Genomic DNA, 908,157 nt, shown 5'->3' on the forward strand with positions numbered 1-908,157 from the left:
GGCTCGGGGGCGGGGTATAGGGGAGGTTGGACCCAAGTGCATCCTGGGAGCAGCTAAAAGCTTTAACTCCGTGGTGCCCGAGGATCCAGGATCCAGCTATACCCCAAGGTCACCCTGTGGACCCTATGGACTTCGTAGAAACAGAGATAACAAAGGTAAGTTCTTACCATATCTCTTGTTGTTTTAATATTTTCTTTTTTTTTACAGGTTTTTAAAAAAATTTATGTTATAGTTAATATTTTTAATGTTTTAATATTTTCTTTGTTACAGGTTTTTAAAGGTTTGTTATGGTATTGTAATCGTGTTTTCTTTTACATGAATGTCTTGTGTTCATTTCTTGGTAATATAATGTTTTTCTTTGTTTGACAGCATGGGTCTTCCACCTTTGGGCCTGTTACTGTTGTAGAACTACAGATCCCAGGATGCCCTAAAACAGTTTTAACATGCTGTCATTTCCCAAGGGTGGGTGGCAGGGCATCCTGGGATCTGTAGTTCCACAACAGCTGAAGACCGAAAGGTAGAAGACCCCAGCTTTAAATAATGTGTGTTTTTAAATGTATGGTGATTATTTTGTTAAATATGTGTTTATTTATTTATTTTTTTGTTATATTACTTAAAATGTATTTTTATTTTATCTGTATTGAATTGATTTTTAAACATGTTTTTTTATTAATATAATATGTTATTGCAATATGAATAATCTTCCTGGAATGTATTTGTTTATCTTGATTAAATATTTTTGTCTATTAATTTAAAAAAAAAAATTGATTGGTTTTCTAATTAAATATTAGGTGGCCCCATGACATGGTTAGGTAGGGGGCACACATTGGTGGGCAGTGGGAGCTTAAATGTATGACCCAGCCACCACCCGCCTCAATACGGCAGGCGGTGGCTGGGTCATGCATTTATTACCTGGGGGCACACATTGGTGGGCAGTGGGAGCTTAATGCATGACCCAGCCACCGCCCACCTCCATACGGTGGGCGGTGGCTGGGTCATGCATTTTAATACCTGGGGGCACACATTGGTGGGCAGTGGGAGCTTAATGCATGACCCAACCACCACCCACCTCAATACAGCGGGCGGTGGCTGGGTCATGCATTTATTACCTGGGGGCACACATTGGTGGGCAGTGAGAGCGTAACGCATGACCCAGCCACCGCCCGCCTCAATACGGCGGGCAGTGGCTGGGTCATGCATGTATTACCTGGGGGCACACATTAGTGGGCAGTGGGGGAGCACATATTGGTGGTCAGTGTTGTTGCATTTAAACTGTACAAATACTCACCAAACTTCCAACAAAACAAGACTTCCAGTGTGCAGGCTCCCAAAGTGCGTCTATCATCCTCCATACACGATGCTGCACAAGATGGCGATGGGGCATGCACAGGAAGCTGTCAATCAAATTACACGTTGTGCGATGAATCGTACGATTCGTCATGAGGGAAAAAACCCTCACGATCGTCTCCCATCGCCTTCCAGATTGGCTATTCTGCCCTACAGCACGGCAGATCAGAGGATGCGAGGAACGATGAGCGGGAACTAGGAAAGGTTTGGAGTTAGGGGCTCTGGACCTGATTCAGAGATGTACACAGAACCGATGGTTTGCGTACATCATGGATATTTTGGGGTCTGCGCAGGTGCAGAACGGGTCCTGCGATCTGGCTTGCAGATCTCCCAAGCCACAGCATGATTGGCCTGCTTTGGCATTTGGGGCGTGGAGTTGGGGCGTGCCTGGCCAGCATTCCTGGAAATGGGAGCGTGTCACCACCGTTTGCTGGGAGTGACGATGCCAGGGTCTGTGTTGGTAGATGCAGATTTCTTGGCTTCGCAAGCAGCCAGGAACCTGCCAGGCTAAGTAAGCTTCAGCGACGCCATTGTGACGTATGGTTGCGATGGTGATCCGAGAACGCTGCACTTGGATCTCAGATGGAGCAGGAGATGTCTATTTCCTACAGACCCCTCCTGCCGCATTAGAGTTGGATGGTGGTGCACAGCCGATTACTTGTGGCTGTGCAATACCGTCCATCTCTGAAACAGGCTCTGTCTTCTTGGTCTCCTTTCCTCATTTTTCATTGCGACCGTTCCGTGCTAGAGTCAGGCATTTTTCTTTTTCAAAAAGTGGTCTCTCTGTTTTAGCTGAATTAGGGGTCTATTTATCAAGCAGTGAAATATGTGGAGAAGTGAACCAGTGGCGAAGTTGCCCATAGCAACCAGTCAGCTTTGAAGTAGCATTTATCAAGTACAGTCTATAAAATAATAGGTAGGAGCTGATTGGTTGCTATGGGCAACTTCTCCACTGGTCCACATATCCACACTTTTCACTGCTTGAAAAAGAGACCCCTTAGACCTTTAGATGATGTCATTAGACAGGGATATGTCTCTGGGCATAGGTGGCTGTCAGGGGCATTTCTAGAGAGGAGGGGGCCCGCGTGCAGTCTCCGACATGGACACCCTCCTCTCTCCGCCCGGTGGCCGGCAGCGCACTAAGCTGTGCGCAGCCAGCGCCGGAGTTATAGACTCTGGGCATTAGAGTGTGCCCAGAGTCTATAATGCATGCACAGGTCACCGGGAAAATGGCCGCGGCGGCCATTTACCCTGTACTGCGCATGCGCAAATGACGGGAAAATGGCCGCCCCGCGTCGACGTGGGACTCCGGAGAGGTAAGTAATATTATGGGTGCAGGGTGTGCGGGGCCTCCCTGGACCCAGGGGCCCGTGTTCCCCGTACACCCTGCACCCATTATAGATACGCCCCTGGTGGCTGTCATGGTTCTGTGGACATTTTTTGAGCTTTTTAGATCTGTGTATGGCAGAGGATTAATGACCTGTTGTTTCTATATAATGTCTACAAGAGAGATGGACCAGCTTCCTTACATACCATAGGCAGGTGTATTCCTTTGTTGATTCACAGGGCTTCCCTTTGGGCTTATCTGCCAGTTCCTGTACCTGTGATAGCGCATTCCTCCAGATCAGTGGGTACATTATTGACATCCTAAATCCAGTGCATGTAAGAACAAATACCCATGAGGAAGATGTAAGGAGAGTGACAAATGCGCTATAAGCAGCGCTATTTGACACATTAAGCCTCGGAATGCAGAGCTGTAACAAGTGCTCTGAACGCCCTGTGATGTCATGACATCTCTCTTAGGGGCTGTGCCGTTGGCACACGAAACTGCAGCAGTGCCCGGAGAGACTTGGAGATGCTCTGGGCAGCTGTAATTACGGAAAGATGCCTGCCTGGGGCATCCAAAGGACGCTACATGTGGCGCTGCTGCAGCAATGCATTGTAGGTACTCTGCTAGCGAGAAGCAAGGTCACACACCCCTAGTTATAGCCCTGTCAGGGTTTGAAAGCCGATAACTTAGAGAAATAATCTCTATTATCTTCAAACATCTAACGACTTTGCAGTTGCCATACTCTTGTATGGGGACAGAAAATCATTCAGAATATATTTTAAAAGATAAGCGCACTTTTGTGGCTTATTTTTTCACACATCGGTAGGATTACCTGCCAGTTTGTGTGCTAACATGCAGTGGCCTGGAGGCTTCTGTGGGCATCTCAGGCTGTGCACGAGATCTCATGGCGTTTGCAAGATCTTGTGCATGCGCAGTGGGACCGGCCAGCAGGTAACACATCAGCACTAGGCTGTTGTGCTTTGGAACGTGCACGGATCGCAATAGGGAGGCGTTTCTTCTTCAGGGTCCATAGGGGATCCACAGGGCAGAGATGCCAGGGGGTGTTATAGAGATCCGGGCACCAAACTATTAAAGCTTTAGCTCCCATGATGCCCGGGCCTCCTCCACATATACCCGCTCCCAGCCACAGGCAGTCACTTCTTCGTTTTATGCCGGCAGGACTGGTCACACCTTTTTTTTTTGACAGCGGGACTGTTTCAGACACCCCAAGCTTTGATGTTATCACGTTTTATGCAGTCCTTGCCTACGGCGGTGGAGACCTGCTGGAGGACGCTGTAGTGGGGCAACTGGTTCGTCCCCTCCTCCTAGTAGACCACTGGGGTAGTTTAAAAGCTGGCATCGGGGACCATGTAGAGGCCAGTGGCACCCAACGGTTGATGCAGCAGTGGGGAGGTAGTCTCTCCCCCGACGGGCCCTCCCCCAGCCCAAGGCGTGATTTCGCACAAGAGGTTCCCCACCTCTGAGCTGCTCCTCGTCACCCTCCTCCCTATATGAGATGCTCAGCAGCCATTAATCAGGGCTTTTCTAAAGCTACAGGTCTCAGGAGATTTGTGTCCAGTCTCCCTGTATACCTCTTCCTGGGGCCAGGTTATACAGCGTACAAATTCTACCAGCCCTTTGAAACTTGAGTAGCTGATTCAGAGACCATTATTAGTATAATTTATATGCATTGTATGTGACTTGTGCTAGCTCTGCTGTTGTGATATACTGTCTTAAAACTTTATGACTGTAAGTTATATCTATCCCTGTTGCTCTTGTTTAACCCTCAACTACAGGTGTGTAGGGGTTCAGTATTACTTCACATTTACTTGTATTTTTGAAGGGTGTCACACTGCATTACCAGCTATACACTGATTGTGTGCTGCTGGCTGGTTATTAATATGTCTTCTAAGGGTAAACGGGAGCCTGAGGCCCCTGTGCTGGTTACTTGCAGATCCTGTTCAGCTGACTTGTCCCCTCATGATTTCGTGCAAGATGGTCTGTGTGCTATTTGTTATGTGCCACCTCTCCTTTCCACCGTACCAGCCCCTGTCCAGGAGCCACCTTGGGTGTCCTCCTTATACCAGGTTATGACGCAGCTAGTGGACCGCCTATCAGCCCCTATGCTGCCTACGACCATGGAGTACCCACAGTTATTACAACCTACTATGTCGGTACTCCCTATGCATCCTCTTGGATGGATGCTTATGCCCACTCAGTTCAGAATATGGCTAAAACATCTGCCGCCTATCAGCAAACGGTACAGACGGACAGACCAATAGCCACCAAAGCACATAGGCGGACTGTATCATTCTCTCAGTCCACCAAGCTTTTGGATTCTGATGCATCATCTGAGGAGGCAGATGATGCACAAAGTTATCACTCAGGGTTACACTCTGGCAAGGAGAACCGTCATTCAACAGTGGATATCCCTTTAGTGTGGGCGGTTAAATCGATCCTGAATATAGAGGATGATGAACCGGACCCTAAGCCTAAAACCCAGATGTTTAAATGTCAAAAGGTGGTTAAGGCTGAATTCCCTCAATCAGGCCAGCTCACTGAGCTCATGGGGGAAGCTTGGGGTACTCCTGGTAAACGGTTCCAGGTCCCAAAAACGACGTGTCTTTTTACCCTCTCCCTACTAGTGAGTGTACTAAGTGGGAAGTCCCTCCTACTGTTGATTCGCATTTTTGCATGCTTAGAAGCTCTACGCTGCCTTTACCATCTACATCCTCCCATAAGGATGCCACGGATAGAAAACTGGAAACATGTCTCAAGTCAGTTACTCGCTTTCTGGTGCTATCACTAGGCTGGCTTTTCTGCCTTTCTGCAATCAGCAGCTACCCCTAAGCCTAGGCTGTCCTCTTCTCGGTCCTTTCGCCCCAGGGTAAGGCAAGAGGACAGTCCTTTCCAAGCAGTCTAGTTCTCACAAGACCACCAAGCCATGATCAAAGCAGTCTTGGTCAGCCAGATGTCCAGCTTCCAAGTCTGACGACAAACCCTCCACCTGATGGGGCAGGCCTCCTCCTGGGGGATCCATGGGTGGGAGACCAACTTTTTCCAACTCTTGGCGTCAAACAGACACCCGGGTCCGAGAAATGGTCTCTCAGGGGTACGCCCTAGCCTTCTTGAGGTGTCTTCCCCAGCAATTTTTTTTTTTTACAGTTTCCCCATCAGATCCCATCAAGGCCCTGGCCCTCCAGGAAGCCATTCACCTATGTTCATGTGTGATAATAACGGTTCCTTCGGCTCAGCGAGGAACTGGTTTTTATTCCTCTTTTTTTTTTTTAATTCAAAAGCAAATGGGTCTCATCGACCTATTCTGATTCTCAAATCCCTCAGCAAATTTATCCGAGAGCCCAAGTTCCGCATGGAAACTCTGCAATCAATTGTCCTGGCATTGGAGCCTGGGGATTTCATGGTTTCTCTGGACATTCAGGATGCATAAATTCATGTGCCTATTACTCCAACCCACCAACGGTTCCTACAGTTTGCTGTCCTTCAGCAACATTACCAGTTTTGAGTGCTGCCCTTTGGTCTGTCAACAGTTACTTGGGTCTTTACCAAAATAATTGCAGTTATGGCGACCTACCTCAGGCGCCAGGGAGTCAGAACCCTGCCATACCTAGATGACCTCTTAACCTTGGCACATTCACTGTTTGTGTTACAATGCCATCTGTAGCTGACTGTGGACTGCCTGCAAGCACACGACTGGCTCATCAATTGGAAAAAGTCCTCCCTATCTCCGACACAGCGGATGGTACATCTAGGGTCACTCCTGGATTCTTGAATACAAAGGATCTTTCTGCCAGCGGACAAAATTTTGGCACTGCACTTGCGTGTTGCCAACTTGCTCCACAATCGGATGGTATACATTCACTCAGCAATGCAGGTCCTGGGGTCCACTTCGATATGGTGAAATACGCCCAGTTCCGCTCCAGACCCCTTCAACAACTGATTCTCTCCCAGTGGAACAGACAGTATTATCTGATCTGGTCCCAAACGATTCTCCTATCCCCTGAGATTCGGCTTTTCCTCTCATGGTGGCTACAGATGCCAGACTTCATGGATGGGGTGTGGTAATCGGTCATCATACCTTTCAGGGACAGTGGACAACCAAGGAAAGTCGCCTGCCCATAAACATTCTGTAGCTTCCAGCAGTTTACAAAGTACTCACTTGGGCGCAAAACCTTCTCTGGGACAGGCTGGTCCAAATCCAGTCCGACAACGCGACTTCGGCAGCCTACCTCAACTATCAGGGAGGCACGCAAAGTCGAGCAGTCATACAAGTAGTGGCAAACATCCTGGTCTGGACTGTATGTACCCTGGCAATATCGGCAGTGTTCATTCTTGGAGTCCTCAACTGAGAAGCGGACTTCCTAAGTAGTCAGGACATATACATCAGAGAGTGGGCTCTCCACCTGGATGTCGTTCAACTCCTGGTGGACAAATGGGGCTTGCCAGACGTAGACCTCATGGCATCAGGTCACAACCACAAGATCCCCAGTTACGGGTCCAGGGCCAGAGACCCCTCAGCTGCCTTCGTGGACGCTCTGGCAGTGAGGTGGGACTTCAGTCTCGAATACCTCTTTCCTCCGATCTCCCTCCTCCCAAGGGTTCTTCAAAAGTTCAAGCAAGAAGTCGGCATGGTGATACTAATAGCCCCAGCCTGGCCCAGGCGACATTGGTTCACCGACCTATGGAGTCCCTCCATAAACACTCCTTTTCCACTTCCTCTACGGCAGGATCTACTATCACATGGTCCTTGCCTGTACCTGGACCTACCTCGTCTGTCTTTGATGGTGTGGCTCTTGAATCATCCCTCTTAAGAGCCAAAGGTTTATCTCGCTCTGTGGTCCAGACAATGCTCAGGGCACGTAAGCATTCCCCTGCACGCATCTATTACAGAGTTTGGCACCTTTACTTTCAATGTATGACCCTACAATTTTTAGGGTCTCCTGGATGCTTGCCTTTCTCCAGGCTGGGTAGATCTCTACCTCCGCCTGGCCTCCCTTAGAGTTCAGGTTTCTGCTCTGTCAATCTGGTTCCAGTTAAGGATTGCTCTCCTGCCTGATGTTAGAACATTCTTTCAGGGTGTTCTCTGCCTTCAACCTCCCTTTATCCCACCAGTGGCTCCGTGGCATTTTTGTCCTTGGTTCTCTAGGCTCTACAGGCTCCTCAGTTTGAACCTCTGGAATCAGTAGACATCAAGTGGCTAACAGCGAAAACGCTCTTTCTCCTCGCTATCTCCTCAGCCTGCAGGGTATCTGATTTGGCAGCGCTCTCCTGTCGCTCCCCATTCTTGATCTTTTATCCAGACAGAGCTGTCCTCCGTACCAGGGCTGATTACCTCCCTAAAGTGGTATCCCGTTTCCATATGAATGAAGAGATTGTGGTTCCAGCCTCCTAGTCCTCGGATGTTTCTGCACGTAAAGCCTCCTTGTTCATGGTTTGTGCTCTTCAGATCTACGTGGATCATACAAATCTTTTTATGTTGTATGGCTTTCACAAGCTTTCTGCTCAGAAGCGTCCCCACCCTTAGGGGAAATTGCTTTGGGACCTCCCCATGGTATCTTTGTGGGTCCCTATGGACCCTGAAGAAGAAAATAAGAGTTATGGTAGACTTACCTTTGTTCACTTTTTCTTTGAGGTCCACAGGGTGCCCACCCTGATGCACCTGGCTTCATTGGGTATTTTCTCTCTTGATCACTGTTTCCTTCATCTTCTGGGAGAGTGTTTCTTGAGTGTGGTGTTCTTCATTCTCCTCTTTCCTGCTCTTGCCTTGGGCTTGTTTACAAAACTGTCTGCCTGTGGCTGTGAGGCGGGGTGTATGTGGAGGAGGTCCGGGGCATCCTGGGACCTAAAGCTTTAACAGTTTGGTGCCTGGATCTCTCCAGCCACACACACACCCCATGGTATCCCAGTATATCCTATGGACTTTGAAGAAATAGAGTTAACAAAGGTAAGTCTACCACAACTCTTAATTTTCTCTCCTCCACTCCGATGTCTAAGTTGTTAATACATCTCAACGCTATTGCCACCTGTTTCACGAAGCAGGAAGGGCTATAGCAGCAGGATAAGTACTGCTATGCCCCCCCACCCCCACCCAAGTGTCAAAATGTTCCTCAGAGTCAGTCATGGAATGTAACCATTATAAATGATGGTTTCATTGGAGGATGCAGTCAACTTGTCCACAATAAAAGGTCGACATTTATTATGTCAACATGGTTATAATGTCAATGTTGAGGTTAGACTTACCAGAAAACCCTTTGCTGACAGTGTAACCATGCTGACCTTCTCATGTTTACCTGGTCATCGTCACCCTAACATACTGATCCCATCATCTGGACTGTGCTGAGCTGTCTGCCTTACAGGAGTTACTCTGGGAATAATCAATGGCAATACATTCTGTACTCTTCCATGTGGGACAATGTAAAATACCTTAATAAATTCATAATACATAAAATTATTTTTTTATTTGTAACCCTGGTTAAGGGTTAAAATAGGTACTGTACTCATAAATGATTGTAATATTTATAAATGTACAATTTGTGAGGTAAAGTATATGTATATAGATGTATTTATTGTATTCATGTACATGGCCCTTCTATAATTTATGTATACAGGTACAGTATATCTATTTCATGTAGTTACATGTAAGTTTATATGGTACTTATTTCTTTGGTGGGGATGTGTATCATTGTATGGGATACACACACACGGCGGAGTGATTTAGCTGGGTGTGGTTTGGTTCCTGTCAGAAAAAGAAGGACAGGGACAGAGACAGATAGGAGGAGCTGCCAGCAGACTGAGAGAGCTGGAGTTCTCACCCCCCTGTGTCCCAGGTGGCAGCTGAGTAGTAGATATGCTCCTGGGCAGAGACGGGCTGGGGCAGGGTGCCATGTGCCCCCCGGGCCGCAGCGCCATGCGGGCCGTGAGCAGTCTGTGTCTCTGACACAGGCTGCACTGCGCGTGTAGCGCTGACCGGATGGAGTTTGGTCAGCACTACACGGTGACAAACACACAGCCGCCGGTGCCAGCAGCTGTGTGTTTTGTTTTGATTAGCAGCCAATGAGAGTCTGTCAGACTCTCATTGGATGCTGCTGCACCCACTGCCGGAGCCGCTCCATCTTCCGGCTCCTGCAGTGGGTAATGGGAAAGACATCATAACGTCTCTCCCATAATACAGAGCGGGCCGGCCTGGGAGGACGGACGGAGGAGCGGATGGCGGCGGCAGGAGCGGGGAGTCAGGTGTTTTTTTTATTACGTGTGTCTACTGGTAGCACTACAAGGGGGAGACCACTACTGGGGGCACTGCAAGGGGGAGACCACTACTGGGGGCACTACAAGGGGGAGACCACTACTGGGGGCACTACAAGGGGGAGACCACTACTGGTAGCACTACAAGGGGGAGACCACTACTGGTAGCACTACAAGGGGGAGACCACTACTGGGGGCACTGCAAGGGGGAGACCACTACTGGGGGCACTACAAGAGGGGGACTACTACTGGGGGCAGTCACTTCAAGGGGGGGACTACTACTGGGGGCACTACAAGGGGGGGCTACAACTGGGGGCACTACAAGGGGGGGACTACTGGAGGCACTAAAAGGGGGGACAACTACTAGGGGCACTACAAAGGGACACTACTGCTAGGGGCACTACAAGGGGAGGGGACTACTACTAGGGGCACTGCATAGGAGGGAGGGGACTACTACTAGTGGCACTGCATAGGGGGGAGGGGACTATCACTAGGGGCACTGCATAGGGGGGAGGGGACAACCACTGGGGGCACTGCATCGGGGGACCACGACTGGGGGCTCTATATAAAGGGCAATACTGGGGTACTGCATAGGGGGGGACTACAACTGGGGCCACTATTTAAGGGGCACTGCATAAGGGTTACCACTATTGGGGGCACTGCATGGGGAGTGGACTGCTACTGGGGGCACTATATAAGGGGCACTGCATAGGGGGTACCACTACTGGGGCACTGCAAAGGGGGTACCACTACTGGGGGCACTATATAAGGGGCTTACTACTGGGGCACAAGGAGCACTGCACAGGGGGGACCACTACTGGGGGCACTGTATAAGGGGCACTGCATAGGGGGGATCACTACTGAGGGAACTACTGGAGGCCTGCATAAGGGGGTCCTGTCCTGGGGCACAGGGGGCACTGCATATGGGCACCACTACAGGGGGCTGCCCCTAATCTTTATTTTTACTTTACATTAATCCCATATGGACCCGCCTCCTCCCTGGAACACTTGAGGGGGGGGCTCCATAGCACGCACGTGCTCCGGGCACCCTGGCTACATGCTACTCCTCTGCCAGGGCTGCCTGCATGCATTTGCCCCCCAGGCTAAAAGTTGCCAGCCAGCCCCTGCTCCTGGGCACAGGGGAGTGGATTTGGATAGGGAGTCCAGCCAGCACTGGGGAAGCAGGTTGACAGTGGCGTCCCAGTAAGCAGCTCACCGTGCGGCACTTTGGTGGAGTGACCGGTAGTGTTGGTCCCAGGAGCCGGGTCAGAGGCCGAGGTCATGGGGATGGAGCTACAGCAGTAGTCCCGATGGGGGAGCTGCACGGTGGGATCGGCGGTGAGCAGAGGCTGTGAGGGGCTGGAGTCACGGCCCATAACTGCAGCTGAGTGGTAGAACCAAACATGAGAGGTTGCAGCTATAGGAAGGAGGTGGGCTACTGTCGGACAAGGCTGGGGTTAATCTGTTAGTGTATTGAAGCCTCACCATATGCTCTTTAATCGGCAGCTGAGATAGTGATGGCAGCAGAGCCCCGGCAGAGAAATCTTCAGTTCCATAAAGGCGGTGGTATGAATACTAATGCTGATCAGAGAGTAGACTCCAAGCTCTGCACATACATAGCTACTGTACATTAGTAGCACAGGAGTGCAAGTGTGAAAAATAACACTAGTATTGATTGCAGACATTTGTACTACCAGTCATTGAGCTGGATAGACTTCCCTAAAATACTAGCCTTAGTAAATAGCTGGGGGAGGGGGAAATGCATATATATCAGGAACATCAATGCATGCAGTTCCTGTGGCAGTTCTGACCTGTCTCAGACACAGCGTCTCTCCTGACATGTTGAGAGCTCTCATGCGGTGAAGGGGACCACGATGGCTAATTTACAGTATGCACGCCCATGAAATGGCGTTTTTAAAAGGTCAGGCCTGCGTTTCCTTAACCACCGCCCCGTTCCCACAAACGCCGACTACCTGTCACTCACTTTGTAAGTGAATCCTCTGAGAGCGTAATTTCAAAACAATCGATGCGGCAATAATCCCAACAGTGGGGATTTCGGCATTCAGAATGCCGACGCTGTAATCCCAACACTTGTCAGAATACCGGCGCCGGCATACCAAAGGTAAGTACTCGGGTTAGGCACTAGGGGGAGGGTTAGGCGGGGGGGCGTGGAGTTAGGCTGTGGGGGGGGGGGAGTTAGGTGTAGGCATTAGGGGAAGGTTAGGTTTAGGCTGTGGGGATGGAGGTTTAGGTGTAGGCACTAGGGGGGAGGTTTGGTTTAGGCTGTGGGGATGGAGGTTTAGGTGTAGGCACTAGGGGGGAGGTTTGGTTTAGGCTGCGAGGAAGGGGCGTTAGGCTTAGGCACTGGGGGGAAGGTTAGGTTTAGGCTGTGGGGATGGAGGGTTAGGTGTAGGCACTAGGGGGGAGGTTTGGTTTAGGCTGTGGGGTTGGAGGGTTAGGTGTAGGCTGCGGGGACAGAGGGTTATGATATCAACCAACAGGTGTTGATATCCTAACCCTGTCAGGATCCTGAGCGCCGGCATCCTGTAACCAACTCGGTGATGCAATCATCTTGCAGAAGCTAGCAGGAGCATGTTGGAGTGCATTGTTAGTGAGATTCTATACTGTATTTAATTACCCTGTGCCCAGCATATGGGCCAGCAGTGTCAGTCACTAAATAATGCAATGGGAAACAGGAGGGAGTAGGGCCCTGCACATGACAGCTTATGTACTAAGGGGAAGGGGTAAACAGTTAGGGGGATATATTTCCCAGAACCAGGGGCGCTGAGAGGGGTGGGTGGGTACTATTTACCCGGGCATCCTGAGGAGCCCGGCACCACCCCCCTCTTCCCAGCAGCCACAGCAGTCTCCTACAGTATGCCTGTGGGGGGGAGCGATCACACTGATGGCGCCCCCTGGCTTTGTGCCGGGCTCACAGCACCCCCTCGCCAGCGGGCAGTGCCGCAAACCTTGTTTTCCTCTAAGGGGCATGGCCACGCTGCCCACAATTAGGCCATGCCCCCTTTTTAACCGTGCCCGCCGCGGCTCTTGACCGGCCTGCTCAGAACAGTATTAAGTTATGGGGAGAGCAAGTAACCTTTGATAAAAGTGCATACATAAATGCATATTTAAAGCTTAGAAGAAGAATGGTAATAATGTATTGAATGTTCACTTAGAAAAGTAATTCTATATTTAGGAGTGAATTTGCAGATGTATTAAAATGGAACTATTAAATCAATTTTAAATGCAGTATTTGTTAGCATCTATTTAAAACCAGCAAAAAAATAATAGTAAAGTAGTACATAAATGAATTAAAGAGGTGTACCCTAGCTGATGTTCTCAGTGTAAAACAGTTAATAATCTGAATATATTAGTCTCGCTGTGCTGTTGCAATGCTGAGACTGGTAGAGAGTCTGATTAGGTGAAGGAGTCAGAGGGGAACCTACAGTAGAGTGATATCTCTGAAGTTTAGTCCATAGGATCCACAGGGCACCCACCCTGACGCATCTGGCTTTATTGGGTTATTTTTCTTTCTGTCACAGATTCCTTCCTCTTGTGTAATAGTGTTTCTGGTGTACAATTGTTCTTCCTTCTCCTCTTTCCTTCTCCTGCCTTGAAGCTTGTTAACTAAACTGAAGTCCTATGGCTAGGGCAGGGTATATATGGAGGAGGACCCAAGGCATGCTGGGAGCTGAAGTTTTATCGGATTGGTGCCTCGTCTTCCAACCATAATATCCATGTGGACCTTGAAGAAAAGGAGTTATCTAGGTAAGTCCCACCATAACTCTAAATTTTTCCAGGGGGACTCTAGGCACCAGCGGACCCTTAAATCCCTGCATGCTGGTACTTGTGGTCTCCAAATACATGCATGTTGGGGAAGCTTGCTGGTCCCCATGTAAAAGACAATATCACTTGAAATGTATTACCACTATAAACCCTGCACCAACCATTCAGGAAAGTGGGAGATAGCCCCTGGCTTCAGCCCTAGCATGTGGTTACCTGGAGAGGGGGGACCCCTTTATCGGGGGGTCCCAACTCCCCTGGAATCCCTGGCCTGATAAGTTGGGGGGAGAATGTTTTGGCCAGGGGACCCTGTAAAGCGTGTCCCCTGGCTGTGGCATTACCCTCCCACTAGAAAGAGCCCAGTGCTGGTTGAGGGAAATAAGGGGAACCCTACTAATTTATTTCCCCTGTATTTCCTCAACCAGGATCGGCTCAGGAGCCCGGTGATGGGTCATTGAAATACAAGGGGCCCCATGTTGTTTCCCCGTGTTTCCTGAACCAGGACCATCATTAAAAGCCCAGTGCTTGTTCTGCTTGGAAGAGGGGACCCCACGCCACTTTTTTTTATATTACACTATACACACACAAGCCTGCACGGATCTCATTGATCTGTGCAGGCTGCATGTACGTGTGTGTTTGGCTGCGGTCAGACACGGAACTCGGGGAGTAAATATGGTCTCATACACCAACAGAAAACACAATTTTGCAAAACACGATTCTTGGTAAATTTCAGTATTTCAACTGACAAAACTCTCCCGTGTCACCGTGATGCTGAGTATTTTAAAACTCTGACACACAAGTGCATCACTGTTTGAGAGGCACAGAATGTATGTAAGAGGTACAACGTGTCAGTGACTGAGGGGCACATAATGTGTGTCAGTGTGTGAGGCACAGAATGTGTGTAAGAGGCACGTGTCAGTGACTGAGAGGCACATAATGTGTGTCAGTGACTGAGAGGCACAGAATGTGTGTAAGAGGCACGTGTCAGTGGCTGAGAGGCACATAATGTGCGTCAGTGTGTGTGAGGCACAGAATGTGTGTAAGAGGCACAACGTGTCAGTGACTGAGAGGCACAGAGGGTACATATCATTAGACTAAAGATGGCACCAATTATGATAATTCTACTACTGCTGCCACTGAGTATTATTATTACCCTAACGGGGGCACAGATTAAATGTATTAGATTAAACTGGGTACAGTGCTGTGTCTGGGAATCTGAGAATGCATAATATGTTGTGTCCTTTGTAGGATGGTCACACCCCTCCCATTGATGACCACACCTACCAAATGCCCCTGCATTTACTTGATGGGCCCTTAATGCCCCAGTCCAACACTTTCTGCATATTCACATAAACTGCAGATGACGAATTCCACTCATCACCTGCCTGGAATGATGCCGCTGCCACAAAATAATAATCTGTCACCGGGATCGCTTTTGGATTGTCCCCTAGCTGGGATCCGGGCACCGATGTTGGAGCGCATGTGTGTCTTCAGTTTGGTAAAACATTTTTTTAAATGAATGAAGGTATAAGGGGAGGGTCCCTCTATCTCCCCAACCATGGCAGCTACAAAGATGGGGGATCCCTTGTTTGAAAAAGGCAACAACCCCTATTTCAAAATAAATGACCCCCCATAACATACTTGCCTACTTTTGAAAACTGATTTCAGGGAGATTATATTTAGTAATAGAATGTGAGGGGGCATGTTGTGCTCTGCCCAAAGAGTGTGTCTAGCTCAACCTATGGGTGTATCTATTGTCATTCATGGGTGTTTCCTGCAGTGTAATTTCTCTCTTACCCACTCTCCAGGTCTCTGTCCCCCGCATAACAGTGTCATCCACCCCGGAGTCCCCACTCTCCATACGTCTTTGCCTCCCCCCTTGTCCAGCTCTTGCCTGTTTTCCAAGTCCCATGCTGTCAGTGTGTGACCGGGACAGGCCCTGCTGCTGCTTCGTACATTATGACAGTTCAGCCTCAGCCATCATCTTTTGCAGCAATATTTACATGTCAGCACCACGGCCTCCTGCCTATAAATTGTGTGCAGTGCCTATGGGTCCTGTTTTAAAACTTTTGACAATCATCTCACAAAATCATGTACACCGCTATGGCACACACTACAGCTTTAATGGGATGGGTATGGGATGCCAGTGCTCGCTATCCTGGCAGTCAGAATCCCAATGTTGACACCTGTCAGTAGGTATCCTAACCCACCCCCTCTCCCCACTCTATCCTTAACATTACCTCCCCAGTGCCTGAACCTACCCTTTCCCCCTAGTGCCTAAACCTAACCTCCCCCTCCTCGTACCCTAAACCTAACCCTCCCCCTAAGTGTCTAACCCTTACCCATAATGCTAACCCTCCCCCTAAGCCCACTACTTACCTCCAGCAGTAGGAATGCCAGCGCCAGGATTCTGACAGGTGTCTGGATTCCGGTGCTGGCATTCTGCCCACTGAAATCCCAGCGGTTGGGATATTGACCGCATCCTGCTTTAGTACCATTTCCTGAAAAATACCCAAAATGCTAGCCATAATTAGTCAGAATCCATTCTATGCCACTCAGCATGTTAGCTCTGTGTCATCCAGCACTGTTCCACCTGCCACAGCATCCAGTATAGCACCCCATCTGTGTCACCCAGCACAGCACCCCCTGTGTCACCCAGTACAACACCGTTACCCAGTACAGCTCCCCGTCCCCCCCAGCACAGCTCCCTCTGTCCCCCTAGCACAGCTCCACGTCTCCTGGCATAGCACCCCCTCTGTCACCCAGCACAGCACCCCGTGTCCTCAGCACAGCTCCCACTCTGTCATCCAGCAGAGCTCTGCCTCCTTCGCCCAGCACAGCCCCCGTCACCCAGCATAGCTCTCCTGTCATCCAGCACAGCTCTCCTGTCATCCAACACAGCTCCCCCTCTGTCACCAAGCACAGCACCTCCTGTGTTCTCCAGCATCCTCCCATAGCAGGATTCAGCATTATCCCGGCCACTCACTCTACCCACTACCAGTGTCCCTGGAGATGTTCAACCTCTCCTCTCCCTCTCCGGTCAATTAATATGTCGGTACCCCTGCGTAGTCCGGCTACTTGACCCCTGGCAGTGGGGAATCTGTGGGATTTCTTGAACTTTCCCGGGCAGCGGGACACCGGGAATCGGGTGTCTCGCACAAGATTCGGGAGAGTGGGCACCATTGCCCCATAAAAGTCGCTACATTGAAGGAAAATCATGGAGTAAAGGGATAGGTGGAAGGTCCCCCCCATCAACCTGGCATCCAAAAAATCAGGGACACCCACATTTGAAAGAGGGGGTCCCTTCTTCCAAATGATGTGTCCCCCTACTGGTTATTGTCTGACGATCACCCAGCAATGCTATCCTGCATTATGGAAAATATACATTTTCTGTATGGTTTTAGTGAGAACTTGTCTCTGAGCTGCTTCTTATACAGTAATATTTAGCATCGTGGAGTATTAATCTGTAATATATCTATTCTCCCTCTATAGATATTCCTGACATTCTGTATTTACCAATGTATCATGTTTAGTTTACAACAGTATATAATGTAATAGAACTGTTGTTTAATTCTCTGCCATTTGTATACAGCCGTGGCCAAAAGTTTTGAGAATGACACAAGTATTGGTTTTCGCAAAGTTTGCTGCTTCAGTGTTTTTAGACCTTTTTGTCAGATGTTACTATGGTATACTGAAGTAAAATTACAAGCATTTAATAAGTGTCAAAGGCTTTTATTGACAATTACAGTTTATGCAAAGAGTCAATATTTGTAGTGTTGACCCTTCTTTTTCAAGACCTCTGCAATTCGCCCTGACAACTTCTGAGCTACATACTGAATGATGGACGCCCATTCTTGCCTAATCAATGCTTGGAGTTTGTCAGTGTTTGTATGTTATTGTTTTTCCACCCGCCTCTCGAGGATTGACCACAAGTTCTCAATGGGATTAAGGTCTGGGGAGTGTCCTGGCCATGGACCAGAAATTTTGATGTTTTGTTCCCCGAGCCACTTAGTTATCACTTTTGCCTTATGGCAAGGTGCTCTATCATGCTGGAAAAGGCATTGTTCATCACCAAACTGTTCTTGGATGGTTGGGAGAAGTTGCTCTTGGAGGATGTTTTGGTACCATTATTTATTCATGGCTGTGTTCTTAGGAAAAATTGTGAGCGATTCCACTCCCTCGGCTGAGAAGCAATCCCACACATGAATGATCTCAGAATGCTTTACTGTTGGCATGACACAGGACAAAGACTTTTGGAGGATTGCCTGGTGTCAAGGAGGGCAGCAAAGAATCTAATTCTCTCCAGGAAAAACATCAGGGACAGATTGATATTCTGCAAAAGGTACAGGAATAGGACTGCTGAGGACTGGGGTAAAGTTATTTTCTCTGATGAATCCCCTTTGTTTGGGGCATCTGGAAAAATGCTTGTCTGGAGAAGGAAAGGTGAACGTCATCAGTCCTATGTCATGCTTATATGACTTTCCTCTCCACACTGGTATATGTAAGTTTCTGGGGTGCCATGGTGAATACCTGTGAGGATCTTTTGAAGGTGAATCTCTTGCGTCGTTACACGAAGTATCCCAAATATAACCCCCATGTCACTGGTAAGCTATATGAATACGGTGGAAGTTACTGCTGGATAACAGATGAGCTGAGAATAACCACCCTGAGCTTACACCGACCTTTCCCTTTCCTCCTCTATGGGCCTCGTGTGATGGAAATGTATAAAGAGGAAAACAGAAGATCTGTCATTTCACTAACACCAAGGATACAGATACAGGGGAGGATGATGGAAGCCCAGCTCAAGAGTGTTATAATGAGGAGACACTGACAAAGCCCTTCCTCAGGCTCTGGTCCCCAGTCAGTGGTCCACGGAACAATGCTTTGTTCTCCTCCTCTCCATGGCTTATAATGTGCATGTGATGGCCCAGCCTGTTCTGTCATTTTACATAAATACAACTTGTCCTGGATCCAGGCTGTTACTGACCAGTCACTTATTTTAGATTGTAACCTTGGTCAGGGGTCTTGTTGCCATCTGGGGCCCCCAATACCGTGTTCCAGAAGGGGGCAGCCTGTGTGATGGTCTGTGGTAACACTACAGGAAAGGATCAGAATGTAATGAGACAAAACCACCTCATAAGGGAAAGTCTGGTTTAGGTTTTTTTTTTTCAAATTTATTTTTTTATTGAAACACCATAAAAAAAAGAAATTACAATCTCAGATTTACATTTGGTAACAAAATAAAATATTCTCAGTAAAATACATAGAATATCACAGTAATAATATAACATCAGTTTAGGGTGTGTTAATATTTTGTTTAGCAGTTTTCTTTCATATTTTATTTCTGTCTCAGAAAATAGAGAAGGTAAACGTCACAGGTGTATAGGATTGTGATGGCGCCAGGTGCTGCATTCACCAATCTGAGGCCGGAGCTGCTCGCCACGTTACCCCACACACTCTTGTCCCACTCATAATATAAAGTGGCTGGGAAGTGTCTTCAATGGTTTGTGAATAATTAAATATACCACAAAGAAACCCAGAGGTGTGACTTCTAGCAATGTAATCACTAACAATAACATATATAAGCAGATATTATTCTGTACAGCCTCCAGGTGTCTGTAAATTATCACATTGAATTGTGTTGTGAATTAGGGCCTGTTTATATGAGGACTCTGTTACCTGCATAACACATGCATCGGGAGCCATGTCTACAATACTAGGTGATTACTACAAGATGCCATCTTATAGCCAATGTATGTGTAGTCTCTGGTGAGGTAACAGAATAGAATAGGGGTCTGTTTATATGAGCACTCTGTTACCTGCATGACCACATGCATCGGGAGCCATGTCTACAGTACTAGGTGATTGGCTATAAGATGGGGTCTTGTAGTAATGTATGTGTAGACTCTGCTGAGGGGCCAGAGTAGAATAGGTTCCTAATGCTTCCATAGACAATGGCCACTGTAGGTGTATACTATTGATGTCTCTAAGCTCCTTCATGGATTATGGACACTTGCAGATTGGTCGCAGTCACTGCTGTAGTTAAGATGGTTGCTCAGTCATTGTTTCTCTCTTCAAATTTAAGTTGGTCAATAAAACACCTATTGTGGTTTTGGGTATATCTCTGTGTTTTAGAGTCTTTTCATCTTCCCGTTTGCAAAAACCATTCCAGGTGGGATCAGCCGTAATGAATGGGTGTATATGCCAGTGTAAGGCCTGTGAGTTGCCTCTGGCAGACATCTTGCTAAGTTACTGTAGGCCTGTATATGCAGCCAAGCATGGGAACCGCATGTGGTATCCTGGAAGCAGCATGGTTACTCAACAGCGACTACTAAGGTTACAGAGGTTTGTCAGAGCAAACAGTAAGGTCACTGACACATAAGTACATTTAGCACAGATCAGATGATAGGGGTCAGAAATGAAGATGCACCTTCCTATAATCCTGGTGCTTGTAACATAGAGCCTGACAAATCAGAATGCGGTGAGTATATGTGTACAGACTCTAGTATCTCAGAGGAATGTACTGCTTTACTTTGGTGTTACATGATGATCATAGGCATTTGTATGCAAACATTGCCAAATAATATAGAGTACAGGTCCCTCCAGTGTGGTATGGAGATGGCTGCTGCACAACATGTGCCAGGGGGCAGTGGATGATACATGAGTTAAACTTCAACCCAGGTATAGGTACTTCTGTGTAGTCCTGGGACTGACCCCTGCTAACCCTTGTGGGGTAATAACGGTTTCCAGTTTGGAGGAAGGCTCTTTGGTTAGCTCATGAGGTAGTGGATGTGGGCCAATTATTCTAGATAGACCTCTAATATATCTTGCTCATCCTAGATTAGATTGTCAACTTCCCAATAGTACAAGGTATAGATATCTGCAGTACCGTCATGCTCTCTGTGCGCAGTGTATAGGCAGTACCTTTTTTATCTCTTGTCCGAACACTGCTGAAATCCCCCTCCCCCGCAGCGCATATCCCAACTGTACCCTTGTGGTTGCATGAATATGGTAGTGGTGGGCTGCAGACTTTAAGGCTCTATTGGGAGGTTGATTGGGACCCCTGGCAGATGAGGATTGAGTTTTTTATTTTGCGTTCTTCCTGGATGGCCACACCATTCTGATATTGGGTCAGTCACACAATGTCTGCCATCACTGTACAATACTTACATGACACATGGTATAATCACACATCAGCAATTCTTGTCATAACGTCAGTGAGTGTATGCTGTAATACCTTTATACTTATCACAGGGAAGACATGTACCATGATGGGTAAAGATCATGAGCCCGGAGTTATATGTAGCACCATGAAGGGACCTGTTTAAGCCCATTGAGGAGACCAAAGAGAAAATCATTTCTGTATCATTGTCATATGCTGAGCTAAATATGTGCAGTATATGTGACCTGTTTATATTCTGTGTGTCTTATTCAGACTTGCGGGTGCGAGTGATCGCGGCAATAGCTGCACTTTATGGCAGCCTGAACTCGCACAAGTGATTGCAGCCCCAAAATTGTGCGCATACAGGCTTGGAGCCAGCCGCAAGGAGTGCCAGATTAGGTGCAGTTGCCAGCGTTTGGACACCATGGTAACTGACACCCTCGCGGATTGACGCCTTAGATAAGATACGTATGTATATATACTGCTTGTGCATAGTCCGAGTACATTACAGCACAATTAGACATGGACACATAGGGTCTTATTCAGCAGTGCACAGCTAAACGCAGATTCTGATGGTCGGGAATCTTCACAGGTGCCGGACCCGTACTGCGCATGTGCAGTACAGGGTCCTGCGTGTTCGCCAGCAGACTGTCAGTGATTGACAGTGTGCTGCTGTTTGGGGGCTGCGATGGCCTCTGTTTCTGAAACTGAGGCGTGTCACCGCCTATAGTGGGGAGGGAAGAGGACAGGATCTCTGTCGGCTGACAGAGATTTCCTGACCTCTGTTGAATCTGCGGCGACCCCATGAGTCACTCAGCCAGCTGATGGGATCACAGATTATCCGATGCTGCGTCTTTGCACGCAGCTCGGCTAAGTAACGCATGACCATAGAGTTTGGGATGTATGTCTGTTGGGTGCTGGAGGAATTACTCAGTGATGATAACTTTTAGCAGCACTATACTCTGATTGTGTCATGGCTATATTATATGAAGTCACGGCAATCTATTAGCATTACTTAATGGTCATTTCCATTAGGACACCTACAGGACAGAATCATCCATTGGATTTTTAAATGGGAAAACAGATGTTTGTATTGTAAGCTCCAATAGGGCATGGACCGATGTGACAGATTACTTAGAATAGCAACTGCACACAACCAAGATGGCTGCTTCACCTTATACAAATATGCAAAGTGTCTTGAATCCTTTCAGGAAAAATAGGATATAGAAACAAATAATGGTAATAATTTTCTTATATGTAAAATAGTATTACAACCCTTTTTCATGTCTACCAACTCAGGAAAATTCCACTATGACTTTCTGATGTCTTATAATAACTGTGTCAGGACTTTGACTATTTCAGTACATAAAGATAAACTACACTTGCCGAAGTTCCATTGTGGTCGTTGGATGATCTATCCTGGTTGCTGGCGTTCATCACATCCAGTGTACAGAGAATTAAAGTGATCATCTGTTTCTTAGGTGTTGTAAGGTGGTTGGATTCCTTGATAGCTTATTATGCCAAACCTGATTCTATTTGGGTCACATGTTCTGAACTTCCTATGGATCACAGACCTCTAGTATAAAGCCTGTTACTATGTCTCATTGTCTGTGCAACATTACTTTTAGGTCTTCCTTGGACTCCTGCCAGATCCCCGCTGTGCCTGGTGTATGCTGTGGACCTTGCTACATTCCTGCTCGTGTTCCGGTTCAAGTTCTGATACAGGTTATCAGCTGCACTACAGAGCTCAGCATTGCCATTGTCTTTCCGTTATTATCCTGCTCTATTACTACTACTCCATTCTACACTACACTATTTGGTTTACTTGTTATTATAGACTCATACGGACACTGGGGTTTTTTCTTCTACAGATGTCAACTGCACCGTTACAGTCTATCTTTACCGGAACCCCATTACGCTGCAGGGCTCAACCCTGCTCCGGACCTTCATCACATCGCAGGGCTCAACCCTGCTCCGGACTTTCATTACGCCGCAGGGCTCAACCCTGCTCCGGACCTTCGTCACATCGCAGGGCTCAATCCTGCTCCGGACCTTCGTCACAACGCAGGGTTCAACCCTGCTCCGGACCTTCGTCACATCGCAGGGCTCAAACCTGCTCCGGACCTTCGTCACATCGCAGGGCTCAACACCGTTCCGAACCCTCATCACGTCTCAGGGCTCAACCCCGTTCCGGACCCTCATCACGTCTCAGGGCTCAACACTGTTCCAGACCCTCATCACGTCTCAGGGCTCAACCCAGTTCCGGACCCTCATCACGTCTCAGGGCTCGACCCAGTTCCGGACCCTCATCACATCTCAGGGCTCAACTCTGTTCGGGAATTTCATTAGGTCTCAGGGCTCAGCCCTGTTCCGGACCTCCATCACGCTACAGGGCTCAACCCTGTTATTGACCTCCATTCTATCCTGAGGCCCTAGCCTTGTGTCGGACTCGGGGTTTCGCCCCACACCAGTTCAGTGTGTACTTCGAAATTTGTTTCTCACAGGGGCATACCCCTGCACCTGTTAGTGCATGTTATGAACTTAGTGTTATTGAGATTTAATGTGGAACTTTGCCATACAGTTTTTGTTCTTGACTAAATTCTATTTACTTTTATTTTGTGCTAGTGATATTTCATGAAAAGGTCATTCCTAAAACCACCTCAGTTCATACTACCTAGTAAGCCTGACTCTTCCCAGGAGTCTCAAGTGTCTGTAGCCGTGACAAACTGGTTATCACCTATATGACTTTTTTGATGTCTAGCAAGTTCTGATTTAAGTCTAAAACATTTCCCACATGTAGAACATATAAATGGTTTTTCTCCTCTATGACATTTTTGATGTCTTACAAGATGTGATTTCCGTGTAAAATATTTCCCACACTCAGAACATGTAAGTGGTTCCTCACCTGTGTGATGTCTTTGATGTCTAACAAAATGTGATTTAAGTCTAAAACATTTCCCACATGTAGAACATGGAAATGGTTTCTCTCCTCTGTGACATTTTTGATGTCTTACAAGATGTGATTTCCGTGTAAAATATATTCCACATTCAGAACATGGAAACGGTTTCTCTCCTGTATGACTTCTCTCATGCATAACAAGATCTGCTTTACGTGTAAAACATTTCCCACACTCAGAGCATGGAAATGGTTTCTCACCTGTGTGACGTTTCTCATGTATAGCAAGATCTGATTTACGTGTAAAACATTTCCCACATTGAGAACATGGAAATGGTTTCTCAACCTTGTGACGTTTCTCATGTCTAACAAGATCAGATTCCTTTGTAAAACATTTCTCACACGCAGAACACAGAAATGGTTTCTCTCTTCTATGACATCTCTGATGTCTAACAAGATGTGATTTCCGTGCAAAACATTTTACACACTCAGAACATGGAAATGGTTTCTCACCTGTGTGACTTCTCTCATGTACAGTAAGATATGATTTCTGTGTAAAACCTTTCCCACACTCCGAACACGTAAATGGAGTCTCGCCTGTATGATGTCGCTGATGTCTAACAAGAGATGATTTCTGTGTAAAACATTTCCCGCACACAGTACATGAAAATGGTTTCTCACCTGTGTGACTTCTCTCATGTAAAACAAGATGACATTTATGTGTAAAACATTTCCCACACTCAGAGCATGGAAATGGCTTCTCTGTGTGACTTCTCCCATGTCTAACAAGAGCTAATTTTTGTGTAAAACATTCCCCACATTCAGAAGAGGACACAATTGTATCACCACTATGATCTGTACTATGAGCAGCAGTATGTGAGTTACAACGAGAACATTCCACGAGAATAGAGGAATCAGATGATATAGCTGCACTGTGAAGTGCTGGATGTCTATTTAGAGTAAAGCGGTTTTCTTCTGGAGATCCTTGTGTGATGTTATCTTCTAATTTAAAATCTGAAGACCATATGAGATGTCCGTTCAAGGTTTTCCTTGTATTGCATCCATCTGGTAGAAATAAAATAAGTAACCAAGTATCCCACAGCAAAGGCATCATTAATACATTTTAGATCTCACCCCTATTCACATAGGTTTGTGCTTAATACAACCTTATGCAGAATACCTTGGATGTGCTACCTTTCATATTCATAAACATAATACTGGAGAAGAAAAAAATGGGGAGTTTTTTTGAGTGTGGCAGAGTCCCCAACAGAGCGGCCGGGTAGCCGAGAAGATGGAGGTGTTCATCTCCTAATCATCCCTCATGCAGATATTGGATCTGAAGAAATTATCATTGTATGAGGCATGCAATTTGTGTCCTTTGTGGTGCAATGGCAAGCTTAAAAGCAGGGAATCAAACTCAACCAATCAGTGCCTTTTATTTCAAACATGGCATCCACACTTTGGAATAGTTGGCACGGTCTGTAAAAAACTAATCCAGAGCAGCCATGGTGAGCCGTGATTGTGGAAAGAGCTCAGTCCAGCAGCAGCACTTCAAGAAAGAAGAGCTAGTGGGAGGAAAAGTTCTGACGGCACACAAGAGGCCAGAAGAGAGTGAGATCAAGCAAGATTGTGTGAAGACTGAGCAGTAGCTAAGAATTGAGGACAGCCACTGGCAGTGAAAGTCAAGAAGCTGAGAACCACAGGCTTCCACAGTGGTGGGAAGCAAGAGAGCAATACATTGCTCCCCACTAGACCAGTTTCTCCATCTAGACCAGGTAGGTGTCCTTGGGATCTCTCTACCTATCTATAACCCCCTAAGATCAGGGGTTCCCAACCACGATCCTCAAGGCACACGAACAGTCCAGGTTTTAAGGATAGCCATACTTGAGCACACGTGCTTAATTAGTACCTCAGTTATTTTGATTTAACCATCTGTGCTTAAGCATGGATATCGCTAAAACCAGGACTGTTGGTGTGCCTTGAGGACCGAGGTTGGGAATCACTGCCCTAGACCACCAGGGAGTATGACTGCAAGGCCAATGGAATGCACTAAATTGGGAGCTAGGCCAGTGGCACACACAAAGGTGGCTGTAATTTCTTTAGGTTGTGCTTGCTTTTGCTATCCTTGTCCTCTGATGTGTTGCTGTTTTTCTGTTCTCAACTGCATAACATTGATAATATTAACTCTTATCTATTAGAAGGTTGTGTTAGTGCACTACATCCAGTGTTAGGTCCTGGTTATTATTTGCACACTAGGACTGCTGTGAGTTAGCATTCAGTGTTGCTAATTAGACACCTTGTTGGGTGGCACACTAGTTTAGGATTATAGAGCAATGTGTGCGTCACAAAGTTGGCTGTTGTGAATATCCACAACCTGAATTTGCTTTCTTCTCCACTTTCTTTTCTGAGTGCAGTGGGACCTCACAGTGTAATGTTAGTTTTCCACCTGGAGCACAAGCATATATAGGCAAAAACTGTGGTCTGAGGCCAAAAGTGCCAGTGAAGAGTAGCCCCTCCACCAGGTGAGGGATTTTCCATTTGCGGGTGGGGTGTAGGTGATTCACTGTTGATAGGCATAATCGAGAGACTGAATTGACCTTCTCTATCCTTCTTTTAAGACAACTCATCCTAAGTGACTCAGAGGGTACCAATCTAGAGGGAATACCTATAAAGGATCCCTTCTTCTGATTTAACAATCATGTGTGGTGTAGTTGGCAGGATCATGTCTACACAGGAGAACCCCAGCAGCTCTAGTGGAATAGACTCTATGGCCAGTCACACTGCAAGTAATGCAGGACCTGCTCAGTCATATCACATGGTTTGACGAATGTAACCTGATGGAAGGAACATTCTCGGGGATCCCAGTACTTACCTTCAGGATCCCAGCGGTCGGCATGCCGGCACCTGTATTTTGATAAGTGTCGGGATTCCGGTGTCATCATTATGATTGCCGTAATCCCAGCGGTCAGGATTCTGACCACATCCAGAAAAGACACATTAAAATAACTCATTTGTATATTAAAACACTTTTTAATTGAAAGATCAGAGAAAGCTTGGTAATACAGTAGTGCGAGAGAATATTAGTGTTTGCAGAATGATATAATGTGATTTCAAGACTTGGATGACTTTGCTCCATAAATCTTATCCTTTAATAAATTGTTCAAAACTATACTTGGTGTGTTTCCTTTTATAGAATATGTAGAGGGCGGATATCGAGATAGAATTAGCTCACAATTGAAATAATATATAAGCTATCCTAGACCAATAGGTCTTCAGATATCTATCTCCCACTCTACATATTATATTAGCACATAGAGCAAATGAGTTAGTGAGATGGATAAATCCCTTAATCTGAATGTAAGAAAAATAGAGAGATGAGGGAGGTGACATTTATCCTGGAAATTGATAAATGAAGTTGGGCAAACTTCCCCATGATGTGCAGAAATCTTTGTAACTCCAATCCAGAGCCATGGGTAGATGGTGAGGGGAATGTGGACAGATTTAGCTATTTGTTCAACCTATTTAATATTGACAATGTGAAAGTGACAGAAGGGAGTGCACATATTGGGAAGAGCCAAAACTGATCCCTTTACTATCCAAATTCACTCAAATCCTGGCAGCCATAGTTTACTGCATAAGTTATATAACAATGGAGATAGAAGTCAGCCCCCTCTAGAACCATTTCTCTAGCAAACTACTGACAAACTAATGCCATTGGTTAACTCAGAGGCCATAGGTGCATGATATGATGCTTGTAAGGAACTCAAACTCACCACAGATACCATAAGTATATGACATACTGAGCATAAAGGCCCAATAGAGTATATTATATGTTATCTTGGTGCACAGCACCAAAACCACCAAAGTCAATTTCAGGTGATTTACATAACATATCAAATCCACAGTACGCCTTGTGTTGTCTTAATGCCTGGGTCATGGGCACAAAGCCTCCCTAATATAGATCAAATAAATAGGTCATATAGTAATTAAGCCTATTAGCTAGGACGCTAGCAAAAAGTTTTATGTCCATATTTAGCAGAGAAAGGAGCCTACAACCGGCACAAAGAGTTGGGTTCTTACAGGGATTGGGAATAACAATAATATTGGACTTGGTAGTGTCATCATGGAAACGCTCACTATGTAGAAGAGTTTTAAATAACGGTGTTAGGCGAGGAACCAAATCGGAGAAGAACGTTTTAGTTTAGTGCATGGAGAAACCATCAGGGGCCTGAGATGACTCCTGGGATTTGAGAGCCACAATTATTTCCTCTGAAAACTTTGCTAAGGGTAAGGATGGAAGAACGGTCTTTTTTACACTTCTTCAAATAAGTTTGTAGTAGTGATGAGAAGGCTGGAGTGAGCAATGGAGGAGACTGAAGGTTATATAGGGATAATATAGAAAAGACAAAGTCATCTATCCCTGTGTGTCACAACAGCGCGGAATACCTGCTTAGCTTTCAGTCTATCAACATTGTGTCTTTGTCACTCTTTTCATATAACCGATTGTATGAATGTCACCTGTGATCACCAGAAGTTGCTTATAAACCTTCAGGGAATGGGGGCACTGCTGGGATTGCACAAGCTGCTGAAATTGCTCAGATAGGGAAAAGAAAAACATCTGTTGCCGTTTGCGGAATGAGGCATAATTAATGATAGCGATAAAATTACTGGAACTGTGTGGATCTGTTAAATTGGAGACACCCTGCAGCAGTAAAAGAGGAATGCCAAACCTCTAAAACACAGGAAAATTAAAAGAAAAATACTGCGCTGGTGTGTCGGTCATTAAATCTCAATCGATTGGTCAATATTGATCACACATAATTTTATTAAAAAAAGACACAAATACATACATATAACACTATACAATGACAATAATGAACCTTAAAATGCCTAATCTGTGGAGGCTAATATATTGACACTAATGATGTGTACCATAGAAATATCCAATAAAGATAATAAAGTGGCAATGTCCCAAGTGTAAAAAATGGCTACACACGGATTTATAACTGTGACAGGGAAGGAAATCCAGCACTTGATGAAATAAGTAAATCATGTAATTGAACAGTCCTGGCCCGCAAATGTTACAGGAAAAAAGGAGATCGGGATAGCACCTGTTTGGATAATAAGGACCCACTTTTAGCTTAATGAACAGAGCCCCAAACAAGGGATTTTACTCACGGAGCGTCTCTGGCTCAATGCTTCACATGAGCCCGGGAGAGGAACCAGAACAATTGACTACAGTCTGGTAACATATAATTCTGGGAATTTATCAATCTGAGAGAGGATAGTAAAATAAAGTATAAATTCTAGTATTGGGATGGACTGCCTACGTAGAATCAAACAGACCAGAACTGGCCATGTGCTTCAGAAGGGATTGAGTGCTCGACAGGGGCAAAAAGGACCCTTTAGGATAAGTTTCATTCAGGTCTGCTGAGAGAATCTTATTAAACTCGCTTTCTACCAATAGAAGACCCTTCTGCAATTTACTTAATTCCATACAAAAAAACATTAAAAGGAGAGTTTGTCGAGTATTAAAGATGTAGGTATTTGCTAAAGTGATGGCTTGCTGAGCAATCTTACCGAACAGGATGAGATCTCTCACTTCAATATGAATTTTGGAATAAAAATGTTGAAAATGTTACTGTATTGCAAATCTTAATAGCTCCTCCATTCTTTTTAGACATCTGGGAGGCATACTCTACCGACATGAAACTTGCAGGAGGACAGGGAGGGGAAGCCACTACTTTTAAAATGGTTCTCTTGAACAAAAACAAAATCACCACCCAATATTGTTATGGTAGCACATAACAAAGACCTTTTCTAAAAGGTATTAAGGCCTTAGCATTAATAGACACGTTTAACGGACATCTAGGTGAATGGGTACAAGGACAGAAGGAAAAGTAAAAAGAAAAAAAAACACCAGAGACAGAAAAGAATGTACAACAGTGGCTGGAAGAGATAGGGTAAGAGAAGTAGGGTAAGAGAGGGTCAGTGGGCACCAGAAAGGTGGGGAGTGATTACTCTAAATGAGCACACAGGAAGAGGGGTATAAAGCTACTGACTGAAAGAATAGAGCCCAAGCGTAGGAAACTGCAACAACAGAATGCTAATGAAATGAACTGCAAGGTAATGGAGATAACGATATCCCCAAACATGGTGTACACTGTGTTAGGGGAGGGCATGGAGTAAGACCAACAGAACGCTCACTCAACCAGAAAACAGTAAAGGCCAGAATTCCAAATAAGTAAAACAAATATAACAAAGACTGTTGCAGGTCAGTTTCGCCAAACATTACCTTAAACCAGAACAAGCCAGGCAAGAGAAAAATTAGAAAAATGGGGGGACCAATAAAACAGTGGGCCCAGAGTAAAAACGAGAGCGGTGAAGGCACAAAAATAACCATCAGCAAAACTAAACTGTAAGTAAAGACATACGTGACACCAATTGATACAAAACATAAAAATATGAACCAAAAACTAAAACTAGCGCGCACCACGCAGTTAAAAAAGCTTTGCTCCCATGATGCACTGGAACCATCCTCCTCTATACCCCGCCCCCGAGCCAGTGGCACCTCAGTTCGTAAGTAGCCAAAGGTCATCGGAGGAAAAGAGAGAAGGAAGACTAGAACACCCGAGAATCACACTCACAGAGAAGGAGACGGAAAACCGGTGACAAGTACGAGAGCCCATATGAAGCCAGATGCGTCAGGGCGGGTGCCCTGTGGACCCTATGGACTTCGAAGAAAGAGCGTTAACAAAGGTAAGTTCTTACCAAAACTCTCATTTTCTTTTTCAGGGTCCATAGGCTCCACAGGGAGACAATGGGGATGTCCCAAAGCAGTCCTTTTAAGGGTGGGGAGAGGAGAATCCGATGCCCAAAAGAAGCATCCTGAGAGGAGAAGGTGTCAAACGCATAGAACCTCAGAAAGGTCTGGATGAAAGACCACGTGGCTGCCTTACAAAGCTGAATAGCCGAGGCACCACAGCGAGCTGCCCACGAGGGGCCTACAGACAGAGTAGAATGAGCTTTAACAGAAGCCGGAACAGGAAGGCCGTGCTGTGTGTAAGCCTCTGAGATAGTCATACAAAGCCATCAAGCCAATGTTTGTTTGTTGGCTGGCCATCCCTTCTTGTGAAATCCAAAGAGTACAAATAAGGAATCAGATTTCCGAAGGGAACTGATCCGGTCCACATAAATCCTGAGAGCACGGACCACATCCAAGGAGACCTCACCCGCCGAGAGGTCAGGTGACTGAAAGGCCGGTACTATCCTGATTAATGTGGAAATTAGAAACCACCTTAGGAAGAAACTCAGGGCGAGTGCGAAGCACAGCCCTATCCTGGTGAAATATCAGAAAAGGAGGACGAAAGGAAAGTGCCCCCAATTCTGACACCCTTCGGGCAGATGCAATTGCCAAAAGAAACAAAGTCTTAGCCGTTAACCACTTCATTTCCACTGAATCCAGTGGTTCAAATGGAGGACCCTGGAAGGCCCGAAGAACTACCGCCAAATCCCAAGGAGCCACCGGAGGGAAAAAGGGAGATTGAATCCGGAGAACACCCTGGAAAAAGGTGTGGATATCCGGGAGCGGAGCTATCCTTCGTTGGAACCACACAGACAGTGCAGGGACATGCACCTTCAACGAGGCCAGGCGTAGGGCGAGGTCCAAACCAGTTTTTAGGAATGTTAATACTCTGGAAATATGAAAAACCTGAGGGTCGTAATCCCTTGAGCGGCACCACTGAAAGTATGTATGCCACACCCTGTGGTAGATCTTGGGTGAGGCAAGTTTACGTGCTCGAAGCATAGTGCCAATAACCGAGCTAGAGAATCCCTTGGACCTTAAGATGGATGTCTCAAGAGCCACGCCGTCAAAGCAGACGACCCAGGTCCGGGTAAAGGCAAGGACCCTGAGACAACAGGTCCAGATATTGAGGCAGCAGGAACAGAGTGTCGATGGAGAGACTCCGAAGATCTGAGTACCAATGATGTCTGGGCCAAGCTGGAGCCACCAGCAGGACCGTGCCTCCATCTTGTTTGAACTTCCGAAGAACTCGAGGAAGAAGGGAGACTGGAGGAAACAGGCACGCAAACTGGAAGTTGAAAAAATATGTGGATACGGCGCCAAATTACACGATGATTGAGCTCAGTAAATCAATCCTATACCATACGTTTTTAAGCAACTCTTGCCCAAAGAATAATGGGTGTCAGCCTTAAGTCAATAACGTGAGCAAAAGTGTTTAGTTACCATAAAATTGACAAAATAAAGTGATTGACAGGTAGGCGACTAGTTTGCTATAAAGTGCTAGTGCATATAGAATTCAAAGCAATGTGATTTCCAAGAGTGTATATAAATAAAGTGCAATAGTAGTAAAAATTAAAATATGAGATATGGTAAGAACTTACCCTTGTTATCTCTATTTCTACGAAGTCCATAGGGTTCCACAGGATACCTTGGGGTATAGGTGTGACGTCAGTCGCAGGGCACCAAAGAGTTAAGCTTTCAGCCTCCCAGGATGCACTAGGTCCCCCTCCTATACCCCGCCCCCGGGCCAAGGCACCTCAGTTAGTTACCAAGCCATAGGCCGGAGGAGGAGAAGGAAGAGAGAGAACAAAGATCTGGACACATACAAGAATCACATTCTCACCAGAGGGAGACGGAAAACCGGTGACCAGAGCAAAGCCCATCTGCAGCACAGGTGCGACAGGGCGGGAGTCCTGTGGAACCCTATGGACTTCGTAGAAATAGAGATAACAAGGGTAAGTTCTTACCATATCTCATATTTTCTACTTCAGGGTCCATAGGGTATCCACAGGATACCTTGGGGATGTCCCAAAGCAGTATCCTTTAAGGGTGGGGACGCTCCTGTGCAGAAAGGAGAATCCGCCGCCCGAAGGAAGCATCCTGAGAGGCGAAGGTGTCAAACCAGTAATACCTCACGAAGGTATGGACAGAAGACCACGTAGCAGCCTTGCAGATCTGAACTGCCGAGGCACCACGTCGAGCTGCCCACGAAGGACCCACAGACCTAGTGGAATGAGCCTTCAGAGAAGGAGGGACCGGTAGGCCTTCATGAAGATAAGCTTCAGAAATAGCCATACGGATCCAGGCTGCCAAAGTTTGCTTTGAAGCAGGCCAACCCTTTTTACAGAAGCCATAGAGGACAACAAAGCGTCCGACTTCCTAAACAAAGAAGTGCGGTCAACATAAGTCCTTAAGGCCCGCACAACATCCAAAGAGGCCTCACCCACGGAAAGACCCGGTGAGTTAAAGGCCGGAACAACTATTTCCTCGTTAACATGAAACTGGGAAACAACTTTGGGAAGAAACTTGGGCCGAGTGCGGAGCACTGCCCTGTTCCCATGAAAAACCAAGAAAGGGGGTCTACAAGAAAGAGCCCCTAACTCAGAAACACGTCTGGCTGAAGCAACGGCCAGAAGGAAAACAGTCTTAGCTGTTAGCCATTTAATATCCACTGAGCCCAGTGGTTCAAACGGCGGTCCTTGGAGAGCCCTCAGGACCACAGCCAAATCCCAAGGCGCCACAGGTGGAACAAAGGGCGGCTGAATACGGAGAACACCTTGCATAAAGGTGCGCACATCCGGGATTGTAGCAATCCTACGGTGAAACCAGACAGATAGGGCCGAAACCTGTACCTTCAAAGAAGCAAGGCGAAGCCCATGATCTAGTCCCGCTTGCAGGAAGGCGAGAATCCGAGACAGACGAAACTCCCGCGGTGCATAACCTCTCGGTCGACACCACTGGAAGAACATATGCCACACGCGATGGTATATCCTCGCGGAAGACGGTTTCCGAGCTCGTAACATGGTACGCACCACAGAGCTGGAATACCCCCAGGACCTCAGCATGGCCGTCTCAACAGCCACGCCGCCAAAGACAGCCGAGTCAGGTCCGGGTGAAGACAAGGACCCTGAGACAGAAGGTCCGGTCGTAGCGGCAACCGCAGAGGACTGTCCACGGACAGACCCTGAAGGTCTGAGAACCAGTGCCGTCTGGGCCACGCGGGAGCTATCAACAGGAGCGTCCCTCCTTCCTGTTTGAATTTCCGGATTACCCGTGGAAGAAGGGAGACCGGAGGGAACAGGTATGCGAACCTGAACGTCCACCGGACGGACAGAGCATCCACCAGAGACGCCCCTTCGTCTCTTGTGCGAGACCCGTACACCGGCAACTTGTTGTTGTGCCGGGACGCCATGAGGTCGATTTCTGGAAGACCCCACCTGTCCACCAGTAGTTGAAAAACGTCCGGGTGCAGGGACCATTCCCCTGGATGAACGTCCTGGCGACTTAGAAAGTCTGCCTCCCAATTTAGCACTCCCGGGATGAAGACCGCTGATATGGCCGGAAGATTGCGCTCCGCCCAAATCAGGATCCGAGAGACCTCTACGAGAGCCGCCCGACTGCGAGTTCCTCCTTGCCTGTTTATGTAGGCCACGGTGGTAGCATTGTCCGACTGGACCTGCACCGGGTGACCCTGGAGAAACCGCTGTGCCTGCAGGAGAGCATTGAAGACCGCACGGAGTTCCAAGATATTTATTGGAAGCTCCGCTTCTGTCGGTGTCCACCTGCCCTGGAACAAGTGTGGACCCGAAACTGCTCCCCAGCCCCGAAGACTGGCGTCCGTTGTCAACAGGACCCAATTTGGAACCCAGAACGGACGTCCCTTGTTGAGGTGGGTCGTCTTTAACCACCACGCAAGGGACAGGCGAACCTCCGGGGTGAGCACAATCGTCTGGAACTTCAGAGACTGAGGCAGCCCGTTCCACTTGGACAGGATCAGGTGCTGCAGAGGTCTGGAGTGAAACTGGGCGTATTCCACCATGTCGAACACCGACACCATGGAGCCCAGTAACCTCATCGCCGAGTGTAAGGACACCCGGCGGCTGTGCAGACAACTGCGCACCCTTGACTGTAAAGCAGAGATCTTGTCCTCCGTCACGAAGATCCTTTGCTGTCCCGAGTCCAATAAGGCTCCAAGATGCAGAATCCTCCGAGACGGGATTAGAGTGGACTTCTGCCAGTTGATTAGCCAGCCGTGCCATTGCAGCAGTGCAATGGTCAGGTCCAAGTGGTGTAACAGGAGCTCTGGAGATCCTGCCACCAATAACAGGTCGTCCAAGTACGGCAACATGCGGACTCCTTGCAGCCGCAGAGAAGCCGCCATGACCGCCATAGCGTCCTGTAAGTTCAATGACACCATGTAGTCCCCAGGTTCCAGCGCCAGAATGATGGACCGTAGGGTCTCCATCCGAAACTTCGGGACCCGCAAAGACTTGTTGAGTGCTTTGAGGTTGAGAATCGGACGATATGACCCATTGGGTTTCTGTACCAAAAAAAGATTTGAATAGAAACCCTGGCCCCTCTGGGAGAATGGAACAGGCACTATAACTCCAGCCTGGAGCATAGTGTGCAATACCTTCCGCAGCTCCGTAGCCTTGTTCCGGTCTGATGGTAGACCCGTGGTGAAGAATCGAGCCGGGGGTCTGTGCCGGAAGGAGAGGGCGTACCCATGAGAGACCACCTCCAGAACCCAAGTGTCTGTCGTAGTGAACGACCAACACCGGGAGAACTGCAGCAGGCGGCCTCCCACCCTGGGATCCCCCAAGGGGAGACCCGGACCGTCAGGCCGCAGGCTTGTCATCTGGCTTGGGGGCCGGACGTCTGGTACTCCATGCCTGTTTACGGGGCTTGACCGATTTCTTAGGGCCAGCCTGTCGAGGAAACGACTGTGGTTTGGGCCTGCCCTGGGCCCTAGATGACCGAAAGGACGATGGTCCAGAACCAGAAGGAGCAGCGGCCGACGGGAGACAAGCAGATTTGGCTGCCGCCAGCGTGGCCACAATCTTATCCAGATCCGGACCGAAGAGAACTTCTCCGGTAAACGGCAACGCTTCCAGACCTTTCTTGGATCTGCGTCCGCCTTCCAGGATCGCAGCCACAAGGTGCGACGAGCAGCTACCGCTGCTGAAGAAATTCTAGACACCAGAGTACTAATGTCTAGAGCCGCCTCGTTGATGTAGGTGGCCGAATCACGGAGATTGCCAATCAACTCCGCCTGTTCGGCCGGACAGTCGGATTCAAAAGAAGCCTCTAATGAATCCGCCCAGCGCTCCATCGCTCTGGCAACCCAGCAAATGGCCATAGCCGGCCGTGCTGCCCCCCCTGCAAGGGAATAAGCAGACTTCAGGCAGATTTCTACCTTGCGGTCCGTAGCATCCTTAAGGGAGGACATGGATGGCATCGGCAATGTGGCACTACGGACAAGACGGGTCACGTGAGAATCCACCTGTGGAGGGGATTCACACTTAGCAAAATAATTATCCGCGAACGGATAAGCCACCGCCAGGCGTCTCTGCGGCTGGTATCTTTTGCCAGGTTGTTTCCACGCCTCCTCTAAATGGTCCACCAACTGACCCGAAAGAGGAAAGACTGTGGCATCGCCCTTCACATCTTTGAAAAAGGCATACTTAGATTTAGCCGCTGGGGGAACTTCGTCCTCAATCACCAAGGCTGTGCGGACCGCCCGAATAAGTCCAGGAATATATACTTTGGACTTAGCATCAGCGTCCTTAGTATGGAAAGGTTCCTGATCGTAAGGATCCAGAATCTCCCCATCATCAGACGTCCCTTCGTCATCCTCATAAGGAGCGGACAGAGACGCCACCGGCCTTTTATGAGGCCGCATCACAGACTCCCCTTGCAACACATCCGACAAGTGCTGTACAGAACTCGTCAGGGAGTTAACCCACGCTGGCTCCTGAGAACCCGGGAGCGGGGAAATAGGGAGACTGTGGGGTACCACCAATTGTCGTGGGAACCCCTGCATGGGTGACGACACCACAGACTGCTGGGACAAACCCATCGGAGTAAACGCGGGCTGCGGAGCTAACTGGCCCACTAAAGCTGTTAACGCCTGAGCGAAACAAGCCCAGGGCGGCTCCTGTACCGGTGCTGTAACCGTAATAGGCCGCGCCATGGACAAACACTGCCGGCAAAGGCCCTCCGCGCTACCCTCCCCCTCCGCTAACGGTACTTTGCACGTGGTACACTGTAGCCGGAGGGGAAAATCACTTTCAGACATGATGGCACCACGTATGTGACCTCTCTCACCAATTAAGTATTAAATAGGCGAGAGACCACCCTGCAGCACCGCACCGCAAGGGCTTTAGCAGAAAGAACAGGGACAGTAATAAAGCTGACAGTTTAGAGAAGAAAAGTTACAGGCAGCGCTAGCACAGTCACATACAATGCAGAGAAATAACAATTCCTGCACTAACAGCGCTGATCACTCAACTACACAGACACAGGGCCTGGTAGGACACAGCGCTGCATACACAGACCTGAGCCACAGCGGAGGAGAGGTATGCGGGGGGACCCAGACCACGATGCTTCCTTCCAGACTTCCAGCAGCGTTCACCATGCGTTGCAGAGAAGATGGCCGCCGAGGAGCAGAGAGAAGCTGGCCTGGGGGAGGAGCGCTGACACAGGACCAGTCAGCACAATGCAGAGAGGGCTGTGTGCAGCGGGGGAGGCGCCGGCTGTGAGACAGGGAAGGCGCGCTCCCCTGGCATGCATTTAACCCCTGGGACGCCGCAGCGCTACCGCTCTGCTGCGGTCCGCTGTCCCAGGGGGTAGTGGAAGCGCAGGTTGGTCGCCTGGCTCCACGCTGCAGCCAGTCCCCAGGGAGCCCCCTGCCTGGGGACTTAGGACCATGTGATCAGCGGGGACCCACCGCGGAACCCCGCTGCTTACCTCTGTCCCCCTTGAATCCGGCCATGGTCCGGAACATCTGGGGTCACCGCTAGCTGTGACCCCAGACGCCCACCAGCATCCCCGGATCAGTACCGGCGTTCTGGTACCGGCGGGGTGTAGGGAAGACAGCATGGACGTCAGGACTGACTGTCCATGCTGTTCATCCAGATGTGCAGCCACAGCTGCATGAAGAAAAAGCTTCAGGGGCTCTTCTAGCCCCCACTCCAACAGGTGCACCCGACTCCGGCCGGGCACCAAACTAAACTGAGGTGCCTTGGCCCGGGGGCGGGGTATAGGAGGGGGACCTAGTGCATCCTGGGAGGCTGAAAGCTTAACTCTTTGGTGCCCTGCGACTGACGTCACACCTATACCCCAAGGTATCCTGTGGATACCCTATGGACCCTGAAGTAGAAAAGTATATTTAATCTATAACAATAAAAAACACTTAATATACATAGTAAAATAATGAGGTAAAAAGGTTATAGAAATGAGTAAATAAATTTTATAAAAGTAAAAAGACAATTGATGGATAAAAAAGGAGGATATCAGCTTATCTGAATAAAAGGAGTCAAAGTTCAAGGGCTCAGAGGCTGCTACTCCAACGCGTTTCGTCAAATGACTTCTTCAAACTGGAAGGTCCACTTCACTGACAGAACATCCACTAAGCTTGCTTCGGCATCTCTTGTTCTGGACCCGTACACTGGCAACTTGTGATTGTGAAGGGAGGCCATGAGGTCCACCTCTGGGAAGCCCCATTTGTCCACTAGGAGTTGAAACACCTCTTGGTGAAGAGACCATTCCCCTGGATGTACGTCGTGATGGCTGAGGAAGTCCGCTTCCCAATTGAGAACTCCCGGTATTAACACTGCCGAGATGGCCGGGAGGTGACACTCTGCCCAAGTCAGGATGCGTGACACCTCTCTCATTGCTGCCCGACTTCAAGTGCCTCCTTGATGGTTGATGTATGCCACTGTGGTGGTGTTGTCGGACTGAACCTGCATGGCTTTTCCATGAAGGACGTGTCTTGTCATCATGAGGGTCCTTTACACAGCCTGACGTTCCAAAATGTTGATTGGAAGAATTGCTTTGTCCGCTGTCCAATGGCCCTGAAAAGAGTGCGGGCCAGTCACCGCGCCCCAACCCCGGAGACTGGCGTCCGTTGACAGAAGTACTCAGTCTGGGATCCAAAAGGGGCGACTCTTGGTAAGATGAGCTGTTTGTAGCCACCAAGACAGAGACAGGCGCACCTTCGGAGAAAGTACCAACGTCTGAGTCCTGATCTGGTGGTGTAATCCGTTCCACTTGGGATAGTATCAGCCCCTGCAGGGGCCTTGAATGGAACTGGGCATATTCCACCATGTCGAAAGTGGACACCATGGAACCTAGAACCTGCATCGCCGAGTGTACCAACATCCGGCGACTGCGCAGACAATGGCGTACCCGCAGTTGCAGAGAGATCTATTCTGGAGTTAAAAGGAACCAACCTCTGTGAGGGAGTTAGGGAGGACTTTTTTCAAATTGATCAGCCACCCGTGTGCTCTGGAGAGCCCGCCAACAAAAGCAGGTTGTCGAGGTACAGGAGGAGTCGTATACCCTGACTCTGAAGGTGGGCTGCCATGACAGCCATAATTTTGGTAAATACCCTTGGAGCTGTGAAGAGACCAAAGGGCAGCGCCCGAAACTGGAAGTGTTGTTGCAGTTAAGCAAACCACAGATAACGCTGGTGGGAAGGCGTTATGGGGACATGTAGGTATGCATCCTGAATGTCCAGAGATACCATGTAATCCCCAGGTTCCATAGCTAGTATGATGGATCGTAAAGTTTCCATCTTGAACCAGGGCACCCTGAGGAACTTGTTCAGAGATTTGAGGTTTAGGATAGGCCGATGAGGCCCATTTGGTTTTTGAACAAGAAACAGAGTAGAGTAGAAACCAGTCCCGCATTGAGATAGTGGAACTGGTACAATCACCCCTGCTTTCAGCAAGGACTGTATGGCCTCCTTGATCTGCAAGGCCTTGTTCTTGTCCAGAGGAAGGCTTGTGCAGTGGTGTGGACGTCTTCGACCAAATGACAGGGCGTACTCCTGAGAGACCACTTCTTTTACCCAAGCGTCCTTGGTGGTGTGACACCAGTAGAACTGAAGAAGAGGTCGATTTGGTCACTGATTGTCTAGGAAAATACTGTCCTTTGGGCTTTCCTTGAGAACGGAAGGACTGAAAGGAAGAAGTTTTAGCCTTTGAAGGCGCAGATGCGGATGGCAGAAAAGCTGACTTACATTTTGCCAGTGTGTCTACAATTTTGTCCAGATCTGGGCCAAACAATATCTCCCCATTGAAGAGCAAGGCCTCTAGGCCTTTTTTGGAATCAGCATCTGCCCTCCAAGAGCATAACCACAGGGAGCGGCGAGCAGACACGGCTGCAGCCGAGACTCTGGAGGTCAGTAGACTGGCATCCAAAGCAGCCTCACCAATATATGCGGCTGCATCCCTCATGTGGCCCACTAAAAACCTTTGAGCCTCAGGGGCCTCCTCGGGGAAGGTACCCTCCAGCACATTTGTCCAGCTCTCAATGGCCTTGGCCACCCAAGAGATAGCCATGGACAGACGCGCCACAGCTCCCGAGAGAGAGTAAATTGACTTCAGGCACGTCTCCACCTTCCTGTCTGTAGAATCCTTCAGGGTAAGAAATGGAAGGCATTGGTAGCGTAGCACTCTTAATCACGCGAGTAACATGAGAATCTACCGCAGGCGGTGATTCCCACTTATTGCAATGACCCTCAGGGAACGGATAACATGAGGCCAAACGCTTTTGCAGTAGATACCTCTTACCAGACGATAGCCAGGCCTCCGCCATGTGGTCTGCCAGCTGGTCAGAGAAAGGGAAAACTGTCGAACTCACCTTTGCCTGTTTAAACTCAGGGTATTTGGATTTAGAGGCCGGAACGTCATCTTTTATATCTAGTATGAATCGGACCACCCTTACCAACACTGGAACATTAATACTTGATTTAGGCTCCACCTCCTGTGGAAGGGGATCAGAATCAGACACCTCAGAAGTCTGTGTCCGATAGTTGCGTAGACTGGGATGACAATACAGGACGTTTAGATGCCTTCTGAGGTCTTTCATTCCGCAACATGGTCTGAAAGGCCGCATATGAAGCTGCCAAACTCTGAGCTAAACTAGATAAAACATCCACCCAGGGTGGTTGTACAGCTTGCGAAAATCCCTGGAAGGGAATGACAGACGGATGTGGTACTGAAGGGGATTGCATATAGAGCAGTAACCCTTGGTAGGGAGTAACAGTCTGTGGCCCAGAAGTAGACTACAAGAATTGCGGGATACCCTGACAGGGAAGGATGGCTTGTTGGGGTAACCCACATGGGCCAAACCGTCCGGGACCATCAGGCGATCTGCAATGGAGGCCCCAGCACCTGAGATAAAATGCCCAAGGGGGATCCTGTCCCATTGTTGCGGGGTTTGAAGGACCAGGCAACTGATAGCACCTCACACATAACCCATCCTGAGATAAATGCTCCTTTCCTACACCTGCAGGAGAGCAGAGTGGGTGCAGCAGTGCGCTCGACCTCCTTGTCAGACACGTCTGAGAAAAAAAAAAAATATAGTATATAGGAAGTGCAAAAACTGGGCACCCACAATATATGCAAATCACTGGTCCAACAATATGGCACCGTGCAGAACACAACCGTATGTGACAGACCTCACAAATACTTGAGCCTATATATGTGAGATCAAAGAACCACCCCATATACACCTGTTAAGGCTGTAGGAGAAGGAAAGGGATAGATATAGACTAACAGAATCGGAAAAAAGACACAGACAGTCAGCGCTAGCATTAGTCACATACAATGCAGATAGAAATCACCTACTGCAACTTGGCACTACAATCAACCGCCCAGATTCAGTGTCTGGGAAGGCTATAGTGCTGTATACATTAACTCCATAGAAGAGGTATACAGGGGTACAGGTCCGTACGCTTCCAGAGAGACCTGCGATGCACCAGAGAAAATGGCCGCCGGAGACCAAGGGGGGGCATGGCCGTAGGAGGAGAGCAGCTCAGCAAAGCCAGACCTTGGCGGAAAGGTGCGCAGAGCTGAGGAGAAGCTAAACAGGGAAGGCAATTAACCCCTGGGACACTGTCAAAAAAAAAAAAAAACGGGAAAAAAAACTTACCCCAAAAAACTACTTTCATTTTAGGGGCAAAAAAGTAAAAAGCGGGGGGACAAGCATAAAAAAGATTGTGAAATCGACTTTAAGGGTCTGCAAGTATGGGTCAGGTGTTTTTATGGTTTTCAGGTGCTTGCAACTGGTGCGTTTTTCACGTATTTTAAAACTTCACTTTAGAGACTACTTAATTTCTCTAAAAAAAACTGCTTAATGCAATTCTTCACCACTTGTGCAAAGATGCTGATAAGAAGCTATTGAAACAACTTAAGTACCCCCAAACCGATTTATTAGGGCTATTCGGACACATCTACATTGATCCCCAATGTTAGTGCATCTTTTTGGTGGGTTCAGGCTGATTTCCGCAATTCTGACAGCACTTTCTGCCTGTTTTGAAGTCGCCGCTTGGCATTTTTGCGTGGTTTGTATTGAATACGGCGAATAACGGGGGACGCGCACGATAAGTTTCCGTGTCCAAAACACGAGATGTTGGCGAACAGTCTGACAGGCGAAACTTTTCTGCGGATGCAAAACGAATTGAATACAGCCCTAAGTTTCTTGAGCAAATCTCTACCTTCTCTGGGATAATGGACTGTAACCTAGCAGCCACCGAAATCCACAAGTAAACGAAAAGGAAAGCCCCAGTGATACTGGTAGCCATTTTCTTCGAGAGCCCTAGTAACATCCAGAAGATCATGATGCTTAGCAATAGCTGATGGGGCCAAATCTTGGAAAACTTTATAAAAAAAAAAAAAAAGACATAAGGAGAGTTCCTGTCCTTTGTCCTGAAGGAGAGAAGTTTCAAAAGAACATCCCTAGGGGAGGGGGGAAGTCAGAGTCCACAGGTTTAGGGTGCAGTAAGATGGAACCGGAAAATTAACCGCAGAATATACTCATCCAGACCTGAAGTGTCAACTGACTCAGGGCTGCCATGAAGTCCAAGGTTGTTATGATGTTATGATGCAGGATGATCAGACAACGATATCTTTATCGTTGTCTTATCTGTTCGCTCCGTGTGTATGGAGCTTTAGACGCGTGTGCAGTTTACCAATAACAAGGGGCGGAAATATCTGCTAAGAGACCCAAATACAAAAGACTGGAGAGGAGCTATTGCACAATGACAGGTGTGTGGTTACAGAGCTGTGAGTGAGGCAATGACCTATGTGTGATGATGCTGAGTGTGAATGTAGGGTGAGGGGAAGCACCTACTAGTTTGCTTTACTATTGCAGTAAATAACCAAATAATCAGGTATTATTACATCAGGAAGATAATGGTAATGTCACATGGGGTAATGCATACAGTAGATAGATTCAATGTCACATGGGGTATCAACCGTCTCATCCCACTGATAAATGATGTATGAGATACACCAGAGAGTGTGGGGAGGAGACTGGTCAGATCTCCGGGCTGGTAACACACAGTGACATGATGTGAGGAGAAGAGCAGGAGTCTAATATACACTGAAGAGGGTGTAGTATAAAAACATACAAACTCTACAAACTTAATGCCCTGGTCAGAATCAAAATCAGCAAAGTGAGACAGCAATGCTAAACACAGTGTCATCATGGTGCCCTGGGAGAATATGTGACCCTCTTCTGTAATAAGTGTATGTTACTCACCTGTGCTGATATCTGTAGGGATTTCCTCCTCCTTACACTGCTGGTCACCCCTCACATACATCTCTTCTTCTTCCTTCATGTCTTCTACCTTTATATCAGTCACAAACGTTTCTTCTTCTCCCTCTATATCTTCTGCCTTTATATCAGTCACAACCGTCTCTTCTCCTGTCTCTATATCTTCTGCCTTTATATCAGTCACATACATCTCTTCTTCTTCCAGTGTATCTTCTGCCTTTATATCGGTCACATACGTCTCTTCTTCTCCTTTTAAATCTTCAACTTTATTATTATTCAAGTGGTCTACACCCTATATAAACCAGCAATAAAAGTAAACATTAATATTTCCTATAACAAAAAAGTGGGTATCTGGTCAATGCGCTTAGTCTGCTGTCTACTCACTACACAGAACAAAAAAGGAGTATCACTATCCCCTATGGAAAACAAACTTTGCAATAAAAAATTAGTTCTAAGTGTAAGATGGCGCTGGGGTGAATATAATGAATACAAATATAAATAGAATAATTAAATTCTCATGGTGTTTAGTCCACATCAGATTTTCAGTCACTGTACATGACCCTCATTATGCGGAAAAGAAACAATAAACAAATAAAAAACGAAGTATACACACATATAGATAACAAGATTATGGTACTTACCGATAAATCCCTTTCTCCGATTCCACAGGGGACACTGGAGTCTTACAATAGTGGGGTATAGATGTGTGCTAACCGGGAGCTGGCACTTTAAATTTAGAATTTTGACTAGCTCCTCCCCCTCTATACCCCACTACAAGTCCAGTCTTAGGAAACTGTGCCCGAGGAGAGCTGGAATGACCAACTGCAGAGGAGGAGGTGATGCAAGTACACATAATGGCAAACCACACATAACATGTGTAAAAAGGTTTTAGAAAAAAAAAAAATGAGTAGAACAAAGAAAAAACAACCAGTCATAACGTAGAATGACAACCAACCCTGGCAGGAAAGAACAGCGCCGGGTGGGCGTCCAGTGCCCCCTGTGGAATCTGATAAAGGGATTTAGCGGCAAGTACCAAAATCCTGTTTTCTCCCTCATCCACTAGGGGACACTGGAGTCTCATAACAGTGGGGACATCCTAGAGCTCCCATTCCGGGCGAGAGAGTGCTGAGAACCCCGCAGAACAACATGGCCATACTGCGAGGCAGAGGCCGCAAAAGTGTCAAATCGATAAAATGTAACAAAAGGTATGTTGACAAGTTTCATGATTTAGGGACGAACAGGTTCATGAAAGGTCGAAACCTCTATCCCAGGGGATAGAAAAATTTGTTGGGTATTAAACGTGGAAAACGTCGTCTGTCTCTCTTTTTAGTAAAAAGAAAAGACAGGCTGCCTCCTTTCCAGCATCTAAGCAGCTGGATTCTACCTGACTACTGCCTGAGGTATCCCGTCGAATTGTTTCCTCCTACCTCAGTAGATCCCTCAGTGTTTTGACAGTCCAAAAAGACAGTACCAGGGGCCATGTCCTTTAATGCATGCTTCCCATAGGAAGTAAGAGACTTCCCATAGGAAGTAAGAGAACAGGATGAAGGAGAAAACAGGATTTTGGTACTTGCCGCTAAATCCCTTTCTTAGATTCCACAGGGGGCACTGGACGCCCACCCGGCGCTGTTCTTTCCTGCCAGGGTTGGTTGTCATTCTACGTTATGACTGGTTGTTTTTTCTTTGTTCTACTCATTTTTTTTTCTAAAACATTTTTACACATGTTACGTGTGGTTTGCCATTATGTGTACTTGCTTCACCTCCTCCTCTGCAGGTGGTCTTCCCAGCTCTCCTCGGGCACAGTTCCCTAAGCCTGGGCTTGTAGAGGGGTATAGAGGGGGAGGAGCTAGTCACACTTTCTATATTTAAAGTGCCAGCTCCCGGTTAGCACACATCTATACCCCACTGTTATGAGACTCCAGTGTCCCCTAGTGAATGAAGGAGAAAATAAATCAAGTTTTAAGAAGTGCACTGATCCTTGTTAGTGGCTGTATAAATGGCGTACCCCACTCACAAATGTAGTGGGTGACATCAGGCACATCAAGGTATCTATTGTCATGCGTAAGCCTTCATTGTCATGAATTTACACTGCCAGGACCACAGTATACAGCTCGGCTCTCCCCTTTAAACGGTTGAGAGCTTCCATACCACCACAGTTCGTGGGAGGCAGGATGGACACCACCCAGCTGACCCTGACCGGGACGCCGGCAGACAGCTTTGTATGTTATAGGTCACAAGTCGGTCCCTACACAAAAGAGTACCGGTGTGAAACTATCAATACAGGTTCCCTGGCCTCTCCTGACTAATTATTCTTGAGACATTATTACTCACTAACCAGTTGAAGTTCAATTACGTAAGCAGGCTGTGGCCAAATACCTAATGGCAAAGATCTACTAACGCTTTTTGCTGCATGTGGAGTGCATGAGATGCTTTTCAGCTAACCCCAACTAACCTCACGCTTATTACGCTAGCTGCCATTCATATGTTTTTATTTTTAATTATTGCTGATCATTTTGGACTATTTGAGGTGCCTCTTAACGAATATTCGTGTAATAACTAATGCAATAGGTCCTGGATTTATTAATTTCATATTCATTTTTATGATAGTATTATAAATTCTTTATATTTTTCTTCTTGGAAGTGACTCTGTTCAGTGCTCTCCATTTTTTCTACTTCAAGTTTTAAGAAGTGCACTAAACACCGATTCCTGTTAGTGGTTGTATAAATGGGGTTCCCCACTCACAATCGTAGTGGGTGAAAATCAGGCACATCAAGGTATATTTTGTCATGCGTAAGTCTTCATTCACTCCTTCTACACCAAGTGCAAATATGTATAATACTAGTAATATGGTAGTATCAATAAATTTTATTACCACGCGTGGACTACTGGATTCTGTATTGGACACTGTGGACTACATTTGTGAGTGGGGTACACCATTTATACAGCCACTAACAAGGATCAGTGTTTTTTTGAAGGATGGGTAAGGTGCGCTCTCTGGTGGTGCGGGGTGGGGAGGTGGTTGTGTATGTCCAGTGTAATGTATATGCGTAAAGGAGAGACTGACGATGAGGCGTAGGGTCAAATATTTTATTAAGTAGGCACAGTGCTTCTCCTTTAAAAAGGCCGTTAAAGCCGAAACGCTTTGGAGACAGAGCCACAGACCAAGCCATCGCCCCACATCTCCTACCTAACTCACAGCCGGATCAGCCACTCACCCACCCCCGATCAGGAGCACACCGCCCGTGTGTCCACACGCACACCCTGACTCAGCCACACGGGAGCCTGACTGGTCCAGGGAGCCACCAGCACCACCAGCTAGCGGCATCCCCGCCCCGGGACCACAGCACTCCCGGCCATCCAAGCCCCACTTCCATCCCCGCTGCATCACCCACTTTCTTACCACCGGCGCGATGCCTCCACGTCCGCCGCTCAGCAGCACACCCACCGGACTGCACACATCCAGACCCAGTGTGGTCCCACCTTCCCACCAACGAGTGTCGCGCTCCCACCATACGCTGCTAACAATATTGCACCAGCAGCAAGCCGCACGGCTGAAATATACCCCAAGAACGGGTCCAGCAGCACCATCGGTCCAGACATCACCAGTCTGGACCCAGCACTTCTAAGCGCCGCAACAAGAGACATTGCACCCACGGTCACCGCTACACCAGGAGCCGCCGCAAGCAACTCTTTCAAGAGCACCAACCCACAACGTGCAGCATCCACCGTTTCAAGGCAACTGGCATCCAACTTACCTGAATGAGACTTTTGCACAGCCAGCCTCCACACCCCTTTATCGCAACGCCACAACAGAGGCACCCTACCGGTAGGTAAGTTGCAAACGTGCGGGACGCTGCTTCTCCTACCCACACCCCTAGAGACTTCCAACACCCAACTGCTGGGCTCCCAAGACTGTCGATCAAAGGTCCAGCAGGGAAGACGTGCTGGTCCAGAACCGCACGTTAATGAGCCCCCTAAAAGGGTCCACCCACCTTCCCCCCGAGCAAGCCACTCCACCCGCCACCCCCTTGGGTCTTATTCCTAAGCAGCACTGTGCCTACTTAATAAAATATTTGACCCAACACCTCATCGTCAGTCTCTCATTTACGCATACACATTACACTGAGCATACACAACCACCTCCCCACCCCGCACCACCAGAGAGCGCACCTTACCCATTCTTCAAACAACTCTTCTCTCAGGTAGGAATCGGCACTCCCACCTCAGGTGCAGCACTCTCTCCCCCCCCCCCCCTCAACCGCCCTATACATCCCCCATATCTCAGATACACACACACTACCCTACCCCTTTCGCACCCACCCCCCCATTCGCCGTAATCACCAATGCCCGCCCACCCATCCACCCTCCCACAACCCCCCTCCCACAACTGCCACCCGAGGAGATCCCCCCAAAACCCCCCCCACCCCCCAAGATCCCCACCCCATCAGTCACATTACATGAGCGCGGTTCACCAACAATTAACTGCAACCAAGGATAAGTGTTTAGTGCACTTCTTAAAACTTGATTTATTATCCATATGTTTGTATAATTAGTTTTGTATTTGTTTATTGTTTCTTTTCCGCATAATGTCATCGTGATGGTCACGTACCGTGACTGAAAATCTGATGTGGACTAAACACCATGAGAATTTAATTATTCTCTTTATATTATCTGTATTAATTATATTCACACCAGCACCATCTTACACTTAGAACTAATTTAGTATTGCAAAATTAATATTTCCTGATTTCTGTGAAAGATTAAACAATACAAATAATTGGACACACTAAAGCTGGGTACACACGGTACGACCTGCACAACCAACGATATCGCTGAACGATTTCCCTTGAACTTTTCTTTAGCACAGGACAAACGAAATTAGGTGTACACACTGGTAGATATCTATGATGGATATTAGGTGTACACACTGATAGATATCTATGATAGATATTGGGTGTACACACTGATAGATGTCTATGATAGATATCTTTCAGTGAAGTCATCCTGCCACATCTCTGAACATGCAAATTGTGATGAAATCGTCCAAGTTGGCCTGCATGTACGTACGGCAATAGATATCGTTATAATCCATGCGGGAACGCGCATTGTTGGTAGTTCACTGGTCGTTCGCTGCATAAAAATTTACGATATATCGTTGAATGATATCGTTATCGTTCATATCATTCATAGATATTGTACCGTGTGTACGCACCTTAAGGTTTTGTACATATCATATAATGACAGACACTGCTATCTATTGAGACCATACATCCCATCTACCTGGTCTTCCTGTGGGGTCCTATGGTTTTCCTCTGTACAATGCTGGGAATACAGAGGACGGGGACATCTCTCCGGGGTATCTCTGTTACTGGCTCCATCTGTAGGAGACACACAGTGACTGAGTACATTGTATATATGTCATTATCAGGTTATGTGTGAATATAGGGGGCTCCCATACTTGCCCACCCCTGTACAATAAAGTAAAGTTTGATCTTACCCAGTGATGTGAGGGGCCGGTGATTCTCCATCATCACGTCCTTGTACAGATCCCTGTGTTCCTCTATATACTCCCCCTCCTCCTCCTCCTCCTCCTCCTCCTGACACCTTATAGGAACCTGACAGACAATGATAAACAGAAGGGGAGAACAAGAAGCCAGATCACAAAGGGTGAACTGATGTCCCTAATAACAAAAGAAAAAAAACTGTGTATTTCATGCTTTATTTAAAACCAAAGTTTGATAGATATATTTAAAAATAGATGTCAAAACCATTAATTCTCATTAAATATTGATGTTTTGCCCAATACATAAATGTATATATAAATAAACTAATAAACCCTAAATAGGGCCGACAGAGCGTATTAAAAGCATAAAGAAAATGAAAGTGATAAAGAAAAATTGAAGTGACATACTATTTACATTCATAAATATCCACCGTAACTTATTATACAAGATGGGACTTTTCTCCAGGAATATTTATTGAGAACATATTAGTATTTGCACAGCCTCGTGTGTTTTGTATGCACACAAATATTTTCCTTCTTCTTCCCACCTTAATTTAGTTGATATTCTATTAAAAGTTACACTGTAAACGTGGCCATCATTACATAATAACATAAGGCGTGCCCCTAGCACAGAGTCTTCTTCTTCTATCTTAATTAATAGAGGAAAAAACTGTGGCCGGATTCACAGACGTACGCAATGCCGATATTTATTCAGATTGAGCGATTACTAACAGCAGCCGCACCTCACAGTAGTAACCTCGTTTTATGTGACCTCTATGAGTGGATAATGAGGATTCCGTCTGTATTAGCGGATAAACAGTTATGTATCAATTACTTTCTTGTTGTGGATTCATGTCCTTATATAGCCGATATATCTATAACTCCTATAGGGATTTCCAAATACAGATACATACACCCTCATACCTACACAGTGCCCATTATACACACCCTCCATACCCACACACACACAGTGTCTGGCATATGTACACCCCCACACCCACTCAGTGCCCAGCATACACACTGCCCCGTCCCCTCGAAACCCACACCGAGCTTGTTATACACCCCCCATAACTACAGAGCCCACTATACACCCAATACCCATAAAAAGCCAAGCATACACCCCCCATAAACACACAGTGCCCAGCAACCCCCATACCCAAACTTCTACCCAGCATACACTCCTCATACCCGCACTGTGGCCGGCATACACCACCCATACACACACAGTGACCGGCATACAACCCCCCCTTACACATAGTGTGTATGGGGGTTGTGTGTGCCATGCACTACCTATACCCATAGTGCCCAACACAAACACCTCCCATAGCCATAGTGCCCAATATACACAACCCCCGATTCCTATAGTGCCTGTCATATATACCCTCGATACCCATAGTTCCCAGCATATACCCCCCAAATCCATAGTGCCCGGCATACAACCCCATACCCATAGTGCCTGGCATACACACCCGGACCCTATAAGTATGTGGGGGTACACGGCATACACAGTTAGTGCCCTGCATACATACCCGGGCACTATACTGTAAGTATGGGGCATTGCCCAGCATACACGCACTCCATACCCATAATGCCTGGCATACAAGCCCCATACCCATGGTGACCAGCGTACACCCCCATATTTATAGTGCTCAGCATACACACGTCATACCTATGCCCCCTATATCCATAGTGCCCACCCATACAAAAAGTGCCCAGCATACACATATCCTATACCCATACACAACACTCTATACCCATAGTGCCAAGCATATAACCCCCATACCCATAGTACACGGCTTACATACATCCTATACCCCATACCCATAGTGCCCGGCATACACCACTCAAAAACACACAGTGCTAAGGACACCCCTCCCCCCCCCCATACCCATAGTGCCCGACATACACCCTCCATACCCATAGTGCCTGGCATACGCACCCTCGATACTCATAGGGCCCGGCATACACTCCCTATACATATAGCGCTCAGCATACACCCCCCATACCAATAGCGCCTAGCAGATACACAACCCTATAATAGTGATCGGCATACACATCCCTCTACTCATAATGCCTGGCATACACCCCCAAACCCATAGTAATCAACATGCCCTCCATATCTATAGTGTAGTGCCCAGCATACATCCCCATACCCCCAGTATCTGGCATGCAACCCCAATACCCAAAAAGCCTAGCATCCCCCACACCCACAGTGCGCCCAGCATAAATTCCTATACCCCTAGTGCCTGGCATACACACCATACAAACATAGTGGCAAGCATACACCCATACCCGGGATGCAGTCAGGAAGCCGACAGTCGAAATGCCGACCACTGGCCTCCCGACTGTGCAATCCCGACAGGGGACTAATGATAGGCGTCGAAATCCCGACGCCTATCATTATCCCTACGCTGGGAGCACGACGCACGGCATACCGAGCGAAGGTAAACCGGGCGGCGGGCGCGGACAGCCGCGGGGGGTGGGTGGTGGTTTTGGTGATAGGTTAGGGGCTCCCGGGGGGGGGGGGGCATAGAGTTTAGCTAGGGGAAGGGGGGTTAGAGTTAGGCACCTCTGGGGGGAGGTTAGGCTTAGGCTGCGGAGACGGGGGGGGGGGTTAGGTTTATGCACTTACGGGGAGGTTAGGGTTTGGCACTAGGGGGGCAGGTCAGGCTTGGCAGAGGGTTAGTTATACTTACCTTAATTACCTGTCGGGATCTTCACTGCTGCCTTTCGGGATCTTCAATCCGGCGTCGGGATTCATACCGATCCCCCATACCCATGGTGCCCAGCATACACCCCCATATCTATAGTGCTCAGCATACACATATCTCATGCACACATAGTGCTAAACATGCGCCCCCCCCCATACCCATGGTGCCAAGCATATATTTCTACTCGCATAGTACTTGGCATACGTACAGACATACACACACCCTATACCCATAGTGCCCAGAATATACCCCCATATGCGCACACACACAGTGCCAGGCATACACACACCCATACCCATGGTGCCCAGCTTACACCCCCATATCTATAGTGCTCAGCATACATCCCTATACCCATACTTATCAGCATACACCCACCTCATTCACACATAGTGCCAAACATATACCCCTTTTAGCTATAGGGCCCAGCATACACCCCCCCATACAAATAATGCTCAGCATACACTCACTATACCCATAATGCCCCCATATCCATAATGCCCCAAATAATTAGAGTTATGGTATAACATACCTCAGTTAACTCTTTTTCTTCGAGGTCCATAGAGTCCACAGGATCTACCTTGGGGTTTGTAGTTGGAGTGATCCATTGCACCAAACAGCTTACAGCTTTAAAGCTCCCAGAATGCACTGGTACAACTCCCTATATACCCCGCCCCCAGCCACAGGCATTCAGTTTGTAAACAAGCCTAACGGCAAGAGACGGAAAGTGGAGAAGGAAGTACAATGTACCCGGGAAACAATAAAAATACGAAGAGGGAATCAGTGATACACAAAAGGCAAAGAACAGATCCCAACTGAGGCCAGGGGCGTCAGAGTGGGTGTCCTGTGGACCCTATGGACGTGGAAGAAAAAGAGTTAACGGAGGTATGTTGTACCATAACTCTAATTTTCTTCTTCAGGGTCCATAGGGTCCACAGGATCTACATTGGGGACGTCCTAAAGCATTTCCCTTAAGGGTGGGGACGCTCCTAAACAGAGAGGAGAATCCGCCGCCCAAAGGAAGCTTCCTGGGAGGCAAAAGTATCAAATGTATAGAATTTGATAAAGGTATGGATGGAAGACCAAGTGGCTGCCTTGCACAGCTGTTCAGCCGAGGCGCCATGTCTAACCACCCACGATGGTCCTACAGACTGAGTAGAATGTGCTGTCACATTGTTAGGAACAGGGAGGTCAGCCTGTGTATAGACCTGAGAAATAGTCGTACGCAGCCGGCAAGCCCAAGTCTCTTTGTTTGCTGGCCAGCCTCGTTTGTGAAACTCTTATAAACACAAAGAGCGAATCTGATTTCCTGATGGAGTTGGTACGATCCACGTAGATACGAAGGGCTCGCACCACATCCAGGGAAGCTTCACCTATAGAAAGGTTGGAAGCCTGAAAAGCCGTGACTACAATTTCCTCATTCATATGGAAACGGGATACCACCTTTGGAAGGTAACCCATCCTAGTACGAAGGACAGCTCTATTTTGATGAAAAATCAAATATGGAGAGCGACATGACAGAGCTGCCAAGTCAGAAACTCTGCGAGCTGAGGAGATTGCAAGGAGAAAAAGGGTCTTTGCTGTCAACCATCTTAAATCCACCTTATGCAAGGGTTCACAGGGGAAAGCCTGCAGTGCCCTGAGAACCAATGATAAATCCCATGGTGCTACCGGAGGGACAAATGGAGGTTGCAGTCGGAGAACCCCCTACAAAAATGTTCTAACATCTGCCAGGGGAGCAATTCTGCGCTGGAACCAAACTGACAATGCAGAAACCTGAACTCTGAAGGTAGTCTGGTGAAGTCCTAAGTCTAATCCAGCCTGCAGAAAAGCAAGTACACTTGAGACCTTGAAAACTGTACATGGGGACCTTGTGGTTGTGGCGTGATGCCATGAGTTCTACGTCTGGGAGTCCCCACCTGTCCACCAGGAATTGAAAGACGTCCGGATGAAGGGCCCATTCTCCGGCATGTATGTCCTGATGACTTAGGAAGTCCGGAGATTGCTGGAAGATGGTATTCTGCCCACAGCAGAATGTTCTCCACTTTCCTCATGGCTGCCGAACTTCGTGTGCCTCTCTGATGGTTGATGTAGGTGGTCGCGTTGTCGTACTGAATCTGGACAGGCCTGCCGTGAAGAAGGTCCTGCGCCAGAATGAGCGCTCTGTGCACTGCACAAAGCTCCAAGATATTTATCGGTGGGTGACTTTCCTGAATCTTCCACCTTCACTGAAAGGTGTGATGCCCTGTCACCACTCCCCATCCTCACAGACTTGCATCTGTGGTGAGGAGTACCCAATCTGGACGACCCTTGTCTAAATGAGTCATTTCCAGCCACCAAGCGAGGGAGAACCGGACCTCAGGCGAGATGCGGATCATCTGAGACTTTATCCGATGATACTGACCATCCCAATGTGACAGAATCCATTGCTGCAGGGAGCTGGAGTGGAACTGGGCATAAGCCACTATATCGAATGTGGATACAATGGAGCCCAGCACCCGCACTGCCAGGTGAACTGACACTCTGCTTGCAGAATAGACTGTGCACACGAGACTGTAGTGCCGCAATCTTGTCCTCTGGTAGAAGAATCCTCTGGCCCAGTGAGTCCAGCATCGCCCCCAAGTGCACCATCTGAAGAGTTGGAGAAAGAGACGACTTTTTCCAATTTATTATCCAGCTGTGCTCTTGTAGAGATGACATTGTAACATCTGGAGAAATCTCCAGGCTCCATTGCCAGCATAATTGACCGTAGGGTTTCCATACGGAATTTGGGCACATGGATGAATCTGTTGAGAGACTTCAGATTCAAGATAGGGCGATGTGAAAACAAATTTGAATAATAACCTCTTCCCTGTTGCGTCACAGGAACGGGGATTATCACTCCTGACCTCAGGGGCACCCCAATAGACTCCCAGAAGGCCAAAGACCTGACCGGGTCTACAGGCAGAGTTGTACCAACAAACCTTTGAGGGTGATGCCTCAGGAATGTGATGGCGTAACCCTAAGAGACCACCTCTCGAACCCAGGCATCTGTCGTGGTCTGATGCCAGGCTTGAGAAAACTATAGAAGTCGGCCTCCAACCCTGAGACACCCCAGGGCGAGGCCTTCCCCATCAGGCAGTGGGCTTACCGTCCCTCTTGGAAGCAGGACGCTTGGTTGACCAGGATTCCCTGTTCTGCCGTTTCCTGTGGGAATTATCCTGTCTAGAGTAACTGTCCCTTTGCTCTACTCTGTGGGCGAAAGGACCGAGCTGACGACTGCCTATATTTAGGGGTAGTCGTAGATGGCAAACCAGCAGATTTAGATGTTGTACCTTCCCAACTAAAGGCAAAGACTCCAGGGCCTTCTTGGAACCTGTATCTGCCTTCCAGGTTTTTAGCAAAGGGTTCTTAGAGCTGCAACTGAAGTTAGTGCATCAATGACCGCTTCCCCCATATACACAGCTGCTTCTCGCATCTGACAGATGGAAGACAGTCTCTCGAGGATAGCATGCCTAATGCTACCAGAGAACAGCTTTGTCCATTCTTCCATAGCCTTGGCTACCCAGGTTACAGCAATAGCTGGCCTGGTAATAACTGCAGATAATGAAAACATGGATTTTAAATAGTTATCAAGTTTTCTATCTGTAACCTCTTTAATGAGGATGCTGCAGGAATGGGTAAAGTAGAGCTCTTGATCAATCTAGTCACATGAGCATCTACTGATGGAGGACTTCCCATTGCTACAATCACCCAGAGCATATGGTTATCGAGAGGTTAAATGCCTTGTGGTATGGAAATGCTTATTTGGAGTAGACCATTGCTTCAGACGTGAGATTCGTCAGTTGCTCAGACTGAGGAAAATAATCTTTAGCCACCTACTGACGCCTAAAGACCGGAGCCTTAGATTTCAGTGGAGCCTCCTCTTCCTCTATACTGAGGACAGATCTAACCACTCTCACCAGAGAGGGGACATCCAGAGGACTGATGGTCTTCTTCCCCTGAGTAAGACCCAGAACTCTGAGTATCAGAGCGTGATGAAGAGGTTGAGTCAGAATCCTGAGGCAACGTCTGAAGAGAACCTCTCTTATGCCCCTGCTTTACTGCCACTGGTCTATTCGCCATTTTCTGTACCACCTGCTGAGGGGCTATAGACAGCAGCAAACTGTGACTAGAGGGAGCAGAAGAATCAAACCAACAGGGATTCATAGGGGACATATACATAGAAGGATGCAACTGCTGTGGGTATCCCATAGCAGGAGGCAGTATCGTGGCAGGAGCATGCAACGCTGCGGCCCTGTCCACCAAATGCGACAAAACCTGAGAAGATGGTTCTTGTGTTGGTGCAGGTGTACAAGATAGAAAAGGTGGCTGTTTACAACAGGCACTACACAACCCATCCTGCAAAAAAACCTGTTCAGACAGGCTTGCCAACAGGATCTACATGACGTCAGCACAGGAGGCTAATCCTTCTCACCTTTACCTTCAGACATGGCAAATGTGTGACAAATATAAGGTATACAGTATAAATGCAATGTGACCCTCTTCACATATGAAAAACCCCACACACCTATTCAGAGGGATGAGGAGAAACAAAGTGATAGATATAACTGACAGTTTGGAAAACAAACGACAGTAGAAATTCAACAGCTAGCATTAAAGTCACATACAATGCATAACTACATACAATTGCTAATGCAAATGGACTCTGAATCCATTGACCAGCCCCGCAGGGGTATTGGCAGGATATAGATACCAGACCCAGAGGAGAGGTATACAGGGAGACAGACCAAACCTCTGAGACCACAAGCTTTCAGCAGTACACACAAATGCGAACTGCGAGCGTCTCACACACGAGGTGGTCAGAAGTAACAACCCAGATGCGGGAATCCGTCACCGGAACTTGCGTCTGAGTTGGGGGAGGAGCTACCGCGGCAGCGCCTATCTCCCAACAGCTGCGATTTTGACGGCACGGGTACGATGGCCTCACAGTAGTAGACGCTAACTAGTGTGCTTTAGCGCGTCTACTACCCATACCAAGCGACGGACGAAATGGCCCCGGCCGTCTTAGTGAGGACACATTACGCGAGGCCTTCACCCACAGCCGCCTCAGATGCATCTCTTACACCGGAGGCCTGGACTGCGTCGCGCACGATTCCACGACACGAGGAATCGCTTACCTGCCATCTCCGTGAATCTGATCGCAGTCCGGACCCCAGCGATGCCGCTAGCTAAGCCTTGCTGAGGCCCGCCGAAATCCCCAGGGCATATGGGGTTTCAGCATCGGCGGAAGTAGGAGTCGCAGTACCTACGTCCTATTCGGCACTTAGTACCGCTAAACTCAGAAGTTCAAAAAACTAAGGTAAATCAAAAGAAAAGCCTGGAACTGCCTAGGTCCCAGTCCCGCTATTAAACAGGTGCATCTGGATACTTGCCGCGCAGCAAACAAAAAAAACGAAATGCATGTGGCTGGGGGCGGGATATATAGGGAGGAGGACCAATGCATGCTGGGAGCTTTAAAGCTGTAAGCTGTTTGGTGCAATGGATCACTCCAACTACATATCCCAAGGTAGATCCTGTGGACCCTGAAGAAGAAATGCCATTCCCACACCCATAGTGCCCGGCATATACCACTCATACACACGCAGTGCTCGGGACACACTCTTCATACTTATAGTGCCTGGCATACACCTCCCGTAGCCATACTGCCAGCACCCCCCCAGACCCACAGTGTCTGTAATACAACCTCTCATATCCATAGTGTCCGGATTATGCACACTCTATACCCATAGTGCCTAGCGTAAAGCCCCCATACCCATAGTGGCCGGTATACACCCCCATACCCAAGGTGCTCGATATACCCATTCCGTACACATAGTGCCCGGCATACAGCATATACACCCCATATACATGGTACCCAGCATACACCCCTATACCCATAGTGTCCGGTATACAGCCGCCTATACCAATAGTGTCCAGCGCACGCACGCCGTATACCCATAGCGCCCGGCATACACCCCCTTACCCATAGTGCCCAGCATACCTTCTATACCCTTAGAGCTTGACATACCCCCATACACATTACTCAGCATACACCAATATACCCATTGTGCCCAGCATACACCCACCATACTTATTACCCAGCGTATGCCCCTATACCCATACAGCCCAGCATACACCCACCATACCCGTAGTGTCCAGCATGTACACACTATACACATGGTACCCAGCATACACACCTATACCCATAGTGCCCAGCATACACCCACCATACCCATAGTGCCAGGCATACACACACTATACACATGGTACCCAGCATACACCCCTATACCCATAGTGCCCGGCATACACCCACCATACATATTACCCAGCATATGCCCCTATACCCATACTGCCCAGCATACACCCACCATACCCGTAGTGCCCAGCATATACACACTACACACATGGTACCCAGCATACACCCCTATACCCATAGTGCCCAGCATACACCCACCATACCCATAGTACCCAGCATACACATGGCACCCAGCATACACCCTTATACCCAAAGTGCCCAGCATACACTCACCATACCGTAGTGCCCGGCATACACACTATACAAATGGTACCCAGCATAGACCCCTGTACCCATAGTGCCCAGCATACACCCACCATACCCATAGTGCCTGGCATACAAACATAACAATAAGCTACAGTAATACTCAGATGAGTTACCTGTAACACCGCCACACCCCTCCACCACATAGACACTGCCTCATACAGAAATAATAACTGTAAAGCACCAGGATAGACCTGTATTCCTCCCCAGAGACCACCTGTACCACTCTGTCTCCTCTCCTTCTCTGTCAGTAGGGGACGTCCCCCTCTATGCCCACATGGATAGTAGGGAATGACGTTGGTCAGTAACTGATGACATTAGGGTACAAAAAAATGAAGGGGATCTATCCTCTGTCCGGAATGAGATAGATCCCTCCCCTTCAGTTTCTGTAAGATGACGTCATCAGCCAGTGTCCAACGTCATTCCCTACCATCCAAGCGGGCATAGAGGGGAAATATATTGTTGTGGCGAGCGAAGTGTCACTTCCAGGTACGGCTACTGAAAGGGTTTTATACTCTTCGGTAGGTGTATGCACTGATGACATCTCAGATACTCTACCTGATCTGTTCACAGCCACAATATTATTGTGCTCATAATATCACAATACGTCCCTCATGGTGTGGCCACGTCCATTTTTTATGCATGCCAAAGACGTGCACACACAATTATCTCCGTACCCCTACTTCAAAATTCCAACTTTGACCACTGGTAATAAGTGTATATCAGGTTTGTGGTATAGGGAGTATTCAATTAGGTGCGAAAAGTCAGTTTCTGCAGAAAAATATCGCTGGTGACGTAATTTCGACAGGCGAAAACTTATCCCCGTATTCAATTCCGAAGACTTTTCGCCGGTATGGAAAGTCAATGCATTGGAATAGGCAAAAAAGATTTGCCTATGAAACCTGTTGGAAAAAAAAATGCAGAATTGGGGTATTGGGGTGCAAACTTGCGGGAACCACCCAGCACTCTTGGGACAGTCCCCCAAAGGTAAACTGTGTGAAAAAAAATGGATAAAAAAAAAGCCTTAAGAAAACACCAAAAAATTACTTTGAAAAAGGGGGCAAAAAAAGTACAAAGTTGGGGGACAAACTTAAAAACTAGTGAAATAGACTCCAGGGGGGGTCTCCAAGTATGCCCCAGGTGTTTTAAGATTGCAGGTGTTTGCGGTAGGTGGATTTTTAAAACTTCACTTTAGCAACTTCAAAATATGCTTACACCCATTTTCGTGTACTCCAAATTTGCTGGGACTATTTATTTCCTGCAAAAAACCCCCCTGCTAAATGCTATTCTTCACCACTTCTACAAAGACGCGAATTAGCAGCTATTGTAAGCATTTAAGTACCCCAAATACCTTCAGCGGGGCTATTCGGGGGCATCTATAATGATCCCCAATGTCAGTGAATCTTTTGGGGGGTGTCAGGCTAATTACCCAAATCTGACAGGACTTTTCGTTGGTTTCGATTTCGCCGGGCTCCGTTTTTACAGTTTTGGGATTCAATACGGGGATAAGCGGGGACGAGCGTGATACTTTTCCGAATGCAAAACCAGCGATGACGGCGGAAACTCTGGCATGCGAAAAGTCCGGGACCTAATTGAATAGCCCTATAGTGTTCACTGAAGTTCCGTCGCGGTGGCGTCGGACCGAAAAAGGGCACTTTATTGTGCTCCCAAATAGGGGACATGGCATGTCTTTAAGACGCATTCCCCACTTTTGAAGGCATGCCCTATTGTCCATAGAGCCAGAAACAGACAGTGTCTATATGGTCTGTTTTGGTCTTTTTTACCTAGTAATGGTATGGATTGTGGGCCTGATTCAGACCCGCTCGCGAGCGCTGAGCGCTCGCAAGCGGGTCGATGGTGGCCCAGTGCGCATGCGCGAGACCCGGATAGCGACAGGCAAACCGTTGCTCCGGGTCTCGTACCAAAGGGGGCTTGCTGTCGATGTTGAGTGACAGCACGCCACCTTTGGTGGGCGTGCCGGGGGCGTGGCTGGCCAGACGGAGGCGTTCCCATGGGAACGCCTACCGTCTGGGGCCGGCCCCACTGACATCACAAGTGATGTCAGTGGGAGAGCTTTCCTCTCTGTTTGAGCCGAAAGCACTCCAGGGCTTGTGGCAATGAGACCCTACCACAAGGGTCTCGTCGCAAGCCCGATGGTTGCGATGGTCTTAACCATCGCGACCATCTTCCTGGCCGCTCGCTATAGCTGTGGGTGGTCACCCACAGCTATACGAGCGGCCAGGAGGCCGCTCTAAAAATCAAGAAGGACGGCCCTGATTCAGAGCGAGCGCTCTGTCAGAGCGTCCGGCTCTGAATCAGGGCCTGTGTGTCCATAGGATGTAATATAAGCTTTCATCACACCTAGCATAGTAACACTGTAAGGTCTAGTGATATAACTACTACATAATTCTGATACCCTTTTCAGACATCTGACCCTGGAAATTTCCTCCTCAGACCCGGGAATTTCTCCTGTGCAAAATCCTGGGGTATTTGGTCGAGACCCCCCTTTCACACTAGAGCTTCTACCAGGGAAATTCCCAGGTAGACCACTTTCAGACATAAGCCGGGTTTTTCAGATTACCCGCCTCTCCTCTGCCCTCTGCCCCACCTAGCCTATCACCTCTCCGGCTGCCACTGATGATATGATCATCAGGCAGACATTTTATTTTATTATTAAATTATTTTTCATTACCTATTTGCCCTGGTCCAGCGGGAGTGCGGTCTCCAGCGCCGGCGGGTGTACCCGGCGTCCGTCTGGGGTTCTCTGTGCCGGAGGACCCAGCCAAGGTCACTGACTCGGTCTACAGCGCCACAGCCACCGGCGGGGGGTGGTGAGCGGCACGCTCTGCGCTGCCCACTCAATGTAAAATCTGCTTGGTACAGCCCGGGAGTAAATTCCTGGGTAGCACCTTTCAGATATGAACAGAGTAATTTCCCGGGACTTAATTCCCGGGAAATTCCCTGGTCAATTGGAGGGTCGGCACCTTTCAGACATACACGGGAATTTGGCGGAGGCAGGCCGAATTCCCGGGAATCTCAGTATGTCTGAAAGGGGTATGAGTAACAGCAAAGCTGGCGTCCACATTATAGAAGATGCTGACAATGTAAGTGCAGGCAGAAGGCACAGGGGAAAGTATTGCAGCCACATGAGTAGTAAGCTGGATAACACATGGTGTATAATGATACATGATATTACAGCAGGATAAGCACAGAGGAAAGTATTGCAGCCACATGAGTAATAGGCTTGATAACAAATGAGGTGTATAATGATACATGATATTACAGCAGGATAATCACAGTGGAAAGTATTGAAGCCACATGCGTAATTGGCTGATAACAAATGTGGTGTATAGGATCAGCACAGGGGACATTGGCCCTCAGGGACAATAAGTGACAGGGTTGGAGGTAGCTGCAGATTACTGTCACTGTATTGTACTTACTGCACATAGACCACTGGAACAAGACACTTTCCTCAGCACACCGGCTGCTGCTTCTCCGGGGTCTCTTCACCAACAACCCCCCCCCCTCCTAACTCTGCACTGTGCAGCTGGTATATTCCACAGCACTGACTCCAGCAGGGAGATACCACTGCCAATAACCGCGGGGAGGAAGGGAAGACACCGTCTCACACTTACCGCAGCCTGCCTGTGCGTTCCACCTCACCATACCCCCTGCGGTCCACAGACAGGAAATGCCGTTTCTCCTCCAATAACTTCCGGTATTGTCGATCCGTGTAGTGTGTGAACTGTGGAAAAAAGCGAAGAGCGGCCATTGGACATTGGCTGATGAAGTCAGGGTCACACTACGGAAGGGGATCTAGCTGTTTCCGCGGCCATTGCTGTGTCTGGCAGTGGGTAATGATGTTTATTATTATTATTATTATTATTATTATTATTATTATTATTATTATTATACAGGGGGGGTAGACTGTGGTGCTGCATTATCATACTATGGTGAAACAGCCTTTAGTGCTGTGTTATATTACAGCCGGAGCAGACATTACTGTTGTGTAATCATGGGATGGTGGCTCAGCCTCTAGTGTTGTGTTGTGATATTATATTACAGATGGAGCAGCCTCTAGTGCGGTGTTATATTACAGCTGGAACAGACCCTAGTGCTGTGTTGTTATATTACAGCTGGAGCAGCCTCTAGTGCGGTGTTATATTACGGCTGGAACAGACCCTAGTGCTGTGTTAGTAGAATAGTGGTGGAACAGACTGGTGCCCTGCTATAATACAGGTGGCTCAGTCTCTGCTTGGTAACAGGCTGCTCTGGTGTCCTGTGATTATAATTCGGGGGGAGCAGATTGGTGTCCTGCTATTATAGCACAGTTGGAGCAGATGGTTGATGCTAGATCCTATGTGGAGAAAGGACCTCTGTGACGTTTCAACCACGTGACCGCTGCAGGGGGCTGGACCGCTCCTGCGTTACCATCCACGAGGGCATAGAGGGGAAATAAATATTTGTGGTGAGCGTAGCGAGCCACCATGCCCGAAGCGTGGCAAGCGGGCACTTTTGGTCTCCCGTTAGCATCCCCGCCCCTCCCCCTTTCATGCCGGGTCACATGGGTGTGACGTCACAGGTCCCCTGCAGCCCTCTATTCTAGTCATAACCCTAGTGTGAAGGACACAGATGATTCCTGGTCATGTGACCTGGAGCTATCCGCCAATCAGAGTACAGGAAACTCAGTGCGCTTTAATAGAGCTGACTCAGGTCTGATTTTAGATGGTTCTTTTTTTTCCCCGCTTTACGTTGTTATTGAAGAGGTGACATCAGCAAGTGCAGAGGAAAAATAAATAAATCTGCCTTAATAGATAGCACAGGAAGCACCACAAATCATATTACACCGTGTACAGCACTACCAACCTCATACATGTGTATAGTGTACACTGCTCCCAGGTGGGTGTAAGGTACAGGAATATCAGTGATGGTAACACGTGATAAAGTAACATGCAAAACTGAAGTTTGGAAAATATAGTTTTAAAGTTCAGTTTAGAGGTATATAACAAAGGATAGTCTGGGGAACCCTGTGTCTACGCTGCCCGACTCCCATGGGAGGAAAACATGGAGACTGGACACCAGCGTGGTACCAGGAGAGGTTACCAGTCTGTAACGGGCCTTGGTGTTTATAGCACAGGCTGGGCACTGGCACACCGGGCACCCTACCATATGAGGGGAAAATAGAATCAGCAATCTGTGATTGGGTTACATAGAATGTGGCTATCAGTACAGAGGTGTACACAGACTTGTACGGATGGTCAGGATGTGGTGAGAGTCACGTACACATAATTACCCTTACTGGTACATAGACTGTATAGACATAGGACACAGGACAAACAGACATTACAGCTACAGTAGGAGCACAGCATGAATCACACGTAGGACAATCATAATATGCAAAAAGACGTCCAACAAGTGATTTGTGATATTGAAAATATTAATGTGAACAGTATGGAATAATGGAAGGAAGGTAAGAAAGAGGTGGGGGGTTTATAAGTGTATTTTAAACACGAGGCGTCAGATCTGGGGTCTGATTTTAATTTAGGGAAGAGGAGGGGGTGTCAGATCTTGGGTCTGATGTATAATAAAGAAAATGGGGATGAGATCTGGGGTATGGACTTTTATTTCACTTATTTTATGTGACTTATTTTATGTCACCGTACTTTAGCTGTTGTTTTAGTATTTATATAACGCCCATTACACTACTTTCTGTTGTATTAGATTCTAGCTCTGTCGCATAACAATTATAAACCACACCCACATTAGAAATACCATGCCTACATGTTCTTGTCCTGCCCATGTTATCGTTGCTGTGCACTGGTAGAAAAGCCGGGACCACATGGTAAATATTTGTCTTTTAGACAGTGCTACATGTGGACAGGAGGTCTAATTTCACTGACCGCGTAACAATTGGCTCCGGTGGTAATACTATGAACAGGCTTCCACGGGAGAATTGAACAATAGTTCTCCACACTGATGAACTTTATCTGGGTGAGGTATTGTCCCAATAAAGATGTGTACATTTTTATGTATTTTCTTAAACCACATATTATTAAATTTTATTTATTTAATTTATAAAATTTTATTCCATCCAAAGTATATATGATTGTTTAGAATCCACTTCCAATATTACATTAGCACTACTACCTTGTTGTTTCTTGTTTTTGTTTGGGGACTGGCAATCCCTGCATTATATAGTAGCAGCTTGGTCTAACAATCCCTATAAGCGCCTGTCCAATACCAATTACTGGTATTTTTTCCCTTGTGTCGGGTGTGTGATTGCAGTGTAACCTGTGTATAGCAACAATAGAGTATTATGATACACCTGAACAATTGCGTAAAGCCTCTAGAATCAGGGCCGGCCAAAAGGTCGATTGCGATCTACCAGTAGATCACGGAGCTCCCGCTGGTAGATCGCGACCAACCTACTACAGTTCCTGGGAATGTTGGTTTCTGAAGTGATCAGAGACTAAAGATCAGAGGCCAGTGTTCCCAGTGATGCATTGTGTGGGTGACGTCTTGACGTCACCCGCGTCGCCTGCGATGTGAAGACCCTGCGCGTCTGCTGGATCTAATTAGATACAGCCAGCGGCAGGCAGCGGATGACTACGCGGGAGCGCTGGCCAGGTAAGTAATGCACAGGGGAGGGGGCACCAGTACTGGGGGAACAGAATTAGGGGCATTACTGGGGGAACTGCATAAAGGGCTCAACGGGGGGCACTGCATAAAGGGCTCAACGGGGTACTGCATATATGGCACTAATGGGGGCACTGTATAAGGGAAAACCGGGGGCACTGCATAAAGGGCACTACTAAGGGCACTAAAGGGGGCACTGTATAAATGGCATTACTGGGGTCACTGTATAAGGAGCACTACCTCGGGCACTGCATAAAGGGCACTACTGAGGGCGCTGCATAACGGCCACTACAGGGGAACTGCTTAATGGGCACTACTACTGGGGGCATTGCATAAGGGGCACTACTACTTGGGGGCATTGCATAAGGGGCACTACTACTGGGGGCATTGCATAAGGGGCACTACTACTGGGGGCATTGCATATGGGGCACTACTACAGCGGACATTTTATAAGGGGCACTACTGTGGGCATTGTGTATAACATGAATAAGGGACACTACTATGTGGTGTAATGTGAATAAAATTGTGCTGTTGTGTGGAGTAATTTGAATTGGAGATACTATGTGTGATTTTATCAGGACGGACCCCCACGTCCCTTGCTGTGAGGTCGCGCCCCCTTTTTTTGCATACCAGTTTTTGGCTCGGTAGATCACAAAAGGTTTTAAGTTTTAAAAGTAGATCACCGAGTCCAAAAGTCTGGCCACCCCTGCTCTAGATCAACCCTATAGAGGTCTTCAGCCTATAACCACCCTTTTCCCACAGAGAGAGAGACTCACCTTTACTGAGATGCCGCCAGGTCTTAAACTCAGGATAGTAGAGGTCTATACAGTAATTGGGTGATCACAGGGTTAATGCTGGATTAGTAGAATACAATATGTGAGTACAATAAGACTGTATAATTAAACTAATGTTTTTTTTGACAATAAGAGCAGTAGCTGTATAACAACAGGTAACTTGATCATATTAGCTGTAAACAATTTATACTTTCCAATATTAAGTAAGGTGATACTTAACAGTAGATGATGCAGGAAGCAGGAGACCATAGATCAAACTGGATTAGCGGACAAGGATTCAGGATACCAGCAGTAGAGATTATATACCAAGTATTCAGATCAGCTAGTTTACACCAAGGCATGAAGCTATAACTGACTAATAATAGGGGTATTCAATATGAAACGTAAAATTCGCTGTCGAAGTTTATGTTTTATATAGGAGCTTTTACCTGGGATAAAGTATCGGGCGCGCGCCCGCTTATCCCCGTATTCAATATGAAACCTACGAAAACTGGAGCCTGCGAAGTGGGATTTGCGTTAAATTACAAAATTTTCCTTAAAAAATATTGTAGGACCCCCCTAAAGCTGTAAAAACATGGTGGTTTACTATGGGTACCCCAGTTTTAGCCAGCAAATGAAAGTCAGGGATTTAAATAGCTGCGGCAGGTGCTTTTTTCCCGACATTGAAGAAGTGATGCAGAAGAGCACTTAGGTTATTTTTTTCGTTTTTTTAAGTGGTCCCATCAAATTTGGGGTACATGAAAATGTGTACTAGCATATTTTGATGTCCCTAAAGGAATTTTTTTTAAATTCTGCAACTGTGCACCTGCCGCTATTAATCTATTCTAGAAAACACCTGCCGCATACTTGCAGAATAGCCCTGAACCTATTTCCCTATTGTTAAACAATTTTTTCCCTTTTTTTTTTTTTTTCACCCCAATTTTTAAATACATTTTTTGGAGTGTCCCTATTTTTTTTTTTTACATTTTTTTTTTACACAGTTATTTTTAATATGTCATTCACAGGGATGCAGGCTATTTTTTTTAAGCCTGCACCCCTAAACCCCAATTCTGCACTTTTTTTCGACACCTATTCAGTGGTGAAAAGTTATCCCCGTTTTTTTTCAAAGACTTTTCGAACCTGCGAAAAGTCTTTGAAATTGAATACGGTGCAAAACTAAAACCTGCGATAATGACGTCATAGGTGCGAAATTAACGCAAAAACTGAGTTTTCGCTCCCATATTGAATACCCCTAAAAGAGGTGAAAGCCTGGCTGCCCTTTAATACACATACAGACCAATCAAACATCAATTAGGATCAACCCCCTGCAAGGAAAATAAGTTACAGGTGTGATGCTGCACATAGGAGAGCAACTAATGAGTATCTCAGCAATTAAACACCAGCTGCAGACTTTCCTGTGCAGCCTCTGATCACATGCACTGGTGTCCTAGTCTCCTAGTAATGACCGGGACCAGCATGCAAAGCGGCTACTTATGCTGGTGTTCAGACCTCCCAGCTACCAGCAAGCTCCTAACACAGAGCTGGAAAAGTATTGGATGTTAGGCTGGTAGGAATACCAATGTATAGAACCCGGGGAGTCAGGGAACTTGAAACGTTTGATGTCATTTTGAACATAAAAATTCTCCATCATTTTCTGTAATGACATTATAATAACAAAGGCTAAATATTACTCACATTCATAATCCGTCCATTTGTAGCAGATTGCAAGTTGAACAAAATTGGTGTCTGTGATGGACAAGGCTCCTGGGGCTGGATTTATTAAGCGGCCACTTCTGCAAACCGCTGACTCCCAGTGGTCTTCACTTCAATGTAATAAATGCAAACCCATGGGTATTCTGCTTTTAGTATTATTGCCATTTTATATCTTGGGCTCAAAACTGCAGAGAATAGTCAGCTTGTATAAGCTGCCGCTTAGTAAATTTAGCCCCTGTCCAGCAGTTGTGGTGGTCTATCCTTCAGCAATACGGCTCTGCGTGTTATGGTCTCTGAGGAGCCTTATGTAGCTGGATCAGAGGAACCTCTGAGAAACACTGACCAGGGGCTTGATTTATAGATGGACGCAGTGCCGTTATTTATGCAGTTGAGCGATATTTTTCTACTGTGCCCTCACTGCGCACGCACAAACCACTGTGAAAGATGCCATTCGCTATTGAGTATGTAATCACTAACACTTGAGAAGGGGTTTGAGATCCCTGGGTGTATCAGGGTAGAGATAGGGGGGGTGACCTAAAGTGATCGCTAAAAGGGGCCGTCTCATGGGCGTGTCTGGGAACGCTGCTGCATTCCCAATGGCAAATCCAATGCTTCAGAGGCCATCTGTAGTTGGATTAGAGTAGACCCTAGGCTGCCACAAATGATGATGGTGCGACTGATGTTGGTGTGTTAGCCATCTCCATCACAAATACACAGCCTGATAGTGGGCGTCTCACCGCTCTAACACTCCATCGCACCATCCCGCACAAAAGGAAAACTGAGATCAGCATTTGCATATTCACGTAACCGCTATTGCGAGAGCCATTGCAACCGTGGCTGCATTACCAACCATCTCTGAATCAGGCCCCAGGTCTCTGTGTCTCGGGGAAAAGAGGAAGCCTTAATGTTCACTCAGTATTTTTATACCTTAATGTACTTTGTGATATTTATTGTAACTAATTTTATTCCTAGATAATGAGCTGTGGTGACCCAGAGAGTCTATACTAGACGTCATGTGAGAGTCCTATATAAATCACTGAGCATGGATAAATATAGGAGACACGTGACTGAAAGTATAATAAAGCTCAGCCTGGAGATCATCTACCTGCTGACTGAGGAGGTGAGGTAGTTTTGGAATGTCACAGTGACATCACTATTAACTCTATTACTAACACAGGGACCTGACTGGGGAGGTGAGGGAGTCTGGGAGTGTCACAGTGACATCACTATTATCTATTACTAACACAGGGACCTGACTGGGGAGGCGAGAGAGTCTGGGAGTATCACAGTGACATCACTATTATCTCTATTACTAACACAGGGATCTGACTGGGGAGGTGAGGGAGTCTGGAAGTGTCACAGTGGGAATAAATAACCACGCTGTGAATTACCAGGATCTCAGTGTAACACCCCCTTCCCCTTCCAATATATTTATAATCCTGTATTATTTTTAGAACATTTAGACCTTAAAAATAACACAAATACAGTCAGGTGCATAAATATTGGGACATTGACAGAATTTTCATATTTTGGCCTCTATTCACCACCACAATGGCTTTGAAATGAAACAAACAAGATGTGCTTTAACTGCAGACTTTCAGATTTAATTTGAGGGTAATTACATCCAAATCAGGTGAACGGTGTAGGAATTACAACGGTTTCTATATGTGCCTCCCACTTTTTAAGGGGCCAAAAGTAATGGGACAAACTAAACAATCCTAAATCTAACTTTCACTTTTTAATACTTTGTTGCAAATCCTTTGCAGGCAATTACAGCCTGAAGTCTGGAACGCATAGACATCACCAGACGCTGGGTTTCATCCCTGGTGATGCTCTGCCAGGCCTCTACTACAAATGCCCCAAGAACAAGCAGGAACTGAAGACATTTTCCCTTCAGTTTTGTCTTGATCAAGTGAAATGCATGCTCAATCGGATTCAGGTCAGGGGATTGACTTGGCCATTGCATAACATTCCACTTCTTAGCCTTAAAAAACTCTTTGGTTGCTTTTGCAGTATGCTTCGGGTCATTGTCCATCTGCACTGTGAAGTGCCGTCCAATGATTTCTGAAGCATTTGACTGAATATGAGCATATAATATTGCCCGAAACACTTCAGAATTCATTCTGCTGCTTTTGTCAGCAGTCACATCATCAATAAATACAAGGGAACCAGTTCCATTGGCAGCCATACATTCCCACGCCATGACACTACCACCACCATGCTTCACTGATGAGGTGGTATGTTTTGGATCATGAGCAGTTCCTTTCCTTCTCCATACTCTTCTCTTCCTATCACTCTGGTACAAGTTGATCTTTGTCTTATCTGTCCATAGGATGTTGTTCCAGAACTGTAATGGCTTTTTTAGATGTTGTTTGGCAAACTCTAATCTGGTCTTCCTGTTTTTGAGGCTCACCAATGGTTTACATCTTGTGGTGAACCCTCTATATTCACTCTTGTGAAGTCTTCTCTTGATTGTTGACTTTGACACATAAACACCTACCTCCTGTAGAGTGTTCTTGATTTGGCCAACTGTTGTGAAGGGGTTTATCTTCACCAGGAAAAATATGAGATATGGTAAGAACTTACCCTTGTTATCTCTATTTCTACGAAGTCCATAGGGTTCCACAGGATACCTTGGGGTATAGGTGTGACGTCAGTCGCTGGGCACCATAGAGTTAAGCTTTTCAGCCTCCCAGGATGCACTAGGGTCCCCCTCCTATACCCCGCCCCCGAGCCAAGGCACCTCAGTTAGTTATCAAGCCATAGGCCGGAGGAGGAGAAGGAAGAGAGAGAAAAAAGATCTGGACACATACAAGAATCACATTCTCACCAGAGGGAGACGGAAAACCGGTGACCAGAGCAAAGCCCATCTGCAGCACAGGTGCGACAGGGCGGGAGTCCTGTGGAACCCTATGGACTTCGTAGAAATAGAGATAACAAAGGTAAGTTCTTACCATATCTCATATTTTCTACTTCAGGGTCCATAGGGTATCCACAGGATACCTTGGAGATGTCCCAAAGCAGTATCCTTTAAGGGTGGGGACGCTCCTGTGCAGAAAGGAGAATCCGCCGCCCGAAGGAAGCATCCTGAGAGGCGAAGGTGTCAAACCTGTAATACCTCACGAAGGTATGGACAGAGGACCACGTAGCAGCCTTGCAGATCTGAACTGCCGAGGCACCACGTCGAGCTGCCCACGAAGGACCCACAGACCTAGTGGAATGAGCCTTCAGAGAAGGAGGGACCGGTAGGCCTTCATGAAGATAAGCTTCAGAAATAGCCATACGGATCCAGGCTGCCAAAGTTTGCTTTGAAGCAGGCCAACCCTTTTTACGGAAGCCATAGAGGACAAACAAAGCGTCCGACTTCCTAAACGAAGAAGTGCGGTCAACATAAGTCCTTAAGGCCCGCACAACATCCAAAGAGGCCTCACCCACGGAAAGACCCGGTGAGTTAAAGGCCGGAACAACTATTTCCTCGTTAACATGAAACTGGGAAACAACTTTGGGAAGAAACTCGGGCCGAGTGCGGAGCACTGCCCTGTTCCCATGAAAAACCAAGAAAGGGGGTCTACAAGAAAGAGCCCCTAACTCAGAAACACGTCTGGCCGAAGCAATGGCCAGAAGGAAAACAGTCTTAGCTGTTAGCCATTTAAGATCCACTGAGCCCAGTGGTTCAAACAGCGGTCCTTGGAGAGCCCTCAGGACCACAGCCAAATCCCAAGGCGCCACAGGTGGAACAAAGGGCGGCTGAATGCGGAGATCACCCTGCATAAAGGTGCGCACATCCGGGATTGTAGCAATCCTACTGTGAAACCAGACAGATAGGGCCGAAACCTGTACCTTCAAAGAAGCAAGGCGAAGCCCATGATCTAGTCCCGCTTGCAGGAAGGCGAGAATCCGAGACAGACGAAACTCCCGCGGTGCATAACCTCTCGGTCGACACCACTGGAAGAACGTATGCCACACGCGATGGTATATCCTCGCGGAAGACGGTTTCCGAGCTCATAACATGGTACGCACCACAGAGCTGGAAAACCCCCGGGACCTCAGCATGGCCGTCTCAACAGCCACGCCATCAAAGACAGCCGAGTCAGGTCCGGGTGAAGGCAAGGACCCTGAGACAGAAGGTCCGGTCGTAGCGGCAACCGCAGAGGACTGTCCACGGACAGACCCTGAAGGTCTGAGAACCAGTGCCGTCTGGGCCACGCGGGAGCTATCGACAGGAGCGACCCTCCTTCCTGTTTGAATTTCCGGATTACCCGTGGAAGAAGGGAGACCGGAGGGAACAGGTATGCGAACCGGAATGTCCACCGGACAGACAGAGCATCCACCAGAGACGCCCCTTCGTCTCTTGTGCGAGACCCGTACACCGGCAACTTGTTGTTGTGCCGGGACGCCATGAGGTCGATTTCTGGAAGACCCCACCTGTCCACCAGTAGTTGAAAAACGTCCGGGTGCAGGGACCATTCCCCCGGATGAACGTCCTGGCGACTTAGAAAGTCCGCCTCCCAATTTAGCACTCCCGGAATGAAGACCGCTGATATGGCCGGAAGATTGCGCTCCGCCCAAACCTGGATCCGAGAGACCTCTACGAGAGCCGCCCGACTGCGAGTTCCTCCTTGCCTGTTTATGTAGGCCACGGTGGTAGCGTTGTCCGACTGGACCTGCACCGGGCGACCCTGGAGAAACCGCTGTGCCTGCTGGAGAGCATTGAAGACCGCACGGAGTTCCAAGATATTTATTGGAAGCTCCGCTTCTGTCGGCGTCCACCTGCCCTGGAACAAGTGTGGACCCGAAACTGCTCCCCAGCCCCGAAGACTGGCGTCCGTTGTCAACAGGACCCAATTTGGAACCCAGAACGGACGTCTCTTGTTGAGGTGGGTCGTCTGTAACCACCACGCAAGGGACAGGCGAACCTCCGGGGTGAGCACAATCGTCCGGGACTTCAGAGACTGAGGCAGCCCGTTCCACTTGGACAGGATCAGGTGCTGCAGAGGTCTGGAGTGAAACTGGGCGTATTCCACCATGTCGAACACCGATACCATGGAGCCCAGTAACCTCATCGCCGAGTGTAAGGACACCCGGCGGTTGTGCAGACAACTGCGCACCCTTGACTGTAAAGCAGAGATCTTGTCCTCCGTCACGAAGATCCTTTGCTGTCCCGAGTCCAATAAGGCTCCAAGATGCAGAATCCTCCGAGACGGGATTAGAGTGGACTTCTGCCAGTTGATTAGCCAGCCGTGCCGTTGCAGCAGTGCAATGGTCAGGTCCAAGTGGCGTAACAGGAGCTCTGGAGATCCTGCCACCAATAACAGGTCGTCCAAATACGGCAACATGCGGACTCCCTGCAGCCGCAGAGAAGCCGCCATGACCGCCATCACCTTGGTGAAAACACGTGGTGCTGTTGCCAGGCCAAAAGGTAACGCCCGAAACTGGAAGTGGTCGCTGGGGATTGCAAACCTGAGGAACTGTTGATGGCGCAAAAGAATAGGGACATGCAGGTAAGCGTCCTGTATGTCCAATGACACCATGTAGTCCCCAGGTTCCAGCGCTAGAATGATGGACCGTAGGGTCTCCATCCGAAACTTCGGGACCCGCAAAGACTTGTTGAGTGCTTTGAGGTTGAGAATCGGACGATATGATCCATTGGGTTTCTGTACCAAAAATAGATTTGAATAGAAACCCTGGCCCCTCTGGGAGAATGGAACAGGCACTATAACTCCAGCCTGGAGCATAGTGTGCAATACCTTCCGCAGCTCCGTAGCCTTGTTCCGGTCTGATGGTAGACCCGTGGTGAAGAATCGAGCCGGGGGTCTGTGCCGGAAGGAGAGGGCGTATCCGTGGGAAACCACCTCCAGAACCCAAGTGTCTGTCGTAGTGGTCGACCAACACTGGGCGAACTGTAGCAGGCGGCCTCCCACCCTGGGATCCCCCAAAGGGAGGCCCGGACCGTCAGGCCGCAGGCTTGTCATCTGGCTTGGGGGCCGGACGTCTGGTACTCCATGCCTGCTTCCGGGGCTTGACCGATTTCTTAGGGCCAGCCTGTCGAGGAAACGACTGTGGTTTGGGCCTGCCCTGGGCCCTAGATGACCGAAAGGACGATGGTCCAGCGGATGGTCCAGATGGAGCGATGGTCCAGATGGAGCAGCGGCCGACGGGAGACAAGCAGATTTGGCTGCCGCCAGCGTGGCCACAATCTTATCCAGATCCGGACCGAAGAGAACTTCTCCGGTAAACGGCAACGCTTCCAGACCTTTCTTGGAATCTGCGTCCGCCTTCCAGGATCGCAGCCACAAGGTGCGACGAGCAGCTACCGCTGCTGAAGAAATTCTAGACACCAGAGTACTAATGTCTAGAGCCGCCTCGTTGATGTAGGTGGCCGAATCACGGAGATTGCCAATCAACTCCGCCTGTTCGGCCGGACAGTCGGATTCAAAAGAAGCCTCTAATGAATCCGCCCAGCGCTCCATCGCTCTGGCAACCCAGCAAATGGCCATAGCCGGCCGTGCTGCCCCCCCTGCAAGGGAATAAGCGGACTTCAGGCAGATTTCTACCTTACGGTCCGTAGCATCCTTAAGGGAGGACATGGATGGCATCGGCAATGTGGCACTACGGACAAGACGGGTCACGTGAGAATCCACCTGTGGAGGGGATTCCCACTTAGCAAAATAATTATCCGCGAACGGATAAGCCACCGCCAGGCGTCTCTGCGGCTGGTATCTTTTGCCAGGTTGTTTCCACGCCTCCTCTAAATGGTCCACCAACTGACCCGAAAGAGGAAAGACTGTGGCATCGCCCTTCACATCTTTGAAAAAGGCATATTTAGATTTAGCCGCTGGGGGAACTTCGTCCTCAATCACCAAGGCTGTGCGGACCGCCCGAATAAGTCCAGGAATATATACTTTGGACTTAGCATCAGCGTCCTTAGTATGGAGAGGTTCCTGATCGTAAGGATCCAGAATCTCCCCATCATCAGACGTCCCTTCGTCATCCTCATAAGGAGCGGACAGAGACGCCACCGGCCTTTTATGAGGCCGCATCACAGACTCCCCTTGCAACACATCCGACAAGTGCTGTACAGAACTCGTCAGGGAGTTAACCCACGCTGGCTCCTGAGAACCCGGGAGCGGGGAAATAGGGAGACTGTGGGGTACCACCAATTGTCGTGGGAACCCCTGCATGGGTGACGACACCACAGACTGCTGGGACAAACCCATCGGAGTAAACGCGGGCTGCGGAGCTAACTGGCCCACTAAAGCTGTTAACGCCTGAGCGAAACAAGCCCAGGGCGGCTCCTGTACCGGAGTTGTAACCGTAATAGGCCGCGCCATGGACAAACACTGCCGGCAAAGGCCCTCCGCGCTACCCTCCCCCTCCGCTAACGGTACTTTGCACGTGGTACACTGTAGCCGGAGGGGAAAATCACTTTCAGACATGATGGCACCACGTATGTGACCTCTCTCACCAATTAAGTATTAAATAGGCGAGAAACCACCCTGCAGCACCGCACCGCAAGGGCTTTAGCAGAAAGAACAGGGACAGTAATAAAGCTGACAGTTTAGAGAAGAAAAGTTACAGGCAGCGCTAGCACAGTCACATACAATGCAGAGAAATAACAATTCCTGCACTAACAGCGCTGATCACTCAACTACACAGACACAGGGCCTGGTAGGACACAGCGCTGCATACACAGACCTGAGCCACAGCGGAGGAGAGGTATGGGGGGGGGACCCAGACCACGATGCTTCCGTCCAGCGCTTCCAGCAGCGTTCACCATGCGTTCTGGAGAAGATGGCCGCCGAGGAGCAGAGAGGAGGCTGGCCTGGGGAGGAGCGCTGCCACAGGACCAGTCGGCAGCATGCAGAGAGGGCTGTGTGCAGCGGGGGAGGCGCCGGCTGTGAGACAGGGAAGGCGCGCTCCCCTGGCATGCATTTAACCCCTGGGACGCCGCAGCGCTACCGCTCTGCTGCGGTCCGCTGTCCCAGGGGGTAGTGGAAAGCGCAGGTTGGTCGCCTGGCTCCACGCTGCAGCCAGTCCCCAGGGAGCCCCCTGCCTGGGGACTTAGGACCATGTGACCAGCAGGGACCCACCGCGGGACCCCGCTGCTTACCTTTGTCCCCCTTGGATCCGGCCATGGTCCGGAACATCTGGGGTCACCGCTAGCTGTGACCCCAGATGCTCACCAGCATCCCCGGATCGGTACCGGTGTTCTGGTACCGGCGGGGGTATAGGGAAGACAGCATGGACGTCAGGACTGACTGTCCATGCTGTACATCCAGATGTGCAGCCACAGCTGCACTGAAGAAAGCTTCAGGGGCTCTTCTAGCCCCCACTCCGACAGGTGCACCCGACGCCGGCCGGGCACCAAACTAAACTGAGGTGCCTTGGCTCGGGGGCGGGGTATAGGAGGGGGACCCTAGTGCATCCTGGGAGGCTGAAAAGCTTAACTCTATGGTGCCCAGCGACTGACGTCACACCTATACCCCAAGGTATCCTGTGGATACCCTATGGACCCTGAAGTAGAAATAATTCTTCTGTCATCCACCACAGTTGTTTTCCGTGGTCTTCCGGGTCTTTTGGTGTTGCTGAGCTCGCCGGTGCGTTCTTTCTTTTTAAGAATGTTCCAAACAGTTGATTTGGCCACACCTAATGTTTTGCTATCTCTCTGATGGGTTTGTTTTGATTTTTCAGCCTAATGATGGCTTGCTTCACTAATAGTGACAGCTCTTTGGATCTCATATTGAGAGTCGACAGCAACTGATTCCAAATGCAAATGTCACACCTAGAATCAACTCCAGACCTTTTACCTGCTTAATTGATAATGAAATAACGAGGGAATAGACCACACCTGTCCATGAAATAGCTTTTGAGTTGATGGTCCCATTACTTTTTGCCCCTTAAAAAGTGGGAGGCACATATAGAAACCGTTGTAATTCCTACACCGTTCACCTGATTTGGATGTAATTACCCTCAAATTAAATCTGAAAGTCTGCAGTTAAAGCACATCTTGTTTGTTTCATTTCAAAGCCATTGTGGTGGTGAATAGAGGCCAAAATATGAAAATTCTGTCAATGTACCAATATTTATGCACCTGACTGTAGGTGTATTTTTATTTTATCTCTTTATCAATGTCTCACTCAATACACAGGATTACATAGTCGTGAAGAAGACATCTGGTGAGCTTGTGACACCCAGTAGCCACCCCTGTGTATCAGGAGTACTAAGCAGGACCCAGAGCCTCATCATGGTGCCTCCATCTCACTCACTGATACATGAGAGAGACAATGACCAGAAGATCCTGGAACTCACCAACAAGATCATTCAGCTGCTGACTGGAGAGGTGACTGCTGGGAATGGAACATTATACAGTAACACCAGGGGATGTGTCTGGGTGATGACTGGAGAGGTGACTGCTGGGTATGGGACATTATACAGTAACACCAGAGGATGTGTCTGGGTGATGACTGTATCATTGTGTGTGTCAGGTTCCTATAAGGTGTCAGGATGTCACTGTCTATGTCTCCATGCAGGAAGGGGAGTATATAGAGGAACACAAAGGCCTGTACAAGGATGTGAAGAAGGAAGATCACTGGCCTCTCACATCACTGGGTAAGAGGAGACTTTCATTTATTGTATACAGATGCTCCTCACTTAATGACCAAGTTCCATTCCTACGACTAGGTCGCTAAATGAGGCGTAGCATATACTTAATACAGGTAATCGTTCTTAGTTATTCTGAATAAAGAAAAGGTTAAAAGGAAACTCAAACTTAATCCTGTAACTGTTTTTCTTTGCATAACTCTTACATACTGTACAGCACAATTAAAGTTATAAAAAAAGACATTCAGAGTAACATTTTAGTCATTGTACTATGGGTTCCAGCTGGTCGGAGCGCTGGGCGTAAGTCCGAGCGGTTGTTAAACAGGTAGGTTGTTAAGTGAGGAACATCTGTAGTAGCGAGCCGTTATGTGGGTCACCTATATACACACACTACGCCTTGATTTGCAGTTAGGAGACTTTTTTAAAAAAGGAGTAATTTGCACCTTAACAAAAGTAGTTCGCCTGTAGGTGGGGAAGATTTAAAAAGTGCAGAGAGATTTAAAGTTGGGAAGGGGCATGTCGTAGAGGAGACTTTCATGTATTGTAAAGCGAAAGACCACCCGCATACACATTATCTGATGATCACATATATACAATGTACTCAGTCACTATGTGTCTCCTACAGATGGAGCCAGTAACAGAGATACCCCAGAGCGATGGCCCCGTCCTCTGTATTCACAGGACTGTACAGAGGAGACTCACAGGACCCCACAGGATGATCAGGTAGATGGGATTAAAATGGGAGGTAGTCAGCATCCCGGCAGACAGGATGCTGATGGTCAAAATACCATAGTGACTTGTCATTATTTGATGTATGGATACATAATTAAAACCTCTATGCAATCCTGTCTATACCTTCTGAAATCCTGCCTATACCTTCTAAAATTGTCGCTATTTAGCGTAATGAGTCGCACAGTAAATATATGCTTTCAGACTTTGAATGTGGTTCCAAAGCACAAAAAGTTATTAGTCAGTATAAAAACAGAAGGTTACACGCTGTGATCTAAAGACAATTAGCGGAAATAAATCATACAGACCCAAGGTACAGTTATATACGCACGTGCTCTGGGCCCAGATACCGGCATCAGCATTAGAAACCTCCGTCAACAGCACAGCAAGAAGACTCAAGACTGGGGTCAGAGAGCGCACATATATACTCTTACAGGGATAGGCAATACAATAGACAAGTTTGACATGATTCCATTGGTTCTTCTTAAAGGTGCTTCTGTTACAGGATAGTTCATAGGTCAATTCGAATGGACACAAACAACCTCTAACAACCCTTTGTGTCCTTTTTCCCGCTGCATGCTAATCTAAGATGCTAACATTACAGAGTACATTTTAATGTTTTAACGCTCTATAGTCCATAGTTTGCAGACGCATGTTGCGATCTTCTCACCGATGATACCGGAAATCTGTTGAGACACAGTGGATCAGTACAACACCAAACACGGTCTGCTTACCATGTACTAAACCTTAGATATCAAATAACCTTTATTTCACAACATTAATAATTACTGCATAAACCTTGGATATTACACTTTAATGCTAGGGAACCTTTTATGTAAGTGTGCAGTGTGTAAGTATTGGGGAATTGGGAAAAGACGCTAGTTAGCGTTGTGCGACTATTTGTTTTGTGGAGTACACCATGGTACATGTTTTGCAGGGATAATCATTTTATATGTTTTAATGACTGTCTGTATTTGTATGGTGAGGACCTTTAACTTCTTTCTATTGCGTGGGAATCGCACAACGCTAAATAATAGCATCGTCGTAAGTACATATAATGGCGAGTTTCACTAAAATGGCGCTGAGCAGCCAGTCGCAAAATGGCGTCTCATTGCCATTCGCAAAATGGCGTCGCCCCGATCTAATTTTACACCGATCCTGTCTCAGCCAATTATCCGGCTTCGACAGATGTGTAGAGAAGTTTTGTGGGTCTTGTACCCTGATATTGTTCTCTTTAATCCCCATTATTGAAATAAGACATTTTATGTGTTTAATGTGTGATCTTATTGTTTTATGGGTTAATTAGGGTGATGGTCTGGCTGTTGTTAAGGTAGAATATATAGAGGAAGAAGAAGAGACATATGTGAGGGATGATCAGCAGTGTAAGGAGGAGAAAATCCCTACAGATATCAGCACAGGTGAGTAATAATCACTTATTACAGAACAGAGTCACTTATTCTCCTTGTTCTGTCACTACAGCAGCCTCTTATTCTACACCCTCCTCTGTCATTAAAGACTAATGAGGACAGTGGGGGAGTCTGGAACCTTTAGTCCCTATTAGACTCCTGCTCTCCTCCTCACATCATGTCACTGTGTGTTACCAGCCCAGAGATCTGACCAGTCTTCTCCCCACACTCTCTGGTGTATCTCATACATCAGGAGCCATCAGCCCCTATTAGACTCCTGCTCTCCTCCTCACATCATGTCACTGTGTGTTACCAGCCCAGAGATATGACCAGTTTCCTCCCCACACTCTCTGGTGTATATTATACATATTTACCATCAGCCCCTAATATACTCCTGCTCTCCCCCTCACATCATGTCACTGTGTGTTACCAGCCCAGAGATCTGACCAGTCTTCACCCCACACTCTCTGGTGTATCTCATACATCAGGAGCCATCAGCCCCTATTAGACTCCTGCTATCCTCACATCATATCACTGTGTGTTACCAGCCCAGAGATCTAACCAGTCTCCTCCCCACACTCTATTATGTATCTCATACATCAGGAGCCATCAGCCCCTATTATACTCCTGCTCTCCCCCTCACATCATGTCACTGTGTGTTACCAGTCCAGAGATCTGACCTGTCTCCTCCCCACACTCTCTGGTATATCTCATACATCAGCAACCATCAGCCCTGATCAAAAATGTAGCTACTACTTGCAAGTTAAAGAAATTATTTTGAAGCGCTCTGTGTTCTATGCATCTTTCCTTTATATACATATATAGAGAGAGAGTGCACAGCTTGAAGTAACAAATTAGATTCGATGATTTTTTTAATTGTTCCATTGTATCTTGAATTCAACCATTTGACGGCAATTTGGGGCTTTTCACCGTTGCCTTTATTGGAAAATGAAACTTAGTATGACTCGGAACATTAATGTTTCCATTTATATTTATTTTATTCCCTTCAGATGGATGTAACCGCAGGATTGTCTCAGGGGATCATCTAATTTTAGCTCCAGATTGTAAAATAGAAGAGAACGACATCACCCAAGATTCTACAGGGGAAAACCCTATTACCCCAGTTATACATCCCCTACGTCACAGTGTAGAGACGTTATCTGATTCCTCTAACCATGAGCAGTGTTTTCCTGATAACTCTGAGATTGGTCCATCTATTACAGCTCATACAGCAGTTAAAATAATTCCCTGTTCTATAGATGACAAATGTTTTACACAGAACACAAATCTTATTACCCATCAGCCATCTGTGACAGGTGAGAAACAATTTCCATGCTCTGAGTGTGGAAAATGCTTTACACAGAAATCAGCTCTTGTTACACATGAAAGAAGTCACACAGGCGAGAGGCCGTTTCCATGTTCTGAGTGTGGAAAATGTTTTACTCGCAAATCACATCTTGTTAGACATGAGAGACTCCATACAGGTACAAAAACTTTTCCATGTTCTGAGTGTGGAAAATGTTTTTTAAATAAATCAGAACTTGTTACACAGCACACAGGTGAGAACCTTTGCGGGAAATGTATTATACAGAAATCACAACTTGTTTTCCATGTGAAAAGTCACACAAATTTTAAACCATTTTTATGCTCAGAGTGTGGAAAATGTTTTACAACCAAATCCTATCTTGTTATACATCAGAGACTTCATACAGGTGAGAAACCATTTCCATGTTCTGAGTGTGGGAAACGGTTTACAAATAAATCACATCTTATTATACATGAGAGAAGTCACACAGGTGAGAATCCATTTTCATGCTCTGAGTGTGGGAAATGTTTTACACAGAAATCCGCTCTTATTAGACATGAGAGACGTCATACAGGTGAGAAACCATTTCCATGCTTTGAGTGTGGGAAACGTTTTGCAGAGAAATCTCATCTCGTCAGACATGAGAGACATCACACAGGTGAGAAGCCGTTTCCATGTTCTGAGTGTGGGAAATGTTTTACACAGAAATCCCATCTTATCAGACATGAGAGGCGTCACATGGGTGAGAAGCCGTGTCCATGCTCTGAGTGAGGGATATGACAGCGATCATATCTTTATAAACTATAGATTATTCAATCTCATAAACACAAGTTATACTTTGCAAGTGGAAAAAAATTTTTTTTCACATTTCTCATCACATTTTAATTTCATTATATGAAGGCTTGAGCTGGACAAGCAGACAAGTTTCTGCAATAAACCTCTTCCTCTGATATGCAGCAAGGAAGTCAGGTGCCCAGAGTAATGTGAGGCCTTAAATAGCCATTTAGTTATAGCGGATGTTAATTTAATCAAAAGACAGGCACCATCAGGACACATACTCCTTGAAAAAGGCTGTAACGGCCAACACGTGTAGGAGTCTACACTCAAACTTGCACAGCCTTTCAAAGTATCTACCATCTAGTTTGCTCGCAACCTGGCAGAGAAGAGCGCGAAGGAGCCTCGGGACTCATGTTCCTCAAGGCCTCGAGATCCACCGTAAGTCGCGGCTACCCGGAAAGCACTGCGGGGGCCAAGCCGGTGGACACGTAGCCAGCGATCACCGGAATACGGCCCGAGGACAGAAGCCAGAGGAAGAAGGTCCCCCATCGACTTGTTATCACTAACTAACTGTCCCCCCTCCAGGACCCAGATCATTATTTGAAGTCGACCCCATTCCCCTAGGTACTGGCGTTCCCATTCAGCGCCACCATATTTTACCCTATGTTATAATCCTTGGTGCATTGTAACTCTAATAAAGGGATTTGTACATCACCACCATTGTTTTTGTATATTCATTAGCATTCCAATACATTTTGCATAACCTCCTTAGCAGCTACTTAGCACTACTCTTTCTAGTCTACACATTCATTTATTTCACCACTTACTCCTAGGGTTTCAGACGCAGATTGCTGTTTATACTTAATTTCTCTTTCGTCTGGGCTGGGGGACACTGGACCATGGGGTTGTAGGTGAGAAGGTGTGGAGTTGGCACTAATCTGAAATCTATAACACTTCCCCCCTACCCCCTCTGCAACCCCTGACTTCAGTGTAGGTTTAGTGCCTGTGGAAAGAGGCACACTTTTTCTAGGGCTGCTCCGCAGCCTTTTGTTTTTAGTATAGGATTTTTTCTGTTTATTAGTAACATGTTTTCTTTTTATATTTACTTATAGGTGTTGTGCGCTGTTAATAGCAGCGCACAGCGGGAGTGTAATGCGGCTGTAATTGTTGCCTGAAGGGGGGATAGCGCCCAGCGCTTCCTAACTTCTACACACTCCGGTCTCTGTGAGACCGCCTGGGCCCGTGGATTGCGCGCTGCTGTACCTGGTAGAGGTACAGGCAGACAGCGTGGTCCTCGGTGGCGGGCGCCATCTTGCCGGGCTTCCTGTCAGCGGCTCCTGTGGGGAGAGCGCCGAATACAAGCCGCCCGCGATAAGAGGGGGTTAGTCCAAGTGATTTCCCCACAGAGGGGAGTAACATTTGAAAGAAGGAGCAGTGAGGCACACTTCAGTATGGCGGGGGGAGTAGCCATGTTCTGGTTTCCCCCGCTCTCCAGTGGCAGAATACAGGCTCCCAGGAAGTCTGCTCACAGCTTTTTTTAAGGACACAAGCCTGAACAGTATGGAGGGAGGACAGAGCAAGCTCCTTTCCCTCTGCAGGGTGCAGCTAAGTAGTTTTCAGTATTACTGTAATCTGTTCTTGTGCCTGTTTGGAGGGGGTGCTCTAATGATTGACAAAAAGTCCTCAAAGGGCCAGAACCCCACCATGGCTATAATTTTTTACATGTGCCCAGTGTCAGGCCAAATTGCCGTGTGGACAACTGGATGCTGGGGCATTGTGCATGGATTGTAAGCTGGGGCCCACAGCTGGGGGAGCCACTCTGGTTACGGAGGAGCCGGCATGGGCTCAGGCTATGAGCCGTTCGCTCTCTGACTTGGTGACGTTTCTCCGCCAGAGAGGAATTAGCTCAAGTAGCACCAGGGCCTGTTTTGCCCTCATCGCCCGCACTTGCAGGGGGTGGTAACCAGGGTCCTGAACTGCCTTGGGTCCGTACCATGGAGCGCTCAGCGGTAGGGGTCAAGAAAGTATCGGCCTTTATGGAACGCTTCTTTGAGGAGTCTAAGATATGCTCTACACATAAGTGTCTTCCTCCATCCAGTGTCTTGTTTGAGTCAGATCCCAAGGGGAAGGAAGAGGGGGAACTCCAAGAGGAGGTTCTGCCCGATGAGGAAGGTTCAGAGTCCGAATCAAGTCAGGGCATGGAGTACCTTTATTATGGCAGTACGACAGTCTTTGGACTGTCTGAACCTTGATGCCTCAGCTAGGGCAGAGGGACCATTTAAGTGGAGGTGTAAGTGGGTCGTTTGTTTCCCGGCTTCTCAAGATCTCTCGGATCTGATAGAAGCCTGGAAGACCCCTGATAAGAAGTACGCTACTCCTCGTAAGTTTGCAGCCCTTTTCCACAGGAGCAGGTCGCTAAGTGGGAGCTGCCTCCGAGATTGGATGCGGCTGTGGCTCGTTTAGCAAAGCGCACGGCTCTGCTGGTCCAAGGGGCGACCTCCTTTAAGGATCCGCTAGACAAAAAATTGGAGGGATGCCTTAGGAGTAGTTTTATGGGTGCTGGAGTGGTTATTCGCCCATTGTTGGCATCTGCATGGGTCTCTCGAGCCATGGAGAAGTGGGCTGACAAATTAGTGGCAGGCCTTTCCGGTGACTCATCCAGAGAGGACTTACAGGTACTGCGGCAGCAGACTATGGCCCTGATTCAGACCCGCTCGCTGCCAGAGGCAGCTCGCAGGTCTGAAGGGCATTTTTTTTTTTTTTTTTTTTAGACCGGCCTTCTGGCCGCTCGCTAAGCTGTGGGTGACCAACCACAGCTTTTGCGAGCGGCCAGGTGATGGTTGCGACCATCGGGCTTGCGATGAGACCCTTGTGGTAGGGTCTCATCTGCCGCAAGCCCCAGTGAGCTTCCAGCTCTGAAAGAGACGGAAGCTCACTACTGACAACACTCGTGATGTCAGTAAGGCCACCCCCAAATGGCAGGCGTCCCTTCGGGAATGCCTCCATTTGGCCAACCACCTCCCTGCCTACAAAACGGGGGAAAGCTGTCGATGAACATCGACAGCCACCCCGTTTGTAGTGAGCCCCAGAGCGAGAGAATTTCTCGCACCGGGCCTTACACACGCGCTGCGTGCGCACTGCCCGGCCATCGACCCGTTTGCGAGTGCATAGCACGGGCGCATGTCTGTGAGGCCGCACAAGATGGGGTGCAGATTTCCTCTGGAGTCTCAGCCACGGCAGTTGCGGCATGCAGAGCTCTCTGGCTCCACGCCTGGCAGGCGGACGCCAAATCTAAACGCGCTTTAGACTATCTTCCTTTTTGTGGAGGCATCTGTTTGGCTCCGAGCTTGATACTATCAAATCCCAGGCGACAGGTGGAAAGAGCTCTCCTGCCTGTTATGCCCCAGAAGCAAAAGGGCTCACGTTTCCGGGTCTTCCGTTCAAGGAGGGGTACTGATTAGAGGTCAGACGGCCTGAGGACGCTCTTTCCCCAGTAGGGGTTCTCCGGCATATTCAGGTGCCCGGGTGCTAGGGCACCTGAGAAGCCGAGTACCTGACAGGATCTCATCCCATCCAGTCTCGGGGAAGGTAGGGGCCGTCTCCTTTTCCGAGACAGGTGAGTAACTTCGGGGGTTGATGCCTGGGTAAGGGGCATTGTCTCCTGAGGTTATGTGATCGACCTAAGGGGGCCACCATGTTTCTTCGCTACAGCATTAACCAGGGAGCCGGAGAAGAGACTCGCCTTAAACCAGGCTATCAGTTCCCTCTGTTCAGAAGGGGTTATAGCTCCTGTTCCACAGTCTCAACTAGAACAGAGGTTTTTCTCCAACCTGTTACTAGTCCAGAAACCCGATGGCACTTACCGGCCAGTGAGGATCCAATCAGACAACGCCACGGCGGTGGCATATGTAAACCAACAAAGTGGAACCAATAGCGCACTTGCCATGGCAGAGGCAAGTCTCATTCTCTCTTGAGCGGAGACGATCCTCCCGGCAATTTCAGCGGTCTTCATACCGGGGGGTGGAGAATTGGGAGGCAGAGTATCTCAGCACAACTACGTTCCTGCCACGGGAGTGGTCTCCACCGGAGGTTTTCCAGCAGCTGGTCCAGAGATGGGGGTTGCCGGAGGTGGACCTGATGGCGTCTCACCACAATGGCAAGGTCCCTCAATTTTGTGCGAGGTCTAGACATCCTTTGGCATTCGCACTGGATGCCAAGACAGTTCCCTGGAACTTCCATCTGACCTACAATTTTCCTCCAATTCCCATGTTACCAAGAGTACTCAGTTGAATCAGGGAGCAGCAGGTTTAAGTCATCCTAGTGGCTCCAAACTGGCCGCGCAGGTCATGGTTCGCCACGGTTCTCAGGCTAGCCGCAAGTCTGGGTTGGAGTCTTCCTCTGTGACCAGATCTTCTTTTACAGGGGCCATTCTGTCACGAGGCCCTACCTCAGTAGGCTTTAATGGCCTGGTGGCTGAGATCGGGCTCTTGAAGGCTAAGGGTTTTTCCCCTTCAGTTATCAGGACCATGCTCTGGGCGCGGAAGCAGGTTTCCGCGCAGAAGTACCACAGTTGGAAAACCTATATAGTGTGGTGTGAGCAGCGGGGAGTACATACTGCCCAGTTCTGCCTGACAAGGTTTTTAGCATTTCTGCAGGGCGGTTTGGAAGCCGGCTTACGGCTTCAATCTTTGAAGGTACAGATTTCGTCTCTCCATTTACTTTCAGCAACGTCTGGCTCTCCTTGCAGAAGTGCGGATTTTTTTACAAGGGGTCTTGCGAATACAGCCTCAGTTTCAACCGCCATTAGCACCATGGGATTTGCCCCTGGTTCTGTCGGCTTTTAAGCAGGCTCCGTTTGAGCTTTTGGAATCCGTGGACCTTTGGTTCGTAATGTGGAAAGTGTTTTTTCTTATGGCCATTGCCTCGGCTCGGCGGGTCTCTGAGTTGGGGGTCTTGTCCTGCAAACCACCTTTTCTTGTTTTCCATGACGATAGGGCTGTTCTCAGGACAGTTCCTTCTATTCAACCGAAAGTGGTTTAATCTTTCCACTTAAACCAGGAGATTGTTTTTCCTGTTTTCTCACCTTCAGAGTCCTCAGGGGGCCAGGAAGATCTATCACTGTCATCCGGGCCCTGCGAATTTACTTAGACAGAACTTCGAACTTTTGTAGGATGGGCTCTCTATTTGTCCTCTACGACGCCCACAAACGGGGCTGGCCAGCCACAAAGCAGACCATTGCAAGATGGCTCTGCTCAGTGATCTCAAGGGTTTACTCAGAGGCGGGGTGTCTGGCACCAGCTAGGGTGTTGGCTCATTCCACTAGGGCCGTGGCGGCCTCCTGGGCAGTGTGTCACGGGACTTCAGCTGAACAAGGTTTTACAGGTTTCATGTGTTTGCCTCCGGAGACACCCATTTTGGGCATACAGTTCTCCGGTTAGGCAATCTGAGCGTTCCCTCCCCTGGGGGCGGCTTTTTAACATCCCATGGTCCAGTGTCCCCCAGCCCAGACGAAAGAGAAAAGAGGATTTTTGGTACTTACCGTTGAATCCTTTTCTCTGAGTCAGGCTGGGGGACACTGCGTTCCCTCCCTCATGCTCAGGCGTATTGAGTATGAGTTATTATTTTTTGGTGTGACAGTGTCATTGAGTATTGCTTCTCCTTACCAGGCACTTTTGAAGTTGTACTGAAGTCAGGGGTTGCAGAAGGAGGGGGGGGGGGGGGGAGTTATAGATTTCAGATTAGTGCCAACCCCAAGGTCCAGTGTCCCCCAGCCTGACTCAGAGAAAAGAATTCAACGGTAAGTACCAAAAATCCTCTTTTCCTGACCAAGGGATAGTACGGAACCTCCCCCTATGTATCTGTGGCCACCCCCACAGTGAGCGCTTGGGTTGCCCTTTGCTATCACACCATCAGGACACAACACCAGTGAGGAATAAGGACTGTCCTAGATGTGGGGGGTCCAGGAGCTCCTGCTGGTTTCCCATGTGTATAATGTGTTTATAAAGAGAAAGTGCTCTCTCTACTTTTCTTTCCTGAGCGCATAGGATGTCGCTATGAAGATCCAGCTTTTTCAGGATTTACTTTGTGCTGTGTATTCTGCTATTGTCATACTGTAAATGCTACATTCAGGGCCGGATTAACAATGGGGCGGGTGGAGCTGCAGCTCCAGGCCCCCTATCACAATAGGCCCAGAGCAACTCCTGTGCTGCATTGGAAACAGGAAAAAAATTTTCTCCTGTTACAGTTTGGCAGCAGCTGCCAAGGCCCCACCCACTCAAACTGCAACCCCTAACCCCTCCCTCCACCATCTTCCGCCTGAGGTTGAGTGTACCAGGCAATGCGGGCATAACAAATTTGCTAATGCCGGCACAAGCCCTACCTACACTGCACAGTTTCTCTGAGCCGTGACATCATGCCTTTTGGCATGATGCAAGTGCCCCCTACCACCATGCAGAATGGCTGCAGCATATAAGCTTAATGCTGGGAAGGCAGCTAGGTGAATGAATTAATGACAGCTAGCCAGCTACTGAAGGGCTTATTGTGATCAGGGACAGGCTGCTGCTGGTCGTGGACGGGGTGTCCATGTCCTGCAGTGCCCGGAGGAAGGTATGCTCATTCTGCTCATTGTCCCACTGACTGTGACTGAAAATCTTTCTAATTATAGTTTCTTGTGATATATATATATATATATATATCCGTCCCGATCCCCCCAATGTTGCGGCTCTGTCTCATCCTCCCCAATGGTTCTGTCCAGTACCCAGTTCCCCCATTCTGGCTCCTACCCGACCCCCCCCCCCCTTCCCCATCACAGCTCTGCTCTAACTGCACACTTAGCATGAAGATCCTTCTGTCTTGCTGATTGAGTAGTGCAGATAATTCCATAAGCCAAACACAGACAGTTTACCTGGCACCACCAGATATACGTAACTATGTGCTACATTACAGCTCTGCCCCCACCTCCCTGCTCCCATACTTACCTCCCCAACTGCTCCTCCACTCCTAAGGCTGTCCCGTTGTGCATTGAGGAGACTGGACAGACTTGCACAATTATTTTATATATATATATATAAAAATGTATACATAGATTATTATTATTATTTATATGGCGCCACAAATGTTCCGTAGCGCCTTACAAAGTACATAAACAAGTTGTAGACAAGCGACTTACAGAACAATACAATACAGGACCAGGACATGGATAATATATATTGCTACATTAGCGACCATAACATCCAGATAAGCAACCAAGTGTTAGGTGCCCTAGTGGTGAGTAAGTAGTAGATGAAACTAAAGTAGGGAGAAGCACAAGAGGGTAGATGGCCCTGCTCCTAAGAGCTTACATTCACACACAATGATACAAATATACAATGTCCGGCACTTGGTATGCTTATACGGTAGTGCTATACTTACCAGGGTGCCTTCCACCATGAACCATATGCTGTAACATGCAAAAAAAACCCATCTTTTGGCACCACTCCGGAACTTAGAATAAATGAAAGTTACTGGCAAAACAGGAGACCCAGTGCTGCAGAAAGATATCTGTATGTAGTGTATGTATAAATATGGCAAACTGCTATTCCTGACTAATGCACTGAATAAAGGGAGCTGATACATCAGAAAATGCTGTGCTGAGTCCCCTTGATTTCTCCAGAGTGCTGCCGTCTATTAAATTACTTGTGTATACCCAGTATAGGTAATTCTGCCAGTTCCAGTAAGTGCCGGCGTGATGATATATAGCAAAACGTGCCCTCAGTGATGAGCACACAGCCCAAAAAACATCCTAGGGGGAATACTAAATGTGTAAGGGGCACTTAGTAACGATTGTTTTGTAGCTCTCACTATGGTGCCTAGATGTGTCTAGATATATCTCTTCACTAGGGGGCATGTTTATTAACCAATCTATCCCTTAGATGTACCATAGAGGAAACCAGGAGATACTAGAGATATCTCCTGTTTTCTGTATGTCGGCTCCCACAGCAGCTGTTCCCATAGTTTTTTTTATGAGGAGGGAATTTAACAAGATCCACAAAGTGAAGCCCATTACCTGCTATGGGGTTACCCTGCTGGGGGGGATCTTGTGATCCCTCTCCTGTGGACTGCAGGACATCCCAAAGCAATTGCAGCTTTTGCCATACTGCGCAGCTGGAAAGTAATCAATATGAAGAGAAGAAAGATATGTCGTTAAATGATGCACTAAAATTAAAACAAAACCTTTATTATATGCAGAATGGAGGAATATGCATACAAATGTTTCATATTCAGGACATCCTGTAATAATAAATTCCCACATGTGTATGTGACAAAAGGATTTGTGTTTATTTTTCGCTTCTATGTTACAATATGGATCTGTATTAATTATCCAAATATAACAAATCAGGTCATCGGGAGAGCTTCCAGCTCTGTCTCATCTACACAATTCTGTCTTTTATAGTCACTGTTTTAACATTTAATACTGATGTATTTTACATGCATATAATAAAGGTTATGTGTTAATTTTAGTGCATCATTTAACGACATATCTTTCTTCTCTTCATATTGATTACTTTATCTATTGTCATACGATAGCACCCCGTCTCTAAATTACTGATAATTAATTAAGGTATACGATATAAGTTTTTTTTTGGATATACATGTATACCACCGACTGTAAGAGAAGTAATACCAGTGCGGATTGATGTATCTATTTCTTTAGTGAGCAGCTGGAAAGTAGCAGTAGCCTCAAGAGGGTCCGTAGATAGATGTTTTAATAAATATGCCCCTGCAGCTATATAGAGAGATTTCACATTAATGACATCACTAAGTGACCCGTATGCTCTTCAGTAGAGAGGTTTCACATTTACGCCATTAGTAAGCACAATTTTTCTTTTTCTCATATTACGGATATTTTACCAAGGAGTGTTTCCCTTTGCTCATTTGTAGACTCTCACATTGCACTACTGATATAAGGGAAGAGGGGAGGGAATTTGAGGTTTGTCCTAATCAATGGCTCAAATAGGGATGTTAGTTTCAATACATACACTTAAATAAACATTATAAGAGGAAAATAGAATGGTGGATATTTCTCAGAACCAGAGACAATATAGGGCCCCATTTAACAATGAAACAGAATACCTTTAACACTTACTTAAAGAGGACCATAACCTCTTTAAGTATCTAACAAACAGTAGTAAGACACATTCCCTAGCCCCAGTATGTCTCTGCCTCATTCCCCCAACCCAGTGTGTCTCTCAGCCCCACTCCCCCAGACCCAGTGCAGTGCCCTAGTAGTGCCCAGTATGAAGACCCCCAGTAATGTCCTTAGTAATGCCCCTTATGCAGAGCCCCCAGTAATGCCCCTTTGCAGAGCTCCCAGTAATGTCCCTTTATGTAGAGCCCCCAGTAATGCCCCTTATGCAGAGCCCCCAGTAATGTCCCTTTGTGTAGAGCCCCCAGTAATGCCCCTTATGCAGAGCCCCCAGAAATGTCCTTAGTAGTGCCCCTTATGTTGTGCCCCCAGTAATCAGGGCCAGATTTACTGCTATGCATCCTAGTCGGATGCCTAGGGCCCGGCGGGTTCCAAGGGGCCCGTGGCCGGGCCCCCCCGGAATCCGGCCCTGGAGAGAGTCTGCATTTTAACTCCACCTTCTCCTTCCCTGTCCTGGTAGGAGCAGGGCTCTGGACGTGCTGCTGCTGTGTCTCCTCTCGCCAGCCGGTGCCAGCAGCAGCAGCACCATGTCCAGAGCCCTGCTCCTACCAGGTGGAGGAAGGCGGAGGTGGAGTTTCAGGACAGGGCCAGGGAACGCTGGCCTCTGAAGTGATCGGAAGATAAGGTAGCCTCCGATCACTTCAGAGCCAGCGTTCCCAGTGATGCACTGTGCGGGTGACGTCATGACGTCTCCCACGACGTGAGGAGCCTGCGCGGCCACGACTGCTGGATCAAGTCAGATCCAGTCAGTACAGCAGCGGGAGCGGCAGCCTGGTCGACGGCCTCGTGGAGTCAGGTAAGTAGGGAGCAGGAGGTGGATACTACTACTACAGGGGCACTACTACTGCAGGAGAACTACACAGGGGCACTACTACTACAGGGGAACTACACACGGCACTACTACAGGGGAACTACACAGGGCACTACTACTACAGGGGAACTACACACGGCACTACTACTACAGGGGCACTACTACTACTACAGGGGAACTACACACGGCACTACTACTACTACAGGGGAACTACACACGGCACTACTACTACTACAGGGGAACTACACAGGGGCACTACTACTACAGGGGAACTACACAGGGGCACTACTACTACTACAGGGGAACTACACACGGCACTACTACTACTACAGGGGAACTACACACGGCACTACTACTACAGGGGAACTACACAGGGGCACTACTACTACAGGTGAACTGCACACGGCACTACTACTACTACAGAGGAACTACACAGGGGCACTACTAGTACTACTACTACAGGGGAACTACACAGGGGTACTACTACTACAGGGGAACTACACAGGACACTACTACTACTACAGGGGAACTACACAGGGGCACTACTACTACTACAGGGGAACTACACAGGGGCACTACTACTACTACAGGGGAACTACACAGGGGCACTACTACTACTATAGGGGAACTACACGGGCACTACTACTACTACAGGGGAACTACACACGGCACTACTACTACAGGGGAACTACACACGGCACTACTACTACAGGGGAACTACACACGGCACTACTACTACTACTACAGGGGAACTACACAGGGGCACTACTACAGGGGAACTACACAGTGGCACTACTATTACTACAGGGGAACTACACATGGCACTACTACTACAGGGGAACTACACAGGGGCACTACTACTACTACAGGGGAACTACACAGGGGCACTACTACTACAGGGGAACTACATAGGGGCACTACTACTACAGGGGAACTACACGGCACTACTACTACTACAGGGGAACTACACACGGCACTACTACTACTACTATAGGGGCACTACTACTACTACAGGGGAACTACACACGGCACTACTACTACTACAGGGGAACTACACATGGCACTACTACTACAGGGGAACTACACAGGGCACTACTACTACTACTACAGGGGAACTACACAGGGGCACTACTACTACAGGGGAACTACACAGGGCACTACTACTACTACTACAGGGGAACTACACAGGGCACTACTACTACTACAGGGGAACTACACAGGGGCACTACTACTACAGGGTAACTACACAGGGGCACTACTACTACAGGGGAACTACACACGGCACTACTACTACTACTACAGGGGAACTACACAGGGGCACTACTACTACTACTACAGGGGAACTACACACAGCACTACTACTACTACTACAGGGGAACTACACAGGGGCACTACTACTACTACAGGGGAACTACACAGGGGCACTACTACAGGGGAACTACACAGGGGCACTACTACTACTACTACAGGGGAACTACACATGGCACTACTACTACTACAGGGGAACTACACAGGGGCACTACTACTACAGGGGAACTACAGACGGCACTACTACTACTACAGGGGAGCTACACAGGGGCACTACTGCTGCAGGGGAACTACACAGGGGCACTACTACAGGGGAACTACACAGGGGCACTACTGCATAAGAGGTGCTGCTACAGGAGGCAGTACATCATGGGCACTGCTACAGGTGGCATTGCGATTACGCGCAAAAAAATATCCGCACAGGAGCTAATTGTTTCCAACAATCTATTCCCCTAAATTATCACTTAACCTTTGAATGTAATTTACTATTGTGGGGAGGTGCACCAGAGAATAAACATAACATGATTTCAACCAAACAAAGAAAAAAATAAAAAAAATATTCTCATACCGGGCACACACAGATTATATTGAATGAATGTATATTTGCAATACAGTGCAAGTCTGGATTCTTAAATTAAAACATAACTTTTATTAAGGCGAAATATGTAAAAATAAATATATAAGGAAATAAAGTGATTAAAAATATTGACAAAAAAACTGTTGTTTGTTTCTCTATTAATTCATACACTGTCCGCATACTTTGCTGGGAATACTAAATATCATCAGCCTATTATCCATGCATATGCCAATATGGAAAACAACTGGTGAATTGAATCCTACTTACATATCCTATAATATTATTCTAATATAATGTTGGAAATTAATTAGTGGAGTTCATCAGTTGTATGGATCAGTAACCCATGGATCGCCAATATTCTGTTGAACTACTAAATAGTTCTTGGCTCTATTTATGTACAAATCATTAACACTCCTTCATTTCCATATCTCAGCCATATGCTTTAATTATTCATCATGTATAGCTTTGTTAATACAGTATATAAAATAATCATTGCTGTGTACATTCCGTATCGGACTGGAAGTTCCTATATACTGAGAACATATGAATGGAGTGAGTAGGAGATGGTCCGGACTTGATTTGTAACACAATATATATCTTGCTTATTAACCAGATAGTTCCCCTAAATGATTTGTTTTATTCACACGAATGATTATACTGGTGATATACATTGAGGATTCAACATTCATCATTGCGTCTATCTTTCTCAGCAGTATTGTCTGGGGGTAACTGCCATATTGTAAGAGTAAAAAATAATAAACAATACGAGTTTCTTGTCTAAGATACACTGTTTCCAAGTTTCTATGTGTTCTATCATCTCCAGCACTGCATATTGCGAGCTGATTACCACGTATTCGGCTTACTCCACCACGTGTATCTTATTCTGAAACAATGCACGTGGGTGCTCCCCACATACTGAGAATATCGTTTTACATATAACCTCTACCACCAATACAGTAACTAGTGTCCTATAGTTTCCACACTTGTTCCGCTTAGCGGTATTGCATAATAGCAAATAATTGCCGCTTGTATTGTACTCAGGTAATTCTAGCTAATGACAGATCGTGCAAGTTTAACCTTCAGCATAGTGTGAGTTTTTCATTTTAATCTACTTTATATAGTAGTACATGATCCACATATATTGGCAATGATAAACAATATTCAGCGGTATCTTATACAATGAGAAAACAACATAGGTTTTGTCTTTTAAAACGGAGGAGACGCCAAGCAGCGTGTCCTCCCTACCCTGACGCGCGTTTCGCCAGTGGCTTACTCATAGGGGCAGGAGGCAGTACATCATGGGCACTGCTACAGGTGGCATTGCATAAGGGGCCCTGCTTAATGGGCACTCCTACAGGGGGCACTGCATAATGAGCAGTACTACAGGGGGCATTGCATAAGGGGCACTAGTACAAGGGCATTGCATGAGGGGAGGGGGGTCAGTGAAAGAGCAGGTCTGTGCTGTGAGGGGAAGAGGGGGGTTCTGTGCTGAGGGGTCAGTGATGTGAGGAAAGAGGGGGGCTGTGATGTGAGGGGAAGGGTTAGGTTTAGGTTGCGGGGAGGGTTAGGGGTAGGATTAGGATACTTACCAGCAGGTATCAGTATCCTAACCTTTTTGGGATGCTGGCATCTGGATCCTGAGCACCGGCATCCCTTACCCAACCCATACATACATACATAGCCAATGTTTCAAGGCCTCAGCGGACCTTTTCTTTGGGTGCTGTACAGGGGAATGAATCAGAAATTAAAATATAGTGCTATGGAATGTTTGAGAGGGGGGGCCCCAAAACTGGTATCTTGCCTAGGGACCCATGAGATCTAAATCCGGCTCTGCCAGTAATGTCCTTGGTAGTGCCCCTTATGCAGAGCCCCCAGTAATGCTCCTTATGCAGAGCCCCCAGTAATGTCCTTAGTAGCGCCCCCAGTAATGCCCCTTATGCAGAGCCCCCAATAATGTCCCTTTATGCAGAGCCCCCAGTAATGCCCCTTATTTTGTGCCCCCAGTAATGCCCCTTATGCTGTGCCCCCTCCCAGTACAGATTACGCCCCACTCACCTGTCTGTGCAGTACTTACCTTTCTTCATGATGGCAGCTGGGCAACGCTCCAGTCCACGCTGTTCCACGTAGACACTGCCACTGACTGGATCTAATTAGATCCAGAGCGGCAGGCGCAGGCTTCGGGCAACGTCATGACATTACCTGCACACTGCATCACTGGGAACGCTGGCCTCTGAAGCGATCAGAGGCTTCTGATCGCTTCAGAGACCACTGTTGCCAGCCTGTACTGCCTGATCAGAGCTGTGCTCCGCTCATGGCAGGGATGTGGGCCGCTTGCGGAACGCGGGCCTGCTACAGCTGCCTGATCAGAGCTCAGCTCCGATCGTGGCAGCGGGCCAACTTAGGGACCTGCCCAGGGGCCAGATGGTACCCTGCCACCCGGCACAGCCTGCAACTGATAGTGTCACACGTGGAGTTGTGTATATGAAGCCATACGCAAATGCAGGGGGGGGGTTTCTGGTTGCCTGGAAACACTCCTCCCCAGCCCAAACCATAACCACAATAGAAACAGTAATATAATAGTATTATACTAGTGCTGCATGGTCTTCTCAGTTTCACAAATGTAATAATTAGCACCACCTGTGGCATACTAACTGACATTCCTGGGCAGCTTTCCGGGAGCAGCTGGAGGGGACCTGCTGTTCTCCTCTTCGGGGAGGGGGGGGGGCAGACGATAGACGTCATTAGGCTCCACCCCTTTATAGAAACCCCCATGCGTGTCCGTGAGAAGGGGCAGGACTATATTACACGATTTGCTATAGATCATCAATAGGGTTAATTATTAATATTGTATAATCATACACTATTCAGTGCACAAGGAGACCAATATGTACATATATGTCCATGGCAGTGCTAGGTTCTTCTGCTGCTCCCCCAGACTCCCAGGGGTATATTTATTAAAGTGTGAGATGCATACTTGCCTACCCTCCCAATTCGGCCGGGTGCCTCCCGAATATCGGGTGCCACTCCCAGCCTCCCGGAAAGGCAGGCAAGCCTCCCAGGCCCCGGTGACCCGTCCTGTCCCCCCCCGTACTTAACTATAAATCCTGGCTGCTGAGGGGCCGGTGACGGGTTTCGTGTTGAATCGTGGCCCCGCCCCCTGCATCACAATGCCATTAATAACGGCATTGTGAAGAGGGGGCGGAGCCATGATGATGCAATCGCTTTGTCATGTCCCATGCTCCGCCCCTCAATATGTGTCATTTACCAGGCCACACCCCTTTTTATTGCGACCCGTCCCCGCTGAGAAAGCCTGACAGCTCTCTCCCGGACGGAGGGAGTGAAATGTCAGCAAGTATGGTGAGATGTTGCCCATAGCAACCAATCGGATTCTACTTAACATTTAACTAGCACCTTCTAGAAGATAATAGCTAGAATCCGATTGGTTGCTATGGGCAACATCTCCACTTCTAAAAACCCGCACTTTAGTAAATTTACCCCCGAGACTTGCTCCTATGGTTTGGAATGATGTCCACATCTGAAATAAAAACATTCAGCTCAGGCTCGATGGCCCTACTTCCGCATCTAATGGCTTACTGTGATCGCTGGTGCTGTATATGCTGGAATTATGACACACAATACACTTTGCATGACACATATTAAACTTGGTTAAGTGCTATTATTCAAGGACTGGCCACACTCTTAAACCAAGCATTTGGAAACCCCCCTCTAGAAATCCTGCGTTTGCCACTGGAAGCAGAGTATGAGGACTGGTAACAAGGCAGCATGGACAGTCAGATTGTCCGGGGCAGAGAGACCAGCAAGAACATTATTTCACTTACTGACCTTATATCTAATATAAATTGGCAGCACAGAAGTGATGCATGTGATGGAGGATATAGTAGGAGAAGTGGTTGTGGCCATAAATCAGACTATTAGAGCAGAATCATAGGACTGTCTGTTTAACATTATATATGTATTACCTGCTATTCATCTCCCTAATCACTCATTTGTGTTATTATATGTCACAGCAGTCAGTATATATTAGCAGGACTCCACCTGTGTTGTAACAATGTGACAAGGAGTCAACTCCACCAGTATTACATCAACAGGATTCCAGAATCAATACCCTAGTATTATAATAAGACAATAGTCTGCTCCACTCATATTAAAACACACCAGAGCCTGCTCCATCTGTATAACAGGACACAAGAGCCTGCTCCATCTGTATACCAGGACAAGAGCCCCTGCTCCATCTACATGACAGGACATGGGAGCCTGCTCCATCTATATACCATGATAACTGAGCATGCTCTATCTGTTTGTCACTACACCAGAGCCAGCTCCATCTGTATAACAGGACACAACGGCCTGCATTATCTGTATAACAGGACACAAGAGCCTGCTCCATCCTTATGACAGAACACCATAACCTGCTCCATCTGTATGACATGACACCAGAGCCTGTTCCATCTGGATAACAGGACACCAGGGTCTGTTCTATCTGTATAACAAGATATCATATCGTAATCCATCCATCAGAGTCTGCTTTATCTGCATGACAGGACACAAGAGCCTGCTCCAGGGGTTAAAATGGGCCATAACGGGGGGTAGAACTGCGTTCTGTCACTACTAATTGGAGGCATCCGACCACCTTGCATGGCCTCAGAAACTGTCAGCTGCGGTCTACGGCTGTCACTCTGAATGGGCTCCGCGCTGCACAAGCTACTACTGGCAAAGCCTACCCAGATGGCCCGCCCACCTTGCACCCCCTCCCCACTTTGTGTGATTACCCTGCACTACTGCTGTGGACATTATGTGTAAGGGGCACTACTGCTGTGGGCAGGCCCATAACTAGGATGGTGCGACCTGTGCCATGGGCACCGCAAGGCAGGGGGCGCTGATTGGGCCTGTCTATTTTCCTGTTTTTTATCATTATCACTTGTGGCTTCTTATTTTATCCCCAGCCTCCTGCCTCCTCTATCTCTACCCTGGCTCTTCCCCATGAGGCCATGAGCCTTTTGCACGTGCACTATCTTATGGGGGGGGGACGTGAATGTTTTCTGGCAAAGGGCACCAAAAAGTCTAGTCACGGCTCTGGCAGTGGGAATTGTATAAGGGGCACTACTACGGTGGGTATTATGTGTATTAGGGGCACTACTACTGTGGGCATTGTGTATAAGGGGCACTAATGTGTATCATAACATGAATAAGGGATACTGCTATGTGGTGTTATGTGAATCAGGGGCACTATGTGTGGTGTAATGTGAATAACATTGTGCTGTGTGGTGTAATTTGAGACCACATCCCTTTCTTTTGAGAGCACGCACCTTTGTACGGCAAGCTGTCCCTATATTGAAAAGCATTGAGGGCACGCTCGGGGGAAGAGAGTTCCACCACGTCTCTAGGACCACTTTAAGCACTGGCCTCCTCCATCTGTATGACAGAACACCAGAGCCTGCTCCATCTGTATAACAGTATACCAGAGCCTGCTCCATCTGTATAATAGGGCACAAGAGCCTGCTCCATCTGTATAATAGGACACAAGAGCCTGCTTTATCTGCATTACAGGACACAAGAGCCTGCTCAATCTTCCACAGCCTGCTCCATCTGTACAGCAGGATACCAGAGCCTGCTCCATTTGTATAGCATGACAGAAGAGCTAATAGGACACAGGAGCTTTATCTATATAACAGTAATATGAAATAGTGGTTACTCAACATCAGCTTAATGGTTTTTCACAGGTGTTTGTAAAGGGAGGGGTTTACTCTGGACTACAGGGAACACTGCAAAAAAGAAACAGCAAAAAGGCTTGGATACTAGGCTTGGCACTTATAACACCCAATAGTTTTTATAGATAATTTGTTTGACTTATGACTATCGGGTTGTTTTACATTAGCTGTTTTATACATATTCTTATCTTTATTTTTGTTTTTATTCCTGAAAAAAAAAGAGCTGGTATGTTTTTTAGATTATTCACTTTTTTAAATATAACCATTGGAGCTGATTCCACCTCTGATTTTAGAAGGGGATCCATTTGTAGAATCATTCAGTTCTTTTTCACAATGTTTTTTATTTTATGTGCACAACAATTGTATTTAGAGATAAAGATATTAGACTTATCAAAAACATCTCTAGCCTTTTTGTTCTCTCTCCCTACTGGGTCTAATAAATCAGTTCTATTTAGTTTAGATACTGAATTAATTGCACTTTGTAGTACTGTTTCAGGATAGTTCTTCTGTTTAAATACCTCCACCAGAATAGCATCCTGTTCCTCATAGGACTTATTGGTTGAACAATTTCGACGAATCCTTCGCAGTTGTCCAGAGGGAATATTGTCCAACCAATCCTTGTTATGATTACTTTATTTAGCATTTTTCCTGTCAATTATCTCTTTTTCAAATTTTTCCACCCTTTGGTTAGTTAAATCATCTCGTTTTTGAAAGAGGGGATGATCTTTCTGTGATTCTAAAGTTGTTCTTAATTCCTCTATTTCAATAGCTGTCTCCTTGATTTTTATATCTCTGTAATCTACTAACAGCTTCATCAAGGAGACTGAACAAAAATCTAGAATATCATCCCATTTTTTACTAAATACAGTATCATCTTGAAAGGAAGACCTTTTAAAAACTCGCAGGCCCCTAGGTATGATTTTATTCTTAATATATTTTTGTAACATACACATATCAAGCCAATGACGGGTTTCCGTTTTCAAAAGGTTTTCTAGTTTGAAAACAGATCTAAAAAGAGTCTCATTGGTCCCATCATCTATATCAATAGTGGGACTATCAAAATAATCCTGTTTCCTTTTGTATCTGTCACTACAACTGTGATGTCACCGATATGTCTTACATGTGACTATATGGTGGTTTCTCTACAACGCCTCTAAAGAAATTGAGCTTCTCTGGTCAGGCAGTGTTTTCAGTCGGTATTCACTATTCATCCAGTAGATCACATGGTTTGGAAGATGCCTTCTTGGGCGTCCAAGTAAGACATATCGGTTACGTCACAGTGATCTATTGGAGGGAAGCTGAAACAATCGATTCCTGCCCGTTCTCCGGACACTTCGTACCCAACAATTGTAGAGCGCGGTCCTTCACACCTGCCTCTCACAGACTAAGGCTATAAAGTGGTTAATTGAATATCCAAATTGGTGGCATACTGGAGTTGGGTGAAGAGATCAATTAGAAAGGTGGAACGTGAGGGATCCCTGTCTAAAGACGGATTTATTGTTACGCTTAATATACAAGTGTACTTATGGTACGGGTACTCACTTCTAAAAAATTGTTCATTGTATTATCTGACAATACCACACTATCAGGCGCTTGTCCCCTCTCTCTTTTTCTAACTCTCAGCACACACCGTTATACCAGACGGCCTATTGAAGGGACAGAGCTGCCACCTTTTAGAAGAGGATATTATAGTGTAATCACCAGAACAGACCTTGCGTAACCTACAATATACTTTCCCGGCCATGGCGCCAAAGTTCCACTATTTATATATATATATATATATATATATATATACACACACCCAAGTTCTGGCACTCCTCAGGTATAAAGGTGGTTACTGTTCCGGTTCCCTCCGCAATGAAACACTGTAGCCAGGAAACACTGTAATATATAGATCCAATAACGGCACTGGAGAAAGAACTTCACTCAAACACCATAGCTCATATCAAAGCAACGTTTCAGCGCCATTATTAGCACTTTTGTCAAGCCTTTTACAAAATTCAATCACTTACCAGACTTAAATAGGAAACTCCCCTCTCGTTTAGCATCCGCTACTCCTCGTGCCAAAGGCAGTCGCACCGGAATTTGCATCACACTACCCGGTGTATCCATGGTGATGCATAAACAGCTGATTAGAAAAAACATATACAGTGTAATGATAGCCCTACATTACAAATGGGCTAAATTATAAACGTTACAAGTGACCATGTGCAGCACTTAATATACTTAATGCTCATCCCTATGTCACATCCCAAAATTACATATATGGGGGCGTGTCCTGACAGGCAAGGAGAGCAGCCACGTTTCTCTGAGGCTCCTGCATTTCAGGGACCAAACAGGCCTTTATTAACCCCCTTTTGCCCGTCAGAGGCTCATACTTTCTCCCTAAAGAGAGACCTGACCCCCTATACTGACAGGGTGCGGGCTGCGGAGCTGGGACGCACTTCTAAGTGCGTCTGCGGCCTAGTTACCCGACTGAAGCCGGGGACTCGAGTTGGAGACGCGGCCCGAGGAGGACTGGTCGTCGGCTGCTGTCGCGGACGGGGTTGTACAGCTAACCCCATCGAGGCTTGTTGTGACCGGAGGATGGCCGGACACTCAGAAGGCTAAGTGGCGCTCTACACGACTGTGTGGCTTCTCCACGTGGCGGCCGTTACCCGGACGGAGTGCGGCCTACCTCTTAAGATTCCCAGCATTGGATGCTGCCGCCCCGGGAGCTACCAGGCAGATCAACCACCGGACCCCACTGACCTTTTTTCTCTCCTGACGGGGAGTCCCGATTCAGCCGCTGATAGAGTGCGAGGCGCAGGTACCTCCCGACCCGAACACGGTGACACGGCTTCGTCCGCGGCTGCGGTGTACTCAGCTCCCTGTTGCCCGTCCTCCCTCCACCTTCTCTGCTCCTCTGGTGGGGAGGTTTGGAGTTCCCACTCGCCTGGCAGTGTCACCCATTGTTGCAGCTTCTCCCAAACATCTAGCGCCAGCGCCGCTGGCAGTGTGGGAACTAGTGTCCGTCCTGATACGCAGCCTAGTCTTTTCACACATCTTGGTCCTGATCTTACACAAGAACCGGTGGCACCCTGCAGCCTACGAAACACGATATACGTGTCACTACGATTTCTACCATCCAGCTTTACAGCCCTCCCATCTAACATGTTGCTATTATCTGTGCACTGGTCTGTAGATTAATGTACCCCAGTGACCTCACGGGCAACCATCTATATCAACATACCTTTAAGCATTAGGTATATATATTGAATTTCTGTAAGTTCCCAATCAGAAGTTACCTGGCTGCTTCCTGATTTATTACTCGATGTGACTTAATGTCACTGATGCCAGTCCGCAGGGAGTCACTGTGTGCGGGATCCTCACCTATATAGCATGTTTGCAACCTGATGTCGCTTAGTGTGACCTATGCTACTATTTACTGATCTTCTTCTCATGCTACATTATGGTCAAAAATAAAAAACCATCTCTAAAAGGCAACACACCTCTTCCTAAAGGGCCTCATTCTCAGGCAGATCTAAGACCATTTCTTCATACTAAACCGACCGGGATTAAGGTAGATCCAGCAACGTCCAGCTCCTTCCCTTCCTACTCCCTAACCCCTACAATGTCCCTTTCTCAGGTAGACTAACCTCAGACATCCCCTGAGAGGGACACAGATCTCCAAGACATTATGTCTTTCATGAAGACCTTACCCACAAAACAAGATCTCCAAGACACAATTCGGCAAGAACTTGCTATTATGCGGAAAGACATATCGCAGATCTCGGATCGGGTCACTTCTTTAGAGGACTTTCAAGTATCCACAGATGCCTACCTGAAATCTTTGAAAGATGTAATTTCTGCCCAAACAAAAGAAATTTGTGATATTAATCTGAGGATGACAGATCTTGATAATAGGGGACGGAGAAACAACGTTCGTATTAGAGGTCTCCCAGAAGAAGTCCCCCAATCTGGTCTGATAGATGCACTCACCAAGATATTCAACTAAATCCTGGGCAACGACCCGCAAGAGATTATTACTTTTGATAGAGCCCTAAAACCAAGAGGCCTCCAAGCTGATCGTCCTCGTGATGTCATATGTCGTCTACACTACGACTCACAGAAAGAAGAGTTAAAGCGCAAAGCACGACAATTTGACGGAATTGACTTTAACGGGACAGTGATCCAAATATTCCAGGATTTATCCTGGCATACACTTCAGCAACGTAAATCCCTTAAACCAGTCACTGATGAGCTCCGTAAGCGCCAACTGAAATACAGATGGGGCTTCTCCTTTAACCTCCAAGTATCTTCGGCTGGGAAAACACATTCTTTAACCTCATATGCTGATCTGCCTTCATTTTGCTCTGGACTCGGAATACCAAAGCCTAATGTCCCTAACTGGGAATTTGATCTACCTGAACTGAAGTTACCTCAAAGACCCGAGAATAACCCTCCTTAGCAGGAAGTTCATAGCTCTAGGAGGAGACCACATACCTCGTCACCATCATTGTCTGAAGCTGCTACCTGATTGACTTTCTTTTCTAGGTTTTATCCTATGTTCTTTTTCAGATGTAAATGTTTTTATTTATTTTCTTTTCCCTTTTTTGACCATTTTGAGGACTGATGTGTGCTTTGTACTGTCACAAATTACATGACCTCCCCAAGTACAATTAAAATATACTCGATCAATGCCCGGGGCCTTAACATACCTAAGAAAAGATCTACTCTCTTGAGATCATTATGGGCTGACAGGGTAGATGTTGCACTGATACAGGAGACCCATTTTAAAATTTCAGCTCATAGCCCATCCCTAACTAATTACCGATATCCACTTGCATATTATTGCAACACCCCAGATAGCAAATCCAAGGGAGTGGCGATCTTATTTTCAAAAAAACTTGCAAATTTCTATTACCTCGGTCCACAAACCTGTCCCAGGTAGGGTACTCCTATTAAATTGTAATATATATAACCAACCCTATACTTTTATTGTGGTCTATGCCCCTAATCAGGACCAAACCTCTTTTTTCCAGTCCCACCTTCCGAAGCTTGAATCTCTATGTTCTGGGATTGTAGTTTTGGGGAGAGACCTCAATTGGACTCTCGATCCAACTCTTGATATCTCGACTAAAGCCCCCAGATATTCCCAACAGAAATATAGTAGGGTCAGGAAATTGTTCCATGACCTCCAACTGGCTGATACATGGAGGATCTCGCACCCTGCAGGCCGGGATTATTCATTTTATTCTCACCCCCACAAGACATATACATGACTAGATTATCTGTTTCTCAGTCACAAACACCTTCCACTCCTTTTAGATGCCTCGATTGGCCCAATCACTTCGTCGGACCATGCCCACATATCAATAACCCTGTCGGCTAGGCATCAATCTCCTGGTCAATGGACTTGGCGCTTGAATGAATCTTTGCTGCAGGATATTACTTGTAGAGATGAAATCAACAAAACCCTGATTGATTACTTCTCTACTAACGATACTGAAGATGTATCTAAAATTACCTTATGGGAAGCTCATAAGTGTGTTTTGCGAGGGAAGATTATCCAGCTTGGCTCCCATGTGAAAAAACAAAAAATGCAACACATAGCGAGTCTATTGCAGCTGATTCATTCCTTAGAATCCTCACATAAATCCACACTGTCCGGGCCAAAGAATTGCCGAGCTGATAGAGGCCAGATCTCAGTTGAAGAGGTTACTCTCCGACGACGCCCAAATCTCACTCCGTAGATGCAAACGCAGATACTATCAATGGGGAAACAAACCGGGACGCTTGCTCGCTCAGGCGCTCCGGTCTCAGAGGGCAAACTCTTTTATTAGTTCTATGAAAGATGAAACTGGTTCTCTTCATTTTAAGACTCCCGAAATAGCATCCTGTTTTAAAAACTATTACACAACCTTATATAATCTAAACAAAACCCCTAATGCAGCTGACCCTGCTTCCAGTATATTAAAAGCTAAAGAATATCTGGCGAATGTAACATACCCCACTCTTTCACTTTCTGACCGCGACACACTTGAAAGGCCTTTTACTCTTCAAGAATTAGAGCACGCTATTTCATCCATGCCATCGGGCAAGAGCCCTGGTCCAGATGGATACACCATCATTTATTATAAAACATTTAAAGATATTTTAGCTCCCAGACTTCTGCAAGCATTTAACTGTATATCTGCAGAAACACACTTTCCCCCCCAATCTTTAGAAGCTCAGATCACTGTGATTCCTAAGCAGGGTAAGGATCCCTCGGTGTGCTCCAACTACAGACCCATTTCACTCTTAAACGTGGATCTGAAATTATTTGCAAAAATAATGGGAAACAGACTGAACGGCCTGCTCCCCTCACTGATACATAGTGACCAAGTGGGATTTGTCCTTGGCCGAGAGGCGAAGGATAACACCACTAAAGTACTTAACTTAATCCACTCAGCTTCCAACAGTCAGATTCCCACTATTATGCTTTCCACTGACGCCGAGAAGGCATTTGATAGGGTGAGCTGGCATTTCATGAGATCTGTGTTGGAGCACATCGGGCTTGGTTCTCAGGCGCTGAGCAGGATCTTGGCTCTATACAGTATGCGCACTGCAAGGGTTCGTATAAACGGCTCTCTTTCTAACCCCTTTTCAATAAGTAATGGGACAAGACAGGGCTGCCCACTGTCCCCACTGATCTTTGTTCTTTGCATAGAAGCGCTAGCCAGAGCAATCAGGGCCAATGAACAAATATCCGGCCTATGGATGAGGGATGTGGAGTACAAATTAGCTATGTTCGCAGATGATATTTTGGCTTTGGTCTCATATCCTGAGGCTTCCCTTCCCCATCTGATGCGAGAATTTGACCTATATAGTACACTTTCGGATTTTAAAATGAATATGTCCAAATCGTGTGCCCTTAATGTGCTACTTCACCCTTGCACATGGTAGGTTTGACACGCTCTTTCCCCTTTCAGTGGCAGAATTCACATATCACCTATTTAGGTATCAAACTCCCTCAGAATTTATCTTTATTAGTCTTGTTAAACTACACCCCGCTCCTTAAAGTATTAAGAGCAGACTTTAGCAGATGGCATTTTAAACAACTTTCGTGGCTGGGAAGGATGGGGGTCGTCAAAATGAATACCCTCCCTAAATTATTGTACGTTCTCCAGACATTGCCAATAAGCGTTCCGGGTTCCTGGTTCAGCTCTATACAGCTTTTGATTCAACAATTTATCTGGTCCCGTAAGAGACCCAGGATTAAATTATCAATTTTGACGCGATCCACTCATAGAGGAGGGTTTCAATTGCCTGACATTAAAAATTATCATGCAATCCATTTAAATAGGGTGTTGGATTGGACCAGAAGCCGGGAGGTTAAGCAATGGGTGGAGTTGGAGGGAATACACACACAGCAAAATCCCGAAAATTTTCCCATGGCTTCCGACCTTGCCGAAGCTTCCTTCTGCTCACCCGACCATCACCCCAACCCTTTCGGTTTTGGGGACTTTACGCCGCATACCCGATATCTCTTCAGTATTTGGTCCCCTAACTTCATTTTTAGCCAATGCTGACTTTTCCCCTGGTATGACTCTTTCACATTTTTCGGAGTGGGCGGTTGAGGGGCTTTTTAGGGTAGGCCAGCTGGTGACCTCTATAGAGGTGTGAAGCAGTTCTCAGATATAAAGACTAAATGGAATATCCCACAAAAAGATTTCTGTAAGGTTTTACAGATCAGACACTATCTCCAATCGGGGTCTAGGCTTACACAGGCCTCTAGGGAGATGACACAATTTGAGAAGACCTGCGTGGCCCCTGTAAATCCTACGCATACAATATCCACTATATACAAATTATTACAACATCTAGATTCCCAGACCCTTCGCCACTACACCTCAGCTTTGGAAAGAGACCTTAATTTAAAATTAACAGAAAAAGAGTGGGAAAACATATTTTTTAAGGCCCATAGTAGCTCTGTTTGCGTTCAGACAAGGGAGACCCAATATAAGATACTAATGCGGTGGTACAGACATCCTTTGCTACTGCACACAATGTACCCCTCAGTATCAGCTAAATGTTGGAGATGCCTCGACCCAGTAGGATCTCTATTACATATCTGGTGGTCCTGTCCTCTTATAAAGCCCTTCTGGAAAGATGTCATTGCAACCTCCTGTGACATACTTGCGATACATATCCCCTCAGATCCAGCTTTTTGGTTGCTAAATCACTCTCCTATACCACTGTCACAATACAAAAAATCAGTGCTTCGCCGTTTAGGTAACGCTGCTTAAGCGTCGATACCTATTCTTTGGAGATCGTCTATCCCCCCTACTCGCAAGACTTGGTTCACTAGATTAGAGTATTATATGTTAATGGAGGAACTCTTTCTTTCCTCATTACATAAATGGTCTGTTTTTATGTCAACCTGGTCTCCCTGGTTTAAATATAAGTTAACGAGTACATATGCCAACCATGTTTCTACATGGGCCAACTCAAACTGACTTAGAATGTAATGAGACACACAGCTTCTCTATATATTTTTTATAAAGTTGTCCTTTCAGGTCAATTACCCCCTCCTTTTTTATTTTTCTTTCCCATTTATTTTTTCTTCGGTTCTTTTGCTTTTTGTTTTTTAGTTCAGAAATTTGATGCGAATATTGTTTTGAGTGTCTTTTCACTTGCATAATGTTATGTACAGTAATGTTATTATATTTCGATATGTCGAGACTTGATATGTTGTGTAAACAGATTGTTTTTCTATCAAAACTAAATGGAAACTGCTTTGTTTTATTATACTAATAAAAACAGAATTAAAGAAAACAAAATTACATATACACATACATTTAGATCTAAATCACTGAAATATCAGCAATAAACAACAAACGGCAGAATCTGAAATATACCTTGCTGCTATGCAACCAAATTAGCATGGCAGTTCTTACTCATGCAAACAGTTCCCCTTATCAAACAGTGAGGGTACTATCACTCAAACATATCAAAATCGTATGACTGTATCTATGTCCATATAACATGAACGTTCCACATCTCTAGAGAGAACACAAATATTAGCTCAAGATAATGTAACTAAAATGGACAACTCCAAAAAAGACTCCAAGACTTTATCATTCCCTTGAATGATAGTTCAACTATCAACTATATGTCCTCACTCAAATTATGTAAAACAATGGAGCCCCAATGATTCATTCAACCCTCGTGGGGAGAGTGTCTAATCTAATAATCCAATTAGTCTCACAATGAAGAAGTCTTTTAGCTCGATCACCTCCTCTCATCAGAGGGGGTATGTGATCGATGATTCTATACCTTAGGGCTGCGATGTTATGTTTAGCCTCTGCAAAGTGCCTAGCCATTGGTTGTTCACTCATACCAGTGGCTATGGCTGCCCTAATCGCGGAGCAATGGTGGGCCATACGAAGTCTTAGTGTACACTCGGTCTTACCAATGTACATTTTTGAACAAGGACACGTGATCGCAGAAACAATAAAACTGGACGTGCAAGTTAAATAATGCCTTATATTGTATTAAACCCCTGTAAAAGGATGGAAAAATATAGAACCAGTTTGTAGAGCAATTAGGGCATCTAAAACACCCCATTTTGGGTTTGCCCAAAAATTTAGATTTTTTTTCTTTTGACCTAATTGAGAAATGTCATTATATTATGTACTAAATAATCTCTAAGATTTTGACCCCTGCGATAGCAGGGCATTAAGGCAGTTTTATGTAATGGCCTCAAGTCCTTGTCAGAGGTAATGATATGCCACAAGGATTTTGCTAATTGATATTAGTACTCATGTGGTTAAATTTGTTCACCCAGTTATGCCAACTGGTTTTAGTTTTAGACTTAGTGGAGATACCAGACAATACCTTATCCACAGGAATGGGCAATGCTTTACTCTTTGCTCGTTCTATATCAGCGATTTGATAGCCCCTCTGGCTAACTTTCTCACACATTATATCAAGTTGTTTGATGCCCTCTTCCCGGTCTTTGGCAATTCTAAGTGCCCGCAAAAATTGTGAGAACGGAAGCGCATTTTTAAGAAGGGCAGGATGTGCGCTGCTAATAAGATGTTGTTTCTATCTGTAACTTTGGTGTACAATGATGGTACCAATATTCCATTTCTTTTTGTAATTGTCACATCTAAAACAATTTATCCTATCAAAGTCGATGGTATATGTGAAGTTCACTGGTTTATCCAACTTGTTGTAATTCTCAATCACATCTGTGTGGCCTGTGTACTGGCCCCCCATACGATAAACAGATCATCTATAAACCGATAGAATGCTAACACATTTCTAGCAACTTCTGGATCAGCAAAAATACTTCATGTTCAATAATAAACATATAGGCATTAGCATAAGATGGGGCCACATTGGACCCATCGTGCCGCCGGATAGCTGTATGAAATATGCCCCATTGTACATGAAGTAGTTGCAAGTCAAAGTTAATTCCAGCAATTTCATAAACAAATGTATACTTATACAGGAGACTGCCTGATATCAAAACTCTAGTTGCCTGCATACCTTCCTCATGTGGGATACAGGCTGCAAACATCAACAGAACATAACCAACAATTTAATGGCAGGTCATTCAATTCAGCCAAATAACTCAACAAACTGTTGGTATCCTTTAAGAGAGTAGGTTTGGCCAAAACACAAGGTTGTAATAAAGGGGTCTAGTTACTAAGCAGTGTTAGGAGACAGAGTGAAAAGTGATAGGTCTGTGATAAGGTGCCAGCCAATCAGCTCCCAACTGTCATTTTTCAAACACAGCCTGTGAGATGGCAGTTGGGAGCTGATTGGCTGGTACCTTATCACAGACTTATCATTTTCACTCTGTCTCATAACACTGCTTAGTAACTAGACCCCCAAAGTCTCCAAATAGGTAGAGGCTGGTATTTGAAGACACACATGTGTGAATAAGAAAAATATTGTTAAATACATTTCTATCCTATGCGCTAATAAGCTGCTGTGAGAAACCAACCACTAAATACTTGTGCTTAGTTCCTCCAGTTGAAGAGACATATATATCAAATAGCATTTAAATGGATGGTATATTGAAGTGGCACAACCTGATATGCTGTATAAGTCGGAAGCAGAAGCATTAGCTCCGTTTATTAAATGATTTCAGAGAAGCGGTAATTATGATGATTCAGTCAGGTGAAAGAATAAACCACTGATGATTGAAATAATAAATCATCCATAACATCTTACTTCTAATGAGAATTATTGGTTTATACCACTTTGAATCAAAGTTCTGTCACATATAACACACTGAAGTGGTATGATTAATAGTACATAGCCTGACATGTTACGAAAAGCCGCAAACAGATCAAGGGCTCTGTCTACAGAGTGATCTGAGATAAGGGATAATGAAGGTAAGTAACCTGTGGCTGTAAATCAGTATTAGTTTCACATAAGAATAAGACACCTCGGAAAACTTAGCTGTCTTCCTATTTAAGTCCTACAAATTGAATGGACAAATTTGAGAATAATAGGAAGCACTACAAATAAGGGAACTATGGCACACAACGAGGTGCTAAGGCAAACAATTAGATTAATAACAGCCACTATAAAATAACATAATTAAACAAAAAATAATAAAAGTCAGGACTGCCAGGTCTAGCTGTTAAGAAATGACGATTCTTTAAACAGCAAAAAGATACTTTACTGATACATATATACATTGCAACAGTAGAATAGATTATTTGTTAGTGAAACAATTCTATCAAACAGTCTAAGTTCTAAATAGGCTTAGGACAAATGTAGAAAATACTCAATAACAAACAGAATACAAATTAATGAATATAAATAATACAAGGACACACATTATGACAATAAATTTAATTTTCACAATTAAATATTTATTTATTTTTTGAGCACTTTCCATTTTCATCACTTTATTTGTTATTTGTAATTTTAACATATTTCGCTGGTCATGTTAAGATTATTGTTCCCATTGGTCCATTTTTATAAAGAAAATATAATAAAAGTTACATTTTAATTTCCAATAATATTGCATAACTTAGTGTGCCAATTTCAGGATGCTTTTTTCTTTTGTGACATATATGCCAGGTACTGTTATTTAATTTACCATCTAATAATAACAAATAGAAAATAAGAATGGTGACCTAAATTATAGTTTATTAGACACTGTGCAAAGTACAATATATAGGAGTCAGTATAAGACATACAATAGTCAAGTAATGCACTGTAACTTGCATAGGAAATGCATAAACTATAGCAACAGAATACAAATAATCTAATGTGTAAGTTGTGACATAGATGCCAGCATCAAATCAATTAAAGCATAATTGTCACCAACACACAGCGCAGGCAGCCATTTTGGGGCATTATTTAAAATACAGCAATCGATTAATAAATAAAGTACCTCAATGATGTCACTGGCTCTTAGTGTGGTGATAGGCTGCATTCTCAGTGATGTCACTAGTTCCTAGTGATTGGATAGACTGTACTCTCAATGGGACATGGACCGATGTCACTGATTACTAACAATAGCAACTGTGCAAGTCCAAGATGGCTGCTTCTATTATACAAATATGCAAAGTGCTTGAATCCTATTGGGAAAAAGGTACTATACAGGTTGAGTCTCCCATATCCAAATATTCCAAAATACGGAATAATTTTGGCATGACTGAGATAATAAAACCTTTGATTTTTGATGGTTCAATGTACACAAACTTTGTCTAAGGCACAAATTATTAAAAATATGGTATAAAGTGACCTTCAGGCTGTGTGTATAAGGTGTAAATGAAACATAAATGTATTTAATGTATGTACACTAACTTTGCCTGAGCCACAAAATTATTGAAAATATTGTAAAAAATTAGTCGCAGGCTATGTGTATAAGGTGTATATAACACATAAATGCATTCTGTGTGTATATTGGGGTCCCATTCCCAAGATATTTCATTATGATATGCAATTATTCCAAAATACGGAATATTCCGTTATCCAAAATACCCCTGGTCCCAAGCATTGTGGATATGGGAGACTCAACCTGTATACACAAATAATGTTACTACAGATTTCTTACACACTGATCAGCCATGACATTAAAACCACCTGCCTAATATTGTGTATGTCCCCCTCATGCCACCAAAAAAGCTTTGACCTGTGGAGGAATGGACTACACAAGACCTGTGAAGGAGTCCTGTGGTATCTGGCACTGAGTTGGCAGCAGATCCTTTAAGCCCTGTACTTTGGGAGGTTGGGCCTCCTTGGCTCAGACTTGTTTTTCCAGCTCGTCCCTCAGATGCTCAGACTGAGATCTGGGAAATTTAGAGGCCAAGTCAACACCTTCAACTGTTTTTCTATGTTCCTCAAACTGCCCCTAAATGATGTTGCAGTGTGGCCGGGCCCATTATCCTGCTGTACTGCCACTGCCAACACTCACATGAATGCCAAAACCCCAGGTCTCCCAGCAGCACATTGCCCAGAGAATCACACTGCGGCCTGACTCAGAGATGAACGCTATACTGATGTTCATGCAGCTGTGAAATTATTGGTGTTTTGTGCATGATTCAATTGCATTGCGCGCGTGCTGTGAATGAATTGCGCTCGCTGTGAGGATTCCCTTGCAATTAATTGACAGAAAGAGACCATTTTGTGGGTGGGTACGGGAGTGTCGGGGTTGTTTCCCTGGGCGTGTACTAGGCAGCACCTGTGATTGCACACACAGAAAACAAAGCTCCAGCGTCTCATATCTGCGTCCAATGCTGTCTATGCTGTGGAAAACTACGAAGGCTCCGGTGGGCATCTCAATACAAACTCTGCCGACTGGTGCATTAATATTTTTTAGCAGTTGCCAAGTAGCAAAATTTGCAATGTTTGCGTTACCATATAACTGTGACTCAGGCCCTGACTCTGCTGCCTTGCTTTTTTCCTATAGTGCATCCTGGTGCCATCTCTTCCCCAGGTAACCTGCACACACACCTGACCGTCCACATTATGTAACAGAAAATAAGATTCATCAGACCAGGACATCGTCTCCTATTGCTCCATGGCCCAGTTCTGGCGCTTGGTCATTGTAGATACGTTTAGCAGTGGACAGAGGTCAGCATGGGCACTCTGATTGGTTTATGGCTACTCAAGTCCATACACAACAAGATTTGTGTTCTGACACCATTCTATCATAGCCAACATTCTTTTTTCAGCAATTTGTGCTACAGTAGCTGTACTGTGGGATCTGACCAGAATGGCTAGCCTTTGCTCCCTATGAGCATCAATGAGCCATGGGGGCCATGACCCAGTCAACAGTTTACCGATCGTCCTTCCTTGGACCAATTTTGGTAGATACTAACCACTGCATACCAGGAACACCCCCAAAGACCTGCTGGTTTTGGAGATGCTCTGACCAGTCATCTATAATCACAATTTGGCCCTTATCAAAGTCGCTCAGATCCATACACTTGCCCATTTTTCTTCTTCCAACACATCAACATAAAGAACTAAGTGTTCACTTGCTGCCTAATATATCCCACACCTTGACAGGTGCCATTGTAATGAGATAATTAATATTATTCACTTCACCTATCAGTGGTATAAATGTTATGGTTGACCAGTTCAAATAAAATATTATTGCATCCTCTTTTCGTGTCTCTCAACTCAAGGAAATTTATCTGTGACTTTCTGATGTCACAATAGCTGGTTCTCACCTGTGTGACTTCTCTCATGTGTAACAAGATGTGATTTGTGTGTAAAACGTTTCCCACACTTATGGCTTCTCACCAGAGTGTCTTCTCTGATGTTTAATAAGATGAGATTTCTGTCTAAAACATTTCTCACACTCAGAACATGAAAATGGCTTCTGACCTGTGTGACATCTCTGATGTCTAACAAGATGTGATTTACAGGTAAAACATTTCCCACACTCAGAACATGGAAATGGCTTCTCACCTGTGTGAAGTCTATGATGTCTAACAAGATGTAATTTGCGTGTAAAACATTTCCCACACTCAGAACATAGAAACGGCTTCTCACCTGTGTGACTTCTCTGATGTGTAACAAGATCTGCTTTCTGTGTAAAACATTTCCCACACTCAGAACATAGAAATGGTTTCTCACCTGTGTGACTTCTCTCATGTCTAACAAGGAATGTTTTCTGTGTAAAACATTTCCCACACTCAGAACATGGAAATAAATTCTCACCTGTGTGACTTCTCTGATGTATAACAAGATGTGATTTACATGTAAAACATTTTCCACACTCAGAACATAGAAATGGTGCCTCATCTGTATGAGTTATCTGATGTCTAACAAGAGCTGATTTCTGTCTAAAAAATTTCCCACACTCAGAACATGGAAATGGCTTCTCACCTGTGTGACTTCTCTGATGTCTAACAAGATCTGTTTTCTGTATAAAACATTTCCCACACTCAGAACATGGAAATACTTTCTCACCTGTGTGACTTCTCTCATGTCTAACAAGATATAGTTTCTGTGTAAAACATTTCCCGCACTCAGAACATGGAAATGATATCTCACCTTTATGAGTTCTCTCATGTCTAACAAGAGCCGATTTGTGTGTAAAAGACTTCTCACACTCAGAACATGGAAATGGTTTCTCACCTGTGTGACTTCTCTCATGTCTAACAAGGTATGTTTTTTGTGTAAAACATTTCCCACACTCAGAACATGGAAATGGTTTATCACCTGTGTGACGTCTCTCATGTCTAACAAGAGATGGTTTCTGTGTAAAACATTTCCCACACTCAGAACATGGAAATGATATCTCACCTTTATGAGTTCTCTCATGTCTAACAAGAGCCGAATTGTGTGTAAAAGACTTCTCACACTCAGAACATGGAAATGGTTTCTCACCTGTGTGACTTCTCTCATGTCTAACAAGGTATGTTTTTTGTGTAAAACATTTCCCACACTCAGAACATGGAAATGGTTTATCACCTGTGTGACGTCTCTCATGTCTAACAAGAGATGGTTTCTGTGTAAAACATTTCCCACACTCAGAACATGGAAATCGTTTCTCATCTGTGTGACTTCTCCCATGTCTAACTAAAGATGTTTTCTGTCTAAAACATTTCCCACACTCAGAACATGGAAATAGTTTCTCACCTGTGTGACTTCTCTGATGTTTAACAAGATGTGATTTGCATGTAAAACATTTCTCACACTCAGAACATGGAAATAGTTTCTCACCTGTGTGACTTCTCTGATGTTTAACAAGATGTGATTTGCATGTAAAACATTTCTCACACTCAGAACATGAAAATGGCTTATCACCTGTATGTATTTTCTCATGTATATCAAGATCTGATTTCTGTGTAAAACATATCTCACACTCAGAACATGTTAATGAATTCTCACCTGTGTACATTTTTAGATGTGTAACCGAATGTGATTTATGTGTAAAACATTTCCCACGTTCAGAAAAGGAAATTATTGGATCGCCACCGTGATCTGTACTATGTGCAGCAATATGTGAGTTTCCAGAACATTGCTCAAGAATAGAGGGATCAGATGATATATCTTCATTGTGAAGGGCTGGATGTATATTTAGGGTTATGCAGTTTTGTACTGGATACCCTTGTGTGATTTTCTTATCTTCTAATTTAAAATCTGGGGACCATACGACATGTCCTTCTGAGGTATTCCTTGTACTGTGTCCATCTGGTAGAAATAAAATAGGTAACTAAGTATCCCGTAACAAAAGCATCATTACACAATATTTTATCTCACACCTATTTCCATAGGATTGTGCTTAGTACAACCTCAAGCAGAACACTTTGGGATGGTACCGTTCACTCATAAACATAATACTTTAGAAGGAAATATGGGGAGTTTTCCGAGAGAGTATTAGGGAAGTCCAGAGAATTGAGGGGTGTTCGTCTCTTACTCATCCCGCCTGTGGATGTCGGATCTGGAGAGAATGTCATTGTGGGCAACACGCAAGTTGTGTCCTAAGTGGTGCAATGGCAAGCCTTAAACCAAAGGGATTCAAGTTCAGCCAATCAGTGCCTATTTCAAACATGGCACCCACAGTTTGAAACAAGAAGCACAGCCAATAGAAAGCTAATCTGGAGCAGCTGTGGGGAGCCACGATTGTGGAGAGAGCTCAGTCACGTGGCAGCACTTCAATAAAGAAGAGCTCCTAGGAGGAAGCGTTCTGACAGCTCCATGGGAAGAAGTGGGGACTCTTCTTATGTGGTATTTAGCAGTTTATTGCGGAGAAACTGCGATCAGTGGCTAGAAGGGAAGCAAGTCACGACCGTAATGGACATTAAAAACATCTTTATATGGAAACAGTTGATGAAAAAAATGGCTCCAGAAATAAAATAAAAAATGGATGGTGTACAGAAATCCCACCACCCAGAGAGAGCAGCAGCATTAGCTGCCTAATTTCTGACTAACCATCCCTAAGGGAGGGGAACTAGCGGAGGAGCAAGTGCAAATGTGCGGACGGCCTCATCAGATCAAGATACACCACTGGTTACATCATGCCCCATGCCGCTACATACCCCAGCTGCACACCCTAGTGCACCCAGACCTCACAGTCCAGCATTACTCAACCCTAGGAGATGCTACACTTGTTGGCAGCCGGGAAACGTATGAGATTGCAAGACAAGCTGTGTCCCGAGTGGCAGTGTATCAAGAAACATTCGTTAATGGTGGGGAGGGGTACTAAGCAACATAATCTACAAGGGGGAGGGGTTAGCGGCAATCAGGAAGGCTACCCCTGTAAATATGAAAAGACATGTACAACCCGTCAAAGTTAATGGCCAAGAACTGTAAGGGTTCCGGAATTCAAAGGCCTCTATTACCCTGATATAGCCCAGTTTAGTTCCACATAACCAATGGCTAAATAACAGGAAAATCTAAATTTCAATGGCAGGCGGCCAGATTACAGTTATCCCCATGGCATGGGTTCATTTGGATTTGGGCCAGGGTTTGGGGTACATGAATGGGCTTACTGGACAGATTTCCAACTTCTGTGATTTCAGAAAATGATTAGGACCAAGGGCTGACTAGTTATTTTGTATCTTTGTGTGTTTGAACCGATAGAGGAGGGTGTAGGATAAGACATTTTTCTAGTGACAGAGCAAGGAAAATATGTGACTCTTTTCTGTATTAAGTGGTTATTACTCACCTGTGCCGATCTCTTTAGGGATTTCTTCCTCCTTACACTGCTGATCACCCCTCACAGAAGTCTCTTCTTCTCCCTCCATATCTTCTGTCTTTATATCACTCACATACATCTCCTCTTCTCTCTTTATATCTTCTGCCTTATTATCAGTCACATACGTCTCTTCTTCTCTCTTTATATCTTCTGCCTTATTATCAGTCACATACGTCTCTTCTTCTCCCTCTGTATCTTCTGCCTTTATATCAGTCACATACGTTTCTTCTTCTCCCTCTGTATCTTCTGCCTTTATATCAGTCACATACGTCTCTTCTTCTCCCTCTATATGTTCGGCCTTATTATCAGTCACATAAGTCTCTTCTTCCCTCTTTATATCTTCAGCCTTGATATCAGTCACAAACGTCTCATCTCCCTCTATATCTTCACCCTTAATATTCAAGTGGTCTTCACCCTATATAAACCAGCAATAAAGGAAGACATTAATAATTACTGATTTCAGTAAGAGAATAAACAATACAAATAATGGAACACACTCAGCTTGTCACACATCATATAGTGAAAGTCACTTTTGTATTTGGTGAGTTGCTCATTGACTTACACCCTTGACTGCTCAGTTCCACAAGACTGATGACCATAGGTCCAGCCAGGGAAATGTGCAGGTCAAGAACCACATTTCAAGAAGTCCCCTGAAAGGGTTTATCTACCTCCCTCTTAACTAGTCTCACTGTATCCTTACCAGCAGGAGTCAGCACCTAACACTGACACTGTTCTAATCCCGCAGAAGCGCTGTCTTCCTCAATAAATGGTTGGGCCCTGCATACTGTGTTTGCCTTTCATTTCCCTACACACCCACATCTTACACACCGCCTGTCTGAGTTATGCAATACTCTCCACTATATATATTCTATAGTACAGACAAGCACAACACTCACACACGTCTCGTCCACACCATTCTCTACAGCCTATCACCAGCTCACACTCTCTACTGATAAATCACATGTTCTAATCCCTCTCTTCCATTTCAATTTCCCCACCACCTTCTCCCGTCACCACCACACTCCCTCCACCTCCAGTACCCCCCACACACCCTTTAGGCCACACCACACTTCCCTTTCCCCATCTTCCCTGCACCCCACGACAAGATGATGATCGCTGGACTCCGGAGGAAATATTGTTCTCTAAGAGAGTAGTCGTACCAAAATATTCCCCACACCAAGGCCAACTTATTGAGGTAAGTAGTAGCTTTTTTTTTTTTTAAGATGAGGAGGATGGAGGCAGATTCTGCAATGTCTCTCAGGAGTCTTACTAAAAGGTGGCCATACTAGATGCCCAGCCCACCGAAAGTCCACAGTACTAACCTTTTCCATCTTTACTCCGGTCTATTATGTAACCAAACCTCCATCTTATTACAGCTGCTCCGCAGATCACATAGGAGGTCTAAGTACTGAGCCTTGGAGAGAGATAAAGTGGACGGAGTTAAAATACCACCCAATCAGCTCTTAACTTTCATTTTTTAAACACAGCCTGTAAACTGACATTTAGGAGCTGATTGGTAGGTATTTTATCTCTGTCCACTTTCTCTCTCCAAGGCTTTGTACATAGACCCCATAGTGATAAGTCACTGTGGTATATTGGCGAGACCCTAAACCCCACCTACCTGATCTTCCTGTGGGGTCCTGTGATTCTCCTCTGTACAATACTGTGAATAAAGAGAATGCGGACATCTCTCTGGGGTATTTCTGTTACTGGGTCCATCTGTAGGAGACACACAGTGACTGAGTACATTGTATATTTGTGATTATCAGGTGTTGTGTATATAGGTAATCAGAGAACGTGCTTCCCATTAGTCTCCTCTTACCCAATGATGTGAGTGGTTGTTGATTCTCCATCATCACGTCCTTGTACAAATCCTTATGTGTTTCTATATACTCCCCCTCCTGCAATGAGACATAGACAGTGACATCCTGACACCTTATAGGAACCTGACACACAGAATGATACAGTCATCACCCAGACACATCCCCTGATGTTACTGTAGAAGGTAACATTAAATGTCCATCTAGTTTGTTTTTTAGACGTTAAATGTGTAAAATATACACTAGATGGGCCAATTTTACAATCTGATCCACCATCCATTTACCTCACCTGTAGGTCCTGACCTCATCGTTGGGCCCCCACTCTGTGTCCTCTGGCTACAGCCGGCCTCCATGGACGAATCATCAGCTGTGATCATGTCCATGCAGTGGGGGCTGGTCATATACAATCTTATACTGGCCGGCCCATGGGAGATGTTAGGAGAGGTAAGGGCTATGTACACAGTACTAGGCACTGCATATAGACCACAGTCACAGGTAGGACAGGGGCTGTATGTATACAATGAGACATTCTTGTCTAATCTGCATCAATTACAAAATTCCACAAAAGTGGAAAGTATCTTCTTATTGTAAAACTTAATTACATATAAAAATACAGTAATAGCTGTAAGCAGCAAAGTCTCAGGAATGTATCAGTGATAGAGAACACAACATACTGTGAGCAATGTAATATCTCCCATCCTAATGTCACTATAAGAACACATTGGCCCTCATTCAGAGGCGGTCGCAATAAGCGATCGCTCTCTCTGAATGAGGGCGGCCGCTTCATTTTTGAAGTGCGGCCTCCTGGTCGTTAGTTAAGCTGTGGGTTACCACCCACAGCTTAACGAACGACCAGGTTGATCGGGGCTTGCGACGAGACCCTAAGATTGGGTCTCGGCAACCGCAAGCTCCATGGAGCTTTCTGCTCTGATGGAGCAGGAAGCTCCCCACTGACGATGTCAGTGCAGCCGCCCACAAAAAGGTAGGCGTTCCTTAAGGAAACCACCCCCTGGCCCGCCTACAAAACGGGGCGAGCTGTCGATCAACATCAACAGCCGCCCCTTTTGTAGCGAGCTCCGGAGTGAGAGAGTTTCTCTCTCGCTCCGGGCTTGAGCACGCGCAGTGCATCCGCTGCGCGTGCGCAGGACTACCCATCGACCCGGTTGCGAGCACATCGGTGCTTGCGACCGGGTCTGAATGAGACCCATTGTGTATAGTGAAGACACAGAGCTGTGTACATGGCACCTAATGTCACTACATACAAACACATGGCCGCTGTAACACCTACATGATGGTATAAACTCTATATATTACACAGAGAAACAACATGAGACAGATGCTATAACACTAATAAGATGGTTCCATAGAGGATGTTACAACTACACATAGTATTCCCGGCAACATCCTAATGTACACACTTACTGATATACATCACAGGTTAGGGTTATGCTATAATATATATGCCATCAAATGTTACTTGTCACGCTGGGCAGGAGGCTTCTCCAAAGGCTACACCTAACACACAGGAGGCCTCACTGACAAGAGAACATGGGGGGGGGGGCTGTATTATTAGTAGTGATGTCACTGTGACATTTCCAGCATCCCTCACTTTCCCAGTCAGACACACTGACAGACCAGTAAGTCTCCTCTTTTCTCCAAGTCATAGAGTCCTGGTCAGTGTTTCTCAGAGCTTTTCTCAGTGATCACCCCGATGCACACTGACCAATATATACAGCCTGATATCATACCGGCTACACACTGACCAGTATATACAGCCTGATATCATACCGGCTACACACTGACCAATATATACAGCCTGATATCATACCGGCTACACACTGACCAGTATATACAGCCTGTTATCATAACGGCTACACACTGACCAGTATATACAGCCTGATATCATACCGGCTACATGATGACCAGTATATACAGCCCAATATCATACCGGCTACACACTGACCAGTATATACAGCATTATATCATACCGGCTACACACTGACCAGTATATATAGCCTGATATCATAACGGTTACACACTGGCCAGTTTATTAGTGTCCACTGTAGGTCTGGGCGCAGGGTAGGGCGCCGGCTTTAGAGAAGGGGCACATTTTCGCTCCGAAGGCGTGTGCACACCAGAAAAGGGGACGTATCTTTCAGATGCATCGCCTTTTCGTCACTCTTGGGGGCGTTTCCGGCACTTACGGAGATGACGGGCTACCTCCAAGTGCTGCCGTCAGTGTAAATGGATGCCAGGCGCCATTCACCGGCGGTGACCGCTACACCCCACTGCAACACTGCGACCCGCGGGTGAGGACGCCACCCGAAGGCTGTTTCAGCAGGGCCCCGCGCCGGAAGGGAGGGTGCTTTTTGCCCTTTAGAAATAGGGCAGGGCGTGGTGCGGCATCCCGCTTAAACAGCCTAGTGGGAACGCTAGTAAATACAGCCTATCATACCGGATACACACTGACCAGTTTATACAGTATGACATCACACTGATTACACACTGACCAGTACGTACAGTCCAATATCATACCGGCTACACACTGAGCAGTATATGCAGCTTGATATCATACCGGCTACACACACACTGACCAGTATATACAGCCTGATATCATACCGGTTACACACTCACCAGTATATACAGCCTGATCTCATACCAGCTACACACTGACCAGTATATACAGCCTGATATCATACCGGCTACATACTGACCAGTATATACTGCCTGATCTCATACCGGCTACCCACTGACCAGTATATAACAGCTTGATATCACACCGGCTACCCACTGACCAGTATATACAGCTTGATATCACACCGGCTACACACTGACCAGTACGTACAGCCCGATATCATACCGACTACACACACTGACCAGTATATACAGCCTGATATTATACCGGCTACACACTGACCATTATACTACACACTGACCCAGTGATTGCAAATATTCGCTATAGCGTGTATTTTACTCGAATATGAGGACCGGGGACTCACTTTTGCAAAATGGGTGGGTCCCCGGGGACGCGTTCCACTGTGGCCAATCCCCTAGCCCCAATTGAATTATTGATGTCTCCCTGGCCCGACCAGGGAAGACTATAAAAAGCGAAGGTGGAGCTAGCCAGCCTAAGTTCAGCAGTAGCGTTTTCCCTTGATGCTGCAGTTTCCCCGGCACCCGGCGGCAGGATGGCCTCGGCACCCGGGTAGCCCCGACAGCAGGAAGTCCCCGGCGGGAGGACGTTTGTGGCACCCTGTGGTAGGATGGCCCTGGCAGAACAGGCCCCGGCGGGAGGATGGCTCCGGCACCCGGACGTCCCTGGCACCAGGACAGGCCCCAGCGGAAGGACGTCCCTGGCACCCAGGCGACAGGACAGGCCCCGGCGGGAGGTAGGCCACAGGAGCAGGACAGGATCCTGTGGGAGGACGTCCCTGGCACCCGGCGACAGGACAGGCACCCGGATGGCCCCAGCACTTGGCAGGAGGTAAGCCCCGACGGGAGGCCGGCCTCGGCACCAGGAAGGGAGGTAGGCCCCGGTACATACAGGACAGGTGCTGTTGCTGGTAGAGGGGCAGAGGATAACTACCTGCGGCTGCTGGCTCTGCAGTGAAGAGTGCCGGGAGGAGGTGTAAAGCCAGGTCGGGTGGCACCAAATTAATTTTAGAGTTCATGACACCTGGTGCCTGTAGCAATAGCATCTAATATATAACAGCAGTGATCACAAATAATATGGGTGGAGGAGGGCAGCTGCTACTTCTACTACTTTAAGCTTCTCGATAATCTACCTCCTTCCCAGCCCCAGCACTGCCTGCCCCTAAAATCCTCCTTGTCCCACCCAGTGCTGCCCCAGATGTTAATTACCAATACCCCCTCCCTACACCCAGTACTGCCTGTCCTAACCCACTCTTTGCCCCCCAGTAATACCCCAGCTATCATCTCCACTTGCTCCCTCCCTACCACCAGCACTGCCTGCCCCTAACCTCTGAATGCCCCTAGTACTGCCCCAGTTGCTATTCACCCTTGCCCTCTCTATGCCAGCCTCTACCTGCCTTTACCCACAAGCTCTACCCCAACTGCTACCTGTCCCCAGCACTGTCCCAACTGCTGCCTGCCCTCACCCTCCATAATATGTAATGGGACCCAGAAACAGTGGAGTATGACCCCAATTTTGTAAAGCGAGGGGTCCCCGGGACTCACAAATGGTTTCTTTCTGCGCGATTACTGATGACCAGTATATACAGCCTGACATATCAGCTACACACTGACCAGTATATAAAGCTTGATCTCATACTGGATACACACGGACCAGTATATTCAGCCCGATATATAATACTGGCTACACACTGACCAGTACATACAGCCCGATATCATACCGGATACAGATACAACACAAATGCGGAGCGCTATCTCTAAAGGCCTAATTATTACACTTAAATACAGGTAATAGAAAATGATTTCATATTCCACCAGCGGATCAGACAGAGACAAGATACAATAAAAACATGAAAATAATCCATATGGACTATTATATGAAGACCCAGAAAAACACAGAGATTATAACTCTGTGCATAAGGACTGAGACCTGCTAAGACTCTCTTTATCATTTGCTGGGACTATATCTGCATAAATTTAACTCGTTCGGTTGCTGTTGTTCAGTAATATAAATGCATGACTGGAGGATTTTCAATTCCTGTAGTATATCCAATTCAGGACACTATTGACACGAACTGGCAGCAGTGTTGCACATTACTACAGATCCAACAATTAAGGGTATACAGGTTCGATTTTATGACAATGTATCAAGTGGTTTGTTATTTTTAATCACACATATTCAATTGCATTTATTATATTTTATTGTATGTATAACATTGCTTTTTTTATATTTATTTTTTAATCTTTGTGTTTTTCTGGGTCTTCATATAATAGTCCATATGGATTATTTTCATGTTTTTATTGTATCTTGTCTCTGTCTGATCCGCTGGTGGAATATGAAATCATTTTCTATTACCTGTATTTAAGTGTAATAATTAGGCCTTTAGAGATAGCGTTCCATATTTGTGTTGTATCTGTTGATATTCTACGAGGGTCAGCTCCTCTACTGGTAGCAGCAATTATCTGAGGCCCGTTTTAAGGTGTCTTTCTAAATTATTCCACACCCAATTTTTCACTAATAGTATTTTTATTCATTATTACTCCTTTAGCTGCATAGCGCCCCTTTTTTTTTTTTTCCTTTTGTCATACCGAATACACACTGACAAGTATATACAGCCTGATATACCGGATAAACACTGACCAGTGTTTACAGCCTAATATAACGGATGGACACTGACCAGTGTTTACAGCCTGAAATCATACGGGCAAGGGCAAAATTTTATACGTAATGGTACAGCAGTGCTACCATCTCCATCACATACATTAGACAGGGATTGGCATAAGTAACATTCGTATAGTATTGTAAGGACAGCTACACTGTGCTCTGATAAACAATCCTACTGCAAAGTGCTAGATAGATGATAGATATGGGATCCTGTATCATGATGCACTGGTGTAAATAGTGTGTAGGGAATCTTATCCTAAAATCAGGTGTCCGGGAGCTGTGTGGGGTCTCTATGCGCTCACTAAAGGAGAACATTGGGCACAGCGGCGAGAGGGAAGAGTACACAGGAGGGCAGAAGGGGTACAGACATGGGGAGAGGAGAACAGGGGACATAGGGGTGGGAGAGGCGAGTATACAGGAGAGCAGAAGGGGTACAGACATGGGGAGAAGCGAACAGGGGTGGGATGGGAGAGGACACACGAGGGCGGAAGAGGTACAGACATGGGGAGAGGGGAACAGGGGTGGGAGGGGAGAGGACCAGAACCGTAGCTAGACATTTTGGTGCCCTGTGCGAGAAAGTTCATTGGTGCCGCCCACTACATATATATATATATATATACACATTTATTTATTTGCTTTATTAATAAATTCAGCAGCACAGGAGTTGTAATGGATGGGGTCTGGGGCAGGCTGCTGGGCTGGCCACTACTTTTGATACTGCCGCCCCAGTCTCTGTCTGGACCAGTCAGACCTCACCTGGCACTGGCAGGCCCTCGGTCCTGTGTCATCCAGATCCAGTCCTGTGTCCACCGCGTGACTCCCTCCCTGCCTGCCAGCCCCACCACACAGCAGCCTGCAGCTCCTCACTGAAGTCTGTGAGCCTTGGGCGGGGAGACGTCATGACGTCTCCGTCCCTCCTGTCCCAATAGGTTGCCGGGAGCCGGGACTCGGGATGTCAGAAGGAGGCGGGGAGGCTGCGGCTGTCTGCCTCCTCTGTGTTGGATGCCGCGGACACGCAGCAGCGGCCGCCCGGCGCTAGATTAAAGAACATTGAACAGACAGAATACTATTATATATGAGATGGTGGGTGGTCGGTGTTCCGCCCTCTGCAATGTTGCGCTCTGTTGGAGGCACCGACCGCACCACCCTAGCTACGGTCCTGGAGAGGACAAAGGAGGGCGGAAAAGGTACAGACATAGGGAGAGGGGAACAGGGGGCAGAGGGGTGGGAGGGGAGAGTACACAGGAGAGCAGAAGTGGTACAAACATGGGTAAAGGAAAACAAGCGGGTACTATATATTTTTAACATTTGTTTACAGCAACTGCTATAACATGTGCTACCTGTACAACAATACAATACTGATGGTGCAGACTGTGATGTAACAGGATACCAGGGTCTGCTTCCTTATATTATAATAACAGGAGTGTGCACCACCTGTGTTATAATAACAAGACACAAATGTTTGCTTCAATATTATTAAAATAGGACACAAGTCATATAATAATCACAAGGCACTAGAGACTGCTCCCCTGTACAACAATGACATTAGGAAAATAGGGCCTACTCCTGCTGTGTTATGAATATGATAAATATAAATACCATTACTAGCTGCCAGACACAGCGATTCCGTTGGCTACATAGAAATCACCCGGAAGATGTCCCTCCAAGGGGCGGAGCTTAGAAGGAAGCAGGATCTGTACACCTAATGCAGCAGAGAAGTCTGGTGGAACGCAAAGTCCGGAAGTCTGATGGAACGCATGCTCCGGTATTAGGTGATGACGTCAGGGTACAAATACTGAAGGAGATCTATCCACTTCTGGAATATTACACACCACACTTCCGGCCTGAGCGTTCCACCCGACATCGGGCCTGTGCGTTCCACCTGACATCGGGCCTGTGCGTTCCACCCGACATCGGACCTGTGCGTTCCACCTGACATCGGGCCCGGGTTGTTGCTAGCTGCCTGTGCATTTTACCTCACCCCGCCTCTTCCGGTCCACAGACCAGAGGTGACGTGTTCTCTTCTAGCATACTCCCGGTATCATATAATCGCTCTGTGCAGCGTGAACTGTGAAACAAAGCGAGGAGCGGCCACTGCTGTGTCTGGCAGCGGGTAATGATGTTTATTATTATTATACAAGGGGAGCAGGCTGTGTATATTTTACAGATGGCGCAGACGCTAGTGATGTTGTTATATTACAGCTGGAGCAGACCCTAGTGTGGTGTTAGTATAATAGTGGTGGAGTAGACTGTTGCCCTGCTATAATACAGGTGGTTCATTCTCAGTCTATGATTTGGGGGGAGCAGACTGGTGTCCTGCTATTATAGCACAGTTGGAGCAGACTCTGGTGCCATATTATAAAACAGTTGTCCAGACTTAAGGCCCCCATACATCAGCAATCGATTGTATATAAAAATCTGCAATGTATGGGCTTCACAGATCGCAGATTGCAACCTAAAAGTGATTGGAATTGTTAAATAAGATTGTCCAACATGTTGGATATCACAGATGGATTGGGGCTGTAGATTGCTAGTGTATGGACATGATCAGCAGATTTGCAGACCGTTACTAGTAAAACGATGGGCCTTACAAGATTGGCAGATCTGTGTTTGCTGCAATCGATCTGCAAATCACTGAAAAAGATCTGTAATGTATGGGCGCAGATTGCTAGATTGGGAAATCCTGAAGATCGGGCAATAAATCTTCAAATTGTTCAATTGTGCTTTTCAGATTGCTGATGTATGGGGGCCTTCCAGCTTCTTATTCAGAAAATGTTATATTAAAACATTTTAAATAAAGTTAGATCACTAAACTAACACTATGTAAACAAAGAATTGTGTCCCTTACAGAGTTTTCAATTGTTATTTTCCTGGCACAATAAGGATGTTGGCATGAATAGGACAGTAAAGCGGGCACAGGCACCACATTTTGTCATTTTGACTAATAAGCTGTAGTTGTGCAGGGGTTACATAGCCTCGGTCAACAAATTTTACACTTGGAACCCACAGAGGGTGGTAACATACATATGACCCACTTTGCCATTTGCCTTGACCAACAAGGATTTTAGCATGAAATAGGGCAGTAAAGCGGGCACAGGTACCAGATTTTGTCATTTTGAATAAGCACGTGTAGTTGTGCAGGGGCTAACTAGCCTCGGTCAACAAGTTTTACACTTGGGGTACTCCCCAAATTAGTAAAAGCAACACACCTCTGAGCTTGGTCTGGTATTGGAATACAGGAATAAAATTTGGTGTGGGGTTCACCTTTTATTCCGATAACCAGCACTAGGCTGGTTATAGGGAGGAAGGGGGTAACACTATAGCAGGGACACACACTTAGCGTATTTGGGGCTGGTTAATGCCATCACATTAACCAGCCCCAAACTATTCACCACAGTTCTGGAATCTCTTGGAAAGCTGGTACACCAGCAGTGGCGTAATGAGGGGGGTGCGTGTGGGGCACCTTGCCCTGGGCACCATCGGACAGACCCGGCAGAGGTGGGAGCTGACGGCCAGGGCGATGTCCACTGCTGTGACCAAGTGTTTGATCCCAGCGCCTTAGTCCTGCAGTCCGGTGCAGGACCCACGGTGGCTGATATGTGGGGCCGGCTGCTAGTTGAGTGCAGCTCGTGGACCGCTGGCCACTGAAGAGGGGTGATTATTTGAATTTGAGCCAATCACAGCGGTGACAATTTTGACAATCTGAGCCAATTACGGCGAGCGGACCAGCAGCCAATAGAAAGCGGCCACAGTGAGCCAATCGTTGTAAGCCGTGTCATGGCTGGCTACGCCCGTGGCGTCAGACGTCTCTGGGTGGAAGCGTCAGTTTGGTGGAAATGGGTGAAGAGCTCCAGTGGCCATGGCAGAGTCCAGAAGACACCGGGCTCAAAAGAGAAGAGCTCCAGCAGCTGCAGAAGCCACCAGGCTTAATAAAGAAGAGCTTCGGCGGCGCCGCTGCTGGCCAGAACGGGCCAGCGGCAGAAAAATGCAGCTGAGGACCGGAAAGTGCTGCAGTGGGTTGAAGTTAAAGAGCGAATCAAGCTCCTCACTGCAGCCTCTTCCACCGGACAGGTAGTACCTCTATGACGCCTTACCATCATTAACCCCTCCGTAGACCACCAGGTATGTGACCACCCTTTGTGGGTTCCTAGTGTAAAATATGTTGACCGAGGCTAGTTAACCCTTGCACAACTACAACTTCTTATTCAAAAGGACAAAATGTGGTGCCTGTGCCCGCTTTATTGCCCTATTCATGCAAAAACCTTGTTAGTCAAGGCAAATGGCAAGTGGGTCATATGTACCTGACCACCCTCTGTGGGTTCCAGCTTCTTATTCAAAATGACAAAATCTGGTGTCTGTGCCCGCTTTACTGCCCTATTTATGCCCAAAACCTTATTGTGCCAGGTAAAATACAATTGAACTCTGTAAGGGACATCATTCTTTGTTTACGTAGTGTTAACTTTGTGATCTAACTTTATTTAAATATTTTTTTTAACAAGTTTATTTGTAGATTTTACAGAAATTTAATAATACAACTATACATAATCCAATAAAGAGGTATATGAAATATTCAGATCGTCAAAACAATATGATATCGTGTTAGCACATACATCAACAATCCAAACTAATTAGAATAGATCATATAGAGCAAAACAAAATATTGGAAAATATACATGGAAAGCAGAACTACGTAGGGGGTAGAGAGATGAAAAAGAAAGAGAAGGAAAGAAGAGAAAAGAAGGGAAAAAAATGTTGAGCGGGACATGGGAGTTAGAGAGGAGACCGAGTCCATACTTCAACAGATAAATAGGTGGATTATGATCATTAAAGTAGAAGGTTCGAAAAGCCTGAGGGTGGGGATCTATGTGATGTGATGTGTTGTTGTAAAGAAACCAGTCATCCCAAACTATAAGAAACTTATGGGAAGTGTTATGGAGGTAAGCTGAAATTTTCTCCATGGCCGCCACATGCCAGATTTTATTTATAAGTTGTTGGTGAGGAGGAGGGTTGATATCTTTCCAGTGCCTTGCAACTAAACATCGAGCTGCATTTAAGATATGTGAAGAAAGCTTGTCAGCATGTGGGTTGAGGCCCTCAAGTGGACAGCCAAGGAGAAAAGACCAGGGAGATTTAGTCAGTGGTGATTTTAGTATTTCCGAGAGGAGGACAGCAACCTCATCCCAAAATTTGGCTATTTTAGGACATGACCACCATATGTGAATGTAGGTGCCTGCCTCGCCGCAATCTCTCCAGCAACGATCAGATGCTAGGTGATACATTCTATGTACCATCTGTACCAGGTACCATCTGTAGTATATCTTGTAGGCATTTTCCTTTATTAAGGTGGAGATGGAAGATTTGGATACCCTCTCTCGCACCACAGACCACGTGTCCTCATCAGGTGGACTCCCCAAATCCTTTTCCCATTGAAGTTCATGGCCAGGTGCATCTGATATATTAACAGTCAAAAAAGATTATAGATGACAGATATAATGCCTTTCATAAAAGGATTACGGAGACATAAAGACTCACAAGGTGTTAAAGATCTAACAATTGAATTGATGGGAAAAGAGTTAATAAAGTGACGTATTTGAATATAAGTAAAAGTATTAACAGAAGATATATTAAATTTATTCTGTAGGGAATCCAGAGGGGCGCACCCATCCGACTCAGGGAGATCAGACACCACCCTGATCCCACCTTTAATCCATGGAGAAAAACGGGCAAGGTTGAAGCCTGGGGAGAATGCTGGGTTCGACCAAATAGGGGTAATGGGGGATGGGTAGGTGGTAGTGTTAAAATGTGATTTACAGTAATCCCATATAGAGCATGTAAAGGAGATAACCGGATGTGAGCGAGCAGATTGGGGTCTATCAGGTGAAGCCAAGCCTATGATTGTGGATATGGAGGAAACATTACACAACTTAGTTTCAATTTCCACCCAACGGGGTATTTGAGATAATGTAAACCATGCTATTGCCTGACTTAAATGGGTAGCATAATAATAAAGGTTAATATCGGGAAATCCATTTCCCCCATTAGTGGTGGGACGACAAAGAGTCAGGAAACCAATGCGGGGAGGTTTGGATTTCCATACGAATTGGACAAACTACCTGTGTATTTGCAATAAAGTTGATTTGGGAATTGCAACAGGAAGGGTCTGGAAAAGGTAGAGTAATCTAGGCACAAGGTTTATTTTGATTGCCGCTATCCTGCCTAACCAGGAAATTATTAGATCACGCCATCGAAGAAGGTCCAGTTGAATTTTTTTAAGCATAGGGGGGAAATTTGCAGAGTATAAAGTGTCGTAACTGTTTGTTATGTAGACTCCTAAATATTTAATTTTAGAGGGGTGCCAGGAGAAGTTATAATTGCGACGCAGGAGATCCAGGGCCCTATGTGTCATATTAAGTGCAAGAGACTCAGTTTTAGAAAAGTTGACCTTATAACCCGAAAGTGAGCCGTAGTCAGTCAAAACTTGAAAAAGTTTCGGGAGAGATGTATGAGGAGAGGTTAGAGTTTGGAGTACGTCATTAGCGGAAAGAGATATTTTGTATTCAGACTTTCCAAGTGACGCACCCGTAATATCCGAGTCAAGGCGTATTTGCGCTGCAAGGGGTTCAATGGCAAGGGCAAAGATCAAAGGCGACAAAGGGCACCCCTGTCTAGTACAATTAGTTATACGAAAAGGGGACGAGAGAAGACCATTGACGGAGACCCTAGCTGAAGGGGTAGAGTATAGGGCCAGGATGCCCTGGAGAAAATTACCGCCCAAGCCGAAGGCCCTCAAGGTTAGAAACATGATGGGCCAACAGATCTGGTCAAAGGCCTTCTCAGCGTCCAGGGAGAGCACCAGGGCTGGGGTTCGAGTAGACTTGATAGAGTGAATGAGACTAACAACTCGCCTAGTGTTGTCTCTTGCTTGCCTCCCTAGCATAAAGCCAACCTGATCGTTATGGACCAAGTCAGGCAGCACTGAATTCAGGCGGTTGGCAAGTATCTTTGCATAGATCTTGACATCGGTGTTCAACAGCGAGATGGGTCTGTAATGGGCACAATTGGAGTGGTCTTTACCTTCTTTGGGGATAACAATAATCCTGGCCTCAAGGGCCTCTTTGGAGAAAGAACCACCAGACATCACACCATTGAACACCGTGGCAAGATGGGGGGAAAGCAGGAGGGCAAAGGATTTATAGTAGGTAGCTGTAAAGCCATCAGGGCCAGGGGCCTTATTTGCTTTAAGGTTCCCAATCACCTCTGAGATCTCATGCGTCTCAATTGCAACGTTTAAAGATTCAATGACTGAAGAGGATAATTTAGGTAAATGACAGCTGGCTAAAAAGTTTTTTACTGAGTCCACAGCAGGCAATGAACTGCCTGAAGAAGACGAGAAATTATACAAATTAGTATAAAATTTACAGTTAACTCAGTAATATGTAAGGGATCTCTAATAGGAACACCTGAGCTAGATTTAATTGTCAGAACATTATTCTGGGAGAGTGTGGATCGTAGTCTAGACGCCAGTATTCTATCAGCTTTATCCCCCTTTTCGTAAAATGTTTGATTAAGCCATTTAAGAGAAGTCTCAGCTTTTGCTGTGAGAAGGAGACCAAGTTCACCTCTGGCGGCAACAAGATCACGATAGTCATCCGCCAGTCCTGATGTTTTGTGAATTTTGTCTAGATGAGCAACAAGATCCATAAGCTCAAGAAGCCTCTTGTTTCTGGCCTTCTTGGCAAAAGCCGCAGACTTAATCAAAGACCCTCGGATCACTGCTTTGTGGGCATCCCAGAGAAGCTGGGGAGAGATTGTAGGATTAGAATTTAGAGAGAAATATTCTGTAATCTCAGAGGCTAGTTGTGATCGCAGGGTAGGATTCATAAGGAGCCTATCATTAAGGCGCCAAATATGAGAATTATTACGAGGAAAGGGAGATTCAATATCTACTGAGAATGGGGAGTGGTCTGACCAGGTGCTGGGGTGAATGCTGGCATCTAGAATTAGTTGTGCAGGGTCAATTCCAAGAAAAATCATATCCAGCCTTGTATGAACATCATGGACAGGTGAATAAAAGGTAAAGTCTTTAGCAGTAGGTTCTTTCACACGCCAAGCGTCAAATAGGAGGTGTTGGGAAAGAAACTGTTGTAATGCGTCAGAATTAGCACGAACCGAGCTAGCCGACGATCGTGGGGGAGGTTTAGATCTATCAAGCCGGGAATCTAAGGTAGTATTAAAGTCACCTGCCACGACCACTCTACCTCTTCTATGTTGGGACAGCAGCAAACTCAAGGTACGAAAAAAACGTGGTTGTGCAGAGTTGGGGGCATATATATTAACAAACGTGAAAAGGGTACCTTCCAGTTCTCCAACCAGCAGAAGGTAGCGCCCCTCTGGATACCGAACAACCAAGGAGGGAGTAAAGGTAACCCGTCGAGAGAATAGTATAGCAACACCCTTCTTTTTACGGGAAGGGTCACAAGCATGATAAGTTAAGGGAAAGTATTTGGATTTCAATTCGGGGTGTCGAGCGCCAGCAAAATGGGTCTCCTGTAGAAAAATAACGTCGCCTTGGAGTTGGCGAAGAGTATGGAACAAGGTGGATCGACGATGTGGGCTGTTCAACCTTTAACGTTAAATGTGATGAGTTTGGTGGTCATGGGGGTGTGTATGAAATGGTTATCAAGTTATTTAAATGTTTTAATATAACATTTTCTGAATAAGAAGCTGTAAAATGAATAAGAAGCCAACTTCAGCCTTGTAAAAGAAACCCACCTTCATTAATAGCACAGGAAGCACCACAAATCATATTACACCGTGTACAGCACTACCAGCCTCACACATGTGTATAGTGTACACTGCTCCCAGGTGGGTTAAGGTACAGGAATATCAGTGACGGTAATACGTGATAAATAGCACAGGAAGCACCACAAATCATGGTGGGGACCCGCTGAGAAACCGTTCTTCCCCAGGGCTGGGGACTCCCTGGGGACGGCAGCATGTGGAGCTGGGCACTGAGTCCTGTGCTTCCACTAGACCATCGGGGCTGGAGTTATGTGGAACGCTCCAGCTTCCCGGGAGTTAAATGCTGGCCAGGGGAGGCAGCCTTCCCTGTCTAACAGCCAGCTCCTCCCCGCTGCATAGCGCGCCTTTCCACTGCGGACTGGCAAGGCTGTGGCAGCTCTCCTCCTCCGGATCTGCTCCCTCAGAGGTCAGTGGCCATTTTCTTTTGGCTGAAAGTCGCAGATCACAGCAGGCGGAACGGAGCCCGGGTACCCCTACATACCTCTCCTCCTGAACGTGCTCAGTGTATGTAGCGCTATATCCTACCAGACACTAAGTCTGGGTAGTTGATTAAGTAGTGCCATTAAGTGCAGGTGTTATTATTCTGCATTGTATGTGACTGTATGCTAGCGCTGTCTGTCTGAGTTTTACTTTCTAAATCTGTCAGCCATTTTACTTTCCCTGTGCCTGTTTTTTGTCACCGAGCCCTAAACACAGGTGTTGTCAGGGTGCAGCCTCATAGTCTGTTCATTTCTGTGTGGTAGGTCTCATACAATATATTGGTATCTTCTTCACCATGTCTGGCAGTGAGAGTGGTATGCCAAATTTGTCTCCCGTCCAGTTGTCATGTAAAAAGTGTACAGCGGAATTGGGGGTGGGAGACATGGTCCTTGAGGGATTATGTTTGAGGTGTTATGCTCCTCCAGGTCCCTCTACGGTCTCTGGAGCCCCCTTGGGTGTGCTTTGCGCGAGCACGGCCATTGCACGACGATTAGCTGTCTTTCCAGTGTTTTCCTCACTGGGGTTCACACAGCAACAGCTTATGCCCTCTCAAAGCCTGCGTCAGCCGTCTGCACCCATGGAGGTGTTATCCCCCCCCGTGGGTTAATACAATTCCCACTGCGTTGCAGAATGTGGCTGTGGTGCGGCAGGGGGAGGCACCCCAAAGTAGACTGGCTAAAAGATTTTTGCCGTAGTCTCAATCTACTCTATATGAGGATGACGAGATCTCATCTAATGATGGGGTGCTCCCGGATGAATCTGACTCCGAGTCCTCTACACGTGAGGTGGAGTCCATTAAAAATATATATTCTAGTTCTGTTACAAGCTGTCAGAGTAGCCCTGGTCATTGAGGAGGACGAACCTTCAGCTCCTAAATTCAAACATGCATATTTCAAGGACGTAAAAGTGACTGCTGCTATATTTCCCTTGTCCGACCAGCTGTTGGACCATCTAGAGGTAGCATGGAAAACAAGGGGAAAGAGGTACCAGCCGCATAAGCATCTGGCCTATGCTAATCATTTTACTGAGGACTATTTTACTAAATGGGAAAATTCACCGGCGGTGGATTCCCATTTAACGCGCTTGGTTAAAAGCTCAACTCTCCCTATGCCTTCCATGTCGTCCCTGAAGGATACTACAGATAGGAAGGTGGAGGTTTGCTTGAAGTCTATTTATTTCCTTTTAGGTGCCGCGTGCAGACACAGATAAAAGGAAGAACAGTGTTAGTAGATGTAAAGGCACAACTACAAGAGTATATAATAAACAAAATGAGTTTAGAGCTGTTAAAGTTGCAGGATTTTAAATTAAGGATAAAGCATTCTTATAGATGAGAAGGTGTATACAAATGGTAGATACTACAGTGGTGTAGAGATAAATTGACAGTGGTAAAGGAATAATATAAACTGTAGGGTGAAAAAAAAAAAACATACATTCAAAAATAAAAATGCAGCAATCCACCTGGTAGTTGCTTGCAATGCTGAAGCAGGCTGTTAGCAAAAGGTGTGTTCAGGTTACAATGAAAGCTGGTGGCTGAGTTGCAGGGTATCCAGAAGCTCAGAAGATCCTTTTCAATTGTTTTCAAGTTGTAAAGAGTTATTTTTTAAATGTTGTCCTCCTGTCTTCCTTCTGTTTAAATCTTGTCTAAAGGTGCATACACACATAACGATTTTTTGAACGATTTAACTATAACGATGTCGTTATCGTTCAATCGTTGAAAAAATCGTTCAGTTTTTGAGTTATAACGAACGATTATCGTTCATGCGCGTTCCCGTTTGTAGTTCATTCTGACTGACCAACTGAACGATTTTCATTAAGGGAAGTTACAAAAATCGTTCATTACCCTTTAAAAAAATCGGACTTAAAATCGTTCATAAAATCGTTAGTAACAAAATCGTTGTTGTGTGTATGCAGCTTTACTCTTTAAATGATGCTGTGCATGTAATACCACTTAGAAAAAAACCCACTTTGAAATAAAAACCTATCCAGCCTTGTAACAGGCCTGCAGCCTGTGGCTTACTGGGTATATAGTGAAGCATACATGTGTAGTCACTGATTACACCCCAACCCCCAATTACCTCACCCACACCAGATACAAGTCATAAAATTCTAATACAAACAGACAGACCCAAAACAGCATCCCATGTATCTAGGAGTTAATAAATAGTTAAATTTCAAGACCTTAAGTCACTGGTTTTTGCAGATAATAATAACAAAGTACCTATGAAATCAGTATAATCATACAGCACTGCTAGTTTTATGTCAGATGACTGGTCCCAATAGATTACCTATGAAATCAGTATAATCATACAGCACTGCTAGTTCTATGTCAGATGACTGGTCCCAATAGATTACCTATGAAATCAGTATAATCATACAGCACTGCTAGTTTTATGTCAGATGACTGGTCCCAATAGATTACCTATGAAATCAGTATAATCATACAGCACTGCTAGTTTTATGTCAGATGACTGGTCCCAATAGATTACCTATGAAATCAGTATAATCATACAGCACTGCTAGTTTTATGTCAGATGACTGGTCCCAATAGATTACCTATGAAATCAGTATAATCATACAGCACTGCTAGTTCTATGTCAGATGACTGGTCCCAATAGGATTACCTATGAAATCAGTATAATCATACAGTAGTGCTAGTTCTATGTCAGATGACTGGTCCCAATAGATTACCTATGAAATCAGTATAATCATACAGCACTGCTAGTTCTATGTCAGATGACTGGTCCCAATAGGATTACCTATGAAATCAGTATAATCATACAGCACTGCTAGTTCTATGTCAGATGACTGGTCCCAATAGGATTACCTATGAAATCAGTATAATCGTACAGCACTGCTAGTTTTATGTCAGATGACTGGTCCCAATAGGATTACCTATGAAATCAGTATAATCATACAGTACTGCTAGTTCTATGTCAGATGACTGGTCCCAATAGGATTACCTATGAAATCAGTATAATCGTACAGTACTGCTAGTTTTATGTCAGATGACTGGTCCCAATAGGATTACCTATGAAATCAGTATAATCATACAGCACTGCTAGTTCTATGTCAGATGACTGGTCCCAATAGGATTAGGTATGAAATCAGTATAATCATACAGCACTGCTAGTTCTATGTCAGATGACTGGTCCCAATAGATTACCTATGAAATCAGTATAATCATACAGTAGTGCTAGTTCTATGTCAGATGACTGGTCCCAATAGATTACCTATGAAATCAGTATAATCATACAGCACTGCTAGTTCTATGTCAGATGACTGGTCCCAATAGGATTAGGTATGAAATCAGTATAATCATACAGTACTGCTAGTTCTATGTCAGATGACTGGTCCCAATAGGATTAGGTATGAAATCAGTATAATCATACAGTAGTGCTAGTTCTATGTCAGATGACTGGTTCCAATAGATTATAGAGAAGAGAAGGGGAAAATCAGTCAGATCATCATCCCTCGCTGACCACAGAGGATAAAGCTAGTAAGGTTTCTTGTCTAACTCTTTAAATTATGCTGTGCATATAATACCACTTACAAAAAAACCCACTTTGAAATAAAAACCTATGCAGCCTTGCAACAGGCCTGTAGCCTGTGGCTTACTGGGTATATAGTGAAGCATACATGTGATATATGTATGGATATAGTTCAAAGTCCGTCTTATACAGGGACTTTTCTTTCTTCTGATATGCTCCTTGTTCCAATAATTCCTCAAATAAAAGAAAATAATATATTGTTGGAAAAGTGATTTTGTATATATAATCAAATTTCTCTCTCCTACTTACATGTAGGATTGGGTAGTCAGTCTCCTCCTGGGTGATATGGACTCCCTCCTCCTTGGATTTCCCTTAAGAGTAATGTAAACTTCACCGGTGGACATACGAATCTTTTAACCGAATCATCAAATCCTCAACAAAGAATTATAACGGAAAAAACAACCATAGTGTAACTCTGATACATTTATTAGACACTAGGTAAAGCCACACAACAATGAAACAATAAAAATGGCCGCGTACTCAGGCCTTCATAGTCTCTCCATCGACTTCATTGCTGTTGCCTCAACGTCCGGACCGTTTGTCTCAAAGTCCTTGCCTTTACCTGGACCTAGGTCGTCTGTCTTTGACGGCGTGGCTCTTGAGACATCCCTCCTAAGGTCCAAAGGTTTTTCCGGCTCTGTGGTTAACACCATGCTCAGAGCACGGAAGCCTGCCTCTGCCAGGATTCAACACAGGGTGTAGCATACCTACTTTGGTGTAATCCAAGAGGTTACGTTACGACCCCCAAGTGTTTAGGGTATCCAGAGTTTTGGCTTTCCTGCAAGCGGGTTTGGACCTTGGTCTCCGCCTTGCTTCACTGAAGGTGCATGTCTCTGCCCTTTCAGTGTGGTTCCAGCAAAGGATCGCTCCTCTTTCTGATATCCGCACTTTCCTTCAAAGGGTCCTTTGCATTCAGCCTCCCTTTGTCCTGTGGCACCTTCGGATTTGGCTGTTGTCCTTAGGGCCCTCCATTTGAACCCCTGGACTCAGTGGATCTCAAATGGCTTACTGCTTAGACAGTTTTCTTCTGGCTATTGCTTCTGCCAGAAGAGTGTCTGATTTGGGGGCTCTCTCTTGTCGTTCCCCCATTTCTGTTTTTTCACAAGGACAGGGCGGTGCTTCGGACTTGCCCTGGTTTCCTTCCTAAGGTGATCTCTAGTTTCCACATTAATAAAGAAAATTATTGTGCCGGCCTTCAATTCCCCAGACCTCTCGGCAGGTGAGGCCTCATTGGATGTGATACGTGCCCTTAGGATTTATGTGGACCAGTTCCTTTGGAAGTCAGACTCCTTGTTTGTACTCTATGGATTCCACAAGAAGGTATGGCCAGCCAATAAACAAACTTTGGCTAGGTGGCTTCACATGGCGATCTCTGAGGATTACGCTCATGAGGGCCTTCCAGTGCCGCCCTCTGTTACTCTGTTCTACTCGGTCTGTGGGTCCTTCATGGACAGCTCGCCGTCTTCTGTCCATACCTTGCTGAGATTATGCATTTGATACCTTTGCCTCTCAGGATGCATCCTTTGAGTGGTGGATTCTCCTCTCTGCACAGGAGCGTCCCCACCCTTGAGGGTACTGCTTTGGGACATCCCCATTGTCACCCTGTGGACGCCTATGGACCCTGAAGTAGAAAATGAGAGATTATGGTAAGAACTTACCTTTGTTACCTCTCTTTCTACGAAGTCCATAGGGTCCACAGGGCACCCTCCCTGTCGCACCAGTGCTTCAGTTGGGCTTCGCTCGGTCAACGGTTTTCCGTCTCCTTCTGTGTGAGAATGTGATTCTTGTGTGTTCCAGACTTTCTTCTCTCTTTTATCCTCCTTCGGCCTTTGGCTTGCTATGAAACAGAGGTGCCTCTGGCCTGGGGGCGGGGTATGGGAGAGGAGTGTCCAGGGAATGCCAATCAAGTGATGGCCACATCGTCCAGGTCAGAATGATATATTTCTCGCTCGGTAGTGCATACTTACTATACAATAAGAGGGGAATTGTTACCGAGATTGACAGATCTTTTTGCATGTACAAATCTGAAGATACGACCAACGACCCGCGGGAACGCGCATCGGCATCATGATAGTGTACACACTGGACGATATGAATGATTTGTCGTTCCGATGCGTCGGAATCGGCCAAATCTCTCAAGATATCATCTAGTGTGTAGGGGCCAGAGCCCTAAACTTATAATGTACAGTATATCAGCAGGGTGTACACTGTAGGATGTAGCTGGTAATACTATTAGTAGCTTTTACCTTCTGTGACTTCCTCTATGCAACCATTTTATTACAGTGTTATAGCATCTGTCTCATTTTGTGTGTCTGTATGTAATATATACAATTTATACCATCATGTAGGTGTTATAGCGCCCATGTGTCTGTATGTAGTCACATTTGGTGCCATGTATACAGATCTGTGTCCTCACTATACACAATGTGTTATTATAGTGACATTAGGATGGGATATATTACATTGCTCACGGTATGTTGTGTTCTCTATCTCTGATACATACCTGAGACTTTGCTGCTTACAGCTATTACTGTATTAGTGATCACTCTAGGCGCAGGGCGCTGACCAGTGAGGAGGGCATATTTTAATTTTAAAGGGCAACATTTTATACATGATACATCGCTATGTCCTTCAAAATGTAAATATACCCTCCCCACTGATCAGCACCCTGCTCCTTGAGTGAGCACTAATGTATTCTTATATGTAATTAAGTTTTACAACAAGAAGATGGTTTCCACTTTTGTGGACTTTATTAATGATGCAGTTTAGACAAGAATGTCTCATTGTATACATGCAGCCCCTGTCCTACCTGTGACTGTGGTCTATATGCAGTGCCTAGTACCATGTACATAGCGCTTAAATCTCCTACCATCTCCCATGGGCCGGCCAGTATAAGATTGTCTATGACCAGCCCCCACTGCATGGACATCTAAGGCTGTAGCCAGAGGACACAGAGTGGGGGCCCGACAATGAGGTCAGGACCTACAGGTGAGGTAAGGATGGGGGATCAGATTGTAAAATTGGCCCATCTTGTGTATTTTACACATTTAACCCCTAAAACACAAACTAGATGGACGTTTAATGTTACCTTCTACAGTAACACCAGGGGCTGTGTCTGGGTGATGACTGTATCATTGTGTATGTCAGGTTCCTATAAGGTGTCAGGATGTCACTGTCTATGTCTCATTGCAGGAGGGGGAGTATATAGAAACACATAAGGATTTATACAAGGACGTGATGATGGAGAATCACCAGCCACTCGCATCACTGGGTAAGAGGAGACTAATGGGGAGCAGGTTCTCTGAATACCTATATACACACATCACCTGATAATCACATGTATACATGTACTCAGTCACTGTGTCTCCTACAGATGGACCCTGTAACAGAAATACCCCAGAGAGATTCCCCCGTCGTCTTTATTCCCAGGATTGTGCAGAGGAGAATCACAGGATCCCACCGGACGATCAGGTAGGTGGGGTTTAGGGTCTCACCAAAGTGACTTATCACTATGGGGTCTATGTACTAAGTCTTGGAGATAAAGTATCAACCAATCAGCTTCTAACTGTCACTTTACAGGTTGTGTTTAAAAAATGACAGGAGCTGATTGGTTGGTACTTTATTTTTCTACAAGGCTCAGTACATAGACCCCTTTCTGATCTGTGGAGCATCTGTAACAGGATGGACAAGGTCCCAACCAGGGGGGCATATGCCCCGGGCGCTGGTCGCGAGTCAGTCAGAGCTTGCAGACCAGTAGTCATTCAGCAGTGGCTGCTGATCCGCAAGCTCTGATTGGCCTGTGACTGGTGCCACATGAGAATGACGGTGGCGCCTCTGTGTTTCTTAAAGGCTGCGGGCTGCTGCCTGCCAGTTTGGGGTGGGCTTCGGGGGTCGTGGGGGTTTTTGGTTGACATAAATGTGTAAGAGGCATTGCTATGGCACAATGTGTGAGGGGTAATAAGGTGGCGTAATGTGTAAGGGGCATTTCTGTGGGGCATAATGTGTAAGGGGCAAGACTGCATTCCAAAACCATTCACCCTTTTCGAGAGCATGCGCGCACAGAAAAATGTATTAGTTACCTTTTCCATCTTTACTCCGGTCTATTATGTAAGTACTGTGGACTCCCATTGGGTGCGGCATCTAGTATGGTCGCCATTTAGCAAGAATCTGAGCTACATTGCAGAATCTGCCTCCATCCTCCTCGTCTACCTTGAAAACAAAGCTACTTCTTACCTCAGTAAGTTGGCCTTGGTGTGGGGTATATTTGGGTACAGCTACTTGCTCTCTCAGAGAACAATATTTCCTCCTGAGTCCAGCGATCAGCATGGATGACATTCATGACCGCCAGGATCCCCATGGTGTGAATCTGTCAATGGCAGTTTCCTGTGGTTGGCCTCCCTTCCTGGGAGAACATTTGTATCCATACCTACTTCATCAGGCTGTCCTCCTGCATTCCCCTGGCCAGACATTGTGGACAAGTGAGACTGGTGTCTCCTGTGGCTCAGGTCGGTGTGGTCCCGGGATACGCTCTGTCCTCCCTCCACTCCCCCCATCTGGTTGTTGCTTACCTGATCCTTTGAGGTGGAGGCTGCTTCTGGGGTTGTTCTACCTGCTCCGCTGACGGATCCCTGGTATCGGACGCCCTTCTCTGCCGCCATCAGTCAGGGACGTAACTTGGGTGGTGCGGCCGGTGCGCACACACAGAGCGCCTCCACCTGCGATCGCGGCCACTGCCTCTTCTAAAGTCCGCTACAATGTATAATACTAGCGGTGTGACTGGCAGTAGCGGTGTGACTGGCTTTTTATCTGCTGGGCGCACCGCTAATAATACACATTACAGCAGGCCGGGCACCCCTGAAGCTCCCTACCCCTGTGGTTCGCCCCCTCCCTGTTTCACTAGTGTCACTGTCTCAGGGAGGGACTGGGAGAGACTTCATGACGTCTCTCCCAGTCCCACAATCCCCTGTGCCGAGGAGCTGCGGTGCTGCTATTTCTCTCGTGCCTGCTCCTGCCGGATACAGATACTGCAGCTCCCCCCCACACTGCTCCCACCTGCTGAGAAACTTTGTACTGAAGGTAACTAAGTGCTGCTTTTTGGAAAGAGACCAGGGGGAGGGGGATCTGTACTGTGTGGCATAATGTGTAAGTAGGGGGAGGAGATTTGCACTATGTGGCATAATGTGTATTAAACAATACAACCGTGGGCATAATGTGTAAGGAGCTTCACCACTGTGGTCATAATGTATAAGGAAAAATTACTACTGTGGTCATAATGTGTAAGGGACATTACTACTGTGTGGCGTAATCTGTAAGGGGCATTACTACTGTGTGGTCATAATGTAAGGGTCATTATTACTGTAGGGCTTAATCTATAAGGGGCATTACCACAGTGGGCATATGTGTAATTGGCATTACTACTGTGATGGGCATTACTAATGTGTAGCGTAATGTGTATAAGGGACAGCACTTTGTAGAGTATTGTGAATAAGGAGCACTACTGTGTGTCGAATTGCGAATTGGTATTATAGTGTGGCCAAACCCTTTTCCTACAAGACCACGCCTTTTTTTCGGCCGTATGCCTGTGACGCGCACTGTCCCTGGTTACAATATGGGTGGGAGGGGGCATCAATGCCCTTTCTGGCACAGGGCACCAAAATGTCTAGTTACGGCTCTGCCATCGGCTTACCCGTGCTGTGATCTCCACGTGTGGCGACTCCTGGATGCCTGTGTATGGCGGAGCTTGCTGCCTGGGACTGGGGCTTGCATTGCTGCTGCTTCCTAGAGCCTGAACATGTAACCTGCTGGTGCTTGGTCAGGAAGTGAGCCACTCTTGCTGTTTGGAGTAGATGGCAGGATGCATAGGCGGAGACCTCCTTTTTCCTCTCACAGACTGCTGATGGAAGAAGCTCTCTGGGGATATAATAACATCCTGCTATATGAACCTCCGGCATTGTCATCTAAAGGCTGTTGAAGTTCACCACCCTCTTTCATTGGACATACATTGAACCTTTTACAGCCGGGGAGATACCACACCCTTACTTCAATTAATACTAGCTAAGGTATAACCTTTTACAGCCAGGGAGATACCACACCCTTACTTCAATTAATACCAGCTAAGGTATAAAAACGTGGTAAGTTGAGTTATGGTGGGTACACATTAAGGATTCTAGATTCTAACCTCTATACACTCCTGCCTATACCTTCTAATATCCTGCCTATAAACCTCTAAGGTTGACGCAATATGCGTACGCAGTCATACATTAAATAAAGACTCCAGACCTGGAACCTGTGGTTCCAAAGCACAAAGTATTCTTCAAGTAAAAGTACAGTCAGTTACACGCTATGATCTAAGTACAATTTAGCGCAAAGAAATTATACAGACCCAAATACAGTTATACATATGCAGGCGCTCTGGACCAGATCCCGGCATCAGCAAGATAACCTCCGTCAATCAGCAAGAAGACTAGAAACCCAGGGTCAGAGCACACATATTTATACCCCCCCAGAAATAGACCACACAATAGAAAGGCTTGTTGCTGATGCCATTGGTTCCCAAGGGGGACGCATCTGTTACAGAGCATTTAACAGGTTGGTTCAAATGGACACAGAACAGCCTCTAACAGCTTGTTGCCTCCTCTATTTCCCCTGCATGCACAAAAATACATTTTGGTTCTTTATGTCTTTACGCTCCATAAGTTGCGAACGCATGTTCCGATCTTCACACCGTTGATACCGGGAAGCTATGGATAAAGTGTGGATCAGTATAATATCAAACACGGCTTACTTATCATGTATTAAACCTTAGATACCAAAATAGTCTTTATTTCACAGCATTTGTAATAAATGAATAAAACTTGAATCTTTTACTTTATAGCTATGGAACCTTTTATGTAAGTGTGCATTATGTAAGTATTAGGGATATGGGAAAAGACGCTAGTTAGGTTTATCTGATTTTGGGCAGATGTGCACGCATGCAGCTAATAAACAGCGTTCGCATTCAGGATATTGTGCACTCGCTACTGAGCATCATGTTAGCAGCTCTGTGCGTAATGTGTGGTGTTTATGCATGAGATGCTATATATATATATATATATATATATATATATATACACACACACACACATCTCATTCCTTATTTACAGTTTCAAACTATAATGCAAATGTGTTACCCCCAGCTGTGAAGCCGGGGCCATTCTGTCTGGGTGTGGGACTAAAACCTGTTTAGGATTCAGACAAAGTCAATTGTGTAGATCAATGTCTGGGTTATATTACAATTGCCACAACTATACTTGTCTACATACAGGGATTCCCAATTTGTATGTAAAACACTCACAGTATTCTGGTGCATTGTCTATTCTATTTACTTTTTCTCAGGAGGCTGTTCTTCCAGTTGCCCTTGGTAGATTATCAAAAACATTGCCATCTGTACTTAGCTCCTGAGTTGTAACTTAAAATGGCACTGGTCGCAAAATGGCGTCTTGCAGATTGTTGTTTCGCAAGATGGCGTCGCGCACGCTAATTTTTACGCTGATTCCGTCTCAACCACTAATCCAGCTTCGACAACATCTAAACAACCGGCCGCTGTTCAGGGCGATTGTTCCGTCCTTCATTAATATGTACAGCCTTACATGTGATATCGTGTGGTTGACTGTGCAGCACAGCCAATCACACGATATCGCATGCGACCGCGGGAATGGGCAAATCGGGCATAAACACTGTATATGTCCGATTTGACTAAATAGGCCAAATCGGGCCGATATCGTTCAGGTGTGTGTACCCACCGTTAGACAGTGAAAATGTGACGGAGGTTGCACCTTCAGCAGCTCTCTCTATGCTGGACAATCTGAACCATGACTGTGCTGTGAATACTCTGTTCAGTTGAACTGCTGTCTCATGTAAGCTGATTTATTGTTCCTGAACTGTTTGCCTTTTGTAAGAAGCCATTACACTGGCTATGCCTTTTCAACTCTGGAATAAAAAGCTTACTTGTTTTCAACACCTCAGTCTCCCATTGGTTGTCTGAACTTACCCGCTACAAAGGTCCTCAGCTTTTCCCCTTTGTATCCTCCTATAGTGAATATATCTCTCGTATATCAGGGCCCTTTAGCTGCTGTCACATAAGTAGATAGTTCATTCCTTACACTATATTGGCCTTTTCCTATTGGACCTGAATGTATTATTCTGACTATGGCAATTGGCAGCTGACCTCATCATTGGTTTGATCCACGCCTTGTTTCCCTCCCTCACGTTATATAAAGAGGATGTAGGTGCGCCCTCTTGTGGAGTGGGTGCAGAGATGATGTGGGGGAAGTGTGGTGTGGGCTAAAGAGTGTGTGGAGCTAGTGTGGTGGTGAGAGGAAAAGGGGGTGGGGAAATAGAAATGGAAGAGAGGGATTAGAACATGTGATTTATCAGTAGAGTGTGAGCTGGTGATAGGCTGTAGAGAATGTGGTGGGCGAGACGTATGTAAGTGTTGTGCTTGTCTGTACTATAGAATATATGTAGTGGAGAGCATAGCGTAACTCCGACAGGTGGTGTGTAAGATGTGGGTGTGTAGGGAAATAAAAGGTGGATACAGTCATGCAAACCATTTATTGAGTAGAGACAGCCTTTTTCCGGGATGGCAGTTATGGAATGAGGATAGTTCTATTAGAACAGTCCAGTCAGTGATAGGTGCTGACCTCTGCTGGTAAGGATACAGTGAGACTAGCTCAGGGGAAGGTAGGTAAACCCTTTCAGGCGGCTTCTTGATGTGCAGTTCTTGACCTGCACATTTCCACTGCTTGACCTATGGTCATCAGTCTTGTGGAACCGAGCAATCAAGGGTGTAAGTCAGTGAGCAACTCACCGCATACCGAAGTGACTTTCACTATATGATGTGTGAAAAGCTGAGTGCGTCCCATTATTTGTATTGTTTAATCTCTTACTGAAATCCATAATTATGATCTTCTTTTATTACTGGATTATATAGGTTGAAGACCACTTGAATAATATTAAGGTCGAAGATATAGAGGGAGAAGAGACATTTGCGACTGATATCAAGGCAGAAGATATAGAGAGAGAAGAGACTTATGTGACTGATATCAAGGCTGAAGATATAAAGAGAGACGAAGAAATGTATGTGACTGATATAAAGACAGAAGATATAGAGGGAGACGAAGAGACATATGCGACTAATATAAAGACAGAAGATATGGATGGAGAAGAAGAGATGTATGTGACTGATAATAATGCAGAATATATAGAGGGAGAAGAAGAAACGTATGTGAGGGGTGATGAGCATTGTAAGGAGGAAGACATTCCTAAAGAGATCGGCACAGGTGAGTAATAATCACTTAATACAGAAAAGAGTCACATATTCTCCTTGCTCTGTCACTAGAACAATCTCTTATCCTATACTCTCCTCATTGCCAACTAATGATTAAATTGTATCTGCCCAGTGAGGGAGTCAGGAGCTGTCATCCCCAAATAGACTCTTGCTGAAAGTGATACCACCTACCCTAAAAATTGGTCCACTTTTTGGAGCCATCACCTTGGCTGGTGATTCCCAAACTCCACCAAATTTTAGTGAAGGGTCTGTATGTTGGATTTGTCTGAAGTGTGACCTATCAACCTCCCCCAAGTTTACAGTGCTGTCAGTCAGTTCAGATTTAGTAATACTGGCGATGGTTCAGGCACTGTTGCTGATCTACCTGGGACTGGTTCAGGTGTGTTGGAGGGCCCTGCTTGTGTGGCCCGGGTTTGGCTGTGTATTATGGCTCTCACAAAATAACTAGTCAGCCCTTGATCCTAATCATTTCTCAAAATCACAGAAGTTGACAGTCCGTCCAGTAAGCCCACATTCATCTCCCCCCAACCCCAGGCCCCGATCCAAATGAACCCATGCCATGGTGATAACCATAATTTGGCTGCCTGCCATTGAAATTTTTATTTTCCATTTCTTTAGCCATGTGGAACTAAACTGGGCTGTATCAGGGTAATAGAGGCCTTAGAATCCTGGAGCCCCTGCAGTTCCTGGCCATAAACTTTGCTGGGTTGCAGGTGTCCCTTCATGTTTACAGGGTTAGCCTTACTGATTGCCGCTACCCCTTTCTCTCTGGTAGACTACTTTCTCCACCTCTGATGCATCAGGCTAGTAGTACCCCTCCCCACTATCAACTGATGTTTCTTAATACACTGCCATTCAGGACACAGCTTGTCTTGCTCTCAGGATCGGTCCTCTTAGCCACGGGCAAATCTCGTACATTTCCCAGCTGCCATCCATTGTGCTGTGACTTTTCCGTTCTGTGCTTGTAACTGTGTAATCCCACTGCTTACCACCAAATGTTGAGGATGTGGGATTCACAGATCACTCAGACACCGCAATAGATGAGTACAGTACAATGTTTTATTCTGTAGAGCAGAGTTAAACACAGCACGGCACACTTGGCAATAATAAAATCCAACAAATGAAGTATCGAGTCCAACAAAGTCCCATGGCTAGACGCACACTGACGACACTCCAATGTTACAGGGTTCTAGCTGAAGTCCTTAGCAGAGGCAAGGTCCAAGATAAGTAAGACTGTTCAAAGTCCAAATAATTCCAATGCAATGTGTCCCACAAAGATCTCTTGGCAGAACATCACCTCTTAGCCAAGGCCAGTAAATAACATTTCATTACTAGCAGGTAGCCCCTTGCCATATGCTCAGAATAGTCTTAGGCCTGGGGCATGTTCAGCTTCCCCTATCTCAGAGCATCCCAGATGTTCCAGGATACAATTCACAATTTCCTGGCTATAATGATTACATTTAGTTCTCAATTCTCCTTCGATTTACAAATTGACCTAGTAATTAGTCTCTCCCTGTTGTCATGTAAAGCCTGTGTTGATATAGTAATCGGATAACAATACCTAAGTGTTATGAGCCGCCGCCGCGTGGGGCACGATGACTCACACATGCTCCTCCCGGCCATTGCCATGCGACCGGCTCACCGTTTGATGTTGCACCTCATCGGCCATACTGGCTGCTGGTCCCGGCTGTTATGCTTTCTCCCACCAACTTCTGCTGCTCTTAGTTTGACGGCTACGGCATAATGACACTCAAGTGTCAGTGATAATTAGGGGACTGTTGATTGGCTGCTGTACAGTAAAAAGGCAAGAAGGACTTAGCCTACTTGCCAGTTATAGCGTCCTTGCCTGCCTCTGATGCTGACCTGCTCCGTAGATCTACCTGCTTTTGCTCATGACATCCGGATTGCTGCACTGTCTCAATTGTACAGATATAGCCGCCATTGCTACTGGTATCTTGATCTTCCTACATTGTCTCAGTTATTCAGACCTGCCCTGCAATTACTACTGGTATCCTGACCTTCCTGCATTGCCTCAGTTATACAGACCTGCAATTACTACTGGTATCCAGACCTTCCTGCATTGCCTCAGTTATACAGACCTGCAATTACTACTGGTATCCAGACCTTTCTGCACTATTTCATGACCCAGGTTACCTTTTTGCCATCCATTACTCTAGCTGCACTATCTGCGGTCACCTAGTGTCTTACATAAGCTCCTACTATCTTAAGTTTAAGTCCTGGGGGTACCTGGAGGGAACAAGATACCATAACAACTACAGTTTTACCACACTCCTGTTTTGTTACAATCATCATATAATGCAGAGAGCACCATTGACCACTATATAATCCAGAGCATCAGAGACCGCCATATAATACAGAGAGCATCAGTGACCGCTATATAAAACAGAGTGCATCAGCCATGATATACAGAAAGCATCAGTGAATGCCATCCAACACAGATAGCATCTGTGACCACCATACAATACAGAAAGCATCAGTAAACACCATAGTAGAGATCAGTGAACGTCATACAATATAGATTAGTTGTGACCAACATATAATACAGAAAGTATTTTTGATCATTTTTATAATTCCATCATAAGTAATTAACCCCTACTCTCAAACTATTAGCTATTTTAGCATCATCGTAACAACCTAATTATAATTAATATAATTAATCCCTTTTACAATTATTACCTTCATAATCCCCATTATGAATTAGCCCCAATGTCATCAAATAATTCCATTCATGTACATTAAACCTTTTTAATTACCTCTCTGTCTCATATACTATATGTGGTGAAGAATATATGTATTCTTGTGTAGACTGGGGTGCTTTTCTCGAACTAAATTAGTTACAAATAAAATCCAATGCAGCAAGTATAATTGTCTTGTTCCTTGTAAAGCATTCAAGGCCAGTCCCAACTTTCATACAACCTGGAGATTCTTTCCCAGGTTACATCTCAAACCATGTGATATTACTCTGAGCAGGTCCTGCATTACTTGCTGTGTGACTGGCCATAGAGTCGAAGCCACTAGATCTGCTGGGGTTCTGTGTAGACATGATCCTGCTAACTATACCACATGGGGTGCTCACCTCAGGAAGAAGGGATCCTTTGTCTGTACTCCCTCTATATTGGCACCCTCCGAGTCATTTAGGATGAGTTGTCTGAAAAGAAGTATAAAGCAGGTAAATTCAGTACCTCTATTCTGCATCTTACCAACAGTGGATCACTTACACTCCAGCTGCAAATTGGATGTCCCTCACAGGGTTGAGTGAATGGTTATCATTGCTACTTTTGGCGTCAGACCACAGTTTTCACCTATAGATGCTTGTGCACCAAGATGGAAAACTAACCTTACACTTTGAGGTGCAAGGCCCACTGTGCTCAGGAAGGAAAGGGGAGATGAACGCACAGACAGATGGATACTAATCACAGCTAACCTTGTGACGTTGTAGTCTGCCACAGAGCCCTCTGAAGAAACAGATAATACCCACCCACGTAGCTCTCTAATCCTAAACTATTGTGCCACCCATCCAGGTGCCTAACTAGTTACATGGAATGCTAACTCTCAGCAGTCCTAGTGTGCAAACAATAACCTGGCGTAACCTTGGGTGTAGTGCACTAACACAACCTTCTAATAGATAGGATTACCTAATATTAATTATGCTATGCAGTTGAGAACAGAAACAGCAACAAATGAAAGGACAAATGATAGAAGTAAGCACACAACCTCTATCTTATGGGGAGATGGAAAAAATATTACAACCTCCTAAGGAAGTCCAGCCTAAATGCTGAGGTGAGTGATAGAACTTATGCCTATCTCCCTTTGCCTATATCTTGGGAACCAGGCTAAAGTTCCTCTTGGGTTTTATCTAGGACTGGCCGGCTCCTAGGCTAGTGAAGAGCCTAGAGCTCTAGAGGGACTGCTTTATTTAGACCTATTGGGTCATTCCATGCCAAATCATCACAGCGTCCAACCTGACCGTCTAAGATTTTCATGAAATTTGTTAGGATAATAGACGACTTAAAGAAACTTTCATATGTAAAATTTTAGCCCTCAGTGATACTCGGTGTTCATGCAACAGAGTTGCAAGCATGACAAATTTTTGCTTGCAAGGTCAACTAAAATGATTCCTAACTTTGCTTCTAATTGTGGTAGAACTTTCATGTTGGTCTTGTTTTGAAGCTAAGGGTCTATAGTTTTCATAAAAAATAGTTTCATATTTAAATATTGACTTTTACATTTCATGGTCACATGATGTGAACTTTGACCTTGAATATCTAAAAAAGTATGTTTAATTTTTTTTGTACATAAAGTATGTTATACATATACACTTAAATACAATCTCTTAGGTATAAGTTTCATTTTGGGTAGTCTTTAGGGAACAGGAGTAAAAAAAAATATTAAATATTGCAGTTGAACCCTTCTTGCACTAACCATGCAACTGGCAAGTTCAGACTTGTCTTGTAGTGTCTCTCTCTGTGTTATAGGGATGGCCATTGGTGGGTTTCCATCGATGGTCACTGTCACGGACTGTCGGACGATCTCTCCAGATACGCCAATCTGAGAATTGCCGCCCATGACTTATACCGGTTATCTGAGCACGCATGGTTAAATAAACCGAACAACTGCCACCAGCAAAGAGGAGCTTTAGTATTAAATACAGGGTAAGCCTTTGCTCTTACCTGCTATATGATTATGCACACTTAGTAAAAATAGGTAACATGGGCCAAATGAGGCCTTGGGTCATAAAAACACAGTTCCAGAACTAGAATTAATGTTTTCATTCAAGAATATCTTCAAAGCTTAGTTACAAGATTATAATAATATTAAATAAAGGGTTCACACAAATGACTCACAATTCCAAGAAATGAAATAAAAGGGAAGAAACAACCACACAGTTTTTCTTAGGTAGTTCTGGACGAGGCAGTCCCAATGGAGAACTCCGGATCAATCTGTACCTCGCGATAGCCTCTCAGAAATGAACACTGCACTACAAGTGTATCACAGTTTTATCCTGCTCTCCAGCATTCCCACCCAAACCCTCCTCCCTGGGTGATTTTAACCCTTGTCAGCTCAGAGGGTATTGTCACTGTAGCTGGGGCTCCAGGGTCTCTGTCATTTGGGCAGGGTTTCTTAATTACCTTTCAGCCCTTTCTGAAGTTTGAGAAGTGGGCTTAGGTCAATAAACGTGCACACGGATTAGGTAATTAAACATACACCTCTGTAGCCTAACTGTCTGTGGGTATAAACAACAATTCTTTGAACTCCGGCCCTAAAGAGGACACAGGGCTTTTTATGACTGGTGTTAGCAAGGATCTGGCCAGCTGTCAGGTAATTTCCCTGGACATTCAAAAACCATCGCAAAGGGCAACAAAAGACAAAAACTATCTTTTTGGGGCACTCTTGAAAACAATTAATTGAAAAATTATGAATGATATAATGATAAATAAAACTTAACTTTTAATTAAATTCCCTCTTAAAAGAGTAGTGGTTAATACACTCAAGATACAAAATCAATTTACATATAAATCACAAAACAATTTTATGTAACACACAGATCATTCTGAATTTACATACATAGATGTCTGTTCAAGGTGAAAATTTCTCTATAATAAACCCTGAGGCAAAAGCAATACATTTATAAATAGTAATGTATAGGATATCACTAGCCTTCATGGATATACATCCACTCCAAATTAAGCATAAAAATAATAATGATAGAGCCTCAAATACATAATTAGAATAAATTATAATAATCACTGGAGTACTGTATACTGATACAAGGTATTTACTCTCTTATTATAATAGTTGGTTGATTTCTGCCTCAGTCAAGTTTACTACAATTGTCTTTATATGAATCACTTAAACCATTAATTATTAGTCAGAAGTCCCAGACTGGTCATTTATAAATGTTCAAGGTTTGTGCTTGTGTTACACATATAAGTACACAGTAAATTCAAGCAGAAACAAATTGCTACAGGTTATACAGATATAGATACCTGTGTAGACAGATCAGCTCTTATAAACACAAATAAATGCTAATCATTAATTCTGTCCTCGATTTAGACATGACTCGTCTGAAACACATAAATGAATAAACATACAATAAGCATGACTGCACTGGAAACTTCTGTTGAGCTAACCTGATTGAAGCAGGAAATAATTGAATCACTTGTCCCTGTTCTGTTCGGTCAAGACATAGCTGTAATGATACTAAATGTCACATAATCCTAGATAGGTGATGCAACTAAATTGGTATTTGGATATATCAACCAGCAAACGGTATTGGATGTCTCAGGACACCTGTATCAAGTCAGTGAAAATAGTAAGTTCCAGGGTGACAAAAGGGGCAACTATCCACTTCTACTTTCCCCTGTCTAAGGCATCGAACGGGGGATGAGAGAGAGGAAGCCGCTGACCCTGGAATAAACAACAGCAGCGCTTCGGCTTTCTGGGTCGTCAGCCGTGTCTTTCCCCTATTACCGCACTGGCATTGCAGGAGAGGTCACTGGCATCCCCCCAGATGAGGGAGCGCTATGAGGGAAAGGAGAGTACCTTGTAGCCACAGGTGGTTGTAAGAAAAGGCTTCTGGAGTGGTGTAAATAAAAGCTGCTGCTGCTGCTTGTGCAGCTGGTAGTAGGACGCGCGTTTCGTCTGAGGCTTGGTCACCTGATCGCCGTAACAATCTATGGTGAACCATCGATGGTTTGCACCTCTCAGTCTAGTTGCAGCTTCTGCATTGAGAACTAGTTGTACAAGACATACTTGCCTCTGGGAGGGGGCAGCCAGGGTGGCATAGTTGGGTGGCGTGGCGGAGCATAGGGTGTGTGGCTAGGGATATTACCCGGCATTAGGATTGGAGTGGGGGGCATGACCACATAATTTTGGTACCACCACCGCTACACAGTGCAGAGATTACCAGCATTGTGAAGCAGGGGACGGGGCCGTTATGACACAAGCCTTACCTGCTTTTCCGGGGGTCGGGATCGCCAGCCGATTTTCTGGAGGCTCCCATCAGTTTGTAGTTTTATCAAGAGCGTGCGAAATGGAGAAGTACATTAGGACTCATTCTGCAACCCATTTGATATTAAAGGACATAACAGTAGAAAACTATTAAGGAAGGTTCTACTATGGATGATTAAAATCCAGCCATATGTCAATAGTGATCAAATGATTTGTGATAAATGTAGGAAACAGATTAAAAGGGATTCTTTTACTGCTGAGGAAGGACCAAGCACATCAATTGATGATGAAAGTGACACAGAAGTGGCAGCAAGCATGACTGAATCAGCTTTGCAGTCATTAAATGAAAGTTTAAGCAGTGTGGGAGCATCACCTATCAAGAGGAAAAGAATTAAAGAAAGCTATTGCAAAAGAAAACCTGTAGAAATTCGGCCAGGCTGTAGCTGCTGAATCTTACTGCAGCCTGACCAGGTCCTGGTAGCTTGCGAGTCCAGGAAGTCTGCATCCACCAACGTAGACCCTGGCCTTGTCCTTCTTGGAGACCGAGGGCGACACGCCCCCATTTTTGTGAACGCCGCCCAGGACTGTCCCCGCAATGCCTCAACCTGTCAATCAGGCTGCGGTTGGGAGGCTCTGCAAGCAAACTCGTGGGCTGCAGATACGCAGTACTCCCACCATTGGAGATATACGCTAACCATCAGGTTAGCATATATCTCTGAATCAGGCCCTGTATTAGGTAAAGTGTCTTAGGGCCTGATTCAGAGCCGCTCGTTAGCGGCTGCTCGTTCGCTCCGAGCGATGTTTGCACAACTGCGCATGCGTACGGATTGTAATACGCATGCGCGAACCAGTCTGCGGCGGAAAATTGTTTGTTCGCTAGATAGCGAGTGCCTGCTATTTTGAGTGACAGAATGAGGCGAATGTGGGTGGTAACAGGGGAAGGTGCTTGAAAACGGGGAGTGGAGATCCGAACGCAGGCGTGCTTAAAGGTCAAAGCGGGCGTTTTATGGGTGTGCATAATTAAAACAGAAGCGTCATCAACCACGTCAGTTGGGTGTCTTTTAGCCAAAACTGCTCGCAAGATTGCGGTAGGAAAAACCAACCAATGGACTAGCGAGCAGTTCATACCCTGTTCGATGTACTCGATTAATCTAATAAATAGCGGACATGACGTATGATGCGAGCGGCCAGGGGGCGTTTTTATCAAATAAACGAGCGCATGTTTTGTTCGCTCGTTCAGACATGGAGGCGTCAACAGACCTCAAGGAGCGAACGGTTCATTTCAATAGCCACCCCCTTTTTCTGACTGAGCGAGCGCTAATTGCGAGCGGCTCTGAATGAGGGCCTTAGTCCCTTCTATTACTAGATCTCAATGTAGAAGCTGCAGCCAGACTGAGAAGAACACAGTAGGGAGGGCCATCAACCATCAATAATTTACAAACCTCAATTGTTTACTACCGATGGCCGATTGTTTTGCCATCGATGTTGTTTTGCCATCGATGGTGCCACCGAAGCCCCGTCCCTTGTTTTGTGATTAGCCGGCGGCTTGCAAAACACCTGACAGCAGTGGCCATCAAGTGGTGCAAACCATCGATGGTTCACCATAGATTATTATTGTACCATCAATGGCTATCACTGATGGTGACCATCAATGGAAAACCACCGATGGCCATCCCTAGAACACAACAAGACAAGTCTGAACTAGCCAGTTGCATGGTTAGTGCAAGAAGGGTTCAACTACGGTACTAAATATTTTCTTTACTCCTGTTCCCAAAGGCATCCAGAAATGATACCAAAGTGAGATTGTGTTTAAGTGCATAACATACTTTATTTACTAAAAAATTAAACATACACTTTTTTTTTTTTTAGATATTCAAGGTCGAAGTTCACATCATGTGACCTTGAAATGTAAAAGTCAATATTTAAATATGAAACCATTTATGAAAACTATAGACCCTTAGCTTCAAAACAAGACCAACATGAAAGTTCTACTGCAATTCGAAGCAAAGTTATGATTAGTTTTAGTTGACCTTGCAAGCATAAATTTGAAATGTTTTGTCATGTTTGCAACTCTGTTGCATGAACACAGTGTATCACTGATGGCTAAAATTTTACATATGAAAGTTGCTTTATGTCGTCTATCATCCTACCAAATTTCATGAAAATCTGAGACGCTCTGGTTGAAAAGTTACTTTTGTGATGATTTGGCATGGAATGACCCTATGCCCTATTTTGGAAGGGAAAAGCTACTTTACTTTATTTTGGCTGTAAAAACATTTTCGTTTTGGAGGGAAAATAGGCTTTGTTTTGGCTACAGAAACATGTGGAACTCATGCATATCAGGAGATATTCAGGGGATACGGGTATCGCACCTGAAATTATTTTGCACCTTGGACCCAGCACCCAAACCTACAGTTTAGTGTGTACCACGGGCATAGTAGAGAGGTCCCAAGGGTGCCTACCTGGTTTTGAGTGAGAGGCTTCTGTGGGGAACATTGTATGGCTCTCTTGCTTCCCACCAGCCTCTCTGGTCATCAGCTTGTACCATTGTCCTCTCCATTTGGTCATGTAATTTTGATCTCGCCCTCTTCTGGCCTTTCATGCAGCTGTCAGAACTTTTCCTCCTAGAAGCTCTTCTTTATTGAAGCACTGTTGCTTGACCGAGCTCTCTCGACAATCATGGATCACCACATCTGCTCCAGATTAGCTGTCTACTGGCTGTGCCTCCTATTTCAAACTGTGGATGCCATGTTTGAAATAGGCACTGATTGGCTGAGCTGGAATCTTTTTTTGGTTTCAGGATTTCCATTGCACCACTAAGGACACAACTTGCGTTTTGCCAACATTGACGTTCTCTCCAGATCCGACATCCACAGGGGGGATGAGTTGGAGATGAACACCTCCATCTGCTGTTTCCTTTATACTCTCTCAGAAAACTCCCTATATTTTCTTCGCCAGTATTATGTTTATGAATGAACGATAGCAGCCTAAAGTATTCTGCTTGAGGTTGTACTAAGTAGGAGACAAACACCACCATCTGCTGTGCTTCCCTAATACTCTCTCTCAAAAAAAACCCAGTGTATCCTTTCTTCACCAGTATTATGTTTACAAGTGAATGGTAGCAGCCCAAAGCATTCTGCTTGAGGTTGTACTAATCAAATGGGAATAGAACAGTTGTTAATGATGCCTTTGCTGTGGGATACTTAGATATCTATTTTATTTCAACCAGATGGACACAATGCAAGGAGTGCCTCAGAAGGACATCTCGTTTGGTCCCCAGATTTTAAATTAGAAGATAAAAAAATTACACGAGTGTGTCCAGAAGAAAACCACATTACCCTAAATATGGATCCAGCCCTTCCCAATGCAGATATATCATCTGATCCCTCTACTCTCGAGGAATGTTCTGGTAGCTCACATATTGCTGCACATAGTACAGATCATAGCGGCGATGCAATAATTTCCTTTTCTGAACATGGGAAATGTTTTACACGTAAATCAAATCTGGTTACACATGAGAGAATTCACACAAGTGAGAAACCATTTCCATGTTCTGAGTGTGGGAAATGTTTTACACAGAAATCAGTTCTTGTTATACATGAAAGAATACACACAGGTGAGAGGCCATTTCCATGTTCTGAGTGTGGGAAATGTTTTACACATAAAGCAGATCTTGTTATACATGAGAGAATACACACAGGTGAGAGGCCATTTCCATGTTCTGAGTGTGGGAAATGTTTTTCATGCAAATCGTATCTTGCTAAACATAAGAGAAGTCACACAGGTGCGAAACCATTTACATGCTGTAAGTGTGGGAAATGTTTTACACAGAAACCATCTCTTGCTAGACATGAGAGAAGTCACACAGGTGGAAAAATATTTTCATGTTCTGAGTGTGGGAGATGTTTTACACACAAACCATCTCTTGTTAGACATGAGAGAACTCACACAGGTGAAAAACCATTTCCATGTTCTGAGTGTGGGATATGTTTTACGCGTAAATTCCATCTTGTTAGACATCATAGACTTCACACAGGTGAGAAGCCATTTCCATGTACTGAGTGTGGGAAATGTTTTACACGTAAATCACATCTTGTTATACATCAGAGAAGTCACACAGCTCAGAAGCCATTTCCATGCTCTGAGTGTGGAAAGCGTTTTACACACAAATCACATCTTGTTACACATGAGAGAAAGTCACACAGGTGAGAACCAGCTATTGTGACATCAGAAAAGTCACAAATAAATTTGCTCGTGCTGATGGACATGAAAAGAGGTTGCATTAATATTTTATTTAAACTGGTCAACGATAACATCAAAACCACTGATAGGTGAAGTGAATAACTTTGATTATCTCATTACAATGGCACCTGGCATGATGTGTGGGATATATTAGGAATCTAGTGAACACTTAGGGCCTGATTCAGACCTGGTCGCAAGCGCTGAGCGCTCACAACTGGGTCGATGGTGGCCCACAGCGCATGCGCACGACAGAGCCGGCTCCGTCGTGCGCATGCTCGAGACCCGGCTAGTGACATGCACTCCGTCGCTCCGGGTCTCGCACCAAAGGGGGCGAGCTGTCGATGTTGAGTGACAGCAAGCCCCTTTTGGTGGGCGAGACGGGGGTTGGCTGCCCAAACGGCGGCCCCACTGACATCACAAGTGATGTCAGTGGAGAGCTTCCGGTTCTGTTAGAGCCGAAAGCTCTCTGGGGCTTGTGGTAGGGTCTCGTCGCAAGCCCGATGGTCGCGATGGTCTTGACCATCGCGACCATCATCATGGCCGCTCGCTAAGCTGTGGGTGGTCACCCACAGCTATGCGAGCAGCCAGGAGGCCGCTCCAAAAAAAAAAAAAGTCCGGCCCTGATTCAGAGCGAGCGGCTCTGAATCAGGCCCGGAGTTCTTCATGTTAATGTGTTGGAAGAAGAAAAAAAATGGAATGACTTTGACAAGGGCCAAATTGTGATTGTTACTGGTCAGAGCATCTCCAAAACAGCAGGTCTTTGGGGGTGTTCCTGGTATGCAGTGGTTTGTTTCTACCAAAATTTGTTCAAGGACGGACTATTGGTAAACTGTTGACTGGGTTATGGCCCCCATGGCTCATTGATGCTCATAGGGAGCAAAGGCTAGCCAATCTGGTCTGATCCCACAGTACAGCTACTGTAGCGCAAATTGCTCAAAAAAAAAAATGTTGGCTATGATAGAATGGTGTCAGAACACACATCTTGTTGTGTATGGACCGGAGTAGCCGTAGACCAATCAGAGTGCCCATACTGACCTCTGTCCACTGCCGAACGCTTCTACAATGAGCAAGCGCCAGAACTGGACCATGGAGCAATGGAGTAAAGTGGCCTGGTCTGATGAATCTTATTTTCTGTTACATAATGTGGACAGTCAGGTGTGTGTGCGGGTTACCTGGGGAAGAGATGGCACCAGGATGCACTATGGGAGAAAAGCAAGGCAGCAGAGGCAGGGCCTGAGTCAGAGTTATACGGTAACTCAAACGCATTTGTGAATTTTGACACTTAGCAATTGCTAAAATATATTAATGCATCAGACGGCAGAGTTTGTATTGAGAAGCCCACCGGAGCCCTCGCACCTGCCCGCAACAGCTTACACAGACAGCATTGGATGCAGAGCCTCAAACATGCAGATCCTCAAACACCTCCAGTGAGTCTATGGTCAGTGTAACTGAGCGCGGTATATGAGACGCTGGAGCATAGTTCTCTGCGTGCGCGATCACAAAACTATCTTCCTATCAATCAGTTGCGAGTGATTCCCCACAACGAGCGTGATCGCGATTAATTCACAGAACTTGTGCAATTTGGCTGTGACGCATGCGCAAAGCACCGATAATCGCTCAACTGCGTAAACATCGGTATAGCGTTCATCTCTGAGTCAGGCCGCTGTGTTATGCTTTGGGCAGTGTGCTGCTGGGAAGCCTGGGGTTCTGGCATTCATGTGAGGGTTGGCAGTGGCAGTACAGCAGGATAATGGGCCCGTCCACACTGCAACATCATTCAGGGGCAGTTTGAGGAACATAGAAAAACAGTTGAAGGTGTTGACTTGGCCTCTAAATTTCCCAGATCTCAGTCTGAGATCTGTGGAACGCGCTGGAAAAACAAGTCTGAGCCAAGGAGGCCCAACCTCCCAAAGTACAGGGCTTAAAGGATCTGCTGCCAACTCAGTGCCAGATACCACAGGACTCCTTCACAGGTCTTGTGTAGTCCATTCCTCCACAGATCAAAGCCTTTTTGGTGGCATGAGGGGGACATACACAATATTAGGCAGGTGGTTTTAATGTCATGGCTGATCAGTGTGTAAGAAATCTGTAGTAACATTATATGTGTATATAGTACCTTTTTCCCAATAAGATTCAAAGCACTTTGCATATTTGTATAAGTTGAAGCAGCCATCTTGGACTTGCACAGTTGCTATTGTTAGTAATCAGTTACATTAGTCCATACCCTAATGAGAGTACAGTCTATCCAATCACTAGGAACCAGTGACATCACTGAGAATGCAGCCTATCATCACACTAAGGGCCAGTGACATCACTGAGGTACTTTATGAATCGATTGCTGTATTTTAAATAAAAACCCCAAAATGGCTGCGTGTTGGTGATAACTATACTTTAATGTGATGCTGGAATCTACGTCACTCCTTTATGGGGCAGATTCAATTAGCCACGGGATTAGCGCTGGACCCATTCAATTAGCGGGGATTCCTCGCGCGGGAGTCCCCGCAGTCTGACTTTACCTCACGCCTCATTTAGGTGCGAGGTAAAATCAGTGTCAAAACGACCAAATCAGCCTCGCACGAGGAAAAAAGCACATTGATTCCGCAGTTTACGCGGAATCAGTGTGTATCCGCGCACGAGTCCCAATTTTACGGCGCGGGAAAAAGGCTATTTAATTTAATAGCTTTTCCCCGCGCCGTGGGAATTTTAGCCGGCGATTACTCGCGTGGTAAATCCCACGGCTAATTGAATCTGCCCCAATACATTAGAATATTTGTATTCTATGACTGTAATAGTCACTTTTCCTATGCAAGTTATAGTGCGTTACTTGACTACTGTATGTCTTATAATGACTCCTATATACTGTACTTTGTGTCTAATAAAATATAATTTAGGTTACCATTCGGATTTTCTATTTGTCATTATTAGATGCTTAATTAAATAACAGTGCAGTGCATATATGGGCATGACATATTATGGGGTATGTATATATATATATATATATATATATATATATATGTAATTACATATACAAATATAGAGGCTGATTCCTAGTTGGGAGTAAAGCAAAAAAACCCTGACATTTATGCCCTGACAAGAGCATCTAGCGCATCAGGTGGAGCAGGTATAACGAGCAGAGAGTCAGCATTGGGCCCTGACAAGAGCATCTAGTGTTGCAGGTGGGGCATGTATAATGGGCAGAGATTTTTTTATGTATTGGGGGAATGGGTATGGGGAAAGGACTCTTGCACAGGATCTAAAATATAGTGATATATAGTCTGGTGCATAAATATTGGGACAGTGACAGAATTTTCATATTTTGGCCTCTATTCACCACCGCAATGGCTTTAAAATGAAACAAACACGATGTGCTTTAACTACAGACTTTCAGATTTAATTTGAGTGTAATTACATCCAAATCAGGTGAACGGTGTAGGAATTACAACGGTTTCTATATGTGCCTTCCACTTTTTAAGGGGCCAAAAGTAATGGGACAAACTAAACAATCCTAAATCTAACTTTCACTTTTTAATACTTTGTTGGAAATCCTTTGCAGGCAATTACAGCCTGAAGTCTGGAACGCATAGACATCACCAGACGCTGGGTTTCATCCCTGGTGATGCTCTGCCAGGCTTCTACTGCAAATGTCTTCAGTTCCTGCTTGTTCTTGGGGCATTTTCCCTTCAGTTTTGTCTTTATCAAGTGAAATGCATGCTCAATCGGATTCAGGTCAGGGGATTGACTTGGCCATTGCATAACATTCCACTTTTTATCATTAAAAAACTCTTCGGTTGCTTTTGCAGTATGCTTCGGGTCATTGTCCATCTGCACTGTGAAGCGCCGTCCAATGAGGTCTGAAGCATTTGACTGAATATGAGCATATAATATTGCCCGAAACACTTCAGAATTCATTCTGCTGCTTTTGTTAGCAGTCACATCATCAATAAATACAAGGGAACCAGTTCCATTGGCAGCCATACATGCCCACGCCATGACACTACCACCACCATGCTTCACTGATGAGGTGGTATGTTTTGGATCATGAGCAGTTCCTTTCCTTCTCCATACTCTTCTCTTCCCATCACTCTGGTACAAGTTGATCTTTGTCTCATCTGTCCATAGGATGTTGTTCCAGAACTGTAATGACTTTTTTTAGATGTTGTTTGGCAAACTCTAATCTGGTCTTCCTGTTTTTGAGGCTCACCAATGGTTTACATCTTGTGGTGAACCCTCTATATTCACTCTTGTGAAGTCTTCTCTTGGTTGTTGACTTTGACCCATATACACCTACCTCCTGGAGAGTGTTCTTGATTTGGCCAACTGTTGTGAAGGGGTTTTTCTTCAACAGGGAAATAATTCTTCTGTCATCCACCACAGTTGTTTTCCGTGGTCTTCCGGGTCTTTTGGTGTTGCTGAGCTCTCCGGTGCATTCTTTCTTTTTAAGAATGTTCCAAACAGTTGATTTGGCCACACCTAATGTTTCTGCTATCTCTGTCGACAGCAACTGATTCTAAATGCAAATGTCACACCTAGAATCAACTCCAGACCTTTTACCTGCTTAATTGATAATGAAATAATGAGGGAATAGCCCACACCTGTCCATGAAATAGCTTTTGAGTTGATAGTCCCATTACTTTTGGCCCCTTAAAAAGTGGGAGGCACATAAAGAAACCGTTGTAATTCCTACACCGTTCACCTGATTTGGATGTAATTACCCTCAAATTAAATCTGAAAGTCTGCAGTTAAAACACATCTTATTTGTTTCATTTCAAAGCCATTGTGGTGGTGAATAGAGGCCAAAATATGAAAATTCTGTCAATGTCCCAATATTTATGCACCTGACTGTATATATATATCACACTACCGTTCAAAAGTTTGGGGTCACTTAGAAATGTCCTTATTTTTGAAAGAAAAGCACTTTTTTTCAATGAAGATAACATTAAATTAATCAGAAATACACTATATATATATATATATATATATATAACATTAAATTAATCAGAAATACACTATATATATATTTATTTTTTTTTATTTTTTTTGTTAATGTGGTAAATTACTATACTAGCTGCAAACGTCTGTTTTTTTTAAAGGAATATCTACATAGGTGTATAGAGGCCCATTTCCAGCAACCATCACTCCAGTGTTCTAATGGTACATTGTGTTTGCTAAGCACGTTAGAAGACTAATGGATGATTAGAAAACCCTTGGAAACCCTTGTGCAATTATGTTAGCACAGCTGAAAATGGGTTTTCTCGTTAGAGAAGCTATAAAACTGGCCTTCCTTTGAGCTAGTTGAGTATCTGGAGCATCACATTTGTGGGTTCGATTATACTCTCCAAATGTCCAGAAAAGGAGAACTTTCATGTGAAACTCGACAGTCTATTCTTGTTCTTAGAAATGAAGGCTATTCCATGCGAGAAATTGCCAAGAAACTGAACATTTCCTACAATGGTGTGTGCTACTTCCTTCAGAGAACAGCACAAACAGGCTCTAACCAGAGTAGAAAGAGAAGTGCACCCGATGCACAACTGTGCAAGAAGACAAGTACATTATAGTCTCTAGTTTGAGAAATAGACGTCTCGCAAGTCCTCAACTGACAGCTTCATTAAATGGTACCCACAAAACGCCAGTGTTAACGTCTACAGTGAAGAGGCGACTCCGGGATGCTGATTGGCAAAAAAAAAGCCATATCTGAGACTGGCCAATAAAAGGAAAAGATTAATATGGGCAAAAGAACACAGACATTGGATAGAGGAAGATTGGAAAAAAGTGTTATGGACAGATGAATCGAAGCTTGAGGTGTATGGATCACACAGAAGAACATTTGTGAGACGCAGAGCAAGTGAAAAGATGCTGGAAGAGTGCCTGACGCCATCTGTCAAGCATGGTGGAGGTAATGTGATGGTCTAGGGCTGCTTTTGTGCTGGTAAAGTGGGAGATTTGTACAAAGTAAAAGGGATTTTGAATAAGGAAGGGTATCACTCCATTTTGCAACGCCATGCCATACCCTGTGGACAGCGCTTGATTGGAGCCAATTTCCTCCTCCAACAGGACACCTCCAAATTATGCAATAACTATTTAGGGAAGAAGCAGGCAGCTGGTATTCTGTCTGTGATGGAGTGGCCAGCGCAGTCACCAGATCTCAACCCCATTGAGCTGTTGTGGAAGCAGCTTGACCGTATGGTATGCAAGAAGTGCCCATCAAGCCAACCCAACTTGTGGGAGTTGCTTCAGGAAGCGTGGGGTGAAATTTCTTCAGATTACCTCAACAAATTAACAGCTAGAATGCCAAAAGTCTGCAATGCTGTAATTGCTGCAAAAAGAGCATTCTTTGACGAAAGCAAAGTTTGAAAGACAACATTATTTCTAACCTTGTCAATGTCTTGACTATGGGGGTCATTCAGACCCACTCGCGAGCGGCAGTACGCTCGCAAGTGGGTCGATGTTCCCCACTGCGCATGCGCACGACGGAGGGAGCTCCGTCATGCGCATGCGCGAGACCCGGCGAGCGACGGGCTTTCCATCGCTCGGGGTCTCGCACCAAAGGGGGCGTGCTGTCGATGTTGATTGACAGCACGCCCCCTTTGGTGGGCGTGCCTGCCAGACGGAGGCGTTCCCATGGGAACGCCTACCGTCTTGAAGCCGGCCCCACTGACATCACTAGTGATGTCGGTGGGAGTGATTTTGGCTCTGATAGAGTCAAAATCACTCCTGGCCTTGCGGCTGGGACACCCGACCGCAGGGTTTCCCTCGCAAGTCCGATGGTCAAGACCATCGCGACCATCTTTTTGCACGCTCGTATATGCTGTGGGTGGTGACCCACAGCTATACGAGCGTCCAGGAGGACGCTCCATTTTAATGGAGGAGGGCCCTGATTCAGAGCGAGCGCTCTGGTCAGAGCGTCCGGCTCTGAATCAGGGCCTATATGTTCTATTCTTTTTGCAACTCATTTGATAAATAAAAGTCAGTTTTCATGTAAAACATGAAATTGTCTGGGTGACCCCAAACTTTTGATCGGTAGTGTATGTATATGTGTGTGTTTAATAACCAACTGTTTACTGATTGATCCAGGATGTGATCCTACGATCATATCATCATTTTGGTGTTGCTCCCCAGAATAAGAACTAGAATCAAACTACCATTAAATTCTATATAAGCAGAATAAAAAGAAAAAGAAATTCCTTTGTGCGGGCACTCTTTAGTATAGTAAAGTATTGCTGTGATATGGTTATAGCAATTAAAACTTAACTTTTAATATGTACCCTTATAAAATAATGTACAGGATAAATTTATAATCCATGTATGTAATTACCATAAGGGTAGAAAGGTGAAAATATTCCATAAATAAACAATTAAACAACAATCTTAGATACAAATGTATCACACAATCTATGTAAGATAACTCATCCGATCACACTATGGGCTTGATCCATTTAGGTGCGAATTGCAAGTATCGAGTTTGTTTCTTTAAACTCGCACACTTTGCCGCTAAGCGCGCTCCCGAGAATTCTCCAATACAATTAAAAATGCCTATTTGCACTACTCGCAGCGGAGGGGTGCGAATTGACTGTCAAATGAGATTAGTAAGAAATGTATGAAGATGTGGGGAGACCATCCTGGACCCCCCAAAATGGATAATTTAGTTAGCAGGACCGTATAGACGGCTGTTTGTGGGCATTAGGATGTTACTGTAGGTTTTGAACTTGTGTCAAATGGCTGATTTGTGTTTTTTTTAAAAAATGCAAGAAAATGATCAAAAACAAACACTTTTCATTTAATCTCAAACGAATTAAACATAATGGACACTATTAACCCTGGGAGCGCTGCATAAGGGACACTATTAACCCTGGGGGCGCTGCATATGGGGATAACTACAGGGGCACTGTCTAATGGGCACTTTTGACTGAGAGCCAGTGGGGAGCAGCCTGAGACCTGTCAGGCTGGATTGGTAAAGGAGATACCCCTTTTCCCAGTGTGCGCATAATTGCGAAGGCCCCCACCCGGCTACTTTTGGATGCCACCCGGGTAGAAAAAATTTCTGGGGAGAACACTGCATGTATATAAATGCAAGCAAAACCTGGCTTTTTAAGTACGCTATGTTATAGAAAACCTGGCCTGTCATACAGAACCTGCCATGCTTATGCCAAACCTGGCTTGTTTGTATTTTTTTTTTTTTTTTTAAAGTAAATTTTAGTTTCCGTATTTTAAATGTTTATTTTATAAACTTTTATATTTCAGTCATGGCTGGTAACGAGGAATACTGGACAGGATTTCTGGAGCTGTACCAAGCCAATGAGTGTCTGTGGAATTTAAAGATGAAAGAATACTCAGATCGGGGCTTGAAAAACAAGGCATACGCCAAGCTGCTGGAGTATTGCAGGCGCCTGAAGCAAGATGCTACCATTGACTGGGTAAAGCAGAAGATAAATAATTTCCAAACCACGTTCATGCGTGAGCACACAAAATATGAGAATGCCAAACGTTCGGGAGCAGGGGCAGATGAGGTGAAGAAACCAACTTTATGGTATTATGACATTCTGTCCTTCGTCCTGGCAAAAGAGCCGGAGATTCGGTCTGTTAGCTCACTGGATGAGGACATGGAGGAGGTTCCTCCCGTTGAAGTACCGGAGACTCAGGATTCCGTAAGTAGATACACTATTATATGGTATTTAACTCATTTTTTTGGACCAGTTAAATTTAGTTTACAGATGGTATGTAACGATGTAGGTACCATTTGTTTTTTTTAACCGCAAACATTTTATCCTGCAAGTTTTTTTGATTTTTTTTAAATAGATAATACTTTTTTTCTCTCCTAGCTTCATCCAACGGAGGAAGTGGATCCTGGGCCTTCGGCCAGTGAGCTAGTGGAAGTTGAGACTAGCACTGTGGAGGCGCCACCATCACCACCTTCTCCCCAGCCAACGGCCAAGAAGCGGAGGTTGGGTGGCAAGGCGGCGCAAGCCTCAAGTTCCGGACCGAGTCGGGCTGAAATTTTTTTAACACGTGCTGAGGAGGTTCTTCAGACGAGTTCGGATGATTTCACAGTTTTTGGTCTCAACATGGGCAATGAGTTGAGGCAGATGAAGCCCCGAACCCAACATCATTGTAGGCGGCTTATATATGGGGTTATCTATCGTGGTATGGCAGATGAGGTAGATGAAACCACGAAGATAAGCCCATAAATACCCCTGCAAAGTGTTCCCACGGAAACCAGTACCAGTCACCTCCTTGCGCCGATTCCCCTAAATCCTCTTCCACAAATGTCTCCCCGTTCTGCGTCAGGATCCCATACGTCACCATCCAACCTTCCAGGCCCTTCCTCAATTGGCCTTCACTCTGCTGTTGGGAGTGCATTGGCCACCCTTGCCCATGACGATTGTTTGGAGACCTAATTTTTTTAGACATGTTTTTTGATGGCATGTTTGTTAATTATTTTTTAGCCCAATTTCTCTTTCGCCAGGATTTTGGACACTTGGTCATAATATCATAATGTTGGACTTTCTTCACCTTATTTTTGCCCTTGCTTCAGAATGTTTGGTATTCCATATTTTACGCTGACATTGTTCGGAATATTTTTCTATCTTCTGCTTTTCCCAGTTATGGGTGCATTTGTTTATTGGCCCATGTAATACTTCAGCAGCAGCTGATGAAGCCTTGTTGCCCCGATCTGAGTATTCTTTTTTTTTCAAGGCACTCACTGGCTTGGTACAACGCAGAAGATCCTGTCCAGTATTCCAGGGCTATTTTATTTATAAGATAAATAAAAAAAAAATGTTTATTTAAAACTTCAAAAATTGTCTGTCTTTATTTTTTAACATATTTTACTTAAATGTTTTTATGTAAACTATTAATGTATTTGGAATTTAAAAAAAAAAAAAAAAAAAAGTTTGAAATCAGTGACCAGACAGTGGGCCTGATTCAGACCTGCTTGCGAGCACACAACGCTTGCAAGTAGGTCGATGTTCCCCCACTGCGCATGTGCATCCCGGCAACGGGCACTCCGTTGCTCCGGGTCTCGCAACAAAACGGGGCGGCTGTCTTTCTTGATCGACAGTTTGCGCCATTTTGGAGGCGGGCAGGGGGGAACGAGACCCTATCAAGAGTTTCGTCGCAAGCCTCGATGGTCGTGATGGTCTCGACCATCATCCTGGCCACTCGCTAAAGCTGTGGGTGGTCACAGGTTAACCAGCGGCCAGGAGGCCTGGTTTAAAAAAAAAATATGCCGCCCTGATTCAGAGCGAGCGCTCTGAAAGAGCGTCAGTCTCTAAATCAAGGCCAGTGTCCCTGCATGTTCTGGATAGTACGTCAAGTAGTCAATGTCGCATTTTGCAATGAGGGGCGTTACTGGCATGTCCTGATTGCATTTCCAAAACAATTATTTTGAAAAAATGGAGCTCCAAAGTAACATATTGGGTGGTAATGGACTGTGCTCCTGTATCTCTCCCCCTCAGTACAGAGGACGTTGGGTCACAGGAACACACCTCTCTCGGGACCTATCCAAATTCATAAAACCGCAATGGTGCATATATACATTGTACATAATTGATGTCGAACCCACAGACAGCGGTATTTTGTACTTCCCCAGGACCTTTTCTTGCCAGCAGAGGGCCTGATTCAGAGCCGGACGCTCTTTGCGCTCGCTCGTTCAGAAAAAGGGGCTATTTAAATTAACCGTTCGCTCTTTGCGGTCTGTTGACGCCTCTATGTCTGAACGAGCGAACAAAACATGCGGTCGTAATTTGGAAAATACGCCCCCTGGCCGCTCGCATCATACGTCATCTCCGCTATTTAATAGATTAATCGAGTACATCGAACAGCGTATGAACAGCTCGCTATTCTTGTGGTTGGTTTTTCCTACCGCAATCATGCAAGCAGTTCTGGCTAAAAGACACCCCACTGACGTGGTCGATGACGCTGCTTTATTAATTATGCACACCCTTAAAACGCCCGTTTTGACCTTTAGGCACGCCTGCGTTCTGATTTCCACTCCCCGTTTTCAAACACCTTCCCCTGTTACCACCCACATACGCCTCATCCTGTCATTCAAATTAGCAGGCATTCGCTATTTTGCGAGCACACGATTTTCGGCCGCACTGACTGGTTCGCGCATGCGTATTACAACCCGTACGCATGCGCAGATGTGCGAACATCGCTCGGAATGAACGAGCGGCCGCTTACGAGCGGCTCTGAATGAAGCCCAGAGTTCATGCTGCAGTATTTTTTTATTTTCAAAGTCAGTATCATCTCTGTTGACAATCCCTCAATATTTTATAAAGAAATATATAAAACACAATGCCTCCTCGGGGACACAGCCCTTTTTATTGAATTGTCCATTTGATATCTGTGTGTATTTTTCATTAGCATACTTTAAATAGTAGGGTGCAAACACAATTTGGGTTAGTTTTAAAAGCTTTCACAAAACAAATCGGTAGACCCCACAAAAAAAAAAAAAAAAAAAAAGAATTTGTGGGTGATAAAAAACAATGTTGGGGGACAAAGTTAAAAACTAGCCAACTTGTCTCTGGGGGGTTGCCGAAATATTGCCCTGGTTTTTTTTATAATTGCATCTGTTTGCGGCAGGGGGGGTTTTCCATACTTTTTTCTAATGAAAACTTAAAAATATACTGATCCCAAATTTCAAGTTCCCCAAATATGATGGGTATAGTTATTTTTCCCTTAATAAAATTAGAAATGCTCTTCTGCTTCATCTTCTTCAAAGCCACATTTATGTACCTGGCGCGGCTATTAGAAACCCCGTCTTCCTTCAAGAGATAAACACGGGGGTACCTTTAGTAATCCTCTATGTCTATGTCCCTGCAATATTTAACCAAAATTCCTGTTATGATTAACCAGCAAAAAACCCCTGAAAAAAAACGTTATAAAAATTTAAACAACATAGGGTCCACCCCCCCACCCAAAAAAAAAAGTGTGTTTTGTCCTTATTTAACTATTTATTTTACAGTTAAGTTACAGGTGCCGCATGTCTGCTGGCACTTGTAGTTCCCCAAGTGCAAAATGCCAGGCATGCTGCCACTTGCAGTTCCACTGTAATATACAATAGATTTAGATTATTTGCCCACCCCATTACCCCTATACACACCGCTCTAAGGGATAAGAGGAAGAGCCCCAGGCTTCAGCGTAAGCCAGGGGTGCTCGGGGGACCCTTCTTTGGGGGGTACCCCACTCCCCCGAGATCCCCGGCTAACTTGGGTCTCTAAAGCTTTGGCATTACACCCTGGTCTGTTGAATTTGGTAATGTACAAGAACAAAATAAGAGACATGAATTCCAGGCCAACACAGGAAAACGTATAACAAAGAAGTGTTTAATATAGCGTTCCTTGTAATTTCAAATTAAGGACATTTTTACTGATAATAGTTTACAAAACTTTTAGGCACAGTCTACCTGCCAAGGAACGGCACCTTCAGCATTAAAATAAGAGAGGTATCGCTCCCTGATTTGCTTTGCCCCTGCTGTGCCACCTTGGGGAAGCAAAGGAGGACTGACAGAGGCCTAGTTTTGAAGTGCAGGTTCACTGGAAACTCCAGTTGTCAAACTGAGTTGTCCTTGTGTTTTACGCAGCAATAGATTATGTAATACACCAGCGGCAAAACCACCCAATTTATCTTGTCAACACGGAGATTTATAGGCGTGTGGAAAACTCGAAGCCTATTACTCAGAATCCCAAAGGCGTTCTCCACTGTTCTTCGGGCTTGGGATAGCCGATAGCTAAAAATACGCCTTTCTGGCGTCAGTGTCCGTTGGGCAAATGGTTTAAGGACATGTTCGTGCAAGGCAAATGCCTCATCAGCAATGAAAACAAATGATAAACCATGGGAACAATCATTAGCAGTAGGAAGATTTAACGTCTTCTCCATCCTGTCATAAAATGTAGTGTTTTTAAATGATCCACCATCGGAGGCTCGACCATTCTTCCCAACGTCAATGAAGAGAAATTCATACTTGGCTGAAACTATCGCCATTAGCACAATACTGAAATAGCCCTTGTAATTAAAGTATGACCCACTGTTGCTGGGTTTGGGTAATCCTGATGTGTTTGCCATCAATGGCACCACCGCAGTTTGGAAAGTCCCATCTCCTCTCAAAATCCGCAGCAATGCTCTGCCAATCAGCAACACTAGCAGGGAACTGAAATTAAAAACAGAATAAGTGTCAGCAAATTATTTATTAATTTTATGACAATAAAATTACAGTATTTAAAAGGGTCTATTTACTATGCAGTGTTTTCCGAGACAGAGTGAAAAAACAATAAGGTGCCAGCCAATTGGTGTGTTTGTAAAATGACAGTGGGAAACTGTTTGAATGCCATCCTTATATAAGATAAAACCGTGTGGCCAAAATAGTGCATCGTAAAAAAAACACTTAGCAAGGCCTGGGGGAGGGGGGTGGTGGTTATACATGGGCCCCCAAACACGGAGGTTCCCCATATATATAGACACATATATACACAGTCAGGTGCATAAATATTAGGACATTGACAGAATTTTCATATTTTGGCCTCTATTCACCACAATGGCTTTGAAATGAAACAAACAAGATGTGCTTTAACTGCAGACTTTCAGATTTAATTTGAGGGTAATTACATCCAAATCAGGTGAACAGTATAGGAATTACAATGGTTTCTATATGTGCCTCCCACTTTTTAAGGGGCCAAAAGTAATGGGACAAACTAAACAATCCTAAATCTAACTTTCACTTTTTAATACTTTGTTGCAAATCCTTTGCAGGCAATTACAACCTGAAGTCTGGAACGCATACACATCACCAGACGCTGGGTTTCATCCCTGGTGATGCTCTGCCAGGCCTCTACTGCAAATGTCTTCAGTTCCTGCTTGTTCTTGGGGCATTTTCCCTTCAGTTTTGTCTTCATCAAGTGAAATGCATGCTCAATCGGATTCAGGTCAGGGGATTGACTTGGCCATTGCATAACATTCCACTTTTTAGCCTTAAAAAACTCTTCGGTTGCTTTTGCAGTATGCTTTGGGTCATTGTCCATCTGCACAGTGAAGCGCCGTCCAATGAGTTCTGAAGCATTTGACTGAATATGAGCATATAATATTGCCCGAAAAACTTCAGAATTCATTCTGCTGCTTTTGTCAGCAGTCACATCATCAATAAATACAAGGGAACCAGTTCCATTGGCAGCCATACATGCCCACGCCATGACACTACCACCACCATGCTTCACTGATGAGGTGGTATGTTTTGGATCATGAGCAGTTCCTTTCCTTCTCCATACTCTTCTCTTTCCATCACTCTGGTACAAGTTGATCTTTGTCTCATCTGTCCATAGGATGGAACTCTAATGGCTTTTTTAGATGTTGTTTGGCAAACTCTAATCTGGTCTTCCTGTTTTTGAGGCTCACCAATGGTTTACATCTTGTGTTAAACCCTCTATATTCACTCTTGTGAAGTCTTGTCTTGATTGTTGACCTTGACACATATACACCTACCTCCTGGAGAGTGTTCTTTATTTGGCCAACTGTTGTGAGGGGGTTTTTCTTCACCAGGGAAATAATTCTTCTGTCATCCACCACAGTTGTTTTCCGTGGTCTTCCGAGTCTTTTGGTGTTGCTGAGCTCTCCGATGCGTTCTTTCTTTTTAAGAATGTTCCAAACAGTTGATTAGAACTAGTTGAATAGAACTAAGCAATCATTAATATGAATACATGTCTAGCAGAACCATATTAAAGCATTATTAGGAGAAGTATTCTTTATTGGGACCTAATGTTTTTGCTATCTCTCTGATGGGTTTGTTTTGATTTTTCAGCCTAATGATGGCTTGCTTCACTGATAGTGACAGCTCTTTGGATCTCATATTGAGAGTCGACAGCAACTGATTCCAAATGCAAATGTCACACCTAGAATCAACTCCAGACCTTTTACCTGCTTAATTGATAATGAAATAACAAGGGAATAGCCCACACCTGTCCATGAACTAGCTTTTGAGTTGATAGTCCCATTACTTTTGGCCCCTTAAAAAGTGGGAGGCACATAAAGAAACCGTTGTAATTCCTACACCGTTCACCTGATTTGGATGTAATTACCCTCAAATTAAATCTGAAAGTCTGCAGTTAAAGGACATCTTGTTTGTTTCATTTCAAAGCCATTGTGGTGGTGAATAGAGGCCAAAATATGAAAATTCTGTCAATGTCCCAATATTTATGCACCTGACTGCATGTATATATATATATATATATATTTGTTTGTATATAGAATGAATTGTGTCCACCGCATTGCTCAATCTCTGCTCAAGTCCAGAAATACTGGAGGTATTGGCATCAATTTTGGCCAAAGCTGAGATGTGCCTGGGCATTCTTTGTGAACAAGCCTCCGGGCGAAACGCGCGTCATTCCAGTTCCTGCGAGCTGATCGTGAACATGTGATCGCCACTGTGTGGCACATCTCCGGCTCACACTTTCTCCAGCATGTTTATGCAGTGCGGGTACATAGCACTACTCAGCAGACAGGGCTAAGTACAGCAGCACAGCACAGACTTCTCTCCTCCCTCTCCGGCACAGAGACCAATTGGTTATACAGGTACCTTTTCTCTATCCTCTCAGATGGCAGTTTGACTGCTCCAGGGTGCATTTGAACTCTGCAATGCCTTATTGGTAACAGGGTCACCTAACACCCAGTGGAGCTTTAACGAACCCCCATCATTTCTGTTGTTTCATTAGACACCAGTCTCCCCACTCTCTCATTACATGGCTTGCACAATTCCCATGTAAAAGCAGAATTGGAGAGACACTTACTGGTATCTTACTTTATCTCATTTTCCATTTTGTATTCAAACCAGGCTTATATGCCAATTCATGCTGAGGAATACATTTTAAACAGCTATAACAGCAGCCTATAATTATTGCAGTACCTGTATGACACTGTCTCAATGATGATTGATATAGCGAATAGGGCTAAAAAAAAATTAAAATTTAATCTTTGTCTAATTGAATAATTGGATCAGCTATTTGAATATAATTGGTGGTCATTATCATTACATTACATCTTTGACACCTGGTGAATATGGGATACACAGTACAGGTATCCTCATTTTTGATGTATGGTCTTGTTTACATTGTTACATTATTATTGTACTACCTATATGACATTGTTAATTATGATTGATACAATAGGCTAAAAAATTTAATCTTTGTTGAATATTTGTCCATTTGAATAATTGGATCCACTATTTGCATATATACCTGGTGGACATTATTGTATTACATGTGTGACACCTGGTGAATGTAGGATACACAACATATGTATCCTCATATTGATGCATGGTCTTGTTTACATTGTATATATAATATCTTGATAATTGACTCATATGATCAAACTTTTTTTTGGAGATGATACATTATATGTTTTGATATTGATTTACATCTGTCTGTGCTTGCTGGTAACTGTCCTTCCTTTGTCCAATATGAGATAGAAGGATTGCTTTATAATATTTTCACCCTTTTTATCCTGTCAAGGAAAATACATTCTGATCTTTCTCATACAGGATTTAAGAAATGATTGTTATTGTCATTATGTGTTTTTTCGTGCCTTGTGCACCAATTTTTTAATGAGTATTTATTAAATTGATGTTTTATTATTAATAAATCATATAATTTTTCTACATATATTAATTCAAGAGTGCCCCACAACATAGTCTACTTGGCCTGCCTGTACAGGATTTTTTGTTTGTATCTGTAACTTTATGACAAATATATATATATTTTCCTATTAAGAAGGGAGGAATTACTCTTAATTACACATACTACGGTTGGCTTCTTTACGGTCACATTTATATATTCTCAATTCATTTTTCTCTGGTGCAGCATCATTTTCCCCTTCCCCTGTATCTTTGACAATTAATTCTTTGCAAGCTAGCTTAGATACATGTTCTCGCTCCTCAGGGGCGCTGGTGGAGAAATTAGATGATCTCGAAAACAGAATCAGGCGAAACAACCTGCGATTTATTGGAGTTCCTGAAACGGTGAAGGGTCAACGTCTGATGGACTATCTTTCTATCACCCTGCCACGAGCTCTTAAATTATCTCCTGATCTGCTGCCATCATAAGTAGAAAGGGCTCACAGGATTGGCCCAGAGAGAGATAATGCTGCAGGTCGACTGAGGCTGGTCATTGCTCGGTTTCTGGACTTTAGAACCAAAGAACAGATCCTCATGGCCTATAGAAAATCTCCTCAATTGCAGGTTGATAACACTAGAATTTAGATTTTCCAGGACTTTTCTGCTTTTGTAGCTCAAAAACGAAAAGCCTTCTCTACAGTATGTAGCTTCTTGGTGGAGAATAATCATCGCTTCGCCCTCATGTTTCCTGCTAAGTTGCGAGTAGAAGTAGAGGGTCGCACTATTTTCTTTGACGACTCTGACAAGGCCAAGGCTCATTTTCTCAATAGCCGCTCTCCTTCGAGGTCTCCAGACCAACGGCCTTAAAGAGTATATAGTGAGTATTGTGCCCATGTTTAACTATTTTAACCTGCGGCTGGTCCCCGCTGTCGCTGATTATTGCTGGCGTTCCTTATTGGTTTGCAGATATTGTGTAAAGTGTTATTATTGGTAACTCTCATATCTATTGCAATTTTTTCCTGTACTTCTCGCTCTATTAGGGGACGCACAGATGTTTTTGGATGGATAAAAGGAAAACTTAATGACTCAGAGGCGCATTTATTTAATTTTTTAATTAAAGTGTACCGAACTTTTTTTGATGTTTTGTTCATATTGAATGTAATGTATCCTTTCAACTGTTTAGCCTGCCGTGCGGATGGCCTCCCTCGGTGATATCTCCTTGAAGGCAGGGACGGGGAGATGTTTTTTCTTTTAACTATGTCACTTTTGTTTGTTTTCCCTCCTGAGGGTATTGGTTAATGGCATCAACTTTGCTATCACCTTCTCTGGCAGATAACACTTTAAAGGTAATCTCTTGGAATGTGTGAGGCCTAAATGCACCCATAAAAAGAAAGAGGGTCACTACATTTCTTAAAAAACGTAAAGCTTCTATAGTATTTTTGCAGGAGACGCATTGGAGAGCTGGGGACGATTTCACGTTGAGGGATTCCTGGATTGGTGAGTGCATATCTGCTCCTTTTAGAAATAAATCAAGAGGAGTGGCTATATTACTGCATCATGTCTTACAGTATGTGATTCTAGATAAATACCTGGACTGTGAGTATGGGGGTATATGTGCTGGACATGAGGATGTATAATATGTGCCCAGGACTGTATGTATGAGGTGTAATGCTGGGTAGTGACTGTGGGTATGGGGGGTATATGTGCTGGACATGAGGATGTATAATATGTGCCCAGGTCTGTATGTATGAGGTGTAATGCTGGGGAGTGACTGTGGGTATGGGGGTATATGTGCTGGATATGAGGATGTATAATATGTGCCCAGGTCTGCATGTATGAGGTGTACTGCTGGGCAGTGACTGTGGGTATGGGGGGTATATGTGCTGGACATGAGGCTGTATAATAAGTGCCCAGGACTGTATGTATGAGGTGTAATGCTGGGCAGTGACTGTGGGTATGGGGGTATATGTGCTGGACATGAGGCTGTATAATATGTGCCCAGGACTGTATGTATGAGGTGTAATGCTGGGCAGTGACTGTGGGTATGGGGGTATATGTGCTGGACATGAGGCTGTATAATATGTGCCCAGGTCTGTATGTATGAGGTGTAATGCTGGGCAGTGACTGTGGGTATGGGGGGTATATGTGCTGGACATGAGGATGTATAATATGTGCCCAGGTCTGTATGTATGAGGTGTAATGCTGGGCAGTGACTGTAGGTATGGGGGTATATGTGCTGGACATGAGGATGTATAATATGTGCCCAGGTCTATATATATGAGGTGTAATGCTGGGCAGTGACTGTGGGGGTATATGTGCTGGACATGAGGCTGTATAATATGTGCCCAGGTCTGTATGTATGAGATGTAATGCTGGCAAGTGACTGTGGGTATGGGGGGTATATGTGCTGGACATGAGGATGTATAATATGTACCCAGGTCTGTATGTATGAGGTGTAATGCTTGGTAGTGACTGTGGGTATGGGCTATATGTGCTGGGCATGAGGATGTATAATGTGTGCCAAGGTATGTTATTGTATATCAGTCATCGAGTAGCAATAATAATAAATGTATTCGAGACACTGACCAGGACTAAATGGCTCAGGGAAAAGAGGAAGACGTAATAACTGTTTCATATTTTCATACATTTACATTCATAGTATTCACACTAGGGCCGAAGTGGGGCAGGAAGTATGTGGGTAAAGAGGCACTATTGTAAGCACATGCCTGAAAAGGGGGGTGTTCTTAAGACACTACCCACCTTTCACTCTTGGGGGCATACCCTGCACTTTCGTACATGCTGGGCTTCCCCCAAGCTCTCCCCTTATTGTGAATAGATGCTGTGCGCATGCACATGGCATTTAACTACCGGCTGTGAGTACTGCACTGCAATCCCCCCCCCGCAGGATACTGCGGCCCACAGGCGGCGTGGCACCTGGCACACCTGGAAGACTGTTTCAGCAGGGCGCCGGCAGGTAGGGCAGGGCGCATCTTGCCATTTTAAAATCGGGTCGGGGTGTGGCGCACTGCTAAAACAGCATAGCGGGAAGACTACATCTGTATATAACATTAACAAATCGCCTGGTCGTCCGATTGGGCATACATACTAAACGATTTGCACAAAGTTGCTAAAGATATCTTCTCATTTGACGTACATGTACGGTAGATCAGAAGATGCGACAAACGATGCACAGGAGCACGCAATAGTGCGTACACATTAGACGATGTGGACCATTTATCGCACTGTAAACAACAAATCTAGCATTCCCGCTAGGTTGTTTTAGTGGAGCACCTCACCCTGCCTGCTTTCAAAAGGGCAGAATGCCTTTTCTGTCGGTGCTCCACTAAAATAACATGTCGGGTGCCGTCCCCACCTGCAGGCCAGTGTCCCATGGTTGGGAAAAATTGTGCTGCAGTGCTCTCCGCCGGTGAATAGAGAGGGGAGAACCGGGGGAGGGGCAGCCTGTCCCTAAGTGCTGGGCACGCCCCCAAGAGTGATGAAAGGGGGAGCATCTTAAAGACATATCTTTTTTTCATGGCTACGCCCCTTTTCGGGCACGCGCATGCCCTTTCTACAGTCTGGCCACATACTAAAGCCCCATACACCAGCAATCTGAAAACCACAATTGAACAATTTGAAGATTTGTTGCCCGATCTTAGGATTTCCCAATCTAGCAATCTGCGCCCATACATTACAGATCTTTTTCAGTGATTCGCAGATCAATTGCAGCAAACACAGATCTGCCAATCTTGAAAGGCCCATCATTTTACTAGTAACAGTCTGCAAATCTGATCAAATCCATACACTAGCAATCTACAGCCCCAATCCATCTGTGACATCCATCATGTTGGACAATCTGATTTACCAATTCCAATCACTTTTTGGGTGCAATCTGTGAAGACCATACATTGCAGATTTTTATACACAATCGATTGCTGATGTATGGGGGCCTTAAGCTGCCCATACATCAGCAACTGTTTGTCGCGATCCCGCGATGTGATGGGAAATGCCGGCGATTCCGGGTGGAAACGCCGACCGCCCACCAGAGATGTTCAGCGATCCGTCGCAGGATGGCTGAATTTTTACTTGTTAAAATGTCCCCGATTAGACAATCACGATCATTTATTGATCGCGATCCTCAAATCGGGAAAATCCAACATGTTGCATTTCTGCGATGCCGGGTTGCAGCATCTCGGGATCGCGGCAATCCATCACAGATGTATGGGGCCCTTAAAGAAGTGAATAAGAAGCTGGAGCACGAGTAAAGGCCCCTATACATCAGCAATCGATTGTGGCAATTCTGCAATTGATTGTGTATAAAAATCTGCAATGTATGGGCTTCACAGATCGCAACCAAAAAGTGATTGGAATTGTTAAATCAAGATTGTTCAACATGTTGGATTTCACAGATGGATTGGGGCTGTAGATTGCTAGTGTATGGACATGATCAGCAGATTTGCAGACCATTACTAGTAAAGTGACGGGCCTTTCAAGACTGCCAGATCTGTGTTTGCTGCAATCGAGCTGCAAATCACTGAAAAAGATCTGTATTGTATGGGCGCAGATTGCTAGATTGGGAAATCCTAAAATCGGGCAATAAATCTTCAAATTGTTCAATTGTAGTTTTCAGATTGATGTATGGGGGCCTTAAGAAGTTGGTCAAATAAGAAGCCAACTTCAGCCTCCTGCTCCTTCCATACACACTGTTATCTGATACACGTTTCCCTGATCACTCATCACCAAGTCAGTATTAATACAATAACAGGACACCAGAGTCTGCTCCACTGGTATTGAAACAACTAAGTCTAGACACCTGTATTATATATAATATAGCACCAGAGTCTGCTCCAACTGTGCTATAACAGCAGGACACCAGTCATCTCCCCCCCAAATCATAGACTCAGACTGAACCACCTGTATTGTAGCAGGGCAACAGTCTGACAGTCTGCTCCACCACTATTATACTAATACCACACTAGGTGTAATATAATAACATCAATAGGGTCTGCTCCACTTATATAATAATAAATATAATTTCCCGCTGCCAGACACAGCAGTGGCCGCTCCTCGCTTTGTTTCACAATTCACGCTGCACAGAGCGATGATATGATACCGGGAGTTGCTAGAAGGGGACACGTCACCTCTGGTCTGTGGACCGCAGGGGGCGGGGTGAGGTAGAATGCACAGGCAGCTAGCAACAACCCGGGCCTGATGTCAGGTGGAACGCACAGGCCGGAAGTGTGGTATGTAATATTCCCGAAGTGGATAGATCTTCAGTATTTTTACCCTGATGTCATCACCTCATACCGGTGAATGCGTTCCACCAGACTTCCGGGCTTTGCGTTCCACCAGACTTCCCTGATCCTGCTTCCTTCTAAGCTCCGCCCCCTGGAGCGACATCTTCCGGGTGATTTCTATGTAGCCGTCGGAAAGCAGCAACCGTCTCTCTCGGTTTCCTCGCTATCACAAAGGTAATCCGTTACCCGTTTAGATCATAATGGGGTTTACAGCCATGAGCCGTATCCCATGCACATCTGATCTAATGAAGTGTAAGCTCCTTTGACGAGGCAGCAATGGTGGGGTAGAACAGTATGGTTATAGTAACCATAGGGTGGTATTTCTTGTGCTGTCTCTATATGTATGAAGTCAGCAGTCAGTGTTTATAGGGTTGAATCAGCGGTGAGCGGAGAAAAGTGTTGATGCAACGGTGTGGAAATGTAGGACGCAGGCCGCAGCACCTCTTCGTGCCCTCCTCCTTCACCAGCCTGGACCCTCTGTGCTACCAACGGAAAGAAATCAGGGAGTCCAGTGTTACTGTATGTGCCGCACTAACTGGCTCCATGAGCTGACTCATGGCTAATTGGATTGACGCCTTTATATTTGGGCACACGTGATAAGCTGTCTGATAACGCAGTGCTAGGTGATTATAGATGTATGTAATCGTCTGGCTGTCTGTATAACATGATAATTGTCTGCTAACGTTACCCTCTGCAGTGCTAAATGATTATAGATGTATATAATCGTCTGGCTGTCTGTATAACATGATTGTCTACTAACGTTACCCTCTGCAGTGCTAGGTGATTATAGATGTATATAATCGTCTGGCTGTCTGTGCAATTCCCGGCCTTGTAACCTTACATTGCGTGCTGTCCCGACTTCCTGCCATATCTGCGAATTCAGTTGCTGCTTCACTGCAACCTGTTAATAAGAGTAGTTAGATGGATTGTAATGTGGCTATTCTCTATAATGACCAGAAGGGCCCTCTGCTGATTTCCCTCTCAGCCTATACGCAGCCTCAGGTAATAACAAAGTAACATGGGGGATCAAATCTTGGAGAGAGATAAAGTACCAACCAATCAGCTCCTAACTATCATTTTTCTAACAAAGGGCCTGATTCAGCAAGGAACGCAGTTGCTAATACGCACGCAATCTGTCGATTGTTGCGTTCTGCGCATGCAATTCCGATCGGAACTACAATTGCAGAGGCTACGCAGACCCAGAGCAGAGTGATTGACAGGAAGTGCCGTTTGTGGGTGGTGACGGAGAGGGTGGTCGGGCAAACACAGGCGTGCCAGTGCAGCGCGCATAAATTATGCACTGCGTGGCCATAAGCAGCCAAAGCACTGATAGCAATCTCTGAGTAAGGTCAGGACTTGAGCAGATTGTTTTGCTATGTTGCCCTAGTATATGGATGTGAGGAAGTGGGCGTCCTTATGTCAGATGCGGTCGCAATGTGCATGCAAACATTTTTATAGCACCGCTGATATTAGCAACTGCGGTGTGTGCGTATAAGCAGAATTGCGATCCTTAGTGAATCAGGCTCACAGTTTGTAACATGACAGACAAGAGATGATTGGTTGGTATTTTATCGCTTTCCAAGCTTTGATGAATCCTCCACTAATGTGTGATATTGAGACCACTTATGGTTCTGTCGCGGTTGCTGCCTGACACAATGCCTCTCGCTTAGGGATTGTAACAAAGAGAAACGGCTCAGTTGCCACTGACTCTGAACCGTTGATTACAATACAGTGTTCTCCCCAGGCTGTCTTTTGTGGGTGCATCGCCTGGCAGATACAGCATACACCCCCCAAAAATAGACTGTAATCTGCATATAATGGGAGGAGCAGCCAGTAATGGGGTCAATGCATTAGTGCATTTCCAAGAGCTGCAGCAACTATCTGATCCTAAGTGGAGAGCTAAATAAGCATTAGCACATGGATGACACATTCTATGCCCTGTCACTCCACAGACCCACAGGGACTGGTCAGCTGCTGCAGATTGAACCTATTCCACCTAATGAATTAGCTAGGACAGGATATGCAAAGGACAATCAAATAGTTTAGATACTCTACTACAATTAGTCTAAAGTGGCCAGGAACGATTCAATTGGTAGGAAAGAAGCCAGAACCTCCGCTGACTGATGGAGGTTTCTCGGCTGCATCTCAACGGCGGCAGCCGGCTGCGTGACCCCATGGGTCACCTTAGGCAGTTGATGTCCCGCAAAGATGGTTGATGCCTCCTGCTGCATTACCATATCGGCACAGACGGAATGGCATAGCTGCTTGCGAGCAGATTTGCAATTCCGTCTGAAGCTGAATCGGGCCCTGTGTATGGATTACTATTATACATTAGTTTATTGTAGGGAACAAACACAATTTCTTATTGTTAATATATTTTTTATCTAGATACCACTGGTATACGATATTAGATTACGATCTCCACAGTAACCAGTAATTACTAGAAGTAAAAAAAATAGCTTTTTAAATGTTTTTAACAGTTACCATCAAATGTGAAAATGTATATATGTGACACATAGATGTGGATAACGGGTTGTAGTCAACGTCCCCGACGAGATGCCGGCTGTCGATATACCGGTGCTGGACATAATGCCGACGCCGCTATCTCTTCTACGATCTAGATCCCGACAGCCGGTTACCCGAACGTAAGAGACCGAACCCAGGTAAGTGTTAGCCGCGGGGAGGGGGTTAGGTATAGGCACCCCCTGAGGGGAATTTCGGGTTAGGGCCCCCAGGTGGGGTTAGGTTTAGGGTGTGGGAAGGAAGGGTTAGGTTTAGACTCTCCCAGGGGGGGGGGGGCAGACTTGAGGTTAGGGTTTGGCACCCCCAAGGGAGGGTTAGGTGGGGGGGGACGGGACAGGGAAGGGTTAGGATACTTACAATCCAACATCGGGATCTCCTCCTGTTGGGCTTGAACGGTATTTCAATCCCATTCCGTGGATAACTAACTTGTGAGACTAAACCGATAATGATATTAAGTCATCTAAGGGGCATAGTCATTAGCTGCAGGACTTACCATGGGCTTTTAGCTCTCAGGTGAAGTGCCCCCAGTAAAGCCCGTGGTTAACGCACGGTAAGGCGTAAATTCCAGATTAAATTACCAGAGCCAGTGACATCACTAGGGGGATGTGGAACGCACCAGGTGACACCAAAATAGCAGAGCTGCTCTGCTATTTTGGTGTTAACTCCTCGGATGGTGTCACTGTGCAGTGGTGATGGATGAAGGGCGCATGTGCAAATCGGAGCGCTGGGCAAGCCCCCAGTATGCCGGGAATGGGGGTATGACACCCAGTAGCTTTGTGGATACTAGTCACGTCCCCTTTTCTGTGCGCGCATGAGGAGTCCACAGTGACGCTCTGGGTGACATCAATCCTACTGATGCTACTGCCTGGGGCTAACCAATTACACGAGCAGTAAGCCCCATGGGTGCATTCTTCCACTGGATGGTTATGGACAAAAACTTCACAGAGTGGTAACATTCATCTCAGAAGACATATTAGGGGGTTGAGGTCCCAGTCGGAACTCTGGTTGGTGCTGGGCAAAATTTTGACCCGTGGAGCCTCTTCTGAGCCCACCACTGGATGGTTATGGAAGACATCACATAATAAAACCTAATGACTTGAATATTTAAACTGCAAGGTGGTCTGGCAGTCTAATATAAATGCAAAATGCTCTATGGTGTGGATAAAGTAGAATTAAAAGACAGCACTCGGAGACTAGTCTATAATCAAACTTGTATTGGAAACATCTTGCCGAAATTCAGAGCTCTCCGGCTTTTTTTTTTTTTTCAAGGCTTAACAATACATAAAGGACAAAGCACACCCTAACGTCCCCCGCCGATGACATCACTCTCAGTGCGTGCCGGTATCCAAGGTGACCAGACACTAACTGGGTAACCCATCTCTCCGCTGTGAATGCAGCTGGGAATGGAAATATAACTATTAATAAAAGATAGTCAAAGGTAGCCATTCAAACGAGCTGTATGATAGTATGGCATTATCAACGTATAAACATATAAATTATAAGCCCGTTATAATACCTCAAGGTGTTGGACCATATTGTCACATCCACCTTGATTTAATGTCCTGTAGATATAGTTAATAGTCAACCCTATTGCATGCCATCATGACTAGTAACGTCCCGGAGACGAATAGTATTAATTGAAAACACTCCAATGGAATTTCGCAATCAGTCCATTAGGATTGAGGACGTGTATCCAATTGGCTTTAAGTTTTAACAGGCGGCCTCCCCTATCACCACCTCTCATAGATGGAGGAATATGGTTAATGATGATATGTCTAAAAGAGGCCAAACCGTGGCCATATTCTGAGAAGTGCCATGCCACTGGTTGATCTGATGGTTTACCTGATATTGCAGTTCTTATGGCTGACCGATGCAACGCCATACGTTCTCTCAATGTTCTGGTGGTTTTGCCCATATAATATTGTACGCATGGACGTATAATTAATAAACAATATAGGTCGAAGTGCATGTAAGAACATGTTTGATGTTGAACCTCTGTCCATTGTGCAGATGGGTAAATTTGGAACCTGTCAATGTATGTCGGCATGTAGTGCAATTCAAGCACTTATCAAACCATGGGGCTTTTTCAAGAAGTTTGCATTAGACGCAGTGGATGCACCAAAGCCTGTTATGTCCGTGTGGACCACGGATTAGGTATGTGATCCCGACTGTCTGGTTGCCGGCTATCAAAATACAGACAGCAGCATCCCGACAGTCACAATCCTGACACTAAAAGGTAGGTTCCATAACACTAACCCTTACCTTCCCCGATGCTTAAACCTAACCTCCCTCTCACCGCACCCTAAACCTAACCCTCCTCCCTTAGTGCCTAACCCTAATCCTCCCCCTAGTGCTTTACACTAACCCTCCCCTATCCCCCAATACTTACCTTAAGGATGCCGGCGGTCATTTTTCTCGAGCCGGGATCCTGACTGTTGCCAGTATTTCGGCGCCAGTATTTAGACCGTCGGTTGACTACATCCCGTGGACCACTATGTCTTTAATACTTCTGCCGCGGGTAAAGCAGGCCATGGGCCTTTTCATTTTGAAACATGGCAGATCTCGATATGTGGCAACTATAGGCCGTAGTGCCCTATAGGGCCTTTCGAACAACTGAATCTAATCTAATTAAATTCCAATTTCCATGGAATAATGTCAGATTTGTCTTTATTCGTAGATTTAAGTACCTCTCTCCGGGTTATGCTTAAAACTTCTTGTTTTTGTGAACGTAACCTGGATAAATTATAATCGCGAGTTACAAATGTATCTATATTTTTATTGAATACCTGTGGGTGGTAAAAAAAATTATAGATAACTTTGTAACTCGAGGTTATGATTTATCCAGGTTACATTCAGTTCCTCTTGCCTGCCTGGGGTGTCGCTATCTGCTCTGGTGCTTCTAGCACACTGGTCTGTTTGTTGCATAAGCTGAGTGTGCTAGAAGCAGCAGAGCCAGAGAGCTACACCCCATAAAGGAAAGAGGTACAGTACAGGTGCAGGGTGCTAGAATGAACACTAATAAATGTGTGTGAAGAATAACATAATGACTGTGTTCCAGAGTTATGGGGCATTTTAGGAGATGTTCCTAGAGCTTATCATGAACAAATCTGTTGTATAGTCTCATCAATGCATAACAGCACACCCCATTCTATGTATGTATGTATTTATACATGGATGTTATCTGTATGTATGCATATATGTAATATGTATATCTCTAGGAAAAAAGAGTGAATAGTGCTATTGTGTCATTTATATGTTATTGTCAGTTTCTAGAGTGAAATTAAAATAGAAACCAATTATCTGGAAAACACCTTGTTCTGTCCAATGTAACTTATTCCTAGTGGGGCAAAGAGCATCTGATCTGTGTCTGGGAGGAATAAGACCCCTGGCCAGGAGAGGAGCATTGGTGTAATATTATGCAGTACAGCGTTGTGTGATGGGCTCTGTGGCGTGGTATGCGACTGGGTCACAGGAACGTATGACAGACACTGACCAGAGATCTATGGCTGGGGGGAAAGAGGACACTTACTGGTCATTCAGTGTGACATATCTGACTATATTAACTGTGTTCTCTGTGATGTTTTTTATATTTATTCATAGACAATCCAGCTGTGAGAAACCAGAGTCTTTATTACACATCACACGTTCTGTATTCTCACTGATTCACTCAGGATGGATGAGGACAGAAGTCAGAAAACTGAAAGAATATTACATCTCACCCTGGAGATCATCTACCTGCTCACTGGGGAGGTGAGAGGGTCTGGGAGTGTCAGTGACATCACTTATATCTATAGTAATAATACAGGGACATGACTGGGGAGGTGAGAGGGTCTGGGAGTGTCACAGAGACATCACTTATATCTATAGTAATAATACAGGGACATGACTGGGGAGGTGAGAGAGTCTGGGGATGTCTCAGTGACACCACTTATATCTATAGTAATAATACAGGGACATGACTGGGGAGGTGAGAAGATCTGGCAGTGTCTCAGTGACATCACTTATATCTATAGTAATAATACAGGGACATGACTGGGGAGGTGAGGGGATCTGGGAGTGTCACAGTGATATCACTTATATCTATAGTAATAATACAGGGACATGACTGGGGAGATGAGGGGATCTGGGAGTGTCTCAGTGACATCACTTATATATATAGTAATAATACAGGGACATGACTGGGAGGTGAGTGGCTCTGGGAGTGTCTCAGTGACATCACTTATATCTATAGTAATAATACAGGGACATGACTAGGGAGGTGAGAGGGTCTGGGAGTGTCACAGAGACATCACTTATATCTATAGTAATAATACAGGGACATGACTGGGGAGGTGAGAGAGTCTGGGGATGTCTCAGTGACATCACTTATATCTATAGTAATAATACAGGGACATGACTGGGGAGGTGAGGGGATCTGGGAGTGTCACAGTGACACCACTTATATCTATAGTAATAATACAGGGACATGACTGGGGAGGTGAGAGGATCTGGGAGTGTCTCAGTGACACCACTTATATCTATAGTAATAATACAGGGACATGACTGGGGAGGTGAGAAGATCTGGCAGTGTCTCAGTGACATCACTTATATCTATAGTAATAATACAGGGACATGACTGGGGAGATGAGGGGATCTGGGAGTGTCTCAGTGACATCACTTATATATATAGTAATAATACAGGGACATGACTGGGAGGTGAGTGGCTCTGGGAGTGTCTCATTGACATCACTTATATCTATAGTAATAATACAGGGACATGAATGGGGAGGTGAGGGGATCTGGGAGTGTCACAGTGATATCACTTATATCTATAGTAATAATACAGGGAGATGACTGGGGAGATGAGGGGATCTGGGAGTGTCTCAGTGACATCACTTATATATATAGTAATAATACAGGGACATGACTGGGGAGGTTAGAGGGTCAGGGAGTGTCACAGTGACATCACTTATATCTATAGTAATAATACAGGGACATGACTGGGTAGGTGAGGGGATCTGGGAGTGTCACAGTGATATCACTTATATCTATAGTAATAATACAGGGAGATGACTAGGGGAGGTGAGAGGGTCTGGGAGTGTCACAGTGACATCACTTATATCTATAGTAATAATACAGGGACATGACTGGGGAGATGAGGGGATCTGGCAGTGTCTCAGTGACATCACTTATATATATAGTAATAATACAGGGACATGACTGGGAGGTGAGTGGCTCTGGGAGTGTCTCAGTGACATCACTTATATCTATAGTAATAATACAGGGACATGACTAGGGAGGTGAGGGGATCTGGGAGTGTCACAGTGACATCATTTATATCTATAGTAATAATACAGGGACATGACTGTGGGAAAAAGGTGAGGGGGTCTGGGAGGAAAAATACCTGCAGCCAGGAGAGGAGCATTGGTGTAACATTATGCAGGACAGCGCTGTGTGACACTCTGTTGAGATGAATGCGGCTGGGTCACAGGATCGTCTGACAGACACTGACCAGGGCTCTATGGCTGGGGGTAAAGAGGAGACTTACTGGTCATTCAGTTACATCACACATTTATAGTAATAATACAGGGACATGACTGGGGTGGTGAGGGGATCTGGGAGTGTCACAGTGACATCACTTCTATGTATAGTAATAATACAGGGACATGACTGGGGAGGTGAGGGGATCTGGGAGTGTCACAGTGACATCACTTATATCTATAGTAATAATACAGGGACATGACTGGGGAGGTGAGAGGATATGCAAGTGTCACTGTGACATCAGTTATATTTATAGTAATATTACAGGGACATGACTGTTGAGGAGATATGGGAGTGTCACCATGACATCACTTATTTCTATAGTAATAATTCAGGGACATGACTGGGGAGGTGAGGGGATCTGGCAGTGTATGCAGTGATAGTGTATTTTCCAATAGGATTACACAGTAGTGAAAAAGACATCTGGAGAGTGTGAGACACCCAGCAGCCATCCCTCTGTGTCAGGACGATTGAGCAGGACCCAGAATCCCATCACGGTGTTTCCACCTCACTCCCATAAGAGAGACAATGACCAGAAGATCCTGGAACTCACCAACAAGATCATTCAGCTGCTGACTGGAGAGGTGACTGCTGGCAATGGGACATTATACAGTAACACCAGGCGATGTGTCTGGGTGATGACTGGAGATGGCATGACTGCTGGAAATGGGACATTATACAGTAACACCAGGGGCTGTGTCTGGGTGATGACTGGAGAGGTGACTGCTGGGAATGGGACATTATACAGTAATACCAGGGGATGTGTCTGGGTGATGACTGGAGAGGTGACTGGGAATGGGACATTATACAGTAACACCAGGGGATGTGTCTGGGTGATGACTGGAGAGGTGACTGTTGGGAATGGGACATTATACAGTAACACCAGGGGTTGTGTCTGGGTGATGACTGTATCATTGTGTGTGTCAGGTTCCTATAAGGTGTCAGGATGTCACCGTCTATCTCTCCATGCAGGAAGGGAAGTATATACAGGGACACAAGGGTCTGCACAAGGACCTGAAGGAGATGCACCGGCCCCTCGTCTCACTGGGTAAGAGGAGACTTTCATATATTGTGCAGGAGAGAGTAGTTATGAGGGCTACTTACATACATATAAAATCTGATAGTCATATATAAACCTTGTATTCAGTCACTGGAGTCACTTCCATTAGCTACGAGGAGGGCGAGTTGCACCCCTCACTTTTTAAGGAGCATAGTAAGGTCGGTTAGAATGAGAGCAGGAAAGCTTTAGTAATGAAGTGTGGGCTGTATGAAGCTTTGGAGAGAGGTAGAGAGTCAGAGGGGGAGAGTTCCAGGCAAAGTCATGGAGGCAGGAGTAGGAGATAATAGTTGGGAGACGCTGCGGTCGTCAGTGATTGTCGCCCGTCTGCGCATGCGTATAATTCGCAGTGCACGTGAGCAAGCCAGTCATTGCGATCGGGAATCGTGCGCTCGTTGTACACAGACTGGACGCTACTTTGAGTACCAGAGCCGTTTGTGGGTGGTATCAGGGGAAGGTGCTTGTGAACGGGGGAGTGGTGCTGCAAATGCAGGCGTGTCTGGGCACAAAAACAGAGTTTAATGGGGTGTGCATAATTGGCAAAGGTGCATCATTGTACACGTCACTTGGTTGTATTTCAGCCTGCAGTGATCGCAGTGCTTACGGTAGGATATAGTCAACCACAAGCGATGCAATTGTGTCCGATGGTACCCGATGTACCGATGATTACATACACTTCTTGGAGATGACTTGCTCGAGTGGGTGTCTGCATACACGAAGTCGTCGCACGCCAAGACATAGTGGGCGTGCTTATGCCTTCCTGTGCGATCGCCTGCCTTGCTGGGTGTGTGCCGGATTTGCATACGCTGGGAGCGAGTGTGTCTGAATGAGCTCAATAGGTTCTTAGGAGATGGGGAGTCAGTGTAGGGCCCGTAGTAGAAAGGAGGCAGAAGAAGTTAGTTTGGAGAAGCTGAGCCAGGGAGCAGCATTGAGAACAGATTAGAATGGAGAGAGATGGGAGTTGGGGAGGCTAAAGTAGTCCAGTTTAGAGATGACCAGTGAGTGGATGAGAGATTTACGTCTAATGAGGCCCCCTTTTCCTTCGCAGTACATGTCCTCTCCAGGAAGTGTATAAGACAATCGGTAACATTGAGAACCATCGGAGGCATACGCAGTGCTTGAGGTAGACCCTACCCTACCTCAAGCATTGCGACGGCTTCAGTCAAAAATACAGCCAGGTGACGGGTACAAGGATGCTCCACTTTAATTATGCACGCCCAAAGAACGCCGTTTTGACGCTCAGACACGCCTTCATTCGCTCATCCACTTCCCCTGGTTTCCTGGACCTTCTCCTTTCACCACCCACAAACGGCACTGTCACGCAAAGTAGCGCTCAGTCTGTGTACTTCAAGCACACGATTCCCGATCGCAGTGACTGGCTCCCACACGCGCACTATGGCTTATGCACAGAAAGCGGAAAGCGGCCAGCTACGAACGAATGCAGCCTAGCTTAACGGGTCTGAATTTCCCTGAATGCGGAGATTGGAGTAGAGGAAGGAGCTAAGGATAACTCCAAGACACTGAACTTGTGGAATAGATGAGAAGCCAGATGGTGGTAAGATGATCAGCTCAATCTTAGGCATGTTAAGTTTAAGAAAGTGGTGAGACATTCATGAACATTTTCGATACCTTTCAAGGCACATTTTCTCCTGTTTAAGGTGAGCTGTTTTGTAGGAGAGGGATCTATGGCCCTGATTCAGAGCCGGACGCTCTGACCAGAGCGCTCGCTCTGAATCAGGGCCCACCTCCATAATTATGGAGCATCCTCCTGGACGCTCGTATAGCTGTGGGTCACCACCCACAGCCTATACGAGCGTGCAGGTTGATGGTCACGATGGTCTTGACCATCGCGACCATCGCCACTGCGAGCCGGAGCCTGCGGTTGAGTTTCTCAACCGCAAGGCCCGGAGTGATTTTGGCTCTATCAGAACCAAAATCACTCCCACTGACATCACTAGTGATGTCAGTGGGCCGGCTTCTGACGGTAGGCGTTCCCTTGGGAACGCCCCCATCTGGGAGGCACGCCCACCAAAGGGGGCGTGCTGTCAATCAACATCGACAGCACGCCCCCTTTGATCAGACACAACGAGCGAAGAAAAGTCCTTCGCTCGTCGCGTCTCGCGCATGCGCACGACGGACCTCCCTCCCTCGTGCGCATGCGCAGTGCACACCATCGACCCACTTGCGAGCGGACAGCCGCTCGCGAGTGGGTCTGAATCAGGCCCTATGTCCTTTTTATGAAGTTTTAAACTGATAATCCACTGTTAATCTTTTTCATGTTTAGAAGGTGTAGAGACAGGTACCAAAGTTTGGCCATCCTGATATTTTATTGTCCATGAACATTTGCTCCTCAATGTAAACAATAATGTCTATCTCATACATTTGTTTCCAGTAGATGGGCGCACAAGCAGGAATACCTCGTCGGGAGATCTCATCGTGTCTCCACATTATAAAATAGAAGATAAGAACATCAGACAAGATTCTCCAGGAAAAAAACATATTATCGTTATTGTACATCCAGCACTTCCCATTGTAGATATGTCATCTGGTCCCTCTAACCATGAGAAATGCTCTGATAACTCAGGGCTTGCTATACATAGTACAGCTCATAAAGATGATACAATATTTTCTTCTTCTGAAGCTGGTAAAAGTTCTATCTGTCAGTCAGTTTTAGTTAGACATCAAAAAACTCACACAGGTGTGAAGTCATTACCATGTTCTGCCTGTGGGAAATGTTTTGCAAAGAAATCGCGTCTTGTTAGACATCAGAGAACACACACTGGTGAAAAACCATTTCCATGCTCTGAGTGTGGGAAATGTTTTACACAAAAATCCAATCTTGTTACACATCAGAGGACGCACAGTGGTGAGAAGCCATTTACATGCCCTCAATGTGGGAAGTGTTTTGCAAATAAATTCAGATTTGTTCTACATCAGAGGATACACAGCGGTGAGAAGCCATTTGCATGCTCTCAGTGTGGAAAATGTTTTGCAGGTAAATCCCGTCTTGTTCTACATGAGAGAAGTCACAAAGGTGAGAAACTATTTTTATGCTCCGAGTGTGGGAAATGTTTTAAAAGTAATTCATATCTTGTTAAACATCAGAGGATACACACAGGGGATAATCCTTTTACATGCTCTGAGTGTGGGAAATGTTTTACACAGAAAGCAGATCTTTTTAAACATCAGAGGACACACACAGATGTGAAGACGTTTCCATGCTCTGAGTGTGGGAGATGTTTTAAAAGGAAATGTAGTTTTGTTATACATCAGAGGACACACACCAGAGAGAAGCTGTTTACATGCTCTGAGTGCGGGAAATGTTTTACAAGGAAATACCGTCTTGTTAGACATGAGAAGTCACACAGGTGAGAAACGATTTTTATGTTCTGAGTGTGGGAAATGTTTTACACAGAAAGCAGATCTGGTTATACATCAGAGGGGACACACGGGAGAAATCTTGTACATGCTCTGAGTGTGTGAGACGTCAACACAAATCAAAGCTTCCTAGACATCGGTGGGTACGCACAGGGGAAATACAATTACAATGAGCTGATATGCATAAAATGGGTGCACTGATACTAAATATTGTAAAAGCTGTATATAATAAATGCAGGCATGGATACTTTTACAGAGCATAAACTCCAAGGGGATGGGTACGGGATGCTGGCGCTTGGCATCCTGACGGTCAAAATCCCAACGCCGGCAGTATCCTAACCATCCCTCTCTCCCTCCCCTAACCCTCCCTCCCTGGCAGGTGGGGAGCGGGTACTAATTACCCAGGCTCGGGCTTGTTGGAGGGTACCCGAGTCCGGCGCCGCCTACCTCCCTCTTACCTCACAACAGCCCCAGCTCCAAAATATTTTTTTTTCCCCCCTAAGGGAGCATGGCCATGCTTTCTGCAATTAGGCTACGCCCCCTTTACCTAGGCGCGGAGTGGCTCTCGACACCTATGCTCCCCAGTACCTGAACCTAACCCCCCCCCTCCCCCTAGTGCCTAAACCTAACCTCCTCCTTCCCACACCTTAAACATAACCCTCCCCCATATAGTGTCTAATAAATCTAGGCCACAGTCACACAGCATAATAACATGTTACAATGTTATTACCAGCCATAGATATAAATGGGATCTGAGTACTCCGTATATGGCTGGAACAGATCTCTCAGGTACGGAACGTATTGGGGTCTCATTATTGGATACTTGCACAGTAATAGTAGACACATGTTTGGTATATAGAGTGCTAGGTAGTATATAATACCTACAATGGGCTGGTGATATAGGGGCGCATGTAACATTGGGCTCATTACTCTATTAGATATTGGTATCACAGTAATAGCAGACACATGTTTGGTATTTAGATCCCTAAGTAATATATAATCCTTGCAATGGGCTGGTGATTAGGGGAGCATGTAGCGTTGGGCTCATTGCTCTACTAGATATTGGTATCACAGTAATAGAAATCTATATACCAAACGTGTCTGCTATTACTGTGAGACCAATATCTAATAGAGTAATGAGCCCAATGCTACTCTGAAATGAGCGATTGGTTTGTAATAAGAATCCATGTATCCTCGTCTGCTTTTATATGGGAAAGTAACAGTGGCGGATCTAGACTTTACTTTTAGGGGGGCGGTTTAATAATTAACACTGACTCCTCCCCTTTCTAATGATTGCTCCTCCCGCTTACAGTCCTGCCCCCAAAGTGAGTTTCGGTGGTGCCTGAAATTATAATACACAAAGGGGATAATTCAACTGTTTTTTTTACGCCAATATTTGCATATCGCCCGACACTTTAGACAGAGCAATATGCAAATGTTTGTTCCGGTGCCGGACTCTCATTTTTTGTGCTAATCAGTAGGGGGTGAGCAGAAATAATAGGCGTCCGTGGTCTGCATGGCTGATTGGAGCAACAATTGAATTGCTGCGCAGGGCCCCCAAAAACATTTGAATCGTCCCAAACTCATTTACTGACTTTAGACTGTTATTGCAACAGTTTTGGTCTACCAGCGGGAACTCTGACAACCCAAATAAGCATCACCTGAGAACATCACCTGAGAACATTAGTAATTGACACAGAATACATTATTATACACTATTGCTCTGTTTCTTAACATTGCACTCTACTCAGATACCAGTACTGCCAGCCTAACAACATCTCTGTAATACATATACTGCATATACAACCTAATATATGTCACAGGAGCCCCATAAACACACAGACCTCTGATCCCCAAAACACAGTGAGACCATAAATGTATCCATGCAGTACATTGTGTCACGTAAAGTATAGACATTGTGTTAATTTCGGCAAATGCCACACTAAAGGATCCCCCCCCTTACCCACACACACACATACACATACATCACATACATAACATATAAATTACACACACAATATATATATATATATATATATATATTACACATAACACACACACATATGCAAAAAAAAAAACAACCTATAGCAAATTTTAAAACAGGAGCCTTTTATTTATTTTACCATCACCAATGGTATCTGAAATACACATATTGAGCTCCCCCTCCCTTGGATCAGCCACTGGATGGTCCTACCTGATGGCGGAGGGTCCCTCCCTCTTCAAGTTCTAACTAAGTGGTCTGTAATGTGTACCACTCAGTCCCAGTCAGCATGTCAGTTAATTTTTTCCCCCTATCCACATGCTGGGTTGCTCCAGCGGTGGCCATGTTGGCAAAAGACGCAATGACTCATGGGATTTGTAGTTTATCTTTACTGCTCAGAGTCTGAGCAGTACAAGAAAAAACTACAAATTCCATGTCACTCCACTTCTCTGGCTCCATGGGTGCTGTCTCTCCACCCAGTTGTATGTGCCCGGCGTGTCCACTGTCCTCGTCCCGGCTGACACTCGTAACTGGCTAGGGCTGTGTGTGGTACGGGGGGCAATCGCCCTGATCGCCCCCCCCTGGATCCGCCACTGGAAAGTAACTGGTATATTCATTAATGTGTAAATTAAAAAATCTGTAAATGTTGTAATTTGTTTATTTTTTGCTTAACAATATCCCTGCAACTTAAATGTAATAAATGACACTGCCTGACCCCTGTGCTGTAATGTGTATGGATTGTATACTGGTGTCTGAGCCATCACTATGACGCTGCACCTCTTGTCGTACCCCAGGCGCCTTTGTTGTCTGTGAGTGAGGAGGGGCATGTGCTGGGATTGCCGAGTCGCCGTATTTCGTGTAAGCACCAGGCACCTTTTATGAATCGCATTTTATCTGTATACATATTTTACACTTGTATATCTGTGTGCTGCTGAGTCTGCAGACAAAGCACAAAGGAACTAGGGGCCTGATTCAGACCCGCTCGCGAGCGCGCTAAGTGGGTCGATGTTGGCCAAGTGCGCATGCGCACGAGGGAGCCGGCTCCGTCGTGTGCATGCGCGAGACCCGCATAGCGACAGGCAAGCCGTCGCTATGGGTCTTGCTACAAAGGGGGCATGCTGTCTATGTTGAGTGACAGCACGCCCCCTTTGGGCGTGCCAGGGGCGTTGCCCAGATGGAGGCGTTCCCATGGGAACGCCTACCGTCTGGGGCCGGCCCCACTAACATCACAAGTGATGTCAGTGGGAGTTCTCTCGGCTCTGATAGAGCCAAAAGCACTCCAGGGCTTGCGGCAACGAGACCCTACCACAAGGGTCTCGTCGCAAGCCCGATGGTCTTGACCATCCCTGCCATCTTTTTCCCTGCTCGCTATAGCTGTCGGTGGTCACCCACAGCTATGCAGGCGGCCGCTGTAAAAAAGAGAGGGAGGGCACTGATTCAGAGCGAGCGCTCTGAAAGAGCGTCCGGCTCTGAATCAGGCCCTATGTGTGGTAAAAAGCTGCATCCGCCGCGTCATAGCACTTCATATACAGATTCATCCCCAGTCACACAGATATACAAGTGTCACATGGCAAATTAATCAGCGCTGTCTCCTGGTGCGTCTGTCACATACGTGTGCGTGTGGTGGTATAACGTGTTACTGCATGTGTAGATGGATGTGTGTGGTGCAATTACTTCCCATGGTAAGCAGTTATGTGATTGGCTGTCCTGGAATGATCAGCATCTGTGTAGGTGATTAGGATAAATAGCAGCAGTGTGGCCACAAGCCTGCAACATAGTCCTGCCTTATAGTCCTGGGCTAAAGTCCACAGATCAGAGTTAGTTATGGGATGTTCAGAGCTCAGCGACTATGCTGGTTACTAAGCAGGTATGATAGGATGCTGATATACTTTTATATGCCACACAAAGTAACACTCTTCCCTTCTTCATCCTACTATGCAGTTCAAACGGCTATCGACAATTATTTCTTTTTCAGGGTCCATAGGCTCCACAGGGAGACCTTGGGGTGTAGGTGGCGTATCTGGAATACAGGCACCACGAGGTAAAAGCTTTCAGCTCCAAGGATGCACTGGTCCACTCTCCCTATACCCCGCCCCCGAGCTAGAGGCACCTCCGTTTCGTTGGTGGCCGGCCGGAGTCAGGTCACCATTACGCGGGGGGCTGCTTAGGCAGCCCTAAAGCTTTTTATTTTATCATTTCTTTATTTTACCTTTTATCTACTTAGAGCGCGCAGCAGTAGACTGTCCATAGGACGTCTGCGCTGCCGCTCCGTCACCCCTCCGACACCAGTTCAGGCTGGGGATCTCGGCGGGCATCCCGGGGTCCTTGCTAGTCAGGCCCCGTTGAAGGACCCAAAATGCTGCCGGACGTTAAGGGGACAGGCAAGGCGGGTTAGCATTCATACCTCCAGTCTCAGGGGATAGACCAGAGGTGCTGAGTGTGGACGCAGGCTCAAGCCACCGCAATCCTCTAGACCACCAGGGACAAATGGTGCGGGAATCAGCGTCACGGGGGGTTAAACAATCAGCAAGGGGAGGTCAGCTTCCCCATTAAAGTGGCTCCTCAGCTCATGGCGCCTTTCCTCTGTAGTCTCTCTTCTCTGAGCTGTTCTCTTTCAACCTCAGAGGTATCCGGCGGCCATTTTCTTTCAGTGGAACAGTCGCAGCTCTTTCAGGGTAACGCAAGGTCCGGTCCCCCTATATACCTCTCCCTGGAGTTAGCATATGTAGAGCTATAGCCTACCAGACACTGAGTCTGGGTAGTTGATTGTAGTGCCAATTTGCTGTATTTCTGCATTGTATGTGACTTATGCTAGAGGTGCCTGTCTGTGTCTGTTTTCTACTGTCAGCATACTGTATATCTATACCTTTTCTCTGATTCTGCCCTAATACAGGTGTAGTTAGGGTGGTTCCTATACCTCACATCTATAGAAATATTTGTGAGGTTTGTCACATACGGTTGTGTGGTGCACAGTGCCATATTTAGGCTGTGGACTCCTGCAGTTTACCCAAGCATCAGACAGGAAAAGTGTATTGCTCTCCTCCTGGTATCCTATATACTCGTGGTTGCATTATACTCAGTGCCATATTGTGTGTTATATTACTCTTCAGATATGTCTGACAAGGGTAACGAGCACACTTCTGTACCCATTTTGCTATCTTGCTGATTATGTGCAGCAGGTTTAAATCAGGCACCTCAACCCCCCCCCCCCCCCCCCAGCATCGGTACAGGAGCCCCCTTGGGCTGCCATTTATTAGGTTCTGGCCTCCGTTGCAGGCCGCTTAGCGGTTACGGCTGTTTTTCCCCCTATGGCCAGTTTCACACCTGCCATATTTCGAACGGCCGGCAAAAAAAGTACGTTTTTTTTGCCGGGTGTAAAATGTAGTGGTGGATGAGAGCAGGTGGGTTCTTTCACACGGCACGGTCGCCGTGTAACAGCCGGGAGTATCCACTGACCAGGACGGCTGCTGTGCCGTGTCCGTGCCGTCCCTGCATGCCAGTGGTCTATAGGAAACACACACCGGCTGGCTTGTGCAGCAGCATTTGCTGCTGCTCATGCCCAGAAGATAATTTAAAAAAAAAAAACATTAAAAGCGTCTCTAAGCCGCTGCTTGTGAAAGGCACTGAGTGACAAAACTGGCAGGTGTGAAACTGGCCTATAGGGTTACCACAGCAGACAGTTATTCCCTCACAGGGATTACCACAACAGATTATGCAGACTCCTCCTGTGCCTTCACCATGGGTAGACGTTTTCTCTACTTCAGTGCAGAGCCTGGCGGCTTCCTCTACTGCCCTTCAGACCATGTTGCAGGGTGAGAAACCCCTAAACCCAGCTCAGCGTACTGTGTTGTCATCACAGTCCACACTGCTCTCAGAATCTGAGATGTCATCTGATGATGGAGAGGTTGCTGATGCCTCTGACCCCGACTCCCCTCTGCAGGAGGTGGAGATTAGGTCAGTTCCGTATTGGTAATAGAGGATAACGAGCCTGCCCCCAATCCAAACATCCTCTGTTTAAATGGGTAAAGGTGACTTCCGCAGAATTCCCTCTGTTAGATTAGCTAGTAGAACACATGGCTGCTGCCTGGTATGAGGTATCTTGTACACTTTTTCAGATAAACAACTTCATAGGGAGTTGTCCTTAAAGACATCTCAACTCGTTTCCTTAGTATTGCTAAATTTGTACAAAGCAAAATGGCTGTGCAAAGGCCATATTGAATTTCATGAGCTGTATTCACTATAAAGCACATGTAAATATGGAATGCGGTGGATTCCCACATTACACGTTTACTTAAAAGTGCTACATTACCTATGCCTTCCATTTTTTCTTTAAAGGATCCAGGAAGGTGGAAACTTACCTGAAATCTATGTACTCTCTTTCAGGGGCTGTTGTCTGCCCATCCATAGCTATTTCATGGGTAGCTAAAGCTATAGAGAGCTGGTCCGATGCACTTGAGGACTCCTTTCCATCAGAAGCTCCTGGGGAATCAGTTGTCATTGGTTGGTCACATTAGGGATGCGGCTGCATATATTAGAGAGGCTGCTCTGGATGCCAGTCTACTGACCTCTAGAGTCTCAGTCGCAGCCGTGTCTGCTCGCCGTTCCCTTTGGCTGTGCTCTTGGAGGGCGGATGCTGATTCTAAGAAAGGCCTAGAAGCCTTACCCTACAATGGGGAGATCTTGTTTGGCCCAGGCCTGGACAAGATTGTTGACACGGCAGCATCGAAATCTGCGTTTCTGTCTTCAGCATCTGCTTCTTCAAAGCCTCAAACCTCTTCCCTTAGGTCCTTTCATCCCCAAGGAAAGCCCAAAGGATAGTCCTTTCCTAGACAGCTTCCAAAAAGGGCACCTAACCTAAGAAACAGGCCTGGAGCACAAGACGTCCTGCTTCCAAACCAGAGGATAAACCCTCAGCCTGACGGGGCAGGCCTCCCTCTTAGGGATCCCAGAGTGGGAGGCCGACTTCTTCAGTTCGCCCAGTGCTGATGTCAAACCATCACGGATGCTTGGGTAAGAGAAGTGGTCTCTCACGGGTACGCCCTCTCATTCCTTCGAAGACCTCCCCACCAGTTTTTCTGCACAGGCCCTCCTTCAGACACAAACAAGGCCTTACAGATTCAGAAAGCCATACAGTCCTTGCTGCAAGCAGGGGTAATAGTGCCAGTCCCGCTCTCTCAGCGAGGGACTGGTTACTATTCTACTCTCTTTTTGGTTCAGAAGCCAAATGGGTCTCATCAGCCTATCCTCAACCTCAAATCCCTGAACAAATTCCTCAGGGTGCCCAGGTGCAGGATGGAAACCCTATACTCCGTCATACTGGCTATGGAACCTGGGGATTTTATGTTATCGCTGGATATTCAGGACGCTACTGTACCTACATGTTCCTATAACGCCCTCTTACCAGCATTATCTGCAGTTTGCTATACAGCTGCAACACTTCCAGTTTCGGGCTCTGCCTTTTGGCCTGGCCACAGCTCCACTGGTATTTACCAAAGTTATGACTATCATGGCGGCTCATCTGCGGAGTCAGGGTATCCGGCTGCTACCATACCTGGATGACCTCCTGCTGTTAGCAGGTTCTCTAGAAGTGCTTCACCACCACCAGCAACTGACAATTGCTTTTCTACAGGCACACGGGTCATTAATCAATTGGAAAAAGTCCTCCCTGAATCCGTCACAGAGGATGGGTTCATCTGGGAGCCCTACTGGATTCTCAACAGCTGAGAATCGTTCTTCAGAAAAGATCTCCACATTACAACTACGAGTACGCAGATACCTCCACAGTCACCAGGTGTCAGTCCACTTGGCGATGCAGGTTCTGGGATACATGGTGTCCACCTTCGACATGGTGGAATATGCTCAGTTTCATTCCAGGTCTCTGCAGTGGCTGATCCTCTCCAGAAGGAACGGATTACCCCATCGGATCAAAGCACAGACAATGATGCACCTCGCTCCGGAGGTGCGTCTGTCTCTGTCTTGGTGGCTACTGACGTCTCATCTAACCAATGGTCGCCCCTTTTGGATCCCGGACTGTGTAATTCTAGCAATGGACACCAGTCTCCAGGCTGGGACACAGTGACCAGTCTGCACTCCTTTCAGGGCCTTTGGACAGCGATCGAAGCAACCCTACCAATCAACATATTGGAACTTCGAACTGTTTACAGGGCCCTCAAGCTGGCCAAACACATACTACAGGGGAAACCCGTGCAAGTTCAGTCCGACAACACAACGGTGGCTTACATCAACCATCAAGGAGGCACTCAAGTCGGGCAGCAATGACAGAAGTGTCACATATTCTGACATGGGCAGAGGGTCACCTCCTGGCCATTTTGGCAGTATTCATATTGGGAGTTCTCAATTGGGAAGCAGACTTCCTCAGCCGTCACGACATGCATCCTGGGGAATGGTCTCTTCACCAAGAGGTGTTTCAACTCCTAGTGGACAAATGGGGCCTCCCAGAGGTGGACCTCATGGCCTCCCGACACAATCACAAACTGCCAGTGTAAGGGTCCAGAACAAGAGATGCCGAGGCAACCCTGATGGACGCTCTGTCAGTAAAGTGGGCCTGCCTGTTTCCTCCAGTCTCCCTTCTTTTTCAAGTTCTTCGGAAGTTCAAACAAGATGGAGGCACTGTCTTGCTGGTGGCTCCAGATTTGCCCAGACGTCATTGGTACTCAGATCTTCAGAGTCTCTCCATCGACACTTCATTCCTGTTGCCTCAATGACAGGACCTGTTGTCTCAGGGTCCTTGCCTTTACCCGGACCTGGATCGTATGTCTTTAATGGTGTGGCTCTTGAGACATCCCTCCTAAGGTCCAAAGGATTCTCTAGATCTGTCATCAACACGATGCTTAGAGCGCGTAAGCCAGCTTTTGCTAGGATCTACCACAGAGTGTGACATACATATTTCCAATGGTGTTGTCTCAGAGATTACGACCCCCAGGTGTTTCGGATTTCCAGAGTCCTGGCCGTCCTTCAAGCTGGATTGGACTTTGGCCTCCGCCTGGCCTCACTGAAAGTGCATGCATGTCTCTGCTCTGTCAGTATGGTTCCAACATAGACTTGCTCCGCTACCTGATGTCCACACCTTCCTCAAGGGTATCCTTCAGACTCAACCTTCCTTTGTCCCCCAGTGGCTCCTTGGGATTTGGCAGTAGTTCTTTGGGCCCTCCAGGTTCCTCCATTGAACCCCTAGATTCAGTGGAACTCAAGTGGTTAATGGCAAAGACTCTCTTTTTCTTCTGGCTATTGCCTCCACCAGAAGGGTTTCAGAATTAGGGGTTGCTTCCCTTTTCTGATATTTCACCAGGACAGGGCTGTGCCCTGAGTTCCTTCCTAAAGTTGTTTCAAGTTTCCACATTAATGAGGAAATTATAGTCCAGGCCTTTCAATCACCGGACCTCTCGGCAGGTGAGGCCTCTTTGGATATGGTCTGCGCCCTCAGGATTTATGTGGACGGTACCAGTTCCCAACTCCTTATTTGTACTCTATGGATTTCACAAAAAGGAATGGCCAGCCAATAAACAAACATTGGCTAGATGGCTTCGTATGACCATTTCACAGGCTTACGTGCAGGCAGGCCTTCCTGTTCTGGCTTCTGTTACTGCTCATAATCTTTGGTCTGTGGGCCCCTTGGGGGCAGCTTGCCATGGCACCTCGGCTGTTCAACTTTGTAATCTGCCCAGATCTTTCTGAGGCTCTATGCTTTTAATATCTTCGCCTCAATTGTTATAATACAAAACAAATGCCCAAACAACCTGCACTCCAGGACTGCAGCCCAGTCCACACTCAGGAGCACCACCCCTTAATATATACAGTGGGTAAAATAAGTATTGAACACATCAACATTTTTCTCTGTAAATATATCTGTAATGGGGCTATTGTAATGAAATTTTCACCAAATGTCAGCAACAGCCCATTCAGTCACAAGACCAATATGAGATCAAATGTCTGTCAGACTGAAGCTGAAATCATCAGATATCATGGCCATACACTGAGAGATATAGTGCCTTGCAAAAGTATTCACCCCCTTGGCTTTTTACCTTTTTTGTTACATTACAACCTGTAATGTATTTATTTTTTTAATCTGAATTTTATGTGATGGATCTGGACAAAATAGTCTAATTTGGTGAAGTGAAATTAGAAAAATATATATATAAAAGAATCTTTTTAAATAAAATTCTGAAAATTGGCATGTGCATATGTAATCACCCACTTTGCTATGAAGCCCCTCAAAAGTTCTGGTGCAACCAATTACCTTCAGAAGTCACATAATTAGTGAAATGAAGTCCACCTGTGTGAGATCTAAGTGTCACGTGATCTGTCAGTATAAACACACCTTTTCTGAAAGGCCCCAGAGGCTGCAACACCACTAAGCAAGAGGCATCACACCATGAAGACCAAGGAGCTCTCCAAACAAGTCAGGGACAAAGTTGTTGAAAAGTACAATTCTGGGTTGGGTTATAAAAAAAATATCCAAATCTTTGATGATCCCCTGGAGCACCATCAAATCCATCATCATCAAATGGAAAGAACATGGTACCACAAGAAACCTGCCAAGAGAGGACCGCCCACCAAAACTCACAGACCGGGCAAGGAGGGCATTAATCAGAGAGGCAGCACAGAGACCAAAGGTAACCCTGAAGGAGCTGCAGAGTTCCACAGCAGAGACTGGTGTATCTGTGCATGTGACCACAATAAGCCGTACACTCCATAGAGCTGGGCTTTATGGAAGAGTGGCCAGAAAAAAAAGACATTACTTAGTGATAAAAATAAGTAGACACGATTTGAGTTTGCCAAAAGGCATGGGGGCGATTCCCCAGATGTATGGAGGAAGGTGCTCTGGTCAGATGAGACTAAAATTTTACTTTTCGGCCACCAAGGAAAACTCTATGCCTGGCGCAAACCCAACACATCCCATCACCCCAAGAACACCATCCCCACAGTGAAACGTGGTGGCAGCATCATGATGTGGGGATGTTTTTGAGCAGCAGGGACTGGGAAACTGATTCGAGTCGAGGGAAAGATGGATGGTGCTAAATACAGGGATATTCTTGAGCAAAACCTGTTTCAGTCTGCCTGTGATTTGAGACTGGGGTGGAGGTTCACCTTCCAGCAGGACAATGACCCGAAGCAAACTGCTAAAGCAACACTCGAGTGGTTTAAGGGGAAACATTTAAATGTGTTGGAATGGCCTAGTCAAAGCCAAGATCTCAATCCAATTGAGAATCTGTGGTCGGACTTGAAGATTGCTGTTCACAAGCGGAAACCATCCAACATGAAGGAGCTGGAGCAGTTTTGCCTTGATGAATGGGCAAAAATCCCAGGGGCAAGATGTGGCAAGCTCATAGAGACTTATCCAAAGCGACTTGCAGCTGTAATTGCTGCAAAAGGTGGCTCGACAAAGTACTGACTTTAGGGGGGTGAATAGTTATGCCCGCTCAAGCTTTCTGTTATGTTGTCCTAAATGTTGTTTGATTCACAATATGAAAAAAAAACACAACTTCCCAGTTGTAGGCATGTTCTGTGAATTAAATGATGCACACCTTCAAACAATCCATTTTAATTCCAGGTTGTGAGGCAACAAAACATGAAAAATGCAAAGGGGGTGAATACTTTTGCAAGGCACTGTATATCACAGTGTCTGGCCACTATATCTACATTTCTACCCTTAGGAGGAAACATTTCCCTGTTTCCCTGCTGTGAAGGAAGAGGGGAAAAGTCGGCCACAGCAGCGCATATACTGCCAGATGCAGCCAATCCAATATCCAATCTCTCAGAGAAGCTGGACTAGTTTGGCCTATCTGACAGACCCATAATTACTGCGCTGTCACAGCAATACACTGTTTGATTATCGGCAATATCAGATGATTATACACGCATACACGCCCAGCATTACTTATTTCCTGCCTGTTCCATCTTATCCCATGCTTGCTTGCTTGCTGCCATTCCTGAAGCCTATGTATGTATTCAGTACATTTCTGTAGAAAGTATATGTGTATTGGTTAGAATGTGCCAAAATACTCTAAAGATGATTCACTTACACTTTTTCAATATGAGGTATAATTAAAGTCTTTTCTCCATGCCCCAATGGTGGATCTAAAATGTGTGCAGTGCCTGCTTCATCAGTGGCGGAACTAGTGGCGGTGTAGCCGGTGGCTTGCACTGGGGCCAGCTGTGGTGCAGGGGCCCATAGCCGCTGCTAGTGTCCCCCGAGCCCCACAAGTGTATTTCAGAACCGCAGTGATATCGGTCTGCCCTACACAGTAACAAACACAGAGCCGCCATCGGCAGCTGTGTGTCTGTTATAGCAGCTGATGAGAGTCAGACAGACTCTCATTGGCTGCTGCGTCCACGCAGGGAGCCGGCTGGAGCTCACTCATGAGCTTTGCCTTCCGGCTCCCCCTGCAGCGGGTGATGGGAGAGATGTCATGACGTATCTCCCATAGTGCAGAAGAGCGAGCCAGCAGGAGCAGATAGCGGTGGTCGTGGCATGAGCGGGGATTCAGGTAAGTTGTGTGTGTGTGTAAGGGGGCATGGGAACTGACACTGGCACAGCAGAGGGGGGGCGCTACTGGGGGAACTGTATAGGGGGGGTGGACGCTGCTAGGGGCACTGTATTGGGGGGGCACTACTGGGAGCACTGTATGGGGAGGTGTCTGCTACTGGGGGCAATGCATAGGGGGGACTACTACTGGGGGCACTGCATAGGGAGGACTACTACTGGGGGCACTGCATAGGGGGGCTACTACTGGGGGCAATGCATAGGGGGGACTACTACTGGGGGCACCGCATAGGGGGGACCACTTCTGGGGGCACTGCATAGGGAGGACTACTACTGGGGGCACTGCATAGGGAGGACTACTACTGGGGGCAATGCATAGGGGGGACTACTACTGGGGGCACCGCATAGGGGGGACCACTTCTGGGGGCACTGTATAAGGGGCACTACTGGGGGCATTGTATATGGGGCACGACTGGGGGCACCACTACTAGGGCACTGCATAGGGGGGCCCAAAGCATATTCTTGCACCTGGGCCCACCACTCTATAGTTATGCCACTGCACTTCATGATGGCTGCACATGGCCATCCCCACTTCTTAATACACCCCTGCCATGCCCCATGCATTTTCTGAATTGATAGTTGCATTTTTAGTACATTTGCCTTTATATCTCTAAGCCTGCCACTGCAGCTGCATCTGGTGCTCTCTGATAGCTTAAGTGAAGGACACCTCCTTAATATATAACTTCTGCCTTGGAATCATTGCTGTGCTACTCACATGGAGCTTGCACTTGCTGTCCTGGCACTAGTTTCCATGCTCGCTACCCACCGCATGCATTGTGCACCTAACCATGCTGCAGAAGGCCAGTTTGAAAGACTTTACCTCAACCCTCTGTTTTGTGAGTCCATTCCTCTGATACCACTCCATACAGAGCAACCAATGGGACCCCTGAGAGTCTCCCTCACTAAAGGTGCTGGATTGGTAGGAGATGAAGCCTCCCTTGTCACCCCCGGAATGTCTGCTATGTTTACTGTCCCAGTATGAGGGTCTGTGTAGATAATACCCACAATGCATGCCAGTGTGCCAATACTCCTAATGAGACAAGCCACATACTGTACTTTCTCCAGCAGCCCTAGCTGACCCAGCTAATGGGTACACAGGCCAGCTATCACTTGTAGCCACCGCGGCCCTTTCCTTGGCAGCTGCAGGTAAGTAGGTACTGTAACACTGTATCAAACCGTTCTGGAGATGTCTCCTACTGCAAATGGAAAATCCTATAACAGTCTGCACCAGCAAGTATTCATCTATATTGCCTTCTTAGGCCGGGTACATCAGAATGACGTGCATCCCAGCCGACCCGATTTCCAATGGAGGATGTACACACTGCTCGATCCGGAGTACGACCACGCAATATACCCTTCCATCCTGCATTCACCTGCATGCCGTCATCCCATTTGACGTGCAGCACATCAGAGGGTACATCGATTGAGGGTGCACACTAACAGATATGAATGATATATATTGTTCCGATCCACGTCCATTATATCGCCTGATGTTTACCCAGCCTTAGCTGTCCTCTGTGAATATATTCATTTGATTTATTAACAATTTATATAACGGACATATATTAGACAGCGCTTTACAGAGAATATTTCAGTCATTCACAACAGACCCTGTCCCAGACACAGGTAAAACATACAAATGTTACATAGAACACAGGTAGAACATACAAATGCTACATAGAACACAGGTAGAACATACAAATGTCATACAGACATAGGTAAAACATACAAACACCACAATGACACAGGTAAACATAAAAAAGCCACATAGAACAAAGGTAGAACATACAAACACCACAATGACACAGGTAAACATAAAAAAGCCACATAGAACAAAGGTAGAACATACAAACACCACAATGACACAGGTAAACATAAAAATGCCACATAGAACACAGGTAGAACATACAAACGCCACACTGACTCAGGAAGAACATACAAACACCACACAGACACAGGTAGAGCATGCAAACGCCACACTGACACAGGTAAAACATACAAACACCACACAAACACAGGTAGAACATAGAAATGACACAGGTAGAACATGCAAACACCACACAGACACAGGTAGAACATACAAACACCACATAGACACAGGTAAACATAAAAAAGCTACATAGAACACAGGTAGAACATACAAACGCAACACTCAGAGAGAACATACAAACACCACACAGATACAGGTAGAGCATACAAACGCCACACAGACACAGGTAGAACATACAAATGCCACAATGACACAAGTAGAACATACAAATATCACACAGACACAGGTAGAGCATACAAATGCCACACTGACACAGGTGGAACATACAAACACCACAGTGACACAGGTAGAACATACAAGCACCACACAGAGACAGGTAGAACATACAAATACCATACAGAGACAGGTAGAACATACAAACACCACACTGACTCAGGAAGAACATACAAACACCACACAGACACAGGTAGAATATACAAATGCCACACTGACACAGGTAGAACATACAAACGCCACACTGACAGAGGTAGAACACACAAACACCACACAGAACGTGCCTTGGTCAGGAAATGATGAGCCCTGGGCTGTGAGACAGTAATATTAACCATTACACCAAGTGTGCTGTCCTAAATATTCACCACCTACCCTCAGGGTCTGCTGCAGTCATGACACACCAGTGTATGTTTTGCGGCGGGCTTTAATTTAATTTAATGCTGCAAAGTTGTGGTTTTACCACTTCTTCAACACATGTAAATAACCATGGCGATATATGTACTGTATAACACAGGGCACATTTACTGTGCAATATCATTGTTATAATGCTTGTATGCTTGGCAATGTCTTGTTTTATTATATAAATACCAGGGACGTGCAGTCAGGGTAGACAGAGCCTTCCCTGTCATACTCCTGAGATTTGATATAAAAATTATTAGAAAAATACTGTTATGAATGCCAAAGCCTGCTCCATGTGAACCCCCTAGAACCCGGCTAGCGAGGTCTTCCACCACTATCAACCGCCCGTTGTTACCTTAGAACTAGACACATTCACCGTTACTTAGGTGGCCGCCTGGTCTAATACTCAGGGTAGTAGCGGTTCACACGAAAGTACAATGGGATCCAGTGGTGAGTGGGACAACAGGAACAGCACCAGTTAGAGGTATGGCTTGGGAGCTGATGGTATGACTAGTGAGCCGATGGTGTGGCTTAGGTGCGGCAAGAGCTGGTAGTAGCAATTGGAGTACAAGTGGTAGCCGATGGTGTGGCTTGTGTGCTGATGGTGCGGCAAGAGTCGATGGTAGAAACTGGTAAACAAGTGATGCAGCTTTGACAGCCGATGATGTGGCTTGGGTGCCGATGGTTAAGCAGGAGCCAGTAGCAGAGGTTGGTACTCAAATGATGCGGGTTTAAAAGCCGATGGTGTGGCTAGTGAGCTGGTACACAAGTGGGTGTACTGTACTTTAGATGCGGCTTTGGGTGCCGAGGTGAGCCGGTACACAAGTTTGAGAGACAGTAGCAGCACGGAAGCTGCTGGTACGGCTGGGGAGCCATAGGAGAGGCTGGTGATCTGGTGGCAGCCCCTAAGCTGCTGCTGTGGTTAGGGAGCCGTTAGAAAGGCTAGTGAGCCGGTGGCAGCATAGAAGCTGCCGGTGTGGCTGGAGAGGCGTAGGAGAGGCTGGTGAGCCAGTGGCTGCACGGAAGCTGCTGGTGCAGCTAGGGAGCTGTTGGAAAGCTGGTGAGCTGGTGGCAGCACAGAACTGCTGGTATGGCTGGGGAGCTGTAGGTAAGGCTGGTGAGCCAGCGGCAGCACCTAAGCTGCTGGTGCGGTTAGGGAGCCGTTGGAAAGGCTGGTTAGCCGGTGGCAGCACGAAAGCAGCTGGTGCGGCTAGAGAGAGCCATTGGAGACGCTGGTGAGCCGGTGGCAGCACAGAAGCTGCTGGTGCGGCTAGGGAGCCATTGGAAAGGCTGGTGAGCCAGTGGCAGCACGGAAGCTGATGGTGCGGCTAGGGAGCCATTGGAGAGGCTGAGAGCTGGTAGCAAGGGTAATTCCACTGGAGTACCAGAATACTCTACCAGGAGTTGATACAGAATGCTGACCATGCAGATGAGCCGAGAGAACCTACAGGAACACTATAGTCGGCAAGGCGGCAAAAGGCCAGCGTGCACAAATAGGAGGGAAAACCAATCACACCGTGTTGTGGATAACACGTGACCTCCTGAGGCATGCAGTTTGCCTTGCAACTGAGGGAACCAGAACAACAGCATCATGAGAAGGTAAACTGCCCGAGGGAGACAAGTCGTGACCTTGACTTGTAACAAACACAAAGATATTTATAACTTATGAACATCTTCTTTGTTTATTGTAATCATTTTTATAGTTAACAGTCACCAGCTTTGTGGAGCTCCCTGGGACTGCAAGGGGATGAGAGATGAGGCAGCAACAGCTAAGACTTGCTTCTGTATAGTCAGACACTGCTTGCAGAGCTGGGGACGGGGCCACACTATAGACAGTAAGCTGCACAGAAAGAGATTTAATAGAGGCATGCCTCTGAGTACAGGGGGGCGTGTCTTGAGCAATGATGGACACCTTGGATGTGTCATGTGACCAGGAAGTGCACTACAGTGTTTAGAGATTGGAGCTCAGTCAGCAGCAACAAGAGAAGACACAGTGATACAGGTAGGAGAATCAATGGACACTGAGGGGTAAATTTACTAAAGGTCGATTTGGCATTTTTAGTGATTTGAGGTGAGATTTTCATTCGATTTGGCTTCGATTTTGCTTTTGGGTATTTACTAAAGGCCAAATTGCATGTAAAATCGGACATCAAATCAAATTTGGACTCAATTCGCCCTCAAATCGACCATTGGAAAAACATTGGTACTTTTGCCCAACACACAAAACCCTTATTTACTATTATTCGATTTGAAATCGACCTCAAAATCGGATTTAAAATTGAACTTCAAATCCCCAATACAATAGACCTGCTTCATGCTTTCAATTTGAGCATGAGTAGGTCGGATTGACACAGATACAAAAACAAACAAATCTCAGGTGCACAACTCCAAATTATTAATAATATATAAATGCAATAAAATTTTGCAATCAATTGACACAGATACATGCAGACATCAGTGAGATGCCTGCATGTACCTGGCTGTAAAAAGCAAAGAAAATTAGAAAAAATTTATGTGAGGTTCCCCCCCCCCCCAAATCATAACCAGCCCCGGACTGCTGAAACCCAGTTCTGGTTGACTAAGTACAGGGAAAAAATGACGTAGGGTCTCCCTGTACTTAGTGCAACCAGCACAGGGCTATGGGAAGCAGGGCTGGTCCTGGATTTACAGGGAAAAAATTGCGTAGGATTCCCCTGTAAGATCCAGAACCAGCCCTCGACCCTTTCTAATAGGGGACTGATGCCACAGCCAGGGGAGCCCTATCACTGGGCCCCCGAGCCGCAGCATCAGCCCTGACCGTTAGTCAGCCCAGGCCAGGGATCCCTGGAGAGTTGGCGACCTCTTCAAAAAAAGGGGTCACCCTCTCCAGGGCACCCCTAGTCTGGGCTGATAGCCCGGATCTATCCCCGCCACTCGTGGGTGGTGGGTTGTTTGTGTAGGTGTTGTGTAAAAATAGATATAAATAAACATTGTCTTTCCAGTAGCAGGTCCCAGCAAGCCTCCCCCACATGCTGGTACTTGGAGAACCACAAGTACCAGCATGCGTGGCATTAAGGGAACACTGGGACTTGTAGTTCACCTGTAAAGAAATGTTGCAAGAAACACACACACACACCTTACAAAGTATAACTTTAATACATATATACATACATACACAAACTCACACAATACTCACCCATATTACTTCCAGTGGTCCCCTTCCCCAGGTATCCCTGGCCTGGGTTGACTAACGGTCAGGGCTGATGCTGTGGCTGGGGGGCCCAGTGATAGGGCTCCCCTGGCTGTGGCATCAGTCCCCTGTTAGAAAGGGTCCAGGACTGGTTCTGGATCTTACAAGGGAACCCTACGCAATTTTTTCCCTGTAAATCCAGGACCAGCCCTGCTTCCCATAGCCCAGTGCTGGTTGTACTAAGTACAGGGAGACCCTATGTCAGTTTTTCCCTGTACTTAGTCAACCAGAACTGGGTTTCAGTAGTCCATGGCTGGTTATGATTTAGGGGGTGACCTCACTTTTTTTTGTTTAAATTTAACTCTTTACACACTTTTTCCAGGCAGATACATGCAGGCATCTCACTGATGTATGCATGTATCTGTGTGACAACTAACTGCTCATGCTGAAAGTGAAAGCATGAAGCAGTTCGTGTGTCGGGGATTTGCAGTTCATTTTGAAGGGTGATTTGCTGTTCGATTTGGACATGAACATGTCAAATCGAACTGCAAGTCACTCTTCAAAACCGACTCAAATCGAATTTTTTTTGCCAAATCGACCTTCAAATCGAATATTAGTAAATTTGGCAAAATCACTGGTTTTCAAAAATTTGATTTGAGTCGATTTGAGAAGTGCTAAATCACTCCTCAAATCGACCTGCAAATCGACCAATAGTAAATTTACCCCTGAAGCTTAGTGTAGTGAGGGGAGAGTTATAGTGAATAGGGGGTGCGACAGGCTCCCAGCACTCAGACCCATATAATAGTAATTATAAAAATACAAGGGAAATAACAAAGGCAGGATCTAGTATTGCCTTTAGTACCCAGAGCTTATATATTAAAATAATATTCTCCAACGGGTCCTAAAATTGGATAATCTATATCGCCTTCTTAGGCCGGGTACATCAGAATAGTGTGTATCCCAGCCGACCCGATGCCAAATGGAGGATGTACACACTGTAGTCAGAATTTGGGGGAGATAATGGGGGATGGTTAGACAAACACAGGTGTGTCAGTAGAGGTAGTCAGCATTTGGGGGAGATAATGGGGGGTGGCTAGACAAACAGGTCAGGTCACACATACCACACGCTGATCACTATACACAGCTTACGCAGCACACACACTGATCATTATACACATGTCACACAACACATGCTGATCACTATACACAGGCCATACACAGAGCCGTAGCTAGACTTTTTGGTGCCCTGTGCCAAAAAGAACATTGGCGCCCCCCCGTATTTTTCAAATAAGGAGATAAGATGTACACACGAAAAAAGGGCCATGGAGATGCAGGAGATGCTGGGGATAAAAAGAAGAGGAAGCTACAAGTGAGAATGATAATAAACAGAAAATTGACAGGCCCAAACAGCACCCCCTGACCTGCGTTGCCCTGTGCCATGGCACTGGTCGCACTACCCAGTGGCAGAACTAGAGAGTGGTGGGCCGAGGTGAAGGAATATGCTTTGGGCCCCCCCTCCACCCATTCCTGGCACCCCGCACCCCAATATTTTTTCACCACCCCTCACTGCCCCCCAATAATTAAATCCAGTGTCTGTCCTGCTGCCCAGCCTTGTTTTTTTCACCACCTCTCACTGCCCCCCAGTCAGTAAATCCAGTCTGTCCAGCCCCAGTGTGTCAGCCTCATTCTCTCCACCAGCCCCAGCATGTGTCCCAGCCCCAACCCGTCAGCCTCATTCTCCCCCCCAGCATGTCAGCCTCATTCTCCACCTAGCCCCAGCGTGTCAGCCTCATTCTCCCCCGCGGCCCCAGTATGTCAGCCTCATTCTCTCCCCCAGCCCCAGCATGTGTCCCAGCCCCAACCCGTCAGCCTCATTCTCCCCCCCAGCCCCAGCATGTCAGCCTCATTCTCCCCCCCAGCATGTCAGCCTCATTCTCCTCCGCAGCCCCAGCATGTCAGCCTCATTCTCCCCCCAGCCCCAGCGTGTCAGCCTCATTCTCCTCCGCAGCCCCAGTATGTCAGCCTCATTCTCCCCCCGAGCCCCAGCATGTCAGCCTCCTTATGTCCCCCAGCCCCAGCGTATCAGCCTCGTTCTCCCCCCCAGCCCCAGCATGTCAGCCTCTTTCCCCCCGAGTGTGTGTTTCAACCTTGCCCCCCCATGCCACCGCAGCCACTTACCTTGTTTCCTTGGCTGCTTCTTCCTCACTCCTCCTCTCGATCCGCGGCTCCTCTCGATACTCTCACTCCAGCAGCCCGGCCCCTTATTATGACATGGAGCGCATAATGTCACGCATGCCGTGTCATAACAAGGGACCGGGCCGTGGTGGGTGTAGGTCATGTTGGAGCCGGAGCGGCTGAAGTGGGCCCGCTTCAGCTCCAACCATTTACTTAATGGGGACCAGGTTGGCAGACAGCGGCGCTGTCGGATGCAGGCGGCCATTTGCCCCTGCACCACAGCGGGCCCCGGTGCAACGCACCGGCTGCACCGCCGCTAGTTCCGCCCCGACACTACACTAGCTACGGCCCTGGTCACAAATAACAAATACTGATCACTATACACAGGTCACACATAACACACACTCTGATCATTATAAACAGGTCACATACCACACGCTGATCACTATAGACAGGTCACACATGTCACATGTTGATCACTATACACAGGTCACACATTACACACGCTGATCATTATACACAGGTCACACAAACACGCTGATCACTATACACACGTCACACAACACACACACACTGATCACTATACACAGGTCACACAACACACACACTGATCACTATACACAGGTCACACATAACACACACTGATCACGATACATTGGTCGCACATAACACACACTGATCACGATACACAGGTCACACATAACACACGCTGATCACGATACACAGGTCACACATGCCACATGTTGATCACTATACACAGGTCACACATTACACACGCTGATCATTATGCACATATCACGCAACACACACACTGATCACTATACACAAGTCACACAACACACACACTGATCACTATACACAGGTCACACATAATACACACTGAACACTATACACAGGTCACACATACCACACGCTGATCACTATACACAGGTCACACAACACACACACTGATCACTATACACACGTCACACAACACACACTGATCACGATACACTGGTCACACATAACACACACTGATCACGATACACAGGTCACACATAACACACTCTGATCATTATACACTGTCACATATACCACACGCTGATCACGATACACTGGTCGCACATAACACACGCTGATCACGATACACAGGTCACACATGCCACATGTTGATCACTATACACAGGTCACACATTACACACGCTGATCATTATGCACAGGTCACACAAACACGCTGATCACTATACACATATCACACAACACACACTGATCACTATACACAGGTCACACAACACACACACTGATCACTATACACAGGTCACACATAACACACACTGATCACGATACATTGGTCGCACATAACACACACTGATCACGATACACAGGTCACACATAACACACGCTGATCACGATACACAGGTCACACATTACACACGCTGATCATTATGCACATATCACACAACACACACACTGATCACGATACACAGGTCACACATGCCACATGTTGATCACTATACACAGGTCACACATTACACACGCTGATCATTAAGCACATGTCACACAACACACACACTGATCACTATACACAAGTCACACAACACACACACTGATCACTATACACAGGTCACACATAATACACACTGAACACTATACACAGGTCACACATACCACACGCTGATCACTATACACAGGTCACACAACACACACACTGATCACTATACACACGTCACACAACACACACACTGATCACGATACACTGGTCACACATAACACACACTGATCACGATACACAGGTCACACATAACACACTCTGATCACTATACACAAGTCACACAACACACACACTGATCACTATACCAGGTCACACATAATACACACTGAACACTATACACAGGTCACACATACCTCACGCTGATCACTATACACAGGTCACACATAACACATGCTGATCACTATACATAGGTCACACATACCACACGCTGATCATTACACACAGGTCACACAAACACGCTGATCACTATACACAGGTCACACAACACACACTGATCACTATACACAGGTCACACATACAACACTCACTGATCACTATACACAGGTCACACATAACACACTAATCACTATACACAGGTCACACACAACACACACTGATCACTATTCACAGGTCACACATAACACACACTCTGGCCATTATACACAGGCAGGGCCGGTTCTAGACATTGTGGAGCTCAGGGCGAAAGTTCCCAGTTGCGCCCCCGCCTCCCAAAAAAAAAGATAGAAATAGGTCTTTATAGATGGCGTTCCTCTGCGGCGGCTGGCGGGGGGGGACCGGCGCTGTTTTTTTTTTTTCTCTGGAATTTTTTTTTTTCTCCTGGGGACTCTAGGGGCCAGTGCTCTGGGCGACGGCCCTGTTAGCCCGCCCCTAGAAACGCCACTGTACACAGGTCACACATAACACACCCTGATCACTATACACTGGTCACATACAACACGCACTGATCACTACACACAGGTCACACATACCACATGCTGATCACTATACACAGGTCACACGTTACACACACTGATCACTATACACAGGTCACACGTACCACACGTTGATCACTACACACAGGTCAAACATACCACACGGTGATCACTACACACAGGTCACACGTACCACACGCTGATCAGTATATATACACAGGTCACACAACATGCTGATCACTAAACACAGGTCACACAAACACGCTGAGCACTATACACAGGTCACACATACCACACACTGATCACATAACACACACACTGATCACTATACATAGGTCACACATAACACACACTGATCACTATACACAGGTCACACATAACACACAGTTATGTTCTTCTCTGAGGTGGGAAGGATCTGATAGGTCACATGTCACACAGTTATGTCCTCATGTGCGGTGGGGAGCATTTGATATGCCACATGTCCCACAGTTATGTTCTCCATTGCGGTGAAGAGTATCTGATATGTCACATGTCACACAGTTACGTCCTCCTGTGAGGTGGGAAGTATCTGATATGTCACACAGTTATGTCCTGTGAAGTGTGGAGTGTCTGACATGTCACACAGTTATGTTCTCCTGTGAGGTGGAGAGTATCTGGTAAGTCACATGTCAAACAGTTATGTTCTCCTGTGAGGTGGGGAGTATCTGATATGTCACATAGTTATGTTTTCCTGTGAGGTGGGGATTATCTGATATGTCACGTGTCACACAGCTATGTGCTCCTGTGAGGTGGGGAGTATCTGATGTCACACATTTATGTTATCCTGTGAGGTGGGGAGGATCTGATATGTCACACAGTTATGTCCTCCTGTGAGGTGAGGAGTATCTGATATGTCACACAGTTATGTCCTCCTGTGAGGTGGGAAGTATCTGATATGTCAGTTATGTTCTCCTGTGAGGTGGAGAGTATCTGGTAAGTCACATGTCACACAGTTATGTTCTCCTGTGAGGTGGGGAGTATCTGATGTCACACAGTTATGTTCTCCTGTGAGATGGGGTGTATCTGATATGTCAGTTATGTTCTCCTTTGAGGTGGGGAGGATCTGATATGTCATATAGTTATGTTCTCCTGTGAGGTGGGAAGTATCTGATATGTCACACAGTTATGTCCTGTGTGGTGGGGAGTATCTGATATGTCACACAGTTATGTCCTCCTGTGAGGTGGGAAGTATCTGATATGTCACACAGTTATGTTCTCCTGTGAGGTGGGGAGGATCTGATATGTTACACATCAGTTTTGTCCTCCTGTGAGGTGGGAAGTATCTAATATGTCACACAGTTATGTCCTCCTGTGAGGTGAGGAGTATCTGATATGTCACACAGTTATGTCCTCCTGTGAGGTGGGAAGTATCTGATATGTCACACAGTTATGTTTTCCTGTGAGGTGGGGTGTTTCTGATATGTCACACAATTATGTTCCCAGTCCTGATACTTCCCTTTTTGGCATTTGTATGACATCGTTATGGAGTCTCTGGAATGGTTCGGTCATTGGAGGGATGTGTGATGGCCATTTTGGCACTGCTTTTCCTGGATTCTTTCTCAGGTAGGTAAGAGAGGATTTTGTCCTATTCTCAGCATGGGAGGAGTATCCTGGAGCATACCAGTAGTTTCCAATCCCCCTACACATACCTTCATTTCCCACATGGGTCATACTATGTGCTGTTTTAGCTAGTGCTGGCAGTAATGATTTAGATGCCACTGGTCTACCTTGTCCATCTCTTTGAACACATCCCTTTACCCGTCAGCTGCTCTGTTCCTGAGAGGTACAAACATTTTTCATGTCAGACATTGTTTCACTGACAATAGTAAAAACATTTTTAAAGAGGTTTTAGTGTGATAACCATGAGGGTGTATTGTGACATCATTGTCTGCCAGTTCTCTCTTGTTCCCTACAAGGTCACCATGAATGGTGTGAGCTTGGCATTAGATCACAGCTGTTTGTTCAGGAAGCTGTGCAGCTTATGTTTGTTCAGGAAGCTGTGCAGCTTATATTCATTATTTTATCTGTTGTGTATGCGATATGAATGCTCCTCATGTGGTCAGGAATCGGTACTGGTCCCATGTGGCTGCGGAATTGTGCACAATACTAACATACCTGGGGTAAATGTAAGATTCGTGTTTGGTTGAGATTGCAATCTTGCCTGTGTTTATGCATTTTTTTCAACTCACAAGTTTACCAAAGACAAACTTGGGTGAGTTTGAGACACATTTCTCTACTTACACTGAAAAACTCGGGTGAGATTGCAAACACGATTAAATACACTATCGGCCAAACTCAAAAGTAATTTCACTGAAAAAGATACAACTCGGGAATTTACCAAGAATTATGATTACAATCACGGGTGTAATTGTAGCAAACTTGGACCAAAATAGACCACCTCCTGAGCTTAGCAGAAACATATACAGATCTGTTATTTGTGTATGTTTCTACATGAAAACTAGATAAACTGTTAATTTTATAAAAAAATTATGTAGGGTCCCCCCCCCTAAAAAGCATAGCCAGCTCGGGCACCTCAGGCAGTCCTAGTTCCAAAAATACGGTTAAAAAAACATATAGGGTTCCCCTGTATTTTAGGAACCAGCAGGGGTGTAATGCCACAGCCAGGGAACCCTTTCAGTGGGTCACCCTGGCCAAAGCCATATCACCCCAAGCCGGGGATCTCAGGAGAGGTGGGGAGCCCCCCCCCATTAAAGGGGTCCTCCCTCGTCCAAGCTCCCCATGCTTAAGCTGAAGCCCAAGGCTCTTCTCTGCACCCCTGGGCGGTGGTTGCAGGGGTAATAGTTTTGAAAATAATATGAAACTATTGTTTTTTTTACAGGGGAGCTACAGGTGCCAGCATGCCTGCTCTTTGGCACTTGTGGAACTACAAGTGCTAGCAGACGGGCAACACCCATACCCCTGCTGTAAGAAAAAAAGACACACTAACCGTAGTAAGTAAAATTTTATTACATACCTACCACACTCACATATACTTACCTATTGCCAGCTACCCTGTCCCCCTGTCCAGTACAAAGTCAGGAAGTGCTGCTTGTCCTGGTTCATGCTCACAGTACTGCAGGTGCGTGTAATTAAATACTTGTGTTACTATACAGGACAGGTCTGGGGTGTGATGACACAAGGGGGATTCTCATTTTGCACAGCCTTGTTGCACAGTAATAAAAGATACAGTTAGTTTCCTAGCCCTGGTCCTACCCATGGAGTCCACTAAACTGATGCGTTCCATACACAGTGTTACCAGTAAGGGCGCTGTCATATGCTAGGGCAGTGATTCTCAAACTCGGCCCTCAGGACCCCAAACAGTTCATGTTTTCCAGGTCACCCAGCAGGTGCACAGGTGTATTCATTTTTCACTGACACATTTTAAAAGATTCACAGGTGGAGCTAATTATTTCACTTGTGAGACCTGAGGAACGAGTTTGAGAACCTGTGTGCTAGGGCATTTGTTTTCTGTTCATGAGATCTATCCATTTCCATTTTGTGTTTTTCATGTAGTTAAACTCCTGATATATTATAGGCTGGGCAATATTGTACCATTCGTGGATAAGTAAATCAGCATACTGGCTCACTATTGTTACTAGTATAGCCAGAAGGTGGTTATGGTGAACAAGGCCACATGGGTCTAGCTAAGCAGATATTGCACTGGGTAAGAACCCCCCCCTAACACCTTGCCATAGGCTTCTGTACCCTATACACTGTATGAATGCTGATATTATTTGTGGTACCAGCATTAAATTGTGCTGTTATCTGCGGCAATGTCGCACGCTGGTCAGTTGTTACAATGTGCCGAATAATGCTTTGCACAATTTCTACGTTGGCTACATCGGTGTCGCATGCTGGATGTCTTCCCTGATCCTGTAAAGTTGTGATACACGCTGCAATTTGATGCACGTGAAAATCCAAATTTTGTGTTGTGTTGGTTTTGGAGATGCAGTGACCCATCTCTCTGACACCCGCTATCAAACTTTATTCAACGTCGCCTAAATCCTGATACGCTGCCATGTTCACTGCGGATTATACCACGAATGGCAAAGATATTTACCTAGATATAGTACTTCTATTGCAGACACCATATAATGTGGGGGAGGGGTGGCATGCACTGGGAAAGGAAGCTTCTGTCAGTGTTTCTGGCACATGAGTGCATATACATATGGAACACCCCAGCTGCTTTGTGTTCTTTTGTACGTGCTGACATTTTTCGTGTTTATTTAGATTACACAATATAAAAACATACATAAACACAAATTAAGTATCTCAAAATATAAGGAAAACAAGCTGCACAGTATAACAAAAATCCAAAAACAAAACTACTGCACAGAATCAATTTAATAGTAACGGATTATACATAGTGTCTTATATCACTTATGTCTGGGGATAGTATTCCTATAATTACATGTTAAGATGTTGTGTGTCTGCAGCACTGATTTGCCCTCCATAACTCTGTGAAAATACCACTTTGAACACATGCTGTACATTTCATTATGACTGTTTTTATCATTTACATTAACTATTTTTACTATACACAGTGGCATAGTGGTGAGAATTGCAGGCTCTCTGCGCTAGGGTTTCAAGTATGATTCCCACCGAGGCCATATCGAAGTGGAATCTGTATGTTCTCTCCAGGCTATTGGGTTTCCATTGGTTACTTTGGTTTCCTTAGATAAAAATTATCCAGAGTGCGCAAAACTCTTACCATCAGCTGCCCATGTGACACAAAAAAGCCTTCACCAAACTTTTAAACAGCAATTATCTAGCAAGTAGCTCAATCCGCCAGAAATGCTTATATTTTAAAAGAACAAAAACAAGAACAGTGCAATACTGTCATATAACACAATAAAATTTATTTAACCATATTGCACTCACATTTCAAAAGAAAAAAATAGCAAGTTTTTTGATGGTTAGCAGCAATCATGGATACCCATCAGATATTTATAATTCAGAGTCACCCACAGCATGTCCCGGAAACCTGCATAGGAGCTCATGGTCAGGTCATCCAGCGTTCCACCTCTGATCACACCGTCCTTGTAACCTTTATCTTAACGCATTTCAGACCATTGTTGGTGCTTCCTCAAAAGCATAAGGATAATGCCCCCCGGACCACATATATATACTACCCTAAATTACCTTTGATTAGACGCATTCAACTTCCTGGTAACCTCCAGTGATCGTAGCAAGCGGTAGTCCATTACCGGAAGTGACGTCCAAAGTGCTCTGAATCCTCTTTGGAGAAACGCACCAGTCAGTGATTCTCAACTTCAGTCCTCAAGCACCATATGGGAGGATACTGGGTCTATGCAGGTGCCAATCTTACCAATAGATCTCACACAGCACCCTGCCGCCTTCTCACTTACATATCTTACACAGCACCCTGCTACCTTCATGAGTCCCTTTTTGGACCGCACAGGAATCACACAAAAACAAAAAGGTACAAACAAAACCTTTATTTTACATACAAACACTAGTTGTACATGTAAAAACCAGTAAGCTACAAACTACAGTCAGGTGCATAAATATTGGGACATTGACAGAAATTTCATATTTTGGCCTCTATTCACCACTACAATGGCTTTGAAATGAAACAAACAAGATGTGCTTTAACTGCAGACTTTCAGATTTAATTTGAGGGTAATTACATCCAAATCAGGTGAACGGTGTAGGAATTACAACGGTTTCTATATGTGCCTCCCACTTTTTAAGAGGCCAAAAGTAATGGGACAAACTAAACAATCCTAAATCTAACTTTCACTTTTTAATACTCTGTTACAAATCCTTTGCAGGCAATTACAGCCTGAAGTCTGGAACGCATAGACATCACCAGACGCTGGGTTTCATCCCTGGTGATGCTCTGCCAGGCCTCTACTGCAAATGTCTTCAGTTCCTGCTTGTTCTTGGGGCATTTTCCCTTCAGTTTTGTCTTCATCAAGTGAAATGCATGCTCAATCGGATTCAGGTCAGGGGATTGACTTGGCTATTGCATAACATTCCACTTTTTAGCCTTAAAAAACTCTTTGGTTGCTTTTGCAGTATGCTTCGGGTCATTGTCCATCTGCACTGTGAAGCGCCGTCCAATGAGTTCTGAAGCATTTGACTGAATATGAGCATATAATATTGCCCGAAACACTTCAGAATTCATTCTGCTGCTTTTGTCAGCAGTCACATCATCAATAAATACAAGGGAACCAGTTCCATTGGCAGCCATACATGCCCACGCCATGACACTACCACCACCATGCTTCACTGATGAGGTGGTATGTTTTGGATCATGAGCAGTTCCTTTCCTTCTCCATACTCTTCTCTTCCCATCACTCTGGTGCAAGTTGATCTTTGTCTCATCTGTCCATAGGATGTTGTTCCAGAACTGTAATGGCTTTTTTAGATGTTGTTTGGCAAACTCTAATCTGGTCTTCCTGTTTTTGTGGCTCACCAATGGTTTACATCTTGTGATGAACACTCTATATTCACTCTTGTGAAGTCTTCTCTTGATTGTTGACTTTGACACATATACACCTACCTCCTGGAGAGTGTTCTTGATTTGGCCAACTGTTGTGAAGGGGTTTTTCTTCACCAGGGAAATAATTCTTCTGTCATCCACCACAGTTGATTTCTCTGGTCTTCCGGGTCTTTTGTTGTTACTGAGCTCTCTGGTGCGTTCTTTCTTTTTAAGAATGTTCCAAACAGTTGATTTGGCACCACCTAATGTTTTTGCTATCTCTCTGATGGGTTTGTTTTTCAGCCTAATGATGGCTTGCTTCACTGATAGTGACAGCTCTTTGGATCTCATATTGAGAGTCGACAGCAACTGATTCCAAATGCAAATGTCACACCTAGAATAAACTCCAGACCTTTTACCTGCTTAATTGATAATGAAATAACGAAGGAATAGCCCACACCTGTCCATGAAATAGCTTTTGAGTTGATAGTCGCATTACTTTTGGCCCCTTAAAAAGTGGGAGGCACATATAGAAACCGTTGTAATTCCTACACCGTTCACCTGATTTGGATGTAATTACCCTCAAATTAAATCTGAAAGTCTGCAGTTAAAGCACATCTTCATTTCAAAACTATTGTGGTGGTGAATAGAGGGCAAAATATGACAATTCTGTCAATGTCCCAATATTTATGCACCTGAATGTATATACCATACATACAGAAACCCGGTGTAGTAGCCACACTCAGAGAGGCTTATAATGTTCTAACACAGTGATTCCTTCATTAATAGTACTAACATCATTTATGGAGACACACTTACTCTCCTGTACTCGGGCACTGGTGTGGGGGAGGCTGCAAAGCAGGGTCCCACTGAGAGAGATGCAGCTAAGCAACTTCACGCTTCTCAGGAAAACGGGTCCTCAGAATCCTGCCAACTAGGCCCCATGACTTCTGATCACGGTCACTTTGGTTGCCACCAGCTAGCAGTCAGCCCAGCTCCTGTATGTACATTGGGTTCACTGGTCCATGGATTTCCCCCAGCAGAGATGGTGCCCATTGCAGCTAGGGCTCTTGGTAGGATTTGAGATTCCCCCTTCCAGGTTATGTTATGTCAGGAACTGAACAAGAACTACCTAAGTCTCTGCTTTCTTCCTCCCTTTGTCCATTCAGTCAGGCAAAGGGATAGGCTGGCTTCTGAATTCCAGAGTTAGAGGCCAGGAGTGAAGGGTCCTAGCAACCACACACATCCTCCAGCTGCCGGTACACAGTTCCAGGGAATGGGGGGAAGGTGATTTAAGAGTGGTGATAACTATATGTGGGGGGGGGGATGTTCTCTCCCCTTGCATCCTTGAAACCACATATTCACAGTATAAGAAAGTACGGGCATAGCTCCAATTACAGCCTCAGGCAATACCTAGTAATAAGGCACCTAATGCACAGTACATAATCACTGACAGGGACACTGCAGCTATATATCAAGAAGAATTGTTACACACAATAGAATGCACAACGTATACTTAGTAATAAGGCACCTAATACATAATCACTAACAAGGACAATGCAGCTATATAACAAGAGGAATTGTTACACACAATAGGATTTACATATTATACCTAGTAAAACAGCATGTTCAGATTCATCAGTATAATGTCCTATTAATGACTACTACACAGTTCTGCCCACAGTAGTATGTGATGCACAAGCACACCATTTGCATTATAATGTGACTAGTTCCACTGACACACAGGCAGTGTGCTGTACCAGCTGTGCCCTTTCTGGGTTATCTGTCGTTCCTGCAGTTATATACTGAGAAACAGAAATAGTCTGTAAAGAGTACAACATTTGGGTCACTACCCTGGGATGAGCCAAGCTGCAAGGTTAATAATCAGTTTGGGAGGTGGGGGAAGTACTTGGGTCATCACACCATCAACAGGTCATGTTTTGTGGATTTCTTTTTTTCTATTTTGCTTGGTCAGTATTTATCCAACCTTCTTCCACAGTCCGGAATCCTCCAAACATGACCTGTTGAGATAAGCTGAGTCTTGAGAACCAGTGCGCTAAACAAATAAAGTTATAAGAAAAATTTAATATTTAGAAAATTACTACAACACCTTCCAGGTCATGGCCATTCAAGTGTGAATTATCTGATGCTTTACAATAGCAGGTTTCTCATCTGTGTGAGATCTCTGATATGTATCTAGCTGTGATTTCCATGTAAAACATGTCTCACACTAAGGACATGTAAATGGCTTCTCCCCTGTGTGACTTCTCTGATGTGTAACAAGATGTAATTTTCGTGTAAAACATTTCCCACACTCAGAGCATGGAAATGGTTTCTCACCTGTGTGACTTATCTGATGTCTACGAAGATTTGATTTATCTGTAAAACATTTCCCACACTCAGAACATGGAAATGGCCTCTCATCTGTGTGATATCTCTGATGTATAACAAGATGTGAAATCTGTGTAAAACATTTCCCACAGTCAGAACATAGAAACGGTTTCTCACCTGTGTGACTTCTTTGATGTTTAACAAGTTCAAATTGCTGTGTAAAACATTTTCCACACTCAGAACATGGAAATGGCCTCTCGCCTGTGTGTCTTCTCTGATGTATAACAAGATGTGATTTTCGTTTAAAACATTTCCCACACTCAGAGCATGGAAATGGTTTCTCATTTGTGTGACTTCTCTGATGTATAACAAGATCTGACTTGTGTATAAAACATTTCCCACACTCAGAACATGGAAATTGTTTCTCCCCTGTGTGATGTCTCTGATGGCTCGCAAGATGCGATTTATGTGCAAAACATTTTACACACTGAGAACATTGAAAAGGTTTCACACCTGTGTGACTACTCTGATGTGCAACAAGAAGTGATCTTTGGGTAAAACATTTCCCGCACTCAGAACATAGAAATGGCCTCTCACCTGTGTGACTTCTCTGATGTATAACAAGATGTGATTTTCGATTATAACATTTGCTACACTCAGAACATGGAAATGGTTTCTCACCTGTGTGACTTCTCTGATGTATAAGAAGATCTGACTTGTGTATAAAACATTTTCCACACTCAGAACATGGAAATGGTTTCTCACCTGTGTGGTGTCTCAGATGTTTAACAAGATGCGATTTCTCTGTAAAACCTTTCCCACATTCAGTACACAGAAATGGTTTCTCACATGTGTGATGTCTCTGATGGCTAGCAAGATGTGACTTCTGTGTAAAACATTTACTACACTCAGAACATGAAAATGGTTTCTCACCCGTGTGAATTCTTTGATGTCTAACAATATCAGATTTGTGTGTAAAACATTTCCCACACTGAGAACATAGAAATGGTTTCTCAGCTGTGTGACTTATCTGATGTGTAACAAGATCTGATTTCTGTGGAAAACATTCCCCACATTCAGTACACAAAAATGATTTCTCACCTGTGTGACTTCTCTCATGTATAATAGAGACTGACTGATGTGTAAAACATTTCCCACACTCAGAAGAGGGAAAAATAGAATTACCGGTATGATCTGTACTATGTGTAGCAATATGTGAGTTACCAGGCAAACAGTCCTCATTACAAGCAGGACTAAATGATATATCTGCACTATGAAGCATTGGACGTATACTTCGAGTAATGCAGTTTTCTTCTGGAGAGTCTTGTCTTATGTTGTTATCTTCTAATTTATAAGCTGGAGACAAAATGAGATGTCCCTCCGTGGTATTCCTGCTTGTGTGTCCATCTGGGAGAAATAAAATAGTTAACTAAGAATCCCACAACAAAGACATTGTTAATCAATCTGTGTTCTCACCCCTACCTTCCACACTCACAAAGCTGTAGGTAAAGTAAACAAGGTGAGTTTTTTGAGAGTGGTACAAAATAGATGTTTGAATTTCTTAAAATGAATTCTCTGATGGATTTGGGGATGTTAGAGGTTACCTTATATAACTGTTTTGTTGTTATGCATATTGTACACTTCAGAAGCCTACATTAATGTACCTGAGAACCCTGTGTATCCCTCTCCCCGTTTGTTCTTTTTCCCCTTTTTTTTCTGTACCCTAAATTTGCATTTGAATAAATACAAATTATTAAAATAAAAAAAAATTGACAAGACTTTTTTGGCGCTTGCATTAGAATTAATTCTGAACATGTTCCCTTTTAACATAACAGATTTGTTTCAATAATTTATTCAATCCATTTGTCCCACTATTGTGCAAACAATAATGTTGGTACAAGAAAATAAAAACAGATCGCAAAATAATTTGTGCAAAAGTGAGGTTAGAAATTAGCGATTAAATATTGCTCTATGCAACAGCGCCCAAACTCATTGGATGTTTAACAGGAGCGTGAGCATTCCTCAGTAGATGTATAGCTATTTAGTTTAGTCTATACAGACCAGGTAATAAAAGGTTTTATGAGTAGCAGATTGAAATAATAAATATCAAAGCACCACTTATTCTTCAACATCTCTCCGTAGAGTGATAATAAAATAAAACAATAAGACTCAATCGGACTGATTAAGCGGATAAAAAAAACAGATCTGTGTGACTATGCACTTAATTCAGTCACATCTGTCATAATTTTCTTTGATTATCGCTATACACATCACCATACTGGCACAATTCTAACTATTATGCAAAACACAACTGGTTCCTTCATATTGCAAATCAGTAATTATTAATCACCTACACATTACTATTTACAGAACAATCTTAACCCTTACATAACACAACGACATACGCACACATATATAGCTCTGTTGAAATTATCTTAACAATTTATTAAGACAGAAATAATTATTGAAATGATAGAAATGTTCTCAGTTAAATTGTTTATAGCTCTCATCACAATGTGAGATTGATCTCGCATTACCGTAGAGAGATATGGAACGGTGCATATACAGTCAGGTGCATACATATTGGGACATTGAATTTTCATATTTTGGCCTCTATTCACAACCACAATGGCTTTGAAATGAAACAAACAAGATGTGCTTTAACTACAGACTTTCAGATTTAATTTGAGGGTAATTACATCCAAATCAGGTGAACGGTGTAGGAATTACAACGGTTTCTATATGTGCCTCCCACTTTTTAAGGGGCCAAAAGTAATGGGACTATCAACTCAAAAGCTATTTCATGGACAGGTGTGGGCTATTCCTTCGTTATTTCATTATCAATTAAGCAGGTAAAAGGTCTGGAGTTGATTCGAGGTGTGACATTTGCATTTGGAATCAGTTGCTGTCGACTCTCAATATGAGATCCAAAGAGCAGTCACTATCAGTGAAGCAAGCCATCTTTAGACTGAAAAATCAAAACAAACCCATCAGAGAGATCGCAAAAACATTAGGTGTGGCCAAATCAACTGTTTGGAACATTCTTAAAAAGAAAGAACGCACTGGAGAGCTCAGCAGCACCAAAAGACCCGGAAGACCACGGAAAACAACTGTGGTGGATGACAGAAGAATTATTTCCATGGTGAAGAAAAACCCCTTCACAACAGTTGGCCAAATCAAGAACACTCTCCAGGTCAAGTCAACAATCAAGAGAAGACTTCACAAGAGTGAATATAGAGGGTTCACCACAAGATGTAAACCATTGGTGAGCCTCAAAAACAGGAAGACCAGATTAGAGTTTGCCAAATAACATCTAAAAAAAGCCATTACAGTTCTGGAACAACATCCTATGGACAGATGAGACAAAGATCAACTTGTACCAGAGTGATGGGAAGAGAAGAGTATGGAGAAGGAAAGGAACTGCTCATGATCCAAAACATACCACCTCATCAGTGAAGCATAGTGGTGGTAGTGTCATGGGGTGGGCATGTATGGCTGCCAATGGAACCGGTTCCCTTGTATTTATTGATGATGTGACTACTGATAAAAGCAGCAGAATGAATTCTGAAGTGTTTCGGGCAATATTATATGCTCATATTCAGTCAAATGCTTCAGAACTCATTGGACGGCGCTTCACAGTGCAGATGGACAATGACCCGAAGCATACTCCAAAAGCAACCAAAGAGTTTTTTTAAGGCTAAAAAGTGGAATGTTATGCAATAGCCAAGTCAATCCCCTGACCTGAATCCGATTGAGCATGCATTTCACTTGATGAAGACAAAACTGAAGGGAAAATTCCCCAAGAACAAGCAGGAACTGAAGACATTTGCAGTAGAGGCCTGGCATAGCATCACCAGGGATGAAACCCATCGTCTGGTGATGTCTATGCGTTCCAGACTTCAGGCTGTAATTGCCTGCAAAGGATTTGCAACAAAGTATTAAAAAGTGAAAGTTAGATTTAAGATTGTTTCGTTTGTCCCATAACTTTTGTCCCCTTAAAAAGTGGTAGGCACATATAGAAACTGTTGTAATTCCTACACCGTTCACCTGATTTGGATGTAATTACCCTCAAATTAAATCTGAAAGTCTCCAGTTAAAGCACATCTTGTTTGTTTCATTTCAAAGCCATTGTGGTGGTGAATAGAAGCCAAAATATGAAAATTCTGTCAATGTACCAATATTTATGCACCTGACTGTAGATAGAAGATGCACAAATAAATCAAACAGAAACAGATACAAAAGAGAACAGTTTATGAAAGATGAAAATGTTACTTTGCCCGATGTAAAACACATATTAAATATAATTGGATTTGAGTATTATAGAACGACATCCGGATATGACTTACACTAACAAAAGGAGCTGACATATCTGTATATATACTGGCCAATCTACACAGCACAATACTCAGATACAGGGATATCCTCAGACTATGAGGAGCAGCAGATGATTCCATGCTTGGGTTATACTATCAGATAAATACAGGGATATCCTCAGAAGCAGCAGATGATTCCACACTCGGGTTATACTATTAGATACCGGGATATCCTCAGATTATGAGGAGCAGCAGATGATTCCATGCTTGGGTTATACTATCAGGTAAATACAGGGATATCCTCAGACTATGGGAAGCAGCAGATGATTCCACACTCGGGTTATACTATTAGATACCGGGATATCCTCAGATTATGAGGAGCAGCAGATGATTCCATGCTTGGGTTATACTATCAGATAGATATCGAAATATTCTCAGACTATGAGGAGCAGCAGATGATTCCATGCTCTGGTTATACTATCAGATATATACCAGGATATTTTCAGACTATGAGAAACAGCAGATGATACCATGCTTGGGTTATACTATCAGATAGATACCAGGATATCCTCAGACTACAGGGATCAGCAGATGATTCCATGCATGGGTTATACTAAACTAGGTTATATTATACAAACTGCCGATACTATTAACACACAGTGACATGATGTGAGGGGGAGAGCAGGAGTATGATAGGGGCTGATGGCTCCTGATGTATGAGATACACCAGAGAGTGTGGGGAGGAGACTGGTCAGATCTCTGGGCTGGTAACACACAGTGACATGATGTGAGGCAGAGAGCAGGAGTATAATAGGGGCTGAGGTGGGTATAGAGAAAGAGATTATATTGACTGAATTATTATTATTATTGTTCATTTATAATATGCATATCTTAGTACACAGGGCCTGATTCTGTAAGGATCGTAATTGCAAAGCTGCACTCGGGCAGCTTTGCAATTGCAGTCCTTGCAGATATGGTAATGTACAGGAGGCATCACGTTTAGAGGAAGAGGCCAAGAAATATCTGTCACCCGATGGAGATCCTAGCCTCTTACCTCCCCCCCAATGACGGTGAAACACATCAGTTTCGGAGGCTGTCTTAATATCACTAGCTGCCTTAATATCACTAGCGTGCACTGCTGGATCGGGCCCACAGTGCTGTATACAATATATGTAGTCATTCACATGAGTCCCTTTATTCATTAGAACTTACTATCTAAATACCCTAACACACACACTGGCCCACTGTGTCAAAGTCAGATAACATACCAGAATATTTTTTGACTGGGGAAGGAAATTCACGCAAAAACTGGGAGAACATAAAAACTCCACAAATATAAATAAAAAGTTTAAAATTATACTGAACACTGTGTCATCAAGGTTTACAAAGAGAATAAATGACTCTTTTCTCTAATAAGTGTTTATTACTAACCTGTGCTGAAATCTGTAGGGATTTCCTCCTCCTTACACTGCTGATCACATCTCACATATGTCTCTTCTCCTTCTATATCTTCTGCCTTAATATCAGTCACATACGTCTCTTCTTCTCCCTCTATATCTTCTGCCTTAATATCAGTCACATACGTCTCTTCTTCTCCCTCTATATCTTCTGCCTTAATATCAGTCACATACGTCTCTTCTTCTCCCTCTATATCTTCTGCCTTCATATCAGTCACATACGTCTCTTCTTCTCCCTCTGTATCTTCTGCCTTCATATCAGTCACAAACTTCTCTTCTTCTCCCTCTGAATCTTCTGCTTTCATATCAGTCACGTATGTCTCTTTTCCCTCTGTGTCTTCTACTTTAATAATAGTCAGATTTTCGTTCTAATGAAAGCCCAAAACAATGAAATAACAATTTATGCTTTAATTATTTGAGATTACACAGTACAATATCAGTCTATAAGACACACACAGCTGCTCTACAGACTATACAGTGAATAATCACTGTGGTATTTGGACAGATCCTAAATCCCATCTACCTGATGCTCCTGTAGGATCCATTGATTTTTCTCTGTACAATCCTGGGAATAAAGACGGGGACATCTCTCTGGGGTATTTCTGTTAGTGGGTCCATCTGTAGGAGACACACAGTGACTGAGTACATTATATATATGTGATTATCAGGTGATATGTGTATATAGAGAGCCCCCATGCCTGCTCTCCCCTGTACAATAAATGACAGTCTCCTCTTACCCAGTGATATGACGGGCCAGTGATTCTCCATCATCACGTCCTTCTACAGACTCCTCTGTTACTCTATATACTCCCCTTCCTGCATGGAGACATAGACAGTGACATCCTGACACCTTATAGGAACCTGACACACACAATGATAAAGTCACCACCCAGACACATCCCCTGGTGTTACTGTATAATGTCCCATTCCCAGCAGTCACCTCTCCAGTCATCACCCAGACACATCCCCTGGTGTTACTGTATAATGTCCCATTCCCAGCAGTCACCTCTCCAGTCATCACCCAGACACATCCCCTGGTGTTACTGTATAATGCCCCATTTCCAGCAGTCACCTCTCCAGTCATCACCCAGACACATCCTGCGGTGTTACTGTATAATGTCCCATTCCCAGCAATCACCTCTCCAGTCAGCACCTGAATGATCTTGTTGGTGAGTTCCAGGATCTTCTGGTCATTGTGATGCTCATGTATCAGTGAGTGAGTTTGAGGCAGCGTGATGGGGTCTGGGTCCTGCTCAGTCCTCCTGACACACGGGGGAACCTGCTGCTGCTGTCTCACACTCACCAGATGTCTTCTCCACTACTGTGTAAACCTGAGTATTGGGGGAGACATCAATGAGAAAAAAAAATGGAAAAATACATTTATTTGGATTTGTATGTATAGGGGTTAATTATGCATAAAATGCAGCAATCTAATATATGAGCAGATCCACTTGTCCATATGTAACAGAAGAGTGGAATGTATAAAGTGCTGATCACTTCTGCAGGACCTGTCTCCTACAGTTAGCCCATTGTTCTGTGTCCAATGTATGTTTGCAGCCTCAAAATATAAATAGCATAGAGCAAACAGCAATATCGCACTATGGAATGGGCTGAGCAAACAGAGGACTCAGTACAGCTACAGAAGATGTAATAATAATAATTAGATATATTATATAATTAAAAATATAAGCGAAGTCACAGTGACACTCCCAGATCCCGTCACCTCCCCAGTCATGTCCCTGTATTATTACTATAGATATAAGTGATGTCTCTGTGATGATCCTAGATCCTCTCGCCTCCCCAGTTTTGTCCATGTATTATTGATATAAATATAAGTGATGTCACTGTGACACTACCAGATCCTCTCACCTCCCCAGTCATGTCCCTATATTGTTATTATAGTATGTGATGTCACTGTAACACTCCCAGTTCTTCTCACCTCCCCAGTCATGTCCTTGTATTATTAATATAGATATACGTGATGTCACTGTGACACTCCCAGATCCCCTCACCTCCCCAGTCATGTCCCTGTATTATTACTATAGATATAGGTGATGTCAATGTGACACTCCCAGACCCCGACACCTCCCCTGTCATATCCCTGTATTATTATTATAGATATACGGGATGTCACTGTGACACTCCGAGGCTGAAGTATTGTTTGGATAATTACTTACACACTGAAAATCTAGTACAATGTTTCCCAATTCCAGTCTCCAGGGATTCCTAACAGGGCATATTTTCCGTATCTCCTTGCTGGAGCACAGGTGCCTTCATTACTGACATTCTAAATGATCCACAGGTGGTGCTTACAAAGACTCAGACAGGTGAGGACTCAGCAGGGCCTATTACAGAGGACGTCTGTGCATCTTATACATCACCCGGTGTACACTATGGTGTCTCCCTGTTTATTCTGTCACTTCCACACGAATAACCACCTACTGAGGGTACTGACCACCAGCTACAGCTGATACATTCTATATGGGGGGGGGGGTCTGAGTGCGCCGGACACCTCCCTTTCTCTATAGTCTGTTACGCACCGAGCAGCGACTGCTCCAGCTGTATTATAGTAACACCAGGGTCTGCTCCACCTGTAATATATGTAACACCAATAACCACCTACAGAGGGTATGGACCGCCAGCTACAGCTGATACATTCTGTATGGGGGGGTGTGAGTGTGCCAGTCACTTCCCTTTCTCTATAGTCTGTAACCCACCGAGCAGTGACTGCTTCACCTATATTATAGAAACAGCATGGTCTTCTCCACCTGTATTATATGTAACACCAGGGTCTGCTTCACCTGTATCATATGTAACACTGGTGTCTAATCTACCTGCATTATATGTAACATAAGGGTCTGTTCCTCCTGTAATATAAGTAACACCAGGGTCTACTCTAGCTGTATTATAGTGACATCAGGCTCTTCTTAACATATATTATATTTAACACAAGGGTCTGCTCCACCTGTATTATATGTAACACCCATCTGAGTATGCTCTAGCTGTATTACAGTGACACCAGGGTCTGCTCCACCCGTATTATATGTAACACCAGGGTGTGCTCTAGCTGTATTATAGTGACACTAAGGTGTGCTCCACCTGTACTATATGTAACACTTGGATCTGCACCACCTGTATTATATATAACACTGGAGTCTGTTCTACCTATATAATGTTAATGCAGTACCAGAGTCTGCTCCACCTATATTAAAATAACACACTAAAACATGGTCTACTTGTATAATATTGAAGCACCACAGTCTTCTCCCCCTGTATAATAAAGATAAATCCATTTACCTGCTGCCAGACTCAGAAATGGCCGCTCTCTGTCTCTTCGTGCTAGGACTTGCGAAAAGAGGAAACGCCCCTCTTACGTCCGTGTAGCTATGGCTACTGTCTGCCCCGCCCCTCCTATAATAGTGACCGCCCTCCTCTCATTCCCCCTCAGTGAGGTGATTGGCAGCAGTGAGTAGCCAAATCAGGGGGCACACAGTAAGAAGATCTGTAACTAACAGCCACATGCACCTCCCGCTCACAGTTTCATCACTAGAGTATAGTATTATAGTGTCCTCATGTACAGTGACCGGCGGCCATATTCTTATAGCCTCTCAGTCACAGAGTAGAGGGGGCGGGGGCCAAAGGGGCTTTAGCTGCCATTTTGTCATAGACATTCCTGACAGCCGGAGCTAGGCAATGTATCCTGTATATATTATATTATTATTATATAGGGGGAGAGGGGACTGTACAGTGATATATGAGGGGGAATAACACAGCTCCCGACACACACAAATGTGGTATTATTATTATTACATAGTGGAGAGGGGACTGTATAGTGATATTTGAGGTGGAATAACACAGGTCCCAGCACACACTGATATGTGGTATTATTATATAGAGGATAGGGGACTGTACAGTGATATATGAGGGGGAATAACACAGGTCCCAGCACACACTATGTGGTATTATTATTATATAGGGGAGAGGGGACCGTACAGTGATATATGAGGCAGTAGCGGTTCCAGGCACGGGCAAGCCGGTCCGTCACCCGGAGCGCTACTGTTTCCGGAGGGCGCAGGAAACGTCCACCCTCCCTCCTGGCGTTATAGCACATATGTAAGCTCAGATGGAGGGAGCGGAGGAGGGCAGGAGCGGCAACACAGGACGGAGCTGGGCGCAGCACAGCCTAGCGCCGGGCCTGATATGAGGGGGAATAACAGCTCCCTGCACACTGATATGTGATATTATTATTATATAGGGGGGAGGGGACCGTACAGTGATATATGATGGGAAATAACACAGCTCCCGGCATTTACTGATATGTGGTATTATTATAAAGGTGGGGGTGGGGGACGACTGCACAGTGATATATGAGGGGGAATAACACAGCTCAAATTGATTTGTGGTATTATTATCATATAGGGGGGAGGGGACCGTACAGTGATATATGAATGGAAATAACACAACTCCCAGCACACACTGATATGTAGTAATATTATAAAGGTGTGGGGGACGACGACTCCACAGTGATATATGAGGGGGAATAACACAGCTCAAATTGATATGTGGTATTATTATTATATAGGGGGGAGGGGACCGTACATTGATATATGAAGGGGAATAACACAACTCCCAGCACACACTGCTATGTGGTATTATTATATAGGGTAGAGGGGACCGTACAGTGATATGTGAGGGGGAATAACACAGCTCCCTGCACATACTGATATGTGGTATTAATATTATATAGGGGGGTGGGAACCGTACAGTGTTATATAAGGGGGAATAACACAGCTCCCGGCACTTACTGATATGTGGTATTATTATATAGGGGAGAGGGGACTGTACAGTGATATATGAGGGGTAATAACACAGCTCCCAGCACACACTGATATACGGTATTGTTATTATATATGGGGAGGGGACCGTACAGTGATATAAGAGGGGGAATAACAGCTACCAGCACACACTGATATGTGGTATTATTATTATATAGGGGAAGAGGGGACTGTATAGTGATATATGAGGGGGAATAAAACAGCTCCCTGACACACTGATATGTTGTATTATTATTATATAGGTGGAGGAGACTGTACACTGATATAGGAGGGGGAATAACATAGCTTCCAGCACTTACTGATATGTGGTATTATTTTTTATGGGAGAGGGGACTGTACAGTGATATATGAGGGGGAATTAAACAGATCACAGCACACACTGGTATGTGGTATTATTATTAGGGGTGTGCACCGGCCACTTTTCGTGTTTTGGTTTTGGATCTGGATCTTTCTTCGTGTTTTGGATCTGGATTGGTTTTGCCAAAACCACCCTTCCGTGTTTTGGGTTCTGGGTTTTGTGTTTTGGATCTGTATTTTTTTGAAAAAAAGCATAAGAACAGCTAAAATCACAGAATTTGTAGGTTTTTCTGCTCCTATGCTATTATTAACCTCAATAACCTTAATTTCCACTCATTTCCAGTCTATTCTGAACACCTCACACCTCACAATAGTGTTTTTATGTCCAAAAGGTTGCACCGAGGTAGCTGGATGACTATGCTAAGCGACACGAGTGGGCGGCACAAACACGTGACCCATCTAGGCGTGATACTGCAGTGGCAGACAGGATGGCAGTTTGAAAAACTAGGCCCCAAACTACATAATGCAAAGAAAAAAAAGAGGTGCAAGATGGAATTGTCCTTGGGCCCTCCCACCCACCCTTATGTTGTATAAACAGGACATGCACACTTTAACAAACCAATCATTTCAGCGCCAGGGTCTGCCACACAACTGTGGCTGAAATGATTGGTTCGTTTGGGCCCCCACAAAACAAGCTGGCAATTAATCTGTCCCTGCACAAACTGGCTCTACGGAGGCAAGATGTCATCCTCATCCACCGATTCCTCACCCTCTTCAGTGTGTACATCCTCATCCTCACAGAGTATTAATTCGTCCCTGCTGGAACCACAGGTCCCTCTGTACGTTCTGGAGGCTGGTCTCCCTGGAAGAGTTGATAATTCATTTTATGAACATCATCTTCTCCACATTTTGTGGAAGCAACCTCCTACGCCTTTCGCTGACAAGGTTCCCGGCTGCACTAAACACTCTTTCGGAGTACACACTGGAGGGGGGGCAACTCAGGTAAAATAGAGCCAGTTTGTACAGGGACCTCCAAATTGCTTCTTTTTCCTGCCAGTACAGGTACGGACTGTCTGACATGCCTACTTGGATGCTGTCACCGATGTAATCCTTTAACAGACAGACGCACGCTTGTCGCTGCTGCTTTGAGGATGCAAGTGCGGCTACAGCCCACACAATTCACAAAGACAGAAAAAAAAAAAGAATATTTTTATTGTTTGTGGAGCGCACTTTGAGGGTTACACCACCCTTTAACAGACAGATGCACGCTTGTCGCTGCTGCTTTGAGGATGCAAGTGCGGCTACAGCCCACACAATTCACAAAGACAGAAAAAAGAAGAAGAATATTTTTATTGTTTGTGTAGCACACTTTGAGGGTGTCACCACCCTTTAACAGACAGACGCACGCTTGTCGCTGCTGCTTTAAGGATGCAGGTGCGGCTACAGCCCACACATTTCACAAAGACCGAAAAAAAAAGAACAATATTTTAATTGTTTGTGTAGCACACTTTGAGGGTGTCACCACCCTTTAACAGACAGACGCACGCTTGTCGCTGCTGCTTTAAGGATGCAGGTGCGGCTACAGCCCACACAATTCACAAAGACAGGAAAAAGAAGAATATTTTTATTGTTTGTGTAGCACACTTTGAGGGTGTCACCACCCTTTAACAGACAGACGCACGCTTGTCGCTGCTGCTTTGAGGATGCAAGTGCGGCTACATCGCACACAAGTCACAAACACATTAAAAAAATAGTTTTTTATTTTTTGGAGCACTTTGAGAGTTACACCACCCTTTAACAGACAGACGCACGCTTGTCGCTGCTGCTTTAAGGATGCAGGTGCGGCTACAGCCCACACATTTCACAAAGACCGAAAAAAAAGAACAATATTTTAATTGTTTGTGTAGCACACTTTGAGGGTGTCACCACCGTTTAACAGACAGACGCACGCTTGTCGCTGCTGCTTTAAGGATGCAGGTGCGGCTACAGCCCACACAATTCACAAAGACAGAAAAAAGAAGAATATTTTTATTGTTTGTGTAGCACACTTTGAGGGTGTCACCACCCTTGAACAGACAGACGCACGCTTGTCGCTGCTGCTTTGAGGATGCAAGTGCGGCTACATCGCACACAAGTCACAAACACATTAAAAAAATAGTTTTTTATTTTTTGGAGCACTTTGAGAGTTACACCACCCTTTAACAGACAGACGCACGCTTGTCGCTGCTGCTTTAAGGATGCAGGTGCGGCTACAGCCCACACATTTCACAAAGACCGAAAAAAAGAACAATATTTTAATTGTTTGTGTAGCACACTTTGAGGGTGTCACCACCCTTTAACAGACAGACGCACGCTTGTCGCTGCTGCTTTAAGGATGCAGGTGCGGCTACAGCCCACACAATTCACAAAGACAGAAAAAAGAAGAATATTTTTATTGTTTGTGTAGCACACTTTGAGGGTGTCACCACCCTTTAACAGACAGACGCACGCTTGTCGCTGCTGCTTTAAGGATGCAGGTGCGGCTACAGCCCACACATTTCACAAAGACCGAAAAAAAAGAACAATATTTTAATTGTTTGTGTAGCACACTTTGAGGGTGTCACCACCCTTTAACAGACAGATGCACGCTTGTCGCTGCTGCTTTGAGGATGCAAGTGCGGCTACATCGCACACAAGTCACAAACACATTAAAAATTTTTTTTTATTTTTTGGAGCACTTTGAGAGTTACAACACCCTTTAACAGACAGACGCACGCTTGTCGCTGCTGCTTTGAGGATGCAAGTGCGGCTACAGCCCACACAATTCACAAAGACAGAAAAAAGAAGAATATTTTTATTGTTTGTGTAGCACACTTTGAGGGTGTCACCACCCTTTAACAGACAGACGCACGCTTGTCGCTGCTGCTTTAAGGATGCAGGTGCGGCTACAGCCCACACATTTCACAAAGACCGAAAAAAAAAGAACAATATTTTAATTGTTTGTGTAGCACACTTTGAGGGTGTCACCACCCTTTAACAGACAGACGCACGCTTGTCGCTGCTGCTTTAAGGATGCAGGTGCGGCTACAGCCCACACAATTCACAAAGACAGAAAAAAGAAGAATATTTTTATTGTTTGTGTAGCACACTTTGAGGGTGTCACCACCCTTTAACAGACAGACGCACGCTTGTCGCTGCTGCTTTGAGGATGCAAGTGCGGCTACATCGCACACAAGTCACAAACACATTAAAAAAATAGTTTTTTATTTTTTGGAGCACTTTGAGAGTTACACCACCCTTTAACAGACAGACGCACGCTTGTCGCTGCTGTTTTAAGGATGCAGGTGCGGCTCCAGCCCACACATTTCACAAAGACCGAAAAAAAAAGAACAATATTTTAATTGTTTGTGTAGCACACTTTGAGGGTGTCACCACCCTTTAACAGACAGACGCACGCTTGTCGCTGCTGCTTTAAGGATGGAGGTGCGGCTACAGCCCACACAATTCACAAAGACAGAAAAAAGAAGAATATTTTTATTGTTTGTGTAGAACACTTTGAGGGTGTCACCACCCTTTAACAGACAGACGCACTCTTGTCGCTGCTGCCTTAAGGATGCAGGTGCGGCTCCAGCCCACACATTTCACAAAGACCGAAAAAAAAAGAACAATAGTTTAATTGTTTGTGTAGCACACTTTGAGGGTGTCACCACCCTTTAACAGACAGACGCACGCTTGTCGCTGCTGCTTTAAGGATGCAGGTGCGGCTACAGCCCACACAATTCACAAAGAGAAAAAAGAAGAATATTTTTATTGTTTGTGTAGCACACTTTGAGGGTGTCACCACCCTTTAACAGACAGACGCACGCTTGTCGCTGCTGCTTTGAGGATGCAAGTGCGGCTACATCGCACACAAGTCACAAACACATTAAAAAAATAGTTTTTTATTTTTTGGTGCACTTTGAGAGTTACACCACCCTTTAACAGACAGACGCACGCTTGTCGCTGCTGCTTTAAGGATGCAGGTGCGGCTCCAGCCCACACATTTCACAAAGACCGAAAAAAAAAGAACAATATTTTAATTGTTTGTGTAGCACACTTTGAGGGTGTCACCACCCTTTAACAGACAGACGCACGCTTGTCGCTGCTGCTTTAAGGATGCAGGTGCGGCTACAGCCCACACAATTCACAAAGACAGAAAAAAGAAGAATATTTTTACTGTTTGTGTAGCACACTTTGAGGGTGTCACCACCCTTTAACAGACAGACGCACGCTTGTCGCTGCTGCTTTAAGGATGCAGGTGCGGCTACAGCCCACACATTTCACAAAGACCGAAAAAAAAGAACAATATTTTAATTGTTTGTGTAGCACACTTTGAGGGTGTCACCACCCTTTAACAGACAGACGCACGCTTGTCGCTGCTGCTTTGAGGATGCAGGTGGAATCTAGACGGGATTTGGAACCGAGGACACACTACCTCCATCAATTGTCTAAATCCCACTGCACTAATGGCGGATACCGGACGCACGTCTAACACCAACATAGCAGTCAAGGCCTCAGTTATACGTTTTGCTTCAGGATGACTGCTGTCGTACTTCATCCTCATCGCTAGGGACTGTTGGAGGGTCAATTGTTTAGTAAAAGTAGTGATGTTCCTACTTCCTCTCTGGGATGATGAACAACTCCCAGCAGCAGCAACAGCACTAGGAGGAAGTGGTTCTTGATCTTTCCCTATTTTATTTTTATCGGAGAAAGTTTGGTCCTCCATTTATGTTATATTGATATATACGTGCTGCTAAAGCGCACAAACACAGAAAATATTTTTTTATTTTTGCTGGAGAGTAGTGCACTTTGTGGGTTACACCACCTTTTAAGAAATGAGCCAGCCGGCTCTTTACTTATGGGACACAGGCACACGCTTGGCGCTGCTCCTTTGTTGATGCACGTGCAGCCACAGTGCACACAAGTCACAAACACAGAAAATATATATTTTTTTGGTTTGGACTGGAGTGTACTTTCGGGGGTTACAGCACCCTTAACGGTCAAGCCAGCCGGCCCTTTACTTATGACACAGGCGCACGCTTGGCACTACTTTGTTGATGCACGTGCGGCTACTGTGCACACAATTCACAAACACAGAAAATAAATTTTTTTTTGGTTTGGACTGGAGTGTACTTTGGGGGTTACAGCACCCTTTAACGGTCAAGCCAGCCGGCCCTTTACTTATGACACAGGCGCACGCTTGGCACTACTTTGTTGATGCACGTGCGGCTACTGCGCACACAATTCACAAACACAGAAAATAATTTTTTTTTTGGTTTGGACTGGAGTGTACTTTCGGGGGTTACAGCACCCTTAACGGTCAAGCCAGCCGGCCCTTTACTTATGACACAGGCGCACGCTTGGCACTACTTTGTTGATGCACGTGCGGCTACTGCGCACACAATTCACAAACACAGAAAATAATTTTTTTTTGGTTTGGACTGGAGTGTACTTTCGGGGGTTACAGCACCCTTTAACGGTCAAGCCAGCCGGCCCTTTACTTATGACACAGGCGCACGCTTGGCACTACTTTGTTGATGCACGTGCGGCTACTGCGCACACAATTCACAAACACAGAAAATACATTTTTTTTTGGTTTGGACTGGAGTGTACTTTGGGGGTTACAGCACCCTTTAACGGTCAAGCCAGCCGGCCCTTTACTTATGACACAGGCGCACGCTTGGCAGTACTTTGTTGATGCACGTGCGGCTACTGCGCACACAATTCACAAACACAGAAAATATATTATTTTTTTAGCACTTGGGGGGAGCACCCCTGATGGACAGAGCACCCCCTGGACAACACTACAGCACCCCTTTAGGACTGGGACACTGCACAGGACTTTGGAGTGGACACAGCCCCTATGGAGAACTGACTGCACAACACAGTCCAGCCAGCCCCTATGGACCTTGAAGTAGTGGACACAGCCCCTATTAACAACAGCAGCACAACACAGCCAGCCCCTATGGACTTTGAAGTAGTGGACAACAGCAGCACTACACTACACTACACTACACAGCCCTAACTCCCACCCTCCCTCTTCACTGTCCACAGCCGAGTGAGAAAATGGTGCCGACGCGGGTACCTTATATAGGATCCAAAACCCGCGAGACTCGGAAGGCGGGATGATGACGTTTTGCCTCGATTTCAGATCCGAGTCAGGCGGGAAAAGTCGAGCCTGACTTGGATCGGACTCGGATCGGGGGGGCTCGGGGGGGTTCGGATTTCAGAAATCCGAACCCGCTCACCCCTAATTATTATTATATAGGGGGGGAGGGGAATGTACAGTGATATATGAGGGGGGATAACACAGCTCCCAGCACACTGATATGTGGTATTATTATATAGGGAGGAGGGGACCATACAGTCATATATGAGTGAAAATATTACAGCTCCCAGCACACTGATATGTGGTATTATTATGTAGGGGGAGGGGACTGTACAGTGATATATGAAAGGGAATAACCAGCTAACAGCACACTTTGATATGTGGTATTATTCTTATATAGGGGGGAGGGGACCGTACAGTGATATATGAGGGGAAATAATACAGCTTCCAGCACACACTGATATGTGGTATTATTATTATATAGGGGAGATGGGACTGTACAGTGATATAAGAGGGGGAATAACAGCTGCCAGCACACACTGATATGTGGTATTATAATTACATATGGGGGAATGGGATTGTTTAGTGATATATGAGGGGGAATAACACAGCTTCTAGCACACACTGATATGTGGTAGTATTATTATTAAGGGAAGAGGGGACTGTATAGTGATATATGAGGGGGTATAACAGCTCCCAGCACTCACTGATATGTGGTATTATTAGTGTTCATTCTAGGTCCGGCAAGGGGTATGGTACTCGAGCGCTCGCCTGCAAAGGGGGCATGATGCACCCCTTATTCATCACTCTTGGGGACTTGCCCAGCTAGGCAGCCCCCAAGCTCTCCCTTCTCTGTGAATATTCACCAGCGGTGAGCGCTGCACCGCAATTTTTCCCACCCGAAGGGGCACTGCAGTCCGCAGGTGGGGACACCACCTGGCATGTTGTTTTAGCGGTTTGCTACCAGGGTCCCGCCAAAGGAGCTGGGTGCATTCTACCCTTTGAAATTGGGCAGGTCGCCCACTAAAATAGCCTAGCCAGAACGCTATATTATTAATATTTAGAGGATAAGGGACTACATAAGGGGGATTAAATCAGTTGTTACCACAGACTGATATGTTGTAATAATATAAAGAGGTGTGGGAACTGTTTAGTGATACTTCAGCATGGAAAAACAGCTCTCACCACACACGTATATGTGGTAGTATTATTATAAAAGGGAGAAAGAACTTGACGGAACAGTTTTTTAACTGAAGTGCGAAAACTGCAGCCTTGCTGTGTGAAACGGCAGAAGGTAATGGCATCTTACTGTACAGAGGGAGTGGTCTGTGGTGTCCTACACTATGTAGGTGGAGTTGCCGGTGGTGTCCTACTATACAGGGGGAGCGGCCTGTGGTGTCCTATACAGTGGTAGCAGCCTGCATTGTCCTACTGCACAGGGGGATCAGCATGTTTGTCCAACACTATAAAGGGGGAGCGGCCTGTGATGTCCTACTATACAGGAAGAGTGGCCTGTTGTGTCCTACTATACAGGGACAGCAGCCTGTGGTGTCTTATTATACAGGCGGAGCATCCAGTGGTATCCTACTATACAGGGTAAGCGGGCTGTTGCACTCTACTATACAGGAGGTATACAGGGGGAGCAACCTGTGGTGCCTTCCTATACAGGGTGATTAGCTTGTTGCACTCTACTATACAGGGGGAGTGGGCTGTGGTGTCCTACTATACAGGGGACGTGGCCTGTGTTGCCCTACTATACTGGTCGAGTCGCCTGTGGTGTCCTACTATACACTGGGAGTGGCCTGCAGTGTCCTACTTTACAGATGGAGCGGACTGCGGTGTTCTATTATACAGTTAGAGCAGCCTGCGGTGTGTCCTACTATACAGGAGGAGCAGCCTTCGATGTCCTATACAGGGAGAGCAGCCAGTGGTGTCCTTATATACCAGGAGAGTGCCCTGTAGTGTCCTACTATACCGGGGGAGCGGCATGTGGTGTCCTACTGTACAGGGAAAGCAGCCTGTGTTGCCCTACTATACTGAACGAGTGGCCTGTTGTGCCCTACTATACAGTGGGAGCAGCCTGTGGTGTCCTGTACAGGGAGAGCAGCCTGTGGTGCCTATTATGGCCTGTTTCACTTTACTATTCATGGAGAACTTCCTATGTTGTTGTTCTTCTATACAGGGGGAGTGGCCTGAGGTGCCTTATACAGGGGGAGCAGCCTGTGGTGTCCTATTATACAAAGGAGTGGCCTGTTGAGCTCTACTAAACAGTGATAGCGGCCTATGATGTCCTACTATACAGTAAGAGCAGCCTGTGGTACCCTTATGTAAAAGGGGAGCAGCCTGCAGTGTCCTATATACAGGGAGAGCAGCCTGCAGTGTTCTACACTATACAGGGGGTGCAGCATGTGGTGTCCTACTATACAGGATTATCGGCGTGTGGTGTCCTCAATTACAGGAGGTTCTGTCTGTTGCATCCTCCTATACAGGGGGTGAAGCCCCTTGTATCCTACTATACTGGGGGAGCATCATGTGGTGTCCTATACAGGGGAAGCAGCCTGTGGTGTCCTACTATACAGGGGGAGCGGCATGTGGTGTCCTACTATACAGGGAGAGCATCCTGTTGTGTCATGTTATTTTTATTATACAGGGGGAGCAGCCTGTGGTGTCCTGTTACTAATATTATACAGGGGTAGCAGCCTCAGGAAATAACACATAATAGGTATAACATGTATGTATATACCATATGATATATAACAGGAGCCGGGGAAGGATGTGTGAGAAGGATACAGACAGGCCATGTGACAATGGGCTGCACTCCCTGAGCTGAGACTGTCTGTCAGGGCGTATTGTTATCCTGAGCAATAGAGACTCTCTCAGGGACAGCCAGTGACTGTGACAGTCCCCAGATCCTCAGAGTGTCACTGATTATCCCCCAGGACATGTCTCACCCCACCCTACGATGCACACACACGGCCGGCAGGCTGGTCACACATGTAACATACATCTGAGGTGCGGTCATTTGTCATTTCATAATTTGTGCAGAGTGACTGATGGGATTCTCTATGGCTTAACCCTTTGTTTGTCCCCTGGGCTGCCTGCTGTCCTATCCCTGTTTTATTAATCTCTTCTGTTCCCTTCTCCCTCCCCTGTGTTACTGACACCTCTGTACAGCTGTTACACCCCCTGTTGTGCACTCTATTTTCCTATGTTAGTTCCCTTCTCCCCATATCTGCACCCCTTCTGTTCTCCTGTGTACTCCCCCCTCACACCCCTGTTATCTGTATGACCTCAGTATAGTTACAGACTCACTCAGTTTCTGGAATAAATGTAAAACAAAAGTAAAAAATCCCAACATCCCTAATTCATGCGTTTGTAAAAGATTCATGTGGAGAAAATTGCACCAAATCTGTGTCTGGGAGTAATAAGACCCCCGGCCAGGAGAGGAGCATTGGTGTGGTGTAACCTTATGCAGTACAGTGTTGTGTGACGGCCTCTGAGGAGCCTTATGGGGCTGGGGGCCTGATTCAGGCCCGCTCGCGAGTGCTATGCGCTCGCAAGCGGGTCGATGGTGGCCCAGTGCGCATGCACTTGATGGAGCTTTTTCGTGCGCATGCGCGAGACCCGGATAGCGACGGGCACACCGTCGCTCCGTTCTCGTACCAAAGGGGGCGTGGTGTCAATGTTGAGTGACAGCATGCCCCCTTTGGTGGGCGGGCCGGGGGCGTGGCTGCCCAGACGGATGGGCCGGCCCCACTGACATCACAAGTGATGTCAGTGGGAGTGCTTTCGGCTCTGTTAGAACCAAAAGCACTCTTGGGCTTGTGGCAACGAGACCCTACCACAAGGGTCTCGTCGTAAGCCTGATGGTCGCGATGGTCTTGACCATCGCGACCATCATCATGGCCGCTCACTATAGCTGTGGGTGGTCACCCACAGCTATGCGAGCGGCCAGGAGGCCGTTCTGAAAAACCAGAGGGCCGGCCCTGATTCAGAGTGAGCGCTCTGTCAGAGTGTCCGGCTCTGAATCAAGCCCTGAGTCACAGGTACCTCTGACAGACACTGACCAGGGCTCTATGGCTGAGGGGAAAGGAGAGACTTACTGGTCACTCAGTGTAACATGTCTGACTGTGTTATATGTATTCTCTGTGATGTCTATTATATTTATTCCTAGACAGTCCTGCTGTGAGGAACCAGAGTCTTTATTACATGTCACGCGTTCTGTATTCTCACTGATTCACTGAGGATGGACATGGATGAAAGTCACAGGACTGAGAGGGTCTTACATTTCACCCTGGAGATCATCTACTTGTTGACTGGGGAGGTGAGAAGGTCTCAGTGACATCACTTATATCTATAATAATAATACAGGGACATGGCTGGGGAGGTGAGGGGATCTGGGAGTGTCACAGTGACATCACATACCTATAGTAATAATACAGGGACATGACTGGGGAGGTGAGGGTATCTGGGCGTGTCACTGTGACATCACTTATATCTATAGTAATAATACAGGGACATGACTGAGGAGGAGGGGATCTGGGAGTGTCACAGTGACATCACATATGTATAGTAATAATACAGGGACATGACTGGGGAGGTGAGAAGGCCTGGGAGTGTCACTGTGACATCACTTATATCTATAGTAATAATACAGGGACATGACTGGGGAGGTGAGGGGGATCTGGGAGTGTCACAGTGACATCACTTATATCTATAGTAATAATACAGGGACATGACTGGGGAGGTGAGGGTATCTGGGAGTGTCACAGTGACATCACTTATATCTATAGTAATAATACAGGGACATGACTGGGGAGGTGAGAGGGTCTGGGAGTGTCATAGTGACATCATATACAGTTAGTGTTGTTGCGCTACCATCATATACAGTTACAGTGTTATCAGCTCTGTATATATGACCTGCAGCCGCTCCTGGTGATTGATCGCAGTGTGGTCTATGCCCTCATCATTTTTTCTACTTCAGGGTCCATAGGGTATCCACAGGATACCTTGGGGTATAGGTGTGACGTCAGTCATCGGGCACCATAGAGTTAAGCTTTCAGCCTCCCAGAATGCACTAGGGTCCCCCTCCTATACCCCGCCCCCGAGCCAAGGCACCTCAGTTTAGTTTGGTGCCCGGCCGGAGTCGGGTGCACCTGTTGGAGTGGGGGCTAAGAAGAGCCCCTCAAGTATTCCTGCATGCAGCTGTGGCTGCACATCTGGATGTACAGCATGGACAGTCAGTCCTGACGTCCATGCTGTCTTCCCTACACCCCCGCCGGTACTAGAACGCCGGTACCGATCTGGGGATGCTGGTGAGCATCTGGGGTCACAGCTAGGGGGACAGCAAGGTAAGCAGCGGGGTCCCGCGGTGGGTCCCCGCTGTTACATGGTCCAGAGTCCCCAGGCAGGGGGCTCCCTGGGGACTGGCTGTAGCGTGGAGCCAGGTATGTAACCTGCGCTTCCACTACCCCCCTGGGACAGCGGACCGCAGCAGAGCGGTAGCGCTGCAGCATCCCTGGGGTTAAATGCATGCCAGGGGAGCGCGCCTTTCCTGTCTCACAGCCGGCGCCTCCCCCGCTGCACACAGCCCTCTCTGCACACTGCCGACTGGCCCTGTGGCAGCGCTCCTCCCCCAGGCCAGCCTCCTCTCTGCTCCTCGGCGGCCATCTTCCTGAACGCATGGTGAACGCTGCTGGAAGCCTGGACGGAGGCATCGTGGTCTGGGTCCCCCCGCATACCTCTCCTCCGCTGTGGTCAGGTCTGTGTATGCAGCGCTGTGTCCTACCAGACTCTGCGTCTGCGTAGTTGATTGATCAGCGCTGGTTAGTGCAGGAATTGATTTTCTTTGCATTGTATGTGACTGTGCTAGCGCTGCTGCCTGTATCTTCTATTCTGACTGTCAGCTTTATTACTGTCCCTGTTCTTTCTGCTAAGCCCTTGCGGTGCGGTGCTGCAGGGTGGTCTCTCGCCTCTTTAAAATACAATTGGTGAGAGGGGTTACATACTTTGTACCATCATGTCTGAAAGTGATTTTCCTCTCCGGCTACAGTGTACTACGTGTAAAGTACCTTTAGCGGAGGGGGAGGGTAGCGCGGAGGGCCTCTGCTGGCAGTGTTTGTCAATGGCGCGGCCTATTACGGTTACAGCACCGGTACAGGAGCCGCCCTGGGCTTGTTTCGCTCAGGCGCTTACAACCTTAGTGGGCCAGTTAGCTCCGCAGCCCGCGTTTACGCAGATGGGTTTGTCCCAGCAGTCAGTGGTGTCGTCACCCATGCAGGGTTTCCCAAGACAATTGGTGGTACCCTGCAGTCTCCCTATTTCCCCTCTCCCGGTTTCTCAGGAGCCGGCGTGGGTTAACTCCCTGACGAGTTCTGTACAGCACTTGTCGGATGTGTTTCAGGGGGAGGCTGTGATGTGGCCACATAAACGGCCGGTGGCGTCTCTGTCGGCTCCTTATGAGGATGACAAAGGGACGTCTGATGATGGGGAGATTCTGGATCCTGACGATCAGGAACCTCTCCATACTAAGGACGCTGATGCTAGGTCCAAGGTGTATATTCCTGGACTTATTCGGGCAGTCCGCACAGCCTTGGTGATTGAGGACGAAGTTCCCCCAGCTGCTAAATCCAAGTATGCCTTTTTTAAGGATGTGAAGGGTGACGCCACAGTCTTTCCTCTTTTGGGTCAGTTAGTGGACCATTTAGAGGAGGCGTGGAAACAGCCTGGCAAGCGATACCAGCCGCAGAGGTGCCTGGCGGTGGCTTATCCGTTCGCGGATAATTATTTTGCTAAGTGGGAATCCCCTCCACAGGTGGATTCTCATGTGACACGTCTTGTCCGTAGTGCCACATTGCCGATGCCATCCATGTCCTCCCTTAAGGATGCTACGGACCGAAAGGTGGAGATCTGCCTGAAGTCCGCTTATTCCCTTGCGGGGGGGGGGGGGGCAGCACGGCCGGCTATGGCCATTTGCTGGGTTGCCAGAGCGATGGAGCGCTGGGCGGATTAATTGGAGGCGTCCTTTGATTCCGACTGTCCGGCCGAACAGACGGAGTTGATTGGTAATCTCCGTGATTCGGCCACTTATATCAACAAGGCGGCCTTAGACATTAGTACCCTGGTGTCTTGAATTTCTTCAGCAGCGGTGGCTGCTCGTCGCACCTTGTGGTTGCGATCCTGGAAGGCGGACGCTGATTCCAAAAAGGGTTTGGAGGCATTGCCCTTTAACGGAGAAGTTCTCTTCGGTCCAGATCTGGACAAGATTGTGGCCACGCTGGCGGCAGCCAAATCGGCATGTCTCCAGTCGGCCTCTGTTCCTTCTGGTTCAGGACCATCGTCCTTTCGGTCTTATAGGGCCCAGGGCAGGCCCAAACCACAGTCTTTTCCCCGACAGGCTGGTCCCAAGAAATCGGCCAAGCCCCCGAAGCAGGCATGGAGTACCAGACGTCCGGCCCCTAAGCCTGATGACAAGCCTGCGGCCTGACGGTCCGGGCCTCCCTTTGGGGGATCCCAAAGTGGGGGGCCGCCTGCTGCAGTTCGCCCAGTGTTGGTTGGTCACCACGACAGACACTTGGGTTCTCGAGGTGGTCTCCCACGGGTACGCCCTCTCTTTCCGGCACAGACCCCCGGCTCGATTCTTCACCATGGGTCTACCATCAGACCGGAACAAGGCCACGGAGCTGCGGAAGGTCTTGCACACTATGCTCCAGGCTGGAGTTATAGTGCCTGTTCCATTCTCCCAGAGGGGCCAGGGTTTCTATTCCAATCTTTTTTTGGTGCAGAAACCCAATGGGTCGTATCGTCCGATTCTCAATCTCAAAGCTCTCAACAAGTCTTTGCGGGTGCCGAAGTTTCGGATGGAGACCCTACGGTCCATCATTCTGGCGCTGGAACCTGGGGAATACATGGTGTCATTGGACATACAGGACGCTTACCTGCATGTCCCTATTCTTTTGCGCCATCAACAGTCCCTCAGGTTTGCAATCCGCAGCGACCACTTTCAGTTTCGGGCGTTACCTTTTGGCCTGGCGACAGCTCCGCGTGTGTTCACCAAGGTGATGGCGGTCATGGCGGCTTCAGGGAGTCCGCATGTTGCCGTACTTGGACGATCTTTTATTTGTGGCAGGATCTCCGGAGCTGCTTCTGCGCCACTTGGACCTGACCATTGCGCTACTGCAACGGCACGGCTGGTTAATAAACTGGCAGAAGTCCACTCTAATCCCATCTCGGCGGATTCTGCACCTCGGAGCCTTATTGGACTCGGGACAGCAAAGGATCTTTGTGATGGGGGAAAAGATCTCTGCTTTACAGTCAAGGGTGCACAGTTGTCTGCACAGCCGCCGGGTGTCTCTACACTCGGCGATGAGGTTACTGGGCTCCATGGTGTCGGTGTTCGACATGGTGGAATATGCCCAGTTTCACTCCAGACCTCTGCAGCACCTGATCCTGTCCAAGTGGAACGGGCTGCCTCAGGCTCTAAAGTCCCAGACGATAGTGCTCACCCCGGAGGTTCGCCTGTCCCTTGCCTGGTGGTTGCAGACGACCCATCTCAGCAAGGGACATCTGTTCTGGGTACCAAATTGGGTCCTGTTGACAATGGACGCCAGTCTTTGGGGCTGGGGAGCAGTTTCGGGTCCACACTTGTTCCAGAGCAGGTGGACGTCGACAGAAGCGGAGCTTCCAATAAATATCTTGGAACTCTGTGCGGTCTTCAATGCTCTCCAGCAGGCACATCGGGTTCTCCAGGGTCGCCCGGTGCAGGTCCAGTCGGACAACGCTACCACCGTGGCCTACATAAACAGGCAAGGAGGAACCCGAAGTCGGGCGGCTCTCGTAGAGGTGTCTCGGATCCTGGTATGGGCGGAGCGCAATCTTCCGGCCATATCAGCTGTCTTCATCCCGGGAGTGCTAAATTGGGAGGCGGACTTTCTATGTCGCCAGGACGTTCATCCGGGGGAATGGTCCCTGCACCCGGACGTTTTTCAACTGCTGGTGGACAGGTGGGGTCTTCCAGAGATCGACCTCATGGCGTCCCGGCACAACAACAAGTTGCCGGTGTACGGGTCTCGCACAAGAGACGAAGGGGCGTCTCTGGTGGATGCTTTGTCCGTCCGGTGGACGTTCCAGTTCGCATACCTGTTTCCTCCGGTTTCCCTTCTTCCACGGGTAATCCGGAAATTCAAACAGGAAGGAGGGACGCTCCTGTTGATAGCTCCCGCGTGGCCCAGACGGCACTGGTTCTCAGACCTTCAGGGTCTGTCCGTGGACAGTCCTCTGCGGTTGCCGCTACGACCGGACCTTCTGTCGCAGGGTCCTTGTCTTCACCCGGACCTGACTCGGCTGTCTTTGACGGTGTGGCTGTTGAGACAGCCATGTTGAGGTCCAGGGGGTTTTCCAGCTCTGTTGTGCGTACCATGTTACGAACTCGGAAACCGTCTTCCGCGAGGATATACCATCGCGTGTGGCATACGTTCTTCCAGTGGTGTCGATCGAGAGGTTATGCACCGCGGGAGTTTCATCTGTCTAGGATACTCGCCTTCCTACAAGCGGGACTAGATCATGGGCTTCGCCTTGCTTCTTTGAAGGTACAGGTTTCGGCACTGTCTGTCTGGTTTCACCGTAGGATGGCTACAATTCCCGAATGTGCGCACCTTTATGCAAGGTGTTCTCCGCATTCAGCCACCCTTTGTTCCACCTGTGGCGCCTTGGGATTTGGCTGTGGTCCTGAGGGCTCTCCAGGGACCGCCGTTTGAACCACTGGGCTCAGTGGATCTTAAATGGCTAACAGCTAAGACTGTTTTCCTTCTGGCCATAGCTTCGGCCAGACGTGTTTCTGATTTAGGGGCTCTTTCTTTTAGACCCCCTTTCTTGATTTTTCATGGGAACAGGGCAGTGCTCCGCACTCGGCCTGAATTTCTTCCCAAAGTTGTTTCCCAGTTTCATGTTAACGAGGAAATAGTTGTTCCGGCCTTTAACTCACCTGGTCTTTCAGTGGGTGAGGCCACTTTGGATGTTGTGCGGGCCTTAAGGACTTATGTTGACCACACTTCTTCGTTTAGGAAGTCGGACGCCTTGGTTGTCCTCTATGGCTTCCGTAAAAAGGGTTGGCCTGCTTCAAAGCAAACTTTGGCAGCCTGGATCCGTATGGCTATTTCTGAAGCTTATCTTCATGAAGGTCTGCCGGTTCCTCCTTCTTTGAAGGCTCATTCCACTAGGTCTGTGGGTCCTTCGTGGGCAGCTCGACGTGGTGCCTCTGCAGTCCAGATCTGCAAGGCTGCTACGTGGTCCTCTGTCCATACCTTCGTGAGGTATTACAGGTTTGACACCGTCGCCTCTCAGGATGCTTCCTTTGGGCGGCGGATTCTCCTTTCAGCACAGGAGCGTCCCCACCCTTAAAGGATACTGCTTTGGGACATCCCCAAGGTATCCTGTGGATACCCTATGGACCCTGAAGTAGAAAATATGAGATATGGTAAGAACTTACCTTTGTTATCTCTATTTCTACGAAGTCCATAGGGTTCCACAGGACTCCTGCCCTGTCGCACCTGTGCTGCAGATGGGCTTTGGTCTGGTCACCGGTTTTCCCGTCTCCCTCTGGTGAGAGTGTGATTCTTGTGTGTATCCAGAACTTCTTTCTCTCTCTTCCTTCTCCTCCTCCGGCCTATGGCTTGGTAACTAACTGAGGTGCCTTGGCTCGGGGGCGGGGTATAGGAGGGGGATCCTAGTGCATCCTGGGAGGCTGAAAGCTTAACTCTATGGTGCCCGATGACTGACGTCACACCTATACCCCAAGGTATCCTGTGGAACCCTATGGACTTCGTAGAAATAGAGATAACAAAGGTAAGTTCTTACCATATCTCATATTATTCACCTATATCACATTTATATGCTTGAGATATAAAATAGCTGCTGAATATTTACACTATGGCCGATTGATGCAATTAATGTATATTATTTAGGTACTACTTAGGGTGCATCAATTCTAAATACTGTAAAAGCTGTGTACATTAATGTATATAATAAAAGCCTTTGTATCATACAGTACGCTGGACCTACCATTTATTCCCTATAAACTAGATTCAGAGAACACAGATTGAACATAGTAAAGGGTCACCAGCCGCACAGTGTGTCGCAGCACTTTGCTACCAAGCACAGCTGTGCTCCTGACGGCCTGTCACATGAAGTGGTGCACCATGTGAGGAGGACAAGCAGGGGCGCAGACAGGCTCAGGAACTTATGTGCTAAAGAGGCATTATGGGTGTTTACATTACAAACCTTGTTCCCACAAGGGCTCAGTGATACGTATAGATTATGAGTCCTGTGCTTAGATGTTGGTGTAGTCAGCCTGGTCAGCTGGACCCGTATATGGGTCCATAACTGCAACTCTTTCTGAACAAATAGGGGTTACATGACTTGTGTGTGGAGTCTGTTTTCCCCACATGTGTAGGTAACACAATACCAGGATAAAATTAATAACTGATAGAAGAGACCAGCCTACAATGATGGAATGTGCAGGATAAGACATGTAATTCTCTCTGTATTTAGGTCTGTTCAGCATTAATAGATGCACCACTAAGACACATTGCAGTTAGAGTGGTGTAACTACTGGTATATTTCCTTTAATAGGTAAAGAAAATACACATGTATAGTGTGTGGGTGTAGAGTAGCGGTATATGTCCTGTAATAGGTAAAGAAGATACATGTGGTAGTGGGTGTAGAGTAGCGGTGTATGTCCTGTAATAGGTAAAGAAGATACATGTGGCAGTGTGTGTGGGTGTAGAGTAGCGGTATATGTCCTGTAATAGGTAAAGAAGATACATGTGGTAGTGTGTGTGGGTGTAGAGTAGCGGTATATTTCCTGTAATAGGAAAAGAAGATACATGTGGTAGTGTGTGTGGGTGTAGAGTAGCGGTATATTTCCTGTAATAGGTAAAGTAGATACACTTGTACATAGTGTGTGGGTGTAGAGTATCGGTATATGTCCTGTAATAGGTAAAGAAGATACATGTGGTAGTGGGTGTAGAGTAACGGTGTATGTCCTGTAATAGGTAAAGAAGATACTTGTGGTAGTAGGTGTAGAGTAGCGGTATATGTCCTGTAATAGGTAAAGAAGATACATGTGGTTGTGGGTGTAGAGTAGCGGTGTATGTCCTGTAATAGGTAAGGAAGATACATGTGGTAGTGGGTGTAGAGTAGCGGTGTATGTCCTGTAATAGGTAAAGAAGATACATGTGGTAGTGGGTGTAGAGTAGCGGTATATGTCCTGTAATTGGTAAAGAAGATACATGTGGTAGTGTGTGTGGGTGTAGAGTAGCAGTGGATGTCCTGTATTAGGTAAAGAAGATACATGTGGTAGTGGGTGTAGAGTAGCGGTGTATGTCCTGTAATAGGTAAAGAAGATACTTGTGGTAGTGGGTGTAGAGTAGCGGTATATGTCCTGTAATAGGTAAAGAAGATACATGTGGTTGTGGGTGTAGAGTAGCGGTGTATGTCCTGTAATAGGTAAGGAAGATACATGTGGTAGTGGGTGTAGAGTAGCGGTATATGTCCTGTAATTGGTAAAGAAGATACATGTGGTAGTGTGTGTGGGTGTAGTGTATCGGTATATGGCCTGTAATAAGTATAGATACATGTGGTAGTGTGTGTGGGTGTAGAGTAGCGGTGTATGTCCTGTAATAGGTAAAGAAGATACATGTGGTAGTGGGTGTAGAGTAGCGGTATATGTCCTGTAATTGGTAAAGAAGATACATGTGGTAGTGTGTGTGGGTGTAGAGTAGCAGTGGATGTCCTGTATTAGGTAAAGAAGATACATGTGGTAGTGGGTGTAGAGTAGCGGTGTATGTCCTGTAATAGGTAAAGAAGATACTTGTGGTAGTGGGTGTAGAGTAGCGGTGTATGTCCTGTAATAGGTAAGGAAGATACATGTGGTAGTGGGTGTAGAGTAGCGGTGTATGTCCTGTAATAGGTAAGGAAGATACATGTGGTAGTGGGTGTAGAGTAGCGGTATATGTCCTGTAATTGGTAAAGAAGATACATGTGGTAGTGTGTGTGGGTGTAGAGTAGCAGTGGATGTCCTGTATTAGGTAAAGAAGATACATGTGGTAGTGGGTGTAGAGTAGCGGTGTATGTCCTGTAATAGGTAAAGAAGATACCTGTGGTAGTGGGTGTAGAGTAGCGGTATATGTCCTGTAATAGGTAAAGAAGATACATGTGGTTGTGGGTGTAGAGTAGCGGTGTATGTCCTGTAATAGGTAAGGAAGATACATGTGGTAGTGGGTGTAGAGTAGCGGTATATGTCCTGTAATTGGTAAAGAAGATACATGTGGTAGTGTGTGTGGGTGTAGAGTAGCAGTGGATGTCCTGTATTAGGTAAAGAAGATACATGTGGTAGTGGGTGTAGAGTAGCGGTGTATGTCCTGTAATAGGTAAGGAAGATACATGTGGTAGTGGGTGTAGAGTAGCGGTATATGTCCTGTAATTGGTAAAGAAGATACATGTGGTAGTGTGTGTGGGTGTAGTGTATCGGTATATGGCCTGTAATAGGTATAGATACATGTGGTAGTGTGTGTGGGTGTAGAGTAGCGGTGTATGTCCTGTAATAGGTAAAGAAGATACATGTGGTAATGGGTGTAGAGTAGCGGTGTATGTCTTGTAATAGGTAAAGAAGATACATGTGGCAGTGGTTGTAGAGTAGCGGTGTATGTCCTGTAATAGGTAAAGAAGATACATGTGGTAGTGGGTGTAACTAGCGGTATATGTCCTGTAATAGGTAAAGAAGATACATGCAGTAGTGTGTGTGGGTGTAGAGTAGCGGTATATGTCCTGTAATAGGTAAAGAAGATACATGTGGCAGTGTGTGTGGGTGTAGAGTAGCGGTATATGTCCTGTAATAGGTAAAGAAGATACATGTGGTAGTGTGTGTGGGTGTAGAGTAGTGGTATATGTCCTGTAATAGGTAAAGAAGATACATGTGGTAGTGTGTGTGGGTGTAGAGTAGCGGTATATTTCCTGTAATAGGAAAAGAAGATACATGTGGTAGTGTGTGTGGGTGTAGAGTAGCGGTATATTTCCTGTAATAGGTAAAGTAGATACACTTGTACATAGTGTGTGGGTGTAGAGTATCGGTATATGTCCTGTAATAGGTAAAGAAGATACATGTGGTAGTGGGTGTAGAGTAGCGGTGTATGTCCTGTAATAGGTAAAGAAGATACTTGTGGTAGTAGGTGTAGAGTAGCGGTATATGTCCTGTAATAGGTAAAGAAGATACATGTGGTTGTGGGTGTAGAGTAGCGGTGTATGTCCTGTAATAGGTAAGGAAGATACATGTGGTAGTGGGTGTAGAGTAGCGGTATATGTCCTGTAATTGGTAAAGAAGATACATGTGGTAGTGTGTGTGGGTGTAGTGTATCGGTATATGGCCTGTAATAGGTATAGATACATGTGGTAGTGTGTGTGGGTGTAGAGTAGCGGTGTATGTCCTGTAATAGGTAAAGAAGATACATGTGGTAATGGGTGTAGAGTAGCGGTGTATGTCCTGTAATAGGTAAAGAAGATACATGTGGTAGTATGTGTGGGTGTAGAGTAGCGGTATATGTCCTGTAATAGGTAAAGAAGATACATGTGGTAGTGTGTGTGGGTGTAGAGTAGCGGTATATATCTTGTAATAGGTAAAGAAGATACATGTGGTAGTGTGTGTGGGTGTAGAGTAGCGGTATATGTCCTATAATAGGTAAAGACGATACATGTGGTAGGGTGTGTGGGTGTAGAGTAGCGGTATATGCAGTGTTCTCCCCAGGCTGTTTTCTGCGGGTGCATCGCCTGGCAGAAATAGCCTACCGCCCGGCACTTTCCCCCGCTGAGGAACGCTGACCTCTGAGGCAAGCATTCCCAGTGATGCACTGTGCAGGTGACGTCATCCGTGACATGAGGAGCCTTCCCCGCGCGCCTGCTGGATCTAGTTAGATCCAGTCAGCGCGAGGTAACGGGAGTGGGAGCGCGAGCGGCCAGCAAGTGAAGGTAAGTGCTGGGCTGGCGCTGGGGCCAGGACCAGTCTGGGGGCACTGCCTAAGGGGCACTATTTAATTCTGGGGGCACTGCATAAGGGGCCAGTCTGGGGGCACTATTTAAGCCTGGGGGCACTACATAAGGAACCAGTCTGGGGGCACTATATAGGGGCACTACTTCAGCCAGGGGACACTGCATAAGGGCAAAGCTAACCTACAGGGGGCAATGCATAAAGGGGAAAACTACAGGGGGCACTGTATAAACAACACAAATACAGGGGGCACTGCATAATGGGCACTTTTAACTGAGAGCCAGTGGGGGAGCAGCCTGAGATCTGTCGGGCTGCATTGGTAAGGGAGATACCCCTTTTCCCGGCGCGCGCATAATTGTGAAGGCCCCCACCCGGCTACTCTTGGATGCCACCCGGCTGGGGAGAACACTGGGTATATGTCCTGTAATAGGTAAAGAAGATAGATGTGGTAGTGTGTGTGGGTGTAGAGTAGCTGTATATGTCCTGTAATAGTTGAGAAAGAAGGGAAAGGGGTTTCTCCGCACAGAATATGTTCATACAGGATATAGTTAACCAAAATTGTAAAGAATGGTATAGGACAGTGTTGGCTAACCTTGACCCTCCAGCTGTTGTGGAACTATATATCCCAGGATGCCCTGCCACAGTTTTAGCATGCCCTAATAGCAAAAATGTAGCAGTGCATGCTGGGTTATGTAGTTCCATAACAGCTGGAGTGTCAAGGTTAGCCAACCCTGGTATAGGATATAATATCTCTAAAGTATTACATAGATCATAAGTCACACATGTGTACATATATGGCCATAGAAATATAAGTGAATATCATGCACTATAATCTCTGTGTCAGTGTCCATCTACGCTGATGTGAGTATGTTTACAAACAATGATTGAGTACAATTTTTTTTTTTTAAAACATGGTTTAGAGATATATTGATTATCTCGCTCCAAATCTCTCGGATATAAATGTAAAGGTTTGCAAAGCGGGACAGGATAGAGGGAGTCGCAGAAAGTCCCAGATAGGTTTATTTTAGATGTAATGCACCGTTCCATAATCTTTCAAATCAATGCATCTAAGGTAGACATATGTACAAGGGTAGCCATATATATGCATCTGTGTCCTCCTATATATTGGTGCAGACTAATAGGTAGATTTTACCTCATGTATGTGGCATATGAGAGTGAATATGAAATTTAAAGTAATAAAATACAATCCACACATCTTGCCTGGGATTGTAGCTGCTGCATGTCATCATGTATATCATAGGATGGCATGTGAGCGTACTCCCCTAGCATAGTGTGGATCAGAATAAGTAAGATGAGCATCTGCTATTCCATTGTATCAGCAGGATGGATCCTGATAGACATATTGCAGGAAACTTCCCTGAAAGTCTGTAATGAGAGTGCTCAAGATAAATGCAAGAAAAAGTAAAAGATAAAACATCACAGGGGCGGAAACCCGTGCTGCTGATCATCATGTATCAATGGATATTGATGAAGAGTGAGCATTTGGGCCATGCATGTGGTGATTTAAGAAATGAGAAGAAAGCTGCAATAATAGCAGTACTGATGAATGTGTTTGCTCTGTTGCAACGCATTGCAGAGCAATAGAAACATTCTCCTCCTGCATAATCACATACTTGAAATCAGATAATAGTAATACAGATAATTTGTAACATAGAGATACTATGCCATCATGGATGCATATTGAGTGGAAATGAGACTTGCCCATAGTATATGTCAATTATTTACTACTGTAATAGAGAAATTTCAGAAAGACAATGGATATTTTCTTGTCAGGGGACTGAAAATTAATAGTAGTTAGTCAGTATTGGACATATGAGTACACCCATAGTGTAGTACCAAGATTAAATAGCCTACGTGAATGTGAGATTTAAAAATCAGTGATAATAGGGAAATGTTAGGGGAACAGGCTACTATTCATAGCCTTCATCCACTATGTGTAATAATTATAATTTATTAAAAGATAAGTGAGCGTCTCAGTGTAAAAGGGTAATTATGACCCTGAATTCCAGAGTGCCACCTTAGATGCGCAAAGATATGTGTAAATTAATATAGAGTGAAAAATGTCCCAAATTATGCAGAGAAGAATAAGTGATATAGAAGAGAGAACTAATCATAAGGACATATTCAAATATAAAGAAGTGAAGGAAAAATGTTAGGTAGTAACAGAGTAATGTGAAATGAAATTTAAAAAAAAAAAATATGACTCTATCAAATAAACTATCTCCTGAAGATATATAAGGTGCTGTAAGGTGGATGGACATCTCATATGAATACATTATAATTGATGTGTTCATTGAGTCCATCTGGTGTAAGTGAACCAAGTCTAAAAGTCCAGGCACTTTCTCTTTTCAATAATTCATGAGTTAGATCACCCCCACGTATTCCTAGATTCACTTTTTCCAGGCCGAAGATCTTAAATCCTTTGTTCGATCCTTGATGATATTTGAGAAAGTGTCTAGCTACTGATGTCAATTTCTTATGTTTCTGCAGATCTGTAGAGGCATTCCTGATTGAACCGATATGTTCCAGTATACGGTGTTTGAAGGTGCGAGATGTCATTCCAACATACTTAATGTTACAGCAACACGTAATGCAGTAGACCAATCCCACTGCATTACAGTTCATAAAATTCCTAATCGAAATGCTCTGACCAAATTTGTCATCAACTTTGTTAGTTTTTAGGATAAATTGACATGCCTTGCAGGTGCCACATGGAAAAGTACCTGTAAGTTTGGTCTCTCTTGATGGATTCTTGATGAAGTGGCTCCTTACTAGTTCATCTCTTAAATTTCTTGAGCGTCTCCAACTCATGGATACTTTACTTTCCAATATGTTGGATAAATCTTTGTTCAAGTGGAGTGTGTGCCAATTTTTTTGCACACTATACTGTATCTCCCTACGCTCATGGCAGAAGTCACCCACAAAGCGTATTTTATCCATATTTTCTGTATTATCTTTTCTTGGAAAGATAAGTGATTCCCTGGGAGTGTCTGCTGTAAGTTTTTTTGCCCTTCTAATGGAACGTTTACTGTATCCTCTTTCAAGAAGTCTTTCAGCTAGTTCACAGCTTTTCTTTTCAAATGTTGTTTTGTCAGAGCAATTGCGTCTCAGTCTAAGAAATTCCCCTTTGGGCAAATTTTCTATAGTTGGCGGAAAGTGTGAGCTTGTCTGATGTAGGAGATTATTGGTTGCCGTTTCCTTTCGGAATAACTCCGTTTGGAGTGACCCTGTGGGATCTTTGTATATTGTAAGATCGAGGAATGGTACTGATTGATGACTAACATAATGTGTTAATTTCAAATGTATTGAGTTGTTATTCAATTGGTTAATAAGTGTCATCAAAAGTTCTTCATCTCCTTCCCAGATCATTATAATGTCATCAATATAGCTCCACAATGCGGAGATATATTTGGTAAGCTTCTCATTATCCACATGGAACACTATTTCCCTCTCCCACCACCCCAGAAAGAGGTTTGCGTAAGTGGGGGCACATGCCGCCCCCATGGCTGTACCTCTTATCTGTAGGTAGTAGTGGTCTCCAAAGGTGAAATTATTTTTGGTCAATACAAACTCCAGAAGTTCCAGGATAAATTGATGAAAAGCATTGAATCCTTCCATCATGAGGAAGTATTTGACTGCATGAAGTCCCAAATGATGTTCAATACTCGTATAAAGAGATTCAACATCCAATGTCACCAATATATGATGTTCATTTAATTTTATGTCGTGTAACTTGCCTAGTACATCAGCTGTATCTTGGATATATGAAGGCAAGCTTAGGACATGGTGACGTAGATGGAGATCTACAAACCTCTCTACCTTCTCTGAGATCCCTCCAATGCCTGAGACAATGGGTCTCCCTGGTGGTTCCCTTAGGTTTTTATGTATCTTCGGTAAGAGGTAGAAGGTAGGTGTTTTTGGGAATTGTGTTATGAGATAGTCATGTTCTTGTTTGAGGATTGTCCCATCCGATAGAGCTTTCTTTAATATCAGATTTAAGATAATATTGGAGTTATCCGTAGGGTTAAACATAATTTTTTTATAGCAATTTGTGTCTCCTAGTTGTCGAATGGCTTCTTTAACATACATATCCTTAGGCCAGATCACGATATTGCCCCCCTTGTCTGAGGGTTTTATTATTACATCCTGCCATTTTTTCATTGCCCTCAGAGTAAATGTTTCCCTCTGGGTCAAGTTATCAAATTTATAGCCCTTTTTACACTTATCTTGTAATTTGTCCAAATTGCGTGATACGAGTTCCTGAAATATCCTGACCTCAGGGCATATATGTTCATGTGGGAAAAAGTCTGATTTCTTTTTACAGAGAGGTCTGCCTAGTGATTTAGTTATCATGGTAGGTGTACTCTCCTCTTCTAAATCCTCTAGGATTTTTAGTGCCGAGAGTTCGTCTTCCTCCAGAAAGGGTGAGGGTGATCCCATCAGTGATGTAGTATCCTCCATTCCTTCTAAGTTTCTTTCCTTGTTACAGAAAAACTTTTTTAAGAGCAATTTATGCCCAAAGAGTTTTAGATCCTTCTTCCATAAGAATCTAATGAAGGTCTTAGTAGGTGAGAAGGTAAGTCCTTTTTCAAGAATATTGATTTCAGTCTCAGTCAAGATCCTCTGTGAGAAATTGATAATTTTGAGGTTCTGATTGTTGGCAATTAGTTGCCTTTCCTTGTCCTCGTGATGTATCTCGGTGTTAATAGAGGGTCCCAACCTACCTCTGTGGGATTTCTTCCTCCCCCTCCTCGTCTTCCTCTTGAACGTTGTCTGCTTCTGTTGCCTCTTCCTACCCCTAAAAAAGGGAGGGATGGGTTCTCATTATAGTGGTTCCCTCTATAATTGGAGGTGTTGGGTCTAGTGTCCTCTAAAAAATCTTCTCCTCCTGAAGATTCTGCTTCGGATGATGTATATTGATCTTGTTGTCTATACATGTGCTTTCTGTTCTCAGATTTATTCCGTCTGAAGATGTTCCCAGACTGAAAATCTCTCTTATCCCTATTGAATTTATTTTTCTTGCGATCAATTATATTGAGTTCATATGTTTCCAAATAATTTTTGTTTTTTTCAAAGTTCCTTTGGAAATTGATGTCTTTTTCCCAGGTTTCCAATTTCTTACCAAGTTCCTCAATTTCTTTCTCACATGTGTCCAATATGAGATGGTTATGTTTGATAAGAAGAGACATCAAGTCATTTGAACATTTCAATAATGTTGATTCCCAGTCTTTAATTAGACTTTCAGTAGCAAGTTTAAAGGTTGGGAAGACCTTTGGTCTCAGACCTCTTGGTGTTATCTTGTGTTTCAGATAGTTCTCCAAGGTCGTGACATCCCAAGATACTCTAATTCTTCGTTGTAAGAGGGATTTTAGTTTGTGTAGGTCATCACCCCAATTTTTGAGTAGTGTGTCCTCTACTAAGACATCAGGGAAGATTTCATCTAGATTTTCCGGGATTTTTCTTCTGGTCGTCAATTCATTCTTCAAGGAGAAGGAGGACATGATATTCTGACTATTGAATGAGTCTTGATAGTTGATCTTTTATTCTAACTCAAAGTTGATTGTAATTAAATTACAAAATATTCAACGTCTATCTCATAAGCCGATGGATATCACTCTCATGTAGATAGTATCCAAAATTTACTCAAATAAGGATCATTGTGCTCCAAAGCAAAAAGTAATATATAGGTCTATCTGAATTATTACCAAATATTTACCTTTAGGTCAAAGTAATTGTGCTAATAGACAGCACTGTTGAAATAAATGTTCTTCGTGCAGGAGTATGGAAACTGACACTAAGGTCAGTATAGCAATAGTTGAGAAAGAAGGGAAAGGGGTTTCTCCGCACAGAATATGCACATAAATGTTCATACAGGATATAGTTAATCAAAATTGTAAAGAATGGTATAGGATATAATATCTCACCCGTAATAACTCATATTGGTGGTGCTCCCCAGAGCCAGAATATACTTTAGATAAAAGAAAACAGAGAAAAGAAGGCTCTTTTATGGGGCACTCTTATGTTTAAACAAAATGATAAAATATAACTTTTATTTCTTCACTTAAAAATAAAGTTCCTCAAAGGTAACCGAAAAGGTAAGTTACTTACTTATGCTCACTTATCTTTTAATAAATTATAATTATTACACATAGTGGATGAAGGCTATGAATAGTAGCCTGTTCCCCTAACATTTCCCTATTATCACTGATTTTTAAATCTCACATTCACGTAGGCTATTTAATCTTGGTACTACACTATGGGTGTACTCATATGTCCAATACTGACTAACTACTATTAATTTTCAGTCCCCTGACAAGAAAATATCCATTGTCTTTCTGAAATTTCTCTATTACAGTAGTAAATAATTGACATATACTATGGGCAAGTCTCATTTCCACTCAATATGCATCCATGATGGCATAGTATCTCTATGTTACAAATTATCTGTATTACTATTATCTGATTTCAAGTATGTGATTATGCAGGAGGAGAATGTTTCTATTGCTCTGCAATGCGTTGCAACAGAGCAAACACATTCATCAGTACTGCTATTATTGCAGCTTTCTTCTCATTTCTTAAATCACCACATGCATGGCCCAAATGCTCACTCTTCATCAATATCCATTGATACATGATGATCAGCAGCACGGGTTTCCGCCCCTGTGATGTTTTATCTTTTACTTTTTCTTGCATTTATCTTGAGCACTCTCATTACAGACTTTCAGGGAAGTTTCCTGCAATATGTCTATCAGGATCCATCCTGCTGATACAATGGAATAGCAGATGCTCATCTTACTTATTCTGATCCACACTATGCTAGGGGAGTACGCTCACATGCCATCCTATGATATACATGATGACATGCAGCAGCTACAATCCCAGGCAAGATGTGTGGATTTGTATTTTATTACTTTAAATTTCATATTCACTCTCATATGCCACATACATGAGGTAAAATCTACCTATTAGTCTGCACCAATATATAGGCAAACACAGATGCATATATACGGCTACCCTTGTACATTTGTCTACCTTAGATGCATTGATTTGAAAGATTATGGAATGGTGCATTACATCTAAAATAAACCTATCTGGGACTTTCTGCGACTCCCTCTAATCCTGTCCCGCTTTGCAAACCTTTAAATTTATATCCCTGAGAGATTTGGAGAGGGATAATCAATATATCTCTAAACCATGTGTTTAAAAAAATTTTTTTACTCAATCATTGTTTGTAAACATACTCACATCAGCGTAGATGGACACTGACACTAGCGGTTATTTGTTACTATTTTTCATTGATGTTTACATCACGTGCCCCAGCTAACCAATGGGCAACAAGGTAACATCCAATATACACGTGTCTCGGGTAACCAATGGATAATCCCCTTTCACTTTCCATATGACCGGGAGTAATCCCCACTAGCTAGTACTTAAAGAGAGAGCTGAGACTCTCCATCTATGTGCGGGTGACCAAGCCCAACAGGCGAAACGCGCGTCCCGACTTCCTGCAGTGGTAATTGACGGAGAGCCAACGGCGGGTGCACACGCTGATCTCCACTTCCTCCTTACTTATTCATCAAGGGTAATATGTATCTTCCCCGTGTGGGACTTCATGTGTATTTATAAACTGACATTACCTGAGTGAGCATTGATTCTGAGACTAGGAGCATCCTATTGATCTGTGAACAGTACTTTATATATGCATTAGTTGCTTTGCTTTGTTAGGTATCAACCACATTAATGTGAGGTCACTGACTATGTATATTTTTCACCCTGTATATCACTGCACTACCAGACAAGGGTACACTTTGTCAATAGGATTATTGCAATATATGACAGAAATTTACCTTTAGGATGTACAGAGATTATAGTGCATGATATTCACTTATATTTCTATGGCCATATATGTACACATGTGTGACTTATGATCTATGTAATACTTTATCATTGATGCCTATGCATATATTTTTTTTTTTGATATTTCCATATAATAGATACAATATATCCATCACTGCTGTATCTTAGGAATATATATTGGGGTGCCATTATACTTGTATATATCAGACCATATATATCAAGCTCACTCATAACAGGAGGTATACCCTGCATGAGAACCTCTGTTCTCAAATTATCTTGTAAAAGATTTTTCGCCAATTCTCTTTCTGAATATATTTGTGTTTTATGTATGTCATGATTATAATAATATATACCAACCAGGTGTATATGTTTGATATTTGTATCTATGTTTGTTTTGAGACTAGTATAATATCCTATGACCGACATAGATATATAGCATGTGATGAATGCAATATTTCACTTCTGATGTTTATTTACATTTTTGTGTGATTTACCACATAAACCTTGAAATTCTAACATTGTGGACATAGTACCTAGACCATGGTTATGCTAAGTGAAATGCATTAACAAAGTCACAGGCAGGAGTAATATAACTCCTTTTTAGAATAAGGAGATTTATCTTTCATGAGAACCTCCTGTTCTAAATTAATACTGGTAAAGATTTTTGTCATATATGTCTCTACACATTTATGTATATCTGTGTTGTAGGTTATTGTCACATGTCCGTTAATTGTCAGTAGTTCTACCTATACTATAACTTACCTTTTCGGTTACCTTTGAGGAACTTTATTTTTAAGTGAAGAAACAAAAGTTATATTTTATCATTTTGTTTAAACATAAGAGTGCCCCATAAAAGAGCCTTCTTTTCTCTGTTTTCTTTTATCTATGTCCTGTAATAGGTAAAGAAGATACATGTGGTAGTGTGTGTGGGTGTAGAGTAGCGGTATATGTCCTGTAATAGGTAAAGAAGATACATGCGGTAGTGTGTGTGGGTGTAGAGTAGCAGTATATTTCCTGTAATAGTTAAAGAAGATACACGTGGTAGTGTATGTGGGTGTAGAGTAGTCTTTAAAATGTATGTCTACTACACAAGAGGTAATAGGTTTGAGGCCAAGTAAGAACTTGGGGGGGGGGGGTGATGACAAATATTTATTCTGTGGTTTAATAATACAATACAAATCCTTATACTTTATAATATACCGATGCCTGTGTTAATCCCAATGCCGGAACGCCGAGAGGACGTCGTCCTCTGCCGGGGGTGAGTATACATTTAGCCGGGGATGGGGTGGTTAGGTTCAGGGACCCCCTGGGGGACTTAGGGTTAGGCACCCCCACCAGGGAAGGTTAGGCTAGGGGAAGGTGAGGTTAGGTTTAGGGTGCGGGAAAGGGGGGTTAGGTTTAGGCACTAATGGGGGGAGGTTAGGGTTAGGCACTAGGGAGGGTTAGAGTTAAGCACCCCTAATGGAGGGTTAGGGTGGGGAGAGGGGTAGGGATAGTATACTTACCTGTGCTGTTGGGATTTTCACCCATCGGGCTGCCGGCATCTGGATTTGAACGGCCGGGCTGACGTCCGGCAGTCATTCATACTGATTCCGATGTCATTATATACATGGCTAACAATTAGTTCATTTATTCTCAACTATAAACCTTTTCTCATATTTTAATCTTTCATTTGTTTGTATACTAGTGAACTTTAGCGCCCACTGATAACGTGTAATTGGTGGATTTAATAACATGGGAGAACAGATTGTATAAAAGTATGAAAATATGACAAGTATATTGTATAAACGTATGAAGATATGAAAAGATTGTATAAAAGTTTGAAAATATGACAAGTATATTGTTGACTCTATTAAATGATTGAAAATAAATTGGAATATACCTTATGAGAATATAGTAACTGAATAGATATAGGTGTAATATGAGCCCAGCTCCATCACTAGTAGGTGGAGAGAGAGAGCTGTGGTAGAGAAAAGGTTTAGGAAGCACGAGGTGATGAGTACGAGTCCTGGGAAGGAAAGTGAGAAAATATATTTTTTAATAAATGTGTTCAGGTTTATTATCATTTAATTTTTCTTTTTGCTATATATATATTTGTTTTATTGTTGTGGATGCTGTATCTTTTTGTTATCATATCAAATGGTAGTAATCATGAGGTTTATCTGATGTGTAGATTCAATAGAAATTTGAAAATAATTTTCTAAACACCTGTATGTAATGTGACTTAAGGAGCTTGATAATAGGGAGATGGATCATAGGGAGATGGACCATAGGGAGGTGGACCATAGGGGGGTGGATCATAGGGAGGTGGACCATAGGGAGGTGGACCATAGGTAGGTGGACCATAGGTAGGTGGACCATATGGAGGTGAACCATAGGGAGGTGGACCATAGGGAGATGGATCAATATAGGTGAGAACTGAATGTAAATCAGTCACACAGGATATTTTATCTTAAGGATGACAAACCCCCAGATTTAACATTAAAAAAATATGAGATATGGTAAGAACTTACCCTTGTTATCTCTATTTCTACGAAGTCCATAGGGTTCCACAGGAAACCTTGGGGTATAGGTGTGACGTCAGTCGCAGGGCACCAAAGAGTTAAGCTTTCAGCCTCCCAGGATGCACTAGGTCCCCCTCCTATACCCCGCCCCCGGGCCAAGGCACCTCAGTTAGTTACCAAGCCATAGGCCGGAGGAGGAGAAGGAAGAGAGAGAACAAAGATCTGGACACATACAAGAATCACATTCTCACCAGAGGGAGACGGAAAACCGGTGACCAGAGCAAAGCCCATCTGCAGCACAGGTGCGACAGGGCGGGAGTCCTGTGGAACCCTATGGACTTCGTAGAAATAGAGATAACAAGGGTAAGTTCTTACCATATCTCATATTTTCTACTTCAGGGTCCATAGGGTATCCACAGGATACCTTGGGGATGTCCCAAAGCAGTATCCTTTAAGGGTGGGGACGCTCCTGTGCAGAAAGGAGAATCCGCCGCCCGAAGGAAGCATCCTGAGAGGCGAAGGTGTCAAACCTGTAATACCTCACGAAGGTATGGACAGAAGACCACGTAGCAGCCTTGCAGATCTGAACTGCCGAGGCACCACGTCGAGCTGCCCACGAAGGACCCACAGACCTAGTGGAATGAGCCTTCAGAGAAGGAGGGACCGGTAGGCCTTCATGAAGATAAGCTTCAGAAATAGCCATACGGATCCAGGCTGCCAAAGTTTGCTTTGAAGCAGGCCAACCCTTTTTACAGAAGCCATAGAGGACAACAAAGCGTCCGACTTCCTAAACAAAGAAGTGCGGTCAACATAAGTCCTTAAGGCCCGCACAACATCCAAAGAGGCCTCACCCACGGAAAGACCCGGTGAGTTAAAGGCCGGAACAACTATTTCCTCGTTAACATGAAACTGGGAAACAACTTTGGGAAGAAACTTGGGCCGAGTGCGGAGCACTGCCCTGTTCCCATGAAAAACCAAGAAAGGGGGTCTACAAGAAAGAGCCCCTAACTCAGAAACACGTCTGGCTGAAGCAACGGCCAGAAGGAAAACAGTCTTAGCTGTTAGCCATTTAATATCCACTGAGCCCAGTGGTTCAAACGGCGGTCCTTGGAGAGCCCTCAGGACCACAGCCAAATCCCAAGGCGCCACAGGTGGAACAAAGGGCGGCTGAATACGGAGAACACCTTGCATAAAGGTGCGCACATCCGGGATTGTAGCAATCCTACGGTGAAACCAGACAGATAGGGCCGAAACCTGTACCTTCAAAGAAGCAAGGCGAAGCCCATGATCTAGTCCCGCTTGCAGGAAGGCGAGAATCCGAGACAGACGAAACTCCCGCGGTGCATAACCTCTCGGTCGACACCACTGGAAGAACATATGCCACACGCGATGGTATATCCTCGCGGAAGACGGTTTCCGAGCTCGTAACATGGTACGCACCACAGAGCTGGAAAACCCCCAGGACCTCAGCATGGCCGTCTCAACAGCCACGCCGCCAAAGACAGCCGAGTCAGGTCCGGGTGAAGACAAGGACCCTGAGACAGAAGGTCTGGTCGTAGCGGCAACCGCAGAGGACTGTCCACGGACAGACCCTGAAGGTCTGAGAACCAGTGCCGTCTGGGCCACGCGGGAGCTATCAACAGGAGCGTCCCTCCTTCCTGTTTGAATTTCCGGATTACCCGTGGAAGAAGGGAGACCGGAGGGAACAGGTATGCGAACCTGAACGTCCACCGGACGGACAGAGCATCCACCAGAGACGCCCCTTCGTCTCTTGTGCGAGACCCGTACACCGGCAACTTGTTGTTGTGCCGGGACGCCATGAGGTCGATTTCTGGAAGACCCCACCTGTCCACCAGTAGTTGAAAAACGTCCGGGTGCAGGGACCATTCCCCTGGATGAACGTCCTGGCAACTTAGAAAGTCTGCCTCCCAATTTAGCACTCCCGGGATGAAGACCGCTGATATGGCCGGAAGATTGCGCTCCGCCCAAACCAGGATCCGAGAGACCTCTACGAGAGCCGCCCGACTGCGAGTTCCTCCTTGCCTGTTTATGTAGGCCACGGTGGTAGCATTGTCCGACTGGACCTGCACCGGGTGACCCTGGAGAAACCGCTGTGCCTGCAGGAGAGCATTGAAGACCGCACGGAGTTCCAAGATATTTATTGGAAGCTCCGCTTCTGTCGGTGTCCACCTGCCCTGGAACAAGTGTGGACCCGAAACTGCTCCCCAGCCCCGAAGACTGGCGTCCGTTGTCAACAGGACCCAATTTGGAACCCAGAACGGACGTCCCTTGTTGAGGTGGGTCGTCTTTAACCACCACGCAAGGGACAGGCGAACCTCCGGGGTGAGCACAATCGTCTGGAACTTCAGAGACTGAGGCAGCCCGTTCCACTTGGACAGGATCAGGTGCTGCAGAGGTCTGGAGTGAAACTGGGCGTATTCCACCATGTCGAACACCGACACCATGGAGCCCAGTAACCTCATCGCCGAGTGTAAGGACACCCGGCGGCTGTGCAGACAACTGCGCACCCTTGACTGTAAAGCAGAGATCTTGTCCTCCGTCACGAAGATCCTTTGCTGTCCCGAGTCCAATAAGGCTCCAAGATGCAGAATCCTCCGAGACGGGATTAGAGTGGACTTCTGCCAGTTGATTAGCCAGCCGTGCCATTGCAGCAGTGCAATGGTCAGGTCCAAGTGGTGTAACAGGAGCTCTGGAGATCCTGCCACCAATAACAGGTCGTCCAAGTACGGCAACATGCGGACTCCTTGCAGCCGCAGAGAAGCCGCCATGACCGCCATAGCGTCCTGTAAGTTCAATGACACCATGTAGTCCCCAGGTTCCAGCGCCAGAATGATGGACCGTAGGGTCTCCATCCAAAACTTCGGGACCCGCAAAAACTTGTTGAGTGCTTTGAGGTTGAGAATCGGACGATATGACCCATTGGGTTTCTGTACCAAAAAAAGATTTGAATAGAAACCCTGGCCCCTCTGGGAGAATGGAACAGGCACTATAACTCCAGCCTGGAGCATAGTGTGCAATACCTTCCGCAGCTCCGTAGCCTTGTTCCGGTCTGATGGTAGACCCGTGGTGAAGAATCGAGCCGGGGGTCTGTGCCGGAAGGAGAGGGCGTACCCGTGAGAGACCACCTCCAGAACCCAAGTGTCTGTCGTAGTGAACGACCAACACCGGGAGAACTGCAGCAGGCGGCCTCCCACCCTGGGATCCCCCAAGGGGAGACCCGGACCGTCAGGCCGCAGGCTTGTCATCTGGCTTGGGGGCCGGACGTCTGGTACTCCATGCCTGTTTCCGGGGCTTGACCGATTTCTTAGGGCCAGCCTGTCGAGGAAACGACTGTGGTTTGGGCCTGCCCTGGGCCCTAGATGACCGAAAGGACGATGGTCCCGAACCAGAAGGAGCAGCGGCCGACGGGAGACAAGCAGATTTGGCTGCCGCCAGCGTGGCCACAATCTTATCCAGATCCGGACCGAAGAGAACTTCTCCGGTAAACGGCAACGCTTCCAGACCTTTCTTGGATCTGCGTCCGCCTTCCAGGATCGCAGCCACAAGGTGCGACGAGCAGCTACCGCTGCTGAAGAAATTCTAGACACCAGAGTACTAATGTCTAGAGCCGCCTCGTTGATGTAGGTGGCCGAATCACGGAGATTGCCAATCAACTCCGCCTGTTCGGCCGGACAGTCGGATTCAAAAGAAGCCTCTAATGAATCCGCCCAGCGCTCCATCGCTCTGGCAACCCAGCAAATGGCCATAGCCGGCCGTGCTGCCCCCCCTGCAAGGGAATAAGCAGACTTCAGGCAGATTTCTACCTTGCGGTCCGTAGCATCCTTAAGGGAGGACATGGATGGCATCGGCAATGTGGCACTACGGACAAGACGGGTCACGTGAGAATCCACCTGTGGAGGGGATTCACACTTAGCAAAATAATTATCCGCGAACGGATAAGCCACCGCCAGGCGTCTCTGCGGCTGGTATCTTTTGCCAGGTTGTTTCCACGCCTCCTCTAAATGGTTCACCAACTGACCCGAAAGAGGAAAGACTGTGGCATCGCCCTTCACATCTTTGAAAAAGGCATACTTAGATTTAGCCGCTGGGGGAACTTCGTCCTCAATCACCAAGGCTGTGCGGACCGCCCGAATAAGTCCAGGAATATATACTTTGGACTTAGCATCAGCGTCCTTAGTATGGAAAGGTTCCTGATCGTAAGGATCCAGAATCTCCCCATCATCAGACGTCCCTTCGTCATCCTCATAAGGAGCGGACAGAGACGCCACCGGCCTTTTATGAGGCCGCATCACAGACTCCCCTTGCAACACATCCGAAAAGTGCTGTACAGAACTCGTCAGGGAGTTAACCCACGCTGGCTCCTGAGAACCCGGGAGCGGGGAAATAGGGAGACTGTGGGGTACCACCAATTGTCGTGGGAACCCCTGCATGGGTGACGACACCACAGACTGCTGGGGACAAACCCATCGGAGTAAACGCGGGCTGCGGAGCTAACTGGCCCACTAAAGCTGTTAACGCCTGAGCGAAACAAGCCCAGGGCGGCTCCTGTACCGGTGCTGTAACCGTAATAGGCCGCGCCATGGACAAACACTGCCGGCAAAGGCCCTCCGCGCTACCCTCCCCCTCCGCTAACGGTACTTTGCACGTGGTACACTGTAGCCGGAGGGGAAAATCACTTTCAGACATGATGGCACCACGTATGTGACCTCTCTCACCAATTAAGTATTAAATAGGCGAGAGACCACCCTGCAGCACCGCACCGCAAGGGCTTTAGCAGAAAGAACAGGGACAGTAATAAAGCTGACAGTTTAGAGAAGAAAAGTTACAGGCAGCGCTAGCACAGTCACATACAATGCAGAGAAATAACAATTCCTGCACTAACAGCGCTGATCACTCAACTACACAGACACAGGGCCTGGTAGGACACAGCGCTGCATACACAGACCTGAGCCACAGCGGAGGAGAGGTATGCGGGGGGACCCAGACCACGATGCTTCCTTCCAGACTTCCAGCAGCGTTCACCATGCGTTGCAGAGAAGATGGCCGCCGAGGAGCAGAGAGAAGCTGGCCTGGGGGAGGAGCGCTGACACAGGACCAGTCAGCACAGTGCAGAGAGGGCTGTGTGCAGCGGGGGAGGCGCCGGCTGTGAGACAGGGAAGGCGCGCTCCCCTGGCATGCATTTAACCCCTGGGACGCCGCAGCGCTACCGCTCTGCTGCGGTCCGCTGTCCCAGGGGGTAGTGGAAGCGCAGGTTGGTCGCCTGGCTCCACGCTGCAGCCAGTCCCCAGGGAGCCCCCTGCCTGGGGACTTAGGACCATGTGATCAGCGGGGACCCACCGCGGAACCCCGCTGCTTACCTCTGTCCCCCTTGAATCCGGCCATGGTCCGGAACATCTGGGGTCACCGCTAGCTGTGACCCCAGACGCCCACCAGCATCCCCGGATCAGTACCGGCGTTCTGGTACCGGCGGGGTGTAGGGAAGACAGCATGGACGTCAGGACTGACTGTCCATGCTGTTCATCCAGATGTGCAGCCACAGCTGCATGAAGAAAAAGCTTCAGGGGCTCTTCTAGCCCCCACTCCAACAGGTGCACCCGACTCCGGCCGGGCACCAAACTAAACTGAGGTGCCTTGGCCCGGGGGCGGGGTATAGGAGGGGGACCTAGTGCATCCTGGGAGGCTGAAAGCTTAACTCTTTGGTGCCCTGCGACTGACGTCACACCTATACCCCAAGGTATCCTGTGGATACCCTATGGACCCTGAAGTAGAAATAGTTTTTTTCCTTACACAAATTATCACTGACACAATGGGGGAAGAGAAAGCTTTGTCAGCTATGGTGCACGCACAGAAAACTTTCAAAAATGTGAAGTAAAATACACTGCACTCTGTCTATCAAATATTTTATCAATAAAGTTGGATTTGTAAATAAAATAAGTGTCCCATTTTTCTGTGTCCATCATTACATTTTAGTTGAAAATATACAAAAATAAATTGTAGGGGTACAGAAAAAAGAATAGGGGACATCAACAGGGGGAAAAACATAAAGGGGGGAGAGGGGAAACGGGGCATCTACAGGCATCAGCAAACAAACCAGAAATAACAATATGTATTAATCAATCATCTGAATCTACCATCAAAGTTTCATTTAAATTAATAGGGGGGGAGGGGCTCCGAGTAGCAGCATGTGCAGGGGGGCACCCTTACCCTCTGTAACATATTTGTGCCATGGAAGCCACTTCATAATAGGAGAAGGGGTTGTAGAATAAGGAACTTCTTTAGTCTCCATTTCAAAATAAAATTGAGTCTTATAAATAACTTTCGCAAATGGAGATTTCCAATGCTGGGCTATGGTGGCCCTGGCAGATACTATAATGTGACCAAGGACATAGCAGGCAGATTTAGGAACAGTGGAGGGATACCAATGTAGGAGGGCTATGGAGGGGTCTGGGGTTAAGGTGAGGCCTGATACATCATATTTAAGGGTAAACAATTTCATCCAAAAAGGGCATAAAACAGGACAATTCCAAAAACATGGAAAATAGAGCCGTGAGAATGGCAGAGACGCCAGCAAAATGTTGAAGTCACAGGCCATATCTTATGGAGTTTAGAGGGAGTAAAGTACAATCTATGTAAGAGCTTGACCTGCATTTTAGTATGATTGGTGTATTTAGAGAGGGAGAAGGAAGAAAGGTGAATGGATTCACACTGTTTAAGGGTGAAAGTACATTGGAGATCAGTCTCCCATTTAGGCTGAACTAGGGACTTCTCCATCAAATCTAGGGGGGACAATAAACAATACCAGTAAGGTGGCACCACGGGAAGGTGTAGTCAACCTGCCTAGAACTCGAGCCGGGGGTGATTGAAACACATTGGGATCAGTACACACACTATAAACCCAGTGTTTAAGTTGAAGGTAACAGAACCAGGCTGAGGGACTAAAATTCAATTTAACACAAAGGTCAGAGAATGGTTACAATGGAAGACGGGGAAAGTAAATCTGTCAGAGACCCGATACCTAGGTGCATCCAATAGGAGATATGCAGATGGGGCAGGGGGCCTGATTCAGATCCGCTCGCTAGGAAGCGTTCACACGAAGGCTGCCAATGTTTGCATTGTGCGCATACATAGTGCGAGCAATTGGAATGCGTTTTCTCGCCTAATTTGCATACGCATCGAGCGAGCGGGTCTGAATTAGGTCCAGAGATCTATCTAACGCCTGGAGGAAAACATTCCTTGGGCGAAGGGTAAACTCAAAATGGGTCTTGTGCTTAAAATCCCAAACTCTTAGGTCATCGAGGAAAGCTGCGGGGAACAGTGGAGGGTGTGGACGGAGCTGACAGGGAAGCCAAAGAAGGTCAGGGAGAGGGAAACCTTTAATGAGCGACCGTTCCAAATCCACCCAGGGCTTAGAATGAGGGGGCAGAAACCAGTCACATAATTGATATCTAATAAGATCAGGAAGTGTAAGACCCCCCTCCCTCCCGTGGTTTTGAGCGCATCATACCATTATAAGCCATTCTGGGGGACTTACGTTTCCACACATAAGAAAACAACAATCGTCTCATCTGTTGTAGTAATGTACTGGGGATTGCATAGGGAATAGCATGAAATAGGTACATCAGTATTGCCAACATCATCATTTTAAACGCCACCAGGCGTCCTAACCAGAAGACCTCATGAGAAATCCAAGCTGTGGCTAAGGACGTCAACTGGGTCAATAAGGGGATGTAATAAACCTTGTGAACATTTTTAGTGCTAGAGGGGATGGAGAAGTTTGGGGAAGGTCCTTTCTATTCCAACATGACTGTGCCCCAGTGCAAAAAAGCAAGGACTATAAAGACATGGTTTGATGAGTTCAGTGTGTAAGAACTTGACTGGCCTATACTGAGCCCTGACCTCAACCCCATTGAGCACCTTTGGGTTGAACTGGAAAGGAGATTGCAAGCCAGGTGTTCTCGTCCAACATCAGTGCCTGACCTCATAAATGCTCTGCAGAATGAATGGGCACAAATTCCCACAGAAACACTCCAAACACTTGCGGAATACATTCTAAGAAGAGTGGAAGCTGTTATAAGTGGTCTATCTTCTGCATTAAAGTGAGTCGGGCTACGCATTATAACATGCACCCTGGGGGCACTGGTACACGTCACCTGTACAATACCCCAAATGAACAACTGAGCTTACTGTGATCAGCATAAAACACTACACATTGATGGATCCTCTTATATATTACATATATCTATGATGAGCACACGCTGATCAGTATAATCCATCCATGTAAGAGAAATGGAGAATAATGACCTCGGGATGAGTAATATATATATATATAAGGAACGTACAGTTACAGTCATTATCTGTATCACCATAATATGCATCATATAGTTTATGTATCCTCACCAGTGACCACCTTGGCAGCGCCACTCTTCAGCACTATACAGATCTTCTCACACAGGCGAGTATTCCACTAGAAGCGAAAAGCCGTCATCGGCGAAAAAGTTTCGCTGATGACAGCTTTTCAACTGGTCTGAATTCATCACCTAATTTAATTCCAGGCGGTTTTCGTCTACGCGGAAAGTCAATGCAATGTAATAGGCGAAAAACATTCGCCTCAGAAAAGCAGGTGAAAAGAAGTGCAAAATCATTATTTTGGGGTGCAACCATGGGGAAACCACTCAGCACCCTTGGGACAGCCCCCCAAAGGACAACTGTGTCAAAAAATCCTGGAAAACACCTAAGAACACCTCAAAAAAGTACTTTCATTTTGGGGGTGAAAAAGTCAAAAGTGGGGAGACAATAATAAAAACTAGCAAAATAGACTTCTTAGGGGGCTGCAAAGATGGGTCAGGTGTTTTTAGGTTTGCAGGTGCATACTAGAGGTATGTTTTTCACGTTTTTTTTAAACTTCACTTTAGAGACTTTATAATATGCTAGCACCTATTTTCAAGTACCCCAAATTTGACAGGAATACTTATTTTTTTCCAAAAAATACTGTTTAATGCCATTCTTCACCACTTTTCCAAAGACGCTAATAGCAAGCAATTTACATAACTTAACTAACCAAAATAGCTTTAATAGGGCTATTAGTATCTATATTGATCCCCAATGTTAGTTCATCTTTTAGCGGGGTACAGGCCGATTTCCCCAATTCTGACACTACTTTCCGTCTGTTCTACATACGCCGCTTGGCGTTTTAGCCTACTTTGGAACTGAACACAGCGAATAGCGGGGATGCACACTATAAGTATTAGCATCCAAAACACGTGATGTAGGCGAAAAGTTGGGACAGCCTAAACTTTTTCACTGATGCAAAACTAATTGAATACTGGCCATAGTCTATGAAAATCTGCAGGATAGATCTTGAAGTGTTGTTAGGAGACAGCAGCCAGATCACTGAGGCCTTTATTCCCGACCCTTACAGTGTAGATTTGTGGTGGTGACAATAATTGTCTTTGTTTATGCAGAACCCATACAATTAGTATTGTTTTTTTTTTAAATGCCATTAGTTTCCTTATTTCTCCTAAAAAGGCCAAAAATAATCCCCCCAAAATAGACAAAAGCATTTTTCATTGACTTGCAAGAGTAAAAAAAAAAAACCTGTTTTTAATTTTTTTTCTAACCACCACTTTGTGCATCACCATAAATCCACCATTCCAAAGCCGCAACAGCTGGATTCTACCCATAATAAAATTGGTATTAAAAAATACTGTATATTAACTTCTCTGTGTGTGACTGATATATATATAAAATGTATCCCCTATATAACAACGATGTGGTCTGTTATTACTGCAGAAAGTGGTGCCGATATCTATTAGAATAATAATGTATTTTATCTTCTCCGTGTATGACTGATATACATAAAATGTATCCCCAATATAACAACGATGTGGTCTGTTATTACTGCAGAAAGTGGTGCCGATATCTATTAGAATAATAATGTATTTTATCTTCTCCGTGTATGACTGATATACATAAAATGTAACCCCTATATAACGACGACGTGGTCTGTTATTACTGTGGAGAGTGGTGCCGATATCTAATAGAATAATGTATTTTATCTTCTCTGTGTATCACTGATATACATAAAATGTAACCCCTATATAACAACGACGTGGTCTGTTATTACTGTGGAGAGTGGTGCCGATATCTAATAGAATAATAATGTATTTTATCTTCTCCAAGTATGACCGATATACATAAAATGTATCCCCTATATAACAACGATGTGGTCTGTTATTACTGCAGAGAGTGGTGCCGATATCTAATAGAATAAAGACAATACTATAAGTGTCACCCGAGTGATCTATCCCAGTCTTATATTAATGACACATGGATGATTAGGAAAGATTAGATCTGATAGGTGATGTCTGAGGAGTTATATAGCAGCTATACACAGATTGGGGTCATTGTCCACTAAGATATAACATGTTATACAAAGAGGAGGGTTGTACAGCGCTAGGGAAATCTAAGTAACAATAATATATTTTATCTTCTCCATGTATGACTGAGATACATAAAATGTATCCCCTATATAACAACGATGTGGTCTGTTATTACTGTGGAGAGTGGTGCCGATATCTAATAGACTAATAATGTATTTTATCTTCTCCGTGTATGACTGATATACATAAAATGTAGCCCCTATATAACGATGACGTGGTCTGTTATTACTGCAGAGAGTGGTGCTGATATCTAATAGAATAAAGACAATACTATGTGATACCTAATAGAATAAATATAATACTATGTGATACCTAATAGAATAAAGACAATACTATTTGATACCTATGTGATATCTAATAAAATAAAGACAATACTATAATATAGTATTTATTCCAGTCTTTTATTAATGACACATGGAGGATTAGGAAAGATTAGATCTGATAGGTGATGTATGAGGAGTTATATAGCAGCTATACACAGATGGGGGTCATCCTCCAATAAGATACAGTATAGACAAGTTACACAAAGAGGAGGGTTGTACAGCGCTAGGGAAATCTAAACAACAACAAATAACATATAGCCAGATAAAGATGCATAAAATGTATAGTATGTATCAGGAAAACAGCAATGATAACAAAATGACAAACATAATGCATATAATATTCAGGCAAAATCTGACATGATGTTGTAGTGCGCCACTAGCATGTCCATATAAGTGGGTACCAGGTTATTGTGAAAGGCTCTGATCTCTTCACAGGCCAGCATTACCAGTGATGCACCCGCGATGTGAGGAGCCTGCCCTGCGCGCCTGCTGGGTCTAGTTACAGCCAGTCAGAGGCAGCGGGAGCCAAAGTCAGCGTGGTCAGGTAAGTACTGGGCTGGGGGCACTGCTTAAGGGGCAAAACTACAGGGAGCACTGAATATGGGGCAAAACAACAGGGGGCACTGCAATGGGGCAAAAACACAGGGGATACTGTATTATGGACACGAATACAGGGGGCACTGTATAAGGGGCACAAATACAAAGGGCACTGCATAAGGGACACAACTACAGAGGGCACTGCATAAGGGGCAAAACTACAGGGGGTACTGTATTATGGGTACAAATACAAAGGGCACTGCATAAGGGACACAACTAGAGGGGGCACTGCAAAAGGGGCAAAACTACAGGGGGTACTGTATTATGGGCACAAATACAGAGGGCACTGCATAAGGGGCACAATACAGGGGGCACTGCATTAATGGCACAAAAACGGGGCACTGCATAAAGGGCACAACTACAGGGGCACTGCATAAAGGACACAAATACAGAGGACGCTGCATAAAGGACACAAATACAGAGGATGCTGCATAAAGGACACAAATACAGAGGGCTCGCCTCCAGTGTGACGCAAAAACTGGGTATGACACAAGGTCATGTCCTGCAAATGTCATAATAAAGGTGTGCGCAAAATAGTGGGGCGTGGCATTGCGACAACCAGGCCACACCCCATTTATGCAAATGCACCTTCATCGCGCGCATGCTATTGGCTCATTAGCCTGACTACAGATATTTTTGGGCTCTTTGCCTGTGAGTGGTTGGCCACCCCTGATCTAGGTGTTCGGTACGACCAGGTAAATGGGTTTTTGTCTATCTAGTCTAAAAGGCCACAGAGAGAGCAATTAATAAAGTTGAAAATTGAAACTATCTGGGTGAAGCGAATTCAGTTAGAACATCCAGATCACCACCTGACGGCACAGATGGTGAAGTCTGTCACTGCCCGAGAGTCTTCATATTAAATACTATGCATTTTTATTGCATCTTTATCAAACCCTATATAAATTAGTTATTGTTGCTTAGATTTCCCTAGCCCTGTACATCCATCCTCTTTCTGGGATCTATTCATGAAGCAGAGAAGAGACCTGTCTAGCTGAAATCAGGGATCTTCTCTGCTTCGTGCAATTAATGGAGAAAGTTACCCTGGAGAAGGTTATTCTTCCTCCTGTCATACCACTGCTCCATGCTTTTGTATGGTGAGTGCAATTCATAAAGAAACGGGAAGCTCAGCTATCCATTCCTCTGCTGTGTATAGATTCGCCATCTGAGGATGGCGTAATCTGTACCACAAGCCAAACAGAGCAGAGAGCTGCCTACTACCCTGCTGTCTGTCCGATACCGGCTCTACCCCCTTTTCCCAGTGTCCTTTGTAGCAGGTCTCATGTGACATGCTGCTCGCATGCGCCGTGAGAAACAGGCATATACGCCAACCGATGTCTGTCTTGTCACTCCGTACAGGGATCGCGGTGAAGCCGGATAGTGCTCAAAGACGCCAGAGAGGTAAGTATACATGAATGGTCCCTAAACATCACTATATATCGCATCGATGTGATGCAATATATAGTGATATTTATCGTGAGCCACTTCATGTTCTCTATGAATAGACCCCTTTATAATAATGAAACACATCCCACTTATCTGTGGATGGATAAATTAAAATGTTACTGTGTGGCTGGAGTGTTGTTAGAACCCTGTATTGTATCAGCTCACAGAAATGCTTTACTCCTGTGTGACAGCTGATGTTTAACAAGATGCGATTTTTGTATAAAGCATTTCCCACACTCAGAGCATGAAAATGGCCTCTCACCTGTGTGACTTCTCTGATGTGTAACAAGAGATGATTTTCGTGTAAAATATTTTCCACACACAGAACATGGAAATGGTTTCTCACCTGTGTGACATTTCCAATGTGTAATAAGATGTGATTTGTTTGTGAAACATTTCCCACACTCAGAGCATGGAAATGGCCTCTCACCTGTGTGACTTCTCTCATGTGTAACAAGATCTGATTTGTGTGTAAAATATTTTCCACACTCAGAACATGGAAATGGTCTCACACCTGTGTGACTTCTCTGATGTGCAACAAGATCTGATTTCAGTATAAAACATTTCCCACACTCAGAACATAGAAATGGCCTCTCACCGGTGTGACTTCTCTGATGTGTAACAAGATCTGATTTGTGTTTAAAACATTTCCCACACTCAGAACATGGAAATGGTCTCTCACCTGTGTGCCTTCTCTGATGTGTAACAAGAACTGATTTTCGTGTAAAATATTTGCCACACACAGAACATGGAAACTGCTTCTCACCTGTGTGTTGTCTCTGATGTGTAACAAGATGTGATTTCTGTGTAAAACATTTCCCACACTCAGAACATGGAAATGGCATCTCACCTCTGTGACTTCTCTCATGTCTAACTAGAACGAATTTCCGTGTAAAACATTTCCCACACACAGAACATGGAAATGGCCTCTCACCTGTGTGACTTCTCTGATGTGTAACAAGACACGATTTAAATGTAAAGCATTTCCCACACTCAGAACAGGGATATACTGTATCAGGTGTACGAGCTGCACTAGGTGTAACAAAAGCTGAGGTATTAGGAGAACAGTCCTCGTGATTAGAGGGATCAGATGATATAGCTGCACTGTGAGGTACTGGATGTATATTTAGCATAACGGGATTATCTCCTGGAGATTCCTGTGTGATGTTATCTTCTATTTTAATAGCTGTAGACAACATGAGATCTCCCTCCAAGGCGTTCCTGCTTGTGCATCCATCTGCTGGAAATAAAATAACGATTAGTAAGAAATATATAAATAGCACAGACATACTGAGCAGCACTTTACAGAGAATATTTAGTCATTCACATCAGACCTTGCCCCAGTGGAGCTCACAATCTGTATTCCCTAACACATGGACACATATACACACACTATTAATTTGTGTCAGAAACCAATCCTCTGGTCATCCTAAGGGAGAGTAGCCCCACCAAAGTCATACTACTAAATTAGGGTAATGAGTCACTGTATATAAACTCTGAGAGAGATGGAGATATGACAGAGAAACACAGAATGACGATGGCGGCACAGAGCGGGGGAGGCAGCAAGACAGGGCAGGGGAATGACACAGGGCACAGAGCGGGGGAGGCAGCAGGACTGGGTAGGGGAATAACACAGGGCACAGAGCAGGGGAGGCAGCAGGACAGGGTAGGGGAATGGTTCAGGGCACAGAGCAGGGGAGGCAGCAGGACAGGGTACGGGGATGACACGGCACAGAGCAGGGGAGGCAGCAGGATAGGGTAGGGGAATGACAAGGCAAATAGCGGGGAAGGCAGCAGGACAACAGTAAGGGAATGACACGGCCCAGAGTGGGGGAGGCAGCAGGATAGGGTAGGGGAATGACACAGGGCACAGAGCGGGGGAGGCAGCAGGACAAGGTAGGGGAATATTGCAGGGAACAGAGCGGGGGAGGAAGCAGGACAGGGTAGGGGAATGACACAGGGCACAGAGCGGGGGAGCCAACAGGACAGGGTAGGGGAATGGTACAAGGCACTGAGCGGGGGAGGCAGCAGGACAGGGTAGGGAAATGGGGCAGGGCACAGAGCAGGGGAGGCAGCAGGACAGGCTAGGGGAATGGGGCAGGGCACAGAGCAGGGGAGGCAGCAGGACAGGGTAGGGGAATGGTACAGGTACAGAGCATACAAGCACAGAGACTGGAGGGAGCCATTGTGCAATGACAAGTGTGTGGTTATAGCTCTGTGTGTGTGTGAGAGTGGAGTTCATATGACGTGTGTTGTGATGTGTAGTATACAGTATATTGAAAATCAGTCAGTCACATAATATTACTCAAGGAAGATAAAGGCTATTATCACATGTAGTAGTGCATGAGGAGGATCATGGGTAATGTCACATGGGGTCTCATTACCTTAACCAGTGATTTAATCATTATAGTGACATCTCTTGTACTGATACACGAGATACACCAGAGAGTGTGAGGAGGAAACTGGTCAGATCTATGGGCTGGTAACACACAGTGACATGATGTGAGGAGGAGAGCAGGAGTATAAGAGGGGCTGATGGCTCCTGATGTATGAGATACACCAGAGTGTGTGGGGAGGAGATTGGTCAGATCTCTGGTCTGGTAACACACAGTGACATGATGTGTTGGGGAGAGCAGGAGTATAATAGGGACTGATGGCTCCTGATGTGTGAGATACAAGAAAGAGTATGGGGAGGAGACTGGACAGATCATGGGCTGGTAACACACAGTGACATGATGTGAGGGGGAGAGCAGGAGTATAATAGGGGCTGATGGCTCCTGATGTATGAGATACACCAGAGTGTGTGGGGAGGAGATTGGTCAGATCTCTGGTCTGGTAACACACAGTGACATGATGTGTTGGGGAGAGCAGGAGTATAATAGGGACTGATGGCTACTGATGTATGATATATACCAGAGAGAGTGGGGAGGAGACTGGTCGCTGGTAACACACAGTGACATGATGTGAGGAGGAGAGAAGGAGTATAATAGGGACTGATGACTCCTGATGTATGAGATACACCAGAGAGTGTGGGGAGGAGACTGGTCAGATCTCTGTGCTGGTAACACACAGTGACATGATGTGAGGGGGAGAGCAGGAGTCTAATAGGATCTAATGGCACCTGATGTATTAGATACGCCAGAGAGTGCAGAGAGGAGACTGGTCAGATCTCTGGACTATTAACAAACAGTGACATGATGTGAGGGGGAGAGTAGGAATGTAATAGGGGCTGATGGCTCCTGATGTATGAGATACACCAAAGAGTGTGGGGAGGAGACTAGTCAGATCTCTGGGCTGGTAACACACAGTGACATTATGTGAGGGGGAGAGCAGGAGTATAATAGGGGCTAATGGCTAATGATGTATGAGATATACCAGAGAGTGTGTCGAGGAGACTGGTCGCTAGTAGCACAGTGACATGATGTGAGGAGAGCAGGGCTATAATAGGGGCTGATGGCTCTTGATGTACTAGATACACCAGAAAGTGTGGGGAGGAGACTGGTCAGATCTCTGGTCTGGTAACACACAGTGACATTATGTGAGGGGGAGAGTAGGAGTATAATAGAGGCTGATATATCCTGATGTATGAGATACACCAAAAAGTGTGGGGAGGAGACTGGTCAGATCTCTGGGCTGGTAACACAAAGTGATATGATATGAGGAGGAGAGCAGGAGTATAATAGGGGCTGATGGCTCTTGATGTACTAGATACACTAGAGAGTGTGAGGGGGAGACTGGTCAGAGTTCTGGACTGGTAACACACAGTGACATGATGTGAGGGGTGAGCAGGAGTATAATAGGGGCTGATGGCTCCTGATGTATGAGATACACCAGAGTGTGTGGGGAGGAGATTGGTCAGATCTCTGGGCTGGTAACACACAGTTACATGATGTGTTGGGGAGAGCAGGAGTATAATAGGGGCTGATGGCTCCTGATGTATGAGATATACCAGAGAGTGTGGAGAGGAAACTGGTCAGATGTCTGGACTATTAACACACAGTGACATGATGTGAGGGGGAGAGCAGTAGACTAATAGAGGCTGATTGCTCTCGACTCCACAACTGTGCAGATACATTTTCCTCATAAATTTGTACTGACAGATGAGGGTGGAGGATAAGCGATTATTGTAGTGACTCACCTCTGCTGATATCTGTAGGGATTTCCTCTTCCTTACACTGCTGATCACTCCTCACATACATCTCTTCTTCTCCCTCTATATCTTCTGCCATCATATCAGTCACATACGTCTCTTCTTCTCCCTCTATATCGTCTGTCTTTATATCAGTCACATATGTCTGTTCTTCTCCCCGTGTATATTCTACCTTATTATCAGTCACATACGTCTCTTCTTCTCCCTCTGTATCTTCTGTCTTTACATCAGTCAAATGTGTCTCTTCTTCTCCCTTTGTATATTCTGCCTTATTATCAGTCACATACGTCTCTTCTTCTCCCTCTGTATCTTCTGCTTTCATATAAGTCACATACGTCTCTTCTTCTGCCTCTGTATCTTCTGCCTTTATATCAGTCACATACGTCTCTTCTCCATCTGTACCTTCTACCTTATTATCAGTCAGGTGTTCACTCTAAATAACCCCCCCAAAAAATACAATAAAATAACTGTCATTATGTCTAATAATATTATTTTAAATCAAACAGTACAATAACATCATGGCCTTAGTGTATATTTGGCATATTGGTGAGACCCAAAATCCCACCTACCTTATGCTCCTGTCCGATCCTGTGATTCTCCTCTGTACAATCATATGAATAAAGAGGATGGGGACATCTCTCTGGGGTATTTCTGTTACTGGGTCCACCTGCAGGAGACACACAGTGACTGAGTACATTGTATATATGTGATAATCAGGTGATGTGTGTATATAGGAGGGCCCCATACCTGCTCTATTTAGTAAAATAAATTACAGTCTCCTCTTACCCAGTGATATGAGGGGCCGGTGATTCTCCATCATCACGTCCTTGTACAGATCCCTGTGTTCTTCTATACACTCCCCCTCCTGCATAGAGACGTAGACAGTGACATCCTGACAACTTATAGGAACCTGACACACACAATGTTACAGTCATCACCGACACATCCCCTGGTTGTATTGTCATGTATTATTACTATAGATATAAGTGATGTTACAGTGAAACTACCAGATCCCCCTCATCTCCTCAGTCATGTCCATGTATTATGAATAAATATATAAATGAGGTCACTCCCAGATCCCTTGACCTCTCCAGTATTGTGGAGTATGATGGGAAAGGGGAATGGGTATAAGACCAGAGCACTGGTATGAAACCTCTCAATTAGTAAAAGGCGCACGTTGCGGTCTCCCACCAGCAACGACCGCAGCCAGCAGCATTAGGCAGGCTCAGGTTAGTGTTGTCCTGGCTCCCTAAGTAGCAGGGAAGCCAGGACAGTAGGCGGGCATGATGAATGAGTAGCCCGCTCAGCGCGGAGAAGGCTCCATAGCGGGTGGGCGGAGCCTAATGTAGCGTTCACTTTAGCTCCGGCGGCAGGCAGGGCAAGAGAGAGCGCGCGTGCCCTAAAAAGGGGCGGGCCATGAAAAGGGGGCGTGTCTATAAAATACGTCCCCTTTTCGTCATACTTGGGGGTATACCCGGCACTTACGGACACGCCGGGCAGCCCCCGAGCCCTGCAGACAGTGAGAATAGATGCCGGGCGCATGCGCCCGGCGTCTATTCTCCAGCGGTGACCGGGTCACTGCACATTTCTCCACCCGCGGGACACTGCAACCCGCGGGTGAAGACGGCACCCACAGGCTGTGAGGGCAGGGCGCTTGTTGCCCTCCAGAAGGAGGGCTTGGTGCCGCGCCCCGCTAAAACAGCCTAGCGGGAACGCTACTAATGTTCAATTCTGCTCCTGCCTCCCAGCAGCCCAAGCGTTCCCAGAAAGAGGCTGGTTGCCATTTTATAACAGAAAGCTGCTGCTGAACGCGTAGACTGTCCTGCCTGCCGGATCTGTGAGTGCACAGTGGGGTCAGGCACAGTGGGGTCAGGCTAGGGAAGCTAATTTAATTGTACAGCTTATATCTATTTACACAGTGAATTTGTGTTTAACAGCACTGGTCAGTGTATCAGTGCTAGTGAGGTAAAAGCATATCTCCCTCTATGCCCTTATCTCTCCTTTTCTATACAGTCTCTGGGCCATATTCAATTAGAGGCGAAAAGCCATTTTCGCCTGTTTTTTTGCGAAAAATTCTGCCTAAAAAAATTTCGCCAAATTCAATTCCAGGACAATTTCGCCTAAGCGGATACAATTCTCCAAAAAAGATTCTCCAATCAATAGCAGGTGAAAAGAAGTGCAAAATCTTTATTTTGGAGGGGAAACGACTCTGAACCCTTGGGACAGCCCCCCAAAGGACAAATCTGCAAAAACCTAAAGAACACCCCAAAAAAGACATCATTTATGGGGGAAAATTTAAAAAGTGGGGGGGATAAACATAAAAAGTAGCGAAATAGACTTCTTGGGGGTCCCCAAGTATGGGTCAGGTGTTTTTGGGATTGCAGGTGCATGCAGCAGGTGGATTTTTCATGTTTTTAAAAAGTTCACTTTAGAGACATAAGAATATGCTAGCACCCATTTTCAAGTACCCCAAATTTGACATGACTGCTCATTTTCACCAAAAAAATACAGCTTTATGCCATTTTTCACCACTTTTACAATGACGCTAATAGCAAGCAATTTACACAACTTAAGTACCCAAAATAGTCTTATTAGGGCTATTCGTACACATCTATATTGATTCCCTATGTTAATATATCTTTTTCTGGGGTACAGACTGATTTCCTCAATTCTTTCAGTACTTTTCGCCTGTTCCGCATTCGCCTATTTCCGTTTTCGCCTGTTTTGCAATTGAATTAGGCGAAAAGCGGGGACGAGCACAGAATGAATTTGCGTCTGAAACAGGCGAAAGAAGCGAAAAGTCGGACAGGCGAAAACTTTGCCTCTAATTGAATTCCCCTCTCTGTGTCTGTGTGTGTGTGTGACCGGTGGATTACAATGTCTTCTAAGGGGTCAAAAGCTGCACAGAAATCTTTCTCCTGCAAAAATTATGCAGAGAAATTAACACAGGGACAGTCAAATACTTCCCTTCTGTGTGATAAGTGTGTTTCAGAGTCGCAGACTATTGTCTCACAGCCGTAGACTACCTGGACTGATCAATTTTCATCAGTCATGTCTCATCTGTCTGCATAACTGGAAGCTTCTCGCAGAGACAGGTGGCCAGAACTCAGACATCTGCCATCTCAGAACGAGACTGGGCTCGTTCATTAGCCAGATCTGTAGAGGGACTCACCAAAGTTATGTCGAGCCAGGTACCCCCTGCAGCCTCGTCATCTAAGGTCCCTACAAAGAGACTGATTCCTAATCCCCTCAGGTGGGATGAATCTGAGGAAGAGGAGATACAGGAGACAGAGGAAGGGGAGGTCCAGGAACCAGAGGAACAAATTCCTCAGGTGTCGGAACCTGTATCTCAGGGTGTAGAGGCACTGATAGCGGCAGTACGCCAGGTATTACATGTTGAAGAGATAGATACAGTCTATGTTTAATAAAAGACAAGCTGCCACTTTTCCAGCGTCTGAGGAACTGGATGAGATCCTAACCTACACGTGGAAACACTCAGACAAAAAGTTTCAGATATCATGTAAACTTTTAAGTTATTGCCCATTTCCTGCAGAAAGCAGAAAATTATGTGAAACTCCTCCTGCGGCAGACCCTTCAGTATCCAGTGTGTCTAAAAAGACGGTACTCCCTGTACCAGGAGCAGTCTCCCTGAAAGAATCTTCAGACAGGAAATTATAAAACACCTTAAAATCTGTTTATACAGTGGCAGGTGTGTCCCTTCGTCCTGCGCTAGTCAGCTGTTGGGTCAATAAGGCTGTAGAAGCATGGGCTACACAGCTTTCTGAGGGGCTTAAGACGGGTATAAGTAGACGGGCTTATTCAGTTGGCAGATCAGATTGCAGAATCAGCCACTTTCCTAGGGGAAGCTGCAAAGGACATATGTAACCTTTCCGCTAGATCCTCGGCCTTGGCTATCTCAGCCAGAAGAGCTCTTTGGCTACGACAGTGGAATTCTGATGCCGAGTCTAAGAGAGCAGTGAAGGCTCTCCCTTTCACAGGAGTCGTCCTGCCTGTTTGGTTCCGAATTAGATAAGTGGATTTCACAGGCCACAGGTGGTAAGTCCACATATCTGCCTTCAGAGGCTCCGCCTCCTAGGAAACCAGTTGCAGGACCGTCCTTTTGTGTTCCAGGGAGATTTAGAGGCCGTTCCAGAGGAGCTCCTGCTATCTCCAGGGGTTCCAGAGGCAGAGGAAGAGTGACTGCATCCTCGTCCCAAGAGGACAAACCTGCGGTTAAACCTTCTGCATGACGCTCTACCTTCTCACTTGGGTGATCCCAAGGTGGGAGGTCGACTGCAGAGCTTCAAAGAAGAATGGATGCGGTCTTGCCAGGACGCCTGGGTTCGGGACATCATTACCCGGGGGTTGAAGTTGGATTTCAGAATCCAACCTCCTCACTTTTTCACAACCGGGTTACCACTGTCAGCAGAAAAACGGGTTGTGATTCAGAGGACAATAAACAGGCTTCTGTTGTCTCGACTGGTGGTAAATGTTCCAAACCATCAGCGGGGTCACGGTTTTTACTCCAGCTTGTTTGTGATTCCAAAACCAGACGGGTCGGTGAGACCCATTCTGAATTTGAAGGATCTCAATCCTTATCTGCGTGCTTTCAAGTTCAAGATGGAGTCCCTGCAGTCGGTCATTGCTGGCCTCGAGAAGGAAGAGTTTCTCGTATCCTTATACATAAAGGATGCCTACTTTGAAAGACTCTCATTTTCAATTTCAGACCTTACCTTTTGGTCGTTCCTCAGCACCAAGAGTTCTTACGAAAGTCATGGCCATCACGATGGCCCTGCTTTGGATGCAGGGTGTTGCTATCGTTCCGTATTTGGACGATCTTCTTATCAAAGCACCGTCGGTAACACAATTGTTACAAGATATACAGGTAACTCAGAGTCTGCTTTTACAACACGGTTGGATCCTCAATTGCCAAAAGTCATGTCTACAACCTACACAGCGCCTGCTACTCTTGGGGATGATTTTGGACACGGTGGAACAGGTGTTCCTTCCTCAGGACAAGGTATCCTCCATTCAGCACATGGTGCGGTTGATACTGCGTCATCGAAGAGTATCAGTGCATCTGTGTATTCGAATACTAGGGAAAGTGGTGTCGACCTTCGAGTCCATCCAGTATGGGAGATTTCATGCCCGGCCATTTCAATTGGATCTAATTTCCCAGTGGTCTGGGTCCCATCTCTTTCTTCACAAGCGAGTGCTATTGTCCCCCATGACTCCAACATCTCTCCTTTGGTGGCTGAATTCCTCTCACCTGCTAGCAGGAAAGCGTTTCGCAGTGTGAGATTGGATTCTCCTTACCACAAACGCAAGACTGAGTGGGTGGGGGGCAGTGTCCCTGGGAAGCCACTTTCCACGGCCGCTGGACTCAGTGGGAGGCAGTACTACCCATAAACATCCTAGAACTAAGGGCAGTGTTCTATGCTCTTCAGCTTGCACACCCTCTGATGCACGGTCGAGCAATCAGAGTGTAGTCAGACAATGCCACAGCTGTGGCATATATAAACAGACAGGGCGGTACCAAGAGTCGGGCCGTCATGAGGGAAGTAAGCCGCATTCTGCTTTGGGCAGAAGAATTTGCAGCGGTGATATCAGCAATCTTCATCCCAGGGGTAGAAAATTGGGAGGCCAACTACCTCAGTCGACAGGACATTCATCCAGGGGAATGAGCGCTCAATCCACAGGTCTTTCAGCAGCTGATTCAGCATTGGGGTCAACCTCAAGTGGATCTCATGGCATCGAGGTTGAACCATCAATTACCGCTGTACGGCTCACGAACAAGGGATCCTCAAGCAGTGGTCATGGACGCACTGACAGCGCCTTGGTAGTTTCACTACGTGTACCTGTTCCCTCCAATTCCACTTCTCCCTCGTCTGCTTCAAAGACTCAAAAGAGAAAGGGCCAAGGTGTTGCTGGTGGCTCCAGATTGGCCCAGACGAGCGTGGTACTCAAGCCTATGGCATCTGTTGATAGACAATCCGTGGCCTCTACCTCTCCAAGACGATCTACTTCTACAGGGTCCGTTTATTTATCAGGACTTAAAGCGGCTTCGTTTGACGGAGTGTCTGTTGAAAGGGCCATCTTAAGAAAGAAGGGTATTCCTTCCAGTGTGATTCCTACCATGATCAGGGCTTGGAAGGAAGTCACATCAAAACATTATTATCATATCTGGAAGACATATGTATCTTGGTGTGAACGCCGCAGTTCACCTCCGTCTGATTTCAAGGTATCCCGTCTTCTTTTTCTGCAGGCCGATTTATCAGCAGGCCTTCGTCTAGGATCTTTGAAGGTTCAGGTGTCGGCATTGTCCATTTTCTTTCAGAGAAAATTAGCATTATTGCCGGATGTCCAGACCTTCCTAAAGGGAGTAATCAGAATACAGTCTCCATTTGTGCCTCCTATGGCCCCATGGGATTTAGACTTGGTCCTTTAATTTCTCCAGTCTGCTTTGTTTGAGCCACTACAGAAGGTGGAGATTAAGTTTTTAACTTGGAAGGTGGTTCTTCTTTTGGCGCTCGCCTCAGCTAGACGTGTGTCGGAGCTTGGGGTTCTATCCTGTCGCTCGCCTTACCTTGTTTTCCATGAGGACAGGGCGGAGCTTCGTATGCAGATGTCCTTCCTAAGGTGGTGTCTGCATTTCACATAAACCAGCCAATTGTGATTCCAGTGTTAAAGGACGATTCTCAGGGCTCCAAATCTTTAGATGTTGTTAGAGCTCTTCGGATCTATGTTGAGAGGACAGCATCTATCCGGAAGTGGGATGTGCTTTTTGTCTGTTTTGCTATGGCGAGGCCAGGTTGGCCGGCTTCAAAACAAACTATTTCGCGTTGGATTCGTCTGACAATCAGACAGGCTTATCTGGCCACTTCTAAACAGCTGCCGGTTTCTATTACGGTGCATTCAAAGCGCTCGGTGGGTCCTTCATGGGCGGCTGCCTGTGGTGTTTCTTTGACTAATCTTTGTCGAGTGGCCACCTGGTCAGGCAGGCATACTTTTGTTAAGTTTTACCGTTTTGACACTTTTGCGACCTCTGCTTCGCAGTATGGCCGTGCTGTTTTGCAGGGTCCTCAGCGCTCTCCTGCCCAGGATGGGAGCTCTGGGATGTCCCCACTGTACTGAGACTCCCGTGTCCCCTAGTGGATGAAGGAGAAATCAGGATTTTGGTTACTTACTGATAAATCCCTTTCTCCGATTCCACAGGGGACACTGGACGCCCACCACGGCCCTGTTACACCTGCTTAAGTTTGTTGTTTACAGGTTCAGACAGTTGTTTGTCTCCATGGTCTGCTTGGAATGTTGTGTTATCTTTCATAAACCCTTTCTGGTTTGTTCATGTATGTTGTAGTTTCTCTTCTCCTTTCTCCTTATTTTCCAGCTCTCCTCTGGCACCGTTTTTTGGACTGACCTGTTGGGGGGTATAGAGGGGGAGGAGCTAGCTACCATACAAATTTATTAAAGTGCCAGCTCCCGGTTAACCCACTTCTATACCCCACTGTACTGAGACTCCAGTGTCCCCTATGGAATCGTTGAAAGGGATTTATCGGTAAGTAACCAAAATCCTGATATATATATATATATATACACAGTGATCGCGGTGACAAAATATGTGGATCCCAGGGACCCTCCACTTTAAAATGCAGTAATGCCCAGTCTTTACACATTTTGCCACATAGCCATGCCTGATCTTTAAACATTAGGCTGCATATTAATGCCATGCAGTAATGCCCCTTACAAATGATGCCACACAGCCATCCCCGGCCTTTACACATTATGCTGCACATTAATGCCCTTTACTCCCCCTATGCATTGGCCCCAGTAGCAGTCCCCCCCTCCTATGCATTGCCCCCAGTAGTTGACCCCCTATGCATTGCCAGTAGTAGTAATCCCCTATGCATTACCTCTAGTAGTCCCCCTATGCATTGCCCCCAGTAGTCTGCCTATGCATTGCCCCCAGTAGTAATCCCCCTAGGCATTACTCCTAGTAATCCTCCCTATGCATTGCCCCCAGTAATAATCTCCCCTATGCATTGCCCCAGTAGTAATCCCCCCTATGCAGTGCCCCCAGTAGTAATCCCCCCTATGCAGTTCCCCCAGTAGTAATCCCCCCTATGCAGTGCCCCCAATAGTTGACCCCCTATGCATTGCCCCCAGTATTGGCCCACCTATTTGGCCTTTAGTGACCTGGGCCTAATGCCCAGGTCACTCACACCTATTTGTGGGGCAGATACCTTCATTTGGGCCTAATGCCCCCTATGTAGCCCGGGCCTTGTGCCCACCTATATACCAACAGGCCTATTGCCTGAATTTATGCCACGGGCCTAGTGCTCGACAACCCTGGTGGTCTAGGGAGGGGTAAATAACAGTGGCCCAAGGTCACCTACCCGTATGGTGGAAGAGGCTGCGGGGGAGAGCTTCGTTAGATCTTTTTCTTTCCACCCCATCAGTCCTCAGCTTCATTCTTCTGCGCCGCCTCTTCCTTTCTTCCCTCTTGATCAAGCCGTCTTCCGGCCTCTTGCGTGGCCGCCGGAACTGTTGCCGCGCCGCTCTGCTCTTCTGTCTTCGGGAGGTCTTCACTCCTCCCCTTCGCCGCCGGTACTGAACGTTTCCGCTCAGCCGCGTCTAATTCAAGATGCTGCGAGTGGGCGGGGCTGCCTCCTATTGGCTGCTGGACAGCGAGCCGTGTTTGGCTCGCGGCCAGTGCCAAACAACCGCCGCCGCTACTTGGCTTCCGGGCAGCGAGCTCCGCTTAGCTTGCGCCCAGAGCCAAGCTTCTCCTGCCACCACTGGTGGAAGGGACCAGGCGGTCCCTTCACCAGGTACCCGCCGCAGTGGCTTACCCGGCGCTGGGAACAAACACTGTCCCAGCGCCGGCCACGGATGCTGTGCCGATGCTGGGATACTTGATCCCAGCACGGCTTTCCACAGCAGTAGCCAATGAAAGTCTATCTGACTCTCATTGGCTGCTCTAACAGACAGCGTTGTGTCCTTCTCAGGGGGATGCGCTGTGCTGCAGCCAGCTTTCAGGGATTGGCCACAGCACAGCGTGTCCCCGGAGACCCGGCAACTTTACAAAAGTGAGTCCCCAGTGCCCGACATCGGGTAAAATACGCGCTATAGCGCGTATTCGTGAACACTGTGTGTGTATATATATATATATATATATACACACACACAAACTACTGAGGGTGGGAGCACTGCTGTTTTGTACTGAAGATTATATCATGTTATTAAAAACTCATAGAAACATATATAGGTTACACTATAATACACACAACATAAAAAGGAAAAAGATCCTCTTTGGTACCTAAAATCAAAGGCACAGATGTTGAAAATAGATTGTGTGTGTGTATATTTATATATAAGTAATATAAGATAATAAAAGGTAACTGTGCCGGAGGCGTGCCACCTCTATATATCACAATGTGTCTGACATATCAGAGATACAAGAAAAGAAAATGAAGGGGTATACAGACACAAGTGCATATCTAGCTAACATCTCCATGTAATGAGATAAAAGGGAGAAGCCAATGAATAAAAACCAAAGCCCCATATGCAAAAGTAGTGCACAATGCTAAATAGGGGCACCCATATCCAAAGAGTTACATATATTGCAAAACTCCTGTATAAGAGGGAAGACAGTACATATTCGACAAAGTAATAGAAAATGTCAATTACCTACATAGAGCATAACCACAAATAGGACCTACATAGAGCATAACCACACATAGGCCCTCATTCAGAATCGGTCGCCAGCACCGATGTGCTCGCAATCGGGTCGATAGTAAGCCCTGCGCACACGCAGCGGCCGCACTGCGCGTGCGCAAGCCCCGGAGCGAGAGAGAAACTCTCTTGCTCCAGAGCTCTCTACAAAAGGGGCGGCTGTCGATGTTGATCGACAGCTCTCCCCGTTTTGTAGGCGGGCCGGGGGGGTGGTTTCCAAAATGGAGGCGTTCCTAAAGGAACGCCTACCGTTTTGTGGGCGGCCGCACTGACATCATCAGTGATGTCAGTGGGGAGGTTCCTGCTCTTTCAGAGCAGGAAGCTCCCTGGGGCTTGCGGCTGCCGAGACCCAACCTTAGGGTCTCGTCGCAAGCCACGATGGTCGCGATGGTGTTCAACCATCAACCACCCACAGCTTACCTAACGACCAGGAGGCCGCACTTCAAAAATGAAGCGGCCGCCCTCATTCAGAACTAGCGCTCGCTTCTTGCCAGCGCCTCTGAATGAGGACCATAGTACCTACAAAGAGCACAACCATAAATAGGACCTACATAGAGCATAACCACATATAGGACCTACATAGAGCATAACCACAAACAGGACCTACATAGAGCATAACCACAAACAGGACCTACATAGAGCATAACCACAAACAGGACCTACATAGAGCATAACCAGTAATAGTACCTACATAGAGCATAACCACAAATAGGACCTACATAGAGCATTACCATATATAGAACTAAATAGAGAATAACCACAAACAGGACCTACATAGAGCATTACCATATATAGAACTACATAGAGCATAACCACAAACAGGACCTACATAGAGTATTACCATATATATAGAACTACATAGAGCATAACCACAAACAGGACCTACATAGAGCATTACCATATATAGAACTACATAGAGCATAACCACAAACAGAACCTACATAGAGCCGTATTCAATTTGGCGGCGAAAAGTCGGAATCGGCGATAAATTATTGCCGATAACGTTATTTTCGCATGTTTCAATTATCCCCGTATTCAGTTACAAAGACTTTTCGCCGGCGCGAAAAGTCTTTTTAAAAAAACCGGGATAGGTTTTCACCATGTTTTACATTGTGCAAAAAAGTGCAGAATTGGGGTTTATGGGTGCAGGCTTTAAAAAAATAGCTTGCACCCCTGGAAATAGCCCCTAAAAATTAACTGTGTCCAAAAAAGTTTATAAAAAAATAGGGACACCCCAAAAAAATTATTTTAATTTTTAAGTAAAAAAAAAAAAAGGGGAACAAGTTTTTAAATAACGAAATTAATTCAGGGGGGTGGGGGTGGGGGTTCCCAAGTATGCAGCAGGTGTTTAAAAGAATGCGGGTGGTAGCGGCAGGTGCATTTTTGAAGAATTTTCAAAATGCATTTAGGGACTTACAAATATGCTTGCATCCATTTTGATGTACCCAAAGTGCTATACTTCACCACTTCTTCATAGCCGCTATTATGCACCTGCTGCAGCTATTTAAAAATATGCAGAAGGCCATATCGGGGGTACCTATAGTGATTCCCCATGTTAGGACATATTTTGGGGTGTGCCAGGATCAATTCCCGAAAATTCAGAGGACTTTTCGCCAGTCAGTTTTTTGCCAGGTCCCGATTCCGCACCTTTTAAACTGAATACGGGGATAAAGCGGGCACGCGCCCGATACTTTATCCCCACTCAAACCTCCGATGTGGAGCAAAAAGTCCAGCATATTGAATATGTCCCATAGAGCATTACCATGAATAGAACTACATAAAGCATAACCACAAACATGACCTACACAGAGCGTAACCACAAACAGGACCTACATAGAGCATAACCACAAACAGGACCTACATAGAGCATAACCACAAACAGGACCTACATAGAGCATAACCACAAACAGGACCTACATAGAGCATAACCACAAACAGGACCTACATAGAGCATAACCACAAACTGGAGCTACATGGAGCATAACCACAAACAGGACCTACAAAGAGCAATACCACAAACAGGACCTACAAAGAGCATTACCACAAACAGGACCTACATAGAGCATTACCACAAACAGGACCTACATAGAGCATAACCACAAACAGGACCTACATAGAGCATAACCACAAACTGGAGCTACATGGAGCATAACCACAAACAGGACCTACAAAGAGCAATACCACAAACAGGACCTACAAAGAGCATTACCACAAACAGGACCTACATAGAGCATTACCACAAACAGGACCTACATAGAGCATTACCACAAACAGGACCTACATGGAGCATTACCACAAACAGGACCTACAAAGAGCAATACCACAAACAGGACCTACAAAGAGCAATACCACAAACAGGACCTACATGGAGCATTACCACAAACAGGACCTACATAGAGCATTACCACAAACAGGACCTACAAAGAGCATTACCACAAACAGGACCTACATAGAGCATAACCACAAACAGGACCTACATAAAGCACAACCACAAACAGGATCTACAAAGAGCATAACCACAAACAGGACCTACATAAAGCATAACCACAAACAGGACCTACATGGAGCATTACCACAAATAGGACTTACATAGAGCATTACCACAAACTGGACCTACATGGAAACAGTGGAGCAATATAATAAATCAAGAAGCAGCACAAAAAACATGTAAAGAATGACAGTTCATTAAGACCCAACAGTTGGACAAGCACTCCAGCAGCTGCTGACTGTCCGCAGCCTCCTCCCGACACTAAATGGACGCGTATGCGCAATGTAACAATTTTCAGCGAATCTCTATTAAAAAACATGTGGTTGTTGCTGGCCTAGAGTAGAGGGAATACTAACTGGAGCAGGTGTTGGAAAAGGCATTTCAGTGCTACACAAAAAGTACTGCTGCCCGTTCCTGCCCTCACTTTAGTGGCAGTTGTCTTGCACTTCCCCCTATTCTGTACACTGACCAGTGGTCAGTCCGTGATCTGCTCAGAGTCAGTAATGCTGATGGGCAGGATGCGGGCGGCCAGGGTAGAGGACAGAGCTGCAGACAGAACTGTAGTGTACATTCTAGCACCCTGCACCTGTCACAACCCATACAGTTCCTCTTTCCTGCCTGGGGTGTCACTTTCTGCTCTGGTGCTTCTAGTACACTCTGGTCTGTAACTCAGCAGTTGTTGCATTAACTGAGTAATACCACATATTAGTGTGTGCTGGGAGCTGTGTTATTCCCCCTCATATATCACTTACAGTCCCCTCTCCCCTATATAATAATACCACATATCAGTGTGTGCTGGGAGCTGTGTTATTCCCTCATATATCACTGTACAGTCCCCATCCCCCTATATAATAATAATAACACATATCAGTGTGTGCTGGGAGCTGTTATTCCCCCTCATATATCACTATACGGACCCTCCCCCTATGTAATAATAATACCACATAGTGTGTGCCGGGAGCTGTTTTATTCCCCTTCATATATCACTATACAATCCCCTCCCCCTATATAATAATATTAATACCACATATCAGTGTGTGCTGGGAGTTGTGTTATTCACCCTCATAGATCACTGTACAGTCCCTTCCCCCCTATATAATAGTAATATAATATATACACAACACGTTACCTGGCTCCGGCTGTGGCTGTCAGGAATGTCTATGACAAAATGGCAGCCAAAGCCCCTGTGGCCAGGCCCCCTCTGTTGACTGGGAGACTATAAGAATATGGCCGCCATACATGAGGACATCATTATACTGTACAGCTGTTACTCTAGGTATGTGCAGATGGCTGCTAAGTTACAGGTCGTCCTTCCTACTTTGTGCCGCCTGATTGGCTACTCGCTGCTGCCAATCAGCGCACTGTGGGGGATTGAGAGGGCGGTACTATCATAAGAGGGGCGGGGCAGAAAGTAGTCATAGCTACAAGGAGAAGAGAGGTGCGCGGCGTGGAAATTTGGAGGGGTATTTTTTTTAGTAACTTCCGGGTGACAGGCGGAGCAGGAATTATAAAGAGCGGCCATTTCTGTGTCTGGCAGCAGGTAATGGTATGTAATTGTATTTACTATTTTTATACAGGCAGCGCAGTCTCTGGTGCTGCATTATCATGTGTTATTTGTCATACAGGTAGATCACCTTCCAGCGTTGAATATAATACAGGTGGAGCAGACTCTCTTGTTACAATAAAACTGGTGAATCATACTGTGGTGGAACAGATTCCATTGTTGCATATAATACAGGTTGAGCAATCTAGTGTTGCATTATCATCATACAGGTGGAGCAGACCCTGTTGTTACTATTGTAGATCTGGAGCAGTCTCTGGTGTGCGTTGCCATCATACAGGTGAAACAGACAACAGTGTTGGTATAATGCAGGTGGAGCAGACTAGTGTTGCATAAAATACAGATGGAGCAGACCCCACTGATACAAATAATACAGGTGGGGCAGACCCTTGTATTACATATAATACAGTTGGAGCAGGCTCTGGTGTTACATATAATACAGGTGGAGCAGCCTTTGGTGTTACTATAATACAGCTGGAGCAGTTGCTGCTCGGTGGATAATTGACTATAGAGAAAGGGAGGTGTCCAGCGGGATCGGTATGAAATATTGCCAGAGAGTCTTTACTAGAAGTCACGTGAAAGCTAGACGTGTCCTGTTTAAATCACTGATCACTGAGGATGGACACAGACAGGAGTCATATGACTAGGAGGATTCTAAATCTCACCCTGGAGATCATCTACCTGCTGACTGGGGAGGTGGAAGTGTCACAGTGACATCACTTATATCTATAGTAATAATACAGGGACATGACTGGGAGGTGAGGGGATCTGGTAGTGTCACAGTGACATCACATATCTATAGTAATAATACAGGGACATGACTGGAAGGTGAGAGGATCTGGAAGTGTCACTTCCACATCACTGTGAGATCCAAAGTAGAATCCGGCACTCAATAAAAAAAACGCTTCTTGCCCCGTTGCCTTCCAAGCGTAACACACACATGGTGTGACCCAGATACCGAGCAGAACCAGCGGCACTCAAGGATTTTTAAAGAAGAGACAGCAAACAATAGTTGTACAGTCAAGACGATGTTTCAATGCATCAGTATTTTCCTGATGAAAATACTGATGTATTGAAACGTCGACTTGACTGTACAACTATTATTTGCTGTCTCTAAAATTCTCAGTCAGCTGTAACCGAGCAGCAGGGAGCTAGTTTAGTTTTTAAAATTATTTGGGGAGACCACTTTAAAAATTTGGGGAGACTCTCATAAATCCCTACAGTGGCTGAAGATCAGAACATATTAGATTTAGCACCGTTCAGTATATGATGAGTTTAGTATAACCTTTTATTGATGTCTCCCCCAATACACAGGGTTACACAGTAGTGAAGAAGACATTTGGTGAGTATGAGACATTCAGCAGCCATCCCAATGTGTCAGGAGGACTGAGCAGGACCCAGAGCCCCATCACGGTGCCTCCACCTCACTCAGTGATACATGAGAGACACAATGACCAGAAGATCCTGGAACTCACCAGTAGAATCATTCAGCTGCTGACTGGAGAGGTGACTGCTGGGAATGGGACATTATACAGTAACACCAGGGGATGTGTCTGGGTGATGACTGGAGAGGTGACTGCTGGGAATGGGGCATTATACAGTAACACCAGGGGATGTGTCTGGGTGATGGCTGGAGAGGTGACTGCTGGGAATGGGACACTATACAGTAACACCAGGGGATGTGTCTGGGTGATGACTGGAGAGGTGATTGCTGGGAATGGAACATTATACAGTAACACCAGGGGATGTGTCTGGGTGATGACTGGAGAGCTGACTGCTGGGAATGGGACATTATACAGTAACACTAGGGGATGTGTCTGGGTGATGACTGGAGAGGTGATTGCTGGGAATGGAACATTATACAGTAACACCAGGGGATGTGTCTGGGTGATGACTGGAGAGGTGATTGCTGGGAATGGGACACTATACAGTAACACCATGGGATGTGTCTGGGTGATGACTGGAGAGGTGACTGCTGGGATTGAGACATTATACAGTAACACTAGGGGATGTGTCTGGGTGATGGCTGTTCCATTGTGTGTGTCAGGTTCCTTTAAGGTGTCAGGATGTCACTGTCTATGTCTCCATGCAGGAGGGGAAGTATATAGAGTAACTCAGGGGTCTGTACAAGGACGTGATGATGGAGAATCACCGGCCCCTCACATCACTGGGTAAGAGGAGACTGTAATTTATTGTACAGGGGAGAGCAGGCATGGGGGCCCCCTATATACACACATCACCTGATAATCACATATATATATATATATATATATATATATAATGTACTCCTACAGATGGACCCAGTAATAGAAATACCCCAGAGAGTTGTCCCCATCCTCTCTATTCACAGAATTGTACAGAGGAGAATCACAGAACCCCACAGGAGCATCAGGTAGATGGGATTTAGGGTCTCACCAATATACCAAAGTGACTGTCACTATGTGATCTATAGAGAAGCTGTGTTTATCTTTTACACTGATATTGTACTGTTTAGTCTCAATTAATGAAGGTGGACATTATTAAAGTGTTTTTATTTTTAGAGTGAAAATTTGCCTGTTATGGTAGAGGGAGAAGAGATGTATGTGACTGATATGAAGGCAGAATATATAGATGGTGAAAAAGAGACGTATGTGACTGATATGAAAGCAGAAGATACAGGGGGAGAAAAGAAACGTATGTCACTGATATAAAGGCAGAAGATACAGAGGGAGAAGAAGAGACATATGTGACTGATATGAAGGCAGATGATATAGAGGTAGAAGGAGAGACATATGTGACTGATAATAATGCAGGAGATATAGTGGGAGAAGAAGAGACTTTTATGACTGATATGAAGGCAGAAGACACAGAGGGAGAAGAGATGTTTGTGAGGGGTGATCAGCAGTGCAAAGAGGAAGAAATCCCTTCAGATAGCACAGATGAGTAATAAACACTTTTCTTTGTCAGTCACTACAGCAATCTCTTATCCTACACCCTCCTCTGTCAGTACAGACTAATGATTGAAATGTATCTGTCAAGTGGGGGAGTCAGGAACCATCAGCCCCTATTATACTCCTGCTCTCCCCCTCACATCATATCACTGTGTTACCAGCCCAGAGATCTGACCAGTCTCCTCTCCACTCTCTCTGGTGTATCTCATACATCAGGAGCCATCAGCCCCTATTATTCTCCTGCTCTCCCCCTCACATCATGTCACTGTGTGTTACCAGCCCAGAGATCTGACCAGTCTCCTCCCCATACTCTCTGGTGTATGTCATACATCAGGAGCCATCAGCCCCTATTATACTCCTGCTCTCCCCCTCACATCATTTCACTGTGTGTTACCAGCCCAGAGATCTGACCAGCCTCCTCCGCACACTCTCTGTTGTATATTATACATCAGGAGCCATCAACCCCTATTAGACTGCTGCCCTCCTACCTCACATCATGTGTGTTACCAGCCCAGAGATCTGACCAGTCTCCTCCCCACACTCTCTGGTGTATCTCGTACATCAGGAGCCACCAGCCCCTATTATACTCCTGCTCTCCTGCATTTAAACATTTTAGAAGTCATCACTGGTAGAACAATATTAGGGTGTGAGGGCTTCCTAAGTCTGTGATGTGTAATTGTATACTTAACTTTTTGGTACATACAGTGGGCTTAATGTAGCAAGATGCAGAAGACAAGCCTTGGCGCTGCGGGCTTACCATAATAAACTACCCACAGTGCTGGAGGCAGAAGACGAACCTTGGCGCTATGGGCTTACCATAACAGACTACCCAGAGTGCTGGAGGCAGAAGACGAGCCTTGGAGCTATGGGCTTACCATCATAGACTACCCAGAGTGCTGGAGGCAGAAGACAAGCTTTGTTGCTATGGGCTTACCATAACAGACTACCCAGAGTGCTGGAGGCAGAAGACGAGCCTTGCCGCTGATAACGCGAGGTGTTTTGGATATTGTTTTTAAACCTTACTTATTATTAGAAGAAATGGAATAATTCACACCAATACCAACTTTAAAATAAATGACAATATTTTACTTAAAAAGCAAATTAATTATACATGTATTATGGTATTATGGTCAAAGCAGACTTACAACATAAAAAACATTAAGTTCAGCAACAGTGACAAAATGATTATTTGCAATGCCTAGCATAGACTCCTAAGTGACAGTCAGCCCTGTTTATACTTACAGCCCAGCGCCCTGCAACTCTCTCGACCTACGATCTCTCCTGCTCAGCCCGACTGACCGACCCCTCCCCTTTTTGATCAATCTTTTATACTTTTTCCTCTTTGCTACAGACATATTCTAAAATGACGAATATTAATTAATTCAATATTCATGCGCACTAAACATTTCACTAATTATATATTTTAATCATAACAAAACCCACAGTCTCCTTTCTATGTTCTCAAAATACTGGTGACCGCTTATAGGCCAAGGCTATCCTGATTAGCTCCCTCCTTGTTTAGCCAGATCTGAGACCTACTGTCTCCTAGTCTGTTCATACTCAACTAACCCATTATTCTGTCTTGCTAGAGAAGAAATGGTTTTGATCAGTTCTAATTTCTACCTATTTCTGTAATAACACTTATACCTTTTAGATTAAACAATATTAAACAATAATAACTGTTGCTTCAGACACACACCTGCCTACTTTAGAGAGAGGGTAAACCTCATCTCTAGGCCTGAGGCCATTCGACACATGTCGGTCCTCCGCAACTTACAACTAATATATTAATTTCTATGTACTCTTAATTGCAATGAAAATAATGAAAGACATAAGCATGCATATATTCATGAATTGCTGAAGGAATATGTACGGTCACATATTCCGACGTTATCAGTTCCATCCTCATGAAATTTGAGGGGTCATAACTCCGAAAAAAGTTCATATCTCTGAAGAAAGTTCATATCTCTCATAGATTGCATCGTCTGATTTCTTCTTAATGCACTGGAAAATCTTCTTGAAGCATCTCACTAATATATAGAAAATCAACAACATTATCATGACAAAAAATATTAATCTTCCCATTGCGTGCATAATGCCACGAAACCAATTTTCAACCCATGCGAACTAGGTAGTGGGGTTCGACCAGGTGAACCAACTGTCGGGAATCGTACCATCATGTTTATTCAGCAAATTCATTTTTAACCTGAGTAATTTCATTTAACCTTTATTTTATGTCTTCTGCATCAGAAGAATTTGTGATGTATGTACAACACTTTAACTCTTATACTGTACAGAAAAAATTGAAATAACAGCGCTGCTTGCTGTGTCACAGTAAAATAATGGTAAGGTAGATGAAATACTTATCCGCATTAGTAGAGCTTAACATGCCCCTCTCATGGTGAGAATTTCTTCTTATACCAGAAACTCCGTGTATATATGAAAAAAGAGGTATGTATGATGTCAGCATGTGGTTTCAAGAGTAATAATATACATGGAAATCACTTCAACACAATATAGAGGATACGAGTTAAGGTGTACCCCAACTCATTAAATTAGAGATGGGTATACCCCGATATTGATCTCCCAAAAGAGGGGTTCATCCAGCATCAATAAACGTACCCCCTGCAGTACCAAATAAATTTTCAAAATGTAACGGTAAGGCGTACCCCAACTCACTGATTGAGAGATGGGTATACTCTTAAGTGGGTATCTTTAAATCCAAGTCCCACGAGCAGGTCTAAGCACACACCTGGACTTACACTTGTAAGGGAAAACAGGATATATCAAAGGTATCTTTAACCCAAAAAGAGAGTTGAAAGTAGAACGCGTACCAGTACTCACAAAGCTATTAGTTGTTACAAGCTCGTAAAGGTATCTTTCATTTTAGATTACTAATAGTCTTCAACACATGGGAAAGTAACTTTTTTTCCATTAATCCAAAAATTAAATAGTAGTATAAAATTGTTGATAAAATGAATTTTTAATAGCAAACAAATGGTTGCATGAACATAAATGTAAATACTTAAAAAAACTTAAAAAACATTCTCAGGGGGAAACAGCCGGGCTGTGATGGACTGAGGCAGCAAAGGTGTGGAGACAGTGGGGTCCGGATCCCAAACATGCAAAAAGGCTGGATAATATAGCAATCTCCCAACACCTACCTCAAGTCAGTACACAAACACAGCGATCCCCGTGAGAAGGTGACCCTCCAAGCCAACGCGTTTCGAGAATGAACTCTTTTTCAAGGCATGAGGGTACATACTGAGTCCTCAGTTTATATACACATCTCCGTGTATTTTCCAAGATGGTGTCTTCTCTCCTTCCGGTCCGCAAAGCGCACCGTCGTTTCCCGTCTGAAACAGTAAACAGCCGCTTTTCCTCCTCATTGATGTTTTCCCACTCTCCTTCAATAACGGAGATACTGGGCATACTCGTTTGTGTAGAAAACCAACTCAGGTTGTCTAGGTTCCCCGGGATTTAACCGGAAGTCGTCACTTTATCGCATGGAATTCTGGGGGATGTAGTTTTTTCTTATATGGACGGAAATTCATTTCATCACAGTGTTTTTTCACAGGTAGTGTACAGACTCATTGGCTCTAATAAACAAAAATGTAGTATCAATTGAAAGTAATAAAAAACAATAATATAAATATCAGCACTGTATAATAAATAAATAGATGCACACATATAAAATGGCATATATTGGAGCGTACACACGGTCAGATTTGTCAGATTTGTCAGATGAACGACTGAACGATTAAACGATTTGAACGATTTGGACGATTTGACCAAAGTTTTGAACGATTTGAACGATTGAACGATTTTTGACTGCATTAAAATGAATGGAATCGTCCAAGTCTGACTGCAAACCCATCAGATGTCAGATATCGTTATCTGACAAACGGGAACGCGCATCGTTGATCGTCCATCGTTCAGGCATGTCAGATATGAACGATTTTTCATCAGATATGAACGACTGAACGATTTTTAAATCGTTATCGTCCATATCTGAAGAAAAAATCTGATCGTGTGTATGCACCATATAAAAGGGACTGCTTAGCAGTATAAAAAAATCAATAAATAAGAATAGATTCATAGAAACCAAAGGGTTTCCACAGATGTGGGATGTGTATAGGTTGCAGACACATTAAGGACCATAACAAAAAATACACGGAAATACGGATCAACGAGGTTGATTTTAAAATAAGTGATTTTGTGACATGTAACACTTCGAACGTAATTTATGCTGTGGAGTGCACATGCGGGTTGACATATATAGGACGGACCACAAGACCCCTGAAAGTACGTCTATCCGAACACATGAGGAACATCAAAAAAGGATTGGTTACCCATTCTCTATCCAATCATTTTAAAAATGTACACGATTGCTCAATTCAACATATTAGAAGATTTATAGGTATTATACATGTGGAGGCAACGTGGAGAGACAAGAATATCGAAAAAAATCTAGCAAAAACAGAAATGAGAACAATATTCAAACTCAAAACCCTCCATCCAAAAGGTCTTAATCAAGACTTTGAGCTAAAATGGTTTCTATGAATCTATTCTTATTTATTGATTTTTTTATACTGCTAAGCAGTCCCTTTTATATATGCCATTTTATATGTGTGCATCTATTTATTTATTATACAGTGCTGATATTTATATTATTGTTTTTTATTACTTTCAATTGATTCTACATTTTTGTTTATTAGAGCCAATGAGTCTGTACACTACCTGTGAAAAAACACTGTGATGAAATGAATTTCCGTCCATATAAGAAATAACTACATCCCCCAGAATTCCATGCGATAAAGTGACGACTTCCGGTTAAATCCCGGGGAACCTAGACAACCTGAGTTGGTTTTCTACACAAACGAGTATGCCCAGTATCTCCGTTATTGAAGGAGAGTGGGAAAACATCAATGAGGAGGAAAAGCGGCTGTTTACTGTTTCAGACGGGAAACGACGGTGCGCTTTGCGGACCGGAAGGAGAGAAGACGCCATCTTGGAAAATACACAGAGATGTGTATATAAACTGAGGACTCAGTATGTACCCTCATGCCTTGAAAAAGAGTTCATTCTCGAAACGCGTTGGCTTGGAGGGTCACCTTCTCACGGGGATCGCTGTGTTTGTGTACTGACTTGAGGTAGGTGTTGGGAGATTGCTATATTATCCAGCCTTTTTGCATGTTTGGGATCCGGACCCCACTGTCTCCACACCTTTGCTGCCTCAGTCCATCACAGCCCGGCTGTTTCCCCCTGAGAATGTTTTTTAAGTATTTACATTTATGTTCATGCAACCATTTGTTTGCTATTAAAAATTCATTTTATCAACAATTTTATACTACTATTTAATTTTTGGATTAATGGAAGAAAAGTTACTTTCCCATGTGTTGAAGACTATTAGTAATCTAAAATGAAAGATACCTTTACGAGCTTGTAACAACTAACAGCTTTGTGAGTACTGGTACGCGTTCTACTTTCAAGTCTCTTTTTGGGTTAAAGATACCTTTGATATCCTGTTTTCCCTTACAAGTGTAAGTCCAGGTGTGTGCTTAGACCTGCTCGTGGGACTTGGATTTAAAGATACCCACTTAAGAGTATACCCATCTCTCAATCAGTGAGTTGGGGTACGCCTTACCGTTACATTTTGAAAATTTATTTGGTACTGCAGGGGGTACGTTTATTGATGCTGGATGAACCCCTCTTTTGGGAGATCAATATCGGGGTATACCCATCTCTAATTTAATGAGTTGGGGTACACCTTAACTCGTATCCTCTATATTGTGTTGAAGTGATTTCCATGTATATTATTACTCTTGAAACCACATGCTGACATCATACATACCTCTTTTTTCATATATACACGGAGTTTCTGGTATAAGAAGAAATTCTCACAATGAGAGGGGCATGTTAAGCTCTACTAATGCGGATAAGTATTTCATCTACCTTACCATTATTTTACTGTGACACAGCAAGCAGCGCTGTTATTTCAATTTTTTCTGTACATTCTATGAATTCTTAGATTTTTTGGGGAAGATCTTTTTTGAAAGGGCTGCAGCTTGCTCAGAAGTGCCAATAGTCTCTCCAACCATTTGTTGTGTTCAGTTAACTCTTATACTGTTTGTAATGTGACGCAATATCCAAAGTTACAGCTGTAAGGTAGTGTGTGCTGCATTTTAATTCAGTGTTTATTTGCTTGAAACTCTCTTACCACACTGTCTGCGATATTGTTTATTAATTCCCTATGTACCAAATGTTGTTATGTTACCAAATCCTAAACCAACCTTATAACTTTGGGACAGTGTAAAGAGGTGCTTTTACTTTTCCATATACCATTTTTATTTCTATTTACCATTCTTACACAGTAATTATTTCATATGTTTCTTTTAGATTTTCTGTTGTGTTACCTTTGCATCAGGTAGCAATGTTCTTATAAGACCCTTTTCAAAAGAATTCACCGGTAACCATCAATAAGCCTTATGCCCACACATATATGTCCTGATCATACCTTGGATACCTTGTTAATTTTAAATGTAGGGAACCTGTGACATTATAAGGTTGAAGTGTGAGAGTTCCACATCGTGAGTGAAATGTTGTTTGATTTGAGTGCAATGAGATAGACATTAGCACAACATTCCCTGAATGACATTGTGACTACATACCCAACAATCAACTTTATTGTTCTTTCTATAAGCTCATGATAAGTGTCCAGGGAAGAAGTGTCAGTTTGTATAGAGATGCTTTCTTTGCACCATTGTATACCCCTTTTCTGAATTTAAACCACAGTATTTACATAGACACCTTGGAATTGTGAGGCAAACCTTCACACCTTTGCCATACTGTAATGGCTCTTTTTTTCCCGATACTTCATCAGATGTATCTTGTACGTAGTACCAGTATGAGACCTTATTTACCTGTATTTTGTTATTTTAATGTATTTTCTTTTCAACCATTTTAATTATTTTTTCCCTTGGTCTTTTGACCATCCTCTGATGCGTACCTATACCTGGGAGTATCAGTAGTAAAATGAGTGTGTGCGTCTTTTATGACTCTTAATGTGATTAAAACCATATCCCTTATGATCATGAGTTTTAAAATAGGAGTGGAGTCTACCAATATGACCCCGGCAGTACCCCTAGGATAACACTCCACACCGTCCTCATCAGTCACCAGTCCTTGTCAGCTCCTATTTACTATAAAAAAATTTAAAAATGGAAAAAAAATAACTTTCCCAATCAGTGGATACACAGAGACTTGATCACCAATAGCCATCTTTCCTTTTCTTAGTTCACAACCCGCAGAACACTACTAATAATGTCCCCGATTCTGTGAACCTTATCTTGGCCTGAACTGTGACTTTGATCAGGCCCATCATCAAATAAGTTTGTTAAATTTAAATCACAGTCAATGTCTTTATCTGCATCTTCTTTGGCTTTAACTGACCTCACCGCCGGGTTGGAAACCTTCTTGCAGTGAGATTTTGTGAATCCAATTGTCCTTTTCAGCCACATCGATGTTGTTAGCAGAACCTGGAACGGGCCTTGCCAGCGATCTATGAGACAACCAGAACATAAGAAATTTCTCACCATTACATAGTCTCCAGACTGGACTCCATGACAAGGTTCTTCTGGGAGTCTCTTCATAAGCTTTCCTTGCTTTTCTTCAGATGCTGTGAGAATTGTATAACATAGTCCATAGTTAAATCATATAACAGTGACAAGTCTGTTGCTGGACTTACAATAAGGATAGGCAGTTTTCCAAAAAAATTAAAAATAAATAAATAGCTAATAAGGCACAGGTTAAGTGATCGCTTTGGAGTGGTGTGGATGCTATACAAAACTAGAGGTAAAAGCCCCCAGTCAACTCATAGTAGTCTCCATACCCACCTTATCTAACTTGTACTCAATGTTAGCGTTTACACATTCAATTTTTTTTTTTTTTTATAAACCCATATATTGACATATTGCTTGTAATACTTTCCCTGTAAAATAAGTACCTCTGTCACCTTCAACAACACATAGGATACTATAGTATATCTGGAAACATAAATAACTGCACAATTTCTTAGCTGTGAATTATGCTGCACATGATGGATTTCTGTGACAACATCCGGAAACTGTGAAGTCCTCACAAACAATAAATGGTTAGATAAACACAAGGTATCCAGGACACATTGAACCTGCTAATGATAGTGAGATTAGTTGCAGGAAGGACATGAATATCAGTAATAATCATCAATTGTATCAGCTGAATCAGATCTAACAGTTCACTTCTGGGGAATAGTCATAAACAAATTGTTGAATAGAATAAACAGGCATAACTATAACAGTAAGCTTAGACATTTAAGTTAGCTTCAGAGACAATAGTCTATGAGATAAAAATCTTGGTATTATTGATTAAAATAAGCAAGCATAGAGAAAACAATAATCTTAAGCGTTACATCAACATTGTCATCACCAGAGACAGGAGCCTCTGGGGTTCAAATCTTGAAAAAAAAAAAAAAAAATCAGCATTGTCATCACCAGAGACAGGAGTCTCTGGGGTTCAAATCTTGGAAAAAACAAAACAAAAAACAAAAAAAGGGGGGTCAGCTGGGCCAGCTGTGAGAGCCGGAGGCGCTGCCAGTGCTGTTGGCTGACTGCCACCTTGTTATACCTCCCATTGCCATATTGCCAGACATTGCAAATACTTAACCCTATTCTTCACCAACCTAATCAAAATAATTGCTGCTTTCAAAGCCTCCAGAACAGATTGGTTAAATGTGCCAGCTATGGGGAAATGACCAGAGGTCCATTCAGTCATCCCACTCCACCCTGCAACAAACCTCACACTCTCATCTCCGTACTTGTCTTTCATAACTGCATACATACTGGTCATTCCTAATCACATATATATATATATTTTTTAAATGACTACCCTCTTAACTGTTGGCAACTCACTCGATGCCATATTAAAAAAAATGTCTTTCTCTCGCTCTGCTGCAAAAATAAAACTGCATTTTTTTTCTCAAACAGCCAATCTCTATGACCTTGAACCGGGAACACTCTTCCAGCTCCTCAAATAAGCTTTTACACTTGCAATGAGAAACTTAATTCTTAAGTACAAGTTTTGTTAGTGGGATACCTTTACAATTTCATGGTAAACTACCCTGGAAACAATTTTCCGTTTCACCAAACCAATTCCTTCTCACTTTCATTCGAACAACCATTACCATCCAGGTGCATCACGCGCCATTCTCCCCATACTCTGTAGCTTATCAAGCTACAATCCACCTCTTCACCCTCAAATCACTTACTCTTACCCTCTTATAACGTACAAGAACCAACTCCAATCCCATACATGTACTAGACAATGTTGCCTTTTAAAAATCAAATGAGACTAACTGTTTCTTTCACTTTAAAATTGTGACATGTCTGTCAAAATGAAAACCCAAAAAACTCTACCCTCGTGTTACCTGTCTTTCGTTATCAGGTCAACACCTCCCATGTACAATCTGACCTCGTTAACAGATTTGTACCTTAGTTACCTGGTGCCTCCCCTGTCCTCGTTATCAGGGTTCAGCGCACCTGTTACACCTGTGACTATACGTATACGTTATGCACCTGCCCTCGTCATCAGATTTAGCACTTTTACATCAATATTATCTTGTTCTTAAATATCTGCAGATCAATTTTACACTATCTAGCCACGTGGATTTCTCTTCTTTGTTTATAATATTACCCCGCAATTTACATAACCAGATTTATGCCTTTCTACTCCACTTCTATGCAAGGCATACTACAGGGGAAAATGGGAAAAGCCAGCTCACCAAATATCTCTCGTCCCAACCCCCCGCTGACACTTAATTTTTATAACCACAAAACCAACCATCAAAAAAATCAACAATACTACCCCTAATTTCTGGGAAAAATGACTCAAATAAAATTTCAAATTTCTGGAAACCAGAAAACAAACAACAATTCTAATGAACTGCTTCTGTCGGAACCCAAGTCCAAAAACCTAATCAAATGACAAATCACTCTCTAACAACACTATTGGATCAAAATCCTCAAACCTCAATTTAAAAAACCAAAACAACATTGCATATGTCATAAAATATTAGGAAAAACTCATCTATGGTAATCAAATCCCTAACTAACTCTAACACAGCAACATATGCACAATTAAGACACATCAGGGGTCCCTGTCAATGGGGTTGTCAATGAAAGAGAAAGACAGAAGAATGAGGAAAGGTAAAGGACAGTATGCACAACCTTTTTTTTTTTTTTTTAAGGAGGAAAAAAGTTATAGATCACTCACACAAGTTGCATACACTGCTGTCTACAGTTTTTTTTTTTTTAGTGTCTTTTTTGACACAAGACCCTAATCTAACCCCAACTCCAAGCGGAAGCCGTAAGCAATACTCGGGTGGGGTCCTTTCCAGACCCTGCCGCCGTAAAGGTCAGCCAATTACCCAAAAACACGTCATTCAACCAATCATACTTCACTCTTTCATACAGAGCAGGGAAGGAAGAAAAATGAAGAAGGAAAAAACTGGTTTGCGCAAAAAAAAAACAGTTCTCAGAGTGAGCAGAAAAAGAAAATAGAAGGTATCAATAAAACTTCCCTAAAAAAACATCAATCTACCAATAATTTCAGAAATAGATATCTCAACTAACAAAAATGCCAAGATAATCACTTAACTTGCAAATTAAAAGAAAAAAATCCTCTCTATTCTACACTCAACCTATTTCAGTGCACGAAACACCATTTCTCCAAAATACAAAACTTTCTTATACAAACTACACAATGGAGAAAAACCTTATTTTGAGAAACAAATTATACCAAAACAAAACAAATCCAAAACAATCAATACAGCGCAATTAACTTAACCATCATATCAATGACTGAAGGAGAGAGAAAAACAAAAACTGCACGTTTTAAAAATTATCTAATGAGCAAAATAACTCACGGCTGTGCACTCTCTCTCAATCACCGATACAGCGGGCGTCAACAGGTGTATCTCGCTGGGGCCTCCATGATTGATAACGTGAGGTGTTTTGGATATTGTTTTTAAACCTTACTTATTATTAGAAGAAATAGAATAATTCACACCAATACCAACTTTAAAATAAATGACAATATTTTACTTAAAAAGCAAATTAATTATACATGTATTATGGTATTATGGTCAAAGCAGACTTACAACATAAAAAACATTAAGTTCAGCAACAGTGACAAAATGATTATTTGCAATGCCTAGCATAGACTCCTAAGTGACAGTCAGCCCTGTTTATACTTACAGCCCAGCGCCCTGCAACTCTCTCGACCTACGATCTCTCCTGCTCAGCCCGACTGACCGACCCCTCCCCTTTTTGATCAATCTTTTATACTTTTTCCTCTTTGCTACAGACATATTCTAAAATGACGAATATTAATTAATTAATTCAATATTCATGCGCACTAAACATTTCACTAATTATATATTTTAATCATAACAAAACCCACAGTCTCCTTTCTATGTTCTCAAAATACTGGTGACCGCATATAGGCCAAGGCTATCCTGATTAGCTCCCTCCTTGTTTAGCCAGATCTGAGACCTACTGTCTCCTAGTCTGTTCATACTCAACTAACCCATTATTCTGTCTTGCTAGAGAAGAAATTATTTTGATCAGTTCTAATTTCTACCTATTTCTGTAATAACACTTATACCTTTTAGATTAAACAATATTAAACAATAATAACTGTTGCTTCAGACACACACCTGCCTACTTTAGAGAGAGGGTAAACCTCATTTCTAGGCCTGAGGCCATTCGACACATGTCGGTCCTCCGCAACTTACAACTAATATATTCATTTCTATGTACTCTTAATTGCAATGAAAATAATGAAAGACATAAGCATGCATATATTCGTGAATTGCTGAAGGAATATGCACGGTCACATATTCTGGCGTTATCACCGCTATGGGCTTACCATAACAGATTACCCAGAGTGCTGGAGGCAGACTAGCCTTGGCGCTATGGGCTGACCATAATAGACTACCCAGAGTGCTGGAGGCAGAAGACGAGCCTTGGCACTATGAGCTTACCATAACAGACTACCCAGAGTGCTGGAGGCAGAAGACGATCCTTAGCGCTATGAGCTTACCATAATAGACTACCCAGAGTGCTGGAGGCAGAAGACGAGCCTTGGCGCTATGGGTTTACCATAACCAATTACCCAGAGTGCTGGAGGCAGAAGAAGAGCCTTGGCGCTATGGGCTTACCATAATAGACTACCCAGAGTGCTGGAGGCAGAAGACGAGCCTTGGCGGTATGGGCTTACCATAAGAGACTACCCACAGTTCTGGAGGCAGAAGACGAGCCTTGGCGCTATGGGCTTACCATAATAGACTACCCAGAGTGCTGGAGGCAGAAGACGAGCCTTGGCGGTCTGGGCTTACCATAATAGACTAACCAAGAGTGGTGGAGGCAGAAGACGATCCTTGGCGCTATGGGCTTACCACAATAGACTACCCAGATTGTTGGAGACAGAAGACAAGCCTTGGCACTATGAGCTTACCATAACAGACTACCCAGATTGCTGGAGACAAGTGACTGCACCAATTGTTTTCACACAGTGAGCACTCACAGCTGGCACTGATTGTTGCATTGCAGTGATCCTGTCCATGTCAGTGACTGGTATCTAGTGGTACAGAAAGTGATTGTATGTGTCCACCATCCTTTGGAGGAGAGTGGCTGCTTGCTCAGCAGTTTCATCTGCCAGTCTGTTTCCCTGGGCTATAGCATTTTTTCCACGCGTGTGTGCCTGACATTTTCACCTGTGATTTGTGCTGGGAGCCATGTGGCTTGTAGTAAGTCTGGCAGTTGCTGATGGTGGTCTATAGTCATCTCGGCAGCAGTGAGGAAATGTCTAGGCAGCCAGTGACCACTTTTGTCTATCTATTGGCTGTCACATGTTGTGTCTGTGTGCAGACCAAAGTTTGACGACTTATGGGACATGGAGAGAATGTCTGTCTTAATTTTGTGCCACTGGTTTTATCTTCCAAGCAGACAGCAATGGCTTCCCCTGTTACATGGGTTCATGCCTTGGGCAATGGGTGTCCAATGTGAGGCTGAAATAGCCCAGAGGATGGAGCTTCTCTCCATATAACTGGGTAAGGATGCCAGCTGTATTAACTTGGGCCTTGTGTAGGTGGAAATCTTGTTACCATAATTTGGAAGGCCCCATGGCAGGACCTCAGTGAGGGCTTTTTAGATATCTTCAAATGCTTTAGTGGAGTCCTCTGTGTTTGTCTCCTATTCTGGGTGTGGTAAGGCAGAAAGGTCATTAGCCAGAGCTGGAGGAAAATAACTCGGAGTAACCGTAGGAGACCTCTCCTGTGTAGTGTGTACATGTTCCTAATTTGTGTAATAAATTTTCTCATTCCTTCTGTACAATTTGGACAGTGTTTGCACATTTCTCTCTGAGTGGACCGGGGACTGCACATTACACAATATTCTTGTTATTATCATTATGTTCCTCACACAAACATTTTTAAGGACCCAATTTTGAGAATAGTTTAGGACATTTTTTTTTAGCAATTTATCCTATATCTGATTGTTTTCTTGCAATAAATACTCATCATTACACTGACCGGCATCCATTGTGGATTTTCCAAGAAAGAAGGACCCGACCTCATTGTGGTATAGGTAATCACAGTAATACAACTTCATAATGAGACGTCTCCTTAATTCCAACGTCACCGGCAGGCCTACAGTTTGTTATATCTTCTAATGGGGACAGACCCATTATGAACAATGTGGAAGTGTTGTATCCAGCAAGGATTAAGGCAGGGGCGGATTGGGGATTAAAAGTGGCTCTGGTAAAATCTGTGGAAGTGGTCTCATGTAGGCGGCACCAAATCAACTGTAGGCGGCGCCAACAGCAAAGCAGGCGGGATTAGAGATCTCTGCATGTGCAGGTCTCCTTCTGCAAGATTGCTCACTGTGTCCCAAACGCCGTATCCTGATTGACCTGCTGCTGGGGGGTTGTCGGCCCCGTTTTCTGGGCGTGCCAAAGCCAAATGCCTGCATCCTTGGACACAGCTTTACTGGCCCCGGCAGCATAATTTTGCTAAACACCGTGAGTAATCTGAGGGTTACTCAGATGTCCGATGGTCACGCAGTTGTTCTGATGCTGCCTCCTTGGATGCCAGAATAATAAATCAGATTTAACAAACCCAACAGATCGTGCAGTGTCAGCCTTTCATGCTGACCCACTCTAATGTAAGTTACATCCATTGACATTGGTTAAATCCAGCCTTTGATTAGGTCGACGTTTCGGTTCTTAATCAGAACCATTCTCAATACCAATTGTAATGGCTAATAGAGAACAGTCATGGTCACAATGTTTCTGAGACAGGAGAAAAATGGCATACAGTCAAAGCCGCACATCCTAGGAAATACGTCCTCAAAGCAGCGTGCACAGCTAATATATATATATATATATATATATATATAAGGAAAAAAGGATGGCACTGCATAGACTGATTGATTCCTTTTAAAACTGCTGTCCCTGACGAAGGGGGGAACCCCCGAAGCGTCTATGTGTGCATGTTTGTACCTGTGTATTTGTATATGTATATGAGTGTCTGTATGTACCAATGTATATGTCTATCTGGTAACTGTATATGGATATGTGAGCGTCTATGTGTGCATGTTTGTACCTGTGTATTTGTATATGTATGTGTCTATGTACCTATGTATATGTTTATCTGGTAACTGTATACGAATAACAGACAGCCATATAGATACACATTTGTACATACTTACAACATACACACACTCATATATCTGTATACAGATACACATAGGCACATACATGCACACACAGACACTCAAATATCCATATACAGATACACATATACATAGGTACATACAGACACTCATATACATATACAAATACACAGGTATATACATACACACATAAACGCTCATATATCCACATACAGTTACCAGATAGATATATACATTGGTACATACAGACACTCATAAATATACAAATACACAGGTACAAACATGCACACATAGACGCTCATATATCCATATACAGTTACCAGATACACATATGCATAGGTACATACAGACACTCATATACTTATACAGATACACAGGTATATACATACACACATAGACGCTCATATATCCATATACAGTTACCAGATAGATATATACATTGGTACATACAGACACTCATAAATATACAAATACACAGGTATATACATACATACAGTCACACATACATATACATAGGTCCACACATGCACTCATATTTTGGTACACATATCTATAAACAAAAACAAGATACACTTAAACATACTGTAGGTACATATATACAGATACATACACAAATATACAGACAGGAACTAGACATATACATAGCTACATATATGCACACATACATACACTCATATACAGTTACAAATTGGCATAAGAGTACATACCACAGTGACAGCCTCATAATACAAGTCCAGCATTCGGCTCCTAGAGGTGGGAAGGAGAGAGCAGGGGAGGACTACTGGCTGGGAACAAGGCACCTGTGCCCAGGCACACAGGCACAGCGGAGCTCTCACACACTGCTCGGTACAGGCTGCCTAGTATGCCTGTCTCTGAGCCTCCGTGACAGGAAGCCTATGCTGAGCAGTGTGTGAAGATGAGGCACAGCACAGTGGGGATGGGAATAGCGGATGGCAGCGGCTAATAAGACCCGCTGCCGCAGTCAATTCTATGTGATAAAATATATCTTCCTAAGAGACATTATCAACGGCCCCTCCAGAGGCCGGCGGGCTGCTAGTGCCTGTGAAGGCACAGACTGATGGATGCACTACAGGTCAGCAGGGTTGCTGACAGGCGCTGGGCCGCCGGCGGGCTGTCAATTATCCAAGAAGACCCCGATTAGTGACGTGCTGGGCTGTATCAAGTGCAAAAGACACGCTACAGGGGGCGGAGCTGCTCGCAGGTTGGGGCTGTCAATCATACAAGGCCCAGCGCGAGTGATGCGCTACTGGGTAGTGGAGACAGGCAGCCCCATAGTCTGGTCGGCCCACCGGGAAACATCCCGCTGACTTTAATGGCCAATCTGCCCCTGGATTAAGGTCACTTAGAACCCGCCTGCATATGCCCAATTCTGTCACCTCTATCTTTATGTCAGGCTTCCTTACATTGATGCTATCGATGGGGGGAGAAGTTCCTCAGTATCTTTTTAACTTGTCTCTACTTATTAGAGGCAACTTGTCTCCCTTTCATAGCCTGAGACCCTTAGCCCTAAACACAAGACTGAACTGTCCCTGATGACTTACATAAAATATAGTTACCTGTGTTAGGTGGTCACTCTTTGGTGATAAGATGCCCATGATGTGGATGGTCCATGGTCAGTAGACCTTGAAGACCAGCTGGAGCCCCCAATTGATGAGGTTATTCTTAGAATTGATGTCGGTGAAGTCTTGTTAGAATAATAAGAGTGATTTAAAAGCAAAATGTGGGCAAAGTGACTAAAGGTAACACTATTACAGAGAGGCCAATGTAGCCCACGTGGGGTGTGCCTACAGTCCGGAAATGCACGTACTTTATTCACCATAATTAGCATTGACTCTAATACAATCCTCATTCTCATTGGTTAAAATGATGATCTCGGGACTTTCCATATGCCTGCCGCAGTGCTACATCTTGTGGTCATTTCAATTTTTATTAATTACGTCAATTGTTATTCATAAATATTTAATAAGAAATGGTTCTATGAATTGAGTTATTTTCCCAGGTTTAATATCTACAAAGTGAACTGAAGGATTCTCCTGATATTTATATTTATCTGTCACAGGAGGTTCTCAGCTTAACTACATAGTATTGTAACATGGAAACCAGAGCCCTTGGTGTCTCCCTCAGACATGTGGTTACAGTGATGTGTGTATGATGTGTGTCTCTGCCTCTGTAGTCATTACTATGAGGAGCAGTGGTCGAAGTGGTCACTCATCTCAGGGCGTGGCTACGCATCATGAGGGGTGTGGCCACTTAAAACGGGGTTGTCATGCATCCATCTCTCATTATTTCCTTTCATCTCTCAAGCTTTGCACCTCTTACTCCCTCCTTCCATTTCTCACTATTTGCACCTCTCACTTCCAGTTCATTGTAACCTCCTGCATCTCTCACTCTGTTTTCTTTTCTCATCCCCTGTACGTCTTACTCTCTCCTTCCCTCTCTCACTCCCTATAGACTCTAACTGAATGCTATATACATGTTATACACCGCTCATAGATAGTACATATGCATCATACTCATTACCTGATTCACTGCAGCATGCCTGGAACAAAAACACATATAAAAGGCTTATGTAATCGGTTGTGATCTTTTAAAAGCAGAACTACCTTGGTTTTTCCTTTTAAAATAATTGACACTTAAAAAAAATATGGGAATATCCGCATAAATCCCCACAGCAACTGCAGATCATAAACCTATTACATAAGCCTCATAGGCTTCGCATATAAAACACACACACACATTGGCACCGATAAGAAAAGAAAGAATAAATCTGTACCCTCTGTACTGAGATTTTAACTTTGGTGTCAGTGTACGCCCCTAATCAAGACCAGCCCCAATTCTTTGATTCTCTGTTTCAGCGTATTAGCAGGGAGGCACAGGGCCATATTATCTTGAGTGGAGATTTCAATACCATTATTGATCCCCTGTTAGATAGATCTAATCCACCCGCAAACTCCTCCGAGATGTCTCTTCCTAGAGCTTCTCGTACTCTCCTGGCTTCCCTTAAACATTATGGCCTTTGTGATTCCTGGCGTCTTAAACATCCCCATGCCAAGGACTACACTCATTTTTCAGCCCCACATCAGCATTACTCCACGATTGATATGATCCATAATTCCTCCTCTATTACGTCTCTGGTTACGGAAGCCGGTATTTCCCCCTTTAAATGGACAGACCATGCGGGTGACTCCCTCTTACAACATCCCCCCGCTCTGCTGGAAATAAAATTGGCGGTGATCCGCTATTTTGAGGAGAATACCTCTCCTGATATTTCCTCTAGTATTCTCTGGGAAGCCCATAAGGCTACTATAAGGGGTTTTCTCATTTCTAAAACCTCAGCGGTTAGGAAAGCGGCTGCGCAGGAAATTCATTCCCTTGAGTCACAAATTTCTGTACTATTGATTCAACATAAGACATCGCATAGCGCCTCCGTGCTAGCCCAGATAGAGAATTTACGAGGTCAGCTTAATGCCCTTCTATCTCGCCACGCTCGCTTATCTTGCAAAAACTTTGTCAACGCTTTTATGATAAAGCTGACAAAATTGATTTGTTATTAGCCAATAAATTGCGTCGCAGACAAGCCTTAGGTGCGATAGACAAATTATACTCTCCGTCTTCTGGTTCCCTTACCTATGATCCCGAAGTTATGGCTGAGGAATTTCAGACCTTTTCTAGTTCCCTTTATAATTTATCAGATTCTTCCCTTCCCACTTTTGCTGGAGCCGAGGGGGTGCGTTCATATTTGTCCTCTACCCCCCTACCTAGCCTCTCAGAATCCCAACTAGCCACTCTCAACGACCGTATTTCAGAAGAAGAGACAATAGCTGCTATTAGATCAATGCGTTCTTCTGCCGCCCCAGGCCCCAATGGTTTTACAGCCCAATATTATAAGTTGTTTGCAAAGGAACTTGCCCCACATCTCACATCTTTATTTAATGATATTTTGGAGGGCGCTTCTTTTGCTCCTGATACGACTCGGGCTGATATTGTAGTGATCCCTAAACCTGATCGTGATCCTACTCACTGTATTAACTATAGACTGATTCCGATTTCATTACTGAACGTCGACCTGAAAATTTATGCCAAGATCTTAGCGACTCGGTTAGCGCCTTTGCTTTCTTATTTGATACAACCAGATCAGGTCGGGTTTATACCTGGACGTCAGGCATCGGACAACAAGAGACGGGCCATTGATCTAGTACATTCTATTCATAAAAGGAAACTTCCCTCCCTGATTTTAGCTTTAGACGTGGAGAAGGCATTTGACCGCATTTCCTGGCCCTTTGTATTTGCTGTCCTAGAAAAAATGGGCTTCTCGGGCAAATTTTTAGTGGTGTTTTGGCATTCTACCGTTCCCCCATGGCACGGGTTTCGGTTAATGTTGTTTTTGGGATCACGAACGGTACTCGGCAGGGTTGTCCCCTCTCTCCCTTAATATTTGCTCTTATTATGGAACCCCTGGCTGCAAGGATCCGTTGTAATAGAGCTATTTCGGGAATATCTACAGGCCCCTCTGAATATAAAATTGCATTATATGCCGACGATGTTTTAGTTTCTCTCACTGACCCTGCCCAATCCCTAAATTCTCTCCTAGAAGAAATAAATTCATATTCTCAACACTCTGGTTATAAAATTAAAGTTACCAAGACTGAAGTTCTCGATTTCTATATCCCAGCTTCCCTAAATCAAACCCTAGAGGCCATGCTCCCTTGTACCTGGCATAAAAAAAGATCAAATATCTTGGTGTTTTCCTAACTCATCACTATCATCAGCTGTTTCAGGCAAACTTTCCTCGCCTTCTAGGTTGTATTAAGACTGATTTGAATGACTGGTCCAATTTTATCTCTTGGATAGGCAGAATACATTCGGGTAAGATGAGTGACCTCTTGTATCTATTTCAGACCCTTCCGATTTACATTCCTCCTTATGTGTTCAAATTCCTTCAGTATCAAACTTCACATTTCATATGGAACCGGAAACGCCCGCGGATCAGACTAAAGCTGCTTCAGGGTCCCTCTAGGAGAGGAGGTTTGGGTATTCCTGATTTTAAAAAATATTATTATGCTGCACAGCTCTCATTGTGCTCAGTTGTGTAACTTTAATGCAAGGAAGGTCTGGGTTGCTATCGAAGCCGAGGAGCTGGGACTGACTACTGTATCTTCCCTGCTATGGCTATCTAGGATTCATCGCCCCCGTATAGTTTCTTCTCACCCTGTAATTTACTGTGCTTTAGCAATTTGGGATTTAATCAATAGACGTTTTAAGTTAGCTCCAGGCCCGTCCCCTTTGATAAAATTACTTCATAACCCCATTTTCCCGCCAGGTTTATGCAAATCATCCCTTACTGCCTGGTTATCTGGTAATATTTACTATGTTACCGATATCACTGCAGATACTATTTTTCCATAGTTTTCTGAAATCCGGGATAGAATAGCAATTCCATCCAAAGAATTTTTTCAGTTCTTACTTATTAGACACTTCCACTCTAAAATTAGTTCGATTCTGATTAGCAGACCTTTGACTTCTTTTGAGTCTATTTGTTGGGGACGACCTTCCACTAGGGGTCTTATTTCTACTATTTATTCCTTATTAAGGGAAGAAGTAAGTCCCAATCGGGACTCTCGTGAATTGGCGTGAGAACGAGATTTGGGGCACTCTATAGATGCTGAGGATTGGACGGAAATTTGGGACAATGCCGCCGCCAGTTCTATTTGCATCAAAATTAAGAAAAATATTTACAAATTGCTATATCGTTGGTATTATGTGCCATCGCGACTACAAGTAATGTTTCCCGATGCTTCGGATAGGTGCTGGAGGGGTTGTAGTAGCGAGGGTACTTTTTTGCACATCTGGTGGACCTGCTCCAAACTAGCCAGTATATGGCAGGAAGTTGTCGATCTCCTCTCGCGCCTCTTTGAGACCGCAGTTCCCTCTGATCCTCAGCATTTTCTACTTCCCTTATATTTGCCCTCCCTATCCCGGTATCAGAACAAGTTATTCCGACACATATTCTCAGCTATGACCTGCCAAATTGCAGCGGATTGGAAAAACCCAGACCCCTTTCCTATGCAGGCAATAATATCACATACCTGGTATGTCTACAAGATGGAATGCATGACCGCTTTAATACGCAATACCTCGAAATCATTTGATAAAACATGGTCCCCCTGGTTGACACACCAAAACATTTCCTCTCCATTCCACAGTTAATTTTTTTTTTTTTTGTCTACTATATCAAGATTGAAAGAGTGTTTTCTTTCTTAGAGTCCACCCACCCTTCTCTCCTCTTATTTTCCCCTGTTTTTTCTTATGGTTTTTCTCTCTTATTCTCTTTTCTTTTTTTTTTTTTTACTCTTAGACGGTTTGCCACACCGTCGCAGCAAATCATTTTTCTTGCTTCTATATCCCTTTTCTTTTTATACTGAGAAAATTAATCACTATTTTATTGTTCTGTAATGTCACAGTCTTTATTCTAAAAGCATATTTTATTCTGTCATTTATCTTTGAATGTTTGACTGTAATTTTTTATTGTGATTTGCTCAATAAAAAGAGTTTAAAAAAAAAGAAAAGAAAAAATAATCCATAGGGCCCCACCCAATAGGGGAATAAGGAAACACATAGGCCCCCACAGTAAATATATAAATCACATAAACTTTACATGAAATTTTAAAAAAACACACATTCACGCGCACCATTGGCAACCATAAGGAAAAAACAAACACATAAGGGAAAAAACAAACACATAGGCCCCCTGCAGAAAATATTTAAATCAGATAAGCGTTGCATGGAAAAACACACACACACACACACACACCACATAAGCCACACAGAAAATGTATAAATCACATAAGCTTTGCATAAAAAAATACACATTGGCACCCATAGGAAAAACCCTGCAGGAGAAAGTAAATAAGTCACATAAGCTTTTGCATGAAAATAAAACACATTGGCACCCATAAAGAAAATAAACTCATAGGCCTCCGCCGCAGAAAATAACTAAATCACAATCTTTACATGAAAAAAACCCCCAAAAACACACATTGGCACCCATAGGGAAAATAAACTCATAGGCCCCTGCAGCAGAAAATAAATACATCACATAAGCTTTGCATGAAAAAAAAAAAAAAAACAACACACACATTGGCACCAGAAAAAAATCAAACTCATACAGGGGAATTCTATTGTTCTGGATGTTGCCTATGCCAATCGAATTGAAAGATCAATTCAAATGCTGCTCCTTTGGGCACGCATTACTGTGGGTGACACATTGCTTCTCGCAGCTTCCTGACGGGGCGAGAAAAACTGCGAAAAGTCTGTGGTTTGATACCATAAGTTTAGACAGGTTTAGCCGCTATGCATGGCTAAACCCAGTGATTCTGGATGCTTCAAAAGTAATGGATGCCAGAATAAATAGTATTGATCAGTTGGACTCCTATTACTTTAAACATCCCCCAGAGGAATTTAATTTCCCACATACGTTTTGAGTTTCTGGAGCTATTCAATTGTTTCCCCCGTGCCCAGCACTTAGTCAGGAAATGCCGAGCATTTTCCAACTAAGGCACCTCGCTAAACTGAAAAACAGCATCATGGATGTCACTTTAGTTAGATTTCTGCTCGCACCCTCAGGAGGGTGCAAGCATAAATCCTTTAGTCAGACTAAAGCTCCGTACATTAGACCAGTGGTCGGGGAACAGGGGTAAATTACCCTACATGGGGTAAAAATGCAATTCCTGGGGGTAATGGACGGACAGCCGAGCATTTATATGAATCATTGTATGCCCGGCTGTCCGTCCATTACCCCCAGTGCAACCTGCAGTGACCTCCAGGCCGGTGCCACAGGGAGGGTCTAAGCCGGACGCCCGCTGAGATGTTATTACCAGCGGTGGCCCGGCTCCTTCCCTGCAGCGCCGCATTAGCCGGAGGCTGGAATTCTCTTCTGCACTCCAGCTTCCGGCTCTCCCCATGCGCACTATGGGAGAGACGTCATGATGTTCCGAGGAGCAACCGGGAGGACAGGATGACGGCGGATGCAGGAGCGGGGATTAAGGTGTTTTTTTTTGTACAAGCGGTACTACAGGGGCATAACTATGGGGGCACTACTACAGGGACATTATATGGGGGCACTACTACATGGGCGAATGGACGCTGAAGACTGTATCCAAATTGCTCTGACATCAAAATGCCTCAATATTGATGTTCTCGTATTTCCTTCCTTTCAAATCAAGGGGGTAACGTCTGTGTATCTAAATATATTTTGGGGTAAAAGATTAAAAAAAGTTCCCTGACCCCTGCATTCGACGATATGTGTACCCAACGATGCGACTGGCAACCCCCTACTGAGATGGGCCGACATATTGGGCGGCCGAACACATTAAACGTTCCAGTGCCTGACTACCCGATATGTCAGCTCCTGTCATATCCTGCTGCATGGGGTTGTCAGCTGCTTCGTCAGGTTAAGCTGCATGTAGAGATGACCTGATGATGCGGCTGACAACTAGACAGGAGAACGCAATGGCCGACATAGTGGGTACACATTAGACGATTTTGAACAATTTGTCGTTCTGAGCCATCGGAATTGCCCAAATCGTTAAAAAAATCATCTGTGTACCCGTCTTTACAGTACAGTCAATTGAATAGCCCCAGGAACCCCTACCCGGCGCTATTCAACATTGTACTAAATTGAATTGCCCCTAATAGCACCAATAGGAAAATAAAGTAATACATAGGCTACAGGAAAAAAACACACACATTAGCACCAATAGGAAAATGTTGTGAGGTATACAGTGGTGGAGAGGCACACAGAGGAGGTGGGGTACATGGGTGGGAAGGCACAGCGGAGGTGGGGGTACACGGGTGGGCAGGCAAACAGGGCAGGTAGGGTACACGGCTGGGAAGGCACAGAGGAGGTGGGGTACACAGGGGTGGGGAGGCACACAGGGGGAGGTGGGGTACATGGGTGGGGAGGCACACAGGGGAGGTGGGGTACACAGGGGTGAGGAGGCACGCGGGTGGGGAATTACAGAGGAGGTGGGGAGGCAAACAGGGGAGGTGGGGTACACAGGGATGGGGAGGCACACAGGGGAGGTGGGGTACACGGATGGGGAGGCACACAGGGAAGGTGGGGTACACAGGGATGGGGAGGCACACAGGGGAGGTGGAGTACACGGGTGAGGAGGCACACAGGGGTGGGGAAGCACAGAGGAGGTGGGGTACACAGGGGTGGGGAGGCAAACGGGAGGTGGGGTACACAGGGATGGGGAGGCACACAGGGGAGGTGGAGTACACAGGGGTGGGGAGGCACACAGGGAAGGTGGGGTACACAGGGGTGAGGAGGCACAGAGGAGGTGGGGTACACGGGTGGGGAGGCACACAGGGGAGGTGGGGTACACAGGGATGGGGAGGCTCACAGGGGAGGATTGTAAACACCTCCGTTTGGGGGCGGCCCCACTGACATCACGGGTATATAATGTTCCATTCCTTGCAGTCACTTCTACAATCAGCAGCCACTATATGAGTGAGACAGCATAAGATATACAGCCATGGCCACCCACACTGTTATATCCCTCTAGAGTCACCGTATGAGAAGACTGTGTGACAGTACAGGGTATATAACCCAGGCCTCCCCTCACTGGTATTTACTATTGGTACAGAGACCCCCAATGCTGCTCTATGAGGAGACTGTGTGACAGTACAGGATATATAGCTCAGGCCTCCCCTCACTGGTATATACTATACTGTAGGTACAGAGACCCCCAGTGCTCCTGTATGAGGAAACTGTGACAGTAGAGGGTATATAGCCCAGGCCTCCCCTCACTGGTATATACTATAGGTATAGAGACCCCCCAGTGCTGCTATATGAGACTGTGTGACAGTACAAGGTATATAGCCCAGGCCTCCCCTCACTGGTATATACTATAAGCACAGAGACCCCCAGTGCTGCTGTATGAGGAGACTGTGTGATAGTATAGGGTGTATATAGCCCAGGCCTCCCCTCACTGGTATATACTATAGGTACTGAGACCCCCAGTGCTGCTCTATGAGGAGATCGTGTGACAGTACAGGGTATATGGCCCAGGCCTCCCCTCACTGGTATATACTATAGGTACAGAGACCCCCAGTGCTGCTGTATGAGGAGACTGTGTGACAGTACAGGGTATATAGCCCAGGACTCCCCCTCACTGGTATATACTATAGGTACAGAGACCCCCAGTGCTGCTGTATGAGGAGACTGTGTGACAGTACAGGGTATATAGCCCAGGCCTCTCCTCGCTGGTATATACTATAGGTATAGAGACCCCCAGTGCTGCTATATGAGACTGTGTGATAGTACAGGGTATATAGCCCAGGCCTCCCCTCACTGGTATCTACTATAGGTATAGAGACCCCCAGTGCTGCTATATGAGACTGTGTGATAGTACAGGGTATATAGCCCAGGCCTCCCCTCACTGGTATCTACTATAGGTACAGACCCCCCCAGTGCTGCTGTATGAGGAGACTGTGTGACAGTACAGGGTATATAGCCCAGGCCTCCCCTCACTGATATATACTATAGGTACTGAGACCCCCAGTACTGCTCTATGAGGAGACTGTGTGACAGGACAGGGTATATAGCCCAGGCCTCCCCTCACTGGTATATACTATAGGTACAGACCCCCCCAGTGCTCTGCTGTATGAGGAGACTGTGTGACAGGACAGGGTATATAGCCCAGGCCTCCCCTCACTGGTATATACTATACTGTAAGTACAGAGACCCCCAGTGCTCTGCTGTATGAGGAAACTGTGTGACAGTACAGGATATATAGCCCAGGCCTCCCCTCACTGGTATATACTATAGGTACAGAAACCCCCCAGTGCTGCTGTATGAGGAGACCGTGTGACAGTACAGGGTATATGGCACAGGCCTCCCCTCACTGGTATATACTATAGGTACAGAGACCCCCAGTGCTGCTGTATGAGTAGACTGTGTGACAGTACAGGGTATATAGGCCAAGCCTCCCCTCACTGGTATATACTATAGGCACAGAGTCCCCCAGTGCTGCTGTATGAGGAGACTGTGTGACAGTACAGGGTATATAGCCCAGGCCTCTCCTCGCTGGTATATACTATAGGTATAGAGACCCCCAGTGCTGCTATATGAGACTGTGTGATAGTACAGGATATATAGCCCAGGCCTCCCCTAACTGGTATATACTATAGGTACAGAAACCCCCCAGTGCTGCTGTATGAGGAGACCGTGTGACAGTACAGGGTATATGGCACAGGCCTCCCCTCACTGGTATATACTATAGGTACAGAGACCCCCAGTGCTGCTGTATGAGTAGACTGTGTGACAGTACAGGGTATATAGGCCAAGCCTCCCCTCACTGGTATATACTATAGGTACAGAGACCCCCAGTGCTGCTGTATGAGGAGACTGTGACAGTGCAGGGTATATAGCCAAGGCCTTCCCTCACTGGTATATACTATAGGCACAGAGTCCCCCAGTGCTGCTGTATGAGGAGACTGTGTGACAGTACAGGGTATATAGCCCAGGCCTCCCCTCACTGGTATATACTATAGGTACAGAGACCCCCAGTGCTGCTGTATGAGGAGACTGTGTGACAGAATGGGTTATATAGCCCAGGCCTCCGCTCAATGGTATATACTATAGGTACAGAGACCCCCAGTGCTGCTGTATGAGGAGACTGTGACAGTGCAGGGTATATAGCCAAGGCCTTCCCTCACTGGTATATATTATAGGCACAGAGCCCCAGTGCTGCTGTATGAGGAGACTGTGTGACAGTACAGGGTATATAGCCCAGGCCTCCCCTCACTGGTATATACTATAGGCACAGAGACCCCCAGTGCTGATGTATGAGGAAACTGTGTGACAGTACAGGGTATATAGCCCAGGCCTCCCCTCACTGGTATATACTATAGGTACAGAGTCCCCCAGTGCTGCTGTATGAGGAGACTGTGTGACAGTACAGGGTATATAGCCCAGGCCTCCCCTCACTGGTATATACTATAGGTACTGAGACCCCCAGTGCTGCTGTATGAGGAGACTGTGTGATAGTACAGGGTATATAGCCCAGGCTTCCCCCTCACTGGTACATACTATAAGTACAGAGACCCCCAGTGCTGTTGTATGAGGAGACTGTGTGACAGTACAGGGTATATAGCCCAGGCCTCCCCTCACTGGTATTTACTATTGGTACAGAGACCCCCAATGCTGCTCTATGAGGAGACTGTGTGACAGTACAGGATATATAGCTCAGGCCTCCCCTCACTGGTATATACTATACTGTAGGTACAGAGACCCCCAGTGCTCCTGTATGAGGAAACTGTGACAGTAGAGGGTATATAGCCCAGGCCTCCCCTCACTGGTATATACTCTAGGTACAGAGACCCACAGTGCTGCTGTATGAGAGACTGTGTGATAGTATAGGGTACTATGATTCCCAAACTGTGTGCCGCGGCAGAAAAAATAAATTTAATGAAGATATAACCCTTCAACAAATAATGAGAGCGCTGTACATCTAACAGGAATGAGAATTAATAATTTATTAAAATAGAGATTCATATTTATGTTTCCATATTGACCAAATAAAAATTTTTAAATATACGATTGCCATGAACACAATTTAATATTTAGTAATCGCACAAATACAATATAAAACTCCAATCAAGCCGACTGAGAAATATATTGCACTTCATAAAAAATTCATTAGTCCAACAATTTTCTTTCTATTAGAAAAAAATATTATTAAAAGCATTCATGTTTTTGTTAGTACGCTCCTTATATCCAATTTAGAGGTAGTTCCTTAAAAACTTTGGGCCTGATTCAGAGCTGCTCGCTCTGACAGAGCGCTCGCTGTGAATTAGGGCCGGGCATTTTTTTTTTTTTGGAGCAGCCTCTTGGCCGCTCTCATAGCTGTGTCTTGACCATCGCGACCATCGGGCTTGCGACAAGATCCTTGTGGTAGGGTCTCGTTTATCGCATGCCCCAGAGAGCTTTCGGCTCTAACAGCCGGAAGCTCTCCACTGACATCACTTGTGAGTGGGGCCGCCCCCAAACGGTAGGCGTTCTCATGGGAACGCCTCCGTTTGGGCAGCCACCCCCCCGGCCCGCCCACCAATGTGGGCGAGCTGTCAGTCAACATCAACAGCTCGCCCCCTTTGGTGTGAGACCCGGAGCGACGGAGTGCCTGTCACTAGCTGGGTCTCACGCATGCGCACGACGGAGCCGGCTCCGTCGTGCGCATGCGCTGTGGGCCACCATCGACCCAGTTGCGAGCGTTCAGCGCTTGCGACCGGGTCTGAATCAGGCCCTTTTGTTAGTAGGATTAGTAACTTCTAATCAGCCATAAAATAGGATAGTCACTTACATCACCTGGGTAGTGGATAGATGGAAATTCCCTTGTTATTATAATTATTATTCTCAGGTGGATGTCCTTGTAGTGAATCCTCTCTTATAGGATAAAACCGCTGTATATATTTGAATTGATCCAGCCACCCAATGTTCAATATGACATGTCCTTAATCCTGGCCCTGAATGGGTTCAATCAGGAGTATGCTGTATCCTCCAATCTGGACAGCCTGGTATTAGAGTTAGACAGGCAATGGTGACCAACAGTTCTCACCAGACTCCCAACTGGTTCCAATGGTGCTAGATCAGGTCAAGCGGTAAATATCCAAAAGCAGGGCTTGGTGTAACGCGTTTCTCCACCTCCAACTGGTATCAGCGGCTTCCTCAGACATTTTGCTGCGGCACCCTGGAGTGCCTCGGGACATTTGCCTTGGTTGGTGGTCCAGCACCAAATCAAATATTTTATGTTCACTGCAATGTAAATATGTGGACAAATAAAAGTACAAACCTGTCCACCAACACATAACTGACCCTAACCCATTTTTTTTTTTAATTCTCAATAACAAACTCTGGGCTTAGGGGTGCCATGAAACAATGCTGATGCACTAGGGCGCCGTGATTAAAAAAAGTTTGGGAACCCTTTGGTAAGGAGTTTATAGCCCAGGCCTCCCCTCACTGGTATATACTATAAGTACAGAGAGCCCTGGTGCTGCTGTATGAGGAGACTCACCCTGTATAGTAGAGCACCACAGGCCACTCCCCTGTATAGTAGGGCACCATAGGCCACTCCCTCTATATAGTAGAACACCACTTGCCGCTCCCCTTCTATAGAAGGGGCCGCTCCTGCAGTATAGTTGGGCACCACAAGCCGCTCCCCATGTATAACAGGGCACCACAGGCCGCTACCCCTGTATAACAGGGCACCAAAGGCTGCTCCCCCTGTTTAATAAAACACCACAGGCTGCTACCCCTGTATAGCAGGACACCATAGGCCACTCCCCTTGTATAGTGGGGCACCATAGGCCGCTCCCCTGTAGGACACCACAGGCTGCTCCCCCTGTATAATAGGACACCACAGGCTGTTCTCCCTGCATAGTAGGGCACCACAGGCCACTCCCTCTGTATAGTAGGGCACCACAGGCCACTCCCTCTGTATAGTAGTGCACCAGAGGCTGCTCCCTCCTGTATAGTAGGACACCACAGGCCACTTCCCCTGTATAGTAGGACACCACAGGCTGGTCTCCATGTATAGTAGGCCGCTGCTGCTGTACAGTAGGGCACTACAGGCTGCTCCTCTTGTACAGCAGGGCACCACAGGCCGCTCCCCATGTATAGTAGGACATCACAGGCCGCTTCCCATGTATAGTAGGACACCACAAGCCGCTCCACATGCATAGTAGGACACCACAGGCTGCTATCCCTGTAAAGTAGGACACCACAGGCTGCTCCCCCTGTATAGTAGGACACCATAAGCCGCTCCCTTGTAGGACACCATAGGCCACTCCCTATGTATAGTAGGACACCATAGGGAGCTCACTCTGTAAAATAGGACACAACAGGCTGCTCCCCCTGTACAGTAGGCATCACAGGCTGCTCCATGTGTATAGTAGGACACCACAGACCGCTCCCCTGTAGGGCACCACAGGCCGCTCCCCCTGCATAGTGTGAAGGTATGGGTTTGTTGTGGACCCGGGGTGATGACAGGAGCAGACACAGAAGCAGATTTAAATAAAAAGGTGGAGTTTTTAATAAGTGATTTAGCAGACATGGAAATGGTAAAAGAAAAAGTCCAGGTTTAGCACTAAAGTGCACTTGATAACCATGGTGAAGCAAATGGGAGAATGTCCAGATAGTGACAGGCAGGATATGTCCAGTATGCAGGTTTGGTGAGCTGTAACGAAGTGCAGCCAGAGGTAATGAAGTCCAGCTGGGAGTTAGTGTGAGGCAAGGTGCAGGGAAACAAGAGGGTTCAGGTACTCAGGCAGGGGAAAGGTATATGGAGGGTGCAGGGTGAGTCCAGCAGGTTTGGAGCAGGCAAGGTAACAGGCTAGTAGTGCTTCCAGGCAGACAGGTAAGGCACAGGTACTCTCTCTCAGCCACAGCTGAGAAACACGTTGCACTGGCAATGAATGAAGGCTCTGGACCTTCCTAAATACCAGGTTCCGCGCTGTGACTGGCTGGAAAGAGCACATGACCCACCAGGATTGGACAGCTTGAATCACATGACCTGAGGCAAGAAATTGGCGCCCATGCCAAACGGAACGGAAACACCACCAGGCCTCAGTAACAATGTGCCCACACAGAACCACGCGCAGCCAATGCCCCTTGCCAAACACCAGCACCGCTGCCAGAGACCCCTCGCCACAATGACCACACAGGTAATACCTGGTGACCACCATGCCGAGAAACCCTGGCCATGACAGTACCCCCCACATAATGGGTGGCCTCAGTGGAACCTTTTGATGAGTGCAGGAGCATGGATATCATGGGCATCAGTCCAACAATGCTCCTCTGGACTGTAACCCCTCCAATCCAAGAGGTACTGCAGATGTCCTCTGCAGATACGAGAGTCCAAGACTTGGGAAACCTCAAACTCCACGCCTCTTTCAGTCTGGACATGGGGAGAAGCAGGCAGGACACTGGAACTTATTCAACACTAGGGGTTTAAGCAAGGATATATGAAAGGAGTTGGGAATTTTCAGGTAAGGGGGTAACTGGAGACGATAAGCCATGGGGTTAATAATTTCTATAATGGAGAAGGGCCCGATGAAGTGTGGCACAAATTTCATAGATGGTACTCTGAGGCATAGGTTCCGTGTGGACAACCAGACTTGGTCTCCAACTTGCATACGTGGTACTATCCTACGCTTCTTGTCAGCTTGAAATTTGTAATGGGAGGACGCTTTTTCCAGGTCAGCACGAACTTGAGTCCAAATTGATGCAAATCTCTTTACAGTGTCTTACACAGCTGGTACATCAAAGACGGGCAGGCTTTGAAATTGGGGAACCCAAGGATGAAGACCGTAGATCACTTGGAATGGGGTTTGGTTCGTGTAAGAGTGGTAGGAAGCATTATTCACAAATTCACCCATGGCAGCAATACAGACCAATTGTCTTAGAAAGATGTCATGAAAATCCTCAGGAAGGTCTCAAAGTCTTGATTAACCCTCTCGGTGGAACCATTGCTTTGTGGGTTATAAGCCGTAGAAAAATTTAGCTTTACTTGCAATACTAAACATAAGGCTCTGCAAAATTTTGCTGTAAACTGAACACCATGGTCAGAGACTATCTCGGCAGGAAGACCACGGAGACGGAATATATGTTGTACAAACAAATGAGCTAGGTTAGGAGCAGAAGGTAATTTCTTTAGTGGTATGTAATGGACCATTTTTGAGAATCAGTCTACTACGACCCAGATGGTAGTGAACCCTTGAGAATTTGGCAGATCCGTGACGAAGTCCATGGAGAGATGCGTCCATGGACGTGATGGAATAGGTAGCGGCAACAACTCACCACCCGGAGCTTGACGTGAAGACTTATGCTGAGCACACAAGGAGCATGAAGAATTAAACTCCGACATGTCCACTTTCATGGATGGCCACCAATAGCCTCTCATCAGAAATTCCAGGGTCTTCCGGGTACCTGAGTGACCTGCAAAGCAAGAGGAATGAGCCCAGGTGAGGAGCTGCTTCCTTAACTCTGGGGCCACAAAGGACTTCCCAGTGGGAGGCTGTACTTGTAGGGTGGCAAATACTCTTGACTCCAAGACAGGGGTATTTTGTTGATTCTCCGCTTTGTCATCACAGAGAGATCTGGACAGAGCATCTGCCTTTTGATTAAGGGCTCCAGACCGGAAGGTCAGGGTGAACTGGGACCGAGCAAAAAATATTGCCCATTGGGCCAGACGAGGACTCACGCACTGGAGATTCTTGAGGAATAGGAGGTTTCTATGATCTGTGAAAACAGTGAAGGAGAACTTAGCTCCTTCCAGCAGGTATCTCCATTCTTTTAATGCTAGTTTCACTGCCAGGAGTTCTTGTTCACCTATGGCATAATTTATTTCAGCAGGCCAGAATTTCTTGGAGAAAAACCCACAGGAATGAACTCGATTATCCTCATAACGCTGGGAAAGAACTGCACCCACGGCCTCTGAAGACGCATCCACTTCCAATAGAAAAGGCCTGTCCAAATCTGGTTGATGTAAGACTGGAGCTGAAATAAAAGCCTGTTTTAAAAGCTGGAAGGCAGTCTCTGCCTCAGGTGACCATAGGGCAGGATTAGCATCTTTACGGGTCAGAGCGGTGATGGGAGCCAATAATGAGGAGAATCCTTTAATAAAATGTCTATAGTAGTTGGCGAACCCAAGCAATCTCTGGACGGCTTTCAAGGTTTGAGGTCAGGACCAATCCAAAATTGCCTGCACCTTCTTGGGATCCATTTCAAGACTGGAGCCGGAGATGACGTAACCAAGGAATGGCACACTGTGTACTCCAAAGACACATTTCTCCAATTTGCAGTAAAGGTGGTTCTTTCTTAGACGGGATACTTCCTTCACATCTTCATGATGTTTCTCTATAGAAGACGAAAAAAATCACTATATCGTCCAGTAAACTACAACCGAGACATACAACAAGTCCCGGAAAATGTCATTAACAAAGCCCTGAAACACGGCAGGGGCATTGCACAACCCAAAGGGCATCACAAGGTATTCAAAATGTCCATCTCTAGTATTAAAGGCGGTCTTCCATTCATCACCAGCACGAATACGGATGCGATTATAAGCCCCTCTCAGATCCAATTTTGAGAATATGATGGACCCCTTAACTCTGTCGAACAACTCTGTGATCAGTGGAAGAGGATATCGATTCTTGACCGTTATATCATTAAGGCCCCTGTAGTCTATACAAGGCCTCAGGCCACCGTCCTTTTTGCCGACGAAAGAAGCCAGCTCCAGTAGGAGAGGTGGAAGGACGAATAAATCCTTTCTCTGGGTTGTCCTGGATGTATTCAGACATGGCTTGAGTCTCAGGCAAGGATAGAGGATAGGTGCGACCATGAGGTGGCATCTTGTCAGGCATCAGCTCAATTGGACAATCCCATTCTCTGTGGGGAGGTAAGACATTCGCCTGTTGTTTGGAAAAAACATCAGAGGACATCTGGTACTCCTTGGGAATAGCTGGAAATATTGATGAAACTGTCTTTCTTACAGGTCGTATCTTGGGAAGACAGGATTTCTGACAGTCAGTTCCCCATGAAAGAATCTGCATAGGGATTATGCTGGCGTAACCAGGGTAGTCCTAAACAATTTCTTGGGAGGCCTCAGGTATCACTAAGAACTTCAGAGACTCGGAGTGGAGTGCCCCAACACGTACAATACTGGTTGAGTCTCCTTGGTGACCACTCCTTTAGCTAGAGGCCATCCATCTACAGAGGTCAGGGAGATTGCGTGATGGAGAGATGAGCAAGGAATCTGTAGTTTATCAACTAGACAAGAAGTCATGAAGTTTCTGGCTGCTCCAGAATCCAATAGAGCAGAAACGAAAACAGGCTTAAGATCCAAAGCTAGGGAAATTTTGAAATCTTTAGTATTAGGGGATGGGCTCATAACTTCTAACTTGATGTCCCCAGGGTCAGTTAGGAATGGGCGTTTCCCGATTTACGGGAGCAGGAGGCCACCAGGTGACCCGAATCTCCACAGTATACTGTCTATACTGTGGAGATTCTTTAGCATCCTTCTCTGACGTTCCTTTTTGGAGAGATGGGTTTGGTTCACCTGCATGGGCTCCTCATCTATAGGAGGATGGGGTGGACGGGTAGGCAAGGGAGGAGTGAATGACTTTTGCCGGTCAGTTCTGTGCTTTTCAGCCTGTGGTTCTCTGAAGCGTATGTCAATTTTATTGCAGAGTGAGATCAACTCATTTAAATTAGTGGGAAGCTCACAGGTGATCAGATCATCTTTTAGCCGGTCCGAAAGGCCATGCCAAAAGGCTGAGGTGAGGGCCTCCTCATTCCCCTTAAGCTCTGATGCCAAGATTTCAAACTGTACGGCATATTGACAGACAGGACGGGTTTCTTGTCTCAGGTTCATGATACTGGACGATGCTGACACAGTGCGTCCAGGTTCATCGAAAATCCTCCTGAATGATGACACAAAGTCCGCATAGTTATCCAGCAGCGAGTCTGAACGCCCCCAGAGTGGGCAGGCCCAATCCAAAGCTGAGCCGGACAACAAAGACACAATGTATGCCACTTTAGTTCTAGCAGTGGGAAAATTATCAGGCTGTAAGGTAAAGTGTATGTCACACTGATTTAAGAAACCACGACAGAGCTTAGAATTGCCGTCACATTTGCTTGGCATAGGTAAGTGTAAACGAGGGGATACCCTGGTCCCTGTATTACTAGGCACAGGAGGTGTAGTTGCTGATACCCCAGGGGTGGTTAACGAGGTTTGCAGATTATCTTGTCGCTTAGACATCTCTTGTAAAAACTGAGCCATTTGATGCTGCATAGTTTCCAGGTTTTCTAAACGACCAGCAATACAGTGAAATAAATCCACTCCAGACTTCTGTTCCATGGCCGGATCCATGGGCCAGTGCAAACTGTGAAGGTCTGGGTTTGTTGTGGACCCGGGGTGGTGACAGTAGCAGACAAAGAAGCAGATTTAAGTAAAAAGGTGGAGTTTTTAATAAATGATTTAGCAGACATGGGAATGGTAAAAGAAAAAGTCCAGGTTTAGCACTAAAGTGCACTTGATAACCGTGGTGAAGCAAATGGGAGAATGTCCAGATAGTGACAGGCAGGAAATGTCCAGTATGCAGGTTTGGTGAGCTGTAACAAAGTGCAGGCAGAGGTAATGAAGTCCAGCTGGGAGTTAGAGTGTGAGGCAAGGTGCAGGGAAACAGCAGGTTCAGGTACTCAGGTAAGGGAAAGGTAAATGGAGGGTGCAGGGTGAGTCCAGCAGGTTTGGAGCAGGCAAGGTAATAGGCTAGTAGCGCTTCCAGGCACAGGTAAGGCACAGGTACTCTCTCTCAGAGAAACAGGTTGCACTGGCAATGAATGAAGGCTCTGGACCTTCCTAAATACCAGGTGCCATGCTGTGACTGGCTGGAAAGAGCACATGACCCACCAGGATTGGACAGCTTGAATCACATGACCTGAGGCAAGATGGCGGTGCCTATGCCAAATGGAATGGAAACACCACCAGGCCTCAGTGACAATGTGCCCACACAGAACCACGCACAGCCAATGCCCCTCGCCAAACACCAGCACCGCTGCCAGAGACCCCTCGCCACAATGACCTTACAGGTAATACCCGGTGACCACCATGCCGAGAAACCCTGGCCGTGACACATAGTAGGGCATCACAGGCCGCTCTCCCTACATAGTCGGGCACCACAGGCTGCTCCCCTGTATAGTAGGGCACCACAGGCCCCTCCTCCTTTATAGTATGGCACCACAGGCCGCTCCACCTGTACAGTAGGGCACCACAAGCCGCTCCTCCTGTATAGTAGGACATCACAGGCTGCTCCCCATAAATAGTAGGACATTACAGGCCGCTCTCCCTGTATAGTAAGACACCACAGGCCGCACTTCATGTATAGTAGGACACCACAGGCCGCTCTTCCTGTATAGTAGGACACCACAGGCCGCTCACCCTGTATAGTAGGACATCACAGGCTGCTCCATCTGTATAGTAGGACACCACAGGCCACTCTCCCTGTATAGTAGGACATCACAGGCTGCTCCATCTGTATAGTAGGGCAGCACAGGCCACTCCCCCTGCATAGTAAAGCACCACAGGCAGCTCTCCCTGCATAGTAGGGCACCACAGGCCCCTCCCCTTTATAGTAGGGCACCACTGGCCGCTCCCCATAAATAGTAGGACATTACAGGCCGCTCTCCCTGTATAGTAGGACACCACAGGCCACTCCCCCTGTATAGTAGGACACCACTGGCCACTCCCCCTGTATAGTAGGACACCACAGGCTGCACTTCATGTATAGTAGGGCACCACAGGCCACTCCTCCTGTATAATAGGGCACCACCCACTCCTCCTGTATAATAGGGCACCACAGGCTGCTTCCAATGTATAGTAGGACACCACAGTCCGCTCCCCATGTATAGTAGGACACCACAGGCAGCTCCACATGTATAGTAGGACATCACAAGCTGCTCCCCCTATATAGGACACCACAGGCTGCTCTCCCTGTATAGTAGGACACCACAAGCCGCTCCCATGTAGGACACGTAGGACGCCACAGGCCGCTCCCCCTGTATAGTAGGAATCCATAGGCCGCTCCCCCTGTATAGTAGGACACCATAGTAGGACAGAGAGCTGCCCATATAGGTACCAATCTGTGGTCTTCTGGATTGGGGTTACTGAGATGGAACAAATTGAGTTGATAAGTTAATAATTTATGCCAAAACTGTATAATTTTTCTGCAATCCCACATGCAATGCATAAATCCTGCAGATAAGACATTTTGGGCTTTCTGTGGCATAGACTTTACTGAAATGGAATCTTTGAGTAGGAGAGATATAGGCACTGAAAATTGTTGGAATATGTACTTCTTGTAAGTAAGAAGAATGCAATATTTAGAGTCATAATGCCGAAACAGATCCACACTATTAGACAGGGAAGGTAAATCTGATTTCCATAGAGTTAGTGTTTTATCTCTCAAAGTGTTGGATGAGATATCTACTACTAAAGAGTAACGATATTTAGTTTTGTATGGTAAAATGAGAGTTGCTTAATAGCGAGCATATAAGATCACGAGGAGAAGTAGAATCCATGGCCGGAGGAAAGGAAGAAATTAAGTGTCTTGTCTGCAAGTACAAATAATAGTGTGTGGAATATTGAATTGTTGGTGAAGATCAGAGAAGCTAAGTTGCCCTCAGGATCAAGAACCTTGGAAGTGTTACTCAATCCTTTATCATGTCATACTGTGTGTTAGACAATGGTGAGGGGAAGGAGGAAACACCCCACTGAGTAATATAAGGTGTTGATCAGTAATTCCTATGGGGCTTTATATTTATAGCTATCCAGGCTAAATAGGCGTCTAAGGATAATATGATAGAGAAAGTGTGATGGGATATTATCTGGACATGTTGAATAGGGGAAATAGGGCCATATCTAATCCTGTGTCTGTATATACACTACGGTTAGGGAGCCAATCACTAATATATCTCACACCCCCCTCCTGTGGTGATAAGGGGAACTTCTCCATGGCCATTCCAGGTCTCTTACCCTGCCAGGTAAATTTACACAACAAACATGAACTTTGCTTTAGATCAGGTTTATAATACTGCTTGGGATCATCTGTATTAGAGAGAATATTTTGGAAAAATAACAGATATAATGACAGCAATACGACCTAATAAAATAACAGAAGTAGCCTCCAATTATCTAGCATTGTGGATATTTTTTCAATAACTGAGGTGAAGTTAAGTTTGTATAAATTGGATAAGGCCAAGGGGATTTGTACACTGAAATATTTTCTCTGTGTTGTATTACGTTTGAAGGCACGTATTGTAGGGATATCTCCCAGGATGTTTATGGGGCCTGAAATTGGAAGGATCTTGGATTTATGAAAATTTACTTTGTATCAAGAGAAAGTAGCAAATGAGGCGATGAGACATATTATTACAGGTAATGACTGTGCCGGATTTGAGACAAACAATAGCATGTCGTCTGTGAATAGAGCGACTTTAAGAGTTATTTCTCTTATGGAGATTCTCGTAAACCCAGTGGAGGCTCTAAGAGCTATAGCCAGTGACTCTATTGCAATTAAGAGAGGGGATTCCCTGTCTGGTACCCTTCTGTATGGGAAAAGGCGAAGATCGGAAACCATTGCAGGACACCTGGAACTGTGAATTGGCAAAGAGTGTTACCATTAAATTTCTGAATGGGGTAGGGAAGCAAAATTGGTCTAGAGTGTGAAACAGGTGAGTCCAAGTGATAAGGTGAAAGGCCTTCTCGGCATCTAAGGAGAGGATAAGATTTGACCTCGGTAGAGTGCAAGTGCTGAATAGTAGATATTAATCTGCGAACATTCAACACAAAGTTTCGACCCCAGATGAAACCCGTTTGATCTCTATGTATAACAGTTGCCAATAGTTCTTCGACCCTATCAGCAAAAATTTTTGTCAACAATTTATAGTCAGAATTTAGAAGGGATATTGGTTTGTTAGAGGCGGGTGAGGATAGATCTCTTCCAGGTTTTGGAAGAACCTTCACAATAGCATGGTTAAAGTAGAGGGAAAGGGCATAACTGGGTAATAACTGCTTAAAAATGGATACTAAGGAGTCAGCAATTCTAGATGAGAGTAATTTATAAAAATCATTCCCAAGACCAGCAGGTCCAGGTACTTTAGCTGGCTTCAGGTGTTGAATGGCTCTTTGTACTTCCTCTTAGGTCACCGGGTCCAATAATGTGCCAAATTGTCATTATTTATGCTGCTACCACACGGGACATGTGCAACTAATCACAAACTGATATTAAAGAGGATAAATGCAATGCTATAAATAGAACTGTATTGTCAATAAGACAGAGATCACGTGGAGGTGAATATTTGCATCCACCACACTCTATGGAAACAATACAAACTTTTCTATGGGAGATGTGCAATTATTTAATCCTTGATTATATACTGTTACCCAATGGGATGTGTGGAATTATTTATACGCTGCTACTGAAGGGGGTATATGCAATATTCTAAACAGATTTTGTGTTATTAGACGCATATAAACAGATATTTTGTGGCGGTGAATATTTGAACCCATTATATTTTACTCTCTTGGGAGGTGTGCAATAATTCTATCCCTGTCTGAATATTATTGACATACTATGTTGTTGGACAAAAAAACATACTGTAGGACTAATTGTGCAAGTGAATAATAGAACTAATCTCTTAAATATTTACATTCCCTACTAGGCAATATTAGAATTTGTATTGTATCTCAGTTTACCCATGCATTAATTGCGACCGGTAGGTAATCTTTCAGATATTATCTGAGATTACCGTATTTTTCAGAATTTCACCTAACCATGTTTTTTTCAGAATTTCTCTTTATTATTTTTTATATAATATTTGATCAAAGTAGGTAGAAATACAAGTTAAGTTTTAATTACTACAACCAATACACTTGTTACACATAAAGAGTTCCCCAAAAAAGACATTTTCTTTCTTTTTGCCTTTGCAAAATACCAACCAGATATAGAAATATATTGATTCCTGGGAGCACCACCAACACCCTATTACTTCTGGATATGAACCCAAAATAATATTCCCTATAGTTGGATATAATAAATTATACACATTGTTATCACCATTCCTGTGCAGAATCTGTTTTCCCATTTACTTGTGTTCCCCTTTTTCTACATAGGTTTCTGGTCACTGTCTCCTGAAGAAATACTATATCCATATTCTGTTTGGCCACAGTAAAGTAGTACCCTACGCCTCTTAGCAGGAGAATTAATGACCCAATATCCCAAGTTCCTATATACAGCTGAGACATTATAGCAATAGGAATAGACACGATGGTCAGTTCCTTATAGTAATCAGAAAACAGGTATGTGCATGGGCACAACAGGAAAGAGGAAGTGGAGGAGGGAAGATACATGAGGCAAAAAGACAGACACAACAAAATAAGGGGAGCAATGTGATAACCCATAGGATAAACATCCCTGTAACAGGGCAGGTAAATATACCAGATCTATACAACTTCCTGGTGTAAAAAAACCCAAACCACAATATGTACAGTAATACTGTATACAGAAAACTTTCCGGACGCAAGCTTTTAGCCACTACCCCTATAGTACAGAAGCAGGGATGGGGATATCATAGCGAGTATACCGGACCATATATATACAGTCAGGTGCATAAATATTGGGACATTGACAGAATTTTCATATTTTGGCCTCTATTCACCACCACAATGGCTTTGAAATGAAACAAACAAGACGTGCTTTAACTGCAGACTTTCAGATTTAATTTGAGGGCAATTACATCCAAATCAGGTGAACAGTGTAGGAATTACAACGGTTTCTATATGTGCCTCCCACTTTTTAAGGGGCCAAAAGTAATGTGACAAACTAAACAATCCTAAATCTAACTTTCACTTTTTAGTACTTTGTTGCAAATCCTTTGCAGGCAATTACAGCCTGAAGTCTGGAACGTATAGACATCACCAGACGCTGGGTTTCATCCCTGGTGATGCTCTGCCAGGCCTCTACTGCAAATGTCTTCAGTTCCTGCTTGTTCTTGGGGCATTTTCCCTTCAGTTTTGTCTTCAAGTGAAATGCATGCTCAGCCGGATTCAGGTCAGGGGATTGACTTGGCCATTGCATAACATTCCACTTTTTAGCCTTAAAAAACTCTTTGGTTGCTTTTGCAGTATGCTTCGGGTCATTGTCCATCTGCACTATGAAGTGCCGTCCAATGAGTTCTGAAGCATTTGACTGAATATGAGCATATAATATTGCCCGAAACACTTCAGAATTCATTCTGCTGCTTTTGTCAGCAGTCACATCATCAATAAATACAAGGGAATCAGTTCCATTGGCAGCCATACATGCCCACGCCATGACACTACCACCACCATGCTTCACTGATGAGGTGGTATGTTTTGGATCATGAGCAGTTCCTTTCCTTCTCCATACTCTTCTCTTCCCATCACTCTGGTACAAGTTGATCTTTGTCTCATCTGTCCATAGGATGTTGTTCCAGGACTGTAATGGCTTTTTTAGATGTTGTTTGGCAAACTCTAATCTGGTCTTCCTGTTTTTGTGGCTCACCAATGGTTTACATCTTGTGGTGAACCCTCTATATTCACTCTTGTGAAGTCTTCTCTTGATTGTTGACTTTGACACATATACACCTACCTCCTGGAGAGTGTTCTTGATTTGGCCAACTGTTGTGAAGGTGTTTTTCTTAACCAGGGAAATAATTCTTCTGTCCTCCACCACAGTTGTTTTCTGTGGTCTTCCGGGTCTTTTGGTGTTGCTGAGCTCTCCGATGCGTTCTTTCTTTTTAAGAATGTTCCAAACAGTTGATTTGGCCACACCTAATGTTTTTCCTATCTCTCTGATGGGTTTGTTTTGATTTTTCAGCCTAATGATGGCTTGCTTCACTGATAGTGACAGCTCTTTGGATCTCATATTGAGAGTCGACAGCAACTGATTCCAATTGCAAATATCACACCTAGAATCAACTCCAGACCTTTTACCTGCTTAATTGATAATGAAATAATGAGGGAATAGCCCACACCTGTCCATGAAATAGCTTTTGAGTTGATAGTCCCATTACTTTTGGCCCCTTAAAAAGTGGGAGGCACATATAGAAACCGTTGTTATTCCTACACCATTCACCTGATTTGGATGTAATTACCCTCAAATTAAATCTGAAAGTCTGTAGTTAAAGCACATCTTGTTTGTTTCATTTCAAAGCCATTCTGGTGGTGAATAGAGGCCAAAATATGAAAATTCTGTCAATGTCCCAATATTTATGCACCTGACTGTATAATAATAGAAAATAGTGACATAAAACAAGAAGAGAAATTAGACGTGTACAATAAACAATATGTAAATACCCTAATAAGAACAATACGTGGGCTTGAATTACCTCTTAAGCAAAGCAGGAAATATGGATTTTGCATTTAAGCCCACGTAGCAGAAACTGAGTGGGAGATATCTGCACTTCATTATTGAGCTTTCTCATGTAAAGATGCTTGTGTGTCGTCAGGGCAGGTGACGTCTTAGAAGGAATCCCCTTGGAACAAGCGGGGTATATCAGTGTGAATTTCGTGCATTCCCGGATGAGTTCTGTGCAAATAGGTGAGAAAGCTTTTCGGGCATGTGTGAGATCTACAGAAAAATCTTGGAAGATATATAATTTATGGCCCTCCCAGGAGATATTCCTATTCTTCTGCAAAACACTCCAAAACGCCACCTTGTGGAGATAATTTTGGCATTTAAATAATATGACCCTAGGTATGGTATCTGTGTGTCTAGGAGGACCCACTCTGTGATCCCAAGCTATCACCAGATCTTTGCATTCTTCTGTAATGCCTAAAAGTGATGGATGGAACAAACTGTGCCAGCACCTGTCCCTTCACAGACTCAGGTGACCCCACCAGCCTGATGTTGTTTCTTCCAGACCTATTTTCAAGGTCATCAAGTTTGTTTTTCAATTGAAAATTCTCCTTTTCCAAATTTTTTATGGAGTATTGAACATCCGCCATGTGATTAGAGTGGGAGCATATGCGTCAGACTCTATGGGACAATTGCTGTAGCTGGGTTGAAATGTCACTAACAGCTTGATTTAAAAGGGAACCCATAGTGGATTTAATTGCCTCTACTACTGCACTGTAGGAGGCAGGGGAGGTAGATCTGCGTTGTACCAGCGTCAGAGGCTACAGCTGTAGTTTTAATGTGCGCTGGTGGGAGTGCCTCCATGTTAGCTTCAGACCGGCGTTTTCCTTGTCTAGGTTGGAGCGGCAGAGGATGCAGGATCGAACTTCTCCATAAAGCACCGGATAATGTAATAGTAAAGGGATCCCTTTTGGACACTGTTTAAACAGCCTTTAAAAGTTAAATTGGCTGGGTTCATGGCGGAGCGCCGGGAGGGAGACGCTCACTCCATGCAGCCAGAACCGGAAGTCAACTATCTCCAATTGTTAATATCTGTGTGTGGTTATATAAAAAATTAGTTTTGGTTATACTTTGACCTCAAATGTTGGATTCTGCATACAGATTCATTTTGGTGAAGTTCAAATACATTTATAGAAGTAGTTCTAATCCCTTACAATAGGAGATATATGATCCCTGAGGCAAATACTGTACCATATACATAAATACAGGCTCGTTGAAATTTGATTTAAAAAACATCTGTAAAACCACCCAAATATTATATATGTATTAAATATATGTGCAAATATAAGGTCAGGAATATTATTGTTATCGCTCATAAATCATTTCAAAAATACGCAGGACACTGACAATTTCTTACACATCAAACTTTATTGATAACATATTTGATGGACATAGTTAGAAAATGTGAATAAAATATACTGCACACTCTTTTCACAATTTTCTTTATCTTTCTGTTTTTATTTTGCTAGTTTTAAAACTTGATTCCATATTTTAGAATGAAACATACAAAGTTATAATTTATTATGTTTCTGCACCATAGATGACAAAGCTTCTCTTTCCCCATTGTTTCATTGATAATTTGTGTCTATGGTAGCACCCCCCATTCAGGAGAAGAGCTATTTTTTTAATGTTAAAACTGGGGGTTTGTCATCCTTAAGATATAATATCCTGATTTAAATTCAATGTTCTCACCAATATTGATCCACCTCCCTTCCCAGGACTCAAACTCATCACCTTGTGCTTCCTAAACCTTTTCTCTACCACTGCCCTATCACTCCACCTGTTAAGTGATGAAGCTGGGCTCAGATTAGACCTATTTCTATTAAGTTAATATATTCTATTATCCCTATCATCAAAGCCACTATCATATGACTTGTTCATAAGGTATATTCCAATTTATTTTTCAATCATTTAAGAGTAAACAATATACTCTTCATATTTAAGTACTTTTATAAAATCTAGCCCCATTTTCTCATAGACAAATAAGAGTAAAATATGAGAAAAGGTTTATAGTTGTTAGCCATGTATATAATTACATCATGTTACTATAAAGTATAAATATTTGTATTGTATTGAACCACAAATTATATATTTGTCCCCCCCCAAGTTCTTACTTGGCCTCAAACCTATTACCTCTTGCTGTAGTAGACAGAAAGATTACTCTACACCCACAAACACTACCACATGTATCATCTTTACCTATTACAGGAAATATACCACTAGTTACACCACTCTAACCACAATGTGTCTTAGTGGTGCATCTATTAATGCTGAACAGACCGTACAGAGAGAATTACATGTCTTATCCTGCACATGCCATCATTGTAGGTTGGTCTCCTCTATCAGTTATTCATTTCATCCTGGTATTGTGTTACCTACTGTATTGGGAGAGAATGGCTACTGACAGCCATTTTCATTCATGGTTCTTATGTATCAGACATGAAGTGGTGTATCAGGCACGAAATGGTACATGAATGTGGAAAGCAGACAAGCCATAAATCCTTTAGGCGTTGTCTTTTGCGATGTATGCCTGCGTTAAGTTTTAGAAAGTCCTTATCAGTAGTTAACCAATAGAGTAGTTTGAAGTAGGTTTATACCCATATTAGTAAGAGTTAGCTAGGTATGACAAGTAGGATGCTATATAAGCAAAGACAAAGGAGATTCCAGTGGCCTGCCCTAAGCCTGGATCAGTCTGCAGCAGGTGGCATGGAAATTGTTTGTCCAGAGGCTCCTGGATTGTGTAACCATTTTCTATTCTGAAGCTAAGTAACCATTATTATTTTATATGCTATTTGTTGTAATAAATTACATCTTTCTTCAAGATACTGGTTTGTGTGGCTTAACCTTTTGTATCCAAGAACCTTATTTCGTTCCACCGGGAACACCTACACATGTGGGGAATACGGTGTCAGAAAGATCTAGTTTACAGTTAAACATTTCTACCCATTAAATCCGGAGGTGACGTTTGCGTTCCACCTCGAGTTGCGGGCTTCTGTCGGGGTGGACCGCATTGTCACTTCCGTTGGTTGGTCACTGATTGCATTGCCCTGGGTGCTTCCTAGATGAAGGAGTGGATGGATGTGTCTGTCCACTACATCCAGATCATGCATTATCGTCCGGACTTTATGTGAAGTTCTTAAAACTGGTGCGGGATGCAGCGACATCACTTCCGGCTGCTTAGATTCCGGAATTAGCTATGTTCTTTTCCCGTGCAATTAGTGAATATAAACACTCGCCGAGTGGGATGACTTAATAGATCACTGGGCTTATACACCCATCCAGTGGATATATTGCCTCATTTAGTTATGGTTGGGGAGATTAAAACACTTCCTGCAACATATAAGCGGTTGTCATGGCAACACATGGAATTTAGTGTATTGTCTTGATTTATTAACTATTATATACATTGGAATCACTATATGACCATCTTGATGTGACTATTACATTTGTATTTATGTATATATGAGGGTTGATGTGTTTTTGCCTTTTTGGTATCAACTGAGTCTTAACGACTGATGTCATTTCCTTGATGCTTTCGACTGGCTGTTCATGGTTTAAATACTAGGCTGATTGACACTCTGGATATGTCTTGATAAAGGCCTACTACAGGCCGAAACGCGTCGACAGCACCACGAGTGTGAACAACCTTTTTTCCTGATACATCAGGTTTGCATCCATTTTTTATTTCTTCTGGGATTTCTTTTATTCTTAATTTTTTTTATGGATTTGTATAATTTTTTATGGACTTATAATTGTTTTCTGCATTTTTCATGTATGATTGATCATTTTGTAGGTCATTATACTTTTTAATATATGATCACTTATTGCTGTTTTTGCTATGAGCGATTTGTTGCAATAAAAATTGGATATTTTATACTCATTTGGATTTTATAAACATTTTTTCAGGGATTAAGGACCTCATTCAGAGTCGGTCGAAGCGGCCGCACGGTCGTACGGAAAAAGGGGCCGGATATGCAAATGATTCCCTCGCAAGTTGCATCCCTAAGTTTGGATCGGTAGCTGGCCGACCAAGGGGAGGAAGGGGCCGGAATTAAAAAAAATACGCCCCCTTCTCGTACGCATTGCACGTGATCTCCGGGCATATAAGGATTAATCGAGACCATCGGAAACGGTCGTAGAGCTTAAGGTTGACCATACCCTCTCTTAAGCTCTACGATCATGTCAGTGTAAAAACCTCCCATGTCACATGTGCCATGACGCTACTTTAATTATGCACTCCCATAAACCGTATGCACTCCCATAAAACGCCGTTCGCATAATTAGGCACGCCTCTGTTCGGATCTCCACTCCCCCGTTTTCAAGCACCTTCCCCTGTTACCAGCCACAAACACCTCATTCTGTCACTCAACCTACCGACCTGGCTGTGTTCAAGGAGAGAGAAATTTCTGATCGTAGCGGCTAGTTTGCGCACCCGCATTGCGAACTTTACGCATGCGCAGTATAGCGAACATCGGTGGCATACGACCGTGCGGCCGCTTCGACCGACTCTGAATGAGGTCCTAAATGTCTTGCGGAGAGAGGGTCTGTACATGAAGAAAAAATCATTAAGGAATTTGATAAAGAAATCTTTATACGTCTGAAATCTTCCATACTTACCGTGAGTGGGGTACGCTTCTCATTTGTGGAAGTTTTTATAAAGATACCTTGATGTATTTGATCCCTACACGCTTACAGTGAGTGGGGTACGCCATTTTCTTCTCTCCTTCTGGTAGGGGTTACATATCTCTTTAACATGGAGGTGAAATTAAAAGAAACCTTTTGATGCATGTAATTACACCACTGAGTGTGAGTTGGGGTATGCCTGCACCCATTTGAATTAATCATCTTCACTATAAAGAATTGTCTACACACTAATTATCTATATAAAAACTGTATTACACATGTATTTTTTCATTACTTTTATGATACCACGTATATGTTGGAGGATAAAGGAAGAACCCTCCAGACTTTCATCACGGACACTATTCTCTTCCAAGGAACGTAATAATTTTCCTTTTTCTTTCACCAGCGCCTTTTCTTTTGAGTCACATAATTTTTGTTTTATTTACTTGTATTGAAATTTGGTGAGATTTTCTATGTTTGAATCACTGTTTAGGCTGCTTTTTTGTTGCACCACTAACTAGGGATTCATCCCATTTCTTTAACACACTCCGCACCCGTCATGTAAGCCCTATTTGTACAGAAAGAGTTGCAGTTATTGCCCCATATATGGGTCCAGCTGACCAGGCTGACTACACCGACATCTAAGCACAGGACTCATAATCTATAGTATCACTGAGCCCTTGTGGGAACAAGGTTTGTAATGTAAACACCCATAAAGCCTCTTTAGCACATAAGTTCCTGAGCCTGTCTGCACCCCTGCTTGTCCTCCTCACATGGTGCACCCCTACGTGTGACAGGTCTTCAGGAGCACAGCTGTGATTGGTAGCTAAGTGCTGCGACACACTGTGCGGCTGGTGACCCTTTACTATGTTAAATCTGTGTTCCCTGAATCTAGATTATCAGGGAGTGAATGGTACATCCAATGTACTGTATCCCACAAAGGCTTTTATTATTTACATTAATGTACACAGCTTTTACAGTATTTAGTATATATGCACTCTAAGCAGTACCTAAATAATATACATTGCATCAATCGGCCATAGTGTAAATATCCAGCAGTTAATATCTCAAGCATATAAATCAGCATATAAATGTGATATAGGTGAATAAAATGGTGAGAACATATCCCACACTGCGATCAGTCACCAGGAGCGGCTGCAGGTCATATACAGTTACAGTGTTATCAGCTCTGTATATATGATGGTAGCGCAATAACACTAACTGTATATGATGGTAGCGCAATAACACTGTAACTGTATATGATGTTAGTGCAAAAACACTAACTGTATATGATGGTAGCACAATAACACTAACTGTATATTATGGTAGCACAATAACACTAACTGTATATGATGTTAGTACAATAACTGTAAATGATGGTAGCACAATAACACTGTAACTGTAAATGATAGTAGCACAATAACACTGTAACTGTATATGATGGTAGCACATTAAACATAAATTGGTAGGGCCCCGTGAGAATGTAGAAACTCCGATTAGGATGAAGCTCTGCAGATTGCTTTTTATTGCACTATAATATACAGTCACAGTGTTATTAGCTCTTGATATGTGACCTGCAGATGTTCCTGGTGATTGCCCTGTGATCTATGCTCTCGCTGTGCCGTCTCCACTTCTGGCTGTTGTACTTTGTTTACTGGTGACTTTAACGTATGGATTGACAAAATTGCATTGACACAGTCACTAGATACAACCTACATATTGTTGTTTACTTAGTTATTATTTAGACACTATTCATTTTGTGTTTTCCCCCTACGCACCTGGATTGTGCTCTATACAGCACCTAGGGTCCATGAATTTCAGCTCATTGAAATTCTATTTCTCATGTGTGACCTCTCTGATGTCTAAGAAGAACTGATTTCTGCTTAAAACATTTCCCACACTCAGAACATGGAAATGGCTTCTCACCTGTGTGAGATCTCTGATGTATGATGAGACCTGATTTCTGTGTAAAACATTTCCCACACTCAGAGCATGTAAATGGCTTCTCATCGGTGTGTGTCATCTTATGTATAACAAGATAGGATTTCTGTGCAAAACATTTCCCACACTCAGAGCATGTAAATGGCTTCTCACTGGTGTGTGTCATCTTATGTCTAACAAGATGTGATTTATGTGTAAAACATTTCCCACACTCAGAGCACGTAAATGGCCTCTCATCGGTGTGTGTCATCTTATGTGGAACAAGATAGGATTTCTGTGCAAAACATTTCCCACACTCAGAGCATGTAAATGGCTTCTCACCGGTGTGTGTCATCTTATGTCTAACAAGAAGTGATTTCTTGGCAAAACATTTCCCACACTCAGAACAGGAAAATGGTTTCTGACCTGTGTGACTTTTTTCATGTATAACCAGCACAGATTTATATGTAAAACATTTCCCACACTCAGAGCATGTAAATGGCCTCTCACCTGTATGACTTCTGTGATGTGTAACAAGATCCGATTTCTGTGTAAAACATTTCCCACATTCAGAGCATGTAAATGACTTCTTACCGGTGTGCGTCATTTTATGTATAACAAGAGTGGAGTTCTGTGCAAAACTTTTTCCACACTCAGAACAGGAAAATGGTTTCTGACCTGTGTGACTTTTTTCATGTCTAACCAGCACAGATTTATATGCAAAACATTTCCCACACTCTGAGCATGGAAATGGCCTCTCACCTGTGTGACTTCTCTGATGTGTAACAGAAAATGACAGACGCATAGAGCTTTTACCAGATTTAGATAATAGCGTATCACCTTTATGAGCTGTACTGTGTGTAGCAAGATCTGAATTATCAGGAGACTGTTCCTCATGATTAGAGGGATCAGATGATATATCATCTGCACTGTGTAGATCTCTCTCCAAGGTGTTCCTGCTTGTGTGTCCATCTACTGGAAACAAATGTATGAGGATAGACAATTATTTACAATGAGGAGCAAATATTCTTGGATACATCAGTGCTTTCTTAAACTTAACATGGCTAAGACTGAGCTGATCATCTTCCCACCATCTGGAGTTCCCTCACCTCCTTCAATTTTACTATCCATCGACAACATCACCCTCTCTTCTATCTCACAAGTCCACTGTCTTGAGATATCCTTAACTCCGCCTTCTTCATCAATACCCACATTCAGTCCATTGTTGCTTCCACCTTTGAAATATCTCCAGGATCAGATTCTCTCTCACCCTGGAGGCAACCAAGACCCTCATCCACTCGCCGGTCATCTCCAGACTGGGCTACTGTATCCTCCTCCCGTGTGTCCTCCCCAACTCTAATCTCACATTACTCCAATCTGTCCTCAATGCTGCTGCCATGCTCATCTTCTCCAAACTACTGCTTCTGCCTCCCCTCTCCCAAAAGTCCTACACTGGCTCCTCATCCCCTCAGAATCCAATTCAAACTCCTCACACTCACCTATAAAGCCTTCTTCCCCCTATATCTCCAACTGCATCTCCCTACACACTCCCATCACCCACTTTTCTCCGGCAATGCCTGGCACAAGTCCTTCCAACTAACTATATCCTCCCACTCCTGCCTCCAAGACTTTGTTGGTGCTGCTCCCCACCGCTGGAACTCTCACCATCTCTGACTCTCCACCTCTTTCTAAAGCTTCATACAGACTCAAATTCCATCTCTACTATGGCCCACCTTCACTAATTCTTCCTGGTCTCATTATAACCCACCTCTCTATGGTCTTCGCTCACTATCTCCCCCCTCTGTGTCATCCCTGTTTGTCAGATCCTCCACCTATAAAATGTAAGCTCTAATGAGCAGGGCCCTCTTTCCTTCTGTGCTTTCGCTCACTGAACTATACTATCACCTCCTCCCCAATACTAACAGTGTCACCAAACCATTGGGCTCAACCCATGCTGCTTCTGTGGTTACTGTGACTGTATAAGCTGCAATGTTGTTATAGCTGGTGTCCCATGTGTTACAATGTTTAGTACTGTAAGTCTTTTGCACTATTCCCTTGTTAGGCTTGCAATCTGTTCTGTTTATATACTGTGTAAGGCAATGCGGACCCCATATAAATAATGCTAAGTAATACTATTAGTGAGTCTACGATGTCTAATTTTAATCTACAAACTACTGTACAGCTGCTTTATTACAATAATAAATGTACATACAACAGATATGACTCTTACTGCACAGATAAAATACAACACAACGGGACTACCAAGCAGATGGCATAGACCCAGCCACGGTGACATGTGGTGAGTAACATTCCCCCAGCTTACACATTGCCCAGCTACTATCGTGGGACAGGAAACCACATAAGCCAGTGACACTGGGCAACCAGGCACTTCTCTCACACACACACTGGAGATGTGGGAGCACAGTAGCTGTGTACACCAGCAGCATGTCCTGGCCACCGGTTAAACTACTCAGAAGTCTCCAGGTGGGCACAAAGGTAGCAAATGGCAACATGTCAAATACTATTTAACCACTTAACTGACGAATTCTTTTTCCAAAAATCGCTCCAAAATTGTCGTTTTTTTTTAAGGTTGAATTAGGTCAAGAACATCTTTTTGAAACTTTTCCAGCACGATTTTATAAAAGAAAATATTTTTTAAACACCGTATACCATAAAAATAGCAAATTTTATGATATACTGTAGTACCATCGATGGCCAATGGTCTCAACCATCGATATAAACTATCGATGGTTTGAGATATATATATATATATACATACACACACATATATATATATATATACACACACACACACACACACACACACACATATATATATCACAAAATACTGCCCGAGAACAGAGGCGGAGCTTGAATAGGAAGGAGGTGGTATGGATGTTGCCGGCTATAGACAGTTGTCACACACAGCTGCAGCCGCACCAGGGGGAGGGACATGGATACAGCCTGGATCAGCCGGGGCGCCGCAGCGCAAGAAGGCGGCAGCGGGCGCAACAATGCCGGAAGGGGGGGGAAGGACCTGGGACAACGGGCAGCCGCTCTGGGAAAAGATGCGGCGCCGGCTACACGGGGGGACAGCAGCAGCCGCGGCCAGCAGGAGCTGCGGTTACTGCAGTGAGGATGGTCACACAGGCTGCCCGATCACTGCTGGCCACAGTGTTCGGAGCATATGGAACACACGGCTGCCCTTGCAGCCACACCAGGAGGGGGGTGCCGCGGAGTGTCCGATCACTGTGGCCAGCAGTGATCGGGACAAGCTGGAGAGGCAGCCACAGTTACAGAGGGACCAGAAGGTCCCTCTGACATAGGTGGCTGCGGGAAGATTAGCTTCCCACAGCCGCCTAGTGGGCACTTCTGACTGGTCGTATCAGATACGACCATGTCAGGGGAAGCCCAGCCTGGTGTGGTCGTATCTGATACGACCGTGCCAGGCAAGTGGTTAAAGAGAATAAATGGCGCTGCATAGGTAAAGGCTGCTTCCTACCCCCACTTAAAAAGACCTTTCCCTTTTGGTCTAGAAAGTAACGTTGTTATTTAAAATATGGAAAGAGAGGTAATGGCGCTGCCTACAATACCATAATAGAGAAATAGTGACGAAAAAAGAGATGGAAAGTTTTCCACCCTATATGGAGTCAGAAAGAATTAGAATAATTATCTGTCCGTATATATCAACGTATATTCCTTTTCTTTTTCGTGTGTTCGTATTATACATCCATGTATGCCAAAAAATAATAAAGAATACAACGTGTAGTTTCTTTCAGACGTTTTGATGACCATCAAAAAATGGTGTGTATTAGATGGTATATATATTGTCTTTTTAGGGTGTATTAAAATTTCCACCGGGAGTCGCACCTAAACTTACACATATATAAGTGTGTTCAAACCCATAGTAATTTCTTTACTGGGGGATCAGGTGAATGTCATTCACGAATTCTCAAATCTCTATAAAAGCGGTTACCGCTTCCCCACAGTGCAGTTACAATCTTCAAGTGAACAGACATGCACACACCTCACACGTGAAGTGTATGTTCAAACTTATAGTGGTTTATTTTCCCGCACACTTTCAGTTATATGCTTATGACAATGATCAAAGTTGCGTACCAGTACTCACAAGGTAGTGGATTTCTTGGTGTTAGTGCTGTTTAGAGGGGATTCTACACTGCTACTGAACGGAGAGGTACATGCTTTATGTACACTTTTTTTTATACATTAGGAACCGGACCTATTGTAAAAATTTTTGCACACACTGCACTCCGATTCAGTGCCTATCCCCAGTTCTGGCACATTGTTGCTGTATTCTATATATTTTTACCTTTACCGTTTATGTATATTTTAAGACTTTTTTTTCTACAAATAAATGTATTTTATACCTTGAATGGAGTGATACATTCGGGACAAAGATACCTTGGTCTACGAAAAGAAATCCACTACCTTGTGAGCACTGGTACGCAACTTTGATCATTGTCATATGCATATAACTGAAAGTGTGTGGGAAAAGAAACCACTACAAGATTGAACATACACTTCACGTGTGTGTGTCATGGCCAGGGTTTCTCGGCATGGTAGTCACCGGGTATTACCTGTGAGAACGTTATGGCGGGGGGTCTCTGGCAGCGGTGCTATTGTTTGGCGAGGGGCATTGGCTGCGCGTGGTTCTGTGCGGGCACATTGTCACTAGGCCTGGCGAGGTCTGGCGGTGTTTCCGTTCCGTTGGCATGGGCGCCGCCATCTTGCCTGTGGCCATGTGATTCCAGCTGTCCAATCCTGGTAGGTCATTTGCTCATTCCAGCCAGTCACAGCGTGGCACTGAGTATTTAGGAAGGTCCAGAGCCTTCCTTCCTTTGCCAGTGCAATGTGTTTCTCAGCTGCGGCTGAGAGAGAGTACCTGTGCCTTACCTGCCTGCCTGTTACACTACTAGCCTGAACCTTGCCTGCTCCAACCTGCTGGATTTATCCTGCACCCTCCACATACCTTTACCCGCCTGAGTACCTGAACCTGCTATTCCCTGTACCTTACCTCCCTTCACTCCCAGCTGGACTCCATTACCTCTGCCTGCATTTGTTACAGCTCATCATTCCTGCATTCAGTTACAGCTCACCATACCTGTATACTGGACTGTTCCTGCCTGTCACTATCTGGACATTTCCCATTAACCCCCCACTACAGTTATCAAGTGCACTTTAGTGCTATACCTGGACTTTTTATTTTCCATTCCCATGTCTTCTAAGTAACTTATTAAAAACTCCACTGTTTAATTTAAGTCTGCTTCTGTGTCTGCTCCTATCACCACCCTGGGTCCACAACAAATTCAGAACCTCACAAAGTGAGGTGTGTGTATATGTGTTCACTTATAGAATATATATGAAGTGATGCAAACATTTCTGAAAGTGTGTGGGAAAAGAAACCACTATAAGATTGAACATACACTTCACGTGTGTAAGTGAGGTGTGTGCATATGTGTTCACTTGAAGATTGTAACTGCACTGTGGGGAGGCAGCTACCGTTTTTATAGAGATTTGAGAATTCGTGAATGACATTCACCTGATCCCCTAGTAAAGAAATTACTATGGGTTTGAACACACATATGTGTAAGGTTAAGTGCGACTCCCGGTGGAAATTTTAATGCACCCTAAAAAGACAATATATATTCCATCTAATACACACCATATTTTGATGGTTATCAAAACGTCTGAAGAAACTAGACATGTTGAATTCTTTATTATTTTTTGGCATACATGGATGAATAATACGAACATGGCGGACACAAAAAAGAAAAGGAAGATACGTTGATATATACGGGCAGATAATTCTTTCTGACTCCATATAGGGTGGAAAACTTTCCATCTCTGTTTTCGTCACTATTTCTCTATTATGGTATTGTAGGCAGCGCCATACCCCCTCTTTCCAGATTATAAATAGCAAACGGCAACAGTTCAATAGCCACTATATGTCCCTCTGGTCACTCTCAGGTGTCATAGTCCCACTGTCAGGGTCACACTACTATTATAGGCTGAATCCTTCATTGTAGACAAGCACTGGTGGAAGCACTGTACAATAATAAGTGTGTGCTTATAGCTTTGTGTGTGTGTGTATATACATGGAGATTGTTGTAATGTGTGAGCATAAGGTTTTATAGTGCAGGGAGGAGACTGGTCAGATCTCTGGGCTGGTAACACACAGTAACATGATGTGAGGGGGAGAGCAGGAGTATAAGAGGGGCTGATGGTTCCTGATGTATGAGATACACCAGAGAGTGTGGGGACGAGACTGGTCAGATCTCTGGGCTGGTAACACACAGTGACATGATGTGAGGGGGAGAGCAGGAGTCTAAAAGGGGCTGATGGATCCTGATGTATGAGATACACCAGAGAGTGTGGGGAGGAGACTGGTCAGATCTCTGGGCTGGTAACACACAGTGACATGATGTGAGGGGGAGAGCAGGAGTCTAAAAGGGGCTGATGGATCCTGATGTATGAGATACACCAGAGAGTGTGGGGAGGAGACTGGTCAGATCTCTGGGCTGGTAACACACAGTGACATGATGTGAGGGGAAGAGCAGGAGTATAATAGGGACTGATGGATCCTGATGTATGAGATACACCAGAGAGTGTGGGGAGGAGACTGGTCAGATCTCTGGGCTGGTAACACACAGTGACATGATGTGAGGGGAAGAGCAGGAGTATAATAAGGGCTGATGGCTCCCAAATACATATCCCTCATTAGTTTGAACTGACAGATGAGGGTGCAGGATAAGAGATTGCTGTAGTAACTGAACAAGGACAATATGAGACTATATTTTGTAATGTAAGGATTTATTACTCACCTGTGCTGATATCTGTAAGAATTTCCTCCTCCTTACACTGCTGATCACCCCTCACATTCGTCTCTTCTTCTCCCTCTATATCTTCTGCATTATTATCAGTCACATACGTCTCTTCTTCTCCCTCTACATCTTCTGCATTATTATCAGTCACATACGTCTCTTCTTCTCCCTCTATATCTTCTGCCTTTATATCAGTAACATACGTATCGTCTTCTCCCTCTATATCTTCTGCCTCCATATCAGTCACATACGTCTCTTGTTCTCCCTCTACATCTTCTGCATTATTATCAGTTACATACGTCTTTTCTTCTCCCTCTATATCTTCTGCATTATCATTCACATACGTCTCTTCTTCTCCCTCTATATCTTCTGCATTATCATCAGTCACATACGTCTCTTCTTCTCCCTCTACATCTTCTGCATTATTATCAGTTACATACGTCTCTTCTTCTCCCTCTATATCTTCTGCCTTTATATCAGTAACATACGTATCTTCTTCTCCCTCTATATCTTCTGCCTTTATATCAGTAACATACGTATCTTCTTCTCCCTCTATATCTTCTGCCTTCATATCAGTCACATACGTCTCTTGTTCTCCCTCTATATCTTCAGCCTTCATATCAGTCACATAGGTCTCTTGTTCTCCCTCTACATCTTCTGCATTATTATCAGTTACATACGTCTTTTCTTCTCCCTCTATATCTTCTGCATTATTATCAGTCACATATGTCTCTTCTTCTCCCTCTAAGTCTTCTCCCTTAATATCAACAAGATCTTCACTCTAAAAAGGCCCATAAAATAAAGTCTGATTTCATTGAGATTAAACAGTAGAATATCAGTGTATAAAACACACATAGCTTTTCTACAGATTACATGGTGAGTCACGTTAGTTTATCAGTGAGACCCTAAATCCCATCTACCTGATATTCCTGTGGAATCCTGTGATTCTCCTCTGTACAATCCTGTGAATATAGAGGATGGGAACATCTCTCTGGGGTATTTCTGTTACTGAGTCCATCTGTAGGAGACACACAGTGACTGAGGGCCTGATTCAGCTTTGGGAATAGAGTCAGAAAGAGCAAGTAACTGTGAACTAGGACAAACCATGTTGCAATGCAAGAGGTGCAAATACATACATTTTGCATGTAGTGTAAATACTGGCTGCTTTTGCATGTAGCCCACAAATACTACACAGCTTTATTATAACACTGCACTTTAGATGTCAGTTTGGACACCTCCTTCCCAACTCTAAATCTCTCTGCTTATTATACATCTTACCCACCTGCAGTGCAGCATGGTTTTACCAAGATGATCAGTTACGTGCTAATTCTCACTCTATTCCCAAAGCTGAATCAGGCCCTGAGTACATTGTATATATGTGATTATCAGATGATGTGTGTATATAGCCCTCACACCTGCTCTCCCCTGTACAATAAATGACAGCCTCCTCTTACCCAGTGATGTGAGGGGCTGGTGATTCTCCATCATCACGTCCTTGTACAGACCCCTGTGTTCCTCTATATACTCCCCCTCCTGCATGGAGACATAGACAGTGACATCCTGACACCTTATAGGAACCTGACGCACACAATGATACAGCCATCACCCAGACATATCCCCTGGTGTTACTGTATAATGTCCCATTCCCAGAAGTCACCTATCCAGTCACCACCCAGACACATCCCCTGGTGTTACTGTATAATGTCCCATTCCCAGGAGTCACCACTCCAGTCACCACCCAGACACATCCCCTGGTGTTACTGCATAATGTCCTATTCCCAGCAGTCACCACCCAGACACATCCCCTGGTGTCACTGTATAATGTCCCATTGCAAGCAGTCACCTCTCCAGTCATCACCCAGACACATCCCCTGGTGTTACTGTATAATGTCCCGTTCCCAGCAGTCACCTCTCCAGTCATCACCCAGACAAATCCCCTGGTGTTACTGTATAATGTCCCATTCCCAGCAGTCACCTCTCCAGTCAGCAGCTGAATGTTATTGCTGATGAGTTCCAGCATCTTCTGGTCAATGTGTCTCTCTTGTATCAGTGAGTGAGTTGGAGGCACCATGATGGGGCTCTGGATCCTGCTCAATCTTCCTGACACACGGGGACGGCTGCTGGCAGTCTCATGGTCACCGGATGTCTTCTTCACTACTGTGTAATCCTGTGTATTGGGGGAGACATCAATGAGGAGGTCAATTAAACTCCACCTAAATGGGGCTGTTTATTTAGATGCTCACTTTGCATAATATACAAATAGACTCTATTTCACTAAAGCAAGTATTATAACAATCTCCTATATACAGGAAAATGTAGAGTATATAGTATCTCCTGCAGCTCCAACATCTTTGTGTCAGTGACAGAAAGAAAACAACATACTGCGGGCATATAATTCCCAACTCCAGTGAGGACTGTGGGACTGATACTAATATCTGAGACCAGCTCACTGCTGCTTGCTCAATAATATAGATATAAGTGATGTCACTGTGACACTCCCGGATTCCAGGGCCTCCTCACTCATGTTCCTGTATTATGTTGAAGCCGGATGATTGGCTGAGACCAAATCTTTAAATTAATATATGGCGACGCCATTTTGTGTCGCCTCTAACAACGCCATTTTGCGTCCTCAGTACGATACCATTGTGTACGATGCTATATTTGATTATTAGCGTCGTGCGTCTGTTTTGCTACCGCATAATATTGAAAGTCCAATCAAAACCTATATGCACATTAGATAATACATATAAAACATACAAGGCGCACAACGCATAGTTGCGCTGTACATCAAAGCAGATAAGCACAAAACACATAGACGCACAACGCATACTAGCAAATTTACACAATATTCTCACACTCACACATGCAATCACTTATAACAAGGTTCCCAAGCATTAGGGTTAATATTAGAGGTTTTATTAGCAAATACTTATGTTGTGAAATGTAATGTATATGATATTTAAGGTACATAAACTAGTAGACATGTCATGTTTGGTACCATTGTAAATCACTGTTTATTTGCAGATCTCCGGTTCTATCGGCAAGGAACTCGCATCATGCGTCTGCAAGTTATGAATTATAGGAAATTAGTGGTTAGAATGTATATCTGTATCTAGTGTCTTTTACTAGTTTAAACCCGTTTTTCGGCGGGATAACTACACAAAGCAACGTCTGAGGAACTGGGACCCCCAGTGATGCTGTATGAACTGACCTATGAGTTGAATCGTACCAGAATGTCCAGGAGCAAGACCCAATGGAAATCTGTCAACTAGTTTCTTTGTTCTGTGTAAGGTATATAACCTGAGTACTGATTATAGTATACAGCCATTCTTGTTGGATGACCATAGGCTTCTGGATAGACGACTGTATACTGGGACCAGTGTGCACGCGTATGAATCGGCTTGTACCTTTGTATTTACTTGCTTTTTGCGCTAATTGTCTAGATCACAGCGCGTTATACTTTTCATTGTACAATATAACTTTTTGTGCTTTGGAACCACAATTGGATTGGAAAGCAATTATTTCATGCGACTTGTAGCGCTAAATAGCGACATTTGGGTATAGAGATTGAGGGGTATCAATAATTATTACTATAGATATAAGTGATGTCTCTGTGACACTTCCAGATCCTCTCACCTCCCAGTCATGTCCCTGTATTATTACTATATATATAAGTGATGTCAGTGTGACACTTCCAGACAAACTCACCTCCCCAGTCATGTCCATGTATTATTACTATAGATATAAGTGATGTCACTGTGACACTCCCAGATCCTCTCACCTCCCCAGTCATGTCCCTGTATTATTACTATAGGTATAAGTGATGTCACTGTGACACTCCCAGATCCTCACCTCCCCAGTCATGCCCCTGTATTATTACTAAGGCTATGTGATGTCACTGTGACACTCCCAGATCCTCTCATCTCCCAGTCATGTCCCTGTATTATTACTATAGATATAAGTGATGTCACTGTGACACTCCCAGATCCCTCACTTCCCCAGTCAGATCCCTGTATTATTACTATACATAAAAGTGATGTCACTGTGACACTCCCAGATCCCCTCACTTCCCCAGTCATATCCCTGTATTATTACTATAGATATAAGTGATGTCACTGTGACACTCCCAGATCCTCTCACCTCCCAGTCATGCCCCTGTATTATTACTAAAGCTATGTGATGTCACTATGACACTCCCAGATCCTCTCACCTCCCAGTCATGCCCCTATATTATTACTATAGATATATGTGATGTCACTGTGACACTCCCAGATCCTCTCACCTCCCCAGTCATGTCCCCGTATTATTACTATAGATATAAGTGATGTCACTGTGACACCCCCAGATCCCCTCACCTCCCCAGTCATGTCCCTGTATTATTACTATAGATATAAGTGACATCACTATGATACCCCCAGATCCTCTCACCTCCCCAGTCATGCCCCTGTATTATTACTATATATATAAGTGATGTCACTGTGACACCCCCAGATCTTCTCACCTCCCAGTCATGCCCCAGTATTATTACTAAAGCTATGTGATGTCAGTGTGACACTCCCAGACCCTCTCACCTCCCCAGTCATGTCCCTGTATTATTACTATAGATATAAGTGATGTCACTGTGACAGTCTCAGATCCTCTCACCTCCCAGTCATATCCCTGTATTATTACTATACATATAAGTGATGTCAGTGTGACACTTCCAGACCCTCTCACCTCCCCAGTCAGCACGTAGATGATCTCCAGGGTCAGATGTAAGATCCTCTCAGACCTGTGACTTTCATCCATGTCCATCCTCAGTGAATCAGTAAAAATACAGAATGTGTGACGTGTAATAAAGACTCTGGTTCCTCACAGCAGGACTATCTAGGAATAAATATAATAAACATCACAGAGAACACACATAACACAGTCATACATGTTACACTGAGTGACCAGTAAGTCTCCCCTTTCTCCCCAGCCATAGAGCCCTGGTCAGTGTCTGTCAGTGGTTCCTGTGACTCAGTCCCATAAGGCTCCTCAGAGGCTGTCACACAATGCTGTACTGTTTAAATCTACACCAATGCTCCCCTCCTGGCCAGGGGTCTTATTCCTTCCAGATACATATTTGGTGCAATTTGCTCCACGTGAATCTTTTACAAACACATGAATTAGGGATGTTGAGATTTTTTACTTTTGTTTTACATTTATTCCAGAAACGGAGAGAGTCTGTAACTATACTGAGGTCATACAGATAACAGGTGTGTGAGGAGGGAATACACAGGAGAGCAGAAGGGGTGCAGATATGGGGAGAGGGGAACTAACATAGGAAAACAGAGCACACAACAGGGGATGTAACAGCTGTACAGAGGTGGCAATAACACAGGGGAGGGAGAAGGGAACAGAAGAGGTTAATAAAACAGGGATAGGACAGCAGGCAGCCCAGGGGACAAGCAAAGGATTAAGCAATACAGAATTCCATCAGTCACTCTGCACAAATGATGAAATGACAAATGACCGCACCTCAGATGTATGTTACATGTGTGACCAGCCTGCCGGCCGTGTGTGTGCAGCGTAGGGTGGGGTGAGACATGACCTGGGGGATAATCAGTGACACTGAGGATCTGGGGACTGTCACAGCCACTGGCTGTATCTGAGAGAGTCTCTATTGCTCAGGATAACAAGACGCCCTGACAGACAGTCTCAGCTCAGGGAGTGCAGCCCATTGTTACATGGCATGTCTGTGTCCTTCTCACACATCCTTACCCAGCTCCTGTTATGTATCATCTGGTATATACATACATGTTATACCTATTATGTGTTATTTCCTGACCACTCTTTACTATTATCAGGACACAAGAGGCTGCTACCCCTGTATAATATTAGTAACAGGACACCATAGGCTGCTCTCCCTGTATAGTAGGACACCACAGGCCGCTCCCCCTGTATAGTAGGACACCACAAACTGCTCCCCCTGTATAGTAGGACACCATATGATGCTCCCCATGTATAGTAGGCTACAAGGGGCTGCAACCACTATATAGTAGGATGCAACAGACAGAACTCCCTGTAAACGAGGACACCACAGGCCGCACCCCTTGCATAGTGTACAACACTGCAGGCTGCTCTCCCTGTATATAGGACACTGCAGGCTGCTCCCCCTTTACATAAGGGTACCACAGGCTGCTCTTACTGCATAGTAGGTCATCATAGGCCACTACCACTGTATAGTAGGACACCAGAGGCCACTAGTTCAGTATAGTAGGGCACCACAGGCTGCTTCCCCTGTATAGTAGGACACTACAGGTCACTCCCCTGGTATATAAGGACACCACAGGCCGCTCTCCCTGTATAGTAGGACACACTGCAGGCTGCTCTAACTGTATAATAAGACACCGCAGTCCGCTCCACCTGTAAAGTAGGACACCACAGGCCACTCCCCCTGTATAGTAGAGTGCAACAAGCTGATCCCTCTGTATAGGAAGGCACCACAGGTTGCTCCCCCTGTATGGTAGGACAACACAGGATGCTCCCCCTGTATAGTAGAGTTCAACAGGCCGCTTCCCCTGTATAGTAGGACACTACAGACTGCTCCCCCTGTATAATAAGACACCACAGGCTGTTGTCCCTGTATAGGACACAACAGGCCCATCTTCCTGTATAGTAGGACATCACAGGCCGCTCCCCCTGTATAGTGTTGGACAAAACATGCCAATCCCTCTGTGCAGTAGGACAATGCAGGCTGCTACCACTGTATAGGACACCACAGGCTGCTCCCACTGTATAGTGAGACACCACCGGCAGCTCCACCTATACAGTGTAGGACACCATAGGGCCACTCCCTCTGTACAGTAAGATGCCATTATCTTCTGCCGTTTGACAAAGCAGGGTTGCATTTTTTGCGCTTGAGTTAAAAAACTGTTCCGTCAAGTCCTTTCTTCTTTATATAATAATACTACCACATATACGTGTGGTGAGAGCTTATTTTCCATGCTTAAGTATCACTAAACAGTTCCCACTCCTCTTTATATTATTACAACATAGTCTATGGTAAGAGCTGATTTAATCCCCCTTATATATTACTGTAGTCCCTTATCCTCTAAATATTAATAATATAGCGTTCTGGCTAGGCTGTTTTAGTGGGCGACGTGCCCGATTTCAAAGGGCAGAATGCAACCTGCCCCTTTGGCGGCGAACTGTTGGCAAACCACTAAAACAACATGCTGGGTGGTGTCCCCACCTGCGGACTGAAGTGCCCCTCGGGTGGGAAAAATTGCGGTGCAGCGCTCACGGCTGGTGAATATTCGCATAGAAGGGAGAGCTTGGGGGCAGCCTAGCTGGGTCCCCAAGAGTGATGAACAGGGGGCACATCATGCCCCTTTTTCAGGCGAGTGCTCGAGTGCCATACCCCTTGACGGACCTAGAATGAACACTAATAATACCACATATCAGTGAGTGCTGGAAGCTGTTATTCCCCCTCATATAGCACTGTACAGTCCCCTCTCCCCTATATAATAATAATACCACATATCAGTGTGTGCTGGGAGCTGTGTTATTCCTCTTCATATATCACTGTACGGTCCTCTCCCCCTATATAATAATAATACCACATATCAGTGTGTGCTGGGAGCTGTGTTATTCCTCTTCATATATCACTGTACGGTCCTCTCCCCCTATATAATAATAATACCACATATCAGTGTGTGCTGGGAGCTGTGTTATTCCTCTTCATATATCACTGTACGGTCCTCTCCCCCTATATAATAATAATACCACGTAGTGTGTGCTGGAAGCTGTAATATTTCCCCTCATATATCAGTCTACGGTCCCCTTTCCCATATATAATAATAATACCACAGATCAGTGTGTGCTGGGAGCTGATTCAGACCCGCTCGCTAGAGGCATTCGCAGGCAGCCGCTCAGCTGCTAATATTTGCATAGGCTGCGATCGCACAGTAAGACATTAGTACTAAGTCTTAGTGTGCGACGGCAGTGCGATCACAAGCCAGTTTAATGACTCCCCCTTTTCCTTCGCAGCACACGTCATCTCCAGGAAGTGTATGTAAAATCAGTAACATCAAGTGCCATCGGAGCCGCTCGCAGCACTTGTGGTTGACCCTACCTCGCCGCAAGCACTGCGAGTGCTTCAGTATTTAAACAAGCCAGGTGACGTGTGCAATGACGCAGCCTTGTAATTATGGACATCAAAAAAATGCCGTTTTGACGCTCAGACACAACTGAGTTTGCACCACCATTCCCACGTTTTCCTGGATCTTCTTTTCCCCTGTCACCACCCACAAATGGCACATTCTGTCACTCAAAATAGCGGGCCTTCTGTGTATTACGAGCGATCGTTTCCCGATCACAATGACTGGCTCGCGCATGCGCATTTTGCCGCATGCGCAGACAGGCAACAGTCGGCCAGCAGCGGGCGAATGCAGTTTACCAAGCGGATATGAATCAGGCCCTGTATTCCCCCTCATATATCACTCTATGGTCCCTCCCCCCTATATGATAATATCACATATCACTGTGTGCTGGAAGCTGTGTTATTCCCCCTCATATATAACTATACTGTACCCTCTCCCCTATATAATAATAATAATAATAATAATACCCAGTGCTCGAAGTGGGAATTTAGAGGTGGGGGTATGGCGAATGAATCTCTTCCCCCCCCCTCCCCTTGGGTCCCTGCTTCCATATCACCCCATTGTACGTCTCACCCCCCCCACTCTCCCTGCCTACTCCCCTCTCTCACACCCTGCCCTTCTCACTAAGGCCCTGATTCAGAGCCGGACGCTATTTGCGCTCGCTCGTTCAGAAAAAGGGGGTGGCTATTCAAATGTACCGTTCGCTCTTTGCGGTCTGTTGACGCCTCCATGTCTGAACGAGCGAACAAAACTTGCGGTTGTAATTTTGAAAAAGACGCCGCCTGGCCACTCGCACCATACGTCATGTCCGCTATTTAATAGATTAATCGAGTACATCGAACAGCGTATGAACTGCTCGCTATTCTTGTGGTTGGTTTTTCCTACTGCTATCTTGCGAGCAGTTCTGACTATAAAACAACCAAGTGACGTGGTCAATGACGCTGCTGTATTAATTATGCACACCCTTAAAACACCCGTTTTGACATTTAAGCACGCCTGCATTCTGATCTCCACTCCCCGTTTTCAAGCACCTTCCCGTTACCACCCACATACGCCTCCTCCTGTCACTCAAAATAGTAGGCATTCGCTATTTAGCGAACAAATGATTTTCGGCCGCACTGACTGGTTCGTGCATGCATATTACAATCCGTACGCATGCGCAGATGTGCGAACATCGCTCATAACGAACGAGCGGCCGCTTACGAGCGGCTCTGAATGAGGGCCTAATTCCCTCTCTGTCACCCCCTACAATACTAACTGCCTGCCTCCCTAGCCCCTCTCTCTATTCCCTCTCACATCCTCCCCTCTCACTACTTACCTCTGTCCTGCGCTGATGGAACGGAGCTGCCAGGACTCAGGAGCACCGGGTCCCACGTTGCTGGTGCAGTTGTGCGAGCCAATGAGAAGCTGCCACTTGGCAGCTTCTCATTGGCTGGCGGCCGCGAGCCCTGTGATTGGCTGGCTGCCGCGAGCCCTGTGATTGGCTGGCTGCCGCGAGCCCTGTGATTGGCTGGCGGCTGCGAGCCCCGTGATTGGCTTGCGGCCGCGAGCCTTGCGATTGGCTGGCGGCCAGTGTGTGCTGACTGTAGCCGGGACCAGACGCTTTGTCCCGGCTACATGCCAGCATGTCTGCCGCCGCCGACCGAGATGTGTCCCCTGCGGGACACATCTCTACACATTTCCGCTGCTGTTCCAGCGCTGGGATGCCATACTGCATCCCAGCGCTGGTGCATTCTTTTCTGCGGCTAAAATGAAGTGGGGTCGGGAAGTGGCGGTATGTCATACCGCCCCACTTCGACCACTGATAATACCACATATCAGTGTGTGCTGGGAGCTGTGTTATTCCCTCATATATCACTCCTTCCTATATAATAATACCGTATATCAGTGTGTGCTGAGACTTGTGTTATTCCCCCTCATATATCACTGTATGGTCCCCTCTCCCCTAAATAATAATAATACCACATATCAGTGTGTGCTGGGAGCTATGTTATTCCCCCTCATATATCACTGTATAGTCTCCTATCCCCCTATATAATAATATTACATATCAGTGTGTGCTGGGAGCTGTGTTATTCCCCCTCATATATCACTGTACAGTCCCCTCTCCCCTATATAATAATACCACATATCTGTGTGTGCTGGGAGCTGTGTTATTCCCGCTCATATATCACTGTATGGTCCCCTCCCCCCTATATAATAATAATAATAATAATAATATAATATATACAGGATACGGTACCTGGCTCCGGCTGCGTCATGAACGTCTTTGACAAAATGGCAGCTAAAGCCCCTGTGGCCCCGCCCCCTCTGCTCTGTGACTGGGAGACTTTAAGAATATGGCCGCCGGTCACTATATATGAAGACACCATTAGACTACATATGTTACTCTAGTGATGAAGTTGTCAGTGGCAGGGCAAGTGGCTGCTCGTTTACAGGACGTCCCTCCTACTTTGTGCCGCCTGATTAGCTACTCACTGCTGCCAATAACCGCACTGACGGGAATGAGAGATGGCCAAAAAAAGAAGTTGTCCTCTCGTGTGTTTGCTGTCACACGGTCTGATCGCATGATCTGATACAACCTGATGACGTCGGAGAGAACGGACCAATTGCCCGGCTAATCACATCCTACTTCCGGGCTGTGCGCTCCAATATACTTCCGGTATATGTGTTCCACCTCATCCATTGTTGCTGCTTCTCGGGTCCGGCAGCAGCAGATAATTGTAGCTGTGGTGTCCTATTGTACAGGGAGAGCAGCCTGTGATATTCTACTATACAGGGAGAGCGGCCTGCTGTTCTACTATACAGGGGAGCAGCCCGTGGTGTTCTACTATACAGGGGGAGCAACCTGTGGTGTTCTTATATCCAGGGGGAGAAGCCTGTGCTGTTCTTATATCCAGGGGGAGCAGCCTGTGCTGTTCTACTATACAGGGGACGGCCTGTGCTGTTCTACTATACAGGGGAGCAGCCTATGGTGTTGTACTGTACAGGGGGAGCAGTCTGCGGTGTCCCGCTATACAGGGGGAGTGGCCTGCGGTGTCCCGCTATACAGGGGGAGGGGCCTACGGTGTCCCGCTATACAGGGGGAGGGGCCTGCGGTGTCCCGCTATACAGGGGGAGGGGCCTGCGGTGTCCCGCTATACAGGGGGAGGGGCCTGCGGTGTCCCGCTATACAGGGGGAGGGGCCTGCGGTGTCCCGCTATACAGGGGGAGGGGCCTGCGGTGTCCCGCTATACAGGGGGAGGGGCCTGCGGTGTCCCGCTATACAGGGGGAGGGGCCTGTGGTGTCCCGCTATACAGGGGGTGGGGCCTGTGGTGTGTTGTTGTTGTTATAATAATAATAATACAGGGGGAGCAGCCTGTGGTGTCCTGTTGTTATTATTATACAGGAGGAGTTACCTGTGGTGTCCTGTTGTTGTTATTATACAGGATGAGTGACCTGTGGTGTCCTGTTAAAGCAGCAGCTGCATAGTAATAACAGTAATGAGTGGTCAGGGAATAACATAATAGGTATAACATGTATATACCATATGATACATAACAGGAGCTGGGGAAATATATAAGACTGCACCTGTGGGAGGAAATTCAATCGTTTTTTGGGGCCGTGCTATTTCACTGCCCTGTTTCGTCGCCAACATCACGGCTAGCCAGCCTGCTGGTTAGGTCGCAATTCAATTATTTCCCTTTACCTTTCGTGTGGGCGTGTAATACAGCTGGGCAGCGAGGAGCTTTTCTGCACGCCCAGACCCAGCGTCCCTCCGGCTGCATTGCAGACTGGGCTGCTGTATTGAACCCAGGTAAGATCTTTTTACTTGGGGGTGGTCAGGGCTAACTAGGCTTAATTAAGGGGGGTAAATTAGCTTAATTAGGGGGGGAAATAGGGCAGCGGGGGGCCCGCAGTCCACGTAACTGGTGTGTATTCATTTATTACCAGTTATTTATATAGCGCACACTTATTACGTAGCACTTTACAGAGAATATTTGGCCATTCACATCAGTCCTTGCCCCAGTGGACCTTACACTATAGTCCCTATCACATGCTCACACACACACATACACACTAGGGTTAATTTTTGTTGGCAACCAATTAACCTACCAGTATATTTTTGGAGTGTAGGAGGAAACCGGAGCACCCGGAGGAAACCCACACAAGCACAGGGAGAATATACAAACTCCACACGGGGCCGAAGTGGGAAATGAACCCACGACCTCAGTGCTGTGAGGCAATAATGCTAACCATTACACTGTCTGTGCTGCCCAGAGTGCCCCCAGTAGTGTCCCCCCATGTATTGCGACTTAGAGTGCCTCCAGTAGATGGTAGAAAAATTAAAGGAAGTAGAGGGGATGGAGACAGTGGCGTCGCAAGTGGGGTGCGGCCCACACCCGGGTTTCATCCACCAAGGGGTGACACCAAAGTTCCAACTACTCGGTGACAGTAGCCGGGTGCTGCACTGTAACATTACGTGCAGTACTCGGCTCCTGACACAGTGAGGGAGCCGGCACTTCAAACAGACTGGTCCCTGGGGGCAGTCCACATCTCCGGACCACCGGAGTGACAAAAACGGGTGTTTGGGCTGTGAGGCCACGCCCACTTTTGTCGGCGCGCACCCACCCCTACCCATACCGGGTATCAAAAGAGGTAGGGACACCACTGGATGGAGAGACAATACTTTGCGTGCAAACATGGAAGGCAGGCACTGTGGAGGGAGAAGCAGAGCTGCTCGCTCTGTATACTGCACTTCACAGAGGCAGGCAGTGGCGGATTTTAGCCAGTACAGTCCGTGACTGCACGGACTACACTCTGACAGTGTCACGACCGGCTGTGTAGAACCCCCTGCTGTGGGGATGGAAGGTGAGGTCCCAGGCTGAGGAATGAATTGGAGGCGTGGGGCCTATCGATTCCTACCTATCTATACACTCTAAAATTGACGCTATTTAGCGTTATGGAGTCGCACAAGAAATAATTGCTTTCAGACTTTGATTGTGGTTCCAAAGCACAAAAAGTTATTATTCAACATAAAAGGAGATGGTTACACGCTGTGTTCTAAATACCATTAGCGCAAACAAATTATACAGTCACAAGGTACAGTCGTTACATACGCATGCGCTCTGATCCAGATCCCGGCATCAAAGATGAAACCTCCGTCAACAGCAAAGAGAAGATGTCTGGGCTCTAGTTTCAGAGAGCCTACATATATACTCTTACAGAGATAGGAAATACAATAGAACAGGTTGGCATGATTCCATTTGTTCTTCTTCCTGGTTCTTCTGTTACAGTACAGTTCATAGGTCAGTTTGTATGGTCACAATCCAGCCTCCAACATCTTTGTGTCCATTTTCCCGCTGCATAGCAAATCTAGACTGGCTGCATTACAGGGTACATTTTAATGCCTAACTCTCTCTGATCCATAATTTGCAGACACATGTTGCGATTTTGTCACCGATGAAACCAGAAATCTGCAAAGACACTGGTTTAGAATGACACCAAACATGGTCTGCTTATCATGCACTAAACCTTAGATATCAAATAACATGTAATTCACAACATTACTGATAATGAATAAAACCTTAAATATTAACGCTAGTTAGCGTTGTGCGGCTACGTGTTTGTGGAGTACACTGTGGTACGTGTTTTGCAGGGTTGATCATATATGTTTATATCAATGTATGCATTTATATAATGGGGACTTTTAACAATGTTCTATTGCGTGGGAATCGCACGACGCTAAATAATAGCATCGCCGTCTTGTGGCCATTCGCAAAATGGTGTCATGCAGATTTTAAACTTAACAGGTTCAGTCTCAGCCACTTATCCGGCTTCGACAGTTCACCATTTGATAGCAAACATGCTATCACTATCTGATTTTACAATAATTTTTTTTAGGCTTACACTATGACATATTATTTAATGTTATATTATGGGATGGAACAAAGTGGTTCTTAAACAATCAATAATGTGTCTCTAGGAGGGGACATAAAACTACGCACACCGCTGATCTTGGGAGATCATGGGAAAGATGTGGGGATGCATCAATCCTATAAAGGAAGTCTTGAAGGGGATTAGGGACTTGCATTATTTAAGATGTTTAAAACTAACATTTCATAATACATTTCATGCATGTCTAAATCTTATACATCATCTGATGGTACCTTCTAGTTCAGGGTTGTAATGCAGTCCTACATTTACCTCAGTATTCATATTGTTACTTATAACCACCATCATAATCTCATTCCTTCGATTTACCTTATCTTTACATTTTCCACATTTCAACACAGTAGGAACACACCTGACACATAAGCCAATTACTATGATGACAACCAGTATGAGGATCAGGAGTTTACCTATACCCGCAACCATTTCCTGGACCACTCTCCTGGACCAGAGAACCATTTCACTGGGTTCAACCATGAAACCCATTCCTCTACCTTCTCCTCTACTTCAGCCATTGAAGCATTATGGTTCTTCTGAAATTCACATTTCATTATGGTTCTTCTGAAATTCACATTTCAGCTGCAGAATTTCGTCCATCTTCCGGTCTATCACCTTGGGATCACTAGTATTATTTGTAATATATGTGTAACACTTTACACCGAATTGGGTGGCTAAGGTCACGCAGTACCCTCCAGTTACAGCTGTTAAATAATTTAAAACTAATCTGTGTTGCACGAGTTCTTTCTTGTAGGCCTGTAACTCCTTACCTGTATACCTAAATGTGTCATCATACATCTCGGTGATATTATCTATTCATTTAGCAAGATCTTGAATATATCTGAAATTTAGTGTACCCCGAGCGATCCTGGTGGGATCCAATGCGACTAAAACTTGAAAGCCATTGTGGCTTTATGTACGTCACCAGGTATCATATTTCTTTTGTCTCTGTGTTCATACTGTGTGTGAAGATATGGTGATGGTGTGTTTTTATGAATACCAAGCATTTCACCATGTGTAAGGGTCATAACCTCTGGAAGTACTCTTCCCAGATAACACAAACCTTCGGAACTCATAGAGAGCCACTTGTACGCTTTCCTTCCACATATAAAATATACATCATCGGGGAGAACATAAGGAATAGAATGCATCATGATCATCCAACACATTTCCCTAGCAAATGTTCCTATCTCAGGTCCTCCCATCTGGTTAACACACGTTTCTGGTTGTATCACCCTGGCACAGTACCCTTCTGGTACTCTGCCAACCATTTCTTTGATGTTACTTAATGTATACCGATACCAGAAGTGTCTCCCATTTAACCTAATTGTGCGTAACAGTTCAAAATTCATAGGCTCATGATCAGCTCTTAGTGAGAAGGTCATCGTCTGATTATTCCCAGTCACCTCCCAACTTCCTGGTTTATTGGAGTTGGTGATGTTCAAACATAAAAGTGATTTATCTACTTGGTACTGGTGAAGTTTAAAATGAGGTGGTTTGGTGTTTAGAAATTTTCCATGCAGCGTCTTCCCTTGTTGCAGTTCTAAGATCTCAGAGACATTTAATGGAAATGGCACTAACCCTACATTATGCTGTCCCTGGGGCACATGAGAACACACCCAACAGTCAGTCTGGTTTAAAACTTTGCCCACAATAGTATGATAATCCTCTAAAGGATACCCACCCCAGTGCTGGTTATACTTCGGTTGGCACTGCTGGATGCAATTCTCATCAACTAAGGACCTACAAAACTCACACATACAATAATCTTCAGATAGATCTTCACACTGTCTCCGAGTTTCCACAATAGCAGATCTCTTAATTACTGTGCTGGGTTTGGTCAGATACTCCCCTGTGGTTTAACACTCCTTCTCCTGACCTCTCCATTGATATCACCATCAGCTGTCCTCTGTCCTCCGTCACAGAACCAGAGATCACGAAACAACCCAAGATAATGAGAAATCTAGGAGAAAACACAAAGATAACCACAGCAGACCAATCCATTGCTGATAACAATGATCTACAAATTTCTTTAGCTTAGGCATCTCATTGTAGCCTTTAACCCTCCCGGAACAGGCTCGCAATTGACAGTTCTACGTTATCTGCCTCAACTCCGCCTTGTCTCTCCACCGGTTGGTTGACCTTCTTACAGTGAGTAGAATGGACCCAGGTATCTCTCTCCGCCACTTTCAATGAAGTTGTACTCGTCAGCAACACCTGATACGGACCTTCCCACCGATCTGTCAAACAACCTGAACGCAAGAAATTTCTGATCATAACAAATTCTCCAGGCTCAACATCATGACAGTTTGTTTCAGGCATATCATGTGACAACAATTTCAGTTTCTGCTGTTGCTGTTTTAACTGTTTACTCATTGTTATAAGATACCATACAGTTACCTCGTTGTTATTGTTCAAATTTTCTTGTGGACTTATCAATTGAGGTTGTCTACCAACAGTATTTCAAAGGGGGACAGATTGAGAGGGGGGTCTAGGAGTTGTCCTGATACTATGAAGGACAAGTGGTAGTGCTTCTGGCCAACCCAGTCCAGTTTCTGCCATGATTTTACTTAATTTGTTTTTAATAGTCCCGTTCATCCTCTCCACCTTGACACTGGCTTGCGGTCGATAGGGAGTATGAAGTCTACTATTAATACCCATCAACTTACACATGTTTTAGAAGATATCACCTGTGAAATCACTTTCAATAATTCTAGGGATACCGTATTTGCATACAAACTCGTGAACTATTTTCTTAGCAGTATTAGTGGCAGCTGGGTATGCCTCAACCCAATTAGAAAACACATCAGTGCACACTAATACATACTTGAGATTCCTGCAGGGTGGTAATTGGTTGAAATCAATTTGTATTACCTGAAAAGGTCCGTCGGTCGGAGGAATGTGGGATGGTTTGGTAGGGATCATTTTGCCAATGTTTTTCCTCAAGCAGGTCAGACAGGACATTGCTCTCTTTTCCGCTTGAGAAGAAAAACCCGGTGCGCACCAGTATGCTCTCACCAATTTGCACATACCTTGCTTTCCCAAGTGAGTCAGACCGTGCGCTGCCTCAGCCAGGCTTGGGTAGTACGCCTTGGGGGCTACTGGCTTACCTTGTCCATCTCTCCAGAGTCAAGAAGACTCTTGCCCACATCCCTTGGACCTCCAGACTGTCTTTTCCTGAATGGAACACAAATTTTGCATCTCAATTAATTTCTGTATGTCAATCGTTTGAAACGTCATTTGGTTAATTGGCACATTCACTTTTAACCCTGCTGCCCATTTGGCAGCTTCGTCTGCCCTGTTGTTGCCCAGTGACACCAGGTCATCCTCACATATATGGCTTTACACTTAATTACCGCCACTGCCTTAGGCAATTGGATCGCTGTCAGTAGTCCTTTTATATGTCTGGAATGTGCGATTGGTGTGCCTGCTGCTGTCATAAAATATCTCAGACTCCATAGAGCACCGAAATTATGTACCACCCCGAAGGCCTACCTAGAGTCAGTGTAGATATTAGCAGATTTACCTTCTGCTAATTCACACGCTCTCCTTAATGCCACCAGTTCCGCCACTTGGGCCGAGTGAGGTGGACCTAAAGGTTCGGCCTCTATGATATCTTCGTACATAACTCTCCAGTGTCAGTTTGTCTATGACAACTCCCATCCATGTAAAATGTCACATCTACATTTTCTAAAGGTGTATCCCGTATGTCAGGTCTTGCAGTAAAGGTTTGATTCAGATATTCCATACAATCATGTGCATCAATATACCTGCAGAACTCACCTTCCGCCAGCGACTTACCTCTCTCCACCCTTTGTGCATCATGTTGCACATATGGTAAATACGTTGCTGGATTTAACGTACTACACCGTTTGATGGTGATGTTTGCAGGTGCTATTAGGGCTAGTTCCCATTTTGTGGACCTAGCTGAGGAGACAAGTCTGGTTTGGGCAGAGTTTAGCAAAGCAGATACAGCATGGGGAGTATAAACAATCATATCATGGCCTAATACTACATCCTCACTCTTACTGACCAATAGAGCAGTTGCTGCCACACTTAACACGTTGGGAGGGATCTTGCACAGTGTCCAATTGTGCACTGTAGTATGGTACAGGCCTACTGGCATCACCATGTTTTTGTGTGAGGACACCTGCTGCACAACCATTAGCTTCCGTACAATACAAATCAAAAGGTTTTTCATAATCAGGTATTCCCAATGCAGGTGCTCTTGTCAGACTATCCTTAAGATTAAGGAAAGCCTGCTCTGTTTCCTCTGTGTGTATGACACGATCGGGCTTTGAGGAAGAGACTAAGTCCTGTAATGGCAAGGCCAAAATAGAAAAACCTGGGATCCACATTCTGCAGTATCCACACATTCCCAAGAAGGTACGGATTTGCTGTTGGTTCTGCGGCAGTGTCATGATCTGTATGGTTTTGATTCTGTCATTTGTCAGATGTCGTAACCCCTGGGTTAGGCAATGTCCCAAGTATTTAACCCTGGACTGGCATGGCTGTAGTTTGTCCTTAGCAACCTTGTGTCCTGTTTGCGAGAGATGAAGCAACAAAAGTTTAGTATCATTTAAACATGACATAAACGAATCAGAACATAACAATAAATCGTCCACATATTGTATTAGAACAGCTCCATTGGCAGGTTGAAAAGATTGTAAACAGTCGTGTAAGGCCTGGGAGAAGATACTGGGGCTGTCTATGAAGCCTGGGGCAATCGTGTCCGTGTGTATTGTACATCCCTGTATGTAAAAGTGAATAAGTACTGACAGTCAGGATGATGAGGTACAGAGAAGAAAGCAGAACAGAGGTCAATGACAGTGAAATGGGTTGCATTTGGTGGGATCTGCATAAGAATGACAGCTGGATTTGGCACTACGGGAAATTGGCTCTCTACTACCTTACTAACCCCTCTAAGGTCTTGTACCAGCCTATAACCCTTCCCACCACTTTTCTTCACAGGATAGATGGGACTGTTGGCTACGCTCGCTGTACGGACTATAATTCCCAGTTGTAGTAATCGCTCAATTATGGGATAAACCCCAATCTCTACCTCCTGTTTTAATGGGTACTGGGGAATTTTTGGAGCTTGCCATACCGCTTTTTAGATTTGCCATTAATCCAGTGTCCTGTCCATCATTGGTCCAAAGTGAATCTGGAATTTGGGATAACATTTGATCTACCTGAGATGGATTTTTACCTGAACCAGTAGAGCGATACATTAACCTTTGGGAGTGTCCTATATATCCCTCACCTCGTGTGCACTCTCTCTCTGGGATATCGAAGAATATATCATCAGGGGTACAATATATAACACATCACATCTTACATAACAGATCCCTTCCCAGTAGGTTAGTAGGAGCTGTTGCTGCCAGGAGAAAAGAATGCCTGGTATGCAATGGCCTGATTGTAACCTCTGTGGATTTGGTTAAAGGATAATGTTGCACTTTACCCGTTACACCCTTTGCTGGTACTGTCTCACTGGTCACCTGTAAATTAGCTGGCGTTTTTATCACTGATCTGGTCGCCCCTGTGTCTACAAGAAAAGGATGTTTGGTACCAGCTACATCAACCATCATCACCTGTTCTTCCCTAGTACTTCAAGATAACCTGACTATCTGTAGACTACAGGTATGACCTGACCCCTAGCGTTGACTCTCACTCTCCAATACAGCATTTAATGCCACAATTGGAGCTGGTGACTGTGGAAAATTTCCTGCATTCTGTGTATATCCCTTATGTGGATATTCAGGTACTCCCTGGTGAGGGGGTCCTACCTTCTTCACCTTACAGTTCCTACTTACTTACAGTCCCACTTGGTTGCAAGTAAAGCACCTTCTTGAGTGGGGTGGGTGAAAAGGTTGCTGTGTGGGTTGAGCAGTGGGGAAAGATTGTGGGTGTGGATAGGTATTTTGAGGGTAATATGGTTGTTGTGGATAGTATGGGTTTTGTGGTTGTGTGTGATAAGTGGGGAAGGGCTGTGGTTGAACAGGATTTGTGAGGGCGTTTAGCTGTGCAGGTGTATATGTGTTTGGTGGCTGTGATGTTACATTAATTCCTTCTAGAGCTTGAATACTAACAGCCATTAGCTACTTGCTCTGGGTCTCCCTCTTCTTGAGGATGTTTTTATCATGCTCAATTGTGGACTCCCTGAGTGTGTCTACAGTAACTCCCCCTCCAGCCAGGTAGAGAGGTCTGGACTCTGGTCTTTAGATTGTCTTTAAGACCATCCATAAGTACCGTGATGATCATTTCCCTGTAATGAGTGCTATCTTTAATATCTTCTGTCCCAGTGTACTGGGTGATAGCCTGCAGAGCTCGGGTACAATAATCCTCTGCAGATTCACTTTTTTTGTTTTATGGTGAAAATTTTACTCCAGTTAACTATTACTGGAAAATATACACCCAGTTGAGTTATTATGCGGGTAATGTTACCTTGGTTATCCTCGTCTGTTAACCACTTGCCTGGCACAGTCATATCAGATACGACCACACCAGGCTGGGCTTTCCCTGACATGGTAGTATCTGATACGACCAGTCAGAAGTGACCACTAGGCGGCTGCGGGAAGCTAATCTTCCTATAGCCGCCCAGGGCCGTAGCTAGGGTAGTGCGGCTGGTGCCTTCGCACAGGGCACTGCAGGTCAAGGGGTGCTGTTTGGGTCTGTCAAATTTCTGTTTATTATCATTCTTGCTTGTAGCTTCCTCTTATTTCATCCCCAGCATCTCCTGGCCTCTCCCATCTCTTCCCTGGCCCTTCCCCATGAAGCCATGGCCCTTTTTTGGGTTCGTTATGTCCCTTTGAAAAATTAGGGGGGCGCCAATGCTCTTTCTGGCACAGGGTACCAAAAAGTCTAGTTACGGCTCTGCAGCCGCCTATGTCAGAAGGACCTGCTGGTCCCTCTGCTCCCTCAGATTCTTGCCAGTGTGTCCCGATCACTGCTAGCCACAGTGATCGGGCACCCAGCGGGACCCCCTCCAGACAGGCTGTTTTCAATAGAAGAAAGCAGCAGCTGCGGCTCCTGATAGCCACAGCTGCTGCCGACAAGAACCCCGTTCCGGTGCTTCTCATACCTTACAGAGGGCTCTGGCCGCTTCCACCCCTGCGTGGCTGCCTGGCTTGATACAATAGAGAAGCAGCAGCCACGCTCCGTCCCTGGCTTTCCCACCCCTTCCATCCTGGCAAGGCTGCTGCAATATGTGCCCGGCCGCTCCCACCCCTTCTCTGCTGGCGCAGCAGCTGCTGCTTCTCTATAGTAATAGAATAGTATGCCGCACCGGTAAGGAAGGGGTGGGAGAATGCCGGGGACATAGCGCGGCTGCTGCTTCTCTGACTTGATATAAGTACTGTAGAGAAGCAGCAGCTGCGCTGTATCCCTGGCCGCTCCCACCCCCTACATCCCGGCGCTTCACTACAGTACATGTTCCCCTACTCGGCGGCTGCTAGTGTTGTGTCCCCGGCCCCTCCTTCAACTCCACCCCCCATGTCCTGATCACTGCTGGTCACAGTGATAGGACATTGTATTTTGTATGTGTGTATGTGTGTATATATATATATATATATATATATGTATATGTATGTGTGTGTGTGTATGTATGTATGTATGTATGTGTATATATATATATATATATATACTGTGACACAGTCAGATTAGGAGGTCCCTCTCCTGGGTAGGGGACTCCTTCCTTACACACACACAGCAGCAGGGACGCAGCACACCAGTCTGGAAGCGAGTACAAGCTGGTCGGCGCCAGTCTTTATTGTGCAAAACAGAAACAACAAAAGAAACCATAAACATAAAACAGCCCTGGCCGGGCTCTAAATTTACAGGTGGTTCCCTCACTACCAGAACCTGGCAGGGCCTAATGCCCTCACCAGCAAACAAGGCACAGCACAACACTCACAGTTAGGTTTTCCAGTGTCTCTGAGCAAACTCCCTGTCTGCTCTCCCAGGTGAGACACTCAGCCCCAAACACACTAGGCTTATATTGGCCACTCAGGTGGAAAACTAACAAGCCTGTTACCAGGCTGCGAGAACCAAAACCTGGAGTGGCCGTGGGTGGAGCCCTCCCTCTCCTCTCACCCACAACCCCCAGGTCCCAAACCGGCTTTTCAAAAAGCCGAAACTCAAGCTTGCTACACTGCAGACTTTCTCCTGGGGGTTTAAAACACAAAAGACAGGAATCTGGGACAAATGTACCTGCCACAGACCACTTTACCAGTGATCCTATCACATATCCCCCCCCTTTGTTTCGACCTGTGGGGCGGAACAACTGAAGCCCCCAAACAATGAACGCGTGACAACGCGTCAGCATTGGCCAGCTGGCTTCCTGGCCTGTGTTCCACTGAAAATTTAAAAGTTTGTAACGCCAAGAACCATCTTGTAATTCTCGCATTACTGTCCTTATTTTCAGACATCCACTTCAGAGAGGCATGGTCAGTGCTCAATTTTAACTTTCTTCCGACCAAGTAGTACCTGAGAGCCTCTAACGCCCACTTTATGGCCAACGCCTCCTTCTCCACTGTGGCATAGTTTCTCTCATGTACATTCAACTTTCTGCTAAGATAGAAAATAGGGTGTTCCTCACCCTCCTTGTTCTGGGACAGGACCGCTCCTACACCTACTTCTGATGCATCGGTTTGTACTATGAATTCCCTTTCAAAATTAGGAGTCATCAGGACTGGTTGGGAACACAACGTTACTTTCAACTCCTGAAAAGCTTTCTCTGCCTCAGGACTCCATTCTACCATGACTTTTTGTTTGCCTTTGGTCAGGTCAGTCAGTGGGACTGCCATGGTGGCAAAGTTGGGTATAAACCTCCTGTAGTACCCTGTAATTCCCAAGAAGGCTCTCACCTGCTTCTTATTCAGAGGCCGTGGCCAGTTTTGTATGGCATCAACTTTATTGAGCTGAGGCTTTATCAGGCCTCTGCCAATGGTGTATCCCAGATATTTTACTTCCTCCATGCCTAGACAACACTTTTTTGGGTTGGCTGTCAAACCTGCCTTATAGATGGAGTCCAACACTGCTTGTACCCTGGGTAAGTGAGACTGCCAATCAGGACTATGAGCGACCATGTCATCCAGATAAGCAGCCGCATACCGTCTATGGGGCCTTAGAATCCTGTCCATCATTCTTTGGAAGGTAGCAGGTGCCCCATGTAGCCCGAAGGGCAACATCTTGTACTGAAACAAGCCCTCTGGCGCTGAAAAAGCTGTCTTTTGTTTGGCGCACTCGGTTAACGGTACTTGCCAATACCCTTTGGTTACGTCAAGAGTGGTTAAATACCTTGCCGTCCCTAGTCTCTCAATCAGTTCATCCACTCTTGGCATCGGGTAGGCATCGAATTTTGAAACACTGTTCAACTTTCCGAAGTCATTGCAGAAACGCACACTCCCGTCGGGCTTTGGAATCAACACAATGGGACTTGACCATTCACTATGTGATTCTTCAATAACCCCTAACTCTAGCATATTTTTAATTTCTTTCGACACCGATTCTCTTTGTGCTTCTGGTAACCTATAGGGCTTTAGATTAACTTTAACCCCTGGGTCAGTGATGATGTCATGTTTAATGACCGAGGATTTCCCAGGTACGTCAGAGAACAGCACCCTATTTCTAATCAGAAACTCCTTGACCTCTTGTTGTTGAATTGCCGACACGGTTTTTGCCACTGTCACTTCGGGAACTAAGGGCCCTGGACTTACTGGAGGGTCTCGGACGGCCAACAGTACCGTTCTATCTTTCCAGGGCTTTAATAGATTTATATGGTATATCTGTTCCGGCTTTCTTTTCCCCGGCTGGTAAACTTTGTAATTGACCTGCCCCACTCTTTCTAAGATTTCAAAGGGCCCTTGCCATTTAGCCAAAAGTTTATTTTCCACAGTGGGAACCAATACTAACACTCTGTCCCCAGGAGCAAAGCTGCGTAACCGAGCATTGCGGTTGTATACCCTCTGCTGTGCCTGTTGAGCCTGTTCCAGGTGCTCTCTCACTATCGGCACTACCGCAGCAATTCTTTCCTGCATTTGAGAAACATACTCAATCACCGTTTTGTAAGGACTAGACTGCCCCTCCCATGTCTCTTTGGCAATGTCTAGTAACCCCCTTGGGTGTCTCCCATACAACAAGTCGAAGGGTGAAAACCCGGTGGAGGACTGGGGAACTTCTCTTATGGCCAACAATAAATACGGCAATAAGTAATCCCAATCCCTACCATCCTTGTCGACCACTTTCCTAAGCATGTGTTTTAACGTCTTGTTAAACCTCTCGACCAGCCCATCGGTTTGGGGTGATAAACCGAAGTTCTTAACTGTTCGATTTTGAACAGGCGGCATAACTCTTTCATGACTTTGGACATAAACGGTGTACCCTGGTCAGTTAGTATCTCCTTAGGTATACCCAGCCTGCTAAAGACATGAACTAGCTCTCTGGCAATGGTCTTGGTTGACGTACTGCGCAACGGGATCACTTCCGGGTACCTGGTAGCGTAATCCATTATGACCAGTATATGCTGGTGTCCCCTGGCAGACTTCATTAAGGGTCCAACCAAATCCATCGCTATTCTTTCAAACGGCACCTCTATAATAGGCAATGGAACTAGTGGACCCTTAAAATGTGGCCTGGGAGCATGATACTGACACTCAGGGCAGGATGCGCAAAAGTCAGATACCTCTTTATGAAACCCGGGCCAGAAAAACCTCTGCATTATTCGCTCAGTGGTTTTCTCTACCCCTAGATGGCCTGCCGTTATATGACCATGGGCCAGATCCAACACTGTTCTTCTGTAGGCTTTGGGAACTATTAGTTGTTCCACAACATGTTCCCCCTTCTTAGTCACCTGATATAACAAATCCTGCCACATTGCCATGTGGGGATAGGACAAAGGACTATCAGGGTCTACGGGTTTACCATCAACTACTTTTACATTCTCCCTGGCTTTTACCAAAGTAGGGTCATTCAACTGCTCCACGGCAAAGACCTCTCTTCTGACCTCTAAATCAGGCAGACGATCACCTGGCCCAACAACACTTCCCACCTCAATGGGAGGCACATCAGTTGGCGGGCCACCGTCACACTCCGCATTCTCTAGTTCGCCAATCATAGTAGAAAAAGGGAATAACTCTGACTCAGAAGAAACTCCCTCCTCCACTACATCGACAACCTTCTCAAATGGATCGGGGTTGTTCATCTCTGGAACAAAACGGCTTTCCCACAACTTCCAGAAGTGAGCAAAGTCTCCCCAATATTGCATCGTACATCAGACCATGCACCAAACCTACAGAAACTATAGCAGAACCACATGGTGTCTCGATGTTCACCTCGGCAGTAACATAATATCGAGTATCTCCATGTATGCAGGTCACACCAACAGTTTACCCCTCACGCCGCAAGGGGTTCACCAGCTCAGCTTTTATAAGTGTCACCAAGCTACCCGAGTCTAACAGTGCCTCTACTCGGTTGCCATCTACAGTGAGTACACACATGTGCTTATCAGTCTCAGCCTGCCGGTCAGCCGTACAGGCTATCTGTGCAAAGAACGACACCCTGCGGTAGACATGAGCGGCATCACATTGCATAGGTTCAGTTGTAAGTGAACAATTAGCGGCAATATGGCCGAAGCCACCACATCGGAAAGACTCAGTCATATTAATGTCTAGTCGTTTACGGGGCAAGAACCTTCCCGGCCTGGCAGGCCTGTCTCCAGGTTCTACACCCTCAGTCTTAGGTACATTCCACCGCCCAGCACCCTTCTCCCCTGGAACAGTCTTACCAGTGTCTGTGGGAGTTCGCCGGTGCGCCATCGGGGCTCGGTGGGGCATACTCATCAGCTCCTCAGCCGCCACGTACCTCTCCACCAGCTCGACCAACTGGTCCGCGGACTTAGGGTCTGCATGGCTCACCCACTTGCGCAGAGTCACAGGTAATGATCACAGGTACCGGTCCATCACGACCCTTTCCACGATCTGTGGTCCCGTCAGCATCTCGGGCTGTAGCCATTTTGAGGACAGATGGACGAGGTCATACATCTGTGAACGTGGAGGCTTGTCCTTATGGAACTCCCTTGGTGGACCCGTTGGGCATGAACAAAGGTGGTGACTCCCAAGTGAGTTAGGATCTCCTGTTTTAGTTTTTTATAGTCCTTGGCATCAGCCAGGCATAAGTCGAAATAGGCCTTTTGTGGCTCCCCAGACAAAAAAGGTGCCACCAGACTTGCCCACTGCTCCTGGGGCCAACTCTCCCTTTCGGCCTCCACATCATCGCCCGAAGTCATCTTTTGGAGGAAGTGACTGGCTCGTACGGAGTGAGTGGTGGTGGTGGGAGGACCAGTAGTAACATCTCTGGGCCGGGCGACCAGGTGCTGGCCTGGCTGTTTTCCGCTAAGGCCTGGCGGGTTTCCTCGATGGCGACCTGTTGTTGCCTCTGGGCTGTCTCCAAGGCCAACAGTTGCACCCTGGTGGATTCCTGCTGAGCCCTGGTAGATTCCTGCTGAGCCCAGGTAGATTCCTGCTGAAGTTTGTTCGTCTCCTGCTGAGCTCTGGTAGATTCCTGCTGAGCTGTTGTAGCTTGGAGCAAGGCCTTAATAATGTCCTCCATTTTGTCCTGGGGTGTAGGTTGGAAGCTGAACCTTGCCTCTCTGAGCATTGGCTGATGCCTCCTCTATGGGACTCCAAGGACACAGTGTTATTTCCACACTCACAAATTGGGTGTCTGTCCCTTTAATTTTTAAATGGAAAGTTTTCCTCTCGCTGCAACTTCAGTGTGTGTGGATGCCCGCATTCTCCACCATATTGTGACACAGTCAGATTAGGAGGTCCCTCTCCTGGGTAGGGGACTCCTTCCTTACACACACACAGCAGCAGGGAAGCAGCACACCAGTCTGGAAGCGAGTACAAGCTGGTCGGCGCCATTCTTTATTCTGCAAAACAGAAACCACAAAAGAAACCATAAACATAAAACCTAGCCCTGGCCGGGCTCTAACTTTACAGGTGGTTCCCTCACTACCAGAACCTGGCAGGACCTAATGCCCTCACCAGCAAACAAGGCACAGCACAACACTCACAGTTAGGTTTTCCAGTGTCTCTGAGCAAACTCCCTGTCTGCTCTCCCAGGTGAGACACTCAGCCCTAAACACACTAGGCTTATATTGGCCACTCTCAGGTGGAAAACTAACAAGCCTGTTACCAGGCTGCGAGAACCAAAACCTGGAGTGGCCGTGGGTGGAGCCCTCCCTCTCCTCTCACCCACAACCCCCAGGTCCCAAACCGGCTTTTCAAAAAGCCGAAACTCAAGCTTGCTACACTGCAGACTTTCTCCTGGGGGTTTAAAACACAAAAGACAGGAATCTGGGACAAATGTACCTGCCACAGACCACTTTACCAGTGATCCTATCACTATATATATATATATTATTTTTTTTTTGAGAATTTCCCATATCCTAAATGCTCGGAACCAGGAGCATGTCGGATATGGAATTTTTTCAGAATTTAGAATACTCAGGAGTGCGGCGGCATAGTTGGGGGTCCGGTGTCCCTCTTGCGTTGCAGGGGTTCAGCGGCGTCCTTGGAAGGGTGCGGGGTCCAGCTGTGTATGCGACGGGGTACAAGGGGGTTCGGCAGGGGTGTTGGAGGGTCCAGTGATGTCCACAGCTGTCAATGGCCATCATTACAGTATACCATAAAAAAATGCTATTTTTATGGTATAAGGTGTTTAAAAAATATATTTTTCTATAAAATCATGTTGGATAAGTTTTAAAATAACATTCTTGACCTAATTCAGTCATAAAAAAAAAACAATTTTGGAGCGGTTTTTGGAAAAAAAATTGTCATTTAAGTGGTTAAGGGACCATGGCCCTCATTCAGAGCCGCTCGCTATTTGCGGTTGTTCGTTCAAAAACAAGGGGTGGCTATTCAAATGATCCGTTCACACATTGCGGTCTGTTCACGCCTCTTAAGTCTGAACGAGCGAGCTAAACTTGCGGTTGTAATTTTGAAAAATACGCCCCCTTGCCGCTCGCACCACACGTCATGTCCGCTATTTATTAGATTAATCGAGTACATTGAACAGCGTAGAAACTGCTCGCTATTCTTGTGGTTGGTTTTTTCAACATCTATTTTGCGAGCAGTTCTGAGTAAAAAAAAACCAAGTGACGTGGTCAATGACGCTGCTGTATTAATTATGCACTCCCTTAAAACGCCCGTTTTGACCTTTAAGCACGCCTGCGTTCGAAATCTACACCCCCGTTTTCAAGCACCTTCCCCTGTTACCACCCACATACGCCTCCTTCTGTCACTCAAAATAGCAGGCATTCACTATATAGCGAACAAACTGTTTTCGGCCGCACTGACTGGTTCGCGCATGCGTATTAAAATCCGTACGCATGCGCAGATGTACGAACATCGGTTGGAACGAACGAGCGGCCGCTTGCCAGCGGCTCTGAATCAGGGCCCATCTCCCTCCAATACGCAATCCGTGATAAACTTTTTCACGTCGGTATTTTGTGGAAGACACGCCCTTAACACCACTCGCCAATCCCTATTGGTTGGCTCATGAGCATTACCCAAATTTTTCAAAAATCTTTGGCATTTTGCTAATCCCTTCTTAGGGTCAGGGAAATCATTCATTATGGAATTTAGCTCAGCTCTTGTCCAAGGACAATGCATTGCTACATCCCTTGTGGGCACTACACCATTCGCATCCGGATTCCCATTGGGAACAGTTATTGTCCGGATGGGATGGAGACCAGCCACACTGTTACCTTTTGACTTTGTTATCTGGCTGGGGATTTAGTCTATTACTACGTAAATGGTTAACAAATTCCTCTACGGGTGCAGTGGATGTTAACACTTCCTGTACTACCACTGATGAAGATGGGGCCACCACCCGTGCTCATTGTAATGGAGCATCTAACATTTGTATGGTATGGGAAATGGCAGACATAACAGGTTCATCATCTGTATCATAAACATTTTCCTTATAATTACTCGAGAGGGTATAATTTACATGTTACATTTTTATGGGTTTTTACATCGACTGTACCTCCACCCCCATCCGCATAGGTTGGTGGTGTGCGTGAACCACTGGCAGTACCTTCCGCAACGCTACCTTGCTGTGCGTGTGTGCTATTTTGCGGAGTGCACGCAACGCTGTTTAGCGCTGCATGCCTACTCTCCTGCATCGTGCTCGCGACGCTAGTTTGCGTCACGTACACACCCTTAAGCCACGTATCCTCGTGCTGCCACAACTTTAAACACTCGTTATACTTTATCTTTTTCATTCGAGAGTGCATCATACAGATGCTATTTCGGATATTGTTCAATACCTCCTTATCAAAGCTGCCAATTCTGGGAAACTGTTTCACACACTTCCTCGTCATTTTAAACCATACATCACAGTACCTAATTGCATAAGCACCGTACTTAGTATGCATAATATGGCGTGCTGACCCAAGCGGTGCCTCCAAAAGCAGCACATCATCTAACATCTCTACTGTTTGCTTGGCCCCCATCTTGGGAAAATAACACTAAACTTTTCAATAGAGATTTAAATCGGTGAAATAACATCAAGGCTACTTTTCACTTACCTGTGGACGATATTAACAGGATGCGCCCACACACCTATGGAAGAATAACCAGGCTGCTTCCATGCACCTAATCCCTTTTTGACTACCTTTCCACTGCTAGCATGTAGGCATTCCAATAATACCTACCCTTTTTAGTGATTTTGTCCACCCTCTGCTCAGTTCACAATCACAATTTGCCACAACTGTGCGGTTCAATCACAATGCCCAACAACCCTAACTGATCACTGGATGCTGCAATCACACTGAGAGCCGATACCTACAACAAGACAACAACTACACCTGCTTATGTGTATAGACTGCGGTATCTACTACTGAGCCACTAGGCCGACACCAGGCGCCTAGCACCTAAGGGTCCTACGATACCCCTAGCTAGGGAACATGTTACACACGTTCACTGTTACACACCCTTTTCCTGTGCAGCAAAATAAACGTTTTCCCAGATTATGGCAACACTGATATTTGCAACAATGCTAAGATATTTACAACAAGATATTTAGATATTTACAACAATGCTATCAATATCACAATGCAATTTCAACGGCTTTGTTTAAACATGCGGCAGCAATACAGGAAATACGTATACGCTATTGTGCGACTAGTCGCATACACAATAATACGACCGCTACACAAAACGTATTATTACCCTTACGCTATTGTGTGACTTCCCCTTTTAACATAAAATTCTAGGGAGGGGCTCTAGACTCACACCCTACTGGTAATGAAAGGTGCCATCATGCTGATATTTTAAAGTAACATACACAAAAACAGTTGCAGATGCACTATGCAATCATTACTGTTTACATTTAAATTTATTAAATAGAATTTCAGAGGTAGTTTGCATATCAATGGCCAATGATATGAGCCTGCCCACCAGCGTCAAGGTCACCTCATTGAGCAGGTCCCTAACACTCTGGGGTTCACATCTGGGACACAGGGCATCCCAAAAGACAGTCCAGCCAAAGACCTCCCCAGGGCATCACAGTGAAGTGTTAAAGTTTCAAGTGTGTAAAAGTAACTGAGTGTTCAGACGATAATAAAAGTAGAATATGTGTGAAAAAATACATAAATAATAAACATGAAGGTGATATACAAAGTGACTATATGTATTAAATGGTGATGCCCTGAAGAGGTCCAGCCAGAACAGCTCAGTGGGCCCCATGTCCAAACACTCACCCCAAATAAACTGACACTAACAATATAAATAGGACTTACTTAAGATTATGCCTGTTGCCTGGTGCAGTCAAATGCTAGGTCCCTGCTTAAAAACATATATGAGGCGGTGGGGGGGAGGGGTGCAAATCTAGACTGGAGCAATCTCAAGTTTCAGATGTGTGTATAAATACACAATATGGAGTATAGGGAGGGGCTCTAGACTGCACACCCTACTGGTAATGAAAGGTGCCATCATGCTGAGATTTTAAAGTAACATACACAAAAACAGAGTTGCAGATGCACTATGCGATCACTACTGTTTACATTTAAATGTATTACATAGAATTTCAGAGGTAGTTAGCATATCAATGGCCAATGATACGAGCCTGCCCACTAGTGTCAAGGTCACCTCATTGAGCAGGTCCCTAACACTCTGGGGTTCACATCTTTTCGTGTGATGCCCTGGGGAGGTCTTTGGCTGGACTGTCTTTTGGGATGCCTTGCGTCCCAGATGTGAACCCCAGAGTGTTAGGGACCTGCTCAATGAGGTGAGTGTGAGGTGACCTTGACGCTGGTGGGCAGGCCCGTATCATTGGCCATTGATATGCAAACTACCTCTGAAATTCTATTTAATAAATTTAAAAGTAAACGGTAATGATCACATAGTGCATCTGCAACTCTGTTTTTGTGTATGTTAACATAAAATTCTATCAACGAAGGAAAACAAACTTTTTCCTTCCTTGTCCCTGGATTTTAATCAGCACTCCTTTAAACTCACACAATAACGGGTAGCGGCCTCTCAGCAACAAAGTGGTAGCAGGTATTCGTAGGCACAATGCGTTCTTTCCTGCGTATGGCGCCTCCACCCTTTTGCTGAGAGATCGCTGACCATGTGTTATCATGTGACTGGTAGCGTGATTTCACACTGTGAGCCCCAACTATTGATTCCTACCTATCTATACACTCTCTAAAATTGTCGCTATTTAGCGTTATGAGTCGCACAAGAAATGATTGCTTTCAGACTTTGATTGTGGTTCCAAAGCACAAAAAGTTATTATTCAACATAAAAACAGATGGTTACACACTGTGATCTAAATACAATTAGCACAAACAAATTATACAGTCACAAGGTACAGTCGTTACATACGCATGCGCTCTGGCTCCAGATCCCGGCATCAAAGATGAAACCTCCGTCAACAGCAAAGAGAAGATGACTGGGCTCTAGTTTCAGAGAGCCTACATATATACTCTTACAGAGATAGGCAATACAATAGAACAGGTTTGCATGATTCCATTGGTTCTTCTTCCTGGTTCTTCTGTTACAGTACAGTTCATAGGTCAGTTCGTATGGTCACAATCCAGCCTCCAACATCTTTGTGTCCATTTTCCCGCTGCATTACAGGGTACATTTTAATGCCTAACTCTCTATGATCCATAATTTGCAGACACATGTTGCGATTTCTTCACCAATGGAAACGGAAATCTGCAAAAAGACAGTGGTTTAGAATGACACCAAACACGGTCTGCTTATCATGTGCTAAACCTTAGATATCAAATAACATGTATTTCACAACATTACTGATAATTAATGAATAAAACCTTAAATCTTAACCTTAATGCTAGGGAACCTTTTTATGTAAGTGTGCAGAGTGTAAGTATTGAGAAAAGACGCTAGATAGCGTTGTGCGGCTACGTGTTTGTGGAGTACACCGTGGTACGTGTTTTTGCAGGGTTGATCATATTATATGTTTATATCAATGTATGCATTTATATAATGGGGACTTTTAACAATGTTCTATTGCGTGGGAATCACACAACGCTAAATAATAGCATCGCCATATGTACTGATGTGTGAGATTCGCTAAAATGGCGCTGGGTGGCCATTCGCAATATGGCGTCTTGCGGCCATTCGCAAAATGGTGTCGTGCAGATTTGAATTTTAACAGATTCAGTCTCAGCCACTTATCCGGCTTCGACAGGCCTGTATATAAGATCTCCTCATCCACGAATACCAGACATTGGCGAGACCTGAAAAAAGGTGCGGAATCTAACCAGCCAGGAGGTGTTCACCAGTGACCCCTCCAAGCGGGATATGCACCCAGCTGGCAGGTCGCGGTTCTTTGGTCAGGTGTCTGATACCCACGGGAATAGAGAAATTACTACCGTGGCCCTAGAGAGCTACTTCTGTAAGAAGTATACTGCACCAATGAGTAGATTGTAACTTGTACACTGGAGAAGTCTGACGCACAATTGCGCCAAAAGGTGGCACTCGCGATAGTATAGAAATAAAGGTGGTTTGATGCAGTGTAGCACCAAGGGGTAGCGCCAGTGATGTACTCCGGTGTGGTGTCCTGACGCCCAATTGCGCACCAAGAGGGCACTAGCTGGTCACGCAGGGAGTGATGTCAATACGCTCTGTTGCCCGATGGATAGGCACTTGCTAAGCACACAGGCGAGATGTTTAGGATACACTGTTGCACAAGGAGTTGGCAGCTGTTCCACACAGGCGAGATGTTACAGGACGCACTGTTGCACAAGGAATTGGTATTTGTCAGCACACAGGCAAGATGTTATAGGACGCTCTGTTGCACAAGGAGTTGGTATTTGTAGACACAAAGATAACACGAAGAGAGGACCTGGAATGACGTAGCGGCAGTAAACACTGGATAGCGACAACATTGCACAGGCAACTTCCTTCCGTCCAGAGACAGGCTTTATACCCTAAGGTAGCAGATCATAGGTTGACAGCGTCAGCTGACCACTACTATTGCTACCATTGGGTAAAGTGTAGTCAGGTGATGTGAACTGTCATGGCCGCGTCCGTGATGGCGACCGCAGTAACCAAGGCACGGCGTGGCATACGGAAGTCGACATGGCACTTTGAATAATGCTCAGCACGTCACCCACCGCTGCACCTGGCGTCTGACCACCCAAGGGATCAGGGGAAGCTGGCACCGCGGTGAGTAACGGACGATCCTAGGCCGCAACCTGACAAAGAGACAGTAGCTTCCCATTGGAAGCGCTACCTGCCAGTCACATACACAACAGGCAGTCCCAGGGTAAGGTGTCTCCTCCACCAGGGACTGCCAGTCCAGGCTGCTATTAGCAGAGAGTGGCTCCAGTATGAAGCTTCTGCTCTGCCTTTCAGGAAAGCCCTACCCAGCTCCTAGGGGCTGCAGACGATGCAGCCCTTAGGAAGCCAGTGAAATGTGCATGTGCCGGTATGTGTTACTTCTGCACTCTCTCCTTCTCGGCAGCGGCAGCCCCCCTCATCTAAGAGGGTAGGAGCGATATTATAATTATGTGTAAATAAGCATGGTGTTTGATTTCCCCTAAAGACACAAAAAATTTGAACACAACAAGATAATGCTTATGTTCTTGCTATCGAGGCTGCAATCCACATGCACTGATTTTTGATGCAGAAAGCTGTCCAATTTCTATTGTTACCCAATGGCAAAGGCAGGATTTCTAGGCGTGGGATTTGAAGTAAAAGACTTGACACAATCAGCCAGCAAAAGACACTATTTTCTAATGACTTGTTAGAGTCCTTTGTCTATATATTTGCCACTTATTCAAAGGCAATGTTATTTGCTTTTATACCTGCACAATATGTTCTAATTTACAAAAAAAATAATGAAAATATGAAAATCACCAGTTTTTCCTTTTCATGCTCCCTTTTTGCTCACATGCCTCCCTGCCCACCAGTTTTTCTCTACATGCCCTCTGCCCAACAGCTTTTCTCATGTCCCTCTACCCACTATATTTTCTCTCACATGTTCCTCTGCCCACCAGCTTAGAAAAAAACTAATGCATTTTAATATTAAATGCACATTTTTCTTTGGCAAAACCTACACATAGAATGCAGATTTTTTTGTTTTCTATTTTGGAAAAAGGGATTAATACCAAAACAAGAATTTCTTTTTGGTGTTTGCAAAATAAAATCCTGTTTGCTTTTCGTTCACTTTTTGAAATTTTAATTTAAAAATAATTTTTTTGGTTGCATTTTATTTGATGTGTTAGAATGTGAAAAAAATGGACAATATATCGGACAGAAAGATTTAAAATATGACAGATATCTTTTTAAGTGAAACCCAGCTGCATTTTCCTACTAGCCTCAGCCCCGGAGCTAGTGGATAGTGGGCCTGAATCAGAGATGGATGTTTTTGCATCCATTGGACGCAGCTGCTGTGCACAAATTTGCTAATGCCTGCAGGAGACGTCTATAGGAAAAAGATTCCTCCATCCGGCATCTCAGATCTGATCAGCCATAGGTCACGATGTTTGCAACATCGGCCATCTGAGTAATCCTAAACTCAGAATGGCCACCTCCTGTCCACTTGTGAGGCCAGTAAATCTGCGTTGGAAGACTTGGACATTGGCCTCTGCACTCCCAGAAAATGGAGCCGTCACGCCCCCATTTTCTGGAAACGCAGGCAGCTCTCCCTTCTAAGCCCCGTGCTGCGACTTAGGGGGGACTATGACCACCCATCGCAGTCAGTGATCGGCACATGCACAGTACTGATCTTGCGCATACGCCAATCATTAAACATCGGACTTATGCGTGAACCATCATTCTCCTCTGAATCAGGCCCATTGCCACCGCTAAGCACAATATATCTCCATTCAGAAATTTTGTGATACCAGGGTGTAATATCGTCTTTACCAATTCAGACAAGCCGATTTTTTTGTATCTATTGGAATATCAATACAGGAACGGTGATTGGCCATGCCTGTTTTGAATAGCAGATATAAACCCCAAGTTAAAAAATGATTTGCACATACAGTATAACATCTCAAATCCCTAATAAACAGTTAGGCTTCCTGCCAGATAAATGCTGTATAGAATATTTAAGCCCCAAGTTCTCCAATGCAATCCCGGGTTAGAAGTCTCCATGGTTCAGCTCCAGATAACAGCAGTCTTCCGGTGGTGTAGCCTTACCCCTCTTGATTAATATGCTTCATGCTTCTTTTTCAAGGCATAGGAGAACTATTGTATGGGCTGTCTTTCATGTCGTGTATTGTTAAGGTTGGCTCTATGCTGCAATGATGCTTAGAGAATGTAAGGTTAAAATTGGAAGCTTCGTACTTTTTTTTTTTTACTTCAGGCCCAGTGCAGGCAGACCACTGTAGACTATTAGTGGTGTACCTCTGGAGCATTCTGGGTGAATTTTGCATTCATATAGCATGCGTGGGGGGGGGTCACAGTCAGTAATAGGAATTGAGACTGATACAGATGAGCAAGAGTGTAGGCCTCCAATGAGAAGATGGCACTTGGAAAATGTCCATGAGGGAAGAATGTCACTCTAACATAGATGCAATCGCTGAATTTTGCCAGTTGAGTAACTCCAATGAGGCAAGAGGCATGGACTAGGCCACACTATGTGTTATAAAGAGACCTCACATGATATGCATAAGCAGGGAGCTTACAGATGACATCCTGGTCTGAGAATACTCCATACAACAATTCAACTGCTATGGATCAGCGTAGAGCTGGTAAGTCATGCTCTATGTCTTTTCCCATTACAGGACAATACTTGCATTAGGACGGCCTGAGAAACACAGGAGGGAGATGATGGTGTGGCTGAGAGATACATGGAGAGATGAGGGTGTAGCTGAGAGATGCAGGGGGGAGATGGTGTGCCTGAGAAACACAGGAGGGAGATGATGGTGCGGCTGAGAGATACAGGGAGAGATGAGGGTGTAGCTGAGAGATGCAGGGGGGAGATTGTGTGGCTGAGAGATGCAGGAGGGAGATGATGGTGTGGCTGAAAGATGCAGGGGGGAGATGGTGTGCTGTGAGACACAGGAGGAAGATGATGGTGTGGCTGAGAGACACAGGAGATTGTGTGGCTGAGAGACGGGGAGATGATGGCATGGCTGAGAGTTGCAGAGATGAGATGATGGTATGCTGAGAGATACAGGGAGGAGACAATGGTGTGGCTGAGAGTCGCAGGGGGTATATAGTGGCAGATGCAGGGGGTGATGATGGTGTGGCTGAGAGATGCAGGGGGGAGAGGATGGTGTGGCTGAGAGATGCAGGGGGGAGATGATGGTGGGCTGAGAGATGCAGAGGAGAGATGATGGTGCGGCTGAGAGAGACAGGGGGCAGGAAGTGGCACAGGTTGCACAAGTCTATTTGACCCGCTGTTATATGATAATTACCTTGGTAATATTCCTACCCAAACAGGCATCTTCCAGACCATAATATCCTACATGAATAGTGAATACTGACAGAAGATGCTGTCTGCCCAGGGAGGATACATTTCTTCAGAGGTTCCCCATTATAAGAAACCATCATATAGGTAAGGTGCATATGGAATGGAATGTTCCCAGATGGATGAGAAATGGTGGCATGTCATGTTGACATGCCCCCATTTTTCATTGGCTATGCCCCTTGTGGCATCTGACCACACCCATTTTTTGGCACACACAGTTGGGGGCATGATTTATCATTATACCCCGGGCACCAAAGACCCTAGTTAATGTCTCTGGCTGGTGCCCTTCTCCATGCAAGTATATGCATGTATGTTATGCCACCACATCAACTCCATCAAAACATTGTTATATCCATGCACTATATAACATTAGCACACCTGTTGGGGTGCACACCCAAATAATTATAGCAGACACCCCATGCACTATCATAATATTAACCCTTTATGCAGAGCCAATTTACACAGATAATAATTCTGGCCCATCCACCTGATGGCATAAATACCCCCCAACATTCCCAGATATACTTGAACAATGCTCTATCTGCATGCTGTTAACTGTGGAGCTCTGGAGTGGGACAGATTTATGGTTTTGAATCGCTGAGAGAAGGGGTTGGGGATTAGAGAACAGAGATATGTTAGAAGAAAGGAAGGGGGTGGAGATCTTGCAAGAAAAAGGACAGAGAGAGGATAGGGTAGAGGATGGGGGCATGAACTAAGGAAGAAGTAGAAAAGATAGGGTAGAGGAGAAGTGGGCATGGACTAGAGGAAAAGAAGTAAGAGGTAGAGTCTCTGGGAGGGGAAGATAATTGAGACATCCTGAGCAAAGCTGGTTGCAGAAGAGGGACCAGCTACCTAAGGAAATCCTAACAGATGATCCATGGCATATCTAATTCTTGGGTCCTGAGGCCTCAGATAACCTTGCCCCCCCACTGCATCCATGCCTTACTCCACCTACTGTGAGACCCCCACTCAGGGTCTATTAGGACTTCAGGTTCATAAAAGAAAAGGAGTGGCGGACAGGCAGTAGGTTTTGGGCCCTCAGGTTGCATGAGGTGCCAGCTCCGCAGAAGGGGTTTCCAATGGCGGTTCTGTGGATGATATCAGAACCGGATCCTCTTTCAATTATTTTTTGAAAAATAAAGGTGAACTAATTGTGTTTTGTAGTGAGTACCTTACCAAAAAGGAACGTTATGTAGTTGTGAAAAATAAATGTTTAAAAGACCTATAATTGCAATTAAAGTTTTTGAATAGTTGAACTTTCTGGGCATGTGCCTTTTTATCTTAACATAAATATATGTTCAAACTAGATGCTGCCTTGGTTTGATATTCCCTCTTTATCCTCCTATCTCTTGCTTTCCTTCTCCCTCTCTTCAGCGTTCCTTTAATGCCATCCTTTCTTACCCCTTATCTTTCTCTCTAATCAACACTTGACTATATATATGTACTTTGCCATATTCTGATGCACACAATAGGACTTGCAGCTTAGGACAAGGGGCAGTCAGGGTTTAAGAATCCTGCTGTCTCCTGCAGAAAAGGTTTTACATGCAGCTGCACTACATGGGTGTGATTGCTCTGGAGTGTGTGAAGGATAAAAGGATTGTGGGATTTGGTGGGCAGGGATCTGATGCTGACTAGCAGCCGGATGATAGCTACGGCTGGTGGGGAATAGCTAGTGTGAGGAAGCCATCCGATGTATACAAGTATGCTGTAATAACATTTGTGATCAGTAGACATTTGACATAACCAGTGTGAAGAGTACACTTTTTGTAAGCAGTTTCTTACAAAGTGGTGTCATTCGTGTGATCCTTCTTCCAGCCATGTTTCACGTGGCAGAGACCAGCTGGGTTGGGGAGTTGGGTTAACTGGCCAGTAAAAATCTGTAAAAGTTATACAAAGTGTAAATGTGTAAAGTCTATGCTGTGTCCTTGAAGAGAAGTTAGTGTTTACACAGTATGAATATTTGCAAGCAAAAGCAAATGTTTGTGAATTTGTTGCAGTAGAGAAAACGTGATTGAAAAAAGGTGTTTTTTTTTTTCCTTCCTCTCTCTTCTCTGTGCCTTGTTAAGACTAGGGGTAAATTTACTAAAGTGAGTTTTTAGAAGTGAGTTTTAAAAGAGATGTTGCCTAGATTCTAGCTATTATCTTCTAGAAGGTGCTAGTTAAATGTTGAGTAGAATCTGATTGGTTGCTAAGAGCAACATCTCTTCTAAAACTCACTTCTAAAAACTTTCACTTTAGTAAATTTATCCCTGGTGTGGGGCAGTTACCTAAGCACAGGACAACTAAGGATAAGTGGTTCCTGTGTGTTGTCTGTATAAATCCAATTAAAGGGGAAGTTATTTTGTGTGTGTGTGTGTGTTGTTCCTCCCCAGGAGGTAATACGCCGCAGGCGCTGCTGGCTAAAATTATATGATTGTCATTAACATTGGCTTGTTGGTGTATATGCTACAGGAGGCCCAATTTCGCTGCTCCGTCAGCTCAAATAGCGAGATGGAAGAAATCCTCCAGGCCTTAACTAATGTGGCCACTACATAACAGGCTCAACAGGGCCAAATGCTAGCCGTCGCTGAGGCCCAGGTGAAGAACAACAAGTTGTTGCAGGCAGAGCTCAGTCAGCTCCAACTGGGTGAACACGGGCCTACCGTGATGTAGAAAAGGACACCCTCAGATGATGTTAAGGCCTTTCTTTTTTCTTTTCTTTTCTTCCCGAGATGGCGGCCACTTGGCTTAAATAGCCAATAGAGGAATGGGTGGCATAATTGGCTCCTTATTTGACGGACGAAGCATAGCAAGCTTATGTGTATATCCCGAAGCCCAGGTGGTGATTTATCAGAAGCTAAAGACCACAATTCTAGCGTGGATAGGAGTGACAACGGTTGTGTGACTGGTGATTTAGATCAGGGGCTGCAATGTGTGTTCACCTGGCCAACCTGGTGAGGTTAACCAAAAGTTTCTTAGAACCTGAATGAAACCCACCAGACAGGATCTTGGAAATCTTGGCAATTGACCATTGCATGCAAAACTTAAACTGGAAACTACAAAAATGGGTCCTGCAGAGCGATCCTCAGTCATTTGAAGAACTGTTGACAGTCATTTATCAGTATTGCGCTAGAGAAAAAGTGCTGGACAGCATTGAATGTAATCAGGCAGAAACACAAGATGACTTCAGCGAGGTGCTTTGAGTGTGGCACACGTAATTACCAAAGGAGTTGTCCAGATCAGCAAAACCTGGTGAATTGTTCAGTAGTACAATTGGGCCCATGTTTCCTGCTTGTTTTACCATGTACTGGTCCACAGGTAGCCCATTGCTTGTCAAGGTGACCTCCTTGATACAACAACAGGCAGTTTTGGCATTGGTGGATTTGGGCAGAGAAGTCACTTTTGATATCCAGCACTGCAGTTCCAGAAGGCCTCATGAACTGGCTACCACCAGTAAAAGTCCTATGCATCAACAAGACTACCAAGAACGAACAGTGCAAGTAGTAGCTGCAATAGCACCAAGGATGTTATATCCCCTTATTTGGAGCAAGACTTTCCCCTGTTGCGGGAAATTATACTCAACCGGATCAGTCTGGACATGCAGGCAACTGAATCACTGGTCAGATTCCAGTACCTACATGATCCTGTTATTTATACCCCTGAACCAAAGGGAGAAATAAAGAGACAGCAATATTTGGAGCCTGGGTACCAGGATTTGGCTGCTACTAGACCAGCGTTGCATTCCAGAAGACATGAGGAAGAAGTCCTGATTGGAGAAGGAAGGGAGGAGACAGAAACTTTGCCATCTGGAAGAGAAGATTGGTCTCCTGTGTCAAGGACTATATCACTCCAAGACTTTGCTCAAGACCAATTAAATGATTGTGCATTGAAGAATGCCTACAGATATTTTGTGAAAGTAACTGGAGACTGGAAGGCTGAGAGGACGGCTGAGGAAGAACCATACTTTAGAGTAGAAAGGGACCTGCTATATAGGGTAGCAGTGGTTCAGAAAAAAATAGTTAACCAGCTCTTGGTGCCACAAGTACACATCCCTTTAGTTGTAGTGGCAGCCCATACTCACCTTTATAGGAGGGCATTTAGGGGAGGAGAAAACTCTATATCAAATGTTTTAGATGTTTTAGTGGCTGGGAATCCATATGGCGATCAAGAGATACAGTCAAGCCTGCGCAATCTGTTAGTGGACTGCCCCTAAACCAGATTACCAAGTTCCCGTAATATTTCTTCCTATAAACCTAGTTCCGTTTGAACAGATTGCCATGGACCTAGTGGTCCCCTTAGAGAAGTCGGCCCCAGGAGGTAAATATGTTCTGGTTATACATGACTATGCAACATAATAAACTGAGGAAATACCACTTTGGAATATTAAATCAAGTACAATAGCAAATGAGCTACTAGTATTGTACACTCATCTAAGAATCCCAAAACAAATCCTACCAGATCAGGGCACTACCTTCATGTCAGGCTTAATGAAGGAGTTGTGTAAATTGCTAGGGGTACAAGGATTACAGACCTCAGTCTATCACCCGCAAACCAATGGATTGGTTGAGCAATTCAGTAGGACCCTTAAGCAAATGAGAAAAAGAAAAGACTTGGATACCCTGTTGCCTTACCTCATGTTTGCAGTGCAGGAGTTGCCCTAGTGTCAACAGAGTTCAGTCCCTTTTGAACTTCTATTTGAGAGGCAACCCCAAGGAATTTTGGATATTCTTAAAGAAGGGTGGGAACAGCAGGGACCCAGGAAACCAAATGATTGGTCCATTGGTTAAGCACCACCTAAAGGAAGCACAGGGGCGATGGAGGGGTTACAATACCTGAGCCACCATACGCACCTTTAATCCAGGTGACAAATTGCTTGTCCTGGTGCACACCAAGAGTGTAAATTGTATGCACATTGGCAAGGCCCTTATGAAGTTATAGAGGCTGTAATACCTGTGAATTATTGAGTACGACAGCTGGGTAGATGGCGAATAGAGCAAGTATATCACACCAACCTGTTAAAGCCGTGGGTGGAGGAAACTCCAACGTTAACCTTGGGAGCGGTGAAAAATGGTAGCTCAGAAACGGGATGTTTTTCGGCTATTCCAGGGTGTGCCAAGATAATTGAGCATGATATTGTTACTCCACCAGGAGTTATAGTTTAGCAACGGTCATATAGAATACCTGAGGCAAGAAGGGCTGCTGTGAAACGAGAGGTGGATGAAATGTTGCAACTCTGGGTAGTGGAATAATCCACTAGCAAGTGGAATAATCCTATAGTCCTCGTACCAAAACCATTGGGAGCCATTTGCTTCTTCAACAACTTTAGAAAATTGAATAAGGTGTCCAAGTTCGACGCCTATCCAATGCCATGTGTGGATGAGCTGGTGGAAAATCTGGGCAGCAGTCAATTTGACTACCCTGGATTTAACAAAATGGAACTGGCAGATATCACTCACTGCCTCAGCCACACCCAAAATAGCCTATTTTGACACCGGAGTGGCTGTTCCAGTACAAGATGTTGCCATTTGGCATGCATGGGGCACTAGCCACATTTCAGCGGGCAATAGACAGACTGCTAAAACTCACAGAGGATATGCCACTGCTTACCTCAATGACAGTCATCCATAGTCAAGACTGGAAATCCCATCTTCCCAGGGTGGAGGCTGTTCTAAATTGTGTGAGACACCACAGTCTTGCGGAAAACCCAGCCAAATGTGCATTAGCCATGTCAGACGCCAAGTACCTAGGCTATGAGGTTGGCCCGGGAAATGTAAAACCCCATGTGGATAAGGTAGAAGCTGTGAGGGAATAGCCTAAGCCAGAAAGGAAGTCTCAGCTATGGACTTTTCTGGGTTTAGTCAGTTACTACTAGCAATTTATTTAAAACTTTGCTACTAGGGATGCTCCATTGACAGACTTTCTGAAACCAGACGGGTACCTAATTTCGGAAAAAAGGTTTGCTTTGTAAATGGATGTCATTGGGTTGGCTCTGATGGACAGTGTAGTCACAGAGGAGATGAGGAGAGACCAATTCTTTTACTCAGCAGTAAACTACTCCAGAGAGAGAAAATGTATGTTACAGTGGAGCAGGAATGCCTGGCCAACAAGTAGGCAGTGGAGGCCCTCCAATATTACCTGCTTGGTAGAGCGTTCACTCTGGTCACCAACCATGAACTGCTATAGTGAATGGAACATAGACCTGGGGCTCTCCATAATAATGCCGATGCCGTCTCATGAAAGTTTGCACTGCCCAGGGCAGCTGATTTGCCAAAGTTGGCAAAGTTAAGCGAGAGCTTAGAGATGGGGAGTTGGGGAAAGGGAAATATATTCCAGATAAAGGGTCCACTTCGCCAAGTAAAGTGGAAGGTTATGTGGCAAAGAGGGTACTTTCCATGTTCTGGTGTACAGAACGGATCTCACTCCCTAAGACAAAGGGCAGACAGGGTTAAGGATTCTGCTGTCTCCTACAGGAAATGTTTTACACACAGCTGCACTACATGGATGTGATTGCTGTGGAGTGTGTGCAGCATAATAGGATTGTGGGATCCGGTGGGCGGGACTTCTGACACGGACTAGCAACAAGACAATAGAGCTGGTGAGGCAGAGCTAGTGTCAGGAAGCCATCTGATGTATACAAGTGTGCTGTAACAACAACTCACTGGAAAAACAAGAAGCCTATCAAGGTTGATTTATGTTTAATCAAATGGATGCAATCCAAGTAAATCTGAATAACCAAGCTGCACCACCGATGCCTAATCAGGAGAGGCCCAGTCCTCCATTTTTGGCATCTACTCCAGCCAATTATGACAGGAATCCTAAAGCCTGTTGGGGTTTCCTTAACCAATGTGGTATTCACTTTGTGCTACAGACTGGGAACTTCCCTACAGACAGGACCAAAATATCCTACATTAACTTCTTGCTTTCCAGGCAAACCATGGCATGGATATCTATGCTATGGGAAAGATATGATCCTATTATGTCATTCTCTATCAGTTTCCTAGCCATCTTTCAAAGGATATTCGATAATCCCGGGAGAACAAAGTCTCCAGAATATGACCTCTTGCAACTCATTAAGACTCACAATGGGGCAATATGTGGTCCAGTTTAAGACTCTTATCGGAATGCCAAGGGAACAACCAGGTGCATGTCATCTTCTGGCAAGGTATATTAGACAGTATTAAAAATGTATCTTCCCATGAACTACCTACTAACCAGGATGAACTAATCTTTTCTGCAAACCAGGTGGATCTCTGCTTCCAAGAAAGCTCAAAAGAGGAGCAGACTGGAGCATCCCAAGGGTCGCCCGGCTCCACGTTTCCAACCTCCAGCAACCAGCATGAAAGAACCAGTGCAATTAAGCCATTGTTGCCTCACCCCTGAATGATAATGACGGTTTCAGGAGAAATTGTGCCTCTACTATGCTGACCTCAAATATGTGCTAGGTTCATGTCCAAAAAGTCTGGACATGTTCATTCTTAACTGATAATGGAGAGGTCATCTTAGGAGTTTCTACTTGCTCTTCTGGCATTTCATCGCCATAACTATTCTGTATACTTACCGCCCGCTCAATTCCAGAGCAGCTGAAAACTTAATTTCAGTCACATTGTGAAAGAAGTTAGCAGTTCAAATAACATCTATGCATACCTGGATGGAAGTCATACCTGCCAGTGCCATTCTCAAACATACTAACCTGGTGGACCTCTCCATATTTGTTTTTGTTTTTCATGCTTTCAATTTCCTTTTCAATCATCCCAAAAGCCCCCAATCATCCTTGGACTTCTATGGTTATGTCTGCATAATTCACATCTTGACTGGTCTCATCAAATCTTGGTCTGGGGTTCCTCTTGTCCCAAACTGTGCTCTAAGCCAGTTCTTCCTACAATATCTGCTTCTGAGAATCCTGCCATTAATGCAGCCTACAGAGTTCCAGGATGTGTTTAACAAATAAGCTGCTAAAACATTACCTCCACACAGAGACTTGGACTGTCCTATAGATTTATTGCCCAGAAAACACATCCCAGAGGAAGCAATACACAGTCCATGCCACAGTTTATTAAAGAAAACCCGGAAAGGGGTTTTATCCACCTCTCTAGCTATTGCTGGGATATTCTTTGTTAAGAAAAAAGATGGGGCACTCCAAACATGCATTGATTATAATGGGCTGAAAGACATTATGATTTAAAATCTGTATCCTCTGCCATTGATTTCTGAATAATTTCATCAAGTCAAAGGGTGACCATCTCTGAGGGGCTTACAACCTTATCAGAAATAGTCAAGTGGATAAATGGAGAACAGTGTTCAACAATCGAGATGGGCACTACAAGTACCTTGTGATGTCCTATTGTTTATGTAATGCTCCTGCAGTTTTCCAAAATTTCATGAATGAGATCTTCCAGGACATGCTATCTGTCACCATGGTAGTATATTTGGATAACATTCTCATTTTCTCCGAAACATAGAATCCCATCGTAAGAGTGTAAAAAAAGTACTTCTCTGTCTATGACAAAGTAATGAAAGTTCAAGGTCAACACCAACCAAATGGGCCCAGAAAAAGTCCAGGCTATCCATAATTGGCTGCAAAACACTAGTCCTAAAGCCATACAATAGTTTTTTTAGTTCACATACTGTAGCTGCAAGTTCCTACGAAGATCCCCAAGAGTAATCTCTTTATTACAGTCCTTACAAAGAAAGGTGCCAATTCGGTAGATTGGTAAGAAAGTGCTAACAACGGGGGGCGTGGCCACGGCGGATCTGGTGTAGGCAGCTGGTCCTGTAGGCTCCCCAGTGCTATATCCTGCATATCTATCCTGCGCACAGCTACCCCGATAAAATTGATCGCCATCGAGCACTTACCCTCCCGGGATACTTCTGTGCTGGTCCTGAGCGTCGAGACCGAATACGGCGCCCGGCGGGATCGCCGAGACTTTGGGCCCTGCCGCCGCCATTGCTGGACTGTAGAGCCTCGGCTGTTGTTTGGTGCCTCCGCTGAGACGCGGCTGTGCTGGCCGGGAATAACCTCCACATCCGGACTGACCCTTCTCGTTGTGGTCGGGCAGTCGGGAAGACTCCGGTGAGTGCGGATCTCTGTCCCCTGTGCCTCGTGCTGGCCTGATGCTTGACTGGGCCTCCCAGTCACGTGACGCCGCCGGGGCTTGTGCTGGGCGCCATTGCTGACCCCGATAGGTGGCTGGTATCCGTTCCTGATTATATCAGAGGAGGCATTCGGAGTGTGGTGCCCTGCGTGATCTATACTCCCTGCAATTTTTGTGAGTCAGTATCGTCACCTAATATACTAATTAAACCTAGCTGGATGATTCTGTGACTGAGCTCTCTTGGATCTCTCTTTCAGCCTAGTCTTTATAGCATCCCTATTACAAATACCATTCTTTCAAGATATTGTTTATTGTGCAGTGAACTGCTACCGAGGGACCTGATATTACATTATTGTCTGGCGTTATAATGGGAAAGTCCGGACATGGTGCGGCGGCTGCGGCTAAACTAGAGCGCTTTGTGCGCTCATCAACACCACCTGTGCCTCCGAGCGTTGCCCCCTTAGGGACATCCGGACAACCAACTGTCGCACCTAACACTGGGTTCCACTCCATCTTCGCAAGGCACCCTACAGCAGGTGCTGGAGGCAGTCACTTCCTGCGAAGCTAGACTAGCTGACAAAATCGAAAGTGTTCAGTCTGATCTGTCTCTTCTACGACATGATGTACAACGGGTGAGGGAACGGGTCGGAGAGGCAGAAACCTGTATTTCTAATCTAGAAGACTCGCACACCCCATTACAATCACAAGTTGCTTCTCTGACTACGCAAATGGCTACTCTGCAGAACAAAATATCTGATATTGAAGGCAGACTCCGTCGTAATAATGTGAGAATTGTGGGGCTTCCTGAGAAAGAAGAGGGTTCCGCCCCTGAGGCTTTCCTTGAAAAGTGGCTCATCGATTTCTATGGCAGAGATTCTTTTTCAGCCCAATTTGCAGTGGAGCGGTCACACCGTGTCCCTCCTAGACCTTTGCCTCCCGGTGCTCCTCCACGCACATTTATTGCTAGACTCCTACATTACCAAGATCGAGACACTATTCTCAAGTTAGCACGCATTAAAGGTCCATTGGAACGAAATGGAGTTAAAACTTCTATTTTTCCAGACTTTGCGGTGGAGGTACAGAAGGACAGAGCAAGATTTCTCCCTATTAAACGTCGCCTCCGTGATGACCTTAATCTATCATATGCAATGCTTTTCCCCTCTAAGCTACGGGTGGTGGCAGATGGGGAGACCAAGTTCTTTGCTTCCCCAAAAGAGGCGGCGGCTTGGCTGGATCGTAGATCACCTGGTCTTCGACAATTGGAACCAGAGTGATTATGAATAATATATAATTTTGTGAATATATATCTATATTGCTGTTGGAATCGATGTTCTTAGATATAATATGTTTCTTCATCGATTGCAATATATACACTAAGTAGGTACTGGATATAAATAATAAATTACGGAGGATAGTATTCACTATATAATACTTCTGCTATAAAATCACTCTACAATATGTCAGTTCATATAAGTATAAGTGAATATGGTACTGTTGCTTCAATATTATTTCTATACTGGGGAGCCCATCATGTTCTTTGGTGGTCATTAGAATTCATTGCTCCTAATACTCTCAGCTTGTTTTTGGCTATCAGAGTAATTGTGTAGCTGGGTGGGTTGTGTTACTATTAGTTTGTAGGGAGGGAGAGTTTAATGTTTAGGGATCCAAGTATGCCTTGGTTGGGTTGGTGTACAGGGTGGGGGGGATTTGGGAGAGATTTATTTCCTCTTTTTTTATTTTTATTTGATATTATTTCTATGTTTGGTAAAGTGATGTACTGTATTGCCATATTGACTTTATATATCCGTTCTGTCAGTCTGCACAATGTTCCTAGTAAATTGCTGGGGGATATCCTGAAACTCTTTTTACTTCCCTATATATGACTAAAATATTGACTTGGAATGTGAGGGGTATTAATGATAGGATAAAACGCTCCTTAGTACTTAGACAGCTGCGACACTATGGATCAGAGATTACCTGTCTTACAGAAACGCACCTGGTGGGTGGGAAACTTTTATCACTTAAGAGACCGTGGGTGGGTTGGGCATTTCATTCCCCATTTACCTCCTCTTCTAGAGGAGTGTCAGTTCTTATAAGTAAAACAGTCCCATTTGTCTGCAATACCGTTAAAATTGACCCTGGAGGGAGATATGTTTTCTTAGATTGCAGCATTTATTCATTTAATATATTTATTTTAGCAGTATATATTCCTCCACCCTTCTCGCATGAGGTTTTGAAGCGTGCAGCTGAATTTGTAGCTTCCTCTCCTGATACCCCAATTATGTGTCTTGGGGACTTCAACAATGTACTAAATCCTGCTATGGATAGGTGGCGTGAATCCTCCGCCTGTCACGTCTCATCAGGTAGAGGGCTGGCGAATTTTGTGACGGATATTGGCTGGATTGACCCCTGGCGGGAAAAACATCCAAATACACACCAATATTCTTGTTTTTCCCATTCCCATCATTCTTTTTCCAGAATAGACTAGGCCCTGGTCTCCAGAAACCTATTGCCCCGCATCTCTGGTATGGAGTACAAGGCTAGGGGCATATCTGACCATTCCCCGCTATTCTTGCAGTTAGATATTAAAATAGATAAGGGTCAGCATTTTTGGAAGCTACATCCCTCCTGGTTATTGCAAATGGGGGCGGGGTCAGAACTGGAGGCGGCATGGCAGGGCTACTTTGCTAATAACATGGGTTCTGCTCCTATTGATATGATATGGAATGCATTCAAGGCCTTTATGCGAGGATCACTGATAAAGAGGGTGGCAGAGCTGAAACTATTCTATCGGAAAAGGGAACTTGAATTGGAAGCCAGATGCTGAGCTTTAGAGTTGTCATATCTGGTGGATAAGCTAGAATCCTCCAGGGCATCATGGTTACATGCTCAAAAAGAATGGACTACTCATTTACAGGACCGAACTAGCCGTCGATTATTATTTACTTCACATTCCAGATATTTTCAAAGTGACAGGTCGGGAAGCTATCTAGCGTACTTGGTTAACTCAGACAGACCTAGTAACACTATTGCTAAGTTGAGATCAGCTGATGGCTTGGTAGTTGATACAACCCCTGAAATAGCGGATGTGTTCCTGAAATTTTTTAAGAATGTCTACTCATCTGATTTAAAATGTAGCCAGGCAGAACTGCGGAATTATGTAAATAATGCCAAGTTTCCTATCCTTACTACTGAGGCCAGCGCCATATTGGAGGCCCCTATCACTATTGAAGAGATTAACGCAGCTATTAAATCATTTCCGAGTGGCAAAGCTCCCGGAATTGATGGTATTCCCCTTGAAGTTTATAGAAAACATGTGTTATTTTTTGCTCCCAAATTAGTGGACATATTTAATGCTTTGTTTGAGGAGGGGATTTTCCCTGCCTCCATGTCTGAGGCGGTGATAGTGGTACTTCCGAAGCCTGGAAAAGATCCCCTATTTCCAGAGTCATATAGACCGATATCCCTGATATCCACTGACGCTAAAATTCTAGCTAAACTCCTGTCTGTGCGACTAAATAGAGTTATTGCTACTATAGTTCATCCAGACCAGACAGGATTTATGCCCGGGAAATCAACTTCTGAGAATCTGAGGAGACTATTTACACATCTACAGATCTCCCATGGTGATGAATCATCATCAGTTGTAGTGTCACTAGATGCGGCTAAAACCTTCGATTCCATAGAATGGCAGTTCTTATGGGAAGTTATGCGAGCATTCTGGATAGGTCCACGCTTCATCAAATGGGTCCAGTTACTATATATGGCCCCTAGTGCACGGATCTCAATAAATGGTTATGTTTCACCCTCCTTCCATTTATCTAGGGGAACGAGACAGGGTTGCCCCTTGTCTCCAGCCCTATTTGCTTTGGCAATGGAACCGCTGGCATGTGTACTGCGATCCCATCCTGATATAGTGGGTCTTCGGGTAGACAATGGAAATGACACTGTGGCCTTATACGCAGATGACCTTTTATTGTTTTTGGCTGACTATGTTCTCTCCATGCCGGTGGTGCTCCAGGTTATTACAGCCTTCTGTATATACTCTGGACTAAAGATTAATTGGGGGCAATCCCACATACTTCCACTTAGGGGGTCCCCTCCCGCATCTCCCAGTATACCTCTTCCCCTTAAGTGGGTAGACCGTTTTAAATATTTGGGAATCTGGGTTACTAATTCTCCGCAGGATTATATCTCTCTGAATATCCAACCATTATTGGAATATCTCCGAATGAAATCTCGCACCTGGGTTAAACTTCCTTTGACACTGACTGGTAGAATTAATTTGGTAAAAATGATCATGCAGCCTAAATTCCTATATGTATTCCAACAATCTCCTATTTATATACCACTATCCATATTTAGGAAACTAAACAGTTTGATCTCCTCTCTGGTCTGGATGAACAAGCGTCCCAGGATTCAATTGAATACTCTAACTAGATCCCGGAATTTGGGTGGACTCGCTCTCCCTCATTTTAGATTATATTATCTTGCGTCTCAATTGGCGCATTTGAGAATATGGTTGCAGGGTGGCCCGGTGGGTGACTTGATATCTGTAATGGTCTCCCAGGCTTCGCCGGGACACTCCCCTCTACAGGCATTACTTGCAGAGGGATACGCTAAAAATGATCCTCCTGTGTTTTATCAAGCTATTTACATCTGGAGGCTAATTTCAAAAATGGTCAAGTATGAAGGTATAGACCCAGACACTTCACTGTGGAACTCCAAATCATTAGATGAGTTGTCTTATTTACAAACAGATAGAGTTTGGGGTTCTAAAGGGTTGTTCTCTTTGGGACAATTGTATGATAATGGTATTCTTAAATCCTTTACTCAGTTAAGGGATGAATTTTGTTTACCTAGCTCCTATTTTTACCGATATCTTCAATTGCGACATGCGCTATCTGCCCAATTCTCTGACTCTTCGCCAAATATATTAGACTCTCCTATTAAAAAGTTATTGTTATCTACGGGGTCCCGTAAAATTATATCTAGTATATACTCTTATCTTATGTCCGCTCATCATTGTTCGGACCTTCCTGGTCTTCGGGAACGTTGGATTTCTGATGGTCCTGTGAGTGATGAGTCCTGGAGCCTTGCCATGGGGTCTCCGAGATGCTCTACTGCATCAATTAGATTTCAACAGATACAGCTATTCATTCTGCATAGGACTTATCTCACACCCGTTAGGCTTATGAAGTTTGCTGGAAGGATAAATGATATCTGTCCTAAGTGTGCTATACTCAGTGGTACTTTCTGGCACTTGATTTGGGAGTGTTCCGTCATAAGTACATTCTGGAACAGAATTCTACAAACTATGGCCACTACTGGTGTCCCTATCTCTATACTAACACCTAGTGCATGTGTTCTAGGAATAATACCTTGTGATTTTTTGGATAAACATACTACCCAATACGTTATTAATCTGTGTACATTGGCAAAAGTTGTCATAGCTAGATCATGGTTGGCTTCTACGGGACCTGAATATGCGACATGGAAATCACTTGTTAATTCTACGGTGATGCATGAGAAATATATTTATATCTCACGAAAGTCTGAGTCTAAGTTTGAGAAGATATGGAATAGATGGCTTCAATCTAGTTTCTATGAGACACCCAGTGACTCATAATTGGCTCTAATGCTCTATTGGGAAGTTTTCTATTATGCGGCAATGTCAGTATCAATAATAACAACATTAACACTGTTTATTTATTTATTTTTTTTAAGTGTGCTAAGTACATCACAGTTGTAAACTGTTATTAGTTAGTATGTATGTGTAAGAAAATTATATCTGTTTATATGCATATCTATACTCTGTTCTTTTTTTGTAATCATTCAAGTCAGTAGGATGAGATATCTACTCTAACTATTTGTATATGCCTGTTACTACTGATATTATTTGATATGTATGCATGTTATGTACATTTTAATATGTATGTAATTTTATGCTTGTATGGTATGTTTTTAAATTAAAATAAAAAATGTACTCAATTTAAAAAAAAAAAGAAAGTGCTAACAACAAAAACAAGCCTTCAACTCTGCACCCATACTCAATCAATCTGACAACTCATCCCCATTCTGCTTAGAGGTAGATGCATCATCAGTTGGAGTGGAAGCAGTTCTCTCCCAGAGGGTGGCAGATGGCACATTTTACACCTGTGTGTTCTTCTCTAAGAAATTCCTGCCATCCAAAAGTAAACTATTCCATTGCTGACAGAGCTGCTGGTCATTAATCTAATTTTAAAAGGAGTATAGACATGTTTTTAAAAGGAGCTTGATTTCCTTTAACCATCTACATTGACCATAAGAACCTTCTATACCTCATGTCAGCCCAAAGTATGCCTCCTCGCCAGAGTCGATGTTTTTGTTCTTTCCACTCTTTTACATCTATATCTCCTTTTGCCCTGGACACCATAACTGTAATGTAGACTCTCTATCCATGGTAGGGAATGAGGAACCATCACTAGAAGAGAAATGGCATATTCTCAATCCTGATTGAGTGACAGATTTTCCCTCCTCACAGGAATGCTTTTATTCCTCCTAGACCCTGGAAACAACAAGTCTTCAATGGGCACACTGATCCCGAGTTGCTGGACATGCAGGAGTTCTGAAGACACTGGAACTCATTCTCCAGGATTTCTGGTAGTTTACACTTTGCTAAGATCTCAAGCACTTTGTGGTCACCTATTTCAAGTGTTTTCAACCCAAATGTCCCTGGCCATCTCCAGCAAGGTAGTTGCCCATTCCAAGCATTCCCTGGTCCCACATTTCCATGGGCTGAACTACCACCCTCAAACAACTACACCAGCATCTGTGTAGGAGTAGATTAATTCTCCAAAATGGACCACTTCATACCACTCTGAGATCTTCCTTCTGCTCCAGCTCAATTTTTCATCAGAGAAATATTCTGTCTCTGGCTGTATCATTGATATTGTCTCTGATCGGGGTGTACAGTTTGTGGCCAAATTATGGAGATCTTTGTGTCAGACATTACAAGTGTGTACAGTTTTTCATCTCAGGATAACTGGTCCGAGCTTAACCCTTCAGCAGAATTCACTCACAACAATCACAATAACTACCATGTGTCATACTCTTCTGTTCCAATCCACACAGTCCATGGTATGCGTCCCCAGGTTTCTGCCTTCTCTTCCATCCCTCCTCCTTCAGATCCAGCAGCCAAATCGCTACTCTGTGACTTTTCCAAAATCTGGCAGCGGGCAGGGGTTTCTCGTCAAAACAATCACACTGCTAAAAATTATAAGCAGATAAGAAAAGCCATTCCTAATCTGCAGTCTGTCCATTTATAACCTGCATCTCCAAGTATCCTTCATGAAGTCTGCTCCAGGCTACATCGGCCCTTTTAGTATATCTTGGGTCAGCAATCCCTTTTCATATAAACTTTGATTACCTGGAGATTCCCAACTCCTCCACATAGGTATAAAGAAACTAAAGGACTGTGCTTCCTGGTGTCACTTCAGTGTCCTACAAGAAATATGCGACTCAATTATATAGGGCACACATATATTGTTATAACCCAATTAGAATATAACAATGGGATATAAAATATCTTCATATACATTTGCTGCTGTATAAAATCAGTCCACCTGAGATCATGCAGAGCAGGGGTAGCCAACCTCGGTCCTCGAGAGCTACTAACAGTTCACAGTTTTCCAGACCACCTAGCTTGTGCACAGGTGTATTCATTACTCAATAATACATTTGAAAAGATCCACAGGTGGAGCAAATTATTACACTTGTGATTCTGTGAGGAGACCTGGAAAATATGCACTATTGGTAGCTCTCGAGGACCAGGGTTAGCTACCCCTGATATAGAGCATAAAGAATATAACAAAAAAGCACAAAAGTATAGACGATTGGTATTAAAACACTGTTCAATAGGGTATATCTAACAATGATAACATTTATTCACATTTAGCACAGAAAATGTATAGTACAATTACATATTGATAAAATATATAAAATAAAGTATAGCTATAACCAGTGGATATAAGGGCCTGACCAATAGGTTATTTGTGTCAAAGTCACTTGATGTCTTGAATAATAATGACCTGCAGGAAGGTAGAGTACATGTGATATTACAGTGTCCACTGTGAATAGTCCATTGTAACTGGCAGTAGGATACCCGGGGTGTTGGATTTGTGCCTGCTGCTCTGTGCAGTCCCTCTTGGGTGACTACTATATTGCTAATGTTTGGATTATTAGGTCTTGAGTTGGACCAGACAAATTAAGTATTATATCATCATCAGATGGTGGTCTTTAGCTTTATCCAATGTTTAGGTTATGAATGATGAAGTTATCGTAAACACAATTGGGTCCGGGGTCCGTGCTTGAAGTCAATCTAATGTGTTTCTGTCTGATACAGCTTCATCAGGCATCTGACTAACCCAGGAGGGACTGCACGGAGTTGCAGGTACAAATCCACTATCCCAGTATTGAAGTTGGAAATAACTTCTACACCATGCAAAAGGATGTTACTATATCAGGGAGTTACCAGTCAGCAGTCATTGGCATATAGATATTGCAGTCAGCAGCAGCTACATGCATACCTCGGCTTCAATTCTGAAAGTTAATTATCTCATTACAAGTCGCTTTATAGATCACAGCTCATTACAGTATTCATAAGTAACCAGTGCCAACATGTAATTGGTGTCCTTGATCTTGGCGAATTTAAAGTGACATTACCTAATTTCTATTACTTGTATGCAAATGTCCTAGGTGCTAACTTAATGCCCATAGGTCCAGAGTCCTCTTGAATTCCAGGAATGTCTCATACATCATACAGGGGATGGGCTCTCAGCTAACACCGTGCCAGCTTGGTTTGGCTTCTCCACAATATCAGGAAATGAAGTCACTTGGTCACAAAGGGCTGGTTATCTCACAGGTGGGATCTTACATAGCAAGGTAGTCATTGTGATTTGAGTTTAGTCATTGGTGTGACCCAGCAGGACAGCTCTTATCTATGGGCTCTCAGATGTTCACAGGTTTATGTGAGTCTTAGAAACATGCTTTATATATTACTCAGCTTTTTTTTGCCACCGTGCCCTCTTGGAAGTATAAAATACATACATTTCTACAATGTGCATTTTCTCTGTTAAGTTTTATTAATGTAATGTATATTCTAGATCAGATATATATGATAATATTGCTTATCAATATTTGTATCACTTATAATCATTGCAAGGTTATTTTAATAGCATAATTCACGTCATACAAATGCTTTTGCTCATAATCGAAATGATATATTCTCCATGACAGCCGTCACAGAACATGTGCACCACCGAGAGGACAACTGGTCACCATTCCAGCTTTACTAACAATGTACAAAAATGTTCAGGTCAAACAGTGTGATAAATACTAACAAACAAGCGCCACACGCAGCTGTGTTACCCCACATGGACGTCAGACAGGTACGTGCGGCATTTAGTTTTCATACTTGTTACCAAACTCTTATATCATATATTTGTAGGTATATAACAAAGCTTGTATTGTCCTTTCTGTGATTTCCTCATTACCAAATAATCTTCATCTCCTGACCCTGCACATTACTGGTGGTGTCACCACTGTGGGAGGTGAGATAGTGCAGGACATACTGAGGACAATCTGTACTGATCCTACTTATCCTGTGATGTCCCTGTATTATTCCTCCATTACTACATACCCTGCTCACATCTGTATTCTGCTGGGGATATCAGGAGCCGGATGCACTTAATGGACATTACTGTTAGTGGTTTAAACCAGGACCAGCAGCTTCCTGTGTCCCAATACTAATTACAATAACTAACAATGTATAAATTACATAAGTGATCATGATATTAATGCCCTTATCTTTTGGAATAGTGTAAATAGTAGGTACAGGGGATCTAATTAGAAGGAACCAGACATCAGACTGCTGTAAGGAGATTAGAGATCCATTTACCAGGAAACCCAACCAGAGAATACTGGATCCAGTGAGATAAAATCAGAGGTTACAGATGTCATTATATCGCCCATCTCACACCATCACTTACAGCCCAGTCATCACATGATGTCATAGTTTCCCACTTCCCATGTTACATCCCCAGCACATTGTCATGGTGACAGATTAGTTATGTCCCTATATTACATCACGTGGTCTTGTTTCCACATAAATAGGCCAATAGCACAATTATAATCCAATACAGAGCTTCCCAAACGCTTCCCAAACTCCACCATTACAGGCCAGGGTTTAAGGTTATCCATGCTTGAGTCCAAATGGTTAAATGAAATTGACTGAGGTATTAAGTGACCTGTCATTTAGCATGGATAGCCTTAATACCTGGCCTGTGATAGCAGAGTTTCGGAACCTCTGAACTGATAGAATAAGGAAACTGAAAGCCATTACATGAGGAACTTGTTGGAGCCCTATGTTGGTGACATCTGTGTGGATATATAATAAAGTGTAATATATTAGTATATAGGGGCTGATTCAGCAGAGGCCACAATGACGATAGTTGCACAGATAGAGCGAATGTTTGCCATCATGCCTGCATATGTCACACTGCGCACGTACAGCGATTACATTGTGATTACAGATGCACAGAGGAATACATCACATAGTGAGTGGCAGGATGACAGCATTTGGGGGGAGGTACCAGGGGGCTGGACAGAAAACTGCAGGCATGTCTGTCCGTGTGATCGCCATGTCATGGGCGTGTATAAATTAGCCATAGCGATGGCAGCTGCAGCATGAGACCTCTCTGCATGTCAGGAGAGCTGCAGTGTTTGCGACTGGTCAGACCTGATGTAAATGCATGACAGCTTGATGTGCATCAATGGTACCGATGATTACACAGGAGTGAAACATTGGATTATAATGAGAAGGCAGTAGTGGGCTTGGTTATGGCGGCTGTGCTTCGGCATTAGCATATATTAGCAACTGCGATCTGTAAGAGACTGCAGCTACATTTGCTTCCGCTGCTGAATCAGGCCCGTAGTGTGATAATGCAAATGTAATTTATCCTTCATCAAGCAGGGACCGTTATCTAGACTAACATTGTATTTATGCTTGTTATGAAAATTCTCAATGATATTACAGTACTACAAATATCGCTGCAATTTATATATATTTTTAGACGCTCACACACATTGTTTTTCTCCTGTGTGAAGTTTCTTGTGACTAAAAAGAGTGTCTTTGTAAAAGATTTCCCACACTCAGAGCATGGAAATGGTTTCTCACCAGTGTGACTTCTCTGATATTTAACAAGAGCTGATTTCTCTGTAAAACATTTCCCACATTCAGAGCATGGCATTTCTCACCTGTGTGACTTCTCTGATGTTTAACAAGATCTGATTTCTCTATAAAACATTTCCAACACTCAGAACATGAAAATGGTTTCTCACCTATGTGACTTCTCTGATGTGTAACAAGATCTGATTTCTCTTTAAAGCATTTCCCACACTCAGAACATGGAAATATTTTATCACCTGTGTGAATTCTCTGATGTACATCAAGTGTTCCCTGCTGTAGAAAACATTTCCCACATTCAGAACATGAATATGGTCTCTCACGTGTGTGAATCTTTGTATGTCTAGTAAGAGCTTCTTTCAGTGTAAAACATTTCCCACACTCAGAACATGAATATGGTCTATCGCCTGTGTGAATCTTTGTATGTGTAGTAAGAGCTCTTCTCTTTGTAAAACATTTTCCACATTCAGAACACAGAAAAGGCCTTTCAGCTGCGTGAACTCTCTTCTGATGTATAGAAAGACCTATCTGCTTGGTAAAACATTTCCCACATTCAGAACATGAAAATGGGTTATCACCTGTGTGATCTAAGCTGTGTGTAACACTACTGGGAGTATCAGTGGAACATTCCTCATGGTTAGAGGGATCAGATGATAAATCTGCACTGTGAGATGCTGGCTTGTGACGTTTATCTCAAGAATAATTGCCAGGAATGATGTCATGTGAATGTAAATATATATATGTGTGTGTGTAACAAAATGGTTTCTATGCAGTGTCCTGTATTTGACCTGTATTCCTACAAGGCTTGGGGAAGATTTCTGTCTTCCTGGAACCAGACATCTAGATAACCATCTCTTATCTCTACAGGCCATAAAGTTGGGGGAGAGATACATCCTTAATCCAGATGGTCAGACCTGGTCAAGCCAGGTCATGGGATATAAAATCCTTTAGGAGGGAGATGACAGGAATGTATGGTATGTTACCTGCTTATTTGTTTCTAAAAACCCCTCCACACTGTTTCAAGACCCCTACTTCCTATATACAATATGGAAGGGTGTGACCAATTTCTTAATGCCCAGTGTATAGCAATTAAAGAGTTAAAAACCCATAGGTGGGGGCTAGTGAAGCTGTGAGAGTATAACTATGCATCTCCCTCAGTGATGAGTATTCTTATGCCTAAGGAGAGTTCTGACGACTGGCCTGAATCCAATGCTCCTGTGTCTCCTTCACAACAGGGTCTAAGAAGTGTAAAGACTCTGGGTTTTCTTTAATTTTAATTCCTTTATTTTCTGAAACTTATGGACAATACAAATAAATCACAAATATTTGTATTACCTTTTTCTGTAATCAATAACCTTGGAAATATTTTTTGGATTAAACATTCTTAATCCAGTGTATTCTCCGTGTTCTTGTCGAATTCATGAGTCTGTGAGGTCAAAGCTACGTACCTATATGTAAGTGAGCGTGCATATTGAGATTTGAGGAGAGAACCTAACGACTCCCGTGAACTTCATTGGTGGTGGCAGTACCGTGTTAGACTAACCGCACGTGCTGAGGTAACCATAAATCACTGTTGGCGATTCTCAGTTTGAGGTATCTGGAGAATCAGCCGGCTGGTCGTGACAAATTGGTGGCAAGCGGTGGGATGTTGATAATTTTTGTTTTTATCACAAGAACTTAAGTGAATTAATGGTGTGTGATTCTTGAGAGATACTACATCATAAATTCACCGGAGAATTACCCTCAAGGTTTAGATTTTAAACGGACATACATAGCTAGTAGTTTCTGTCCCCCCCCTCTCTTGTTTTTCTTTTCTATTTTATTTGGCAATTAGTTTAAGGTCCAGAATGACCACAGACTACCTGCAGCAGAAAAGGGATGACCTTGTGGTCACGTGTATGGAGAGAAACATTGCCTGGAAAGGCCAGAACAAGGATCGACTGGCCCACTTACTCCAAGCGGCAGATCGGAACCTGTCTGCAAGAGGTAGCCTGACAATGGACAACCCTGCTGCAGAGGCTCAGCCTGTAACGGACTTTACAGTGGATGCCCAGCGGGGGTCGGATACCTCTGCTTGGTCAAGTGAGTCTACACTGGAGGGTTACTTCCAAACTACTATCAGGCATCTGAAGGAAGTGGATACAGCCACAGTCATGGAACTGGTGTAGCACTACCGAGCTGACCAGGAAGCTGAAGCTGCCGAGCGAAGGGCAGCCCGAGAGGCTGACAAGCGGAGGGCAGTCCGAGAGGCTGAGGCTGTGGAGCACCAGGCTGAGCATGTGTTCCAACTGGAGCTGGCCAGACTCTGTGGCCCGAACGCCACCTGTGAACCGGGTAGGAAAAAGTTCCGGCATGATCAATTCCCTGTATTGGAGAAGGACAGTGACCTTGATATGTTCCTGAGGGGGTTTGAAAAGACTTGCCAACAGTTTGCACTGGACCCCAGTGAATGGGTGAGTTATTTAACCCCTGGGCTGCAAGGAAAAGCTTTGGAAGCGTTTGCAGATCTTCCCCAGGAACTGGATGGTGATTATGCTGCGATTTAAAAAAGCCTTGTTGCAGCATTTTAACATCACCCCTGAGGCTTACCGACAAAAGTTCAGAGACTCAAAGCGCAGTCCCTCTGATACCTATGCAGGACTGTTAGCGCACTTGTCAACCCTGTTGCATCGGTGGGTTGATGGATTGCAGGTGAAGGACTTTGACCAGCTAAAAGACCTCATTCTCCAGGAACAGTTCCTTGCATTGTGTCCAGCGGAGGTCAAAGAGTGGGTCCTAGATTGGGATCCCAAAACGTCTCAGGAGGCTGCCAGCCTGGCAGACAAGTACACCAGCACTCGGGCTTCTCTGACGAAGAAGAGCTGGGAGACGCCAGGACAAGCAGCATGGAGAGACGACCCGGAGGGGGGGTGGGGGGAAAACCTGTTTTGGCAACTGGCTGCAGGTGTTTTTTGTGCAATGAGATGGGGCACATCAGTGTCGATTGCCCCAAGAAGAAAAAAGCAACACCCCCTCCTGTGAGTGGCCTGGCAGGTAAACCTGTGCCAGCCATCCTCTGTGTGGAAGGGCCCCAAGGACGCTCCCAGGACAATCTACAAGCAGTCCAGGTAGGACACCAAGTTGCACTTGGTTATTAGACTCTAGCACAGACCTAACCCTCATCCACCCAGCCCTAGTGGGCTCCGAGGACATTATTCCAGGGAAGACTATTGCTGTGACTAGCGGGTGGGGTGCACCCAGAGGTGCCTATGGCTCGAGTGTATCTTGACTGGGGAGTTTGGAGAGGTATCCGGGATGTTGGGGTGCTGGACAATTTACCTGCTACAGTACTGTTGGGGTGTGATTTGGGGAAAATGCAAACTAAATACGTAACTGAGAATGATGTTGTAAATGATGCAAAGGTACAATCTAACCCAGTTTTTCCCCAGGTGACCCCTGCTGACCAATCCAGCATGAGTACAAATGAATGTGATTATATCAGTGATGTACAAAGTTCTGTTCTAGCAGATAACCCTTTGCAGTTCCACAGGGCGGAGTTTGGTCAATCAGAAATGGGTCTAATGGTGTACCCTAATGAAGAACTGTGTAATGTACTGTTAACAGATGATATTGCAATTGTACCATCATCAGGGGTTGGAGTGAATACTGTAGGTAACAATGCCATGCCTATATTAGCAGTAATGACCAGGAGAGCCACAGCCCAGAGTAACTGTGAGTTAACCCCTACAACCTGGAGAGAGTGTGTCAGTAGAGATTCATCCCCCTCAGCCCCCCTTTCATCCCACTCAGCCCCCTTCCTCCTCTCCTGCTGAAGCTGTCAGCACAGAGTCTGGGATAGGGGAGGACAGAAATCACATTTTGTCTCCTCACCCTGATCAGCTAATGAGAAGAGCTGTTTTCAAAGAAGAACAGCAGACACTCCAGTTGGGAAACTGTGAATGTTTATGAAAAATGGACTCTTATATAGAGAAGAGGTCACAGCTGAGGGCGCTGAAAGGCAGCTTGTAATCCCTCAGATCTACAGAACTAGGCTCCTGAAAATAGTACATGAGATCCCCTTAGCAGGGCATTTGGGGCTGAGACGAACCATAGCTCGGTTGAGACATAATTTTTACTGGCCCAGCATGGGGAAGGAGGCAGCCAATTACTGTCGCTTATGCCATGCGTGCCAGGTAGTTTGGAAGTCTGGTGATGTGGGGCGGGCTCCTCACATTTCCCTTCCCATCATATCTGAACCCTTTGAGAGGGTTGCGGTTGATATTGTGGGGCCCCTAGCCATCCCCAGCAGCTCAGGAAAACAGTACATTCTGACTGCAGTGGATTATGCTACAAGGTACCTAGAAGCGGTAGCTCTTTCATCCATTCACACAGACAAGGTAGCAGATGCGCTTATCACCATTTTTTCTCAGGTGGGGTTTCCCAAGGAGTTGTTAACTGATCAGGGTACCCAGTTCATGTCCCGCCTCATGCAGAGTCTCTGTCAGAGGATGCAGGTGAATCATCTGATTACATCCCCGTATTATCCTGTCACCAATGGATTGGTCAAACGTTTTAATAGCACACTGAAACAAATGTTGAGGACTTTTGTGGAGTCCCAGGGAAGAGACTGGGAGAGGTTCCTGCCACACCTCCTCTTTGCATACCGTGAGGTGCCGCAGGAATCAACTGGATTCTCACCCTTTGAACTCCTATATGTGCGCCGCGTGCGAGGCCCTCTAGATTTGATCAAGGAAAAGTGGGAAGGTAAGCTGGTCACTCCTGAACAGTCTGTGGTACACTATGTAGTACAGTTCAGGGAGAAGATGCAGTCTTTAATGGGAATGGCACAGAGCAACCTGAAGGCTGTGCAGGCAATACAAAAACTCTGGTATGACCACAGCACTAGGGAATGCATATTTGAGGTGGGGCAAAAGGTCCTAGTTCTGATCCCTATAAGGCAGAACAAGCTACAGGCTGCCTGGGAAGGCCCCCTAGTGCAGTGCCTCCATGGTGATAATTATGTAGTGGAAAAGGGGGATGGATGTAAGAGACAGATGTACCACATCAATATGCTTAAAAAGTACCATGACAGAGGGACGTGTGTTAGCTGTGTGTAGCTTGCCTGAGAGCGATCAGGAACCTGACCCCTCTCTAGATCTGGCAGCTGCTGCAAAAGAGGGGGGGGTCACTGGCAAATGCCCACTACAGTACTGAGATGCAGCTAGAACTGCTAGCTAACACCGTACAACCCTTTCAGTCCCATTTCACAGGAAAGCCTGGAAAGACACACTTGATTACACATCATGTAAACACAGGTAATCAGACCCCTCAGACAGACAGCATATCGTACTTCCCCAGAAGTGCTGGAGGCAATGAAAAGGGAAATTGATGAGATGCTGCAGCTAGGGGTGATACAAAGATCTCAGTTCATGGGCTGGCCCAGTGGTACTGGTCCCAAAGAAGTGTGGAGGTACAAGATTTTGTGTGTATTATAGGAGGTTAAATGATGCCACTGTATTTGATGCCTAGCCCATGACCAGGATAGATGTACTAGAAAAGCTTGCCCTGGCATGTTACATCACCCCATTCATGTCCGCATTCATCACCCCATTTGGGCTGTTCGAATTTCTGGTCATGCCCTTTGGGATGAAAAATGCCCCTGCGTCCTTTCAGTGCCTGGTTAATGACCTGCTGTAAGGCCAGGAGGGATATGCAGTTGCCTACCTGGATGACATTGCAGTGTTCAGCCAGACCTGGGAGGAACACCTAATCCATCTAAATAGTGTCTTAGGCCGAATCACTGGGGCAGGTTTGACGATCAAATCTGAGAAGTGCCAGCTTGGCATGGGAGAGGTGCAATATCTAGGGCACCGTGTAGGGGGAGGTACTCTCCACCCAGAACCAGACAAATTGGACTCTATAGCTGCATGGCCTACCCCTAAGACTAAAAAACAGGTGATGTCCTTTCTAGGAACTGCAGGGTACTACCAAAAATTTGTACCCCACTACAGCACCCTAGCCAAGCCCTTAACAGACTTGACAAAAAAGAAATTGCCACAGGTGGTCAAGAGGACTGTGAGATGGCCTTACTAGCCCTAAAGACTGCTTTAGCTCAGTCCCCTCTCGAAGCTGGATAATTGGCTGAGACAAGATCAGTTTAAAATTAAAGCATGCAAGACGCCATCTTGCGAATGGCAGCTAGACTCCATTTTAGAAACAAGAATCTACAAGATGCCATTTTGCAACCAGCGCCATCTTAAGTTACAACTCACAAGCTAAGTACAGATGGCAATGTTTTTGATAATCTACCAAGGGCAACTGGAAGAACAGCTTCCTGAGAAAAAGTAAATAGAATAGACAATGAGTGTTTATACATACAAATTGGGAATCCCTGTATGCAGGCAAGTATAGTTGTGGCAATTGTAATATAATCCAGGCATTGATCTACACAATTGGATTTGTCTGAATCCTAAACAGGTTTTAGCCCCACACCCAGACAGGATGGTCCCAGCTTCACAGCTTGGGGTAACACATTTGCATTCACACAAGAGTCTGGGAGAACAAAGGACTTTTCTTTAGAGCCTGGGAAAGGTGGGGGCTGCTGAGAGAGGGGGGGCGTGTGCAACTATATGGCTCAGCATTCCACACTGCAAGGTGTTCACTTAGTAAGTGAGATTTAAGTGCACCATTTTTCATACACACATTAATACGCACAATTGCGCTGGTAACTAATCGCATATTAGCGAATGCATAAGACCTTGTATGAAAACACTGTTTTATTAGCTAAATGCGCACGCATCTGTCCCCAGTAAACTAGCGTCTTTATATCAAACCCCGTATACTCACACATTGCATATTCACATACAAGGTTCCATAAGCTTTAAGGTATAAGATCTAAGTTGTTCATTTAGTATAAATGCTATGAAATAAAGATTGTTTGGTAACTAAGGTTTTATACATGCTAAGTAAGCCGTGTTTGGTTTTGTACTGATGCGTACTCTTTCCACAGTATTCCGGTGATATCGGTGGGGAGATCGCATCATGCATTCTCGAGTCATGGACCGCAGAGACTTCAAGCAACAAAATGTATATGATATAAATAACTGTTAGGATGTTGCATGGGGCAGGAGGGCAGAGACCCCCAGTTGTTGGAGGCTGGGTTGAGTCTATTTGAATCAGCCTGTTAAACGCTCTGTAACATGCTTCCCCCTTGAGGACCAATAGCATCAGCAACAAACATCTCTATTGTTTTGTCTATTCCTGGGGGGTATAAATATGTGTGCTCCAACACTGGGTCTTTAGTCTTCGTGCTGAATGCTGATAGACGAGGGGTTTCTTGCTGATGCCTAACATCTGGTCCGGAAGCGCTGCGTATGTATACTGTACTTGGGTCTGTATAATTCCTTTGTGCCGAATTGTGTCTGGATCAATAGCGTGCAACTGACTACTTTTACCTGAATAATACTTGTGCTTTGGAACCACAGATTCCAGGTCTTAAGTCTTTATTTACTCTATGACTGCATATACGCAAATTAGCGTCATCCTTAGAGGTTTATAGGTAGGATATTAGAAGGTATAGGCAGGGTATATAGAGGTTCTGATCCAGTATCATCAGATGGGGGCTCATCGAGTGAAGTCACTTACCTACTCACACGGTACATACGGCTATCGATATCTCAGCAAAGGGTGGAGTGGCCACATGCAGGGTTTACCTGCAACCGCTTTGTGCTGAAAGATTGCTATCCGTTTCTGTGTGAACCAAGGAAGCTGACTAGAATCCAGGGACAAGAGAGGAAAAAGTTTGTTTTCCTTTGTTGATAGAACCTAGCGTTTAAAGGGGTGCTGCAGAATTGAGTACGCGGCTGAGTCGCAGTTTTGCGCACAGTAAAGATGCACTTTTGCATAAGCAGCTAAAAAGTCATCATACGGTTGTGTGGTAGTCGCATTATTGTGTATGCGACTGGTCGCACAATAGCGTATACGTACTTGCGGTTGTGCTGCCATGTGTTTAAACAAAGCCGTTGAGGTTTACATTTTTCAATTGTCATCAATATTTGGGTTAATGTTTATTTTTCTGCGCAGGAAAAAAAGTGTGTAACAGTGAGTATTTGTTGAACAAAGTTAAGGGTATCGTATGATCCTTAAGGGCTAGGTGCAAGGGTTAGCCTAGCCGCTCAGTAAGTAGCTTTACCGTTCTATACACAGTAGCAGGTGTACATGTTGTCTTTGTTGTAGAGAGGTGCGTGGAAGTAGCCGACATACAAACTTCCATAGGTGTGGAAGTTGCCTTACTAAATCTTATCCGGGTGTGGAAGTTGCCTTTTTCAAATCTTATCCAGGTGTGTGGGCGCCGCCAACTTAAATCGTCCACAGGTAAGTGAAAGTATCTTGATTGTCTTTCACCAGTTTAAATCTTTATTGAAAAGCATAGGATTTAGGCCCTCATTCAGAGCCGTTCGCTATTTGCATTCGTTCGTTCAAAAACAAGGGGCGGCTATGCAAATGATCCGTTCACACATTGCAGTCTGTTCACACCTCTAAGTCTGAACGAGCGAGCAAAACACGCTCGTTTATTTGATAAAAACGCCCCCTGGGCGCTCGCACCAAACGTCATGTCCGCTATTTATTAGATTAATCGAGTACATCAAACAGGGTATGAACTGCTCGCTATTCTTGTGGTTGGTTTTTTCAACCGCTATTTTGCGAGCAGTTCTGACTATAAAATAACCCAGTGACGTGGTCAATGACGCTGCTGTATTAATTATGCACACCCATAAAACGCCCGTTTTGACCTTTAAGCACGCCTGCGATAGGATCTCCACTCCCCGTTTTCAAGCACCTTCCCCTGTTACCACCCACATACGCCTCATTCTGTCACTCAAAATAGCAAGCATTCGCTATATAGCGTACAAATGATTTTCGGCCGCACTGACTGGTTCGCGCATGCGTACTAAAAACCATACGCATGCGCAGATGTGCGAACATCGCTCGGAACGAGCGTACTGCCGCTAGCGAGTGGCTCTGAATGAGGGCCTTAGTCTCAAAATGGGAGCCATGCAAACAGTAGAGATGTTAGACAATGATGTGCTGCTAATGAAAGCTCCGATTGGATCGGCCCGTCGTATTATACATACTAAGTACGGTACTTATGCAATAAGGTATTGTGATGTATGGATTAAAATGATGAAGAGTGTTAGACCGTTTCCCAGAATTGGTAGTTTTGATAAAAATGTATTAGATAATGTCCAGGATCACATCAGTCTGATGCGTTCCCGAGAGAAAAAGGTTAAATATTATGAATGTTTCAAATTGTGGCAGCATGAAGGGGATGCGTGGCTTAAAAATGTGCAAGGAACGCAAACTAGCGTCGCAAGCACATTGCCAGAGAATACATCCGCGATGCTAAATTGCAATACGGGCGAGCCGCAAAATGGCGCGCACGTGCAGCAAGGTAGCGTTGTGGAGAGTATTGCCAGCAGTTCACGCTCACCTCCCCCACCTTATGTGGATGGAGGTGCAAGTACAGTTACCAAAAATACCCATAAAAATGTAACAAGCAATTTGTACCCTCTCTTAAGCAACCATAAAGAAAATGTTTATGATGTAGATGATGAGCCTATTGTAATGTCTGCCATTTACCATGCTGTGCAAATGATAGATGCTGCATCACCACAATCACGAGTGGTGCCGCCATCTCCATCGGTAACAGCAAGGGAAGTGTTAATGCCCTCTGTACCCGTAGAGGAAGTTGTTCATACCATACGTAGCAGCAGCAGATTAAAACCCCAGCCAGGTAACCAGGTCAAAGGTAGCAGTGCTACCGGTCTGCATCCCATTCGGACAATAACCGTTCCAAATGGAAATGCAGATGTGAACGGTGTAGTGCCCACGAGGGAAGTAGTAATGCATTGTCCTTGGACAAGAGCAGAACTAAATTCCATCATAAATGATTTCCCCGATCCCAAAAAGGAACTAGCCAAATGTCAAAGATTTTTGAGATATTTGAGTAGTTCACATGAACCCACTAATAAAGATTGGCGTGTGGTGTTAAGGGCCTGTCTACCACGCAATACCGACGTGACAAAATTTATCACGGATTGTGTATTGGATGGTGACGTTCCCTTAACAGACCAAGTAAACCAAGGTATCATTTCCCACATTGTAACTCAATTGGGTGTATATTTTCCAGTAGTAGTTAACTGGAACAAAATTTTCACCATTAAGCAAAAGGAGAGTGAATCTGCGGAAGGTTATTGTGACCGGGCTCTGCAGGCTATCACCCAGTACACTGGGTTAGAAGATATTAAAGATAGCACTCACCACAGGGGAATGATAGTCATGGTACTCATGGACGGTCTGAAAGATGACTTAAAGACTCGGGTTCAGACCTCACAACCTGGCTGGAGGGGAGTCACAATAGATACACTCATAGAATCTGCCATAGAACATGATAAAAATATCACAAAGAAGAGAGAGACCCAGAGCAAAAAACTAATGGCTGTCAGTATCCAAGCTTTGGAAGGAATGACAATAACATCACAGCCAACCAACACACCTGCACCCACACACACACACCTGCACCTGAACAATTACATGTCCTCACCAATCCCACACCACAGCAAACACATCCTTACCCCACATATCATACACAACCACAGGCCTCATACCTCGCTCTGGGAGCCATGTTTTCTAATGGAGATCTATATTTATATTTTTAAAACTTTTCTTTTTATGCATAAAAAAAATGTAAAGTCTTGATGTCTAGTATTTTAATTAAGATGAGAAACACAAACTTCATACCTCCCACAATACCCTTATCCTTCACATCCTTACCCATACCCACCATCTTTTCCTCTTGCTCAACTCCCACAACAATCCTTTCATCCACCCCATTCAAAATTATGTTTTAACTGTCACCAAGTGGGACACATAAGTAAGTACTGCAAAGTAAAGAACACCACACATGAACACGGGTTTCCCATGGGTTCATAGGCAACCCCAGTATCTTCTCCCAGGCCTTATATGACTATTTACAATCTTTTCAACCTATCAATGGATCTGTTCTAATGTAAAATGTGGACGATTTATTGTTGTATTTTAGGTCATGTTTAGATGATATTAAACTGTTGTGCTTTATCTCTCACTCACAGGACACAAGGTTGCTAAGGATAAAACGGCAGCCATGCCAGGCTAAGGTCGAATACTCGGAATACTATCCAACCCAGTGGCCCAGGCATTATTTAGAGCAGTAGCTATTAATAACAAGATTTAATTGCAGGAACCTGTATGCAGATACTATATCCCTAGAATTAATAAAAATGATAGGGGGACTTATTTTACAGGTGACGTTTCCAAGAACATGTGTAAGGTGATGGGTAACAACACTAAGATTATCCCAGACTGTCTTCTCCTTTATTTGTCCCCTTTGAGATACTGTTCAAACAGGCAGCCTCATGTGAAAATATGATAATGAGGTTACTGTGCAGGGTCTCACGAAGATGAATGAGAATAACCGAAATTGAAAGTATTATTAACTAACATGTCTAATGCAAACTGTCATAATGTCAAACCTGGAGAATTTGTTATGATCCAAATTTTTTTAGCTCAGGTCGTTTGATCAGTGGAAAGGTCCATATCTGACAATACCACATCCTCAAAGGGTGGCCGAGGAAGATATGTGGGTCCATCCCACTCACTATAGGGAGGTTAACCAACCGGTGGAGATACAAGGCGGAGACAAGGCCAATAACGTGGACCTGTCAATTGCGAACGTGTGCCGGAAGGATTAAAAAGGTGACGGTGAGATATCTGAGCTAAAGAAATGTGTAGATCAGTGCTTCCAGCAATGGAGTGGTCTGCTGTGGTCATCCTAGTTCTTTCTTCCAGAAGTTTCTGTCGTGATTATCTGTTTGGGGATACCAAGTTTCTGTGATGGGGGACCGATAAAGGAAATGTGAACTGATGGCAGAGCTGATGGAGTGGAGTCAGGAGGAGGAGTGCTATACCAAACCAGGGGAGTGTCTGACCAATCTTAGTATTGTTATTGTTATGTTATTTGGGAAGAATACTTCCAGAAGTTATGACCCTCACACATGTTGAAATGCTTGGTATACATAAAAACACACTATCACCATATCTTCACACGCAATATGAACACAGAGGCAAAAGAAATATGATACCTGGTGACGTGCATAAAGCCACTCAGTTAATTAGTGAGACAACTGGCTTTCAAGTTTTAGTCACACTGGATTTCACCAGGATTGCTCGGGGTACATAAAATTTTAGATATATTCAGGAACTTGCTAAATTTATAGATAATATCAGTGAGATGTACGATGACACATTCAGGTATACAGGGAGAGAATTGCAAGCGTACAAGAAAGAACTGGTGAAACACAGGCTAGTGTTGAATTATATAAGTGCTGTTACTGGAGGGTATTGCATAATGTTAGCCACCCAGTTTGGAGTAAAATGTTGCACCTATGCCACCAATGATACCAGCGACCATAAGGAAGTGATAGACCGGAAGATGGATGAAATTCTGCAGCTAAAATGGGAATTTCGTAAGAACCATAACGCTTCAGTGGCTGAAGTAGGGGAGAAGATAGAAGGATGGGTTTCATGGCTGAACCCAGTGAAATGGTTCTCAGGTCTAGGGGGATGGGTCCAGAAAGTGATCGCCAGCATAGGCAAATTCTTGATCTTTATACTAATTGTCATCATAATAATTGGCATATGCGTCCGGTGTGTTCCTATTGTGTTGATGTGTGGAAAATGTAAAAATAGAGTAAAATGCAAGAACGAAACTATGATGGTGGTCAGTAATGACAATATGAATACCGAGGTAAATATAGAACTGCATTACAACCCTGAACTAGGAAATACCATCATTTAATGTATTATATTTAGACATGCATAGAATGTGTTATTGAAATGTTATTTTTAAAACACCACAGATAATGTAAAGTCTAAATTCCCCTTCAAGACTGCTTTTATAAGACTGGTGCATCCCCACATCTTTTACATGATCTTCCAAGATCCGCGGTGTGCGTATAATAGTAGTTTTATGTCCCCACTCAGAGACACATTATTGATGGAGTAAGAACCACCTTGTGCCATCCCATAATAACACTAAATAATATGTAAATGTAAGCCTAAATTAAATTCTAATAGCAGATTGTGATAGCATGTTGCTCGCTATCAAAGGGTGGACTGTCGAAGCTGGATAATTGCTTAGACAAGATCAGTTTAAAATTGAAGCGTGCACGATGCCATCTTGCGAATGGCAGATAGACTCCATTTTAGAATCAAGAATCTACAAGACGCCATTTTGCGACCAGCGCCATCTTAAATTACAACTCACAAGCTAAGTACAGATGGCAATGTTTTTGATAATCTACCAAGGGCAACTGGAAGAACAGCTTCCTGAGAAAAAGTAAATAGAATAGACAATGAGTGTTTTTACATACAAATTGGGAATCCCTGTATGCAGACAAGTATAGTTGTGGCATTTGTAATATAATCCAGGCATTGATCTACACAATTGGGTTTGTCTGAATCCTAAACAGGTTTTAGCCCCACACCCAGACAGGATGGTCCCAGCTTCACAGCTTGGGGTAACACATTTGCATTCACACAAGAGTCTGGGAGAACAGAGGACTTTTCTTTAGAGCCTGGGAAAGGTGGGGGCTGCTGAGAGAGGGGGGGCGTGTGGAACTATATGGCTCAGCATTCCACACTGCTAGGTGTTCACTTAGTAAGTGAGATTTAAGTGCACCATTTTTCATACACACATTAATATGCACAATTGCGCTGGTAACTAATCGCATATTAGCGAATGCATAAGACCTTGTATGAAAACACTGTTTTATTAGCTAAATGCGCATGCTTCTGTCCCCAGTTAACTAGCGTCTTTATATCAAACCCTGTATACTCACACATTACATATTCACATACAAGGTTCCATAAGCTTTAAGGTATAATATTTAAGTTGTTCATTTAGTATAAATGCTATGAAATAAAGATTTTTTGGTAACTAAGGTTTTATACATGCTAAGTAAGCCGTGTTTGGTTTTGTACTGATGCGTACTCTTTCCACAGTATTCCGGTGATATCGGTGTGGAGATCGCATCATGCATTCTCGAGTTATTCACCGCAGAGACTTCAAGCAACAAAATGTATATGATATAAATAACTGTTAGGATGTTGCATAGGGCGGGAGGGCAGAGACCCCCAGTTGTTGGAGGCTGGGTTGAGTCTATTTGAATCAGCCTGTTAAACGCTCTGTAACATGCTTCCCCCTTGAGGACCAATAGCATCAGCAACAAACGTCTCTATTGTTTTGTCTATTCCTGGGGGGTATAAATATGTGTGCTCCAACATTGGGTCTTTAGTCTTCGTGCTGAATGCTGATAGATGAGGGGTTTCTTGCTGATGCCTAACATCTGGTCCGGAAGCGCTGCGTATGTATACTGTACTTGGGTCTGTATAATTCCTTTGCGCCGAATTGTGTCTGGATCAATAGCGTGTAACTGACTGTACTTTTACCTGAATAATACTTGTGCTTTGGAACCACAGATTCCAGGTCTTAAGTCTTTATTTACTGTATGACTGCGTACGCAAATTAGCGTCATCCTTAGAGGTTTATAGGTAGGATATTAGAAGGTATAGGCAGGGTATATAGAGGTTCTGATCCAGTATCATCACCCCTGTGCTGCAGGCCCCAGATTTCAAAAAAAGGTTCATTGTACAGACTGATGCCTCTAATTATGGTTTAGGTGATGTGCTCAGTTAGGTCAGTGCTGCCTCGGGAAGTGGCCTATGCCACCATTGAAAAAGTGTTTGGCAATTGTATGGTCTCTCCAAAAACTACAGCCCTATCTGTATGGGAGAGACTTTACCATAATAACAGACCACAACCCACTCATATGGCTTAATAGAGTCTCTAGGGATAATGGTAAACTTCTCCAATGGAGTCTTACCCTGCAACATTACACCTTCACCATCCAGCACAGAAAGGGTGCAGAGTACAACAATGCTGATGGACTCCCGGCAGAGTGAGGAGGCAGTCAGTGGTGCACAGGTAAGGCTGTGATGTGTGTCTCAGTCCCTCCTGTGCCCATCTTCAGGGGGAGGTGTGACGTTTATCTCAAGAATAATCACCAGGAATGATGTCATGTTAACGTAAATATATCTATATATATATATGTGTGTAACAAAATGGTTTCTATGCAGTGTCCTGTATTTGACCTGTATTCCTACAAGGCTTGGGGAAGATTTCTGTCTTACTGGAACCAGACATCTAGATAACCATCTCTTATCTCTACAGGCCATAAAGTTGGGGGAGAGATACATCCTTAATCCAGATGGTCAGACCTGGTAAAGCCAGGTCATGGGATATAAAATCCTTTAGGAGGGAGATGATAGGAATGTATGGTATGTTACTTGCTTATTGGTTTCTAAAACCCGATCCACACTGTTTCAAGACCCCTACTTCCTATATACAATATGGAAGGGTATACAGTCCACATAAATCCTGAGGGCACGTACCACATCCAATGAGGCCTCACCTGCCGAGAGGTCTGGAGAATTAAAGGACGGTACAATAATTTCCTCATAAATGTGGACACTAGAAACCACTTTAGGAAGGAACCCAGGGCGAGTCTGAAGCACCGCACTGTCCTGGTGAAAGACTAGAAATTGGGAATGGCAATAGAGTCTGACACTCCCCAAGTCTGACACTCTTCTAACAGAAGCAATAGACAGAAGAAAAACAATCTTAGTTGTAAGCCATTTGAGGACCACTGAGTCCAGGGGTTCAAATGAAAGGCCCTAAGGACAACAGCCAAATCCCATGGCACTACAGGAGGGACAAAGGGAGGCTGAATATGAAGGACACCCTGTAGGAAGGTTCAGATATCAAGAAGAGGAGCAATCCTTCACTGGAACCACACTGACAGAGCAGAGACATGCACTTTCAGTGAGGCAAGGTGTAGACCAAGTTCCAAACCTGCTTGTCAAAAAGCCAAACCTCTGTATATCTGAAACACCTGGGGATAGTAACCCTTGGGACGACACACCCTGTGGTGTAATTTACACCCTGTGGTAAATCCTGGCAGTAGCTGGTTTCCGTGCTCTGAGCATGATGTTAACCTCAGAGCCGGACCCTTGGACTTTAGAAGGGATGTTTCAGGCAGACTACTCAGGTCTGGGTAAAGGCAAGGACCTTGGGACAACAGGTCCGGACATTGAGGTAACGGCAACGGAGTGTCTATGGAGAGACTCTGAAGATCCAAGATGTCTGGGCCACGCTGGAGCCAGCAGCAGGACAGTGCCTCCTTCTTGTTTGAACTTCTGTAGTACTTGAGGAAGAAGGAAGATTGGAGGAAACAGGTACGCAAACTGAAAGGTCCACTTGACTGACAGAGCATCTACCAAGAGAGCCTTGGCATCTATTGTCCTGGACTCGTACAAAGGCAGTTTGTGATTTTGTCGAGAGGCCATGAGGTCCACATCCGGAAGGCCCCACTTGTCCACTAGGAGCTGAAACACTTCTTGGTGAAGAGTCCATTCCCCAGGAAGCATGTTGTGATGGCTGAGGAAGTCTGCTTCCCAATTGAGAACTCCTGGAATGAACACTGCCACTATGGCTGGTAGATGACCTTCCGCCCATGTCAGAATGCGTGACAGCTCAGTCATCGCCGCCTGACTTCGAGTTCCTCCTTGATTGTTGATGTAATCCATGGTCAAGGTGTTGTTTGACTGAACTTGCACAGGCTTTCCGTGAAGTATGAACCTGGCTTGTTGCAGGGCCCTGAAGACCGCCCGAAGTTCCAATATATTGATTGGCAAGGCAGACTCCTCTGCTGTCCACCGTCACTGAAATTAGTGTGGACCTGTCGCAGGTGGGCTGCCATTACCGCCATAATTTTGGTAAACAACCGAGGTGCAGTAGAGAGGCCAAATGGCAGAGCCCGAAATTGAAATTTGTTGCTGCAGTACAGCAAACCTGAGAAAACACTGGTGAGCTGAAGTAATTGGAATATGCAGGTATGCATCCTGACTATCCAATGACACCATAAAATCCCTAGGTTCCATAGCCAGTATTATTGAGTGTAGGGTTTTCATCCTGAACAGAGGTACCCTGAGGAATTTGTTCAGGGACTTGTGAATGAGGATAGGCCGGTGGGATCTGTTCGGTTGGAGATTGGAATAATAACCCGTTCCACCTCTGGGATACGGGACCAGTACAATGACAACTGCCTGAAGCAAGGATTGTACTGCCTTCTGAATTTCTAAGGCCTTGTCCTTGTTTGAAGGCCTGTGCAGAAGAACTGATGGGGAAGTCTTCTGCGGACGGAGAGGGCGTATCCGTGAGAGACCACTTCTCTTACCCAGGTGTCTGTGGAGGTCCGACACCAGTATTGGGTGAACTGAAGAAGGGGAGGCCCCCCTGTCAGGCTGAGTGTTTGTCATCAGGCTTGCCAGCCTGACATCTCGCACTCCAAGCTTGCTTCTTGGGCTTGGTAGTCTTCTCGGTGACTGACTGCTTAGAAAAGGAGTGAGTTTTAGGCTTACCTGGGGCCCGATAGGTCCAAAAGGATGAGGTCCGAGACCCAGAGGGAGCAGGGGCAGAAGGCAGAGAAGCCGTCTTAGCTGCTGCCAAAGTATCCACAATCTTATCCAAGTTAGGACCAAATAAAACCTTACCGTTATAAGGTAAAACACTCTCTTTCTTGGAGTCCGCATCCGCTGTCCAAGAGCGTAGCCACAGGGAGCGGCGAGCTGCAGTTGCTGCATTGAAAATCCTGGCATTCAAGAGGCCATGGATTCTTACCTATCGATTCCTACCTACCTATACCTTCTAAAATTGTCGCTATTTAGCGTAATGAGTCGCACAAGAAATAAATGCTTTCAGACTTTGAATGTGGTTCCAAAGCACAAAAAGTTATTATTCAATATAAAAACAGATGGTTACATGCTGTGATCTAAATACAATTAGCGCAAATAAATCATACTGACCCAAGTTACAGTTGTTACATACGCACGCGCTCAGGACCCAGATACCGGCATCAGTATAGAAACCTCTGTCAACAGGACAGCAAGAAGACTGGCATCCAAGTTTAGAGAGCCCACATATATACTCTTACAGGGATAGGCAATACATTAGAACAGTTTGGCATGATTCCATTGGTTCTTCCTGGTTTTTCTGTTACAGTATAGTTCATTGGTCAATTTGAATGGACACAAACCAGCCTCCAACAGCCCTTTGTGTCCTTTTTCCTGCTGCATGCTAAATCTAAGCTAGTAACATTACAGAGTACAATTTAATGTTTAACTCTCTATAGTCCATAGTTTGCAGATGCATGTTGCGATCTTTTCACTGATGATACCAGAAATCTGTTGAGACACAGTGGATCAGTACAACAGCAAACACGGTCTGCTTACCATGTACTAAACCTTAGATATCAAATAACCTTTATTTCACAACATTAATCATTACTGAATAAACCTTGAATATTACACTTTAATACTAGGGAACCTTTTATGTAAGTGTGCAGTGTGTCAGTATTGTGGAATTGAGAAAATATACGTGTTTTGCAGGGTTGATCATTTCATATATTTTAGAGACTGACTGTATTTATATGGTGAGGATTTTTAACTTCTTTCTATTGCGTGGGAATCGCACGACGCAAAATAATAGCATCGCCATATATGTACTTATAATGGGCGAGATTCACTAAAATGGCGCTGGGCGGCCAGTCGCAAAATAGCGTCTCATTGCCATTCGCAAAATGGCGTCGTGCAGATTTAATTTTAAACCGATCCTGTCTCAGCCAATTATCTGGCTTCGACAGTCCACCCTTTGATAGCAAACAACATGCTATCATACTCATGATTATTAAAAATAATTTAGGCTTACATTATGACATATTATTTAATGTTAAATTATGGGATGGCACAAGGTGGTTCTTAATCCAACAATAATGTGCCTCTAGGAGGGGACATGAAACTACCCTTATACGCACACAGCGGATCTTGGGAGATCATGGGAAAGATGTGGGGATGCATCAATCCTATAAAGGAAGTCTTGAAGGGGAATAGGGACTTACATTGTTTAAGATGTGTTTAAAAAATAACATTTTAATAACACATTTTATGCATGTCTAAATCTTATACATCATATGATGGTACCTTCTAGTTCAGGGTTGTAATGCAGTCCTACATTTACCTCAGTATTCATATTGTTACTACTGACCACCATCAGAATTTCATTCCTTTGATTCACCTTATCTTTACATTTTCCACATTTCAACACAGTAGGAACACACCTGACACATATGCCAGTTATTATGATGACAACCAGTATGAGGATCAGGAGGTTTACCTATGCTCGCAATCATTTCCTGGACCCACTCTCCTAGACCTGAGAACCATTTCACTGGGTTCAACCATGAAACCCATTCCTCTACCTTCTCCTCTACTTCAGCCACTGAAGCATTATGGTTCTTTCGAAACTCCCATTTTAACTGCAGAATTTCATCCATCTTCCGGTCTATCACCTGCTTGGGATCGCTGGTATTGTTTGTAATGTAAGTGCAACATTTTACTCAAAATTGGGTGGCCAAAGCTACGCAATACCCTCCAGTGACAGCTGTTAAATAATTTAACACTAGTCTATGTTGCACGAATTCTTTCTTGTAAGCTTGCAACTCCCTACCTGTATACCTGAATGTGTCATCATACAACTCGGTGATATTATCTATTAATTTAGCAAGATCTTGGATATACAGTCAGGTACATAAATATTGGGACATTGACAGAATTTTCATATTTTGGCCTCTATTCACTACCACAATGGCTTTGAAATGAAACAAACAAGATGTGATTTAACTGCAGACTTTCAGATTTAATTTGAGGGTAATTACATCCAAATCAGGTGAACTGTGTAGGAATTACAACGGTTTCTATATGTGCCTCCCACTTTTTAAGGGGCCAAAAGTAATGGGACAAACTAAACAATCCTAAATCTAACTTTCACTTTTTTTTTTTTAAATCTTTACATTTTTATTAATTATTAAAATAGTAAATCAAACAACCAAAAAAAACCAATATACAATATTGGATACAAAAATATTAATAGAAGCAGCCAAAATATACATAAATTTTGCTGCACATTTTCAAATTACAGATCCAGCATATTGATGCAACATCAAATATAAAGTTACAACATAAACTAAATATCTCCAAAATACTTGACAATACTTGAAATAACAAAAAATACAAAAAAAATAAAAAATATAAAATGAGGGGGTAAGAATTAACCAAAGATGATGAAGGAAAAGGGGAGGGAAGGTGTAAAACTCAACTGAGACCGGGAATAGGTAGAGACCGAGATTGGAACCATGGGGACCAAATTGTCTGAAATTTAACAACCCCATTATTTTGCAAACTGGTGATGTACTCCATTGAGGCTATGAAATTAATCTTTGCCACAAGAGCAGATAATGGTGGTGGGTTATGGTCCTTCCAAAATTTGGCTATCAAAGACTTGGCTGCATTGCAAATGTGTACCAGTAGTTTGTCCTGAGATTTAGAAATCCCTAGCATATGAGCATTTGACAGGGCAACTAGGGGTTCCAATGTCACTCCAGAACCAAGTACATGGCATATCAAGGAACAAACCAGGTCCCAGAATGGGACTATCACAGGACAGGTCCACCATGTGTGGAAAAAAGTGCCTTCTGACCCACAAGACCTCCAACACAAATTAGTTGTTGCTGGAAAAATGGCGTGAAGCTTAATGGGAACTAAATACCATTGGGAATAGACTTTATAACATGTTTCTCTGATAGATACATTAATGGAAGCCCTGGCTGTACGCAATCTGATCTCCTCCCACTGCTCATCTTCCATGGATAGGTCAGTTTCCCAAGCTAATTCATGTGGTTCACGAGTTGGGGGATCGGGAGATAGAACTGAGTGATATATTGTTGAAATATTACCCTTCCTGATAGTTGAATAAAGACATAACCGTTCAAATGGGGTGGGCATATGTAGTGAGGAAGATTTGGTTTGATAAATAAAACTAAGGATCTGAAGGTACTGGAATTGTCACGAGGAAGGTAGGTTGTATTGAGCCTGAATATCTGTAAATGAGGCAGGGGCAAATGGACCTTTAATGTGAGTGAATCGATCTATACCCTTATTACGCCACATAGTCACAATTGTGTTGTCACATCCCATAAAAAACAGGATGATTCCAAATTGGAGTAAATGGAGAAGGGTAAGAGGATATATTATGAGTAGTGCAAAGTCTATCCCATAATCGTATAGTAAAATTGATAGTTGGGGTCGAAAGAGCCGAGGCTGGTCTGCACAGCTTGGGTAGCCATATGATAGAACCTAAACTCCCTTCTGTTATGAAAGAGTTTTCAATGTCCACCCACTTTTTAAGTCCCAGTTTAGAGTGCCACGAAACAATATGGTTGAGTTGGCATGCCGCATAATAGTCCTGCAATATGGGTAGACTCAGACCACCCGAGACTGTACTCTTTACTAGAATAGATCTCTGAATTCGGGGTTTATGTCCATTCCATATAAACCTATTGCAGAGTTTCTGCAGGAGGACAAGGGCTGAATTGGGAACTGTAACCGGAAGAGTCTGAAATAAATATTATAAATGAGGGAGAAGATTAATTTTCATTGCATTTATCCTACCTATCCATGAAATAAACAGTCGATTCTATCTATCTAGATCTTGTGTAAATGTCTTAATCATCGCTTTGTATAGGGAGGAGTATGTCTTAATGATGGATATTCCTAAATATTTAATAGCCAAAGGTCTCCAAATAAATTGAAACTTAGAGGCCAGGCTTGTCCGAGTTTGGGGAGAAGTATTTAAAGCTAGAGCTTCTGATCTGGATTTGTTTATTTTATAACCTGAGAGAGAACCGTATATTGACAATTCAGATTGTAGGTTGGGAAGAGACACCAATGGATTGGATAATGTCAATAGAACATCATTTGCGAATAGAGATATTTTGTACTGGTTTTGCCCCAGTGTGATCCCCCCCGATATTCACATTGGCCCTAATACGTGCCGCCAGTGGTTCAATGCAAAGAGCAGAGTAACGGTGAAAGTGGACAATCCTGGCACGTGCCATTGGATAAAGTAAATCGAGGGGAGTAAAGGCCGTTGGTTGTAACTGATGAAGAGGGATGGGAATATAAAGCCTTAACTGCCGAAATAAAGTGACCCTGAAAACCAAAAGTAGACATTGTTGAGAACAAAAAAGGCCAAGAAATGCGGTCAAATGCTTTTTCCGCATCAAGGGCCAGTACAACCGAGGAAAGTTTGGTGGAATTAATGTGGTGAAGAATATTAATAGTTCGTCTCGTATTGTCTAAGGCCTGTCTACCCGGAATAAAACCTGCTTGATCAGGGTCAATTAAAGAGGTAAAAATTTTGTTTAATCTGTTAGCCAGAATTTTGGCAAACAACTTAAGATCGGTATTCAATAAAGATATGGGCCTATAGTTAGTGCATAGGAAAGAATCCTTTCCCGGTTTCGGAATGACTACTATCCTAGAAGTCGTCGAGTCATTATGAAATGGAGCTCCATGCATAATCTTATTAAACAATTGAATCATATGGGGCATGAGTTGGGGGGCAAATATTTTATAGTATGCCATAGGAAATCCATCGGGACCTGGTGCCTTAGATGGTTTTTGGGATTTGATAGCATCTTCCAATTCCTTAAAAGAAATATCATTGTTCAGTAAATTGCGAGAGGCTATATAAATTTTTGATAGGTTACAAGAATTTAAATACTCCTGACACTTTTCAACATGAACTAGAGGGTCGGAGGGAGGAGGCAGATTGTACAATACTTCATAATATTTTAAAAAAATATTATTGATAGGTTTGGGGTCGTAAATTGGTTTATCTGAAGCATCTTTAATAAAAGTAACAGCCTGGGAAGCTCGTTTGTCACAGAGTTTCTTAGCAAGTAAAGTGTTGGCCTTATTACCTTTATCAAAAAACTTCTGGTTAGCCCAGCATAACGAGCGTTCAACTTTCTCAGTTTGAAGGGATTGCTGTTCAGCACGGGCCTGAGAAAGTTGAGACAGAACTTTCCTAGAGAAGGTGCGTTTGTATTCCCTATCCAAATTTGCAATAGAAATAGAGAGTTAATACATTGTTCCTGTTCTTTTTTTCTACGTGAGGCATACTGAATCATGTCTCCCCTTATGACTGCCTTGTGGGCTTCCCAAATTGTAGATGGGCTACATTCGCTGGGGAGGTTTAAAGCAAAATAATCCTGAAGTTTGGTTTTAACAGTTTCCTGAATGAGGAATTTTCAATAGGGTTTCATTTAGTCTCCAGGAAGGTCTACCCCCTTTCGACTCCAGGAGGTCAAAAACTGCCACTAAAATAGAGTGATCAGACCATGGGCCAAATGTAATAGGGTGTCTGTTTTGGTAAATTGCGAGTTTGGTGCTAAACTCGCAATTTTTCACAACTCTCCAATGTAATAGGGTGTCTGTTCACTAAAATTCGCATTTTTCAGAGTTAATAAAACTCTCCATTCTCAAACTCGCATCCAGATGTTTTCACATTGAAAACAATCAACTCAATGTAATAGAGTTGTAAGCCCAATGTAATAGAGTGTCTGTTTCAAAAAGATTACCAAGAGTCCCCAAATAATAGACCTGCTTCAGGCTAGCGAGTACATCCTGAGCAGGTCAGATTAACACAGAAACATGCACATATCCATGAGATATGTACATGCTTCTGTGTGTACTTATGTAAAATGTTTTTAAATAAAAAATTACGTGCACCCCCTCCCCAAAAGCATAACCAGCCCCGGGCTTTATAAAGCCTGTTCTGGTGCAAAAAATACAGGGGCCAAAATGCGTAGGGGGCCCCTGTATATTAAGGACCAGCACAGGGCTTTGTTGAGCTGGTTCTGGAAAATCAGGGGACAAAACGAGTAGGGGTCCCTTGAAAATTCCAGAACTGGCACCGAACTCTGTCTAGCGGGAGGATAATGCCACAGCCAGGGTAAACCTTTCACCGATTTCCCCGGCCAAAGCATTATCCCTGACCGCTAATCAGTCCAGGCCGGGGTTCCCTTGGGAGTTGAGGACCCCCCCAAAAAAGGGGTCCCCCTCTCTAGGGCACCCCAGGCCTAGACTGATAGCCCGGGGCTATCCCTCGCACCCTATGCCTGTAGGTACCGGGTTAATAGTGTTAGTGTAAAGTGTAAAAATAAAGTTTCCATATTGTCTTTAGTTGTAGAACCACAAGTACCAGCAAGCCTCCCCTGCATGCTGGTATTTGGAGAACCACAAATACCAGCATGCGGGGCATTACGGGCCCACTGGCACTTGTAGTTCCACAACTAAAGAAATACGTAAATAAACAAACATACACCGTGAAAGTATAATTTTAATAAAACATACATGCACACTCACACATACTCACCTAGTATCCGAAGTAATCCATAGGGGTGTACCTGAAAAAAAAAATCCATACTCACCTCTCCTATGCGTCGATCATGTCCACTGGCAATCCAGGGGTTAAAATAAAGAAACGCAAAAAAACACGATCCATGCCGGACACAGCAAAGGTATGTGTGTACACATACCTTTGCTCCGCGTAAATGACCGGAGCACATGTGTGCCCCGTCAGTGAAGGGGCCACCAGCCAATAAGGGAGCATCTCCGTTGGAGCAGCTCCCTGATTAGCTGAATGCAGCCAGCCTGTGTCTCACATAGACTTCAATGGTGAGAAATCCCCATTGAAGTCTATGCAGGGAGCCGCTACATCGTAACCGCAACATTAATTGAGGTTAATCTTGTGGTTACATCAATGATACAGCGTCCAATGAAACCGGGACCCCCTGTTGCCAGAGGGCAGCGCAGGGAATCTCAGTAACGGTCAGCTAATGAGAGAGCAAGGAGGGAGAGTAAAGGTAAAGTACCTGTCCCTGTATACTCCCAGGTAGGATCGTGGTGCAGAGGTTCCAAGTGCGCACTAGGTCCCCCCCAGCTGTATGGCCACATTGGACGCTAACAGCAGAGGCAAGCTGTACTGTTTCTTATGTGCCATATGTCAGTAACACTCATCCCATGTCTGATACTTGTATGACACGGGAAAGCAGCATCTGACTTATAAGTGCGCTCATCTCTGATTATTCCTATCTATGCAGGTTTATTTTTTTCTATACTCTCCCAGGTAGAAGGGAGGGACGCCTCCAATAAATTAACCATTTGTGTATTGAATTGCTCACTTTACTTGTGGTTTGCAGCTTTTTAAAATTATATATGTAATCTATTTTTGTCCATGTTTTCTATATGTTTTTCACATATCTTTCCCCATACCTATATGTGCAGCTTATACTGGTACCCCTACATGTGATACCTTAGAGCTTTAATTTTGAGCTGTGACTAGACTATTGATTGTCCAATTGTCACTCATCTTTGATATTTTAGACTTATGTAGGAGATGTATTAAAAATCTCTGATTAGTCTGATATCTATTTGAACCTAGGGGTGCAGTTAGCACATACAGGATCACCTGTTATCACTTTTTATTGTTTGCTAGTCTGTCTGGCATTTGATGTTCATGATTATGAGTTTCTGGCAATAGTATTTTAATTATATTGAATAAAGAGTTATGTTTTAATCTTTATTAGACCTTCACCTATTATCAGTGAGTGCCCCATGAAAAGGAGTCTCTTTTTTTTCTTTTTTTTTTTTAAACTTTATAATTAACCTTCCCCACTTTTTTTAGAATTTCAAAGGATCCGTGCCATTTAGCCAAAAGTTTACTTTCTTCTGTGGGAACCAAAACAAGCACTCTGTCCCCAGGAGCAAAGACGCGTAACTGGGCATTGCAGTTATACACCCTCTGCTGTGCCTGTTGGGCCTGTTCCAAGTGCACTCTCACTATCGGCACCACTGCAGCAATCCTTTCCTGCACTTAAGAAACATGCTCAATAACCATTTCATACGGACTGGATTGCCCCTCCCATTTCTCTTTTTGCAATATCCAGTAATCCCCTTTGTCACGGACCGCTGTGACGACTCTTTCCAGATACGACAATCTGAGAGTCGCTGCCGTGACCTTCACTGGTACCTCAGCGCTTGTGTTTATTAACTCTGGTATCTGCCACCAGCAGGAGACCAATTTAATGCTAAAGTGTAAGGCAAGCTTCTGCTCTCACCTGTACACACAACTTATCAATATTTAAACATCGGTAACATGCCAAACATGAGGTGTTTGGGTTATAAATACACAGTTCCAGAACTAGAATTAATGTTTTAATTCAAGAATACCTTCAAAGCTTAGTTACAAAAAGTTACAAGATTATAATAATATTAAATAAAAGGTTGCACACAAGTTACTTACAATTTCAGAAATAAAATAAAAGGGAAGAAGCAAACCACACTTTCTGTCTTAGGTGATTTGGGGGACAGGGGCAGTCCCTAGTGATGAACTACGATTCAGTTCACAATAGCCCCTCAGAAAAGAACACTGACCCAGAAGTCAGTTACAGTTATATGCCTGTTTCTCAAGGCACCCCCGAACCCCCTCTCTGAGGTGAGGGGAGGGTTGTCCAGCTGGCTGGATCTTCGGGGTTTCTCTGTCATTAAGATGGGGGTTAATTTAATTACCTTTCAGCCCTTTCTGAAGTTTAACCCCAAGGCTTATGTCAATAAACATACCCCTGGACTTGGTGAGGAAATACACACCCTTAGAAGACAGTGTGTCTCTGGTATAAGCAATCCTTGTTTGATCTCTGTTCAGGAACAATACACAAAGCTCTTAATGATTTCTAGCAGAGCCAGGTCAAATGGCTGGTACTTTCCAGAGTCATCTATCTTATGTGAGATATACATGTTGACACAATTATTACTGAAGCAGAAACACAGGACTTCCTAACCTCTCTTCACTCTAGGTTCAAAGGCTTGCCACCCTTCCCCATGAGTAACATTACAACCAAGTCAACAAAAGGGCAAGTTACATGTTTATACCAATTATGTATCCTGTGCAGTTATGCCCCTACAGACACAAAATATGCAATTTTGCTACACCCTTGGGTGTCCCCCTTACAACAAATCAAAAGGTGAAAATCCTGTGGAGGATTGGGGGAACCTCTCTTATGGCCAGCAATTATTAAGGTAATAAATAATCCCAATCTCTTCCATATTTATCCACCACTTTCTTTAACATATGTTTTAAAGTTTTGTTAAACCTCTCCACTAACCCATCAGTCTGGAGGTGATACACAGAGGTTATTAACTGAGTAATTTTAAACAGGCGCATTACTCTCATGATTTTTGACATAAAGGGAGTATCTTAGTCAGTCAGGATTTCCTTAGGTATTCCCAACCTGCTAAAGACATGGACTAAGGCCCTCATTCAGAGCCACTCGCTATTTGCGGTCGTTCGTTCTAAAACAAGGGGAGGCTATTCAAATGAACCGTTCGCTGTTTGCGGTCTGTTCACGCCTCTATGTCTGAACGAGCGAACAAAACTTGCGTTCGTTTTTTTGAAAAATACGCCCCCTGGCCGCTCGCATCCTACGTCATGTCCGCTATTTATTAGATTAATCGAGTACATCGACAAGGGTATGAACTGCTCGCTATTCTTGGGGTTGGTGTTTGCTACCACAATTTTGCGAGCAGTTCTGACTATAAAATAACCCAGTGACGTGGTCAATGACGCTGCTGTTTTAAATATGCACACCCATAAAACGCCCGTTTTGACCTTTAAGCACGCCTGCGTTCTGATTTCCACTCCCCATTTTCAAGCACCTTCCCCTGTTACCACCCACATACGCCTCTTTCTGTCACTCAAAATAGCAGGCATTCGCTATTTTGCGAGCACATGAATTTCGGCCGCACTGACTGGTTAGCGCATGCGTATAACGATCCGTACGCATGCGCAGTTGGACAAACATCGCTCGGAACGAACGAGCGGCCGCTTACGAGCGGCTCTGAATCAGGCCCCAAGTCTCTAGCAATGGTCTTTGTTGATGTATTGTGCAATGGTATCGCTTCTGGGTACCTGGTTGCATAATCCATTATCAAAATATATTGATGACCTCGGGCAGATTTCATTAGAGATCCAACCAAATCCATCCATCTATTTCAAATGGAAGCTCAATAATGGGCAATGGGACAAGTGGACTTTTAAAAGGTGGCCTTGGAGCATGATACTGACATTCAGGACAGGATGCACAATATTCAGATACCTCTTTATAAACACTGGGCCAAAAAAACCTCCTGTAAAATTTGCTCAATGGTCTTTTCTATCCATAGGTGACCTGTAGTTATGTGACCATGGGCCAGGTCTAACACCGTTCTTCTATGTTATCTTTTGGGTGTAGGTTTAAATCAGAATCTGGCTCACCAAAGCATCTGCCGACGCCATCACCATGGATTTTACAGGATACAAGTTGATGTCCAAAACAACAGATTGGTGTCTGTCACTTTAAATTTCAAAGATAAACTTTTCCTATTGCTGCAATTTTCAGTGTGTATGCCCGAATTCTCCACCACTTGTAATATGATTGGGGTAAAAGGTCCCTCTCCTGGGGTAGATGGCCATCTCCAAACACACAGCAGCCAGGAAACAGCATAACAGTCCAGGGTTTTCGTGCAAGCTAGCCGGAGCTAGCTTTTTTATTGTGAATTTTACCACTTGATTCTATTACAAAGATTTATATACATTTTGGGTGACAGACACTGTGTATATAACACATAAGCCATATATTCACTGTGATTTAGAACCACCTCCAATTGTTAGTTAAATCTGTTTTATTAAGATTTTCATCATACAAACAGAATATAATACTAAGAACAATAGCCATGTATGCTATATTAAATAACAAGTACAAATATCTTTGATCCCTGAGTACTATAAAAAAGGGGAAATGTCCAGTCACACAAAACAGTTTGCCTGCCATTACAGTAAGCAAGAAAACATAGACAATAATACACTCTGATGCCAAAATAGGCAGGGATCAAAATAATTACAGTATATATACACTTAAATTGGCTATACAAAGGAACCACTAAAAAAAACACTACAGAATTAGCAATCATGTAAACAACATGCAATTCTTGCTACATGGAATGGCGTACTATGGCCCTGATTCAGACCCGCTCGCAGCTGCAGGCTGGGTCTGTGGGCGTGGTTTTTTTATTTAATTTTTTTGTCTCTAGGCCGCTCGCAAAACTGTGGGTGTCCACCCACAGCTTGTGCGAGCGGGCTGGAGACCGTCACGATTATCGCGACCATCGGGCTTGTGACGAGACCCTGGGGTAGGGTCTCAACTGCCGCAAGCCCGAGTGGACTTCCTGCACTAATAGAGCAGGAAGTCCACTACTGACACCACTAGTGATGTCAGTAAGGCCTCCTACAAACTTAGAGAATGCCTGCATTTGTCCAGCCACCCACCCTACCCACCCACAAAATGAGGCAAGCTGTCAATCAACATCGACAGCCGCCCCATCTTGTTGTGAGCCCCAGAGCGACTGAACTTCAGTCCCTCTGCAGGGCTCATGCATGCATGCGCTGGATGCGGCGCATGAGCAGGGCTATAACATCGAGCCGCTTGCGAGCGCTCTGCCCTTTGTCTATAATTGGGCCCTATGTCTATAAGTATATATGAAACTCTAGAATGCATATATATAAATGTTTTACTGGATGCTGTACTTCTGGAAATAATAGGAGAACTCAACGAGGAATATTATGTGAGTTTGCCGAGAGCTACCTCTATACTGTAGGTACCAAACTGTGGTCTCAGAGTATTATGTGAGTCTGCCGAGAGCTGCCTATATAGGTACAAATCTGTGGTCTTAGAAAATGACGTGAGTCTGCCGAGAGCTACCTATATAGGTACCAATCTGTGATCGCAGAGTATGATGTGAATCTGCTGAGAGTTGCCTATATAGGTACCAATCTGTGGTCTCAGAGTATTATGTGAGTCTGCCAGGAGCTGTCTGTATATGTTCCAATCTGTCTTCTCAGAGTAAGATGTGAGTCTGCAGAGAGCAGCCTATATAGGTACCAATCTGTGGTCTTAGTATTATGTGAGGCTGCTGAGAGCAGCCTATATAGGTACCACTCTGTGGTCTTAGAATATTATGTGAGTGTGCAGAGAGCTGCCTATATAAGTACCAATCTGTAGTCAGAGTATTATGTGAGTCTGCTGAGAGCTGCCTATATAGGTACCAATTTGTGATCTCAAAGTATGATGTGAGTCTGCAGAGAGCTGCCTATATAGGTACCAATCTGTGGCCTCATTATTATGTGGGTCTGCCGAGAGCTGTCCTTAGGTACCAATCTATGGTCTCACAGTATTATGTGAGTCTGCCAAGAGCTGTCTATATAGGTACCATCTGTGCTATCAGTGTATGATGTGAGTCTGCCGAGAGCTGCCTATATAGGTACCAATTTGTGATCTCAGAGTATGATGTGAGTCTGCTGAGAGCTTCCTATATAGGTACCAATCTATGGTCTCAGTGTATGATGCGAGTCTGCAGAAATCTGTCTATATAGGTACCATCTGTGGTCTCAGAGTATTATGAGTCTGCCGAGAGCTGCCTATATAGCTACCAATCTTTGGTCTCAGAGTATGATGTTGTCAGGACTGCGACTATTTCAGTACATAAAGATAGATTACTTTTTCCAAAGTTCCTTTGTGGTCGTTGGAAGAGCTATCCTGCTTGCTGGCGTTCTTCACATACAGGGGATAGAGAGTTAAAGTGATCATCTGTTTCCAAGGTGTTGTCAGGTTGTGGGATTCCTATATTGCCCATTATTTTCAAACCTGATTCCATTTGGGTCACATGTTCTGAACTTCCTATGGATCACAGACCTCTAGTATAAAGCCTGATACTAACTGTGTCTCAGTGTCTGTGCAACGTTACTTTCATGTCTTTCTTGGACTCCTGCCAGATCTCTGCTGTGCCTGTGGGTTGCTGTGGACTTTGCTATATCTACGCTCATGTTCCAGCTAAACTTCTGATGCCAGTTACCAGCCGCACTACAGAGCTTAGCATAGCCATTGCCTAAGTATTGCTTTCTGCTCCACTGCTGTGGTTTCACCTTTTGCTGCACTATTTACTTTGCCTGTTGTCTCTTACTCCTGTGGACATCGAACCCATCTTCGTTACAGTTGTCAACTGCACCATTACAGTTATCATCACTGCATCGTGGGGCTCAACCCTGTTCCGGATTGTAGTCATACCGCAGGGCTCAACTCTGTTCCAGAACCACACCACTTCACAGGGCTCAAGTCTGCTTCAACCTTCATTGCATCGCGGGGCTCAACCCCGCTCTGGATTCTAGTTACACCGCAGGGCTCAACCCTGTTCCAGAACCTCACCGCATCACAGGGCTCAACCCTGCTCCGACCTCACCGCATCACAGGGCTCAACCCTGCTCCAACCTCATCGCATCACAGGGCTCAACCATGCTCTGACCTTACCGCAATCACAGGGCTCAATCCTGCTTCAACTTCACAGCATCACAGGGCTCAACCCTGCTCCATCTTTCACCGCATCACAGGGCTCACTCTGCTCCGGATCTCCATCACTACAGGGTTCCACCCTGGTGAAGCTCCTATATACCATTCTGAGGTGTTAGCCTCATACTGGACTCGTGGTTCCCTACCATATTAGCTCTTCTGTGTTAAAGACTATATGGGGGGTTTTCTCCTATACTCATAATTGCTTGTGTGAACCTCTGTGTTGTTGAGACTTTATGTGCTATTATATTTCTCCTGTGAATAAATTCTATTTACTTTTATTCTGTGCTACCGAGACTTCATGAAAAGGTCATTCCTAAAGCCACCTCAGTTTATTGTGCTTAGTAGGCCTGCCTCCTGCCAGGAGTCTCAAGTGTTGGCAGCCATGACAGATGTGAGTCTGCTGAGAGCTGCCTATATATAGGTGCCAATCTGTGGTCTTAAAGATCTTTAACATTTGGGCTTGGGATGCAGAGTCTAGTGACTCAATATAATAGCACCATTTATTAAATTTTTCCACTCCCTTGTTAATATCTGGGAACTTGTCTCTTCTATCAAAATATAATGGCTGGGGTAGCTTCAGTTTAACTTCTGAAATAGACAGAGAGGATGATTTCATCCAATGATCATCATCTTCTGTGCTACTGTTACTATAATCGTAAGCAGCTGAATCAACTGTTTCCTGTTAGGGTTTAAATCCCAATTTTAGAAATCTGAACAAATACAGCTTCTGGGGTTACTGAGATGGAACAAATTGAGTTGATAACTTAATAATTTATTCCAAAACTGTATAATTTTCCTGCAATCCCACCTGTAATGCATGAATCCTGCAGATAAGACATTTTGGGCTTTCTGCGGCATAGATTGTACTGAAATGGTGTCTTTTGAGTAGGAGAGATATTGTGAGGTTCTGGTTTTGTTGTGGACCCAGGGTGGTAATAGGAGCAGACACTGAAGCAGGTTTAAAAGTAAATGTGGAGTTTTTAATGAGTGGCTTAACAGACAGGAATGTGGTAAATCAAAAAGTCAGGTTATAGCATTAAAGTGCACTTGGGAGCTGTAGTGAGGCAAATAGGAAAAAGTCCAGTTAGTGACAGGCAATGGAAAATGTCTAGGTAGTGACAGGTTAATAGAAAATGTCCAGGTAGTGGCAGACAAGGGGAATTGTCCAGGTGGTGACTGATTAATGAAGAATGCAGACTGAGGAAGAAATATCCAGCAGAGTGTCAGTGGAGGCAAGGTGCAGGGTGAACAGCAGGACTCAGGTACTCAGGCAAGGGGAAGGTAATGGAGGATGCAGGGTAGTCCAGCGGGGTTGGAGCAGACAAGCAGGCAGGCAAGTAGCATTGCACAGGTAACATGTGGTGAGCACAGGGAACTCTCAGCTATGCTGAGAAACACATTGTACTGGCAATGAAGTGAGGCTCTGAACCTTCCTAAATACCAAGTGCTCTGCCGTGACTGGCCAGAGAGAGCATGTGACAAACCAGGATTGGGCGAGCAAATCACATGGCCAGAAGCAAGATGGCGGCGCCCATGCCAAACGGAACGGAAGCACTGCCAGGCCTCACCAGCCCAACATGACAGCATGCCCATGCAGAGCCACGCAAGCCAATGCCCCTCGCCACACACCAGCACCACTGCCAGATGCCCCCCGCCACAGTAACCTCACAGATAATACCCATCAACCACCATGCCGAGAATCCTGGTCGTGACAGTACCCCCCCCTTATGGGTGACTCAGGACACGCACCAGGTCTTCCAGGATGAGCTGAGTGGAATTTCCTGATGAGTGCGGGAGCATGGATGTCTCGGGCATCGGTCCAACAGCGGTCCTCACGGCTGTAACCCCTCCAATCTAGGAGATACTGTAGTCGTCACCTGCGGATACAAGAATCAGGACCTGGGAGACCTCGTACTCCATGCCTCTCTCAGGCTGGATGCGGGGGGGAACAGGAAGGACCTTGCGAAATTTGTTCAAGATTAGGGCTTTCAGGAGGGAGATGTGGAATGAGTTAGGAATTTTTAGGTAAGCGGGCAACTGAAGGCGTTACTCCACATGGTTGATTATTTCTGTGATGGAGTAGGGTCCGATGAACCGGGGAGCAAATTTCATCGAAGGTACTCTAAGACGGAGGTTCCGGGTGGACAACCAGACTTGGTCTCCAACTTGCATACAAGGTACCTTCCTACGTCTCCTATCTGCCTGAAGTTTGTAGCGAGAGGACGCCTTCTCCAAATCAATACGTACTTGTGACCAATTAGATGCAAATATTCATACGGTATCCTCCACGGCTGGCACATCAAAGACAGGCAGGCTTCGGAATTCAAGAATCCAAGGATGAAGACTGTAGACGATCAGAAATGAGGTTTGATTAGTAGAGGAATGATAGGAGGCATTATGTGCAAATTCCGCCCATGGTAGCAACTCAGACCAATTGTCTTGGGATGATGACATGAAGATCCCTAGGAAGGTCTCAAGGTCTTGATTGACCAGCTCTGTGGATCCATTGCTTTGAGGGTGATAGGCTGTGGAAAAGTTCAACTTTACTTGTAGAACAGAACATAGGGCTCTCCAGAATTTTGCCACAAATTGCGTACCATGATCAGAAATTATTTCTGTAGGAAGTCAATGGAGGCATAATATGTGCTGGATGAACAGATGAGCCAAGTCAGGAGCAGTAGGCAGTTTCTTTAGAAGTACATAATGGACCATCTTCGAAAATCGGTCTGCCACAACCCAGATGGTGATGTAACCCTGAGAGTTCGGTAAATCCATTACAAAGTCCATGGAGAGATGCATCCATGGACGTGATGGAATAGGCAGGGGCAACAATTCACCAGCTGGGGCTTGATGCGAAGACTTATGCTGAGCACATGAGGTACATGAGGAAATAAACTCCAGCACATCAGCCTTCATGGATGGCCACCAGTAACTTCTTTTTAAAAGTTCCAGAGTCTTCTGAGTACCTGAGTGACCTGCAAAGTGAGAGGAATGAGCCCAGGTGAGGAGCTGCTTCCTTAACTCTGGGGCCACAAAGGTCTTCCCCATAGGGGGTTGTATTTGTACGGTGGCAAACACTCTTGACTCCAGCACAGGGACACTACATAGGGTCTCTGATTTGTCATTACAGAGGAGAGATCTAGACAGAGCATCTGCTTTTTGATTAAGAGCTCCAGATCAGAAGGTCAGGGTGAACTGGAAATGAGCAAAGAAGATGGCCCATCAGGCCAGACGAGGACTCACACACTGGATATTTTTGAGAAAGAGGAGGTTCCGATGGTCAGTGAAGGGAAATTCGGCCCCTTCCAATAAGTATCTCCACTCCTTCAGCGCCAACTTCACTGCCAAGAGTTCTTGTTCACCTATGGCATAGTTCCTTTCAGCAGGAGAGAACTTTTTGGAGAAAAACCCTCAGGGATTAACTCTGTTGCCTTCATAATACTGATATAAAACTACTCCCACTGCTTCTGATGAGGCATCCACCTCTAATAAGAAAGGTCTATCCAGGTCCGGTGTCTTAAGACAGGAGCTGTGATAAAGGCTTGTTTCAACCTTGTTTCAGAAGCTGGAAGGCGGTTTCTGCTTCGGGTGACCATAGGGCAGGATTGGCGCCTTTACGGGTCAGGGCCGTAATGGGAGCCATCAGTGATGAGAATCCTTTGATAAAACATCTATAATAGTTGGCGAATCCGAGTAGTCTCTGGATGGCTTTCAAACTTTGAGGTCGGGACCAATCCAGGATCGCCTGTACTTTCTTGGGATCCATTTCTAGCCTGGAGCCAGAGATGACATAACCGAGAAATGGCACACTGGGTACACTAAAGACACATTTCTCCAGCTTACAGTAGAGGTGGTTTTCCCTCAGACAAGACAGCACCTCCTTCACATGTTTATGATGTTCCTCTGGAGAAGACGAGAAAATCAATATACCGTCCAGATAGACAACAACAGACACATATAATAAGTCCCGGGAAATTTCATTGACAAAGCCCTGAAAGACAGCAGGGGCATTGCACAAGCCAAAAGGCATCACAAGGTATTCAAAATGTCCATCTCTAGTATTAAAAGCGGTCTTCCACTCGTCACCTGAGTGAATACAAATGAGATTGTAGGCCCTTTAAGATCTAACTTGGAGAATATGATGGACCACTTAACTCTGTCAAATAACTCTGTGATTAGTGGAAGCAGATATCGATTCTTGACAGCTATATCATTCAAGTCTCGGTAGTCTATACAAGGTCTTAAGCCAACGTCCTTTTTGGCAATGAAGAAGAACCCAGCTCTGGAAGGAGAGGTGAATAAATCCTTTCTCCAAATTCTCCTGAATGTATTCAGACATAGCTTTGGTCTCAAGTAAGGACAGATAGGTGCGACCATGAGGTGACATCTTGTCTGGCAATAGATCAATTGGACAATTTTACTCTCTATGAGGAGGTAAGACATTTGCTTGTTGTTCAGAGAAGACATCAGTAAACATTTGATACTCCTTAGGAATTGATGGAGATATTACTGAAGCTGTTTTCCTTTACAGGTCATATCTTGGGAAGACAGGATTTCTGACAGTCAGCTCCCCATGAAAGAATTTGCATAGAACACCAGTCTATCCTAGGATTGTGCAGGCGTAACCAGGGTAGTCCTAAAATGACCTCTTGAGCCCCTCAGGTATCACTAAGAACTTTAAAGACTCAGAATGGAGTGCTCCGATACGGACTAGTACTGGTTGAGTGTCTTTGGTGACAAATCCATTAGCCAGAGGCCGACCATCTATGGCAGTCAAGGAAATCGCATGATGGAGGGCTGAACAAGAAATCTGTAGTTCGTCCACTAAGCTGGAGGTTATAAAATTTCCGGCTGCTCCAGAATCTAGTAGAGCAGTAACGAAGACAGGTTTTGACTTGAGATCTATGGCTAAGATCAATACGAAATCTTTAGAATTTGGAGACGGGCTCATTACTCCTAACTTGATGTTTCCAGGGTCAGTTAGGAACGGGTGTTTCCCGATTTTCAGGAACAGGAGGCCACCAGGTGACCCGAGTCTTCACAGTATAGGCAGAGGCTTTTTAATATTCTTCTCTGACGTTCCTCTTTGGAGAGATGGGTATGATTCACCTGCATTGGCTTTTCCTCTGTAGAAGGAGGGGTTGGACGGGTAATAGAGGGAGGAGTAAATGACCTTTGCCGGTCAGTTCTGTGCTTCTCAGCCTGATGTTCTCTGAAATGTAGGTCAATCTTGTTACAGAGGGAAATCATATCGTTTAGGTTAGCAGGAAGGTCACGGGTGACCAGATCATCCTTTAGTCGATCAGAAAGCCTATGCCAGAAAGCTGAGGTGAGGGCTTCCTCATTCCACTTGAGTTCTGATGCCAAAATCTGAAACTGTACGGCATATTGGCTGACAGGACGAGCTCCTTGTTCCAATAATCATAATACTGGATGAGGCTGATACAGTACATCCAGGCTCATCAAAAATCCTCCTGAATGATGCTACAAAGTCGGTATAGTTATCCAGCAGAGAATCTGAATGCTCCCAGAGTGGGGAAGCCCAGTCCAAGGCTGAGCCAGGCAACAGGGAGACTATGTAAGCCACTTTGGTTCTTGCAGTGGGAATATTATCAGGCTGTAGGGTGAAATGTATATCGCACTGATTTAGGAATCCGTGACAGAGCTTAGGGTTGCCGTTGGCAAAGGGAGATGTAAGCGGGGAGATGCCCTACTTCCTGTATTCCCGGACATAGAAGCGGGTGTAGTTGCTGGTACCCCAGAGGTGGATAAGGAGGTTTGCAGATTATCCTGTCATTTAGACATTTCTTGCAGAAACTAAGCCATTTGGTGCTGCATGGTTTCCAGGTTTTTCAGATGGCCAGCAATGCACCGAAATAAATCTACTCCAGACTCCTGTTCTGTGGCTGGATCCATGGGGCCAGTGCAAACTGTGAGGTTCTGGTTTTGTTGTGGACCCAGGGTGGTAATAGGAGCAGATACTGAAGCAGGTTTAAAAGTAAATGTGGAGTTTTTAATGAGTGGCTTAACAGACATGAATGTGGTAAAACAAAGTCAAGGTATAGCACTAAAGTGCACCTGGGAGCTGTAGTGAGGCAAATAGGAAAAAGTCCAGTTAGTGACAGGCAATGGAAAATGTCTAGGTAGTGACTGGTTAATAGAAAATGTCCAGGTGGTGACTGATTGATGAAGAATGCAGACTGAGGAAGAAATATCCAGCAGTGTCAGTGGAGGCAAGGTGCAGGGTGAACAGCAGGACTCAGGTACTCAGGCAAGGGGAAGGTAATGGAGGATGCAGGGTAGTCCAGCGGGGTTGGAGCAGACAAGCAGGCAGGCAGATAGCGTTTCACAGGTAACAGGTGGTGAGCACAGGGAACTCTCTCAGCTACACTGAGAAACATGTTGCACTGGCAATGAAGTGAGGCTCTGAACCTCCCTAAACACCAAGTGCTGTGCCGTGACTGGCCAGAGAGAGCATGTGACAAACCAGGATTGGGCGAGCAAATCACATGGCCGGAGGCAAGATGGCAGCGCCCATGCCAAACGGAACGGAAGCACTGCCAGGCCTCACCAGCCCAATGTGACAGCATGCACAGCCAATGCCCCTCACCACACACCAGCACCACTGCCAGATGCCCCCCACCACAGTGACCTCACAGGTAATATCCGTTGACCACCATGCCGAGAAACCCTGGTCGTGACAGATATAGGCACTGAAAATTGTTGGAATATGTACTTCTTGTAAGAAGAATGACATATTCTGAGTCATAATGCCAAAACAGATCCTCACTATTAGACAGGGAAGGTAAATCTGATTTCCAGAGAGTTAGTGTTTTATCTCTCAAAGTGTTGGATGAGATATCTACTACTAAAGAGTAACGATATTTAGTATTGTATGGTAAAATGAGAGTTGCTTAATAGCAAGCATATAGGATCACAAGGAGAAGTAGAATCCATGGCCGGAGGAATTAAAAAAATGAAGTGTCTTGTCTGCAAGTACATATAATAGTTAGTGTGTGGAATATTGAATTGTTGGTGAAGATCAGAGAAGCTAAGTAAGTTGCTCTTAGGATCAAGAACTTTGGAAGTGTTACTCAATCCTTTATCATGTCATACTGTGTGTTAGACAATGGTGAGGGGAAGGAGGAAACACCCCACCGAGGAATATAGGGTGATGAACAGCAATTCCTATGGGGCTTTATATTTATAGATCTCCAGGCTAAATAGGTGTCTCTAAGGATAATATGATAGAGAAAGTGTGATGGGATATTATCTGGACGTGTTGAATGCAGTGAATCTGCTGGTGAATAAGGGAAAATAGGGCCATATCTAGTCTTATGTCTGTATATATACACTACGGTTAGGGAGTCAATCACTAATATATCTCACACCCCCTCCTGTGGTGATAAGGGGAACTTCTCCATGGCCATTCCAGGTCTCTTACCCTGCCAGGTAAATTTACACAACAAACATAAACTTTGCTTTAGATCAAGTTTATAATACTGATTGAGATCATATGTATTAGAGAGAATATTTTGGAAAAATAACAGATATAATGACAGCAATATGACCTAATAAGATAACGGAAGTAGCCTCCAATTATCTAGCATTGTGGATATTTTTTCAATATCTGAGGTGAAGGTAAGTTTGTATAAATTGGATAAGGCCAAGGGGATTTGTACACTGAAATATTTTCTCTGTGTTGTATTACATTTGAAGGCATGGTATTGTAGGGATATCTCACAGGATGTTTATGGGGCCTGAAATTGGAAGGATCTTGGATTTATGAAAATTAACTTTGTATCAAGAGAAAGTAGCAAATGAGGCAATGAGACATATTATTACAGGTAATGACTGTGCCGGATTTGAGACAAACAATAGCATGTCGTCTGCGAATAGAGCGACTTTAAGAGTTATTTCTCTTATGGAGATTCTCGTAAACCCAGTGGAGGCTCTAAGAACTATAGCCAGAGACTCTATTGCAATTAAGAGAGGGGATTCCCTGTCTGATACCCTTCTGTATGGAAAAAGGCGAAGATCGGAAACCATTGCAGGACACCTGGAACTGTGAATTGGCAAAGAGTGTTACCATTAAATTTCTGAATGGGGTAGGGAAGCAAAACTGGTCTAGAGTGTGAAACAGGTGAGGCCAAGTGATAAGGTGAAAGACCTTCTCTGCATCTAAGGAGAGGATAAGATTTGAATCAGTGACCTCGGTGGAGTGCAAGTGCTGAATAATAGATATTAATCTGCGAACATGCAACACAAAGTTCCGACCCCAGATGAAGCCCGTTTGGTCTCTATGTATAGTAGTTGGCAATAGTTCTTCGACCCTATCAGCAAAAATTTTTGTCAACAATTTATAGTCAGAATTTAGAAGGGATATCAGTTTGTTAGAGGCGGGTGAGGATAGATCTCTTCCAGGTTTTGGAAGAACCTTCACAATAGCATGCTTAAAGTAGAGGGAAAGGGCATAACTGGGTAATAACTGCTTAAAAATGGATACTAAGGTGTCAGCAATTCTAGATGAGAGTAATTTATAAAAATCATTCCCAAGACCAGCAGGTCCAGGTACTTTAGCTGGCTTCAGGTGTTGAATGGCTCTTTGTACTTCCTCTTAGGTCACCGGGTCCAATAATGTGCCAAATTGTCATTATTTATGCTGCTATCACACGGGACATGTGCAACTAATCACAAACTGATATTAAAGAGGATAAATGCAATGCTATAAATAGAACTGTATTGTCAGGGCAATAAGACAGATATCACATGGAGGTGAATATTTAAATCCACCACACTCTGTGCAAACAATACAAACTTTTCCATGGGAGATGTGCAAGTATATAATCGTTGATTATATACTGTTACCCAATGGAATGTGTGGAATTATTCATACGCTGCTACTGAAGGGGGTATATGCAATATTCTAAACAGATTTTGTGTTATTAGATGCATATAAACAGATATTTTGTGGCGGTGAATATTTGAACCCATTATATTTTACTCTCTTGGGAGGTGTGCAATAATTCTATCCCTGTCTGAATATTATTGACATACTATGTTGTTGGACAAAAACATACTGTAGGACTAATTGTGCAAGTGAATAATAGAACTAATCTCTTAAATATTTTCTTTCTCTACTAGGCAATATTAGAATTTGTATTGTATCTCAATTAGGGGTGAGCGGGTTCGGTTTTACTCGGATCTTTAAACGGCATTTTATTGGCTATCGCCTATCATGTGTTTTGGATAGCCAATATAATAAATCCGAATTTGCGGTAAAGTGGCGATAAGAACCGAGTAAATCCGAGTAAAACCAAGCCTGCACATCCCTAATCTCAATATACCCATGCATTAATTGCGACCGTTTTTTCAGAATTTCTCTTTATTATTTTTTATATAATATTTGATCAAAGTAGGTAGAAATACAAGTTAAGTTTTAATTACTACAACCAATACACTTGTTACACATAAAGAGTTCCCCAAACAAGACATTTTCATTCTTTTTGGAAAATACCAACCAGATATATAAATATATTGATTCCTGGGAGCACCACCAACACCCTATTACTTCTGGATATGAACCCAAAATAATATTCCCTATAGTTGGATATAATAAATTATACACATTGTTATCACCATTCCTGTGCAGGATCTGTTTTCCCATTTCCTTGTGTTCCCCTTTTTCTACATAGGTTTCTGGTCACTGTCTCCTGAAGAAATACTATATCCATATTCTGTTTGGCCACAGTAAAGTAGTACCCTATGCCTCTTAGCAGGAGAATTAATGACCCAATATCCCAAGTTCCTATATACAGCTGAGACATTCTAGCAATAAGAATAGACATGATGGTCAATTTCTTATACATATCAGATAACAGTTATGAGCATGGGCACAACAGAAAAGAGGAAGTGGAGAAGGGAAGATTACTGAGGAAAAAAGACAGACAGAAAAATAAGGGGAGTGATGTGATAATAACTCATAGGATAAATATCGCTGTAACAGGGCAGGTAAATATACCAGATCTATACAACTTCCTGGTGTAAAAAAACCCAAACCACAATATGTACAGTAATACTGTATACAGAAAACTTTCCGGACGCAAGCTTTTAGCCACTACCCCTATAGTACAGAAGCGGGGGGGGATATAATAGCGAGTATACTGGACCATATATATATATATATATATATAAATCACAGGGGCTCTGCACTCACCATAATAACTAATAATAATAATAAACATAATAAACAGTGGGGTTTTGGTTCATGAATTGATCAATGCATTTAAGCTTGCAGCCCATCGTCACGGGACCCCACTTTACTGCAAGTCCCTACTCTATTGCTCAGAATTATAACATGGACATAGCCATCACATTAGTGTTAAACTCAGGATATGCTATCAAGGTTTAAAGCTCACAGCAACTTTGCTTTTAAATGTGAGACTGTTACCAAGTGTGCATGGACATTTACGATGGGCTGCAAGCTTAAATGCATTGATCAATTCATGAACCAAACCCCCACTGTTTATTATTATTAGTTATTATGCTGAGTGCAGAGCCCCTGTGATTTCTATTTAAACAATGTGGTCACATACCATGTTGCACCCCAAAACTAGGAATGGTGAGTGCCATGGATTAGTGCTTTATATATATATATATATATATATATTAGAAAATAGTGACATAATGACATAAAACAAGAAGAGAAATTAGACGTGTACAATAAACAATGTATAAATACCGTAATAAGAACAATAGGTGGGTTTGACTGAGCTCTTAAGCAAAGCAGGAAATATGGATTTTGCATTTAAGCCCATGGAGCAGAAACTGGATGGGAGATGTCTGCACTTCGTTATTGAGCTTTCTCATGTAAATATGCTTGTGCGTCGTCTAGGCAGGTAAGGTCTTAGAAGGAATCCCCTTGGAACAAGCGGGGTATATCAGTGTGAATTTCGTGCATTCCCAGATGAGTTCTGTGCAAATAAGTTAGAAAGCTTTTCGGGCACGCGTGAGATCCACAGAAAAATCTTGGAATATTTATAATTTATGGCCCTCCCAGGAGATATTCCTATTCTTTTGCAAAACACTCCAAAACGCCACCTTGTGCAGATAATTTCGGCATTTAAATATGACCCTAGGTCTGGTATCTGTGGGTCTAGGAGGACCCACTCTGTGATCCCAAGCTATCACCAGATTTTTGCATTCTTCTGTAATGCCTAAAAGTGTCGGTAGCATGGATGGAACAAACTGTGCCAGCACCTATCCCTTCACAGATTCAGGTGACCCCACCAGCCTGATGTTGTTTCTTCCAGACCTGTTTTCAAGGTCATCAAGTTTGGTTTTCAATTGAAAATTCTCCTTTTCCAATTTTTTATGGAGTATTGAACATCCGCCATGTGATTAGAGTGGGAGCATATGCGTCAGACTCTATGGGACAATTGCTGTAGCTGGGTTGAAATGTCACTAACAGCTTGATTTAAAAGGGAACCCATAGTGGATTTAATTGCCTCTACTACTGCACTGTAGGAGGCAGGGGAGGTAGATCTGCATTGTACCAGCATCAGAGGCTACAGCTGCAGTTTTAATGTGCGCTGGTGTGAGTGCCTCCATGTTAGCTTCAACCCGGCATTTTCCTTATCTAGGTTGGAGCGGCAGAGGATGCAGGAGCGAACTTCTCCATAAAGCACCGGATAATGTAATAGTAAAGGGATCCCTTTTGGACACTGTTTAAACAGCCTTTAAAAGTTAAATTGGCTGGGTTCATGGCGGAGCGCCTGGAGGGAGACGCTCACTCCATGCAGCCAGAACCGGAAGTCAACTATCTCCAATTGTTAATATCTGTGTGTGGTTATATAAAAAAATTTGGTTTTGGTTATACTTTGACCTCAAATGTTGGATTCTTCGTACAGATTCATTTTGCTGAAGTTCAAATGCATTTATAGAAGTAGTTCTAATCCCTTACAATAGGAGATATATATGATCCCTGAGGCAAATACTGTGCCATATACATAAATACAGCCTCATTGAGATTTTATAAAAAAAAAAATCTGTAAAACCACCCAAATAATATATATGTATTAAATATATGTGCAAATATAAGGTCAGGAATATTATTGTTATCGCTCATAAATCATTTCAAAAATACGCAGGACACTGACAATTTCTTACACATCCAACTTTATTGATAACATATTTGATTGACATAGTTAGAAAATGTGAATAAAATGCACTGCACACTCTTTTCACAATTTTCTTTATCTTTGTTTTCATTTTTCTAGTTTTAAAACTTGATTCCATATTTTAGAATGAAACATACAAAGTTATAATTTATTATGTTTCTGCACCATAGCTGACATTCTCTTTCCCCATTGTTTCATTGATAATATGTGTCTATGGTAGCACCCCCCATTCAAGAGAAGAGCTATGTTTTTAATGTTAAAACTGGGGGTTTGTCATCCTTAAGATATAATATCCTGATTTAAATTCAATGTTCTCACCAATATTGATCCACCTCCCTTCCCAGGACTCAAACTCATCACCTTGTGCTTCCTAAACCTTTTCTCTACCACTGCCCTATCACTCCACCTGTTAAGTGATGAAGCTGGGCTCAGATTAGACCTATTTCTATTAAGTTAATATATTCTGTTATCCCTATCATCAAAGCCACTATCATATGACTTGTTCATATGGTATATTCTAATTTATTTTTCAATCATTTAAGAGTCAACAATATACTCTTCATATTTAAGTACTTTTATAAAATCTAGCCCCATTTTCTCGTATACAAACAAATGATAGAGTAAAATATGAGAAAAGGTTTATAGTTGTTAGCCATGTATATAATTACACCATGTTACTATAAAGTATAAATATTTGTATTGTATTGAACCACAAATTATATATTTGTCCCCCCCAAGTTCTTACTTGGCCTCAAACCTATTACCTCTTGCTGTAGTAGACAAATTTGAAAGATTACTCTACACCCACAAACACTACTACATGTATCTTCTTTACCTATTACAGGAAATATACCACTAGTTACACCACTCTAACCACAATGTGTCTTAGTGGTGCATCTATTAATGCTGAACAGACCGTACAGAGAATTACATGTCTTATCCTGCACATGCCATCATTGTAGGTTGGTCTCCTCTATCAGTTATTCATTTCATCCTGGTATTGTGTTACATACTGTATTGGGAGAGAAAAATGGCTACTGACAGCCATTTTCATTCATGGTTCTTATGTATCAGACATGAAGTGGTGTATCAGGCACGAAATGGTACATGAATGTGGAAAGCAGACAAGCCATAAATCCTTTAGGCGTTGTCTTTTGCGATGTATGCCTGCGTTAAGTTTTAGAAAGTCCTTATCAGTAGTTAACCAATAGAGTAGTTTGAAGTAGGTTTATACCCATATTAGTAAGAGTTAGTTAGGTATGACAAGTAGGATGCTATATAAGCAAAGACAAAGGAGATTCCAGTGGCCTGCCCTAAGCCTGGATGTCTGCAGCAGGTGGCATGGAAATTGTTTGTCCAGAGAGGCTCCTGGATTGTGTAACCATTTTCTATTCTGAAGCTAAGTAACCATTATTATTTTGTTATTTGTTGTAATAAATTACATCTTTCTTCAAGATACTGGTTTGTGTGGCTTAACCTTTTGTATCCAAGAACCTTATTTCGTTCCACCGGGAACACCTACACATGTGGGGAATACGGTGTCAGAAAGATCTAGTTTACAGTTAAACATTTCTACCCATTAAATCCGGAGGTGACGTTTGCGTTCCACCTCGAGTTGTGGGCTTCTGTCGGGGTGGACCGCATTGTCACTTCCGTTGGTCACTGATTGCATGCCCCGGGTGCTTCCTAGATGAAGGAGTGGATGGATGTGTCTTCCACTATATCCAGATCATGCATTATTGTCCGGACTTTATGTGAAGTTCTTAAAACTGGTGCGGGATGCCGCGACATCACTTCCGGCTGCTTAGATTCCGGAATTAGCTATGTTCTTTTCCCGTGCAATCAGTGAATATAAACACTCGCCGAGTGGGATGACTTAATAGATAACTGGGCTTATACACCCATCCACTGGATATATTGCCTCATTTAGTTATGGTCGGGGAGATTAAAACTCTTCCTGCAACATATAAGCGGTTGTCATGGCAACACATGGAATTTAGTGTATTGTCTTGATTTATTAACTATTATATACATTGGAATCACTATATGACCATCTTGATGTGACTATTACATTTGTATTTACGTATATATGAGGGTTGATGTGTTTTTGCCTTTTTGGTATCAACTGAGTCTTAACGACTGATATCATTTCCTTGATGCTTTCGATTGGCTGTTCATGGTTTAAATACTAGGCTGATTGACACTCTGGATATGTCTTGATAAAGGCCTACTACAGGCCGAAACGCGTCGACAGCACGAGTGTGAACAACCTTTTTTCCTGATACATCAGGTTTGCATCCATTTTTTATTTCTTCTGGGATTTTTTTTATTCTTCATTTTTTTATGGATTTGTATAATTTTTTATGGACTTAATTGTTTTCTGCATTTTTCATGTATGATTGACCATTTTGTAGGTCATTATACTTTTTAATATATGATCACTTGTTGCTGTTTTTGCTATGAGTGATTTGTTGCAATAAATATTGGATATTTTATACTCATTTGGATTTTATAAACATTTTTTCGGGGATTAAACGTTTTACAGAGAGAGGGTCTGTACATGAAGAAAAAATCATTAAGGAATTTGATAAAGAAACCTTTATACGTCTGAAATCTTCCATACTTACCGTGAGTGGGGTGCGCTTCTCATTTGTGGAGGTTTTTATAAAGATACCTTGATGTATTTGATCCCTACACACTTACAGTGAGTGGGGTACGCCATTTTCTTCTCTCCTTCTGGTAGGGGTTACATAGCTCTTTAACACGGAGGTGAAATTAAAAGAAACATTTTGATGCATGTAATTACACCACTGAGTGTGAGTTCTAATACGCCTGCACCCATTTGAATGAATCATCTTCACTATAAAGAATTGTCTACACACTAATTATCTATATAGAAACTGTATTACACATATATATTTTTTCATTATTTTTATGATCCCACGTATATGTTGGAGGATAAAGAAGGAAGAACCCTCCAGACTTTAATCACGGACACTATTCTCTTCCAAGGAATGTAATAATTTTTTTTTTTTTTTCACCAGCGCCTTTTCTTTTGAGTCACATAATTTTTGTTTTATTTACTTGTATTGAAATTTGGTGAGATTTTATATGTTTGAATCACTGTTTAGGCTGCTTTTTTTTTGCGCCACTAACTAGGGATTCATCCCATTTCTTTAACAGACTCCGCACACGTCATGTAACCCCTATTTGTACAGAAAGAGTTGCAGTTATGGCCCCATATATGGGTCCAGCTTACCAGGTAGACTACACCGACATCTAAGCACAGGACTCATAATCTATAGTATCACTGAGCCCTTGTGGGAACAAGGTTTGTAATGTAGACATCCATAATGCCTCTTTAGCACATAAGTTCCTAAGCCTGTCTGCGCCCCTGCTTGTCCTCCTCACATGGTGCACCCCTACATGTGACAGGCCGTCAGGAGCACAGCTGTGATTGGTAGCAAAGTGCTGCGACACACTGTGCGGCTGGTGACCCTTTACTATGTTCATCTGTGTTCCCTGAATCTAGATTATCAGGGAGTGAATGGTACATCCAATGTACTGTAGGCCAGAAGGGCTTTTATTAATTACATTAATATACACAGCTTTTACAGCATTTAGTATATATGCACCCTAAGTAGTACCTAAATAATATACATTAATTGCATCAATCGGCCATAGTGTAAATATTCAGCAGCTATTTTATATCTCAAGCATATAAATGTGATATAGGTGAATAAAATGGTGAGATCATAGACCACACTGCGATCAGTCACCAGGAGCGGCTGCAGGTCATATACAGTTACAGTGTTATCAGCTCTGTATATATGATGGTAGCGCAATAACACTGTAACTGTATATGATGGTAGCGCAATAACACTGTAACTGTTTATGATGTTAGTGCAAAAACACTAACTGTATATGATGGTAGCACAATAACACTAACTGTAAATGATGGTAGCACAATAACACTAACTGTATATGATGGTAGCACAATAACACTGTAACTGTATATGATGGTAGCACATTAAACATAAATTGGTAGGGCCCCGTGAGATTGTAGAAACTCCGATTAGGATGAAGCTCTGCAGATTGCTTTTTATTGCGCTATAATATACAGTCACAGTGTTATTAGCTCTTGATATGTGACCTGCAGATGTTCCTGGTGATTGCCCTGTGATCTATGCTCTCGCTGCGCCGTCTCCACTTCTGGTTGTTGTACTTTGTTTACTGGTGACTTTAACGTATGGATTGACAAAATTGCATTGACAGTCACTAGATACAACCTACATATTGTTGTTTACTTAGTTATTATTTAGACACTATTAATTTTGTGTTTTCCCCCTACACACCTGGATTGTGCTCTATACAGCACCTAGGGTCCAGAATTTCAGCTCATTGAAATTCTATTTCTCCTGTGTGACCTCTCTGATGTCTAAGAAGAACTGATTTCTGCTTAAAACCTTTCCCACACTCAGAACATGGAAATGGCTTCTCACCTGTGTGAGATCTCTGATGTATGACGAGACCTGATTTCTGTGTAAAACATTTCCCACACTCAGAGCATGTAAATGGCTTCTCATCGGTGTGTGTCATCTTATGTATAACAAGATAGGATTTCTGTGCAAAACATTTCCCACATTCAGAGCATGTAAATGGCTTCTCACTGGTGTGTGTCATCTTATGTCTAACAAGATGTGATTTATGTGTAAAACATTTCCCACACTCAGAGCACGTAAATGGCCTCTCATCAGTGTGTGTCATCTTATGTGGAACAAGATAGGATTTCTGTGAAAAACATTTCCCACACTCAGAGCATGTAAATGGCTTCTCACCGGTGTGTGTCATCTTATGTCTATCAAGATGTGATTTCTTGGTAAAACATTTCCCACACACAGAACAGGAAAATGGTTTCTGACCAGTGTGACTTTTTTCATGTATAACCAGCACAGATTTATATGTAAAACATTTCCCACACTCAGAGCATGTAAATGGCCTCTCACCTGTATGACTTCTGTGATGTGTAACAAGATCCGATTTCTGTGTAAAACATTTCCCACATTCAGAGCATGTAAATGACTTCTTACCGGTGTGCGTCATCTTATGTATAACAAGAGTGGAGTTCTGTGCAAAACATTTTCCACACTCAGAACAGGAAAATGGTTTCTGACCTGTGTGACTTTTTTCATGTCTAACCAGCACAGATTTATATGTAAAACATTTCCCACACTCAGAGCATGTAAATGGCCTCTCACCTGTATGACTTCTGTGATGTGTAACAAGATCCGATTTCTGTGTAAAACATTTCCCACACTCAGAGCATCTAAATGACTTCTTACCGGTGTGCGTCATCTTATGTATAACAAGAGTGGAGTTCTGTGCAAAACATTTTCCACACTCAGAACAGGAAAATGGTTTCTGACCTGTGTGACTTTTTTCATGTCTAACCAGCACAGATTTATATGTAAAACATTTCCCACACTCAGAGCATGGAAATGGCCTCTCAACTGTGTGACTTCTCTGATGTGTAACAGAAAATGACTGACGTATAGAGCTTTTACCAGATTTAGAACAAGATAATAGCGTATCACCTTTATGAGCTGTACTGTGTGTAGCAAGATCTGAATTATCAGGAGAATGTTCCTCATGATTAGAGGGATCAGATGATATAGCTGCACTGTGTAGTGCTGGATGTATATTTAGGGTAATTAGGTTTTCTCCTGGACATTCTTCTCTGATGTTCTTATCTTGTATTTTAAAATCTGGAAACAGAATGAGATCTCTCTCCGAGGTATTCCTGCTTGTGTGTCCATCTACTGAAAACAAATGTATGAGGATAGACAATTATTTACATTGAGGAGCAAATATTCTTGGATATATCAGCGCTTTCTTAAACTTAACATGGCTAAGACTGAGCGCTAAGTACTATTGTTAGTTAATTCCTATTGATCTATGTTAAAAATAGTAAATAAAAAAAGGGGCTTTTTTAAAAAACAAAACAAAAAAAAACCTTTTAAAAAATGTTTTTTTTTTCCTTTCTTCTTTTCTTTTCTGTAAAATAAATAATTAAATTAATAAAAACAGTATGCACCAGCAAAACAAGCAGGGAGGGGAAGAGGGTATTAGGATAGGTAAAAAGAGAGACTCCAATGTTTAAAACTCTTTTAAAAACAATGTTAGAGCAGGAGGTGAAATGATATTCAATGTCCAGATGATTAGGAGGGATCGAGATATTTTAGCTACTGTCCCTGACTGCCCCTACCTGTGGGTTACTCTGCGACTCTTGCAGCATGCGTCCTTCAAGACGCTTTGTCAAGCGTCTTGAAGGACGTGAAACATTGGAAGACAGAGCAGAGCATTGTGCAACTCTAAGCAGGATCAAGAGAGCAGCAAGCCGCCGGCAAGTGACGTCATCACCAGCCGCTGTGGCATGCTCCAGTTGGATCCCCGCAGAGTTTTCTGGACAGCAAAGGAGGAGAAGATCGCATGCTGCAAGAGTCCCAGAGTAACCCACAGGTAGGGGCAGTCAGGGACAGTAGCTAAAATATCTCAATCCCTCCTAATCATCTGGACATTGAATATCATTTCACCTCCTGCTCTAACATTGTTTTTAAAAGAGTTTTAAATATTGGAGTCTCTCTTTTTACCTATCCTAATACCCTCTTCCCCTCCCTGCTTGTCTTGCTGGTGCATACGGTTTTTATTAATTTAATTATTTATTTTACAGAAAAGAAGAAAAAAAAAAAAAATTTTTTAAAGGTTTTTTTTTCTTTTATTTACTATTTTTAACATAGATCAATAGGAATTAACTAACAATAGTACTTAGGGCTCAGTCATCCTATTACCTTGTCTAAATCGAACTACACTGACCTGCTTACATATACACAGCGCAGCATACTATTATCTACCTCACCATGGCTAAGACTGAGCTGATCATCTTCCCACCATCTGGAGTTCCCTCACCTCCTTCAATTTTACTATCCATCGACAACATCACCCTCTCTTCTATCTCACAAGTCCACTGTCTTGAGATATCCTTAACTCCGCCTTCTTCATCAATACCCACATTCAGTCCATTGTCGCTTCCACCTTTGAAATATCTCCAGAATCATATTCTCTCTCACCCTGGAGGCAACCAAGACCTCATCTCCAGACTGGGCTACTGTATCCTCCTCCCGTGTGTCCTCCCCAATTCTGATCTCTCATTACTCCAATCTATCCTCAATGCTGCTGCCATGCTCATCTTCTCCAAACTACTGCTTCTGCCTCCCCTCTCCCAAAGTCCTACACTGGCTCCTCATGCCCTCAGAATCCAATTCAAACTCCTCACACTCACCTATAAAGCCCGCTTCCCCCTATATCTCCAACTGCATCTCCCTACACATTCCCATCACCCACTTTTCTCCGGCAATGCCTGGCACAACTCCTCCCAACTAACTATATCCTCCCACTCCTGCCTCCAAGAATTTGTCGGTGCTGCTCCCCACCGCTGGAGCTCTCACCATCTCTGACTCTCCACCTCTTTCTAAAGCTTCATACAGACTCAAATTCCATCTCTACTATGGCCCACCTTCACTAATTCTTCCTGGTCTCATTGTAACCCACCTCTCTATGGTCCTCGCTCACTATCTCCCCCCTCTGTGTCATCCCTGTCTGTCAGCCCCTCCAACCTATAGAATGTAAGCTCTAATGAGAAGGCCCTCTTTCCTTCTGTGCTTTCGCTCCACTGAACTATACTATCACCTCCTCCCCAATACTAACAGTGTCACCAAACCATTGGGCTCAGCCCATGCTGCTTCTGTGGTTACTGTGACTGTATAAGCTGCAATGTTGTTATAGCTGGTGTCCCATGTGTTACAATGTTTAGTACTGTAAGTCTTTTGCACTATTCCCTTGTTAAGCTTGCAATCTGTTCTGTTTATATACTGTGTAAGGCAATGCGGACCCCATATAAATAATGCTAAGTAATACTATTAGTGAGTCTACGATGTCTACTTTTAATTTACAAACTACTGTATAGCTACTTTATTACTAATAATAAATGTACATACAGCAGATATGACTCTTGCTGCACAGATAAAATACAACACAACAGGATTACCAAGCAGATGGCATAGGTCCAGCCATGGTGACATGTGCTGAGTAACATTCCCCAAGCTTACACATTGCCCAGCTAGTATCATGGGACAGGAAACCACATAAGCCAGTGACACTGGGCAACCAGGCACTTCTCTCACACACACACACTGGAGATGTGAGAGCACAGTAGCTGTGTACACTAGCAGCATGTCCAGGCCACCGGTTACACTACTCACAAGTCTCCAGGTGGGCACAAAGGTAGCAAACGGCAACAGTTCAACAGTCACTAAATGTCCCTCTGGTCACTCTCAGGTGTCATAGTCCAACTGTCAGGATCACAGTACTATTATAGGCTGAATCCTTCATTGTAGACAAGCATTGGTGGAAGCACTGTGCAATAATAAGTGTGTGCTTATAGCTTTGTGTGTGTGTGTGTATAAATGGAGTTTGTTATAATGTGTGAGTATATGGTTTTATAGTGCAGGGAGGAGACTGGTCAGATCTCTGGGTTGGTAACACACAGTGACATGATGTGAGGGGGAAAGCAGGAGTATAATAGGGGCTGAGTGATCCTGATGTATGAGATACACCAGAGAGTGTGGGGAGGAGACTGGTCAGGTGTCTGGACTGGTAACACACAGTGACATAATGTGAGGGGGAGAGCAGGAGTATAATAGGGGCTGATGGCTCCTGATGTATGAGATACACCAGAGAGTGTGGGGAGGAGACTGGTCAGATCTCTGGGCTGGTAACACACAGTGACATGATGTGAGGGAGAAAGCAGGAGTATAATAGGGGCTGATGGCTCCTGATGTATGAGATACACCAGAGAGTGTGGGGAGGAGACTGGTCAGGTCTCTGGGCTGGTAACACACAGTGACATAATGTAAGGGGGAGAGCAGGAGAATAATAGGGGCTGATGACTTCTGATGTATGAGATACACCAGAGAGTGCAGGGAGGAGACTGGTCAGGTCTCTGGGCTGGTAACACACAGTGACATAATGTGAGGGGGAGAGCAGGAGAATAATAGGGGCTGATGGCTCCTGATGTATGAGATACACCAGAGAGTGTGGGAGGAGACTGGTCAGATCTCTGGGCTGGTAACACACAGTGACATGATGTGAGGGGGAGAGCAGGAGTCTAATAGGGGCTGATGGATCCTGATGTATGAGATACACCAGAGAGTGTGGGGAGGAGACTGGTCAGATCTCTGGGCTGGTAACACGCAGTGACATGATGTGAGGGGAAGAGCAGGAGTATAACAGGGGCTGATGGCTCCCAAATACATATCCATCATTAGTTTGAACTGACAGATGAGGGTGCAGGATAAGAGATTGCTGTAGTAACTGAACAAGGAAAATATGAGACAATATTTTGTAATGTAAGGGTTTATTACTCACCTGTGCTGATATCTGTAAGAATTTCCTCCTCCTTATACTGCTGATCACCCCTCACATATGTCTCTTCTTCTACCTCTATATCTTCTGCCTTTATATCAGTCACATACGTCTCTTCTTCTCCCGCTGTATCTTCTGCCTTATTATCAGTCACATATGTCTCTTCTTCTCCCTCTATATCTTCTGCCTTTATATCAGTCACATACGTTTCTTCTTCTCCCTCTATGTCTTCTGCCTTCATATCAGTCACATACGTCTCTTCGTCTCCCTCTGTATCTTCTGCCATTATATCAGTCACATACGACTCTTCTTCTCCCTCTATGTCTTCTGCATTATTATCATTCACATACATCTCTTGTTCTTCCTCTATATCTTCTGCATTATCAGTCACATAAGTCTCTTCTTCTCCCTCTAAATCTTCTGCATTATTATCATTCACATTCGTCTCTTGTTCTCCCTTTATATCTTCTGCATTATCATCAGTCACATACGTCTCTTGTTCTCCCTCTATATCTTCTGCCTTAATATCAACAAGATCTTCACACTAAAGGAACCATAAAATAAAGTCTGATTTCATTGAGATTAAACAGTAGAAGATCACATGGTGACAGTCATGTTAGTTTATTGGCGAGACCCTAAATCCCATCTACCTGATATTCCTGTGGAATCCTGTGATTCTCCTCTGTACAATCCTGTGCATAAAGAGGACGGGGACATCTCTCTGGCATATTTCTGTTACTGGATCCATCTGTAGGAGACACACAGTGACTGAGGGCCTGATTCGGCTTAGTGAATAGAGTCAGAAAGAGCACGTAACTGTGAACTGGCTGCTTTTGCATGTAGCCCGCAAACACTACACAGCTTTATTATAACACTGCACTTTAAATGTCAGTTTGGACACTTCCAACCCAACTCTAAATCTCTCTGCTTATTATACATCTGCCCCACCTGTAGTGCAGCACGTTTTCATCAAGATGATCAGTTACGTGCTAATTCTCATTATGGCCCTCATTCAGAGCCGGACGCTCTGAGCAGAGCGCACGCTCTGAATGAGGGCCGTCCTCCATAAAAATGGAGCGTCCTCCTGGACGCTCGTATAGCTGTGGGTCATCACCCACAGCCTATACGAGCGTGCAGGTTGATGGTCGCGATGGTCTTGACCATCGCCACTGCGAGCCGGAGCCTGCGGTTGAGTTTCTCAACCGCAAGGCCCGGAGTGATTTTGGCTCTATCAGAGCCAAAATCACTCCCACTGACATCACTAGTGATGTCAGTGGGCCGGCTTCTGATGGTAGGCGTTCCCTTGGGTACGCCCACCAAAGGGGGCTTACTGTCAATCAACATCGACAGCACGCCCCCTTTGATCAGACACAACGAGCGAAGGAAAGTCCTTCGCTCGTCGCGTCTGGCGCATGCGCACGACGGAGCTCCCTCCGTCGTGCGCATGCACAGTGCACACCATCGACCCACTTGCGAGCGGACAGCCGCTCGCGAGTGGGTCTGAATCAGGCCCTATATTCCCAAAGCTGAATCAGGCCCTGAGTACATTGTATATATGTGATTATCAGATGATGTGTGTATATAGGGGCCCTCACACCTGCTCTCCCCTGTACAATAAATGACAGCCTCCTCTTACCCAGTGATGTGAGGGGCCGGTGATTCTCCATCATCAGGTCCTTGTACAGACCCCTGTGTTCCTCTATATACTCCCCCTCCTGCATGGAGACATAGACAGTGACATCCTGACACCTTATGACACACAATGATACAGTCATCACCCAGACACATCCCCTGGTGTTACTGTATAATGTCCCAATCCCAGAAGTCACCACTTCAGTCATCATCCAGACACATCCCCTGGTGTTACTGTATAATGTCCCATTCCCAGCAGTCACCTCTCCAGTCATCACCCAGACACATCCCCTGGTGTTACTGTATAATGTCCCATTCCCAGCAGTCACCTCTCCAGCCATCACCCAGACACATCCCCTGGTGTTACTGTATAATGTCCCATTCCCAGCAGTCACCTCTCCAGTCATCACCCAGACACATCCCCTGGTGTTGCTGTATAATGTCCCATTCCCAGCAGTCACCTCTCCAGTCATCACCCAGACACATCCTCTGGTGTTACTATATAATGTCCCATTCCCAGCAGTTATCTCTCCAGCCATCACCCAGTCACATCCCCTGGTGTTACTGTATAATGTCCCATTCCCAGCAGTCACCTCTCTAGCCATCACCCAGACACATCCCCTGGTGTTGCTGTATAATGTCCCATTCCCAGCAGTCACCTCTCCAGTCATCACCCAGACACATCCCCTGGTGTTGCTGTATAATGTCCCATTCCCAGCAGTCACCTCTCCAGTCATCACCCAGACACATCCCCTGGTGTTACTGTATAATGTCCCATTCCCAGCAGTCACCTCTCCAGCCATCACCCAGACACATCCCCTGGTGTTACTGTATAATGTCCCATTCCCAGCAGTCACCTCTCCAGTCATCACCCAGACACATCCCCTGGTGTTGCTGTATAATGTCCCATTCCCAGCAGTCACCTCTCCAGTCATCACCCAGACACATCCCCTGGTGTTACTGTATAATGTCCCATTCCCAGCAGTCACCTCTCCAGTCATCACCCAGACACATCCCCTGGCGTTACTGTATCATGTCCCATTCCCAGCATTCACCTCTCCAGTCAGCAGTTGAATGTTATTGTTGATGAGTTCCAGCATCTTCTGGTCATTGTGTCTCTCATGTATCAGTGAGTGAGGTGGAGGCACCGCGATGGGGCTCTGGGTTCTGCTCAGTCCTCCTGACACACGGGGACGGCTGCTTGGAGTCTCATGGTCACTGGATATCTTCTTCACTAGTGTGTAATCCTGTGTATTGGGGGAGACATCAATGAGGAGGTCAATTAAACTCCACCTAAATGGGGCTGCTTATTTAGATGCTCACTTTGCATAATATACAAGAAGACTCTATTTCACTAAAGCAAGTATTATAACAATCTCCTATATACAGGAAAATGTAGAGTATACAGTATCTCCTGCAGCTCCAACATCTTTGTGTCAGTGACAGAAAGAAAACAACATACTGCGGGCATATAATTCCCAACCCTAGTGAGGACTGTGGGACTGATACTAATATCTGAGACAGCTCCCTGCTGCTTGCTTAATAATATAGATATAAGTGATGTCACTGTGACACTCCCGGATTCCAGCACCTCCTCAGTCATGTTCCTGTATTATTACTATAGATATAAGTGACGTCTCTTTGACACTTCCAGATCCTCTCACCTCCCCAGTCATGTCCCTGTATTATTACTAAAGATATAAGTGATGTCACTGCGACACTCCCAGATCCTATCACCTCCCCAGTCATACCCCTGTATTATTACGATATATATAAGTGATGTCAGTGTGACACTTCCAGACCCTCTCACCTCCCCAGTCAGAAGGTAGATGATCTCCAGGGTGAGATGTAAGATCCTCTCAGTCCTGTGACTTTCATCCATGTCCATCCTCAGTGAATCAGTGAAAATACAGAATGTGTGACGTGTAATAAAGACTCTGGTTCCTTATAGCAGGACTATCTAGGAATAAATAGACTAAATATAATAGACATCACAGAGAACACACATAACACAGACATGTAACACTGAGTGACCAGTAAGTCTCCCTTTCCCCTGAGCCATAGAGCTCTGCTCAGTGAGTGTCAGAGGTTCCTGTGACTCAGCCCCATAAAGCTCCTCAGAGGCGGTCACACAACGCTGTACTGCATAAGGTTACACCAATGCTCCCCTCCTGGCCGGGGGTCTTATTCCTCACAGACACATATTTGGTGCAATTTGCTCCACATGAATCTTTTACAAACCCAGAGAATCTGTGACTACACTGTAATCATACAGATAACAGGGGTGTGAGGGGAGAGTACACAGGAGAGCAGAAGGGGTGCAGATATGGGGGGGGGGAACTAATATAGGAAAACAGAGTGCACATCAGGGGGTTTAACAGCTGTACAGAGGTGGCAATAACACAGGTGAGGGAGAAGGGAACAGAAGAGGTTAATAACACAGGGATAGGACAGCAGGCAGCCCAGGGGACAAACAAAGGGTTAAGTAATACAGAATCCCTTCAGTCACTCTGCACAAATGATGAAATGACAAATGACAGCACCTCAGATGTATGTTACATGTGTGACCAGCCTGCCGGCCATGTGTGCGCAGCGTAGGGTGGGGTGAGACATGTCCTGGGGGATAATCAGTGACACTCTGAGGATCTGGGGACTGTCACAGCCATTGGCTGTCTCTGAGAGAGTCTCTATTGCTCAGGATAACTAGACGCCCTGACAGAGTCTCAGCTCAGCGAGTGCAGCCCATTGTTACATGGCATGTCTGTGTCCTTCTCACACATCCTTCCCCAGCTCCTGTTATGTATCACCTGGTATATACATATGTGTTATACCTATTATGTGTTATTCCCTGACCACTCTGTACTGTTATTATTACTCTGCAGCTAATGCTATAACAGGACACAAGAGGCTGCTACCCCTGCATAATATTAGTAACATGACACAAGAGGATGCTCTCGCTGTATATTAGGACACCACAGGCCACTCTCCCTGTATAGTAGGACACCACATGATGCCCCCTATATAGTAGGATGCAACAGACAGAACCCCCTGTAAACGAGGACACCACACGCCGATAACCCTGTATAGTAGGACACCACAGGCTGCACCCCCTGTATAGTGTAGAACACTGCAGGCTGCTCTCCCTGTATACAGGACACTGCAGGTTGCTCCCCCTTTACATAAGGGTACCACAGGCTGCTCTTACTGTACAGTAGGACATCATAGACCGCTACCACTGTTTATTAGAGCTCTACAGGCCACTCCCTTGTATAATAGGACACCACAGGCTGCTCCCCCTGTATAAGGCACCACAGGCCACTCCCCTTGTATAGAAGAACAACATAGGATGTTCCCCCTGAATAGTAAAGCGCAACAGGCCACAATAGGCACCACAGGCTGCTCTCCTTGTATAATAGGACACCGCAGGCTGCTCCCACTGTATAGTAGGACACCAGAGGCCACTCGTTCAGTATAGTAGGGCAACACAGGCCGCTTCCCCTGTATAGTAGGACACCACATGATGCTCCCCCTGTATAGTAGGATACAAGGGGCTGCACCCCCTATATAGTAGGATGCAACAGACAGAACCCCCTGTAAACGAGGACACCACACGCCAATAACCCTGTATAATAGGACACCACAGGCCGCACCCCCTGTATAGTGTAGAACACTGCAGGCTGCTCTGCCTGTATATAGGACACTGCAGGCTGCTCCCCCTTTACATAAGGGTACCACAGGCTGCTCTTATTGTATAGTAGGACATCACAGGCCGCTTCCCCTGTATAGTAGGACACCACAGGCCACTCCCCCTGTATAGTAGGACACTACAGGTCATCTCCCCTGGTATATAAGGACACCACAGGCCGCTCTCTCTGTATGACACCGAAGGCTGCTCCTCCTGTATAGTAGGACAGACTGCAGGCTGCTCTAACTGTATAATAGGATACTGCAGTCCGCTCCACCTGTAAAGTAGGACACCGCAGGCCACTCCCAGTGTATAGTAGGACACCACAGGCCACTCGACCAATATAGTAGGGCAACACAGGCCGCTTCCCCTGTATAGTAGGACACCACAGGCCACTCCCCTTGTATAGTAGAGTGCAACAAGCTCATCCCTCTGTATAGGAAGGCACCACAGGTTGCTCCCCCTGTATGGTAGGACAACACAGGATGCTCCCCCTGCATAGTAGAGTGCAACAACCCGCTTCCCCTGTATATTAGGGATACCGCTGGATGCTCCCCCTGTATAGTAGGACAACACAGGATGCTCCCCCTGCAGAGTAGAGTGCAACAGCCCGCTTCCCCTGTATAGTAGGGATACTACAGACTGCTCCCCCTGTATAATAAGACACCACAGGCTGCTGTCCCTGTGTAGTAGGACACAACAGGCTGCTCTTCCTGTATAGTAGGACATCACAGGCCGCTCCCCCTTTCAATTCAGGCTGTTACCACTGTATAGGACACCACAGGCCGCTCCCCATGTATATTAGGACACCACCGGCAGCTCCACCTATACAGTGTAGGACATCATAGGGCCACTCCCTCTGTACAGTAAGATGCCATTACCTTCTGCCGTTTGACAAAGCAAGGTTGCATTTTTCACGCTTGAGTTAAAAACCTGTTCCGTCAAGTCCTTTCTCCCTTATATAATAATACTACCACATATAACTGTGTGGTGAGAGCTGTTTTTCCACGCTTAAGTATCACTAAACAGTTCCAACACCTCTTTATATTATTACAACATAGTCTATGGTAAGAGCTGATTTAATCCCCCTTATATATCACTGTAGTCCATTATCCTCTAAATATTAATAATATAGCGTTCTGGCTAGGCTGTTTTAGTGGGCGACCTGCCCGATTTCAAAGGGCAGAATGCAACCTGCCCCTTTGGCGGCGAACTGTTGGCAAACCACTAAAACAACATGCTGGGTGGTGTCCCCACCTGCGGACTCATATTCCCCTCGGGTGGTAAAAATTGTGGTGCAGCGCTCACCGCTGGTGAATATTCACAGAGAAGGGAGAGCTTGGGGCAGCCTAGCTGGGTCCCCAAGAGTGATGAACAGGGGGCGTATCATGACCACCTTTGCAGGCTCGAGCTTGAGTGCCATACCCCTTGCCGGACCTAGAATGAACACTAATAATACCACATATCAGTGAGTGCTGGAAGCTGTTATTCCCCCTCATATATCACTGTACGGTCCCCTCTCCCCTATATAATAATACCACCACATATCAGTGTGTGCTGGGAGCTGTGTTATTCCCCCTCATATACCACTGTACGGTCCCCTCTCCCCTATATAACAATAATAATACCACATATCAGTGTGTGCTGGGAGCTGTCTTATTCCCCCTCATATATCACTGCATGGTCCCATCTCCCCTATATAATATATAATACCACATATCAGTGGGTGCTGGGAGCTGTGTTATTCCTCCTCATGTATCACTGTACGGGCCCCTCCCCCTATATAATAATACCACATAGTTTGTGCTGGAAGCTGTAGTATTTCCCCTCTACGGTCCAATTTGCCCTATATAAATAATAATACCACAGATCAGTGTGTGCTGGGAGCTGATTCAGACCCACTTGCTAGAGGCGTTCGCACGCAGCCGCTCAGCTGCTAATATTTGCATAGGTTGCGATCGCATGGTAAGACATTAGTATGCCCACTATGTCTTAGCGTGCGACGACAGTGCGATCGCAAGCCAGTTTAATGACTCCCCCTTTTCCTTCGCAGCACACGTCATCTCCAGGAAGTGTATGTAAAATCAGTAACATCGAGTGCCATCGGAGCCACTCGCAGCACTTGTGGTTGACCCTACCCCGCCGCAAGCACTGCGAGTGCTTCAGTGATTAAACAAGCCAGGTGACGTGTACAATGACGCAGCCTTGTAATTATGGACACCAAAAAAACAGTTTTGACGCTCAAGACACAACTGAGGGCCTGATTCAGACCCGGTCGCAAGCGCTTAGCGCTCGCAACCGGGTCGATGGTGGCCCAGTGCGCACGCGCGGCGTGCGCGAGCCCCGGAGCGAGCCCAAAAAGCACTCGCTCCGGGACTCACTACAAAAGGGGCGGCTGTCGATGTTGATTGACAGCTCGCCCCATTTTGTAGGCGTGGCGGGGGGTGGCTTCACAAACGGAGGCGTTCCCATGCGAATGCCTACCGTTTGTGGGCGGCCCCACTGACATCACCAGTGATGTCAGTGGGAGAGCTTCTAGCTCTATTTGAGTCAGAAGCTCTCTGGGGCTTGCAGCCACGAGACCCTACCACAAGGGTTTCGTCGCAAGCCCGATGGTCGCGATGGTCACCATCATCATGGCCGCTCGCTATAGCTGTGGGTGGTCACCCACAGCTATGCGAACGGCCAGGAGGACGCTCCTAAAAAAACCAGCGCCCGCCCTGATTCAGAGCGAGCGCTCGCTTTTTGCGAGCATCTCTGAATAAGGCCCTGAGTTCGCACCACCATTCCTCCGTTTTCCTGGATCTTCCCGTCACCACCCACATTCTGTCACTCAAAATAGCGGGCCTTCTGTGTATTACGAGCGATCGTTTCCTGATCGCAATGACTGGCTCGCGCATGCGCATTTTGCCGCATGCGCAGACAGGCAACAGTCGGCCAGCAGCGGGCGAATGCAGCTTAGCGAGCGGATCTGAATCAGGCCCTGTATTCCCCCTCATATATCACTCTACGTTCCCTCCCCCCCATATAATAATAATACCACATATCACCGTGTGCTGGGAGCTGTTATTCCCTCTCATATATAACTGTACAGTCCCCTCTCCCCTATATAATAATAATACTACATATCAGTGTGTGCTGGGAGCTGTGTTATTCCCCCTCATATATCACTGTACAGTCCCCTCTCCCCTATATAATAATAATACCACATATCAGTGTGTGCTGGGAGCTGTGTTATTCCCCATCATATATCACTTTACAGTCCCCTCTCCCCTATACAATAATAATACCACAGGATACGTTACCCTGCTCCGGCTGTCAGGAATATCTATAACAAAATGGCAACTAAAGCCCCTGTGGTTCCGCCCCCTCTGCTCTGTGACTGAAAGACTATAAGAATATGGCCGCCGGTCACTGTACATGAGGACACCATTGGACTATACATCTGTTACTCTAGTGATTAGGCTGTTAGAGGCAGGGCAAGTGGCTGCTAGTTACAGGACGTCCTTACTTACTTTGTGCCGCCTGATTGGCTACTCGCTGCTGCCAATCACCGCACTGAGGGGAATGAGAGAAGGCCAAAAAAAGAAGTTGTCCTCTCGTATGTGAACGGTCAACGGTCTGATCGCATGATCTGATGTAACCTGATGACGTCATAGAGAACGAACCAATACTCAGCCAATCACATCCTTTTTCCGGGCTGTGCGTTCCACCATACTTCCGGGATATGCGTTCAACACAGAAAATGTAATCTTAACCATGTGATCCTACCTGTGATATTCTACTATACAGGGGGAGCAGCCTGTGCTATTCTACTATACAGGGGAACAGCCTATGGTGTCCTATACAGGGGAGCAGCCTATGGTGTCCTACTATACAGTGGTAGCAGCCTATGGTGTCATACTATACAGGGGGAGCAGCCTGTGGTGTCCTATTATACAAGGGGAGCAGCCTGTGATGTCCTACTGTACAGGGGGAGCGGACTGTGGTGCCCTACTGTACAGGGGGCGCAGCCTTCCGTGTCATACTATACAGTGGGAGCAGCATATGGTGTCCTACTATACAGGGCAGCAGCCTGTAGTGTCCTACTATACATTGGGAGCAGCCTGTGGTGTCCTGCTATATAGGGGGAGCAGCCTGTAGTGTCCTACTATACATTGGGAGCAGCCTGTGGTGTCCTGCTATACAGGGGGAGCAGCCTGTGGTGTCCTGCTATACAGAGGGAGCAGCCTGTGGTGTCCTACTATACAAGGGGAGCAGCCTTTGGTGTCCTACTATACTGGGGGAGCAGCCTTTGGTGTCCTACTATACATGGGAGCAGCCTATGGTGTCCTACTATACAGGGGGAACAGCCTGTGGTGTCATACTGTACAGGGGGAGCAGTCTGTGGTGTCCTACTATACAGGGGAAGCAACCTGTGGTGTCCTACTATACAAAGGGAGCAGCCTGCGTTGTCCTACCATACAGGGGGAGCGGCCTGCAGTGTCCTACTATACAGGGGGAGCGGCCTGTGGTGTCCTGCTATACAGGGGGAGTGGCCTGTGGTGTCCTGCTATACAGCGGGAGATTCCTCTGGTGTCCTACTATACAGAGGGAGATGTCTGTGCTGTCCTTCTATACATGGGGAGCGGCCTGTGGTGTACTAATATACTGGGGGAGTGGCCTGTGGTGTCCTTCTATACAGGAGGAGCAGCTTTTTGTGTCCTACTTTACAGGGGTAGTGGCCTGTGTTTTAATACTGTACACTGGGAGCAGCCTGTGATGTCCTGTTGTTGTTGTTATTATTATACAAAAGGAAGCAGCCTGTGGTGTCCTGTTAGTACAATTATATAGGGTAGCAGCTTGTGGTGTCCTTTTATTATTATACAGGGGGAGCAGCCTGTGGTTTCCTGTTACTATTATTATACAGGGGAAGCAGCCTTTGGTGTCCTACTATACTAGGAGAGCGGCCTGTGGTGTCCTACTATACAGGAGGAGAGGTCTGTGGTGTCCTATACAGGGGGAGCGGTCTGTGGCGTCCTACTATACCGGGGGAGCGGCCTGTGGTGTCCTACTTTACAGGGGAAGCGGCCTGTGCTGTCCTACTATACAGGGGAAGCGGCCTGTGCTGTCCTACTATACAGGGGGAGCGGCCTGTGCTGTCCTACTATACAGGGGGAGCGGCCTGTGCTTTCCTACTATACAGGGGAGCGGCCTGTGCTGTCCTTCTATACAGGGGAAGCGGCCTGTGGTGTCCTGCTATATAGGGGGAGCGGCCTGTGGTGTCCTGCTATACAGGGGGAGTGGCCTGTGGTGTCCTACTATACCGAGGTATCAGCCAGGGCCATCTCTTCCATTGGGCTTGTTGGGCAGTTGCCCAAGGGCCCAAAGCTTGTAGGGGCCCGCCAACCCACCCCCCTGCAGCCACGGGCAGTTGGTAAATTTGTGATGTTTTTATAAGCCAGCCGCCAGTGCATAGTATTCTGATATAACCTCCCCCACCCCATCCCTCCCCCGGTGATGAGTACTCGCTTCAGTCCCAGTTTCACTTCATCCGCCGGCTTCAGACCAGTCAGACAGAGTCTCTCTGCATGTGTGGGAAGTCTGATGGGCATGCAGGAGGGTTTCATTTTATTAACCATTTACATTTTTTCCCCGTGAATGGGTGGGTAGGGGCCCCAGTGCATTGCTTTGCCCAGGGCCCATACTGCTGTTAAGTCAACCCTGGTATCAGCCTGTGGTGTCCTCCTATACAGAGGGAGTGGCTTGTGCTGTCCTACTTTATAGGGGGAGCGGCCTGTTCTGTCCTACTATACAGGGGGAGCGGCCTGTGCTGTCCTACTATACAGGGGGAGCGGCCTGTGCTGTCCTACTATACAAGGGAAGCGGCCTGTGCTGTCCTACTATACAAGGGAAGCGGCCTGTGCTGTCCTACTATACAGGGGGAGCGGCCTGTGGGGTCCTACTATACAGGTGGAGTGGCCTGTGGGTTCCTACTATACAGGGGGAGCGGCCTGTGGGGTCCTGTTATACAGGGGGAGCGGACCGTGGTGTACTTCTATACAGGGGGAGCGGCCTGTGGTGTCCTATAAAGGGGGAGCCGCCTGTGGTGTACTAATATACAGGGGGAGCGGCCTTTGGTTTCCTACTATTCAGGGGATCGGCATGTGGTGTCCTATACAGGGGGAGCAGCCTGTTGTGTCCTACTTTACTGGGGGAGTGGCCTGTGTTGCAATACTGTACACTGGGAGCAGCCTGTGATGTCCTGTTATTAATATTATACAGGAGAGCAGCCTTTGGTTTCCTGATAGTACTATTATATAGGGGAGCAGCTTGCGGTGTCCTGTTGTTGTTATTATTATTATACAGGAGGAGCAGCCTGTGGTTTCCTGTTAGCATTTTTATACAAGGGGAGCAGCCTGTGGTTTCCTGTTATTATTATTATACAGGGGAGCAGCCAGTGGTATCCTGTTATTGTTATTATACAGGGGGAGCAGCCTGTGGTGTCCTGTTATTGTTATTATTATACAGGGGGAGCGACCTGTGGTATCCTGTTATAGCAGCAGCTGCAGAGTAATAATCACTGTACTGAGTGGCCAGGGAATAACACATAATAGGTATAACATGTATGTACTGTATATACCATATGATACATAACAGGAGCTGGGGAAAGATATAAGGCTGCACTCCCTGTGGGGGGAATTCAGTAGTTTTTTTGGGGGGGCGTGCTGTTTCACTGCCCTGTTTCATCGCCAATATCGCGGCTAGCCAGCCTGCTGGTTATGTCACAATTCAATTATTCCCTTTGCCTTTCGTGTGGGCGTGTAAAACAGCTGGGCAGCGAGGAGCTTTTCTGCACGCCCAGACCCAGCATCCCTCCGGCTGCATTGCAGACTGGGCTGCTGTATTGAACCCAGGTAAGATCTTCTTACTTGGGGGTGGGCGGGGGTAACTAGGCTTAATTAAGGGGGGTAAATGAGCTTAATTAGGGGGGAAATAGGGCAGCGGGGAGCCCGCAGTCCACGTAACTGGTGTGTATTTATTTATTTATTACCAGTTATTTATATAGCGCACACTTATTCTGCAGCACATTACAGAGAATATTTGTCCATTCACATCAGTCCCTGCCCCAGTGGAGCTTACACTCTATATTCCCCATCACATGCGCATACACACTAGGGTTATTTTTAGTTGGAAGCCAATTAACCTACCAGTATATTTTTGGAGTGTGGGAGGAAACCGGAGCACCCGGAGGAAACCCACGCAAGCACAGGGAGAATATACAAACTCCACACAGGGCCGAAGTGGGAAATTAACCCACGACCTCAGTGCTGTGAGGCAGTAATGATAACATTACACTGTCTGTTCTGCCCAGAGTGCCCCCAGTAGTGTCCCCCCCATGTATTGTGCCTTAGAGTGCCCCCAGTAGTGTCCCCCCCTATGTATTGCGCCTTAGAGTGCCCCCAGTAGTGTCCCCCCTTATGTATTGTACCTTAGAGTGCCCCCAGTAGTGTCTTCCCCATGTATTGCGCTTTAGAGTGCCCCCAGTAGTGTCCCCCCCTATGTATTGCGCCTTAGAGTGCCCCCAGTAGTGTCCCCCCTATGTATTGCACCTTAGAGTGCCTCCAGTAGTGACCTCCCCATGTATTGCGCTTTAGAGTACCCCCAGTAGTGTCCCCCGCGATGTATTGCCCCTTGGAGTGCCCCCAGAAGTTTCCCCCATGCCGCTTACAAATAAACAGACAAAAACAAATACCTTAATCCTGCCGCTGCCGTGCGCACCTCTGTCCTCCCACGTCGGGAGCCGGAAGGCTGTGCAAGGCAGCAGCGGGTGCAGGAGCAATAATTAAGGTAAGTATGTATTTGTATGCAGCATGGGGGACCACTTCTGGGGGCAATACATAAGGGGGGACAAGACTGGGGGCACTCTATAAGGGGCACTAATGGGGGCACTGCATAGGGAGGTCCTCTAATCTGGGAATAAGGGGCACTGCATAGGGTGAACACTACTGTAGGGACTCTATAAGGGGCATTGCATAGAGGGACCTCTTCTGGGGCACTGTATAAAAGGCACTACTGGGTGAACTTTATAAGAGAACACTGCATAGGGGGAACAATACTGGGGACACTCTATAAGGGGGACTACATAGGGGGACTACTACTGTGGGCAATGTATAAGGAGGCATTGCATACAGGTGAACACTACTAGGGGCACTATATAAGGGGCACTACTGGGGGCACTGTATACGGTGGCATTGCATGAGGGGCACTACATAGGGGTTAACACTACTGGGGCACTGCCTAAGGGACACTGTATGAGTGACTGAAAGCATTCATAATAAATATTTATTTTACTACCTCCAGTTTATTATTTATGTGGGGTCAATTTAGTTGTTTATAGTCGCTGCTGCAGGAGTTGTTGCTTTGTACGGGCACATACAGCCGCGGGAGCACATTTGTAGTAGAAATGCATGATAAGTTAGCACTTTGGGCGTCAAAACGTGGGTTTGGGCGCTTAGTAGGACTTAAGACTCTTTACGCGGCACAAGCTCCCTCCCCACAGCTGCAGTTTCTTGTAACAAGATTAAGGAGGAGTTTCTTGAACCAACTCAATAGAGGGGGATAAAGGAGCCTAAACAAAGTAATTTTATTGAAATATTTGATTAAATCAATGATATTCACCCTTACAAAGGGATGCAGTCAGGAAGTCGACGGTCGCAATGCCGACCGCCGGCTTCCTGACTGTCAAATCCCGGCAAGGTACTAATGACAGGCATCAAAATCCAGATGCCTGTCATTAGACCTACGCCGGGAGTCCGATGCCTGGCATACTGATCGAAGGTAAGCCGGGCGCGGACAGCCACACAGGGGGGGAGGGTTAGGTTAGGGGCTCCCGGGGGGGACTTAGGGTTAGGCACCCACCCGGGAGAGTTAGGCTAGGGGTAGGGGGGGTTAGGTTTAGGCACTTGGGGGGAGTTAGGGTTAGGCACCAGTGGGGAGGTTAGGGTTAGGAACCCCCTAAAGGAGGGTTAGGAACCCCCTAAAGGAGGGTTAGGGGGTAGAATAGGGTTAGTCATATTTACCTTATTAGCTGTCGGGATCTTCACCCCTGCCGGGCTTCCGCTGTCGGGATTTGAACCGTGCGGTCGGCGGTATTACATACTGATTCCCTTAAAAATAGCATACCAGTTAATTATTAATAAAATTCTAATATTAAAATACTTTTTATTCAAAACACACCCTCTAGGGGTGGTGAGAACTGACAGGTGATAAAGTAAAAAATAGGTCGGCCATTATTTTTTATCACGCCTAATTTCCAACAATTGAGTAGACCTGGCCATGTTACAGATAGGGTGGAATGTAGGCATGATAAATCACAATGATCACCACCAAACAATGTCAAATTGAATAGCAACTACATTTTATCACACCTAAACACATGTTTATTACAGGAAAAAATACTGTGATAAAACAATTGAATTCCCCCCCCTCCCCCTTAGCTGAAACTATTAAGGTATAATTAGCACCAGTATCCATTCAGAGGTCATTATTACACCCAAATTTGCAATAAGACAAGTCAGCAGCTCTCCTTAAGCTGGCCATACACGCTAAAATTATCGGGGCAATCCGCCCGATATCCGCGGATCGCGACGATAATTGTAGCATGTGGGGGGGCGACCGAGGGTTAAATATTGCTCGGTCGGGCATGCCGGATTGTCCAGCATGCCCGTCCGATGCGATATTTACCGGTAAACTGTCGGCCGCATCGGGCAGTGTATGCCCAGCCGCGGACGACAGACAGATATTTCCTGTGTTCCTTCCCATGGAAGGAACAGGGAAATGTCTCCTCCCCCGGGGGTGGAGCGCAGATGTCGGCTAATACACTGTGAGAAATCTCACAGTGTATGCCGCGGATATCTGCGGCTGGCAGGCTGCCAGATAAAATGTCTGTCGGTCTGACAGGCATTTTATCTGGCCGTGTATGCCCAGCTTAAGGGCTACTGTAATGCCTTAATTATAAGCAAACGTCGGCGGAATTTGTGGTTGTGCTGTCAGGTCTAATTATATAATAGGAGTGAGGTAAGAGTATATAAATAGTAACACATTACATTTATTATAGACAATAAAACATAAAACAAACCAATACACGTAAAAGTATAATTTCAATCTCTCAGGTGTATATCTTTATGCTACAAGGAAATATAGTTACACACCAATTAAGGGCCGTATTCATTAGTGGCAAAAACTGACGTTTTTTCGACATCAGCAAAATCGTCCAATTTTCTGCAAAAGAAACGGCGAAAGTGGCCGATTTTCTCCAAATAACAGGCGGAAATGGCGAAAGAAAACTGGATAAAAGTTTTCTCCATCCCGGACCAGGAGAAAAAAAAATGCAAAATCCCTATTTTTGGCTATAAATGTGGGGATTTCTTTCAGATCCCTTTGGACACCCCCCTTAATGATAAATTACCACAAAATGTTTTCGTAAGTTGCGTACGTTGGTGAAAAACGACTGTGCAAAATTTGTGTGAAAAAAAAAAAATGTTCAAAATGATAGCTATTTTTTTCCCCCGGAAATTACTGACCCATGTAAATTGGGGGGTACTTTAAAATGGGTGCAAGTATATTTTCATGTCGTAAAAACACAATTTTAAAAACCTTAGAAAAACAGCCTGCTGCGACCGCCTGTGATATTTAAAACACTTGACGCATCCATACTGCCCCCCGAAAACTCAGGCCCAATATGTTAAAACCATTTTCAATCATTTTTGTTTTCATCCAAAATTTGCATGATCGTTTTTCACCAAAGTACGCAACTTACAAATTTTTTGGAGGGTAATTTATCATTAGGGGGGGTGTGCAAAGGGTTTTGAAAGAAATCCCCACATTTTTTTTCTGGTTCCATAGGGTCCACAGGACCTACCTTGGGGTATGTAGTTGGAGCGATCCACTGCACCAAACAGCTACAGCTTTAAGGCTCCCAGCATGTACTGGTCCTCGCCCTTAGCCACAGGCATTCAGGCCCTCATTCAAAGGCGGTCGGAGGATGCAAGCGGTCGCTCAGAAACTGGGCGGCCGCTTGCATCCTGACCGGCCGCCTCTGTTTCGGTCGTTAGGCTGTGGGTTTACACCCACAGCTCTAACGACCGCTCGGGTGATGGTCTATGACCATCGCGACCATTGGGGCTTACGACGAGACCCTAGGGTAGGGTCTCACTTGTCGTAAGCCCCGGAGAGCTTCTGGCTCTGTCAGAGCCGGAAGCACTCCACTGACATCACTAGTGATGTCAGTGGGGCCTCCCCCAAACGGCAGGCGTTCCCATGGGAACGCCTCCGTTTGGGCTGCCACCCCCCCGGCCCGCCTTCCAAACGGGGCGAGCTGTCAATCAACATCGACAGCTCGCCCCCTTTGGAAAGAGATCCGCTACGACCGGCGCTGTCGGTCAAAAAAGATGTCTTCTTCACTACTGTGTAATCCTGTGAATTGGGGAAGACACCAAATATCACTACATATACTCCCAGATCCCTCTAACCTCACCAGTCATGTCCCTGTATTATTAGTATAGATAAGTGATGTCATTGTGACGCTCCAAGATACCCTTGCCTCCCCAATCATGTACCTGTATTATTATTATGTAGCGTTCCCACTAGGTTGTTTCAGCGGGGTGCCGCACCCTGGCCTATTTCTGAAGGGCAGAAAGCACCCTGTCCTCCAGCACGGCGCCCCTCTGAAGCAGCCTACGGGTTCTGTCCTCCACCCGCGAGTCACAGTGTCCCGTGGGGGTGGAAACGGCAGAGCAGTGGTCACCGCCGTTGAATGGATGCCAGGTGCATGCGCCCAGCATCCATTCACAATGACCACAGTGCTTGGGGGCTGCCCAGCATGTCCGTAAGTGCCGGGCATGCCCCCAAGAGTGATGGAAAGGGGACGCATCATAAAGACACCCCCCCCTTTTCATTGGGCGTGCGCAGAAGTGCCATGCTCTAGGTCCGGCGCCCTGCAAGTACTCTTGAGACCTTGAAAACCTTTGGATCATATTTTAAATGCGAACACCCAAGAAAAATTGAATGCCAAATTCTGTTATAGATGCGGGTGGAAGCAGGCTTCCTTGCCCTCAGCATCGTCTGAATCACAGAAGTACAAAAACCCTTGGCCTTTAAGACAGAAGACTCAAAATCCATATCGTAAAAGCCAGCAGAAGTAAATCCTGATATAGCCAGGGACCCTGCATTAGCAGATCCGGCCGTAGAGTGTAGATCTGAGCGCTCGCAACCGGGTCGATGTTAAGCCCCGGAGCGAGAGAATTTCTCTTGCTCCAGAGCTCACTACAAAAGGAGCGGTTGTCGATGGTGATCGACAGCTCGACCTGTTTTGTAGGCGTGGTGGGGGGGTGGTTTCACAAACGGAGGCGTTCCTTAAGGAATGCCTGCCGTTTTGTGGGCGGCCGCACTGACATCAGCAGTGATGTCAGTGGGGAGCTTTCTGCTCGATCTGGGGCTTGCGGTTGCCGAGACCCAACCTTAGGGTCTCGTCGCAAGCCCCGATGGTCGTGATGGTCTTGACCATCGCGACCATCAACCTTGTCGGTCGCTAATCTGTGGGTGGTAACCCACAGCTTAGCTAGCAACCAGGAGGCCGCACTAAAAAAAAGAAGGGGCCGCCCTCATTCAGAGAGAGCAATTGCTTCTTGCGACCGCCTCTGAATGAGGGCCACTGTTTGCTTGCAGAGTAGACTGAGCACACAAGATTGTATCGCCACAATTTTGGTAAAAGAATCCTCTGTCCCAGGGAGTCCAGCAGTGCTCCCAAGTGCACCATATGCTGGGTTGGAGAAAGAGAAGACTTTTTCAATTGCTTAGCGAGCCGTGCTCTTGTAAGCAGACAATGGTCATCCGCAGATGACATTGTAACAGCTTCTGAGATTGTGCTAAAATCAAGAGGTCGTCCAGATATGGCAGTATCCTGACTCATTGTCTTCTGAGATGAGCCATCATGACTGCCATTATCTTGGTGAATACCCAAGGCTAGAGCCTGAAATTGGAAATTTTGGTGCTCTACCGCCAATGTGAGAAAAGCTTGCTGGGATTGTGCAATCGGAACATGCCGGAAAGCTTCCTGGATGTCCATGGAGACCATGAAATCTCCCGGCTCCATTGCCAGCATAATTGACCGTAGGGTTTCCATACGGAATTTGGGCACCTTGATGAATCTGTTGAGAGACTTCATATTCAGGATAGGGCGATGCGACCCATTGGGTTTTTGAATCAAAAATAATTTTGAATAATAACCCCTTTCCCTGTTGCATCACAGGAATGGGGACTATGACTAACCCTAACCCCTACCCCTAATCTAACTTCAGGAGGGCCCCAATAGACTCCCAGCAGGCCGAAGATCTCACCGGGTCTGAAGGAAGGGTTGTACCAACAAACCTCTGAGGGGGATGCCTCAGGAACGCGATGGCATGACCATGAGAGACCAGCTTTCGCACTCAGGCACCCGTAGTTGTCTGATGCCAGGCCTGGGCAAACTGTAGAAGTCGGCCTCCAACCCTGAGACCCCCCCCCCAGGAGGAGGCCCGCCCCATCAAACCAAGAGCTTACCTTCTGGCTTGGAAGCAGGACGTTTGGTTGACCAAGGTTTCTAGGCTTGCGTTTATCTGTGGGAATGCCTCTGTCTAGAGGACAACTTTTTCTCTGCCCTACCCTGTGGGCGAAAGGACCGAGATGACGACTGCCTAAATTTAGGGGTAGTTGTAGATGACTATTCAGCAGACTTAGGTGTTGCCAGAGAAGTCTTTATGTAATCCAGCTCTGATCCAAACAGTACCTTCCTTGCAAAAGGCAAAAACTCCAGAGCCTTCTTGGACCCTGCATCTGCCTTCCAAGTTTTTAGCCAAAGGGAGCTTCGGGCTGCAACAGAGTTTGCCGAAACCCTAGAGGCCAGGATACCTGCATCAATGACCGCTTCCCCCATATACACAGCTGCTTCTTGCATCTGACTGAGAAGAGACTGCTGCTCTCTGGTTGCATCAGACATAGGGCTCGATCCAATTAGGTGCGATGTGCTGTTGCAACAGCATATAAACGCTGGCAATGGGTGGCACAATGAACCCTTCACAGCCCGACTCGCCACTGAATTCGCTTGAATTTACTCTTTCAGGCGAATCCGGGCAACCGTCAAGTAGGGCCACTATCGCAATGACTCGCACACGCGAGTACATCGCATCTAATTGGATCAAGCCCATAGCATCTTCCAGAGATTTCATCCATTCTTCCATAGCTTTGGCTACCCAGGCTACAGCCATAGCAGGTCTGGTAATAGCTCCAGATAATGAAAACATTGATTTCAAATCACTGTAAAATTTTTGAGGGCTTATAGACAGCAGCATACTCTGACTAGAGTGAGAAGCAGAATGAACCCAACTGGAATTCATGGGGGCATAAACATAGGATGATGCAAATGCTGTGAACACCCCATAGCATGAGGCAATACCGCAGCAGGATCCCGTGCTTCTGCGGCTTTGTCCACCAAGTGCCACAAAATCTGAGACCAAGCGGCCACCCAGGGTGGCTCTAGAGCTGGTGCAGATGTACCGGATATAATAGGTAGCTTTTTACAACAGTTACTACACAATCCATCCTGGTTAAAGTCCTGCAGCACAGAACTTACAGGATCTCAGCACTGGCAGCTCATCCTTCCCACCTCTACCTTTAGGCATGACAAATGTGTAATAGGTATAAGATAGCGGTCCCACTAGGCTGTTTTAGCGGAGTGGGGCGCGGCGCCCTGCCCTCCTTCTGGAGGGGAAAAAGCCCCCAAGTTTGACGAAAAGGGTGACACCCCCCCCTTTTCAATGGTCATGCCCCCTTTTCGGGTGCTTGCCGCTGGAGCTAGAGTGAACTAATAAGGTATACAGGTTATATGCAATGTGACCTTTATCAATGAAAAAACCCCACACACACCTTGCAGAGGGATGAGGAGAAACACAGTGATAGATATAACTGACAGTTTGGAAAATAAAAAGGCAGTATACACACAGCAGCTAGCATTACAGTCACACACAATGCATAAATACACACAATTGCTAAAGCAATATGGACTCTGAATCAACTAAGCAGTAATGGTAGGATATAGAGCGCTATGGCCCTCATTCAGAGCCGCTCGCTATTTGCGGTCGTTCGTTCTAAAACAAGGGGTGGCTATTAAAATTAACCGTTCGCTAATTGCGGTCTGTTCACGCCTCTAAGTCTGAACGAGCGAGCAAAACTTGCGGTTGTAATTTTGAAAAATATGCCCCCTTGCCGCTCGCACCATACGTCATGTCCGCTATTTATTAGATTAATCGAGTACATCGAACAGCGGATGAACTGCTCGCTATTCTTGTGGCTGGTTTTTTCAACCGCTATTTTGCGAGCAGTTCTGAGTAAAAAAAAAACAAGTGACGTGGTCAATGACGCTGCTGTATTAATTATGCACTCCCTTAAAACGCCCGTTTTGACCTTTAACCACGCCTGCGTTCGAATTCCACACCCCGTTTTCAAGCACCTTCCCCTGTTACCACCCACATACGCCTCCTTCTGTCACTCAAAATAGCAGGCCTTCGCTATATAGCGAACAAACGATTTTCGGCCGCACTGACTGGTTCGCGCATGGGTATTAAAATCCGTACGCATGCGCAGATGTGCGAACATCGGTCAGAATGAACGAGCGGCCGCTTACGAGCGGCTCTGAATCAGGGCCTATATGCCAAACCCAAGGGAGAGGTATATAGAGAGACAAACCAAACCTCTCAGACTTATAGCTTCAGCAGTACACACAAACGCTAACTGCGAGCATCTCATACATAAGGTGGTCAGATATACCAGACGTGGGAATCTGTAACCGGAAGTTTGCTTCTGGGGGGAGGAAAGGTCGGGGAAGCACCTATCTCCCCTAGGCTGCGATTTTGACAGCCAAGTACGCCAACCTCACAGTAGCAAGACATTGACTAGTGCGCTTCTAGTGCGTAGTGCGTCTTACCACCCGTCCCCGGCGACAGGTGATATGGCCCCGACCGCCTTAGTGAGGATACATTACACGAGGCCAGGGCCGCCATCAGGGGGGGACAGCCAGCACTCCTGTACCGGGCCCGGACAGCTGAGGGGCCCGGACGTCGGCAGGCAGAGTTAATTGCTAATTTATTGCCCTCATACAGGACAGCTGAGGCTGCTAAGTGCTGCCCGGAGAGTTCTATGAATGAGTCATCACACGCAGCTCAGCAGTGTGTGATGACTCATTTATTAATGAACTCTCCGGGCAGCGCTGCATGACCAGTGTCCTGCTTCTGTCACTGTGATCAGGAGCAGCTGCAGGAGGACCAGCTTATATAATAAAGGTAGGAGCACTGGGTCCCCTCACAGACAGGTCCCCTCTCAGGACCCTATCAAATTAGTTACTTCAATCACCTCTGCCTCCATAGTTGCTCCACCCTCAGCTCTCCTCCTCTCCTCCCCCTGCTCTCATTGGCCAGATATTGTGTGCACTGCACTGAGGAAGGAAATGTGACATAGCAACTGCGGTGCACACACAGAGGTACCTCTGCCCCATCCCTCCCTCCTATACAATCTGCCCCATTGCCCCCTGTACTATGCCTAAATCCTGCCTCTGTCCTCCCCTCCCCCTCCTATACAATCTGCCCCATTGTCCCCTGTACTATGCCTATCTGCCCTCCCCTCCCCCTCCTAAACAATCTGTCCCCTGTACTATTGCTGAATCCTGCTCTGTCCCCCTCCTATACAATCTGCCCCACTGTCCCCTGTGATATTCATGAATCCCGCTTCTGTCTCCCCCCTACCCAAATTTCTATCTCTGTACTCTCCCCATATGTTCCCATATCTGTGCCCCAGTTCCCTCATAGCTGTGCCTTTGCCCCCTCTCCATCTCTGCCTCTGCCCGCTTCCCATTTTTGACTCTGCTCCTATCCCATCTGTGTCCTTTACTTAAGTGTGTTTCTCTCTATTTGCACCTCTGCCCCCTTGCCATGTCCGTGCTGGCCCTGATTCAGACCCTGTCGCTGAGGTCTGAATCAGGTCTAAGGTCAGAACTCACTGCCGGGCGATTGTTGCTCAATGCGCATGCGTCTAATTCGCAGTGCGTGTGTGCAAGCCAATCTCTGCAATGGGAAATTGTGCGCTCGTAGCACACAGACTGCCCGCTGCTTTGAGTGACAGTGCCGTTTGTGGGTGGTAACAGGGGACGGTGCTTGTAACGGGGAGTGTTGTTGCGAACGCAGGCGTGTCAGGCCAATAAAACGCAGTTTAAAGGGTGTGCATAATTAGCAAAGTAGCATCATTGTACAGGTCACCTCCATGTATTTCAGCAGCACTGATCGCAGTGCTTGCGGTGGGGTAAGTCTACCTCAAGGGCTGCGATCAGCTCCGATGGCTCTTGATGTTACCGATTCATCCAACAATCCCAGGAGATGACTTGTGTTGCAAGGGGAAAGGGGGCGTCTTAACACACTTGCGAGCGGTCAGTGCCGTAGCTCGCTAAGACATAGAGGGCGTCCTTTCGCGATGCAGTGCGATCACATAATTTAAATATCCGCCCCTTTTTTTTGCAGCAAGCGCATCTTGAGAGCGGGTCTGAATGAGGTCCAGTGTTCCATACCACATACAGTAATTGAACCTCCGGATGGCAGGTTAGTACAGCTCTGTTGTAAATCATTAGGCTTTTCTCAATTTAAGAAACAAAAAATCTGTTTATTCTTTTTTAATATTTAAAGGAAAAAAAAAAATTATATATATATATATATTCCAGATACCAGAGCTCAACCCCACCCCTTTGCGTCCACCAGACCTTTGGGGGGAAGAACAAAGGGGGTGGGGGGGCCCTGCCTTTTTCATTTGTACCGGGCCCCACGATTTCTGATGGCAGCCCTGCACGAGGCCTTCACCTGCAGCTGTCTCCGATGCGTCTCTACACCGGAGGCCAGGACTGCCGCGCACGATTCTTTGTGAGGAATCGCTTACCTGTCATCTTCATGATCTGACCGCAGTCCGGACCTCAGCAAAAACCACTAGCTAAGCCACGCTGAGGCCGCCGAGAACCTCAGGGCATATAGTGGTACTGGTGTTTCGGCGTCAGCGGAGGTAGGAGTCGCAGTACATGCGTCATTATCGGCGCCTTGTAGCACTAAACTCAAAAGGTCAAAAACTAAGGTAAATCATAAAAGTAAAAAGCTTAGGACTGCCTAGGCAGTCCCGCTGTACTACAGGTGCAACTGGTCATGTCATGCACCAAATAAAAAAAACTGATGTCTTCAAAAAAGTTCTCGTTTGAATATTTGCTACTACCACCCAGCAGCCATCCTCGTGTGTCAGGAGGACTGAGCAGGACCCAGAGCCCCATCACGGTGCCTTCACCTCACTCACTGATACATGAGAGACACAATGACCAGAAGATCCTTGATCTCACCAACAAGATCATTCAGCTGCTGACTGGAGAGGTGACTGCTGGGAATGGGACATTATACAGTAACACCAGGGGATGTGTTTGGGTGATGATTGGAGAGGTGACTGCTGGGAATGGGACATTATACAGTAACACCAGGGGATGTGTCTGGGTGATGACTGTATCATTGTGTCTGTCATAAGGTGTCAGGATGTCACTGTCTCTGTCTCCATGCAGGAGGGGGAGTATATAGAGGAACACAGGGGTCTGTACAAGGACGTGATGATGGAGAATCACCGGCCCCTCACATCACTGGGTAAGAGGAGACTATAACTTATTGTACATGGGAGAGCAGGTATGGAGGCTCCCTATATACACACATCACCTGATAATCACATATATACAATGTACTCAGTCACTGTTTGTCTCCTACAGATGGACCTAGTAACAGATATACCCCAGAGAGTTGTCCACATACTCTTTATTCACAGGATTCTACAGAGGAGAATCACAGGACCCCACAGGAGCATCAGGTAGATGGGATTTAGGGTCTCATACATTGATATTCTACTTTTTATTCAAAAATTCTAAAAAAAAATTAAAAAATTCTACTTCAGGGTCCATAGGCTCCACAGGGAGACCTTGGGATATAGGTGATGATGGAGTCATCTGGGCACCACGCAGTTAAATTTTTCTCCCAGGGTGTATTGGGTCTCCCTCCTATACCCTGCCCCCAGGCCAAAGGAACCTCTGTTTTGTTGGTTGCACCTCTGTTTAAGGGGCTGTAAACAGCCCCTGAAGAGTTTTTTATTTTTAATGAAGATGCCGCTCCGTCACCGTGCCGGTACTAATCTGGGGATCTCGGCGGGCCTCCGGGGTCTTTGCTAGCAGGGACCCCACGCGGAACCCTGGACTGCACCTGGTCGCTACGGGGAGCAGGTAAGCAGCAGGTCACCGCGAGTGGTAACCCGCTGAGCAGCAGTCTTTCCCCCATGGCTAGGGGGACTCCCTGGGAATGATGGCGGGTGGAGCCAGACACTGAGACCTGCGCTTCCACTAGACCACCAGGGACACGCTGGCTATGTCAGGGTGTGAATCCAGCATCCCGGGGGGTTAATCACCGGCCAGGGAGAGGCAGGTATCCCTGTTGAACTGCCGGCTCCTCCCCGCTGCACAGCGGTCCTTTCCACTGCGGTCTGGCTGGACTGAGGAAGCTCTCCTCCTCCGGATCCGCTCCCTCAGAGGTCTCTGGTGGCCATTTTCTCCTAGCTGAGTCGCAGATCTCAAAGGCAGTGCGGAGCCCGGGTTCCCCTACATACCTCTCCTCCAAGTGGTCAGCATTTGTAGCGGTATATCCTACCAGACACTGAGTCTGTGTAGTTGAATAGTAGTGCCATTTGTGCAGGTATTGTTTATTCTGCATTGTATGCGACGTTATGCTAGTGCTGCTGTCTGTATTTCTTCTTTCCTTCTGTCAGCCATTTTACTTTGCCTGTGCTTTTTCTCACTGAGCCCTTACAAGTGTTGTCAGGGAGCATATTGAACCTCAGTTTATTTTTCTGTGCGATGGGTCACCTACCGTGTACAAGCTATCCTCTACATCATGTCTGGTAGTGAGGATGACATGCCAAGTTTTGCTCCTGACCTGCTGTCATGTAAAAAGTGTGCTGCAGGTTTAGGTGTGGGAGACATGGTGCTTGAGGGGTTATGTTTGAGGTGTTAGGCTCCTTCAGGTCCCTCTACTGTCTCAGCCACTTCACAGGAGCCTCCCAGGGTGTGCTTTGCTCAAGCACTAATGGCCATTGCGGGATGTTTGGCAGTCTCTCCTGTGTTTCCCCCACTGGGGTTCCCACAGCAGGCGGTTGTGCCCTCTCATAGCCTGTTTCAGCCGGCTGTACCCATACAGGTTGTGTCTGAGCCTCCCTGTGTGAATACATTTTTCACTACGGTGCAGAATCTTACGGATATGCTGCAGGGGGGTGCACCCCATATTAGACCGGCTAAAATACTATTGCCGTTATCTCAGTCTACTCAATATGATGACGATGACATGACGTCTGATGATGGGGAGCTTCCAGATGAACCTGACTCCGAGCCCTCTGCACGAGAGATGGAGCCTAAGTCAAAAATTATATTCCAGGTCTGATACGAGCTGTCTGTGTGGCCTTGGTCACAGAGGAGGATGAACCTCAGGCTCCCAAGTCCAGACATGCCTATTTCAAGGACATAAAGGTGACCACTGCCATATATCCTTTATCTGATCAGCTGGTAGACCACCTGGAACTGGCTAGGAAATCATCTGGAAAGCTTTACCAGCCATAAAGACTCCTGGCTTATGCTTATCCTTTTGCTAAGGACTATTTTACCAAATGGGAAAGTTCCCCAGCGGTGGATTCTCATGTGACGCGCTTGGTTGAAAATGCGTCTCTGCCTATGCCTTCCATGTCGTACTTAAAGGATACTACGGAATAGGACAGTGGAGGTATGTCTAAAAACCATATATTCTCTTTCAGGAGCAGGGTGCAGACCGGCCATGGCTATCTACTGGGTAGCTAGAGCTATGGAGTGATGGGCCAACTCCCTTGAAGGGTCCTTGTATTCGGATGCTACCAGCGAGCAGGTTAATCTGGTGGGCAATCTCAGAGATTCAGCTACATATATTAACGAGGCTGCTTTGGATGTCAACCTCTTGAATGCCAGGATTTCCAATGCGGCAATTGAAGCTCGCCGCTGCCTGTGGCTACGCTCTTGGAGAGCTGATGCGGACTCCAAGAAAGGTTTAGAGTGTTTTACCTTATAATGGTAAGGTTTTATTTGGTCCTGACTTGGATAAGTTTGTGGATATGTTGGCAGCAGCTAAGTCAGCTTCTCTGCCTTCTGTCCCTGCTCCCTCTGGGTCTTGAACCTCATCCTTTTGGACCTATCAGGCCCCAAGTAAGCCTAAAACTCACTCCTTTCATAGGCTGTCAGTCACCGAGAAGACTACCAAGCCCAAGAAGCAAGCTTGGAGTGCGAGATGTCAGGCTGCCAAGCCTGATGACAAACCCTCAGCCTGATGGGGCGGGCCTCCCCATGGGGGATCCCAGGGTGGGAGGCCCACTTCTTCAGTTCACCCAATACTGGTATCAGAACACCACAGCCACCTGGGTAAGAGAAGTGGTCTCTCACGGATACACCCTCTCCTTCTGCAGAAGACCTCCCCATCAGTTCTTCTGCACAGGCCTTCTTTCAAACAAGGACAAGGCCTTAGAAATTCAGAAGGCAGTACAATACTTGCTTCAGGCAGTTGTCATTGTACTGGTCCCGTTATCCCAGAGGTGGAACGTGTCATTATTCCAATCTCCAACTGAACAGATCCCACCAGCCTATCCTCAATCTCAAGTCCCTGAACAAATTCCTCAGGGTACCTCAATTCAGGATGGAAACCCTACGCTCAATAATACTGGCTATGGAACCTAGGGATTTTATGGTGTCATTGGATGCATACCTGCATATTCCAATTACTTTGGCTCACCAGCGTTTTCTCAGGTTTGCTGTACTGCAGCAACATTTCCAGTTTCGGGCTCTGCCATTTGGCCTCTCTACTGCACCTCGGTTGTTTACCAAAATGATGGCGGTAATGGCAGCCCACCTGTGACAGGTCCACACTCATTTCAGGGATGGTGGACAGCAGAGGAGTCTGCCTTGCCAATCAATATATTGGAACTTCGGGCGGTCTTCAGGGCCCTGCAACAAGCCAGATTCATACTTCACGGAAAGCCCGTGCAAGTTCAGTCAGACAACGCATTGACCATGGTTTACATCAACCATCAAGGAGGAACTCGAAGTCAGGCGGCGATGACAGAGCTGTCACGCATTCTGACATGGGCGGAAGGTCATCTACCATCCATATCGGCAGTGTTCATTCCAGGAGTTCTCAATTAGGAAGCGGACTTCCTCAGCCATCACAACGTGCTTCTCGGGGAATGGTCTCTTCACCAAGAAGTGTTTCAGCTCCTAGTGGTCAAGTGGGGCCTTCCGAACATGGACCTCATGGCCCCTCGATAAAATCACAAACTGCCTCTCTACGGGTCCAGGACAAGAGACGCTATACTGTGAAAATAGTGAATAAACGGACGAACTCTCACTATCGCCATCTTGTGGATAAAAAGCAAAATGCATTAAGACCTGGAATAATCCAGGAACATAAATGAAATATGTGAATACATTTATAGAATATATATTAACACTAGTGCAAACAAGAAATTCACATATATAACAAGTTCGCCCGTTTATTCACTACTTTCACATTATAACTATATTATTTAGAGGCCTTTGCTGGTACAATATGCCAGCGTTTGAGCATTATTTGCACATTTAAGTTTTCCTTTATGTGTTTATTGGTCATGTTTGCCCACAGTCTCCCCCTGGCAGCCAGCCGAGTTCAGGATGATGTCACTTCCAGTTTTCAGGTGCTGCGACCGGAAGTGAGTGGTCTCAGGCCGGCTGAGGGCGGGGGGAGTCACCTGCATTCATCACTTAAGGTATTTAAGCTTATGGTTGTAGTGTATTATCATTGTGTGTGTTCCTGAAGACGGGGTCACGTTGCCCCGAAACGTCGAAATAAAGACACCTTTTTTTCATTCATAAGAAGTCTCCTGAGTGCCGCTGACTTTCCTGCCACGTTTGTATAGAGGGGAGTGATCTCCACCTTCAGAGGGCACCTGGAGCAAGGTATATATACCCATATTTGGGTCAGCAGAGTGCCGGGCCACTTGTACATTATATTAGTGACTGGAGTCATTTACTGGGCTGTGGTCTCAAGCCAGGGCACCTGTGACTGTATTACCTGCAATATATATTGCTGAAAATTATTTGGAACGCATATTCAGTCTTTTTATATTTTTTCCACTTTTTTATTCATCTTTTTTGGTTTTGCACATTGCACTTTTTTTGACCTCTATCATACAGGCACAATATCGCTTGGATTATTTGCACAAGCACTATTGCACTTTATATAACAATATGGCTGCTAAAGTTTTGGATGATCTGGAAGATGTTGCTGGAATGCTCCAATGTGATCATTACGAGACATTCAGCTTTTCAGACATTGAGGCTGATAATATATTATATAAGGAACACATGTTTGATACAAGTCTGGGGATATCCAATGAGGAATTGTTTAGAGAATTGTTTAAACTTCACAAAAGACAAGTGGACTTTCTGTTCCATGGAAGGACCCTTTCTGATTATTTTAGAAATAAACAAATTCCCCGAGGTTTTAGGGTTCATAATGTCCCCACTATAGGATGTTACAGCATTCCCTTTTGCAAAAAATGGATTGCTGTGTTGAATAAGTGCTCGATGGACTTAGGGTCTGATTCAGAGCCGGACGCAATTAGCGCTCGCTCGTCCAGAAAATAGGGGTGGCTATTCAAATCAACCGTTCGCTCTTTGCGGTCTGTTCATGCCTCTAGGTCTGAATGAGCGAACAAAACTTGCGGTCGTTTTTTGAGAAAATACGCCCCCTGGCCGCTCGCATCCTACGTCATGTCCGCTATTTATTAGATTAATCGAGTACATCGACCAGGGTATGAACTGCTCACTATTCTTGGGGTTGGTTTTTGCTACCACAATTTTGCGAGCAGTTCTGGCTATAAAATAACCCAGTGACGTGGTCAATGACGCTGCTGTTTTAATTATGCACACCCATAAAACGCCCGTTTTGACCTTTAAGCACGCCTGCTTTCGGATCTCCACTCCCCGTTTTCAAGCACCTTCCCCCGTTACCACCCACATACGCCTACTCCTGTCACTCAAATTATCAGGCATTCGCTATTTTGCGAGCACATGAATTTCAACCGCACTGACTGGTTCGCGCCTGCGTATAACGATCCGTATGCATGCGCAGTTGGGAAAACATCGCTCGGAACGAGCGAGCGGCCGCTTACAAGCGGCTCTGAATCAGGCCCTTAATCCTTCTTGTGATAGAAGAATCTACGCGTGAATTAAGTGAGACGAAAATTAAATTGGATAAGTTTGAGGAGGAGCACTTAAGTAAACTGAGAGAAGATACCACAGTGAATTGGGTAGAGAAGCTGGGCACCCAGGTTGAAACATACAAAAATTACCTGTTAAAGTATAAAAAGGAGAAACTTAAAAAAGTACCACAGGATTACTCTTTTCATCGTGTGTATCCCTGGTTAAATAATGTGACTGGTACTAATAAAAATCATGGCAGAAACCCGTTACATAGGAGGCGAAAGGAACAGGGGGGCCATTCTAGTACCTCGGCCAGTGAAGCAGAAGATTATGCTAGCCGCAATCCTACTTCTATTGCTACAGATACCCCTTTAGGGGTCAGTACCCGGGCAGGAAATATTGCCTGGGCACAAAGCCAATGAGGAGGGGTGGCCAATATGCGCGCCAGGCGAGGAGGCAGACCCCGAAAGAACAACCAGGATTAATTTTCATCCTATCCACTAAGGAATTGACAGCGTCTGAAATATCTGTTCTAAGTAAGGGACTTACATTTAGTCCTACATGTCCCCCTGACAAATTCCAGTGGAAGGTTGATCATTTTAAATTACAATGGTCTCTCAAACTTAAGGAATTCTTTGGAAAAAATCCTCCAAAGATGGTCAAAACTCCGGCACCTATCCAAGTGCAAAAATTGGGACAGAAATCAAGATTTGACCCTACCTCACACAATTCCTCTATCAAGACATATTGCAGGATGTTGGATCTCTCTATAAATGAGAAACAAAGTCGGGTCCACAACAATCTCACGTGTGATGAAAAATCAGCCTTAGTGGCACTCAGCAAACGGGAGGACATAATCATCCGTGCAGCCGACAAAGGCGGCTCTATAGTAGTTTGGGACACGGTAGATTATATTACAGAATGTGTTCACCTGTTATCTGATTTGGATACATATCGTCTGCTGGATGCAGATCCAACAGTGATATATAAAAAAGCTTTAGATTCTATTTTGGAAGCAGCTCTGGTGGCAGATATTCTATTTAAGGAAATTGTAGACAAACTCATGGTTGATTGTCCTATTGTCCCTGTCTTTTATGTAATACCCAAGATTCATAAGGACGCACAGAGGCCCCCTGACAGACCTATTTTTTCAGCTAGGGGGTCTCTGTGTGAGCCTGTTTCCATATATTTGGATGCATTTTTACAAAGTTGTGTACAACATACTAGCACGTATCTCAAGGATTCCAATACCTTGTTGAATAAATTGCAGGATATGGGTTCATTACCAGATAACACGTTGTTGATTACCCTTGATGTCTCTAGCTTATATACCTGCATTCCGCAGGCAGCAGGGGTTCAGGCAGTGAAAAGATTAATATTGGGTAACCCTAAATATGAGGGACCGGATATTGACCTTTTTTTGACTCTTTTACAGTTCACGTTGGAACATAACTATTTTCTATTTGATGGCCATTTTTACAATCAGTGCACAGGTTGAGCCATGGGGTCTGCTGTGGCTCCCTCCCTGGCTAATTCCTATATGTGGGAGGTTGAGCGTGATCTATTTTTTAGCCGACCTGAAGTTTCCGACAACATTCTATTGTATTACAGGTATATTGACGATTTGATCGTTTTGTGGACAGGCACAGAGATAAGCTTTGACTCTCTTATTGATGTGCATAATAATTCTGATAGTCCTGTTAAATTAACTGTAACCAAAAGTAGGTCTGAGATCCATTTCTTGGACATTAAAATAGAAGTTGTAAATAACATGATACAGACCTCACTCTACACAAAGCCCACTGACAGAAACACGCTGCTTAAATTTGAAAGTTTTAATCCACCATCAACGGTTATGGGACTCCCTTACTCTCAATTTTTAAGAGTTTGTAGGGTTAATAGTAGACCAGATGTCAGAGATCGGGATCTAGACAACATGTTAAATTAATTTTTGCAGAGGGGATACCCTCTGAAATTATTAAGAGAGGCTAAAAAGAAAGCCCTCCAAAAAAACAGAGAAGACCTATTACAACCCAGAATAAGGAAGGGAATGGACAACGTTATTCCGTGGGTCAATCAATATAATGCAGTTAGTAAAGATACCAGTAAGGCGGCCAAGAAATGTTGGCCACTGGTATCTACAGACCCTGACCTTCTGTTGTTACATTCTTCTAGGTTAATGCCGAGTTATACCAGGAATAAGAGCATTAGAGATTGGTTAGTCAAAACGGACATTACGGGTTTCAATAAGAAATCTAATGCACCTTTAGGTTTTTTACAACGTAGAAAAGGTTGCTATAGGTGCCTGGGGTGTACCACCTGCAACTATTTAGTTGCAGGCGATTATATTTCCCATCCGTATACAGGTAAAAAATTCAAAATAGAATGGAATTTGTCGTGTACATCTAAATTTGTCATTTATGTTCTGTCTTGCCCATGTGGTCTACACTACGTGGGCAAGACGGAACGTCAGTTCAAGGAGAGGATGGCCCAGCATAGGTCCACAATAAGGGTGGCCTTACAAAGTGGCCAGAGTGAGCAACCTGTGGCATGCCACTTTGCCAATTTAAAACATGGCATGGCTACTTTGCGTTATCGCATAGTTGATCACGTTCCAGTGTCTATTAGAGGGGGCAACAGATCCAGGCATTTGTTGCAGAGGGAATCAAGATGTATTCACCGCCTTGATACTGTTGCTCCTACGGGCTTGAATGAATCCTTGGGGCTCCATTGTTTTTTATAAATAGTCATGGTTAGTTATGAGAGTTATGCTGGATGGCCGTTTCTGTTTATGATGGTGTCTGCTTTTTGAAATCTTGACTACTAATGCATGCCTTATTAAAGGGAGGTTTTATTAGATAGCCAATTAGTCAGAACTTTAGTATAACATTTCATTGCATTTAATTTTTAAACAAAAATATTTTTCTAATAATATCATTTTGGTATATATTAATATTACTTTTATGCTTGTTATATATGTGAATTTCTTGTTTGCACTAGTGTTAATATATATTCTATTAATGTATTCACATATTTCATTTATGTTCCTGGATTATTCCAGGTCTTAATGCATTTTGCTTTTTATCCACAAGCTGGCGATAGTGAGAGTTTGCCCGTTTATTCACTATTTTCACATTATAACTATATTATTTAGAGGTCTTTGCTGGTACAATATGCCAGCATTTGAGCATTATTTGCACATTTAAGGTTTTCCTTTATGTGTTTATTGGTCATGTTTGCCCACAGTCTCCCCCTGGCAGCCAGCCGAGTTCCGGATGATGTCACTTCCGGTTTTCGGGTGCTGCGACCGGAAGTGAGTGGTCTGAGGCCGGCTGAGGGCAGGGGGAGTCACCTGCGTTCATCACTTAAGGTATTTAAGCTTATGGTTGTAGTGTATTATCATTGTGTGTGTTCCTGAAGACGGGGTCACGTTGCCCCGAAACGTCGAAATAAAGACACCTTTTTTTCATTCATAAGAAGTCTCCTGAGTGCCGCTGACTTTCCTGCCACATTTATATACATACATACATATATTAAATCCATCATAAATAGCCTCACATGCATAAACACCGCACATTACCCACAGTTGCGCTTTCACTCTACAAATAAAGGCACCACAAGCGAATGGATAATATCCTGCATGCGAACACTGTTTATTAGCTGCATGCATACATATCTGCCCCAAGTATAAAGTCCTCACTACATAAATCTAACTAGCGTCTTTTCCCAAACCCCTCATACTTACACACTGCAGACTTCATAAAAGGTTCCATAGCTTTGAAGTATAATATTCAAAGGTTTATTCAGTTATTACTAATGTTGTGAAATAAAGATTATTTGATATCTAAGGTTTAGTATATGATAAGCAAACCATGTTTGGTATTGTACTGATCTACTCTGTCTCAACAGCTTTCCGGTGTCATTGGTGAGAAGATCGCAACATGCATTCTCGAATTATGGACTGCAGAGTGTTAAAGCACCAAAATGTATTTTGTAAATGTTACCAGCTTAGTTATGCATGCAGGGGGGAATAAGGAGACAACAAGCTTTTGGAGGCTGATTTGTGCCCATTTGAATCGACCTGTTAAATGTCCTGTAACAGAAGCACCGTGACTGAGAACCAATGGAATCATGCCAAACTTGCTTATTGTATTGCTTATCCCTGTAAGGGTATAAATGTGCGTGCAGACTCCAATCTGGAGTCTTCATGCTGATGCTGTTGATGGAGGTTTCTTATAGATGCCGGTAACTGGTCCCAGTGCGCTTGCGTATGTATAACTGTACCTTGGGTCTGTATAATTTCTTTGCGCTAAATTGTCTTTAGATCACAGCGTGTAGCCTACTGTTTTTATGTTGAAATAATATATTTTGTGCGTTGGAAACACATTTGCAATGTCTGAAGGCATTTATTTACTGTATAACTGCATATGCAAATAGCGTCAATTTTAGAAAGTATAGGCAGGTTTTAGAAGGTACAGGCAGGTTCGTATAGAGGTTTATATTCAGTATCCTTAAAGTTCCCTGCGAAAGTCTGATTTCTTGTTTGTCCTCTACAGATTCCACAAGAAGGGATGGCAAGCCAATAAACAAACTTTGGCTAAATGGCTTCGCTTGACGATATCTGAAGCTTACAATCATGAGGGCCTTTCAGTGCCGCCCTCTGTTACTGCTCATTCTAATCAGTTTGTGGATCCTTCGTGGGCAGCTCGCCGTGGCACCTCTGCTGTTCAGCTTTGTAAGGAGGCCATATGGTCTTGTGTCCAGACCTTTCTAAGGTATTATGCATTTGATACCTTTGCCTCTCAGGATGCTTCCTTTGGGCAGTGGATTATCCTCTCTGCACAGTAGCATCCCCACCCTTAAAGGGACTGCTTTTGAACATCCCCAAGATCTCCATGTGGAGCCTATGGACCCTGAAGTAGAAAATCAGAGATATGGTAATAATATCCCTCTTTCTGCAAAGTCCATAGGGTCCACAGGGGAACCCACCCTGACACACCTGTGCTGCAGATGGGCTTTGCTCTGGTCACCAGTTTTCCGTCTCCTGTGTGAGAATGTACTTCTTGAGTGTTCCAGACTTTCTTCTCTCTTTTATCCTCCTCTGGCCTTTGGCTTGCTACAAAACTGAGGTGCCTCTGGCACGGGGGCAGGGTATAGTAGGGGCACCCAGTGCATCCTGGGAGAAAAATTTTACTGCGTGGTGCCCGGATCACTCCATCACCACCTATACCCCAAGGTCTCCCTGTGGACCCTATGGACTTCATAGAAAGAGAGATAACAAAGGTAAGTTCTTACCATATCTCTCATTTTCTGGTTAGGGTGCAGCTGAGACTAATAAGCTAGAAGATATAGAGGGAGAAGAATAGATGTATGTGACTGATATGAAGGCAGACGATACAGAGGGAGAAGAAGAGACATATGTGACTGATAAGAAGGAGGAAGAGATGTATGCGACTGATTTGAAGACAGAAGATAAAGAGGGAGAAGAAGAGACATATGACTGATATGAAGACAAAATATAGAGGGAGATGAAGAGACATATGTGACTGATATGAAGGTAGAAGATACAGTGGGAGAAGAAGAGACATATGTGAGGGGTCATCAGCAGTGTAAGGAGGAGAAAATCCCTACAGATATCAGCACAAGTGAGTAATAAACACTTTTTACAGAAAAAAAAGTAACACATTCTCCTTGCTCAGTCACTACAATTTAGTCTATGTATCCTATTATTATACACCCTCCTCTGTCAGTACAAACTAATGAGCTAAATGTATCTGCCCAGTTGGGGAGTCGGGAGCCATCAGCCTCCTCTTCCCCTCACACCATGTCACTGTGTTACCAGCCCAGACATCTGACCAGTCTCCTCCCCACACTCTCTAGTATATCTCACATACTGAAATGGAGATCACTGCAGGATGCAGCTAGTATGACCTGTGTTTCATATAATGTATAGACCATGCCTGTATTCTGGTACACATACTGAGATGGAGATCCGGAGAGTATGAGGACACAGCAGGGTGCAGCTAGTATGACCTGTGTGTGATATAATATATAGACCATGCCTGCACTCTGTTAAATATACTGAGATGGAGATCCGGAGAGTGTGAGTACACAGCAAGGTGCATCTAAGTCCTGTGTATGATATAATGTATAGACCATGCCTGCACTCTGTTACACATACTGAGATGGAGATCCAGCGAGTGTGAGGTCACAGCAGGGTGCAGCTAGTATGACCTGTGTGTGATATAATGTATAGACCATGCCTGCACTCTGTTACACGTACTGAGATGGAGATCCGGAGAGTGTGGGGACATAGCCGGATGCAGTAAGTATGACCTGTGTGATATAATATGTAGACCATGCCTGCACTCTGTTACACATACTGAGATGGAGATACAGAGAGTGTGAAGACACAGCAGGATGCAGCTAGTATGTCCTGTGTGTGAGATAATGTATAGACCATGCCTACACTCTGTTATACATACTGAGATGGAGATCCAGAGAGTGTGAGGACACAGCAGGATGCAGCTAGTATGACCTGTGTGTGATATAATGTATAGAGCACTCAGTTAGTAGTGACTGGTTTAGGTCCGTGTAACAACCATTACAGTGTAGCATATAGGAAAGGTGTCTGAATTCATTGCAGGAAATCCCAGGTTTATGCCCAGATGTTGCGTCCATTGTACACAACATGTCATAAGAGAGAGAGAATCATGGTTGAATGTATGAAGCCTTAGAGAGAGATACAGAGGAGAAATTGCCCACAGCAGCCAATCAGCTTCTAGCTCCCATTATCAAGTACAGTCAGTAAAATGACAGAAGTTGATTGGTTGCTAAGGGAAACTTCTCCACAAACCTTCTGTAAGGTTTGGTACATCTCCCCCTTTGTCTTTTTTAGTGATTACTCCCCAGCCAGTGTTACTCCTACTCCCTAAACCACCTTATGACAAAAATCACAAAATGTATGATGAATTATTGGCCTCAATTCAATATAGCACAATGTTTCTGAGGGTGCAAGGAGAAATCTGTCAAAAGTACCAGCTGTGCGGCTGTTTGCTCACTTAACGCGGCACTAACAGCCTCACAGCCAGCACTTTAGTCGGAGAATGATCGTTCTCATGACTAAACACCCAGGTTACGTCGTGAGAACTGGCATTCTTCGCCTTAACACCACACTAAATTTAATGGCTCTGGGAGCGCCCACAATCACGGCCACTGACTGTATGAGATGTTTGGGTACAGCCGGGTAGGTCTTATTATAGTTACACAGTATGTTATAGCTCTGCAGGGGTGCTAATTCCCATATAACTATTCTGTTCCCAGCAGATGGACACAGCAGCAGGAATAACTTGGGGAGACATCTCATATTATCTCCAGATTGTAACCTAGATGATAATAACTTCTCACAGGACTCTCCAGGAGAAAACCCCATTATCCCCAGTAAACAGCCAGCATCTCACAGTGCAGATATATCAGCTGATCCCTGTAACCATGAGGAATGTTCCCCTGATACTACCAGTAGTGTTACACACAGCTCAGATCACACAGGTGATAACCCATTTTCATGTTCTGAATGTGGGAAATGTTTTACCAAGCAGATAGGTCTTTCTATACATACAAAGATTCACACAGGCGAGAGACCATATTCATGTTCTGAATGTGAGAAATGTTTTCTACAGCAGGGAACACGATGTACATCAGAGAAGTCACACAGGTGAAAAACCATTTCCATGTTCTGAGTGTGGGAAATGTTTTACACACATCAGCTCTTGTTACACATCAGAGAATTCCCACAGATGAGAGGCCATTTCCATGTTCTGAGTGTGGGAAATGTTTTATAGAGAAATCAGCTCTTGTTACACATCAGAGAAGTCACACTGGTGAGAAACCATTTCCATGCTCTGAGTGTGGGAAATGGTTTACACAGAAATCATCTCATTACACATCAGAGAAGTCATACAGGTGAGAAACTATTTCCATGCTCTGAGTGTGGGAAATGTTTTACAGTGAAACCACATCTTATTAAGCATCAGAGAAGTCACACAGGTGAGAAACCATTTTCATGCTCTGAGTGTGGAAAATCTTTTACAAAGAAAAACACTTTTTAGTCATCAGAAATGTCAAACAGGAGAAAAACACTGTGTGTGAGCGTCTAAAAATATATATAAATTGCAGCGATATTTGCAGTACTGTAATGTCATTGAGAGTTTTCAGAACAAGCATAAATACAATGTTAGCTTAGATAACTGTCCCTGCTTGATGAAGGATAAATTACATTTGTATTATCATGCTATGGGCCTGATTCAGCAGCGGAAGCAAATGTAGCTGCAGTCTCTTACAGATCGCAGTTGCTAATATATGCTAATGCCGAGGCACAGCTGCCATAACCATGCCCACTGCTGCCTATTCATTATAATCCAATGTTGCACTCCTGTGTAATCATCGGTACCATTGGTGCACATCAAGCTGTCACGCAGCATTTACGTCAGGTCTGACCAGCCACAAACACTGCAGCTCTCCTGACACAGAGAGGTCTCATGCTGCAGCTGCCATTGCTATGGCTAATTTATACATGCCCATGGCATGGCGATCACACAGACAGACATGCCTGCAGTTGTCCACCCCCTGTTACCTCCCCCCAAATGCTGTCACCCTGCAACTCACTATGTGATGTATTCCTCTGTGCATCCGTAATCACAATGTGATCGCTGTACATGTGCAGTGTGACTTATACGCAGGCATGATGGCAAACATTTGCTCTATCTGCACAACTATCATCATTGTGTCCTCTGCTGAATCCGCCCCTATATACTAATATATTACATTTTATTATATATCCACAAAGATGTCACCAACATAGGGCTCCAACAGGTTCCTCATGTAATGGCTTTCAGTTTCCTTATTCTATCAGATCAGAGGCTCCCAAACTCTGCTATCACAGGCCAGGTATTAAGGCTATCCATGCTTAACAAAAGGCCACTTAATTAATACCTCAGTCAATTTGATTTAACCATTTGGACTCAAGCATGAATAACCTTAAACCCTGGCCTGTAATGGTGGAGTTTGGGAAGCTCTGTATTGGATTATTATTGTGCTATTGGCCTATTTGTGCAGTAACAAGACCATGTGATGTAATATAGGGACATAAATAATCTGTCACCATGACAATGTGCTGGGGATGTAATATGGGAAGTGGGAAACTATGACATCATGTGATGACTGGGCTGTAAGTGACGGTGTGAGATGGGTGATATAATGACATCTGTAACCTCTGAATTTATCTCACTGGATCCAGTATTCTCTGGTAGGGTTTCCTGGTAAATGGATCTCTAATCTCCTTACAGCAGTCTGATGTCTGGTTCCTTCTAATTAGATCCCTTGTAACCTACTATTTACATTATTCCAAAAGATAAGGACATTAATATCATGATCACTTATGTAATTTATACATTGTTAGATAATGTAATTAGTATTGGGACACAGGAAGCTGCTGGTCCTGGCATAAACCGCTAACAGTAATGTCCATTAAGTGCATCTGGCTCCTGCTATCCCCAGCAGAATACAGATGTGAGCAGGGTATGTACATAGGCAAAACTAGACATTTGGTAATGGGTGGTCCCAGTTCCAACTCACTGCCAGAACTAATGTTACCTTGGAAGCTTGCCACTGTATTTTGTTATAATTATATAGGCAGCAAAGCAAACATAAAACATAACATAACAGAAAACAACATAAAACAAAACATAAAACAACATAAAACATAAAAAACAACATAAAACATAAAACAACATAAAACATAAAACAATATAAAACATAACATAAAACAACATAAACAAAACACAGCATAAAACATCAAACAACATAAAACATTACATAAAACATCAAACACAAAACAACATAAAACAAAACAAAAAACAACAAACATAAAACATAAAAAACAACATAAAACAACATAACACATCAAACAACATAAAACATTACATAAGACAACATAAAACATAACATAAAACAACATAAAACATCAAACACAAAACCAATATAAAACAACATAAAACATAACATAAAAGAACATAAAAAATAACAAAAGAACATAAAAGAACATAAAACATCAAACAACATAAAACAACAAAACATTACATAAAACAACATAAAACATCAAACAAAATAAAACATAACATAAAAATAAATAAAACATCAAACAACGTAAAACAACATAAAACAACATAAAACAACATAAAACATAACATAGAAAAACATAAAACATAAAATAATACAACATAAAACATCAAACATAACATAAAACAACATAAAACATAACATAGAAATAAATAAAACATCAATGTAAAACAACATAAAACAACATAAAACATAACATGAAACAACATAAAACATCAAACATAACATAAAACAACATAAAACATAACAGAGAAATAAATAAAACATCAATGTAAAACAACATAAAACAACATAAAACAACATAAAACATAACATAAAACAATAAAAACACCAAACAACATAAAACAAAACATCAAACAACATAATAACATAACATAAAACAACATTAAACAACATAAAATAACATAAAACAACATAAAACATAACATAAAACAACATAAAACATCAAACATAGCATATAACAACACAAAACAACATAAAACAACATCAAACATAACAAAACAACATAAAAATAAAAAAATTATCAAACAATGTAAAACAACATAAAACAACATAAAACATAACATAAAACATCAAACAACATCAAACATATCATAAAACAACATAAAACAACATAAAACATAACATAGAACAACATAAAACATAAAATAATACAACATAAAACATCAAACATAATATAAAACAACATATAACATAACATAAAAATAAATAAAACATCAAACAACGTAAAACAACATAAAACATAAAACATAACACATAACATAAAAAAACAACAACATAAAACAACATGAAACATAACAGAACAATATAAAACATAAAAGCATACAACATAAAACATCAAACATAACATAAAACAACATAAAACATAACATAAAAATAAATAAAACATCAAACAACGTAAAACAACATAAAACATAAAACAACATAAAACATAACATTAAAAAAAACAACATAAAACAACATAAAACATAACATGAAACAAAATAAAACAAACATTAAAAACAAAATCAAACATATCATAAAACAACATAAAACATAACATAGAACAACATAATACATAAAATAATTAAACATAAAACTTCAAACATAACATAGAAGAACATATAACATAACATAAAAATAAATAAAACATCAAACAACGTAAAACAACATAAAACATAAAACAACATAAAACATAAAACAACATAAATCATAACATAAAACAATATAAAACATCAAACATAACATAAAACAACATAAAACAACCTAAAACATAACATAGAACAACATAAAACATAATAAAACATAACATAAAACAATATAAAACATCAAACATAACATAAAACAACATAAAACATAACATAAAAATAAATAAAACATCAAACAACGTAAAACAACATAAAACATAACATAAAACATAAAACATAAAATAAAACAATGTAAAACATAAAACAACATAAAACATCAAACAACGTAAAACAACATAAAACATAACATGAAACAAAATAAAACAAACATAAAACATCAAACATATCATAAAACATCATAAAACATAACATAGAACAACATAAAACTTAAAATAATACAACATAAAACATCAAACATAACATAAAACAACATATAACTTAACATAAAAATAAATAAAACATCAAACAACGTAAAACAACATAAAACATAAAACAACATAAAACATAACATTAAAAAAAAACATAAAACAACATAAAACATAACATGAAACAAAATAAAACAAACATAAAACAAAATCAAACATATCATAAAACAACATAAAACAACATAGAACAGCATAAAACATAAAATAATACAACATAAAACATCAAACATAACATAAAACAACATAAAACATAACATAAAACAACATATAACATAACATAAAAATAAATAAAACATCAAACAACATAAAACAAACATAAAACAACATCAAACAACGTAAAAAAACATAAAACAACATTAAACAACATAAAACATAACATAAAACAACATAAGACATAACATAAAAATAAATAAAACATCAAACAACGTAAAACAACATAAAACAACATAAAACATAACATAAAAATAAATAAAACATCAAACAACGTAAAACAACATAAAACAACATAAAACAACATAAAACAACATAAAACATAACATAGAAAAACATAAAACATAAAATAATACAACATAAAACATCAAACATAACATAAAACAACATAAAACATAACATAGAAATAAATAAAACATAAAACAACATAAAACATAACATAGAAAAACATAAAACATAAAATAATACAACATAAAACATCAAACATAACATAAAACAACATAAAACATAACATAAAACAACATAAAACATCAAACAACATAAAACAACATAAAACATAACATCAAACAACATAAAAAAACATAGAACATAACATGAAACAAAATAAAACAAACAACATGAAACAAACAAAAAAAAAACATAAAACAACATAAAACATAACATAGAACAACATAAAACTTAAAATAATTCAACATCAAACATATCATAAAACAAAATAAAACATAACATAGAACAACATAAAACATAAAATAATACAACATAAAACATCAAACATAACATAAAACAACATATAACATAACATAAAAATAAATAAAACATCAAACAACGTAAAACAACATAAAACATAAAACAACATAAAACATAAAATAATACAACATAAAACATCAAACATAACATAAAACAACATATAACATAACATAAAAATAAATAAAACATCAAACAACGTAAAACAACATAAAACATAAAACAACATTAAACATAACATAAAAAAACAACATAAAACATCAAACATGACATAAAACAACATAAAACATAACATTAAAATAAATAAAACATCAAACAATGTAAAACAACATAAAACATAACATTAAAAAAACAACATAATACAACATAAAACAAACATAAAACAAAATCAAACATATCATAAAACATCATAAAACATAACATAGAACAACATAAAACTTAAAATAATACAACATAAAACATCAAACATAACATAAAACAACATATAACATAAAAATAAATAAAACATCAAACAACGTAAAACAACATAAAACATAAAACAATATAAAACATAACATTAAAAAAAACAACATAAAACAACATAAAACATAACATGAAACAAAATAAAACAAACATAAAACAAAATCAAACATCATAAAACAACATAAAACATAACATAGAACAACATAAAACATAAAATAATACAACATAAAACATCAAACATAACATAAAACAACATATAACATAACATAAAAATAAATAAAACATCAAACAACATAAAACATAAAATAACATAAAACATAAAACAACATAAATCATAACATAAAACAATATAAAACATCAAACATAACATAAAACAACATAAAACATAACATAGAACAACATAAAACATAATAAAACATAACATAAAACAATATAAAACATCAAACATAACATAAAACAACATAAAACATAAAACAACATTAAACATAACATAAAAAAACAACAAGATAAAACAACATAAAACTTAACATGAAACAAAATAAAACAAACATAAAACAACATCAAACATAAAAAACAACATAAAACATAAAACAACATAAAACATAAAACAATATAAAACATAACATAAAACAACATAAACAAAACACAGCATAAAACATCAAACAACATAAAACATTACATAAAACATTACATAAAACATCAAACACAAAACAACATAAAACAAAACAAAAAACAACAAACATAAAACATAAAAAACAACATAAAACAACATAACACATCAAACAACATAAAACATTACATAAGACAACATAAAACATAACATAAAACAACATAAAACATCAAACACAAAACCAATATAAAACAACATAAAACATAACATAAAAGAACATAAAAAATAACAAAAGAACATAAAAGAACATAAAACATCAAACAACATAAAACAACATAAAACATTACATAAAACAACATAAAACATCAAACAAAATAAAACATAACATAAAAATAAATAAAACATCAAACAACGTAAAACAACATAAAACAACATAAAACAACATAAAACATAACATAGAAAAACATAAAACATAAAATAATACAACATAAAACATCAAACATAACATAAAACAACATAAAACATAACATAGAAATAAATAAAACATCAATGTAAAACAACATAAAACAACATAAAACATAACATGAAACAACATAAAACATCAAACATAACATAAAACAACATAAAACATAACAGAGAAATAAATAAAACATCAATGTAAAACAACATAAAACAACATAAAACAACATAAAACATAACATAAAACAATATAAAACATCAAACATAACATAAAACAACATAAAACATAACATAAAACAATATAAAACATAAAATAATACAACATAAAACATCAAACATAACATAAAACAACATAAAACATAACATAGAAATAAATAAAACATCAATGTAAAACAACATAAAACAACATAAAACATAACATGAAACAACATAAAACATCAAACATAACATAAAACAACATAAAACATAACAGAGAAATAAATAAAACATCAATGTAAAACAACATAAAACAACATAAAACAACATAAAACATAACATAAAACAATATAAAACATCAAACATAACATAAAACAACATAAAACATAACATAAAAAAAAAAAAAAAAATCAAACAACGTAAAACAACATAAAACATAAAACAACATTAAACATAACATAAAAAAACAACATAAAACATCAAACATGACATAAAACAACATAAAACATAACATTAAAATAAATAAAACATCAAACAATGTAAAACAACATAAAACATAACATTAAAAAAACAACATAATACAACATAAAACATAACATGAAACAAAATAAAACAAACATAAAACAAAATCAAACATATCATAAAACATCATAAAACATAACATAGAACAACATAAAACTTAAAATAATACAACATAAAACATCAAACATAACATAAAACAACATATAACATAAAAATAAATAAAACATCAAACAACGTAAAACAACATAAAACATAAAACAATATAAAACATAACATTAAAAAAAACAACATAAAACAACATAAAACATAACATAAAACGAAATAAAACAAACATAAAACAAAATCAAACATCATAAAACAACATAAAACATAACATAGAACAACATAAAACATAAAATAATACAACATAAAACATCAAACATAACATAAAACAACATATAACATAACATAAAAATAAATAAAACATCAAACAACATAAAACATAAAATAACATAAAACATAAAACAACATAAATCATAACATAAAACAATATAAAACATCAAACATAACATAAAACAACATAAAACATAACATAGAACAACATAAAACATAATAAAACATAACATAAAACAATATAAAACATCAAACATAACATAAAACAACATAAAACATAAAACAACATTAAACATAACATAAAAAAACAACAAGATAAAACAACATAAAACTTAACATGAAACAAAATAAAACAAACATAAAACAACATCAAACATAAAAAACAACATAAAACATAAAACAACATAAAACATAAAACAATATAAAACATAACATAAAACAACATAAACAAAACACAGCATAAAACATCAAACAACATAAAACATTACATAAAACATCAAACACAAAACAACATAAAACAAAACAAAAAACAACAAACATAAAACATAAAAAACAACATAAAACAACATAACACATCAAACAACATAAAACATTACATAAGACAACATAAAACATAACATAAAACAACATAAAACATCAAACACAAAACCAATATAAAACAACATAAAACATAACATAAAAGAACATAAAAAATAACAAAAGAACATAAAAGAACATAAAACATCAAACAACATAAAACAACATAAAACATTACATAAAACAACATAAAACATCAAACAAAATAAAACATAACATAAAAATAAATAAAACATCAAAATAAAACAACATAAAACAACATAAAACAACATAAAATATAACATAGAAAAACATAAAACATAAAATAATACAACATAAAACATCAAACATAACATAAAACAACATAAAACATAACATAGAAATAAATAAAACATCAATGTAAAACAACATAAAACAACATAAAACATAACATGAAACAACATAAAACATCAAACATAACATAAAACAACATAAAACATAACAGAGAAATAAATAAAACATCAATGTAAAACAACATAAAACAACATAAAACAACATAAAACATAACATAAAACAATATAAAACATCAAACATAACATAAAACAACATAAAACATAACATAAAAAAAAAAAAAAAAATCAAACAACGTAAAACAACATAAAACATAAAACAACATTAAACATAACATAAAAAAACAACATAAAACATCAAACATGACATAAAACAACATAAAACATAACATTAAAATAAATAAAACATCAAACAATGTAAAACAACATAAAACATAACATTAAAAAAACAACATAATACAACATAAAACATAACATGAAACAAAATAAAACAAACATAAAACAAAATCAAACATATCATAAAACATCATAAAACATAACATAGAACAACATAAAACTTAAAATAATACAACATAAAACATCAAACATAACATAAAACAACATATAACATAAAAATAAATAAAACATCAAACAACGTAAAACAACATAAAACATAAAACAATATAAAACATAACATTAAAAAAAACAACATAAAACAACATAAAACATAACATGAAACAAAATAAAACAAACATAAAACAAAATCAAACATCATAAAACAACATAAAACATAACATAGAACAACATAAAACATAAAATAATACAACATAAAACATCAAACATAACATAAAACAACATTTAACATAACATAAAAATAAATAAAACATCAAACAACATAAAACATAAAATAACATAAAACATAAAACAACATAAATCATAACATAAAACAATATAAAACATCAAACATAACATAAAACAACATAAAACATAACATAGAACAACATAAAACATAATAAAACATAACATAAAACAATATAAAACATCAAACATAACATAAAACAACATAAAACATAAAACAACATTAAACATAACATAAAAAAACAACAAGATAAAACAACATAAAACTTAACATGAAACAAAATAAAACAAACATAAAACAACATCAAACATAAAAAACAACATAAAACATAAAACAACATAAAACATAAAACAATATAAAACATAACATAAAACAACATAAACAAAACACAGCATAAAACATCAAACAACATAAAACATTACATAAAACATCAAACACAAAACAACATAAAACAAAACAAAAAACAACAAACATAAAACATAAAAAACAACATAAAACAACATAACACATCAAACAACATAAAACATTACATAAGACAACATAAAACATAACATAAAACAACATAAAACATCAAACACAAAACCAATATAAAACAACATAAAACATAACATAAAAGAACATAAAAAATAACAAAAGAACATAAAAGAACATAAAACATCAAACAACATAAAACAACATAAAACATTACATAAAACAACATAAAACATCAAACAAAATAAAACATAACATAAAAATAAATAAAACATCAAACAACGTAAAACAACATAAAACAACATAAAACAACATAAAACATAACATAGAAAAACATAAAACATAAAATAATACAACATAAAACATCAAACATAACATAAAACAACATAAAACATAACATAGAAATAAATAAAACATCAATGTAAAACAACATAAAACAACATAAAACATAACATGAAACAACATAAAACATCAAACATAACATAAAACAACATAAAACATAACAGAGAAATAAATAAAACATCAATGTAAAACAACATAAAACAACATAAAACAACATAAAACATAACATAAAACAATAAAAACACCAAACAACATAAAACAAAACATCAAACAACATAATAACATAACATAAAACAACATTAAACAACATAAAATAACATAAAACAACATAAAACATAACATAAAACAACATAAAACATCAAACATAGCATATAACAACACAAAACAACATAAAACAACATCAAACATAACAAAACAACATAAAAATAAAAAAATTATCAAACAATGTAAAACAACATAAAACAACATAAAACATAACATAAAACATCAAACAACATCAAACATATCATAAAACAACATAAAACAACATTAAACATAACATAGAACAACATAAAACATAAAATAATACAACATAAAACATCAAACATAATATAAAACAACATATAACATAACATAAAAATAAATAAAACATCAAACAACGTAAAACAACATAAAACATAAAACATAACACATAACATAAAAAAACAACAACATAAAACAACATGAAACATAACAGAACAATATAAAACATAAAAGCATACAACATAAAACATCAAACATAACATAAAACAACATAAAACATAAAACAATATAAAACATAACATAAAACAACATAAACAAAACACAGCATAAAACATCAAACAACATAAAACATTACATAAAACATCAAACACAAAACAACATAAAACAAAACAAAAAACAACAAACATAAAACATAAAAAACAACATAAAACAACATAACACATCAAACAATATAAAACATTACATAAGACAACATAAAACATAACATAAAACAACATAAAACATCAAACACAAAACCAATATAAAACAACATAAAACATAACATAAAAGAACATAAAAAATAACAAAAGAACATAAAAGAACATAAAACATCAAACAACATAAAACAACATAAAACATTACATAAAACAACATAAAACATCAAACAAAATAAAACATAACATAAAAATAAATAAAACATCAAACAACGTAAAACAACATAAAACAACATAAAACAACATAAAACATAACATAGAAAAACATAAAACATAAAATAATACAACATAAAACATCAAACATAACATAAAACAACATAAAACATAACATAGAAATAAATAAAACATCAATGTAAAACAACATAAAACAACATAAAACATAACATGAAACAACATAAAACATCAAACATAACATAAAACAACATAAAACATAACAGAGAAATAAATAAAACATCAATGTAAAACAACATAAAACAACATAAAACAACATAAAACATAACATAAAACAATAAAAACACCAAACAACATAAAACAAAACATCAAACAACATAATAACATAACATAAAACAACATTAAACAACATAAAATAACATAAAACAACATAAAACATAACATAAAACAACATAAAACATCAAACATAGCATATAACAACACAAAACAACATAAAACAACATCAAACATAACAAAACAACATAAAAATAAAAAAATTATCAAACAATGTAAAACAACATAAAACATAACATAAAACATCAAACAACATCAAACATATCATAAAACAACATAAAACAACATAAAACATAACATAGAACAACATAAAACATAAAATAATACAACATAAAACATCAAACATAATATAAAACAACATATAACATAACATAAAAATAAATAAAACATCAAACAACGTAAAACAACATAAAACATAAAACATAACACATAACATAAAAAAACAACAACATAAAACAACATGAAACATAACAGAACAATATAAAACATAAAAGCATACAACATAAAACATCAAACATAACATAAAACAACATAAAACATAACATAAAAATAAATAAAACATCAAACAACGTAAAACAACATAAAACATAACATAAAAATAAATAAAACATCAAACAATGTAAAACAATATAAAACATAAAACAACATAAAACATCAAACAAGATAAAACAACATAAAACATAACATGAAACAAAATAAAACAAACATAAAACAAAATCAAACATATCATAAAACATCATAAAACATAACATAGAACAACATAAAACTTAAAATAATACAACATAAAACATCAAACATAACATAAAACAACATATAACATAACATAAAAATAAATAAAACATCAAACAACGTAAAACAACATAAAACATAAAACAATATAAAACATAACATTAAAAAAAACAACATAAAACAACATAAAACAACATGAAACAAAATAAAACAAACATAAAACAAAATCAAACATCATAAAACAACATAAAACATAACATAGAACAACATAAAACATAAAATAATACAACATAAAACATCAAACATAACATAAAACAACATATAACATAACATAAAAATAAATAAAACATCAAACAACATAAAACATAAAACAACATAAAACATAAAACAACATAAATCATAACATAAAACAATATAAAACATCAAACATAACAAAACAACATAAAACATAACATAGAACAACATAAAACATAATAAAACATAACATAAAACAATATAAAACATCAAACATAACATAAAACAACATAAAACATAAAACAACATTAAACATAACATAAAAAAACAACAAGATAAAACAACATAAAACTTAACATGAAACAAAATAAAACAAACATAAAACAACATCAAACATATCATAAAACATAACATAAAACATAACATAGAACAACATAAAACATAAAATAATACAACATAAAACATCAAACATAACATAAAACAACATATAACATAACATAAAAATAAATAAAACATCAAACAACGTAAAACAACATAAAACATAACATAAAAATAAATAAAACATCAAACAACATAAAACAATATAAAACATAAAACAACATAAAACATCAAACAAGATAAAACAACATAAAACATAACATGAAACAAAATAAAACAAACATAAAACAACATCAAACATATCATAAAACAACAGAAAATATAACATAGAACAACATAAAACATAAAATAATACAACATAAAACATAACATAAAAAACAACAACAACATAAAACATAACATAAAACATAACATAAAACAACATAAAACATAACATAAAACAACATAAAACAACATAAAACATAACATGAAACAAAATAAAACAAACAACATAAAACAACATAAAACATAACATAAACCAACATAAAACATCAAACAACATAAAACAACATAAAACAAAATAAAACATCAAACAACATAAAACAACATCAAACAACAACATAAAACAACATGAAACATAACAGAACAATATAAAACATAAAAGCATACAACATAAAACATCAAACATAACATAAAACAACATAAAACATAACATAAAAATAAATAAAACATCAAACAACGTAAAACAACATAAAACATAACATAAAAATAAATAAAACATCAAACAATGTAAAACAATATAAAACATAAAACAACATAAAACATCAAACAAGATAAAACAACATAAAACATAACATGAAACAAAATAAAACAAACATAAAACAAAATCAAACATATCATAAAACATCATAAAACATAACATAGAACAACATAAAACTTAAAATAATACAACATAAAACATCAAACATAACATAAAACAACATATAACATAACATAAAAATAAATAAAACATCAAACAACGTAAAACAACATAAAACATAAAACAATATAAAACATAACATTAAAAACAACAACATAAAACAACATAAAACAACATGAAACAAAATAAAACAAACATAAAACAAAATCAAACATCATAAAACAACATAAAACATAACATAGAACAACATAAAACATAAAATAATACAACATAAAACATCAAACATAACATAAAACAACATATAACATAACATAAAAATAAATAAAACATCAAACAACATAAAACATAAAACAACATAAAACATAAAACAACATAAATCATAACATAAAACAATATAAAACATCAAACATAACAAAACAACATAAAACATAACATAGAACAACATAAAACATAATAAAACATAACATAAAACAATATAAAACATCAAACATAACATAAAACAACATAAAACATAAAACAACATTAAACATAACATAAAAAAACAACAAGATAAAACAACATAAAACTTAACATGAAACAAAATAAAACAAACATAAAACAACATCAAACATATCATAAAACATAACATAAAACATAACATAGAACAACATAAAACATAAAATAATACAACATAAAACATCAAACATAACATAAAACAACATATAACATAACATAAAAATAAATAAAACATCAAACAACGTAAAACAACATAAAACATAACATAAAAATAAATAAAACATCAAACAACATAAAACAATATAAAACATAAAACAACATAAAACATCAAACAAGATAAAACAACATAAAACATAACATGAAACAAAATAAAACAAACATAAAACAACATCAAACATATCATAAAACAACAGAAAATATAACATAGAACAACATAAAACATAAAATAATACAACATAAAACATAACATAAAAAACAACAACAACATAAAACATAACATAAAACATAACATAAAACAACATAAAACATAACATAAAACAACATAAAACAACATAAAACATAACATGAAACAAAATAAAACAAACAACATAAAACAACATAAAACATAACATAAACCAACATAAAACATCAAACAACATAAAACAACATAAAACAAAATAAAACATCAAACAACATAAAACAACATCAAACAACAACATAAAACAACATGAAACATAACAGAACAATATAAAACATAAAAGCATACAACATAAAACATCAAACATAACATAAAACAACATAAAACATAACATAAAAATAAATAAAACATCAAACAACGTAAAACAACATAAAACATAACATAAAAATAAATAAAACATCAAACAATGTAAAACAATATAAAACATAAAACAACATAAAACATCAAACAAGATAAAACAACATAAAACATAACATGAAACAAAATAAAACAAACATAAAACAAAATCAAACATATCATAAAACATCATAAAACATAACATAGAACAACATAAAACTTAAAATAATACAACATAAAACATCAAACATAACATAAAACAACATATAACATAACATAAAAATAAATAAAACATCAAACAACGTAAAACAACATAAAACATAAAACAATATAAAACATAACATTAAAAACAACAACATAAAACAACATAAAACAACATGAAACAAAATAAAACAAACATAAAACAAAATCAAACATCATAAAACAACATAAAACATAACATAGAACAACATAAAACATAAAATAATACAACATAAAACATCAAACATAACATAAAACAACATATAACATAACATAAAAATAAATAAAACATCAAACAACATAAAACATAAAACAACATAAAACATAAAACAACATAAATCATAACATAAAACAATATAAAACATCAAACATAACAAAACAACATAAAACATAACATAGAACAACATAAAACATAATAAAACATAACATAAAACAATATAAAACATCAAACATAACATAAAACAACATAAAACATAAAACAACATTAAACATAACATAAAAAAACAACAAGATAAAACAACATAAAACTTAACATGAAACAAAATAAAACAAACATAAAACAACATCAAACATATCATAAAACATAACATAAAACATAACATAGAACAACATAAAACATAAAATAATACAACATAAAACATCAAACATAACATAAAACAACATATAACATAACATAAAAATAAATAAAACATCAAACAACGTAAAACAACATAAAACATAACATAAAAATAAATAAAACATCAAACAATGTATAACAACATAAAACAACATAAAACAACATAAAACAACATAAAGCAACATAAAACATAACATAGAACAACATCAAACATAACATAAAACAATATAAAACATCAAACAACATAAAACAACATAAAACATAACATAAAACAACATAAAACAACATAGAACATAACATGAAACAAAATAAAACAAACAACATGAAACAAAAAAAAACAAAACATAAAACAACATAAAACATAAAATGAAACAAAATAAAACAAACATAAAACAACATCAAACATATCATAAAACAACATAAAACATAACATAGAACAACATAAAACATAAAATAATACAACATAAAACATCAAACATAACATAAAACAACATAAAACATAACATAAAAATATATAAAACATCAAACAACGTAAAACAACATAAAACAACATAAAACAACATAAAACAATATAAAACATCAAACATAACATAAAACAACATAAAACATAATAAAACATAACATAAAACAATATAAAACATCAAACATAACATAAAACAACATAAAACATAACATAAAAATATATAAAACATCAAACAACGTAAAACAACATAAAACAATATAAAACATCAAACATAACATAAAACAACATAAAACATAACATAGAACAACATAAAACATAAAATAATACAACATAAAACATCAAACATAACATAAAACAACATAAAACATAACATAAAAATATATAAAACATCAAACAACGTAAAACAACATAAAACAACATAAAACAACATAAAACAATATAAAACATCAAACATAACATAAAACAACATAAAACATAACATAGAACAACATAAAACATAATAAAACATAACATAAAACAATATAAAACATCAAACATAACATAAAACAACATAAAACATAACATAAAAATAAATAAAACATCAAACAACATAAAACAACATAAAACAAAATAAAACATAACATAAAACAACATAAAACATAAAATAATACAACATAAAACATCAAACAACATAAAACAACATAAAACATAACATAAAAATATATAAAACATCAAACAACATAAAACAACATAAAACATAACATAAAAATATATAAAACATCAAACAACGTAAAACAACATAAAACAACATAAAACAACATAAAACATAATAAAACATAACATAAAACAATATAAAACATCAAACATAACATAAAACAACATAAAACATAAAATAATACAACATAAAACATCAAACATAACATAAAACAACATAAAACATAACATAAAAATATATAAAACATCAAACAACGTAAAACAACATAAAACAACATAAAACATAAAATAATACAACATAAAACATCAAACATAACATAAAACAACATAAAACATAACATAGAACAACATAAAACATAATAAAACATAACATAAAACAATATAAAACATCAAACATAACATAAAACAACATAAAACATAACATAAAAATATATAAAACATCAAACAACGTAAAACAACATAAAACAACATAAAACAACATAAAACAATATAAAACATCAAACATAACATAAAACAACATAAAACATAACATAGAACAACATAAAACATCAAACAACATAAAACAACATAAAACAACATAAAACATAATAAAACATAACATAAAACAATATAAAACATCAAACATAACATAAAACAACATAAAACATAAAATAATACAACATAAAACATCAAACATAACATAAAACAACATAAAACATAACATAAAAATATATAAAACATCAAACAACGTAAAACAACATAAAACAACATAAAACATAAAATAATACAACATAAAACATCAAACATAACATAAAACAACATAAAACATAACATAGAACAACATAAAACATAATAAAACATAACATAAAACAATATAGAACATCAAACATAACATAAAACAACATAAAACATAACATAAAAATATATAAAACATCAAACAACGTAAAACAACATAAAACAACATAAAACAACATAAAACAATATAAAACATCAAACATAACATAAAACAACATAAAACATAACATAGAACAACATAAAACATAATAAAACATAACATAAAACAATATAAAACATCAAACATAACATAAAACAACATAAAACATAAAATAATACAACATAAAACATCAAACATAACATAAAACAACATAAAACATAACATAAAAATAAATAAAACATCAAACAACATAAAACAACATAAAACAACATAAAACAACATAAAACATAACATAGAACAACATAAAACATAAAATAATACAACATAAAACATCAAACATAACATAAAACAACATAAAACATAACATAAAAATAAATAAAATATCAAACAACGTAAAACAACATAAAACATAAAACATAACATAAAACATAAAACATAAAATAAAACAATATAAAACATAAAACAACATAAAACATAACATAGAAATAAATAAAACATCAAACAACGTAAAACAACATAAAACATAACTTAGAAAAACATAAAACATAAAATAATACAACATAAAACATAACATAAAAATAAATAAAACATCAAACAACGTAAAACAACATAAAACATAACTTAGAAAAACATAAAACAAAAAATAATACAACATAAAACATCAAACATAACATAAAACAACATAAAACATAACATAAAAATATATAAAACATCAAACAACATAAAACAACATAAAACAACATAAAACAACATAAAACAATATAAAACATCAAACATAACATAAAACAACATAAAACATAACATAGAACAACATAAAACATAATAAAACATAACATAAAACAATATAAAACATCAAACATAACATAAAACAACATAAAACATAACATAAAAATAAATAAAACATCAAACAACATAAAACAACATAAAACAACATAAAACAACATAAAACAATATAAAACATCAAACATAACATAAAACAACATAAAACATAACATAGAACAACATAAAACATAATAAAACATAACATAAAACAATATAAAACATCAAACATAACATAAAACAACATAAAACATAACATAAAAATAAATAAAACATCAAACAACATAAAACAACATAAAACAACATAAAACATAACATAGAACAACATAAAACATAAAATAATACAACATAAAACATCAAACATAACATAAAACAACATAAAACATAACATAAAAATAAATAAAACATCAAACAACATAAAACAACATAAAACAACATAAAACAACATAAAACATAACATAGAACAACATAAAACATAAAATAATACAACATAAAACATCAAACATAACATAAAACAACATAAAACATAACATAAAAATAAATAAAATATCAAACAACGTAAAACAACATAAAACATAAAACATAACATAAAACATAAAACAAAATAAAACAATATAAAACATAAAACAACATAAACAAACAACAACATAAAACATAACATAAAAATAAATAAAACATCAAACAACATCAAACATATCATAAAACAACATAAAACATAACATAAAAGAAAAAAAAACAAACATAAAACATCAAACATAACATAAAACAACATAAAACATAAAATAATACAACATAAAACATCAAACATAACATAAAACAACATAAAACATAACATAAAAATAAATAAAACATCAAACAACGTAAAACAACATAAAACAACATAAAACATAAAATAATACAACATAAAACATCAAACATAACATAAAACAACATAAAACATAACATAGAACAACATAAAACATAATAAAACATAACATAAAACAATATAAAACATCAAACATAACATAAAACAACATAAAACATAACATAAAAATATATAAAACATCAAACAACGTAAAACAACATAAAACAACATAAAACAACATAAAACAATATAAAACATCAAACATAACATAAAACAACATAAAACATAACATAGAACAACATAAAACATAATAAAACATAACATAAAACAATATAAAACATCAAACATAACATAAAACAACATAAAACATAACATAAAAATATATAAAACATCAAACAACGTAAAACAACATAAAACAACATAAAACAACATAAAACAATATAAAACATCAAACATAACATAAAACAACATAAAACATAACATAGAACAACATAAAACATCAAACATAACATAAAACAACATAAAACATAACATAAAAATAAATAAAACATCAAACAACGTAAAACAACATAAAACAACATAAAACATAAAATAATACAACATAAAACATCAAACATAACATAAAACAACATAAAACATAACATAGAACAACATAAAACATAATAAAACATAACATAAAACAATATAAAACATCAAACATAACATAAAACAACATAAAACATAACATAAAAATATATAAAACATCAAACAACGTAAAACAACATAAAACAACATAAAACAACATAAAACAATATAAAACATCAAACATAACATAAAACAACATAAAACATAACATAGAACAACATAAAACATAATAAAACATAACATAAAACAATATAAAACATCAAACATAACATAAAACAACATAAAACATAACATAAAAATATATAAAACATCAAACAACGTAAAACAACATAAAACAACATAAAACAACATAAAACAATATAAAACATCAAACATAACATAAAACAACATAAAACATAACATAGAACAACATAAAACATAATAAAACATAACATAAAACAATATAAAACATCAAACATAACATAAAACAACATAAAACATAAAATAATACAACATAAAACATCAAACATAACATAAAACAACATAAAACATAACATAAAAATAAATAAAACATCAAACAACATAAAACAACATAAAACAACATAAAACAACATAAAACATAACATAGAACAACATAAAACATAAAATAATACAACATAAAACATCAAACATAACATAAAACAACATAAAACATAACATAAAAATAAATAAAATATCAAACAACGTAAAACAACATAAAACATAAAACATAACATAAAACATAAAACATAAAATAAAACAATATAAAACATAAAACAACATAAAACATAACATAGAAATAAATAAAACATCAAACAACGTAAAACAACATAAAACATAACTTAGAAAAACATAAAACATAAAATAATACAACATAAAACATAACATAAAAATAAATAAAACATCAAACAACGTAAAACAACATAAAACATAACTTAGAAAAACATAAAACAAAAAATAATACAACATAAAACATCAAACATAACATAAAACAACATAAAACATAACATAAAAATATATAAAACATCAAACAACATAAAACAACATAAAACAACATAAAACAACATAAAACATAACATGAAACAACATAAAACATAACATGAAACAACATAAAACATAACATAGAACAACATAAAACATAATAAAACATAACATAAAACAATATAAAACATCAAACATAACATAAAACAACATAAAACATAACATAAAAATAAATAAAACATCAAACAACATAAAACAACATAAAACAACATAAAACAACATAAAACAATATAAAACATCAAACATAACATAAAACAACATAAAACATAACATAGAACAACATAAAACATAATAAAACATAACATAAAACAATATAAAACATCAAACATAACATAAAACAACATAAAACATAACATAAAAATAAATAAAACATCAAACAACATAAAACAACATAAAACAACATAAAACATAACATAGAACAACATAAAACATAAAATAATACAACATAAAACATCAAACATAACATAAAACAACATAAAACATAACATAAAAATAAATAAAACATCAAACAACATAAAACAACATAAAACAACATAAAACAACATAAAACATAACATAGAACAACATAAAACATAAAATAATACAACATAAAACATCAAACATAACATAAAACAACATAAAACATAACATAAAAATAAATAAAATATCAAACAACGTAAAACAACATAAAACATAAAACATAACATAAAACATAAAACAAAATAAAACAATATAAAACATAAAACAACATAAACAAACAACAACATAAAACATAACATAAAAATAAATAAAACATCAAACAACATCAAACATATCATAAAACAACATAAAACATAACATAAAAGAAAAAAAAACAAACATAAAACATCAAACATAACATAAAACAACATAAAACATAACATAGAAATAAATAAAACATCAAACAACATAAAACAACATAAAACAACATAAAACATAACATAGAACAACATAAAACATAAAATAATACAACATAAAACATCAAACATAACATAAAACAACATATAACATAACATAAAAATAAATAAAACATCAAACAACGTAAAACATAACATAAAACATAACTTAGAAAAACATAAAACATAAAATAATACAACATAAAACATAACATAAAAATAAATAAAACATCAAACAACGTAAAACAACATAAAACTTAACTTAGAAAAACATAAAACATAAACAACATTAAACATAACAGAACAACATAAAAGATAACATCAAACAACATAAAACAACATCAAACATATCATAAAACAACATAAAACATAACATAAAAGAAAAAAAAACAAACATAAAACATCAAACATATCATAAAACAACATAAAATATAACATAGAACAACATAAAACATAATATAAAAATAAATAAAACATCAAACAACGTAAAACATAAAACATAAAACAACATAAAACATAACAAAAAAACAACATAAAACAACATAAAACATAACATAAAACAACATAAACCATAATAAAACATCAAACAACATAAAAGATAACATCAAACAACATAAAACAACATCAAACATATCATAAAACAACATAAAACATAACATGAAACAACATAAAACATAACATGAAACAACATAAAACATAACTTAAAAATAAATAAAACATCAAACAACGTAAAACAACATAAAAGATAACATAAAACAAAATAAAACATCAAACAACATAAAACAACTTAAAACATAACATAAAACAATAAAAACACCAAACAACATAAAACAAAACATCAAACAACATAATAACATAACATAAAATAACATTAAACAACATAAAATAACATAAAACAACATAAAACATAACATAAAACAACATAAAACATCAAACATAGCATATAACAACACAAAACAACATAAAACAACATCAAACATAACAAAACAACATAAAAATAAAAAAATTATCAAACAATGTATAACAACATAAAACAACATAAAACATAACATAAAACATCAAACAACATCAAACATATCATAAAACAACATAAAACATAACACATAACATAAAAAAACAACAACATAAAACAACATAAAACAACATGAAACATAACAGAACAATATAAAACATAAAATCATACAACATAAAACATCAAACATAACATAAAACAACATAAAACATAACATAAAAATAAATAAAACATCAAACAACGTAAAACAACATAAAACATAAAACAACATAAAACATAACATTAAAAAAAACAACATATAACAACATAAAACATAACATGAAACAAAATAAAACAAACATTAAAAACAAAATCAAACATATCATAAAACAACATAAAACATAACATAGAACAACATAATACATAAAATAATTAAACATAAAACATCAAACATAACATAGAACAACATATAAAATAACATAAAAATAAATAAAACATCAAAAAACGTAAAACAACATAAAACATAAAACAACATAAAACATAAAACATAACATAAAACAATATAAAACATCAAACATAACATAAAACAACATAAAACATAACATAAAAATAAATAAAATATCAAACAACGTAAAACAACATAAAACATAAAACATAACATAAAACATAAAACAAAATAAAACAATATAAAACATAAAACAACATAAACAAACAACAACATAAAACATAACATAAAAATAAATAAAACATCAAACAACATCAAACATATCATAAAACAACATAAAACATAACATAAAAGAAAAAAAAACAAACATAAAACATCAAACATAACATAAAACAACATAAAACATAACATAGAAATAAATAAAACATCAAACAACATAAAACAACATAAAACAACATAAAACATAACATAGAACAACATAAAACATAAAATAATACAACATAAAACATCAAACATAACATAAAACAACATATAACATAACATAAAAATAAATAAAACATCAAACAACGTAAAACATAACATAAAACATAACTTAGAAAAACATAAAACATAAAATAATACAACATAAAACATAACATAAAAATAAATAAAACATCAAACAACGTAAAACAACATAAAACATAACTTAGAAAAACATAAAACATAAACAACATTAAACATAACAGAACAACATAAAAGATAACATCAAACAACATAAAACAACATCAAACATATCATAAAACAACATAAAACATAACATAAAAGAAAAAAAAACAAACATAAAACATCAAACATATCATAAAACAACATAAAATATAACATAGAACAACATAAAACATAACATAAAAATAAATAAAACATCAAACAACGTAAAACATAAAACATAAAACAACATAAAACATAACAAAAAAACAACATAAAACAACATAAAACATAACATAAAACAACATAAACCATAATAAAACATCAAACAACATAAAAGATAACATCAAACAACATAAAACAACATCAAACATATCATAAAACAACATAAAACAATATAAAACATCAAACATAACATAAAACAACATAAAACATAACATAGAACAACATAAAACATAATAAAACATAACATAAAACAATATAAAACATCAAACATAACATAAAACAACATAAAACATAACATAAAAATAAATAAAACATCAAACAACATAAAACAACATAAAACAACATAAAACAACATAAAACAATATAAAACATCAAACATAACATAAAACAACATAAAACATAACATAGAACAACATAAAACATAATAAAACATAACATAAAACAATATAAAACATCAAACATAACATAAAACAACATAAAACATAACATAAAAATAAATAAAACATCAAACAACATAAAACAACATAAAACAACATAAAACATAACATAGAACAACATAAAACATAAAATAATACAACATAAAACATCAAACATAACATAAAACAACATAAAACATAACATAAAAATAAATAAAACATCAAACAACATAAAACAACATAAAACAACATAAAACAACATAAAACATAACATAGAACAACATAAAACATAAAATAATACAACATAAAACATCAAACATAACATAAAACAACATAAAACATAACATAAAAATAAATAAAATATCAAACAACGTAAAACAACATAAAACATAAAACATAACATAAAACATAAAACAAAATAAAACAATATAAAACATAAAACAACATAAACAAACAACAACATAAAACATAACATAAAAATAAATAAAACATCAAACAACATCAAACATATCATAAAACAACATAAAACATAACATAAAAGAAAAAAAAACAAACATAAAACATCAAACATAACATAAAACAACATAAAACATAACATAGAAATAAATAAAACATCAAACAACATAAAACAACATAAAACAACATAAAACATAACATAGAACAACATAAAACATAAAATAATACAACATAAAACATCAAACATAACATAAAACAACATATAACATAACATAAAAATAAATAAAACATCAAACAACGTAAAACATAACATAAAACATAACTTAGAAAAACATAAAACATAAAATAATACAACATAAAACATAACATAAAAATAAATAAAACATCAAACAACGTAAAACAACATAAAACATAACTTAGAAAAACATAAAACATAAACAACATTAAACATAACAGAACAACATAAAACATAAAATTATACAACATAAAACATCAAACATAACATAAAACAACATAAAACATAACATAAAAGAAAATAAAACAAACATAAAACATCAAACATATCATAAAATAACATAAAATATACCATAGAACAACATAAAACATAACATAAAAATAAATAAAACATCAAACAATGTAAAACATAAAACATAAAACAACAAAAAAACAACATAAAACAACATAAAACATAACATAAAACAACATAAACCAAAATAAAACATCAAACAACATAAAAGATAACATCAAACAACATAAAACAACATCAAACATATCATAAAACAACATAAAACATAACATAAAAGAAAAAAAAACAAACATAAAACATCAAACATATCATAAAACAACATAAAATATAACATAGAACAACATAAAACATAACATAAAAATAAATAAAACATCAAACAACGTAAAACATAAAACATAAAACAACATAAAACATAACAAAAAAACAACATAAAACAACATAAAACATAACATAAAACAACATAAACCATAATAAAACATCAAACAACATAAAAGATAACATCAAACAACATAAAACAACATCAAACATATCATAAAACAACATAAAACATAACATGAAACAACATAAAACATAACATGAAACAACATAAAACATAACTTAAAAATAAATAAAACATCAATGTAAAACAACATAAAACAACATAAAACAACATAAAACATAACATGAAACAACATAAAACATAACTTAAAAATAAATAAAACATCAAACAACGTAAAACAACATAAAAGATAACATAAAACAAAATAAAACATCAAACAACATAAAACAACTTAAAACATAACATAAAACAATAAAAACACCAAACAACATAAAACAAAACATCAAACAACATAATAACATAACATAAAATAACATTAAACAACATAAAATAACATAAAACAACATAAAACATAACATAAAACAACATAAAACATCAAACATAGCATATAACAACACAAAACAACATAAAACAACATCAAACATAACAAAACAACATAAAAATAAAAAAATTATCAAACAATGTATAACAACATAAAACAACATAAAACATAACATAAAACATCAAACAACATCAAACATATCATAAAACAACATAAAACATAACACATAACATAAAAAAACAACAACATAAAACAACATAAAACAACATGAAACATAACAGAACAATATAAAACATAAAATCATACAACATAAAACATCAAACATAACATAAAACAACATAAAACATAACATAAAAATAAATAAAACATCAAACAACGTAAAACAACATAAGACATAAAACAACATAAACCATAACATTAAAAAAAACAACAACATAAAACAACATAAAACAACATAAAACATAACATAGAACAACATAAAACATAAAATAATACAACATAAAACATCAAACATAACATAAAACAACATAAAACATAACATAAAAATAAATAAAACATCAAACAACGTAAAACAACATAAAACATAAAACAACATAAAACATAACATTAAAAAAAAAAACATATAACAACATAAAACATAACATGAAACAAAATAAAACAAACATTAAAAACAAAATCAAACATATCATAAAACAACATAAAACATAACATAGAACAACATAATACATAAAATAATTAAACATAAAACATCAAACATAACATAGAACAACATATAAAATAACATAAAAATAAATAAAACATCAAAAAACGTAAAACAACATAAAACATAAAACAACATAAAACATAAAACATAACATAAAACAATATAAAACATCAAACATAACATAAAACAACATAAAACATAACATAAAAATAAATAAAACATCAAACAACGTAAAACAACATAAAACATAAAACATAACATAAAACATAAAACATAAAATAAAACAATGTAAAACATAAAACAACATAAAACATCAAACAACGTAAAACAACATAAAACATAACATGAAACAAAATAAAACAAACATAAAACATCAAACATATCATAAAACATCATAAAACATAACATAGAACAACATAAAACTTAAAATAATACAACATAAAACATCAAACATAACATAAAACAACATATAACATAACATAAAAATAAATAAAACATCAAACAACGTAAAACAACATAAGACATAAAACAACATAAACCATAACATAAAAAAAACAACAACATAAAACAACATAAAACAACATAAAACATAACATAAAACAACATACAACATAACATGAAACAAAATAAAACAAACATTAAAAACAAAATCAAACATATCATAAAACAACATAAAACATAACATAGAACAACATAATACATAAAATAATTAAACATAAAACATCAAACATAACATAGAACAACATATAACATAACATAAAAATAAATAAAACATCAAACAACGTAAAACAACATAAAACATAAAACAACATAAAACATAAAACAACATAAATCATAACATAAAACAATATAAAACATCAAACATAACATAAAACAACATAAAACAACATAAAACATAACATAGAACAACATAAACATAATAAAACAACATAAAACAATATAAAACATCAAACATAACATAAAACAACATAAAACATAACATAAAAATAAATAAAACATCAAACAACGTAAAACAACATAAAACATAAAACAACATAAAACATAACATTAAAAAAAAAAACATATAACAACATAAAACATAACATGAAACAAAATAAAACAAACATTAAAAACAAAATCAAACATATCATAAAACAACATAAAACATAACATAGAACAACATAATACATAAAATAATTAAACATAAAACATCAAACATAACATAGAACAACATATAAAATAACATAAAAATAAATAAAACATCAAAAAACGTAAAACAACATAAAACATAAAACAACATAAAACATAAAACATAACATAAAACAATATAAAACATCAAACATAACATAAAACAACATAAAACATAACATAAAAATAAATAAAACATCAAACAACGTAAAACAACATAAAACATAAAACATAACATAAAACATAAAACATAAAATAAAACAATGTAAAACATAAAACAACATAAAACATCAAACAACGTAAAACAACATAAAACATAACATGAAACAAAATAAAACAAACATAAAACATCAAACATATCATAAAACATCATAAAACATAACATAGAACAACATAAAACTTAAAATAATACAACATAAAACATCAAACATAACATAAAACAACATATAACATAACATAAAAATAAATAAAACATCAAACAACGTAAAACAACATAAGACATAAAACAACATAAACCATAACATAAAAAAAACAACAACATAAAACAACATAAAACAACATAAAACATAACATAAAACAACATACAACATAACATGAAACAAAATAAAACAAACATTAAAAACAAAATCAAACATATCATAAAACAACATAAAACATAACATAGAACAACATAATACATAAAATAATTAAACATAAAACATCAAACATAACATAGAACAACATATAACATAACATAAAAATAAATAAAACATCAAACAACGTAAAACAACATAAAACATAAAACAACATAAAACATAAAACAACATAAATCATAACATAAAACAATATAAAACATCAAACATAACATAAAACAACATAAAACAACATAAAACATAACATAGAACAACATAAACATAATAAAACAACATAAAACAATATAAAACATCAAACATAACATAAAACAACATAAAACATAACATAAAAATAAATAAAACATCAAACAATGTAAAACAACATAAAACATAACATAAAATATAAAACATAAAATAAAACAATGTAAAACATAAAACAACATAAAACATCAAACAACGTAAAACAACATAAAACATAACATGAAACAAAATAAAACAAACATAAAACATCAAACATATTATAAAACATAACATAGAACAACATAAAACTTAAAATAATACAACATAAAACATCAAACATAACATAAAACAACATATAACATAACATAAAAATAAATAAAACATCAAACAACGTAAAACAACATAAAACATAAAACAACATAAAACATAACATTAAAAAAAAAAACATAAAACAACATAAAACATAACATGAAACAAAATAAAACAAACATAAAACAAAATCAAACATATCATAAAACAACATAAAACAACATAGAACAGCATAAAACATAAAATAATACAACATAAAACATCAAACATAACATAAAACAACATAAAACATAACATAAAACAACATATAACATAACATAAAAATAAATAAAACATCAAACAACGTAAAACAACATAAAACAACATAAAACAACATAAAACAATATAAAACATCAAACATAACATAAAACAACATAAAACATAACATAGAACAACATAAAACATAATAAAACATAACATAAAACAATATAAAACATCAAACATAACATAAAACAACATAAAACATAACATAAAAATAAATAAAACATCAAACAACATAAAACAACATAAAACAACATAAAACATAACATAGAACAACATAAAACATAAAATAATACAACATAAAACATCAAACATAACATAAAACAACATAAAACATAACATAAAAATAAATAAAACATCAAACAACGTAAAACAACATAAAACATAAAACATAACATAAAACATAAAACATAAAATAAAACAATATAAAACATAAAACAACATAAAAAAACAACAACATAAAACAACATAAAACTTAACATGAAACAAAATAAAACAAACATAAAACAACATCAAACATATCATAAAACATAACATAAAACATAACATAGAACAACATAAAACATAAAATAATACAACATAAAACATCAAACATAACATAAAACAACATATAACATAACATAAAAATAAATAAAACATCAAACAACGTAAAACAACATAAATCATAAAACAACATAAAACAACATAAAACATAACATGAAACAACATAAAACATAACTTAAAAATAAATAAAACATCAATGTAAAACAACATAAAACAACATCAACACATAACATAAAACATAACATGAAACAACATAAAACATAACTTAAAAATAAATAAAACAGCAAACAACGTAAAACAACATAAAACAACATAAAACATAACATAGAACAACATAAAACATAAAATAATACAACATAAAACATCAAACATAACATAAAACAACATATAACATAACATAAAAATAAATAAAACATCAAACAACGTAAAACAACATAAAACAACATAAAACAACATAAAACAACATAAAACAACATAAAACATAACATAGAACAACATAAAACATAAAATAATACAACATAAAACATCAAACATTACATAAAACAACATAAAACATAACATAGAACAACATAAAACATAAAATAATACAACATAAAACATCAAACATAACATAAAACAACATTAAACATAACATAAAAGAAAAAAAAACAAACATAAAACATTAAACATATCATAAAACAACATAAAACATAACATAGAACAACATAAAACATAAAATAATACAACATAAAACATCAAACATAACATAAAACAACATAAAACATAACATAAACATAAATAAAACATCAAACAACGTAAAACAACATAAAACATAAACAACATAAAACATAACATAGAACAACATAAAACATCAAACATAACATAAAACAACATAAAACATAACATAATACAACATAAAACATCAAACATAACATAAAACAACATATAACATAACATAAAAATAAATAAAACATAAAACAATAAAAAACAACATAAAACAACATAAAACAACATAAAACAAAACATCAAACAACATAAAACATAACATAAAACAGCATAAAACATCAAACATAACATAAAACAACATATAACATAACATAAAAATAAGTAAAACATCAAACAACGTAAAACAACATAAAACAACATAAAACAACATAAAACATAACATAGAACAACATAAAACATAAAATAATACAACATAAAACATCAAACATTAAATAAACAACATAAAAGATAACATAAAAATAAATAAAACATCAAACAACGTAAAACAACATAAAACATAAAACATAAACAACATAAAACATAACAGAACAACATAAAACATAAAATTATACAACATAAAACATCAAACATAACATAAAACAACATAAAACATAACATAAAAGAAAATAAAACAAACATAAAACATCAAACATATCATAAAACAACATAAAATATACCATAGAACAACATAAAACATAACATAAAAATAAATAAAACATCAAACAATGTAAAACATAAAACATAAAACAACATAAAACAACAAAAAAACAACATAAAACAACATAAAACATAACATAAAACAACATAAACCAAAATAAAACATCAAACAACATAAAAGATAACATCAAACAACATAAAACAACATCAAACATATCATAAAACAACATAAAACATAACATAAAAGAAAAAAAAACAAACATAAAACATCAAACATATCATAAAACAACATAAAATATAACAGAACAACATAAAACATAACATAAAAATAAATAAAACATCAAACAACGTAAAACATAAAACATAAAACAACATAAAACATAACAAAAAAACAACATAAAACAACATAAAACATAACATAAAACAACATAAACCAAAATAAAACATCAAACAACATAAAAGATAACATCAAACAACATAAAACAACATCAAACATATCATAAAACAACATAAAACATAACATGAAACAACATAAAACATAACATGAAACAACATAAAACATAACTTAAAAATAAATAAAACATCAAACAACGTAAAACAACATAAAAGATAACATAAAACAAAATAAAACATCAAACAACATAAAACAACTTAAAACATAACATAAAACAATAAAAACACCAAACAACATAAAACAAAACATCAAACAACATAATAACATAACATAAAACAACATTAAACAACATAAAATAACATAAAACAACATAAAACATAACATAAAACAACATAAAACATCAAACATAGCATATAACAACACAAAACAACATAAAACAACATCAAACATAACAAAACAACATAAAAATAAAAAAATTATCAAACAATGTATAACAACATAAAACAACATAAAACATAACATAAAACATCAAACAACATCAAACATATCATAAAACAACATAAAACATAACACATAACATAAGAAAAACAACAACATAAAACAACATAAAACAACATGAAACATAACAGAACAATATAAAACATAAAATCATACAACATAAAACATCAAACATAACATAAAACAACATAAAACATAACATAAAAATAAATAAAACATCAAACAACGTAAAACAACATAAGACATAAAACAACATAAACCATAACATTAAAAAACAACAACATAAAACAACATAAAACAACATAAAACATAACATAGAACAACATAAAACATAAAATAATACAACATAAAACATCAAACATAACATAAAACAACATAAAACATAACATAAAAATAAATAAAACATCAAACAACGTAAAACAACATAAAACATAAAACAACATAAAACATAACATTAATAAAAAACAACATATAACAACATAAAACATAACATGAAACAAAATAAAACAAACATTAAAAACAAAATCAAACATATCATAAAACAACATAAAACATAACATAGAACAACATAATACATAAAATAATTAAACATAAAACATCAAACATAACATAGAACAACATATAAAATAACATAAAAATAAATAAAACATCAAACAACGTAAAACAACATAAAACATAAAACAACATAAAACATAAAACATAACATAAAACAATATAAAACATCAAACATAACATAAAACAACATAAAACATAACATAAAAATAAATAAAACATCAAACAACGTAAAACAACATAAAACATAAAACATAACATAAAACATAAAATAAAACAATGTAAAACATAAAACAACATAAAACATCAAACAACGTAAAACAACATAAAACATAACATGAAACAAAATAAAACAAACATAAAACATCAAACATATCATAAAACATCATAAAACATAACATAGAACAACATAAAACTTAAAATAATACAACATAAAACATCAAACATAACATAAAACAACATATAACATAACATAAAAATAAATAAAACATCAAACAACGTAAAACAACATAAGACATAAAACAACATAAACCATAACATAAAAAAAAACAACAACATAAAACAACATAAAACAACATAAAACATAACATAAAACAACATAAAACATAACATGAAACAAAATAAAACAAACATTAAAAACAAAATCAAACATATCATAAAACAACATAAAACATAACATAGAACAACATAATACATAAAATAATTAAACATAAAACATCAAACATAACATAGAACAACATATAACATAACATAAAAATAAATAAAACATCAAACAACGTAAAACAACATAAAACATAAAACAACATAAAACATAAAACAACATAAAACATAAAACAACATAAATCATAACATAAAACAATATAAAACATCAAACATAACATAAAACAACATAAAACAACATAAAACATAACATAGAACAACATAAACATAATAAAACAACATAAAACAATATAAAACATCAAACATAACATAAAACAACATAAAACATAACATAAAAATAAATAAAACATCAAACAATGTAAAACAACATAAAACATAACATAAAACATAAAACATAAAATAAAACAATGTAAAACATAAAACAACATAAAACATCAAACAACGTAAAACAACATAAAACATAACATGAAACAAAATAAAACAAACATAAAACATCAAACATATCATAAAACATAACATAGAACAACATAAAACTTAAAATAATACAACATAAAACATCAAACATAACATAAAACAACATATAACATAACATAAAAATAAATAAAACATCAAACAACGTAAAACAACATAAAACATAAAACAACATAAAACATAACATTAAAAAAAAAAACATAAAACAACATAAAACATAACATGAAACAAAATAAAACAAACATAAAACAAAATCAAACATATCATAAAACAACATAAAACAACATAGAATAGCATAAAACATAAAATAATACAACATAAAACATCAAACATAACATAAAACAACATAAAACATAACATAAAACAACATATAACATAACATAAAAATAAATAAAACATCAAACAACGTAAAACAACATAAAACAACATAAAACATAACATGAAACAAAATAAAACAAACATAAAACAACATCAAACATATCATAAAACAACATAAAACATAACATAGAACAACATAAAACATAAAATAATACAACATAAAACATCAAACATAACATAAAACAACATATAACATAACATAAAAATAAATAAAACATCAAACAACGTAAAACAACATAAAACAACATAAAACAACATAAAACAACATAAAACAATATAAAACATCAAACATAACATAAAACAACATAAAACATAACATAGAACAACATAAAACATAATAAAACATAACATAAAACAATATAAAACATCAAACATAACATAAAACAACATAAAACATAACATAAAAATAAATAAAACATCAAACAACATAAAACAACATAAAACAACATAAAACAACATAAAATATAACATAGAACAACATAAAACATAAAATAATACAACATAAAACATCAAACATAACATAAAACAAAATAAAACATAACATAAAAAGAAATAAAACATCAAACAACGTAAAACAACATAAAACATAAAACATAACATAAAACATAAAACATAAAATAAAACAATATAAAACATAAAACAACATAAAAAAACAACAACATAAAACAACATAAAACTTAACATGAAACAAAATAAAACAAACATAAAACAACATCAAACATATCATAAAACATAACATAAAACATAACATAGAACAACATAAAACATAAAATAATACAACATAAAACATCAAACATAACATAAAACAACATATAACATAACATAAAAATAAATAAAACATCAAACAACGTAAAATAACATAAATCATAAAACAACATAAAACAACATAAAACATAACATGAAACAACATAAAACATAACTTAAAAATAAATAAAACATCAATGTAAAACAACATAAAACAACATCAACACATAACATAAAACATAACATGAAACAACATAAAACATAACTTAAAAATAAATAAAACAGCAAACAACGTAAAACAACATAAAACAACATAAAACAACATAAAACATAACATAGAACAACATAAAACATAAAATAATACAACATAAAACATCAAACATAACATAAAACAACATATAACATAACATAAAAATAAATAAAACATCAAACAACGTAAAACAACATAAAACAACATAAAACAACATAAAACAACATAAAACAACATAAAACATAACATAGAACAACATAAAACATAAAATAATACAACATAAAACATCAAACATTACATAAAACAATATAAAACATAACATAGAACAACATAAAACATAAAATAATACAACATAAAACATCAAACATAACATAAAACAACATAAAACATAACATAAAAGAAAAAAAGACAAACATAAAACATTAAACATATCATAAAACAACATAAAACATAACATAGAACAACATAAAACATAAAATAATACAACATAAAACATCAAACATAACATAAAACAACATAAAACATAACAAAAAACATAAATAAAACATCAAACAACGTAAAACAACATAAAACATAAACAACATAAAACATAACATAGAACAACATAAAACATCAAACATAACATAAAACAACATAAAACATAATAAAACATAACATAAAACAACATAAAACAAAACATCAAACAACATAAAACATAACATAAAACAGCATAAAACATCAAACATAACATAAAACAACATATAACATAACATAAAAATAAGTAAAACATCAAACAACATAAAACAACATAAAACAACATAAAACATAACATAGAACAACATAAAACATAAAATAATACAACATAAAACATCAAACATTACATAAACAACATAAAAGATAACATAAAAATAAATAAAACATCAAACAACGTAAAACAACATAAAACATAAAACATAAACAACATAAAACATAACAGAACAACATAAAACATAAAATTATACAACATAAAACATCAAACATAACATAAAACAACATAAAACATAACATAAAAGAAAATAAAACAAACATAAAACATCAAACATATCATAAAACAACATAAAATATACCATAGAACAACATAAAACATAACATAAAAATAAATAAAACATCAAACAATGTAAAACATAAAACATAAAACAACATAAAACAACAAAAAAACAACATAAAACAACATAAAACAACATAAAACAACATAAAACATAACATAAAACAACATAAACCAAAATAAAACATCAAACAACATAAAAGATAACATCAAACAACATAAAACAACATCAAACATATCATAAAACAACATAAAACATAACATAAAAGAAAAAAAAACAAACATAAAACATCAAACATATCATAAAACAACATAAAATATAACATAGAACAACATAAAACATAACATAAAAATAAATAAAAAATCAAACAACGTAAAACATAAAACATAAAACAACATAAAACATAACAAAAAAACAACATAAAACAACATAAAACATAACATAAAACAACATAAACCAAAATAAAACATCAAACAACATAAAAGATAACATCAAACAACATAAAACAACATCAAACATATCATAAAACAACATAAAACATAACATGAAACAACATAAAACATAACATGAAACAACATAAAACATAACTTAAAAATAAATAAAACATCAATGGAAAACAACATAAAACAACATAAAACAACATAAAACATAACATGAAACAACATAAAACATAACTTAAAAATAAATAAAACATCAAACAACATAAAACAACATAAAAGATAACATAAAACAAAATAAAACATCAAACAACATAAAACAACTTAAAACATAACATAAAACAATAAAAACACCAAACAACATAAAACAAAACATCAAACAACATAATAACATAACATAAAACAACATTAAACAACATAAAATAACATAAAACAACATAAAACATAACATAAAACAACATAAAACATCAAACATAGCATATAACAACACAAAACAACATAAAACAACATCAAACATAACAAAACAACATAAAAATAAAAAAATTATCAAACAATGTATAACAACATAAAACAACATAAAACATAACATAAAACATCAAACAACATCAAACATATCATAAAACAACATAAAACATAACACATAACATAAAAAAAACAACAACATAAAACAACATAAAACAACATGAAACATAACAGAACAATATAAAACATAAAATCATACAACATAAAACATCAAACATTACATAAACAACATAAAACATAACATAAAAATAAATAAAACATCAAACAACGTAAAACAACATAAAACATAAAACATAAACAACATAAAACATAACAGAACAACATAAAACATAAAATTATACAACATAAAACATCAAACATAACATAAAACAACATAAAACATAACATAAAAGAAAATAAAACAAACATAAAACATCAAACATATCATAAAACAACATAAAATATACCATAGAACAACATAAAATAACATAAAAATAAATAAAACATCAAACAATGTAAAACATAAAACATAAAACAACATAAAACAACAAAAAAACAACATAAAACAACATAAAACATAACATAAAACAACATAAACCAAAATAAAACATCAAACAACATAAAAGATAACATCAAACAACATAAAACAACATCAAACATATCATAAAACAACATAAAACATAACATAAAAGAAAAAAAAACAAACATAAAACATCAAACATATCATAAAACAACATAAAATATAACATAGAACAACATAAAACATAACATAAAAATAAATAAAACATTAAACAACGTAAAACATAAAACATAAAACAACATAAAACATAACAAAAAAACAACATAAAACAACATAAAACATAACATAAAACAACATAAACCAAAATAAAACATCAAACAACATAAAAGATAACATCAAACAACATAAAACAACATCAAACATATCATAAAAAAACATAAAACATAACATGAAACAACATAAAACATAACATGAAACAACATAAAACATAACTTAAAAATAAATAAAACATCAATGTAAAACAACATAAAACAACATAAAACAACATAAAACATAACATGAAACAACATAAAACATAACTTAAAAATAAATAAAACATCAAACAACGTAAAACAACATAAAAGATAACATAAAACAAAATAAAACATCAAACAACATAAAACAACTTAAAACATAACATAAAACAATAAAAACACAAAACAACATAAAACAAAACATCAAACAACATAATAACATAACATAAAACAACATTAAACAACATTAAACAACATAAAATAACATAAAACAACATAAAACATAACATAAAACAACATAAAACATCAAACATAGCATATAACAACACAAAACAACATAAAACAACATCAAACATAACAAAACAACATAAAAATAAAAAAATTATCAAACAATGTATAACAACATAAAACAACATAAAACATAACATAAAACATCAAACAACATCAAACATATCATAAAACAACATAAAACATAACACATAACATAAAAAAAACAACAGCATAAAACAACATAAAACAACATGAAACATAACAGAACAATATAAAACATAAAATCATACAACATAAAACATCAAACATAACATAAAACAACATAAAACATAACATAAAAATAAATAAAACATCAAACAACGTAAAACAACATAAGACATAAAACAACATAAACCATAACATTAAAAAAAACAACAACATAAAACAACATAAAACATAAAACAACATAAAACATAACATTAAAAAAAAAAACATAAAACAACATAAAACATAACATGAAACAAAATAAAACAAACATAAAACAAAATCAAACATATCATAAAACAACATAAAACAACATAGAACAGCATAAAACATAAAATAATACAACATAAAACATCAAACATAACATAAAACAACATAAAACATAACATAAAACAACATATAACATAACATAAAAATAAATAAAACATTAAACAACGTAAAACAACATAAAACATAAAACAACATAAAACATAACATAAAACAATATAAAACATCAAACATAACATAAAACAACATAAAACAACATAAAACATAACATAGAACAACATAAAACAACACAAAACATAACATAAAAATAAATAAAACATAATAAAACAACATAAAACAATATAAAACATCAAACATAACATAAAACAACATAAAACATAACATAAAAATAAATAAAACATCAAACAACGTAAAACAACATAAAACATAAAACTACATTAAACATAACATAAAAAAAACAACATAAAACATCAAACATGACATAAAACAACATAAAACATAACATTAAAATAAATAAAACATCAAACAATGTAAAACAACATAAAACATAAAACAACATAAAACATAACATTAAAAAAAACAACATAAAACAACATAAAACATAACATGAAACAAAATAAAACAAACATAAAACAAAATCAAACATCATAAAACAACATAAAACATAACATAGAACAACATAAAACATAAAATAATACAACATAAAACATCAAACATAACATAAAACAACATATAACATAACATAAAAATAAATAAAACATCAAACAACGTAAAACAACATAAAACATAAAACAACATAAAACATAAAACAACATAAATCATAACATAAAACAATATAAAACATCAAACATAACATAAAACAACATAAAACATAACATAGAACAACATAAAACATAATAAAACATAACATAAAACAATATAAAACATCAAACATAACATAAAACAACATAAAACATAAAACAACATAAAACATAACATAAAACAACATAAAACATAACATAAAAATAAATAAAACATCAAACAACGTAAAACATAATAAAACATAACATAAAACAATATAAAACATCAAACATAACATAAAACAACATAAAACATAAAACAACATAAAACATAACATAAAACAACATAAAACATAACATAAAAATAAATAAAACATCAAACAACGTAAAACAACATAAAACAACATAAAACAACATAAAACATAACATAGAACAACATAAAGCATAAAATAATACAACATAAAACATCAAACATAACATAAAACAACATAAAACATAACATACAAATAAATAAAACATCAAACAACGTAAAACAACATAAAACATAAAACTACATTAAACATAACATAAAAAAAACAACATAAAACATCAAACATGACATAAAACAACATAAAACATAACATTAAAATAAATAAAACATCAAACAATGTAAAACAACATAAAACATAAAACAACATAAAACATAACATTAAAAAAAACAACATAAAACAACATAAAACATAACATGAAACAAAATAAAACAAACATAAAACAAAATCAAACATCATAAAACAACATAAAACATAACATAGAACAACATAAAACATAAAATAATACAACATAAAACATCAAACATAACATAAAACAACATATAACATAACATAAAAATAAATAAAACATCAAACAACGTAAAACAACATAAAACATAAAACAACATAAAACATAAAACAACATAAATCATAACATAAAACAATATAAAACATCAAACATAACATAAAACAACATAAAACATAACATAGAACAACATAAAACATAATAAAACATAACATAAAACAATATAAAACATCAAACATAACATAAAACAACATAAAACATAAAACAACATAAAACATAACAAAAAACAACATAAAACATAACATAAAAATAAATAAAACATCAAACAACGTAAAACAACATAAAACATAACATAGAACAACATAAAACATAAAATAATACAACATAAAACATAACATAGAAAAACATAAAACATAAAATAATACAACATAAAACATCAAACATAACATAAAACAACATAAAACATAACATAGAAATAAATAAAACATCAAACAACATAAAACAACATAAAACAACATAAAACATAACATAGAACAACATAAAACATAAAATAATACAACATAAAACATCAAACATAACATAAAACAACATAAAACATAACATAAAAATAAATAAAACATCAAACAACGTAAAACAACATAAAACATAAAACAACATAAAACATAACATAAAACAATATAAAACATCAAACATAACATAAAACAACATAAAACAACATAAAACATAACATAGAACAACATAAAACAACATAAAACATAACATAGAACAACATAAAACATAATAAAACAACATAAAACAATATAAAACATCAAACATAACATAAAACAACATAAAACATAACATAAAAATAAATAAAACATCAAACAACGTAAAACAACATAAAACATAAAACTACATTAAACATAACATAAAAAAAACAACATAAAACATCAAACATGACATAAAACAACATAAAACATAACATTAAAATAAATAAAACATCAAACAACGTAAAACAACATAAAACATAAAACAACATAAAACATAAAACAACATAAATCATAACATAAAACAATATAAAACATCAAACATAACATAAAACAACATAAAACATAACATAGAACAACATAAAACATAATAAAACATAACATAAAACAATATAAAACATCAAACATAACATAAAACAACATAAAACATAAAACAACATAAAACATAACATAAAACAACATAAAACATAACATAAAAATAAATAAAACATCAAACAACGTAAAACAACATAAAACATAAAACAACATAAAACATAACATAAAACAACATAAAACATAACATAAAAATAAATAAAACATCAAACAACGTAAAACAACATAAAACAACATAAAACAACATAAAACATAACATAGAACAACATAAAGCATAAAATAATACAACATAAAACATCAAACATAACATAAAACAACATAAAACATAACATAAAAATAAATAAAACATCAAACAACGTAAAACAACATAAAACATAAAACTACATTAAACATAACATAAAAAAAACAACATAAAACATCAAACATGACATAAAACAACATAAAACATAACATTAAAATAAATAAAACATCAAACAATGTAAAACAACATAAAACATAAAACAACATAAAACATAACATTAAAAAAAACAACATAAAACAACATAAAACATAACATGAAACAAAATAAAACAAACATAAAACAAAATCAAACATCATAAAACAACATAAAACATAACATAGAACAACATAAAACATAAAATAATACAACATAAAACATCAAACATAACATAAAACAACATATAACATAACATAAAAATAAATAAAACATCAAACAACGTAAAACAACATAAAACATAAAACAACATAAAACATAAAACAACATAAATCATAACATAAAACAATATAAAACATCAAACATAACATAAAACAACATAAAACATAACATAGAACAACATAAAACATAATAAAACATAACATAAAACAATATAAAACATCAAACATAACATAAAACAACATAAAACATAAAACAACATAAAACATAACATAAAACAACATAAAACATAACATAAAAATAAATAAAACATCAAACAACGTAAAACAACATAAAACAACATAAAACAACATAAAACAACATAAAACATAACATAGAACAACATAAAACAATATAGAACATAACATGAAACAAAATAAAACAAACAACATGAAACAAAAAAAAACAAAACATAAAACAACATAAAACATAACATGAAACAAAATAAAACAAACATAAAACAACATCAAACATATCATAAAACAACATAAAACATAACATAGAACAACATAAAACATAAAATAAAACACCATAAAACATAACATAGAAAAACATAAAACATAAAATAATACAACATAAAACATCAAACATAACATAAAACAACATAAAACATAACATAGAAATAAATAAAACATCAAACAACATAAAACAACATAAAACAACATAAAACATAACATAGAACAACATAAAACATAAAATAATACAACATAAAACATAAAACAACATAAATCATAACATAAAACAATATAAAACATCAAACATAACATAAAACAACATAAAACATAACATAGAACAACATAAAACATAATAAAACATAACATAAAACAATATAAAACATCAAACATAACATAAAACAACATAAAACATAAAACAACATAAAACATAACATAAAACAACATAAAACATAACATAAAAATAAATAAAACATCAAACAACGTAAAACAACATAAAACAACATAAAACAACATAAAACATAACATAGAACAACATAAAACAATATAGAACATAACATGAAACAAAATAAAACAAACAACATGAAACAAAAAAAAACAAAACATAAAACAACATAAAACATAACATGAAACAAAATAAAACAAACATAAAACAACATCAAACATATCATAAAACAACATAAAACATAACATAGAACAACATAAAACATAAAATAAAACAACATAAAACATAACATAGAAAAACATAAAACATAAAATAATACAACATAAAACATCAAACATAACATAAAACAACATAAAACATAACATAGAAATAAATAAAACATCAAACAACATAAAACAACATAAAACAACATAAAACATAACATAGAAAAACATAAAACATAAAATAATACAACATAAAACATCAAACATAACATAAAACAACATAAAACATAACATAGAAATAAATAAAACATCAAACAACATAAAACAACATAAAACAACATAAAACATAACATAGAACAACATAAAACATAAAATAATACAACATAAAACATCAAACATAACATAAAACAACATAAAACATAACATAGAACAACATAAAATATAATAAAACATAACATAAAACAATATAAAACATCAAACATAACATAAAACAACATAAAACATAAAACAACATAAAACATAACATAAAACATAACATAAAAATAAATAAAACATCAAACAACGTAAAACAACATAAAACATAAAACAACATAAAACATAACATAAAACAACATAAAACATAACATAAAAATAAATAAAACATCAAACAACGTAAAACAACATAAAACAACATAAAACAACATAAAACATAACATAGAACAACATAAAGCATAAAATAATACAACATAAAACATCAAACATAACATAAAACAACATAAAACATAACATAAAAATAAATAAAACATCAAACAACGTAAAACAACATAAAACATAAAACAACATAAAACATAACATAAAAATAAATAAAACATCAAACAACATAAAACAACATAAAACAACATAAAACATAACATAGAACAACATAAAACAATATAGAACATAACATGAAACAAAATAAAACAAACAACATGAAACAAAAAAAAACAAAACATAAAACAACATAAAACATAACATGAAACAAAATAAAACAAACATAAAACAACATCAAACATATCATAAAACAACATAAAACATAACATAGAACAACATAAAACATAAAATAAAACAACATAAAACATAACATAGAAAAACATAAAACATAAAATAATACAACATAAAACATCAAACATAACATAAAACAACATAAAACATAACATAGAAATAAATAAAACATCAAACAACATAAAACAACATAAAACAACATAAAACATAACATAGAAAAACATAAAACATAAAATAATACAACATAAAACATCAAACATAACATAAAACAACATAAAACATAACATAGAAATAAATAAAACATCAAACAACATAAAACAACATAAAACAACATAAAACATAACATAGAACAACATAAAACATAAAATAATACAACATAAAACATCAAACATAACATAAAACAACATAAAACATAACATAGAACAACATAAAATATAATAAAACATAACATAAAACAATATAAAACATCAAACATAACATAAAACAACATAAAACATAAAACAACATAAAACATAACATAAAACATAACAAAAAACAAAAAAAAACAAAACATAAAACAACATAAAACATAACATGAAACAAAATAAAACAAACATAAAACAACATCAAACATATCATAAAACAACATAAAACATAACATAGAACAACATAAAACATAAAATAAAACACCATAAAACATAACATAGAAAAACATAAAACATAAAATAATACAACATAAAACATCAAACATAACATAAAACAACATAAAACATAACATAGAAATAAATAAAAAATCAAACAACATAAAACAACATAACACAACATAAAACATAACATAGAACAACATAAAACATAAAATAATACAACATAAAACATAAAACAACATAAATCATAACATAAAACAATATAAAACATCAAACATAACATAAAACAACATAAAACATAACATAGAACAACATAAAACATAATAAAACATAACATAAAACAATATAAAACATCAAACATAACATAAAACAACATAAAACATAAAACAACATAAAACATAACATAAAACAACATAAAACATAACATAAAAATAAATAAAACATCAAACAACGTAAAACAACATAAAACAACATAAAACAACATAAAACATAACATAGAACAACATAAAACAATATAGAACATAACATGAAACAAAATAAAACAAACAACATGAAACAAAAAAAAACAAAACATAAAACAACATAAAACATAACATGAAACAAAATAAAACAAACATAAAACAACATCAAACATATCATAAAACAACATAAAACATAACATAGAACAACATAAAACATAAAATAAAACAACATAAAACATAACATAGAAAAACATAAAACATAAAATAATACAACATAAAACATCAAACATAACATAAAACAACATAAAACATAACATAGAAATAAATAAAACATCAAACAACATAAAACAACATAAAACAACATAAAACATAACATAGAACAACATAAAACATAAAATAATACAACATAAAACATAACATAGAAAAACATAAAACATAAAATAATACAACATAAAACATCAAACATAACATAAAACAACATAAAACATAACATAGAAATAAATAAAACATCAAACAACATAAAACAACATAAAACAACATAAAACATAACATAGAAAAACATAAAACATAAAATAATACAACATAAAACATCAAACATAACATAAAACAACATAAAACATAACATAGAAATAAATAAAACATCAAACAACATAAAACAACATAAAACAACATAAAACATAACATAGAACAACATAAAACATAAAATAATACAACATAAAACATCAAACATAACATAAAACAACATAAAACATAACATAGAACAACATAAAATATAATAAAACATAACATAAAACAATATAAAACATCAAACATAACATAAAAATAAATAAAACATCAAACAACGTAAAACAACATAAAACATAAAACAACATAAAACATAACATAAAACAACATAAAACATAACATAAAAATAAATAAAACATCAAACAACGTAAAACAACATAAAACAACATAAAACAACATAAAACATAACATAGAACAACATAAAACATAAAATAATACAACATAAAACATCAAACATAACATAAAACAACATAAAACATAACATAAAAATAAATAAAACATCAAACAACGTAAAACAACATAAAACATAAAACAACATAAAACATAACATAAAAATAAATAAAACATCAAACAACATAAAACAACATAAAACAACATAAAACATAACATAGAACAACATAAAACATAAAATAATACAACATAAAACATCAAACATAACATAAAACAACATAAAACATAACATAAAAATAAATAAAACATCAAACAACATAAAACAACATAAAACAACATAAAACATAACATAGAACAACATAAAACATAAAATAATACAACATAAAACATCAAACATAACATAAAACAACATAAAACATCAAACAACATAAAACAACATAAAACATAACATAAAACAACATAAAACAACATAGAATATAACATAAAAATAAATAAAACATCAAACAACGTAAAACAACATAAAACATAAAACAACATAAAACATAACATTAAACAACATAAAACATAACATAAAAATAAATAAAACATCAAACAACGTAAAACAACATAAAACATAACATTAAAAAAAACAACATAAAACAACATAAAACATAACATGAAACAAAATAAAACAAACATAAAACAAAATCAAACATCATAAAACAACATAAAACATAACATAGAACAACATAAAACATAAAATAATACAACATAAAACATCAAACATAACATAAAACAACATATAACATAACATAAAAATAAATAAAACATCAAACAACGTAAAACAACATAAAACATAAAACAACATAAAACATAAAACAACATAAATCATAACATAAAACAATATAAAACATCAAACATAACATAAAACAACATAAAACATAACATAGAACAACATAAAACATAATAAAACATAACATAAAACAATATAAAACATCAAACATAACATAAAACAACATAAAACATAAAACAACATAAAACATAACATAAAACAACATAAAACATAACATAAAAATAAATAAAACATCAAACAACGTAAAACAACATAAAACAACATAAAACAACATAAAACATAACATAGAACAACATAAAACAATATAGAACATAACATGAAACAAAATAAAACAAACAACATGAAACAAAAAAAAACAAAACATAAAACAACATAAAACATAACATGAAACAAAATAAAACAAACATAAAACAACATCAAACATATCATAAAACAACATAAAACATAACATAGAACAACATAAAACATAAAATAAAACACCATAAAACATAACATAGAAAAACATAAAACATAAAATAATACAACATAAAACATCAAACATAACATAAAACAACATAAAACATAACATAGAAATAAATAAAAAATCAAACAACATAAAACAACATAACACAACATAAAACATAACATAGAACAACATAAAACATAAAATAATACAACATAAAACATAAAACAACATAAATCATAACATAAAACAATATAAAACATCAAACATAACATAAAACAACATAAAACATAACATAGAACAACATAAAACATAATAAAACATAACATAAAACAATATAAAACATCAAACATAACATAAAACAACATAAAACATAAAACAACATAAAACATAACATAAAACAACATAAAACATAACATAAAAATAAATAAAACATCAAACAACGTAAAACAACATAAAACAACATAAAACAACATAAAACATAACATAGAACAACATAAAACAATATAGAACATAACATGAAACAAAATAAAACAAACAACATGAAACAAAAAAAAACAAAACATAAAACAACATAAAACATAACATGAAACAAAATAAAACAAACATAAAACAACATCAAACATATCATAAAACAACATAAAACATAACATAGAACAACATAAAACATAAAATAAAACAACATAAAACATAACATAGAAAAACATAAAACATAAAATAATACAACATAAAACATCAAACATAACATAAAACAACATAAAACATAACATAGAAATAAATAAAACATCAAACAACATAAAACAACATAAAACAACATAAAACATAACATAGAACAACATAAAACATAAAATAATACAACATAAAACATAACATAGAAAAACATAAAACATAAAATAATACAACATAAAACATCAAACATAACATAAAACAACATAAAACATAACATAGAAATAAATAAAACATCAAACAACATAAAACAACATAAAACAACATAAAACATAACATAGAAAAACATAAAACATAAAATAATACAACATAAAACATCAAACATAACATAAAACAACATAAAACATAACATAGAAATAAATAAAACATCAAACAACATAAAACAACATAAAACAACATAAAACATAACATAGAACAACATAAAACATAAAATAATACAACATAAAACATCAAACATAACATAAAACAACATAAAACATAACATAGAACAACATAAAATATAATAAAACATAACATAAAACAATATAAAACATCAAACATAACATAAAACAACATAAAACATAAAACAACATAAAACATAACATAAAACATAACATAAAAATAAATAAAACATCAAACAACGTAAAACAACATAAAACATAAAACAACATAAAACATAACATAAAACAACATAAAACATAACATAAAAATAAATAAAACATCAAACAACGTAAAACAACATAAAACAACATAAAACAACATAAAACATAACATAGAACAACATAAAGCATAAAATAATACAACATAAAACATCAAACATAACATAAAACAACATAAAACATAACATAAAAATAAATAAAACATCAAACAACGTAAAACAACATAAAACATAAAACAACATAAAACATAACATAAAAATAAATAAAACATCAAACAACATAAAACAACATAAAACAACATAAAACATAACATAGAACAACATAAAACATAAAATAATACAACATAAAACATCAAACATAACATAAAACAACATAAAACATAACATAAAAATAAATAAAACATCAAACAACATAAAACAACATAAAACAACATAAAACATAACATAGAACAACATAAAACATAAAATAATACAACATAAAACATCAAACATAACATAAAACAACATAAAACATCAAACAACATAAAACAACATAAAACATAACATAAAACAACATAAAACAACATAGAATATAACATAAAAATAAATAAAACATCAAACAACGTAAAACAACATAAAACATAAAACAACATAAAACATAACATTAAACAACATAAAACATAACATAAAAATAAATAAAACATCAAACAACGTAAAACAACATAAAACAAAATAAAACAACATAAAACAACATAAAACATAACATAGAACAACATAAAACATAAAATAATACAACATAAAACATCAAACATAACATAAAACAACATAAAACATAACATAAAAATAAATAAAACATCAAACAACGTAAAACAACATAAAACAACATAAAACAACATAAAGCAACATAAAACATAACATAGAACAACATAAAACATAAATTAATACAACATAAAACATCAAACAACATAAAACAACATAAAACATAACATAAAACAACATAAAACAATATAGAACATAACATGAAACAAAATAAAACAAACAACATGAAACAAAAAAAAACAAAACATAAAACAACATAAAACATAACATGAAACAAAATAAAACAAACATAAAACAACATCAAACATATCATAAAACAACATAAAACATAACATAGAACAACATAAAACATAAAATAATACAACATAAAACATAACATAGAAAAACATAAAACATAAAATAATACAACATAAAACATCAAACATAACATAAAACAACATAAAACATAAAATAGAAATAAATAAAACATCAAACAACATAAAACAACATAAAACATAACATAGAACAACATAAAACATAAAATAATACAACATAAAACATAACATAGAAAAACATAAAACATAAAATAATACAACATAAAACATCAAACATAACATAAAACAACATAAAACATAACATAGAAATAAATAAAACATCAAACAACATAAAACAACATAAAACAACATAAAACAAAACATAGAACAACATAAAACATAAAATAATACAACATAAAACATCAAACATATCATAAAACAACATAAAACATAACATAAAAATAAATAAAACATCAAACAACGTAAAACAACATAAAACATAAAACATAACATAAAACATAAAACATAAAATAAAACAATATAAAACATAAAACAACATAAAAAAACAACAACATAAAACAACATAAAACTTAACATGAAACAAAATAAAACAAACATAAAACAACATCAAACATATCATAAAACATAACATAAAACATAACATAGAACAACATAAAACATAAAATAATACAACATAAAACATCAAACATAACATAAAACAACATATAACATAACATAAAAATAAATAAAACATCAAACAACGTAAAACAACATAAAACAACATAAAACAACATAAAACATAACATAAAACATAACATAAAACAACATAAAACATAACATAAAAATAAATAAAACATCAAACAACGTAAAACAACATAAAACAACATAAAATATAACATTAAAAAAAACAACATAAAACAACATAAAACATAACATGAAACAAAATAAAACAAACATAAAACAAAATCAAACATATCATAAAACAACATAAAACATAACATTGAACAACATAAAACATAAAATAATACAATATAAAACATCAAACATAACATAAAACAACAGATAACATAACATAAAAATAAATAAAACATCAAACAACGTAAAACAACATAAAACAACATAAAACATAAAATAATACAACATAAAACATCAAACATGACATAAAACAACATAAAACATAACATTAAAATAAATAAAACATCAAACAACGTAAAACAACATAAAACATAAAACAACATAAAACATAAAATAAAACAATGTAAAACATAAAACAACATAAAACATCAAACAACGTAAAACAACATAAAACACAACATGAAACAAAATAAAACAAACATAAAACAACATAAAACATAAAATAATACAACATAAAACATCAAACATAACATAAAACAACATATAACATAACATTAAAATAAATAAAACATCAACCAACGTAAAACAACATAAAACATAAAACATAACATAAAATATAAAATAAAACAATGTAAAACATAAAACAACATAAAACATCAAACAAGGTAAAACAACATAAAACATAACATGAAACAAAATAAAACAAACATAAAACATCAAACATATCATAAAACAACATAAAATATAACATAGAACAACATAAAACATAAAATAATACAACATAAAACATCAAACATAACATAAAACAACATATAACATAACATTAAAATAAATAAAACATCAAACAACGTAAAACAACATAAAACATAAAACATAACATAAAACATAACATAAAACAACATAAAACATAACATAAAAATAAATAAAACATCAAACAACGTAAAACAACATAAAACAACATAAAACAACATAAAATATAACATTAAAAAAAACAACATAAAACAACATAAAACATAACATGAAACAAAATCAAACAAACATAAAACAAAATCAAACATATCATAAAACAACATAAAACATAACATTGAACAACATAAAACATAAAATAATACAATATAAAACATCAAACATAACATAAAACAACATATAACATAACATAAAAATAAATAAAACATCAAACAACGTAAAACAACATAAAACAACATAAAACATAAAATAATACAACATAAAACATCAAACATGACATAAAACAACATAAAACATAACATTAAAATAAATAAAACATCAAACAACGTAAAACAACATAAAACATAAAACAACATAAAACATAAAATAAAACAATGTAAAACATAAAACAACATAAAACATCAAACAAGGTAAAACAACATAAAACATAACATGAAACAAAATAAAACAAACATAAACCATCAAACATATCATAAAACAACATAAAACATAACATAGAACAACATAAAACTTAAAATAATACAACATAAAACATCAAACATAACATAAAACAACATATAACATAACATAAAAATAAATAAAACATCAAACAATGTAAAACAACATAAAACATAAAACAACATAAAACATAACATTAAAAAAAAACAACATAAAACAACATAAAACATAACATGAAACAAAATAAAACAAACATAAAACAAAATCAAACATATCATAAAACAACATAAAACATAAAATAATACAACATAAAACATCAAACATAACATAAAACAACATATAACATAACATAAAAATAAATAAAACATCAAACAACGTAAAACAACATAAAACATAAAACAACATAAAACATAACATAAAACAACATAAAACATAACATAAAAATAAATAAAACATCAAACAACGTAAAACAACATAAAACAACATAAAACAATATAAAACATAACATAGAACAACATAAAACATAAAATAATACAACATAACATGACATAAAACAACATAAAACATAACATTAAAATAAATAAAACATCAAACAACGTAAAACAACATAAAACATAAAACAACATAAAACATAACATTAAAAAAAACAACATAAAACAACATAAAACATAACATGAAACAAAATAAAACAAACATAAAACAAAATCAAACATATCATAAAACAACATAAAACATAACATAGAACAACATAAAACATAAAATAATACAATATAAAACATCAAACATAACATAAAACAACATATAACATAACATAAAAATAAATAAAACATCAAACAACGTAAAACAAACATAAAACAACATCAAACAACGTAAAACAACATAAAACAACATTAAACAACATAAAACATAACATAAAACAACATAAAACATAACATAAAAATAAATAAAACATCAAACAACGTAAAACAACATAAAACAACATAAAACATAACATAAAAATAAATAAAACATCAAACAACGAAAAACAACATAAAACAACATAAAACAACATAAAACATAACATAGAACAACATAAAACATAAAATAATACAACATAAAACATCAAACATAACATAAAACAACATAAAACATAACATAAAAATGAATAAAACATCAAACAACGTAAAACAACATAAAACAACATAAAACAACATAAAACATAACATAGAACAACATAAAACATAAAATAATACAACATAAAACATCAAACATAACATAAAACAACATAAAACATCAAACAACATAAAACAACATCAAACATATCATAAAACAACATAAAACATAACATAGAACAACATAAAACATAAAATAATACAACATAAAACATCAAACATAACATAAAACAACATATAACATAAAACAACATAAAACATAACATAAAACAATATAAAACATCAAACATAACATAAAACAACATAAAACAACATAAAACATAACATAGAACAACATAAAACATAATAAAACATAACATAAAACAATATAAAACAGCAAACATAACATAAAACAACATAAAACATAACATAAAAGTAAATAAAACATCAAACAATGTAAAACAACATAAAACATAAAACAACATTAAACATAACATAAAACAATATAAAACATCAAACATAACATAAAACAATATAAAACAACATAAAACATAACATAGAACAACATAAAACATAAAATAATACAATATAAAACATCAAACATAACATAAAACAACATATAACATAACATAAAAATAAATAAAACATCAAACAACGTAAAACAAACATAAAACAACATCAAACAACGTAAAACAACATAAAACAACATTAAACAACATAAAACATAACATAAAACAACATAAAACATAACATAAAAATAAATAAAACATCAAACAACGTAAAACAACATAAAACAACATAAAACATAACATAAAAATAAATAAAACATCAAACAACGAAAAACAACATAAAACATAAAACAACATAAAACATAACATAAAAATAAATAAAACATCAAACAACATAAAACAACATAAAACAACATAAAACATAACATAGAACAACATAAAACATAAAATAATACAACATAAAACATCAAACATAACATAAAACAACATAAAACATAACATAAAAATAAATAAAACATCAAACAACATAAAACAACATAAAACAACATAAAACATAACATAGAACAACATAAAACATAAAATAATACAACATAAAACATCAAACATAACATAAAACAACATAAAACATCAAACAACATAAAACAACATAAAACATAACATAAAACAACATAAAACAACATAGAATATAACATAAAAATAAATAAAACATCAAACAACGTAAAACAACATAAAACATAAAACAACATAAAACATAACATTAAACAACATAAAACATAACATAAAAATAAATAAAACATCAAACAACGTAAAACAACATAAAACAAAATAAAACAACATAAAACAACATAAAACATAACATAGAACAACATAAAACATAAAATAATACAACATAAAACATCAAACATAACATAAAACAACATAAAACATAACATAAAAATAAATAAAACATCAAACAACGTAAAACAACATAAAACAACATAAAACAACATAAAGCAACATAAAACATAACATAGAACAACATAAAACATAAATTAATACAACATAAAACATCAAACAACATAAAACAACATAAAACATAACATAAAACAACATAAAACAATATAGAACATAACATGAAACAAAATAAAACAAACAACATGAAACAAAAAAAAACAAAACATAAAACAACATAAAACATAACATGAAACAAAATAAAACAAACATAAAACAACATCAAACATATCATAAAACAACATAAAACATAACATAGAACAACATAAAACATAAAATAATACAACATAAAACATAACATAGAAAAACATAAAACATAAAATAATACAACATAAAACATCAAACATAACATAAAACAACATAAAACATAAAATAGAAATAAATAAAACATCAAACAACATAAAACAACATAAAACATAACATAGAACAACATAAAACATAAAATAATACAACATAAAACATAACATAGAAAAACATAAAACATAAAATAATACAACATAAAACATCAAACATAACATAAAACAACATAAAACATAACATAGAAATAAATAAAACATCAAACAACATAAAACAACATAAAACAACATAAAACAAAACATAGAACAACATAAAACATAAAATAATACAACATAAAACATCAAACATATCATAAAACAACATAAAACATAACATAAAAATAAATAAAACATCAAACAACGTAAAACAACATAAAACATAAAACATAACATAAAACATAAAACATAAAATAAAACAATATAAAACATAAAACAACATAAAAAAACAACAACATAAAACAACATAAAACTTAACATGAAACAAAATAAAACAAACATAAAACAACATCAAACATATCATAAAACATAACATAAAACATAACATAGAACAACATAAAACATAAAATAATACAACATAAAACATCAAACATAACATAAAACAACATATAACATAACATAAAAATAAATAAAACATCAAACAACGTAAAACAACATAAAACAACATAAAACAACATAAAACATAACATAAAACATAACATAAAACAACATAAAACATAACATAAAAATAAATAAAACATCAAACAACGTAAAACAACATAAAACAACATAAAATATAACATTAAAAAAAACAACATAAAACAACATAAAACATAACATGAAACAAAATAAAACAAACATAAAACAAAATCAAACATATCATAAAACAACATAAAACATAACATTGAACAACATAAAACATAAAATAATACAATATAAAACATCAAACATAACATAAAACAACAGATAACATAACATAAAAATAAATAAAACATCAAACAACGTAAAACAACATAAAACAACATAAAACATAAAATAATACAACATAAAACATCAAACATGACATAAAACAACATAAAACATAACATTAAAATAAATAAAACATCAAACAACGTAAAACAACATAAAACATAAAACAACATAAAACATAAAATAAAACAATGTAAAACATAAAACAACATAAAACATCAAACAACGTAAAACAACATAAAACACAACATGAAACAAAATAAAACAAACATAAAACAACATAAAACATAAAATAATACAACATAAAACATCAAACATAACATAAAACAACATATAACATAACATTAAAATAAATAAAACATCAACCAACGTAAAACAACATAAAACATAAAACATAACATAAAATATAAAATAAAACAATGTAAAACATAAAACAACATAAAACATCAAACAAGGTAAAACAACATAAAACATAACATGAAACAAAATAAAACAAACATAAAACATCAAACATATCATAAAACAACATAAAATATAACATAGAACAACATAAAACATAAAATAATACAACATAAAACATCAAACATAACATAAAACAACATATAACATAACATTAAAATAAATAAAATATCAAACAACGTAAAACAACATAAAACATAAAACATAACATAAAACATAACATAAAACAACATAAAACATAACATAAAAATAAATAAAACATCAAACAACGTAAAACAACATAAAACAACATAAAACAACATAAAATATAACATTAAAAAAAACAACATAAAACAACATAAAACATAACATGAAACAAAATCAAACAAACATAAAACAAAATCAAACATATCATAAAACAACATAAAACATAACATTGAACAACATAAAACATAAAATAATACAATATAAAACATCAAACATAACATAAAACAACATATAACATAACATAAAAATAAATAAAACATCAAACAACGTAAAACAACATAAAACAACATAAAACATAAAATAATACAACATAAAACATCAAACATGACATAAAACAACATAAAACATAACATTAAAATAAATAAAACATCAAACAACGTAAAACAACATAAAACATAAAACAACATAAAACATAAAATAAAACAATGTAAAACATAAAACAACATAAAACATCAAACAAGGTAAAACAACATAAAACATAACATGAAACAAAATAAAACAAACATAAACCATCAAACATATCATAAAACAACATAAAACATAACATAGAACAACATAAAACTTAAAATAATACAACATAAAACATCAAACATAACATAAAACAACATATAACATAACATAAAAATAAATAAAACATCAAACAATGTAAAACAACATAAAACATAAAACAACATAAAACATAACATTAAAAAAAAACAACATAAAACAACATAAAACATAACATGAAACAAAATAAAACAAACATAAAACAAAATCAAACATATCATAAAACAACATAAAACATAAAATAATACAACATAAAACATCAAACATAACATAAAACAACATATAACATAACATAAAAATAAATAAAACATCAAACAACGTAAAACAACATAAAACATAAAACAACATAAAACATAACATAAAACAACATAAAACATAACATAAAAATAAATAAAACATCAAACAACGTAAAACAACATAAAACAACATAAAACAATATAAAACATAACATAGAACAACATAAAACATAAAATAATACAACATAACATGACATAAAACAACATAAAACATAACATTAAAATAAATAAAACATCAAACAACGTAAAACAACATAAAACATAAAACAACATAAAACATAACATTAAAAAAAACAACATAAAACAACATAAAACATAACATGAAACAAAATAAAATAAACATAAAACAAAATCAAACATATCATAAAACAACATAAAACATAACATAGAACAACATAAAACATAAAATAATACAATATAAAACATCAAACATAACATAAAACAACATATAACATAACATAAAAATAAATAAAACATCAAACAACGTAAAACAAACATAAAACAACATCAAACAACGTAAAACAACATAAAACAACATTAAACAACATAAAACATAACATAAAACAACATAAAACATAACATAAAAATAAATAAAACATCAAACAACGTAAAACAACATAAAACAACATAAAACATAACATAAAAATAAATAAAACATCAAACAACGAAAAACAACATAAAACAACATAAAACAACATAAAACATAACATAGAACAACATAAAACATAAAATAATACAACATAAAACATCAAACATAACATAAAACAACATAAAACATAACATAAAAATGAATAAAACATCAAACAACGTAAAACAACATAAAACATAACATAGAACAACATAAAACATAAAATAATACAACATAAAACATCAAACATAACATAAAACAACATAAAACATCAAACAACATAAAACAACATCAAACATATCATAAAACAACATAAAACATAACATAGAACAACATAAAACATAAAATAATACAACATAAAACATCAAACATAACATAAAACAACATATAACATAAAACAACATAAAACATAACATAAAACAATATAAAACATCAAACATAACATAAAACAACATAAAACAACATAAAACATAACATAGAACAACATAAAACATAATAAAACATAACATAAAACAATATAAAACAGCAAACATAACATAAAACAACATAAAACATAACATAAAAGTAAATAAAACATCAAACAATGTAAAACAACATAAAACATAAAACAACATTAAACATAACATAAAACAATATAAAACATCAAACATAACATAAAACAATATAAAACAACATAAAACATAACATAGAACAACATAAAACATAAAATAATACAATATAAAACATCAAACATAACATAAAACAACATATAACATAACATAAAAATAAATAAAACATCAAACAACGTAAAACAAACATAAAACAACATCAAACAACGTAAAACAACATAAAACAACATTAAACAACATAAAACATAACATAAAACAACATAAAACATAACATAAAAATAAATAAAACATCAAACAACGTAAAACAACATAAAACAACATAAAACATAACATAAAAATAAATAAAACATCAAACAACGAAAAACAACATAAAACAACATAAAACAACATAAAACATAACATAGAACAACATAAAACATAAAATAATACAATATAAAACATCAAACATAACATAAAACAACATATAACATAACATAAAAATAAATAAAACATCAAACAATGTAAAACAACATAAAACATAAAACAACATAAAACATAACATAAAACAACATAAAACATAACATAAAAATAAATAAAACATCTAACAACGTAAAACAACATAAAACAACATAAAACGTAACATAAAAATAAATAAAACATCAAACAACGTAAAACAACATAAAACAACATAAAACATAACATAGAACAACATAAAACATAAAATAATACAACATAAAACATCAAACATGACATAAAACAACATAAAACATAACATTAAAATAAATAAAACATCAAACAACGTAAAACAACATAAAACATAAAACAACATAAAACATAAAATAAAACAATGTAAAACATAAAACAACATAAAACATCAAACAACGTAAAACAACATAAAACATAACATGAAACAAAATAAAACAAACATAAAGCATCAAACATATCATAAAACATCATAAAACATAACATAGAACAACATAAAACTTAAAATAATACAACATAAAACATCAAACATAACATAAAACAACATATAACATAACATAAAAATAAATAAAACATCAAACAATGTAAAACAACATAAAACATAAAACAACATAAAACATAACATTAAAATAAATAAAACATCAAACAACGTAAAACAACATAAAACATAAAACAACATAAAACATAACATAAAACAACATAAAACATAAAATAATACAACATAAAACATCAAACATAACATAAAACAACATATAACATAACATAAAAATAAATAAAACATCAAACAACGTAAAACAACATAAAACATAAAACAACATAAAACATAACATAAAACAACATAAAACATAACATAAAAATAAATAAAACATCAAACAACGTAAAACAACATAAAACAACATAAAACAACATAAAACATAACATTAAAAAAAACAACATAAAACAACATAAAACATAACATGAAACAAAATAAAACAAACATAAAACAAAATCAAACATATCATAAAACAACATAAAACATAACATTGAACAACATAAAACATAAAATAATACAATATAAAACATCAAACATAACATAAAACAACATATAACATAACATAAAAATAAATAAAACATCAAACAACGTAAAACAACATAAAACAACATAAAACATAAAATAATACAACATAAAACATCAAACATGACATAAAACAACATAAAACATAACATTAAAATAAATAAAACATCAAACAACGTAAAACAACATAAAACATAAAACAACATAAAACATAAAATAAAACAATGTAAAACATAAAACAACATAAAACATCAAACAACGTAAAACAACATAAAACATAACATGAAACAAAATAAAACAAACATAAAACATCAAACATATCATAAAACATCATAAAACATAACATAGAACAACATAAAACTTAAAATAATACAACATAAAACATCAAACATAACATAAAACAACATAAAACATAACATTAAAATAAATAAAACATCAAACAACGTAAAACAACATAAAACATAAAACATAACATAAAACATAAAATAAAACAATGTAAAACATAAAACAACATAAAACATCAAACAACGTAAAACAACATAAAACATAACATGAAACAAAATAAAACAAACATAAAGCATCAAACATATCATAAAACATCATAAAACATAACATAGATCAACATAAAACTTAAAATAATACAACATAAAACATCAAACATAACATAAAACAACATATAACATAACATAAAAATAAATAAAACATCAAACAATGTAAAACAACATAAAACATAAAACAACATAAAACATAACATTAAAAAAAAACAACATAAAACAACATAAAACATAACATGAAACAAAATAAAACAAACATAAAACAAAATCAAACATATCATAAAACAACATAAAACATAAAATAATACAACATAAAACATCAAACATAACATAAAACAACATATAACATAACATAAAAATAAATAAAACATCAAACAACGTAAAACAACATAAAACATAAAACAACATAAAACATAACATAAAACAACATAAAACATAACATAAAAATAAATAAAACATCAAACAACGTAAAACAACATAAAACAACATAAAACAATATAAAACATAACATAGAACAACAAAAAAAAATAAAATAATACAACATAACATGACATAAAACAACATAAAACATAACATTAAAATAAATAAAACATAAAATAATACAATATAAAACATCAAACATAACATAAAACAACATATAACATAACATAAAAATAAATAAAACATCAAACAACGTAAAACAACATAAAACAACATAAAACATAAAATAATACAATATAAAACATCAAACATAACATAAAACAACATATAACATAACATAAAAATAAATAAAACATCAAACAACGTAAAACAACATAAAACAACATAAAACATAAAATAATACAACATAAAACATCAAACATGACATAAAACAGCATAAAACATAACATTAAAATAAATAAAACATCAAACAACGTAAAACAACATAAAACATAAAACAACATAAAACATAAAATAAAACAATGTAAAACATAAAACAACATAAAACATCAAACAACGTAAAACAACATAAAACATAACATGAAACAAAATAAAACAAACATAAAACATCAAACATATCATAAAACATCATAAAACATAACATAGAACAACATAAAACTTAAAATAATACAACATAAAACATCAAACATAACATAAAACAACATAAAACATAACATTAAAATAAATAAAACATCAAACAACGTAAAACAACATAAAACATAACATGAAACAAAATAAAACAAACATAAAGCATCAAACATATCATAAAACATCATAAAACATAACATAGATCAACATAAAACTTAAAATAATACAACATAAAACATCAAACATAACATAAAACAACATATAACATAACATAAAAATAAATAAAACATCAAACAATGTAAAACAACATAAAACATAAAACAACATAAAACATAACATTAAAAAAAAACAACATAAAACAACATAAAACATAACATGAAACAAAATAAAACAAACATAAAACAAAATCAAACATATCATAAAACAACATAAAACATAAAATAATACAACATAAAACATCAAACATAACATAAAACAACATATAACATAACATAAAAATAAATAAAACATCAAACAACGTAAAACAACATAAAACATAAAACAACATAAAACATAACATAAAACAACATAAAACATAACATAAAAATAAATAAAACATCAAACAACGTAAAACAACATAAAACAACATAAAACAATATAAAACATAACATAGAACAACATAAAACATAAAATAATACAACATAACATGACATAAAACAACATAAAACATAACATTAAAATAAATAAAACATCAAACAACGTAAAACAACATAAAACATAAAACAACATAAAACATAACATTAAAAAAAACAACATAAAACAACATAAAACATAACATGAAACAAAATAAAACAAACATAAAACAAAATCAAACATATCATAAAACAACATAAAACATAACATAGAACAACATAAAACATAAAATAATACAATATAAAACATCAAACATAACATAAAACAACATATAACATAACATAAAAATAAATAAAACATCAAACAACGTAAAACAACATAAAACAACATAAAACATAAAATAATACAACATAAAACATCAAACATGACATAAAACAACATAAAACATAACATTAAAATAAATAAAACATCAAACAACGTAAAACAACATAAAACATAAAACAACATAAAACATAAAATAAAACAATGTAAAACATAAAACAACATAAAACATCAAACAACGTAAAACAACATAAAACATAACATGAAACAAAATAAAACAAACATACAACATCAAACATATCATAAAACATCATAAAACATAACATAGAACAACATAAAACTTAAAATAATACAACATAAAACATCAAACATAACATAAAACAACATAAAACATAACATTAAAATAAATAAAACATCAAACAATGTAAAACAACATAAAACATAAAACATAACATAAAACATAAAATAAAACAATGTAAAACATAAAACAACATAAAACATCAAACAAGGTAAAACAACATAAAACATAACATGAAACAAAATAAAACAAACATAAAGCATCAAACATATCATAAAACATCATAAAACATAACATAGAACAACATAAAACTTAAAATAATACAACATAAAACATCAAACATAACATAAAACAACATATAACATAACATAAAAATAAATAAAACATCAAACAATGTAAAACAACATAAAACATAAAACAACATAAAACATAACATTAAAAAAAAACAACATAAAACAACATAAAACATAACATGAAACAAAATAAAACAAACATAAAACAAAATCAAACATATCATAAAACAACATAAAACATAAAATAATACAACATAAAACATCAAACATAACATAAAACAACATATAACATAACATAAAAATAAATAAAACATCAAACAACGTAAAACAACATAAAACATAAAACAACATAAAACATAACATAAAACAACATAAAACAACATAAAAATAAATAAAACATCAAACAACGTAAAACAACATAAAACAACATAAAACAATATAAAACATAACATAGAACAACATAAAACATAAAATAATACAACATAACATGACATAAAACAACATAAAACATAACATTAAAATAAATAAAACATCAAACAACGTAAAACAACATAAAACATAAAACAACATAAAACATAACATTAAAAAAAACAACATAAAACAACATAAAACATAACATGAAACAAAATAAAACAAACATAAAACAAAATCAAACATATCATAAAACAACATAAAACATAACATAGAACAACATAAAACATAAAATAATACAATATAAAACATCAAACATAACATAAAACAACATATAACATAACATAAAAATAAATAAAACATCAAACAACGTAAAACAAACATAAAACAACATCAAACAACGTAAAACAACATAAAACAACATTAAACAACATAAAACATAACATAAAACAACATAAAACATAACATAAAAATAAATAAAACATCAAACAACGTAAAACAACATAAAACAACATAAAACATAACATAAAAATAAATAAAACATCAAACAACGAAAAACAACATAAAACAACATAAAACAACATAAAACATAACATAGAACAACATAAAACATAAAATAATACAACATAAAACATCAAACATAACATAAAACAACATAAAACATAACATAAAAATGAATAAAACATCAAACAACGTAAAACAACATAAAACAACATAAAACAACATAAAACATAACATAGAACAACATAAAACATAAAATAATACAACATAAAACATCAAACATAACATAAAACAACATAAAACATCAAACAACATAAAACAACATCAAACATATCATAAAACAACATAAAACATAACATAGAACAACATAAAACATAAAATAATACAACATAAAACATCAAACATAACATAAAACAACATATAACATAAAACAACATAAAACATAACATAAAACAATATAAAACATCAAACATAACATAAAACAACATAAAACAACATAAAACATAACATAGAACAACATAAAACATAATAAAACATAACATAAAACAATATAAAACAGCAAACATAACATAAAACAACATAAAACATAACATAAAAGTAAATAAAACATCAAACAATGTAAAACAACATAAAACATAAAACAACATTAAACATAACATAAAACAATATAAAACATCAAACATAACATAAAACAATATAAAACAACATAAAACATAACATAGAACAACATAAAACATAAAATAATACAATATAAAACATCAAACATAACATAAAACAACATATAACATAACATAAAAATAAATAAAACATCAAACAACGTAAAACAAACATAAAACAACATCAAACAACGTAAAACAACATAAAACAACATTAAACAACATAAAACATAACATAAAACAACATAAAACATAACATAAAAATAAATAAAACATCAAACAACGTAAAACAACATAAAACAACATAAAACATAACATAAAAATAAATAAAACATCAAACAACGAAAAACAACATAAAACAACATAAAACAACATAAAACATAACATAGAACAACATAAAACATAAAATAATACAATATAAAACATCAAACATAACATAAAACAACATATAACATAACATAAAAATAAATAAAACATCAAACAATGTAAAACAACATAAAACATAAAACAACATAAAACATAACATAAAACAACATAAAACATAACATAAAAATAAATAAAACATCTAACAACGTAAAACAACATAAAACAACATAAAACGTAACATAAAAATAAATAAAACATCAAACAACATAAAACAACATAAAACAACATAAAACATAACATAGAACAACATAAAACATAAAATAATACAACATAAAACATCAAACATGACATAAAACAACATAAAACATAACATTAAAATAAATAAAACATCAAACAACGTAAAACAACATAAAACATAAAACAACATAAAACATAAAATAAAACAATGTAAAACATAAAACAACATAAAACATCAAACAACGTAAAACAACATAAAACATAACATGAAACAAAATAAAACAAACATAAAGCATCAAACATATCATAAAACATCATAAAACATAACATAGAACAACATAAAACTTAAAATAATACAACATAAAACATCAAACATAACATAAAACAACATATAACATAACATAAAAATAAATAAAACATCAAACAATGTAAAACAACATAAAACATAAAACAACATAAAACATAACATTAAAATAAATAAAACATCAAACAACGTAAAACAACATAAAACATAAAACAACATAAAACATAACATAAAACAACATAAAACATAAAATAATACAACATAAAACATCAAACATAACATAAAACAACATATAACATAACATAAAAATAAATAAAACATCAAACAACGTAAAACAACATAAAACATAAAACAACATAAAACATAACATAAAACAACATAAAACATAACATAAAAATAAATAAAACATCAAACAACGTAAAACAACATAAAACAACATAAAACAACATAAAACATAACATTAAAAAAAACAACATAAAACAACATAAAACATAACATGAAACAAAATAAAACAAACATAAAACAAAATCAAACATATCATAAAACAACATAAAACATAACATTGAACAACATAAAACATAAAATAATACAATATAAAACATCAAACATAACATAAAACAACATATAACATAACATAAAAATAAATAAAACATCAAACAACGTAAAACAACATAAAACAACATAAAACATAAAATAATACAACATAAAACATCAAACATGACATAAAACAACATAAAACATAACATTAAAATAAATAAAACATCAAACAACGTAAAACAACATAAAACATAAAACAACATAAAACATAAAATAAAACAATGTAAAACATAAAACAACATAAAACATCAAACAACGTAAAACAACATAAAACATAACATGAAACAAAATAAAACAAACATAAAACATCAAACATATCATAAAACATCATAAAACATAACATAGAACAACATAAAACTTAAAATAATACAACATAAAACATCAAACATAACATAAAACAACATAAAACATAACATTAAAATAAATAAAACATCAAACAACGTAAAACAACATAAAACATAAAACATAACATAAAACATAAAATAAAACAATGTAAAACATAAAACAACATAAAACATCAAACAAGGTAAAACAACATAAAACATAACATGAAACAAAATAAAACAAACATAAAGCATCAAACATATCATAAAACATCATAAAACATAACATAGAACAACATAAAACTTAAAATAATACAACATAAAACATCAAACATAACATAAAACAACATATAACATAACATAAAAATAAATAAAACATCAAACAATGTAAAACAACATAAAACATAAAACAACATAAAACATAACATTAAAAAAAAACAACATAAAACAACATAAAACATAACATGAAACAAAATAAAACAAACATAAAACAAAATCAAACATATCATAAAACAACATAAAACATAAAATAATACAACATAAAACATCAAACATAACATAAAACAACATATAACATAACATAAAAATAAATAAAACATCAAACAACGTAAAACAACATAAAACATAAAACAACATAAAACATAACATAAAACAACATAAAACAACATAAAAATAAATAAAACATCAAACAACGTAAAACAACATAAAACAACATAAAACAATATAAAACATAACATAGAACAACATAAAACATAAAATAATACAACATAACATGACATAAAACAACATAAAACATAACATTAAAATAAATAAAACATCAAACAACGTAAAACAACATAAAACATAAAACAACATAAAACATAACATTAAAAAAAACAACATAAAACAACATAAAACATAACATGAAACAAAATAAAACAAACATAAAACAAAATCAAACATATCATAAAACAACATAAAACATAACATAGAACAACATAAAACATAAAATAATACAATATAAAACATCAAACATAACATAAAACAACATATAACATAACATAAAAATAAATAAAACATCAAACAACGTAAAACAAACATAAAACAACATCAAACAACGTAAAACAACATAAAACAACATTAAACAACATAAAACATAACATAAAACAACATAAAACATAACATAAAAATAAATAAAACATCAAACAACGTAAAACAACATAAAACAACATAAAACATAACATAAAAATAAATAAAACATCAAACAACGAAAAACAACATAAAACAACATAAAACAACATAAAACATAACATAGAACAACATAAAACATAAAATAATACAACATAAAACATCAAACATAACATAAAACAACATAAAACATAACATAAAAATGAATAAAACATCAAACAACGTAAAACAACATAAAACAACATAAAACAACATAAAACATAACATAGAACAACATAAAACATAAAATAATACAACATAAAACATCAAACATAACATAAAACAACATAAAACATCAAACAACATAAAACAACATCAAACATATCATAAAACAACATAAAACATAACATAGAACAACATAAAACATAAAATAATACAACATAAAACATCAAACATAACATAAAACAACATATAACATAAAACAACATAAAACATAACATAAAACAATATAAAACATCAAACATAACATAAAACAACATAAAACAACATAAAACATAACATAGAACAACATAAAACATAATAAAACATAACATAAAACAATATAAAACAGCAAACATAACATAAAACAACATAAAACATAACATAAAAGTAAATAAAACATCAAACAATGTAAAACAACATAAAACATAAAACAACATTAAACATAACATAAAACAATATAAAACATCAAACATAACATAAAACAATATAAAACAACATAAAACATAACATAGAACAACATAAAACATAAAATAATACAATATAAAACATCAAACATAACATAAAACAACATATAACATAACATAAAAATAAATAAAACATCAAACAACGTAAAACAAACATAAAACAACATCAAACAACGTAAAACAACATAAAACAACATTAAACAACATAAAACATAACATAAAACAACATAAAACATAACATAAAAATAAATAAAACATCAAACAACGTAAAACAACATAAAACAACATAAAACATAACATAAAAATAAATAAAACATCAAACAACGAAAAACAACATAAAACAACATAAAACAACATAAAACATAACATAGAACAACATAAAACATAAAATAATACAATATAAAACATCAAACATAACATAAAACAACATATAACATAACATAAAAATAAATAAAACATCAAACAATGTAAAACAACATAAAACATAAAACAACATAAAACATAACATAAAACAACATAAAACATAACATAAAAATAAATAAAACATCTAACAACGTAAAACAACATAAAACAACATAAAACGTAACATAAAAATAAATAAAACATCAAACAACATAAAACAACATAAAACAACATAAAACATAACATAGAACAACATAAAACATAAAATAATACAACATAAAACATCAAACATGACATAAAACAACATAAAACATAACATTAAAATAAATAAAACATCAAACAACGTAAAACAACATAAAACATAAAACAACATAAAACATAAAATAAAACAATGTAAAACATAAAACAACATAAAACATCAAACAACGTAAAACAACATAAAACATAACATGAAACAAAATAAAACAAACATAAAGCATCAAACATATCATAAAACATCATAAAACATAACATAGAACAACATAAAACTTAAAATAATACAACATAAAACATCAAACATAACATAAAACAACATATAACATAACATAAAAATAAATAAAACATCAAACAATGTAAAACAACATAAAACATAAAACAACATAAAACATAACATTAAAATAAATAAAACATCAAACAACGTAAAACAACATAAAACATAAAACAACATAAAACATAACATAAAACAACATAAAACATAAAATAATACAACATAAAACATCAAACATAACATAAAACAACATATAACATAACATAAAAATAAATAAAACATCAAACAACGTAAAACAACATAAAACATAAAACAACATAAAACATAACATAAAACAACATAAAACATAACATAAAAATAAATAAAACATCAAACAACGTAAAACAACATAAAACAACATAAAACAACATAAAACATAACATTAAAAAAAACAACATAAAACAACATAAAACATAACATGAAACAAAATAAAACAAACATAAAACAAAATCAAACATATCATAAAACAACATAAAACATAACATTGAACAACATAAAACATAAAATAATACAATATAAAACATCAAACATAACATAAAACAACATATAACATAACATAAAAATAAATAAAACATCAAACAACGTAAAACAACATAAAACAACATAAAACATAAAATAATACAACATAAAACATCAAACATGACATAAAACAACATAAAACATAACATTAAAATAAATAAAACATCAAACAACGTAAAACAACATAAAACATAAAACAACATAAAACATAAAATAAAACAATGTAAAACATAAAACAACATAAAACATCAAACAACGTAAAACAACATAAAACATAACATGAAACAAAATAAAACAAACATAAAACATCAAACATATCATAAAACATCATAAAACATAACATAGAACAACATAAAACTTAAAATAATACAACATAAAACATCAAACATAACATAAAACAACATAAAACATAACATTAAAATAAATAAAACATCAAACAACGTAAAACAACATAAAACATAAAACATAACATAAAACATAAAATAAAACAATGTAAAACATAAAACAACATAAAACATCAAACAACGTAAAACAACATAAAACATAACATGAAACAAAATAAAACAAACATAAAGCATCAAACATATCATAAAACATCATAAAACATAACATAGATCAACATAAAACTTAAAATAATACAACATAAAACATCAAACATAACATAAAACAACATATAACATAACATAAAAATAAATAAAACATCAAACAATGTAAAACAACATAAAACATAAAACAACATAAAACATAACATTAAAAAAAAACAACATAAAACAACATAAAACATAACATGAAACAAAATAAAACAAACATAAAACAAAATCAAACATATCATAAAACAACATAAAACATAAAATAATACAACATAAAACATCAAACATAACATAAAACAACATATAACATAACATAAAAATAAATAAAACATCAAACAACGTAAAACAACATAAAACATAAAACAACATAAAACATAACATAAAACAACATAAAACATAACATAAAAATAAATAAAACATCAAACAACGTAAAACAACATAAAACAACATAAAACAATATAAAACATAACATAGAACAACAAAAAAAAATAAAATAATACAACATAACATGACATAAAACAACATAAAACATAACATTAAAATAAATAAAACATAAAATAATACAATATAAAACATCAAACATAACATAAAACAACATATAACATAACATAAAAATAAATAAAACATCAAACAACGTAAAACAACATAAAACAACATAAAACATAAAATAATACAATATAAAACATCAAACATAACATAAAACAACATATAACATAACATAAAAATAAATAAAACATCAAACAACGTAAAACAACATAAAACAACATAAAACATAAAATAATACAACATAAAACATCAAACATGACATAAAACAGCATAAAACATAACATTAAAATAAATAAAACATCAAACAACGTAAAACAACATAAAACATAAAACAACATAAAACATAAAATAAAACAATGTAAAACATAAAACAACATAAAACATCAAACAACGTAAAACAACATAAAACATAACATGAAACAAAATAAAACAAACATAAAACATCAAACATATCATAAAACATCATAAAACATAACATAGAACAACATAAAACTTAAAATAATACAACATAAAACATCAAACATAACATAAAACAACATAAAACATAACATTAAAATAAATAAAACATCAAACAACGTAAAACAACATAAAACATAACATGAAACAAAATAAAACAAACATAAAGCATCAAACATATCATAAAACATCATAAAACATAACATAGATCAACATAAAACTTAAAATAATACAACATAAAACATCAAACATAACATAAAACAACATATAACATAACATAAAAATAAATAAAACATCAAACAATGTAAAACAACATAAAACATAAAACAACATAAAACATAACATTAAAAAAAAACAACATAAAACAACATAAAACATAACATGAAACAAAATAAAACAAACATAAAACAAAATCAAACATATCATAAAACAACATAAAACATAAAATAATACAACATAAAACATCAAACATAACATAAAACAACATATAACATAACATAAAAATAAATAAAACATCAAACAACGTAAAACAACATAAAACATAAAACAACATAAAACATAACATAAAACAACATAAAACATAACATAAAAATAAATAAAACATCAAACAACGTAAAACAACATAAAACAACATAAAACAATATAAAACATAACATAGAACAACATAAAACATAAAATAATACAACATAACATGACATAAAACAACATAAAACATAACATTAAAATAAATAAAACATCAAACAACGTAAAACAACATAAAACATAAAACAACATAAAACATAACATTAAAAAAAACAACATAAAACAACATAAAACATAACATGAAACAAAATAAAACAAACATAAAACAAAATCAAACATATCATAAAACAACATAAAACATAACATAGAACAACATAAAACATAAAATAATACAATATAAAACATCAAACATAACATAAAACAACATATAACATAACATAAAAATAAATAAAACATCAAACAACGTAAAACAACATAAAACAACATAAAACATAAAATAATACAACATAAAACATCAAACATGACATAAAACAACATAAAACATAACATTAAAATAAATAAAACATCAAACAACGTAAAACAACATAAAACATAAAACAACATAAAACATAAAATAAAACAATGTAAAACATAAAACAACATAAAACATCAAACAACGTAAAACAACATAAAACATAACATGAAACAAAATAAAACAAACATACAACATCAAACATATCATAAAACATCATAAAACATAACATAGAACAACATAAAACTTAAAATAATACAACATAAAACATCAAACATAACATAAAACAACATAAAACATAACATTAAAATAAATAAAACATCAAACAATGTAAAACAACATAAAACATAAAACATAACATAAAACATAAAATAAAACAATGTAAAACATAAAACAACATAAAACATCAAACAAGGTAAAACAACATAAAACATAACATGAAACAAAATAAAACAAACATAAAGCATCAAACATATCATAAAACATCATAAAACATAACATAGAACAACATAAAACTTAAAATAATACAACATAAAACATCAAACATAACATAAAACAACATATAACATAACATAAAAATAAATAAAACATCAAACAATGTAAAACAACATAAAACATAAAACAACATAAAACATAACATTAAAAAAAAACAACATAAAACAACATAAAACATAACATGAAACAAAATAAAACAAACATAAAACAAAATCAAACATATCATAAAACAACATAAAACATAAAATAATACAACATAAAACATCAAACATAACATAAAACAACATATAACATAACATAAAAATAAATAAAACATCAAACAACGTAAAACAACATAAAACATAAAACAACATAAAACATAACATAAAACAACATAAAACATAACATAAAAATAAATAAAACATCAAACAACGTAAAACAACATAAAACAACATAAAACAATATAAAACATAACATAGAACAACATAAAACATAAAATAATACAACATAACATGACATAAAACAACATAAAACATAACATTAAAATAAATAAAACATCAAACAACGTAAAACAACATAAAACATAAAACAACATAAAACATAACATTAAAAAAAACAACATAAAACAACATAAAACATAACATGAAACAAAATAAAACAAACATAAAACAAAATCAAACATATCATAAAACAACATAAAACATAACATAGAACAACATAAAACATAAAATAATACAATATAAAACATCAAACATAACATAAAACAACATATAACATAACATAAAAATAAATAAAACATCAAACAACGTAAAACAAACATAAAACAACATCAAACAACGTAAAACAACATAAAACAACATTAAACAACATAAAACATAACATAAAACAACATAAAACATAACATAAAAATAAATAAAACATCAAACAACGTAAAACAACATAAAACAACATAAAACATAACATAAAAATAAATAAAACATCAAACAACGAAAAACAACATAAAACAACATAAAACAACATAAAACATAACATAGAACAACATAAAACATAAAATAATACAACATAAAACATCAAACATAACATAAAACAACATAAAACATAACATAAAAATGAATAAAACATCAAACAACGTAAAACAACATAAAACAACATAAAACAACATAAAACATAACATAGAACAACATAAAACATAAAATAATACAACATAAAACATCAAACATAACATAAAACAACATAAAACATCAAACAACATAAAACAACATCAAACATATCATAAAACAACATAAAACATAACATAGAACAACATAAAACATAAAATAATACAACATAAAACATCAAACATAACATAAAACAACATATAACATAAAACAACATAAAACATAACATAAAACAATATAAAACATCAAACATAACATAAAACAACATAAAACAACATAAAACATAACATAGAACAACATAAAACATAATAAAACATAACATAAAACAATATAAAACAGCAAACATAACATAAAACAACATAAAACATAACATAAAAGTAAATAAAACATCAAACAATGTAAAACAACATAAAACATAAAACAACATTAAACATAACATAAAACAATATAAAACATCAAACATAACATAAAACAATATAAAACAACATAAAACATAACATAGAACAACATAAAACATAAAATAATACAATATAAAACATCAAACATAACATAAAACAACATATAACATAACATAAAAATAAATAAAACATCAAACAACGTAAAACAAACATAAAACAACATCAAACAACGTAAAACAACATAAAACAACATTAAACAACATAAAACATAACATAAAACAACATAAAACATAACATAAAAATAAATAAAACATCAAACAACGTAAAACAACATAAAACAACATAAAACATAACATAAAAATAAATAAAACATCAAACAACGAAAAACAACATAAAACAACATAAAACAACATAAAACATAACATAGAACAACATAAAACATAAAATAATACAATATAAAACATCAAACATAACATAAAACAACATATAACATAACATAAAAATAAATAAAACATCAAACAATGTAAAACAACATAAAACATAAAACAACATAAAACATAACATAAAACAACATAAAACATAACATAAAAATAAATAAAACATCTAACAACGTAAAACAACATAAAACAACATAAAACGTAACATAAAAATAAATAAAACATCAAACAACGTAAAACAACATAAAACAACATAAAACATAACATAGAACAACATAAAACATAAAATAATACAACATAAAACATCAAACATGACATAAAACAACATAAAACATAACATTAAAATAAATAAAACATCAAACAACGTAAAACAACATAAAACATAAAACAACATAAAACATAAAATAAAACAATGTAAAACATAAAACAACATAAAACATCAAACAACGTAAAACAACATAAAACATAACATGAAACAAAATAAAACAAACATAAAGCATCAAACATATCATAAAACATCATAAAACATAACATAGAACAACATAAAACTTAAAATAATACAACATAAAACATCAAACATAACATAAAACAACATATAACATAACATAAAAATAAATAAAACATCAAACAATGTAAAACAACATAAAACATAAAACAACATAAAACATAACATTAAAATAAATAAAACATCAAACAACGTAAAACAACATAAAACATAAAACAACATAAAACATAACATAAAACAACATAAAACATAAAATAATACAACATAAAACATCAAACATAACATAAAACAACATATAACATAACATAAAAATAAATAAAACATCAAACAACGTAAAACAACATAAAACATAAAACAACATAAAACATAACATAAAACAACATAAAACATAACATAAAAATAAATAAAACATCAAACAACGTAAAACAACATAAAACAACATAAAACAACATAAAACATAACATTAAAAAAAACAACATAAAACAACATAAAACATAACATGAAACAAAATAAAACAAACATAAAACAAAATCAAACATATCATAAAACAACATAAAACATAACATTGAACAACATAAAACATAAAATAATACAATATAAAACATCAAACATAACATAAAACAACATATAACATAACATAAAAATAAATAAAACATCAAACAACGTAAAACAACATAAAACAACATAAAACATAAAATAATACAACATAAAACATCAAACATGACATAAAACAACATAAAACATAACATTAAAATAAATAAAACATCAAACAACGTAAAACAACATAAAACATAAAACAACATAAAACATAAAATAAAACAATGTAAAACATAAAACAACATAAAACATCAAACAACGTAAAACAACATAAAACATAACATGAAACAAAATAAAACAAACATAAAACATCAAACATATCATAAAACATCATAAAACATAACATAGAACAACATAAAACTTAAAATAATACAACATAAAACATCAAACATAACATAAAACAACATAAAACATAACATTAAAATAAATAAAACATCAAACAACGTAAAACAACATAAAACATAAAACATAACATAAAACATAAAATAAAACAATGTAAAACATAAAACAACATAAAACATCAAACAACGTAAAACAACATAAAACATAACATGAAACAAAATAAAACAAACATAAAGCATCAAACATATCATAAAACATCATAAAACATAACATAGATCAACATAAAACTTAAAATAATACAACATAAAACATCAAACATAACATAAAACAACATATAACATAACATAAAAATAAATAAAACATCAAACAATGTAAAACAACATAAAACATAAAACAACATAAAACATAACATTAAAAAAAAACAACATAAAACAACATAAAACATAACATGAAACAAAATAAAACAAACATAAAACAAAATCAAACATATCATAAAACAACATAAAACATAAAATAATACAACATAAAACATCAAACATAACATAAAACAACATATAACATAACATAAAAATAAATAAAACATCAAACAACGTAAAACAACATAAAACATAAAACAACATAAAACATAACATAAAACAACATAAAACATAACATAAAAATAAATAAAACATCAAACAATGTAAAACAACATAAAACATAAAACAACATAAAACATAACATTAAAAAAAAACAACATAAAACAACATAAAACATAACATGAAACAAAATAAAACAAACATAAAACAAAATCAAACATATCATAAAACAACATAAAACATAAAATAATACAACATAAAACATCAAACATAACATAAAACAACATATAACATAACATAAAAATAAATAAAACATCAAACAACGTAAAACAACATAAAACATAAAACAACATAAAACATAACATAAAACAACATAAAACATAACATAAAAATAAATAAAACATCAAACAACGTAAAACAACATAAAACAACATAAAACAATATAAAACATAACATAGAACAACATAAAACATAAAATAATACAACATAACATGACATAAAACAACATAAAACATAACATTAAAATAAATAAAACATCAAACAACGTAAAACAACATAAAACATAAAACAACATAAAACATAACATTAAAAAAAACAACATAAAACAACATAAAACATAACATGAAACAAAATAAAACAAACATAAAACAAAATCAAACATATCATAAAACAACATAAAACATAACATAGAACAACATAAAACATAAAATAATACAATATAAAACATCAAACATAACATAAAACAACATATAACATAACATAAAAATAAATAAAACATCAAACAACGTAAAACAACATAAAACAACATAAAACATAAAATAATACAACATAAAACATCAAACATGACATAAAACAACATAAAACATAACATTAAAATAAATAAAACATCAAACAACGTAAAACAACATAAAACATAAAACAACATAAAACATAAAATAAAACAATGTAAAACATAAAACAACATAAAACATCAAACAACGTAAAACAACATAAAACATAACATGAAACAAAATAAAACAAACATACAACATCAAACATATCATAAAACATCATAAAACATAACATAGAACAACATAAAACTTAAAATAATACAACATAAAACATCAAACATAACATAAAACAACATAAAACATAACATTAAAATAAATAAAACATCAAACAATGTAAAACAACATAAAACATAAAACATAACATAAAACATAAAATAAAACAATGTAAAACATAAAACAACATAAAACATCAAACAAGGTAAAACAACATAAAACATAACATGAAACAAAATAAAACAAACATAAAGCATCAAACATATCATAAAACATCATAAAACATAACATAGAACAACATAAAACTTAAAATAATACAACATAAAACATCAAACATAACATAAAACAACATATAACATAACATAAAAATAAATAAAACATCAAACAATGTAAAACAACATAAAACATAAAACAACATAAAACATAACATTAAAAAAAAACAACATAAAACAACATAAAACATAACATGAAACAAAATAAAACAAACATAAAACAAAATCAAACATATCATAAAACAACATAAAACATAAAATAATACAACATAAAACATCAAACATAACATAAAACAACATATAACATAACATAAAAATAAATAAAACATCAAACAACGTAAAACAACATAAAACATAAAACAACATAAAACATAACATAAAACAACATAAAACATAACATAAAAATAAATAAAACATCAAACAACGTAAAACAACATAAAACAACATAAAACAATATAAAACATAACATAGAACAACATAAAACATAAAATAATACAACATAACATGACATAAAACAACATAAAACATAACATTAAAATAAATAAAACATCAAACAACGTAAAACAACATAAAACATAAAACAACATAAAACATAACATTAAAAAAAACAACATAAAACAACATAAAACATAACATGAAACAAAATAAAACAAACATAAAACAAAATCAAACATATCATAAAACAACATAAAACATAACATAGAACAACATAAAACATAAAATAATACAATATAAAACATCAAACATAACATAAAACAACATATAACATAACATAAAAATAAATAAAACATCAAACAACGTAAAACAAACATAAAACAACATCAAACAACGTAAAACAACATAAAACAACATTAAACAACATAAAACATAACATAAAACAACATAAAACATAACATAAAAATAAATAAAACATCAAACAACGTAAAACAACATAAAACAACATAAAACATAACATAAAAATAAATAAAACATCAAACAACGAAAAACAACATAAAACAACATAAAACAACATAAAACATAACATAGAACAACATAAAACATAAAATAATACAACATAAAACATCAAACATAACATAAAACAACATAAAACATAACATAAAAATGAATAAAACATCAAACAACGTAAAACAACATAAAACAACATAAAACAACATAAAACATAACATAGAACAACATAAAACATAAAATAATACAACATAAAACATCAAACATAACATAAAACAACATAAAACATCAAACAACATAAAACAACATCAAACATATCATAAAACAACATAAAACATAACATAGAACAACATAAAACATAAAATAATACAACATAAAACATCAAACATAACATAAAACAACATATAACATAAAACAACATAAAACATAACATAAAACAATATAAAACATCAAACATAACATAAAACAACATAAAACAACATAAAACATAACATAGAACAACATAAAACATAATAAAACATAACATAAAACAATATAAAACAGCAAACATAACATAAAACAACATAAAACATAACATAAAAGTAAATAAAACATCAAACAATGTAAAACAACATAAAACATAAAACAACATTAAACATAACATAAAACAATATAAAACATCAAACATAACATAAAACAATATAAAACAACATAAAACATAACATAGAACAACATAAAACATAAAATAATACAATATAAAACATCAAACATAACATAAAACAACATATAACATAACATAAAAATAAATAAAACATCAAACAACGTAAAACAAACATAAAACAACATCAAACAACGTAAAACAACATAAAACAACATTAAACAACATAAAACATAACATAAAACAACATAAAACATAACATAAAAATAAATAAAACATCAAACAACGTAAAACAACATAAAACAACATAAAACATAACATAAAAATAAATAAAACATCAAACAACGAAAAACAACATAAAACAACATAAAACAACATAAAACATAACATAGAACAACATAAAACATAAAATAATACAATATAAAACATCAAACATAACATAAAACAACATATAACATAACATAAAAATAAATAAAACATCAAACAATGTAAAACAACATAAAACATAAAACAACATAAAACATAACATAAAACAACATAAAACATAACATAAAAATAAATAAAACATCTAACAACGTAAAACAACATAAAACAACATAAAACGTAACATAAAAATAAATAAAACATCAAACAACGTAAAACAACATAAAACAACATAAAACATAACATAGAACAACATAAAACATAAAATAATACAACATAAAACATCAAACATGACATAAAACAACATAAAACATAACATTAAAATAAATAAAACATCAAACAACGTAAAACAACATAAAACATAAAACAACATAAAACATAAAATAAAACAATGTAAAACATAAAACAACATAAAACATCAAACAACGTAAAACAACATAAAACATAACATGAAACAAAATAAAACAAACATAAAGCATCAAACATATCATAAAACATCATAAAACATAACATAGAACAACATAAAACTTAAAATAATACAACATAAAACATCAAACATAACATAAAACAACATATAACATAACATAAAAATAAATAAAACATCAAACAATGTAAAACAACATAAAACATAAAACAACATAAAACATAACATTAAAATAAATAAAACATCAAACAACGTAAAACAACATAAAACATAAAACAACATAAAACATAACATAAAACAACATAAAACATAAAATAATACAACATAAAACATCAAACATAACATAAAACAACATATAACATAACATAAAAATAAATAAAACATCAAACAACGTAAAACAACATAAAACATAAAACAACATAAAACATAACATAAAACAACATAAAACATAACATAAAAATAAATAAAACATCAAACAACGTAAAACAACATAAAACAACATAAAACAACATAAAACATAACATTAAAAAAAACAACATAAAACAACATAAAACATAACATGAAACAAAATAAAACAAACATAAAACAAAATCAAACATATCATAAAACAACATAAAACATAACATTGAACAACATAAAACATAAAATAATACAATATAAAACATCAAACATAACATAAAACAACATATAACATAACATAAAAATAAATAAAACATCAAACAACGTAAAACAACATAAAACAACATAAAACATAAAATAATACAACATAAAACATCAAACATGACATAAAACAACATAAAACATAACATTAAAATAAATAAAACATCAAACAACGTAAAACAACATAAAACATAAAACAACATAAAACATAAAATAAAACAATGTAAAACATAAAACAACATAAAACATCAAACAACGTAAAACAACATAAAACATAACATGAAACAAAAATAAAACAAACATAAAACATCAAACATATCATAAAACATCATAAAACATAACATAGAACAACATAAAACTTAAAATAATACAACATAAAACATCAAACATAACATAAAACAACATAAAACATAACATTAAAATAAATAAAACATCAAACAACGTAAAACAACATAAAACATAAAACATAACATAAAACATAAAATAAAACAATGTAAAACATAAAACAACATAAAACATCAAACAACGTAAAACAACATAAAACATAACATGAAACAAAATAAAACAAACATAAAGCATCAAACATATCATAAAACATCATAAAACATAACATAGATCAACATAAAACTTAAAATAATACAACATAAAACATCAAACATAACATAAAACAACATATAACATAACATAAAAATAAATAAAACATCAAACAATGTAAAACAACATAAAACATAAAACAACATAAAACATAACATTAAAAAAAAACAACATAAAACAACATAAAACATAACATGAAACAAAATAAAACAAACATAAAACAAAATCAAACATATCATAAAACAACATAAAACATAAAATAATACAACATAAAACATCAAACATAACATAAAACAACATATAACATAACATAAAAATAAATAAAACATCAAACAACGTAAAACAACATAAAACATAAAACAACATAAAACATAACATAAAACAACATAAAACATAACATAAAAATAAATAAAACATCAAACAACGTAAAACAACATAAAACAACATAAAACAATATAAAACATAACATAGAACAACAAAAAAAAATAAAATAATACAACATAACATGACATAAAACAACATAAAACATAACATTAAAATAAATAAAACATAAAATAATACAATATAAAACATCAAACATAACATAAAACAACATATAACATAACATAAAAATAAATAAAACATCAAACAACGTAAAACAACATAAAACAACATAAAACATAAAATAATACAATATAAAACATCAAACATAACATAAAACAACATATAACATAACATAAAAATAAATAAAACATCAAACAACGTAAAACAACATAAAACAACATAAAACATAAAATAATACAACATAAAACATCAAACATGACATAAAACAGCATAAAACATAACATTAAAATAAATAAAACATCAAACAACGTAAAACAACATAAAACATAAAACAACATAAAACATAAAATAAAACAATGTAAAACATAAAACAACATAAAACATCAAACAACGTAAAACAACATAAAACATAACATGAAACAAAATAAAACAAACATAAAACATCAAACATATCATAAAACATCATAAAACATAACATAGAACAACAAAAAACTTAAAATAATACAACATAAAACATCAAACATAACATAAAACAACATAAAACATAACATTAAAATAAATAAAACAAACATAAAGCATCAAACATATCATAAAACATCATAAAACATAACATAGATCAACATAAAACTTAAAATAATACAACATAAAACATCAAACATAACATAAAACAACATATAACATAACATAAAAATAAATAAAACATCAAACAATGTAAAACAACATAAAACATAAAACAACATAAAACATAACATTAAAAAAAAACAACATAAAACAACATAAAACATAACATGAAACAAAATAAAACAAACATAAAACAAAATCAAACATATCATAAAACAACATAAAACATAAAATAATACAACATAAAACATCAAACATAACATAAAACAACATATAACATAACATAAAAATAAATAAAACATCAAACAACGTAAAACAACATAAAACATAAAACAACATAAAACATAACATAAAACAACATAAAACATAACATAAAAATAAATAAAACATCAAACAACATAAAACAACATAAAACAACATAAAACAATATAAAACATAACATAGAACAACATAAAACATAAAATAATACAACATAACATGACATAAAACAACATAAAACATAACATTAAAATAAATAAAACATCAAACAACGTAAAACAACATAAAACAACATAAAACATAACATGAAACAAAATAAAACAAACATAAAACAAAATCAAACATATCATAAAACAACATAAAACATAAAATAATACAACATAAAACATCAAACATAACATAAAACAACATATAACATAACATAAAAATAAATAAAACATCAAACAACGTAAAACAACATAAAACATAAAACAACATAAAACATAACATAAAACAACATAAAACATAACATAAAAATAAATAAAACATCAAACAACGTAAAACAACATAAAACAACATAAAACAATATAAAACATAACATAGAACAACATAAAACATAAAATAATACAACATAACATGACATAAAACAACATAAAACATAACATTAAAATAAATAAAACATCAAACAACGTAAAACAACATAAAACATAAAACAACATAAAACATAACATTAAAAAAAACAACATAAAACAACATAAAACATAACATGAAACAAAATAAAACAAACATAAAACAAAATCAAACATATCATAAAACAACATAAAACATAACATAGAACAACATAAAACATAAAATAATACAATATAAAACATCAAACATAACATAAAACAACATATAACATAACATAAAAATAAATAAAACATCAAACAACGTAAAACAAACATAAAACAACATCAAACAACGTAAAACAACATAAAACAACATTAAACAACATAAAACATAACATAAAACAACATAAAACATAACATAAAAATAAATAAAACATCAAACAACGTAAAACAACATAAAACATAACATAAAAATAAATAAAACATCAAACAACGAAAAACAACATAAAACAACATAAAACAACATAAAACATAACATAGAACAACATAAAACATAAAATAATACAACATAAAACATCAAACATAACATAAAACAACATAAAACATAACATAAAAATGAATAAAACATCAAACAACGTAAAACAACATAAAACAACATAAAACAACATAAAACATAACATAGAACAACATAAAACATAAAATAATACAACATAAAACATCAAACATAACATAAAACAACATAAAACATCAAACAACATAAAACAACATCAAACATATCATAAAACAACATAAAACATAACATAGAACAACATAAAACATAAAATAATACAACATAAAACATCAAACATAACATAAAACAACATATAACATAAAACAACATAAAACATAACATAAAACAATATAAAACATCAAACATAACATAAAACAACATAAAACAACATAAAACATAACATAGAACAACATAAAACATAATAAAACATAACATAAAACAATATAAAACAGCAAACATAACATAAAACAACATAAAACATAACATAAAAATAAATAAAACATCAAACAATGTAAAACAACATAAAACATAAAACAACATTAAACATAACATAAAACAATATAAAACATCAAACATAACATAAAACAATATAAAACAACATAAAACATAACATAGAACAACATAAAACATAAAATAATACAATATAAAACATAACATAAAAATAAATAAAACATCAAACAATGTAAAACAACATAAAACATAAAACAACATTAAACATAACATAAAACAATATAAAACATCAAACATAACATAAAACAATATAAAACAACATAAAACATAACATAAAACAACATAAAACATAACATAAAAATAAATAAAACATCAAACAACGTAAAACAACATAAAACAACATAAAACAACATAAAACATAACATTAAAAAAAACAACATAAAACAACATAAAACATAACATGAAACAAAATAAAACAAACATAAAACAAAATCAAACATATCATAAAACAACATAAAACATAACATTGAACAACATAAAACATAAAATAATACAATATAAAACATCAAACATAACATAAAACAACATATAACATAACATAAAAATAAATAAAACATCAAACAACGTAAAACAACATAAAACAACATAAAACATAAAATAATACAACATAAAACATCAAACATGACATAAAACAACATAAAACATAACATTAAAATAAATAAAACATCAAACAACGTAAAACAACATAAAACATAAAACAACATAAAACATAAAATAAAACAATGTAAAACATAAAACAACATAAAACATCAAACAACGTAAAACAACATAAAACATAACATGAAACAAAATAAAACAAACATAAAACATCAAACATATCATAAAACATCATAAAACATAACATAGAACAACATAAAACTTAAAATAATACAACATAAAACATCAAACATAACATAAAACAACATAAAACATAACATTAAAATAAATAAAACATCAAACAACGTAAAACAACATAAAACATAAAACATAACATAAAACATAAAATAAAACAATGTAAAACATAAAACAACATAAAACATCAAACAACGTAAAACAACATAAAACATAACATGAAACAAAATAAAACAAACATAAAGCATCAAACATATCATAAAACATCATAAAACATAACATAGATCAACATAAAACTTAAAATAATACAACATAAAACATCAAACATAACATAAAACAACATATAACATAACATAAAAATAAATAAAACATCAAACAATGTAAAACAACATAAAACATAAAACAACATAAAACATAACATTAAAAAAAAACAACATAAAACAACATAAAACATAACATGAAACAAAATAAAACAAACATAAAACAAAATCAAACATATCATAAAACAACATAAAACATAAAATAATACAACATAAAACATCAAACATAACATAAAACAACATATAACATAACATAAAAATAAATAAAACATCAAACAATGTAAAACAACATAAAACATAAAACAACATAAAACATAACATAAAACAACATAAAACATAACATAAAAATAAATAAAACATCTAACAACGTAAAACAACATAAAACAACATAAAACGTAACATAAAAATAAATAAAACATCAAACAACATAAAACAACATAAAACAACATAAAACATAACATAGAACAACATAAAACATAACATGAAACAAAATAAAACAAACATAAAGCATCAAACATATCATAAAACATCATAAAACATAACATAGAACAACATAAAACTTAAAATAATACAACATAAAACATCAAACATAACATAAAACAACATATAACATAACATAAAAATAAATAAAACATCAAACAATGTAAAACAACATAAAACATAAAACAACATAAAACATAACATTAAAATAAATAAAACATCAAACAACGTAAAACAACATAAAACATAAAACAACATAAAACATAACATAAAACAACATAAAACATAAAATAATACAACATAAAACATCAAACATAACATAAAACAACATATAACATAACATAAAAATAAATAAAACATCAAACAACGTAAAACAACATAAAACATAAAACAACATAAAACATAACATAAAACAACATAAAACATAACATAAAAATAAATAAAACATCAAACAACGTAAAACAACATAAAACAACATAAAACAACATAAAACATAACATTAAAAAAAACAACATAAAACAACATAAAACATAACATGAAACAAAATAAAACAAACATAAAACAAAATCAAACATATCATAAAACAACATAAAACATAACATTGAACAACATAAAACATAAAATAATACAATATAAAACATCAAACATAACATAAAACAACATATAACATAACATAAAAATAAATAAAACATCAAACAACGTAAAACAACATAAAACAACATAAAACATAAAATAATACAACATAAAACATCAAACATGACATAAAACAACATAAAACATAACATTAAAATAAATAAAACATCAAACAACGTAAAACAACATAAAACATAAAACAACATAAAACATAAAATAAAACAATGTAAAACATAAAACAACATAAAACATCAAACAACGTAAAACTACATAAAACATAACATGAAACAAAATAAAACAAACATAAAACATCAAACATATCATAAAACATCATAAAACATAACATAGAACAACATAAAACTTAAAATAATACAACATAAAACATCAAACATAACATAAAACAACATAAAACATAACATTAAAATAAATAAAACATCAAACAACGTAAAACAACATAAAACATAAAACATAACATAAAACATAAAATAAAACAATGTAAAACATAAAACAACATAAAACATCAAACAACGTAAAACAACATAAAACATAACATGAAACAAAATAAAACAAACATAAAGCATCAAACATATCATAAAACATCATAAAACATAACATAGATCAACATAAAACTTAAAATAATACAACATAAAACATCAAACATAACATAAAACAACATATAACATAACATAAAAATAAATAAAACATCAAACAATGTAAAACAACATAAAACATAAAACAACATAAAACATAACATTAAAAAAAAACAACATAAAACAACATAAAACATAACATGAAACAAAATAAAACAAACATAAAACAAAATCAAACATATCATAAAACAACATAAAACATAAAATAATACAACATAAAACATCAAACATAACATAAAACAACATATAACATAACATAAAAATAAATAAAACATCAAACAACGTAAAACAACATAAAACATAAAACAACATAAAACATAACATAAAACAACATAAAACATAACATAAAAATAAATAAAACATCAAACAACGTAAAACAACATAAAACAACATAAAACAATATAAAACATAACATAGAACAACAAAAAAAAATAAAATAATACAACATAACATGACATAAAACAACATAAAACATAACATTAAAATAAATAAAACATAAAATAATACAATATAAAACATCAAACATAACATAAAACAACATATAACATAACATAAAAATAAATAAAACATCAAACAACGTAAAACAACATAAAACAACATAAAACATAAAATAATACAATATAAAACATCAAACATAACATAAAACAACATATAACATAACATAAAAATAAATAAAACATCAAACAACGTAAAACAACATAAAACAACATAAAACATAAAATAATACAACATAAAACATCAAACATGACATAAAACAGCATAAAACATAACATTAAAATAAATAAAACATCAAACAACGTAAAACAACATAAAACATAAAACAACATAAAACATAAAATAAAACAATGTAAAACATAAAACAACATAAAACATCAAACAACGTAAAACAACATAAAACATAACATGAAACAAAATAAAACAAACATAAAACATCAAACATATCATAAAACATCATAAAACATAACATAGAACAACATAAAACTTAAAATAATACAACATAAAACATCAAACATAACATAAAACAACATAAAACATAACATTAAAATAAATAAAACATCAAACAACGTAAAACAACATAAAACATAACATGAAACAAAATAAAACAAACATAAAGCATCAAACATATCATAAAACATCATAAAACATAACATAGATCAACATAAAACTTAAAATAATACAACATAAAACATCAAACATAACATAAAACAACATATAACATAACATTAAAATAAATAAAACATCAAACAACATAACATTAAAATAAATAAAACATCAAACAACGTAAAACAACATAAAACATAAAACAACATAAAACATAACATTAAAAAAAACAACATAAAACAACATAAAACATAACATGAAACAAAATAAAACAAACATAAAACAAAATCAAACATATCATAAAACAACATAAAACATAACATAGAACAACATAAAACATAAAATAATACAATATAAAACATCAAACATAACATAAAACAACATATAACATAACATAAAAATAAATAAAACATCAAACAACGTAAAACAACATAAAACAACATAAAACATAAAATAATACAACATAAAACATCAAACATGACATAAAACAACATAAAACATAACATTAAAATAAATAAAACATCAAACAACGTAAAACAACATAAAACATAAAACAACATAAAACATAAAATAAAACAATGTAAAACATAAAACAACATAAAACATCAAACAACGTAAAACAACATAAAACATAACATGAAACAAAATAAAACAAACATACAACATCAAACATATCATAAAACATCATAAAACATAACATAGAACAACATAAAACTTAAAATAATACAACATAAAACATCAAACATAACATAAAACAACATAAAACATAACATTAAAATAAATAAAACATCAAACAATGTAAAACAACATAAAACATAAAACATAACATAAAACATAAAATAAAACAATGTAAAACATAAAACAACATAAAACATCAAACAAGGTAAAACAACATAAAACATAACATGAAACAAAATAAAACAAACATAAAGCATCAAACATATCATAAAACATCATAAAACATAACATAGAACAACATAAAACTTAAAATAATACAACATAAAACATCAAACATAACATAAAACAACATATAACATAACATAAAAATAAATAAAACATCAAACAATGTAAAACAACATAAAACATAAAACAACATAAAACATAACATTAAAAAAAAACAACATAAAACAACATAAAACATAACATGAAACAAAATAAAACAAACATAAAACAAAATCAAACATATCATAAAACAACATAAAACATAAAATAATACAACATAAAACATCAAACATAACATAAAACAACATATAACATAACATAAAAATAAATAAAACATCAAACAACGTAAAACAACATAAAACATAAAACAACATAAAACATAACATAAAACAACATAAAACATAACATAAAAATAAATAAAACATCAAACAACGTAAAACAACATAAAACAACATAAAACAATATAAAACATAACATAGAACAACATAAAACATAAAATAATACAACATAACATGACATAAAACAACATAAAACATAACATTAAAATAAATAAAACATCAAACAACGTAAAACAACATAAAACATAAAACAACATAAAACATAACATTAAAAAAAACAACATAAAACAACATAAAACATAACATGAAACAAAATAAAACAAACATAAAACAAAATCAAACATATCATAAAACAACATAAAACATAACATAGAACAACATAAAACATAAAATAATACAATATAAAACATCAAACATAACATAAAACAACATATAACATAACATAAAAATAAATAAAACATCAAACAACGTAAAACAAACATAAAACAACATCAAACAACGTAAAACAACATAAAACAACATTAAACAACATAAAACATAACATAAAACAACATAAAACATAACATAAAAATAAATAAAACATCAAACAACGTAAAACAACATAAAACAACATAAAACATAACATAAAAATAAATAAAACATCAAACAACGAAAAACAACATAAAACAACATAAAACAACATAAAACATAACATAGAACAACATAAAACATAAAATAATACAACATAAAACATCAAACATAACATAAAACAACATAAAACATAACATAAAAATGAATAAAACATCAAACAACGTAAAACAACATAAAACAACATAAAACAACATAAAACATAACATAGAACAACATAAAACATAAAATAATACAACATAAAACATCAAACATAACATAAAACAACATAAAACATCAAACAACATAAAACAACATCAAACATATCATAAAACAACATAAAACATAACATAGAACAACATAAAACATAAAATAATACAACATAAAACATCAAACATAACATAAAACAACATATAACATAAAACAACATAAAACATAACATAAAACAATATAAAACATCAAACATAACATAAAACAACATAAAACAACATAAAACATAACATAGAACAACATAAAACATAATAAAACATAACATAAAACAATATAAAACAGCAAACATAACATAAAACAACATAAAACATAACATAAAAGTAAATAAAACATCAAACAATGTAAAACAACATAAAACATAAAACAACATTAAACATAACATAAAACAATATAAAACATCAAACATAACATAAAACAATATAAAACAACATAAAACATAACATAGAACAACATAAAACATAAAATAATACAATATAAAACATCAAACATAACATAAAACAACATATAACATAACATAAAAATAAATAAAACATCAAACAACGTAAAACAAACATAAAACAACATCAAACAACGTAAAACAACATAAAACAACATTAAACAACATAAAACATAACATAAAACAACATAAAACATAACATAAAAATAAATAAAACATCAAACAACGTAAAACAACATAAAACAACATAAAACATAACATAAAAATAAATAAAACATCAAACAACGAAAAACAACATAAAACAACATAAAACAACATAAAACATAACATAGAACAACATAAAACATAAAATAATACAATATAAAACATCAAACATAACATAAAACAACATATAACATAACATAAAAATAAATAAAACATCAAACAATGTAAAACAACATAAAACATAAAACAACATAAAACATAACATAAAACAACATAAAACATAACATAAAAATAAATAAAACATCTAACAACGTAAAACAACATAAAACAACATAAAACGTAACATAAAAATAAATAAAACATCAAACAACGTAAAACAACATAAAACAACATAAAACATAACATAGAACAACATAAAACATAAAATAATACAACATAAAACATCAAACATGACATAAAACAACATAAAACATAACATTAAAATAAATAAAACATCAAACAACGTAAAACAACATAAAACATAAAACAACATAAAACATAAAATAAAACAATGTAAAACATAAAACAACATAAAACATCAAACAACGTAAAACAACATAAAACATAACATGAAACAAAATAAAACAAACATAAAGCATCAAACATATCATAAAACATCATAAAACATAACATAGAACAACATAAAACTTAAAATAATACAACATAAAACATCAAACATAACATAAAACAACATATAACATAACATAAAAATAAATAAAACATCAAACAATGTAAAACAACATAAAACATAAAACAACATAAAACATAACATTAAAATAAATAAAACATCAAACAACGTAAAACAACATAAAACATAAAACAACATAAAACATAACATAAAACAACATAAAACATAAAATAATACAACATAAAACATCAAACATAACATAAAACAACATATAACATAACATAAAAATAAATAAAACATCAAACAACGTAAAACAACATAAAACATAAAACAACATAAAACATAACATAAAACAACATAAAACATAACATAAAAATAAATAAAACATCAAACAACGTAAAACAACATAAAACAACATAAAACAACATAAAACATAACATTAAAAAAAACAACATAAAACAACATAAAACATAACATGAAACAAAATAAAACAAACATAAAACAAAATCAAACATATCATAAAACAACATAAAACATAACATTGAACAACATAAAACATAAAATAATACAATATAAAACATCAAACATAACATAAAACAACATATAACATAACATAAAAATAAATAAAACATCAAACAACGTAAAACAACATAAAACAACATAAAACATAAAATAATACAACATAAAACATCAAACATGACATAAAACAACATAAAACATAACATTAAAATAAATAAAACATCAAACAACGTAAAACAACATAAAACATAAAACAACATAAAACATAAAATAAAACAATGTAAAACATAAAACAACATAAAACATCAAACAACGTAAAACAACATAAAACATAACATGAAACAAAATAAAACAAACATAAAACATCAAACATATCATAAAACATCATAAAACATAACATAGAACAACATAAAACTTAAAATAATACAACATAAAACATCAAACATAACATAAAACAACATAAAACATAACATTAAAATAAATAAAACATCAAACAACGTAAAACAACATAAAACATAAAACATAACATAAAACATAAAATAAAACAATGTAAAACATAAAACAACATAAAACATCAAACAACGTAAAACAACATAAAACATAACATGAAACAAAATAAAACAAACATAAAGCATCAAACATATCATAAAACATCATAAAACATAACATAGATCAACATAAAACTTAAAATAATACAACATAAAACATCAAACATAACATAAAACAACATATAACATAACATAAAAATAAATAAAACATCAAACAATGTAAAACAACATAAAACATAAAACAACATAAAACATAACATTAAAAAAAAACAACATAAAACAACATAAAACATAACATGAAACAAAATAAAACAAACATAAAACAAAATCAAACATATCATAAAACAACATAAAACATAAAATAATACAACATAAAACATCAAACATAACATAAAACAACATATAACATAACATAAAAATAAATAAAACATCAAACAACGTAAAACAACATAAAACATAAAACAACATAAAACATAACATAAAACAACATAAAACATAACATAAAAATAAATAAAACATCAAACAATGTAAAACAACATAAAACATAAAACAACATAAAACATAACATTAAAAAAAAACAACATAAAACAACATAAAACATAACATGAAACAAAATAAAACAAACATAAAACAAAATCAAACATATCATAAAACAACATAAAACATAAAATAATACAACATAAAACATCAAACATAACATAAAACAACATATAACATAACATAAAAATAAATAAAACATCAAACAACGTAAAACAACATAAAACATAAAACAACATAAAACATAACATAAAACAACATAAAACATAACATAAAAATAAATAAAACATCAAACAACGTAAAACAACATAAAACAACATAAAACAATATAAAACATAACATAGAACAACATAAAACATAAAATAATACAACATAACATGACATAAAACAACATAAAACATAACATTAAAATAAATAAAACATCAAACAACGTAAAACAACATAAAACATAAAACAACATAAAACATAACATTAAAAAAAACAACATAAAACAACATAAAACATAACATGAAACAAAATAAAACAAACATAAAACAAAATCAAACATATCATAAAACAACATAAAACATAACATAGAACAACATAAAACATAAAATAATACAATATAAAACATCAAACATAACATAAAACAACATATAACATAACATAAAAATAAATAAAACATCAAACAACGTAAAACAACATAAAACAACATAAAACATAAAATAATACAACATAAAACATCAAACATGACATAAAACAACATAAAACATAACATTAAAATAAATAAAACATCAAACAACGTAAAACAACATAAAACATAAAACAACATAAAACATAAAATAAAACAATGTAAAACATAAAACAACATAAAACATCAAACAACGTAAAACAACATAAAACATAACATGAAACAAAATAAAACAAACATACAACATCAAACATATCATAAAACATCATAAAACATAACATAGAACAACATAAAACTTAAAATAATACAACATAAAACATCAAACATAACATAAAACAACATAAAACATAACATTAAAATAAATAAAACATCAAACAATGTAAAACAACATAAAACATAAAACATAACATAAAACATAAAATAAAACAATGTAAAACATAAAACAACATAAAACATCAAACAAGGTAAAACAACATAAAACATAACATGAAACAAAATAAAACAAACATAAAGCATCAAACATATCATAAAACATCATAAAACATAACATAGAACAACATAAAACTTAAAATAATACAACATAAAACATCAAACATAACATAAAACAACATATAACATAACATAAAAATAAATAAAACATCAAACAATGTAAAACAACATAAAACATAAAACAACATAAAACATAACATTAAAAAAAAACAACATAAAACAACATAAAACATAACATGAAACAAAATAAAACAAACATAAAACAAAATCAAACATATCATAAAACAACATAAAACATAAAATAATACAACATAAAACATCAAACATAACATAAAACAACATATAACATAACATAAAAATAAATAAAACATCAAACAACGTAAAACAACATAAAACATAAAACAACATAAAACATAACATAAAACAACATAAAACATAACATAAAAATAAATAAAACATCAAACAACGTAAAACAACATAAAACAACATAAAACAATATAAAACATAACATAGAACAACATAAAACATAAAATAATACAACATAACATGACATAAAACAACATAAAACATAACATTAAAATAAATAAAACATCAAACAACGTAAAACAACATAAAACATAAAACAACATAAAACATAACATTAAAAAAAACAACATAAAACAACATAAAACATAACATGAAACAAAATAAAACAAACATAAAACAAAATCAAACATATCATAAAACAACATAAAACATAACATAGAACAACATAAAACATAAAATAATACAATATAAAACATCAAACATAACATAAAACAACATATAACATAACATAAAAATAAATAAAACATCAAACAACGTAAAACAAACATAAAACAACATCAAACAACGTAAAACAACATAAAACAACATTAAACAACATAAAACATAACATAAAACAACATAAAACATAACATAAAAATAAATAAAACATCAAACAACGTAAAACAACATAAAACAACATAAAACATAACATAAAAATAAATAAAACATCAAACAACGAAAAACAACATAAAACAACATAAAACAACATAAAACATAACATAGAACAACATAAAACATAAAATAATACAACATAAAACATCAAACATAACATAAAACAACATAAAACATAACATAAAAATGAATAAAACATCAAACAACGTAAAACAACATAAAACAACATAAAACAACATAAAACATAACATAGAACAACATAAAACATAAAATAATACAACATAAAACATCAAACATAACATAAAACAACATAAAACATCAAACAACATAAAACAACATCAAACATATCATAAAACAACATAAAACATAACATAGAACAACATAAAACATAAAATAATACAACATAAAACATCAAACATAACATAAAACAACATATAACATAAAACAACATAAAACATAACATAAAACAATATAAAACATCAAACATAACATAAAACAACATAAAACAACATAAAACATAACATAGAACAACATAAAACATAATAAAACATAACATAAAACAATATAAAACAGCAAACATAACATAAAACAACATAAAACATAACATAAAAGTAAATAAAACATCAAACAATGTAAAACAACATAAAACATAAAACAACATTAAACATAACATAAAACAATATAAAACATCAAACATAACATAAAACAATATAAAACAACATAAAACATAACATAGAACAACATAAAACATAAAATAATACAATATAAAACATCAAACATAACATAAAACAACATATAACATAACATAAAAATAAATAAAACATCAAACAACGTAAAACAAACATAAAACAACATCAAACAACGTAAAACAACATAAAACAACATTAAACAACATAAAACATAACATAAAACAACATAAAACATAACATAAAAATAAATAAAACATCAAACAACGTAAAACAACATAAAACAACATAAAACATAACATAAAAATAAATAAAACATCAAACAACGAAAAACAACATAAAACAACATAAAACAACATAAAACATAACATAGAACAACATAAAACATAAAATAATACAATATAAAACATCAAACATAACATAAAACAACATATAACATAACATAAAAATAAATAAAACATCAAACAATGTAAAACAACATAAAACATAAAACAACATAAAACATAACATAAAACAACATAAAACATAACATAAAAATAAATAAAACATCTAACAACGTAAAACAACATAAAACAACATAAAACGTAACATAAAAATAAATAAAACATCAAACAACGTAAAACAACATAAAACAACATAAAACATAACATAGAACAACATAAAACATAAAATAATACAACATAAAACATCAAACATGACATAAAACAACATAAAACATAACATTAAAATAAATAAAACATCAAACAACGTAAAACAACATAAAACATAAAACAACATAAAACATAAAATAAAACAATGTAAAACATAAAACAACATAAAACATCAAACAACGTAAAACAACATAAAACATAACATGAAACAAAATAAAACAAACATAAAGCATCAAACATATCATAAAACATCATAAAACATAACATAGAACAACATAAAACTTAAAATAATACAACATAAAACATCAAACATAACATAAAACAACATATAACATAACATAAAAATAAATAAAACATCAAACAATGTAAAACAACATAAAACATAAAACAACATAAAACATAACATTAAAATAAATAAAACATCAAACAACGTAAAACAACATAAAACATAAAACAACATAAAACATAACATAAAACAACATAAAACATAAAATAATACAACATAAAACATCAAACATAACATAAAACAACATATAACATAACATAAAAATAAATAAAACATCAAACAACGTAAAACAACATAAAACATAAAACAACATAAAACATAACATAAAACAACATAAAACATAACATAAAAATAAATAAAACATCAAACAACGTAAAACAACATAAAACAACATAAAACAACATAAAACATAACATTAAAAAAAACAACATAAAACAACATAAAACATAACATGAAACAAAATAAAACAAACATAAAACAAAATCAAACATATCATAAAACAACATAAAACATAACATTGAACAACATAAAACATAAAATAATACAATATAAAACATCAAACATAACATAAAACAACATATAACATAACATAAAAATAAATAAAACATCAAACAACGTAAAACAACATAAAACAACATAAAACATAAAATAATACAACATAAAACATCAAACATGACATAAAACAACATAAAACATAACATTAAAATAAATAAAACATCAAACAACGTAAAACAACATAAAACATAAAACAACATAAAACATAAAATAAAACAATGTAAAACATAAAACAACATAAAACATCAAACAACGTAAAACAACATAAAACATAACATGAAACAAAAATAAAACAAACATAAAACATCAAACATATCATAAAACATCATAAAACATAACATAGAACAACATAAAACTTAAAATAATACAACATAAAACATCAAACATAACATAAAACAACATAAAACATAACATTAAAATAAATAAAACATCAAACAACGTAAAACAACATAAAACATAAAACATAACATAAAACATAAAATAAAACAATGTAAAACATAAAACAACATAAAACATCAAACAACGTAAAACAACATAAAACATAACATGAAACAAAATAAAACAAACATAAAGCATCAAACATATCATAAAACATCATAAAACATAACATAGATCAACATAAAACTTAAAATAATACAACATAAAACATCAAACATAACATAAAACAACATATAACATAACATAAAAATAAATAAAACATCAAACAATGTAAAACAACATAAAACATAAAACAACATAAAACATAACATTAAAAAAAAACAACATAAAACAACATAAAACATAACATGAAACAAAATAAAACAAACATAAAACAAAATCAAACATATCATAAAACAACATAAAACATAAAATAATACAACATAAAACATCAAACATAACATAAAACAACATATAACATAACATAAAAATAAATAAAACATCAAACAACGTAAAACAACATAAAACATAAAACAACATAAAACATAACATAAAACAACATAAAACATAACATAAAAATAAATAAAACATCAAACAACGTAAAACAACATAAAACAACATAAAACAATATAAAACATAACATAGAACAACAAAAAAAAATAAAATAATACAACATAACATGACATAAAACAACATAAAACATAACATTAAAATAAATAAAACATAAAATAATACAATATAAAACATCAAACATAACATAAAACAACATATAACATAACATAAAAATAAATAAAACATCAAACAACGTAAAACAACATAAAACAACATAAAACATAAAATAATACAATATAAAACATCAAACATAACATAAAACAACATATAACATAACATAAAAATAAATAAAACATCAAACAACGTAAAACAACATAAAACAACATAAAACATAAAATAATACAACATAAAACATCAAACATGACATAAAACAGCATAAAACATAACATTAAAATAAATAAAACATCAAACAACGTAAAACAACATAAAACATAAAACAACATAAAACATAAAATAAAACAATGTAAAACATAAAACAACATAAAACATCAAACAACGTAAAACAACATAAAACATAACATGAAACAAAATAAAACAAACATAAAACATCAAACATATCATAAAACATCATAAAACATAACATAGAACAACAAAAAACTTAAAATAATACAACATAAAACATCAAACATAACATAAAACAACATAAAACATAACATTAAAATAAATAAAACAAACATAAAGCATCAAACATATCATAAAACATCATAAAACATAACATAGATCAACATAAAACTTAAAATAATACAACATAAAACATCAAACATAACATAAAACAACATATAACATAACATAAAAATAAATAAAACATCAAACAATGTAAAACAACATAAAACATAAAACAACATAAAACATAACATTAAAAAAAAACAACATAAAACAACATAAAACATAACATGAAACAAAATAAAACAAACATAAAACAAAATCAAACATATCATAAAACAACATAAAACATAAAATAATACAACATAAAACATCAAACATAACATAAAACAACATATAACATAACATAAAAATAAATAAAACATCAAACAACGTAAAACAACATAAAACATAAAACAACATAAAACATAACATAAAACAACATAAAACATAACATAAAAATAAATAAAACATCAAACAACGTAAAACAACATAAAACAACATAAAACAATATAAAACATAACATAGAACAACATAAAACATAAAATAATACAACATAACATGACATAAAACAACATAAAACATAACATTAAAATAAATAAAACATCAAACAACGTAAAACAACATAAAACAACATAAAACATAACATGAAACAAAATAAAACAAACATAAAACAAAATCAAACATATCATAAAACAACATAAAACATAAAATAATACAACATAAAACATCAAACATAACATAAAACAACATATAACATAACATAAAAATAAATAAAACATCAAACAACGTAAAACAACATAAAACATAAAACAACATAAAACATAACATAAAACAACATAAAACATAACATAAAAATAAATAAAACATCAAACAACGTAAAACAACATAAAACAACATAAAACAATATAAAACATAACATAGAACAACATAAAACATAAAATAATACAACATAACATGACATAAAACAACATAAAACATAACATTAAAATAAATAAAACATCAAACAACGTAAAACAACATAAAACATAAAACAACATAAAACATAACATTAAAAAAAACAACATAAAACAACATAAAACATAACATGAAACAAAATAAAACAAACATAAAACAAAATCAAACATATCATAAAACAACATAAAACATAACATAGAACAACATAAAACATAAAATAATACAATATAAAACATCAAACATAACATAAAACAACATATAACATAACATAAAAATAAATAAAACATCAAACAACGTAAAACAAACATAAAACAACATCAAACAACGTAAAACAACATAAAACAACATTAAACAACATAAAACATAACATAAAACAACATAAAACATAACATAAAAATAAATAAAACATCAAACAACGTAAAACAACATAAAACATAACATAAAAATAAATAAAACATCAAACAACGAAAAACAACATAAAACAACATAAAACAACATAAAACATAACATAGAACAACATAAAACATAAAATAATACAACATAAAACATCAAACATAACATAAAACAACATAAAACATAACATAAAAATGAATAAAACATCAAACAACGTAAAACAACATAAAACAACATAAAACAACATAAAACATAACATAGAACAACATAAAACATAAAATAATACAACATAAAACATCAAACATAACATAAAACAACATAAAACATCAAACAACATAAAACAACATCAAACATATCATAAAACAACATAAAACATAACATAGAACAACATAAAACATAAAATAATACAACATAAAACATCAAACATAACATAAAACAACATATAACATAAAACAACATAAAACATAACATAAAACAATATAAAACATCAAACATAACATAAAACAACATAAAACAACATAAAACATAACATAGAACAACATAAAACATAATAAAACATAACATAAAACAATATAAAACAGCAAACATAACATAAAACAACATAAAACATAACATAAAAATAAATAAAACATCAAACAATGTAAAACAACATAAAACATAAAACAACATTAAACATAACATAAAACAATATAAAACATCAAACATAACATAAAACAATATAAAACAACATAAAACATAACATAGAACAACATAAAACATAAAATAATACAATATAAAACATAACATAAAAATAAATAAAACATCAAACAATGTAAAACAACATAAAACATAAAACAACATTAAACATAACATAAAACAATATAAAACATCAAACATAACATAAAACAATATAAAACAACATAAAACATAACATAAAACAACATAAAACATAACATAAAAATAAATAAAACATCAAACAACGTAAAACAACATAAAACAACATAAAACAACATAAAACATAACATTAAAAAAAACAACATAAAACAACATAAAACATAACATGAAACAAAATAAAACAAACATAAAACAAAATCAAACATATCATAAAACAACATAAAACATAACATTGAACAACATAAAACATAAAATAATACAATATAAAACATCAAACATAACATAAAACAACATATAACATAACATAAAAATAAATAAAACATCAAACAACGTAAAACAACATAAAACAACATAAAACATAAAATAATACAACATAAAACATCAAACATGACATAAAACAACATAAAACATAACATTAAAATAAATAAAACATCAAACAACGTAAAACAACATAAAACATAAAACAACATAAAACATAAAATAAAACAATGTAAAACATAAAACAACATAAAACATCAAACAACGTAAAACAACATAAAACATAACATGAAACAAAATAAAACAAACATAAAACATCAAACATATCATAAAACATCATAAAACATAACATAGAACAACATAAAACTTAAAATAATACAACATAAAACATCAAACATAACATAAAACAACATAAAACATAACATTAAAATAAATAAAACATCAAACAACGTAAAACAACATAAAACATAAAACATAACATAAAACATAAAATAAAACAATGTAAAACATAAAACAACATAAAACATCAAACAACGTAAAACAACATAAAACATAACATGAAACAAAATAAAACAAACATAAAGCATCAAACATATCATAAAACATCATAAAACATAACATAGATCAACATAAAACTTAAAATAATACAACATAAAACATCAAACATAACATAAAACAACATATAACATAACATAAAAATAAATAAAACATCAAACAATGTAAAACAACATAAAACATAAAACAACATAAAACATAACATTAAAAAAAAACAACATAAAACAACATAAAACATAACATGAAACAAAATAAAACAAACATAAAACAAAATCAAACATATCATAAAACAACATAAAACATAAAATAATACAACATAAAACATCAAACATAACATAAAACAACATATAACATAACATAAAAATAAATAAAACATCAAACAACGTAAAACAACATAAAACATAAAACAACATAAAACATAACATAAAACAACATAAAACATAACATAAAAATAAATAAAACATCAAACAACGTAAAACAACATAAAACAACATAAAACAATATAAAACATAACATAGAACAACATAAAACATAAAATAATACAACATAACATGACATAAAACAACATAAAACATAACATTAAAAAAAACAACATAAAACAACATAAAACATAACATGAAACAAAATAAAACAAACATAAAACAAAATCAAACATATCATAAAACAACATAAAACATAACATAGAACAACATAAAACATAAAATAATACAATATAAAACATCAAACATAACATAAAACAACATATAACATAACATAAAAATAAATAAAACATCAAACAACGTAAAACAACATAAAACAACATAAAACATAAAATAATACAACATAAAACATCAAACATGACATAAAACAACATAAAACATAACATTAAAATAAATAAAACATCAAACAACGTAAAACAACATAAAACATAAAACAACATAAAACATAAAATAAAACAATGTAAAACATAAAACAACATAAAACATCAAACAACGTAAAACAACATAAAACATAACATGAAACAAAATAAAACAAACATAAAACATCAAACATATCATAAAACATCATAAAACATAACATAGAACAACATAAAACTTAAAATAATACAACATAAAACATCAAACATAACATAAAACAACATAAAACATAACATTAAAATAAATAAAACATCAAACAACGTAAAACAACATAAAACATAAAACATAACATAAAACATAAAATAAAACAATGTAAAACATAAAACAACATAAAACATCAAACAACGTAAAACAACATAAAACATAACATGAAACAAAATAAAACAAACATAAAGCATCAAACATATCATAAAACATCATAAAACATAACATAGATCAACATAAAACTTAAAATAATACAACATAAAACATCAAACATAACATAAAACAACATATAACATAACATAAAAATAAATAAAACATCAAACAATGTAAAACAACATAAAACATAAAACAACATAAAACATAACATTAAAAAAAAACAACATAAAACAACATAAAACATAACATGAAACAAAATAAAACAAACATAAAACAAAATCAAACATATCATAAAACAACATAAAACATAAAATAATACAACATAAAACATCAAACATAACATAAAACAACATATAACATAACATAAAAATAAATAAAACATCAAACAACGTAAAACAACATAAAACATAAAACAACATAAAACATAACATAAAACAACATAAAACATAACATAAAAATAAATAAAACATCAAACAACGTAAAACAACATAAAACAACATAAAACAATATAAAACATAACATAGAACAACAAAAAAAAATAAAATAATACAACATAACATGACATAAAACAACATAAAACATAACATTAAAATAAATAAAACATAAAATAATACAATATAAAACATCAAACATAACATAAAACAACATATAACATAACATAAAAATAAATAAAACATCAAACAACGTAAAACAACATAAAACAACATAAAACATAAAATAATACAATATAAAACATCAAACATAACATAAAACAACATATAACATAACATAAAAATAAATAAAACATCAAACAACGTAAAACAACATAAAACAACATAAAACATAAAATAATACAACATAAAACATCAAACATGACATAAAACAGCATAAAACATAACATTAAAATAAATAAAACATCAAACAACGTAAAACAACATAAAACATAAAACAACATAAAACATAAAATAAAACAATGTAAAACATAAAACAACATAAAACATCAAACAACGTAAAACAACATAAAACATAACATGAAACAAAATAAAACAAACATAAAACATCAAACATATCATAAAACATCATAAAACATAACATAGAACAACATAAAACTTAAAATAATACAACATAAAACATCAAACATAACATAAAACAACATAAAACATAACATTAAAATAAATAAAACAAACATAAAGCATCAAACATATCATAAAACATCATAAAACATAACATAGATCAACATAAAACTTAAAATAATACAACATAAAACATCAAACATAACATAAAACAACATATAACATAACATAAAAATAAATAAAACATCAAACAATGTAAAACAACATAAAACATAAAACAACATAAAACATAACATTAAAAAAAAACAACATAAAACAACATAAAACATAACATGAAACAAAATAAAACAAACATAAAACAAAATCAAACATATCATAAAACAACATAAAACATAAAATAATACAACATAAAACATCAAACATAACATAAAACAACATATAACATAACATAAAAATAAATAAAACATCAAACAACGTAAAACAACATAAAACATAAAACAACATAAAACATAACATAAAACAACATAAAACATAACATAAAAATAAATAAAACATCAAACAACGTAAAACAACATAAAACAACATAAAACAATATAAAACATAACATAGAACAACATAAAACATAAAATAATACAACATAACATGACATAAAACAACATAAAACATAACATTAAAATAAATAAAACATCAAACAACGTAAAACAACATAAAACAACATAAAACATAACATGAAACAAAATAAAACAAACATAAAACAAAATCAAACATATCATAAAACAACATAAAACATAAAATAATACAACATAAAACATCAAACATAACATAAAACAACATATAACATAACATAAAAATAAATAAAACATCAAACAACGTAAAACAACATAAAACATAAAACAACATAAAACATAACATAAAACAACATAAAACATAACATAAAAATAAATAAAACATCAAACAACGTAAAACAACATAAAACAATATAAAACATAACATAGAACAACATAAAACATAAAATAATACAACATAACATGACATAAAACAACATAAAACATAACATTAAAATAAATAAAACATCAAACAACGTAAAACAACATAAAACATAAAACAACATAAAACATAACATTAAAAAAAACAACATAAAACAACATAAAACATAACATGAAACAAAATAAAACAAACATAAAACAAAATCAAACATATCATAAAACAACATAAAACATAACATAGAACAACATAAAACATAAAATAATACAATATAAAACATCAAACATAACATAAAACAACATATAACATAACATAAAAATAAATAAAACATCAAACAACGTAAAACAAACATAAAACAACATCAAACAACGTAAAACAACATAAAACAACATTAAACAACATAAAACATAACATAAAACAACATAAAACATAACATAAAAATAAATAAAACATCAAACAACGTAAAACAACATAAAACATAACATAAAAATAAATAAAACATCAAACAACGAAAAACAACATAAAACAACATAAAACAACATAAAACATAACATAGAACAACATAAAACATAAAATAATACAACATAAAACATCAAACATAACATAAAACAACATAAAACATAACATAAAAATGAATAAAACATCAAACAACGTAAAACAACATAAAACAACATAAAACAACATAAAACATAACATAGAACAACATAAAACATAAAATAATACAACATAAAACATCAAACATAACATAAAACAACATAAAACATCAAACAACATAAAACAACATCAAACATATCATAAAACAACATAAAACATAACATAGAACAACATAAAACATAAAATAATACAACATAAAACATCAAACATAACATAAAACAACATATAACATAAAACAACATAAAACATAACATAAAACAATATAAAACATCAAACATAACATAAAACAACATAAAACAACATAAAACATAACATAGAACAACATAAAACATAATAAAACATAACATAAAACAATATAAAACAGCAAACATAACATAAAACAACATAAAACATAACATAAAAATAAATAAAACATCAAACAATGTAAAACAACATAAAACATAAAACAACATTAAACATAACATAAAACAATATAAAACATCAAACATAACATAAAACAATATAAAACAACATAAAACATAACATAGAACAACATAAAACATAAAATAATACAATATAAAACATAACATAAAAATAAATAAAACATCAAACAATGTAAAACAACATAAAACATAAAACAACATTAAACATAACATAAAACAATATAAAACATCAAACATAACATAAAACAATATAAAACAACATAAAACATAACATAAAACAACATAAAACATAACATAAAAATAAATAAAACATCAAACAACGTAAAACAACATAAAACAACATAAAACAACATAAAACATAACATTAAAAAAAACAACATAAAACAACATAAAACATAACATGAAACAAAATAAAACAAACATAAAACAAAATCAAACATATCATAAAACAACATAAAACATAACATTGAACAACATAAAACATAAAATAATACAATATAAAACATCAAACATAACATAAAACAACATATAACATAACATAAAAATAAATAAAACATCAAACAACGTAAAACAACATAAAACAACATAAAACATAAAATAATACAACATAAAACATCAAACATGACATAAAACAACATAAAACATAACATTAAAATAAATAAAACATCAAACAACGTAAAACAACATAAAACATAAAACAACATAAAACATAAAATAAAACAATGTAAAACATAAAACAACATAAAACATCAAACAACGTAAAACAACATAAAACATAACATGAAACAAAATAAAACAAACATAAAACATCAAACATATCATAAAACATCATAAAACATAACATAGAACAACATAAAACTTAAAATAATACAACATAAAACATCAAACATAACATAAAACAACATAAAACATAACATTAAAATAAATAAAACATCAAACAACGTAAAACAACATAAAACATAAAACATAACATAAAACATAAAATAAAACAATGTAAAACATAAAACAACATAAAACATCAAACAACGTAAAACAACATAAAACATAACATGAAACAAAATAAAACAAACATAAAGCATCAAACATATCATAAAACATCATAAAACATAACATAGATCAACATAAAACTTAAAATAATACAACATAAAACATCAAACATAACATAAAACAACATATAACATAACATAAAAATAAATAAAACATCAAACAATGTAAAACAACATAAAACATAAAACAACATAAAACATAACATTAAAAAAAAACAACATAAAACAACATAAAACATAACATGAAACAAAATAAAACAAACATAAAACAAAATCAAACATATCATAAAACAACATAAAACATAAAATAATACAACATAAAACATCAAACATAACATAAAACAACATATAACATAACATAAAAATAAATAAAACATCAAACAACGTAAAACAACATAAAACATAAAACAACATAAAACATAACATAAAACAACATAAAACATAACATAAAAATAAATAAAACATCAAACAACGTAAAACAACATAAAACAACATAAAACAATATAAAACATAACATAGAACAACATAAAACATAAAATAATACAACATAACATGACATAAAACAACATAAAACATAACATTAAAAAAAACAACATAAAACAACATAAAACATAACATGAAACAAAATAAAACAAACATAAAACAAAATCAAACATATCATAAAACAACATAAAACATAACATAGAACAACATAAAACATAAAATAATACAATATAAAACATCAAACATAACATAAAACAACATATAACATAACATAAAAATAAATAAAACATCAAACAACGTAAAACAACATAAAACAACATAAAACATAAAATAATACAACATAAAACATCAAACATGACATAAAACAACATAAAACATAACATTAAAATAAATAAAACATCAAACAACGTAAAACAACATAAAACATAAAACAACATAAAACATAAAATAAAACAATGTAAAACATAAAACAACATAAAACATCAAACAACGTAAAACAACATAAAACATAACATGAAACAAAATAAAACAAACATACAACATCAAACATATCATAAAACATCATAAAACATAACATAGAACAACATAAAACTTAAAATAATACAACATAAAACATCAAACATAACATAAAACAACATAAAACATAACATTAAAATAAATAAAACATCAAACAATGTAAAACAACATAAAACATAAAACATAACATAAAACATAAAATAAAACAATGTAAAACATAAAACAACATAAAACATCAAACAAGGTAAAACAACATAAAACATAACATGAAACAAAATAAAACAAACATAAAGCATCAAACATATCATAAAACATCATAAAACATAACATAGAACAACATAAAACTTAAAATAATACAACATAAAACATCAAACATAACATAAAACAACATATAACATAACATAAAAATAAATAAAACATCAAACAATGTAAAACAACATAAAACATAAAACAACATAAAACATAACATTAAAAAAAAACAACATAAAACAACATAAAACATAACATGAAACAAAATAAAACAAACATAAAACAAAATCAAACATATCATAAAACAACATAAAACATAAAATAATACAACATAAAACATCAAACATAACATAAAACAACATATAACATAACATAAAAATAAATAAAACATCAAACAACGTAAAACAACATAAAACATATAACAACATAAAACATAACATAAAACAACATAAAACATAACATAAAAATAAATAAAACATCAAACAACGTAAAACAACATAAAACAACATAAAACAATATAAAACATAACATAGAACAACATAAAACATAAAATAATACAACATAACATGACATAAAACAACATAAAACATAACATTAAAATAAATAAAACATCAAACAACGTAAAACAACATAAAACATAAAACAACATAAAACATAACATTAAAAAAAACAACATAAAACAACATAAAACATAACATGAAACAAAATAAAACAAACATAAAACAAAATCAAACATATCATAAAACAACATAAAACATAACATAGAACAACATAAAACATAAAATAATACAATATAAAACATCAAACATAACATAAAACAACATATAACATAACATAAAAATAAATAAAACATCAAACAACGTAAAACAAACATAAAACAACATCAAACAACGTAAAACAACATAAAACAACATTAAACAACATAAAACATAACATAAAACAACATAAAACATAACATAAAAATAAATAAAACATCAAACAACGTAAAACAACATAAAACATAACATAAAAATAAATAAAACATCAAACAACGAAAAACAACATAAAACAACATAAAACAACATAAAACATAACATAGAACAACATAAAACATAAAATAATACAACATAAAACATCAAACATAACATAAAACAACATAAAACATAACATAAAAATGAATAAAACATCAAACAACGTAAAACAACATAAAACAACATAAAACAACATAAAACATAACATAGAACAACATAAAACATAAAATAATACAACATAAAACATCAAACATAACATAAAACAACATAAAACATCAAACAACATAAAACAACATCAAACATATCATAAAACAACATAAAACATAACATAGAACAACATAAAACATAAAATAATACAACATAAAACATCAAACATAACATAAAACAACATATAACATAAAACAACATAAAACATAACATAAAACAATATAAAACATCAAACATAACATAAAACAACATAAAACAACATAAAACATAACATAGAACAACATAAAACATAATAAAACATAACATAAAACAATATAAAACAGCAAACATAACATAAAACAACATAAAACATAACATAAAAATAAATAAAACATCAAACAATGTAAAACAACATAAAACATAAAACAACATTAAACATAACATAAAACAATATAAAACATCAAACATAACATAAAACAATATAAAACAACATAAAACATAACATAGAACAACATAAAACATAAAATAATACAATATAAAACATCAAACATAACATAAAACAACATAAAACATAACATAAAAATAAATAAAACATCAAACAACGTAAAACAACATAAAACAACATAAAACAATATAAAACATAACATAGAACAACATAAAACATAAAATAATACAACATAACATGACATAAAACAACATAAAACATAACATTAAAATAAATAAAACATCAAACAACGTAAAACAACATAAAACATAAAACAACATAAAACATAACATTAAAAAAAACAACATAAAACAACATAAAACATAACATGAAACAAAATAAAACAAACATAAAACAAAATCAAACATATCATAAAACAACATAAAACATAACATAGAACAACATAAAACATAAAATAATACAATATAAAACATCAAACATAACATAAAACAACATATAACATAACATAAAAATAAATAAAACATCAAACAACGTAAAACAAACATAAAACAACATCAAACAACGTAAAACAACATAAAACAACATTAAACAACATAAAACATAACATAAAACAACATAAAACATAACATAAAAATAAATAAAACATCAAACAACGTAAAACAACATAAAACATAACATAAAAATAAATAAAACATCAAACAACGAAAAACAACATAAAACAACATAAAACAACATAAAACATAACATAGAACAACATAAAACATAAAATAATACAACATAAAACATCAAACATAACATAAAACAACATAAAACATAACATAAAAATGAATAAAACATCAAACAACGTAAAACAACATAAAACAACATAAAACAACATAAAACATAACATAGAACAACATAAAACATAAAATAATACAACATAAAACATCAAACATAACATAAAACAACATAAAACATCAAACAACATAAAACAACATCAAACATATCATAAAACAACATAAAACATAACATAGAACAACATAAAACATAAAATAATACAACATAAAACATCAAACATAACATAAAACAACATATAACATAAAACAACATAAAACATAACATAAAACAATATAAAACATCAAACATAACATAAAACAACATAAAACAACATAAAACATAACATAGAACAACATAAAACATAATAAAACATAACATAAAACAATATAAAACAGCAAACATAACATAAAACAACATAAAACATAACATAAAAATAAATAAAACATCAAACAATGTAAAACAACATAAAACATAAAACAACATTAAACATAACATAAAACAATATAAAACATCAAACATAACATAAAACAATATAAAACAACATAAAACATAACATAGAACAACATAAAACATAAAATAATACAATATAAAACATCAAACATAACATAAAACAACATATAACATAACATAAAAATAAATAAAACATCAAACAACGTAAAACAACATAAAACAACATAAAACATAAAATAATACAACATAAAACATCAAACATGACATAAAACAACATAAAACATAACATTAAAATAAATAAAACATCAAACAACGTAAAACAACATAAAACATAAAACAACATAAAACATAAAATAAAACAATGTAAAACATAAAACAACATAAAACATCAAACAACGTAAAACAACATAAAACATAACATGAAACAAAATAAAACAAACATAAAACATCAAACATATCATAAAACATCATAAAACATAACATAGAACAACATAAAACTTAAAATAATACAACATAAAACATCAAACATAACATAAAACAACATAAAACATAACATTAAAATAAATAAAACATCAAACAACGTAAAACAACATAAAACATAAAACATAACATAAAACATAAAATAAAACAATGTAAAACATAAAACAACATAAAACATCAAACAACGTAAAACAACATAAAACATAACATGAAACAAAATAAAACAAACATAAAGCATCAAACATATCATAAAACATCATAAAACATAACATAGATCAACATAAAACTTAAAATAATACAACATAAAACATCAAACATAACATAAAACAACATATAACATAACATAAAAATAAATAAAACATCAAACAATGTAAAACAACATAAAACATAAAACAACATAAAACATAACATTAAAAAAAAACAACATAAAACAACATAAAACATAACATGAAACAAAATAAAACAAACATAAAACAAAATCAAACATATCATAAAACAACATAAAACATAAAATAATACAACATAAAACATCAAACATAACATAAAACAACATATAACATAACATAAAAATAAATAAAACATCAAACAACGTAAAACAACATAAAACATAAAACAACATAAAACATAACATAAAACAACATAAAACATAACATAAAAATAAATAAAACATCAAACAACGTAAAACAACATAAAACAACATAAAACAATATAAAACATAACATAGAACAACAAAAAAAAATAAAATAATACAACATAACATGACATAAAACAACATAAAACATAACATTAAAATAAATAAAACATAAAATAATACAATATAAAACATCAAACATAACATAAAACAACATATAACATAACATAAAAATAAATAAAACATCAAACAACGTAAAACAACATAAAACAACATAAAACATAAAATAATACAATATAAAACATCAAACATAACATAAAACAACATATAACATAACATAAAAATAAATAAAACATCAAACAACGTAAAACAACATAAAACAACATAAAACATAAAATAATACAACATAAAACATCAAACATGACATAAAACAGCATAAAACATAACATTAAAATAAATAAAACATCAAACAACGTAAAACAACATAAAACATAAAACAACATAAAACATAAAATAAAACAATGTAAAACATAAAACAACATAAAACATCAAACAACGTAAAACAACATAAAACATAACATGAAACAAAATAAAACAAACATAAAACATCAAACATATCATAAAACATCATAAAACATAACATAGAACAACATAAAACTTAAAATAATACAACATAAAACATCAAACATAACATAAAACAACATAAAACATAACATTAAAATAAATAAAACAAACATAAAGCATCAAACATATCATAAAACATCATAAAACATAACATAGATCAACATAAAACTTAAAATAATACAACATAAAACATCAAACATAACATAAAACAACATATAACATAACATAAAAATAAATAAAACATCAAACAATGTAAAACAACATAAAACATAAAACAACATAAAACATAACATTAAAAAAAAACAACATAAAACAACATAAAACATAACATGAAACAAAATAAAACAAACATAAAACAAAATCAAACATATCATAAAACAACATAAAACATAAAATAATACAACATAAAACATCAAACATAACATAAAACAACATATAACATAACATAAAAATAAATAAAACATCAAACAACGTAAAACAACATAAAACATAAAACAACATAAAACATAACATAAAACAACATAAAACATAACATAAAAATAAATAAAACATCAAACAACGTAAAACAACATAAAACAACATAAAACAATATAAAACATAACATAGAACAACATAAAACATAAAATAATACAACATAACATGACATAAAACAACATAAAACATAACATTAAAATAAATAAAACATCAAACAACGTAAAACAACATAAAACAACATAAAACATAACATGAAACAAAATAAAACAAACATAAAACAAAATCAAACATATCATAAAACAACATAAAACATAAAATAATACAACATAAAACATCAAACATAACATAAAACAACATATAACATAACATAAAAATAAATAAAACATCAAACAACGTAAAACAACATAAAACATAAAACAACATAAAACATAACATAAAACAACATAAAACATAACATAAAAATAAATAAAACATCAAACAACGTAAAACAACATAAAACAATATAAAACATAACATAGAACAACATAAAACATAAAATAATACAACATAACATGACATAAAACAACATAAAACATAACATTAAAATAAATAAAACATCAAACAACGTAAAACAACATAAAACATAAAACAACATAAAACATAACATTAAAAAAAACAACATAAAACAACATAAAACATAACATGAAACAAAATAAAACAAACATAAAACAAAATCAAACATATCATAAAACAACATAAAACATAACATAGAACAACATAAAACATAAAATAATACAATATAAAACATCAAACATAACATAAAACAACATATAACATAACATAAAAATAAATAAAACATCAAACAACGTAAAACAAACATAAAACAACATCAAACAACGTAAAACAACATAAAACAACATTAAACAACATAAAACATAACATAAAACAACATAAAACATAACATAAAAATAAATAAAACATCAAACAACGTAAAACAACATAAAACATAACATAAAAATAAATAAAACATCAAACAACGAAAAACAACATAAAACAACATAAAACAACATAAAACATAACATAGAACAACATAAAACATAAAATAATACAACATAAAACATCAAACATAACATAAAACAACATAAAACATAACATAAAAATGAATAAAACATCAAACAACGTAAAACAACATAAAACAACATAAAACAACATAAAACATAACATAGAACAACATAAAACATAAAATAATACAACATAAAACATCAAACATAACATAAAACAACATAAAACATCAAACAACATAAAACAACATCAAACATATCATAAAACAACATAAAACATAACATAGAACAACATAAAACATAAAATAATACAACATAAAACATCAAACATAACATAAAACAACATATAACATAAAACAACATAAAACATAACATAAAACAATATAAAACATCAAACATAACATAAAACAACATAAAACAACATAAAACATAACATAGAACAACATAAAACATAATAAAACATAACATAAAACAATATAAAACAGCAAACATAACATAAAACAACATAAAACATAACATAAAAATAAATAAAACATCAAACAATGTAAAACAACATAAAACATAAAACAACATTAAACATAACATAAAACAATATAAAACATCAAACATAACATAAAACAATATAAAACAACATAAAACATAACATAGAACAACATAAAACATAAAATAATACAATATAAAACATAACATAAAAATAAATAAAACATCAAACAATGTAAAACAACATAAAACATAAAACAACATTAAACATAACATAAAACAATATAAAACATCAAACATAACATAAAACAATATAAAACAACATAAAACATAACATAAAACAACATAAAACATAACATAAAAATAAATAAAACATCAAACAACGTAAAACAACATAAAACAACATAAAACAACATAAAACATAACATTAAAAAAAACAACATAAAACAACATAAAACATAACATGAAACAAAATAAAACAAACATAAAACAAAATCAAACATATCATAAAACAACATAAAACATAACATTGAACAACATAAAACATAAAATAATACAATATAAAACATCAAACATAACATAAAACAACATATAACATAACATAAAAATAAATAAAACATCAAACAACGTAAAACAACATAAAACAACATAAAACATAAAATAATACAACATAAAACATCAAACATGACATAAAACAACATAAAACATAACATTAAAATAAATAAAACATCAAACAACGTAAAACAACATAAAACATAAAACAACATAAAACATAAAATAAAACAATGTAAAACATAAAACAACATAAAACATCAAACAACGTAAAACAACATAAAACATAACATGAAACAAAATAAAACAAACATAAAACATCAAACATATCATAAAACATCATAAAACATAACATAGAACAACATAAAACTTAAAATAATACAACATAAAACATCAAACATAACATAAAACAACATAAAACATAACATTAAAATAAATAAAACATCAAACAACGTAAAACAACATAAAACATAAAACATAACATAAAACATAAAATAAAACAATGTAAAACATAAAACAACATAAAACATCAAACAACGTAAAACAACATAAAACATAACATGAAACAAAATAAAACAAACATAAAGCATCAAACATATCATAAAACATCATAAAACATAACATAGATCAACATAAAACTTAAAATAATACAACATAAAACATCAAACATAACATAAAACAACATATAACATAACATAAAAATAAATAAAACATCAAACAATGTAAAACAACATAAAACATAAAACAACATAAAACATAACATTAAAAAAAAACAACATAAAACAACATAAAACATAACATGAAACAAAATAAAACAAACATAAAACAAAATCAAACATATCATAAAACAACATAAAACATAAAATAATACAACATAAAACATCAAACATAACATAAAACAACATATAACATAACATAAAAATAAATAAAACATCAAACAACGTAAAACAACATAAAACATAAAACAACATAAAACATAACATAAAACAACATAAAACATAACATAAAAATAAATAAAACATCAAACAACGTAAAACAACATAAAACAACATAAAACAATATAAAACATAACATAGAACAACATAAAACATAAAATAATACAACATAACATGACATAAAACAACATAAAACATAACATTAAAAAAAACAACATAAAACAACATAAAACATAACATGAAACAAAATAAAACAAACATAAAACAAAATCAAACATATCATAAAACAACATAAAACATAACATAGAACAACATAAAACATAAAATAATACAATATAAAACATCAAACATAACATAAAACAACATATAACATAACATAAAAATAAATAAAACATCAAACAACGTAAAACAACATAAAACAACATAAAACATAAAATAATACAACATAAAACATCAAACATGACATAAAACAACATAAAACATAACATTAAAATAAATAAAACATCAAACAACGTAAAACAACATAAAACATAAAACAACATAAAACATAAAATAAAACAATGTAAAACATAAAACAACATAAAACATCAAACAACGTAAAACAACATAAAACATAACATGAAACAAAATAAAACAAACATACAACATCAAACATATCATAAAACATCATAAAACATAACATAGAACAACATAAAACTTAAAATAATACAACATAAAACATCAAACATAACATAAAACAACATAAAACATAACATTAAAATAAATAAAACATCAAACAATGTAAAACAACATAAAACATAAAACATAACATAAAACATAAAATAAAACAATGTAAAACATAAAACAACATAAAACATCAAACAAGGTAAAACAACATAAAACATAACATGAAACAAAATAAAACAAACATAAAGCATCAAACATATCATAAAACATCATAAAACATAACATAGAACAACATAAAACTTAAAATAATACAACATAAAACATCAAACATAACATAAAACAACATATAACATAACATAAAAATAAATAAAACATCAAACAATGTAAAACAACATAAAACATAAAACAACATAAAACATAACATTAAAAAAAAACAACATAAAACAACATAAAACATAACATGAAACAAAATAAAACAAACATAAAACAAAATCAAACATATCATAAAACAACATAAAACATAAAATAATACAACATAAAACATCAAACATAACATAAAACAACATATAACATAACATAAAAATAAATAAAACATCAAACAACGTAAAACAACATAAAACATATAACAACATAAAACATAACATAAAACAACATAAAACATAACATAAAAATAAATAAAACATCAAACAACGTAAAACAACATAAAACAACATAAAACAATATAAAACATAACATAGAACAACATAAAACATAAAATAATACAACATAACATGACATAAAACAACATAAAACATAACATTAAAATAAATAAAACATCAAACAACGTAAAACAACATAAAACATAAAACAACATAAAACATAACATTAAAAAAAACAACATAAAACAACATAAAACATAACATGAAACAAAATAAAACAAACATAAAACAAAATCAAACATATCATAAAACAACATAAAACATAACATAGAACAACATAAAACATAAAATAATACAATATAAAACATCAAACATAACATAAAACAACATATAACATAACATAAAAATAAATAAAACATCAAACAACGTAAAACAAACATAAAACAACATCAAACAACGTAAAACAACATAAAACAACATTAAACAACATAAAACATAACATAAAACAACATAAAACATAACATAAAAATAAATAAAACATCAAACAACGTAAAACAACATAAAACATAACATAAAAATAAATAAAACATCAAACAACGAAAAACAACATAAAACAACATAAAACAACATAAAACATAACATAGAACAACATAAAACATAAAATAATACAACATAAAACATCAAACATAACATAAAACAACATAAAACATAACATAAAAATGAATAAAACATCAAACAACGTAAAACAACATAAAACAACATAAAACAACATAAAACATAACATAGAACAACATAAAACATAAAATAATACAACATAAAACATCAAACATAACATAAAACAACATAAAACATCAAACAACATAAAACAACATCAAACATATCATAAAACAACATAAAACATAACATAGAACAACATAAAACATAAAATAATACAACATAAAACATCAAACATAACATAAAACAACATATAACATAAAACAACATAAAACATAACATAAAACAATATAAAACATCAAACATAACATAAAACAACATAAAACAACATAAAACATAACATAGAACAACATAAAACATAATAAAACATAACATAAAACAATATAAAACAGCAAACATAACATAAAACAACATAAAACATAACATAAAAATAAATAAAACATCAAACAATGTAAAACAACATAAAACATAAAACAACATTAAACATAACATAAAACAATATAAAACATCAAACATAACATAAAACAATATAAAACAACATAAAACATAACATAGAACAACATAAAACATAAAATAATACAATATAAAACATCAAACATAACATAAAACAACATATAACATAACATAAAAATAAATAAAACATCAAACAACGTAAAACAAACATAAAACAACATCAAACAATGTAAAACAACATAAAACAACATTAAACAACATAAAACATAACATAAAACAACATAAAACATAACATAAAAATAAATAAAACATCAAACAACGTAAAACAACATAAAACAACATAAAACATAACATAAAAATAAATAAAACATCAAACAACGAAAAACAACATAAAACAACATAAAACAACATAAAACATAACATAGAACAACATAAAACATAAAATAATACAATATAAAACATCAAACATAACATAAAACAACATATAACATAACATAAAAATAAATAAAACATCAAACAATGTAAAACAAACATAAAACAACATCAAACAACGTAAAACAACATAAAACAACATTAAACAACATAAAACATAACATAAAACAACATAAAACATAACATAAAAATAAATAAAACATCAAACAACGTAAAACAACATAAAACAACATAAAACATAACATAAAAATAAATAAAACATCAAACAACAAAAAACAACATAAAACAACATAAAACAACATAAAACATAACATAGAACAACATAAAACATAAAATAATACAATATAAAACATCAAACATAACATAAAACAACATATAACATAACATAAAAATAAATAAAACATCAAACAATGTAAAACAACATAAAACAACATAAAACAACATAAAACATAACATAAAAATAAATAAAACATCAAACAACGTAAAACAACATAAAACAACATAAAACATAACATAGAACAACATAAAACATAAAATAATACAACATAAAACATCAAACATGACATAAAACAACATAAAACATAACATTAAAATAAATAAAACATCAAACAACGTAAAACAACATAAAACATAAAACAACATAAAACATAAAATAAAACAATGTAAAACATAAAACAACATAAAACATCAAACAACGTAAAACAACATAAAACATAACATGAAACAAAATAAAACAAACATAAAGCATCAAACATATCATAAAACATCATAAAACATAACATAGAACAACATAAAACTTAAAATAATACAACATAAAACATCAAACATAACATAAAACAACATATAACATAACATAAAAATAAATAAAACATCAAACAATGTAAAACAACATAAAACATAAAACAACATAAAACATAACATTAAAATAAATAAAACATCAAACAACGTAAAACAACATAAAACATAAAACAACATAAAACATAACATAAAACAACATAAAACATAAAATAATACAACATAAAACATCAAACATAACATAAAACAACATATAACATAACATAAAAATAAATAAAACATCAAACAACGTAAAACAACATAAAACATAAAACAACATAAAACATAACATAAAACAACATAAAACATAACATAAAAATAAATAAAACATCAAACAACGTAAAACAACATAAAACAACATAAAACAACATAAAACATAACATTAAAAAAAACAACATAAAACAACATAAAACATAACATGAAACAAAATAAAACAAACATAAAACAAAATCAAACATATCATAAAACAACATAAAACATAACATTGAACAACATAAAACATAAAATAATACAATATAAAACATCAAACATGACATAAAACAACATAAAACATAACATTAAAATAAATAAAACATCAAACAACGTAAAACAACATAAAACATAAAACAACATAAAACATAAAATAAAACAATGTAAAACATAAAACAACATAAAACATCAAACAACGTAAAACAACATAAAACATAACATGAAACAAAATAAAACAAACATAAAGCATCAAACATATCATAAAACATCATAAAACATAACATAGAACAACATAAAACTTAAAATAATACAACATAAAACATCAAACATAACATAAAACAACATATAACATAACATAAAAATAAATAAAACATCAAACAATGTAAAACAACATAAAACATAAAACAACATAAAACATAACATTAAAATAAATAAAACATCAAACAACGTAAAGCAACATAAAACATAAAACAACATAAAACCTAACATAAAACAACATAAAACATAAAATAATACAACATAAAACATCAAACATAACATAAAACAACATATAACATAACATAAAAATAAATAAAACATCAAACAACGTAAAACAACATAAAACATAAAACAACATAAAACATAACATAAAACAACATTAAACATAACATAAAACAATATAAAACATCAAACATAACATAAAACAATATAAAACAACATAAAACATAACATAGAACAACATAAAACATAAAATAATACAATATAAAACATCAAACATAACATAAAACAACATATAACATAACATAAAAATAAATAAAACATCAAACAACGTAAAACATAACATTAAAATAAATAAAACATCAAACAACGTAAAGCAACATAAAACATAAAACAACATAAAACCTAACATAAAACAACATAAAACATAAAATAATACAACATAAAACATCAAACATAACATAAAACAACATATAACATAACATAAAAATAAATAAAACATCAAACAACGTAAAACAACATAAAACATAAAACAACATAAAACATAACATAAAACAACATTAAACATAACATAAAACAATATAAAACATCAAACATAACATAAAACAATATAAAACAACATAAAACATAACATAGAACAACATAAAACATAAAATAATACAATATAAAACATCAAACATAACATAAAACAACATATAACATAACATAAAAATAAATAAAACATCAAACAACGTAAAACAACATAAAACAACATAAAACATAACATAAAAATAAATAAAACATCAAACAACGAAAAACAACATAAAACAACATGAAACAAAATAAAACAAACATAAAGCATCAAACATATCATAAAACATCATAAAACATAACATAGAACAACATAAAACTTAAAATAATACAACATAAAACATCAAACATAACATAAAACAACATATAACATAACATAAAAATAAATAAAACATCAAACAATGTAAAACAACATAAAACATAAAACAACATAAAACATAACATTAAAATAAATAAAACATCAAACAACGTAAAGCAACATAAAACATAAAACAACATAAAACCTAACATAAAACAACATAAAACATAAAATAATACAACATAAAACATCAAACATAACATAAAACAACATATAACATAACATAAAAATAAATAAAACATCAAACAACGTAAAACAACATAAAACATAAAACAACATAAAACATAACATAAAACAACATTAAACATAACATAAAACAATATAAAACATCAAACATAACATAAAACAATATAAAACAACATAAAACATAACATAGAACAACATAAAACATAAAATAATACAATATAAAACATCAAACATAACATAAAACAACATATAACATAACATAAAAATAAATAAAACATCAAACAACGTAAAACATAACATTAAAATAAATAAAACATCAAACAACGTAAAGCAACATAAAACATAAAACAACATAAAACCTAACATAAAACAACATAAAACATAAAATAATACAACATAAAACATCAAACATAACATAAAACAACATATAACAACATAAAACATAACATAGAACAACATAAAACATAAAATAATACAATATAAAACATCAAACATAACATAAAACAACATATAACATAACATAAAAATAAATAAAACATCAAACAACGTAAAACAACATAAAACAACATAAAACATAACATAAAAATAAATAAAACATCAAACAACGAAAAACAACATAAAACAACATAAAACAACATAAAACATAACATAGAACAACATAAAACATAAAATAATACAATATAAAACATCAAACATAACATAAAACAACATATAACATAACATAAAAATAAATAAAACATCAAACAATGTAAAACAACATAAAACAACATAAAACAACATAAAACATAACATAAAAATAAATAAAACATCAAACAACGTAAAACAACATAAAACAACATAAAACATAACATAGAACAACATAAAACATAAAATAATACAACATAAAACATCAAACATGACATAAAACAACATAAAACATAACATTAAAATAAATAAAACATCAAACAACGTAAAACAACATAAAACATAAAACAACATAAAACATAAAATAAAACAATGTAAAACATAAAACAACATAAAACATCAAACAACGTAAAACAACATAAAACATAACATGAAACAAAATAAAACAAACATAAAGCATCAAACATATCATAAAACATCATAAAACATAACATAGAACATAACATAAAAATAAATAAAACATCAAACAACGTAAAACAACATAAAACATAAAACAACATAAAACATAACATAAAACAACATTAAACATAACATAAAACAATATAAAACATCAAACATAACATAAAACAATATAAAACAACATAAAACATAACATAGAACAACATAAAACATAAAATAATACAATATAAAACATCAAACATAACATAAAACAACATATAACATAACATAAAAATAAATAAAACATCAAACAACGTAAAACAACATAAAACAACATAAAACATAACATAAAAATAAATAAAACATCAAACAACGAAAAACAACATAAAACAACATAAAACAACATAAAACATAACATAGAACAACATAAAACATAAAATAATGCAATATAAAACATCAAACATAACATAAAACAACATATAACATAACATAAAAATAAATAAAACATCAAACAATGTAAAATAACATAAAACAACATAAAACAACATAAAACATAACATAAAAATAAATAAAACATCAAACAACGTAAAACAACATAAAACAACATAAAACATAACATAGAACAACATAAAACATAAAATAATACAACATAAAACATCAAACATGACATAAAACAACATAAAACATAACATTAAAATAAATAAAACATCAAACAACGTAAAACAACATAAAACATAAAACAACATAAAACATAAAATAAAACAATGTAAAACATAAAACAACATAAAACATCAAACAACGTAAAACAACATAAAACATAACATGAAACAAAATAAAACAAACATAAAGCATCAAACATATCATAAAACATCATAAAACATAACAAAGAACAACATAAAGCTTAAAATAATACAACATAAAACATCAAACATAACATAAAACAACATATAACATAACATAAAAATAAATAAAACATCAAACAATGTAAAACAACATAAAACATAAAACAACATAAAACATAACATTAAAATAAATAAAACATCAAACAACGTAAAACAACATAAAACATAAAACAACATAAAACATAACATAAAACAACATAAAACATAAAATAATACAACATAAAACATCAAACATAACATAAAACAACATATAACATAACATAAAAATAAATAAAACATCAAACAACGTAAAACAACATAAAACATAAAACAACATAAAACATAACATAAAACAACATAAAACATAACATAAAAATAAATAAAACATCAAACAACGTAAAACAACATAAAACAACATAAAACAACATAAAACATAAAATAATACAATATAAAACATCAAACATAACATAAAACAACATATAACATAACATAAAAATAAATAAAACATCAAACAACGTAAAACAACATAAAACAACATAAAACATAAAATAATACAACATAAAACATCAAACATGACATAAAACAGCATAAAACATAACATTAAAATAAATAAAACATCAAACAACGTAAAACAACATAAAACATAAAACAACATAAAACATAAAATAAAACAATGTAAAACATAAAACAACATAAAACATCAAACAACGTAAAACAACATAAAACATAACATGAAACAAAATAAAACAAACATAAAACATCAAACATATCATAAAACATCATAAAACATAACATAGAACAACATAAAACTTAAAATAATACAACATAAAACATCAAACATAACATAAAACAACATAAAACATAACATTAAAATAAATAAAACATCAAACAACGTAAAACAACATAAAACATAACATGAAACAAAATAAAACAAACATAAAGCATCAAACATATCATAAAACATCATAAAACATAACATAGATCAACATAAAACTTAAAATAATACAACATAAAACATCAAACATAACATAAAACAACATATAACATAACATAAAAATAAATAAAACATCAAACAATGTAAAACAACATAAAACATAAAACAACATAAAACATAACATTAAAAAAAAACAACATAAAACAACATAAAACATAACATGAAACAAAATAAAACAAACATAAAACAAAATCAAACATATCATAAAACAACATAAAACATAAAATAATACAACATAAAACATCAAACATAACATAAAACAACATATAACATAACATAAAAATAAATAAAACATCAAACAACGTAAAACAACATAAAACATAAAACAACATAAAACATAACATAAAACAACATAAAACATAACATAAAAATAAATAAAACATCAAACAACGTAAAACAACATAAAACAACATAAAACAATATAAAACATAACATAGAACAACATAAAACATAAAATAATACAACATAACATGACATAAAACAACATAAAACATAACATTAAAATAAATAAAACATCAAACAACGTAAAACAACATAAAACATAAAACAACATAAAACATAACATTAAAAAAAACAACATAAAACAACATAAAACATAACATGAAACAAAATAAAACAAACATAAAACAAAATCAAACATATCATAAAACAACATAAAACATAAAATAATACAACATAAAACATCAAACATAACATAAAACAACATATAACATAACATAAAAATAAATAAAACATCAAACAACGTAAAACAACATAAAACATAAAACAACATAAAACATAACATTAAAAAAAACAACATAAAACAACATAAAACATAACATGAAACAAAATAAAACAAACATAAAACAAAATCAAACATATCATAAAACAACATAAAACATAACATAGAACAACATAAAACATAAAATAATACAATATAAAACATCAAACATAACATAAAACAACATATAACATAACATAAAAATAAATAAAACATCAAACAACATAAAACATAACATAAAAATAAATAAAACATCAAACAACGAAAAACAACATAAAACAACATAAAACAACATAAAACATAACATAGAACAACATAAAACATAAAATAATACAATATAAAACATCAAACATAACATAAAACAACATATAACATAACATAAAAATAAATAAAACATCAAACAATGTAAAACAACATAAAACAACATAAAACAACATAAAACATAACATAAAAATAAATAAAACATCAAACAACGTAAAACAACATAAAACAACATAAAACAACATAAAACATAACATAGAACAACATAAAACATAAAATAATGCAACATAAAACATCAAACATGACATAAAACAACATAAAACATAACATTAAAATAAATAAAACATCAAACAACGTAAAACAACATAAAACATAAAACAACATAAAACATAAAATAAAACAATGTAAAACATAAAACAACATAAAACATCAAACAACGTAAAACAACATAAAACATAACATGAAACAAAATAAAACAAACATAAAGCATCAAACATATCATAAAACATCATAAAACATAACATAGAACAACATAAAACTTAAAATAATACAACATAAAACATCAAACATAACATAAAACAACATATAACATAACATAAAAATAAATAAAACATCAAACAATGTAAAACAACATAAAACATAAAACAACATAAAACATAACATTAAAATAAATAAAACATCAAACAACGTAAAACAACATAAAACATAAAACAACATAAAACATAACATAAAACAACATAAAACATAAAATAATACAACATAAAACATCAAACATAACATAAAACAACATATAACATAACATAAAAATAAATAAAACATCAAACAACGTAAAACAACATAAAACATAAAACAACATAAAACATAACATAAAACAACATAAAACATAACATAAAAATAAATAAAAAATCAAACAACGTAAAACAACATAAAACAACATAAAACAACATAAAACATAAAATAATACAATATAAAACATCAAACATAACATAAAACAACATATAACATAACATAAAAATAAATAAAACATCAAACAACGTAAAACAACATAAAACAACATAAAACATAAAATAATACAACATAAAACATCAAACATGACATAAAACAGCATAAAACATAACATTAAAATAAATAAAACATCAAACAACGTAAAACAACATAAAACATAAAACAACATAAAACATAAAATAAAACAATGTAAAACATAAAACAACATAAAACATCAAACAACGTAAAACAACATAAAACATAACATGAAACAAAATAAAACAAACATAAAACATCAAACATATCATAAAACATCATAAAACATAACATAGAACAACATAAAACTTAAAATAATACAACATAAAACATCAAACATAACATAAAACAACATAAAACATAACATTAAAATAAATAAAACATCAAACAACGTAAAACAACATAAAACATAACATGAAACAAAATAAAACAAACATAAAGCATCAAACATATCATAAAACATCATAAAACATAACATAGATCAACATAAAACTTAAAATAATACAACATAAAACATCAAACATAACATAAAACAACATATAACATAACATAAAAATAAATAAAACATCAAACAATGTAAAACAACATAAAACATAAAACAACATAAAACATAACATTAAAAAAAAACAACATAAAACAACATAAAACATAACATGAAACAAAATAAAACAAACATAAAACAAAATCAAACATATCATAAAACAACATAAAACATAAAATAATACAACATAAAACATCAAACATAACATAAAACAACATATAACATAACATAAAAATAAATAAAACATCAAACAACGTAAAACAACATAAAACATAAAACAACATAAAACATAACATAAAACAACATAAAACATAACATAAAAATAAATAAAACATCAAACAACGTAAAACAACATAAAACAACATAAAACAATATAAAACATAACATAGAACAACATAAAACATAAAATAATACAACATAACATGACATAAAACAACATAAAACATAACATTAAAATAAATAAAACATCAAACAACGTAAAACAACATAAAACATAAAACAACATAAAACATAACATTAAAAAAAACAACATAAAACAACATAAAACATAACATGAAACAAAATAAAACAAACATAAAACAAAATCAAACATATCATAAAACAACATAAAACATAAAATAATACAACATAAAACATCAAACATAACATAAAACAACATATAACATAACATAAAAATAAATAAAACATCAAACAACGTAAAACAACATAAAACATAAAACAACATAAAACATAACATTAAAAAAAACAACATAAAACAACATAAAACATAACATGAAACAAAATAAAACAAACATAAAACAAAATCAAACATATCATAAAACAACATAAAACATAACATAGAACAACATAAAACATAAAATAATACAATATAAAACATCAAACATAACATAAAACAACATATAACATAACATAAAAATAAATAAAACATCAAACAACGTAAAACAACATAAAACAACATAAAACATAAAATAATACAACATAAAACATCAAACATGACATAAAACAACATAAAACATAACATTAAAATAAATAAAACATCAAACAACGTAAAACAACATAAAACATAAAACAACATAAAACATAAAATAAAACAATGTAAAACATAAAACAACATAAAACATCAAACAACGTAAAACAACATAAAACATAACATGAAACAAAATAAAACAAACATACAACATCAAACATATCATAAAACATCATAAAACATAACATAGAACAACATAAAACTTAAAATAATACAACATAAAACATCAAACATAACATAAAACAACATAAAACATAACATTAAAATAAATAAAACATCAAACAACGTAAAACAACATAAAACATAAAACATAACATAAAACATAAAATAAAACAATGTAAAACATAAAACAACATAAAACATCAAACAAGGTAAAACAACATAAAACATAACATGAAACAAAATAAAACAAACATAAAGCATCAAACATATCATAAAACATCATAAAACATAACATAGAACAACATAAAACTTAAAATAATACAACATAAAACATCAAACATAACATAAAACAACATATAACATAACATAAAAATAAATAAAACATCAAACAATGTAAAACAACATAAAACATAAAACAACATAAAACATAACATTAAAAAAAAACAACATAAAACAACATAAAACATAACATGAAACAAAATAAAACAAACATAAAACAAAATCAAACATATCATAAAACAACATAAAACATAAAATAATACAACATAAAACATCAAACATAACATAAAACAACATATAACATAACATAAAAATAAATAAAACATCAAACAACGTAAAACAACATAAAACATAAAACAACATAAAACATAACATAAAACAACATAAAACATAACATAAAAATAAATAAAACATCAAACAACGTAAAACAACATAAAACAACATAAAACAATATAAAACATAACATAGAACAACATAAAACATAAAATAATACAACATAACATGACATAAAACAACAAAACATAACATTAAAATAAATAAAACATCAAACAACGTAAAACAACATAAAACATAAAACAACATAAAACATAACATTAAAAAAAACAACATAAAACAACATAAAACATAACATGAAACAAAATAAAACAAACATAAAACAAAATCAAACATATCATAAAACAACATAAAACATAACATAGAACAACATAAAACATAAAATAATACAATATAAAACATCAAACATAACATAAAACAACATATAACATAACATAAAAATAAATAAAACATCAAACAACGTAAAACAAACATAAAACAACATCAAACAACGTAAAACAACATAAAACAACATTAAACAACATAAAACATAACATAAAACAACATAAAACATAACAATAAATAAAACATCAAACAACGTAAAACAACATAAAACAACATAAAACATAACATAAAAATAAATAAAACATCAAACAACGAAAATCAACATAAAACAACATAAAACAACATAAAACATAACATAGAACAACATAAAACATAAAATAATACAACATAAAACATCAAACATAACATAAAACAACATAAAACATAACATAAAAATGAATAAAACATCAAACAACGTAAAACAACATAAAACAACATAAAACAACATAAAACATAACATAGAACAACATAAAACATAAAATAATACAACATAAAACATCAAACATAACATAAAACAACATAAAACATCAAACAACATAAAACAACATCAAACATATCATAAAACAACATAAAACATAACATAGAACAACATAAAACATAAAATAATACAACATAAAACATCAAACATAACATAAAACAACATATAACATAAAACAACATAAAACATAACATAAAACAATATAAAACATCAAACATAACATAAAACAACATAAAACAACATAAAACATAACATAGAACAACATAAAACATAATAAAACATAACATAAAACAATATAAAACAGCAAACATAACATAAAACAACATAAAACATAACATAAAAATAAATAAAACATCAAACAATGTAAAACAACATAAAACATAAAACAACATTAAACATAACATAAAACAATATAAAACATCAAACATAACATAAAACAATATAAAACAACATAAAACATAACATAGAACAACATAAAACATAAAATAATACAATATAAAACATCAAACATAACATAAAACAACATAAAACAACATAAAACATAACATAGAACAACATAAAACATAATAAAACATAACATAAAACAATATAAAACAGCAAACATAACATAAAACAACATAAAACATAACATAAAAATAAATAAAACATCAAACAATGTAAAACAACATAAAACATAAAACAACATTAAACATAACATAAAACAATATAAAACATCAAACATAACATAAAACAATATAAAACAACATAAAACATAACATAGAACAACATAAAACATAAAATAATACAATATAAAACATCAAACATAACATAAAACAACATATAACATAACATAAAAATAAATAAAACATCAAACAACGTAAAACAAACATAAAACAACATCAAACAACGTAAAACAACATAAAACAACATTAAACAACATAAAACATAACATAAAACAACATAAAACATAACATAAAAATAAATAAAACATCAAACAACGTAAAACAACATAAAACAACATAAAACATAACATAAAAATAAATAAAACATCAAACAACGAAAAACAACATAAAACAACATAAAACAACATAAAACATAACATAGAACAACATAAAACATAAAATAATACAATATAAAACATCAAACATAACATAAAACAACATATAACATAACATAAAAATAAATAAAACATCAAACAATGTAAAACAACATAAAACAACATAAAACAACATAAAACATAACATAAAAATAAATAAAACATCAAACAACGTAAAACAACATAAAACAACATAAAACATAACATAGAACAACATAAAACATAAAATAATACAACATAAAACATCAAACATGACATAAAACAACATAAAACATAACATTAAAATAAATAAAACATCAAACAACGTAAAACAACATAAAACATAAAACAACATAAAACATAAAATAAAACAATGTAAAACATAAAACAACATAAAACATCAAACAACGTAAAACAACATAAAACATAACATGAAACAAAATAAAACAAACATAAAGCATCAAACATATCATAAAACATCATAAAACATAACATAGAACAACATAAAACTTAAAATAATACAACATAAAACATCAAACATAACATAAAACAACATATAACATAACATAAAAATAAATAAAACATCAAACAATGTAAAACAACATAAAACATAAAACAACATAAAACATAACATTAAAATAAATAAAACATCAAACAACGTAAAACAACATAAAACATAAAACAACATAAAACATAACATAAAACAACATAAAACATAAAATAATACAACATAAAACATCAAACATAACATAAAACAACATATAACATAACATAAAAATAAATAAAACATCAAACAACGTAAAACAACATAAAACATAAAACAACATAAAACATAACATAAAACAACATAAAACATAACATAAAAATAAATAAAACATCAAACAACGTAAAACAACATAAAACAACATAAAACAACATAAAACATAACATTAAAAAAAACAACCTAAAACAACATAAAACATAACATGAAACAAAATAAAACAAACATAAAACAAAATCAAACATATCATAAAACAACATAAAACATAACATTGAACAACATAAAACATAAAATAATACAATATAAAACATCAAACATAACATAAAACAACATATAACATAACATAAAAATAAATAAAACATCAAACAACGTAAAACAACATAAAACAACATAAAACATAAAATAATACAACATAAAACATCAAACATGACATAAAACAGCATAAAACATAACATTAAAATAAATAAAACATCAAACAACGTAAAACAACATAAAACATAAAACAACATAAAACATAAAATAAAACAATGTAAAACATAAAACAACATAAAACATCAAACATATCATAAAACATCATAAAACATAACATAGAACAACATAAAACTTAAAATAATACAACATAAAACATCAAACATAACATAAAACAACATATAACATAACATAAAAATAAATAAAACATCAAACAATGTAAAACAACATAAAACATAAAACAACATAAAACATAACATTAAAAAAAAACAACATAAAACAACATAAAACATAACATGAAACAAAATAAAACAAACATAAAACAAAATCAAACATATCATAAAACAACATAAAACATAAAATAATACAACATAAAACATCAAACATAACATAAAACAACATATAACATAACATAAAAATAAATAAAACATCAAACAACGTAAAACAACATAAAACATAAAACAACATAAAACATAACATAAAACAACATAAAACATAACATAAAAATAAATAAAACATCAAACAACGTAAAACAACATAAAACAACATAAAACAACATAAAACAATATAAAACATAACATAGAACAACATAAAACATAAAATAATACAACATAACATGACATAAAACAACATAAAACATAACATTAAAATAAATAAAACATCAAACAACGTAAAACAACATAAAACATAAAACAACATAAACAATAACATTAAAAAAAACAACATAAAACAACATAAAACATAACATGAAACAAAATAAAACAAACATAAAACAAAATCAAACATATCATAAAACAACATAAAACATAACATAGAACAACATAAAACATAAAATAATACAATATAAAACATCAAACATAACATAAAACAACATATAACATAACATAAAAATAAATAAAACATCAAACAACGTAAAACAACATAAAACAACATAAAACATAAAATAATACAACATAAAACATCAAACATGACATAAAACAACATAAAACATAACATTAAAATAAATTAAACATCAAACAACGTAAAACAACATAAAACATAAAACAACATAAAACATAAAATAAAACAATGTAAAACATAAAACAACATAAAACATCAAACAACGTAAAACAACATAAAACATAACATGAAACAAAATAAAACAAACATACAACATCAAACATATCATAAAACATCATAAAACATAACATAGAACAACATAAAACTTAAAATAATACAACATAAAACATCAAACATAACATAAAACAACATAAAACATAACATTAAAATAAATAAAACATCAAACAACGTAAAACAACATAAAACATAAAACATAACATAAAACATAAAATAAAACAATGTAAAACATAAAACAACATAAAACATCAAACAAGGTAAAACAACATAAAACATAACATGAAACAAAATAAAACAAACATAAAGCATCAAACATATCATAAAACATCATAAAACATAACATAGAACAACATAAAACTTAAAATAATACAACATAAAACATCAAACATAACATAAAACAACATATAACATAACATAAAAATAAATAAAACATCAAACAATGTAAAACAACATAAAACATAAAACAACATAAAACATAACATTAAAAAAAAACAACATAAAACAACATAAAACATAACATGAAACAAAATAAAACAAACATAAAACAAAATCAAACATATCATAAAACAACATAAAACATAAAATAATACAACATAAAACATCAAACATAACATAAAACAACATATAACATAACATAAAAATAAATAAAACATCAAACAACGTAAAACAACATAAAACATAAAACAACATAAAACATAACATAAAACAACATAAAACATAACATAAAAATAAATAAAACATCAAACAACGTAAAACAACATAAAACAACATAAAACAATATAAAACATAACATAGAACAACATAAAACATAAAATAATACAACATAACATGACATAAAACAACATAAAACATAACATTAAAATAAATAAAACATCAAACAACGTAAAACAACATAAAACATAAAACAACATAAAACATAACATTAAAAAAAACAACATAAAACAACATAAAACATAACATGAAACAAAATAAAACAAACATAAAACAAAATCAAACATATCATAAAACAACATAAAACATAACATAGAACAACATAAAACATAAAATAATACAATATAAAACATCAAACATAACATAAAACAACATATAACATAACATAAAAATAAATAAAACATCAAACAACGTAAAACAAACATAAAACAACATCAAACAACGTAAAACAACATAAAACAACATTAAACAACATAAAACATAACATAAAACAACATAAAACATAACATAAAAATAAATAAAACATCAAACAACGTAAAACAACATAAAACAACATAAAACATAACATAAAAATAAATAAAACATCAAACAACGAAAAACAACATAAAACAACATAAAACAACATAAAACATAACATAGAACAACATAAAACATAAAATAATACAACATAAAACATCAAACATAACATAAAACAACATAAAACATAACATAAAAATGAATAAAACATCAAACAACGTAAAACAACATAAAACAACATAAAACAATATAAAACATAACATAGAACAACATAAAACATAAAATAATACAACATAAAACATCAAACATAACATAAAACAACATAAAACATCAAACAACATAAAACAACATCAAACATATCATAAAACAACATAAAACATAACATAGAACAACATAAAACATAAAATAATACAACATAAAACATCAAACATAACATAAAACAACATATAACATAAAACAACATAAAACATAACATAAAACAATATAAAACATCAAACATAACATAAAACAACATAAAACAACATAAAACATAACATAGAACAACATAAAACATAATAAAACATAACATAAAACAATATAAAACAGCAAACATAACATAAAACAACATAAAACATAACATAAAAATAAATAAAACATCAAACAATGTAAAACAACATAAAACATAAAACAACATTAAACATAACATAAAACAATATAAAACATCAAACATAACATAAAACAATATAAAACAACATAAAACATAACATAGAACAACATAAAACATAAAATAATACAATATAAAACATCAAACATAACATAAAACAACATATAACATAACATAAAAATAAATAAAACATCAAACAACGTAAAACAAACATAAAACAACATCAAACAATATAAAACAGCAAACATAACATAAAACAACATAAAACATAACATAAAAATAAATAAAACATCAAACAATGTAAAACAACATAAAACATAAAACAACATTAAACATAACATAAAACAATATAAAACATCAAACATAACATAAAACAATATAAAACAACATAAAACATAACATAGAACAACATAAAACATAAAATAATACAATATAAAACATCAAACATAACATAAAACAACATATAACATAACATAAAAATAAATAAAACATCAAACAACGTAAAACAAACATAAAACAACATCAAACAATGTAAAACAACATAAAACAACATTAAACAACATAAAACATAACATAAAACAACATAAAACATAACATAAAAATAAATAAAACATCAAACAACGTAAAACAACATAAAACAACATAAAACATAACATAAAAATAAATAAAACATCAAACAACGAAAAACAACATAAAACAACATAAAACAACATAAAACATAACATAGAACAACATAAAACATAAAATAATACAATATAAAACATCAAACATAACATAAAACAACATATAACATAACATAAAAATAAATAAAACATCAAACAATGTAAAACAAACATAAAACAACATCAAACAACGTAAAACAACATAAAACAACATTAAACAACATAAAACATAACATAAAACAACATAAAACATAACATAAAAATAAATATAACATCAAACAACGTAAAACAACATAAAACAACATAAAACATAACATAAAAATAAATAAAACATCAAACAACAAAAAACAACATAAAACAACATAAAACAACATAAAACATAACATAGAACATAACATAAAAATAAATAAAACATCAAACAATGAAAAACAACATAAAACAACATAAAACATCATAAAACATAACATAGAACAACATAAAACTTAAAATAATACAACATTAAATATCAAACATAACATAAAACAACATATAACATAACATAAAAATAAATAAAACATCAAACAATGTAAAACAACATAAAACATAAAACAACATAAAACATAACATTAAAATAAATAAAACATCAAACAACGTAAAACAACATAAAACATAAAACAACATAAAACATAACATAAAACAACATAAAACATAAAATAATACAACATAAAACATCAAACATAACATAAAACAACATATAACATAACATAAAAATAAATAAAACATCAAACAACGTAAAACAACATAAAACATAAAACAACATAAAACATAACATAAAACAACATAAAACATAACATAAAAATAAATAAAACATCAAACAACGTAAAACAACATAAAACAACATAAAACAACATAAAACATAACATTAAAAAAAACAACATAAAACAACATAAAACATAACATGAAACAAAATAAAACAAACATAAAACAAAATCAAACATGACATAAAACAACATAAAACATAACATTAAAATAAATAAAACATCAAACAACGTAAAACAACATAAAACATAAAACAACATAAAACATAAAATAAAACAATGTAAAACATAAAACAACATAAAACATCAAACAACGTAAAACAACATAAAACATAACATGAAACAAAATAAAACAAACATAAAGCATCAAACATATCATAAAACATCATAAAACATAACATAGAACAACATAAAACTTAAAATAATACAACATAAAACATCAAACATAACATAAAACAACATATAACATAACATAAAAATAAATAAAACATCAAACAATGTAAAACAACATAAAACATAAAACAACATAAAACATAACATTAAAATAAATAAAACATCAAACAACGTAAAACAACATAAAACATAAAACAACATAAAACATAACATAAAACAACATAAAACATAAAATAATACAACATAAAACATCAAACATAACATAAAACAACATATAACATAACATAAAAATAAATAAAACATCAAACAACGTAAAACAACATAAAACATAAAACAACATAAAACATAACATAAAACAACATAAAACATAACATAAAAATAAATAAAACATCAAACAACGTAAAACAACATAAAACAACATAAAACAACATAAAACATAACATTAAAAAAAACAACATAAAACAACATAAAACATAACATGAAACAAAATAAAACAAACATAAAACAAAATCAAACATGACATAAAACAACATAAAACATAACATTAAAATAAATAAAACATCAAACAACGTAAAACAACATAAAACATAAAACAACATAAAACATAAAATAAAACAATGTAAAACATAAAACAACATAAAACATCAAACAATGTAAAACAACATAAAACATAAAACAACATAAAACATAACATTAAAATAAATAAAACATCAAACAACGTAAAACAACATAAAACATAAAACAACATAAAACATAACATAAAACAACATAAAACATAAAATAATACAACATAAAACATCAAACATAACATAAAACAACATATAACATAACATAAAAATAAATAAAACATCAAACAACGTAAAACAACATAAAACATAAAACAACATAAAACATAACATAAAACAACATATAACATAACATAAAAATAAATAAAACATCAAACAACGTAAAACAACATAAAACATAAAACAACATAAAACATAACATAAAACAACATAAAACATAACATGAAACAAAATAAAACAAACATAAAACAAAATCAAACATGACATAAAACAACATAAAACATAACATTAAAATAAATAAAACATCAAACAACGTAAAACAACATAAAACATAAAACAACATAAAACATAAAATAAAACAATGTAAAACATAAAACAACATAAAACATCAAACAACGTAAAACAACATAAAACATAACATAAAAATAAATAAAACATCAAACAACGTAAAACAACATAAAACAACATAAAACATAACATAGAACAACATAAAACATAAAATAATACAACATAAAACATCAAACATGACATAAAACAACATAAAACATAACATTAAAATAAATAAAACATCAAACAACGTAAAACAACATAAAACATAAAACAACATAAAACATAAAATAAAACAATGTAAAACATAAAACAACATAAAACATAACATGAAACAAAATAAAACAAACATAAAGCATCAAACATATCATAAAACATCATAAAACATAACATAGAACAACATAAAACTTAAAATAATACAACATAAAACATCAAACATAACATAAAACAACATATAACATAACATAAAAATAAATAAAACATCAAACAATGTAAAACAACATAAAACATAAAACAACATAAAACATAACATTAAAATAAATAAAACATCAAACAACGTAAAACAACATAAAACATAAAACAACATAAAACATAACATAAAACAACATAAAACATAAAATAATACAACATAAAACATCAAACATAACATAAAACAACATATAACATAACATAAAAATAAATAAAACATCAAACAACGTAAAACAACATAAAACATAAAACAACATAAAACATAACATAAAACAACATAAAACATAACATAAAAATAAATAAAACATCAAACAACGTAAAACAACATAAAACAACATAAAACAACATAAAACATAACATTAAAAAAAACAACATAAAACAACATAAAACATAACATGAAACAAAATAAAACAAACATAAAACAAAATCAAACATGACATAAAACAACATAAAACATAACATTAAAATAAATAAAACATCAAACAACGTAAAACAACATAAAACATAAAACAACATAAAACATAAAATAAAACAATGTAAAACATAAAACAACATAAAACATCAAACAACGTAAAACAACATAAAACATAACATGAAACAAAATAAAACAAACATAAAGCATCAAACATATCATAAAACATCATAAAACATAACATAGAACAACATAAAACTTAAAATAATACAACATAAAACATCAAACATAACATAAAACAACATATAACATAACATAAAAATAAATAAAACATCAAACAATGTAAAACAACATAAAACATAAAACAACATAAAACATAACATTAAAATAAATAAAACATCAAACAACGTAAAACAACATAAAACATAAAACAACATAAAACATAACATAAAACAACATAAAACATAAAATAATACAACATAAAACATCAAACATAACATAAAACAACATATAACATAACATAAAAATAAATAAAACATCAAACAACGTAAAACAACATAAAACATAAAACAACATAAAACATAACATAAAACAACATTAAACATAACATAAAACAATATAAAACATCAAACATAACATAAAACAATATAAAACAACATAAAACATAACATAGAACAACATAAAACATAACATAAAACAACATAAAACATAACATAAAAATAAATAAAACATCAAACAACGTAAAACAACATAAAACAACATAAAACATAACATAAAAATAAATAAAACATCAAACAACGAAAAACAACATAAAACAACATAAAACAACATAAAACATAACATAGAACAACATAAAACATAAAATAATACAATATAAAACATCAAACATAACATAAAACAACATATAACATAACATAAAAATAAATAAAACATCAAACAATGTAAAACAAACATAAAACAACATCAAACAACGTAAAACAACATAAAACAACATTAAACAACATAAAACATAACATAAAACAACATAAAACATAACATAAAAATAAATATAACATCAAACAACGTAAAACAACATAAAACAACATAAAACATAACATAAAAATAAATAAAACATCAAACAACAAAAAACAACATAAAACAACATAAAACAACATAAAACATAACATAGAACATAACATAAAAATAAATAAAACATCAAACAATGAAAAACAACATAAAACAACATAAAACATCATAAAACATAACATAGAACAACATAAAACTTAAAATAATACAACATAAAACATCAAACATAACATAAAACAACATATAACATAACATAAAAATAAATAAAACATCAAACAATGTAAAACAACATAAAACATAAAACAACATAAAACATAACATTAAAATAAATAAAACATCAAACAACGTAAAACAACATAAAACATAAAACAACATAAAACATAACATAAAACAACATAAAACATAAAATAATACAACATAAAACATCAAACATAACATAAAACAACATATAACATAACATAAAAATAAATAAAACATCAAACAACGTAAAACAACATAAAACATAAAACAACATAAAACATAACATAAAACAACATAAAACATAACATAAAAATAAATAAAACATCAAACAACGTAAAACAACATAAAACAACATAAAACAACATAAAACATAACATTAAAAAAAACAACATAAAACAACATAAAACATAACATGAAACAAAATAAAACAAACATAAAACAAAATCAAACATGACATAAAACAACATAAAACATAACATTAAAATAAATAAAACATCAAACAACGTAAAACAACATAAAACATAAAACAACATAAAACATAAAATAAAACAATGTAAAACATAAAACAACATAAAACATCAAACAACGTAAAACAACATAAAACATAACATGAAACAAAATAAAACAAACATAAAGCATCAAACATATCATAAAACATCATAAAACATAACATAGAACAACATAAAACTTAAAATAATACAACATAAAACATCAAACATAACATAAAACAACATATAACATAACATAAAAATAAATAAAACATCAAACAATGTAAAACAACATAAAACATAAAACAACATAAAACATAACATTAAAATAAATAAAACATCAAACAACGTAAAACAACATAAAACATAAAACAACATAAAACATAACATAAAACAACATAAAACATAAAATAATACAACATAAAACATCAAACATAACATAAAACAACATATAACATAACATAAAAATAAATAAAACATCAAACAACGTAAAACATAAAACAACATAAAACATAAAACAACATAAATCATAACATAAAACAACATAAAACATAACATAAAAATAAATAAAACATCAAACAACGTAAAACAACATAAAACATAAAACAACATAAAACATAACATAAAACAACATAAAACATAAAATAATACAACATAAAACATCAAACATAACATAAAACAACATATAACATAACATAAAAATAAATAAAACATCAAACAACGTAAAACAACATAAAACATAAAACAACATAAAACATAACATAAAACAACATAAAACATAACATAAAAATAAATAAAACATCAAACAACGTAAAACAACATAAAACAACATAAAACAACATAAAACATAACATTAAAAAAAACAACATAAAACAACATAAAACATAACATGAAACAAAATAAAACAAACATAAAACAAAATCAAACATGACATAAAACAACATAAAACATAACATTAAAATAAATAAAACATCAAACAACGTAAAACAACATAAAACATAAAACAACATAAAACATAAAATAAAACAATGTAAAACATAAAACAACATAAAACATCAAACAATGTAAAACAACATAAAACATAAAACAACATATAACATAACATAAAAATAAATAAAACATCAAACAACGTAAAACAACATAAAACATAAAACAACATAAAACATAACATAAAACAACATAAAACATAACATAAAAATAAATAAAACATCAAACAACGTAAAACAACATAAAACAACATAAAACAACATAAAACATAACATTAAAAAAAACAACATAAAACAACATAAAACATAACATGAAACAAAATAAAACAAACATAAAACAAAATCAAACATGACATAAAACAACATAAAACATAACATTAAAATAAATAAAACATCAAACAACGTAAAACAACATAAAACATAAAACAACATAAAACATAAAATAAAACAATGTAAAACATAAAACAACATAAAACATCAAACAACGTAAAACAACATAAAACATAACATAAAAATAAATAAAACATCAAACAACGTAAAACAACATAAAACAACATAAAACATAACATAGAACAACATAAAACATAAAATAATACAACATAAAACATCAAACATGACATAAAACAACATAAAACATAACATTAAAATAAATAAAACATCAAACAACGTAAAACAACATAAAACATAAAACAACATAAAACATAAAATAAAACAATGTAAAACATAAAACAACATAAAACATAACATGAAACAAAATAAAACAAACATAAAGCATCAAACATATCATAAAACATCATAAAACATAACATAGAACAACATAAAACTTAAAATAATACAACATAAAACATCAAACATAACATAAAACAACATATAACATAACATAAAAATAAATAAAACATCAAACAATGTAAAACAACATAAAACATAAAACAACATAAAACATAACATTAAAATAAATAAAACATCAAACAACGTAAAACAACATAAAACATAAAACAACATAAAACATAACATAAAACAACATAAAACATAAAATAATACAACATAAAACATCAAACATAACATAAAACAACATATAACATAACATAAAAATAAATAAAACATCAAACAACGTAAAACAACATAAAACATAAAACAACATAAAACATAACATAAAACAACATAAAACATAACATAAAAATAAATAAAACATCAAACAACGTAAAACAACATAAAACAACATAAAACAACATAAAACATAACATTAAAAAAAACAACATAAAACAACATAAAACATAACATGAAACAAAATAAAACAAACATAAAACAAAATCAAACATGACATAAAACAACATAAAACATAACATTAAAATAAATAAAACATCAAACAACGTAAAACAACATAAAACATAACATGAAACAAAATAAAACAAACATAAAGCATCAAACATATCATAAAACATCATAAAACATAACATAGAACAACATAAAACTTAAAATAATACAACATAAAACATCAAACATAACATAAAACAACATATAACATAACATAAAAATAAATAAAACATCAAACAATGTAAAACAACATAAAACATAAAACAACATAAAACATAACATTAAAATAAATAAAACATCAAACAACGTAAAACAACATAAAACATAAAACAACATAAAACATAACATAAAACAACATAAAACATAAAATAATACAACATAAAACATCAAACATAACATAAAACAACATATAACATAACATAAAAATAAATAAAACATCAAACAACGTAAAACATAAAACAACATAAAACATAAAACAACATAAATCATAACATAAAACAACATAAAACATAACATAAAAATAAATAAAACATCAAACAACGTAAAACAACATAAAACATAAAACAACATAAAACATAACATAAAACAACATAAAACATAAAATAATACAACATAAAACATCAAACATAACATAAAACAACATATAACATAACATAAAAATAAATAAAACATCAAACAACGTAAAACAACATAAAACATAAAACAACATAAAACATAACATAAAACAACATAAAACATAACATAAAAATAAATAAAACATCAAACAACGTAAAACAACATAAAACAACATAAAACAACATAAAACATAACATTAAAAAAAACAACATAAAACAACATAAAACATAACATGAAACAAAATAAAACAAACATAAAACAAAATCAAACATGACATAAAACAACATAAAACATAACATTAAAATAAATAAAACATCAAACAACGTAAAACAACATAAAACATAAAACAACATAAAACATAAAATAAAACAATGTAAAACATAAAACAACATAAAACATCAAACAATGTAAAACAACATAAAACATAAAACAACATAAAACATAACATTAAAATAAATAAAACATCAAACAACGTAAAACAACATAAAACATAAAACAACATAAAACATAACATAAAACAACATAAAACATAAAATAATACAACATAAAACATCAAACATAACATAAAACAACATATAACATAACATAAAAATAAATAAAACATCAAACAACGTAAAACAACATAAAACATAAAACAACATAAAACATAACATAAAACAACATAAAACATAACATAAAAATAAATAAAACATCAAACAACGTAAAACAACATAAAACAACATAAAACAACATAAAACATAACATTAAAAAAAACAACATAAAACAACATAAAACATAACATGAAACAAAATAAAACAAACATAAAACAAAATCAAACATGACATAAAACAACATAAAACATAACATTAAAATAAATAAAACATCAAACAACGTAAAACAACATAAAACATAAAACAACATAAAACATAAAATAAAACAATGTAAAACATAAAACAACATAAAACATCAAACAACGTAAAACAACATAAAACATAACATAAAAATAAATAAAACATCAAACAACGTAAAACAACATAAAACAACATAAAACATAACATAGAACAACATAAAACATAAAATAATACAACATAAAACATCAAACATGACATAAAACAACATAAAACATAACATTAAAATAAATAAAACATCAAACAACGTAAAACAACATAAAACATAAAACAACATAAAACATAAAATAAAACAATGTAAAACATAAAACAACATAAAACATAACATGAAACAAAATAAAACAAACATAAAGCATCAAACATATCATAAAACATCATAAAACATAACATAGAACAACATAAAACTTAAAATAATACAACATAAAACATCAAACATAACATAAAACAACATATAACATAACATAAAAATAAATAAAACATCAAACAATGTAAAACAACATAAAACATAAAACAACATAAAACATAACATTAAAATAAATAAAACATCAAACAACGTAAAACAACATAAAACATAAAACAACATAAAACATAACATAAAACAACATAAAACATAAAATAATACAACATAAAACATCAAACATAACATAAAACAACATATAACATAACATAAAAATAAATAAAACATCAAACAACGTAAAACAACATAAAACATAAAACAACATAAAACATAACATAAAACAACATAAAACATAACATAAAAATAAATAAAACATCAAACAACGTAAAACAACATAAAACAACATAAAACAACATAAAACATAACATTAAAAAAAACAACATAAAACAACATAAAACATAACATGAAACAAAATAAAACAAACATAAAACAAAATCAAACATGACATAAAACAACATAAAACATAACATTAAAATAAATAAAACATCAAACAACGTAAAACAACATAAAACATAAAACAACATAAAACATAAAATAAAACAATGTAAAACATAAAACAACATAAAACATCAAACAACGTAAAACAACATAAAACATAACATGAAACAAAATAAAACAAACATAAAGCATCAAACATATCATAAAACATCATAAAACATAACATAGAACAACATAAAACTTAAAATAATACAACATAAAACATCAAACATAACATAAAACAACATATAACATAACATAAAAATAAATAAAACATCAAACAATGTAAAACAACATAAAACATAAAACAACATAAAACATAACATTAAAATAAATAAAACATCAAACAACGTAAAACAACATAAAACATAAAACAACATAAAACATAACATAAAACAACATAAAACATAAAATAATACAACATAAAACATCAAACATAACATAAAACAACATATAACATAACATAAAAATAAATAAAACATCAAACAACGTAAAACAACATAAAACATAAAACAACATAAAACATAACATAAAACAACATTAAACATAACATAAAACAATATAAAACATCAAACATAACATAAAACAATATAAAACAACATAAAACATAACATAGAACAACATAAAACATAAAATAATACAATATAAAACATCAAACATAACATAAAACAACATATAACATAACATAAAAATAAATAAAACATCAAACAACGTAAAACAAACATAAAACAACATCAAACAACGTAAAACAACATAAAACAACATTAAACAACATAAAACATAACATAAAACAACATAAAACATAACATAAAAATAAATAAAACATCAAACAACGTAAAACAACATAAAACAACATAAAACATAACATAAAAATAAATAAAACATCAAACAACGAAAAACAACATAAAACAACATAAAACAACATAAAACATAACATAGAACAACATAAAACATAAAATAATACAATATAAAACATCAAACATAACATAAAACAACATATAACATAACATAAAAATAAATAAAACATCAAACAATGTAAAACAACATAAAACAACATAAAACAACATAAAACATAACATAAAAATAAATAAAACATCAAACAACGTAAAACAACATAAAACAACATAAAACATAACATAGAACAACATAAAACATAAAATAATACAACATAAAACATCAAACATGACATAAAACAACATAAAACATAACATTAAAATAAATAAAACATCAAACAACGTAAAACAACATAAAACATAAAACAACATAAAACATAAAATAAAACAATGTAAAACATAAAACAACATAAAACATCAAACAACGTAAAACAACATAAAACATAACATGAAACAAAATAAAACAAACATAAAGCATCAAACATATCATAAAACATCATAAAACATAACATAGAACAACATAAAACTTAAAATAATACAACATAAAACATCAAACATAACATAAAACAACATATAACATAACATAAAAATAAATAAAACATCAAACAATGTAAAACAACATAAAACATAAAACAACATAAAACATAACATTAAAATAAATAAAACATCAAACAACGTAAAACAACATAAAACATAAAACAACATAAAACATAACATTGAACAACATAAAACATAAAATAATACAATATAAAACATCAAACATAACATAAAACAACATATAACATAACATAAAAATAAATAAAACATCAAACAACGTAAAACAACATAAAACAACATAAAACATAAAATAATACAACATAAAACATCAAACATGACATAAAACAACATAAAACATAACATTAAAATAAATAAAACATCAAACAACGTAAAACAACATAAAACATAAAACAACATAAAACATAAAATAAAACAATGTAAAACATAAAACAACATAAAACATCAAACAACGTAAAACAACATAAAACATAACATGAAACAAAATAAAACAAACATAAAACATCAAACATATCATAAAACATCATAAAACATAACATAGAACAACATAAAACTTAAAATAATACAACATAAAACATCAAACATAACATAAAACAACATAAAACATAACATTAAAATAAATAAAACATCAAACAACGTAAAACAACATAAAACATAAAACAACATAAAACATAAAATAAAACAATGTAAAACATAAAACAACATAAAACATCAAACAACGTAAAACAACATAAAACATAACATGAAACAAAATAAAACAAACATAAAGCATCAAACATATCATAAAACATCATAAAACATAACATAGAACAACATAAAACTTAAAATAATACAACATAAAACATCAAACATAACATAAAACAACATATAACATAACATAAAAATAAATAAAACATCAAACAATGTAAAACAACATAAAACATAAAACAACATAAAACATAACATTAAAATAAATAAAACATCAAACAACGTAAAACAACATAAAACATAAAACAACATAAAACATAACATTGAACAACATAAAACATAAAATAATACAATATAAAACATCAAACATAACATAAAACAACATATAACATAACATAAAAATAAATAAAACATCAAACAACGTAAAACAACATAAAACAACATAAAACATAAAATAATACAATGTAAAACATAAAACAACATAAAACATCAAACAACGTAAAACAACATAAAACATAACATGAAACAAAATAAAACAAACATAAAACATCAAACATATCATAAAACATCATAAAACATAACATAGAACAACATAAAACTTAAAATAATACAACATAAAACATCAAACATAACATAAAACAACATAAAACATAACATTAAAATAAATAAAACATCAAACAACGTAAAACAACATAAAACATAAAACATAACATAAAACATAAAATAAAACAATGTAAAACATAAAACAACATAAAACATCAAACAACGTAAAACAACATAAAACATAACATGAAACAAAATAAAACAAACATAAAGCATCAAACATATCATAAAACATCATAAAACATAACATAGATCAACATAAAACTTAAAATAATACAACATAAAACATCAAACATAACATAAAACAACATATAACATAACATAAAAATAAATAAAACATCAAACAATGTAAAACAACATAAAACATAAAACAACATAAAACATAACATTAAAAAAAAACAACATAAAACAACATAAAACATAACATGAAACAAAATAAAACAAACATAAAACAAAATCAAACATATCATAAAACAACATAAAACATAGAATAATACAACATAAAACATCAAACATAACATAAAACAACATATAACATAACATAAAAATAAATAAAACATCAAACAACGTAAAACAACATAAAACATAAAACAACATAAAACATAACATAAAACAACATAAAACATAACATAAAAATAAATAAAACATCAAACAACGTAAAACAACATAAAACAACATAAAACAATATAAAACATAACATAGAACAACATAAAACATAAAATAATACAACATAACATGACATAAAACAACATAAAACATAACACTAAAATAAATAAAACATAAAATAATACAATATAAAACATCAAACATAACATAAAACAACATATAACATAACATAAAAATAAATAAAACATCAAACAACGTAAAACAACATAAAACAACATAAAACATAAAATAATACAATATAAAACATCAAACATAACATAAAACAACATATAACATAACATAAAAATAAATAAAACATCAAACAACGTAAAACAACATAAAACAACATAAAACATAAAATAATACAACATAAAACATCAAACATGACATAAAACAGCATAAAACATAACATTAAAATAAATAAAACATCAAACAACGTAAAACAACATAAAACATAAAACAACATAAAACATAAAATAAAACAATGTACAACATAAAACATCAAACAACGTAAAACAACATAAAACATAACATGAAACAAAATAAAACAAACATAAAACATCAAACATATCATAAAACATCATAAAACATAACATAGAACAACATAAAACTTAAAATAATACAACATAAAACATCAAACATAACATAAAACAACATAAAACATAACATTAAAATAAATAAAACATCAAACAACGTAAAACAACATAAAACATAACATGAAACAAAATAAAACAAACATAAAGCATCAAACATATCATAAAACATCATAAAACATAACATAGATCAACATAAAACTTAAAATAATACAACATAAAACATCAAACATAACATAAAACAACATATAACATAACATAAAAATAAATAAAACATCAAACAATGTAAAACAACATAAAACATAAAACAACATAAAACATAACATTAAAAAAAAAAAACATAAAACAACATAAAACAACATGAAACAAAATAAAACAAACATAAAACAAAATCAAACATATCATAAAACAACATAAAACATAAAATAATACAACATAAAACATCAAACATAACATAAAACAACATATAACATAACATAAAAATAAATAAAACATCAAACAACGTAAAACAACATAAAACATAAAACAACATAAAACATAACATAAAACAACATAAAACATAACATAAAAATAAATAAAACATCAAACAACGTAAAACAACATAAAACAACATAAAACAATATAAAACATAACATAGAACAACATAAAACATAAAATAATACAACATAACATGACATAAAACAACATAAAACATAACATTAAAATAAATAAAACATCAAACAACGTAAAACAACATAAAACATAAAACAACATAAAACATAACATTAAAAAAAACAACATAAAACAACATAAAACATTACATGAAACAAAATAAAACAAACATAAAACAAAATCAAACATATCATAAAACAACATAAAACATAACATAGAACAACATAAAACATAAAATAATACAATATAAAACATCAAACATAACATAAAACAACATATAACATAACATAAAAATAAATAAAACATCAAACAACGTAAAACAACATAAAACAACATAAAACATAAAATAATACAACATAAAACATCAAACATGACATAAAACAACATAAAACATAACATTAAAATAAATAAAACATCAAACAACGTAAAACAACATAAAACATAAAACAACATAAAACATAAAATAAAACAATGTAAAACATAAAACAACATAAAACATCAAACAACGTAAAACAACATAAAACATAACATGAAACAAAATAAAACAAACATAAAACATCAAACATATCATAAAACATCATAAAACATAACATAGAACAACATAAAACTTAAAATAATACAACATAAAACATCAAACATAACATAAAACAACATAAAACATAACATTAAAATAAATAAAACATCAAACAACGTAAAACAACATAAAACATAAAACATAACATAAAACATAAAATAAAACAATGTAAAACATAAAACAACATAAAACATCAAACAACGTAAAACAACATAAAACATAACATGAATCAAAATAAAACAAACATAAAGCATCAAACATATCATAAAACATCATAAAACATAACATAGAACAACATAAACTTAAAATAATACAACATAAAACATCAAACATAACATAAAACAACATATAACATAACATAAAAATAAATAAAACATCAAACAACGTAAAACAAACATAAAACAACATCAAACAACGTAAAACAACATAAAACAACATTAAACAACATAAAACATAACATAAAACAACATAAAACATAACATAAAAATAAATAAAACATCAAACAACGTAAAACAACATAAAACAACATAAAACATAACATAAAAATAAATAAAACATCAAACAACGTAAAACAACATAAAACAACATAAAACAACATAAAACAACATAAAACATAACATAGAACAACATAAAACATAAAATAATACAACATAAAACATCAAACATGACATAAAACAACATAAAACATAACATTAAAATAAATAAAACATCAAACAACGTAAAACAACATAAAACATAAAACAACATAAAACATAAAATAAAACAATGTAAAAAATAAAACAACATAAAACATCAAACAACGTAAAACAACATAAAACATAACATGAAACAAAATAAAACAAACATAAAGCATCAAACATATCATAAAACATCATAAAACATAACATAGATCAACATAAAACTTAAAATAATACAACATAAAACATCAAACATAACATAAAACAACATATAACATAACATAAAAATAAATAAAACATCAAACAATGTAAAACAACATAAAACATAAAACAACATAAAACATAACATTAAAAAAAAAAAACATAAAACAACATAAAACATAACATGAAACAAAATAAAACAAACATAAAACAAAATCAAACATATCATAAAACAACATAAAACATAAAATAATACAACATAAAACATCAAACATAACATAAAACAACATATAACATAACATAAAAATAAATAAAACATCAAACAACGTAAAACAACATAAAACATAAAACAACATAAAACATAACATAAAACAACATAAAACATAACATAAAAATAAATAAAACATCAAACAATGTAAAACAACATAAAACAACATAAAACAATATAAAACATAACATAGAACAACATAAAACATAAAATAATACAACATAACATGACATAAAACAACATAAAACATAACATTAAAATAAATAAAACATCAAACAACGTAAAACAACATAAAACATAAAACAACATAAAACATAACATTAAAAAAAACAACATAAAACAACATAAAACATTACATGAAACAAAATAAAACAAACATAAAACAAAATCAAACATATCATAAAACAACATAAAACATAACATAGAACAACATAAAACATAAAATAATACAATATAAAACATCAAACATAACATAAAACAACATATAACATAACATAAAAATAAATAAAACATCAAACAACGTAAAACAACATAAAACAACATAAAACATAAAATAATACAACATAAAACATCAAACATGACATAAAACAACATAAAACATAACATTAAAATAAATAAAACATCAAACAACGTAAAACAACATAAAACATAAAACAACATAAAACATAAAATAAAACAATGTAAAACATAAAACAACATAAAACATCAAACAACGTAAAACAACATAAAACATAACATGAAACAAAATAAAACAAACATAAAACATCAAACATATCATAAAACATCATAAAACATAACATAGAACAACATAAAACTTAAAATAATACAACATGAAACATCAAACATAACATAAAACAACATAAAACATAACATTAAAATAAATAAAACATCAAACAACGTAAAACAACATAAAACATAAAACATAACATAAAACATAAAATAAAACAACATTAAACATAACATAAAACAATATAAAACATCAAACATAACATAAAACAATATAAAACAACATAAAACATAACATAGAACAACATAAAACATAAAATAATACAATATAAAACATCAAACATAACATAAAACAACATATAACATAACATAAAAATAAATAAAACATCAAACAACGTAAAACAAACATAAAACAACATCAAACAACGTAAAACAACATAAAACAACATTAAACAACATAAAACATAACATAAAACAACATAAAACATAACATAAAAATAAATAAAACATCAAACAACGTAAAACAACATAAAACAACATAAAACATAACATAAAAATAAATAAAACATCAAACAACGAAAAACAACATAAAACAACATAAAACAACATAAAACATAACATAGAACAACATAAAACATAAAATAATACAATATAAAACATCAAACATAACATAAAACAACATATAACATAACATAAAAATAAATAAAACATCAAACAATGTAAAACAACATAAAACAACATAAAACAACATAAAACATAACATAAAAATAAATAAAACATCAAACAACGTAAAACAACATAAAACAACATAAAACATAACATAGAACAACATAAAACATAAAATAATACAACATAAAACATCAAACATGACATAAAACAACATAAAACATAACATTAAAATAAATAAAACATCAAACAACGTAAAACAACATAAAACATAAAACAACATAAAACATAAAATAAAACAATGTAAAACATAAAACAACATAAAACATCAAACAACGTAAAACAACATAAAACATAACATGAAACAAAATAAAACAAACATAAAGCATCAAACATATCATAAAACATCATAAAACATAACATAGAACAACATAAAACTTAAAATAATACAACATAAAACATCAAACATAACATAAAACAACATATAACATAACATAAAAATAAATAAAACATCAAACAATGTAAAACAACATAAAACATAAAACAACATAAAACATAACATTAAAATAAATAAAACATCAAACAACGTAAAACAACATAAAACATAAAACAACATAAAACATAACATTGAACAACATAAAACATAAAATAATACAATATAAAACATCAAACATAACATAAAACAACATATAACATAACATAAAAATAAATAAAACATCAAACAACGTAAAACAACATAAAACAACATAAAACATAAAATAATACAACATAAAACATCAAACATGACATAAAACAACATAAAACATAACATTAAAATAAATAAAACATCAAACAACGTAAAACAACATAAAACATAAAACAACATAAAACATAAAATAAAACAATGTAAAACATAAAACAACATAAAACATCAAACAACGTAAAACAACATAAAACATAACATGAAACAAAATAAAACAAACATAAAACATCAAACATATCATAAAACATCATAAAACATAACATAGAACAACATAAAACTTAAAATAATACAACATAAAACATCAAACATAACATAAAACAACATAAAACATAACATTAAAATAAATAAAACATCAAACAACGTAAAACAACATAAAACATAAAACATAACATAAAACATAAAATAAAACAATGTAAAACATAAAACAACATAAAACATCAAACAACGTAAAACAACATAAAACATAACATGAAACAAAATAAAACAAACATAAAGCATCAAACATATCATAAAACATCATAAAACATAACATAGATCAACATAAAACTTAAAATAATACAACATAAAACATCAAACATAACATAAAACAACATATAACATAACATAAAAATAAATAAAACATCAAACAATGTAAAACAACATAAAACATAAAACAACATAAAACATAACATTAAAAAAAAACAACATAAAACAACATAAAACATAACATGAAACAAAATAAAACAAACATAAAACAAAATCAAACATATCATAAAACAACATAAAACATAAAATAATACAACATAAAACATCAAACATAACATAAAACAACATATAACATAACATAAAAATAAATAAAACATCAAACAACGTAAAACAACATAAAACATAAAACAACATAAAACATAACATAAAACAACATAAAACATAACATAAAAATAAATAAAACATCAAACAACGTAAAACAACATAAAACAACATAAAACAATATAAAACATAACATAGAACAACATAAAACATAAAATAATACAACATAACATGACATAAAACAACATAAAACATAACACTAAAATAAATAAAACATAAAATAATACAATATAAAACATCAAACATAACATAAAACAACATATAACATAACATAAAAATAAATAAAACATCAAACAACGTAAAACAACATAAAACAACATAAAACATAAAATAATACAATATAAAACATCAAACATAACATAAAACAACATATAACATAACATAAAAATAAATAAAACATCAAACAACGTAAAACAACATAAAACAACATAAAACATAAAATAATACAACATAAAACATCAAACATGACATAAAACAGCATAAAACATAACATTAAAATAAATAAAACATCAAACAACGTAAAACAACATAAAACATAAAACAACATAAAACATAAAATAAAACAATGTAAAACATAAAACAACATAAAACATCAAACAACGTAAAACAACATAAAACATAACATGAAACAAAATAAAACAAACATAAAACATCAAACATATCATAAAACATCATAAAACATAACATAGAACAACATAAAACTTAAAATAATACAACATAAAACATCAAACATAACATAAAACAACATAAAACATAACATTAAAATAAATAAAACATCAAACAACGTAAAACAACATAAAACATAACATGAAACAAAATAAAACAAACATAAAGCATCAAACATATCATAAAACATCATAAAACATAACATAGATCAACATAAAACTTAAAATAATACAACATAAAACATCAAACATAACATAAAACAACATATAACATAACATAAAAATAAATAAAACATCAAACAATGTAAAACAACATAAAACATAAAACAACATAAAACATAACATTAAAAAAAAAAAACATAAAACAACATAAAACATAACATGAAACAAAATAAAACAAACATAAAACAAAATCAAACATATCATAAAACAACATAAAACATAAAATAATACAACATAAAACATCAAACATAACATAAAACAACATATAACATAACATAAAAATAAATAAAACATCAAACAACGTAAAACAACATAAAACATAAAACAACATAAAACATAACATAAAACAACATAAAACATAACATAAAAATAAATAAAACATCAAACAACGTAAAACAACATAAAACAACATAAAACAATATAAAACATAACATAGAACAACATAAAACATAAAATAATACAACATAACATGACATAAAACAACATAAAACATAACATTAAAATAAATAAAACATCAAACAACGTAAAACAACATAAAACATAAAACAACATAAAACATAACATTAAAAAAAACAACATAAAACAACATAAAACATTACATGAAACAAAATAAAACAAACATAAAACAAAATCAAACATATCATAAAACAACATAAAACATAACATAGAACAACATAAAACATAAAATAATACAATATAAAACATCAAACATAACATAAAACAACATATAACATAACATAAAAATAAATAAAACATCAAACAACGTAAAACAACATAAAACAACATAAAACATAAAATAATACAACATAAAACATCAAACATGACATAAAACAACATAAAACATAACATTAAAATAAATAAAACATCAAACAACGTAAAACAACATAAAACATAAAACAACATAAAACATAAAATAAAACAATGTAAAACATAAAACAACATAAAACATCAAACAACGTAAAACAACATAAAACATAACATGAAACAAAATAAAACAAACATAAAACATCAAACATATCATAAAACATCATAAAACATAACATAGAACAACATAAAACTTAAAATAATACAACATAAAACATCAAACATAACATAAAACAACATAAAACATAACATTAAAATAAATAAAACATCAAACAACGTAAAACAACATAAAACATAAAACATAACATAAAACATAAAATAAAACAATGTAAAACATAAAACAACATAAAACATCAAACAACGTAAAACAACATAAAACATAACATGAATCAAAATAAAACAAACATAAAGCATCAAACATATCATAAAACATCATAAAACATAACATAGAACAACATAAACTTAAAATAATACAACATAAAACATCAAACATAACATAAAACAACATATAACATAACATAAAAATAAATAAAACATCAAACAACGTAAAACAAACATAAAACAACATCAAACAACGTAAAACAACATAAAACAACATAAAACATAACATAAAACAACATAAAACATAACATAAAAATAAATAAAACATCAAACAACGTAAAACAACATAAAACAACATAAAACAACATAAAACAACATAAAACATAACATAGAACAACATAAAACATAAAATAATACAACATAAAACATCAAACATGACATAAAACAACATAAAACATAACATAAAAATAAATAAAACATCAAACAACGTAAAACAACATAAAACATAAAACAACATAAAACATAAAATAAAACAATGTAAAAAATAAAACAACATAAAACATCAAACAACGTAAAACAACATAAAACATAACATGAAACAAAATAAAACAAACATAAAGCATCAAACATATCATAAAACATCATAAAACATAACATAGATCAACATAAAACTTAAAATAATACAACATAAAACATCAAACATAACATAAAACAACATATAACATAACATAAAAATAAATAAAACATCAAACAATGTAAAACAACATAAAACATAAAACAACATAAAACATAACATTAAAAAAAAAAAACATAAAACAACATAAAACATAACATGAAACAAAATAAAACAAACATAAAACAAAATCAAACATATCATAAAACAACATAAAACATAAAATAATACAACATAAAACATCAAACATAACATAAAACAACATATAACATAACATAAAAATAAATAAAACATCAAACAACGTAAAACAACATAAAACATAAAACAACATAAAACATAACATAAAACAACATAAAACATAACATAAAAATAAATAAAACATCAAACAACGTAAAACAACATAAAACAACATAAAACAATATAAAACATAACATAGAACAACATAAAACATAAAATAATACAACATAACATGACATAAAACAACATAAAACATAACATTAAAATAAATAAAACATCAAACAACGTAAAACAACATAAAACATAAAACAACATAAAACATAACATTAAAAAAAACAACATAAAACAACATAAAACATTACATGAAACAAAATAAAACAAACATAAAACAAAATCAAACATATCATAAAACAACATAAAACATAACATAGAACAACATAAAACATAAAATAATACAATATAAAACATCAAACATAACATAAAACAACATATAACATAACATAAAAATAAATAAAACATCAAACAACGTAAAACAACATAAAACAACATAAAACATAAAATAATACAACATAAAACATCAAACATGACATAAAACAACATAAAACATAACATTAAAATAAATAAAACATCAAACAACGTAAAACAACATAAAACATAAAACAACATAAAACATAAAATAAAACAATGTAAAACATAAAACAACATAAAACATCAAACAACGTAAAACAACATAAAACATAACATGAAACAAAATAAAACAAACATAAAACATCAAACATATCATAAAACATCATAAAACATAACATAGAACAACATAAAACTTAAAATAATACAACATAAAACATCAAACATAACATAAAACAACATAAAACATAACATTAAAATAAATAAAACATCAAACAACGTAAAACAACATAAAACATAAAACATAACATAAAACATAAAATAAAACAATGTAAAACATAAAACAACATAAAACATCAAACAACGTAAAACAACATAAAACATAACATGAATCAAAATAAAACAAACATAAAGCATCAAACATATCATAAAACATCATAAAACATAACATAGAACAACATAAACTTAAAATAATACAACATAAAACATCAAACATAACATAAAACAACATATAACATAACATAAAAATAAATAAAACATCAAACAACGTAAAACAAACATAAAACAACATCAAACAACGTAAAACAACATAAAACAACATTAAACAACATAAAACATAACATAAAACAACATAAAACATAACATAAAAATAAATAAAACATCAAACAACGTAAAACAACATAAAACAACATAAAACATAACATAAAAATAAATAAAACATCAAACAACGTAAAACAACATAAAACAACATAAAACAACATAAAACATAACATAGAACAACATAAAACATAAAATAATACAACATAAAACATCAAACATGACATAAAACAACATAAAACATAACATTAAAATAAATAAAACATCAAACAACGTAAAACAACATAAAACATAAAACAACATAACACATAAAATAAAACAATGTAAAAAATAAAACAACATAAAACATCAAACAACGTAAAACAACATAAAACATAACATGAAACAAAATAAAACAAACATAAAGCATCAAACATATCATGAAACATCATAAAACATAACATAGAACAACATAAAACTTAAAATAATACAACATAAAACATTAAACATAACATAAAACAACATATAACATAACATAAAAATAAATAAAACATCAAACAATGTAAAACAACATAAAACATAAAACAACATAAAACATAACATTAAAAAAAAACAACATAAAACAACATAAAACATAACATGAAACAAAATAAAACAAACATAAAACAAAATCAAACATATCATAAAACAACATAAAACATAAAATAATACAACATAAAACATCAAACATAACATAAAACAACATATAACATAACATAAAAATAAATAAAACATCAAACAACGTAAAACAACATAAAACATAAAACAACATAAAACATAACATAAAACAACATAAAACATAACATAAAAATAAATAAAACATCAAACAATGTAAAACAACATAAAACAACATAAAACAACATAAAACAACATAAAACATAACATAGAACAACATAAAACATAAAATAATACAACATAACATGACATAAAACAACATAAAACATAACATTAAAATAAATAAAACATCAAACAACGTAAAACAACATAAAACATAAAACAACATAAAACATAACATTAAAAAAAACAACATAAAACAACATAAAACATAACATGAAACAAAATAAAACAAACATAAAACAAAATCAAACATATCATAAAACAACATAAAACATAACATAGAACAACATAAAACATAAAATAATACAATATAAAACATCAAACATAACATAAAACAACATATAACATAACATAAAAATAAATAAAACATCAAACAACGTAAAACAAACATAAAACAACATCAAACAACGTAAAACAACATAAAACAACATTAAACAACATAAAACATAACATAAAACAACATAAAACATAACATAAAAATAAATAAAACATCAAACAACGTAAAACAACATAAAACAACATAAAACATAACATAAAAATAAATAAAACATCAAACAACGAAAAACAACATAAAACAACATAAAACAACATAAAACATAACATAGAACAACATAAAACATAAAATAATACAATATAAAACATCAAACATAACATAAAACAACATATAACATAACATAAAAATAAATAAAACATCAAACAACGTAAAACAACATAAAACAACATAAAACATAAAATAATACAACATAACATGACATAAAACAACATAAAACATAACATTAAAATAAATAAAACATCAAACAACGTAAAACAACATAAAACATAAAACAACATAAAACATAACATTAAAAAAAACAACATAAAACAACATAAAACATAACATGAAACAAAATAAAACAAACATAAAACAAAATCAAACATATCATAAAACAACATAAAACATAAAATAATACAACATAAAACATCAAACATAACATAAAACAACATATAACATAACATAAAAATAAATAAAACATCAAACAACGTAAAACAACATAAAACATAAAACAACATAAAACATAACATTAAAAAAAACAACATAAAACAACATAAAACATAACATGAAACAAAATAAAACAAACATAAAACAAAATCAAACATATCATAAAACAACATAAAACATAACATAGAACAACATAAAACATAAAATAATACAATATAAAACATCAAACATAACATAAAACAACATATAACATAACATAAAAATAAATAAAACATCAAACAACGTAAAACAACATAAAACAACATAAAACATAAAATAATACAACATAAAACATCAAACATGACATAAAACAACATAAAACATAACATTAAAATAAATAAAACATCAAACAACGTAAAACAACATAAAACATAAAACAACATAAAACATAAAATAAAACAATGTAAAACATAAAACAACATAAAACATCAAACAACGTAAAACAACATAAAACATAACATGAAACAAAATAAAACAAACATACAACATCAAACATATCATAAAACATCATAAAACATAACATAGAACAACATAAAACTTAAAATAATACAACATAAAACATCAAACATAACATAAAACAACATAAAACATAACATTAAAATAAATAAAACATCAAACAACGTAAAACAACATAAAACATAAAACATAACATAAAACATAAAATAAAACAATGTAAAACATAAAACAACATAAAACATCAAACAAGGTAAAACAACATAAAACATAAAACAACATAAAACATAAAATAAAACAATGTAAAACATAAAACAACATAAAACATCAAACAACGTAAAACAACATAAAACATAACATGAAACAAAATAAAACAAACATACAACATCAAACATATCATAAAACATCATAAAACATAACATAGAACAACATAAAACTTAAAATAATACAACATAAAACATCAAACATAACATAAAACAACATAAAACATAACATTAAAATAAATAAAACATCAAACAACGTAAAACAACATAAAACATAAAACATAAAATAAAACAATGTAAAACATAAAACAACATAAAACATCAAACAAGGTAAAACAACATAAAACATAACATGAAACAAAATAAAACAAACATAAAGCATCAAACATATCATAAAACATCATAAAACATAACATAGAACAACATAAAACTTAAAATAATACAACATAAAACATCAAACATAACATAAAACAACATATAACATAACATAAAAATAAATAAAACATCAAACAATGTAAAACAACATAAAACATAAAACAACATAAAACATAACATTAAAAAAAAACAACATAAAACAACATAAAACATAACATGAAACAAAATAAAACAAACATAAAACAAAATCAAACATATCATAAAACAACATAAAACATAAAATAATACAACATAAAACATCAAACATAACATAAAACAACATATAACATAACATAAAAATAAATAAAACATCAAACAACGTAAAACAACATAAAACATAAAACAACATAAAACATAACATAAAACAACATAAAACATAACATAAAAATAAATAAAACATCAAACAACGTAAAACAACATAAAACAACATAAAACAATATAAAACATAACATAGAACAACATAAAACATAAAATAATACAACATAACATGACATAAAACAACAAAACATAACATTAAAATAAATAAAACATCAAACAACATAAAACATAACATGAAACAAAATAAAACAAACATAAAACAAAATCAAACATATCATAAAACAACATAAAACATAACATAGAACAACATAAAACATAAAATAATACAATATAAAACATCAAACATAACATAAAACAACATATAACATAACATAAAAATAAATAAAACATCAAACAACGTAAAACAAACATAAAACAACATCAAACAACGTAAAACAACATAAAACAACATTAAACAACATAAAACATAACATAAAACAACATAAAACATAACATAAAAATAAATAAAACATCAAACAACGTAAAACAACATAAAACAACATAAAACATAACATAAAAATAAATAAAACATCAAACAACGAAAAACAACATAAAACAACATAAAACAACATAAAACATAACATAGAACAACATAAAACATAAAATAATACAATATAAAACATCAAACATAACATAAAACAACATATAACATAACATAAAAATAAATAAAACATCAAACAACGTAAAACAACATAAAACAACATAAAACATAAAATAATACAACATAACATGACATAAAACAACATAAAACATAACATTAAAATAAATAAAACATCAAACAACGTAAAACAACATAAAACATAAAACAACATAAAACATAACATTAAAAAAAACAACATAAAACAACATAAAACATAACATGAAACAAAATAAAACAAACATAAAACAAAATCAAACATATCATAAAACAACATAAAACATAAAATAATACAACATAAAACATCAAACATAACATAAAACAACATATAACATAACATAAAAATAAATAAAACATCAAACAACGTAAAACAACATAAAACATAAAACAACATAAAACATAACATTAAAAAAAACAACATAAAACAACATAAAACATAACATGAAACAAAATAAAACAAACATAAAACAAAATCAAACATATCATAAAACAACATAAAACATAACATAGAACAACATAAAACATAAAATAATACAATATAAAACATCAAACATAACATAAAACAACATATAACATAACATAAAAATAAATAAAACATCAAACAACGTAAAACAACATAAAACAACATAAAACAACATAAAACATAAAATAATACAACATAAAACATCAAACATGACATAAAACAACATAAAACATAACATTAAAATAAATAAAACATCAAACAACGTAAAACAACATAAAACATAAAACAACATAAAACATAAAATAAAACAATGTAAAACATAAAACAACATAAAACATCAAACAACGTAAAACAACATAAAACATAACATGAAACAAAATAAAACAAACATACAACATCAAACATATCATAAAACATCATAAAACATAACATAGAACAACATAAAACTTAAAATAATACAACATAAAACATCAAACATAACATAAAACAACATAAAACATAACATTAAAATAAATAAAACATCAAACAACGTAAAACAACATAAAACATAAAACATAACATAAAACATAAAATAAAACAATGTAAAACATAAAACAACATAAAACATCAAACAAGGTAAAACAACATAAAACATAAAACAACATAAAACATAAAATAAAACAATGTAAAACATAAAACAACATAAAACATCAAACAACGTAAAACAACATAAAACATAACATGAAACAAAATAAAACAAACATACAACATCAAACATATCATAAAACATCATAAAACATAACATAGAACAACATAAAACTTAAAATAATACAACATAAAACATCAAACATAACATAAAACAACATAAAACATAACATTAAAATAAATAAAACATCAAACAACGTAAAACAACATAAAACATAAAACATAACATAAAACATAAAATAAAACAATGTAAAACATAAAACAACATAAAACATCAAACAAGGTAAAACAACATAAAACATAACATGAAACAAAATAAAACAAACATAAAGCATCAAACATATCATAAAACATCATAAAACATAACATAGAACAACATAAAACTTAAAATAATACAACATAAAACATCAAACATAACATAAAACAACATATAACATAACATAAAAATAAATAAAACATCAAACAATGTAAAACAACATAAAACATAAAACAACATAAAACATAACATTAAAAAAAAACAACATAAAACAACATAAAACATAACATGAAACAAAATAAAACAAACATAAAACAAAATCAAACATATCATAAAACAACATAAAACATAAAATAATACAACATAAAACATCAAACATAACATAAAACAACATATAACATAACATAAAAATAAATAAAACATCAAACAACGTAAAACAACATAAAACATAAAACAACATAAAACATAACATAAAACAACATAAAACATAACATAAAAATAAATAAAACATCAAACAACGTAAAACAACATAAAACAACATAAAACAATATAAAACATAACATAGAACAACATAAAACATAAAATAATACAACATAACATGACATAAAACAACAAAACATAACATTAAAATAAATAAAACATCAAACAACGTAAAACAACATAAAACATAAAACAACATAAAACATAACATTAAAAAAAACAACATAAAACAACATAAAACATAACATGAAACAAAATAAAACAAACATAAAACAAAATCAAACATATCATAAAACAACATAAAACATAACATAGAACAACATAAAACATAAAATAATACAATATAAAACATCAAACATAACATAAAACAACATATAACATAACATAAAAATAAATAAAACATCAAACAACGTAAAACAAACATAAAACAACATCAAACAACGTAAAACAACATAAAACAACATTAAACAACATAAAACATAACATAAAACAACATAAAACATAACATAAAAATAAATAAAACATCAAACAACGTAAAACAACATAAAACAACATAAAACATAACATAAAAATAAATAAAACATCAAACAATGAAAAACAACATAAAACAACATAAAACAACATAAAACATAACATAGAACAACATAAAACATAAAATAATACAACATAAAACATCAAACATAACATAAAACAACATAAAACATAACATAAAAATGAATAAAACATCAAACAACGTAAAACAACATAAAACAACATAAAACAACATAAAACATAACATAGAACAACATAAAACATAAAATAATACAACATAAAACATCAAACATAACATAAAACAACATAAAACATCAAACAACATAAAACAACATCAAACATATCATAAAACAACATAAAACATAACATAGAACAACATAAAACATAAAATAATACAACATAAAACATCAAACATAACATAAAACAACATATAACATAAAACAACATAAAACATAACATAAAACAATATAAAACATCAAACATAACATAAAACAACATAAAACAACATAAAACATAACATAGAACAACATAAAACATAATAAAACATAACATAAAACAATATAAAACAGCAAACATAACATAAAACAACATAAAACATAACATAAAAATAAATAAAACATCAAACAATGTAAAACAACATAAAACATAACATAAAACAATATAAAACATCAAACATAACATAAAACAACATAAAACAACATAAAACATAACATAGAACAACATAAAACATAATAAAACATAACATAAAACAATATAAAACAGCAAACATAACATAAAACAACATAAAACATAACATAAAAATAAATAAAACATCAAACAATGTAAAACAACATAAAACATAAAACAACATTAAACATAACATAAAACAATATAAAACATCAAACATAACATAAAACAATATAAAACAACATAAAACATAACATAGAACAACATAAAACATAAAATAATACAATATAAAACATCAAACATAACATAAAACAACATATAACATAACATAAAAATAAATAAAACATCAAACAACGTAAAACAAACATAAAACAACATCAAACAACGTAAAACAACATAAAACAACATTAAACAACATAAAACATAACATAAAACAACATAAAACATAACATAAAAATAAATAAAACATCAAACAACGTAAAACAACATAAAACAACATAAAACATAACATAAAAATAAATAAAACATCAAACAACGAAAAACAACATAAAACAACATAAAACAACATAAAACATAACATAGAACAACATAAAACATAAAATAATACAATATAAAACATCAAACATAACATAAAACAACATATAACATAACATAAAAATAAATAAAACATCAAACAATGTAAAACAACATAAAACAACATAAAACAACATAAAACATAACATAAAAATAAATAAAACATCAAACAACGTAAAACAACATAAAACAACATAAAACATAACATAGAACAACATAAAACATAAAATAATACAACATAAAACATCAAACATGACATAAAACAACATAAAACATAACATTAAAATAAATAAAACATCAAACAACGTAAAACAACATAAAACATAAAACAACATAAAACATAAAATAAAACAATGTAAAACATAAAACAACATAAAACATCAAACAACGTAAAACAACATAAAACATAACATGAAACAAAATAAAACAAACATAAAGCATCAAACATATCATAAAACATCATAAAACATAACATAGAACAACATAAAACTTAAAATAATACAACATAAAACATCAAACATAACATAAAACAACATATAACATAACATAAAAATAAATAAAACATCAAACAATGTAAAACAACATAAAACATAAAACAACATAAAACATAACATTAAAATAAATAAAACATCAAACAACGTAAAACAACATAAAACATAAAACAACATAAAACATAACATAAAACAACATAAAACATAAAATAATACAACATAAAACATCAAACATAACATAAAACAACATATAACATAACATAAAAATAAATAAAACATCAAACAACGTAAAACAAGATAAAACATAAAACAACATAAAACATAACATAAAACAACATAAAACATAACATAAAAATAAATAAAACATCAAACAACGTAAAACAACATAAAACAACATAAAACAACATAAAACATAACATTAAAAAAAACAACCTAAAACAACATAAAACATAACATGAAACAAAATAAAACAAACATAAAACAAAATCAAACATATCATAAAACAACATAAAACATAACATTGAACAACATAAAACATAAAATAATACAATATAAAACATCAAACATAACATAAAACAACATATAACATAACATAAAAATAAATAAAACATCAAACAACGTAAAACAACATAAAACAACATAAAACATAAAATAATACAACATAAAACATCAAACATGACATAAAACAGCATAAAACATAACATTAAAATAAATAAAACATCAAACAACGTAAAACAACATAAAACATAACATAGAACAACATAAAACATAAAATAATACAATATAAAACATCAAACATAACATAAAACAACATATAACATAACATAAAAATAAATAAAACATCAAACAACGTAAAACAAACATAAAACAACATCAAACAACGTAAAACAACATAAAACAACATTAAACAACATAAAACATAACATAAAACAACATAAAACATAACATAAAAATAAATAAAACATCAAACAACGTAAAACAACATAAAACAACATAAAACATAACATAAAAATAAATAAAACATCAAACAACGAAAAACAACATAAAACAACATAAAACAACATAAAACATAACATAGAACAACATAAAACATAAAATAATACAACATAAAACATCAAACATAACATAAAACAACATAAAACATAACATAAAAATGAATAAAACATCAAACAACGTAAAACAACATAAAACAACATAAAACAACATAAAACATAACATAGAACAACATAAAACATAAAATAATACAACATAAAACATCAAACATAACATAAAACAACATAAAACATCAAACAACATAAAACAACATCAAACATATCATAAAACAACATAAAACATAACATAGAACAACATAAAACATAAAATAATACAACATAAAACATCAAACATAACATAAAACAACATATAACATAAAACAACATAAAACATAACATAAAACAATATAAAACATCAAACATAACATAAAACAACATAAAACAACATAAAACATAACATAGAACAACATAAAACATAATAAAACATAACATAAAACAATATAAAACAGCAAACATAACATAAAACAACATAAAACATAACATAAAAATAAATAAAACATCAAACAATGTAAAACAACATAAAACATAAAACAACATTAAACATAACATAAAACAATATAAAACATCAAACATAACATAAAACAATATAAAACAACATAAAACATAACATAGAACAACATAAAACATAAAATAATACAATATAAAACATCAAACATAACATAAAACAACATATAACATAACATAAAAATAAATAAAACATCAAACAACGTAAAACAAACATAAAACAACATCAAACAACGTAAAACAACATAAAACAACATTAAACAACATAAAACATAACATAAAACAACATAAAACATAACATAAAAATAAATAAAACATCAAACAACGTAAAACAACATAAAACAACATAAAACATAACATAAAAATAAATAAAACATCAAACAACGAAAAACAACATAAAACAACATAAAACAACATAAAACATAACATAGAACAACATAAAACATAAAATAATACAATATAAAACATCAAACATAACATAAAACAACATATAACATAACATAAAAATAAATAAAACATCAAACAATGTAAAACAACATAAAACAACATAAAACAACATAAAACATAACATAAAAATAAATAAAACATCAAACAACGTAAAACAACATAAAACAACATAAAACATAACATAGAACAACATAAAACATAAAATAATACAACATAAAACATCAAACATGACATAAAACAACATAAAACATAACATTAAAATAAATAAAACATCAAACAACGTAAAACAACATAAAACATAAAACAACATAAAACATAAAATAAAACAATGTAAAACATAAAACAACATAAAACATCAAACAACGTAAAACAACATAAAACATAACATGAAACAAAATAAAACAAACATAAAGCATCAAACATATCATAAAACATCATAAAACATAACATAGAACAACATAAAACTTAAAATAATACAACATAAAACATCAAACATAACATAAAACAACATATAACATAACATAAAAATAAATAAAACATCAAACAATGTAAAACAACATAAAACATAAAACAACATAAAACATAACATTAAAATAAATAAAACATCAAACAACGTAAAACAACATAAAACATAAAACAACATAAAACATAACGTAAAACAACATAAAACATAAAATAATACAACATAAAACATCAAACATAACATAAAACAACATATAACATAACATAAAAATAAATAAAACATCAAACAATGTAAAACAACATAAAACATAAAACAACATAAAACATAACATTAAAATAAATAAAACATCAAACAACGTAAAACAACATAAAACATAAAACAACATAAAACATAACATAAAACAACATAAAACATAAAATAATACAACATAAAACATCAAACATAACATAAAACAACATATAACATAACATAAAAATAAATAAAACATCAAACAACGTAAAACAACATAAAACATAAAACAACATAAAACATAACATAAAACAACATAAAACATAACATAAAAATAAATAAAACATCAAACAACGTAAAACAACATAAAACAACATAAAACAACATAAAACATAACATTAAAAAAAACAACCTAAAACAACATAAAACATAACATGAAACAAAATAAAACAAACATAAAACAAAATCAAACATATCATAAAACAACATAAAACATAACATTGAACAACATAAAACATAAAATAATACAATATAAAACATCAAACATAACATAAAACAACATATAACATAACATAAAAATAAATAAAACATCAAACAACGTAAAACAACATAAAACAACATAAAACATAAAATAATACAACATAAAACATCAAACATGACATAAAACAGCATAAAACATAACATTAAAATAAATAAAACATCAAACAACGTAAAACAACATAAAACATAAAACAACATAAAACATAAAATAAAACAATGTAAAACATAAAACAACATAAAACATCAAACATATCATAAAACATCATAAAACATAACATAGAACAACATAAAACTTAAAATAATACAACATAAAACATCAAACATAACATAAAACAACATAAAACATAACATTAAAATAAATAAAACATCAAACAACGTAAAACAACATAAAACATAACATGAAACAAAATAAAACAAACATAAAGCATCAAACATATCATAAAACATCATAAAACATAACATAGATCAACATAAAACTTAAAATAATACAACATAAAACATCAAACATAACATAAAACAACATATAACATAACATAAAAATAAATAAAACATCAAACAATGTAAAACAACATAAAACATAAAACAACATAAAACATAACATTAAAAAAAAACAACATAAAACAACATAAAACATAACATGAAACAAAATAAAACAAACATAAAACAAAATCAAACATATCATAAAACAACATAAAACATAAAATAATACAACATAAAACATCAAACATAACATAAAACAACATATAACATAACATAAAAATAAATAAAACATCAAACAACGTAAAACAACATAAAACATAAAACAACATAAAACATAACATAAAACAACATAAAACATAACATAAAAATAAATAAAACATCAAACAACGTAAAACAACATAAAACAACATAAAACAATATAAAACATAACATAGAACAACATAAAACATAAAATAATACAACATAACATGACATAAAACAACATAAAACATAACATTAAAATAAATAAAACATCAAACAACGTAAAACAACATAAAACATAAAACAACATAAAACATAACATTAAAAAAAACAACATAAAACAACATAAAACATAACATGAAACAAAATAAAACAAACATAAAACAAAATCAAACATATCATAAAACAACATAAAACATAACATAGAACAACATAAAACATAAAATAATACAATATAAAACATCAAACATAACATAAAACAACATATAACATAACATAAAAATAAATAAAACATCAAACAACGTAAAACAACATAAAACAACATAAAACATAAAATAATACAACATAAAACATCAAACATGACATAAAACAACATAAAACATAACATTAAAATAAATAAAACATCAAACAACGTAAAACAACATAAAACATAAAACAACATAAAACATAAAATAAAACAATGTAAAACATAAAACAACATAAAACATCAAACAACGTAAAACAACATAAAACATAACATGAAACAAAATAAAACAAACATACAACATCAAACATATCATAAAACATCATAAAACATAACATAGAACAACATAAAACTTAAAATAATACAACATAAAACATCAAACATAACATAAAACAACATAAAACATAACATTAAAATAAATAAAACATCAAACAACGTAAAACAACATAAAACATAAAACATAACATAAAACATAAAATAAAACAATGTAAAACATAAAACAACATAAAACATCAAACAAGGTAAAACAACATAAAACATAACATGAAACAAAATAAAACAAACATAAAGCATCAAACATATCATAAAACATCATAAAACATAACATAGAACAACATAAAACTTAAAATAATACAACATAAAACATCAAACATAACATAAAACAACATATAACATAACATAAAAATAAATAAAACATCAAACAATGTAAAACAACATAAAACATAAAACAACATAAAACATAACATTAAAAAAAAACAACATAAAACAACATAAAACATAACATGAAACAAAATAAAACAAACATAAAACAAAATCAAACATATCATAAAACAACATAAAACATAACATAGAACAACATAAAACATAAAATAATACAATATAAAACATCAAACATAACATAAAACAACATATAACATAACATAAAAATAAATAAAACATCAAACAACGTAAAACAACATAAAACAACATAAAACATAAAATAATACAACATAAAACATCAAACATGACATAAAACAACATAAAACATAACATTAAAATAAATAAAACATCAAACAACGTAAAACAACATAAAACATAAAACAACATAAAACATAAAATAAAACAATGTAAAACATAAAACAACATAAAACATCAAACAACGTAAAACAACATAAAACATAACATGAAACAAAATAAAACAAACATACAACATCAAACATATCATAAAACATCATAAAACATAACATAGAACAACATAAAACTTAAAATAATACAACATAAAACATCAAACATAACATAAAACAACATAAAACATAACATTAAAATAAATAAAACATCAAACAACGTAAAACAACATAAAACATAAAACATAACATAAAACATAAAATAAAACAATGTAAAACATAAAACAACATAAAACATCAAACAAGGTAAAACAACATAAAACATAACATGAAACAAAATAAAACAAACATAAAGCATCAAACATATCATAAAACATCATAAAACATAACATAGAACAACATAAAACTTAAAATAATACAACATAAAACATCAAACATAACATAAAACAACATATAACATAACATAAAAATAAATAAAACATCAAACAATGTAAAACAACATAAAACATAAAACAACATAAAACATAACATTAAAAAAAAACAACATAAAACAACATAAAACATAACATGAAACAAAATAAAACAAACATAAAACAAAATCAAACATATCATAAAACAACATAAAACATAACATAGAACAACATAAAACATAAAATAATACAATATAAAACATCAAACATAACATAAAACAACATATAACATAACATAAAAATAAATAAAACATCAAACAACGTAAAACAACATAAAACAACATAAAACATAAAATAATACAACATAAAACATCAAACATGACATAAAACAACATAAAACATAACATTAAAATAAATAAAACATCAAACAACGTAAAACAACATAAAACATAAAACAACATAAAACATAAAATAAAACAATGTAAAACATAAAACAACATAAAACATCAAACAACGTAAAACAACATAAAACATAAAACAACATAAAACATAACATTAAAAAAAAACAACATAAAACAACATAAAACATAACATGAAACAAAATAAAACAAACATAAAACAAAATCAAACATATCATAAAACAACATAAAACATAACATAGAACAACATAAAACATAAAATAATACAATATAAAACATCAAACATAACATAAAACAACATATAACATAACATAAAAATAAATAAAACATCAAACAACGTAAAACAACATAAAACAACATAAAACATAAAATAATACAACATAAAACATCAAACATGACATAAAACAACATAAAACATAACATTAAAATAAATAAAACATCAAACAACGTAAAACAACATAAAACATAAAACAACATAAAACATAAAATAAAACAATGTAAAACATAAAACAACATAAAACATCAAACAACGTAAAACAACATAAAACATAACATGAAACAAAATAAAACAAACATACAACATCAAACATATCATAAAACATCATAAAACATAACATAGAACAACATAAAACTTAAAATAATACAACATAAAACATCAAACATAACATAAAACAACATAAAACATAACATAAAACAACATAAAACATAAAACAACATAAAACATAACATAAAACAACATAAAACATAACATAAAAATAAATAAAACATCAAACAACGTAAAACAACATAAAACAACATAAAACAACATAAAACATAACATTAAAAAAAACAACCTAAAACAACATAAAACATAACATGAAACAAAATAAAACAAACATAAAACAAAATCAAACATATCATAAAACAACATAAAACATAACATTGAACAACATAAAACATAAAATAATACAATATAAAACATCAAACATAACATAAAACAACATATAACATAACATAAAAATAAATAAAACATCAAACAACGTAAAACAACATAAAACATAACATGAAACATAAAATAATACAACATAAAACATCAAACATGACATAAAACAGCATAAAACATAACATAGATCAACATAAAACTTAAAATAATACAACATAAAACATCAAACATAACATAAAACAACATATAACATAACATAAAAATAAATAAAACATCAAACAATGTAAAACAACATAAAACATAAAACAACATAAAACATAACATTAAAAAAAAACAACATAAAACAACATAAAACATAACATGAAACAAAATAAAACAAACATAAAACAAAATCAAACATATCATAAAACAACATAAAACATAAAATAATACAACATAAAACATCAAACATAACATAAAACAACATATAACATAACATAAAAATAAATAAAACATCAAACAACGTAAAACAACATAAAACATAAAACAACATAAAACATAACATAAAACAACATAAAACATAACATAAAAATAAATAAAACATCAAACAACGTAAAACAACATAAAACAACATAAAACAATATAAAACATAACATAGAACAACATAAAACATAAAATAATACAACATAACATGACATAAAACAACATAAAACATAACATTAAAATAAATAAAACATCAAACAACGTAAAACAACATAAAACATAAAACAACATAAAACATAACATTAAAAAAAACAACATAAAACAACATAAAACATAACATGAAACAAAATAAAACAAACATAAAACAAAATCAAACATATCATAAAACAACATAAAACATAACATAGAACAACATAAAACATAAAATAATACAATATAAAACATCAAACATAACATAAAACAACATATAACATAACATAAAAATAAATAAAACATCAAACAACGTAAAACAACATAAAACAACATAAAACATAAAATAATACAACATAAAACATCAAACATGACATAAAACAACATAAAACATAACATTAAAATAAATAAAACATCAAACAACGTAAAACAACATAAAACATAAAACAACATAAAACATAAAATAAAACAATGTAAAACATAAAACAACATAAAACATCAAACAACGTAAAACAACATAAAACATAACATGAAACAAAATAAAACAAACATACAACATCAAACATATCATAAAACATCATAAAACATAACATAGAACAACATAAAACTTAAAATAATACAACATAAAACATCAAACATAACATAAAACAACATAAAACATAACATTAAAATAAATAAAACATCAAACAACGTAAAACAACATAAAACATAAAACATAACATAAAACATAAAATAAAACAATGTAAAACATAAAACAACATAAAACATCAAACAAGGTTAAACAACATAAAACATAACATGAAACAAAATAAAACAAACATAAAGCATCAAACATATCATAAAACATCATAAAACATAACATAGAACAACATAAAACTTAAAATAATACAACATAAAACATCAAACATAACATAAAACAACATATAACATAACATAAAAATAAATAAAACATCAAACAATGTAAAACAACATAAAACATAAAACAACATAAAACATAACATTAAAAAAAAACAACATAAAACAACATAAAACATAACATGAAACAAAATAAAACAAACATAAAACAAAATCAAACATATCATAAAACAACATAAAACATAAAATAATACAACATAAAACATCAAACATAACATAAAACAACATATAACATAACATAAAAATAAATAAAACATCAAACAACGTAAAACAACATAAAACATAAAACAACATAAAACATAACATAAAACAACATAAAACATAACATAAAAATAAATAAAACATCAAACAACGTAAAACAACATAAAACAACATAAAACAATATAAAACATAACATAGAACAACATAAAACATAAAATAATACAACATAACATGACATAAAACAACATAAAACATAACATTAAAATAAATAAAACATCAAACAACGTAAAACAACATAAAACATAAAACAACATAAAACATAACATTAAAAAAAACAACATAAAACAACATAAAACATAACATGAAACAAAATAAAACAAACATAAAACAAAATCAAACATATCATAAAACAACATAAAACATAACATAGAACAACATAAAACATAAAATAATACAATATAAAACATCAAACATAACATAAAACAACATATAACATAACATAAAAATAAATAAAACATCAAACAACGTAAAACAAACATAAAACAACATCAAACAACGTAAAACAACATAAAACAACATTAAACAACATAAAACATAACATAAAACAACATAAAACATAACATAAAAATAAATAAAACATCAAACAACGTAAAACAACATAAAACAACATAAAACATAACATAAAAATAAATAAAACATCAAACAACGAAAAACAACATAAAACAACATAAAACAACATAAAACATAACATAGAACAACATAAAACATAAAATAATACAACATAAAACATCAAACATAACATAAAACAACATAAAACATAACATAAAAATGAATAAAACATCAAACAATGTAAAACAACATAAAACAACATAAAACAATATAAAACATAACATAGAACAACATAAAACATAAAATAATACAACATAAAACATCAAACATAACATAAAACAACATAAAACATCAAACAACATAAAACAACATCAAACATATCATAAAACAACATAAAACATAACATAGAACAACATAAAACATAAAATAATACAACATAAAACATCAAACATAACATAAAACAACATATAACATAAAACAACATAAAACATAACATAAAACAATATAAAACATCAAACATAACATAAAACAACATAAAACAACATAAAACATAACATAGAACAACATAAAACATAATAAAACATAACATAAAACAATATAAAACAGCAAACATAACATAAAACAACATAAAACATAACATAAAAATAATTAAAACATCAAACAATGTAAAACAACATAAAACATAAAACAACATTAAACATAACATAAAACAATATAAAACATCAAACATAACATAAAACAATATAAAACAACATAAAACATAACATAGAACAACATAAAACATAAAATAATACAATATAAAACATCAAACATAACATAAAACAACATATAACATAACATAAAAATAAATAAAACATCAAACAACGTAAAACAAACATAAAACAACATCAAACAATGTAAAACAACATAAAACAACATTAAACAACATAAAACATAACATAAAACAACATAAAACATAACATAAAAATAAATAAAACATCAAACAACGTAAAACAACATAAAACAACATAAAACATAACATAAAAATAAATAAAACATCAAACAACGAAAAACAACATAAAACAACATAAAACAACATAAAACATAACATAGAACAACATAAAACATAAAATAATACAATATAAAACATCAAACATAACATAAAACAACATATAACATAACATAAAAATAAATAAAACATCAAACAATGTAAAACAAACATAAAACAACATCAAACAACGTAAAACAACATAAAACAACATTAAACAACATAAAACATAACATAAAACAACATAAAACATAACATAAAAATAAATATAACATCAAACAACGTAAAACAACATAAAACAACATAAAACATAACATAAAAATAAATAAAACATCAAACAACAAAAAACAACATAAAACAACATAAAACAACATAAAACATAACATAGAACAACATAAAACATAAAATAATACAATATAAAACATCAAACATAACATAAAACAACATATAACATAACATAAAAATAAATAAAACATCAAACAATGTAAAACAACATAAAACAACATAAAACAACATAAAACATAACATAAAAATAAATAAAACATCAAACAACGTAAAACAACATAAAACAACATAAAACATAACATAGAACAACATAAAACATAAAATAATACAACATAAAACATCAAACATGACATAAAACAACATAAAACATAACATTAAAATAAATAAAACATCAAACAACGTAAAACAACATAAAACATAAAACAACATAAAACATAAAATAAAACAATGTAAAACATAAAACAACATAAAACATCAAACAACGTAAAACAACATAAAACATAAAATAAAACAATGTAAAACATAAAACAACATAAAACATCAAACAACGTAAAACAACATAAAACATAACATGAAACAAAATAAAACAAACATAAAGCATCAAACATATCATAAAACATCATAAAACATAACATAGAACAACATAAAACTTAAAATAATACAACATAAAACATCAAACATAACATAAAACAACATATAACATAACATAAAAATAAATAAAACATCAAACAATGTAAAACAACATAAAACATAAAACAACATAAAACATAACATTAAAATAAATAAAACATCAAACAACGTAAAACAACATAAAACATAAAACAACATAAAACATAACATAAAACAACATAAAACATAAAATAATACAACATAAAACATCAAACATAACATAAAACAACATATAACATAACATAAAAATAAATAAAACATCAAACAACGTAAAACAACATAAAACATAAAACAACATAAAACATAACATAAAACAACATAAAACATAACATAAAAATAAATAAAACATCAAACAACGTAAAACAACATAAAACAACATAAAACAACATAAAACATAACATTAAAAAAAACAACATAAAACAACATAAAACATAACATGAAACAAAATAAAACAAACATAAAACAAAATCAAACATGACATAAAACAACATAAAACATAACATTAAAATAAATAAAACATCAAACAACGTAAAACAACATAAAACATAAAACAACATAAAACATAACATGAAACAAAATAAAACAAACATAAAGCATCAAACATATCATAAAACATCATAAAACATAACATAGAACAACATAAAACTTAAAATAATACAACATAAAACATCAAACATAACATAAAACAACATATAACATAACATAAAAATAAATAAAACATCAAACAATGTAAAACAACATAAAACATAAAACAACATAAAACATAACATTAAAATAAATAAAACATCAAACAACGTAAAACAACATAAAACATAAAACAACATAAAACATAACATAAAACAACATAAAACATAAAATAATACAACATAAAACATCAAACATAACATAAAACAACATATAACATAACATAAAAATAAATAAAACATCAAACAACGTAAAACAACATAAAACATAAAACAACATAAAACATAACATAAAACAACATAAAACATAACATAAAAATAAATAAAACATCAAACAACGTAAAACAACATAAAACAACATAAAACAACATAAAACATAACATTAAAAAAAACAACATAAAACAACATAAAACATAACATGAAACAAAATAAAACAAACATAAAACAAAATCAAACATGACATAAAACAACATAAAACATAACATTAAAATAAATAAAACATCAAACAACGTAAAACAACATAAAACATAAAACAACATAAAACATAAAATAAAACAATGTAAAACATAAAACAACATAAAACATCAAACAATGTAAAACAACATAAAACATAAAACAACATAAAACATAACATTAAAATAAATAAAACATCAAACAACGTAAAACAACATAAAACATAAAACAACATAAAACATAACATAAAACAACATAAAACATAAAATAATACAACATAAAACATCAAACATAACATAAAACAACATATAACATAACATAAAAATAAATAAAACATCAAACAACGTAAAACAACATAAAACATAAAACAACATAAAACATAACATAAAACAACATAAAACATAACATAAAAATAAATAAAACATCAAACAACGTAAAACAACATAAAACAACATAAAACAACATAAAACATAACATTAAAAAAAACAACATAAAACAACATAAAACATAACATGAAACAAAATAAAACAAACATAAAACAAAATCAAACATGACATAAAACAACATAAAACATAACATTAAAATAAATAAAACATCAAACAACGTAAAACAACATAAAACATAAAACAACATAAAACATAAAATAAAACAATGTAAAACATAAAACAACATAAAACATCAAACAACGTAAAACAACATAAAACATAACATAAAAATAAATAAAACATCAAACAACGTAAAACAACATAAAACAACATAAAACATAACATAGAACAACATAAAACATAAAATAATACAACATAAAACATCAAACATGACATAAAACAACATAAAACATAACATTAAAATAAATAAAACATCAAACAACGTAAAACAACATAAAACATAAAACAACATAAAACATAAAATAAAACAATGTAAAACATAAAACAACATAAAACATCAAACAACGTAAAACAACATAAAACATAACATGAAACAAAATAAAACAAACATAAAGCATCAAACATATCATAAAACATCATAAAACATAACATAGAACAACATAAAACTTAAAATAATACAACATAAAACATCAAACATAACATAAAACAACATATAACATAACATAAAAATAAATAAAACATCAAACAATGTAAAACAACATAAAACATAAAACAACATAAAACATAACATTAAAATAAATAAAACATCAAACAACGTAAAACAACATAAAACATAAAACAACATAAAACATAACATAAAACAACATAAAACATAAAATAATACAACATAAAACATCAAACATAACATAAAACAACATATAACATAACATAAAAATAAATAAAACATCAAACAACGTAAAACAACATAAAACATAAAACAACATAAAACATAACATAAAACAACATAAAACATAACATAAAAATAAATAAAACATCAAACAACGTAAAACAACATAAAACAACATAAAACAACATAAAACATAACATTAAAAAAAACAACATAAAACAACATAAAACATAACATGAAACAAAATAAAACAAACATAAAACAAAATCAAACATGACATAAAACAACATAAAACATAACATTAAAATAAATAAAACATCAAACAACGTAAAACAACATAAAACATAAAACAACATAAAACATAAAATAAAACAATGTAAAACATAAAACAACATAAAACATCAAACAACGTAAAACAACATAAAACATAACATGAAACAAAATAAAACAAACATAAAGCATCAAACATATCATAAAACATCATAAAACATAACATAGAACAACATAAAACTTAAAATAATACAACATAAAACATCAAACATAACATAAAACAACATATAACATAACATAAAAATAAATAAAACATCAAACAATGTAAAACAACATAAAACATAAAACAACATAAAACATAACATTAAAATAAATAAAACATCAAACAACGTAAAACAACATAAAACATAAAACAACATAAAACATAACATAAAACAACATAAAACATAAAATAATACAACATAAAACATCAAACATAACATAAAACAACATATAACATAACATAAAAATAAATAAAACATCAAACAACGTAAAACAACATAAAACATAAAACAACATAAAACATAACATAAAACAACATTAAAAATAACATAAAACAATATAAAACATCAAACATAACATAAAACAATATAAAACAACATAAAACATAACATAGAACAACATAAAACATAAAATAATACAATATAAAACATCAAACATAACATAAAACAACATATAACATAACATAAAAATAAATAAAACATCAAACAACGTAAAACAAACATAAAACAACATCAAACAACGTAAAACAACATAAAACAACATTAAACAACATAAAACATAACATAAAACAACATAAAACATAACATAAAAATAAATAAAACATCAAACAACGTAAAACAACATAAAACAACATAAAACATAACATAAAAATAAATAAAACATCAAACAACGAAAAACAACATAAAACAACATAAAACAACATAAAACATAACATAGAACAACATAAAACATAAAATAATACAATATAAAACATCAAACATAACATAAAACAACATATAACATAACATAAAAATAAATAAAACATCAAACAATGTAAAACAACATAAAACAACATAAAACAACATAAAACATAACATAAAAATAAATAAAACATCAAACAACGTAAAACAACATAAAACAACATAAAACATAACATAGAACAACATAAAACATAAAATAATACAACATAAAACATCAAACTTGACATAAAACAACATAAAACATAACATTAAAATAAATAAAACATCAAACAACGTAAAACAACATAAAACATAAAACAACATAAAACATAAAATAAAACAATGTAAAACATAAAACAACATAAAACATCAAACAACGTAAAACAACATAAAACATAACATGAAACAAAATAAAACAAACATAAAGCATCAAACATATCATAAAACATCATAAAACATAACATAGAACAACATAAAACTTAAAATAATACAACATAAAACATCAAACATAACATAAAACAACATATAACATAACATAAAAATAAATAAAACATCAAACAATGTAAAACAACATAAAACATAAAACAACATAAAACATAACATTAAAATAAATAAAACATCAAACAACGTAAAACAACATAAAACATAAAACAACATAAAACATAACATTGAACAACATAAAACATAAAATAATACAATATAAAACATCAAACATAACATAAAACAACATATAACATAACATAAAAATAAATAAAACATCAAACAACGTAAAACAACATAAAACAACATAAAACATAAAATAATACAACATAAAACATCAAACATGACATAAAACAACATAAAACATAACATTAAAATAAATAAAACATCAAACAACGTAAAACAACATAAAACATAAAACAACATAAAACATAAAATAAAACAATGTAAAACATAAAACAACATAAAACATCAAACAACGTAAAACAACATAAAACATAACATGAAACAAAATAAAACAAACATAAAACATCAAACATATCATAAAACATCATAAAACATAACATAGAACAACATAAAACTTAAAATAATACAACATAAAACATCAAACATAACATAAAACAACATAAAACATAACATTAAAATAAATAAAACATCAAACAACGTAAAACAACATAAAACATAAAACATAACATAAAACATAAAATAAAACAATGTAAAACATAAAACAACATAAAACATCAAACAACGTAAAACAACATAAAACATAACATGAAACAAAATAAAACAAACATAAAGCATCAAACATATCATAAAACATCATAAAACATAACATAGATCAACATAAAACTTAAAATAATACAACATAAAACATCAAACATAACATAAAACAACATATAACATAACATAAAAATAAATAAAACATCAAACAATGTAAAACAACATAAAACATAAAACAACATAAAACATAACATTAAAAAAAAACAACATAAAACAACATAAAACATAACATGAAACAAAATAAAACAAACATAAAACAAAATCAAACATATCATAAAACAACATAAAACATAAAATAATACAACATAAAACATCAAACATAACATAAAACAACATATAACATAACATAAAAATAAATAAAACATCAAACAACGTAAAACAACATAAAACATAAAACAACATAAAACATAACATAAAACAACATAAAACATAACATAAAAATAAATAAAACATCAAACAACGTAAAACAACATAAAACAACATAAAACAATATAAAACATAACATAGAACAACATAAAACATAAAATAATACAACATAACATGACATAAAACAACATAAAACATAACACTAAAATAAATAAAACATAAAATAATACAATATAAAACATCAAACATAACATAAAACAACATATAACATAACATAAAAATAAATAAAACATCAAACAACGTAAAACAACATAAAACAACATAAAACATAAAATAATACAATATAAAACATCAAACATAACATAAAACAACATATAACATAACATAAAAATAAATAAAACATCAAACAACGTAAAACAACATAAAACAACATAAAACATAAAATAATACAACATAAAACATCAAACATGACATAAAACAGCATAAAACATAACATTAAAATAAATAAAACATCAAACAATGTAAAACAACATAAAACATAAAACAACATAAAACATAAAATAAAACAATGTAAAACATAAAACAACATAAAACATCAAACAACGTAAAACAACATAAAACATAACATGAAACAAAATAAAACAAACATAAAACATCAAACATATCATAAAACATCATAAAACATAACATAGAACAACATAAAACTTAAAATAATACAACATAAAACATCAAACATAACATAAAACAACATAAAACATAACATTAAAATAAATAAAACATCAAACAACGTAAAACAACATAAAACATAACATGAAACAAAATAAAACAAACATAAAGCATCAAACATATCATAAAACATCATAAAACATAACATAGATCAACATAAAACTTAAAATAATACAACATAAAACATCAAACATAACATAAAACAACATATAACATAACATAAAAATAAATAAAACATCAAACAATGTAAAACAACATAAAACATAAAACAACATAAAACATAACATTAAAAAAAAAAAACATAAAACAACATAAAACATAACATGAAACAAAATAAAACAAACATAAAACAAAATCAAACATATCATAAAACAACATAAAACATAAAATAATACAACATAAAACATCAAACATAACATAAAACAACATATAACATAACATAAAAATAAATAAAACATCAAACAACGTAAAACAACATAAAACATAAAACAACATAAAACATAACATAAAACAACATAAAACATAACATAAAAATAAATAAAACATCAAACAACGTAAAACAACATAAAACAACATAAAACAATATAAAACATAACATAGAACAACATAAAACATAAAATAATACAACATAACATGACATAAAACAACATAAAACATAACATTAAAATAAATAAAACATCAAACAACGTAAAACAACATAAAACATAAAACAACATAAAACATAACATTAAAAAAAACAACATAAAACAACATAAAACATTACATGAAACAAAATAAAACAAACATAAAACAAAATCAAACATATCATAAAACAACATAAAACATAACATAGAACAACATAAAACATAAAATAATACAATATAAAACATCAAACATAACATAAAACAACATATAACATAACATAAAAATAAATAAAACATCAAACAACGTAAAACAACATAAAACAACATAAAACATAAAATAATACAACATAAAACATCAAACATGACATAAAACAACATAAAACATAACATTAAAATAAATAAAACATCAAACAACGTAAAACAACATAAAACATAAAACAACATAAAACATAAAATAAAACAATGTAAAACATAAAACAACATAAAACATCAAACAACGTAAAACAACATAAAACATAACATGAAACAAAATAAAACAAACATAAAACATCAAACATATCATAAAACATCATAAAACATAACATAGAACAACATAAAACTTAAAATAATACAACATAAAACATCAAACATAACATAAAACAACATAAAACATAACATTAAAATAAATAAAACATCAAACAACGTAAAACAACATAAAACATAAAACAACATAAAACATAACATTAAAAAAAACAACATAAAACAACATAAAACATTACATGAAACAAAATAAAACAAACATAAAACAAAATCAAACATATCATAAAACAACATAAAACATAACATAGAACAACATAAAACATAAAATAATACAATATAAAACATCAAACATAACATAAAACAACATATAACATAACATAAAAATAAATAAAACATCAAACAACGTAAAACAACATAAAACAACATAAAACATAAAATAATACAACATAAAACATCAAACATGACATAAAACAACATAAAACATAACATTAAAATAAATAAAACATCAAACAACGTAAAACAACATAAAACATAAAACAACATAAAACATAAAATAAAACAATGTAAAACATAAAACAACATAAAACATCAAACAACGTAAAACAACATAAAACATAACATGAAACAAAATAAAACAAACATAAAACATCAAACATATCATAAAACATCATAAAACATAACATAGAACAACATAAAACTTAAAATAATACAACATAAAACATCAAACATAACATAAAACAACATAAAACATAACATTAAAATAAATAAAACATCAAACAACGTAAAACAACATAAAACATAAAACATAACATAAAACATAAAATAAAACAATGTAAAACATAAAACAACATAAAACATCAAACAACGTAAAACAACATAAAACATAACATGAATCAAAATAAAACAAACATAAAGCATCAAACATATCATAAAACATCATAAAACATAACATAGAACAACATAAACTTAAAATAATACAACATAAAACATCAAACATAACATAAAACAACATATAACATAACATAAAAATAAATAAAACATCAAACAACGTAAAACAAACATAAAACAACATCAAACAACGTAAAACAACATAAAACAACATTAAACAACATAAAACATAACATAAAACAACATAAAACATAACATAAAAATAAATAAAACATCAAACAACGTAAAACAACATAAAACAACATAAAACATAACATAAAAATAAATAAAACATCAAACAACATAAAACAACATAAAACAACATAAAACAACATAAAACATAACATAGAACAACATAAAACATAAAATAATACAACATAAAACATCAAACATGACATAAAACAACATAAAACATAACATTAAAATAAATAAAACATCAAACAACGTAAAACAACATAAAACATAAAACAACATAAAACATAAAATAAAACAATGTAAAAAATAAAACAACATAAAACATCAAACAACGTAAAACAACATAAAACATAACATGAAACAAAATAAAACAAACATAAAGCATCAAACATATCATAAAACATCATAAAACATAACATAGATCAACATAAAACTTAAAATAATACAACATAAAACATCAAACATAACATAAAACAACATATAACATAACATAAAAATAAATAAAACATCAAACAATGTAAAACAACATAAAACATAAAACAACATAAAACATAACATTAAAAAAAAAAAACATAAAACAACATAAAACATAACATGAAACAAAATAAAACAAACATAAAACAAAATCAAACATATCATAAAACAACATAAAACATAAAATAATACAACATAAAACATCAAACATAACATAAAACAACATATAACATAACATAAAAATAAATAAAACATCAAACAACGTAAAACAACATAAAACATAAAACAACATAAAACATAACATAAAACAACATAAAACATAACATAAAAATAAATAAAACATCAAACAACGTAAAACAACATAAAACAACATAAAACAATATAAAACATAACATAGAACAACATAAAACATAAAATAATACAACATAACATGACATAAAACAACATAAAACATAACATTAAAATAAATAAAACATCAAACAACGTAAAACAACATAAAACATAAAACAACATAAAACATAACATTAAAAAAAACAACATAAAACAACATAAAACATTACATGAAACAAAATAAAACAAACATAAAACAAAATCAAACATATCATAAAACAACATAAAACATAACATAGAACAACATAAAACATAAAATAATACAATATAAAACATCAAACATAACATAAAACAACATATAACATAACATAAAAATAAATAAAACATCAAACAACATAAAACAACATAAAACAACATAAAACATAAAATAATACAACATAAAACATCAAACATGACATAAAACAACATAAAACATAACATTAAAATAAATAAAACATCAAACAACGTAAAACAACATAAAACATAAAACAACATAAAACATAAAATAAAACAATGTAAAACATAAAACAACATAAAACATCAAACAACGTAAAACAACATAAAACATAACATGAAACAAAATAAAACAAACATAAAACATCAAACATATCATAAAACATCATAAAACATAACATAGAACAACATAAAACTTAAAATAATACAACATAAAACATCAAACATAACATAAAACAACATAAAACATAACATTAAAATAAATAAAACATCAAACAACGTAAAACAACATAAAACATAAAACATAACATAAAACATAAAATAAAACAATGTAAAACATAAAACAACATAAAACATCAAACAACGTAAAACAACATAAAACATAACATGAATCAAAATAAAACAAACATAAAGCATCAAACATATCATAAAACATCATAAAACATAACATAGAACAACATAAACTTAAAATAATACAACATAAAACATCAAACATAACATAAAACAACATATAACATAACATAAAAATAAATAAAACATCAAACAACGTAAAACAAACATAAAACAACATCAAACAACGTAAAACAACATAAAACAACATTAAACAACATAAAACATAACATAAAACAACATAAAACATAACATAAAAATAAATAAAACATCAAACAACGTAAAACAACATAAAACAACATAAAACATAACATAAAAATAAATAAAACATCAAACAACGTAAAACAACATAAAACAACATAAAACAACATAAAACATAACATAGAACAACATAAAACATAAAATAATACAACATAAAACATCAAACATGACATAAAACAACATAAAACATAACATTAAAATAAATAAAACATCAAACAACGTAAAACAACATAAAACATAAAACAACATAACACATAAAATAAAACAATGTAAAAAATAAAACAACATAAAACATCAAACAACGTAAAACAACATAAAACATAACATGAAACAAAATAAAACAAACATAAAGCATCAAACATATCATGAAACATCATAAAACATAACATAGAACAACATAAAACTTAAAATAATACAACATAAAACATTAAACATAACATAAAACAACATATAACATAACATAAAAATAAATAAAACATCAAACAATGTAAAACAACATAAAACATAAAACAACATAAAACATAACATTAAAAAAAAACAACATAAAACAACATAAAACATAACATGAAACAAAATAAAACAAACATAAAACAAAATCAAACATATCATAAAACAACATAAAACATAAAATAATACAACATAAAACATCAAACATAACATAAAACAACATATAACATAACATAAAAATAAATAAAACATCAAACAACGTAAAACAACATAAAACATAAAACAACATAAAACATAACATAAAACAACATAAAACATAACATAAAAATAAATAAAACATCAAACAACGTAAAACAACATAAAACAACATAAAACAACATAAAACAACATAAAACATAACATAGAACAACATAAAACATAAAATAATACAACATAACATGACATAAAACAACATAAAACATAACATTAAAATAAATAAAACATCAAACAACGTAAAACAACATAAAACATAAAACAACATAAAACATAACATTAAAAAAAACAACATAAAACAACATAAAACATAACATGAAACAAAATAAAACAAACATAAAACAAAATCAAACATATCATAAAACAACATAAAACATAACATAGAACAACATAAAACATAAAATAATACAATATAAAACATCAAACATAACATAAAACAACATATAACATAACATAAAAATAAATAAAACATCAAACAACGTAAAACAAACATAAAACAACATCAAACAACGTAAAACAACATAAAACAACATTAAACAACATAAAACATAACATAAAACAACATAAAACATAACATAAAAATAAATAAAACATCAAACAACGTAAAACAACATAAAACAACATAAAACATAACATAAAAATAAATAAAACATCAAACAACGAAAAACAACATAAAACAACATAAAACAACATAAAACATAACATAGAACAACATAAAACATAAAATAATACAATATAAAACATCAAACATAACATAAAACAACATATAACATAACATAAAAATAAATAAAACATCAAACAACGTAAAACAACATAAAACAACATAAAACATAAAATAATACAACATAAAACATCAAACATGACATAAAACAACATAAAACATAACATTAAAATAAATAAAACATCAAACAACGTAAAACAACATAAAACATAAAACAACATAAAACATAAAATAAAACAATGTAAAACATAAAACAACATAAAACATCAAACAACGTAAAACAACATAAAACATAACATGAAACAAAATAAAACAAACATAAAACATCAAACATATCATAAAACATCATAAAACATAACATAGAACAACATAAAACTTAAAATAATACAACATAAAACATCAAACATAACATAAAACAACATAAAACATAACATTAAAATAAATAAAACATCAAACAACGTAAAACAACATAAAACATAAAACATAACATAAAACATAAAATAAAACAATATAAAACATAAAACAACATAAAACATCAAACAACGTAAAACAACATAAAACATAACATGAAACAAAATAAAACATCAAACAATGTAAAACAACATAAAACATAAAACAACATAAAACATAACATTAAAAAAAAACAACATAAAACAACATAAAACATAACATGAAACAACATAAAACAACATAAAACAACATAAAACATAACATAGAACAACATAAAACATAAAATAATACAACATAAAACATCAAACATAACATAAAACAACATAAAACATCAAACAACATAAAACAACATCAAACATATCATAAAACAACATAAAACATAACATAGAACAACAAAAAACATAAAATAATACAACATAAAACATAACATAGAACAACAAAAAACATAAAATAATACAACATAAAACATCAAACATAACATAAAACAACATAAAACATAACATAAAACAATATAAAACATCAAACATAACATAAAACAACATAAAACAACATAAAACATAACATAGAACAACATACAACATAATAAAACATAACATAAAACAATATAAAACAGCAAACATAACATAAAACAACATAAAACATAACATAAAAATAAATAAAACATCAAACAACGTAAAACAACATAAAACATAAAACAACATTAAACATAACATAAAACAATATAAAACATCAAACATAACATAAAACAATATAAAACAACATAAAACATAACATAGAACAACATAAAACATAAAATAATACAATATAAAACATCAAACATAACATAAAACAACATATAACATAACATAAAAATAAATAAAACATCAAACAACGTAAAACAAACATAAAACAACATCAAACAACGTAAAACAACATAAAACATTAAACAACATAAAACATAACATAAAACAACATAAAACATAACATAAAAATAAATAAAACATCAAACAATGTAAAACAACATAAAACATAAAACAACATAAAACATAACATTAAAAAAAAACAACATAAAACAACATAAAACATAACATGAAACAAAATAAAACAAACATAAAACAAAATCAAACATATCATAAAACAACATAAAACATAAAATAATACAACATAAAACATCAAACATAACATAAAACAACATATAACATAACATAAAAATAAATAAAACATCAAACAACGTAAAACAACATAAAACATAAAACAACATAAAACATAACATAAAACAACATAAAACATAACATAAAAATAAATAAAACATCAAACAACGTAAAACAACATAAAACAACATAAAACAACATAAAACATAACATAGAACAACATAAAACATAAAATAATACAACATAACATGACATAAAACAACATAAAACATAACATTAAAATAAATAAAACATCAAACAACGTAAAACAACATAAAACATAAAACAACATAAAACATAACATTAAAAAAAACAACATAAAACAACATAAAACATAACATGAAACAAAATAAAACAAACATAAAACAAAATCAAACATATCATAAAACAACATAAAACATAACATAGAACAACATAAAACATAAAATAATACAATATAAAACATCAAACATAACATAAAACAACATATAACATAACATAAAAATAAATAAAACATCAAACAACGTAAAACAAACATAAAACAACATCAAACAACGTAAAACAACATAAAACAACATAAAACATAACATAGAACAACATACAACATAATAAAACATAACATAAAACAATATAAAACAGCAAACATAACATAAAACAACATAAAACATAACATAAAAATAAATAAAACATCAAACAACGTAAAACAACATAAAACATAAAACAACATTAAACATAACATAAAACAATATAAAACATCAAACATAACATAAAACAATATAAAACAACATAAAACATAACATAGAACAACATAAAACATAAAATAATACAATATAAAACATCAAACATAACATAAAACAACATATAACATAACATAAAAATAAATAAAACATCAAACAACGTAAAACAAACATAAAACAACATCAAACAACGTAAAACAACATAAAACATTAAACAACATAAAACATAACATAAAACAACATAAAACATAACATAAAAATAAATAAAACATCAAACAATGTAAAACAACATAAAACATAAAACAACATAAAACATAACATTAAAAAAAAACAACATAAAACAACATAAAACATAACATGAAACAAAATAAAACAAACATAAAACAAAATCAAACATATCATAAAACAACATAAAACATAAAATAATACAACATAAAACATCAAACATAACATAAAACAACATATAACATAACATAAAAATAAATAAAACATCAAACAACGTAAAACAACATAAAACATAAAACAACATAAAACATAACATAAAACAACATAAAACATAACATAAAAATAAATAAAACATCAAACAACGTAAAACAACATAAAACAACATAAAACAACATAAAACATAACATAGAACAACATAAAACATAAAATAATACAACATAACATGACATAAAACAACATAAAACATAACATTAAAATAAATAAAACATCAAACAACGTAAAACAACATAAAACATAAAACAACATAAAACATAACATTAAAAAAAACAACATAAAACAACATAAAACATAACATGAAACAAAATAAAACAAACATAAAACAAAATCAAACATATCATAAAACAACATAAAACATAACATAGAACAACATAAAACATAAAATAATACAATATAAAACATCAAACATAACATAAAACAACATATAACATAACATAAAAATAAATAAAATATCAAACAACGTAAAACAAACATAAAACAACATAAAACAACGTAAAACAACATAAAACAACATAAAACATAACATAGAACAACATACAACATAATAAAACATAACATAAAACAATATAAAACAGCAAACATAACATAAAACAACATAAAACATAACATAAAAATAAATAAAACATCAAACAACGTAAAACAACATAAAACATAAAACAACATTAAACATAACATAAAACAATATAAAACATCAAACATAACATAAAACAATATAAAACAACATAAAACATAACATAGAACAACATAAAACATAAAATAATACAATATAAAACATCAAACATAACATCAAACAACATATAACATAACATAAAAATAAATAAAACATCAAACAACGTAAAACAAACATAAAACAACATCAAACAACGTAAAACAACATAAAACAACATAAAACATAACATAGAACAACATACAACATAATAAAACATAACATAAAACAATATAAAACAGCAAACATAACATAAAACAACATAAAACATAACATAAAAATAAATAAAACATCAAACAACGTAAAACAACATAAAACATAAAACAACATTAAACATAACATAAAACAATATAAAACATCAAACATAACATAAAACAATATAAAACAACATAAAACATAACATAGAACAACATAAAACATAAAATAATACAATATAAAACATCAAACATAACATAAAACAACATATAACATAACATAAAAATAAATAAAACATCAAACAACGTAAAACAAACATAAAACAACATCAAACAACGTAAAACAACATAAAACATTAAACAACATAAAACATAACATAAAACAACATAAAACATAACATAAAAATAAATAAAACATCAAACAATGTAAAACAACATAAAACATAAAACAACATAAAACATAACATTAAAAAAAAACAACATAAAACAACATAAAACATAACATGAAACAAAATAAAACAAACATAAAACATCAAACATAACATAAAACAACATATAACATAACATAAAAATAAATAAAACATCAAACAACGTAAAACAACATAAAACATAAAACAACATAAAACATAACATAAAACAACATAAAACATAACATAAAAATAAATAAAACATCAAACAACGTAAAACAACATAAAACAACATAAAACAACATAAAACATAACATAGAACAAAATAAAACAAACATAAAACAAAATCAAACATATCATAAAACAACATAAAACATAACATAGAACAACATAAAACATAAAATAATACAATATAAAACATCAAACATAACATAAAACAACATATAACATAACATAAAAATAAATAAAACATCAAACAACGTAAAACAAACATAAAACAACATCAAACAACGTAAAACAACATAAAACAACATAAAACATAACATAGAACAACATACAACATAATAAAACATAACATAAAACAATATAAAACAGCAAACATAACATAAAACAACATAAAACATAACATAAAAATAAATAAAACATCAAACAACGTAAAACAACATAAAACATAAAACAACATTAAACATAACATAAAACAATATAAAACATCAAACATAACATAAAACAATATAAAACAACATAAAACATAACATAGAACAACATAAAACATAAAATAATACAATATAAAACATCAAACATAACATAAAACAACATATAACATAACATAAAAATAAATAAAACATCAAACAACGTAAAACAAACATAAAACAACATCAAACAACGTAAAACAACATAAAACATTAAACAACATAAAACATAACATAAAACAACATAAAACATAACATAAAAATAAATAAAACATCAAACAATGTAAAACAACATAAAACATAAAACAACATAAAACATAACATTAAAAAAAAACAACATAAAACAACATAAAACATAACATGAAACAAAATAAAACAAACATAAAACAAAATCAAACATATCATAAAACAACATAAAACATAAAATAATACAACATAAAACATCAAACATAACATAAAACAACATATAACATAACATAAAAATAAATAAAACATCAAACAACGTAAAACAACATAAAACATAAAACAACATAAAACATAACATAAAACAACATAAAACATAACATAAAAATAAATAAAACATCAAACAACGTAAAACAACATAAAACAACATAAAACAACATAAAACATAACATAGAACAAAATAAAACAAACATAAAACAAAATCAAACATATCATAAAACAACATAAAACAACATAGAACAACATAAAACATAAAATAATACAATATAAAACATCAAACATAACATAAAACAACATATAACATAACATAAAAATAAATAAAACATCAAACAACGTAAAACAAACATAAAACAACATCAAACAACGTAAAACAACATAAAACAACATTAAACAACATAAAACATAACATAAAACAACATAAAACATAACATAAAAATAAATAAAACATCAAACAACGTAAAACAACATAAAACAACATAAAACATAACATAAAAATAAATAAAACATCAAACAACGTAAAACAACATAAAACAACAAAAAACATAACATAGAACAACATAAAACATAAAATAAAACAATGTAAAACATAAAACAACATAAAACATCAAACAACGTAAAACAACATAAAACATAACATGAAACAAAATAAAACAAACATAAAGCATCAAACATATCATAAAACATCATAAAACATAACATAGAACAACATAAAACTTAAAATAATACAACATAAAACATCAAACATAACATAAAACAACATATAACATAACATAAAAATAAATAAAACATCAAACAATGTAAAACAACATAAAACATAAAACAACATAAAACATAACATTAAAATAAATAAAACATCAAACAACGTAAAACAACATAAAACATAAAACAACATAAAACATAAAATAAAACAATGTAAAACATAAAACAACATAAAACATCAAACAACGTAAAACAACATAAAACATAACATGAAACAAAATAAAACAAACATAAAGCATCAAACATATCATGAAACATCATAAAACATAACATAGAACAACATAAAACTTAAAATAATACAACATAAAACATCAAACATAACATAAAACAACATATAACATAACATAAAAATAAATAAAACATTAAACAATGTAAAACAACATAAAACATAAAACAACATAAAACATAACATTAAAAAAAAAAAACATAAAACAACATAAAACATAACATGAAACAAAATAAAACAAACATAAAACAAAATCAAACATATCATAAAACAACATAAAACATAAAATAATACAACATAAAACATCAAACATAACATAAAACAACATATAACATAACATAAAAATAAATAAAACATCAAACAACGTAAAACAACATAAAACATAAAACAACATAAAACATAACATAAAACAATATAAAACATAACATAAAAATAAATAAAACATCAAACAATGTAAAACAACATAAAACAACATAAAACAACATAAAACATAACATAGAACAACATAAAACATAAAATAATACAACATAACATGACATAAAACAACATAAAACATAACATTAAAATAAATAAAACATCAAACAACGTAAAACAACATAAAACATAAAACAACATAAAACATAACATTAAAAAAAACAACATAAAACAACATAAAACATAACATGAAACAAAATAAAACAAACATAAAACAAAATCAAACATATCATAAAACAACATAAAACATAACATAGAACAACATAAAACATAAAATAATACAATATAAAACATCAAACATAACATAAAACAACATATAACATAACATAAAAATAAATAAAACATCAAACAACATAAAACATAACATAAAACAACATAAAACATAACATAAAAATAAATAAAACATCAAACAACGTAAAACAACATAAAACAACATAAAACATAACATAAAAATAAATAAAACATCAAACAACATAATACAACATAAAACAACATAAAACAACATAAAACATAACATAGAACAACATAAAACATAAAATAATACAACATAAAACATCAAACATAACATAAAACAACATAAAACATAACATAAAAATGAATAAAACATCAAACAACGTAAAACAACATAAAACAACATAAAACAACATAAAACATAACATAGAACAACATAAAACATAAAATAATACAACATAAAACATCAAACATAACATAAAACAACATAAAACATCAAACAACATAAAACAACATCAAACATATCATAAAACAACATAAAACATAACATAGAACAACATAAAACATAAAATAATACAACATAAAACATCAAACATAACATAAAACAACATATAACATAAAACAACATAAAACATAACATAAAACAATATAAAACTTCAAACATAACATAAAACAACATAAAACAACATAAAACATAACATAGAACAACATAAAACATAATAAAACATAACATAAAACAATATAAAACAGCAAACATAACATAAAACAACATAAAACATAACATAAAAATAAATAAAACATCAAACAACGTAAAACAACATAAAACATAAAACAACATTAAACATAACATAAAACAATATAAAACATCAAACATAACATAAAACAACATAAAACATAACATAGAACAACATAAAACATAATAAAACATAACATAAAACAATATAAAACATCAAACATAACATAAAACAACATAAAACATAACATAAAAATAAATAAAACATCAAACAACGTAAAACAACATAAAACATAAAAAAACATTAAACATAACATAAAAAAACAACAAACAACGTAAAACAACGTAAACATAAAACAACATAAAACATAACATTAAAAAAAACAACATAAAACAACATAAAACATAACATAAAACAATATAAAACATAAAACATAACATAGACAACATAAAACTTAAAATAATACAACATAAAACATCAAACATAACATAAAACAACATATAACATAACATAAAAATAAATAAAACATCAAACAACGTAAAACAACATAAAACATAACATTAAAAAAACAACATAAAACAACATAAAATATAACATGAAACAAAATAAAACAAACATAAAACAAAATCAAACATATCATAAAACAACATAAAACATAACATAGAACAACATAAAACATAAAATAATACAATATAAAACATCAAACATAACATAAAACAACATATAACATAACATAAAAATAAATAAAACATCAAACAACGTAAAACAAACATAAAACAACATCAAACAACGTAAAACAACATAAAACAACATAAAACATAACATAGAACAACATACAACATAATAAAACATAACATAAAACAATATAAAACAGCAAACATAACATAAAACAACATAAAACATAACATAAAAATAAATAAAACATCAAACAACGTAAAACAACATAAAACATAAAACAACATTAAACATAACATAAAACAATATAAAACATCAAACATAACATAAAACAATATAAAACAACATAAAACATAACATAGAACAACATAAAACATAAAATAATACAATATAAAACATCAAACATAACATAAAACAACATATAACATAACATAAAAATAAATAAAACATCAAACAACGTAAAACAAACATAAAACAACATCAAACAACGTAAAACAACATAAAACATTAAACAACATAAAACATAACATAAAACAAAATCAAACATATCATAAAACAACATAAAACATAAAATAATACAACATAAAACATCAAACATAACATAAAACAACATATAACATAACATAAAAATAAATAAAACATCAAACAACGTAAAACAACATAAAACATAAAACAACATAAAACATAACATAAAACAACATAAAACATAACATAAAAATAAATAAAACATCAAACAACGTAAAACAACATAAAACAACATAAAACAACATAAAACATAACATAGAACAAAATAAAACAAACATAAAACAAAATCAAACATATCATAAAACAACATAAAACATAACATAGAAGAACATAAAACATAAAATAATACAATATAAAACATCAAACATAACATAAAACAACATATAACATAACATAAAAATAAATAAAACATCAAACAACGTAAAACAAACATAAAACAACATCAAACAACGTAAAACAACATAAAACAACATTAAACAACATAAAACATAACATAAAACAACATAAAACATAACATTAAAATAAATAAAACATCAAACAACGTAAAACAACATAAAACATAAAACAACATAAAACATAAAATAAAACAATGTAAAACATAAAACAACATAAAACATCAAACAACGTAAAACAACATAAAACATAACATGAAACAAAATAAAACAAACATAAAGCATCAAACATATCATGAAACATCATAAAACATAACATAGAACAACATAAAACTTAAAATAATACAACATAAAACATCAAACATAACATAAAACAACATATAACATAACATAAAAATAAATAAAACATTAAACAATGTAAAACAACATAAAACATAAAACAACATAAAACATAACATTAAAAAAAAAAACCATAAAACAACATAAAACATAACATGAAACAAAATAAAACAAACATAAAACAAAATCAAACATATCATAAAACAACATAAAACATAAAATAATACAACATAAAACATCAAACATAACATAAAACAACATATAACATAACATAAAAATAAATAAAACATCAAACAACGTAAAACAACATAAAACATAAAACAACATAAAACATAACATAAAACAACATAAAACATAACATAAAAATAAATAAAACATCAAACAATGTAAAACAACATAAAACAACATAAAACAACATAAAACATAACATAGAACAACATAAAACATAAAATAATACAACATAACATGACATAAAACAACATAAAACATAACATTAAAATAAATAAAACATCAAACAACGTAAAACAACATAAAACATAAAACAACATAAAACATAACATTAAAAAAAACAACATAAAACAACATAAAACATAACATGAAACAACATAAAACATAAAATAATACAACATAAAACATCAAACATAACATAAAACAACATAAAACATAACATAAAAATGAATAAAACATCAAACAACGTAAAACAACATAAAACAACATAAAACAACATAAAACATAACATAGAACAACATAAAACATAAAATAATACAACATAAAACATCAAACATAACATAAAACAACATAAAACATCAAACAACATAAAACAACATCAAACATATCATAAAACAACATAAAACATAACATAGAACAACATAAAACATAAAATAATACAACATAAAACATCAAACATAACATAAAACAACATATAACATAAAACAACATAAAACATAACATAAAACAATATAAAACTTCAAACATAACATAAAACAACATAAAACATAACATAGAACAACATAAAACATAATAAAACATAACATAAAACAATATAAAACAGCAAACATAACATAAAACAACATAAAACATAACATAAAAATAAATAAAACATCAAACAACGTAAAACAACATAAAACATAAAACAACATTAAACATAACATAAAACAATATAAAACATCAAACATAACATAAAACAACATAAAACATAACATAGAACAACATAAAACATAATAAAACATAACATAAAACAATATAAAACATCAAACATAACATAAAACAACATAAAACATAACATAGAACAACATAAAACATAATAAAACATAACATAAAACAATATAAAACATCAAACATAACATAAAACAACATAAAACATAACATAAAAATAAATAAAACATCAAACAACGTAAAACAACATAAAACATAAAAAAACATTAAACATAACATAAAAAAACAACAAACAATGTAAAACAACGTAAACATAAAACAACATAAAACATAACATTAAAAAAAACAACATAAAACAACATAAAACATAACATAAAACAATATAAAACATAAAACATAACATAGACAACATAAAACTTAAAATAATACAACATAAAACATCAAACATAACATAAAACAACATATAACATAACATAAAAATAAATAAAACATCAAACAACGTAAAACAACATAAAACATAAAACAACATTAAACATAACATAAAACAATATAAAACATCAAACATAACATAAAACAACATAAAACATAACATAGAACAACATAAAACATAATAAAACATAACATAAAACAATATAAAACATCAAACATAACATAAAACAACATAAAACATAACATAAAAATAAATAAAACATCAAACAACATAAAACAACATAAAACATAAAAAAACATTAAACATAACATAAAAAAACAACAAACAATGTAAAACAACGTAAACATAAAACAACATAAAACATAACATTAAAAAAAACAACATAAAACAACATAAAACATAACATAAAACAATATAAAACATAAAACATAACATAGACAACATAAAACTTAAAATAATACAACATAAAACATCAAACATAACATAAAACAACATATAACATAACATAAAAATAAATAAAACATCAAACAACGTAAAACAACATAAAACATAACATTAAAAAAACAACATAAAACAACATAAAATATAACATGAAACAAAATAAAACAAACATAAAACAAAATCAAACATATCATAAAACAACATAAAACATAACATAGAACAACATAAAACATAAAATAATTAAACATAAAACATCAAACATAACATAGAACAACATATAACATAAAATAAAAATAAATAAAACATCAAACAACGTAAAACAACATAAAACATAAAACAACATAAAACATAAAACAACATAAATCATAACATAAAACAATATAAAACATCAAACATACCATAAAACAACATAAAACATAACATAAAAATAAATAAAACATCAAACAAAGTAAAACAACATAAAACATAAAACATAACATAAAACATAAAACATAAAATAAAACAATGTAAAACATAAAACAACATAAAACATAAACAACGTAAAACAACATAAAACATAACATGAAACAAAATAAAACAAACATAAAACATCAAACATATCATAAAACATCATAAAACATAACATAGAACAACATAAAACTTAAAATAATACAACATAAAACATCAAACATAACATAAAACAACATATAACATAACATAAAAATAAATAAAACATCAAACAACGTAAAACAACATAAAACATAAAACAACATAAAACATAAAATAATACAACATAAAACATCAAACATAACATAAAACAACATATAACATAACATAAAAATAAATAAAACATCAAACAACGTAAAACAACATAAAACATAAAACAACATAAAACATAACATAAAACAACATAAAACATAACATAAAAATAAATAAAACATCAAACAACGTATAACAACATAAAACAACATAAAACAACATAAAACATAACATAGATCAACATAAAACATAAAATAATACAACATAACATGACATAAAACAACATAAAACATAACATTAAAATAAATAAAACATCAAACAACGTAAAACAACATAAAACATAAAACAACATAAAACATAACATTAAAAAAAACAACATAAAACAACATAAAACATAACATGAAACAAAATAAAACAAACATAAAACAAAATCAAACATATCATAAAACAACATAAAACATAACATAGAACAACATAAAACTTAAAATAATACAACATAAAACATCAAACATAACATAAAACAACATATAACATAACATAAAAATAAATAAAACATCAAACAACGTAAAACAACATAAAACATAAAACAACATAAAACATAAAATAATACAACATAAAACATCAAACATAACATAAAACAACATATAACATAACATAAAAATAAATAAAACATCAAACAACGTAAAACAACATAAAACATAAAACAACATAAAACATAACATAAAACAACATAAAACATAACATAAAAATAAATAAAACATCAAACAACGTATAACAACATAAAACAACATAAAACAACATAAAACATAACATAGAACAACATAAAACATAAAATAATACAACATAACATGACATAAAACAACATAAAACATAACATTAAAATAAATAAAACATCAAACTATGTAAAACAACTTAAAACGTAAAACAACATAAAACATAACATTAAAAAAAACAACATAAAACAACATAAAACATAACATGAAACAAAATAAAACAAACATAAAACAAAATCAAACATATCATAAAACAACATAAAACTTAACATAGAACAACATAAAACATAAAATAATACAATATAAAACATCAAACATAACATAAAACAACATATAACATAACATAAAAATAAATAAAACATCAAACAACGTAAAACAAACATAAAACATAACATAAAACAACATAAAACATAACATAAAAATAAATAAAACATCAAACAACGTAAAACAACATAAAACAACATGAAACATAACATAAAAATAAATAAAACATCAAACAACGTAAAACAACATAAAACAACATAAAACATAACATAGAAAAACATAAAACATAAAATAATACAACATAAAACATCAAACATAACATAAAACAACATAAAACATAACATAGAAATAAATAAAACATCAAACAACGTAAAACAACATAAAACAACATAAAACAACATAAAACAACATAAAACAACATAAAACATAACATAGAACAACATAAAACATAAAATAATACAACATAAAACATCAAACATAACATAAAACAACATAAAACATAACATAGAAATAAATAAAACATCAAACAACGTAAAACAACATAAAACAACATAAAACAACATAAAACAACATAAAACATAACATAGAACAACATAAAACATAAAATAATACAACATAAAACATCAAACATAACATAAAACAACATAAAACATCAAACAACATAAAACAACATAAAACATAACATCAAACAATATAAAACAACATAGAACATAATATGAAACAAAATAAAACAAACAACATGAAACAAAAAAAAAAACATAAAACAACATAAAACATAACATAGAACAACATAAAACTTAAAATAATACAACATCAAACATATCATAAAACAAACTAAAACATAACATAGAACAACATAAAACATAAAATAATACAACATAAAACATCAAACATAACATAAAACAACATATAACATAACATAAAAATAAATAAAACATCAAACAACGTAAAACAACATAAAACATAAAACAACATAAAACATAACATAAAACAATATAAAACATCAAACATAACATAAAACAACATAAAACAACATAAAACATAACATAGAACAACATAAAACATAATAAAACATAACATAAAACAATATAAAACATCAAACATAACATAAAACAACATAAAACATAACATAAAAATAAATAAAACATCAAACAACGTAAAACAACATAAAACATAAAACAACATAAAACATAACATTAAAAAAAAACAACATAAAACGACATAAAACATAACATGAAACAAAATAAAACAAACATAAAACAAAATCAAACATATCATAAAACATCATAAAACATAACATAGAACAACATAAAACTTAAAATAATACAACATAAAACATCAAACATAACATAAAACAACATAAAACATAACATAAAAATAAATAAAACATCAAACAACGTAAAACAACATAAAACATAAAACAACATAAAACATAACATTAAAAAAAACAACATAAAACAACATAAAACATAACATGAAACAAAATAAAACAAACATAAAACAAAATCAAACATATCATAAAACAACATAAAACATAACATAGAACAACATAAAACATAAAATAATACAACATAAAACATCAAACATAACATAAAACAACATATAACATAACATAAAAATAAATAAAACATCAAACAACGTAAAACAACATAAAACATAAAACAACATAAAACAACATAAATCATAACATAAAACAATATAAAACATCAAACATAACATAAAACAATATAAAACATAAAACATAACATAGACAACATAAAACTTAAAATAATACAACATAAAACATCAAACATAACATAAAACAACATATAACATAACATAAAAATAAATAAAACATCAAACAACGTAATACAACATAAAACATAACATGAAACAAAATAAAACAAACATAAAACAAAATCAAACATATCATAAAACAACATAAAACATAACATAGAACAACATAAAACATAAAATAATACAACATAAAACATCAAACATAACATAAAACAACATATAACATAACATAAAAATAAATAAAACATCAAACAACGTAAAACAACATAAAACATAAAACAACATAAAACAACATAAATCATAACATAAAACAATATAAAACATCAAACATAACATAAAACAATATAAAACATAAAACATAACATAGACAACATAAAACTTAAAATAATACAACATAAAACATCAAACATAACATAAAACAACATATAACATAAAATAAAAATAAATAAAACATCAAACAACGTAAAACAACATAAAACATAAAACAACATAAAACATAAAACAACATAAATCATAACATAAAACAATATAAAACATCAAACATAACATAAAACAACATAAAACAAATTAAAACATAACATAGAACAACATAAAACATAATAAAACATAACATAAAACAATATAAAACATCAAACATAACATAAAACAACATAAAACATAACATAAAAATAAATAAAACATCAAACAACGTAAAACAACATAAAACATAAAACATAACATAAAACATAAAACATAAAATAAAACAATGTAAAACATAAAACAACATAAAACATCAAACAACGTAAAACAACAGAAAACATAACATGAAACAAAATAAAACAAACATAAAACATCAAACATATCATAAAACATCATAAAACATAACATAGAACAACATAAAACTTAAAATAATACAACATAAAACATCAAACATAACATAAAACAACATATAACATAACATAAAAATAAATAAAACATCAAACAACGTAAAACAACATAAAACATAAAACAACATAAAACATAACATAAAACAACATAAAACATAACATAAAAATAAATAAAACATCAAACAACGTATAACAACATAAAACAACATAAAACAACATAAAACATAACATAGAACAACATAAAACATAAAATAATACAACATAACATGACATAAAACAACATAAAACATAACATTAAAATAAATAAAACATCAAACTATGTAAAACAACTTAAAACGTAAAACAACATAAAACATAACATTAAAAAAAACAACATAAAACAACATAAAACATAACATGAAACAAAATAAAACAAACATAAAACAAAATCAAACATATCATAAAACAACATAAAACTTAACATAGAACAACATAAAACATAAAATAATACAATATAAAACATCAAACATAACATAAAACAACATATAACATAACATAAAAATAAATAAAACATCAAACAACGTAAAACAAACATAAAACATAACATAAAACAACATAAAACATAACATAAAAATAAATAAAACATCAAACAACGTAAAACAACATAAAACAACATGAAACATAACATAAAAATAAATAAAACATCAAACAACGTAAAACAACATAAAACAACATAAAACATAACATAGAAAAACATAAAACATAAAATAATACAACATAAAACATCAAACATAACATAAAACAACATAAAACATAACATAGAAATAAATAAAACATCAAACAACGTAAAACAACATAAAACAACATAAAACAACATAAAACAACATAAAACAACATAAAACATAACATAGAACAACATAAAACATAAAATAATACAACATAAAACATCAAACATAACATAAAACAACATAAAACATAACATAGAAATAAATAAAACATCAAACAACGTAAAACAACATAAAACAACATAAAACAACATAAAACAACATAAAACATAACATAGAACAACATAAAACATAAAATAATACAACATAAAACATCAAACATAACATAAAACAACATAAAACATCAAACAACATAAAACAACATAAAACATAACATCAAACAATATAAAACAACATAGAACATAATATGAAACAAAATAAAACAAACAACATGAAACAAAAAAAAAAACATAAAACAACATAAAACATAACATAGAACAACATAAAACTTAAAATAATACAACATCAAACATATCATAAAACAAACTAAAACATAACATAGAACAACATAAAACATAAAATAATACAACATAAAACATCAAACATAACATAAAACAACATATAACATAACATAAAAATAAATAAAACATCAAACAACATAAAACATAACATAAAACAACATAAAACATAACATAAAAATAAATAAAACATCAAACAACGTAAAACAACATAAAACAACATAAAACATAACATAAAAATAAATAAAACATCAAACAACATAATACAACATAAAACAACATAAAACAACATAAAACATAACATAGAACAACATAAAACATAAAATAATACAACATAAAACATCAAACATAACATAAAACAACATAAAACATAACATAAAAATGAATAAAACATCAAACAACGTAAAACAACATAAAACAACATAAAACAACATAAAACATAACATAGAACAACATAAAACATAAAATAATACAACATAAAACATCAAACATAACATAAAACAACATAAAACATCAAACAACATAAAACAACATCAAACATATCATAAAACAACATAAAACATAACATAGAACAACATAAAACATAAAATAATACAACATAAAACATCAAACATAACATAAAACAACATATAACATAAAACAACATAAAACATAACATAAAACAATATAAAACTTCAAACATAACATAAAACAACATAAAACATAACATAGAACAACATAAAACATAATAAAACATAACATAAAACAATATAAAACAGCAAACATAACATAAAACAACATAAAACATAACATAAAAATAAATAAAACATCAAACAACGTAAAACAACATAAAACATAAAACAACATTAAACATAACATAAAACAATATAAAACATCAAACATAACATAAAACAACATAAAACATAACATAGAACAACATAAAACATAATAAAACATAACATAAAACAATATAAAACATCAAACATAACATAAAACAACATAAAACATAACATAAAAATAAATAAAACATCAAACAACGTAAAACAACATAAAACATAAAAAAACATTAAACATAACATAAAAAAACAACAAACAACGTAAAACAACGTAAACATAAAACAACATAAAACATAACATTAAAAAAAACAACATAAAACAACATAAAACATAACATAAAACAATATAAAACATAAAACATAACATAGACAACATAAAACTTAAAATAATACAACATAAAACATCAAACATAACATAAAACAACATATAACATAACATAAAAATAAATAAAACATCAAACAACGTAAAACAACATAAAACATAACATTAAAAAAACAACATAAAACAACATAAAATATAACATGAAACAAAATAAAACAAACATAAAACAAAATCAAACATATCATAAAACAACATAAAACATAACATAGAACAACATAAAACATAAAATAATTAAACATAAAACATCAAACATAACATAGAACAACATATAACATAAAATAAAAATAAATAAAACATCAAACAACGTAAAACAACATAAAACATAAAACAACATAAAACATAAAACAACATAAATCATAACATAAAACAATATAAAACATCAAACATACCATAAAACAACATAAAACATAACATAAAAATAAATAAAACATCAAACAAAGTAAAACAACATAAAACATAAAACATAACATAAAACATAAAACATAAAATAAAACAATGTAAAACATAAAACAACATAAAACATAAACAACGTAAAACAACATAAAACATAACATGAAACAAAATAAAACAAACATAAAACATCAAACATATCATAAAACATCATAAAACATAACATAGAACAACATAAAACTTAAAATAATACAACATAAAACATCAAACATAACATAAAACAACATATAACATAACATAAAAATAAATAAAACATCAAACAACGTAAAACAACATAAAACATAAAACAACATAAAACATAAAATAATACAACATAAAACATCAAACATAACATAAAACAACATATAACATAACATAAAAATAAATAAAACATCAAACAACGTAAAACAACATAAAACATAAAACAACATAAAACATAACATAAAACAACATAAAACATAACATAAAAATAAATAAAACATCAAACAACGTATAACAACATAAAACAACATAAAACAACATAAAACATAACATAGAACAACATAAAACATAAAATAATACAACATAACATGACATAAAACAACATAAAACATAACATTAAAATAAATAAAACATCAAACTATGTAAAACAACTTAAAACGTAAAACAACATAAAACATAACATTAAAAAAAACAACATAAAACAACATAAAACATAACATGAAACAAAATAAAACAAACATAAAACAAAATCAAACATATCATAAAACAACATAAAACTTAACATAGAACAACATAAAACATAAAATAATACAATATAAAACATCAAACATAACATAAAACAACATATAACATAACATAAAAATAAATAAAACATCAAACAACGTAAAACAAACATAAAACATCAAACAACGTAAAACAACATAAAACAACATTAAACAACATAAAACATAACATAAAACAACATAAAACATAACATAAAAATAAATAAAACATCAAACAACGTAAAACAACATAAAACAACATAAAACATAACATAAAAATAAATAAAACATCAAACAACATAAAACAACATAAAACAACATAAAACATAACATAGAAAAACATAAAACATAAAATAATACAACATAAAACATCAAACATAACATAAAACAACATAAAACATAACATAGAAATAAATAAAACATCAAACAACGTAAAACAACATAAAACAACATAAAACAACATAAAACAACATAAAACATAAAATAGAACAACATAAAACATAAAATAATACAACATAAAACATCAAACATAACATAAAACAACATAAAACATCAAACAACATAAAACAACATAAAACATAACATCAAACAATATAAAACAACATAGAACATAATATGAAACAAAATAAAACAAACAACATAAAACAAAAAAAAAAACATAAAACAACATAAAACATAACATAGAACAACATAAAACTTAAAATAATACAACATCAAACATATCATAAAACAAAATAAAACATAACATAGAACAACTTAAAACATAAAATAATACAACATAAAACATCAAACATAACATAAAACAACATATAACATAACATAAAAATAAATAAAACATCAAACAACGTAAAACAACATAAAACATAAAACAACATAAAACATAACATAAAACAATATAAAACATCAAACATAACATAAAACAACATAAAACAACATAAAACATAACATAGAACATAAAACATAATAAAACATAACATAAAACAATATAAAACATCAAACATAACATAAAACAACATAAAACATAACATAAAAATAAATAAAACATCAAACAACGTAAAACAACATAAAACATAAAACAACATAAAACATAACATTAAAAAAAACAACATAAAACAACATAAAACATAACATGAAACAAAATAAAACAAACATAAAACAAAATCAAACATATCATAAAACATCATAAAACATAACATAGAACAACATAAAACTTAAAATAATACAACATAAAACATCAAACATAACATAAAACAACATAAAACATAACATAAAAATAAATAAAACATCAAACAACGTAAAACAACATAAAACATAAAACAACATAAAACATAACATTAAAAAAAAAAACATAAAACAACATAAAACATAACATGAAACAAAATAAAACAAACATAAAACAAAATCAAACATATCATAAAACAACATAAAACATAACATAGAACAACATAAAACATAAAATAATACAACATAAAACATCAAACATAACATAAAACAACATATAACATAACATAAAAATAAATAAAACATCAAACAACGTAAAACAACATAAAACATAAAACAACATAAAACAACATAAATCATAACATAAAACAATATAAAACATCAAACATAACATAAAACAATATAAAACATAAAACATAACATAGACAACATAAAACTTAAAATAATACAACATAAAACATCAAACATAACATAAAACAACATATAACATAACATAAAAATAAATAAAACATCAAACAACGTAATACAACATAAAACATAACATGAAACAAAATAAAACAAACATAAAACAAAATCAAACATATCATAAAACAACATAAAACATAACATAGAACAACATAAAACATAAAATAATACAACATAAAACATCAAACATAACATAAAACAACATATAACATAACATAAAAATAAATAAAACATCAAACAACGTAAAACAACATAAAACATAAAACAACATAAAACAACATAAATCATAACATAAAACAATATAAAACATCAAACATAACATAAAACAATATAAAACATAAAACATAACATAGACAACATAAAACTTAAAATAATACAACATAAAACATCAAACATAACATAAAACAACATATAACATAACATAAAAATAAATAAAACATCAAACAACGTAAAACAACATAAAACATCAAACATAACATAAAACAACATAAAACAAATTAAAACATAACATAGAACAACATAAAACATAATAAAACATAACATAAAACAATATAAAACATCAAACATAACATAAAACAACATAAAACATAACATAAAAATAAATAAAACATCAAACAACGTAAAACAACATAAAACATAAAACATAACATAAAACATAAAATAAAACAATGTAAAACATAAAACAACATAAAACATCAAACAACGTAAAACAACATAAAACATAACATGAAACAAAATAAAACAAACATAAAACATCAAACATATCATAAAACATCATAAAACATAACATAGAACAACATAAAACTTAAAATAATACAACATAAAACATCAAACATAACATAAAACAACATATAACATAACATAAAAATAAATAAAACATCAAACAACGTAAAACAACATAAAACATAAAACAACATAAAACATAAAATAATACAACATAAAACATCAAACATAACATAAAACAACATATAACATAACATAAAAATAAATAAAACATCAAACAACGTAAAACAACATAAAACAACATAAAACATAACATAGATCAACATAAAACATAAAATAATACAACATAACATGACATAAAACAACATAAAACATAACATTAAAATAAATAAAACATCAAACAATGTAAAACAACTTAAAACGTAAAACAACATAAAACATAACATTAAAAAAACAACATAAAACAACATAAAACATAACATGAAACAAATTAAAACAAACATAAAACAAAATCAAACATATCATAAAACAACATAAAACATAACATAGAACAACATAACACATAAAATAATACAATATAAAACATCAAACATAACATAAAACAACATATAACATAACATAAAAATAAATAAAACATCAAACAACGTAAAACAAACATAAAACATCAAACAACGTAAAACAACATAAAACAACATTAAACAACATAAAACATAACATAAAACAACATAAAACATAACATAAAAATAAATAAAACATCAAACAACGTAAAACAACATCAAACATATCATAAAACAACATAAAACATAACATAGAACAACATAAAACATAAAATAATACAACATAAAACATCAAACATAACATAAAACAACATATAACATAAAACAACATAAAACATAACATAAAACAATATAAAACATCAAACATAACATAAAACAACATAAAACAACATAAAACATAACATAGAACAACATAAAACATAATAAAACATAACATAAAACAATATAAAACAGCAAACATAACATAGAACAACATAAAACATAACATAAAAATAAATAAAACATCAAACAACGTAAAACAACATAAAACATTAAACAACATTAAACATAACATAAAACAATATAAAACATCAAACATAACATAAAACAACATAAAACAACATAAAACATAACATAGAACAACATAAAACATAATAAAACATAACATAAAACAATATAAAACATCAAACATAACATAAAACAACATAAAACATAACATAAAAATAAATAAAACATCAAACAACGTAAAACAACATAAAACATAAAAAAACATTAAACATAACATAAAAAAACAACAAACAACGTAAAACAACGTAAACATAAAACAACATAAAACATAACATTAAAAAAAACAACATAAAACAACATAAAACATAACATAAAACAATATAAAACATAAAACATAACATAGACAACATAAAACTTAAAATAATACAACATAAAACATCAAACATAACATAAAACAACATATAACATAACATAAAAATAAATAAAACATCAAACAACGTAATACAACATAAAACATAACATGAAACAAAATAAAACAAACATAAAACAAAATCAAACATATCATAAAACAACATAAAACATAACATAGAACAACATAAAACATAAAATAATACAACATAAAACATCAAACATAACATAAAACAACATATAACATAACATAAAAATAAATAAAACATCAAACAACGTAAAACAACATAAAACATAAAACAACATAAAACAACATAAATCATAACATAAAACAATATAAAACATCAAACATAACATAAAACAATATAAAACATAAAACATAACATAGACAACATAAAACTTAAAATAATACAACATAAAACATCAAACATAACATAAAACAACATATAACATAACATAAAAATAAATAAAACATCAAACAACGTAAAACAACATAAAACATCAAACATAACATAAAACAACATAAAACAAATTAAAACATAACATAGAACAACATAAAACATAATAAAACATAACATAAAACAATATAAAACATCAAACATAACATAAAACAACATAAAACATAACATAAAAATAAATAAAACATCAAACAACGTAAAACAACATAAAACATAAAACATAACATAAAACATAAAATAAAACAATGTAAAACATAAAACAACATAAAACATCAAACAACGTAAAACAACATAAAACATAACATGAAACAAAATAAAACAAACATAAAACATCAAACATATCATAAAACATCATAAAACATAACATAGAACAACATAAAACTTAAAATAATACAACATAAAACATCAAACATAACATAAAACAACATATAACATAACATAAAAATAAATAAAACATCAAACAACGTAAAACAACATAAAACATAAAACAACATAAAATATAAAATAATACAACATAAAACATCAAACATAACATAAAACAACATATAACATAACATAAAAATAAATAAAACATCAAACAACGTAAAACAACATAAAACAACATAAAACATAACATAGATCAACATAAAACATAAAATAATACAACATAACATGACATAAAACAACATAAAACATAACATTAAAATAAATAAAACATCAAACAATGTAAAACAACTTAAAACGTAAAACAACATAAAACATAACATTAAAAAAACAACATAAAACAACATAAAACATAACATGAAACAAATTAAAACAAACATAAAACAAAATCAAACATATCATAAAACAACATAAAACATAACATAGAACAACATAACACATAAAATAATACAATATAAAACATCAAACATAACATAAAACAACATATAACATAACATAAAAATAAATAAAACATCAAACAACGTAAAACAAACATAAAACATCAAACAACGTAAAACAACATAAAACAACATTAAACAACATAAAACATAACATAAAACAACATAAAACATAACATAAAAATAAATAAAACATCAAACAACGTAAAACAACATCAAACATATCATAAAACAACATAAAACATAACATAGAACAACATAAAACATAAAATAATACAACATAAAACATCAAACATAACATAAAACAACATATAACATAAAACAACATAAAACATAACATAAAACAATATAAAACATCAAACATAACATAAAACAACATAAAACAACATAAAACATAACATAGAACAACATAAAACATAATAAAACATAACATAAAACAATATAAAACAGCAAACATAACATAGAACAACATAAAACATAACATAAAAATAAATAAAACATCAAACAACGTAAAACAACATAAAACATAAAACAACATTAAACATAACATAAAACAATATAAAACATCAAACATAACATAAAACAACATAAAACAACATAAAACATAACATAGAACAACATAAAACATAATAAAACATAACATAAAACAATATAAAACATCAAACATAACATAAAACAACATAAAACATAACATAAAAATAAATAAAACATCAAACAACGTAAAACAACATAAAACATAAAAAAACATTAAACATAACATAAAAAAACAACAAACAACGTAAAACAACGTAAACATAAAACAACATAAAACATAACATTAAAAAAAACAACATAAAACAACATAAAACATAACATAAAACAATATAAAACATAAAACATAACATAGACAACATAAAACTTAAAATAATACAACATAAAACATCAAACATAACATAAAACAACATATAACATAACATAAAAATAAATAAAACATCAAACAACGTAAAACAACATAAAACATAACATTAAAAAAACAACATAAAACAACATAAAACATAACATGAAACAAAATAAAACAAACATAAAACAAAATCAAACATATCATAAAACAACATAAAACATAACATAGAACAACATAAAACATAAAATAATTAAACATAAAACATCAAACATAACATAGAACAACATATAACATAAAATAAAAATAAATAAAACATCAAACAACGTAAAACAACATAAAACATAAAACAACATAAAACATAAAACAACATAAATCATAACATAAAACAATATAAAACATCAAACATACCATAAAACAACATAAAACAAATTAAAACATAACATAGAACAACATAAAACATAATAAAACATAACATAAAACAATATAAAACATCAAACATAACATAAAACAACATAAAACATAACATAAAAATAAATAAAACATCAAACAACGTAAAACAACATAAAACATCAAACATAACATAAAACATAAAACATAAAATAAAACAATGTAAAACATAAAACAGCATAAAACATAAACAACGTAAAACAACATAAAACATAACATGAAACAAAATAAAACAAACATAAAACATCAAACATATCATAAAACATCATAAAACATAACATAGAACAACATAAAACTTAAAATAATACAACATAAAACATCAAACATAACATAAAACAACATATAACATAACATAAAAATAAATAAAACATCAAACAACGTAAAACAACATAAAACATAAAACAACATAAAACATAAAATAATACAACATAAAACATCAAACATAACATAAAACAACATATAACATAACATAAAAATAAATAAAACATCAAACAACGTAAAACAACATAAAACATAAAACAACATAAAACATAACATAAAACAACATAAAACATAACATAAAAATAAATAAAACATCAAACAACGTATAACAACATAAAACAACATAAAACAACATAAAACATAACATAGAACAACATAAAACATAAAATAATACAACATAACATGACATAAAACAACATAAAACATAACATTAAAATAAATAAAACATCAAACTATGTAAAACAACTTAAAACGTAAAACAACATAAAACATAACATTAAAAAAAACAACATAAAACAACATAAAACATAACATGAAACAAAATAAAACAAACATAAAACAAAATCAAACATATCATAAAACAACATAAAACTTAACATAGAACAACATAAAACATAAAATAATACAATATAAAACATCAAACATAACATAAAACAACATATAACATAACATAAAAATAAATAAAACATCAAACAACGTAAAACAAACATAAAACATAACATAAAACAACATAAAACATAACATAAAAATAAATAAAACATCAAACAACGTAAAACAACATAAAACAACATGAAACATAACATAAAAATAAATAAAACATCAAACAACGTAAAACAACATAAAACAACATAAAACATAACATAGAAAAACATAAAACATAAAATAATACAACATAAAACATCAAACATAACATAAAACAACATAAAACATAACATAGAAATAAATAAAACATCAAACAACGTAAAACAACATAAAACAACATAAAACAACATAAAACAACATAAAACAACATAAAACAACATAAAACATAACATAGAACAACATAAAACATAAAATAATACAACATAAAACATCAAACATAACATAAAACAACATAAAACATAACATAGAAATAAATAAAACATCAAACAACGTAAAACAACATAAAACAACATAAAACAACATAAAACAACATAAAACATAACATAGAACAACATAAAACATAAAATAATACAACATAAAACATCAAACATAACATAAAACAACATAAAACATCAAACAACATAAAACAACATAAAACATAACATCAAACAATATAAAACAACATAGAACATAATATGAAACAAAATAAAACAAACAACATGAAACAAAAAAAAAAACATAAAACAACATAAAACATAACATAGAACAACATAAAACTTAAAATAATACAACATCAAACATATCATAAAACAAACTAAAACATAACATAGAACAACATAAAACATAAAATAATACAACATAAAACATCAAACATAACATAAAACAACATATAACATAACATAAAAATAAATAAAACATCAAACAACGTAAAACAACATAAAACATAAAACAACATAAAACATAACATAAAACAATATAAAACATCAAACATAACATAAAACAACATAAAACAACATAAAACATAACATAGAACAACATAAAACATAATAAAACATAACATAAAACAATATAAAACATCAAACATAACATAAAACAACATAAAACATAACATAAAAATAAATAAAACATCAAACAACGTAAAACAACATAAAACATAAAACAACATAAAACATAACATTAAAAAAAAACAACATAAAACGACATAAAACATAACATGAAACAAAATAAAACAAACATAAAACAAAATCAAACATATCATAAAACATCATAAAACATAACATAGAACAACATAAAACTTAAAATAATACAACATAAAACATCAAACATAACATAAAACAACATAAAACATAACATAAAAATAAATAAAACATCAAACAACGTAAAACAACATAAAACATAAAACAACATAAAACATAACATTAAAAAAAACAACATAAAACAACATAAAACATAACATGAAACAAAATAAAACAAACATAAAACAAAATCAAACATATCATAAAACAACATAAAACATAACATAGAACAACATAAAACATAAAATAATACAACATAAAACATCAAACATAACATAAAACAACATATAACATAACATAAAAATAAATAAAACATCAAACAACGTAAAACAACATAAAACATAAAACAACATAAAACAACATAAATCATAACATAAAACAATATAAAACATCAAACATAACATAAAACAATATAAAACATAAAACATAACATAGACAACATAAAACTTAAAATAATACAACATAAAACATCAAACATAACATAAAACAACATATAACATAACATAAAAATAAATAAAACATCAAACAACGTAATACAACATAAAACATAACATGAAACAAAATAAAACAAACATAAAACAAAATCAAACATATCATAAAACAACATAAAACATAACATAGAACAACATAAAACATAAAATAATACAACATAAAACATCAAACATAACATAAAACAACATATAACATAACATAAAAATAAATAAAACATCAAACAACGTAAAACAACATAAAACATAAAACAACATAAAACAACATAAATCATAACATAAAACAATATAAAACATCAAACATAACATAAAACAATATAAAACATAAAACATAACATAGACAACATAAAACTTAAAATAATACAACATAAAACATCAAACATAACATAAAACAACATATAACATAAAATAAAAATAAATAAAACATCAAACAACGTAAAACAACATAAAACATAAAACAACATAAAACATCAAACATAACATAAAACAACATAAAACATAACATAAAAATAAATAAAACATCAAACAACGTAAAACAACATAAAACATAAAACATAACATAAAACATAAAACATAAAATAAAACAATGTAAAACATAAAACAACATAAAACATCAAACAACGTAAAACAACAGAAAACATAACATGAAACAAAATAAAACAAACATAAAACATCAAACATATCATAAAACATCATAAAACATAACATAGAACAACATAAAACTTAAAATAATACAACATAAAACATCAAACATAACATAAAACAACATATAACATAACATAAAAATAAATAAAACATCAAACAACGTAAAACAACATAAAACATAAAACAACATAAAACATAAAATAATACAACATAAAACATCAAACATAACATAAAACAACATATAACATAACATAAAAATAAATAAAACATCAAACAGCGTAAAACAACATAAAACATAAAACAACATAAAACCTATCATAAAACAACATAAAACATAACATAAAAATAAATAAAACATCAAACAACGTATAACAACATAAAACAACATAAAACAACATAAAACATAACATAGAACAACATAAAACATAAAATAATACAACATAACATGACATAAAACAACATAAAACATAACATTAAAATAAATAAAACATCAAACAATGTAAAACAACTTAAAACGTAAAACAACATAAAACATAACATTAAAAAAAACAACATAAAACAACATAAAACATAACATGAAACAAAATAAAACAAACATAAAACAAAATCAAACATATCATAAAACAACATAAAACATAACATAGAACAACATAAAACATAAAATAATACAATATAAAACATCAAACATAACATAAAACAACATATAACATAACATAAAAATAAATAAAACATCAAACAACGTATAACAACATAAAACAACATAAAACAACATAAAACATAACATAGAACAACATAAAACATAAAATAATACAACATAACATGACATAAAACAACATAAAACATAACATTAAAATAAATAAAACATCAAACAATGTAAAACAACTTAAAACGTAAAACAACATAAAACATAACATTAAAAAAAACAACATAAAACAACATAAAACATAACATGAAACAAAATAAAACAAACATAAAACAAAATCAAACATATCATAAAACAACATAAAACATAACATAGAACAACATAAAACATAAAATAATACAATATAAAACATCAAACATAACATAAAACAACATATAACATAACATAAAAATAAATAAAACATCAAACAACGTAATACAACATAAAACATAACATGAAACAAAATAAAACAAACATAAAACAAAATCAAACATATCATAAAACAACATAAAACATAACATAGAACAACATAAAACATAAAATAATACAACATAAAACATCAAACATAACATAAAACAACATATAACATAACATAAAAATAAATAAAACATCAAACAACGTAAAACAACATAAAACATAAAACAACATAAAACAACATAAATCATAACATAAAACAATATAAAACATCAAACATAACATAAAACAATATAAAACATAAAACATAACATAGACAACATAAAACTTAAAATAATACAACATAAAACATCAAACATAACATAAAACAACATAAAACAAATTAAAACATAACATAGAACAACATAAAACATAATAAAACATAACATAAAACAATATAAAACATCAAACATAACATAAAACAACATAAAACATAACATAAAAATAAATAAAACATCAAACAACGTAAAACAACATAAAACATAAAACAACATAAAACAACATAAATCATAACATAAAACAATATAAAACATCAAACATAACATAAAACAATATAAAACATAAAACATAACATAGACAACATAAAACTTAAAATAATACAACATAAAACATCAAACATAACATAAAACAACATATAACATAACATAAAAATAAATAAAACATCAAACAACGTAATACAACATAAAACATAACATGAAACAAAATAAAACAAACATAAAACAAAATCAAACATATCATAAAACAACATAAAACATAACATAGAACAACATAAAACATAAAATAATACAACATAAAACATCAAACATAACATAAAACAACATATAACATAACATAAAAATAAATAAAACATCAAACAACGTAAAACAACATAAAACATAAAACAACATAAAACAACATAAATCATAACATAAAACAATATAAAACATCAAACATAACATAAAACAATATAAAACATAAAACATAACATAGACAACATAAAACTTAAAATAATACAACATAAAACATCAAACATAACATAAAACAACATAAAACAAATTAAAACATAACATAGAACAACATAAAACATAATAAAACATAACATAAAACAATATAAAACATCAAACATAACATAAAACAACATAAAACATAACATAAAAATAAATAAAACATCAAACAACGTAAAACAACATAAAACATAAAACATAACATAAAACATAAAACATAAAATAAAACAATGTAAAACATAAAACAACATAAAACATCAAACAACGTAAAACAACAGAAAACATAACATGAAACAAAATAAAACAAACATAAAACATCAAACATATCATAAAACATCATAAAACATAACATAGAACAACATAAAACTTAAAATAATACAACATAAAACATCAAACATAACATAAAACAACATATAACATAACATAAAAATAAATAAAACATCAAACAACGTAAAACAACATAAAACATAAAACAACATAAAACATAAAATAATACAACATAAAACATCAAACATAACATAAAACAACATATAACATAACATAAAAATAAATAAAACATCAAACAGCGTAAAACAACATAAAACATAAAACAACATAAAACCTATCATAAAACAACATAAAACATAACATAAAAATAAATAAAACATCAAACAACGTATAACAACATAAAACAACATAAAACAACATAAAACATAACATAGAACAACATAAAACATAAAATAATACAACATAACATGACATAAAACAACATAAAACATCAAACAACGTAAAACAACAGAAAACATAACATGAAACAAAATAAAACAAACATAAAACATCAAACATATCATAAAACATCATAAAACATAACATAGAACAACATAAAACTTAAAATAATACAACATAAAACATCAAACATAACATAAAACAACATATAACATAACATAAAAATAAATAAAACATCAAACAACGTAAAACAACATAAAACATAAAACAACATAAAACATAAAATAATACAACATAAAACATCAAACATAACATAAAACAACATATAACATAACATAAAAATAAATAAAACATCAAACAGCGTAAAACAACATAAAACATAAAACAACATAAAACCTATCATAAAACAACATAAAACATAACATAAAAATAAATAAAACATCAAACAACGTATAACAACATAAAACAACATAAAACAACATAAAACATAACATAGAACAACATAAAACATAAAATAATACAACATAACATGACATAAAACAACATAAAACATAACATTAAAATAAATAAAACATCAAACAATGTAAAACAACTTAAAACGTAAAACAACATAAAACATAACATTAAAAAAAACAACATAAAACAACATAAAACATAACATGAAACAAAATAAAACAAACATAAAACAAAATCAAACATATCATAAAACAACATAAAACATAACATAGAACAACATAAAACATAAAATAATACAATATAAAACATCAAACATAACATAAAACAACATATAACATAACATAAAAATAAATAAAACATCAAACAACGTAAAACAAACATAAAACATCAAACAACGTAAAACAACATAAAACAACATTAAACAACATAAAACATAACATAAAACAACATAAAACATAACATAAAAATAAATAAAACATCAAACAACGTAAAACAACATAAAACAACATAAAACATAACATAAAAATAAATAAAACATCAAACAACGTAAAACAACATAAAACAACATAAAACATAAAATAGAAAAACATAAAACATAAAATAATACAACATAAAACATCAAACATAACATAAAACAACATAAAACATAACATAGAAATAAATAAAACATCAAACAACGTAAAACAACATAAAACAACATAAAACAACATAAAACATAACATAGAACAACATAAAACATAAAATAATACAACATAAAACATCAAACATAACATAAAACAACATAAAACATCAAACAACATAAAACAACATAAAACATAACATCAAACAATATAAAACAACATAGAACATAATATGAAACAAAATAAAACAAACAACATGAAACAAAAAAAAAACATAAAACAACATAAAACATAACATAGAACAACATAAAACTTAAAATAATACAACATCAAACATATCATAAAACAAAATAAAACATAACATAGAACAACATAAAACATAAAATAATACAACATAAAACATCAAACATAACATAAAACAACATATAACATAACATAAAAATAAATAAAACATCAAACAACGTAAAACAACATAAAACTTAAAACAACATAAAACATAAAATAATACAACATAAAACATCAAACATAACATAAAACAACATAAAACAACATAAAACATAACATAGAACAACATAAAACATAATAAAACATAACATAAAACAATATAAAACATCAAACATAACATAAAACAACATAAAACATAACATAAAAATAAATAAAACATCAAACAACGTAAAACAACATAAAACATAAAACAACATAAAACATAACATAGACAGGACCAGAATGGGCACAGGACCGGAATGGGCAGAACCCTAGATGGGACCGGAACGGGCAGAGTCCAGGACGGGACCGGAACGGGCAGTGAGACATTGACACTTGGAATTACTGTTGGATTTGCAAAGGGAACAGTCTTTAATAAAGTGGTCAGAACCCCCACAATAGAGACAGAGCTGTAAACCTTTGTGCAGCTGGCGTTCAGCCACAGAAAGCTTAGAATGCTGGTAACTATGATGTCTCACATTACTTGGTTTGGAAGAGTCCTTGTTTCTTAGGGATTCCAAGGCAGAGATTTTAGTTGAGTTAGGGGTAGCACTAAAAAACTCGGGAATGATCTGAAAAATTTTGATGAGTAAAGTCTGTAGCTGCTCCAGCAGTTGATGGAAGATAGTTAGAGGTTCAGGTGTGATTTGAATGTCATTACGTTGACTAGTCGGAGTTTGCAAAAGCTGTAACACTTGATGCTGTATGACCTCCTGTGAATCCAAGCGAGCGACCAGGTTATGGAGGGCATTAGGTCCAGTATTAGATGCTTGATCCGCCACCATCGTTGGGCCTGAACATTCTGTCATGTTTGGTGTCTGAGAGTTACCTGAATCAGGTGATGAACTGGATTCAGCGGAGAGCGGCATGACAGGAATCACAGATGAGGTAGATAGCTCTATTGCAAGACTTATGTGGCAGTGAGAACTGCCTTTGATGATAAATGACAGGAACTTGGAACCAGTAGAAAACTTGGAGGAACCAGACTGGGACCGGCAGGAAGACTTGCTGAGTTGAACTGGTGAACTGAAGAACTTGGGCTTTGACTCCGGACTAGAGTGACGTGGATTGAACTGAAGAACTTGGGCTTTGACTCCGGACTGGAGTGACGTGGATTGAACTGAAGAACTTGGGCTTTGACTCTGGACTGGAGTGACATGGATTGAACTGAATCCGGAATGGGCAGAATCCGGGCTGAAACCAGAACGGGCTTGGAACTTGACTCTGGACTGGAATAATGTGACAATGGCTGAAGGGAAATCAGGTAATGCTGAGACGAGGGCTAAACAGGGTAATCCGGAAATGCTGTGACAAAGGCTGGAAGTCAGGAGAAGGCTGGATTGGGTATTTGGGAATAACAGGTTCAGGAAGGAATAGGTAGATCTGGGAATTTTAGGTTCAGGGAAGGAGTGGGTAGGTAGAAGGAGCAGGAGTTGATCCACAGCAGGAAGCAAGGCAGGTAACACGGTGCAGGTTTGCAGGGAGCCAGGGACCAACCAGGAGTAGGGCAAGCAGCAGAGCACAAGGCTAAGGACAGGGGCACAGGAACACACTTATAGCTGATACTGAAACACACGAGTTGCACTGGCCTGGGAACTAGCAGGATTTCCGGATGCTCCAGGTATTGCTGTAAGCAGGACTTCTGGATTTGCCAGGTATTGCTGTAAGCAGGATTTCCAGATGAACTAGTCTAGGAACCAGCAAGATTGCAGGATGCGCCAGGTATAGCTGTTAGCAGGATACCGGATGAACTGGTCTAGGAACCAGCAGGATTTCAGGATGCACTTGCAGACAGATACAGCACAAACTATACACCACGGAAGTAACGAGATGTTCAGGCCCAGAATGCTATCAGAGGGAGGAGGGTGTTTATACCCTGGGTCTTGCAGGAATTGGTGGATATGGACAGGTGGTCTGGTAGTAGCACTCTGAGTGGTGGAGGCACAACATGCAGAGGGAGCAATCATCTCTGCAGTACTGAGAGTCAGAACTACACCTGCGATTCCAATCAAGGCTAGCAGTGTTCACAGACAGAGGAGGGTCCAGGTGAATAATCACTGTGGAAAGGAATGCACACAGAGATGTGCTGTAGCCAGCATGATCAGAGTAGATCTCCCAGGCAGATTACACACACAGATCCATGAGACAGTTGGCAGGGGTAAGTCTACAGACAAAAGGTGAAAAGTAGACAGGGTCGTGACAGTACCCCCCTCTTTATGGGTGGACTTCGGACACCAAAAATAAAACTTTCTTCAGACATCTTCCCAATTCTCTATTTTATTGGGATATCTCGAGTGGAAAGTCTATAGAGGAGATAGGTCAAGACCTTTGCCGATTCTTTTTTTGCTGTGAGAATTTTTCATGCCAACCAACGGGCATGGAATCTCTGGTAACTCCTGTGGAAATATGTGACTGGGAAGGACAGGATCGGAATTTTGAGAGGTACAGTAGTACAAAGGGGACCAAGAGGTGTGCGCACAAGTCATGTTCAGGATTCCAGACTCAATAGTGCCGCTTCCTTGGGATGCCTGGAATTCAGCACGCTGGTCCTTTAAAACTTGACCTTGTTTGGACTTCAGAGGAGTGGAGGACAAATTCTTGGTAGAACAAACAGACTGCTTGGACAAAATTTTGGAACTGAAAACTTCGCTAGAATTTTGTTTCACAGGGTTAGGACCAAATTCTTTGATAACAGCTTCGCTGAAAGTCTTTTTTAGAAGCATTGGATCATTGGAGTCATAAATAGGAGCAATCCAGTCCCAAGCTTTACCTTGAAAGGATGGGATAATAAACTCTATAATACTGGTAGGCTTGACTCCACATGGCAAAGAAGAATTCATCATAGCGAAGAATTGTTTCAATAAAGCATAGTATTGAGATAAGTTCCCATCAAAATAAATACATGCTGGAGTATCCGACGAATCCAGTGTGTTTGAGGATTGCGGAGCGCATTCAGGTGCAGGGCTGGAGGAAACTTGAGGATGCTCCGATTGATAAGGAGTCGAAATAATTGAAGCTGACAGATGTTCGGAATTCAGACCAATTGAAGGAACTGGAAGGAGTTCTGGGGAGCTAGAGATAGTGGAATCAACAATCAAAGCTGAGGACAGACTACAGAGATTGTCGTCCTCTGGAACAATATTTTCAGGAGATGCTGAACAGGAACCATGATCAGGATTAGTAGAACACGACACTCCTCCCTGGAAACTGGAACCTGAAACCCGCTCCTGGGGTATGAGACTTGGAACCCCCTCCTGGGGCATGAGACTTGAGACCCCCTGCTGGGGTGTGAGACTTGAGACCCCCTTCTGGGGTGCAAGACTAGAGACCCCCTCCTGGGGTGCGAGACTAGAGACCCCCTCCTGGGATATGAAACTAGAGACCCCCTCCTGGGGTGTGAGACTAGAGACCCCCCTCCTGGAGTGCAAGACTAGAGACCCCCTCCTGGGGTGTGAGACTAGAGACCCCCTCCTGGGGTGCAAGACTTGAAACCCCTTGCTGGGGTGCGAGACTTGAAACCCCTTGGTGGGGTGCAAGACTTGAAACCCCTTGCTGGGGTGTGAGACTTGAAACCCCTTGCTAGGGTGCGAGACTTGAAACTGCTTGCTGGGGTACGAGACTTGAGACCCCCTCCAGGGGTACGAGACTTGAAACCCCCTCCTGGGGTACGAGACTTGAAACCCCCTCCTGGGGTGCAAGACTTAAGACCCCTCCTGGGGCTGAGGCTCTGGAGACCTCTCCTGGGATCAGTGATTTAGACACCCTCCTGGGGTTGCTAACTGGAGTCCCCTGCTGGGACAAGCAAAATCCGGATTGGGACCGGAACAGGCAGAATCCGGACTGGAACCGGAACGGGCAGAATCTGGGATGGGACCGGAACGGGCAGAATCCGGGACGGGACCGGAATGGGCAGAATCCGGGATGGGACCGGAACGGGCAGAATCCCGGATGGGACCGGAATGGGCAGTGAGACGTTGATACTTGGAATTACTGTTGGATTTGCAAAGGGAACAGTCTTTAATAAAGTGGTCAGAACCCCCACAATAGAGACAGAGCAGTAAATCTTTGCACAGCTGGCGTTCAGCCACAGAAAGCTTAGGATGCTGGTAACTATGATGTCTCACATTACTTGGTTTGGAAGAGTCCTTGTTTCTTAGGGATTCCAAGGCAGAGATTTTAGTTGAGTTAGGGGTAGCACTAAAAAACTCGGGAATGATCCGAAAAATTTTGATGAGTAAAGTCTGTAGCTGCTCCAGCAGTTGATGGAAGGTAGTTAGAGGTTCAGGTGTGATTTGAATGTCATTACGTTGACTAGTTGGAGTTTGCAAAAGCTGTAATACTTGATGCTGTACGACCTCCTGTGAATCCAAGCGAGCGACCAGGTTATGGAAAGCATTAGGTCCAGTATTAGATGCTTGATCCGCCACCATCGTTGGGCCTGAACATTCTGTCATGTTTGGTGTCTGAGAGTTACCTGACTCAGGTGATGAACTGGATTCAGCGGAGAGCGGCATGACAGGAATCACAGATGAGGTAGATAGCTCTATTGCAAGACTTATGTGGCAGTGAGAACTGCCTTTGATGATAAATGACAGGAACTTGGAACCAGTAGAAAACTTGGAGGAACCAGACTGGGACCGGCAGGAAGACTTGCTGAGTTGAACTGGTGAACTGAAGAACTTGGGCTTTGACTCCGGACTGGAGTGACGTGGATTGAACTGAATCCAGAATGGGCAGAATCCGGGCTGAAACCAGAACGGGCTTGGAACTTGACTCTGGACTGGAATAATGTGACAATGGCTGAAGGGAAATCAGGTAATGCTGAGATGAGGGCTAAACAGGGTAATCCGGAAATGCTGTGACAAAGGCTGGAAGTCAGGAGCAGGCTGGATTGGGTATTTGGGAATAACAGGTTCAGGAAGGAATAGGTAGGTCTGGGAATTTTAGGTTCAGGGAAGGAGTGGGTAGGTAGAAGGAGCAGGAGTTGATCCACAGCAGGAAGCAAGGCAGGTAACATGGTGCAGGTTTGCAGGGAGCCAGGGACCAACCAGGAGTAGGGCAAGCAGCAGAGCACAAGGCTAAGGACAGGGGCACAGGAACACACTTATAGCTGATACTGAAACACACGAGTTGCACTGGCCTGGGAACTAGCAGGATTTCCGGATGCTCCAGGTATTGCTGTAAGCAGGACTTCTGGATTTGCCAGGTATTGCTGTAAGCAGGATTTCCAGATGAACTAGTCTAGGAACCAGCAAGATTGCAGGATGCGCCAGGTATAGCTGTTAGCAGGATACCGGATGAACTGGTCTAGGAACCAGCAGGATTTCAGGATGCACTTGCAGACAGATACAGCACGAACTATACACCACGGCAGTAACGAGATGTTCAGGCCCAGAATGCTATCAGAGGGAGGAGGGTGTTTATACCCTGGGTCTTGCAGGAATTGGTGGATATGGACAGGTGGTCTGGTAGTAGCACTCTGAGTGGTGGAGGCACAACATGCAGAGGGAGCAATCATCTCTGCAGTACTGAGAGTCAGAACTACACCTGCGATTCCAATCAAGGCTAGCAGTGTTCACAGACAGAGGAGGGTCCAGGTGAATAATCACTGTGGAAAGGTATGCACACAGAGATGTGCTGTAGCCAGCATGATCAGAGTAGATCTCCCAGGCAGATTACACACACAGATCCATGAGACAGTTGGCAGGGGTAAGTCTACAGACAAAAGGTGAAAAGTAGACAGGGTCGTGACAATACCCCCCTCTTTATGGGTGGACTTCGGACACCAAAAATAAAACTTTCTTCAGACATCTTCCCAATTCTCTATTTTATTGGGATATCTCGAGTGGAAAGTCTATAGAGGAGATAGGTCAAGACCTTTGCCGATTCTTTTTTTTGCTGTGAGAATTTTTCATGCCAACCAACGGGCATGGAATCTCTGGTAACTCCTGTGGAAATATGTGACTGGGAAGGACAGGATCGGAATTTTGGGAGGTACAGTAGTACAAAGGGGACCAAGAGGTGTGCGCACAAGTCATGTTCAGGATTCCAGACTCAATAGTGCCGCTTCCTTGGGATGCCTGGAATTCAGCACGCTGGTCCTTTAAAACTTGACCTTGTTTGGACTTCAGAGGAGTGGAGGACGAATTCTTGGTAGAACAAACAGACTGCTTGGACAAAATTTTGGAACTGAAAACTTCGCTAGAATTTTGTTTCACAGGGTTAGGACCAAATTCTTTGATAACAGCTTCGCTGAAAGTCTTTTTTAGAAGCATTGGATCATTGGAGTCATAAATAGGAGCAATCCAGTCCCAAGCTTTACCTTGAAAGGATGGGATAATAAACTCTATAATACTGGTAGGCTTGACTCCACATGGCAAAGAAGAATTCATCATAGCGAAGAATTGTTTCAATAAAGCATAGTATTGAGATAAGTTCCCATCAAAATAAATACATGCTGGAGTATCCGACGAATCCAGTGTGTTTGAGGATTGCGGAGCGCATTCAGGTGCAGGGCTGGAGGAAACTTGAGGATGCTCCGATTGATAATGAGTCGAAATAATTGAAGCTGACAGATGTTCGGAATTCAGACCAATTGAAGGAACTGGAAGGAGTTCTGGGGAGCTAGAGATAGTGGAATCAACAATCAAAGCTGAGGACAGACTACAGAGATTGTCGTCCTCTGGAACAATATTTTCAGGAGATGCTGAACAGGAACCATGATCAGGATTAGTAGAACACGACACTCCTCCCTGGAAACTGGAACCTGAAACCCGCTCCTGGGGTATGAGACTTGGAACCCCCTCCTGGGGCATGAGACTTGAGACCCCCTGCTGGGGTGCGAGACTTGAGACCCCCTTCTGGGGTGCAAGACTAGAGACCCCCTCCTGGGGTGCGAGACTAGAGACCCCCTCCTGGGATATAAAACTAGAGACCCCCTCCTGGGGTGCGAGACTAGAGACCCCCCTCCTGGAGTGCAAGACTAGAGACCCCCTCCTGGGGTGTGAGACTAGAGACCCCCTCCTGGGGTGCAAGACTTGAAACCCCTTGCTGGGGTGCGAGACTTGAAACCCCTTGGTGGGGTGCAAGACTTGAAACCCCTTGCTGGGGTGCGAGACTTGAAACCCCTTGCTAGGGTGCGAGACTTGAAACTGCTTGCTGGGGTACGAGACTTGAGACCCCCTCCAGGGGTACGAGACTTGAAACCCCCTCCTGGGGTACGAGACTTGAAACCCCCTCCTGGGGTGCAAGACTTAAGACCCCTCCTGGGGCTGAGGCTCTGGAGACCTCTCCTGGGATCAGTGATTTAGACACCCTCCTGGGGTTGCTAACTGGAGTCCCCTGCTGGGACAAGCAAAATCCGGATTGGGACCGGAACAGGCAGAATCCGGACTGGAACCGGAACGGGCAGAATCTGGGATGGGACCGGAACGGGCAGAATCCGGGACGGGACCAGAATGGGCAGAATCCGGGATGGGACCGGAACGGGCAGAATCCCGGATGGGACCGGAATGGGCAGTGAGACGTTGATACTTGGAATTACTGTTGGATTTGCAAAGGGAACAGTCTTTAATAAAGTGGTCAGAACCCCCACAATAGAGACAGAGCAGTAAATCTTTGCACAGCTGGCGTTCAGCCACAGAAAGCTTAGGATGCTGGTAACTATGATGTCTCACATTACTTGTTTTGGAAGAGTCCTTGTTTCTTAGGGATTCCAAGGCAGAGATTTTAGTTGAGTTAGGGGTAGCACTAAAAAACTTGGGAATGATCCGAAAAATTTTGATGAGTAAAGTCTGTAGCTGCTCCAGCAGTTGATGGAAGGTAGTTAGAGGTTCAGGTGTGATTTGAATGTCATTACGTTGACTAGTCGGAGTTTGCAAAAGCTGTAATACTTGATGATGTATGACCTCCTGTGAATCCAAGCGAGCGACCAGGTTATGGAAAGCATTAGGTCCAGTATTAGATGCTTGATCCGCCACCATCGTTGGGCCTGAACATTCTGTCATGTTTGGTGTCTGAGAGTTACCTGACTCAGGTGATGAACTGGATTCAGCGGAGAGCGGCATAACAGGAATCACAGATGAGGTAGATAGCTCTATTGCAAGACTTATGTGGCAGTGAGAACTGCCTTTGATGATAAATGACAGGAACTTGGAACCAGTAGAAAACTTGGAGGAACCAGACTGGGACCGGCAGGAAGACTTGCTGAGTTGAACTGGTGAACTGAAGAACTTGGGCTTTGACTCCGGACTGGAGTGACATGGATTGAACTGAATCCAGAATGGGCAGAATCCGGGCTGAAACCAGAACGGGCTTGGAACTTGACTCTGGACTGGAATAATGTGACAATGGCTGAAGGGAAATCAGGTAATGCTGAGACGAGGGCTAAACAGGGTAATCCGGAAATGCTGTGACAAAGGCTGGAAGTCAGGAGCAGGCTGGATTGGGTATTTGGGAATAACAGGTTCAGGAAGGAATAGGTAGGTCTGGGAATTTTAGGTTCAGGGAAGGAGTGGGTAGGTAGAAGGAGCAGGAGTTGATCCACAGCAGGAAGCAAGGCAGGTAACATGGTGCAGGTTTGCAGGGAGCCAGGGACCAACCAGGAGTAGGGCAAGCAGCGGAGCACAAGGCTAAGGACAGGGGCACAGAAACACACTTATAGCTGATACTGAAACACACGAGTTGCACTGGCCTGGGAACTAGCAGGATTTCCAGATGCTCCAGGTCTTGCTGTAAGCAGGACTTCTGGATTTGCCAGGTATTGCTGTAAGCAGGACTTCTGGATTTCCAGGTATTGCTGTAAGCAGGATTTCCAGATGAACTAGTCTAGGAACCAGCAAGATTGCAGGATGCGCCAGGTATAGCTGTTAGCAGGATACCGGAAGAACTGGTCTAGGAACCAGCAGGATTTCAGGATGCACTTGCAGACAGATACAGCACGAATTATACACCACGGGAAGTAACGAGATGTTCAGGCCCCGAATGCTATCAGAGGAGGGTGTTTATACCCTGGGTCTTGCAGGAATTGGTGGATATGGACCGGTGGTCTGGTAGTAGCACTCTGAGTGGTGGAGGCACAACATGCAGAGGGAGCAATCATCTCTGCAGTACTGAGAGTCAGAACTACACCTGCAATTCCAATCAAGGCTAGCAGTGTTCACAGACAGAGGAGGGTCCAGGTGAAAAATCACTGTGGAAAGGAATGCAAACAGAGATGTGCTGCAGCCAGCATGATCAGAGTAGATCTCCCAGCAGATTACACAGACAGATCCATGAGACAGTTGGCAGGGGTAAGTCTACAGACAAAAAGGTAAAAACTAGACAGGGTCGTGACAACATCGTGACCTATGGCTGATCAGATCTGAGATGCCGGATGGAGGCATCTTTTTCCTATAGACGTCTCCTGCAGGCATTACCAAATTTGTGCACAGCAGCTGCGTTCAATGGATGCAAAAACATCCATCTCTGATTAAGGCCCACTATCCACTAGCTCTGGGCCTGAGGTTAGTAGGAAAATGCAGCTGGGTGTCACTTAAAGATGTCTGTCAAATTTGAAATCTTTCTTTCCGATATATTGTCCATTTTTTTCACACTCTAACACCTCAAATAAAATGCAACCAAAAAAATAGTTTTTTAATTAAAATTTCAAAAAGTGAACCAAAAGCAAACAGGATTTTATTTTGTAAACACCAAAAAGAAATTCTTGTTTGGGTATTAATCCCTTTTTCCAAATTAGAATGCAGTTTTTCATTGTTTTCTATGTGTAGGTTTTGACAAAGAAAAATGTGCATTTAATATTAAAATGCATTAGTTTTTTTCTAAGCTGGTGGGCAGAGGAACATGTGAGAGAAAATATGGTGGGTAGAGGGACATGAGAAAAGATGTTGGGCAGAGGGCATGTGGAGAAAAGCTGGTGGGCAAGGAGGCATGTGAGCGAAAAGGGAGCATGAGAAGGAAAAGGTGGTGGAGATTTTCATGTTTTCATTATGTTTTTTGTAAATTAGAACATACGCTTTATGTATTGTGCAGGTATAAAAGCAAATCACATTGCCTATGAATAAGTGGCAAATATATAGACAAAGAACTCTAACAAGTCATTAGAAAATAGTGTTTTGCTGGCTGATTGTGTCAAGTCTTTTTCTTCAAATCCCACGACTAGAAATCCTGCCTTTGCCATTGGGTAACAATGGAAATTGGACAGCTTTCTGCATCAAATATCAGTGCATGTGGATTGCAGCCTCGATAGCAAGGAGAACGTAAGCATTATCTTGTTGTGTTCAAATTATTTGTGTCTTTAGGGATTGAAATCAAACACCATGCTTATTTACACATAATTATAATATCGCTCCTACCCTCTTAGATGAGGGGGGCTGCCGCTGCCGAGAAGGTGCAGAAGTAACACATACTGGCACATGCACATTTCACTGGCTTCCTAAAGGCTGCATCGTCTGCAGCCCCTAGGAGCTGGGTAGGGCTTTCCTGAAAGGCAGAGCAGCAGCTTCATACTGGAGCCGCTCTCTGCTAATAGCAGCCTGGACTGGCAGTCCCTGGTGGAGGAGACACCTCACCCTGGGACTGCCTGTTGTGTATGTTACTGGCAGGTAGCGCTTCCAATGGGAAGCTACTGTCTCTCTGTCAGGTTGCGGCCTAGGATCGGCCGTTACTCACCGCGGTGCCGGCTTCCCCTGATCCCTCGGGTGGTCAGACGCCAGGTGCAGCGGTGGGTGACGCGCTGAGCATTATTGAAAGTGCCATGTGGACTTCAAGGTGCCTCGCCGTGCCGTTGTTACTGCGGTCACCGTCATGGACGCGGCCATGACAGTTCACATCACCTGACTACCCTTTACCCAATGGTGGCATGGTAGTGGTCAGCTGACACTGTCCCCCTATGATCTACTACCTTAGGGTATAAAGCCTGTCTCTGGACGGAAGGAAGTTGCCTGTGCAATGTTGTCGCTATCCAGTGTTTACTGCCGCTACGTCGTTCCAGGTCCTCTCTTCGTGTTATCTTTGTGTCTACAAATACCAACTCCTTGTGCAACAGAGCGTCATAACATCTTGCCTGTGTGCTGACAAATACCAATTCCTTGTGCAACAGTGCATCCTGTAACATCTCGCCTGTGTGTCGAACAGCTGCCAACTCCTTGTGCAACAGTGTATCCTAAACATCTTGCCTGTGTGCTTAGCAAGTGCCTATCCATCGGGCAACAGAGCGTATTGACATCACTCCCTGCGTGACCAGCTACTGCCCTCTTGGTGCGCAATTGGGCAGCAGGACACCACACCGGAGTACATCACTGGCACGGTATGCAATCGGGAAGCCGACTGCCTAAATACCGGCAGCCGGCTTCCCGACTGTCATATCCCAGCAAGGGTGAAATGCCGGGCGTCTAGATGTAGACGCCCGGCATTTCCCCGACGCCGGGAGACCAGTGCCCGGCATCCCGACCATAGTGATGCCGGGCGCCGTGAGCGTACAGCCGCGGGGGGGTTAGGTTTAGGGCCCCCGGGGGGGACTTAGGGTTAGGCACCCCCCCGGGAGGGTTAGTGGTAGGCTAGGGGGAGGGAGGGTTAGGGTTAGGCACCCCCAAGGGGGACTTAGGGTTAGGCACCCCCCGGGGGACTTAGGTTTAGGCAGCGGGGAAGGGGGTGGTTAGGGTTAGGCACTTAGAGGGGGGATTAGGGTTAGGCACTTGGGGGGGAGGTTAGGGTTAGGCACCCCTAAGGAGGGTTAGGGTTAGGGGGGTTAGGTTAGGTTAGTAGATACTCACCTATCCACGATCGGGATTTCCAGCGCTGTCGGGCTTCCGCTGCCGGGATCTCTGCTGATGTCGGGCTGCCGCTGCCAGGAATCGAACCACCGGCCGCATACCAATTCCCACTGGCGCTACCCCTTGGTGCTACTCTGTGTCAAACCACCCTAATTTGTATACTATCGCGAGTGCCACCTTCTGGCGCAATTGTGCATCATAGACTTCTCCAGTGTACAAGTTACAATCTACTAATTGGTGCAGTATACTTCTTACAGAAGTAGCTCTCTAGGGCCACTGTAGTAATTTCTCTATTCCTGTGGGTACCAGACACCTGACCAAAGGACCGCTAGCTGCCAGCTGGGGCAGCATAAATAGCCATATCCCGCTTGGAGGGGTCACTGGTGAACACCTCCCGGCTGGTTAGATTCCGCACCTTTGGTCAGGTCTCGCCAACGTCTGGTATTCGTGGATGAGGAGATCTTATATACAGGCCCCACGCCTCCAATTTATTCCTCAGCCCAGGACCTCAGCTTCCATCCCCTCAGCAGGGGTTTCTACACAGCCAGTCGTGACACTGTCAGAATGTAGCCAGCGCAGTCACGGACTGCACTGGCTAAAATACGCCAATGCCTTCCCCTGTGAAATGCAGTATAGAGAGCGAGCAGCTCTGCTTCTCCCTCCACAGTGCCTGCCTTCCATGTTTGCACGCAAAGGATTGTCTCTCCATCCAGTGGTGTCCCTACCTCTTTTGATGCCTGGTACGGGTAGGGGTGGGTGCGCGCCGACAAAAGTGGGTGTGGCCTCACAGCCCAAACACCCGTTGTTGTCACTCCAGTGGTCCGGAGATGTGGACTGCCCCCAGGGACCAGTCTGATTGCAGTGCTGGCTCTCTGCTAAAGTGCAGCACCCGGCTCCTGTCACTGAGTAGTTGGAACTTTGGTGTCACCCCTTGGTGGATGAAACCCAGGTGTGGGCCGCACCCCACTTGCGACGCCACTGTCTCCATCCCCTCTGCTTCCTCTAATTATTCTACCATCTGCTCCCACAACCCACTGTGCACTTTTACCTCCTCCACCCTTGTTTTCCACTCAGGGCCAGTGCAAGGTTTCTCTGCACTCAAGGCAAAGCTTAACGTCCCCCCACCCCCAGATAGTTCCAACTCTTTGGTCATAAGGGTAGATGCACTAACATTGCTTATGACTGTATAGCTGCATTTGAGCGCACTCATTGTCACGCAAAGGTGTTGGAACAGGGGGGGGCAGCACGCCACCTCCCCAAACATTTGAAAGGCGCCAGAGAGGCTGGTACGTCGGGGTGCTGCTGACCGCAAGAGACAGGGGCTCTAGCAGGCGTTCTTCCCAGTCCCCTGTGCACTCTGCAGCATCCAACGCCCTCGGCCCCGAGCTCCCATACTCATTGTGGACTGCTGGGACTCCTGGATAGCCATTACACCAGAAGATGTAGGACTGCATCACAATACGGACACAGCTCAACAGCCAGTCACGTTTCATCATCCATCCGGTAGGGGCAACGGCGGCTCAGCAACAGGTAAGTTGGAGGGAGGGGAAACAATTTTATTGCCCCCCTAACATAAAATAGTTCTGACCAGTGGCGTAACTAAGGGGGGTCGAGCAGGGCGTGTGCACTGGGTGCTGAAGGACAGGCGGCGCAGGGGTGGTGCCGCCGGCCATGGCCTGGCCTAGTTAGGCAGTGTAGCGCCGACTGCAGTGTGTGCGGTCAGCGCTACACATTTTGACAGGACCGGCGCAAGGCTTCACTGCGCCCAGCGCCGGTTTAGTGCTGCACAGCCGTTCCCCTTCCCTCCCCCTGAGCACTTACCCAATAGCGCCAGGAGGAGGGCAGGAGGCGGGCTCAGGCTGTGCAGTTTAACACACACATTGCCGCCAGCGCGGCAGCGATGTGTGTGTTAACCAGCAGCCAATGAGAGTCAGACAGACTCTCATTGACTGCTGCAGCGCTTACTGCAAGAGCCGGGCTGGACCTTCCGGCTCCTGCAGTGAGTAATGGGAGAGACGTCATGAAGTCTCTCCCATAATGCAGAGCGCGCCAGCCCGGGAGGACTGACATACTGCGGCGGGAGCAGTGGCCTGAGCTGGAGCGTGGATTCAGGTAAGTGTATTTTTTTTTTAACTTGTTTGTCTGCACTACGGGTGGGGGGACTACTACTGGTGGCACTAAATAGGGAGGACCACTACAGGGGCACTGTATAAGGGCACTGGATAGGGGGGATCACTGCTGGGGGCCTGCATAATGGGGACCACTACTGGGGGCACTGCATTGGGGGGGACTGCTACTGGGGGCACTATATAAGGGGGAGCACTACTGGGGGCACTTCATAGGGGGACCACTACAGGGGGCATTGCATACTGGGGGTACTATATAAGGGGAACTAATGAGGGGCTGCATAAGGGGGACCACTACTGGGGGCATTGCATACTGGGGGTACTGTATAAGGGGAACTAATGAGGGGCTGCATAAGGGGGACCACTACTGGGGGCATTGCATACTGGGGGTGCTGTATAAGGGGAACTAATGGGGGGCTGCATAAGGGGGACCACTACTGGGGTTACTGTATAAGGGGCACTACTAGGTGCCTGCATAAGAGGGACCACAACTGTGGACATTGCATATTGGGGGTACTGTATAAGGGGCACTACTGGTCTTAAGGTGCATATGGAAAGGAATGTTCAGAGTGACGATAAAGGGGTGTGTGTCATGTTGACACGCCCCATTTTTAAATGACCATGCCCATTTTTTTGCACATAGTCGAGTGACCCGGTAATCCAACCCAGGTAAATAGCAGGGTTTAACACGGGCACAGCCCGTGAAACCCTGTTGTGAGAACAGCGCACTCCGAGTCACGATGATCTGGAGTGCGCTGCTAGCCGGCCGATTGGTCCAGCTTCAGTGGCGCTTGGAGATGACGTTATCTCCAAGCGACCACTTTCACGCCGCAAAAGCCGGGTCTATGCAGACCCGACAGCGGTGTGAGTGGCGCTGACTCAGGAATATCTCGAGTCGGCGCCGGCAAAATTCCAGGTCTGATCCGGATAGGAACTTTATTCCAACTCCGGGTCAGACCCGGAATTTAGGTGGAAAAGGGGTATGAGAAGCCTTTCCTATGGTTACCCTGTAGCGTGTCGCATACATAAGTTAAAAATAATAAAAGATATATTTAGTGAATGGAGTACAATTCTCAAAATATACTTACATTATTTTGTAACTCTCTGTATAATTGGTTACCATAATAACTAAGTACAATATATGCTGAATGTTTATATATATATATATATATATATATATATATATACACACACACAGATATATAGTCTTATTTTTTTCACACATATTTATATATACACCTATTTTTGCTGACACTCCTTATATAAGTGGGTGGGTGGGGGTATATACACACCCTACTGAGTGGCAGCCACAATCATGTATACAATATAGATAGTAAATAAGTAACTATCTATATAGTATATACAATGACAAACAGTGACGTGTGTGTATGTAGACAGCGGCCGCCATGTTACGATATCAGGGTGAGACTCAGTCAGCATTTCCCGCTCTCCCGCCTCACACGTGATGTCACCTCTCTCCTCCCCCCTCTTCCTGTCCAAGACGTGTCAAAAGCCGTGATAGGTTACTGATAAAAGTGACCACGCCCATCGTCTGTGCGTCGCGCTTGTGATTGGCCGTGACGTGAGTGACGTGACGTGAGTGACTTGGATACACAAGATGAATTGTCCTAACATAAGGCGAATTGATCTATCTGAAAGTGCAGGCAGTGACTGCTCATGGTAGCTGCATACTGACAACGTAAACTGTCTAATAAATGTGCACATGATGGCAACAATAGATACATTATAAAGCTGCAATCGACACAAATTAGCAGCTGTAAATTAAAATCACTATAGAACCTTCCACACTATCCTTTTCTATTATGACGGTTTATGAACCAATATAATTGTTTGACAATATTAAAAGTTCCGTGTGGATTATGTATGATTGTATCAATAATGTGTACTCATGTAGCGGGGCATAATTCAAGTCAACTAATAAGGGAATTTGTTGCAGCGGAGATAGACATATTGTAAAGCTGTGGTTGATACAATTCGGCAGCTGCAAATTACATTTATTGCAAATCTTGAAACAACATCTGAATCCACAGACAGCGTAAATATGCTGTAGTTTTATATCCGTGATCCAAACAGCCTGATAAGGTTATTAGCAGATTGTGAATTAATTAGTGTTCCATGCGCCTGATATATGACCGATAGGACTGGTATAGAATACATTGACATATTGCAGGTTTACTCACAGCAACATAGTAACGAGAGTTAACGCATCCTTTATTGGTTTATTACTAATGACATACGTTCCCGTATGATTGGATATTAATCCAATATGTAAGGGTGCTATACATCGTTATAGGCTATTTTGTGTTTATTTATCGTCCTTTATACTACACTGTCACAATATTGGTTACATTGGAATACACCAAATATATATCTACTAATATATTAGGTAAACAGTGGGACCTTTCCTTTTAATTCACACTTGTCTAATTGTAATCACTGTTGTATGTATGTTTGTGATAAGTTTTAATATTTTGCTTCAATATTATGGTATTTTATACAAGATTTAATAAAAGTAAATTTTTATTTGACATTGTGCGCCACCAAAGATAACCCCTAGTTTTTTCCTTTTCTATTATATTATTTGTTTGGTTGTCATTAGGCAGCACCCCCGGTACCTAATAATAATAATCTAGAATTATAGTAATATTGGGGTTTAATTTCAAATATAAACAATGTATATGACTGGTGCAGTAATCCATCTTTTCTTTTTGTGAATGAATATCTGATGTTAACCAATGTTTCTATTTTTTTTTAAGTAAATTACTTAATATAATACACTAATACATTTGTGAAATCATCCTTCTGCTTTTATTTGATGGAGGCTTACAGTATATACAGTCCAGCGGTTCAAAAAAAACTGGCACTCAGAGGATTTAAAATATACACAACTCCTTTATAAGATCTGTAAAGACATGGTACTACTTATGGCCCGTACACACGAGGCGATCAGACAACAATCGATATCGTCTGATCGTCCTGCATGTGCTAGATGTTCGATATAGACCATCCAGCAACATGCACCAACTAACGATGTGCGATCAACGATCGCGAGTCCCTATAGTAAACGGGCTAACCTGGTCGATATCGACCATCGCTTGAAGGGGCCAGAAACTGGTTGATTTGAATGGTAACAATATTTCTGCTTCAGGATCCATAGGGTATCCACAGGATACTTGGGGAGTATAGGCGATGATGTCAGACATCGGGAACCACAGAGTTAAGTTTTCAGCCTCCCAGGATGGATGCACTGGGGTCCCCCTCCTATACACCGCCCCCGAGCCAAGGCAAATCCATTTCATAGGTGCTCGGATTCGGAGCACCTGTAACAGAGGGGGGCTGTTATGGCCCCTGAAGTTTCTTCAAGGCAGCTGTGGCTGCACAAAATGAGCTGCACAGCATAGATTGTCAGTACTGACATCTATGCTGTCGCTCCTTCACCCCGCCGGACCAGAACGCCGGTACTGATCCGGGGATGCTGGTAGGTGTATGGGGTCACAGCTGTGACCCCGGATTGCCTGGACTGTGGCTGGTTTCAAGGGGACAGGTACGCTGCGGGGTCCCGCGGAGGGTACCCGCCGATCAACACAGTCCTAAGTCCCCAGGCAGGGGTCTCCCTGGGGACTGGCTGCAAGTTGAGCCAGGTATTAACTGCGCTTCCACTATTCTCCTGGGACAGCGGGCCATGGCTGAGCGGCAAAGTCCGGCGTCCCAGGGGTTAAATGCAGGCCAGGGGAACGTGCCTTCCCTGTATACAGCCGGCACCTCCCCCGCTGCACAGTGCCTCCATAGTGGGCTGCGTCAGAGCGCTTCCCCCGGGCCCGCCTACTCTTTGCTCCTCGGCGGACATTTTCTGTGACTTGGCAAACGCTGCTGGATGCTGGAGATGGTGGCATCGCGGTCCGGGTCTCCCCGCATACCTCACCTTCGATTTAAGGTCGGTGTATGAAGAACTGTTTCCTCCCAGGCTCTGTGTCTGTGTAATTGATCACAGTGCTGATAGTGCAGGGATTTGTTTCTGCATTGTATGTGACTTACTGCTAGCGCTGCTGCCTGTACTTTCACTTATGACTGTCAGCCATTTTACTATCCCTATTCTTCCTCTGCTAAAGCCCTTGCGATGCAGTGTTGCAGGGTGTTCATTGCCTCACTATACAAGCATTTGTCTGTGAGGTGTGTCACATACACTCTGTTACACTCATTATGTTTGAGAGAGAACGTGATTTTCCTCTTTAGCTAAAGTGTACCACATGTAATGTACCATTAGTGGAGGGTGATGGAAACGCTGAGGGGTTATGTAGGGTGTGTTATTTTATATTACGCCAGATTTCTGTCACTGCGTCTGTGCAGGAACCGCCCTGGGCTTGTTTTGCTAAGGCACTTGCAACCCTTGTGGGCCAGCTAGCGACGCCCCTTGCGTTCTCACAGCAGTCGGTGGTGTCCTCACCCATGTAGACAGTTAATGGTACCCCAGTGACTCCCGCTTTTGCCCCCCCCCCCTCCCCAGGTCTCACAAGAGCCTGCGTGGGTGAATTCCTTCTCCAATGCGGTGCAACACCTGTCGGACATTTAACGGGAAATTATCATTGCGGTCTTTAGCGTCTCAGCCGGCTCAGTATGATGAGGATGATGTGCCGTCTGATGACGGTGAGATTTTTGATCTTTCTGAACAAGGACACCTCCGTACTAATCAGGAGTCTAAGGTCTATATACCTGGCCTTTTACGGGCAGTCCGTGTGGCCTTGGTTATTGAGGATGACTAACCCCCCCCCAGTGGCCAAATCCAAATTCGCCTTCTTTAAGGATATTAAGGGCGATGCCACTGTATTTCCTCTATCTGGTCAGCTAGTGGATCATTTAGAGGAGGCGTGGAAAAATCCGGGATAACGGTACCAGCCTCAAAAACGTTTGGCTTTTGCATACCACTTTGCGGATAATTACTTCTTCAAGTGGGAATCTCCGCAAGTGGATTCTTATGTAACGCGCCTAGTGAGGAGTGCTGCATTGCCCATGTCCTTAAAGGATGCTATATGGATCGCAAGGTTGAAATATGCCTTAAGTCCATTATTCCCTTGCTGGAGGGGTGTCCAGACCGGCTATGGCCGTGTGTTGGGTAGCCAGAGCCATGGAGTGCTGGGTTGATAGTTTGGAGGCGTCTCTGTACTCTGACTCTTCTGCGAAAGCAGGCGCAGTTAGTGTGCAATCTCAGAGACTCAGCCACGTACATTAATGAGGCACCTTTGGATATCTGTCTCCTCACCTCCAAAATCTCCTCGGCAGCTGTGGCCGCTCGTCGCACCCTATGGTTGCGCTCTTGGAAAGCGGACGCAGATTCCGAGAAGGGCTTAGAATGCTTGCCTTTTAATGGACAGGTCCTGTTTGGCACTGATCTGGACAAGATAGTGGCCACGCTGGCAGCAGCTAAACCTGCATGTCTGCCATCGGCTACAGTCCCGTCAGGATCTGGTACTTCATCCTTTCGGCTCTACAGGGGCCAGGGTAGGTCCAAAGTGCAGTCTTTTCTGAGACAGGCCGGGCCCAAAAAGTCTGCCAAGCCCAAGAAACAGGCTTGGAATACAAGACGCCCCGCACCCAAGTCGGACAATAAGCCTTCGGCCTAACGGACTGGGCCTCCCTTTGGGGGATCCCCAGAGTGGGAGGCTGCCTGCTTCGGTTCTACCAGTGTTTAGTTTCTGACTACCAAGGACACTTGGGTACACGAGGTGGTCTCTCGAGGGTATGCCCTCTCCTTACGGCGCAGGCCCCCCAGCAGGTTTTTCACCACAGGTTTCCGTCAGATCAGAACAAAGCCCTGGAACTATAGAAAGTGTTGCACTCTATGCTCCAGGCTGGAGTTATAGTGCCTGTTCCGTTCTCCCAGAGGGGCATGGGTTTCTATTCCAATCTTTTTCTGGTGCAGAAACCCAATGGGTCTTACCGACCCATCCTCAACCTCAAATCCCTCAACAAGTCCTTGAGGGTGCCTCGATTCAGGATGGAGACCCTGCGTTCCATTATACTGGGGATTTCATGGTGTCGTTGGACATTCAGGACGCTTACCTGCATGTCCCCATTATCTTAATGAATCAGCAATTCCTCAGGTTTGCAGTGCTCGACAAACATTTTCAGTTCCAGGCACTGCCCTTTGGTCTGGCAACAGCGCCTCGGGTTTTCACCAAAGTCATGGCAGCCCACCTGCGGATGCAGGGGGTCCGCATGTTACCTTATCTGGACGACCTGTTAGCAGGGTCTCCAGCGGTCCTCCAGCTTCATCTGCAGCTGACAATCTCAGTATTGCAGAATCACGGCTGGTTAATAAACTGGAAGAAATCCACCCTGGTTCCCTCGCAGAGGATGCTCCATCTCAGGGCCTTGTTGGACTCTCCACAACACAGGATCTTTGTGACGGAGGAAAAGATCTCTGCATTACAGGCAAAGGTACGCAGTTGCCTTCAGAGCTGCCGAGTGTCTATTCACTCAACGATGAGGTTACTGGGCTCCATGGTGTCACTCTTCAACATGGTGGAATATGCCTAGTTTCACTCCAGACCTCTGCAGCAGTTGATCCTCTCCAGATGGAATGGGTTGCCCCATCGGATAAAGACGCAGACTCCGGAAGTTCGTCTGACTCTGGCCTGGTGGCTGCAAATGACTCACCTGAACAGGGGACATCCCTTTTGGGTGGCAAACTGGGTCCTTTTGATAATGGACGCCAGTCTCCGAGGCTGGGGAGCAGTCACGGATCCACACTTGTTCCAGGGCAGGTGGACCCCGGCAGAAGCTGCGCTTCCAATAAACATCTTGGAACTTCGCGGTATTCAATGCTCTCCAGCAAGCAAAACATGTTCTCCACGGTAAACCCGTGCAGGTACAATTGGACAACGCCACCACGGTGGCTTACATAAACCGCCAAAGGAGGAACCCGAAGTTGGGCAGCACTGGCAGAGGTGTCCCGCATCCTGACTTGGGCGGAGGGCAATCTCCCTGCCATCTCGGTGGTGTTCATTCTGGGAGCAGCTCAATGTGGTCTTCTGTCCATACTTTTGTGAGGTATTTTGCATTTGACACCTTTGCCTCTCAGGATGCTTCCTTCGGGTGGCTTATTCTCCTTTCAGCACAGGAGCATCCCCACCCTTAAAGAATACTGCTTTGGGACATCCCCAAGGTATCCTGTGGATACCCTATGGACCCTGAAGTAGAAAATATGAGATATGGAACTTACCCTTGTTATCTCTATTTCTACGAAGTCCATAGGGTTTCACAGGACTGTCGCACCTGTACTGCAGATGGGCTTTCATCTGGTCACCGGTTTGTGTCTCCTTCTGGTTAGAATGTGTTTCTTGTGTGTTCCAGAACTTTCTTGTCTCTTTCCTCTCCGGCCTATGGCTTGTTACGTAACTGATTTGCCTTGGCTCGGGGGCGGGGTATAGGAGGGGGACCCCAGTGCATCCTGGGAGGCTGAAAACTTAACTCTGTGGTGCCCGATGTCTGACTTCATCGCCTATACCCCCAAGGTATCCTGTGGAACCCTATGGATTTCGTAGAAATAACAAGGGTAAGTTCTTACCATATCTCATATTATCGTTCAAATCGACCGGGGAAATCTGACCGTGTGTATGCACCATTAGGTAGCATATTACAAGTAGTTCCCCTGAAACATTGATATTAAATGGAGTTTTTGTACTGCCGGGACACTGTCATCTAGCACCATGGCTGTGTCAGTGGTTACCAGATGACAGCGTGGTTGCCTCAACTTGTGTTGCTGTGAGACTTAATTTTGAGTGCCTCGCTGTCTGCACCTCATGGTCCGGCGGTCACTCACTGGGTTGGTATTTTCTCTATTTAGAGTGGGGTAAGTAGCACTATTTGTGGCTACATGTTTTTATATTGCTACATTATTGTCCTGAGGATGTTCACACGAACACACACATATATAAAACCATACTTTTTGTAATGTATTAATGGTTAATATTGGACTGCTGTACCTTTGTGCCTAGAGAGAGAGCTATGGCCCTCATTCAGAGCCGTTCGCTATTTGCGGTCGTTCGTTCAAAAACAAGGGGTGGCTATTCAAATGATCCGTTCGCACATTGCAGTCTGTTCACACCTCTAAGTCTGAACGAGCGAGCAAAACATACGCTCGTTTATTTGATAAAAACGCCCCCTGGCCGCTCGCACCATACGTCATGTCCGCTATTTATTAGATTAATCGAGTACATCGTACAGCGTATGAACTGCTCGCTATTCTTGTGGTTGGTTTTTTCAACCGCAATTTTGCGAGCAGTTCTGAGTTAAAAAAAAACAAGTGACGTGGTCAATGACGCTGCTGTATTAATTATGCACTCCCTTAAAACGCCCGTTTTGATCTTTAAGCACGCCTGCGTTCGAATTCCACTCCCCCGTTTTGAAGCACCTTCCCGTTACCACCCACATACGCCTCATTCTGTCACTCAAAATAGCAGGCACTCGCTATATAGCGTACAAACGATTTTTGGCCGCACTGACTGGTTCGCGCATGCGTACTAAAACCGTACGCATGCGCAGATGTGCGAACATCGCTCGGAACGAGCGTACTACTGCTAGCGAGCGGCTCTGAATGAGGGCCAATATATACACACACACAGCACTTGCAGTGAGTACCTGTCACTCACTGATTGCCAATAGCTGCTGATTGGCTGACAAGTGTTTTGCTGTCAGCCACTGCCCCCCAGCAGCACACATGCAGCCAACCCTGCAGCCAGTGTTACCAACTCTTAAATGGAAAACAGGCAACCTATAAGTGAAAAACAAGCACAAACCAATACCAAAAAGCCCATTTTATGGGGGTGTCTTTGTCCTCACATGCCCAACTTCCTTTATTCCTACTCTTGTCTAACCTACATATTTCAGTGTATGCACAGCCTTATCTGCCCATATTGCCAGTCTCCCTCTACACCAGCCTACATATTTTTACCGCCTCCCTCTTTTCATACCTCATTCCCTTGCCAGTCTTCAACTGGGTACACACTTGCCGATGTGTGTCCAGTGATGCGACACTCGACCACGCAATATATATCGGGCGGTCAATACATACTGCATGATGAGGGATCCAAATGTCCGATGTCGGGCACCGGCTCCATCCACTATGCCGGCGTCGGCATCTGGGTCGGTCCATCGGCCCTACATGCAGGCCCACGGAACGTCCTCGATGGACGACCCGCGGGATTGCGCAGGGTCATGCATAGTGGTTATTACACACTAGCCGATGTGGAAGATATGTCGACCCAATCAGCAGGATCAGGCCACAAATCGTCTAGTGTGTACCTACCTTTCCTTTACCTGACTATTCTTCTCCACATTTTTCTCACCCCTCTTCTTTACCTCCTTCATTCCTGTCACCTGTCTAATTCCATTATCCCCTCTTTGTAACAGCCTCTGTAATTTTAACTTACCCCCATGTACTTGCCTCACTTCTGCCATCTAGTTTACTTCTCCTTCATGCCCGCACCCTCCAACTTCACCTATCCACTGGCTACTGCCCTCTATTCCCCAGACACAACCTTTCTCCTCCCCCCCCCCCCCCCCTCCCTCACACACACACACATACACATTTACTTACCTCCAGGGATGCCTCAACAATGCACACAACAAAAACAAGCTCAAAAACTAGCAACTTTAAAAAATATAAACAAAAGTTTGGTATTCCTGCGCACTGGAGTTTAATGGCCGGGGTATGCAGCACTTAGATAAGAGGGTGCCAGCCCTCTTGGGGGATAATAGTAATAGTGTAGTATCTATTGCGCTTCCCCTTGTGGTGTAGTAATGGTGTCTAGTGGTTAATGGATATTCAACCCCTGGTGGTGTATGGATATATTCTTCCCATATGGTGAATGAGGTACTATATAAATTGAGCTCCACTGAGCGATATGACAAATGTTTAATAGGGTATAAACATAAATGTAAATCAGCTTCACAATACACACAATGGTATGCTGCGATGTGGTTTTAACAGCACAAACACTATGGATGGTTACACACAGTGGATACAGTACAATCTAAAAAATAGTGGTATGAAAGAGTTCAGACACTGATAAGTGGTGACAGGTGGCGTCCCAACCTGTGTAAGTCCTTGGTGGCTTCCTGTCCAAAAAACAAGTCTTTTACAGTGGATGCTTGCACTTGGTGATGTGGGTCACAAGTGCAGAAGACCTGGTATGTGGGGACTTTTGCTTGCTGACCGTTTGGAGTAGTTCGGGCTTCTCGCCAGGGACGCAGCAAACTGCTCACCTGGTCCTGGTGGTCGCTGGGCGTATACCTGAAATGTGGGTCCGTGGTCAGTGCAGCAGGGCTGGTGGTGTTCCCGGCAGGGGTATGCCGCGTGGTGAGTGCACCTTCCTCTCCTCGGGGTTGGCAGCTGTCAGGTGGTCTCCTGATGGTTGCAGTGCTGTGTGTCTGGCTTCTCTGACTTCCGGATAGAGCGCGCTCTAGTGTCAGGTGCGGTCACGTGATCAATGGATGGAAGGTAACCATACAGTGTTGAGCACAAGTGTTCAGTGTGTGTGGACCCAACGCGTTTCAGCCCTTAGGCCTTCACCCTGCAGCCAGTCACTCACTGAGGGTAGTGGCAGTGAGCCGGGGATGGGGCTGTTCTATGTGCTGCTGCTGATTGGCTTTCCAGAGTGTCTTTCACTATGTTAGCCACAGCGGCATGCACGAACACAGCAGTGTGTGTAAACTGTGTATTGAAATGTCAACATCACACACACCGTAACTGCAGCTGTCGCCACATAGTTAAAAAAATAAATAAATAAATGGAAACATTGGGACAGAAATCTAGCAATGGTGAGGAAACATTGAATCCTCACCATTGCAGGGCTAAACATCTAACAGAACCATCTGATCGATGTTTCCGATGAAACATCAAATGATTCCCATCCCTACTTCCACCGTTAACTTTCGATGTGATGGGTAAGTAACCATCACATCAAAAGTTTTCGATGGAAAAAACTATTAATTTGACATGCGCAATGACATTTTACCATGGCTGGCAGGGGGACAGGACTGGGGATGAGATGAAATTGGGGACGGGGCCTGGAGTAGCTCTGGTGACAAGATTCCCGATGCTGAGAGCTGCATGCAGGGACACCGCAGCTCTCAGCATTATTTAAAAAAAAAAAAAAAACATCACAAGACCATTGAATAATTTCCATTTGATGGCGGCAAACATTGGAATGCTGCCATCAAATGGTAAAAATACTAAATCACAACAAAAACATAGATGGTTGGCAAACATCGACTATCAATGTCCATCTCTGCTGGTGTGTATGTGGCTATAGGGTGGGGTCCTGCTGGTGCTGTATGTGGCTATAGTGTGGGGTCCTGCTGGTGCTGTATGTGGCTGTAGTGTGGGGTCCCACTGGTGCTGTAGTGTGGGGTCCCGCTGGTGCATAGGTGGTTGTAGCATAGTGTCTTGCTGGCACTATATCTGGATAATACAGCTATGGGGCAAAGTGAATAATTAAGGAGGAGAAGGTCTTACCAAAAGACTTCCTTAGGGTTAATGGGTCTGATTTGATGCTTTGCACAGCAGCTGCGTCTTTGCACTAATATGCTTATGCTTGCAGGAGGCGTTTTAAAGAATGACGCCTACTGCCAGCATCTCTGATCTGATGCTTGTGTCCGAAGTTGCAGGATTAAATCAATATCGCGACCATCGGCTTGGGGGCACTACCTGCAATGTAGCAGAACTTGCTCTGCCCATGCAATTGTTAACTAAGTTATATTTAATTCTTTATTGCACCATTTACAGCCATTTGTTTCTGAATTTTTTTGTTTTGTTTTTAAGTACTGGGAGTATACCTGTACTTAAAAACAAATTGCAGGTATAGAATTTGTATAGGCTGGCTTTATATAGCTATCTATATATCATGTACCTATATACCTAAAATTATAGATGTACTCGCTATTCTAGCAGCAAAAGGTTTTTACTATATTTCAAACAAAGTTTACATCAGTAAATCAACATTTCAATCCTACTTGAGGATCTTAGTCATGGTCACAGTTTGGGTTTGGTATAAAATACCGGCAGCTCAATCTTGACGGCAGCCTGTTGACTGAAGATCCCGACAGGTGCGGTAAGTATCCTAAACTTTCCCCCTCCATTAGTCGTGTCTAACCCTAACCTACCCCTGGGGGTACCTTATCCTCCCTGGGAGGTGCCTAACCCTAATCTCCCCCCAGGGGTGCCTAAACTTAACCCCTCTCTCCCCGGGGACAGTGATACTTACCCGGTGTTCGGACTTCCTGATCTAATTCATGATGGCGGCATCAGCATTTTGCTGGCAGTCTGGATCCCATCCACCAGCTTTTTAACTACATTCCCACAGCTCCACCAAAGCCAGAGACTTACCTGTGCAGTGGACCCGGTATCAATGGCAACATTTCAAATGACAAACACCTGTGCCAGTGACGGCGGTGGCTTTTGGTATCCGGCAATGTAAAGCATCAGGTAGTCGGGTAGCGCACTTTTACTTCAGGTAATCTGATAAATAAAACAAAAAACTTTACCGTACTTCTGTACATACACAGATATGCAACCTATAGCATAACAAAATATAGTTTTCACAAGTCTCTAAAATAAACATTTGGTTAATAAAATGTATATAATTATCCTAATGGTGCTTTCTTTAATGCATATACCAGTGGCAAAAACAAATAAATTCAAGTGGAGTCCAACACCTGTAGTTTTTAAAAACTTTTTTAGCTGTGTGTATATAAACAGTCAGTGGCCCTCATTCAGAGCCGTACGCTCTGAATGAGGGCCGTCCTCCTGGACGCTCGTATAGCTGTGGGTCACCACCCACAGCCTATACGAGCGTGCAGTTTGATGGCCGCGATGGTTGTGACCATCGCGACCATCGAAACTGCGAGCCGGAGCCTGCGGTTGAGGTTTTGAACCGCAAGGCCCGGAGTGATTTTGGCTCTATCAGAGCCAAAATCACTCCCACTGACATCACTAGTGATGTCAGTGGGCCGGCTTCTGACGGTAGGCGTTCCCTTAGGAACGCCCCCGTCAGGGAGGCACGCCCACCAAAGGGGGCGTGCTGTCAATCAACATCGACAGCACGCCCCCTTTGATCAGACACAACGAGCGAAGGAAAGTCCTTCGCTCGTCGCGTCTGGCGCATGCGCACGACTGAGCTCCCTCCGTCGTGCGCATGCTCAGTGCAGAACATCGACCCACTTGCGAGCGGACAGCCGCTCGCGAGTGGGTCTGAATCAGGCGATCTCTTTCTGGCGGGTATCCAGGTTATACAACATTCGTAAGCAATATGGTCTTATTCCTCCACAATACAGAACCCTAAATAGAAGGAAAAAAGGTGATTGTGCAGCTTTTTAAATAAAACCGTAACAATTTAATCATACATTGCACTCACAGTTTCCAACAATAAAAACAGCATGTAACCACTTTCTGTGGTGTGCCTGTGGACCTATCCCTCTGTACCACAAAGGTCGCCAGATGAACGGGGTAGTGATTCCTGAGTCCCGGACACTCGCATACACAGCCCCGGCCAGATCCCCGAGGTCAACCTCCAGAGGTCCCTCCAATTACAGCAGTCACCAGCTCAACGCGTTTTGGACTTACAGTAGGAGCTCATTCAGACCCGGACGTTAAGCTGCGCGCTCTCGCAGCCAAAAGGGTCCGGGTATGCAAATTCCACGCTCGCACTGCCTGGCTTAAGGATGCCCTCTATGTCTTGGAGAGCGACGGCAGAGTGATTGCACGCCGGTGTAAAGACGCCCACCTTTCTTAACACACGTCATCTCCGGGAAGTGTATGATTAATCGTAACCATCGGAGCTGCTCGCAGCCCTTGAGGTAGATCCTACCCCACCGCAAGCTCTGCGATTACTGCAGGCTGATAAACAACCGAGTGACGTGTACAATGACGCTTCCATGCTAATTATGCACACCCATAAAATGCCGTTTTGATGCCCAGACACGCTTGTGTTTGCCGCACCACTCCCCCGTTCTCAAGCACCTTCCCCTGTTACCACCCACAAACTGCGCTATCTGTCACTCAAAGTAGTGACCAAACAGCCCAGCACCCTGGGTGGCCCTCTTGGGGCTACTGATGCTCCGGTGCCTTCCTTATGAGGGAAGCGCCTCCACATACATCCACATCGAATTTTAGGCGGCACTCAGAGACTTCATAGAACGTGAAAAAATTTATTCAGGCATAGTGCAAAAACATCTATGTTTCGGGGAACAAAACATCTACCCTTCCTCAGGATAAAATACACCACATAAAACAAACCTTTAAATAAGCTTACCTCCATACTCCCCCAATGAGAACTGCGATCACACCAGTCTGACTTCCGGCGTGTGCACTTCCGGTATCGGCATCACCCTGTCGCCAGAAGTGATCACCCCAGGACGCAGACTGTAGCCATAACGACGCTAAAAAAATATAAACGGAAAACAACTTGTGTAAAAATGCTGTATATGTGCTCCATTACTCACATAAAAAATTCACATAAAAAGATTTGTGAATGCCATGCTTGTAATAGTCAAAAAACGATGTGTGATTAAGACATGTAAAAAAAAAAAAACATTACCTATATACACACAACCATGTTGAATATGAAGAAATATGAATCAAAATAAAAATATATAAACGTGTGAAAAAATAAAAAAAAACTATGTAAATTGTTTCATAGAACCAGTTAGTGTATAATCAAAAAAAAGTGAAAGATATAAATATGAAGAATATTACATGCTTAAAAAAACATGAATTATATCTGTCACAAAAGTACCACCAATATTAATGAAGCTAAATTGGACAAATAAATGTGAAAAAAATAACATAATCCATCATTAAAATATCATTAAAAAGAGACAATCATCGTACCAAAAGTTGATTAATTATTAACAGTCAAAACAGTAAATGCAAAAAATGGCAAAAGACACACACCAAACACTATTCAGTGTATTGTACCAAACCATGACATGGCAGCTCTCATTCACTGTTGAAAAAATGTTTGAATACAATAAAAATGTATACATAAATATTAGATCTATATAGTAAAGATAAAATATTGTGACATAGTGGTTTATATTAAACTAATTAAAAATAGCGGTTTAAACGGTTTAAAAATAGCGGTTTATAGAAAATTAGATAAACCTAAAGAGTCATTTAACCCTCTGGGTTGTATTGTACCCATGCAATGGATCCATCGTGATTGAAGCTGTAAAAGCTTTTTAGCTCTATTGCCACCTCTCATTGTTAATGGCACATGGTCCACAATCCTGTAGCGTAAGGTGGCCATACTATGTTTAGACTAAGCAAAATGCCGGGCCACCGGCTGCTCACTGTTACCTGTCAGTAGTGCTGCCCGTATGGCACTTCTGTGTTGGGCCATTCTCTCTTTGAACTGACATTCTGTTTTGCCCACATTGTAGAGGCCACACGGGCAGCTGATGACATACACTACAAACTTTGACGTACACGTGAGGGGCCATCTGATATCAAATTTCTTCCCTGAAAAAGGGTGCCTGATCTCAGTCCATTTTAATATGATCATTACAGGTCACGCATCCAAGACATTTGAAACAGCCATTCCTTCTGCTCAAAAAATGCTTATTAGATTTGTCAAATCCTGAAATATCTGTCTTGCCAATGGAGTCCCTAATATTTCTGCCTCTGGAGTAACTAGACATAATTCTGGTGTATGTAACAAAGGAAGGTCAGGATCTGTCGTGACCAATGGCCACAGTTGTTTAACTTTTTTCTTAGTGAATTTGCTTTGGGTATTAAATTGATTGACCCACGGGATCTTAACTTTTTTTTTTTTTTACAGGTATTCATAAGTAATTCTACTCTAGTTTTTAACATAGCTTTCGTTTTTGACTTTACCAGTTCTTTATACGGGTAACCTCTTTCCCTAAATTTTGTAATCCTAGAATTAAGTTGTAATTCAGTTTCTGCAGGGTCGCGGTGATCTGGCGCACCCTCAGAAATTGTGAAAAGGGTAAACCCTTGATAGTGGACTCTGGGTGAAAGCTCTCATAGCGCAAAATGGTATTGTGAACTGTGGGCCTTACATACAGGGAGGTATTGATTTTTGAATCTTTCAATGTAAGAATGTCAATAAAATGGATATTATGTTTATCAGTAGTAAACTCCAATTTGATGGGATTATTGGATTAATTTTGGTTAGTGCCATACCAAAAAATTATGAGATCATCGATGTAGCAATAATATAATTTGATCTTGGATGACACACATCCATTAAAAAAAGATGCCACGCTCAATTTCCCACATATAGGCATACATACAGGGGAACCCATAGCGCAGCCTGTCCTCTGTGTAAACAAAAATTGCCATAAAAAATGAAGAAATTCCAATAAAGAGAAAAAAAACTCAATGTAAGGACCTGTGCAGTGTGGATTGTTGGTGATCAAATGTTTCACCACTTGTACTCCCTCCTTATGAGGGATACAGATATGCAACGTCTAACATATATACCTGGCGCTATATATATATATATATATATATATATATAGTGCCTTGCAAAAGTATTCAACCCCCCCTGGCTTTTTACCTTTTTTGTTACATTACAACCTGTAATTTATTTTTTTAATCTGAATTTTATGTGATGAATCTGCACAAAATAGTCTAATTTGGTGAAGTGCAATAAGAAAAATAAATAAAAAAAAAAAGAATCTTTATAAATAAAATTCTGAAAACTTGCATGTTCATATGTAATCACCCCTTTTGCTATGAAGCCCCTTAAAAGTTCTGGTGCAACCAATTACCTTCAGAAGTCACATAATTAGTGAAATGAAGTCCACCTGTGTGAGATCTAAGTGTCACATGATCTGTCAATATAAACACCTTTTCTGAAAGGCCCCAGAGGCTGCAACACCACTAAGCAAGAGGCATCACACCATGAAGACCAAGGAGCTCTCCAAACAAGTCAGGGACAAAGTTGTTGAGAAGTACAATTCTGGGTTGGGTTATAAAAATATATCCAAATCTTTGATGATCCCCCGGAGCACCATCAAATCCATCATCATCAAATGGAAAGAACATGGTACCACAACAAACCTGCCAAGAGAGGTCCGCCCCCACCAAAACTCACAGACCGGGCAAAGAGGGCATTAATCAGAGAGGCAGCACAGAGACAAAAGGTAACCCTGAAGGAGCTGCAGAGTTCCACAGCAGAGACTGGTGTATCTGTGCATGTGACCACAATAAGCCGTACACTCCATAGAGCTGGGCTTTATGGAAGAGTGGCCAGAAAAAAGACATTACTTAGTAATAAAAATAAGAAGACACAATTTTGAGTTTGCCAAAAGGCATGTGGGCGACTCCCCAAATGTATGGAGGAAGGTGCTCTGGTCAGATGAGACTAAAATTTAACTTTTCGGCCATCAAGGAAAACGCTATGTCTGGCGCAAACCCAACACATCCCATCACCCCTAGAACACCATCCCCACAGTGAAACGTGGTGGCAGCATCATGCTGTGGGGATGTTTTTCAGCAGCAGGGACTGGGAAACTGATTCGAGTTCAGGGAAAGATGGATAGTGCCAAATACAGGGATATTCTTGAGCAAAACCTGTTTCAATCTGCCTGTGATTTGAGACTGGGAGGGAGGTTCACCTTCCAGCAGGACAATGACCCGAAGCATACTGCTAAAGCAACATTTGAGTGGTTTATTGAAACATTTAAATGTGTTGGAATGGCCTAGTCAAAGCCCAGATCTCAATCCAATTGAGAATCTGTGGTCAGACTTGAAGATTGCTGTTCACAAGCAGAAACTATCCAACATGAAGGAACTGGAGCAGTTTTGCCTTGAGGAATGGGCAAAAATCCCAGGGGCAAGATGTGGCAAGCTCATAGAGACTTATCCAAAGCGACTTGCAGCGGTAATTGCCGCAAAAGGTGGCTCGACAAAGTACTGACTTTAGGGGGGTGAATAGTTATGCACGCTGAAGTTTTCTGTTATGTTGTCCTAAATGTTGTTTGATTCACAGTTGTAGGCATGTTCTGTGAATGAAATGATGCACACCTTCAAACAATCCATTTTAATTCCAGGATGTGAGGCAACAAAACATGAAAAATGCTAAGGGGGTGAATACTATTGCAAGGCACTGTGGGTGTATGTGTATATATATATATATAATATATATATATTATAATATATATTAATATTATATATAAATATTTTTCAAAAACTACAGGTGTTGAACTTCACTTCAAATTTATTTGTTTTTCACTGGTCTATGCATTGTTTAAAGAAAGCTCCATTAGGATAACTATGATTTTTATTGCCATTTCTGGTAATCGGCGACAACAGACGGAAGCCTAGTAACACATACTTCCACTGTGCGTGCCATTGGGGCCTGTCGTACGTTCCACTCCATATAGCTGAAGTTTTAGGCAACATCCGGTGGAAGTCTGATAGTGTATTCTGCCATTGTGTGTAGGATACTTACCTACCCCAGTCAGAATCTCCGCTGTCGGGATTTGAACCAGCGGCTACACCGGCCTTTCAATCCCATTCCCTCCAAAAGGGTAGAGCACATTTTAGCCTTTTAATTGGGCAAGGAACAACATATGGTAACTGGTGTGTTTTTTAAATATCTGTACACTCGTTTCATTAATTTCACTCTATCACCTCACCCTTCCCACTTTCCTACCAATGACTAAACTCCCTTTACCATGGAAAATAAATGAAAAACATCAGTGTCATTGGTTATGTCTGGGGGTCTTGTAGTGTTATAATGGTAGGTAGTCCCTCCCCCCCACTTCAGGTCACTGCCTGTGTAACGTCGCACGCTTGCCTGGTAGTGTTATACGGTTATTAAGATGTTAGGCTGTCGGATAAAATGCCTGTCAGGCAATTTACCTGTACGTGTATGCCCAACTTAAGTGCCATTACAGATACAGCCCCATCCTTATTTGTCTATCAGAATAAATATCTTCAGCTTCTAATCTTTATATTTCCTTGGGTAAAATTGAGTCTGAAAATGCCTCTTTTAATTTTCATCCTTTCTCGTATTTTTTTTTTTTTTTTTACATAAATCAGGATTTCAGTGTGTTACCAATAGTTTGTGTAAGTAGCTAGATAATTGGCTGAAGGTTACAGAATTACCTCTGTTATTGCTCACCGACCTATTGCAGACTCCAAAGGGCCTTGGCAAGTAACCAGGAATTATAAAGCCATATTTTTTTCTCCCCCTTTTAGGATACGTAAACTACCTCCTGCGTGATGACCCCTCCTTCCTTAAAAAGTAAGTGATGGCTTTTATAATAATCATTCTCTCAATGTAGAATCTGCAGCAGCCCAGAAGCCGGTTCTGTGGGATCATTAGTCCTTTATTACTGGGCAAAAGACTGAGTCCGGTTTTAATGTATTTCTTTAGTCCCCTTTTTTTTTGTTTTTTTTCTCCCTTTTATGTAGGCAAAAAAGTTACTCTCAGGTCTGAGAATAAACCCAGCAGTTCTCATACTTTGTTTTGTGGCAATTTGCCTACTGGGGTCTATAGATGATGGTCAGACCTGTAATTCCTCCAATGTCATAAGAAAATATCCTAGCATGCTCCTTGTCTGTACAGCTGGGGGACCCCAGGTAGTCTAATCTGCAGTAAACGATATTCTTTATACTGACCCATCGGTTTGTATCTGTCACTTCTACTAATAAATGAAACTATGCACAAGTTATTTGGCTGGAATGTCTTCCACCAAAATGTTTTATAACTTTATTCCTAATTTAGTTTCAGTTGATAATTTCGCATTACTCTGTTCTGCTCAGGGTCTTGGTCTGAGACAAGCCAGACACCTGGAGATGTTCTCTGTGAGGCTTTGGAGAATTTGGAGCACGCAAACTTCAAACGATTTAAGAACAAGTTGTCTTTTTTCCACTATAAAAAACAACGCCCCATCCCTCGTGGGCGACTGGAATCGGCAGATAGGCTTTCCACGAAAGACCTTCTCATTGATCATTATGAAGAGGAAGTCGCTCTGGAAGTGACCATAGAGGTCCTCAAACTGATCAATCTTAAGGGACTTGCAGAGGATCTCCAACTTAACGTGACACATAATGGTGAGTTCCTATAAGGTGTGTGGGGGTAACGTGGGCTGATTCTCCCGTGTGACTTGTCACTGGTTCTTTACATAGAAGCAATACCACCCATGGAGTCACAAGTGCACTCAGTGTTCTCCCCAGAAAATGTTTCCAGCCGGTGGCATCAAGAAGTAGCCGGGTGGGGGCCTGTCACAAGGCACTCATGTGAACGTCGGGGGACCATTCGCTGAGCTCCTCCTATCAACTGTCCATCATCCCTGCTTTTCTGGATTGGTTCCTGCGCCTATTTCCTTCTGGTGCGAACGCTGCTCCGATGGCGGTGATGGCGTTTCACATGTTTCCGGTTTTGGCATTGTGTCCGGTTATCCAGTCGAGTACCCAGTCCTCCTGTCAGCTTTTGTTACCTGCCTTTTGTGTCATCTAGGTGGCACGGTCCGCATATCCACGCTCTGCCGTGTGTCATCCAGTCGGCACAGACAGCACTGTCTAGAGTGCGCAGTTCAGCGTCCAGCGGCTTGTGTTAACCCGGCGGCACAGGCTGCAATCCAGCGTCCAGGGTACGCAATCCATCATACCACAGCTTGTGTCAACCCGGCAGCACAGGCCGCAATCCAGCGTACCGCCGCATGTGTCAACCCGGTGACACAGGCCGCAATCCAGTGTCCTAAGTAAGCAATCTTGTGTACTACCGCCTGTGTCAACCCGGCGGCACAGGTCTCTCACCAGACCTCCGCTGCCAAGGCTACTGCACGGCCCAAAGGCCGCAACTTGTTCTACGGGCCACAGCTTGCCAAGGCTTACCAGCCCTCAAGGCTGCTGCATAGCCCAAAGGCTACATCAACTTCTTCAACCCTCGGGCCACAACTAGTCAGTCTACCAGCCCTCAAGGCTGCTCCACGGCCGCAACTAGCCAAGTGTTCCATCCCTCAAGGCTGTTGCTGGGCACATTCTCTCTAAGATATACCCGAATTCTAACAGGGCCTTCACAATAATAAAATGTTTTAAACCCTGACCTTATAATGATTTAAACTTGAAATAACATTTTATATATTCTCCTCTTCTTCTTAGAGCACAGGTTCTCAAACTCTGTCTTCAGGACCCCAAACAGTGCATGATTTCAAGGTGTCCTCACAAAATCACAAGTGAAATAATTATCACCATCTGTGGATCTTTTAAAATGTGTCAGTGAGTAATGAATACACCTGTGCACCTGCTGTGTGACCTGGAAAATGTGACCTGTGTGGGGTCCTGAGGACTGAGTTTGAAAACCTGTGCTCTAAGAAGAAGAGGAGAATTAATATATAAAATGTTATTTCAAGTTTAAATCATTATAAGGTCAGGGTTTAAAAAAAAATTTTTATTGTGAAGGCCCCCACCCAGCTACTTCTTGATGCCACCCGGCTGGAAAAAATTTCTGGGGAGAACACTGCTATACCATTTTGCCCTCTGTCAACACTTGAATCTGTGTGTTATCGCAGTCCCCTAACTCTGTGCATTGTATCCGTCACTTACTCGCTCCTCTTGTCGAGTGGGCAGTCTCCTTCCCTATCGTTTGAACTACAGTGGGAAAAAGACCTTGGTCCACCACCAGATGAGCAGACTTGGTCTAATATATGTACCTCGATCTCAAAAACATCCATTTCGACCCTGGTGAAGGAGAATGCCTACAAGATCTTTTACAGGTGGTACCTGGTACCCCACTAGATTATATAAGATGTTTCCTTCTGTTTCCCCTCGGTGCTGGAGAGGTTGCGGTGCCCTGGGTTCCTTTATTCATATCTGGTGGACCTTCCCCAAAATAGCGCATTACTGGGACATGATTGCAAACTTATTAAGTAAAGTAGTTAATACTCTCATAATTAAAGACCCTTGGTCTTTTCTCTTGGGCATACAATAGCAACGTTAGACACAATCTCCAATAAGTTGGTGGTTCAAATGCTGAACGCTGCCAGATGCCTTGTTGCACTATACTGGAAACGTTTAGACACTCCTCTCCGCTTAGTTACTGATTGAATTTGGCAAGTATGAAGAAGATCATTGCGTATCTTAATAATAGATCATCTAATTTCGTACAGATTTGGAACCCTTGAGTAGATAGAGAGCACTTTTCCGTCAAACTTAATTTGACAGGTACCACGCCCACTTCTCCACCCCCTGCCACTCCCACTTTTCCTCCCCTTTTTGATATCGTTTAATATGGTTTTGATATTGAGAGATATTAAAGCCATATAAGCTGATATCTTTTTTGATAGGCTTTTGATATAAAATTTGAAATCAAATGTATATAAATGCGATAGGCCTTGATATAAAATGAGTTCACTGTTTAATCAGACATTGCTGCTGTTAGATGAAGCATCATCAGTAAGATGTTTTGTCCCATAGCCGGTATTGTTGTTAACCCTTCGTGATAGCTATAAAAGTAAATACATCTTTATGTAGCAGGCAGCCATGCCTACGAATAAAAGAAACGGTGCGTCGCGCCGCGCCGCTAATCGGAAAAAGCGGATGAAAAAGGCGTAAGTAGATAGAGAGCACTTTTCCGTCAAACTTAATTTGACAGGTACCACGCCCACTTCTCCACCCCCTGCCACTCCCACTTTTCCTCCCCTTTTTGATATCGTTTAATATGGTTTTGATATTGAGAGATATTAAAGCCATATAAGCTGATATCTTTTTTGATAGGCTTTTGATATAAAATTTGAAATCAAATGTATATAAATGCGATAGGCCTTGATATAAAATGAGTTCACTGTTTAATCAGACATTGCTGCTGTTAGATGAAGCATCATCAGTAAGATGTTTTGTCCCATAGCCGGTATTGTTGTTAACCCTTCGTGATAGCTATAAAAGTAAATACATCTTTATGTAGCAGGCAGCCATGCCTACGAACAAAAGAAACGGTGCGTCGCGCCGCGCCGCTAATCGGAAAAAGCGGATGAAAAAGGTGTATTACACGGTATTGAAGCCCGGCAGTTATAGCGGCTTTGATAAGTTTTATAAGGCCAATAAAGACGCGTTTAAAAGAACAGAAATTAAAAAAAAAAATGGATGCTAAAACAAGACGTGGGCTGTAAGCCTAACATCTAAGAGCGCAGCAAAACAATACCTGCGATAGGGTCATTTTAATAACCCTTAGATGGTGCAGAAGCTGCACCTCTAAATGATTAAAGTACTATTAAACTTTCATGATATCTATTAAAAGTAAATACAGCTTTATTTAGCAGGCCACTATGCCTATGAACAAAATCTTAGAAAAGAAAATGATAAATGCATAACTGCGATAGGGACATTTTAATAACCCTTAGATGTTGCAGAAGCAGCACTTCTAAATGTTTAATATTGAAAATAATGATAAAATGCATGTTTCTATTTCACCAGTGCTTGGGGGCTGTAAATTCTCACAGATGGCATTGCAATGTGAGAAACAGGAATCAGGGTCTTCCATTCATACATAGCTATTCATTTCATAGAGTTATTGTTTGAACGGCCGTTCACAGGGACACACAAAGAAGTGCTTTAGGGAAAGTATCTGCCTAAGGTCAGATGGCTGATTGTCACAATAAAAATACAGTGCAGAATACCTACAGATGTCAAAAAGATCAATGGCTTTGTATCGATTAGGAGTACCATCTGCCTAAGGTCAGATGGGTAATTGTTAGAAAGGTCATGGGAATGGAAGGAGGTTTTCGTACAAATGTGGGAATCTGAATTGATATATACATTTAAGAATTACAAATGTAAAAAAACCAGACAGAATACCTACAGATATATAGATGTTTTACAGAGCTTCATATACAAATATAATAACAAGTATCATAGAACGATTAAGCGTACGCCGTGTGACGCGATCGCCTCTAACGCATTGCGCTGGTTTAAGACGTCGTACGGCGAATACTTTAAAATAAAATACAACATCATCTAGCCGCCGGTGCGCACGTACGCGTCTCCAAATATAAGGATGTATTTCAGAAAGACTATGAACAGAATTATTCTGAGGAAATATTCGTCATACAATCTGTGCATACACTAAATCAGGCATGTCCAGACATGATAAATAAAAGTTGAAATCACCTCGCTGTTAAATGCAGGAATCATGCAACAGGTATGATTAAATTGAAATAGCGCTCGCATTTAAATCAATGATTATATATATATATATATATATTGCATTGCGCTGGTTTAAGACGTCGTACGGCGAATACTTTAAAATAAAATACAACATCATCTAGCCGCCGGTGCGCACGTACGCGTCTCCAAATATAAGGATGTTTTTCAGAAAGACTATGAACAGAATTATTCTGAGGAAATATTCGTCATACAATCAATCTAAGGGTTATTAAAATGTCCCTATCGCAGTTATGCATTTATCATTTTCTTTTCTAAGATTTTGTTCATAGGCATAGTGGCCTGCTAAATAAAGCTGTATTTACTTTTAATAGATATCATGAAAGTTTAATAGTACTTTAATCATTTAGAGGTGCAGCTTCTGCACCATCTAAGGGTTATTAAAATGACCCTATCGCAGGTATTGTTTTGCTGCGCTCTTAGATGTTAGGCTTACAGCCCACGTCTTGTTTTAGCATCCATTTTTTTTTTTAATTTCTGTTCTTTTAAACGCGTCTTTATTGGCCTTATAAAACTTATCAAAGCCGCTATAACTGCCGGGCTTCAATACCGTGTAATACGCCTTTTTCATCCGCTTTTTCCGATTAGCGGCGCGGCGCGACGCACCGTTTCTTTTGTTCGTAGGCATGGCTGCCTGCTACATAAAGATGTATTTACTTTTATAGCTATCACGAAGGGTTAACAACAATACCGGCTATGGGACAAAACATCTTACTGATGATGCTTCATCTAACAGCAGCAATGTCTGATTAAACAGTGAACTCATTTTATATCAAGGCCTATCGCATTTATATACATTTGATTTCAAATTTTATATCAAAAGCCTATCAAAAAAGATATCAGCTTATATGGCTTTAATATCTCTCAATATCAAAACCATATTAAACAATATCAAAAAGGGGAGGAAAAGTGGGAGTGGCAGGGGGTGGAGAAGTGGGCGTGGTACCTGTCAAATTAAGTTTGACGGAAAAGTGCTCTCTATCTACTCCCTTGGTATAATTAACAAAACCCCTCACATAGCTCCCACTCGCTGGGTGGTCTTTCGGCCCTTCTATTCTGATCAGCTGCTTCTATATATTCACTTACCTTCTCTTTTTCTACTCTATAGGTGTTTCCTACAGACTCTTCTAATTCTATCTTAGTACCATTTGCTTATACTATAATTGGGTTTGCGATGTTGTACCAGCGAGGCCTCCTACCCCACACTCCACCCCTTCTACTTCTTTTCTTCTCTTTTCTCGTCTTTTTTTTCTTCTCCTTTGCAGCTAATGATGTACAATTGATTACAATATTTTACTATATCATATACCATCTTGTATGATTAATATATCCTTCGGATGACAATGTTTTCTCTTTTTTTCATCTGAAGGCTTATGTTATGTATGTCTTAGTTTTTTTTTATTTAAAATATATATTTAAAAAAAAAAAAACTTAGTGGGAACAATTCTTAATAAAGGCTTTTTGTTTTGAAGAAAAATGTTATATGTTAAAGTAATATGTACTAAAATGTAACCTTTTCTACTTCAGGGTCCATAGGGTATCCACAGGATACCTTGGGGTATAGGTGATGACGTTAGGCATCGGGCACCATAGAGTTAATTTTTCAGCCTCCCAGGATGCACTAGGGTCCCCCTCCTATACCCCGCCCCCGAGCCAAGGCATCCCAGTTTCGTTTGGTGCACGGCCGGAGTCGGATGCACCTGCTAGAGGGGGGCTTAGAAGAGCCCCTAAAGTTTTCTTCATGCAGCTGTGGCTGACGTCCATGCTGTCTTCCCTACACCCCGCTGGTACCAGAACGCCGGTACCGATCTGGGGATGCTGGTAAGCATCTGGGGTCACAGCTAGCGTGACCCCAGATGTTTTGGACCATGGCCGGATCTAAGGGGGACAATAGGTAAGCAGCAGGGGTCCCGCGGTGGGACCCTACTGAACATGGTCCGAAGTCTCCAGGCAGGGGGCTCCCTGGGGACTGGCTGCAGCGTGGAGCCAGGTATTAACCTGCGCTTCCACTAACCCCCTGGGACAGCGGACTGCGGCAGAGCGGTAGCGCTGCGGTGTCCCAGGGGTTAAATGCATGCCAGGGGAGCGCGCCTTCCCTGTCTCTCAGCCGGTGCCTCCCCCGCTGCACACAGCCCTCTCTGCACACGCCGACTGGCCCTGTGGCAGCGCTCCTCCCCACAGGCCAGCCTCCTCTATGCTCCTCAGTGGCCATCTTCTGTAACGCATGGTGAACGCTGCTGGAAGCCTAAGATCGGAGGCATCGTGGTCTGGGTCCCCCCGCATACCTCTCCTCTGCTTGGTCAGGTCTGTGTATGCAGCGCTGTGTCCTACCAGACTCTGTGTCTGTGTAGTTGAGTATCAGCACTGATGGTGCAGGATTTATTTTTCTGTGCATTGTATGTGACTGTGCTAGCGCTGCTGCCTGTACTTTTAATTTCTTACTGTCAGCCTTATCACTGTTCCTGTTCTTTCTGCTAAAGCCCTTGCGGTGCTTGCAGGGTGGTCTCTCCCTATACTAACAAGTATTGGTGAGAGGGGTCACATACTTTCCATCATGTCTGAGAGTGACTTTCCTCTCCAACTTCAGTGTACTACGTGTAAAGTACCTATAGCGGAGGGGGAGGGTAGCGCGGAGGGGCTATGCCGGCAGTGTTATTTATTGGCGCGGCCAATTACTGTCACAGCACCGGTACAGGAGCCGCCCTGGGCTTGTTTCGCCAAGGCGCTTACAATCCTGGTGGGCCAGTTAGCTCCGCAGCCCGCGTTCTCACAGATGGGATTGTCCCAGCAGTCAGTGGTGTCGTCACCCATGCAGGGTTTCCCGAGGCAGTTGATGGTACCCCACAGTCTCCCTATTTCCCTTCCCCCGGTCTCTCAGGAGCCTGCAAGGGTTAATTCCCTGACTAGTTCTGTACAGCACTTGTTGGATGTGTTACAAGGGGAGTCTGTGTTGCGGCCACATAAGCGGCCGGTGGCGTCTATGTCTGCTCCTTATGAGGATGACGATGTGACGTCTGATGATGGGGAGATTCTGGATCTTTCCGACCAGGAACCTCTCCGTACTAAGGAGGCGGACGCTAGGTCCAAGGTGTATATTCCTGGACTTATTCGGGCAGTCCGCACAGCTTTGGTGATTGAGGACGAAGTTCCTCTGGTGTCCAAATCTAAATTATGCCTTTTTTAAGGATATTAAGGGTGACGCCACAGTGTTTCCTCTTTCGGGTCAGTTGGTGGACCATTTAGAGGAGGCGTGGAAACAGCCTGGCAAACAATACCAGCCGCAGAGGCGTTTGGCGGTGGCTTATCCGTTCGCGGATAATTATTTTTCTAAGTGGGAATCCCCTCCACAGGTGGATTCTCATGTGACACGCCTAGTCCGTAGTGCCACATTACCCATGCCATCCATGTCTTCCCTAAAGGATGCAACGGACCGCAAGGTGAAGATCTGCCTAAAGTCCGTTTATTCCCTTGTGGGGGGGCAGCTAGGCCGGCTATGGCCATTTGTTGGCCAGAGCTATGGAGCGCTGGGCTGACACTTTGGAGGCGTCCTTCGATTCCGACTGTTCGGCTGAACAGACTGAGTTGATCGGCAATTTCCGGGATTCGGCCACTTATATCAACGAAGCGGCCTTAGATATCAATACCCTGGCGTCTCGGATTTCTTCGGCAGCTGTAGCTGCTCGTCGCACCTTATGGTTGCGATCTTGGAAGGCGGACGCTGATTCCAAAAAGGGCTTGGAAGCGTTGCCTTTTAATGGAGAAGTTCTATTTGGTCCGGACCTGGACAAAATTGTAGCCACACTGGCGGCAGCCAAATCGGCATGTCTCCCGTCTGCTGCAGTTCTTTCCAGTTCAGGTACGTCGTCCTTTCGGCCTTATAGGGCCCAGGGTAGGCCTAAAGCACAATCCTTTCCCCGACAGGCTGGCCCCCAAAAATCGGCCAAGCCCCGGAAGCAGGCCTGGAGTACCAGGCGTCCGGCCCTTAAGCCAGATGACAAGCCTGCGGCCTGACGGTCCGGGCCTCCCTTTGGGGGATCCCAAAGAGGGAGGCCGCCTGCTGCAGTTCGCCCGGTGTTGGTCAGTCACCACGACAGACACTCGGGTTCTCGAGGTGATTTCTCACGGGTACGCCCTCTCCTTCCGGCACAGACCCCCGTCTCGATTCTTCACCACGGGTCTGCCATCAAACCGGAACAAAGCCTTGGAACTGCGGAAGGTCTTGCACACTATGCTCCAGGCTGGAGTTATAGTGCCTGTTCCATTCTCCCAGAGGGGCCAGGGTTTCTATTCCAATCTCTTTTTGGTGCAGAAACCCAATGGGTCGTATCGTCCGATACTCAACCTCAAAGCTCTCAACAAGTCTTTGCGGGTGCCGAAGTTTCGGATGGAGACACTGCGGTCCATCATTCTGGCGCTGGAACCTGGGGACTACATGGTGTCGTTGGACATACAGGACGCTTACCTGCATGTCCCTATTCTTTTACGTCATCAACAGTTCCTCAGGTTTGCAATCCGCAACGACCACTTTCAGTTCCGGGCGTTGCCTTTTGGCCTGGCGACAGCACCACGTGTTTTTACCAAGGTGATGGCGGTCATGGCGGCTTCCCTGCGGCTGCAGGGAGTCCGCATGTTACCGTACTTGGACGACCTTCTCTTGGTGGCAGGATCTCCAGAGCTCCTTCTACGCCACTTGGACCTGACCATTGCGTACTGCAATGGCACGGCTGGTTAATAAACTGGCAGAAGTCCACCCTGATCCCGTCTCAGCGGATTCTGCACCTCGGAGCCTTATTGGACTCCGGACAGCAAAGGATCTTTGTGATGGGGGAAAAGATCTCTGCCTTGCAGTTGAGGGTGCGCAGTTGTCTGCAGAGCCGCCGGGTGTCTCTGCACTCGGCGATGAGGTTACTGGGTTCCATGGTGTTGGTATTCGACATGGTGGAATATGCCCAGTTTCACTCCAGACCTCTGCAGCACCTGATCCTGTCCAAATGGAATGGACTGCCTCAGTCTCTAAAATCTCAGACGATGGTGCCCACTCCGGAGGTTCGCCTGTCCCTAGCCTGGTGGTTGCAGACGACCCATCTCAACAAGGGTCGTCCGTTCTGGGTGGCGAATTGGGTCCTGTTGACAACGGACACCAGTCTTCGGGGCTGGGGAGCAGTCTTGGGTCCACACTTGTTCCAGGGCAGGTGGACTCAGGCAGAAACAGAGCTTCCAATAAACATTTTGGAGCTCCGCGCGGTGTTCAATGCTCTCCAGAAGGCACATCGGGTTCTCCAAGGTCACCCAGTGCAGGTACAGTCGGACAACGCTACCACCGTGGCCTACATAAATCGGCAGGGTGGAACCCGAAGTCGGGCGGCTCTCGAGGTGTCCCGAATCCTGGTATGGGCAGAGCGCAATCTCCCGGCCATATCAGCAATATTCATCCCGGGAATGCTAAACTGGGAGGCGGACTTTCTCAGTCACCAGGACGTTCATCCGGGGGAATGGTCCCTGCACCCGGACGTTTTTCAACTGCTGGTGGACAGGTGGGGTCTTCCAGAAATCGACCTCATGGCGTCCCGGCACAACAACAAGTTGCCGGTGTATGGGTCTCGCACAAGAGACGAAAAGGCGTCTCTGGTGGATGCTCTGTCCGTCCGGTGGACGTTCCGATTCGCTTATCTGTTTCCTCCGTTTTCCCTTCCGCAGGTAATCCGGAAATTCAAACAGGAAGGAGGGACGCTTCTGTTGATAGCTCCCGCTTGGCCCAGACGGCGCTGGTTCTCAGACCTTCAGGGTCTGTCCGTGGACAGTCCTCTGCGGTTGCCGCTACAACCGGACCTTCTGTCACAGGGTCCCTGTCTTCACCCGGACCTGACTCGGCTGTCTTTGACGGCGTGGCTGTTGAGACGGCCATGTTAAGGTCCAGGGGCTTTTCCAGCTCTGTAGTGCGAACCATGCTAAGAGCTCGGAAACCGTCTTCCGCGAGTATATACCATCGTGTGTGGCATACGTTCTTCCAGTGGTGTCGACCGAGAGGTTATGCACCTCGGGAATTTCGTCTGTCTAGAGTGCTAGCCACAAGCGGGACTGGACCATGGGCTTAGCCTTGCTTCTTTTGAAGGTGCAGGTTTTTGCCCTGTCTGTCTGGTTCCATCGTAGGATTGCTACAATCCCTGATGTGCGCACCTTTATGCAAGGTGTTCTGCGAATTCAGCCGCCTTTTGTTCCACCTGTGGCACCTTGGGACTTGGCTGTGGTCCTGAGGGCTCTCCAGGTACCGCCGTTTGAACCACTGGGCTCAGTGGATCTTAAAAGTCTAACAGCTAAGACTGTTTTCCTTCTGGCCATCGCTTCGGCCAGACGTGTTTCTGATTTAGGGGCTCTCTTGTAGACCCCCTTTCTTGATTTTTCATGGGAACAGGGCAGTGCTGCGCACTCGTCCTGAATTTCTTCCCAAAGTCGTTTCCCGGTTTCATATTTACGAAGAAATCGTTGTGCCGGCTTTTAGCTCACCTGGTCTTTCAGTGGGTGAGGCCACTTTGGATGTTGTGCGGGCCTTAAGGACTTATGTTGACTGCACTTCTTCATTTAGGAAGTCTGACTCCTTGTTTGTCCTCTATGGCTTCCGTAAAAAGGGTTGGCCTGCTTCAAAACAAACTTTGGCAGCTTGGATCCGTATGGCCATTTCAGAAGCTTATCTTCATGAGGGCCTGCCGGTTCCATCCTCTGTGAGGGCTCATTCCACTAGGTCTGTGGGTCCTTCGTGGGCAGCTCGACGTGGTGCCTCTGCAGTTCAGATCTGCAAGGCTGCCACGTGGTCCTCGGTCCATACATTTGTGAGGTATTACGCGTTTGACACCATTGCCTCTCAGGATGCTTCCTTCGGGCGGCGGATTCTCCTTTCAGCACAGGAGCGTCCCCACCCTTGAAGGATACTGCTTTGGGACATCTCCAAGGTATCCTGTGGATACCCTGTGGACCCTGAAGTAGAAAATATGAGATATGGTAAGAACTTACCCTTGTTATCTCTCTTTCTACGAAGTCCATAGGGTTCCACAGGACTCCCGCCCTGTCGCACCTGTGCTGCAGATGGGCTTTACTCTGGTCACCGGTTTTTCCGTCTCCCTCTGGTGAGAATGTAATTCTTGTGTGTGTCCAGATCTTTTTTCTCTCTCTTCCTTCTCCTCCTCCGGCCTATGGCTTGATACGTAACTGAGATGCCTTGGCTCGGGGGCGGGGTATAGGAGGGGGACCCTAGTGCTTCCTGGGAGGCTGAAAACTTAACTCTATGGTGCCCGATGCCTGACGTCATCACCTATACCCCAAGGTATCCTGTGGAACCCTATGGACTTCGTAGAAATAGAGATAACAAGGGTAAGTTCTTACCATATCTCATATTTTTAATATTTACTTTATAAAAGGATGAGCAGTATAATCAAACAAGAATAATGAAGAAAAATACACGTGTTATGGTTGTTTCTTTGTGTTAAGCTTGTTTCTCCATTTGAGTTTGTTTAAAAAAAGGAAAAAAAAAACGGTCTGGTTGTAGGTGAGAGGATTATAGTTTAACTATTTAAGTGAATGCTTCACTGCCCAGCTTCTATACCCACAGTAAGCAGCGTCACTCAGGATTAGGAGGAAAACAGTGAGTACAGAAAAGCTTGTAATGCAGGGTAAGGTGGTCTAGTAGTACCTACTAGGAGGCCGCATATTTCAAATGTGGGTGCCCCTGAATTTATGGAAGCCTGGTTGGGGGAGATCTTCCCTCATCACTGGACTCCATTATATTTCTGCAGGGCATAATGTCATTAAATTTTGTGGGCGCACCTAGAATAAAAGTGGGGAATACCTTCTGTCTAGTGAGTTTGCTGCCCCTACATATCATTGTGGACTTTAAGTCGCGCACACCGTCCTTTTTAAATGCCTGGCCACTCGCAAGGGTCACGTGGACCCAAAACTTTGCTTTTCCTGCTAAATAAAGATCATTGAATGTAAAAAAGGGTTTTTGTAGAGCTTATAGGACACATATAGCTATATAATGTGGTATATAAGGATATTGTAAGTCAGTGTGCTGTATAATAGAGATCACCTGCTGCCTCGTTCCTTTTATCTGTTCATTAAATGCCTCAGTGACTTCTAATATTTGTACATCGGGGTAATGCTATTTATCTAATGACTGACTTTTTTTTTTTCAGTTAAATTACTGAAGAGGTCTTCAACACTTGATGGTTAGTAAAATGTACTCTATAAATACCTTTAAGAAGGCGCTATCATTTATAGCAGAGATGAGCAGTTTCGGTTCTGCTCTAAGTTCAGAGCTGAAAACCGGCATTTCTACTTCAGGGTTCTCAGGGTGACCTTAGGTGTATAGGTGATGCCGAGTCATCCGGGCACCTTGCATAGTAAATTTTTCTTCCCAGGATCCACTTGGGTCTCCCTCCTATACCCCGCCCTCGGGCCAGAGGCGCCTCAGTTTCGTTTGGTGCCCGGCCGGGTCATTGACGCGCAGAGGGGGCTGTTGACACAGCCCACGAAGATTTTTTATTTTAAAAGAAGTTTGACGCTGCCTAGCGACAACGGGGACAGTCCAGGGGACGTCCACGATGTCGCTCCGTCACCGCGCCGAGATGCCGATACTGATCTGGGAAACTTGGAGGGCCTCTGGAGTCTTGGCTAGCAGGGACCCCAGAGGATCCCTGGACTGCGGCCGAACGATATGTGGAACAGAGGTAAGCGGCGTGTCACCGCGGTAGTGCGCGCTGAGTTGCAGTCTTTTATACCCCCAGGGCGTGGGACTCCCTGGGGATGACAGCAGGTGAGGCCAGGCACTGAGTCCTGCGTCCTCACTAAGCCACCTGGGACCTTGGGCTGGAGTTCTGCGGAACTCTCCAGCGTCCCAGGGGTTAAACGCTGGCCAGGGGAGGCAGCCTTCCCTGTCTAACAGCCGGCTCCTCCCCGCTGCTCAGCGCTCCTTTCCACCGCGGTCTGGCAAAGCTAAGGCAACTTCCCTCTGGCTCTGCCCCCTCAGTGATCTCCGGCGGCCATCTTCCTGGCTGAGTGTAGCAGAAAGCAGGCGGTGCAGAGTCCAGGTCCCCCTACATACCTCTCCTCCTGGATGGTGGTCAGTGTATGTAGCACTTTTGTCCTACCAAATGCTAGTCTGCGTAGTTGACCAGTAAAGTGCGATTTAGTGCAGGTGTTATTTTTCTGCATTGTATGTGACTGTATGCTAGCGCTGTCTGTCTGAGTCTCTCTTTCTTACGGTCAGCCATTTTACTTTCCCTGTACCTGTTCACTCTCTCTGAGCCCTAACACGGGTGTTGTCGGGGTACACCCTCAGTCTGTTAATTCTGTGCAGGGGGTCACATACATTATATTGCTATCCTCTTCACTATGCCTGGCAGTGATAGTGATATGCCTAATTTGACTCACGCCCAGCCGTCCTGTAAAAAATGTGCAGCGACGTTAGGGTTGAGAGACATGGTACTGGAGGGATTATGTTTGAGGTGCTATGCTCCCCGAGGTTCCTCTACGGTCCCTGCCACTCCGCAGCAGCCTCGGTGGGCGTGCTTTGCACAAGCACTTATGGCCATTGCGGGACGTTTAGCTGTCCCTCCTGTGTTTTTCCCCCTGGTGTTCACACAGCAGCTTATGCCCTCTCAGAGTCTGCTTCAGGCAGCTGCACCCTTACAGGTACTATCTCCCCAGTGGGTTAATACAGTTCCCACTGCATTGCAAAATATTGCAGAAGTGTGACAGGAGGAGACCACTCAGGGCAGACCGGCTAAAAGATTTTTGCCGTCGTCCCAATCTACTCTGTATGATGACAAGGTGTCATCTGAAGATGGGGCGCTCACGGATGACTCTGACTCCGACTCTTCCATACGTGAGACGGAGTCCAAGTCTATGATATACATCCCGGGTCTTATACAGGCTGTCCATGCGGCCTTGGTCATCGAGGAGGATGATCCTCTAGCAACCAAGTCCAGACATGCTCTTTTTAAGCCTATAAAGGCGGCCGCAGCTATATTTCCTCTGTCCGACCAGCTGGTGAATCATCTGGAGGTGACATGGAAAAATCCTGGGAAGCGTTACCAGCCGCAGAAGCTCCTGGCCTATGCTTATCCATTTGCTGAGGACTATTTCTCAAAATGGGAAACTTCACCGGCAGTGGATTCCCACGTCACATGCTCGGTTAAAAGCGCAACTCTCCCTATGCCTTACACATCGTCCCCGAAGGATACCACAGATAGGAAGGTGGAGGTTTGCCTGAAGTCTATTTATTAAGTCAAAAAAGTTGATAGGGACCTATCTGTGCGCAATGAACTAAAGGTCTGCCGCAATAAAACTCATCAAATCAGTCAGTCATACACCTTTTAACTGATTAAACCAGAACACCATAATATATACTTGATGAGTCTCTACATGCGCTCCCCTTAGAAAGATGTATGGGCAGACGGGTGTAAATACTATAAACACCAACCGTTTAATCCAACATCAAATAAAATCACATAACAGATACATTAGTATACAATGATGAACATGGTGAAAGTGCAGACTTGATAATATGGGGCTTGTGAGCGCATACATGAAACAAATCAAACACATTGACATATAAGAAGGTTTAGAAACAACCATAAGGTATATCCCCTGGTCTCATACCCTTGTGGGCAGGTGGTGTGAGCAGGTGGTGTGAGCAAACTCCGGATAGAAATTGATGTCCACGGATAGGCTGTTTTCACTACACACCACCAAGATTTGCCTCTTAGTTGCTGGGATGAAATCCAAATAGGGAACAATCCATTCACCTCAGCACGGTAGTAGGCACAACGCGTTTCGGATGCTCCCTGGCGTCCTTTTTCAAGTGCTTGATACTATGCTGTTGATTTTGCTGCTATTTGAATGAAATGACAGGAAATTAGAAGCCCTCATTTCCTGTATAATTTCCCATGGTTTGTGTTCCACCGCGGGCGTCGACCCGGAAGTGACGTCACTCTGCGTTCCATTCTGTACAGTCGCGTACTGGAAGTAGTCATTCTTAGACTTCCTCACGTGACCAGAACACACTGTTCCATTCCACACCATCGAAACCGGAAGTTATCATCACAAGACACCCACACTTAACCGGAAAAGGTTGTGGATCGCGTCCATCTACTCCGGAATTTAGTTCCTTTACTCAAAACCGGATGTTGATCTTTTAATCACCGGAACTTGTCTCATAGTGTGCTACTATTTTCGTTCCACGCACATTACATGGGAGATGTGGCTTCCATCACTGCGCCAACCATGTTGACCAAATATGGGGAGTAGAAAAGGGGGGGGCAGAAGGAAGAAGTGGCAAGCTGGGAAGGGGAAGTGAATAGTGGGCCCAAAGCAAAATAGATGTTGTTCTATCATTACTGTTTTTTATCACAGGATAAGCAGTGATAAAAAAAAGTAATGATAGGCAGTTAGGAGTGATACAGATGTGCTCTCATGCACCTTTCCTTTTTGCACCATATGGCGTGAGACACAAAGGCACGACTTAGCTGCTCCAACACAGGGTTTCTGGGACTTTTGTAATTATTTTCTTAATTTGGTGTCTGTCTCATTTCGTAACTGCATCCAAAGTCACTGATCACTTTAGTATTTTTCTACTATAAAGTAGCAGATTAACTTGCGTGATGCATGGCGCAGCTCAATGGTATCTGTCCTCGGTCTTTTGTCTTCTACCCAGGTTAGCATCCAAGTTGCCCACAGCTGCTGCATGCAATGCCAGTGTCCACGTCACCTGTGCATTGAACCTTTGTTGCACTAGCGATGCATATTCATTACAAAAGTTTGTGGCGGGACACGTGGCGTGGCTTAGTTGCAATGTCCATGGCACACCAAACAGGGCTTTTATTTTGCACAATTTGAGGATAGGTTTGCACTGACACCTCTGTTGGCCAATAGCAAAGCAATAATGCTGACATCATGGTAAAATAGGTATACAACCATAAGTGTCCAATAAATTGAATACAGACCAAGGAAAGAGTCCATGTAGGTCCAGGTGTTAATAGCCATTAAAATCCTTTCTTGCTTAGAAGGGGTTCTCTAGTAACCATTGTTGGGACCCCATTTGCTGTGTCTGCAACAGTCATGTTTATGAATTCAATAGGTGTATTTTACACAACATTTAAGCTGTCTGAGGTTTCGGTTTAGTTTAGCCATTTCTTTTTTCTTCGGGGTCCATAGGGATCCACAGAGATACCAAGGGGGATATTATGGTTGGAAGACCAGACACCAAACAGTTAAAGCTTTGGCTCCCAGAGTCGTCCTTCATATATACCCCACCCCCACCCCTAGGCGTAGGATTTGTTTGTTCGTTTGGTGAGGCTGGACTCAGACACGCCTGTATAACAGGGGACTGCTCAGGCAGTCCTAAGCTTTCATTTCATGATTTTTTTTTAAATTTTTTTTTAACATGTTTTTTTGAGTTGGCAGTACCAAGTGTTTGAATTAAGACGTACGGGCTGCGACTCAATCTACCTCCGCCGGGCCGCAACAACAGAAATTGTGCTGGTGATTTCAGTGGGTGGTGGATGAGCTTCGCTACCAGCAATACTACGACCCGGACTGCACCGAATGCTCGGAGATGTCAGGTAAAGCGATTCCTCGCTTACAAGGAATCGCGGGCGGCAGTCCTTGCTTTTGGTGTCAGAGACTCACCCCAAGCCACTACTGTCAGGGCCCGGGATTGTCCGCGTCCTCACTACACCACCCGGGCCTTATCGTCTGATGCCTGGGATCGGCAGTAGGCGCATATCTGCTGCCACGAGGCCAGCGTTAACGCAGCTTAGGAAAGGTAGGCGCTCCCCCGGCAACCGCTGGTGCCATGTACATCATGTACGGCTTCTGTGTCCCCTCAGAACATAAAGGATGGTTTGTGTATAGTCTGTTATAAAGAGCGACCTCACCAGTCCAGTCTCTGTCCCTGGACAAGAGCCATCTTGGGTTTCATCTTTGTCCCAGATTATGATGCAGGTTGTGGATCATTTAGCTACTCCTACGATGCCTCCTTGGATGAGGTGTCCATATGCTATGTTTACACCTCCTATGCATCCCTCATCTAAGGATGTTTATGGCCATTCTAGTCAGAGTATGGCACCATCTAATGTTGATAACAGACCGGTAGTGATCAAAGCGCCTAAGCACAAGTTATCTTTATATCAGCCTGCCCAACATATGGATTCAGACGCACTATCAGGGCAATCAGGTGATGCACAGGGTTCCTCTCCAGGTTCTAGTTCTGGGGTTGAGGATCATTCGTCTACTGTGGAAGTTACTACTTTTGGTGAGGGCAGTTAAATCAGTCCTAGATATTCCAGATGATGAACCGGCTCATAGTAAGAAGGCTCCAGTGTTTAATCATCACAGAAACTGAGGTCAAAACTGAGTTTCCTGTGTTTGAACAGCTCACTGAGGTTATCGAGGAGGCATGGGGAAACCCTGATAAACGATTTTATGCGAATAAGAGAATAACCTCATTGTATCCGTTCCCACCTTCTGTATGTACTAAATGGGAAGCACCTCCTATTGTGGATGCTCATGTAACACATTTAATCAGAAATGCTACATTGCCTATTCCATCAGCGTCCTCTTTGAAGGATTCCACAGATAAATAGATTGAAGTCTGTCTTAAGGCAATATTCTCATAATCTGGAGCTGTTACTCGTCCAGCCTGGAGCCTGGGTAGCCAAATCTGTTGAAGAATGGATGGGGGCATTGGAAAATTCTCTACCAAGAGAACAGATGATTAATATCTCCCACATACAGGAAGAAGCTTCTTATCTAGGAGAAGCTGCAGTGGATGCTGGAATTTTAGCTACTAGGGCATCAGCAGCATCCATAGAGGCCCTTAAGATCTTGAAAAGCTGACACTGGATCAAAGAGGGGGTGCTGGAAGGCTTTCCTTTCTATGGAAAGGTACTGTTTGGAGCAGAGTTGGATAATATAATTACTACTGTGGCGGCTTCAAAGTCAGCATTCTGCCATCTATGTCAAATACTAAATCTAAAAATTTAAAGAGAAAAAAAGAATCCGCACTGATCCTAATGTTTCTAATTAGTTTCACCCTTCTTATTATTCTGTATAGTAATTTGCCAATAAATATTCATCCTTTTCTTGCCGTCTTTAAACAGAAAAGGAATATTGGAAGAGGTGCTACCCTGCTCACAAAATACACTCCAACAAAAAAAAGAAAAAAAGTGTGAGGCTAGTGGGTGCACTCTCGGGTGATGGGCAAGTGCTAGGCTCTGATAATATTGATGTTACAATAGCAACATGGTAATAAAATAAAAAATAACTTTTATTAATTTATATTAAAATATATACCATAACATTTGTGGTTAAAATAATAGATATTGTGCATAAAGTAGGAAAAAAGTGTTGAATTAAAATTCCTGATAAGGCCGCTGGGTCAATACTAATTCTGAATACTACACAAAATATATATATCTGCTCACTTATTATATAGCTTCAGTATTGCTATTCACCAGAACAGAGCAGATTGACTGTATCATAAGTCAATACAGGTTGAGTCTCCCATATCCAAATATTCCGAAATACGGAATATTCCGAATTACGGAATAATTTTGGCATGACTGAGATAATAAAACCTTTGATTTTTGATGGTTCAATGTACACAAACTTTGTCTAAGGCACAAATTATTAAAAATATAGTATAAAATTACCTTCAGGCTGTGTATAGGGTGTAAATGAAACATAAATGTATTTCATGTATGTACACAAACTTTGCTTGAGCCACAAAATTATTGAAAATATTGTATAAAATGAGCTGCAGGCTATGTGTATAAGGTGCATATAACACATATATACATTCTGTGTGTATATTGGGGTCCCATTCCCAAGATATTTCATTATGATATGCAATTATTCCAAAATATGGAATATTCCGTTATCCAAAATACCCCTGGTCCCAAGCATTTTGGATATGGGAGACTCAACCTGTAGTAACATTGGTTAACTTGCTGTTACAGTATATAATAACTGCTGTTATTGTATCAAGATTATTGCCTCAGCAGTGATTTGTATCTAGTTCTGAACAGTCACTTAGGGTTATGGTCAGCTTCACCATATATTTGGTTAGCTGATTACCATATTTAGTAACCTACTTCAGTTAACCCTGTATAGTTTATGATTAAGTTATTATTTCCCTGTTCATTCACTGTCACAGGCATATGGCAGGTCCTTCTTGGTACAGCTCAGTGCAACATTGTTATTATTGCATCTCTGTTACTGTATTATTGTAAACATAGTTATGTTATTGACACTGTCCAATATGGAACTATCTATTCATAGCAAGGTGTGCTATTACTAAGCATATTTATACGTCTGCTTCATCCAATATAAAATCGGAAACAATGCTGCTGTAACACTGTTGATCCCTGGGGTTTATTTGCATATAAGCGGCTTTTATTGCCGCAGCTCTAATGGCGCTCGCTCCCCAAATTCGGATCCGTGTGTCCTGTTCTAATACAACTGATATTTATTACAGCATGTTAATTGACAGCAACATGTGCACTGATAGTAAGCGCTCAGAGACTCCTGCTTCATACAGTATTAATTCAGACACATTTCTACCATAGCACTGCTAGTCACTGGGGTTAATACATGTATAAACGGCATTTGATTGCCACTGCTCTATTAGCACTCGCTCCCCAAGTTAGAATCAGTGTTTCTTATTTGTGAACGGCGAATCTTTATTACAGCATGTGTTAAATTTGTAAATAAACCTTTTAATACATTCCTGCCTATAAACCTCTAAGATTCACCTGCCTAGAACCTCTAAGACAAAACCTGCCTATAAACCTCTAAACACAACGCTAATTGCATACGCAGTATGACCGCAAATAAAGACAGGAGTGGAATCTTGTAGTTCCAACGCACAAGTATTATTCAGGTAAAAGTACAGTCAGTTACACGCAATCTATACATACATAATTTAGGCGTAAAAGGAAATAATACAGACCAAGTACGGTTATACATACACTGCGCCTCTGGACCCAGAGATAGACTTCTGACTAGATATCCTCAGTTCTCCCAAAATTCAGCATGAACTGGCAAACCAGTGTTTGGACACATGTATTTATTCCCCCCCAGACTGAAACAGGACAAAGGGGAAACTTCCTGCTGATCTCATTGGTTCCCAGAGGAGGAGCATATGTAACGACACATTTAACAGGTTGTTTCAAATAGACTTTCCCTGCCTCTAACAGCCGGGGTCTTTCTGGTAACGCCTCCTGTAACATTCCATCAACTAAAACATTTTGTTGCTTATAAGTTCTGCGATCCGTAACTTGAGTTTGCATGATGCGATCTCTCCACCGATAACATCGGGATTCTGTAAAAAACGTACGCATCAGAACGAGACCAAACATACCTTGCTTATCATGTATAATACCTTAGATATCAAAAACCTCTATTTCTTAGCATTTAAACTAACTTAACCAACTTGAATCATACATTTTGATGCTTATGGAACCTTATGTGCGAATATGTAGTGTGTGGGTATTCGGGGTTTGATATAAGGACGCTAGTTATTAATGGGTGAGATTTAAGTGCATAATCTCTCATACACGAAGTGAACATCCAGCAGTGTGGATGGCTGAGGGTTGTAATTCTACATGCCCTCTGTCAGCAGGCCCCACCTGCTGTGTTCAAAGGAAAACAAAACCTCTTTTGTTCTCACAGACTCTTGTGTGAAGTGCAAATGTATTATCACCTCAAACTGTGGGATTTGGAGCCATATTCAGGCAAATCCAATTGTGTAGATATTATATTACAATTGCCACAACTATACTTTATCTGCATCCAGGGATTTTAAATTTGTATGTAAAAATACCCATTGTCTCTTCTTATTTACTTCTACTCAGACAGCTGGTTTTTCCCGTTGCCCTTGGTAGGTTAACAAAAACATTGCCATCTGTTCTTAGCTCCTGGGTTATAACTTGAATTAATGCTGACCACACAAAATGGTGTCTTGCGATCTCATTTCCAACATGGAGTCTTGCGGCCATTCGCAAGATGGCATCGCTGCGATTAAATTTTAAACTGAACTTGTCTCACTCAATTATTCAGCTTCGACACATGTTAACTAGAAGATCTCAACATGGACTAATGTATCCATATGACCCAGCGGTCTCAAGTGCCTATGCGCATTTCGCCAGATGTCCGGCTTCCTTTCGCCGAAGCCGGACATCCGGAGACTAGACGAACTGGCATGATTCCATTGGTTCTTGCTGATTGTCATTCTGTTAATTGGTTAGTTCATATGGTGTCATCAGAGCTATGGATTAGCTTTCCATCTGCTTCTTTGTGTAGGTTTCCCTCAAAAGAACTAATAAAAAAACTACATACAGAGATATTCTAACCTATAATTCATATCTTGCGAACGCCTGCTGCTATTTCCTTGCCGATAGAACCGAAGATCTGCAAATAAACAGGGGTTTAGAATGGTACCAAACATTACATGTCTACTAGCTTCTATACCTTAAATATCATATACATACATTTCACAACATAATTATTCGCTAATAAAACCCCTAATATCCCGTTATTAATGTGAAGGAACCTTTTTGTAAGTTATTGTATGTGTGTGAGAATATTGTGTAGTTTCGCTAGTTTGCGTTGCGCGTATGTGTGGGTGCGTGCGTACTCAAAGGTGCGTGCGCATGTGTATATATGTAAGTCTCTGTGTGTGTGTTATGTAATTCAGTGTATTTGTGATGGATTAATATATATATTATCCATTTCTGACATTTTAATATTTAGACATTGTCTGAACCAAATTGTAAATAAAGGTTTATTTCTAAGCAGGGGGAGACCCCCAGCTTTTTGCTGTTGCCACCTTGTCTGGTAGCTTGCGACAGGCCCCTCTCCACTTAGAGTATAGGTGTCAGTTCCTATGAACCAAAACAGCACCGAACAAAAAGGTATTCAATTGTTAACGATCTGCAGGTTCCCGACAATGATTCCCAACCTTGCATTTAGACTGTTACAATATGCCTGTAACAAATAATTAAAAATGTATCAGTATGCGGAGTCTCTCAAAACATATGCAAACACCCACAGACCTACACATTACTCCTGTTTTACACAATAAACCTTGTAGTAATCTAAATATATATTTGTGTGTATCGGAATTGCGCTGACACAGAGCAGCGTTCAAGCAATTCGTCATCAGACCATGGACGACTAAATTGTCAGATAACAATTGCAAGCGATCATATCCAATTATCTGACTTCGACAATGGTTTCCCTGCATATTCAGGATGCATATCTGCATATTCCTATTATCCCATCCCACCAGCAATTTTTACCGTTTGCTGTCCATTGCCAATTTCAATCTCTTTCAACCTTTTGGCCTTTCTATGGCTCCCCGGGTATTTACCAAAATAATGGCAGTCACGATGTCCTATCTCAGGCGTCGGGGAGTCAGAATACTGCCATATCTGGACAACCTTCTGATATTGGCGCTGACTCCGGTGGTTTTGCAACACCATCTTCAGCTGACCATAGCCTGCCTACAAAGGCATGGCTGGGTCATCAATTGGAAGAAATCATTAATTTCTACTGCAGGGTCCCTAGGGTATCCACAGGATACCTTGGGGTATAGGTGATGACGTCAGTCTTCAGGCACCACAGTTAAAATTTTCAGCCTCCCAGGATGCATCTGGGTCCCTCTCCTATACCCCGCCCCCGGGCCAAGGCATCTCAGTTTCGTCGGTGCCTGGTCGGAGGCACTGTGCAGAGGGGGGCTATGAAGAGCCCCTGAAGTTTGTTTTAAAGGCAGCGCTGGCTGCACATCTGGGAGTACAGCATGGACAGTCAGTACTGACGTCCATGCTGTCTCCCCTACACCCCGCTGGTACCAGAACGCCGGTACTGATCCGGGGATGCTGGTAGACATCTGGGGTCACGGCTAGCGGTGCCCCCAGATGTTTTGGACCATGGCCGGATCCAAGGGGATAGCAGGTAAGCAGCGGGGTCCCGCGGTGGGTCCCCGCTGGTCACATGGTTCTGAGTCCCCAGGCAGGGGGCTCCCTGGGGACTGGCTGCAGCGTGGAGCCAGGCGACCAACCTGCACTTCCACTACCCCCTGGGACAGCGGGCCGCTGCTGAGCGGCATGCGCTGCGGCGTCCCAGGGGTTAAATGCAGGCCAGGGGAGCGCGCTTTCCCTGTCTCTCAGCCGGCGCCTCCCCTGCTGCACACAGCCTCTCTGCTCTGCCCGATTGGCCATAGTGTGTCAGCGCTCCTCCCCCAGGCCGGCCTCCTTCATCCTCTGCTCCTCGGTGGCCATCTTTAAAGCATGGAGAACGCTGCTGGAAGCCTGTGAGCGGTGGCATTGCGGTCTGGGTCCCCCAACATACCTCTCCTCCGTTTGTCAGAGGTCAGTGTATGCAGCGCTGAGTCCTACCAGCCTGCGCTAATAGTGCAGGGATTTGGTTCTTCTGCATTGTATGTGACTAATCTGCTAGCCCTGCTGTCTGTACTTTCACTTTCTACTGTCAGCCATATTACTGCCCCTGATCTTGCTCTGCTCAAAGCCCTTGCGATGCGCGGTGTGCAGGGTGTTATTCACAATATACCAATAAGTATAGGTGTGAGTGTCACATACTTACCATCATGTCTGAGACTGATTTTCCTCTCCAGCTCATGTGTACTAAATGTAAGGTACCAATAGCGGAGGGGGAGGGTAACGCGGAGGGGTTATGTCCCCAGTGCCTGGCACTGTCACGGCCGATTATGGTCACGGTCCCGGTACAGGAACCTCCCTGGGCTTGTTTCGCTAAGACGCTTACAACCCTTGTGGGCCAGCTAGCTCCGCCACCTGCGTTTACCCAGACGGGTTTGTCCCAGCGGTCAGTGGTGTCGTCACCCATGCGGGAGTTCCCGAGACAATTGATGGTACCCCACAGTCTCCCTGTCCCTTCCCAGGTTTAAAATCCGGAGCCTGCGTGGGTTAATACTCTAACTACATCGGTTCAGCATTTGTCCGAAGTTTTACAGGGGGAGTCTGTGTTGCGGCCTCATAATAGGCCGGTGGCGTCTTTATCTGCTGCTTATGGAGATGACGATGAGACGTCAGATGATGGGGAGATTCTGGATCTTTCTGACCAAGAACCTCTCCGTACCAAAGAGCCGGACGCGAAGTAGAGGGTGTATATCCATGGTCTTATTCGTGCGGTCCGCACGGCTTTAGTTATTGAGGATTTTGATCCTTCGGTGGCCAATTTCAAATATGCCTTTTGTAAGGGTATTAAGGGTGAGGCTATGGTGTTCCCTCTTTCTGATCAATTAGTGGATCATTTAGAGGAGGCGTGGAAAAATCCAGGTAAACGGTTTCAGCCCCAGAGGCGCTTAGCCGTGGCTTATCCATTTGCGGACAATTATTTTTCTACTCCGAGTCTCGGCCACTCACATTAATGAAGCGGCCTTAGATATTTGTATGCTCACCTCTAGGATCTCCTCTGCAGCCGTGGCTGCTCGTCGCACCTTATGGTTGCGTTCTTGGAAAGCGGACGCGGATTCCAAAAAGGGATTAGGAGGTCTGCCTTTCAATGGAGAGGTACTATTTGGTCCAGATCTGGACAAAATAATAGCTACATTGGCAGCAGCAAAATCTGCATGTCTTCCGTTTGCTACGATTCCTTCTAGTGCTGGTGGGTCGTCCTTTCGACCTCACAGGGCCCAAGGTAGGCCTAAAGCACAGTCCTTTCCACGGCAGGCTGGGACCAAGAAATTGTCCAAGCCCAAGAAACAGGTCTGGAGTACCAGACGTCCGGCTCCTAGGTCAGATGACAAACCTGCGGCCTGACGGTCCGAGCCTCCTTTTGGGGGATCCCAAAGTGGGGGGCTGCCTGCTTCAGTTCGCCCAGTGCTGGTCGAGGACTACGACAGACACTTGGGTTCAAAAGGTGGTCTCTCACGGGTATGCCCTCTCCTTTCGGCACAGGCCTCCATCCACAGGCCTTCCGCTAGACTGGAGCAAAGCCTCGGAACTGCTGAAGGTTTTGTACACTCTGCTCCAGGCCAGAGTTATAGTGCATGTTCCAAATTCCCAGAGGGGCCTGGGTTTTGTGTTCCAATCTATTTTTGGTGCAGAGACCCAAGGGGTCTTACCGTCCAATACTAAACCTAAAGGCCCTCAACAAGTCCTTGAGGGTGCCTCTGTTTTGGATGGAGACCCTGCGGTCCATTATTCTGGCACTGGAACCTGGGGACTACATGGTGTCATTGGACATCCAGGACGCTTACCTGCATGTCCCTATTCTTTTGCGCCATCAGCAGTTCCTCAGATTTGCAATCTGCATCGAACATTTCCAGTTCCGGGCGCTGCCTTTTGGCCTGGTGACTGCTCCACGGGTATTCACCAAGGTCATGGCGGCTCTCCTCCGGATGCAGGGAGTCCGACTGTTGCCTTATCTGGATGACCTCCTGTTGATAGCGGGGTCTCCAGAGCTTCTTTTACACCATCTGGATCTGACGATTGCGGTACTGCAACGTTGCGGCTGGTTGATAAACTGGCAGTAGTCCACTCTCACCCCGTCTCAGAGGATCCTGCACCTCGGGGCCTTATTGGACTCCAGGCAGCAGCGGATCTTTGTGACGGAGGAAAAGATCCTGTCCAGATGGAATGGATTGCCTCAGTGTCGCAAGTCCCAGACGATGGTGCTCACTCCGGAGGTTCGCCTGTCTCTAACCTGGTGGTTGCAGACAACCCGCCTCGACAAGGGTCGCCTGTTCTGGGTGGCGAACTAGGTCCTGTTAACAACGGACGCCAGTCTCTGGGGCTGGGGAGCTGTCACGGATCCACACTTGTTTCAGGGCAGGTGGACTTGGGTGGAAGCGGAGCTTCCATTACACATTTTGGAACCCCGTGTGGTGTTCAGAGCTCTCCAGCTGGCACAGCCGGTTCTCCAGGGTCACCCTGTGCAGGTCCAGTCGGACAACGCCACCACGGTGGCCTATTTAAACCAACAAGGAGGAACCCGAAGTCGGGCAGCACTCGCAGAAGTGTCCCATATTCTGGTCTGGGCGGAGCGCAATCTCCCAGCAATATCAGCAGTGTTCATTCCGGGAGTCCTCAACTGGGAAGCGGATTTTCTCAGCAGGCAGGACGTGCATCCGGGAGAGTGGTCTTTACGCCAGGATGTCTTTCAGAGTCTGGTGGACAAATGGGGTCTTCCAGAGATAGACCTCATGGCGTCCCGGCACAACAACAAGTTGCCGGTGTATGGGTCTCGAACAAGAGACGAAAAGGTGTCTCTGGTGGATGCTCTGTCCGTCCAGTGGACGTTCCAGTTTGCCCACCTTTTCCCTCCGTTTTCCCTTCTTCCGCAGGTAATACGGAAATTCAAACGAGAAGGAGGTACGCTACTGTTGATAGCTCCCGAGTGGCCCAGACGGCACTGGTTTTCCGACCCCCAGAGTCTGTCAGTAGACATTCCTCTGAAGTTACCATTACGACTGGATCTGCTGTCACAGGGTCCTTGTCTTCACCCGGACCTGACTCGGCTGTCGTTGCCGGCGTGGCTGTTCAAACGGTCATGCTAAAGTCCAGAGGGTTTTCTGGCTCTGTGGTGCAAACCATGCTAAGAGCTCGTAAACCTTCCTCGGCAAGAATCTACCATCGTGTGTGGCATACTTTCTTCCGGTGGTGTAGACCTAGAGGGTATTCCCCTAGGGAGTTCTGCCTGTCTAGGGTGTTGGCTTTCCTACAGGCTGGACTGGATCATGGGCTTCACCTGGCTTCTCTGAAAGTGCAGGTGTCTGCCCTGTCAGTCTGGTTTCATCATAGGATTGCTGCGCTCTCTGATGTGCGCACCTTTATGCAAGGTGTTCTTCGCATTCAGCCACCTTTTGTTCCAGGATTTGGCTGTGGTCCTCAGAGTTCTCCAGGGACCGCAGTTTGAAACACTGGGCTCAGTGGACTTTAAATGGCTTACAGTTAAAACCATATTCCTTCTGGCCATTGCCTCGGCCAGAAGGGTTTCGGATTTAGGGGCTCTCTCTTGCAGACCCCCTTTTCTGATTTTTCAGAGGAATAGGGCGGTGCTTCGCACTCGTCCGGGATTCCTTCCCAAAATGGTATCCAGTTTTCACATCAATGAAGAAATTGTTGTGCTGGCTTTCAATTTACCTGGACTTTTAGTGGGTGAAGCCACTTTGGATGTTGTGCGGGCCTTAAAGATTTATGTGGACCGCACTTCTTCGTTTAGGAAGTCGGACGCCTTGTTTGTCCTCCTATGGCTTCCGTAAAAAGGGTTGGCCTGCTTCAAAGCAGACTTTGGCAGCTTGGATTCGTATGGCAATTTCGGAAGCTTATCTTCATGAAGGTCTTTTAGTTCCCTCCTCTGTGAGGGCTCATTCCACTAGGTCTGTGGGTCCTTCGTGGGCAGCTAGACGTGGTGCCTCTGCAGTTCAGATCTGCAAGGCTGCTACGTGGTCTTCTGTCCATACCTTTGTGAGGTATTACGCTTTTGACACCTTTGCCTCTCAGGATGCTTCCTTCGGGCGGCGGATTCTCCTCTCAGCACAGGAGCGTCCCCACCCTTGAAGGATACTGCTTTGGGATATCCCCAAGGTATCCTGTGGATACCCTATGGACCCTGCAGTAGAAAATAAGAGATATGGTAAGAACTTACCCTTGTTATCTCTTTTTCTACGAAGTCCATAGGGTTCCACAGGACTCCCGCCCTGTCGCACCTGTACTGCAGATGGGCTTTATTCTGGTCACCGGTTTTTCCGTCTCCCTATGGTGAGAATGTGATGCTTGTGAGTGTCCAGATCTTTCTTCTCTCTCTTTCTTCTCTCTCTTTCTTCTCCTCCTCCGGCCTATGGCTTGTGACGTAACTGAGATGCCTTGGCCTGGGGGCGGGGTATAGGAGAGGGACCCAGATGCATCCTGGGAGGCTAAAAACTTTAACTCTGTGGTGCCTGAAGACTGATGTCATCACCTATATCCCAAGGTATCCTGTGGAACCCTATGGACTTCGTAGAAATAGAGATAACAAGGGTAAGTTCTTACCATATCTCTTATTTTCTCCAACACAGCAGATGGTACATCTAGGAGCATTTCTAGATTCTCAGGCACAAAGGGTGTTTCTGCCAGAGGACAAGATTGTGGACTTATCAATTTGGATACGCAAGTGAAGAGTCCATTTTGTTAGCAATGCAGGTCCTGGGATCGATGCTTGGTTCCATTCTAGGCATCTGCAAAGGTTGATTCTCTCTCCAGGTGGAATGGACAGAATCATCTAATACTTCCCAGATCTGTGGTGGCTAAAAAAGGAGCCTCTAAACAATGGGTGCCCATTCTGGATTTCAAATTGGATGCTTCTCACCACGGACGCCAGTCTTCGCGGATGGGGGGCATTGAAAAGTCATCATGCCTTTCAGGGAAGATGGACAAATCAGGAAAGTCATCTGCCAATAAACATTCTGAAACTGTGAGCAGTGTACAAAGCACTTGTCATGGCACAGGACTTGCTCCAGGGCAGGCCTGTCCAGATCCAGTCCGAGTATGCGACTACAGTGGCCTACCTCAATCATCAGGGAGGCACAAGAAGTTATGCGGCCATGAAAGAAGTGACAAAGGTTCTGATTTGGGCATAATGTCCTCTTCCGGCTATCTCTGCAATATTCATACCGGAGTACTCAGTTGGGAAGCAGACTTCCTAAGTCGCCAGGACATACATGCCGGATAGTGGTCTTTCCATCCGGGAGTGTTTCAGCTCCTGGTAAACAAATGAGGTCTACCGGAGATCTCATGGCGTCATTCCACAACCGGTCCAGAGACCCATCAGCAGCCTTCGTGGTCGCACTGGCAGTAAGATGGGACTCCTCGCAAGAGTTCTCAGAAAATTCAAGCAGCATGGCGGAACAATAATACTGGTGGCACCGGCTTGGCCCAGACGTCATTGGTTCACTGTATCCTCTTCCTCTATGGCAGGATCTGCTAACGCAGGTCCCTGCCGACATCCGGACTTGCCCTGTCTGGCTTTGACGTGCGTGGTTTTTCCAGTTCTGTAATTCAAGCGATGCTTAGGGCACAGAAGCCTGCTTCTGCCCGCATCTATTACAGAGTTTGACGTTCTTTTGGTCAATAGTGTTCCCATAGGAAGTATGATCCTAAGGTGTTCAGTATTTCAAGGGTACTGGCTTCTCTTCAGGTGGGGTTAGACAATGCTCTCCGCCTGGCCACTTTGTGGGTGCAGGTTTCTGCACTGTCAGTCTGGTTCCAGAAGAATATTGCTTAATTACCAGATGTTAGAATTTTTTTCCAAGGAGTTCTGCAAGTTCAGCCTCCTTTTGTTCCAACGGTATCATCGTGGGATTTGTCTTTGGTTCTTAAGGGGCTACAATCTCCCCCATTTGAACCCCTAGACTCTAGATTTGAAGTGGTTGACAGCGAAGACACTTTTTCTTCTCGCTATCTCTTCAGCTCGCAGAGTCTCTGATTTGGCAGTGCTGTCTTGTCGCTCCCCATTTTTGATTTTTCACCAGGATAAAGCTGTTCTTCGTACAAGGGAGGGTTACCTTCCTAAGGTAGTGTCCCGCTTTCACATGATTGAAAAAATTGTTGTTCCAGCTTTTCAGGCTCAAGATCTTTCTTTAGGTGAAGCCTCCCTGGATGTAGTTTGTGTTCTCCATATCTATGTGGAGCGTACGACTTCTGTTAGAAAATCAGATGCTCTTTTTGTATTATGGTTTTCACAAATGAGGATGATCTTCCTGTCCCAAGCACGGTGACAGCACATTCTACTCTGTCTGTAGGGCCATTATTGGCATTTAGTCCTGGTGCTTCTGCTGAACAATTGTGCAAGGCTGCCACGTGGTCTTCTGTCCACACTTTTCTTAGGTTTTATGCTTTTGCCTCCCAGGATGCTTCCATTGGACGATGAGTTCTCCTTTCTGCTCAGGAGCGTCCCCCACCCTAGGGGAAATGCTTTCGGACATCCCCATGGTATCCCTGTGGATCCCTATGGACCCCGAAGAAGAAATATAGAGCTATGGTAGACTTACCTAGATAACTCCTTTTCTTCTAGGTCCACAGGGCACCCACCCTGACGTACCTGGCTTCATTGGGTTATTTTTCTTTCGGTCACAGATTCCCTCATCTTGTGTAAGCGTTTCTGATGTACGATTGTTCTTCCTTCTCCTCTTTCCTCCTCCTGCCTTTAGGCTTGTTAACTAAACTGAAGTCCTATGGCTAGGGGTGGTGTATATATGGAGGAGGACCTGGGAGCCAAAGCTTTTAATTGTTTGGTGCCTGGTCTTCCAACCATAATATCCCCCATGGTATCCCTGTGGACCCTATGGGCCTAAAAAAAAGGAGTTGTCTAGGTAAGTCTACCATAACTCTATATTTTAACATGTGTAAATATTTATTTTTGTTTTAAAATGAAATGTCATGTATATTAAGACCATATCTTTGTTTAATGCATAAGCACTGACCTACACGGTTAGCCTTATAAGTACAGTAAAGCAAATTAGTTACATTTAGCTAAACATATTGGTGTTGTCAGAGTATTCCATGTAATAATTACATTTAACTATTTATAGACTGCAGATCACAATATATGGAAAGCATGAAGAAGAAATACTGTTGTTATGAAGATGGTAATGCAAGGTTAGGAGAAACTACCAATCTGGAGAAAAGATACATCACACTTATACTGATCAGCAATTATCGAGATGAAGTGGAGAGACAACAAGAAATAACATCTACAGGGCAGGAGCATGTACAGATTATGGAGAACAGATCTTCAGATAAGTATTCCCCAACCACTTTACAAAGTTTGTTTGATTCAAATGATGGTGGAACAATTTACAAACATGTGGTGTTGCAAGGGCCTGCTGGTATAGGAAAAACAATGACCTCCCGAAAGATCATGTTGGACTGGGCTTCCGGGAATCTGTATAATAATTTTATTTTTGTGTTTCACATAAGCTGTAGAGAAGTCAACGCCATCAATGGTAAAATAAGCCTGGAAACCTATCTATCCAAGTTTTGTAGACTGGATTGTCCACGTTCTGTGTTGAAATCAATATTCCTTCGCTCTGAAAAAATAATTTTCATTGTCGATGGTTTTAATGAATTAAGATGGTCTTCAATGAATGATACAGAGGTTTGTGAAGATCCGTTTCAGGAGGTCTCCAAAGAAGTCCTTCTAAAAAGTTTATTTAAAAGCAACGTTTACAGGAAAAGTTCTGTAATCCTCACCACAAGGCCATGCTCACTGATGAAGCTGAAGCAGCTTGTTGAATGTCCTCGGTATGTGGAAATCCTAGGGTTTACTGGGAATAACCGGAAAGAATATTTCTATAATTTCTTTAAAACCAAAGAAGAAGCGGACCTGGCTCTCCTTACAGTTATGGACAATGATACTCTGTTCACCATGTGTATTGTGCCTTTAACTTGCTGGGTTGTATGTACTGTACTGAGACCACTAATAAAAGGGGGATTATCTGTGATTGATTCCAGGACACCCACATCTGTTTACCTGTTGTACCTGAAGAGTTTAATAACGTATCATGGAAGGGAATCTGCCCATTTTCTAAGCACATGTATGAAGAAGCTGTGTTCTTTGGCCAATGAAGGAGTTTGGGATCAAAAAATTCTCTTTGAAGAATCCGATCTTGTAAGGCATGGGCTCTCTATTTCAGAGCTGGAGTCTGTGTTTCTGAATGAGAGCATCTTCCACAGGGAAGTTGTGATTTGCACCTGCTACAGCTTCATCCACCTGAGTGTACAGGAGTTCTTTGCTGCTCTCTACTATGTCCTAGACCTATATGAGACGGAAACTTTCAGCGATTTAAAAGTTAGAGATGTTAAAGATTTACTGAAGGCATCAGAAGATCAGGCCCATCTAACATTAACTGTACGCTTCTTATTTGGCCTTTCCAGTGATAAACAAATTCAGGAGACTGTTAGAACCATTGGCTTTGCCATTTCCTTCAAAGACAAGCTCCTCTTGGAGGAATGGCTAAAGAGTTATCCATCGGACTTCCACAATGAGGTCCTATGCTGCCTTTATGAGACACAGGATGAGGACTTTGTGGGGAGAATGATGTCTCCCTTTTAGAATGTGAAAATTAGAGGTCTTTGTGGTAAAAAAATGGACCGGGCTGTAGCCTACTGCTTGGAGAAAAGTACAATGAATCATAATCTAATTTTGGAGAGCTACGTACTAGGACCAAATGCTAGTGATGTTCTAGCTCCAGCACTTTGTAAAGGATCAAAGCTTTGGTATGTATTTGCTGTATTACCGAGAACAAGTATCTTTGTGATCTGTCTAGAATTGTGCAAGTAGATCAAAGAACAGAATATAGTCTACAGCATGACCACCAGTTCACTGACACTGTAGATGCTGACTGACATGTTTTTTTTTAACCTGTTCTACTTGTCGCTGCATCTATTGATTAATTCTGCCCATGGAATTGAAGTCCATGTTCTGCTTGAGACGAAGTTGCTAAACCAAAACATAATAGTCACTTGTTCTGCTCCCTGTATCCAGAAGGTTTGGGGCTGTTGATCCTGGTCTGATTGCGCATTACTGCATTTACATACATTAATTTTTCCAGTAACAATGTCTGGCAAAGGACGTAGGTTTAGAGCCAAGGCTGGAGGTGTGGTCAGTGGCAAATGCATTTTCCTGCTCGCCTCACCTGGCATAAGGCAATTTGGCATACTACCCTGTGACCACATGTTGAGCCTGAGCTCTCACAGCTTGCTGAATGTCCTAGTGAGGTGTGTCATGTCCTAGTATGTGTCATGTCCTCCAGCACAGGGGGCTGGTAATCCCATTCTGTGGCACACAGTGTATGCAGAAGTGTGTTCACAATTAATGGCTTATACTGGGAGTGCATTACAGAGGGGAATAGAGCAATCCTATAACTAAACCAGTGACCATCGCAGAGTGAGTGACAGGCAGAGAGCGTTTGAGGGTGGTGACGGGGGTGGTGGTCCATTTGAACGCTGTTACAGGGGAGTCCATAAGTTGGCCACTGTGACGGCGTACGCAGCTTGAGTATTTACTGTGTGAAACTAGGTTAGCAGTTTCTGAGTAAGGTCAGACCTGCAGTAAATATGCGGGAGGGGCCGATGTGTACGCAAGACTGTAAAGTATTACGGATGTGAGATAGCGGTAGTGGGCTTCTCTATGCTGGCCGTGCGATGGCTTTGCGATTGTGTTCATTAGCAGATTTTTGCAGCAGCGATCAGTACTGAATCAAGCCCTTAGACCACACTAAATAACTCCATGTCCCGATATGGAAAAACCATATATTGCGGGGATTCTTAGACCTAGGACACGAGTGCTAACATGTCCAGAGCATCTTATTGAGACTGTTTTTCACAGTCTATTATATATTTTATTACATATTTATAAAATTGATTAGTGATTTAAAATATTACACACTCCACCCTTCTCAATATAATTTACTAGAAGGATGCACAGTAATTTGAATCTTTTAATCCAAATTTGTGACCTATAAAAACCTTTCGATCATATTTTAATTCTACTGTATTATAACATTTTATTCAAGAAAAAAAAAATACTGTTTTATTGTCTCATGTTGTTATTAGCCTTTACCCTAGTGCGCTACATATGGGCATTCTTTCTGCTTCTGTTCTGCATGATTCCTCATTATTTGCCTACGGGCATTCTTCATGCTTATGTTCCGCATGATTCCTCATTTACATACGGGCATTCTTCCTGCTTCTGTTCCGCATGATTCCTCATTATTTACATACGGGCATTCTTCCTGCTTCTGTTCTGCATGATTCCTCATTATTTACATACGGGCATTCTTCCTGCTTCTGTTCTGCATGATTCCTCCTTATTTACATACGGGCATTCTTCCTGCTTCTGTCTGCATGATTCCTCATTTACATACGGGCATTCTTCCTGCTTCTGTTCCACATGATTCCTCCTTATTTACATACGGGCATTCTTCCTGCTTCTGTTCTGCATGATTCCTCATTATTTACATACGGGCATTCTTCCTGCTTCTGTTCTGCATGATTCCTCCTTATTTACATACGGGCATTCTTCCTGCTCCTGTTCTGCATGATTCCTCATTTACAATACGGGCATTCTTCCTGCTTCTGTTCCACATGATTCCTCCTTATTTACATACGGGCATTCTTTCTGCTTCTGTTCTGCATGATTCCTCATTATTTACATACGGGCATTCTTCCTGCTCCTGTTCTGCATGATTCCTCATTTACATACGGGCATTCTTCCTGCTTCTGTTCCACATGATTCCTCATTATTTACATACGGGCATTCTTTCTGCTTCTGTTCCGCATGATTCCTCATTATTTACATACGGGCATTCTTCCTGCTTCTGTTCTGCATGATTCCTCATTATTTACATACGGGCATTCTTCCTGCTTCTGTTCTGCATGATTCCTCCTTATTTACATACGGGCATTCTTCCTGCTTCTGTTCTGCATGATTCCTCCTTATTTACATACGGGCATTCTTCCTGCTTCTGTTCTGCATGATTCCTCATTATTTACATACGGGCATTCTTCCTGCTTCTGTTCTGCATGATTCCTCATTATTTACATACGGGCATTCTTCCTGCTTCTGTTCTGCATGATTCCTCATTATTTACATACGGGCATTCTTCCTGCTTCTGTTCTGCATGATTCCTCATTATTTACATACGGGCATTCTTCCTGCTTCTGTTCTGCATGATTCCTCATTATTTACATACGGGCATTCTTCCTGCTTCTGTTCTGCATGATTCCTCCTTATTTACATACGGGCATTCTTCCTGCTTCTGTTCCGCATGATTCCTCCTTATTTACATACGGGCATTCTTCCTGCTTCTGTTCCGCATGATTCCTCCTTATTTACATACGGGCATTCTTTCTGCTTCTGTTCCGCATGATTCCTCATTATTTACATACGGGCATTCTTCCTGCTTCTGTTCCGCATGATTCCTCATTATTTACATACGGGCATTCTTCCTGCTTCTGTTCTGCATGATTCCTCATTATTTACATACGGGCATTCTTCCTGCTTCTGTTCTGCATGATTCCTCATTATTTACATACGGGCATTCTTCCTGCTTCTGTTCTGCATGATTCCTCATTATTTACATACGGGCATTCTTCCTGCTTCTGTTCTGCATGATTCCTCATTATTTACATACAGGCATTCTTCCTGCTTCTGTTCTGCATGATTCCTCATTATTTACATACGGGCATTCTTCCTGCTTCTGTTCTGCATGATTCCTCATTATTTACATACGGGCATTCTTCTTGCTTCTGTTCTGCATGATTCCTCCTTATTTACATACGGGCATTCTTCCTGCTTCTGTTCTGCATGATTCCTCCTTATTTACATAGGGCATTCTTCCTGCTTCTGTTCTGCATGATTCCTCATTATTTACATACGGGCATTCTTCCTGCTTCTGTTCTGCATGATTCCTCATTATTTACATACGGGCATTCTTCCTGCTTCTGTTCTGCATGATTCCTCATTATTTACATACGGGCATTCTTCCTGCTTCTGTTCTGCATGATTCCTCATTATTTACATACGGGCATTCTTCTTGCTTCTGTTCTGCATGATTCCTCCTTATTTACATACGGGCATTCTTCCTGCTTCTGTTCTGCATGATTCCTCCTTATTTACATAGGGCATTCTTCCTGCTTCTGTTCTGCATGATTCCTCATTATTTACATACGGGCATTCTTCCTGCTTCTGTTCTGCATGATTCCTCATTATTTACATACGGGCATTCTTCCTGCTTCTGTTCTGCATGATTCCTCATTATTTACATACGGGCATTCTTCCTGCTTCTGTTCTGCATGATTCCTCATTATTTACATACGGGCATTCTTCCTGCTTCTGTTCTGCATGATTCCTCATTATTTACATACGGGCATTCTTCCTGCTTCTGTTCTGCATGATTCCTCATTATTTACATACGGGCATTCTTCCTGCTTCTGTTCTGCATGATTCCTCATTATTTACATACGGGCATTCTTCCTGCTTCTGTTCTGCATGATTCCTCATTATTTACAGTGAATGTTTCTGTGTTTTCTGCAGTTTCAATGAGTGCAAATTTCCTGCTTCAGAGGAAAATGGAAATCGGGCTGAATCTAGTTTATCCGGATTGTTTAAACAGTGTCGGATACAGAAACTACAGTAAGTATTTTATATAATTGTAAAACAAGGTAAGCAGCAACCTTTGTCAGTAGGTCCAGTAAATTAATTAAATCCTATATATTCTAGGATGCTACAGTTTCAAACAAATTCCCCATGAGATACAGATGTGTACACATACATCTAGCCTCCTTAACTGTTAAACAGCCATTCTAGTTGCGCCATGCAGTGGCGTGACTGGATAGCGACTTTTTCCTTCAAATGCATCTTATTTGCACAATGCGAATAGATGGCACAAGCAGCTTCTGCTGATTAAAATGATATGCGGCATGCCTATATTCTGTGTGGCTGCTGCTGTATATGCATGTGAAATGCTACGTTACAGGGTCACAGCCGAATAAGACTCATTTGAAGGTAAAAAGTCGCATGTAAAGACGCTTGTCGCTACCGAATCACATGCAGCTCACAAGTTATGTTTAACATGACTTGTAGAGCATGCAGGTAAGATGTATATGGACACATTGTAGGCTCGCATGAGATTGAGGGAATGATATGGGCAATGCCACGCCTGGTAGGAAATAAAGATTTTTCCCTAAGCTGCCTTTAAACAATAGGATCACAATTGTTAATAAATGTGTTACCTGATCAGTAGGGAATATTCACAGCACTTTCATTTAGAGATGAGCTGTTCGGTTTTGGCTCAGAACTTCCCACCAAGTTCGCATCTCTCAACTAGGCAAATTGTCTTCTTCTTTTTTTATTCCATCTGTTCCCACCTCTCTCCACCTAGTCTTCTACATCTCCTCTTCTCCCTGTCTCCCCTCCTCTCTCTTCCTTACAATTCTCTGGTTCCTTCCCCCACTTTTTATTCACCTTTCCCCCACCGTGGTATTACTACCCCACCACTAGGCCCTGCTCCCTCCCTTCTCTCCTTGTCACCTCTAAACTTTCTCCTTCCCACCACCTGCAGTTTGCTTTCTTCGTTTAGGAGCCTGCACCATCCTTTATGCACATTTCTTCTCCACCCTAAATTAATATCAACTCCACGCTACAGTAACCTTGATAATCTCTCTCGCATTTCTCCCACAATTGCTGTCCCTCTCTCCTGTGCCCTCTGGAATGCCAGATCTCTCTGTAATAAACTGGTCTCCATCCATGACCTTTTCATCAACAACTCCTTGCATCTCCTAGCCATCACCTTATCCTGGATTTCCCCCTCAGACACCACTTCTGCTGCTGTTCTCTCCTCTGGGGGCCTCAAGTTCTCCACATCATCTTGCCAAGGGGGAGCCATGGTGTTGGGGTTCTATCCTCTGGCTTTTCCCACCAACTCAGAACCATCCTTTCATTCTCTACGTTAGAGTTTCATGCTAGTAACCTCTTCCAACCTGTTCACCTTTGTGTAGCTTTCATCAACAGTCTTCCTTGGAATATCTCCAAATTTCTTGATATTGCTTCCTGGCTCCTCCACTTCCTCTCTTCAGATCTTCCCTTCTTCATCTTGGGTGTCTTCAATATCCTTATTGATGCCCTCACTGACCCCTCTACCTCTTAACTTTTTACCCTCACTTTATCAGTTGGTCTCTTTTAATGGACAGTCTCACCCTCCCATGTGAGCGGACACTTAATCTGCTTTTTACTCACCATCATATTATGTCTTTGAACTTACCCTTCAGTTCTGCACAACAGCCTTCCAAGGCTACCAGTGCTAAGCATAACCTTGAGGCTATTGCCACTGCATCCGTATATTTCCTGCTTTACTAATTGGCTATCCCTCCTGTGGAACTATTTGTCCTTAACTCCTGCATGAAATTGTTATGGAACTTTATCCTCTACAGCACAGGTTCTCAAACTCTGTCCTCAGGACCACAAACAGTACATGTTTTTCAGGTCTCCTCACAGAATCACAAGTGAAATAATTGCCACCACCTGTGGATCTTTTAAAATGTGTCACTGTGTAATGAATGCACCTGTGCACCTTCTGGGTGACCTGGAAAATGTGAACTGTGGGGTCCTGAGGACTGAGTTTGAGAACCTCTGCTATACAGGGACTGGCTCCACCTGGACTGCTACCGGCATTTTGTCTTTTCACTACATTTACATCTTCTCTGTGTGATATCGATTTCTGTGTACAGCAAGCAGATGAACCGAAGTAATGGTTCATTATTCAGTGTCTGGGTGATTAGGCGAACCCCAAATCCGCACAACCGGAATGAATATTACAGGAATATTAAATAGCACAAACGTCTTAGGTGGGATACAGGGACACATGAAGTCAGTAGAAGGCACTATGTGGTTAGGTGGGAGTCCATGACTAGGAATAAATGTCTACATTTCCTACTAACTAAAATGTGGCAGGTGGTGTAAAAGGCAAGTTGGGTAAAGAGGGGTTTGTGGAGAGAAAAATGAAAGGAGGTTAGTCAGACATGAAATAGGGTTGTACAGGTTAGTGTGGAGATGGCCACAAACACACTGACGCCATTAGTCATAAAGGGAGATTATGCTGGTAATCAGTTTGGAAGTCAAAACAAGTGTGTATCCCTTGATAAATGGTTATATGAAGTGGGTGATGTGCAACGAGTGCGTATGATGCAGTATGATGGGGGGAACAGATGTTCAGCGAGCGCGTATGATGCAGTATTGGGGGGAACAGATGTGCAGCGAGCGAGTATGATGCAGTACGGGGGGGGAGGACAGATGTGCAGCGAGCGCGTATGATGCAGTATGGGGGGGAACAGATGTGCAGCAAGTGCATATGATGCAGTATGGGGGGGAACAGATGTGCAGCGAGCGAGTATGATGCAGTACGGGGGGAACAGATGTGCAGCGAATGCGTATGATGCAGTATGGGGGGCACAGATGTGCAGCAAGCGCATATGATGCAGTATGGGGGGAACAGATGTGCAGCGAGTGAGTATGATGCAGTATGAGGGGAACAGATGTGCAGCGAGCGCGTATGATGCAGTATGGGGCACAGATGTGCAGCGAGTGCGTATGATGCAGTATGAGGGGAACAGATGTGCAGCGAGCGCGTATGATGCAGTATGGGGGGCACAGATGTGCAGCGAGCGCGTATGATGCAGTATGGGGGGAACAGATGTGCAGCAGTTGCATATGAAGCAGTATGGGGGGAACAGATATGCAGTGAGCGCGTATGATGCAGTATGGGGGGAACAGATGTGCAGCAGGCGCATATGAAGCAGTATGGGGGGGAACAGATTGCAGTGAGCGCGTATGATGCAGTATGGGGGGAACAGATGTGCAGGGCCCTCGTATGATGCAGTATAAAGGGAATAGATGTGCAGCGGGTGTGCATGATGCAGTATGGGGGGAACAGATGTGCAGCTGGCGTGTATGATGCAGTATTGGGGGGAAACAAATATACAATTAAGGTATTTACAAATATATTGATGCTTTTAGGAGATGAGAATCGACAAGACATCTCTCCACCCTCGTCTAGAATCACTAAATCATCAATTCTCTTTTCAGTGGCATTTTAACTTGTGGCCTAGTACCCAAAGTGTACACCGATGTATCCAGTCTTACACCATCTTATTCTTTGTTATAAGATAATGCTGACTGCAAGATGAAGATTTTAAGAAATTATGTAATCCATATACCCTCCTCTTTCATCAGGTTATGGGACTGTGGTCTGACCTCCTCCTGCTGTGATGATCTCTGCTCTGTTATTACAAATGGTTCTATGATCACACTGGATCTGTCACATAATGATCTGAAGGACTCTGAAATCATAATTCTGTGCAAGGGACTAAGACACCCAGACTGTACCATGAAAAAGTTCAGGTAAGGACTGTGATAATATTTATATAACTTTCCTCTCTGCATGAAACATGGACAACAAAATCCCAAAATAATTACCTGCTAGAACTTCCTGTTATGTCATCCGAGTATATATGTGTGTGTTTGTGTGTATACGAGGTTTGTGCAATAAGTTTCCGGATGCACAAAAAGTATTCTATTTACAAACAAAGTGAAAATTTCCTTTTTTTCATGGTATTCGCCAAAGAAATCAATGCAAAGTAGCATGCGCTCAAACCACTTAGTGAACCAGCTGGACCAATCTTCTGCATGCTGGATGAAGGTCTCTACTGCAGCTTCCAGGGATTCAAAGCATCTTGCGCTTGTTTTGTGGGAACACAAAGTCGCAGGGGCCCAGGTCTGAACTGTATGGTGGGTGACCAAGCTACTGGATGTGTTCATGGGCAGAAATACCACCACTTTCCTGGACTTGTGGGAAGGTGCATTGTTGTGATGGAGATGGGCACCATGACTGGGAGTTCTTGGAAGTCGCCTGGAAATGGCTTCCAGCACTTGCTGCAGGCATTTGTTGGCATATCCAGTGACAGTAGCTATGGTACATGACCAGTCTTGGCCATACAAACAGCCACCATCTACTTGGCCATGCTGTGCTCACGTCGCAAATTCTGTAGTGGCGCACTGCCAACTGGTGTCCACTATGCCGATTGTTTAGTCTTGGGGTCGAAACTGTAGATCCAGGATTCATCACCACTGATGATCTCCCAGTTTGAGTGACCACCATCAAACCAAGCCAGCATGTTGACCCGAGCCTGCTTCTGCTCGTTAGTCCGCTGATGGGGCTCCCAGGATGCAGAAACCTTGCTCAGGCCAAGCTTTTTGTGGAGTATCGAGTGGATGGATCCTGATGAGATGTTTATCTCCTTCTATATCTGGGCCATGGTCACCCTAGCATCCACATCAACCATGGCCTGCACAGCAGCAACATTAACCTCTGTGATGGTGGATTCAGGTCGGCCACAGCACTCCTCGTCTTCCAGGGACCGTCTCCCTTGTCGAAATCTGCAAATCGCTCAAGCACAGTGTTTGGGACAGTGCTTTCTCCCCTAAGTCAGTCAAAATCTCCTGCTGATGCAACTTAACTCATAATGTGATTCTGTATAATTAAATTTTTTAATAGCCTTTATTATTAAAGTTTTATGTAGAAGTCCGAGATAGTTTAAACTCTCTCTTTAGATATTTGGAGACCTAGCGAATGATGCAGTGTCTTATGCATTTCTGCAACTATTGCGCCCCCATTGTAGGCACAGGATAGAAATGCAGTTATTCGCCCCATATTCTAAGTTCTGCACATGAATGTGACCACACTGCTCCTGTTCACTTGGTTTCACATTACCAACCCTATCCTTGGAGCAAGGAAGTAGATCTGTGTATATTTATAGCCTGCAAATCCATCTAAATGTTCTCCTTAAACTTGGCCTACCAGCAGATGCTCTAGTTAGTACAATCCAGTACCGCCCCTTCAGCTGCAAGTTCAGATGAATTGTCTCGGGATGCTTTTCTGCATCTAGAGCCGGGTCGAGCCCAGATGCCAGCAATCTGTGGACGTGGTTCTTCTCACGGCTGCAGCCGGACTCCATTCTGTTTTAAGACGGGTCACCCTTGCCCCACTAGCAGGTAAAACTCCCTCTGCTATTTAGTTGACCTTTCAAAATCGTGTCCTCTCTGCCCAGCTAGGAGGTAAAAACTTATGCTGCGATCCATTGACTGTTTGAAAAACACATTGGAAATCATCCTTACAGGAGTATTTTTTTTGCTGCAAATTCTTTAATTGGTTCATTTCCGGGACTTTTTAACCTATATTTTATATTTCTATTTTATTTCCTTTCGGACATTCAGCTTAGTGCTGTTTAGCAAATACACAGCTGATATTGGATTTTGATACATGTTTTATTAAGTGTGTTTCTTATTAAACATTTTATACAGTTCTATCTGATTTGAGTGAACTTAGTTGTTACTTCCAGACTCTGCGGTTGTTTCTTTTCTATTTGTTGTATTCTGTATGAGTGGGAGTGACTTCCTTACACAATTGCATTGAGCCTTAAAGCTTTAACTCTTCAGCGCCTGGGCTATTTATTTATTGAAAGGGTACTTTAAACTGAAATCAGTCTACGAGCCAACTGGTGACTTACTAGTCTGCTTGTTGAACAGTAGATCCCGAATGACAAGCTTCTGGGTAGGGACCAGATTGGGTTTCTTCGTTGATGAACCATGGGATGCCAGTGTCTGTACTGTCTCTTGGAAATGCATCTGAGGTAAGTAAGGACGTTCTGTCTAGACCAAAACCTCATCCTACTGATAAGAGCCTAGTCATAAACCCCCTGGGACTTCGGAAACACAGCCATGCTCCAGCTAACATAATGACCGAGGAGGAGATGTATCAAGCTATTAAGAGATAAAGTGGTATTACCAATCCTCTTCTACCTATCCTCTCATAGACTATGCGAGATGAATGACAAAAGCTCATTGGCTGCTTTAGGCAACTTCTCTTTATCTCTCTCCCTCAAGGCTTGTTACATCTCCTCTATAGAATCTGAATGGAGGGACATAACTGCAGAACTGAGCAGGCATTGGTGACCTTCCCAGACTGGTATATGCATCAATATAATAATTCTCTAACGTCTGCCCAGCATGTGCAGTGGGATTTGGGGTGCAAACCACCTGTTAAGTTGCTAGGGAGATGGGACAGATTTAGGTGAGGAGGAGAACCCGCCAAGTGCCAGGAACTAGGTATGGTGTGTGTGGGTGTTGGACAGAGCACTGGGCGGAATGGTACAGAGCAGCGGTCAGATTTTGTGTGTATGTTGGGGAGGGGGGGTGTGCAAAATAGAGCTGGTTGCCATCAGCCTGGTCACTTTACTAGTATAGACATAATAGCCCTGTTCCTACTGTTAATAACTGATCTCAAAATTTGATCTTGAACCCTGAGGGTCTTGTAGTCCAAAAATGGGTCAGAAAGATCTGTTGGTTTATTTTCTTTTTCTTTTTTTTTTTTTTAAAATCAAAAACCCATGTCCCCTTCTGTTCTGATGCAGTTGGGTGATGAGGTGATTAAGGGATTATTGGCTTTTTCAATGCTTGACATTGGCTGGAGCCCTGAGGAGACTGATGTTGTATCACCCATCCATAACAGCTGATGCTGGAAGAGATTGCAGTCACTAATGGGTGGGTTGACTGACCATTATGTAGACAAGTTGATTGTTTGTACCCTTATATGAAGGTATAATTTTATTTTACACAGCACACACTGCAGTCATGTAAAACAGTAACTACAAACTATATACAATCTATAGAGAAATGCCAGTAGTATCATGCACACTCTGAGAACCTTACACTCCCTAAACATTGGGCCCTGATAGAACAGTGATAGAAGTAGTGATCAGTTACGGAGTCACACTTACCAATCCCTCCTCTGTGGGTACACTGGGTTCACCAATCCATGGACCTCTCCTGATGGAGATGGTGCCCACTGGTACTTGGGACTCCCTGGTAGGAGCTGAAATTCCACCTCCCAAATTATGTCACGTCAGGAACAAGAACTGCCTAAAAAGTACTGTTTGTCTTTTTTTTAAAAACTTTATTTTCCCACAATGAGGTGACACCGTTGGGTGTACGTTACAAAGCAACCTAAGCCCTGAGGTTGGATACATTAAACAAAGGGACTGCTGGCTGCAGAACAGTTTGTGGGCCTGTGTTCTCCCCTATGTCCCCTGCTGCTGCTGGGGAGAGTACATCTAGCATAATCCCCTCTGGAACAATGCCCACTCAATGTTGTTAAGGGGGTTGTAATAATCTTTGATGTCATAGGACATTTAGCTGATCCTGGTTTCATGCATGGACCTAAGAGAGGGGGGGTGTGGGGGCTGACAGTTTGGGACTTCCTGTGGAGGGTTCTAGCAGCCCAGATAAGTCACCTGTCTGCATGGACACAGGATAGTGTACTTGGCTGCACATATTCACACTGGATTATAACAAGGCATCAGCTAGGAATCTCAAACTCTTCATGTGCATTATAATGTGCAAAGTTCCATTGACACTCAGGCAGTGTGCTGCATAGGAGAGAAGACGGCTATTTTTCGCCACCAGATGTACACACACCTGATTACGCACTTATATACTGAGACACAGAGAATAGTCTTGGAAAAGTATACTGTCAGGGTCATTACCCTGAGACAAGCCAGGCGTAGGTCCTCGGGTCGTCGCAGTCAGTTAATTGATAACCTCACCGATGACTTACACCAATGGCCTGATAGCTGTAATACACGCCAACAATGTATCTGCGTTACACGGTGATGCTGGAAATTGTAATAACCTAATCCAGGCCCCTCATCTCTCACCAGGTTACGGGACTGTGATCTGACCTCATCCTGCTGTGATCATTTCTGCACAGTTTTTATTACAAACCGGACTCTGATCAGACTGGACCTGACTGAGAATAATCTGAAGGATTCCGGAGTAAACCGCCTGTACATGGGACTACAACATCCAGGCTGCATCCTGCAAGACCTTAGGTAAGATCTGTCATAGTATCTCTGTATTCAATAGGCAAAGAAAGCTTTACGGTTCAAAATGTCCACACCAACTATTGAAACCTGAGTCTACCACTCAGGCGCCAAAAATCTATGAAATTACATCTATGAAGGCAGAAACCTTAATGGGCGAGATCCTTGTGCAATGCAGACATGGGAAGCCATCACGCCATGTTGCAAAAGGGCTGATTTCTCTGCATTTTTGCAGGATCTAAAGCAGACCAGAAAACCCAATGTAGTTTTGCTTTTAAAAAAGAAAAAAACATTAAAAAGACTGCTGCATTAAATCCCACTGCAAAATTACACAAATCATCACTTTTTTGCACACTAAGGCCCTATAACTTTCCCCTTCCTTGTGCTTTGTGATGTGGTGCATTCTCCTGCTGGATGTAGTCATTACAAAGGGGTCTATTTACTAAGCAGTGTTAGGAAACAGAGTGAAAATTGATAAGGTGCCAGCCAATCAGCTCCCAACTGTCATTTTTCAAACACAGCCTGTGAGATGGCAGTTAGGAGCTGATTGGCTGGCACCTCATCACTTTTCACTCTGTCTCCTAACACTGCTTAGTAAATAGACTCCAAAGTGAGCAGATTGTAGCCATATGGGTGCAGATAGCACCAATGCTCAGGTAGCCTGTGGCTATGGGAAAACCATGAGGCAGATACGGCCGACTCTTTTAGTCACTTACAGAAAGGCCGTTTGATATATACCTGCCATTGTGGTGCCACAGTGCGGAGAATTAACACTGCGTCTGGATCCTTTGCGCATTTCACAACAGATGGTAGTAAATAATTATTTTCTGTATATTATACTATTGTCTATTACAGTGCGTTAAGGTTTTGTTTTCTTTGTTACTCTTCCCCTTTATTGCCCTGGCTAACTGGGCTGGTAACCTGTTATTACTGTTTTACTTCCAATTACCATTACAGTGCTTTAATCCAGACTCTATCCTAGTCTTGCTGGCAGCATATTCTATCATATATAATAGACACAGGGCCTGATTCAGAGCCGCTCGCTGCCGGCGAGCTCTCGCTCTGAATCAGGGCGTTTTTTGTTTTTTCTCTCCAGCCCACTCGCAAAGCTGTGGGTGACCACCCACAACTTTTGCGAGCGGCCTGGCAATGGTCGCGATTATCGTGTCCATCGGGCTTGCGACGAGACCCTGTGGTAGGGTCTTTGCTCCCGCAAGCCCGAGTGGACTTCCTGCTCTAATAGAGCAGGAAGTCCACTACTGACGTCAGTAGGGCCGCCCACAAATGCCAGGCGTTCCTAAGGGACCTCTGCGTTTGTTCAGCCACCCTCCCTCCCCGCCTACAAAACGGGGCGAGCTGTCACTCACCAACGACAACCGCCCCGTCTTGTAGCGAGATCCGTAGCGACTGAGCTGCAGTCGCTGGACGGGTCTCGCGCATGCGAAGTGGGGTAACATCGAGCCACTTGTGAGCGGCTCTGAATGAGCCCTACAGCCCACTGAGCCCAGTCTTACACCCTGGATGGACAGTCACATAATTTGCTGTAATTACAACACCCAGCTAAATTCTATGATCATTCATCCTGGCTAATAGGAGACACCCGAGGAAGATGTCATAAGGAGAGAAAGTACCAACCAATCAGCTCCTAACTGTCCTGTTACAGGATGTTTGAAAAAATTGGTTGGTACTTTATTTCTCTCCAAGGTTTAGTACTGCACATAGACCCCACAAAGTTAGGATCTGATTTAATAGGCTTGATCAGTGAGGTATATGAGATGGCAATCTTTGGGTACATTGTTAACCATTCAGTTCAGATTTGAGGGTTTGGAAATTTAGGGGTATATAGTTACTAAAGTGAGAGTTGTTAGAAATGGAGATATTGCCCACAGCAACCAATCAGATTCCACTTAACATTTAACTAGCACCTTCTAGAAGTTAATAGCTAGAATCTGGTTGCTATGGGCAACATCTCCACTTCTAAAAACTCTCTCACTTTAGCAAATACAACCCTTCGAGTCATTGTGATCTCTCGCACTCCTGCAGCTAATTGTGCCGCTGTGAAAGCAGATTTTACACTTAAGGGGCCTATCCACTAGGCGACCTGAAAGTCTGACCATCTAGCGTTCAGACCTTCAGGTCACGGAGGTGCGGTGCCCGCACTGAACGGTGTTCACTGAACGTCAGTCAGTGCAGGAGTCAGACCTCCTATCTCTGAACATGCCGAACCTGACGAGCGTCGTCAGGTTGCAGGTCGGCAAGACCAAGCATGCACACGCATCGCTGGTCCTTGCCGGCTATCCATTACCAGACTTTCTGTACGATGCGACCAAAACCTCCTGGTTTTGGTCGGATTGTGCAAAAGTCGTGTAATGGATAGGCCCCTTTTATACTGTTGATGATTCTTTTCTTGTCTGTTTCTTTTGTGATTGCCGCTCTCTGAATGTTGGGGGTGATCGTTAGGAAATGTGTTCTGAAAATCCAGAGCTTGGAGCTTATAATGATGTGTAACTGGCGTTTTATCTCTGTATTTGCTAAAGATCTCATTGTAACATATTAATGCATCAATCACTTTATATTACCCTCAGCGCAATCTAAATTGAGACTTCATAGTACAGACTGAACCAGCCTGGTTTTATGGGATTTAGCGATTGGTTCATTAATGTATGATCATTTAAAATGTTCAGTGATACTGTCCACCTGTAGCCTAGTTGCTGAAATATACTCCAGTAGTTGTAACTATTTTATTTTACACCGTTTTGTTATGCCATTATGGTGTGTGTATGATTGGGGCTGGAAATTGTAATAACCTAATCCAGACCCCTCATCTCCCATCAGGTTACGTAGCTGCGGTCTGACCTCCTCTTGCTGTGATGACCTCCGCTCTGTTATTATAACTAACCGGTCTCTGATCAGACTGGACCTGTCTGGGAACAAGCTGCAGGACTCTGGTGTAAAACGTCTGTGTGAGGGACTAAGGCACCCAGACTGTACCCTACAGGAACTTAGGTAAGAAATGTACTAGTATTTATAGAACTGTCCTGTACCAGGCATAGTCACAGAAACATGACTTTTATTTTCTTTTATGTTATATTCATATGTATTTAAGGAACTTTTAACATTTTTTTTTTTTTTTACTTTGTTTTTGTTTTATTAAAACTTTTTTTTTTAATAATACCAAAACTAAGGCATAAAACTTATTAATTATTACTAGTTAGACTGTAAAGGGTATAAAGTGGAGATGTTACCCATAGCAATCAATCAGTCTAGCTATTATCTTCTAGAAGGTGCTAGATAAATGATAAGAAGAATCTGATTGGTTGCTATGGGCAACATCTCCACTTCTAAAAACATGCACTTTAGTAAATATACCCCTAAGAGTCAGACATCTTGCACCCTCATTCAGATCAGTACATACGTGGTCCTCGTACACCTATCCCATTTGCACCCTATAGTGTGAGACGCCTGGCGTGATTTCCGTGCTGTGTACTTATTCCTCAATTCTGCTGCTTAGTCGCCAATAGTGTACTGGGTACTTAGGGTTAGTGTTTTGTTTTACAAAGGAATTGGTATAAAGTGGCAGATTAAACATAATGATGCATAGCGAGAGGTCACTCGTATCTGACCTGTCCTTTGTCCGTTTAACTCAAATTGTGTACTTTTTCCACAACGAAATACTTAAAATTAGTATTTTGGCGTGGCTAAGTAGTAAGGTCGTGGTGCGCTAAACTGGGCTTTTTGGCGCGAGCTGAGGATGGTAATAGTGAAGGCTGCAGCACGTATTCTGTTTTGCGGCACTTATGTCTTCCATGCAATCACACCCTGTAAATCTGCGGAGCGCGTGAATGTCTGCTGGAAGAATGCGGCATCTGCGGTGGAGAAAGTGTATTGACCGTTGGGAGTTTGGGCAGATCAGAGATGTTCCTTTCTGAGTATGGAGTTAAAATAACACAAATTGCTGCATTCTTTCCCATCCATGTGCAGCAATGTGAGGATTGAGCTTATTTATATGACAAAGGGGCTGGAGGGGCACATTATGGGGGCTATCCTCTGCTTTACAGGAGAGGACGTAGGTACCAGCATGTTTTCATTGGTCATGGTGGTTCGGTTAATATGCTCTAATTCGACATGCCGGCACTTGCATTCCAGAATAGACAGTCATTATTGAAACTATCTGACGCTCCCGTGTACACATCCCTACAGAAGACAGCGCACTATTATAGTATATGTCCTCATAATGAACTTCCTTTTCCTGTGGGCTCAGAGTTAGTAGACAATCTGGTCCCATAATTTTGTGGTTACGCGTTTTCCACATTAGGTTTGCCCTTTTTTTCGGAAACTGTCATGGTGCGTTGTATACAATGTAATAAAACCTTTAAACCAGTAGCACCTGTAATAAAGACCGTCCCAATGCACCTAGCTCTCATGGTTAATGTAATCTCATAAGAAACAGATAGTGTTGGGCATAAGATGTCTTCATTGCTGAATGCATTTATAAAGAACTAGCAGATATTCCCAGTTTCACCCGGGCAGATCTTAGATATTTAGGGAGCAATTTAATAAAGCTTGGAGAGATATAACATACCTCCCAACCAGCTCCCAATTGTCACTTTACAGGATGTGTTTGAAAAATGACAGAAGCTGATTGGTTAATACTTTATCTCTCTCAATTTTATCTCTCCAAGATTTATTAAATCCTCCCCCCTATTGTTTCCATTTCCATCTCAACTCTCCAGTAACACATTGATCCTTCACCTCTATAGTAATGAATCACTGCTATAGTAAGACATTACCCTCCCTCACCTCTGTAGTAAAACATCCTCACTCACCTCTGTAGTAGTAACACATTTCTCTCCCTCCCCCGTGTTGTAACACATTCGATATTCCCCTCCCTCACATCTGTAGTGACAAGTTACCCCCGCTCTCCCATGGAGTAACACACTCCCTAGCTCATGTAGTAACACATTACACCCACTCACCCTTGTAGTAACACATTCCGCTCCCTCATCCGTGTAGTAACACATTCCCTACCTTCACCCCATAGTAACTCATTTGACATTCCCCTCCCTCACCTGTGTAGTAACACATTACCCTCTCTCACCTCTGCAGTAACACATTCCCTTCCCTCACTATACAAATAAAGGAGCCACACCAACTGCCAGTGATGTTTGGCAGTACTTGGGGTGACAGTTGGTGTTTGAATATTGAACTGTGCTGCAGCCACGATGAGACAGTCAGGACATTGCACAGGGGGAGGAAAAATATTAGCCCTTTTCTCATTCATCCACTAGGGGACATTGGAGTCTCAGTACAGTGGGGTATAGATGTGGGATAACTGGGAGCTGGCACTTTAATAAATTTGAATAGTAGCTAGCTCCTCCCCCTCTATACCCCCCTACAGGTCAGTCTAAATTTTGTGCCAAGGGAGCTGGTCACAAACAAGAGCTCTCTGCTAAAAATCAATGGATCCCCGATCAGCATGAGGATCAGACAGGCAGCCTACTGCCCCTGCCTGTCTGCTTCATTAGAGCTGCCGAGAGACCTCACCGCAGCTGCTTGCAGCACGCGCTGGGGTCTTCAGCTACAGAGACCACTGTCTCTGGGGGGTAGCCAGACACGCTGCGTGTGGCTTTCGTCACGCTCCCCCATTAGCAAGCCCGCCGCCGGCAGCATTTTGCAGCAGAAGGTTAGTGACTCCTGGCACTCTGAGTAGCAGGGTGACCAGGAGGAAATGAAAGGCGGGCATTAAAAACACTAAGCAGCAAGAACAGAGGGAGCGGAGCCTAACACACAGTTCTGCTTCTGCCTTCCAGCAGCCCCAGCGCTTCCAGAAGGAGGCTGGTGGCCATTTTACAACACAGGCTGCTGACACACACAGAGAAAAAGATCTGTGTGCCCAGATTGTGCCTGCACAGTGGGGATAGACTTGTGAAGATCAGGTTGGACTGTGTTACACAGTGATTACAGCATTATATTGTGTTAATAGCACTGGTCTCTGAAGCAGAGCTGGTTGGGCAGTGTTGATGGCATAATCTCCCTCTATGCCCCTATCTCTTCTTCAAACAGTCTCTGTGTGTGTGTGTGTGTGTGTGTGTGTGTGTGTGTGTGTGTGTGTGTGTGTGTGTGTGTGGTGTTTGTATCACTACCTTTTTTCTCTGTGTGCTGTGTACAGTGAAGTGGTAGAATGTCATCTAAGCGGTCTAAGGCTGCACAAAAAACTTTCTCCTGTAAGAATTGTGCAGAGAAGTTTACACAGGGACTATCATCCAGTTCCCTGTTTTGTGAGAAGTGTGTTTAAGAGACACAGACTGCAGCATCCCCAGTTTGCTGAGGGCTTTAAGACTGGGGCTCTGGCAGAGGATCTGGTTCCTCTAGCGGAACAGATTGCAGAGTCTGCTGCTTTTCTTGGAGAGGCTTCTAAGGATATTTTTAGTCTTTCCTCTAGATCCTCGGCCTTGGCTGTCTCAGCCCGCAGAGCCCTGTGGCTGCGACAATGGCAGGCGGATGCAGAATCCAAGAGAGCTGTGGAAGCGCTTCCATTCACAGGAGAAGTTCTGTTTGGAATGGAACTGGATAAGTGAATATCTCAAGCCACAGGTGGTAAGTCCATTTATCTCCCATCTGCTGCTCCTCCCCCCAGGAAGCCCTTTGCCGGACCGTCCTTTCGTATTTCAGGGAGATTCAGGGGCCGTGGCAGAGGCGTTCCCACTGTCTCCCGTGGTCCTAGAGGCAGGGGTAGAGCCACTGCATCATCCTCCCTGCAGGATAAGGCTTCAGTTAAGCCTCCAATATGATGCGCTCCCTTCTCTCCTGGGGGACCCCAGGGTGGGAGCTCGCCTTTGCAACTTCAAGGAAGTTTGGATCAAGTCTTGCCAGGACGCATGGGTCCGGAACATCATTATTCAGGGGTTGAAGCTGGATTTTCAGATCCAACTTACTTCTTGTTTATTCATAACCGGTTTGCCGGCATCTGCGGACAAACGAGTTGTTATACAGGAGGTAATACAAAAGCTACTGTCTTCTCGAGTAATAGTGCATGTCCATATCCACCAGCAGGGTCAAGGTTTTTATTACAGCTTGTTTGTGGTTTCCAAGCGGCTTGGTGAGACCCATTCTGAACTTGAACTTGAAACATCTCAATCCTTATTTGCGGACTTTCAAGTTCAAGATGGAGTCCCTGCAATCCGTCATTGCAGGGCTAGAGAGGGGCGAGTCTCTCGTATCCTTAGACATAAAGAATGCTTATCTCCACATTCCCATTTGGCCTCCTCATCAGGCATTCCTTCAGTTCGCAGTGCAGGCCTCTCATTTTCAATTCCAGGCCTTACCTTTCGGTCTTTCGTCAGCACCAAGAGTGTTCACGAAGGTCATGGCAGTAATGATGGCCCTTCTTTGGATACAAGGGGTTACTATCATCCCTTACTTGGACAACCTACTCTTCAAGGCTCTCTCAGTCTCTCAATTACTGCAGGACATCCGGGTAACACGGAGTCTGCTGTTGCAACACGGATGGATCCCGAAGTACCAAAAATCTCATCTGCAGCCTACACAGCATCTGCCTTTCCTAGGGATGATTTTGGACACAGTGGAGCAGAAGGTATTTCTTCTGCAGGAAAAAGTCACCTCCATCCAACACATGGTGCGATTGATACTGCGTCATCGCAGGGTGTCAGTGCACCTGTGTAATCGCCTTCTGTGAATATTTGTTGCGTCTTTCGAGTCCATCCAATATGGGAGGTTCCATGCCTGTCCATTCCAACTGGACCTCCTCTCTATGTGGTCAGAGTCCCACCTCTTCCTTCACCAGCGAGTTCAACTCTCACCCAGAACTCTGACATCTCTCCTTTGGTGGCTGAATTCCTCTCACTTATTGGCAAGCAAGAGGTTTGCATTGTGGGAATGGATTCTCCTCACCACAGACGCCAGTCTGAGAGAATGGGGGGCAGTGACTCAGGGAAGACCCTTTCAGGGCCGCTGGACTCAGCTGGAGGCAGTACTGCCCTTATACATTCTGGAGCTAAGGTTCTATGCTCTTCAGGTGGCACATCATCTGTTGAAGGGCCAGGCCATCAGAGTGCAATCCGACAACGCAACAGCTGTGGCGTACATCAACAAACAGGGTGGTACCAAGAGTCGGTCCGCCATGAGGGAGGTAAGCCACATTTTTCTCTGGGCAGAGGAATATGCGGTAGCGATATCAGCAATTTTCATACCAGGGGTAGAAAATTGGGAGGCCAATTACCTCAGTCGACAGGACATTCATCCGGGAGAGTGGATGCTCAATCCGCAGGTCTTCCAACAACTGATTCAGCGTTGGGGTCTCCCACAGGTAGATCTTATGGCGTCAACTGCCACGTTACTGCTCCAGGACAAGAGATCCACAGGCAGTGGTGGTTTCAGTTTGTCTACCTGTTTCCACCACTCCCACTCCTTCCTCGTCTGCTGCAAAGAATCAAACGAGAAGGGTTAAAGGTTCTGTTGGTGGCTCCAGACGGGCGTGGCATTCCAACCTACGTCTTCTACTGATAGACGACCCGTGGCCTCTTCCTCTACAAGAAGATCTACTGCAACAGGGTCTGTTTATTTATCAGGACTTAAAGCGGCTTCGTTTGACGGTTTGGCTGTTGAAAGGGCTATCTTCAGAAAGGAAGGGTATCCCTTCCAGGGTGATTCCTACTATGTTAAGGGCTAAAAAGGAAGTTACCTCTAAGCACTATCATCGCATATGGAAGGCATATGTTGCTTGGTGTGAACGCAAGGGGGCGCCACCGTCAGAATTCAACTTAGCCAGGCTGCTTCTTTTTCTACAGGCTGGTTTATCAGCAGGTCTTAGTCTGGGATCTTTAAAAGTTCAAGTATCGGCTTTGTCGATTTTCTTTCAAAAGCGACTAGCATTATTACCGGATGTCCAGACTTTTCTACAAGGGGTTGTCAGATTACAAGTTCGGTTTGTACCTCCTACGGCCCCATGGGATTTGGTCCTCTCTTTTCTCCAATCTTCCCTATTTGAACCTTTACAAACAGTGGAATTAAAATTTTTATCATGGAAAGTGGTTCTCCTGTTGGCGCTGGCCTCTGCTAGGCATGTGTCTGCGCTAGGGGCGCTTTCTTGTCGTCCACCTACCTAATTTTTCATGAGGATAGGGCTGAGCTACGTACGCAGTTATCCTTTTTGCCTAAGGTAGTGTCTGCGTTTCACATCAACCAACCGATCGTAGTTCCGGTGTTTAAAGAGGATTCTTCGGCTTCCAGATCCCTAGATGTTGTCCGGGCTCTCGGATTTATGTTGATAGGAAAGCATCCCTTCGGAAGTCGGACACATTGTTTGTTCGATATGATATGGCGCGGCCAGGCTGGCCGGCTTCTGAGGCTACTATTTCTAGATGGTTTCGTCTGACAGACAAGCCTATCTGGCTGCATCAAAGCAACCACTTACTTCAATCACAATGCATTCTACGCGCTCGGAGGGTCCTTCGTGGGTGGCTGCCTGCGGGGTTTTCCTGACCCAACTTTGTTGAGCGGCCACTTGGTCGGGCTGGCATACTTTTTACAAAGTTTTACCGTTTTGACATGTTTTGTGGCTTCTGCTTCACAGTATGGCCGTGCTGTTTTGCAGGGATCTCAGCGCTCTCCCGCCTAGGATGTGAGCTCTGGGACATTCCCACTGTACTGAGACTCCAGTGTCCCCTAGTGAATGAAGGAGAAAAGAACAGGATTTTGGCACTTACCATTAAATCCCTTTCTCCGATTCCACAGGGGACCCCTGCGCGCCCACCCGGCGCTGTTCCAGCTGCATTTGTTATTGTTCTGCCAGGTTTGGACAGTCAAGTTTTTCTTCAAGGTCTGCTTGACTTGTTTGCATATTTGCTGGTTTATGTATGTTCTAGTTCTCTTCTCCTCTGTTATTCTGTTTCCAGTTCTCCTCGGGCACAGTTTATTTAGACTGACCTATAGGGGGGTATAGAGGGGGAGGAGTTGGCTACTATTCAAATTTATTAAAGTGCCAGCTCCCGGTTATCCCACATCTATACCCCACTGTACTGAGACTCCAGTGTCCCCTGTGGAAACGGAGAAAGGGATTTAATGGTAAGTACCAAAATTCTGTTTTCACCACCTTAGGAGTCAAATTTTGAAAAATCCCTTCTTAGTGGGCACCTATGTCATGGAAGGAATATACTCCCCGATTTTCATGTTTCTAGGTCTAGGAGTGTGGCTGGGCGTTGCTGAGTCAGTGAGTCACTACTTTACATGGGAAACTCAGTTGGTTGACGGAGCTTAGGCGAGGTAGGTGCTCCCCCGGCAGCTCCTCCCCCGACACAGTCCAATCAAAGGTCCTCCTACCTCCCTCATGTATATGAGATGCTCACAGTCCACTATTGGTGCGCTGCTGTAGCTATTGGTCTCAGGAGGTTTTGGGTCAGTCTCCCTGTATACCTCTCCCATGGGTCAGGTATATAGTGCTCTATAGCCTACCAAGCATTGTGTTTTGAGTAGTTGACTCAGAGCCCATTGCAACTAAATTGCGTATACATTGTATGTGACTGTTTGCTAGCTGCTTTGTCTATACTGCCTTTTATTACTGACTGTCCGTTTATAACTAGTGCTGTTTTTTTCCTCATCCCTCTGTTGCAGGTGTGTGGTAGTTTTTTCTTTATACTTCACATTTACTTGTTATTTGTGAAGGTTGTCAGATTACATTGCATTGTTTCCTTTGAAATTGATATGTCAATAAGTAAAGGCAATCAGGAGGAGGGGGGCCCTATGCTGATTTAATGTAAAGCCTGTTTAGCGGGTTTGACCTCGCAGGACTTGATTAAGGATGGTTTGTGTGCTGTCTGTTATAAAGAGCCGCCTTTCCAGTCCAGTATACCAGTCCCTGTACAAGAGCCATCTTGGGTGTCCTCCTTGTCTCAGGTTATGAAGCAGTTTGTGAATCGTTTGGCTACTCCCATAATGCCTCCTTGTATGGGGTACCCACAGCATGCTATGTTTACACCTCCTATACATCCTTCCTGGATGGATGCTTATGCTCGCTCAAGTCTGAGTATAGCTCAGTAACTACCGGTCTGCTTGCAAATGCTGACTAAGTCTGTTAAACGCAAGTTATTTTTATCAGTCTGCTCAGCATACGGATTCAGACGCATCATCAGACAAATCAGATGATGCGCAGGGTTCTTCTCCAGGGTGTAGCTCAGTAGAGGAGGACCATCTGTCCTCAGTGGATGTTCCTTCTTTAATACTAGATATTCAGGATGATGATCCAGCTCCTAGTAAGAAGGCTCCAGTATTTAATTACCAGAAGGTGGTTAAAACAGTTTCCTAAACCTGTGCAGCTCACTGAGCTTATGGAAGGGGCATGGGGTAACCCGTATAAACTGTTCTATGTTACTAAAAGATTAACATTGTTGTATCCTTTCCCAGCTTCTGAATGTACGAAGTGAGAGGTACCTCCTACTGTGGATGCTCATGTGATGCACTTAGTCTGAAATACTACGTTGTCTATTCCATCTCTTAAGGATTCTCAAGATAGAAAATATGTCTTAAGGCAATATTTTCATCATTGGAAGTCGCTACTTCTCCAGCTATGGCTGGAGCCTGGGTAGACAAAGCTGTTGAAGAATGGACAGGGGGCATTGGAAGACTTTCTATCAGATGCTACCAGAGAACAGATGATGTATATCTCCCACATATGGGAAGCGGCCTCCTATTTAGGAGGAGCTGCAATAGATGCTGGAATTTTAGCTTCTAAAGCATCAGCAGTGTCAGTAGTGGCATGCAGGGTCCTCTGGTTAAGATCCTGGAAGGCTGATACAAGATGAGAGTGCTCTGGAATCCTTACCTTTCTATGGAAATATACTTTTTGGAGCAGAGTTGGAAGCCGCCAGGATAGCGATTATCATATCTAAGTCTGCAGGTCTGCCATCTATGGCTACAATGAAGTCTAGGCAGATTTCTTTTCGGTCTTTTTGTCCTCAGGGACGAGCAAATTATGAACAGTCTTCCTCCATGCAGTCTAGTTTTCGCAGGATAACCAGGCGACAAACTAAGGTCTGGACCGGCCAGACATCCTGCTTCTAAACCGGATGACAAACCCTCGGCCTGATGGAGCGGGCCTCCTCCTGGGGGGGTCTCAGGGTGGGGGACCGACTACTTCAGTTTGCGGATTGCTGGCATCAAACACCAACAAATGCCTGGGTCCGAGAAGTGGTCTCTCGGGGGTATGCTCTCACTTTCCAGAGGCATCCTACCCAGAAGTTTTTTTTTTTCCGATTCCTCTATCAGGTGCAGTAAAGGTGGCCCTTCATGAGGCCATTCATTCCCTGCTGCAGGCAGGGGTAATAGTCCTGGTTCCTATACTAAATCCTAAAAACCCTCAATAGGTTTATCCATGTACCCAAGTTTTGTATGGTAGCTCTCCAGTCAATTATTTTTGCAATGGGGCCCAGGGGATTACATGGTTTCCCTGGACATTCAGGATGCATATCTGCATGCTCCTATTATACTATCCCACCAGCAATTTTTATGGTTTGCTGTCCTTCAGCAACATTACCAATTTCAGGCTGTACCCTTTGGCCTGTCTACGGCTCCCCGGGTATTTACCAAAATAATGGCAGTCATGACAGCCTATCTCAGGCGTCAGGGAGTCAGAATTCTGCCATATCTGGACACCATTTTCAGCTGACCATAGCCTGCTAAACAGAAGCATGACTGGATTATAATTTTCCCCAACACAGCAGATGGTACATCTGGGAGCTCTTCTGGATTTTCGGGCACAGACAGTGTTTCTGCCAGAGGAAAAGTTTGTGGCACTATCGTTGCAAATACGCAAGTTGCTTCAAAAGCGATGGGTATCCATTCTGCTAGCAAAGCAGTTCCTGGGATCAATGGTATCCACCTTCAACATGGTGGGATATGCTCAGTTCCATTCCAGGCCTCTGCAAAGATTGATTCTATACAAATTGAACGGACAGTATCATTGAATCAAGTCCCAGAGGATCCTTCTTACTCCATAGGTTCGTCAATCCCTCCTGTGGTGGCTGAGAAAGAATCATCTGAACAAAGGGCGCCCATTCTGCATCCCAAATTGGGTGCTGCTCACCACCACAAATGCCAGTCTTCGCAGATGGAGAGCAGTGACATGTCATTACACCTTTCAGGGAAAATGGACACATCAGGAAAGTAATCTGCCAATAGACATTCTAGAACTGTGAGCAGTATACAATGCGCTTGTAATGGCAGAGGACCTGCTCCAGGGCAAGCCATCCAGATCCAGTCCGACAATGCGACAGTGGCCTACCTCAATCATCAGCGATGCACGCGAAGTTACGCTGCCATGAAAAAAGTGGCAAAGGTTCTGATTTGGGCAGAATGTCATCTTCCGCCCATCTCTGCAATATTCATACCGGGAGTACTCAATTGGGATGCAGACTTCCTAAGTCACCAGGACATACACACCGGAGAGTGGTCTCTCCATCCGGGAGTGTTTCAGCTCCTGGTAAACAAAGGGGATCTACCAGAGAGAGATCTCATGGCGTCATATCACAACCACAAGGTCCCCAGGTACGGGTCCAGAGACACATCAGCAACCTTTGTGGACGCACTGGCAGCAAGATGGAACTTCAAGCTGGTATATCTATTTCCTCCCATCTCCCTCCTTCCAAGAGTTCTCAGGAAATTCAAGCAGGAAGACGGAACAGTAATACTGGTGACTCCAGCTTGGCCCAGACATCATTGGGTCACCGACATACAAAAGCTGTCAATAGACAGTCAGTATCCTCTTCCTCTCTGGCAGGATCTACTAACGCAGGACCCCTGCCGGCATCCAGACTTACCTCGTCTGGCTTTAACGGCGTGGCTCTTGAATCTTCTATCCGAAGAGCAAAAGGTTTTTCAAATTCTGTAATTCAGACGATGCTGAGGGCACAGGAGCCTGCCTCTGCCCACATTTATTCCAGGATATTGGCTTTTCTCCAGACGGGTTTGGACCGTGGGCTCTGCCTGTCTACTTTTGAGAGCGCAGGTTTCTGCACTGTCAGTCTGGTTTCAGAGGAAGATTGCCGCATTACCAGATGTTAGAATTTTTTTTCCAAGGAGTTCTGCGAGTTCAGCCTCCTTTTGTTCTGCCGGTAACACTGTGGCATTTGTCTTTGATTCTTAAGGGGCTACAAGCTTCCCCATTTGAAGTGGTTGACAGCGAAGTCACTTTTTCTTCTCGCTATCTCTTCAGCTCGCAGAGTCTCTGATTTGGCAGCGCTCTCTTGTTGCTCCCCATTTTTAATTTTTCACCAGGATAGAACTGTTCTTCGTACAAGAGAGGGTTACCTTCCTAAGGTAGTGTCCTGTTTTCATGTAAATGAAGAAATTGTAGTTCCAGCTTTTCAGATTCCAGATCTTTCTGTAGGTGAAGCCTCCCTGGATGTAGTTTGGGCTCTTCGTATCTATGTGGAGTGCACAAACTCTGTTAGAAAATCAGATTGTCTTTTTGTGTTATGTTTTTCACAAATGAGGATGGCCAGCTAATAAGCAGACTCTGGTGAGATGGCTACAGATGACTCTCAGGTGTACACACGGGCTGATCTCCCTGTTCCAAGCACAGTGACAGCACATTCTACTTGGCCTGTAGGGCCATCGTGGGCATTTAGTTGTGGTGCCTCTGCTGAACAATTATGCAAGGCTACCACGTGGTCTTCTGTCCACACTTTTCTTAGGTTTTGCGCCTTTGATACTTTTGCCTCTCGGGATGCTTCCTTTGGGTGACGAGTTCTCCTTTCTGCTCAGGAGCTCCCCCCTCCTTAGGGGAACTGATTTAGGACATCCCCATAGTATCCCTGTGGATCCATATGAATCCTGAAGAATAAAATAAGAGTTATGGTAGACTTGCCTAGATAACTCCTTTTCTTCGGCGTCCATAGGGTCCACAGGGCACACACCCTGACGCACCTGGCTGCATAGGTAAATTTTTTCTTTTGGGCACAGATTTCCTCATTTTGTGTAAGAGTTTCTGGTGTATGATTGCTCTTCCTTCTCTTGCCTTGAGGCTTGTTAACTAAACTGATGTCCTATGGCTAGGGGTGGGGTATATATGGAGGATCCGGGGCATCCTGGGAGCTGAAGCTTTAACTGTTTCGTGCCTGGTTTCCAACCATAATATCTGCCTTGGTATCCCTGTGGACCCTATGGACCTCGAAGAAAAGGAGTGATCTAGGTAAGTTAACCATAACTCTTATTTTCACTGTCGTTGGTTATGCCCCAAGGTGGCGAACTTTTGGGTACTAATACATCAATATATTACTCATACCCTACAGATAGACGTACCCTTATCTCCTAACTGGGTATCATTCTCTCACCTAGCCTCCACTGGTATATGTAAAGGCAATAAGTTACTCTTGTCCAAAATTGCGGGAGCAGCCAAAAAGACCATTCTCATGCAATGGATAGAAACCACAACTCCCACACTACCTGTTTTCACCCAGGCTTTATTATTTATTTTATATGGTTTGAACTGCTACATCTATCAATAAGGAGGGTCTCGCTGGGAAATCTTTTCTACTTGGCTACCATAAGTACAGTAAACACGAATCTCCTGAGCTGAAACAATTGCTGAAACAATGTTTTCAGCTAGCTATGTGGTATAATTTAGCCGTACTGGATGGAAATGCTCCTTTTTAGGCCTGTATATTGTCTCCGTGTCACACATTTATAATAGGTTTCCTAAGACTGTTGTATATCTTTAAATCTCGCTACTGCCATTTTATAACACTCATTTGTACATGGTTTTATATTATGTTTTTGACTCCTGCCCCATTTGTTGAAGTGTTTTCTTTTTTTCATTCCCTTGTACGTATTTGTCCTTTTGTTATAGGTATTTTTGTCAACGCTATGTACCAATTTAATGTACGTAAAATTTCTGTGATTATGGAATCAATAAAAATAATTGAAGATTGATATGTTGCCTTTATGCGGGCCATGCATCGTGCGAGGCAACGGGGATTTGACATCCGACATATTGGGCGGTCCCCCCACCCGGTGTGATCGGGTGGCCGACCAACCGATATGCCGGCTCCCTCACCTGCATAGTGCTGCATGGGATCACACATCGCATCCCCTGAGCGACTGATCCTGCAGTAAGACCTGGGGTGCGATGTACGTCCCCACGAGTGTGCGCTCGGTCCGACATCAGGCCCATACACGGTGCAATATAGCAGCCAAATCGCACCAATCCGTCGGATCGGCTGCTTTATCGCACCGTGTATGGTCCACTTTAGAGCACCTACAGTTCATGAGGTATTCTTAGGCCCCATGAGCTAGTACTGCTCAATACACTTATCCTGGATACACATTCATGTTTGTATTTACTTTACACTGTTCTATACTCTTACTTATGACTTAACGCTTTGTGTGAGGCTGGATATTTTAAGAAATGGCCTAATAGAGATCCTCATCTTCCATCAGGTTACAGGACTGTGGTCTGACCTCCTCCTGCTGTGATGACCTCCGCTCTGTTATTGCTACACCCCGGTCTCTGATCAGGCTGGACCTGACACAGAACAAGTTGCAGGACTCTGGAATAAAACTTCTGTGTGAGGGACTGAGACATCCAGACTGTAGCCTACAGGAACTTTGGTAAGAACGGGCTTAGTAATTAGTAGCAACCCGCCCTGGCTTCGCTTGGGAGCAATTTCATCTTGCCACAGTCCCATGCATCCCATAACAACCTTTGCCGTGTCATCACAGTCCCCTCCATCTCATAACAGCCTCCTTCTTCTCACTACTGCCCCCTGCATTTTACCACAGCATTCTATTTCTACTTCAGGGTCCATAGGGTATCCACAGGATACCTTGGGGTATAGGTGATGACGTCAGGCACGGACACCACAGAGTTAAATTTTCAGCCTCTCAGGATGCACCAGGGTCCCTCTCCTATACCCCACCCCCGAGCCTAGGCAACTCAGTTTTGTGGGTGTCCGGCCAGGAGTCGGATTACATTCACAGAGTGGGGCTGTAATGGCCCCTGAAGTTTTCTTCAAGAGCAGCTGTGACTGCACAAGATGAGCTGTGCAGCATGGACAGTCAGTACTGACGTCCATGCTGTCGCTCCTACACCCCGCCGGTACCGATCCGGGGATGCTGGGTGGTAGCTGGGGTCACAGCTAGAGGTGACCCCGGCTACCTGGACTGTGCCCGGATTTACGGGGGACAAGGTAAGTGGCGGGCACCTGCCGGTAACACAGTCCTTTTGGGGACCGGCTGCGCGTGGGGCCAGGTACGGATCCTGCGCCTTCCACTAGACCACCAGGGACAGCGGACCGCAGCATGTGCGGTACAGCGCGGCGTCCCAGGAGTTAATAGCATGCCAGGTGAGAACGCCTTCCCTGTCTCGCAGCCGGCGTCTCCCCCGCTGCACAGTGCCTTTCCACAGCGGTCTGAGCGGGCTGTCAGTGCTCCTCCCCCGGGCCCGCATCCTCTCTGCTCCTCGGCGGCCATTTTCTCACTACATGTGCTGGGGATGGCAAATGCTGCTGGAAGCTGATACAGGTGCCATTGCGGTCCGGGTCCCCCGCATACCTCTCCTTCAATTAAGGTCAGTGTATGCAGCACTGTTTCCTACCAGGCTTTGGTCTGTGTAGTTGATCACAGTGCTTGTAATGCAGGATGTTATTTTTGCATTGTGTGTGACTTAAATGCTAGCGCTGTTTGCCTGTACTTTCATTTCTGTCAGCCATTTTACTATCCCTGTTCTTCTTCTGCTACAGCCCTTGTGGTGCGGTGTTGCAGGGTTTTATTACCTCACAGTAAACGTGGTTTTTCTGTGTGGGGAGTCACATACGCTCCTTTCACACTCATGTCAGAGAGTGAACGAGGATATCCTCTTCAAGCTATAATGTACTAATATAATGTGCAGTTAGCAGAGGGATATGTAGACGCTGAGGGTTTATGGAGGGCATGTTGTATTATATATCACGCCCCATTTCTGTCACTGTGCCTGCGCAAAAAGGGACCGCCCTGGGCTGGCTAAGGCGCTTACAACCCTTGTGGGCAACGCCCCCTGCGTTTCCCCATAGGGGGTTATCGCAGCAAGTGGTGGTCTCATCACATGCAGGGGTTCCCTGGGCAGTTGATGGTACCCCAGTGTATCCTGTTTTTCATCCCCCCAGGTCTCGCAGGAGCCTGTGTGGGTGAATTTATTGTCCAAATGGTACAGCACCTGACGGACGTTTTACAGGGGGAGTCACCATTGCGGCCTTCTAAACGGCCTTTCAGGTCTCAGACGGCTCAGGATAATGAGGGCATGACGTCTGATGACGGTGACATTATTGGCTTTTTCAGACACGAGCCCCTTCGTGCAAAGGAGGCGGAGTCTGCGTCTAGAGTCTATATATACCTGGCCTTATACGGGCAGTCCGTGCGGCTTTTGTTTATTACATATGCCCCGTGGCCAAATCCAAATATGCCTTCTTTAAGGATAAGGGTGTTGCCACTGTAATTTCTCTATCTGGTCAGGTGGATCATTTAGAGGAGGCGTGGAAAATCCGGGTAAGCGGTTCCAGCCTCAAAAACGCTTGATCTTTGCATACCCCTTTGCGGATAATTACTTTTACGAATGGGAGATACCTCTACGGGTAGATTCTCATGTTACATGCCTAGTGAGGAGTGCTACATTGCCCATGCCCTCAAGGTCCTCCTTGAAGGATGTTACAGATTGCAAGGTGCAAATTTACATTAAATCCAATTATTCCCTTGCTGGAGGGGCTTCCAGGCCGACTATGGCTGTGTGCTGGGGGTGCCAGAGCCATGGAGCGCTGGGTAGGTAACTGGATCTCTGCCCACTGACTCCAGCAGAGCAGGTGAATAGTGGCTAATCTCAGAGACTCAGCCACGTTCATAATGAGACAGTCTTACATATAGCCTACTCCTTTCCAGAATCTCCTTGGCAGCAGTAGCGGCTCGCCGCTCCCTGTGGTTGCGCTCTTGGAAAGCGGACACAGATTCCATTTGGAATGCTTTGCCTTTTAAGGGACAGGTCCTGTTTGGCCCTCATCTGGACACAATTGTGGCCCCGCAGGCAGCAGCTACGTCTGCGTGTCTGCCATCGGCTACAGTCCCATCAGGGTCTGGGGCTTCTTCTTTTCGCCCTGTTGGGGCCAGGGTAAGTCTAAAATACAGCTTTCCAAGCCAGTTAGTAGCCAGGAAATCTGCTCAGTCATAGAAACGGGCTTGGAGTACAAGACGTCCTACTCCCAAGTTGGACTATAAGCTTTCAGCCTCACGGGACGGGCCTCCTCTCGGGGGACCCCAGAGTTGGAGGCCGGCTTCTCCAGTTCATCCAGTGCTGGTGTCTGACCACCACGGACACTGGGGTAAGAGAAGTGGTTTCTTGGAGGTATGTCTTCTCCCGGCAAAGGCCTCCCAGCCGTTTTTTCGTTACAGGTCTTCTGTCGATTCAAGACAAGGCCCTGAAATTTTTGAGGGTGTTACACTCTATGCTCCAGACAGGAGTTATAGTGCCTATTCCGTTGCCCCAAAGGGGAACGGGGTATTACTCCATCCTCTTTCTGGTACAGAAATCCAATGGGTCTTACCGGCCCATCCTCAAATCCTTCAACAAATTCTTGAGGGTTCCTCGGTTCAGGAGGGGGACCCTGCGTTCCATCATTCAGTGGAGCCTGGGATTTTTGTGGTGTCGTTGGATATATTCAGGGTGACTACCTGCATATCCCTATTTTCTTAGCACACCAGTGTGTTCCTCAGGTTTGCAGTGGTCGATCAACATTTCCAGTTTCAGGCACTGCCCCTTGGTCTGGCCTCCGCGCTTCAGGGTTTACCAGGGTCATGACAGCTATGGCAGCCCACCTGCGGATGCAGGGGGTCCGCTTGTTACCCTATCCGGACGACCTCCTGTTGTTACCAGGGTCTCCAGAGATACTTCAGTGCCATCTGCAACTCACAATATGTGTTGCTAAGTTTCAGCTGGCTAATAAACTGGAAAGAGTCCTCTGGTTACTCACAGAGGATGCTCCATATCCCAACATCAGAGGATCTTTTGTGATTGAGGAAAAGATCTCTGCATTAGAGGCACAGGTACGCAGTTGCCTGCAGAGTCGCTGAGTGTCTATTCACTTGGCAAGGTGGTTACTGGGTTCCAGGGTGTCAATGTTCAACATGGTGGAGAGTAACCTCTGGAAAAAATTGATCCTCTCCGGATGGGATGGGTTGCCCCATAGGATAAAGTCAATAGTGCTTTCCCCGGAGGTATGTCTCTCTCTGGCCTGGTGGCTGCAGACAGCTTACCTAAACAAGGGGCACCCTCTTTGGGATTGCAGACAGGGTCCTTCTGATGATGGACGCCAGTATCCGAGGCTGGGAAGCAGTGAGGGGTCCACACTTGTTCCAGGGCAGGTGGACACCAGCAGAATCTGTGCTTCCCATAAACATCTGAGAACTTTGAGCAGTATTCAAGGTTCTCCAGCAGGCAGGACAGGTCCTCCACGGAAATCCCGTGCAGGTACAGTCTGACAACGCCACCACGATGGCTTACATAAACCACCTAGGAGGATCCCGAAGTCAGGCGACACTGACAGTGGTGTCCCGAATTCTGGCTTGGGCGGAAGGCTATATCCCTGCCATCACCGGCAGTGTTCATTTCAGGAATCCTCAGCTGGAAAGCAGAATTTCTCAGCCGTTAAGGCGTGCATTCAGGGAAATGTCCTCTTCACCAGGAGGTGTTCAATCTACTGGTGAACAAGTAGAGCCTTTCAGAGATGAGACTCTTCTGGTAGACGTATGTCGGTCCGGTGGACCTTCCAGTTTGTGTACCTCTTCCCTTCATTCTCCCTTCTTCCTCCAGTAATGGCAAGAAGGAGGCACACTCCTGCTGTTAGCTTCAGCGTGGGCCAGACGGCAGTATTACTCAGATCTTCGGTGCCTCTCAGTTGACGCTCCGAAGCTGTTGCCTCTACGCCTGGACCTGTTGTCTCAGGGTCCTGGCCAATAACCAGACCTGGGTTGTCTGTCTTTAACGGCGTGGCGGTTGAGACGGCCCTCTTAAGGTCTAGGGATTTTTCCAGCTCTATAGTTAACAGGGGCTCTGTTCATGCTAAGAGCTCGGAAGTCTTTATCTGAAAGAATTTACCATCAGGTATGGCATACTTTATTTCAGTGGTGTCGCCCTACAGGCTATGCTCCTCGGGTATTCCGGATATCCAGAGTGTTGGCTTTCCTACAGGTGGGCTTAGATCACGGTCTTCGCCTTGTTTCCATGATTGTGCAGGTTTCTGCCCTGTCAGTATGGTTTAATCATAGGATTGCTACTCTTCCTGATGTCCGCACCTTTGTGCAGGGTGTATTTTGTATTCGGCATCCCTTTGTTTCACCTGTGGCTCCTTGGGATTTGGCTGTGGTCCTTAGGGCTCTCCGAGGACCGCCATTTGATCCACTGGGCTCAGTGGATTTGAAATTGCTTACGGCTAGGACTGTATTCCTTCTGGCCATTGATTTGGCCAGAAGGGTCTCGGAATGGGGGGCTCTGTCATGTAGACCTCCCTTTTCTCATCTTTCCTAGGGACAGGGCAGTGCTTTGTACTTGCCCTGGTTTTTTTTACCTACGGTGGTATCTAGTTTCCACATCAATGAGGAAATTATAGTACCGGCCTTTACTTCCCCAGACCTGTCTTCTGGTGAGGCCTCCTTGGATGTGGTACGGGCTCTAAGAATTTAGGTTGACCGTACCAGTCCAGTTAGGAAATTTTACTCTGTTTTGTCCTTTATAGTTTCCATAAAAAGGGTTGGCCTGCCACTACGCTAACTTTGGCAGGATGGATTCGCATGGCGTTTTCTGAGGCTTACACTCCTGAGGGCCTTCCTGTTCCATCCTCTATTAACGCTCTTCCACTAGGTCTGTGGGTCCTTCGTGGGCAGCTCGACGTGGCACCTCAGCGGTTCAGCTGTGAATGGAAGCCACGTGGTCATCAGTCCATATTTTTGTAAGGTATTATGCTTTTTGATATCTTCGCCTCTCAGGATGCTTCTTCTGGCGGTGAATTCTCCTTACAGCACAGAAGCGTCCCCACCCTTAAAGGATACTGCTTTGGGACATCCCCAAGGTATCCTGTGGATACCCTATGGACCCTGAAGTAGAAAATATGAGATATGGTAAGAACTTACCCTGAAATACTAATCTGAATTTAATGCCACAGATGAATGTTTTATGCTTGTTTATCTTATTGGTATTCATTATCTAGGCCACAGGTTCTCAAACACGGTCCTCAGGACCCCAAACAGTGCATGTTTTCCAGGTCTCCTTACAGACTCGCAAGTGAAATAATTAGCTCCACCTGTGGATCTTTTAAAATGTGTCAGTGAGTAATAACTACACCTGTGCTCCTGCTGGGTGACCTGTGTGGGGTCCTGAGGACCGAGTTTGAGAACCACTGATCCAGGCAAATGTGTGTTACCATTATCTTCAATATTTGATGTGATTTTGTAAGAATTAAATAAATGTAATACTGGCATTTTATATCCAGCGTTTCATTGGTAGCGCTCCACTTACTGAAGTACCTGACTAGCGGTAACATGACTTAACACAGGTGGTTAAATTTGTGCCTGGTTGTGTAAATAGTTACCCATTTGTGTGTGTTACCAGTGACACCTACTGCCTAATGGCTCATATTTACACCAGTAAGTGTTATCTGTTACACAGGTTGTTCTCCCAGTGCTGATCTCATGTCGTGAGGCTGGAAGTGATAGGAAATCTTCTAATCCTGATCCCTCATCTCCCATCAGGTTACGTAGCTGCGGTCTGACCTCCTCCTGCTGTGATGACCTCCGCTCTGTTCTCATTACACCCCGGTCTCTGATTGGACTGGACCTGTCAGTGAACGAGCTGCAGGACGCAGGAATAAAAGAGGTTGTGAGGCCGCCTCTGCAGCTTCTGGTCTAAGATCATTCACTTCCATCTGTTATTTGTTGCACTCCTGTGCACTTACATTGATTGTGCTTTATGACTTGCCTGTATATATGTATATGTATATATACAGTTAGTGGGATAAAGTTAGGCTGAGTGGATATAAGTGAGCAGGTTCTCTCCCCTCCCCCTTATTGTAACATAGGGGCCTATGTATTAATGTAAACTTCCCCCCGAGAATCATGAAGCAAAGGCAAGATTCTCTGAGATGAGGAACAGTCATTCTTTGAGGTTTTATGTTCCCCCAGTGCTTTGTGACAATACTGTAAGGATTATTACGAGCTCTATTACAAGCACTGCTGAGGGGTAGATTATTTTCCTTGCACTCTCGCTTTGTCCTGTTTATTTGTACCTTCAGGCCACCAAAGGAAATTGCCAGTTTAAACCTCGTATTTCTGAAGCAAATATTCTATTTTTAACATATAACTAACATCAGGTTATATTTAATATATAAATGAACTCGCAAAGTGTTAACCAGAATTATATACCTTTTAAATGGTTTGGATAATTAGGATAATAACATTGCACACAAGATGTGTTAAAGTGTATTTATATTAATCGAACAGATTCCCATATAGTACAATATCTCGTAAAACAGTATTAATTAAATACAATCAGCGATGAGAGAGAGAGAAATCAAGATGGTTGCTAAGAAGCATGGTGGGAGATGGGTTGGTATGTTCTGTGTGGGGGATAGGATACATGTTCTTTTGTCCAAACCGCATGGCACAATTATAACCTCCATTTTGAAAACTCCCATAATATACTCCATTTAGAAAACTCACATGGCTATGTTCTGTAATACCAATATAATGCATCCAGTAAATCACATATCTATCCACACATCTCCTCAATACTATCTCATAAATATGCAAACTGAATATTGTATACCGAATGCTAACATAAATAGACTTTTCAATGCTCTTTCGCAGATACGATACCTATTAGTGAGATGTGGAACTCATTTCACCTTGAAAACTATTTTTGGTACATTCTTACACACCATAACTGTGTGATATCATCGGGCAACTATTGCATTATATTAGTATTCCTATATCTATTACAGCCAGCATTCACTAGGCCGGGCTATTGTTCAGCACATGGTTCAATGGGGGGAGGGGGAGCACATGTTTCAAGGCCCATATCACAAAAGGGAACAGCACATGGCAGTCACCATTTTCCTTTAACAAACTGAAATCACCAGCTGACATCAAACTGAATTCTATATTCTGCAGATTGCAATATTTCAACCAGTTTTCATCTTAATTCTAACTACACAATGTTAAAGCTAAACTACCAGTATATAACACTTAGGGCCTGATTCAGAGGCGCTCGCAGTTTGCGAGCGCACGCTCTGAATCAGGGCAGATTATTATTTTTCTTTTACCTCCGCCTCCAGACTGCTCGTAAAGCTGTGGGTGACCACCCACAGCTTGTGCAAGCAGCCTGGCGATGGTTGCGATTATCGCGACCATCGGCATTGCGAGGAGACCCTAAGGTAGGGTCTCAGCACTCGCAATGCCGAGTGGACTTCCTGCTCTAATAGAGCAGGAAGTCCACTACTGACATCACGAGTGATGTCAGTAGGGCCGCCCACAAACGGCAGGCGTTCCTTCGGGAACGCTTCCGTTTGTGCAGCCACCCCGCCTACAAAACGGGGCGAGCTGTCCATGAACATCGACAGCCACCCCGTTTTGTTACGAGCCCCGGAGCGAGTGAAGTTCTCACTCGCTGCGGGGCTTGCGCATGCGCCGCGGGCCACCATCGACCCGCTTGCGAGCGAGTCTGAATCAGGCCCCTAGTACACAATCCTATCATAATACTGCCAGCATCCACTAAGCATCTCAGGCCCTGCTATTGTACAAACCACATGGTGGATCGTATGAACAAACTGCAGTCTCCATTGAGCACATGAGAAGGAGGGGGGAAAGAGGATAACTATATATAACACACCATCTACCATTAACAATATATATATATATATATATATATATACATACACACACACACACTGATGTATGAATAGACAAAACTCCACTATGAACATTTTACCAAATCACTGCAAACTTGTTACATATACATTACCTTAACTCAGAGGTTCCCAAAGTCTGCCACTATAGTCCACGTTTTAGGGATATCCAAGCTTGAGTCCAGATGGTTAAATCAAATGGATTGAGGTACTAATTAAGTCACCTGTGCTCAAGCATGGATAGCCCTAAAACGTGGACTGTAATGGCGGACTTTGGGAACCTATGCCTTAACTATCTATTTTACTAACTACAGTAGACATTGTTACACAATATCACTATGCCATATAAGCCATTAATCCATTATTTAAACCAAAGCTATGTCCTTTTTAAATTTCTGTATAGTCAGATACTTAGCATAGATTGAGAATATCTCTCCAGGCCTCCTGGGGACTGAAGCTGCATCTTTGTAGTCTTGTGAGAGGAAGACCTCTCTCTTCCGTGTCTCTGCAAATGTGTCTGTCAGCGTCTGTTTCTGCCCGTGTTCCTGTGTGAATACGTGGAATGCTATTTTCCCAGCATTCCACTCACCTGTGAGGTTTGGTCAGAAAGGGAATATCCTATTGGTCAATTGAAACCCTTTGCGCAGTTGAAACTAGTGGGCTATTGTTTAAAGCCTTCCTGTATTGAGGCTGTGTGGGCTAGCTATAGGTATACAAATGCTAATTAGATTGTATTGTGAGCTGGCTACATCTATTCATATGCTGGTGATCCTGATAAACTGGTTTCTGAGCCCTCTTGAACTCTGGAATAAGTGATTAATATTATATATCGATTTTAATACATACACTGTTACAAGCAGCAATCCCATATAACTAGCAGCCTGCTGATAAACAAAGGAGACACAATAAATGTTAATATAAATTGTAGCCTATTTTCCTTAGTTACCCCTGTTCCCTGTGTTTCCTTCGTGTGGTATAAAGTCATACATACTGCGTGTAGAGGATGTAATATGGTGCTGTATGTTGAAGGTACTGTATACTAATGATTATGCCACTGGTATCCAGCATTACGTACCTCTCCAGCGACCATCTCCCACCTCCTTCTGCTCTGTTGCTGGCAGCCTATTGCGATGGGCTTCTATGTCATGCGCATGTGGGATGGTCAGTCTGCGTATGCTTGAATGTGGTTGGACCCAGCAGTGCCTGGAAGACTTCGCTGAAGCCGGGTCCCCATTGCCGGCTATGAGAACCGTATTTGCTCTCACCATCTAAAGATGGCACAAGCATTGCAGTGTCAAACACAGTCAGAAATATGAGAAATAGGTATTATTCGCAGACACAAGTGCTCAGTGGGTAAACTGATGCACATTTCGCCCTATGGCTTTTCCAAAGCCATAGACCGATGCGCATTTCGCCCTATAGATTTTCCAAAGCAAGCCGATTGCTTCCCCCAGCCCACTTTAAATACCCACCTTGTCATGTGCAGTGTTCTCCCCAGGCTGTTTTATGTGGGTGCAAGTGGGGACAGTATCTGGGAGCTGTATAAAAAGGACCAGATCCTACAGACTTTGCAGCTTTTTCATAATCAGACAACTTGGCCTCAAATAAGAAGACAAAATCTAAAAATGTTATTTCAAGTTTAAAACAATATAAGGTTGGGGTTTAAAACCTTTTATTATTGCGAAGGCCCCCACCCGACTACTCGTTGATGACACCCAGCTGGAAAAATTTTCTGGGGAGAACACTGTGAGTCATCAAAGGGGCTTGTGTCCTAGATCTTTCTATGTCTCCATTGATTTGGTAACCACCGAGATAGAAAGAAGATGACCGGTAAAATAACTGCATCTATTTGTAGTAATGGAAAATTTTACTATTTAAAAGTGATGTTTTTAGAAATGATCTTTATAAGCCTCTGAGATAGATTGTTAATAGGAATAATGTGTAATATTTGAGCTTCATCCCTTTTATAGGGAGGATTTTGCATTTATAGTCACAGGAAAACAGGACATGTAGAGAATGGGAATTATTATTGATAGAAAAGTAAGCTAGAATATTGTGATGGTAAGTGTCACAACTCATCATAATCTTTCTCATGGATCCACAAATATTCCGTAATAATACGTGTTCTATTAGTTATAATGTTATGAGGAATACCTCATCAAAAGGTATGTCATAGAACCTTAGATATGTATACATCTAACCATGGATATGTATACATCTAATATGTTATCACACTGAAGTCTAGTAATAATATATTACTAACTCTGAAAAGGGAATAAATGTTTATTAGGAGTCTAGATTAGTTTGGCTTAAAATAATTGCGATGACTATACCAAAATGTGGGCATTATTACATTTATTATGCTAATTTATAGGCATAATCTGATGTTCTACTTGATGTATTGAGAATGTAGTGCTATTTATCTGCCTGTTGGGCAGATATTAATTTGGTTATTACTGTAGATCCTATATGGTAGATATATGTTAAATATAGGTTGTATTATCTTAAATATATGAAACACAATTTGTAATTACTTATATTAATAATTGGGTGTAAATTAATGAAAATAAAAGTATTGAAATCCATCGACCATCTCAATTTATTGTAGTGAATGATGTGATTTGTGAAAATTGTATGTGATTGTGTATCATTAATATAATAAAAACTAGTTATTTAGTGACAAATATTCAAAAATTACCAAAACATATATACACAAAAAAATACACACATGTAAGTGGAAGAGAAGGTGAATAAGACAGTTTATTTTGTAAATGTGATGAAGTATCTAAGTGTACTAAAAAATGTTGTACCTTTTAAATGTTGTGAGTGTAATAAGAACTTCAATTACAATACCCAGAATAAATAACTATACCTAGCAAAAATAACGAATATAAAATTCATAAAAACTAATAATTTAAGATCTCAACCAAGGAAATTGATATATTAATTAATAATAATCTTTGGAACCATTTTTAGGGGCGATACGGATATTCTCACTAATCTATGATTTTCACATTTGTCACTTTAATTGAACCATGATTTATATTATATATTTTCTCTTAACTTATTACATACCTCCTTTCATGAGCATATAAAGCTAAACTGCTTTATATTGTGGATCTTATGGACTTCGAAGAAATAGTCAACAAAGGTAAATCAAAAGTTAATGTAGGATAGAGTGGGGGCGCTGTCTGTGTGTGAAGTCAAAGGATAACAAAACAAAGAATACTTATCCTAAGTAGTATAAGATAGTCTTCTTCCTTTTTGCCACAAACGTTGTTATAGGTGATTTTTCTTAGAAGTCATCCATCAGGATATTTCCGTATATATGCAAAAATATGAAAATAAAAAAACGGAATGTGTAGATCCTTCCAATCAATAGTATGATAATTCATAGGTATGTTACAAAAAAGTATATAATTTCTTGTTTCAACTTTGATTCTGGATGCAGAATGCTTATATATTGGTTAAACAGTCCAGATTACACACCTAATTTACGTTAGCAAGGGGTGTTACCAGACGCATAAAGATTTCTTTCAAACAAATGTTTAACGATACTTATTCTATATATAACGGTTCACACACCTGACTTACACATGTAAGGTATGCTGGCAAGCTCATAAAGGTTTCTTTCAAACATACATTAATTGGTCTGATTAGTGGAGCTTCAATAAAGTGGATGCGTACCCATACTCACACTTTCTGGTGCATATTAAGACTCATCAAGGTATCTTTTCAAGAAAAAAACTTACCAAAGTGCCTCAGATAAAATAGGTAGATATTTAATTCATAATTGACGTAACACAATATAAATATTTATAAAATCATAATAAATCCATATATCCAAAAGTAAAACCAATGAAGGTCAAAACAAGATATAGGGTCAACTTCCCCCAAAAATTGTGAAAAAAGTGAGATGGGGTAGGTACTGTAGGAACCATAGGCAGATCAACCATGTGTTCAAAAAACGCGACTTTGTGCAGGCGCCAGCACAGTCACATTGATGGTAATAGCGAAAATAAAAGAACACATACTTCACCTCTATTCCAGTACCAAAAACACCTATCTGAACAGCCTCCAGGACCAACGCGTTTCGGGATCAAAACTCCCTTTATCAAGGTATGGAAGTACTGTTCCTAATGCTTTCTTTTATAGTTTCCATGAATTGTGCCCCGGTGACGTCACTTCCGGTTTCGTATTACAGATACACTGTACTTGATAAATCCTTTCTGGTAGTGGTGTATAGCCACATATGTCATCATCTTTGCCAGCTAGTCCTTATCTTTATTTGTAGTGTACTGCTGTGTCGCCCGCAATCAGCCGTATGTCCAATACGCGAAACCGGAAGTTCCACGGGTGCCGCAGGGTCTCTTGGGATATATAGTTTTCTCTGCTGCCGTTTTGTCCGGAAGTCTCTCCACAGTAAAATACTTTGTATTTTACTGCTGTGTCTCCTGCAATCAGCCTCATGTCCAATACACGAAACCGGAAGTTCCCCGGGTACCGCAGGGTCTCTTGGGATATGTAGTCTTCTCTGCAGCCGTTTTTTCGGGAGTCTCTCCACAGTAAAATACTCTAAGATATATATTAGGATATTCATACTCGTTTCAAATGCTGAACTAATTAGGTTATTAGATCTCATCACTATAAACCATTAAAAGTTTCATTAAAAATTCAAGAAATTCTTTACAAAGGTGCTTGGGAATTGTAGTTCCACATCTGTATTATATGGATGGGAACTATTCAAGCATCGATATTGCACTTCGAGTATATAGCTCCAATTTCTTATCTCTATATTCCAGATTATTATCTGTCTTATAAGATAATTATTATTTATATAAAATTAATTAGTATGAAAAACTTTTTTATGACGTTAAAATGTCCCAAACATGGAAGTAATAGCAAATAATTTCAATAAAATACATCAATATCAATATAATGACTCCAATAAATGTATATGTATATGTGAATTATTTTACAGGTGATTAAGAAGACATGGAAAATTAGAACAAAACCCCAGTCCAACTAAAATATGTCTAAAAACATATAGTGCAAAACTCCTAATGATATTAATTACAAGATGTGCTGATGTAAATGAAATTGCTCTTATAGAAACCATTTTAATTCAAAGTCCTGATTTAGTCCTCTTGGGCTGAGTGTGTGAAATTTAAAAATAAGTCTCATTTCCGTCTTTGCTAGATTGGTTTCAATGTTTTTGTATCTCCAAGAGGCTTTTGTGTGTTGAATGCCCACAAATCTTTTGATATGTACAGTAGAGCAGCGGTGTACATTCTTAAAATGATTGGATAAGTTGTGAGTTTCAAATCCTTTCCTCACATTCCTCAGATGTTCTGAAATTCTGATCTTCAATGGTCTTGTTGTGCGTCCTATATAGCTTAGTCCGCATGTACACTCCACCAAGTAGACTACATTAGAGGTGTTACACGTGATAAAGTCTTTTATTTCATAGTTATACCATTGACACTTCATTATATTTATTATTGTCATCTTTAATATTTCTGCAACCTATACACATACCGCAACGATGAAATCCTTTGGTGCGGATGAGGCTTTTTGATGCAGCAGGTAGTGTACTTTGTTTTAACTAAATATGTTTTGAGGTTTTTGGATTTCCTATAGATAAAACCTGGCTTTGCAGGGATGATTTCCTTCAAAACAGGATCTCTAGTTAGAAGGTGCCAATGTTTTTGAAATAATTTCTCTATCTGCTTGTGCTGAGTATCATACTGTGTGATCAATGCCCAGTTTTGTTTCTAATTATTTTCCAATCTTTTGTCTTCCTTGGGAATTACAAGTCAACAAAGGTAAGTCTACCATAACTCTTAGTTTCTCCTAAAGAGGGCAAGATAGTCTCTTCAGAGAAGGCAAAAAAAATTTTTTTCATTGAATTGCAAGAAAGTGAAAAGAAAGCACTTTTTTTCTCTAACCACCTCCAAGAAATACTTTGTGGTTAATATCAATATTGTCAATATGTAAAGGACAATATAATAAAGACAATACTATAAGTGTCACCAGAGTGATCTATTCCAGTCTTATATTAATGACACATGGATTAGGAAAGATTAGATCTGATAGGTGATGTCTGAGGAGTTATATAGCAGCTATACACAGATGGGGGTCAGCCTCCAATAAGATATAACACATTATACAAAGAGGAGGGTTGTACAGCGTTGGGGAAATCTAAGTAACAATAAATAACATACAGCCTGATAATGATGCATAAAATATATAGTGTTTAATTTGAAAATATCAATGATAAAATTACATACATAATACATATAGATCATATAAAACACAGGTCACTGATATTCAGACAAATTCTGATTACAAATAAGTGGGCACCGATAATAGTAAATAGAGAACCAGATGTAAATGGTAACGTCACAAGCCAATAGGTGATGGAAAGAAGATTGGTGCATCCGGGTAATTGCCAGTTGGCAGATAGTTATATTGCCAGTTGCTGTGACAGAAGTCCATCCAGGCTTCAGCAGGAAAGCTCGCAGTGGGTGATGGCTGGTGGGTGGAAACGCCGGATGTCCCAAAATTCCTGCTTTTAATCTTGGTCCCGCACTCCTTCAAAAACTGTGTGCAAGTGTAGCTAGAAGAATTGATGTTGTTTTGAATGCAAAGGGTGGTCACGCTAAATATTTATTTTATTTAGATTTCTCTTCTATTCACTTACTTTGCATTTTGTTAATTGCTAAAAATAAATTATTTACACTTAATTTTGAAATCATTATTACTTTACAGTGCTTTATTCACATATACATACAAATACAAATCAATATTCATCCTAGATGCCTATTGGAAACTTATTTTGTAATTATAACATGGATATCTTAGATTTAGACATAATGAGAACCACATGTAAGATATGTCAGTATATTCTGATAGTGAAATCATACTAAAATATATAAATATATATATATATATATACACACACACACACACACACACACACACACACACACACACAGTATATGCGCGCAAAAGTCTTTGGCCAAAGCTATCTATGTTAACCAATATCAACTTTAATTGCTCCCTAAAATTATCATTAGAAATGAGACTTTAGGACTTTACAAATACTATAGTAAACTAAGTATAGTGCATCTGAAGTAAACACAAGCGTGTTTTATTTTTATCGCAGTCCCAAGAGTTTATTAATATGCTAAAGTATGTTAGAGCTGGTAATTAATAAATGTGATATGTATGCTGATTTTATTGAATATTTTTTATATATAAAATATATTTTTATTAATTGAATATATTGTATCTTATTCTTTTAATTTCCTTTTTTACAGTGTTAAAATCAATAATAATAACCATAACTTTTCAAAATGAATAAAAGACATGAATATGCACTTGAAGTGCGTGGCAACATTCACACTCTTTCCGAAGAAGGCTATACACATCGACAAACTGCTAAAAAATAAAAAATTCCACGGTCTGTAACATACACATTAGCTCGATACAAAGAAACAGGTACAAACGTGCCTGAAAATGTTATGGACGACCCAGGTGTACATCAAAAAGGGAAGATAAATACATCATCATAGGACTATGCGAAAGTGAAGACTCCCAGCAGCTGCAATCAAAGACAAACTCGATAAAATTAGGCAAAATCCAGTATCATCTGATAATTAAAAGAGGTCTTCTTTCTTTTGCAAATAATTAGTACACAACTTGGACGTATGTTTTGGATTGTCAGCTTGTTGAAAAACAAAGTTCTGATCCACAAGTCTCCTTCCGGAGGGAATCGCATGACGCACTAATATGTTGTGGTACACCTTATGATCCATTATTCTGTCGATTCTAAGTCACCAACTTGGTTGCCCGCGAAACATCCCCAAACCATCACATTGCCTCCTCCATGCTTAACCGTTGGTGCTACACAGTCTGGGAGAAAGCGCTCACCTGGACAACGACTCACAAAAGCTCGGCGATGCGAGCCAAAAAGTACATTTCGATTCGTTGGTCCAAAACACCCTCTTCCACTGTTTGTCCAATCCTTATGCTTCTTAGCCCATGCGTACCTTTTTGCTACGTTTGTAGCATGTAGAAGTGGTTTTCTAACCGTAACCCTACCACTGAGGCCATATTTCCGCAAGCGCCTGGCCACCGCCCTATCGGACACAGGCTGGGAACGACTTTTCTGCAACTCCCTTCCTATTTCCGGAGCGGTCAAATGTCTGTGTGTGTAGTGTGTACTGTGTAGCGTTCCCGCTAGGCTGCCCTCCTCCAGGAGGAGGGCAAAAAGCGCCCTGCCCTCACAGCCTGCGGGAGCAGTTCTCACCCGCGGGACGCAGTGTCCCACGGGTGGAGAAACATGCGGTGACCCGGTCACCACCGGAGAATAGATGCCGGGCGCATGCGCCCGGCATCTATTCTCCCTGTCTGCAGGGCTTGGGGGCTGCCCGGCATGTCCGTAAGTGCCGGGCACGCCCCCAAGAGTGACGAAAAGGGGACGCGTCTTATAGACACGCCCCCTTTTCCGATGACCACGCCCCTTCTCGGTCGCGCACGGGCATGCCCTCTCTAGCTCCGGCGCCCTGCCTCCCGCCGGAGCTAGAGGGAACACTACTGTGTGTGTATATGTGTAGTACGTACTGCATGTGTGTAGCATTATTATGTGTACAAGTGGCACTGCCAATGTGGGCATTTATTATGTATACTCTATAAGTGGCACAGCTACGGTGGGCATTTATTATGAGTATAAGCGGCACGGCTACTGTGGCCATTATTATAGTATACTAATTTCTATTGATTTTCCGGGTTGCATCGGTACGGAAATAATATATTTTGTTATTTTTATCATACCCCATTCATACACAAGAAGCAGAATGCACGATAAACAAGCTTCTTTTTTTCGATTTCAGGGGTGTGCTTAGACTTTTGTCAAGTAGTGTGTGTGTATATATAGATATAGATAGATATAGATATATATATATAGGCACCCCCTCTTTCCAGAGAAGATTCCAGGACTTGCACTCCACCTCAAATAAAAAGGGTTTAATCCAATGTAAAGGTGACATAATTCAGACCAATTTAGAGGCCCAACAGTCTGTTTCAACTGCTCGCAGGAGCCCCTGACGAAAACTGCCTGCGAGCAGTTGAAACAGACTGTTGGGCCTCTAAATTGGTCTGAATTATGTAACCTTTTATGTTGGATTAAACCTGTTTTTTTTGTGGTGGAGTGCAAGTCCTGGAATCTTCTCTGGAAGGAGGGGGTGAGTGTGCATTATTACTATACATATGGACTCTGCACCAGTCGGATGTGAATTAGTCTGGTTGTGTGACTGCTTGGATTGAATTTATATATAGCACAAACAAATAGGATTCACTCACCAGGGCTTGTAGTAAAAAGTCAGATTTTTATTCCATCATAACTGGTTTCAGGTGCATGGTATGAAACTATAGTTATGATGGAATAAAAATCATTTTTTTTTTTTTATCTTTTTACAAGCCCTGGTGAGTGAATCCTATTTGTTTGTGCTATATTATTGGATTCCTTCCTGGACCTATGGATGTTCACCCCAGGTATATGCAGTGATCTCTGTTTAGTGTGTGCAGGCTCTACTTGTGCTTATATACTGTGTGTATGTGTATATACATACACAGATAAAAAGGTAGAAAATCAAATAAGTGAAAGTCATACAGAGGAGTATAACAAATAACTAGGTGGTTGGTAGGAACAGATGTGTGGGTTCTTGTCTATCTGGACAGAGATATCAGGAAAGAGTGTTCAGTTTGATTATTTTAAACCATCTGGGTGAGGTGAATTCAGTTGGAACACCCAGATCAACCTCCTGACAGCATAGATGGCAAAATCTGTCATTGCCCCGGCCTGAGGTGGGATCTGGGGGCTGGCTGTCCATCTGTGCACCAGATCCAGGGGCTTTCTGTCACAGCCAGACACTTCCAAACATGGACGCTTAGACGCACATTTTGGGTTCTGTACTACATCGCCAGGTTTATTCAAGCGATATGTGTACACAAAATTGCTGTTAGCGTTCCATTCACATACTCACTGAAGTGCAACCTATGGCACCATAAATCCCAGCATGTCAGCCAGGCCAGACGCTTGCAGATATGGTGCACCCTGGCCAGCTACATGTGGCATAACCAGGTTATACTGTTTAGACACTGCTTAGCCTTTCTGTGATTTACTGATAAATCTGATCACATCCGTGTGGAGCATGTAAATGCTGAAAAGGGCAATAAGTGGCTATACTTTGTGGGCATATTGTTTACATAATGGGCAATAAAGGGGCCATACTGTGTGGGCATAATGTGAATTGGTGCTATTGTGGGGCCACACCCCCTCCATGTGAAGCTATGCCCCTTTTTGCACGAAGGCCGCCACCCAGCTGCTAGTTGATGCCACCCGGAGGCAAATTTCTCTGGGGTAAACACTGGGAATGGATCATGGCACAGAGCTGGGAGGCAGCAGGACAGGGTAGGGGAATGGTGCAGGGCACAGAGCGGGGGAGGCAGCAGGACAGGGTAGGGGAATGGGGCAGGGCACAGAGCGGGGGAGGAAGCAGGACAGGGTAGGGGAATGGTGCAGGGCACAGAGCGGGGGAGGTAGCAAGTCAGGGTGAGGGAAAGGCGCAGAGGACAGACCAAGGAGGCGAGCAGGACGGGGTAGGGGAATGGTGCAGCGCACAGCAGGAGAGGCAGAAAGGCACGGTAGGGGAATGGCGAAGGGCACAGACGGGCAACATAAGATACACCACCGTGTCTGGGGAGGAGACTGGTCAGATCTCTGGGCTGGTAACACACGGTGACATGATGTGAGGGGGAGTATATGTGACTTTTCTGTAATAAAAGTTCATTACTCACCTGTGCTGATATCTGTAGGGAGTTTCTCCTTTTTACATTGACGACCACCTCTCACATATGTCTCTTCTTCCCCCTGTATATAATTTATCTTAATATTAGTCATATCTTCAACCTAATTAAATCAGATAGTATAAAATTGCATAATGTTTGATATTACTTGTAATGACACTATAGAATATCAGTTATTAGACACACACAGCTTCTCTACCGATCATATAGTGGCAGTCACTGTGGTATATTGGTGAGATAAATCCCACCTACCTGAACCTTCTGTGGGGTCCTGTGATTCTCCTCTGTACAAACCTGTAAATAGAGAGGACGGGGACATCTCTCTGGGGTATCTCTGTTACTGGGTCCATCTGTAGGAGACACAGTGACTGAGTACATTGTATATATATGTGATTATCAGATGATGTGTGCAAATAGGGGGGCCCCATACCTGCTCTCCCCTGTACAATAAATGACAGTCACCTCTTACCCAGTGATGTGAGGGGCCGGTGATTATTCATCATCGCGTCCTTGTACAGACCCCTGTGTTCCTCTATATACTCCCCCTTCTGCATGGAGACATAGACAGTGACATCCTGACACCTTATAGGAACCTGACACACACAATGATACATTCATCAACCAGACACAGCCCCTGGTGTTACTGTATAATGTCCAATTCCCAACAGTCACCTCTCCAGTCATCACCCTGACACATCCCCTGGTGTTACTGTATAATGTCCCATTCCCAGCAGTCACCTCTCCAGTCAGCAGCTGAATGATCTTGTTGGTGAGTTCCAGGATCTTCTGGTCATTGTGTCTCTCTCATGTATCAGTGAATGAGGTGGAGGCACTGTGATGGGGCTCTGGGTCCTGATCAGTCCTCATGAGACACAAGGATGGCTGCTGGGTGTCTCACATTCACCAGATGTTTTCTTCACTTCTGTGTAATCCTGTGTATTGTGTGAGACATCAAAAATCACTGCATGCACCCAGATCAATCTCACATCCCTGTATTATGACTACAGATATGTTGTCACTGTGACACTAACAGGTCCCCTAACCTCTCCAGTCATGTCCCTGTATTATTACTATAGATATAAGTGTTGTCACTGTGACAATCCCAGATCCTCTCACCTCCTCAGTCATATCCCTGTATTACTAGAGATATGTGATATCACTGACACTCCCAGATACCCTCATCAGTCATCTCCCTGTATTATTACTATAGATATAAGTGATGTCACTGTGACACCTCCAGATCCCCTCATCTCCTGATCTTCAGGGCGAGGTGCAAGATCATGTCAGGGTATGCAGTCGGGAAGCCGGCGGACCTAATCCCGACAGCCGGCTTCCCGACTGTCATATCCTGGCAAGTGTCTAATGACAGGCGTCGAAATCCCGACGCCTGTCATTAGACCTACGCCAGGAGCCCGGCATCCCGATCGAAGGAACACTGAGCGCGGAGGGTTAGGTTTAGAGTTCCTGGTGGGGACTTAGGGTTAGGCACTCCCCTCAGGAGGTTGGGTTTAGGCTAGGGGAAGGGGGGGGACCTAGGGTTAGGCCCCCCCCCGGGGGGCACTTAGGGTTAGGCACTGGGGGGGAGGTTAGGGTTAGGCACCCCTAAGGGAGGGTTAGGGGTCAGAATTAGGTTAGAATATACCTACCTTGGACGATCGGGATTTCCTCCTCTGCCAGGATTCCGCTGTCGGGATTCCAACCGATGGGCATGTGTCCGGCGGTAAATCATACTGATTCCCATCTCAGTCCTGCGACTTCTGGCATTATCCATCCTGAGTGTCAGCAGTGTCACTCCGCAGCTGTAGTGGGACCATAAGTCCCAGCATGCCCTGTCATACTGGAATCCACAGTTAGCCTACCACTGTAGGATGTAGGTTACATGTGTGACAATCCTGCCGGCCATGTTTATGTAGCATAGGGGAGAGGCTGAAGCATTTCATGAAGGATAATCAGTTACGTGACAAAGTGAAGATCTAGAAGAGTGTTTCCCATCTCTGGTCCCAGGGATCCCTAACATGACATGTTTTCCATATCTCCTTGCTGGACCACAAGTGTCTTCATAAGGCTGCGTACATACCTATAGATATATCTGTCCAAATTGTCTGGTATACACAAAGAAAAGAGAAATGGTTACTGCACCAGTTCTTATAATTAATACATCGATTGTTTGGAAAACCCCATATGATCCTATTTAACAGTATATCCAAATGATAATGTAATATTAATGCTGGGGGTGCCCCCTCCCAACAACTATAGATACAATGAGAAAACGTAACAATGAAAATGTGTTGTCTTTATCGTAAGGCATACAATTCTATTTAAACCTTAACTTTTATTACTTATTGCAAGTTTAAATAACAAATATAACATGAAAAGAGCAGCAAAATATTTAATAGAAAGTATTTCTAGACTCCAGACAAACATATACAGTGTTGACTCAACAAATAGAAAGTGCTATTAAAACTAATTGTCCTGTGTGTTATGCAATATATATATATATATATATATATATATATATTCATTCCAATATATCCACTGAAGGAAGGATTCAGTCTCATTTTGGGGAGTGCATCCTTCCTTCAGTGGATATATCGGATTATTTAGGGGCCGCCTTGGAAGCACCCCGATGATGACATTTGATAATGAGAGTGCGGGACTCTATTGAGAATATATATATATAATGAAGAAAAATGTAGTGAAGCAAAATAACTGCGGCACTCGGAGACTGGTATGCAAAAAAGTGTATTAAAAGTTGTCACAAATACTTTCCAACGTTTTGGGGCTCTTAGGCTCCAGAAGTGAGGGATTCCGGGTTCGTGGACTGGTTACGTCAGGCACTGGGTTGCCATGGCTACCCTAGCCGCCGTTCTACGCCGTGGAGCCGGATCTGTAGGTTAAAGAAAATAGTATTGTGCTTCGCAAAAAAACGGAAGAAGATAAAACAAATCACCAAGATTGTGGGAACAACAAGAAGAAGAAATAGAATGTAAAGAATGGAACAATAACAATAATAAACAGTGACTAATCAATGTACAAAATAATGCACTGGTGGCATGGCTGCTATGCGGAAGGAGGATGATCTACATAAATCATGGAAAAGTATGAGAGAACATCTGTCTCGAGAATGTAATAAAAGGTGTGATGAAATGTACTCAGAATAAAATGACATAACCATAATAGTTGATAAATAAGCAAAGAGCAGACTATGGTAGAAGAGAAGAATGTTGGTGATAGAAAAGGAGATAAATGTATGTATCAGGATGTGAACCAAGTGGTGAATGAAAAGAAATGGGAAGAACTGAGAAAGTGTCTATATGTGGAAACCTTTGGTGTTAAGAGTAGTGAATAAGGAATGAAAAGTGAATGAAATGGGAAGAACAAGCATTAACATGAAAAAAACTGGGAAAGACTAAAAAGTGTGTAAAAACAAATATGAAAAAGTAGTCTGTGGTGTGATATGTATGTTAAGTGGTGATACGGAACCTGGTGTTAAGTAGTCTGGGAAGACATGTCCTATAAAATAAATACATTGAAAGATACAGTGTGCTATGAGAGATGAATGATGATGGGAAATTGGAGGAAAGAAAGGGGGGGGAAGAGAGACAGATAAGAAAGGAATGGAGAAGGATGAAAGAAAGAGAGGAAAAGACAATTAATAAAAAACTTGAGGTCTGAAAAGATTCAAAAAAGTAATTGTTGAGGAGTGTTTTTGTATGTTTTATGTGTGTTTCTAAATCGTGGACACGATGGGGATCATGTAATAAGATATAGTTAGTATTATGCATTGAGAAATTTATAGGATTGAACACACAGCGGGACAATTAGTTTTAATAACAGTTGTTGAGTCAACACTGTATATGTTTGTCTGGAGTCTAGAAACACTTTCATTTAAATATTTTGCTGCTCTTTTCATGTTATATTTGTTTATTTAAATATGCAATAAGTAATAAAAGTTAGGTTTTAATTACAATCTGTCTGGTGGGAAGGATAATCTGGTAATGTATGGGACCAAATAACAATAGAAATTTGTTCCCAAACACTGGAAAACAGACCAGATTTTCCTGCTCACCAGACAGATTTCCACAGATGTGTACACAGCCTTAAGCGGCCCATACACGGTGTGATGGGCACTGTGCAACGCGATGGGGGATCCAACGTTTGACATATGGAGTGGTCCCCACACATGGTATGATTGGGTGGCCGACAGCCTGATATCCCGGCTCCCCCTTCCCCACCCGCGTAGCTCTGCATAGGATCGCGCATTGCATCCCCAGATCAACTCAACCTGCAGTAAGATCTGGGGGTGTGATGTACGACCCCACGGGTGCGCACACTGGCCGACATCCTGCCCATACACGGTGCAATATAGCAGCCAAATCATACCAATCCGTCAGAGCGGCTGATTTATTGTACCGTGTATAGGCCGCTTTACTGAGCGCACATATCATGGGTACACACTAGACAATGACGCGATATGTTGCTCCGATCTGCTTCTAGTGCGTACTCAGCATAAGAAAGCCTCAGACAGGTGAGGACTCAGCAAGGCCTATTATAGAGGACGTCTGTACATCACCCGGTGTACACTATGGCAGTGACTACTCCACCTGTATTATAGTAACACCAGGGTCTGCTCCACCTGTATTATATGTAACACTAATAACCACCTACTGAGGGTACTGACCGCCAGCTACAGCTGATACGCTTTGTATGAGGGTTCTGAGTGCACCATACACCTCCCTTTCTCTATAGTCTGTTACCCACCGAGCAGCGACTGCTCCAGCTGTATTATATGTAACACCAGGGTCTGCTCTACCTGTATTATATGTAACACTGGGGTCTGCTCCATCTGTATTATATGTAACACCAGAGTCTGCTCCACCTGTGTTATATGTAACACTAATAACCACCTACTGAGGGTACTGACCGCCAGCTTATATGTAACACTAATAACCACCTACTGAGGGTACTGACCGCCAGCTACAGCTGATAAGTTTCTGTATGTGGGGGGTCTGAGTGCACCGAACACCTCCCTTCCTCTATAGTCTGTTACCCACCGAGCAGTGACTGCTCCACCTGTATTATATGTAACACTACGGTCTACTCCACCTGTATTATATGTAACACTAATAACCACCTACTGAGGTTACTGACCGCCAGCTTATATGTTCTGTATGTTTTTTTAGAAAGTGTTTAGTATAAATATGGACACATGGAAGATCAACCCTATCCCTGAGAAAGCACCAAACCATGTGAAAAGCTTTGGCTACGAGTTGGCAACGGACAGAGATTAACTGGAAACTTCCCTCTCTAACATCGGCCGGCCAGTGACGTCATCAAGCGGCAACACGATTCAGCGCAAACCATCATCGGTAACCTGGCCCCAGCGCTCGCTCTGAATCAGGGTGTTTTTTTTTTTTTGTGTAGCCTCCTGGCCTCTCGCATTTCTGTGGGTGACCACCCACAGCTATGCGAGCGGCCAGGTTGATGGTGGCGATGGTCAAGACCATCGGGCTTGCGACGAGACCCTTGTGGTAGAGTCTTGTGGCCGCAAGCCCCAGAGAGATTTCGGGTCTAACAGAGCCGGAATCTCTCCACTGACATCACTTGTGATGTCAGTGGGCCCGCCCCCAAACGGTAGGCATTCTCATGGGAACGCCTCCGTTTGGGCAGCCACCCCCCCCGGCCCGCCCACCAAAGTGGGCGAGCTGTCACTCAACATCGACAGCTCGCCCCCTTTGGTGCGAGACCCGGAGCGACGGATTGCCCGTTGCTAGCCGGGTCTTGCGCATGCGCACGACGGAGCCGGCTCCGTCGTGCGCATGCGCTGTGAGCCACCATCGACCCGGTTGCGAGCGTTCAGCGCTTGCGACCGGGTCTGAATCAGGGCCTGAGCACAGAACAGGCATACCTGCCGGGTATGCACCGGGAAGATGCAGACGACCATCTAAGGGTACGGTAGGGGCCATTCACCTTGTGATTGCCGTTCCACATTACCCTCACATGGACCCACCCTTCCACATATTCTCATAAGAGCTATACACATAATCTCAGTGCTTGTGCTGATGTATGTATGTGTATTTCTTCTTTATAAATAAGGATTGCCTCCACATAAATATCCTATCCTTACACAACTGAGCTGCTTAGTACATCACAAGCGCAGGAAAGTCTTATTACTTTTACCTTAGTGACAATTGGCTGCTATATGTCACCGTAGTAACCTGTAATGCTGTTAACTAGACGCTATAGGTCACCGTGGAAACCTGCGATGCTGTATAACTAGATGCTATATGTCACCGTGGTACCCTGCAATGCTGTATAACTAGATGCTATATGTCACCATGGTCACCTGCAATGCTGTATAACTAGGTGCTATATGTCACCGTGGTCACCTGCAATGCTGTATAACTAGATGCTATATGTCACCGTGGTCACCTGCAATGCTGTATAACTAGATGCTATATGTCACCGTGGTAACCTGCAATGCTGTATATCTAGATTCTGTATGTCACCGTGGTAACCTGCAATGCTGTATAACTAGACGCTATAGGTCACCGTGGTAACCTGCGATGCTGTATAACTAGATGCTATATGTCACCGTGGTAACCTGCAATGCTGTATAACTAGATGCTATATGTCACCGTGGTAACCTGCACTGCTGTATAACTAGGTGCTATATGTCACCGTGGTCACCTGCAATGCTGTATAACTAGATGCTATATGTCACCGTGGTCACCTGCAATGCTGTATAACTAGATGCTACATGTCACCGTGGTAACCTGCAATGCTGTATAACTAGGTGCTATATGTCACCGTGGTAACCTGCAATGCTGTATAACTAGGTGCTATATGTCACCATGGTAACCTGCAATGCTGTATAACTAGATGCTATATGTCACCGTGGTACCCTGCAATGCTGTATAACTAGGTGCTATATGTCACCATGGTACCCTGCAATGCTGTATAACTAGATGCTATATGTCACCATGGTAACCTGCAATGCTGTATAACTAGACGCTATGCTGTAGTAATATCTGGGTTTCTTTGCAGATTGCTTATACTTACATTTCGGATCTAGCCCATGTGTCCTATACTATGTGAAGTTATATGTACATTATCCCACAAGGATACCTGGGAAAGCTCATATATGTTGTATTGTATTGGTAATATATAATTATATTGCTGCCCACTCAGATATATGGGATTATTATAGGTATGTTACATAGATATATGGGATTATTCTATGTATGTTACATAGATATTATACTATATATGTTACATATGGCACCATATCAGATATATGGGTTTATTCTAGGGGGTAAATTTACTAAGAAGGGAGTTCTATTTAAGAAGTGATGTTGCCCATAGCAACCAATCAGATTCTACTTCTCATTTATCCAGCACCTTCTAGAAGATAATACCTGGAATCTGATTGGTTGCTATGGGCAACATCACTTCTTAAATAGAACTCCCATTTTAGTAAATTTACCACTAGGTATGGTACATGTGAATGCACCATGACAGATATATGGGATTATGCTATGTATGTTACATGGGAATGCACCATGTCAGATACATGGGATTATTCTATGTATGTTACATTTGAATGCACCATGTCAGATATATGGGACTATGCTATGTATGTTACATGTGAATGTACCATGTCAGACAGATGGGATTACTCTATGTATGTTACATGTGACTGCACCATGTCAGATATATGGGATTATTCTATGTATGTTACATGTGAATGCACCATGTCAGATATATGGGACTATGCTATGTATGTTACATGTGAATGTACCATGTCAGATATATGGGATTACTCTATGTATGTTACATGTGACTGCACCATGTCAGATACATGGGATTATTCTATGTATGTTACATGTGAATGCACCATGTCAGATATATGGGACTATGCTATGTATGTTACATGTGAATGTACCATGTCAGACAGATGGGATTACTCTATGTATGTTACATGTGACTGCACCATGTGAGATATATGGGATTATTCTATGTATGTTACATGTGAATGCACCATGTCAGATATATGGAATTATTCTATGTACTGTATGTTACATGTGAATGCACCATGTCAGATATGAGCACTTGGATATGTCAGACAATAACATATTAATCGGGTGTAGTTGGTATTACCGCATGGCCAGCGGTTCAAATCCCGGCAGCATAAACCTGGCACAGGTGAAGATCCTGAACGCTAAATAAGGTAAGTATCGCTAACCTAATTCCATACCCTAACCCTCCATTAGGGGTGCCCAACCCTAACTTCCCCCCAAGTGCATACCCCCACCTTCCCCGCAGCCTAAACCTAAGTCTCCCACAGGGGGGGGGGGCTAACCCTAACCTCCCCCCGGGGGTGCCTAACCCTAACCTATCCCTTCCCCTAGCCTAAACCTACCCTCCCGGGGGGGTGCCTAACCCTAATTCCTCCCGGGAGCCCTAAAACCTAACCCTCCCTCCCAGCGGCTGTCCGCACCCGGCTTGCCTTCGATCGGTATGCTGGGCGTCGGTCTTCCGGCATAGGTCTAATGACAGGCATCCAGTTTTCAACACCTGTCTTTAGTACCTTGCCAGCATTTGACAGTCGGGAAGCCGGTGGCAGGGATTTAGACCGTCGGCTTCCGGACTACATCCCTATTAATCAGGTGGTGGCCAACACTGTATTATACAGAGAGAATCTAACTCCTTACACTTACTGTGATTACCTGAATATATCATATATATATATATATATATATATATATATACATATATATATATATATAAATAATCACACACACACAGTATATATTCTCCATACCTCTGAGCACTGGGTGATGTATATATCTGACCATAAATTATACAGATAATCACTATGTACGTCTCCCATCACACAGCTGGTCAGTATTGAGGGGTTATTGGCCCTGGTTACACCAGGCTTTATATTGTCTTTCTGTTACATTCTGTGTATTTCCTGATTTATTGCGCTATACGGATAACACCTCGGTAATTTCTTACTGACACTATTACAGGTTACATTATATTATTAGTAGGTTGTGTGCCCCCAAAAAAGAGAAAACCTCCTGCTTCTGTTGTTGCTACATGTGTAATGATAATGCAGCACCAGAGTTGGCTCCAGCTGTAATATAGTTACAAAAAGGTCTGCTCCACCTGTATCATATCAGCACCGGTGTCTGCTCCTCCTGTATAATAATGCAGCACCAGAGTCTTCTCCAGCTGTATTATAGTAACAAAAGGATCTGCTCCACCTGTATCATATCATGCCAATACTGGGGTCTGCTCCACCTGTATTAGACCAACACAGGGGTCTGGTCCACCTGTATGATGGTGATGCAGCACCAGAGTCTGCTCCAGCTGTATTATAGTAACAAAAGGTTGTGCTCCACCTGTATTATACCAACACTGGTATCTGCTCTACCTGTATATACATAGTGCAGCACTAAAGGATGCTCCAGCTGTATTTTAGTAACACCAGGGTCTGTTACACCTGTATTATATAGAACACTGGTGTCTGATATACCTGTATGATAATACTGAGGCACCACAGTCTGCTCCCACAGCAAAATAACAATAATTACCATCACCTGCTACTTATACCTGCTGGGACCGTCACCTGGAAGCTGCAGTTATACAAGAAGAAACGCCGCCTATATAGCCACGCCCCTCTCTCCTCCGTGTAGCTATGGCTACTGTCTGCCCCGCCCCTCTTATCAAAGTGACCGCCCTCCCTTCATTCCCCTTACCAGAAGCGAGTAGCCAATCAGGTGGCAAAGAGTAGGAAGGACGTCCTGTAACTAAAAGCCACCTGCACATGCCACTCACAGCTTCATCACTAGAGTAAAAGCCGCTTAGTCTAATGATGTCCTCAAGTACGGTGACCGGCGGCCATATTCTTATAGTCTCCCAGTCAGAGAGCAAAGGCGGCGGGGCCACAGGGGCTTTAGCTGCCATTTTGTTATAGACATTCCTGACTCTGCCGGAAACCGGAACCAGGTAATGTGTCCTGTATATATTATTATTATTATACAAGGGGGAGGGGACCGTACAGTGATATATGAGGGGCAATAACACAGCTCCCAGCACACACTGATATGTGGTATTATTATTATATAGGGGAGATGGGACTGTACAGTGATATATGTGGGGGAATAACACAGCTCCCAGCACACACTGATATGTGGTATTATTATATAGGGGGGAGGGAACCGTACAGTGCTATATGAGGAGGCATAACACAGCTCACGGCACACACTATGTGGTATTATTATATAGGGGAGATAGGACTGTACAGTGATATATGAGGGAGTATAACACAGCTCCCAGCACACACTGATATATGGTATTATTATATAGGGGGAGGGGACTGTACAGTGATATATGAGGGCGAATAACACAGCTCCCAGCACACACTGATATGTGGTATTATTATTATTATATAGTGGAGAGGGGACCGTACAGTGATATATGAGGTGGAATAACACAGCTCCCAGCACACACTGGACCTCATTCAGAGTCGGTCTTAAGCGGCCGCTCGGTCGTACGCATCCGATATTTCCAAACCACGCATGCGCCACGTTAGTTGTGCACATATGCGTACAAGGCTTTGCGATAAAAAATGCTGTAGATCGTATGGCTTACGAGCAGGAAGTGGCTTTCCGAGAGTTGATTGACATGAAAGGCCGTTTGTGGGTGTTGACGGGGGTGGTGGTCTGAAACCGCAGGCGTGCCTCAGCGTTTTGAGGGCGTTCATAAATTACCTGCTACGACCGACATAGAAGGCCGGAAGTAGTAAAACGTCACTCTGCGAGCAGGTTCGAGGCCTGGCTGATTGTACAGCTTGAGGTTGGGTACATGCTCTCGCAAGCCCTAGAGTACAATTGATACTATCGAATGTTATTGATGTTTCTATTTTGAGCCACACAATGCAAGCAGCTAATAATCGTTTGTTGAAGCTAATTGGCTTGTAATTGATTCAGCTGCGTTTGCATTAGCGAATAATAAAAATAAATACATTTCATGGGGATGGCTTTTTCTATGCGTTTTTTTTTTTTAATTTTTAGTGTAATTTGCATTATTTAGCCTGTACCAGTCTTTGCATATCCTATGCTTTTTCAATACCTTGATTAACCATGTATATTTTGCATTATTAAATCAGACACGATTTCAGTAGTTTGTTCAATATTTTTTTTTTATTTTTCAAGAATATATATAATAAATTTTTATGCATTTGGCAGCATGCAAAAAATAAAGAAATAAAAAAAAAACAACAGCACTTTAGAACAGTAATTAAATAATTGTCAACAAGCTAGTAACAAGCTGATCGATAGAGCATGGAAACATGACGTGGGCATCAGCACAACACAAGCGTCCGCAACCATCAGAAGAAAATTAACATACAGCGACTGACAGCGATTGACTCGATCGCTAGCTGCTATCACTCGCTAGCTAGAGGAGGTGCATTGTTCACGTATGGGCGTCACATTGGTTGCGACCGACCGGCCGTGCGATTGCTTCCTTTTCAGTTTCTCGGACGTTAGGCGTAAGACTGAGCGGCCGCTTACGACCGACTCTGAATGAGGTCCACTATGTGGTGGTATTATTATTATATAGGGGAGAGGGGACTGTACAGTAATATGAGAGGGAATAACACAACTCCCTGCACACACTGATATGTGGTATTATTATATAGGGGATAGGGGACACTACAGTGATATATGAAGGGGAATAACACAGCTCCCAACAAACTGATATGTGGTATTATTATACAGGGGAGAGGGGACCGTACAGTGATATATGAGGGGGAATAACACAGCTCCTAGCACACACTGATATGTGGTATTATTATATAGGGGAGATGAGACTGCACAGTGATATATGAGGGAAATAAAACAGCTCCCAGAACACACTGATATGTGGTATTATTATTTTCTACTTCAGGGTCCATAGGGGGTCCACAGGGTTGACCTTGGGGTATAGGTTGGGAACCAAATCCGGGCACCACGCAGTTAAAGCTTTTAGCTCCCAGGATGCACTGGGTCCACTCTCCCTATAACCCCACCCCCAAGCTAGAGGCACCTCAGTTTAAGTTGGTGCCCGGCCGGAGTTGGGTCACCGTTAGCGCAGGGGGAGCTGATTAGCAGCCCCTAAGCTTATTTTATTTTTTTTTAGGGACAAAGTTTTTTCCATGGACTTTGGACTCTTCAGAGCAGCAGCGTCGGACTGTCCATAGGACGTCTAAGCTGCCGCTCCGTCACCCCGCTGGCGCTGAGACGCCAGTACAGATCTGGGGATCTCAGTGGGACCCCAGAGTCTGTACTAGCCGGACTCTGTGGGCGCCCAGGACTGCTGCCGGATCCACGGGGAGCAGGTAAGGTCGCGGATCGCATTTCAAATGCAGTCCTGTGCCTCCTGTCTCTGGGGACAGACCGGAGGCGCCGGCAGTGGCGGCGGGCCCCCCATACCCCGTGTGTCCACTAGACCACCAGGGACTTAACAATCGGCGCAGGGAGCCGACGTCCCGGGGGTTAATAGCCGGCCAGGGGAGCAAGCCTTCCCTGTTACAGCGGCTCCTCAGCTCAGCGCGCCTTTCAGTATTATAGTCTGGCGTCGCTGAGCTGCTTCCTCCGCGGGCCAAGCTTCTTCTGAGGTCTCCAGGCGGCCATTTTCTGTGTGCAGCAGCAGAGCTCCGGAGATGGCAGTGAGTCCAGTCCCCCTGCATACCATACCATCAGGTCAGTGTACACAGCGCTGTAGCCTTCCCAGACACTGAATCTGGGCAGTTGAATGCAGTGACATAGTGCAGTATATTATATGACATGTTTATGTATATATGTATATATCTGCATTGTATGTGACTTATGCTAGTGCTGACTGCCTGTACTTTATTCTCTCACCTGTCAGTGTATATCTATCCCTTTTCTTTATCTGCCCTAATACAGCTGTACTTAGGGTGGTTCTGAGACCTCATATACTTTATATACTTGTCAATATTTGTGAGGTTTGTCACATACTGTTGCGTGCTGCACGTTACCATATTTTAGATGGAACTGTGTGTTGCATACGCTGAAAATGGGTCCTTGCAGCTAATTTTTGGCATCAGTCAGGATCAGTATAGCGCTGCTTGATATTTCCGCCAAGAGGGTTGGTCAGATATGTCGGGGATATGTGGAGATAGAGCATTATACTGCACCCAATTTTACTATCCTGCAAGTCATGTGCTGCAGGTGTTAGTGCGGAGGATTTGACTCATAAAGGGTTCTGTATGTGGCGTCATCTGGTGCCGGCCCCTTTCACGACCCCCTTGGGCGGTTTGTTTTCTCAGGATCCTCTCAATTGCGGATCGCCGGGCGGGCCCCATTGTTGTACCTCACTTGGGGTTACTTCACCATACTGCCCTTTTCATCTCAGGGTATCTCGCAGTTTCTTGCACTCTTCCCCTGTGACACAGACTACCGCTCCCTGCAGGGGTTTTTCGCAGTATATGAATTCCCCCTGGTGCCACAATAGTCTGTCATTCCCCTTGCAGGGATTACCACAACAGCCACCCTGGGTGGATGTCGTTTTCTACGAAACGCAAATTGGTGTGGTTGACGCCCTGTGGTTACTTCCCAGTTGGCTCTGCCGTGAACTGGATACTGTTTTGGGCTCTTTACCTCTTACACGGGGGGAAGCCTATTTCAGGTATTATTATCCCTGCTTTAGGGCTGGTAGCAGGTCCATTCTGGAGAGAATGTTGACCTGCACATGTATCATACACCCTCAGTGTTACATGCCTTCGGGTTCCCTGTGGCTGACTAGCGGGTGGATCGCATGGCGGGACTCTGGCTGTTGCCAGATACGAGGTATTACAACAGCGTTTGGCCTCCTGTCCCAAATTCCCTGAGGGTCATCACGAGCCCCTCCTGGGGTGGATGGGCGTGTTACTCGTCTGATTACAGACGTTACTACGCCTCCCATTCCTACGTGGTCGGATCCGTAGGTGGTAATTCTGCCTGAAATCAGTATACTCACTTTCAGGGGTTGTTACCCATCCTACCATGGCTATAGCATGGTTGGTTAATACTATTGCATACTGGGCTGATGCATTTGTAACGTTTTTCCCCTCCAACACGTCTGGGGTTCAAATGTATTTGGTCGCTCACGTAATATATGCAGTTGTCATAGGTGGAAATGCTGCCTTTCCTGCTTCTGAAACAGCCAGGACAGGATGACCGTGGCTTCTTCAGGGTGCAGACGTTTAATTAACGGGGAAAAAGTCCTCCCTGCATCCCTCTCTGGGTATTCTTCATCTAGGAGCCCTGCTGGATTCTCAGAATCTGAGAATTCTTCTGGCGTAAGACGGAATCTCCACTCTTCCATTAGGAGTACATGGTTGTCTACGCAGTCGACATATGTCTTTACACTCTGGGATGCATGGTCAAATATTCAGTGTCTGCCTTTGGAAGGGTGGAATGGGCTCAGTTCCATTCCAGGCCTTTCCATAATTGGCTGATCTCCAGATGGAACGAGTTTTTTTTCTGTTGGATCACTGTTCAAATGATGATGCTCTCTCCGGAGGCAAGTTGGTCCCTGCCCGGGTGGCTATGGCCATCTCGTCCAAGGTATTCTTTACTATGGACAGTGTCTGGTTCGCATCCATTTCAGTGCAGTTGGACGTCTGTCGATTCCACCCTGTCAATTAACTTGTTGGAACTTTAGCCTGTCTTGGGCTTTACTCTGGCATAACTCTTGTTTCCCGGTGAACCTGAAAAGGTTCAGTCCGACAGGGTCAGGACAGTGGCTTCCTTTTTAGCAACACTTGTTCGTTGGGTGGCAATGACAGGTATGTCACACATTCGGACATAGTCCGAGGGTCTCCTCCCGACCATCTCGGCAGCGTTCATTTCAGGAGCTCTCCATTGGGAAGCGGGAGTCCTCAGCTGTCACGACGTGCATCCTGGGGTCTAGTCTCTTCCCCAAGAGAGATTTCATCTCCTGGTGAGCAGGGGGGCCCCCCTGAGGTGACCCTCATAGCCTCCTGACTTTATCACACTATGGTGTTACAGTCCAGCTCTCGGAATTCTGAAGCAACCTTCAGTGACTCTTTGACGGTGAAGTGGACCTTCCACTTTGTGTACCTGTGTTCTCCGGTCTCCCTTCTTCCTCGAGGTCTTTGGAAGTGTTTCAATCGAGACGGAGATGCTTTCCTGCTGGTGGCTCCTGATTGCCCCAGATGTCAGGGGTACTTGGATTTTCGGAGTCTCTCCATCGATACTCCATTCCTGATGCTTCACTGCCCGGACCTGTTGTCTCAGGGTCCTTGGTTTTGCCTTGGACCTGGGTCGTTTGTCTTTGACTGCGTCCCTACAGTGGTCTTACGGCTTCCCTGGCTTTGTCATCGTTGGAATGATTAGAGCACATAGATCAGCTTTTGCTGGGACCTACCACAAACTGTGGCAGCCATAATTCCTATGGTATTGTACCTGTCGATACGATCCTCCGGTGTCCAGAATTTCCAGATATTCTGGCATTCCTTCCGGCTGGCTTGGGTTTCACCCTCGGCCTGGCCTTCCTGACAGTGCGGATCTCTACACTGTCAGTATGGTTGAGATATGGAGTTGCTCCACTCTGGTATCCAGTTCATCCTTTGGAGTGTTTTCTGGGTTATGCCTCCATTTGTCCTCCCTAGGGACTCCTTGGGAGTTAGTAGTGGTTCTTCGTTCCCTCCGGGGACAGTCAATGGAACCGCTGGTTGTGATAGCCATTACATGGTCTATTGCTTAGGCTCTCTCTTTCTCTCAGGGTGTTTATATCAACCAGGAGAGTGTCTGAATTGGGAGCGTTCTCATGTGGCTCCCTCTTCTGGAGGGCATCATGTCAGGGTGTGAGTTGCTCTCGCCCTGTGTTTCTTCTTAAAGTGGTTTTTAGGTTCCATATTATTCTGGAACTTATAGTACGGCCATTCAGTCCCCAGTCCTCACGGCTGGTGTGGCCTCATTGACTGTGGTCCAGCCTCTTTGAATTTATGTGATCCGTTCAAGTTCCTTACGGAAATCGGACTCCTTATTGGTGGTCTGAGATTTCTGGTTTTCACAGGAAAGGATGGGCGGCCTATAACCAAATGTTGGCTGGATGGCCTCGTATGTCTTAATCAAGGGCCTACCCATGGGTAGGCCTTTCTGTTGTTGAGGCTTGTTTTTTCTCGGGCCATGTAACCCTCGTGGGTGGCTCGCTGTGGCGCCTCGGCTGTTTTGCCTTACTTGGTGGCCACGTGGTCTTCTGTCCACACCTTTTTAAGGTTCTAGGCATTGGTTTCCTTTGCCTCTCAGGATGCTTCCTTTTTGGCGACGGATTCTCCTCTCAGCACAGGAGCGTCCCCTCCCTTGGTTGAACTGCTTTGGGACATCCCCAAGGTCAACCCTGTGGACCCCCTATGGACCCTGAAGTAGAAAACAAGAGATATGGTAAGAACTTACCTTTGTTATTTCTGTTTCTACGAAGTCCATAGGGTCCACAGGGCGCCCGCCCTGACGCACCTGGCTTCATATGGGCTGTGTGGCTGGTCACCGGTTTTCCGTCTCCCATTTCTGTGAGTATGGTCCTCGAGTGTTCCAGTTTTCTCTCTCTCTCTCTCTTTCTTTCTTTCCTCCTCCGGCCTTTGGCTACTTACAAACTGAGGTGCCTCTGGCTTGGGGGTGGGGTTATAGGGAGAGTGGACCCAGTGCATCCTGGAAGCTAAAAGCCTTACCTGCTCCCCGTGGATCCGGCAGCAGTCCTGGGCGCCCACAGAGTCCGGCTAGTACAGACTCTGGGGTCCCGCTGAGATATCCAGATCTGTACTGGCGTCTCAGCGCCAGCGGGGTGACGGAGCGGCAGCTTAGACGTCCTATGGACAGTCCGACGCTGCTGCTCTGAAGAGTCCAAAGTCCATGGAAAAAACTTTGTCCCTAAAAAAAATAAAATAAGCTTAGGGGCTGCTAATCAGCTCCCCCTGCGCTAACGGTGACCCAACTCCGGCCGGGCACCAACTTAAACTGAGGTGCCTCTGGCTTGGGGGTGGGGTTATAGGGAGAGTGGACCCAGTGCATCCTGGGAGCTAAAAGCTTTAACTGCGTGGTGCCCGGATTTGGTTCCCAACCTATACCCCAAGGTCAACCCTGTGGACCCTATGGACTTCGTAGAAACAGAGATAACAAAGGTAAGTTCTTACCATATCTCTTGTTATATAGGGGAGAGGGGACTGTACAGTGATATATTAGGGGAAATAACACAGCTCCCAGCACACACTGATATGCGTTATTATAGAGGAGAGAGGGGACTGTACAGTGATGTATGAGGGGGAATAACACAGCTCCCAGCACACACTAATATGTGGTATTATTATTATATAGGGGAGAGGGAACTGTACAGTGATGTATGAGGGGGAATAACACAGCTCCCGGCACACACTGGGCCTGATTCAGAATGGATCGCTTTTGCGATAGTGTACGCTGATCGGTCGATGGTGCGCACTTTGCATGTGTTTGCATCGCTGAGAGCGTGCATGAGTTAGCATTGCTATTGCTCTGTGATCACTCACGCAGATACAAAGCCATTACAGAGTGAGTGACTTCAGGTCAGTGTTTGGGAGTGGTCAGAGGGTTTGATGTTATTTGATGTTCCCGATGTATATGCAGGACTGCAAGGTATTACAGATGTGAGATAGCAGTATTGGGGGTCTCTATGCTGGCTGTGAGACGGCATTGCGATAGCATTCACAGCTGCGATTGCAGTAGCGATCCATATAGAATCAGGCCCACTGTTATGTGGAATTATTATTATATAGTGGTGTCCAGGACACAACAAGGAACAACCATGTGCCGAAAACCAGACCTCGCAACTTTCCTGACGAAAATGTCAACTTGTATTGACTTCAGGAATAACAAGGACTGTAATTATTAGGGATGTGCGGGCTCGGATTAGTTCTGATTTTCCCACCAAGTTCGGATATTTCCCGACAAAAATCGTGTCTCAGAAAGAGGTAAAACGTCATCTTTCATGGGCAAACATTATCATTCCTGGACAAAAGTCTATGAAAGATGATGTTTGTCAATGAAAGATGACGTTTGACTTTATTGAAGCATTATCTCCCAACCCTGGTACTTATAGACCCTGTTGGGAGTATTACCCCCATAGGCAATACTCCCCCTCATGCAGAGTTTACCTAATGATCAGTGCCCCCTGCTGCAGCTAATCTCTGTACTTGCAGAGATCAGACAAATATCTGTCCCTGGTACATGCGCTCCAGAATGACTTTTGCAATGCATTCTGAGGTGCGATTCCGGGAAGTGATGTCATCGGTCGCAGACTACCGCAGTGTTGCAGGGTGGTACGGGGAGTCAAAGGACATGTGTTCTGTATATATACAGATCAGATCTCCTCTGAAAAACAGGGACACATCGGGGTGGCGCTGTCGGGGGGCCTTGTCGAAGCACAGCTGATTGCGGTCACATCTCATGCTACCACGCCAATTAAATGGTTAAACAGTTATAAACAAGTGTGAGGATGTGGATAAGTAACTTGTGAGACTAAACAGATAATAATATTATGTCATGTAACTGTAATCCGTGTATTAATGCTTTTCGGGTATGTTAGGAGTAAGTGCTTGCTGGGTGTCATGACTGTGAATAACTAAAGTATACAAGTAATTAATAGATAATATCTAGCGTTATGAGTGAAATAGTTGTTCAAGTCTAAAATAATAAAGGTGAGCGTATAATAAAAGTGTGTAAGTAATACAGAAACACCTGGAGTGATTATACATTGGTGACTAATAGTCAGACTTTCTCTGACACTTACGCCTTTTGTGTAATAGGGGTAGGGGGATGTAGCCTCAGTCTTAGAGAAGAGTCCTAATTGTCTAGAACATAAAACCTGTTATATTTGTACTCACATAATGTTGTATCCTGGTATTATAGAATATAAACCCCCATTGGAGCCCCCCGCTGTACCGGAGAATTGGGAATGTACAGTATAACTGATAATGGCTCTGTCTGTTGTGAGGAAGTATGTCACTGCCTGTATACCAGCCTCCTGATTAGTACTGGTATAGACGGACCCCATATCCCAGGTTATCATCCCATCTGATGAGGCCATCAGAGCTACTGGTTACATGGGAAGGAAGCTTAGTCCTATGTAGTCTCAGATGTCCATCACGGCATACACTGGCATTGTCAGCGAGATTGCCTGTCCCTGACGAGATGAGGGCTGGCTGGTGGGCACACGATGTGTGTATGTATCTAATGTTACTAGTGGTCTGAGTATTGTCCCTGCTCTGATGGACTCTGCTGCTACCTTGTGTCCGTGTATAGTTATTGGTAGGGTTCCTCATAGCTGCTTACATCATAGAGCTCTCTCTCACTGCTTCCCTATTATACATTGTCCCTGCTCTGATGGCCTCTGCTGTCACCTTGTGTCTTGGTAGAGTTATTGGTAGGGTTTCTCATAGCCGCTTATGTCATAGAGGTCTCTCTCGTTGCTTCCCTATTGCACATTGTTGTTGGCCATAGTACCGCTTTCCCAGCCTTCCTGGACAGCAACATGATAATATTTTTCCATTCTTGTATTTCTCTCACAGCTGAGGTTTCTTCCCTTTGTTAGATCTGAGATGTTCAGCTCCTCATACATGTTGTGGCTGTAATGAGTCCAGTTCCTTGGAGATAACATCCATGATAACAGTAACCGGTGGACAGATGGTAAAATCTGGATACAATTTGGATTTTTTGTTTTTCAATTTTTTTATTCTTTCTCTGTAGCTTAAATTGGTTTCCACACTAGCTCCCTGTTTCCAGCACTAATTCTCCTGTGGAGCATGCCTGGTCATTGCTAGGATCCTTGCTGTTAGATTTGTGCTGTGTTCTCTATTAGAGTAAAACTGGTGTAATAATTGTTTTCTTGCAAACAGCTGTAAATGGCCTTCCCATTGTATACATCCCATTGGCTATTCCCCAATGTATATGTAAGAGCAAAGGATAATCCCTGGCTGAGGAGATGAATGTAAGCCTTATTGAGGACTTGATCGGAAAGATTGCTTATTATTTCTTTCTGTTCATCTTTTCGGTGTTGGCACATGTTCCTTCCAGTACTTATCTTCTCTCCAGAATCTTCTCTCTCTCTGCTTTCGGGGGGTCCTTCTCTCCTCTTTATATTCCCATTGGTCTCGTCTGTGTTCCTCACATCTGCTCTGAGCATGCCAGGTCCTCTCTGTGTTCCTCAAAGCTGCTCTGAGCGATCCAGGTCCCATCTGTGTTCCTCACAGCAGCTCTGAGTGATCCAGGTCCCATCTGTGTTCCTCACAGCAGCTCTGAGCGATCCAGGTCCCGTCTGTGTTCCTCACAGCTTCTGTGAAACAATTCCATGGTTCTGGATTTTTTATGTCTTTTGCTTATGAAACCACATATTAGTGGCGTATGCTGGAACAATAAGGAGCATATAGCGGTAATGCTTAGCCACGGAGAGTCTTTATAAAGGAATAATGTATATATGTGCGAGTAATAATAACGTATTGGTGATGTCCCAGGAGAGAGTTTTGAGGAGTTTCAGGAATCACTTCCAGAGCTTGTGACAAATCCTCAGCAATGCCCCATTCTGTTTATGTATGTATTTATGCATGGATGTTATTTCTATGTATGTATGTATGCTTGTATGTAATATGTATGTCTTTAGGAAATAGAGTGCATAGTGTAATTTATATTTTATGTAATTATGGGGCCTGACATTGTCCGTTTCTAGGGTGGAATTAAAACAAACCAAATTATCTGGACAGCTCCCGTTTCAGTCCCATTGTTATGTAAGTGGATACTTGTAATGACAGCTGTGGAGTCAGGAGCATAGTGACATATAAATTGTTTATTGAAACAAAAACATAGTGCAGGCAATGCAGAGAAGCCAGAATTGATACATGAACCGGACTGGAACTGGTAGTAAACAGAAACTTGAAGGTCTGCAAAGCTGGATACAAATAAGAATCATATGCTGCAGAGTGGATGAGTCAGAGTCACATGCAGCAATAGGAGTGACAGCTTGCAGAGGCCCAGCTGGCTTTAGCTGCACATATTATAGGCTGTAGATACACAGACTGGATACAAGCAAAGGCAAATAGCTGCAGAGTAGATGAGACGGACTCACATACAGCAGTGGAGCTACAGTTTGCAGAAGTCAAGTAGACAGGAGTGTAGCTTCAGGCCATGGAATACAATCCAGGGAAGAAAAAAAATCAGTGACCAGCAGGGGGCGTGGTGAGGGGCAGGAATAAATAGTCTGTGAGGCAGGTGCAGGTGGTTAAACAGGGGAGTGATATTAACTCCTGTATGTGAGGAGACAATGTCAGAATACACCAGAAGGACCTCTGGTGGCACAGATTTACTGCAGACCAAATACAAAATAAAGTACAGTGTCCTAATACCGATGTAACTTATTTCCAGTGGTGCAAAGAGCATTTAGTATGTGTCTTGGAGATCCCCGGCCAGTAAAGGAGCATTGGTGTAACCTTATGCAGTACAGCATTGTGTGATGGCCTCTGAAGAGTTTTATGAAGCTGGGTCACAGGAACCTCTGACATACACTGACCAGGGCTCTATAGCTGGGGTGAAAGAGGAGACTTACTGGTCACCCAGTGTTACATGTCTGACAGTGTTACATGTGTTCTCTGTGATGTCTCTTATATTTATTCTATTCCTAGACAGTCCTTCTGTGAGGAACCAGAGTATTTATTACACATCACACATTCTGTTTTCTCACTGATTCACTGAGGGTGGACAAAGACGGGAGTCACAGGACTGAGAGGATCTTACATCTCGCTCTGGAAATCATCTACGTTCTGAGTGGGGAGCAGTAATAATACAGGGACATGACGGGGGAGGTGAGAGGGTCTGGGAGTGTCACAGTGATATCACTTATATCTATAGTAATAATACAGGCACATGACTGGGGAGGTGAGGGGATCTGGGAGTGTCACAGTGACATCACTTATATCTATAGTAATTAATACAGGGACATGACTAGGGAGGGTGAGAGGATCTGGGGGGTGTCATAGTGACATCACTTATATCTATAGTAATAATACAGAGTCATGACGGGGGAGGTGAGGGGATCCAGGAATGTCACAGTGACATCACTTATATCTATAGTAATACAGGTACATGACTGGGGAAGGTATCTGGGAGTATCATAGTGACATCACTTGTATCTATAGTAATGTTAGAGTAGACTTCCATTAGCAGTACCTCTACCTTTAATGTGTTCAGGATCAGCAGTAGCGTACGTTACAACATGAAGCAAGCAGACAGACAGACAGACAAACAGACAACCATGGTTGGAGAACAAATCAGGCTCAGACAACGATGTGGTTACAACGTGGCACTGAGTAGACCGTTCTAAAGAACAGAACCTAGTGTGGCTTTATTTATACCCTTCTCAAACAGGTCAGTCATCATGAGTCAGCTTTATGCATGTGCACAAACAACTTGTTTGTGCACCCTAATACCAGCTGGACATACAGATAAGATAAGCATATGATATTATGACGCATGTTCTTGTTGTTTTCTTCTCGCCTGCCTTCTGGTCGTCATCTGTCCAGTTATCTCTGACTGTCTTGAGTCTCCACCTTATTAGTGCTTATGTTCCTTATTTCAGACTGTCTGCTGAACAATATGTTTTTCTAAATCTTTAGACTTATGTAACACTTAAAATCTTTCTTGAAGCAATACACACATTAGAACATTTAATAAACTTATATCAAGATTCTAGACGCTCACAGTCATAATACAGGGACATGACTAGGGAGGTGAGAGAATATGGGAGTGTCACAGTGATATCACTTGTATCTATAGTAATAATACAGGGACATGACTGGGGAGGTGCGAGGATATGGGAGTGTCACAGTGACATCATGCATATGTACAGTAATAATACAGATACATGACTGGGGAGGTGAGGGGATCTGGGAGCATCACAGTGACATCACTTATCTATAGTAATAATACAGGGACATGACTGGGGAGGTGAGAGGGATCTGGGAGTGTCACAGTGACATCACTTATATGTATAGTAATAATACAGGGGGGTCATTCTGTGTCAAATCAACACACTGATTTTGTTAAAATTTGGTATATGGAGAGTATATATGTAGTCTAAGAAGAATACAAAATATAATTTAAATATATCATGTCATTTCCAAATTATGGCAATGTAAAGTTTTAGAAAAACTGTCAAAAATGCACAACCAGCATATTTTCAAATTACCATAGCAGCTATCCTAATTAAGCTAGAGAGAGGTGGTTGGTGTAATTTTACTGTGGTTTTGTTGCCCTTTCCCATGATATACAACACAATAGGCTTTATGAGGAAACACTTTTTCCCAATTCAAACTGAAATTTTTGATCATGATTATCTCAAAAAGTGCGTTGACAAAAAAGTTCAAAACATTTCTGGAAATAGTCTATACCACAGTTTCTCAAACTCGGTCTTCAGGACCCCAAACAGTGCATGTTTTCGAGGTCTCACAGAATCACAAGTAAAATAATTAGCTCCATGTGGATCTTTTAAAATGTGTCAGTGAGTAATGAATACACCTGTGCACCTGCTGGGTGACCTGGAAAACGTGACCTGTGTGGGGTCCTTAGGACCGAGTTTGAGAACCACTGGTCTATACTAATGTTAAATGTTTGTAAAAATTTGAAAGTGTAAGGATAATGCATTCATAGTTAAAAATAAATTTAAAGCAAGGTAGTTTATTCAAAAAAGCCGGGTGTATTACAAGTAGTAATAGGTAATAATAGATTTGATGGCTTCATTAGTTTAATTATATAAATCAAGTTGAATAGAAATACTTGACTTTGTATTAGTCTGTCAACAATGTTCGCTGAAGATAATTTGAAAATGCCTCAGTGGTTTTTAAAGTGTCATTAGAAGACATGACATAAATTCTTCCAGTTGGAATTATAGGGTCGACTTTGCATAAGATATCTATTAGAGGTATCCATAGTACATCAGGCTTCCTTGGTAGAAAATGATGGTGAAGGAAGGTCACTTTTTTTTTTTTTTAAACAATCTTTATTACTATTGTAAAAGCAGATAAAACAACAAAAATTGAGTTTGCACAAAATATATATAAAATTTCAATCTATCTCAATATTGAAAATAAAAAATAAAACAGAAAATACAATAAAGTATACTCAGAGATTATAATAAAACCGTAACAAATAGTGCAATTGGTTAAACAAATATTATTCCAATACCATCTTTTTAATTATATATCAAAAAAATAAAATAGAGAAAAAAGGAAAAACAAATTAAAGAAAAAGAGAAAACAGGGTGAAGTTACTTTTGATTTGTATAACACAATATACATTCATGAGTAATTGAAATATATAGAGCTCAAATATCGTAACACCTATTTATGTAAGACTGCACATTAATGACGACAAAGTATTTTCATTATACAGTATGTGTTACATTTTCTGGAGGGAGATAGTCCAAATATAATTTCCATTTCTTATGAAAGCGTACAACCCCTTTTTCTATATCAATTAAAGCTCTCCTCTCAAAATATAGGATATAAAGTAATTCAATTCTCACCATAATAATTGATGGTGGGTTTGGAGATAGCCAGTTTTATAAAATAGCCTTTCTGGTGATTGTTATCAGTAAAGACAAAAACAGGATATACTCTTTAGGTAAGGACGTCTGAATCCATGGTGTAAAATCTACTAGTAACAATGGGGCCCAAGAAAAAGGTAGAATGAGTTTAGTCATATCCACAATAAAATTATGGAGCTTACGCCAAAACTTTTTAACCTTAGAGCATTGGCACAAATTATGTATAAATGTTGCAGAAAAGGAATTACATTTTGGGCAATCTCCAGCGATGTCATGTGAGATAGAGTGTCTCTATGCCTGCGATATATAAGTCCTTTTCATACATTTCAAATGAACCTCTTGTAATTTAGAAGAAACAAGAGAACTCATAATGCGTTATATTGTGGACAGTATAACATCAAAGGAGTTAAAGTCAGGGAAATCTGTCAACCAAGCTCTCCATACTCCGGTCCATAAACTAGTAGCAGTAAATAATAAATCAGTATATATGAAACTTAGTTTGAATTTAATGGATGAACAGAGTGTAAATAGAGAGCATAATGTACAATCTGGCATAGGTAAAGACTTGGCACCAGGAGGCAATCTACTAAAAATAAAATGCCTGACTTGTAGATATAGAAAGAATTGTGAATGTAGTATATTATATTTTTCTTGACGCTCTGAGAATGAATAAAACCGCCCCCCCGGATTAAATACATCTCTGATTTTCGCTTTTAGTACAATTAATCTAGCTCTGGCAATTCTAGGTTTGTTGCTTTTCCAAAGAAAGGACTGAAAAATGTTTGTACAGATCTTGGTATCAGATGGGGAAAGAAATATGGGGAGCATTTGAAGTGGATATGTTAATATCGAAAAAAGGACACTTTATTACCGCTATATTGTTACGAATCCCACTGCCTGCTCCATGTGAGGCCCCTAGAACCCGGCTGGCGAGATCTTCTGCCAATAACAACCGCCCGTTGTTCCCTTAGAACTAGGATACGTTCACCGGTACTTAGGCGGCCGCCTGGACTTATGCTCGAGGTAGTGGCGGCTCACATGAAGATACAGGGGAATTCAATAGGTAAAGATTGTACAGTTAGGACTGACACAGTTGATGATTATAAGGATATCGATGGTACAGATGTTGTGAGAGTACAGTTTGGTTTTTTGGGCAATAGCTTGGGAGTCGTTGGTGTGGCAGCTGTGCCGATGGTGCAGCAATGGTGCCGATGGTGCGGCAATTGTGCCGATGGTGCGGCAATAGCCATAGATAAACAGTCCAGGGTTAGTAAATGGCTCTGAGAGCCAATGGTGCGGCAACTGTGCTGATGTTGCAGCGATGTTGGGGCAGTTGCCGTAGATAAGCAGTCTATGGTGTAATAATGGCTTTGAGAGCCGATGGTGCGGCAAGTGTGCCGATGTTGCAGCGATGGTGCCGATGTTGGGGCAATTGCCGTGGATAAACAGTCTATGGTTTGATGACGGCTTTGAGAGCCGATGGTGCGGTAAGTGTTCCAATGTTGCAGCGATGGTGCTGATATTGGGGCAATTGCCGTGGATAAACAGTCTATGGTTTGATGATGGCTTTGAGAGCCGATGGTGTGGCAAGTGTGCTGATGTTGCAACGATGGTGCCGTAGGATGAACGTTGGCAGCGCGGGAGCTGCTGGATACGGCTAGGAAGCCGTTTGGAGATTGGTGGTAGCACGGAAGCTACTTGGAGCGGCCTGGAAGCTGTATGGTGAACAACGGCAGCACGGGAGCTGCTGGATACGACTAGGAAGCCGTTTGGAGATTGGTGGTAGCACGGAAGCTACTTGGAGCGGCTAAGAAGCCGTATGGTGAACGATGGCAGCACGGGAGGTGCTAGATGTGGCCAGGAAGCCGTTTGGAGATAGGTGGTAGCACGGAAGCTACTTGGAGCGGTTAGGAAGCCGTGTGGGAGTTCAGTGAACCAGAGAACAGGAATAACCTGACTCTGCAGCCAGGCTGAGGGAACTCACAGACACTCTATAGTCGGCACAGGTGCAATAGATCAGTGAGTATAAATAGGCTGAAGTCCCAATCCGGTTTGCACTTGTGGAAAACACATCACTTCCTGAGGCGTGCCGATCTCCTAGCAACAGGAAGAACTGGAGTAACCCCATCCTGTCTGGGCATACTGTCAGAAAGTGTCAAGTCGTGACCGTGACTTGTAACAGTACCCCCCTCCTTGACATGGGGTTGAAGAACCCCCAGAACCTGGTTTGTCTGGAAACTCCTGAAAGAAGCATCTTCTCAACCTGGGAGCATGTAATGCAGTATCAGGAACCTAGGAACGTTCCTCCGGACCATAGCCCTTACAGTGGACTAAAAATTGTAGACGACCCCTGGAAATTGTAGAGTCCAAGATCTTCTCCACTATGAACTCGTGTTGACCATGGATCATCACCGAAGCAGGCCTGGAAGAGGACCTGAGTTTGAATTTGGCTGAAGAGAAAACCGTTTTTTGCAAGGAACATTGGAAAGTATTATTAATACGGAGAGAGTTGGGCAATTGAAGTTTGAAGGCTACTGGCTACTGTGAAATAATTCGGAATGGACCAATAAATCTGGGACCCAACTTCTGGGTAGGCTGACGGAGCTTGATGTTTTTGGTGGAGAGCCAAACCAAATCACCTTTCTTAAAGCAACATGACCTCCGATGCTTGTCAACAGATTCTTTGGAGCGGATAGATACCTTCCGAAGGCTTTGATGAACCTTACCCCAAATATGTCGGAGCTGAGAAACAGAAGAAGAAGCTGGTGATCCGGAGTCAAAGGCATTTGATCTTGGATGTTGTCCTGTAACACAGAAGAATGGGGATACAGAAGATTCAGAATGGCATGAATTATTAAAAGCAAACTCAGCAAGCGGCAGATAAGATACCCAGTCATTATGACATTTGGAAACATAGCAGCGTAGATATTGTTCCAGACACTGATTGTATGGTAACCTGAAGAAAGCCTAAGAGAGGAACAGAACACTCTCCAGAACTGTGCCACAAATTGTGATCCTCGATCTGACACGATATCAATCGGTAAGCCATGTACCTGAAAAATGTGTTGAAGAAACAGGCCGGAGAGTTCCTTAGCGGAAGGAAGTTTTTGCAATGGTATGAAGTGTGCCATTTTGCTAAATCGGTCCACCACCGTCCAGATAACGGAACATCGAGCAGGTGGGAGGTCAACGATGAAATCCATGGCAATGTGAGTCCAGGGTCTCCTCGGTATGGAAAGTGGAAGTAACAGACCAGAAGGAGCCGTCCGAGGTGTTTTATTACGGGCACATACCTCACATGCCAAGACAAATTCATGCACATCTTTGTTCAAAGACTGCCACCAAACAGAGCGGGAGAGTAATTTAGTCTTACTGATACCAGGATGACCAGCAACTCGAGAGGCATGAAATCCAGAAGAACTGCTCTTCTAAACTTCTCTTGGACAAACAATCGACCAGAAGGCTTCTCCGGAGGTGCTTCCGATTGACATGCCCGAATGAGATCTGCCAGATTTCGGGTGATTGCACAGTGGAAGAAAGAGTCAGGAATGATAGCTTCATCAGACCTGGATATCTGTTGACTAGGTCCAAAACTTCTGGAAAGGGCGCCAGCCTTGATGTTCTTGGAACCAGGACGGAAGGAGATGAGGAAGTTGAACCGCGTAAAAAAATAAAGCCCAGCGTGCTTGCCGGAAATTCAACCTTTTAGCGGACTGAGGGCCTGATTCAGACCCGGTCGCAAGCGCTGAGCGCTCGCAACCGAGTTGATGGTGGCCCAGAGCGCATGTGCGCGACGGAGTCGGCTACGTCGCGCGCATGCGCAAGACCCGGATCGTGATGGGCAATCCGTTGCTCCGGGTCTCGCACCAAAGGGGGCGTGCTGTCGATGTTGAGTGACAGCACACCCCCTTTGGTGGGCGGGCCCGGGGGGTGGCTGCCCAGACGGAGGCATTCCCATGAGAACGCCTACCGTCTGGGGGTGGCCCCACTGACATCACGAGTGTCATCTGTCAGAGCCAAAAGCTCTCTGGGGCTTGCGGCCACGAGACCCTACCACAAGGGTCTCGTCGCAAGCCCAATGGTCTTGACCATCACGACCATCATCATGGCCGCTCGCGAGCGGCCAGGAGGCGTTCTTAAAAAAAAAAAGACTGGCGCTGATTCAGAGCGAGCGGTTCTGAATCAGGCCCTGAATGTAGGACAGGTTCTTGCGGTCAGTAAGAACCAAAATTTGGTGTTTGGCCCCCTCCAGCCAGTGTCTCCAGTCCTCGAAAGCCCATTTAATAGCTAGTAATTTCCAATTTCCTACATCATAATTGCATTCGGCAGAGGAAAATTTGCGAGAAAAGAATGCACATGGGTGCAACTTACTATCTGCAGGGTCTTTCTGTGACAAAACGGCTCCAGCTCCTACTTCAGAGGCATCTACCTCTGAGATAAAAGGAAGGTCAGGATCAGGATGTCGAAGAACAGGAGCCTGAGTGAAAGCAACTTTGAGAGTTTTGAAAGACTGGAGCGCCTCAATTGTCCAGTTTAAAGTATCCGCTCCTTTTTTAGTCAGCATTGTGGGTGCCACAAAGCTGAAAAAGGATTTAATAAATCGGCGGTAATAGTTAGAAAAGCTGAGGAACCGCTGGATGGCCTTAAGGGAAGTTGGTTGGTACCACTTAGGTATGGCCTCGACCTTTCCATCATCCATTGAAAATCCCTGGGACGAGATTGTATACCCCAGAAAAGAAACCTGAGTGACGTCAAATTCACATTTCTCGACTTCCGGTGGGCGGAGCATCGTGATGGCCGCGTTTTACTGAAGCTCCATCACCCTCCTGCCTAATCTAACTGCATCTAAAGCTTCCCTCGGTCCCTTCAACACGTGAAGGAGATTTGCTGGCAGTGGAGGGTCAGATAAATCTGACAATATAAATCTTTTATTATACGGAGGCATATTACCACCGGGGTTCACCCTGAAAGTATTAGGGCCCAGAGGCATGCGGATGCTGTGAGCCGTTGGCGCCACGAGGCAAACATCCTTCCCAACATTGATCCCTTCATCCACAGCTGCGGCGTTCTATCGTGGCCTGCCTACACTACATCGCAGACTGAATAGACCTACTGTGAAAACCCGGCTGCAGGTCCCTCTATCTGCTGTCTCACCCCGGCGCCGGGCTGGGACGGCAGGTGCCACTGAAGACCGGCTGGACGGAGGTTCCGCCTGTGAGTGGAATACAGCATTTGCCTGCTGCCGTGGAAACGGCTGAAATGGATGTCGGAGTGTGACTTCGGCCCTCTGTGAACGCCGCAGACTGCCTCCTGGTGAGCATCCACTTATTGTACTTACCTGCTGTTGCTGTCTGTGAGTAAACCTGCGGTGTCTACGGGCTGCTGTTGGGATGGACTGCTGAGTGTGGACACACGAATGACCTCTGTGGGATCTTGCTTGTCTGCTGTCCGGCTGCCTGTGAGTGGATCTGCGGAGCTCGCCAGCTAACTCTTCCTTGCATATTCGCGGGAGTACATCTGCTGACTCTCCGGGTCGTAAGGGGCATCCTTCATACTCTGCGGGTGCATCAGCTTCAGGAGATAGAGCCGGTAACACGGGAGGCCGGTGGAGTTTGCCGGGGCTGTTGCATATCGAGCAACTGATAGGATCTGACACGGCAGTAAATCGGATCTCCTTTAGCGGCTCTCTCTCTCACCCCCTGGCTCCCGTCTGCCGGTTGCTGCAATCTGAGGGCTGGGGTCGCGTTGAGCCTGCCATTCATCTAGGCAGTTAATATTACCTGGTAGTGCTGCGAGAGTGGACTTAACCCCTACCATACCTGAACACAGGACATCGCCTAATTGAGGAGCTTTCTGGAAACTGACAGACCGTGTCCCCACAGTGTCTTAACCTCTGCAGTGAAACAGTTAACCAGAAACAGATGAACTCCTACGGTACATGTCTGTTGCACTGCTGATGTACGAGAAGTGATTTAAGAGACGGCTGCTCTGTGGGAATTACTGCTAGACGGGGACTCTTCACTCCCGGCAGTCTGGTACTATAAATCACGCTGATTTTTTCCATTTGCTTCACCTTTGCCTCTCCTTTGATAAAACATACCCCTCCCTCCCCCTCCCGTCCCATTCTAATACATTTTACATTTGTGACAATGGTGATTTCACTTCACAGAAGACAAGGCTTCTAATTGTATGCTAATTTTTGTTGGCTTCTAATTATATGCTAATTCTTGTTGGTTTTAATTACATGCTGATTTATGTTTAACTCACATAGCTTTGCTGGGTTACATTTTCACAGAATACTGATTATCTTGATACCATTACCTTCGTTCTGAAAGTTACCTTGTGCAGGACCGCCACCTAGTGGCAAACTATTATTAATACAGTTATATTCAGTATCAGTCTGACAAATATTCGTTAAACAAAACAAGGTAATTTGTTTCATAACATTCTATTGTTCTAGTATAAATATGTAATCGTTGTGTATCATCTGGGGGGGATAATATCATCTTTCTGGCCTGCATTTCTCTCCATGGTATGGACAGATACTTCACTAAGATTCAAACACCTAAAATGGGGAAACCACAAAAGCAACTCAGTAAATCTGCTCCTACCAGGGTTTCACCAGTATCTAATTCATCAATTCCAGGGTCTGTGTCCCCTACAACTACGCCCCCTGAAAGCCCACCTTTACATGATATCCCTGAATCCTCTCAGGTACTCTCCTCAACACAGGCTTCACAAATTGATAAAAAATTGGATGCTATTCAATCATCCATTAATGCAATCCTAACCCACCTTGAGTCTAATACCAAACGGCTTGTTGAGGTTGAACAACGTACAAGTGATAATGAAGACGCCATTTTGGCACTTCAAAACACTGTTGAGGAACAGGCCCAATACATAGCGACTATGGAATCCAAGTTAGATGACTTAGAAAATCGTCACAGACGAAATAACCTGAGGTTCATTGGTATTCCGGAACAAATTAAAGGATCTGACCTGTTTGACCTCCTCTGTACAGATGTTGTCAATACACTTAATGTTCCTACCACTTCTGGTGCGGTGATTATAGAAAGAGCACATCGCATTGGGCCAGAACGGGAAACTCGTAATGCAAATTTTAGACCAGTCATTGCAAAATTTTTGAATTATCGAGATAAAGAGAACATCCTGACAGCATACAGGAAACAGCGCACACTCATGATACGTGACTTTAAGGTCTTGATATTTCAGGACTTTTCGGTCTCTGTCACCCAGAAGCGTAGAGAATTCACCCCTATCTGCAAACATTTGTTTGAAAATAACATTCGCTTTGCTCTGCTATACCCAGCAAAGCTTAGGGTCATGGCTGATGGTAAACCCATTCTTTTTGAGGACCCTCTTTTGGCCAGAAATCACTTTAAAATCTCACAGAACACATCTTCCACCAATCCACCCCCTAATGGATGAATACTTTATCTTAGCGCTAACACACAACAAATTCCATATTGAGTAAGCGTGAATAGCACGCGATTGCAATTTGATATTTTTTATGTATGGTATGTCTATTAATGATTACCTCCACACCGTGGAGCGATCATTGCTATTACTGTTCTTGATATACTACATGTTTTTGTTCCTCTTTGTTTTTCTCCTTTCCTTTTTGTTTTCCCCTCTTTTCCTCCTCCCTTTCCTTCTTGGGATGTGCACTCCTGGGGTCTGGTCGTTTGACTTTCCTAGAATCCTCTTTCGTCTTGCTCGCTGGGATGAGACGGAGGACACTCCATCGCAGTTTCTTGGCTGGTCTCACTGTAGAACTGGGGTAGGTTAATGTCATTGCAATCCTCCTCACCAACTAATATACAACTCAACTCTACTTCCTTCAGATGTATGTCATGGAATGTTGCAGGGCTAAATTCAATTATTAAAAGACGTAAGGTCTTATGTCACCTCAAACGTTTTCGCCCTGACATCATAATGCTTCAGGAAACCCATTGGTTAAAAAATGCTAACTCTACTTTAAAAAGCCCTTGGATACAGGAATGTGTATCTGCCTCATATTGTAAGAAAAAACGTGGGGTAGCTATATTATTTAACAGGAATTTAGCTTATTCTATTTCGGAGACGCTGGCGGACCCTGAGGGCAGATTCCTTTTGATTCATGTCACAATCCAAGGTGAGCGTTTCACATTGCTCAACATATATGCTCCAAATTTCCCTAATTTCTCCTTCTATAGGACTATTTCTAATATACTTATGAAACACGATACACCTAACCTTATAATTGGCGGAGATTTTAATTCGCTTCATGACAGTACTCTGGACCATTCCAATCCACTGAATAGATCTTCTGTCAATCAACGGGAAGGCATTTCCCTCCTTTGTTCTCACCATGCTCTGATCGATGCTTGGAGACTCCAGAGTGCTTCTAGTCGTGAATTCACATTTCACTCTCGAGTACATGACTCTTTCACCAGAATCGACTACTTTCTAATTGCAGAAACACTATTCTCCCGCATTGCCCAAACTTATATTGATAACATCATTATTTCTGACCACGCCCCTATTGTTTTGGATTTAACGCGACGTACTCCTCTGAATACTTCCTGCCTTTGGCGCTTCCCTTCCTTCCTCTCTCAAAATGAAGATTTTCAAATATACCTAAAAGCTAAGTGGCATGAATACTTGGATGATAACATTGAACACTGGGATGACCCAGTACTATTCTGGGAAGCGTCAAAGGCAGTTATGAGGGGTCATGTCATATCTTACTTGGCAAAACGTAATAGAGACCACAAGGAAAAGTTACGCCTTTTAAATAGCAGATTACAAACCTCTTATAAACGTTATTTGTTTTTTACAACAGCTGAAAATAAATCCCTCTACCTTCAAAATAAACAAGTATTGGAGGCTTTTCTATTGCAAGAGGCTAAACTTAAAACAGATTACACAAAAAATCAATATTTTCGTTGGGGGGGCAAAACAGGTCGACTTCTAGCATTTATGGCCAATCGACAAAAGAAAAGACATTACATCACTAGTCTTTGCGATCCTATAACGGGAGAGACCATTACATCTCAATCTGATATAACAAAACTTTTGGAAGTATATTTCCAAAATTTATATGCAGCTGAAACGTCTAACTTAGCAAATGCAAGCACTTTTCTTAATGAGACAATTCTACCAAAACTATCCACCCAGCAGAGGGAATGTTTAGAAGATAATATCACAGAGGAGGAAGTTCTCATGGCTATTAAATCGCTCAAATTGAATAAATCACCTGGCCCTGACGGCTTTACAGCAAATTACTATAATATCCTAAAAGACGACATTACACCTACACTTACCAATTTACTGCAACAAATCTACTCGAATAACATTGCATATCCCTCATTTAACGAGGCAACAACAATCCTGATTCCCAAACCAGATAGGGATACCTCCTTGCTGTCTTCATATAGACCCATTACTTTGCTTAACCAGGATTATAAAATCTTGGCAAAGATCTTATCGATTAGATTACATAATATGATGCCGACAATCCTTACCCCACATCAACTAGGATTCACAAAAGGCCGCCAATCGGTGTTGGGCATTCGCTCGGCAGTTGCAGTTCTGGCCTCCTCCCCAACGGATCAGAGATCTTCCACTATTCTGTTGAGTTTGGACGCTGAGAAGGCCTTTGACAAAATTCTATGGGAATATTTGTTCCTAGTTCTCGATGCCAGGGAATTTGGTACGTCTTTTATTAATATGATCAAATATCTTTATTTGAATCCATGTACTAAGTTACTTGTCAATGGCCTTCTCGGCAACACATTACATATGTTTAGAGGTACGAGACAGGGGTGTCCGCTCTCACCCCTTTTATTCAATTTAGCACTTGACCCGCTAATCCGTTCTCTTCAAGATTGGTCGCTGTTGCACGGTGCTTCCATTGGAGATTACGAATTAAAGCTTATAGCTTTTGCGGATGATCTCATGCTTTTCATATCTAATCCAGAGGTTAGTTTGACCCCCTTGTTCGAAAAATTGGAACGATTTGGTCACATTTCTGGATTTACTATTAACTTTACTAAATCTACGGCACTAGCTTTGGGTAATAGACCTTTTAGACCTAGAGACAATTTAGGAGGCTTAAAATGGGCATCTTCCAGCATACCTTACCTGGGTATACAATTACCCAAGAATATTAACAACCTATATTCTTTAAATGTTACCTCAATAATAAATAAAATTTGTGCGGAAATGGACAGCTGGCAACATTTTCAGCTTTCTTACCTAGGAAGGGCCAATCTAATAAAAATGATAATTTTCCCTAAACTGCTATACCCTCTACAAGTCCTCCCGATACTTCTCACTTTAACTGATATTAAAAAGATAGATGCCGCTTTTCGGAAATTTATCTGGAATAACAAAAAACCAAAACTTAGTTTGAAAATTCTTCAACGCACTAAGGAAGAGGGGGGAATTAACTTTCCCCATACTCTCCTTTATAACCAAGCTGCAATATGTAGATACATTCATGACTGGATTCTACATAGAAATCATTTCGCCCACTATGAATTAGAGAGACAGTTCCTATCTGGTTTGGACTTGGTTTACTTCTTACATATGCCTAAACACGATATACCACCGCACTTGCTTGATAACCCACTCCTGATGTCAACATGGTCAACATGGCACTCGATACGTAACAAATTTAAAATTCATGCTTCCTACTCACTACATCTCCCTCTGCTGGGAAACAATGACTTTCAGAATGGGTCTGCAACACACCCTTTCCGAAGGTGGGATTCACTGGGCCTTCGTACAGTTAGACATTTCACTAATTCTTCACTTAAACGCCCATTAACGTTTGAACAGGCACATACACAATACGATTTTCTTCATTCTTGTAACTTGGCCTTCCTACAGGCACAACACTACACCAGTAAAATATTATCTTTTTTATCTCCCTTGGATTGGGATAATAGGTTAGACACTGCCTTCTTGTCGGCTGGCTATCCATATAGGGCTATATCCCTGTTTTACCACCTACTAAGAATTCCTTACTTTACGGGAACATTCTCCACTGGTATCACTAAGTGGCAGACTTGCTTTCCAAATCTAACAGAAACTAATATTTTGCGCACGCTACAGTATTCCCTCCAAACATTGACAGCTACAACCTACAGAGAAATGTTCTACAGATTATTCTATAGGAGCTATCTTTCTCCCAAACGTTGTCACTTGATTGGTATTGCAACCTCCTCTGCGTGTCCAAAATGCGCCCATTTAGAGGCATCTTTATACCACTGCCTATGGGACTGTAGGGTCATCAAAAAATTTTGGATGGAAGTGAAACAATATGTGCTAGCTGACCTAATCAATTATCTTCCATTAACACCAGAATGGGCAATATTGGGTTATATTCCAGGAATAACTAGAGTTTCCAAGGGTTGTAAAAAATTATTATTAATTATTTCGGCTGTAGCTAAAAAATGTATCCTGCAACAATGGATTGCTCCTACCCCTCCTTCATTAACCATGTTCAAAGAGAAATTATTTTATATTTTCAAAATGGATTGGGTCAACTCTTCTATCAACAAGGAAAAGAAAGCAGAACAATTCTTCTTAATTTGGGAAAGCTTTATTGAGGCTTTAAATCCTGAGATTAAAAGACAAATACAACAGTGTTTCAAATCAACACAATGGTATGAAACTAGAATACTGCTACAAGACCCCCCAATAACTTACGCTTAAGAGAGGGAAAAAGAGAAAAAAAAAAGGGACCTACATAAATAAAAGAAGAGTAGTAGGGGATTGACCCTGGGAGTGCATGGCTCATAACCCCCTTCCCACTTTATTTCCTCTTCTTCTCTGTTTTTTTTTTTTTTCCGTCTCTCTCTTCTTATACTTATCCACCCCCCCACCCCTCCATCACCCATCTACTTTCTTCCCCCTTCATTTCTTCTATTATGGTTGAAGTCATTATAATATATTACTGTTTAATTTTCAATTGATCGGTAAAAAGAGAAAATTGTGGCAAGTCTATTACCTCAAACCACAAGTGAACTGTATGCTATAAATTGTAATTATGTCATTGTTTCTTGTCATATTTACTTGTGTACCAGAGTGTATTTGTTGACTTCAATAAAAACATTTTTGAAAAAAAATTCACATTTCTCCAACTTGGCGTACAGATAGTTCTCCCGCAATTTTTGGAGAACCTGTTGCACGTGGTGATGATGTTGATCCAGTGAATGGGAAAAAATTAGGATGTCGTCCAGATATACGACCACGAACACCCCCAAAAACTCCCGAAGAATGTCATTGATCAGGTCCTGAAACACAGCTGGGGCATTGGATAAGAAAAACGGCATGACTCAGTGATCTCGAAAAGCAAAAAAAATGTGGGTCCCAGGGACCCCTCACTTTATAAAAATGGGGTCCTGCTCCACTCTTTTTGGGTCCCATCACATATTATGGGGGTTAAGAACAAGCAGCAGTTGGGGTAGAGCTGGGGCTAAAGGCAAGGAGAAGTTGGGTTAGAGCTGGAGCCAGAGGGCAGTAAGGACATGCAGAACTGGAGATAGGGAGGGGTAAGTGCAGACAGTAGTTTGCGACAGTGCTGGGTGCAAGGAACAGGTTAGAGACAGGCAGTACGAAGGGTAGGGAGGAGGTTAGAGTAGATAACTGGGGTAGTATTGGGGCCAAGGAGGAGGTTAGAGACAGGCAGTTCTTGGGTAAGGTGGGCAGTGCACACAGTTAACAGTCAGGGTAAATGGGAAATACACACAGTTACACAGACAGGGTTAGGGGGTCTGCATACAGATACACAGTCAGGGTTAGGGGTCTGCACACAGATACATAGTTACAGTTAGGGGGGGTGGCCACAGCTCCACAGTCAGGGAGGTTTAGGGGGGATGCACATGGTCACACAGTCAGGGTTAGGGGGCTGCACCCAGTTACACAATCAGGGATAGGGAAAGGGGGGGTGCACAGTTACAAAGTCAGGGAGGGTTAGAGGGGAAGCCCATGGTCACACAGTCAGAATTAGGGGGGACTGCACACAGTCAGGGTTAGAAGGGGTGCACACAATTACATTGTCAAGGTTAGGGGAGCTGCACCCAGTTACACAGTCAGGGTTGAAGGGGGTGCGCACAGTTACAAAGTCAGTGTTAGGGGGTGGGGGTGGCCACAGTTACACAGTCAGGGAGGGTTAGGGGGATGCACATGGTCACACAGTAGGAGTCAGGGGGGCTCTGCACAGTGATGACTGTAAGCTGTGACTGACCTGTCTGAGTTCAGGGTCTTTTCTCTGTCACCAGCCGTCAGAGCAGCACATCCCCTGTACATGCTGAGTCCTCCCAGCACCTCCGGACCTGAGCCCTCCTGACCGCTGTCCCTGGATGCAGAGTCCATCCATTTTCTGAAGAATGCGTGGGCACAGAGCATGGTGTCAGGCAGCAATTAAATTAGATGCTGCCGGCAGTCATTGGTTGAGGAGACGCTGCCGGCAGCTATGGGTTCAGGATAATCCACCAGCGGTGAATGGTGCAGGAGATGCCACCGGCGGTGATTGGCTGCTGCTGCAGCAGCCGGCGGTGATCGGCTGCTGCTGCGGCCGCCTGAGGTGACTGGCTGCTGAGGCCGCCGGCGGTGATTGGCTGCTGTGGCCGCCTGGGGTGACTGGCTTCTGCGGCCACCGGCAGTGATTGGCTGCTGAGGCCGCCGGTGGTGATTGGCTGCTGAGGCCGCCTGAGGTGATTGGCTGCTGCAGCGCTACAGGCAGCAAACTCAGCCAGCGCGTCCTGCGGGACCCGCAGGGATTTAAAAAACGGGTCCCCATCTTGCTTTAGCGCGTAAAAACGCGCTATAGCACGTATTTTGCGAACCCTGATGACTAGATACTCGTAGTGTCCAGAATGAGTACTGAAGGCCATTTTCCACTCGTCTCCAGATTCGAATCAGGTTGTATGCCCCTCGGAGGTCAATCTTGGAGAAGATATTAGCCTGACGCAGTTGATCAAACAGTACCGGAATGAGAGGTAACGGATATGAATTTTTTAACGTGATGTTGTTGAGTCCTCTGTAGTCAATACAGGGGTGAAGAGATCCATCCTTCTTACCCACAAAGAAAAGAACAGCTCCCAATGGTGATTTTGAGGGACGGATGAATCCTTTAGCCAAGGCATCCTCAATGTACTCTCTCATAGCTTTGTCCTCCGGTTTAGAAAGGGAATACAACCGGCCTTTGGGTAACTTGGCGTCTGGAATCAAGTTGATGGCACAATCGTAAGATCTATGTGGAGGAAGAACATCCGCAAGTTTTTTTGGAGAAAACAGCGTAATCCCGGTACTGAGGCGGAATCGCTAGAGATGTCTCAGCAACGGCGAATTGGCGAGCTGGATGACTGCTAGGATTAAAACAGAATTTTTGGAGGAAATGGATGCCAGGCCTAAGTGTAAATCAGCCCGAAAACACTTAGGCCTTGTCTTTTACTGGTCTGAGTGGACAGTTATTCACCGTGTGCCCCTTGTCACCACAGTACATACAGAGGCCTAGAGACCGTCTTCTGCATCTCTCTACTGACAATAGGTGAGAGGTGCCAATCTGCATAGGTTCCTCTGTGACCGAGGATGGAACCCAAGCGGGAGAACGAGGCGAGCTGACGGGAAGATCTTGTTCACATTTGCCTTCCCGTAACCGCCGGTCAATCCTTATGGCTTGCTGCATGAGGTCATCCAAGGATTCAGAGGGTGAATGTTGCACAAGGATGTCCTTCATGGCTTCAGAAAGGCCAACACGATATTGGCTACATAAAGCCGGGTCGTTCCAACCGGAGTCAGTAGCCCATCTGCGGAACTCTGATGAGTAATCCTCTGCTGCCTTCTGGCCCTGTTTGAGAGCACGCACTTTGGACTCAGCCAAAGCAGCACGGTCCAGGTCATCATACAATAGGCCCAAGGCCGTAAAGAAAGCCTCCACTGACTGTAATGCCGCATGAGTAGAAGGCAGTCCGAAGGCCCAAGTCTGTGGGTCCCCCTGAAGGAGAGAGATTACCATTCCAACTTGTTGCAACGGTGTCCCTGAAGAAGCCGGACAAAGTCGGAAATAGACCTTGCAACTTTCACGAAAGTTTAAAAACTGTCGGCGATCCCCAGAAATCTGATCTGGCAAATTCATTTGTAGATGAGGAGCTGCATGCACAGGAGAAGGTTCTCTTCAACTCGTATAGTGAGTTCCTGGACTTTCTGGGTAAGAGTTTGGATCTGGGCTCCAAGCATCTGAGTAAGACTCTGTCCCTGTAACTATATCCTAGTGTATCAACTATTATTTTTTGGGCCGACTATAATGTTACAAATCCCACTGCCTGCTCCATGTGAGGCCCCTAGAACCCAGCTAGCGAGATCTTCTGCCTATAACAACCGTCCGTTGTTCCCTTAGAACTAGGATACATTCACCGGTACTTAGGCGGCCGCCTGGACTTATGCTCGAGGTAGTAGCCGCTCACATGGAGATACAGGGGAATTCAATAGGTAAAGAATGTACAGTTAGGACGGACACAGTTGATGATTATAAGGATATCGATGGTACAGATGTTGTGAGAGTACAGTTTGGTTTTTTGGGCAATAGCTTGGGAGTCGATGGTGTGGCAGCTGTGCCAACGGTGCAGCAATGGTGCTGATGGTGCGGCAGTGATGCCGATGGTACGGCAATTATGTAGATGGTGCGGCAATAGCCGTAGATAAACAGTCCAGGGTTAGTAAATGGCTCTGAGAGCCGATGGTGCGGCATCTGTGCCGATGTTGGAGCGATGGTGCCGATGTTGGGGCAGTTGCCATAGGTAAGCAGTCTATGGTTTAATAATGGCTTTGAGAGCTGATGGTGCGGTAAGTGTGCCGATGTTGCAGCGATGGTGCTGATGTTGAGGCAGTTGCCGTAGATAAGCAGTCTATGGTTTAATAATTGCTTTGAGAGCCAATGGTGCGGCAAGTGTGCCAATGTTGCAGCGATGGTGCCAATGTTAGGGCAATTGCCGTGGATAAACAGTCTATGGTTTGATGATGGCTTTGAGAGCCGATGGTGCGGCAAGTGTGCCGATGTTGGGGCAATTGGCGTGGATAAACAGTCTATGGTTTGATGATGGCTTTGAGAGCCGATGGTGTGGCAAGTGTGCCGATGTTGCAGCGATGGTGCCGTAGGATGAACGTTGGCAGCACGGGAGCTGCTGGATACGGCTAGGAAGCCATTTGGAGATTGGTGGTAGCAGGGAAGCTACTTGGAGAGGCCTGAAAGCCGTATGGTGAACGATGGCAGCACGGGAGCTGCTGGATACGGCTAGGAAGCCGTTTGGAGATTGGTGGTAGCACGGAAGCTACTTGGAGCGGCTAAGAAGCCGTATGGTGAACGATGGCAGCACGGGAGCTGCTAGATGCGGTCAGGAAGCATTTTGGAGATAGGTGGTAGCACGGAAGCTACTTGGAGCGGTTAGGAAGCCGTGTGGGAATTCAGTGAACCGGAGAACAGGAACAACCTGACTCTGCAGCCAGGCTGAGGCAACTCACAGACACTCTATAGTCGGCACAGGTGCAATAGATCAGTGAGTATAAATAGGTTGAAGTCCCAATGTGGACAACACATCACTTCCTGAGGCGTGCCGATCTAGCAACAGGAAGAACTGGAGTAACCCCATCCTGTCTGGGCATACTGTCAGAAAGTGTCAAGTCGTGACTGCGACTTGTAACATATATGCCCCAAAAGAGACAGAGGTAATGTCATCCATTGTTTAACCAGTCTAGTGATGTTAGCGATTACAGTTGGAAAATTGGCTGAGTAAATATTTTTGATAGAGGGTGTAATATATATACCAATATATTTAATATACTTTTCAGCAATATGAAAGGAAGAGGAAAGTATCGGATGCTGGTGCAGCAGGTCAGGACGTGTGAGGGACAAGATTTCTGAAAATTAATATTGTATCTTGGAAATGAACTGAATTGCTGTATCTTCTCTAAAATGACCGGTATCGAGGTATCAGGTTTTGATATAAATGAAAGCATGTCATTCACAAACAGTGACAGCTTCAGCTGAATATCTCCAATCTAGATTACGTAAAGAAATCGCCAAAGGTTCTAATATTAGGGAAAACAGTAAAGGAGAAAGTGGGCAGCCGTGGTGTGTGTGCCCCTTTGGATGGAAATTTGGGAAGACATATCTGCAATCACCATAGAGGAAGCAGAGAAATTCAATGCACAAATCAAATTAATAATTTGCAATGGAAACTGTCCGCGTACCTCAAAGATGATCCCAGACCACTAAATCAAATGCTTTTTCCGTGTCTAAAAATAATAAAAGGCAGAGACCATCTTCATGAAAGTCATCGATTTGTTGCAATACCGCCAATACCTTTCTGATATTTGAGACAGAGCTTCATCCCTGAATAAATCCTGTCTGATCTTCATGGATCAAAAAAGGAACAGCCTGTTTAAATCTATTCGCTATGATTTTGGTGAAAAATGTATAGTCTACATTTAATAATGATATGGGGCGGTATGAAGCTGGTATAGTAGGATCCTTACCGAGTCTGGCAAAATTGTAATAAAAGCTTCATTAAAACCTGGTGAAGAGAACAAGTAGTAAGAATAGAATTAAATAAACAAGCCAAAGGAGTAATAACTGATGGTTGAAGGAGCTTATAGAACTCACCAGTAAAGCCATCTGGCCCTGGTGATTTGCAATTGGAAATTTTTTAATAGTTGCAGCAACCTCTTCATCGGTAATCGGTTGATATAAAAATTTAGTTTGATCTGTCGAGAGCTGTGGAAGGGTAAGTTTTTGCCAAAATGAATCCCTGGCAGCAAAATCAATTGGATCTTGGGAATATAAAGTAGAATAGATATCATGGAGTACCTCCAGTGATTTTCTGACCAGTATTTTGAGAGAGCCAGCACTATCAGTAAGGGATAAAATAGTAGAAGGGGTATGAGTTCCTCGTAGGAGGTTGGTCAAGAGTTTACCGGATTTATCCCCATACATATCAAAAGTAAATTTGTTAGTATTGACTTGACGTTCCGCAACCTGCAGCACCAAACAAACAAATCTAAGTCTAGCCTCTTCAAATTTACTTCTTGTAAGGGGTGAGGGAGAGCTACTAAAATCTTGATAAGTTAGTGTTAGGATTGGGCATCCTACAATTTCTGAGAGTGTTGTTTGCGGTGATGTGCAGTAAAGGACATAAATTGCCCTCAAATGACAGGTTTTGCAGCCTGCCAATATAAAAAGGGGGTTTCTAAATGTTGGACATTGGAAAACCCATAAGAGTTCCAGGATGATTGTAGTGTATCCTTAAATTTCTGAGAGGAAGTCAAATACCAACAGGTATTGAGGGAGAAAATTCTATCCAAATGAAAGCATGATCTGTAAGACTAAGGGGTCCAATAAATGAGGCCAAAGCAGCCGTAGCCTGTGTAGAGGACCGTAATATATAATCAATTTGAGAATACATTTTATGTGGTGCTGAGTAAAATGTGTATTCTTTATTGGGTGATGAAACCGCCAAAGATCCGTAAGATGTAATTGTTCTAATAAGAATGACATACCAAATTTACGCTGCCTTCCTCAATAGTGAGAGGAGGACTGACGATCCATATTAAAATCACCCCCTAATACCAAATTCGTATCCAATGAATCAATGACCGAAAAAAAGAACGATCTTAAACCATATGAGCATACAGTATATATTACATAAAGTGTAGAGAGTACCAAAAAGCATAATTTGGAGGATAATAAAGCGACCATTTGGATCAGATATCTGCTTTTCTATAATGAATTAAAGGCTTTTTTGTATCAAGATAGCTTCTCCACGGGATTTAGAATTATAAGAAGAATATGCTACTATCTGATGTCGTAAAATGGATAATTTGGCATGTTTTAAATCAGTCAAATGTGTCTCCTGAAGAAAAGAGATATCTATCTTTTTAATATTTAAATAAGAGATAATCTTGCGACGCTTTGCTGGGGAATTAATACCTTGGACATTCCATGAACTTAATTTAATAGTGGTCATAGGAAAGTGGCATAGATATATCAATGCAAAAATCTTATATAGGAAATATCGCGAACATATACTTCAAGTAAACATGAGAAATATATTGTAAATCAAACACCCCTGCATTCAAAATGAAGAACCACAACCAGGACATTTTCATAACGTCACAAAAAAAGAAAAAGGGAGGAAAAGCCATGGGTCTCCCCACTCCAATATGTTAAAAAAGAGAAGAACAAATATAATATTTAACATTAGACTTGAGAGAAAATCTACAAAAAAACCATTCCTGATAAAAATAATAAATGATATAAAGAGCAAACATGCAATAAAGAAATATAGACATATATCCCGTATATCACCATATAATAACATATCTATAGTATAAAACTTCAGATAATAGCACAACACATATGAAACAAAGAGAAAAGAAAAAGTGCCAATATTTGAGAAAATTATACTCAACAAATAATGCATAGAAGATGTCAATCAGCGGAAGCGTTACATTCCTCATCCTCCTCCAAAAATGCTTGCGCATCAGAAGCATGTTGAAATCCTTAAAGTCTTTACCTTAAAAAACTCTCAACTTGGCTGGGTAAAGAAGAGCAGACTTGGCTTGAAAAAGTTTAGCGCAGACAGGACTCATTTCCTTACGGGCCTTGGTAACTTCCACCGAATAATCTTGAAAAATCAACAAACGGTGATCCATCCACATTATCCGGTCTAACTTACTTTGAGCAGCTGACCAAAGAGTTACTTTGTGTGCAAAGTTGAGACATCGAAATATCACAGTGCACGGACTTGAAGAATCTGTAAAAGGTCCTAGGCGATGAGCCCTTTCAATTGCGAAATCAGGAATAGTATCAGTCACTCCTAAAAGTTGTGGCAACTCAGATTTAAGAAATTTTATCAAATCAAGGCCTCTCAATATCTCAGGAAGTCCAACAACCCACAAATTGTTCCTGCGTGAGCGATTTTCTAAGTCACCAACTTTGTTGAGGAGTTGGTAATTAGATTTTTGTAAAGATGCGACTTGTTTTAAATCAAAAATATCCTGCTCATGTTCACCAATCTTGTGCTCGGTAGCCACCACCTGAAGATCTTTAGAATCCAATTGAGCTTTGACCTCTTTGAGAGCATCTGCGAATGTTGTGGCCTGCATCTGCATAATAGGAGCCATGGTGTCTTTCTTACCTCCAACCATGTCCTCATACATCAAAGGGAATGTAGGAGGTATATCTGCTGGCAGCGTGGTGGGAGATGAAGAATGCGCTCCCACTGAGGAGATCTCTGGAGATAAGGTAGACATTTCATCCGCTGGTGATGATGCCACCAGAGTATTGGTATATACACGTCTGCCAGTTCTAGTGCGCTGGTTTTTACCTGGAGTAGGGGCCATTAAAAATGTTTCCATACCCCAGACATATAAAACAAATATCAAAGCAATATGGCAGGTATTGTCCAAAGCAATTACGGTTATATAAAAATGGTGAAGTACCAAAAATAGTATTCAGGAAAGAGAATGAAAATATAGAGTCTTCTCTAAAGCAAAACAGTGATCAGAGAGTGAGCAGGGAGTATCCCATCCTCCCTCCCTAGATCCTCATAGGAGTCGTAACTTCAATCCTGCTGTGGAGAAATAGTCCCAATAATGATATTGGATACATTAATAAAAAAAATAAATAAAAATAGTCAAAGCAGGAGGGTAGAAAAAGAGAAAGTGTGAGCCTGTAAACCTGCAAACTAGGAGAGCAAGGTACAAACAGCAGTCAGGAACGCTGCCACAGGGTTGCATACTCCCAAGATGGCTGCCACTATAGTCCTGGGACTTATATGGTGTTAGAGGGCTTGTCTGCATTTTGCGATCAGCGGTAATAGTAGTAGTAGTTAATCTTCACCGCAGGCATGGCAGTGCAGATCGGGCAATGAGCCAGCGCTGTCCTACTGCGCAACGTTGTGCTCCCGGCACCTCACACCAGATAGGGAGGGACTAGTGACAGCAGAGGAAGCCGGCAGAGGCCTGATGTCAGGAGCCGGCCCCGGAGCGGTAAGTAGCACACCCAGTGTCTCACAGCGTCTTGCGGGGGCAATAGGTGACACAAACAGGCAGATGTAGGAAGGAGGGCAGCAATATAGGTGGAACTTCAGCCTCCCAAGTGTGGAGCACAAGGAAGGTGCTGCTTCTCTCCTCCGTGTCCAAGCCACGCCCCAGGAAGGTCCCTATTGATTCATCTTCATTCTTGTCCATCACATAAGCAAGCCACCATTTCTTGTTATACACAACGGATATATCGCCATTTATTTGTGTCAACTGGATTTTGTCTAGACATTTTGTAACAAATACTGTAGATGATGTTGTAGCCTTAGAAAGGTTTTCACAGATATTTTTGATGTACTTGAATCAACAGGTATAAAATCATGACACTGTTGTGTTCCCTGAATAGTTACTGACTGGCTGAAATTATCATTCAAAAATGTTTCAGACTCAATATAGTCTTCTTGAGTTGTGAACGTCAAATTAATTCCAGATATATTTTCTACTGCCCATTCATAAAGTTGGAGAGGCACTCTAGCTGTCAGTCTCTTGACTGAGCCGTCAACTCTATTACAGGTGCCTTTGCGACCATCGCGACCATCGGGGCTTGCGACAAGACCCTAAGGTTGGGTCTCGGCAGCCGCAAGCCCCAGGGAGCTTCCTGCTCTGATGTCAGTGCGGCCGCCCACAAAACGGCAGGCGTTCCTTAAGGAACGCCTACGTTTGTGAAACCACCGCCCCGCCTCCAAAACAGGCCGAGCTGTCGATCAACATCGACAGCCGGTCCTTTTGTAGTGAGCTCCGGAGCAAGAGAGTAAGATGGGATTTAGTACATTGCTTGCAGTATATTGGGGGTTTTTTTGTCACTGACACAAATATGTCAGATCTGCATCCTATAAACTCTACCTGTATATAGGAGATTGTTGCAAGACTTGTTATTGTGATATAGTCTTCTTGAATATTATGCAAAGTTATCACCTGACTAAATAGCGTCATTTAGGTGCAGTTTAATTGACCAATTCATTGATGTCTCCCCCAATACACAGGATTACACAGTAGTGAAGAAGACATCTGGTGAGTGTGAGACACCCAGCAGCCATACCTGTGTGTCAGGAGGACTGATCAGGACCCAGAGCTCCATCACGGTGCCTCCACCTCACTCACTGATACATGAGAGAGACAATGACCAGAAGATCCTGGAACTCCCCAACAAGATCATTCAGCTGCTGACTGCAGAGGTGACTGCTGGAAACGGGACAATATACAGTAACACCAGGGGATGTGTCTAGGTGATGACTGTATCATTATGTGTGTCACCTTCCTATAAGGTGTCAGGATGTCACTGTCTATGTCTCCACGCAGGAGGGGGAGTATATAGAGGAACACAAAGGTCTGTACAAGCAAGTGATGATGGAGAATCACCGGCTCGTCACATTACTGGGTAAGCGGAGACTCACTTATTTCACGGGAGAGCAGGTATGGAGGCCCCCTATATAGACACATCTGATAATTACATGTATACAATGTACTCAATCACTGTGTGTCTCCTACAGATGGACCCAGTAACAGAAATACCCCAGAGAGATGTTCCCATCCTCTTTATTCCCAGTATTGTAGAGAGGAAAATCACAGGATCCCAGAGGAGCATCAGGTAGATGGGATTTAGAGTCTCACCAATATACCAAAGTGACTGTTACTATATGACCTATAGAGAAGCTGTGTGTGTCTTATACACAGATATTCTACTGTTTAATCTGAAAGTAATGACATCAGACATTATGTAATTTTTTATTCTCTGATTGAATTAGGGTGAACATATCACTAATATTAAGATAAATTATATGGAAGGAGAAGAGACATATGTGACTGATATGAAGGTAGAAGCTATAGAGGAAGAAGAAGAGACTTATGTGACTTATATGAAGGCAGAAGATACAGAAGGAGAAGAAGAGATGTATGCGACTGATATAAAGGCACAAGATACAGAGGGAGAAGAAGAGACGTATGTGACTGATATAAAGGCAGAAGCTATAGAGGGAGAAGAAGAGACATATGTGACTGATATAAAGGCAGAAGAAGAGATGTATGTGACTGATATAAAGGCAGAAGCTATAGAGGGAGAAGAGATGTATGTGACTCATATGAAGGCAAAAACTATAGAGGGTGAAGAAGAGACGTATGTGATTAATAATAATAATGCAGAAGATACAGAGGGAGAAGAGACTTTTGTGACTGATATAAAGGCAGAAGATACAGAGGAAGAAGAAAAAACATATGTGACTGATTATAAGGTAGAAGCTACAGAGGGAGAAGAGACGTATGTGACTGCTATGTAGGCCGAAGATATAGAGGGAGAAGAAGAGACGTATGTGAGGGTTGATCATCAGTTTAAGGCGGAGGAAATCCCTACAGGTATCAGCACATGTGAGTAATAAACACTTATTAAAAGAAAAGAGTCACATATTGTCCTTGCTCAGTCACTACAAAAATCTTTTAATTTGCTCCCTGCTCTGTCAGTTCAAACTATTGAGGGAAATGTATCCCAGAGATCTGACCAGTCTCCTCCCCGCACTGTCTGGTGTATCTCATACATCAGGATCCATCAGCCCCTATTAGACTCTTGCTCTCACCCTCACATCATGTCACTGTTGTTACCAGTCCAGAGATCTGACCAGTCTCCTCCCCACGCTCTCTGGTGTATCTCATACATCAGGAGACATCAGCCCCTATTATTCTCCTGCTCTTCCCCTTACATCATGTCACTGTGTGTTTCCAGCATAAATATGCTGTATAATACATATCACAACGCACATGTCACACAAGTTCTTCCACCTTCTCACACACACACACAGCTATAACCACACACCCATCTTTGTATAATTACTCCCCCCAGTCTCTATACTTGGATCCTCTGTACTGTTGTGCTTTATGTTCTGACCTGTCACTGTATCCTGCTCTGCTTTTCTGATTTCTGTATTCTTCTCTGCCCTTCTGATTTCTTCATCACTCTGCTGTTGCCCATCTGTGCCCTGCGCCATTCCCCTACCCTGTCCTGCTGCCTCCCCTGCTCTGTGCCCCTGTGCCATTCCCCTACCCTGTCCTGCTGCTTCCCCCGCTATGTGCCATTCCTCTACCCTGTCCTGCCTACCCCGCTCTGTGCCCTGCCCCATTTCCCTACCCTGTCCTGCTGCCTCCCCTGCTCTGTGCTTTTCGCCATTCCTCTACCGTGTGCTGCTGGCTCCCTCGCTCTGTGCCCTTCACCATTCCCCTACCCTGTCCTGCTGCCTCTTCTGCTCTGTGCCATTCCCCTACCCTGTCCAGCTCACTCATCTGCTATGTGTCCTGCTGTATTCCCCCACCACTGTCACTGGCTAATGAGGCTTCCTGCTCTGTGATGATGGCTAGCGAACGTTACCCAGCAAAGTCTGCATTTGGGGGGAGATATACATTGGTGATGTGCCATCTGCCTGTCCCTGGGGCTGGGTCTATGACATGTGCTGATAATGTGCCTAAGGTAATTTATGCCAATATTTTATCTGTTTAACAAGAGTCTTATTTGTAGTTTGTACATTTGTAAATGTTATATTGTGGTCATAGTTTGTACCTTAATATTAAACATATTCTTTAATAATAGTTACACACTGGTGTAGTGGTTAGCATTGCTATCTCTTCACACTAAAGTCATGAGTTCGATTCCAAACCAAGGTGCTATCTGTGTTGAGTTTGTATGTGTTTTATCAAACTCTCCAAAAATCATAGTGGTAGGTTGATAGGTTTATTGTGTATCAGAAGCCAATGTCTGTATATTTGTATCCATGTGGTTGAGAATATAGATTGTAAGCTCCACTGGGGCAGGGACTGATGTGAATGGCCAGATATTCTCTGTAAAGTGCTGTGTAAGGTGTATGCGCTATATAAAGAACTGTGAGTAATAATAGTACAGTTATTGTATTTCCAACAGATGGACGCACAAGCAGGAATGACTTGGAGGGAGATCTCATCTTCTCTACAGATAGTAAAAAAGAAGATAACATCACACAGGAATCTCCAGGAGATAATCCCGTTACACTAAATATACATACAATACCTCACAGTGCAGATATAGCATCTGATCCCTCTAATTGTGACCAATGTTCTCCTTGTACCTCAGCTTTTGTTACACATAGTGCAGCTCATACACCTGCTATAATATTTCCCTGTTCTGAGTGTGGGAAATGTTTTACATGGAAATCTTTTCTTGTTATACATCAGAGACGTCACACAGGTGAGAGGCCATTTCCATGCTCTGAGTGTGGGAAATGTTTTACACAGAAATCAAATCTTGTTACACATCAGAAACTTCACACAGGTGAGAGGCCATTTCCATGTTCTGAGTGTGGGAAATGTTTTACACATAAATCATCTCTTGTTACACATCAGAGAAGTCACACAGGTGAGAAACCATTTCCATGTTCTGTGTGTGGGAAATGTTTTACTCATAAATCATCTCTTATTAAACATCAGAGCAGTCACACAGGTGTGAAACAATTTCCATGCTCTGAGTGTGGGCAATGTTTTACATGGAAATCAGGTCTTGTTATACATCAGAGAAGTCACACAGGTGAGAAACAATTTCCATGCTTTGAATGTGGGAAATGTTTTATACGGAAATCATGTCTTGTTGTACATCAGAGAAGTCACACAGGTGAGAGGCCATTTCCATGTTCTGTGTGTGGGGAATGTTTTATACAGAAATCAAATCTTGTTGCACATCAGAGACGTCACACAGGTGAGAAACCATTTCCATGTTCTGAGTGTGGGAAATGTTTTACACATAAATCATCTCTTGTTAAACATGAGAGAAGTCACAGGTGAGAGGCCATTTCCATGTTCTGAGTGTGGAAATTTTTTTTACACATAAATCGAACCTTATTAGACATCTGCAGTCACACAGGAAAAAAACATTTCTGTGAGATGATACAAAACAGGGTTGTTGCAACACTCCGCCACACAGTAACATTTTAATTTATCCATCCGCAGATAATTAGGATGTGTGTCATTAATATAAAAAGAGGAGGGATGTATAGCACTTGGGAAATCTAAACAGCAATAAATAATTAATATAAAGCTTGATAAAGATGCAATAAAAATGTATAGTATTTAATATGAAGATTTCCAGAGTCGGTTACCGATTTCGCCATCAGGAGATGATCTGTAGTTCCTAATAAATATGCTCCACCCAGATGGTTTAAACTAGTCAGTGAAACTCATCACTATTATCTGATACTCTCTGTGGTCTTTTAGACCAGATAGACAAGAACTCATTCACCTGGTCTTACCGAACACCTAGATATTTGTTATCCTCTGTGTGACTTCAATTATGTAAATTTCTACCTTTTTTATTTAACTATATGTGTGTGTATATTTATTATTACCAGTTATTTATATAGCGCACACATATTTTGCAGCGCTTTACAGAGAATATTTGGCCATTCACATCAGTCCCTGCCCCAGTGGAGCTTACACTCTATATTCCCTATCACATGCATACACACACTAGGGTTCATTTTTGTTGGGAGCCAATTAACCTACCAGTATATTTTTGGAGTGTGGGGGGAAACCGGAGTACCCGAAGGGGAAACATCGCAATGTGTCAGAATATACCAATAGATCTTACATGTGGTTCTCATTATGCCTAAATCTAAGCTATCTATATAATTACAGAATAAGGTTCCAATGGGGCTGTAGGACTAATATTAATTTATTGGCTTGGTTATATATTTAATAGATAACTAAAGAATAAGGGGGGAATTCAATTAGCTGCGATAATCCGGATTTATGCGAAACGTTTCTCCAGTGCTCACTTTTTGCATAAAATGCGTATCGCGAAATCCTATTAGCTGTGCTTTTCCATAGGAAAAGCTGCAAAAAGTTTTCACCACCTCCTGAGTAAGTGATAAAAAGTGCAAAACCCCTATTTTATACCAAAAATGTTGGGACTTGGTTCAGAACCACAGAGATACCCACCTGAATGACTAATTAGGAAAAAATAATGTTATAATTAGCTTAATTTGGCCAATAATTATATCATTTTTGGGGTGAAACAAATGCTGAAAAATGGGTTTAAAGTAGTGGGATGGGTATTTTGGGGGGCTGTATGGATGGGACAGGTGTTTTTTTTTAATTGTTGCCTAAAATGACACAAAACTATACTTAGGCATTTTTATGCACCCCCAATTTTTAAGCAGAACATTTATTTTGCAGAAAAAAACTTACTGTCATTATTTTACTGTTTTAGAAACCTGCATATAACAACCATTCACCCTTTATAAGAACCCCAAATGCTTCTATTAGGGCCACTAATACACTTTTATATTGTTGTCCTACAGCACTTTGGGTTTTTGGGGTACAGGCAGATTTCCCCATTTTTTTCTTATAGTTATCCTGGCAAAATACATGAAATATTATAATTATATTGGAAAATGACAGACGGGAAAGAGAAATGTGTGGCAGATCCCCCTCCCTATTACAATAAGAGAATTAAAGTAATATTTCAGGAATATACTTATTATTTATTAGACTTATTATCATATTTATAATATACAATGTTAATCCTCATAATTGTTTTACACAATTTGGTTATATATATTGTTTTTTACACCTAATAATTTTTAAACATCACTAATCACTTCTTATATTCACATGGATAACATTATAGTTATTATAAACTCAGATCACTATCACACCATCACCTATTATACCATTCATCCACTCACTATATATATCATTCATTTTAGCATATATAACAATATTTAATTATTTGGTTTTTATGATATGATACAATCACTATGTACTACTCAGTAACATCATTTCTTACACACACACATATATATATCCCAGTACATGCCTGTGTCCACTTCTCTCTGTGACCCTCAGTGCAAATCAGCTCCTGAATCTGTTGCAGTTCCCAGTACATTTCCCTGTGTGTTCTAGCAAGCCTGCGACTAAGAGTTTTACACTCTCAAGTCCACCTCCAGTGTTTATATACAAATTCCTTTAATATAGTTCTGGTCTTTCTGCCACTCCCAGGTACCTGTCCAGAGGGTCGCAACCTGCCCACTTGTGCAGCAAAACCCAAATCCCAACTGGAGGGGTCACTGGTGAAGACCACCAAGTGGGTTAGACTCTGTGCTTCTGGGCAGGTCTAGCCAAACTTGGGTTTGGCCACAATAGGGAGACCTAGTTGTTCCCTAGTCACCCTAACCCCCTGACTCACTGTCCTCCACAGAGGAACTCTTGCACTGGATCTTGACAGTATCACCAGAGATGGCTCTGGTGAGCAGCAGATTCTGTGTGGGGATCCTCCCATGCAGGGTAGAAATACTGAGTTTTGCCACACCTAATGGCTGCCTTGTGGAGAGAGCTCAGGCAAGGGCTAACAAGGCAGACCTACTGTCAGGCTGCATGTGGAATCAGTCCAAGGAGAACTGGCAGCTGCAGAGCCCAGTACTGCCTGGAGGCCATTAGGGACCTGAGTCCAGTCCTGCAGGAGGCAGGGAGGACCGAAAAAAGACTATTGAAGCTTCAGGCTGAGGATGCCAGAGCCTTTACCTGGAGGAGACAGACTGTGTTTGTGTAGCTGCTGCAGCCAAGCGAGGCTGGAGCTAGTGATAGACCTGCAGAGAAGCAGGAAGAGACTTTATTAGCAGACTAGCTGCACCATTATAGTCAGGGGTCAGGTGTTAATGATTTTGTGATCATTTTGTGTTGTACCTGATTTATGCTGGAGAGTAAAGCACCATTCCATTTATTTACCTGAAAGCTGTGTGTGGACCCTCATTAAAGCACCTAAACACTGCACCAATCCACCCTCTACCTCTGTGTCATCACAAATGTTATAAATATTGTATAGGTATTATACATGACAATAATGGACAATTTTGATCAGGGTGCCACAGAATTTATTTGCAACATGTGGTGTTCTAATAATATAGATTTCAACACATTTACTACCAATTCTATAGAGGTGACAATGCACAGATAACATTATACACAGTAATTAGATATACAATATCTTTCCACTAGCGGGTGCTATAATTATTCAGTGTACAATACATTATTTATAACACTTCCAATAGATCAGGGCTGGATTATAGATGGAGTGGTCACCTAGGGGCCCCCACACATTGCTCCTACCCAGCCTACTCTGAACATTCCCTGGCCGGCTCTCTGCAGCATTGCAGTCCCTCCCACATAATTACCTTCCAGTCCAGTGTTTCCGTCTTTCCCTCGGCCAGGGTGGATGGGATCGGTGCTCGTCTGGCTCCCTGCTCTCCCAGCCTCGGCTGCTGCTCAGTTATGGCTGGTGAGAGTGTGCGGCTCCAACAGAAGGAAGGTGGCGGCTGGGTGCATGACTCTCACCAATCACGACCACCAGGGTTCTGACAGGTAAATGCACTGGTGCCCGATTCTTGGCCCTCTCCTGTCTGAGTGTGTTCGCACTCTCGCTCATTGCAAAGACAGTGGCTGTGAAGGGGAGCACCAGCCGGCAACCTGGCACTAAGGTGGCACCTGGCTGCCCAGAGACCACTCTCCCCAATAGTCCCACCTGTAGTATGCCGATATTTGTATAATTAGTACTATTATGTCGTGGGGGGGTCAGAGTCAATTTTATTGGTGGGGCCCCCCCAAGCCTTAATCCGGCCCTGCAATAGAGGGCACTATCAGTAAACTACAGTAAAACTAACATACTATTTTGGTATATTTTACTATTGAATACAACAATATTCATTTGTTTTTTACAGTATAATGTACTGATAATCACAAGTCACAATTACTATTTCAAATATATATGTATTTACTAATAATTGTTTTTTATCCATCATGTTTGTAAAGGGGTGTGTTTTTTTTCCTGTCTGTATTTCTTTTACCTTTCTTTTTTTTCTTGCTACTGAGGACGCTGTGGTACATTCCACAGGGAAACGCGTCTGGCACCGGCCAAGTCATCATTGGGATCTCATTTGGACATTTCCCAGACTAGCACCATTCACCTTACTCCAGTCATATATTTATCCAATCACGCCATTGCAGCAACATCTGCATGTTTATCAGGACGTGATCTGTCTACACAAGTCTGGTAACTACTTACAAGCTGGATAATATTCCGGATTACTCTATTGAGACCAGTGACTGAGCTTTTACTCTATGTCCATTGCCCATTTGGAACTGAGATTTGCTAACAGTTATATCTGATTTTAGCATTTTTATTCGTATCTATTCAATTGTTCTCATACATTTACTATCTATACATTTTTTATTTTCTGCAACTACAGCCATTCTTATATATATTTTTTACCATTATCCCTTTTCCTGGAACTGGATAACAAATACTTGGATGATTTGTCCATATATTTTATATTATATGTTTTAATACCTTTTTTTGTATGAAATTGCAGCAATAAACAGCTTTTTCCTATTCATCCAAGCGGCTTAGAGTCATCTACATGTGTTTCATACCTATCTCCAAATTATGCACCAGGAGATTGGTTTTATTTTGTTTTCATATTCAATTTATTTAATTTATTGTGTGAGCTTATTATTATTTATGGTCATTAGCTCAGTAGCGCTGTTCTCCCTTCTTTGTGTATATCTCTGTATCAGGAGTCTGATCCCCTCCATGTGTACCAGCTGCTTAGTGACAGTGTATTATTTATGGTCATTAGCTCAGTAGCGCTGTTCTCCCTTCTTTGTGTATATCTCTGTATCAGGAGTCTGATCCCCTCCATGTGTACCAGCTGCTTAGTGACAGTGTATTATTTATGGTCATTAGCTCAGTAGCGCTGTTCTCCCTTTGTGTATATCTCTGTATCAGGAGTCTGATCCCCTCCATGTGTACCAGCTGCTTAGTGACAGTGTATTATTTATGGTCATTAGCTCAGTAGCGCTGTTCTCCCTTCTTTGTGTATATCTCTGTATCAGGAGGCTGATCCCCTCCATGTGTACCAGCTGCTTAGTGACAGCATATTATTTATGGTCATTAGCTCAGTAGCGCTGTTCTCCCTTTGTGTATATTTCTGTATCAGGAGGCTGATCCCCTCCATGTGTACCAGCTGCTTAGTGACAGTGTATTATTTATGGTCATTAGCTCAGTAGCGCTGTTCTCCCTTCTTTGTGTATATTTCTGTATCAGGAGTCTGATCCCCTCCATGTGTACCAGCTGCTTAGTGACAGCATATTATTTATGGTCATTAGCTCAGTAGCGCTGTTCTCCCTTTGTGTATATCTCTGTATCAGGAGGCTGATCCCCTCCATGTGTACCAGCTGCTTAGTGACAGCATATTATTTATGGTCATTAGCTCAGTAGCGCTGTTCTCCCTTCTTTGTGTATATTTCTGTATCAGGAGGCTGATCCCCTCCATGTGTACCAGCTGCTTAGTGACAGTGTATTATTTATGGTCATTAGCTCAGTAGCGCTGTTCTCCCTTCTTTGTGTATATTTCTGTATCAGGAGTCTGATCCCCTCCATGTGTACCAGCTGCTTAGTGACAGTGTATTATTTATGGTCATTAGCTCAGTAGCGCTGTTCTCCCTTCTTTGTGTATATTTCTGTATCAGGAGGCTGATCCCCTCCATGTGTACCAGCTGCTTAGTGACAGCGTATTATTTATGGTCATTAGCTCAGTAGCGCTGTTCTCCCTTCTCTTTGTATATTTCTGTATCAGGAGTCTGATCCCCTCCATGTGTACCAGCTGCTTAGTGACAGCGCATTATTTATGGTCATTAGCTCAGTAGCGCTGTTCTCCCTTTGTGTATATCTCTGTATCAGGAGGCTGATCCCCTCCATGTGTACCATCTGCTTAGTGACAGCATATTATTTATGGTCATTAGCTCAGTAGCGCTGTTCTCCCTTCTTTGTGTATATCTCTGTATCAGGAGTCTGATAACCTCCATGTGTACCAGCTGCTTAGTGACAGTGTATTATTTATGGTCATTAGCTCAGTAGCGCTGTTCTCCCTTCTTTGTATATTTCTGTATCAGGAGTCTGATCCCCTCCATGTGTACCAGCTGCTTAGTGACAGCATATTATTTATGGTCATTAGCTCAGTAGCGCTGTTCTCCCTTCTTTGTGTATATCTCTGTATCAGGAGTCTGATAACCTCCATGTGTACCAGCTGCTTAGTGACAGTGTATTATTTATGGTCATTAGCTCAGTAGCGCTGTTCTCCCTTCTTTGTATATTTCTGTATCAGGAGTCTGATCCCCTCCATGTGAACCAGCTGCTTAGTGACAGTGTATTATTTATGGTCATTAGCTCAGTAGCGCTGTTCTCCCTTCTTTGTGTATATCTCTGTATCAGGAGGCTGATCCCCTCCATGTGTACCAGCTGCTTAGTGACAGTGTATTATTTATGGTCATTAGCTCAGTAGCGCTGTTCTCCCTTCTTTGTGTATATTTCTGTATCAGGAGTCTGATCCCCTCCATGTGTACCAGCTGCTTAGTGACAGTGTATTATTTATGGTCATTAGCTCAGTAGCGCTGTTCTCCCTTCTTTGTGTATATTTCTGTATCAGGAGGCTGATCCCCTCCATGTGTACCAGCTGCTTAGTGACAGCGTATTATTTATGGTCATTAGCTCAGTAGCGCTGTTCTCCCTTCTCTTTGTATATTTCTGTATCAGGAGTCTGATCCCCTCCATGTGTACCAGCTGCTTAGTGACAGCGCATTATTTATGGTCATTAGCTCAGTAGCGCTGTTCTCCCTTCTTTGTGTATATCTCTGTATCAGGAGGCTGATCCCCTCCATGTGTACCAGCTGCTTAGTGACAGTGTATTATTTATGGTCATTAGCTCAGTAGCGCTGTTCTCCCTTCTTTGTGTATATCTCTGTATCAGGAGGCTGATCCCCTCCATGTGTACCAGCTGCTTAGTGACAGTGTATTATTTATGGTCATTAGCTCAGTAGCGCTGTTCTCCCTTCTTTGTGTATATCTCTGTATCAGGAGGCTGATCCCCTCCATGTGTACCAGCTGCTTAGTGACAGCGTATTATTTATGGTCATTAGCTCAGTAGCGCTGTTCTCCCTTCTTTGTGTATATTTCTGTATCAGGAGTCTGATCCCCTCCATGTGTACCAGCTGCTTAGTGACAGCGTATTATTTATGGTCATTAGCTCAGTAGCGCTGTTCTCCCTTCTTTGTGTATATTTCTGTATCAGGAGTCTGATCCCCTCCATGTGTACCAGCTGCTTAGTGACAGCATATTATTTATGGTCATTAGCTCAGTAGCGCTGTTCTCCCTTCTTTGTGTATATTTCTGTATCAGGAGGCTGATCCCCTCCATGTGTACCAGCTGCTTAGTGACAGTGTATTATTTATGGTCATTAGCTCAGTAGCGCTGTTCTCCCTTCTTTGTGTATATTTCTGTATCAGGAGTCTGATCCCCTCCATGTGTACCAGCTGCTTAGTGACAGTGTATTATTTATGGTCATTAGCTCAGTAGTGCTGTTCTCCCTTTGTGTATATTTCTGTATCAGGAGGCTGATCCCCTCCATGTGTACCAGCTGCTTAGTGACAGCGTGTTATTTATGGTCATTAGCTCAGTAGCGCTGTTCTCCCTTCTCTTTGTATATTTCTGTATCAGGAGTCTGATCCCCTCCATGTGTACCAGCTGCTTAGTGACAGTGCATTATTTATGGTCATTAGCTCAGTAGCGCTGTTCTCCCTTTGTGTATATCTCTGTATCAGGAGGCTGATCCCCTCCATGTGTACCAGCTGCTTAGTGACAGCATATTATTTATGGTCATTAGCTCAGTAGCGCTGTTCTCCCTTTGTGTATATCTCTGTATCAGGAGTCTGATCCCCTCCATGTGTACCAGCTGCTTAGTGACAGTGTATTATTTATGGTCATTAGCTCAGTAGCGCTGTTCTCCCTTTGTGTATATCTCTGTATCAGGAGTCTGATCCCCTCCATGTGTACCAGCTGCTTAGTGACAGTGTATTATTTATGGTCATTAGCTCAGTAGCGCTGTTCTCCCTTCTTTGTATACTTCTGTATCAGGAGGCTGATCCCCTCCATGTGTACCAGCTGCTTAGTGACAGTGTATTATTTATGGTCATTAGATCAGTAGCGCTGTTCTCCCTTCTTTGTGTATATCTCTGTATCAGGAGTCTGATCCCCTCCATGTGTACCAGCTGCTTAGTGACAGTGTATTATTTATGGTCATTAGCTCAGTAGCGCTGTTCTCCCTTCTCTTTGTGTATATTTCTGTATCAGGAGTCTGATCCCCTCCATGTGTACCAGCTACTTAGTGACAGCGCCACATTTATCTCTCTATTCTATTATAACGTTATTTTACCTTTCCGTCTGGTTTTAATCTCATATGCTGGAAACAAATATTCTATATTTATCATTTATTAAGTTATCATAATTAATAACTTACTATACATCATTAATATCTTACTCACAAGGTTTTACCCAGGAAATATTCCTTTACAGCATTAGGATAATTTAATTTAAGAAAACATTGCGTGTGTGTACAGATGTGCATGTGTGTGTACAGATGTGTGTGTGTGTGTGTGTGTGTGTGTGTGTGTGTGTGTGTGTGTGTGTGTGTACAGGTGTGTGTCCGTGTGTATACAGTGAAATGTAAGGGGGAGGACAGCATGAAATCCTTTTGTTTAGATACATGGTGGCGGCCATTTTACCCCATTCCAAACTGTTCATTCATTAATTAATTTCCCCTGATAATAAACCCATTTGATCTATACAATCACATCTATCCCTATTACACCGACCAAAGCCTGGGATTATAACTATTCTAGCATCATAGGTGAGACTAAGGGGTGGTCCGGGTGTGCACTGAGCCACTCATTAGCCAGGTCACCCAATTCCCTGTAAATAAATCTAAGTACCACCCGCCCGGTCAGGAAAGGATTATCATACACATCTTGGACCGGGAGGAAAGAGTCTGCCCAGTAGCTCCCAAGCTCCACCTCACTCAATCGGCATTCAGCTGCTAACTAACATGATGATGTCACTGCCCATGGTGATGTCACTGCACATGAGCTTGCTGCGTGCTCAGTCACATTGTGCTGCTGGAGACGAGCAATGAGGAAAAGCGTCACAGTGACAACAGCACCAGCAAGACGCGGAGGCTGTTCTAACTGAGTGATAGGAGACAGCTGCCTGCCCCTGATGAAGAGGAGAGGGGGGTCAGTCAGCTTTAGCGCTGCTTAAAGCTTACAGATAAGTCTGTTTTTGCAGCTGCAGCCAAGGGTGGGGAAGGGAGGCTGTCTGCATTGCATATAATCGGCTATAAAGTATAAATAGCAGGAGCCCTAGATTTCTTATACTCATTTCCTGCAAGTTACAGTGAACTAATTTGAAAAAATGTTTGATTACATTGTATTGTTACATATCATTAGAGAGTGTATATACTGTGACAGAATAACTGGTAAAGTGATAAATGGTATATATATTTGTCCAAGGTTTCTGACCTATGTATTTTAAACCCCCACTAAATATCTGTTGATTAGAGTTTGAGCTTTAAGTAAAAGCCGCATAATGGGTCCTGGGGGTGTGGATGTGAGAGAGAAGGGAGGGCTCCATCCACAAGGCCGGTTCAGGTGTTTAGACCTTCAGACTGTGAAGTCTATTTAGTGAATGCAGCTGTGAGAGGCTAATGGCTGTGTCAGGGTTTGGCTCAGGGTCTCATACATGGGAGAGCAGGCAGTCAGGCTTGTTCAGAGACACTAATGTACCACTTGTAAGTACTGGGCATATACCTATGTTGGAGGGAATGTATTGTTTAGTTAGTGCCCAGACAGAGATTTATTTTTGTTTTACATTTTTATACTACACAATAAAAACTAGCTGCGGCTAGCTTGCACGAAAACCCGGGACTGGTGTGTTGTTTCCTGGCAGGTGTGTGTTTGGAGGTATCCATCTACCCTAGCAGAGGGACCCCCTACACCGATCCTATTACAGCACACACATGCATACATGCACAGACACACTTACACACACACATACTTTCTGTGCTCATTTTATCCTTAATGATAATGGGTAATGAATATTTGTCAGTGTAACAGCAGTATATTAGTATATTTAGAAACTGAAGATAAAATCTTTAATTTTTGTTCAAATTTGCAATGAATAATGTTTGTACTACTATTGGGGTAAGAATATGGTATTGGGATTGCGTAGAATAAAAGTATAGGGTAATATTACTGTTATTCATACAGGACACTGTAATAACTAAGGTTCGGCTGTGGGTGCGAGAGACTTTGGGGGGTTAGAGTTAAACTGGGGGGGATAGGGTTACACTGTGGGCACAAGGCTATGGTTAGGCCTAGGCTGTGGGGGGATTGGGTTAGGCTGTGAGGGTTGAGGAGCCGCCAGACATAGTTCAAATCCCAACGCCTAAAGACCAGCAGCAGTGAAAATCACAACAGCTCCAAAAGGTAAGTATTTACTAACCCTACTCCCCACCCCAACCCTCCTTTAGGGGGCCCTAATCCTAACTTCCCTCCCTAGTGCCTAACCCCCCTCTAAGTGCCTAAACCTAACCCCTCCCCCGCAGCCTAAACCTCTCACGGGAGCTCCCTAAACTCCCCCCAGGGGTGCCTAACCCCCTTACCCTAAACTTAACCCTCCCGGGGGGGTGCCTAACCCTAAGTCCTCCCGGGAGCCCTAAAACCTAACCCCCCCGTGACTTTCCACGCCTGGCTTACCTTTGTTCAGTATGCCAGGCGTTTGACTCCCGGTGTAGGTCTAATTTATTATATTATTACCAGTTATTTATATAGCGCACACATATTCCACAGCGCTGTACAGAGAATATTTGGCCATTCACATCAGACCCTGCCCCAGTGGAGCTTACAATCTAACTCCGAATCACATGCTCACACACACACTAGGATTAATTTGTGTTTGGAGCCAATTAACCTACCAGTATATTTTTGGAGTGTGGGAGGAAACCGGAGCACCCGGAGGAAACCCACGCAAGCACAGGGAGAATATACAAACTCCACACAGTTAGGGCCGTGGTGGGAATTGAACCCACCTCAGTGCTGTGAGACAGTAATGCTGACCATTACACTGTCTGTGCTGCTATGACAGGCGTCGGGATTTCGATGCCTGTCATTAGTACATTGCTGGGATTTGACAGTCGGGCAGCCGTCAGTCTGCTTTTTGACTGTCGGCTTCCTAACTGCATCCCGCTGTGGGGGGGGTAGTGTTAGGTTGCGGGGGATAGGGTTAAGCTTTGGGGATAGGCTGTGTGGGGTAGGGTTAAGCTGTGAGGGGGTAGTTAGGCTGTGGGAGTAGTGTTAGGCTGTGGGGGGGTAGTGTTAGGCTGTGGGGGATAGAGTTAAGCTGTGGGAGATAGTGTTAGGCTGTGAAGGGTTAGGCTGTGCGGATAGTGTTTGGCTGTGAGGGGGTAGGCTTAGGCTGTGGGGGATAGGGTTAGGCTGTGAGGGGGTAGTTAGGCTGTGGGGGATAGGCTAGGGAGTAGAGTTAGGCACTATATGGAGGATTAATAGGATACTTACTGGAATGCAGGAGGATCACATGTGTGAAGTCACATGAGCGCTGGGACACGGAAGCCGCTGCAGCCATCAGGAGCAGGTAAGTAGCTGCTGGGCCACCAGGGAGATGGTGACTATCAGCATACCTAATATCGACATTCTCATGTCAGCATTATACATGTTGCCAGATCACACAATCGATGGCTTGGTTCCAATTTTCAATGGTTTACCCAAGGCTGAGGTTCTAATGTTTCCTCACCATGGACATATTAGTTCTGATGTTGGCTCACTGTGACTGACTCCCGTGACCTGGCCATCACCCACTTACTCCAGAGACTTTCTACCAGACACACAGCTTGGGCAGCGACCAGGTGTCTATGATGTCACGGTAACACTCAGTATGTCACTACAGAGCAGCTCTGCCTGGCAATGACAGAGTGCACTGCTAATTGGCTAAGCTCAGAGTCCATCAGGGCAGTCACATGGGTGTCACAGGCGGCGGAGCAGTGTGTGATCACTGCTGATTGGATAAGCTCAGAGTCCATCAGGGCAGTCACAGGTGGCGGAGCAGTGTGTGATCACTGCTGATTGGATAAGCTCAGTCTGTCAGCAGTCACATGGGTGTCATAGGTGGCGGAGCAGTGTGTGATCACTGCTGATTGGATAAGCTC

General features: G+C 38.5%; 8 protein-coding genes and 2 pseudogenes across 15 annotated transcripts; 5 read left to right on the plus strand and 5 right to left on the minus strand.

The window, feature by feature from the left end:
• Nucleotides 1-19,001: 19,001 nt before the first annotated feature.
• On the minus strand, nucleotides 19,002-48,944 carry LOC148508089 (uncharacterized). Its single transcript, XM_088445233.1, has 4 exons — nucleotides 48,868-48,944; nucleotides 48,651-48,748; nucleotides 43,355-43,661; nucleotides 19,002-24,843 (listed from the first exon to the last, which is right to left on the minus strand). The coding sequence occupies exons 1-4, from the start codon at nucleotides 48,899-48,901 to the stop codon at nucleotides 23,585-23,587; spliced, it is 1,698 nt and encodes a 565-aa protein (XP_088301359.1). The 5' UTR covers nucleotides 48,902-48,944; the 3' UTR covers nucleotides 19,002-23,584.
• A 12,942-nt stretch (nucleotides 48,945-61,886) lies between these two features.
• On the plus strand, nucleotides 61,887-157,543 carry LOC148508090 (uncharacterized). The gene is made up of 8 exons (XM_088445295.1): nucleotides 61,887-62,015; nucleotides 68,256-68,403; nucleotides 76,432-76,623; nucleotides 76,814-76,892; nucleotides 77,509-77,606; nucleotides 78,919-79,030; nucleotides 80,029-81,094; nucleotides 156,605-157,543. Exons 2-8 carry the CDS (start codon nucleotides 68,326-68,328, stop codon nucleotides 157,335-157,337), a joined length of 2,358 nt encoding a protein of 785 aa, XP_088301421.1. The 5' UTR covers nucleotides 61,887-62,015; nucleotides 68,256-68,325; the 3' UTR covers nucleotides 157,338-157,543.
• On the minus strand, nucleotides 110,590-124,833 carry LOC148508091 (uncharacterized). Its single transcript, XM_088445175.1, is given in 6 exon segments — nucleotides 110,590-113,444; nucleotides 113,446-115,354; nucleotides 116,832-117,276; nucleotides 118,483-118,580; nucleotides 118,684-118,762; nucleotides 124,755-124,833. Coding segments are annotated over 5 exon segments (2,568 nt in total). The 5' UTR covers nucleotides 118,718-118,762; nucleotides 124,755-124,833; the 3' UTR covers nucleotides 110,590-113,362.
• Nucleotides 126,003-156,113, plus strand: LOC148508092 (uncharacterized). Its single transcript, XM_088445289.1, has 5 exons — nucleotides 126,003-126,111; nucleotides 140,021-140,099; nucleotides 140,202-140,299; nucleotides 145,800-146,148; nucleotides 155,929-156,113. Exons 2-5 carry the CDS (start codon nucleotides 140,066-140,068, stop codon nucleotides 155,946-155,948), a joined length of 501 nt encoding a protein of 166 aa, XP_088301415.1. The 5' UTR covers nucleotides 126,003-126,111; nucleotides 140,021-140,065; the 3' UTR covers nucleotides 155,949-156,113.
• Nucleotides 157,544-179,318: 21,775 nt separating the features above from the next.
• Nucleotides 179,319-191,820, plus strand: LOC148508093 (uncharacterized). The gene is made up of 5 exons (XM_088445266.1): nucleotides 179,319-179,435; nucleotides 185,385-185,534; nucleotides 187,703-187,888; nucleotides 188,232-188,352; nucleotides 190,754-191,820. Exons 2-5 carry the CDS (start codon nucleotides 185,457-185,459, stop codon nucleotides 191,731-191,733), a joined length of 1,365 nt encoding a protein of 454 aa, XP_088301392.1. The 5' UTR covers nucleotides 179,319-179,435; nucleotides 185,385-185,456; the 3' UTR covers nucleotides 191,734-191,820.
• Nucleotides 191,821-221,864: 30,044 nt separating this feature from the next.
• LOC148508094 (uncharacterized) lies at nucleotides 221,865-296,375 on the minus strand. Its single transcript, XM_088445294.1, is given in 6 exon segments — nucleotides 221,865-224,662; nucleotides 279,011-280,061; nucleotides 282,960-283,404; nucleotides 283,541-283,638; nucleotides 283,758-283,836; nucleotides 296,324-296,375. Coding segments are annotated over 5 exon segments (2,943 nt in total). The 5' UTR covers nucleotides 283,792-283,836; nucleotides 296,324-296,375; the 3' UTR covers nucleotides 221,865-223,347.
• Nucleotides 296,376-297,373: 998 nt separating this feature from the next.
• Nucleotides 297,374-896,005, plus strand: LOC148508095 (uncharacterized; annotated as a pseudogene).
• On the minus strand, nucleotides 347,020-365,386 carry LOC148508096 (uncharacterized). 2 transcript variants are annotated; one of them, XM_088445200.1, is made up of 7 exons: nucleotides 365,228-365,386; nucleotides 359,573-359,722; nucleotides 356,832-357,023; nucleotides 356,311-356,389; nucleotides 355,777-355,874; nucleotides 354,857-355,637; nucleotides 347,020-348,986 (listed from the first exon to the last, which is right to left on the minus strand). In XM_088445200.1, exons 2-7 carry the CDS (start codon nucleotides 359,648-359,650, stop codon nucleotides 347,935-347,937), a joined length of 2,280 nt encoding a protein of 759 aa, XP_088301326.1. In that variant the 5' UTR covers nucleotides 359,651-359,722; nucleotides 365,228-365,386; the 3' UTR covers nucleotides 347,020-347,934. The 2 variants fall into 2 exon arrangements, with proteins under 2 accessions (XP_088301326.1, XP_088301325.1); XM_088445199.1 differs by having other exon boundaries at nucleotides 347,020-348,989.
• Nucleotides 455,936-854,982, minus strand: LOC148508097 (uncharacterized). 7 transcript variants are annotated; one of them, XM_088445189.1, is made up of 7 exons: nucleotides 473,982-474,000; nucleotides 468,802-468,951; nucleotides 468,047-468,238; nucleotides 466,996-467,074; nucleotides 466,010-466,107; nucleotides 465,363-465,903; nucleotides 455,936-461,695 (listed from the first exon to the last, which is right to left on the minus strand). In XM_088445189.1, exons 2-7 carry the CDS (start codon nucleotides 468,877-468,879, stop codon nucleotides 460,278-460,280), a joined length of 2,406 nt encoding a protein of 801 aa, XP_088301315.1. In that variant the 5' UTR covers nucleotides 468,880-468,951; nucleotides 473,982-474,000; the 3' UTR covers nucleotides 455,936-460,277. The 7 variants fall into 7 exon arrangements, with proteins under 7 accessions (XP_088301315.1, XP_088301313.1, XP_088301314.1 ...); XM_088445187.1 differs by having other exon boundaries at nucleotides 455,936-461,698; XM_088445188.1 differs by having other exon boundaries at nucleotides 455,936-461,698; nucleotides 468,802-468,947; nucleotides 473,982-473,998.
• Nucleotides 764,053-832,431, plus strand: LOC148508098 (NACHT, LRR and PYD domains-containing protein 12-like; annotated as a pseudogene).
• Nucleotides 896,006-908,157: the final 12,152 nt, after the last annotated feature.

Source organism: Taudactylus pleione, unplaced genomic scaffold (assembly GCF_031769625.1).
Source record: "Taudactylus pleione unplaced genomic scaffold, aTauple2 ptg000377l, whole genome shotgun sequence".
In the NCBI taxonomy this organism is placed as follows: domain Eukaryota; kingdom Metazoa; phylum Chordata; class Amphibia; order Anura; family Myobatrachidae; genus Taudactylus; species Taudactylus pleione.

Excerpts from the sequence above, each read along its gene's own strand:
- LOC148508092 (XM_088445289.1), top strand. The coding sequence starts at position 140,066 with ATGATGGAGAATCACCAGCCACTCGCATCACTGG. Across the intron at positions 140,100-140,201 it reads CCAGCCACTCGCATCACTGG|ATGGACCCTGTAACAGAAAT; the intron begins GTAAGAGGAGAC and ends TGTCTCCTACAG. Across the intron at positions 140,300-145,799 it reads GGATCCCACCGGACGATCAG|GTTGAAGACCACTTGAATAA; the intron begins GTAGGTGGGGTT and ends TGGATTATATAG.
- LOC148508089 (XM_088445233.1), bottom strand. The coding sequence starts at position 48,901 with ATGATGGAGAATCACCGGCCCCTCACATCACTGG. Across the intron at positions 43,662-48,650 it reads GGACCCCACAGGAAGACCAG|GGTGTAGACCACTTGAATAA; the intron begins GTAGATGGGATG and ends TGGTTTATATAG. Across the intron at positions 24,844-43,354 it reads CCCTACAGATATCAGCACAG|ATGGATGCAATACAAGGAAA; the intron begins GTGAGTAACATA and ends TATTTCTACCAG.
- LOC148508096 (XM_088445199.1), bottom strand. The coding sequence starts at position 359,650 with ATGGACATGGATGAAAGTCACAGGTCTGAGAGGATCTTACATCTGACC. Across the intron at positions 357,024-359,572 it reads TCTACGTGCTGACTGGGGAG|GATTACACAGTAGTGAAGAA; the intron begins GTGAGAGGGTCT and ends CCCAATACACAG. Across the intron at positions 348,990-354,856 it reads TCTTACAGATATCAGCACAG|TAGATGGACACACAAGCAGG; the intron begins GTGAGTAATAAA and ends ATTTGTTTCCAG.
- LOC148508093 (XM_088445266.1), top strand. The coding sequence starts at position 185,457 with ATGGATGAGGACAGAAGTCAGAAAACTGAAAGAATATTACATCTCACC. Across the intron at positions 185,535-187,702 it reads TCTACCTGCTCACTGGGGAG|GATTACACAGTAGTGAAAAA; the intron begins GTGAGAGGGTCT and ends ATTTTCCAATAG. Across the intron at positions 188,353-190,753 it reads CCGGCCCCTCGTCTCACTGG|TAGATGGGCGCACAAGCAGG; the intron begins GTAAGAGGAGAC and ends ATTTGTTTCCAG.
- LOC148508097 (XM_088445187.1), bottom strand. The coding sequence starts at position 468,879 with ATGGACATGGATGAAAGTCACAGGACTGAGAGGATCTTACATCTCACC. Across the intron at positions 467,075-468,046 it reads TTCAACTGCTGACTGGAGAG|GAGGGGGAGTATATAGAGGA; the intron begins GTGAATGCTGGG and ends GTCTCCATGCAG. Across the intron at positions 465,904-466,009 it reads GGATTCCACAGGAATATCAG|TGTGAAGATCTTGTTGATAT; the intron begins GTAGATGGGATT and ends TGGTTCCTTTAG.
- LOC148508090 (XM_088445295.1), top strand. The coding sequence starts at position 68,326 with ATGGATAAATATAGGAGACACGTGACTGAAAGTATAATAAAGCTCAGC. Across the intron at positions 76,624-76,813 it reads TTCAGCTGCTGACTGGAGAG|GAAGGGGAGTATATAGAGGA; the intron begins GTGACTGCTGGG and ends GTCTCCATGCAG. Across the intron at positions 77,607-78,918 it reads GGACCCCACAGGATGATCAG|GGTGATGGTCTGGCTGTTGT; the intron begins GTAGATGGGATT and ends TGGGTTAATTAG.